Source organism: Oryctolagus cuniculus, chromosome 10 (genome assembly GCF_964237555.1).
Source record: "Oryctolagus cuniculus chromosome 10, mOryCun1.1, whole genome shotgun sequence".
NCBI classification, from domain to species: domain Eukaryota; kingdom Metazoa; phylum Chordata; class Mammalia; order Lagomorpha; family Leporidae; genus Oryctolagus; species Oryctolagus cuniculus.
In genome coordinates, this window is record NC_091441.1 from 94,772,313 (window position 1) to 95,903,714 (window position 1,131,402).

Below are 1,131,402 nucleotides of genomic sequence, written 5' to 3' on the forward strand. Positions count from 1 at the left end.
GATCACCTTTGACTCTTGTCCTTAGCATAGTCAGTTTTATTTCTCATATTCCCCAATTTTTGTGGTGTCCCCAGATCTAAGCCTGTGTTGCATCCTCTGTTTCAGTCTCCTCTGGACTGTTGCATGATGATTCCAAGGCAACTTCTCAGGGCATCGCTAAAGTCAGTTAACCGCTGTGGTCCCTGTATTATTTCTGACTCACTGAACCCAGCTGAGTCTCATTAATTCTGAGCCTTCTCCTTCGGAAGATAGCATTGCCCTCCATTGTCTGTTTGGCCATGGCTTTATAAACTTGTGAGAAAGCCAGTTTTCTCTTAACCTTTATTTGGAGGCTTTCTCTGTGGGTGACAGTAATCCTATGATGAATATCTTTCTTTAGCTGAAGGAAGCTGGCTTCTGGGCATGTAACATTTGTCTATGTTTCAAGGTTTCCCACCCCTTTGCAGTAGCCTTTTCTAACCAAATTGGCGGTATTCTCATCGTCAATGAAAACAGTAAAGATTAATCATTGGTCCCTTCGTGGTCTTTGGTGGATCATTAATCAACTGAGCTTCTGCATTGTGCAGTATCATTGGGAGCAACCCATCTATTTCCATGGGGCAGATCAATCATCAGTGAGAGCTCACTCAATGTTTCGCAACGATGCGATGCTCTCAGCCATCTGTTCATGGCCTGACTCGAATGGGAACAATTTCTTTCGTATGAACTTTCCCTGGCTATATGATACAGAAAGTGCATGCTTTAGGAATAAATTAATGAGAAACATTCAAGAGTTCCTGACATATATTGGTCTAATCTGGATGTGAACAGGAGTGTTATCTTTAGTTTGATTCTGTTATTTCTAATGAGAAGAATAAAACATGCATTAAAGGAGAGTTTGCAACGTGCCCTTTCTAGATGTACACACATTGGCTTCATGGTTTTGTTCGTGTTTCACAACAGGTGTGTGATACGTGGGTACCCTCGCTGTGCCTATTTTGCAGATGAGGAAGTTAAGGTGATTAAGAACTAAGGTGATTTGCTAAAGATCACAGAATTAGTAGTGTTGTACCTGGGTGTTATTGACAAAGCAGTTTTTCCCCAGGGTGTTTACACCGGAACTCAGGCCTGTGATAAACTAGGTTGTATGATGAAGGCTGTCATAGCATTTTCTTATGTAGCTGTCCTCTGTTCCTTTCTTCCTTCTTGATACTCATGGAAATGACGTTTTGTTCCTCCTTGTAGTGTTGACGGAAATCACCCTTCTCAGCTAAAGATGCTAAGCCAGCGAACTCCTGATCTCCTCCTCTTTAACTTGTGCATATTGCCCTATCGAGAGAACTTGGGTACAATTGCTTCTCAGGACTCAGGACTTAAACCATGTAATCAGTTTGGGGTCCATTTAGAGAGCTTTGACCCAATCAGTCATGTTCAATAAATATTTGAAATAGTAAGCTCAAAATAATAAAAATAATAATAAAAGGCCGGCGCCACGGCTCACTAGGCTAATCCTCTGCCTGTGGTGCCAGTAATCCAGGTTCTAGTCCCAGTTGGGGCACTGGATTCTGTCCCAGTTGCTCCTCTTCCAGTCCAGCTCTCTACTGTGGGCCGGGAAGAGCAGTGGAGGATGACCCAGGTCCTTGGGCCCTGCACCCGCGTGGGAGACAGGAGGAAGCACCTGGCTCCTGGATTTGGATCAGCACAGTGCACTGGCCATAGCGGCCATTTGGGGGGTGAACCAACAGAAGGAAGACCTTTCTCTGTGTCTAACTCTGCCTGTCAAAAACAAAACAAAACAACAACAACAACAACAAAAAAGAAATAGTAAGTTTGTGGTTGTGGAGAAGAAAGGAATATGTTTGAGTTTCTTTAACCCTGGGATTAATACTGGATTTTTTTTTCCTTCTTAAAAACTAAAACTGGTAATAGAACACTAAAATGTCATCTGAACAGTATGCTCTTGGGCCAGTCTTCAGAATCACCCAGTAAGTTAAAGTAACAGTTAATATATTAAACAGAGTGTAGGAGGTGGACATAAATTAACTAAACTTCTGCATTTTAACTTTAAACAATATGACTAAGACTGTAAGCACCCAGGAAAGAAAACAGCCATGTGGGGTCCATTTCCCTTCACCAGTTCCCAGAGAGGCCACATCTCTGGAGAACTTAATTAAAGTCTCTTGTGTTACTTTCCCATGTTTTGGTTCCACCTGGGCTCTGGTAGAACTTCTTCCCCAACCATGGGCCAAGACATGAGCAGGCATAAATTAAATGGTAACCAGCAGCTCCAGGTCTGGATGGGGGACCTTGGCCAGGGCAAGCCTTTTACCCTTGAATCTCTCCCACCTCTGGTGCAGGAACTGATGTGAAAGCAAGAATAGAAGAAGGGATGTGCAAAGTTGAGATCTGTAGCTCACCTGGCCATTCCCAGTAGGCACCCCAAGGGATGTGTGTGGCTGGAGAGAGATGTCATTTTCTGTGATACACTTTCAAAGTTGGGGGTGATATCTTGTTACCTTATTGGAAAGACAGAGTCAACCTCCCTTGCACCAAGGTCCTGGAAAAGCCAACACTACCTTAGAAAATTGACTGGGGCCAATTTCCTAGGCTTTTCCCCCCATTTAATATTTACTTGTTCATTGTTGAAAACTTAGAAAGCTCCAATGAGCAAAAATTAGGTATATGAATAACATGTTAAGTCCCCCACCCCTACCAGTCCACCAACTGCCCCAAGATAACTTCTGTTTGTGCTTTGTTGGACAACTTTCATATCTTGCTTTTAAATGTGGAATAAATGGGCAGATAACCCAACATACATGCATTCTCACAGCCCTCTCTGTACACAAACTGGACGAGTGTTTTAGACTCCCTTTTCCCTCCTTAATATATCTTAAAATAGCTTTTCTGTGGTAATGAGCATAGTTTCTTCTAATTGTTGGTAAAATACAATTTGGGACATGCTCAAGCTGACTTGCCCCAAATGGTAGAGTTAGAAATGTGCCAGGGGGATTCAATTCAATCCTATCAAGGTGGCATGTACCAATGCCATCTCACTAGTCCAAGTGATCAATTTCAGTTCACAGTTGATCATACTGATAGGTCTGACTCAAAGGGATCACATAAACAAGACTAGTGTCTGCTAATACTAACTGATAGAATAAAAAAGGGAGAGAATGATCCAACATGGGAAGCAGGATACACAGCAGACTCATAGAATGGCAGTTGTACTAAACAGCACTCTGGCCTCAGAATCAGCCCTTAAGGCATTCGGATCTGGCTGAAGAGCCCATGAGAGTATTACAGGTATGGAAAGCCAACACCCTCTGGCAAAAACAAAAAACAAACAAACAAACAAAAAAACCTAAACGAAAGATCTCTGTGAGTGAGATCCCAATGGAAAGAATGGGCCATCAAAGAAGGAGGTACCTTTCTCTGAAGGGAGGAGAGAACTTCCACTTTGACTATGACCTCGTCTAGATAAGATCGGAGTTGGCAAACTCAAAAGGCTTCCATAGCCTTGGCAACTCATGACTAGAGCCTAGGGAGATTACTGACGCCATAAACAAGAGTGTCAGTTTGTTAAGTCAACAACAGGAGTCACTGTGCACTTACTCCTCAGATAGGATCTCTGTCCTTAATGTGTTGTTCAATGTGAATTAATGCTATAACTAGTACTCAAACAGTATTTTACACTTTATGTTCTGTGTAGGTGCAGACTGTTGAAATCTTTACTTAATATATACTAAATTGATCTTCTGCATATAAAGATAATTGAAAATGAATCTTGATGTGAATGGAAGGGGAGAGGGAGCAGGAGAGGGGAAGGTTGCGGGTGAGAGAGAAGTTATGGGGGGGAAAAGCCATTGTGATCCATAAGCTGTATTTTGGAAATTTATATTTACTAAATAAAAGTTAAAAAAAAGTAATTGGGATGAGCAGGTCTGCTCTTAATATTTGTGCATTAGCAGCCTGGACTGAGAGTACAAATGAAGGCTAACATGGCGTGTGTCTGAATACTTGAAAGTGATAAAGCAAGCGTATATGCAATTAAGTGAAAAGTGTTGTATTATCCAACTGTGATAAACATGACTTGACAACAACCTGAAGGGCCAGGTTCAAAATCAGGCTCCTTGAACTATGGAGTTCCATGCCAGAACGTGGCAAAACCAGCCGAGCTGGCCCCTCAATCTACTATGAGCTTATCCTGCTCATTGAGGGGCCTTTCATGCATGTAGGTAAAATTTCTATTTTATGCGTCCGAATTCTGTCTACACTGCCTGCCAACAGCTACCTTTTAGGTATTGGGGTGGGCACCCTGGTGTTCCAGCCTGTTTTCAGGACAGAGCTCAGAGCCGTTCCTGGGGTGTGGTCCTTTGGGAAAGGTATAGGCTCAGGGTAAGCAAACCCCTTGGTTTGATGCTCCCTTCCTCTAAATAAAAGGCAAAGCCGACTGGAGGAGAACAGGGAGGGCCCTGAACGCTGAGATGATGTCAGGGTGGGCCTGATAAGAAGATCATTCGTGTGTGGATATTTGCATACCTGCTCTGCACAGCTTAGGAGTCCATTGGTTGCATTGAAAAGTTGGAAAGTTGGGTTATTTTAAGGCTTTGGATTCATTTCTGTAAATGACTTTCCTCGATGCTGGCTCCACTTTACATCCATCCTACCAACAGTTGAGGAAAGTATGCTAGTATGCCAAGGCTCTGAGCACATCTACACTGAATACAGAATTCCATTATCACCAGTCTGTTGGATAAAAATGACACGCTAGTTCACACCTCACTGTTTTGTCAGGGACACTTCATCCTAATGGTTGCTTATATTTAATGTTTTGCATATTAATCTTTTATCTTTGGACTGGATTGCTTAATTTGTTCTGTTTGGGCTCTTGGTACATTGAAGGTATTAGTCCTTTGATGTACTTGTGAACAAACTTTATTCTTGAACTAGAGAAATTAATTCTGTTTCTATTCTTTCATGGAACCATTACCTTTAAATGGTGAATCCCCAAAATGGACAATTTTGAGAAATCAGTAGTGTCATGCTCAATGACTTGGCTGTATAGGTCAGTTCCATTTAATGAAGTTTTGTTCATCATCTTTGTGTACTGGGCAGAAAGACAAATGGAACTCTACAATTGGAATAAAAATCATTGAGGCTTGCGGTATGCATTTGGAATAGCAGATAAGACAGTGCTTGGGATAGCTGCATCCCAGATTGAAGTGCTTAAGTTGAAATCCCTGCTCTGCTTCTGACCCAGCTTCCTGTGAATGCAAACCCTGAGAGGCAGCAGGTAATCCCTAAGTACTTGGATTCCTGCCACCTACGTGGGACCCCTAGATGAAGTTCCAGTTTCCTAGCATCAGCCTGGCACTATCCTGGCTATTGAGGGTATTTTTAAAGTGAAACCAGTGAATAGAAGATCTGTCACAGCTTTTTAAATAAAAATAAATATTTTGAAAAAAATTATTGAGGCCCCATATGGAAACATTATGGAGTTCATGTTAAAGGCAGATGAGAATACTTCTGAATTCGGCACCATTCCTTGGTTAACACTAAGGCAGAAAATAATCTGTGTATAAGTCTAGATAGTCATACATATGAATTACAAAATAGTTATCTTCCTATTGATTACCCAGAGTCATGCTGCCATCTTGTCAGGAGAATTTAAAAGATTTTTAGGGATATTTTCAGTTGTGTACAATTTTCACTTTATATGCTGAGGTTGTGACCTTATACAAATTATGTTGAAAAAAGCAGTGATAACATAGGCAGCCTCTTTTCACCGAAGGAAATGGAAAAGGAATTTATGAGAGAACTTCTAAAAGTTGATGGAAAGTCCAGATGATGAAAAACTGCATAAATTTCATTTTTTAAAAAAGATTGATCATTTGAAAGGCATAATACATAGGCCATATTCTGCTTTTCCAGGTGCATTAGCAGGGAGCTGAATTTGAATGGAATAGCCTGGACTCAAACTGGTGCCCATATGGGATGCTAGCATTGTAGAGAGCAGGTTAACACACTGTGCCACAATGCTGGCCCTGGATTTCAAAAATTCTTTTGCACCAAAATAAACTTATCATTATATTGCATGTTCCACAGATGTCTGATGTGCCCATATTTTGATCGTTACTGATAGGAATACATAAGCTCCTATAAGAAGCTCTGTCTTGAGGATACGAAGTCAAACATTTAGCAAATAGTGGATGTTATTCAGTGTGGGTGGGGTGCCACTCACTGTGCTAAATGAATTGCATTATCTCGTTTCATCTGGGCAACACTTCTTAGATGAATTGTACATCCTCATATAATTTTATCATTCCTGTTCTATAAATGAGGAAACAGTCAAGGAGAGATTAAATAACCTGCAAGAGATGTCATAGAGAGTGACGAAGGATTTGTTACAGTGGTCTCTGCAGCTTGCATTATCATCTCCTATTCTGGGGTCTGTACTGCTTCCCATGGAAGCCCATGACATTCCAGGTGGAGCTAGCACCTGGAAAGAAAGCATAGAAACAAGGAATGCCGAGTGTGTTTGGGAAATGAACCTATAAACCGAGAGGATGACAAGCACTTGGCATTGTGCTGCCATGTCCTCTCCTCTCCCCCAGAGTACATGGTGTGTTCCCCCTTAGCTAGAGGTATGAATCTCTGTGGCTTCAGACTGGGCTCTTTGCACCCTTGAGGTACACAGGTACTTGGCAAGGAGTATACACACAGAGAGAGGTTTCCAAGCATCTGACTCCACAGCCTCAGCAGTGCTCTTCTCAGTGATCAATAAAAGAATGCACTGTAGCTAAAGACCACTCAAGTCTTCCTGGTAGCAGATGCAGAAACAAAGGTTCTGATGCAAACGGTTAATCTGGGAGGTATGGCCGGCACCATGGCTCAATAGGTAATCCTCCATCTTGCGGCGCCAGCACACCAGGGTTCTAGTCCCGGTTGGGGCGCCGGACTCTGTCCCAGTTGCCCCTCTTCCAGGCCAGCTCTCTGCTGTGGCCCGGGAGTGCAGTGGAGGATGGCCCAAGTGCTTGGGCCCTGCACCCGCATGGGAGACCAGGAGAAGCACCTGGCTCCTGCCTTCAGATTGGTGCAATGCACCAGCCGCAGCGGCCATTGGAGGGTGAACCAACGGCAAAAGGAAGACCTTTCTCTTTGTCTCTCTCTCTCTCTCACTGTCCACTCTGCCTGTCAAAAAAAAAAAAAAAATCTGGGAGGTGATCCTAGGAAACAGCAGTGGGAGAGTGGGACCTTGAGGATGGCGGGAGGGCAAGGCAGCCCAAGAAGGGTGTGTTAGCAAGTCCTAATCCTGTTGGGAAGACTCCTGGAGCCAGCATAGGACATGTATCCAAAAGGAAATGGAGATCTGGGCTGAGCAGGTTCCATGTGCCAAAAAAAATCATCAGGCAAAGATACTGTAGGTACGGAAACCAGTAGAGCATCAACAATTCTCTGAAAAGCCACCATGTCATTGTATCTGTCCCATTACAAAGGAAGCGCCTCTCTCCCAGCTCTGTTCTTAACCGTGATGGTCCACCCACATTTTAAAATGTGCCAGGGTGTTAAACAAAGGGAGAATGCAAAGTGCTCAGATTTCATCCATGGAGGCCTCTTTAACGATGGCTCCATAAACCTACCCCATCAGTTTCTTTAAGAGATGCATTACTGATCTTAATACAAATATATTATGTATTTAATAAATGATTATCAAATATCAATAGTGCATTAGTGATACAAACTGATAGCTCAGACTTTTTGTAAGTTTAAGGTATCAAGAAATTCAAGGAATTCTTAATTGGAGTTTATTTGCATATATGTGTCATAAGGAATTATATATGATCAATAAGAGACTTTCAAGCTTAAGAAAATCTACACGAAGATGGGTGGAATACAGTTTCAAGTAAAAGTACAAAATTTCTCACTTTAAGGTCTTATTTGTGGGACCATTGTTGTGGCATGGTGGGTAACACCGCTGCTGTGACACCAGCATCCTTTGTGGGTGCCGGTTCGTGTCCTGGCTGCTCCACTTCTGATTCAGCTCCATGCTAATGGCCTGGGGAAAGCAGTGGAAGATGGCCCAAGTGTAGATCCAGATGGAGCTCCTGGCTTCAGACTGCCACAGTCCTGGCCATTGCAGCTATCTGGGGAATGAGCCAGTGGAAGAAGACCAGTCTCTTACTCCCTCTCTGTAAATCCTGGCTTTCCAAATAAGTAAATCTTTTTTTTTAAAGAATTATTTTATTTGAAAGAGTTACAGAGAGAGGTAGAGCCAGAGAGAGAAAGAGGTCTTCCATTCCACTGGTTCACTCCCCAAATGACCACAGAGCGAGAGCTAAGCTGATGTGAAGCCAGGAACCAGGAGCTTCTTCCGGATCTCCTGTGTGGGTGCAGGGGCCCAGAAACTTGTGGGCCATTTTCTACTGCTTTCCCAGGCCATAGCAGAAAGCTGGATCAGAAGAGGAGCAGCCAGGACTTGAACCGGTGTCCATACGGGATGCTGGTGCTGCAGGCTGGGGCTTCAACCCACTGTGCCACAGCACCGGCCCTAGTAAATCTTTTTTAAAAAAATCTTGTTGGTGCGTATTTTAAACGAGTTTCAAATCACCAAGGTGTACGTATTCCACTGAATATATTTTAGAATGCTGAACCATTTATATTCTAAAAATGTAATAATAATGTGCTACAACTGTTGAGAGATGTTTGTTACCAGAATGAAAAGCTGAAAGATGATGCAAAGCTTTTCAAAGTTATGGGGAGGGGCCTGGGAGCAAGTTGAGAAATCTCCTAGACTAGAACACTTCCCACTTCTTTATCTTCATTTAGACCAGCAGTTCTAATCCACCCTATTTTGGTGGCTTATTTCTCACCTTATTTCTGGTGAAATATGACGCATACAGAATAGTGTTTAATTTTGGGAAGCCAAATCAGTAATCTGTCAATAAGCAAAATCCCAGGTAGCCATCAGCATACCAAGAGGTGACATTTCCTGTCCCAGAGGGTCACCTCATGCTGGATTCTTTCCATCCCAGGAGAGATCCTTATATTAGGCTTCATGGAAACCCGATTCTTGCCTGGCTTCATGGTTTCATCAGGCTCAAATGCACCTGACATACTACAGCTTAGTTATGGTTGTTTCCCTCATTCAACTCCCATATAGTTCTCATGTATATTCTTTTGAGTCCAGGTTCTTTCACTCAGCATTATGCTTGGAGTATTTGTCTCTGTTGATTGATTGTTACTGCTATAGTTAATTGTCATTCTTCTAAGTTTGTATTTCATTTTATAAATATACTAACAAATTACTTATCCAACTAAATGCTGATAGAATCTCTGGGTTGTTTCCAGCTCATAGCTTATACATGTAATACTGCCATGAGCAGTCCAGTGTCTGCTCATATTCCTATTGGATTTGTATCCACACTGACTGGAATGTGTTGTTCTTTCTATAAGTCAGCATATATGGCTTACTAATACTTTGTATCCATGTTCATGAAAGAGATGGGCCTATGTTTTCCTTTCTGTAATGCTCTTGTTGGCTGTTGGTATTGTGGATATTCTGGCCTTACTGGAGGAGTTAGGGGGCATTCTCCCCCTCCATTATCTGGTATAGTTTGTTTCCCATCCTTTCATCTCGGGAGGTGCCCTGCTGGTTATCTTGTTGAGCCTACCTTCCACTGCTCTTTTCAGTTTTACATAGTTACAGTTATTGTATGGTTCAGTTTTAGATATTGTTTGATTCTTTTTTATAATTTTCTGTTGCCTGCTGAAATTTTTTATGTCTTTTTGGACAAAAGTTACTGTATGAGAATTCCATCAGAGCTCTCTGGATTTATTTATATTGTCTGTTGTTTGTCTTGATAATGGATTCCCTTGTTACATCACTTTGCCTAGGAAGGAGAGTCCGAACAAGTCATGAGATTAGCTCACATTCATGGCATGAAGATTCAGACACCACTACTTCATGAGAAAAGCGGTAGTGCCATTACAAAGAATAAGCATTCAGGAAAGGTACAGTCAGTCTACCTCTGTACCTCAGCCACATTATGACTAGGTCGCATTTTCCTATCTACTCTCATATTACCATTTATGTATTCTGTATGATATTGCCACTGTTAAAATTTCTAGATATATGTAGGTGCTTCATGGATTACTGAATCTTCTGCAGCATCTTTATGCATTAATAGCATCTGTAATAAGTTGCAAGATAAAAGAAGACAGAGATTGGATTATGTTGCCTACTTTGTAACTGTTGTTCAAGATCGTTGTTAGAAATATGCAAGACATATAATAAATATCAATGGAGAACTACTTAGGACAAAATTGAGGCCCAAGGAGACCTGTTGATAGCTCTGCAATCTGTATGATGGTGAAACCAGTGCCTCTTGCTGCCATGTAGGACCTTACTGTGTATTCAGTATCAATAAAGTCCCACCATCCAGAGGAAGCACTTTAATATTTGGTTCATTGTGAATTGGATCTTTATGTGAAACAGTGAGGTATTTGAACCACCATTGTTCTAAGAACTATTACTCACGCCATTTAACTGCTTCATTTTATGTTGAGCAGGCATTACTGGCTGAATTTACTACCTTGGTGGCATAGGAGTAGAGAATGGCCAGTTTCTCATCTTGTTGATCATTTTGACTCCCAGATGATTGCATGTATTAGATGGCAGTTTGCATTTCGGAATTTCTCTTTCACGTCTGTCAGGTTAGTTTGTCAGAATCATTAATCCCTGGACATCCCCAGCAGAGACCCTGCCGACCCCAGCTTGATGCTGAAGAGGCCTCTTAAAGCCATCAGCCTTGACTGAAGTTACTTTTTTCACTGAGATTTGGCTTTGGAATGAAACCAACAAGTATGACTATGGGCCATGCTTTCTGTCAACCAACCTTTCTTCCTTCCTTCCTTCCTTCCTTCCTTCCTTCCTTCCTTCCTTCCTTCCTTCCTTCCTTCCTTCCTTCCTTCCTTTCTTTCTTTCTTTCTTTCTTTCTTTTGACAGGCAGAGTTAGAGAAAGAGAGAAAGGTCTTCCTTTCCATTGGTTCACCCCCCAAGTGGCCACTATAGCCGGCGCACTGCACCAATCTGAAGCCAGGAGCCAGGTGCTTCCTCCTGGTCTCCCATATGGGTGCAGGGTCCAAGCACTTGGGCCATCCTCCACTGCACTCCCTGGCCACAGCAGAGAGCTGGCCTGGAAGAGGAGCAACCGGGACACAATCTGGTGCCCCAACCGGGACTAGAACCCAGGGTACTGGCACCGCAGGCGGAGGATTAGTCAAGTGAACCATGGCGCCAGCATTCTGTCAATCTTTCTAACCTTTTATTTTATCTTCTGTAAAGTGGGATGGATATGCTTAATACATCAACTGTTTGGCTTAATTCCCAGAATCTTAAACGTTAAGGTTCTTGGTATAAAGGAGTATGGTTTAGCCCAACCAGCGTCAGCTTCACAATCTCTGGGGAACAGCATCCAGCAGTTGCTCTGAAGAAGCACTGTTCCTGGACATGCAGGCTTTGGGTTTTAGGTTGGTCTCGTTTCTCATCTCTAGGGATAGAGCATATGACCCAATCAGGATGTTCTGTCACTCTGACCAGAGGCCACAGGAATTGGTTTGTGAACAGGCATTAGATCAGATATCATCAGACCAAATCCTAAAGTTGAACCCAAAAGAATGAAGGTGGAGCCAAGAAGTGCAGTCAGCAGAGATGCCGAGACAGCCTGAGCTTCAGGGACTCCTACAAATTATGCCTGGACAGTCCCATTTGTTGAGCCCATTAATGCACGTTTTCAATTAAGTACTTGCTAGTTTAAACTCTCTAAATGAAACTTTCCTATAATTCCCCTATTACAGATGAGAAAATCAAGGTTCAGAGGTGACCAGTGATGCCATCTAAGCACTTAGTGGAAGGTCAGTCAGTGGTTGGGAGAGTCATGGTTGCCAGGTCCTCTTCTCTGCCCTAAGCTGTGCTCACTCTGGCTTTCCTGCCTTTCTTCTCCGCTTGTCCCAACAGATGAAATCACACAACCTCGATGTGCAGTCTTTCAGGATGTCACACTGGCACTGCCTCATGGTGTTTCCCAGGTAGAGCAGCCCATTCCAGTTTGCTCTCTGACGTTTTTGTGTCTCAAGATTGCTCTGTTACACCAGAGGTCTCTAAACCATCTGAACAGTGTAATTCTTGGCTGAGCCTGTTCACATGGGCATCCTTTCTTGGTGATGGATTGAGTGGTATTAGTTGCCATTGTTAAAGTGATTTTTAGCAAGGGGGGTTGATTAAAAGCTGCTTAAGGTCGGGGCACCAGATTCTGTCCCGGTTGCCCCTCTTCCAGGCCAGCCCTCTGCTGTGGCCAGGGAGTGCAGTGGAGGATGGCCCAAGTGCTTGGGCTCTGCACCCCATGGGAGACCAGGAGAAGCACTTGGCTCCTGGCTTTGGATCAGCGCAGTGTGCCAGCCACAGCTGCCATTGTGGGGTGAACCAACGGAAAAGGAAGACCTTTCTCTCTGTCTCTCCCTCTCTCACTGTCCACTCTGCCTGTCAAAAAAAAAAAAAAAAAAAGAACATAAAATCTTAGCATTTTAAAATACATTGAAAGTATAGAGTGTGATCTCTTTCATTCTTGTCACATTAGTATCTGACTCCACTGTGGGGAGCAACTCGGACTAGACTAAGTTACTGGAATTAAGACTTATTCTATGCATCTGCTCTCCCACAATATGGCGCTGGGAGAGGAGGAAACAGCTTCTACACAGCTGCCTCCAGTTCAACCAATAAACTGTAGGACCTGCTCCTGATTGGAGGAGAGCAGCGTACTCGGCGTGTGGGTAGCAGAGTTGGGATTGGCGGAAGAGGACTATAAAGGAGGAGAGAGACAACATGCACCAGGAACATCTATCTGAAGGAACACCTGTGCAGCCCCCGAGAGAGCCGGCCGGTGGTGTGCCGCTCCCCCCGCGGAAGTGGAGAAAGTGGCAGGGGGAACCGCCCTTCCACGGAGGTGGAAGGGACAGTAGCCAACCCAGGAAGAACCAGCAGCAAACCCGGGAAGGGCCGAGCAGACGAAAGAACAGCGCAGGGTCCTGTGTCGTTCCTCCACGAAGATGGGGAGCGACATAATGGTGCCGTGACTCGATATGAAGCCTAGGCAGGGTTTAGTGTCGTTCCTCCATGAAGAGGGGGAGCGACACTCCACTGTCAGAGAAAGAGGTGGTTGGACTCTCTTGCTTTTTTGACCAGTGATTCTGTGGAATTATAAAATCTTGCATTTTTACATTGTCAAATATTAACGAAAAAAAAAAAGATCCAGGTGACTTGAAGTATAAAATGTAAAAAAAGTATAAAAAAGGAAAGAAATAAATTGGACTCTCTGTGTGGAGGAAGCCTTCCTCGATATAGAAGTAAATACAGAAACCATGAAGAAAATCAGAGATATGGAAAGATAGGTAGAGCCACTGCTTGGGACATCTGTATTGCATATCAGAGTGGCTAGGATTGAGTCACCTCTGCTTCTGATACAGCTTCCTGTTGATGGATACCCAGGGAGATAGAAGATAATGGCTCAAGTACCTGGATCCCTGCTACCTGTATGGGAGAGTCAGATGGAGTTCCTGGCCTGTCTTTGGCCTGGCCGAGTCAGGTGTTTCAGGAGTGAACCAGGAAAAGGAAGATCTTTCTCTTGGTGTTGCTCTGCCTTCAAAGCAAGTAAAAATAAACCTTAACCTCATTTAACATTTAATATATATGTTGAATTATCACATTGTACCCCATAAAATGGACAACTAAAATAAAAACATTTAAAAGGTATATTTTAAAAAAAATTATTTGAAAGAAGAGATGGATCTTCCATCTGTTGGTTTGCTTCTTGAATGCCTGCAACAGCCAGGGCTAGACCAGGATGAAGCCAGGAGCCTGGAACTCAGTCTGGATCTCCCACGTGTCAGGAGCCCAAATATCTGGGCCATTGTCTGCTGCTTTCCAAGGTGCATTAGCATGGAGCTGGATCAGAAGTGAAGCAGTTGGGCACTCAAACCAGAGAGCTGACAAGGAATGTCAGTGTTGTAAGCAGTGGCTTAACCACCTCATAACTACATTGGCAACCAAAATCAGTATTTTGTGTGTGTATTCCTTCTATCTGAATATGACTTCATACACATTATCCATTCCCCCTCCAATGCCCTCCCAGTGAAAGCCATTCCAGTGCTTTCCTGGTACTGACTGTTACTAATAATTTAACAGTAAATGTAAAGATCAGAAATGTGGATCTTCTTTGGTCCTACTATTTTACCTGCAGAAATTTATCCTAAGAACATATGCAGAATAGATCCTATATAGTGATAGTCTGATTTTTTCCAAAGAAACCTTTTAATTAGCACAAATTTCATAAGTACAACTTTAGCAATATAGAGATTTTCCCCACTGTTCTGCCTTCCTACCACCAATCCTACCCTGCCTCCTCCCTCTCCCATTCCCAGTCCCATTCTCCATTAAGATTAGCTTTCAATTAACATTGTATATAGACCAACTCTATACTAATTAACAATTTCAACAGTTTTCACACGTATACACAAAATATAAAAACTGAGAACAAGTTTTACAGTTAATTCTCAATGTACAACTCTCTGAGCACAGAGATCCTCCATGGGGAATAAATGCACAGTGAATCTTGTTGTTAATCTAACAATTAAACTCTTATGTATGAAGTCAGTGATCATCCAAGCTCTTGACATGAGCTTCCAAGGCTATGGAAGCCTTTTGAGTCCACAATCTCCATCAGTATTTAGACAAGGCCATAAGCAAGGAGGAAGTTCTCTCCTTCCTTCAGAAACAATTACATCCTTTTTTGATGGCTCCTTCTTTGCACTGGGGTCTCACTCATTGAGATCCTTCATATAAGACTATTTTTTTTAACCACAGTGTCTTGGCATTCCATGCCTAAAATGCTCTCATGGGCTTTTCAGCCAGAGCAGAATGTCTTAAGGTCTGATTCTGAGGTCAGAGTGCTATTTGTAGTGATTGTCATTCTATGACTGTGTTGTGTGGACTGCTTCCCATGTTGGAACATTCTCTCTTAATTCTATGTATGGTTATGACCAGACACTTGGACTTATTTATATAATCCCTTTAGCCACTAATCCTATCTATATGATCAATTGAACACTTAATCTGTTCACATGAAAACTACAGATGGCATGATTACCACCCATCTTAATGGGATTTGGAGTTCCTTGTCAAGTTTTTAGCTGTACCCATTCGTTGAAGAGACTGTCCTTGCTCCAGAAATTGGTTTAAGCTCCTTGGTAAAATATAAGTTGGTTGTAGATAATTGTGTTGAGTTTTGGTGTATCTATTATTGGTCTATTTAGTACCAGGCTGTTTGGATTATAACTGCCTTGTAGAATATCCCTGTGCTGGGTGAATGGTACTAAGTATGGAGACAGGATGGTGTGGCAGGATGTTGAAGAGACTGTCCTTGCTCCAGGGATTGGTTTTATTTATTTTTTTGACAGGCAGAGTTAGACAGTGAGAAAGAGACAGAGAGAAAGGTCTTCTGTCTGTTGGTTCACCCCCTAAATGGTTGCTATGGCCAGTGCACTGTGCCGATCTAAAGCCAGGAGCCAGTTGGTTCCTCCTGGTCTCCCATGTGGTTGCAGGGCCCAAGCACTTGGGCCATCCTCCTCTGCCTTCCCGGGCCACAGCAGAGAGCTGGACTGGAAGAGGAGCAACTGGGACAGAACCAGCACCCCAACCGGGACTAGAACCTGGATTACTGGTGCCACAGGTGGCGGATTAGCGTAGAGAGGCACAGCGCCAGCCAAGGGATTGGTTTTAGCTCCTTGATCAAATATAAGTTGGATGTTTGGATTGATTTCTGGTGTTTCTATTCTGTTCCATTGGTCTATCAGTGTTTTAGGACCAGTACCAGGCTGGTCTGATTATAATTGCCCTGTAGTGTGTCTTGAAATCTGGTATTGTGATGCCTCCAGCTTTGGTTTTGTTGTATAAGATTGCTTTAGCTATTTGAGGTCTCCTGTGCCTCCATATGAATTGCAGCATCATTTTTTTCTAGATCTGAGAAGAATGTCTTTGGTATTTTGATTGGTATTGCACTGACTCTGTAAATTGCCTTTGGAAGAATGGACATTTTGATGATACTGATTCTACCAATCCATGAACATGGCAGATTTTTTCCATTTTTTGGTATCTTCTATTTCTTTCTTTAATGTTTTGTAATTCTCATCATTGAGATGTTTGACGTCCTTGATTAAATTTAATCCAAGGTATTGGATTTTTTTTTTTTTTGTAGCTATTATGAATGGAATTGATCTCGGAAGATCTTTTTCAGCCATGGTGTTGTTTGCGTATACAAAGGCTATTGTTTTTTGTGTATTGATTTTACATCCTGCTACTTTACCAAACTCTTCTATGAGTTTCAGTAGTCTCTTAGTGGAGTTTTTTTTTTTTTTTTTTTTTTTTGGACCCCCTATATATGGAATCATGTCATCTGCAAATATGGATGGTTTGAGTTCGTCCTTCCCAATTTGTATCCCTTTGATTTCTTTTTCTTGCCTAATGGCTCTGGCTAAAACCTCCAGGACTACATTGAATAGTGATGGTGAGAGTAGCATCTCTGTCTGATTCCGGATCTCAGTGGGAATGCTTCCAACTTTTCCCTGATCAGTACAATGCTGGCAGTTGGTTTGTAATAATTTGCCTTGATTATGTTGAGGAATGTTCCTTTTATATTCAATTTGCTTAGAGTTTTCATCATGAAAGGGTGTTACATTTTATGAGTTGAGGTAATCATATGTTTTTTGTTTAGAAATTTGTTAATGTGATGTATTATATTGATTTGCAAATGTTGAAACATCCCTGAATACCAGGGATAAATCCTGTTTGGTCCATGTGAATGATCTTCCTGATGTGTTGCATTTGATTGGTCAGAATTTTGTTGAGGATTCTTGAATCTATTGTCATCAGGGAAATTGGTCTATAGATGTCTTTCTCTGTTGCATCTTTTATTATTTAGGAATTATGATGCTGGCTTCATAGAAAGAATTTGGAAATTTTGAAGGATTCCTTCCCTTTCAATTGTTTGGAATAACTTGGGAAGAATTGACGTTAGCTTTTCTTCAAAATCTGGTAGAATTCAGTGGTGAAGCCATCTGGTCTTGGGCCTTTATTTGTTGGGAGTGTCTTTTATTACTGATTCAATTTCTGTCTTGGTAATTGGTCTGTATAAGTTTTCTGTATCTTCATGGTTCAATGTAGGTAGGTTGTATGTGGTCCAGGAATCTATCCATTTCTTCTAGGTTTCCCAGTTTGTTAGCATACAGCTCTTTGTAGTAATTTCTGATAATTCTTTTTATTTCTGTGGTGTCTATTGTTACATTCCCTTTTTTATCTCTGATTCATTTGGGTCTTCTCTCTGCTTTTTTTGAGTTGGGCCAGTCAATTTTGTTTATTTTTTCAAAAAAAACCCAGCTCTTTGTTTTGCTGAACTTTTGTAATTTTTTTGGATTCAATTTTGTTGATTTCTTCTCTAATTTTAATGATTTCTTTTCTCCTACTAGTTTTGGGTTTGGGTTACTGTAGTTTTTCTAGATGCTTGAGATGCATTGATAGCACATTTATTTGGTGCCTTTCCAATTTCTTGATGTAGGCACCTATTGTTATAAACTTTGCTCTTAACACTGCTTTTGCTGTATCCCATAAGTTTTGCTATGTTGTATTGCCATCCTCATTTGTTTACAGAAAATTTTTTATTTCTCTTTTGATTTCCTCTATGATCCACTGTTCATTCAGTGTGTTCAGTCTCCATGTGTTTGCATATTTTCTAGAGTTTTCTGAGTTGTTGATTTCTAGCTTCATAGCATTGTGGTCTGAGAAAATGCATGGTATGAGTTTGATTTTTTTTTTTAATTGATGAGATTTGCTTTATGGCCTACAATGTGGTCAATCCTAGAGAAAATTCCATGCATTGGGGAGAAAAATCTGTATTCTGTGGCTGTAGGGTGGAAGGTACTATAAGTATCTGCTAGGACTGTTTTGGTCCATAGTGTCATTTAACTCTGGTTTCCTTGTTGTTTTTTCTGTTTGTTTATCTATTGCTGACAGTGGGGTATTGAAGTCTCCCATTACTATTGTATTGGAGTTTATATCTTCCTTTAAATCCTCTAACATTTCTTTGAGATAGACAGGTACCCTGTAATTAGGTATATATACATTTATAATAGTCACATCTTTCTGTTGAAGTGATCCTTTAATCATTGTATAGTGTCCTCTTTGTCTCTTTTATTAGTTTTTGTGTTAAGGTCAATTTAGTCTAATATTAGGATGGCCACACCAGCTCTTTTTGGTTTCTGTTAGTATGCATTTTCTTTTTGCATAGTTTCACTTTAAGTCTGTATGCATTATTGTTGGTAAGATGTGTTTCTTGTAGGCACCAAATAGATGGGTTTTCTTTCTTAATCGATTCAGCCAGTCTATGTCTTTTGACTGAGGAGTTGATACTTAACAGTAGTCACCCTGAATGTAAATAGTCTCAACTTTGCCCTGCCATTTTCTGTAAGTGTCCTAATTTTGTGTTTTGGGTTTCCTTTGTACTTCTATTAGGTCATTTTCTGTGTTCATCTTCTTTCTTAATGATGTTCCTGTTTCTGTGTTTCTTTGTAGCAGATCATTGAGCATTGAGTAGGGCTAGGTGAGTATTAACAAATTCTTTCAATTTCTGTTTGTTGTGGATGATCTTGATTTCTACTTCATTCATAAACGAGAGCATTGCAGGGTACAGGATTCTGGGTTGATAGTTTTTTTTCTTATAGGACTTGGAACGTATCTCGCCATTCTTTTCTCACCTAAAGAGTTTGTGATGAAAAGTCCGCAGTGAGTCTAATTGAATGTCCTGTAAATGTGATTTGGTGTTTGTCTCATGCATATTTTAAGATACTTATGTTTTACTGTGGTGAAGATCTTCTCTGGTCCTGTTAGGAGTTCTGTGTATTTCTTGTACTTCCTTGTGTCTTTGTCCAGATTAGGGAAGTTTGTTACTGTTTCATTAACAAGGCCTTCTAACACTTTCTCTCTTTCCATGCCTTCTGGAATTCCTAGTATCTTTATGTTAGATCATTTGATAGAATCTTGTGGATCTATAACCAATGTTTTATTGTTTTCTAATTTCTTCCTCTTTTATTTGGTTTGACTGTAGTATTTCCAGAAATGTGTCTTCTAGTTCTGATATTTTCTTCTGCTCCGCCCCCCCCCCCACCATTCTGTTAAGGCTTTCCATTTCATTTTGTATTTGATTTATTGAATTCTTCATTTCTAGTATTGCATTCTGACTTTTTTTAATATCTCAATGTCTTGGGGGTGCTTTTCATTTAGATTGTGAATTTACTTCTGATTGCATCTAAGTAATCTGACGATGAATTTTCTGAATTCCATTTCTGGCATATCCTCAATCTGTTAACCTTGACCTTCTATGATTGAAGAGTTGCAGTGTTCCTTGGGAGGCTCATAGTGTCTTTCCTTATTCTTATTTAGGATTTTTCCTTTTTTTGTGTGTATTGGTGTATTTTTTCTGTATTTGGTTGCTTTTCTCTTTAATTTTGTCTTGTGCTTGTGGTCAGGTTTCCCTCTCACATGAGCTGCTTTGTGTCTGTGCATTGCAAGTGGAAGCACGCAGCCCCACCTACTGGAGCCCAGCTCACTTCAGTCACGGTGGGGGGGTGGGTAGGAGCATTGATGCATGGAGCCCCGCCTACTGGGGCCTGGCTTGCTTCTCACTGGTGGATGGAATGATCTAGACTTTTCAATATTCAGGATTTTTCCTTGTTGTACAGCTTGCAATATGGGGAAGAAATTACTCTGAAATGTTGTGGTCCTTGGTCTTGGGACGGGCTTGTGGTGTGGTGAGGTGAGTTGGCCCTTGCAATTTATGGGCATGTGTGTGCATGGGAGGCAGAGGCGACAGTCCCCTGCTTACGTTCAAAAATGTAAACAAACAATATGGCTTCTCCCAGTCAGCTGCAGGTCCGGTGGGGGGAAACACGCAAACATAGATGGGCAAGGAGGTGCCCACCCTCTCTGTTTGTCTCTCTATACCTTCAAATGCAGTTCACCAATCTCCCCTTCCTGCTGCTATCTGCAGCTCTGTGGATCCACAATTTCCCATGTAATCTGGTGCACTGGAGCTGGTGCCACCCTCGCAGTTCCACTCCTCCACTGCTTCCCTTTCTTATTTGCTCCTTCAGCATGATCTGCCCAGTCTTTGGTCTCCTGGGCTTCCTATTGCAAATTTCCCATGGCCCTATCTCTGGCATGTATCCTCTGTCCTTTTTAACTTCTATTTTGCCCTGAGTGTCTCGGATCATCCTGTTTCTATGCTGCCATCTTGGGACCCCCCAATATTCTGTTTTAACTCAGCCCTTTATAATATAAAATTAAAGAAACTGAGATGTCCAGCATATTGGGTAACTGAATTAAAATGTTGTAGCCACATGATATAATTGTTAAAGATCATGGTGAAGGTGTATATTCCTTGCTTTAGAAAGATGTTAACAAGATACTCTAGAAGGTATAAAATAACAAAGCTACAAAATGCACACAGGATCTCAGATTTTAAAAAAAATGCTAGCTTTAAACACTTGGAGAATAATGGAAACATATAACAAGGTGATAATATATCATTTTTAAATTGCAAGATCATGGAGGATTTTTCTTGGTTTTGCCTTTCTGTGGCATCCAAATTTCTGTGATAAATGTTACTTTTAAAATTAGAAACAGTTTCAAAAATGCAAACAGCATACCTTTGTACCAATTTTCATAGAGGCTTCTGATACTCATGTCTGATAAACAGCATCCAGAGAGGCTTTATACAGCACTGGACTTGTATCTCAGAGAGGGCTCAGAACAGTTGGCCCAGTATGTGGACCAGTTAGGTCTCCTCATTTTCCACCAGGACTGCTAGGTCATGCACACAGAGATAGTTGCTTACTGTCCACACCATCCGTCTACCAACTGGACAAAGGCACCATAAACATTGTCACTTCCCACATGGAAAAAGGTATGGCTTTGAAGAGAAGAGCCTTTAATCAAACCAAGCATCTCGCTTTGCCCTAGTCATTAAATTGACTTCAGAGGCAAAGGCCCAAGGCCTTGCATCTGTTCCGTTTGTGTTAAGACAATCAGCTGACACGGAACACTGGGAATGCCAGGTGTTTATATTAGGAGTAATGAACTGAAAGCAGGGCATCTAATCCTTTCCCTAGCCAGGAGGTACTTCCAACATTTTAAAAGTCTTTTTTAAAGAGTAATAGAACTTTATAAGCATATTGGTCCTTTCATCTCCCAGAAGGAATACTCAAGGCATAATGCAGACCTGTACATTAGATCATATTAAGCCTAATTTGGCTCTTCAGCTCAGCAAAGAGCCCGGGGGTCTTTAGGAAGTTGTAAGAGTCATAGATGTTAAAGGACCTGGCTTTTTAAACAAACATACATCTTTCCTATATAATAATGAATGTGTTGAATGTCCTGCCTGGGGGCTCTTGCCAACATATTAGAGGATTTATCTCAAAGAAGGGTGGGTAATTCCAGCAACAGGAGGTGCGGGATAAGAATACAGTGCAGCTGGGGTCTCCCATTAGACTTCAATTTCACTTGAAAATCTTATGTTCCTCCTTTTAAGCTTCTAGCAGCAGTCATATTGAAGCTGGTTTTTGGAGGGAGGAGTGAGGAGGAAGGGAAAATAATATGTTCTTGGAGTTGTATCTGTGAACTATATTGAAGCTAAAAAACGAAAGTTATAGAACATGGTGGGAGGAGAAATAAAATGTTTCTTGCAAAGTGTGTTTCAAATAGATTCAGTTAAAAATTGTCCCTCTTAGAAGCATCACAACAGCAACAAAATGAAGTTAGAACAGAACAGGTCGAGAGTCCCAAGGTTACCACGTGGGTTTTCGACATTGAGTCATCCGGAGCTATCTGTATGCTGCTTGTTCCTGGACCTCCTACAGGTGCTCAGATCAATGGATGCTCAAGTTCCTTGTGTAAAATGACACAGCATTTCATACAACCTGTGCACATCTTTCTGTATATACACTTTCAGCCATCTCTAAGTTACCTGTACTTCTTAATACAATGTAAATGCTAAGTAAATCATAGCTATAGGGAATACTAACAAGATCAAAGCCTTGTACATATGCATTAGAAATGTGTACTTTTTTCCTAATTCGTTCAGTTCATGGCTGATCGAATCCACGGATGTGAAATCCATGGATAGGGAGGGGCAACTGTACTCCCTCAACTAGCACTGAATGTAAGGACACACTGGAGAAATTGCAAGGAAAAAAATTAAGACAAAGAGTTTTTCATTTTAAACTCTTTGTATTTATTACTTTTTCATTCTTTTTTTCTTTGTTTTGTTAAAGACTTACAGACAGAGACAGAGAGAGTTACAGACAGAAAGAGAGGTCTTCCATCCATTGGTTCACTCCCTAAATGTTCGCAATGGCTGGAGCTGGGCCGATGCGAAACCAGGAGCTTCCTGCAGATCTCCCATGTGGGTGCAGGGGTCCAAGTGCATGGGCCGTCTTTGGCTGCTTTGCCAGACCATTGGCAGTGAGCTGGATTGGAAGAGGGGCAATGGGGGCTCTAACCAGTGCCCATGTGGGATGCTGGCACTGCAGGTAAAGGCTTAACCTACTGTACCATAGCACCAACCCCATTTGTTATTTTTTCTAGAACAGAATCCTGGTTCATTTCTTTACTTGAACCTTGATTTGTGTTTCATCATATCACCTACCACTTTGATATATTAGACTGTTATCAAATTAATATACTAAATATCATGCTATTTGTTTTAGGTTTTCACCTGCCTTTCCTACTAGAATGTTGCTGCTATATTTCCAATGCTTGGGTAATATGCCCTCAAAAATATGGTTTGCATTGTTAGAGCACAACTGCTGTATAAGATACCTCTGTTTAGATCAAGCATGCAAAAGATCAGTAAACTGTGGTATGTCCAGACCAAAACAAAAAAAAGTCTGTAGCCACTGATAGCCTCCACATTTCTCACCCAGCTTGCTCCGGGGATCTGACACTTGACTCTTAAATCAGAATAAAGTTCATATTTTGTTTTGTATCCTCATCTGATAGTAGTGATTTGAATTTCTTGAAAGAAAAATAGCATGTCAATAAAGCTGACCAACATGTCCATCACTTGTGGCATAGTATATGGGCCTGGATTCAAGTTCTAGTTCTCCCATTACCTAGCTTTGTGTTCTGGTAAAGGTCATTTGCTTTCTTTGAGCCTCACTTTGCTAATCTCTCACCTGGCCTACCTCACAGAGTGAGGATAAATGAGATCATGGATGTGGAAATAGTGTGTAAATGTAAAAAGCTTATAGGATGCAATGCCAGGGTTTGCTGTTTTGCTAGCAACACTCAGGTATCCAAGTCTGGAAGAGCAGCCATGGTGAGACATGGAGGAGCTGAGATCTGAGGCTGGGAGCCTTTGCAAAGTGTCTCTGAGTATGTTGTGGACCTAAGCCCCTCCTGCTGTTTGGAATCGCCAGTCCCTTTCCCAAGCAGCCAGCCTCTAGAACTATGTGAGCCTTGTTTGATAACCTGAAGTTTAGTTACAACGACTGCTGCTCAAGTTCACAAAAACTGACTGCTTTCTGGGACAGGGAACTCTTTACATAGAGATCCTGTTGGCTAATGAGATCTCCTGAAAGGGACTTGGCCAGCAGCCACCCACATCCACCTCCCCTCCCCCGGCTGACTCTGTCTATTAGCTTGAGAAATGGGGAATTGATTGGGCTTATATCATCCGTGAGGTAGCTTAGTTGAATGGAGAGCATTTGTCTAGAGCATATATTCCTGAAGCCAAGGGAGGGCGGCCATTCTGTTTTCCGCTGAGGTCATCCTCTGTGGCTGCAAGCTTTGACGTCTAGCTAACCAGGGCTCTCAATGCAGGCTGCATGTTAGCAGATAAAACAGCTTTTGGTCCAGGAGTGACAGGCCAGCTGTGGGGTTACCTTCCATTTCCCCAGTGGGGTTCTCTTGTGCTACAGTCTCTAGTGAGGTTAAATATGTAAGGCTCAAGCCTTGAACAGAGGTGCCTCTTTGGGCCGGGCCTGAAATGCCCTTCCATGCACAGGCCCAGGAACACGTTTTCCATTATAACTCACTTAGAGGTGTTTTTGTGGTGGTTGTTGTTGGCATGGCCCATGGACAGAAAGCTTTTCTTTCTTGGATGTTGCTGTTCTTGGATCTCAAGTGAAAGCAGATAAAAGAGGATGGTCAGCCATCCTTGGTTCATGCTGTGTTCTGAAACCCAAATGTGTCTGAACTGAAACAGTAGAGCTAGTGATGGCTGAAACTCAGAAAAGCCTGGCGTGGTAGCAGTGTCTAGCTTCCACGTTGGCCAGGAGAATCATTGCCTTCCTATTAGGTGCCACGTTGTGCTGAGGCTTGGTTATGGTCTTTGCAGTAACCCTTCCCATGTGAGCACTTCGGAGATGAAGAACCAAAATCCTAGAGAAGTGAAATAGCTTGTCCAAGGACACACAGCCAGGAAACGCAAAGCTGGATGATCAGTAGCTCGCGGTTCGCACTGTTGGTAGTGCTCCCAAATATTGTTGGCTTGTTCATTTGTTCACTCAGTTATCATCTGCTGACACTACCTGATGTGCGTGATTCTGCACCCTGAGAGGATGGCACTGAACAAGAAATCAGGGTCCTGAAGAAGTCAACAAGCATAGAACACACGTGATTTCAGATTAGGGCGAGGACTTCCAAGTCCCGATAGTAAGGTGACTGGATAGAGAAGAACAGTGGGGGCAGGGCAGCTCCTTTGGCCAGGGTGACCAGAGGTACCAGAGAGAAGATAGGCCCGAGACAGAAGAGGGAGAAGTGAGCCGTGCCATCTTGTGGAGAAACAAACTAGGAAGTCAAGCGCTCTATGGATGGAATATGGACCAGAAAGGTCTATGGTATAGACTGCAGTAACCACAACAGAGCAAGAAGAAAGGTGTGTGGAAAACTGAGCAAGGTTGAGATCCTGAGCTTTGGTTTATGATCAGGTGTTCTCATGTGTTAGGAGGGAGATAGGGCACCATCTCCAGGTTTTTAGTAGAAGACTCTTCTCAGGTTCTAAAGAGATCACTCCATTCTATGTTGGGATAACAGCTCTAAGCAGAAAAGAGGTAAAACAGGAGGACCTGTAAGGTTTTTGGCAAACACCCATGATAGAAGTTTCTGCATCTAGTTGAATAAATTTCAAAACTGTGCAGTGCTTTCCCTCTAAACATACTTTATATTATGGCTGAGGTTTGGGATCTCTATGAGCTATATAATGAAACACATAAGTGCATTGGAAAATGCAGTCCTCACTGAAATATTATCCCTGGACAGTGAGCCAGCCACACAGGGGGAAGATGGTGTGCTCGTGTTGGGCTGTCTGAAGACAGGTGTGAGGACACCAGCCTGATGGGAGGGCGTCTACACAGATGGTCTGGTGTGAGATGACAGCCTGCTTGAGTGACCATGGCATCTTGCCAGGCAGGAGACAACCCAGCATGGCACCTCTGATTGTGGGCTGGTCAGGCGGGCATCCACCTGGAAGGGCACTTGGATTCCAATACTCAAGCCCAAGTTCAGTGAGCAGAGCATTCTGGGGGCTTTACCTCATGCAGAGTGTCTCAGTCTACAAGGGGTGAGGCTGGTAAGTGCATGAGGTAGGATGTAGTGGTGGTGTTGGGGGATTGGTTACACAGAGAAGAAGCCCAGTAAGTTAGGAAGGATAATCTCTGCCGAAGAGATTGTGTCAAAGGGAGTTACAAACACACAAGAGGAGGAACCTCTGGGTTGAAGAAATGGTAGCTCTGAGGTGGTGGGTTGGAGTTAGAAAAAATTGGCGATTTGAATTCATAGATTGCAGGACATGGACTTAAGAATACAGAAGTAAAAATAATGTATGTGTACATTTGTATGGACATGTGTGTTTATGCTGTGTATCTGTGTGTGTGTATATATATATAAATACATGCATCTCTGTGTATACCTGAGTCTTTGCATAAATGCATACTTACACATTTGTATTCCAACATTTATTCCCTAGTTTCATTCACTAAGGGGGTCTGTTAACAGCAACTGCCCAGTGTGTGTCTAGCTCTTAGAACTTCTATTTTCCATTCACCTCAAGAAAAGATAGGGTTCCTTGTAGAAGCACCCATTGCCAGGCTGTGGCCAAGAAAGTACAAGATGAAACTGAAATGCCTTAATGACCTAGAAAGTAAGAACATTTCCAAAGAATGATGAAGAGGGGCAGGTATTTGGTACAGCAGCTAAATTACCTTGTGGGATACTTGAATCCCATATTCAAGTGCCTGCGTGGCTCCTAAGTTCAATTCCAGCTTCCTGCTAATGCGCACCCTGGGAGACAGCACATGATTGCTCAAGTACTTGTGTCCCTGCCATCCGAGTGTGAGACCCAGATGGAGTTCAGGACTCCTGGCTTCGACCTGCCCAGCCCTCCCTATTGTGGGCCTCTGAAGAGTGAACTAGTGCTAAATCTCTGCCTTTATCTCTTTGTCTTTCAAATCAAATGAAAAGCAAAAATTGGGGCAATGGCCAAATGTACACTGTGAGTTTGAGGGCTATTTCAATATCAAAACAAGCCGTGGTAAATTATTATAACCCATTGTATTAGTAAAAGATGATAAATTCATACTGATAAGGAGAAATGGTTATTTTACAGTGGGTTAAGGCACATCATTTCAACCAGGTAATCAAAACAAACAATAATAAGACAAGTTGAATTTATGTGTCACCTGATAGGATGTACAAGAATGCAGCATCCTTTATGTGATTCTCCTGCTAAAGATGAGCTGAATCTGTTCCTGAAAAGTCCCAAATGAGGACATTTTAGAATGTAATTGCTTTGTAATCTTTAATAGTATTATGCTCCTGAAAATCAAAGAAAGACTGAGCCGCTTTTCCAGACTAAGGAAACGAGACAACCAAATGTAAGATGCGCGTCTGAAATGGATCAGTGTACTGACAAGTGGCATTACTGGAACTGTTAGTGAAATTTGAATGGGATCTGAGGATTAGGTTGTACTGATGTGTCCTTGTTAATTTCCTACTTTGATTATATTTTTTTTAGTTCTACCAAGTTTTTTTTGAATCTTCTTAAATTTAGTTTTTAATGTTTTTCATGTTAATATGATTTTAATATAAAGAGAACAGATTTGATGTAATCCACAGATGCAGTTCTAAGACTATGTGTTTGCTCCCTCTCCCTGCTCTTTTTGAAGATTTTTGATAGTTTCCGACTTTGAATGGCGCAGGTATGTAGATCGCCCATCATTCTAGGAAAGACACGATAGAACAATTAGACATGAGATTGGCAGCTCACTCTCACATGCTTCAGGAAGAAAAGCTCTTTAGACCCTACTGGCAAGTCTTCTGGAACTTCAAGAGCACCTGCTTACATCTTCCTGTGATTTGTACTTTATGCTGTAGAATGGAATTTGCTTTACCTCCAACGTTAGCTAAAACTCTAAAAGCAATTCCACATGAAGTTAGAATGAGGATTGCATGGCATGGATAAAGGCATATTATTAAATCTTAAAATCCAAACAATTATCTCATGCAGACAAGAAAGATGTATACTTTCTAAACCAGTAATAACTCAGTGCAGAACGTGGAATGAAGCCTCTGGAGAAATAGACGTGGTTTTGTAGACACGCAGAGAGTTTCTTCTGTGAAGGAACATAGTCAGTGATTGTCTTGGAACTGCTGTGTAAAAATGGGAATAGACTCTCAGCTTTTTCGTAATTGTGGATTTTAAAGAATCACAGGAGAAAAATTTTGGTGATGCTTCCAAGTTGGCCATATATAATTATATTTAAAATAAGCACAGTTGACTACTTCCACCCTTTAGTAAAACACAAGCAAAATTCACAGAAGGGGATATTTCTTCTACAGTGTCATCTTTAGTATCCTGATAACTGTTCTTGACCTTAAGAATTTTATAAGTACCTTAAAAATTGCATTGCATTGTTAAATTATTTACTTTTGCTGAATGTGAATCCCTGTAACCTTAGGAAACTTAATGTGTATATTTGGATGTTTTCTTAAAGCAGTATTTGGTCTAGAGAGCCCCATAATTGGGAATTTGTAGATGAGAAACAATTCAGCCATTTAAATGGGGGGAAACTATAGAAGGTTTATGATTGTTAATTTTTTCTACTTAAGGGTCTAAAATACAAACGAAATAAACATTCTCTCCAAACGTTTCTAATGTAATAATAAAGGGTAATCCTTTAAATAAAATGCATTTAACTTTTTAAGAAAACTTAGAACTATTTCCTTACTTTATGTAAAGCCTGATGACTGGTGGACATATTCTCATTGACCAGTAATGGTGTGCCTGACCAGTATAGAAAGTCCTGTACCACTCCACTTCCTTCCTTCTGGAGATGCTGGATTCAGAGTAGGGAAAGAATTGGCTTCAACAAATGCTGCTTTTCAAGGTGAGATCAGGATGTATCTTTTACTTTCCCAGAATCTGAGCCGGGTGCTTGTTACTATACCTGGCAGGCATACTTGTAGTTTGTTTCTAATTTTTCACTATTGAATATAATGCTGTGCAAAGAACATACACTTAAGATTCTGTGTCTCTTTAGGAAGTTGTAATAGTTAGATGTTTTTGTGAGCATTTCACAGTCCCACCCACCACCACCTTGCGTTCTAAGGGTTTTTGCTGCTTAATTTATTGTGTTGATGAAGAAAACGGGATAAACAGAAGAGCTGGAGGAAGAGAAACAAGCTAAGTTACCTTTTCAAAAAGACAAACAGCTCCTCAAGACAGATAACACAGGAAAGTTGAGAGGGGCTGGCTCAAGTATGGAAACAGTGGTTTTTGGAGAGAGCTTTGGGAGTGAGCCGATAGAGTGACGTGTGAGCCTTTGGAAGAGGGAAGCCCAAAGAAAATTCGTCCTTTTGCCGTCTCTCCAAGAAGATTGAAAAAAAAAAGCAGCACAATGTAATTCAGTGTTTTGGGAGTTGGACTTACTTTCCTTTGGAAGCCATCCTTTGACAGGAGATGAGAAAATGATGAGAAAAACAACCCCCCTCCTTTTCCAGTTAGATATCCTTAGGAAACGCGGCAGGAAGAATTATGGAGTCTGAAAGTATGCATTTTAAAAAAGCTATTGTAACATCCAGGAAGAGGACAGAAGTGCACACATCCACTAGCAGAGAATGAAAGTATGTGGTGTATGTTCCTTTATTGAAGCTCTTAGCATTTTAGGAAAGCCAAGGTCTACAGGAATTTGGGATTTTGGCGTGGAGAATGAAGTTTATTGACAGATGGCAAAATCCAAAGTGGGGCATCATATGTTTCTTGTAGGTCTCACTCACTCTGTTCTGGGCCAACATCAAGATGGAATGTCAAGGACATATTATGCCTTCCATAGTTGAACTGAGTCTGTGATGCATGGGCTCATACTGTTGAATTCAACTATTTTGATTTCCTTGGGACATTTTGGATGGCTTCTTGAGAAGAATCACATCAAAGAGGCATCAGGGGGAGGTTTTTCCAGGAACACAGTGTGGGGACGTTCTGCCATCTGTTCCCACAGTGAGGATGGAAGAGCTGGGCTGTAGGCCAAGTGCCCACCTTCTCTTCCAAGCACTCAGAAGCACCTTATCTTGAGCACCTGGAGCTGAGGAATGCGATACATCTTTGAAACATATGGAATCACAGAGACCTACCAAAATGTTTGTCTTGGCTTGTATTGCTGTCCCTGCCATAACCTGGTCTCCAGGAAATCTCAGCACATGCCAGCAGGCCAGTGAAGCCGACTGAGTCTTTGACTTTAGAAAAAGGCCAAGCAAGACAATGTGTTCCACTCGACTGCCTAGGACATCTGAGTCATTAAAACTGTGTCTAAAGCAAAACCCAATGAGGAATGTGTGTCCCCTTCTAATCTGAAACAGTTTTCCCTCAAGGCTTCCATCTTGAGACAAAATGCATTGGTGCTCTTGGAACTCTGGCCAGGACCCTTCTTCCTAGGACTACTTCTGAGACTCACTTGCTGCCAAGTGCTTCCTATAAAATATGGTAAATGTAAGGCTGCAGAAATGCTTTCCTGGGGGAGGGAAGAAGAAAGAGTTGTGCAAGATAGACAGCTGAGCACACGTAATGACTGCCATATGTCAAAGGATTTTGAGCCTTTAAAATGGACTTGGGCAGTGCTTTGCTAAGTGTTCCCATAAAACAACTGCTTTTATAGGTTTCTGAGATCTTAGCAATGGAAAACATGGATTCCTGGTTTTTCTGTATCGTGTTTAGTGTTATCATTCATTTGTTCCAATGACTTAGGGACCATCTCCCTTTGGCACCAACCAGAACTTGAGCTGGATCATCCAGCATGGTCTAGGAACTGCAAGGAAGCATTTTCTCGGGATATTCTGTTATGTTTAGCTTGTAGAAGAGAAGGGGAAATCGCCTGGAAGTAAACCTGTGAGCACTCGGAGCAGCATTTTGACAAAAGTCATGACCAAATGAACTCCTTTGCTACTTGCCCCATCTCTCTTCACTGCTAAGGTGATTAATTCGATAATGAGGCAAAAATCCTTAGATGGGAGAAATCTGTGCCCTTTTCTAGTACAGTTAATAACTTCCTTTCGATTTAATCCCCAATCCTGGAAAATTCTCTCTGAAGCTCTCCCCATAGCTTAAAATCTCTCCGTTGACTCTTGTATCTTAAGAAGCAAAACTTCTTCCAGTGGCCCCAAGGAAGAGATTTGATTAAATTATCCAAATCAAAAAAAAAAAAAAAGAAAAAAAAAAAAAAAGCTGGTGCTCAGCCCCATATACCCCTTTGCAAATTGTAAAGTGAAGCTTTCCACCTAACAAACACTAAGTGGGACTTTTGTGCTTACAGGAGAATTCAGAAAAGTCCTTTGCTCTTCTGAAACTTATGTTCTGACCTCAGATACCAATACAAGAAAGTAGGATGCATTTAGCCTAGTAGTTAAACACATCCTGTCGTCCTATATGTGGCACACTTACAAAGACTTAAGTTGAGTGATGAACGTCTAACTTGATAACTTTTAAATAAATGTTATAAAACAATATTATCAGAAATTAAAACTTTGGAGTTAATGGGTTTAAGATGCACATGTCCCATATTGGAGTGCCTGTCGGCTCCAGACTTCAGCTACCTGTTAATGGAGGTTCTGAGAGGCAGGAGGTGATGGCTCAAGTAACTGGGTTCCTGCCACCCACATAGGAGACCTGGATTATGCTCCTGGCCCCTGACTCTGGTCTTATCCTGGCCCCAACCGTTGTGGGCATTTGGATGGTGAGTTGGCAGATGGGATCTCTCACTCTCTCTTGCTCTGCTTGTCTCAAAGAGTTGTAAATTTTAAAAGTGAGAAAAGAAATGACATAAATGAGACTTGACTTTATTAAATGCTAAGGAAATAATAGAAGAGAGTGGCAGAGAGTGACTGAGGGGAAGACAACCTCTTGAGGTGGAGTGGTCAGCAGAGGTTTTTCCAAGCAGCCAGTGTTGAACTGATGCTTGAAGTACAGCCCTTGTCTCTTCTGTTGGGGGACAGTGGGTTTTTTTTCTTCATACTATTTGTTGAACTCTTTTAGTGTGGGGTTAACCTTAAGGTCACTAAGTAAAGTAAAAGCAGATCTTTGTAAAAATTAAGAGTGGGAATGGGGAAGGAGGAGGAAGAAAGGCGGGAGTGCCGGCGGGAGGGAGGGTAGAGTATGAAATATCACGGTGTTCCTAAATCTGTACATATGAAAGACATGAAACTTGTGTAACTTAAAAAAATATTAGCTTGTGATGGGCATTCCAGACAAAGGAGCAAATGGATAGAAGTCCAGAGGCCAGAAGGGCTTGGGATGGAATAAAGTAGACCAGGGTGTCTGGAGTAGCGTGCACAGGAGGGCAAGAACTAAGATGAGGACAGTGGGGGCTGCCAGTAAGGCCTTGCTGGGCCTTACCAAGTTAACCCGAGTTCACAGCCGTCTTTGTGTTTGGATTTTGAAAGCCATAGGCCAAGACTCACCTCATGGGTGAGTTTGCAGAGGGCAGCAAAGGCATGGCCCGATACCACTGTTAAGACTGTCCCTTGCACAACTCTTCCTGTTTGACGCCATTTCCTGTCCCTACCCATTCAGTCAGCATCTTTGTTAGTCTTTCTCAGGGTGGTTGTGCAATGTCAGTATTGGACAACACATCACAAATAGAAGGACAATTGCAAAGTGAAATGCAAACCTCACAAGGGATGCACGAATATTTGGAGTCCCTAAAAGTTGAAGAATAAACTTAGCTATACCCAAAGACCTGGACAAAGGAAGACTGGTCACAGATAAACCAAAAGGAAAAACCAACCAGACTGGGGATGTAATTGAAGCTTTAAAAGGAAGTAACGTGAAAATTATGCATTAAGAGAGGCCCTCAGGAAAATCTGTGAAAAGCTTGAATAATTGTGAGAGAGAGAGAGAGAGAGAACTTTATAAAAATGTTGCCAAAGTTCAAGGTGAGATAAAATTTGCTGTTTTATAATTTTGTCTGTATTAAGGAAAAAACACAGCAGTTCTTGTGTGTTTTCTAAGAGGGAAAAGTTTTAATGTAGTCCTGTATTTTGTTAAAGTTGTTTTCATGATTGACAGCTTTGTTTTTCAAGTTAAAACCACAAATAACTTTTTTAACAGTTTATTTTAAAAATGTAGTCTCCATTTTTGATGGGTTTATGTTAAGTAGCATTTTTCCTGCACCAATTATCTTTGGATAATGAAGACCTCCTGTGCTAACGGTTAAGAATGTGCTACCTTGGCATTTTAAAGATGGTGCCCCCCTCCCCCGAATTTCACAAGACCCACATACCTAGAGTTATTTCTCAGAGAGGACTCCCCTGACAGTCCACACTCTGCCCTGGCCTTTCAGTGTGTGTGATGGGCTATCTGGGGAATGAAGAAATCTGGTCTGAGACCCACTAGCTTCAGCTTAGTGAATTATATATTCATAGTCCCTCCAGCTAAGAAAGCTACCCTCAAGGAGAAACATTTCTGAGGAGCAAAAACTTTGAGAAACTGCATTAAAAATGTCCTAGTCCCAGGAATTTTTAGATGTCTGGATAACAATGCAAAGACTTCCCAGATGGAAGATGTATTCTGTTCAGGAATTGTAAACATGAAATAAGCACTTGAAATTCCTTCCCACAATGCCTTTGAGAATGTTTGTCTGTGGACACCTCTTCAGAAACTTTGTTGAGGCAGAGCCAAGGGCTTAGGACTTGGTATCCAAGAGATTTGGGACCATATCCAGGATTTTCCACTTCCTATTTGTGCACTCTCAGAAAACAGACATACCCTTTGATTTACCTCAACTGTGAGAGTGAGCACAGCACTATCAACCTCCTTGTAAGGTGGTCGTGAGAGGTAAGGTGGGGAGTGCCTCCAAAGTGCTGAGCCCTGCCTGGTGAGGAGGAAGCCCACGGTACATGTCCACTAGCGGTAGCAGATCAACAGTGCTGGAATAGACATTATGACTGACCCTTTCAAACTTTGTACTGCATTTTGGTTTGTAAAACCACTGCAAGGATTTTGCATCATGGCAGCTGCTTCTTAGCTCACATCCCAGAGCACCATAGAGTGCCTTGTGTACCAAGCAACATATTTTAGCCATGCTCAACAGGATATAAAAAAAAAAAAAAGCCTGGGGGGTGGGGGCAAGATATTTGGTCCAGCAGTTAAGATGCCGCTTAGGATGCCAACATCTCATATTGCAAAATGCCTGGGATCCAGTTCCTGTTCTTCTGATCCAGCTTCCTGCAATTGCTCCCTGGGAGGCAGCAGGCAGTGACTAAAATGGCTCAAATATGTGGGTCCCTGCACCCACATGGGAGAAGCAGATTGAGTTCTGGGATTCTGGTATTGTATTATCCCAGGCCCAGTTGTTGCAGGAATTAGGAGAGTGAACCAGTACTGTGTAGAAGATTCTTCTCTCCCTGTCTCTGACTCTGCATTTCAAATAAATTAAGATTCAAAAGCAGTAACATTTCAAAGAAGACTTGGAACAGTTTTAATTAAGTCTTAATTAGATTTAATTATTGCACTATTAGCTAACATTTACTGAATGCTTGTTTTATCCCCAGTACTGTTGATAGAACTTTTCATATAATAATTGATGTAAGCCTCTCAAAACACTATGAAGTGGAATGTCATTTGCCATTTTATAAGTAGGAAATTGAGGAAGAAAGAGGTTGGTTGGCAGAGCCAGTATCTGAATGACAGAAGTATGGCTTCAGAGCAAGGGCTGGGAGCCGTTAGTCTGTAGAGTCCCATAGAAGCGTCGTCATTGTTTGCCTTGAGAAGGGCCCACGTGGAGCAGAGGGTGTGGATTAGGTTGTTGAAAAGTTTCAGAGACAGATGATGAAGATGTAGGCTTTTCTAGTGACTGTAGCAGGATGACACAACTTTAAAACCTGGATGAACACAGAAATGAATCATTTGGTGCTTGACAGAATCTGGGATAGAGTTGAGAAGAAAGAATGAGAAGGAGCTTCTGTCTGGTGGACTGACCATTTGGCTGGATAGAGAGGATTTACAAAGACGCGGAAGGAGAAGAAGGTCTGTTAGAGGCACAAGAGATCTGAAATTCTTGAGCACAGCCACATAAAAATGTAAAAAAAAAAAAAAAAAAAAAAAAAGCGTTTTTATGGCCAGAGACATACTAGGAGTTCTAAGGAGGGAGCCACGTATTCTGCCATTCAAAAAGTCAGTCAGGAAAACCCACGGAATAGGAGGAAATATTTGTAAATTATAAATGGGGAAGGGGCTTGGATTCAGGATATATAAAGAAGTGGTAGAACTCAACAATAGAAAGACAGCCTGGTTTTTAAAATTAGTACATAATCTGACCTGCTGTTTCTCCACGGAAAGCGTAAGAGGTGGCCAATGAGCACATGAGAAGGTGCTCAGTATTGTTACCCATTAGAGAGATGCAAATCAGGAGCGCGACGAACCGCTCCTTCACACCTGCCTGGATGAATGTAATTAAAAGGACTGGTTTAATTCTGTAATTATCACACAGTTATTCTTAAGTGTTGAAAATTAACTGAAATGTGATCCCTGTTAAACATAAGAGTGGGAATAAGAGAGGGAAGAGATGTATAATTTGGGGCATGCTCGGGCTGACTTGCCCCAATTGGTAGAGTTGGAAACATACCAGGGGATTCCAATTCAATCCCATCAAGGTGGCATGTGCCAATGCCATCTCACTACTCCAAGTGATCAATTTCAGTTCACAATTGATCATAATGAAAGGACTAAGAGTCAAAGGGAGCACATAAACAAGTCTAGTATCTGCTAACACCAACCGATAGAATAAATAAAGGGGAGAGTGATCCAACATGGGAAGTGAGATACTCAGCAGACTCATAGAATGGCGGATGTCCTAAATAGCACTCTGGCCTCAGAATCAGCCCTAAAGGCACTCGGATCTGGCTGAAAAGCCCATGAGAGTATTTCAGGCATGGAAAGCCAAGACACTCTGGCAAAAAGATCTCTGTGAGTGAGATCCCAGTGGAAAGAACAGGTCTTCAAAGAGGGAGGTGCCTTTCTCTGAAGGGAGGAGAGAACCTCCACTTTGACTATGACCGTGTCTAAACAAGATAAGAGTCGGAGAACTCAAGGGGCTTCCATAGCCTTGGAAACTCATAACTGGTGCATAGGGAGATTACTGATGCCATAAACAGGAGTGTCAATTGGTAAAGTCAACAACAGGAGTCACTGTGCACTTACTCCTCATGTTGGATCTCTGTCCTTAACGTGCTGTACACTGAGGCTTAATGCTATAACGAGTACTCAAACAGTATATTTCACTTTGTGTTTCTATGGGGGTGCAAACGACTGAAATCTTTACTTAATGTACACTAAACTGATCTTCTGTAAAAAAAAAAAAAAAAAAAAAAAGAAAAGAAAGAAATTATCAATTCCCAACTTGACTCTCACTGGGATTAAACATGACAATAGGTCTGATCTGATTTCATCATCATTTAAAAAAAATCATCTATTATTTTTCACTTTATGTTTCTGTGTGGGAGCAAACTGTTGAAATACTTACTTAAGGTATACTAAGCTGATCTTCTGTATATTAAGATAATCGAAAATGAATCCTGATGTGAATGGAAGGGGAGAGGGAGTGGGAAAGGGGAGGGTTGTGGGTGGGAGGGACGGTATGGGGGGGGAAGCCATTGTAACACATGAGTCGTACTTTGGAAATTTATATTCATTAAATAAAAGATTAAAAAAAAAATAAATGAGTTTCACTTCATATCTAAAAAAAAAGGACAGCTCGCCAATGGTGGGAGGGAGCGCTCTGCCTAGCAGTGAAGATGTGCATCCCTTGCCGTAGGAAGTGGGTGCAATTCCAAGCTCCGTCTCCTGACTTCAGCTTCCTGGTACTGGACATCCTGGGAGGTAGTGGTGGTAGCTCAAGTAATTGGGTTTCTGACACCCATCAGGGACACAGGGATTGAGCTTCTGGCCCCTGGCTTTAGCTTCAGCTCAGTCCAGGCTGTTGGAGAATTTGGGGAGTGAATTAGCGGAAGGGAACTCTATCTCATCTTTCTACCTCTCAAATCAGTCACTTAATTCAAGAAGATGTTAATAACAAGGAAGTAGAGAAATTGGGATACTCCTATAAAGCTGGTGGGAATGTAAAATGGTGCAACCACTTTGGAAGACGGTTCTACACTTACTCGAAATGTTAAATATGGTATTGCCATGTGATCTGGCAACTTCCCTTGTTATTGATCCAAGAGAAATGTAAAGACATGTCCACACTAAAACTTGTATTAATAGTTCAAGTTTGTCCATAACTGCATTGGTTATAAAAGCACCCAAGTGGCAACAACCCAAATGTGCATGAACTGCTGAATGCATAAATGTGGCTGAGTCATAGGATGGGACAGCAACAACAAGGAAAGAAGTAGCAAGACACACCACAGCATAAATAAATCTTGGGTACGTCATTATGTGAATTCATTATGAAATGTTCAGAAGAGGCAAATATATGAGAAAGTAGATGAGTGGTGCCTCGCGCTGGGGGCTGGGAGGCAGAAGGTATGGGGAAATGGGGGTAGGCATTGGGTTTGGAGTTTGTTTTAGATGTGATAAAAATGCTCTAAAATTATATTGTGTTGAGGGTTACCTAACTCTGGAAATAAACAAGATACTGTTAACAGCTTAAATGAATGAATTGTGCGATATGTGAATTAAATCCCTATAAAGCTGTTTATAAAAATCAGGTAGAATAGAACTGTATACAGCAGACTACATCTGTACTTAAATTACTGTGTTTCAGCTTAGAAGGGAAACTGACATATCAAGGGCAAATTTTGTCTTTTTCCCCCTCCTTTTTCTGTTATCACTTACCACCAGTGTTTTCACAATGGATCATCAGATTTCACCCAATACTGTTTCCAAATCAGTTCTTTAAAAGACTGGAGTGATACAGATGATTGCAGAAAAAGCCCCAACTCTCCTAAGTTACTGGGACCCAGCAAGCAAATGAATCAAATTAATGTTAAACCAGCAATTTCAAATATTTACAAAATCTGCCCACCATGTTTGAAAACAGCATTCTAAAGAACCTCCTGAGTCATGATTGCATAATGGACCCAAGCGTTAGGTTACCGGCAACTGGAAAGCACTCAAATTAGTTCTGAATCCATAGTCTTACGAATTTACAAACAGAGGTTGCACTGTAATTCTGGTGGGTTTAGACATTTTCTTCCAAAGCTCTTGTCCTTTCCAGAGTAACAGAATCTAACTTTCTCCACCAGCCGATGTTCTATCGTGAGGTCTCAGAATATCTCACTCTTTAAGTCAAAAAGCAGTCCTAGTTCCCAACAGCAGTGCTTCAGGAGAGTTCCAGGGTGTGTGTGACAGTGTCTGGGAGGCTTGGTACTACGTGCGTTCACCAAAATGAGTTTCAGACATGGCCTGAGGCAATGGTCTGCACTTACTTCAGATGCCAACCACGTGGTTGGGAATTCTTACTTGGGATTTAGAGAGAAGCAATGTGTAGCTCCAACCAAGACCTCTTGCTCTTATTCGAATCTGTGGGCAGCAAAGATGGACAGCATGAGAGCCAGTTCTGTAGGTGAAATGGATCAGAGTGGGAGTACAAGCTGAGGCCTTGGGCTTTATTGGCTGGACACAACAAACGCTTGGAGGTTTTCAAACAGGAAAGTAGAATAATCTGAGATGTCTATCAGTGAAATTAATTTCTATTGTATAGGATCGATGTTATGACTTTGAATGATGGGTGATCCTAGCCCTTCTTGTGTACCAGCATCAAGTTTATATTTGACCTACATAATCTGTTTATTTTCTAAAAATGCCCTGTAAGACTTATATTAGCCCATGTGCTGGGAAGAAGATCGCGTTTCAGATAGGTTATGAAACGTACCTAAAAATATTCACTTTATAAATGGCACAAGTGGAGCTCAAAATCTTAGTTATTAAACTGTAAGATGTACTCACTGTATGCTTTCTCTACCGGGGAGGGTGGATTCACTAAGGGCAGGACAGCAGAGGTAGAGATGGGACTGGGTGATTGGCTGAGGGGCCTTAGAGTCTTTCTCTGCTCTGGCCAGTATGTAGTAAATACAGGATCGAGGATTAAACCTTCCCCTCAAGGGACTTCCTCTCTAAGAAGGCTGACAGACAACATCAATGTTGGATGTGCTGCACATCTGGGAGAGATGTTAACAGCTGGAAGGGCAGGACAGAGTTCCTCCTGAGGAGTCAGTTGGTGGGTTTTGAAGTGAGACCAGCTGCCTTACTTCCTGACCTTGCTATTCTGTTGGCCACTGTGAACAGCCCTAGTGTTTAGTGACACCTGCCTACATTATGAGCACATGCCACACGTTGATTCTTGCTCTTCTTCCTTTTGAGAACATTGTTTCTTCCAGGTTTAGACACATTTGTTTTTCCTTTATTTTAATTCAGAACTGTCAATCCAAACTTTAAGAATCTGTGGATTCTGAAACCTGCTAGGAAAGAGACTTGATTTCAAACAAAGTCTTGGCAATTTGGGGAAGGTGTTTCGAATGCTATATTTTTCTAAACCTTAGTAGTATGGGTTGGGCAGATGGGTTAAACAGGATGCGAGCTGTGATTCCAAGGAATAAACAGGCCAGGAAAAGGGCAGCAGTAGAGCCTGGGTTGGTGCAGATAAAACCACAAGAGGAAGCAACAGCATGCACACTGTATCCATTCCTGTGTACTTGACAGTGGAGTATTGTGGACAGTGAAGTGCCAAGGCTACCAGGCTCTAGACAGGGAGGAGTACCTATTTTGCTGACTGTGGGACCTGGGATTTGACTCTACCTCTGCATGTGCTAATGTTCTCTTCAGTAAAACGGGATGAAAACTCACCCCATGGGGGCCTTCTCAGGCTAAACTGGATGCTTGGAATTTAAGTGTATAATTACTAGAAATGATCAAAGTAAACTATTTGGAATGCAAGCTCTGGTATAGCTCAATGCTGGTGTACTTGCTATATGATCAGGGACTGGGACCACAGCAGTAAAGCTTCTTGTCTAAAATGAGGATGCTGGGGCCGGCGCTGTGGCATAGTGGGTAAAGCCACCGCATGCAGTACCAGCACCCCATATGAGTGCCAGTTCGAGCCTCAGCTGTTCCACTTCCTATCCAGCTCCCTGCTATGGCCTGGGAAAGCAGTAGAAGATGGCCCAAGTCCTTGGGCCCCTGCACCCACACATGAGACCAGGAAGAAGCTCCTGGCTTCAGATTGGCACAGCTCCAGCCATTGCAGCCATCTGGGGAGTGAACCAGTGGATAGAAGGCCGGCCTCCCTCCCTCCCTCCCTCCCTCCCTCTCTCTCTCTCTCTCTCTCTCTCTTTCTCTGTGTAACTCTGACTTTAAATAAGTAAATCTTAAAAAAAAAAATGAAGATGCTTACGCTTCATAGTCATGATTGTTATGGCATTATCCATTCAGATATTCAATGATTTATTCTTTTTTAAAAAAAAAATTTATGTATTTATTTGAAAGTCAGAGTTACACAGAGAAGGAAAAGCAGAGAGAAAGAGGTATTCCATCCGCTTGTTCACTCTCCAATTGGCCGCAATGGCTGGAGCTGCAACAATCTGAAGCCAGGAGCCAGGAGATTCCTCCGGGTCTCCCACATGGATGCAGGCCATCTTGGCCCATCTTCTGCTTTCCCAGGCCATAGCAGAGAGCTGGATAGGAAGTGGAACAGCCAGGACTCGAACTGGCACCCATAGGGGATGCCTGTGCTTCAGGCCAGGGCATTAACCTGCTGTGCCACAGTGCCGGTCCCTGATTATTTATTCTTAAAAGTTGTTCATTTTATTTGTTTGAAAGGCAGAGAGACAAAGATATAGAGATCTCCTTTCTGTTCGTTCACTCTTCCAAGTGCCTGCAATGGCCAGGCCAAAACCAGGAACCCAGAACTCTATCAGCGTCTCCCACACGGGTGGTAGGGAACCAAGTACTGGAGCCATCACTTATTGCCTTCCAGGGTCTGCTTTAGCAGGAAGCTAGAATGCAGAGCAGAACCAAGACCCAAAGCCAGGCATTTGGATATGGCATGTGGGTATCTCAAGAGGCATTTGTTTTATTTGAAAGGCAGAGCTGGGTTGAGGGGAAGACAGAGGATAGAGAGCTTCTGTCTGCTGGTTCACTGCCCAGATGGCTACAATGGCTGGAGCTGGGCCGAGCTGAAGCCAGGAGCTCCATCCCGGTCTCTCACATGGGTGGCAGGGGCCCCAGCCTTCGGGCCAAACTCTGCTGCATTCCTAGGTGCAGGGAGCTGGATGAGAAGTAGAATTGTTCAGGGCATGTTGAGATTGAGGTGCTTCTAGCACATTCTAGGGGATGCATTGAGTTACAGCTAGGCCTGAGAGTAGAGCTCAGTGGAGGAGTTTGGCTGGGGAGGAGAATGTGAGAGTCATCAACACTTAGGCAGCTTTTAAAGCTGGGTAACTGCATGTGGTGGTCCACTAAGGAAGGGTAAGTGGGGATGGAAAAGGCATCTCAAGACCAAGTACTGGGATGTGCCAGTATGGTGGGTGGGGAAATGAATGATCATCAGTGATAGAGAAGGGGTCCTGGAGGAGAAAGGAGGAAATACAGGAAGAAGGAGTGATGAGAGAGCTAAAAGGAGGAGGAGGAGTGGGCCTTTGGCCTTCCAGTTAAGATGCTTCTGGCCCACATCAGAGTGCCTGGGTTCAGTGTCCAGTTCCGGCTCTTGACTGCAGTTTCATGCCGATGTGTACCTTGAGAGACAGTGGTTTTGGCTCAACTGATTGTGTTCATTTAAAAAATTATTTTTTTGAGAGAAGGACAGAGACACAGAAAGGTAGACATAGGGATAGATAGAGTTCCCATCCACTGGTTTACTCCCCAAATGCCTGCACCATCCAGGACAGGGGCAGTGAAGCTGGGAGCTGGGATTTCAACCCAGGACTCGCACATGGGTGTAAGGAACCCAACCACTTGAGCCATTACATTCTGCCTCCCAGGGTCGGCACTGGAAGGAAGCTGGAGTTAGGAGCTGGATCCAGGTGTCAAATTCAGACACTCTGATGTGAGGTGTGGGTGTTTCAGCCACTAGGCTAAATGGCTGCTCCTCTGTGTGATTCTAATACTGTAGCAACGTGCAGCAGAAGATAGAGTACATCATGGTCCTAGTGGACAATGGAAAATAAGCACGGCTGGGACACCGCTCCCTGGCAGTGTTGGCACAAGTCGCCTGTGAGGTGATCACCACCATGGCATGCGATCTGACATTGGCAGCCACTTGTAAATCCATCCAAACCATGTTACTCAAGCAACTGTGGCCAGAAATCTCCTTTCCCCCTCTACAGATAAGACCCGTTAAAAAGGATCAGTCTATCCCCAAACCAAACTGTTCGACCTGCACAGTAGGAAAGGTGTTATTTGCTCTCTAGGAGAGGTAAGTGGCACTCTAGGTATGATCATGATACTTGACCAGGTCTCCCCACCTGACTCCAGCCAGCCCTGAGTCTGAGAATGCAGTGCCCCACACAGAGTCTAGTTGCTACACTTCATAAGGGAGTAGAGGGCTCCTCAGGCATTACACACCCTCTGAATAGGAAACCTGTGGAAGATGCTGGTGCACATGTCAGGAAAGCTGAAACATCATCTGACATGTAAATATTCCACACTATTTAAATTGACAGTTGTACGGGGAGTTAGTTGGATTCATAGATTATTTCTACACTTAGTATCAGAAATGGGAATTCATCTGGCTTGCCAAGGAGGAATGGGTGTAGTGTAAATACGGTAGGAGATGGTTGCTCAGAATCAAGGACCTGGAATCAAACTGGGTTCTGCCTCCTGACCTCACATGACTTGCTTATCTTCTGTGAATCTTCACTTCCTTTGTGAAAGGTTTGGTGGTCAGCAATAGCGATTAGTTATGGGTGGTTGCAAGAAAATACTCACCTATGTGGATAAATGTATTATCTACTCCAGAGATTTGTGATAATTATGTGTGTATAGCACTTGACACCATATTTAGCCCTCAGTGGTGTGGCTGCCTTCTCTGACTCTTTGCATTCCTCCTTCCCTTCCTCCTCACTGTTAACACTATTATTGCTTGTGCTTTGATGACCATTGGATTATTAGTCTGTTGATACCGCTGTCATTCTGATACAGGTGCAACTCATAGAGAGACACATTGTATTAGGGGACATAGTGACCAGAGCACTGAGCTCACTGAGTGGAGGGTGGGGATAGTGTTGAGTGTGTAGAGAGAAGGAAAGAGTAGCTTCATTCCAAGAATGGCCTTGCTCATAGAAAGTGCTATGAAAGGAGTGTTTGTGTCTTGCTCTGTGCCACATTCAAATGTTGAACCCATAACCCACCAAAGGCCTGTACTAGAAATAGGACAGTTAAGCAGAGTATGATCAAATTGGGCCATACGTGAGACCTTGACCTAATAGAACTGGTGCTTTTTTTTTTTTTTAAAGATTTAGAGTATGGAGACAGAGTAGAGAGAGGAAGAGAGACAGAAGAGAGAGATGTTTTCCATTCACTGCTTCTTCTCCCCAGTGGCCACAACAGCCAGGGCTGGGCCAGGCCAAAGCCAGGAGCTTCATCTGCATTTCTCATGTGTGGGTGCAGGGGCCCAAGGCTGGGCCAGCCTTTGCTGCCTTCCCAGGTGTGTTAGCAGGAAGCTGGATTGGAAAGTGGAGCAGCTGGGCCTGGAACCCGTGACCATACGGAATGCTGGTGCTGAAGGCAGTGGAGTTGGCTGTTAGGACACAACAACGGCCCCAGAACTGCCATCTTCATACAAGAGGAAGAGACTCAGGAGCTTCCATTCTCTTTCTGCCATATGAGGACACGACAAGAAGGTGGCTCTCGGGAAACCAGAAAGAGAACCCTCACCAGGAACTGAACCTTCATCTAGGGCTTTGAACATTCAGAACTGTGATGAAAATACATTTCTATTGTTTGATCCCACCCCACCCCCCTTCGTGCTATTGCGTTGTAGCTGCCCCGTAGAGGGCCTCCTCAGTGCCCATCCCAGATCTTCCTCTGCCTTCAGGAGACGGGTGACTGCATGAAGACACAATGGCCTGCGTGAGCTTACACATATATTGTGTAAATGATGTGTTAGCACTGGAAGGGAGTGCTTTCAGGGTGTAGCCTTCACTATTTGTTGTTTGGTCAGTGTTATCAGTCGAGTTAATCTCTGTCTACCCATATTGGAGGTTTGTCCACTTGTCCTGTCATATTTGGAAAGAAATGATTTAAGGTCTCCCCTTGCAGTAATCTTTCTAGCTGATTATACTCCCACAGTCTGCTTTTAACATACTGATGGGTTCATTTGCTAACAACTTGGCCTATTTTGTCTTCTTTTTGCCTTGAATTCAACCTTCTGCATTTCTAATGTGATACACTAGCCTTTCAATCCTTGCCTTCTTTCTTTCCCTCTTCCATTCTTCATGCTTTTGGATTACCGGAGCATGTGCTTTGTGTAATAGCTACTTGCAGTTGGGTATCCTCAGAATATCATTTGAAGCATGTTCTTCATGCCATGCAGAGCATAGGTAACCTGAGGGGGTCTCTTGGCTTTGCTTTCACCAGCTGTGCCACCTGCTCAAGGTACTTAGTCCCTTAAGCTTCAGTGTTTTTGTTTGGAATCTGTGAAATGGATCAATGCCAGTATCACCAGTCGACTATGAGAGGTCATGTGAGCACAGGTGAGGAACATGTGCTTGGTGGTCAATGGTAGTGAGTGATTTATGTGATGTTGAGACATATCTGGGAAGCACAAATTCCCTTTATTTTTATTTATATATTTTTAAGGATTAATTCATTTAATTGAAAGTCTGTTACAGGGAGGGAGGGGGAGGAGGAATGGAGGAAGGGGGAGAGAGAGAGAAAAAAAACAATCAAACTTGCATCTATTGATTCACACCCAGATGACCCCAGAGGCCAGGATTGGGCCCGGTTGAAGTTGGAAGCCAGGAGCTTCCTCCAGGTCTCCCACATGGGTGGCAGGGTCCCAAGTACTTGGGCCATCTTCCACTGCCTTCCCAGGCCATTATCAGCGAGCCAGGTCAGAAGTGGAGCAACCAGAACATGAACTGGTGCCCATATGGGATGTCAGCGATTTTACCTGCTATGCCACAACACCATCTCCTCCATTGATTTTTAGAAATATAGTTTTTTATATTCTGTTTGCACAAATACTTCAGTTTGACATATTTGCACATCTTTTCAGAAAGCCAGAAAATGTAGAAAAGTTGAAATTGTATTTGACATTAGATGTACTTTAATTATTTTTTCTTTTTGACAGGCAGAGTGGACAGTGAGAGAGAGAGACAGAGAGAAAGGTCTTCCTTTGCCGTTGGTTCATCCTCCAATGGCCGCCGCGGCCGGCGCACTGCGACCGGCGCACCGCGCTGATCTGATGGCAGGAGCCAAGTACTTATCCTGGTCTCCCATGGGGTGCAGGGCCCAAGCACTTGGGCCATCCTCCACTGTACTCCCTGGCCACAGCAGAGAGCTGGCCTGGAAGGGGGGCAACCGGGACAGAATCCGGCGCCCCGACCGGGACTAGAACCCGGTGTGCCAGTGCTGCAAGGCGGAGGATTAGCCTAGTGAGCCGCGGTGCCGGCTTTAATTATTTTTAACAATTAGTTTATAAAAGGGAAAGGGGAAGATGGTATCTCCAGCATCTGCTGGGTTCTGGAGTAACTTGCTCACTTCCTACTGTCTTGTGAGTCCTCTATAATCCCTCCTTACCTCCTACCCTTGAGACTCTTAATCTACTGAGATGGTGACTAAATCCAGGGGCTGGACTGACTGAAGCCAGGAGCTTCATTCTGGTCTACTACGTGGGTGCAGGGCCTCAAGCACTTGAGCTGTCCTCTGCTGTTTTTCCAGGCACATCAGCAGGGAGCTGGATTGGAAGTGAAGCAGCTGGGTCTCAAACCAGCACTCATAATGTAGGTTCTTATGAAGTTCTCCAGGTGTTCTTCAAACTTCCCAAATTGTGGTACAAACTATGAGATGTCAAGTTTCTGGGGAGCTATAGCTTTCATTTGATTTTCAAAGGTGTCCTTGACCCCCAAAATGGGAAGACCCCATGCTCTAAAGTGAATGCTCTGACTTGGCAACATTAGCAGCAGTAAAGCAGAGGCGGGCAGAGGAGTTGAGTATACCATAGGACAGCAGAGTCACTTTGCTTTCACAAAACTAGTAATTGCGTTAAGGAATTGGTGGCATATTACATGGTAATACTATTTCTAAGTAGTTTGGTACATATATTGTTCCAAGAATGAGTATGAGGTATTAACAAAAATAATTAAACTAACACCCACTAGCAACGATTGGGTTTACAGAACACCGTGTTCTGCACATCTGAACTCCACCTGATTTAGATGTAGTGTCTCATTTCAACCTCAGAGCAGCAGTGTGAGCAGCAGGTGTTGTGGACTGGAGGGTTAAGCTGCTGCTCGGGATGCCCACATGGCATACTGGAGTACCAGCTCATGTCTTGGCTATTCCATTTCCAGTTCAGGTTCCTGTTAATGAACCTGGCAAAGCATGTCCATTAGGGGAGTGAACCAGTTGACAAAAAAAAAAAAAAAAAAAAGGCAGTCTGTTTCTCTCTCTCTCTCTCTCTGTTTCTCTCTATTTCTCCCTCCCTTTCTCTCCCCACCCCTTCCCATTACTCTGCTTTTCGAATAAATATTGTTTAAAAATGGCACTGTGAGATGGACCTGCCACTAAATCTGTCATACAGATGAGAAATCCAAGGCATAAATCCATTGAGTGTTTTCACAAAATCACACAAGGAAGTCATGAAGCTGTGACTCCAACCTGTACAGTCTGACTTAAAACAGATTGCATTATATAATGTTCACGATCTTTTTTTTTAATGTGTCAATGTAGTATGGTAAGTATGATGTAATGTAGTCTAACAATGATACAACTAAAAAAATAATTCTAGTAATAATCAGCATAATACTAAAACTATGCCAGGTGCTTTTTTGTTAAGGATACAAGGCAAGCTACATAGCTACATCTAATATCATTGTTGCTTTTCACTTTTCAAGTTAGCAATATATTATAGTATTACTGTTATTATAGACACAAAAGGAAACATAGTATATATTACTCTTTACCCTGGTACTAGAGGAAGTACATTATAATGGAGCATTATAACATTCCTGAAAATTGTGTAAATAATGTAGATCTCTCTGTATAGCACATAGTTCATGTAGTATTGCATTTAATCTTTACAGTGTTTGTGCATATCTGATAGATCCACTATTATCTATCACAGTAAAAATAGTAACATGATTGAAGGTAAAAACGGGCAGTATAGTATGCAGTACTGCTCATCTGGAAATTAGAGCTATCAGGAACTCAAGTGCAGTCAATTAGAATATTTGATTACTGTATTAAATTAAAATACATTGATATAACAGATCAGTACATAGTTAACTAGTATAGCTTTTCAGTGAATACTTGCTACTTGAGTGTTTGCATGGTCGTGTTGGATGTTTGCTATAATTATAGATACAACACAGTGGTTATTCTACTGGCAGAATCCCTCCCAGTTGAAAAAAAAATAAGCTCACCACGGCTTAGTAGTAAAATCATCACAAGTGCTAAAGTTACAGGACCATAATGTGGAATGGTACAGCAAAGGGATTACCTCCACTAGAAGAGATGGCCTGGAATGTAAGGGAACCCCAGGCATCTGGCGGTTTGTCAGGTTTAGTGATGTAAAACCTAAGGATGCACAGTGCATAGTCCTGCTGTGGGTAGTCGTGGTGCCTTTTTACTTCATTGTAAAGCTGCAGTCATGAAGGTGTTTTCTGAGACACAGGATCCTTTATGGTGTAGAGCCCTGGGCCCCACAGTAGCGCTTTTGTTGTTGCTGCTAAAACTACAGGTGGCGTTCACATAGTAGCTGCATTGTTCTCATAACTAGAAGTAAGCTAAGGCTGTGGACAAGGGAGGGCAGCATGATTGTTAGAAAAAGTATATGAGTCTAATAACACTGCTGCTACTGAAATGGATGAGAGAGTGCCATTGGTGCACCATATGGTGGATTAGCAGTGTTGCCAATCTTTGTTAGAACCATATATGGAATAATAACAGCAGTGAAACTGGTATCGGCATTACAGGCAGTATAATGTAATGTGGCTGAGTGGGATTGCCCTTTGCTGAGTCCCTATGACACATAGGAGGTATAAAGAAAGTGACATGGTTACCAAGTGTCCTGATGGTGAAGTGAGCAGTACGCAGGCTCTGGGGCCGATCAAAGCTGGCTTCAAAATCTGGCTCTGTCACTGCCCATGGGACTTGGTGAAGGAGCAAAACCTCTCCCAACCTCAGACCTGGCATTTGCAGTGTGCCTTTTCATGGCTTGTGGCCACTTGCTCGTGGAGGAATTCTGTGAAATAATAATTGTAATGTGCTCTCCAGAGTCAGCACACAACAAATGGCACCCCCACACATACCCCATGATGACTGCTGCAGCTGGAAAATTATGTGGTAGCATAACTGAATAGCACATTGGAGGACAATATTAAATCACTTAGAAGGACAAGGGTAGTATGACTATAATTTTGTGCTCTTGATGCTACAGTTCGCAGGGGCATACCATGCCATGGTGACAATATCTTATTAAAATTTTGCCACTCAATATTTTTCTTTGCTAGTGTATTGTTAACTCTTCGGGGCTGGGGTAATACAATACAGTGCTGTTTAGTACAGGATCCTGTGTAGTTTTTTTTTTTTCTTGTTACTAAGATACCTGGCAGTCTACCATGGTGGTATATAGCAGCACTGTGACCCACAATATTATAGTTTAGGGCCACACATTACGGTATAGGCTGAGAGAAGTAACTGCTTAGAGGCAGCCAGTGCTGGCAGTAGTGATGTGATTTTATGTTTCACTTTATTATATATAATTATGGGAATAGAAGATAATATACTGCGCTGTGCTGCATTCTGTCAGCCTATGGCCTTTGCCTTCCATTTCAAGTAGCAGTAATGCTAGCAGACTATAGTGAGCTATGCTCTTTATGCTCGTAGGTACATGAATATGAAGACATGAGATTATGCTGTGGTACCGAGAGTGTTTCAAATAATGCTAGTTTGCATGAGGGTGAAGTAAAAATTGAACAGTTAGGTTTGTATTGTGGCCCCACTTGCCATAGAACTGCCACTGTGGCAGCCTACATGTCTATAATGTGGCAGGGATATTCCTGATGCGTCATATTGTAGGGGCTTTGGAAATGTCCGCAGGAGTTTTGTAAGTGAAAAGCTGACTGACCAGGGCTCTGGTGTCCAGTCTGGCCTACTGCCTGTTTGGTACAGTCACCAGGAGAAGAGTAGTGTTTGCTTTTAAATACTTGGGGAGAAGACTTAAGAATAATGTTTTGACATGTGAAACTATGTAAGAATTGAGTATATAAGATTTTAAAATAAATGATTCAAATTTCTTGACTATAGTTTTATTGAAACAAAGCCACTTTCACACTATGATAGCATTAAATAGTTGTAACAGAGACTACATCTAAGTTCCTTACCCTGGCCACTAACATAAAAGTGTACTGACCTCTAGCGTAAAGCACTGTGCATTTTCTATAATGTGTATGTAAGTAGGAAGTACTGGCTTTGTACACTGATAATGTAGTCCTTGTGCCATTTTCCAATGTGCGCTTTCTAACCATAGTTAACTGAAGTATCACTGTCAAGTACTCTTGAGTATTGCCTTTTTATGCCCCGATGCTGCCAAAGTACAGCAGCCTAAACTAGAGGATATTGCCAGCTTCCTAATACCTAGCAGAGGGGCTCGTGTCTGCTGCAGTGCGAAGTAGCTGCATAGTACAATGCCAAGGATACAAAATGTGGAGTTAGGTCCTGATTCTTAGTGCCCCTGCACTTTTGGGTAACTTTTTTTTGGAGCTTTACTTTGCTCATCTGTGACTTGGGAATAAGTCTTAGCAGGTGGTGGTCCCAAGATTTATTTGAAATGATAATGCCAAGTTACCTTGTAAATGGAAGACTTCGATACATGGTATCCTAGATGGTTTATCTGCTCATTCAGATAAATGGATGCCATTGATGGTGTTGACCTGTTCCAAGCACTGAGGGTATAGCTATGAGAATACATGAGGCTCTGTCCCACAGAGCATCAGGAGCGACCCTGATAGTGAGTGAGCAAATGTGAGTTCCTCATCAGTACCAAAGTGGGGGTGAAACGATGGGTGGTGAGAGAGTAATCGGAGTATCAGAAGACTGTGAGCATGAAGGATAAGAAGGAATCTTCTATCACAGGAGGATCTGAAGATACCGTGTAGCTGGGTTGCTAGTTTATTGGATCTGTAGTTTGGTATCTTACACTATAAGGATCCTTAGTATTGCTGAGGTCCACACACACAATTTGGATGCTGCGAGAGGCTCTGGCTCTAGAAGGTGTAGTGTGTCTATTACTTTGTAAACATAACATTTGTAAGAATTCGTAAAGGTGGGATCAGCATTGTGATGCAGCAGATTAAGCCACCTCTTGAGAGGCCAGCATGCCACGTCATAGTGCCAGTTCAAGCCCTGACTGCTCTGCCTCTGGCCCAGCTTTCTACAAATGCATCTGGGAAGGCAGCAAAAGATGGCATAAATATTTGGGCCCCTGCTACCCATGGGGAGACCAGGATGGAGTTTCTGGCTTTTCCTGTCACCTTGTTCCTGACCTGGCTGTTGCAGCCATCCGGGTAGTGAACCAGCAGATGGAAGATACTCATTCTCTCTCTCTTTGCCTTTCGATTAGATACATAATAAGTATATCTTCACAATAATTATTAAAAGATTAATGCAGCATTTCTTCTCCTTTGCACTACTGAAATAAACTCAAAATCATTGAAAATGCACATTATGTAAAAACTGCATAGATTTCGAACTTTTGCACCAAAATAAACTTACTTTCAGATGCCATTTTCTCAGAGCTCTTTGAGGTCCCCCAGTATATGGCTCAGCAGTGCTTCTGGGGAGGAGGAGACTGTCCTGGGCTTTGAAAGACAGCAGCAGCGTACTTGGCCTCTATTTGCTAGATGCTGGTTGCCTTTCCCACAAACTGTGACAACAGAAATGTCTGCAAACACTGCCAAACGTCTCCTGGAGGGTAAAGTAGTTCAGGGTATGTAGGCACTGGATTAGGGGCAGTGATGCCTGCAAAGGCCGCTGCAGGAATCTGGTTGCTACCGGCTGGGTATGCAACCAAGCTGTCTTGGTTGAACTCCTTCCCACTGACTCCCTGGCACATATGAGCAATCACAGGCATGTTTGCAAAGCTCCCAAATTGCAAATGCTGCAAATGGTCCTCGAGAGTCTATTAACTTATTATGACCTCCAATACTGATAGTAATAAACTCGTGCTCCTTTGCCTATTATTTGCTATTTTACTCAACTATACAATCCATTATAACAAGAACAGTACTGTTCTCTTCTGCAGTGCTATACTGTGCATAATTTAAGTGATAATACTGCATTTCCTCACCCTAAACTACATCATACGGTGAATAGTGTTTTCTGACGTCATTACTATCATATTTTATTGTGCTACATTATAATACTATATTTCTTTCAGTATTGCCAATGAAAGTACGGTTCTGCCCAATTTTTAATTTTAGGACAAATAAAGGAACCACAACACTATCTTGTCTATGCTGCATTTTACTCTTCTACTGTTAATAGTGCAGGATTTTACTAGATTTTTGAGGTTTAGCCAGTTTATAAAATGAATTTATATAATTACGTACTGTAGATGAAGTGTTTCTTCATTTTATTGTGTTGCAGTGTTACAGTATGAATAACTTGATTATCTTTAGAATGTATTATAAACTGTATTTCATGAGTCTTAATTTTAATAATTATGCTATATAATTTTATATTGAACTATATTCCATCACAGTGCATTTTATTTTTTTTTTGACAGGCAGAGTGGACAGTGAGAGAGAGAGACAGAGAAAGGTCTTCCTTTGCCATTGGTTCACCCTCCAATGGCCGCCGTGGACGGCGTGCTGCGGCCGGCGCACGGCGCTGATCCGATGGCAGGAGCCAGGTACTTATCCTGGTCTCCCATGAGGTGCAGGGCCCAAGCACTTGGGCCATCCTCCACTGCACTCCCGGGCCACAGCAGAGAGCTGGCCTGGAAGAGGGGCAACCGGGACAGAATCCGGCACCCCGACCGGGACTAGAACCCGGTGTGCCGGCGCCGCAAGGCGGAGAATTAGCCTAGTGAGCCGCAGCGCCGGCCACAGTGCATTTTCTTAATGAGTGGCAAACTGTACATTTTCTTGAAGTTCTGATAGAATACCTTTGGATCTGACTGCCTGAATCATGCTAGTATTGCGTAAGAAATGTACAATTACTCCCTGCCCTCGGCAGTACTTATCCTATCCCACCCAGCACTGCACTAGGGGCCATACACAGTCCCCCCAGGAGCGCAGCTTTCATTGCTGTTACCACGACTTGCTTAAATGTTTATTGAGGGTCCTCTCTGACTCATTCTGCGACCTTGGAAAACTACTCTCTGTATTTGTGCCTCTGTTTGTCCATCTGTGAAATGGTGACAGTAATCACATCTACTCCCCCGGTCTGTGCTGAGACTCCTATGAGCTAAATCAGTAGAGTATTTCAAGCAGTGCCACGTTGAGTCAGATCTCGGGAAACAAGCCTCCAGGTGGGGTTTTTGTTTTTAATACGCCAGGCGCTGTTCTAGGAGCTAGAGGTGAAGCAACAAAATAGGAGTCCTTGGTCCTCTGTAGCTGAAACAGTTGGAGAGATGGAAAGTGAAATTAGTTCAGAACCTGATGTCAAGGGAAAATAAAACCAGAGTCAGGGACTAGAGGTGGAGAGCTTTTTCAGGGTGCTCCAAGGAAGGGCTGTTTGAATGCAGCCTGTGCCATAAGCAGCAGCAGCCATGTAGAGACCGGGATCCAGAGCACTAGGCCAGGGACATGGAAGAGCCAGAACTGGAGCAGGGACTATGCCTGGCACAAAGGATAGAAGTAGGAGAAACAGTGGAGTGCAAGGAGCGCAGGGCAAAGCAGCAAGTGATGGGGTCAGGATGGGAAGTGGAGCCCAGGTCAGGACTCTATAGGACACACAGGGTGGTGGTTCTCAAACTTGACTTCACATTGGCATCATCTGGTGCATTTTTAACAATAAGACTGCCTGGGCTTTGTCCCTGGGAGAGCCAAGGATTTTGAAAGCTCCCTGGGTGACTCTAATGTGCAGAAGACTTGGAGAACTACTGTAAACCATGGAAAGGACCCTGCTTGTAGGTTCTGACTGCTCTGGGTAGGGAATGAATCCGCTGAAAAATTGCTCTTTATGTTTCTGTGTGGGAGCAAACCGTTGAAATCTTTACTTAATGTATGCTAAACTGATCCTCTGTATATAAAGAGAATCGAAAATGAATCTTGATATGAATGGAAGGGGAGAGGGAGTGGATAAGGGGAGGGTTGTGGGTGGGAGGGACGTTATGGGGGGGAAGCCATTGTAATCAATATTCTGTACTTTGGAAATTTATATTCATTAAATAAGTTAAAAAAATATATATAAAAAAAGAAAAATTGCTCTGGCTGCTGCATGGAGACTGGAGAATGAACCATGAAGAGACAGGAGAGCAATATGAGGAGGCAGTGTGGGCCAGACCCCGTGGGAAGGGTCAAAAGAAGATGGCAGACAGTGGCGAGGGGCTCATGGGAAGTCCTTGGGCTTGGAGTTTGGAGGGCTGAACTGAGGATGGGCACAAAGTAAGGTGGCACCAAGGTTTTTGATTTGGGAACTTACGCCAGTTGGAAGGAAAATGTTTGAAGCAGGACAAACAATGATTGAGCTTAAGACACATTAATTTGAGGAAAGTAGTTAATATTCAAGTAGATAAATGGAGTTTTCAGTTGCTAGGAGCTGCCATAGGCACAGAGAATCAGAAGTGTCGGGTGCAGTGGCCTGACTGTGATGCCCGATGGTGCTACAAGGCGCAGCTCTGCCAGCGCTGTAACAACTGCTGCCACACCATAGTCTAGAATGGGACAGATAATTTCCGTCATCAGTATTCGAGGAATGGAAACATATTGGACTTAATGTTGCCAGGTTTTTTTTAGAAGTATAATGGAGAAGAGTGTGTCCCGTGATGATCATTTTGTTAAGAATTCCATTATAATATGACTGCTGTCTTTTACATCACCTCTCAGTTCTGTGATAAGTTTACCTTTCTCAGTATTAAACTTCACTTTCTACTGGCCATTATCACAGATATCAGTGGGATGTCTTTATACTGAAGATTTCATGTGGGTAAAGTATTTAAAGTATCTCAGTCTGCCGTAAGTGTGTGACTCCTTACCTGATATTAATATACAAGCATAACTGCAACACATTTTTATATTTGTATAAGCAACATTGAACTTACATGTGTACTTACACGCACAGAAGTGAACAATAGCAATGGTCCCAATTCTAGTCATTGTTGAAATTTGTACAGATTAGTGTGTCATGGGATTGTTATATTGAGAACATTACTGGAGGCATAGTGATTTAAAGAAGTGTAACAATGTAGTGTTGTTATCCCTATGAATATCATAACATTTTAGTGCAAGGTAGAATGAGAACATCTGTTTTTCCAAAATACTGGCAGGATAATACAACCCTTTCAAAAGAGCTAAGTAGTGCTCTCCAGTTGCCTCTTACAGGTCTCTCCTAAGAGGTGAGGCATTCTCTGCTCTACCTAGGCATGGAAATTGCTCCACTCTATTTGGTAACCATGATCCAATGGAATCTGTTTTATTTGGATCAAGATCCAGTGTTTCAGGAAAGCTTGCAGGTCTGGGTAATTTCACATCTTACAGTATTTGAGATCTGATTTCGTCTCTTGTTTATTGGGCAAGTCAGAAGGCAAATGCTGAAGCAATCCGCTTGAGATTCATTCACAGTCCTCCTCCTTGTCCTCCTCACGTCTTCTCAGAATCAGTTCCTCAGATTTCTGACGTCTGTATTTCTATTCCCAACTTGAGTATGAGTGCAAATTATGATTTCTACTGGACTCTTGTTTAGCAAAATTCAGAGTTCCCACGTACATACTGGGTTAACTTCTGTAAACATTCGTAGAAGAGAGCAGCATAAATGATCATTAAATATTTGAAATCTGCTGTAAAAGAATGGCCCTGCCAACTACCGTGCTCTAATGGTTTCTGGAATGGGGGACTGTTTCGAGGTGCATTTTAAGTTTGTATTGCCAGCACTGAAGTGATAAAATCCAACAAGGAGATTATGATTTTGATATACTTTATTGAAAAAGTACACAGTTTTAAATTGGTTTCAATGGGGTTCAAGCAGAAGGGACGGTGCCTACCACCTGTAGTCCCGTTTCTGATGGAGGGCGATTATCACATTTGCATGACTGGCAAAGTAAAAAGGTAACTTTTTTTTTATCAACATATTGTGAAGAGTTTCTATCACGCACAGTTTAAAATCATGAGATGCTGATGGTTGGACTATATTTCATGTCCCCTATGTCGCACCATATTTTGGTTCACAGTTTATCCATGATTTAGCATGCCAAGAATACATCTCGTCAGGGTCACCTGGAGAACAGCAGCAGCAGCAGAGGGAGCAGAAGCAGGGCCACGCTGGCCTGGAGGCTCGGCACACCCCCACACTCCCTGGCATTCTCCTGCAGGGAGAGGCAGGGGTTGGTGAGAGCAGAAATGGGTTCCAGGGTCCCTTACACATGCCAAGCCACAGTGCAGCCCCCAGCTTCTCCCACCCCACAGTAAGAACGCTACCTTCTAGGACCTAGATGAGGCAGGGTTGTAGATGTCTCTAAGTTTCGGCACATTAGAGACTGGATTCCACTTGTCAGTGTGTAAGATCTTCTGGATATTCTTTGCATATCAATAATGCAAATCATAAAGACTACTGGTAATAAAGGTAAATATTGCACTTTGAAGTTTTCTCTGTCGTAATGGAAGCAAGAGTCCATCTAAGGTTCACAACGTGTCCCAGAGTTGGCTAGGGACACTGTTGGGGGGGTCTTAGTTGGGAGAAGGGGAGTCCCTGCTTTACGAAATAATCACACAATGTACTCCTTTCTGCAGCATGCCTTCTGTCTGCTAACTGACAAATTGCTCCAGCTCCATTAATCAGTCTGTTTAGTGCTTTCCTTATTCATGGGCATTTATTTTTCTTGTCCCTTCTTTATTGATACAGCCAGTATTAAATGTAGGTCCTTAGCAAATGTTGATTACAGGCCCTGACACTGCCTATTGTAAAGATGCCCAGAAGAGAGGCTGCAGAGCTGGACATTTCACTGTTAGCCCTGCAACTGTATCTTTCATCTACTTGCTTTATTTCTGGATGTTGTTACTTTACTTTTCAATTTGAAACAACTCTTTAGTATCTGACGCAGAATATTTTTTAAAATGTCTATGGGAAAAAAACCTTCAGTTCTATACAAGTTATTTTTATATAATTTTGGATCTCCTCCCATTTAGTAGCTTTCTGGTCTTGGAATGGAAAGTGTCTATATGTAATTTCTGATGAGAACGTTATTTTACCAGGTAAAATAATACATCTACCATGTAAGTCTGAAGATACTCTGCCCTGTGACTTCATCCCATTAGTTCTAAAAGCTCAAAAACCACTGATTTCTGCACGTTTACCTTAGGTCCGCCTTATTTGTATTCTTACATACAGCCTTTATAAGAGCCCATCATGGAACTTTCAGCATATATGTGTAGACTGCATCTTGTCCGACACTCTTTTGAATATAGGTGCATCCACTTTTAATAAATCCCAGGCTCCTGTTGCCAATATATTGACTGTACCGCTTATTCTAGGACTTTGATGTTGTATAAAATATCCAAGCTGTTTGCTAAAGGTGAAGTGAGCACTCAGAGGGCTCTGCTGGCATTGGTCTAGGCAAGCTTTCCATGGTGGGGAGTGAGGTTCATTTTCCAACTTGTGGTATTTGTGTAGATCAAAACCGTTTTTGCCTCCTGCACTGCAGGAGGCTTTCTCCCATTAATCACCTGACCCTAGGATTGGGTCACCTTTCTTCGTATGCTTAATTTTCCCCTCTCACTTTGAGTATAAATGGAATGCCTTTCTACTTCCTGATTTCATGTGCTTCAGGGCCTTAGAGGATTATTACTCTACCTGCATAAATCGTGATTCTTTATCTGATATTAATGTCGCCACTCTCGCTTCAAATGGATTTCTCATTTAACAAGGCTATCTAAAAATAAGGTGCGGAGAAATGACTTAACTTCCATTTAAAGTAAGTAACTCACCTTGGTCAAAATACATGGTGTGTGATCCATGATAAGGTAAGTTACTGAAAATGCACATGGCTGTAACACGAAAAGACTGAAACATGGACTACATAAGAAGACACTGAGGGGCTACAAGCAGAAGACGATTAGTCTGTATCATTTTGAGTTTCTTGAAGGGTTTTTTTCACAGTAACCTTTTCGGCTATGGTTCTGGTTCTGGAGCAGTTCTTAGTCTTACCTCAGGATGGAAGCCATGGCAAGATTCCGGACGCCTTCTGATCTTCTGGGCCTTTAAGCGTTCACACTTGAGGGATTCATTATGTTGACTGTAGTTAAGGCACATTTCCAAGGGTGGCTTCTCCTGCTCTGCCTCTCAGAACTCAAGGCTGGGCACCTTGCTCCCTTACCCAATTTTCTCTCCAACAGCAGAAAGAATAGAGATTTTTCCCTCTCCATTCTCTGCCTCCCTCCCCACCCCAAGTTCCCTTGCTGTTGATCCCTCTTCCTGGTGTCTGCAGTGGTGGCTGGACCTTTACACGAAAGGATATACCTGATTTCAATGGGTGCCATGGTGATGGGCGCCACGGACTCGCAGAGGCAGCTGCTGTCCACCACCACCATGAACAGATTGCTGCTTGGGATCTGCTGAATGACAAAGGACCTGTGGGAAAAGAGGCAGCAGGACCATGAGGTCATTTACCACCCCTCAGTTAACGAGCTACAAAGAGAACTTCGCCCTGCTTTCCTAAGAAAGTTGAGTTTTTACGTGACGTCCTTCACGATAAATACCAAGTGTTACTCAGCAAAACTTAGCTATGGCTCAGGCAGCTCATACAACTCACCTTGGAGGCACCAGGTTAATTAAAAAAAAGAAATCAGGTTGTTTAGAGGGTGTGTAGGGTCACCCCCTAAATGCCAGGGACAGCTATGACTGGACCTGGACAAAGCCAATCATTAGGAACTGCATCTGGATTTAACACAGTCACGTGCAGTAACCCAAGTGCTTCTGGCCATCACTGGTGCTTCTCCGGAAGCACCTTTGCAAAAAGCTGGGATTGGAAGTGCAGGTGGGACTTGAACTCAGGCACTTTGCTCTAGCATACAGATATCCTAACCACTGCGCCGAATGCTTGCCTCAAAGTGGAAAGTCACCTGTATGCAGCACAAGAATGAATTACAGCTTCCAAAAGTTAAGAGGTTAGGCCTTTCCAGACTTAAGTTTAGGCTCTGGGAGGAGGCAATGGACTGCTGGTTGCATTTGACACTCTGCTAGTTAGAGTTTTCTTTCGTCCTTCCCTCAAGCCATCAAAAACCGATGGCAAGAGAGACGGTGACCTTCCTAGACTCTTGGACGTACCATGTTAGAGGAATAATCTTTGGATGAAGTTAATTCAGGTCAACTAGAAGACTTTACCATTCTCCGAGGGCAGAGTCCATGCAGAAGCAAGTCTAAAATTAGCATGATGATGCCACTGTCAGGATATCCAAGCCAGTGACAGGACAGAATAATGTCCCTGTAAAAATGATCCTTTAGTAACAGTCTCTAATGACTGTCTGGAGGAACCACTGAGTAATCAAAATAGATTCCAACCTAACCATTTCTCCAGGAGTTTGATCCTTAATCATCTTCCTTTCCACAAACGTATTCTGTCCTCTATAGTGTATCCTCAAGGTGAACTGAAATCCTGCAATGAAGATAATCCTTTTGCTTGGCAGAGAATTGTAAAGAAAGGGACTCCCACTTTTTCTCACTTACTAAGTAGGCAGTGATACCTACTTCCTTGCAAAACCCCTGTCCACACTTGGGCCTACTCTCTGCCCCTTCCACCCCTGCCTTGAAACACAATGTTCAGCCTTGCTGTTTCGCAGTGAATAACAAATCTCCGCTTTACCTTCCCTCACCTATGCACGGACATAGCTCAGTACAAAGAGGATAACGGCTAGAACCACGTCTATCACCATATCATACCCTACCTGAGGTAACGTCCATCAGAGAGCACGTGATCCACCAGAGGCAGGTTAAGAGTCTCAGAAGTGCAAAATGAAGGTCACACAAGTCTAGGAAAAACTGGCTGACTAGAAAATTAGACCAAATGAACCCATTACATGAAGCACTTTCTTCTGTTGGGTCACCCTTTCCAAGTTTTTGGTCTCTTTTCTTTATTCTTCCTGTTCATTTCTTTGAAAGGTCTTATCCAAAGCTGAGTGAAACTCTGCACTATCAAAGATGGAAAGCTGAGAATGAAAACCAGTGTCTGAATTGGAATACTGAAAATGAAGAAACATCACTTAGAGGTTTTCAGAGAATGGATAAAAGGAGCTCTCAGATATGTCAGTATACAGAAGAAAACAGATTCTAAAAAAACTACACAATTACAGAAGATTAAAGGTAGGAAAAATGTGATATTCTATTGGGTTTTCAGACACACACACACCTGCCAGTATTAGCCTTAAACTATTGCCAATTAAAGTAAATGTGAGCGGCCGGCAAAGCTGCCACCTGCAGTGCCAGCATCCGCTGTAGGCACTGGTTCAAGTCCCGGCTGCTCCACTTCTGATCCAGCTCTCTGCTATGGCCTGGGAAAGCAGTGAAAGATAGCCCAAGTCCTTGGGCCCCTGCACCCAGGTGGGAGACCCGGAAGAAGCTCCTGGCTTCAGATCGGCACAATTCTGGCTGTTGCAGAGTGAACCAGTGGATAGAAGACCTCTCTGTGTATCTCAGACTTTGAGATAAATAAATAGTTTGGAAAAATAAAGTAAATGTGAGGGTGTCAATACACATATTAAAAGGCAGAGACCCTTAAACTGGATGTATGACAGCATTACGCTCTTTGCCATACACTCCTAAAACCGAATGAGATGGGAAGAAGAAAAATGTACCAGAAAATTGTTAACTGTAAACAAGAACAGATGCAATAATATTATGCAAATATTCAGATTAATTAGAAAATATTACTAACAAAATATGAATCAGGTATGTAATGATAACATAGAAAACATGTAGAAATAAAAAGGATTGGTGAACACCTAATTTTTTTTTTTTTTTTTGGACAGGCAGAGTGAACAGTGAGAGAGAGAGACAAAGGTCTTCCTTTACTGTTGGTTCACCTCTCAATGGCCGCTGCGGCCGACGCACCGTGCTGATCCGAAGCCAGGAGCTTCCTCCTGGTCTCCCATGGGGTGCAGGGCCCAAGCACTTGGGCCATCCTCCACTGCCTTCCTGGACCACAGCAGACAGCTTGACTGGAAGAGGAGCAACCGGGACAGAATCCGGTGCCCCGACCAGGACTAGAACCCAGGGTCCTGGTGCCACAGGCGGGGGATTAGCCTAGTGAGCTACGGCACCAGCCAAACACAGAGTCTTTTAAAAGTATTATGTGAGGCCGGTGCTGTGGCATGGCAGGTAAGACTGCTACCTGCAGTGTCTGTGTCCTATGTGGGTACCAGTTTGAGTCCCGGCTCCTCTATTTAGGACGCAGCTCCCTGCACCCACGTGGAAGACCCAGAAGAAGATGCTGCCTTTGAATTGGTGCAGCTCCAGCTGTTGCTTGTAGCCATCTGGGGAGTCAACCAGTGGATGGAGGACTTCTCTCTCCCTCTGCCTCTGAATCTTTAAAAAAAGAATATTGTGCAAGGGCTGTCATCACTGCAAAGTGGGGTCAGCCACCTTCTATGACATGAGCATCCGATCTGAGTGCCAGTTCTAGTCCCAGGTGCGTTATCAGGGAGCTGGTTTGAAGTGAAACCCAAGTGCTTGGACCTCTGCAACCCATCTGAGAGGCCTAAGTGGAGTTCTAGGCTCCTGGCTTCAGTCTGTCCAATCCCTGGCTCTTGCAACCATTTAGGGAATCAGTCAGTGCATGGAAGATCTCTTTCTCTCTATGTACTTTTGCCTTCCAAATAGAATAAATCTTTAAAAAAACAAGGTGTTGAGCAACATATATTCAGAGGGGCTGGCATTGTGACCCAGCAGGTTAAGCTGCTGCTTGGGATACCAGCATCCCATATGGTAGTGCTGGTTGGACTCTGTGCTGCTGTTTCTGATCTCACTTCCTGTTAATGCACCTGGGAAGGCAGTGGGAGATGGCCCAAATGGCACCTGCATGGAGTTCCTGGCACCGGGCTGAGCCCTGGCTGTTGTGGCCATTTGGAGAGTAAACCAGCAGGAAGGTCTCTCTCTTCTTCCCTCTGTTGCTCTTTCAAATAAATACACTCTTAAAGAATTTCTTCAGTGCTAAACAAAATAGAATATAAATTATTTTCAAGCCATAGAAACTACAATACATTGGAAAAGAAGAAAGCATCAATATGTATTCTTCTAAACTAGAATACATTTGGAAATAGGAAATTTTTAAAAAAAAAAGACATTTAATCATTACTTGAAATTTTGGAAACAGCCAGAATCAGATTTGTGTCATGTAACTTTTAATACTCTCATTGGGGAAACAAGTTTCCATGATTGAACTAAGTTTTCCAATCAAGAAACTGGAAAAACATGAACCTGCATCTGTGCCCCTACTATTGTCTGCCCTGCCGAGCCACGGATTGAGGACTGATGCTCTTCTCCAAAGCCTTCGTCTCAGGCTTCCACAAGGATGCGACTAACTGAAAGGAAGAGGCAGGTGACCACGGCCTAAGTAGTCTCCCTTATCTACTAGCCTTTCTGCTATAGTCCCGATAGCAGTTGATTGTTCCCCAAATATCTCTGTCCTGGAAACTTGGTCCCCAAAGTCTTACATCATCATATTATAGCTGGAGACTTGCTTCAGTCATGGTGTTCAGTAGTTTGACTTGGGGGCATATCCTTGGAATAGACTTGGGCCTGGCTGCTCTCTGCTTTGTGGTTCATGCATGATCCTCTCTCTGCACCTGTTCTACTTACAGTCCTCATCAGACCAGAGCCATGGGGCTGCCGGTCCTGGCCTGTGATCTTCCAAAGCCATGAGCTGAAATAAGCATCTTTCCTTCCCAAGTAGCTTCTCTCTGGTATTTCAGTTGTAGTAATGAAAAGCTGACTAACACACCCTTCCTTTCTGGTAACAAACATGCCCTGTTTCTCGATCCTCTTTGATAGTGCAACCCCTACTAAGAATTATCTTCTTCCCCATCGCTTTCCTGCTAACTGCTCTTTTCCAGAACTACTGCAGTCAGACTGTGGTCCTCGCCACTCCAGCTGGATCTGCACCTGCAAGGACACCAGTGCCCTCTGCACTTGTCATCTTCCTCTGCCTCTCTTCCCTCTGCACATGCTCCCCTGTGCCCCACTCATGCACTGCAGTTTCTGCAGGACTAAGGCTGCATCTGACTGCTCGTCGGTGAGTCTGCGACAGAGCACGTTCTCAGGAAGTACCTGCTCAGTGACGGAATTTATACTGATCAAAGTAAAATGCAGATAAAACTGTGATTACGGACAGAATCAAACTGGTGTCAAAGAATATTGTAAGGAGTTCGTGTTTGGCCTGGCAGTGAAAGCCCTGCCTGGGTTGCATCAGAGTCCCTAGACTGGCATCCCGGCTCTGCCTCGGAATCCAGGTTCCTGCTGACGTGTACCCTACGAGGCAGGAGTCAGCAGCTCTGGGAATGAGGTCCTTGCAACCCCTGTGGGAGACTTAGATTGACTTCCCTGCTCCTGTTTTCAGCCTGGCTCTATCCTGGCTTGGGGAATGAACTACCAGATGCAGAGATTCTCTCATCACCTCCCCCCGCAACCCCGCTTCTGTAAATAAACTTTTAAAGGACATTGACATAAACCTACTTTTGACACTCATGATCAAGAAAACAGCCAGAGAGTAACATTACAACCAATTAAACCATTTTTTGGCGGCTATTATATATTCAAAACTTAGAACACACTTTTGAGGAAAGAAGTATAAATTAGCTACATTTGACCAAGTCATAAAAAGCATGAGCAGACCAAATGCCATGAACAAAATTGAAATGGAGAGGCTGCCCCCTGGAGAACATGACCACGTAGTATCCCAGCACAGCTGCCACTGTGTCCTCAGCAAACCCACCAGAACTTAGGGGTCCACGGCTGGAACTCATCGAAGGACTCGGGAAGCCCACTAGGTGCAGGATCCACATATAAAACCACAGCCTGACTCTAACCAATGAAAAGGCATTATGAGAAAAAGAACCCTTGCTTGTTTATAGTTACACTGACCATAAAATGCCCATAAGCAAATCCAGAGGAACACATGCCTTTGTAAAGACAACAAGGAAACTTGACTGAAGAACATACAAAGTCAACCTAAAAGTGGAAGGGTGCAATAGTTACGGAGAGCACCGTGCATACTGTAAAGATGTCATTTCTGCTTTAACCTTTTACTTTAGAATGATCTCGAAAGTCCAATACCATTTTGGCAGATTTTGAGTTTATGACTCAAAAATTCTGTTAGAAGAGTAAATATAAAAAGTAGTCTGGACAATGGTAAAAACAACAAGAAAAATGGGTTTTACAAAAAGAAGGGAAGCTGCTGGCTATCCAACATCAAAATCCATAAGACAATTCACAGGTGACACAGCTGGACAACATATATGCCAAAAGGGTCTCAATCTCACTACAGTCGGATTTCAATACAGGGGAATGGTAATCATAAAACGCACTTTGTATTCGACTGGCCAAAATGAAAGTAACTGGTAATATCAGACTTTTGGCCAAAGTCTGAAGAAGTGAGTACTGCTCTGAGCTGCAGATGGGAGAGTATAATTACATTACTTTATTTTAAAAAAAATTTCTTCCATAATAAGATTTACAGTGGGGCTGGCGCTGCAGCATAGTGGGTAAAGCTGCTGCCTGCACTGCCAGCATCCGTCCCGGCTGCCCCACTTCTGATCCAGCTCCCTGCTATGGCACATTAGCAGGGACTCAAACCTGCGCTCCACGATGGGATGCCATCATTATAGGTGGTGACTTAACCAGCTCTACCAGAACAGCAGGCGTCAGAAACCATTTACAGCAGTTTTGATTTTCGGAAGAGAAATTCTTGTTTAGGAACCCAAGATGTCATGTATAAAGAGGTTGGTGGAGTTATTCATTAAAAGGAAAAATAAGGAACCCTCTTCCCATTTGCATATCAATAGGGATGTTAACTAAGTAAGCAAGCTACAGTGGTCTCCTTGGCACCAGGTGAAAGGACAGAGGTTTCCCTACTGACTACCATGAATTGGGATCTAAGATACAGTACGTAGGAAAATAGTGTTGCAAAAACTATATACAGATTTTGGATACTTAAGAATATGCATGTAAGAATATTTATAGCTTTCCATTTGTTTTGGATTATTATACATGGTGAAATACTGCACTGTATCTCCTGTAAGTACTACATATGCATTTAACCCTCCCAAACAAAGGCACACAAATGGGATGGGCAGAACTCATCAGATGTATTAAGTAGAGACAGCAAATAAGTAAGATGCCCATGACTCACAATAGACATGGAGAAACTGTACTGAATTAGCGGAGCTTATGTAAGCTCAACACAAATGAAAAGTGAGCATATGAATTCTCTTCCTATAGATAAAAAAGATTGGGAAGACTAGTTGAAATCACATATTCATAAGACAAAGGCCCCGTCCTCCCTAGGTTGACAGCTCTTACCTATGCTGTCTTTACATCAACCAACCGATAATACCCATTTTTCCAAGTGGGACACATTTGGTCTCCCTGTTGGCTCACTAAGTTACACGCAAGCTACAAACCTGCCCTTGGGCCTCTCCAGTAGACCAAGCATGTATGGGCTCCCTGTACCTTCTGCTTGCTGAGCACCCATCTGGTCCTTCTAGCCACGCCATCACCCAGAGAGGGAGAAGAGAAGGAGGTGAGGGTAGAGGAAGTACAAACAGGACAAGGAAGGAAAGACGGTGCGGGGGAGCCTCTGGAGGACAGGAGGACGGTCCTTTCACCCCTTCAGGTTCCCCTTCTTCTAGCTCTGCACCGTGAATGAGTTCAGTGACCCAAGCACTTTGGGCATCTTAATTTGCATAACCTGCCTGATAAGAACTACTTGGCATTACACATAAAGTGAGCACAAAATAAAAATTTCTGTAAATTCATTCCTTCTCTTTAATGTGTGGAATGATGGAGAATACAAGGAAGCACACACACCCAATCAACAACAGTGCTTATCTTCAGGGAAATACTAAGGGACAATAACTGTCACAAGGAACTTGGACTTCCTCTGTAATTCTCAAGTTCTTTGGAAGGACAAACTGTCCCTGTCTTCTTTCTTAAAACACTTATAAAATGGAGCAGTAGGGACAAGGAGGATTGCCTCGTATTTTACCGATGAGAAAACTGAATCTCAAAGACACCTACATAAATCCATTATGCCCATTTTACAGATGAGGAGACAGCAGGCTAACTATCTTCCTAGAGTAACAGTGGTTGAGCAGATTTTTTTCCTTAATTTTTTTCTTTACTTGAGTGTTTGATTTGGAAGTCGCAGGACAGTCAGCGAGAGAACCACCTTCCATCGGCTGGCTCAATCCCCAAGTGCCCAGGAGCCCAGAACGCAATGCACCCACATGGGAGGCAGGCAGCCACATGCGTGAGTCATCACCTGCTGCCTCCCACGGTGCTCACGAGTGGGAGGCTCTAGTCAGGAGCCGAGGCAGGACTAGAACCAGGGCACTCCAGTATGGAACGTGGCATCCCAAGCACTGTCTTCACAATGGTGCCAAATGCTTGCCCCCGATTCCCTGTACTGCATTGGCATTATCTGTGCTCAAGCTCCCTGAAGGCAGATCCAGGGTGGTCACTCCACGTAGATGCTTAATGACAACTCAGGCAAGAAATTGCTTTTAACACACTTAGCATGGAGCCCCGCAGCAAACTTCCTCCTTCCCAAATCCTGGGAGATGAAAAGCCCTGCACTGCAGCTACACAGAGGCAGAGGCAAACCACCCCCTACAAAGGACTTGCCGGCGGAAAGATTAACTGCTTTTCCATATTTTAAAGACTTACTGTCTGCTTATTAACATGGTGCTTCAGAGGGGCCTGGGCAATGTTAGCTGTACATTTATGTGTACAATGTGTATTTATGGCCCAGGGTGCAGGGTTGAACTCCATAAAACACACCTCCAGCCAGCTGGGCCCAGCAGCATGGCTGACATCACAGTGCAGAGGGGCTGTGACCGGCTGCGTTTGCCTGGGGGCCAAAAGAGGCGAGGCGGGAAATGCCTGCAGAGAGAATCACAGTGGTCTCATTGCTAAGCCAGGATGGGTCACAATGCGTGAAATAAATTAGGTCCTCCAGGGAAAGGGAGGCGGGAAGAGGGAAGCAATTTTGATGTGTCCAGTGCTGGAACTGAAATAACCCAGTCCCCTCTTTCCCATTTACTACGGACTGGAGGACCTGCAGGGAAAAAGACGATGTGGTTTTAAGCCAGCTTCCCCGACAAGGCAGACCGTTAGACGGGCGCTGTCTTTAGAGGGGGGCTCTGCAGAGCAGATGACGAAAGTGATGGTGACGCTTCCCTACTGCTCTCCCGGAACAAGCAGGCCAAATGCGGAGGAGCCCCGGGGTAACAGGCAACAGGCCCAGAGGGTCCCAGCACTGCACATTTGGAGAACTCAGTTGGCTCGCCTTTCATTAAAGGGGTACATAACTCTGTCTTGGAAAATGAATGGGTGGGATCACATCTTCAGACACTTTGAATGGCAACTGAAGTCTTTCCCGCTTTGTATGTGTCCATCCTGTAGGGGTTGTGCGGAGTTTATCCAGAGCAAAAATGAGACACTGAGGAAATCACAGCCAAGTATTTAGAGCCAGCACGGACCCTCTTCTGTGCTGGGCTGGTCTCCAGTTGATCTTTGACATGACTGTGGCTCTTCACCTCGATCCTGTTCTCCATGCCCCCCCACCCCCACCCCCACCCCACCCCCGCCGCCACCACCACCATGCACTCAAGTGCCTTACACAGGCCCAGGCTCATAAGGTGTGGAGAGCAAACTTTTCATGATTCTTTAATGCCCAGCTAAATTTAAATATCAGGACATGTTCTACAGTAACTCTGCAGCCATGCTACTCAGGGCAGGGAGGAGGTTAAGAGTGGTGAGACCAGCACCTCCTCATACCCGGCCTGAACAGGGGGAAAAATGGACCATTCTGCCTCACCTGCTCACCTCAACCCCCAAAAGCGGCAGGCGTGGTAATTTCACAGATGAATCATTTTAGCATGTCAAGGCATATGTAGTTCTAAAATACTTGAACTGCTTCAAAGCACAGGAAAGAAGGAAATATTTCAAATTCCTTTTATGAACAACACTGATGTACAAACCTACGATTGTACCAAGAGAAAAGTCTATCAGTAATCACTGATCTTAACTGAAATGCAGTCACTAGAATTCAGGGACCATGGAGGAGCAGCACTGCATGCCCCAGAGGATCAGCCTAGGAATCAAAGGAACAAGTTTACCACGTTGTCCCAACCTTCGAGAGCAAGGCAGAGACCTCTTTATTTTTGTTTGCAACACACCAGCTAAGCACTAATGCTTATTGAATAACAATGGCACAACAGTAAAAGATAAAAATATAATTCAAAGCAGCACAGTCTCCCTGGCAAATGGTCTTTACAGAATAGAGTACAAGGTTGAAACACCTCAGACTTGCTTAACCTCACAACTCCTCAAGGTCCAACATCTCTTTGCTTCTGGTTGTTATCAGGAAGGAAGAAAAAAAAGAGGGCCCTGCCCAACCACTCATGGAAGTTTTCTCTTTGATATCCAATCTCTCTGCTTGTGGGACCAATATCCTCTTTGTGCAGGAATCCGCCCTTCCTCCAGGCAGCCCAGGTGCTTCTGAGAGCCTGCCCTGTCCAGGCACGTCTCTGGGACCTGCACTGATTGGTGCAGTTCCTTCCCTGGGAGAAAGCAATGGGTTGAGAGATGGGCACTGAACCTATGTAATAAGAATAAAATCGAAATGCCTCTCTCTCCCTTCACCGAGGAAGCCTGCAACCTCAAGAACCATCGGCAGCCACTTCTGCTCCACAACAGAAATGCCTGCTGGGGTACACATAGAGAACACCTGTGCCTTGACCCTAACCTTTGGGAAACAAAAGCAAGCCTTGCCCGAAGAAGTCTGCCTCTCAACTTTTCCCTGCATGGTTCAGCCTTCTGCCATTTTAAAGTGAAAGGCTATTAGGTGATATGCACTTGAATGCCATCTGATGTTCATTACATTGTCTGATCACCCTGCAGTTGGAAAATTCCAGCTTTAGGGAACTGCGCCCTGGAAATCACAAGCATGCTTTCCGTCAGGTGTACCTCAGATGGCCAGCCAAGAACCAGACCGGCACAGGCCTCTCCTGCTCTATTACACTTCATATGGGAAGGGCTCCTTTGTCTTCACATTTAAGTGCTTATATTAAATGGACCAGCATATTGCCTTTGTTTTGCTTATTTATTCAGAAATGTAAGGAATGCACTTATTATGGCATTCTGTTGGTCACTTGCTGATGGGGACAGCACACAAAAAGCCTGGTAGATGCTTTGTCTGCAAGACAGTGTCCCGCGGTTCTGCTGCAGACCGAATGCATCAGTGAGCACCATCACAATGATGTGCACTCATCCTCAGGCCACTGCGGATTTGCTGAGGTTGTTGGTGCCAACTAAGAGCTTGAAAACAACTTGCGCAGGAAGTTCGCTGGCATTGTCAGCCCAAAGCAGGTGGCATGGAATGGTATTCTGTATTTGAAATGCGGAAGGGAAGGTCCTCTAGAATGAAAAGCAAGGACGACTCTGTTTTCTTTTCCTGCCCCACAGGAAGGGAGTCTCAAAAGAGTTGACAACAAAAAGATGCTTTCAAAACTTGGCTATTATTTTAGCTTTTCAAAGTATTTTTTTTTTTTTTGGTACTGAGTTCGTCAGTAAATCCTCTTAATTATGACATGAACCATCATCTTCTAATCCTTTAAGAGTAAGGAATTTGTTAAATATTTTCACTAGAACTATTAGTGTCTTTTCTTATAAATAATGACAATAATAGCTAACATTTATGGAGTGTTTATCTAGTACCAAGCACATTTCTATGCGATTCTGCTTTAATCTTCACACCAACCCAAAGAAACATCATCATCTCCATTTTATAGATGAAAACATTCAAGCTTGGAGAAATTCAGCAAACTTTGCCAAGTCATAAACATCATCAAGCATCACAATTCCACCGAGCCAGATCTGCTTGTCTCTTGCGTCTTTGTTTCAACCACTGTGTTCTAGAATTCATCACCATCATTATCCCCACCATCACAGTTGCCATCGTCTGTGACTCACTGAGCACTTACTGTATGCAAGGACAGTGCGAAGACATTTTACCTGAACCTGCCCCGTTTCAATCTGTCAGGCAGGCAGTGTTAATCCCAACTTGCAGAAGCCACACCTCAGGCTTAGAGAACTTAACAGAATAGTTACTTAAAGTAGCACAAGTCATAGGTGCCATGCTTCTGATTAGCAGTCAAAGCGGTCATATTTCAGAGCCTACCATGCTACCCATGAAAAAAAATCTCATGTGGAAACTTGTTTGTTTAGCAGCAACGCGGCGATTCTCTGATAAACGGAGACCAAAGAACCTTTCCGTAGGTCGAATAAGCAAGTTGACATTACTTTGTTGTCACAGTTTCCGTCTCTCGCTCCCTGGCTTTACGTTCTCATCCACGACCTCCCTGTACATACTAGGGTTCATTTAGTACAACAGAACAGCAGCAACATGAACTGTGAAGAAACCAGAAACCAGAAGAAACCAGAGAGTGAAATGCCTGCTTGTAAGTGGTATAGCAATGTCTACATCTGATCAATAATTGCTTTTTAAAAGGTTCAACATCTTGTGCTACAAGAAAAACTCATTTTTATCCAGGTAACTATGCTAAGGGCCAAGAAACAACTTGGCTAATAAGTGTGAAGTCCATTTTGCAAAGAGAAAAAAAAAGACTGGAAGGAAATGCAGCAGCATGTGAGTAACGCTTCTCAGCCCCATTTTGTAGATGAAGAAACTAGGTCACGTGCCTAAAGTTACACAGCCAACGAGATGGGGAGCTCAGATTCAAACCCAAGCTGTCTGGCTCCAGAACCCGAGCATGTAATTTGTCTGCCTTCCAGTTCCGAGTGGTAAGATGGCAGGCAGTTTTTACTTTACTCTCTATACATTTCTCTCTGTTTTAGTTTTCTACACTGAGTAGGAATTGTACTTTAATAAGAACCAAGAACCAAGACTTTTCTGTTTTACAGACCGTATGAGTGACCTGACTGTACCAGTGATCAGCGGTGTGCTCTAGAACCTCATTTGCTAACAACCAGCAAAGCTAAAACTTGAAGGAAATTTTTCCAAGATTATTATTTGAAAGGATGAGGAACTTCCTCCTTAGCGGTCTCACTGTCTTCCATGTGGTCAATTTGACTGTCTCACCTTGGTTGAGAGCCCCTCTGGAGGAACCTTCCCTGAGCCTTCCTCCAGTGTCAGCTTCCACACTGCCTGGTCTACAGTGGAAGCTCAGCAAGATTCTGCCGGTTGAAATAAAAGCTGAATGCATGCCTCCATCTAAGCTTTCTGAATAATACATCCTGTAGCTTTCAATTAACGTCCCAGGGAGAAGGCTAGACAAATCAGATAGTTTGCTACGCTTGGGGATCCGACCTCTGAAACCAAAGCTGCTAATGATTCCCACTCCTGTGCAACATGCCCTTATCCGAACACAGTGCGATTATTCACTTCCAGCAGGACAGCACTGCGATGGAGACCGACGTCCACGGGGACATTCCAGGGCAAGTCGTGTCCCAGCAACACTGTCTCAAAGTCAGTGTTTCAGACCTTTTTTCTTTTCCGTGTTCTCACAGATTTTTGTGAGGATTGGTAATACACTTAAACACAGGGGGAAGAAGTCTCCCGCATTTAAAAATGTGAACTCTTCTCCTATTCTGTATGTACTTGATCCACACAGAGAACATCAGTATGGGAAAAGTAGAAGAAAATTAAGGAGGCAGGAGGAAACAGGAAGCTTGCTGGGTCAGAAGTCAATGGGGTTGAACCAGGCTCCCAGTATGAAATTACTGCGCAGACACCCTGAAAAGTGTTCCCTTCCCTCTCGGAGCTTTATTTTTCCTATCTAAAAGGTGATTTTTAAGGTTCCTTCCTAACATAACATTATTAAATACTTGGCCTCCACATCATCGTTTGAGAAATCTAACTTCTCAAGGCTAGATAATAGCTGAACTATTACAGCTTTGTTAGGTTTCCTTTAGTTCCTGGCATTGCCAACCCTTTTTAATCTGTATTTTTCCTACATAAAAGAAGAGTTGCTTACACTCTAAAAATCAAAATGTCCAAGTGTTAAGTCAACCTGGGGAAACATCCTTCTATACTATTCCTAACTAGCACAGAGAAACTGGCTATATAATCCAGGATAAAAGTTTAAAGAAATAAATACTGCATCTCAAGATGAGGGGCAAAAATGAAACAGACGTACCTCCTAGAGGCTAAAATAAAGCTACCAAAGGGCTGGCTTACACAGCACAGCAGGTTACACAACCACCTGCGATGCCAGCATCCAGTATGGGTGCCAGGTAAGGTCCTGGCTGGTCCACTTCCAATCAATGTGCCTGGGAAAGCAGTAGAAGATGGCCTGTGCTTGGGCTCTTTCATGCATGTGGGAGCCCTGAATGGAGTTCCAGCCCCCTGGCTTTGACCTGGCACAGCCTCAGCCACCTGGGGAGAGAACCAGTGGATGGAAGATCTGTTTCTCCCTAACTCTTTCAAGTAACTAAATAAATAGATAATTAAGTAAATCCTTTAAAAATAAGCAATCCACTGATCATTTAAATACCTGCTACAAAAAAAGCTTCACATTCTCTAAAGTACACCAGATCCCAGAGTTGTGCAGCATACACCCACAGTATCCAACATCCAAAAATTACTACGTATGTGAACAAACAGTAAAATGTGACAAAATAGCCAAGAGGAAAACTAGTCACTAAGAACATGTCAACATAGGCCAAGATGTTAGAAATAGCGGACATGGTATTGTGCTTTATAATAGGTAAGATATTTATATGTCAGTAAAGAAAAAAAATCATGGATATGTTGGGTTTAAAAATGAGGATATTTTAGCAGACATATAGGTATTAAATTATCAAATGTAAATACTAAAACAATATAAAGTATCTCATATCTGGGGGCTGGCGTTGTGGTGTAGTGGGTGAAAGCCTGTGAAGCCAGCATCCCTTGTGGGTACCGCTTCATGTCCTGGCTGCTCCACTTCTGATCCAGCTACCTGCTAATGGCCTGGGAAAAGCAGCAGAAGATGGCCAAGTACCTGGCCCCTGCCCCCATGTGGGAGACCTGAATGAAGTTTCTGGCTCTTGCCTTCGGGCCTGGCCCAGAACTGGCCATTGTGGCCATCTGGGATGTGAACCAGCAGGTAGAAGATCTCTCTCTCTCTCCCTAACTCTGATGTTCAAAATAAGTTTAAAAATATTTTCTTTTTTTAAACTTTTATTTAATAAATATAAATTTCAAAAGTATAACTTTTGAATTATATCAGTTTTTCCCCCCATAACCTCCCTCCCACCTGCAACCATCCCATCTCCCACTCTCTCTCCCATCCCATCCCTCATCATGATTCATTTTCAATTATCTTTATATACAGATCAACTTAGTATACTACGCGAAGATTTCAACAGACTGCACCCACAAAGACACACAAAGTATAAAGTACTGTTTGGGTAGTGGTTCTACCATTAATTTGCATAGTACAACACATTAAGGACAGAGGTCCTACATGGGGAGCAGGTGCACAGTGATTCCCATTGTTGATTTAACAATTGACACTCTTATTTATGACGTCAGTGATCACCCGAGGCTCTTGTCATGAGCTGCCAAGGCTATGAAAGTCTCTTTACCAACTCTGATCTTGTTTAGACAAGGCCATACTCAAAGTGTTAGTTCTCCTCCCTTCAGAGAAAGGTACTCCCCTCTTCCCACTGGGATCTCACTCACAGAGATCTTTCATTTAGATTTTTTTTTTTTTTTTTTTTTTTTTTTTTGCCACACACACTATCTTGGCTTTCCAGGCCTGCTAAACTCTCATGGGCTTTTTAGCCAGATCTGAATGCTTTAAGGGCTGATTCTGAGACCAGAGTGCTGTTTAGGGTGTTTGCCATTCTGAGTCAGCTGTGTATACTGCTTTCCATGTAGGATCATTCTGTATCATTAGGGGTAAGTCTGAGTGAGCATGTGCCAAACTGTACATCTCTTCCCTTATTCCCACTCTTATATTTAACAGGGATCAGTTTTCAGTTAAATTTAAACAACTAAGAATAATTGTGTGTTAATTAAAGAGTTCAACAAATGGTATTAAGTGGACCAAAAAAAAAAATACTAAAGGAATAAAATAGTAAGTTATTCCTTGACAGTCAGGACAAGGGCTGATCAAGACATTGTTTCTCCTAGTGTCCATTTCACTAAACAGGTTTCCTTTTAGGTGCTCAGTGAGTTGTCACCGATCAGGGAGAACATATGATATTTGTCCCTTTGGGACTGGCTTATTTCACTCAGCATGATGTTTTCCAGATTGCTCCATTTTGTTGCCAATGACCGGAATTCATTTGTTGTTACTGCTGAATAGTATTCTATAGAGTGCATATCCCATAATTCTTTCATCCAGTCTTCTGTTGATGGGCATTTAGGTTGATTCTATGTCTTAGCTATTGTGATATATAAAACAGCATACACTTACCATGTGGAAGATGTATATTATGAAAAATCTACATGGCTAGCAAAGTATTCTTTTTTTCAGATTTTTTAAAATTTATTTGACAGGTAGAGTTACAGACAGTGAGAGAGAGAGACAGAGAGAAAGGTCTTCCCTCCATTGGTTCACTCCCCAAATGGCCGCTATGGCTGGTGCTGCACTGATCCGAAGCCAGGAACCAGGTGCTTCTTTCTGGTCTCCCATGCGGGTGCATGGCCCAAACACCTGGGCCATCCTCCACTGCCCTCCCAGGCCACAGCAGAGAGCTGGACTGGAAGAGGAGCAACCGGGACTAGAATCCAGCACCCATATGTGATGCCGGCACTGCAGGTGGAGATTAACCAAGTGAGCCACAGTGCCCGACCCTGCAAAGTATTCTTTGCACCAAAATAAACTTTTTTCAATTCTATTTTACAAACCTTGTCTGCATTACCCTCATGTAATCCAGCAGCCCATTTAAAGTGACAAATTTTGTCCATACAAAGACCACGCAAGGGTACTTTAAAAAGTTTTTGAGAAATTGGTATTAAAAGATAAATTTGGGCCTGGCACTGTGGAATATCAGGTAAAGCCACTGTCTGCAATACTGGCATCCCATATGGGCACCAGCTGGAGTCCCAGTTATTACAATTCCAACCCACCTCCCTGTTAATGGCCTGGGAAAACAGCAGAAGATGGCCCAACTCCTTAGTCCCCTGCCATCCATGTATGAGACCTGGAAGAAGCTGGCTTCAGCCTGGCCCAGACCTGGCCACTATGGGCATCTCAGGAATAAGCCAGTGGATTGAGGATTCTCTCCCTCTCTCCACCCCTCCTTTATCTCTCTCTCTCTCCCTAATTCTTTCAAATAAATAAATCCTAAAGAAATCTATTTTAGACACACTTTTTTGAACCTCATGTATAGCCTTTTTCCTATAATATGTACTTTCTGTGAAATTTTTGAAGTACTTTCATATAGGAAGGTTTACAGTGGTTTTCCCCATAATCACCCCAAATCTCAAATTGTTCAACTATCCATCAACTGGAAGAATGGATAAATTAGGATAAATCTGCCATGGAATACTATCCAGTAATAAAAAGAACTAACTACTGATGAACAATAAAATGAACAAATCTCAAATGTGTTAGATAGATCTGTGATACTGGCATCCCATATGGGTATTGGTTCATGTTCCAGCTTCTCCACTGCTGGTCCAGGTCTCTGCTAATGGCTTGAAAAAGCAGCAGATGGCCCAAGTGCTTGGGCCCCTGGTACCCATGTGGGTACCACGTGGGAAAAAGCTCCTGGCTTTGGTCTTCCCCAGCCCTGGCCATTGCAACCATCTGTGGAGTAAAAGAGCAAATGGAAGGTATCTCTCTGTCTCTCCCTATCCCTCTGTAACTCTTTCAAATAAATAAAAATCTTTAAAAAATCTGTCTCTCCCTTTCTCTAACTCTGCCTTTCAAATAAATAAATCTTTAAAAAAATTTCAGAGAAGTATAAAAAGAGCAAATGCTATAAGTAAATGCAAAATGTGACTCAAAATTAGTAGAATATGAGCCGGCGCCGTGGCTCAATAGGCTAATCCTCCACCTTGCGGCGCCGGCACACCGGGTTCTAGTCCCGGTTGGGGCGCCGGATTCTGTCCCGGTTGCCCCTCTTCCAGGCCAGCTCTCTGCTATGGCCAGGGAGTGCAGTGGAGGATGGCCCAGGTGCTTGGGCCCTGCACCCCATGGGAGACCAGGAAAAGCACCTGGCTCCTGGCTCCTGCCAGGATCAGCGCGGTGCGCCGGCTGCAGCGGCGGCCATTGGAGGGTGAACCAACGGCAAAGGAAGACCTTTCTCTCTGTCTCTCTCTCTCACTGTCCACTCTGCCTGTCAAAAAAAAAAAAAATTAGTAGAATATACCATAAATTACAACAGATAAAAAGCAGGACCAAACTGTATGCTGTTTCCAAGAGGGGCACTTAAATATAAAGATGTGGGCAAGGGAAGGTAAAGAGATCAAAAGACATGTAACATGCACAGATGAAGCTGCAGAGAGCTGGACTGGCTGTATCAGTAACAAAGGCAAGCAGGGCCACCAGAGATCAGATGGCCATTTTCTAATACTGAAAATACTGAAGGTATCAATTTGTAGTCAGAATAGCAGTGTTGCAATTACTGCTTTATCATGGATATCAGAGAGGAGGAGGGCACTAGCTTTTAGGCAAAAACATTATTTTAGAGATTCGTTAATTTCCAAGGTCATATAACCAGATGACAGGCAAGGGCAAGAGCCCTATTTATCTGATTTTTAATTCCTAATCATTACTACAGTGTGTGTCACCACATGTGTACCCAGGGAACAAACAATTGCAAAGATACATACATTTAGATTCAAAGATGGCAGAATAGGGATTTTGCTGATTTTGACCAGGGGAAGATAACAGAAGAAAAGTGGAGGAAGTGCATTCCCAGGGGAGAGTTGGAGAAAAAGTTTGCAGTGGAAATGGTACAGAAAGAAGAGAGATGTATGGAACAGCGTGGAAAATACAGACACACAGCAGTAATCAGGGACACCATCCACAACTCCCACAACTGAAGGCTGCAGGATATGCCAACTTCTAAGAGGGAGAAGACTCACATCAATAATATCACATATGAAGGAGGAGACGTAACGATAGATACCACAGAAATAAAAGGAATCATCAAGAATTACTACAAGCAGCAATATGCCAAAAAATGGAAAATATAGAAGACATGGCTAGATTTCTGGATACATACAGTCTACCAAAACAGAGGCACGAATACAATGGAAACTTAAACAGACCAATAACCAAGATAGAGATTGAATCAGTACTCAAGACTCTCCCAACAAAGAAAACCCCAGGACTAGAAGGCTTCAATGCTGAATTCTACAAGACTTTTAAAGAATTAACTCGAGTTCTTCTCAAGTTATTCAAAAACAATTGAAAAGGAGGGATTCCTCCCAAACTCCTTCTATGAGGACAGCATCATCTTAATTCCTAAACCAGAAAAAGATACAACAAAAAAATCACTACCGACCAATATCCCTGATGAACATAGATGCAAAAATCCTGAACAAAATATGAGCTAATCAAATCCAAAACCACATCAGAAAGATCACTCACTGAGACCAAGTGGGATTTATCCCTGGTATACAGGGATGTTTCAACATTCACAAATCAATAAATGTGACACATCACATTAACAAACTGAAGAATAAAAACCACGTGATTATCTAAATAGATACAGAGAAAGCATCTGATAAAATACAACATCCTTTCATGATAAAAACCTTAAGTAGATTGGGTATAGAAGGAGCATACATTTCTCAACACAATCAAGGCAAAATATGACAAACCCACAGCCAGCATCATATTGAATGGGGAAAAGTTGGAATCATTTCCACTAAGATCTTTAACCAGACAAGGATGCCTGCTTTCACCATTGCTATTCAATGTAGTTCTGGAAGTTTTAGCCAGAGCCATGAGGCAAGGAAAAAAAACATATAAAATTGCAAAGGAGGGACCCAATTTATCCTTGTTTGCAAATGACATGATTCTATATATAAGGGAACCAAAATCTCCACTTAGAAACTATTGGAAAAGCAATAGTTGGTTGTCATAAAGGGTTGTCATAAGTATCTCTACTATTAAAATTACAAAACACTAAAGAAAGAAATAGAAGATGACACAAAAAAATGGAAAAATCTTCCATGTTCATGGATTTGAAGAATTAATATCATTAAAATGTCCATACTACCCAAAGCAATTTATAGATTCAATGTGATTCCAATCAAAACAGCAAAGATATTCTTCTCAGATCTAGAACAAATGTTAAAAATCATCAACACAAGAGACCACAAGTAGCTAAAGTGATCTTAAACAACAGCAACAAAAAAAACTAGAGGCATCACAGGGTCATACTTCAAGACGTACTATACGAAAGTTATAATCAAAAGAGCCTGGTACCAGCAAAAAATAAACATATAGATCAATGGAACATAATAGAATCTGCAGAAATTAATCCATGCATCTACAACCAACTAATCTTTGACAAATGACCTGACACTAATTTCTGGAGATAGGACAGTCTCTTCAACAAATGAATCTGGGAGAATTGGATCAATGTGTGCCAAAGTATGAAACAAGGTCCCTACCTTACACCTTACAGAAAAATCAACTCAAAATGGATCAAGGATCTAAATGTATTACTAATACCTCAAAGTACTAGAGGAAAACATTGGGGAAACTCTATAAGACATCAGTATAGGCAAAGACTTCTTGGAAAAGACCCCAGAAGCACAGGCAATTACATAAAAAATAGATAAATGGGACTACGCCAAGAAAATAAGCTTCTACACTGCAAAGGAAACAACAAAGTGAACAGGCAACTGACAGAATGGGAAAAAATATTTACAAACTAGGCAACGGATAAAGGATTAATATCTAGAATTTATAAAGAGCTCAAGACATGCAACAACAACAAAACAAACAATCCAGGTAAGAAATGGGCAAAGGACTTAAAGAGGCATTTTTCAAAAGAAGACATTCAGATTGCAAACAAACACATGAAAATATGTTCAGGATCATTAGCCATCAAGGAAAAGCAAATCAAAACCACAATGAGGGGACAGTGCTGTGGCATAGCAGGGTAAACACTGGCCTGTGACGCTGGCATCCTATATGGGTGCTACTTCGAATTCCAGCTGCTCCACTTCTGATCCAGCTCCCTGCTAATGTGCCGGGAAAGCAGTGGAAGATGGCCAAAGTCCCTGCACCCACAGGGGTTCTTTTTCTCTCTCCTCTCTTTCCTCTCTCTCTCCTCTCCCTTTCAATAAAATAAATATATCTTAAACACTCACACATACACACACAATGAGTTTTCACCTCACCAGTTAGAAGGGTTATCCATCAGTGAATGAATGCATGAATGCTGGCAAGGATATGGTGGAAAAGGTACTTTAATCCACTGTTGGTAGGAATGTAAACTAGTACAACCATTATGGAAGACAGTATGGAGATGCCTTAGAGATCTGAAAATAGATCTACCATATGACCCAGCCATCCTACTCCTGGGAATTCACCCAAAGGAAATTAAATCAGCATAGGATAGAGTTCTTTGTACCCCCATGTTTATTGCAGTTCAGTTCACAATAGCTAATATATGGCATCAACCCAGATGTCCATCAGCTCATGACTAGATAAAGAAAAGGTGGTGTTTACACACTGCGGAATATTATTCAGCCATAAATAAAAATGAAATCCTGTCTTTTACAAGACAATGGATGCAAACGGAACCATTATGCTTCGTAATTTAAGCCAGTCTCAAAAAGATAAACAGCATATATTTTCTCTGACACGTGGCAAAATATAGAATTAAAAAAAATATAGGAATGAAGTGGTCACTTTGGGATATGATTGCTGTTTTTAGTTCATGTTTATACTCCTGTGAAACTTTGGTCTTCCTACTTTTTACTTGCTGAATATTAGAATACTGGTGAATTAAGCTTATGAATATAGAATGCATTGTAATTATGTCTCTGAAGTAGGGGGGAGGGAGGGAGACAGAGAGGGAGGAACATTAAAAGCAGGGGAGTAAGTCACATGTGGTTCTCTTCTTGGAACTGTACCCATAGCATGCATAGAATCTCTTTTCTATTAATAAACAATTTTAAAAATGTATACATTTAATAAAACACCTTTACTTTCATCTAATCACAGTGGAGTTGCACCATGTAGTATTTTGATAGAAAATACAAAGGATGCTTCAGAGGTTCAGGGAAAATGAAATTAAAAGATAAATTTATTTTTGTGTCCCAAATTTTGAAATGTATACAGGTCTTCATAAAGTTGACAGAACATGTGTATTCAGAAAAAATAAACAACACATGGCTTTCAAAAATATTCTTGTACCACAATAAATATCTTCCAATTCCATTTTCCATGATTTTTTCTAAAAATCCCCTCCCATGGCTAATGCTGGAAAAGCAAAGACAAGTTATCGCTTCCAAAGGGAGAAGTATGACATCACAGAAGACAAATTATAAAAAAAAAGACAGACACCAAAATAGGAGGGGAAAAATGTGATGTGCCATGGTACACTAAGCTAGTCACTTACCCTCCTCTAAACACCAGGACTGGCATTTACCTTCTTGCCTTCCCAAATTCATTTACTCCTACTCATGGCTCTGGTACGTCCTCGGGCTCCTGCTCCTACAGGAAGGATTTACTTGATTTCTCCAAGATGCTAAGAGACAAGCTCTGAAATCCCTCCCTGGGGCACCACTGAAGACCTGATTGATGGCTCAGTTAGGATTATTCATTCCTTTTTCATTTCACTCATTTTCCATAAACTCTACTTTAAACACCAGGTTAGCCTTCCTTCTCTGGCATCTCCCACCTGTGGCCCTGCAATATGACAGCTGTGCATCACTGCAGACAGGTTCTGAGCTTTTGGGAAGCAAGAGTGTAAGTGTAAATTTTGGTCTCCTAAGAATGATTGTGTGTTAATTAAAGAGTTCAACAAATGGTATTAAGTAGAACAAAAAAATGCTAAAAGGAATAAAATAGTAAGTTGTTCCTCGATAGTCAGGACAAGGGCTGATCAAGACATTGTAACAACGGGAGTCACTGTGTACCTGCTCCCCATGTAGGACCTCTGTCCTTAATGTGCTGTACTATGAAAATTAATGGTAAAACTACTACTCAAACAGTACTCTTTACTTTGTGTGTCTGTGTGGGTGCAGTCTGTTGAAATCTTTGCATAGTATATACTAAGTTGATCTGTATATAAAGATAATTGAAAATGAATCTTGGAATTTTATATTTATTAAATAAAAGTTGAAAAAAGACAAAAAAAAATAAAACAGAGGAGATGGGTTGGAAAAAAAATTTTTTTTGGTCTTTTCCTGGTCTATTTTTTTTCTTAGTTATGAAGAAGCCAAACAATCTAGCTTTAGTGTCATGCCCTACTGTGATATAACCAAGGCCATTGGCCTGAGGTTTCCCAGTGTGGCTGTGCATCAAATTCATCTGGAAGACCCACCAAAGGTGAGTCCTGGGACCACATCCCAGAAGACTGAGATCATTTGTTCCAAGGTCAGGCCCAGGAGCACATATTTCTGTAGGGTCCCCACATGATTCTGATGAGCCAAATCTCATGTTTGAAAACTACTGCAAAACATTCTGAAAGGAAAAAATATAAAGTAATATCATTTTTTGAAAGCACAAAATCAGATTCCTTTGCTTATAGTCACCACTGTAAAAATGAAACACAAGAGGTGTTCTCATAGTATGTGAGAGTCAAAGTCTGGCAGGCTGGCCACTTATATAATTAAGAGTCCATGTCAGGTGGCTGTACTGAAACCATCCCAAGGTATAGGTGTCTCCAGAAAAATGGTTATTACCATCATTCTGTGCACTTTTATTTTCAAAAACTTCAGACCACGATGTAGGATAAAGATGCTGGGATTGATGTTGTATGTGGACAGCCGAGTGAAATGAGAATTCAGTCTACTGTGTGCTGTCAACACCTTCTCCTGAGTCATCTCCATTGGTGGGGCTCACATTTTAACTTCCACCTTCATCCAGGAATCGCTAGACAGGTGTTTGAAGTCACTGCTTCACGTAATATGTAGAAACACAGCATTTTTAGAATTCAATACTCTGATCGTTCAACTCTTCCTTTTCTAGCCCACTGAGTTTCTAAATACAGAAAACAGGGTTGTCTCCTTTCTTTAAAAGACAAGGCCACCCTCAGACCTTGATAGGCTTACATTTGAAGCCTGCATCGTTTGCAATGGAGGGATGACCTAAGAATAGATGAATACGCAGGTTGGGCAATGGTTGCCATATTCCAATGGCCAGCATAATTTATTAGAGAGATTTAGTGTTAACTGAAATAAGCATTGGGGAACATGGATTCTTTCAGAGAACTGTGTTACTTTATAGTCCCGGAGTACTTCATCCTGTTTTAATCAGAGTTCATTAATCTCCGCAGTTTTTCATGTTGCTTTAATTTTCCTGATTAGTTGTACTTATCGCCATGCTCACACATTCAAAAAGTGTTTCTGAAGCTCATTTTTCTGCAACTACTCTCAACAAGCCTGTGTAATGTCATTTCAACGTTGCTTAGTATTAACTTGCAATAATTAACTCGGCACCCTGCTAGAATTCAATTCCTTCTGTTAACATTTTTAATAATGTAAGGAGGCTTATAAATAATTACTAACAAAAGCATCTAATGTATAAACCTGTCTACTGCAACTGTATTTTCTGTTTTTCTTATGTCTTAACCTAAACTAAAAATAGGCTGCTCCTAACAAGTTACTATGAGAAACAAAAGCCTACACTGGCTATGTTCCCCTCTCAGCTGGCACCATGTCTTCCTGCAGAAGGTGTCTGGGAAATAATGTCAATCTAATATCTGTTTCTTATAAAAGTTTTACCTTATCCCTCAAAATAGGCAACAGGGAAAGGAATCAAAAGGAAAAAATAAGATGTTTATGTCTGTACTATATAACTAACTCTTTATTTTAACAAAGAATGGTTCCAAACTACTTTATTTCTAGAAGTTGATAGAAGTTGCCTCATACACAGGGATTTAGGAGTAAAGACATTCGTCTATGTTTCCATTGCTTATATAAAATTATAAAAAACGGCCTAAATGGCGCTGGTAAAAGATGCTAGTGAATCTATATACTGTGTGTTTACTCTTCATTTTATCAGTAGTTTTACTTCCAAATGATGAAAATGTAGCTAATTCTCTACCTTCACCCTAAGAGTCACACAATACTTTTGTAATGAGAGAAAAGTCATAATGAGCTGTCTTTTTAAAGCAACACATATGATACATGGCTAATTTTTTTTACTGTATAAGCTCCATTGAAAAGTCTAGAACCTCAGGGACCAGTGCTGTGACACAGTAGGATAAGCTTCCATCTGCAGCGCCAGCATCCCATATGGGAATTGGTTTTTGTCCCTGCTGCTTGTCTTCCGATCCAGCTCTCTGCTATGGCCTGGGAAAGCAGTCGAAGACGACCCTAGTGCTTGGGCCCTGTATCCATATCAGAGACCCAGAGGAAGCTTCTGGCTCCTGGCTTCAGATTGGCAAAGCTCAGGCCATTTCAGCCATTTGAGGAGTGAACCAGTGGATGGAAGATATCTCTTTCTACCTCTATCTGCCTCTCAAATAAATAAATAAAATTTTTTAAAAAGTCTAGCACCTCAAAGAAAAGTGTAACAACAAAAGACTTTAGAAAAAGAGGTTAGAAGCACATCTTGAGGGTACACAGAAAGGGAAATACAGATACCTTGAAAATAAATCACCACGTGCACATGCGTACACATACATGGCTTTTCATAGAAAGAGAGACTTGTACAACAGCAATATCCTGGGGTTTGTTTATGCCATGGTTTGAATATGATGTATCTTTCCAAAACTTCTGTATATGAGTTTATCCCCAAAGTCTGTGCCCATGGTATGAGAGGGTAGAAATCTGACTGGGTGTGGTATTCAGAGGTGACCAGATGAGATTAGGTCATCAGGCTGCAGCCCCATGATTGAATGCTCATGGCTTTACTTGGTGAGGGAAAGAGACCACAAAGATAGAGAGAGACCTGCATGCTGCCACCATGATGTGAGGCAGTCAGAGGGGGCCCTTGGCAGAGTCTGTGTCCCGTTGTCTGAACTCTGAGCCTCCCTAACTGTGAGCCAAAGAGAACCTTTTTTCTTTAGAAAGTGGTCTAAATGGCATCAGGTATTTTGCTCTAACAAAAAATGCTGAATTATATTATTTCAGAATCTATCAGAATGTCAAATATGTATATGCGTTGCCCATCAGTTCTTCTGTTAATTTATTATAGATAAGTTACCATAGATAACTTAGATAATTTATTACATAGATAAGTTTCTTACATAGATAAGTTTCCACAAGGATATTCCTTTCTACTTTAAGTATCCAATGAGTTGGAACCATCCAGACATCCAATTTGGGCTAAATACAAACTTCTTCTCAGACAGAATCTCAGGCAATCATTAAAACACAAAAGACTGGTGTATCATCTGTGTAATGAAGTGATGGGAAGTTCAGATATCTCACGTGAAAGGTAAAGTTCACTGTATTAGTATGCTGTCATTCCTATAAAAATAAAAGGGAGTGGTCATACACTTAACACATGTACATGTATTTCTTTGCAAACAGCATTCTTGTAGGGCTACACTAGGACCTGAATGGTTGCTGCCCTAGAATAGAGAACCCAGGGAGACATGGGTGGGAGACTGAACTCTCATTACATATTCTTATTTTATTGTGTTAACTATGTGCCTTTACTGTGTATCCTACTATGTATAAGTAGAAATATATTTACTTCATAGTTATTTGTAAGTGATCAGGTGTAGAGAAGAAACAATTATGCAAAGATTCCCAAGTGGCAAGCTAACCGCTCATTTTTTGGTGTTTGTTTTTAACTTGGAGTGGGGGTGGAAGTGGAAGGGGCAGGCAGGCAAACAGAGAGCTCCCATCTGTTAGTTCACTCCCATGTCTATAATGGCCAGGGCTGGACTAGGCTGAAGCAATGAGCTGGCAACTCAGTCCAGGTATCCCATGTGAATGATAGAAACCCAGTTATTTGAGCCATTACCATTGCTACCTGATGTCTTGTGTTAGTAGGAAGCTGGAGTCAGGAGCCAGAGCTGGGAATTGAATCCCGGCACTCCCATGAGAGATGTGAGTGTCTTGAATGTTAGCTTAAGTGACAGCTCTCAAGACCGGACTTTGATTCCGGCATCATCAGGAGCTCCTTCCCTACAGGGCCTCAGCCTAGCCTCCTCCCTTCTCTAGATCCCTTCTCTTTTTCTAAGAAAATCACAAAGCATTAAGTGCTAGGAATAGAGGCATTAACATGACATGTTTCTATCTACAACAAATTCAGCATAAGACGTCCCAGTTATTGTGTGCCAACTAAGTGCCTGGCTAGGCAAACTGTTGTCTCATTATACTTTGTAACGTTCATGTCAACCCAACCACCTGAAGGCACAATTAGCATCTTCATTTTAGAGAGGAAAAGATGGCAACTAAGAGGAGGTAAGTCGCATGCTGCCAAAGGTTGCCCAATTAGGAATGATGGCTGTGAGCACTCAGACCCAGGACTCCATGCCACCAGAGCCAGTACCTCGTACCCCTAGGTGAGCCTGCCTCATCTGGTTCGGTGGGTAGGAAGGCAAACCAAGAGACAGTTCAACAGAAATACAGTGAGTGCTATGGGAGAACCTCCAGACGCATGGAAATGAGACTGGCATGAAACTGACACACAAGAAGTCTGTGTTTCTCCTCAAACTGGATACTTGCACATTTCTTCCCATTGACTAAGAGAAACACAGGACTGTCAGCTTACAAAGCAAACCATGATGCTGAGATGAAACCAGCATGCCCCTGGCTGCACAGATGGCTCTGTACACGACAGGGAGGCATTCAGCTGCCCACCAACAGGAATTCATGTCAGCCCTCAGAGGCCGGCAGACCTGAGCCGAATAGAGCTCCTGCACTTAGCAGCTCTACAGTGCTGCTCTCAAGACTTCCCTGGTTTGAGCCTGAGGCTCCTCCTCGGTCAAATGCAGACAAAATGTAAAAATAGAAAGGAAAGTAAGAGCGGAAAAGCACACAAAAACTTCCTGGCAAAAGGAGACATCCAATTAACAGGGATCCCCTATGAGTTCTCACGGGGTTCATATCCACTGGTGCAATCCAAGATTGCGGGGCAATCTCCTTGGACAGAAATGGAATCATCCGTGAGATATATAATTTGTTTTCTAAATATCAGGTTGGCAGTAGTTTGAGCAGCATCTGATGGAATCATTCTAGCCTGATATTTCACCCACATCCTTCTGACTTTGATCATCCACACCTCTAATTATTCCAGGCCATGTGCGATTCTGATCCTCATCGTGTACCATTTCCACCTATTTTACATCCCAAGTGTATTGAGAACCTCGGTCATCAACCAGTGTCTGAAAGGTTTGTTAATGTTCTTGGGCTACATCTTCCAAGGTGTGGAGAATATACTGAAATTAAAGTCTGCCTCTCCACCATAGGTGGCCAGAGGGGCTGCCAAGCCCATGAGAGGTCCTCCAGAAGATGGGAGCAAAGACCACCTGATTGAAAGGAAAAATTCCAAGTCCCAAAACAGCAGCAATGATTAGGAACTGAATTTCCTTCTCAAATATGTAGAATGCCCCTTGGAAAAGGAGTTTGAGTCTAGAAATGTTGTGTCTAATTTCAATATGCTGCAGTTCAAATAGCATTGCTGTTTGATGTTTTGAGCCCTTTTAATACATCAGATGGGATTTTTAATACCCAAAGGAATATATAAACTCTTTCCAAGCTAAACAAATGGAGGGCAAGCTGGAGAGTTAATAAACACACTTCTATAGGGTTTTGGCAACTTGCTAAGCCACTTCAGGTGCAGCGGTGAGCAGACCAATGGCAGGGGGAACACTGCTCCTCTTTGAGGGAAGCATGGCAGGATCACGGCTCACACCACCAACGGGCTGGAGACAATGCGCCGCAGAAATGCAGCTCGCAAACGTCAATGGTGTGGATAGCGCTCCCGCCCTGCCATGCCACATGCAAATAAACATTCTAAAAATACTCTGTGGCTCTGCCGGGCTCCTACCCTCCGGCATGGAAGAGGGAAGCCTCCCTGAGCTGTGCGCCCAGCCGAGCTCACACGTGCTCTCCCTTCTTTCCCACACATTGAGAAATGTACAAATGGGAAACTGTGAGAGACTAGCTCCTGTCAGGTAGAGACCTGTCTAGTCCTGACAGACATGCACCCCTCTCATTTTGCATCATGGACTCAGCAGGGAAAACAGTAATTTATAGCATTTCCTGTATGTAAACCTCGGCAAACACTGCTTATCAAAGAGCGAGTCAAGATAGCAACACCTACACAACCATTTCCATTCTATCTGGATCCTCCAAGTTATAATCATGGCCGCTTTTCCCCCTCCCAGCAGCTGAGAGAGAGAAGCAGTGAAGTCTGTCCCTCGCAAGGAGACTCAGAAGGACTGGAAGAAAAACCCACCAGGGGTTTCCATCCCAATTATTATAGTGACTTGAGACCACATTCCCACATTATGGTGCTATTTGAACAATTCAAAATAAAGTTCCCAAGGTAAGCATTTACCTCCTCTTCCCCTTTCAGAAACTTGAAAGCCAAGGCGTTTTTAGCAACCACAAACACACAGCACTAATTGGGCCGTTCACTGTGAGAGCTAGCATGGACTTATTCAAACCTGGCACAGTTCCCACAATACAAAAAGAAGGCAGTCTTTTATTAAGGGTTGAGTGCCATAGCTTCAATATTATATGACAAATCATTGAAAAGTGTTTGGATTTGATGGAGACATGTTTTAAATCTTTTATGCTGGAAAGAAGTCAATTTTAGGATGCAGAAGTTGTTCCCACCACGTTTGAGATGCAGAACAGGAAGAGAGAAAAGGCAGGGAGGTAGGGCAGGCTGGTGTTCCTCTACTGGGACTTGGGCATGACAGTGGAAAATTCAGAGAAGGGAACTATTTTGACTTCGGGAATTCACAGTCCTGCACGTTACTGCCCACCATGGCAAGGTATAAGGGAATAAGTGACACAGAAGGAAAGCCTAGGGGAAATAAAACACAGACCCTCCATCAGCACCGCAGAGGATTTGACCATTGGAGGGACTCTCAGCATGGCGTGGAAAGTTGATGTATTTAGAAATTAAATTAAGGCCATTTGAAAAGGCCACTGATTATTTCATGGGAAACTGAATCACACTGATTTACAAGTTTTAAACAAGTACAGTAGTTTGGCAAGAACTTCCTGAGCAGGAGATACAAAAATATTTCAACAAATTAGCAAATGTTTGCAAATTAGGTGGTTAAAAAACTGTTACATTTTAACGCCTACGAATTATATTATTCATGACAGTAATGTACTCCCACTGGCAAAGTCTGTATCTAATTTGCGTAATGAAGTATCTGATCATTATTGAATACGTGTAGTCTCCAATTCAGAATTCCAAATTTTTTATGAACCAAGAGCTCCAGGAGACCCAGAAGTGGCAAAAATCCAAGAGCTACTTTATGGAGGACTGTCGAATTGAAGCACAAACCTCACCATCCGCTATTCCTGATTGAAACTCTTAGTTTTACCTTCTGGGCTGAGAAATCTGGAAGAGAAAAGCAACCGGAGTTCTGTGGTTTTCCTACACCCCTGTCAACACAGATGGGTTTGTGGATTGTGCTCTATAAAAATATCTCCCATCTACGATGCAGTTACTCGATGCTTTCTGCACTGTGCAGAATGAAGGCCATGCAACATTTTGTAAAGCCACACACAGATCCTGTGAAGCAAGTCTTATTAGTTCGCCCCGTATGCAAAGGAGAAAATGAGGCCCTTTTTAAGTAACTAGTCAAGATCTTGGCACTAGTAAGTGTGGTGGCCAAGACTGCAATCCAGTCCCAGAGTCCATCCTGTTATGCTTCCTTCTTCAAGGAAAACACCATGTCCCCATTGTGCTGTGGATCCATTTTACAGGCTGCTTCCAGAAGGCCCTCTTGGTACGAACACCTGCAGGGCACTCACCAGGAACAGCCTGAAGACCTGTGGTAAAGCTGCCCACCCAGTAGGAGACCTCAACAGGAAATTGGAGTCGTTTGTAGGGAAATGGAATCCCTGAACCACGGTTCTCTGAGCTACAGCCCTCGAAACATGTCAACACAGCTTCGAGACCAATTACTTTCTTTCAGTTTAGCAGATAAATGAAAGGCGTGTGGGAGAAGTGGTGAGAGAAGACAAGTGTAACCACAGTTTTGGGGGCTTCCAGGAAGATGGGCAAAACCTGTGTGCAGATGCCAACATGAAACTGATGGCAATATAATTTTTATGAAGAGCGATGAGTGATACTACCAGAAAGAAAAAAAAAGAGCACAGACAGAAAAACAAAAACAAAAAGTAGATTTATTTCAGAAATCATTATCTTGCCAGTGTGGAGATGTGACAAGACGTTTAAAGCTATGACCTTCAAGATACACATGTTTAAAATTGTATTTCTGATGAATTCGATTTCTGAGCTGGCTTTAAGTCTTCAACAGTACAATCGACTCTTATTCCAAGAATGCCTTTATAGACCCCTTTCTCGACGAAGGGGGTAGGGAGTTATCAAGACGGAAAGAAATGTACCGGAAAGTAGTAAAAACATGACATTCTTTTTAGATACTCACTTTTGTGAAACTTGTTGACAGTCACAAATGCCCAGAAAATATGGGCTGAGTTGTTTTCGATTGCTGTTTGAATAACAGATTAATTTAATAATCAGTGGGATATTGAATGACAAAAATTATTGGTTAGAGTGGCCAAACCACGAACCCTAATGACATTCTTATGTAAATTCTTATTTTCCTTTAGGCTCCTGCGTTCTTAATAAACCCTATATTTTTGAAAATCCTTTTTTAAACATCTCAAACTGTCCCTCTGTGTTATAATATATACACATATGCTATAGGCAGACAAACGTTCACTTTTGAATGCCCCACTTTGAAGGTTTCTATTTAGAGTGACTGAGTCACCTCTTGATGTACTTTCCATAAAAAACCATCCAGTGAATTTGGAAACAGAGTCCAGAAAAAGAGTGGGGAGCAACCGGTCTTCAAAGACCTTCAAAGACCAAAGAGACATCTACTGCACAACCAGAGCCACCTGACACGGTGTCCTCAGTTCCAGAAAAACGCTGAGACCTCAAGGTCATCTGACCTCTTCTAAGAGATGGGCACATTGCTGATGAGCGTCCACGTGCAAGCTGCAGCTAAAGCAAGTTCCCGTGGGAAGTGCGCAGTTCCTGGGGATTGCTGTGCTATGGTTTGCCATTGCTTGTGGAGGAAAGTAATCGCTGCTTTGAGACCAGTTTGTAATGGACACAGTTTTGTACGTTCCATTGCGGAAGGCGAGATGTTTTTCTATGAAAAAGATCTTAGTGCATAATTTCTGAAATACTATAATTTTCACCAAACTCAGTTTCCAGCTCGCTCCTGGCCAAATGCTGTAGAATTGTGTTATTTTTGAATGTCATTACCCCTGACCTTAAGTTACCTAGAAATTTGGTCAAAAATTAGTAATTGTCAAGAGAGAACTATATCTGAAATCTCTCACTCCTTCCAGGCAAATGTTGACAAATTGCTGCATGATTTAGACACAAAACAATGTGTAATTCTGGTCCTTGGGTTGTGACCAATAGTGTTGAACCATCTGTTGTCCTGAAATGTCTATAAGACCTGGAGAAAAGAAGGATATAAAAAACTAATAAGGGGCCAGTGCCGTGGCTCACTTGGTTAATCCTCTGCCTGCGGCGCTGGCATCCCATACGGGTGCCGGTTCTAGTCCCAGTTGCTCCTCTTCCAGTCCAGCTCTCTGCTGTGGCCTGGGAGGGCAGTGAAGGATGGCCCAGGTGCTTGGGCCCCTGCACCCGCATGGGAGACCAGGAAGAAGCACATGGCTCCTGGTTTTAGATTGGCGCAGCACCGGCCATAGCAGCCATTTGGGGAGTGAACCAACGGAAGGAAGACCTTTCTGTCTCTACTTGTCAAATAAATAAATAAATAAATAAACTAATAAAAGTAACTTTGTTTTCCTCCTTAACATAGTCCATCCCAAGGCCCACAAATGCAAAAGCTCCTACAAAACACAAAGTGTTATCTTCATAAATACTATGATGGATCTTCTAATAAACTCTATCTCCTAAATGCAACAGGTAAGGACATAAAGTTATATGCAAAAAAAAAAAAAGTGAGAATAAAAGGGTTTAAATTTTTAAAAGCATCTAAAGAGATGGTGAGTTTATTTCTATGTTATGTGAGTATTATATCATAATGTCTCATAAAACTTTAAAAAGATGTTTAGATTAGCAAGAAAAATACTCATGAATTGATTTCTCTTTCAACTAGTTACCCCAGTGATCTGCAAAGAGGAGGAGGAGGTAAAAATAAATGGATTTTTGGCTCTGTTAGGCCCAAAGTGTACGTGTGCTGGAAGGGCGGCGCATGTCCTGTCTGGAACAGGGGTTTGTGGCTCTAGAGGCCCCTGTCACCACTGCTATCGCTAGGATTTTTCCCATCATCTGGAAGCTGAACATTTTTTTTTCTACCTTAAACCTTTCGGATGTTCCAAACTGGTGTCAGGGTAGCATTTGAAGTCCTTTTGAGGGCCAGTTCTCTTTGATGAGATCAAAGGAGCAACATGATCCCGCCCTTAACTCATTCCTGTCTCCTCTCTCCTCACCCCTCATTCTCTGTTCCAGTTTCCCTGAGCTTCCAATTTGTTGAACAAGTCACACGTCTGCTGACTCCACCACTCTTGCCTCTGCCTAAATATACTCACCTGCCTAGTCCCCCTCATCCTACTACTTCTTCCAGGCCAGGAATTGACAGTGTCTTATCATTGCTGTCTCTTCAAAATGTAGCTCACTCAGTCAGGGATGTAACAGACACTCTGGAAACATTTGCTGAAGTCCTTAGCTGTCTTCACATTTTTTCACCCTCAGGTCCTGTTTCATTTTCTGAGCTAGTTCCTTAGTGACTTCATTAGCTCACTCTTAGATCTCCCATCCTATCCACTAAATTTTCATTGCACAAGTTAGAGATTAGAAGCAGGCAAACCCAATCTGTGAAGTTAGAAATCAAGAGAACAGTTCCTTTATTTACGGTTGGTGGGGTCTGTGCTTAGAAGGGGCTGGCACTTTGGCGTAGGGGGTAAAGCCATTGCCCACAGTACCAGCATCCCACATATGCATCAGTTCAAGTCCTGATGCTCCACTTCTGATCCAGCTCCTTGCTAATGCACCTGGGAAAGCAGTGGAAGATGACTCAGATGAACCTCCTGACTCAGCTTTGTTTAGGCTCAGCTATGGCCGTTGAGGCCATTTGGCAAGTGAACCGGCAGATGGAAGATCTGTTTGTCCCTCTCTTCCCTGTAACTCTTTCAAATAAATAAATAATTCTTCACAAAAGGAGAAGAGAAGAAGAAGACAGATTAGCTTACAATGTCCTCTCATGTTTCTTTAAAAAAAAAAAAAAAACACTTATTTTTTTATTTACTTGAAAGGCAGAGAGGGACAGACAAAACAGAAAGCTCCCAGCTACTGGCTCACTCCCAGATGCCTACAACAGCCATGGCTGGGCCTGGCTGAAGCTGGGAGCCCAGAACTCAATCTGGGTCATATTCCTGGTTGACAAGAACGCAGGTATTGGCCTGCGCCACGGCTCACTAGGCTAATCCTCCACCTGCGGCACTGGCATCTGGGGTTCTAGTCCTGGTCGGGGCACCAAATTCTTTCCCGGTTGCTCCTCTTCCAGTCCAGCTCTCTGCTGTGGCCCGGGAGTGCAGTCGAGGATGGCCCAGGTCCTTGGGCCCTGCACCCGCATGGGAGACCAGGAGAAGCACCTGGCTCCTGGCTTTGGATCGCAGTGTGCGGGCCAGAGCAGCCATTGAGGTGTGAACCAACAGAAAATGAAGACCTTTCTGTCTCTCTCTCTCACTGTCCACTCTGCCTGTCAAAATAAGGTAAAATAAAATAATTAAAAAAAAAAAAAACACACACACACACAGGTATTGAGCTAACATGTGCCGCTCCTCAGGGTGCGAATTAGCGGAAGCTGGTATGCAAAGAGCAGCTGGGACTGGAACCCAGGCCCTGAGAGGTGGGATGTGGGTGTCCAAGGGGACATCCTCACCTTTACACCAAATACTGGCCCTAGTCTCTTCATTTCTTAACGGGGTGCTGTTTGCAAAGAAAGTGCTCACTTAACATTACTGTGAACATATAGTTTGGACACTCTCCTGAAACTGTTACATTCTAATCAGACATTTACTGAAAGGAGAAGCGCAAGCCCTCTTTTTTTCCCCACCCAGATCCCTCAGTCTTCACTGTTTTGCCTCTGCAGTGTCGGACTGAGCTGCTGGAGGGTGATCTTGAAATATAGATCTGATGGGAAGTCCTGCAAAGCTTGCATGCCTTTTCACAGCTGCCAGCAACCCGGCAAGGCCTTCCCCAACTTCCCAATCTCTTGTGTGTCTTCAGTTCCGGATCTGAAGCTTCTACTCTGCAGCTATACTTACCCATCTTTGCAGCCCCTCAAAACACTGGCACAGCTTTGTATTCTAGAGTAACAGAGTGACCTCCAGTGCCCATGGAATGAAAGGTAGTTGCTTCTTTACTTTGAAATCTGTAGTTCACTTATTTTAATCAAACTGCATCCTTAATTTCTTAATTATGAATCGATAAGGAAAAAATACTGCCTGCCCTAGTAACCTCCTGTCTCGGTTCCATTTTTTTCCTGTCGGAATGGAAGAACCCTAACTTCACTAGCATCTTATCTCCTGAATATGATGGCCTCCATTCTCTAAAAGACTCTGGCCTCCTCACGGAGTTGCAGTTTTGATAACTGGGGTACAGTATCCTCTCAGTTACAAAGGTACTCAATCACTATAAAACCAGTGTCATCCACTTCACAAAACCACAGAACCATGAAGTGTCACCAACCATTGACCTGTGATCAACTAAGACATATGTGTGCTGTATCTTTTTCTATAAGGGGTTCTATAGGTAGGTGTGAAGTGACATTAGATTATGAAAAGGAAAAGTCACATTTCAACAGGATGTTTTTCAGAAACTTTCTATCTGTATGGTATTGGGCATCCCAGTCAATTTATGCTGCTGTAACAAAATGCCTCATGTGAGCCGGCACTGTGGTATAGGGGTTAAAGCCACCACCTGCAGTGCCAGAATCCCACATGGGCACGGGTTCAAGTCCCAGCTGCTCTACTTCTGATCTAGCTTTCTGCTATGGCCTGGGAAAACAGTAGAAGATGGCCCAAGCCCTTGGGCCCCTGCACCTGTGTGGGAGACCTAGAAGAAGTTCCTGGCTCCTGGCTTTGGATCAGCACAGCTCTGGCCATTGCAGCCAACTGGGGAGTGAACCAGCGGATGGAAGACCTTCCTCTCTCTGCCTCTTCTTCTCTGTGTAACTCTTTCAAATAAATAAATCTTTAAACAAAAAAATGCTTCAGGTTGAGTAACCCATAAACTACAGAAATAGACTGCTTACAGTTAGGGATGCTGGAAAATCTAAGATCAGGGCACCAGCACACTCGGGGTCCAGTGAGGTTGTCTGTGTTTCAAAGATAGAACCTTCCAGCAACGTCCTCACACAGTGGCAGAGACAGACAGCCTCTCGGCAGCCTCCTTCGTCACCTCGTCACCTCCTAAGTGTGCCATCCCTTAACACCTTCACATCAGGGTTCGGCTCCGACAGAGGACTTGGGGTGGCCACCAACCTCCAGGCCATTACGGAGTGCTCTCTCTGTTCCAGGCACTGCACTGAGTTCCCAACATTTCCTTCTTCCAACAAGCCCGTGATGTGCTAGCTACCATTACTCTCCAATCACCCAGGGAATGGCTGAGCTTCACAGAGTTGATTTTCTTGCCCAAAGTCACACAGCAATGAATGGAGTTAGAATTCACTTTCTGAACTCTACTTGCAAGACCCCTGCACAAAACCACTGGACGTCCATGCTTTCCTGTAGCGCCTCTAGGACGTCCCCAGCCAGAAAAATAGAACTGTAATACGGCCGAGTGGGCAAAGAGGAAAGCCGCCCTGCTCCGAACCCATGAAACACTCAAACAAAACATACACACATACTCAACAGCTTCAAGAGAAGACACTCGAAGTCAACTTGCACTTTTATAACCAAATGTAAAAACCTGACTATCTGGCACCCTCTGAGGCTCTGAAAAGGAAAAACAATATTGCCCATGAGAAATCAAGCTTCAAGTTTAAAGTACATGCTGCTTAGGAAAAATATTTACTGAAATTACATGGTACAGAAACCCCTAAATACAAAAGAGTCCATAGCAGTGATTCCCAGGCAGTCAATACTAATAAGATGCAAAAAAGAAGCCTAAGATCAAATCCACTGTGAAGAGAAACTCGTACTCTGTTTGGTTCCCACAGAAATAATAAATAACAGTAAACATCAGTTAAGTCAAGAAGGACAAACTCAGGAGCCAATAGCCTACTATAAAAGACAGCAGCCAAGAAAAGAGAGGGTGGGTATTCCCCAAGCTCTTTTCTAGAACGATCTTAAAAAATCTCCATCTTATGTTACAGAGAACCTAAGAAGTAGGCTCTAAATAAAGGAAAACATTTGTTTTTAAAGGAAGTCAACAGAAGTTCTAAAAACAAAGTTATCCTTATTAAAAACTCAGTGGATTCTTTAAGCAGCAGGCCAGAGATAACCAAAAGGATATTAGTGAACAGTAATATGAGTTTAAAAAACCTATCTGGAATTAAAAAAAAAAAAGAAATTTCTGTGTAGAATCACTTTAGAAAAAGTTCAGAACATGAACAAGAGAGCAATGGTAGAAGTCATTAGGGAAGGAGAAGAAGCCATATTATTTCCAATAGTGCAATGCTGAAAGAAGACAATAGAACGGTTTCTTCAAAAACAGTTCAATTTAGATGCTATGGAGTTAAATCATCAATGTAGAATACCCATTAAATGAAGTAAGGCATCCTAGACGATGATAATTTACCACTCCCAGATTACTCCTGAAAAAATGTGTGAAGTTACGTAAAACAAAAAACAACATTCAAAAAAAAAGGCAATGGTGAGTAAACAATGGGGTGAAAATGAAGGTAAACAGGCAGTGTACTATAGGCAGTAACACACAGTAAGATATTTAGTAGGTTAAAAACAGAACTGAAATGCTAGGAGATATTACAGGAAAGCGATGGGAGGTAATCCAAGTTAGAGCATTCTGAGTTTTTCTTCATCTGCAAGAGGGTGGAGATGCTCAGTAATGCAACCATGTTAAAAAGCTACCAAAACACTATGGCTTTTACATGCTAGGAAGGGAAAAAGGAATAGAGAAAACTCAGTATTTCAAAGGGAAGTCAATAACCACCACCAAAGCAGCAAAGAAAGCACACTGGACAGAAAGCATCTAAAACCATGGTGTAAAAAATCCCAATTCTTCAATAAGCACAACACATTTTAAAAGATGAAGTCTACCAGATCAGAGAGATAATAAATTCCACACGCTGGTATATTCTATTTTTGAACCGAAATCCTAATGTGAAATGACAAAAGGGGTTGCAAACAGAGGGAAGGGGAAAAATCGTAGATTAATTAATATCTAAAATAGATTATGCACAAAAAAGATTTGAAATCCCTATACCCAGCTATTAAAGAATGTATGTCACTTTCAAAAACACATCAGCAACGGGCCAGCACTGTGGTACAACAGGTTAAGTTGCTGCTTGTGATGCCAGCATCCCATATCAGAGTGCTGGTTAGAGTCCCAGCTTCTCTACTTCTGACTCAGCTTCCCACTAATGTACCTAGGAAGGCTGTGGATGATGGCCCAAGTACTTGGGTCCCTGCCACATGGAAGACCCAGATGGAGTTCCTAGCTCCTGGTTTCAGCCTGGATCAGACCTGGCTGTTGCAGCCATCTGGGGAGTGAACCAGTGTATGAGATTCTCTCTCTGCCTTTCAAATAAATAAACAAACCTTTAAAAAAAACATGTTAGGAAAATGGCGTAGTCTTATCTATGGCACGATCTACACCATCCTAGGCTCTAGTCCCTGCCACCATTGCTGGAAGCCAGGTGGCACATGGCCCAACCACTGGTGTCAAGCTCCACTCCCATCCTAATGGGATTCGCTGCTCCTGCTTCACTGCCCGCCCTCCAGCAAAGTTTTAAAAGAACTTGTTCCTGAATACATGGCTCTCTCTTCACTCTCTTCTCTCTTGCCCTCTCCTTTGTCTCGGCTCCTCTCATCTTCTCTCTCTCTCCCCACTTTCTCCTCTCTCTCATCTTACTTTCTCTTGCTTACTCTTCCTTCTCCCTTGGCTCCTCCCTCTTCTCTGCTCACTCGCTCTCTTCTCTCTCCTCTCCTCTTCTCTGCTCTCTCTCTCTCTTACTCTCCTTTTCTTTCCTCACCTTTTCCCTTTGGGCTGCTGAGTTTTCCCCAATAAACCCATTCCCTTACTCCAGTGTTTGGTGTGTTTTGTGGTGATCTTACAACATACACACACATAGACAAGTTTCCACACACTGAAAAAAGTGCTAATGGGCCCACAATGCCATTTAATTATATATCAATAATGAAAAAAAGTCACTCTAAAGACCATATATGAAGATATTTTACAACACTAAATGTTCACAGATCAAGAAAATAGTGAAAATTAGAAAGAGGTGGTTCCAAGATGGTGGAGTGGGGAGGGAGCTTACTTTTCTAGCCTAGGAGGAGGAGAAGATAATTAACAAAAAGTGGAGAGAGTGTAATCTCAGGGAAGAATTAGGGAAAAAAAACAGCAGAGAAAACTCTACCAAAATTAGAGGGACACGATGGACCTACATGAAAGGTGTAGGTGCCCACTGGTCATGACTCCAGCAGCCAAGAGGCTACACACCAGCGCTAGAAAGTGAGAAGTGAGGTGAGACTAGACTGCAGCAGCCCAAGCTACTGGGAGAAAAGCTGCAAGAAGAGCCGAGAGGGAAGCGGCCTTGGAGCCCCATAGGTGAAAGTATATCAGCCAAACTAGAGGAAAACTAAAAAGGATGGGACAGACACATTTCTCTCTCCCCGATCACTTTACAATGGCATCTTGTAACAATCCAATAGAGTGGGTGCCACTTTGGACATACATAACAGCTGCACTGGCCCATGTCTGCACCCAGCAACCAGCCAAGCAGAGACTTCTGACTCTGGTGGGGAGAACTAACAGGTGGCTAGGCGCTTGTGACTGTGTGAGGCTTCTGTACTGGGACTGAGAAAAAAATTTAGGGTATATGGGAGGACTCAAGGTGTGGCTAGGACTTTGAGCAGTCTCAGTGGGAGACTCCACAAGCTCGGGGGTTCCTGATTATCTGGTGAGACATCCTGGGGAATCAGAACTTACACTGAGGACTGCATGGATCCTTTGTGTGGCCCTTGGGATAGAATGGATGACTATTAATACCCACTGGGGCCAATGCTCAGTGGCCTAAGGAGAGGAGCTCAGAATAAACCTCCCTTCTGATTAAAAAAAGAGAGAGAATTTACCACACCAATCCTGGGTAAGTCACCTTGGCATGCCCTTAACCCTGAACAGAGCTCATTGGCCACACCCACACAAGCATCTAGAGATTCAATGAAAGCAGACATTCCACTTATCTACAGTCATAATATAACGATAAAAGCCGCCATAGCAAAAACAAACAAAATAAGTATCTCCACAAATGTCAAACAAACTTATCAATCCAAGAAACAATAAGGAAGACAACATGACAACCCCAAAAGAACAGGACATTTCAATACTAGATTGTGATTACAAAGACAATGAGATAGAAGAAATGCAAGAAATGGAATTCAAAAAACTGACCATAAGATGACATAGAAGTTATCAAAAGCAAATGCATGAACTACTAAAATCTGTATAGGACATGAAAGAAAATTTCTCCCATGAAATTGAGATCTTAAGGAGAAATCAAAATGAAATGAAGAATTTGATAGAACAAATAAAAAATGCAGTGGAGAGCCTTAAAAACAGAATTGGTGAGGCAGAACAGAGAATATCGCACTTACAAGACAAAGCACAGAAAAGTATACAATCAAACCAGAGATAAGAAGAGGAAATTAGAAAACTAAAAAACACTGTTGGGAATTTACAGCATACTATAAAAATAACCCAACATACTGGTTCTAAGAGTTCCTGAAGGTATGGAGAGAGATAAATGATTAGAAGGCCTTTTTAGTGAAATAATAGCAGAAAACTTCCCTGGTTTGGAGAAATAAAGGGACATCCAAGTACTGTAAGTACACAGAACTCCCAATAAACATAACCAGAAAAGATCCTCACTATGACACTTTGTCATCAAACTCACCACAGTAAAACAAAGATTCTAAAATGTGCATGAGAGAAACGCCAGATTACTTTCAGAGGCTCTCCAGTTAGAATCACAGTGGCCTTCTCATAAAAAGCCCTATAGGCTAGGAGACGATAGCAAGATATAGTCCAAGTCTTAAGAGAAAAAAAACTTACCTGAGAATATTATACCCTGCAAAGCTCTCATTTGTGAATGAGGTGAAATAAAGATCTTCCATAACAAACAGAAAATTAATCTGTCACCACCTGTCCAGCCCTACAAAAGATGCTTCTTAAGGATGTACTGCATGCAGAAACATGGCCATCATTACAAAAGAAGGTAAAGGAAGAAAATCTCTCAAAAAAAGATCAAAGGAAATTCAAAGTAAAAATTAGAAATATTTTTGGAAAAATGGCAGGACAAAATCATTACTTATCAATAGTCACCTTGAATATAAATGGCCTCAACTCCCCAGACTGACTGAATGGATTAAAAAACAAAATGTATCTATTTACTGCCTACAAGAAACACATCTCACCAAGAAAGATACACAAAGACTGAAAATGAAAGGATGGAAAAAGATACTCCATGCCAACAGAAACCAAAAAATAGCAGGTATAGCTATCTTAATATCAGATAAAATAGACTTTAACACAAAAATGATTAAAAGAGATAAAGAAGGACACTATATAATAATTAAGGAATCAGTTCAACAGGAAGATATAACTATTATAAATATATATGCACCTAAAGCCGGCGACGCGGCTCAGTAGGCTAATCCTCCGCCTGCGGCGCCGGCACACTGGGTTCTAGTCCTGGTCGGGGCGCTGGATTCTGTCCCAGTTGCCCCTCTTCCAGGACAGCTCTCTGCTTTGGCCCGGGAGTGCAATGGAGGATGGCCCAAGTGCTTGAGCCCTGCACCCCATGGGAGACCAGGAGAAGCACCTGGCTCCTGGCTTTGGATCAGCGTGGTGCACCAGCCACAGCGCGCCAGCCATGGCGGCAATTGGAGAGTGAACCAACAGCAAAGGAAGGCCTTTCTCTCTGTCTCTCTCTCTCTCACTGTCCACTCTGTCAAAAAAAAAAAAAAAAAAGAAAAAGAAAAGAAAAGAAAAAAAATATATAAGAAATGTTAAGGGATTTAAAGGGAGACTCAGACTCCAATACAATAGTATTGGGGGACTTCAATACTCTACTTTCGGCAATGGACAGATCAACCAACAGAAAACCAACAAGTAAACAGGAGATATAATGGACACTACAGACCAAATGGATCTAACAGATATATACAGAACTTTTCATCCTATAGTTGCAGAATATACATTCTTCTCAGCAGAACCTACTCTAGCACTGACCACATACCATTGACCACATACCAGGCCATAAAGCAAGTCTCAGCAAATTCAAAAACATTGAAACCAAAGTGTGCATCTTCTCAGACAACAAATGCAATGAAGCTGGAAATCAGCAACTCAGGAATCTCTAGAGCATATACTCTAGAGATTTAAAGAAGATCTAACTCCAATTCTTCTCAAGTTATTCAAAAACAATTGAAAGAGGGAATCCTCCCAAATTCTATGAAGCCAGCATCACCTTAATTCCTAAACCTGAAAAATATGCAACAGAGAAAGAGAACTACAGTCCAATTTCCTTGATGACCACAGATAAAAAAAATCCTCAACAAAATTCCAGCCAATCAAATCCAACAACGCATCAGAAAGAGCATCCACCTACACCAACTGGGATTTACTCCTGGCATGAAGGGATGGTTCATCATTTGCAAATTGATCAGTGTGATATATCACAATAACAAACTGCTGAAAAAAAACATATGCTTATCTTGATAGATGCACAGAAATCATTTGATTAAATACAACACCTTTTCATGATGAAAACTCTAAGGAAATTGGGTATAGAAGGACCATTCCTCAATACAACCAAGGCAATTATGACAAAACCACAGCCAGCATCATAGTGAATGGGGAACAGTTGGAAGCATTCCCACTGAGACCTGGTCACACACACAGATGCCCACTCTCACCACTGCTATTCAGTATGGTCCTGGAGGTTTTCGCTAGAGCCATTAGGCAAGAAAAAAAAAATCAAAGGGATACCAATTGGGAAGGAGGAAGTCAAACCATCCCTATTTGCAGAGGACATGATTCTTTATTTAGTGGATACAAAGAACTCCACTCAGAGACTATTGGAACTCATAGAAGAGTTTGGTAAAGTAGCAGGATACAAAATCAATACACAAAAATCAACAGCCTTTGTATACACAGGGAATGCCATGGTTCATAAAGAACTTCTGAGATGAATCCCATTCACAATAGCTAAAAAAAAAAATCAGATACCTTGAAATAAACTTAACCAAGGATGTCAAAGTTCTCTACAATGAGAACTATAAAACATTAAAGAAATAGAAGAATCAAAAAAAGGAAAAACCTTCCATGTTCTTGGATTGCAAGAACCAATATCATCAAAATGTCCATTCTTCCAAAGCCATTAAAGATTCAATGCAATGCTAATCAAAATACCAAAGACATTCTTCTCAGATCCAGAAAAAATTATGCTGAAATTCACATGGAGGCACAGGAGAACCTGAATAGCTAAAGCAATCTTATACAACAAAACCAAAGCTGGAGGCATCACAATACCAGATTTCAAGACGCACTACAGGGCAATTATAATCAGACCAGCCTGGTACTGGTCCTAAAACACTGATAGACCAATGGAACAGAATAGAAACACCAGAAATCAATCCAAACATCTAACTTATATTTGATCAAGGAGGTAAAATAAATCCCTGGAGCAAGGACAGTCTATTCAACAAATGGTGCTGGGAAAACTGGATTTCCACATGCAGAAGTATGAAGCAAGACCCCTACCTTACACCTTACACAAAAATCCACTCAAGATGGATTAAAGATTGAAATCTACAACCCGACACCATCAAACTGTTAGAGAACATCAGAGAAACCTTGCAAGATATTGGCACAGAGAAAGTCGTCTTGGAAAAGACTCCAGAGGCCCAGGCAGCCAAAGCCAAAATTAACAACTGGGATTACATCAAATTTTGAAGTTTCTGTAAGGAAAAAAAAAAAAAAAACAGGAACGTGAAGAAGCAACTAACAGAATGGGAGAAATTATTTGCAAACTATGCAACAGATAAAGGATTAATAAGCAGAATCTACAAAGAAATCAAGAAACTCCATAACAAGAAAACAGACAACCCAGTTCAGAGATGGACTGAGGACTTAAACAGACATTTTTCAAAAAAGGAAATCAAAATGGCCAACAGACATATGAGAAAATGTTCAGGATCACTAGCCATCAGGGAAATGCAAATCAAAACCACAGTGAGGTTTCACCTCACCCCAGTTACAATGACTTTCATACAGAAATCAACAAATGCTGGCAAAGATGTGAGGAAAAAGTTACTCTAATCAACTGTTGGTGGGAATGCAAACTGGTAAAGCCACTATGGAAGACTGTTTGGAGATTCCTCAGAAACATGAATATAGTCCAAAAAACCATATGATCTAGCCATCCTACTCCTTGGAATTTACTCAAGGGAAATGAAGTCGGCAAATAAATGAGCTATCTGCATCTCCATGTTTATTGCAGCTCAATTCACTATAGCTAAGATATGGAATCAACCAAAATGCCCATCAACAGAAGACTGGATAAAGAAATTATGGAGTACATACTCTATGGAATACTACACAGTGGTAAAAAAAAATGAAATTCGATCACTTACAACAAAATGGGTGAATCTGGAAAATACCATACTTAAGTTAAACAGCCAGTCCCAAAGGGATAAATATCATATGTTCTCCCTGATCTGTGCACCTAAAAGCAAACCTGTAGAAGTGAAATTAACACTATGAGAAGCAATGACTTGATAGGCCCTTGTCTGGACAGTTGAGGAACAGCTTATTAGTTTTTTGTTTAATGATTTTCTTTTTCTACTTAATAATATTGGTTGAACTCTTAAGCTAACACAGAATTATTCATAGGTGTTTAAATCCAACTGAAAATTGATCCCTGTTAAAAATAACAGTGGGAATAAGAGAGGGAGAGGATGTACAGTTCTGCATACATTCCCTCAGACTTACCCCTAAGGGTAAAACTAAAAACTTGACATGGGACTCCAAATCCCATTAAGCTTGGTGGTACTAATGCCATCTTATTTGTTAAAGTGATGATTTTAAGTGTGTAGCTGATCATATAGAGAGGAATAAGTGTCAAAGGGATCACATAAATAAGATCAAGTGTCTGCTAATAACAACAGATAGAATTTGAAAGTAGATAATGATTCAACATGGGAAGCAGGCCACAAAACAGACTCATAGAATGACAAACGCCCTAAGCAGCGCTCTGTCCTCAGTATCAGCCCTTTAGGCATCCGGATCCAGCTCAAAAGCCAATGATAGCATTTCAGGCATGGAAAGCCAAGACACTGTGGCCAAAAACGTCCTACATGAAGGATCTCTGTGAGTGAGATCCCAGGAGAAAGAAGTGGCCATCAAAGAAGGAGGTACCTTTCTCTGAAGTGGAGGGGAGAGAAATTCCACTTTGCTTATGGCCCTGTCTAAATACTAACAGAGTTTGGGACTCAAAAGGCTTCCAGAGCCTTGACAGTTCGTGACAAGAGCCTCAGGTGATGACAAACATCATAAATAAAGTGTCAATTGTTAAATCAACAACAGGAGTCACTGTGCATTTGCTCCCCATGTAGGACCTCTGTCCTTAATGAGTTGTATTATGAGAATTAACAGTAAAACTTGTCTTTAAACCGTACTTTATACTTCGTGTGTCTGTGGGGGAGCAAACTATTGAAATCTTTACTTAGTATAGAGTTGGTTTTCTGTGCATAAAGATAAATAAAAATGAATCTTAATGAAGAATGGGGTGGGAGAAGGAGTAGGATGTGGGATGGGAGTGGGGGTGGGAGGGTGGGTATGGGGGGGAAGAACTGTTATATTCCTAAAGCTGTACCAAGAAATTTATATTTATTAAATAAAAACTTTCCAAAAAAAAACTGAAATAAAAGAAACAGAATAGAATAACAAAAAAGTCCCATGAGTGGTCTCCAAAAGGCTCATGCAAAATGTTTCTTATGAAAAAACTGTGTGGCATTAATTTCTTTCACAAAAATAAATTTACATTTTAATTTCATTTTTCCAAGAATGCTTTTTAAAGGTTTATTTATTCACTTGAAAGGCAGAGTCATAGAGAGAGGATTAGAGACAAAGCATTCACCTGCTGGTTTAACTTCCAAATGGTTGCATCAGCAAGGGCTGGGCCAGGCCAGGCCAGAGCCAGAGCCAGGAACTGCACCCAGGTCTCCCACGTGGGTGGCAGAAACCCAACTGGACTACCCTCTGCTGCTTTCCCAGGTGTATTAGCCGAAAGCTGGATGGGAAAGTAGCTGGGATTCAAACTGGCACTCCTCTATGGGATGCTGCCCTCAAAAGTGGTGGCTTATACCACCATACCACTAGGCACTTTTCATCAAAATAAAACACTATTAACACATGCATGCCACAAGCTTGAAATATGAAGCGAAATGGGTAATTTTCTAAGAAAACTAATCACCAAAATAATTTTTAAAAGAAATGAAAAATCCAGAGCTATCTTATCAAAAAAGAAACTTAGTCAGTAGTTGTAATTTTTTTTTTTTTTGAACAGGCAGAGTTAGACAGTGAGAGAGAGACAGAGAGAAAGGTCTCCCTTTTCCGTTGGTTCACCCCCCAATGGCCACTGCGGCCGGTGCACTATGGCTGGTGCACCACGCTGATCCGAAGCCAGGAGCCAGGTGCTTCCTCCTGGTCTCCCATGCAGGTACAGGGCCCAAGCACTTGGGCCATCCTCCACTGCACTCCCAGGCCACAGCAGAGAGCTGGACTGAAAGAGGAGCAACCAGGACAGAATCCAGCGCCCCGACCGGGACTAGAACCTGGTGTGCCGGCACCGCAGGCAGAGGATTAGCCTATTGAGCCACGGTGCCGGCCAGTAATGTGTGTAATTTTACACACATACTCACTCACAGAAAAATCCCATTAGTCACTAATACTATTATGGGATTTACCAAAGCTACAAAAAACCAGGTATTCCATCATTTAAGAAATGTTACAGATATTAGAGAATAAAGGGAATTCTCCAAGTAATTTTGTGACCTTAACAGCAAAATTAAATGATGGTAGAAAATGAAAGCCACTCACTTCTTTTGAACACAGGTACAACTGTTCACAGTGACATATGAATGAAATGAAGATGTTTTTGCTTCTTTTGTAGTCATAACAATGAGGATCCATTTATCCCCTTAGACAGCCTATCTACTATGAATGATACAAATGGCAATTCGGACATACACAGCCTCTAACAATGGGGCACATTCTGATAAATGAGGCATGGGGTGATTTTGTTGTTGTGCCAACATCATAAAGTATACTTATGTAAACTAAGACAGCTATAGTGGCTCTATGCCATATAATCTTATGTGATCACTATTGTATACACAGCTTGTCCTTGAAAGAAATGTTATTTGGCACATGACTGTGTATGTATATATTCAACAAAATTAAATTTAAAAAATTTTAACAGTAGGGGTTGGCACTATGGCACAGAGGGTAAAGCCGCCACTTGCAGTGCTGCCATCCCATATAGGCACCGGTTAGAATCCCGGCTGCTTCACTGCCAATCTAGCTCTCTGCTATGGTCTAGGAAAGTGGCAGCAGATAACCCAAGTCCTTGGGCCCCTGCACCCACATGGGAGACCCAGAAGAAGCTCCTGGTCGGCCCAGCTGTGGCCATTTGGGGAGTGAATCAGCAGATGGAAGACTCACTTTTTCCCTCTCTCTGTCTCCCCCCACCTCTGCCTCTGCCTCTCTAACTCAGCCTTTCAAATAAATCTTTAAAAATTTTTATAACAATGTAACTCAACATACTGATAAACTAAGTATGTTATTCCTTATTTTAGTAATTATTTGAAAATTTCAGTGAATTTTTTAAATAAAATTCAACATCTACTCAGGGTTCAACAATAACAACAGGGGCCGGCGCCATGGCTCACTAGGCTAATCCTCCGCCAGCACACCGGGTTCTAGTCCCAGCCGGGGCACCAGATTTTGTCCCAGCTGCTTGTCTTCCAGTCCAGCTTTCTGCTGTGGCCCGGGAGTGCACTGGAGGATGGCCCAAGTGCTTGGGTCCTGCACCCGCATGGGAGACCAGGAGAAGCACCTGGCTCCTGGCTTCGGATCAGCATGGTGCGCTGGCCACAGCGTGCCGGCCACAGCGTGCCGGCCGCAGCGGCCATTGAGGGGTGAACCAACGGCAAAGGAAGACCTTTCTCTCTGTCTCTCTCTCTCATTGTCCACTCTGCCTGTCAAAAAAATAAATAAATAAATAAACTGGCAAAATTTCCTTTAATCTAATAAATGGGTAACTAACCAAAGTCTGTAGCAACTGTGCATATGAATAATAGTGATGGCTGAACAACAATGTGAATGTACTTAACTCTGGATGCTACATGTAAAAATAGTGAAAATGACAAATTTTATATTAGTTATATTTACTACAATAAAATGCATTTAAAAAAACATCACACCTAAAGTGGAATTATTAGAAGCAATCCCTTTAAATCAGGAATGAGACATGACTACCTACTCCCATTGCTGCTGTTCAATAATATATCAGAAGTCCAGTGTGATAAAACCCAACAACTGGGGAGATCAGAAAGGACACAGGAAACTTTCCATTAGTGAGATTACTATCTTTGCAAAAAGGTCAAGAGAATCCATACAGAAACCATTGGGTCTCAAAGAACAATCAGCAAATTTTTGGCTATAACATATTCAATATGTAGAAATCAATGACATTCTCATTTACTAGCAACTATAAACTAGAAAAATAAATTTCAATAAATATCATGATAGCAAGAAAACCAACAAGCTGTCTTGGTGTATATCCTATCTATGTATATCCAATATATACAGATATATATATAGATATGTATGTATAACCTATATATATATATATCACATGTATACATATATACCCAACAAAATTATGACATAATATCATAAGGAATAGAAAAAGAAATGGAAAAAAAAAGATAGATTCATGAATGGGAAGATCCAATGCCATAGAAAGTAGTAGTCATTTTCACACTGACTCTTAACATTTAAGCAAAATTCCAGTAGCACTCATAAAAATTAAGAAGCCGATCCCAAATTTAAAATCAAAGAGTAAGGAAAGCAAAGAACAACCAGACAATTTAGAAGGAGGAGGAAATGGTACTTGTTTTCCTAAAGAGCAAGTCATATTGTAGAACTATAATAAAATGATTACATGGGCATAGGTATTGACCATCCATAAAATCTAGAAACATATTTGGAATCTAGATGGGAACTCAGTCCAGGACTGAGGTGTCACAATAGGTTGATGGATAAATAAAAACTATTTAATAAAGAGTACAGAATAACAGGCAAATTATACAGGAAAGGGCCAAACTCCTGCCACACACACAAGTAAATGCCAAGGAAAAAAAGTCCAAGAAATTCCAAGAAAAAATTCCAAGAAAAAAAAGCCTAAATGTGAGAGGCAACATACTAAACTGTTTCAAAATATGAAAAATAGAATATCATTGATATATTGCAACAGATTCTTAAAAATGGCACAAAATTTGCAAATAATTACAATAAAATAAGAAATCAGACTGTATTCAAATGAAAACAAAGGAATAATCTGTGTATCCAAAGACAGATAAATGAGTACAAGACATGTAACTGTAAAGAAATAATATCCAAACATAAAATGAATACCCAAGTCAATAAAAATATATCCAACCACCCAGTAGGGAACTGTCCAACAGGACTTAAGAGGCCACAATCCCCATTGACCAATAAAACCATTGAATGATGCTCAGTCTCACTAGTAATCAGGGAGATATATTTTAAACCACTGAGAAACCCTTTCCAATACAATACATCTGGGTGAACTCTGGAGGCACACTGCCTTCAATAAAAATACCAAAAGAACATTACTCAGACAGCTGAAATTGCCAACTTGCAATTGGGAAAACATCAATTAGGACTTTCTTCAAATATCAACAATCCGGACTCAAAATTTCCTGTGCTCCAGAATGGTTTGTCATGCAGTTTGAATGCTTCTCAACACCTAAGTGAACTCTAAAAAAAAACCAGAGATTGCTTCCAAACCGATGGAAACACTTCCTTACACAAGAGAGCAGCCATATTTTCCGTATCTGAGCATAGCTGTGTGCACACAAGTCTCACCCATTCATCTGGACAGTTCTAAGAGCAGAACAGTGTGTGTGGGTGTGGAGGGGGCCGTCTTGGGAGAGAGCTTACTTGGAGCAGTCTTCACAAGCAATGTTCCCTGTGGTCTCCTTGATGGTGCGCTCAGAGACAAACGCTGGATACTCGGTATCACAAGGTTCCATGGTCTGCTTCAATTTCTGGGCTGTCGGGATAAGGGGTGGGGATGGGGGTCGGGAGAGGGAAAAAAAAAAAAAAAACAACAAGGCACAAGCTCAATATTGTGACTGGCAGCCCAGAGCAACTCCAAATGCAGTTCTGCTTCTGCTGCTCTGTGATTTTTCTAGGCACAGCATAATGCATTATTTTCTAATTAGTCAAGTGATTTCATCTGCCAAGGGAACTCTATAAGCTATAATTCCTCAAGCAGTTGTGTTGGCTTGATCAGCTATCATTTATGTATCATAAGCATTCGGCTTGCTGGGACAACATCAATCACCAGGTCTCTGACCTCAGGCTTTCTCAAACTTAGCAGCAACACATATGTATCTCTGAATAAATGTATAAAATATAACTTATGCCATATTACTTCGGGTGAGACAAAGGTCATGATACAATTGCATGGTTTTATTATAGAAAGAAAATTGAAATATGAAAATAGTAAAATACGTAATGTCTTTGAAGCACAGCCATGAACCAAATCCTGCTATTACAAAGTTCCATGTCTAATAGCATACCCCATCAGTTTTAAAACACTAAATAACCTTGGTACGTGGATGAGCACATAGTAGGCACTTTGCAAGGCCTTGGTGGTTGGTTAAATTGTTCAAGTTATGTCCAGTGGGCAAGATAAAACAAATCCGAGTCTCAATTTTCTTACTTATAAAATGAGGAGAATAAAGTTGTTCTAACAGAGCTTGATGGCAGAAGTAAATGAAACAAACTGGCCAGTATGCCGCCAGGAACATGATGGGTGCTAATGTCAAATCATGATTACCTCTACCACCACCACCATCATCATCATAGCAACATTAATGACACTACCATTCTAACCAAGTCATTGTGACATTAAAATGATGACAATGTTGAGAGTCACCATAGCATAAGTGGTTAAAAGGTCAAGAATCTGAAGTGTAAAAGATTGGAGAACAAATTCCTGTCCCGCTCCTTCTAGCTAACCCTCAGTAGTCTGATATGTAAAATGGGGATGCTAGTGGCACAGCTACTTTTCATGGGAGGTCTCCTCATTAAAATGTTCCAGAACTACACTCAATACCCAAGCATTCTACAAAGTCTTTGGCTGGTGATACTATAGAGCAACTATACAGGATGTACACTGATAATTCTACAACTCAACAGAATGTCAACAAAATGAGGTGTGGGCAAAGCCTCAAGTTCTATTCCAAATACAACTGGCCGGATGCCAACACCATGGGCAGGTTGTCTGTGATGCTGGGGGAACCAGGGGAGCTGACAGTGCAAAACTGCTGTTTGCTCACAACCAGATAACTGCTGGGTGATCAGGAAACTGTTCTACGCCTTTGTATAGTAACATGACTGCTTCTTATTTTTACGTTTTCACTAAACTTTATTTACCCACTACACAGAAAGAAAGTAAATGGTTGGGGGTTTGGGGTTTAAAGCATGATGCACTGTCATTTTCTCTTTTGAAACAAAAGGAAATAGACTATTAGCTTTTTAAGCTAGGATGCCATCTTTTTAGGAAGTGGCCACTGACGTCAAGGGGAGATGCTTCTACCAACCTAACAGGATTGTTTGGGGGGAATAAATGCCTTAATACATGCCTTAATAGGTACCTTTCTCTGAAGGGAGGAGAGAACCTCCACTTTGACTATGACCTTGTCTAAACAAGATAAGAGTCAGAGAACTCAAAAGGCTTCCATAGCCTTGGAAACTCATGACTGTAGCATAGGGAGATTACTGATGCCATAAACAGGAGTGTCAATTTGTAAAGTCAACAACAGGAGTCACTGTGCACTTACTCCTCATGTAGGATCTCTGTCCTTAATGTGCTGTACATTGAGATTTAATGCTATAACGAGTACTCAAACAGTATATTTCACTTTGTGTTTCTATGGGGGTGCAAACTGTTGAAATCTTAATGTATACTAAACTGATCTTCTGTAAAAAACAAAACAAAACAAAACAAAAAAAAAAAAAACAAAAAAAAACACAAAACTATCAATTCCCAACTTGACTCTCACTGGGATTAAACATGACAATAGGTCTGATCTGATTTCATCATCATTTAAAAAATCATCTATTATTTTTCACTTTATGTTTCTGTATGGGAGCAAACTGTTGAAATCTTTACTTAATGTATGCTAAACTGATCTTCTGTATATAAAGAGAATCGAAAATGAATCTTAATGTGAATGGAAGGGGAGAGGGAGTGGGAAAGGGGAGGGTCGCGGGTGGGAGGGACGTTATGGGGGGGAAGCCATTGTAATCCATAAGCTGTACTTTGGAAATTTATATTCATTAAATAAAAGTTAAAAAAAAATACATGCCTTAATAATAAATGTACAGCTGTTAATACAATGAGATGCGCACACACACACATACACTTTCACACACAGCCTTCTTGACATACTAGGTGTTAAAAAGTGCCACCACCTCCATGCCCAAAGCTGGGTTAACTGTGTAGTTTCAAAGAGCAGAGATTCTGGGGGTTTTGAGTCCTGCTGCTGCTGTGTGACATCAGGTGAGTTTTTAAATGTCTACATCTTAAGGTACTCATCTGCAAAATGGAAATAACATGCTCACACGGTTGTCTAAGAATCAGAGGAATGAATGTATAGAAGGAAGCTGACACAGTGAGTGCTAAATATGTGTAGATTCTTACTACCCATCAGGACTCTCACTGCATACATACTCTCACTGAGTCCTCAGACTGTCGGGCTGAGCCACTAGCCTATGTTTAGAAAAGGCAAGCAGGTGGCTGTCTCCCTGGTTCCCGGCTCCACAGACTGGTGCTTGTGGCTATTATTCCTCCAGAGGGTCAGTTCCCAGACATGGACCCTCTGTTGCAGGGCAATGGTAGCTCATCAGAAGGGTCATTATGTGCTTGCTGAATAAATAATTCGCCCAAATGGTATTTTCAAGCAAATCAATGGACAGAGGGAAAATGAGACCCTTAGACCCTCTGACAAGTTGCCTACATTCCAAACGCAAGGGAGGAGCCTTTCCACGCCCACGCCCACGTCCACGCCCACGCCCACGCCCGACAGCAGCAGCACGGGAGGGCACCTGGCGGGAATGCAATGCTCACCGCAGTTCTCTTCCTGGCCCCTCTTCAATGAGGATGATGCTTGTGCTCCACCACCTGTCTTCCATTTTCATCTCTCCTTCCTTTGCTCTGCTCTTCTTTTATTGCAGAAGACCAAACATAACGCTTGTATTTACTAATATTTGGTAATACTTTCGATTTTCATTGTTCTTATTTTTACAATGCATTTCTCTGTCTGGCAAGTGATTCTGATGTTTGATTTAGGAAGCTTCCTTTTATAATTACAGTATTTGAATCTCAAAAAGTCAGTTAAAATGAAATAAACATTAAGTACACAAAAGCATAGACTGTAAGTGCCTATCGCACACACATGCAAATGGCATATAAAAACCCAACAAGCATAGCAGCTAAATTTATCAAGAAATTGATATATGCCAGATGATGCCATGTAGTAATTCACAGTAAAACATGACAAATATTAAATAATAGACTATGGGGTATGAATAATTGGTATCTGTTTTTGCTGAGAGTACATGGAGCAGAGAGGACTTGAGTAAATTGCCCAAGTGCATCCAGTGAGTATGTGGCAGAGCCAATATTTGAACTTGGGCCATCTGGCTGCAGCACGTATATGTTTATGTTCTGTGAAGTTTGGCAAATAGAAAAAAAAAAAGGACAAAGGGTCTTTGGGTCAGGCTGATAGGCAGCACACATGATTTAAATAAGCCTGATAATTGCAGCATCTCTAATTCTAATTGTCTGGACCCAGTTAAAATGGACTGAGTCCAAAACTCTCAATGGCGAGACTCATTTGGCTCTGTTCCTCTCTGAAGATGAAATTCTTTCTGCTTTGACAACTGTGGGGCACCATGCTGATGTAGGGATGCACTGTTGAGTCTGTCTGCAGCGGGACTATGGACTGGCTGGAACCTGCTTCATCTGTTTCTGGGAAACACACAGATTATCATAGAAAACCATGGCCACTCCTAACCTGAAGAACAGGATTTACTACAAAGACCTTTCAGTGCATACACGCTATGGAAGACACATCTATCTGCCAGTCACTGCTGTTTCATCCATGGAATTGCAAACCAATAACCCAGGTTGCCAGCAGTGTTTTAACTCTGAGACGTGTAAACTCACTATCCTACAAAGGCATAGGTATACAAGGATCATGGAGCTCAGCTAGGGTGATTCCCCCTTTTCCCAAAAGGGAAAATTGAGGTTCAGAAAGACTACAAAGCCTGCCTTGGATCCCAGAGAAAGTGACTTGTTTCAATCACTTAAAAAGCAAACCTCTACCTCCACCTTAATGGCCAGTACTCGTGAAGCACTTACTACATGGCCAGCATGGTGCAGGCCTTGCGTATGGAGGGATCCTCACCACCACAGAGTGAGCAAGGTCTTGCTCTTGTCCCATTTTGCAGATGAACAAAAGCACAGCGGAACTGAAATGCTTGCCCAGAGTCACACTGGCAGAGTCCAGATGTGATTCCAGCAGCCACATCTCAGCGCCTGCACGGTTCATCATCACAGCTCCATGCCTCCCGTCCCAGAGAAGCTGAAGGTGCTGTGACCAGTCACTTGCTCACAATGCGGCACCCGAAGGAGCATCCGCACAATCAAATTTAATTTTCCCTTAGCAACAAATGTCCTTGATGAGAATAGCTGACTTGAGTTCACAGTAATTATGTGCAGACAATTGGGACTGAATAGATCTGCCATTTGAAAAGCCTTTCTCTTCTTTTGTCTCCATGAATGCATCCCCATTCATGACTGGGTGCCAAGAAGCTCCATTCTCTTTGTGCAACTTCACCAAAATGATACCTTTGTGATCATCAAGCAGAAATGGGCTTCCACAGTCCCCTTCATTAAGGAAACAAAGCAGATAAACAGTGTAATTACAGATTCCATTTTTAGCTAAAACAGAGATGTATGTCTCAGTTCTGGGTCTTTATCTAGCAGGGAATGGTGAGTTTAGAATGCAGAGAACTTGCAAGTCACTATCAGCATGGTGCCTCAAACTTTTTCCTCCTTCCACTGGGTCTAGGATTTATGGTTATATAGAAGAATCCCAGTGGCAGCAGCCTGTGCATGAGTTCATTTATCTCTATCTGAGTTTCATCATCTATAAAATGGAAAAGGGTGCATTCATGCCCAGATGAGGGTTGCAGGGAGAATGGAACAATTCTTGTCAAGCAACCAACTCCACGTTCCAGAGGCTCCAGGAGTGGCAGGTATAGCTCTCACATTGTCTCGCGGAGGTGGGGGTATTGGCTTAGGTCTGAGTCCATCATCTATTAGCTGTCTGACTCAGGAACTTCTGAGAGGTCTGGCGACAAACTCTAGCAGCATCCGAGATTTGCAGATCATCTGTACGGTAGCTCCCTGGACAGGACAAGGCGCCACAGTCCACATCGCATGTCCCGTGGGTATGAAGACTTGACGAGGCTTCTCTGCTGCCTGCAGGAGGAAGCACTCACCACTCACGTTTCCCAAGTGAGATGACTTGGGGAAGTTAACTCCAAAAGGTCTTTTTAAAAAAGCTTCCCGAGGTAGCAGAAAACAAAATGTTGACATTCTTCCTCCTAGCTAACATGTTGGTCCACCTGGGGACCAGTGAAAGATGTGAAATTTTAGTAAGGGAAACCTCACCTTCATCCACGTCTCTAAATTTCAGGAGCACAGAGATCACATCCTCCTGCCTTACTCACCGTCTGCTGTCTTTTACCCTGTCTTCTAGGCCACGGCTTCTCAACAATGCCACTTCTGGCACTGAGTCAGGTAATTCTTTATTGCGTGGTTGGCCTGTGGTTGCATGATGTTTAGAAGCATCCAGGCCTCTATCCATCCCATTCTCTCTCCTCCTCTCTCCCAGGTTGTGAAAACCAAAAATGTTACCTGACATTGCAGTGACCCTTGGGGGGACAATTTTCCTGCTCTGACCCTAGTTGTATACCACCAGTCTAGGCAAAGATCATGGTGACTCTCAGAAATTCAAAACTAGCTGTTAATTATGCAGGACCCTAGCAAGAGGGTGGGTGGATGTCCATGGTGGCTGGTCATGGGGAAGAGAAAATGGGTTAAGGCAAGAATGGGGGAAGTGGGTACAGAGACTGGCACAGAGAAGAGAGGCGTCTCCATCAGGTGGAAGAGGAACGCCAAAAACAAGTCACAGATGACCAGGCTGCTATCCTGGGCTCTGAGTGTATGCCCCAGAAATAACCAGACATCCGGGTCAAAATCCACCTGCCCCTGAATGCCCACCACGTGTGAGTCCTTGCATGCAGGCTTTGCCTGTGTTGTTTAATTCATGTCTCATAGCCACATTATGTCTGTTGTTAGTGCTCTTGACACATGAGAAAACCAAAACCCTAGAGACCAAGTGACTTGTCCAGGACCTCCAGCTGGCCAGACTTAGAAGAAGGCTGCCTGACATCAGGGATACTTCATCACCAGGCTCAACAGCCACTCTGTTCTCTGCGAGCTCACAGCCTGATTAGCAGGCAGTGAGGATTTGTCCCCAGGCTGCTGGTGTTACAGAGAAAGCAGCCATTTAACCCACTTGCAACCCGTTCTCTTAGTCTCTATTGATCACCTTTCTTCTTTGCTTTTCATCTGATTTTCTCCCATCCCATTAGTAAAATTGCGGAAAAGCTAATCAAATAAGAGAAGTAAATATAAAAAGACCAACCAGCACCCTAATTTAGTGGATTCTTTTCATATTTCCTTTTTAAACAAAAAAGTTCACTTGTCAACAAAAGCAGCAGGCTCTATAGGTAAAATTCCTTTAGGAGACATGATGGCCTTCTTTTCCTTACTCATCTGTATTACGTTCTCCATCTATTCATCTCCATTTGCCTTCTGATTGCTTAACACTATTTAACTTCACGGTCTCCTTCCTCCCACACTGGACGTCTTTTTAGTGTGTATACATTTTCTATCTCAGATTTTGTTTTGCTGTATTTTTTTTTAATCTTGTAAGCATTTTTTATTTAAGAATTTTTCAGAACCAGAGTGTTACTCTTGAGACCTTCCATGAATGTGTTCTGGCTTAAAGTATTCTTATTGGTGCACATTTCAAGAGCTACCAGTGTTGGCAATCCTAAGTTATATGCTTCTCCTGGTGATGATCAACCTGTTACAGAAACTTTTGTTCCCATCTCACTTGATTTGCTTTAGGCTAAATTTCCAGAAGTGGAATCACAGACATGCACTGCCAATCAAAAAAGGTAAAAAAACCACTAGGGAGGGGTAAGGACTGGGCATAAGCCCTGGAGTCAGCAGGACAGTGTGTGTGTGTGTGTGTGTGTGTGTGGATGAAAGCCCAGCACAGGGGTCCTGCTCCACTGCGGTGGCAGGGTCCCAGGGCTAAGCCAAGCCTGGGCACAGGGCACTGTTGTCAGAGGCCACTCTACGCAGGCAAGAGCACGTCGTAAGTAGAAATCAGAGTGCTCCTGGATCTGGACAAACTGGGTCGGTCTGTAAGTTAGAAAGCCATGCCTGCTACAAGAACAATTTGTTAGGGTATGTAATATGCAAACATGAACCATTTTATCTCTACAGGAGAGCTACAAAATCGGTGGCATTGTTGCAGTCCCTGTGGGCTGGGTGGACAATGTTCTCAAAGCTGGCATGATGATAACCTTTGCTTGGGTCAAGGTTGTGACTGCAGTGAAGTCTGTTAAAACACACCATGAAGCTTTGAGTGAAGCTCTTCCAGGGACAACACTGGCTTCGATGTCAAGAACGAGCCTGTCAAAGCCGTTTGTCAGGGTACTGTCACTGATGATAGCGAAAGCAGCCCACCTAAGGAAGAAGCCGGCATCATGGCTCAGGTGTTTATGCTGAACCAGCCAATTGAAATCAATGCTGGCTCTGCCCTAGCACTGGCTCAGCACGAAGCGCACGGTGCAGGCAGGTCTGCTGACCTGGAGTGAAACACTGATCAACCTTCTGGCAAGAATCTCAAAGACGGTGCTCCATTCTTGGAATTTGGTGGATACTGCCATTGTTGACAAGGTTCCTGGAAAGTCCACGTGTGCTGAGCACTCCTCCTCTGGGTCATGGCTGTTCCAGTTAAGAGACAGACCATTGCGTGGATGGGATCAAAGCAGCTGACAAGAAGACTGCTGGAGCTGGCAAAGTCCCCAAGTCAGCCCAGAAAACTCAGAAGGCTGGATGAATATCATTCTGAACACCTGCCACCCAGTCTTAGCCGCTGGTGGAGGATTCGTCACAGAACCATTTATCGGAATTGGACATTTATGTTTAACAGTGGAAAACAGTTAATGATACCAATGTAGCATAAACAGTAGAAGGAAGGGAGAATTTTCTGGACAACCTGCTACTGTTGTTGTTTTTGTTGTTGTTGTGTGTATGACACTTCTGTTATTAGCTCTGCCAATCAATAATTCTCAACTGAAACAACTTGACCAAAAATCTGTCAAGTATTTTGAGTCCCATGAATAAAAAGTTTAATGAGAGAAAAAATTTAAGCTTATATGTTTTCTCCACTGTGGCCCATGGCTGTAAAGAATCATTTTTTTTTCAAAGACAGATAATGAAAAGTAAGAAGCATAATGGCAGTCTCAGACAACGCAGGTGAAAAAAAAAAAAAGATCATACATGAATGTATCGAGGAAAGAAAGAACACGGTGTAGCTGGGAAACAGCAGGTGGCTGAGCCGCTGTGACCACAGTGCTGGGCAAGAATACTCACTAAGGAGCGCCAGCTTGGTAGGCACTCGCTGTCACTGTCATGGTCAACGTCATCATCACCATTATCATGGACTAATCAAAGCTATCAGTGAGGGACTGTTATGTTCCTGTCACTGTGATCAGCAGAGAACAAAATTTACCTTAGCACTGAACGAACACACACACACACACACACACACACACACACACACACTTTCCCCCCTTATGATAACAAGGGGGCCTTCAGCCTTGGAAGTATCAGCTAATCTTCAAGAGGCCAACCTCTGAGCCAGGCCTCAAACTCCCTACTGATCTAACTCTACAATACAAGCCTCTAAACGTCTCCACCAACTGCTCTTCAACACCTCGAAGGCTTCTGAGCAGGGGAGAGTAACATCACATTTATGTTTCAGGAAACCAGCAGAGATGCTCTCCATCTGTTCAGCCTGAGACACAGGCCCTGGTCTGTCTCAGATGCTAGCATCGTCCACAAGCTGCCTGGAGAACACACCTGAGAAGTGTGTGACTTCAGAGCTCTGGCTCACGAAACAGCTCACAGTGCACAATCAACACGGGGCGGCCGAGGCCTGTGGAATTCTGCGTCAGACTGGACGGCCCATTGCTTATCACAAAGGATGGCTGTTTGCTGGCAGAACTGGAAAATCGTCACTTCATCCGTGGAAGTTTTACACCAGCCAGCACATCCCTGATGAAAAGCACCCAGTGAACCCAGGGATCATCGCTCTGACCAGGAGACAGAAGCCAGGGCTGCTTACCTGTAGCTGTCAGGTCAGAGTGCCACCAGCTGCAGAGGTTGAATTCCACCAAGAACCTAAACAGAAGGCGGGAGAGTCCAGCATTACTTGCCCTGAACACAAGAGTGACATTCCGTGCTACCTAACATTATTCTCCTTTGGAAGAACAACATTGCAACCTGGAGACATCCACATGCCTAGCTGGGTTACCACTGAATTTTCACCAGGTTTTATATGACTTGTGAGAAGCTTTTATCATCAACACTACCCAATCCCAGGAATCTGACTTCCAGAGACTCGATGACTCCTGGTTAGGAAATTCCTGGCAGGGAAGCTGGAGAAAGTTCTCCAGTTACTAGCCACTCACTATTCACTCAATACCATCTAGCTTGAGCCCACAGAAAAGAGCTAACTTCCAAAAGGGCTGCTTCTGCTTTGGGTCAGAAATACAAACAGAATATCCTCCTCCACTTAGACTGCAGTCTGCAGGGAAAAATTAGGCTTTGAAAATTTATTCTACAACTCAAGCTTATTTAAGCCATGTGTGTATGCTGGGAGAGAGAGGGACAAACTTCTCTTTATGAAATTAAGCCACAATACAAATTATTAAAAATCAGTATTTCTTAATTGTCTGTAAAGAATACAGAAATAATGTAAGTCATGCTCCAAATGAATGGAGATGGGCTGAAATCCAGTCATTTATTCCTTGGTGTCTGGCTACTATCCATACTAGGTTTCTTACAATAAAAAATCCTGCTGTTTGCTATTCATATATTTTCTCTTATGAGTGAGGAGAACTTACTCTCTACTTGAATACACAAATGTTGTTCAATTAACACAGCCCACATGAAAGCAATGAAGACGACAATGTCTATACACCAAATGGCAAGAAGTCTGCCCTGAGCCCACAGAGTTGTAACCTTGGCAGAGAAAATGAGAATGAGAGGGACTGGTGGATCTCAAATGATCTGGTTGACACGCCTGTCTAGGGAAGCCTTTCCTCTTGTGGGACACTATTTCTATAACATATCCAGTATCTGGTCTGCAAGTCAAGTCTTTCATCTTCATGTCACTTCAAGTCTGCCCTAAGTCACAGATGCATCCAGCATCCTCTGAACAGGACCACAATTTGACAGGGCAAACAATGACATCACACCTGAGGGAAGCCCCCATCCCAGCTGATGTCCCCACTCTTGCACACGCAGTGACATCCGAAGCAGCACAGTGGGCAGCCACGGTAGTTTGTTCTTCTGGCCACAGCCCACCCAGGCTGCATTTAAAAACAGCCAGACATCCATGTTAAATTTAACAGTAACCACAATAAATAAATTTGGTTTGTGTATTGCAAGCTGTGAGTCTGCTAAACAATGACAGAAGGGCATAAGGAGCGACCAAAAAGAACTTAATGAAAGATAATTTTTTTGCTTCAATGTTTAATATTTTGAGATGTTCAATGGGGTTATCTCCAAGTATTAGGAACGTAATGGTTATCAAACGCATATCACAAATCTCAGTTCACTCTACAACACAGAAAGGAAAGCAGTACTTTTCACAACATGCAGCAAGTTGTACTTACAGGACAAGTTCTGTCATTATCCATTTCACTGCAGAGAGGAAGGCGTTATAAGGCTGAAAAGAAGAAGTCAATTCATTAGAAACAAAGTATCACACACCAGTCAATTCATTAGAAACAAAGTATCACACACCAAGGTAGCAGTTTAACTTAAGGCTTTCCATAAAGACAATGTTATTCTTCTACAGAGACTGTTATCATGTTTAAAAAAACAGCCAGGCTCAGCTAAAGGAAGAAAATGGTTGGATACTGTATCCCAAAACTAACATGGGAAAACTTTGAACTCCCCTGTAGCGAGATGTGATTTACAAGTAAAATAAACATGATCTAATACAAGGGTTATCACTGGGAGGAAAAAGGAAGTTCAGCAAACGATGCTTAAAGCTTTACCCCCTGGGGGCTAATATTTTGAAGCCTAATGCTGAGGGGCTGGAATCATATAACTAATTTCACATGGTGATTCACCAGGCTGCCTCTTGGAAAGGTGATTCCCTGCTCTGCATCACCGCGTGTCGTTCATTGAAAGAAGCAAAAACTGCATACACTTGGTTTTAATGCCTTCCATGAATTATGTAGGATTTAAGCTGCCTTTTTTCACACTAATGTATTTGGCCTTGAAAAAAAATGATAACCATATAAACACGCAATCTTATCCTTGCAGAAAATCCCCTTCACTCATGAAAGAAGGCATTGACAGCCTAATCTTTATTTCAGAATATTTTAATTAAAAAAAGCAGTTGGGTTGTTTACTCTGTGATATTTCCTATGTGGATAATTCAATTTCCTGAATTCTGGAAAATACCAAACCTCCCCCTCAGCTGGCTCTTTGTACCCAGGTATGCCAGATATGTGAGTGGTGGGTGGATTTGGGAGACAGGCAGTAACACTGGCAAAGCCTGGCTCATGTGTTGGGTCCAGAAAAATCTCAGAACCTTTTGTGGTTGCCTTTAGGTATCAAAGAATTGAAAGGCATGCCAAATCCTGGCTTCTGAAGCCATGGCTGTTAATCCTACCTACTAAGCATTTTCATCCTAAGAACTAGAACTGGGAATAGGGGAATTATGCAGTTTTAAATAAAACAAGAACAAATTTATACACCTGCAACCATTCTTGAAACTTTTCTACTTCGGGCCAGAAATTCAATGCGCACAACAAACATTTACTGGGGTTATTCCTTGCCCACCCAGATTTCAGACTTGCTCTGATTTGACCCTTACTCCCTGAATCAGAGGGCTGTGGGACCCCAGGTATAGGGGGCAGATAAGGGTGTGAAACATTAACCATTTTCTAAAACCAAAGGAAACTTTGTAGTCCTATAGCTTTGCCATCACACATGGTGGTTTGAAAAAGACTGGGTGATCAGGCCATGGGACAGTTCTGCGATTTTGTGACTGCTGGGATGGATGGTGTTGGCCAGAGAGATGATGAATAAGGGATTAAGCAAATAGCAGCAGCTCACCCTGAGGCCAGGGGAAGAGGCACCCAAGCATTTCATGCCAGACAGTGGCTCAATATAGGAGCAAACAGAGGGATTATGTAAATATGGGATTAAAAATTTAAATACACATTATCTCTCAAAAGGATAAAGCCATTGAGCCTTTAAACCTGATGATAAAAACATATCTTGGGGACATTTTAAATCTGGAAATATCCATGCTGAGGTTAGGGGGTGAGTTCCAATGGGAAAAAGCAATATTTTTCAAAATTCTCAAGTCTTACTTGCCTTTTAGAAATTTTCCAGCTCTGAATTTTTTCTTGTCCCTTCAGTGTAGGAAAATTGTGTTAAATACTTAGTTTTTAAGTAATCCTCTTGTAAGATCTTACATCACCAAATGAGAAGGTATAAGTATTTTAAAACCGAAATAGCTTTCAAATGATGAGTTCCTAGCCAAACTTTGGGTTAATTTTTGCTATTTACAAAATGCTAACATTGTAAGGGTTATATGAGTGGGCTTCAAAACGTCCTTGGAAAATGGAATCCAAGGATGAGTTTATTTTGTTGCAAAACAATTTTGAAATCCATGCATAGATTTCCCTTGAGTTTTTGGAAGTCCTCTTGTATTTCTACACATATCTGAGACTATATAGAAGTATCATTTTTTTGGTCATTTTTTTCTGTGTTTTAGGTGATCGGTGCCCAAATTTACATTGTTCGCACATTTTAAGTTACATTTTTAACTGGGAGTTAATTGTAAGAGTTTCTGGCAATGTGAAGGCCAGTTTCTGATGATAAAAATAGTTGTGCTCATTGATCCTCAAGGGTGACATCATCAACACTATCAGCTCCAGGGAAAATGGTGCTAAAATTCAACAGTATGATCCAAGGAAAGCATCTATGATCAACATGGAGATTCATTAGTTCATGGGCCAGGAGCTCAACTACAAAGCAAAAGGAAGACTTCTGTTGAACAAAACCCAATTCTGTTTGCTATGAAGAAAAGAGTATTGACCAAACTCCCTTTTTGGTTTCATCCAAGTGGACCTGGTGCCTCAATGCATGCAATCCTTTAAGTCTATTTTTCATTTCTATAATCACAGAGGGAGCACTGCTCACAAGGAGATCAAGACAAAGATGGCTGACTGCCTTTCTGCACGGCAGTATTGTACTCACATCCAGGAGACCACGGGCACCATCACTGCTCTCCTTGTTGGCTCTGCACATGGCTTGGTAGTCATACAGGGTGATCCTGTAGGAATGAACAGACAGGAGCTGTACAAAAGGAGGAGACATGGGGAGGAGACAATGCTGGGGACCAGTGAGGTGAGTCACTGTTGTCAGGTGCAACAGTGACAAGTACAATGCAGACCCAACAAGGTGTGACAAACAAGGAACCTGGCAAAGCAAGTATCGGGGAGACCCGTCATGTCATCTCTGGGAACCTGAAGAACACAGATGAGAAACCCCCTAACTTAGCAGAACCATTGTTCAAATCTTAACAATGGACCTGGATACTCCAAAGGGAACATGGTTTTCTGAACCGGATTCCTTGCTGGAGTCTACTTGACTATGTCTCTGAACACTAAGGAGGGCTGAGAAGCGTCACTTTGGATTTAGAAAAGGCAGGATTCTCTTTCTCAAGCACTAGGAAACAGACCTAAACCGTAACAACCCCAGGAAGTGGACAGATAGCAATCCCTAGCCTCTACCACCAACTCCAAAATGATGAGTATATGCTTAGTTTTGAAAACAGCACAGGTTATCAAGCAAGAATAGTATCTTTTTTCTCCTCTGGTGATAAAAGTGTAGCTCTCCTCTCAGCCATGGCATTCAGTCAGTTGCAAAAATGTTTTCCTTTATTTGACTCAAGAAATTTTAGTACCCATTTATGAAAGAATGATGGAGAGCCATTTCTGGGAGTGTTCTCCCTATTCCATACCTGAAGCTTTAGCTGAACAAGACCTTCATTCCCACCCTGCCCTTCAGCATCCACTCCCACCATTCCTGGTGGCCCAAAGGACAAGACAACCAAGGTGCAGCCTGAGCCACCTAACAGCTGCCAGACGTGAATGCGAATGCTTTAATTTGAGCACTTCTAAGTGACTTGATAGAATTCTCCCCATAGAAACTCCTTTCTAGAACAGTACAATGTGTCATGTTGAGCATCCAAAATGCTGTGCACAGACAGAGCACTACAAGGAAAGCACCATACAGCAGGCCTGCTTCACACATACCCCTGGTACCTGCTATGGCATGCAGCATGGAGATGGCATTTAGATTTGAAAGGAACTAAGGGCACACTAAGACCAAAGGGCCCAATGGTAAATGGACTGTGGAGCTCCCCTTAGCTGGACAATGAGTTAGACACATTACAGATTCTTGGCTGACAAGCAGAAAACCGGTCACACTTGATCAGATCAAAAGAAACCAGGCTCCGACCACTAGCAAAGACCAAGAGACCCCTAGGGGACACCCGTAGCCATGTAGTATTCTAGCCTGTTCTTGAAGCTTCTCCCTCAGAATAGCTCTTCAGCACTGTCCCCTGGCTATTTCCCTTGCAAGATGCTAGTAAGTGTATGTTTATGGAAACAAACATGAAGGCCCCAACAGTCAGCCAAGACAGTGTAGGCTTCGCACAAAACCTCTCATAGGAACCTCCATCAATGACACAGCCCCAATACTGGCCCCGTTATTGGGATCTGCCCCATGAGTGACTGCAGATCACAGTGGACCAGTCTGACTGGTCGCTAACATGCCACTGTCTCTACCCTTGCCCAGGAGATTTCCACAGGTGCCCCTCCAAGTGCTGGCTGGGACTGGGTGTGTGTCCATTGTGATTTACCCTTTTCCTACTGCCCAGCTCTGGCTTCACAGCTCAGCTCTGCAGCCAGAGCCGGGTGGGAGGCAGCGGCGGGTTGAAAGGAAAGAGCACCTGTTTGGAGGCAGGGTGGTCTTGGTTTTAAAAGTTGGCTCAGGATGTAATCTGAGTACAGTGCTTATCTTCTTCAGAGGCTTCATTTCTCACTTGCAGCCTGATTCCCAGAGAAGTCTTGAGGCTTCAGTATCAGCTGCACAGGACATGGACTATGGATGGAGGGTGCCAGCCTCATCCAGAACCTTCCAACAGAAAGTCTGATTGCACTCTGGGTTAATGCTGGGGTTCTCAGAGCTACACTGTTGGCAAAGGCCCAGGGGACTGCAGTGGGACATATTGACACAAGCACCTGCTTTGAAATATGTAGCCTGAGCTAAATCCTCACTCACCCACTTAGAACAACGTTGAGACCTTATTTTTACCCTCTCGATGCCTCCGTTTCCTGTCTATAATGTGGTGAGAATAATGGCTCCTATAGGGTGGTGGTGAGGATTAAAGGAGGTTACTGATGTATTACAGTTAGCACAGTACCTGGCACAGAGGAAGCAGTCAACAGAAGGCAGAGCTGCAGCTGCTGTTATAATCATTAGTATGTTTTTCATTGCCATTGTTAATTAATGTAATGGTGTTTACTGCAATGGGAATCAACCCAGCTGGCTGGAGGACAGACAAGTCTCCTGGTTTTCTTAGCTCATTGGCACACACACACGCAATAAAATCCGCGCTTGTTACTACAGAACAGGGCACCCTAAGAGCCATGCTGGGGTTATCAAACGATGACGCAGGAATTGTTGTCCATGCACTTCTTCACAGAGGCCCAGCACAACAGCTGACATCTCCTGAACTCTAGCAGCCATTAGCAAGACTCCCCCAGCACATCTACACATGATAGATTCTAATCAGCCCCATTTTCACACAGGCACAAACTCAACCTCAGCCAGTCCAAACACTGCACCCAAGGACACACAGCTAACCAGTGGTGGAGACTAAATTAGCTGGGGGCCGATCTGGATCCTTCTCACCCTGCTTTGTGCTCAGAGGTAGGCTCCAACAGATTCTGGGATGTGCTGGCAATCCCGGCATCTGTGCCCCATCCAAGAAGGGTCTCACTGAAATGTCACAGGAAACACTGCCCAAAATAAGGTCTCATAACTAATGTCAAGAATCAACTTTCAAGCCAAACTGAGAAGCTGTTGAGGAGTGTCTGGGCCAGGCTGGACCAGCTGACTGGGCTTATGGACACCACTTGCTCTGTAACCACCCTGACAGAGAGATGACAAGGATCTCAGCATTCTTCCTTGGATCATTCCAAAGGCTCCGGCTTCCATGTTGAGGCCAAACTAAATTGCTCTGGCCCAGCCCCGGGGGCCAGGGTGCCGGTCTTTCATTTCAAAAGGAGGCCTTTCAGATACCACTGCCATGGAAGAGGTTACAGAATAAGCCTTCCCTGTCTTTTCCACACTTAGACAGCTTTAACTAGATGTTGCAGAAACAGAGGCTTCCAGATTAGTATCCTTTTTGAAGTCATTTTGTTACTGTTTTAAATAACTCCGTTTTGTGGCTACCTGTATCCTGTTCTGCTGATTATAGTTAAAGAACATGATAATTGCCTGCTTTCATTTGGCTCTAAAATAAGCCCTGAGAATCGTGCCCAACCCCAGACTGGTGCTACACACTGCTTCGCTCAGCGGTGGGAATTTATACTCATTACAGATAACACGCTTTAATCCCCATGGCATCACCACCAGGCCACTTCAATCTGAAGCTCCAGCCCTTATCCCGGAGACCTTATCATTAGCATCACTGTGCTTCCTAGAGGGATCTTTTGCAAACACCGACAGACGGCAGACATGGTCTCTGAAGCAGCAGCTCAAAGCCTGGTGACCCTTTACTCCTGAGCTGGGGAGAGCCTTGGGCGACAGGCTTGGGGCATTAGGACTCATTTAAAATCATTTTGTTGATACTGTTCTTTTCCAACCAAAAAATCATAACCAAGAAACCGATTTCTTCCAAGAATCTGCAGGCAGAATTTTAAAAGCATAAGCTCAGCTAATTCAGGCTGGCTAGCAACTGCAGGGATCAACATTTATTAGGTACCTACTTTGTGCAATGACTCGCTGTTTTAGCTAAGTTCGGCTAAGGGATTGGCCTCAAACAAATCTTCAAACAGCTTAAGGTTCGCAAAATACACACACAGCTCTAAAAGCAGGACAGGGAAAGCATTTGACACACTCACTGTGGGACATAATTAAACAATTCTCCAACTAAAAGTCTGAGGGGCACATCGCTCACTAGGGTAGCATGTAAATCTAAGTGTTCTTCATCAAGTCATACAATCTGTTCTCTAGGGGCAGCTTTCAACTTTGCAACTCAAAGTGCAGGGGCAGGAATACAAGAAAGACTTCACAAATGGGAAGTCCGTAATGATTCTTACATCTCAGAAAGCCACAGAGCCTGAAAAGCTCCGCTACTGGTCCGAGTTCTGAGAGAAGATTCCAAACACGCACCTGCTTCCCTTCGGCCCCACGGCTTCACTGCTCATCTCACAGCAGCCCGTAGTCTTGGAGCCCCATGGCTGGCAATCACTGAAATGGGCTTAGCTACCGAGCACCCCGTCATCGGCAGGGAACATGTTTCATGGGACTGCAGCCAGCCGGGAGCACAGCACAGAGGATGTTGGGGCCACCCAGGGTCCACTGCACACACAAAAAGGAAGGCTGTGAGGAGCCTCAGCCCTTTGTGCAGCTCGGCAGAATATCTGCCAGCATCCATCAACACTTTCCACGGACAGATGCTGTTAATGCCAAAATAAAGCTATAAGTGGCGGATCACGTCGGCATCTCACCCAGACACACGGAGCGGTAACACGAAGAATTGAAACCTTCCTGCCAGAAATGCTTAGTGGTCTCGAGTATTTAGTCTCCCCTTTGTAAGCGAACCCCTTGCTTTTCTTTTTTCTTTTATTTTTATTTATTTATTTTTTTTTTGACAGGCAGAGTGGACAGTGAGAGAGAGAGAGACAGAGAGAAAGGTCTTCCTTTGCCGTTGGTTCACCCTCCAATGGCTGCCGCGGCCAGCGCGATGTGGCCGGCGCACCGCGCTGATCCGATGGCAGGAGCCAGGAGCCAGGTGCTTTTCCTGGTCTCCCATGGGGTGCAGGGCCCAAGCACCTGGGCCATCCTCCACTGCACTCCCGGGCCACAGCAGAGGGCTGGCCTGGAAGAGGGGCAACCGGGACAGAATCCGGCGCCCCGACCAGGACTAGAACCCGGTGTGCCGGCGCCGCTAGGCGGAGGATTAGCCTAGTGAGCCGCGGCGCCGGCCAAACCCCTTGCTTTTCAATAAGCACACCTCCAGTTTCCTTTGTTAGTGAGGAGTGGCCATGTAATTATAAAGAAGTAGTGGATCGGAGGCTAATTAAAAACCTATTAACTTACTAAAATGAGTTTTAGTAAAGAAGTCTGACCTTACCCCTTTGGGTCTTTTAAATCTCTGAATCCTGCTTCTGCCAGCCTAAAGTATGATGGCCAGAACTCAGCAGCTATCTTAGACCACGAGGTGAACTTGAGTTTGATATGGAGGAAAGTAGGAAAAAAAAATTGTGTTTCTGGGTCTGAAATGACTACCACCAGGCCCTCAAATTGCTATATTCAGACTTCCTTCACAGGAGAGAGAAAAGACTTCCATGTTCTTTAAGCTCTCGTTGTTTTCAATTTTCCGTTTGTAGCAAAACCAACTCTCAACCAATAATGCTGGATTTCACATTTGATTAAAAGACTTTCACTATCTCTTGAGACACAACAAGCATGAATATGAAAAAGAAACCTGCATAAAATACTTTGGTCTGCTTCAATTATGGAAAAAGATGAGGGGTGATTAGGCAAACATTCTCTGGAATCCCAGAGACATGGGTTCAAATTCCATCTCCCTTACTCATTCTCAGTGAACTTGTCAAGTTACTCGAATGCTGGAAGCCTCCACTGCCAGTTCTTATTTTTTGTCAATGGAAATAATGACAGTAGTTACTTCATGGAGTTGCTACGGGGATTAATTAAGGTATTGCATGTTAATTGCTTGGAATAATGCCTTATCCAGTTGTTAGGATTCAAAAAATGAGACAGGCTGCCACTGTGGTGCAGATGAGGGCGGTCATCATTACCTCTATAGAAGAGAATCCTCAAGCAGCAGCTTCAGGATTTCATGGGGGGGGGGGGGGTCTGTTGGAATCTCCCTGTCTCTGCATTCCACAAAACTCTGGCCCAGAAAAACACTTGTCCAAGCCAATCTGTCTCCTTGTTCCCTTCAGATGCCACCTCTGACAAAAGCACATGTCTGTGGAAACAGGTCGCAGGAAGCCAAGAAGCCATTCCATTCGTTACATGAGTTGTTGAGTATTAGACCTTGGCCAGGCAGCCAGCATGAAAGGGGAACAGCCATCCAAAACCAACAGATTTCCCCTTCCACACCCACTACACTCCAAGGCTGGGACATTTGCTGAAATGTAATGTGACTGACAAAAGTGGGGAAAGCCCTCAGTCTCACCCTACAGAGACAGGAGTAGAAATGGTCCAAGTCTGCAATCCTACTGGGATATGTTACTTTTCAGAAAGGCAATTTAAACAGCAGAAGGAATTCCACACAAGCCCACCATGTTAACAAACACGTGAGGACATTTTCCAGGCCCTGGAGGGATGAACACCCAATTCATGTTGCAGCCAAGCAACAGCACAAGAGTAAACATTAAAAAAAAAAAAAAAAAAAAGAATCCAACACAGGCAGAGGAACAACAAAAGGACAATGGCCCAGAGAGTTCTGAGGGGGTCTCCAAACGCACATTATCTTTCAATACCATCGTCTGTGAACTCTGGGAAGTACCCTCTCACTTGTCAGAGAGCAGTCCACTTTCCTGCCAAAGGGGAGTTCAATCATCCTTCTACCCTCAAGCACAATCAGACACTCAAGAAAAGGGGAATATCCCTTGGCTTTCCCAAAATCACTTGGATTTTTGGTAAATGGTTTAAGAAAAAAAAAAGAAAAGGCAAATCCTCAAGGTTCGGGTATTTAATAAAACAACAACTGGTGTTTCATATGCCAGTGAGGATCGGTGACTTTTCCTGGTTTTTCAAGGCCATAGCTCTCTCCTTGGGCTTCCTATGGAACTCATTGAGTTTTCCCCTGAGTCTCTCTGGCTTAAATATCCTAGAGGTCATCTTGTTCCTCTTCTTTAACAACTGGCCCGTTATATGCAGACTGGAGCCCACTATACAACAACTCAGCTGGGCTTGCTCTCTTCCTTACAGGGAGAAGGGAGGAGGATGGAAGAGCTACTGGCTTTCATGTCTCTTCAGTCATCTGGTAAGAATTTTGCTGTAGCAGGATGCCCTACCTGGGGCTAAACCCAAGCTTTGTCCTTTCCACCTCTGTGTTTGGTGTTTCTCTCGGACACGGGTAGTACCAGTGAATCCCTCCAGAAGAGGCACTGAAAGTGAGTCTCCTCCTAGCACACCCAAAGGGAAAGATGCAGGTACAAGATCTTCCAAGAACAAGACCTCAGAAAGATGGGCTGGGGCTCTTCGGTCTTGGAAAAGATCAATTCAGATGTTGTCTGTGGACCTGAAAGTCTACGGAGATGAGGGAGGACAGAGGAAAATGAACGAGGCAGGCGTCCTGGGTCAGAGAGCTGGCGTGCACGAGCCCCTGTTGGGTGAGACGATCCATCTGTGTCAGTGGACTGCTCAGCAAGGTGTCTCCCCTGTGTCACACTGGAACGTGTCCAGCTGTCCCCTGCTCACGACAGTAGACTATCAGCATCTGTGTACCCTCAAACTGGGGACACCTCCATACCCACACACTACTTGTAGGTTTATTATTCCTTTAGTTCTCTTCTGCTGCAGAGAAAACTTTAAAGTATTGAGTTAAGATGGCCAAAGATCAGGCAATTCCTAAGCTGGAAGAAGCTGGCTGGTACCCGGTACTTTTAACTTTATATTTCCTGACTGTAAGTGAGAATCTCATGGAAGCTTTAATTTTTGAAATTTTAGCTGAGAGAGAGAATGAGAGCTTTCATCTGCTAGCTCTCCTCACATGCCTGCAATGGCTGTGGTCTGATTGGGCCAAAGTCAGGATCCAAGAATTCAATCTAGGCCTCCCTGTGGGTCTTAAGGACTAAACCACTTGAACCCTCACCTGCTATCTCCCAGGATGCACATTAACAGCAAGTTGGAACCAGAAGCAGAGCCAGGACTCGAACCCAGGCACTCGGATTTGGGATGCATCCATCCCACTGGCGACTTAACACCTATGCAAAATATTCATCCCACACGCAAGCTTTTCCAGAGCATGGATGCCTAAACTACAACCCGAGACCAACTGAATGTGCATCTCCTGGGGTGCAGCTTGAGTATAGGTGTTACGAAAGCTCCCCATAGACCGTCCCAGTGCTGTGCTGTGGAGACCACTGCTACATAGGAAACCACAATTACAGGTCATTATAGACAAAGCCAAACGCAACCCACAACGATGAGACAAAACAGGAGAAAGTGGGGAATAAAATATATCTCTGACATTTGGAACTCCGACTCAAGGGTTAATCTAATCTTTCTGCAGCAATTTGGCAATTGGAAGTGTTTTCTCATATCCTTTGTTAATCGTATTTGGGTGATAAAACCCTGAATCTCCAAGAGGCTGAGGACACAGTGCCCATTCTGGTACTGAACCTGAACTCTTCTCCCTTCTTCCCACAGTATCACAGGCCCACCAGGAAAACTCTCCTGCATTTTTTCTCACATCTCCTTGGATAGCCGACAACACGGAAGTGGCATCACTGGGGGGCCCTGGAGGGGGCAGTGGGGGAAATCAATGATTTCTAAGAATAAGACTTTGAAACCAGGCTTTCTCCTACCAGATGCAAAAGGGACAGTGTCATCACCAAAGCCAGCAAGGGAAATCAGCGTGGATTTCGGGAACTAGCAGCACAAGGTTTGTGCTAGACAGGGACGTGATTGAGAAAGGCAAAGAGTGAACACAGAAGACCCTAATGAGCCTCAACTCAGGAAGTCCACTTGCTTTCAGGGGTGAGAAGGAAGAGGGATGAGCAGTTCTGTTTGGAGGATGAAACGCGAGTGAGGCATACAGCACCTGCGGGAAAAACAGAGAAGCCTGGATGTGGCTTGGTCTAGCGATTGATCACCTCCAACTCAAACCTGCATCCCTCAGACGGCCTCCCAGCCTGAAGGTTCTGCTCATGCAGAACAGATGCTGCTGAACCCACATCCTTGTCAGGCATCTTTCACCATACAACTGCACCTAAAGAGAGCTCCGGGCACTGAGCTGTTGTTCAGAGAACCAGTAAAGGGCAGACACCAGAAGACTCCCTGGGTTTGGATGGAAGCAAACGTGAATCCTTTTCTGCCGCACACGGACTTAGGGCAAGTTCTTCCCCTCTCGAAGCCTCATTATCTCCATCTCTATAAACAGCCACCTGTGTTTCCAGGGCTGGCTGGGTTCAGAGGCACGTGACCTAAGATTGAGCACAGCCCTGCGCTTAAAGGGCCCTTGCTGGATGTTCCGCTGGTCGTGGCTTCACAGGCCTGGGACTTTCTGAACACAAGGACTCTCAGTTTACACTGGGCCCTGCAGACCACGCAGCTGGTTCCATGGAGACCTATCACGGAGCCGCTGGAAGGTCTCTAAGAGGTGAGCACCATCCTGTTCTCACTGCTGAGGCCACTGGCCTGTTACGTGGCCACTGGACACTAGGTCACAACCAAGCCAGGTGGACAGATGAGGCCAGCGACTCAGCAGGAGTGACCCGTTTTGCCTCCTGGATCATTTCACACACTGCTGGGGGACTTTCTAGCTATTCCTCTGCCTGCTGGAGTCCATGGCTTTCCTTTTCTGTGGCACCACAGACACAGAAGTGGTCGTTTCTGATGGCACCACCAGCAGAGTGATCAGAACAATCAGGGAGAAAGCCCATTGCCACCAAGTTCAGAGCAAGCCTCGCCTCGTTCCACTAGGGAGAAGAACGGACCAGTGGAAGGAGACCCAGGGGAAGACAAAGGGAGAGGTCTTGTTGCTGAGCTCTTTCTGGGGAAGCTGGTCTGTGGGACTCCTGGGCATTAAACGTGGGGCAAATTCAGAAACTGTGGCAGCCTGGCACTGCCCAGAACACAGAGCCAGGGGTCAGCTCAATGAACTGACCTGTGCTTCACCTGAGCCAAGCACATCACCAAACCCCTGTGGACAGGGCTGGGGTCCCCTAACGTGGCGCTTGACTTCTGTGCCACAGTGCTGTCAGGTGCCTCCCGCTTATCCTTTCAGGGTTGCTGGGACACAAATCTCTGAACAAAAGGACAGCCTTATGCCCTGAGCAAGCACTGTGTGCAGCGAAGGGAAAGGACCCTCCTGTCTCATTTCCAGGACTTACAGTCCGCACCACCAGGTGTCATGGATGTGTGATGCAAAAGCAGCACTATCTGGTGCCAAGCCGAGAGCAAAGCCAAGACTGAGCAAGGATCTAGAGCCACAGAAATCACAGCAGCAGCTAGCAATTATTGAGCCTTTAATGTACGCTAGGCACTATGCTAGGACTATGCTTGTTATTATCTCATTACCTCTGACAGCAACCCTTGGAAGCAGCTATTATTATCAGCTTCATTTTGCACCTAAGAAAAGCTTAGAAAGATAGCCTGACTTGTCTTAAAGTCAGCAGCTTTACAATGTCAATGTCACAGCCTACTTTTGACCCCTGTCTGTGTGACTCTAAAACCCAAACTCTGATTGCTCTGCTGGCCCCAGTGAGGGGGCCCTTCCAAGAGGCCCAGGAGGTTCATCAACAGGCTCCTAGATGACAGCAGGTGCTTAAAAATAGAGTTCCTAGCTCATTCTTTTCTCAAGTATGTTGGACTCTCCTACTTGAAGAAAGTTCTAGATTGTTGCCAACCATATTTCACCCATATTAAGAAAAAGACTGTAAGTTTAAAACTCCATTACAACCTTTCTCTTTCCCACCAGTTATCCAAGAGGGAAAAGGGGAAAAATGGGTTAAAGAAGTTGAAAAATAGGCTTTCAAATGAGAAACATGTGTGCGATGATTCTTCATCTTTTTTTCTCCTCCCATCACTGAGTTGAAAACAAGTTAACGTGATACAAATGTACACATCCACATACAGATAGGAAGACCCGTGGTGTCCGGGACGGCAGGCAGTCCAGGAGCTGCCGTGGGAAGCTCAAGGCATCGTGGAAAACTCCACAGCACCTCCAGCCCAGCTCCAGCATGTGCACAAGGTCTCGTGGCGCGGGAGAAAACCGTCCTTGAATTTTTAGAAGGGAATTGGGCAGCGTCGGCTCTGGGCAGGCCTGAGAGTGAGCGAGTGTGTCAGGGATTGCAGCAGTACTGGCGTGCGGCCAGTTTTTATATCATTTTCTCCCCCCCCCCAACCCTTCTGGCACAAACAAGTTATGGAATTTCAAAAACTGGGTCATCATTTTTGAATTCCCAGCTTTCAGCACGGCGCTCAGTTGGTCTTGTTGACTGGCTTAAGAGTCCGATTTCCTGAGCTAACACTTCCTAGCCATTCAGCTGCAGGGGAGTCGTAAACCGGGGGCCTGTCTTTGCTGCTGGCGGCCAACGCGCAAAGGCTCTCCAAACTGAGCTGCCGGGCCATCCTTGCGCTTCCTGCTCTTCTATATTTAACAGCTTCAACTACACTCATTAAACCACCACTTCAAAGGCCACCCTTCTTCCTGGGAGGCCAAAGGGAGGGAAGATGGCAGTACTGGCTCCCAGGAGACCTTCTGACATCCTGATCTCACAGGGTGCTGGTTTTTCCCAGGGACTGTGGTGTTCCCAAGGGCATCGTCAGTCTGCCCGTGTGGGGGCCATCCTACCGTGGCTTCATTTAGGGTCAATGAGTATACTACATGGAGTAGTAACTACCCACTCAGGGGATGTGGCACCACCTGCATGTTCTTCCAGCAGTGGATTTAAACTTGCCTCCATCAGGAGCAGGTGTGGAGAACACTTGCTCGATTTTCTAAATGACATCAACGGCCTCCAAACATCAACCCCCACAATCGAGTTCTAGATTCCTGGGCAGATGCCTTGGTTTGTCTACGAGAGACAAAACACATTTCTTTCCGATCAGGGGAAAACGCTTCCCATTTCTTCACAGTGCCTTGGTTCAGGCTGACTAAGCGCATCACAGTGCAGACTCCCACTTCAGAATCGGCCTCCAATAAACTCTGTGTCGGGAACAGCAAACTCATATTGGGCAGTTTCTAGCGCTCTTCACACTCATGCTAGAGGCACCAGATTTCAGCAGGATCTCCTGGAGCAAGAACGCCAGTGAGACCCAGCTCCAGGGTCAAGTCTGGTCTTGCTTTATCTGACCTCGGTTTGTTTTGTTTTATTTAGGTAAACTTTTTCAGGGGACACAGGGTGAGGGGCCTAAAATCCTTACCGTTTAAAGGAGCCCATGGATAACAGTTTGTTCATCACAGCTCCCTCAATTTCACCAAAAAAGTCTCCAGTCTGTGGGGAAGAAAAGAAGACAGGACAAAGTGTAGAAAAGCAATGCACCCACACGGCAGAGCAGAGCACCAAGTGGGCTGAGTCCACGGAGCGGATGGGAGGACCAGGCAGGTTTTCGGGACTACTGTTACATAAACGTGGGGAGGGCTCTAACAGGCATGAGAAGCTGCAGGATCACAGAGGAAAGCTGTGACCAGATGTGAATGCTTCCCCAGCACATGGGATGGGATTGCATAACACGTGCTGAACACTAGAATTAAAGCACGTATGCGTGTGCACATGCGCACACACACACACATTCCTGCCCTGGGATGGAGTAGGCATTAATCTGCACATAATTCCTTGTGATTAAAATGCTACTTTGTACTGACAGAAGCAGGCTGTGAAAGGGCTTCCGAAGCAGTGATGAAAAGAACTGCTGCTAATTCCTGGGTGACCTATTTAGGGAAACACAGCAGTCTTCTTCATTGGCCCTGCAAATGTCCTGTGGTGGAGAGGCTGGCCCTTCTTTTGGAAGAATACTCTCATTTTTGCTCGTAAGAAATTCATATACCGACTAACACCATGGAGAAGGAGCCTGGCCAGCCAGACTTGTACCGGCCCAGCCTTACATCCGGGGCTGTCTTCATTCAGGTCACCTGAAAGACCTTGCAGACTTTGCCCAAGGCCAGGCTGATGCATCAGAGGCCAGCTTCTTGATGCTAGTTGAGAGCGGCAGAATTGGCGGAAGGAAGGGTGAGCATCCCATGCGCATCCCCACTGTGGAGGTTTCCCCCAGGAGGGTGTACGCACAGCAGGGGAGTAGGGCTTGTGACAACAGCCTTTTCTGCCAGCACCCTCGGGTGAGCCTGCATAGACTGAAAGAGAATCCCCATCTCTGCTCTGGTGCCTTTTAGGATTTGCAGCTTCTGTGTATGTGGGTGGAGGGCATTACAAGAAGAATCCAAGTGACAGGAACTCCCTAAGGCCTTGTAGTCACTGGATCCCACACCCACTGTAACTGAGTGGCCTGAACCATACTCCTGGGAGTTTCCCGGCAGCACGGCCTATGCATGTGCACTGACTTGGGCAGGAAGTGCAGGAGAGGAGGATGAACAAGGCAACAGCGCTTCTTGGAAAGAACGTGAAGCACTTCCTTTTCACTAGAGGGAAATGGGACATTTCTGCAAACTCTGTGGGCGTGTGCTGCCACTGGCAGTAAGGACATCTGTGTTCCTGTGTGTAAATCCACCAGTGGTCGGATGAAGAATTCCTTGAATGGGGCTGCAGAGAGCCAGGCAACACTGAAGAGGCACTGGGTAAGCAGGCGGGCAGGCTCTCTGGCCAGCGCTGCAGGCCTATGCCAGGGAGGGAGGAAGCAGGAGTCTGCAGAGGCCACGGCTGTGTCAGAGGTTAGAAGTCAATGGTCTGCTGGCTGGCCCGGGGCTCACCACTCGAAGACAGTCCCTGCGTCCTCCCAGTACCCCAGGATCAGGCTCCTATCCCAGGCCTCCATGAGACTGTGGCAGACAGACCGACTCTGCCCCTCAGACAACTGATTTTGGTCATTATTCCGCAGATTCTTCAATGTCTCTGTTCCTCTTCCCAGCCAAAAGGGCCTATTAACCACGGGCCAACGGATTTGCCCATAGCCTCGGAGCTTGGACGTACTTCATTTATGCTATTTCCTGTCTGTCAACTGTCCCATGTCCAGTGATATTCAGCGCTGGAGGGGGCTGTGTGTATGCATTCTGAATCTCAGAAGTGCAGTTTCTCACCCAGCCCAGGTGCATTTCAACTATAACATTCTCATGGGGAACAGAGGGACTGGATGCACCATTCCTCAATGTACTCGGAGCACTGTTTTATAAATTAAGAAACTGTTAATCTCAGACCATAAGGAGTCACATTTAGGGACAATTAGCTAATTTATTCAGCATTAGTAACCCCTCACACTATTGTCTTATAAATAATTTGAAATTATTTAAAAGAGATTTCATAGTAAGATATTTGTATCCTCAAATATGAGAGTTAGAAGAAACCTCACACAACCATGCTCACTGTACAGAGTCTCTGGAAACCTCGATAGGGTAAGAGGTCTGCCCCGAATCCTAAAGCTGGTTATCCCAGAGAACTGGCACCACTGTCCGTCTGTCCCCATGCCCAGCTATACTGTAAAACTAACCTTAGTTCTACTTTCGCTTCTTTTAATATACTCATTTAATGTATAATTACAGAAAACGTTTTAATGTAGAAAATTCCAATGGAAAAACCTCTGTTTCTCTATTATGCTGCTGTTGACTTCAATTATCCTTCTGATTTCCAAATAGATATCCATGCTCATCTCTATAGCTTGGTTTCTTTCCATGTCTCTGCCCGCCATGTCCACACAACACATGGCTCAATCAAATGAGGGATTTGAAGGTACTTCACAAAACTCGCAGAAAAATGGAAAGAAAAACTAAGTTTATGGGACAGGTGTCTGCCCAGCAGCTAAGACACTGTTTGGGATACCTATATCCTATGCTGAAATGCCCAAGTTCAAATTCCAGCTCCTATTCTGATTCAACTTCCTACTAATGCACAATTTGAGAGGCAACAGGTGATGGCTCAAGTACTTGGGTCCCTGCTATCCACATGGGGAACCCAAGACTGAGTGCCAGGCTCCTGGTTTGGGCCCGAGTCCCCACCTCTGCTGGAATCTGGAGATTAAACCAGTCAATTGGAGGTCTCTCTGTGCTGTCTCTGCCTCTCTGCCCTTCAAGTAAAGAAAACAAAAAAATTAAACCTCATTTTGTTGCAAAAATGAAAATCCAATGCAGAGTTTTTTCATACTGGACATTTTCCCACAAGCTTTTCAAAGACTCTTATATGCTTGGCTTTCAAAACATTTTTGTACCAAAATGAATTTATCTTTTAATTTCATTTTCCATGAACTCTTTGAAAAGCACTTGTATCCCTCCTCATCTATCTCTGGACATTTATTTTGGGTGTTGAGAGCCCGAGTTAATTCTTGAACTTACAAAACTGAATTTTAAGCCGTAAAAGCCAAAAAGACAGCCTCAAACAAGATTATATAGGAGTGTGTGTGTATGTGCGCATGTGCACGCATGCATTTGTGCAAATATCACGAAGAGAAAAACCTCCATGGTTGCCCAAAAAAGCAGAAAGTCTTTATGTGGGCCAGATAACTTTGAGGCAAGACTTCTATAAACCAGGACATTTTATGAGAGCTAGGACTGTGCCACCCCTCACCACTGCCCCCCACTGGGTGGCAAAATCTCCCCGCGACCTGCTGGGCAGCAGGGGCTGCTACGTGGGTCTTCCAGGGATGGAAACGAGGCCATGTAGTCACATGCCATCACCTCTTCAATACAGGGCATTGTGTCAAATGTTCAGCCCTGTCATCTGTTCCCCCGACCCAGGTCTGCCTTCTCAGTGCCTTCCTTGGAGTCACTCACCTGCATGTAGTCTTCAGACACCAGGATAAATCCATTATTGTCTATGAGGTAACAATTCACAGTCTAGAAAATAAAAATGCCAGTGTCAACCTTGGTCCACCAACTGCGCTTACACAGAGTGCCGTACTTCCAGCCCGAGAGAAACCGCCTTCCGGAGGGCAGTTCTTTCCAGGGAAGGGGAAATGCCTGCTGACTCTCTTTGTGAAGGCCATGGTGATGCTAAGCCCACCATCTACTTCACAAAATTAGCAAACAAAATGAAAATGCTGAACAAACCCTGAAGGACCCAGACTGGATACAGAGAATATGTGTGAATAACCTGCAAAACTGCAGTCTGTCTCCCCCCCCCCCCGCCCTTCTGTGATCTGAATACTATTTCCCAGGAACCAAGCACACAGAGGCCCCCGAGCCTGTGTTCTTGGCGGCTGAAGTGCAGGCTGTTTTGAGAACGAAACGCCGGCACAATGTCATTACTCTAATGATGTATTAATGAAAACACCGTGTCAGCTCAGAGGACCATCAGGGGACCAGGTAATATTTTTTAATTTGTTCATAGACTGAGGCAGGGGGGAAGGGGCAGACTTCTGTTAAAGGGGCCCCTCAGGCCTCCTAAAGGTTTTCAAACTGTGGTTTTAATTGGGAGCTGGATTTGGGGGCAGGGCTGTTAGCTTTGGGTAGCTCAGACTTATAAATTGTAGCAAGGAAGGTAAACCCAAACCTCCGCTTGCCTCGCACTACTTTAATCTCAAGTGAATGATTTGCTACAGGCTAAGTTTTAATTACAGTGCTGTGGAGTTTAAATTTAAGGTTTAATTCCGACCTTGATGTAACTCAGTTTCTATTTATTGCAGCTTTACATACCTACTGCAACATTTAATTTGTAACATATCTTTACCCTGAGCTACATTCCGCCTAGCTCCAGGCCACCGCAGGGCTGGTGCTTTCTGGGACATTTGCCTGTGCATGGAGTTGGCTTTCAGTCACGCACAAAGGGACAGCAGTGAGTTGGTCCCCAAGGTTTGACCTTTATTTCTAGACAGTGACTGTGCAGAATCAACAATTAAAAGTCCTGCTGGCACCTCTCATATAGAAGTCGGCTGCTCTGTTGAACAAGGTGGCCTCTCTGTTATCCACGCTCTGCTATGACTTAGGCAACCTGCTCGCACTCTTACTATCTGCTTTCACGGATTCTACTTTATTCCCAATTGGAATTGATAAACTTTCTCCTCCCAGGGAGACTGCATTGCAGAAGCAATCTCATAGATGAAAATGGAATACAGCTGGAAATGCAGTTCCAGCAATCGCACAAGGGACATTTCAAGTGTCTCCCAGCTACTCACGGCTAGTGGCTCTGTTTGGGACATATCCAGCAGTATAGAAAGTTAGCTGGGACAGCAATGCCTCATATCACACTAGTTCTCCAAAGAGTTGTAACCCAGTCTACAGTGGGTCAAGTTAGACAAACCCATATCCTTGCTGATTTGAATTTCATCATGCTCATTTTTTGCAGAGACAGAGATGGTGAACACACACCAGCAGGTTCACCTCCATTCAGTCAGTAAATACATGTTGGGGACCGTTGTGGCCTCTGTACTCAGAAGCTGACTGTCCAAATCCTCACAGTAGCACAGAGTCCAAAATCACCACGACCCCAATCTCTAATTATAAAATTAGGTCCTACTCAGACATTCCTAACCAATTAGTAGTCTTGCTACTGAAGCTACATCTGTGGTCAAAGTCTCTCTACTTGCCTAATGTTACAAATATTGCACACTGTAATGCAGTTACAAGACAGTTCAAAGTCTTGAGACAAAGGCAAAGTCCATGAAAGTGACAGCGGGGAGAGACTCCCAGCTAGACTTGTTCCAGGTTCTCGCTGCCAAGTATCAAAGAGTCCAAGGAGATGCAGGTAATGGGGAGAAGGAAGGTAAGATCTACTTAAAAAAAAAGGGGGGGGGGGTGGGAAATACACACTCACAGAGGTGCTTAAGTTATCTTAAGAGAAAATGAGCATTGGTATCTATAGGATTTGAGGTTACCCTTTTATAGGATGGGAGGGTGCTTGGGATAGGGCTTAATTGAACACTCAAAAGAAGTGAGTTTGGGTCGAAGCTGTAGGGCACATGAGGATCTCTAGAAAGGTGTCATGGTGTCTGGTGCATGTGTGGCTGGAAAGCGCACTTTGGCATTTAGGAGCTTCCTTGGTGTCTGGTGCATGATGGGACGCAAGACTCCGCTGCATGATGGGCAGCGAGTGTGCTAAGCCTGCAGCCACAGTGGGTTGGGATTTGGGCAGTGCTCCCATGTGCCTTGCTCAGGGGCTGTCAGTCCTCAGCTCCTCCTCACTACCTCACTGACTGCATCACCAGCACACAGGAAGCCACTGGCCCACTGGCATCTGTTGAGCATAGACACTGGAAGGAGGTAAAGCCCACTGCAGATAAAACACAAGAGCTGCTTCCTAAGAGGATGATTTCAAAAGCAAGGGACTTAGAGAAGCCCCTGGAAAGATGGATCACACTCTTCCCTGTAACTGCCCCTCTTTGGGACCACTCTGAGAAAATCTGATGTGAAGGATGCCCCATTTTGCCACCTACAATTGTATCAGAAACAGTCAACTTCCAGGTCCTGAGCTCTGCTAAGCTAGTTTGTTTACAGCTTGCAGTTATAATCTGAACCTGCCAAGTGAGTAAACACATATTCACAATTTCCACTGTAGTTTGGAGATCAAACTTCAATGTAACTGCTCATTATTTACTGTAAGCATCTGGGTCTTTTCCTGCCCTCACTTGATGAGCCACTACAGTGGACACAGCTCAGTCTGGCCACTGGGAGACTCACTGCTCAAGTGACCACTCTGGAAGGAACAGAAGTGAGATGAGAGCTCTAGAGTGGGGATGAAGGCTGCTGTCTCAATGCAGAACTTGGAAAATGAAACAGAACGAATTTAGGGGTGGAAAGCTTGGGAGCCCCAGATGAAAAGGATCACAAAACCAAGTTTTTCATAGAACGTGATTGCCACTAACATGCAACAGCAACTGAAGAGGAAGCAAGAGAGGAAGAGGAGGAGGAGACAGCAGAAAGTAAGGAAAGGAGAAGGTGGGTAGTTATGGGAAGATATAAGCTCACGCCAACCTTGTTTTTCCACAGTGAGGTAGAAGATTCTCTGCTTCACCGAGGGTGTAACCTGACCCAGTGCTACACAGCTAATCAACTAGGATTTGTTTCCAGTGCTACAGGACAGCAAAGCCCTCACTCCTTCCACTGGCAAACTCTGCTATCTTTCAGAAGATGACAGGACACAGTGACAGTCTCAGGTCATAGTTAGGTTTTTCTTTTTGAAAACTGCAATCCCTTAACACGCATATAGCTAAGGTCGGTCTCATCCACCCCATGTGGCCAAAAGAAACCCTAAGAAATGGTAGAAAAATCAGCCAGCGCAGTCAGTGCATTAAGTACCTGCAGCAAAAAAATCAAGCAAATCAACAAAAGCAACTGGTGTTTAGAGTTGATCTTGATCAGTTTGATCATGTACTATTGATTTGCATTATAGGTTCCTGGATCGCCCGAGCATAGCTATTCTTAAGGTAATAACTAAAGCCTAGAGACTTAAGAGGATTTTTCTGTTCATGCCTTCATGCCTACTACTTGCTGATGGACAGAGTATGGAAAAAGAGGAACCTCCAATTTAGGCTCTGGAGTCTAAAAATGCACTTGACAACGACTCATTTTGATCAGATGAGTCCACATCCTCAGTGAAGAGGCTGGGGAGAGGAACAAGACAAGGGCTGCCAGGGCTCATGGAGGATGATGGGATCAAGATCCTGCCCTTCCACTTCCTTCAAAGGTGCCTTGTGCTGGGACCAGCAAAGTGGGCGTGCTTTCACAAACTGCCCTTGTGCCTTCCATACTGAGTAACCTTGGCATTTATTTCTCGGACAATGCTTCTGTTGGACATTGCTTTAAAAAGTCATCTTCTTGCTCTTATATTAGGATCCCAGGAAAGGAACTTGTAAGCAGAGATGATGCTTCACTGTACCTGTTTATGGCTGAGAGTTAATTTCAAGGTTACATTGGGTTTAAAAAAGACTTGGTCACCTTATTATGCAAGAAACAAGTACTGCCAGCACTGGGGTTTGCAAATCACTGAGAAAGGCACAGGCTAAAAGCCGAGTGCTGTGTCACTAACGGAGACCTGAGCCATTGAATCTGAGAAGTTTCATTACGTTTTCATTATAGGCAAGACTATGTTGGTTACCTATAAACCCTGGAAGGCACAGTTAGTGACCAGGTGACTCCTTAAACAGACCCCGGTCAACAACCACTGCATGGAGTTAGAGGAGCAGAACACTAGGATTTGGATCAACCAAGAGAGAATGAGCCAGAATCCAATCTGATCAATGGTTTTCTCTAAGTCCCTTTCAAATACGCATTCAACGGCTTTCCTCAGAGGAAACGGAAGAGACATTCCACAGCTTTCCTTCATCAACTACTTTCCCCCAAGATAAGCTCAGCATCTTAGAGGCGGTCCACCCAGCCCTCTGTCCCGAGGACACCCTAACAGGCTCAAGGGCTTGGGGATATCAGGAGTTCTACATCGGGCACACACTAAGCACCAACTTCACAGCTCAACATCTTTGGCGAAACATTTCAAGGTGCAGTTGTTTTAGACATGTAGAGATAAAGGTGGGAGGGGCGAGGCAGAGCAAAGTTGATATTTAAAAAAAAAAAAGCCCACATCTTTCTGCAACTCTATTTGATGACTCAAAACTGCTCAGAAAGGGGAGGACATTGTAACACAGCCAGTTAAGCTGCATCTTGTGACATCTGAGTGTCAGTTGGAGTCCTGGATGCTCTTCTTCTGATCTAGCTTCCTGCTAATGCACGTGGCAACAGAAGATGGTGCAAGGGCTTCGACCCTTGCTACCCATGACAGAGTCCCTGGCTCGGGCTTCAGCCTGCCTCAGACCTGGCTCATGCAGGCATTTGGGGAGTAAACCAGTGGATAGTAGATCTCTTTCTCTCCCTCTCTTTGACTCTGCCTTCAAGAAGAATGGCCAGAGAAGTCTGACTCTGTGTCCCAAAGACAGATGAGGTCCATGGGAACTGAGCAGTCATGGACTGGAAGGGGGTGGCAATTGGAAGCACTAACACTTCTATTGCCCAGGAAGGCAGTATTAGTCCTGAGATACTCGCTTTAGAATCTGAGACTCTTACATTGTCTATCAGTGTGACCTTGACTACAACCTCTTAACAGTCCCAATTTTCTTATATGAATGGAGAAAGCAACAATTATCCCAGAGGTTGCTGGGAAGGTTAAATGGGAGGGTGCGGGGAGGCAGCAAGCATAGCTCTGTGCACTCTAAGTCCTCCGGGAACACATGCTTACATCTGTGCAGCAAATGCTGGGTGGCCTCCTGCTCTGTGCCCTTAAGCAGCCCAATGCTCAATTGTTACAGAATCTTAGTTCACAGCAAGAGCTCCTGGAGACAGGCTGGCTGAGTCCTGTTGCTTCTTTGGGTCTTGTCTTTTGAGGGTGGGGGATTCTTCTTTGTTTTATACTTTTTTATGCTGGGAGAGAGAAACAAAGAGATAGAGATAGAGACAGAGAGAAAGAGAAGACAACCAGTGCCTATCCATTTACCCACTGGTTCACTCCCAAATGACTTTGATGGTAGGCTTGGGCTGAGGTGGAAGCTGGGTAATAAACTTAAGAGCCCTGAACTCCAGGGCCTATTGTCTTCATTTTAATGAGAAGGAGAGAGGCAGACAGGGATTGGGGTGGGGGGTGGGGAGGAATAGACTGTGCTCTTACATCTGAGGGTGTGGCCCAAATATCTGCATCTTATTTATTTATTTGACAGATAGAATTGGAGAGAGAGAGAGAGAGAGAGAGAGAGAGAGAGAGATGTCTTCCTTCCGTTGGTTTACTCCCCAAATGGCCGCTACGGCTGGCACTGCGCCGATCTGAAGCCAGGAGCCAGGTCCTTCTCCTGGTCTCCCATGTGGGTGCAGGTGCCCAAGCACTTGGACTGTCGCTCCCCATCTTCGCGGAGGAACGACACAGGACCCTGCGCTGTTCTTTTGTCTGCTTGGCCCTCCCCGGGTTTGCTGCTGGTTCTTCCCGGGTTGGCTACCATCCCTTCCACCTCTGTGGAAGGGCGGTTCCCCCTGCCACTTTCCCCACTTCCGTGGGGGAGCAGCACACCGCCGGCCGGCTCTCTCGGGGGCTGCACAGGTGTTCCTTCAGATAGATGTTCCTGGTGCATGTTGTCTCTCTCCTCCTTTATAGTCCTCTTCCACCAATCCCAACTCTGCTACCCACACGCCGAGTACACTGCTCTCCTCCAATCAGGAGCGGGATCAGCTCCTGCAGCTCAGTCAATCAAATTGGCGAGAGGCAGCTGCGTGGAAGTTGTTTACTCCTCTCCCAGCACCATATTGTGGGAGAGAAGATGCATAGAATAAGTCTTAATTCCAGTAACTTAGTGTAGTCCGAGTCGCTCCCCACATTGGGCCATCCTCCACTGCCTTCCTGGGCCACAACAGAGAGCTGGACTGGAAGAGGAGCAACTGGGACTAGAACCTGGTGCCCATATGGGATGCCGGTGCCGTAGGCAGAGGATTAACCAAGTGAGCCACGGTGCTGGCCCCATCTCTGCATCTTAGAAGCCCAAAGATTCAAGGTCTCCCAGTATGAATCTGTACATTTCAACTGTGGAACAGGCTGACCCTTTGTGTCCCTTGCTATATCTCTTTGTTACAGGATAACTATCAAATCAAAATTTGGTTTTTTGAAAAAAAAAATGCAGCAGAGGGGTCACTCAGGAAACGTGCTCGGCAGGGTTCAGCTGTCTCCCTCCCTTCAGTAGCTACTCACACCAGCGAACCCACCCATCCATGGAGCTGGAACGTTCCACACAAGCAAACACCTGGCTGTCTCCTTGCCCTGTCATAACACAAGCAGGCCTTTCATATGCCAGCAGACATGCCTGCAAGGACGGACAAAGTCTTAGGAATTCACAGAGAGCATTACTCTCTCTTGGTTGGAATGAGAAGGTGGGGTTGATTGTGATACTGGAATTTTCCATCTTCTCATATTTCCTTGAAATGCCTTTGTTGCAAACCACCTCCCGATCTTCCGTCATCTCTGCAAAAGACTGGTGTTCTCACCAGGACATAGTGCCCGCCAGGGAAGTGAGTGGGAGGCGAGAATGATGGCAGGGGGGAAATCATGGCATCCCCGGGGCAGACTAGAGTCAGAGGTGAGCATGGCCTCCCACCCTCCCTCCTGTGCTAATAGCCAGTCGTGTTTTCTTTGCCCATTAATAACCCTTTGCCACCTGGGCAAGGTTACAGTGGTGACTTCTGCCCATAAAGTTGTTTTAGCACTTGAGCATCATTTTATTATCTTCGGTTGACTTAAACATCCCCTCCTCAGGCAAGTCTTCCTTGACTGCCACATATCCACTTTCTCCACACCACTTACGCAAGTTGAGGCTCACAGGTGCCTGTCTACCTCCCCTACTCATCAGGAACCTCCAGGGGGAGAGAGGCCATTCCTGACTCTGCTGCCCCCTTGTTCCCCAGTGGTCAGTCAGCTACCGGGCACCCACAAAGGGCTTTAAAGGAACAAATGGGCGTATTTGCTGTTGGATCATGGGCTCTGAAGTCCACATGGGACCCAGATGAGATGGAACTCCTTCCAAGCCTCCAGGGAGCTCCATGGTGAGGTCCTGCCCATCACATGGCTCAGGCGTCGCCTGGGCAAACCAACAACACACTGCCAACATCAGCTCACTCCACCACCCCACAGCGACCCTGCCCTGGCCCAGGGAGTGCCGTGGTGGAAGAGACAAAAGGGGCTGCGCCGCAAAGTGTGTCTGCTACGGCTGAGGGAGTGGTGCTAGGTCTGCAGTGCTGTGGAGACGCCAGGAGCACATGGCGTTCCTGAGCCTCCACAGCTGTTTCTAATGGGGACCCGATCACTAGAGGGCAGCTGGGAGAGAGGAAGCACACGGTCTCTCAGGCCTAATTAACAGTTAGGAAGAGAGGATGACACATGCAAACAGTCTGCTTCCAGAACAGGAAGGGGTCTTGGTGGAAGGCAGGGCTGGCTTTTCCATGGAAAAAAATGGAATCGGTTGCCTGGAGACAGCATTTAAGAGTCAAAGAGGAAAACGGACGACAGTGTCAACGCAAGGACAGTTGCGCATCACAGCGAGTTCAGAAATCAGGGCAAATTTGAGGCTTGACTTTCACAGACACACACCTTCAACGGACACCTGCAGGGGGCACTTATCCCAATGGTTGCTTAGAGACTATCACTGACAGGGCCCAGGACACCACAGGCTACACTTACTGCACCCAGGGGAGACAGTCATTTGCCTGAAGGGTATATTCCACTGTTGTCTAAGGGCGGAAAAATGTCTTCAGACTTTTTTGGCTCACAGTTAACAAGGATTGAGTGTTTACCACTTTTCAGGAGCCATGCCAAGTCTTTTTGCCTGTCTTATTTGATTTATTCTCCGTGAAGTGGGCAGTTACATCCCCACTGTACAATTGAGGAAACTGAGGCAGATAGAGTTTAGAAACTTGCCCAGCATCCCAGGAGTCACAATTTGAAGCTAGTCCATCTTACCCCATAGCCCATGCCTTTAGCCACCATGTTATACCACCTGTGAAAATGTTATTAACCAAGGCCGGCGCCATGGCTCAATAGGCTAATCCTCCGCCTTGCGGCGCCGGCACACAGGGTTCTAGTCCCGGTTGCCCCTCTTCCAGGTCAGCTCTCTGCTATGGCCTGGAGTGCAGTGGAGGATGGCCCAAATCCTTGGGCCCTGCACCCCATGGGAGACCAGGAGAAGTACCTGGCTCCTGCCATCGGATCAGCGCGGTGCGCCGGTCGCGGCGGCCTTTGGAGGGTGAACCAACGGCTAAAGGAAGACCTTTCTCTCTGTCTCTCTCTCCCACTGTCCACTCTGCCTGCCAAAAAAAAAAATGTTATTAACCAACAAACACTAGACTTTTCCAACTTTAAGCAGGGAGCTGTTTCCACTTATTTTTATATGAGGATACACCAAGGTAGTGTGAGTTATTGCAAGATTACTGCTTCTGGCTTTATCATCAACTATTCCTCTATGTATCCATTCAAGCACCTAACCCAACAGTGAGCCAACCAACTAGTCAACCAACTATGGAAAAACTCCTCTACCTCATCAGCCACCACAACCAACTAATGAGCCATCCTCAGTCCTCTTATTATAAATTGGGTTAGTAATTGGATATACTGTGCAAGAGAATAGCTTAACACAGGGCTGTATGGTACTGATTAATAAATATTATTGAGTTGTATTGTTCTTGAGCAGAGAACTTCAATATGAGAATAAATGTCTCAAAACAGAGGAGTGGTCTGAGACCCACTTGACTATCCTATGCAAACTTTCTGGAACTTACTGAAAAGGTGTTTATCATAAAACTCAGAGTGTTCTTTCATGTGGCAAAATTATTTTTGATGTAATGATCAAAAAAACTGGCTTTCTGCTACAAAGCTGATTGATCAGCACCTATTGACTATTTTGGCTCACACAATAATAAGAATTTAAAAACCAAACCAAACCAAACACGCTGGTAGCCATACCCTCCAGGGCCAAGTGTTTTACGTTGTCACTCCATCCTGGACTGCATTTTATGTTTTTGTATTTGTTCTTTCCCTTTTCTATGTTTCTGACATCTACTTCTAATCTGTTTTCTAGGCTGGAACGATGTTTGGTTAGGATTTCTTAAGTCCTTGCAGCAACCTGAGGAATACAAATAAATGCTTATTTACAAGGTTTAGCTTATGTACTAACCAATGTTTAGCTGATGCAGACAGAGGATGGCCACCTGAGCCAAAACGAAAAGGTCACTACACTCTGCTTGCTCTAATCTAAAGCATGGTGCAGACGGGGTAGGGCATTGAAGGCTGTAGCAATGTTCAGTCTGGTTGGACAGGCTTAGGGCAGTGGCATGCTTTGTTCTCCTATTGCTCTTGTGTGGGATTCAAATTCCTCAGCAAGAGACAGAATGAATGAGAATGCATAGAGGAGAAGGAGGAAAGAGGGAGGAAGTGGGAAGAGGAAAAATGAAAGAGAACAAATAGAATTGTAGAAGGGACATACTACAAGGGCTAGCATCGTAGTGCAGTCTGCTGAGCCCAGCCTGCAAAGCTGACATCCCATACGGGTGTCAGTTTGGGTCCCAGCTGCTCCACTTATGATCCAGCTCCATGTTAATGCACCTGGGAAAGCAGCAGAGGATGGCCCAAGTGCTTGGTTCCCTGCATACATGTGGGATACCTGAAAGAAACTCCTGGCTCCTGGCTTCAGCCTGGCCCAGATCTGGCTATCGCAGCCATTTGGGAAGTGAACTAGTAGATGGAAGATATCTTTCCCTCTCTGTAAATCTGCCCTTCAAATAAATAAATAAATCTTCAAAAAGAAAGAAGACAAGTACTCTGCTAAAATAAAAAATTTTAATTTCTAGAGTTTTGACTCTCAGGTTTTTGAATCATGACATGAAATTTATCATGTCATGTAATTTTTTCTGATTCTCTATTTGCTCATCTGAAAATGAACAAAACTGCCACCTACTCCACTGGGTGGATTTTCAAATAGGAAGTGAGAACCCACAGAGAAGATGCTGTGAGAATTACACAGTGAACTTCAATGGTAGTCATCTCTATTATTTACAACAAAATGTCAAAACTCCAATAGTGCTGTCCGTGAGACACTGAAAGCACATGTTTCCAGTTTGCATAAACTATCTGATCAGGGGGGTTGTGGCAGAAAGAAAGCAAATGTCCCTTTTTTGGGTTGGTCTCTTTAGAGATTGTCCCAGAGCGATGTGTCAGACCTGGCTCCGCTTACGGCAGCATTCTGTCAGCAAGCACCGTCTGCCAGCTACTCATACCCAGAAACGAGGCCAGGAGGCCATCCTACCTCATCGTCACAGCTGATGGAGCACTTGCCATCCAGAGAGGCGCACTGCATGGGGGGAAGGCAGAGAGAAGTGTGTTAGTGTGTTCCATCCTACCATCCGCTGCATCCCTCAGTTTTTTCTATCTGAGGAGAAGCCATCAAAGTCACAGCCAAATACCAAATCTTATCCAAAGAGAACGCTTCAAAATGAGTCTACATCTTCCAAAATCAATACTCACTCCAAATAGTGAAAGACAGATGTAGGAGACAATGAGAGGGGGTGGAACTGGCTCTTTTTCATATATTTTATTAATTTACATTGTCATTCAATATTGATATCTTTTTAAGATCTCAAATAGATATACAATGATGCAATTATTTAGTTTTAAATTACTTCCTAATGATTTAAAAAGAAACTCTGTCTCTGTTCTCAGTTTATAGTTTTCTACAGGTTCAGGGACCTCAGCAAGGTGCCAAGGACACAATGATCCACACCAAATCCTTGCTTTTATTTTAACCTGTCAAGCGATATTATGAGTACAGTGAGAAATTACAGAGACAGATGGAGGAGTAGCACCCATATGAACTGTCATCACCAGGAAATGAAGGGGACTTCAGGGGTGGTTCTCAGTATGCCATCCCAAGGTTCCGAACTGGGCACATGGAAGCGGCTTATCTATTGCCATTTCTGAGGAACTGTTGAATTTACATAAACACCACTGCGCTAACTTAGAGTGCAAAGCAAAGGCAAAAAAAGCTCCTCAATGCTCCAAAGGCAAAATAGCCCAGAGAAGCCTTCTGGCCAGAATCCTAGCTATGCAAAGGCCTTCATGATCACAGTAGATTCCCCAAGAAAGAGGCAGGCAAGATTAGGAGGAAGTCACTCGGAAAACCTCACAAAAGACTCCCCTGTTTAAGAGAAAAACCCTTTGGGAAGGCCACAATCTTGATTTCATCATTAAAACTGTTCCTAAGAGCAAACTCCCTGCTTGGCCAGCATGGGGTGTCCAACATGATGACAGCCCTCTATTTTGCAGAGGAATGAAAGGTAATAGGGGCCGGCGCCGCGGCTCACTAGGCTAATCCTCCGCCTTGCGGCGCTGGCACACCAGGTTCTAGTCCCGGTAGGGGCACCGGATTCTGTCCCGGTTGCCCCCCTTCCAGGCCAGCTCTCTGCTGTGGCCAGGGAGTGCAGTGGAGGATGGCCCAAGTGCTTGGGTCCTGCACCCCATGGAAGACCAGGAGAAGCACCTGGCTCCTGCCATCGGATCAGCGCAGTGCGCCGGCCGCAGCGTGCCGGCCGCGGCAGCCACTGGAGGGTGAACCAACGGCAAAAGGAGGACCTTTCTCTCTGTATCTCTCTCTGTCCACTCTGCCTGTCAAAAAAAAAAATTATTAAAAAAAGAAAGGTAATAGGAGCAGCCGGCAGTTTATTTTACAAACACCCATCAGCAATCTGGCACTTTGAGGCTCCGGGTATCCCAATGTGAGCACCTGTATAATAACAGTGTCACCAATACTTCAAGATGCTGATTCTAACTTACCTGTCTGCTGGCGGTCCAGAATTTTCTTTGGAAAAATTCAAGTTTCATCTGAATGCCTACAGCTGTGACAAATGATAAACAAGGCATTATAGATCTCTTTATGCAATAACTTCAGATTATCATTGATATTTATTAAACATGGCAAGAAACCGATGTGAGTGTATCACCTAAAACTTACCATGAAGCATCTACAGGAATACATTTTTATCTTTCAGGTCAGGGATCCTTAAATGTATCTGCATGCACAGAACTCCTGGATCAGAACAAACTTAGCCCAGCACAAATGGTTCTTTTGAAACACGCTACTTTATTATCCATAAATATCCATGTACTTGTGGTCACCACCACCCCCAAGATGAGCTGAAAATAGAAATAATGCTTTAAAAATGGGTATTCAGATCTTTCTTTCTTCAGTTCCTGTCCCAGCTATTACTGTATGAACTCATAGTCTAAAATGTGTTCTTGAGATATAACTTTGTGAAGTGCTTATCATAGGCTGATATTTGGAAGGGTGTCTGCTATAATGAGACTCCACCTAACTGGCCCCTGGTCTCCGTAACTCTATGCTCTTCTTTCTCCAGGAGCTCTGTTGAGAGGATACAATTATCTGGTGTGCTTAATAAAATTAACAGTGAGTGCTAGTTCTAGCGTTAAAAACTCATGAAAAGGAGTAGATGCAGAAAGTGACCTTAAACTTTCAAAGACAGGATTTGCTAGAACCTCACAACTTTAACAATAACAAACTTGCCATGCTTCTCTCCAGGAGGACAAGGCAATTTAGCCATTGAAACTATCTCAGAAAGTCAGTCAGGGCTAGAGCTCATTAGATGATGAGGGAAAGAGAAATCTGAAAGAACGCAGTCTGCAGGAAACACAGGACTCCAAGGGGGACCCCCATTTACCCCAGTGAGGTTTTGCACACTTCAGCCTATTGCACACAACGTTCCCAATGACCTTCCGAATCTTTGCCGTATCTGATCTCTCCAGTCCTGTTATTCATCCTTCTATATACTTCCTTTATTTAAATACTTACAGTTATGTCAACCTAACAATAATATGCATGCAAAGACAGACATAGAAGGGAAAAAGCCCACTTACATACTCTTAAGAATTTCGCATGCCACCATGTAAGACCTCCCACTTAGGAAACCACTGCTGTGCACTTCAAGAGTCTTGGGCTGTTATCTTACTAATATCAAGTGTGTCTCTACTTCTAAAAGACCTGCTTGAAGCAATTCCTGGGAGTTCAGCTTAACTGGACATGGAAATTATGACCTGCCCTCTTTCTTTGGACTTGGAATTTCAGACTTAAGGATAAGACCCGAGCTAAGCATAGCTGCACTGTGAAAATAAGAACTCTCTAAAATGCCCCACTTCAGTGCTTTGGGACCGTGCTGCTCTGCAATCGTGTCTCCCACCCTCTGGATCACGTGTTCCCAGGAGCAGGGACCTCAATGTGCCAAAGAAGGACATGATCCAGTAATAAGGCATTACTTTTCAAACCTTTTAAGCGATGTTATGGGTACAATGATTACAGAGACAGATGAAGGAGTAGCACCCATGTGAACTGTAATCATCCTGAAATACAGGGGTCTTCAGGGGGTGGTTCTCAGTATACAAGAATCACCTGGGGATCTCTGAGAACAAACACTCATGTATAATTGTTTTCCCCTCCCTGCTAAGACCATTTCATTTTTTTTTTTAAGTATTTGAGGCAGAAAGAGAGAAAATATGAATGAATAAGAATGTGAATGCTAGCCAGTTCCAGTCAGCTAGTTTTTGTCCCAAATGCCTGAAAAGGCCAAGGTTAGGGCAGACTGAAGCCAGGAGCCAAGAACTCAATCCAAGTTTCTTGCATGTATGGCAGAAATGTAACTACTTAAGCCATCATCATTGTCTCCCAGAGTGTGCATTAGCCGGAAGCTGGAGTCAGGAGTCAGAGCCAGGAATCATATCCAGGCATCCCGATATGGGATGCAGACATCTTAAACACTACCCTAAACACCTGTACCCTCCCTCCTCCCACCAACGCTATTCAAATCAGAATTTCTACGGCTGAGTTTCCACATACGGGTACCAATTGAAAGCACCCTAGTGAGTCTAATGAGCAGCCAGGGATGAGGCTGACTGCTGTCTTCAATTTGCTCTTGTAGACCTACTGCAATGCGGGCCACCTGATCACCTGCCAATACCACGAGCCACTCTTCAGGCCTTGTAAGAAAGGTCAGCGAATTCCTGAAGGAAGCCAGTTTTGGTGAATGAGGCTGCTCACCATTTCAATTAGATCTCATCTTCAACATGCATGACCTGCCAGGGGGCACAGAGCAAATCAGGGTGCAGGCTGGATTTGCTCTGACGCACCAGCCGCAGAGCTGAGTGCCTGTCCTTTGCTTAGAAGAGGGCTGGGACCAAGCATGTCCCATTTGGCTCAGACTAGCAGAGGCTAGCAGGAAACTGGCTTCAGAGCAGAGGATCTCAAAACTGTTGGTATCGAAAAGAAGGTCGGCTCTGAGTCTACCTGTCCAACCTCAATACCTGCCTCTGTGCAACTCCCTTCCCACACTGCTCCCCAGCCAGCCCTCCCCAGGGAGGGATCCAGAGAGTACTTCTATGGCCATCCGTCAGGGCCAAGGCCATGGCAAGCTGTGAGGCTCTACAGGGCAACAGCACCAGGGTTCCCTGAAGAGTCACTCTGCAGTAGTATTCCATGGTGTTCCTCGTTCCACCAGTCCAGAGCTGCCCCTGCACCACCTACCAAGTCCAAGCTCCTCCATCAGCTGTCAGTGCCCTTGGGGAGCACCCCTCCCTTTCTCCAGTGGAGCCCCCATTTTCACCTCCCTAATGAAGTTAGCTGCTCCCTCCTGGGTGCTTATCCATCTCGCATACTTGGAGCCTGCTCTCATCTGCCCCTGTCGGTCCTGTACCCCAGCTCCTCAGAGCGCTTTAATCTTTGCTCATGAGTCAGTCCCTCTGTCCCATTAATCATGTGGGCTGCTTCTCTCTGATCTCCCTCCAGCAGGCTGCATCCGCTGCCTGGTCCTGATGCCCTAACCTCCCTCCTCACTCACTCCCCTGTCTGGGCCATGAGGTAGTTGCCCAAGGGCTCCCAGAGAGCCCTGACTGTAATTGGTTTGCTCAGCTTTGACCTGGCTGTGTTCCTGCTGGCTGGCCCCCCACACCCTTTCTAGCGCCACTGGCCCCTGGCTTCTCGTGGCACATGTGGGCTTGCAGTATTTGTACCTTCAGCTTAATACACTTCTGTATGATTAAGAGACTCACACAGTCCCATGGACAGGTCAACTCCATGACCATTTGTCGAGTGTCCTTGTCTGCACTCAACTCCAAACTGGTCAGGAAAGGGAAAGAGACCACGAGCTCCCTGCGTGTCCAGCTGAGAAATTACTACAAGGTCAAGGTCACCTAGAGGCATGATGGGGAGTTTGCAGGGGATCTGTGTCATGTGGGTAGGGAGATCCAAGAGCCAAGGGAAGATGGTGATCCAAATGCAGGCAACAGTTGAGGCAAGAGGAGGGGGTTTTTAAGAGACCTTAGTGTGCTCCAAGGACTGAGAAGACTGGAAGCCAAGGGGCCTGACTGTGCAGATCAAATGGCAAAATAGTCTTGAACGTGGGCCAGGGATTGGCCCAGAGGTCAGCTTCTCTTTGTAGCAAAGTTTCCTTGGAACAGAGCCGCACTCGTTTCTTTCCGTATTGTCTGCAGCTCCGGCAGCAGAGGCTGCACAGTCCACAAAGCCTCGCCCATTTCTTCTCAGGCCCTCTGCAGGCAAAGTTTCCTGAATACCTGCTGTAGGTGCCATGGAAGGTCTTTAGGGAAAGTGGCAGGATCAGATGCCTCGTTTAGAAAACTCCTTCTGGAAGCTTGCAGAGGAAGAGCTAGGCAAGGGGCCTGGAAGGTGGCAGGCAGGACAAAGAGTTAGGCCACAGATACCTCGGGCTCATCATTTCTTAAGCAGAAAAATGACTTAAAGAGGAAAACACAAAAACAACAACAACAAGGAATAGAAAGCTCTCCTCGCCCAACAAAGAAACTAACAAACAAGCAAACTAACAAAAATGCTTAAAGGCATCCTATGGCTAGATATATTCAGAAACAAAAAAATATGACCTACGACAATCCGAAATTTCGCTTCCTTGGGCTATTTCACTTTGCATTGGTCCACTCTTTTTCTCCTTTAAACCTTTATCAGAGAAAACATTTTGTCTCCAGCAAGCCCCACTCTCTTCCCTCATCCCCCACATAACCTAAATGAAACCTGAGATATTTGTCAGACCTGTCTGTTTTGTTCTTTCAACAACATTTCAAGCCATAACAGTATATTCCGATTGAAGTCAGTCTCGCTAATTTAATAAGGGAAACAAGGACAGAAAATGCTTTAGTGAAACCCAAGTCCCAAGGAGAGTGCAGAAAATAAAAACACCATTCCTGGTGTTTGCAATTTTTTAGACAGTCCAGAAAACCATCAGCATACTTCCCCCTGAGCCGGAGTTCCCGGCCCGCCCCCGCCCCGCATCTGATGCGACTGCTCCAGGGCTCCCTGGTGGGAATCTTCACCACATGGACAGAGTCTCCTGTTCATGACAGCTTTCAGTGGTGCCTCATTTACCTCCTAGGAGCAGAATGGATCCAGACAGAATTATCCTGGAGGATCCTTCCCAACAGGCTGATATAAGGTGAACCTCTGAGGTCCATAACCCCGAGATTCTGGGATGGTCTTGGAAAATCAGCAAAATCATCGTGATAAGAATTTCCATCCCAAGAGCCCAGAATCCTTTCCTGTGAAGTACTCAGGCGCCGCAAGCAGTGCTGTCTCTTCTGGTTTGAATTACCCAGGTGACTGTTCTTGCAGCTCGTCTCCACACTCTCAGAGGGCCAGTGCAGACACTCAGCATAGCAATGAACCATTTTCCTTCCAGACTTTATCTCTTCCCGACTTTCTACCTTTCCCCCTACATTCTCCTCCTTTCCTCTACTCCTCCCCACTATGTTTATCAGAAGTCATGTACATGCTAGGTGGCAGGAGTATCAAGATACAGACAGGAGAGACACAACAACCAGTGGTAGGGGTGGAGGGGAAGTGGGGGAAAGAAGTCAAACCACTGAAGAGATTCACAGTTCAGCAACCTCAGAGCTCTGAGAGAGGAGCGTGAGCACCAGGCAAGGACCAACAGACAACACAACACCTGGGCTGCTACATGTTGATCATCAGTGCAGCACTGCAATCCCGGCACAGGTAGTTGATCTCCAATGCGCTAATCTTATACTGTCCAAATAAATGGCCATTAGAAACATACGGTGTTTAAATTAGAATTAAAATGAAATAAAATTAGCAATTAAGCTCTTTAATGGCACTAGCTACATTTCACATGTTTCAGAGCCACACAGGGCTCAAGGGAGCATGCTACGGCCTTCAGGGAGTTGTGCTGAACAGTGATCAGGGACCAGGTGAGCATCATAGAGAACTGGATGTTGGCACGCTCGAAGAATCGAAGGTCAAGTTCTCCACAGACCTCTCTACACTACCTCTCCTCAGAAGTGGAAGAGGTGAGATGACTGAGCTTCGGAGGGTTTAGATCAGATAGGATTGCCGGCGTGAGACAACCTGGATTTGCAAGGGGAAGCTGGTAATCAGTTTGAGAGAACCCCAAAGAAATCAATGCAATATGCTCAATGTGGCTACCACCCCCAAGATTTATTTATTTTGCCTTATAAAATTTGAGAATACAAATTACATTTCCAGTGCTATTATATTCAAATGCATTCAAGATGAAATCATGCATGCATCTCGTATCACGTTAATAGACATGCATTCAAGTGTAATCCAAAACTCACGAAATAACAATGTAACATGTAAAATTAGAAATAAAATAACTTTTTCATATTGTATTCATTTAGAAATAATTTTCTGTGGGCTTGGCCTCAACTTGCAGCATACCCCTAGGAGCACAAATCCGGTTTGTAAAATAGTGCTCACCATGCCTGGCACGCAAGCTCACACAGACACCCTCCTTCCAACTGCTCAATCCCGCAGCCCTTCAACAGATACAGATACATACACACATACACACACACACACACACACAAACTCTTCCAGAAGACTGAAAGAATCCTGCTACCATCAATGAACTACAACCAGGAAACACTTTGCTGGGAGAACTGGTTATGAATTCTGAATCCAAGGCCATAGCTATGAGCTCTTGGACCTGTCACTTTACCTCTCTGTCTCCATCAACAGTGTCGCACTAGCTCCCGGCCTTCTGTGGGACAGGGATAAGCGAGATCAATGATTCCTGTGTACTGAAACAGTGTAGCAGGTTGATAGTGTTGGCAATATTCACGTCATGGTTTCCTCCCAACGCTCCTATACTTTCCTATTTCACAATCAACACTACTTTCCAGCCAATACATTGAGATGCAGGAAAAAAAAATTCTTCCATGATAAAGCTGGACTGTCCACGGCCAGAAATGCTCCTGGGGGTTTAACATCCATGAATAAATGTCTTACAAAGTCAATATCACGCTGTCAGCTGGGCAAGCCCTTACGAGACAGTGGACTCTGCCTTCAGGACTCATGTGCAGTATGCTCTGCCACTCAATTCCTGTCCCTCACCCCCTCTGCATGTTCTCAGTTATGCACACACAAGACAAACCTGGACGGGGCAGGGGACAGAGCTGAGGAGGGCCACTGTCCCTGACACCATCAGCTCCCTGTGCTCATCAGCCAGGTACCTTGCCCCAAAGCTGTCAAACGGCCTGGCTACCGCTGGCCGCATGAGGACAGGCATTCCATTCATGCGTGCAGGCAGAGAAGCAGATCCCACAGCTGTCCTGCCCGAGCCTGACCCATCAACAGGAGAGTTTTCTTACAGGAGATTCCAATCCACGGGTAGGAACAGGGTAGACAACTGTGTCATTATTAGAGAAAATAAAACTGTGGTAAAGTATTAACAAAGAAAATATCTGCTAATAATTTCCCATGCATTTCCTCTCTTAAAAACCAAATTCTAGCAATAAATGCCCAGCCAGATGTTCTTCAGAAAATCGGCCCTTATGTCGGTCACAGTGCTCAAGGCAGGGTGGTGACTATTTTTACACAGCTGGGTTCAGGCCCCCACCTTGTCTCAGCCCCCCCTCAATGTTCATTTCTTTGTGTACAACAGCAAAGCTTGCTAGAATTGACAGTTACAAGGCCTGGCTCATTTGGATTCCAACTTGCCTTAATTAACAGTCAACCGTAATAGCCGTTGGCCAAGCCACATTTGTTTAAATGTTTTCTTCTGTTTGTTTTCAAAATAGTTAATTGCAACTAGAACTAACAAAGAATCTGACTGTCACTTCTTTGGACTATCTCATGATGAACCCGGGGTATGGACCAAGGCCACTGTTCTGGAGCATGGAAGGAGTAACTCAAACCTTCCTTACATCCAATGTGAGCCCACTCCAGAGGTCTGCTCATGTCCAGGATAAATGACTTCCCACATGAATAACAACTTAAAACGGTAATGCGAATTATGACGTAACTCAGCTGTTAAATATTTCATGTGAAGATTTTAATGAATTGCATGATGGAATGTTGGACAAAAAAGACAACTGAAATCCTGGGACTAATTTGGGTGAAACTGAGAACAGAGTATCCTTGCGAAGACGAGGGGTGGCAGGGAAGGCAGCTGTACTGATGACCTCCTGGGTGTCAGGCTAGCAAATCCAAAAGCTTTCCTTATTGATCGTAGGCCGGGGAGAATGATCAACAACAACCTTTAGGAAAATATTTCGATCAAAGCAGTGTGCATCAGGTATAATCTTGGTACAGCCTGACCATTCATCTCCAAGGTATGGTATGGTATTATTTCAGAAATTGTGGGGGAAAGAAACCCCTCCTCACAGCAGCAGACACGATTCATCTTTTGGGCTATGCCAAGTGAAGAAAAGTTGTGATAAAAGAGGAGGAGCAATCTTAAGTAAAACCCCTCACTGACTGCATATTTTACTTCTGAAGTCTACCCCGTGGCATGAAGGGGGCTGCTCATCTCTCCTGTATGTATACACTTTCGTAAAGAGCTACATGATGCATGTCTATGGCGAGAGGGAGGGAGGAAGGACAGGGCTCACCTTATCTCTCGACTGACAAGGCCACAGCAGAAAATTATCTTTGAAGCCCCGGAGCAGCACAGTCCACTTTTAACGTGGAGCTCCCCTGCCTTCCACCCGAGACAGGGTTCTGGGAGCATGTGTGGGACAGCCTGAGCCACGTACCCACAGGGCTCTTCGGTAATCGCTTGGTTTCTGTCCTGTCAGGGCTCCTCGGGAGCAGTCACCTTAGGTGAAGCGTAATAAATGTCTTTATAAACGTTTCCCTCATTTGGATTCTCATTAGTTGGCTGGATCAACGGTAAAAAGAATTAGCATGGCTGGGGGACGGAATAATAATTTTCGCTTCACCCTTGAGATAATCTGGAAGCACTTTTCCAGGCTCCATCTGCAGAAACGTATATTCCCTTAGCTTTCATAGGCCTCTGGAGCTGGCATCGAATAGTTTTTCTCAGACCATTTTATGCTCACAAAACTCTTCAAATAATATCATTTCAATTAAGTTCTCAAGCCATTACAGTCTTAGAGTCAATTCCCACCCTTTCAGAATAAAACATTGTCTGCCTCAGACTTCACTGTATTTTAATCAGGACTGCACAGATCAATGTCCATTAAGACAATTTTAAGCTTCCAAATTACAGCTCCCTAGTTAGTAATTTCTTATTAGGTCACCACCTAATAACAGTTACCAAGGACATTAAACCATATGGGAGGTCAGGTTTCTCAACATTTCAAAACCCGTCAGAGAACGGCCACATTTTATTGCCAAACACCTTTGAGTTGGATGCTTGTCACTGTGTTTCACACAAAGCAGTACTCAAACAGCCACGTGGGCAGCCCATGCAGTTGGAGGGAGGCCTCCGGATTCTGTTCCACAGGCTCCTGTTAAGCAGCACAAGGAAGAAAAGGACCAATCCAAATGCACCCGGCTCACTCAAGAGCACCACAGTCCATTTCAGAGCTCCCAGCGCGAATTCCCTCTAGGGCTGGGTGGGAATGCTGGGGACTGGAGACCATCCATGCTGGGGCAAAGGGAGTCACAGGCTCCACTCAGCTCAGCTTGGAGCCTGGTGGGACAAGATCTAAGTGCTGCAAATTAGAATTGTCCAGAGACAATTCATTTCAAAATTTTACAACAATTATAAATGGAAAAGATTGTAATTCATTTGAAAAATATATAGGATTTTTTGATAAAAGCATTTTTGATTTTCTCAATCTGGCAATCCTAGACCAAGAGGAACATGGTACAGGGTTGTGACATGGGGAGACCTTTGTGGGGTACACTTAGCTCCAAGAGGGTTGAGACAGCTTGCATCTTGTAGCTTAACTATCAGGACTGGGAACCAAGCCACCCTTCACTTCAATGATTTCCATTACTTTTCTGTTTGTTCCAGAAAATTCGTGCCTGGAGAAGGTTGGCAACAAATGAAAATATTTGATAGCTTGAGAAACTTACCCAAAATCAATTTTTCTAAATAATAGCCCATTGATCAGTCTGATCATACAGCCTCCTCATCAAAACATAGCTCAACCAGAGAAAATTGCTTACTTATTAAATAACTACTGTTTTACCAAGACTCAAGGGAGGCCCTCCAATCGTTAAGTAATTCAACCTCAACCAGATCCTCATAGTGAAAGACCTGCCTAGTCCCCAAACCTTACAAAATATCTGCAAGTTTCCTCTTTCTGAGACACTGTCAAGATCAAATGGCATTGTCCCTTAGCACTTTTAGGAATAAGGTATAATAAACATAATAGATATAAGAATATCTAAAATAAAATATATAATAAACCTTTGCTCGATCCATAGAATGCTGATAGTCTCTGTCAACAGTTAAACCTACTTCACATTTTTCCATAGCTTTTTAACCAGTATTTGACATTAAGTTGTATTCTGCATTATTTACTCCCTAAGCCCATCCAACTAAAGGTACAGCACCTCGTGCAGGCAGATGTTGGGAATACACAGTGAAGAGATAACTACGGCTGGATCATGTGCTGATGGTGATGTCGATAATTCTTAGATGGTTCTCTCTCTCAGGAAAGCTCCTTTATCTGTCTAGGCAGTTTGGATTCACCTCAAGGCAGTGGAGACCTGCACAGAGGTTCTCAGTAGGCACGGCAAAGCCATGACCTATGAGATTTGTGCTGTGGCAACATCTGCAGGTGAAAGTCAACAGGGTGCAGGGCTTGCATAAGGGGCACTGGGTAGGAGCTGGGAGCATGCATCCAACTAGCTAAGAGATGCTTCATGGCTGTGAGTTCATTTCTGACTACTCTCATGGGGTGAAGCCTGGAATCTGTGAGTTCTGCCATTGTCACGTTAGTCTCATCCGCTCGGCCAGACACAGCTCAGCACCTTCCCAACCCCCACCGACTCCAGCACACAGCCAATTTCAATGCGCCATCATTTTAGCTTGGTAGATTTCAGCTTCCTTTTGCTTCCAAACAAATTGTTCATGAAACACATTACTGTACTTGTTAGACATGTCCCCAGACTATACAGGACATATTCTGTGGTGGAAACCATTGTATAAATTAGGTCATGGGAATTACATGTATCACATTAATAATATCATTACAAATAATAATGATACTGTTTACAGACCCCTGCTATGTTCCAGGTACCTGAGAGAACATCTAGGCACTTAGTTGTCACTCCTAACCAAACACTACAAAGCGGCTTACTACTCCCAGCACACCTGATACCTGTAAAGATGGATGGCCCTAAAAATAAGTTCCAAGCCTAAAGTGTCCTATGGAAAAGCCAAGAGTTTTCAGAAACTCCTACAGCAAAGGGAAGAGTATGCCACAGTTCTGAGTATTAGCACTCTCATTTTTATTACTGCCAGATAAAATGCAAACTAGAGGTATCGAGGTACCTGTCATCATCTATCTGAACATTCAAGAATATTTTCATCATTACCTGAAGACTCAGGTTAGTTCTACCTTTTCCAAACTATGACAACTGCTTTGCTAAGGTGATCAGGATGTGACCTGAAGATTACTCCGAGAGCTAATGAGCTGCTCTAGAGGCAGAGTTATGGATCTCTTCACTGGAGGGGCAGAACCAGTAGGATGAGGAAAAATTCATGAGGACATAGTAGTGTCCCAGTGAAGAGCAATGGTGGAGAGAGCATTTTAGGCCATGTGCAGAATTCCAAGTTGGCAATGGGTTTGGGGAGACTGAAGCTACAAGACCACCTGAGTGACTGGTTCAAGCAAGGAAGGCAAACTTCCCTAGCCCTTGGAAGACAAGGACTGGAACTTCCTAAGGAAGTTCAATTGGGGATCATTCTGGATGTAGCCCTCTTGAAAGTGGGCCAACAAGGCCACCAGTTCCAATCTTCCCTAGAATCTCCACTTCATTTAACACGGAAAGGATGATCATAGCAAGGGAAACTGCTGAGGGAAGCCCAAGTGCCTAGGAATAGAAGCAGGTTCCCTCTGGCCATCCAGATCCCCAGGCCAAAGTCATCCACCTGGGAGGCAGATGTGTCCAGCCAGAGCAGATCTGGCTCAGTGCAGATCCGCCCCGAACAGCTGCATGCAAGGCGACTTTGAGTGGGGAGAGTGAGCAGAACAGGAGAGCATTCATGAGGGAGATAGACAGCACTCTGGAGCAATCAAGCTCTTTTTTCTCCCTAAACTTTTGGAATTTCAGGAGCTTAGACTATTTGGGAGTCAGCCCTGGAGTGAAGGCTACCACTTCTGTCCTGCAGTTTCATCAGGCAGCTCGTGGGGATGGAAAAGCCATCCCATCATGAAATGCTCGGCAACACCCAAGTCCCTCACCTGGGCCCCTGAACAGGCTTTGGCAATGGGCTGTGCTGGTCAGCTCTCTGGAGGATGGCAAGCAAGCCAGGTGCAGCTGGCACTTCCTTTTTTGAGTCACCAGGCAAGTGCAAATCCTCCTGAGCCATGCCTCTGGACGGCGGCCCCGCTGGTCCACAGGCTCCCTGGTCTCCACGTCCCTTCTCCCACTCCACAAGGATTCCCCTAGGCACAGCTGGTCCGGTAGGTGCTCAATTAAAGCCGAATGAATGAATGAGGGGGCCGGTGCATGTATTCCAGACAGGAGGCAGTTAATCAGCCGCCTTGCATGCTCTCTCTGAGGGATAAGAGTCTGAAATACAGTTGTTAACATTCTTCTCCCAGAGTTTCCTGGCACCCCCTGGCTCTTCTCCATTCCCTCAGCTAAAGCATTCCATGTTTAAGGCCTCAGGGAAGGGAGGACAGAGAAGAACTGAGAACAAAGGCAGAAAAATCTGGATTTTTCAATCTCCAAAGCTGAGGCCCTCCTGAATGTCAGAGGGGCAAGAAAACAGGGGAACTGCCTGGGCCAGTCTGACTTCCTTCAGTCTCCCAAGCAGACCATTCAGGAAAGAAGATCTGCCTGCAAAGGGGAGAGAACCAAGGGGAGCCAAGGTGCTGGCAGAGGGGCCAGCTGTGCAGCACAGCGGGTTAACGCCCTGGCCTGAAGCACCAGCATCCCATATGGGCGCCAGTTCAAGTCCTGGATGCTCCACTTCCAATCCAGCTCTTTGCTATGTCCTGGGAAAGCAGGACAAGATGGCCCAAGCCCTTGGGCCCCTGTACCTGCGTGGGAGACCTGGAAGAAGCTCTTGGCTTCCGAACGGCACAGCTCCGGCCATTGAAGCCAATTGAGGAGTGAATCATCAGGTGGAAGACTTCTCTCTCTCTCCCTGCCTCTCCTCCTCTCTCTCTGTAACTCTTTCTCATAAAAAAGGCGCTGGGTGACCTGGAGGCGAAAACCCATGCACGTTTTCCCTGCAAGCATCCGTGTTTCCTGCCCTGAGCCTGGGTCCAAACCCAAGGTCAAGAGAGGGGCTCCCAGGACAGAGGAGAGTGTTCCCTTCCCCACTGCACTTTTTTGTTTCTCTCTCTCTCTCTCTCTCTCTCTCCCTCCCTCCCTCCCTCCCTCTCTCAACCCGGCAGGAGGGGGTTCCCTGGCCCTGCTGCCTTGTCAGCCTTGGAGGCCCCAGGTCAGTGCCAACTGACCCCAAGGTCACCCTCAGTTGGAACGAGGCGACCGTGGCACTGACCTGTGCATGGACTGATGACAGAGGACCAGATGGGCCTGGTGACTCAGGGAATGCCTGCAGGATGACGTGATTGAATGCCCCCCTCCCTTGAGCTGCAGGTAGGCCTCCTCACTGGAAGAAGGTGAAGAGATGCTGAATTCAAGGGAAGTTCCTGGCCCCCATCCCCAGGTTGTAAGAGGCTTTAGGTAGCAATCAAGGGTAGTTCAAAAAAGCGGCACTGAGAACACAGCTGAGTGTGGGGCTGCAAGCTCTCAGCCCATACGTGTTTACAACCCAAAAGCTCAGGCAATGGAGCACTTAACTAAAGTGGACTAAGCTGGGCGTTGCCTCAGATACCAGGACCCTGGCCTCGCCCCACGTCCACCCGGGGCCCAGGCGCTCAGAGTCCTCTGCCTGCAGCAGAGGTGTGGGCAGGGGAACCATGGACCACCAGCTGGGCCCTTGCCGCCTTCCCTCACCGGCGGGGGTGCCAGGCTTCAACCCTCGTGGAAAGTTTCCTCTTTTGTTGCTGGAAGGCCAGCAAGTTGGACCTGCTCGGGACATTCCCAGCTCTGCTGAGCTGGTAAAACCTGAAGAGTTGCTAGGATCTCTGGGGTAGATCTTGTCACTGTCCCCTGCGCACAGCTGAGGGCACGGAGGTGTCTCCGTGGCTGAGATGGAGGATGGATGACAGAAGTTTCTCATCTGGAAGCTGGGAGGGACTCGGTGGGCATCAGAACTTAAAGCCCAATCTTTCTAATGTCAAAGCAGAAGCAGAACACAGGTATCACAAATAAAGGAGCATCACCTTAAATTACTTAACACAGATCTCACAGACCTGCCCTGAGAGGCGGCACTCTGGCACTCCATCTGCTGACTAGGAGACTGGTGAAGTCCACACGTGTTTCTCCTCAAGCTTTTGCTGGCTGCTTTGTTTCTTTTCTTTCCTAAGTCTGTGAACTGATCTGTTTCCTGGACGCCAACAACAGCCTTTAGGCTCACTTTGGAAGCACCTGAGCTCACCTGCTCTTGATGAAGAAAGGGGCAAGCAGGCACCGCCCACAGCAGAGCCACGCCCTCCCAGCCCTAGTCTCCCTGAAGGAGGGACAGGGGTATAGGGGGCAGTTTGTAAACTGGGCTGGTACCCATAGGAAAGAGCATTAATTGAGGCCCTACTAGGGCCAGGCAGCTGGTCTACATTTTCCTGATTAACACTTCAGCAATGCTGTGAGGGAGAACCTGTTCTTTAAACAGCTGAAAGGAAAGGTATCTGGACAAGAGCTAAGGTACTGTCTGGGAGTCCTACATCGTTTATCCAAGCACCTGGGTTTGAGTCTCACTTCTGTTCTTGATTCCAGCTTCCTGCTAACGTGCACCTTGGGAGACAGCAGGTGCTGACTCAAGTCACTGGGTCCCTGCCACCCACGCAGGAGACACAGCACTGAGCTGTTTCCAGCCTGACCCAACCCTGGCTGCTGTAGGCATGTATGTGGTGAACTTGCAGAGGGGAGCACTCTCTGTGTATCTCTCTAACTTTCAAAAACATGAATACAGAAATTAAAAAAAATAAAATAAAAAGGTGCACATGATTCCGTGACTTAGCCAGGGCCCAGCAGTTGGTAGGAGTGGGTGGGCCTGGGCATTGAGCCACCAGCCTGACTCTGAGCCTGCTGCCCTGGATTCCCCATTCTCCGCGGTGGTTCTCAGTGGGGCTGCACCACCCCCTAGGGGCTGCTTTGCAAGTCTGTAGTGAGGCTCTGAGTGCCACAGTGAGAAGTCCTACAGTTCTTAGGATGCCTTCCAGCCTCCGAAGAACAACTCCAAGTCCTTCATGGCTCCAAGTGCTCCCCTTGGGACTGAAGTACCTCAAACCATGATCCCCATTAGGGCCTAGGAGCGAACGTCATTTATTGCTAAACAGAAAGTGTGTCTTGCAACTTGGAATTTTCTAGAAATTTAACTGCGGAAAGAAAGAGGTGAGTATACTTGGCTTCCTCGGCAATTTCCTGGTTTCAGAGAATCTCATCATTAGGGGAGCAGGATGTGCCAATGAGCTACACAGCCAGCAGCCCAGGCAGCAGCAGAGAAGTTCCACGGAAGGAAGCAGAAGTCTTGGCCACTGCGTTTTCTTCTCTTGGGGTTGTGCCCTCAAACATACATGTACTAAATATACATTGTCCTTTAAAAATGACTCTCCTTTTATTTCTTGATATTATAGATATAACAATTTCTATAATGTAATTATTATTTGGGGGGACAGCTTGTAGGGTAACAGGCTATGTTTTCTATTGATTTCATTCTGAGCTAATGAAGGGGCTATGATAGATTCTTACACAAAAGGGGTCTTGGGTGCGATAGGACTGAGCACTGTCTTGGCATCTGTTCCCCCTCTGCCGCAGGGTCCCGTGAGTGGCCTCCCTTTCTTTGCCCTCCCCCAACCTTGACTCTGTGGCTCCCATCCTCTCGCCTTGCCTTGAAAGCACAGAGCAGGCGCAGCCAAACCTCACATGTCGCCATGGCTTCCTCTGTGCTCCCCTTCCCGTTTATTTTGGCCCTGATCAAGTGCAAGATATTGGTATCTGAGGCTCAGCTCCACTGATGGATTTCCCATCTCAGAACCAAGCAACGAAGGAACAGATCCTTTTGTGCTTAGCAGACCCAGGTCCCAGATAAGGAGCTGCTTCTCCAAGGTTGCTTGGCAGGCCGGAGCTCTGTGGCTCGATACACTGTGCCTGCGTTTCTTCGAAGCAGCAGCACTGTCTTTGAATTGGGGACAGGCTGGGAAGGGGTACGGAGCCATGCAAACTGCTTTTCCTTGCCCAGAGTATCTTAATGATCAGGATTGTCAGCACTTGGGCCGCTGCTGTGGGAGATGTCGAGGGATGGAGGGAATACTTTGCAGTTCCACACCACACATCAATTCCCTACAATAAGGGAGCCGCAGCGAGCAAAGGGGCAAGCAACAGAGCCCCAAGTAGATTAAAAGGGGCCTTTGTAGTGGCTGCATCTGGACATTAAAATAAATCTCTCCTAGCACTAAAATAACATCTACGTTCATTTGGGCTGGTGCCACATTCAGCATTTAAGAAATTTGACAAAACCTTGCTTGAGCATGTTGGAGTTTGCCAGCTCACAACAAAACAAGAAAGCTACCTCGGCCGCATGGAAGTACTTCTCCCAGTCCCCTGCTTTCCCTTGTGGCCCCCATTTTCCGGCTACACTTGAAAGAAAACGAGTCTGCCCTTTTTTCAGGTGCCAACCACTTAGCCTGGCCCTGAAACGGGCAGCAAATTGCCTCTGGAGGTGGGAGACTTCAAGACGAATCTGTTTCTTTTCCCCTAAAGGAAACTACTGGAGTCTCTGCGTGCCGGATAAAGCCGTTAATAGCCAGAGAAACATTATTTGGGGTGGCCCTCAGGTAGACTAGACATGAATAATGCCTCATAAAAATAATTACCTCTACCCAGCACACAGCACACCCGATGGGCTTGGCAGGGACCCCGTTTCCAAGAGAATTGTAGGCAAAAGAAATCTCTATGCAAGACGGAACGGGATGCATCTATCTACGACTGAGACCATGGTTCCTTCCAAACCCATTCTGAATTTTTCTGAGACCTTGACAAATGTTGGGGGCCAAGGGATGGGGTGGGGGAGCTCAGCCTGGTGCTTCTACTTTATATCACAATCAGGCCTGAAATAAGGAACTAACAGACTTGTTGAGAATCTTGACAATGAACTCTGATTTGATTCCAATTGGCTGGGGCCCGGGTGCATAGGTGGGCAGAGTTTCAGAGCTGGAAGGGTGGGGTGAGCCACTGAACCCAACCTGGGGTATCACCAGTCAATAACTGGAGGTTCGATGAGGTTGCCCACTTGTCCGAGAAGACTCAAAGATGGCGCAGACCAATGCAGACTCTGGCTGGGCTGGAATCTCCAATACCCACTGCTTTTGTCAGCTGGACATGCACGGCCCTCCCCCTCCCCCTCCCCTGGGCCATTCCCCTTAGGGCACTGTCCTGCCTACAACTTCAGGCTGGGTGGGTTGTGCAGCGTTAACCTGCCACTCCTCAGACACAGAGATGTCTCCTCCTCTACCACACAAAAGCCAATGAAAAGAAGCCGTAGGACTTTGAATGGAAACTTTTAGGAAAGAGTGGACTTAGTTCCATTGGGTTTGCCACACTAGCCAGACAGGTGTTGGGGCAGCAGGTGAAGAAGGTCTGCTCCAGCACAGAGCCAACCCCAAGAAATGTAAACCAAGACATGGAACACCTTGGTGATTTCAGCTGAGCCCTGCGTCCAAATGTACCTGATACCAGCGGCAGCTTTGGACTTTGCAGTAATGGACAATGTAGTAGTAGACAATGGATTTCTACCCACCCCAACCTACCAAATAACTTCCTTTATTTACTAATTTTGCTTGAGTCAGTTGAGCTTGGCTTACAGTGCTTGCCATGGACAGAATCTTGAATGGTACAACTCTACTGCAGGGTGGAGGCTCCTCCCAACAGGAGGTGGGCAATTAATCTTGATTTATCAAAACCACAATGAGAAGCTCTCTGCTGAGAGCGACATGCAACAGTTAATATGACAACACGGGGCACAGAAGGCAAGTGTGTGGCACGCAAGCTGCCATTGGTTACTCCATGGCAACCATCCCTAGTGAATCCGGGTGCTCCTTCCTTAGCAGCCTCACCATCTTCCAACACAGCACACCAGAAAGCCATGACCATCACCCAGTACCAAGCAGTGACCCTCAAGGTGAGATCGTAATGAGGAACACAGCGTCTTTACCGGTGCTAGTCCTTTAACTGCTCCAAGACACCACGTTCTGGATAAGGCAAAAACATGCGTCTCCACGAGGGGCCTCCCGTTCATCTTTTGGGAGGGTTTTCATTTCTTCCCAACGACAATTACCTAGGCTCTTCCAGCTGTTGCAGAGGTAGGGTGTGAGCTGATACAGTAACAGAACCACTCAGCTTGATGAACTCTCAAGAAGTTTCCGGGACTAGACCTCAGGCTCACCCCCTCCTTAAAGATTCCCAAGCAAAAAAAAAAAAAAAAAAAAAAAAAAAAAAAAAAAAAAAAAGTCCTGTCTCGTTCTCCGGTCATTACAGTCAGGGGAAAGTGATCAGGAACAGAATGCCACGCAACCTGAGATCACAGGGAGGCATCAGGTGCTCACCAGGTGGCATTCGCCTGGGCACCACAGCCTCCTCCCCAACAGCCCAGCCCCGAGGTGAGGAAGAGAGGCCGGGACCAGATTGCCCAGCATCTCCCTCATGTGCGGCTTCCGTTTCCAGTCTGCCAACAAGAGAGCCGGCACTGGACTTAGAAGGCAGCACAGAGACAGAGGCCACCTGGCTCCCGAGGCAGTGAGAGGTTTCAGGCAGCATCTGAGTACTATAAAAAAAAAAAAAAGGTTATTTATTTATTTGAAAAGCAGAGTTTCAGAGAGGTAGAGGCAGAGGCAGAGGCAAAGAAAGAGAGGTCTTCCATCCACTGGTTCACTCCCCAGAGGGCAGCAACAGCCAGAGCTGCGCCGATCTGAAGCCAGGAGCCAGGAGCTTTTCCCAGATCTCCCATGCGGGTGCAGAGGCCCAAGGACTTGGGCCATCCTCCACTGCTTTTCCAGGCCATAGCAGAGAGCTGGATGGGAAGTGGAACAGCCAGGTCTCAAACTGGCAACCAGATGGGATGTGGGCACTGCCATCGGCCCCCTAAGTAAGTTTGAGAGTCACCTGCACGGCTGCTTCCTGACCTGCATCTCCCTAACTTTCAATGATCATAAAAGCTTCTGGTTTCTGTATTCAAGTCACGAACCTTTAGAATACACACAGCAGCTTCTGCTCCCAGGGCCTTCCTCCTCTCCTATCATCATGGTGTGTGTGCAGAGCTAAGATTTCCTTTGTATGCGACTATGTCTCCACTATCTCCACACTATTAGGAATGTGTCTAGGGCATGAGGGGACATCCTGAAGACACCTAGCCCTCAGCACGCTGGAGACTTTGGGCTATCCAATAGGCCCAACCGTAGCAGGTTGTCCTGTAGGTCTTTGGAGAATGCCCCACTGGCTCCTGCAAGGCTCTGCCCTGCACTGGTATCCCAGCTCAATCCTACAGCTCCTTTCTCTCTGCCTGGAAGTCCCAGCTACAGCCTCTTGTGCTTCCTGTCTTCTCTTAGGCTTGGAAAAATGACTCCATTGTTTCTTAGTTTGCTGACAAAGCCAGGAGGTGGCACAGGATTGGAATCCAGTGCTCCTGTTTACCTGCTGTGAAGGGTAAGGCACCCACCTTTCCTCCGCTCAGTCATAAGGCTATGATGATGCTAGATCAAGTAGAGTGTCTGGTACCCAGTAAAAGTTGGCTACAGTATTCTAAAATTTTCCTTAAGGGATTTCACAAAACACTGATGATGACCCTTCTGCCAGAGTTGATAACTTCCTTTCCTCAGCCCAGCAACATGTTCTCAGATCTACAAATTCCCCTTAGAACTATCTCGAAGGGGGCAGTTTTTGGCCTGGCAGTGAGGCTACCACACTGGAGTGCCTGAATTTGATTCCTGGCTCTGGCTCCTGACTCCAGCTTCCTGAAAATGCAGATCCTGGGAGGTAGTGGCCGTGTCTCAAATGGCTGGGTCCCTGCGACTCACATGGGAGACCTGTTTTAAGTCCCTGGCTCCTGGCATTGGCCAGGCCCAGCCCTGCTCATTGTGGGCATTTGGAGAGTGAACCAGCGGAGGGGAACTCTATGCCTGCCATCCTGCCTTTCTGTCTCTCTAAGAAAATAATTTGAAAGTTAAGAAAAAGAACTACTTCTTTGGCTTACTTCTCTTTCTCTGTTTCTATACAAGGTATTTAAATTCTCAAGAAACCGTTACAGCTGTCAACAGCAAAGAGTGGCCAACTCTTTGCCTAAGGCTCTTCAGGTAACTTGAATCACTTTAAATGCATTATGGCCACAGGAAGATTAATTTTTCACAATGCTTCATGATTTTTATCAACACAGTATTACAAGTGCAGATAAAGCCATTCATACTAAAGCTCCACGCCTTAGGATTAATCTGAGCTGGGGACTGAGTAGTCCCAGGGATTTGTCTTTACAAACTGCATCTACTCCCAAAGTTGCATTTCTTCCCTTTTATCTTTCCCCTTGTTTCAAGTGTTAAGGACCAGATTCCTTTCATCGAATGAAGAAGAGCGCAAAGCAATGTGCCTCTCCAATGCTGGGCCAAATGCTCACTCCCCACTGTCTGGAGCCAGTTTCCATGAAGACACATGGTCCCGGCTTTTATTTGCCACTCTGGAACCTTAAGGCATTGGTACAAGTGACCCTACCTTTTTTAATTTTTGTAAAATTCCATTTTTAATTGTTCATACCCACTGGAAGGATTATTTCTAGGAGGCTTCATGTTCTTCCCTGCTTTCAGTGGCTGCTCCCTTCGTCTCTGCCTTTTACTTTCTCCCTCTCACTGTCCCCTCTTCATCCAACACATATCAAGTGAAGATCTTCAGTCCTGGGGGGCCCTGAAGGATGTGGCAGTTCATGTGCTCCCAGGGCTTCAAGTCTCTGAAGGCACACGGAGACTCTGCAACCAGTGAGCACTGCCACTGGATGGAAGGGCAGCTACGGGATGACGGGGGTGTGACCTGCCCATCACTGGGGGTCAAGGGATAAACAGCTTTTTACCTGCAGCCTGGGCCCAGGGGCTTAGCACTGACAAAGTGAGGCAAAGGAGAAGAACATCAGAGGCTAAGACCCTACGGTGGAAGCTGGAAGAACTGAGACTTGCAGGACAGGTACAACAATGTGTACTGCTGTTCTGCTGTTTATCTCATTTAAAAAAAAAAAGGAATTATTTTAAAATCAGAGAGACAGAGAGAGATCTCCCATCTGCTGTTTCATTGCCTAGTTGACCCCAATGACCAGGGCTGGGCCAGGCCAAAGCTAGGAGCCAGGAGCTTCCTCTAGGTCTCCCATGTGGGTAGCAGGAGCTGAAACACTTGGGCCAACTTCCACTGTTTTTCCCAAGTGCATTAACAGGAAGCTGGATGGGAAGTAGAACAGCCAGAATGTGCCCTGGCACCCATATGGGAATGCTGGCACAGCAGGAGGTGGCTTTGCCCACTATGCCACAGGGTTGGCCCCTGCTGTTTATTTCTTTAGAAGTTCCCACTTCTGTTTATGGCATCCCAGCATCAAGCAAATGTTACAAAGAAGCAGGGCACAACTTTTCCTACTGTTTGGAGAGAGCTGGGTGAGTGGTTGTAGCAAAGTCCCTCTGTGTGGAGAAGTCGCTGAGACAGGGGTCAGGCCCCTCCTTCTTTCCAATAAGGTGGAGCACACACCACTCTCAGGCACCTGGCATCACCCACTGCTGCTGCATCGTCCATTGACTCCTGGGTGGAAGTAGCTTCTCTGCCTGCTGCAAGCCTGCCTCTGGCCCTAATTCCCCACGTCCTCACAAAGCCCCAGAACACCTTGCCAAAACAAGGATAGCTCAAGACACCAAACAGAGAAGTGATAAGGAAGCATATCTCCCTTGCACTTGGTAGAGATGAGGGAGTGACTGCACTGGACAAACCTGAGAGGCCACTGAGCTGCCTGAGGATCAGTGACATTAAGAGATGCAGATGTTGACCACTGCTCCAGCTTGTGGTGTTAATAAGTGAGAGAGCCCGGAGTGGACTCCAGGGCTTCTTCAAGATCCTCCTCTATCTTTACACATCCCAAAGGCACTGTTCATCCTCTGGAGACATTCACAAGCACCTGGGAGAAACAGGGACACACGCCTGAGCTGGGGACAGGATAGACAGGGCAAAAAGTGGAATCAGGGACAACTGGCCCCCAGAGTTCCTTTCAAGGCCAAGACTCAACACAATAATGCTTAGAGAGTCAAATTTACTCACTGCCATGGACAGAGAGTACAAAATACTAGCAGCTACCAGTATCACAGAATCGGCTACACATACCACAAGTATCATCTCAGATATTCCTGAAAAAGTTAATGTCCAGATGAGGCAGAGGTGAGGGGCTGAGCTAAGAACGTATAAAGTTGTACCTGACTCAGGAGAATGCACAGCTCTCGGTCTCCAATCCAGCACCCAGGTGATGGCCAACAGATCCCCAAACAAGCTCTAGAGTTACCAATCTTTACCCCCTTAAGTGCTGAGTTCCCCTTCATCTGTTAAAAATTTAAAACAAATCAAGTAAAATATGACTGGGGGAAAATAAAAGGAATGAGGTTGCACCCATGTAGGAGATCTGGAAGAAGCTCCTGGCTCCTGGCTCTGGATCGGCACAGCTCCAGCCATTGCAGCCATCTGGGGAGTGAACCAACAGATGGAAGACCTCCCTCCCTCTCTCTCCCCCCCTTCCCTCTCTCTCTCTCCCTCCCTCTCTCTCTCTTTCTTTCTCTCTCTCTCTCTCTCTCTCCCTCCCTTCCTCCCTCCGTCCCTCTGCCTCTGCCTCTCTGTAACTCCATCTTTCAAATAAATAAATAAATTTTTTTTAAAAATTACTGAGCAATGTCTTCAAACTTCTAGGGGAATATTAGTTCCAACCCAGAATTCTATACCCAGCCAACGGATCAAGTGAAACAGTAGAACCAATACATTTTTAGAGTTACAAGGATTGAAGGAATTTTATCCCCCTTCCTTAGAAAACTACTGGAACATAGTTATTGGCAAAGTAAGGAATGAAGTCAGGGAAAAGGCAGGCATGGCTTTAGGTCCCCAGGCGTGGGGAACGTCCAGCCCATGGGCTGTATGAGGCTCGTGAAATCACTGGGTCTGGGCCTGCCAATGCAACTGCAGGCAGGACTCAGAATCCAACAAATCAGTAGCAGGCTGTTTTAAGCTGATAATTTTGTGTGGCTCATGAAAGATGTTTTAAGTATCCAAATGACCCCTGGTAGAAAAAAGGTTCCCCAGCCCTGGCAGGAGAAAGAGGAATCTGACGAGGAAAATGGTCTTGGGAAGTCTTCGGAGCTCTGCTGCCTGAGCGCTCTCAGCCCACGTGACATGGGCTGGCAGAGGGCAGGGACAGAGCGCTCTCCAAAGCACAATGAAATGGGCAGAAAAATCAAACTGGGAGAAAACTGTGGTTTTAAGTGGCATTTGACATGTTTGGTCAAACACATAGGGGGAAATGAGGGCAAGCAAAAACAAGGGGATTTTTCAATCCAGAGGAAGACATCATGAGAAGAGGAAACACAGAGGTGCACTATTTAACACAGTAGGGAAGGTGCATAGATGCTGAGAGTATTCTAATAATATAATCCCTGTCTAGCTAATCCCAAAAGGCACACAGTTGTGTTGATGGAATAGGGAGAGGACAGAAAAGGCTGGTGCAAGAAGTGCAAGGCGCCTGGTATTAAAGGAAGTTGAGAAATAATGTTAACACTGGCTTAAATATTAAATACTCCTCTACAAGCTTCTTGAGTGTTACTTAATTTTCTAAAACCACATTCATGTATTACTATGCTGTAAAACCAAGTGAATTAGAAAGCGAGGCATTGGGAGGAGCGGACAGTCAGCAGATTTAAGCTCTCAGCACCACCGAGATCCAGGCCTGCACCTATTTCTGTCTGTCTGTGCCCACCTGAGAAGGTGTGCATTCCTGGAAGCTGCAGCCACTGTGGGAAGTAGGTCAGGGAACACAGAGAAGTGGGCCCCTCCTCCAGGTGTCGGGGTCTCCAGTCCAGAAGGTGCGTCTCAGCCATGCGGTGACATGAAAAGCTGTGACGCACCTGTGCAGGTGCAAAGTCATTCTACAGAGGCTGAGAGATGCCCCAGCTAAGTGGCACATGATTATTGCACTTGGTCAATCCTATCCAAAGTCCCGCACGTGGCTGAGGACACATCTTTGCAAGAAGGTAACTGATCCCAAGGACACCACCTGTGATCGTCCTTGCGTGGAACAGTTTCCAAATCAATCAAGCACGTTTGCTGAAAGACAGCTGTCTTTGCCATTCCGCCAGGCTGAAGTTTATCCCATGGTGAGCAGTTTCCATTTTTACTACAGCCCAGACACAGGTGCAAGCTGGGGCTGCAGAGCCGTGCTCGGGCGAGAGGGCCGATGCACATCTTCGCATCCTCTCACCCCAGCCTTTGTCCTCTCCTCCAGGGGCCAAAGGCATCCATTTGAAACCTCGTGTTAGAATCGTACCAAGACCCCATTAGCAGGAAGAAATTATTACCTTAATAAAACTTAATCTCGTAACGTCCCACAAACCGTTAAATATTATGGGTTATCTTCTCCGGTCACAAAAGACAATGAAAACAATATGGGGCGTTGTGCGGGGAGCAATGATAGATATTGGAAAACCGGAATGTCATCGAGACTTTATTTACTGCTTGCCCACATAATCCCAGCATTATAAACCCGACGAACAATGAACGGGAGGGGGGAGGAGAGAGCGACAGACAAAACTGGAGTCTTGAAGCTCTAACCTGCAGCCAGTAAGCAGTTTGAAAGCAGTGTCCGTTAGAACCCATATGTTTTCTGCATGTGTAAGAATACTCTGACACAGGGGGCTTACTTCATAACTGAGATTCTTTTTCATTTAATTCAGTCATATTAGATTATGGAGCTCATTATGATCATATCCACAAATCAGTATTTTAACAGAGTTTCCATGGAAACACTATATGCCCCTGTTTTTTAACTTTTTGGACAAGGCCTTGCCTGTTTAACAAGTTGAACAAGTTTGACGAGGACAACATGTTTTGTTTGAGTTACATTCACTGGGGCCAATATTTCCTAATTGCATTACCAGGAGAAACATTCGCGGCATTACTCGTACCGTGGAAAACCTCCCCTGGTCCGGAGTTCCATGTGCTTTAATCACTGGAGAACAGGAAACATACCAGGATTGCCTTGTCTTATCAAGCTTTAAATGTGTTAACTGGTTTTAAATCTATGAAATAATCTCCCTTATTAAATGACAAAGTTGGTCTTGTTAAGAGGATCGGCGTTTATGGTTATATCCATTTAGTTCTCAAAATGCAAACATGGGGATACCTTCGACTCTGTGCATCAACACAGGCCCTTTTTGCATATGGGTTTTGGAAAACTTCAACCAAATTGCTCCCCTGCTCCCTGCCCAAATAAAACCCCAGTCAATATCAAGCATGCAATAAATGCAAATGTGATATAAATAAAAGAATAAAGAGTTTTCATAAAGCCATCATTTTGTTTGTTTTCAGTCTCTTTCAGCATTCACACTCACACAACCAGAGACATTTCTAACAGTCAACAGTCTGGGAGGAGCCTGCAGCAAGGGTTTGGAGAATGCTATGCTGTATAAAGACAGGGGGAGGAAGGTGTAGGAACTGATGTCGGAGTTCACTTGGATGGTGTAGAAACCATACAGCCTGTCTGTATCTGAATGCTGGTGGTAGCATAATAGAGTATCGGCAACGAATAGTTTAATTTTGCAGCATTAGGCACTAAAGTAGTGATTTGAGTGGGGCGAGCAGTATTTTTTATTTTTTTATGTATTTTTTTGCAAAGAAATTCCCAAGTATTTAAGAGTCAAAGACCTCCAGCCAGAGTGGTACGGAGAAGGGCTGCCAAGAGAGAAACAAAGCTAAAGTGACTGGTGGCAGTGGGCTTTTTAAGTACAATTTCAAAGGAAAAAAAACTTGACAATCAGATTGGCATTCGGTTACCAGGTGGAGACAAAAACCATCAAAAGACCTCATTTACAATCCTCCATCCTGTCTGGCCTGCTAAGGGTGGGATAGGTAACTTGTTTTCACAATAAGCTGTGAGCTCAGGAAGAGCGGGTATTTTAATACGTCACAGTATGCTATACTACAGGGAAGCAGAATACTATTTTTTAAAAGACATACACGTGCTACTCAGACTCATTTGACTGCAAAACTTTCCTTTTTTGGTGGAGGAAAAGCCGAAGAGAGTCACCAACTCCCAGGAGCTTTAAATGATGCACACATCTCAAAAGTTACCTAATTTCTTTCCAGGCAGATGCCTTTTATCACGCGCACGGGCTGGTGGATGGATTATGGAAACCAACAAGGTAAGTGTGTGGTTCTGTGCCCATGGGGATGGCTGCGAGGTGGGCTCCTTCCTCTCCATCTTTGGTCCCTCTTTTGAGATGTGTATCTGTCCAGATCCTAGTCCTGGCATCTTTTCTTCTGCATTAGGACCTAGAATTCCTCTGTGGGGAGGGAGTAGCCATTCGACTTCCGTCCCGGGCATGCTCTGTTTAACGTCTGGATGCTGTAGAGCAAGCGTGGCCGAGGGGCTTTGTCTGCGTGGCTGTCCAAACAATCGCCTGGGCAGAGGGGCAGGAGGAGGTCCCTGAAATGGCACGCTTCTCCTGCTACTGGTCTGCAGATCAAAGGCAGTTCTCTCCTTCCTAGCCAGTGATGAAGGCAGGGTGGGCCTGAGGGGGCAGCTTCTGAACTGGGAGCAGCCATGACAAATGTGTCCGAGATCTGACTGATAGTGTGGTTCTGGGGGATGGACTGGATTAGAGCGAACTCTGCACAAAATGCCCGCTTTCCTCCCCCTCTGGACCCCAGATGCTCTCCCCAGCCTGTGGCCACAGGGACAGAGCACAGCTCCCCTCTGCTCCCTGCAGCTCTGGGCTGCGAAAGCCATGGACGGTGGAGATCTACAAGCGTGGGTGGAATATATCCACCATGTCCCCTTTGTCTGTGCTCAAGTTTCTTCGCAGGCACTTTTCCGCTTTTCCCCGAGAGGCCAGGGGAAGGGACCGAGGGGAAGATGATGAGATCAAAGCAAAGCAGCCCCACGGCTCTGAAGTCCGGCAGACGCAGATTCGAGTCCCAGCTGCACCACGGACACACGGTGACCCTAGGTGCCGGAGTCAGCCTCTCAGGTGCCGGGCTTCTCCCCAGTGAGCTGCAGAAGACAGCAGCTCCTCCCCTGGGATTGTGGAGGACTGACTGATTGCCTCCTGGCAGAGCAGCCGCGTCTGAGACCTTCTGAGTGTTTGGAGTCTTAGACACGCCGTTCAACCCTGAGAATTTAGGGACTCACTGCGTCACAACAGATTGGGTTTCCAGATGAGGAGGAATGCCACAAACGGGCAACTGATGATTTGATTATTGTGTTTAGCCCTTGTCTATACTCCTGTGGAACCGTGGTCTTCCTACTTTTACTTGTTGACTATTATAGTTAGTGGTACATTAAGCCCATGATTCTATAATAAATTAAAATTATGCTTTTGCAAAAATTAAAGAAAAAAAGGAAGGCAGGAGGGAGGGAGAATGGAAGGAAGGGAAGTGTAGTTATCTTAGAATTTTATCTATGAAATTTTATGTTTATATTAATAACTCAAAAAAGAGAGAGAATAAGCTGCTAATGAACAGTGCCTCATTATTCCAAACAGGCAGTTGACTTGGTGCCAGACCCCTGTATGACATCCGCTCCCCTACAGACCAGCTTCCTTTGCATCAGGCACTTCCCTTGTCTGAGCCAGTGGACAGAGCCCACTGGAGAGTTTCAGTGAGAAAGCCTACAGGAGGCTCCCCAACTGCCCACCCACAGCACAGGGAGCTCTCATGGGGATTATCCTCACACCGACGTCCAAAACCAAAATATAAATGTCCAGGCCATCTCCTAGCTTTTCTGGAATCACATTGTTAGTGCAAGTCATGGGTTCCCCACGCCAATGAACAGATGACAACTTCTTTTCCAATATACGCTAAAATCCTGTCTCTCACTTGAGCACCATTTTTTAAAATGAAGAATGAGCATTTTTTTCTATCACTGTGGAAAAATCACCATGCTTATGAAGAGGAGGAGAGGTCAAGTCTACCTCGAGATGTAAAAGCGGGGGGGTGGGCAGTTAGCCTAGCAAGTAAGGTGCCTACACTGGAGTGCCTGGGTTTGAGTCCCAGCTCTGCTAATGCAGACCCTGAGAAGCAGGCATGATAGCTCAAGTGCTTGGGTTCCTGCCAACCACGTGGGAGACTTGGGCCGAGTTTCTGGTACCTAATTTAAGTGCTGGACCACTGCAGATATTTGGGGGGAATGGGCCAGTGGACATAAGCTCTCTGTCTACTTCTCTCTGTTTCTCTCAGATAAATAAAAATACTAAAAAAATATGTAAAATTTGGAGTGCTAAGTGGGTTCAGGCAGAATCTTCCTAGGGCATGATTCAAATTCTTTCATCAAAAATACAAAGATATTTCAAAAGTTCATGGAAAATGTATACCATCTGTTAACTGCATTTTTCAACAGATTTTTTTTGAGGTCCTCTTGAATGGCAGTTAGGTTTGCATTATAAACTTTAGGGCATTTAGCTTAGTCAAATTTGCAGATGGTCGGGATCTAGTTCAGGAACAGTAACTAGGATTGTGTTAGCATGGGGACAGTAGCTCTGCAATGTTATCTGCCTCAAGCCCAAAACCGGAGAGGATTCTGAGGTCATGGCTGCCACCAAGGGGGTGCTGAGTCAGGTGATCATGGGCCCACCAAGCAGGTAGCTATGGGACACAAACCTTTATTTGCCAGACTTGGTCGGCTGGGTCTTACACCCACCCTAACATGTAGAGGAACTCACAGGAGGGCACGGCAGCCCTGGAGCCCAGCAGAGCCAGTTCTTCTTGACTACCTTGGACTAAGGCACTTGGTGGCATGGAGGGCACCATCTCTGTTCTTTTGCTCCTTAGCTGCATGCTCAATGGATTCCCATCACTGCAAACAACGTACAAACTTGGGATTCAACGTGTGAATACCCAGGTTTCCTAGTGTTTGCATCTTCTCTCTACGAAGAGAGATTTAACAAAAGACATGTAACAAAAACAGCCAGATGTATCCCTCTAGCCAGGCCAAGACAGTGGAGCTGTCAACAGACACCACCAGGGAAGCACAGCACCTCCCTAACTACACTACAAGGCTCCGCAGGGCTCTAAGCCCTGCCCAGCATCAGACAGCAGCACTCCCACAGAGGCTGTGTGGGGGTGAGACAAAGATTTCCATATTCATAATAGAGGACCAGAAGGTGGGAAGCTAAGCAAGCAGCTTCTTCACCTTCTGTCTGTACCTGCTTATCCACGCCCTCCTTCACGATCTGTGTTGTAACCCCACAGGCCTTTCAGCGGCCCCGAGGGCCCTGTGCCATTTCTCAGGCCTCTCTGCCTAACATGTTTTCAACTGGAATGGCCCGCTCCCTCCCCCTCCATTTTAGCAAATTCTAGTTTACCCTGCAGATTTTAGTTCGGCTGTAACATCCACAGGAATGTTTGCTCCAGCTTCCCAAAGTCAAATTCTCTTTTATTTTAAAGTTTATTGTATTTGACAGGCAGAATGGCAGAGAAACGGGGAGAGAGAAGCAGCTTCCAACCACTGGTTCACTATCCAAAGGCCTGGAAACTGCCACAGCTGAGCCAGGCTGAAGACAGGAGTCCCATACCCCATGCTGGTCTCTCACATGGGTGGCAGAAACCCAAGCCCTGCACCCATCACCTCCTGCTTCCCAGGCACATTAGCAGGAAGCTGGATTGTAAGTGGAGGCAGGATTCTATCCTAAGCACTCCAATACAAGATGTGGGTATCCCAGGCAGTATCCTAACCAGCTGTACCACGATGCCTACCATGTCAAGTTATCTTATAGCACCACACATAGCTTAGCAGGTAAAGCTGTATTGCCCAATAAATAATATACAACACAGGGAGTCCAGAAAGAGACTAGTGCACATGTTTATAAAGGATGGTGAAAGCACCTTCAAGTAGAGAAGCTGCAGGCTCTAAGAACACCTACATGGCTCGTCCTCGGGAGCACCTCAGCCTAACACCTTCACGGGTCATTCTTGGGAGCACCTCAGCCTAGCAAACCCTCCTAGGGCTCAGCACGCCCAACTGCATTATGTCTTTGTGGTAGGAGCAACTTGAGGCCACGGAAAGAGACTTCAAATCATCAGCTGTAGCAGCAAGTACATGAGTTTATTTTCTCCTTGGCCCTCATCAGAATAACAAATGAGACAGTGACAACAAATGAAGGAGCTTGCTTGTTGAACACAAACGCTTCCACTCCTATCAGCCTCCAAACTTTGATAGTCAGGCTTTACGATGGAAGCTACACAGCCCTGGGGAGATGACTCCACGCTTCCACGCTTTCTCCAAACACTCGAGGATGGGAAAAGGGCCTCCCACCCATCCACCCAGTGCTGAGTGGAGGAGACATCATCAAGGAGGCCTTAGGAAAACAGCAGGCCAAGCACATAGTAGGAGGCCTGATAAGGGATTCCTGAATTACAAGAAAGGATAAGAACATACCAGTGCTAGTGCGTCAGAATGGGAAGTCACCCATTACAAACTCGAACACAGGCTGCATCAAAGACAAGACAGGACATTCATTTGGCTAACAATCACCCCCCATGAAGGTTGGCGCCTCATGACTCATGATACAACAACCAAGTTTCCTGTAAATGTGGAGCGAGTTCGATAATAAGCAGAGATATGAGAGGAGTTCACTGAGCCTGCAACTGATTCTGGGCAAATATTCATGCGTGTTTTATGATCTGAAAAGATGGTGAGCTTTGCCACACAAGCAAACATTTACTTGCTTTTATTCCAATTACTGCAAGTCAACATGGTATCTGTGTGTACTTAATAACATATAGGTAAAATCATAGAGAAGGTACTGGCTAATGTGCTATGTGCTAAGATGTTTTTCTAAGATTCTTACATTTAAAAAAAAGTAGCTCTCTCCACAAATCTGCAAGTCATGTTCCTTTTACAACTGATGAGATTGAAGATCAGAGAGATCAGATAACTCGTTCAAGCCCACACATCCAGTCCAAATTGGAGGCAGCATGGAGCCTGGATGGTTTGATTCCAGATTTCATGTTTTTAACAGGGACACTGTTCTAAAATGAAATGACAGAACAGAAAAGCCAGAATGACAAAACAGACTCCTAAACTTCTGGACAAACAACTGGTGAGTTCCCATGCAAGTTTTGTTTGAGAAAATTGTGTTTCCTAGGACATTTGCAAGCTATGTCATCAAAAAGCTAATGTAGAGCAACACTTCCAGAGAAAAAAAAGGCTCATTATTGCATCATAATATACAAACACAAAGCTATAACTTAAAAACATGAAACACACATTGTAATCCATCATAGAAACGGGACTATCAGGTTATAATAAAAGTACAAAAGCCAATAAAAATTCACCAAGATGAACTGTACAAAACATTCATTTTATGTGTAACATGAGTAAACAATCAAACACGAGCATGAATTTGATTCCAATTTATATTCCTGGGGCAGGGACAAAAGTAGCCAATCAGAAGGTCTAAGTGAAACAACCTGTCACTGAGAGGCCTTGGCCAGGCTTCCTAGGCTGCCATGTGTCTTGATCCCTTTGTTTCTTCCACGAGCTTTATGTCAACCAGCATCTGTCTATGTTTACTCCACCAGCCACAATGAGCTCACTAATTACCTTTAATCAGACTTATCTGAAATGCATCTTTATCTTTCATATACATCTTGTGTACAGGAAAAGTGCTGGGAGGCCAAGGTTAGGAAGACATAGCAATGGAAAGTCTGCATTTTCTCTAGCTCTGACAGTGCAAAAACAATGCCCCCTTCCTCCACCTCCACCAAATGCAGCCAGGGCTGCCTCTGCTGCCACCTCAAGTTGCCCAGTGTGACAGCAGAGGACAGTGCTAGGGAAGTCCCACCTTGCCTAAGCCAAATCGCATGGTCTCCTTGTGGCTAACAGGTTCAGGTGCCGAGGAGATCCATATACATCCTGATGTAATAAACGATGGCTGCTCTGTAGCACACTATAAACTGGGAAGTTCCCTGCTCATGCACACCTTGAGAGGCAGTAGGGGATGGCTAAAGGAGTTGGGTCCCTGACATTCACACAGGAGGCCAAATTGGATTCTGAACTCCTGGCTTTGGCCTGACCTGGCCCCAGCTGTGGCAGGCATTTGAGGAGTCAATTCGTGGATGAAGATCTCTCTCTGTCTCCCTTTCAAATAAGTAAAAAAAAAAAAAAAAAAAAAAAAAAAAATTGAAATGACCTTAAGGCCTTAAGTGAATAAAGCTATAGATTTCCTCATTTTTAAAAATCTTCTTTTAAAGATTTCTTTATTTGTTTGAAAGGCAGAGTTACAGTGAGAGGAAGCAAGAGATAGAGTGATCTTCTATCTGCTGGTTCATTTCCCAGATGGCTGCAACAGCCGGGGCTGGGCCAGGCTGAAGCCAGGAGACAGGAACTCCATCATGGTCTCCCACGTGGGTGGCAGGGACCCAAGTACTTGGGCCATCTGCTGCTGACTTAGGCACATTAGACAGAGCTGGATCAAAAGCAGAGCAGACAGGCCTTGAACTGGTGCTGATAGGGGATGCTGAAGTTGCAGATGGCAGTGGAACCCGCTGTGCCACAGCGCTGGCTCCCAGGTTTCTGATTATCGTATCTCTCGTGGGCACCCACACGTGCTGGAGATGTGGGGCAAGTTACTTCTCAAGGCCTCTGTTTCCTCATCTATAACAAAAGTAACGATGGGGCTCTGGGGCCCTCTGTCCTTCATTCAGCATGGATTTAATGAGCCTACTACCTGGGTATTGTAGAGACTATGGGAAGAAGTAAGAGGACATCTGAAGCTTAGAGACTGGGGAGTTGTCTGTCACCTGTAGATAAGATGCAGACGTGGAGACCACTAGTGATCTGCAACAGCTTGGTGACCGACCTCTTCTTCCAAAGCACCCGACTGAACCACACTTCTCAGCCTCCTCTGCCCGTAGGTCTGTTCTGGTGATTTCATTCAGGCCGATGGAATGCAAACAGGTATGCCAAGTACCGCTTTAGGTCTAGTCCTTGCCTCCCCCGCATCGGCCAGCCAACAGAGAAGTTTCTGGAAGCCCAGAGGCCAGCACAGCCTGGGACTCTGAACGAGACTGCCTGGAGTCTGGCCCCCTGACAACCTGCACTAGACAGTGACAAGAGCTGCTGTGTTTTAGCCACTGACATTGCGGGTTTGTTACAGCAGCTAGCGTGATGTGAAAGAATTCAGATCCTTTGGGACACCCAGCACACTGAACAGACAACTGGCAGTATTGTCACCCATTCCTAGCTCCCTTGCTTTACATCTTACAGGATGCGAAGTTCAAAAGGAGAAGTCCAAGGTGGTGGTGGCGGGGGTGGGAGGGGGAAGGCAGAGAGAAGAGGGGGAAACAATACTGAAATCCTGAAAATAGCTCTGCATAAACCTTACACCTGGGCGCCATCTGGTCATCCGCTGTTCCTGGGGAAATATCCTCACAGTCATCCAGCGCCTCTGCCAACTTTTCTCCATAACCACATGAAGTTTCGGTGTGGATTTGCAGTGCCCAGGGCCTCTTCCTGCCCCACACCCCCAAATGTCCTGGGCTGCAGCTGTCCCTGGGCCTGGCTGCCTTCCCCTGGCATTGGGTCACCGTAGTGCATGCTTTTGATGGGGAGCCCACTGACAGGGATGTGGGAGAACTCTGACATGATTCTGCTGAAGCTGTCCTGAATCCTGGGGGAAATGCCCAATGCATTCTCAGGTTTTTTCACTTGCTGGGACCGCAGGGCAGAAAAGAACAGATGCTACCTATGTGGCCAATCCTCTTGCAGGGAGGAGAGGCGGGCTCAGACCTGCTATATTTACACATACAACTCAGCTAGTCACTGGAGGATAAGCTGTCTCAAATATTCTAGTAAATGAAAGGTACTTCGACTTGCCACGGAACAGAAGTCGGCTCTTCTCCCTCGTGGGTGTGTAATTACAGGCATAATACATGTTTGCTGCAGCAAGCGGAATATGCAGAAGTGTAAATAGTGAATGTTCACTGTCCCTCCTTCTTCCTACATTATCATCTGGCCCCTCCGCCACATAATCAGCCCTAATAGGTTAGTAACGTTTCTTCCCTGTCTCTGAACCTAAGCTAAACCAATGTACCTGTGTAGGGTTAATCCCTCTACCTATAGCTTTCTTCACATACAAGGAATGATTCAATACATAATAATCTTCAAACCACTTTGTCCCACCTAATAGTTAGGAATATCTTCCCAGCACTCACTCATTCTTTGCACATAGTTGTATTAACATTGCCCGAGAGAAAGAGCCATTAGATGCAAGATTTCAAGACATCATTGATCTAAGAGTTAATAATTACTGTCAATATTTTTTGAAGGGAGATTAAATGTTAAGTAGACCAGTTTACATGAGAAAACATTCTGTCTTAAAGTGGGTAAAAGTGTACGTCTTAAAAGCTTACGAACTTGGTGAAATCTCTGTGAGATGCCAACCACAGCACTGCTCCCAAGGCGTAACTGCTTCGCATGCAGGTCGGGGCGCCAGGAGCCCCTCCCAGGGTTGGCCTCCCCTGAAGGAAAGGCTTCGGCCTGGGCTGACACTCAGTGTCTCTCCTGGGCTGCTCCGTTGCACACACAGCTGAGTTACCACCTCTGGGTTCTGGCTCCCCCAGGGAGAGAGCACGGGAGAGGAGGCACTGCGCAGGTATTAGCATGCAGATCACACACCCTCCCTTTGTTCTGGCGCCTGAGGTCAGATGGAATAAATCAATCAGCCTCTGCAGCCAAAGCCCTTCAACGTGCCCGGGAGCCCTCCAGTGTTCGCATGTGCGGCCCCATCTTTAATCACTGGTTAGAGTCAGCAGGAGCAAAATGGAGCCAAAGAACCTGTGGGGCGGTGCCCAGCTGTTCCCAGGGTCCCATCCACTGTGGAGGTTCTCGGTGGCTCCCCCGTGTGCTGGAATTAGAGGCAGGAGCAGCCAGCGCAGACACTGTAGAGCCTGAGCACACACCCCTCGTAGCAGATTCCATTTTTGAACATAGGCTGTATCAGATCGGTGCCATGCATGTTAACAAACAATGCTTCATTCTCCTTATCCCTGGGAAGTACTATCGACAGACACATAGGAAGCCGGGGCTCAGAGAGCCTACGATTTGCTTTAGGGTTTAAACAGTGCACGTGGGATGCCTCATTTAGGCACACCGCCTGGCTATCACTGGAGGTGTCCCTGACCGCCTGCAGGTGGCTCCCTGCAGGTGTCCTGGCCTCCTGCATTCAACTATGGAGTCCATAGATTATCTTTTCTGAGTTCAAGAGACTTGGACCATCGCTGGGTCCCGCAGGACACAGTTAAAACAGCTCCATACTCAAATTCTCTATCCAAGTTCCCCTGAAGTTGGTAAGTACAGTCCCTTTCATGCCTACTCATACTTTCTGTTCAAAATGACACAATTTTGGCCATAAAAGAGGGCCCTGAAGGGCATCTTGCTCAACCCCTTCGTTTTTAGATAAGGAGCCAGATAGTGGGTGTGTCTGGCAGGGTGGTGGGAGCTGGGATCTGGAGATGGGTGGCAGATGGGGAGACCCAGAAGAAGCTCCTGGCTCCTGGCTTCAGATGGACACAGCTCCAGCCATTTCTGCCAGTTGGGGAGTGAACCAGCGGATGGAAGACCTCTCTCTCTTTCTCTCTGCCTCTCCTCTCTCTGTGTAACTCCGACTTTCAAATAAATAAATTTTTTTAAAAATGGTGGAGAGGAGGATAAAAGAGGGTAGGCTGAGGAAAGCACCCTTTGGGGAAAGGGCAGGATGAATACAGTGGGTTCAGTGTGGTGGAAATGGCCGTGGCCAAAGGACAGGCTGTTGAGAATTAACAAAATCCGAATTTTCAGCTTCTTCCATAAGGGCCCCCCCTCTCTCGTACTACTGATTTGCAGGGTCTCTCTCCTGATATAAAGCTGAGATTGCCCTTCAAATGCCAGCGGCACAGAAGTCCTGGACGCCATTCCCAGGGGGTGACTGTGAACATTTATCAAGATACTCTGGGCCATGATCTCTTGCTTTATTTAGTCTTTGGCACAATTTTGTGAAGTAGGGGCTACTGTTATCCCCTCATTAGAGTTGAGGTTCTGGGTCAGCAGATGGCTTGTTCAGATACACAGAGCTGGTGGTGGTGCTGCAGCCAAAATGCCAAGCCAGGCCCATGTCAACCCACCGCCCACACGCAACTGCTCCATGATTTGCACTTCACACTGCCTCCAAGCAAGGGAGCCACCTTCTGCTGCTGGCTGCAGCAGGTATGCGGAGCATCTTGGCTGGTTGTACGAGGGCAGCTTCGGCCAGTGGGCCCCCAGCTCTGCCAGTAGCAGGGGATTCGCACATTCAAAGAAGCAGTTCCAGTCCCTGGTGGGAAAGTTCCCAACAGCTTCAGCTGGAGAACAGTCACAGTTCATCGCCGCCCGAGGCTCACTGCGGGCAGCTCCATTGTTTTAGATGTGAAAAATGAGGGACAGGCCAGGGCCTCGGCATCAGGGAAACGATGAGAGATGGAGAAGCATTTCCAAAGTCACGCTCACCGAAAGGTCACTTCAACCGGGTGGGGGGAGGGGGCATGGGGAGCCAGCAGCTGAGAAGTATTTGTGGCACCGGGGAGGAGAGGTTGCAGTGTCCACTAAAGGAAACCATGGCTATGAATTGCAGGGCATCCAGACCCTGTCAACACAGCTAATCCCCACGGATGTTGGCTGAATAAGCCTTAGATGACCAAAGCAGTGCACTGTGCAAACCGTGTCAGCCTCCAGCAGTCCAATTTGTCCTCATATTACACACTCTGCTGGCTCTGTGGCCAGACCCCTGGACCAGGGATTCGAGCCGAGCGCCCCCCAGCCTGAGGAGGGTTGACACAGCATGGTTAATAAGTCAACAGAATTCAGGAGCCACGACCGGATTAAGAAGGCTGTTTTATTTTGGTGCCCCGGACTTCAAGCAGATTAAATAATCAAAAAGCCTGAGCCATCGGGGTCATGTTTGAATGCTACAGCTGTTCCCCGAGCTTTGACAAACACCCTTTATGTGGTTCGTCGTCTCAATGGGAAAGGCAGGGATGATTTTGGGGAGGCCAAGACTTGAAGAAAGAAGACGGGGCACTATTTAAAGATCCTCTTATGGAAAACCAGCCCGGCCAGATGGAGACAAGGGAAGGGCTGCTTAAATAAGCAGTCTCCTGAAAGAGACAACTGTTCGGTGCATTGAAGAAAAGCGCGAGGATTCAGAAAACGCGAATGAAAGACGGACTCTGACTTTGCCATGTCCTGTGTTTGCTGATCGGCAGATTAATCAGGGCGGGCTCCGTGATCAGTGGGGACATCTGTGGAGACTCAGCCATGAAAGGTGAGTCAGGATAGGAGTGCCTTGAGACAGGGATGGGCCCCTGCACACAGGCGCCCACGGGAAGTCTATTGTTGGGTGATTTTTCCCAAAAAGATTGGACAGATGTTTAAACAAAGAAGCTCTCTGGAGAGATTGGTGTCTGTGCCTCGCTGGGTGCACAGGAAGGGGCTGAGATGAGGTATGCAGTCGTGATGTGTGTACGTCATCTGGGTGTCATGGGCCATTTCATAGACAACATGTTGCGTGGCATTGAAATTCTTATTTCCTTTGGGGTAGGGGTGGAGCCAAAGAGAGAAGGAGCAAACGGACTCTGATCTCAGAAAGACAAGCCTTTCGTGAATATGACTGGGTTCTGGGCAAGGCGTGTTCTCTGGTCTAAGAACTGATGTCCTACAAGGCCCTCAGGTGTAGGGACGGGTATTGGTTCACTTCGGATAGGAGGACATTTTAGCTTTCACACAAGCCATTTAGATCATCTGCAAAATGACAAAGAGGAAAACAGGGGTATACTCTTTGATATTTTCAAAATGGGAGGACTGGCATTCCGCATCCCTTGAACTCAATTAAACTGAGCAGAATCTCCTTCAGAAGGCTCTCCCAAGATCTGCCCTAGTGAAGGCCATAAACAACCAACCTCTACAATTCTCTGTCTCTCAACAACCAACTTCTACAATTCTCTCTCTCTCTCTCAACAACCAACCTCTACAATTCTTTCTCTCTCTTTCTCTCCCCCCCCCCCTTGTAAGAGGTTTCAATACAGTAGGTAACTGTTGAGATCTGAATGTTATTCTGTGGCCTTATGAATTCCTCTACCAATTAACACAATGCCCTTGACAGATGTTTGCCACCTTTTGAAATCCAAGTCTTAGGAAAACAGGAGGGAATGACATTGTCACCTTGGAGAACACTCTAGCAGCATCTAGAACATATGAACTCACCACTCACCATCCCCTCGGAGCTCCACAAGGGCTGAGTGGAAAGCCCCTCTAGCAGGCCTCTGCATAGCCCACAGCACTGTACAGCAGGGCTTGAGAGGAAGAAAAACCTGCTCAGTCCAAATGTTCCTGGGGGAAGGGCTGGATAAACACCAGCTTGAACATGGCCTCACTGTGGAATACGCTGTAGCAGCTAAAAGACATGCATTCACTTTCTCTGTATCCATGCAGATAGATTAATGTTGAGTGGATAAAACAAGCTGCAGAATGAGAAGCAATGATGGTGATATTCACGTGCCTTTTTATTTTTTATTTATTTATTTTTTTTGACAGGCAGAGTTAGACAGTGAGAGAAAGAAACAAAGAGAAAGGTCTTCCTTCCGTTGGTTCACCCCCAAAATGGCCGCTACGGCCGGCGTGCTGCGCCGATCCAAAGCCACGAGCCAGGTACTTCCTCCTGGTCTCCCATGGGGCGCAGGGCCCAAGCACTTTGGCTATCCTCCACTGCCCTCCCAGGCCACAGCAGAGAGCTGGACTGGAAGAGGAGCAACCGGGACAGAATCTGGCACCCCGACCAGGACTAGAACCCGGAGTGCCAGTGCCACAGGTGGAGGAGCTGCGGTGCCGGCCACTGCTATTGTTCTTAACAGTTCTTTTCTTTTCTTTTCTTTTCTTTGTTTGACAGGTAGAGTTATAGACAGTGAGAGAGAGAGACAAAGAGAAAGGTCTTCCTTCCGTTGGTTCACTCCCCAAATGGCCACTACGGCCGGCGCTACACTGATCTGAAGCCAGGAGCCAGTTACCTCCTCCTGGTCTCCCATGGGGCGCAGGGCCCAAGCACTTTGGCTATCCTCCACTGCCCTCCCAGGCCACAGCAGAGAGCTGGACTGGAAGAGGAGCAACCGGGACAGAATCTGGCACCCCGACCAGGACTAGAACCCGGAGTGCCAGTGCCACAGGTGGAGGAGCTGCGGTGCCGGCCACTGCTATTGTTCTTAACAGTTCTTTTTTTTTCTTTTCTTTTCTTTTCTTTTCTTTTCTTTTCTTTTCTTTTCTTTTCTTTTCTTTTCTTTTCTTTGTTTGACAGGTAGAGTTATAGACAGTGAGAGAGAGAGACAAAGAGAAAGGTCTTCCTTCCGTTGGTTCACTCCCCAAATGGCCACTACGGCCGGCGCTACACTGATCTGAAGCCAGGAGCCAGTTACCTCCTCCTGGTCTCCCTTGTGGGTGCAGGACCCAAGTACCTGGGCCATCCTCCACTGCCTTCCCGGCCCACAGCAGAGAGCTGTACTGGAAGAGGCACAACCAGGACTAGAACCCAGCACCCATATGGGATGCCAGCGCCGCAGGCAGAGGATTAACCAAGTGAGCCACGGTGCTGGCCCATTAACAGTTATTTTCAACATATCTGGAGAGGGATTCATGGAGGGAAGCAGGACACGGGCACTAATCAGAGGGTACTCCATTGCCTTTCTCTTGTGTCACCTCTCTGAGTGAAAAGAAAAATGACGCAGGAAGTGTTATAATCCACAAGCAACTAACAGAACTGTTCTAGGAATGGGGGTGTTTCACATATGCTTCCTAATGGTTTTCTGTATTTTTAAAACCTCATGCATAGACAGGGATCAGAGATGATCATTTATGGAATTACACCTGCAGATGTAAACAAGCTGCAGACCTGCCCTATCCAATACGGTGACCGCCAGCCACATGTGGCCATTTAAACTTTCTAAAGTTAAGGACAAACGAAAATTCAGTACCATGTCAGGAGCTCAGCAGCCACATGTGGCCAGTGACTCCCTGGTGGACCATATATATAGAACTTTCCATCTTTCCAGAATGTTCTACTGGACAGCACTGCTCTGAAGCATTCTTCAGAATATCTAAAGCCCTCTATCATTTTGTCATATCTGGACCAAAATAAATCTGCACCCTACAAAGGGCATAAGCCCCTCCCCACCCAAGACTTTTTCTACCTGTCTATGTAATTTTCTGAGGCTTCCGTCTTCTGATTACTGAGGCACTGGGAAACAATCTCTTCCCATGCTTCCAACAAGAGTCCACACACAGTGTGTAAGAGTGACTGATCCTAGGAGTGGCCTCAGTCTGGCCCAACTCCAATGAAGAAGGTGAAAGCTACAATGTCTTCCAGAGTACAGAAGGTGTCGTCTATCTCAAGTGTCACATTACCTGTGGATTCAAAGGGGAGAAAAATACTGACCCACTCCTTGAGCACTAGTTCTAATGCCACTTGCTGTCTGTCTGTCCTAGGTGAGCTGTTCCTGCTTTTGAGCCTGGTTTGCCTGCTCCCAGGGGCATGTGGCTGCCCGGAGAAGTGCCACTGTCACTCATCACGTTTTGTAGACTGCAGCCAACAGCGTCTGGCAGAAGTCCCTTCTGATTTGCCTCCTCAGACTCTAACGCTGCATTTACAAGATAACCAGATACACCAACTTCCTGCTTTTGCATTTAGGTCAGTGCCCCAGCTCATGACCTTAAACTTGGCCAACAATTCTCTTTCAAATCTGGCCCCTGGAGCTTTCCATGGACTTCAGCACTTGGAGGTTTTAAACCTAACCCATAACTCCCTGCTTTCCCTGGACAGCACACTTAGCCATTCCCTTCCACAGCTGAGGGAGCTCGATTTGTCGTCAAACTACATAAGCCACCTTCCCACATCCTTGGCTGAAACTTGGGAGAACTTAACCACATTTGCAGTTCGACAAAACCGGCTTCAGCATCTTGATCGAGCACTCCTGGAGTCCATGCCCCGTGTGAAGCTTTTGTATCTCAAGGACAACCTCTGGAAATGCAATTGCAGCCTGCTTGGGCTTAAGCTATGGCTGGAGAAATTTATCTATAAAGGTCAGTCGTGTCTATTTGGAAACCTCCTTCTGTGTGTTAGCAGCCTAGGATGAACTTCATCTGTTCTCTGCATTAGGAGAATTGTGGAGGAGTGTGCAGGGGGCTGATTTCAGTGTTTTCGCATTGAATCTCATTTCATGGTACAGGAAAAGAGGCAAGTGAGCCATTACAGGTGTTTAAATTCATCTACTAATAGGAGGCATGGAGGTAACTGTCCACTTGGTGACTACCACAGCATGAAAGTTATTTAGGAAGGAGGAAGGCCAACTGTCACCCGAGAAAGTGCTCAACCTCTGACTATCACCAAACTCTGACTTCCAAGTCTGATCGAGCTGGGGACATGGCTATCATTCCTTGGGCTATTTTTCTGCTCCTAGACATTTGACAGCTATAAGTCTTCCCTACCATTACCCCTTCTGCTTTGGCAAATACCACTGTTGCTAAAATCAGGTGCAACGGAACCTCTCTCTAAAGCTACCATTTATTTAACCAAATGCTAAAAGCAAAGCAAGAGATCCTGGGTTATCAAAGAGGAGAGGCTCTGGAAATTATTCAGAAGTTAGGAAACTAGAGCACAATAGTCAAATCCAGCCTAATTTCTGCACCTGTAAATAAAGTTTTATTGGAACACAGCCATGCCTATTCATTACATGATGAATGGCTGCTCATACTGTACAGAGTTGAGTAGCTGTGACCGAGACTATGGCAATATTTACAAATATTTACTAGCTAGCCCCTTAGATAAAAGTTTGCCGACCCTTGTTATCAACAGGAAACAGAGGGACAGAGAGGTTCTTGCCCAAGATCACAGAGCAGTAGCAAAGAGGAGAACAAATGCATAGCTTTGGGGTCTTGGCCCTACACTCTTTCCCCTGCCTCATGGTGCTTCTCCCCTCCTCTCTCTCAGCATCATTCATTCACTGCCATGTAGAGAGCCTTTATGTGCCCCACACTGAAAAAAGGGCAGTGAACAAGAGAATCCTTACCCCCATGGTAAGTTCACATTCTGGTGCCAGAGACAGAATAAAGATTCATGCTCTAGTGGCAGTTTGTGCTAAAAGACAAGGTGGGGTGAGGGTGGAGGAGAGAATGATGGATTGTGACAGCCTCTCCAAGGGGTGACATGACTGAGCAGACCCAGACAAGGAGGAGGAAGAGCCAGGAGATAGCCAGAGGAAGGGTCAGCAAGGCCAAAAGCCACTGATGCAGGAGGCTTGGATTGGCTGAGAGAGCAAAGCAGGGAGCAGAGGGGGTAGGACAGGGGAAGGCAGTGAGAGAGTGCTGGTCGGCAGGAAGGTGCGGGGCAGGCGCAGGTGTCTGCACTTTCTCAAGAGACGCTCTTGTAGAGCTGTAGGCAGGGGAACACTAGGATCTGATTACAATTTCAGAGGTCACTCTGGTGACTGCTATGGGGGTAGAAAAAGGCTGCAGATGGACCACAGAGGCAAGGGAGGAGGTGATTTCTGTCAGCCAATGATGGCTAGAATCAGGGTGGTGACAAGCAACTACCTTTGGGAGATGGTTATAATATTCAACTGATAGAAATTGCTAATGAGGGGGCAGATGTTTAGTGCAGTGGTTAAGAAGGTACTTGGGGACCCAGCATCCCATCAGAGTGCTGGGATTCGAGTCCTGGCTCAGCTTCCAATTCCAGCTTCCTGCTAATGAGCACTCTGGGAGGCAGGGATGGTTCAAGCAGCTGGGTCCCTACCACCCAGGTGGGAGACGCGGATGAAGTTCCCCGCTTCCTGCTTTGGCCTGGCCCAGATCATTATGTTGGGCATCTGAGGACTGAACTAGTGGTTGGGAGATCTCTGTCTCCCTCTGACATTCAATATATTCTAAGAATTAAAAATTAAAGAAATTGTTAATGGTTTGGAGTGGGCGATAAAGAAAGGAAGGTGATTCTGGGAAATTTGATCTTATTTTGTCCTGCAGGGGTAACCAGATAAATGGGGATGCCACTAGCTGTAAAGGAGCAGACTGGGGAGTGGGAGACTGAGTGTGGGTGGTGGGGAGGAGTCAGCCTGAGTTCAGTTGGGGACATGGCCAATGTGAGGTGCCCATGATATCCCCAAGGGGAGCTCCTGACCAGACCCTCTATATTTCAGCCTGCTGCTCAGGAAGAGGTGAGTTATGGAGTCACAGAATCTGGATGGCTGTAGAGTTCGTGTACAGCATGGGCTAAATGATGTAATATTGAATTGAATTAAGAAATCTTCTCACCTTGGTATCCTTGAGGAATTGGATCTAGGACACCCCACCCTCACCTGTGATACCAAAATCTGTGGATATTCAAGTCCATTATATGAAACGTTGCTGAATTTCCATACAACCTACATACACCTTCCTGTAAACTTTAAATCACTATTGGATTACTTATACTACCTGACACAAGTGCTATATAAATAGTTGTCATGTTGTTTAGTGAATAACAAGAGTCTGCACATGTTCAATCTGCATTTGGTTGGCCCTTTGGATGCAGTTGGGTATGGGAGGGCTGATCACCAGTCAGCCAATGTCTTTGCTAACCTACAACAGGAGCCATATAACATGGTGATATCTTTCTTATAGAACACTGCCAATAAAACGGTTTGCATCTGGAGATGAAGTGGCTTGAGCTACTGTGCTCTGGGTTGAATCATAAGCATACAGAGAGAGTTTCCACAAAAGAAGATTAAAATAATAATAGCTTCCAGGCCTTGGATACCAGAAGCAACAGGGACTAGGAAGAAATCTTCCTTGCACTGCCACAAACTTGCTAGTGGTTCCTGGGCAAGTTTAATTCCCTTCATCTGTGCTCAATGTCACCAGATGAAAACAGACAACATTAAGTCTCGGGGTTCCTGGGGCCCTTCCAGTTCTGAGAGTCCAGGATGCAGCTCAACATGCCCTCATGGCAGAGCTGTGCCAGCACTGAGAAGGGCCTGACTTCAAAGGAAGGTGAAACTGATTTGGGTAGCAAGACCTGGATGTCCCAAAATAACTGACATCAACCCACATAGATGCTAATCACGAGATGATGGCAGGTAAAATAAGAGAACATGTTAATGAAGACCTCTTTAAAAGAAGACACACAGACAAAAGCAAACACTAAAGGTATTGGTGGACAGGCTCCAATAGAGATCTGCTCATCACTCAAGTCAGAGTCCTGGAGAATTGGGAGCAGGGCCTGTGTTCCCTGCCATCACTCAGGATCCTAAGCCCCTCCTAGTCCCTGACACTGCCGGCTGCATCACGTGGCTTCTAAGGTCACCACCAGAGGGGACTAAAGAGCATGTGGGTTTACACTGGAAGTTTTGTGGCATTCATTGGTTCCACGGGCAGGAACTCAATCATGCAGCCCCAAAGTGACCACAAAGAGTGGGAAAATTTAGTCTTGTTGTGGCCCTAAAGGCAAAAATGTGCTTTGGTGAATATATAATCACATCTCCAATTTAAACACGCTCGTAGATTTTATACTGATTACCCCTTCGTCTCTATTCATAGGCAAATGAATCATCTTCATGTTCATAGCTAACGTTATTAAATGTTTATTCTGGGCTAGGTATTGTACTCAATACTTGACATGCTTTATCTAAGTCCTCAGAGCAGTTTTGGGAAGTGAATTCCATTTTACCCTCCCCTCCCACTTTCCAGAAAAGCAAGCAGAGGCATGAGTATGGTTAAGGAACTTTCTCAGGGGTGCACAACTAAGTAATGTGCACACTCAAGATTCCAATCCAGTTTCTTCCAAGCAGAGATTAAGAGCTCCTAGTGGTCACGGGGGGGAGGGAGGGAGGACACTAAGCACTTGGCAAGCTGGGGTTTCCCATACTGCCAGCCCACATGAATCCCAAAGGCAGCAGAGCCCTGCAGCTGGGGTTATGGCTCAGGAGATGGTGTTAGCGGAGTAGGAGGTGAATCCTGGCTGGGGCCACAGGGCCTTGGGCAGTCAGAGTCCCTGCCTTCCAGACATGCTCAAAGCCCCAATCTGTGTATTTCCTTGGCTATGGGTCTGAGGCTATGGATCCCACTCTAACATTAACAGAAAGCTTTGTGCTGGAGAAAGGTACTTAATGCTGGAATGACTGGGTAAACCATCCGAGTCCAACTATAAATCAGCTTATAGTTGATGGAACTGCCCATCCCATGAAAAGTGGCTGTCTTCCCCTGCTGGAATCTTGGATTAAATAGCCTCACTACTTCTTAAAGCCCTGTGCCTCATTCTGTCTCTGGCTGTTGCCTTATAACAAATTCCCTGGCAGAGGCTCTGATGGCCAGGTGCAGGGGAATGAAATGGTTCATGAGGCAAGCATCCTTAATCCCAGCACAGTTCACTGGCACCTTGGGCTCATCTGGGAGCAGTTGCCCTGTAACTCTGCCTTCAATAAAAATCAGTGGCTTGGGAAAGAGGGTGGGAGAGTCCTCTTTGACCTTTTTGCTTTAGAGGTGGGAAGAATAGAAGAAGCCTGGAGGGGCCCAAGAGACTGCTGGTGGGTGATTCAGTTTTAAACAGCGGAAGCAAGCAGGGTGGGGTTGAATTTTCCCACTGCCACTACCCCCAGTGTGTCTGGGCCATGGAATTTCCCTTGTACTTGTCTTCTAAGGGTTAGATAGAATGGATGTAAAACCATTCTCCAATCTCTGAAGGACTGTGCCATAGCAGGTGCTTGTAATATTGAAGGAATGACCTCCATATGCGTCTTTCTTGCATAATTTGATAATTCACCTACATGGACACTCAGAATCTGTAATCTAACTTTGCTAAGAGGAGTGCTAGTCTTCAAAGCTATCCTGGGAGAATTAAGGCACAGGTCATGGAGGAGTCCTGCCCAGAGGGCCTTATGGGGTTGCTCTGCCTTCAGGAACCCCCAGAGAGGAGGCAGGAGCAGAGAGAATCAGTGGGTATAGTGGGAAAGAAGGGATTGAATTTGGGTATTGATTCATTCACTCATGACCTCTGTGAGTCTGGACAAGAATCATCCATTTGAGCAGAGTGTGAGGATTTAGTTAACAGTGCCTTGTACACTCTCAAGAGAGGTACAGATGGGATGTTTTCTTTGCAGAAAATTTTGTCCGACATTTTCCAAGGTCAAATAGCAAGTCTATTGGCCAAAGTGAGCTAGGTTAGACCAGTGCTCTTTTTCAGAAAAGAATTACCCACCCAAATAGCTGCTAAACAATAGCAGTCTGCACACCTGAGGAAGTCAGCTGCCTTCAGAGAATGGAAACTGGGTTTATTAACTCGCTGGAAATTCAGTACGCAAAGTAGTAAATGTTTTGAGGCCTGAGGAGACACGATAATTACACTTAATCCCGTGAGCTCAGTACACAGTATCGTCAAGTCCTCAGAAACACAAAATACTCCCAGCATCATTGCAGTCTCCCCATCACCGAACAGTGTCGGCAGACACACAAGGTCTTTGTAATTAACACATAACATCACAACAATGGACATTTGTTTTGTGTTTGCCTTAGGTTTCCAAGGGGAATCTGGTACAAAAGATTTCTTGTCTGGTGGGGCTCATTAGGGGAGGGAGCGGCAGGAACGCTGTGGGCAACAGAACCCTTGGTGTTGGCCCCCAGCTTCTGCATTGTTCCCCCTCCGCATTTCTACGACCTAAAGGTAACTTGGCTTCTAATGAATTCTTGGTCAGAAGTAATTGCCAATTTAGTGTGTGGCATTTTCAGCATTTAGCCAATTTAGAAATCCTAAAATCATAAAATATGGTTGTTAAATTCTTTGACTCAAGTCGGGGGAAAAGGTACTTTATAAATTCCATCTGCCTAAGTTTTTGCAGGCTGAGGATTCTGGAACTCAGTTGCATTGAGGCTCTGTTGTCATCCCTTGCTTTTGTCTTCTCAAGGAGGAACAACAGATGGCATCGTTTGTGGGTCACCCGACCCCTGGAAAGGAGAGAAACTCCTTACGATCCCTCATGAGCTGTACCGGCCATGCCCGCCGCCTTCTCCTGATCCTGTGTCCTCACAGGCCCAGCAGCCTGGCTCTGCCCACGGGGTGGCCCTGACGCCCACCGAGATCCACAGCTCTGAGTGTGAGCTCAAACCCAAGCCAAGGCCGGCCAACCTGCGTCACGCCATCGCCACCATCGTGATCACGGGGGTTGTGTGTGGCATCGTGTGTCTCATGATGCTGGCGGCTGCTGTCTACGGCTGCACCTACGCGGCTATTACTGCTCAGTATCACGGGAAGTCCGCGGCTCAATCCAATGAGCCTGGGAAGACGGCAGGGAAAGAGCTGTTTGACAGCTCACCTGCTTGACAGCATCCATCCCACATAGCACTGATGGTGACCACATAGGCCAGGAGAAAGTGTCTAAACAGGGCTCCTGGGTTCATTGTCACTGCCTCATTTTGCTTTTTCCAAAAAAAAAAATGTGTCCATAAAAATATATTTCTGGGAAGAAATTGATGGTGTGGTTTGTTAAACACCAGAGACAGAATAGAGATGACATTTGCACTCTGCCTGAGGAGTTATCACAATGATTCTATGTGGGGGAAGGCCATGTACAGGGAAAGGAAAAATCTCTCTCTCAGGTACTCTTCCCTGGATTAAGTTGCTTTTACAGAACAAGAAAAAAATTAAAATGCACATGCTGGTTGGCATTCCTGGGAGGTTTACAGTCCATTGGAAAACTGCCCGATTTTGAGCGCCTGGGAAGAGACTGGTGATCCTACCCAAGGGGCACCAAATGCCTGTATAATTCAAGTTCATGCTAGATCAGTGATACTTTCAGATGCTGTGTATGTTACATATTTAATGGGAGTGTCTGTCGGTTGGGAATTTCAGAGTTTGCCACAAGAGTCAGCTTATATTTAATTTTCTAAATCAGAAAACCATTTGGGGCTTTCTAGGCTGTAGAGGAAGAGGATGGTTCCACGTCTGCATAATGGGTCTCAGGCCCAGGATCTGGGGAAGTTTCCTGATGCAAAGGTGAATAGCATATAAACAAACACGCAGAGCGCGGGGAATTAAGGGCATATCCTCCCAGAGAGCTTTCATAGCAGGGACAAATTCAGGTTGCGAGTGAGCAAAGGCCTTTTGTGTAGCTCTGTCTACACACACACAGCACAGAGTGTATGGACCTGTGCAACCACACCCACACGTAAACAACAGTGCTTACCCACTAATGAAATGCAGCCGTGTTGGGGAGGAAGCCGACAGCTGCTGACCACCACCCAGATTGCCTACTCAACACTCTGGGGTAGGAAGTAAGAAGGAAGTCAGAAGAGAGAGGGAATTACCAAGAGACTCAAGATATGTGGCAGCAGCCATCCTGAACATTATTTAAGCCATGTTTTAAAAAAATCAGGTGTGGCTTGCCTTCCTCCACAGACATGGTCCTGAGGAGTTGCATGCAAAGTGAATTTTTGTAAATTGAATCATCATTTTAATGCAGTAGGGGAGCTCGCTATTTAAAGGAAACTTTCATGGAATCTTTCTGTAATGGAAATAATTGGCTCCAGATTTATACATTTTGTAAATTTGCATTTTCTGTGCTAGGTCTTCTTAAAGTGGAATCTACCTGTTCTCTCTCATGAAGCCTCAGCTCATACTGATTTCAGTCACTTGTTTGTACCGAAGTAATTTTACTCAAAAGGAAAGCACAGAGAAGTTAGGGACAGGGTAAAAGCAGAGAATGGCAAATACAGGGCCAGCTGCTTCCCTCCCCAGGCCATGACAGACATCACTAATCAATCCCAGCACTCCTCTTTGCTGAGTCCCCATGTACCACAGATGCCTTCTTAAGACAGCACTGTAGGCAACCAGAACTAATCAATTGGAATTGGTTCAAAGGATAAAAAACATTTGCCATTCAGAGAACTGGCTCTACACTCATTCCTTAAGGCCACATGAAAATGGGTCTGGATACTAACTAAGAGTCCAGTGCCTAACTGGGATGTGAATGGAAGGTTCACACATGCAGTCCAGGCCATACCCAAGTATAAGGAGGCCACTGGGAACCAGTGGAGCCTGCCACACCCTCTGGTGCACAACTCACATCGATGCCTCTGTAATCAACACAGAGGCAATGTACACCTGCCTACAGTACTGCCTAACAAACACAGGCCCCACATGCCCAAAGGCAAAAGCCGTGCCATCTTTTTGGAGTAACAATTGTGCTAGGGGATTTTTCAAGGGGAAAAAGTTCCAACTTGGATGGTGAGGCATGTTGCTAAATGTTCAAATAAACCTGGATACATTAAGAATAGCTCAAAAAAGGACCCCAGGGAAAACATCCTGCTTCACTGGCTTTGTCCCAGGCCCCGCCACACCCCCCCCCCCTTTTCTGACACGCCGGATGCTTCAGCGGGCAAGATGGAGTATCCTGCTCTTCAGACGTTAGTAAATTTGTTGCAAGTGAAAAAACAAACAACAGAACCCCTTTCTTTCCATTGCTTTGGACTGAATCCTTGTCCAAGAAAGCAATAGGAGAAAAGAAACTGAGAAGACCTTTTTATACATAGTCCCAACGTCACCAATGTTCCCAGAGCTTGCAATGCCCCCCCACCAGGTGTGGTGCGAGGTATTTTCACAAGCATTCTTCATGTAATCCTGGCACCCACCCTGTGAGATGCTTGAACAGGTGTTATGTGAGCTGGGAAGTCCCGAGGCCAAAAATGCATGCTTCCTACTGCAGTAATTGAAGACTGCAAAATGCACTGTGCCATGCCACAGGTTGGTGACCCTGCAGGTCAACCCTTCCCCTGCCCTCTGTGACACGAGACAGCTTCCAGCACATGGCAGGAAACCCTGAACCTGACCAACATCCTTGCACGTATACAGCCATACCCTGGAAGATTCCTAAGTATGGATAATAAGCCCGGTGACCACACTTCCAACTTGATAGGTAGGTTTTGAGGAAAATGATTAAAATGATGCATGCATGTATTCAGATTTCTAACTTTTGCCTACAGTCACCACAAACAGCAACTGGCAATGAAAATAATTACTTCTCCTCAAACGTCAACAGTTTCTCGGTGCAGAAAAAGTATAAATCAAATTGTTTAGATTAACAAACACAGAGTTATCATTTGTTAATATAAGAAATGAAATGTTGTAAGTGCAAAAAACATTGCAGATGAAAGACTCAATTTGCCGGCTATTCTGCAAGAACCACAAATTATCTTTCACAACCACGACAGCTCATGAGGGGTAATTTGCAAACGCCTCACAGATTATTTTCAGCTGTTTGTTTTCTGCCACGATATTCAGAGATTCCCCTGTAAAAATGTCCCTCTGTCACAGAGCCATGCTGAGGGCATGTAGTGGCCAAAAATCATCCTAGTGTTGCTTATTTCTGGAGAAAGCATCTAAAACAGAGACTTTTCATCGTGTTCAGTGTAACATAATGGGGGCAAAGACGGGCAATCTCTGAGAGATCACAAATTCCCATACAGTTGGTATCTGCAGTGAGGCAGAGAGAGAGGGTATGAAAGTGTACAAGACCGTGGCGATTTTGCATAAAGAAGGTCTAGCATCAAATTCGTATCTGGAAGCTTTTACAATTAAGGCAATACCCTGGACCCTTGCAGCAAGAGTCTTGTGTTTCAGATTATAGAATGCCAGTGGACAACAGAGTGTTCTAATTTTCCTTACAATAATGGAAGACTAAAAACTGATTCACACACAACTTTCTTCTGGAAGGTTCGTAAAAATTAAATCTCATTACTCAAGTTAACCAAATATCCCTGAAACAAGACACGATCATCTTAGATCCTCAATATCAAAGGACGTGGCTAAATCAATTTGTCAAATAAGCTACCCACAGCACATTCATCTAATTAAAGCAACTGCTAGAAACCTCCAAGGATCAGGAAATTATTGCTGCCAGTTACCGATCATTGTACCCACTGTTCAACGCTACTGATGGAAACCTACCAGAAAGTGATACCCTGAGCCCACACAGCATTGTGGAGCTGTCTGTGGTTTACACACACAACTGCAGGGCGTCATCCTGCTTGCCCTCGACATTAAAATGCTGTATTTTTTTACATTCAACTTGCAGTGAGGTCTCAAAGACACTCCTGTCTCATTAAGAGAACCGATTTCATTACCTACCACTCCCCTTTTAGATTCTCGGCTGAACCGTCCACACTGACCTCTCACTGCAGTGACACTGAGCATTCATTTGGAAGTCAGCCACACCGGCTCATCGACAAGACCCAAAGAATCAGGTATCTGGGAGCAGGGACGGGCCTTGAACAGCATCCACCCTAGGCCTGGCAAGTTTCAGAACAGCTGCCACCAGCTTCCTCATGTACTGCAGACGTTGCTAACAGATCGTGGCAACCCTGTCTGCTGAGCCCAGACAAAGCCTCAGTATCCTTTTAAATCTGTTTCACAGGTACTCACTATTGATCAAATGGAGCTGACACATGAGATTAAGCCCAGTTGCTACCCAGATATAGTTCAGTGCCCTTATTTTACAGATAGGAAATAGGGACATGGAAAAGGAAAGAAAATTTCCAAAAGTCACATAAAGAATTAATTATGGGACAGACAAATGCAGTTGCAGGAGCAAGGGATTACCATGAACAGTACACCCTGGCCTGTACCATTCTTCATTCATTCTGCAGTGAACCATGATAACTAGACTGGATTGCATTAATTATTTGGACAGAGACATAATAGCAGCACCAGCCACACGGAGCACCCAATTTCTTGCCAGATCTTTTCCAAGCATCATATTTAATTTTGTCTATGCCTTTTTCTATTAGCCAAAACACATGGATAGCATACTCCCACATTAGAGATGAAGAGATACCATCAGAGCCTGCGGGTCATCTGCTCAAGTCACTTCCAAGGTGACTTGAGCAGACAAATGTAGTAGAAAGATCAGATGATGAAGCAGGAATGTGGATGGGCATCTTCCCAAGGCCCGACCTTCAAAAGCACATTGGAAGAAGTCAGAGGTAGGAGCCTCACTTGGCACTGCCGACATCTCAAAGCAGTGCAGAGAAAAGGGCTCCAACCACCAGCCAGCATGTCACTGCCAGTGCTCTGGCCCCACTAGAACAGGACAACAGCACGAGGAGCTGAGGCAAAGTGGGAACTGAGGGTCCTTTCAGCAGCTCTGACTCCGCTGTGTTGGAAAAATCATTCTTAGAAAGGGAGTGGAAGAAATTCAATCATGTGCTGTTGCAATTATTGTAGAAAATGGTTCAATTAAATTCCAGATTAAAATGCTAGCTAGTGAGTAATATGTTTCAATGAAACCAAAATTAACACTCAAAAGAGAAAAAAAAATTATTAGGACCTTACAAATTAGGAATTTTCTCAATGAGATCAAAATCCACAAGGAATATTCACTGTCAAAGAGAGATGCAAGGACCAGCGCTGTGGTGCAGTGGGTAAAACTGCTCCTCCAATGCTAGCATCCCACATAGGCACTGACTTGAATCCCGGCTGCTCCACTTTTAATCCAGCTCCCTACTAATGTGCCTGGGATAGCAGTGGAAGACGGCCCAAGTCCTTGGGCCCCTGCACCCACGTGGGAGACCCAGAAGAAGCTCCTGGCTCCTGGCTTTAGAAAGGCCCAGCTCCAGCTGTTGTGGCCATTTGGGGAGTGAACCAGCGGATGAAAGACCTGTCTTTCTCTTCCTCTCTCTCTCTGCAACTCTGCCTCTCAAATAAATAAGTAAATTTTTAAAAAAGTAATTTTTAAAAAATAAAAATAAGGAAGGGAGTGAGCACATAGAAGAAGAAACATGAAAAATCAATTTTGGAACATATACAAATATAATTTTAGTTTCTGGTGGGATTTGGCATTTGGAGTACATTCCACTGGCTGAATCATGTCCCATGATCAGAGTTTATGAGACAGAGATGCACACAGCTCCAGAGGGGCGGTACTTCAAGTGACAAGCAATGGGTGGGGACATGCCTTCTAAGCATGGAAGGAGTAACTACAATCAAAAAATCATAATGAGCTCTCTCTCTTCCTCTCTGTTTCCTGACCTCTGTTTCTATCTCTGTCTCTCTTCTGCTCTCCTTCTCCCTCTTTTCTTCCTTGGGTTTCCCCCAGTAAACTCTTTCCCTTAAAAAAACTAAAAATATTAAAAAAATTTAAAATCATAATGAATAGTCATAGGAAAAATACATAAATAAAAATAATAAATGTATAAAACAGAATACAGTTATCATCAGAGTATAATAGAAACACTGGAACATATTTAATAAACAGTACAGACAACCTGCTGGGGAATACTCACTTTCAGAATACAAATGGGAAAGCAAAAAACACAAACAATGGAAGATAAAAGAGTGATAGTAAAGAACTAATATATGCATCACTGGTTTTACCAATAAATAGATTACAGCACACAAGACGGAAGGAAAGATTAAAAAAAAAAAAGTGAAGTGACCTTTCCAGAGCTAAGAAATACTCAAGATATACGGCTCAAAATTGGCTTATTGCAAATTAGATTAACTGAAAAAAAAAATACTGAAATGTAGTCTAGGTTTGTACCTGACACATAAGTGTCTCAGTCAATATAATTAGAAAAAACAGATAAATGAAAAAAAAGTGAGTCCTGGTGACATTTTCAAATTTTCAGAATAGAAACTGCACAATGTAGAGACCACGCAAATAACAACCAAAATGAAGTTGCAACCCTCATATATGCAAGGTCTCATACAATTTGATGCCCGTGCATTCCTTTTGGAAAAACAACTCAAGGCATACTTCAGCTGATCAAGGAATCACACACAAAAAGTGAAGGGAAAGGAAAGGGAGGGGGAAGATGTGAGAAGAACTTAAGAAAGTGAGAGTCATGGCACTGAAGTGACAAAGAAAACACTGGAATCAGAAGTCAGTCTGCGATTTTGCTGATACCGTAATTAAACAATGCAAAGTCCACAATCTAAGAGACTTCTAATTAATTTTCCAAGCGTCTAGGGTAAAGGAATAAACAAGAAATATAAATCTCATGTCCCATGGAACAGAGCATCTAACAGAGGGACAAAGCATATGTGAGGGGCATAGAATGCAGGGGAGGGGGAGGGAGAGTTTCTGTCTTGTAGAGGCAGATTGGCTTAGCCCTCTCTGAGCCACACCTGAAGGAAATAATGTAGCCAGCAGCGAGGATACCAGGAGGAAGAACCCTCCCAGGGAAAAATGCATAGCAGGTGCAAAGGGAGTAGCAAGCTTGGTGCATTGAAAAACCACAAGGACACAGCGTGGCTGGAGCTCTTGAGTAGTCAAATAGGGGAAAGAGAAGGATCTGTGGTTAGAGGGTAACTAGGGTCAAACAATTCATGATCTCACAGGTTGTGACAGGCAGCCTTGAAACTGACCATCAGAGATTCCCAACCCTTGGTACTCATGCCCTTGTTTAATTCCCTCTCTGTGACAGCAGGCTGGATTTAGTGACTTACTGCTGACAAACCAAACGTGGCACAAGTGATAGGATGTCACTTCCAAGATTAAGTTACAAAAATTCTGGCTTCTATATGGCTCACTCTTGTTGATTCTGCTGGAAGGCAGCAAGCACACTGAGCTGCTCCACAGAGAAATCTCCCTGTAAAGGGCGAAAGAAAGGTCTCCAACCAACCGCCAGCAATGAACTGAGACCTTCAGTCCAACCAACCTCAAAGAACGATCCCATGACTGAATGCAGATGTGTCTGCAGCCCTCAACAACACTTCCATTGCAACCTCGTGGGAGATCCTGAGCCAACACCTCGACTATAGCCTTTATGAAAAATCCTAATCCAGAAGACATAGCTCAACACCCAGATGTTTGACTCACAGAAGCTATAAGACAGTAAATGCTTACGACTCTAAGCCAATACATTTTGGCACAATTTGTTATGTAACAACAGATTACTAATGCATGGACCATTGGGAGAATATTGGCTTTTAACTTTGAATAAATTGGAAAGTCAACAGAGAGCTTTGAATGGAGGAGTAACACAGTGTGACTTACTTTTTAATATGATTGCTCAGTTCCAATAAAGAGACTGAAGGGGCAAGGTTGGAAGAAAGTAAGGGGACCAGTTAGAAGGCCACTGCAGCAATCCAGGGGAGAGATGAAGGTGGACTGGCCCCGTGGGTAGCAGTGGAAGTACTGAGAACAGCAAAAGGGAAGAGCCAAGAATGACTTCAAGATTCTGACTCAAATCATTAGACAATGAAAATGGCATATTTGAGATAAATGGGAATGTAAAGAATGAGTTATAGGAAATTAGAAACTGTAATGGTAGTACTATAAAATATAAAGAAGCCTTTATGCCTTAAAGATACACACGAAAGTACTTTTGGATGGAATGATGTCATGGCTAAAAATTGATTTCAACTATGAAGGAGGAGATGGTAGCAGAATGGGAGTTTGGAGGATACAATGGTCACAGGTTGATGCCTATTAAGACTGTGGAGAGCCAGCGCCGCGGCTCACTTGGCTAATCCTCCGCCTGTGGCACAGGTACCCTGGGTTCTAGTCCCAGTTGGGGTGCGGATTCTGTCCCGGTTGCTCCTCTTCCAGTCCAGCTCTCTGCTGTGGCTCAGGAAGGCAGTGGAGGATGGCCCAAGTGCTTGTGCCCTGCACCCGCATGGGAGACCAGGAGGAAGCACCTGGCTCCTGGCTTCGAATCGGCGCAGCACACCGGCCGTAGCGCCCATTTGTGGGGGTGAACCAACAGAGGGAAGACCTTTCTCTCTCTCTGTCTAACTTTGCCTGTCCAAAAAAAAAAAAAAAAAAAAAAAAGATTATGGAGAAGGATACATGGAATTTCAATATATATTTCAATATATTTTTCTGTCTACTTTTGAGTATTCTCACTATTATCCTTAATAAAATTTAAAGAACAACGACTCCAAGGTTTGCAGAACAAATAATGATAGGAATTACTGAGTTGCATTTGCCTAGGTAAGCCTGGCTACACAGGAAGCCTCTGAATGGAATCAGAACTACAGCTTAGGATTCGACCGGCCTATCTGAGAAAGTAGAGTGCTCAGTAGTCAGGACTGAGTCAAGGGAGAGGGGCTAGCCTGGGAGTTCGTAGCTAACGGACGGCATTCAAAGCCTGCAGAGGGGGTAGGAAACCACTGGAGACCTCTGGGGTCCTCTACCATTTTTTTTTTATTTTAATTTTTTTGACAGGCAGAGTGGACAGTGAGAGAGAGAGACAGAGAGAAAGGTCTTCCTTTGCCGTTGGTTCACCCTCCAATGGCCGCCGCGGCTGGCGCGCTGCAGCCAGCGCATCATGCTGATCCAAAGCCAGGAGCCAGGTGCTTCTCCTGGTCTCCCATGCGGGTGCAGGGCCCAAGCACTTGGGCCATCCTCCACTGCCTTCCTGGGCCACAGCAGAGAGCTGGACTGGAAGTGCAGCAGCCAGGACAGAATCCGGCGCCCCGACCGGGACTAGAACCCCGTGTGACGGCGCCGCAGGCGGAGGATTAGCCTAGTGAGCTATGGCGGCGCCGGCCGGTCCTCTACCATTTTTAAGCCAGAGGAATGAGTACATCAGCCAAGAAGACTCAGGATGGATGGGCAGTGAGGCAGGTGTGGAACCGTGAGAGGGACTGACATGGCCACAGACTACTGGTGCACAGGAAACAATGAACACTTCAAGTTCTGCTCCTGGTGACTTGATGAGAGAAATGTGTTACTGGGGAGGAAACCTGATTGCAGGGGGCTCCAGAGAGAAATGGAAAGAGGATCAGAGAAGAGGATACATCATAGAAAAGTGAACGATACAAAACAAATAAAATAATGCAATAACTAAATAATTCTCTCTTAAAAATCTGACTACATTAACTCAAATTGGAAGTTGCTGGAAGAAGACTTGTGAAAAAGAAAATAAGATGTAAAGCTGACCATGTACTGCACTTTATTCCTGAGATTACATTTTTAAAGATGACTGGCTACTCCTGTCTGCCTGAGATGAGTCACATATAGCTGCATAATTTTCCCTTGAAGTGGAAATGACATTCAGATGGCCCTGACCTCACGAGATCCTGTTCATCCAGAACAGAACCCAGGAACGCTTACTGAGCACAAACCTGGGGGAGGCAGTGGGAATAAAAAGCTCTGGACCACCATCATTCCCATCCAACTAGAGACTGGCAATGCATTTTCCATGGGCAACGAAGCCCCTGGACTGACTGTCCAAGTGTTTATGCTTCTCCTGCATGCTTGGCTCCCATCTGTCCCTCATTCCCTGATTCATGTCAGCTCATTTATCCTCTGTGGGTCCGTCACATAGCATGAGTCATATATATTCCTGTCTTAACTGAGATCAAAATCCCAACAAGGTCACTAGGAGATTTGCTTGGATAAAGGCAGTTAAATAAATCCCAAAATCTGTCGTGAGCCCTGTAGGGGGCAGGCGGGAATCCCATAAACTGTTTTCCACTGAAGCATGTGAGGGCATTTTCAATGCTCTACCAAGCATTAGGCTGATTACACTGTTCAGAGCTTTATAAATCCAAACACAGATTAAGTAAATCACTGTCTTGACTGATGATGAGAACATATATTTTTAGAAAGCTCAGGATCTTTGATCGGGATATCTTTGTAACCACATGTACCAAAACATTAGGTACAACTGATGGACAACGTCTGAGACATGAAGCTCTGTCTTCAACATCTACTTATGCCAACTCTGATTTAACTATCCACTTCATTTTTATAATAACAGGATGAAATAGGTGAGTGAACAAATCAGCATTTTTTGTTTTTGTTTCAAATAGACTGTGTCACATATTTTCATCTAAAGCAGGGTTTGGCAAGCTTTTGCTATAAAGTGCCAGGTGGTAAATATTTTTGGCTTTGCAGGCCAGACACTCTCTATTCAGCTACATATCTCCTCCCCGTTAACAGGTAACCATCCATGGACAATTTGGGCATGGCTGTCCCTTATATATTTCATTTACAAAATAAGCAGCAGATATCTGTCAAGGTACTTGTTTCCAGAATATATAAAGAACTCTTATAACCTAACAATAAAAAGACAACCCACTTTAAACAGGAAAAGGGCTCTAAATAGACATTTCTCCAAAGAAGATACACAAATGGCTGGCAGACACATAAAAAAATGCTCAGCCTAAGTCTTTAAGGGAATGCAAATCCCTTCATCACCATCAAATGGCTGCAACAAAAAAGATGGGTAATAACAAGTGTTGGCAAGGATGTAGAAAAGTTAGAACACTCATACATAAATTACTCATGAGACTGCAAAATGGTACACCACTTTGGAAAATAAAATATGTGTCCACACTAAAACTTATACATGAATGTTTATATCAACATAATTCATAACGGCTACAAAGTAGGCATGACCGTAATATCTGCCAGTTGATGAATAAAGAAAATTATCTCTACATGATGTCATACTATTTGGCAATAAGAAGTGAAACATCATAAATGCTGCAGTGTGAATGAACCCTGAAAAAAGTAGGTTAAGTGACATGAGCTAGACCACAGGTAACACCTTAGATGGTCCCTCTTCACGGGAAGTACCAAGAAAAAAAATGGGTAAGTCCATAGCAATAGTACATGACTGAATCCCTGGAGTTGGGTCAGGAGTGGGGTATGAAGAACAGTGGCAGGGGGCAGTGTATGATGAGACATTTTGAAGATACTGAAATAGCTCTAAAATTAGATTGTGGGTCAGCCTTGTAGCCCATCAAGCTGCTGTTCACATCATCAGCATTCCATATCAGAGTGCTGGTTCGAGTCTTGACTGCTCCACTTCTGATCCAGCTCCCTGCTAATATGCTGGGAAGGCAGTGGAGGATGGCCCAAGTACTTGGACCTCTACTACCCATGTAGAAGACCAAGGTAGACTTCCTGGCTCCTGGCTTCAGCCTGGTCCTGACATGACTGTTGGAGCCATTCGAGGAATGAACCAGCAGGTGGAAGATCTCTGTCTCTCCCTCTCTCTTTCAAATAAATAAATCTTCAAATATAAAGGAAAATAAAATCAGGCTGTGTTGATGGTTATACAACACTGTCAAATATACTAAAAGCCAATGAACTGTGTATTTTAAATGGGTGAGTTTTATAGAACATAAAACATATGTCAATAAAACTGTAAAAACAAAAACTAAACAAAAAAAGGTGTCACCCTAGATTCAGTCATTGAGATCTGTACTGTGTCAACCTCTGCTCTGAGATACATGAGAGTGTGAGCTCCAAAGTTTTATTGTGAAACATGTCAAGACACCCTAAAGACATCCCCACTTGCAAGTTTCCATAAGGAATAACGCATGAAAAAGCACAGGGGTTGGTGTGATTTCTGACAACGAAAGCACTGCAATAATAATTGAGCAGCTAAGGGTTACTGAGCACTCAACCATAAAGCACCGTGTGTGTGTGTGTGTGTGTGTGTGTGTAGTGTCATTTTCTCTCAGTAGGAACCAAAGAGCCCCACTACCCATAGATTGAATGAATCTCATTGCAAGAAATAATCTAGTGCTTGCTTATGGCAGTATATATACTAAAAAAAAAAATACTCTAATAGTGGTTACTTCCTCTTCTTTTCTGCATTGGTGAAACATATTTGCATATTTTAAAATCTAGGTTGCTAGAAATCCAATGTAAGCACCAAACACCCTTGATTTATCAATATGAAAAATTCAACCCAAGGAGTAACAGAAGGGCAGGGAATGGACCTGGGCTCTTGTCTTAACATTTAGCTCATGCTGACTTTAACATCCAAATCCCAACATGACCTCAAGAAGAGGTGGCTTAACCTGTGGACTCACAAACTATAAGGATCTGTTACCTCAGAATTCTGTTGCTGGTTTTTGAGTGGAGGATGTCTTGGGGCTTTTGATGGGGTTTGTAAAGGGACAATGTCTCTTGGGAGTGAGTGCCCTGGACAGGGAGCATAGAGGATACAGTTTCTCAAAACTCTGGGCTATTTCTGGAGCAATAATCCTCAACATGCCCTTATTCCTGGCTACAGTGGTATGCAGAGCAGCTGTGCCGGTAGCTGGTAACCACTCTCAGTTTCGGCAGCAGAGTTAAAAGACACTCGAAGTCTACATCTGTATCACTGATCCATTTCTGTAAAGTTTGCTATTCTCAGTCCTCTTGCTTTCAACCTCCTTTTATCTGTGCATCACACCCGCCTGTCAGTTTAATAAAGAAATGTCAAACACATACAAACCCCCACTTCATAGCTGATACTTAGGACACAGATTAGACGGGGTCCTTCACCTCCCCCAGGGTCATCTACCCAACTGCCCATCAGCTCCCACTTCAGATGCGGGTGAAGACCCCCAAACTCGAGAAACCTGGTCAGGTCTGAGTGCCCACCTGGAACCTGGACATAGGACTGAGGGATCTCATTCCAGATTCACGTCTCCCTCTGCCTGGAACACCTTTCCCTCAGATCTCTATGCAGTGGTTATGTTGCAACATTCAGGTCTACAGTCCTGTCTACCCATCAAGGAGGCCTTCTCAAACCATTCCATCATTCGAGGAGGCACCGGCCCACCACATACCAATCCGTGCCTATGCATAAACACAAATGTGACTCTCTCCCTTTTCCTGCTGCCAATCATGCTTCATCTCGTTATCCTGCTCTGTTTCCTAGATAACACCACCACACTTCTCCCTCCCTCTTTTCCTCCCTTTTATTTCATACCTATCTGTTGTCTGTACCTCCCACACAAATGGAAACTCTCCAGTGGCAGCAACTAGGCCATGCTCAGTGTTCTCAGAGGTTGCTGTGGCATTTGGTTGGGACAACTTTTCCTTGCACAGCCTGCAGACATCGAATGCCAACAGGGCATTGCCTCAGCAGTAGTCCCCAGAGTGTCCCTGTGTGGACTTGTTCAGAGCTGTAACCCCAGCACTAGGTACACAGTCAGTGAGAAGCCCATATTTATTGGATTATTTGCTTAAGAATGAAGATCATTTTAAAAATTAGCCAATAAGGGGGAAAAGCGAATTGGAAAACACCACAAGGTGCCCTTCAGTGTAGCCCAGCGATTCTCAATCTCATCACAACTGCTGTGTCGACCCAGGGAATCCTTCCCGTGGGGCAGTCCTGTGCTTTGCAGGATATTTAGCACCATTCTTGACCTCCACCCACTAGATGCCAGTAGCCTCCCTCCTAACCAATGGTGACCATCAGAAATGTTTCTAGGTGTTGCCAAATGTCCCCTAGGGGGCAAAATCGTCCCTGGTTGGAAACTCGATTTAATCAGAAGTAATCATTTTTGCAAGGGTAAAATATTTTCTTTGTTCAGATTTAACAAGCTAGAGGTTTATCCATGCAGACTTGATACATAATTCCTGAGCTACGAGTTCACTTGTGTTTGCCAGAAGTATGTGAGATTCCCATCAAAGCCATGTCACTAAGCCAAACATTCACCTACGTATTTTGTTAACATCAGTCACCCAGCTCTCATACGGCGTTCATTTCAAACACTACACTCAGCTTAGATAACACATACCTGATAGTAGCTAATGGTCAGTGTTATATGTTGATCATTTTATTAATTAGCTGGTTAAAATAAGATCATCCTGGTCATTATACTTCCTTGAATTACACAGATGAGACCACACTATCCACATTCTCAAATTTCTCCCAAAGAACTTAGCGTTTCTTACAAAGGAACAGGCTGGTGGATCAGAGCCCCCTAAAATTAGCCAAGTCATTGACTTTTACAGTTAAAATGGGTGAATCTTTTTGAATGCAGATGATACTTCAATAAAGCTGTTTGAAAAGGAGCTATAAAAAACTAGGGCCTGTAATACCTATAATCTTTTTTTCCTGCAGATGAGCTTATTAAGCTATTGTAAGCATCACATGAGATGCTTGGATCTCAGAAAAGACATCCAAGGATGCATAGATAACTACCTGTCTCACACAGTCTCTATTAGGCTGAGCATTCCTATCTTTTAAAATACTTCCATTGATGAATTTTAAAATAAATACTCCTACTGGTCTGTATTATATTACTGTGGTGTGGACTTGGGCTTTGGCTGTTGAGTATTTTAGTTTTGTGTTTCCGTGGTCTGTCTTGTCACTACATTTTATAATCTTACATGAATCTTCAGAGGGCAGGTGACAATGCAGTCCACCTTCCCTGAATTACTTATTCACACACTATTTCTCACATATCTACTGAGTATAAGTCTTTGTACCTGGAACTAGGGATAAAAAGGTCATGGGGACAGCCCTTGTCCTTGGAGAGTTTACAATTATTTCAGACATAAAATGGAACATTTTAAAGAGTGATTTAAAATTTGGTATGTTCATATATACATTTTAAAATGTAGATAATTCAGAATTTATTATTTTAAAAATTTGGAAATCTGGGTTTTTTCACAAACATTGAGATGAGGAAATTTATGAAGGTCAGAGGGAGACTCCAGAAAGTGAACATAGAGGTCCGGAAAACAACAGGATGAGAGGAAGAAGTCCCAGGGAGGGTCACACCTCTGCCTTTTCCATTTCTTCTCTTCTCCAAATCGTTTTTATCCTAGCAAGGTAGAAGCAGGCGTAGGGGTCTCTCCACTGAGAGTAGAATCTAGAACTACACAATGTTCTAAGTAGGTCATGGAGCTCCAGTCAACAATAAGTTAGTTGGAGCAAGGAAGGTTTCAATCCAATGATGAGGTTCTCATTGAGGGTCGATGCACTCTGTTCCACTAGGTTATGCTGTGAGGAGCAGACAGTGAGCAGGACCAAGCCTTGTAGATCATTGTTCAGGTTTCCAATTCACTTGTTCTGTGTAGACACTCATTTAAAAATAGCTGCTGCTTTACGGAGCCTGATTATGTTTCAGTTACAGCTAGAGTGCCTGGCAAAGGCAGGATTTCAGGAAATCCTGAGTGAATGAATATGCTGCTAACCTGAAGATAAGAATGGGTTACCCCCAAGTCATAGCACAGTATTTTCTTGTCTGTTTTCTCATATTACCTCCACGGTAACACAGTCAGATGAAGGAAATGATAATCTGAGTCCTGTTTCAGATGGACCTTTAGAGACCCAAGACCAACACTCGGCAAGTGACAAATCTATGTGGACCTTCCAGCCCCAGGTTTGTGTTTCCAATAACAACAGAAAGATGGATAAGAGGCCTGACACATACACAAGGTTCCAGGGCTCTGGAGAGACGCCACGGCCAAAGGGAAAGTTGTACCACTCAGCTATAAAAATGCAGCACAGTGGTGGCAGCTGGAGAGCTGGCAGGCCCGCGGGAGGAGGACCACAAGCCATGGCACAGGCCGAGAAGATGGATGGGGCCTGTTTGTGCAGCCAGGCTGACGCGCAAATGGAAGCCTGCCCAGCTAACGGCCTTTCTTCAAAGGTGGCATTGACAGATGAGTATTTAGATGTTGTTGTTTAAAAAAGCAAGAAAAAAAAAAAGAAGAGAATGAAACAAAACAATAAGATCTTTCTACACCAGGCAGATGCATAAAACCAATGGACATGACGATAGTAGACCAGAGCTGGGACTGGGACAGGGCTTTGAAAGGAGGCCTTGACAACTGTTGGCCAAATTGTACACCTTTTTCTCCAGGTAAGTTTCAAGTGAACACAAGGCTTTGGCTACCAGCGGGCTGTGTTCCATCTATGTGGGAGGCACCCTGATGGGGGACAAGCCACTTACACAGTCATCTGCATCTGGCGAAACAAGGCTTCTTCCCCAGGGAAAACTGCTTTCTGGATATTAGAGTGGTAAACAACCTCTTTCACTTAATTTGAGGAAAACACCCAGAGGAGCATTCTGGAACCTAATCATACAGTGACATGAGTCAATAAAATTGGGAGATGTACCAAAAAAGGCTACCATTTTTTTGGATACAGAAGGGTAGAGGGATCCTCTTAAGGTCACTCACTTCCCTCACTGGGCTGCATCAACAGCAGCCTTTGCTCATGTCTACCAAACTCCATTTGAAAATGGTTAATAATCACCAATCTTAAAGGTAAAAACTAAATACAGTTCTTCAGATGGTCTTGCTTTTGCTTCTTGGGCTTATCTGTAAGTATGTTTTGAAAATAGCTACCCATTGATATGTACAAATAAGCCTGTCGTACCCACTCCGAGTGTGGCAACCTGTGTCTGGCCTGTAGTCTCTGGCCAGCTACGCAACTCAATGACAGACCAGCAAGCCACTTGGAAAACGCATGTTCTTCTCCAGACTGGAAGAACACTGCCTCGTTATACCCCTAGTCCTGTTATACCCCTAGTCCTATTATACCCCTGGCATTTATGTCCACCCAGAGCATTCGGAATAAGAGATCCAAGGAAAGGATTTTAAAAAGGAATTTCATATATACATAAATACAGACAGACTGACATGGCCCGATCATGCCTGTGACAGCTGTTGGACATGGTCCCAACTCCTGGGAGACAGCATGCATCCAGCATTCTGCTGGCTGGAAGGGAACAAGTCCTCCCTCCTTTACACAAAAATAAATCCTGCTGAGTTAAATGATCCTTAAAGACAACTTTCATGAATCCTCAGAGCCCATATCTCCTGGCCAATGAATAATAGGTCCACCCAGTTCAAGACAAGCTACAGGTTGGATACATAGGACCGTCTTCTTGCCATGTCCAATAATCCAGGGACAACCAGGAAAAGTCTCTGCAGATCTTTCAGCCCCCACTAATACAATGATGATGCGTAGGCTATGTCAGAAACAAAGAGGGGGAAAGAGTTGTGCTTCCCAGCCAATGGACAACCACTTCAAACAGAGCTGCTCTGTTTGCCTTCCTTCCCACACATACTCAGTGAGCGAAGACACAGAAGTTGGGATTTAAGCACTACAACTGGTGTTACATTGCAGTATAACTCATTGAGGCACGCTGCCCCCCAAATGATGTGACTCCCTTTGGCAAGCCCAGCCAATCCTAAGCTGGTGCTTGGAGCACATCACACACCCATCAACCAGTGACCTATCAGAAGCAGAGTACTGCCAGCCGTACTCTTGCACCCTGTTTTTGTCAGCTGCTGTCCTCAAAAGAGGTTTTGTGGCAGTTTCCAGTCCTGTCGGTCAAATATTGCCTGCCAGTCACTTCCTGACTCCTGAGAGGCAAGAGAAAGTGGAAAAGCCAGGAACAATCTTCTTTTGCGATTCAAAACTTGATAGAAATCATTTTGGCTTACTCCTGGTCCCCAGATCTACCTGCAGATGGATCTACTCCTGATTCCCTAGGGGGATTAGGGTGATGAACCCCTCTGACTCCCCAGAGAACTGCATATTTCAGCTTGTGTTTGTCTAATGCCGAGCCACATTTTCCTTATATGCCCACTGGCACCCATCAATGACAAAGAAACTGGACATCTAGAGTTTATTTCAAATGAGCATGTTGTCAAGTGTCAAGGAATTCTCCTCTGCACAACCCAATAATTTCTTACTGGCTCTAGGTTTACAAATACAAACCACGGGAAAGATTTCTGCACTCAAATCGGACATCACCAGCTGTCAACACCTTGGCATGGAAGATAAGACAGCAAACTGAGGAAGTACTAACTTTCAATTTTTTGATGCTACTTTTGAAAGAATATGCTTGCTACGAAGAAGTAGTTCTCTGGCCAGATGAATGGACACCACGGTCTGTCTATATATCATTGACTGGCATCAGTGATTTACCTGCCACCACAGGAGACTTCCGTTCATCCAGGAGCTGGATGGAGGTACTCGCTGTCACCACATTGCTTTTGTTGACTGTTCCTGTGAGAAGAAAATCCACCATAAAAAATGGAGATAGCTATAGTATGCATATTAAGAGCAATCACACTGGAACACAGTCACCAATTATGGGATTCATCTGGGGGTTGGATTCCAAAACTCAGACTCTGCTGTACACTCTGTCTGCTCTGTGAGACCACCTGTGCTGGACTCAGTGCCCCGAGTTACACCACTGTACTGGCGAATGTCCAGCCTCTTCACATTGACATCAGTGACCACCATGGAGGGACCACATTTTTGGTAATCTGTGCCTATTAACTGCAGTGTTTACTGTGTCCCTGTCACATCTGGATAATCTCTCTAGATACAACGATGCAGAACTGCATGAAATAGCATTTTTAAATTGTTTTACAGTAAGTTGGAACTCCAGCTCTGATTCATTGATCAAATCTTTACTGAGTTAGACAATTCTAACTTCCAGCCTAGTTTTTCTGAGCAAAACCATTCTAAAAAGGGATACAGCTGTAATGCAATCTTTATTCCAAACTTTTATTAATATGGTAACAATATGGCATTAGTATTAAGAGATTTTCAACAACTAAGAACTGTGCTAATACCTGTGAAATAAAAGACGCTGAGCACAAATTCTGAACACCCACAGTTAATCATTATTAGTGCAGTGCCTGCCTTAGAAAACACACTCAGTGAGTGCAACTTGAATAGAATCCAGATGAACTGAGAGGCAGGGGAAGGCAAACTTGGATCTACACACACCTCTGACTGAAGCAATTAAGAATTTTCTCCTGGCCCAAGTCTAGGCAGCAATAAAAACCTGCTTCTTTTCCAGCATGTACAGGTATTCAATACACAGCAGAGAAAAGGAGAGCACTCTCAACCACGCTGACTTGTACTTGGTGATTTTTAAGCTGTTCCCCGGATCTAGAGGGGTCATGAAATCTCCAAACACATTAAGTCGTTCGTAACTTTACCACCAACAAGGCAAATTTCTTTTCATTACAGGACAGTATCGAAAGTTCAGTGAAAACCCCAGGTAACACAAAACCAATTCAACAACTGCTTTGATGAAGTGGAATTCTGCTTTTCACCAGACATAACTGTTTTAGGAAAGACAGTGAATAACAAAGCAAATTCCTGCAAGTGGTCATCACAGCAAAGGGGACACACACACACACACACACACATACACACAGCAGTTCTGGGGATGCTCTCATCTCCCATCATGCTTTCTGGCTGTACAGTGTTGGACCCAAGCTCTGGCACAGAATGGTAACTGGGTGAATCCAACAGTCAGAAGCACAGCAAACTAAGATGTTTTTCTGTAGCGGACTGTGAAACAGGAAGTCTTGTGAGACTGCTTGATGAGAAGAAGATGGCATCATTATTCAGAGGTTTACAACAACAAAGAAAATGCCTACAGTCTCTAAACTGATATTTTTAGCAATAAAGTATAATATAGGGCACCAGCATTGTGCAGTGGGTTAAGCTGCCACCTGAGGTACCAGCATCCCATAATAGACAGCTGGTTGGAGTGCCGACTGCTCGACTTCCAATCCAGCTTCCAGCTAATGCACCTGGGAAAGCAGCATACGATGGCTCAAGTGCTTGGGCCCTTGCCGCCCATGTGGGAATGGAGTTCCAGGCTCCTGGCTTCCACATGGCCCAGCACCAGCTGTTGCAGCCATTTGGAGAGTGAATAAGCAGGTGGAAGATCTGTGTGTGTGTGTGTGTGTGTGTGTGTGTCTGCATTCTCTCTCTGACAGTCTGCCTCTCAAGTAAATAAAATAAACCATTTTTTTAAGTGTGAGGTGAGTAAGCATAAAGAAAGAGCTTCAGACACATGGAGACGCGTATTTGAGAAAGCACACATGTGCATGGGCACGTGTGCACAGAGACCAATCAAGCCAATCATAGCCTTAAAGGAACCCAAGAGACGACCTAGTCTGAAACTCCACCCAGTGAGAGAATCTGACAGTAACACTCTGCCTCTCCTTGACTATCTCCGTTATTGAGGGACTGTCTTCCCAGTGAGCTCATTCGCTATTAGACAACTTGTCAACATGTTGAGATGAGAGAGGACCAAGGCTTTCGGGGGGTGAATTGATAATGAATGCTGGACAGCTTCCCTTAGGGTTCATTTAGGAATATTTGAAAGAGATACTTACAAAAGGCTCTAATATAAAATAGAATCATTGATGGAACTTTCCAGAGCAATTCAAGTTTCTAGAACCAGACCTTTCATCTATGAAGTTTCTATGCTGACCAATATTGACCCTTACACATGACATCACCAATGGCCACGTGAAAAGCATTTCCTGTTTATTGTGCCTTGAAAACTGCTTGATCTGAGACAGCACTCAGTTCCTTTAGGAGGGAGGTGGCCTTAACTTTTTCGTAATATCACAGAATTTTAGGACTAGAACAACCATTTCCTCCACCCCTCTCATCGGTCACTGCAGCCCCTCTGTCAGGAGAGGACAGGCCATATAGTCAGTCTTCACTCCTGCGTATCAATTTCAATCAGTTCATGGTATTGTGGGCCTCAGATCTGAAGCAGCTCACTGGCATTTCTGGCAAAGGATGGTTGAAGTTTCTCTAAGTGGGCCTCAACAAGCTTAAAAAAGAAATGGACGGGCAAGTTTGTATTCCCATTCCACAGGGTGCAAAAGGCCAATCCTGCTTTCTGAACTGCTCCTGGCATGATGGGGTTCAGGGAAACGTTCAGCGTATTTGGGGTCAATCCACTGAGGGCACAGGTCTCTGGCTCAGGGCTGGTCCAGCGCTCCACACTGGCTCCTCTCCGTGTTCAAGTAGCTCCCCCGACCCGCTGCCACTGCACTCAACGGCCGGGACCTGCCTCCGCCCTGGGCACCCACCTGTGCTGAATGGGATCGAGTAGACAAAGCTCCCTGGAATCTGCTCCGCAGCTCTTCTGTACCACAGAGGGAAATGGTCTGCGTTAAAAATGTTCTCCTTGTCCCCAGCTTTCAGGAAGTCCCTGGAGATGGAAAAGCACAGGTAGCACATTGCCGCACTCACCAGGTCAAACCCCGGGCCACGCAACAGCTGCTTCCAGCGCCGGCCTTTACAGCCCCATTCGCCTTTCTCAGCACAGAGGGGGCCCAGTCAACACCGCACCCCAGATCACTCAGAGACGGCCTACTGGGCTCTGGCAGCCAGATTACGGGTAGACGAAATGATTTTTCTTCCAGCGTATCTAGTGAACCGATTAGACCAAAATAGAGAGGAGGTGCATCGCTTTTCTTGGAAAAGTATAAAGGAGTTCAAAGTGGGCCCGGGTCGGCACCTTTGCACCTGTCTCCCCTCACCTCCCTGCTCTCCAGACAAGCAGGACTGCTCCTAGCCCCTGGGTGCTTCCTTCCCATCCCCCACCCTCTTGCCTTTTGCTGATAACTCATCTGCTAAGTGGAAGTCTACTCGCCTTATCTTCCTCGCAAAATCATACTCATTTTGTTACTAGTACTATTTTAAATGGAAAACCAATAATTGCATATGATTTAAAGGTACAGGGTGATGTTTTGATCTGCATACACCCTGTAGAAAGAGTCAATCTAGCTAGCCAACAGAGCCTTTACTTTCCCAACCTATCGCTCTTTGTGATATGCATGTTACAAATCTATTCTTTTGGACATTTTAGAATACAAAATACATTATAAACACATCTCAAGTATCATCTGCCTCCTGCTCCACAGGGACACGTGCATGCTCTGGCCATCAGCCTTGGTCACTCTCACACAGCCTTCTCCTTTCTGGGCTTTGTCTGTACCATGGCCACGCCCCCTGCCTACGCCTCCCAGGATCTCTGCGGACAGGAGCTGGGTTCACATCTGTGTCTCCCTCAGGGGAACCTCAAACACAGGGCGCTTTTCCTTTTTGGTAGCTTCACATTCTGTGGTTTCAGTTACCTGTGGCCCAAAACATTAAATGGGAAATCCCACAGACAGATACGGCATCAGTTTCAAAGTGCATTTCTGGGGGCCGGCATTGTGGCGCAGTGGGTTAAAGCCCTGGCCTGAAGCTCTGGCATCCCATTTGGGCACTGGTTTTAGTCCTGCTGCTCCTCTTCCAATCCAGCTCTCTGCTATAGCCTGGGAAAGCAGTAGAAGATGGCCCAAGTCCTTGGGCCCGTGCACCCACGTGGGAGGCCTGGAAGAAGCTCCTGGCTCCTGGCTTTGGGATCAACGCAGCTCCGGCCATTATGGCCATCTGGGGAGTGAACCAGTGGATAGAAGACCTCTTTCTCTGTCTCTATCTCTCTCTGTAACTCTGTCTTTCAAATACATAAAATAAATATTTTTTTTAAAGTGCATTTGCTGCTAGTGGCTTGATGACATCTCCTGCTGTTTTGCTGTATCTCACTCGAGGCGTGAATCATCCGTTCGTCCAGCGTGCGCACACTGTGTGTGCCACCAGCCCAGCAGTCCGGCACCAGTCACTTTGTTATCAGATCTACAATCGTGGCACAGCAGTGCCTGTGTTCAGGTAACTCGTATGGAGCAGCCCAATGCCACATCACAAGCTTACGTCATTCTCCTCACTTCCTCTCATCACGCCGGCATTGTGTCAGCTCACAAGAGGAAAGCCAAGTACAATAGATACAATAGGTATTGGAGGTAAAGGCCATATTCATAGAACTTCTATTATAGTATAAATTGTTATACTTGTGCCTCATTTATAAATTAAACTTAATCATAGGTACGTATATAGGAAAAAATAGTGTGTGTATGTATGTATATATATATATATATATATAGAGAGAGAGAGAGAGAGAGAGAGAGAGAGAGAGGTCTTCCATCCACTGGTTTACTCCCCAAAGGGCCACAGTGGCTGGGGACCAGGCCAGGCCAAAGCCAGGAGCCAGGAGCTTCTTTCCTGTCTCCCAGGTGGTTGCAGGGGCCCAAGCACTTGGGCCATATTCTGCTGCTTTCCCAGGTGAACTAGCAGGGAGCTGGACCAAAAAGCAGAGCAGCCAGGACTAGAACAGGTACCCACATGGAATGCCAGTGCTGCAGGTGGTGGGCTTACTTGCTAAGCCAGAATGCCAGTCCCACAGGGGGCATTTTTTCAAGAGTCATGGAAAACAGGACAAACTCTTGCATAGAGGTGTCAGAAGTTTAACACTTGGGCGGTTGGCGACGGTCAGGCTTTGGGGCATCAGCCAGGGCAGTAAGCAGGAGCCACAGCACTTGATCTCCACTGGCTCTCAAGTTAATGTGACAGGACAGGTCAGTAGAGAATGCTTGGAGGCCCCCACCAAGTACCAAGCAGCAACTCAGGAGGAAGCAGGGAGGAGAGACGATTCTACAGAATCCCCAGAATGTTCATCAAGAAAGAACCCTCTGCATACAGGAGGCACTGTGGTGTTGTGTATGGCAGATCCAGGCTCTGGGCAGGGTGGGTTGACCCTGGGTAAGTAACTGAGTCTCTGGGCCCCCGTCTGCTCATCGACAGACTGGAAACAACAACAGCATCATATGTGCAAGGTCCATGAGGACTACATGGGGCTCAAACAAACACAGAGGATTCTTTTATTAAAAAAAATATTCTCTGGGGCTGGCGCTGTGACATAGCGGGTAAAGCTGCCACTTACAGTGCCAGCATCCCATATGGGCACCAGTTTGAGTCCCAGCTGCTCCACTTTCAATCTAGCTCTATGCTGTGACCTGGGAAAGCAGTAGAGGTTGGCCCATGTCCTTGGGCCCCTGCACCCGAGTGAGAGACCTGGAGGAAGCTCCTGGCTCCTGGCTTCAGATCAGCGCAGCTCAGGCTGTTACAGCCAATTGGGGAGTGAACCAACGGATGGAAGACCTCTCTCTCTCTCTCTCTCTCTGCCTTTCCTTCTTTCTCTGTGTAACTCTGACCTTCAAATAAATAAATCTTAAAAAAATTCTACATATTTTCTTCTACTAGAAAGGCAGGGTGACAGAGTCAGCAAGAGAGAGAGAGAGAGAGAGAGAGTTCTCATCCATTGGTTTACTCTCCAAATGCCAGCAACATCTGGGGCTGGACCAGGCTGAAGAATTTAATAAAACTCAATAATCCAGGTCTCCCATGTAGGTGGCTGGGAGCAGCTCCTTGAGTGACAGCCTGGTCCTTCCCAAGGAGCACATTTTCTGGAAGCTGGAATGAAGGGCACTGCCAGGACTTGGACCAGGTACTCTGATAAGGGCTTAGGGCATCCAAAGCAGGGTCCTAACTACTACACCAAATGCCCACCCCGGCCACTGTTTTGCTGACGCTGGTAGTAACTGAAGGAGATCATAACCTCAGTTTTCAGAGGAGCAGAATGAAGGAGGCGGTGAGAGGAGCCAGGGACCCACGCCAGCATTCCTGAGTTTTGTCCTGTCTTCTTTCGACTGCATCACAGTAAAGCACACCTCAGACAGCACTGCTGTTACTGTTTCTCTTCTCTGCTCACTTTCTTTTTTTAAAAAGATTTATTTGAAAGTCAGAGTTACACAGAGAGAGAAGGAGAGGCAGAGAGAGAGGTCTTCCACCCGCTGGTTCACTCCCCAATTGGCTGCAATGGCTGGAGCTGTGACGATTTGAAGCCAGGAGCTTCTTCTGGGTATTCCACATGGGTGCAGGGGCCCAAGAACTTTGGCCATCTTCTACTGATTTTCCAGGCCATTGCAGAGAGCTGGATCAGAAGTGGAGCAGCTGGGACTTGAACCAGCACCTATACGGGATGCTGGCACTGCAGGCAGCGGCTTTACCCACTATGCCACAGCGCTGGCCCCTCTGCTCACTTTCATCTCACTTCTGGCAGCAGCCTTCCTCTCTGAGCATAGAAAATCTACCCGTGTCTCCATGTACCCCTCTGGATCCCAGAAGGAGAAGGCCTTGTGTATCTTAGTACTTCCGGTCCTTCCTAGCAAATTGTCCTTTGGAGAAATAACTATTTTGTGTAAAGTATCTGTAAAGACATCAAAAAAGTCTCAAGTCACAAGCATAGCTAATGCTATGCCTGATAAGTGAGAGGTACTGAAAAATCAGAAGTCATGGAATGGGACTTGAACATTATTCTCCTTGAGTATCTACAGCTTGGCCCATCTTCCATTTCCTGCACTTGGCTCTGTAAGTTGTTGGTCGGTGTTGGCCTCATCTAACAGCTGCAAGCAGCACTGACCAGCTAGGGCTCAGTGGGGGCAGAACATCTCCTCCTTGGACCCCTGATGGGTTGACCCCTCTCAAATTCATGACCAGACCATGGTTCAGTCATTGGCCTCCAGGCACCCAGAGGGTCAGCCCATGTGAGATCCCACAATGGCCTCAAAACCCACAGACAACTTGCAAATCACATTCGAACTTTCTGCATCTCCAGCCCCATTTGGCCTTGGCTGAATAATGCCCTTTGCCCCAGAGGAAAGAAACTGAGAACACATCCATGGGCTTAGGAAAGACTTCACAGCTCATCCATCGGCTCTGCTGAAATGCCAGTTTAATCAGCTACCCACCTGCGGCTCACTGAAGACACTGGGGCTGAGCGGCGTCTTAAAGGCACCTAAATACTGGACTCCGTAACTCTCTGTCCACCAGAGAGGCCTCCTCCAGGGGGGCTGCCGTCCCTCAGCTCACACGCACAGGCACGGGGGGTTATGAACACACATCTGCCAGTCTTTAAACACTGACCTCTACCCATAGGGACAGGAATTCCTCAGTGCACTGAGACGACACTGATGACATTTGTCAGGGGACCAGTGCTTCCTCCCGCTGGCTGCCTCCTCCCCCCGGCCCCAGTGGTCACACCACCTCCCAAGCTATGAGATGACTCACCCTGGGGCAAGAGAGGGCTCCAGCAAGGTGGACAGAGGGCAAGGGGCAGGTGAGTACTCACGCAGGGGCCCCCATGGCAGAACAGAGAAAAATCTCCAGAGGCCTGGGGAGATCCGAGCTTTGTTGCTACTCGCTGGGAACTGAGAAACCAAGCAAGCATCCCTGCGAATTTCGCTTTTCAGGAGCTCAGGGGGCCCCTGCAGAAAAGCTCTGCTACTTACTGATTGGTGAGCTGCTCAGCCCCAACAAACAGGTTGGTTCTTGAGAGGCCTGTGCGCGTGCCGAGGAAGGCGACCTCCACGCCCTTGTCAGAATTCCTGAAACAAAACGACGCACATCAGGGGATGCTTCTAGACAGTAAGCAGAGAGTGGCTTTTGCACTGCAGAACTCACCGTGATTTTATAGAGTCGCAGCTTTGAAACATGAACTTGAAAAGAAATGACAGAAACACACACATGCACACACAGCCACGCACCAAATACAGAATGCAGATTCTTATCCCTTGTAAAAGTTTTCTTGCAGGAAAATGAAGAACTCCCCACCAGTAAAAGCAGCTGAGAAAAATGCACTTCCAACCATGAACACATCTGTATTTTCAGGTTCTGGGTGCAAGTTCAGAGAGTATGGGCTAAGAACAAGATGGACTTGGAAGAAAGGAAGAAAACCCTTAGGGCTAGCTTTTTGTGTGCATGCTGCCAAATAGCTGTTCTTAGTCCTGTCTACTATCTAGGAGGCCATGCATAGGAACCATAAAAACAACCTTAGCCACAAACAACTTATGTGAAAATTCATTCATTGTTGTCCCACTTCAGTGGCAAATTTTAGATTTTCAAGTATGTTTTTCAGGAGATTTACAATATTTCTCCTTCAAAAAAGGATATATATATATGTGTGTGTGTGTGTGTGTGTGTGTGTGTGTGTGTGGAACAATTGGAACAATGCTAGGAACAATTTGGTCAGAAGCACTATCCATGTCATCCTCAACCAAAGATCGTTCGGTTATTTGATGTTTGGTGTAGTCAAAGAAGTCAGCACAAATCAGCATCAAGCATTTGTGTCTCCTTGGAGCCTACACCAAGTTGGAAAGCCAGGATGTCCAGTCAGTTCCTAATAGAGGCTACGAAGTGAGCTACCACCTCAAGAAACTTTGAGTATGTCTGAGGAATGAACCAGCAATCTTTGACAAAGATTTTGGATTTCCTGAGAGACTAACCAAAACATTTCCACATCAACTAGAGAAAGAATTTCAGAAAAGGCTTTGAATCTTTCTTGACCTCCCAAGGAGTAAGAACCATGTAGGTAAGGATTCCAAGGATACCTTCAAAATACAAGGAAAACAGCAGTCTCTCTTTGGAGTTCTTGACTCGCGTGTTAGTTTGTCCACATAGCAAGTCCAGTGGAGACACTTAGAGCTACTTTAAGCTTATAATCTCTAGAAGATGCTCTGGCCATCCCTTCAGCAAACATGCTCCTGTTTCAGCATTTTCTGCCCCCAGCAAACAGCACCATTCTCCCAGGTACTACTGATGTAAATTCGGGATGGCTCAGCTTCCCGGCCCCCACAAACCCATCAGCAAGTCCAGAGGTCCTTCCTGCTGAAGCAGGCCACCAGAGGACCTCTTCTCTCCATGCCCCTTGTCCAGGGGGCACTGCAGGAGCCTTCACTACTGTCCTACCCCATCACACTGCGTTCTCCACACAGCAACAGAGATCCTTTCCTACAAACGCCGACCTAACCATATCCCTCCCTTCCTAAAATGCTCTGATGATTTTGTAATACTCTGAGTATAAAATCCAAAACCCTTAACCTGACTCCTTGGGTCCTGAACTGCCTGGCCACTCTGCAGCCTTGTCTCCTGACACCTTCTAGGCTACCCTCTGTGTTTAAGCTATGGGGCGCTTCTCTAAATTTCCTGACTGGGTCAAATCACACTCTGTGCCATCTCCTTGGAATGGGTCTCAGCTCTTAGACTAGCTCCTGTCTTCCTCCTCCACTCCAGGCACTGTTACAGTTGACATGCTTTTCTTTCCGCTTTGGAGTAACTCACAATTCTTAACATGGTGTGCTATGTACCACAGGCACCACAGTCAAGGACTTCATTTGTTTGGGTCACCTCCATTTCACCAACACCTGGCTGAGTAGCTGGCACACAGCAGACACAGAATCAATACTTATGAATGAATGAATGCAAATGGAAAGTAAATGGGTGATAGATGGGAGAAAAGGCAAGATAAAACAAGAGGAGAAATTAATGAAGAAAAGAACAGCAGAGAGGACTAAATAAAGGATAAGGAAGAAGGAATGATTTCTTATTTTGGATCTTGAATGGCCTATTTAAAAATAGTAGTGAACAATATTATCAGTAAGCTGCTAAGGCAGTTCTCACTACCAACTCCCCCTCCCGTATCCCCATCCCCCACTTCGGAAATAAAACCACTGGGTTACATCTGACACCCACAGAAACAGAGCTCTCGCCCCGCCTCCCCCAGCCCCATCCTACTCGCAGCCTACCCTGGCCAGCATCCCAAGTTCCCTCAAGACCGTGAAGTGGATGGAGCTGTGGCGAGGCAGGAAACAGAATGCTCCTTCCGCCTCCCTCTCTCGGAAGTGTCACCCTACCTCGGCGTACCGAATTTCATGTAAAGTTAAAAACTCAAACAAATTAGATGTCAAACCCAGGAACTTGCCAGCCAAGCCGGAGCCGCTAATCTGCTCTAGCTCTTGTGGTTTAGAGCTTTGGGGAAAATTAAAGGACTTTAACACCAGGCTCCTAAAACACTTGAGTTCTTTAAACCATAACCATATTTTGGAGCGTTGGTGAGGAAATGGCCATGAACGGCAGACACGTGCAACCACTTACTCAGATTTGTTGAGTGCCAGGCTGGTCCAATATGCTTCAATGGGGGCGCTCACCACGGCATCAAAGAGGACTTCTTGGATCAGTTCTTTATCACCTGTTGGGAGACACAGGTAAGCAGACCGCTGTGACTGGACGCTGAACAGGGGCGTGAGCAGCGCCCCCTGGGCTCATTTTGCAGGATCTGCAGGCTACTTTCTCCCAGCAGCTGCACTTACCATTCTGACACCTGATATGCCAACAACACAGGGACCTCCAAAGCATTTGGATGGGAAAATAGTAAATCAGGAGGCTTCAATGTCTGCGACATCCGTTTTCTGCTTTCTTTCCCCGTCTTGCATAGTTCACGCCCTGGACCCACAGGCTGACTCCCTGAGCTGGACACCTCAAGAAAACCAACTCTGTGGGAAGCTAGTTCTTATCCTCCCTACCTTTGTCCTCTACCAAAGCCTGCAACTCTTCAGCACCCTGCTCACGGCTGGTAGTAAGATAGGAAAGGGAGGCCATAACGCAATGACTCTTATTCTGTGATTCCTTCCATTTAAGTATTTTTTTTAACGGGGGTGTCTGTCTCCAAAGAGACCTTGGTGGAGCCCTGTGGAAGAGGTCAAGCACTGAAGGGGAGATCCTGAGCCCAGGAGAGGCACCCTAGTTCTCCAGTCTCTCTGCAGAGGCAGGCCAGTCCTCACCAGGGCTGGGGTCCAAAAAGACAACTGAACTTTGTTAAAAAGCAAAACCTGGCTGCAACACAACTCATCATCCATGAGACGATGGATAAATTAAGATACAGTTATGTTGTGGGATTCAATACAAGCTGTAGTACAAAAGGGAGTACTTTAAAAAGTCTAAGAAAAAATAGAAAAGATAAATATTTTGGTGCAAAAAGTTTAAAAATCTATACTTAATTTTTCCATAATATCCTAATTTATAATGCATATTTGAGTCCAAACATTTTTTGAAATCGCATTTTTGCAATATGCATTTTCATACTATACATTTTATATGAGCTTTAGGAAGACTAAACGTATGTATTATATGCACATAGTATATGGATTACTATATGTAGTAGTTCACAGATCATACTATATATATAAAGTATAATATCCAAAATATGAAAATGATATTCTATATTAGTTACAAATACCTTTATATGTAGTAAGAGTATAAAGTGCAAGATGTTAATGAACTAATAAAGGATGGTCATTCTCTTTGGAAGGGAAATAGGACTGGGCAGGTGTTCACAGGGACTTCAACATAATCTGTAAAGTTCCATACCCTAAATGGGAGCTAAATCAAATATGGCAAATTATTAAGACTTGGTAAAGCTTGATGATGACTAAAATGTGTATTTTTTTGTATAATTTATATAAATAGGTCATTGAAAAAGCCAAAGAAAATGAACAATTGGATTCATACGCTGTCTATCAGGACCATGCCCTACCAGAGTAAACCCATCTCATGAAGATGCCGTTTAGTTGCCGTATGATTTCCTTTTATCTCTCACAGGATAGCTGTGGCTACTCCAACAGAAACACAGGTAAAGCACTTTTCACATCACTGAAGCAGACTTGCTTGCTAGAGCTGGGGACAGGTGCCATGCTCACATCTGCTGAATCTTCCCCTCCCCAAACCGTGGGCACTGGAACTATTCTGCACTGACACAGGGTCTGCTCCTGCCTCTGCTGTGGGTGGACATCCAGACTTGCCGCCCTGGCTCTTCGCACCACCCATCGGCCACTTCTCATGTAGCAGGCTCCCACAGAGGACCCTCACTAGGAGGAGAGGAAGTGGAACCTGCACTCCCCAAAGAGGCAACATGTCCTAGTGGTGACCCCACTCTTAGAAGACCAGAAGCCTGGGTTGTGCCTCCAGAGGAGACAAGTCCTACCTCCAGCCTTAGTTTCTCATTTGCAAAACAAGGGAGCTGCATAAGCAAGTGTTTAAAGTCCCTTCCCAGTGGTCCCTTTTCATCCCATTCAGTTGCTTGACTGCTTGATCTTGGTGGACAAATCCAGGGCAAAGGATTAAACCATGCAATTTGCAGTAACCCGGTCTACTGTTCTTAGAGAAAACAGACATTTGGCTGGATTTAATATGAGTGACAGTCTCCGTCAAAGCAAGGCTTCCCTTAAACAGAGGTGAGGCTGATCATGAGTTGCCCCACCACCACCACACATACACACACCATGCTTCAAATGTACTCACATTGCAGCAGAGGTTCTTTGCCTTTGAGGTACAGCTTAATAGCTTCTAACTGAGACAGATGCCGGTGCTCAGGGTGTAGGTCAGTGTTGCAGTAGGACCTAAGATCATGACAAAGACCAAAACAAGAGCATAGACATTTTATGGTATCTCCTTCCTTGGCCTTTAAACAGTGAAACTGATCAAGGAGCAAAAACAACCCGAAGCCAAGGAGGGTAGCAAATACCAATGCTGATACAGGGCTGTTTAAACTCTTACCATTCATCTGCCAAGGACACATCAGGGTGTTCTAGATCATGCAGGCCTGGGGATGAAGAAGAAAGTGCTAATGAGTAAACACCACTCCCCCAACCTCCTGTGTGCTTTAAGGATTCTAGAGTAGGGCTGAGGTGAGCTAAAGGTAGGCATCAACCCCAATGGGTCCTGCCTGGGAACAGGGACTCTTGACAAAGGAAACAAGTGCTCCTCCCAGGCAGAACTCTCCCCAGTTCTACCTTACTCAGCCAGCACTGCCACCTTTCCTGGTCATATACCCAAGGGAAGCCCTGAAACCCCCTGAAGATGAGCAGTGTGCTGGCAAGCCCTGGGGAGAAACTTAACAGCATGGTTAGAGGTACCCACTCTGGAGCCCCACGTAGTCCAGGCTGGGAGCTGGGCTAGGCTACCTCATTACTGTGTGATGTCAGCAGGGCACTTTCCTTTTCTGAAGGTCTGTTTCTTCATGGGCAAAACAGGAATAAGGCGAAGCCCTAACTGATGGATGGTTGTCAGAGGGAAATTATAGGTTAAACAATATGGAACTGTCAGCGCTCAACTCTTTGTGATGAGCAACAATTTCCAGTTATTACAGGACCCCAAGGAAAAACGGGGCAGGGGACTTGGAGTCTGCAGGGATCTAAAGGTATCTTTTTTTTTTTTTTTTTTTTTAACAGGATGCTCCAGGCCACTCTAACTGTATGCTAGGGTTTGGATCTTGTTTTTCTTCCAAAGATCTGTGTGCTAGAAGCTTGGTCCCCAGTGGAACTGCACTGAATAATGGTGAGTCTTCTTCCTTTTTTAATATCAGATTTTAGATTTAATTCTATTACTTTTAACATTTAATTTCAGAATAGTTTTAACTTCAAAACAAAATCGTGAGGTAATAATACAAAGAGCCCCCATATATCCTTTGTCCTGTTTTTCCTGTTAGAATCTCCTAACAGTATCTTTGTGAGAATTAATGAAGAGGCGGTGGGTCTTTAAAAGGCGGGGCCTAGTAGAAGGCGATCAGATCACCTGCGGAAGGGACTAACTTAGCCCTCCCAGGATGGGGTTAGCTCCCGGGAGAGTCGGGAGCTAACAGTGAGTCTGGCCGCTCCTCACTCTCACGCTTCCTCACTTGCACGCAAGCTCTACTGCAAGCGGCTGTCTCCTTTGTCACTCCTCCTTCGTGTGGTGAGGCAGCCAGAAGTCTGAGCAGCTGGGGCTGCCTGGGCTTGAACATTCAGCCTCTAAGACCTCCTCACTCATTAAGGTAGCCAGCCTTGAGTACTCTGCTGTCACCACACAGGCTGAGACACTCAGAAACCACTCTCTCCTCGCATCTCGGTGGGCTACAAGCAGACACACACACTTCCCCGTGGTGACTTCAGCACCAGCACATTTTAGGGAGTCAGTTTCCTGAATGCCCAATCATATCCTACTGAAACAAGGACTCCAGTTTCCTCTTCCAATACAAATGTATAAAGTAAACAGCAAAATACTAGACAAAATACTAGCAAATTAGAATGAATATCATTCCACATCCCAGTTCCTATGCCTACTGCTTGAATGATCTTGGGAATGTCAGGTCAACTCTTTGAGTTACATCAACCATGAGATGCAAGTAATATCACATAATTCACCAGCTCCCTCACATGACTAAAGGGGATACTGATTCGTCCCTAGGACAATCCATGCACCCTTTCCCCCTTTCTCCCTTCCTCTCTCCCGATATGCATTCCCTTGACCCCCTCGTCCCTTCCTTCTTTCCTTCCTCTTTTCAATATTTCCACTGAGAACCTGCCGTACCCGGCTCTATGCTGGGCCATGAGGCTGCGGCAGTGGACAAAACAGAAATCGCAGCCTTCAAGGTCTTTAATTTCTAGTGTCAGAAGAGAGGCAAGTAAACAGAGTTAAAAATAAAATATTTAGCATCTGAGTTGATAGCAAGGGCTATGATGGAAGATTCAGCACGGGACGAGATATGGAGGAGGGGGCAAGAGATGGGAGAAGAGAGAAAATTTCAATTTCAAGTGTGGTGGTCAAGAGAGCCTTCGCTGAGAAAGTAACTTGCAAGCGAAGAACTGAGGGAAGAGGGTGGAGTCAGCTAGACAACCGGGAGAGTGCTCGTGGCACAAGGAACATGAGTGCAAGGACGCACCTGCCCAGAACGTGGGGTTAAGGATGCCAAATCTGCCTATTTTTCTAGTTTCCGTTTCATTCAACTTTCACCCTTCAATACCACTTTGATTATATTTCAAAGGACCCCAAAAGGAAAATATTTTTGATTTCCTCTCTGAATTCTTAGGGCACCAATACAATTTCATTATTCTATAATTCTGTCACCTCTGCTCTTGGTCCTTCTAACAACATCACATCCATTGACAGGTACTGCTGACAAGAGTGACATAAGCCCAAATTTACCAGACAATTAATGTGTACAATGGATGTAAAAGAAACAACAAAAATGCCAAAGGGAACTCCAAAGAGAAACAATTTCAGCAGGTAGAACTTTCACCCTCAGTAGGGACATCTCAAATTCTTGAGCGAAATCTACCTGTTTGCCATCTTTGTAGTATCTGGCACTGGCAATGCTTATGGAAAATTGCTACACTCTGTAAGGAAGCATTCCTTATTGAAGATCCTGTGGCTGTGCAGTTGTCATCCCTGGAGAAGGCCTTCCCTCTCCAGGAACAACAGTCATGCCAGGGCTTTAGAGCTGACAAGACCCTCGACTTACCAGCCTGAGGGGAAGCAGCCTTCCCAGCTCCTATTACTCAGCGAAGTTGGCAGGAGCATAAGGCCTTTTATGTACAAAGGACCAACAGTGAGAGGAAGATCTGACCTCATTTGTGTGGATAACCAGACACTCTCCCCCTTGCTGAGGATTCAAACAAATTTCTTGCATGGTGGTTATAGTTAGCTCTGAAATTCTCTCTATATGACTGCTTGGTTTAACAGCTGTGAACCATACAGGAAGAAGACAGTGACCCAAGAAAATGATCCAAAAGACAATGCAAAACAACTGTGTGTGTGTGTGCGGGTGTGTATGTGTATCTGTGTGTGTAAAAGGGGGGGAGAGCACAAGAGGACAAAAGGAGAGGGAGAAGGACGGTGGGACAGTAGGGTGGACAGGGAGGGACAGGCCCCTGTCTTGAGGATTGACGAAGGCAACGGACACCTAAGGCAAGCAACCCATGACTCAACTCCCCTCCCACTGTTCTGACCACGAGTGGTTTCCTCAGCTTGATCTCAAATGCTTAGACATGGCTTCTCTGACCTCACAGGCAGCAATAGCCACAGAGCCACACTTGGCCCATAGGACTAGGAAAACAGTCCAGAAATTAACACAGGATCTCTGAGAACACATTTTGTAGAGTAACCAGCCCTGGTCATAAAGTTGCCTGTCTTCTCCTGTGTGTCTCCGGAAGAGAGAACACACGATTGACCCTGTGGCGGGCACACTTTGAGCTCCGCAGATTCCATAGTAAACCCCTCTCCTCTCATTTCTGTCCCATGAGATGTTACAGGCACTTGGAGAATAAAATCCAACATCTGTGAAACAATGTAGGGGACAATCACCAGTAAACCAGATGGCCCTCTGTGGAACTTGGTGTCTTAGGGACCATCAATCTCTGCTACGTCATCTGAGCAAGCCATGGGTGGTCCAGTTTCTGGAAGTCACCACATTCATTTGTAACCGGTTCTAAACAATTAAAACTTGGCTTGTAACTGACCTTCCTGCACTCGGCCGTCATTTCTGGGTTTACGCAGGAAGAGTAATGTTCTGGTCTAACTCCTTCTCCAGGGAGATGAAAAACCAAACGCCCAGGAGAGTAAGTGACCTGCTCAAGCCCACTGTGGGAGCGGAGCCCTCCAGAAACTATGCCCACCCCTCCTTGGGTGCTCGTGACACTAGGGAAAGGAATTTCTCTCTGCTTCTATTGGGAGAGGAAGACAGGATGTGTGTGACAGCAATTTTAAAGTTTAAATCGAAGCAGCAACAGCCACTGTGCACCTGTGCTTTATGAAGACAAGAGGGCCTGGGAGCCTCAAGGTGCTCCTTTCTCCTTCCAAACTCCGTAAATCACGTAAATGGTCGCAGCGCCCTGTGGGCTAGGGCTGCCAGGAAACACAAGTGAAATTTGTGGCTCAACTCTGTAGGAGACTGAGGCTTCTGTATCTGTGTTTTCATTTGTTTCCCCTGGGCTTGAGTTTTTACATTAAATTGTGTTTTTCCTGGCACTGATTTTTATGTACGAGAACAATACAGTTGGCAAATGATTCCACTGACTTGCCACAACAACTCTGTGGATGAAAGCAGAATACAAATAAATTGAGTCTCCACAGAGGGCCACCCCTGATTAAGGTCCCTGTCGTTCTGCAACCTGGGCAAACTGGCAAGAAGGGTCACATCCAGTGGGCAATTACTTGAGTCCAGTACCCAAGTGACCAGGTAGCCATCTGCATGTGTCAGTGAGCTCTTGAGTTAGCCCAGTAGCTGGCTCCAGAGCTTTCTCCCCACGCCACACGACACGCTGAGCCAAGGCACCGCCTTACCTTCCTCGATGGTCACATTCCCCCGGAAAAAGTACTTCCCGTGGCCTCTGGAAAGCGCCACACCTAAACTGTGTGGAGAAACAAAGCAGACCTTGAGACCCATGGCGTCCACTGGAATAGACTTGTGGGCGAATGATTTTCTGGTTTTTTTTTTTTTTCATTTTCCATTTTCGCATTTCCATTTCATGTTCTGTAAACAATTTTTCTAACAGTTTACTTTCAAAACCCCACTGATTATAGTGGGTGTTGGTTTTTCTTAGGTTCATGCAGCTGCTTCAAAGTAGTTTCTGATTGGAAATGCCAGCAGCAATTGGCCGATTGTGTGTGTTTTTGAGAGTTGTGGCAAATAGCACACACTTTCAGCAAAGCCCTTCTCTCGGACGCTCTCCCAAAGGGCCGTGCACCCTGCTCCTGCCTACTGCCTTCTGCACCGTAGCCCAGCATTCAGCCCAAGATAGGTCTTTCTAGACCCTCATGTTTGGGAGTGAGGAAAACATGATCCCTTCTCCAGGCAAACACAGAAACTTCCACTGCCACTTGAGTGCAGCCACATGACTGTGTTGTGCACTCCCTTGCCCAATCCTCTCGTTGGTCTAATAGGTTTTCCATACTCTCACTGGATTGATTTAAGCTCCTTTCTGCTTTTGCCTAATGTAGGAGATGATGTTTTAAAAACATCGTCTCTTCATTTGGCAAACCCTCCCAGCAGCTCATGTGTTTCTGGATTGTTCCTTGTTCCAATGGAATCCGCTTGGCAGCATTTGGCAGTGATGCTAGAATTTATGTTTCAGATTCATCTGTAGGCAGTCAACTCTTTCTCTCCTCACTTCTCTAGGAGCAAGACACCAGTTCAGGAATACGAAGAAGACTTACTGAAATAGGTTTGAACAAAGCGGTAACATAATGACACTAAGAGTGGCAGGAAACTTCACAATGCTGCATACGCATCCGACAGCAAGCAATGAGGATAATCATTTTTTCAGGACTGTGACAAAGAGAAACCAGCAATTCAACGGCAGACAGACACAGAAGCACAACAGGTAGGGATGGACCGGCTACCTCCAAGTTGGAAGAATCGCTTCTGGGCATGGAAATAAAATGCAAAATAGGAGGCAAGAGGCAGCAGGCTAGATGGTTAAGGACCCCAGTAACTCTCTGAATGCCTCTTTGCCCTTGCTGGGAACCCCCAAAGTTAATCTGCTCAAAACTGAGAGGCAAAGCCATGACAAAAGGAGTGAGTCCTACCAGGTGAGCCTGAACCATCTTCCCCATTGTGGAGTGGGGGAAAAAAAAGCAGCAGTGGAAAAAGCCCCTGACTTAGTCTGTCCAGCCTTTCAGCAGGGCGTTTGGTTATCTTCAGAGGGTGGGCTCTGAGCGTGTCAGCGGGTTTTGTGCAAACACCACAGATGGGCCTGATGGAATGGTCATGTATCATGATCAGCTGTACCTGAACGGAGTACCCTTGATGTCTGTATAATAGTAGTCATTTGTCATCACCAAAACCCGTTTCTAGATGGAAGGGGGAAAAAAAAGTTGTAGAGAAAAGAAAACACGGTTAGTCTGTGAGGTGAAGTTTTCAGAAATAAATAAAAATAAATGGACACACTCTGATCAGGTTAATAGTACTGCATGAATCTTGTTTGAGATAAGTAAAGACAAGAGAAAAATGATCTCAGCGAAAGATATTTATTCCAGATAGAGCTTTCAAAGCTAATTTTTCACCGTGGTTTGTTTTAAATTAGGCGGCAAGAATGTTTGAGAAAAATGTACCCCTTTGTCCACCGTCTTCTTCACCTCCATGGAAAACTTGCCCGTCTTTCGGTTCACCATGGCGTTCCGCAACTGAAATGATAAGAGACAACGGGTGGGTTGGTTCTTCCCTGGGTCGTTGTGCGTGTGGCTCCTCCAAAGCACAGAGAGAAGGCCGCTCTGGCCGCGGAGCCTCGGGTGTGCTTTGTAAGGAGTCTACGTCCCACACCCACACCCAGCGTCCTCGCTGCCCACGACAAACGCATGCTTCCGACTTCACTCAGGTGTGCCTGTGTCAGCTCCAGAGTAGCACCAACCAGGCAGGCCTGCACGAGGTGGAAGAATCCCCAAATCCCCGCCGTCCACTAAAACACTCGAGCAGCAAGATGGTCTCCAAGGACGAGTCAGGTTTTGGAAAGGAGGACTGATTTGTCATAAAGAAATCATTTTTCAAAACATAATCAAGTTAAAGACATTTTCCTACACGGTAGTTCAGAAAAAAAAAAAAAAAGCCTGCCATTTGGAAGACACGGGTTCATTTTTTTTTTTTTTTTTTAATAGCATGAGTCACCTTTGAATGCTCTCTGAGAAATCTGGGCCAATTAATGGCCTTGCTGACTGCGCTGGCCAGGGGCGACCCCGTATCTGATGCCTGGAGGTTCCTATGCACTCTTCAGTGGGAACCAGGAGCCTGGCTCTCCGCCCCCACCCCAGGCTGACCTCATCTAATGACTTGTGGCCCTTCCAGGAGTTCAGCGGAGGACAGCAGACGCGGCGATGACAGATGTGCAGCCACGGGCACTAACGGGACTCAACAGACAAGGCCATTTAGTGGCATAGAAGCAACTGTGGACACGCCACAGCCCATCAGGAGAGGCTCCTTCCCCTCCCTGTGCCTTGCTTTTTATCCCTTGCTCCTCATTTCCCCTTTTGAGAGGCCAGAGTAAGGCCTGGCCGAAAGAGACTGCAGTGCTCACAAGCAACCTAAATTGGACTCGGGGCTGCTTAGATTTGGGTCTGCATTCCCATCTTCTGTGAGGGAGAGCGTACAAGCATGATTTTTAGCTGGAGGCTTGTATAAAATAAAACGTATATTTTACCCTAGATATTTTTTAACAACACATAATGGGCATTTCTGGAAATATTTTCCCATTTTAACTTCTTGTGGTTTTGGATGGGGAGAGCTGGTCCTAATTAAGTCTCCTTTCTAACTTTTAAGAACGGCTCGATTTATCTTTAACATGGTTTTCATTTTTCTTCTTTCTGGTGCCTGCCTAAAGCCATTTGGGACATTCCCCTCTCACATTGCCCAGGCAAGCTACAGATTAGGTAAGCCTTGCCATGTCTGCGTGCCACCCTACCCCCAGCTCCCAGTAGCAGAGAACAGCACCCGGCCTGGGAGCACCAGGGCCAAGGTCAGCATTGTCTTCTGCACACAAAGGCCTTGATGGTTAGTCTGGTCTGGTCCTTTTCTTCAGTGATCATGAAAAGAGGTTATACTTCGAGGCCACACTCCTACTATCGCGGCAAGACAGCACTGCAGCTAAGAAACTGGCATCGTGGTGCGGTAGGTGAAGTTGCAACCTGCGACACCAGCATCCTATATGAGCACCGGTTCAGGTCCTGGATGTTCCACTATTGATGCAGCTCCCTGCTAATGTGCATGGGAAAGCAGCAGAAGATGGCCCAAGTGCTTGCATCCCTGCCATCCCTGTGGGACACCAGGATGGGGTTCTTGGCTCCTGGCTTCAGCATGGCCCAGCCTCGGCTGTTGTGGCTATTTGGGGGAATGAATCAGCAGTGATTAGAAGATGTCTCTCTGTCTCTCTCTCTCTCTCTCCTTACCCCCCATCTGTAACTCTGCCTTTTAAGTAAATAAAATAAATCTTTAAAAAAAGAAAAGAAGCCCCAGTGGACACTGGTTCTTATAAAACAAAAACAAAAAGAAGACCTTTGAGCCAGAGTATTATGATCCTAGGCAAATCACCCACTTTCTCTGTGCCTCAAGTTCCTGTTCTGCAAAATGGACCTATTAACAGCAATCATCTTTTTTTTTTTAATTATTTTTGACAGGCAGAGTGGACAGTGAGAGAGAGAGACAGAGCCAGGTACTTCTCCTGGTCTCCCATGGGGTGCAGGGCCCAAGCACCTGGGCCATCCTCCACTGCACTCCCGGGCCACAGCAGAGAACTGGCCTGGAAGAGGGGCAACCGGGACAGAATCCGGCGCCCCAACCGGGACTAGAACCTGGTGTGCCGCCGCCGCTAGGTGGAGGATTAGCCTATTGAGCCACAGCGCCGGCCAACAGCAATCATCTTGTAAGGCTCTCATGTGGTTTAGATGACTCAGAAATGAGATGAGCAGCTGGTAGGTGCTAAGCCCTTGGTGGACATTAGGTATCATATGTGTTACCTGACGCTCCTGGCGTCAGCATCACCATTGTCACCACTCTCAGCAGCATCAAGAGAATCTTCATTGTCATAATCATCTTTCTCACGTTCACTGAGAGTCAGATACCTTTCAATAGCTTAAGGAACTGGGAGTGAAACTCAAATGTGCTTACTACAAATGCCCACACTCCAAATCAATTTGTTTTAAACTAGGAGCCACATAAGAAATATATTTTACTCTGATGAAGCCCTCTGTAACCCATTTTAGTGGGTTCTACCACTTCTAGTTGCTGCTCATGAGTCCTAAATGGATTTTATGACCTTTCCCCCAACTACCTGGGTTGAAAACTGCCTCTCTCTCTCTTTTTTTTAAAGATCTATTTTATTTACTTGAAAGGAAGAGTTACTGGGCAGGTGGAGGGAGGAGGGGAAGAAAGACAGAGATCGTCCATCTGCTGGTGCACTCCCCAAATGGCTTCAACAGCCAGGGCTGGGCCAGGTCAAAGACAAGAGCCAGGAGCTTCTTCCAGGTCTCCCACGTGGGGTCCAAGCACTTGGGCCATCTTCTACTGCTTTCCCAGGCCATCAGCAGGGAGCTGGACTGGTAGTGAAGCAGCTGGAACTCCAACTGGTACCCACACACAGGCAGTGGCTTAACCCACTATGCCATGCAATGCCAGCCCCAAGGGAATTGCCTCACTTAACCACCTGTGTGTGGACACAGACAGAAAAGGATGCAGTCCAAGTCAAGGGAGGTGACCCAGGATATCAAGGTTCAAGTTTGGCTACTGACACAAACCAGCTGTCCCGTGACCTCTCTGTGTCTCAACGACTTCATTTTTCTTTTACTCTGTCAAGAGTGTCCCTGAGTGAGGACTCCCAGAACCCAGGGATCCTGTCTGGTGCTGTTAAAAAAAAAAAAGTGGCTAGAAGATTTTTATGTTGCTTAAATAATACTGAAAGATACTGTTTACTGCATTCCTACAATGTGTGAGGCACAAGTTTTAAAACCTACCATTATTATAGACCCCTTTCTACATGTGGGGAAACTGAGGCATGGGTTAAGGGAACTGTCTCAGGTTACATAGCCTCTCTGCCTCTTGAGCTCATATTCTTAACCTCTGCTTCCCAAGTCAGGAGAGAAAGCACTTGGATGAAATTAAAGTCTGTACAGTGTTGATATAAAATTATATACTGTCATTCCTAGATTTCTTTTTTTAATCAAGAAACAAGTCTTAAAAAGTGACCATGTTAGGGTGGGTGCTTTGGTGTAGCAGGCTAAGCCTCTGCCTGTGACGCTGGCATCTCATATGGGTGCCAGTTCTAGCCCAGGCTGTTCCTCTTCCAATCCAGCTCCCTGTTAATGACCTGGAAAAGCAGTAGAAGATGGCTGAAGCCCTTGGGCCCCTGCACAAGCATGGGAGACCCTCAAAGAAGCTCCTAGCTCCTGGCTTGGGATCAGCACATCTCTGGCCATTGTGGCCTTTTGAGGAGTGGACCAGTGGATGGAAGACCTTTCTGTCTCTCCATCTTTTTCTCTGTAACCATGCCTCTAAAATAAATTTTAAAATCTTAAAAAAAAAAATAAAGTGACCATGCCAGTCTGAAGTTTTTTTAAATAATTTTCTTTACTCAAACTTTTCTTTTTTAATTTTTTAAAATTTTTATTTATTTGACAGGTAGAGTTGTAGACAGAGATAAAGGTCTTTCCTCCGTTGGTTCACTCCCTAAATGGCCGCTACGGCCGGCACTGCGCCTATCCAAAGCCAGGAGCCAGGTGCTTCTTCCTGGTCTCCTATGCAGGTGCAAGCACTTGGGCCATCCTCCAGTGCCCTCCCGGGCCACAGCAGAGAGCTGGCCTGGAAGAGGAGCAACTGGGACTAAACCCGGTGCTCACATGGGATGCCGGTGCTGCAAGCAGAGGATTAACCAAGTGAGCCACGGCGCCAGCCCCAGTCTGAAGTTTTAATCTTGCATAGTCTCTTCCGTTAGTCTAAGCCCTGTGATCCTGGAGTGATGGGAAGGTGCTCGTGCCCTTCCTGCCAGGAGGGAAAGGGGTTTGCTGATTTTCTAACAGAATGCTCCAAGATGCAAGCACAGCATTGTGAGGCTGCAGCATTCCGGAAATGTCTGTTTCATTCTGAGGAGGCGGAGGCCCTAGAAGAGAAGCAATGCACCCAGAATCATTAAGTCAGGGGTGCCCTGAGGTTCCGAGATGGCAGAGGGACTGAGAACCAGTCCAAAGAGACGGGTATAACAGCGTTCTCAGTCCCCCTGGAGCACAGGAAGGCACCGTTCTGAGTGGTCCCAAGGGCTTTTGAACCAGCCACTACCTGCACTGACAACAGGGAGCAACTAGGAAATTGCAAAAAGCCTGGCATAGGAAAACCTCCAAACAAGCTTCGGTATGCCAGTATGTTAGAGTGTATGGTCATGAAAAATCACATGTGCAGAGTGTATCTTAACACACAAAGGAAGGCAAATTAAGAACCTCAATGAGACATACGCAGTACCTTTCTTTTGTCCCTATTGGATACTAAGTATCTGCAACTGTGCTAACACAGAGGGCATTAAAGCAGCTGTCAGCACCGTCCTCAATAAATCATGGGACCCTGTTGAACTGCGTATCAGAATATGGCTGCAGTAGTCAGCTTCCCTGGTCTCCGGGGCCTGAGCTGCCCATTCAGATGCATTTCCCCAGAGCCCCTGGCAATCCCTCTTTTATGGAATGCTGAAGCCACGCTGCCCTTCCATCACGAGCCTGCTGCTCTTATCTCCCACGCAAAGCCCTCTAGGGAAGCCTGCCTGAGAAACTTAGTGGCCACCATAGGTTGTGGTGGAATTATGGATTGACGGCTCAGCCTCCTAATGCAACCTGGGTGTCCACATCGGAACACGAATCTCACCTTTCCCAGTACACAGGTGCCATGTACTTCCAAACCCTTTAATGACACGTGAGCCTGATCAAATGGGATAAGATGCAGTGGACCAACACGCCAGTCATTCCCAAACAAGCTTCAATCAGCATTTGAAAACAGACTGGGGCACATAGCACCTAGCAACAAAATCTCACTCCCTCTCCTTCCCTCACCCCTACAGCAGCCTGGGCTCTCAGGGTGGGCTGTGCTTGCCTCAGGGGTCCAGAGCTCAAGCATGCGCTGGACAGATCCTGCAGAGGGTTTAAAGAAGAAAAGTTAAATGGTCAAAGATCTGGGAAATACAAGGTTCCTAGGGCTTTGGGAAGAAAGGACTCAAGGGACTTTTCCACGAGAGTCATTATGGGTTAACGAGAAACGTGAGGTGACGGGGGCAGTAGGAAAAAGGCTTACGCTGCACCAGGAGACCTCGCAGAGATTCAAGGAAGAGTCTGTGGTGCAGGATTTGCAACAAGAGCAGGTGAGCAATCACTCTGGTTTGCAAAGCACTCATTTTCTCTGCACCTCTCAGAGAAGAACTGTTTTACCATGGGCGATGATAGAGATCCTCGGCCGGCGCCGCGGCTCACTAGGCTAATCCTCTGCCTTGCGGCGCCGGCACACCGGGTTCTAGTCCCGGTCGGGGCGCCGGATTCAGTCCTGGTTGCCCCTCTTCCAGGCCAGCTCTCTGCTGTGGCCCGGGAGTGCAGTGGAGGATGGCCCAGGTGCTTGGGCCCTGCACCCCATGGGGGACCAGGAGAAGTACCTGGCTCCTGCCATCGGATCAGCGCGGTGCGCCGGCCGCACCGCGCCAGCCGCGGCAGCCATTGGAGGGTGAACCAACGGCAAAGGAAGACCTTTCTCTCTCTGTCTCTCTCTCTCACTGTCCACTCTGTCAAAAAAAAAAAAAAAGAGAGATCCTCAAGGACTCAAGGGATCCCTCTGGGGCATTACAAAGTGTCAAGGGCATAGCTCTAGGGAGTCAGACTGCCTGAGCTGGAATCCATACTACGTGCCCACAGAACATTACACTGTTTCGTGCCTCAGTTGCCACATCTATAAAATGGGGATACAATTACACATACCTCATAGGATTGCTGTGAGAAATAAATGCACTTAGAACAATACAACTTGTAGGAAGAGTTCAGTAAAAGGTAGTTATAATTCATGAGTTCTTTAATAGCAAAGTCCTCTATTTATAGGAATAATTGTGTTCACTGCAGAAAGTTTGGTAATAGCTCAGATGTAATAGGAATAAACCAGAAATCATCCTTAATTCCTTCTGTCATCCCTGGGAATTTAAACCAAAGGGTAAACATGGTGAAGATAATTTTTCCTTCCCAGAGGCGATCCACGCTGAGAATTCAGATGGAGCTGTGTGTGTCTCACGGTCCCCTGCTGGCTCCTGGCTCCCCCAAAGATGTTCCCTACCCATTGTGTTGTTGACACAGTGCCTAACTCATCCTGAAGACTGGGACAGAAGTCCCATCCTATTCCTCTTATATTAATTTTGGCCAGTCTATTTTGCACATGTTCTAACAGCCTATGGGATCTTACATCATTTTTGGAAGCGTGCAGTGCCTTTGCTATAAATACGGCCATCAGATGCAACAAGCGCCTAGTCACCCAAGAAAACAGGACACTGCATCCAAGTTCTCTACAGCTGGGCACACTCTGCTGCTGCTTCCTCCGGGAGCTCTGCTTCCATGGTCTTTCCCCATTCTCTGCTATTTTTAAGAAAACCCCACGGCCAGCATCTGGGCATGTGGGATTTTACGCAGACTTCACACAGATGCTTTGTATAGATTCAAGAAGACTCTAATCAGTGGGTGCAAACCCCCAGGGAAGAAATGGTGCCTTGGGTTATCCCACATCAAACATGTTGGTAGTGAAGTAAGTTGCATTTCAAAAGCACCATGTTCCCAAGGTGACAAGAGACCCAAACCACAGAGATAACCAGAGACCAAAGACCTGGGCGTGTAGAGGTGTTGGAATTCTGAAGGTGGACAGCCCGTGTCCCCATCCTGTGAGTCATGGGAAGATGGAGAACATGCACAGGATACTGTGCTCTGATGAGAACAGAAAACAGGCCCAGGAGGAGGAGAAAAAAAAAAAAAAAACATTCCCACACCATGAGTTGTAAAAGGGGATACTGGCTGGGGTGTGGGCGGTAAGCAGAGGGAAGTGAGTACTAAATGTCTTCTAGCAGCTGGTGAAGGACAGAGAGAGCGGGCTTGGTGCTACCCAGTGGAGGGTGTGCTTCCTGGACAGGGGCACTCCATAGGAGGACAAATGTGATCAAGCTGGCCGCCTCTCTTCATCAAAACAGAAATGAGGGCGGGATGGAGAAGCAGTCTGGTGACGTTTCCATCTCTCTGGGAATGGAAACCCAAGAATCCAGGGAGGTCCAAATGAATTAGAAAGCAACGGTTCGAGTGGACTTGGTAAAGAGGGAGAATCAAGCGGAGCCACCCTTCAAAGATTCACGAGCCCAGGGAGGCCCAGAAAGGGCACAGGAGCTGAGAGTTCGTGAGGATGGTGAAGCTAACACTAATAATGGCGACCCCTCGTGGAGGCTCATCAGCTGCATGCGGTGGGGCAGGCGCTTTCACGCCTTTCAATATTTTAGTTCCTTTAATCCTCACAACAGCTCTAGGAGGTAGGAACAACCATACTGATTGTGACAGAAAAAAAAAATCCACAGCACGAAAACAAAACCAAGGGGGCTGGTGTTGGGGCATAGCAGATTAAGCTGCCACCTGCAACACTGGCATCCCATATTAGTGTGCCCACTGGAGTCCAAGACTGTTCCACTTCCAGTCCAGCTCCCTGCTAATGCACCTGGAAAGACAGCAGAAGATGGTCAAGTAGTCGGCTCCCTGCCACTCTTGTGAGAGACAAAGATGGAGTTCCTGGCCCAGTCTTCACTATGACAGCCATTTGGGGAGAGAACTAGCAGATGGAAGATTGATCTCTCTCGTTCTGTCACTCTGCCTTTCAAGCAAATAAATCAAGCAATCTTTAAAACAAGCCAAAATTGAGGTGTGTAGAGAAAGCTGTTCTCTGGAGACAAACAGCCAGCAAGCCACTACAGTGGGATTTGAACCCTGAGAGTAACGCCTGAGCAATGCCAAGGAATCAGATGTACGTTAGGCGCAGCACAATCCCCATGGACAGGACGCTGGTGACAACGTTGTAGGAATAATAAGATAAGAAGGTATCAAACTCCGCGAGGTCACAGAGCTGACGCGATGTCTGGCTGGTGCACGTGGGGAAAGCAGAGCGGATGAGGAAGTAGCTTTTATCAAATAGCAGAGTTATTTTGTCTGAACTTGGGTTTAAAAAGACTTAGTGCAGATGAAGAAGGAAGTAGGGTAAATTTCTAAAACAGATACGCCTCTTGCACTTCACAGGCGAGGAAGGAACTCAGATTTATGCTCACTGAGACGGTGCAGGGAGCAGAGGATGTGAACAGAAGGTGGGCTGCGGCGAGAGGGCTGATGCCGGCCCCCTTTCTGGAAGGCAAGGGGACCCTGCCTGGGGCTGCAGGTGCTGCTCCTCACTACCTCTTTGGCCAGCAGTTCAGAGCAGGAGCTGGAAACTGTGCTACCCTGGTGATGAAATGGAAGAAAAGACCCTGGACAAGTCTGTGGGGGAGGGGCAGGGACTCAGAAAAAGTGAAGGAGAAGGCCCAGACAGGAACACCTGGGAAGTTACGATTTAATTAAGGACAGTCCACCTGGATTCACACAAAGGCAGCCGTGTCTAACAGATCCGATTTATTGAGGAAGTAACGAGAAGGCTTGATGGGGTTAAGTCCCGAGCAGGAGGAAAGCTTTGGATACAGTACCCGAGGCTGAATTTGGGGGAGGGGAGATGCACAGTTTGCCCTTGAGACCTGGCCGGAGCAGAGGGGAAAGGCTGGGGAGGTGCGGAAGATGGGCAGCCATTCATGCAGAAGGAATGGGAGTCTGCAAAGCCCTGGGCTGCTCCCCGACAGGAGGAGTCTGGCTGCCTGGGAGCCTACCTGCGTGGCCCGCAGGTGCCCTGACTACAGTGATGACGGCAGCTCCCGTGAATTGTACCGGGGAGGGTCCTGGATCAATCAGCTGCAGACAGGACCAGAATCCGCCCAGGGATGCCCAAACACCTGGAGTGGCTGGCTAGTCTGCAGCTCTCCAACAGGATTTACACAACCCCAAACCTGCTCAAAGTGCCCCTTGTCTCCACATGCCCCTGCTGGCCAGGTAGCTCTCTGGGGGGCCTCCTGGCCAGCTCCCGGCACAGGCTCCAGGCACAGCAGTGGGTGCAGGGGAGCCCTCCCGTGAGGCCTGCAGCAGGTCACTTACCACATCGTCTCGGTCCTCCCACTCCACCTCAGAGAGGTCAACGCTGCTGTAGTTAGGTTTCCTTCGCTTTTTTCCTTCTTCATACTAGCAGGGGGAAGAAGGGAAAGACAAAGGAAAGAAAATGTCCATGAGATGACCCAGCAGGGCAAACTTTTTCCTCCCAAATCCTGCCACGGAGTGGGGACTGGGAGTGGACAGACACTGGTGAGAAGCTCACTAGGATGACAGTCCCAGGGCTTCTAATGACTGGGCTGGAATCCTTTTTTCTGAGTTGGGTTGATATTCTCATAGAATTCAACTTCTTGCTTGATCATAATATACTTAGCAGACTCTTGGGTCCCATAAACACCCAACGCAAAGGAGAGTCTGCCCCTACCTGGATGGGACCAGTGTGGGACAGGGGACATTCCACTCCTCTCTTCCAGAACTTACAGAGCTTATGGCTTCCCGACACCAGACAGGTCTTCTTACACACGTTAGCCAGAATCCAGTCCTAGTCCCCTGTTACCCTCGAGTCTTCTCCACACTTTTAAAGGCGTCGATTGCAGCTGGAGTTGGGCTCAGCACCCTGGTGATATTTTTCAGACACAGCACCATCTATTTGCCATCTCGCTGGCTACCACAATACCGAACTAAGCACAGCTACTCCACCGGCAGTGGATGTGGGCATTGGGGATCACTGCCAGATTTAATGGCCATTAGGGCATTTCTCTGGAAAAGCTGGTGAGCGTGTTAAAAAGCCAGGAAGTGGTTTTCCTTTTTCTCCCTAAATCACCGGTGGCAGTCACCCTGCAAACCCACCATTTTACCCACCGGATGGTCTCGTGTCTGGACGCTCCTGAGTCTAGAGACCTTTACTGTTGGTTGTTGGGGCGTTTATTAGGTAGGAAAGTCTGCCCTCTGCTGCAGGCTAGGGATAAGCAGCCGCTTTACAAGCTCCTAAGATACGGTTCATAGCATTCTGGTAAAACACCCGTATGTACGTGCACTGTGTTCACTTTTGGTTTTGCTTCTAGACTGGTCAGCTTTTAACTTAACAGATAAGACTCTAAGTGAGACGCAGGGTTGGTCTGAGTGTTTTAAGACCTCTCCTAACCAAAGGTTGCCACTTTGGACTCTGGATATTCCAGACAGGCTCTGAAGACACCCCAGGCAGGAAGGGGGAAACTACTGCTGATGGCAAACCAAGTAAGTCCCAACTGGTCCTCAGCAGAATGTAGGGAAGAACGGAGAGGAGTAGAGAAAGGAGAGACAGAGCATCCATGCATTGTTTCACTCCCCACATGCCTACAACCAGGGCAATGCTGGGCAGGGTCAAAGCCAGGAACTGGGAACTCTTTCTAGGTTTCCTATGCGGGTGGCAGGGACCCAGCTGCTTGAGCCAGCACTACAGCTGCCTCCCAGGGTATGCAGTGCTATGGTACCAAATAGGACTGACTGCTTTTTCCTGCCTTCTTTTCTTCCTTGTTGATCCCATTTCAGGAGCTCTGCTACATTTCTGAAGGGTTGCCCCTGCCTTTCCCTTCCCATCACCACCCAGGAGGGCCATCTTGCCCATAGCAGGCTCCCATCACTCCACCAACCACACTCCTACTGTGTGCTCCCAGCTTTTCACTTAGCAGACTATCATGGTCAGTTTTATGACATCAGATCTGCTCCAGAAGAAGAGGAAGGGAAGCAGTTCCTTCAGCAGCCGCTGTAAATGATGGCAGATTAGCAGTTGGATCCTGTTACGGGAAGTTCGTGTGCGCATGACAGCCCCAGCCCTCGCAATGGCCAGGCCTGAGCTGAGCAGCAGGAACAGGAAGGAGGTCAGTGTGGGTTGTCAGCAGGGGGAGGGGTCATGGGGAGGCGGCATGTGATGCCAAGACTCAAGGCTGCCCCCTGAGGAGCTATAGTCAGACACCCAGTTATCCTGGACCCCTACCATCTGTGCAAATGGCACCCAAACCTGCTCTAAAAAAAAAAAAAAAAAAGAGGCACAACTGAAACCTATTGGGCACCAGCCTGATCCTGACCTTGACTTCTTTGTATGCATGTATTTCTCAGGAGAGAGAGGCAGGGACATCTCCCATTTGCTGGTTTATTCTCCCAAATGCCTGCAATGCCCAGGGCTTAGCCAGGCCAAAGCTGGGAGCTGGGAAACTCAATCCAGGACTCCCTCATGGGTAGCAGGACCCTTACTTCTGGATTCATCACCTGTTGTTTCCCAGGGTGCATACTAACAGGAAGTTGCAATCAGAAGTGGAGCTGGCAAGCAAGCCTAGGTACTCTGATATGGAATGTGGATGTCTTTTTACAGAGAGAAAGGTCTTTCTTCCATTGGTTCACCCCCCAAATGGCCACTGTGGCCAGCGCTGCACTGATCTGAAGCCAGGAGCCAGGTGCTTCCTCCTGCTCTCCCATGCGGGTGCAGGGCCTAAGCACTTGGGCCATCTTCCACTGCCTTCCTGGGCCACAGCAGAGAGCTGGACTGGAAGAGGAGCAAGTGGGACAGAATCCGGTGCCCCGACTGGGACTAGAACCCGGGGTGCCGGCACTGCAGGTGGAGGATTAGCCTAGTGAGCTGCGGTGCCAGCCATGTGGATGTCTTAGGAACCATCTGAACTGCCAGCACAAGCACCCGTCCCAGGTCCTGCACTTTAAGGGCAGAACTTTTGTGACTTCCTGAGTAGCCTCGTGGTGCTAATAAACTGTCTTTTGCAGGGAGGGGGTAGGGAGGGGCTTCTTCCTTTCATCACTTCAAAGTGCTCCTTTATTCATTTATTCAACAAACATGTATCAGACACCTATCATGTGCAAGGCAATAAAGATACTCATATAAAGTCAATTACACAGGGCTTTACTCTCTCCCAAGGACTTACTTGAGTTTATCAGCCATAATTCTACTTCTCTAAGGTTAATTTCTTGCCCACTATGCATATGTGAATACAGGCTATAACAAGTTCAATAACGAATTAAATAACAGGTCAAATAGTTTCATATACCCAGTATGGCAGAGAACACCTCACTCAGCACCAGCTCTTGCTCAAAGTTTCATGACTAAGCCTCGTGTTATTTTAATCACAGTTAAAGAAGTTTAAAAAGGCTGCGGGGTCCAAAGGACTGAATATCCCTCCGTTCTCAGGAAAAGCATCCACGTGTCTGCCAGAGGAGCAGGCCCAGTGGTGGTTCTGCCATCTCATACTGACCACAGCCCAGGGCTCATGGGACTTGGAGCCAGGTACGCAGCTGCTCCCAGCAATCTTAGTCACAAACAGACAAACCAAGAGTATCCCCATAATAATGGTAGGTGGAGGGATTAAATGACACATTGTATATAAAGTGATAAGCACATTTTCATTCAGCAAACTCTTACTACATAGCTACCTTAGGGCCATGTGCTTCTTGAGAAGACAAAGGCTCATTGCACTGAATTAGCTACTATCCCTACTATTGCCTTGGAATAAAGGAAAGCATTCAGTGATTTTTAAGTCATTGTTCTACAGACCACAGGTGGGCAAGGGACACCTGTCAAAGACAAGGTTGCCATGCAGTCACAGTTTTATGTCTCTTCCCAGTGTGAATCTTCCAATTTTGAGACTTAAGACTCTCTTGAAACTCCATACTTGTGCTACAGAATCCCACTAGCCAAAGTAATCAATTTCAGTTCACAATTGATCACACTGATAGGTCTAAGAGTCAAAGGGATCACACAAACAAGACTAGTGTCTGCTAATACTAACTGATAGAATCAAAAAGGGAGAGAATGATCCATCATGGGACGCGGGATACACAGCAGACTCATAGAATGGCAGATGTCCTAAATAGCACTCACTCTGGCCTCAGAATCAGCCCTTAAGGCATTCAGAACTGGCTGAAGAGCCCATGAGAGTATTTTAGGCAGGGAAAGCCAAGACACTCTGGCAAAAAAAAAAAAAAAAAAAAAAAAAAAAACAACAACAACAACAACAAAAAAAACACCTAAATGAAAGATCTCTGCGAGATCCCAGTGGAAAGAATGGGCCATCAAAGAAGGAGGTACCTTTCTCTGAAGGGAGGAGAAGACTTCCACTTTGACTATGACCTTGTCTAAATAAGATCAGAGTTGGCAAACTCAAAAGGCTTCCATAGCCTTGGCAACTCATGACAAGAGCCTAGGGTGATTACTGAAGCCCTAAACAAGAGTGTCAATTGTTAAGTAAACAACAGGAGTCACTGTGCTCTTACTCCCCATGTAGGATCTCTGTCCTTAATGTGTTGTCCAATGTGAATTAATGCTATAACTAGTACTCAAACAGTACTTTACACTTTGTGTTTCCATGTGGGTGCAAACTGTTGAAATCTTTACTTAATATATACTAAATTGATCTTCTGTATATAAAGATGATTGAAAATGAATCTTGATGTGAATTGAAGGGGAGAGGGAGTGGGAGAGGGGAGGGTTGCGGGTAGGGGGGAAGTTAGGGGGCAGAAAAAGACACTGTAATCAAAGCTGTACTTTGGAAATTTATATTTATTTTAAAAAGTTTTAAAAAATCCAGTCCTTTTAGATGCCTTTTAGCAAAAATAGATTCAGTAGAGAACCCCTGACTTCTGACATCTCCTGGATGCTGTTACTCATTTTTAAAAAATAACTACTAAAGAAATGCAGTAATTCTACCAAAAAGGTATTCTGGACACATGGAGACATTAGAGAGTGAGAGCATGGAAGATTTCCCGGAATTTGGGTCCATGAGCTGCAAGTCTCTATAATCCAAAAGAAAAAGACAGATAGGAGCTGGGGATACAGCTTCTGAGACTCTGTCTTAAGAATGCCCTTCCAGAAGGTTTGCTGAACCAGACTTGTGAAATGGGCCTGGGACACTTGCACTGGGGTCTCGTTTAGGGGTGAGCTCTTCGAGATGAAGAACAATGCAGCAGTGATGCGCTGGATGAGGATGGACAACTCAGTGAGTTGTTCTACAGGTAGAACAGGCCAAGGGCTATGAGCAAGGCCTGGCAGACTGAGCCTCCATCTCTCTCTCTCTTTCCCTCTGCCTCGAAGGCCAGAAGTAGGGCTCCATTGCAAAGATCCCTGTGCTGTGGATTGCCAACACCAATTCCCCACATTTTCCAGGTCAATCACCTGGTTTTTTTCTGTAGGAAACCCCTAGGGCCCTGCTCTCAGCAAATATGGTTCTAGAGAAGGTACAACCATTACTGGTTCTGAGGTAGGCGTGCGGCCTGAGCCCGTGAGGCACCATCTCATGGCAGGGATTAGGCCAGAGGTAGATACACAACCCAGGCCAACCCAAACATGACTGCAGAGACTCCATCTGGGATGATTTCTGGGAATTATCTTGGAAAAAGGACTCTCCATCCACTGGCTCATTGCTGGGCTTGCAGCACCTCAGGACCATCTCGGCCACCCCTTGCAGAAAGTCTTTCTCAGAATGAAACCAGAATAGCAAAAATAGAAAAAGCAATGAAGAGAGTCCTGAAAGCATGTGTGTACTCCTGGATCAAGCCGTTCCTGAAGTCTTTACATCCTTGGATGACTCAGCTTATCACTACATCCTGTCCACATTATCCTCCTTCCCTCCATTAAGAGTATTTTTTTAAGCTGGTTCGAGTTTCATGTGTGAAGTAGTCAACAGATTTCTAACCCTTAAAAGTATTCTTAAAAGTTCATGGGAAATAGAATTCAAAGGTAAGTTGATTTTGGTGCAAAAATAATCTGAAATCCATGCATTTTTTTTTCATAATATGTGTTTTCAGGAACTTTTTAAAAGCCTTTCATATGCATAGATTTCAAAACCAAATATATGTATATGTGTATATATATATATATATGTATGTATGTATCTAGAGGTAGAGAGAGAAAGCAAGAGAGCGAGAGTGCTCCCAACTGCTGGTTCACTTTGTAAACAACTGCAATGATTGGAGCTGCTGGAAGCTGAGAGCTAAGCCCAGGTCTCCCACGAGTGCAGCAGGAACCCGGCCACCTGAACCATCACTGCCGCCTCCCAGGGTCTGCATTAGCAGAAAGCCTGGAGTCAGGAGTGGCGCTGGCTAGGAACCCAGGTGCTCCCGCGGGGCATAGGACTGTCCTAACTGGTGTCTTAACCCTTTGGCCTAACCACTCCCCTCCAGATTTCAAACTATTTTTGCATCAAAATAAACTTACCTTTTAATTCCACTTTCCATAAACTTTTTGAACTCCCCCCATATGTATGTAATAGCTTTGTATTTTTTCTTTTTAGATGACCTACTGATAATACACATTTCAGAAGAAGCAGTCACAGACTTTGGTGCTTAAGTGACTATTTGGTAATGTGGTTTATGAAAAGCCTCACAGCTCACCAAACACTGCTGTGTCTGAACAGAGCTCACCTCTTCTACCTGTTCCCCCACTCCCCACCCCACCCCACCCCAAGGCACAGAAGAAGAACCCAAACGTGCAAATCTCCAACTCCCAGGCCCCATGTGCTCTGTCTGCTGCAGTTTTAGTGTGGGACAAATCCCAGGTCCCCCGGCTCCAAGCTCTCCCCTCCCCTCCGTGTGAGCGGCTCCTTCCTGGGGCTGAGGCGTTGTATATGGCATTTGTTAGCGTATCTGTAATCTGTAACTTCCTTTGAAAATGTGATTAACGTATTGCAAACGGTTTCCAAAGGTTTATAAACAGATACTATGAGAGCCGCAGGTAGGTTTGTAGGTTTTGGTGCCTGTTTTATGAAAAAAACATGTAAGGGAGAATTTAATAAGGAAAGATATTCTGTGCTATGAAATCCTCTGAGGTGGAGTTTCCAATAAAGGCCAGATGTGGCGAACACACAAACAAGCCGCTGGCCTAGGAAAGCGGCAAAGATACGGCGCCCACGCGAGGAGCCCGCCGGAAACAGCCGGGGCCTCACCGGAAGAGCGCGCAGGAAGAGCCTCGCCGGAAACAGCAGAGGCCTCGCCAGAAGGGGCTCGCCGGTGCATAACGGCCGGGGTGGGTACGCTTTGTGTGGAAGCAGATGGCCTTGGAAGTACAATGGGATAAGCCACGGTGCCGGCCATGTTGATTTAAAGAAACCAAACCAAACCAAAGCCTCCTTTGCTTTTACTGCGTCCATCTGGGAAAGGCCAGAGGCAATGAGCGCCACATAGCACCCTGTGGAACAACAGCGCGTGTGCTCATAGCATACGCAGTACGTGCTGCTCCCTGCTGCCAACAGGAAGGAAGGAGACGAGGGAGAGAGGAAACCATGCCCAAGGATGGTGCCATGTGGGGGTGGATGTGCAGAGGGCCCGGAGCCAGCTGCCATCTGGCCAGATGTTTCTCTCTCCAGGCAGCCACGTTCCTCAAACACTGAAGATCTTCACCACCTCATCTGAGGCTGAAGCAACCATTTGGAGAGGAGACCAAGCCATGCCTGCTCTCTTGCCCATGCAACACACAGGTGGCATGGCCCCAGGGCACTTCCTCCCTCCACTCACATGTCCATTCTTTCCTTTATTGGCTCATTTGTTCTATGCAACCCCAAATACTGCCGGACATCTCACGTCCGCAGGCCTGCACCAGACACAGGCACACCTCGGGAAAGCATGGAGAAGCTGCCCACGAGTCACTGATCACAATTTACTACCAGCCAACCAGGCTACATAAAGGGAGGCCACCGGGGAGCGGGGTTCAAAGCCAGGGCCCTAGGGGTGGACTTGATTCTAACCAAGTGTACACAGAGTGAGTAGTCTGGGATGGGCTGTGCACTTCTCTGAGCCTGGTTTTCTTTAAGAGGGCAGAAACAGCACTCTGGTGAGAATCTAATGGGAGTAAACATGGCTGAGCATGGAGCCCAGCACATGGTACACATACATCCTTACACACATAGCCTGGAAACACGCCAGTCACCAATACTGACAACTGCTGACATGACAATTACTTCCACAATGGAGCAGTCTCTGCCTCACAGTATGTGCATAGAACAAACTGGTTCTCAACATTGTTGTTGCTTACTAAGAGTCCTATTCTTTAAAAAAAAATTTTTTTAAGAGGCCAAGAAACACAAAGAGAGAAGGCTCCCATCTACTGGTTCACTCTCCAAATGCCCACAACAGCTGGTGCTGGGCCAGGTCAAAGCAGGTTAAATCAGAAAATTAATCTAGCTTAACCACATGGGTGTCAGGAACTCAATGACTTGAGCCATCGTCTGCTGTCTCCCAGGGTGCACATTAGCAGGAAGCTGGAACCAGGAGGTAGGGCTAGGACCCAGGCGCCCCAATTCAGGATACGGGCATCCCAACTATATTCTTGACTGCTAAGTCAAACACTTGTCCCAGTAGTCTCCTCCTGTTAAAGAGGTCCTTCAACCTGGCTTGGTAGCTGAATCTCCTCGAGGTCAAGGTGAAGTTCAGCCTGGCCCAAGGCCTGTGGCCCTCTTCCCCTGGAACTCAACAGTTTAACTCCATCTTGCCAGTTGAAAAGCAGGATCTGACTGCGACAGACCCAGAAGAAGTGGCTCCAGGGAAAAGGAGCCTCAAGGCCCTGCTAGCCACAGCTCTCCAGGGGTCCCTAGTGTCATAATCTAGATGTTCTTATATATATACGTATTTTTTCTGATTACCCATGTGATAATTGGTCACTGCAGAAAATTTAGAAAGCAGTGAAAAGTTCAAAGAAAGGAAAGAATATTGCCTTCACTGCCACAATACAGGCATCACCCCTGACATTCTGCAATCTTTCCCTAAGGGCAAAAGTCCTTTGAAGCAGTTACTGTTTTCAGTTTTCTAAGTACATTGTTTCTGCAACAAAGAATTTATAAAATGTAGCAACCAATCTGTTCTGCTTTCCAAATGACTGCCTTTACAGAGAGAAGAAAAAATGCCATTTCTTTGCTGCTGCCCATCTTCCCTGTGCCCTCCTATCACTCTGCAGGAAAGGTGATTGTTTCCTGTGCTAGACACTGTGCAAAGCACTGCACCCATCCTACTGAATGCCCCCAACTCCATCTGGGAAGAGTCACTTCGTAAATGGGAAGTTGCTGAGTCTGGCAGTGGCAGGTCACTTGGTCACTCAGCTGTTGGCAATGGAAACCAGATGCAGCGCCTCCCTCTGCCTGGTCTCTGAGCCTCTGGTTCTCCCTGTGCCTGTGTGCTGCCCCCTGCCCTCAGTTCAGAGAGCAGCTACTGGTGGGTCTGGACCTGGTAAGCCTACGAATGAACAGACAGTCCAGCTGGAAGTCAAATCCCAGCAGATCTATCAGCACCGACTCACTCTCGCAGCTCGAAGTTTGAGATTAAGAAGGATTACATAGATGGAGTGGCTTCAGGGAACCAGATAGTATGCCATATAGCCAACCTACAGTATCTTCTTTCATATCACCAGTAGCCCATCCAGGACCTCAGAGAAACCCTCAGAGAAATAGTACCTGGGAGTATAATTTTAAGCAGAATTTTCACCAAAATTGGGCAGGCCTCTTTGGTTCTGGCTCCACAGTCATCCAGGTTCCTCGATGCAGGATGAATGGCTACGTGGCACAGCCTTTGGGCCAAGAGAGAAATTCCAAAGAGCTTGTGTTGGAGATGAAATCCTACATGGCATGGGAGGAGGACAAGCTGGGAGGGTGTGTCCCAGATCAGCGGGGAGGTGGGAGAGAGGCAGCAGGGCATGTCGAGACAACCAGCCTTTTCCTCTTTCCACAAGGCACCATGCTCTTATTAATTAATGTTTCTAAGTGCCTCAAAGATGAAAAGTTTTACGTGCTCTCTTCGTATGATTACAAAATCCTTTTGATCGCTGTAAAACTAAAACAGCCTTGGTATTTAAAAAAACCCAACAACAATTAACAGGGCTGCTTTGAAAACCAAATGACCTTTATCTTCATTGGTGTCCTCTGAGTATCCCTGAGTCACACGCTATGTCAGGGAGGCGGCTTAGCCCCACCACTGTGGGTAGCGCTGTGGCTAGATTTAAACACCAGAGTGACTTCTAATAGCAAGACGGGCATAAAAATTAAGACGGTGCTGAGTGGTGAGAGTGGGAGGAAGCTTTCCTGCCAGCAAAGGGACAGGGAACAGGGAGTCTGGAGAAGGGAGGCCTGGAGGTAGAGGTAGAGGCAGAAGTAGAAGTAGAGGCCAAGAAGACGCTGCTCAGTGGGGAAAGAAGAGGAAAGCTCAGGGAGTCTGCATAAGCATTAAGATAGAGGGTGGGCATTTGGTGCTGTGGCTGATGCCACCTGGGATGTCCGTATCCCATACTGGAGTGACCAGGTTCAAGTCCCCACTCTGCTGCCAGTTCCTGCTTCCTGTGCATGCATACCCTAGGAGGCAACAGGTGATGGGTACTTGGGTCCCTGCTACCCATGTGGGAGACTTGGGTTGTGTTTCTGGCTTCAACCTGGCCCAGCCTCAGCCATTATAAGCATCAGAGCGAACCAGTAGATGAAGATCTCTATCTCTCTTTACCTTTCAAAAAAAAATGTTTTAGAAAAATCAACTAAAAAATTCAAATAAAAATGGACATGGGGCATATCTACTCTGGTATATTAGAATACCTAAAAACCAAACCCTCCCCAGAGTCTCCAGGACAAACGGTAGAAGCAAGACAGACTCCAGAATGCATTTCACAGTTCAAATCGAGTTAGCCAGAAGTCTTGAACATGTATATACAAGGGTACTTCAACATGTTCATGGAAGATGAAATTACAAGATAAGTTTATTTTGCTGCAAAAATACTGAAATCCATGCATAGTTTTTTCATAACATTTTCCATGAACTTCTTGAAGGCCCTGTGTATTCTTTATTCCAAAGCCAATTTCATAAAAGGTTTCAGATACCACTGTGTCATCAGGAGATAATATCTAGGGGGAAAGAGGACCTCTATAATTTGAAAGTATGTGATATTTGGCAAGTAACTTTTTTTCTTAATTTACAGAACTTTATCTGGCATTATTCCATGGCACAGTTAACTACATCAAAAGACCCTAGGGTATGTGGAACCGCCAGGACATTTTGAATACGGGGTATGGTCAGGCACAACAAATTGATTCTAGTTTTGAAACTGCAAAGACAATGAATTTCCTTATTCAGTCAAGTGAAATCAGAAAATAGTATCCATCAACACTGTAGCCAAATGGGCTAGCCTCCTGATGAAACCCCAGCTGGCCTTTCCCTGTGGAGGGAGTTTGCAGTGTTGTGGTTGGTAACACGGACCTACCTACTCAATTACGTCCTGTCACCCCCATTCTCCAAGCCCTTCTCCCACTCAGTCACTGTGGAGAGGACTTGAGTCTCACCAGGAGAGTTTGGGGGTGGGGTAGGGTTGGTGGATGGAAAAGAGAGAGAGAGAGAACACTCAGCATCCAGGGTTTCATGCTAAATGACATGAAGGGCAGGAAGCTGGTGACAGACTGAGATGTAGAAGAAGGGAAAGGGGCTCTCTTCTCCCAGGCCAGCCAGCATTACCTGATCTATGACTGTCACAGTACCAGCCTCTGTCAGAAAGCCACGCCTCGTCAGACATGTAGCTGGGAACCTGTGCAGGTATAATTTTCTTTAGGGAGATGCTTGACATGGCAGCTTTATCTTGTTTTGTTTTCCCTACTAAAATTTTTTTAAAGATTAATTTATTTGAAAGGCAGAGTGACAAAGACAGAGAGAGAGAGAAAGAGATCTTAACATCAGGAGGTTCATTCCCCAAATGGCCATGACGGTTGGCTGGGGCTAGGGCAATCCAGGTCTCCCACATGGGTGGCAGGGGACAAAATACTTTGGCCATCTTCTGCTGCCTTCCCAAGGACAGAGAGAGAGAGAGAGAGACACCAGTGATCCAGGCAAATCAAATAAGATGCATAAGACAACTCCATATGGTGCTTCAAAGTGTCTTGAAATTGAATTGTATCAATCTTGCCCCCAAAACTTAAAGCAAGCCTCCATGATACCTCACTCCTTGATGAAGGCCAAGTGTCTCCTACACAGTTTCCCTGGCTGAACTTCATCCCCTCCAATCCACTCTCCAGGGTCCAGCCAGAGGGGATCTTCCGCAACCCAAACCAGATCATAATACTGCCTGCCTTGGAGTTTCTGTGGCTCCTTGTTCCCCCTAGATGTTGCACAACCTTCCAGAATTCCACAGGTCATCCTCCTGTAGCCTCTGCTTGGTGCCCTGTCCTTTGTCATCACCCCCCACTAGCTGCCAGAAATGTCATCATCATTCCTGCCTGTGGCCTCTGCACCTGCCTCCCCATTTGCTCCTAATGCCCTTTGCCCCAACTCAGAGTCAAGTGGCCAGTTCCTGGCGACCTCTTGGGTCTCAGCCCAGACATCGCTCCTCTGGGGGGTCTGTGTTGGCCTCTCCAGGTTGAGTCAGGTCAGGGTCAATTCAGGTCCTTCCCATGGTCCTGTGAGCTCCCCTTGGTGGTGGCCCCATCTCCACACCCATCACATTGCACTGCAGATAAATAGCTTACTTGCCATCAGCCAGGTACCTAGAATTCCACACTGAGCAGAGCTTTTACATCGTGAGCTCCTAAAGGAATCTCTCCCTTCAACATTCAGGAACATAGTGTTTTCCTTTGTACTTGAGCGTGCATGAAGACGAGTTTCATTTAAGGGGAGTCCTACCCACGTGGCTGTCAAATGTGCTGCAGTAGTGCAGTCAGATGCGTGGCCTAATCCTCCCCACCCCTGCCCTGCTACTTCCAAAACCCCTTCCTGGAGTACAGCTGGGAACTCAGAGTCCACAAGAGGCCTTTGGTGAGGATGAGGCACTGGGAAGAACCAGAGTGTTTTCACTGGCTCCAGTGTTTAGGATCTGTTTCTGAAATCCCTACTTGTCTTCACTGGGGAGAGGCTTCACTCCTCTGTGAGGCCCGAGTGTTCCAGATAAATATCTTGGTCTGACCGCTCTCCTCTTTCATCTGTTTAGATTTCCCATCCTCGAGGAATGAAGCTTAGCTCATCAGACAATCCTTTCTGCTTGGGCACATTTCTGCCAAGCCAGATCCCCAGGCCCGTGGAAATCTGCCTGCGTGTTCCTTAGCAGGAGGGGTCCTTGGGCTTTTGATGTGAGAGAGAGAGAGAGAAAGAGAGAGGGAGAGAGGAGGTTTGTCTCCTGCTGAGTCTGGCTTCAGCTCTGCCCAGTGGGACTGTGCATGTTGATCAAGTGGACTACGGTTCTGCTGCAACTGGGTCCCCATCAGAGAAGCCACTGTGGCTCCGGTAAATGTCCACTATCTGGCTTCTCCAGAGACCCTCACCCTTCCAGAGGAAGACAGGCCCAGAAAGCATCCAGTTAAGACCTCAACCCAGAGCCTCTCGGGTTGGGGCTGGCAGGCCAGTCTGTCAGTGGGATCTCCCGCTGATGCACAGAGGCAGAAGACCCAAGGGGAACTTCAGCTCCAGGCCAGAGAAATGCCACCAGGTGCGATGCTCTCAGGCCACCTAATGGAGGAAGGCCATCCCTGGGTCAAGGACAGGGGCCTACTACATCTCAGCCCTGGATGGCAGTGCTCTCCCGCTCCACCCCTCCCCATACCCGGAGCAGAAAGGGGCAAGTGAGGCGAGGACAGCGTCCATGAAAAGCCCCGTCGCAGCTGAGTGCAGCCCACCTTGGAGTACCTGGTTTTGATTCCCGGCTCCAGCTCCTAACTGCAGCTTCCTGCTAATGTGCACCCTGGGAGGCAGCAGTGATGGCTTCCTGCCACCCACATGGGAGACTTGGATTGAGTTCCCAGCTCCAGCCTTGTGCCTTACTCAGTTCTGAATGGAAGCTAGTTTCTCTCTCTCCTCGCTCTCGCTCTCCCCCCACCCCCCAGCTCTGTCTCGCAAATAAATTGATTTTAAAAAAAGAGCTTGCCTGGCTTAGCCACACTACCCTCTTGCCTCAATATTCTAAATATTTCAGTCTTTGCTTTGCCCAGCAAACACAGACAATGCATCAGCGGCAGCTGGGCGTCGTGTTTGGAAACAGGTCCGCTTATCACCTGATTATGAAAGTTGAGCACCACAGAGCATAATGGCCAGAGTACATCCTCACATCCCCCCTGGGCGAGACACAATGGTCAGTTCAGTGGTGTGATGCGGATTACATTAGCATGCCAAAACGCCCATGGTCTCAACATTTTTATTTGCATTCTTTGGGTCTTATCATTGAGGATTATGTAAAAATGACAGCTGCTTATAATTACTTGGGGGTTTGAGCTGCAATAATTAAAAACATCTGCCTTTATCTTACCGCTACCAGACTTAACCCTGCAAGGTTGGGTCTACTGAACTTCAAAGAGGGAAGCAAGAAATAAAAGAAAACTCCACACATTACTAACAAATTTCTAGTGATTCATTTAAATGTATAACCAGTTATTCCAACAGCCTTCAAACCTTTAATTATCTTTTAAATATATATAATTTGGGACTACTAATTAGATAGCAATTTAATGCTCTCATGGGGGATTCAGATGCAAGGTCTTTCTAATATGTAAACTCCAGAGGAATAATCATTGGCATGCAAATGACTGAATTCTTCAGTTGTTCAAGGGAGCATGGGCACTGGGGCAGTGGAGATCCTTGGGTATGCCACTGGCAGTCCCAGCTGCAGGCTTGTTGTCAGGGCCTCTCCAAACAGTGAGGTAAGGCTAGGTTACCTGCCCGTGCACAGCCATGCAAACGGGTTCCTCAGGCAAGCCCAAGACCACTTGAACAGCTCCTCAAGGCTCCTCCTGGAGGCAGATGGCTCTCATTCCTGCTTTCAGGGGGAGCAAACCACCCTGGAATTTACAATTATGAAAGCCTTCATGCCTGCTGCTCAGACCCTCTCCTTGCTGCTTTGCCTGCTTGTGCTGGGAAAGTTAACATTCTAATTAATAACTCCCCCACCCCAACAAGCTGCGACAGACTCAGGAAGTGAGGGTTTCATTCTGCCGTGAACTTCCACTTCCTGTGTATCTCCCCCCACCCCGGCCCCTTTTTTGAGAGGGTCCTTTAAATGATATAAAGATGTGCACCGCATGCTGGGAAGCAATGGATCAATCAGATGACACCAGGCAAAGAGAGAACCCCATCCTCCATCTCGGCCTCCCAGGCTGGCTGGGCTGGGATTCCTGTGCTGGGGCTGGTAGCTAGCAGCTGAGGCTCATTTCCCTCACGAGGGGAAGGAGGTGCAGACAAATCTATAGGAATTTTTAAGAGATCATTATTCAACACATTGCCTGTAATTACATTTTGATGAGCTTTTTATTGCTAATTCATCATCCAAGATGGGGCATTCTAGATATGACATTAATCTGACCAAACAAAGGTCAGAGTGTGTCCAGCGGAAAGAAGGGCTTTTTCATCAAATCCTTCGGCCAAACAAAGCAGCAGAGAGCCCTATCTCTAAACCGAAATGTCCTTAAAGTGCCTACTCGCAATTACTAACAGCAGAAAGCCAAGGCCAGGCTCTCTGGCCCTCCTCAATAGAAATGTAGGCCCTCCAAGCAGACGAGCATGGCAGACACAGAGTGTGCCTGATGCCACTGTCACTTTCAAAGTTTATGTGGGTGCACTCAAAACTGTACTTGAAGCCCTAGTCTAAACACAACCAACTGCACAGAGAAATGTCATCCCCCTGCGTCGTGGCTTCTGTTGTCTGAGTAGCAGACCCCAAGACCTGGATCAAGTGCAAGGTTTTCACTGAGAGGGGTTCCCAGGAGACACTCAGAGGAACAAGGCAAAGTGACTCAGAGGTGGGAAGGCACCAGCTCAGGGGGCATCTGCAAGCATGTGAGCACGGTGGCCACACCTGGAGCTAAATTCCACTGGAGAACTCTGGGCACCAGTGTGGAATACACACCTGCGAGCAGTCCCCCAAGAGGTTGCAGTGGTCACCTTGCTAATTCCTGGGCATAGCTGGCCTGGCCGCAGGCCACGGAAGAGTGGACTCCATTAGGAGAGAAAGTCTTTACCCGGGTGCTGGCAGCTCTGGGCCAGGCTGCAGGTGCAGGGATGGCCAGGGCAGGAGGGAGGAGAGCAAGGCATCCACAGCTCTGCCTTAACGAAGTGCAACCCCAAATACAAGTTTGACAAGGAAACCTCAAGTCACCTACCCTTCTTTGAACATCTGTCCTAAATGGATGAGCAAATTCCAGATCTTACTTTGAACCTCTCTATGCCCCAGGGCCTTTGCACACACTGTTCCATTAGCCTGGACTTGTCTCCTCAGTCCCAGCCCAGAACTTTCATTCTCATCCCTCAGGGTTCAGTTTATTCATTATTTATTATGATTTTTTTAAAGAAACATACCTTCTTCAGAAGATGGCAAACACCAAACCAAGGAGGGAAACTATCTGTCCCGTTGTATCTCTAGACCCCGAGCATCTAATGGAGTGCCCGGCACGCGGCTCCGTGTCTTCAGGTTCCCAGCAATAAAGTGCGGGGTCGGGGATGGCGAGAGAATTCTGCCACACTGTGGGGAGCGCACACTCAAGGCCAGGGCCAGGATTCTGGCGGGATGGGCACAGCCGGCTCTGGGAGCCGAGGGTGGGGTTGAGACGATGGAAGCCTTGCCAAGGAGGGTCCAATGTATCGGGAAAGTATATGGAGGTTCTGCCTGGCCCCTACAGTGGCAGACAGGTACACGGACCGGGGGAAAAGGATAAAGGAAGTGACATGGGTCCCTCATGCTCCCCGTCTCTCTCTCCTCCCTTCCTCCCTCCCTCCCCATTCTCTTTTCGTTCCTTTCCTCCTGTCCTGGCTGAGCAGCAACTTAAGAAAAGCCAGCATCTCGCCTTGGCGCAGGGCGGCAGCAGGGCGCATGAAGCAAGGCCAGGTTAATTACTAATAGTGGTGAAGGGGCCCAGCGGCCGGCCCGGGAAAAGGAAGAAGCAGGCCCCGGCGAGAGGTACAGGGATGAGGCCCAGGGTCTGCTCTGCACACCTCGCCCTCACCTGTGCCATGACAACGGAGGACCTGGGAGGCTGGAGGCAGGGGTGAGGGGGGAGAGGCCATCAGGAGGGGCCAACCTGCGTTTTGGAAACGGACCTGAGAACACAGCTTCAGGTTGAAAGCAAGCTTCGTTCAATGCGCTGCAGTGGATCTGGTGGAAGCCCATACGGTTCAGGGGCCTCCCTGTGTGTGTGCGGAAGGTACCTCGGGACTGACCCATTCCCAGCCCCAAGCACTGGGGACCACTGATGGCCCTTTCCCTGTTTTTACTTTTGAACTGTTCCATTGTGCCTGGACCCTGAGCGCTCCTGTGCAGGGTGCAAGAGAGCGCCGCACACACAGCCTGGCTCCCTGGTGCCAGCTGCTTGGGTGTCCCCCTTCTGGCTCCGGACACGCGGCCGGGTCTGCCAGCCAGAGGGAGCTAGCAAAGAAGCACACTCCACAAATGCCAGTGAAATTTCCGTGCGCACCTCATCTCTTGTCCAGGTGCCCGGGGCCCTGAGACTACCGGGCTGCGAGCCCCAGGTTTGCACAGCAGAGACAGAAATGCAGGCGCCCCCAACAGCCTGAGCCCGCAAGGGTGCGCTGTGTCCTCCTGCCTGTTACGCAGTCCCTGCAGCGTGCCGACCCCGGGGTGGCCCAAACGGTGCCCTCCATAATTCCAGCAAGAAGCAGTAAGCATGCCAGCTTGGCCTTCACTTTGGGCCAGATGTTGCTGCACCAAAAGCAGGCGCGCTACGCGGGAAGCACACGGGCCTGCTGATTTTTTTCCTCGAAAGAGGCACTCCTCTGAGCAGACACGCTTACAAAGCGTCCGTTAATGCTTTCTTTTTCTGCACTGAAAGCCATGAATTCAGAGCAGGCCTGATTCAGGATGGCCCAGCCTCTGCAGGGCGAAGGCGCGCTGGCCGGCTGGCAGGCGCCATCTGCGCAGGGACCCGCGCATGGTGGTGCCCGTGCGCCACCTACTGGGCGGTTCGTTTCAGTTCTCGGCAGCCCGAGAGCTGAGGACCAGAAGACTGAGCGGGGCGCCCAGTATCTGCAAAGGACCCACAGTTTGTCCATGAGGCTAGGACCCCACCCTTTGCACCCCGATAGGCGGCAACCAACAGATTGTATTCTCCTGACACCAGAAAGAGAAGTCCTGCCTGGCCCAGCCTGGGGCAGTGCTGCTGGGGAGAAGGTGGCGTCTGGGCCGATTGGGAAGAGTGGCTGTGAATGCCGGCTCCCTCCTCCACCTCCTCTAGGAAGCCCTCCTGCATCTCAGGGCACCTTTCCTGAGGAGAGCGAAGGCTTCCCCTGGGCGCCCACAGCTCTTCTTGGCCCCTCTTGGTGTCACAGGCAGAAGCATCCTCCCGCCTGCTCGCTCGTATGGCTTCGGTAGCCAGCACTGGGTCTGACACAAGCAGCATCTACTGAATGCCTGGGGCAGCCAGGAGTGCAGAGGGAGGGCCAGAAAGAAATACGTTCTTGGCCAACCACACGTGCCTCAGTTTCTGTGGCCAACACAGCAAGACTCCATGAATGTTGGGTGGAAGAATGTGTGGCACCTGCACTCCTATCTAGCATAGGAAATTGGTACCCAGACTTCGAATCAGCAGCAGTCTGTAAACAACACCAACACCGCTCACCCAGCAGTTTCTGACTACCCCCCTTAGATCACAGCAAAGCCTCAAGTATTGGCAGGGATGAGAGGAGTCGAGTTAAACACACAGACATCTGCCAGGATGGATGAGTGATCCAAGGACAGTAAAGCAGGAGACGGGTGGTGAGCGAGGTGGGCAGGGGAGCATAGCTCCTGTGGGCAGGAGCTCAGATGCTTCTCTGTGGTGAGACATGGGGGATGACAAACAGCCAGTCCCAAGTGTATCTGAGACAAGATTTCAGCTGGAGGGGAGCCAGTGCCAGGACGTGGAGCAGGGATGAGCTTGGAGCTTGCGGGGAAATGACACAGGGCCACCACCGTGGACAAGCATAATTATATGAAGATCTCATTTAGACTTGATGTCTCCTTTTTTTTGAAATTATACAGAGTTTCTTCATGTGACCCATTGCTTGAAATGGCATTTGGACTTGGATGAGGCTTCTGACAGTGCCTGTACCACATAAACTCCTATTTAAACCGGTGTGTGATATGTGCTGTCTAGTTAGATGTTCACACAGTTCCCTAGGAGAACACTAAAGTGTAAGACATTTACATTGATTAGCATGTCCACATCTTAAGCTATGTAATCAATCACCTTCTCCAAGGGCCCATCTGTAACTGCTGAGCAAGAACAAACAGGGTACATTAAAGTGAATGGCCCAGGCAGCCGCAAGCACGGAGCAGCAGAGTCCATGTTTAGGGTGGGGCAGAGGCAGTGTGTTCCAGAGAGATGGGGAGACACGTGGCTAGGTTCACAAGATGATGCACTTAGCTGCAGCATCTGGCCTGGCAAAGGGTTAACCTGAGTGCCCCACATCAGTGGAGCCCATTCAGATCACCTAGCAGTTTGGGCTCACCGGAGATGGCAAATGCTTTCTACCCGCTGGCTTCTGCGACAGTTTGGTTTAGGAAGTTGATATGGTGTGGGAATGACCTCATATGGCTAAAATAGCCAGAACTTTCCGGCTAAGCTAGGGAGTCCACCTGCCCTGGCCATTTACCCCACACCTCTGAAACTGAGACAACCTCCTCCTCCTACTCACAGAGGCTGGAGAGGCCAGAGCCTGGGAAGGGGGCAGTGGCCACATGGAGGAGGCCAAGTGACCATGGACTCTTAGCACAGACTTCTGGGGTGGCACAAGTGACAGGATGGCAGCAGGGGCAGCGGATCCTGTTCTACCTATTTAAGGGAAAAAGAGATCTTGTCTTGCATTTAGTCAAAATATCTATGCCGAACTATGCCGTGCTGCGGTGGCCACAGACGCAGGTGGCTTCTAGGGACCTGGAATGTATCTAGTCTGAATGGAGAGCCACAGATTTGAAATATCCATGTGAGACTGATGTGAAATATCACTTTAGAATGTTCTATATTGACTGTGTTGAAGCACTGATATTTTAGACATCTTGGGTTAAATAAAATACATTCCTAAACTTACTTTCACCCGTTTCTCTTTTACTGTTTCAGATGCGGCCACCAGAACATTTGAAAGTGCACGGGCAGCTCAGGTGTGTGACTGGCACTGTTTTCTCACTGGACTGGGCTAAGCCTGGGCAGATTCTAACCAGAACAATCTCATGAGTGCCCTGGCAGTCCCATGGGACATCTAGGTCACTCCCGCCCTCTGAACTCTGTGCCTGCCACTTGCTGAAGAACCAGCTGAGAGAATTTGGTACATCTGAACTGATCTGGGTTGGGATGCCTGGCTCTGGCACTTTCTAGCTGTGTGGTTAGGGGGACATGATGTTAGTACTGCAACATGGGGCTATTTGCCTTCCTCATGGAAGACTCCAGCTCTGCAGACTAACACTCACGGCTGTCTAGAAGTCGTCTTCTAGATATGTCTCCTGCCCAGGTTGTCCCATCTGCCATCCTTCCCTGAGTCTCTGGGTCTTTCCAAGGCACCTATATTGTAGGCCTGTGTTTCAAGTAGTTAGGGATGAAAAGGCTTAACACAAGGGAACCACTTAGAGCAGCGACTCAATCAGCGTCTGAAAGATATGGTAAGACCAACAACATCAGTAACCAAGCAACAAACTCTGCATCTTCCCTGGTGTCTACAGTTTCTTATGTACCAACCTGATCCATCCTAGTAGAGTTCGACCCTAGGGGACAGGCCGCCTCACTGTAACCTCTCCAGGCACCCTGCTCAGGGCTACAACACAGTGGGCATTTCATGAATGTTGAAGGAATGATGTGTTTCTCTCCTTCATCCTCCTCTGTCATCTACCATCACACTTGGGGGCCCACATGACTTGGCAACTTTCCATCCAGGACAGGAACCATCCAGCATCCTTCCTCATCTCTTGGACTTCCAGTCACAGAACAGATAGCTCTTGGCAGATTTCACCATGGGATCTGTGGGAGTGAGTCCCAGATTGCATTTGCTCAAGGCTCCTCTGTGGAACCTGCCAATGTTGAGGCTACTGGAATGGAACCTTCTTGGCATTCTCTTGGAGATGTGAGCAGGTGCACGTCCTAAGCTTCAGAGGAAGGGAATGAACTTAGCTGTCCCTACAGATCGTGCTAAAGGTCCTATCTCTTTCCAACCCCTGTTGGGCAAAGGAGGCATATTTAAGGGCTCCATGTTTTAAGAAGAGTCCAAAATGTCTCAAAAAAAAAAAAAAAAAAAAGGAAAAAATAAGCAGCAAGGAAATGCAATGTAGACAGTAACTATAGCTTGAAATTGTTCTAGCCTGGATGTTAGAGTGGTAAAGACCAAGGAGCAGTTTCGAGGGCTGTAATGACTAGTCACGAAGCATTTCTCTGGGTCTTCCTTTAATCTCACTTGCTGTTCCTTGTCTAGAGAACAGGGTGCCAGCCCCATCTGTGAACCAGCCCCTTGACCCCCCCCAAAAGACAGCTGGCTAGCTCAGCCCTGAGTCTATTGCAGGAACTGGGGCACACTGGGCACTTTCAAGTGATCACTGAATTGGCATCAGTTAATCTCTCAGGAAGTCACAAGTGGGTGGCCAAGATAGGGTGGTTGAGTGTACAGAGGGCCCACATATCACAGCAAAACACTATGTTAGCAGCTGTGCCAGTGAAACCAGAGTGAGTCTGCTGAGTAAGGCTCCTACTTCTGAGCTGTTTTTGGAGACACTTCTTGATTCACGCCCAAATCATACAGGATTAAAGAAAATACTGGATAAAATTGGGCCAGGCATTAACTTTGGGGGAAAGCTTTTATTGGACAAATTAGAAAAATATTGGTATTGTGCTTCAGAGAAACCCACTCCTTTCCTCTGGCTGCAGGGGCAGAAATAACCTCCATAGCAGATGAGGAGGGGATAGGAGTTATTTTCAGTGAGCCTGCTCCATCCTCCTCACGCTGGCCACAACCTCACGATCACACCCACCATGCTAATCTGACTGCGTCAGCCAGCACTAAGAGACATGTCCAGTTATAATAAGGATTCGATTATATGGCTGAGATTGGGAGGAAGTGAGTGGGGTTTGAATGAGGATTCCCTTCTTGAGTTAGGGAAGCTGTTTGCAGCTGGCTGCTTCTAGCTAGGATTGGGAGCTCTGGCCAAGGTGGATGGACATCCAGTGTAGACACCAGGTTTCTTGAGGAAGCTCCCAAGTGCCTTACACACAGAAGAGCTCAAAGTAAGTGAAAATGAAAACTGTGGTTTTGGAGGATCCCTTCATTCATTCATCTCTGAAGTTCCTACTACATGTGGAGTGGCCTGAGTTGAGAGAGATGAGAAAAAGCCAAGAAACACAGGAACAAAACAGATATGAACATGGACATGCCAGAGCAAGAAGCACCCATGTAGGGTGACTTATGACTATCATTCTGCAGTTACTGTGGCTTCGAATTCTATTCTTACTGCTATCTATGAAACAAATAACAAAAGTGTGTGTGTGTGTGTGTGTGTGTACACTGTCCCTTGGGATGTTCACTGTAAGTCTCTAAACCAACTAATCCTGCAGTGGTCTTTAGGTGCCCCCTAAGTACCTGCACCACTATGGTTCTCCCAACCTTCACAGCAGCTGAGCACAAATCAGTGGAACCATTAGAGCACAGACTAGATGTCGCCCTGAGATGTCCTGGGGTCTGCTTTGCTACACTGGGTTCTTTGCTTGCATTACCCCATTGACTCTGATACCACCCTATGATGTATCCACTACAGTTGTGGCAGGATTACAAGGTAAAAACAAATCCCACAGAGGCTATGTGACTAGTCCAGTTTCACAGAGCTAGAATGCAGCCGGACTGGGAGACTGGGAGTTAAGAACAACTTTGTGTGAGGCTATAGTTGACTTCCACCCACTTTGTTGCTGTTTTTTGCTTAGGAGGAAAGTGCAAAGTCAAGCATACATTTGTGCAGAGTCAGCATACATTTGTGGATCGTATTCACATGGCTTAATTCATGTAAGCCTCAATGATTGGTATCACCTGAACTCTTCTCTCCAAAGGCCTCAGAGTCAGACAGATAAAGGGGACAGATGAGCCACTGGCCTAGCTTGTTCCTTAGGATTATGTCACAGATCAACTGTTAAATGGCTTATCTGCTTTGGGTAAAAACAAGTGAGCGATGGGAATTTGCTTCGGCTATTTCACGTATGGGAATTTACCTGGCTATCACTTTTAATGAAAACATTCAGTACAGTGTTTCAATAGTTAATAAAACAAAAATGAACTGCTTGCACTGGTAGTTGGCTGGGTTGGGTGGTTTCCTCAGAACCTTTCAGCAGTTGTCCCGTGGGCCTGAGCTCGGGAAAGTGCATCAGGTGGACTACGTATCTGCATGCAGACCTTTTGCTACATGGCCACAAGGACACTGTGAGTAGACCATGTGGATGCAGCTGATCATGCCACTGTTGCAGAGACAGGGAAGCTACTTCGGGGACTTCTGACATCTGGTTCCATTTCCATTCCTTCTTTAAAAGTTGATACATAGGAAGTTAATTCATTCACTGGCAGAAGATTCAGGTTTGATTGTTTCATTGACTCTGTTCCATTCCAATGTGGAATAAATAAGCACAAGGAGCCCATCCCGAGCCATCCCAAACATACAACCTCTACCGCTCTCCCACGAACAACTCCAACTGGGCAGCTCAGAGATAGGCACTATACCAAGTTCTTTTAGACTTAAACACAACTTTAGACTTAAATATCCTTGAAAAGGCCATGGCTTTTTTAGTCAGACTTTTCCATAATTCTGAATTACATTTGGAATTAGCTAAGCAGTGTGTTCAGTGCTTTCCTGATAAAAAGGAGTTGAAATCAACTATTACCATAAGCCCCATCTGAAAGCATGCATATGGGATCCACATGATGTGTTCATGACTCCATTAATACCAGGGCGATTAGAGCAAAGTTGGATGATGATGGAGCTTTCACATGAACTGTTTCTAAACAATGATGCAAGCGAGAAGGGAGCTGGTCCCCACAACGCTTGGCCAACAAACATTTACATAGCAGGCAGCACAGCTAAATAAAAGGGAAAAGATGTGTGCTGTAGATGAGACATATGCAATTGTGTACATACACACATGTGTACACGTGCGTGTGTGTATGCATTTGTGTGCATCCGTGTGTGTCTGGGGATTACTAAAGACAACAACCTGCCCTTTGCTAACTTTGCAAAGCAGTGTTCACTATACTGTTCTTTACATTTCTATGTTCTTTACACTTCTTTCAGATTAGCTACACACATCCAAACCCAAAGGGATTTCCTTTGTCCAACTCACTGTAACTAGTCCAGGGATGGCCATGTGTAACTCGTAACTTGCCAGGGGCAGCGGACAGACTGTTAGCGGATCAGGGCTCTACCCCATGAGCCTGGCTGCCACCTCAGAATCCTCTGCCACACAAGTGCTCCACAGCCTCCACCCACGGATCAGGGTTGATGAGACTCAGGCAGTCCTGGATTGATGCTAACCCTTCCCATCTTCCCATTCCAGACAGAGTAAAGATGGCACCATGCGACCAGAAAAAAAAAAAAAAAAGTTTACAGACCTGGTCACCAAGCAATGCTACTGCTGTGACTGGGGTGGGAAACGTAGAAAAATGTCAACTGTTTCAGTTCAGCAGGAAAAAAAAAGGTGTTGAATGGTCTCTCCATGCCACAGGCTGTACTGAGATTAACCAAAGGAATTTGGCGGGCAAATTCCATTATAACAAATGTCCAGGGATCTTTGGTCTCCTTGGTTGTATCATATGTGGCTTACAGTAAGTGGGTCTAGTGCTGCAGTGTGAGAGTCCATGCATTGCCTAGAAGTACCCATTACTACAGTTTTAAGCTGTCTGGAGTTAAACAAAAATCTCCTGTATATTGGCAAATAGGAAATAAGTAAATTCATGTGGCTACATACAGCTTTATGTATAGAAGCATGAGAGTAAATGTATTTATTCAACATTATTTACATATGATGTGTCAAAATACTAGTTATAAACCATTAACACACACTACGATGGATGGAGCTTTTAAAGGAAAAATGGCTGTGCCGTGTCACCATTGTAGTACCGCAGGAAAATCTCCTAAAATCATTAAAGGGGTAATGCAGACGAAAGTGTTTCTCTTACCAGTGGCCTGAGTTCTGGGTGCGTCAGGATATATCCATTATTTGTGATTGCAAAGGCATAACCGTGAATCCCTAACTGTAAGAGGAAGCGAGAAAGAAACCTTCATTAGCTTGCTCCCTGGTGGATTCACAAAGCATAAAGCAGCCCAACATTTAGTAATTTACAGCTTAAACTTGGCATTCATAACCCTTATCAGCACAATATTTCATTAAAATGAATGCAATGCACTGATCCTTGACATTTGGTGGAAATGAAGACCTGTCACAGGATAAGCTCAGCAAATAGCACAATTTAAAATGTCACATCCCCACACTGGCATCCAAGGGCTTGATTTTGATTTATTTAAAAGAAAAACAATTATTTTTTTTTAAACAAGAATGTGGCTAATGTTTCTGGAAAGGTCCTATGATCAAAAGAGCATAATTGTATCAATGGCTGCACTTTCTCTATCCGTGATAAGGAAAGAAGGGTCCTCACGCTGTTCACTTCTGGGTTTCTATAAATCCACACCCACTGGGGCCATCTCAGGCATGCAGTTTCCTAGGCTGTCGTTTCCCATCATTCTTCAAGGATAAAAGTGTCCCCCTCTGCCCCCATAGGAGCCTGCCAACCCCCTTCAGATCCTTCTATCTTTACATTGTGTGACTGCCAACCTTTTTCCTGCCTGCTCCCATCGACACAAAGCCTGAGTAATTTTCTATGCAGAGCCTCACTTAATTTATGTTTTCAGACTAAATGGGACTATGGGAAATAGTTTGCGAGCAATGAAATGTTTTATTAGCTTTAAAAAGTATGTAATCAAATTTAACACTGCACTTATTTAAATAATAATCCCGGCTTTTTGACAATATTTCTATTACACAGTTGACTGCACCCATTGGCTACAATAAATTTACCTACAAATCATTCATGTATTAAAATGGCCTGCAGCATAAAACCCACACTGATCTCTCTCTCTTTCTCTCCCTCTCTCTCTTAAGAAAGAAAATATAAACCACTTTTGCCATAGCAGTGCAAAGGGGAAGAAAACAAATTCGCCATTTTTGTTCCCAAGGAGTTATCTCACAGTTCTGAGCCTCACTGTTGCTTTTCTTTAAATTCTCTGCCACTCATATTCTTGAATATGATACCATTAAATGATCCAGACAACAGAGTTTTTACAAACCAGGAATGACCCCGTCTGCTTGTTAGCTTAACGTCAAGGTGATGTGAAATTAGCTTCAGAGAATTTAACACCAGCAATTAAAAGTTTCCCTTGCATTACATAAAGCAAATATGCATGCGGCAGTGAAGGGCAGCTGAGGCTTTCTTCTGGAGTTACCTTACACAGCAAGTCTTAATAAGATTCCACTTGACTCCAATGATAAAAGTATATTTCATTATGCTGTGAAAGATAAACCAGAGATTCCCTTCCCTTTGAGATGTATATCGCCTCTTTCATCTTGTCTCTTGGAAAAATGTCAGACACAGTCAACACTGCATTAATTACCATTATTAGGTCCCAGTTTAATGGGGACTGGAGGGGTCAACAAGGACTTGGAGAGTTTGACTTTTTCCAGGAAAGGCAAGAGTGGCACCTGACTGGCCATTCAAACTCAAAATTAGACCAAACAAGTGATGTTTTACAATCAGCGAGTGCCTTTGAATGTATGACTTCGGTTCTTCCCATTTTATGGGTAGTAAGTGAACACTCAAAAGAAGGTTGGTGTGTGGTGCAAACTGCTGAAATCTTTACTTAATATACACTAAACTGATCTTCTGTATATAAAGAGAACTGAAAATGAAAAAAAAAAAAAAAAAAAAGAAAGAAGGTTGGGACCTCTGTTAAGGAGCTGTCCCTTCCTAGTATGGCGCTTATCAAAAGGACAGCAAGCGATTATTTGTGCGATCGGTTATAAGTAATCAAAGCATCAGGCAAGGCCTTGATTATTTGAAGCCTGCCTCCCTCCCCATTTAACCCAGGTGCCCCCTGCGGTTAAATACATGGACCAGTGGTTGCTGTGGAGAAAAAGGATCAAAGAAAACATGGGCGTGGGTCCTCTGCATCCCTCCCTGGAATGTGGAGGAGGAGCTGGCCTCCCACCCCAACGGGCTCCACTCACTGAGCTGCCCCCTCCATGTCCAGCTGCCCAGCTGGACCCTGCGTCTGTCCTCCCTCCACCTCCCAGGATGCCACCAAACCCCTTTCTCTGTGGCTGCCAGTGGCCTCCTCTTGCTAAACCCTACAGGGTTTTCCTTCTTGAATCTTCCTGGTATGAGGAGCCAAATGCTTTCTCCTCTTTGCTCCTCTCTTTGCTCAGCATCCAGGCCCCGAGCTCCGGGGTTTCCTCCTGTCCACAGAATCCTCAACCTCCACAAATTCCTGTACATTCACTTTTCCCAAGTCTGTGTCCCCATGGTCCCCGACTGTCTTTCTCAGCTCAGCAACCACATTCAGACCTCTGCTTCTGCCTCGGTATCTCCCCTCAGCAACTTGCCATCCACGTGTCTATACAGGTGTTGTCTATCACTTCCTGGAACTCCCTGGGGTCCCTCAGGCTTGCCCAGAGCAGAAGCTCCTCCCTCTCGTCCTCACCCTTTCTCCTGGCACCCAGATGCCTGCATTAGAAACCGCAGCATTGTCATTAGGCTCTCTTCTCTCATTCATTCCCAACCCTTGGATCCAAGCAATCATCACATCCTGCTAACTTTTCCTCCAGACATTCCTCCCATTCAATCCTCCTTCACCACTCTACCACCAGCACATTAATTCAACAGGGTTCCTAACACTCTCCTTGCCTCAAAGCTTAGCCCCACAAAGTCATCCCCCAGGCTGGTTGAAGTCTTAGATAGTTGCACCCTCAGGGTTCCCCTGGATAAACCCTACTGTGAAAGAATCCATGGGCCTGTCTACCAGGTATCCCTGGGGTCTGGCTCCTCCCTGGCACCCAGCTCTGTCCCCTACCCTCATTACCTTTCTGCCACAATTCCCGTGGAGTTATTCTCACTACCCCCAGGCCTTTACCCACATGGTTCCAGCTACCTAGAGCATCTCTTCTTCCCTCTCCCCTAGCTAATGACCATCCATGCTATATGCTCAGTCTCAAAGGATCTCCTTTGAAACATCTCTCCCGACCCTCTCCTTTCCATGGCAGGTTTCCAGCAACGTGAGCGTATTTCCATCATCGCCTTCACCCCCAATGCCCCATACCGCTATACACACTGCCTCTCATCCATCCCTAGTTAGCCCCCTTTCCCTGCTCTGACTTCTAGGAAGCACTCAATGCAGTTACCTTGTCCATCAGAATGAGCTCTTTGGTAAGGAACGAACCATCTCACCTTTGACATCTATAGTCCCCAGCACACTGCCTGCATGGGGCAGGTGCTCATTTAAGATCTGTGTGCACATCAGGGTTATCATTTAACTCAACTATTACCTAGTTCATCTTGAAAATTCTACATAAATATTAAAGGTGGGCCAAAAAGGAGCAGCTGGTTTGCTCCAGCAGACACACAAGCCAGACCTTCTCAAGCCTGTAGCTGAGAAAGCCTTCTGACATTCAGAAATCTCTCGGCTCGAATCCTTCTCAGGAGAACATTCTGAGACAGTCACATCAGAAAGTTTTGTTGGTGGCATACAGATAGAACCTAATGGAGATGTAAGAACAGAAACTCGGAGCAAATCTCAGACACACGTTCTGTGGATGGATCTCATATGACAATGGCCAACATTTGTTTTTGGCCACAAATCCGTCTACTGATGAAATCCCTGACTCTTGTTTCATCCGTAACAGAGCCAGTCTTCCTGTCCATCCCAATGTGCAGTCTTGTGGAGTAATAGAGAACAGATTGGACACAGGCCTTCCAGCAGGCAAGCCTGCCAAAGGGCCCTGGGCCTGCAGCTAACTCCCCTGGAGGCCGGGAGCCCGCGTGGGCCAACAGCCTGGGCACATGAGGCACTTCCCTTCCAAGTGGAGAGCCTCCAGGCTAATGAAGCGAACCCAATTATAACATGGCTCGTTATGTTAGCAGAGGCCATGGTGTCTGGAAATTATTGCTGGGGTGTCTGGAATTCTTAATAAAAACTACAGGAAGTCTGAGTGCTTGTGGGAAAAATCTATGAAACTGAAGGAGAAAGAATTCTATCTTCTGGGCAAACCCCAAGAGCAAAGGGCTGACTCATCTTTCCAAGGTGCTAATGAGGAGGGCGAGGTGGGAGCTGAACTCTGCGCCCTGGAGCTCATCTCTCCCAGGTGACAGGCCCACTTGGCCATGGTTCTCCCTGGCCATGGCTCATGGTGGGAAGCTGAGAAAGGACATCCTGGGCTGATGTAAGTCCTCACTGTAACTCAGGTTCCCAGCCCAGCCCCTGGGAAGCATTGACCTCAAGCACCTGCATTTCAAGTCCTGCTGATTGATTTTTGTCTCCGATCTCCCTCTGTTTTCTTACAATGCTTTGTTTCATTAATCTTTTACGACTTGAGTGGTGTGGAGAAGGTTATTTCCAGTATCCTGAACTAAAAATGGGGCCAAACGGTACCCCTCTTCCTGGGAGGACGGTAAGGCTGTGATGGGAATGATGCCAGTGAAGTACTTTGGACCTCAGGCACCACACGGTAAGATGTTCTGTAAGTGTCTGAGCCTAGTTTAATTATGACTGTGATTCTATTTAAATATTACTAGTATCACCGTCATTGCTCTTGTTGTTCCTAGTGGTACTGGAGATACAGAGGTTAAAAGTCACGGGAATCCTGCTTGCAAGTGGCTTCTCGGGCCAAACATTCAAAAAGTCCATGGAAATGCATATCATGAAAACGCTGTGCATGGATTTCAAAAATGTACTGAAATAAACTTAACGTTTAATGCCATTTTCCATGAGTTTTTTGAAGCACCTTCCTAGTGGTATCTACCTGTTATTAAGGGAGATGAGGCAATAAAGAACGTATCTCACTGCCGAGTGGAAGAAGCTTTAAGAAACTGATCTACAGGGCAGTTGCTACTGATTCCATATTATATTCATTCTTTTTTAAAAAAATATTTTTATTGTTTACTTGAAAGTCAGAGACAGAGAGATGGAGATCTTCCACCTGCTGGTTCAGTTCCAAAATGGCTGCAACAGCCAGGGCTAGGCCAGGCGGAAGCCAGGAGCCAGGAACTCAAACCAGGTCTCAACACGGATGACAGGGGCGAAATACTTCAGCTTTCACCTGCTGCCTTCCCGGGGTCCATCTTTTTTCCAGAAAGCTGGAAGCAGAAGTGAAGTCCGAACTGACACCTACCACTCTGATGGCAGATGTGGGCATGGTGACTTAACCACTGCACCAAATTCCCACCCTCATTATGTCCATTCTTTCTTGACTTACTGGGAACATATCAAGCAGTGCCCTCTGTCTGGATTTTGACATCTACTCATATGGATTAAGAAGCTTAGCAATGGTTTAGAAGCATTTTATCCAGGTGGAATACCATGTCTTGAACAGTGAGTAACCAGTTCTAGGCACCTACATGTGGGAACATCAACACAAGTGAAGTCCACTGTCTTCAGAGTCGCAAAGCCTTTGCTCAGCCCACCCCACCCCTGATCTGCAGTTTCTAGGCAGCTACCACACTTGATGATACGGATCTGCATCAACTCAGCGTCCTACTGTGCCTCTGGAAACCCAACTCCAGTTGTTAGAGTCTTGGTGATGGAGGTGTGTGTCACCACTCAACAGAAGGGGAATCTCAGGACTTGTCCACACCCATCTTGTCAGCCACGGAGCTGAGAACCTTCAGAGGCCAGCTCTCCCCACTGCCTTCCACTACCTGAGCCCAGGGAGGGGCTCTACAACTACAGTGAATCAGGTGTCAGCCAATCAGGGGAGGTGGTGCCTAGAAAGGGGCTCCTGGTCACTCTCCCAAGAGAGGTGGAAGGAGCTGCTGTCCATCCAGAATGACACACACCTGTTGAGTGGTGACACACACCTCCATCACCCCTTTGCAGCCAGTGGAGCCCTCTACCCCGTGGGCCAACAGGACCTGGAGCAGGGCTGCACTCTGAGCCCTGCCTCCCACGTGCCCACATGGGTCACACATTCAAAGGACTCTTGGGCAGTTCAAGAGCCTGGGTTGGGTCTTGATTGGGTTTTGTAAGGAGCCCGTGCAAGGGAAGAAGAGCAAGTTTTCTGCATGGGATCCAAGGATTCTCTGTGTCATCTTTTAAAAGGTCAACAGATCACATTAGTCCCCTGTATCAGAAAAATACAACCTGGGTTTGACATGGATTCCTTAAACTGCAGTTAGAGAATCCAGGAATCAAGAAAAACGGCAAGTCAATGAAAGCACAAAATAAACAACGAACCTGTTCAGAAACCGCAGCTGGTACCAAGACAAGGTCATGGGAAGAAAAGGGAAGTGGACTCTGAAGCCTGACTTTCATGAAAGCGAGGCTTCTGATAGTGCCATCACTCTGATCTCATTCACGAGGCCATGCATTACCTTGTATTTGGGGATGGTCTTCAGAAGTTCTTTCACTGGGACATCTGTGCCAACCACACCCAGAAGGATGCCCTTGGATCTCTGTTGAAAGCAAACATTGAATGATAACAACGGTGCTTAGTCTCATGAGAAGCCACTTGCCACAACTGTGCATCACATGCCTTCCCCAAGGGGACAGAGGACCAACCCAGGTCTCCAAGGACTCTCTTCCATCCCCAGATATCACTAGACAGAGATGGTGGCTGTGCGGCTGCAACCCCAACCCTCTCTCATGCCATAATGCTCCACTCATTTCCCTTTTGTCTCTCCTGCAAATTAAAGCTTGTTGTAAGGAAGCAGGAGAGTTCCAATAGCTAAGGGCTCTCACCACGCGCCGATTTCTCTTATGAAGGCTTTTTATAGGAGAGGCAGCATGGTAACTGCTTTCTCAATTTACACTGCCATCTGGTGCCCAGGAGGAAGAGATGAAATGGCCAGAGGGAGACGTAATCATCCTGATGTTTTTAGCAGTGAGTTGGAACAAAAGACCAAGGTGACGGAATGAGCTCCCAGGGTCCCAGTTCCCAAGGCAGGTGAACAGTGGGATTTACTGGAACTTTACAATGTCTGAAAGGAACAAATTGACTGCCATCTCTCGCTTCCTTGTTGGATGAACAGTGTCTGCACAAAATTGTATCTATTCAGAACTTCCGACTGTAGAGCTATTTGGGAAGAGGGTTTTTGCAGATGTCACAGGTAAGAATCTGGAGATGAAATCCTCCTCAGCTGAGGGTGAGCCCTAAACCTGATGCCTGGCCTTGTCCTAGGAGGAAAGGAGGGCACGGAGAAATACCAGAGAGAAAGTCGCATGCAAACAGAGGCAGAGACGCGCGAGACGCCACTGTGAGCCAAGCAGTGCCGGGACACTCAGGAGCTGGAAGGACCAGGAAGGCCCCTCCCTAGAACCTTTGGAGGGAGTGTGGGCCTGTCAACATGCTGATTTCAGACTCCCAGCCTCCAGCGGAGAAAGGACATAAATGTCTCTTTTCTACGCCATCCAGTTTATAGGCCTTTGTTACCCCAACCCTGGGAAACTGCTACAAAGCTGAGAACTGTAGATGAAAGAGAGGCCATCTCACCCTCCTGGGCTTTTCCTTCCTATTGCCATGTGATGTCTTGGCAAGGTGCTACAGGAGCTGCAAACTCTAAAACGATGCCTCCTTGAATCCTTGCTTCTCATCTTTGATTTGGTGATGCTAGCAGCAGTACGAAGCAATAAGGAAAATGTACACACTCTCTAAACTTAGTAGGGAAAGGCCGTCGGAATGCGACCGAGAGGCCATTGGGAAAAGCAGCCCTCCTGGCCTGAAGCCGGAAGCGCAGCCTCAGTACTCACAGTCTCATTCTGCTTGCTGAACACGGGCATGGCCACCGTGGTCATGAGGACGAGGCCCTGGTCATCTGCAAGCTGCACAGATAGAGAAAAGCCAGTTACGGACAGTGGGCTAGATGCTGAAGTGCTGGCGGCCACCTCCCTTCCCCATCACATCCTTCCTCATCTGGGTTCATAAGGCCTTGTGTGGATCTTACTGATTTGCTGTACCACCACAGACTGTTGTTTATGTTCAATGTGTGCCATAATAGCGCCTCTCCTCACTCTAAACATTAAGGGTCAGAGAGCATGAGCACTGGCGGTGTTGTGAGTTGCCCTTGCTAGAATCAATGGGATCTGGAAGCATCTGTTCTCCCCAAGGTGGGTGAGTCAAGGCCCCTTCTTTCACCTCTACAGATTGCTGAATGATAGCTGCAGAAGGAAAACCAACAGAGCACACAAATAACTTGACTACAGGAGCTGGAAAATCATACTAAGAAGCACGTCATTTCGTCTAGAAGAGCAACCCTTGAACTACAGCACTGGACAGATTTCAGAAACCTTCCGAATCCTGTTTGGACACATTAAGACCTGCAAGTGTATTTGCTTTGCACAACCCACTGGGAACCAGGCAGGAACTCCTGCTATGCCACAGTGTGGAAGCAGAGTGCTGAAATACAGTGGGCTTTGGCTCAGGACAAATTGCAAGCAATGCTTTGCTTTGACTCCTTCTTAACAGCATTAGCGATGATTCCATGTCCTCATATGAACAGCAACTGCTCCTCAGCATTGTTGCCAGAAGACACAGCAGGGCACCTGGCTCATGGCGCCGCTCAAAGGATGCTCATGTCCTCTCCCTGCCTTCAGCATCACACGGTTACAGATAACAGAGTCCAAAGTGAGACTGAGGCTCGTGGCATGGCTGAGAGGTGTCTAAATTGACCCAGAAATTCCACAGGAGAGTGATTCACAGTTTGTTCAAGACCCAAATGAAGCAATGGTGAACTGAAATCCACCATCTTTAGTCTAAAGTTTTCTGAGGTGTAGATGCTTTGCCAGAGCTTTAGATCCATAGAATAATCAGGGGCTGCTCCCTCAATCTTACAAAAAGGCATAACAAAAAGCAGATTCCAAAACATGTTAGAGGCCACATAGTATACGTGGTCTCTTGAGTCAAAAGTCATTCAACTCAGTGCATCTTTCACTTTGTTCTTCCAATTGATTTTTGGAGCTAAGGTACAACATAGCTTGCAATGTGATACATGGGGCAGCAGCACCTACAAGCACAGAAGTGTTTACTAGAAGTGCATAATCCCAGGCCCAATTCCAGACTGTCTGTGTGTAAATCATTATTTTAATAAATAGTATGCATTTTAAAAATTAAGAAGCATTGTTATGGGGCAATCCTTTTCACTATATCTCCATCAGTAATCGCAACAGGTAGAGGATGGCAGGTGCTGGAACAAAGTTCCCAATACAGACTGGGGGAGGGAGGCTCTGCTGTGGTTAGTTTTCCATCTGTATCAAGAAGGGCCTATGTTCCTCCGCAGCCATCAGAATGAGGTAGAGTTCAGTTAGTCCCTCAAAAACCAGAACTCATAGTGTCATTGGTTAACTTTATGAGTCAAATTGCCCTACTTGTTGGCTCAATTGCCAGTCTAGATATTGCTGGGGAGATGCTTTTTGATATGATTAATACACAAACCAGTAGACTCCAAGTAAATCAGATTACCTTCCAAAATGTGAGTGAGTCTCATCCAATCAACTGAAGACCTAAAGAAAAAAGACAGGTCCCCCAAGGAACAGCAAATTCTGTCTCCAGATTGCCTTCAAACTCAAGACTGCAACACTAACTTTTTCTGGAATTTCCAGTCTCTCTCTCTCTCTCTCTCTCTCACACACACACACACACACCACACACTTGCAAAAAATTCATGAAAAAAGGAATTAAAAGACTAAGTGTATTTTCCACAAATTTTATGGAATTAAAAATAAGTTTAGTGCAAAAAATCTTTTGAAATCCAAGTCTAGTTTCTTTGTAACATACGTCTTCCAGGAGCTTTTGGGTGATCCCTGGTATTCTCTTTTTCACTACAGACCCTCTTACTGGTTCCACTTCTCTGGATAACCCTGACTAATATACATGATAATCACACAACTTATTACTTGGTACAGCCTAGTTTGGGTCTTGGAATAAATCAACAGGTTTACTTAATTAACATTAATAATCAAAGAACGTTAACTATGAGAATATGCTGCCAACCAGTTATTGTCACCAGGAGCCAAGCCAACCAGTGTACACAGTTTATAACAGTTTATAGAAATGTGATGGCAATGTCTTGCTAAAAATACCCAAGCGTACCATGGCCACCATCGGAGGCAGGCAAGGCCATTTTCAAAGTCAGAACCGACCCACAGCAAACAGCTCTCTTAGAAGTCTTCCCATATTTTGGCTTTTTGATGAATCCTTAATGCTGCAAAGAAAACTGATTGGAGCTGATCCCTAACCCCGACTGCTTCCACTTTGCAACTCAAATCAAAATTTCAAGCAATGCCAACCTGTATCACGGATGAAATCAAAACATACCATTGGCAATAATGAGGAATGAAGCTTTTTTCCTGCAACCAGTAAAAATCAGTTATAAATCACTAGTAATTATCCTGGCACAAATACAAAATCCTGGAAAACTAACTTCCAAATATTAAGCCAGAATATAGTATCAACTTCACTCAGGGGCTAATTCCAAATGTAATTACTGCATCATTACTTTAAAAAAAAAAATCCCCATAACATAGCATTTGTACCAAAGCCACTCATTTGTAACTGGCCCCAGGTAAACAAAGGAAATGCAGTGAGTTCAGTCCGGCTACAGCTCACGTGTGGGGCTATGATTTCATAGATTCCTCTCCTAAGGGTACTTCTGGCCCATGTTTGAACTGGCTCAGCCCTAACTCGAACCTGTAGGTCTCCCCGTGTATCCCAAGTCTTCTGTACGGCCACAAGGGCTGGCAGGAACCCAGAAACCTCACTTGCACAGCACTCAGACCCTGCCTGCACCCATCGGCTCCATCACTCCCAGTCTCCATACGTCTGGACTCTGGCTCTGAAACATTTCACGGTGAAAGAACACCAATTTGAAAGTTCATTTGCACTGTGAGCTCTTTATGATCGAAAGGCATTCTGTACTCCTGCCATAAGAAATAGCAGTCCCAGGGCAACAGTTTGTATCCCAGACCACCGAACAGAAGTTATGCAGCCAACCATGCCAGAATCCCCGTCCTCCCACACACGAGGGGGTCCGTGCTTTGGTGTGGCCCCCCAACCTGTAGCTGTTGTTGAAGTAAGAGCTCTGTTTGTGATTCATACACATGGCTTCCAAGAAAAATGCAGACATAGAGTCAACATTGATTCTCCGAATGGTATGAGCAGGAGGCGGGGGTCACCGCGCTCCACGTGGGCAAAAGCCCATGAACTCCAGTCCAAGCGGGAATCTTAAAATGAACTCGCCTGGACTTTGAACAGGCCTCCACCACACTTGCTTGTGGAGCTCTGTCGCGTACGAAGTGTATATTATTCCATATCCCTCATTTCCTATGCTACATAACGGGGACCGTTCTGGTATCAAAGGAAATGATGAATAATAATATTGAACATCTGGTTTGTAAAACACAAACTTGCTCAACAGACTGACTGCTTCCTGTCCGCTTCCCAAGTTAATCAGACATGTGGGCTCCTATGAATATGCATTCAGCCCAGGCAGGCCTGCCAGGCCTCCGACTCCTAGCTCAGGGTTGGCTTCCCAGCAGCGGCACCCGTCGGCAACGTGGCAAGCCCCAGGGTGTGGCTGCAGAGAGCGCAGCCGCAGATCCGTGCTCGGCCCACTTTGCTGCCATCCCAGTCGTTATTATTCACTGATAAACATGGCTTGTGCGTCAGCCAGGTGCCAAGTTCCATGTGCCAGGCAGACAACCAGGAATGGGAATAAGACAACCAGGCCTTGTCCCCAAGGAACGGGGACACAGGAAAGCTAATGAGGTGAGGGTGGAGGAGAAGGAGCTGGGAGGGTGTGGCACCCACTTCCTGGGCAGGCAGGCTGTCTTCAGGTCTAGCTTGAACTCAGCCGTACTGTTGCTATTTCACACTATCTGTCCAGGTTTCTATAAGAGATACAGAAGGCTCCCATAAAGTCAGTTTAATAGAACCAGAAGAAGTTCCGTTTTGTTTGCTTTACACTTCAGGATATTTATAAATGGGACAAGGTAGGGGTAATCTTTTTTTAAAAAATCCCTTTTGCCTTTATTTTCCTTCTTCTGAAACTATCACCTCCTTCCTTTAGGGAAATCCTCTTCAGTCCCTCCACCTCTAAGATGTGCACGGAAGTTTAATTTCTCCCTTCCCGAGTGTATGGCTGCGTATCCACAAACCCCTGGCTGAGCCCACCGGAGCACTTCATGTGCTCACGCACACACGCACGCACACCACCAAGACACAGGACTGGCTTAGGAGGAATTGGACCCACGCTTCTAGCTAGGCTACCTGGAAATTTTTCTTTTTTCTTTATGCAGCTAATGGCAAAGACTCTCTTTTGGGAATGTGGTTCTAAGAATGTTAGCCTGACATCCATGTCTCTTTACCAGAGAGGCAACTTGGACCAAAGACATAAAACCAATGCACAAAGAGAAAGAGGGGTGTGTCTGTGTGTGTATGTGTATATATGTATGTATACGTGTATGTGTGTCTCTGTATGTATTTGTGTGTTGTCTGTGTGTATATGTGTCTGTGCGTATGTGTGTCTATATGTGTGCATTTATGTGTATGTGTGTCTCTGCATCCTTGTGTCTGTGTATGTGTGTGTCTGTGTATGTCTGTATATGTGTGCATGTATATGTAGATGTGTGCCTGTGTATACGTGTATGTGTGTCTGTGTGTCTCTTTGTGTCTGTGTATGTATACCTGTATGTGTGTCTCTGTGTGTCTATATGTGTTTCTATGTATGTATATATTTGTGTGTTGTCTGTGTATGTGTCTGTGTATGTGTACGTGTCTTTGTTTCTGTGTGTGTATGTCTATGTATATATATGTGTGTGTATATGAGTGCATGTATATGTGGATGTGATGTGTGTCTCTGTGTGTATGTGTCTGTGTATGTCTGTGTATATGTGTCTTTGTATCTCTGTATGTGTGTGTATGTATGTATATGTGTATGTGTGTCTCTGTGTGTCTGTATATGTGTGTATATCTATATATTGTGTGTTGTCTGTATATGTGTGTGTGTCTGTGTCTGTATATGTGTGTGTCTGTGGGTATGTGTATACATGTGAATGTACATGTATGTGTATCTGTGTGTATGTGTATATATGTGTATCTCTGTGTGTATGTCTGTATGTGTATGGATGTGTCTATGTGTACATGTATATCTGGTATGTGTGTCTCTGTGTATGTGTCTTTGTGTCTCTGTGTGTGTGTATGTGTCTGTGTGTGTCTCTGTGTCCCTGTGTCTGTGTGTGTGTGATGGAGGAAGAGAGGGAGAAGCAGAGGAGGGAAGGTGTCCCCTGCCTCCATTCATAGGGACAACTATACTCATGCTTTATTGCCTGGCTGGGTTACATGGGCTAATTTATTTTCTCTTTTTGCTCCAATGAGTATGGGTTACCTCTGTGAGTCCTAGAACAGACAATTTCTGAGTTGGGGCCAGCATGGGTCCTCCATGACCTACACTGCTCCAGGTACTACTGAGGCGGTGGCACCAAGAACCACAGACAACCCGTACAGAGGGGAAGTTTCTGAGCCCCGTGGAGGCTGCGAGGAAAATAGTCCCAACACTTCCCAGAGTAGTAGTTGTGTGTTTTTCCCACAGGGGGAGAAATTTAGGTCCCCTCATCAAAGCACCCAAACAGAATGGCAACAGAAAGCATTTGGGGGAAATTATGGTTTTTTTTATGATGGTATCAGAAACCACTGTTGTTAGGGTTGTATGCAAACCTGTATACTGAATAGAATTTTGACTTCTTTCTAAAAAAGATCCTGGGTGAGAAGTTACAGAATCAGAACCTGTTTTTGCCTACACCTAGACAGAGAGGCAAAAACCTACAGGGAAAGAGGATGGGACTGGATAGGCTGCAGGCCTAGACCAGTGACCAAGTAGACCCCTTTGGGTTGGGAGCATCTGTGGCCTCAGAGCTGCCTGTGGAGCCCTCACTTGGGAAGGGCATCTGTTTTGCTTTCTGACTTTGGATCTCCACCCAGAGTGGTTCACCAGGGCTGGTGGCAGGATGCTCCATTTCTCCTGCAGCTGGAAGCCCTGGGGGCAAGTGCCAACCCCAGAGAAAAGAAGCAAGCTGGCCCTGGCCCCAGAAATGCATTCAAGCAAGTTAAGGGCAGCATGCTTGGCAGCCCACTCAAGAGATGCCAGGTGGTTTTCAGCAGAGCCTCCTGCCAAGTGTGCTCAGCCCTGGAGGCTCAGGCTCAAAGGGAAAGCTGTGCACAAATGGCATGCTCAGCTCGGGAGGAGGCCTGGCTCTAAGCCAGGGACAAAGAAAGACCAACTCCCTAGCGTTTCTCAAATACTGCTTCTATTTTGTTCCTCTTAGGTTTCCATATTTTTCTTTTCTTGTTAAAATGGATCAACATAATAACTATGTTAATAGAGTACATCATATGAGTTATAAATATTTTATATATGGGTGCAAAATTTGGGCGCACACAACTGGGTTTCTCCTTTGTCTTTGACACCGGCAAGGAACCACCTTTGCTTTATAAGAAGACACTGCTGCCATCTACTGGCAGTCACTGTGAATTGCAGGCACAAGGTCCTGGGAGATTAAAAAAACAAAGAATTTCAGGGTGTGGGCCTAATGAGTAAACATGTATTCAAATGGCAGCCAACATCACTTGGTTATGTACCCAGCTGAAGCAGAGACAGACTGTATCAGTTATTAATTCTTTCGATGACCTTTGCTTTAGCGGGAAAGTAACAGTACTAAGACGTGGAAAAGCACAGTGGTGTAAATCCTTGGGTCGAGGCGAGCTGTGCAAGGAGCAGTGCGGATTCTCTGAGAGTGAAGGCTCAGAGACGGTGACGGGGGTGGGTATAGGAGAGGCCGTTTTCTCTCACACCCGCTTTCTCAAGTGCAGCTCGATTTCTAAAGGCACCCTCTCCTCTCCAGTGCGCTGAAGCTTGCTAACAGCCTGGGAATTCCCAGGGCCAGGGTGGGAACAGATGCCAGTCACGTCCTCTCATCTGATGGTTCACAGCTGAAGGGGAGCAAGATGACAGAAACCCCCCGGGGTGATGCTTTGGACGGATGCGTCAGCTGGGAGGGCTGCAGGGCAGTGGCATCTGGACAGGGGGCCTGGGAGGCATGCAGGGCCGTGTGGGGACTGTCCTCAGCTCAGGTCCCTGGACCTTTCCCTCCTAGTCCCAGGCCAAAGAAGTCCTCGGCACCAACTCTTTCATCATCCTCCTTCCACCATCACAATACCCCTTATCCTCGGTAGGGACCAAGCACCCGGAGAAGAGTCTGATCAGAAAGTATGGGGTACGTGCAGAGGATGCCTCCTCTGGAGACACCTCCCAACACGCAGACCCAGGCCCCTTGGAGGGGCAACATGGTGAAACCCCCTGTAACGTTCAAGTGATCCCCACTGCACCTCCAGCCTGAACGGTGAGCACAGTTGCAGCATCGCGAACTTCCCTCAATGTATCTGGATGTCCGTGCCCATGCACGACGGTCATGGGGCTCACCGGCTGCTTTGACAGTGGCCAGTTTTACCTGAGACACTTTCTGCCATCTGCATATTTTAAAAATCGCTTACTCGATAATTTATCCAATAATCTGAGAAGGCATTTTGAAAGGAGAGAAGAAGGAACAGCTCGTGTGTGTCAGTGATAGAACCAGGAGTAGTAGAGCCAGCCATCCATACGGACGGACGTGGGGGCTGCACAAAATTTGTGCAAAGACAGAATTAAAAGCAAAGGCACGTTTTCCATGAACTTGCTGGAAACCCTTGTCTATGACATGCACATCTATCTTTAATGAATTTCAAGAGTAATTCTCTAGATTTTTCTTCTGAGAACTTTTTGGTCCTACCTACTCTACATGTAATCTCTCTTAAAGCTTAAATAGCTCTTTCCATAACAATGAGGATAAATCTCATGAAATTTATGAAAAGAGAAGCAAGGGGCAGAAGTATACACATGGTATGAAAGTACTACGTAGAAACTTAAAAAGACACAAGCCAATGTTGCACACTGTTTGCAGTTACTCCGACCTTTTGTACAATTAAAGCCAACACAGCCAGCTGGGATGCAAACTTTCAGCTATCACATCCCAGCAAAAATAAAAAGCATCCTCCATGTAGGTGATCTCAGGAGAGTTTTTGGAGGGGACTATCGTGAAGGTGCTGGTGGGAGGCAGGGTATCCCCCAACAGCAGGGAGAGGCAGTTCTGCACCAGGTTCAGGGAGGAGAGGGAGCAGGTGCTGGGACGTGAGACCAGAGGCCGGAGCAGAACCACATGCGGAGAACTGACTCCCAAGAATCAGCCTACTGCAACCCCTTGCCATGTGTAGTGTTTGCTCCATCCAAAAAAACATCCCCCTCCCCCTCCAACACACACTCAAGTATATATGATAAAATATTTTGATTTTTTTAATCTCGGTGGTAGGTACGTAGATAGTCCTTTGCGTTTTCTTTCTGTATGAATGAAATTTTTAATAATAAAAAGTCCTGATAAAATCTCATCTTCAGAGAATATTTAACAAATAAAATCACGTAATAGCCAAAGCTTGCAGTGAAGATGAATGCCTACAAATAAAAACAAGTTAATTAAAGTCATCCTCATCATAAAATTCTCATGTTAGAAATCCTTTTTGCAGGAAGATCAAAATAGTCCTTTAAACAAACAATGGTTACACTTTGAAACAGAAATGTCATCAAAATAAAGCTTAGGTATCCTGGGTAAAACATTATATTTGATTATCAGTAGTTTGAATGGTCTGTGTAGAAGAGAGTTAAAAAAAAAACAGGCATTATCTTTAATTGAAAAGCTGGTTCTTTCAAAGTAAGAAATATGAATCGTCTTTCATGCCACTGCTCACATGAACTGCTTCCTTTTAAAAATCTAGACAAATTAAGAACACTAACCATTGTTTAGATTTCCATACTGCACTGGCATTTTTCAGCATGTTTGCAGGATGCCTGAATCCTCAGTAATCTAAGACTCTAACCAAATAACAGTGGAATATAAGGAAAAGACATAAGAATAAGAAAACGTTTCAAGCAATATTGCCTCTTGCTTTACAACAGACTGTCTTGGTAAAGTGTGGTCACTCAAAATCTATGAGAATGATACACAAACGATGCTTTTCTTTTAGCCAAGACACTTCTTAGATGAAAGCACACTTAAATTTAGAGAACCTGGATTCTTAGCAAGTTTTGCTGTTTGAGTTCTTTAAAAATGAAAGGGAACATATTTCCCTCTCTGAACTTAAAGTGCATTTGAAGGAACTGGATCTTTGCATTTATTTGTTCTCTTTCTCTTTTTAACAACCTGAAGACAACAGTGTGACTGACAATGCCGGATAGTGTTGGGACATCTATATGAGAACCCAAAAACCTCTTTCTGCTAATGAAATTATAATTTAGGACAGTTTTGACGTAGTTTCCTTTAACTCTGGTGCTCTAGCATAAGTCATCGAGTGAGGAGTGTGGTGTATGAGTGAACATCTAGGGAGGGAGATTCTGTTTTTGACTAGGGACACATAGATAAACAAAGCCAGGGTCAAGCCAACATTACTGCTTAATGTATCTGAAACTTGTCTTGGACACTGCTTTGTATACTAGGGTACCACCTGCTTATTTAAGAACGCCCAGTAATAATGAGAATTATCATGAGGCATTGGAATTTAGCCAATATTCCGGCATACAACTGACCGCCCCCATCACTATCTGTGGCCAAAATTCATATTTATCATAAACATGGCTTAGACACCTCCCAAATAGATGCCTGAAAACACAGCCAATTGTCGGAGCTTCGGGGCCCTGGGACAAAACCTTCCCCTTGTTTAAAGACCCCCTGAAATGCTGCTTCCTCCATAAAACCTTCCCTGACTAAGTGGAAATGGGAACCAGATGTTCTGCAACTTCACTACAAAGATAATCATATTTACTCTACACCCAAAGATACCATCGAGGACCAAATGTGTGCAAACTGTTAATGCAGCAGAGTCCCTGCACACTGCGGCTGCACCCTGGGAGTTCTGTCGGCCCGAGGACTCGGAGGGCAGAAGCTAGGGATGCTTTCTCTTTGAATCCACAGCACTGAGCACGCAGCCTGGGACAGAAGACGTGCTCAGGACAATGGTCCTGCAGGGGAATTTTTTTCTAGCATCATCCTTTTATTTAGTTTATAAATGAGGCCCGGAAAGGAAGGGCGCGACAGAGAAGAGGTCCAAGGGCACAGAGGGGCTCCAGGCTCCTCACTTGGTACCCACGTAGGCCGTGCCTACATAGACTTGCGAAGCTGCGAGAAAGTGGGGCCCGTGTGCTGCTGCCACTGCCGCTACAGGCAGATGGTTCACGGCTTCCAACCAATGCAGGACTTCACGTAACAGTCTGGTTGAAGACAGAGAATTCCTTAAATTCAAAGGAAGCAGCACAGAGCAGAGAGAATGCACGAGAGAGAGCAGACAGATCTGAATGCACCTCCTAGAACAGGTTACCAAGCTTGACTTGTTGAAGCAGTTGTATTTACCCATCTGTCCATCCATACACACAACCATTCACATGTGCATATCCATTGTCAAATACAGCCCGCTACTGCCATCAGTGCTCTCAAATGTTTACACCCACGTAGCCCGAAATTTAAGCCTGACACAGACAATGGCAGGGTCTATGCCCATTTCTCAGATGAAGGAGTTCAAGACAGAGGGGCCAAGGACCTTGCTGCAGGTTGCAGAAGGCAGCAGGTTGGAGGTTGAGCCTTGGCCTATTTGATGCCAGAGCCCACAAATTAATCACTCTGCTCTCAGTCTCCTGTTTTGGGTTGCAAGGGAAAATGTCATGTTTTGCCTGCAGCAGCTTGGTGTGCAGTGAAAATGGCACCCAAGTAAGCCATCCTCAAAAAATAATTAGCTCTGAGAGTTCCTAACAGGGTTAAATGAAGTTATGAACATAACCACCTATCATTGTGCCTAGCAAACCCAAAGTGCAACCAATCTCAGAGGGAACATTGTAGGCTATGGGAGAGAGGTTCAAAAGCTTCTTTCGAGACACTTGGGCTTCATCTGTCTCTCCATCTAAACGAACAGTTCTCCCTTCATCATGGCCCTAACGGTTAAACAACGTGCTTCAGGAAGCAGTTGCAGGGAGAGGGGCAGTTAATTAGGATCAGAAATTCTAAGGAGGCTGGGAACCAGGCACATTGGGAAGGAAGCTGTTCTGGCAGAAGGGAACCAAGGAAGAAAGGGGAGATAATTCAGAAGTACCCGGCCTCCAAATTATCTAATGTGTTCCAGGCCTGGGCAAACAAGGATGGGTCCAATCCAAGTACTCAGGACTCATGATTCAGCAAGTGGTTCAATTCCATGAGTCATTTCTGGAAAAAGAAAATCCATACCATGGCATTAGTCCTTGCCTGACATTTCTCTACCTCATGAAACTAGGTTGGGTTTTCCAAAAGCCTTCCAGCTAATTTGAAGGGATAAACATCTAGCTTTCTGTTTTTGAACTTGGTAGTAGCACTGCTGCACACAATTGCACAACTGCTCCAGTTTGCCGCCGAGGGTCATTTCAGTTAAATCCTCTGGCATGAGATGTCAGCTCATCAAGACCACTGCTTCAGTTCTCATGAAACAGGGCTACATTTAGGTTTCAGGGGATGTCTGATCAGTGAAAAAGGCTGCAGCAGCCGATCTATGACCAGATCCACAATTGTGTGATTCAATGTTGTAGGAAATTAAAGGTGGTTATTTCATTAAAATCACTGATTCCTACCCCCCATTTTAATGTGCAGAAACAAAACAGGTGGACAGATTCTATCAAAAAAAAAAAAAAAAAAAAGAACAGATTTGTTTCACACCCAAAGAATTATGCCTTTAAAAAGTACACCAAAAAAATAAATAAGTAGCATTCTTTTTGTGTGTGGTCACTCTCTATGCAGTTAGGGGGAAATGTATTTCTGACTGAAGTTTTTCATGTTCTGGGTCACCTAACTCCTTATTTCATTAAGATACCCCATGAAGTTGTCCTTTAAATGACAGCTCAGCCAGGGCCCTGACCATGGAATTCAGATTTCATTGTTCACTGAGTGTTTTTTCAGGAAACACCTCGAGTGCATCAAGCAATCAAGCCAGCATTCCAAGTCTATCAAGAAATAAGAAAGAAGCCGCAACATGATGATCCAACCCTTTGAGTTCAAGATGCCTTTGAGCCAATAAAAATGAACCTGCAGCATCACATCCCGAAGCAAAGGGTGCAGAGCCTGCAGCCTGTGATGTGCCTCCGGGACGGTGCCAGGATTCACATGGCTTATGCTGACGCTAATCCCATGATATCCAGATTCTCTGGGCTTTTGAAATACGTTTTCTCAATCCTCTCCATCCTTTCTTTATAAAAGGAAGAAGAGTATTTGTATTTCTTTGGGGATGTAAGAACAAGTGAGGTGAAAATTTTTAAAATTCTAATATTTTTATTTAGATGTTTCTTTAACTTTCAGAAGAAAATGCAAAATTTCATTTTAGCAAATGTTATGCGTGGAGTTTCCATTGCTTAAACTCCTGAAAAGAGTCATATTTTACCATTGCGCTTGATTTAAATAAATAGAAAACAATCACATATATTAGGTCAGTGAGAATATTTGAAAGGCGGCTTTAAATTCCTAAGACGAGAAACATTAAGTCTGGGGCAAGAAAGCACTGAGATATTAGGGATTCTGAAACTAATTCTTGGTTTTCAGCTTTGTAAACATCCAGTTCTTTTTCATCTTTTAATTTTTTTGAAAGAACACCAGATGATATAAGTTTCCACACCATTTCTGCTTTCACTTCATCACATTTGTCTGCACTGAGCAAGGCACAATGCTACCTGCATTATCAGTGATCAGTACGACTACTGCTCCTGCTCACTGCTCCTAAGTGAGCACCCGGTGTGGATGGGCCCTGGGCAAGCACTGTAAGGGAGGTGTTTCCATCACAGTATGAACCAAAGCTCAAGGTGACACTGGTCCTGGGTCCCAGGTTACAGGGCAGATCTGGCAGGGCAGAGCCTCAACGCTACTTCCAGATGACTCTGAAATCTGTCTTCAGAACCCCTGGGCTTTCCTGCCTCCATGGCAAGGGTGGAATACCTGCCTCCTGCCCCGGTGAGCCCATCACAAGAGACCGCACCAGCTGGTTCAACACTCCCCAAGGAATTAACTTGGCAAATGCTGTCTTCACTTAGCTTCGATTTTCCCAACCTTTAAGCCAGCATAGCCCTTTATTCCAACTGGAGGGGTGAGTAGGACAAGCAACACCCACCAACTGAGGGGCTTGTGGAGTTGGGGATCCCCAGAATTGAACCCCATACCTGTCATTACCATGGATTTCCCCAGGCTTGGATCACTATTACAATAAGCATCTAAACTGATTGAGCCTTGGACTAAAAATGACCCTTCCTTCTGGTAGAAAATAGATTACTGATAAACAAGGGGATTTTTAGACTCGTCCCATGCCAGACCATCCACCATTCTGGTTATACCATCTCCATTCTGATTATACTTGTCTATTCCAAGAATCAATACAATTGGATATGCATTTTCACAACTGAGTTTGGATTTCCCATACTTCTGTTTGTTTTGAGGGAAAGTTAGGCTCAGCAAACAACTGTTAGGTTAATTCTAGGTTCATTGTTTATAAATGTAATTACATATAAAATAACACATGCTCATTGTACAGGATGTGAAAATTATCTAAGTGTATTAAGAAGAAAATAAATACCTGTTATAATACCAGAAAACACATGTGTGTGCATTTATTGTTAATACTGTTTCCTACATCTGTTTACACCTGCAAACACACACGCACACACATACACATACACACACATGCACACAGCAGGTACATAAAATGGTACCTTCTGATTTTAAACCTGATCAGTTTTCTCACATTAAGTATCCTTTGGCCCACAATTCCATCATCACCTCATAATACGCTATATTTTGGAAGTCTGGTGACTTTTGCAACCCCTTTCCTATTCCTGGATATTCCAACTCTTCTTTTCCTCATTATACATAAAACTACAAGGCACTGACCACTTTGGGCAAGATTCTGCAAAAGAGATTATTGGGTCAAAGCATACAAATGTGAATGTTATTGTGTACTGACATTGTTTTCTTGATTGCTTTTCATCAATTTTTCACACATAACAGTGTAAAAGATTTTTAGAAAGTAAATTTAGCTCATAATTGAATTCATTTTTATTTCTACCTTGCCTTTTCCTAATTATAATAATAGTACATAAATAGTTCCCATGTTCAAAAAAGTAGGAAAATGGAGAGAACCGAAAGTAGCCATGCACTCAGATTGTTTAATATCAATGAATTATTTCTTTTCATTGAGCAGTGCTAATAACGCCTGCTCCTAAACAGAGCTCTGTGGTCCTTCCTCAGTCCCCAGCATCGGCTACCCGGGACTCCAGCTCCAGTCCCCGGGTGTGCCACTGCTGGGCATCCATTCATCAGGCAGCCATGCTCTTTGAAACCGCGGGTCTTGCATTCATTTGTCTTGTGGACAGGGCCATGGGAGAGGGGTCAGGCCCGACTCACATGGGTGTGCGACTTGCAGAGTTTACCCCCTTTCAGTAGAGCAGCTCGTTTGGACTGCCACAGACACACTGTTACAGGACTATCAGACCTTTGGTTATGTGACCTTCTTGATGGCTGAGCGATATGCTTTCCCTCGGATTTCCGCAGAGTCCGTCACACCGGCCACGGGAAGCGCTACAGGGATTGGGCTTCCTCTGGTTTTTATTTCCCTTGCCATATTCACAAAACAGATCTAAGAATCTAAACTGTAACCCACTGTGCTGTGATCATCTTTCAGACGGCGACAACATTAACCTGAACAGACTCGGGTTAGGGACGCATATAAAGCTACCTGTGTATGTTCCTATAAAAGAGTAAATGATAAGGAGGGTTATCAAAACAAGAAATAACAGTTTACATACAAAGCAAGTAGAGGTAAAAGCAAATGATTCATAAACCAGAACCAAATATAAACAGTTACCACCTCTCAGTTTTGCACTTCATTTGCGTTGATTGAGCTGGTTACAGAACTGTAATGAAACACTAAAATCACTAGACCCGCAGTTCAACAAAACAGCAGCTTTGCAAACTTTCAATTTTCTATTTTCAATGACAGTTAATTCCACAGTCAAAGTATAGAAGCTAAATGAGGCAAAGAATGATAAATGACATCCCACAATTGCTGAAATCTGATTACAGTGAGATAAGAGCTAGGCCAAATTCCTCTTGCACAAATTTGCACCTAGAACAGGACAAAGAAAGAATAGATGACTACTCCCATTTATTACTCCAAAATATAAGATAAACAAGGAAACAAAGAGAATGCAAATAGATTTAGGGCCCATTTACATGGGGGTTGGTGGTGGGAGGAATTAATAAAAGTTCTGTACTGAAAGAGAGACCAAAAATCGACCTCCATTTAAGAAGTTAATTTATGCACTCCTGAGTCCTCATACAAGTTAAGCAGCACAGAATATCACAGCAGGCATAGAACAACAGATCTTGAACCCTGCTGTGTTTGCTCAAGAAGGCAAGTTAAGCTGTTCCTAACAGGAAACAAAACACCCGCTTGGGCGATTAAACAGGGATCATTTTGCCATACTGTGCAGCCCTGAATGCATCAATCGCTGTTCCAAACAGGATTAGAGATGTGGTTTGCTTTAACTATGGTTTTGAGAAAAATGCTTATGCCTACTCCAGATTCTCAGGCCGATATTAACTAATACAGTGCCATGTAAGACATAGAGTACCTAGAAAACCCACCAGAAATGGTTTTTAGTAAATCCCAAAGGTGTGTAGATGCCATGGAAAGTGAAGAGTAAAGGTACCAGTTAACTGTGTAAACAGCTAAATTTCTAATCCCCAAAGAGTATTTTTGAATCTGGTCCTTCAAGGCCCACTCCACATTATTAAATCTATACTGATTGGATTAACCCTACGGCAAACAACAGCTAGGGAGTTCCTATAGACAAAAGCTCCTTCAAAGAAAATGCAACTAGAAACATAGACTATTTGGTTCAATAATATGATTGTTGAACACACATTTTTAATTATCCTTAGGTAATTCTGCCATGTTTTTTTTATAAAGGGGACCTCGGTTCTTTTTGTAGATGTCAATAATTATTATGAATGAGAATAAAAAAGGCAAATCTTTCTCACACATCACAGAATCCAAGGACAATCAATCCACTGGAGAAATTGGTTCAATTTCCCCCAGAAGGAATGGATTTGTGAGGGCCTGAAGGCAGTGGATCTATATTGCTACATTGTTTTTAGCTAATAATTTAAGATCCTGTATTTAGTAAAAATATTAAACAATCATCATCTGGTATGTTGCCACTTAGTACCACCCCAGCATTGTACCAAGTGTTGAAATTCATAGACTCTAAGAATCAACTTGCAGGTGCTTAAGTATTACAGGAAAAAAATTAAAGAATTGCTTTGCAAGCAATTGCTCTAGACAATTGTCATAATGGGCTAGAAGTGGAGTTCTGGAAGACCCTAAAAATATTAGAGTCATGAAAACTATAATTTATAGGCCACAATCATTAATGTTTGCTACAAATAAGAGGGAGCCCCAAAAGGGACCTTTGTAGATGTAGATCAGCCAAAAGATAAAAACAAACATATTTACAGAGACATAACTATTTAAAATATTTATAGAGAAAACAGTTGCAGATGATACAAAGACAAATTCCAACAAAAACATAGCTTAAATGCAGACACCATATGGTCCAATGTATGTGCCCATGACCTCATGTAAAAGATGTAGCGGCTGGGGATGGCTCCCTTTTCACCCTAGAATAACAAACTCTTAGGTTTAGAAAGAGCTCATTATCATCATGTCCACAGATGGCTAAAATCTATGGGTAATGTCAAAGGCATTGGGAAGAAATATCCCAAAAGCAATTGTTCTCCCAAAGTTTTTGCTTTGTTGGGACTGCAAGCCCAAACTCCATTTTCTGACTGCGTGGAAAAGGTGCCGTGAGTTAATAGCCAGAGTTTTAATGAATTGGGTGCACTACAGGCCTGCAGGGCCTTTGGCACTTCCTGGGCATCCATGAGATTTGAGTCAGAACTGAAAGACATTGCAGAAGTCCTAGATCACCACCTCCTACATGACTGTTCTCTGGCAAGTCAAGTCAGATGGTAACGGGAACTTAACTTTTTGCAAGTGTCCATAATACATCCAGCTCTGTGCTATGCATCAATAAGATAAATGGCCCTCTTCATAAAACCAGAGAGTTAGTCTGTCATCCTCTTTAAATAAATAAGAACACTTAGGCTTTGAAAGGTCAGTTGAGTTGACCCTGGTTACAACTGGGTGAAGGCTAGATGGGAAGCCACCATATTTCTTTGTTGGACAAGTAGCAAGACAGGATTATTTGAGGAAATCAATGCTTGTAAAAACCTCATCTTTCTAGCAAAGGCTTGTGCCAGTGTGACTGAGGAAGTTCTGGGGAGGAGAGAGGAGAGCGAGGGGCCAGGTGCTGAGGTATCAACAGGAGGAGACTTGCAGGCCTGGGGAGGTGTCTCCCATCTGCAGTGTCTCTCCTGAACTGCCTTCACCCTCCAGGCTCAGGTTTTATTTCCATACTCTTTCTCCAAGTAGCTTAATGGGGTATAGAAGCTACTGAGTTCTGAAATCATTTCAAACCAAGGCTCAGTATATTTTAATGCAAGCACCTTTCTCTTTTTAATAGAACAACAAGAACAAAAAGACAACTTGTAGACTAGACAGGAAAAGGAGGCCGAGTTACTCTTGGTTACAAAGGGGCACAGGCCACATCCCACACACCATATGATGTCTTTGGGAGACAGGCAAAGAATCAGGAGACCCACTGGGCCTTTTCTTTGACTCTATGTTTCACAGGGGCACGATGATGTGCTCTGGTTTTCAGGGCCAGTGATGTCACTCAGCACACGGGGACAGAGAGAAGGAGAGCCATGAGGTCAGTACCGCTGGAGAACCATAGATCCTAGTGACATGTGCTCACCGTATTCTGCACTGGTTTGCTTTAGACTTTCTAAAAACTCCATGGCTGACAGTGCCTCCAATTCATGAGGGATTTTCTACAAAAGGAAAACCTTCCTTTATGGATGAGTGGGAATTTGATGAACAAATGCCAGTAAGTTAAGGCTGGTCCAGTTCTGAGCACCTGACTTGGTATTTCTCTTCACACAATCATGCTAAATGTGGCCAATTAAAAAAGCATGTCCTGTCTTTGACATGGAGCCTTCCGCACAATCTGGAATTCTGATCACGTATTTGCCCTGGAAGCTGTGCTATCCTTGAATATGTCAACTTTTCAGGAAGTGTTCAGCCTTTTGTGATGGCACTGAAGTGTAATCAAACATTACCACAAGCCAAGTCACATTGCAGCATGTCTCGCCTTATTTAAATATCTCAAATATATTTGAGTAATTGTGTAATGATTTCTAGGCCTCTGGTTGTCCATATGGTTGGAACAGACTGTCTTTTGTAAAGCAGTTGTTCTCTCTCTCTCTCTCTCTCTCTCTCTCTCTCTCTCTCTCTCTCTCTCTCTCAAAATGAGTAGGAACCAAATCTTCTTTACTGCAAAATGGAGAGCTTGGAAGATGTTGCTTACATTTCAGGGTAGTGCCCTACCTTAACTCTTGGCATGAAACTACATCACATCTGGCCTCCAGAAACTGCTGTGTCTTCCAGACATCTTGCTTATATTTGTGCAATGCAGAAGAACAACGCAGCAGGCATCGCGTGCTATGTTTTCTGCTAGAACTGGCCTTGAGATACAATGACATGGCATGGGGACTACACAGCAAAGCCATCACTGCAACCACATGAAGTCCTTCTGGACAGGAAACATTCTAGATGGTGGAACAAGATCATCTCAGACAATGAGGACCAGTGAAAGGGTCTGGTCATCGGCCGGAATTCTTTCCTAATGCTCTCCGGGTGACATGGGCGTTGAGACAAGCAAAGGAGCTGCTAATTTTGTAATTAATGAGACCCAAGGGGGCATTTCAGAGATTTGGCTTAGGAGCTCAGGATTTAAATGTGGTCACTGGGCCTTGGTGATTACTCACATCATCTGTCTCCCTGGGAGATTATCCCAGTGAAGGCCCGGAATGCTATGTTTGATGAAAAATGTCAAACTTATTCTTGGCCTATTATTTGAGAATGCTTAGGAAAATGGTTAGGCTTGGATTCAACACCCCACCCTGCCCCGCAACCACTGGCCATGACTGGCTAGGCAGGGGGCAGTGGCACTGAGTCTGATGGCCTCTCTGTTCCTGCCTAACTTTGGGTTTCTTAAGCTTCGAGAGGAAAACCATTTCACTGGTCACGAACAGGGCCAAACACGCAACGCTATGGAGGCATGCATGATCTGTGAGTTCTAGGGATGACTGGAATGTGATGGGGAGGAGTTTACCTTTTGTGCCTGAGGGAGCTGAAAAACAAAGAAAAAAAAAAAAAAACAGAACAAAAAAGGGAAAGAAAAAAGTCAATCGTTACATAAGAATTTAAGGTTCACTGTAAAACTTCATTTTGCTTCCACTGGCAAACAGAAAAACCAACACGGAGAGAGAATAAGATAAAACTAAACCCAAGATCATTTTAATTTCCAAAATAAAGCTACAGTATTAATTACTCAACCTACCATCTGAACTTGCGGTGTCAACGGATAATCTCAGTTTTCCGGCATGGGCTTTGGGAATCCCCAGGCCCAGAGCAGTCTGGTAACCCATTGAAAGCTGGACACGAATCACTCTGTCCAGTGGCCCAAAGAGCAGCATTCCTGCTTCCTATAGGCCAGCTGTTCTCAACCAGAGGATGGCTGTCTGGAGACACTCAGGGCTGTCACATTGGAGGGAAGGAGGACAGAAGGGAGCAAGAGCTCCCTTGGATAGAGGCCAGGGATGCCCCCAAACACCCTACAACATCCTACAGGCCAAGACAGCCCCCATAATAAGGAATCATCGAGCTCCAGGTCAGTGGTGACAAGGTTGAGAGGCCCTGCGGCACACCACGGTAAGACTGCTAGAACAATGTCCTTTTTTTAAAATCAAATTTTTCTTGCTTTGTAACACACTCACTATTCCCTTTATTGGTGGTTAAGGAAGCATTCATGAATATTTGTATATTTAACGTAAAGCTGATGTTCTAAGAACAATGAAAAGGCAGTTAGTCAATTCATAAAATAAGATTTAACAGCTTTCCCAATAGCACAGGCAAGAAACTGAAATTAATAGGTATGTGGGAAAAGATGAACATTTGCGAGACATATTTGCCTATTTCCCAGCACTGAGATTATTAGACTGTAGTTTAATGCCATAGTATTATGATTGCCATTATAGTGTATGGTATTTTGAGACGCACTTTTCTAATCTGGAATGGAATTAACATTATCCTTGCATTAAATACTCAATCTAAGAATTACATCACAGTCAAGACTTCTTGTCATAGAGATGAACTTTCATTGTGTGTTAAAATACCACCAGGCACTTTGTTAAGTCCTTGATTTATATTATCCTATTCATAGCAATCCAAAGCTAGATACCTCCATTTAGCAACAAAGGAAAACCAAAGGGAACTTAGAGGTTAGGTAATCACACAATGTCCCACACACAACGAACGGCACTACAGGGCTGCATGACTTTAGAATCTACCAATTCAAGTTGATTCACACAGGAATAAGGACCACAGAGACTTGGGAATGGTAGCTGAGGATTTTCTCCCTGTCTCTGTAGAACTCATAATATCAAGTGTCAGAAGGTGCAAGACAACTAAAGCAGACATGCCAGGGTCCCCACTTGAATCCCCTGTTTTCCTACTTGATTTTTTTTTTTGGGGGGTCAGGTAGAGTTAGACAGTGAGAGTGAGAGAGAGAGAGAAAGAGAGAGAGAAGTCTTCCTTCCCTTCCTTCCGTTGGTTCACTCCCCTAATTGCCGCTATGGCTGGCTCTGCGCTGATCCGAAGCCAGGAGCCAGGTGCTTCTCCTGGTCTCTACACGGGTGCAGGGCCCAAGCACCTGGGCCATCCTCCACTGTACTCCCGGGCCACAGCAGAGAGCTGGACTGGAAGAGGAGCAACTGGGACAGAATCCGGCACCCCGACCGGGACAAGAACCCGGGGTGCCAGTGCCACAGGCGGAGGATTAGCCACGTGAGCCATGGCACCGGCCGCTACTTGATTTTATCCTGAGAAGAATGCTCTTTCTTCTTGTGCTCCAAGACCAGTGCTCTCTTAATCCTGTGCTGAGCCCCTGCCCGGTGGATGGAGCTCAGTAAGGGGTAGACAGGATACATCTAAATAAACAAGAAGTCAGGGCCAGAGTTGTGGCATAGCAGATAAAGCTTCGCCTGCGATGCTGACATCCCATATGGGCGTCAGTTAGTGTCTCGGCTGCTGCACTTCCAATCCAGCTCCCCGCTACTGGCCTAGGAAAAGTAGCGGAAGATGGCCGAAGTGTTTGGACCCCTTCCACTCATGTGGGAGACCTGAATAAAGCTTCTGGCTCCTGGCTTTGGCCTGGCCACCCTGGCAACTGGGGAGTGAACCAGCAGATGGAAGATCTGTCTCTCCCTCTTTCTGTAACTCTGACTTTCAAAGTAAATAAATAAGTCTTTTAAAAACAAAACAAAACAAGATGTGCTGGACTTCTGAGACATCCCTGTAAGGGTACTGAGAATAGTCCTGAAAAGCAGGCCCCAACCTTTCCAGCACTCAGTGTCCAACATTCTTCCTAAACAGGGCTCCCACTTAAGCAGCCACGAGGGCCTGTTTTCTCCAGCCTCACCGCCTTGCTGTGGCTATGACTATTCCAGAAGGAAGTTTGCAAGTTCCTCCAGGGCTTCTCAGGAGTTCAGACAAATGAATCAGGAGGTTAAAACTGAACCCCTATGAAGAATCACTTAGGTTTCCGAAATATTAAACAACTTTTCACACCACAGGAAAGAAACCGTGGACGTACGAATATTGTGGAATGAAAAATCTATGTTTCCTTAGGCAAGCATTTGTGTTGAACCACAGCTTAGGTTGTATGAAATGCACAGGGGGCTGTGAGAATTACAAATGTTTGATGAACTGCAAAATAAATGCCAAAGTTAAGCCTTGCAAAAAAAAAAAGAAATTGGCCAGACTTTACCGTCCTCTTGGACAAGAAAGAACCCCCCCTCCTGCCACATTTCCTTCTTTTCTTTCTTGAAGATTTTTCTTCTGACTTACTCATTCAAGCACAGGAGAAGAGGAGCTGGGAAGGCAAATGAGAGACTAGGTTTCTGTGGTGATGTCCACAGTTTAAGACTTCTCCCAGACTCTCCGCAAAACATATATTTTCCTCAAGAAATAACTCATGAGAACAAAGAGTAACTTTCCCATGGCAGCTTTCAAATCATGCAAATTACAGCTTGCAATGCCCTCAACAGGTTGGACCTCTGAGAAGGAGCCTGAGAATAGAACATAACAAATTTAGATCGGATTGTCTGCAGCCACAGATGTGGATGCTTGGGAGCCGGCGACCCCTGATGCCTCACTCCCCCAGCATTCATGAATGGTGCACAGAGCGCAGAACTGGGAGTCAGACCAGCTGGACACCGGGTCCACCCTGGACTCTAGCTGGATCCCAGAGGCATGTGGCTTCTAGCCTTTGGCCAGTGTGCTTCTGGGTAAAAAGCAATGACAGAGGGAGAGCTCAGGAATGACCCAGATCTTCAATGGCCAATGGATTTTGCCTTAAGGATTAACTTTGATTAGTGATGGCCATCTTAGGGGGTCAGGTTGAGAAGGATTCTGAAGTTATCTCTAAGTTTCACTGGGAATAATATTATCACTGAGTTATCCACATTTAGGTGTGGGTTAAGAAACTAGGAACTGCAAAACACACCCTGGACACAATGATCTTTAAAGGTCTTACTGAGGGGCCAGCGCAGTGGCACAGCGGGTTAAGCTGCTGTCTGTAGCACCGGCATCCCATATGTGCACTGGCTCGAGTCCCAGCTGCTCCACTTCCAATCCAGCCCTCTGCTAACGTACCTGGAAATCAGCAGATGATGGCCCAAGTGCTTGGACCCCTGCACACAGATGGGAGACCCAGAACAACTTTCTGGCTCCTGGTTTCAGCCTGAATCAGCTCTGACCATTGCAGAGGAAGATCTCTCTCCCTCCCTCCCTCTCTCTCTCTCTCAAATAAATAAATATCTTTAAAGAGGTCTTATTGCAGATTTTATTTGTAGTTATGAGCTCATCTGTAGTATCACATGTCTCTCTCCCCTGCTAGAGAACACATTCTATGAGGCAAAACAAAACAAACAAAAAAACAAAAAAACCTGCCCTGTATGTATGTCCAGCTGAAGTGTTCTAACTTATTACTGGTATTCTCCTTGTTAATAAGTCACCTTATTCATGGGTTATAATCTGAGTTCATATCAGGGAGATATAATTTAGATAACTTTTAAAATATTCAATTATTTTTTGAAAGGCAAGGTGACATTTGCAAGCTCTGCCTCAAATGCCTGTAACAGCCAAGGGTGGGCCAGGCTAAAAAACAGGATCCAGGAACTCCATCTAGGTCTCCCACAGGGGTATCAGAGTTCCAAGCACTTGGTCCATCATCTGAAGTCTTCTCAGGTGCATTAGCAGGAAGCCAGATCAGAAGCAGAGGACTCACCACAGCCCTCCAACGTGGGATATGGACATCTCCACTGGCAGCTTAATCTGCTGTACCCCAACACTCACCCTGATTTAGATAATTCTCAAATCTACACTTCCCCCACCATGTTGATAACCCAACCTGATGGCTTTTAAGAGAAAACTGTCTCTGCTCAAAGAACAGATCTGATACTCCTAGGTCCTCACCTGCCTGGTGTCCTTGTCCTGATTATCTCACTGACCAATATATGTGCGCAAAGCCAGTTTGAGCATTTCTTATCATCAAGAGGGCTGAGGCAAGGTGACTTCACTTCCTGTCTTACAGTGGAGATCTTTTCTTCCCCCAAGCTACCTTGTCAGGCATAGCCAACCTGACTCCATCTCTCTGGGTCCATGAGGGTTATGGACAGGTGGTGTTAGGCTCCTGACGGTCTGTTTCTATGTGCAAGTGTACAAGGATACATCCTCACGTCATTTTACTAAAGGAGGAATAAACAAGAGAAGTAATGGCATGTTGCCGCTTTAGACTTGTCACAACCTACATTTCAAACGTGGAATAACAGTTTCTATAAGAACTTGTAAGAGAGTTCAGTAAAGTTGCAGGATATAACAGGATATAATTTCAACACACAAAAATCAATAGCATTCTCACACACCAACAACGCTCCGGCTGAGAAAGAACTTATAAGACCAGTCCCATTTTCAAGAGCTACAAATGTATTTTAAATATCTTGGGATACATTTAACCAGGGATGTGAGATATCTCTGCAATGACAATTATAAAACATTACACAAATCAGTAGAAGAGGACAAAAGGAATAGAAACTACTTCAACATTCATGAATTAGAAGAATTCATATCATCACAATGACCATACTACCTCAAGCAATTTACAGATTAAATGAAATCCCAATCAAACTACCAAAGACATCTTCACAGGTCTAGAAAAAATGATCTTAAAATTTTTATGGAAACACAAAAGACACCAAACAGCTAAAGCAATCTTAAACAATAAAAACAAAGCGAGGCCGGCGCCGCGGCTCACTAGGCTAATCCTCCGCCTAGCGGTGCCGGCACACCGGGTTCTAGTCCCGGTCGGGGCGCCGGATTCTGTCCCTGTTGCCCCTCTTCCAGGCCAGCCCTCTGCTGTGGCCAGGGAGTGCAGTGGAGGATGGCCCAGGTGCTTGGGCCCTGCACCCCATGGGAGACCAGGAAAAGCACCTGGCTCCTGGCTCCTGCCATCGGATCAGCGCGGTGCGCCGGCCGCAGCGCGCCGGCCGCGGCGGCCATTGGAGGGTGAACCAACGGCAAAGGAAGACCTTTCTCTCTATCTCTCTCTCTCACTGTCCACTCTGCCTGTCAAAAAAAAAAAAAAAAAAAAAACAAAAAAAAAAAAAAACAAAGCGAGAGGCATCACAATACCAGATTTCAAGACATACTACATGGCTGTTGGAATCAAAACAGGCCATACTGGCATAAAAATAGACATGTAGATCAATGGAACAGAATAAAAACCTGAGAAATTAATCCACACATCTACAACCAACTAATCTTTGAGAAATGAGCTACAATAATTCCCTGGAGTAGGATACTCTCTTTAGTAAATGGTCTCAGGGAAAATGAATATCCACATACAGAAGTTTGAAACAAGACCCCTACCTTATACCCTATACAAAAATCAACTCACAATGGATCAAGCATCTAAACTTAAGACATAAAGCCATTAAATTACCAGAGGAAAACATAGGGGAAATGCTGCAAGGGATTGGAAAAGGCAAAGACTTCTTGGATAAGACCCCAAAAACACAGGCAATAAAACCAAAAATAGACAGATGGGATTACATCAAGCTAAGAAACTTCTACACAGCAAAGGAAACAATTAACAAAGTGAATGGGCAACACACAGAATGGGAGAAAATATTTGCAAACTATGCATCTGATAAAAGATTAAAATCTATAATATAAAAAACTCAACAAAAACAAAACATACAATTTAATTAAGAAACAGGCAAGGGATATTTTTCAAATATAAAGAGCATTTTTCAAAGGGTGAAATACAAGTGGCCAACAGACACACAAAAAAATGTTCAGGATCACTAGCCATCAGGGAAATGCAAATAAAAATCACAATGTGGTTTCACTTCACCCCAGTAGAAAGCCTATTATCCAAAAATGAAAAACAACAAATGCTGGCAAGGATGTGGAGAAAAAGGTACACTAATACCCTGTTGGTGGGAACATATATTGGTACAACCATCATGGAAAATAGTATGGACATTCCTCAGAAAACTAAAAGTAGATCTACCATATGACCAGCTAGCCCACTCCTGGGACAATATCCAAGGGAAATGAAATCAGTATATGAAAGAGTTATCCTATGTTTATAGCTTCCCAAGTCACAATAGCTAAGATAGGGAATCAACCTAGATGTCCATCAACTGATGATTAGATACAGAAAATGTGGTAGATGTCCAGCGCCGCAGCTCAATAGGCTAATCCTCCGCCTTGTGGCGCTGGCACACCAGGTTCTAGTCCCGGTCGGGGCGCCGAATTCTGTCCCGGTTGCCCCTCTTCCAGGCCAGCTCTCTGCTGTGGCCAGGGAGTGCAGTGGAGGAAGGCCCAAGTGCTTGGGCCCTGCACCCACATGGGAGACCAGGAGAAGCACCTGGCTTCCGGCTTCAGATCAGCGCGGTGCCATAGTGGCCATTGGAGGGTGAACCAACGGTAAAGGAAGACCTTTCTCTCTGTCTCTCTCTCTCTCACTGTCCACTCTGCCTGTCAAAAAAATTTTTTAAAAATTAAAACAAAAAAAAAGAAAATGTGGTAGACATACATGATAGAATATGGCTCAGCCATAAAGAAGAATAAATCCTGACATCTGTATCAAAGCAGATATGACTGGAGATCATTATGCTAAGTGAAATTAGCCAGACTCAAAAAGACAAAATACCACACGTTTTCTCTCATCTGTGGTAGCTAGTATATAAAAAGTACAAACACTGTCTGTATGTTGTATCCTTTGGTATATAGTTATAAATATTGCATCACTGAATCATGCTATATAAACAACAATATGTTCTTTCCCATGCTAGAAGGAGAGTGACAGAGGTGGGGTGGGGGATGGAGGGAGTGAGGGAGGAAATGGAGAGGAGGGGGAGGAACAGAAGAGACTCTGGTCTTCACATAGACCAAGTGCTACCACACCAAGCCAAGTCTCAAAGGCTCTGGGGACCACATGGGCCATTCCACCTGGGCATCATGTTGGGAGACTGAGAGACCCTGGCACCACCCTGTACAGAAGGGTCTAGGCAGAAGAGAGGACCAAGCCCAGTGCCTGCTCAGCATGTCCTTACAAAGTCTGCTGCTGCAGGGACATGTGCCAGTTCCTGTGCGGTCCCAGCCCTTTGCACCTGCTCCTCTCTCATCCCAGACCTCTTCCTCATACCCTCCATCCTTGTCTGGCAAACGCCTACTTCTCTGGTCAGTGGTCACTGTCTCAGAGACTTCTTACCTAACTTCCTACATCATGTGCTCTTATCATATGTCCTCAGAGTACCCCAGCCCTCCTATTCATAGTACAGTTACTGCCAGTTGCAGTAACTACCATTTTTGCCTTTTGATACTAGAAACACAATATTTATCTAAGCTCAGCTAGCTAACCCTGTTAGAGATAGGTGTGGCTAAATGAATTAAGTTGTAGTTAATGTGATATATGTGTCTGTGGCTTTTCCAGATACAGTCCTTATAAAGACTTCCTCCATGATGCTGCCAGGAAGGTAGATGTGATTGCCAGAGCTCCAGCAGTCATTTTGGCCTGTGAGGTTTTCTTGAGAAGGGAAACCACATAGCAGGATGCTGAGAACAGCTGTAATGACTCATAATCGCTTGTGTAATAGCTAGGACATGCTATCCACCATTCTAAGTGCTTTACCCATATTCACTTAATGAAAATTCACAGCAACCTTATTAGGCAAGCTCAATTATTACTCCAGTTTGGCAAATGATGAGACTACAAGTCTACATCACGAGAGAGCAGAAAACAGGCCAGTGAGGAGGCTACTGAGTGACGCAGATAAGAGTGACGGAGGACTGACCAGGTCCACTTTTGTGCGAAATGAACAAAAGCTGAAAATGTGTTTTGGAACTGCAGGCAGGTGGTAGGCTGGACAGCTTGATGTACGAAGCTCCAGTGCCTGGAGGAGGCGTGAGCGTGGTCATGGCCAGCACGCACGCAGGTCACCTGCGGATGGACGGCTGACGGAGCAAAGCTAGAGTCTCAGGACGGCCGCAGGGGGAGGCTCTCAGGTGGGGGCTCACGTGATGAGCTGGGGACCCCGGGAGGAGGAGCAACAGATGAGGCAGGAGACCCGGGCCAGCCTGAGTCCCTGACTCTGCCCTAACCAAGCGGTTGCCAAGAGAGACAGAGTCCCTGCGCCGAAGAGGGGGGAGTGCCTTTGTTTCAGCTCTACTCCTGCACGCCGTTTCTGCCGCACAGAGGGGACCACGGAGGCGACATCCATCGCTGCAGCCAACCCAGCCCCGGAGTCAAGCGGTCTCTTTTTCAAAAGCAAAATTCCAATTAAGGACCTATTGATCAAAACAATACATTTCACTAAGAAATATGTAAAGACCAAATGGGAAACAAAGTATTTTCCTGCCAACCGCGTACAACAAAAAAAGGCCTGGCCTACATATGTTTATTCCATTTGCAAACCTGGCCCTTTGCCTCAGGCCTTATGAATGAGGGAGAAATCCTCTTTCATCCTCCTCATTAACAATGTAGACAAAGATCGCCACTCCTGTCAATCACAGGGGACGCTGGTAAACGGCTCCAACTCCAAAAGCCATGCCAAGAAGGGGAGGGTCTCCCAGGAGCTAAGGCTTGGTGCTTGGTACAGGGTCCACCTCACATCAGCCACTTCTGCCCCTGCAAGCCAAGCACCCCTGCTGCCCAGCTGGCCTCCCCAGTTTTACTCCTGCCACTGAGTGCTTTCTCTACATTGTATTGCATCCACAAGGATCCAAAAGCATGAACCTGGGGCAGTCATTTGGCCTACTGGTTCAGGTACCACTAAACTGCCTGTGGGACACGCAGAGTACCTGGGTTGGCGTCCCTGCTCCAACTCCTGACTCTCGTCCCTGCTAACGTACCGTCTGGGAGGCAGTGCTGACGGATCACATGATCGGATCCCTGCCGCCCACATGGGAGACATGGATTGAGTTCCTGGCTCCCAGCTTCAAGTCCTGGCTGCTGTGGGCATTTGGGGTGAGCTCTATGACTACCTGTCTTTCTCTCTGTCTCTCAAACAAAAAACAACTCAAAAAGCAAGCAAGCATTGACAGGCAGGAAAACCACCATCTACGCATGGTATCTGCCAGCCAGTCGTCCGAGCCTCGCTCACCTCGCAGCGTCTGTGGGACTCTTTCCTCCCACTGCCAGTTTCCTGACCCCTGCTACCCCACCGATCCCTGCCAGATCCGAGCCCTCATTTCAAAGAGTCTGACAGGAGTGCCCGTCTCCACGCGGTACCTTTCTGTGACATCATCTGGTTTCCTCTTGCCTTAGCACTCATTCCATTGGGTAATGAATCCTCCTATGGACTTTTCTACCTTCGCTTCACCTCTCCATGTTAGCGCCTGAGACCCACCCAGGGGACATATGTAGCTGACTGACTGTACCAGCAGGCACTTACACCTGTGCCTGGCACTTGGTAGCGATTCAGTACACGTTTGCTGGAGGAAGGAGAAGGGTGGCAGGTGGAGGGAAGAGAAAGGAGAAAGAAAGAGGGAGAGGGGAGAGAAAAGAAAAGAAAGAAGGAAAGAGGGAATGAAGATGAAAGAAAAGGAGGAAGGGAGTGAAAGTGAGAGAAAGAAGAGAAATGAAGCAGTGAATGAAAGAAGGGAAAGAGGGAAGAAGAGTAAGGAGGGAAGGGAGGGGAGGAGAGGGCAGCGAAGGGGAGGGGAGGGGAAGGAATAGGAAAAAAGAAAAGGAAGGAGGGAGGGAGGGAGGAATAGAGGGAGGGAGGGAAGCAGAAAGGAATGGAGGGAGGAAGGGAGGAAGGAAGGAATGGAGGGAGAGAGGGAGGAAAAGAGAGGACGAAAGTGGGGAAAAGAAAAAGAGTGGATGGTGGGTAACGGGAGAGAAGAAAGGAGGAAAGTGAAGGAGGAAACAAGCAGCAGGACAGGAAGGCGGGCGGGCCTCAGAGACTGGTAGGCCAGGCTGCACTTGCTGCCTCTACTGCTTACTAGTCATGAGGACCTGGGCAGCGCTACGCCACTCTGAGCTTTGGAGTCCTCCTCTGTACAGTATTCCATAGGACCGAGGCAAACACTGAATGAGATAATGCACCTGGCATCCCTACAAGTTGCTGAATTGACCCTTGACCTGGTAGCCCCAGAGTTTTCAGGGTGGGCTCCAGTGCGATGGAGTATGAGAGGTCACCATAAAAAGTAAGCAGCGCACAGTCCACAGGAGATCCCTCGCAGACTTAGGACCAGAGTTTTGGGTTATGAGAAGACATGAAAAGGCCTGAACAAGGTACATGAAGCAGTGTGCAACGCTTATGGCAGACATGTCCATCCTGCCCTCTGTGCTCCTCATCCAACTGCTTTCTTTCAGAGTATACTCATGAACTTGCTAAGAGACCAAGGACTTTGTTAGAAGTAACTCACAATCGTAATTCTGCCCTCTTCTCCTGTTCTCTTTTCTCTGTCAACTAGAATCTGAGAGGATGGCCGGCTGGGGACAGACATTCACCTGAGGGTGCTGAGAGTGAAGCCAATACCACGGGAGGTTTGTTGTAACATGGAGAGAACTCAGCACTGATCTGAGCCCACATCTACCCACGGGACTAAGCAGCTTTGCGCTCACTACAAGTCACTGGAGCATCCCGAGTGAGACAGTTTTCTCGTTACTCCCATAGACCCTCCAGCAGCCACAGTGGATCACAACTGGGTTCTACCACAAATCCAGGGATTCATCAAAATCCTCTGTGACTATTTTTCCAGCTTCAAAAATACTCGGGAGTCATTTCCTCAAAAGATTTCCAGAGCTATATCTGAAATTGCCTTACAAACAACTGGGGTGGGGCTGGTGCTGTGGCGTGACGGGTACAGCCGCTGCCTGCCGTGTCAGATCCCATGTGGGCGCCAGTTCTAGTCCTGGTTGCTCCACTTCCAATCCAGCTCTCTGCTACAGCCTGGAAAAGCAGTAGAAGATGGCCCAAGTCCTTGGGCCCCTGCACCCACATAGGAAATCCGGAAGAAGCTCCTGGCTCCTGGCTTCGGATCAGCGCAGCTCCGGCCATTGCGGCCATCTGGGGAGTGAACCAACAGATGGAAGACCTCTCTCTCTCTCTCTCTCTCTCTGTGTGTGTGTGTGTAACTCTGACTTTCAAATAAATAAATAAATATTTAAAAAAACACCTGGGGCATCATATTTCTCCGAAGTCTGGAAGCCACTGTGTTCTTGAAGGTAGCACTGGATAATTCAGGAGAAAAAACAAAGTCTCCTTGAACACCTTTCTCCTCCTCCTTGCCACCTCCTCCTTCCGACTTTCATGTGAGTGTCGGCCTGCTGTTTCTCGACCGCATCTTCCTTCTCCAGCTCCTGAAGTTGGGCACCCTGTTGCTCATTCCACAGTCCCTAATTGAGGAGTCATCTCCCTATCTCCTGTCTTCAAGTAATCGTTTGACAAGGTTGCGGTGATTAAGGTGGAAGAAGAAGAGGGGGTGGAGCAGAAAGGGGGGAGGAGAAACTGGTGGGGGTGGGTGGCAAGGAGCAGTGGTGGAAAGAAATAATCCCCCAAGGGGTAATGACAGACCAACACAGGGCCAAGCAAAGCAAACAGAGTTCTGCCTGAAAGTATACCAGTTGCTCTTCCAATTCCAATTTTTGCTGCCACTCTATATGTCCTTAAAGTTCTGTAGGACAAAGTCATGAGAAATAGTATCGAGGTATTCCAAGTTTTCTTAGACTCATGAGCTTGGGCATTATCTTGCCAGATCATATGTAATAGAATACTGATATCTCAATATCTAGTTTTGGGTGCAAATGGGCATTCCATTTGTTTTTCCAATAGCATATTTAAAAGCAAGAAAAAGTTAGGTAAAAAGCCCCTTTTATATAACATGTATACTTTTAAAATGTTTTTTAAATAAATAACACATGTTTTTTGAGAAAATTTGATGGGAAGAGAGGCACAATAAGACATTTGAAGTCATGTAGGAAGCTAAACTTTTATTGTGCAGCTCTGTTATCATGCTAACAACTGCATGGTGTGTCGAGTGTTTGAAAATATAATAAACTACTTATTATTAACTTCCTTATTATTAGCTGTGTAGGCTATTTTCACCTTGTCACTGACATGAATGACACTGTAATAAACATCCTGAAGTTAAAGTGTTACCTACACTCCCAACTCTTCAAGAAATTGATTTATTGGCTAAAGGGCACTGCCTATTTCTGCCCAAATGTTCTCAAGAAAAGTAGTCCCCATCCATAATCTAACCAACATTCTCTCTTCCCAAAGTGCATTTCACCACCCCCAAAGCCAGCACTGTGTATTATCATCTTCGAAGCGATGTTCCAGAAATTTTAAAATGCAGATTTGTTGGGGGCGAGCCTTTCCCAGTGGTCCAAATGAGTTAAAGACAGAATGTTAAACCTCAAAATTCCAGAATGGCCAACTGGCTGGCTCTACTGAGGGTTACAGAGAACACCACACTGGCCACCACTGACAAGCACCACTAGGTTATGTAGGAGCAAAGAAGTAAACTGATAACCAAAGGTCAGAGTTTTCCAACTGCACTGCAGATGAGAGCTCAAGGGTTTTAATTCCAGCACTAGAGTTCAGCCTCCATGAACAGCACGCCTGCATAAATTATTCACTGGACAGGAGACATGTTTTTGGGACGCTGGAAAATGTGGATTATTAATGGGCAGACCAGAAGAATTCTCACATTACATATGGCCAAGGGCTATCGGCGAGCGGGGGGGGGGGGGGAGCCCCAGACATTTCGCTCATTGTAATGTTCTGAAAATTCTCACAAGGAGGAGTCATTTCTCATCAGGCTTGTACTCTGCTTTGTATTGGAAAAATAAGGTTCCAATTAAAATTGTCATTCTTCAGCTGTGTTTTGGGTGGTCATCCCGCTGAAAAGTGATCTGAATTGGAGTCCGGGCAATGTGGGGGAGCTCGAGGTTTTGCCAGTTTGCTGGAAGAGCACGGGTTGGTCGAACCACACAGAGATGCGGCCAAGCCCACGTACAGCTACCGCCCTGATCTGTTTGTCTTTCCTGCCTGACAATCATGCTGTCCACGTGGCAGCCCCAGGACTAACAGGCTTGAAGGCAGCAGCTAAGGCGTTGGTGTAGACAAAGGAGGATGCAGTACGGAAGGGAGTTCTTTTCAGCAGTACACATTTTGGAAACATCCGAACAGGATGCAAACCCACCCAGACCTCCTCCTGAACTCCCACCCGACCAGTGTCACTTTTCAACATTGTGACTGCGTCCAGTTGGATGCTCTAAGCTGCTGCTTTTAATTAAAACTTCATTTGCAAAACTGTCTCATAATTAATGCATGTCATGCAATTCCTCCGGGATTATGAACTTGGCGCCAATGCAAGGCCAGATAAGCTGAGAAGGTCAGGGGAGGAGTGGGATGAAGGGAAGACCAACGGGGGTGCCACAGAGCAAGGCACTCATGCTTTCTTGCAGCCCAGTCACCGGGATCTGCAGCCACCTGGGAGAGATGTGAGTGAGCCTTGCTGGCTCAAAGCAGTGCCTGTACAGCAGGTCACAGACAAGGAGAACCGGGAGGGGGAGGGTCTGTCATGGCCAGAATGGGCCTGCAAGGCAGATCGCACCAGGGGAGATGAGCAGTCAAAGAACAGAAACCCCCAAAAGAGCTGAAGAGGCTCCCACCCTACACACAATAGGAGACATTAAAAAAAAATTCCAGAGGGAAATAAGTGAAAACCCACGAGGGCCTACAATGAAACCATTACTCCCCTCAACAGATGTCTTCAAGAGAGAATTTGCAGGCATCTGCCAGCTCGTTGAACCATGGAGAAGTCTGTGTAGCAACTCAACTAGAAATCCAAGGCCTGAAAAGACAGCCAGAAAGGCCTTCTTCCCAGCACGGGCTTTGTTAGCCATCAATGCAACGAGTCTCCAATCCCCCTCCCTGCCTACAGTGCAGACTGTACGGACAGCATTCCTCATGGACAAAACCAACTGGACAGAAATGACGTTAAATGTGTACTCCACACACTCACAAAGGATGGGACCAGTGTCACTGCCTCATTTTTACGTGGTCAAACTGTATGTTATACATTTCACAGTGTCCATAATATAAAAGCAAACTAGTAGCTCAAAACGAGTACAAACACCAGTATTCTTGCTATGATATGACATATGTTATGGAGAAACATTACCTTCCACAAAATTGTACGCAAAAAATAACAGAGCTTTTAGAAAAAATGGGGTTGAGGCAGTCAGCTCAAACCCCTTGCAAGTCCATAACCAGCACACTGACAAACAACAGCAATCTTGATAAAATATTAACAGCTAAGGAGACTTGATGAATTCCTGATGAAATTTTAAAGCATTCTATCATTTAAAAAATACTGGAATAGGCTAATCCTCCACCTTGCGGCGCCGGCACACCGGGTTCTAGTCCCGGTTGGGGCGCCGGATTCTGTCCCGGTTGCCCCTCTTCCAGGCCAGCTCTCTGCTATGGCCAGGGAGTGCAGTGGAGGATGGCCCAGGTGCTTGGGCCCTGCACCCCATGGGAGACCAGGAAAAGCACCTGGCTCCTGGCTCCTGCCAGGATCAGCGCGGTGCGCCGGCTGCAGCGGCGGCCATTGGAGGGTGAACCAACGGCAAAGGAAGACCTTTCTCTCTGTCTCTCTCTCTCACTGTCCACTCTGCCTGTCAAAAAAAAAAAAAAAAAAAAATACTGGAGGGGCTGGTGCTGTGGCACTGTGGCGCAGTAGGTTAAGCTGCCACTTATTGCACCAGCATCCTTTATGGGTGCCGGTTCAAATCCCAGTTGCTCCACTTCCAATCCAGCACCCTGATGATGGCCTGGGTAGGAAGCAGATGATGGCCTAAGTTCTTGGGTCCCTGTACCCATGTGGGAGGCCTGGAGGAAGCTTCTGGCTCCTGGCTTTATCCTGGCCCAGCTCTGGCTGTTGTAGCCATTTGGGGATTGAACCAGCAGATGCAAGATCTTTCTCTTTCCCTATCTCTCCCTCTCTCTCTGCAATTCTGACTAATAAATAAACAAATAAATCTTTAAAAAAAAAGATACTGGAGATGACAACTTGAAGGCAGCATATATGAGGAAGAGTTGAGGCAGCTGAGTAATGGAGACAAAGGCAAAACATGCCTACGCCTGGTGTGAACCAGGCAGCACGCACATCCAAGACAGAAGATGGGGCTAAACGCAGCCCAGAGGCAGCTCCACATGCTGTGTGGTGGTTCTCTGCAGGTGTCTGTCCTCCCTGTGGCAGGTGCACTGCACTCGCAGCTGTTGCTCCCTGAGTGATGCAAAACTTCAGCAGCTACCAGGGCATGTCATAAAAACTGAAGATATTTTGTCTTACAATAATTTTATCTCTGTATACTCTGTAGGAGTCAATTCACATTACATGAGCACATATTCTTATTAAATATTAACCCAATTATTTATAGAAAATGATAACCACCATGTAAGATATTGGATAATACAAGGGTACTTCAAAAAGTTCATGGAAGAATGGAGCTAAAAGATAAGTTTATCCTGGTGCAAAAAATTTTTTGACATTTATGCATATGGAATCTTCAAAAGTTTATGAAAAATTTGTATTATAGAAAAACCACACATATATTTCCACACAATTTTATACCAACAAAAACTTATCTTTTACTTCCATTTTTCCAAGAAGTGTTTGAAGTTCCCACATGGATTTAACATTTTTAGTAGTCATAATGAAGTGTTACAGAGATTTGTATCTTTTAAGGGTCAAAAGGCAGCAAAACTATGCATTTTTCTAGAGCAGATAATGCTTGGTAACTTCTGATTCCATAGCTAAAGTTAGTAATATTTTAGGTGTCATATTTCATGGGATTTTCACAGTTGAGGGATGCCTTTCAAATGTGTGGGACCGCACAGAATGAGACAGGATCTTACAAAGTAGATCTTCTAGACTTTCCAAGCAAGTCTTAGGAGTCTATTTGTTTCCTTATCTGGGATACTCACAGTAGTAGGGTTTTATATTGGCATAGCAATATTTTATCATGGAAGTAGCTTTTATAAATAATAGCTCTAAGGTGCCTATCAGATGGCTATCAGAAGGCTGAGAAGAGCCTTTGTTTTTAATGGAGTCATCAATAAAATGATTTTTTTTTAAAAAAAAGTATGTGAAAGTTCTGGAACTCATTGCTAGAGGACATTACAAACTCAAACTGCCACACAAAGTAAGGTGATTTTTATATTTTTAACATGTCTTGTGTTTTGCCATGGCACAAGTCAGAAAGAACTTGCTAAAGTAGAGTATCTCAAAAAGATTACAATATCATGCTATTTTCCAACAACTATAATTGCTGACTCACATTGTATGGCTGAATTTTAAGCCTCTCCACATAGTGCCTTTGAGTAGAGACAGTTCCCTGAAAACAGTTAATCTGAATGACATGGGGTTCTGCCAGTGGCTGAAACACCCAAACAGAGGAAAGTCAACAGGGCCAATGCCAGGTTCACCAATGTGTCCTTCCATTTTATCCTTTGGCTATGTAATTACAGTTAGAACGTCCTGGAACATGGGGAGATCCATTCCTGAGAAACACTGTCCCACTACATTTGAAGTTGGGGGAAAAAGACATCCCTGTATCTCCTGCTGATCTAGAACTTATGCTAGAAACGAAAGATGCAATACCACACTACCTTGTTTCATGAGAACTACACCAACGGCTGTCTTCAGGACAGGCAGCATCATCTGTCAAGTCTTGAGTGGCTGGATGACAACAGTCCATCTCCTAAGGCTATCTGAAAAATGACCTTGAAGTGTCACATGTTGGGGCCGGCGCTGTGGTATAGTGGGTAAAGCCGGTATAGTGGGTAAAGCCATTGCTTGCGATACTGGCATCCCATATGGGTGTGTGTCCCAGCTGCTCTGCTTTCAATCCAGCTCACTGTTAATGGCGTAGGAAAGGCAGTGGAAGACAGCCCAAGTGCTTGGGACCCTGTTACTATCCTGGGAGACCTGGAAGAAGCTCCTGTCTCCTGGCTTCAGCCTGGCCCCAGCGCTGGCTGTTGAGGCTATCTGGAGAGCAAACCAGCAGATGGAAGATCTCTCAGTCTCTTTGTCTCTCCCTCTTGCTCTGTGACTCTGACTTTCAAATAAATAAAAAAAAATCTTATTAAAAAAAGTCACGGGCCGGCGCCGCGGCTCACTAGGCTAATCCTCCGCCTAGCGGCACCGGCACACCGGGTTCTAGTCCCAGTTGGGGCGCCGGATTCTGTCCCGGTTGCCCCTCTTCCAGGCCAGCTCTCTGCTGTGGCCAGGGAGTGCAGTGGAGGATGGCCCAGGTGCTTGGGCCCTGCACCCCATGGGAGACCAGGAAAAGCACCTGGCTCCTGGCTCCTGCCATTGGATCAGTGCGGTGCGCCGGCCGCAGCGCGCTGGCTGCGGCGGCCATTGGAGAGTGAACCAACGGCAAAGGAAGACCTTTCTCTCTGTCTCTCTCTCTCACTGTCCACTCTGCCTGTCAAAAAATAAAAATAAATAAATTAATTAAAAAAAAGTCACATGTTAAAAGGTCGTTACTCCCAATGGGCTAGGGGTAAATTCCGAAGAGTGAGTGCTCTGAACTCCAGAAAGCAGCTGATGAAATGCTGCCTCCACTGAGCTCTGTGGGTAGCAATGAAGACTCTCTCCATCTCTATCCCTCTCTCTCTCCTCATCTATGTCATCTCTTTCTCAACCATCTCTGGCTCTAGCTCTACTTCTACCTGGTTCAACGTGGAGCTTCCATACATGCCTCCCATGAAAAACTTATGACGCTATTAAGTAAAACCAAGTGAAACATTCACTTTTGGGTCGGGAAGAGGGTTAATTTTATTTTTTTTTAAATTTCTAACATGTAATACCTGTGCATTTTTATGGAGTACAGTGCAGTATTTTTTTAACACAAATAAACCACATCAACGAATCAGATAAGGCAACCAGATTTTTCATTCTCTTATCTAGAAAAGTTCTTTCCCATGGGGAGACAAAAATAAGCATTTCTTTCTCTTTCATTTGCTTGTATCTTGGTCCATCAGCCAATGCATTTTTGTTCACCTGGCTGAGGAAAGAATGATCAATGCCATGTGTTGCACATTAGCTCTGTTTGTGCTGCAAAGCACTTCTCACATCGGAACTGGATCCAATTGAATGACAGCATGTACATACTGAGTGCTTACTCTAGGCAGGCAAAGAACTAAGGGCTCTGAATGTATCTCATGAAGAATTCCCAAGACAACTCCTGGGCTTACATATGACCATCTACATTCTGCAAAAGAGAAAACAAATACTCCAAAGCTTTTTTTTTTTTTTTTGGCCTGATAGTATAAACAAGTCAAATAATTCAGTTAGCCCTGTCCTAAAAACTAAATCTATTGATGAATAATGAAGGAATATGTAAAAATAAAAATGAAATGGTCTGCTTGTTTATAGCTAGAAGAGAGTTTGCCCTCCACCCAAGCCTGCTGACACATTGACCATTATACTGTGTCAGGCTTATTTTAGTTATGTCAAGATAGGAGACATAATGTTAACATTCTGGGATTGTGGATACTCCTCACCCTCCAAGGCTGGGGTTTGCTGATGCTTAAGCACACTTTGCTAAACACATGTTTCTAAAATTTTGAAAGCTACATGCATTTTCATTTGGAATGTTTAAAAAAAAAACAGATTTATTTATTTGATAGGTAGAGTTCCACAGAGAGAGAAATGGAGAGAGAGGTCCTCCATCTGCTGATTCCCTCCCCAAATGGCCCCAACAACCAGGGCTGGGTCAGGCTGAAGCCAGCAGCCTGGAACTCCATCTGGGTATCCCACATGCATGCAGGGTCCAAAAACTTGGGCCATCATCTGCTGCTTTCCCAAGCACATTAGCAGGGAGCTGGATTGGAAGTGGGGCATAAGGGCCTCAAATAAGTACCGATGGGGGATGCCAGCATAACGAGTGGCAGATGAACTTGCTGTGCCAAAATGCTGGCCCCTGGACTTTTCTTACAGTCTCAGTTAATTTACAATTAAATCATGAAACAGCACAATTCTTAACAAATATCTGTATTTCCTAGCACTTTATTTTTAAACCATTCTATAGAAATTTTTTCTGTTAATTTTGAAAGTCAGGTCTTCGCAGTGGCACCTATGCAGGTTTGCATCTAATGACTGGAGGACTCCAAAGGCCAGGACTTGCATGACAAAATGCTTGCATTGACATTGAGTACATAGCTAGGCAGTGTGGTTAAAGGATAAAGCAAGAGAAGCACTGTTCTTGATCAAATTAATCTAAATCTAATATATTTTTAGGTTTTAAATATAAATGAGCAAATGCACCATTTCAATGAAATCATCTTAAAGATTAAACAGACTGGGGAGCTGCTGTGGCATAGCAAGTTAAATTGCCACTTGGGATCCCCACATCCCATATCAGAATGCCTAGAATCAAGTCCAGTCTCTGCTTCCAATCCAGCTTCCTGCTAATGTGTACCCTGGAAGGCTGACGATCATGGCTCAAGTACTTGGGTCCCTGCTACCCATGAAGAAATCCAGGAGGAGCTCCTGCCTCCTGGCTTTGATCTGGAACAGCCCTGGCTGTTGCAAGCATTTGGGACATGAACCAGTAGACCAGTAGATAAAAGATTTTCCCTCTCCTTTCCTCTCCTCTCCTCTCCTCTCCTCTCCTCTCCTCTCCTCTCCTCTCCTCTCCTCTCCTCTCCTCTCCTCTCCTCTCCTCTCCTCTCCCCTCCCCTCCCCTCCCCTCCCCTCCCCTCCCCTCCCCTCCCCTCCTCTCCTCTCCTCTCTTCTCTTCTCTTCTTCCTCCTCCTTTGTCACTCTGCCTTCCCAATAAATAAAAATAAATTTTTAAAAAGCCATACAAATCTATAATAATAGTCATTCATTTCAAGGTTTCTGAATAGTCACAGTAGAGAACCTAGTACTGGATTAGCTCTGCTGACATAAACAACAGAGAAACAGACAGAATAAAAAATACAAATGTTAGCCGGCGCCGTGGCTCAATAGGCTAATCCTCCACCTTGCGGCACCGGCACACCGGGTTCTAGTCCCGGTCGGGGCGCCGGATTCTGTCCCGGTTGCCCCTCTTCCAGGCCAGCTCTCTGCTATGGCCAGGGAGTGCAGTGGAGGATGGCCCAGGTGCTTGGGCCCTGCACCCCATGGGAGACCAGGAAAAGCACCTGGCTCCTGGCTCCTGCCAGGATCAGCGCGGTGCGCCGGCTGCAGCGGCGGCCATTGGAGGGTGAACCAGCGGCAAAAGGAAGACCTTTCTCTCTCTGTCTCTCTCTCTCACTGTCCACTCTGCCTGTCAAAAAAAAAAAAAAAAAAAAAAAAAAACTTAAAAAAAAAAAAAAATACAAATGTTCTTAGATATGTATTGATCAACAATCAGTGCCTACTATGATTCCTGAAAGAAGACAAAAACGTGAGGAAATTCTCACTATCACTCTAATACTCTTCCTGGAGGCACTTACAAGACCCCAAAGAATGGAGGGTGACCCCAAGCAGAACCCAAGAGCTGTGCTGCACTGAGAAAGTATTAATCACAGTTCAAAGGAACTGCAGAGGCTGGAATGTGCAAGTACTGCAGAGAGAAAGCTCCCAGGGTCTGATTCAATACTCATGTATATGAAGAGACTTCAAAAAGCTGGGCAAAGTGCAATTCTGGAGGGTGAAGGGAAGAAAACTCAATGAAGTTGTCTGTTGTAAAGAAAAACAATACAAAACAACTACTGGACCATAACTATGGCTTCAATTTAAGAGTTCCAAGCAACCAGAGTGTAATACCTTGTTAAGCACCTGAGGTATTCACTAGGAGACCAAGAAAGCCTGTGCCTAAGCTTGAAATTAAACTAGTCCTACAGGGAAAGATCCACCACACTTTCCTAACCTAAGCTTAAAACACAAGTTTTGAAAGGGCCAAGATGATACTTAAGTAAATTAAGTTACTGCTAGAACAAAATTCAGCACTTGTTTAAAGGAAGACTATAGATCTAGACATTCAAACACAAAGCCTGCCAAGCACAATGCCATTTTACCCATTCATTACCTAATTAAGGATTGCTAAACAGAGAAATGAGGAAGTGTGACTGACGCACATGAGTGAAAACAATCCGTAGGCAGAAATAGCCAAGAAATACTGGAATTCACAAACAGGAGCTTTAAATTTTTATCAAACATATAATAAAAGATTTAAAGGAAAATTTGATCACAATGAAGAGATAAATAAAAACTCAAAACAAAGCACTAATAAAAATCAAAACCAAGTGAGACTCCTAGACTTGAAAACATAGTACATAAGATATTTAGAAACTCATTATGTGGGCTTCAACAGATTGACACTGCAGAAGAAATGAACAGTGCATCTGAGAACCTAACAACACAAAATGAAGCAAAGGGGGATAAAATGTTGAAAAACAGCTTCAGTAGCCAGTAAAATAATAACAAGAAGATGAGTACCTTTGTAATTGAAGTTGCAGAAAGACTTGGAGCCTGAGAGGGACAGAAAGTATTGAAAGAAATAATGGCTAAACATTTCAAATTTGATAAAAATTATAAACTCATTAGTCCAAAAAGCTTAAGAAATCTCAGTAAAATAAACAAGAAAGAAAATAACACCAAGGAATTTTATAATAAAATTCCTGCAAACTAAAAAAAAATCTTTAAAGTAGCCAGTGATTTAAAAGCACAAAGGTGTAGAAAATCAAGGGAAAGACCTATCACCGACTTCTCATCAGAAACAATGAAAACTAGATGCTAATACAATAACTGCATTAAAGCACTGTATGCAAAAATTGTGACTCTACCAATTACCATTGGAATCCAGTGAAAATTTCTCTCCAGAAGAGGGATACAACATTCTCTCTCTCTCTCTCTCTTTCTCTCGTGCGTGTGCACACACACACAAACGCTAAGCATTCACTTCCAACAGAGCTTCTCTATAGAAAAGATTAAAGGAAGTCCTTCAGGCTGAAGAAAAATGATTCCAGATGGAAGCCTGATCCTATACAAAAGAATAAATAGCACCAGAAATGGAAACTATGTGGACAAATAAAAGAATTTTCTCATTTTAAAATCACTGTTTTAAGAAAAAGAAAAATGTATTGTGGAGTGTATAAAATATGTGGAAGTAAAATATATGATAATAATGGCAGCTAGGATGGAAGGGGTTATGACAAATACACTGTTCTAAGCTTCTTTCATTGTAATGGAAGTAGGTAGACAGTGAGAAGTTAACGATGCAAACAGTTAACAGTGGAGCAACCACTTAAAAGACACAGCAAAAACTTAAAGCTTACAGGCCAACCATGGAGACAAAAAGGAATAAAAACTACTGAATTAATACAAAAGAAGGCAGAAAAAGAAAAAAGTAAAAGAACAGAATACATAGATGTATGTGTGTATGTGTCCATGATCACTATATGTAAGATCAGTTCTTTTAAATGTTTGTATGTTTACATGTATCATACACAGTTGTTAACAACAATATGCTAAACTTAAATAAGAACTGAATACATATATATATACCTCAAAAACTTATGTATTATCATTAGACATATGTAAATGACAATATGGTATACTCTAAACCAAATGATACGATTACATTAAATATCATATCAAACACATCAAACAACTTGTAAAGAGTATCAGGCAGGAACAATAAGAAAATGAAGATTGATCTATATTTTGTTCACAAAAAGAACATTTTAACTAAAAAGATTTGTAGGTTGAAGGTAAAAGAATAGACAACATATACACAAAATAGAAGAACAGGAAAATTGGAGTGTTTATATTAATGTAAAACAAAATTCAAACACAAAATATACTTCAGGACAGGAAAGATTACCAGATATAGAAATATTTTGTAATTACAAAGTGGCCAATTAATTAAAACATGGTAATCTGCAATCCTGGTGTATGCTCCTAAGAGGGCCTCAAAACACACACTACAGGAATTGGAAGAAAAAAAATATGGAGTAGATTTAGAATTTTAGTTGGCCACTTCAGCAGTCCTCTCTCAGCAACTGATAAGAGTTAGAAAATCAGTGAAAATGTGAAAGACTTAAGCAACATTATCAATCAATTTATCCAATTGATACTTACAGAATCACATAGACAGTAACTGCAGAATATGTATTCTTTTTAAAAATATGAAAAATTCACCAAGAAAGTACATATGCTGGACTATAAAACTAGCTCCAGTAAATTTATAATTTTAAATGACTGAAATTATTCAGAGTATATTCTTCAAACACCAGGGAATCAAATTAGAAGTCAGTAACAATAATATACCTGATAAAATCTAAAAGTATTTGGAAATACTTTACTAAATAACCCATGAATTAAAGTCTTCAAGTCATAAGGAATATTAGGAAATATTCTGAACTAAATGAAAATGAATACACAATAAATCTAAAGTTGTGAAATGTAGCAAAAGTAGTGCATGGAAAGAAATGTACAGCTTTTGGGTGACATTGTGGCACAGTGGGTTAAGCCATCACCTGTGATGCCAGCAGCCCATATGGGCACCGGTTTGAGTCCTGGCTACTCCACTTCTGATCCAGCTTCCTGCTAATGTGCCTGGGTGTTTGGGCTGCTGCTATCAACGTGGGAGACCCAGATGGAGTTCCGGGTTCCTGGCTTTGATATGACCCAGCCCCGGTCTGTTGCAGCCAATTGGGAAGTGAACTCTGATCTCTCTCTCTCTCTCTCGCTCACCCTCTGCCTTTCAAATAAATAAATAAAATATTTTAAAAGTAAATAATAAAACACATGAATAACTGTATAGGTTTCAATGCTTATAACAGAAAAAGAGAAAGGTTTAATATCAAAGATTCACCTTAGGAGATTAGAGAAAGAACCAAATGAAACACAATACAAGCAATACAGAACTGGGGAAAGCCACCCTCAACACTCCCTGTCTAAATTCCTGCCACTGCATTTGTGAAACTACTAAACTGGTTGTTTCATACCCCTATGCTTGGCTTTCATAGAAATCATGAAGCAGTGATAGTAATCAAAGGTAGAGATCATGATCTCTGCTTTATAGTGGGTGTCATCATACCATGAAAGTGACTTGTCTAGGTGATATGAGTGATGAGCAGCAGAACTGGCTTATCAACCCAGCTTCCTCTGCACAGCACTGCACAACACTGACCTACAAAGAGGGAGCCTTGAGCATGGCACCACCTCATCCACTACAGTCCTGGCTCAGGGCTGTGAAAGGCTTTAGTCCCTTCATTACCAAGAGCGGCCACTGCTCTGATTTTGTCCCCTATTACTCCATGTCTCTCTAGAAGATAGTTGAGGCCAAGATCCAGTATGTATGGGTCACATAGCCAAAACCATCTCACTACTAAACTCTTAGCACAAATACATATTCAATGGCTATGTTTACAAAACTCAAGTAGCTCAATCAGCCATGAATTCTGGGCATTTACACAAAAGTTGTCAAAACACAAGCTTAAAGAGCTCTTGCCAAACAGCTGCAAGGACCACCAGAAGAGGAATAAAACCTGTTACAGTCTTGGCTCCCTCCTGCTCAATACAGGAGACATCAGGTGAACCAGTAAGTATTCACAAAAACAGGACACATCACTTCCTCGTTTTCCTCCCACAAGGATGATTGAACTTGGAGTTGTTGAGATGAGGTGGCATTTTCTATCTTCTATCATCTTCTACTTTCCCTTGCTCCCTAATCCTTTCTTCCCTTTATACAACCATCAGTTTATTCTCCGCAGACGTACAAGAACTCCAGCACTGAGCTGGAACAAAACCTCTCCAGATGCAGAAGAAGGTAGCAGGATTTCCGTACATTCACAGGCTGTTCTATCTGGAAGGACATCATGGAGAACAGCTGTTTTCTGCCTGCGTACAATCCATCCCTTCTTTTCACAACAGCATTTTGATTTGCCTTAGAAGCAAAACCCATCCCCTGCATGCAAATCTTCTAGTTAGACTGGGGCTGACTCCACCCTCTCCTGACATGTGACTCCCACCTGGCCAATCAGCACACTCCATCCCGTTGACTACACGACAGTTCCAGGTAGAGATGTGCAGGTGGTGGAAGCCATGAGTGTCAGCCCAAGGGCTTTAGTTGGAACTGTGAAGACAGCGATTTTTGCTTGGGGTGGGGGCAGGTAGCTCCATTAGTAGGATATAAATCTGGAACTGTTGGTAGCAATCTTGACACTGGAAGAAGAGATCCTTACCTGAGAACAAAGCCACACAGAGCCAAATAGGGCGAAGAGACAGCACGGGGCAGCAACTCCTTAGGTAGATCTACTCTCTGACATCTCAGTTTTATGATTCAATAGATTCCAAGTAATCACACGGGTATGGCCAGGATGGATCTCTGCCACAGCCAAGAAATCTGATTCACTAAGGCAGCATTTTATAAAGTATCTACACCAGCGATTCACAAACTTTGCTTTGTGGAGCCAAACAACCAAACAGATGGAGAGAGCTCCATCAGAGCCACTGTAGGGAATGGCCCAACCCAGAACTTGGGCGTGAGTCGCCAGCTCACCTTTCAACACAGAGGCGCACACCTGCCATGCTCAGGGAAACTGCCCAGGTGTCACGCTCTCCGCACTCAGGAAGCTCATCAGTAAGCAAAGGACAAGAACGTCCTGAAAGGATGGTGGCCTTCATAGGAAGAGCTCTTTAATGCAATGTATGCTGACACCTAGAGCCACTCCAACGTTTTTGCGCTCTTTACAGATGACAGTACGGGAAAGCTTTGCTTAGAATCATCTTGGCTAGTGCTGCGCTGGAAGACTCACATATTTGCCAGGAAACTGACTTATTTCTACATTAACTGCCTGTCAGAGTCAAGGGTAAGAAGCTCCTGCCAGTTGCTCTAAAATAGTGGTTTCATTTTTGAAAATCCTTTTGGAATCTATCTTCTTTAAAATTTTTTTAAAAATGCAAAATCTGGTTACTTTTGAGACAAGTTAATTAAGTCCCATCTGTCTCAATGTGACTGCCCTCTATTTTTGAAGTAGGAAAAAAGAGAATCCAAACTGGCAATAATGTCCTTTTAATTGAATAAACCAACAGTTTCCTCATTCTAATGAGCATAAACTGTTTACAGAAAAGATTTTATTTAAATTACCCAGAGTGATTATTTTAAATGCACAGTTTGCTTAAAAGCTATAGTCATAAATAATTAATTTTTCTTTTTAAAAGAATTATGCAAATGCAAGCCATGAGGCTAAAAACGGAAAGTGTCTAATCACTGTGAACTCAGCTTGCCTCTCTTCCTTGTTACCGCATCTCCACACTGTCTTTGCACACACTCTGAATGCGAACAACATGTGCCCCTACTTGCCTCAGCCTGCTCTTGGGTGGTTGTCATGCCCTCTGCCAATCCTTTATATTCCTACTGAATGTTGAGTGAGAACAGGGAATGGGGAGGCTGGAGGGATTAACCAGCTCTGTGTCAGTCCCCAGGTAACGCCATGTATAAGTGAACATTAGCAAAGTCTTAGCGATGGGGTTAAGACAGAATCACTTCCTCAACACACAGTACCTAAGCATCAGCCAGGTGTGGGCTTTCTGCCGAGTAAGCAGAACTCAGAGACATAGACTCCACTTGGAGAAACTCCCACAGACTCCTCGTAACAGAAAGCCCAGGAAAAATATACGGCAGGGCCGGCGCCGCGGCTCACTAGGCTAATCCTCCGCCTTGCGGCGCTGGCACACCGGGTTCTAGTCCCGGTCGGGGCGCCGGATTCTGTCCCAGTTGCCCCTCTTCCAGGCCAGCTCTCTGCTGTGGCCCGGGAAGGCAGTGGAGGATGGCCCAAGTGCTTGGGCCCTGCACCCCATGGGAGACCAGGATAAGTACCTGGCTCCTGCCATCGGATCAGCGCGGTGCACTGGCCGCAACGCGTCAGCCGTGGTGGCCATTGGAGGGTGAACCAACGGCAAAGGAAGACCTTTCTCTCTGTCTCTCTCTCTCACTGTCCACTCCGACTGTCAAAAAAAAATTATATATATATATATATATATATATACGGCAGGTGCCAAGGATCAGGCAGGAAATCCCCAAGTACCTGTAGGCCTGTGGGCTGGCTAACAGTGCACAGCAGGAGACCCCCGAGACACCAGCATGAGACTGCGGGAGTGGGAGCTGTTCCCTGAGGCTCCACATCCCCTTGCACCTGCACTGGCACTGCCTAGCAACAGAGACAGCCGAGAGAGAGAGGCCACTTCCAGATGATGGGCTGCTGCCGCAGGACTGCTGGACACGCAGTGGCAGTGCCAGCTTGGTGTGGCCCTGGAGCACATGGCCAGGCATGGCCAGGCTCCAGGAGTGAAGGTGTCGGTGGACTTGAAGGGTGTGCTGTAAGAACACAGAGATGGAGACTGCTGCACTGTTCGTGTAGCTGTGGGAGTCGCTGAGTACAGGGAGAGAAGTGTCCAGGGTTTGAACAAGTTAAAGAAGACAGAAGTGGATTCTGGAAGGGGTTGGAGGAAAAGCTGAGAATGGCATCGTCAGGCCCAAGGAATTCCCAGCCCACAGCAGATGATGTCTGTGGAGTTTCAATTGGCCCTCAGTTGTCTTTAAAGTTCTTAAGGTCAGTATCTTTATCAGGGACGAGGAACATCCAGCCCGCAGGCCATATGGTCTTGTCCAGCCACTCTTAAGACTAGAAATGTAATAAATCCATGGCAGGCTAATTTTAAGTTGATGACTGTGTATAGCCTGTGAATGATGTTATAAATATCCTAAAGGCCCTTGGCAGAAAGATCCCCCCCACCCCCGGCTACAAGGGGGTCACCAAAACCCCAAACTTCTAATGTCTTATACCCAGTCTTCTGCACACGCTCACTTTGCCAGCCTGGCTCCTTTGAACATTTTCCTTCTGACATGGATGATAAATGACCCACAGGTGTCAGACTGTTGCCAGGCAGAAGCAGTAGGCAACTTCACCATGGCTGCCACACAACCAGGGGACAAGATTGGCAGAGTCAGGTCCCCGGGAGGGGATGCAACACAGCAGTTCTCTTTGATATAAGATGAAACACGTGCAGGGGAAAGAAGAACACAGTCTCAGGTCACCCAAAGCAATGCAAGCGTTTGAACCCAGGCCCTCTGGCTCCCAGTCCTGCTAGCTGAACTAGCACGGGTCATCCCTGTCACTTCCATAAACAACATCAATACCTAGCAGGAATGAAAGAGGAAACAGCCCTCATGATTCAGGAAATGTGTGACTGTCTCCAAGAACTCTATGTTGCATTCTTTGGGAGAAGAAGGTGATTCAGTCTCAAGACCTAAAAGTTGGGCTGGACTCCAGGCCCCTAAACAGCCTCACCTGGCAAGCCCTCGAGCCCCAGCTCACTGCAGATGTGAGTCAAACTGGCCTTGCTGGAAGCCACCAGACCAGGTTTTTCCTTTAGAGAGAGTCCTGACAGCTTGTATACCTAGGACTAACGAGCAGCTTAATGAGTAATGAGTAAATGAATCCGAAGCACAGATTAAATTTCCTTCCAAATAACCAAAGGTTTCACAATTAAGAGGGAAAAGAGCAAGCGTGGCAAAATAGTTGGATTTTGGCTGTAATCATGAGGATTTTCCTAGCCTTCTTACTGAATAGGGCGGTGCACACAGAGGAGAACGTGAGCTTTCATTCACAGCCAAGCTTGTGATGCTAACTCACAGTATCAGGAATCTCCACCGGTAATCAAGAAAGAATCCTAGCATCATACCACCCAATCTTCCAGCAAAGGACAAACCAGGCTCTCTGGGGCCGTAACTTGGGTGGGTTGGGTGGGATTTATGTGTCGGAAGCTTAATCCCCAAGGTCATCTGTTGATGGTATTTGGAGGTGGGATCTTTGGGAGATGGTTGGGATGGGATGGGGATGGGTCACGAGTCGGGGCCCTCTGACTGATTGCAGTGGTGGCTTTGTGGGATGGGGAGGAGAGAGAGGGCTTCGCTGGCCACCACATGATGCCCTCCCCCACGTCTTGGTGCAGCAGAAAGCCCTTTCACCGCCAAGCAGAGGCTGACACCGTGCGCTCGGGTTTCCCAGGCAAAACGCACTGAGGGAATGAGCCAAGCATACTCGCCTCAGTGGATGGCGGAGAAGTGGTGGACAAGGACCTCCTGGATTGAGGGGCAACTTCCTCGAGATCACCACCTGCTGACATTAAGTAGGATTTTCAACACCTTAGGGCCCATGGCTTTATCATGACTGACACAGAAGGTCAGATGGCTAAGGGAAAACAATGGGGTCACAGAATCTAGCAGGGTGCCTATTAATAAGGAAACTTATGGAGATACAGAAGCAGCACTGGGACAGGATAGTATAAAATAGCTACCATCAGAAACCTACAGTAGGAAGGAAGAAATTGCTATTAGAAATGTTAGAAATAATGAAGGAGATCCAAATGTGCTAACCTCAAATATGCCACTTTGTCATGAGGACTATTTTGAGTTTAAAGCATTTCCAAAAAAGTAGATGCAGGGGGAATTCTCTGCCCTCCTAACTTTCTGCCTAAAAGCAAGACAGAGTGGGCAGGCATTTGGTGCAGCAGTTAAAGACACCACTTGGGGGGCCTGCACTGTGGCATAGCAGGTAAAGCTGCCACCTGCAGTGCCAGCATCCCATATGGACACCGGTTCAAGTCCCAGTTGTTCCACTCCTGATCCAGCTCTCTGCAATGGCCTGGGAAAAGAGTAGAAGATGGCCCAAGTCTTTGGGCCCCTGAATCCACGTGGGAGACCCAGAAGAAGCTCCTGGATCCTGGATCCTGGCTCTGGCCATTGCAGCCAACTGGGGAGTGAATCAGTGGATGGAAGACCTCTCTCTCTGCCTCTATTTCTCCCTCTGTGTAACTCTGACTTTCAAATAAATAAATAAATCTTAAAAAAAAAAAGACACCACTTGGTGCACCTGCATCTCGTTATCAGAGGGCCTGTTTCAAGTTCTAGCTATGCTCTTGATTCCAACTTCCTGTTAATGCACTGCCTGGTTGGCAGAAGGTGATGGCTCAAGTTCTTGGGGTCTCTTTCTGCCATGGGGGAGACCCATATTGAATTTCAGGCACCTAGGTTTGGCCTGACTGCTCCCCTGGCCATCAGGAGTATTTGAGGAGAGAACCAGCAGATGGAAGATCTGTCTCTGACACTCTATTTCTGTCTCTCTGCCTCTCAGCCTTCCAAGTGGAAGGAAAATAAATAAAATTTTTAAAAAGAAACCTCAAGGTGTAAGTTCCACTTTGTGAAGGTGTCCTGCCTCACTTTTTTTTTATCTTTTATTTAATGAATATAAATTTCCAAAGTACGACTCATGGGTTACAATGGCTTTCCCCCCCATACCGTCCCTCCCACCCACAACCCTCCCCTTTCCCACTCCCTCTCCCCTTCCATTCACATCAAGATTCATTTTCGATTATCTTAATATACAGAAGATCCGCTTAGTATACCTTAAGTAAGGATTTCAACAGTTTGTTCCCACACAGAAACATAAGGTGAAAAATAATAGATGATTTTTTTTTAAATGATGATGAAATCAGATCAGACCTATTGTCATGTTTAATCCCAGTGAGAGTCAAGTTGGGAATTGATAATTTCTTTTTTTTTTTTTTACAGAAGATCAGTTTAGTGTACATTAAGTAAAGATTTCAATCGTTTGCACCCCCATAGAAACACAAAGTGAAATATACTGTTTGAGTACTCGTTATAGCATTAAGCCTCAGTGTACAGCACATTAAGGACAGAGATCCTACATGAGGAGTAAGTGCACAGTGACTCCTGTTGTTGACTTTACAAATTGACACTCCTGTTTATGGCATCAATAATCTCCCTATGCACCAGTCATGAGTTTCCAAGGCTATGGAAGCCCCTTGAGTTCTCTGACTCTTATCTTGTTTAGACAAGGTCATAGTCAAAGTGGAGGTTCTCTCCTCCCTTCAGAGAAAGGCACCTCCCTCTTTGAAGACCTGTTCTTTCCACTGGGATCTCACTCACAGAGATCTTTTTGCCAGAGTGTCTTGGCTTTCCATGCCTGAAATACTCTCATGGGCTTTTCAGCCAGATCCGAGTGCCTTTAGGGCTGATTCTGAGGCCAGAGTGCTATTTAGGACATCCGCCATTCTATGAGTCTGCTGAGTATCTCACTTCCCATGTTGGATCACTCTCCCCTTTATTTATTCTATCGGTTAGTGTTAGCAGATACTAGACTTGTTTATGTGCTCCCTTTGACTCTTAGTCCTTTCATTATGATCAATTGTGAACTGAAATTGATCACTTGGAATAGTGAGATGGCATTGGCACATGCCACCTTGATGGGATTGAATTGGAATCCCCTGGTATGTTTCCAACTCTACCAATTGGGGCAAGTCAGCCCGAGCATGCCCCAAATTATACATCTCTTCCCTCTCTTATTCCCACTTTTATGTTTAACAGGGATCACATTTCAGTTAATTTTCAACACTTAAGAATAACTGTGTGATAATTACAGAATTAAACCAGTCATATTAAGTAGAACAGACAAAAAAAAAATACTATGAGGGATAATGTATTAAGTTGTCCATTAGCAGTCAGGGCTATGCTGATCAAGTCACCATTTCTCATTCACTTTTATTTTTTTTAAGATTCATTTATTTGAAAGGCAGAGTTACAGAGAGAGAGAGGAGAGACACAGAGAGATCTTCAGTCTGCTGGTTCATTCCCCAAATGCCCACAATGACTGGGGCTGGGCCAGGCTGAAATCAGGGGCCAGGATTTCTTCTGAGTCTCCCACATGGGTACACAAGCCCAAGGGCTTGGGCGATCCTCTGCTGCTTTCCCAGGTACATTATCAGGGAGCTGGATTGGAAGTGGAGCAGCTGGGACTTGAACTGCTGCACCAGAGTGCCAGCCCCCTACTTCATTTCTTCTGCACTAAGAGGTAACTATTACCACTGCCTGCAACACTGACCTGAGTCTGCGTAGCAAAGTTAACTCTTATCACCCACTAGTTTCTCCCATATATTTAGCTTCCTGGAGAACTCTGGGAGCCTACATCCCTCTTTGTTGTCTTATCACTGCTCTACAATTAATTGGTCTTTGTTAAAATGATATATAAGCTCCCAGGACTGATCTGGGAAGGTTTCCCTTCTTTTCTTGAGGCGTTCTGTATGCATATTAAATAAACCTTTTTCCTATTAATCTACCTTTGTCAGCTTAATTCACATGCCCTGATTAGTGAACACAAGAGGGTAGATGAAAAGTCTTTTTGCACCACGACCTTACAGTTTGGGTGCAGATTTTTTATGAGAAAATGAAAGATTCTTGTTGATTTACCTTAAAAAAATCCTAATGGTGCCTGAAGTTAATATACAATGGGGGTCTGAAAGATTTTATGAAGTAATAGATTCAGGCTAATGACATGGTTTAATCCAACAAAATCAGACTGTATTGTCACTTGATAGCTTTTACCTATTACTAACTCAAATGAGCTATTTCAAAAATTCAATTGCTCTGAAATTAAGGGCAACTGTCATTAAATTGTGTTGTGAGTACTGTGTATTTACTCAAATATGTGTATGCAAGAAAAACTTACAAAAAAAGGAAAATTCTTAAACATGTGGGAATGGGAAACTTTGGTCATCTTCATCTTTGCTTTTGTTGCTAACTAGAATTAATGAGTAACAACCACAGAGTTCCCTCAAATAGCAATGGCTTTCCACATCTATCTCCATCTTGGAAAATTTGAAAGTCTAACATAATAAAAGATAGCAAATTTAAGTCAGACATTCATGAACTCACTCATCTAATCACACACGGAATATGAGTATTGGGTGTGCGGACCACATGCAAAGACAAATAACACACAGACTCTGTGAGGTGTCTCTGTATGTGTTCCCAGTTGCACTCTTCCATGTGTAAAATCAATAGTGTTATTTTTTTAACCGTGGATGGGTCAGATGGAATCAGAATTGTACACTATTTATCAATTGGATCTAACTGAATGATAAACTTGTGACATTCACACATTTTGAAACCTATCAGAACACTACTTTTTTCTTTTTCTTCTATTTATTAACCTACAATATAATCTATAAAACATTAGCCCCAAACCAGACTTGGGTATGACTACTCTGTCTGGGATGTTTATCAAAGAGTGAGACAGGAAGAAAGTAAAGATAGTCACACCCTATAGGCTGTGGAGTGAGAGTTAGGAGGCAGTGCTTAAAAGAAGACTTGAAGGATTACATCAGCATCAGGCAAATGCACACCCTGATAAGCCCATTTAAATCGAAAATATCTAAGTCAATGACGCATTTAACCCACCTAACCTACCGAACACCAAGCTTAGCAGCACAACACACGTGCGTTGTTTCCCCCTCGTGGTCACGGGGCTGACAGGGTGCTGCAGCTGCCATTGCCCAGCGTTGGGAGGGGAGACCCACAAACCACGAGCCTGGGAAAAGGTCAAAATCCAAACGCTGCAGTATGATTCCTACTGAACACGCACTACTTTTGCACCATAGTAAAGTCAAGAAATTATAAGCTGAGTCATTCTAAGTCAGAGACTGTAGATTGAGTTATAACAAGAATAATGTCACGCTCCCCCAAGTGAAGACTACTTTGCCATTCATTCATCCATTCTATCATCTGTGTGGCACTCTGTCGGGAGCTGGGAATACAGTGGGGGTTGGAGGGCAGTCGGGGTCACTACAATGCATAACTTAGAGTTAGCACAAGAGATGTAATTTCCAAAAGAGGCCAAAGCACTATGCAATAAAAAGCTGTGCTGAGTGCCACTGAGAACAAGAAGTGGTTCTACTAGAAAGTAAAAGGGGAGTGATTTTCTAATGGGGAGGGCAGGGCAGGGACTCAAATAGAAAATCCAAAGAAACTGAGTGAGCATTAGCCAGGAAACAAGTAAATTCCACACTGGCAAAAGGCTGAGTGTTCGCCGACCAGGAACTAAAAGAAAGGTAGGGAGACAAAAGAAAGCCTGGAGGAGCAAGCTGGACTCAAAGAACCAGTTAGGAATCAACAAGGAAGATCGGGCAGAAGGGAGGGCAGATGGCGTACTGCAACTGGCAAGAAGGGGAAAAGATAGGAATTGTATTCTGATAGCGTAAGCAACAGAACTTGTGTCTCAAAGTCAACAATATGGGGTTTGCCTCATTTGCCAAGAATAAGATACAGCAGGGTTCTTTGCTTTGGGACTAATCAAGGCTATCTTCAGTGGGCCTGTCTTGCTCCTCAGTCACTTGACATCTTTATATATGAAGATGCAATATAGGATTTGGATTTAGGTTTCTTGGCTTTTGCATGTCCAGATAGCAATTGGTATCCAGGTATTTTACTTACTTTGTGGTATTCATGTATTTTACTTGCTATGTGGGTATACAAAGAGAAGCAGTTTACAATAAAACAAAGGTTGGCTCAAATAGCTAGACATATATTTCAGTGGTCCTTAATATTCTGGAGCATGGCAGGTTCCTCTACCCAGAAAATCACACCCATGTGTATACTGCTTGGAATTCATACATGGCTTCATCAGATTTTGAGATCTGATCTAGACCAGTCTCCCCTGTTCTTCAGTTGAAGACACTGAGGGGCAGGTGTTACGTAGCACAGAAGGGGAGAGAAGACCAAAGGGGGCATCTGGATCCTTTTCTGACATTTTATACTCTCCTGACTTCCTGGCAGAAGCACACATTTCGGCCAGAATATCCTGACGGTGGGACTTGGCTGTCACTAATTCCACCCCTTCCCAGGAGGAAGAAGACCCATTGCTCTGCTGGTGGCTACAGAGTCCTGGGGGAGGCTGGTGCTTTCAGGTCTCCAGACACCCGGATTCTGAGCTGTTTGTGGACTACCTTGCCTTCCCAGATGCACATGCCCTTGGCCCCTTGCCCAGGAATAGAGAGATATAAAATAAGACACTTCTCAGAGCAGCCCCCCAAAATGACTCTACAGAGGCCTTTGCAGGAAAGATGCAAGCGTTGTGCAGAGGAAACAACATAAAAATTTAAAGCTGTTATCCTAGCTCTTTTAAAGATCCTAAGTCACTGTGCCCGTCTGGAGTTGGGCCCATTGTACACCTGCTAAATCTGCCGTGCCCTTTCCACTTGCCCCACTTTCCTTCACAGCGCAACTCTATTCTGCTCCTTCCTTCATCCCAGACACTGCCCTGGAGTCCGTCTTTCACACCCTCAGTGGCCCCTGAGGAATGCTGGTGCTAGGTTTGAGTATGGGAAGGGTTTGGAGGCGTGCATGTAGAAGTGCTTGGGTATGGAGGGAATAGGTTAAATCTGATCCTGTCGTCTTACAAAAGTCAAATAACTGAAAGCTGATTCTTTTGGGGGAGAAAAATTAGAATTCAGACAAGAAACGCCTGCCCGTGCCACTGTTTCTCTCCTCCTCACAGCCCCATCCCACGCAGTCTGTACGTAGTTCAGATCCGAAGCAAGATTGAGAGACACCAATTCTTAGTGCCAAGGTTAACTGGACAGCCTCCTGGAAGCACTGTGCGTGACGCAGGGGTCCCCAGATCACTGCATTCACTCCAGTCCCAAAGTTCTATCTTCCTGGCTTGGTCTGCCTTCAGGATACCTTAGTTTATTCAACTGGGTGTCAAAGTTTTGATTCACTTACTAACCTACTGCTTGGTTCAAACTGACTGCCCACCAGAGTGGCAGCCTTACTACACATCAGCAAAAACGCCACCAAGGAGTGTGGTTCAGGACCCTTAATTTCCTTCGGGAGAGAAGCTGTGCATATGAGGAGTAAGGTGATTTCTGACACTGCAACAGTAGTTGGAGTTACACAAATTATAGGACGTGATTATGGTGTTTGCTGCGATAACACCCTCATAATCCTTTTGTGATACAAAACGAAACACATTCAAGATGCAAATTCCAGGATATTTAAAAGCCCATCAAATAGAATTGTTATGACTAAAGATTGAAACCCAGGAATGCTGTGGTGTCTCTTGCAAGGGTGATGAGCTGAGCTTTCCCTCTGTCACTTAATACAGCAAGGAGAACTCTCCATGGAAGAGATACATGTTGCAAAATTTAAAGTTTCCAACCTCAGATTGCCAAGACCATGGAGAACACAATTGAGGATGAGTCAGGCTCCAGTGTCTTCAGTTAAAAAAAAAAAAAGCACCATGAGATTTATTTTTCAAGTTTCAACAGAGGCGATGCCACTCCAGCTTGAAGGGAGAACAATGGCATTTCTGATCAGGGCTCTTGAGCCTGGGACTTCCAGGAAGCAGCCTGCTGGACTGCCTCCTCGCCAGTGCCCTCACATAGACACAACACCTCCCTGATGTCCCCCATCCAGGTAGATGATCCTGGGATAAATTCCATTTGCTCCAGTAATTGTCCCATCTTCTTGGGCAAACTCCTCGACCACTTTAACCCCTGGTATCCTCATCTGGAAAACAGAGAAACCAGGACCTACCTGACAGAGATGTGCAAGCACTTAACCCAGGGGCCGCCCCATGGCGGGACCTCCTCGAGGTAGCCCCCTTATCCCCAGTTGTGCTGCACCGTCGGGAAGGATGCACAATGCGGGCTGTCCCTAGCTTCCTGGTTGGTATCTGCTGGCTACAGCACAGAGGGAGGAGCACAACAGATCTGACACTGCAATTACTTCTCATTCGGGTGTTTTGAAATACGACAGCCATAAAAATTTCTGAGACAGTGAGGGGACAATGGCACCCATAGAATATGGCTTTAATTTTTATCTCAAGCATCGCATGAACTCCCATGCAGAACAGGTTGGACACATCAATCCCAAGCAGTGGCCTTGCCTATAAAGAGTAACAGCAACTCTGGATCCATTCCTGCTGGGAAGAAAGAAAGAGGCACACATGGCCCACCTTTCCCCTTTTCTTTTGGAAAGTGCCAGAACGTGGCAAGCTTGGAGCTGGTGTGCAGGCACAGTGGGTTAAGCTGCCACCTGTGACACGTGCACCCCAGACCTCAGTGCCAGTTCCTGAGGGCAGGTTCGAGCCTGAAGTGTTCCACTTCAGATCCAGCCTCCTGCTAACGTACCTGGGGAGACAATGGTAATGGCCCAAGTGCTTGGGCCCCTGACCACCATGTGGAAGTCCTGGATGGATTCCTGGTTCCCGGCACTGCCCTGATCCAGACCTAGCAATTAGGACCACTTGGGAAGTGAACCAGTGGATGGAAGCACTCTCTCTCTCTCTCACCCCTTCCTTTTCTTTTTCTCCCTCCCTCCCTCTATTGCTCTTTTAAATAAATTAATTAATTTTTTAAAAAAGAATTTAATAAGTTCAAAATAAGAGGAAAACAAAATTCATTCCCCTAGACTCTGTGTATGGAAAAATAAGTTTTACTTTTATCCTGAATTGCTAGATAATAAGGATTAGCATTTACCAAGCACTTGCCATATGCCTGGCATGGAGCTAAGCAACATTTTTCTTTTCATAACTCTATGAGATCAGCACTATTCCTTTCCCCACTTCATGAAAAAGAAGCCTTGAGAGTATATACTAGGGCACCATTACATGGTGCGTAATCTGCAGTGGAAAGCCGCCCAGATTTGATGTGATGTACATGTGAATGCTAACTTTAATCCTATCTCCCATTTGGTCCATCGCCTTAATCAGGAATAAACAGTCCAGCCAGTGTTTAAGCAAAAGGCTACCTGTGTTCCAGCTGTTTGTTTCTGATGACCACCAGAGGTTTCGTCAGTCACCACAGTGGGCATCAGAAATGAACTTCTATTGGTCGAACTGAAATGTGCACTCTTTGCAATGGTCTTATCTACTCAGAGGCCTTGCCTTTCTCTGCTGGAACTCACATCAGGACTCTGGGTGCTCCGACTCCTTAGGAAGAGTGCACAGATCTGATGTGTGAACAGCCTTGCCTTCAGCTGCTGAGTGTGCCCTCTGAGCTCTCAGAACAGTTGGCTTTTGGGTGTGCTTGGTGACAAATGTCAGCAGGCAAGGCAGAACTGGCCTGAGGCTTGTTTTCACGACTACCTGCTAACAACATTGTGAAGGAAAATGTACCCCCTCTGCTGCCAAAAGCTTCAGGACACCAGTGACAACCACACATTGCCTGACTGGCTTGGGCTGTTCCGTGCAGGGACTGAAACTGTACTTCCTAAAAGTGAAAACAATGTCACCTGGTGCCCAGCCCAGGGCTATGGGGAGAATAACAGTTTGGGTGTCCCCCAAAGGCCACAGGTTAAAGGCTTGGTCCCCACAGTCTTGGGTTCATAATACTATGAGGATAGAAACTTAATCTCATTATGCTACTTAGAAGTGGGGCCTTTGGGAGGTGATTGGATTGGATCAGGTTATTAGGGTGGAGCCTTCATGATCAAATCATGGTGGCTTTGTAAGGACAGGGAAAGATACATCCTCCCTTTTGCCTATGCTCTGTGCTACCTCAGGACACTTCCAGTAAGAACATTCCCACCAGATGCTGAACCAAAAGAACAGTATGATCTTGGACTGTGAACCTCCAAAACTGGGAGCTTCTTCATAAGTACCTTGTCTTACATATTTAATTGTAGAAAGCTGCATCTGACCCTCAGCTTAGTAGGTATCTGGTCAATGACCTAGGCAACCCTACAACAGTTCCACAAGTGTTCTTAGAGCAATAGTGGCCAAAGACAGACCCTTCTGTTTACAGAGCAGCTGCAGACAGAGAAAGGGCAACCAGGTTCAATAAGAGGACTATACGGTCCATGTATGCTGAGTGCTGCTAACTCAGCCCTGTTTGGAGTATCATCCCAAGAGAAATAGGCAATTGACAAACTTGATCTAGATTCCATGAAGTCTGGGGAAATCACTAGACCTTACAAAAATGTATGTCTCTGCCAATAGAGCGAAGGCCGCTGTGAATGTGTGTATTGTGGCCAAGGCACAGCCCTCAATGTACTCCTGCCTTTCTAGCCACAAATTTTCTGTCCCAAGTTTGTTCTTGTTTGCATTCAATTGTATTTGGTCGAAAAACCTGTTCTTAATAATATTACTAGTTAAGATTATTTTAACCTTTAAATAACTTATGTTGAACAAAACCACAGTACTTTCTAAGTAAAAAGGCCCATACATTTTAATAGAAAGTAGTCAGTAATCTCACTTTAAGAGGAGAGTTCTGTTACACATGTATTGTCATGCAGTGATCAATGTTTCTTAACTTGAGAATTCCATGCTTTTATGTGACAGGAAACTAAATGAGAAGCAGATCGTCAAGTGCTAAGATGGCAACCAGCTGCCAAAAGTCTATCCGCCCCCACCACCCCATTCCTCTAGTATTTGGCTGCAGAAGTTGAAATGCTAATTCATTAAGGATTTCTGAGCATCTTCAGGAAACACATTGCCATTCCATCACGATATCAGACTTTCTGGGAACTTTCTTTTCTAGTCTGGCCCAGAGAAATTAGCTTGGCCTGAATAAGGATGATAATTAAAAGCAGATAGCGTTTATGTTTTGATAGAGAACCCAGTGCTAATGCTAAGGAAGCTTCATGGACCTGAGTATTTTTCCCTGGCCTCTCCCAATATCAAGTGTCTTTGGAGTCCATTTAGATTATGATGATGCCCCACCAAAAAAATCACATTCCACACTTCATCCATAAACCATATCTTTAGCAAGAAAACCACTGTTAGGAACTTTTCCATCAGACCCAAGTAATACAGTATAAACAATGTGCCTTAAGCAATCAACCCTTTTCCCAACATACTGCATTTAACGAGATGCATAGGAAGACCACTGCAGAAATGTGGTGTATCCTTGAAACATCCTGGGTTTTCTACCTGAAATCAGTGATCGCCACTCAGTAGAGGAAATCTGCATTCATAAAAAACATTTGCTTTAGGCCTGAACTTACCATTCAGCCAGGTTTTCAAAAAGAAAGACAGACAGGACATAGGCTTTGTGGGAACAATACTTTAAACTCTATCTCAGCCCCAGTGACCACATTGTAGCCACATTTTTTTTGTCATTTCTTCTCTAATGTCTAGGGCCCCATTTGACCATTTTAGGGAAAGCATACTATAAAAGTGAGAGACACACACTGCAGTGAGTAGTAAGAAGGAGACTGGTGATGTGATTTCTTAGCTTTTCAGGGTTAGTAATGAGCACCTACTATGCACAAGACACAGAACAAATCTACAGAGACACAATACAGACTTTGCTCCAGTCCTTACATTATTGTTGGTGAGACAGACTGTGAGAATTGTGAGGGGAGAGGGGAATCATAGTAATTAACCAGAATGAATATAAATGATCATCATTGTGGGGAGCAACTCGGACTAGACTAAGTTACTGGAATTAAGACTTATTCTATGCATCTGCTCTCCCACAATATGGCGCTGGGAGAGGAGTAAACAACTTTTACACAGCTGCCTCCAGTTTGACCAGTAACCTGCAGGAGCTGATCCTGCTCCTGATTGAAGGAGAGCAGTGTACTCGGCGTGTGGGTAGCAGAGTTGGGATTGGTGGAAGAGGACTATAAAGGAGGAGAGAGACAACATGCACCAGGAACATCTAAGAGGAACACCTGAGGAACATCTGAGCAGTCCCCGAGAGAGCCGGCCGGCGGTGTGCCGCTCCCCCGCGGAAGTGGGGAAAGTGGCAGGGGGGCCCGCCCCTCCACGGAGGTGGAGGGACGGCAGCCAACCCGGGAAGAACCAGCAGCAAACCTGGGGAGGGCCGAGCAGACAAAAGAACAGTGCAGGGTCCTGTGTCGTTCCTCCGCGAAGAGGGGGAGCGACACATCATGTCTATGAAAACAAAATAAAAAAGCTAAGGCAGCTGAGATGGAAAGCCCGGGGCACAGGAAGGGTGGCATTTTAGCTGGGACACGGAACATGGGAAAGAGCCTTTCCTGGACACCATTAGAGGAGCAGAGCAGGAGGGCAGAGCGTCCAGCTCAGAAGGAGAGGGAGAAAGTACAAGCAACTTCCAGCTGCCCAGTGCAGCTGATGTTCTGAGAGTGAGGAACAGTGGTTAGGAGTGATGGGGTTCTGTTGACCAGGGTATGATATTTGGAGGCAACACATGGAAAAGTGCATTGAAAGCCAGGAGATGTAAAACAAATGCAAAGGGCCGGCACTGTGGCGTAGTGGGTAAAGCTGCTATCTGTAGTGCCATCAACCCATATGGGCGATGGTTCGAGTCCTGGCTGCTCTACTTCCTATCCAGCTCTCTGCTATGCCCTGAGAAAGCAGTAGAAGATGGCCCAAGTCCTTGGGCCCCTGTACCCGCATGGAAGACCTGGAAAAAGCTCCTGGATTCTGGCTTCAGATCACCGCAGCTCTGGCCATTGCGGCCTTCTGGGGAGTGAACCAGCGGATGGACGACCTCTCTCTCTCCCTCTCTCTCTCTCTCCCCCTCTCTCTCCATGCCTCTGCCTCTCTCTGACTTCCAAATAAATAAATAAATCTTAAAAAAAGACAAAAACAAATGCTAGGGATTATTTTCAAGGATTCCCTGAATGCCCATTAAATACCCAACAGCAAGATATCATTCTAACAGTGCCAAAAACTCTTTATAAAAATCCCCTTGTATGCTAAGAGTGGGCAAGAGTACCATTAATTTTACTTTAACAATGTCATAGCTGATAATGAACCATCTAGCGTGCCATTATCCTAGCTCCCCAAAGCAGAGGCACGTGAATTCAGTCCCTTTTAGAATATGTGCCAAATGCGGTGTCAAGAACCCAAGAGAGAAGTCCAGATATGGGATGAAGATTAATCCACCAATCATGTGTATAACAACAAAGACCTTGAGCAACTATCCACCAGGCTCAATGAAATGTCAGTGATGATGCCAGTCCCGCCTAACAGCTAAAACATGTGGCGCTTTGCAGACACTCTCTTTAAATTTCTGATGATGCTAAAGGTTGGGGAAACATATCATGGAAGCCTCACTCTAGACTGGGAGTTCCATCCAAGGAGGTTAGGGGAGGCTTTGCAGAGGAGATAAGGATAAAACTGAGAGCACAGGACAGCCTGCAGGCCTCCAGGTGGGTGTCGGGAAGACCTAACTCCCTGCAGAGAGGATGTTGTGGCAATGAGAGAACATCCAGGGCGCTTCTAGAGTCTGCATGTGTTAGCAGGGTATGGCTGGATGGTAGCCCTGAGTGGGAAAAGGCCACGTTGGAAGAGGAGACTGGGAGGTAAACTGGAGTCAGGATATCCAATGCTTCAAACGCACAGGATTTAGGCTTCCCTGGAGAGTTCTGAGCCAATCAACGGTATTCCCACACACCTTAAGATTCTGCAATTTATTAACTCAACTGTCTGTGAAGACCTTTCAAATAACTCAACTATCTGTGAAGACCTTTCAAACTGGATCCTCAACTGTTCTTCAGGATCAGACAGAATAAAAATCACCTGATTGGGCCACATGATGACCCTGCCACTGTGAGACACAAGGACAGTGCTGCACACTGGTCCCTCCCCCTGAAGCTGCACGGGGCATCTAGTGACAAAAGATGTGTCCCGGCATGTGGGAGGCAAGGGAAGGACCCTCTGCATGGAAACAAGCACTTGCTGAGCTAAACAAAGTGAGAGCAAATCAGACTGTGGCATGGGCACTCCACCCTTGCTTCATCTCGGGCCACTTTCAGAAGATAAATCCACGACAAGCATGTTTAATAGCTGTTCCCACCAACCAGAAAATATGTAGACGTTCCAGATTCTTTGATTAAATATAATGTTCTTTTTGCCTGAATAAACTACTGCCTCTGCTTTGCTTTCCTTTGTTCAGAACAAGAGAGTTTCCCCCCAGGAACTGGCACTGAGCATGGTGCTTGGGTCTGCCTATTACCTGCAGAATAGGGTTAGAAGAACCCCCTGTTGCTCTATCATTCACAAGCAGGTGTGAAAGACCACGAAGGCAAGATGAGACAAAAGAATGGCCATCTGCCTCTTATAAGTAGAAGCAGGCTAAGAGCCCAAGTCAGGTGAAATATTCCCATCCATGCTGTCTTTGAGTCATGGCCACAGACAATACATTGATATTTGGCACATCAATTTTTATGGAATAAGAGTGAAAGAATTAAATCTTTCACATGGAGAAAATTCTGTGTACAGCAAGAGAGGAGAAACTGGCAGCTAATATCAAACCACAGGCTGATTCTCTGGGATTATTTTAATTGTTCTTCATGCTGGTAATAAGAGGAATGTGTTCATTTTAGTCTAAACCATGTCAAAGCATGAGAATCAGTTCTGAGAATCTAACTTGCCCAAATATCTGGGCCATGAAGGGGAAAAAACAGGACAGATTTGGTTGTAGTGGCCAAAATACCCCTTCAGCTCTCAGAAGTGGGTTTCTGCCACCAGCAGGGGTGGTCCAGAAGACAGGGCAGGGTGGATGTAAGAGAAAGGGTGGGTGTGGGAGGCATAGGGCAAGTCGTAGGGTACACTTGGGGCAGTAGGGGTTAAAGGAAGTCTTAAGCCTGAGGCTCACAGCACAGGAAAGAAGACAGCCTAGCTGAGCTGTGACTTGCAGAAAGATGTCTAGAAAGGCCAATTCCTTTAGCCTCTCACTGCACCTCTGTCTTACACAATCTGCTATCCATGGCCCTGGCTGATCTGTTTCTGGCCCATGACATCTTGCGAGCCATAGCTGATCTCAATGGAACCATGGGCTCGAGTGGTTCATGGGATTTTCTTGGAAATATAAACTTAAATATGCAAACACTGAGTTCATCTCTGTTGGGTTTGAGCTGGGATATCATATAAAGCTGGAACTTGGAAGAAACCACGTTTCACTCATGACTGTGGGTGGGACAAGAGAACTGGTCTGTAGTGAATATTAAGAAAAGATTTTATAAATTATTATTATTTAAGGAAAAGAAACACAGGAGGGAGTGTGGCTCCATAAAGAAAGAACAAAGAGAATGGTGGATTGCTCTTGAAGGTATCCTAGTCCCCAGTGGCTTTTATTGTGTGGATGCTGCCCTTAGATCCATCTAATAACCTTTCACAACTGGAATGGGTTCCCTCGCCTAGAGCCAATGTTTTCTAACAAGTGCTACAAGTACAGTGAGTCATTTTTGATTACCTGAAATAAGGAAGAAAAACAAAGCAGAGATATTATATTTATATTATCATTCCATTAGCTTTTCTAATTTGGCTGTATAATATGGCTGAAGAGACAACCTCCCAATCCCTGGAGCCATCTTTCCTAACAGGACCCAACCTGGAGGGTGGTTGTAAATGTAAGGGTACGACAGAGGATCCAGAGCACAGAATTCCTCCTGTCATTCTCAAAGGTTGATACAGGATGACTTAGGATTCTCCCTAGGCTCAGCAGTGCCGGGAAGGAGCAAGCAGGACTTCAAATCAGCGGTATTCAAGAGGTGTTCCATGGACTTTCTCCCCAGTATCTACAAAAGCAGATCTGCTGCCATATGTTCCATATATCAAAGATCTACAGAAACATTTGGCTGGATAAAGGGTCATGGTACCACCATAAATCCCACAGTGACGATACATGGTCTTGGGCATGGATTAGTTTTGGCTTCTACAGGAAAATTCTGTGTGGGACTCCAGTACCTCTCACTATTGATTTCCTTTGGGACTGCATTCTTCCCATTCTGTGAGATGTGGGCCATTAACTGATAGCTCCATCTCATCCCTCAGTATGAGGCTCTGACCCAAACATGCTTATCTAACATAGGGAGAAATTCTGAGTTTTGCCTCAAGACAAAACAGTTAAGCCTTTTCAAAAGTTCATGGAACATGTGGATTATGAAAAAAATTATGCACAGATTTCAAAAGTTTCTGTACCAAAAGATTTTTTAAAATTACTTATTTTCATTTGTAAGGCAGAGGAAGACACAAAGAGATGCATTCCTCTAATACCCTCAATAGCTGGAGCTAAGCCAGACCAATGCCAAGAGTCTAGAACTCAACCTAGTTTTCCCAGGTGGGTGGCAAGGACCCAACTACTTGAGCCAATACCTGCTGCCTCCCAGGGTGTACATTGGCAAGAAGCTAGAATTGGAAGCAGTGCTGGAACTTAAACCCAGGCACTCTGACATGAAATGCAGATATCCCAAGCAGAATCTTACCTGCTATGCCAAATGCCTGTCCCAATAAACTAATTTTTTAATTCCATTTTTCTACAAGTATTTTGAAGTATCCATTTAGATCTCCTGGTTCTACAAGTCAATACATTCCCTTTCTGACCTTTGCTACTCAAGTTGAGAACTAGCACTTATAAAAAGAGTGCAGAATAATCCATTTTGCTATATAATTACTCAGTCTTAATGGACTTATCCATTAATATGTGGCAGAGGAAACAGGTTTTTGTCATTATAGACCACTGCAAATCACTAAACCATAAAAGCAAAAATAACAATACCTATTGTTCTTTTTCAGCCCTAAGATTTTCTATTAGTTGACAGTCATCCACATAGAATGTTAGAACACCTTTTCTGAAGATAAATAATGTGATACCATGAATTCAGTTTTATACCATTAATTCAAAGGGAAAACAGTTATCCTCACAAACAAACCAACAATTTAATAAAGAAATCTAGAACCAAATGGAAGAGGAATACATTTGGATGGACCTAAGTGATACCAAAAATCAAGAATGTACTCATATTTTTAACATCAACATCTCTGGGCAAAAAAACAATTATAACAGTAATCTGTTTCAATGGAAATAAAGTACTGTAATATTTATAGTGTGTGTCAGAGTTATAATGACTGCAGGGCCAGAAGTGAAGTGTCACAGCATGCTCCACATGTTTTTAACACGGTTTCTAAAGGCTCTGGGGGCTATTAAATTTAATGAACCCATCTGCTATGAAATAGAGGTCTCAATGTCATCAGTTTCTTCCATGCCATGTAATGCAGATGGCATTCTCTGTTCCACAACCCAGCAGGATGGTTTATGTTTCTCTTTACATGTGTATCCTTTTGTTTTGACGATGTGAACTCCTTTGATATGCAGCGGTGTCCTGCGAAAACACTGTAAATTCCGTTTCCAAGCTCCAACAACTTCCTCACTGCAGATTTCAACCCCCCTGAGTAATTGCTTCTAGGCGGTAAGAGGTTGTAGCTTAAAGCAATCACCCAAACGACTCCTAAATGGCCTAGGTGCCATTCCTAGATGGGCAACTGAAACAAATGTGCAATTTATCAAATGTAAAGCATTTTCTCCAAGTTGGACTTGGTAGGGGGTGAGGAGGAGGGATCCACGTCCAGTTTGCAAATGCAACTAAATTGGATTGAAAGTTCCTACAAATTGCCTACTGAACTGCATTACCAGCAAATGGGAGGGGCATGAGGGCTTGGCAATGAATTCTCATTATTTTAAATGGTCACATTCCCACTGTTTCTAGAAGATTTCTTTGCTTCCCTTCTGTGTGCCACTGTGGTGTGTGCAGCCTCCTCTAGAGAGGCTGATCCTGCATGCAGATGCCTCCCGGGTTTGATGCTGGCTCTACCCTACACAGCAAGTTGGGTAGCATTCCCCAGCTGATTAAGACCCAACTGCAAAGCACAAGTCATTTGCTTACAAAATGGAACAAATTCCATTGTTAATGATGGTTTCTGCTCTGCACCTAAGAGATAATGACTATGCATGACTTGTACTCAGATGAGAAGCCTATGAAATTCACAATTCTGATGTTTGCTGTTTTGTCAAATTGTACATGAGATCTTATTAGATTAAGCATAATTAATGTTGTTAACATTAATTCATTTATTTGGTCTTCAACCAGGAAAGCAAATTGAATAGAACAGCCAAGCAGGAAACAGAATAGTTACCCAGACTGGTAGCAACAGGCAAGGAGGATGGGCCCTGAAAGGAAGTTTTGCCAATCTCTGATTTGGGATTAGATGCAACCCTGGGATCTCATGTGCATGAACCCAAACTCAGCTTCTTTTACAGATAAACTTGAACTTGTCCAGACCCAGAATTGTATGAATCAACGTGCAATTAAGAAAAAAGAAAGCCTCATATGCAGAGGTCATTTTAAGCTCTACATTTAAGTATTAAATTAATTATATATTTGTTGCTGCTGGGTTTTCAGACATAATAACCAATGAGTCAAGCAAGCAGAATTCCTTTTGCCTGAACTACCCAGATAATTAATAAGAAAGGAGACTTAAGACCATATAAAGCAGACTTGTGGGAGCAAGTGTTTGCATTTGATAGATGTCAACAAATGCTAATTCCTTAGCATTTGGTAGAAGTGGTGCAAGTCAGCAGGGTCACAGGTCTTTTGATTTCTAAGGGAGCCAAAGCCACTTTCAGACAGTGTAACAAAGAGAACAAGGTTCCTAGAAACTTTAAGGGTGAGCAGAGACATGCTAAGGAACAACGCACATGGCTGCCCCAAACATTCAGGAGGAGGCACAGTTGCCTTTCCTTCTGTCATTATCTTTCCCTCTCAAATCAGAAGTCATGGAAGCTGCTGCCATAGGCAGGATTCTATAAAGACTTTGGCCTCAACCCCTAAATTTCCCTACAATCCTCTCTCTTTTAGTCTGACCAAAATGGGGAATTCTTCTGATGATGAGATTACTAATCAACTGACTTGGAGAGATTAGCCTGGGTGGGCCAGACCTAGTCTGAGAAGGTGAAGCACCAGACAGATGCATGCTTGCTGGCTGGAAGGAGGCAGACAGCATTATGTGATTTCCTGCAGGGGCAATGGGGCAGGACACAGTGGGTGGCCTCGAAGAGCTGACAGCACTCCCTAGCCAGCCTGCAGACAGAGATCCCAGGCCTAAATCACAAGGAACTGAATTCTGCCAACAAGTTGAATGAACTTGGAAGAGGACCTCGAGTTCTTGAGCTGCAGATGAGACCTACAGTGCAGCCAACACTTAGTTGCACCTTGTGAGCTCCAGCTAACCTGTGCCAAGACAAATCCCCAAGGTCCTCACTGGTTTGCCTAACAGGTTTCTCAACACCACTGAGATGAGAAGGAGCCCTTGGAACACTGGACCAGAGAATGTATTCATCAGGCTTATTTGCAAAGATACAACAGAGGCTTAGAAGGCATGGTGTCCACGCTAATCCATCATTTCAGGGACAGCCAAATTCTGGTGCTTTAGTTTTGTGCACCTCAAAGAGTTCTTGAGGCAGTGGAGCAAATGAGCTCTGTCACCTTGGCGAACCAATTTTACTCAATAATAAGCCCCTGAACACAGTATTTTATTTAAAAGTAAAGTGGAAATGATTAGGACACAGGGCATACATTTCATGAGAATGTGTAAGATAAAGTACAAAACTTCAAGATATTTCTTCTGCCTCTACACCATGGACCTCGCCTCTGCTGTCGGAAGTTCCTGGGTAGAAGCACTTACGTAGTGACGGATAGTCCTTCTCCTTACACGTTCTTTCTATACATAGAAAGAATGGTGATTCTGACTCCATCGCCCTGTGCACATTTACCAGTCAGCCTTCTCCTATGTCAGAGTACTCTCTGAAAGGTTCATGGGAAGATCAAACCAAAAGATGTTTCTTTTGGTACATAAATTTTGAGACGCATGCATACTTTTGATATAACACACATTTTCACTGAACTTTCTGAAGATTCCTTATACACTGTATTCCTTCCCATCTGTTTGAGATTTAACTGTTAATTATCAATAAGGACATGTGGATTTCCATTTTATTCAACAGGCTATATAATACATTGTCCCAATTTGAGCAAGTTGTTTTGTTTGTTTGTTTGTTTTGTTTTTTTGGTAGGGCAGTACCTGAGCCCTGGAATTAGAAATTTCCCTCTAGATCTCAGGTTCTTTGTAACAGGGAGTGGTTCTGAGAAGGCAGCATCTGGGTCCTGGGTGGGTTCAGTGCTAACTGGGTACAATGGCTTCTCGCCACTTTGAATGAACAGAGTTAGGATTTCCTTGTGATACCTTCAGTCCCACAGGTATCTGCTTTGTTTGAATCCAGTTACACATCTTCAATCTTAACAATCCAGAATGCTCTATCCACAATATTACAGAAGGACACCAGAAAGAGTTTAAAACCACTTGCAGTTCTCTTTTTTTCTCCATAGTATAGGGGGAGGTAGTGGAAGTATTGTGTTGAATTTTTACTATTGTATATTCCTACTCTGCCAAACATAAGTTCAAAGGTTTTTAACTCTCCCTTGCTATTCATTTCAAGTACAGTTGATTCATTTGCTTCCGTTTGCACTCACTTTTAGTTTGTCCCTCATTCTTGTTGAGGTAATTTTAATTTTTTTCTGTACACAAAACACTAACATGCTTTCAACAGTCCAACCATGCAAAAAGGTAAACAGGTGAGCCACCCTCTATCCAATCCTTTCTCCTCTGCACTCACACCAATTCTGCTGGTGTCCGATTTATCCTGCGTTTCTTTTTGTAAGAGTAATCAGATATATGTATATTTTATTTTCTCTTATTACACAAAGGTTGCATGCTATATATACTCCTTCATAATGCTGATTTTATTCTGCAGTGTATCCTGGACATCATTTCCTATCTGCCAAAAGAGATCATCTTCTTCCCTTTTTTTTTTTTTAATTTTATTTAAGTCATACAAGTCTGATATATTTCATATATACAGATTTAGGAACATAGTGGGACCTCATTCCTGCATAACACTGCCTGCATCAGATGTTTATAGCATAGTTTGTCCTATCCATCTTTTGTGTTTGAGCATTTGGACAACTTCCAGTAATTTGAAATCGCAAGCGATTCTGCAGTGAAGTGTATTTTTGGATTGTTGGAGGTTCATCTTCAACCCAGAAATGGAGCTGAGGGGTCAAAGGGTATATGCAGATTTCTTTCCTTAGTGACTGCCTGTTCTGTACTCTTACAAGGAGTACGAGGGAGGGGCCTTTTCCCCACAGCCTCGCCAGCAGACTGGCAGTGAAGCTTTCAGTTTCTACCAGTTGTAGGGGTGAGAAATGGTGTCTTTCTACAATTTGATTTGCACTGTTCTTGTTATGAGTGCGGTAGCACATTTTACATATTTAAAATCCATTTTCATAATTTTTTGTGAATTATCTACTCAAGTCTTCTGATTTTTTTTTTTTTTTGCCCTGATAGGAATTTAGGGATTTCTACTTGATTTTTTTTAGAAGATTTATCTATCTCTATGAAAGTCTAAAAGACAGATTCTCAGAGAGAAAGAGAGAGAAGGGGAGAGAGCGAGATCATCCATCTGCTGGTTCACTCCCCCAGTGGCTGCAACCACTCAGGCTGAGCCAGGTCGAAGCCAGGAGCCAGGAGCCAGGAGCCAGGAGCCAGGAGCTTCCTCTGAGTGTCTCACATGGGTGCAGAGCCCAAGCACTTGGGCTTTCCTTTGCTGCTTTCCCAGGCACATTTCCAGGGGAAGTGGAGCAACTGGGACATGAACCAGCACCCTTATGGGCTCAGGCAACACAGGTAGCAGCTTTACCCGCTATGCCACAGTGTCATCCCTGGGACTTCCCCTCAATTTTTAAAAGCCTTTTATAATTTAGGATTATTAATTCTCCATATGTCCTATATGTTGAAAACATTTTCTCCCATTTTATCGTTTGCCTTTTGTCCTTTCTTTCAGTGTGTTTTGACTTGCAAAACTTGTTTTCTGTAAACTTCTTATTTTAAGAAGTCAAACTTACTCTTTCTCTGCCTTGTATCTGGATACTGGGGCCATTGTTAGAAAGTCTCTTCCTGAACTGAGGAAAATATAGCGCAGTTCACCCAGGTTTTCATCCAGCACTTGTATGATTTAATTTTTTTCTCTGATCCATTTGGATTTCTCTTTGCATAGAATGTGAAGATTGAACTGAATTCAATCTTTCTCTAAAAGGCTAAATAGCTTCAAAAAAGCATTTATTATTTCACAAAAGCTCACCTAGCCCCACTGATTTGAGAGGCCGTCCCTGCTGCATTCCCAATCCCCATGTGTAGTGGGGTTGGTTTTTGTACCTTCTATTCCATGACCTATGATCCATCTATCTGGAGGCCAGGACCACAACAGAGATGCTGTCTTCTATTGCTTTTGTTTCACCAATTTAAACAAACAAAAATGACTGATCAAACTGGCTGCTTAGAGTCTGCCCATAAAACCAGTGGGCAATTTGGTTACTTCAACACCAGGACCTTACTCTTCTCCGCTCCTCCTCTCCCTGCCTGGATGGCGAAGGGATGGGGAAGCCGTTGTTGTCACTATTGGTACTGTTGCAATATGGGGCTGGTGTACACGGGGCCGCTCAGCGATTTTGTTTTCAGGATACAAAGCCAAACCTGGGGCAGACTCTGACTCACAGGGATTCCCCAGCATCCGAAAGGGACTTCTCAGCTGGGCCTCCATCTGTGTTCAGGATGCCTTTTCTTTGGAAAGAAACACCCCTTCTGGACCAGGAGACATGTTCATATTTCCAGTCAGCCCCACCGTGCGTCTTCAGGCCGAAGCCTGCAAGCCGCTGTGACCTGGCCTGTGTCATGATGTCCCTCCAAAACGGGTTGCACCTTGCGCTTGCCCACAGCTGCCAGAAATGCAGCAGGAATGAGAGTGCCCACAGAGAGCAAAGCCAGCTCCTGACAGTCCTGGAGATCCCTCCCGAGGACAGCTGTGGCTGGGCTGCAGTGATTAATGGGAGGTTAATCCCAGCACAAATGACCGGAGAGGGGCCCTGTGAGAACAGCTACAATCAATCAATGGAAAACGCCACTCCCCTCAGACACATTAGCATGATGAAAAATCACCCTGAAATTACCCAAGAACCCCGGCCATTGAGCCATCACTTGATGATTGGCAAAGGCCCTCCTTTTAAGCTCATTCAGCATCAGAATCGTCTTGCCTGGAATTCAGCTAGAGAATGAGCCCATGGCCAGAGTTCAACCCCTGGCTTGTGAAGCTACCGCGACGCAAGCCAGTTCTCCTTGTCCATGGGAAGAACAGGCAACCGGAGCCTCTGGGGTGCCTCCGATTCACCAATTCACCGTCAGAGCTGAGCCTCGGTCACATTCTCCACTGAGACCTGAAGCTTCACCTGCAGCGCTGGGCCTCACACATGGTGAGGAGTGAATCTAGGAGCATTCTTCCCAGCATGCCGCATGGCAGGATTCCAATGCATGGGAGAGGAAGAGAAGACACAAGGCAAAGGTGAGTGATCCGTGCTGAGTAGGTTCCGCTCAGGTCACATTCTCTGCCATCAGGATTTTTCGACACCCTTCCAGCACAAACGGCTGGAAGCTGCCCTCGGACCCCATGAGGCAGGTGGAGTAACACCGACGTTCTTTTCTGGAATGAGTGCATGAAAAGGATGAGCCCTCAGCCTCCTTCCCAGGGGCCCCGTGGACTCACGGTGCTGTCGATGTACGCTTCCGTCCACACCACGTCGTGCTCCTGGTCGATGACTTTGGGCCGGCTGAGCACGTGGAGGTACTCCATGACGTTTTCCTGCACATCCGCCAGCGTGGAGATCTGCGTGAAGAATCCTGCAGAAACACGAGAGAGGACTGAGTTTAAGAACAGGAGGAAGGCCTGCAACCAAGGAGCGTGCCTGCGCCAGGCCTTCTTGCCTTTTCTTCCTCCCCCAAACATTAGCTGTCCTCTCCACCATCACCCACTTCAAGAGGAACAGGATCATGTTGGAAAGAGAGTCACGCACAGGGAATGAAATGATCATCGACCCTAAACCCACCTCCCATAGGAATTCCTTGTCAACCATTTCTAGAATAGCTTCCCACCGATGCACCATCTATGTCCCTATCGCTGCATCTTTGTCCTCCCGAGCAGAAGTGAGAGTTCTTTCTACAAGCTATTTTTTAACCTTCTTTTTCCTCTTTATGAGTCTATATCCTAGCCACCTTAAAGTCTACTCCATTTTTATCATAGTAACTGTTATGATTACTTTTGGGTGTTTACTAAATGCCACAAAATGTGCTGAATGCTTGCTAAGCCTTGCCTCATTGATTTCCAACTGCATGATGAAGCAGGGGTTTCTGTGCCCCCCCCCCCTTTTTTTTGACAGGCAGAGTTAGACAGAGAGAGAGACAGAGAAAGGTCTTCCTTTTTCTGTTGGTTCACCCCCAAAATGGCTGCTACAGCCAGCACGCTGCACCGATCTGAAGCCAGGAGCCAGGTGCTTCCTCCTGGTCTCCCATGTGGGTGCAGGGCCCAAGGACCTGGGCCATCCTCTGCTGCACTCCCGGGCCACAGCAGAGAGCTGGCCTGGAAGAGGGGCAACTGGGACAGAATCTGGCGCCCTAACAGGGACTAGAACCCGGGGTGCCGGCGCCACAGGCAGAGGATTAGCCTAGTGAGCCACAGCGCTGGCCATGCTGTGCCCATTTTAAAGACAACTTAGGCAGACTGAGGGTATATATTTTCCCGTGTTTTTATAGGCATCAAGGGCCAAGTAGAGAAGGTGAACCGAAGCTTATGAGTTTCCAACTGCGCCTTTTCTTCTTTAGAATTCTGCTCTGTGTATGTTTGAGGCTGGAATTCCAGCTCATCCTCTGATGTCCCTAGACCTGCCTTTCACATCTGCTGGGCAGACACGGTTTCTAAGTAGGAATGAAAGCTCTGACTATGCTATTGCCTCCTGGATGAAGATGTGCACATCACTTTGATCATGAGTTCCAAGGCACTGCTGAGGTCCTGTTCAGCTTAGGGTCCCACTGGCCTTGCTGTGGGCTAGGAGATGTTAGAGGGGAAAGGGCAACTTGATACAGGCAGATCTGGATCCCTGGGAGACAGCCCTTCATTCAAGCATTTATGGAAAGTTTCCTCAGTGCCTTACACTTGAGAAGCAGGAGTTGACAAGACAAGTAAGGCCCCTGCCCTCCTGGGGCCTGGCAGAGCTCACAAGTCCCAAACAGAGCAATCAACAGCAACTAAAGTGCACAGCAGGGCCAGCTGGGAAAACTTGACTCCTGGGCAAGGGATGAGGAGCACTCAGCTACAGGAAGGGGATTGAAAGTGTGTCTAGCAAAGCAGCAAGTGTAGTTGAAAACTCACAGTTAGAATCAGGTCCCTTTTATAACTCAAACAGCTCAGAATGGCTAGAGTTAAGGAACTGGGTGGGGGGATGGTACAAGATCAGAGAATGAGGAAGGGGAATGTCATACTGGAACTCAGGAGAGAGTTGAGACTTTATCCTAAATGCAAAGTTGATGCACCCCTTGTCACGAAAGGATTTTAAGCAGAGGGACACTAGATGGACATAGATGCACATTTCCTTCTCACGCCTTTAAATATGGAACTATGCAGCTATCAGTCCCCAGCTGTCAAACAAATCAGAGAGAATGTGTGTGCCTTGAAGCCACATCTGTCACAGCACTTGCTGTAGCATTTCTAGAATCTGTCAGTGTCTAAAACAGGGCTTGGGGTAAGGAAACACCGGCCCTTCTGTTGTCCGGAAAGGGCTGGGACCCTCCCAAAGCACTTCCAAACAAAAGCCAGCTGGTTTGAATTTGATGTGCCAACTGTAAGACAGGTTGGGACCATGTGGCTTCTGGATTCCTGATGACAGCTCCACACAGTGCTAATTAGCATGCATTATCACTCCTGCCCACCCCACCCTTCTGGACAGGGCCAGAGCCTCACCCATCCCAAGGGAAACAGGACCCCCAAGGAACAGACTGTGAGCACCTCTTCTAGTTTAAGACATGGAACAGGACCTGTGTATGCCTGTCCAGAAGGTAGGCACCATGTACAAGACCCATTTGGTACATTGCTCTGCAAGGCTCCTCCATGGCCACACTGGGAGGCATGGTAGGGAAGGTGGCAAAGTGCACTGCTGGAGGACAGGAACTATGCCATACCCATAGAAATCTCTCCAAGCATGGTGGCTGCAATCGGTGTTGGAGTAAGAACAAAACTATTCCATTTCTCCTCTAAGTAGGCAAACCTTGGGCTCTAAGGGTCCTGACACAGAAGATGAGCTAAGAGGGCTGTTGCTATGTAGGTCGGAGGAGACTACTCGGTGGTCTGGACTATGAGGGTTCATGAGTGGGCATTTCTCAGTTTAGACAGTTCCTCCACTTGGGATCTGGTGCCAAGTGTGTGAAGCATCTCAGAGTTTCTCTCAGTTTTCTGTTTTTTCACATCTAATCCTCAAAGCCACTGACACAACTCTGCTTCACAGAAGCCAACAGAGAAAAGGGGATGCATATAAGGAGGATGAGAAAGAGAGAGAGAGAGAGATCATTAGCATGGAAAGAGTATAGTGAGGAAAAACAATCAAATCACACACTTGGAAGGAGGTTGAGCTGAGAAATCACCATCATGTGGCCTTGCCTATCAAAGTTCTGCAGTTATCAAAAGCTGACTTCTCCCCAGAACTACGCACCCACGGCCAACTTTACACCTAACACTTCTACGTGGAATAACTAGCGAGATTCTTGAAAAGAATTCATCCAAAGTCAACTCTTGATTTCTCTCACCAAATCCATTCCTCTCCCAGTTGCTCTTCCCATTTCAGCAAATGGCACCACCACCCACTTAGGCCAAAAACATAAAAAGCTGGGGAGGTGGGATCCGCTGGTAACACAGGGACAGTCACTGAGGTCCTACCAGGATTTCTGCCTCCTTTCTGCACTCGGCCCTCACAACAGCCCAGTGTGTGCACACACTGTACAGAGGACAGAGAGAGGCTTACAGAATGAGTCCCTTGTCCCGGATCAATCAGAACCCAGGTTGCTTAGATTCCAAAGCCTTTCCTCTTAACTCCTGAAGACACTGCCTCTCTCCATGACAGAGAACAACAGGTTGCCTGCTTGGGGTGTCTCTCCAGGATGACGCCTCTGATTGGCTCTGTGTGTATTATAGCTGGAAAAGGTTGAGGATAGGGATGGGGAAAAATGAAAGATTGCCCTCACAGGCTCCTGGCAATGCACAATAATTATCCTTGAAGGTCTACTCAAAACCCAGGACACAGTTCGCAGTCCTACTTCAATATGGAGAACAAGGATGCATATGTATAAAAGGTAAGAAAAGCTAAAATTATGAAAACAGTATTAATAATGTATGCTGCATGGCTTAGGCAAACTCGATCCCAACCCATTAGCACTGAAAACCTTTCTGAAAGAGCCTTGTTCCTGTTGTTTAAAAATGTGTTAGTGTAAGTTTTGGTTCACAAATGTATGGATTTAGTTAACAAATGATGAATACTAGGAAGCCACTAAGGGCTGGACTCTGGCTGTAACCATAGATGCTTCCCGTGTTTTCCCTCTATTTTCTGAGTTGGCCACCTTCCCTCCCTTTCCTCTCTTTTTTTTTTTTTTTTCCTTCCTGGTTGCCCTGTTAAAATCTAGCTGTTGAATGTTTATTCTCTTCTATAATGTGCCTTTTTGGACTTCATATATCATGTGAGAAAACAGAATCAGCAATCATTTGGTAATTACTAAGGAGTAATTAATGCTGAAATTAGTCACCTATTACAAATGGTCTGCTCATTTTTCTACATCACATCAATTTATTTACCTTATTCCCTGGGAGAGCTCCTTCTGTGAACTTGGAGTTAGAACTGCGCCGTGTGATAAAGCCATATGCAGTCTGCTGCTTCGTGTGCCTGAGACTTTACCGCCCTTGCTTTGATAGTTCTTCAGAGGCCCTCGGCCAAAACTGACTCAACAGGAGATGCTCCCATGACACCTCCTTCCACACGCCAAGAGCTCTGGGAGCCTGTCCTCCATGGGTAGATCCTGTCTGTCCCCCTCACAGTGTGCAGTCCTTGCCCCATCCTCCTTAGACTCTTCCAGACAAAGAGCTCAGACTTCCATCTTCTCAGGGCACGGAGGTGGGAATGAGATCACGGGGGGGGGGGGGGGGGGCGCTGAAGCCCCCCCTGTGGTGCCACTTCATTGTTCAGCTTTCCCTGCAGAACAATTGCATTCTTGGAAGAATCTCCCAAGATATACAGCTACTCCACTTCCAATCCAGCTCTCTGCTTTGGCCTGAGAAAACAGTAGAAGATGGATCAAATTCTTGGGTCCCTACACCCACATGGGAGACCTGGAAGAAGCTCCTGGTTCCTGGCTTTGGATGGGCGCAAGTATGGCCGTTGTGGCTAATTGGGGAGTAAACCAGCAGATGGAAGACCTCTCTCTCTCTATCTGCCTCTACCCCTCCTCCTCTCTCTGTGTTACCCTGACTTTCAAGTAAATAAATAAATCTTTTTTTTTTTTTTTAAAAAGGAGTTCTACCCCTATAACTTCTCTGACTATCACAAAGAAAAGCAAGTGACCTGCTGGGCCCTGAGAGCCAAAGACCATGTGTCCATGGGGCTGGAAGGAAGTGACCAAGGTAGGAATGATGATGAGGGCAGGCAGCCTCGTGGCCTTGATGAGAGAATGGGACTCTCATGGAAAGCATTTAGGCACAAGCCTTTTCCTTTGTGAATATCCATATATTTTAATTTCTTTTTTTAAAGATTTATTTATTTATTTTGAAAGAGAGAAGATGAAAGAGAGAGAGACAGAGAGATAGAGAGACACACACACACACAGAGATCTTCTGTACTCTGACTCATTCCCTAGATAGCTGCAACTGCTAGGACTGGGTAAAGTCAAAGCCAGGAGCCAGGAACCAGAAGCTTTGTCTGGGTCTTCCACATGTGTGGCAGGGGCCCAGACGCTAGGGTCATCTACTGTTGCTTTTCCCAGACTATTAACAGGGAGCTGGATTGGAAGTGGAGCAGCAGGGACATGAATCAGCACCCATATGGGATGTGGGCATCACAGGAGGTGGTTTACCCTGCTATGCCACAACACCAGCCCCCATGCCTTTTAATTTCTAATTCCAGGATTTAGAAGAAACTAAGGGGACACAGTGGTAGTGGGGAAGGCTGGCCTGGTTCCACAGCTCTGCGGCTGCAGCCCCACGAGCACCGGGGCCTCCTCTTGGCCTCATCCCCGACTGTAGTGTAGGGAACTGCATGGCTGTACAAGCCATGGCAGTGCAGACTGGGGGTCGATCCAGAAGCTCGAGTCTCTCATAGCTATGCCATGTTGACGTCCTTCTCACACTCTAGTTCTCTTTTCCTAGATTATCACAAATTACAGGAGACACACAGGAGCTCTGTATGAATCACAACTTTCTTCTCTCCAAAGAGAGGCGATGTCACAGTCTGGTGAGGCGTTCAGACCGGGGTTTGGCTCATGGGACTCTGAATCCCAGATCCTGCCACCTGTTAGCTGATCACCCGGAGCAAGGTGCTGGTGTCCTGGGGCCTCAATTTCCGCCTCTGTAAATAACATGAACCTCACAGAGGTGCGATGAGGTTGAAAAGAGATAACACAGGAACACTACCTTCCAGGCCTCAGGAAGGTGTTTGTCACCCTTTGATGCTCTTAACAACAGCAGCGGCACCATCATCATCTTCACCACCACCCCAATCCTCCTGTTCTAAGAGACGCACACAAAGAATGACATGAAGACACATGAAAAGCTACCATTTGCACCTTTTTCCACGTGTCCTGAAACAGCAAAGAGTTTTAGCTGCTACTTTCTACCTATTCCTACCTACAACTATTCTGGCCTTGGGAATTTGAAACCGTTTTTCAGGGGACATGACATCTTGACATCTATCAAGAATTTTTTTTTCCTAATCATTAAAGGGTGGAAGCCAGGACATCCTAACAGGGGTCAGGTCACCAGTGCTGTTGCACAGAAGGAGGGGATGGTCTTCAACACATCAGAAGCAAACAAGCTAAGCAGACACTGAGAGGGACATGTGCAGCATTTCCACTGGACCTAACGATGACTGAGTGGTTGAGACCCCAAACACAGAGGCCCTTCTTTATTTGCACAGCTGGAAAACACTCCATTAACTGTGAGTTTCGAAGGAGAACAAGCCAGTGCTCATTTAAAATCCTGGCACACCGAACGTCCGAGAAGGTCATCACGCCTTTATGGACTATCTGGGCTGGCTAGCCCCTCTTTTCTGTTTTCCCAGTATACTTGTTCATGCAACACTGTGAATGTAGAACTTGAAATCCCATAAGCCATTCTACAGTAGCAACAAGTGTTTGGATGTATTTAAAATGGTTTACTGCGTGGCCTCACCAGGGCTGGTTCCACCCAAGCTAGGACCTATTTACACATAAAATGCAACAAGCCCATGAGGTCCAGGCCTCTCTGGATTTTACTAGAAGACTGAAATAGACAGAGAACTCCCGTGAGGGGTATGTATGTCTCCCAGACAAACATTTGCAGGGGAAAGTGGGTCCAGCAGGCTAAGAACTGTGTCCGTGGCTACCAGCTTTCCACGAAGGAATTTCTGCCCTGACCAAGTGACTACGTGACAGCCTTAACAATCCTCACTCCTGCTCAGGGTCACTCTGTGGTCAGGTGTGGTCAGTCAAGCAACAGGTTCCTCCATGGACTCCCCCTGAACCTGTTCTGGTCCCTCAATGCTAATGTTTCATTTCAGTGGAGAACTTGGCTGAGTCAGGGTGAAAATATGTAAGTGGGGGGAGGCCCTCTGGACCTCATGTCACTTGAGATGAAAAATGTTATGCTCCTTGCATACTCTAACAATCTGAGACTCTAAACAACGATTTAATTAATGACCATAGATGAATACTTGCTTGCCGACATTACGTGGTCTGAAACCCCATAACTGACGCAGAGTGAAGCCAATGTTTACACGGGCACAGATCACTGGAAACTAACATTTTGGTGGCAACTTTGACTTTGAAGGGTAGCAAACAATGACATTGTATTCCCAAGGCTCTTGGGAAGAGAAGCAGAATGAGGAAGGTGAAGTTATGGGAAGACTGGCTCTGGTAGGGAAGAAAATAATTGGATTTGGACAGGAAGAGGAGAATCACTGTGGAATCCAACAGCGCGTCCAGCTAAGCAGCTACTATTACTTCCCTGGATTTTCCAAATGGCTGTACACACAACCTGCAAATCTTAAAAGCTGTATTCTGGAGCCAGACCCTGAGTTGATTAAACTGTCTTTGAAAGGATGCTTCAAAGAGTCTTATAAACAATGAATAAAACTAAATTATGCTGTAATATTAGTTGATTAAGACAAGACTTTGACATGAGTAATCTTCATCAGCTGGACACAGACAGTGACAAGAACAATAACCCATGACAAAACACACACTAGCCGGTGGGAAGAGCTGCAATCTGATACAGCAGGAATCACAACAAAACATTTTTTAAAAAATTTTTAAAACTTTTTTTTCTCAAGCCCACAGAATAAAGGGAAAACCAGGAAAAGTGAGGCTCACTCAAGGTTTTCAGATTCCAAAATTTCTATCAAGAACAGCCTCTTCACTCAGGGTTCCTGAATCTGCACATGGTCTCCCTCTCCCCTGCCCTGTGCTACTCCTCTGTTTCCCCCAAACACAGCCCAAGGCGTTACTCTGAGAAGAGCAGAACGACCGATTCCTTCTGTGAGGCCGGCCAGCCAACTGGCTGCAGGGATTAAAGATGCTATTTTAGAGCTTGGAGGAAATGTGAATACCCTCCACACACCCAGCCCACCCAGCCTTTCCGTTGTTTTTTTTTTTTTTTTTTTTTTTTTGTTTTTTTTTTTTTTTTTTTGAAGAAACTGAGACCACTCCATTCCCAACAGACCCAGAAAATGAAAGACAGTGGCAAGCAGAGGGCAAGAGGGACACAGGTTTATGAGCTGGTTATGCACCTGTTCTCCGAGAACCTCCCCCACTCCCCACTCAGTGCTAAGCTCCTAAAGAACACATGTGTTACATTTTTTTCTCTTTGTGGGCTTACGCCTGCCCACATGCAATGGAATCAGCCCAGATTGGGTGACATAATCTTTTCTGAGGGGTAGGGTGGAGGTTCTGAAATCAGAATTCCAATTTGCTGGTCAGGCTCAAAGGGAAAATACATAAATTCTTCTCAGTATCACACCACACCCCCCGCAGGTGTTGTTGAGATGGATGGGCGTGTGCAGCGGGGTGTGCCCACTTCTGGCCATGTGCAGGCCAGACTGGGGAGGGAAGTTCTATCCATAAAGAAGGATGCCCTGAACCGTTACGTGGAAACCAAGAAGGAACAGGAAAACAAAAACGCATCTCCTCGGTCTCTCCTGAGAGTCAAGCTTCCTTCCCACACAGGGCTGTGACTCACTCTCTTCTCTTTCCAAAACACTCTTGTTTTTCTTTAATTGCAGGGAGCAACTTTGGATGCTTGCAGCTAAAATAATTTTAAGTCACCAACCCTGGAGCTGAGACCCGCAAACCCTTCATTGAGTCCTCTTTCCTCCACCAAAGTCCAAACACTCAAACTTTCCCAAAGAGTGACTCAGGAGACCAAGATAAAACCAGCCCACCTACATCCATCAAGAACAATTGCTGTGCAATAGGACACACCTTTCTTCATTAGTACTTCCACCGATTCTTCCGTTATTACTACTACTGTCAATGTGCTCGTTATTCAAACACCAAAGGAGCGTCTACCCTGACTGAACAATGAGAGGCCAGGCTGGGCTCTGTCAAAGCACCCGAAGTGAAACTGGAGTCAAACCATGTCTCAGTGCAACCTGCAGCCTCAGAGGGCAGAAGAGCAGGTTCAATGATTCACATAACACAAGGGAATACTTTAGGGTACTCATGTGCCAAGCTTTAGCTGCACGGCTTCATTTCAGACCCACAGCGCGAGTACTGGGCAGGTATTGCCACTACCCACATGCTGCAGGTGACATAACCCAGACCCACCCAGATAAGTTTGGGAACATGCACACAGTTGGTGGATGGTGGGGGCTGGACTTGAATTAGCCAAGTCTGGACTCCACTGCCTATTTGCCCATGAGGCCTTGACTTCTTGGCTGTGTGTAAAATGAAAAGAAGTCTTTAATAGTCGGGGAGGCTCTATTACTTCACTCCTTGCACTTTCCCCAGTGCATTGCCTCTGACATATAGCAGGGCATCAGCAATCAATTAACTGCATGAATACAAAAATATAAAAATCACGGAGCAATTATTATGATCCAGTATTGAGCCCATCACCTAATATGCACCGTTTCTTGATTCTCTCAAGAATCAAGGGGAATCAAAGGAAGAATTGGATACCAAAATTCAATTAGGAGGAATTAATTCAAGAGATCCACTGCATAACATAGTGATTATGGATAGTAACAATGTCTTCTACACTTGAAAATTGCTGAGAGAAATTTTTAAAGTTTATTTAATTATCTTTATTTACTAAAAAGCACAGCAACCAGACAGAGAGAGATCGTCCATCTGCTGGTTCACTCTCCAAATGGCCACGACAGCCTGGCCTAGGGTAGGCAGGAGGCAGGTACTCCATTTGGGCAGTAGAGACCCATGTGCTTGAGCCACTGTCTGCTACCTCCATGGGTGCACATTAGCAGGAAGCTAGAATGAATCTAGAGTAGCCAGGACTTAAATCAGGCACTCTGATAGGGGATGTGGGTGTCTCAAGTAGCGGGTTAACCCTCACACCACAATGCCAGACCCACGAGAGTAGATTTTAAGTGTTCTCACTTTCCAAAAAATGATAGGAAAGTGAGGCAATTTATATGTTAATGAGCTTGATTCAGCTGTCCCATGGTATACATATATTTCTATCACTTTGAATGCTATTAAATATATGGACACTTTATTTGTCAATCTAATAAAGAAAAGAATCAAAGAAAGAACTAATATTACCAAACCCATTTGATTTGGTTTGATTTACTTGAGAGGCAGAGAAATAGAGAAAGAGAATTTCCACCTGCTGATTCATTCCATTAATGCCCACAATGGCTGAGGGCGAAAGCCAGGAGCCAGGATCTCAAGCTAGGTGTCTCATGTGGGTGGCAGGGACCCAAACTACCTGAGTCATCACAGTTGTCTCCCAGGGTATGTTTTAACAAGAAGCTGGAGTCAGGAGCCAGAGCCAGGAGTCAAACCCAGGTACTCTGATGTGGGACACAAGCAACCCAACTAGCATCTTAACTGCTAGGCCAAATGCCTGCCCCAATTCATGCTTTAAATACTACAATATTTAGACAAGTTAAAAATTTAACTAACTTTATGAGCTGTGTAGGTGAAATTATACTATGGGAGCCTAGAAGGGGGCTTCAGAAAGTTACTTGGAAAATGGACTTAAAAGTTGAGTGTATGGGGTAGGAACATGGCGCAGCAGTTTAGCCCAGATTTAGGATGCCCACAACCCACACTGGAACACCTGGTTTAAGTCCTGGTTACTCACCTTCTAATGCAGCTTGCTGCTGATGCTGCTGATCCAATTGTCTTTTAAATGAAATGCAGATAAATAAATTTTAAAATTTAAATAAATAGGGGCAGGTGCTGTGATTCAGCAGGTTAAAGCCCTGGCCTCAAACACCAGCAAGCCATATGGGGACTGGTTCTAGTCCCAGCTGCTCCTCTAGTCCCATCCAGCTCTCTGCTGAACCTGGGAAAGCAGTGGAAGATAGCCCAAGTCCTTGGGTCCCTGCACTCCCTCCCCTCTTCATGGAGGAACGACACTAAACCCTGCGTTGTTCTTTTGTCTGCTCGGCCCTCCCCGGGTTTGCTGCTGGTTCTTCCTGGGTTGGCTACCGACCCTTCCACCTCCGTGGAAGGGCGGTTCCCCCTAGCCACTTTCCCCACTTCCGCGGGGGAGCGGCACACCGCCGGCCGGCTCTCTCAGGGGCTGCACAGGTGTTCCTCTTAGATGTTCCTGGTGTATGTTGTCTCTCTCCTCCTTTATAGTCCTCTTCCACCAATCCCAACTCTGCTACCCACACGCCAAGTACGCTGCTCTCCTCCAATCAGGAGCAGGTCCTGCTGTTTATTGGTTGAACTGGAGGCAGCTGTGTAGAAGCTGTTTCCTCCTCTCCCAGCGCCATATTGTGGGAGAGCAGATGCATAGAATAAGTCTTAATTTGAGTAACAGTCTAGTCTTGAGTTGCTCCCCACAGAAGACCTCTCTGTCTCTGTCTCTGTCTCTACCTCTCTCTGTAACTCTTGCAAATAAATAAAAATAAATCTTTAAAAAAATTTAAATAAATAAAATTTGTTTGTTTTGGTATAAAAGTTGTTGCAATCCATGCATAGTTTTTTATAATATGCATTGTCCATGAACTTTTGGAAGACCCGTCTTATCAAATGGGGGATCTCCATGACTTAACACAAAGGCTTATTTGTCACACATATGGTGGATGCAGCGCAGGTTGACAGATGGCAGGTGTGAGAGTGAAAGACATCTGCTCCATGTGATCACAGAGGGACTCAGGCTAAGGAAGAAGCCTGATGTGTCTCGTAACTTTCCATCTGGAACATGATGTAGCTTCAGAGTTCATAAGAGCACAGGAGAGTCTGAACACCACCACACCAGCTCCTGGACATGTTAGCCTGGGAATTACTCAGCGTGGTTTCACTCACAGTCTGTTGGCAAGGACCAGTCCTCAGAGCCCATGGTGGACAGCACGTGGAAACCTGGTGCTCAGGAGATGTCTCTGCCTCGGTAACTCCCCCAGGTTCATTCTGCTTCCAAGCACCAGGCAGAAGAGGCTGCCACTCCACTGTACCCTCAACAGGCATAACTCTATCTGGGGAGAAGCTGTTCTAAGTCTACCCACCACCACTTAGGAACACGTAGACTTCATCTCAGAATTCACAGCTTTCTCACAGACCTCTGCTTTCTCCTGATGCTGCACACCCAACGGCACCCTGCCTATGTGCAGAGGGGAGCCCACCTCGGAGACCCACCTTTGTTGGCGCAGGCCATCCACTTGAGATTGTCTGCGAAGGCAGCCTCGCGTCCAATGAGGTACGTGAAGATACGGACCTGGAAGGAAGACACGCACATGGGTGAGCCGTAGTCACGTTTCCTCATCCTGCGCAGACCACATGTGCAGCTCACACACATGGGCTTTACCTCTTTTATGCTCCCTGCTGCCCATGTGTGGGAACATATTTAAGAATTTGAAGTACAGTCATGTAGAAGCATATTCAGAACTGGGGCCTTTGATCCTTGAAACCACATGGCACTAGGGCTGCCTGTTGGTTGGTGTGCAACTCACAACAGAAGAGAACAACCTGGAAAGGGAGACTGGCAGCATCACAGGCCTCGGTTGGCTCCACACATGTGGGCAAGGATCACCCGGGTCTGGACCAAATCCCTAATCCTCTTCCTGATTTCCACAGGAAGTGCAGAGTGTGCTCTTCTTGGGAATAACAATGCCATCAAAAGACCCTCAGCATATCCCCCCTGATGGTGAGGACAGGCTGCAGGCAATCTCTTACCATCTGTGGAAGCTGGCAAGATTTTAGGAGGTAATTAACTGGGACGGGAGTCACAGTCCATAGCCAAGAGACCAATGGGGACTCTCTCTCTAACTCGCCTAAGCTTTCAGCTCCCAAAAAGCAGAGAACATGTGTGACACCCTGGCTCTCTCATCTTCTGGTCTTTCTCTACTCTCTTCTCTCTTGTGGCTAGAACTCAGAAATGGAGCATGGCCTACCTCCCAAAGCAGTACTTGAAGGTTAAAGGGAACAAAAATATGGAATGAAAAGTGTGTAAACTCTTTAACTCAAATTTCAAATAATATGGGGGTTGACACCACAGGGCCCAAACAAAACCCTATGACATGGGCAAGTGCACCCCTTTCTCTGCCTCTTGGTGACTAAGTTCCCTGAGGACGTGGTATCAGAAGCATGGTGAGGAGAGGAAGGGAGGGGTCTCCTGGAGCCGGCTGAGTCCCTGTGGAGCACAGCACTGAGCAGGTTACAACCCACTGCACCAACTGGTGAACACACATGAATGTGCAAGCCGTAAAGCTGCCTGTAGAGATGAAGATTTAATTTAACGATGAGTATCCTCCACTCTGAGAATTACAACGTGAAGGCTGACTTTTAAGTGATGGCTTGTTTCCAACTTAAAGAGATGTCTAGGTGCTCATTGCTATAACATAATCTCAGTCTGCCTTCTCTTGCGCTACGCACTCCTGAATGAGGGCTTCCTGGTGCAGAGCAGGCAGGCAGGGCTTTGCCTGCCTCCACGTCACCAGCTCTTGTCCCATACCATTCCCTTTAGAGTGACTTTTAGGGACAAGGGTATATTTTTTAAAACTGGGAGATTTTGCCTTCTCTTGAAAAAAAAAAAAAAAGGAAAGCAAAGTCTCAAAGGGTCAGTGGTGGCTACGCTGACACCTTTCATGTCCTCCCCTCCTACTCCCCTCCTCTACGCTCACGCGCACACACGTACATATATACACATACATACACCCCACACACACATACAGCTGCTTCATCTGTCCATTCTCCCTGCTGGTAACTGTTGGCATTGAGTCGAGTATGCCTGATTTAGGAGGAAATTGAGGGCTAAGTGCATCAAGTGACTTCATGCTGTCATCAAGGTCTGATCCCATGAGAGAGAGAGATCTTCCATGACCTCAGGCTAGACCAAGGCTCCTCTGATCCTGCTGGAGATACCAGGTCAGCCAATGGGGATGATCCTGACCAGCTCCAAGGTCCAAAGCCAGAGCTGGAACTGACTCTCTTTGGATCATACCATGCTTTTTCATAATACCTTGTCTTTGCTTTTAAACTGAAGCTCTTTAAGTATCAAAAGCTAAACTGATGAAAACTTGTATCCCCACCAGGTTCCTAGTGAAGCAAGACATCTTAAGAGGTTGCTCTTAGAAACTAAAGCTATGCGTCTATCTTCATAGGCAAAGACCCAACAGAAAGCAGCGCATTTGTTTTTGAGTAAAGGTGGTCGCATGTGCCAGCCTCCTCTGCTGTCCAGATGAAGAACTAGTATAAACTGAGTTCTCTCTTGGAAGCACAGTTAAAACCCCAGAACAATGCTTTGAATCACTGGCAAAACTTCTATAATTCCTGATTTAAAAGATGGCAACCTATTTGGAAAACCTGTAGGATTGCGCCAAACTTTACAGCAGACACGATTGCGCAAGAATAATTGTGCTAACAACAATCACAATAATGAAAACCAGAACACGACCTCCCACCCCGACAGCACTGCCCCTCTATCACCACCACAGTGGTTTCTGCCATCCGTACCATCCCCTGAATCAGGTACAAGGCTAAGGGATTTATAGGCATTGTATTTATTTTGTTGTTTTGTATTCTATTTTATTGCTCATGAAAGAAAATCAGAATCATACTCAATATTTCTATTTATGTGGAGTCCTTGGCTCCCAGTGGACTGACCTTATCTTTGTAGAAATGGTGTGGAAATGACTTGTTACATCTTTTGCCTTTAAAACCAATACAATCAGCCGGCGCCGCGGCTTACTAGGCTAATCCTCCGCCTTGCAGCGCCGGCACATCGGGTTCTAGTCCCGGTCGGGGCGCCAGATTCTGTTCCGGTTGCCCCTCTTCCAGGCCAGCTCTCTGTTGTGGCCAGGGAGTGCAGTGGAGGATGGCCCAAGTGCTTGGGCCCTGCACCCGCATGGGAGACCAGGATAAGTACCTGGCTCCTGCCATTGGATCAGCGCGGGTCGCCGGCCGCAGCGTGCCAGCCGCGCCGGCCATTGGAGGGTGAACCAACGGCAAAGGAAGACCTTTCTCTCTGTCTCTCTCTCTATCACTGTCCACTCTGCCTGTCCAAAAAAAAAAAAAAAAAAAAAAAACACCACAAAAACCAACACAATCAAACAATACTGGGTTCACGCCCTGCATTTTTCACAATAATTGACTGGCCACAAAAACAGGAACTTAAAGTATGAAATATTTTGGAGGGCAATTTACCAATATCCATGGGATTATATATAAGGATTCTTCAAACATTTCACGGAAAATGTGTATTACAAGAATATTCTTCATGGATTTAAGAAACTTTTGCTACAAGACAAACCTAACTTTTAATTCCATTTTCCATAAACATTTTGAAGTACCATTGTATTTGCAAATTTTCTTTGACTCAGCAATTTTAATTCTAGGCATTTACCTTATAGTCAGGATCACAAATACAAGATTAATAACAATGACAGGAAGTGCCGGGAGCACGGAAGAAGCACGTGTCTTCCGGAAGCCCTACAGTTCACATTCAGACAGTTTGCCAAGCACGCGATTAAAAACGTACCATGATGCTCATCTTCTTACTTAAAGTGGTCATAAGTCTCATGCCCTGAGTGTCTCTTGAGAGCTGACTGGCTAGACGTTTATGGTGCGTTTGGGAACCAGGGTTCCATGCAGCTGTGTGCTCACCCATTAGGAACTGGTAAGGAGGACCAGGCGACTCATGGGATATCGTGTAGCATAGAATCCTACTGAAAACGTGTACTGAGAGAGTGAGTGAGTGAGAGAGTGAGTGAGTTTTCCTACTCACTGCTTCGCTCTGAACACCCCCAATGTCTGTGCCTGGGCCAGGGCCACAACCATAGCCCACATGACGGGGAGGCTGGAGAGGGAGCCCGGCACATTCACTGGCGGCTTAAGCGCCAGGACAAACACTCACCCCCAGATGCTATTTTCTCAATTTCACTTCACAAACGTTCACATCACGTGAACGAGTTTACAAATGAACCAGCATTGCTTTAGTCATTTAAGGCCATTATAAATGAGAAGAGGGCAACGGCACCGCCACTTCCTGAATGATTCTGTAAGGATGCAGGGAGAGGAGGTGTGGCATGGAAACCAACCCTGAACGTGAGGAGAGTTGCAAAGGGGAAGCCCTGGCTCGGCATCTTCCCACGAGGTCAGCCGGACCCTCCTGCTTGTTTGAGTGCAAAACCTCCATGAGTGACACAGTCCTCATTACGTTCTGTAATCTGATGGGTTTCGTTGCCAACAATAGCAAGTGTCTTTCCTAAGAACAGCCTGCAAGCCAACTTCCACTGACGTGTTCTGAGCCCACGTCCTTTCCCACTGTGGCAAAGAGCACAGAGTTGACTGTGGCAGTTCTGAAAGCCGGGTGCACAGCCCAGACAATCATAAGAGGGAGCCCCAGCAAGGTACAGGTCAGGGAGGTCATCAGGCTGCACCCCAGAACCCCCAGCAAGGCCTCTGTGCTCATCATCAACAGGCACGAATGGCACTTTCATTAATGCAGCTCAGAGGCAGAGATAAAAATGCCAACATCAGCCCATTAGTTCAGGATGAGCTCCATTTAAAAGTTTGGGTGGTCTTTAAATGTTCTACAAACCCAATTAAGCTTAATAAAATGTTGGGAGGTACACATGTCAAATTTCAAAGCCACTTAATTTAATCAACTTAGTATAAAATTTTCCCCAATAAAACAAACCAAAATCTCAATCCAGTTTTTCCCCAAAACAAATTTTGCTTCTTACACATGTAGGTACAATTCCCAGCAGAGACCTAGAGGGATACACCCTGCCTCTCAGCCTTCAGTGAATAAAGAATGAGTTTGCAAAGAGAATGGGTAAAACCATCTCCTTCCTGCAGCCATTGAAATAGAAAAAGTGGCTACCAGTAGAGTTAAAATAGATAGTCACAAACCAGAAAACAGGCTGTCTTTGTCTGTGGGTCTCCTTCAATAAAGACAAGGACTTTACCAATGCTGAGACAGTCCTCATCTATCTGTCACAAATAACTTCCTTTTTTAAACTTTTATTTATCTATTCATAAGGCAGAGTGACAGAGACAGGGAGAGATGGGGAAGGGGTGGGGAGGGAGAAAGAAAGAGAGAGAGAGGGAGAGAACACTTCCTTCCTTCTGCTGGTTCATTCCCCAAATGCCTGCAACAACTGGGGCTATCTCAGGCTGGAGCCAGGAGTCGGGAACGCCCTCCCACCCAGGAGTCAGAAACCCAAGTACTTGGGTCATCACCTGCTGCCTCCCAGGCATGTTAGCAGGAATCTGGATTGGAAGTGGAGGTGGGACTCCATCCCGGCTCTCTGAAACATCACTACTATACACCAGGTACCATTCTGGGTACTGGGGGTATCAGGGGACAAACACAACACATTCGGCCCTAGAGGATTTTATGCTTTCCCTCGAGTGAAATGCTAACACTTAGCAAATTGCTGTGTAATACTCATTTGTCAGATTAAACAATGACAAAGACCATAAAGCAGAAACAAAGGGATGGAGAGTGTGTGTGTGTGGGGGGGGGGGCTGCTAGTTCAAAAAGGAAGAAACGAAGGATCCCAATAAAGTGATTTTTGAGCAGCGACCTCAACAAAATGGGAAGCAGGATGCCCATCCCTACAGCCACTGGGGAAGAATGCTGCAGGCAAGGGAACCAAAGTGCAGAGACAGGGATGCCTACGGAGATACGATGGAGTCACCTGCACCTGTGGGAGGCTGCAGGGAGTGAATGTGCAGAGACAAGGGGTCCCGGAGCATGTGGGTCCCTGTGGGCCATGGTTAGAGCCTGAGCCATTGTCACAGGGAAAACAAAAGCCACGGGAAGCCTGGTGTGAGCTCACACTTCACGCAGAAGGGCTATCCCCGCTGCAGCGGGGCGAGGACGCACAGCACCCGGGCTCAATCAGGCTGCCCAGGAGATTTCCCCACGGATGCGTCTGTGTCATCTAAGGACAGTTGTATCAGAGCCGCTGGAGGCAGGGCCCAACTCTCAGTCTCCCAGCTGAGAGCCCAGTGTGCATGCAGCCAAGTTTGAGCACCACCACCATGGAGAAGGGGAGACACAGAGGTAGTGAGGAGGGGGCCACTGCAGCGCGCCAGCTGAGAGACGACAGAGGCCGCGGCCAGTGCCATGAGCACTCTCAGAATTTACCGGTATCAGAGTCTCCAGGGGCCTAGACTGCCTTGTGGAAGACGGGAGGTCTGGCTTCCACCCCGGGGTGGCCTGGGACCTCCTTTTTTTTTTTTTTTTTTTTTTTCCCTAAATGCCTATGGTGGGTCTGGCACAAGTGGCCTAAAACTAGTACTCAAACAGTATTTCACACTTTGTGTTCTGTGTGGGTGCAAACTGATGAAATCTTTACTTAATATATACTAAATCGATCTTCTGTATATAAAAATAATTGAAAATGAATCAATGTGAATGGAATCGGAGAGGGAGCGGGAGATGGGAGGGGTGGGAGGGAAGTTATGGGGGGAAAAAGCCATTGTAATCCATAAACTGTACTTTGGAAAATTATATTTACTAAATAAAAGTTAAAAAAAATCAAGATCAGGTCTGAGCCAAGGGAAGTGGGCTGAGAAGTAAGAAATCATGAGGGCCATTTCCAAGAATGCTGTTCCTAGAGGTTGCTAAAGACAGAGCCTATTTACAAGCCAGTAGGTGGCTGAACAAAAAGTGGAGGAGCCGGATCAAGATGACACTTTAGAGCAGCCTCTGTCAGTCTGAGCAGGCAGGAACACCAGATGCCGTCAGACTCCGCTAGCCAACTACACTTTCTTCCTCCCTCGGCAGGGGCAGGTCTGCAGGCTGCGGAGCAAGCGGGCTCTTCAGGAGGCAGCACTGCTCCTTGGAATGACAATAACCCACTCCTGCTCCCAGAGGAAGAGGAAGAGGCTGGGGACAGGGCTCTCAAGGGCCTCCAAATCCACAGTTCACTCTTTTACAGAAAAAAAATAAAGCAACCTGTAATTAAAACATAGCATGCAGTTACAAATCTATGACTTCTAACTTTTAAAAACACACAATTTATATGGATTATAGGGATACAAGGGTACTTCACAAAGGTCATGGAAAATAAGTATTCTGAAAAAAAAAACTGTGCATGGTTTTCAAAATTTTTGTACCAAAATAAACTCTGTTTTTTAACTTTTTTAATTTGAAACAGAGGAAGAGAGGGAGGGAGAGGGAGAGGCGAAAAATGTGGGCGGAAGGAGACGGAGGGAGGGGGAGGGCAAGGGCAAGGGAGAGAGGGAATGTTAACTCCCACCCTCTGGTTCACCCTCCAAATGCTTGTAACAACTGGGGCTGGGTCAGGATGAAGCCAGGAGCCCAATCCAGCTCTCCCATGTGAGTGGCAGGGTCCCAACTACTTGAGTCATCACCACTGCCTCCCAGGGTGCGTATTAGCAGGAAGCCGGAATTGGGAGAAACACTGGGACTGGAACTTAGGCACTCTGCTATGGAGGGCAGGTATCCCGAGTAGCGTTTTAACCACTGTATCAAGCGGCTGAGGCTAAGCTTCTAGCTAATTCCATGTTGCACCAAGTTCTCAGAGTGTGCTCGCATACATGATACTTGCTATGAAACCTGCCCAGTGGCAGAGGATGCTCACAGCCACGGTTCTCAGCGGCAGCCTCCTGGGCACCGGCATGTGCAGTCCCCTTCAAGCCTTCACACTTGCTCACGTCCCCTTGGACTCACTGATCAATGATCCCCTAACACTTGCTGAACTTCGCAAAATGATGAATGACTTTAGCTGTAGAAAGAGGTTTCCTGAGGCCTTTATGTTTTATTGTCAATTTGATGCTACCAGATACGTTCTAAATCTGCATCTTCACAAAAAGATATTTCTTACCAGCTCTTCTTGTTATTATTTACTCATTTCCATGATTTTTAGAGCAGAGAAACGTTTGTGAATAAAATTAATTTCTCAATGAAGATGGAGTGCTGGAATCGGGTGATTCACAAAAATGCCTCATACAGCACTGCCAATATTTATCTTCATGAAAATGCTACAAGGGTAGAGATGGGCTCAGAGAAAGTTGACTCCAAGGGAAACGGTTCTATTGAGCAGGCTGCTTTAATCTAGAAGCTATCATGCTCATAATAAAAAGAAGAAACATCCTTATCCAGAAGAATGGGACAGGCAACTATGCCCTGAGCAGCAATAAAATGGGCTAAATTGAATTAAATTACAAAAGTAATAACATTCCAACAAATGAATATCATAGATCATTATGAAGAATGGACTGTCATTTGGGGGATAATCTAAGAGTCTGTATAATCTCCTTCCACCCAAGCAGAAATGGCTGATTCTTCATGTGTGGTATTGAAAAATATCCCAGTTTTTGTTTATAAATGTCATTTGTAACCTTCTGGCCAGCGAGAGGAAAGTCCAGTCTTACAGCCAGCTGTTCTGTCAAGGTAAAGGAGACAGGTGCCTCTCAGACACCCAAACGCTACAACCTGGGGTTGGCCCAATGGAACGAGGCCTGCACACAACTTAACAGTGAGAAGTAAAGCTCCAAGCATCCCTCAAGGTGGCTGACACAATTGCGCAGACTGCCTAGCTCCACGGACTTCATTCAGGGGCACTGTCAGGGTGTTAACTACGTCTTTTATTTCCTGCAAATTTTTTTAGATTTATTTATTTGAAAGGCAGAGTTACAGAGAGGCAGAGGGAGGGAGGCTGAGGGGGAGGAGGGATGAGGGAGAGGAAGAGGCACCCACATGGGATACTGGCACTGCATGTGGCAGCTTTACCTGCTACACCACAGCACCACCCCCTATTTTCTGTATTTTTAATGCATCTGGGGAATTGCTGGCCCAGTAGGGATCACCCCTTCCAGGGTTAACTACTTCCTGGAGATAGCAAACCATTTTCTTGCAAATGCATCTTTGATCTGCAAAGGAACTAATCCAGGGCCAACACCTTTCAGGTGCTCACCTGCCCTAATCACCCCAAGGCCAGGTATCTGTCTACCAGAGTTCCCCTATACCCAGTGCCTGCTGAAATCACCCAGACTATCCAACCCTCAACCTGCTTGCCTTTCCTGGTGCCTTGTTTCCATGAGAACCATCACAAGGGCTTCAGCCCTCCAGGTTCCTCTCCTCTGCCCACTCATGTTGCCTCAGCGCTTCCCTGCACAGCCCTTCCATGCATGGCAGCCTTCTGCTTCGAGGGAACTATGATTCCATGAAAAGTCCTCAACTTACTGATGGATCAACTGAAGACTTTTTTGATTATGTGGTAGAACTAAAGCAATGCATATTTGGTAGAAACCACATGTCAGATTTTGATCTTTGAGCTTCTCCTGGGCTAGTGACAGAAGGTACCACCCTCTCCTTGCTAGGCTCAGCACTGAGTTGTGGCTCCCACTGCCACTGCACAGTGCACTGTGTTGCTACGCTGGGCTGTTAGGCAGCACAGGTGTACATAATACATTTCTGACTCACAAGACATTTGCAGTCTACAATGAGTAAATCAGGATGTAACCTCATTATAAGTTAAGGAGCATGTATAACAAAATTCTTCCTTCATAATCATCATTTTATGCCTGTGAGCCTTATCGTACATGATTTACACAAACTCTAGATACCCTTTAACAACCAGCAATCAGCAGCCATGGGTTCCAGGCTAACATTTCCTGGCTTCATAATCCTGAGCAAGTTATCAAACCCCCTGACCTGTGCTTTCACCACCCCTGACAGGTGGCTCACCCAGCTCACCGTGGTCACTACAGATGACATGGTAGGGGTGAAATGATAGGGCAGAAGCAACGAGTCCAGGAAAGCTGGAGTTGCATTCCATTAGGGGTGAAATGATAGGGCAGAAGCAACGAGTCCAGGAAAGCTGGAGTTGCATTCCATTCTGTTTCAGAATACTTGTGGCAGTAAAAATAAAGTTGGGGCCGGCACTGTGGTGTAGCAGGTAAAGCCACTGCCTGCAGTGCTGGCATCCCATATGGGCACCAGTTCGAGTCCCAGCTGCTCCACTTCACATCCAGCTCTGTGCTATGGCCTGGGAAAGGAGTAGAAGCTGGCCCAAGTCCTTGGGGCCCTGCACCTGCGTGGGAGATCCAACAGGAGCCCCTGGCTTCAGATTAGCGCAGCTCCAGCCCTTGGCAGCCATCTGGGGAGTGAACCAGCAGATAGAAGACCTCTCTCTCTCTCTGCCTTTCCTTTTCTCTCTTTGTAACTCTTTCAAGTAAATAAACAAATTAAAAAAAAAGTCAGTCAAGAAAAGACAAATCTTCTATCCAAAGACATCTCCCTCACCCTACCCAGAGGTTTGGTGGAAGAGAAATCGGCTCTTAGGAGGACTGTTCCTCTAGGAGTGTCTGATCAAGTCTTCTGGTGTCCATGATTGCCAAGGAAAACGGTGTTGACAACCCCAACACAGAGAAACACTAGAGGTGTAAAAATTGCTACTTCTGTTAATCTTTAGAGATTCACAGATGCACGGAGAATTTGAAGGGGCTATAGAATTTCTCCTCCTTTCCCCAAATTTCCAAGTCTATACAATCACAATTTCACAGAAGAGTCATGAACTTGGGGCATCTCCTCCACAAAAGACCAGACCTGGATCCCCTAGGGACCTCTAGATCTCAGGTTAAACACCTTTGTCTTCTGTATCTCTTATATTCTGCATTATCAATTCCTCAAAAACAAACTGTGTTCTTTGGACAATTAAGGGGGGCTTCCTCATCTGAAGTACTTGTTAACAGGAGAACTATGTCCATTTGTTCAGTTACATGTCCATTTTCTGATGAGTCAGTGAGACTAGTTACTGACCATCCATGACCAAATCCCAAGGACACAAGGGGAGTGAATCCTCAACTTGGAGGAACAAGGTAGAAAAATGAGAAACTCTGACAAAGTACAGTCGTCAATGGAAACCATGGGTTTTTATGATGTACATCTTGTCAGAGTTACAAGATCACAATTAAAGAAGCAGGGATAGAATGGACAGGCAGATAAGACCTTCCTTTCATTCATTTGTGAACCCATAGACTCCAGCATTCAAATGCTTATGGAGTGGCCAATACCATCAAAACCCTTGTCTGCTCAGACAAAAACTCCTGGAACAAACCCATCTCCCAGAGTCAAGCTGCAGGAGTATGAGCTGGATGGCTGGGAAGCTCTCCCGGTTCCTTTACCCTGAGACCTCTTTACCATCTGAGACAATGAAGAAGATACTTCACAAAGTTAACGGACAAGGAATTGAAAAGATAAGCTTATTTTGGTGCAAAAAAACTTTTGAAATCCATGCATGGTTTTTTTCACAATGTGCATTTTCCATGAACTTTTTGGATACTTCTCATATTTGATCATAAGTATGCCCCTTCTTCTAAGAGGTATAGATTCAACACTATGAACAACCTGATGAACTCACATGAGAGAAGCCATCAGCTTAAGCAAAACAGATCACAAAATCCTCTGGTATAATAGGGGTACTAAGTGATCCACAAATAGGGATGGCAAATTTTGTGCATGAAACTATGGGACTACAATGGAAACTACCACAGAACAACATTCTGTGGCTCACAGCTTTCCACAGTCATCCCGTCGGAGTTGGAAAACACCTGCACTCCAAATTCCTAACACAGTTAAGATGCTTTGGAAAATCAAGAAACATACCAAACTCCTGGTTTGGGGTCTTTGCATCTGTCCAACATTCTTGGAATGTTCCTCACCTCAGCTAACTCCCATGCAACCCAGTTACCGACATACCTCTCTCTCCTTTTCTTTCTTTCATGAAATTCAGTACATTCTGAATTTATCCTAATGATTTGTTGATTTGAGTTGTATCTATTTCTCCTTCCAAGCAGAAATACAGGTCTTAGGAGACCAGGTGGAGGCAATGGTGCCCAACTCAGGGCCCAGTGTGCAACACAGTCTCAGTAAATACAAGTATTAGTCACCCAATTTTTCTCCATTTCTTTTCACACATCTTGGAAGTCAAACAAGTTGGTATCAGACACACTTGAATGCATTAGCACTGGGGCTCTTTCCTGCACTGTCAGCAGACTCCACTTTGATACTTCCTTATTTTTCCACGCTAACCTGCTAGCAGTTGGTTCAAGTTTTACTTTCCCTGTGCTTGGTTCCCTTGGTTTCTTTTTACATCGAAGCTCAGTGGTAAAATATGAAGAGATGGGGTCAGGAAATAGCTCTGATTTTTGTTATTTCAGGCTCATACTCACAAGCCAAAGAAACAGTGTCTCATCCAAGGCCCCCTGTGGGTAGATGAGCAGTTTTATATGTTTCTTCCCAGGAGTCAACCCCTTGATTTCAGGGTGAAGCCAGGTAAAGACTGAAGCCAATCGTATTTCAAATAACTGCCTGCTTTAGGGATTACTGAGTAGAGAAAAAAGCATATTTAGAGCAGCGATGTGACACTTGCTGCTCCGAGACACTCGGCGTGGAAGTTTCTCCTCCCCTACAATGAACACTGGACGGACAGCATCGTTAAGTGGAAGACAGAGAGAAGATGGAGTGCACAGGCGTGCAGAGCACAATGGTTGCAGAACAGGGTTGGGAATTAGACCTGAATTCGGAATCTGGATCTCCCCCAACCAAGCACCAAGACCTTGGGTGAACTGCTTGATCTTTCCAAGTCTCATTTTCCTTACTTGTAAATTTGTTAACATCACAGAACCCAAGTGGCAGGGTGGCTGTAAAACGGATCAAATAAACCAAAATATTAGAGGTTGGGGGATGAATGCAATAAAAGGGAAAGAGTGCTTTCTGAAAGGAGACCGTCAATGACCCTCAGTGCCTGGACCCTAAGGAGGAAAAAAATCGAACAAGGGATGGCCTGGGGTGTGGAGCTTGCAGACACGATTGGGTGTGTCTCTCTGGACCTCAGAAAGAAGCCGCCTTTCTTTAATGTGCTTCCTCCCCCGAGTTTGTTTCCCATTGCCTCCCCTCCCTCTGGACTGGAGAGGCATGGATGGGGCTGCAGGACCAAGACTCACTTGGCCGTGGGCATAGACGGTGCCCTCAAGATTTGCCCATCAGGCTGTGGGGCCACAGCTGCTCAGTAAGAAGCAGCACGCCCCTGGGTGCGGCATCCCCTGCATCGCACCCTGATGAGTCAGCACAGCAGCAGGTTATAGGTCAAGGGGTGGGGGGGGTCTGGAATTCTGTCCAAATCATTCTCAAACTCAATTGAACCAACAACTTCCGTGAATCCTGAGATAGCACAGTTGCTTTCTCCCAAGGTTCCTGTCACTTCTAGTTTCCTAACCAATCCCGCCTGTCACTAAGCATTAGCTCAAAATAGCAGTTCCTGCTGTCACTTCACCTAGCACCTTGTGGGGCTTACTGTCAGGAAGGGAAATCACGGGCTCATCAGTAATGAGGAGGAGATTGCTGAAGACAGGGTTCACTCTGTTTTACCTGTGATTCTGCAGAGGGCAGACAGCTAGGGACGTGGCTCCTTGCAGCGGGGAAGGGAGAGCCGGTGTCTAGACCCACCATGGGGCTTTGGCAATCCATTCAGGTTCATTATCTTTCCACCACCATCGGCCTTCTCTGGGGCTTCCAATGCTCCCAAGACCCCCTTGCTGCAGACCCTACTGTACAGTGCTAACATTACGAGGTCAGTGAGTAGTAGCCTCCAGTGGCTGGGGCAGGAGAGCAAGTCAAGGCTCTCAGGGGACCATTATCTTCTTTTCCAGAAACCCTAGAGGGAAATTAATGTCTTGTATTCAATTAATAAGAGTTACATTTTATTCTGAGCTCCTGTTAAATTTCAGCCTTACCGACTGTGAGACGCACAGCTGTCCAAGGTTCCTTCTTGCATGGACAAACCGGCTCAGGCGGAGGACTGCACAGCCCCAACAGAGATGAGGTGTTCTGAGGTGCCCCTGCCCCAGCGCCCCTTTTGCTTTCCTGCTGACTTCTTATTCCTGGTGTCTTTTCTGTTGTCCATCTACCTGCCCTCCCACTTACCCTTCCATCCATCAAACATTAACTGGACACCTGTCCAATATCAAACATCCTACTCAGAGCTGGAGATGCAAAGAGGAGGAGAAACATGGTCTCTGAGCAGGAGAGTGCGGTCTCTGCCCTCGTGGAGGTGTTAAGTTCCTGAAATAACTTTGTTGTAGAATGAGAAAGACAAAGACATAGGAGATATGGATAGATGGATGGGAGATAGGGAAGGGAAGAGCCTGTTGCTCTGTTATTGGCTATTTATGACTTTTCAAAATCTGTTGGCTGAAGATAATCTTCTATTTTTTAACAGTGTTTCTGTCTCCCCGCCGTGACCTACACGAGGGGCACATACTCATTGTTCCTCTTTGGTCAAAGCCCCATTGTAAAGCCCTGGAGAATGCCATCTGCTTCCAGAGCTGTGCTCCCACTGCAGTCTCTCCCCGAGCCCAGACAGCATGGCTTCCCTGAGTATGACACACACGCCAGGTCCTTGTCACTGCAGAGCTGTCCTGTGCCCTGCACATGCCTTACACACTGGCAAGAGGAACACATGCAGCCAAAAGAATACTTTCTGATCCCTCCCCCAGGTCTTTGCTCCTGGAAATGACTCTCCAGGACTCCCCAGGTTCTCCTGCTTTTCCTCCCCAAGTCTTACACATAGGAGACAAGCAGTACTGGGGGTAAAGCAAGCGGGCGAGAAGGGCACTGTGGGACCAGGAGGGCGGCAGGTGAGTGCACAGGGGACAACAAGCCCCCCAGGGCTCAAGCAGCTTTCCATCCACTGGAGAAGCTGCACCCCCGGTGCAGGAATGGACGTGAAAGCAAAGAGGAGCAGTGGGGAGGCAGCAAATAAACCAGAGAAATGTAGAACAAGAAGAGACATGAATTTTCACAGAAAAGTATACACTAACTAGAATAAAGTTGATAGTCTGGAGAGCTGGTCTCCATTTTTTCCTTATTATCATGGCTTTTTTAAATATGCATTTTATTTATTTGGAAGGTAGAGTGACAGAGAGACAAGGAGAGACAGACAGCAATTTTCTATCTGCTGGTTCACTGTCCAAACGGCTACAACAGCCAAGCCTTGGCCATGCTGAAGCCAGGAGCCCGGAACTCCCTCTGGAGCTCCCACGTGGGTGGAAGTGGGACAAGTACTTGGGTCATCTTCTGCTGTCTTCCCAGGTGCATGAGCAGGGAGCTGATTCAAAAGCAGAGCAGCCAGGACTTGAACCAGCGGTGATACAGGACACCCGCATCACAAGCAGTGACTTAATGCATTGCACCATAACACTGGCCCCACCATGCTTTTGTTTGTTGTTTTGTATGGTGAGGATTTTCTTTGAAATTATTTGAGAGTCAGAGACTGGGTCAGGCTGGAGCTGGGAACTGGAAACATAATCCAGGTCACCTGAGCGAGTGGAATGAACCCAATTACCTGTCATCACTACTGTGTCTCGGGATCTGCCTCAGTAGGAAGCTGGTGCCAGGAGCCACAATCAAAGACTGAACCCATGTACTCTGTCATGGGACATGGCATCTTCACCAGTGGCTTAACTGCTAGGCCAGACCCAGGGATCAAGAGAAGAGAAACATAGATTTTGTGTGCTGGAACTGATTTTTTAACTTTTCAAAATGTATTTCCCCCAGTCGGGAGCTTGGAGACTGGTCCAAGCCAAGAGCTCTAGTGGCTGCAGGAGGTTCTGCAAGCCTCCGTTTTACACATCACTCTGGAAAATGCAGCTGTTTCTCGGAGCAGCCAATTTGCAGACACAGCTTTGGTGCCCACTGCACCAGAGGGAGGGGTCAGGGTATCTGCCTGAGCTTGGAAATCCACTTTTTCAGAGCACTGGATGACTTCTGATGACAGCCAGTGTTAAAATGGTCCTAATTAATGGCACAAATGGAAAAATAACTTATTTGCAAACTTCCTGCTAATCCAATTCTGATGCCTTCTTATCACCTCCTCCAATACCTTAATCCATGTCACCAATGCCTATCACCTGGAAGACTAGCTGGACTCTTACCCGAGCTCTTCCTTTACTATTCAGCCCCAGAGAGAGTTTTTGATAACAGGAATCAATTCCCTTTCTTTGTTCAAAACTCTGTAGGGGACTTCCACTGACTTCGAACCAACCTGCCCCCAAACCCTCTGGTCCCTATCTTGTTCCATAATCCCACCTCAGGTTACCCCAAATGCTGAATTCCCACCCACCACCCTCCTCCCAGACTGGTCTTTTTATAATCCCTCTAACACCTGAGGTTCTTTCATGCCGCAGGGCCTTTGCACATGCTGCTTACGCTACACTGAAATATTTTAGCATAGCTATCTTCTTCTCTTCCTTTAGGTCTCATCATGAAATTTCCCATCTTGGAAAGGCCCTCCTCATTTTATATATAACAACTTCCCACTTTATCCTCTGTCTTGGCTCCTATTGGTCTTCTCCAAAGAAATAGGTGTAATTTAGTTGTTTTATCTGTTTGCAATTTTGCTATGTCCTGTGCTCACTCACTCTCACTCTTACTCTGTCTCTACAACCACATTCATGCACAGAGGAATGTAAGCCTTTCTGTGGGGATACGATATTAGTTTTCTCCACTATTATTCCCCCACACTTACTCCCTTACCTAACTCATAGAAGATGCTTCAGTATGTTTGTCAGATAAGCAAATTAGTGTGGATTCCCCAGACAGTTAAAAGGCACAGTGTAGCACCAGTGAGAACAATCCAACATGATACATGGAATGAGAACAGGCAAAGAAATAGAGGGATTAAATGAGTACTAACGTATTAAAACTGCTGGCGCTGCAGCTCACTAGGCTAATCCTCTGCCTGCGGTGCCGGCACCCCGGGTTCTAGTCCCAGTTGGGGCACCAGATTCTGTCCCGGTTGCTCCTCTTCCAGTCCAGCTCTCTGCTGTGGCCCGGGAAGGCAGTGGAGGATGGCCCAGGTCCTAGGGCCCTGCACCTGCATGGGAGACCAGGAGGAAGCACCTGGCTCCTGGCTTCGGATCTGTGCAGAGCGCTGCCCACAACGTGCCAGCCATAGCAGCCACTTGGGGGATGAACCAACGGAAAAAAGAAGATCTTTTTCTCTGTCTCTTTCTCTCTCACTGTCTAATTCTACCTGTCAAAAAAATAAAAAAATAATAATAAAGTATTAAAACTAAGGATGCTACGCACTGGCCCCAGGTCATGTATAAGATTGCATGAGGGAGGCATCACCATTCTTAACTAATAGTCGGACGGGGCCAGCGCGGTGCACAGCAGGTGAAGGTGCTGCCATGACACCAGCATCCCCTATGAGCACCAATTTGAGTCCTGGCTGCTCTACTTCCAACTGAGCTCTGTTAATGCACCTGGAGAAGCAGTAGAAGATCCCAAGCAGGAGATGTACCCAGAGTGCCAGGCTTCTGGCTTCAGCCTGGCCCAGCCATGGCTACTGTGGCTATTTGGGGAGTGAACTAGTGGATAAAAGACACACTCTCTTTCCTCTCTCTCTCTCTCTGTCTCTGTCTCTCTCTTTCCCCCACCCCTACCTCCCTCCTTCCCTCCTTATAACTCTGCCTTTCAAATAAACAAATCTTTTTTGAAAAAACTGAGGGTTAGAAAGTTTAGGAGCCTGTCCCAGGTACACAGCAGGTAAGTGACAGATGTTGGACACTTTAAACCATATGGGACTCCAAAGGAGTCCGAAGGCCTCATTTTCTTAGTCGCTACACTATGCCGTGAGAATGCAGGAACAGAATAAGATATGAGCCAGCAGAAGAGAGAGGAAGAAATATCCATAGCAACAAAACAAACAAAAACCAGAGAACAAAATGTTCAACCTCACTTTTGAGCACAAATACAAACACAAACAAGAGTTTTGGGGTAGTTTTTTTTTTTTTTTCTATCGATTGAAAATGACTTGTTAATGACAGGAGTATTGGGAAATGGTTTTTCTGATGGTGAGAATGGAAACCGGCATAAGCTTTCTGAAAATAACTTGGCCATATCTACCAAACATGTAAAATGCATATAACCTTTGACACAGCAATTCTACTTCGAGGAAACAAATGCAAGGAAACAACCATATGGCGAAACGAAGATTTAGCTTAAGGGGTATATGTGACAGCACTGTCACTGTGACACCTGAATGTATCACAAAAGGGGAATGAATTCTAGTACAATCAATCACGAAGGCTCTGAAGTCATTACAAATACTGATAACGTTGATCACTTAATGGCTTGGAAAAGCACCACTCAATGAAGAAAAGATGTTCTAAAATGCCGTGTGCATTCTGATCACATTTATAAGTATCTACGTGTGTGTGTGTAGAAAAAGTATGGAAGGGAGCGAGCACTCACGCACAGCACTTAAGAGACCCATGCCCTACGTCACAGTGCCTAGGTTTGATTCCCAGCTCTGGCTCCCAGCTTCAGCTTCCTGTCAGTGCAAGGGTCAGGAAGGCAAGGCAGCAGGGCAAGCAATGGTGCAAAACTTGGATCATGTTCCCAGCTCCTGGCTTCAGCCCTGGTCTAGCCTCAGCCATTATCCGCATTGGTGAGTTAACCAGTGAATAGGAGCTTGCTCTCTCCCTCCCCCTCTCTCCCTCCCTCACAAATAAATTTTTGTAATTTAAAATAAATAAATGTTTAAAAATTACTTTATCTAAAATAATGGAAATAAATATGCTCCTCTGGAGGTTGGGTAATGGTGGACACTTATTTCTTGTTCAATGCCTTCCTTTTTTAAAAACAAATTTCTCATAACACGCAATAGTTTTTAAAAAGAAAAATATTTTCAATTAAAAGACAAAAGTATCTATTCAAGTCCATTCAATGAATATTCACTAAAATCTACTATGTGTCCAGCTCTGTGTGAGGCAGCAGAGGGCACACAGGGGCCCAATCCTTGAGTCCATGTCTGTATGTCATCTGTGACACTGGTATGAAAATGTATGACTTACAGCTCAAGTACACACTGAAGAAGGGGAGATGACATGCTATTAACCTGGTTTCATTCGGATGTCACCCTTAAAATTAACCAGAAGCTGCGCCCTCTCACAGTGCACGAGGCCCATGGCTATATGAAGGCTCACGGGGGAGCTGCAGAGCAGCGTCAAACCCCGTTCATCTGTGTGTTAGCAGCTGGAAGCTTGTTTCCCGCGTTCCATCCTGCATTTCGTTTTACTCCTCTTTCCGTAGGACATGAAAGGTGCCTTGAGCCCAGCGGGATACGACCAGGTGAAGAGTGAGCGTTTGAGGCTTCTTGGAGGCCATGCCTTCCACAGCTTTGCAGTGCTGTCCCCCAGGAACTAGAGAACAGAATCCAGACCCTGGGTTGCTGTTGGCCATAGCAATTCTGCGACTGCCAAAGTCTCCCCAACAGACAGGTTCACCGTTAAGAAATCCAGAAGATGAAAGAATCCATTGTCAGTACAGCTCCGCAGCTGATGGCGGTTGCTACGGCCTATTCTGATCTTTGGAGGCAGAAGAACAGAGAAGACATGCCGGTCAGCTGCCTGCATGCAAGGTACCAGTTACGGCTTGAGCCATGGGTCCCCAGGCCTGAGGCCAGACTCCTGCCTCAGCAGATAATGGCAATCTCTGGTCATCTTCTCTGGGTGCCAATCCCCATTACAGAACTTCTAGAATGCATGGTCTAATTTACTACACTCGGCACACTCACCACCAGTTTGCTCTTTTGTTATGTGTAATAGCCCACAGTGAAGTTGAGGGTGGCCAATGCTCTGACAATCAGCTGGTTTCCCCCAAAGCGGGCATTCTGAAGGAGTATTGCAGTCAGAAATCATAGCGACTGGCAAACGGAAGCCCATGGGAGCAAGGGAGCATGGGCCTTTGAGAGTCACCACTGGCTCTGTACAAATCCGCACAGATGCTCCAAGCATTCCCAGGGGACACAATGTGGGAGGGGCGGGACTTCCTGCAACAGGATCAGGCAGCCTGCTAGGAACGTGAGAGGGATTCGTGCCTTAACATTTGGAGGCTTCGATTTTTCTAAGACTTGGCATCCTTTTCCCTACTCTTGGCCCTTTTTAGATTCTGACTTCCTAAACACCTGTTTTCAGGGAAGTATCAGTATTCCCGGAGCTTCCCCATGCACCCACGGTACCCTGAGGACCCCTGTCCTTGCGTGAGGTCCCTGAGAGAAGTGCAAGCCTGAGGTTGACCACCAGAGATTTCTTTCTGATATGCAGGTCCAGAATGGACTGAATCTCGCTTCAGGAAGACAATGTGAGTTGACGGTGACGAGGGAAGAACGAGTTCCTGTCCTCTAGGTGCAGGAGTTTCCGAGTCAGCTATGGCAAAGGCAGACTTTGCTGACCACGGTGCCATCCCATGACCAAACGCACCTCGCCTCCTACGAGAGTTCCTTCCGGGGAGTGGTTTTCTTAGACATAAACCCTCTCTTTAAAAACTGCCAATGAGCAAGAGCTCTCCTTAGGATAATTCCCCCAAATGGACTCATATCACCTAAACTCCAAGTCCACATTCTGAAACATCAAGAAGGTGGTGCTTTTTTTTTTTTCCTTTTGATGTCACCACTATGATAAAAATCGTCAAGTTCTCTGTAACTTCACACAGATTGCATAAATCCCAGCTGTCTGAGCTCAGGCCCTGTGTTCACTGATGAAATTAAATCGACATCATCTTCCTTTATCTTGACAGTTCAGCCAACTGGAGGCAGTTGCCGCTCTGGCTGTCAGGTTAGGATAGTCAGTGCTAAAATTATTATACTGCCTTTAAGTTTATCTTTGATTAAAAATTAAATTTAACTTCCCTTTATCATTTTCCATGCCCCAACAACGTGATTGTGTTCTCCAAGTTAAATCAAGATGGACTAAATATTTAATACTCCGTTCTAATTAGCTACAACTGTTACCTGATTTCTGTCTGTAAATGAATGTGAGAGGGCCCGGGAGGCCTGATGTTAACCTTCATCCACTCTCGTTATAGGAGAGAAATTACAGGCTCTAATTAGATGCTTCAAATTGCAAAGAAATAGAATTTTCATAACCGGCTTATTAAAATTCTAGGGCTCCCTTGGGATAGGGCAAATTGCTTCTCCCCTGGTGTGCTTATCCTGGTACAGCACCATACAGAAGACGCGTGTTGTCTGCCTTACACAGCTCAGATTTCTCCCAAATTAATGAGCACTCAAATTATTCCAGCTGCCCTCTTGGCACAAGGAAAAATTGAAAAATCTACGACTGCCAAGTGACGTGGGAAACTCAGCTGCTAAATAAAATCTGCTTAAGGGGCCACAGCTGTCGAGGTGCCTATTTACATTAAAATTACTCAATCCATGAACACAGAACAAATGTCTCAAGACAGTGGAGTCGTGTTTAACACTGGGGTTAACCCTTTTCTCATTTCGCGGCCCTCAAGGTGCAAACGTCCCAAACTGCGAGGCAGAAGCAGGAGGTTGTCACCAAATGACTCATTCCTCCCAGAACAGACCCCTAAACATGACAGTGAGAGAGCCCACGGCATGGTCCCCAGCGAATTCCCTCTTTGGGAAGCTCTCGTCGGTTTTATTCCCATTGATCTCTTAGCAGAAGCCAATCAAAGCTTTTTTTCCTACTGAAATGAAACACAGATCTCAGACTTGTGAAGTTTTGACATTGCACGGATCCTCAAGTGGGCACTCTCTTCTGTGTCCTTGGCCTCTTAACTTTCTTGCGGGTCCGCAGAAAACTGTGAGGACTAAGAAATGGAAGTCTTGGGAAATGATGCCCACAAGGTCAGCAGTCAGTGAATGGTCTCACAGAAGGAAGCAGCAGTCAGCCTTGCAGGGAGATTCGGCCACATGGAGGCCCCTGCTTAAGCACCAGAGAAGGACAAGAGGGGCCAGGACAGGAGAGCAAGAAAGGGCAAAACCAGGAAGTCCTGGGGGAAGCAGCCTGAGCACACATTAATTCATTTACCTCTCTTTAATACAACTTTCACTACCACCCCAGACTTCTAGATGCTAAAATATTTCACTCAAATGTCTCCAAAATCTCTGGATGTTACCAATGGCCACCTTCCTAAGCTGTCTATTTATCTAATTTATTTGAAAGGCAGAGAGACAGGCACAGACTGCTCCCATTGCTGGTGCACTCCCAACTGCTGCCGTGGCTGAGAGGAGGCCGGGCAGAAACCTGGAGCTGGGAACTCTATCAGGTCTCCTTGCGGGCAGCAAAGATCCAGTACTTGGGCAACGACCTGCTGCTTTTCAGGGTGCAGATTGGCAGGAAGTGGAAATCTGAAACAGAGCCAGAACTTGAAGCCAGGCACTCCAACAAGGCATCTTAACCCCTGTGACAAATGCTACACTCACATCAAAATTATTAACCCACAGGTCATAGACTAAACTCCCTTCCAGACTCGTGCCTCATCCACACATGAGCATATGAACAGCCCAACGTCTCTCAGAGGCAGCCCTGCGTCACCAACAATCAAGTGAGGAACCTCACTTCTTGTCGGATTTCTAAGTGAATTTTTTTAAAATGAAAATCACAAGTTGCATAGCCTAGGTTCTCTGGCTAATTACAAAAATGTGTTCTGTTTGCCATCCTTAACATTTTGCCCTGTGCACTTTGCATTGTCCAAATCATGTAAAAATCATTGAGTGATGTCATCAAATAGATCAAGCTCAGGAGAAACAGATGAAAATTCTATAAACAATTTTCACCCTTAAACACGTAGCCTAAACAGAATACTTCCTCTCCTTCTAAGAGAAAAATGGCAACAAATGAGATTTGAAAAACAGAAAGGGGTATGTGAACATCAACCCACAAACATTTGAAGGTGATTAAGGAAGCAGAGACCTAAATGAAGATAAGCAGGAAAATGTTGCTCTTAGAAAGAAAAAAAAGGGGAGGGGGTGTGTTCTGGATGCTGAAGGAGCCCAGCACAAAGTCAGCTTCAAGTTCACGGGATGCTTTTGACCCTGCCATTGCCCTACACGCTTTTTTCTTGTACTGCAGTGTTTGTCTAAATATTTCTGTATCTGCACACAAGGTGTTCCTTGCCTTCTAATAGGCCTGTGCAATTTAGGATCTGAGGATTCAGACCTTTTAAACACACGGTCACAGAGCCCTGGGCCCTCCTGACAACTTAGTACTGCGGAGGGGTGCGGTTTGTAGGTATTTCTCTAGGATGGGTGTCGTCCATCACAGGACAGAGTCACCATCAGTTCCATTGCTGGCGTTTCCGATTCTTCCAGGGGCCCTCTGAGCTCTGTGTACATTCTGGATCAAACACAAAATCAGCACACAGCCTGACCCTGCCTACGGGGCAGCAGACGTAAGCCCTGGAAACCTGGAAAAGCCGGGCTACGTTCTGTCTGGCTCTTGACACTGTAACCTATAACACAACTGGTCTTTAACAACTTTTGACAAACAGTTTTTTAAAAATTGTACTTATGTACGAAGAGATAGAATCAAGTGTCATTATCCATGCTAGCAATAAAAAGTCTTATGGGTTAGTATAAAATGTCCGAATTTCCAAGTGCCTGTTTCCAAAGACACGACCTTGCTTGAAGGTGAATCTTTCCTAATTATTTAGAAGCAAAATTAGTCTAGGAATGTGAAAAAAGGATATACACACACATGCATATATATATATATATATACTACATAAAATTGCAGGATAGATTTATATGCAATCCATGACTGCCTCTTCACAGTGTTTTCTGGTTTTTTGTCCAAGTTGATTTTTTCAGGACAATCACCAACCTAGTTGTATATGGTAGATGAAATGGGCTGACAGCCTTTAAAAAATAGTCCCCTACTTTCCATTCTAATCACACTGTTACTTGATCTCCTGACAGTTTCAATTTAGAAAATCAAACGCAAAGAGGTGTTTAAAGAGAATTTAAATGAGTTTTGTTTCGGTGCTGTAGCAACGCTTGCTGAAAGGTGTGACAACGCACAGCCGAGAGTCAGCCTCCTTGTGATGGGTTAAAGATTCTCTTTTAATCTAATTTATTCCCCAGGGAGGCAGAACACTGCAAGATGACCACTTCCATTAGGCATGTTTCTCATCACAGACAGTGGCTAGCCTCTGAACACAGACAGCTGAAGGAAGGCCCGCTGGTTGCACACGGCGGAATCTCACTCCATGTTTCACCAAGTCCGTGTTCAGCGCAGGGTCCTAGGTGCTGCTGATGTGGGCACCACGGGCAACGTAGGTAACCCCAGAAGATGCTTCTGTCCTGTTCAATATTATGCTCTCAGCCCCTGGGCCAGCCGAGTTGGATGCTTCAGCGAGGAGGATGCTGACCTACGCCTTTTATTCTAAGATTATTTAATGAACTTCAAGTGTGGTGGGATGTTTATAATTATTCTATTTGAGAAAGAGAGAGAGAGAGAGGACTACCATCTGCTGGTATTCCCTGAATAACATTCCCTGAATGTTCCTAGTGGTCAGGTCTGGACCAGGCAAAAGCTTGGAGCCAGAACCTAATCCAGGTCTCCCCCATGAGAAGCAGGAACCCAAACATTTGACTCATCACTGTTGCCCCCGGGTCTGCACTCACAGGAATCTGGACTAGGGGTGGAGATGGAAATCAAGCCCAGGTCTTCTGATACAGGACGTGATCGTGCCAACCAATGGCTTCACCATCATGCCAGACGCCCACTCTTGATTTATTCCTTTACTATACAAAATACATTTTTTTCCAAGTGGGAACTAGGACTATGTACGTTCCCCATATATATTTAGTGAGCAAAAGAAAGGAACAAAGGGCTTCTATGAATGTGACTTTTATGAACAGACCACTTTTTTTTTTTTTTTTTTTTGGACAGGCAGAGAGGGGGGAGAGAGAGAGAGAGAGAGAGAGAGAGAGAGGTCTTCCTTTGCCGCTGGTTCACCCTCCAATGGCCACCGCGGCCGGCGCGCTGAGGCCGGCACATTGCGCTGTTCCGAAGCCAGGAGCCAGGTGCTTCTCCTGGTCTCCCATGGGGTGCAGGGCCCAAGCGCTTGAGCCATCCTCCACTGCACTCCTGAGCCACAGCATAGAGCTTGCCTGGAAGAGGGGCAACTGGGACAGAATCCGGTGCCCTGACTGGGACTAGAACCCGGTGTGCCGGTGCCGCAGGCAGAGGATTAGCTTATTGAGCCGTGGTGCCGGCCAAACAGACCACTTTTAAAAATCATTACTGAGAGAACTTCACAGTCTTGGAAGCACTGCTTTGTGATACTACTGAGATGTCCGGAACACTCGAATGCACAAAGCTGGCATTTTCGTGCTCAGCATTGCACCAACAAACATGCATCTGGATGCCCACCACCACTTGGCGGCTCTGTGCACAGACAGTGACAACAGATTGAGTCCAGCTTCCAAAATGAAACAATTTTTACAACTAAATTAAAAAGTGTTAATTAGAGAAAGTCTGCTTCTAGACATGATGCATCAGCCACCATCAGATGGATCCCAGTACTGAGACGTCTATCTACTAAAGTTTGATTTAAAGGGAAAAATTAAAAAAAGCCATCGTGGAATTGTGGCTACCGGGACTGGAAAGCACCGCATTCTAGGGTGAAAAGAATTAGCAGATCAATGCCCTACCTTCCCCTCCACTCCCCCATCATAGTGGCTGCCAATTCATGGAGCAGAGAATAAAATCCAAACATCAAACAGCCATCTACAGTTGGTGGCAGTCTCAACCAGGGCAGGAGACAAAAACTGTACTCTAGACTAGAGAGGAAGTCATAAAAACAAGGGAAAAGAACCCAAAGAAAAGGCAAGTCTGAGAAAGCAAGTTCATATTCTGTAGGCAAGCTCTGACATTGTGTGTGTGTCAGCAGAGACTTGGTAAAACAAGGCAGAAAGCAGTTGCTAAGGGATGGAAATGTTAAGCAGATACTTTGGCATTCACAAAACTCTGAGGGATGGAAATCTGCAGTTAAAGGCTCCCAAGGAGCAAGGGTGTGGATAGAAACAACAAGCTTTCAACTGAAACCTCCCCAATGGCGGTGCCCTCACAGTAAGAACAAATTATACATAAACAATTTGTAGCTGGATGAAGACACTATGCCTGCATTCTGTCTGCCTGTCACAGAATGTATTCCTTTCAAGAGGAAGATAAGAACATCTAAAGCTTTAACGTTTTCCACATCCACTGTCAGGCAAGCAATCAAGAAGTGCTAGGCATGACAAGAAAGAGAGTCAAGTCACTGCAAATGAAGAGGGGAAAAAGAGGCATACTAGACAACAGGTCATCCAGATACGACAGTAATCAGGCATGAAATCCGAAATACTTAGGATTAAAATATTAAAGAAGACAGATGAAAAGATGAAGCATAAAAAAGAATCAAATCAAATTCCCCGAACTGAAAATAGCAATGAAAATTAAGAAATTAGCATATAGATTTAACAGATCAGATACTATAAAAGAAGAGATTAATGTATCAGAGAAGAGATTAATGTGTTAATACATTAATGTATTAATGTATCAGCCAGAAAAAAATCCAGGCTTAACACTCCGGGAATATTTTAATGGAAAAAAAAAAGAAAAAGCAAACTATAAATATGTCATTTGGGCAAAATATCTGATATGTAACTAGAATTCCAGAGGATTTGAGGGACAGAATGGGGCAAGGCAATGTTTGATGATGACAAACATCCAAAGTTTCAAGAAGATACACGCACTTCAAGAAGAATAACTATAGAAGAAAAACATACCTGGACAAACCATATTAAAAATTCTAAAAACTAAGGGAAAAGGAAATCTTAAATCAGCCAAAGGGAAAAAAGGCAGCAACAGGAAGCAGCCACTAACAAGGGAGAAGTCTGATGAGTGAAATCCTAGAGAAGGAACAAAAGGCAGACAACAGAACACCACTTTAAAGGACCGAACAAACGTTAGGTACCAAACCAGAATTTTATACCCAGTAAAATGTTCTCTAAACAGAGCAAAATTAAATATTTTCAGACAAATTTGTCAGTAGAACTCAAGGAATTAATTCAGGCAGAAGGAGAGCAATCTGAGTGAGAAGCAAGGTAACATGGGAAGAATTAATTCAGGAAGGGCCGGCACTGTGGAGCAGCAGGTTACGCCATCGTTTGCAGTGCCAGCATCACATATGGGCACCGGTTCTAGGCCTGGCTGCTCTGCTTCTGATCCAGTCCCTGCTAATGCTCCTGGAAAAGCAGTGGAGATGACACAGGTCACTGGGCCCCTGCACCCATATGGGAGACCCAGAAGAAGCTCCTGGCTCCTGGTTTCAGTTTGGCCCAGCCACAGTCATTGCAGCCTTTTGGAGAGTGAACCAGTGGATGGAAGACCTCTTTGTCTCTTCACCTCTCTCTGTAAGTCTGCCTTTCAAATAAATAAAATAACTATTTGAAAAAAGACTAAATAATAGGGAAAAGAATGCTATACATAAATCTAAGTGAATATTATCTATTTAAATAATAATAATCATGATTTGAGCATTAAAATAATACCAAGAGCAATTGGGGTTCAATACAGTTAAACTGTTTTAAGGGATGCATTATTTTGAAAATGATAAAAGTTATAATTTAAGGTAATCCTAATAAATTGTGAATAAATGTTAAAGAAAAAACAATGTATGACTTACAAGCCGAGAGGATAAAATTGAATAATAAAGCATTTTGCCTTCTTTCATATTAATCAACTAAAGAAAAAAAAAAGAAATACAGATGGGGAAATAGCAAGTTGTTAGCTCAAATATAAAATAATTATACTGCATAATCATTATTTTTAATCTTGTTGTCCCACCTTTTTACTTTTAAGTCATATAAGCACAATGCAATTACAAATACACTATCTTCCAATATATGAAAGAATAGAAGAGCTAATTCAACAAGGAAAACATGACAACTCTAAATTTGAATCACAGCACATATAAAACAAAAGGTGACTCATCAAAAAGGAGAAACAGAGAAATATAAAAAAAAAATAGTGAGGGATGGAAATGTATCTCTCCAACTGAAGAAATAAGCAAACACAGCAATCAGTAGAGACGTAGATCTCAATGTTATAATTAATCAGTTTGATCTCACTGACATACATGGAACACAGCATTCAGCAATGCAGAATGCATTTTGTTTATAAGGACTCCAGGATCACCAAGCAAAACATACCATGCTCACCTTTAAAGCAAGTGTAAATGTCTGTGAAAGGGTGGATATTATGCAGAAGGCATCTAATATCTTGGTAGAACAAACCAAAAAAGCATAAAATATTAACCAGAAAATTTGGGATCCAAATTGTTTCAAAATTAAATATTTTAAACAACTCAAGGGACACAGAACATTCACAAAAAATTAGAATATAGTTTTAATTCAATAATAATGAAAAAATATTATCTAAAATGGATTTTTTTTGCCAAAGAATCTTTCGACAAACACAAACTTCATGCCTTTCATAAATACAACTTTAGAAATATGGTGATTCTTCCCACCGTACCCACCATCCCACCCACAATCCCACTGCTCCTCCTACTCCCTCTCCCATTCCCAGTCCCATTCCCCACTAAGATCCATAAAATGGATATTTTTAAATAAAGTAGAAAGACATTGCTGTCTCTCAGAACATAAAAAATCAAAAAGGAAAAGTTGAAAATCAATGCAGTAACAGAGTACAAAAATGACTAGTGCATATTAGTGAAATTGACATTTTGAGAACTGATTATTGTTTACAGCCCTTGTCTTTACTGTTGTAGAACAGTGTTTTGTTTTTTCTTACTTTTTGTTGAATACTTATTGGAGGGTTAATATTATGATTATAGAATAAGCTGAAAGTGTGTCATTGTAAAAATTAAAAGAAAGAATAAAAAAAGGAGAAGAGAGGGTAGGGCAGGAAGCATCCCTACGCTCTTAAATTTGTATATGTGAAATTTATTCACCTTATATAAATAAAAATCATTAAAAATAAATAAAAATAAAGTTCTATCTTAATAAGCCAGTAAAATGGCAGATTTAAGGTGGAAAGAAGGAAATGAAAAATAAGAGCAGAAATCAAGAACAAACAAAACAGCTGTAAAAATGACAAAAGTTACTTCTTGAAAATCCATGAACAATGATGGATCCTTAGCAAGACGGACTTAGGAAAAATGAGTGAAAACATAGATTGACCATATTAGGAATGGAAAAGGAAAGAATCCTGTAGCTCTTTTATAGCTGAGAAAAGAAAATAAAGGGACTTTATAAAAACTTCAGGCCAATAAATATGAGAATTTATGGGAAATGGACACATTCCTTAAAAAACACAACTTATCAAAACTGGTTTAATATGAAACGTTAACATCAGAATAGCCTTACATCTCTTACAGCAATTCAATCTAGATGAAAAATCTTCTCTCAAAGAAGACTACAATTCCTTGTGGCCTCACCATTGAATTTTTCCATACAATTAAGAAAGAAATATCCATCTGACTCAAATCCTTGAAAGAGAATATAAAAAGAAGAAACACTGCCCAACTCAGTTTGAGGATGAAACCTGAAAAGGGCATTTTTTAAAGAAAAATTTCAGAACAATCTCTCTTGACATAGAATCACAGTGACTCAAATGCAATGAGAGGTAAAAACTAAATGTATGATGACCAAGTTGGGTTACGGCATCAAGGTAGGTTATTTTATCATTTGAAAATCAAACAGTATAATCCATGACATTAAAAATATATATGATAATCTTAATAGATGCAAAATTACTTAATTTATTTAACAGAATTTTTATTAAGCTAGGAATACAGTAACGCTTTCTTTTTTAAGATTTATTTCTTTATTTGAAATTCAGAGTTAAACAGAGAGAGAGGTCTTCCATTTGCTGGGTCACTCCCCAATTGGCCGCAATGGCCAGAGCTGCTCCTTATCCAAAGCCAGGAGCCAGGAGCTTCTTCAACTCTCCCATGCGGGTGCAGAGGCCCAAGGACTTGGGCCATCTTCTACTGCTTTCCCAGGCCATAGCAGAGAATTGGAGTGGAGCAGCTGGGCTCGAACCGGCGCCCATATGGGATGCTGGCACTGCCAGTGGCTTTACCCACTATGCCATAGCGCCAGCCCCACAGTAACACATTCATTTTTTTTTTTTTTTTTTTTTTTTTTTTGACAGGCAGAGTTAGACAGTGAGAGAGAGAGAGACAGAGAGAAAGGTCTTCCTTCTGTTGGTTGACCCCCCAAACGGTGCACTGCGCCGATCCAAAGCCAGGAGCCAGGCTCTTCCTCCTGGTCTCCCATGCGGGTGCAGGGCCCAAGCACTTGGGCCATCCTCCACTGCCTTCCCGGGACACAGCAGAGAGCTGGACTGGAAGAAGGGCAACCGGGAAAGAATCTGGTGCCCCAACTGGGACTAGAACCCAGGGTGCCGGCATCCCAGGCGGAGGATTAGCCTAGTGAGCTGCGGCGCCGGCCAGTAACACACTCTTAAAAAGAATTTGTATAAAACCTGCTGGTAACATTATATTCAGCAATAAAAGTATTTATAGTATTCACTAGGGCCGGTGCTGTGGCGCAGTGGGTTAAAGCGCTGGTCTGCAGCACTGGCATCTGATATGGGCACCAGTTGGAATCCCAGCTGCTCCACTTCCAATCCAGCTCTCTACTATGGCCTTGGAAAGCAGTAGAAGATGGCCCAAGTCTTTGGGCTCCTGCACCCATGTGGGAGACTCAGAAGAAGGCCCTGCTTCCTGACTTCAGATCAGCTCAGCTCTGGCAATTGCAGCCATCTGGGGAGTTAACCAGCAGATAAAAGACCTTTCTCTCTCTCTGGCTCTACCTCTCTCTGTAACTCTTTCAAATAAATAAAATAAATCTTAAAAAAAAAAAAGTATTCACTATGAGACCATGAATTAGGTAAGAGTATCTTCTAATCCTTCTCTTTTTAACAGTAATTATAATGCAAAAAGTTAAGACAAAGAAATAAAACGTATATGGATTGGAAAAGAAATCAAACAGCCATTATTCCAACACAATACAGTTATACATACAGAAAATAAAAAGGATGCATAAATTACTAACGATTATTATTAAGTAATTTAGACATTTAGATTAAAGTAAAAGTCTTACCAGTTTTATATATTAGGAAACACAAAATTAAAATTAAAAATAATAGTATTTATAATTGCAGCAAAACCTTTTAAATACAGTATAATAACCCTACATGAAATTGCAAAATGGTAGAGAAATAAAATCAGTGGAGGGATGGACCCAGTTCACAAATTTGGAAGGATCAGTATTATAAAGATGTCAATCTTCCTCCAGTTTATTTTTATACTCAATTCACTCCCAATAAAAATCCCAGTGGATTATTTCATAGAAATCAACAGATGGATTCTAAAATTTGTATGGAAATGCAAAGGACCAAGAAGAGCAGAGATGGTTTTGAAGAACCAAAATAACCTTAGAGGACTTGTACTATGAGATGTCAAGACTTATTATAAAGCTCAAATAATTAAAACAAAGTGGCATTGGGCAACTGTGGACATAGAGATTGACCACATAACATCAGAGTAACCAGGGGAAAAAAAATCCTGGTTTTTTTTTTTTTTTTTTTTAAAGATTTACCTATTTAGTCGAAAATCAAAGTTACAGATGGGGATTGTGGAAGAGAGAGAGAGAGGAGAGAGGAGAGAGGAGAGGGAGAGAATGTCCTTCCAACAGTTAGCTCACTCCCCAGAAGGCTGCAACTGAAGCCAGGAGCCAAATGCTTCAGCTGGGTCTCCTATTTGGGCGGCTGGGGCCCAAGTACTTGGGCCATATTTTGCTGCTTTTCTCAAGCCATTAGCAGGAAGATGGATCAGAAGTGGAGTATCTGGGACTTGAACCAGCACCTCTATGGGATGCTGGCACTGCAGGTGGCGGCTTTATCCACCACACCACAATGCTGGCCTCAAACTCTTATTTTTACAAAGTACTACTCCAGTGCGATGAGGAAAGGGTGGTTTATTTTATAAATGGTGCTGCATTAACTGTTCATCTGGATAAAAATAAGCCATAATTAATTCTAGATAAACCTTGATAATAAAGCTTCTGGATGATAACATTGGGGAATATCATCTAACCTTATGCAAGACAAGGCTCCTTAAACTGTATATAAAAGAACACTATCCATAATGGAAAAGACTGATACATTGAAGTTTATAGGAATTTTAAAATTTTATCAAAAGATTGTATTACAGAGAGACAAAGCAAGTCACAGAGTATGAGAAGAAATTTTCAGTATCTGTTCCAATAAAAGACTAGTGTCTAGAATAAAACGTACAAATCAGCTAGAAGATAATCAGACTACCAATTTTTTAAATGAGCAAAAAGCTTGAATACTTCACAAAGAGGATTTCTAGATACCCAAAAGCTTATCAACATTAGTCATTCTGTAAATGCAAATTAAAATGGTTACTCTCTCTCTTACACACACACACACACACACACACTACAAACCCCAGAATGTCTAAAATTAAGAACAGTAAAGATATCATGTATTAGAAAAGAGGAACCAGAACTCCCATTATTACAATCACTTTAGAAAGATCTCTGACAATATCTACTAACGTTGAACATGTACATACCTTATGAACTGGTAATTCTACTCCTAAATCTATCCTCAATAGATATGCATATGCAAGTATGCAAGTAGCAGCATAATATGAAATAGCCAAAACTGGAAAAGAACTATGTGTCCTTCTACAGTAAACACAATAAATGAGGACATATAATAAGTGATGGCAATGATAAAAATAACCCCCTGGCACACACAACAACCTGGATGAATTTCAAAGACATAATATTAAGCAAAAGAAGGCAGAGAGAGGAAAGTATGTACTATATGGTTCCATAAAATTCAATAGCAGGTAAAACTAATCCATGGAGACAGACTGAAGTCAGAGAAGTAGTTACGTTTTAGGAACTGAATGATAGGACAGAGGCACAATGATTATGTAGGTTCTGCAGGTACTGGTAGGTTCTGTCCTTATAACTGTGGCATATGCACGAGAGTAAGAACTTGGTGAAAATTCTCAGAGCCATCAAGTTGTCTGTACCTTATCATCTGCATTTTTGGAACTTTAAATATAAAAGGTCTTTAAAAATGTGTACATTATTTCAAAATGCAGGTTTTTAGAATTTTACAGTATCCAATTGACAAATAGATAAGACTGTAGATATTCAAGATGTACAACATGAAGATTTGATATAGTCACACTTACACTGTGCAGTATAACCATCAAATTAACACATCCATCAGTACCTGTGCTGTATTCCATAACTTGTTCATCTTACAGCTCAAAGTTTATACCCTTTGATCAGTATTTCCCTCATTCTCTGGCACTGTTTTACTCTCGGCGTCTATGATATTTTAAGATCCCATATGTGAGATCATACAGTACCTGTCTTTCCGTGTCTGGCTTAGCATAATGTCCCTACAGGTTCACCCATGTAGTCACAGGCAGCAAGATCTCTTTGCTTACTCATTCATCCATTCACTGATGGCTACTAAGGGAGTTTCCATATCTAGGCTATTTTAAATAATACTCAAAGGACATGTTGATATATATTTGGAGTAGAATTCCATAAAGGAATCCTGAGAGTGGTGTGAGGCAGCACAGGTGAATTCTAAGGCCTGTTCTCTCCAACCAACCCATATAGACAGTTACCCCTGAAGAATGCCCTGGCCACAAAGTACAGCACCCGCTTGCTCCCTCACAGAGTTTGGTAGAATGTGCTGGATAAATGAAAGGGTCTCGGCTTTGATGACTTTCCTTCTGAACTGTAATCTTGAATAAATTAATGCCATTGCTAATCTCACCCAGATGAGCAAAGGCTGTCTTTGAACAATAGCACCCTTGTTTCTGGGCCAAAGACATTAAAATATCATCGTGTCTTTCATCATTTCTGTTGTTATCTTTAGTTATTCCCGCTGTGGGATGAAAACAGACCCAGACAAGACATTACTCCTGCAGAGTCCAGGACCAGCAACATACTTCTTTCCAAACAAGAAATCATGGCTTTCTGTTGTCTGTTGCTTAGCCTACTTGTCACAATCTTCCTCTACCAACTAATCCAGCCTCCTCCGCACCAGGAAGATTCAGAAACCATCATCTCTTATGTAAAACTTGAACAATGGCTACATTCTCCAGACAACATTTCCATCTTATAATTACATATGATGCAATCTGGGGTGAAACTTTAATGCAATAAACATTCACTCTAAGGTTTAACTCCCTAGGAGTGGGATTGTGAAGATAATGCTCCAAGTCCACACACTCTTTGGCCTCAGACTGGCTCTCTCGACTGTAATCACTTCCAATAAGGTCCTTAAGGAGCATGAAACATCCCAGAGCTGTGGCGATCCAGCCCGTGCTGCAAGGCCCTCTGTGGGCCAAGCACTTCGGCTGTGTTAGCTCACTCTGTCCTCGCTTCACGCTGAGGTAGGTGCTATTTGTATCCACATCTGACAAGCGGGGATACTAAGGTTGGAGGTCACCTGGCTTAGAAGACGATGAAGAATGCCGACTCCAGAGTCCATTAATCTTAACTACACCCTGCACTCCTTCTCTTACGTGGGCTAATAAAATGTGATGTAGGAAGGTGGCCCTTCATCCCCTTCTATCAGCCTCTTTACTGTGTGGATGCTATTGTCTGCTTGGATCTTGCCCAGTGTGTTTCATTCTTATTACTCATAAAATTGGCTTTGCACAAACCATATGTTTTCTGGGTGAACCAGACAATTCCGAAAGCATCTCAGACTTCGGGCTTTGACTTCAGAAAGCAGAGAGGAATTGGCTCTGATTACTATCTAGATCCCTTTGTCATCACCTCTGGCAGTGAGCACAAAGCATTAGATTCTTCCTCAAGGCAGAACAGATAGGTTGCCTCCCTGCCTCCCGAAAAACAAATTCATGAAACGTAAAGACATAACGGGGTCATGGTAAATACTTACTGAGTATTTGCTTATATGACCAACATTATTCTGAGCCACTGTGGGAGTCATCTCATTTCATCATTACACTATGACTATGGGGTAGAATAATGCACCTCAATTCACCCTTAGGTGAGCTGGTATCTAGGAATTTGTGGCCATGCTACATGACAAAAGGAAACTAAAGTTGCTGATGGAATTGAGATTGCTAACCAGGGGATCTTAAAACAGGGCTGATTATGGCCTTTGAATATCCACTGCAATGACAGGGTCCTAAAGTGGGAGAGGGTGTTGACACTGGGGTGCTGCGATGTGAGAAATACTCAACCGACCACTGCTGGCTTTGCAGATAGAAGTCCTGAACCAAGAGACGTGGGGAGCCTTTAGCGACTGGAAAAGGCAAGAAAATGAAGTGCCCCAGGGTCTCCAGAAAGGAAGACAGCCCTGCTGACACCTTGACTTTAACCCAGTGAGACCTACAGATTTCCAACCTGCAGAACTGTAAGAAATTGTTGTTTTAAGCCACTATGTTTGTGGTAATGTGTTACCAAACAGAAATAGGGAACTCACAGAAGCAGGTTTTATGATGTGCTTAATTGCCAATTTGCAAGGAGGTGAATGAGGCATCAAGAGTTCAAGAACCCTACTTCCGGTCACCTAACTAGTCAGCAGTAGAGCCCAATCCAACCAGGTCCTTACTCTTACTACACTGAAATTTCCAACCAAGGCAACTGTTCATCCTGCTCAGAACTCTCCCTATTATTTCTTTCACTAAAAAAGAGGTTTTGTTTAATAAGTTTAATATTCATTGTGTAGCAATAAAAGGGAAGGGAGGGGCCGGCGCCGCGGCTCACTAGGCTAATCCTCCGCCTAGCGGCGCCGGCACACCGGGTTCTAGTCCCGGTCAGGGCGCCGGATTCTGTCCCGGTTGCCCCTCTTCCAGGCCAGCCCTCTGCTGTGGCCAGGGAGTGCAGTGGAGGATGGCCCAGGTGCTTGGGCCCTGCACCCCATGGGAGACCAGGAAAAGCACCTGGCTCCTGGCTCCTGCCATCGGATCAGCGCGGTGCGCCGGCCGCAACGCGCCGGCCGCGGCGGCCATTGGAGGGTGAACCAACGGCAAAAGGAAGACCTTTCTCTCTGTCTCTCTCTCTCACTGTCCACTCTGCCTGTCAAAAAAACAAAAAACAAAAAACAAACAAAAAAAAAAAAAAAAAGGGAAGGGAGGGAAACAATTTTTATCTCATGATAGGTGCTTTCCATGAGGGGTTTTAAAAGTTTATGAGGCCAGCGCCGCGGCTCAACAGGCTAATCCTCCGCCTAGCGGTGCCGGCACACCGGGTTCTAGTCCCGGTCGGGGCGCCGGATTCAGTCCTGGTTGCCCCTCTTCCAGTCTAGCTCTCTGCTGTGGCCCAGGAGTGCAGTGGAGGATGGCCCAGGTGCTTGGGCCCTGCACCCCATGGGAGACCAGGAGAAACACCTGGCTCCTGCCTTCGGATCAGCATGGTGCACCGGCTGCAGCGTGCCAGCGTGGCAGCCATTGGAGGGTGAACCAACAGCAAAGGAAGACCTTTCTCTCTGTCTCTCTCTCTCTCACTGTCCACTCTGTAAAAAAAAAAAAAAAGGTTTATGAAAAATCTACTCATGGATTTCAAAATTTTTTGTACCAAATAAACTGCTTTTAATCCTATTTTCCAAGAACATTTCTAACCACACTAATAGTCACCTGGGAATACTTGTGAGGAAGTTACTCCAAGTGGCAAGAATATCATCAGAGTTGAGGCGGGTTGGTAGTAGCAGGTGAAGAGAGATTTCGCCTTGTTGCTGGAGTCCCAGTCTTGTACAGAAGTTCACTGACCTGTGTTCAGAGATAAAGCTTTCTCCCAGTGAGGGATCATGATTGGACTACGTTAATTACCATCATTCCCTTTCTTTGGGCAATGACTGGTTCTGGCATAAGCATGTGACCCGCTGCTGGGCCAGTGGGCTCTACAGAAATGCTGTTTTGGGGATGAGGAAGGATTGTTTCTTTCTTTCTTTCTCTCTCTTTTTTTTTTTTTTTTTTTTTTTTTTTTTTTTTGACAGGCAGAGTGGACAGTGATAGAGAGAGAGACAGAGAGACAGGTCTTCCTTTTTGCCGTTGGTTCACCCTCCAATGGCCGCCGCGGTCGGCATGCTGCAGCCGGCACACTGTGCTGATCCAATGGCAGGAGCCACGTACTTATCCTGGTCTCTCATGGGGTGCAGGACCCAAGGACTTGGGCCATCCTCCACTGCACTCCCCGGCCACAGCAGAGGGCTGGCCTGGAAGAGGGGCAACCGGGACAGAATCCGGCACCCTGACGGGGACTAGAACCCAGTGTGCTGGCGCCACAAGGCGGAGGATTAGCCTAGTGAGCTGCGGCGCCAGCTGGATTGTTTCTTTAATAAGATAAAAAAGAGATGCATATGACAGTTATCTGTTGATGACTCCTCAAACAACTGTCCCCACCCAAGACTTGTGTGCTACCGGAGTTTACAGGCAGATAACAGCAGAGAGCATCAGCTGTCAACATTTCTCTGAGCTGCTGAATTATCTACCTCCAGGACAGCTCTGTCTCTGGATGACAAACTTTTAAAGCTGCCTCATCCTAGCTGGTGCAACAGGTCTTTTGTACGTGTGTGCTTTTTTGCTGTGTGTTATTTAATAAGACAATGTGAGATCTGTAAGCACAGTCTTATGTACGTGACACCCAGTGAACAGTGGCTATTCTTCTTGTTTAATGTGAGAGGTTCCTGGCTCATGGAAGAAAGCTAGTTTGAGAAAAATCACATTATGTTATGGAAGAGCCAGAATTAGAATTCAGTCCTATTTTAGTTTACAGCCTGGACTCTGCCCAGTAGTGAGATAGTCTATTCTCCATTTATCATTTCATGGTAAGAGTTCAATTACTTTCTATCAAAATATGTTACACAGCCATGGCAGAATGATAGACAGTTAAGCAGGTCATTCAGTTTGCCCAGATTGCAATTAAATTACCTCCTCAGATGTGCCTCTGACTTTTGAACATCTTCAATTGTAAGTAAGGAGATTTACTAAACATTCCAAATGGTAGCAAATCAGTAGCAGTGGCTCTAAGGTCTTTGAGCACACTTAAAACATAATGCATCCCCATTATACTCTTAATGTAGCTACAATTAATATTATAATCTCTGTTTAAAAGCCACTTATACAGAGAGAACTCCCTGGAGCACCTGGTCTAAATGAAGTCTTCCAGTAAAACCAAGAGGCTCACCAACCCCATTTCTTCTTCCTGCTCACTGAGGAGGAGCATGTTTTCCAGTCGCCCTTGCAGTTACATTGGGTCTGTAAGGACAAGTTCTGGCTAGTATATTCTGAGCAGAAGTGATAAATACGCCTAAATGGCCAAAAATCCACCTGTGCAGGATGCCGCACTCTTTTTCTCCACCCTGCCACATGATGAAGACTGCACATTGAAGTTGGTGGTGCCAATGACAGAATGAGAACTATCCAATCTGCTTTATATGGCAATGTGGGAAGAAATATACTTTTTAATTTTTAAACTCATTTAAATTTACTATTATTGTTACTGCAACACAGTTTAGTCTAGCCTCATTCATACAAAGCTCTCCTAAAGACATTACTTTGCTCTCATCACACTTACTACAATTTGCTAATAAATATTTCATTTGGATTTTGCTTCTCTACTTCCTGACTCCTTGATTAACACCCTTCTCCTGTGCTATTCATAGGCATTAGCAGGTGCATGATTATACAGTGCATGGTATACAGTAGATGTTCCACAAATATTTGCTTGATGCATGGATAAATGGATGTTTAGCAAATGACTGAATCCACTCTGTGATATCTGTGTTTGTCATCTCAGTCCAGTGTGTGTGTGTGTGTGTGTGTATGAGAGAGAGAGAGACAGGGCGGGGGGAGAGAGACAGACAGACAGACAGACAAAGGCTTTTTGGAAAATAGTACCTCTATAAGGTTGTAAGAATTAGACTTTTCTTAATAAAAGGTAAGATTTTAAACAATCTGCAAGTGTAATTTTAAAGTGACTCAGATTCTAAAGATGATGAATAGATATAAACAATAGCTATTTAACATTGGTCTCACCTCATCATACCAGAATTAGTGGAAAAATCAAAAGAAACCAAAAAGAGCATGTCTTTCCCACTGATGATGTTACAGAAAAAGAGGTAAACTTAAAACCCAAGATTTAAGCAAAAACCAAACTGGGCTGGTGGAAAACAAGTGAGTACCTGAAAACCTGTCTGAGCTCATTAGGGCCTTACTCTGGGTACTGGAAAAACTTCTAAGCCCTCCCAGCATTTGGGCATTTAAATTATAGCCTAACTTACAAATGTGCATTAAAAGCATTTTTGTCTAAAAGATTTAATTATCTATCACTTTTACAAAGAGCTCTAGCTCTTTACCTGCTGCATAGTTGGGCCAAAGCTGCGAGTACTCTGTATTGGCTCCAGCTTGCGTGCATCCCTGCTCCATCAACACATACCTCTTATAAACAACCAAAGTCCTGCTTGGCATAATCCCACACTCTCCAATCAAATGAGGGGCTTGTTCGACTCCATGCTTTTGAAGACGTGTTTATTTGGGTTATTTTTCTGCCACTTTGTCTTTGGTAACTCTACAGAGTGGGCCAGATAGTAATCTGAACCTTAAAACTTATTTCACTGAGTTCAAACTCCTGTGTTTTATGAGAACATGTAGGCAAAACAGTGGGGACTTGCCATCACATAAGATCACACCTTTGTGTATGAAATATGATACCACCCAGCTACTTTTCACTTTCAGAGCTTAAAGATCAGCAAATTAGGATAGATTATTCAGTCAGTTGCAAGACCACAAATGTTTCTACTGGGTAGTTTTACATGTTCTTTGAGTAACTGGAGGCCAGGAATACAAGCACCTCAAATTCTGTCTCCCATATCTCTGACTTTGGGCTTCAAATGAACAAGTACCTTGTTAGGTCCAAACCCCTGTCCACTGTTCAATACAGGCAGCACTTAAGAGCTTTAAGCAGTGCATATCTATAGCCTCTCTGTGGATATAGGTGGACCTGAGGTCATATATCCAAGTCTTGATTAGTATGGTTGTGATCCCATTCCAACAGGAAAAAGAGAATTCAAATAGGAGTTGGAAGGCCCTGTCCCTTAGACGCAGTTTCTCTAACAGAGTCTGCTACTCGTTTTTCTCACTTTCCTGCTGAAGTCAAAGTCAGGCAGCCACGTGCTTCAGGATCTCCTCCCTCTAACTAAACCACGCAGTAACATTCAGAGATTCAACAGTCTGCAAGATCCTATGGGGAACCCACTTTAGTGAGAGGCTTTATCATACTACAGCTTTGGACAAGTGTTAGTTGTTAACCACACTCTGACACTACTAAATCTGCAAATGAAACTTGGGGTCAGGGTCCTATTCTCGCTAACAAAACCAATGCCAATGTTAAACTATCACTCAGTCTCTTTCTCATTCAAATCCTAGCTTGTTCTGTGGACCCTTTTCATGTATTAGGATAAGGGAATGGGTATATTTTGCATTAAAGCACTGGATTGATGACAAAGATGAGCCAGATTTGACCAATTTATCTGACCTCTATTCAGACACTAAAAGCCAAAGGGGCACATTCAATGAAACAAACTTTATTGTAACATGCAGGAAACACACATGACGAACTTCAAATAAAACCTTTCCTCTGACCTTCAGACTGCCAAGAATGTCCCTTAGAACCGGACTGGACCATGGCCAATTAGGCTTGAATTCATTACACATGTTTTGGGGGTTGGGGCTTTTGCCTAGACTCACCCTAATGAATTGTTCAGCCTTCATGGAAATGCTCTAATTACAGTAATTTTCAGGAAGTTGCTGGCTCTTGCCTTCTTTCACTTGCTACCCTTTAACACACCTTCTATGCATTACTTAGATTAAGGACTTTGTAAAGGAGGCCTTTGTAAGAGAAATAACTTGGGCAACAGTGCGGCAGAGCATGAAATCCCAATCTGGATGGTTGGCTGCTCTGCAAAATGTGACCAGGAATGGAGAAGCCAAAAAGAGAGGTGGGGAACGGAGTGATGGAGTTCACAGTAGCTGATGGAAAGTTTCCCAACCATATCATGACAGTTGGCCTATGCAGGGCTCCAAATGAAATCCATTATGTTGCCCACGGAGCATGGGATTCTGGCACAGTCCATGCAAAAATGTTTGCCTCTGTGAGCTCTAACAGTTATCAAAGAGCCTCCTACTGCTCCTCAGACTCAGAGCAAGGGCTGGGGGCTGGACAGCAACAGTTCCCACAGTGGCCCTGACAATCAGTTGCAGGGTCACTTTTGGAGGGAACCACACACTTCGCACATCAGCGAGCGGTACAGTAGACAGACAACACCAGACAGGGATAGCAGTCTTAGTGGTAACATGCCACTACCCAAAGTCCAGTACCCATGTCCGAGCACAGATGCCATTTTTAATAAATACAGATTTTTTTAATCATTCCACTTATGATGTCACCCTTCCCACTTGTATTCTAAAGAACGTTCCTGAATGAAAGCGGAAAAGGTGACCGATGTGTAACTCCTGGCAGGCACTGGCGTGATGGCTGTGTGCATTGCCTTTCTTACAGTGATGACCACTGCTTTAGGAAGACAAGATTTTCATCAGGGATTAAGGACTCTGTAACAACCTTCTATCTGAAATCTTAATCCCAGGAACAGAACCAGCGGTAAGTGGCAGTACCCAAATTGCATCTTAGCTGAGGAAAATGCAGGAAGGTATCTTCTTTAATTAAACGACGTCGCTAGCTACAGTGAATCTTTGCCTTGCAGTTAAGATGTCTGCAGCCCATACCGTAGAGCCTGGGCTCAGTTCAGGGCTCCCCCCTCTGAATGCTGCTGACGCAGCCCCTGGGAGGCTGTGGGGATGACTCACGTAATTGGGCTCCTACCACCCACAAGCGAGACCAGGTTCTACCTTTGGTCTTGGAGCAGTTCTACCTGCTGCATGCGCTTGGAGGGGATATCTCTCTCCCTCTCTGTTTCTAGCTCTGCCTCTCAAATTCAAAAATAAATAGACAGATAGATAGATAGAGGCTCTACTTGGATACAACAAAGTAATGCATTGCTGGGCATTACTGGAAATGCTTCTAGTGAAAGGAACAGTGAATCCACAGAAAAACCGGGCCTAGATACAGGCATGAGAGGCTTTAAGATGGTTCGTAAAACATACGAACTAGTGATGCTGGCATGAAGGAGGTATAGAAAGCTGAACAGCTTGGCCCATGGTTTTACGAGAACTACATGGGGAGGACAGGGGCCACACACAGCCTTTCCAGCGCCAGTTTATGACAGATGAGCTTCGGCATCACTGAAGCCTTGTCCCGTGCAAAGCCCATTTTCAGGTACAAACAAGACAATAGGCTTCAGGCAGAATCCTCAAATCACGTTGAAAATCACCATTAGGATCAGCACTTCATTTGAAGCCACTTTCAGTTTTATAACCAGGGATGCTCCATTGTTTTATATCAGATGCGTCAAACAAGGTTAATCCGAAGGGTTCAGTTACAGAAACAGTGTTTGGGAGACTCAGATTCAGTAAGTGACTTCACAGAGCCCTGTGCTAAAGCATGCATAAAACTGAGAAGAGAGTATCAGTGTGCTGTCTCCAACCCTTGAGTTCTTTGATTTTTCAAAGAACTAACCCATGAGAACCAACTGGCACTAGCCAAGTCATCAGGGGTTGGAGACAACACCTGGAAAAAGGCCACGCTTGTGTTTTTTGAAAGAGTAGGGAATTTAGAATGGGTTATAGACAAGCTACCTTATCACTCCCGTGCAGTAATATAATCTCTAACACACACACACACACACACACACACTTCAATTTGGCAGCACTAGGAGGCAACTCTGCCTGGGAAAGGAAATAATGTGACCCCCTGGAGAAGGAGAAATGTTAGTGAGGACTTAAAATACGGCCAAAGAGTTGAAATAAATAGGGCAGCATGTGCATACATTGGCTAATTTTAGAGAGTGAGTGTTCTATATATTTGAAACATTCCACAAATTGAAAATAACACATAATCTTTTGGAGATTGAGCCATTTTGGAGATAATCAAGAAGGAAGTCCTGTGCAGAGCCAGTGCAGGGCTGTGCTGGCTGTACTTACAGAGTCCTGGCGGCCCCATGCCTCACACCGCTCCCTGAACACAGGAAGCTGCAAGAAACGTCTACCGCTTTGAGTTCTTTTCATTCTCTACTCCCAACAGGGATATGCTCCTTCAGCCAAAAAAAAATTATTTATTTTAAAAGCAGACTGACAAAAGTCAGAAGAAGACACGTACACTCCCAGAGGGCAAGGGTTGAGGGAGAGAGAGAGAAAGGGAGAGCAAGAGCAAGAGAGAGAATCTTCCTTTTGCTAGGTCATTCCCCGAAGGTCATTCCCACAACAGCCAGGGCTGGTCCAGTCTGACATCAGGAGCCAGGAGCTCCATCCTGGTCTTTCACATGGGTGGCAGGGACCCAAGCACTTGGGTCATCTGCTGCTGCCTTCCCAGGAGCATTGGAAGAAAACTGAATCTGAAGCAGAGTAGCTGGGACTGGAACCAGTGCAATATGGGATGCCGGGGTCACAAGCGGCAGCTTCATCTGCTGTGCCACAACGCCTGCACCCAGAATAATTCTTTTTGGAATCCCTGGATATCCTCCAGGATAATTTTCCTTTGGGAAAAAATCTCCCAGGTGGGTCAAAGAAGTGAAAATGTCCAAGGGTGGGGTGCAGGAGTGGGGAAGTGTCAGGAACATCAATAACTGGGATTGAATCCTATCTTTCAGAAGGTGATGAAATACAGGAGTTTAAACAACAGGAAAAGATCCCCTCCTCTGGGTCACTGCCTCGCTCTAGGTGAGTTAAGCCACGACTCTTGGCCTAAACGCCTCTTGTTAAAGGGACTGGCATGCAGTACAGCTGTGTGCTGTTTCTGACCACCAGTGTCTGAGTGGTGAAGACTGTTCTCCATCAAGTCCCAAAAGTAAATGACAAACTCAACACATTTTTATCAAGACAACAGACTTCATGGGGGGTCCCTGAGCCTGGAGCAGTCAACAGGGGAGAAAGACAATAGTTCATTTGCCAGGTATCAAAAAATAGGGAAAAAAATCCCACAAATAAATGGAAACTATGACCAGGGACCCAGCATCCCCCCTAATGGGAGATTTCAGCTGTCCTTACAAAAGTCAGTTAAAAATGTTTAAGGAACATACTTGGACTGTAGCGTTTCTAATGTGGCTGTCACACTGCATTTAATGCAGAAAAGATGTATTTTTAAATGATCCGGTTACTCTGAGGGCTTTGGCTTATAAAAGCCTTTTTTATTGAGATTCTAAATTCCAGTCTGAATAACCTTTCCATTTGTTCCAGTAATTTTTCCCCTCCTGCATTTGCATTGGCAATACAGCTGGAGTCATTTCAAAGCCTAGGCCCTGAGCGCTGAGCCTTTTGTACCATGTCTCCCCCTTCAGCACAGACTGTGGGTGCCAGATTTGACATTGCTATGAAGCTGTTTGCACAAGAAAAACCACTTGCTTTTCAAAGATCGAGATTAAAGAGAGCTTAGGAAAAGAGAGAGCGCATGTAATATTTTTCATCACTGCTGTGATGACCTGAGGGTGGAGGTAGGGGTTTGAGCAGAGAATTAAGTCACTTCAATATTTCTTGAGTAGTTAAAAGTGCTGCGAACAAATGCAGCGCTCCTAATGTCTCTGTCTACAGCCCCAATCCCATGCTTTAGGATCTGACATCATTTCCCTTTGTATTCTCCTGTGAGCTCTCCGACTCTGTGCTTTCCAGCAGGGTGCCTGGGTGATACTCCAGAGAAAACATCAGTGTGGAGAGAGAAATACCCCATCACTTTTCATGTGGCATCTTCTTCCTGAACGTTGACAGCTCAAAGGGACCTTGGAAAGATGGGGCAACTGTGAATGGATTCTAGGTCACTCCAATCCAGACTTTGTAGGAGAATAGCAATATTTACTGAACTATAACCTCCGCTATATGGTCAGCATTGATCCTAAGGCTTTCATTTTTCTTTCTTTTCTTTTCAAAGATTTATTTATTTATTTGAAAGTCAGAGTACACAGAGAAAGGAGAGGCAGAGAGAGAGAGGTCTTCCACCTGTTGGTTCACTCCCCAATTGGCTGCAATGGCTTGAACTGCGCCGATCTGAAGCCAGGAGCCAGGAGATTCTTCCAGGTCTCCCACGCGGGTGCAGGGGCCCAAAGACTTGGGCCATCTTCTACTGCTTTCCCAGGCCTTACCAGAGAGCTGCATGGGAGGTGGAGCAGCCGGGTCTCGAACCGGCACCCCATGAGATGCGGCGCTTCAGGCCAGGGCGTTAACCTGCTGCGCCACAGCGCCGGCCCCTCATTTTCATTGTGTCCAAAATGGAGCAGCTCAACAAGAGAAGTCAGCCACCATTCCAGTAGTGAAGACACTGGTTATTCTGAAGAAAATTTAATAACACCCAAGAATCTGGAAATCATTTTTATGTTCAGTTTACAGTTGGATTAGACTATAAAATTATTTACTTGAGAGGCAGAGACACACAGATAGAGAGTTCTTAAATGCAAATTTACTCCCTCCATGCCAGCAATGATCTGGGCTGGGTTGAGCTCTACAGTAGGGAACTCAATGCAGGTCTCTCACCGGGTGGTGGGAGCCAGATCACTTAAGCTACCACCATAGGCTTTGAGGGGCTGCATTACCAGGAAGCTACAATCAGGAGCCAGAGGTGGGTACTGAACCTAGGCACTCTGATAATAGGATATGGATGTCTTAACTGTTAGGCCAAACACTGGCCCCTACAAAATTCTTTAAAATAAAATTTGATTGACTGATCCAATGATCTGAAAAGTGGAGGGAGCGGGGCAGAGAATGATCATGCTCTTCATTATTCAAAGAGTCACAACAGCTAGATCTGAGTCTAGCCAGAGCCAGGAGCCAGGAACTCCAACCTGGTCTCTCGCATGGGTGGCAGGGGCCAAGTATTTGGGTCATCTTCCACTGCCTTCCCAAGGGCATTTAGCAGGAAGCTGGATTGGAAGTGGGAAAGCTTGGACTCAAAGCAACTCTGATATAGGATGCTGGTGCCACAGCCGAGGCTTAATTCTCTGCACCACAACTCCACTGTTCCCCTCACTCTCACCCCATAAAATCCTTAAAGATAAATTCTGGTTCCAAATGACTAATATAAATACTGTGTAGCTTAAATAGAACTTAATGGTACCTTATCCAATCTAAAACCTTTAAATGATCTTTTATAGGCAATGGCCACTCACAGCATGGATGTATATATTCTAAGGACATCACTGTAAGCAGAGGACAGATACTTCCAGTAGAGATAACGGAGGGAGAATCATTGCAAAACAGCTGTTAGGCTCCCTGCACAAAGTAGGGCTAATGTTATATTAAGGTCAGTAGCTTTCAAAGCCCTAATGACACAAACCAGCTGCTCTTATAATTTGTTTTTAATCCATTTTCAAATATCAGATGATTTTGGGGGGATGGGCTACACACATTTTAGTTGGTAAAAACAAAAACATTTGTAGGACCAGAGATGATTTTTAACACCTTGAATGCAAGTTCAATCAGTGGTCAAATGGGTTTCTTTTAGGAATCAGACACACTTGACAAGCACTATGAAAAGAATCCAAATTCTTTCATGTAATATGGTCCAATTCCATTCAAATTCGAAAAGGAAATGGGGCAAGTGATGGGCACAGTGATGAAGTCATTGCTTGGGGTGCTTACACGTTCTCACTACTCCACTTCTGACCCACATTCCTGCTAACGTACACCCTGGGAGCCAGCAGATGTCTCTGCCACCCAACTGAGAGATCTGGATATAGTTGCAGGCTCCTGGTTTCAGCATGACCCACCTCTGGAGGTTATAGGCATTTGGGGACTGAATCAGTAGACAAAAAGTTTCTGAGTGTGTGTGTGTGTGTCTGTCTGCCTGCCTGCCTGCCAAATAAAACAAAAATTTTTAAGAGGTAAATTTAGAACACAGATTTCCGCTGTCTCTGCTTTTAGAATAATTATTTTTTTTTTTTAATTTTTTTTTTTTTTGACAGGCAGAGTGGACAGTGAGAGAGAGAGACAGAGAGAAAGGTCTTCCTTTTGCCGTTGGTTCACCCTCCAATGGCCGCCGCGGCCGGCGCGCTGCGGCCAGCGCACCGCGCTGATCCGATGGCAGGAGCCAGGAGCCAGGTGCTTTTCCTGGTCTCCCATGGGGTGCAGGGCCCAAGCACCTGGGCCATCCTCCACTGCACTCCCTGGCCACAGCAGAGGGCTGGCCTGGAAGAGGGGCAACCGGGACAGAATCCGGCGCCCCGACCGGGACTAGAACCCGGTGTGCCGGCGCCGCAAGGCGGAGGATTAGCCTAGTGAGCCACGGCGCCGGCCTGCTTTTAGAATAATTATTAACAGCTCCTGCTTTTTGAGATGTTACTTTTGGTGGAGTCAGTGCCGTGGCTATCATCACTGCTCTAGAATCCAGCAAATTTGTGCTAGATCGTCATTTCTTTAGTGAACAACTGTGGGATTTATTCCAGTGTCTTCCCAACCCTACAAAAAGGGATAGCACCTACCTCACAGGGCTAAATGGGTTACATGAGGCCATCTCCCAATGGAAGGGAAGTTACGTAGAGCCCAAGACAAAAGGTAGAGTCAACCCAATTAAAAAAGTTAACCGCTTTATAGTATAACTACTTATCATTCTACCAACTGGCTAAGTATTCAAAGTGTCACACATTAAAAAAGAAGTATTAGGGATATAATCACATTTATGTCAGCAAAAATAGAACCTGCTACTTATTTGATGGTTTCTCTGGAGCTTTGCTGCCCAATAGAATGCTCTGCAATGGTGAAAATACTACATACTTGTGCTAACGGGCTGCCATGAGTTAAATGCCAACGTGGAACCTTTGGAATGTGGCCAGTGCAATAAGGAGACTGAATTGTTAACTTTATTTGATTTAAATTAAATCAAATGTGGATTTATATGGCTCATGACCACCACACTGGACAGCACTGACATCCTGAGAGTGAAAAGAAAACAAGTTGCAGAGTATGATAAACAAAGAAATAAATATCAATCATAAAAGTCACATTCGGATGAAAATGATTACTTAGCCCTCATCTGGTGAGTGTTTGAGAAATCACAGAGGATTGTGAAGGTGAGGCCGAAACGGCAGTCAGACCATAGCGAGTTCAAACGCTGCAGCCACCACTTACAAGTTGTGTGGACCTAAGCGACTCTGTGAGTTTCTCTGATCTCTGCCCCTGGCTGTGATTAGGTGGTACAGGTAGCTATTAAAGGCTAGGACTGAGTTCTTCCCGAGGGAACCCATCACGCACAAATTACAAGCACACAAGCACTCACACAAACACACAATCTAACTTCATCGTTCATACAGTGGCTTAGACTGTTATATTTATGGTCATTTATTTTAACAAGATAAACAACTGTTGAAGAAGCACTGTCACTGCGTGGTACAACCCAACTGATGAGGAGAAAAGCTAAACTACCAGTACTGAGAGTGTCCTGAGCACTCCCTAGACATCCCCTCCCACAGTCTCACAGTAGCACAGGCTAAAGTCAGTACTGCTTATCCGCAGTTTATGTAGATAATCCGAGGCACAGGGTGGTTAGATAGCACACCGAGGGGAAGACAGGGCGGCTGGAACTCATGTCCAGTTTGATCAAGTCCCAGTTAAGAAAATCACAGCTGAGAAACAGTGGTAAGTGCAGGAAGTCCTTCTAATAGAATGCCTCTAGACTAACAGCGAAGGTAAGACATAACCACAAGGCAATATGACACAAAATAAAATGTCACCGCAGAGAGCAAGTCCTGGTTTCTCGGCTTAGTGTTAGTGGTCAGCAGGGGCAGAGAGCACACCCTGCTGCCCCATTAGATAGACAGAAACCGATGAGGATGGCTCTGCTCTGATCACAGAGGATGTTAGTTCCTGAGCAGAGTATCAACAGCAGTTGCACCACGGGGGTGTCCTGACCCGACACTGAGGTCAGAAACCTTTTGCTGGTATCTAGCCAGTCTCCACCCTGACCAACACTGGAGAGATGGACTAAACATTCCAGGTTCTCAAGTCCCTTCCCCCTTGCTCATCTAGTCCCCTGTGCCACCTTCTCCCTCTTCCAGGTCCTCTCATGTCTGCTGCTTCTCCAAACTTTTAGCAGAGACTGCCTGGCATGGGGCCAAGGGGGGAACAACTTCTACAACTGGAAAGTAGATGCTCCCAGCTCCCTGGGGCTTCTGTGAGCTAGTTTTTTACACCCTTGCCTTGCCACCTTTGCCTTCTCTTTTTTCTTTATTTGAAAGGCAGAGACACGGAGACAAGACAAAAGCGTTATCTTCCATCCGTTGGTTCACTTCCCAAATGCCCACGACAGCTAGGACTGAGTCAGGTCAAATCCAGGAGCCCAGAACTCCACTTGGGACTCCCATTCGGATGGCAGGGGCCCAAGTACATGGGCCATCACCTGCTGTTCCCAGGGTACAACTGGAAGCCAGAAGCAGAAGTGGAAAGGGAGTGGCTTCTTAACTACTGTGCCAAATGCCCACTCCTTTGCTTTATTTTCATCTCAAGTCTTCCAGGCAGGTTCCACGTCCTCTTCTGTGTTTCCAGTGAAGCACGCTCAGTATTGCTAAATGACGGCAACCGCACCTCTCTTCCCTAAATGCCTCCTGTGGTTTTCAGTCATTGTCGATTCCGGTCTAAGACCCTTGCTGAGCTTTTACGAGATTGTGACTAATCTGTACAACCTTACGCTCGCTCTCCCAGAGATCCTCATTCATCTAACAATGGGTCATGCTGGGGAGAAAAACATACATACGCAGGCCACTGGCCATGCATCAGTTTACAGAAGACATCCTAAGAGATGAGAAGTGTTGGGCGAAGGTATTTATTATTTCTCTGTCGTTCCCATTTCCCGTGTCATGTTACATCCCTGTCTTCCAGTCAGGTTTTATTCTGACTGCGGATTCTGCTTCCTTGAACCATCTCAGCTCTTCAAAGATGACTGCAAGGCAGGAGGCATTCAGTTTTAATCCTTTGCTTGCCCTCCCAAATGTCAAGTATTTGTGTTCAGCATTTTCAGAATCAATAGGGACCCCAAACATATCACAATGAATACCAGATCGTTTGGAGCCGAATACTAAATGCCTCTTATGTTTTGCTAAGGCAAGTTTTAAAAACAGGACCAGCAACAAAGCGAGTTGAAAGTTTATGAAAACAGACAACTTGAGCTGTATTCTATTTCCCTTTGTCGGGAAGCCAGTTCTTTTGAAAGAGTTCAAAGAGAAAACGAATTGTGACTGCTCTTCTAAACAAACATCATCATCCCTGTGTGTCAGTAAGTTCACCACTGCCCCCCACTCCTGATGGCCTAACTTACGCCCCCAGTTTGCTACCTGCATTCCAGTGCCTGCTCCTGGGTTACAGGTCCCCTGCTGTTGCTATTGAATTCTACATCTACAGGCAGTTTCCTGGGAAGCACTAGTAAGTAATCAGTTGTCACTATGATCTGACAATGGCTTAAAAATATTGTTATTTGGATTGTTTGTTGTTGATTGTTTTAAACGAAAGCAGGGTAGAGAGAGTGCGCAGCAAAGAAGACAAAAGAGCTCAAAGAGGGGGCAATCAACACTATTTTCTGTTTGTGGAAAGTGTTGCTAAGATAACATATTGTGTATAATTTACAAGCTAGGAATGACTGGTAGGTCAACAATGCACATTTCCATGCCCATCGGCAAAAGGAGGCTCTGGAAACAAAAACCAAGTACGTCTAGCTGAGGGAAAACTGAATTAACCACTCCATCTTCAAGATGTTTAGCAAAGATCCTTCTTTCTCCCCTCCTCCACTCCCTTCCCAGCCTTGGCTTTGGCATCTACTAAAATGGGTGATTTGAATTCACGGAAGGTTGTGAGAAAAGGACGAGAAGTTTCTTGCCTACAGCACTCTCGCTCTAACTCCCTCTCTCTGGAATGCATGAAAAACAAGTTAAGCGTGCACACTGCCTCCCTGCCTTCCAGGCCACAGGAGTGGGGGCACCCTGCAGCCAGGAGAAAGGAAAGAACAGGAAGGAGGAGACGCTGAGAAGGGCAAAGATGATGGATCCCTGTGAGTGCAGCGACGGGAGGGACTCTTCCCACACCCTCCAAAATCTCGGCTCAGGCCTCCCAAGAGGCAAGATGAGAAAGAGCTGATGCTACTGCTCCCCAGGCACCTTGCGGCAGAAGAACAAATTCTCTGCCATGGGCAAGGAAATTCAAGGGATGTGCAGGGCCTCCCCAGCAGCATAGAGATCATCCTCTCCCTCTTTGAGTCTCTGGAAGAGTGAATGAAGAAGACTCAGAAGGACCCACGGAAGCACCTCCTCACGAAGCTACTCCCCTCCCATGTCCAGAGTCCTCAGGTCTAGGCCCAGTCATGAAGCTACTTCCCTCCCATGTCCAGAGTCCTCAGGTCTAGGCCTGGTCATGAAGGTACTTCCCTCCCATGTCCAGAGTCCTCGGGTCCAGGCCCGGTCTAGCCAACAAAGCTTAACCACTTCGTCACCTTGCCCAGGGACACTGTCAGGATTCAAGAAGGGTTCCCCTGACTTGGCTCTGCCTGCCTGCACACGCTGAAAGGGAGGAAGAGACACAGGATCTCAAAAATACTTCGCACCCGACAGTTCTCTCTCGGTGAGCTCTTGTTTTCCCAACACTCCCAGCAACCACGGCACCATGTGGCATTGATCCTTTGTAAAGGAGAAAACAGTAGGTCTGCATTCAAGCCTCAGAGACAGACCTGAGCGTACAAGGGCTGCTGGGGGATACTGCGGGTTTGGATGGAGGAAAGAACCTGTTTTCTTACATACCCACATATTCCTGCACCTTAAGGTCACAAGTGATGGAAGCCATCCTGTGGAGCTGGCTTAGCCAAGCAGGATTCTAAAAGGCAGTGGGCCTCACACTTATCCTGTGGATCAGACTCACGTTGGGGGCCTGCTACTCTGCACATAACAAGGTCTTGTCGCAGACCTGGAGTCAGAAACTCTGGAGACAGAACCAGAAATTTGATTTTTTTTTTTTTTTTTTGAGAGACAGAGATATACAAAGATAAACATACAGAGAGATAGCACCAGTCTGCTGTTTTGCTTCCCAAATGCTAACAATGGATCCGGGCCAGGAGCCAAGAATTCAATCCAGGTTTCCCAAGCAGGTAGCAGGGACCCAAATACTTAGGCCATCACCTGCTGCTTCCAAGGGTCTGCATTAGCAGGAAGCTGGCAGTGGGCCCTGGGCATCTAAACCAGCATCTTAACCACTAGGAACAACACCTGCCCCAGAACTTGACTTTCTGATAAAGGAGAGCTCTAGGAGACTCCAAAGCTGGGGCCCTTCGAGTCACATGGCCAGAAACACTGTTTCCCACTACTGGGTTTCCCAAACCAGAACCTCTGTGAACACTGCTGCACACCTAGGAAGCAAGCCAAGAGAAGGTGGACTTTTTTACTTGGTACCGCTGCCTAATTGAAGAGACTACTTCCATTGCAAGTTTCCATAAAGTGCAGTGAATAGGGTCTCCAATGAGGAAAAACCACGGGAAGAGAGGCTTTGCTCAGTGATGCGATTGGTGCCGGGAGGTGCGTATCCAAGAGGAAGGGAACGGGAGTAGCGGTGGAACTCAGTAAGCCCTGTTCCTCTTCCTGTGGACTTGCTCCCCACGAATTCTTTGATTATACAACTCTTTGATAATCACATCCTGCACAAGACCTCACAGAGAAACAAAATCTTCTCCAAAGGAAACATGACAAGGAAAAGCAAACAACATGAATGACAAAATCAGTTGATGAAGGAAGCCGGAGCCATTTCTATGCATGGCAGATAGCATCGGGCCTCATAGGCATTCTGAAATACTTCCCAATGTCACTGCAGTGGGGAGTGGATTCTTCTTCCCCTGCCACACAGAATGTCACTGCTGTTGTACTGGGGACCTGCTGGCCAGCCATCTCCCGATAAAATGTGAAGGCGACAGGGAGCCCTCCCCAGTCTGCTGACTTGGGTAGGCACTAGCCCAAAGCACAGATAACACCGGTAATTATCTGTGAAGTTACAGCTGTCAGCAGGTAGAATTGAAGATTTCTATGTGATAACAATGATGGAGTCACTAGAAGCCAGATGGGGACACATCCCACTCTTCGACTTCGGCTATGCCTTCTCTGGCTCTCCCTAGTCCCTTGGGCCACAGTGGGGAGAAAAGTAAAGAAAGAAAAGAAGAAGAGAGGCATAAAGAAGGAGAAATTAAAAAAAAAAAGACCATTACAAGAAAATTAGCTAGTGCTAATGAAGCAACAGATCACTGATTTTGGCAAACATCTTAATTTTGACGTGGCACAATCCACCATAAAGATCAGGAGGCATACAAAAAGACTGAGCAAAAGATTTGTGGGTTTTGACAAGAGTTAATATCCTTATATAAAAGGATGTCTTGCAAACCACTAAGGAAAAACCCGTACTCCTTGACTTAAAAGGAAAGGAGAAGGGCTTGATGAGTCGTTCACAGAGAAGGAAATGCAGGTTTCTATAAAATCTCACTGGCGGGGCCGGCGCCATGGCTCACTTGGTTAATCCTCCGCCTGCGGCGCCGGCATTCTAGTCCCGATTGCTCCTCTTCCAGGCCAGCTCTCTGCTGTGGCCTGGGAAGGCAGTAGAGGATGGCCCAGGTCCTTGGGCCCTGCACCCGCATGGGAGACCAGGAGGAAGCACCTGGCTCCTGGCTTTGGATCGGCGCAGCGCTCTGGCCATAGCAGCCATTTTGGGGGGTGAACCAACGGAAGGAAGACCTTTCTCTCTGTCTCTCTCTTTCTCACTGTCTAACTGTGTCAAATAGATTAATTAATTAATTAAAAAAAATCTCAGTGGCAACGAAAGAACTGAGGGTGTCCCCATTCTGCAGTCCAGCTAGCAGAGGTTTTCTAAGTTCATCCCTAGCACTGAGCAGCAGGAAATAAGAAGGCAGCACTGGCACACTGGCAGGGATGTGCACTGGCAGGACTCTCTCTGCAGGACTTTTGCAACCAGGTATCCTCCATTAAGATTAAAGACAGGGGGCTGGCATTGTGTTGCAGCAGATTAAGCCACCGCCTGCAACAACAGCATCGCATAGGGTGCCGGTTTGAGTCCCTGATGCTCTACTTGCAATCCGGCTCCCTGCTAACGTGCCTGGGAAGGCAGCAGACCAAGTGCTTTGGGCTCTACACCCACAAGGGAGACCCAGGTGAAGTTCTGGGCTCCTGGCTTCAACTGGGCCCAGTCCTGGCCATTACAGCCATTTGGGGAGTGAACCAGCAGAAGGAAGACTCTGTGTGTGTGTGTGTGTGTGTGTGCCCCTCTCTGTAACTCTGCCTTTCAAATCAATCAATAAATAAATCTTTAAAAAGATTTAAAGTACTCTGAACTTGGGATCCAGTAGCAAACTTCAAGGCATTATTTATGCCCAGACAACTTGTGATATGCACATAGAATCTGCTTTACAAAAGGGACAGAAAGAAACAATGGGGAAAAAATATAAATTTAGATGGTACTTGGTTATTGAAACTTAATGGTTTTTAAAAATATCTCATGATGTGACACAGTGGTAATGGCACAATACAAAGGGAAGAGTGAACCTTTTGTGAAAACCAGGCATACAAAGTAGGCTCAACATACACAGTTGGTTTTCAGCTGAGCGTTCCTTAAGAGATACACTTACAGGAAAGTGTAATTGTTCTCCTTATATTTTCCCACCGGTTCTTAAAAACTATAGAATAAACTAAAGGTATCAAAAGTCACCAGAAAAGAGAAGGGAGTAAAATAAGAGGAGAGTGTAAGCGGCAGGGACCCTCTCAAAGGCAGCCAAACACAGCGAGCAAGACCTCAGGCCCTTTCTCGAAGTGTAATACCCGCCATCGTCCCTGGCTTCCCCTTTCCCAGTTCTGGTTGCCCATGAGTGAATGAGACAGCCGTGAGTACAGCACAGTAAGGTTTCTGAGAGACAGAGACTACATTCCCATAACCTTTATTATGACCTATTTCTACATTCTATTTTGGTTATTGTTTTTCATCTCTTACTGGGTCATTCATAAATGAAGTATGATCACAGGTGCACAGGAAACCGCATAGTATAGAGAAGGTGGAGTAGCATCTATGGTTCCTGGTATCCTCTGGGGGTCTTGGGAGATCCTTTGCAGATAAATGGGGACTGAACTTGCACTTGGGTATTTTGAAGATATTAACTACAAAGCATCCCCCAATTATTTTGTCACAGGATCTGAGCAGTGGGTCGATTGAATCCTTGGGTTAAGTGCTCCTGAGGCCTCCTAATGCCATCAGACATAGCACCCTCTTGGGAGAGTCTTCACCCACCCCAAGGTGAACCAGGAAAATAACAGGCATGTTCGGGGTTTTGCAAAACTGAGCATGCTCAATGCAGAGAGCAGCTTTTATTCTGAGATGACAGTGTTCCCCCATTGTAGTGTGCAGGTGTCCACTCATGCAGGATGAAAGGAGTGGGGAACCAAGCTGCAGCCCCTCCCTGCTGCCAGGAAGCAGATAACAGAGCCCAGTGCACCTGGCTTGCTGAGGCTGCAAGCTGCAGACATTTTGGTAGGATCCAGGGAAGAAGTTGAAGCTCACTTAGTAGCTACTGCCGGGGGAGTCACCTGCCTCATCTGCTGCAGCAGGAAGAAAGCAGGAGCAGGTGAGCTGGGAGCTGGGAGCTGGGCACACCGGGCCTGGGTCTGGCATTAGTGTCCACCAGCTCCCAGCTGCCTCTGCGGCCAGGCAAGTCCAGAGAAGTGGCTGGTGCGAGGCAGCATCCTGCCGAGATGCCCCTCTTGCTAGGCGGGGTTTGGCTGAAAAGGGAGTCTCCGTAGGCGAGAGGGAACAGGAAGGCCAAGCACAGGATCAGTAGCCATGGATGTCACTGATGACCTGGCAGTCAGCCGCCTGGGCCAGACAGCATCGTGCTAATCTGGGGAGGAATCATGGGCTGAAGATGGTAAGATGAAGAATGAGGGAGACCTCGCCTATATTCTCGTCCATCCATCACCACGTGAGGACAAATGAAAGGCCAAACTCCAGAGACACAAACCTCTTACTAAGCACACGGTAAATAAATTAAAACTTGTGTCTTGCAAACATAGGCAGCAGCTCGTACCCACTCCCTGGCCCCTCACCATGCCATGGGGGTGTGAAGGGACTCACACAGCATTATTGTGTCCATGTTAATAAAGGAAGGACTGTGAGTTAGAGATTAACTGTAATTGCTTTTCTTTCTAAGCTGCTGACTGGGGATGTACCTGCTTCCCCTTCCCTGGGCGTTCTGATAACCTCCTCCTGCCAGGCAATCCAAATGCATCCAGCTCCCCTCACATGCCCCCCACCCCGCCCCACTTCCCCTCCCACCAAGCTGAATACTGCCAGGATTGTGGGGCTGGGGGTGAATCGTGAGTTCCCACAACAGGTGCCTTTGCTGGTGACACACACTGGACTGTACCGAGTCCCAGAGCTGCTGGGAAGACCCCTGGCAGCACGTGCACAGGTGCTGTGGGAATCCAGACAGACCGCCTGCCCGGGGCAAGGAGCAGAAGAACCGCCCTGTGCGGAGCCCAGGGAACTGCAGGAAAGACCTCTCTCTCCTTGACAGATGTGTGGGAGGTGTGAACACGAAGATGGAAGTGGAAGACATGAGCCTGGATCAGACCATGAGAAAGCAGCAGGCGGCCCTGCACCCAGAGCACATAAGGTCAAGGAGAGGAGAAAGAACCCAAAAAGGCAGCTCTGAAGGCAAAGCTGGTGAGACAAGCGCCTGCAGGAGCGGGAGGGCTCAGCCGTGTGCAATGCTGCTGCTCCGTCCAGCACGGGAACGGGTGTAGGCTGACTGCTGCGTTCAGCGACTGTCATTATTGGGATCAAGACCGGGATCTCTGGCCTCTGAGCTCTTTCTCTGCATCACACACTTCAGGTAGGGAACCTAATTCAAGTTTTACAACCATCCTTAGAGCCCATTTTATGGGCGCCATATTGCAGACCTGAAACGGACAGTGAAGAAGGAGAGTGTGTGTGGGCTGTGGAGAGAGCAGATCCAACTCTACACCTCACCGGATCTAGCGTGGGTCCTCATCCCTCCCAGGGGCATACACAGGAAAGAAGGAAGAAGGAAAGGAGAACACCAAAGAGGTAATGGAACAAAGCGAGTTGAGAGAAGACAAAGGCAGACAGTAAGGGCTCCTTATTGAAACCAATGGCTTCGACTTGGGCCAGCAACGGCAGGCCACGTGGAGGACGCACATCTGACCAAGTGGCACACAGAAGGCAGACAATCTCCAGGCTCCTGGGGACAAAGAGTCACAACTGTCACTCATGAAGGATTCACCTGCTAACTCCTTCCTTCTGTTTCCAAGGGCCCATATGATTGTTGTAAATGATAAAACATGAAACACACAGAATGGCTTACATAATATAAAAGAGAATAAAACAGTGAAAGCAATGTGTATCATGAAGAACAAACATCTAGTTAATGATGATGCAGATGAGCAGTTTTTAAAAAAATATTTATTTATTTGAAAGGCTGAGCTGCACAGAAAGGGAGAGACAGAGTGAGAGAGAGCAAAAAAGAGCTTCCATTTGCTGGTTCACTCCCCAGATGGCTTCAATGGCTGGGATTGGGCCAGACTGAAGCCAGGAGCCAGGAGCTTCTTTCAGGTCTCTCATGTAGGTGCAGGGGCCCAAGCACTTGGACCAGGTCCCACTGCTTTTCCAGGTGCATTAGCAGGGAGCTGGACCGAAAGTGGAGCCACCAGGACACACACTGGCGCTCACTTGGAATGCCGGTGTTGCAGGTCGCAGTTTTACCCACTATGCCACAGTGCTGGCCCCCACATAGTTATTTTTCATGGGTTATGAAGAGGACATGTGTTGGCCAAGGCATGCAAAGAGTGCCGGGGCAGGGAGTGGAGTGTACAGATGAGTCATTCTCAGTAATCAAGTTACTCCCGCGACAGTATGTATCTGACACCATCGTGATTTCTCAGGAAGAGCAGTTCTGCACTCAACACGCCCTGCAAAAAGCAAACTCATCGAGGCGTGGGGAGACTCCCACGGTTTAGGAAGCCGAGTCGCTCTGTCAGTGATGCCTGTGAAGCCACGCCCCTCGACTGAGCACTGTATCTGCAGCTCACAGAAAGTGTTCAGGGACTGCTCACTGAAGCAGATGAATACAAGCGCGTCCTTTGGCTCTCGATGCTCCGTTCCAAAAACCTTGGATGTATGAACCAGCGACGTTTAATATGATCAACTTCCTGGTTTCCCTTCTATCCACTGGAAAGATTTTATTTCTTTAAAAACATCAGAAGTTTATTCCCAAGAAAGAAGCAAAGTCCAATGCGAATCACAGAATATACGGAGTACTTCTTTCTTGGCACCTGGATATGGCAGCTACACAGATCATACACCAGAGCTCCAAACCTTCTCAGTTCACAAACTGTCTTTCAGAGAAATATCTAAAAGTCCCTGTCATTAAGTAGTTGGGTCCCAACAACTTCATCAGCATTTTAAAAAATAATATTTTATATCATTCTTAACCATATTTACACCCGATGGGTTGGACGTACAAGTTCGTCGTTGCACTAGCTAAATTCCCTAACAGTCACACTGATTTTCACAGGGTTCCTGCATTTTAATCATAGCAATTGGCCAAGACCCGTCTTCACAAGGACTCGATGTCACCGAAAGGAAAGAGCATAGCTCGTGGAACCTTCCGGTCCCTACAACGTCAGTCAGTGCAGAGCACTGCTGTGCTTCCCTTGGCAATTTCAAATACCCTGCAGGGCCCTGTGATTTCCCTGCTCACCCTCAGGGTACCTTGGCACACAGTTTGAGAACCACAGCCACGTACGAAGCTTAGGGTAGACTCTGTCTGGTACCCAGTGCAACATAAACAAGGAAGACATTTATACGTGAACTCTAGTAATCCAAAGCTCCCTCTGTTTCCTGTTGGTTTGTAAATTCAGTCTTTTTATTTGAACTTGGAACCATGAATCTTGAGACAGACTGATAACTCTGTCCTGCACACAAGCTGAAGCCTCTTAGGACTACGGAAGGGTTTCCACCTAGGGGGCAGCAATCCTGTACATATTTTTGCCTTGTGGGTCACATGATCCCTGTCACAACTACCCAGCCTAGCTACTGTGAATGAAACAGCAGTCACACAGAATATGTAAATAAGTGAGCACGGCTGTGTTTAGGCCAGACTTGGCCCATATATTTTGGCAAACCTTGCTCCAGGGAGACAAAGAGATTGTTCCATTTCACAACTTGAACTGACTCAGTCCTGCTGGTAAACGGTGCACCTTGAAATGCCACAATAGAGCATTTCTGTTTCAGCCAGGCCATTCAGGAGGCACCTGCTGATCACTGTGTAGGGCAGGTCCTGGAGTGGTTCAGAGAGTAACAGGCAGTCCTTTGCCCTCCAGCACTCCACAGTCCATAAAGAGGCACCTGTATGCATTAATAATTATAGAAGGGAAGCACAGAAGAGACACTGCTGATTTTTACCTGAAGAGGTAGAAGAAGGAATCAAGTGACAACAACAATTAAAAAATCCTCAAAGCACAAAACGACCCACAGATGGCCTTTATCAACAAGAGGCCTCTCTACCTTTGGCTGTTGTAATAGCTAACAAGCAACAGCTATCAGGTAGCGACTCTGACCACGCTCAGCACTCTCTATGAATTGCACTGTTTTTCCCAGATAAGAACACAGAGGTTGAGGTGATCCTGATGGTCGACAGCTGCAGCCAGGAGTTCCTTCCCCAGATCCTGATCTTCACTGCTGTACTACAGAGCCTGCAGAAGGCGGCAGTCTGAAGGGGAACAATGAGAGTGCATTTGCCCTGGCAGTCAGGATGCGGCTGGGATGCCTATGTGCCCTATCGGAGCATCTCGGTACAAACTCCGGATCTCCTGATTCCAGCTTCTGCTAACACATATCTTGGGAGACAGAAGGGGATTAGTCCAAGTACTTGGGTCCCTGCCACCCACATGGCAGACCTGGATTGAGCTCAACACTTCTGCCTGGCCCAATTCCAGCTGCTGTAGACATTTAGAGAGTGAACCAATGAATGGAAACCTCTCTCTCTCTCTCTCTCTAATAAATAAATGAATACATATTTTTTAAGTAAAATAATCAGACTGACTAATCAATTCCTTCAAGGGCTTGGCAGACTATACCTGTGAGCCAAATCTGACCTGTCCATCTGTTTTTGCAAATAAAGTTTTAATGGAACATTGCCATAGTCATATGTTTTCGTATCATCCATGGTTACTTTGACACTACAAGAGAAGCCTTGAGTAGCTCCAGCTGAGCCTGCCAGGCCTGGGAAGCCTAAAGCATTTACTACCTTGAACTTCACAGAAAAAATACTTTGAGGACTCCTGACTCATGCATCTAAATCAAGGTATTCTTCCTTTTTGTTGTCATCTTTGTTCTTTCTCTGCCTACAGAGCCAGTCCATCCATGTGTACTTTGAGTGGCCGAGGGATCCTCCAAGACGCGTCTCCAGGTCTTGGTTCAATGCTGTCATCATCCGCATTTGGCCCGGCTGCCAAGCTGCACATGCAGCGGTTGATGGATTGTAATGTGACATTTAATCAAAGTCAGGGTTTTCAAGGCTTGCTGGATTTGAAGGTAAACAGACGTCTCTGCAGATTCCTACACTGCAAGCTGCAGGATGCGTGCATCACGCAAACAGAAGGAGCGATGGGCCAGGCAGCTCGGCAGCTCCTCCTTTTACAGCGCTGAGACGCCCCAGCCCACCAACGCCCACCCTTGTCACAACGGACTGCAGGCTGCTCAGCTGCTATCACTGTGTTCCGTGATCAGCTGAGAGCTTCTCGCTCAGAGGAGATATTTTTCAACATGACAAACATGTAATAAGGCTTTTCAATTTTGTGTGCTGTCTCCTGGGCCTCCCAGGAAATGAGGAAGGTAAGAGTATCTCCTGCCGTTTGATCAGATATCTACAAAGTCTATTCAAACCACAACACGCATCGAGGGAACACAAGACAGAACAAGTCCAAGGGAGAGGTTGCTGAGCAAATGTTAGCACTGTGTGATGTCCACACGGGGACAGCCAGCGAGGACAAGAGACGGCAGCTGGCAGAGCAGTGACTGCAGATGATGTGCCTGGTGCAGAATGAAGGCAAGGCTCCCCCAGCCTACAACAAAGTGTCTGTCTATCATACATTGAACTGTGTACCCCCAAGAGACAGGCTGAGGTCCTAATCCCAGTGTCCGTGAATATAACCTTCATCAGAAGCAGGGTCCTGGTGGACACAGCCAAGGTAAGGAGAGGACAGCCTGCATGTGGCAACTCCCTGATCCAATGACAGGTATCCTTATAAGAAAACACAGCATGCTGGGCACAGAGAGAGAGAAAACAGCCCAGTGAACAAGAAGGCAGAGACTGGAGTCCCATGGACACAAGCCACGGCGTGCCAAGAACTGCTGCAACCACCAGAAACAAGGGGCAGGGAACAGAACACGTTCTTCGGTACTGCTCGCACAGACAGCATGGCCCAGTGGACAGCAGCCTCCGAAACTGCCTGGCACTTTTGGTCACCTAGTTCAGGATACTCTGTTAAGGCAGCTCTAAAAATCTTATAGTATTAAAGGAAGTGCCAGTCATTAAAGGGAAAGAATGATGTTGAACATAGGGGACAGCTTCCCCGTCCCAGGCACCACTGTCATATGTGTTGTGTGCATTGTTTAGTGCTCATTATCATTAGGATAAGCGTTGTCATTTCCATTTTATAGTTGAAGAAACTGCTCCTGGACTCGTGCACACGGGAGGCAAGGCCTGGAAATGAGTGCTAGTGCGCTGGACTCCAAATCCATGTGTGTAATCCTGACTTCACGCTGCTGTCCAAGCCCAAGGTGAAGGTCTCTGTCTGAATCTAGTTTGGGGTTTTTATTTCAGAACTGAGCAAGCTGGTCCACACAGAGAAGCTGGCTCTGTGTGGAAACAGAATGCTCAGGACTCTACGGGGGAGCCACTTCTCAAAGACTTCTCGCCTAGCAATGGCACCTGGAGAAGCCAGTGGTCTCGACAAAGCTCATTAGAACCATGGTGCTGAGGCCCCAGGTCAGAATGGGCTTCCAGTTCTCTCTCCCTCCTTTTCATTCCTGTCAGGGAGAATCTCTGCAGAGGGGTGTGAATAAAGGGGAGGAGAACCTTTATCTGCTTGCCTTTTGCAAGATGCTCAGAATTCAAGGTTTGTTTTTCATGCTTTCCCTGCACTGTCTTGTCACACAACTGAATCACTGTAGAAGCTAGAATTTAGAGCTTAGCCTCAAAGATGTCATCAGGGTTGACCCAGCTTTGAAGAAGGCAGTGGGTCTTGGGGCAGAAAACGTATTTAGTCTCAACTGTGTGTCCCCAGGTTCTGCTTAGCCCAAGCTTACTGCCATGCAATCACCTGGATGACCTTGTGGGAAGATCAAATCTGCATGTTCCGGTTTTCCAGACATATTTGTGAAAGAGAGAAAAGTCAAAGGCCATTGTGACAGCATTAACTACATTCGACCTTGGAATCCTTAAATTCTATTCCTTATTGACCTCCTTGTTACTTTTCTACCATTGTAAAACATTAGGAGGAATTTTTTGAATCCAAACACAATTCCGCATCTCCCTTCCCTTCTCATATTTATTTTTGAATACTCCTCTCTGTTATAAAAACAGTGGGTTTGGGGTGTGTGTGTGTTACAGACACACAACAGGAGACAGCAAGAGACAGCAGAAATGTAGCACATCTTGCAATCAAACATACATCCGACTTCTTGGATGTTCCTTGTTTTCTGTAAGCCAAGTTATTCACTAATTAACAGCATGAAGCATAAAGATATTTAAATAGTACACCACTTTCTCCCGTCTTTCACCCAATGTTCTACCTCCATGTGATGTCACGTTTGCCTCTGTGTGATATTTGAACCTGCCTTTCCATCTGCAAACATGGCGACATGGTGTCAGACACTTAAAAGATGTCACAAGTTGGGGCTTTCATCCATTTTGCTTTGCTTTGCTTTTCCCTCTCATTCTAAATAGGTTTTTTATACTAAAACACACGAGGAAAAAATGTTAAATAATAACTCCATATGGCTATAATATTTTAGGAAGAAAGTCACTGGATAATAATCACACAGAAACAATCTGTCTTCTCTCTTGGCAGCAGACTTTGCACCTTTGGATCCTGCATTCCATAGATAAAGGTTTGTCCACCTCGCATCGTCTCTCTCTCAGCAATGGCTGGGCACTCAGGAGCGAGTACTCACTACACACTTGGTGAACAGCTGCCACTCTACCTCTTACTGATTACAACTCTATCTTAAAAAATTAACAATGTAGCTAGAACACTGAAAAGAATCCTCCCCATGCAAAGGTTCTAAAAATTGCCATTTGGAAGCAAACACTGGGGCTATGCACGGGAGATCTTGACTGGGTCAGTTCTTGCCACTGAAGGGGAAAACCAGGCGCTCATGGCCCCACCGCTAAGTTCACAATTGCCATTTTCCAATACGTTACAGGAGCATTCAGAGGCGCAGGTCAGGGAAAACCTGAGAATACCGACAGTAGAGGAAGCTTCCTCAGAGAAGACGCAGGCTGGAGGTGGAGGCAAGTAGGAGAGGCTTATGCGGATTTTTAGTATCTGAAAGCTACATAGAAATTCAATAAAAACTCCATTCATCAGCGTAGGCTCAGAAACTTGCAAACATCTAAACACACCGGGAAAAATGAAAACCATCTGTGCAGCGACGAGAACAAAACCTTACAATCAGCAGGAAACACTGAGCTCGGCCAGCAAGATGACCAGCGTCTCCTGGTCTACAAAGTCGTGAGAGCTGATCTATGGTACTACCTGCATACCTGATCCTGGGACACACTGGTGACTTTTTTTTTTCCTAGTGAACAATTTTTTAGGCTCTGTATGAATTTGGAGGCTTTAAAGGTACTTGAAAAAATCATGAAAAATGACATTTAAAGATGAGTTTATTTCAACCCCCAATTTTAAAATCCATGTATATGTGGAGTCTTCAAAAAGTTCATGGAAAATACATATTAAACTATTCATGGATTTCAAAAATTTTTTGCATGAAAGTAAACTTATGTTTTAATTCCATTTTCCACGAACTTTTTTAAAAAAAGATTTATTTACTTGTAAGGTAGAGTTACAGAGAGAAGAAGGAGAGATGGAGACAGAGATCTTTCATTTGCTGATTCATTTCCCAAATCACCACAATGGCCAAGGCTGGGCCAGGCAAACCAGGATACAGAAGCTTTTTCCGGGTCTCTCATGTGGGTGCAGGGGCCCAGGGACTTTGGCCATCTTCGGCTGCCCTCCCAGGTGCATCTGCAGGGAGCTGGATTGGAAGTGGAGCAGGCGGGACTTGAACCAGTATCCATATGGGATTCCAGTACTGCAGGCTGCAGCTTTACCTGCCGCACCACACTGCCAGCGCCCTCCCTGGACTTTTTAAAGTATCCATATATCTTACAGTTCTAACCTCCCACAAACATACCCTACAAAGCACCTTAGAAAAGTTATTGGCATGAAAAAATTATCTTTGGTTCCTATGTGAAAGATAAAGAAGTAAAAGTATCCCTTTCAGCTGTTACTAGTTTTCATAAAGTGTAAGTTTTAGAATTTAAAATAATAGCAACAACAAAAAAATCCACTCTGATCTGTCATATTGGTTCAGGGTTAAACAGGCAATAAAATATTTGATTCTTTATATTAAAAGTTTTAACATTGGAATCAATATGCAAATTTGACAACTGCCAAAAAGGTAACTTTATTTGCTATAGGAAATACTTAGGGAAGTCCTGACATTTTACTTAAAAATAAGAAATAGTTTCTCCACTGAGTCCTATTCACCTGTTCAGTATCAATCAGGCCTCCTGTTTTGTTGACCTCGAACCACTTTGAAGCACATTTTCGAAAAACAGCCTGCATGGACTCCTCAATGTACTTCCTAAGTCAGCAACTGCAGAGACCAAAGGCATTTCTGAGCAGAGCTTTGAAGGATGAGTAGGAGTTTGATGGAGTGATAAGGACTCATCAAAGGCAGAGGGTATGGCGTTGAGTGAAGACACAAACCAAACTTTGGGAAGCCACAGGGACCTGATCATCCGTGGACTCCTTGTCACCCCAGTCCCCTCAGGGACTGGTGCACTTACAGAGAGGGTCCTTTGGTGAATTTGGAGTCTTCAGTCTCTACCTCAATAGTCCCCAACCTTCTTCCTGCTCCCTCAAGCTCTCCCTTGGCATCTATCTAACCCCAGATGAGAGAAGGGTACCTGGAGTGGCCTAGTCAAAGCTCCTCTGACTGCAATAGTATTCAAGGCCTGATTGTGCAGCTGTTGCCTCACCAAGTTCAAACTCCCCACACTCCCTCCCCTTCTGGTATGGAGCCCCAGGGATGATGGCGAGAAGGCCATTCAGATCCTAGAGGAAATAACCCCAGAAAGTCAGGAATCTGTTTCCCACGGAGTGTGAGAAGGGCTGCTTGCCCAGCAGTGGAGTCTTGGGATTTGGTATCCATCTTCCGGACTCTGAGTTCTTGGCTGGCCAAAATGTAAAGGTCTCTAACCATTGCCTGTGCCACTGTCCACTAGGAGACTTATTTCTGAATCTTGAACCCTTATGTTTTTTATTTTTTTATAAAAAGATTTGTTTATTTATTTGAAAGACTTACACAGAGAGAGAAGGAGAGGTCTTCCATCCACTGGTTCACTCCCCAGTTGGCCACAATGGCTGGAGCTGCACCTATATGAAGCCAGGCGCCAGGAGCTTCCTCCAGGTCTTCCTGCATGGGTGCAGGGGCCCAAAGACTTGGGCCATCTTCTACTGTTTTCCCAGGCCATAGCAGAGAGCTGGATCAGAAGTGGAGCAGCCGGGATTCAAACCTGTGCCCATATGGGATGCTGGCACTGCAGTCAGCGGCTTTACCTGCTACACCATAGCACCAGCCCCGAACTCTTGTTTTAAAGAACCAAATTCCTGGGGCTTCCAATAAAACCCCTTAAATGAACTATGACTCTCTATTTTTCCTCCCTGATCATAATGCCAGTGTTTTTGCCTTCGGTTCTCTAGACTGTGTGAAACATCATCATTTATAATTTAAACACAAGGACAAAACAAATTTTACTAAATTAGTTTGTTGAGCAAACTAATTTCTATGCAGTTAATGAACTTAATAATTTATTCTCTATTTTGTTCTTGTCCCTCATGTGTGATTGGAATGGGAGGACATACATATATCTTCTTCCCTCTTCAATTCTCACACTGTCTTGAATTCTTCAATCTGCAGTCCTCTTTGTCAATTTCTTCTATTTCGACAGCAAACTTGAATTCATCCAATTACTGAGTCTTAGATTAAAAGGCACTTAATCTTCTGCCATGGCCAGAATACTGTACTGTTGGGAAATCTTTAGCTAAAGTAGAAAGGCCTGTCTGGAACAGAAGGCAAATCTATGGTCCTAACATTCTCTCAAGCCCTTCCCTTCCCATGGGTCTATATCCTCAGATTTTTTTTTCTTCTGAGTCTGAGGATGCAGATTCAGACATGCAACATGACTTCAAAATCAAGGTCCATCTATTGCTGCCTCTACCACATATTGCTTCATGCCTCGCTCTTATCACAGATACATTTCTCACGATGCTAGAGATGGGGCTGGTGTTATGGTGTAGCAGATAAGGTTGCTGACTGCAATGCCAGCATCCCATGTGGGTGCAGGGTCTAGATCACAAAGTGCCTGGAAGCCTCAATTTTACCTTGAGCTTTCCAGAGAATCTTTGGCAGGATTTAGGTAGACATGGGAGACCCAGATGGAGCTCCAGGCTCCTAGCTTCAACCTGGCCCAGCCCCGGCCATTGTGGCCATTTGGGGAGTAAACCAGTGAATGGAGGATTCTCTCTCTCTCTCTTCCTCTCTCTGTGTAACTCTGACTTTTAAATGAAAATAAATAAATCTTTAAAAAAATAAAAAAGATGCTAGAGATAACTCAACTTACCCTTCTAAATATTGTTGTCCATTTCCTTTTCTCTTTGATCAATACTTATTTATTTTTTAAAAGATTTATTTTATTTATTTGAAAGGCAAAGTTAGAGAGAGAAGTACAGAGAGAGCAATCTTCCATCCCTGGTTCACTCCCCGAATCACTGCAATGGCTGGACCTGGGCCCATCTGAAGCCAGGAGCCAGGAGCTTCTTCTGGGTCTCCCATGTGGGTGCAGGGGACATGTGGGTGCACTTGGGACATCTTCCATTCCTTTCACAGGCCATAAGCAGGGAGCTGGATGGGAAGTGGAGCAGCTGGGTCTCAAATCAGCACAGATATAGGATGCCAGCACTGTAGGCCAGGACTTTAACCCATTGTACCACAGTGCCAGCTCCAAATTTGCATTTATTTTTAAGAAAAAAAAATCCTCTTCTTTTCCTCCTCTTCCCACAGTTTAATCATTGAAACTCTATTCCTATGGCTACTATAATGTGATTCCAATAATCTCTTAAGTTCAGAGATTTCTTTGACTTTATTTCTCACCAAAATAATGCAATGGCTGGGGGTAAAAACAAGAAAATATAAATATAAATATAAATATAAATATAAAGCGGGTAAAGCTGCTGCCTGCAGTGCTGGCATCCCATATGGGCACTGATTCGAGTCCCAGCTACTCTACTTCTGATCCAGCTCTCTGCTATGGCCTGGGAAAACAGTAGAAGATTGCCCAAATCCTTGGGCCCTTACACCCGCGTGGGAGACCTGGAGAAGGCTCCTGGCTCCTGGCTTCGGATTGGGGCAGCTCCAGCCACCACAGCCAATTGGGGAGTGAATCAGTGGATGGAGGACCTCTCTCTCTGTCTCTCCTTTTCCCTCTCTCTGTGTAAGTCTTTCAAATAAATAAATTTTTCTGTCTCGGTTGCTCCTCTTCCAGTCCAGCTCTCTGCTGTGGCCCAGGAAGGCAGTGGAGGATGGCCCAAGTGCTTGGGCCCTGCACCCACATGGGAGACCAGGAGGAAGCACCTGGTTCCTGGCTTCAGATTGGTGCAGCGCGCCAGCCTTAGTGGCCATTTGGGGGGTGAACCAATGGAAGGAAGACCTTTCTCTCTGTCTCTCTCACTGTCTATAACTCTCTTTCTTTCTCTCTCTCTCTCTCCCTCTTTTCTCTCTTTCTCTCTCTTTCTCTCACTGTCTAACTCTGCCTGGCAAAAAAATAAAAGATAAAAATAAATAAATAAAAAAATAAAGACAATAAAACATAAGTTACTCCCCTGGGAAAAAGGAGTAAAAGAGAGGCCACAAAAGACAACACTTCCCACACTAAGATTCTAATTGTTTCAAACCATTAATTCAACTTTCTTCTACTCACTCAACACTATCCATGACTAACACATTGCTTTTGAAAGGATGTTAAACTCCAAAGCTTTTCCGAAACAAATTAAAATCTGTTTGTGTTGAAATGAAGGCCAATTCTTTTTATTGAAGGGCATCATTTATAACTGCAGGTGATGAGAGCTAATATATTCCTTAATTCAGATATCAACTCAATCTTGCCATTTATAGATCTTAAGATACAGAAAAAAAAAGAAGGAAAATGTGGAAGAAATCTATGTTGAAACCTCACATATTTTATTTTTCCTATCTTACAGAACTAGGCTTCCTTATATAAATCAGTGATCTGAGTTTACCTTCTTCTAAGTAGCTATAAAGTTCATGGTACCAAATACTATTACTATTTCCATTCAAGAACCCCTAACACTATAGTGATTTTAAGTTCCTGCATGCAAAGTTATGTCTTTGTCTCTCTCTTTCACACACACACACACACAGGGAAAGAGAGAGAGAGAGAGAGAGAGAGAGAGAGAGAGAGAGAGAGAAATAAAAGTAAGTCTCAAGCTTATATGGTGAATTGACTAGTTTTGTTCCTGGGATGACGTCTCATTGCAGGACTGTGGTAAGTGCACATATATGCCAAGTCTTTCTCATCACCTAATACCACACTTCACTTGAGTTAAGAAAACAACAACAACAAAGTGCTGTAACTAATTACTGCCTCCCTAAATGTGCTGCACCAGAACTGAAGCAATATGGACATCTGACTCCCTACCTGGTACGCCCCCCACCCCAGATTCCTTTACCTCCATTCTTCTTGGGGTCAAAGTTAAATGAAAGAAAGGTGGCCTCAAAATTCTTAGCCCTGGCCAATCCATCTTCCTTCCACCCACAAGGGCAATGGCAATTGAGGCTTATTTTTAGGTCTAATTAATCCACTCTCTCCTCTCTTTGGCAGGCAGCTGGCAGTACTCCTCCGACCTTCTTTGGCTCCCAGAACATCAGGAATATTCCTTACAGAAAGTGAACTGGATCTCTGCTCTTTGGAATTCCTTCCAGCCCCTGGGAAAGGCAGTCCTAACTACCCGCCGAGTAACATACAGCAGAAGGCCATCTTTCCAGATTCCATCCATCTGGTTCATCTGTCTGAACCCCTGGGCCCTGCAGTGACCCCGGGATAGCCCACTCACACCTCCAAAATACACATCCTGTTGCAAGAGGAAATGAACATCCTAATGGCATCCAGGTACGTAGCCAGGGGTCTCTCAGGGTCTGATCAAGGCTCACACACTGAGGCTGGCGCTGTGGCATAGTGGATGAAGCTGCTGCTTACAGTGCTGGCATCCCATATGGGCTCCAGTTCAAGCCCTGGCTGGTCCACTTTCAATCCAGCTCTCTGCTATAGCCTGGGAAAGCAGTAAAGGATGGCCCAAGTTCTTGGGCCCCCATACCTGTGTGGGAGAGCCAGAAGAAGCTCCTGGCTCCTGGCTTTGGTCTGGCCCAGCTCCAGCCCTTGTGGCCATTTGGGGAGTGAACCAGCGGATGAAAGACCTTTATCTCTCTGCCTCTGCCTCTCTGTAACTCTGTATTTCAAATAATAAATAAACTTTCTTTTAAAAAAAGACTTAAACATGGTGCTGAGTGCTAGGAGGAGAATCACAGAAGACATCACATCAGTTTGTGCAAACACAAGCAGGCGATGAAAGCAATGCACCCCTTCCCAACCCCCAGTCACCATGCCTTTAATTAGCTTGATTCTAAGAAACAGCATGGTTCCTTTAATGGATAAAATCTGCAATATAAATTCCCATACCCAGATATCCAAGGAGCTGCGGGGGGAAGGGGAAGAAGGGGCCTAAACATGTATTGAGAAGCTTTCATAAGCCAAGCAGCTTGTCAGGTCTTTCACATGTGTTAAGTGCACAAGTCCCACAGCCAACCTGCATAGCTGATGTCACTAATGAGGAAGAAGTGGAGGTTTGGGGCAAGGAGGGATGGGCAGCCAGTGACTGTCCTGGGACTGAAACCCAGTACCTCCAGAAGCATGTTCCCGGGAAAGGCTGCCTCTGCAGAGTATCAGCAGAGGTTCTAAAGAAGAAAGAGAAAAATAATTCAAAGGCTATGCCATAACCATGGGAACTGGAGCTTGAAATGCAGAGGAGGACACCATCTCTGGGAGGGAAGGCTAAGGAATGCAGCGGTCAGGCATGGGAAATGCTGAGGGAAACAAAACTAAAGGGAAAAGCCTGCTTGTGGGACTCTGAGAGCCTTTATTTTGTCACTCTCTAGAGGGCACACTAGAAACAGCAGTTCCCAAACTTGAGTGTTGAGACGTTTTACTCTGTATTTCTCCAGCAGGATCTGGAACAGCTCAACCACAGGGGGCGCACTTGGACTGCCATGTGAGTGGTGCCCACAGGAATGCCTAACACGATGGCTATGATCCCTGTGGCTCTTCCCCAAGCATCACCACTGCGCCACATTGAATTTTTTCTTAAGATTGTTTTATTCATTTGAAAGGCAAAGCAATAGGGGGAGAGAGAGAGAGAGATACTCCATCCACTGGTCCATTCCTCAAATGGCCAAAATGGCCAGGGCTGCGCCAGGAGGAAGCAAGGAGCCAAGAACTCTATCTGGGTCTCCCACATGGGTTTCAGGGGTGCAGGTTCTTGGAACAACTTCCACTGCATTTCCCAAGAGCATTAGCAGGGAGCTGGATTGGAAGCAGAGCAGCCAGAACTCAAACTGGCACTCATATGGGACGCAAGAACTACAGACGGCAGCTTAACCTGCTGCACCACAACACCAAAGATCCACAGAGTCCCAGCTTCAGCCCAGCCCACTGCCTGAGCCAGGAACTAAAAGAAGAGACTCTCAAAGGGACTGACAGCCCCCCCTGCCCTGGGGGCCATGAGAGCCTGTCATCATGGTCCTCTTCACCCAGATCCTTATCCCCACATAGTTGCATCTGTCTATCCCTTCCTCAGGCCCACTTCACTCCTCAGTAGCTCCAAAGCCCTTGTCTGTGCCTTCTGCAACTCCTAATCCAGCATCAGCAAAATCCATCTCATCTTCAATCTCCTCTCTCAACGTGACCTACACCTTCACGCTCCATCCGGCTGTCCAGATCAGTCTGTCCCTGGAGAACTCTGCTCCCTCCACTTCCATTAAGTGATTGCTCTTTACTTCCCCCACCCCGCATACTACGAACTCACTAAGTTCAAGGGGGCATCTTCCTGCCTATTTATTGCCAAATCCAAGGATGCCTCCTCTCTCCCTCTGGGAAGGACACTCCCTGTCAGACCAGGTCACTCATGTGCCTTCTCCTTGCTCCCATCTCCTGACCTCCTGATCAGCAGTAAATACTTCAGCACTGGGCTCACCGACTTGGTCTCTATTGCCTTCCTACTTCACTCTTGATGACATTAACATCTTGGTCTATGATTACCTTAATAACATCTCTCTCAAGAATGATGTCCTCCACTCCATGGATATCAGCCATGTCAATACTGGGTCCTCTCCACCGTCTTTATCTTCTGAACTCAACCATCATACCACCAGCTTTTTTCCCTCCAATGAGACCTTAAAATAGCTGATCCATCACTGTCTATCATGTGACTCCTCCCCTCACTGCCTTCCTTTAACCCACCTCAGACTCCAAGGTCATTCCAAGGCTAAATGCACCCTTAACCCCATGAACTCTCCTTCCACCCAACTTCAACTTCAATCCTGACTGAATCCAACATTCTACTTCCTCAGTGCCTGCACCCAAGCAACAGAGCAGGGCTAGGGAAAAACACACAACTGGGTTGGCCAGTTCCACTTTAAATTCACAATTAAACATCTCAGTGCTTTCTCCCAACGGCTAGACATCTTTCCACATTTTCCTGGTCAGTTTTCTGCACAACTCCCTTGAGGCAAAAATTATACACTATTATTTCTTCAAAAATGTATCTTCCTTCCCTGAGCCTTCAATACTCTCTTGTCTCTTTTAACTCATTCATTCATGAGTAGTATGGTCATACTACATTCATTCATGTAGCCGATGGTCTGTGGGACACCTCTGGAGAAGCAATACCTTGCATTATCCAGCAGAAAGAAAGAACACTTAGCATTTAGGAACATTCCAATCTCAGCTTCAATGGAGAATCATTCTGAACGGGGTTAACTCCCTCTTTGGTCTTACTGTATACTCCAATCCCCCTGTCAAAGCTGCTTGAGAGACCAAGGAAGACTACAAAGTGGCACGCTGATTAAGAAATCCCAAACAACAAAACCACCACTTGCAGTTCTGACTGCAAGGTGCTCATTGCCTGTTAGGGCTCAGCACGTTTCACGCAGAAACCTTAGAAAGGCACCTGTGTGTGATCAACATCGTGGAGAACTGAAATCTCTCAATGCTCACATGCTCAGTCCCACAACGAAAGCCCCAAGCAAGAGCAGCTGCCTTAGGTGTCTCTGGGATCTTGATAGCGCAGAATGAAAGTTTCACGGTTTACCTGGCAAACTCTGTTAAAGGCAGCCTCTTCTTGCTCACGTCAAAGCATCATCATCCCAATTAACTACCCTTGGTGACCTCGTCAGGCCTCAGGGACTTTCTCACCGTGGCAGGACCAGGCCAGGGCAGACTTGTGATCAGCAGTCAGCTCGCTCTGAGCCTCTGAGACTGGGTTTTGACACCTGCGAGTCTATCTGCAGCCCCTGGTTTTGAGTCTACATTTCCAGGGCTGCCCCAGCTGGAGAGTGAGATTGCCCTCCCTCTACAGACTGTTGTGTAATTCTGCTGGGAAGGAGCCCAAAAGGTCCCAGTGCACGCCACCGTGGAGCAGCAGTACTTCCTCGCAGAGTCCTGAAGCTCACCTGACCACCTGCTGGGGAAAACCCTGGAAGGAAAGGTGTTATGTAAACAGAAGGGCTGCAGAGGGCTGATGGAGGAGCCTTGTTCTCCTTGTCGCTTTTGATAAATCATGCACTCTCTCACTCGCTCTCTTGTCTAACTTCTCAGCACCAAAGTGGTTATTGAAGAGGCAGCAGCCAAACCTTGATGGAACAGAAATGGGGTTGACTGGATAAATTCCACTCTCCAGGGGCCCCCAAAGCCTGTGAACACAAACAAGCCATCTGGGCACCTCTGAAGCTCCTCCGTAGGCCTGCCAAGGGCAGGGGGCACTCAACAGCTAGACTGGAAAAGGAGGAAAACAAAACCTAGCTTCCACGACCTAACTAGATGGGGTTCTTTCTCCAGTGAAATCAGACTCCAGCTGAGATACAAAGGAAAGGATTAATATTAATTAATTTCCAAAATGAGGGAGGGATCTTCTCGTGAAAACGTCCGAATGCCCCCAATGAAATTCCTCATGTATTCCTGGATACTGTTTTTAATATGATTTATGTTTGTCCTTCTCTCATTTATTAGACAACTGATAAACTTCCACTAGACACAAGCTGGTTTTCCCAAGCAAATTAATGCCTTTCTGTGCATCACTGCTTCATTAATGATGATCCCCACATTTCCTTGGCTCTTTTCACCAGGCATCCCTTTGCCTGGTAAGGGAGGGCAGGAGGGGAGTGCGATCTGCAGCTCAACGGGCGCCTTCCTCCTCTCTCACTCTGCTGGGCCATCATTCCCTGCTGCACACCTTAGACATGTAATGCAATAGAAGTCAAAGGAAATAGCTGCCCAGGTGGCGCTGACAGTGTGTGTCCACTTGCGCTGCTTGCAACACAGCGAGATGTTCTGAAAATTAAACCTGAAAGATCAGCAAGGACTCAGGCCTCTCACAGGAAGGGGGAATAGCACTCTGGCTGTCCTGCAAATGCCCCTAATCACAGCAATAAGGGCTCACAAATGGTCTCCTGCCACCTTGTCGCTCACAGCCGTGGCTGCCACCCCTCACTCCTGCTACCTGCAAAGACCTCTGGATGCTGGGGAAAAGAGCTTCCCGCTGTGAGTTCTGCCTCACAGAGTGGCCAGATGGGGCGGTTTTGCTCCAGTATTTGCATCTGCGAAGGGAAAATGCCAACAGAAAGATTCATCATGGCCCAGCCCCTCTCTACCAAGCCTCTCTGATTTATTAGGGTATACGCTGCTGTACGGGCAGTAATGAGACATAGATGTTCTGGAAGGCCTGTGGACTCCGGGAGGAAACGCCTTGCCATCACACCTCTGTGCACCTAATTTATGAACAGCCTGTGCTGGCAGCTTCACAATCTGCAGCAGCCACCTTTGGGGTGGGCACAGGAGCATGGGAAAATCTGTCCAGCTCAGACAAGTGAGTGAAAACTTAGGGGCATGCTGTAGAGGACTGAAGCCTCGTGACTTCCCCACGAACTTAGCCAAGCTGGCGGCAGGGCAAGGCTTCCCCAGCTGTGCGACGGGAGATCACATGGGACATTTTGTTCTTTCAGTGTTTTCTTGGCCCAGTCACTGATGTAATAACCCCTCTGTCATTTGCAAGGCACCTTCCTTGCCCCAGCTCATTACAGTACTCTCTGCAAGGCAACTGACATACTTCCTCTCTAAATATCCCTCCCACCCTTTCAGTTCTAAAAAGAGCACAAAAATGAATACCAGACCTGGCCATTTGTATAGGTCCTAAGGATGGCAACCGATTCATTTTCTTGGGTCATAATATGCATGTCTCTTTAATTCGATTTAGGTACCATTGGCCAACTCCATGAAAAGAATGAGATTAAGCAGCGAGCCGCCAGGAAAATACATAATATCTTGACTGGAGAGGAGGTATTAGCCACTTTATGCTTCATGCACTAATGAAGAGAAATCATCTTTTGTCACGGAAACATCCTTTGACGCACTGTTCCTGGAGCATACACCATGTGCTGCAGCCCCAGCAGCAATCTTCAAGGCCCCGACCCAGGATCAGCCAGCGCAAAATGGAATTGTGAAAAGTATTATGTATTTCAAGATGAAAACAGTGCAGCATGAAGCCACACATGGGGCACTTCTCGGCCTGAAGCCCTGTGCAACTCCATAGTAGCATGTCCATGAAGCTGGCCTTGACTCTGACGCTGTGGAGTTTAGAGTTCAATGAAGGGGTCAAACAATAAGGCATCCCCACTAATGAGAATGTGAGAAGCAGACATACAAGTGCGGAAGGAAAGGAATGCCGTCTCCTGTGAAAACACGCCAAAGGCACAGCACCCTTGGCTGGGACACAGGGTCAGGGGAGGCCAGGGAGTTGAAACCCGAAAGATCCAAGTGTAATGGGAGCCTTCCGAGCCATGCAGCGGCATCTGCAAATGCCCCCTGAGGGAGGAAGGCTGTGTCAGGGAGAAGGAAAAAAACCAGATTTGAGATGCAGCTGAGAGAGAGAGAGAGAAACTCGACAGATGCCAGACCTCTGCTGGACCCTGTGGTTTGCACACAGGTGATGGTCTTGCAGTCAGCACAGAACTGAGTGGTTCCCTATACACTGTAGAGGTCCTCTTCCAGGTCCTTGTCCCTAGCGTTAGGTGGCTGAAGAGACAAACCCATTTACCTCTGCGGCCACCATGCAGGTTGGGTGAAAATATTTATCTGAGGTACCCAAAGGAATAGCGTAAATTTTTTTTAACTTTTATTTAATAAATATAAATTTCCAAAATACGACTTATGGATTACAATGGCTTCCCCCCCATACCGTCCCTCCCACCCACAACCCTCCCCTTTCCCACACCCTCTCCCCTTCCATTCACATCAAGATTCATTTTCGATTATCTTAATATACAGAAGATCAGCTTAGTATACATTAAGTAAGGATTTCAACAGTTTGCTCCCACACAGAAACATAAAGTGAAAAATAATAGATGATTTTTTTAAATGATGATGAAATCAGATCAGACCTATGGGATAGCATAAATTTGTTTTGAGTTTGGAACACCGGGAACTCCCAATGCTGCAAAGCCAATGTCAAGAGTGAGCCCAGGGTACATTTCTCCACCTGAGCAATCAGCCTGTGTCCACAAGGACTGAGATTTTTGTTGCTGTAATCCCAAGGGCATCTTCCTTGAGCTAGGGGGAGCCTCACCCACACATCAGGTGCATTTTTCTTGGACCATCCTCCCTGATGTGCTCTGGTTGGCAGGTCCTGGCCTCAGGAACTTTGCCAGCAGGCTCCTCCTTGATTAAATGTTATTGCACAAACGCAAAATAAAGGCTAGGTTCACTGGTGCTGCCGAGCCACATGCTAATGACTCAGCATGGGGAAAAAATAAAAAAAAAAAAAAAAAGCAATGCAAGGCCTTGTGTGATTGACCCACTTTCTAAAAATTAGACCACATATATTGCTAATATTTAAGGCATTCTCTTCCATGCTCACAGGATCTCCTTTGTATAATCTTGCTTCTTGAGGTCTACAGATGATATTTACTCTTAAAATAGAAGTTTTCCCTAGACACAGCAAAGTTATAATAAATAGTCCTCTGAATAAGAAAATGTTTTCTTTAGGCCAAAATCTGGATTTTTTTTTGCCAACTCAAATAAATACAAAATTCAAATGTAAAAATGTTTATTTTGGAGCTGGTACTGTGGTATAGTGAGTAAAGCTACCGCCTGTGGTGCCGGCATCCCATATGGTGCCAGTTCAAGTCCTGGCTGCTCCATTTCCCATCCAGCTTCCTGCTAATGTGCCCGAGAAAGCAGCAGAGGATGACCCAACTGCTTGGGCCTCTATACCCACATGGGAGAACTGGAAGAAGCACCTGGCTCCTGGCTTCGGACCAGCTTAGCTCTGGCCATTGTGGCCATTTGGGTAATGAACAAGTGGATGGGAGATATCTCTCTGTCTCTCCTTCTCTCTCTATAGCTCTGCCTTTCAAATAAAATAAACAAATATTTACAAAAAAGGTCTATTTGATAGTGTTAATATATGATTACAAATATGTATCATAATTTTTCAGCAAACTAGACTGTAATTCTCTTTTAACTCTGTAGAAAGTGGTCTGTATGATGACAGGCAATGCATCAGTTTTCAGGGTTCAACACCCTGGCTTGAGTGACAGTAGGGGTGCTATCTCCAAAGGAACAGAAATAAAATGAAATGAGGTTTCTCTGACCATTCCGAGCAGATGTGCCCCTACAAATGACATGTGACCCTCCTCTCACTGCTTCCTCTGCTTTCAATGAGGGTTTTGTTTCCAGCTACCATAAACAGAACTGACCTGCAGACATCATTAGGTAGTCTTGAAAACCAACTCATATTGCTTGCTTTCTCAATATATCTCCAAATTCTGAGGTTCAAGCATTCCAATTTTATATTTGAAAAAAGAAATAGTTCAAAGGAGAGTTCTGATGTGAGCCTCTTATGAATGAGTCCAATTTTTTAAAAAAATAGTTTCCCTACAGCAATTATGCTCTGCCAGCCAGAATGCAGGTGAGTGATTCACATAAGAGGTCCTGACCCAGAACTTTAAGCTGGGATGAGCTGCTGCTCCTGTTAAAAATATGAGTGAATGGGGCCAGTATTGTGGCATGGCAAGTAAAGCTGCCACCTGTCGTGCCAGCATCCCATATAAACAAGTTTGTTGCTCCCTGCTAATGGCCTGTGAAAAGCAACAGAAGATGGTCCAAGTCTTTGGGCCACTGTCACCCATGTGAGAGACCCAGAATGAAACTCCTGGCTCCTGGTTTCAGCCTGGTCCAGCACTGGCTGCTGAGGCCACTCACTGAAGTGAACCAGTTGTTGGAAGATCTCTCTTCCTCTCTCTGTATCACTGACTTTCAAAGTAAGTAAATAAGTCTTTTTAAAAAAATTATATGAGTGAATAAACCCTTTGGCCAATAGAGTTCATGAACTGCTATTTTTAACTAACTAATTAATTAATTTTATTTAAAAGGCAGAGAGACAGAGGCATCTCCCATTCACTGGTTGACTCCTTAAAGGCCTGCAAGAGTCAGGTCTGGGAGTCAGTAATTCAATCTAGGTCTCCAATTACTTGAGCCAACCCGCAGTGTGTGCATTAGGAGGAACCTGGAATTGAGATGGAATCTGGGGACTAGAGCCAAGACATTACAAGAAAAAATGTGGGCATCCTGAGTAGCAGTTTAATAGTTGCACCAATATCTGCTCCAATCTCTCTTTTGATGAAAGGAAAATCTACCCCTGGAGCCAGAGAACTACCCACAGAAGTTCCCCTGGCATGTCACCACTAACCACGTGGACAGGTTCTCACAAGGACTCTGCTGCTTCCAGTTGCAGATAAAAAGCATTTGGTGAAACAACACATTTGTGACCATGCTGGGCATAATGCAAGTTCAAGTTCTTCTAACATCACTAGGTGATCACCCAGTCACTCAAAATCACAGGTTTCAAATAAGATTGACTGTTTGTCATAGGAAAACTAGATTTTACATTTTTCAAAGCCTTTCTTTATATCTCTGTATTTCAAGGGGTGGATTTTCAGAGAAAGTAACATCATGGCAAAAATGCCTTTGGCTGCTGGTGAGGATGTGGGAAAAAAAGTATCCTAATCATTGGTGGGAATGTAAACTGGTAAAACTACTATGGAAGACAGTATGGAAATACCTCAGAAATCTGGATATAGTCCTACCATACGACCTAGCCATCCTACTCCTCAGAATTTACAAAAGGGAAATGAAATTAGCAATAAAAGAGTTATCTGTACCTCCATGTTTATTATAGCTCAATTCACAATAGCTAAGATGTGGAATCAACCTAAATGCCCGTCAACAGAAGACTGGAAAAAAGAAATTATGGGATACATACTCTATGGAATACTATACAGTGGTAAAAAATGAAATCCAGTCATTTGCAAAAAAAAAAAAATGAGTGAATATGGAAAACATAATACTTAGTGAAATAAGCCAGTTCTGTGATAACTATTAGAGTACCTAAAAGGAAACCTGTAGAAGTGAAATTGACACTTTAAGGAGCAATGACTTGAATAGCCCTTGTCTTGACTGTTGAGGAACAGTAATTTTTTTCCTTCTTAATAGCATTGGTTGAACTTTTTACCAAACACAGAATTAATCATATGCGTATAGTCAATTGAAGAAGGAATCAAAGGATGGAAGACCTCTCTCTCTCTCTCTCTCTCTCTGCCTCTCCTTCTCTCTCTGTGTAACTCCTGACACTCAAATAAATAAATAATTAAAAAATAGAGTCAACTGAAAATAGATCCAGTAAAAAATAAGAGTGAGAACAAGAGAGGGAGGAGGAAATTTTTAACTGTAAAGGTGTACAGTTCTGCATGTATTTCTATGGACTTACTTCTAAGGTTACAGCTAAAAATTTGTCATAGGACTCCAAATCCCATTAAGGTGTGTGGTAATAATGTCAAAATATATCATCTGAAGTGTTTTAAAAGATTTATTTATTTATTTATTTATTTGAAAGTCAGAGTTACATAGAGAGGAGAGGCAGAGAGAGAGAGAGAGGTCTTCCATCCAGTGGTTCACTCCCCAGTTGGCTGCAATGGCCAGAGCTGCACCGATCCAAAGCAAGGAGCCAGGAGCTTCCTCTGGGTCTCCCACATGGGTGCAGGGGCCCAAGGACTTGGGCCATCTTCTACTGCTTTCCCAGCCCATAGCAGAGAGTTGGATGGGAAGTGGAGCAGCCAGGTCTTGAACCGGCACCCATATGGGATGCTGGTGCTTCAGGTCAAGGTGTTAACCTGCTGCACCACAGCACCGGCCCCATCTGAAGTGTTAAAGTGATCACATTAAGTGTTAAATTGATCATATAGATAGGAATAAGTGTTAAAGGGGTCATATAAATAATATCAAATGTTTGGTAATGATAATATGTAAAATTAAAAAGGAGAGAATGTTCCAAACTGGAATGCAGTTCACACAGCAGACTCATAGAATGACAATTGCTCCAAATAGCACTCTGACCTCAGAATCAGCCTTTAAGGCATTGTGGTCTGGGTGAAAAGCCCATGAGAGCATGTCAGGCATGGAAAACCAAGATACTGTGGCAAAAAACAAACAAACAAAAAAAAAAAAAACACAAAACCAAAACACAACAAACCCTACATGAAGGATCTTGGTGAATGAGACCCCAGTGCAAATAAGGGGCCATCAAAGAAGGATGCACTTTTTTTTGGAAGGAAGGAGAGAACTTCCACTTTGCTTATGGCCTTATCTAAATACTGATGGAGACTGTGGGTTCAAAAGTCTTCCATAGCCTTAGCAGCTCATGGCAAGAGCCTTGGGTGATCACTGACGTCATACATAAGAGTGTTAATTGTTAAATTAACAACAGGAATCACTGTGTACTTTGCCATGCAGGACCTCTCTCCTCAATGAGTTGTACTATGAGAATTAACTATAAAACTTGTCCTCAGTTTTTAATATTTTGTGTGTATGTGTATGCGTGTGTGTGTGTGTAAATTGTTGAAATATTTACTTAGAATAGAATTGGTCTTCTGTGTATAAAGTTAATTGAAAACAAATCTTAAATGGTGAATGGTACTGGGAATGGAAGAGTGATGAGGAAGTGGGATAGGAGTGGGGGTGGGAGGGCGGGTATGGTGGGAAGAATCACCATATTCCCAAAGTTGTATTTATGAAATTTGTACTCATTAAATAAAATGTTCCTAAAAATAAAATAAGATAAAGTAAAATATGGTTATATTTAAAAAAGAAAAGCCTTGGCATCTGCAGCTATCAGAAGAGAATCATGAGAACTTAAACTGGAGGAGGAAAATGAGTAGGCACCCCCAACCTTTTCTGAATCAACGTTGGATTATCTGCTCTTCACACAGGCCATCTTCATTACCAAATAGAGAACCTGAGGCAGCGACCCTCCACAAATTTCACTCTGATGGGCTCATTCTTGGCCTGAGTTCCTTCCACTCATACATTATAGAACAATCTACTTCCTGCTTTATTTACATCTTTATTTATTCTATTTGAAAGGCAGAGAGATGTAGACAGGGAGAGAAGAACATCTACTGGTTCATTCCCCAAATGCCTCCAGGGTCAGACCAAAGCTAGGGGTCTAAAACTCAATACCAGTCTCCCGCATGGATGGCAGGGACCCAAGTACCTGAACCATCACCCGCTGCCTCCCAAGGTGCACATTAACAGGAAGGTGGAATCAGAAGTAGAACTGGAACTCTAACCCAGGCTCTTTGACATCAGATGCTGGTGTCCCAAGTGGCATCCTAATCACCATACCAAACGCCTGTACAGGGAACAATCTACTTCTAGGGAAATCTTAGCACAGCTATGTTCTCATTTTGTTGGGTTACCAACAACTATTTTATAAACACTGCATTTTGATCTTACAGTTTATGCTCTTGGAAAGGGAGACTTTTATCTGGTTTTTGTCACAGACATTTCTTCTATTTTTCCCAAGTCAACTTTTCCCAAATCTCAGCTGTAAACTTTCAACATTGTCTATTGATAAATTAAGAGAAGCTTGAGTTTCCCTTTTATGAATAAAAACTAGGGACAAGCATCTTTTTTTTTCTTCATCATATTCACTGCCTAAAAAATACAGAATAAGGCAGATTTTTTTCTGAATTAATTCTTTTCTGTTACTATCCCTTCCTGACTAAATACTCATCCATTCATCCAAATACTCAGCCTCCCACCCAGCCATGTACTCACCTATTGAGTGAGCTCTGTTACTGAGTGCTAATGTTAAAGCTTGTAGACTTCAAGGTCAAGGAACTCATTCCTTTTGCCCTCTGTCATTGTTCTCCTCCCCTCTCTGGCAGTTTTTGTTGCACCCTGAGCCTCACTAATGCACACGGGGGTGGTAGAAACCTTTATGTGTTGGGACTAGTATAAGCACACGGTCATTTACACTGCCTATGAAGCTAAGGAAAACTGATTTTCTGAGAGAGAATAAAAAAGAAGTACACCATAAAATAACTTTGTGCTTCATTTCCAAGTTCTGCGGCTGTAAATAAAGCTTTGCTGGGTGAGCTTGAAGGCAAAGCCCAGAGGACTTCTCCAGCTCCGTGCTAAGCGACAGACGGCTTGCCAGAGAGATGAATGCATTTCATTATCTTGAGCTGATTCCATAGGCATAATTAGAACTCCTTTGAGAAGTCAACTAATTATGCAACATCCAGCAAAGTATGTGAAGATTTCATTTTGGCATTAAACAGAATCTATCGCACTCCTTTAATTTATGATTCCCTACTAGAAGGGGACCAAACAGGACAAATAGTTTCCACGGCGATGGTTTCTGATGAGTACCACTGGGTAGCATAAAGAGGAAGTATATTACCTTCCCCTTGGGGGATCACTGGAGAAAAGGCAGCTTAGATCAGCCCGATATATTATTAGATGTCCCCCTTGCCCTCCAGAAACACAGCTGCAGGTATATTGTTTCTGGCTGGAACAATGGTAATACGAGGGACCAGCAGAGACACCAAATGCACAACCCTTCCCGGCTGGCTGTTTGCCCTTCTATACACAGCCCTGTGGAACAGCGCTATCTGGCCCCAGGATCAGAGATTCCAGCTGAAGCCCCCAGTGTCCTACCCCACAGTCAGGGCCTCCACCTCTAGCCAGGGATGGCCCAGGCTTCTCTACCCCTTCCCTCCTTCGGCTTCAATTAGGAGCTTCCTCAACTTCACCTATCCCCTGGACAAAGAGCCAAGTCTGGACCTGCTCACTCCATCTCTTCCCATCAGGGAGTCTTGCCTCCCAATCTAGGTCTAGGGAATAGATTTGGCATTTTGCACAGTCTCAAGTTTGTGCAAAGACAAACAAACAACAACAACAAAAATGGAACAATGGAGGAACACCGACATTTTTCAACAAGAGAAAAATGGAAGGTGCAGCCAGGCAGTTTCATCTTCAGGTAACTTATAAAATGATATGGGACTTTCCTCCCATAAAGCTTACATTACTTTCAGATAAATTAGCTTTGGATCATGCCAAAAAAGAAGAGGAAGAAAAAAACAGCAGTGAGGGAGTAAGCATTCCAGGAGCTATGAGACTACCAAGCAGGCAAGACATGGCACAACAGTTTTGACAATTTTAAAAGACAGAATATGCTGGCACATGCAGGTAGGGCTTTTGTGGTTCAGAAAGGCACGGTCAGGGCTTCAGAATATGAAGAAACCTCAAGGGAAAGGATGGTGAGGCCATGTGCTAGGTGGACTCTGCCCCCAGTCACCTCTGGCCAGATGGGCTCTCAACATTGTCCCTGGGTCAGTGCTCCAGAAAGCCATTGCCACAGGCCTGACCTGGCCCCTGGGCCTGAACCGTCCTGCCATCTCAGATGGGGCACGGCGCAGCTGGAGTGAATGAAAGAGTTAATGCAATTTTCCACTCCCTTTCCTTGCTTGGAGGGACTCTGGTGAGAACCGGGCCTGCCCAAGTCACCTTTAGGGAATGGAAAAATCTAACTCAGCACACACGAAGGCCAGCACAGAAAGGAATGCTGGAGACGAACCAAGGACAGGCCTCAGGAAAGCCAACAAGGCCAGGAGGAGGACGAGGGGGCAGTGCAGCTGCCATCTTCCCGGCTGTGTACTGGCGCCCTCCTGGCTCCCATGTCCAAAACCTGATCCTTGGGGTGCTGCTGGGCTCCAGAACTGGCGTGCACATGGCAGGGAAGGGGCTCGGCCCCCACCCCCTCCTGCAGCTCACAGATGTGTCAGCTGCTCTGAGTTAGCGGGGCAGTGACTACATTTTGGGGAGAAATCATCCATTGATTTATCACAGGGGGCATAAATCATAAATGCATTTAGTTGTCTTCATTGCCTGTCTTGTCATTCTGCCCCTCTGAAGTAAAATTAAGAGGCAGATGCCTTATCTGGGATCAATTCCAGATCCCATTTGTGTTTCAAAAAAGGAAAACCAGGAAGGGTTTCACGCAAACCTTCCGCCACAGGTTGATCAAAGTCTCAGCCCCTTGAAGGCTGTGTCACCAAGGAGGTAACTGTGAGAGGCCCAAGCGGGCGAGGGGTGGACGCTTCTGCCCACACGGTCCCCTTGGGCCCCAGACAGGGCTGAGGACAGCAGAACACTCACACTGTCTCCAAAACAACCAAGCCGCTCTTTGGCTCAGATTCCAAAACTCACAATGGGGCAGGCCCTGGAGGCCAAGTGGGAACAGAGGCTGGTCTACTGTGATGGTCAATTTTAAAATGAACTCCACAAAAACATGAGCCACAGCAAGGACACGGAAGGATCTTTCCAGAAAAGCCTGGAGAACGCCTATGAAACACCTGCTCATTCTCAGGCTCGAGTTCCATCAGGGTCTTTTGGGGGATCTTGATTCATTCGTTCAATTCTCTGCCATCAAGAATTTTACTCCCTGCCCTCACTGGCTCCATGGAAGAAAGGGTACCACCGCAGGCCTTTGCTCATTTGGTTCTTCCACAATAACTGGGAAGGAGATACTGTCAGGAAGGCTGTTTTGCAGATTGGAAACTCAGAGACCAAGTGGCTTGTTGGAGATCACACAGCTCAAAACTAAGTCAGGCCTCAAACCCAGCTTCTCTGCCCTTCGACTGCAAGAAACTCTAACTCAGGGTTACTCTTAACAGGTTTCAGCTTCTCAATGAACACTGAGAAGCTGTGTTTCTTTTCTGTTTCTTCTAAGTGCTCTTAGGCATTCCACCTAGGGCACTAGTCATACCCTCCTGTTGGCTCATGCCGAAGGAGCAGGCAAGGGCTGCGATGTGGAGGAAGCAAGGCCTTTGGAAGACAGGTACAGAGAGGCCACAAACAGCACCCTATGGGAACTTTGGCTTCCCCCAGAGGACTTCTGAACCTTCACATTCCCCCAAAACAGTCACTTTGTGCCTAAACTCTGCAGCAAGCCACACTCAGTATGCAATCTGCTAGGACCAGGGATGCTCACTTGAGAGTCTTCTTTGTTCTGCTCAATAAAGCCTAAGCTCCCAGAGATCACAGGTGAGCCAGGGGAGGCCGAGTCCTTCCAGCCCTGCCAGCATATGCTTGGGCCCATTCCCCGGTGGCACAGAGGCTTAAAGTCACCATCTACCCACCACCCATCCATCTGTACACACACTCACCCATCTACACACACACGTGCAACTTCATAGGAAGAAGTTACTCTATGCCAACATACTGCATGCTGGTAATTCAGTGGTAACAGGCGTGGTATTTACTGGTATGGCCATTACAATGCACACTGAGTCAGCAATCATTAATGAAAATGGTAGGTAGCATGAAAGCTGATAATAGGAAGAGAAGTTGTGGTCAGGGGATGCTTTGCCAAATATAAGGATTTATATCATTTTAATGTACATATGAATATGCATATATATTTAAAAAAACAACTTGGGGCTGGCATTGTGGTATAGTGGGTTAAGCCGCCACCTACAGTGCTGGCATCCCACGAGGGAGCACCAGTTTGAGTCTCAGGTGCTCCACTTCTGATTCAGCTCCCTGCTAATGTGCCCGGGAAAGCAATGGAAGATGGCCCAAATACTTGGGCCCCTCCAACCACGTAGGAAACCCAGATGAAGCTCCAGGATCCTGGCTTTGGCTTTGGCACAGCCTTGCCATTGTGGCTATTTTACGAATAAACCAGCAGATGGAAAATCTCTTTCATTCTCTCTGTGTGTCTCTTTAGCTCTGTCACTCTTCCTTTTAAATAAATGAAATAAATCTTTACAAGAAAAACATAACTCAGGTCAGAACTCTGAACTCTAAGATGCCTGGATGAGCTGTTCAAATGGCTGTTTCTCAGGAAATTCCTTTAAGGCCTCAAAGACGGAAACATCAGGTTCTTGCCATTCCTGGTGAACCCACAGCAGTGCCATGGGGATCTTTAAGAATTCTTCCTACGAGAGCAGAAGCAGAGGCCCACACCCCGGAATCCGCACTCCACCCCTTTTCTCCTGACATTAAGGTGCCGATTCTTAGACTCTGGCTTGCTATGGCTCTCTCTGGACTTTTTTCTTGAAGGGGCCTGGGATTTCTGTTTAATGAGAAGAGCTCGTAAAAACTGTTTCCGAGGTTGAGAGGAAGGGAAGGGATCAGTCAGTCCTTTAGGAGGGCTAAAGTCATTATTCTGTGGGGGAGAAAACACCTGTGCCGGGAAGCAGCTCTGGCTTGTACCGACATCGTTCCATTTGGAGTTCTAAACTGCAGCAGTCTTTGAAATTCTACAGCCATCACGTTGTGCCTCTGTCCCACCGAGGCACAGAAGCAAACCATAATGAAAGCAAAATGACAGTCATCCAAACTGTAAAAGCCTTCACATTTGCATGGGTTCCCAGGGCCAGATTCACAGAAGCAAGCGCTGAGCATGCCAAAAACTTTAGCAACCCGACCCAAAAGGCTCTGGGTGCTGGCTCCATCAGGGTTACCTCTCCCTAAATCAGAGAGCACCTTGCAAATCTGTTGCAGGGCTCCCACTGGGCCCCAGGAGGCCTCAGGGCCCTGGAGCTAATCCCCCCTTGACATCTCCCTTGCAGTCTGCATTCCAGAGCAGATTACCACACGGGCCTCTCTGCCTTCCAACAAGGCACGCCAGGCAGCAGAACACTCAGCACACAGCTCACTCAGGGCCCTGCCAAGGAGGCCCACGAGTCACCACCCTCAGCTGTCTTCTAGATAAGGATCCCAGAGGGCCAAAAAGGAGAGAACAAAGTCTCCTTTTTCACTGGGGAGCAGCAAACCATGGACCAAACTCCAGCTGGATGTGGGGATTCTGGAGGATTTTAAAATCTCTTGTGGGAGAGTCCAGGCTTGAGTGAAGGGACCAAGAGCAGCCAGGCCAGAGGTGCTGGGCCACAGGAATGGAACACAGTCCCTTTGTACCATTGTCTCCTACCCTTGTGCTTCTCACAGAAGCGATTAGGGGAGGGGTGGTCAGACAGATAACAGGGTGATGGCCAAGGTCATTTGGCATCCCGAGTCTCAGGTTTTATCCCCAGATGTTTGAAGAGGGAACTCAAGGGTTGCCTGTGGAGAGTGTCAGAGTTCCCCAAACCTCCTGGAAGACGAGCTTCATTTATGAGGCAGAAGGGTGACTTCTCTACACAGAAAGCCAGCAAAGAAAGCAATGGGCTCTTCTGTGCTCGAACCACACAGTGGCAAAAATTGTGAAGTACCAGGAGGTGCAAGGATGATGGTGTCAGGGGGTTTGGGGCTGGGACATCTTCCCCTGGGCTGTTAGGATCACACTCAAAGGGGAAAGCACGCCTCTGTGTGCATATCGCATTAGATACACGAGGCAGTTGGAGGATGCAGGAGCCTTGCCTTGCCCTACATCTACCTGTTCTTACTTCCACAAGGTCTCCTGAACACGTACTCTGCAGCTGGCCCTGTGCTGGGTACTAAAGCTTTGCAAAAACACAAAACCAGAATCAAGCTTATTGTCTGCTAGACAAGACAAACACGGCAGAGATAATTACATTCCTGCAGCCGGTACCATGGAGAGGTTCAAGGGCTGGGAAGTCTCTCCCCGGGAAGCCTCTCCTGCCCCAGGTCCCTCCCTCTGATCCATGGCAGTCTTCCTGAAAGTCCAGCACTGTTTAGAACACAGGACATGCATCTCTGCAGCTCTCGCCACATCCCTGGACACCTGCCCTCCAGGGAAACAGGAGTTCTGTTCACACTCCTGGGGAACAGGAGTCCTGTCCACAGGGACAGGCTTCCCGCTCTCTGCAGCCAAGGTCCCAGACCAGCAGGCGGTGCTGGGGAGCAGATTCCACGGAAGGACTAGCAAGTCCCGCTGTCAGTCAGCGGCCTCTTCTGTAAAAGGGACAGACTGCAAATACCCCCATCTGGAAGGGACTGCGAGGATCTCAGATCTCAGAGGTCCCGCCGGCCCTGTGCTCAGCCAGCATCCATTCCCTCCTGCCAGGAAGGCTGTGTATCAGGCACGGATGGACAGAACAGATGCCGTGCCCCGGGCCCCCGGGTTCTCCTTCCAGTAGATGAGACAGCACATGCAAGTCACTTCCCTATGATGCTGACCTACTGTGTTTCAAGAGGAAAAACGTTATCAATGAAAGGAAGGCAGTAACGAAGCAAGGTGGAGGCCAGCATGTAGGGGTAACTTTAACTCAGAGACTCAGGGTAGAGCTTGCTGGGTAGGGGCTGTCAGAGCAATGTCCTGAAGGAAGTGAAGAGTGAGCCGCTGTGGACACCCAGGAGCAAAATGTCCCAGACAGACAGCAGGAAGTGCAGATCCCCAGACTGACCAGGAGCCCAGCATGCCTGAGAACTGGGCTGTGCAGAGCGTGAGGGGACAGCAATGGACAGGAGGTCAGAACGGACGGGCACCCAACAGGCCAGGCCTTGTTGACCACAGTAAGGATTGTGGCTTCAACTCAGCATGGAGTACAGAGCCAGTAGGGCACTAGGGGGCTGGGGTAGAGGTGGGGAGGGGGGGTTAGAATCACTGGCACCACTGCCCTCTGGGTTCCAAAGTGTGTCTCTCAGATTCCATAGGCTGCCTATAAAGGAAATAAACACCGGCTCTCCTGATGAGATAACGAGCGTACAAAATGGGACTAAACCTCGGCCAGCGCTCCAGGCAAGAGAAGAGCTGCATTCACCTGGGTCCAGCCAGTTCCCAGGCCATGGTCCTTCACAGACAGGCCATTGTGAGGTTTCCCATGCAGTCACCTACAGCCGGTTGTTTTGCTGGGGGAGTAAATGAGGTAAGGAAACACTGGGGCTGTTTAACAGAGGCACGGGCTTTGAAACCAACCCAGAGTCGATCACACACACACCCTAACCTACCCTACCAAGTCTCTGTCCTCTTCTGTCTTCACAGCAAGACAACAGGCCCAAGCGAGTGTCCTTTGATGCACCCGCTGATCTCTGTTCAGGATTCCACCAGCCATCTCCTCCCCTCCAAGGACTTGCTACTCCCCAATGACAACAAACCCCTCCCTATTTTCTAAATAAAGAAACTACAGTCCACAGAGCCTCCTCCCTGAATCTTGTCTGAAATGATGAGTATTATTATTCCTCATTAACTAATGGTACTGAATGGCCAGCTATTTCTTGGTATATTTTGATAGATACTCAAAGTTTAGGTAAAAAAAGGATACTACATATATTTTTACTCACGAATCAGGTAAAGGCAAGGCCTGGAAATGTTTTGGAAATTTAGCTGCATGCTTTAATCTCCTTAGAAGTCAACCAAGACAACACACAAGATTAATCCACATTCAGGGGTAAAAGAGCACTTTCTACAGCCCACATCTGAAAAAGTACCGCTGTGCTGTCTTGTGCCCACCTCGCACTGGCGACAGAGAGGTTTCAACAACACCACAGGCTGACAACAACGGCACTGCAGACATCATGTACTCTCCCTACTGTGTGCCCAGAACTGTGCTTGGCAGCAAATTATCTCATTGAATTCTTAACACAGCAAGATATGTATCGTTAGCTTCTCGTTACAGACATGTCAGCATGTAGACACCACTCTCTTTCCATTAGTAACCAACGCCCCCCACCCTCACCCACACCCCAGGAACCCCACTCAGCAGTCCAAGAGAAAGAAAAAACTCGGGAAATTAAAAGCTGACATACGTTTAGTACTTGTTTGCCCAACTCCCCGTTATTACTGGGGGTGCCAGCTAATAATTTATTGTATCCCAGCACCAAACTCACCAGGCTTTGTAAGGCTGGGGCTAGGCTGAGACTCTCTAAGCCACATTTCTGCTCTGCCAGCTGTCCCTGGGGTCTGGCCAACAGGGCCGACAGGGGAGGCCATGCTGAGGGAGGCACTTACTCCACCCTGTTTGCTTCCCGCTGGCTTCTTGTGCCCAGCGCCTCCTCTCCTTGCAGTGCCTTCACACCGCCAGAGGCCGTTTGTCCCAAGGGCACTCAGTGAATTTGATTTTCCCAACACTCACAGAGTCGCTCTCACCTCCCCCTCCAAAGTCCGGGTCCCGGCCCCACAGGCCCCTCCTCTGAGATCAGAGACCATAGCGCTAGCTGGCCAGCGTGACGTCCTGAGGGGCCTGGGTCCCAGCCCCATGGGTCCTCTCCTGCATACTTCTAAACCTCAGCAATAACCTCTTCTCTTCTCTTCCCTCCGCTCTCTCCCCTCCCTCACCAGCCACAGGGGACAACTGTTTCCCGCAGTCGCTGCTTCCACGGTCCCCTAGAGTTCTCTTTTGCCCCTTCATCTCATCAATACCCGGTTAGCAACTCATAACATTCAATTCTCTGTATTTCAATAGCTGGTGGGTGTCTGCCCCTGGCCAGCCGCTGCCTGATTCTCTGGGAACATGACTGGGCCGACTGGCATTTCTCCGTGTGCTCCAGGTTGACTAAACACCCTATGAGTCACAAAGTTCAATTTATGAGCTGCCTCTTAACCTTCCAGGCCAAGGCCCCACCTGCAGAGAACGGAACTCATGACACACGTTCAGAAAGGTCCCTGTGCACCAAGCCCTCCGTGGCTCTGCTGCCCCACAGTGTGACAAAGTCTGACATGGCCGATTCTCCATGACTCCCAGCTCTCTGGCTCAGTTCTTTGGTGCAAGTCCTCCCGCCTGTAAAATGAGAACTGGTGCTAGGGCAGGTCTGCAGTCCACATACCTGCTAAGTGGTGCCTGCATCCCACACCAGATTACTGGAGTCTGATACCTAGCTCTGTCTCCTGCCTCCAGCTTCCTACTAATGCAGACCCTGGGAGGCAGCAGTGATAGATAAAGTCCTTAGATCCCTACCACCCATAAGGGAGACCTAAACTGCAATCCCAGGTCCTGGTTTTGACCCTTGCCTAGCCCCAGCCATTCTGGGCATTTGGAAGTAAACCCAAGAATGAGAGCTCTCTTTCCCCATGTCTGCCTCTCTATCTCTCTCAGGCCATCACCAAAAAAAAAAAAAAAAAGTAATAATAATAACAGCAATGGGCAGAGCAAAGCATTAAATAATGAAGTAAGGCAAGGAGTGTGTTTGCCTCTTCCCATCCTATGGCTGGGTGCAGGCTTCTCCAAAGTGTGGCACCTTAGGTAGCCATTTGCTGGATGATGATAGAGGTTACTTGGTGGAACACACATGACTAACACCTGTTTTCTGAAGGCAGAGGTACCTGGGTGGGGCCCAAAGTTCCAACACCACGCCCAGAAAGAGGGACGGAAGCAACTGTGGCCAGGGACGATGTGAGAAGCCATCTCCAGCCCCTGACGTGAAGTGATTTTTCAATGCCTGGGCAGCTGCGCATCAGTGGGTCCTGTTCCTAACTTGTGTTGCCATGCTCATCTTGCTGCAGTCACAAGATGTCCAACAGCAGCAGAAGTAATTAAAAGCCAACCGGGAGACAACGAACCATGTCGACTGTCTCTTCAGCTGTGAGGAGGGTCCGCGCAAGCCCCCAGCACAGCAACTGAAGACGCCTTTTGCTGTCATACTGTTGAGCAACCACAAGAAATGAATGTCCCTGCTACTCTCCTGCGACAGCTTCAGGATTGATCAGCCTTGAGGAGATACAGCAATGACACCACTCACCCAAAGCTCTTAGCCCAAGACATGACCTCAGTCAGGGAGGGAGGAGGATGGGGGAGACAGAGAAACGGAGCCTGCAAGGGAAACAGCCGCGAGAAGGTGGGGCACCCTCAAGCCTTCGCCAGACGATGCTCCGGACCCCCTATCTGCTGAAATCAGCAAGGACGAAGAACTCAACCAAAGCTGCCTGCACAGCCCCAGCCCGTGTCTGCTGGCCTGATTCTTCATACAGTCACCAGAGCAAATTTCCAGAAATAATGAGCTGATGCCTCTCTCTCCCCTGTTCAACAGCTTCTCAGGACTCCCACTACCCGTGGGTCACAAACCCAGACCCTCACTATGCTCATGGGAGTCCAGAGGAGCTAGCTCCTCCCTGCCTGAGTTGCAGTCCCCGTGCCTACCTAGCTGTAGTCGCCAGTCTTCCTCCTGCTCCCCACCCCACCACACACCATCCTTTCCTCTGCTGGGAAAGCCCCGCCCCAACCCTTTCTCTGGCCACCTTGTCCACAAGGGTTGCCGCCAACCCAAGCACTGTTCCAGACCTGTGCCTGTCTTGCTCCTCCTGAGTAACCGGTCTGTCCACCTGCTGGTCCTGTGATCTGTTACTGCTCTCTGCACTTTGTCTGGAGGGGTCTTACCAGCCCCACACGCCTGGGCTCTGGAGTCACGGTCTGGACCATAGCAGGCCCTCAATTCACAGCTGCTGCAGGAAAAGTCACCTCCTCTGGCAACCCCTTCCCTCCATTTCCTCCGCCAACAGTGCCTGCCACCCTCCAGCCCCTGTGTGAGCCAGTCCTTTGGGGTGAAGAATGGACAGAGCCGGAGGGGAGATGGGGCATTCTGGTGGAGGAAGGGCACCCTGCGCCCTCCCACGCCAGCCCTAGGACCTGAACTCCTCCCCAAGTTGCCTGCTTGTTCACTTTGCTCAGCTGGCACAAAGGCAGGCAAAGAAATGCTTTGAAAAATCATGTGCAAGTCCGAAGAGAACAATGTCATTTTAGGGGGAAAAAAATAAAGAATCGGAAATTCCTTCCAAAGTGCCTGAAATTGCTGAAGAGTTGAGGTCCTAAAAGGATTAAGTCCCGACCTAGCTCAGAGCTTCCCCTTACCGGAATGGTGCACATGGCCCAGGAAGGGGAGCAGAAAGGCGGGTTTTGGATTTCACAAGCACACAGAGGGGCAGCGGCAGAGCTGAGCCTGTCAGCACCCCTGCCGCCACAGGATAAGGCTGCCTTGAGGCTTCATCTTCAAATGATGCCAAGGAGGGCGACCTGCCTGGAGCAACAACCCCAAGACAGCCCCTCCTGGAGATCTATGCGACACTAGCTCACCGACTTCTTTTGTTGATTTATTTTTTTCTTGAAAGGCAGAGTTACAGAGAGATAAAGAGATCTTCCATCCCCTGGTTCACTCTCCAAATGGTGGCAATGGCCAGGGCTGGAACAGGCTGAAGTCTGGACCTTCTTCCAGGTCTCCCATGTGGGTGCTGGGGCCCCACTACTTGCACCATCTCCAGCTGCTTTCTCAGAACGTTAGCAGAGAGCTGGATCAGAAGTGGAGCAGCCAGGACCAGACCCGGCGCCCATATGGGATGCAGGTGTCCCAAGTGGTGGCTTACCCCCTATGCCACAATGCTGTCCTAAGAGTACAGTGACATTCAGCAGGATTTCCAGAAGACCTTCAAAGCCTCACGCCCCAAACCAGTCTATGATCAAGGGATCCCCTCTATCCCCAAACCAAGAGTTCTTTTTTCCCCTTCCTTGCAATTTCCATCAAGTACTCTGTGGACTTGAGCCCTGGTGTGCTCTCCATGAATCTCACAGCTGTCACCCTTGCTTCCGTCTTTGAGATAAATGGTACTAAAGCACACAGCACACAACAAAGAAGCCCCCTGCCATTCTAGAAGAGGAGAATCTTCATGGCAGCCACAGACAGCCTTGTCCTGAGGCCATGCAATTTGCTGTCCCCTGCCTCTCCATGTGAGAGCACTGAATCTCCGACGTTCTGCACACAGTACCAACCCGCACTTGGGGACAGGGAGGCCAAGGGGATGGACTGACCGTCCTGGTCCCAATGTGCACAGGATAGACAGCGATTCCTCTGACCGGAGGTCATTTTATTTTGCTTCAGCCTTATGATGTCTCACCCTAGTGAAGGAGAAGGCTTAGCGTTGGACTGCAGGGGCCTCCCTTGTGCAGCCCTGAATCAGCTAGTCATTCAGCCTCATGGCACTTTGCTTTCCTCCCCTGGGAACTGGAGATAGTAATTGTATCCTGTTAATTCTCATGTGGTTTCTATGAGAATTAAACACATAGGAAGTATTTAGAGAAGCACCTGACACGTAGCAATCGATAAGAAGGAGCTATCACTGGCTGCCTGTATGGAGAGGAGGTCCACAGAGCATTGCAGCACTGCTTCCATTGCTCCCGCCAGAGCCTTGGCAAGGGGGAGCTATGAACACGGGTCACCATCCACACTGTACACACAGGCAGTGAGCGTGTCCCTGTTGAGCTACAGTAAAAACAAGTAACAATGTGCTCTACTATTTGCCAATTCTCATTCCCTAAATCAGATGTACTAAGATGGGGTGGTTTTATTTGATCCCCACAGTATGAGGATTATGGAGATTCCATTTTGCTGGAATTCAGGGAATGTTAACACTTGATTGTGTGTGTCCTTCCAAAATTCACATGTTGAAACCCGAAATGAGACAGTGTTAGGAGCTGGCGCCTTTGGGAGGGGATGAAGATTAGAAGAAGTCTTAAGGTTAGAGTCTTCACGAATGGGATTAGTGTCCTTTCAGGAGTCACAAAAGAGACTGTCCCTCCACTCTACTCTCCACCATAGGAGGATACAACGAGAAGCTGACAGCGTGCAGGTTGGTAGAGGGCCCTCGCCAGAACCTGACCATGCTGGCACCCTGATATCAAACTTCCAGTAGGGAGAATTGGGAGAAATAAATTTCTGTTCTTAATAGGCTACATGATTTATGGTTTGTTACAGCACCCTCAGCTAAGACAGAGTCTCTGGTTTCCTGAGCTTTTGCAAAGAGATCTGATTCCTGGAGGGTTGCCTCTGCTAGTCCAGTGAGCAGAAAGCTGTTATGGTCCACTGCGTGCCCAGGCCTCCCCACCAAAACCAGGTTCAAAGGGCCAGTCAGCTTAGTATTTATGAAGACCCTGCATTTAGGCCTTGGGTTCCAGTCCACAATTGGGCAGCCTGCAGCCACTCTACTTCTGGATAATCCCCATCAGTATGCACAGTATCCCAGTGCTGATGGCAGTACTGAAGGAGAAGTGAGTTGGAGGGAGAGAAGAAAGAGAGCTACCTATTGCAGAAGAGCAGAAAGGGTCAGTACACACTCTGGGGAGAGCTGTCGCAGCGTGAAGACAAGTGTCTACCATCCACCTCCACCCCTCCACTTACATGACTGACAGCTCACAGGCTGCAACAGCTATCAATGGGCCTGAATTGGTCTAGGAGTCATCACTTTCATCTCTTTCTTTAAGCCACTCAAATAATTTTGTTCACTAATCATTTAAACCACTAATCATTTTCTTCACTATCCAAGTATTCCTTCTCCATCTTATGCATATCAGGGGCATTCCTGATAAATAATCCCACAGCTATTTTTTTAAGCTATAAGAACAACCACAGAGATGGCAAGCAAGGCCATTTGTCTAATTTAAATGCATGCAGCTTATTTCTTGAGCAGATTCTGGAACGAGTCCCTTTACATTCAGGAGTTCATATTTTATCCCAAATGTGTAAGAGCAACCGTTAAGCCACTAACCAATAGATATTAAGCAAAAGTAAATGGCATCCAGTAAATGAATAAATAGCTCCTCATTTCTGCTCTCAGAAATGAAATGCTGGCAAGGGACACATTGCACAGGCCATGATGATGCTGCCTGCATAGACTCACTATAAATCACCCATAATGCACTCCTTCTTCTAGCTTGCTCTGAACCATCTCCTGGAGCCAGGCCCTGCCTAGGCGGTAGGTAGTTTTTTCAACAAGATACCCACCAGTGCAACCTTGGCCTCTTCCCCATTTCCTGCTGCTTTCCCAGCTGCCATACTGTAAGGAAGCCCAGGCTACCATCCTGGGGGAGTGGGCACGCAGTGTTTTCCTGGAGGATTAGACACTGCATAGAGAGAGAGGGAGAAGCCACAGGGAGGGGAGAGAAGCAAGGCAGCCCAGCTGAGCTCACAGCTGGATGCAGCTTCATCAGGGACTCCACCTGACACACCCGACATACCATGTAGAACAGAATGGCCACCAGGGGTAACCCACAGAAACAATAAATTGATGTTAGGTTAAGTCCTGCTGGAGTGGGGCTATTTTAAAAAGTTTTATCTATTTTTCAGTAGAGAAACAGTGAAAAGGAGAGAGATACAGAGAAAGAAAGTGACAGAGACTGATCTCCCAGTGCTGGGTCATTCCTCGAATACCTGAAACAGCCAGGGTTAGTCCAGGCTGAAGCCAAGAGCCAGAAATTCAATCTAAGTCTCCCATGCGGATAGCAGAGATCCAAGTATTAAACCAGCCCTGATGCCTGCCAGGGTGTGCATTAGCAGGAAGCTGGAATCAGGTACGGAGCTGGGACTTGAACTGTGCACTATGATACGGGGTGGAGGTGAACCAAGTCGCATCTTCACCATGGCACCAAAGTCCTCCTCTAACTGGGGCTTTTATAGCACTGCTCTGCTGAGTGATTTTCTGTTCTCCCATCTCCTCTTTTCTTGCACTACTTTTTTATTGCTGTGTAAGCAATGACCAAAACCAAAACCACTGCAGCTTAAAAAATACTGGCCACCTGGCATTTCCCATGGGCCAGGAGTCCATGCACCACCTAGCTGGATCCTCTGCTCTTGGTCTTACAAGGCTTCAGTGAAGGTGCTACCTGGGCTGTGTTTTCATCTGGAGGCTCGGGTGGGGAAGAACTGACCTCCAAGCTCAGTCAGCTGGCAGATTTCTCTGGCTATCAGACTGAGGGCCCCGTTATTTTTCTGGCTCTAGCTGAGGTCAGTGTCAGCTCCTGGAAATTATCTACAGTTCTTCGCCAGTACTTCATTCCATCAACAAGGAGTGTCTCTCTATACTCATGGAAGGCCCAGATTCTCTTGGAAGAGTTTTCAATAAAACTCCTTGGGTGATATCCCTTTGGCTTAAAAATCAACCCAGTGCAAACAAAATCCCTTCACCTTTATAAGATTTTGTTGGTTAGAATCAAATCACAGGTCCTGCCCACACTCCAGCAGAACATACTAGTGAAATTAAGAAGAAAAAAGATGGTATGGTCAGGACTTTTTATTGGAATTTGATTAAGCCTTTTCAATTTGAAAACTGTTGTTGAAGCTGCTATTCAGAGATGAGATACCGGACATAAACACTAGGGGGCAGAACTCTTGAAGCCACCCCAGGCTGGCTGCACCACACTTCTCTGTCGGACTGTGATGCATGCAGTGTAGGGTGGCTGGGTGTTTCAGAAGCAGAGAAGCTGTACTCATAGACTCACTGCACAACAATGAGAAAGGCCAAGACAACTCCTAGCAGTCAGAGTTGACAGATCAGAGAAATGGCTTTTGGCTGGAAGAGGAAGGCTCAGGCCAGTCCTAAGAGAATGGGACAAATCCACAGCCTGCCTGGGAAGCAGCACACGGCTGGTGATGTAGGAACTCCACACCTATGGGCAGGTAAGGCAAATGAGTAGACAAAGGATAAACAATGGAGAGCAGCAAGGGTCACGGCCCAGAGTTCAGCACTGGCTATCAGCAGGTGGCCACTTCTCAGTTCCCATCATTCACTGCCATCTGGGAATGTTGGCCCCACAGTGTCAGGCATGCCCTCGAAACTAAACCATTGCTCATGATCTCTCCAGACTTGTAAATGCTGCACAATGTTCCACAGTTTTTCAAAAGAGTGTGGGAGAACCTGGCATTTGCGGCATAGCAGGTTAAGACACCACATGTGAGGCTAGCATCCCAGGTGGGTGATGGTTCATGTCCCGGCTGCTCCACTTCTGATCGAGCTCCCTGCTAATGGCCTGGGAAAGGCAGCAGAAGATGGCCTGAGTGCTTGGGCCCCTGCCACCTACATGGGAGACCACATGGGGTCCTGCCTTCATCCTGGCCCACCTTGGCCTTTATAGCCAGTGCGGGAGTGAACCAGCGTATGTAAGATCTCTTTCTTTCTGCCTTTTCCTCTCTATCTTTCAAATAGATAAACAAATCATTAAAAAGGAAAAAAAAAAAAGAATATGCAGCAAGAACCACACACCTGCGCACGGATTTGATGGAGGGAAGACCAGGGTCCTTGTGAAGCTAAACAGAAGGAAGCAAGGTGCCAGTGTCCACAGAAGAGCAAACCTGATTCCTAGCAGGGAAGTGCTTGGGGCAGAACTCGTAAACTCTCAGGCCCCAGGCAGCCCTGCTGAATCTGAAGCACTGGGAGTGGGGGGCAGGCCCCGCAGGTGACGCTGAGGCTTTGAGAACCACTGTTGTGCGTGATCTATTCTTCTCTCTCCTGAGCTCACTTCTTGTTTGTACAGCCTTGAAGAAACACTCTTCACTGCTAAAGCTCTACCCTCAGCTGAGATGGTGATCACAAATCGCCAATCTGCTAGCCAGTGTCCATCTGAAAAACTTTCTAAAGACAGGAACTACTGGGCCACCTTGCCAGGGATATTTGGTTCTGTGGGTGCAGGGTAGAGTTCAGGTATCTTCAATTTAAAAACCTCTCCAGGCAACTCAGACTGGTTCACAGCTTAAGGAATCTCTGAACTGAGGCATTCCAGTAATAATAATTAATACTAAACATATGGGCTCATCAGATAAATGAAGCCCAACTTGGACAGCAAAGCACAGATGAGAACAGAGGAGAGATGAGCTTTGACAAGAGTTGGGAACAGAATAGGAGGATGGAGGGAAGGTTCTAGGTGGTAATGGGGGCCCAGGGAGGAAAGACAGAAACACAGTACAAAGGAGATGGCTGTAAGACCCCAAGGCTGACTTTTACAACCCCAAAGCTGTGGAGTCCACTGAATAGCTCTGGCTCCAAGGAGCAGAAAAACAAAGAGAAGCATTGTGTAGGAGGGAGGCAGGGTACTTCACAATGAATCATTTCACAAACATGTCTTCATGTGTTTCTCTTTCCTCCCCTGAAAGAGATTCCTTTCAAAAAATAAGGAAAGCTAGAGTTTTCTTCTCAGTCAACCAAAAAACACAAGGCATGAGAAGACATGGGTCATGATGAGATTAAGTCTACATGGGCACTTCTCGGTGGAGCATCTGGGGCTCACAGGGAAGACTCTTCATGGGCTCCTGTGCACGTCCACCACTGAGAGCAACTTACCTTGCGATCCGGCCAATTGTATTTCGCAAAGATGGTGTCATAGGTGTCCACTGCACCGTCAGTTATGAGCATGATGGCCTGGCTGCAGATACTTCCTTGTCCCGTATGGTTGAACTGTGCAAGGAAACAAGTTGGAAATGAAATGCATGTCAGAGAACTGCACGTATCTGTGAGGAGCTGGAGGTATGACAGTGTGGGCTTAGGGAGCCTCTCAGAAGAAGAGCTCATTGCGCAACATGGAAACAGAAGTCACTGAGACACAGATCGCCACATCTGCGCTGGCAACCTGAACCTAAGTGAGGACTGCAAGAAGGATTAAAAACCACACAGGCACGGGGTGGGAGTTTGGCACAGAGGTTACAACATCAGTGACGATGCCCGTGTCCCACATCAAAGTATCAGGCTCCTGATTCCAGCTTCCTGCTGATGTGCACCCTGGAGGGCAGTGGTGAGGACTCAAGTAATGGGGTCCTGCCACCAACCTGGGAGACCCGGCTTGAGTTCCTCACTCCCAGAGCTGACCTGACCCAGGCCCAGCTGAGTGAACCAGTACAGGAGCTCTGTATCTCTCTATCTGCCGCTCAAAAAAGCCACACAGAGGGTGAAAGTAAGATTCTAGGATGAAAAAACCTATCTTACTTTCAAGTATGGATCATATTTTAGACAACAAGGCCAAGAACCTTTCAGGGAGACATTATATAGTCGGGGGATATCTGAAAGGTAACATCTTTTTCAAAATCTCAGTGGGCATATTGGAAGACATCCTTCTCTCCCTGTCTTCCTCTCTCTGCCTCTGTAGTTTTGCCTTTCAAAGAAAGAAATAAATACCTACAAAAGTCAAAATGGGTCTGAAAGCTAAGGAATGTACTGCATAATAAAATCAAGGAGATTTTGGACAATTAGAGAATAAAGTCAGGAACATGACAATTAATATTAGAGGCCGAAGCACTATTTCCTAAAGGTTTGTCTTAAATATATATTGTTAGCATGAAACATTATGTATTAGCTTTATGTCGGTACACAGAGCATAATGAAGTTCCAGGACTGAGGCTGCTGGTGCACAAAACCTTGAATGTCAATGCTGAGCTTTATGCAGCATTGTCAAAGCTGCAGCATTTGTGAGGGGCAGCTACCCTGGCCATATATGGTTGCCAGAGCTCTGTATCCTTCCCTGACTCAGGGGTGAAAACTTCCTTTAATGAATACTATTGAGGATGCAATTCAAAGTAACACTATGCACTTTTACGATCTTATGATATGACATCACTGAGGCATGGAAAACACACAGAAAGTCTTTCACCTTAAGGAGTAAAAACTCCCTCCACTGTAGTGTGCTAAATGTATTCCTTTATTCTAAAATTATTTATCAAGTGCATACACAGTGCTGGGAGTGAAACAGACAAAAATCCCCTCTTTCTTGCAGCCATGGAACCTCTGTGGGAAGACACACACAAATGAGATATGTCTGACAATGATGGCCCAGTGGGCAGGGAAAAAGCAGGGAAGGAGGACAGCAAATGAGGAGGGGGGATTTCAGAAAAAGCAGTCAGGGAACACCTCACTGAGAAGGTGACATTCGAATAAGACCTGGAGGAGGTGAGCATCTGGGGGCGGGTATTCAGGAGAAAGCACACAGGAACAGCAGAGGCACGGAGTAGGAGCGTGTCTGACACCGCAACCTATTGGCCAGGACGACGGGGAAGGCTGAGGCTGATCCTGGCTTTGCTGGCTGGCCACTGGGGAAGCAGAGATCTAATAAAGCATTCAGGTTGAAGTCATCCATGCCCAGCCTCCGTACATGTAGAAGTCTGATGTGGAATTTGAAGCTGCAGTAGGCTGAGAGAAGACATAACTAACTGAATGCATGGATGGATGGATGGAAGCAACTGCCTTGGAACAGAGCAAATCTAACTCAGCATATGCCTGGGGTAGCACAGAACACTAGAAAGTACCCAGTCTCATCCCAGCACCATGGCTAAGTGCCTCACGTAAGTTCTCATTCCTGAGCCTTCACTTCTTCCATTGTGAGACATGAATAACATCCTCATGCGATTGTTACAACATAGGCTGAGCATACATTAAACGTTGGGTAAATCTCTAACTTACTTAATCCTTCTTACCTTCCGAGGGCGATGCTATCGCTATATCTACTTTATTGCTGGGGAAACTGAGAAACAGAGAGAATAGCTAACTCCAAGGTTACACAGCTACTGCGTGGCAGGTCTCACATTTCAATCCAGTATAGCTTTAGAATCTACTCTGCAATGGACATCCTTAAGCAGAGGGTGACACATGGTAGGGCTCCTAATCGAGCCCTCTCCCCATTGGAAGAGCCATGTTTAACCAGCTTTCAGTTTCAATAAATAGTCAAATAGTCCAACTTTGTCCTTTTTACTCTGAGATGCTACAAGACCTGTGCTGTGATCATGCGTCTTACTCCTTGTTGAGTAGGAAGAGGCAGCCTGGTAGCCTGGTCTTAGCTGTGAGTTATTCTAGAGCGCCTTTAAGGGGGCTGCATTCAGCTCACCCTTCCCACCACTGAACGGGCTCAGTGCAGGTGGCCAAGCACTGAGCAAAGATGGCCTCTCTGTGCATCTGGTAGCTGGAGCTCCAGAAGGGATGAGAGCCGTGATGCCCCCAGGTTGTTGTTCCTGCCACCCGCTCATTTGAAAACATCCTGAGCACAAAAAGAAAGGAAGAGAGGGAAGTGAAGATATCGGAATAATGTAGACGAGAGGAAAAGCCTGCCAGGAGCTGTTTATTTAAACACATGACTTTCCTCTCTGGAGAAGTCCCTGATAATCTCTGCTGCAATGTGTTGCTGGAGAATTTTGAAGAATGCAATTAAATTCAAACGCTTTGATGAGTAATATCTCTTCTCTTCATATTTGTCTCAAACTTTTTTTTTATTGAATAGCAAGAGTGATGAAAGTGTTTTCCATAATAATAACAATGACAAGGACCCGATGATGAACTACAATTAGCTCAGTGATTCATCAGTTAGCTGTGAAAATTTCAATGCATCCTGACATTTAGAGCGTTTGGTTGTGATTAACAGTCTTTGAAATGTCACCGAATTTTATTTAATTGGCTAAGAAAAAATTTTAAAAGGTAATCACTGCAAAGATCACATTCATCGCCAAAAAAGATAATTGCAGTTGTCACATGATAAGGTAGATGCTAACTGCTGTAGAGAACTGGCCCTGTGTTCTTACAGAATCTAATGAATGCAGTGGAGATCAATGGCTAGAAGGGGCTTAGAAGTTTATTTGAATGTTCCTTTCAAAGTCATTTGTATCAACAAATACAAGCCTTTAAGTCATCTGAGCAAATATTCAAACTGAAATGCAGGTAATGGCAGGACAGAATTAACTCCATTTAATTATAGTAACTTCTGAACCATTCTAAGCTCAGCTACAAGCACAATTTCAATTCTCTCTCTGCATGTGTATGTGTGTGTGAAAAATAGCTTTTTATTTCATAATGGTGTGCAGAGGCGGACATAATATGCAGGAAGAGAATTATATCTCTTAAAGGTCATACTGATGAAGTGGAAAACAGATAACACTTCATTTTCATGGGAGATTAACCAGCCCTGTGTTTGTCAAAAATTTGGCTATTTAAAAAATCCAGTGGCAAAAGATGGGATGGAAATGTTTCTCTCCAGGGGGTACAGGTGCACTCAAGAGAATACGGTGCCAACAGCCAACAGTCTCAAGCAGAGATGTGTGTGGCATTTACTGGTACTTCAGTTTCTTCCTTTCTGGGGCTTACACTCAGCACCCTGGCTTCCTGACTGGCTGGGTTCCAGGTGGGTGTCTGCAAGTGAAGACAAGGCAAGTGGGTGGATGGGGTGGGGGTGTTCCTGTTCAAAATTGCTTCCGTCACAAGTCTTCAAGGGGAAAGTCACCGCTGTTGCTGGTTTCTCTGTGTCTCAGCAGTCCCTGTAGGGGTGTGAATTGAGAGCCTCTTGGAGAATACAAGGAGAAGCCCAGATATGTAGGTGCTCGTTGAGCTGTGACTTCTTCAAGATGCTGCCACTGAGTCTAGGAGGTGCTGGGTAAGTGTGGGCACTAGCGCAAACCCAGGATCACAAGGTCTGCTCACTGAGAGGCTTCTCAGCACCTGTCACATGTGCAAGTGCACTGTGCGCCCCCAGGAGGACTCTCCGGGAGGACAAGGTCATCTCCCACACAGACCCCAGCCTTGTGCTGGAGTACCTTGGCAGAGTAGTGTGTAACAGGGCATGAAACAGAGAACAGCGGCTGAGCAGTGTCAAAGAGCAAACAGGTAAGAGGACAGGATGGACAGAGACAGGGTGGCAGGCGAGAACAAGTGGCTGGGGAGAAGCTGAAGGGAAGCAAAGCAGACAGGCCTGAGGACATGAGTAGGGGGCAGGCCCAAACATCAAGAGCAGCAGCAGTGGCCCAAGCCCACCAGAGCCGAGGCCACCCCACTGCTGAAAGGAGCCAGGCTCCATTTCATCAAGCCCTCAAGCAAGGGGGTACCAGGACCAGCTCCATGGGCGTGTGTGATGAGCACAGCTGCAGGGGCCGCACCCTGAGCTCCACGCTGCGTACCCTGTGCTTGCTCTCAAAACCTGGGAACAGGGGCCTCTGAGTTTTCATTTTGCACCAGGCCTTGTCATGTATGGGGCCACCCTATCTCCACATTACAGATGAGGAAAGTAAGGGTTAGACAGAGACTGATTTTTTCAGGTCACACACAGCAAGCTCTGGCCAAGTCGGGCTTCTCAGCCCTGCCAGGCTGACTCCAGAGCCCACAGACTTAACCCCAGGACAATGGTCTCCTTCCTCACGTAGGCCAGAGAGTGGGAAAACAAAAACTCACAGCAGGGCAGACTTCTAAACAAGGGACTCGTGGTATAGAGTGGACGCCTCCTGTTCTAGCCTCTAGGTTTCTGAGAGGGGAAAAAAAGGAGTGGATTTTCAACACGTGACAAGTCTTAGCAATATTGCCAGCCAAATGAACCTGCTAAGATGCACGTCTCTGAGCCCAGAGAAGGTGCCTACTCAGGGTTCACACCAGAATGGAAAGGAGCAGCCTGGCTCTCCGCCCTGGCCTGCTCCATTTCTAGATGACTAACACACTGTTAACAGAGAAGCACTGTCCAAAACATGGACTCTCACATAAACATTAATCACCTGTATCCAACAGCCCTGCAGGGAAGGGAAAGGGGATGGCTTTGGGTTTACGTCGAGGAGGTCATCTTGGCACCTCCCCTCCCTACTTTTCTCTTCTCCCCAGCAATTATAACACTGGCTCAAGACTGAGCCCTAAATGGCCTTCTTTGTCCCAAAAGACAATATTGCAAGCGAGAGTCTAGAAACGAGGGCTTGAGAGAACAGTGTAACAGAGAATGAAAACCCTGAGTTTTGGAGCCAGCTCCGAAGCAGCACATGCAAGCTGGGCAACATGGAGCTAATCACTCAGCTGCCGAAGCCTTGCTTGGCTCACCTGCAAAGTGACAACAGCCCCCCCACTGTGGAGCTGCCTGAAGACCTACCGTGGCCATAGGAGTGCTCCCAGCTCATGCTCCAAACCTCATCCTGCTCCATTTAATGCCTGTTTGCTCTCAGCACACCCCTAGGCCTTTTCCCTTCATCCACATTTCCTGGGCTCCACAACACTTCTAATAAGGTTTGCCCATGATTGCTCCTATGAGGGAACCCAGGAAAACCCAAGGTTTGTCTAAGATGCTTGTCAGCTCTGGGGGTCGGCACTCTCGGTGGCAGTGTCTCCCCTACAGCTCCAGCTTCCACAGGCCTACCCTTCCCCCTGTGACCGCAGTTATTGCTGGGCAGCCTCTCCCATGGTCTGATGACCATCGAGGGAGCCACGGGGACAGGGCTCTGCTGTCACCCCTCCCTCCTGCCTGTTAGACCCCAGCCCCAAAGAGGAGCTGTGCCCTGTTGGTGCTAATCTGTGGCTGGCTTCACTCCCTGTCTGGGTCTCAGCTTTTCCATTCCCTATGCAACCAGTTCCCTGAACCACAGTGCTACTGTTCGAAGTACCTACAGTGGTTTCTATTTCTGCTTGATTCACTCTCTGCTACCTCCTGGTCCAAGTCATCGTCATCTTTCCCCCAGATAATTTAACAGCCTCTGGCTTCCTAGAGCTGCCTCCAAACACAGCAGCTAGCAAAACGCTGCTCAAGCCCAAGATCATGTCATGCTCGGCTCACTCTCCAAGGGCTTTGCATTCCGCACAGACCGAGAGCCAATGTCCTCGGGAGAGCCTCTGAGAGTCTACAGGATTGATCCCGAGCTCCAGCGTCCTCTGCTTCCCCTCCTTGGCTCTCCTCACACCGGTCTCCTTGCCGTATTGCACATCTGCCAACCATACCTGCTTCAGGACCTTTGCACCCACTGTTTCATCCCATCTTCCTCAAGATGTCCACGTAGCTGCTCCCTCATTTCCTTCAGGTCTCTAGGCCAACCTCACCTCCTCATACAGAGCTTCCCTGACCTCCCCGTATGAACCAGCAATTCTCTCATCCCAGAACTCCTTATTGTAAGAGAGCCAACAGCGCTGTCATGTACTCACTCACGCTCACCTCACCGGTCTCCTCCCACGAGAACCGGGGTCAGCTCACATTTTCCAGAGAGGCCCACTAAGAAGATGTTTTATACTTTACAAGCCAATTAATCAAATCATCAGCTCAGCAGGTGTAGCACAAGAGCGCCCACAGACAATACATGAATGTGTGGGCACAGCTGTGTGACAATAAAACTTTATAGCACATCATTTCACAAAACAAGATGCAGCCTGGATGTGCCTTGTGATCCATAATTTTCTGACCTTTGCACAAAATGTAAGCTCCACTGAGGCAAAGACATTGCCTAGTCTGTTCACTGTGTATTCCCAGTGTCTGCCATTAAAAGCATACTACATATGCTGGTTACATAGATAATACAAGCTAGTCATTATTCTTCTGACTACCCCCACCAAGGGTAACCAGAAAACAGCAGAAACATGTTCTTCCAGACTAATGCAATTCGAGACCAGGGTCAGAATCACCAGCTCCGGATTTCCCAGCGTGTTTCACAGCAGGTTATGGGCACTGCTTGGAAAGTGGGTTCTTTGTTGAGAAAAGTGTGAGAACTATCTGCTTAAGTCAGTGTCCTTCCTGCAGTACTAACTGAAGCTTTGCTACCCGACTGCCTATTGCAAGTCTCCCAAGGGTGGAGGAGGGGAAGGATAGGTGTAGCGTGGAGCGCTCTCTAACACCAGGGCACTTCACAAAGGGCATGGGAAAATGGAATGAAAAGATGTATTATTGTGGTGCAAAAATATTTGGAATCTATGCATGGGAAGGGATCTTCAAAAAGTATAGTATAAAAGAAAAAACTAGAATATTTCTTTTTGCAGAAAAACAAACTTACCTTTTAGTTCCATTTTTCTGAGAACTTTCATAGCCACAGAGGGGGATTCAGTGGGACACACCATGAGATATAAGCCCACTCCACGAGGAAACCGAGACCTCACCAAGTGAAGTATGCAGTGATCAAGTGTTGGGGGACACGGATGGCCTGAGAGCAGAGGAGCAGGGCGGACACGTCCATGCCCAGAATCCACCAGCAGCTCACCCCAGCAGGGAGCTGGTTTGGTCTTACTGGGCAGCACCTGCTCCCCAGATGCTATAAATGGCCAACCGGCCTCACCCTCCTAACTCGCATTTGTTACATCTAGGCCTGACAGCAATGCTAGTCCACAACTTTTATTTAGAATCCCATCTATTTTCCTGGGGATGGAAAAAGCAAATCAAAGAGGAGCTTACATCACTGAGAATGTTGAAGGCTTCGTTCAGAGCTATGTCCAGCATTCCGATTCCTTTGGCAAAAAGTTTGTCCAGATGCTCCCGGAAGTGCTGAAACGGCAAAGCAGAAGCTCCGTTAGGATCCATCTTGTCACACAGAATGACAGCCTTGGATGGCCAGGTGCACCTATGATAAGACCAGTGTCTCAGACCCAAATTGTCATAATTTACTGACTTCTCTTCCACATTTTTCTGAGAACTTTCATAGCCACAGAGGGGGATTCAGTGGGACACACCATGAGATATAAGCCCACTCCATGAGGACCAGAGAGTCTCAGACCCAAATTGTCATAATTTACTGACTCCTCTTCCACATTCAAAGCATAGAAACAGACCAAATATGAAATCTACCTTCAATATTCATGTTTAGCTTTGATTATAGTTCAGAGAAAAAATGATTTGAACTCTAGTGACAAAAAGCAATTCATCTGAGGCTGGTGCTGTGGCATAGTGGGTAAAACCACTGTCTGCAGTGCTAGCAACCCAAATGGGCACCAGTTTGAGACCCAGCTGCTCAAACGGATCAGCTATGTGATCCAGATCTCTGCTACAGCCTGGGAAAGCAGTGGAAGATGGCCCAAGCCTCTGTACCCACACGGGAGACCCACAAGAAGCTTCTGGCTTTGGATTTGCCAAGCTCTTGCTTTTGAGGCTATTTGGGGAGTAAACCAGAAGATGGAAGATCTCTCTCTTTCTCTGCCTCTGCCTCTCTGTAACTCTGCCTTTCAAATAAATAAATCTTTAAAAAAAAAAAAAAAGAAAAGGAATTAGGTTTAAAAAAGCCACAGTAATTCGCCTGCAATTCCCACCTTCCCAGTTTCCTCTTTTCTGACACTTCCACCCTTCTACCCTCTGCTCTCCCAGCCCTGCTCACTCTGGGCATGCTGTACCTGCTCCCCTTCACTGGGGACCCACTCTCAATCCATCATGTGACTCCCCACCATGCTCCCACCCACATTCTGGGACCTCAGAAGGGATCTCACTGTCTGCCCTCCCTGGGAGGCCTCCCCAGACCACCCATCGCTGAGACTAGCTTAGGGTGCTCCCTCTGCCATCTCATGTTGCCACCTCATTCTCAGACACACCTGCTCTTAGCCCTTAGATGTACTGCTGTCTAATTAAATAAACTAAGTCCCCACTCAAGACTGTGAAATTCCTTAGGACAGGGCTTCATTCAGTCTCCCATGTCTACCACACATCTGATGTACCAGCAGGCGCTCTGTAGACATCTCTAAGGAGCACAGATAAAGATCGGATCATAGCAAGACAACTGTAATTACTGCAAAGCTACAATCCAAAAGCCCTTCAAGCATCCCACACAATGAGATGAGACTTCAAGTCCCTCCTGGCTATGTTGGTTTTACAGCGGCCCAGCATCAGCTGGGGACTGAAGAGGACAAAACAAAGTAACCGTGGAGCCCCACATGGAGGCTGGCTGCACTGTCTGCCAGAGGCTGCTATGCAGTGGCCCCAGGGTCACATCACTGTGTACGGCCTCCTCCTCTACACAGGCGTTCCATGCCTGGGACCTCATTTCTCTCAACAGCATCTGAGAGTGCTGAGTGCCCCAGAATGCTTTTGGAAAGATCACTGCAAGCCATTTAATTTCTCTTTTCATCCTTGCGAGCTGCCCGGCCCGGGCTGCTTCAGGCAATGGTTGCGTTTATTGTTGGACACTTGAGTTGAACGTTGCAACGTGTCCCTGAGTCCTTCTCAATGCACTTTCACAATGAGCTCAAATGCCACTCTGTTTCTCTCCGGCATGAATCGGGTCCAAATATCTCCTGGAGGGCTTCCAAGGGGAGGCCGATGATGGGCCCGAGGTGTGTGAGTGTGGTGAGGGGAACCCCCTGGTGGCCAGGTGGGTGGCCTCTGACCGACAGGGATGACAGGTTTCCCAAATCTGCTGCAGGTGAAGGATGTTTTATCCTCTCTTCTCTCCCTCAGATCCAACTCCTCTTCCCCCTACCCCATGACCTGAACCACATCAGCATCCTGATCTTTCATTGTTTTGATTGTAAGTTTATCTACTTGAAAGACAAAGAAACACAGAAAGAGAGCTCCCATCTTCCAGTTCACTCCCCAAATGCCTGGGAGCAGGGAACTCAATCTGGGTGTCCCACATGGGTGGCAGGGACCCAGCTAGCTGAACTATCACCTGCCGCTCCCTAGGGCCCTCCTTAGCAGGAAGCTGGCGCCAGCAGAGGTGGCACTCAAACCCAGCTACTCTGGTACAAGATGCAGGTGTCCCAGCCGGCAGCTTAGCTGCTGCTCCAGATGTCCACCTGCCCTCCTTCCCTCCTTAGTCACCATCATTGTCCTGTGTGGCTCACAGAGTGCCTGTGTAAGACAGCAAAGGGGGCCGGTGCTGTGGTGCAGAGGGTTAATCCTCCGCCTGTGGTGCTGGATTCCTACATGGGTGCCGGTTCTAGTCCCAGCTGTTCCTCTTCCGGTCCAGCTCTCTGCAATGGCCTGGGAAAGCAGCGGAAGATGGCTCAAGTGCTTGGCCCTCTGCACTTGCATGGGAGATCTGGAAGAAGCTCTAGGCTCCTCGCTTTGGATGGGCTGTTGCGGCCATTTGGGGAGCGAACCAGCAGATAGAAGACCTTTCTCTGTCTCTCCCTCTCTCTATCTGTAACTCTGCTTCTCAAATACATAAAATTTAAATAAATAAATAAATAAAGCAAGGCATTTATACCCAGCAGGCTCTTAGTGCTCATGCACATAGCAGCCATTGCCTTGACTACCCATGGCATAGACAGATACTTGATTTTGCTGAAAACAAATCCTAACTAACCCTAAGAGCTGTGTCCACAAGCAAACCAAGGGACCTGGCTGACTGCCATGCAGCCCTCTCTGCCCTACAGATTTATTTCTCTCTGTGCTCAGTTGTGGCCTCTGTAAGATTCAGACATTGTGATATTTAATGCCATCACATCATCATCATCCTCTGTGAGCAAGGGGCATACAGACCCCACAGACTCTGGGAAAACCAAAACTGAACCAGGCATTGGGATACCGAGTTCTGGTCCGGTTATCCTGTTTTCCAGTTGGGACTCCGAGGCGAGCAGCCCGCTGTGGGAAACGGATGTGGAAGCACTGGGCGACGAGAGGACAGGGGGTGCACTGGGCAGGGAGGACTGCACCCCAATTCCCGCCCCACCACCCACTCTCCCGGTGAGCCCAGGGCACCTCCCTTATCTGAGCCTTTGTTTCTCTCCGAATGTGTGGGGGCACCGGGCAGGAAGAAAGAAGGCATGTGACAGTATCACAGTGAGAGGAACAATGGGAAACTAAATTTCATTTCATAACCACTGAAAGAAAAATCCGTCTTCAACATATGAAAATGAAAAAAATCCCTAGCAAGATTTATACTCCACACCGCTTCTCTGCCATCTTCCTGGCTGGCAAATGCCCACGCTAACACACCTTGGACCATGACTCATTTCGCCCCAGAAGGGTCAAGCTTTCTTAGACGGACAGGAGCAGGCGGCGACTTCACTTCCTGCGAGACCTGAGTGTCCACAAAAGCCCAGCTCCGGGATGGGAGGTTCGCAGTGGCCCGAGCCAGGAAGCTGCTTGACAACCACGGGGCAGGAGGCGGCCAGACTCCATTAGCTTTCTAAATTAAAATAACCCATTTATTGGAAATGGTGACAGTTCCATTTTGTTATTAAACTTCAATTAAGGAGGAGGAGGGTGGCATTTTATCTTTGCTTCAGGCGACTCACGCAGCATATGCTGCTGCCCAGGAACGGGCCTCGCTTCCAAAGCAATTAGCACAGCTTAACGCCCAGGGAGATGAGCCCGCAGGAGCCACAGCGCCTGTGCCCGGATGCCAGCAGGCTCGGCTTATCTCTGTCCAACAGTCACAACTTCCAGGCCAGCCAGGGATCCTGGTGAAACTCCCTCTCCCTCCGCCAGAATTTGACTGTTGACTCACACCCATAACTCTCTCTCTGATAGCAGTACTAGTGTTTTTTTCCTGCCTATTTGATCAGAATAAATGTTTGGGTCCTCTCAGTTGAGAGCAGGGAAGTCAAATGAAAAGTGGGCATCAGAAGACAAAACAATCCTCTCACCTGCAGTGCCCCCGAGGGCCAGTAGTCCTGGTTGGGGGTACAGATTAGGGGAAAGATAGCCACCTCCCAGTGACACCTCAGGACCTCCCAAGTACTGTGGACCTGAATCTCAGACCCAGCAGTGTGGCCCAGGGTTGCTGCAACCACTCAGCCACGCAAACTTCAGAAACTGCGTGACTAAGTCCTCCAAGGGCAGCCAGCACTGGCAGAGTGATGACTATGCCAGGAACTGGGTACTTTTCATGGGTTACTTCACTCATCTCCACCAGGCCTGAAACAAAGGCACCACTATGCTCCTGTTTCACAGACTCTGCAGAATGAAATAACCCCCCCAAGATGGCACAGCGAGTATGAATGAGGCAGAGAGGGCTGTATCTGGGCTCTTGGCAATAGGTCCCTTCTCCAGGCACAGAGCACAGCACGCAGGTGGGCGTGGAGACGTCAGCCTCCTGGGTAAAGCAGTACCTAGTCCCTAGTCAAGCTGGTCTCATGGGTTAGGGACCTACATGCAGTGGCCCAGGGTCCCAGGGTCGGAAGCACCCCATGCTTGGTTTAATGTTTTCTTGCCGCTCTCTTGAAGTTTTTGGGGCTTTTACTTTTTAATCTGTGGTTTGTGAATGAAGCCCAAAGGAGTAATGTGTAGGTTCGGTTTCTATTGCTCCTTGTGCAGTGTTGGGACAAAGCAGTCCCAACACCTCTGACGCACAACACTCTGCTGCACTTGACCTAGCTGGGTGCTTTGCACCGTGGCCAGCAAGATGCTCAAGGTATGTCATTATTGAGAGCCCCAAAATTAAGATGTTGAAGGTGACCATGCAGGGGCACTCCGATTTTCAGATCCATCAGTGATAAGCCTGGTACCACCTCTTCCAAAGTGGTGATACGGCTGTCATCAGCCAATTCAGCCTGAACAGGTGTGTGGTGTCCAGGCAATGGTGTCTCTCATTCTGACACCAAACTCCTCAGTGAGACTCCCTAATAAAGCTTCAGGGAGCTCTATGACCCAATGCAGAGACCCAGAAGATGCCACACCTGATTCTGCAACACAGGATTATTCAACACACATATGGACTCTTTGTCCTGGTAATAATCCCTCCTGGAGACATGTGCCTTTGCAACCTTGGGATGACCCCCACCTGCTGCCTTTTAGCCTGAGAAATCGCCTGGCTCAAAACGACAGCCTCTTCGGGGCAAATGCCTCAAGGATGCAAGGCAGTGCACCATGGATGCATTTCCAGGGGAAGCCGCATGCCTTGTGACACACTGCCTCAAAGCCTGGGCTCCAAGAAATCACCCTTCCATTTGATTCCGGCAGGGCAAGCAAGGACATGGTGCTGCTCAAAGATGAAACAGAATGGCTGAAGAAAACTGGTAGGAGAGAGGCAGGCCCAGCTGTTTGCAATTTGGGGGAGAAAGTGCAGACACCCACGGAACCCTGTCTGAGCCATTCCTCATTTCTCCTCCACATTGTGTGTAACAAATTGAAGCGTCTAAAGGCAGCAGCTGTTTAATGCCAGTGCCAAATTAGAGACAAGATAGATCTCCTGGATGTGAACAATGAATGTTATTTTATAGCAGGTACATCAAATTAGCTACAACCTCATTCCGATGGCAAAAGCACTAATTATTCCATGTGAGATGGTGCTGATGAGCTCAGAGATGGCAGTTCTCTGCAGGTGGGGAATCTCTGTGTTGGAACAGCACCTCCACTGGCACAGTCCTCGTTTCCAAGTAACGGCTGAAAGGGACTGGGCGATTCCCACGCTGGACTGCAAGGCTGGGCCCAGGGAACTCACCCCCTTGTGTGAGCAGAGCACCTTCCTTGGAGGCCACAACCACTTGCCAGTGAATCTCTGGGAGCCAGGCTCTGTCAACCTGAGCAAAGCCACAGCCCCAATTCTCGGGGACAACAGCACCTGTTCTGTGTCTCAGCATGGCCTGGTGACGTGAGTGTAAACAGCAGGCCTCACCCTTCATGTCTCCCTGACATTTCCAAGGGTCCAAGTTCATCCTCTGGAAACCGTGGGGGAAACCTTGACTAGCTTCAAGTTTGTTTCTTAGAGGAAGAATGCTTTCATTAGCTGCAGAGTGAGTGAGATGACACAAGTCAGAGCTTCGGTTCATTGCCAACTCCGGGGAAGCTCCCGCTCTGAAGGGATGTGTGTTGATAGTCAGCATCCAGGGAGAAGGCCAAGCAGACACGGTGCTGTGGATGCGGTGGGCAGCTCACATTCAACCATCACCCCATGGTCATGCTCACATCCTCTGCACCCATGCATGCAGCTGGGGCCCCACCGTGCCCTACATGGCATGTGGGGAATGAGACACACCTTTGGATCAGTGTGTGTGACTTGCTGGAACAGTGGTGTGACGCCACTTCTGGGTCAGCTTGGCAAAGACCTGTGACCTCAAGAGACAACCAAGATGGAACTTTTCTGGTATGATCACTTGGAAGATTTATATAGCTTTATACATTTTGTATTCATCAAACATGTCTTTCAATGACCTGTGTGTTTTGCCCAGTTTTATTACATATGAGTGTTAAATGTAATTGTTTTGATTTATTCCATTCTCATTCAAGTCTGTGAATTAAAAAAAAAGTATCCTATGTGGCACAGCACTTGACTGGTTTCATTTTAGGCAAGTGCCAGCATTTATTTGACTAGTTGCCTACTGATGAAAACTTGAGTTTTCAGGATTTTATTTTTTCAAACACGACCACCATAAACATATGTGCAGAAATCTCCCTATAATAACTATATAGAAGGTAGATTATTGGGTCAATACTTTCTCCATATATATCATGCAGAGCCACAGTGAGGATTTAATGAGGTAATTCAGACAAGTGTTTAGCACAGCACCCAGCCAAAGTACTCAGTTAACATGGGGTCTTATTAGTAGGGTATCTGTGGCTCACAGCTCCTTCTGGTATTATATTTTGAGCCTGTTAACATATATAAACTCAAAATCTAACAAGAAACAAACAGCAAAAATAAACTCAACCTTAAGTTTAGGAAAAGGAAAGCCTTAGTTGGGAAGACAGAAGACTGGGAACACAGCTGCTTTGGAGAAAGGGGGAGAGGGTGGCAGGAACACAAGGATGCACTTAGGGCTAAGTCTCCTTTGTGTGTCCCATGGCTCGACTTCTGCCAGCAGGCTCCCGTGCACATAGCTGCCTATATCACATGTCTCACCTCCTCCTCCTAGCTTAGCCACCCCTTGGGCAGGAGCTAGCACTGTCTGACAAAATGATTGATGCGCATTAACTGAATCTCAGATGCACAATATACTAAAAACGATTGATTGCTTATCTGAAATTCAAAGTTAACTTGATGCTCTGTTTGTTTTTGCTAAAGTTGGTGGCTCTACCCAAGACTCGCTTGCACCATTAGTACTAGAAATGTCCCAGAAACATTCTGATTGGCCGAGCTTGGCTTGCGTGTCTAGTGGGTGTGAGCCAATCAGGTGGCTGGAGAATGGCCCAGCCTCATCCACATCTGCATGGTATGCCCATTTCTGAGGTCGCAGTAGCAAGAACTGGTGATAGCCTCACTCCAGCCGGTGTGATGGGTTTTATAAGGACAGCGGGATTTCCTGGGGAGGAATGAGGATTAGAGAGGATGCTGGACAGACAAGAACAGTCAGCCTGTAAACAGCCCCAGTGGCCCAGGGCACATGGAGGGCAACAGTGCAGGTGCAGGATAGCCCCCGGTCTGCCACCTCCAAGCAGAGCAGCAGTGTGCAGAGCGGGGATGCCCACAGTGAGGGGCTAAAATAAGAAACACCGGTAGCTTTTCCCAGGGAGAATCATGACATGCTACCAAAACAGCAGAGCAGAGGGTCTCTAGGAACAGCTGGTCTGGGATGGCTTGAGCCTTGCAAAAACAGGGGGCTGAGAGGGAGGGGGAATGGTGCTGCTGATGGCCAGTAGTTCCTGGGGGCTCTGAGCCCTCGTGTGCTCTGCCTCCCTCAGTCCTCACGATCATGTCAAGAGCCAGGCAGCTGCTCTCGCAACACCTTTCTTGTATAGATGAGAAGACGGGCTCACTTCACTCAACCAGGTCTCACAGCTGATAAACGGCAACATCGCAACTTCCACCCCAGCACTAGGCCTCCAACAAATATACTTTCTTTTCTTTGCCTCAGAAACTTTGTGGAAAAGAAGATTTCAACAATTTTCTCAATGGCAAGTCTTGTGGTATCAATACTCCGCCACCTCTACCCTCACTGGAGGCAGCCAGGGAAAAGCCCAGGACCTTCGCGTCCTGTTGGTCAGATCCTCCTGGGGCCATCTCTTAAGGCTCCAGGGCTGGTTCCTGTGAATGAGAGAAGACAGAAGGGATGGGCCACTTGCAAGATGAGGTTGTAAGTAACACGTGGCTTCCCTCGTGGTCGCTTTTCTGACCTTTACTGGATAATTCATTCTGGGGGAAACCAACTGCTGTGCTGGGAACAGCTTACTACATGTTCCCACGAGGTGAAAAGCCAAAGCTTGCCACCAACAGTGCTCTAGGCATGGAAATCTTTTGCCAACAGCTATAAGGAGGAGCTTAGAAGTGAATCTTCCATCCTGGGCAAACTTCAGAGAACTGTAGCCCCGTGCCTGCAACCTGAATGCAAGCTCATGAGAGACCCTGAGTTAGAACAACTCAGGCAGGCTAAGCCTGGATTCCTGGCCCCAGAAACTGCACAGCATAATTAATATGTCCCATTTCAAGTGATGACAAACTCGGGGGTAGACTATTTTGAAGTGTAACCTAGACACATTATTTCTCCTGTGAACATTTCAACATAATGCATCTGTGAAAGAAGCAGATGTGAAAGAACAGTCACAAGCCACATTTCACTTCACGTCAAGCAGAGTCCCACCACCAGAGTCAGGAACCAGGTAAGTCCACACACTGTGATCAGCCAAGAGATTCTCAAGTCTCCTATTCTAAGGCTCGCCCTCTATATTTTTTTTCACTATTTTTACTTGAAGAAACCAAGTTATTGGTCATGCAGGATATCCCAGAATTGGGATTTTTTTTGATTTTTATTTATTTTTTATTTTTTGACAGGCAGAGTGGACAGTCAGAGAGAGAGAGAGACAGAGAGAAAGGTCTTCCTTTGCCGTTGGTTCACTCCCCAATGGCCGCTGTGGCCAGCGCACCGTGCTGATCCAAAGGCAGGAGCCAGGTGCTTCTCCTGGTCTCCCTTGCAGGTGCAGGGTCCAAGCACTTGGGCCATCCTCCACTGCCTTCTCGGGCCACAGCAGAGAGCTGGACTGGAAGAGGAGCAACCAGGACAGAATCTGGAGCCCCAACCGAGACTAGAACCCGGGGTGCCGGCGCCGCAGGCGGAAGATTAGCCTATTGAGCCACGGCACCAGCCCTGAAGTGCCATTTCACGTGTGCCTCTGTCCCTTCTCTTTTAGGAAACTGAAGGCTCAATTTAGTGGCTTGATCAGTTCCGGTTCAGCTACACATTTGTGTACTTTAGTCCCAGGGTTATTACTTCCCTCTGACAAATGTCTTTAGTCTCCATGCAATGGTGGCAGCCATCAATGTTCAACACCTAGATTCATTAATTCATTAGGGGATAAAACATGGTGATGCTTTAATTCTATCATCCCTCTTCATTTATTACATGGAAAATTTCTAGAAAGAGGAGGTTCCTCTTTTGCATTATTCCACTATCTGATGAAGCACTTATAGAGGAAAACTGGGTCAATGCCAGCTGCTCATGTGTTTCCTGATCTTCAGAATAAAGACTGGTTCAAGGGTAGACAAAGGAGGGGCTTTCATCAGTGGTCTTCATATCCTTCATATCATTATGATGATATGCTTCTCCACTTCATCTTTTCATGATCAGCAAGAATTCTAACATAGGTTATGCACATTTCAACCTACTTCTTGTTTTCACTTTTGGGGGGAGGGGAGATGCTCAAGGTACCACATCCTTGGCCAGTGGAGGCCTCTTCTCTTGGAGTGCTGATAGCCTCCCTCTGTCAATGGGCAAGACATTCCCAGCTCATTTTCTTCATCTTCTTGTCCTGCCTTGGAATGGACCATTTCTCCAAGGAGCCATTCTTCCCTCTCTACACCCTACAGCCTCTGCACTGTCCTGGGAAAGTAGAGGGAAGGAGGAGTGGGAAAAAAGAGCAGCAAGGAGCCAACCAAAATGGCACAGGAGGAGAATGGTAGCCTCGTAGTCCCAGACATGCATGAAGGTTTCAAAACCTGGTGTAGGGACAGGCACTGTCGCGCAGTGGGTAAAGCCACTGCCTGCAGTGCCCACATCTCATATGGGTACCAGTTAGTGTCCCAGCTGCTCCACTTCTGATCCAGCTCTCTGCTATGGCCTGGGAAAGCAGTAGAAGATGGCCCAAGTGTTTGGGGCCTGAACCCACAGGGGAGACCCAGAAGAAGCTCCTGGTTTCAGATCGGCACAGTTCTGGCCATTGCAGCCATCTGGGGAGTGAACCAGTGGATGGAAGACTTCTCTCTCTTTCTGCCTCTGCCTCTCTGTAACTCTGCCTTTCAAATAAATAAATACGTCTTAAAAAAAAAAAAAACTGGTGTAAGCTGTATCCCAATTACACGCAGGCTGGGTGACAAGGAAATAAGATGAATAAGCATCTGTTGCACTGCAGACAGAAGTCTACTTCAGGACTAGGCAACAGGGTGAGGGAAAGAAGGACTGGACCTAGCAGAACAATTGGATGAAAAAGGCAGGAGATTTGAGGGTGACTGAGGCAGGCTCTGCCATAGGCGAGCACCATAGTGAGTCCACATTCCATCCTCAGGACAGGTCAGGGCCTCCAAGGGCACCCATCAGGCCAACCCCCTTCCATCTGCACAGTGAAGTCTGGCTATATTAACCCAACATCTTTCTTTATTGCATGCTCCTCTTTTTCCCCATTGTGCTCATACTGTCACACTTTTCTGAGCCTGCTGGCCTGTTGTGGGATTGTATTCGGTCATCGAGTCGCCACGTCTATAAGAATGTACCACATGAGATGTACTGTAGTTGGTCAATTGAACAAGAGCATATCTGATCTTGTCCCATAGAGTCCAGATGTCACTGGAGAATGACTGCAGTCAATAAGTACACAGATAGGTGCAAGAGTGACAGGAGAAACCAAAAGGAGGCATTGGTGTTACATAACAGGGGCACTCAATGAGGGTGCACAGGTTAACTAGGCAAAGACGGGGTGCTAGGACATGACACTGGTAGACAGTGAAATGGCATGTGCCAGGGCCCTGGGGCAGGGAGAAACAGCAGACATAAATGATGATACTAAGGTCATACAGGGAAAAGAATAAGTGTTCCGTGGGCCTGGAGATTCGGGAAGGAGTCAGAGCAAGCGGGAACTTCCAGGCATTCAAACTTCACAGCCAGTAAATTATAAGCCAGAATGGATGCTGAAGGGGCGAGAGACCTTACAGTTCAAAGCTAGGATGGAATGACAGGCAGGGACTCCAGATCAGTAGCAGATGGGCCACGAGAATGAACAGGAATAAAGACCTCAAAGACCCGGGCAGCCTGGGTAAAGCAGAAGAGCACTAATCCACAGGAAATGGGGCATGCATTTTCATCTACAGCACACGAAATCCACAGAGAGATTTCCAATGTCCCACTCTAGAAAATTAAGACTCAACCCCTGGTAAGGCAAACAAAACAGTATAAGGAATATCTCCAGAAAAGAATGTTTGACAACACAGCAATAAGGGGAACATCTTTCTTTTCTAATCCAGAAGGTTAAAGATATACCACTTTTGGGGCCTGCATTGCAGTGTAGCACGTAAAGCTGCTGCCTGCAATGCTGGCATCCCATATGGGCACCGGTTCGAGTCTCAGCTGCACCACTTCCAATCCTGCTCTCTGCTATGGCCTGGGAAAGCAGTGACAGATGGCCCAAGTCCTTGGGCCCCTGCACCCACATAGGAGACCCAGAGGAAGCTCCCAGCTTCTGGATTTGGATCGGCCCAGCTCCTGCTGTTATGGCCATTTGGGGGAGTAAACCAGCAGATGGAAGACACCTCTCTCTCTGCCTCTCTGTAACTCTACCTATCAAATAAAATAAATAAATCTTTTAAAAAAAAGATACACAACTTTCAAATATCTCATTTTTCTGAAGCAAAACACCTGTTTGTAATTGTGCAGTCTAGCTGACAAGTAGGCGAGCAAATGCATGCCCATAATGTGGACTGTAAGAGGTCTTTGGGCTCTAAGTCACGTGTCGGCTAAACATCCCCTGCTCAACTCCACTGCCGGCATCCATTCAGTGGGGATGGTCTCACGGCACTCACTGTTAGTAACTGCCTGCTGTCCAGGCTGTCCTTCCTCATATGCAGTGAGGGGCGTGGTCTGTTTCCAGGACAGTTCACAGAGACCCCTTCCTGTTTCTCCTAGCCCAGTGATGCAGGAGCCCCTCCTCTGCACAGGTCACCTGCCCCAGGATGCAGGATCATGCAGGATCGTGGGGTAGCAAAGGGTCCTGTCTTCTCTGCCACAGAGAACTGCTGGGCCTCTTAAGCTAGCTGACCAACCCAGTCCTCACAGGGCGACTAGCCAGTCATCAGAGCTCTGGACTTTTCAGCCAGGCAGGCAGTAAGTTCCATGCATTTAATTAGCACATCCTTACTCACCAATTAAAGTTAAAGGGGCTTTAGAAAGAAAATCATTATTCCTATTGCACAGAGAAAAAGGACAAAATTCGTTAATCATCTGATATCTAGGGAACACTCCTCACAAATCAAGTGTGCGCAGGGACTGGAGGGGCTCCTTTAAGGGGAGTGCAGCCTCTCCCAGGGCTGCCCCAGACTTCACCTTCACAAAGCCTACTCTCTCTCTTCCTCCCCCACCCAGGGGCCTTGGGCTGCTTGTGACTCCAGGTGGGCTCTGACTGTGAGTCACTCAAGTGACAGAAGGAGCAGGGAGTGTGGGCAGGTTCCCTACTGCACCCTGCAGGAGCTCAGGAGCCATCGGGCCACTGAAGGAAAAGGAACTCTCCTCTGAGAGGGGCACTGGATGGACTCCGGAAACCACCTGGCACTCTGCTGGTGTTCAGCAGGCAAATCCCCACTGCACGCCCTGGCAGAGCAGAGGGCGAGAAGGAAGTGGTGCCCACCACACAGTCAAATGCCACAATGAACACAGCAGGGGTGAGGCGCAACTCTGGGGAAAGACAGACCGTGAGGGCACTGCACACCCCCTTCCAATCATGCTGTCTCACTGCAGCCCTTTGGAGAACATAGAGTAGCACTAAGTGTAAGCGAATATGATTCATGATCTTTTTAAAAACGCAAACATCCCTTTAATACAGTATGTACTGAATTCATTTCTTTAAAAAAGAAAATGCTACACTACTCCAATATGGGATTCTACAATAGGCATCTTAAGTGTTTTGTTTTTCCTTTGCCATTATTCTTCCTCTACATCCTGCCAAAATCAGAATATAAGTTTCAAGGCAACACCGTGTCTTGAATTCCACTTTTCCCAGACTGTAATTCTTGTCCAGGCCTGAAAAGATCCTGCTTTGCACCCGATTCCATTTCTGGTACCAAGTCAGCCAAGTGCCCCAAGCTCCATTGTTCTGTTTCTAGTTTTATGGAAATTTCTCATTTGAGCATAAAAGCAGCCACACTAAATTAACAAAATGGCCTTCTGGTTAGCATTTTAGAAGAAAAATGACTCCACTGCTCAATGACTTCAAGTGGCACTCCTAGGACCTTGAAGACAAAGACAGAAGACCAGATGGCTAAGAACCACACTGGCATTATGGCAGGGAAGCCATGCACGGACCAGGTCCCTGGAAATGGGACAGGTGGAGAACTGAGCCACCTTGCAAAGGTCTTTTAAGCAACTTCCTAAAGCAGAAAGTCTAAGAAACGGTCGACAGTGAGAAAGATCACAAGACTCCAAAACAGAAGAGCTCAATGCTACGCACCGGCACTTGGATTCGTTCGCACAGAATGCGGTTTTCACGCCTGGTTCAGTCGGGCAGGCTGCTTCACACAGGTTGAGCTGTGATTTTGGGAACCCCTCCAAGGTTACTGCTGCCTGGAGCTTGGCTGAGTCTCTGGGTTAGGACAGATCCCAGACACAACCTCCCCTCCACATTCTTGCTGGATGCCCAGCTAAGACCAGGAGGGGCACCATAGCCATGAGTTCCCAATGAGGGCAACCCTACCTTGTGGCGAAGGAGAAACTGTGAAAGCCAGGAGTATGTGAAGAGGCATTTCTACAGACTCCGAACATGGAAAGCTCTGGAATACAGCAGCCAGATACAATCAAATTGCATCTCTCAGATGCTAGTTTTCAAACAAACACATTCAGGCCTGCATGCCCCACTGGGTAAGAATCTTGAGGGAAGCAGGGAACAGAAATGGACTTTCTAAAAAAATGTACTAACGGGACTCTGCTGTGCCCCACTGATTAAAACTCATTGCTTGCAGGAAGGTAAGATTAAATTAAGCAGTTTACCTGAGAGAAACAAAAATGAAAGGCTACAAAGTAAAAACTTAAGGCTCTTTAATCCAATAGTTGCCAAGTATTTCTTTCTTTCTTTCTTTCTTTTTTTTTTTTTTTTTTTTTTTTTTTTTTTTTTTTTTTTGTCAGGCAGAGTAGACAGTGAGAGAGAGAGAAAGGTCTTCCTTTTCCATTGGTTCACTATCCCCAGTGGCCGCTGCAGCCGGCACCGCACTGATCCGAAGCCAGGAGCCAGGTACTTCTCCTGGTCTCCCATGGGGTGCAGGGCCCAAGCACTTGGGCCATCCTCCACTGCACTCCCAGGCCACAGCACAGATCTGGACTGGAAGAGGAGCAACCGGGACAGAATTCAGCACCCCGACCAGGACTAGAACCCGGTGTGCCGGCGCCACAGGCAGAGGGTTAGCCTATTGTGTCATTCTACGTACGGATGGTTTCTCTTCTCCCAGAAGTTAGGGTGAGGTCCTAACCCCTGTTATCTGGTTTGGAAACAGGATCCTTGCAGATACAGTTAGTTAATAAGAACTCATTCGGCTAGGCCCTAATCCAGTATGTCTTATTATTTGATCACACACACACACACACACACACACACAAAATGTGAGTGATGCATCCTCCAAGCAAGGGACACCAAGGACTCTGTCTACCACCAGAAACTAGAATAGGTGAGGCAGGAACCTCGCATGCAGGATGGCCTGCCAACACCTTGACACAGCTTCCAGAACCACGAGACAATCCATTCTGCTGTTTCGAGGCCAAGGACACGAACAAAACAGCATTAACCAAGCTGTCACCTAGTACACTCACTCGATTAAATGCTGCAGAAAATCTTTGTACTCTCTCAGAGAGTGACAACAGACAGGAGTGTTGGAAAGACTCTGAGGATTCCTGTGGCAAAGTTTAAATCTGTTTCATCTGTCATTTCTCAGCTTTGCGTGACCACACAAATCTCGCCTCACTCCCCAGCAGCTCACCAACTCACATCTCATCACGCAATTGCTGTCCCCTCAGATGCTTCAATGAGAAACACCAACTTGGCCAATAAAAAAAGAGAAGCTGGATTCAGTTTACTCTTATTTAAATTTTTTAAAGATTTATTTACTTATTTTTGGGAAGGCAGAGAGAGAGAGAGTGAGAGAGAGAGAGAATGAGAATGAATCTTCTACCTGCTGGTTTGGCTCCAAATGGCCACAACAGCCAGGTCTGACCAAGGCTGACCCAGGAGCCCAGAACTCCACCATGGTCCCCCACATCAGTGGCAGGGGCCCAAGCATTTGGGCCATCTTGTGCTGTTTTTCCAGATGCAGTATCAGGGAGCTGGATTGCAAGCAGAACAGCTAGGAAACAACTGGTGCCCTGATAAGGGATCATAAGTGCTTGCTTGAACTTCGATGCCACAATGCTGCCCCACAAAGTGGCTCTTTCGAAGACACATGCTCGGATGTCAGATTCCCATAGTCATCCTTTTCACTTGATGTGCAGGCAGCACCTGAGACCTTTCTTACACTCCTAGATCTTCCTGACCTCCGCTCTGGATTAGCCAGCTCAGGCTGTCATGACAAAATACCGCAGACCAAGGGGCTTAAGCAGCAGAAATCAGTTTGCTCATAATCTTGGAGAACAGAAGCCCAAGATCAAGGACTTGGCAGGTTTGCTTGCTCCTGAGGCCTCTCTTCCAGGCTGACAGATGGCCTTCTCCCTGTGTACATTTATCCCTGATGTTGCTTCCTGTTTCATAAGGCCAGGGCATCCCTCCTAGCACTCTGTTTAATCTTAACCTCTCTGAAGGCTCTCTCTCCACAAAGAGTCACATTAGAGGTCAGGGCTTGAATGCATGAATTTGGTCAGGCAGCAACAGCAAAATTCAGCTATAATACTCTTCCACCTCCTCAGGCAGGGGGCGTAGGCCCTTGTTTTGCTGCTAGGAACACAGACAGGAGATTAAATTGCTCAAGGTCACTATAAGCCTCAGAGTCCAGACAACCATCCAATGGACTCAGTATCATGAGTCCCATTCACCTCCCCACACTGCTGGGACCTCACTCCCTGCGAGCTGCTTCTATGGCCAAGGAAGGTCTCTAAGGATACATTTCTTTGACAGATTACACATTAATTTTAATGTATCCTCATTACCTTCTTGTGAAAAGAATTCTAAGCCACAATACTTTCAAATCTGCAAAAGCCATGCTCAACACAGCAGGCAGCAAGCATGGAAGCCATGTTTTCTAGAAATTAAGAGCTCTAGCTATGTGGCCAGTACCCAATTGGGTCTACACCAGTCTTTGCACGTCAAAACCTGGTAAGAGAGGAAAAACCTCACGGTAGTTAAATGCACAAATTCTGGACTCCATAGTGTGTGTGTGTGTGTGTGTGTGTGTGTGTTTCAGAGAGGGAAAAGAAGAGGGGGAGGGGGAGGGGGAGGGGGAGGGGGAGAGGGAGGGAGAAAGAAGAAGGGAGGGGATCACTTTTGGCTAAGATCAGTATCATGAGCGTGCGTGTGTTTTGATACTGTCTGCTCAACAATAAAATGTGGAAGGTAGACTATAACAGATAAGACAATTGGGACGGTCAAATGAGATAGCAAATGTATAGTGAGCAAAGGGTCTAAAACTAATTAATATTCAGAATTTGTCATCTACCATTGGGGGATTTTTAAAACCAACTTCTTTTTAAATAACTATAGACTCACACGAGAATGGCAAAAATAGTAGGAGAGAGTTCCTGTGCCCTTCCCCTAGCTGTCCTCAATGGCAATACCTGGCAACACCTGGCAATGGCAGTACAACCATCAAAACCAGAGAATCAACAATGGTACAAAGCTGCTGTGACTTGTCTACTCTGAAACCCATGTTGAAGTTTAATCCCCCTGGTTAGGGGTTAAGAGGGTAGAAAGTTAATCTGACTAGGGTGTGCAGAGGTGTGGTCATCAAGGCACAGGCCCAGGAATAAATCCTGGTGGTTTCACCAGAAGAGGGAGAGGGACTAGAATTCAAACAGGCACATGTCTGCACACACGTGCATGTACACACACACACACACACACACATGAACTCCCTGCCTCTTGCCATGTGATTTTTGCTCTTGACTTGGGATTCTTCCAGCAAGAAGGCCATTACCATATGCTGCCCTTCAACCTTGGCCAACATCCTTGAGCCAAAATAAATCTCTCTTCTTCATAACTTACCCATCTGTGGAACTGTGTTGTTAGAACAGAAAATGGACCAAAACAAACACTATTAACTAAACTACAGACTTCATTTGGGTTTCACCAGGTTTCATATTCATGTTTAATTGTGTGTACAGTCTCCATCACAATGGATTCATGTAACTACAACCACAACAGAAGGCTGCACTCTTTCATCACCATACAGAGACACCCCCCCCCCACTTCTATTCACACCACCCCTTCACTCTCAGACCCCGCCAAGCACGGATCATCTTCCATCACTATAACTTCATGTGCTCTAAATGAAATCAGGCACATGGAACCTTCTGAGACTGACTTTTTTCCATCAACACAATGATGGTATCTCTCCAAGTTGCTGCCTGTAACAATAGCTCCTTCTTTTTGATTCCATTGTATGGATGTTGATTCACTCACCTGCTAAAGGACATTTGGGTTGCTTCCAGTTTGGGCAACCACAGTGAAAACTGTTATAAACACCGATGCACAGGTTTTTGTGTGGACATAGGTTTTCATTTTTCTAGAAGAAACATTGAGGGGGTAGGACCCCTGGATCATATATAAGATTTTATAATAACTATATGCTCAAATTGGTGAGAAACTATCAAGCTGTTCTCCAGAGTGGCTGCCCAATCTTACATCCCCAACAACTACCCAGGAGAGATCTAATTGCCAGCATTTGGTAGTACTTGGATATAGTTTTTTACTCTGACCATTCTGCGTAGAGGTGTTGTGAGGATGTTAAGCACTTAGAGAGTGGTGCTGGGTGATACAGGAGATCATGGCAATGATTCAAGAGTCCAGATAAAAGCAGCAGCATGCCAGGAGACAGGAGGAGCTGTTTCATTACAAAACTGTAGCCTTGGGCCTTCGGGATGACCCATTTGCACCTGGTTGACTTCCAGGGCACCCACAGCAGACAGGGAGAGGCAGAGTGGGAAGGATGTGAGCCTGACTCCTGAGGGCACATGGAGTGTAACTTCCCTGTGCACAGATCCAACTCCTGTCCTTGGGGTTTCTCCAATGTTCATCCAATGGCACTCAGTGGTAATAGTAAAACACTATTTTAGGGAAAACCTTAACATTAGGATTTTGTCTGATCACAACTCCTCTGGCTGCAAGGACTACACATGGGAAAGATTTTCAAGTTTACTTCCAAGGCAAACTAAAAATATTCTTTCAAGAAACTCAAATGAAGGACTGAAGAGCATCTGAATCAAAACAAGAAGCAGGCAGCCATGAAGCTGATGTCCATCTGCAGTGATGGACTTGGGAGAGCAGTGCAGTTTGCTTTAGAAGATGTGAACACTGGGAGTGATGTTCATTTAGCCTTTTGTACTTGGGGTTGATGCAAAGAGGAATTGGAGAGGAGCTGAGAAGCCCATGACTTCATCTGCTCCAGCACTAAGGCACCTGATCTCACAGTCCGTGCTCCCTGGAGCTGCAGTACAAGTGCAGGCTGGGATGAAGCCAGAAAGTCTGTGAGTTCAACTCTCTTTATGCGCCTGAGAGCCCTGGAGCTGAAAGGCACTTCCTCTGTGGACTACTCCACCTCTTTGGAATACAGAAACAACTCCTTCAGCCCTAGGAGTGCTGCTCTTTGGCTTCCCAAAGCATAAAACCAGAAGCTTGCAAGTGGGGCCAGCATTGTGGCACAGCGGGTTAGGCAGCCACTTGTGATGCAGGCATCCCATATAGGTGCCAGTTTGAGTCCTGGCTGCTCCACCTCTGAACCAGCTCCCTGTTAATGCACCTGGGAAAGCAGTGGAGGATGGCCCAAGTACATGTGGGAGACCTGGATGAAGTTCTGGGCCACTGCATCCATCTGGGCAGTGAACCAGGGAATGGAGATCTCTCCATCTCTCTCTGTCCCTATAATTCTGTCTTTCAAATAAATAAATAAATCTTTTTTAAAAAAAGCTCACATATAGGCACAGGCAAAGACTTCTTGGAAAAGACTCCAGAGGCACAGGCAGTCAAAGCCAAAATTAATAAGTGGGATTACATCAAATTGAGAAGTTTCTTTACTACAAAACAAATAGTCAGGAAAGTGAAGAGGCAACCAACAGAATGGGAAAAAATATTTGCAAACTATGCAACAGATAAAGGATTAATAACCAGAATCTACAAAGAGATCACGAAACTCCACCACAACAAAACAAACAACCCACTTAAGAGATGGGCCAAGCACTTAAACAGACAATTTTCAAAAGAGGAAATCCAAACGGCCAACAAACACATGAAAGAATTCTCAGGATCCCTAGCCATCAGGGAAATGCAAATCAAAACCACAATGAGGTTTCAACTCACCCTGGTTAGAATGGCCCTCATACAGAAATCAACAAACAACAGATGCTGGCGAGGATGTGGGGAAAAATGCACACTAATCCACTGCTGGTGGGAATGAAAACTGGTAAAGCCATTATGGAAGACAGTTTGGAGATACCTCAGAAATGTGAATATAGCCTTACCATACAACCCAGCCATCCCACTCCTCGGAATTTACTGAAGGGAAATTAAATTGACAGCTAAAAGAGCTATCTGCACCTCAATGTTTATTGCAGCTCAATTCACAATAGCTAAGACATGGAATCAAACTAAATGCCCATCAACAGAAGACTGGATAAAGAAATTATGGGACATGTACTCTATAGAATACTATACAGCAGTAAAAAAAAAAAATGAAATCCAGTCGTTTGCAACAAAATGGAGGAATCTGGAAAACATCACGCTGAGTGAAAAAAGCCAGTCCCAAAGGGACAAATATCATATGTTCTCCCTGATCAGTGACAACTTGAGCGCCTAAAAGGAAATCTGTAGAAGTGAAATGGACACTAGGAGAAGCAATGACTTGATCAGCCCTTGTCCTGACTGTCGAGGAACAGCTTACTATTTTATTCTTTTTGTTTGAACTCTTTACTTAACACACAATTATTCTTAGGTGTTTAAATCCAATTGAAAATTGATCCCTGTTAAAATAAGAGTGGGAATAAGAGAGGGAGGAGATGTACAGTTTGGCACACACTCCTTTACCCCTAAGGGTAAAGCTAAAAACTTGCCATGGGACTCCAAATTCCATTAAGTTGGCAAGTACCAATGCCATCTTACTAGCTAAAGTGATCAGTTTAAGTTCATAACTGATAATAAAGATAGGATTAAGTGTCAAAGGGATCACATAAAAAGACTAGTGTCTGCTAATAATAATTGACAGAATTAAAAAGGAGAGAATGGGCCAACATGGGAAGCAGGTTACACAGCAGATTCATAGAATGACAAATGCCTAAAACAGCACTCTGGCCTTAGAATCAGCCCTTAAGGCATTCTGATCTGGCTAAAAAGCCTATGAGAGTATTTCAGGCATGGAAAGCCAAGACACTCTGGCAAAAAAATGACCTAAATGAAAGATTTCTGTGAGTGAGATCTCAGTGGAAAGAAGGGGCCATCAAAGAAGGAGGTACCTTTCTCTGAAGGGATGAGAGAACTTCTACTTTTATTATGGCCTTGTCTAAGTAAGGTCAGAGTTTGTGAATTCAAGAGGCTTCCATAGCCTTGGCAGCTCATGACAAGAGCCTTGGGTGATTACTAACGTCATAAATAAGAGTGTCAATGGTTAAATCAACAACAGGAGTCACTGTGCATGTACTCCCCATGTAGGACCCCTGTCCTTAATGTGTTGTACTATGAGAATTAACAGTAAAACTTGTCTTCAAACAGTCCTTTATACTTTGTGTGTCTATGTGGGTGCAAACTGTTGAAATCTCTGCTTAGTATAGAGTTGATCTTCTGTATATAAAGAAAATTAAAGATGAATCTTAATAAAGAATGGGATGGGAGAGGGAGTAGGAGATGGGATGGTTTGCGGGTGGGAGGGTGGTTATGGGAGGAAGAACCACTATAATCCAAAATTAGTACTTTCAAAATTTACATTTATTAAATAAAAGTTTTCTATGTAAAAAGAAACAAAAAAGAAAAACGCCTTTGTGTATCAGTATTGCTGCAAATATTTTAGTTTTGTAAAACTTTGCTTTATACTTTTTGTCAAACCAATGGTTATACTACTATGGTTTTAATGATTCATGATTACATTAAAATTTACTGTATATGGGTTAAGAAAAAAAAGAAGCTCACAAGAGGGAAGCACTGGTTGTTTGTATGTGACCATTTAGTGGAAAAACAGTTAAATTGAAAAAGAAAAGAATGAAAGAAAGCTACATTCCATAGTGAACTGAAAATACCAGCTGATTCTTACATGACTTGACAAATCCTCTTCTCCTGATTTGTTGCTGTTTTCCGGCCTTAAAGACAAGGAGGAATAGTTAACCCAGGCTAGAGAAATGGGCCAGGAGGAATCTTCATTTCCCAATTAATATGCATTTTGTTCTGCTAATAAAGAATTCTGCATCTTAATCTGAAGGCATCATGGAAGACAAAGTCACTCAAAATTCCTATGCAAGGGATTCTCCTATAGTTATTGTTTATATATGCTATCCAGCTGTCAGTCAATTCCTGTTTGCATTTATTGGCAATCACTTATGTGATGCTAACACACGCTTGAAGGACTGGAACTCACTTTCCTGACAGCACCACATGTGTTTATTTAGCATTTGTTATAGGCACTAGGACAATCTGACAGGGTCCAGGGCCTCATGGAACTTATATATTAGTTGGTGACCGCAGGACAAGACAAAAAATAAATTTTAAAATGGTTAGGGTAGAATAGCTTGTCACAAGCATTCTGTACAGCAGGACTGGCATGAGCGAGTGGAGCAGGAAGCTTGGGCTACCTTGGGTCAGGTGATCAGGGATCCCTCACTAAACAGAAAGGAGAGTACTTGAGACTTAGCAGAGCAGATGTTTGGGCTGAAAGAACCATGGTGTGTCTGGAAAGGGCAGTCCATGTCCCCCAGGTATGAACAAGACAGGCTGGTTCCGAATGGTATGGTAAGTCCACAACAGAACAAAGGCCCTATCATGGACAAGTTATCACAAGCACATGGACTCCAAAGAGGGTTGAGTAGGTTGAATTGTGTCACCCCCAAAAGATACACGCAAGTAGTAACGCTCAGTGCCCCCAGAAAGTACCTTATTTGGAAGAGTCATGGAAAATTTAAGTTAATTTGAGTTGAAGTCATACCAGAGTGTGGTGGGCCCTAACCCAACATTAACGATATCCATAGACAAAGACGGCCAGGTAAAGACTGACACCCGGGGAGAACACCATGTGCTGCTGGAGGACTGGAAGGGGGCAGCTGCAATCGGGGAGCACCAGTGAGTGCCAGCAACCACCAGGAGCTCGCAAGAGGCTGGCCAGGAAGGATCCTGCTCCAGTTCTCAGAGCTAGCACCACCCTGGGCACACTTGGACACTCAGCCTCCCAGCTTCCATAACTGCGAGGCAAAACCAGTTAGCCCTTGCAAGCCACTGGCTGTGTGGCACTTCTTCACAGAAGCCCTAGGAAATGAACACAGCCATGTGGCTCAAGTCACACCACTGTCAAGGTCTCTGAGAAATTCCAGTTACCTCTGCCAACAAACTCGCTTGGCTGGAATTTCTCTGAGACCCTGAAAATCACACAACGTGCAGCATGTGTGTTGTCTACACTGCTAGGCAGGAGTCTTCTGGATTTTGGCCCACGAGAGGCCTATTCAGGAGCCACACAGTCACATACACACCAAGGCATTCACTTCAGGCAAGGACCCGGAGGCCTTCCCTCTCCCCATCAGAGAAGCTATGCAAACAATTGTGCACTCAGGTTAATAACCTTGCATACCCTCCAACAGAAGCAAAGTTCATCTGTCAATGCACTGGCATTCTTTGGATGCCAGCAACAGAAACTAACTCAGAGTAGCTAGTTATCAGATAGCTTTTGGAGCCAACAGGAAGATTCAGAGTCAGCTAGAGCTGAGTATCATAACTGGAATGAAAGTGACTAGAACACTGTGCTTCCCAGGGCCCTGGACAGATTAGGAGATCGCAGTGCATGAACCTAGAGTGCTGTGAAGATTTCAGATCAGGGAAGGATGGACACAGGACAGCGCAGCATCCACTGGCCACCAGGACACAAACACAGGAACCACAGACCATGGGACAGACTGTGTGCTGGTGGCTGGTGGCTCCGTTCTCAACAGAGCTTATTGAAACCTATACTTAAGAACTCAACCTGGGGCCAGTGTTGTGGCAGAACAGGCTAAAGCACTGCCTGCCTGTGATGCAGGCACTGCAGATGAGCACCAGTTGCTGTCCCGGTTGCTCTACTTTGGATCCAGTTCCCTGTCCATGGCCAGAGAAAACAGTGGAACACGACCCAAGCCTTGGGCCTCTGCCACCCAGGTGGGAGACCTAGAGGATGCCCCTTGTTTGGCCTGGCTCAGCCCTGACTGTTGTGGCCCTCGGGGGAGTGAACCAGTGGATGGAAGACCTGTCTTTCTCTCTCCCTCTCTCTAATTCTGCCTTTCAAATAAGTAAATAAATATGAATAAAAAAAAAAACAAACCTTCAAAGTAAAACCTCCTGGACTGAAGGCAATCAAAAAAAAAAAAAAACTAAAAACAACTCAGTAGAAAAACTAAAAATAACCGAGGAAAGCAGTCCTTCAGCTTTTCCCTCTCAAATAACCGTCAAGCTCCACAAGGCCCTCCTTTGGGGGTCTCCCTCTGTTCTCAGAAATAGATCTTTGTATCTCTATTCATGAACAGTAGCTTCCTGCTGCTCACTTCCCTATGAATGCAAGGCCTTTCCAGAAGCTAAACAATGCCTGGAGAGGCGGGGGTATTTGGGTTCCAATTCAGGTACAAAGGACAACCTTGAAGTGGAAACCTCAAGGGCAGAGGTGGGGTTGCCACAGTCTGTGCTGGGAGGGCTCTTGCTTCCTCCAGCACACAGATCTTCAGTAAATCACAGAAGTCACTTTTCAAAACCATAAGCTGCAACCTTGCCCCCACAGCACTGCTGGATGCTTTTCTATAAAATTGCCGGGAGTTATGGAAAGTCATCACCAGCTCCTTGCAAATGAATGCAGTCATCCTCAATGAAATGGATGAAGAAATTCTTCAAAACCATCTTATTAGATAGTGTGTACCTTATTCTGACTTATCAGGGCACAATTTGTTACGCATCTGATACTTTTTTAATGAAACTCTGTATCTAAACTTAAATATAATTGCCAACATAGTGATAGATACTTCAGTCTCTGGAGCTTTCCTGTTGATCCATGAATGTGAATGTCACGTGCTAATGAAATCACTGCCATCAGGCATTTATTTGTAACTAGATAAGCCCAGAAAAATAAAACTTATGAAAGTAGCTATTTGCACTAGTGTAGTTCTTCACGATTAGAATGTCCTTTCACATACTGGGTCGCTTCAAGCTCCATCTGTGGTCCTTGTCTGTCGCTCAGGGAATCATGCCTTCATCTTCGTTTATTTGTTACCATATTCTACTTCTTCCATTTCATTATTTATTCTGAGAAAGAGTCATAGTATTTGCCCAACACCAACTTTCATCTTGCCTCTTCCCAGGATAATCTAGTGCTGCTATGGTCTACCTCCATTGAGCCTCTTCTCCCTGGAACCACCCACACCTCCAAAGGTGGACACCACAGAACCCTACACCTCAGAACTCGGTATGTCTGACATTCCTGGGGAAGAAACAGGAGGATTCCATTCAGTCCAGCAAAGTTAACCTGACTCACCTAAGCTGGCTTTAGTCAGTACAGAGTCATCCAGAAGCCCACACATACATGTGCTACATGAATATAGCACAGTATATATCCATATAATATGGGACTACTAGGCAGTACATATACTCAGTGTAGACATATGAAAAGTCAACCTCACCAAGGCATGGCTGCCCCAAAATCTTACCCTTGAATTAGCACCATCCCTCTAAAGAGGGATGTCCCATGTCATCCTCATTGCCTACATTTCAACCTACCAGCAAGTCCTGCTAAAAGCCTATGCCTAAAACATTTTCCAGACACATTTTCTTTTCATCACTTCTGCTGTATCACCTGACCCAAGCCACCAGCCTCGTGCTCCTAGACTCCTTTTCTGGCCATCTTATATCCTGGCCTGACACAGTCCATTCTCCCCAAAGCACTGACAAAGGTTTTTAAAATATTTGTTGAATTTACCTGAAAGACAGAGTTACACAGAGAGAGAGGGAGAAAGAGAGAGATGTATCTTGAGAGATCTTCCATCTGCTGGTTCACTCCCCAAATGGCCACAACAGCCAGGGCCAAGCTAGACCAAAACCAGGAGTCAGGAGCTTCCTCCAGGTCTCCCACGTATGTACAGGGGCCCAAAGACAGGGCTACCCTCAGCTGCTTTCCCAGATGCACTAACAGAGAGCTGGAGTGGAAGTGGAGCAGTCAGGACTCAAGAGGGCCCCCATATGGGATGCAGGCATTGCACACAGCTGCTTATCCTACTATGCCACAGCACCAGCCTCATAGGGCTTTTTTTTTTTTCTTCATATAAATTGCCATAACAACATAAGGGACTCCATGAGGTAGTCTGGTGACTTTGAGAAGTTTTATAGAACATGAGCTCTTCAGAATGGCCTAAGACATGCCCTCGGGACCTGCGCTGTGCCCTGGCCTGAAGCGCCGGCATCCCATATGTGCTCCGGTTCTAGTCCCGGCTACTCCACTTCTGATCCAGCTCTCTGTTATGGCCTGGGATAGCAGTAGGAGATGGCCCAAGTCCTTGGGCCCCTGCACTCACGTGGGAGACCCGGAAGAAGCTCCTGGCTCCTGGCTTCGGATTGGTGCAGTTCCGGCCGTTGTGGCCAATTGGGGAGTAAACCATCAGATGGAAGACCTCTCTCTCTCTCTCTCTCTCTCTGCCTCTCCTCTCTCTGTGTAACTGACTCTCAAGTAAAAAATAAATATATCTTAAAAAAAAAAAGCATGCCCTCAGCCTACCTCTGCCCAGGCCCTGCACAGGCACTCCTGTCTCATGCAGGTCTCCTTCCAACTGGCTGCTCCTCGGAGAGCTCCTCCATGACAGCCAATCCATCTGCACCAAGCCACCATCTGCCAACTTACTCTGTGTGGGCTGTTACAACACATAGCTCTTTATGTCCTGGTGGGTGTGAGTCGCCCAACACACTGACTTAGAACCATAAGGAGCCAGGACCCATGGAGCTCATACTGCTGGGCGTGAGGGAGATCATAAACGACTTGAGCACAAGCTGCACATCATGGGGAGAAGCACACTGGAAGAACATCACATGGGGCAGGGCATGTGAGGCTGGTTTTAAATATTTATTTATGCATGTATCTAGAAGGCACAGAGAGAAGGAAAGAAAGAGAGAGACAGATCTCCTATCTGCTGGTTCACTCCCCAAATGCCCAGAACAGCCAGGGATGGCTCAGGATGAAGCCAGGATCCAGGAACTCTAACTGAGTCTCCCACATGGTTGGTAGGGACCCAAGTACTCGGGCTATGAACCAGTGGCTTCCCAGGTGCATTAGCAGGGAGGTAGACTGAAGGCAGAGTGCTGGGGCTTGAACAAGTACCACAATATGCAATATGGGATGCAAGTATTCCAAATAGCATCTTAACAAAGGTGTCCAATGCCTGCCTCCAAAGTGGACTTTGTCATCTTGCTCACTTTATGTTCCCAAATCTCAGCAGATCTAAACTGTTTACTTAATAAATGAAAAAGTTTATATATACATAAATATATATATGAAGACAATATACATAAATGTCATAAAAGTTCAATATGATTTGGCCCAATTTCAGTTTCATAAATGTATCCTAAGGAATTAATCAAGCAAGTATCCAAACATTTACATAATGATGTCCATCCCAGCATTGTTTATAATGGAAAAGCCAACCCCAAAGTTTGGAATGCTATGTGCTCACCCAACATATTGCAGAGCATTTCAAGATCTGTAAAGATTCTCACACGTACTGTTCATCTTTTAAAGACACTTAAGTAAGTTATAATTTAATGTTTCTTTTTTAAACCACACTCCTGATATATGATATGCAATCCAGATCAATGCAAAAGCATTATAGATGTTTCTTTTGGATAAAAGGATTGCACGTGACTTAAAATCCTCTTCCTTCTACTCATCCATATTCTGGATTAGTCTGTGTAATAAGAAATGAACAGATTTTTTTTAATGTGAAAGCATCATAGCACACACAAGTCCCCACTGCTCCGCACAAGCCCCCTCTTCCCGGCATGCTGGTATCTGAGGACATGCTCCATATTTTGGAAGTTTAGTGTCTAAGCCACCTTCCAACTTGTCCACAACACCGGCCTGGTCCAATGGACAGACTTGCTACTGAGTGGCCCCTGGTGTGCAGCCCTGGGCCAGGAGCAGTGCGGGGTCTGGGAGAAGACCTGGCCTTGTTTGCAAAGAGGCCAGGCTGCTGCCAAGGACAGAGCCATAGAAGCGGGGAGATTGAGTCACAATTTGTGTAAGCCAGGAAGATCTCCAAGGACATGACTCAGAAGGGCCCAATCTTTGACAGAAAGGAAGAGGTTGGCTAGAGAGTCTGGCAAGCAGGAGGGACTCTCGGGACATAGAGGACTGAGAACACAACACGTAGGGGAGCATTGTATGGGGACCTCAGCAGTCCTGGTGCCTTACTAAGGAGGAGACAGGGGCAGCTCCTCTTCCCTCCTGGGAGCCACCCACAGGAGCTATGCGCTGGGCAGGCAGCAGCGCCACGCTGTCTCCAGCCTCACTCTCTAATGGATTCTGCCTGTGCTGCAAAAGCAACCCACTCACCCACTACGGCCGAGCTGACTGAAGCTTGCCCACATCTCTGGTTATTTCTTCTTTCCACACATTTGGTGATAGTGACAAGGAACGGAGGGATACCACCCACAAAAACCTTCAGCCTCAGACAACAGTGATGTCTGAACAGCGGCAGACACTGCCCTGCTTGGGTGAAAGCCCAGGTGATGGGGCTGGTGTGTTTCAAAGGCTCTCAACCCAGGCCCTTTCTGGCTGTGAGTCAAAAAATTGCCTCCTCCAGTGGCCAGCAAAATTTCCACACCATTGCAAGTCAAAGGGAGACAAACTGGACACTGGCTTAATAATAATAATAAACTCAGTCTTACCTCAAAAATCCCTATCATAAATTGGCACTCTTCTCCTGTTATTACTGTTCAAATACACTTTGGCCTCTCCTCAATGGGTAGAAGAAGGAAATATTTTTTATTAGAGCTAATCAATTTGAGTGCACATGTGGGACCTCTGGAAAAATTAATCCCATGTATCCACTCTTAGAAGAGCTCCACTCTTTCTATAATGGTCTTTAATGCTCCACTGTTTCTGCCATCTTGAAGCTCCTGTGAATTTTGAAACAAGGGGCCCACCATTCTGATTTTGTGTCAAGTCCTGAAAAGTACGTAGTCCATCCTGAAGGCAGCTGTATCTTTGGGAAGACAGATGGACAGGAAGCAGTCACTGTCATTGAAGTCTCTCTCCATTTGTGGACTTGAAGTGTCCACATAAATGTCTATCAGTGGTCATCAGTGCCTGGTTCTACTGCCCACTGTCCTGAAAGGCTAAAGTGAGAAAAGAGTGTTTCACTGACGGCTAGACAGAGGGGCCTTCAGAACTCTGTTTGATGTGTTAGCTATTAAAATTAGCCAGTGTCAAACACCGAGGAAAAAATGAACTGATTCAGAAAGAAATAACTCATAACCATGAAAGGACTTAATATTTTATGCTCCCAAATGAGTCAAATATTTGCACCAGACAGCAGTGAGGAGAGATCATGAAACTCCTACATTCAAACAAATCCAAGCATTTACTAGAATTTTTTTGTAAGGTGACTGGAGTGTAAGACCAGAGTTGTACTGGATCCCAGGGGTAACTAAGGGAACATTGACAGATTTACTGTAACAGAGTCTCCCATTCAGCTTCTTAAAAATACCCAAGGCAGAGGGCATTTGGAGCAGTAGTTAAGATGCCACTTGTCATGCTGTATCCCATATCAGAGTGCATAGGTTTGAATTCCAGCTCCACTTCTAATTCGAGCTTCCTGCTAATACACATCCTGGGTGGCAGTAGGTGACGGCTCAAGTACTTGGGCTCCTGGCTTTGGTCAGGTTCAGGTCCAGAGCTGTTCCAGATATTTGGGAATGAACATTCTTTCTCTTTCTCAAATAAAAATAAATAAATAAATAAATGTTAATACATCTTTGGGAGCCAGGCTGAGAGGTTCTGACCCAGTAGGCTTCAGGTGGGCACGGCAATCTATACTACCAAAAATTCTGAACATGAGATTCTAAGGCCAAGTCAAGTCTTGGTCCTTTACCACCTTTGATGGGCAGAATGGGAAACATTTTAGTCAAAATGTACACATCCAAATATCTCATCTAGTGTGACGACTGCCACAATGCGGCAGCTATGTGGTCTTGGTTAGGAAGTGGGGCTCATGAAATTCCTTGTGTAAGAATTTGGGTACATGATCTGGACATCACAAACATCTGATTACCAACGAAAATGAGTCAGAACAGAAACAGCCCCTAGAGGAAGACATCAAGTGCAGATTCAGGGTGTGTGTGCAATGACAGGGATGGCTGTAGACATTAGGTCCCAGCTGTACTAGGTGAATTGCTCTAAGACCCATCGCTTCTAACTGTGGCTCATCTGATACAAACAATGAAGCCACAGTGTGCAAGGCTCATCAAAACCGGGGAGGAAGGAAAGCCAAAAACAAGTACAGCAGGAGGCTCGATTTATAAGTCAGCTCCCTGGGTGCCTCACAGCACACTACATTATCTTGGTTACTTGGCAGTCTGCAGATCCCAGAACTAGTCCTGGAGGAAAAGGCAAGCACCGGGCTTCTGGCCCTACCCCCTCAGTGGAATGATAATGAGAAGTCAGCGCCAACCAGGGCACACTGATATGTGTGGATGCTCCCCTTCAGGATGCAGCTGGCTGTTAAATGAGGTCAATCCAGCTCAGCCCAGCAAGAGTCTGCAGCAAATACCCAAGAAAGCTACTAGACTTAAGGCAAATCTTTTAAGAATTACCAGTAGAAGAAGATCTTCCCGCTCCAAAGATAAGAACAAGGCAGCTACACAAAAGCAAATGCCTCTGCTTTATACTGTGGCTGTGTTTAATGCAGGAGAGACTGCTCTGGAATTAACAACAAGATCCAAACAGAGTCAAGATGCTCCAAGGCCTCGGAGGGAGGGAGCAAAGCTGTAGGAGGTGGTGTCCATTACTTTTCAGGCCATCTACTTGCACAAGCCATGTGACCTTATTCCTCCCTGCTAGGAGGTAACAGGTTGCAGCTCAAGCTGCAGAACTTAGGTGGCCAGCCAAGACAACAGCTCTTTCCTGGGAAATGCCTTCAGCACCAACATCCAGACCTAAATTGTCCGGGCAACTTAACGGCTGCAAACTCTGGGGCTGGGCACAGCCTATGCCAGCTGGCTTATACTGCCAGGGCTCTTGGCCAACAGAGAATAGGGTTCGGGTCTGGCATCTGGATGATCCTCCCCCAGGCCCAGTGATCACAGCTGAGGCAGAGACCCTGGCAATCTCCCCTCCTCCCTGCACAAGGCTCTGCCATGTGACTTGCAAACTAGCTCATGCTCAGATGGCCTGAGACCCAGACCCAGCCCTCAGGAAAACAGAGAGAAGTCACGCAGTCTTGGAACCTTCAGTGATTTCTCATAGCTCATTATAGCCAGGACTTAGCAATGCAACAGGTTTAATCCTGCAGAAATAATTAACATTAGCAGGCAGTCCACAAAGCTGCTTTCTAGCACTGACGGGGTAATCCTCAAACCCACTGCTATGTTGCCAGATTTTTAAAAACATTTTTATTAACTGGGTTACTCTATTTATTTACTTGAGGTCCTAGGAAGAAAAAACGGAGACCCATGGACGTTCCTGTAGCCCTCTCTATTAATGGAATCCAAAATATACTGAAATTGGGAGCATGTAGGTTAATGTGCTATACCTGAATTCACCTGCTGTTAAAGGGCCAGGCCACAGCAACATCTAATAGAGATGTTGAAATATCAGACTGCAACTCATAAGAAATTGCTGACATTTGCCGTGTGTGTGTGCGTGCATGTGTAAGAAAACAGCAATTTAATAGGTTTCCTCCTAACAGCTTTTCATTCTGAGCAAGTAACCCTGGATTCATTTCATTAGATTTAAAATCTGCGATCCAGGGGCTTGATTTCCACTCCCACAGAGTCTCTGATGAACAAGTAAGATGAGAGGCTTCGGACAGTAAGGAGGCAGTGATTGCCTTCCTGTCATTCCGGTTATCCTGATACAGTGTTCTAGTCAATTACAAATGGCATCATCAAGGAGACTGCACCTGCATGCAAATCAATAGGGTGGGCTTTAAAATGCATGGTGAGACATCTTGCAAGTTGCACATTCTTTCACATCTTCCTATCAGGGACACTGTCATAAAAATAACATGCATTTTAGTGCAAGACCAGGGTTTCTTGGTCAGCAGATGCTGGCCAGTATAACCCACAGCCTCATGACAACGGTCAGAGAGAGGATTCCATGGAGGGAGTGAGACACTTTGCCTCACACAGTCACACTACACTCAGAGAATGTCCTGTTCACTGGTGGCCAAGGATGATCATCTGAGACAAATGGCTGACCTGCTCTTGTGCCACATTTTTTAAGAAAATCTATTTATCTGAAAGGTACAATGTGGGTGGGGGAGAAGGAAGAGAGAGAAGTGAAAGAGGGATCTCCCATCTGCTGGTTCACTCTCCAAATGGCCAGAATAGTCAGATCTGTGCCAGGCCAAAGCCAGGAGCCAAGAACTCCAGCTGGGTCTCCCATGTATGGGCCCAAGTACTTGGGCCATCATCCACTGCCCTCCCAGGTGCATTAGCAGGAAGAGGGATCAAAAGCAGAGAAGCCAAAACTCAAACTGGCACTCTGATACAGGATGCTGGTGTTGCAAGTGGTGGCTTAACCTGCTGCATCACAATGCTGGCCCCTGAGCCACATTATAAGATAAAGTTTCCAGTATTATCAGCTAAATATTTGTGATATCATAGCACATTTCTGCCTAGTGGTTTGGGTGTTTACATAGAACATGTTAAAAGGGAGGTGAATTTGGAAGTCACATTTATAACTAACTAATCTCCCTGAAAGACAAACTCTTGGAAATGGCTCATTCTGAAAATCGCAGTTTATCCTTTAAACACTGTGTCTTTCTGTGTGTTAACCACTTGGGGTGGAAGCACCTCTTAAGAAAGGACTAATAATTATACTTCTCAAGTAAACCATCAGTTCCTTACATTTGTTAAAATGCTGAGCAATGGGCAAAATACTCTAATGCTGTGATCACACTGAATTGTCCCAAAACCCCTGTGTAATAGGTGCATGAGGGCAGGGTAGTATGGATACCCCTTCTCTGAATGGGAAAGGGTGACACATCCACAGTCCCACAGTTGTCCACTTCGCTAGGGCTCAAAGCTACATTAACTAGATCTTAACAATTAGCCATTCCCACCTGTAACCTGACTTACCTCCAGGCTGAAACATAGAAATTACTGTAATGGTTGTTTGGTGAAGCATTCAAGGTACCACTTTGCAAATGGCTTTCCAATTTGGAGTGTCTGAGTACAACACCCAGCTTCACTTGCAATCGTTTCCTGATAATGCACAACCCCCAGAGGGTAGCAGGTGATGGCTCGAGTAGGTAGATATCTCTGTCACCTACGTGGGAGACCAGGAGTTTGTTACTGGTTCCAGGCTATGGCCTGGCCTGGCCCTGGCTGTTGCAGGAATTTGGCGGGGTAGGCGTGTGTGTGTGAACCAACAGATGGGAGATCTCTCTCTCACTTTCAAATAAATAAAAACAACATTTGAAAAATGGACTGCTGATCAGAATTTAAATTCACCCTCACAAGTAGACCGCAGGGGACACTGAGCTCCCTCTTGGGTTAGAAAGAAGATTTTCCAAAGAGAATATTATTTATCTGAGATCAGACAATGAAATGTGTTCCAGACATGGGAAGAGAACAGATGCAATGACCTGGTTTTAAGATGGTACATAGAGAAGTAAAAAAGACAGGGATTTCCATATGGCCACATTAGGGAGGAAAGAAGAGAGGAGAGAGCAGGGGTCAGGAAACGTCATGACATCAACAGCTGAGATGGTAAAATAGACTGGAAGGGTGTCATAGAGGGCTTGATAATTCAATCGTCCAAGTTGGGACACATTTGAGACCAGCACTCATGCTATTTCTTGATGACACACATCTATGGCAACTGTCTCGCAGGGCAGGGCAAGCAGCAGACATATCCTCCTAGGTACTGACAGGGGCTTGCCATTGTCCTGCAGGAAGGGAACTGGGAGGTCATGTGAGCAGCTCTGTGCTCCCACAGGCCTCCCTCCTCTGTGCAGAAGCAGGGGCACTGCAGGCAGGGAGCTCTGCACAGTGGCCATTGAAGAGATGCAGGGGAAGGTGACCATGATGGGAATGGGGGGAGGCAAGTTGGGGGGACAGGTGGATTCAAGATGTGGGGAGAGACTGGTGATGACCTAGTAGAAAAAGTCAGCTGGAATTGAAACAGAGCCAGGACTCAAACCCTGGCACTCCGATGTGAGACGTAGGCATTTCCAGCACCGGCTTAACCACTGTACACAGAGCCTGCCCGTATCCATATATTCTTAGCTTCCAGTTAAATATAGGTGAATGGGAAATCAGAAATCAATTCAATGGCAAGCTTATTCAAAGTAGAAATTCAGCCCAAGGTAAAGAAGCAAAGTAAACACTCATTTGCCAAAAGAATTTAAGAGAAGAGTGAAGGGTTATCATTCAGCCCACTTAACACTCTCAACCACCAATTTCCATGTATGTCTTTCAGAAACATTTTACGTGTGGATAAGGTAAGTTGTTACATTCTAGACCACATTTTAGACCAGGGATCAGCAAACTACAGCCCTTTAGCCATAATCTGCTTATGATATACTTTTGTAAATAAAGTTTATTAGAATACAGCCACACCCACTTATTTATATGTAATGCTAAAATCATAAAACTGAGTAGTTTTAGCAGAAGCCAAACGACCCACAAAGCAAGTTATGTGACACCTGATTTAGTCTTACACCAGGAATTCTCAGCTCACACATTATACTGAAGTGGAGATTGATGAAAATCTTTTGTACTCTCTTGATGGTTTTTAACTCAAACTATGCTTTGGCATAAATTGGCTAGTCTAAATAGTTACCTAATAGTAGCTTAGCTATTTTCAAATAAGGGAATTTTGTCAAGCAAATATAAGTATATAAAACAATATAAAGAAGGAAATAACAGCAGAGTTTCTGGAATACATCTTTCATTGAAATGGTCCCTAGACCATCATTTTGGTAACTTTAACTCTACAAAGCTACCTCGCAGGAATTACGAAATGTTTTATATTATGCATCATTCGACTCACTGTAAGATAGCAGCATTCTCATTCACTCAAGCTAAGAGAGTGATAGGGAATTAAAATCTGGCTGTCTCCCATGACCTCTACATGCAGAGGTCAGCCCATCTGCAAGGGAGCAATGCTGCAGACATCCTGACAGCCATAAAGAAACAGAACTACAAAAATGGCAGCTTTTAAACATCAGAATTAGTTTCAATGACTGGAAACTAATTATTAAAATATTCTGTTTCTGGTTAAGAAGGTGCCTTGGGCTCAGTGTAAAGATACTCTAACAAGGCAGAACTATATCAAGGGTACCTCCTGTAACACTCATCTCCCACCCCTTCTTCTATGTCCATCCTTCCCTTTCTTCTTTCACTGTAGTTATTTATTTAGTTCTGATTTATTTGAAAGGCAGGGAGACAGACAAAGCATGACCTCTCATTTGCTGGTTCACTCCCCAAATGACAGCAGCAGCCCGGATGGGACCAGGCCAAAGCCAGGAGCCTGGAACTCCATCCAGCGCTCCCAGGCAGGTGGGAGGCCCCCAAGCAGAGGTGTTACTTAATCCAGTATGGGATGTGGGCATCACAGGTGGTGGCTTAACCACCGTACCTCAATGCCTGCCCCGTTCCTTTCCTCTCCTCTGCCCCTCTTCTCCCTGCTCCTCTCCTATCTTTAAACGAATAACATAGAAACCATGCAGCATACTTCATGCAATTACCTTCTTTTTATCACCTAACTATACACCCTTGTTACTCTCCTGTGGTGATACGTACAAACCTACTTTCTTCTTGTTTAGAGCTGTATTATGTTAGCCTGTACCAAATCATGAATTTATTTATATTCATGACTGCTCTCTGTATACGTTGTTTTTGAAATGCTCATGGCATTTTAAAGGAATGCAGTTATTACTACCTTTTATTGTCTCTGAATTGAATAAAAGTGGATTTGTGTTTATTCCCTCTGCAGACTTGGTCTTTGGGCAGACAGCACTTACCACCATGCTGAAGGGCCACCTTCTGCTTACAGCTCATTATAAACCTCTCACCACTATATCACTAGCCAGCTGTATACAGCAAGCCCAGGAAGCTTTAGAATCCAGGGTGCCCCTTTGACAAAGCTCAGGCTGAAAAGAACACTACTAGGGAAACCCAGCGCTCCAATGTGTACTTCTCATTTGTTCATGGAGCCTTCATGTCCCCGATCTCACAGGGAAAGATCCAAACTGCCAAGGAAGATGGCAGTGACAGCGGGATTTTAGACATGGGGTTGATTCTCCAACAAATGTTTGCAAATGAATCTTACACAGAGCCACAAAATCCAGTGGATTTCAGGACAACTTCATCATATGACCAGAAACAAACTCATGTCATCTTCCTTTCTCCCTCCTCCCCCGGGCTTCCCCAAGAGGGACCACAGGAGGTTCACTGTAAGGTCTGAGGAATGGTTCACGATGTCTGAAGTCGATTACAGTGAGCATTTACTCATCTGAGTTCTATATTTGAACTTCAGGCTCACCCAATTTGTCATGGTTTCTTTTTCCTTAGGGGTAAAAAAAAAAAGTTCATTGTTTGGTACATAAACCAGCAAAGCAGAACGCTCTCCACACAGTAAACAATACCTTTAAAAGACAGAAACAAAACCTCACAGGACGTCAGAACACCTTGCATAAGGATAACGTGTGCTGAAGGCAATTGCCAGAAAAACCATTGCACAATCACGAAATCGGGGGTCTCACATAACACACTTTGACCAGGGCCAGCATTTTGACCCTAATCCTGTCTCCTGTTACAAGATTTCCTGTGAACCTCTCACTCCCCTTTCACATTTTTAAATGAATTTTATCAGGGATATTTTGATTAAAAGTATATAGTTATTGCCAGCACTGTGGCACAGCAGGTTAATGCCCTGGCCTGAAGCGCCGGCATCCTATATGGGCGCCGGTTCTAGTCCCAGCTGCTCCTCTTCTGATCCAGCTCTCTGCTATGGCCTGGGAAAACAGTAGAAGATGGCCCAAGTCCTTGGGCCCCTGCACCCACGTGGGAGACCTGGAAGAAGCTCCTGGCTCCTGGCTTTGGATCGGTGCAGCTCTGGCCATTACGGCCATATGGGGAATGAACCATAGGATGGAAGACCACTCTCTCTTTCTGCCTCTCCTCTCTCTGTGTAACTCTGACTTTTGAATAAATAAATAAATAAATCTAAAAAAAAGTATCTAGTTATGTGCCTTTTCAGGGATCACCAGGATATTGTGAATCCAGAGCCAGCTGTCCTCAGACTAAATGTATACAACATGATGATCCCAGAACTCACCTTCTAGAAGCCCTTCATTGGCCACCAGGGCACTGGTTTTAAGATGAAAGGTGTAGGTAGGAAACAATCTCACATATTTGGCCATCATAGAAACTTGTCAAGATACATGTCGACATTTCCATTAATGATTAGAATATCCCAAAAGAGCTGGTACATCCCAGCCAGACAGTCACACTGCCATTTCTATACGGATGTCTACCAAAGGTCATAATCTTCCATACCCACACACAAAGAATGTGAGACAATGACCTCAAAGCTACAGTATGTGGCCAGAACCTGGAACTGGTGCAGCCCGCCAAGCCTGGGGTCAGATCATCGCAACCACACTCTAATCCAGATCGTCCTGCTCATACTAAAAAGTAATGAGCTCCACGCTTTCACTTTCAATGTTCTGTGGATCTTCTGTTGAAATGCCAGAATCCTCTCCCAGTGCTCATCTGTTCATCCAGACATTGGTGCACGCATCGATAGGGCATCTCCCTCACGGGCACTGGTCTGGCTACCCACAGTCTTTTCCTTCTGGAAATACAGGCAGGTCTGTCCAGCACAGGCTGCCTCCTAGGCACAGCTGTAGCCATCTAGAACAGACTGCTGACTGGGCTGCCCCACGCTCGCAGTGCTGTCATGGATGCTGAATGGGCACGCGACCCAGCAGAACCAATCAGAGGACTCAGAAGGCAGGTAGGGGAGACCACTGTGGAAGCCTGGGGTACATCCTTTCCTACCCCAGGAATCTGCAGGTGGGTGAGTTGGTCTTGCTTTATATGCCTTTGCTCAGGTGTGTCACATGCCACTGGATGTGCATGGTCTAACGCTGAACTGATAGAAATGGAAAGTTGATCAAATTAACCAACACAGCTCACCCTTATTCTAAAATATCCCAAGACACCATGGAAACTGGCTCTGTCTTCTCAGATTCTCTCCAAATAAAAAGGCCCATCAGGTCAGAACACCAAAACTTCTTGCCATTAGAAAGTGAACTACAATCAACACTTTTTATATCATAACTAAAGCGACCAACACTTAATACCCAACTGTCCACACCAACTTCATAAAAACCCCTCCTAAGAGTTCTTCCCTTCATTCAGATTATTATACACCTTATAACTGAGGTATAGACCACAATCCAGTTATGAGAAATAACACAGAAAGATGCCACATATCCCTTACCCAGTGCTCCTTAAAGGCAGACTGCAAACTGCAGAACGATCCAGCACAGGTAGGGCAAAGGCCATCACAGCCTATATGAGATTGACGCAGTGAAGCGGCAGCACGGCGTGCCCACCACCAGGAACCCCGTGTCCCCTTCCATAACCACAATGGCCTCCCCCATCCTTACCTCTGACCCCTGGCAATCACTAATCTGTTCTCTATTTCTATAATTCTGTCATTCTAAGAAAGACATATGAATGGAATCATGCACTATAGGCTCTTTTGGGATCGGCTTTTTTTACTCATATAACCCCCCAGAGATGTAAGATTTGTTCAAATTATTGCATGTAGCAACAGTTTGGTATTTTTAACTGGTAAGTAGTGGTCTGTGGTACAGATGGACCACGGGTTATATAACCATTCACCCATCAAAGGATATCCGAATTGTTTTCATTTTTGTCCAGTATAAAGTTGCTATGATCATTCACGTACAGGTTTTTAGACAGACATAAGTTTTACCTTCTTTGGCATAAATGCCTAGGAATATAGATGCTGCATCATATGAGAGTTGTATGCTTAGTCTTTTTTTTAAGATTTACTTATTTATTTGAAATGCAGGGTTACAGAGAGAAGGAGACACAGAGAAAGAGAGAGATGTTCCACCTGCTGGCTCATTCCCCAATGATCAGGGCTGCACCAGGCTGAAGCCAGGAGCCATTAACTTCTTTCAGCTCTCCCATGTGGTGCAGGGGTCCAAGGACTTGGGCCATATTCTGTTGCTTTCACAGGAGCATTAGCAGGAACTGGATTGGAAGTCGAGCAGCTGGGACTTGACAGCACCAGCTCTGTATGTTTAGTCTTATAAGAAATTTCCAAGCTGTTTTTCCATCAGTAATATATATATATATATATAAAGTCATCTCACTTCACAACCTCACTAGAATCTGGTGCTTTTCATTCTTTTATTCTTTTTTTTCCCCCAGCCATTCTGAAGTGTGTATGTGACATCTCATTGCAGTTTTGATTTGCATTTGCCTAAGGACACTAAACACCATTTTGTGTGCTTACTTGTACCCTTAAAGCTTGTTTAGCAAAATCTCTCTTCATGACTTTGCCCATTTTCTAAGTAGATTGCTTGTTTTTATTCTTCATTGTTGAGAACTGTATATGTATTCTTCATAAATCAATCTTTATTTTTATCAGATATGTGCTTTGGAAATATCTTTTCCCAATTTGAAGTTTATCTTTTCATCTTTTTAGCATGGTCTTTCATATATTGGTGAAAGAGTTGGAGAGAGAGAGAGAGAGAGAGAGAGAGCGCACACATCTATCCATTAGGTCACTCCCCAGATGACCACAATGGCCAAGGCCAGAACAGGCTGGAGCCAGGAGCCAGGAACTTCTTCTGGGTCTCCAAAGGGAGCCAAACATATGAGCCATCTTCTCTGTTTATCCCAGGCCATTAGCAGGGAGCTGGATTGGAAGTGGAGCAGCCAGGACGCAAACTAGCACACATATAGGATATTGGTATTGCAGGCAGTAGCTTCACCCATTATGCCACAACACTAGCCCCGTCTATGTTTTCTTAAGAGTGATATAGTAGCACATTTTTTCATTAAAGTCTTCAATCCATTTGAGTTAAATTGTTTGAGTTGTGAAATTTAAGTCAAAGTTAATTATTATTATTATTATTTTTTTTGGATAGGCAGAGTTAGACAGTGAGTGAGAGAGAGAGAGAGAGAGAGAGAGAGAGACAGAGAGGGTTGCTTCTGTTAGTTGCTTCAGTGCCATTTGCTGAAAAGGATATCCAGACTGGTGCTGTGCTGTGGCAGGTGAAGCTGCTGCTTGGGAAACCTGCATCCCTTATCACAGTGCCTGTTTCAGGTCCTGGCTACTCTGCACGTCCAACCTGGCTTCCTGCTAATATATCCAAGCAGATAATGGTTCAAGTACTTGGGGTCCTGCCACCCAGGCAAAATGCAGGTTCCTAGCTTCAGCCTAGCCTATCCATGGATGTTGTAGGCATTTGGGGAATAAACCAGCAGGTAGAAGATCAACTGATCACTCGCTTTCTACTTCTGTTACTGTTTCAAATAAATAAGTAAGTAAAAAAAAAAAAAAAGAAAGAAAAGAAAAGAAAAGAAAAGAAAAGAAAAGAAAAGAAAAGAAAAGAAAAGAAAAGGATATCCCTTTCTCCATGGAACTGCACTTTGTAAAAAATCAGTTGACATACTTCTGTAGGTATACTTTGGGGTTCTCTATTCTATTCCATTCTATTCCACTCTTTTAAGATAGGTTTGCAGCAACACATTTGTATAGTTTTCCTCCATTTGAGAATGCCTTTATTTCCACTTCATTCCTAAAGGATACTTTCACTGGCTACAGAATCCTGGATTGCCAGTTCTTTTCTTCGGGAATTTGCTATGCTACTTCCATCTAATCTCTATGATTTTATACAAATCATCTAGTCCTCCAAAAAGGCCACACTCTCTTGATTACTGCTACTATACAATAAGCCCAAACATCGGGTAAATTGATTCCATCTACTTCATTCTTTCTCAAGATCATTTTACTGTTCTAGAATCTGGGGCCTTCCTGTATAAATACTCTATAGAACCTCCTTGTCTGTGTCCAGAGCAACTGTGCTGGGGATATTGATGGGGACTGTATTAAAACTGGGGATCAGTTTGAAGAGTGATGTCTTTACTACACTCAGTCTTCCCAATCATGAACATGGCAAGTCTCCTACTGACACAGGTCTTTTTTAATTTTTCATCACCATTTTATAATTTTTAGAACCTCTATGTGTTTGTTGGGTTTATTTCTTTGTAGCAGTTATTAATTGTATTATTTTTAATTTTGGTCTCCATATGTTGTTAATGTTAGTGTAAAGAAATCTGACTGCCTTTTTCATGATCATCTTGTATACACAGCCTTATTGAACACACCTACTGGTTCTTGGAGTTTTATTTGTAGATTCTTTGGGATTCTCTACATAAAATTATGTCATCTGAAAATAGGGATGGTTATATATTTTTCTTTATGATTAATATGCCCTTTATTGCTTATTAATTACACTGAATAAGACTATTAGTGCAGATATCCTTCAGAGAAAAAGCTCTTCAACTCCCAATGCCAACTTCAAGGTTAGATTTAAGGTTTTATAGATGGCTTTCATCTGTTTTAGTAAGTGCCTTTTAGCATATTGAGGAGTTTTAAGATTTATTTAGTTTTTTGAAAGGCAGAGTTACAGAGAGGGAGGGAGGGGGAGGAGAGAAAGAGAGAGAGAGACAGTGAGAGAGAGAGAGAGAAAGAGAGCGAGATCTTCCAGCCAGTAGTTCACTTTCCAAGTGGCCGCAACAACTGGAGTTGGGCCAATCCGAATCCAGGAGCTTCTTCCAGGTCTTCCCCGGGTATAAGGGACTTGGGCCATCTTCCACTGCTTTTCCAGCCACATCAGTAGCAAGCTGGTTTGGAAGTGGAGCGGCATGGACCAGAACCAGCACCCATAAGGGATGTTGGCACTGCAGGTGGTGGCTTTATCCACTATGCCACAATGCCGGCCATGAGGATTTTTTTTTTAAACCATGTAGTAGGTTTTGAATTCTTACCAAAATGTTTATTTGAGTCAAATGATATGTATGATCTTTTGTCCATTGATATGGTAGATTGCAATGATTGAACTGACACTGATACTGCCTTGGATATCTAGAATAAATCCTATTTGTTGGTGGTACATCATATGTTATGTATGCTGTTGGGTTTGATGTATTAAATTTTGTTGAAGATTCTTGTACCTAAGTACAAGAGGGATACCTGTTAGCTGTTGTCTTTCTTTGGTAGATCTTAGTTTACCAGAGAAATACCAACCTCATGAAATGAGCTGGGTATGGAGGGGATGAATTTATCACCTCTTCCATTTTTCTGAAAGAGAGTGTATAAAATTACTATTACTTCTCCCTTGAATTTTTGAAGGAATTCTATAGTGAACTCACGTGTGCTTAGAATTTTCTTTTGTTGGAGACATTATTATGAATTCAATATCTTTAAAAGTTATGGCACTATTCCAGCTACCTACTTGGTATTGGTTGAAGGTTAGTATTTGTGAGTTCTGAAGATCTATTCTAAGTTGATGAATTCATGAGTGTGACATTTTAATAATATTCCCTCAGTATCTATTTAACATCTGCAGGGTCTATACTGATGTCCTTTGCTTCATTTCTGATATTGGTGATTTGTCTTATCTCTTTTCATTTTAGTCAGTCTTGCTGGAGTTTTATTGATTTTTTTTTAAAAGAAACTACCTTTTGGTGTCATTGATTTTTCTTTACTGTTTTCCTGTTTCAATTTACTTGACTTCTGCGCATATATATATATGCTTCCTTCTGTTTGCTTAGGCTTCATCTTGCTCTCCATTTCCCAGCTTCTTGAGATAGAAACTTAGATTCTTAACTTGAGAATTCTCTTTTTAATGTAAGGATTTTGTGCTGTCAATGGTCTCTCTCAACAGGATATGCCCCCACGTATTCTAATATATTGTTCTTTGGCTTCATTCAGCTTTTTTTTTTTTAAGATTTATTTATTTATTTAAAAGGCAAATTTACAGAGAGGCAGAGGCAGAGTGAGATAGAGAGAGGTCTTCCATCTACTAGTTCACTCCCCAAATGGCTGCAATGGCTAGAGCTGAGCTGATCCGAAGCCAGGAGGCAGAAGCTTCTTCCGGGTCTCCCATGTGGGTGCAGGCACCCAAGGACTTGGGCCATCTTCCACTGCTTTCCTAGGCCATAGTAGAGAGCTGGATCAAAAGTGGAGCAGCCGAGACTTGAACCAGCGCCCATATGGGATGCCAGCACTACAGGCGTAGGCTTAGCCCATTGCGCCACAGCTCCGGCCCCTTCATTCAGTTTTAAATTTCCAAAATTCTCCTTAAAACTTCTGTTTGATCCATTGATTATTTTGTGGAAAATTATCTAATTTATAAATGTTTGGAGTGTTTTCTGCTTCTTTTACTAATTTCTAGTTTGATTCGATTGTCATCAGAAAACTGTAGGATTCCGAGTTGATTCCGAGTTGTTTAAATTTTGAGGTTTGCCTTATGACCTAAGATATGGTTTATCTTGGTTAATGTTCTATGGGTGCTTGAAAAGAATGTGCCTTGCGCTGCCGTTGGATACAGAGGTCTATAAAAGTCACTGAGATCTTATTGGTCGATGGGGTTGTTCAGTTCCTCCATAACCTTGATGACTTCATTCTAGTAGCCATTCAATTGCTGATGATGGAATGTGCAGGTCTCCAATGTAATACAAATTTGTTCATTTCTACCTCACCTCTATTAGTTCTTGCTTGTATTTTTAAGTTCTTCATTTTGCTCCAAACACATCTATAATTGTTATGTTTTCCTATGCAATTGATTATACCTACATAATGTTCCTCTTTGTCACTAGTAATCTTCTTTACTTAGAAGAAATTTTTATCTGATATTAACATAGCTACTCCTGCTTTTTAAAAATAATGTTTTTACGGTAGATTCCTCTCCATCCTTTTACTTTCAGCATATCTGTGTCATTTTCTTTCAAGTGAGTTTCTGAAAGTCAGCATTTGGTTGAATCATGTTTGTATTTTTTAATCCACTCAGCCAATTTTTTCCATTTCGTTGGTGTATTTAGATCATTCACAATCAAAGGTAATCAATAGTAGAGTAAAGCTTAAGTCTGCCATTTTTTCTTGTTCATCCTTTGAATTTCTTTTTAAGTATACCTCTGTATTGTTTTCTCAATGGTTGCCCTGTGTATTACAATATAAGCATGCAACTTGTCACAGTCTATTGGTATCAGTATTAACCACTTCCAGGGACGGGCAGAAACTTTTCTTCTATTTTTTCTCTTTCCCTTTAGCACATGTTAAATATAATTGTTTAAGTATTCCCTCAACGATCATTTTTTGGGTGCCACATCAGATGATGTTATAATTTTGGCTTCAACTATGAAATATGATTTAATAATCTTCTGAGAATTAGGATACTCTGTTATACTTAACTATATTTTACCCGTCTCAGTGTTCTCTTTCCTTTTGGAAGATCCATGCTTCCTTCTGTTATATCCTTTCCGTTTAGAGAACATCCATTAGGCATTCTTTTTTTTTTTTTTAAGGCATTCTCCATTTGATGATGATTCCCAATGGGAACATCCACTGGATACAGAATTTTTTTTAAAGATTTATTTATTTATTTGAAAGTTAGAGTTAACACAGAGAGAAAAGGAGAGGCAGAGAGATAGAGATAGAGAGGTCTTCCATCTGCTGGCTCACTTCCCAGATGGCCACAACAGCCAAAGCTGGGCCAATCCAAATCCAGGAGCCCAGAGCTTCTTCCAGGTCTCCCATGTGGAGACAGGAGCCCAAGGACTTTGGCCATCTTCTAGTGCTTTTCCAGGCCACAGCAGAGCGCTGGATCGGAAGTGGAGCAGCCAGGAATTGAACAGGTGCCCATATAGGATGCCGGCATTGCAGGCGGCAGCTTTACCCACTAGGCCACAGCACTGGTCCCTCATTAGGCATTCTTTAAAGCCAGGTTTGTAGGCAACACATCCACATAGTTTCCCTCCATTTGATAATGCCTTCATTTGCCCTTCACTCCTAGTGGGAACATCCACTGGATATAGAATTGTGGGTTGGCAGCTCCGTGAAAGTGTTTTGTTACTTCCTTCTGGTCTCCATGATTTCTCAGGAGCAATCTGTCATTCCAATTGGTGTTTCAGGTAATAATGCGTCTTTCTCTCTGGCAGTGATCAGGATATCTTCTTGCATAACTGTATTCATGATGAGTCTTGGAATGGATTTGTTTAGGTTTATCCTATTTGGGGCCTTCTCAACCTCTTTAATGTGTATGTTCATGTCTTCACCAATTTGGAGTTTTCAGGCAACAAATCTTTAAATATGCATTCAGTCCCACTCTCCCTCCTTACCTAGACTCTGAAAGTATGAATGCTAGCACGTTCCTGACACACGTTCCTGACACTATGTTCATTCTGTTTCAGTATATTTTTCCTCTGCTGTTCAGAATGGGCAATTTCTATTGATCTGACCTGAAGCTCATTGTTTTTATATGCTGTCATCTTCACCCTATTATTAAACTGACCCAGTGAGCTTTTCACTTTTTAATTATGCTTTTCATTTGTATAATTTCCATTTGGCTCTATTTTATAACTTACGTTTCTTTGCTTGAATACTCCTTTTCATTTGTTTCAAGATAATTCATAATTGCTTATTAAAGCAATTTCATATTTCCAACATCTGATTCATGTCAATATTGGCTTCTGTTGATTGTCTTGTCTCATTCATGCCATGACTTCCTGGTTCTTGAAATGATAAGGGATTTTTAAACTGTATTCTGGATATTACAGATTTTATATTATGAGACTCAGGGTATTATTCAACCTTTTGTCTTAGTAGCCAGTCTCTCTGTCAAGTGGACATGGATGAGGAGCAAGATCAGCTTCCAGTTTGATCTCACTGAAAGGGTGGAAGGTTGGCCAATGGCTCTTCCATTAGTGAGTGGCTAGAGTAGGAGTTTTGACATAAAGATTTTCTGTGGTCCTATGGCTAGAAGAACAGGATCTTCTAGCAGCTTCTTTGTGTCTGTGCCTGGGGGTGGTCTAGGTGCGAGGCTTCTAGTTGATACACTGCTGTCAGTAAGGAAACCCAGGGAACCACCCACATTTTATTAATTCCCAAGGCTTCCAGGCAACTCACCCTCTCCTTTTCCCCTTCCAGAGTTTTCCTACACTTCTTTATTGCATTATGTTCAGGGTTGTATTACTAAAAAGAGGAGCACCTTGGAAACTGGCTATTCGACAATGGTGAATCAGATTTCCAGATTGCTTTTTATGTGCAAAATTACTCTGATCTTCAAGATCCATAAATTCAATGGCAATTTAAAATAAATTCTTAGCCTTTCCCAACAACATTTTTATTCATAAGACTTCATACCTCTAATTAATCCTTTTCAGAAGCCACCTGAAAGAAGGCTATGATCTGTTACGTATCTTTTCTGATTAATGTTTCAAACACCATGGTTGGACACATCCCAGAGGCTCTGCTCATTGGACACCTATCTGAGGCCAGTGCTGCAAATATCAACAAGGGGTTAGGCTCCTCACTCAGGCAATTGCCATACAAAAGAAAAGTCCCTAGAGAAATCTAGCTGTAGGATTAAGTGATGTTTCTTGCCTTGGTCTGGAAAACCACCATGAATGAACATCACCAGGATATACTTTTTCTTTAAACTACGATACCTTTCTTTCTCCCTCCCTAAAACTGAAGATTCTGATCATGCTGATGTCCCCCAGATTGAAGGTCAGATATTAACCCTGCTATAAGTTTGGCTTCTCATTATGTCATCCAACTGGAACGAATTTCTCCCAAACCTCTGTTGCTCATTCCCTGAAAGATACCCAAACCAAGTGTTTCTACCACCTGCCTGTAAAATAGAACCACTCCTCATTTGGGCCAGGGAGCTTTCTCCAGCATACACTTTGTGCCTCTCAGAGCCAACCTTGGCTCTGCCGTCAGCCATTGCCCACCGGGGGAGGATCAGCCCTGTGTGGCAGATCTAGTAAAATGACATGGGCAATGGCAGCCACAGGTCTAGGAAGTATTACAGGGCTACAGTCACAGTTACACCTTCCACCTAAATTGACAACTGGCCATAAAGGGGGTAATAGAGGGGTAGCTGTACTAACAAACTGAAGGTGGCCAAAGGGAAATGGGATTTATTTTATGGAAGTCTCCAAAAGCAATTTTCCTAGAATGTTCTAATTGAAAGAGAAACCTCCATACCATTTCCTACGATTCTCCTTTAACTTATCTTCCTTTTTGTTCCACAGTATTTATGAAACTGGAAATCCTTACAACCTTGAGGACATTGCAATGGGTAGACACTTTCCCTATCTTTGGAAAGCTTACCTTCTCGTGTTGAGACAAGTTACCCCAACAGTTCCCAAGATCATTTAATCTCTTATGATAAGGGAAATCAAAATGGGTTCAGTTTTCTTTGAAATCTGGGCAAGAGCCAGACCCTTTCAAGGATGTCAACACAGCTGTCAAGCACAGCACAGGATACACATAGAGCAGGAGGAAACCACGTCACTACAGTTGTTGCAGAACAGCAAGCATCTGAATGCAGCGTAACTAGTCCAGTGCCAGGATTTCATATGTGAGGCTCCAAATCCTCAAAGAAAAGGCAGCATATCTGACGAGTGTTTAAAAACTAAGATTTCAGTGGACATTGGGTCTAGTGGTTGCCAGTTAAGAAACCCACATCTACATTGGAGTAACTAGGTTTGAGGCCCACCTGACTCCAGGGTCCTGCTAATTCAGACCATGGGAGGCAGCAGTGATGGCTCAACAAACTGGGTCCTTGTCACCCGGGTGGAACATCCGGATTGTGTTCCCAGGTCCTGGCTTCTGCCTAGCCCACATCGCCATTTTAGGTGTTTTGGAAGTGAATCAGTGGGAGGAAGCTCTCTCTCGCTGCCTCTCCAATAAACAAAGTGTTTTACAAATTTGGACCCATTTGTTGTAAGCAGTCACTATGAGGAGCAGTGTGCCATGAGCCCTCTCCCACCCAGCAGCAGCTCCTACCTCCTTGTTAGTCCGGTCCGCTTGCACCAGCGTTCCATTCAGACAAGGTTCCACGTAGTGAAGCTCCTCGTTATACTGCAAAGGGAAGAAATGGTCAGGAGGAAACACTTCATTAAGGACTTGAAGGGTACTACCTAATAATTTAAGTGTACTCACAAACCAAAAAGCAGCACCTAGCACAGGCTCAGTTCATTCACATCAGCTAACATTCCCATGGCTGTTCCTACAGACAGCTGTAAGTGAGCGCTACAGACAGACTTTATTCTTCTCTTGTTCAAAGGAGGAACCTCTGAAGCATATGTGGGCAAGTGGCAAGGCTCATGGTGCACACTGTTAAGTGACTGTCCTTTGGGATGGCTCCAAACACGGGGCGCTCCCTAGGCATGGTCAGCAGCCCATGCTCCAGGTGGGATCCAAACAGCATCCCAAAGTTTGGTGGAAAGAGCTCCGTCCAGCTCCTGCCTTTGATTTTGTGGAACCAAGGTACCTGTGTGTGGGCCACATAGGAGCAGGGTCAGAATGGAGGTCAGGCGAGGCCTTGACACCCATGGTTCGCTGGGGGAGGGAATGAGGTGTTGGTCAGAGCACTGCTCATGAACAGGGATGCCCTCTTCTGCGCACTGCCCAGTCAGCCTCCCAGCACTTTTGAGACCCGGATACCCAGAATACGACTATTTTTGTCCAAAGCTCATGACCAGGGAGCAGAAATTTGAGTTTTCTGATCTTCCTTTGTTCCAACTTGATACTCTGTACTCTAGCTAGGCTGCTCCTCCAAGACACAAAGCTCACCCTGTCAGCTCCTGCTGTCGACTCAATTCACAGCTCCCCGTTACTCTGCAGATGAACCTTGCCGGGGCTTTGTAGGGGGTTCTGCACGCCAGGCTCTCTGACCACACTAGCGTCTACGCCCGTTGGCCCCTCCCCCGGATCGTGTTCTGCCAGCCCTGGTTCCCTTTCTGCCCTCTGACACGGCCCATCTTTTCCATTAGGTCTCCCACTGCTGGGCCCTCTGCCTGGAGCTCTGGCTCTGGCCTCTTTCTGTCTAACTCCTGTTCCTCCTGCAGGTCAGCTCGTCCTTGCTTCCTCTGGGAGAAACCTCTGCTGCAGGTTCAGCACTGGGTTAGGCCTGTCTCCCATAAACTCCCTATGAATTCCAGTGACCTGTGTGGCCTGGATCCCGTTAGGGTCCATGTCTGGTCCCCACTGTATTCCCTGAGGCAAGCACAGAGGTAGATTCATAGTCAGTGATCAAGGACCATTTGTTCAATGAGAACATCACAGTATTTCCACTTCTTTGGCCAAAAGAGCTTCAAGCCCCCGAGGGAAGAGCCCAGGATCACGTCTCGCAGGCCCTGCTCATGAACAAAGTGTGCCTAGGGAATTTGGACTTGGTCCCTGAAGACAGGGGCAGGGCCACAGGCAGGGACTGAGTGAAGAGAGACAAGAACTTGTGACCATCACCCTGGGCACAACAAAAGGGCAAACTGAAGAGGGGCCAGACCTGCAGCTGCTGCCACAGTGATGCCCAAAGTTTACCTTCAGCTGCTTCCTGAGCAAGCTAACATGAACAGCAGCAGCTAAGCGTCACTGAGCAGTTACTTCATCCGGGCACAGCTAACCTTCCTTATGGGCTAGCTCAGCCTCGAGTGCTAAGTACTTCCAATCCCTCCCATTTACAGATGGGGAAACTGAGGCAGAGCATGGGTGATGGACTTGCCCAGACACACCAAGGAGTAAATAGGGAATACAGTTTAGATTCAAACTCAAGCAGGCTGAACCCAGCAGTCACACGACTCAGGCCCTCAAGGCCGCCTGTCTCCTCTCTAGGCTCCCTGGTCTCTGTATTTTGCTACCAGTCTAACTTTTGCCCCCACTTTAATCTTTGTTCTTAGTCACACATAAGCATTTGTACATTCATATCTCCATGATCTTAGAGTTTAAATATCCTCTGATGGTGCACAGTTCTGTAATTCGCCATTGAGAAAGAAGAGTGTGAGTTTCAAACACCAAACACCATCCCAGGATCCCGGAAACCGCTGCACAAGTCCACATGAAGAACTTTTCCCTGGCAGGTGCTGCGAAAGGGGCCTTTCCCCCTCCTTCACCTCCCTTCCTGCCTGGCTTGTTTAGCACAACCACATGGCCATTCCTCAAGACTGAAGCATAAGCAGCCTTAGCCAATCACAACTATCTAGGCTTTTACAGCCTGGCTTGCAGCTTGGGGTGGTCACATGACTCATCTTCACCAATGGAAAAAGGGGGAGTTTTCCAGGACATTTCCCTGCCATTAAAGAAAATCTGTACCCACCCCTTCCTTCCTCAGATGCCACTGCGCAGTTACAGCAGCCATTTTGCAACCAGGAGGTGACAAGATTGTTAGAAAGCAAAGCCCAAAGAAGACAGGGCAGGAAGATACAGTTAGCAAGGGTCCTTAGTCACACAGGTGAATATCTGCACCACAGTGTCCCTACCTCTAGCATTCATATGTGGGATTATTAGAAGCCCAGGTGCTGAAGCAACCCTTAGTGATCTGTCCTGTAGCTCAGAGCCCCAAGCCTTCCTAACTGAGATTCCCACCTTGGACCTGCTTCCTCTTACCCACTTTCCAGATACATGTAAAATCTTTGCTGACACTCTACCTAACACATGCTCTTACAGTTGATATAGGGGCTTTTACATGTGGGGGGCTGCACAGCGGGACTAATGGTAAAGAAGACCACGAAGTTCTTGCCCTCATCAGGGAGGTACATGTGTGGTAATCAAAACCATGCTGGCTGTCACTGTGTGTGCTGAGGCCACAGTGGAGGAATCTGCTCTTCTGAACCCCAGCCAGCTTGTTAGTGGCATCATCCAAGCTTGCAGTTGACTAATTTCCCTTGACTGCATCAGGATGAAGCTATGCCGAGCAATCTGGTCTGTATCACCAAGGGGAATGGGGCTTGGCCATATGTGTGTGGGAACGGTGCATGCCGGGCAGCTGTGCCAGGGAGGCCCCGACTGTGCCTGCTCATCACTCTGCCCAACGACCCCCTTCCACGGGGCACCAAGGATGCCCTGCACGTGGACTTGCTCCCAGCCTCCTCGCAGCTCTCCACTGGGAAACCTTCCAACTTCTGTATCCAATTTAGGGGGAGGCTTCCTAAATTTATGAAATAATCATGAAATAATACAAAATAACGATGTAGAACGGCCCTATCAATTTACAATGGAAGGTCTGGACCCTTCTAATCCTAAGACCCAACAGCCTTAGAGATAGTTATCCTTCACCCCTACTTAAACAATTAGATACCAAAAGTCTAGAAGAAACAGTATGCAACATGCAGCATCGCCAGCCTGATACAATTTCCTCTCCCTCTCCCACCGGAACTGAACCACTGAGAGCTACTCAACCTCCCTCTCCTACCCAAGCGCTTAGCCCTTCCTGCAAATTGCAGGGAACTGAGAAGAGACTCTCAGCAGGATAGCAGAAGGTTCGAGAAGCCCTGGAGAGGACACAACCCAGTACTCCAACCACAGGATGAGAAGATGGACAGAAAACTTTCATCCCTTAAAGAGCAGAGAAGCTGCCACATAACACACAAGGACGTGGTCGCTCTTAGTTCCCTCCTCCTCTTCCCCTTCCTGTCGACTTTCTTCTTTGGATTTGCCCAAGGGTGGAAGAGCGGAAGTAAAGCAACCGAGGCAGGCAGGGCTGGGTTGAAGTCTTGGCTCTGGCTGGGGGACCTTGGTCAAGCTGCCTCCACTTTTTGGGGCCGGTTTTCGTGTTGAGGAAACAGGGATCCTATTTGTGTGTCTCTCTCCTGGGAGAGCTGCTGCACCTCCTTCACTGTGAGGATCAGGCGCATGAAATAGTGGTCAATATAGAAGGTGGAACATCAGAAAGAGAAAGAAGGCATCTGGCCACATGCACACAACATAAAAAGAAAACAGAGATGTGAATGGGACATGTCATAACAGGGAAACACTGACAGAGGACACCCTCCACTTTAGCGGGTACTTGCTAAAAGGAAGGAGCAGAGAGTCCCAGTCTAGGGAACAGGGGTCATGTTCCCGTGGTCACCTCTAGAAAGCATAGGCCCTCAGCACTGTGGCGTAGCAGGTAAAGCCGCCGCCTACAGTGCTGGCATCCCATATGGGCGCCAGTTCAAGTCCTAGCTGCTCCACTTCCAATCCAGCTCTCTGCTATGGCCTGGGAAAGCAGTGGGAGATGGCCCAAGTCTTTGGGCCCCTGCACCCACATGGGAAAACCCCAAGGAAGCTCTTGGCTCCTGGCTTTGGATCGGCACAGCTCTGGCTGATGCAGCCAATTGGGGAGTGAACCAGCAGACGGAAGACCTCTCTCTCTCTCTCTCTCTGCCTCTCCTTCTCTCTCTGTGTAACTCTGACCTTCAAATAAATAAATAAATCTTTTAAAAAAGAAAGCAAGCATAGGCACTGCATTACTCCATGCCACTCCATGAACCCTCTATGGGCTCTGGGTCCTCTGCAGATTGGGAGCTAAGATGGTGAAGCCAGATTGCTGCCAAGTCTCTCTCCTGAAGGAACCTGCCATGGAACCCTTCTTTCCTGTATGTATTCACTGCTATGTGCCAGGGACATAAAACCCTGGCTAAATTGGCTCAGAATAACCACTGAGAAGTGCTAGAAAACCACTTTTCCTTTAGTTGTAAAATAATATGTTTATTGCATCTTAAAGATAATGTCTATTTTTCATCATAAAGCATGCTTATCTTGGGTGCTTCAACTGTTTATCTGATAAACAATTTATATCTGATATGATATAAACCTACAATCATCCATGGGCATTAGATTACATCATGCTACTTGCGTATTGAGGAAACTCTCCTTCCCTCTCCCACATGCCACCACCAAACTCTGTGTCCTGCTGGCAGGGGACACGTTGTCATCTGCATTTTCCCCCAACTCTGCAAGCATTCCCTACATCCTGCCTTTTAAAAGTGCAGCAAAAACCTCTGTGGAAATGCTGATAATGATCTAAAACAGGAAAGGCAAGTTAAGTTTCATTAAAAGAAGGGCCAGAATATCTTGGTGATGGATCTGAAAACAAAGCAAATGGGCTAAACTCCTTCACCAATATTTGCACAAGCTTTTGCATTCGGGTAGAATCTTATCATCTCATATAAATTACAGCCCAAAGACCAGAGAGCAGAGGACAACTGGGTCCAGGGCTCTGCTTAGTGCTGGAAGCTGGACTTCATGGGCGACAGCAATTCAATGTCCAGGCCTAAATGAAGATCATCCGCTGCCTGGGAGGATGATGAGGAAAGATCCGCCCACGATGACAGAACCATTAGGCAACAGCAGCTCAGCACATCTGAAGCTGGACTCTCTCCATGTTCTCCCATGGCCACCAGACAACGTCCCGACTCTTCCATGTGGGTGACAGGACTTGTCCGATCTGGCCTGACAATGGCAATCCAGTCCCATTCTCTTCACCATCACCTGCCCCACCCACTATGCAAGGCATGCTCATGCATCTCTGCTGTCCTCCAGGCACACTGAATTCCTGCTTACGGGGCTGGAGGTGATGTCCCTCCAACCTGCAAGTGGCAGCGCTCCCTAGTGTCCCTGCAGTTGTTACCCCCTTCTCCCTCCCTACACCCCACCGCCCATACCTGATGCCTGCTCAGGTTCAGGTTCTTCCCAGCAGTCATCCTTGAGCCCCTCGTTGGTCGAATGCTGCCAGCTCTGCACCCTCTCTGATCTAGCCTCCCTCCCTCTTCAAGACTGTACCGGCCAGGCGGCATTGTGAGCACTTGCCTTCCAGCTGCCCCACTCCCAGGGCTTACACACAAAACCTGCTTGAGGGCAGAGACAACCTGCCTTCCTCCTTATTTGCAGAGCAGCCCCAACACTACATACTGAGCATGCCGAGTATTTGTTCAATGAATTCATCATCAGAGCAATGCAACGCAATAGGAAGGGGAAAGACTTGAAACAAAGCCAATTTTAAAGGTTGGCACAGGGACACAAAATAAAAAGATGAGAATCTTCACCCCTTTCCAAAAAAAACAGATAAACCAACAAACAGGAAAGGAAGCAAGTAGGCATGTTTCAGAGACTCCCAAGTGCCACGGAGTCCCCTTGTTATCCAGATACTAGCATGTTTATGTCCTGTGGGACACTGATGCAATTCTATTATGGCTCCATTAAACACTTGTGATTTTATTGGTGCATTTTTGATTAAATAATCTCCAGAATGAAAATGTGTAGGGATTATGTAATGAAGCAGATGAACCCACAATATTTTCACCAACACAAGGCATCCCAGGGATCTTTTGCATTACAAAAGCTTCTTATGTAATTTGAAACATGACTGGACATAATTAGTAGTGCAGAACAAATGAGCACTGAAAGAAAATACCATCCTCATACTTTTAATACGGAATTGATTACCTTGAAAAGCAAATCCATGGCAGGCAAAGCCATGGAGAGACAGTTCTAAAGGAGATTCTGCAAATTAAAACCAGGGCGCCAGAAAGTTCTGGGCTGAACTCACAGATGCCACTCTTCTCTGTTCCACCCTGCACAGCTGTGGGTGCCAGGAGGCACTGAAACTGATTTAACAATATCAGCCCAGTTAAAACTGTGCTCAAGTCACATAGGGCTTAGGCTTCTGTGAAATCATTTTACAAATTTCAGAATTGGACAGAATTAGCACTCTCATTTTTATGATAATATTGTTAATTTAATGCATGGCTTGGAGTTAGACTTCAAAGTGAATCCAAAAAATATGCCTTTTCTTCATGTCAGAGACATCTCTTTTCAAGCACCAGTGGTTTGACCTTAAATTTTAACTTGGACTATACAAAATCACTCTCATATTTCAACTATTCTTTTATAATTCAATCAGTGTTAGATAGATTTTGCAATACTCTGCCCATGAATGCTAAAACATTCTTTTAACATTATCCTTTTATGTTTATTCTCTGAAAAGACCTGGAGTGGAAGAAGATTTTTGGTAAAAATGTATAGAATGCACTTCACAATGAACTTCATAAAACAAGCAAAACAGACAAGTTACCAAGGAAAATCTTTCCCACTGTTTAAATCCCCCTCTTCCCTCCTACACCGTGGCACTGGAAATCAAACGACAAATTAGATTTGTATGGACAAATACCTACAGTGCACCGTGGAAGATAAAGATTGTGTGTTTTCCCTCTGAGACACTGAAATGTCTACCCAGCACGCAAGGGAAAGCTGGCCGTGTAATGAAGGGTGAAATGATAATATCCTCTCCTATAAGCAGAATCCAGCCTCTAAAAACAAGACACAGAGATGCACAGGGCATTCTGGAGGGTGGTGCAAATACCCCATGCCACTGTGCTTGCAAGAACTTGTACTTGAGTCATTCTCTAGACAGAAGGCATTTCAAACAGATTGAGGGGAAACCCACACCATATAAGAGCAAATATACCAGAGTAGAAACAGGAGGACGTGATAGAAGGATAATAATTCAGAAAGGCAAAATTGGTGAGAGACACAAGGTTGAGAGAGAAAATTCAAGGACTACAACTGAAAATGTGCTGATTATGAATCTACCATTATTTAGGGCTCTCAAATTGTTGTTAAGAGTGGAAACATCAGGGCTAGTGCTGTGGCACAGTATGTTAAGCTGCCATCTGCAGTGCCAGCATCCCATATGGGCACTGGTTCAAATCCACTGCTCCACTTCTGATCCAGCTCCCTGCTAATGCACCTGGGAAATCAGTGGAAGATGGCTCAAGTCCCTGGGTACCTGAACCCACATGGGAGATCCAGAGGAGGCTCCTGGCTTCAGCCTGGCTCAGCCTTGGTGGTTATAGCCATTTGGGGAGTAAACCAGTGGATGGAAGAAACTCTGTCTCTCTGTCTCTCTCTCTAAATCTTTCAAATAAATAAATCTTTTAAAAAGAAGTGGAAAAATTATACACTACACTGCTTGGTAGACATTCTGGTGGTACTTAGTGCATACCCTTTGGTGCAGCAATTTCACCTCTAGATTTTCTTCAATAGAAGCATACCCGGCGCTGGCAAAAATATATGCATTCAGCACATTCCAAAGAGAAAAGTTTATTCACTGGAGCACTCTTAAGTAGAAAATAGATCAGTTAGCATAAAGTCCAGCAAAGGGGGTGAAAGAGATCATTAAATATGTTATGTCAGCTACATAGATGGAATGCCCTGCTGTCCGAACACATACAATCATAACGAAACATTAAAGGCACACTGCTAAATACTCTATAAAACATGACTCAATTTTGAGGGAAAAAATTGTGTATTCATATACATTGACAAATTTGGAAGATTATGTACCCAATGGAAGGGAAAAGAGAACATTCCTGAATTGTTTAAAATCTTTGTATATGCTAACAAGCAATCAATGTGCAAAAGTTCCTGTTAATTAATGGTTCCTTTATGACCTTGGTTTTCTGATATAAATCCACTAACCTATCTGATCCATTCCCTTACTCATTAGAGGAACAAAGTTCATGATTTACTATAAAGACTTCCAATAAAAAAGTTCAGAGTGTCTTTTAGTTGTCAATTATGTAAGCAGTCATGAAGCCAATCATTTTTTGGTGAAAACTAACTAACAGATGTAAGGTGTGGGTTAATGGAAAGTCTAATGGGTTTCTTTATGTAAGGGCACAATTTGGGGCAAGAGAATTTTTTCATTTAACTATTCTAAAATAGCTGGCATGTCTACTTTCAATTATCTTAATCACTCTGTCTTCATTATTGAGTTGACACTGTTTGTATATCTTAATGAACTTACATAGATTATTTCAATCGATTGGTTTTGCTGAAAGAACAATAAATCCTGACTGATAAAGGATTCACGATGTAATTAGTTGGCTCTTCTTATTATGTGAATTTCTGATACTTCTGTAATGAGTAATTAAAGATTAATAAGGAAGATAGTCTCAAATTAGCTGCTTCTTATCTGTAAATGCTTCGGGAAATGTGAGGATCAGGACACATTTGCATATTCACAAGGAGGCTGGCACCTCAAATAACTTTTCTTGATTAGGAAACCCAAAGTTAATTCTCTACAGCTCTCCTTCCATGTGGTCCCAGGCCACATCATTTCATCATCACAGGGTTGAGTGGACCCACGGCTTCCTCTTCAGTCCTGCTCTGGGGAGGCTGCCCAAGTCTCTGCTCTGAGACTTCATTGTGCCACTACTTCTGTCTGTGTGATCTCAAGACAGTCACCTCTGCTGCCTTGTGCCTCTGTCTCCATGCCACAGGGCCCAGAGCCACAGTGATGGTTCAATCAGGTCTTCACCAGAGGATGCTTAGCAAAAAGCTTGCCCATAGCAGAAGCTCTATGGCAGTATTTGCTGTGCTATGCATTCCACAAGCTCTAAGCTCCAATTTGCCAAGCACTGTTACAAGTGCTAGGATGCAACTGTGAATTAACAGGAAAAGTCCTTGCTCCCAAGGAATGAACAGATGACTCTCTTTCTTTTCCCTTTCTTCTTCACAGCTTTTTAAACTCTGAAGCTATAAATTGTGTTGCCCAGCGGGTATGCCCTTTTGCTCTAAGGGTCTCCCCAGAAGATGCAGGTAAGCAGGGTACAGATTCAAGAAATCCTCCACAAGCCCAACATCACTGCAATGCCCACACCCATTGCCTAGCAAAGACCAACTGGCATCATGCCTGCACCTGGAGCCCCCCCAGTCACAGGGTTCGAGAAAACAACTCTGCCCATGGGTCTGAGGAAACCATGCAGAGCGCAGCAAATGCATTCCTGGTGCATAACCTTCTGTGATATGCTAACTGGCCCACGAGTCCTGGGCAGCAGCACATCACAGCTGCATCAGCCCAGATGACCCCAGCAGCAACCTTGTGAGTGGTATGTGCACACCCACATCACAGCTCAGGAGGCTCATGCTCGGGGTGAAGCAGTCTGCCCTAAGACACACAGCTGTATGTGGCAGACTTAGGACTCCAAACAGTCTCCACTCCAAAGCCCAAGGCATAGCCCGCCCACCATGCTGCCTGTCACCACTTCATGTGCCAAATGAACATGATGTCCCCAGCACATGTGCACCTGGTTCAGTACTCAAGGAAGACACTGCTCACTGTGACTACAGCCCTGGAACGGAGTAGGACGGATGTGAGGGGCAGGATTAGAGTTGTACCAAAGAATCGGGGAAAAGAAAAAGAATCAGAGATGGCAACCCGAAGGAAGGCTCCTTTCCAAGCCCATGTTTCTGCCCAACTTTGGATGCGGGGATCTCCCACCTCCTGGATGCCCCTGCACCAGCCCTGTCCCTTCCAGCAGTCAGGACTCTCTCCCAGTCTTCCCAGCTCCGCTTGCGAATATGCCCAAACCCCTGCTTTCCTCCTAGCCTTGCACACGGAGCAAAGATAATATCAACACACAGAGGAGGGCACACAGTGGGCACGAGCAAATGCCCCTGAGGTAAAGTGCTCTGTGAGCTGTCACCTGCTCCCCACATTCAGTGGCTTCAGGACAAGGGCGATGATGGTTACTATGCCAGGCTAGTCTAGCTGAAAGTGAATCTCCCTGTGAGAAATTCCCCCTGCTCACGGGAAATCTGGCTAGGTCTGCTGCCCAAAGACTCTGAAAGGGTCAGCTCCCCGGGACTCCCAGGGCTGGTGTGATTCTTCCGGATGCCAGTGTTGCGTGCTAGGGCAGGAGAAGCAACGTGCTCCACCGCATTCCAGACCCCAGGCCTCACCGTGCAGCATGCGAGCCGTGTACCCAACAGCAGTACCCATGCTAACTGGTTGATGCTAAGAGATCGAACAAGCCCCAAGTGCAAGGAAAGCACAAAACAGCTGCACTCACAGCAATTATGTTGAAGAAATCATCATCCCCCAGTGTATCCAAAATAGACGAGACCGTCTGCTTCGCGATAGTCAGGCGGAGTCCTTTCATGCTGCCGCTGACGTCAACCAAAATGACGACATCTTTCGGAGAAGTCGCTGCCTGGATGTACCTAGGTCAGGGGAACAATTAGGTAAAACATGAAGCCTGGCCTCTCTTCAAGTTTTCTCTTAAAAAAAAAAATCGCTGAGAGATTTGACCACTGCCTACCATTTTCGGTTCCTGCAGTCAAAGGCAATGACTCCATTCTCATCTGGTTCCCATTTAATCCCTAGAAGAAAAATGGGGTTAGAAGAAACCCAGAAACTTCAAATATTTATTCATAGCATTTCAAGGCTGCTCTGCTTTGCTGACTGAATGGACAGGGTGAAAAATCACATATAAGACCCACCCTGGAGCTCATCAAGTGCTCCATCTCTAGCCCTAGGCGGGAGCTCAGCGGCCAAAACCCTATAGCAGGCCGGCGCCGCGGCTCAATAGGCTAATCCTCTGCTTAGCGCCGCCGGCACACCAGGTTCTAGTCCTGGTAGGGGCGCCAGATTCTATCCTGGTTGCTCCTCTTCCAGGCCAGCTCTCTGCTGTGGCCCAGGAGTGCAGTGGAGGATGGCCCAAGTGCTTGGGCCCTGCACCCCATGGGAGACCAGGATAAGCACCTGGCTCCTGCCTTCGGATCAGCGCAGTGCGCCGGCCGTGGCGGCCATTGGAGGGTGAACCAACGCAAAGGAAGACCTTTCTCTCTGTTTCTCTCACTGTCCACTCTGCCTGTAAAAAAAAAAACAAAAACAAAAACAAAAACAAACACCAACAACCCTATAGCAAGCACTGCCTTGGCTCACTGCTCCGAAGACCTGGAGGACTGTGCTGCTGGTCACAGGAGGATGTGACTTCAGTTTCCCTGAGTTAATGATAAACAGAGCCATGTTAATTTCTTGCTGTCCAGCAAGTTGTTGGAACTGGGCCGAGGTGGGCTGCATCCCTGGACCCAAGCTGGGTTAATGTCTATGGCACAGGGAGTAGAAACCATATGCGATGTTTCCATCTTAGAACAGTTCAAGTCTGCTCCCTCCTCGCTCCTGCTTTCAAAATCAGGAACTCTGGCCTGGCTAACTACACCAAAATGAAACAAAAAAAAGTCTCTAATTATGCTGCATAATAAAGTTTGAATTTCAGGTCCTGACGCCTCGGGGAGTTTTCCCTGTGTGTAAAATCAGACCCAACATCCTTCGTCTCGTGGTTTGCAAGTGTATATCCAAGGGTGGCCAAGGGTGGTGTTCTCTGTTTACAACTTAATTTTTCAGAACAAAATTTCATTTAAAAAGAAAGACATCTGCTACTTAAAAATAAGATAGCATTGCACAATTTTCACCCATCACTGCTGCTAATGGATGGAGGATCTGAAACAGATTTTGCAGATAAGAAAGTGAAAACAGAAATTATTTTCACTGGAGAAAACCCTGACTCAGAATGTGATGTTGAGATTCTTCTTCCCAACTACCCAGGGCCGGCTTTCTGGCCCACACTGGACTCAGGATGGGCACACGCATCAGAGAACACCCCCAGATTATACACAGATAACCTTGAGCAGGGAGTGGCAGCCCAAAGAGAGACTTGACTTTGTCCTTCTGTCCCTTCCGTTCACACTTGCACATGTGTCCAACTGACTTCAAGAGCTCCCTGTAAGAACTCAGGACACAGAAATAGAAACTGCCGCTCAGTGAAAGTCAGCAGGTAACAAAGATCCAACATAACTGACATGATATTGGACACCAAAGGGCAAGCAGACAATTTATTTTAAAAACACCTGACATATCTCTCTGTATAAAGCAAAGCACAATTAGGGTGCCACAGTCTTAACACCCAATAAATCCACAACCCCAGTGAGGCTAGGCACTGTAGCATTTGACAAAGCCACAAATATCTGCTCTGAGTCCAACATAGAGAGAAATTTTTAATTTTTTGTTTTGTAAGTGCATTGACCTATGGCCGGTGATCAACAGATGATTCTTAAAAACCAAATTTTTAAAAAATTTTTATTTTATTTGAAAGGCAGAGTGACAGGGAGAGAAAGAGAGATATCATCCACCTACTGGTTCACTCGCCAAATGGCCACAATGGCTGGGAGGGGACCAGGCTGAAGACAGGACCCAAGAATTCCATCTGGGGCTCCTACATGAGTGTCAGGGGCCCACATCCTCTGCCACCTTCCCAAGTGCCTTAGCAGGATGGTGCATCAGAGGCAGAGCAGCCAGGACCCCAAGTGGCACTCTGATATGGGATCCAAGTGCCAGCTTAACCTGCTGTATCACAATATCAGCCCCCAAGGCATGTTCCTTGAACTGAATAATGGTGAGTGTCCTTAGACCACAGCTGTACCCAGGGCCACTGCCACTGTCTAGCTCTGTTGTCAGTTCCCCAAAACGTATGCCCTACAGGCAGCAGAAAATGCATGTATTCTCTTTGACCACCCCAACATTCAGATCAGGGAACTGGGGGAAGGTATTAAGGACATTCGATGATCTCCTTCTGTTTGGAGATCATTGCCCTGTAACCCCTCCCAGTTACAGCTGCTTTTGGAAATGGTACGAGATTAGCCTACTGAGAAAATCAGCAAGGGACACAATTCCAGAGAGAAAGCGGATGAAACTGGAAGACCCCAGCCAGAGCTTTTTGCCTACTCATCACAATTTTCATCAAACAGGCAAGCACTCTGCCAGCTGGCAGACATACAGCAGAGATAGAGAGAAGTGGACCATGTCCGTGCCTATGCTCCGTAGTCCTGACATCCAGCAAAGAGATGGATGCTAGGTAAAAAAAAAAAAAAAAAAAAATCACAAATGCAAGAGGAGACATCACAAAGGGGTAGCATCTGGTGCTACATCAGTATATAAACAGGGGCCATTTTGCCCAAACCTGACAATTGAGCTAAAATCTTAAAATTTGCTTGAGGTATTCAGTCACGACTGAGCCCTACCCTCCCCACTCCCACACCAGCATCCTCTGCCTTATCCAGGCATTTCTGTAAATGTATTCCATGAGATGTTCACAGGATGTTAATATGAGCTTGGGCAATAAAAGGAAACCTAGTTTCTAGGTCTCAGGAGGAACACCTGAAAGTCTTCAATGTATCCAAGTACATCTTGAGCATCCATGAAAGGGACCCCCAAGGAAGATCCACCAAATGCACTTGACCATGAGTCCTGTCTCCCCCAAGCATCTCACAAGAAAATGTTTGAGAAAACAAACTTCCAAAAACACTGTCCCAAGCAACACTGTCTCCTCTAGGACATACCAACTTTTCAGTATCTAACTTTTTATAAACACAGAAATCTCGAAAATATTTAAGTAACTTTGAATCTCAGAAAAAGAACAGTTGATTCACTTCCAATCATTGAGGTCCAGGGAACTGTCATTAACCAAGAACCACCCCCACCCTGAGAGCCACATCATTCCTGGAAGTACCAAATATCTCCTGGAATCTCACTCGGGCTGGACGGGGTAACAAATTCAACATAAGAAGCACAACTGTGGGATGGGTATGTGGTACAGTGGTTAAGACGCTACTTGAGATCCATGCATCCTTCGTCACAGTGGCTGGGTTCTAGCACTCACTCTGCTTCTGCTTCCTGCTAATGTGCACCTTGGAAGGCAACAGGCAATAGCGCATGTACCCAGACCCTTGCCACTCATGTGGGAGACCCAGGTTGAAGTCCAGTTCCTGGCTTCAGCCTGGTTCCACCCCAGCTGTGGTGGGCATTTGGGGAATGAACCAGTGGATAGATCTCTCTCGCCCTGTCCAACTGCGTCTTTCTTATAAATATAAATCAATACAAATTTTTCCAAGATGGAAATTCAACAGCGAGGCAGCTGCCACTCAGCTTTACCTCTGAGGCACCTGCACTGCATTCTCCGCAGCAGACTGCTAACCTGCCTTCTTCAGCTTTCAGAAGACAAAGCCTCCAGGACATCTAAGAAGATCTTCAGGTGAAGCTCAAAATATTGTCAAAATCTCCACCGCAGATTCAAATGATCCCTCTGGGTACCTTTAGAATACTATGCAACACTGCTATACCCCATAGGAACAGTTTCTTTCCCATAGGTGTTACGAACAAAAATTGGAGGAAAAATGAATCTCATCTAAGGCACATGCAACTTCATGCTTTCTTTTAGCGCAGGAAAATGAAGAGCAGCGCCAACAGAGCAGAGCCTAATGCGAGCCCGTCTGAAGGACAAGCCACATACTATCAACATAATCCCACATGGCAACAAGGTTTGAGACTGTCTAATAATAATATGAAGGATTCCAAAAAATAGCACAATAAGAGCCCAAATATCTCTTAGCCATCTGGATTTATTTCAGCTTGGCTCTGAGCTCCCCTTTTATCTCTACCTCAACAAAGGGTGTCTTAGCCCACTGCTTCTCTTCTCTTTAGTGCAAAAATGTTTTCCATACAACATCCCTAGCATTGCCAGTGACATCCAATCCATCTCTACAATCTACTACTTGAACATACACTAACTATTCCATTGCCACATGGGATTTCTCTTCCAGAAAGATGTGGAAAGAAATAATGGAAAACCAAAAAATACAAGATGTTGCCTTATCCCTAACCAAATAGGTTCTGCCCAATTCCTTCCTCCAAAAATATTTGGTACTCGGCCCATAACCTGAATTTTAAATGCATACCTTCCAGTATAACTTTAGATCTAAAATATTTGATCTGCAACAAATACTGGCTTCTAATGTGAGTTGACCTGAGTCAAATTTGGCTTTAGGGTTTGGTTTAGTGGCTAAGATGCCAGTCAAGATGCCTGAGTCCCACACTGGAGTACCTGGGTTCAGTTTTAGCTCCATATCCTAACTCCAGCTTTCTGCTAATGCAGAACCTAGGAGACAGTGGTGACGGCTCAGTGATTAGGTTTCTACCGCCCATGTAGGAAACCTGGACTCAGTTCTCAACTCCTGGCTTGGGCCCCCACTGTCATGGGCATTTGGTAAGTCAGCCAGCTGATAGGGGGAGGATCAGTGTCTGTCTGCCTCTTTCTTTCTTTTTTTTTTTTTTCTCTCTCTCTCTGTCTCACTTCCTCCCCCCCCTCCTCCCCCCACTTCTTCAAATAAGTAAACTTTTAAAATCTGGCTATAAAATGTCTTCTGAGAAGATATGTATGCAATCCTCTAAAAAGAGCTCCTTAATTCCACCAAATGCCATTTCCATTAATAACTGCTGAAGAGATAGTGCACCACGAAAACTGAATATGTAACAACAGAGTTGCTATAAAAGTTATGAATTACGGTTTTCTATACTCGTTTGTATTGGGGTGGTCCTGTTAAGCTGGCCAAGGAAAAGAACCCTAATATCATTTATTTTTCTTTTTCTTTTTTTTTTTTTCTTTCTTTTTTTTTTTTTGACAGGCAGAGTGGACAGTGAGAGAGAGACAGAGAGAAAGGTCTTCCTTTTTCTGTTGGTTCAACCCCCCAATGGCCACTGCGGCCAGTGCACCACGCTGATCCGAAGCCAGGAGCCAGGTGCTTCTCCTGGTCTCTCATGGGGTGCAGGGCCCAAGCACTTGGGCCATCCTCCACTGCACTCCTGGGCCACAGCAGAGAGCTGGCCTGGAAGAGGAGCAACCTAGACAGAATCTGGCGCCCCGACCAGGACTAGAACCCAGTGTGCCAGTGCCACAGGTGGAGGATTAGCCTTTTCAGCCGTGGTGCCGGCCAGAACCCTAATATCAAGCCCATGTTACCCATCACTAAACCTGAGCCTCATGACAAGGACGAGAATGGAAGGAAATGGACACAAAGCTTGGCTGCACACAGATTCTAAACTTGATTCTAGAAACCAGCAGGTACAAATTCAATCTTGCAAAGAGCTCTTGACTTAGTTGCACGTCTCCCTCCTTATTGCTGTATCTACAAACCAGCCTTCACTTTTTATGGTACTCATTTACACAAGGATAAGAAAATTAATTCCATTTGCGATCAAGAAGACGTTTATGGGGCCCAGTGCTGGGCTGCTGCCTTAGATGCAGGCATCCCATATGATCACTGATTCATTTCCTGCCTGCTTCACTTTCAATCCAGCTCCCCAACAACGCACCTTGGAGAGCAGTGGAGGATGGCATAAGTGCTTGAGACCTCGCCATCTAAGTGGGACACTGGGATGAAACTCCTGGTTCCTGGCTTCAGCCTGGCACAGCCCTGGCTCTTGAGGCCATCTGGGGAGTGAATCAGCAGACAGAAGACCTCTCTGTCTCTGTCTTCGTTTTCCCCTCTCTAAGGAGTCTTCTATGGTAACAAGTTCCCCAAGACATGGCTCTAGAAGGATGAGAGTTTGATGCTGGTGAAAGGGTTAAAGCTTCTATTTTCATGCATGAACCTAATTGGTACCTTCTGTTTGATCAGGTACTGATCTGTCTATGATATACATGTATCATATGTGTACTCTCTATGTAGGTAAGGATGGGTAGATACAAGGAGGTGTCAACCTGGCCAAACTAGACTGTGCAAGTCAGCACTAGTGGCCTTACCTAGTAGCCAGGTAGATACTGGGTGCCACAAAGGGCTGTGAAATGATGAACTGGTTCAAGGCTCACAGGAAAAGAGCTGACTGTGCAGGTAGGGTCATCTGCCTCCAGAAAGGTGGTGACCTGGAGAACTCTACTAACAAGAATGAAACAGTCCTGAGGCAGTACAGAGTAATGGTCAACAGAAGGCAACTACCCAGTATCCAGGTCAGGGCGGGCAGTGGAGTCGAAAGGGCATTTGGGTAGAAAGGGTATGGCTCTATAGTGTTGCTTTTATGCCAGCTTCCCATTGGGTCACTGGGTCTCCACTGGACTAGAGGTGGAGACCAGCTCCCCAGCAAGGAAATAGTTCTATTGTACTGGAGCAGGGAGGGCTGCTGTACTCACATGATGTGAAAAAACAGAGCAGGTAAAATTTGATCCCCTGAGTGATTCACGAATTCAACAAATACATATTGAGCATTCACAATATACTCTTCTTGGTGTAGGTGACATAGCGGTGGACAAAACAAATATCTCCAGGCCAGATATCCACATACAGGAGACAGGACTGAGAGCCTGACAGCTCAGCATTGCAGGCTACAGGTCAGCACATTTCCTAAGGCAGGAACCACTCTACAAGTGCTCTACAGAGTGAGACCCCTGCTTGATACATGCACCAAAAGCTAAGGCCAGTGCCATGAAAACTGGAAGTCAAGCTACAAGCATCTTGTCCTACACCACTATACTATCCTACATAGCTACCAGCTGTATGTGGCTGCTCAATTTTAAATTTTAGGCCGGCGCCGTGGCTCACTAGGCTAATCCTCCGCCATGCGGCGCCAGCACACCGGGTTCTAGTCCCGGTTGGGGCACCGGATTCTGTCCCGGTTGCCCCTCTTCCAGGCCAGCTCTCTGCTGTGGCCAGGGAGTGCAGTGGAGGATGGACCAAGTACTTGGGCCCTGCACCTCATGGGAGACCAGGATAAGTACCTGGCTCCTGCCATCGGATCAGCGCGGTGCGCCGGCCGCAACGCGCCAGCCACAGCGCGCCGGCCGCGGCGGCCATTGGAGGGTGAACCAACGGCAAAAGGAAGACCTTTCTCTCTGTCTCTCTCCCTTACTGTCCACTCTGCCTGTCAAAAAAAAAAATTTAAATTTTAACTAATTAATCTTAAAATTCAAAGTTTCATTCCTTGGCCTCTGTGGGCACATTTCAAGTGCTCAGTGGCCACATGTGGCCAGCAGCCCACCATATTAGACAGACTAGATCTTGAACACTTCCACTGTCACAAAGAGTTTTCTTGGACAGCACAAGAGGACCTCCGGTGAACTTGTGGAGGCCTGTGCGTGAATCCACGCAGAAACTGACATCAGCACAGGCATGCTTCCAGGCTCATGCTTACTAAGATTTTCCTTCCAAGAATTCTTCTGGCCTCATCCTCAAAACCTGGGGGTTGGTGCTTTTTCTTGGTGACCCCTCAGCACCTTCTGTCTGTCGTATCTTAGCAGGACATGTGCTGTATCGTGATGACCTGGTCACCTGTCTCCCCACAGTGAGCGTAAACTCCCTAACACTGCTTCCTTTAGGATCCATTCATGGCACGGCCACAGTGCCCACGGTTTCTGACAGCCGACACAACCCATCGTCTAGGACCCTCTGGTTTCAGTGCTGGGTGTGTGATTCAGATCAGCCTCATCACTGGACTTTTGACCAAACTAGTGGGACAGGCACTTTGTCCTCCCTTCAAAGTCTCAGTGAGAAGTCCTGCAAACCCACAGCCATGTTCCCTGTCACAAAAAGTTCACTCACCAGGAAGTCAAGGTCAGAATAGAGGAAAGTGAAAATGAGAGGTAGGAGTAAAGATTCAAAATCCTCATGATAGCACGGAGTAAGAAATCCAGCAGTGTCCCCAAGCACCACACTTCCCAGATTTCACATCATGTCAGCTACTACACATGCTTCCTGCTGGAGTGAGCTAGAGCTGAGTTTCTGTCACCTGCAATCCAAATTGCTAATGAATCCTTGCTTCATAAGGGTAGTGGTCTCCCGTGTCTGGGTCACCATTTTTATCTTCATGATCTCACCATGTTCTTGGTACTAAGCCAGAATTCAGGATGCACTTATATAAGATTGCAGAGAGTCCCTCTACTTAAGGACAGGCACACTTACTAATTTATACTATTTTACCACTCTAGAAACACAAGGATGCTTCTAGAAATGAAGGCGATCCTAGCAAAAATAATCATTCTTCTAATCATTTGATCTCCAGGAGGCAAGCGATGGACTCTGTGTTTAGAACCAAGCAGAGTTGAGAGAACATGGGACACTTATCAGGGCCATGAAATGCCTTCGGAGGCCTGTGACTTGTTTCTAGTAACACAGTAAAGATACAGGCATTTTATAAACTCAAAATCCTGCCCCAAATGGCATGACAGAATCATCTGACATTCAGAATTATATTAGCCGATTGTTCTCTGAACCCCCACCCCCTTACATCCACCATTTCTGAGGATTCCCCTAATTTCTCCAATGTCCTTGTGACCACGGCTTAAGGGCTTCTTGCTGGTAGGTATGACAGGTGATTTCTGCTTTCTGCTAATCTGTCCCCCCCACATCCAAATCCTCATGATCCAGTGGCTTCTGGATAGCCTACAGCCCAGGAGCAGCTGGGTCAGGTTTGCTCTCTGTCGCGTCTATCAAGGCAGACTGCAATTTGGTGATGCTGAAACTTTAATCGTCCACTGCTTATGATAACATTATCTCTAATAGGATGTTTATTGTTTACAGTGCTGTGAGCCCCAGAAGGAAGCGTGTGTGCCTTGCTGAACACAGCTTTTGGGAAATGTGGAATAATCTGGCGGAGCAGACCTCCCGGTAGGCAAGTACCAGGGGACAGATGCTGCGCTTGGGGCAGACAGCTCCTCGAGGTGGAGGCTGGCAGTCCCCATGCCTCAGCGCGGGAAGACATCAGGTGCCTAGTCTTACTTAATGAAAACATAAAAGACTCCACTTAATTGCTCCAAGATTATGCAGGGTGTTTTTCCCTTCTTTTAGGTTGAGCTTGTTAATTTCTACAGCTGTGATGTTGGCACAATTGCAGCCCCGAGTCCTGTTTTCACAACTTGTAAGCAAAATTAAAACTTCCCTTTTTAATTAAAATTCAAACCAAATCAGAATTAAAATCCTATTGCAAAGCAGAAGCCTGGGAAGACCCCAGAAGCAACACCTGTTCCAAAGGCTTAAAGGACAAACTCTGACAAATGCACTCACTCCAGGATGCTGGCCTCGGTGGAGGCGTTCCTGTCAGTAGATGGACTTTGGCCATTTCAACCTCCTCCTCCAAGGGGATTCAGCTCTGGTTTGGGGACACCCACATTCAAATCTTCTATTTCTTACACCTTTTTAAAATTTTTATTATTTTTTGTCAAAGATTTATTTGAAAGGCAGAGTTTGAGAGAGAGAGAGAGAGAGAGAGAGAGATCTTCCATCCACTGATTCACTCCTCAAATGGTTGCAATAGCCAGAGCTGGGCTGGTCAGAAGCCAGGAGCCTGGAGCGTCTTCCAGGTCTCCCATGTAGGTGCAGGGGCAAAAGTACTTGTGCCATCTTCCACTGCTTTCCCAGGCATATTAGCAGGCGACTGGATCACAAGTAGAGCAGCTAAGACTAGAACGAGCACCCATATGGGTTGCTGGCACTTCAGGTCGCAGCTTTAGCTGCTATGCCACAACACCGGCCCCTCTTGCACATTTTAGAATGAATTTAATCTGCCTAAGTATGAGTTGTTCTTTTCCCAGATAATAATAGCATCAATAGTAGCAGTAAGAGATAGAAATCCAAACACTCGCCCAGAAGGACTGCACACGCACATTCTTTACTTTGGGCAGCAACTGTACCAGTGACTCTATCAGGAAAGATCCTGAAGCTACGGAATACCCAAGAGAGGTTCTGTGATCAATGCCATGTGTGTGTAAGTATGTGTACCATGTGCATGTGCACACGCCAACACCCTGCTATTTCTATCCCACGCCCTAACAACAGATTTTAACTTCACCTTTCATTTTTTTCTTCTATGGTAAGGGAGAGAAATATAACCCTGAACCCTAAAGGAAAATATTTCAGGATCATTCATCTAAGTCATAATTGTCAACACAGGAATACTCACCTGGATACTGCCTAAAAAAGCCTTTTGCGCTCCCAAAGTACTGCCATATGAGCGATGGGTCACGGTCAAAGTTATCTACAAAAACCTTGTTGAGGGATTCAGACCAATAAACCCCATTGACAATCGCAGGGTCTGAAAAGAAGAGAGAGAGGAGTGTTAGACATCAAAGTGAAACAGGATCTCCCAGGCACCCCCCCCCCCCCCCGCCATGGCATGGCAGATGGAAGAGGGGCCCGTCCTGCAGGAGACTGTGTAGAAAGTGACAGCTCAGGAAATGTTCGCCTTCTGGGAATTCCAGGTGCCGTGTCTCCCCTCCCGCCCGTGCCCTTCCAGTCATGCTGCAGTCTCCACAGCTGGCACCTTAGTTGAGAGGCACCTTCCCTTTCCTGGTAACTTTCAGCCTCACAAAATCTACAGTTTTTCTCCTATCTTGAGAAGTATGCTTTTTAAAAAATAACAGAATAATATAACTGATTATACAATGATACAAATAAATCTCTCCACTTTTGTTCCTTCATGAAGCCAGAGACCACCTCTTAATGATTTTTCACTGCACCTTTTTGACGAGCACACATCAGAAATCTCAGTAGATCCATGGACAGATGAAGGGATGGATGGAGGGGGCAGAGGAAAGAGGGATAAAACAAAGGTTGTTTGCCAGATACCAATCATTTGCTCTTCTGTCCTACAAACCCATTAGCATAATTCCTGTTCTCACCCTTAGTAGTCCAAAGATAATTCTCATCTCTAGTTCATAGATTAAAGCCCAAGGGCAGGGCAGTTAAGGTACCAAGTTAGGATACCCACAATGCAAATCAGAGTACCTGGGTTTGATACCCACTTCTGGTTTCTGATTTTAGCTCCCTTAGCATCAGACCATGGCGGGCAGTTAAGATGGGTCAAGAAATTAGATTCCTATCATTCACCTGGGAGATTTGGGTCGAGGTCCCAGCTCCTTGCTTACTTTTGGTCCAACCCCAGAATTTGAGGGCATTTGGGCAGTTACCCAGTGTATATGGGAGTGCTTTCTTAGTCTCTCTCCCTCCCTGCTTCCCTCCGTATCTCTCTACCTCTCAAGTAAAATTTCCTTTGTTTTACACCTTTGTCAAACCACTGATTAAGAATGTTATACTACTACAGTTTTAATGATCTGTGATTACTTTAAAATCTACTGCATATGGGTGAAATGATCATTTTTCTGTTTGATTATTCTATCGCCCTTGCCTATATTCCCACTGAACTAGGGTCCTTCTGCTTTTTACTTGCTAAACTTTTTATTGGGTGGAGCATTAACTCCCTAACTGTAATGTAAATTAAACATGTCTTATTATAAAAAGGGGGGGAAAAGGGAGAGGGAGGGCGGGAGGGAGGAAGAGACTATCATTATTGTCTTGGAATTGATCTAGGAACTACATTGAATCTGTAAAAACCAAAAATAAATAAGTTCTTAAAAATAAAATAAAAATGAGAACAAAAAAGGAAAAACAAGATTATTTTGCTGCAAAAATTTTTGAAATCCATGCATAGGGCTCATAACACACATCTCTATGAACAATTTGAAGGCTTTTCCTAGCCATGGATTTCAAAAAAATTTTGGCACCGAAATTAACTTATCTTTTAATTGCAGTCCCAAGACCTTTCTGAAGCCCCCTCGTATTTCTCCCACACTGGCGCAAAGAGAGGGATCGCAGGGACGCTCCGAGGCAGGGCACTTTTTGATTTATTTAAATCTCTTGTTCCAAAATGATGGCATGTTCCGCAACATTCTGCTCCCCGAGGAGAGCTCGCTATCCTGTCCTAGAAGGAGGAGGGCGAGGCACACCACCAGGAGAGAATCTGTTTCCGGAAGAGGAGGAGGCGAAGTGCTCACCGCCCCCAGTGCTGGAGCGCAGCACGGCGTGCGCCTCACCTCCAGCCTCGCACAGCAGCCCTCCAGGGAAGGTCCCGTGGTTGTCCTCCCTCCCCTGGGAGTGGAACTGCAGTCCCAGCAGGTTAGGGGTGTTCCTAAGAGTACTCATCTGTCAAGAGCCGGAGTTTCTGTAGTTGCCTTATTCGTAAAATGGGTACAGCGATACTTATCAGAGGAGGCTGCTGGGAAGGTGAAACGCACTGGGAGAGAACAGCTAAGAGCAAAGGGCATTCACAGAGCCATCAGGGGACGCACTCCCTCGGCCCAGCATCCAGCACGCTCTGATGAGCTCCCCACGGGAATCTGAATCCCAGCAATCCCACAGTGCCGCCCTCATTCCTCACTTCCACACAGGCAGGAGGGATGAGAACAGAGGGGTCACTCCAGGCCGCAAGCTGCACAGGAAACCCATGAGCTAGAAATGCTCACAGAAACCAGGTTCACTGACAACGCACTCACTTGTGGCCCCCAGAGCACACGGCTCATCCTCCACAACCACCGGCCCCTCCACAGCTGGGTTGCTCCCATGGTGTGACCTGGGTCACGCTGAGGCAGGGCCACAAAATGGCGCCTGACCAAAATGGCAGACAGCCGCCTGGTCTCCTGTCCTAACTCCAGCCTGCTTTACTCTTTGAGATATCTCAGGCAATCAGGATTCTAACTTCTATCTCGAGAGTAAACACACTAACTCTTGTAAACTACGATAAACCACATCATAGCCTGGGAAAACGAAGATGACCAACTCAACCTTTTACCACAGTGTAATTCTGAGAAAGATTTTATCGTCACAGCCCGGGAAAATGAAGCCCTTTCTTGTTCCTGTCCAAGCTTGCTAGTAATTATTGTGACTCACTCTGAGCTGCAAAAAGCCACTTAAATTATCCCACAAAGATGCAAATACAATAATGACACCAAAAAACCCATGGCTTCTGCCCCCACCAATGACCTCAATTATGTCGTATAAAAACCTTCCACAATTAGAAGCAAAACTTCCATTTCACTCACTCACTGCCTCAACCCATTGAGATATCAAATGGTTTTCAGCTAGCTAATCCTTTTTTCTTGAATGTGGCAATGTGGCGCTGGTCCAATTAGACAGTTCTAGTTTCTAAATGGGTCAAAAAGGCTGCTCATCCCTGCATGAAGTCCTATAAACCTAGGGGTGACTTCTGTGGAACCGTGAGAATCCTCAGACATCTGAGGATGGCTCCACCTGCTTCATTTGGACACCAAACCTTCTCTGAAATTATGCCTCTTTAAGAAAGGGCAGCCACAATTTTCTGAGGGCATGGTGAACAAGAAAAGTAGAATCACTAGTGTGTGTGTGTGTGTGTGTGTGTGTGATCTAGTTAAAAATGGGGGCTGTGTTACACCCCCCTACCTGATCCAATATTTGAAACAACACTTCCTGCTGATTTCAGCAAGCAGTTTTCCTGGAAGGGAAAACCTACAGTGACTGTCCATGGTTACAGTCATTCATGAGACTGAAGAATCACATGGAGCATTCATCGAACTATGTAGGCAAAAAGCAACAACAAAAATACTGAACATGAAACCAGCTTTCCCAACATCAGTGACAGAGGGTGAAAGTGAAGCAGCCCAAGGGTCAGTCCATGCTGCCCACCCTGTACTTCAGCCAGGCCCCATGCCCTCCCCCTGGCCCCTGAGGAGGGGCAGGGTTGCACTGGGGTGTGCACCAGCTCTCCGACCTGATGCTAACTCTGTGGTGGCTGAGGAAATCAGCTCTTTTTCTGGTTATTTATGAAAAGACAGCATCTTCCCAAGTAGCAGGCTTACCATTTGCTTCATTTTTTTATTTCCATATATGTTTAAAAACCCCCATTGCTTCATGTAGGATTTTCTAAGAGACGGATTCATCTGAGCTGTTGGCGTCTACCTACATCTCCGATCTCCTGAGGGACTTACGCTCCTATCTCAGCTTCCTGCACCTGCTGTAACAAAGCACCACCAACGGGGCAGCTTCCATACACAGAAACTTATTCTTTCTTAGTTTGTGAAGCCTGGACATCCAAAATCAGTTCCCTCTGGAGGTTCTGAAGGACCTCCACGCCTCTGGTGCTCTTGGGAAACCCTTGGTAGTCCTTGGCTTGTAGATTCATTATCTCAGTCTGCCTTATCTCCGCTCTGCATCTTCATGTCAAATCACCTTCTCCTTTCTCTCAAAAGAACACCAGGGGGCTGACGCCATGGCGCAGCAGGTAAAGTCGCCGCCTGCAGTGCCAACATTCCATATGGATGCTGGTTCAAGTCCCGGCTGCTCTACTTCTATGGCCTCAGAAAGCAGTGAAAGATGACCCAAGTCCTTGGGCCCCTGCACCCACATGAGAGACCAGAAGAAGCTCCTGGCTCCTGGCTTTGGATTGGTGAAGCTCTGGCTGTTGCGGCCATCTGGGGAGTGAACCAGCAGATGGAAGACCCTCCCCCCCAACTCTACCTTTCAAATAAATAAATAAATCTTAAAAAAAAAAAAAGAACACCAGTCATTAGGGTCCACTCAAAATTCAGAATGACCTCATCTCAAGATCCTTCGGTTAATTACATCTGCAAAATCTGTTTTCCAAATAAGGCACACTCCCAGGTCAGAACTTGGACATATTTTGAGAGAACCACTATTTGAATCAGGACATGTACTTCCTCAATGATCCACTACAATATACCCGTATTTCATGATCTATACATATCTTCTTAAAATATGAGCTTAGTAAGAACAAGACTTTTACCTAGTGAAGGATGCTTAAAGGCCTTCAAACATTTTTCCTTTACGGGAACAATTATGAGTTTCATGTCTGCATTATATTTTTATGACTCCTGTCAATGGGCCCTACCTATAATGTACCAAAGTGGATTAAAACAATTTACCTTAATATCTGGTACATGTGTCAATGCCTAGCATTCTCTGTTCAATAAAACAAACCCCAGGAAAATATGGGCATTTCTTGCAACATTCCTGTCCAATACACATTAACTTGTTATTCATGTTAGTTACACTGAAGTTCAGGAATAGCAGTTCTCCCTCCTGTACATCCTAAGACATTCAATTCTTCCCATGGTGGGCACTCAATCTAGCCAACAAAATGCTGGTAAAGACAACTGCATCCCATATCAGAGTACTTAGGTTCGATTCCTTGTTCTGGCTCCTGACTCAAGCTTCCAACCAATACAGACTCGGGGAGGCAGCAGTGATGGCTCAAGTAATTGGGTTCCTGCCACTCACATGGAAAATCTAAATGGAATTCCCAATTCCTGGCTTCAACCCCAGCTGCCATGGGCTTTTACGGAATGACCCAGTGGATGGGAGCTTGTTCTCTGTTTCTGAAATAAGTAAATAACTTTTTTGCAAACTACCTCTGATGCTAGTCAAGAATTTATCAAATGTTTAGCTTTTAATAGAGCAGACTGCTAGCAGATGTTTGGAGAATAAGAGTCCCACACCACCTTTATGATAAATCTGCAATTCATATCTCAAGAGTGTCTTATACATCCCTCATCTGTCCTTGCAGTGTATCAAATAACCCAACAACAAATCACTTCTGTGGTTCCCTCCTTTTATTTCTAGCCATTGACTGCTCTCCTGAGTTCACGCCCTGTTACATGGGTTCTCCTTGTGTTATATGTGGTCAATGTTTTCTCTGCTCACTTGCCTGACACATTCTCTCTCACTCTTCCATTTTCATTCCGCATCTTTGAAAAACGCAGGCCCTCATCGCATCATTCTAACCACCAGGCTCTTTCTCCTGAGTCCTACCAGAGACAATCATCTCTCGTGGGCCCAAGTGAATGAACAGGATGCCAAACACTTAGCATAGCAATCAGCACATGCAAAATGCTTCATAAATATTGGCTGTGGCTCCATTCATTGAAAGGAAATCAATAATAAATACATACGGCCCTCTGTTGTCTGCATCTGGTGTCGCTAGCAACACCTTCACAGCGCAGCCGAACAGCCTGGAATTCAGGCTTAGAGTCAGGATCCAAATCTGAAATCTCAGTGACATTTGGCAGTTGATGGCCTTTAGCTGGTGACTTTAGTTCCCTAAGACCCAGCGTTTCCTTCTTCAGAAGACACATGGCTGCTGGGACAAGGCTGAGAGTCCCCTGAGCTGTGAGGTGGCTCCAGCCCTTACCAGGGGATGTCATTGGCCCCAGGACTACATGAGGGCAGTTCGGCTGTCCTTAGCTGGTCCAGGTGGAACCTTACTGAGGTCTCTTCCTCCCTTCCCTCAGTGATCAGGGCAAGGTACGGTGCTATCTCACTCATTAGTTCCTTCAGTGAACATTGATGTGCATCTACTCTTTGACACAGTCCACGGGGAACCAGACCAGAAAGTTAACACTGCAGTTTGAGCAGGAGAGAAAAACTGGACAAACACAGGAGGATTTCTCATAGAGACAGGGGTGATGAAGAAAGTAAAACAGAACAGAACGCAGAGTTCCTGTGTGTGGGAAGAGGAGAGACACTTCCCAGAGGTGAGACTTTAAACATCCAGGCCAGAGAGAGCCTTGAAGGTAAAGAGGTAGCCAAGTTCAAAAAGTGGGGAGGAAACCGATGTTCTGGGGAACAGCAAGGAAGCGAGTGTGGCGCGGGCCCAGTGTGGCACACAGGGCTGGAGCAGTGGGCAGCCACAGTCAGGATTTCAGCAGATCAGTGAAGGTTCCTGCCAAGGACACATCATCTGAGCTCCATTCCTGCCAGCTCCCATCATGCTTTACTCATGGTTCCATCAGATTTCTTTCCTGAAATCTGCGGCAAGCCCAGCCTACTTCCTCTTCCTGGGATGAGCAATCAGCATCTGCGTGGAAGCCTTAGTGCCGGAGTCTCCTCGCCAGACCTCAGCGTCATATGATACACACTTGATTTTTTTTTCCACTGTCATTTATTCTTCAGTAAATTAGCATAACTGTGATCATTTAAATATAACATTTCCTACCACAAAATATGGGTCCACACTAGGGACTCGGAATGAACATGAACAATTAGAAGCTAATATAGAATTACAGACAAACTATCGTTACCCAGAAACTATTGTTGTAACGGAGAGGACTATGCTCTGACTCAGTGGGCTGGAAGGGTTGCCCCTTGGAAGGAAGGGATTTCCTGCCTGGAGCAGGGCTGGAGGCAGGATCCCAGCTTTCCTGAAGATGTGTGATGCTGTGCACACAATTACCCCAGGCATAGTCTAATCATGCCGGGAGCAGGGGACTGAGCCCATGCAGGAATATTCTTCAGTGCCACATGCTGGACCGGATTCAAATGAATGGTTGAATACGTTTCATGTCTCTCATTTCAGCAAGCAAATGATATTTCTTCCATTCATTCTAAATAGCTCATAGATTAAATAATGAATAGCTTTGATGCTAATTATCAAGCACTTATATCTATTGGAAAATACTACTTAATGTGTGCTGAATTATAAAAAAAATAGGTTTATTTGCCAAACATTCACCCTTCCTCTAAGCCTAGTAATACGCCAGTTATTAAATGAAGGTTGCTTTTCACAAAGCTGGAACTAACTCCTGGCAGGCAGCCCTGGGATCAGAGGGACAGGGAGGTTTCTTGATCCAATGCTGATCCACTCTGGGTGGAGTTGGGAAGCAACTGGTTTGGCAAACCTCAGAGAATGCTCCAGACTTCCTCAGTCCAAAGCCTCGGTGTGTTAGACTTCAGGGTTAATTCCCCATTGACATTTCACATCAATGATTAGACACTTCTTCCCCCTCGAATGTATCAACTTTAAATAATCCTCTCCCCTTAATAGTTCTTAAATTTTGTGCGGAAACTTGTATCTCTTCTTTCTTGTTTTCCTAGAATGAGTCACTCAGAAGCATCTGTCAGAAGTATTAAGAAGAAAATTACATGATAGAAATCAAATAACGACAATGATCAGGATGATAGCAACAGAGATTGCCATTTATGGACCATTTACAATGCCACACGTAGTGCATGGCTCTTTCCAGTTACGAACTACCCCTCCCAGCCCTGTTTCACAGATGAGGAGATGATCCTCAAAGCTGTAAAGTCCACTGCCCAAGGCAGAGGTCAGCCAAGTTAATTCCTTGCACAAACCGCCAGATGGTGGAGGACTTGAGCAGAGGCCGTCAACACTATTTTTTGTCTACCAGACAGTGAACAGGACGTAGGGGAACAGAGTGGCACAGGAGACACGGTGGGAGGCAGACCAGGTAGCACATGGCTCAGAGCACACTGTGTATCCCCGGCCGTCAACAACCGAATGAAGTGGGTGATCTCCAGAGGAGACTACAAGGTGGCTGTCATGTGACAACTTTGCACTTGGTACTCGGGACAAGTGTGTGAGCTGCAGAGGGCAGGATGGATGAGAAGACAGTGCCAGGAACTAAGGCAAAGTGCCTCTCTGAGTCCAGGAGACTGCTCCATCACCGTGAGCGTTCAGATTTGGGGTCTGCGTGCAGAAATGGCATCCTCAAGGCACAAAAGCTTGGTTAACATGCTCTCGAATGAAGACAACAAAGCTCAAGGGACTTCTGGTTCTAAAATGGCATTTGATAAATTGCAGTTCTGCCGGCATTCACAAATTTAAAACACCTCATTTGATATGTGGCATTTCCCCCTTAACTAAGTTGCTGTTGTAGTCACTAGCAAAAAGCTGAGGAGCCAGAGGCCACCTCCTGCCTGAGGTTTTGTTTCAAGCGTGGACAGCTTTGGAAATGGGAGTACAGGGTCACCCTTTTCCCACCGTCAAGTACAAGAACAGCTCCAGCTGTGCAGGACACACAGAGGCTCCCTGAAATTCAAGAGTCGGGCTTGCAAATCTGTACTGCAGCCCACAGCCTAAATGCCTACCCTGTCTCAGAAGCATCAGTAGTTCCTACTCACCCATCACAGCTCAGACAAACCCCTGTGTCTGAGACTAGAAGCCATGCCACGCTCAACTTGAACCCAAGTCCACACCCCTTCCCAATGTGCACCCACATCTGCACCCTGGCCTATCTGATCCAGGCTCTGCTTTGTTTGCTTTGCACTTGTTTTATTTCTTGTAGCTCCTCCTACTATTCAACAGCTCATTTAAAGGATATAAATGATGTTACATTTTCCAGCACCCCTCAAAGCATTTAGTAACTGTACTGGAGGTAATAGGAACTAATCTGTTCACTTGGAAAATATTTACTGAATGCCTACTGTGTGCCCAGCACATGCTAGGATTTATGTACACTCTAGGAGGGGATAACTAGAGTCTGCAGAATGAACAGGCATTTTGTAGGTGTGGGGGAAGGGTAGAGAGTGGTCCTAGCAGAGTCATAGTCAGTTTAAATGCCTGGAATGCAGGGAATAAAAAGGAGACGAGGGCGGGAAGTAGGGTGAGGGGCACCAAGCAGGGCCTTGCACAACCTCCTCAGCAGTCCGCTCTCATCTCAAGAGAAGCAGAGGCCCCTGCAGGGGGCTCAGTGAGAGTACGTACTCACCTTGGGCTTTAGGAGAGTAACCGGTAAGGAGCAGGAGGGCAGGGGCAGAGGGGGCTGGCTAGAGGCTACTGCAGTCATTCAGGAAGACAGGATGGGGCAGAGTGAGAGATGCTAGAGGCGTCCACAGAGTTTGTGCTTGCTAAATACATGCTGGTCCAGCTTTTGACTCGAATGCAGAGCTCCTGCACCTGGGCCTGCAGGTCTCTTCTGTCTTGTGCCAGCATCCAGATGGAAAATGGGGTGTGACTCAGAACACGTAGCCCTTGACCTCTGTCTCAACCCCTGTCATCAAAGCAAAGCCTAATTGTCCCCCAACAGGCACTGGCAACATCATTATGATATCGGAAGGGCTGACCTATCTCCGCGGGGGAGCAGGCGCCCACAAAGAAACGACTCAGGAGAGAAGTGATGCTGGGACAGATCACAGGCAGTAAAGCAGCCCAGCCAGCAAGGGGACCTGGGGCCGAGTAAGAACCATTTCTGAGGTTCACTCATTTTCACCTTCCCAAAGACGGAAGGAAATTTAAACATCCCTGCCTTCCATTCTCCAGACAGGCCTGGCTCCCAGTAAAATATGATTTTGTGAGCCTGCCATCCGGGCTGATGTTATCAGCTTTTTATTGATATTTAATATAAACACAGCCCCGAGGCTAGCAGGTACCCTGACAGGGGCTGAAATATAATTGCCAGGGAACTGTATAAATGCATGTAGCAATTAAGGCGCTGTCAGGGATAGTGTTGGGGAGAAGACAGAGAGCTACGCGCTGGAGAAGCAAGAGCTGGCCCGGGGACTGGGAAGGCACAGGGATCAGAGGAGCTGCAGAGGGAAGCAGCCATCTCTGAGCCGCTAGCCCAGACCTCACACGCAGGCAGAGAAGCGAATCACCGACATTACTAAAGGAGATGGGGCCAAGTTGAAGTTTACTCTTTTGTTTTCAACACCAGAGGCCACTGAACTGGCTTTCCCGCCTCCAAGAGGGAGTTTATTTTGGAGAGATAAGGTAGAGCTTTAAATCCAGCCTCAACTGTGGCCCTGGGTAGGGCACACAGGGACAAGGGAAAGGAATTCACTTTGTTTAATAGCTTCATTGAGGTATAATTGGAATTTATATTATGCACTGCTCATAACATCTGTCACAGGGGCACCAACCTAAAAATCTGTCTTGTGTGTGAGAGAGACTGCAGAGGTGGGGTGAAAGGCAGCTGGGGAGGAGGAAGGGATGAGGGGCCAGCTGGAGGGCAAGGTCCAACACAAGGGACATTTGAGGTGCACCTCGAGAGGACTACAGACTGCCGGCGTGCTGTGTTTAGCGTGAAGTCCTGCCCATAACTATGCCGTCACTGATTTCACTGCAGTAGTGACAATAGGCAAGAATGGGGATGGTCTCATTGAGGGTAGTGCAGATGCAACATCCTCGCTGGATCAGGAACTGCTGTCCCACTATCGCACAAGGAAAATGGACCTTCTTAACAACATGTAAATACTTGTATATCTTCTATGTCTACCAGCTCTGAAACTAACTGCTGAAGCCATTGAGTGCCCGTAACATGGAAACTGTCAATGTGTTCACCTAACAAAGAAAATTTTTAGCTCTATCCCTATAGGGCATTATAAGGAGGAATCAGAAGCAATCCTGAGAGTTTGGAAAGATGTCCTCTGCTGTGAATATCAGGGAAAGCCCACCCCTCACAGACTCCAGGAAGCAAAACAGTTGGGAGTGGAGGTGGTTTTGATGTGCACAGAGCCAGGGTAGCAGTTCACAGGGCTAGAACACTTGAAACATTTGCTCTTGGTGCCCGACTTCATGAAGATCTACAGGTTGTAAACCCCCTAAACTGTACCACTGGAAGTTTAAACTCCTTCCAAATAACATGATACACACTAGGAATGATGCCAATCCCCCACTAATGTTGGCCAAGGACTATTAACAAGGAGACTCCAGTTGTCTTTCCACTAGATCTCGTTCACCCTGCAAATTCTATCAACTATTTCTTTGGCTTATTGAACAACAGCAGTTGAGCCAAATTAAATGAAATGGGATGATTCAGTTTAGGGATGTTTTGTAGTTCATGTACACTAACTCCTCACACCTGAGTGTCAAGAACATAAGCTTAAAGGTCCCCTCCTCTTGTCACATAAATGGCTCATGAATTAAAACACCAGATATAGGCTTAATTACATTATATACAAGCAGGATGACTACATAATTTATCTTCCAAACTGGATTACTTTTGAGAGTGAAAGGGGCTCTTTTTTGTTAACTTCTCACTGAAACAACTAAACTGGTCTTATCTTAGGCAAACCAAGATGAATGATACTATAACCCATGCCATTTGACAGAGAATGGAAGTCACTGACATGTGTGTGGTTTGTGTGTGTGTGTGTGTGTGTTGATACATGATGTCATCAAAATGCACAGTTGATTGGTTAACTAAAAAGGATTCAAGCAAGGAATCATACTAAAAATAATATATTAGACACTGTTCTCTTAGCACTTGGCTAACTTTCACTTGCAGGGCCAGGGCCTTTTGTGTACTGGGGGTGGTTTATTACCTGTGTTCATTGAGAACACTCTGTACCCCACCCAAAGTGCTTTGTTGATGAGAGAAGAAATGGAGAGCAATAATTAACGCACAGAGTTGCTTAAGGAGAAGCTACTTATCAAAGTTTCTATCATGCTAATGGCAATACATTGTCTATTTCTTCAAGCTGAGAATATTTTAAATTTAAGAAACCAAATGCCCTACTCAAAATACCTTTAAAAATAATGTCCCATAGAGGTAAAAAGGGTGGATTGGTCTGGAGATTTCCCACAGCTTCATCACTGGGTTTCTTTGTTTCTATTCGGCATCCAAAGAGTTGGCTTCACCCTCAACGCCTTGGCCTCTCACACCCCAGCCTTTCCCTATAGCCCCTGCCCCAGTAGCTCCAGCCTTTCTCATCATGGGGCCACATATCTATTCCCTACTCTACCCATGAGCAGAATAAGGGGTCTTTTCATTGACTTTAACCACTGTACATCCATCCCTGAACGGATCAGCACAGGGAGATGATGGGACATGCTCATCAGCTTAAACCTATCAAACCTTGGATTTGGATTCCAGCCCAGCCATCATGAAAATCAGTTCTCCAAAGAACATCAGGATGCTACTGTTGGGAAGAGGAAGGTAAGAGCACCAAATCATAAACACATCCTTCAGATTTTAGTCATCATGAAACTCAGGGGACCTAAGAACCCCACAAAGTCAATAATTAAGTTAAAAAATTTAAATTTGGCAAGATCATTTCTCAGGTGAAACACTTCCATACCATACTTGTATACGAGGAATTATCCTGGCATTCATAGAGGGAAATCTATCAATCACTAGCAAAGAAAGTGTAATGCAAAACACAGATCTCTTGGGATGCAAAGAAAAAAAATCAAAGAAGAGAAAAATAAGTGCTGCATGGGAACTATTGCTGCAAGTCTAGCTGACTACATCCTACAAATAACAATGGAAAAGAAGAAACAATGTTACTGAGACTAAAATAAAACTAACCAGGCCATGCATATTCAACAGGAACTACACCAAAAAAGGAGGAAGCCAGCTGCTGCCAAAATGATGTTCTGCTCATGTGGGCCTTCAGGAATGGAAGTTCAGCTGCAAAAACCTTCAAGCACAAAGCTACTTACAGATTTTAACAGGCACTGTTTAAATAAGAACAAGCTTCTAAGGCACAGTTTCAAAATGCTTTATTAAAATTCTGAGTGGTCCAAGGGCAGGCTATGTGGTTAAGTTGCTGCTTGGAAAGCCCACATTCCATACAGGAGCGCTGGTTCAAGACATGGCTGCTCCACCAGGAATCCACCTCCCTGCTAATGTGCCTGAAAAGCAGCAGATGAGAGCCCAGATACTTGAGTCCCTGGCTCCCACATGAGAGACTTAAATGGAGTTCCTGGATCCTGGCTTCAGCCTGGTCCAGCTCGGGATCCTGCAGCCACAGAGTACAGAGTCAGCAGATAGAAGATCTCTTTGTCCCTGTCTCTCTCTTCCTTTTGGTCTGTCACTCTGCCTTTCAATTAAATAAATAAACAAATCTTTTCATTGTCTAAATGTTATTATTTTCATATTTGTACAGATAAATTGATTCCAATATAGATGTATAGCAAATATAGATGCCAAAATTTGGTATCATGAGGTTAACCTCTGTAACCCATTTGATTCATTTGTAATCTGTTTCAAACTGCCAGGAATACAGAGAAAATCAATGAAACCTCCTCAAACATTATGGAGTTCTACAATCTTTGATGAGTAATTTCATTATAGCAACTAATTGCACATAAGACAAGCCATCTATACAGCTAGTATCCAAGTCAGGATTTTTGTTTGTTTTAATTTTTTTTTTTTTTTTTGACAGGCAGAGTTAGATAGTGAGAAAGAGAGACAGAGAGAAATATTTTCCTTCCAATGGTTCACTCCCCAGATGGCTGCTACGGCTGGTGCTGTGCCGATTCGAAGCCAGGAGCCAGGTGCTTCCTCCTGGTCTCCCATGCAGGTGCAGGGCCCAAGCACTTGGGCCATCCTCCACTGCCTTCTCGGGCCACAGCAGAGAGCTGGATTGGAAGAGGAGCAACTGGGACAGAATCCGGCATCCCAACCGGGACTAGAACCCGGGGTGCTAGCGCCACAGGCGGAGGATTAGCCCAGTGAGCCGCAGTGCCAGCCGTGTTTGTTTTAACTTTATCCTCTATGAATTCACCCTTTGTTCTACTTGATGATTTCTCTACAGCCTGGTGTTATTGTGTGTATGAACTAGTAAACACAGAAGTTTATTATTGCTGCTTTTTTTTTTTCTTTTTCTTTTTTTTCTTTTTTTTTTTTTTTGACAGGCAGAGTGGACAGTGAGAGAGAGAGACAGAGAGAAAGGTCTTCCTTTGCCGTTGCTTCACCCTCCAATGGCCGCCGCGGCCGGCGTGCTGCGGCCAGCGCACCGCGCTGATCCGATGGCAGGAGCCAGGAGCCAGGTGCTTTTCCTGGTCTCCCATGGGGTGCAGGGCCCAAGCACCTGGGCCATCCTCCACTGCACTCCCTGGCCACAGCAGAGAGCTGGCCTGGAAGAGGGGCAACCGGGACAGAATCCGGTGCCCCGACCAGGACTAGAACCCAGTGTGCCGGCGCCGCTAGGCGGAGGATTAGCCTAGTGAGCCGCGGCGCCGGCCTTGTTGCTGCTTCTTGTATGGCATCCACACTATCAGAATATAATGAATTTTTATAAGTACTGAAAGATACATTAGTTGTAGGACGTCCCAAAGCAAGGACATTTCATGATACCAATCAGGTATTACAAGGTCAAAATGCAAAAGGCATAGTCATCATGAGACCAGAGGAGAAGAAGGAACAACAATAATGAAAGATATAAGGTCTATTTCAAAACGATAGCCCATCATAAAAGGTAAAACTATTGAAGAGCAAACATGCCACTAAAAATTGCTATTTAGTTTAGGTTGTTCTCTAAAACATATTATGCATTTACCACATATATATGGAGATCCTATCTCTCACATCTGAATTACAGATAAGGCATAGTTAATTAGCTTATGGGATCAGTAAAAATTCATACCAGAGGGTCTATCCCAGCCCCTTGACTAATGCAAAGTCTCTTTAAGCAGCAAAGGAAGAAGGACAAGAGAAAATGGGCCCTTCTGTCTTCAAAGCAGAGGGCTATGTCAGGAACAATGAGGGACACAAAAAACTGATTAACTCTTTGGGCCTTAACATTCTCCAGACATTGTCTTTAAAGCAAGAGAGAAAAAACAGTTCAAATGCTTAAAATCTCTCCAAAACTATTAGCAAAAACAACACAGAAATATATAACAGATGCACAAAGGCATCTCAGGATGAATATATTAAGAACGCACAACTGCAAATTCTAAAACGTATTTAATTGTTCCACAGAGAAGAACAAGAAAAGACTTTCTGATCAACAAAACGCAGGGAATTCTTGAAGGACCACTCCTCCGTTGGGGACTTCAGATTCACTAGACCACGAGAATAGAGGCCACAGGCCACCCTGGCTACCCTAGAGAACAAGTGAGGGAGGCTGAGTTCCATCCCGAAGTGGTGGGAGAGCAGAATAACAAATGAATTCTGCATTGGTTTTCACCTGGGGCTTTTGATCTTAAACCAAACATACAGCTCGCTGGGTAGAGGCTAAGGGGGTGGCAAGAAGTGGAAAAAACCTCTAAAATTAGTGTTATTCTTTCTCTGGAATAGCTTAATTAATAAAAAATACCCCCAATATTTTTTTAAAAATTTAAAAATTAGAAAAAAAAAAAAAGCCATGGTCATGTAATCGAGATCAGTCAAGCTCCTGATATAAAACTGCCCTCCTTCCTCCTCCGTCTATGAAAGACACTTGGTTTGTGCGGACATGTAGGAGTCTGTGTGCACACCTCACAGGCTAACACCCTCACAACTCTGGCTCCATGCATTAGCTTCCTGTGCCCCTTCCCTAGCTCCTTGATCTGTCACGGCAGCACAGCATCCTCTTTCCAGAGGGGAGGAAGGAGTACCAGGGTCTGTTTTCATGAGTGAGACTTCTAGTGCCCAGAGTATTGGAAGGGATCATCTTAATATAAAAAATATAACTTTATCACAAGTGTAGGGAGAAACTCATTGATGAACACATACAATACCCATATTTTCATCGCGAAGACAGACATGCAAACCAGCTCCTTATTGTTCACATTTATAAGATAACTGCCCCAAACTTCTTTCTCTCCCATCTTTCTCCTCTAAACCAATAATAGCACAGGTTTAAGTTATCATTATGAAATAACTTGACTTCAAGAAGGTAAAATAATTTCAAAAATCCCAAATACCTTTCACTCAACTTTCCTATACTTCCTTAAAGCAAAACTACAACTTCTCTAAATTCCCAATAGCAAAACTACAGCATTAACACTGAGACAATACCATCACCAAATCTATAGACTGACTTAAATTTCACCAGTGGCCACATCAGCGTCCTGGCCTGGGCCTGGATCCGCTCTGGATCACATACTACATTATCTCCATTATCCCTTCAGTCTCCTTCAATTCAGGACAGGTCCTCAGTCTTTCATCGCCCTCAGTGACCTTGATGTTCTGACTTCCTCAAGGGGTCCCATCTGATGGTAACTTGAGAAATAGTCTAATAGGACTCCGAAGAGCCTTGGCTATTTTACAGAATTCTGTATTAGTTCCCGCAGTTGTCATAACAAACCATCACCAGTTAAGTGGTTAAAAAAAAAAAAAAAAAAACATAGAAACGTATTCCCTCCAGTTCTGGAAGCCAGAAGTCTGAAACCAAGGTATTACCAGGGCCAGTTCCTAGCTTCTGGTGGTTGCTGAAAATCCTGGCCTGCCTTGGCCTTGAGATGCATACCTCCTATCTCTGCCTCCACCTCTGCATGGCCCCCTCCTCTGCATGTCTCCCTCTTCCAGTAAGGACCCCGGTCATTAGGCTGAGGATCCAACCTAGATCCCAGGTGACCTCACATCAAGAGCCTTAACTAATTACATCTGCAAAGACCTTATTTACAGTAAGATCACTGCTATGAAAGTCTAATCTCCCAAATTCCTGCGTTCAAATTCTACTTCTCAAAGTGACAGTGTTTGGAGATGGGGCCTACTGGGAGTGATGACATTATGAGGGTGGTCCTCATGATGGGATTAGTGCTTTTATAAAAAGACATCAGATCCCCTCTCTCTCTCTTCTCTCTTCTCTCTCTCCCCTCTGCCATCCGAAGACATGGTAAGATGACCACCCACAAACTAGGGAGAGAGAATTAGAACCAGAACCTCAACATTCTGGCACCCTGATGTCAGACTCCTTGGCCTCTAGAAGAGTGAGAAATCAACGTCTCTTGGTTAAACCCCTCAGTCTTTCATTACAGCAGTGTGGGTAGAGGGGAGCATTCACAGTGAGAGGCTCTGAGTAGACATGGGCTTTTGTGGGGAACATTATTTAACAACCTGCAATGTCCTTCAACTGACTTATTTTCAAGTGCACATTGCTGGGCAATGATGAGGTTATGAGTCCAGAGAGATCATCCCCCACATTGTGTTAATATGAGATACCATGAGCAGGTGAATTGATCCTGTTATCCCTGAAAAGGGCAGCAAATTCAAAACAGCCCTGGTGGCTCGGAGAAGGTAATGGCAAATGCTGTTTGGTTTTACATTTGGAACTTTGCTTATGAAAGCAACTCAGCAGCGGCATCACAGTTCACTCTTGTGGCCAGAAATTAGTCTGCTGACCCAGGGGGAAATGCTGGGATTCAGGAAGGCACGGAGGGCTGGGGGCTGCCACCGCCCGCAATGTTCCTGTAAGAGATCTATTTATTTATTTATTTATTTGACAGGCAGAGTGGACAGTGAGAGAGAGAGACAGAGAGAAAGGTCTTTCTTTGCCATTGGTTCACCCTCCAATGGCCGCTGTGGCTGGCGCGCTGTGGCCAGCGTACCGCGCTGATCCGATGGCAGGAGCCAGGTACTTTTCCTGGTCTCCCATGTGGGTGCAGGGCCCAAGGACTTGGGCCATCCTCCACTGCACTCCCTGGCCAAGAGATCTATTACTTCCTAGAACTGCCAAGCCTCTAGCTCTGCCTCAGAGGCCAAGTGACAAGGACGACTGGGACGATCATGACGTTCAATAGCCCGGCTGCCACTTGATCAGAAAAGGAAAAGAGCTGTGTTTCCTGGGCCCTGTGTTTCATGGAATTTCATCAGCTTGTCCTGTGGGAGACAACTGCAAACTGAGCCAGTGACCACTGCAGTCCCACCCAAAGGCTGGCCGTGCTTCTTCTTCCTCTATCTCTCGGTGAAATGGACGGCGGATCCTGTCCTTCAGCCCAGTGGCGGAACCTGCTCCCATTAGCAGGTACAAGGTCCTAAGAGGCCAGTCACAAGTCTGCTGAGCTGGACAACACCCTTGGACACATGTCACAAGTCTAGCATCTGATGCATCCCTCTCTTCACACTCTGCCTTCACCAAGCAGGAGATTCCCCACCACCACCCTTACCCCTCCACCCCCACAACATACACAATTTATGAGCTGCCTGCCCCAGCCTTGAGTTACCAACTTCAAAAAGACAGAGCTTTGAGAAGATAGATGAACAGTCAAAGCACACACCTACACATCTTTAACCCATTCAAGTAATGTGTGTGTGTGAGTGCGTGTGTGTTTTCTATAATTTGGATTGAGATGTCTGGTCAGGGATGGCAGAACAGATCAAAGCTAGGAGATGTCTATCTTCAGATGGGAAAACTGTACACACTGCACAAATGCATAAGCAGCCAAAGACATGGTTTTTCACACACATGTCCTCTTAAAATGCAACAAAATATAAGCCTTCTGGATGGTTTTGGATGAGGCACCATCACAGTTCATTAGGATCTATTTGAATAAGAATGAATACAGGAGGATAGACATTGGACTGCTTGGTTAAGATACCCATAAAGACTCCTATATCCCCTGTTAGAGTGCCTGGGTTGAACACCCAGTTCTGGCTCCTGGCCCCAGCTTCCTGTTAGACCCTGGAAGGCTGGAGCAATGGTTCCAGTACTTGGCTACCTTTCACCCATGTAGGAGACTTGGAATAATTTCCCAGTTCCTAGCTTGAGCCCACCCTAGCCTGGCAAATAGGGCATTTGGGATGTGAGCCAAAGGATGAGAGTCTCTCCCTGTCTCTCCGCCTCTCAAACAAACAACTATTTCAAAAACACATCCCCTAAAAATTACAACATTGAACTTGCATGTAGCAGTTTCCATTTGTCTGGATAAACAGTTTCCATGCTGTGGCTCACTTAATTCTCTATGATGTGAGTCCTACCATGCACATTTTCAAACCAGGAAACCAAGGCCATAAAAAGCTTAAGAAACTGGCCCAAGACAACACAATTTAAAGGCGCTGGACCACAATCACAGTCAACGTGTGGAAGTCTCAGGACACATCACAAGTTCTCCTAACACGTCTACAGGTAGGAATACCTTTACTCAAAACACCTCGGGGTGGGGAGTGGCATAAATATGATTTTATAGATGATAAAACTAAGCTTGAGCAGCTGAGTAACTTGGCCGAGATAACACAGTTAGGAGTAGGAGTAGAGCCAGTAGCTAAGTCCTCTGGACCACATTTTTCTCAACAATGCAAAGAAACAATAAGTAATTTATTGGGGTCACATCCCCAAAAGTTTAAAACTAAAGATATATATATATGTGTGTGTGTGTGTGTCTAAACACATATTATATATATTTGAAAGTACCTTAAAAACATGAAAGAAAAATAGAATAAAAAAGGAACTCATTATAGTGCAAAGTATTTTTGAAAACTATGCATAGATTGGTCATGACCTTTTTGAAGATCCTTCATAGAGAGTATGGACCCTTCTAGTGCTACATCTTTGAAAGAGGTAGGAGTGAGATCATATACACAGAGGGGTGCTTTGAACAGGGCCAGATGGAGCACCCCAAGAGTTCTGTGCAGCTCTGTAAGATGGCCAAGAAGAATGAGAGTGAAGAGATGCAGGATGACAGCAAACCCCACCAGCCCTGGGCTCAGTCTGTAAGGATAAAGAGAGCAGCCATCAATGCCCAAACCTGGCATCCTCTTTCCCTGTCGCTCTGAATCCTGCTGTGCTCTAAGAGGAGGGGCACAGCCAAGATGGCCAGAGAGGAGGCTATGGAGGGGCCAGCACCGTCTTCCCTGAATGACGAGAGCATGTCCCACTGCAGCTCCTGCCACAGGTGATAAAGACTCCTGTAAGCAGCGCTGAGAGCAGAGGGAGGGAAAAGGGGTTGAGAAACCAAACCAAACAAAGCTGCTGGTGTCCGGGGGTACATGTCTAGTGTGGTGGTACTCGATTTGTTAGCCAACGAATGGGCTCAGAGAGGTGTGCGCATCATCTACCCTGCCAGCCACTGCTCTCAGTATATGCGGTGGATGGGGCAGCTTCTGCAGGTCGTTAGGGAATCTGAAGGATCCAGGGAGGTGATCTGACTTGTCTAAACCCAGTTCTCAGCAAGTCTGAGACTCAGCTCTGATCACCTCTCAGGCTCCACTTACCTGGTCTTGTTCCCACTGTGAGCATCCACTCAGTGGGAAAAGTACTCACCCAGCACAGGGCCTTGCACACAGCAGGCACTCAGAACAGAAGGGCTGCATCCAAGCTGCAGGTGCACAGCTGAGTAAGTGCTCAACAGACTTTGTTGTGTCAGGGATCCCCACAAGGTGGTGCCATTAACACCCCCATTTTACAAAAGGTCGGGGAAGAGGAGAGCACTGCCCTCAAGACCCTACATACAGCTCGGGGAGGGAACAGAGCAAGGATTGAATCTCACCCTTTAGTACCAAGGCTCAGTCCTTCAGTACCACATAATGTGCCTCTGTGCCGGGGACCAGAGCTTGCGTGTTAACCCTGATCACTCATACTGCCAATACAGGAACTCCACGTTCCGCGGTGGTCAGCACACCAACCTCTCTGCTTTCTGTGTCGGCCTGTTGGTGTTCTCCCCCCCCCCCCTTTCCTCTCCTTCTCTGTCTCTCTGATTCAGTTTCCTGAGAAGGGAAGACAATAATACTTAGCTGACAGGACTGGGGGTAGACCACTGCTATTAACCTAAGTCACCAATATTTACTGAGTATTTATTCACATGCATTGGTCCGGGCCCACTCTCCCTCACTGAGGAGCAGTGATGACAACCACACAGGTGAGACAGGAAGAGGGCTTCTCCAGAGTCGACGCAGGCCTGGGCACCTGGGAACACTCAGTGTGTGGCAGCTGTTCTATAATAACAGAACCGACCTCAGCTATTCTATCCAGGAGTGAAAAGAGAAGGAGAGGAAAACTCTTTTTCCAGAATGCCCCCAGGTCCTCATTTCAGCCTGTTCTCAGCCAGGATCTCGCCCCCGGAACATGGTGTTTCATGCTTTCGGGGTCTGCAGGCCACAGCCCAGGACAAGCCTGTACACTGGCCACCTGCCCGAGGCTGGCCCCAGAGCAGTAGCAAATCAAGCCTTAGAAATAAGAGTGACATGGGGACATCCGGTCATGCTGAGGACACATTTGTTCATTATGGGTCTGCTGGCACAGCAGGTTTCTGGAGGGGTTTCCACCATGGCAGCATATGTAACCCCTCATGGGGTGGTCCCAACTGTCCTTGAGATTGTCCTTGAGATGTACCCACTCCCTCTCCATGCAGCTCAAAAACAAATGGGAAGCAGCCCATCCTAACCACTAGTATTCTAAACAATGCTGAACAATATTCTAAGCAGCAGTAACTCTACTAGGCAAATATTCACAACAGAAAAGTCTAAAGAAAGTGACAGAGAAAGGGAAAGAACAACCAAGAATCCAAAGATCCAGGGCCATCTTCCTCAGCACCAGTACCACCCAGCGATTCAGCCAACCTCTGACCCCACTAACGACATGACCCATCTGGTGCACACAATATGCCAACCTTGGCTCAGCAGTCCTCCACTGGCTCTGTACTACAGGATTGGAGGTCAAGGCTGAACACTGGATGCTTCCAGGAACCGTTGTTCCCCTGCTGTACAGCGATTCAAACGGAAAAGTCCACATTTTTAGACAGAATACATAAAGCCCAGCCACAAACCCTCAGGTCTAAATAGCTCTTACGTGCGATCTCCAGGAGATCTGTTCACAGCTGAACTTTCTAATTTTCCAACAAATAACCTTTTAGACTCTTTTATCTGGGGCCATTCTACCTGGTGGCCACTTTATCTGTTCTTCAGGCAAGAATGAGCTCAGGGCTGACACTGATAAATTGACCATCAGAGGCTCTGGTCACACCAGACATCACTCAGCATCCAGGCAGGTGACCTGTCCACCTCAAAGCTTCTACTTTTAGCCGGGCCATGGGGACCTGGTATGAACCCCAGCTGGAGCCAGTTCATCATCTCGGGACAGCTTGCCATCATAATCTTTCAACGGACACTCAGCAGCACAGAGTGCTACTTCTGTAATCACTCACATTTTGGAGAGACCATATTGTACCCCCAACAACTGCCAGGATCAGAAATGTGAATGCAGGGGAGGATACGGCATCTTAAGACTCACATGTAGCTAAGAAGGAGGCAGAAGCTGAGGCAATAAAAGCAGAAGTCATATTTTAACCTCGAATCATGAACCTTGTTATGGTGAAAAACGTATGAGATTATAGAATTTAAAGATATTGAATTAAGAAGGCAACAAAGGGCAGATGGTATAACAGAGAAGGGCATTCAGTATTTGTACAGTTGTTCAAGTATTTCTTAGAACATACCTTATGAACATCACTATTTAAAACAAGCGATTCTCAAATTTTAAAAAGTGTGTGAGGATCCAGCTGGAGGACTTGTAAAACACAGGTGCAGGCTGGGCTGCACCTCCAGAGCACCTGATTCAATCGATCTGGGGGAGGAACTAAGATTGTCGCTTCTAGCACTTTCCCAGATGATACCAATGCTGCTGTTCTGGAGCCAGCACACGTGAGGCTATGAAAACACAGCAGGGAACAGACCCCAGCCCTTCCCCACACCCCAGCTGACGTTCGATCGGCACAATAACAACTGGACATGAAACAACGTCAGAGTAGTACACTGGCAAGTTCTCCCATGAAAACTAAAGTCAGAAAAGAATAGATGATAATGGAGGCAGAGGTCATTTTTCTGAACGAGATGTTTGGAAAAGGCATCTCTGAATGCAATATTCACACAAAGGGGGTGGAGGAATGGAGAGACCAGAGGGGCAGGGCTTCCCCGGAACAGGAGCCCCTCCGGAATGGCCTGTAGGGGAATGAGCAGCTGAGGTTAGGGCAGAGCAAGATCAGTTTGAACAGAGCACAAGGGGGAGACAGAGAGCATGGAACAGAGAGCACAGGGGAGCCGGTTCTAGGAGGACAGGCAGGCAGCCGTTACCCTACTAGAAGGTCAAGGCTATGGGTGATGTGATGCCAGTGGATTCACGTACTAAAGACTACCCTGGCTATTCAGAGGTTGGGGCAAAGACCATTCCAAGACAAGGAAGAACACAAGAGAAGTCAGCTCAGAGGGGACTGGAGCCCACCAGGTGAAAAAACACGGCAGCTCAGAGCAGGGTGGTCGGCTGTCGAGTTGGCCAGGAGGGGAGGAGAGGGAAGATGTCCCCCAGAGGGAGCTGACAGACATTATAAGGACAGAGACAGTTTAAATCTAGGGAAAGTTTTCAAGAATAAAAATAGCACAAAGAACATGGAATACACTCTTGATAGAGTCTCCCCTCTTGAACACTACTCCACTCGCTTTAACATCTGCACACTCTTCCCGTTCTCTCTCTCTCTCTTACATACACACACACTTTACTACTGCAAACCATATGAGGACAAGCCACACCCACCAAGGCCTCCTTCCCTAACTACATCAGAGTCACTGTGTTTTGAGCCTGGTATGTCCAGTTAGATGCAGACAGCCCTTCTGAGTTGTCATAGTGCCAGGCTCCACAGAACACACAACGTCAGCTCATGGCATGGTCCACTTAGGAGCCAGCACACTCAGGACAATGTCCAGTCAGTAAGGCCTGAACTGCACAAGTCTGCCCCCAAGTTCTCCAAGAGCTCCTAGAAGAAGGCCAACAGTGTCTGAGATGCTTTAGGGAATGGGGCAGAGCCAAGGCTGATGCCCAGCGGCTTTGAAAAGAGGATGAGATTCAGACAGACAGGAAAAAGGATGGCTGGGGTCCTGACAAGTGAGAGGCCATGTCTGCAGTGTCCCTCCCCCTACTCCCACCCCAGGAGAAAAACAGGCAAGCAACTGCAAGTGGCAGGCCAAAGGCCACCCGGGGCTGGGGGAAACTCGACGGCTGCTGGTGGACATGAGGTCACACAAGAAAACTGACGGACCTAGCAAACAATGACAGCGTAAAAGAAGGGATCCAAATCATACTCCTGTGACTGCCAATGCTGCCAACATCCCAAATGACCTCTGCCCCAAAGAGCTACCGGTCAGTGCTCCACTCTGGCCACCCCAGTTTCTCAGGAACTAGCCAATTCCTCTGACTTGCAACAATGCCTTCTGATGTTCCAACCTGGATGCTGGTTGCTTCGCTCTGCTTTTCCTGAACTCTGGGCCACAGCAAGAGACACCACCCTCATCACAATGACACTTCCCTAAGCAGCCTTTCACTGGCAGCCTCAGAGGCAAGCTCACTTGCTGCAAGCTGACAAGTGCAGACGGTAATCAGAAGTTCTGCTTGCGCGGGGAAAAATCTTCGGAGGGTACAGAGGCAGCTCGAAATGAGATTGAAATGTGATGAACCACGGCCAGTTTTTTGATTAAGTAGGCTTTTTCAATTTGCTTCTTAAAGGGAGCTATGAATATCTTTCCATCATACGTCCCTATCAACTTCATCCAAGAGGCCGCTGGGCCAAGAGGATCTGTTCATCCCGAACCCTGAAATCCATGCCCTAGTTCATCTCCAGCAGCGTGCAGAGATGCTCATTGACAAGTGGCAGGTGCATCAAACTGCTTCCTAAGGTAGGATGCACAGGTATGATAAACAGCCAGAGCCCACCCATTCCCACAGCGTCTGCTGACCCAGTCCTGACCAGCACACCAGGCAGGGCGAGCCGCTCCATGCTGACAGCCATGGCGGATGCCGGCCTATGTTTCTGTAAGCTCTTCAAGGGCTTCAATTTCACTGCCGTGAATTCTGTTGTTTAACCCGAAAGGAGATTCATTTCCTCAGGGTTACAGCACAAGAGGAAAATATCCCTGGCCTGGGCAGTCCTCCTGGGCCCTGAGGAAAGGAGCTGGGCCAGTCCTGGTGCTGCTGGGGTGTGCGTCCAGGGGAGGAACCACAGCAAGCCATATCCATTCTCTCCTCAGCTCAGCAAACACAGTACAGCCTTCGAGACACTCACTTCCTACAAAGGATCTCACCGGCAGCCAGCATCACACCTGGTTGAGGATACTGATGGGCTGTGTGGCCCTCAGCAGACAACTCAAGGTCTCAGAGCTCTCTTCACTTACAAAATGGGAGCAAAACAGAGCTGATCTTCAGGGAGCTGCTGTGGGGACTGAAGGAGGTGACACATGTAAACACTGGTTCAGTGCCTGGCATAGAGGAAGTGTTTCCAGAATGTCAACACTGCATCAGCTAAGTCCAATTTTCCTATTTTACATTCAAGGTGCTGGAGGCCAAGGCTGGGCTAGTCCCATGAGGAGCTGAGAAAGGGAAGAATGTGCCTGGGGTTGCTTCTGGTTTGTTCTAAACAGAGGGAGGTTCTGCGCCCTTCAGGGCAGAGGCAAACATCCCATGTGGTTTCTTCCCAACTTATCAGCCTTTTCCAGCTCAAAAGCTCCTGGAGGCTCATCAAATCTCCCTGCATCCTTCAACCAGGAACTGTGGAGCACTGTCAGGCACCAAGCCAGAGGAGCTCCCTCTGCAGAGCAGGTAGCAGAGCAGCCCCAGAAGTGACAAGAGCAGGGCGTGGGAAGCAGCATGGGTGGGACACCTTGTCTCCCCTGTGTAATCAGGAAGGAGAGGCAACCAAGGAACAGAGCTGTGCTAAGAACTCCAGAGCAAAGCCTCCCAGGAGAGACCATCAGCCTAAGACCTTCTGATCCCCAGGCTTGCAGCTGGCCACCAGCAGCCCTCCCAGTCCAGGACCTCACCTGGCAGCCAGCTCCCTCCACTTTCAACGCAGACATTCCCACAGCCAAAGAAGCTGTCCACCTGCCTACCCCCTGCCCCACCCGCCAGAAGAGACTCTCCTGAAATGCCTCATGGTTGCTTGAGACTATTGAACTATCCATTGTAAGGCAACAACAAAAACATCACTGAAAATCAAAAACAAGGGTTACACATAAAGTAAGATAATCAGTTACCAGAATAGCACCCTTTTTTCCTTCTTCTTTACACTCAAATTTTACCAAGTCTAAAGACATCACTGCAGAGCAAGCTGCAGGGTCAGCCTCCAAGCAGCTCACCTGCACACCACTCAGGTGCAGGATCCTCTGCACAGTAGCCTGAATGCTCACATGCTGTGGAGGACACTAACCCCATTTCACAGGTAAGAAAAAGGAAGGCCAGACAGGGTGGGATGCGTTTCACAGGCCACACAGCTGACAGCGTGCTCAAGCATCATGGCCGGGGCCTGAGGGTCCGAGACACGGCTCTTAACAACTGTGGCACAGTGCCTCCTGACCCGGCCCCCTACAGCTCAGGAAGCCAAAATGCATTTGTCCAAGGCACACAGGTTGTGAGTGACAGGGACAGGATCCACCTCAAGCCTGTCCACCTGTACAACTGGCACCTTTGCTACCACTTAGCAAATGCAAAGAAAGAGTGGCAAGTTGAAGACCACTACTGTGAATGCCACTATTTATCAAATAGTACACACTTGCTTTTTAAAGTGATTATCTGTGAACTGGAAAACACCACAAGGAGACTGGACGTGACTGATGCCTGGGCGCTCCAACAGCACCTTAGGGCTTGCATTTCAGGGGACTGGGTTCCGTTACTGTCCTGGCTCAATGAATTTTCCCTGTAATACGTTTGTTCCTTTTGTGCAGTGAAACCATAAAAGGGGGGATTAAAGGTATTTCCTCTCTAAGCAGGTCGTTGAGTCTGAGTCTGCTCTTGCGACACAGGCTAGACACCCCCCGGATCATATAAAGGAAGAGAAGATCACAGACAGGAAGAGATCACACCTCGCCAGCCCCAACACTGACGTCCATTAGTGCAACTCGGAGCTGTCCTGGAGGAAAAGCCTTTTTCACGGTTCACATCCTTCATTAGGGCTCTGGGCCTTTGACTGCTCCTCCTGCATTTGCACATTAAAGCGGTAATCACAGAGGAACAGAAATGTCAGCCCATTAGCAGATATCTGCTTGGTAACCTCACACATCCCTGCACAGGAATAACTGGAGAAAATTCACATGTATGTGGGATGAAAAACTATGCTCTTCCCTCTCTTCTCCCAGAATTCAGGAACCACATTACTCTGGTACAAATGGAAAGGAATCGGTGAGATTCTGTGTTTTAAAATCTATGTTAGGATAAATATATGTAGAAGACTGGCATTTCTGTTAGGTTTTTACCTGAATGCCCAACTTGTAGCTCACAATGAAGAATAACCTGGATACAAAGATACCATCATCGTTATCATCATCCATTTATTAGTATTACATGATGCATTGTTATATATTATTTTTATTTTTCCTGCTTATGTGCCTTACGGTATTAACTCACTGAACCCTCACAATGATCTTCTGGACTAGGAGGCATTATTAGCCTCAATTTCTTGATTAATAAGTGGTCCTGTGCTCAAGATTGCAAACTGTTAAGTTTCAGGGCTGTGGATCAGATCAAAAGTCAGTACCCTCATCCATAATACAATGGTAACCCTAACCATGACCATACACCAAAATTGCTTGGGTTTTTCCAAACCCTATCCACGTCATGGATGTACTGATTTTCCAGAGGGAGCAGACATCTGGGTGTTTAAGAAGCTCCACGAGAAGACCCATGTCCATTGTGACAACATAGGGAGTTCCAAAGACCTGCTCCATAGTGAAACTAGCAAAAATTATTAAATATTATTAAAACCACAATGATTTAAAATTTCTGGAAATGGTCCAGAGGACATAAAGAAAAAAAAGAAACATGTATTGAAAAAAAAATCTACTAAAACTTGGTAAGAACAGCAAAAGACTGGTATTTGAACAAGGGATTGTTCCCTCACTTTCCAAGTTCAACAAGGCACAGCCAAGAACACAGGGCTCTTGCTCTCTCCCGCGTTCACAGAAGGGCATTCTTCCCAGGAGGAGTGGAGCATCAGCATTTGTCATCCCGCCACAGCTGAAGCTACCTGCTGGGCAAGTGAAGCTGAGAAGGGAGGCCCCCTGTTTCCACAAAGCCTGTGCTGTGAGGGCAGCGGCTCTGCCTAGGGTATGCAGGCTGAGAAGCCTGGGATATTCAGTGCTGCTGCCCAGACTTGAAAGATACAGGATCCACATAAGGAGAGGGTATGATCCCCCTTCCTCCAAGCTAAACACTCGACTCCTTGTATCACTCCATTGACAGATCAACCGCTCCAACACCATGGCTCAGAGATTCTGCCCAGGAGAGGGTGGGAGGAAGCAAAAGCACAAGACAGAGTTTGAAGTCTCTTCCCCCAAAAACTGATTTTAGTTGCAACTGAGTCAGGGGAAGCTGAAGCCTAAAGAAACCCAAAGAACAATGGAGACCATAGTGGAAGACAACTGGAAAGAGGCTTATTGGAGATGTCCATCTAAGTCAAAGTGCAGGCTGACAAGTTTGCTGGAAACCACTGGAGGAAGAGACAACTAGGAGAAAGACACATTTCAAGCAGTGACCTCGGGAAATATCCCTTTGAAAGTTTGCAAATTGGGCCAGTGCTGTGGTGTAGTAGGCTAAGCCTTCATCTGCGGTGCCAGCATCCCATATGGGCACCAGTATGTGTCCTGGCTGCTACTCTTCTGATGCAGCTCTCTGTTGATGGCCTGGGAAAGCAGTAGAATATAGCTCAAGTCTTTGGTCCCCTGCACCCATGTAAGAGACCCAGAAGAAGCTCCTGGCTCCTGACTTTGGATAGGCTCACCTCTGACCGTTCTGGCCATTTGGGCAGTGAACCAGCAGATGGAAGACCCCTCTTTCTGTCTCTCCCTCTCTCTGTCTGGAACTCTACCTTTTGAATAAAATAAAATCTTTTTTAAAAAAAGTTTGAAAAAATGATGAAATCAGCTTATACACTAATTTGTATCATGCAGCAATGCAGTAAGTCAGCAGTTACTGGAGCCGAATGGTTCATGTGGTCATGGTCAGGAAACAGACCAGAGATAGGCTTCATGTCATGGTGACTATGAACTCAACTAAGTCCCCAACCCTCTGAGGGGCCAAAGTAAGCACAGGGGCTTCACAGAGGCAGGGCAGGTGGCAGGAGTGTCTGGGGATTAGACTTCATTCAGAGAATTCAGCCAGTCACTAAAAACAAACAATAACAGGCAAAGCCTCAGAAGGCAGCACTGGTAGAGTTGCTATAATTCATTATCTAAAATGTCCAGTTTCCAACAAAAAAATTACAACACACACACACAAAGAAATAAGACACACAAACACAAGAAAAAAAAAGCAGACAACAGAAATTGCTCTTTGTTTACCAGACAAAAGACTTCAAGGTAGCTATTACAAATATGTTCAAAGGGAATCATAATTAAAGGAATAAGGATATTATGACAAAGTCACATCAAATCAGACTATAATAAAGAGAGGAATCATTTTAACAATAGAAATTCTGGGCTTTAAAATACAATAACAGAAGTGAAAAACTTTCCAGCAGGCTCAACAGCATACATGGATTGGAGGAAGAAGAATTAGAAAACTTGAATATAGATTGACAGAGATTATGCAACATTCTATTTTTAACAGAAAAAAAGAAATCCAATACTAACAAATGAAATCCAGCAACACATAAAAGGGATTTTACACCATAACCTAATGGGATTTTTCTCTGGAATGCAAGAAAAGAATGTTTAAAAAAACAATGTTGGGGCCAGCACCATGGCACAGTAGGTTAATCCTCTGCCTATGGCGCCTGCATCCCATATGGGCACCGGTTCGGGTCTCAGCTGCTCCTCCTCCAATCTAGCTCTCTGCTGTGGCCTGGGAAGGCAGTAGAAGATGGCCCAAGTCCTTGGGCCCCTGCACCCACATGGGAGACCAGGAAGAGGCACCTGGCTCCTGGCTTCAGACCAGCGCAGCTCCGGCTGTTGCGGCCATTTGGAGAGTGAACCAGCAGATGGAAGACCTTTCTCTCTGTCTCTCCTCTTACTGTCTGTAACTCTACCTCTCAAATAAATACATAAAAATCTTTTTAAAAAAAGAATGTTAAAAAAAGAATGAGGAAAAACAGAGAGAGCCTGAGATAAATGGGAGACACATTAAGTTCACTAAAATACATGTAATGGAACTGCCGGAAGGGGCAAAAGACAGAAGCAACAGAAAAAAAATATTTGAAGGCAAGAATCCAGTATCCAGCAGAGCTATCTTTCAAGCATGAAGATGAAATATAGCATTCACAGGTACATAAAACACATTCTATGAAACCAATAATACCCTGAAAGTAAAACCAAAGACATCACAAGAATACTACTGACCAGTATCTTTTACGAATATGCGTTCAGAAATCCAATACTAACAAATGAAATCCAGCAACACATAAAAGGGATTTTATACCATAACCTAACAGGATTTTTCCCTGGAATGCAAGGCTAGTTTAACATCAGAAAATCAATTAATGTAACATACCATCAGTGAAATATAAAACAAATTAAAAAAAGATGGAAAAAAAGCATTTAACAAAATTGAACACTCTTTCATGATAAAAACACTCATCAAACTAGGAACAGCAATCAGATAAAGGGAACCCACAACAAATGAAAGCAAAAAACACAGCAGACACCACACTTAATAGTACAACAAAGCATGCTTTCTCTTAAGATCAGAAACAAGAAAGGAGAATCTATCTTCATCATTTCTATTCAACATTGCACTAGAACTTCTAGCCAGGACAATTAGGTAGGCAGGCACACAAGTAAGTAGGTACATAGATAAATAGATACATAGCATTCAAATTCAAAAAAAAATAAAAAGAAATGAAACTGTGTACAGCTACAAATGGCATAAGCTTACACACAGAAAAAATCATAAGGAATATACTAAAAAAACTATTCAAACTACAAAAAACGTTAGCAAGATTGAAGGATACAAGATCAATATGTAAAAGTCAATTCAATTTAACACTTACATACAACAGTCTGAAAATATAATCAAGAAAAAAATTTAATTTATAATATAATGAAAATAATATTTTAGAATAAACAAATGGAAAACTTATAATCTGATAACGCAAAACAATGTTCAAGGAAATTAAATATCCAACTAAGCGGGGAAATATCTCACCTTCACAAATTTGACATTAGCTTAACCTTGTTAGGGTGGCAGTCATCTACAAAACAGTCTACAGATTGGATGCAGTCTCTATTAGAATCCCAGATGATTTCTATAGAAATTCATAAGCTGAATCTAAAACTCACATGGAATTGCAAAGAAGTCAGTATCTAAAACATACAACAAATAAGGGCAACCTTGGAAGATTCACACCTGCTGATTTCAAAACTGACCACACAGCAATGATAATCAGGATTGGCCTAACTAGAAACATATAGATCAAGACTAGGTTGCCATGTCCAGAAACATACCTGTGTGTCTCTGATAAACTGACCTCAACAAGGGTGTCATGGTCCCTTTAATGAGGGGAAAACAGCCTATTCAACAGTGCTGGGACAAGTAGACAGCTGCCTACAGGCAGAAGAATGAAACTGGACTCCAACCTTGTACTGCACAGAGTAACTCACATGTAAGGGTTAAAACTGTGAAAGTCTTTGAGGAGGGGAGAGTGCTTGCTGTGTTACAGCAGGTGAAGGCACTGCTTGTTATGCCATCATCCCATATCAGAGTGAAAATCTGAGTCTGATACAGCTTCCTGTGAAGGCATCAGAAGATGGCCCAAATACTTGGGGCCCTGCCCACCCATGTGGGAGACTAGAACAGAGTTCCTGGTCCAGGCTTCAGCCTGGCCCAGATCTGGCTGTTACAGCCATCTGGGGAGTGACCTAGCAGACAGAAGATCTCTCTCTCTGTCTCTCCCCCACTCTTGCTCTGACTTTCAAATCAATCAATCAATCAATCAATCTTTAAAAAGTCTTAGAACATAGGCCTAAATCTTCATGACCTTAGATTTGGCAATAGATTCCTAGATAGGACATCAGAAGTATGAGCAACAAAGTTAAAAAACAGATTAATTGGCCAGCGCCGCAGCTCCCTAGGCTAATCCTCCGCCTTGCGGCGCCGGCACACTGGGTTCTAGTCCCGGTCGGGGCGAGGATTCTGTCCCGGTTGCCCCTCTTCCAGGCCAGCTCTCTGCTGTGGCCAGGGAGTGCAGTGGAGAATGGCCCACGTGCTTGGGCCCTGCACCCCATGGGAGACCAGGAAAAGCACCTGGCTCCTGCCATCGGATCAGCGCGGTGCGCCGGCCGCAGCACACTGGCCACAGCGGCCATTGGAGGGTGAACCAACGGCAAAGGAAGACCTTTCTCTCTCTCTCTCTCTCTCACTGTCCACTCTGCCTGTCAAAAAAAAATAATAATAATAAAAGGACAAGTAACATACTTAAAGATGGACAAAAGAACAAATGGACATTTATTTATACAAAGAACATAAACAAATGGCCAATAACCACACCAAAATATTTTTGAAATCATTATTCATCAGGGAAATGTAAATCAAAACCACAGTGAGACAGCACTTCTCACGGTTCTGACAAAAAGTCGAGTAACAAGGGTCAGCAAGGACACGATGAACCCCTCACTACAAAGCCAGTGGGGCTGGAAGACGGTACAGCCGCTCGGGCAGTTCCATACATGGCTCAGCACAGACTTGTAGTATGATCCAGCAACTCCATCCCGAGATGCAGCCCCCAAGAGATGAAAGCCTATTTCCACACAAAAACCTAAATGTTCTTAGCAGCACTATTCATAATAGTCAAAAAGTGGAAGCAACCCAAGCGTCCATCAACAAATGAATGGATAAATAAAATGTGGGCTACGCACACAACGGAATATTAAAGGAATGAAGCCTGACATATGCTACAAACGGGATGGACCATGAAAACATTACTCTAATAAAATAAGTCACAAAAGACCACATATCAGATTACATGTACACAAAACATGCAGAGGTGGTCAATCTGTAGAGGCAGAAAATTCGGTGGTTGCCTAGGGGTGGATGAATGGAAAACACAGCGGGTGGCAGCTAAGGGACACGGGGCTTCTTTTAGAGGCGATGACAAATGTTCTAAAGTGGACTATGCTGATGGTTTCACAAGTCTGTCACGACACTAAAAACCACTGGATCATACATGCTAAATAGGCCAACTGTACAGTGTGTGAATGGTATCTCAATAGAGCTGGTGCTGCCCCTTCTTGGTAACCCAGCGTGTTACCAAGTGAAATGCCAGAACTGCACCAAGGAACTTGTGAAATGTCGGCTGTCACACGTGGGATGAACTTTGGCCCTCAGTATCTATGCAGAGGGACATTGGAGCCATCAGGAATTTTAACTTGCATTTTGGGAACCCATCTTAGCGCATTTAACCTGGACACACCAAAACCTAGTAACAGATGCACTCAAACTCAACTTCACTTCTTGGCTGGCACACTGCCCTGGCCCCAGCAGCCTTGCTAGCACTCGACTGTACTTGTGATCAATCAAGTTGATCATCAGGACCCATTTAAAATCTGACCTGGGTCTCCATCCTTTGTCAACAGGACATTTGACTTAGATATCTGCCACTTGGGTTAATAAAACCCATATCCCTCCAGAGACAGGGTATCTCTGAAACAATTCTTCCTCACTTGGCCATACATTATTCAGAAATATACACGCCACAGGCCTGGAAATGGAAGATAAGACTCTCTGGCAGAGCCTGAAAGTGCATCGCGTGCCTCCTATGACTAAGCTATTTATTAGGAAAGGGGGCGGCTGAGAATTGGAAGAGCATGTTATCTTTGCTGCTGCATTGTCTGCAGAGCGGGTAGGGCTCAGGGCAGACTCTCGTACATGTTCAGAGGTCTGACTTCATCTCCAGTCCACTCTGGGCTCTGCCAGTCTCCACGTTTTGATCCCGTGAAGAAAATTCCCCACTCCACCACCTCCCCAGGGCACTATGACATGTGACAAGGGGTGGGAGCTCTCCACAAGACTGCCCTGGGCTGGAGGGTGCTCCAAGTGCAATCACATTATCTGTGAACCTGGCTTTGTTCAGGCTCCTTTCTTGGCAAGAGTCATAACTGTTAACACCAGGAGACTGACCTCTGATCTTATAAACTGGTCCCAAGACAGCACCTTTCTCAGCAGTAAAATCAGCGAGTGAAACGGCCGCCCTTCACAAAATGCTGCGTATTTCACGTGTGGTGGCATTTCATTTCTCCCCAGAGGGCACCCGTCTGTCACCTGGTGAGAGCTGGCAGGTGGAGGCGCCTCCCTGCATGCAGTCAGTGTGCCTTCCAGGTGCAGGCAGCATTTTGAGCCCTCTGACCCTGGGAGATTCTTGGATTTCTGCTCTCACTGCCCAAGTGCTTTTTCGCTCAAGTGACAATGCACTTGTCAGCCTCCAACATTAGCTAATAAATGCCATTTTCAAATACTTTATGCAGGATTCACACTTAAAGGATGAAGATGGCTTTTCCTGCATAAGTAAAAAAATAAGCACCAATCTGCCAGTCTTCTCTCCTTCTTAACTCGACTGAGACTTGGGAGGTGGGAAAAAGGGTTGAAAAGTACCAAAAGATATTTCCTATCTTGGCAGGTGAAATGACTTTCTGGTTGTATCTTCTTCAGAAAACTCAAAGTGAGCTACAGGGAAAAAGCAATCTAAAATTCTAGAAGGAAACGTGTCAGGAAAAACAGAGAGCAACTCTGGAGTCAGATTATCAAGAATGCCAGCCACAAAAACAACCAGCCAGGTGGCTAAGGCAGAGAGGAACCTGGCATGGATGCAGATAAGGCAAGGCCCCCGCTGGTCCCGGACAGGTGCCCACAGGTGCTGGCCTCAGGAGGAAGGGTCCAGGCTCTGGTATGACCCCAGTCTGGCACTTCTCCATGTGGGCATTTACAATAGGGGGTTTGCAGACATGAAGTGAAATCCAGTGTGTTCTCTCTCTCGCTTCCTCTCCCTCTCAAAAAAGGGGTGGCACATGATGTCTCGTGACAGAGGGAGGGTCACCAAGTCATTTATACTACACAAGCTCCCAAAATATCTGGAGCATGAACTTCTGAATGTCACTGAGTAACTGGTGACCTGCAACAGACAAGGGTGGACATGATAGGCACAAGGTCCACCTGTGCTGTTGTCAGGTAGCAAAGATGGCCTACATGGGACTTCTGGCCCATATTCCCTAGGATGCGTGTCCCCAGTGCAATCCAGGCTCAAGATTCGGCCTGACACAGTGGGGTAAAAGTACAGGGGCTGGGCTGGTGCACATCCTTGGCCACATTAGCCCAGGGCCTCTGTCAGGTGCATCTCTCATCTACGAGGTCCACTAAGGCCCAGAACAGCTGCTGTGGTGTAGGAGGTAAAGCTGCCACCTGTGACGCTAGCAGTTCAAGTCCCAGCTGCTCCATTTCCAATCTAGCTCCCTGCTAATGTGCCTGGGAAAGTCCTTGAGCCCCTGCACCCATGTGGGAGATCACTAGGAAGCTCCTGGCTCTTGGCTTCTGTCTGACCCAGCCGTGGCCATTGCAGCCATTTGGGGAGTGAACCAGAGGATGGAAGATCTCTCTTTCCCTCTCTCTCTCTCTCTCTAATTGTACTTTCCAAATAAATAAAAAAACAAATCTTAAAAAAAAAGTCCTCCTGCAAGCTACTTGACACTGTCCATGAGAATCCCCAGTGAGGTGGCAGGCCCCTTCGTGGGTCTAGAAAACCTCTTCTAAGCCTGGTTTATGGTCTGACCCTCAGAGCCCCTGAGATTTTTTTTTTTTCCAAGTACAGAATGTCCTTTCTAGTTGAGGCAAGGCAAACCCACGCCCATCACACCCATGAGCAGATTATTGGAGTACCATAGAATCACTATAGGGGGAGTCATTTCTCTTTTCCTGGGTCAACATCATTCATCTTAAAATAACTACTTCCCCATAAAGACGCAGTGTGGCACGTGGTGCAACGTCCTGCCAAGGTAGCATCCATCCCGGTCCTGCCATCAACAACTTACTTGACAGTTCCTCTGCCCCCAACAAAACCACAATCAAGCACTTGGTCCACAAAGCAGAGAGAACTCCAACTGGGGAGCAACTTAGAATGAGCATGCAGTGTATCTCCTCCTGCCAGAGACAGGTGGCCCCTGAAAAATCACTTGTACGTGGGCACCTTTGTAGATCAAGTTCTTTTGTTCTTCCCTTTCTGATTACATGTTCATGGTAAAACGTTCAAACTGAAGAGAAGGATGCAAAGAGAACAGCAAGCAGCATCGATCCCCTCCAGAAATGTTCTGCAGAGACAACCACTTCTATCCCCTACGTGTGTACACACACGCACACATGCAGATTTCACAGTGCACTTTCTGCCACAGCTTTTCTTTTTGCACCTTTGAAGCTTACACGCGTGCCTCTGAGACCTTCTCCCTCCCGCTGCACAAGCTTAGCAGAGTTCCCCTGCCCCAGGAACAGCTGTGCCTTCTGAGCAGCTAATGGCTGTTTTGCCAACAGGGAATGCCTCAGTCAACAGGTTCCAGGAAAGGCTGAAACAATTAAATGGCTTTCTCTGTGGTGGGTACTGGAACTCCTAGAACACCTCGTGGACACAGTGGAATGGCCAGAGCCAGGCACTCAGCATGGCGTCTCCCTCCCTCATTTCATCCCCAAACACTTTCTCAGGGACTCCTTACCGACGTCTGGTGGGCTGTGTCGTGCTGCAGTCCGCCCCACCTCTCGCCCTGCCCCAGTTCTCCGGTGGACGACGCTTCCTTCAAACAGCAGCTGTGTTCTCTGCCTCAGGAAAGTGTGCTATGACCGGGGCCTGCCTAGCCCAGGCTGGCAGCTGGGGGTCAAAGCCCCGCTGCCCCTCAACCCCTTCTCTCCCTGCCCCACTGTGTGCTTCCTGTCTGCCTCCTCCCCGGGGCACGCACTCCAGGGGAGCTCAGGTGGCACTGCCCACTCCTCCCCACCTGCAGCACTCCACGAGCCAGCACCGTGCTCTGCAAACGCCACTCCAGTCCCCAGAACTGGAACTGGCTTCTCCCCAGCCACACTGAGCTGAGCTTTCTGGGGTTTGGCTTTGTGAATCGTTACCTCCTTGCCTGCTCGTCCTGTATGCCTTTGGGTATGGCAGGTTTGCAGGATTAAATGGGGAATCATCTCCTCTTCGCCAGAAATAGCCTCAATGTGCGAGCAGTTGGTACCCATTTGGTATGCTGATGCAGAATTTGCTTTACATTTTTAAAAGACTTTCCGCTGCTACAGTATTTTGATAAAGGATGAGATTGGAAGTCTTTATGTAAAATAAGACCAGTTTTCATTTATGATGGATTTTCACATACTGAGAAGTAGCACAATTTGGCAAAAAAAAAGGGGGGGGGACTTCCATCTGCCGCTCGTATGAGTGCATATAAACAGGCATGGCCCAGCTGACTGAACGCTCACACACGGGCGCTAGGTGGTAGGTAAGGTGACATAAAGGACACGGTACAGACAGGCAGCATCCCTGGGTGGTTCTGAAGTCCTCTCCTAGCTCACGTGGTGCTCACTGTGTGCCAGGTACCACAGACTCTAACACAATGCAGTCCTAAAGCCTCAGTTCTCTCATCTGTAAAATGGGAATAATAATGGTTTCTACTTTGCTAGGTTGTGGGTAGGACTGCATTGTGTTAGAGTCTGTGGTACCTGGCACACAGTGAGCACCACATGAATATTATCTAAAAGAAGGAAGCTGAGACAGGGAGGCATCAGTGGCCACACACACAGGTGAGTGTCTCCAGTGTGTTTGGGACAGAAGTTTCCATCAGCCTGGAGCTGGGAAGGATCAAAGTGAGTGAAATGTGAAAAGGCTGCAAAGACTGAGCACCACCAAACAGCTGAGGGTCCGGGGTCCCCAACAAAAGGCAAACCCAGAGTGTTACCTGCTGCCTGACAGGATGTAACCAAGGCGCATGACAGCCACATGGCCTAGGCGGGACCTGGACACAAAGAGCCGGCCCCTGTCCATGCATGGTGAGCGAGGGCATGGGGGGTGCAAGGGCTGGGGACTGGGCTGCAGACATGGCTCCACACAGCTTCCTGTCCATTCGGTTTTTTTTTTTTTTTTTTTTTTTTTTTTGACAGGCAGAGTGGACAGTGAGAGAGAGAGACAGAGAGAAAGGTCTTCCTTTTGCCGTTGGTTCACCCTCCAATGGCCGCCGCGGCCGGCGCGCTGCGGCCGGCGCACCGCGCTGATCTGATGGCAGGAGCCAGGAGCCAGGTGCTTTTCCTGGTCTCCCATGGGGTGCAGGGCCCAAACACCTGGGCCATCCTCCACTGCACTCCTGGGCCACAGCAGAGGGCTGGCCTGGAAGAGGGGCAACCGGGACAGAATCCGGCACCCCGACCGGGACTAGAACCCGGTGTGCCGGCGCCGCTAGGCGGAGGATTAGCCTAGTGAGCCGCGGCGCCGGCCCATTCGGTTTCTTGATGGCCGAGTGGAGTGATGAAAGGGTTTCCAAAGTGCAGGAAGGAAGAAGGCGGCCTCCTGGCTCAGGGTCGTAGGAATTCCCAGGCAGAAGCCATGCTGCTGTGGGCTCCATGTTCATCCTCCAGAACACAGCACTCACAACTGTGGCTTCTTTACCACGTGGCAGCCACAGTATGAAACGCTTGGCAGATATCGTTTTGTCTAATCCTCATACCCCTGACCAGAGACAGGTGCTAAAAGAACGGCCTTTACAGAGACACACAAGCACACACCTGAGCCCTTTAAGGGGCAGCATCAGCTTCAACAACAAAGCTATGGCCTCAGCCAGGCCGCATGGCAGGGCGCCCTGGACGGTGCTGCTGAGCCCAGCATTGAGACCAGCTGGTCCCCCCTGTGCCTCCTCAGTCCTGGAGGCCCAGCTCGAGTTCTCTCAGCCAAGCAGTCTCTTCCTCCCATGTGGGGACCTGCAGCACATGTAGCCAGTGGCGCCAACCCAACGACAGAGGCTCCTGATCTGTGTTCCCCATTGGGGCCCACTTGACTTCACCTCAGGCTGCAACAACTCTCCTGTAGTTTCCACGGTGTTGAAGATGGCTCCGCCCCTCTACTTCCCAGGTGAAACACAGACCAGCAAGCAAGTGCCTAAGAGGGATGTTGTCAAAGGGCTGACCTTGAATCCCCTGTAACTTCTTTTTTAAAAAGGTAAATCACCTGCACACTCCAGCTCTCTACGATTACTCTGGCATTTCACAAATGCCGGGACACCAGGGTGAAATCAAGCATGGTTAGCAACAGTCCCTGCCCTTCCATCACCCTTCCCTGCCCGGCCCTTCCTGGTAGGATTGCTCAAGCCCAGGCTCAGCTGCCACCCAACTGCAAGGCTCTATCTTGATGTCCATGCCTTTGGAAAAACAGAGAGAATAAAAATTTAAGTGAAAAGATCCTGGGCCTATTGCCTCAGTGAGAATACATCTAAAATTACTGTCTGCAGAAAGAAACAAAAAGAACTAAAGTTCAAACACAAACACAGGGATGGGCACGTGACACAGTAGTTAAGATGTGGCATGGATTGCCTAGATTCAAGTCCTGGCTCCACTCCTGATTCCAGCTTCCTGCTAATGCTCACCCTGGAAGGCAACAGGTGATGGCTCAAGTTGGGTCCCTGCCAACCACAGGGGAGACCCAGATTGAGTTTCGGACACCTGGCTTTGGCCTGGCCCAGCCCAGGCTGTCAGGCATCTAAGGAGTGAAACAGCCAATGGATGATTCTCTCTCTCTCTCTCTCTGCTTTTCAAATAAATAAAAACAAATACAAATAGAACTGACAGAACGAACAAGCAGGAAAAGCAACCCCCCATGTGTGATACCTGTGCTGCAGAATTCAGCTCAATTCAACGACATCTGTGGAAGACCTTGACTCTTCCAGGTCCTCTATCAGCTTCTCAAGAGGATAAGAAAGCACAGCAGCCCCTGCTTCCAAGTTCAAGGCAAGAGAGCAAAGGGGAAAAAGAAACTGCTACCCAATGTGATGAGCAGAGGATGGCTGTGGAGAGAAGTGCTGGGGCCAGAGGGGAGAACAAGCCAATGACAGAGCTGAGCCCTCAGGGAAGGCCAGGCCTGGCCAGGACGGCAGGAGAGGGGAGCGTATCCTCCAATGGTGGTCAGACCCAAGCAGAGGCTGTTCAGAGTCTGGATACCAGGACGAGGCAAATGGGGTAACCACAAAAAGAAAGTAGCAAACCAGAGTCCATCGTGATCCTGGGTACGCTTCATCCTACAGACAGTGCTGAAGGGCCCAGGAGCCTTGCAGATGGGGGAAGGTGGGAGAGGGAGCAGCCTCGGCAGGACCTTGGCAGGGCGGTCCAGGAGCCGCCTAGCTGGCAGGCAGCTGGGAACTGGTTTGCTGTGAGGAGTCGGGGTGCATCCAGTGCCTGTGTGCCTGGTGCAGGGTGCTGCTCTTTACTTCCTTTCATGCTCGAGGGGCCACTTCACACCTTGCACGTGAGGAGCCAGGCTCTGACAGTACTCCATGTCTCATGGCCCACCCGCTGGGGCTCTCAGGTCTGGGGTCCACATCCAGGCCCTCTTGATAGCTCTGGAAAGAGTCCCCCCAACAGGCCAGGATGGAGGCAGTAGGGACTGCACAGGGGAAAGGGACTGGGGGTACACTGATAGTGTTTCAGAGAGCCTTAGGCAGGAGGGATGGACTCTTCTCATATGTACTTTGGGAACCCACCAACTGCCGGCTAACTTGTAACATCCCTGTACTTGACGCCAGAACAGAGGCTGGGAAAGCTGTGCCTAGGACAATGCTGGTCCTCACTGTTACCTACAGCACACAGGGTTACTGTCAAACAGACAAAGCAGTTAAAGAGCCTGGCTCTTGGTAAGCAAACCAACCAACCAACCAACCATCCACCCATCTATCCACCCATCCATCCATCCATCCATCCATTCATCCATTGCGACCTCTATTCTAAACATAAGTCTAGGATAGGGTTGAAGGGGCCGCAAAGGACCAGACGACACTCTCTTTCCACTAACACTACTGAGAAAACACAGACACATGCCTACATGTACTTGCATACATATCCATGCAGATCTGTGTGCATCTGTGCACACACGCTCTGCAGGATAAAGGAACTGCCAACAGAATTTCAACTCAGCCACTTACCCTGTGAATTTTAAGTCAGAAATGGTTATTCTGTGATATAACAAGATAATTTCCAAGCTAACAGAGAGAAGCTATGATCACTTGGGGCAGACAACTGTGGAACCCCTTCAGTGGCACCAGCTTGTCTAAGTCTGGCCAAACACCTCAGTCCTGCTGTTCTAACAGTGGTGCAGGAGGGTTTCCTGAAACCACAGGCTGCAGCCTGGGAATGTTCACTGGGCCTGGTGAGGACTGTGGGTGCCAATGTGGAGCCGTGTGGAGCGCCAGTGTTAGGGCAAAGCAGTGAGTGCTGACCTAATTCCTATGACCTTGACTTCCAATTCCAATTTATGGCCATGTCACCATCGCATGCAGTTAAGACTGGGAGACAGGCATGGAAACGAGATTCAAGCCTATTTCAAATACTTCAGTTCTGAATCCCAGCTAGAAAACAAACCATTAAGAGGTGGATTTGTTTTTGACATGGGGTCAGTAACTCTTGCTCCCTGGTGCATTATATACGTGTGTGCATTCTCACCCTCTTGGTTTCTCTCTCTCTCTCTCTCTCTCTCTCTCACACACACACACACACACACACACACACCCTATGCAAAGGGAAAAGAAACAAAAAAAAGGAAGCAAAAAAGTTTAAATTGTTAGAAGGTCTGTGAGCCTTCTCGCACATCAAATAGCTCTTGGAAAACAATGTTTTAATGATTTCCGTGTAAACGAAACAGAAACATATGGATTGAATTTCCCTTAAAATATACACATGTAATTAAGGGGAAAAGTGCTTGACAATATGCATTTTGTGTTTTATCAAGCCCAACACTTGAAAAATAGGCTGAGACGTCTGAGGAAGCAAGGCCAGCGATCCTGCCCGTCCGTGGCAGCAGGCACACTGCACGTCCAAGCAGGGCTCCCAACCCGCCTCGCACACCTTGCCCTGTGCCTGGCCTTCTGGAAGGACCTCCTGCCTGGGGCGGGTGACTGATGGCCCCGGGCTCGGCAGTGCCAGTTACGGTCTTCACTTTCCTGGAGCTCTTCCCCTTCCAGGGCCTGGGCCCTGCAGTACAGCAGAGCCCTGCAGCCCAGCCCCAGCCCAACAGGGGCAGTGCAGAGGATGACGGATGAGTCTAGACTGTGTCCCACCATGCACACAGCCCCTTGCCCATGTCAAGGCAGCCACTTCATTCCCCTGGGCACTTCCCTACCCAGGGAGGAGGAGGAGGAAGACAGATGAGGTCACCCCCTCTGTTCTGTCTTCATCTGTGCAAGAATAAAGTGGGTAGTTTTATTAAATCTTTATTTATTTATTTGACAGTGAGAGAGAGAGAGAGAGAGACAGAGACAGAGACAGAGAGAAAGGTCTTCCTTCCGTTGGTTCACTCCCCAAATGGCCACAACAGATGGAGCTGCACCGATCCAAAGCCAGGAGCCAAGGGCCTCCTCCTGGTCTCCCATGTTGGTGCAGGGACCCAAGCACCTGGGCCATCCTCTTCTGCCCTCCCTGGCCATAGCAGAGAGCTGGACTGGAAGAGGAGCAGCTGGGACTAGAACCAGCGCCCATATGGGAAGCCAGCACTGCAGGTGGAGGATTAACCTAGTGTGCCACAGCACCTGTGGGTAGATCTTTTCAAAATTGGAATCTTCCTTCATTTCCTCACCTTATAACAAACACGTACAAACATGAACACTTACCACGTACTGGGTCCCAGGTTGGGGCTCCTACCCTCATGGGGTGGACATTCTCACCGGAGCCCACAGCCGACAGCTCTCAGCCCCCCAGGTCTGGGTCATGCTCCATTCCTCTCCCCGAGATTTCTCTCCACACTGGGCCCCAGACTCCACTCCCCCTCCCTCTTCTTCTGGTTGCGTGGGCACCAGGGTTCCACCGCAGACCTCTCCCAGACAAAGGCATCTACTGTTTGCCCTGTCCCACTGGCTCCCACAATCTCCCGAGGGTCCTCACAGCCCTTCTCTACCTGGCCAGCATCCCAGGCTGCAGTTTCCTTTCTGACTTCCACAAAGGAGCAACTGTGCCTGCTACCTCCAGGGCCCTGCCCACCCTGCCCCTCTCCCCAGGGCACTGGGACCAGTCCCCTCTGTTCCCTCCTTTGAGTTCCAGCACCTAGTCACCTCCTCAAGGCCCCTCGGGGTAAGACTCTTGGGCTAGGGGGTGGGGGTGGGGCTGCCAGAGGATTCCCTTCTGTTGAAGAGGTTTCAGGAAGAAGCGGCTGCCTCAGGCGGCCCAAGGACCCTAAGAGGCATTTCCAACAATCCCAGGAGACAGGCTTACGCACAGGCCGCCAGCTGTGAACCGTCAGGCTCTTTCCAGCCTGAGATAAAGATACCCAGCAACAGAGAGAGGCAAGGCCCAGCCAGGGAGGCAGGAAGCCGACTGCGGGGAGCAAGTGGAGTTTACAGGCCGGTTTCATCTAGGACAGGAAGCGATGCCCAAGGACACTGCACATGGCAGCTCCAAAGCAAGTATCAAACTGCGTGCCTCTGTTTGCATGGGGAGAACAACCCCAAATGGGTTTCCTTGACTGGAGGCAGGATGTCCAAATGGGAAAAAACAGAGCCAGGGACCAAGCTCTGAGCATGTGTTTTGAGTCCATGTCATCAATAGCTAGATCAGAGCTAGAGGGACTTCTAAACATGAAATATATTTCTACAGCTTGAAAAGAAAAAAAAAAAAAAAAAAAAGACTGTTTGGGCTGGTTTGAATTTGGTAGAGTGGAGACAGGGATTTTCCTAAGTTCCCGCCCTTCTCCCTTGGGCGGCTGCTCATTGGCTGGCTAAGACAGTGCCTAGCTGACCCCAGCCCATGTCCTGCAGCCTGGCTGGGTACGGGTGACGAGAGGAACCCTCAGGCCTCCTGAGCCTAACTCTAAACATCACAGGAGACCTACTTCCCACGGCTCCACCAGCCACCTGCCAGGATTCTGCCCAAGGTGCCTCCCAGCCTGATTCTACAGCCTGCGTGGTCAGCTGCAGCGTGGGTCCCTCACATGTGGCTACCATCAAAAGGCACAATGTTACAATTATACAATTAAAGGTCTGTAAGGGCACTAATGGCTCAAGCAAGCTTGAAGCTACTGCCACGTTTTAAAAGGTCACTCGGAATCGTCTTATGCCTGAAATTGCTCTGTAAAATCCTGCTCATTTTCCATCTTCTGTTGAGAATATACTTAATGTACAAGAGATGCCTTACTTCCAGCCACACTGCACCTAAAGGGGAGTGTCATTTCAGTCCTGGTCAGTGGACGGGACCCTCCTGGAGGAATAGCCTCCACCGGACGAAGCGGCTGGGTCCCACTTACACCTTAAGGAGGAGTCCAAAGCAAAGATTCAGCCAGGGCACCTGAGAGTGGTTTAGGTGGACAGCGCTTTCTTTAAGAGGGAGAGGGGAGAGAAAAGGCCGGCGTGTGCCCTGCCCATCTGGCTAAGAGGCCAGCCGCCCTCCTTGGCTTCCCACTGCACTCTCACTCTCCATACCTGTGGCCATCACGTGAAGCCCAGTAGCTTAATTATCTCATTATACATCTGTTGTGTTCGCCAATTAAACTCTGAGCCCCTTGAGGGAGAGTCTGTGTCTGGTTCACAATGAGATCCCCGATTACTGTCTGAGCAATGAATTCATGTCTCTGCCGAATCTTAACAGTGGATAACAGGTGAAGCAGGGCAGGGAGGCACGAGGCAGCCAGCCACAAGGTGGGAGCACAAAGTTCCCGAGACAGTGAGCTGGAAGTCCTCACTCACTGACCAGGGCCCTGAAGCAGTGACCTAGGAGAATGGGAAATACAACTCATACTCATGCTATTGCCAGACAATGACTGCTGAAATGCACTGAGCACTTTCTCGAAGCTGCTGCCATGCTAAGAGCCACATGCATCACTCCACACCCTCTCAACAACCCTTGAGGGAAGCAGTGCCCTCACCCCCATTCCACAAGGAGGGAAACCAAGCTCCGGGAGGCAAAGTTACTCGCTCAGGAAGGCACAGCCGCCAGGGGGAGGAACACTCCTGAGACTCACAGCCCTTGCTCTTTCTTGTCTCTAGCACCATGATCGACTCTGAGAACAGACACTGTGACAGAAACGGCCCCGATAGCTTTGAAACCTGATGATGGCAGACAACGGGGCAGCATTTTTCCTTTGAAAATGTCATAGTTTTCTGATCTACTTTTTTCCAGGAGGACGGCTCTTTGTTCAGGAGCCTTTCAGATATGACAACGTAGAGCAAATCCAGCTCAGTAACAACGAGGATGAAGATGTCGATGACTTCGCATGATGAATGGCATCTCACTCAGCCTTCACAGCCATCTCAGGGTGTAGACACAAATGTGCGACTCACATCACAGACACGAGCAGGCTGAGATCTAGAGAGAGGAACTGACGCGGCCAGGGTCACAGCCAGAAAGGGGCAGAACCTGCGGTCTGATCGGAGGCCACCGGCTAACGCAGCCCAGTCTTTGGCCATGATAGTCCCATCTTGAATGGGCACGAGGGAATTCTGAGAAAAGGTTTCCACTGTCTACGTGAAGAGCGGGTTTGCGCAGCACAAACAGAAGCTCTGCTAAGGCTCCTGCTGCTCTGCACTCTGAGGAAACACCACAGTGGATTCCGCAGCCAGCCCAGAAGCTGCCCAGCCCCCAAGTCCCATTCCAGGAACAGAGGAAGAGGAGACAGCGGCACATCCGGGATCAGGGCACTAAGGCTGTCAGTTCAACCCAGCCTTCTGTTTCTGTAGATAACGGTGGTGTGGCAACACAGCCCTGTCCACTGATTCACGTGTTGTCGGTGACTGCTCAGAACGGCACAGCCACGCTGTTTCCAGAGAGACTGCACGGCCCTTCATTGCAAAGGTTTGCACGTGAGAGAGCTTGACAAAAACACCAACTGGGGAAAGAGCCAGCCCAGACTGTCCAGGTGGGACGGGCACATACTTCACCTGCCCAGCTGATGCTTGCCATGCTCAGTGTGCGACTGTGTCCAAAACCAGCCAGCCCCTAACCCGGACATCCCCCTTCTCTGTCCTCGAAAAAGAGCACTAGCAGACAGTCTTACCTTTGTTGTACATGTTCGTGGGCACTTGGACGTCGCTCAGACTGATGTTCACAGGCAAGTTATTAAAATGGTCATTTGGGGCTAAGATGAACTCCTTCCCCAGCTCCAGAAAGTTCCCGTCCTTGTCCCTTTCATTTATCAGCACAGCATTGAAGTACTCGTACTGAAAGAGAAAGCCAGACGGTGTTACACGCGGCTCAGGGAGGAGGGCCGTGAACTGAGACTGACTTGGCCACACAGCCTGTGTCCTGACCTGCACTGCTGGACCCTGCTCTGCGTCCGGAATCTCTCTACCTCCACTACTGTCTGTGGACGCTTGGCACAGGAGTGACAGCACCGTACAAGCATTTCCCAATGTCATGAAATATCCTCAAAAAACATCAATTTAAAGGGCTATATAGTACTTCCTTACGTATAGATATATATATAGAGAGAGAAAACTACCCTAAACATTTTAATTCTTGAAATGTTTAAATTAGATCTGCCCGTATGCAGTCTATAAGTTGAAGGAAATCAAGATTCAACAAAAAATACAAAGAAAGTATGTGACAGAACTTCAAAAAACTTCCTGGGAAGCAGAATTAAAGGATAGGCTCATTTTGGTGAAACACAGGCATAGATTTTTTTATAACACGCACTTTCCATAAACTTTTTGAAAAATCCCTGTATGGGTAGATTTAAACAAGTCTTTGCACCAAAATGAACTTGTTTTTAAATTACATTGTCCACAAACCTTTTGTAGAGTCCTCACATAATATGCCGGGTCATCATACTCAGTATGGGAAAATCATCGGGCAGGGAAGGAGAACCACAGCAACAGGGGCCTCTGGTTTCATTATGTGGAGGGGGGAAGGGCTCACTGCCACTGTGAGCATTGCACTGAGAATGCATTCGGGGCATAAGCCCATGAGCATGTGCAGGAGGCTCCCAAACAGAGGACAGCAGGGCAAAGACTTCAGAGGGTGCACACTGGTCCCTTTTACAAACGGCTGTGTCATCATCATTGTCATTTTTTTTTTTTTAAGATTTATTTATTGATTTGAAAGTCAGAGTTACACAGAGAGAGAAGGAGAGGCAGAGAGAGAGAGAAAGGTCTTTCATCTGCTGGTTCACTCCCCAGATGGCCGCAACAGCCAGAGCTGCGCCAATCCAAAGCCAGGAGCCAGGAGCTTCTTCCGGGTCTCCCATGTGGATGCAGGGGTCCAAGGGCTTGGGCCATCTTCTACTGCTTTCCCAGGCCATAGCAGAGAGCTGGATCAGAAGTGGTGCAGCTGGGACTAGAACTGGTTGCTGGGATGCCGGTACTGGAGGCAGTGGCTTTGCTTGCTACGCCACAGTGCCAGCCTGATCATCATCATTTAAAATATGTACAACATTGACTATGTGCTGAAAATTATGCTAAGTGCTTTTCAACATCCCTAACAGTTTTCAACAGTAGATTTCATGAATATTCCCACTTTCCACTTAAGGAAGTAGAGGTATGGAGAGTTTAGGCACCCCACCTAAGATTACACAGCTGATAGGCAGAGACAGAATTCAAACACAGGCAGTGTATCTCTAGTCTGTGCTCATATCTACTGTGTAATATTGCTAGATGTAACAAGCATGGCTGGAATTAAGGGACAAAGATATTAAAATAGTTATGATTAAAATGTTAAAAACATTCATGGAAAACATGCAAGATCAGACAGGTTATACAAGCAGGGAGATGGATATTCTATTAGAGAACCAATACAAAATGTTAGAGACCAAAACACTGTAATAGAAGTAAAGAATGCCCTTGAAGGGTGACCAGAGGTTTCGCCACAGCTGGGGAAATAATCCATGAGCAGTGAAGACAGGACAACATAATCTTCCAAAACTGTAAAGCCAAGAGAAAAAAGAATTATAAAGAACATGATATCCAAGAACAGTGAGACAATTATGAAAGGGGTAACATATGTAAGGTGACTGTCAGAAGGAGAGAGAGAAACTGAAATAATAGTGGCTGAGAATTCTTAAAAGCTAATGACACACACAGACCCAGGAAGCTCAGAGAACACCAAGCATAATGATAACTACAAAAAAAATCGTTGTCTACGCATACTATATTCAAACTGCAGAAAACCAAAGAGAAAGTCTTGAAAGAAGTCAGAGGGAAGGCTTGACCAAAAGTGTTTGTCCCCTTTGTCCCCCATCCTACCCCATGTGAGAACACAGCATGGCTCCCCCCCTGGAGGGTGCAGAACCCAGGCCTCATCCTGGAAGCAGACGGCACATGAAGAGCCCATCCATACCTTGATCTGGGACCTCCCAGCCTTCAGAACTGGGAGAAAACAAATTTCTGTTCTTTACAAGTTACTCATTCTCGGGTATTCTGTTTAGTAGCATAAAAGGGCTAACATGTTCTGTTACAGAGTGCCTGTACTACCCACGAAGTGGTGTTGGGTTATTTAGGAGATGACAAGTTATTCATAAATGTCTGTTGCAAACTCCAGGGAAACTACTAAAAATATTTTAAAAGGAAGTATAACTGGGCCAGCGCCGTAGCTCACAAGGTTAATCCTCTGCCTGCGGCGCCGGCATCCCATATGGGCGCCGGGTTCTAGTCCCCGTTGCTCCTCTTCCAGTCCAGCTCTCTGCTATGGGCTGGGAAAGCAGTAGAGGATGGCCCAAGTGCTTGGGCCCATGCACCCACATGGGAGACCTGAAGAAGCTCCTGGCTCCTCGCTTTGGATCAGCGCAGCTCTGGCCGTTGCGGCTATTTGGAGAGAGAACCAATGGAAGGAAGACCTTTCTCTCTGTCTCTTCCTCTCACTGTCTGTAATTCTGCCTGTCAAATAAATAAATAGAATCTTTTTTAAAAAATAGTAAGTATAACTGATATGCTGAGAAATATGAAAAAATACGTCACATAAGATGTGTTAAAACTGGAGGAAGGCTGGCACTGTGCTGTAGCTGGTAAAACCACTGCTTGTGGTACTGGCACCTCGTATGGGCACCATTTTGAGTCCCAGCTACTCCACTTCTGATCCAGCTTCCTGCTAATGCACCTGGGAAAGCAGAGGAAGATAGCTTAAGTACTTGGGCCCCTGCACCCACGTGTGAAATCTGGAAGAAGCTTGGTCTAGCCATTACAGATCATCCCGGCTCTGGTCATTGTAGCTATTTAGGGAGAGAACCAACAGATGGAAAATTTCTCTCTCTCTCTCACTGCCTCTTTTTCTTTCTCTGCAGACTGTCATAATGGATTAAAAAAACAATATTTTGTCCACAAGAAATCTACTTTAAACATAAAAGCACAGACAGTCCACATAAAGACAGAGTAAAGGAATGGAAAAAGATATGCCATACTAACATTATTCAGAAGAAATGAGAAGTAGCTATATTTCAGACACAGTAGACTTCAGAACAAAGAAGATTTTGTAGAGAAAAGAGGAGCCTTATTTATTTATTTAAGAGATTAAGTCTCCAAGGAGATATAACAATCCTTATTGTGAATAAGCCAAAAAATAGAGGGTTAATGTATTCAGATTTTTAAGAAGCTATATTTTTAAAAAGAATAAATGGAATTCACTGTTAAAAGAGGGAATAAAATAACATAAGTATTGGCAGAAATCAATGAAACATAAAACAATAGGAAAAATACAAAGGATCCTTAACTTCATTCTTTTGGAAAATAATTAATAGAATCATAAAACCCTAGCTAGAATGATGAAGAAAAATATTAGGAAATATACAACATCCATATCAAATGAAAGAAGAAACATTTCTACAGATCCTACAAATAATGAATGGATAAGGAGACATTTCTTCATGCCAATTATTATTTTTTTTTTAATTTTTGACAGGCAGAGTGGACAGTGAGAGAGAGAGACAGAGAGAGAAAGGTCTTCCTTTGCCGTTGGTTCACCCTCCAATGGCCGCCGCTGCAGCCGGCGCACCGCGCTGATCCGATGGCAGGAGCCAGGATCCAGGTGCTTTTCCTGGTCTCCCATGGGGTGCAGGGCCCAAGCACCTGGGCCATCCTCCACTGCACTCCCTGGCCATAGCAGAGAGCTGGCCTGGAAGAGGGGCAACCGGGACAGAATCCGGCGCCCCAACCGGGACTAGAAACCGGTGTGCCGGAGCCGCAAGGTGGAGGATTAGCCTATTGAGCCACGGCGCCGGCTTCTTCATGCCAATTAATTCAGTAACTCAGGTTAAATGTCAAGTTCCTTGAAAAACAGAAACTAGCAAAACTGACAGAAGAAGAAATAGAAAATATAACCAGTCCTACAAATGCAAAAGAAACTGATTTCACAAATAGTAGTCCTGGTAAAACAAACAACTCTAGGTTCAGATGCTTTAACTGATAAATTCAAAATACAAATCATCTTATATAGACTCTTAGGAAATTAAAGGGCAGAATATCTCCCAACTTTATTAAAGAGAGCCATGTAACTCTAACACCAGAGTCAAACAAGAGCCCTTTTTAAAAAACTACATACAATATCCCTCATGAATCAAGGTACAAAAATGTTAATAAACCATCAAATCAAATCTCAAATCCTCCTGTAATTAAAAACATCATGGGGCCAGCGCTGTGATGCAGTGGGTTAACACCCTGGCCTGAAGCGCCGGCATCCCATATGTGTACCAGTTCTATTCCTGGCTGCTCCACTTCCCATGCAGCTCTCTGCTATGGCCTGGGAAAGCAGTAGAAGATGGCCCAAGCCCTTGGACCCCTGCATCCACATGGGAGACCCGGAAGAAGCTCCTGGCTCCTGGCTTGGGATTGGCCCAGCTCCGGCTCTTGCGGCCAATTGGGGAGTGAACCATCGGATGGAAGACCTCTCTCTCTCTCTGTTTCTCCTCTCTCTGTGTAACTCGGACTTTCAAATAATTCTTTAAAAAAATCATATATCATAACCAAGTATCCTTATCCTAGAAAGTCAAGGTTAGTTTACCATTTGAAAAATAAGCCAAAGTAATTCATTAACAGAACAAAGAAGAAATATGTGATCAAATGGATGCAGAAAAAGCATTTAAAAGAATTCAAGTTTGATTCATCATAAGCTAATATTATGTTCATGATGAAACACTGGCTTTTCCCCCTAAGAATAAGACAAGGATGTCTGACCACTTGTATTCAAAGCTGTCTAACCACTTGTACTGTGAGGCTCTAGAAATTACAGTAAGACAAGTAAATAAACAGCTGTATTTAGGGGCCAGTGGTAGTATAGTGGGTAAAGCCGCTGTGTGCATATGGGTACCATATATCCCGGGTGCTCCACTTCCTATCCAGCTCTCTGCTAAGGACCTGGGAAAAGCAACAGAAGATGACTCATGTATTGGGACCCTGCCACTCACATGGGAGACCCCACTGAAGCTCCTGGCTCCTGGCTTTGGCATGGCCCAGCCCTGGCTGTTATGGCCATGTAGGGACTATAACAGAGGATGGAAGATTTCTCTCTGTCTCTTTGTCTCTCTGTCTCTGTCTCTCTCTCTTGGTGTGTGTGTGTAACTCTTACTTTCAAAATAAATAAATAAATCTTTTTAAAAATACTGGAAAGAAAAAACCAGCTATTTGGAACAACATGATTATCCATATGGGACACCCTAAATAATCTGCATAATATACTGAAATAGGTAAGGGAGTTAGCAAAGTAAAAAAAAAATCTATTGTATTTCAATATACCAATGACGAGAAATTGGAAACTGAAATTGAAAATAGAAATACTTCAGTATAATTTTTTAAATAAGTGCAATGCTTCAATACTAAAAACTACAGAAAGCTACAAAGTAGTACAGTGAGAAATTAAAGAAGACTTACATAGATGGAGAGAGAGGTACCTTGCTCCAGAATCCTAAAACTCAGCATTAGCATGTGAACCCTTTCCAAACTGATAGATTCAATGAACTCCCAAGAAGAATGGCAGTGGCCATTTTACAAAAGCTGTCAAGCTGCTTTTAAATTTTATGTGACAATGAAATGGACTCAAATATTCCAAAGCAATATTTAAAAGGAAGACAAGGGTACAAGGACTCACAGTTCCTAATTTTAAATCCAATTCATCAAAACAATGTGGTACTGGTATTACAGTGCACAGAAACACTACGGAACAGAAGAGTCCAGAAATAAAGCCACACATATATTATCAACTGATTTTCAATAAAGGTGCCTAAAAAACTCAAAGATGGAAAGTATTCTCAACAAATTCTGCTGGAACACACTGCTACAGATTTGAAAACAACATCGTCCACCCTTAACTCACATCATACACATATTAATTCCAGATGGGGCCGGCGCCGCGGCTCACTAGGCTAATCCTCCACCTTGCGGCGCCAGCACACCGGGTTCTAGTCCCGGTCGGGGCGCCAGATGCTGTCCCGGTTGCCCCTCTTCCAGGCCAGCTCTCTGCTGTGGCCAGGGAGTGCAGTGGAGGATGGCCCAAGTGCTTGGGCCCTGTACCCCATGGGAGACCAGGAGAAGCACCTGGCTCCTGCCATCGGATCAGCGCAGTGCGCAGGCCATTGGAGGGTGAACCAACGGCAAAGGAAGACCTTTCTCTCTGTCTCTCTCTCTCACTGTCCACTCTGCCTGTCAAAATAAAATAAATTTTAAAATTCCAGATGGGTGACAGGGGCCGGTGCTGGTTCAGCTCCTGGCTGCTCCACTTCTGATCTGGCTCTCTGCTGTGGCCTCCTAGGTCAGTGGAGGATGGCCTGAGTCCTTGGGCCCTTGTACCCACATAGGAGTCCCGGGGGAGGCTCCTGGCATCGGATGGGCCCAGCTCCAGCCATTGCGGCCATTTGGGAAGTAAACCAGCGAACGGAGGACTTTCTCTCTCTGCCTCTGCCTCTCTGTAACTCTACCTTTCAAACAGATAAACAAATCTTTTAAAAAAAGGGGGGGGGACAGACTTAACTATGAAAGCTAAATCTGTTATATCTCTAGGAAAAAAGCAAAGAATACCTTGTGGCCTTCAGGTAGCTATTGATTTCTTAGGAAACAGAAACACCCAGAATTTCAAAAATTGTTAACTTTGACTTTATAAAAAGTCCAAATTTTGATCATGAAATTCACTAATAAATAAAAAATAGGAAAGCCATTGTTATGAGAAAAGTATGCATAGTATAGACATATGACAAATAAATTGTACCCAGAGTTTGTAATGTACTCCTATAAATCAACTCAACCACTAAAAACAAAATGAGCAAAAGATCTGAAGAGATACCTTGCAAAGAAAGGTACACGAATGACAAATCTGCAGACTACAATGTGCCAAACATCATTAGTCACCAGGAAATTCACAAGAAAATCACAACAGATGTCATTTTACACTTATTGGAATAGCTAAAATTTCAAATTCTGATGTTATCAAATATTGTGAAGGATATGGTGTAATTAAAAATCTCATATATTGCTAGTGAAAATACAGTATGGAATGGTAGATACTCTGGAATAATATTTTACAGCTTCTTATGAAGTTGAGAATACAAGTGGGTACCTCAATAAGTTCTTGGAAATATGGAATTAAGATAAATGTATTTTGCTCCAAAAAATTTTAAATCCACACAATTTTTTTCATAATGTACACGTTCTTGGAATTTTCTGAAAATCTGTTAAATGCATAGATTTCAAAACATTTTTTGCCTCAAAATAGACTTACCTTTTGATAATTCTATTTTTCCATGAACCTTCTGAAGTACCCTGGTGTCTATGCTATGATCTAGCAAATCTAGTGCTAGGTATTTATCCAAGGGAAATAAAAACCTATGCCCATAAGAAATTTGAGTGACTATTCATGAAAGCACCATTCACAGTAGCCAAAAACTAGATGTAAATGTCCATTAACAGGAAAAGGATAAAATAATCCATGCTATTCATATAAGGGATTACTACTCAGGAGCAAATTTCTGATACACTCAAAACATGAATGAAGTTCACAAACATTATGAGTGAAAGAAGCCAGAGACAAAAGTCTACATGCAGGACTGCACTGATATGAAGATCTAGAACAGGCGAAACAACTGTTCAATAGTGACGGCAACCAGGGCATGTTTCTGGGAGGAAGCATGGGAGTGGGCTGGGAAGGTTCACAAGAGAGCTGCCTAGGGGGCTGGACACGCTCCACACCTTGATGGGTGTGGGGTACTCAGGTATACCCACTTGTCAGCACTCACTGAATCTTGGGCTAAAGAACTGTATACCTTACTACATAGAAATTTATGTTTCAATAAAAAAAAATTCAAGTCACGAAAGACATTTCCATTCTTTTTGTGTTACTATTGCAAGAACTTCACAGAAACAGAAGTCAACATACTCCATCTTTATTTTTTATTTTAAATATTTATTTACTGCAAAGTCAGAGTTAGAGGGAAGGAGAGACAGAGGCAGATAGAGAGTAGGGAGAAGAAAGAGAGATCTATCTTCCATCTGCTCACTCCCCAAATGGTCGCAATGGCTGGGACTGGGCCAAGCTGAAGCCAGGAGCCAGGAGTTTCTTCTAGGTCTCTCGTGTGAGTGCAGGGGCCCAAGTACTTGGGCCTTCTTCTGTTGCATTCCCAGGCACATTAGCAGGGAGATGGATCAGAAGTGGAGCAGCCGGGACTCAAACTGGCATCCAGATGGGATGCCGGCACTGCAGGTTTAACCTTCTATGCCACAGTGCTGGCCCCATTCATCTCTATCTTTAAAAGTGTGATCTGTTGTGATCTGGCCCCCAGAAGCCAAAGAAGCCATACCTTTTCCAACCTAGGGAGCATCTGACCAGGCAGACATGGCTTGAGCAGCCTGTCGACCACACAGTGCCATGGGGATGGCCCTGACTTATTCAGTAATCTGTATTTTACGCAGCTCCTCCACAGTGCATCCGCCCCTTGCAGCTGATTCAGCAAAATCTTCCTCTTCCCTAGCCCAAGCACTTCAGAGATTATCAACACTTTCCAACACTCAAGCTTTCGCCTCCATTGCTTCCTATCACCAGAAGGAAAATGAACAAAACAAAGCCTTGGCCTGCCCAGGGAAAGACGATGCAAACAAGGGTTCTCGCACAGGCGCTCCAGAGGCAGCTTCTAAACTGCCATTTTGTTAAATAACCCCCACAGCCCACAATGCGAATGAAGTCAGGATGAAAACGCAAGCAAGATTGTGCTCGGCGGCACTCAGCGCTTACCACAGATGACTGTGCGTTCTGCTCCTCCTCCTCAAATCCATGTGTCTGTCTGTATTGATCGTGAAAAAGCTGATTCAGTACAAACAAGAAGAACCAGCTTGCAGGCCTGGCGCCGCTGCTGTGATGATGAGGCTCGGTGGCTTTGTGTGTACGATCGATCCAGGAACAGATGCGTATGGGACAAGGCCCCTCTGTTTCAGAATCCTTGGCTCGCAGAGGGTGAGAGTAAATGAATTCTGTTGTAGTGTGTCTGTTAACCCACTACGAGTAACAGTGATACGACGATCACTAATCCAGGGCAGAAAGCTTGGCATATGACATAAAAAGGGCCAAGCGGTGAGTGCACTGTTCACAGAACCTGGCCCAGCTGCAGGCTCAGATTGTGGTGGTCCAATGAATAAGTTCTAGAAGCTGTTCTGTAGACCCTGGGTTGGCAAACTGTCTATGCTGAGGGCCAGACAGTAAATATTTTAGGCTATAGCATGGGTTCTCAAGTCTTTGTTTTCATCACTCTGCTATCATAGCTTGAAAACAGCCAGAGGCAACTCACAAACCAATGAGTATGGCTAAATTGCAGCACAACTCTATTTACCAGAAATTCACAAAAAGAAAAAAAAATCTGGCCAACCCCCACAGGAGGTGCTATGGGATATTCAAGAGACAGAAATGTTTATAGGACCAGCATCGTGGCATAGTGGGTTAAGCCACAGCATGCAATGCTGGCTTCCCATACGGGCACTAGTTCGTGTCCTGGCTGCTCCACTTCCAATCCAGCTCCCTGCTAATGCACCTGGGAAAGCAACAGAGGATGGTCCAAGTGCTTGGGCCCCTTTACCCATGTGAGAGACTCAGAAAAAGCTCCTGTCTCATGCCTTTTCCCTTTCTGTTTCAGCCACTTGGGGAATGAACCAGTGGATGAAAGGTCCCTCTCTCTTATTCTTTCAAATAAATAAGTCTTTTTTTTTTTTAAGAGAAATAAACGTTTAAATAATCATCTGGCAGGAAGGGATCTTTAGCAGAGATGCCCCGGGACTGGGCCTTGGAAACTGAAGGATTAGGATTTTCCAGGAACAGGAAAGAGAATGATGCAAAGGCATGGGAGGGAAACAGGAAGCAGCTGTGATTGGCTGAAATGGGAGGGTGGTGAGGGGCACAGAGAGAGGAAAGCAGGTGGTGGCCAGAGTGAGGGGAAACGTGCTGAGACTGGAATAAGGCACTGGGATGTGACTTTCTGGATCAGTGGTGCCAAACATTTTGCATCAGCATTTTTTCTCATTAGGTTTTTTTTTTTAAAGATTTATTTATTTATTTTAAAGAGTCACACAGAGAGAAGAGAGACAGAGAGAGAGAGGTCTTCCATCCAATGGTTCACTCCCCAATTGGCCACAATGGCAGGAGCTGTGCCAATCTCAAACCAGGTCTCCCACATGGGTCAGGGTCCCAAGCACATAGGCCATCTTTTACTGCTTTCCCAGGCCATAGCAGAGAGCTGGATTGAAAGTGGGGCAGGAGCCGGCACCGCGGCTCACTAGGCTAATCCTCCGCCTTGTGGCGCTGGCACACCGGGTTCTAGTCCCGGTCGGGGTGCTGGATTCTGTCCCGGTTGCCCCTCTTCCAGGCCAGCTCTCTGCTGTGGCCCGGAAAGGCAGTGGAGGATGGCCCAAGTACTTGGGCCCTGCACCCCCATGGGAGACCAGGAGAAGTACCTGGCTCCTGCCATCGGATCAGCGCGGTGCGCCGGCCGCAGCGGCCATTGGAGAGTGAACCAACGGCAAAGAAAGACCTTCTCTCTGTCTCTCTCTCTCACTGTCCACTCTGCCTGTCAAAAAAAAAAAGAAAGAAAAGAAAGAAAAAAGAAAAAAAGAAAAAAGAAAGTGGGGCAGCTGCATCTCAAACGGGCACCCATATGGGATGCCGGCGCCCCAGGCCAGGGCGTTAACTTGCTTCGCCAAAGCGCCAGCTCCTCTCACTAAATTTTGAACAGGATCTTCTACATGCATAATTATCAATAACATGTGTGTGCCACTTACCAACAATTATAAAAACCTGCACATAATAAAAACCAACTACAAAATGCTATTAAAAGTAAATAGAAAATTTTAAAATAACATTTATTTATTTCAAAGGCAGAATTACAGAGAGGGAGACAGGGATAGAGAGGGAAATCTTCCATTGCTGGTTCACTCCCCAAATGGCCACAATGATCAGGGCTGGGTCAGGCCACAGCCAGGAGCAGCGAATTCCATCAGGGTCTCCATCATGGGTACAGAGACCCAAGGACTTAGGTCATCTTCTGCTGCTTTCCTAAGTGCATTAGCAGGGAGCTGGATTGGAAGTGGAGCAGCCAGGACTCAAACCTGCACCCAGTGGGCTTAGCCCAATGCACTACAATGCTGGCCCCAAAAGGAAGTAGAAATTCCAGTGAGGTATTCTCTTTGAGCACTCCACTGGCTCGCGATGCGCAGCCCTGGGTCCAAGCCTTCACAGCACTGATCTGCGGAAGAACATCATTCTACAGAATACTCAGCAGGGAACGTTTTCCAGATGAACAAGGATTAGGAAGTACAGGGAGAGCTAGGTTTACAGAAAGGCAAGGGACTCACTGCAGGATTCTTGAGCCCTGAACTCATTCTGAGAATGAATGCTGCACACTTTGATATTGGGGTATGGAGATATGGTGAATTGAGTTCCTTGGTGTTAGCTGACCATGACCATGCCTCTGTCCACCCGAGCTAAGATGGTGGTCATGTTACACGTTCTTACATGGCTGTTTCATCAACACACAACTTCCCCCTCGAGACCAGTTCCACAATGGCAGGAAGTATGCGAGTCGGCTCACTATCGTACCCCGGGGTCTGGTGCCACCTGCTAAGCACTTACCGGGAGACCCAGTCACTGAATGCTAAACTCAGAATCCACTGGATCAACAGGACTCCCACAGGACCTGCAGCCCACAGACCTGTCCTCGCAGCCCTCTCCACCAGAGAAAGGTGTTTGGCAGCGACTCTTACGGACTACAGAGAGGGGACATGTAGGAGGCCTGGGAAATGTTGTTGCAAGGCCTCTCACGAATTGGGACAGGGGGCTGGGTGTAGAGTAGTGGGGCAAAGGTAGCTCCTGAAGCATCCAGACAATGCCAGTCTGTGCTGCTCCCCTAAGCTGATGAGAATAAGAACCTTGTGATTCCTTAACAACCCTGTAGCTTCCCCAGGGCCTGCCTCGGCCTCCCGCTGGCTGCACAGTTCTCCCTCAGTGCCACTCTCACACCAGTTCTGACAGGGGTGCCAGCAGAGAAAATAATGCATTGCTCCAGCTCTCTGCCAACTGTAAGAATCCCACAACCCAGGTCTTCTCACTGGCCCAGCTAGGCTCCCGTCAGCATGAGGCAAACTGCAGGCTCAACAGGAAGTATCAACAGCTAGCAAAAATCCTCAGTGTGTGTGCCCTTCAGGATATGTTCATGGTGACTGTCCCCCCAGGGGGTGGACATGGTGGGGCCGGAGCTGTGGCATAAAAGGTTAAGCCTTGGCCTGCGGTGCCAGCATCTCATATGGGCACCTGTTCGAGTCCTGATTTCTCCTCTTCCATTCTGGCTCCCTGCTATGTCCTGGGAAGGCAGCAGAAGATGGCCCAAGTGCTTGGGCCCCTGCACCCATGTGGGAGACCCAGAAGAATCTCCTGGCTTTGGATCAGCCCAGCTCTGGCTGTTGTGGTCATTTGCAGAGTGAACCAGCAGATGGAAGATTGCTCTCTTCCCTCTCTCTCTCTCTAACTCTGCCTTTCCAAATAAATAAATACATCTTTTTTTATTTATTATTTTTTTTTTGCCAGGCAGAGTTAGACAGTGAGAGAGAGAGAGAGTTATAGACAGTGAGAGACAGACAGAGAGAAAGGTCTTCCTTCTGTTGGTTCACTCCCCTAATGGCCACTACGGCTGGCTCTGCGACAATCCAAAGCCAGAAGCCAGGTACTTCCTCCTGGTCTCCCATGCAGGTGCAGGGACCCAAGCACTTGGGCCATCCTCCACTGCCCTCCTGGGCCACAGCTGGACTGGAAGAGGAGCAACCAGCACTAGTACCCGGCGCCCCAACCAGGACTAGAACCCGGGGTGCTTGCACTGCAGGCGGAGGATTAGCCAAGTGAGCTGTGGTGCAGGCTAAATAAACAAATACATCTTTTAAAAAAAAGGTGGACATGGAAGTGTGTATCACGAAAAAAAATAATGCTTGGATTTCAAAAACTTTTACACGATAAGCTTATCATTTAAGTCCACTTTTCCACAAACTTTTTTGATGTCCCCTGTTTGTATGGAGAATGCTTTTGAGGCAATATTTCAACCAGAGGAAGGGTGCTGTCTCCTTAGTGGTGACCTGGTCTCTTCTGCACCACCCACATTTTCAAAAACTTATCATTCTCCAGTTCAGAGGTCTGCAAAATGTTTCTGTAAAGAACCAGATTTCCCAGATAGCAATGATTTTAGGTTTCGCAAGCCAGTCTCTGATACAGCATTCAGTTTTCATGCTTCCATGAAAGCAGCCAAAGGCAATACATAAACAAATGAGCATGGCTGTGTTCCAATAAAACTTTATCTACAAAAACAGGTGGCCAGCAGGAGAGGGCTTACAAGCCCTGATTTTTTCCTGAATCCTGCCCTCTTTTTTTGTTTGTTTATGTTTGTTTTCACTCTTTCTATGTGAGAGGCACCTAATCTCATAAATCAGGATACCCAAGGCAGTGCTTCTCAACTCTAGCCAAACCTCAAAACAATTAAATCCAAATCCCCGGGCAGACCCAAGCATTGGATTCTTTCAGTCTCCCCAAGGGATCCCAACATGCAACCATGCTGAGAGACACAGCACTTCCGAGCGTGGTTACGGCTTCCCTTTCCTGCCGGGCAAGCTGTGCAACAGAAACACCAGGCACCACTGCACAGGGCTTGCTTCATGGGTGGGAAGCATCTGCTCCTCATGTTTTAGCCTGGAAATGAAATGCTGCCTTGAAAAGCTCTCTCATTGTTTCCAATGTGTGCCTACTGTGGACCCAACGGACTGAACTGAACTGCCTATGAGGTGGGCTGGCACTTCTCTGCACACCTACTTGCCACTGAACCTGAGGACAAGGTCACTCGAGAAATCCTGTTAGGTGGTTGGATTCACAACACACAGTCAGCAGTGAATCCAGTGCCCACTCAGGAAAGTGGCCATGCTGGCCGAGAAACAGAAAGGATGGATAGACTAGGTATCTCTCTCTCTCTCTCTATCCATCATTTGGTCTACTGGCTGATCAATAGATCAATTGATAGATACAATAAAACAAAGACAGAAAGAAAATAGGAGATAATAGGATATATATATATGATAATATATTTATATATTCCTTATATGCACCTCAGTCTCCTTATCTATATAGTTGTAAGCTCGTTCACAGCTGTATGATGAACCCGTCACAGCTTCCAGCACAGGCAAGAACTCCATGTGGGGCACGTTTGGTGATGGACTATGGCTCATCTCCAAGGCTCCGGGCTCTCCCTCTCTCCCTCTCTCCCAAAGCCTTTCTCCATCTCATTAACTCCACCTCCTCTGAACTCCTCCCCCCACTTAGGAAATGGTCTGCTTTTTCTTCCCTCTCCTTCTGGTACTCACTATTGGAAATCCTTAGAAGGTATGTTTTAAATGGTGACTGCCCAGGGACTACTCCCTGGGCAATGGGCACCCTTGGATTCCTGGAACCTCTGTCCAGCCCAGACACACCAGGACCTTTCTCATCTCCACGTCTGTGGCACCCAGCATGGTACCTGGATTCCTCAGTAAAGGCAGTAGTGCAAATGAATGGGCACAGTTCTCCTGGTCAGTGCTACTTAGGGAGACACTTTGCTTAACTATCAGCTGCAAAGAGCCTTCCCACCTCCTCCTACAGTACACCAAGCTGGAATTTGGGTGGTCTCCTGGTTCCCAACCAGCACCTCCTTCCGCCTCGGCTTCACTCTGTGATCCCCTTATGAACCAAGAAACCAGCCTGGTCTGGCCATGACAGCAAGGGATGAAACCACACTGGCTTCCTAAGGGCACCTGAACATCTCTCTGTCCTGTGAATGGGAGTGGTGGCACCTGCCTCTTTGGATCTTTGTGAGGACCACATAGGACAAATAAAAGCCGTGGGCACAGTTACTGCAGCAGGTTCTTCATGTATTTTTATTTTCTCCTCTTCCCCTTAGTTTCCACCTTCCTTGCTCTGAGACAAAGGCCAGCTTTTTGCAAGTTAGATTAAAAAATAAAATTAATAAGAACATCAGTTTCCAATGAGCCAAGCAAATGGCCCACTCCCAGTGCTCATGCACCCTGTGGGGAGGTGATGGATCTTGGTCCTCAGCTCTGCCCCTTCCAAAGGTCCCACACCATCTGGTTAGAGCGCAATAATCGCATTTTCTCTTCTTATTGAAACTCGATTTTTAAATGATCTGTTCCAGAATATTTCTAGGTATGAACATTAGCTCATTTGTAACTCTCCAAGTGCCACAGTTCCTTTAAAAACAAACAAAAAAGAATGAACATCTTTCCCCAGCAGGTGGACTCGTGAGGCTCTGAGAAGAAGGGAGCTTGAGTATTAAAGGTCTACTTAGAAAGTCACTTAGGTGGCCGCCTTTGGCAGGCCTTGCTGGCCCATTGGCAGTTGATTGTAGCAGGCCTGGAGAGAAGTGTTTAACTCCAGCATGCTGGGTTCAAATCCCAGCTGTGCTACTTAGTCTCAACCTCTCTGCGACCTAATCAATAAAATGTCTTCACAGACACCCACATTATAGTGGAGTTGTCTTCAGGAATAGACAGAAAAGGGGCAAAAACAGTCAATTCCTGACACTTTGTCTAACTGCATAAAATTGCCTTTTTTCTGGGTCAAAAAGGGGTTGTACATCAGCGATTTCATATGGTCCTACCTACCAGGATATCAACAAAGGGTAGTGGACACCGTTGTGGTGGTGCTGATGGGCAGGCAGGAGGCAGAAGGAAATGTCTGGAAAGGCAGAGGGAGGACAGCATCATTGCCCACATGTGGTCTCTCAACACTCACCCACTGTGGGCCTCCCCAGTATGTATTCCTTACAGCAGAGTGAGTTCTCAGAAGCCTTGAGCTGCATGGACCATCCTCATGCATGCAACCATTCAGGGACTTCCTACTGCTCTTATGACCCAAGACTCTGACCATGGCAGATGAGGCCCTATGCCCTGGCCAGCAACACGTGGCACCACCTCTCCTCCATCCCCTCCGTGCAGCTTCCCTTTTCCCTATTGCTCTTTGATCCTCCATCCCCACAGACTTTACCATGCTGTCCCCCTACCTGGAACACTTGGTCCAGCCTCCACTTACAACACCCCTGTTTCTCCTCCATCCCACTCAATGATTACATCCTCAGCAAAGTCACCTCTGACCTCCCTGACTGGGGGTCCCTCACAAGCCTGCCATGGACAAGAGTCACCCACTTGTCCATGGGATAATATGTTTGATGGGAACAGCACTCTACAGCATGAGAGAAACATGTCTTCAGGTACTATGGCTGTTTCTGCTTGTGCCACTGTCATCTCTGTGCCCAACACAACACGTGGTGCAGAAGAGGCACTAAGTAAAAATTATTGAATGGACTGACAGGAGGAGAAGAATAAATGTCCCACTGTAGTCAGTCTCCTACAGTGATTCTCAGGCCATGCCAGCTCAGAGAGCTAAAGAGCAGGCAACAGAAAGCCAATGTCTGGCCTAGAGAGACAGAAAGGACTATTGCAGAGAGCTCAAAGGCCTGGACTGCATGAGGCTTGTCTGGTTGCTGTTCATTCTGTTGCCATCATAGGGGACTTCATAACACAGCCAGAAACCCTGGGGGGGGGGGACTCCATAAATGCCCAAAAAGTCCTCACAAGTAGATTATCAGACTAATGGACTCCCCAGCCTAGCTGGGTCTTCAATCTGTTCTCGCATTCATCCAATGGTTTCTGAATGCCTTCTATGTTCTGCTTGCCCCCTTGCCCTCAGCAGCCAGAAGGAGCCTTGAAAAATTGACAAAGCTCTCGCTACCTTGTTTAAGCAATGGTTTCCCCTTGGTTTGCAACCAAAGCCAAGGTCAAACTTGATCTAGGCCTTTCCTGCCCCTCCAACTCAATCAGCTCCACTGGCTATCTTTGAAAATGAGGTAAAGCTCATTTGCATCTTGGGAGTCTTGCATTTACTGTTTGTCCCATGAGGAATGGTACTCCCCTAAGTCCTTTGCATGGGGGGATTCAGGCCTTTGCATAAATGTCAGCCTCACAGCAAGGCCTTTGCACAATGCCTCCTAGTGTCTGAGTATCCTTCTAGCCATCGCCAAGCCCTGCAGCATCCAACGGAACTTGGTGCAATGATGAACATTTGCTGTATCTGCACTGTGCGACACAGGAGCCATTGGCGCATGTGGTTATGAAATATGCAAGATGACACTGGTGCAACTGAAGAACTGATTTTAATTTTATTTCACTTTAATTTAAGTTTAAACAGCCACACAACTTATGGTATAATATACCATAACAGACACTAGGTCTACCACTCTTATTTGATTTTCTTTATTGCTCTCACCTTTGTTTTATTAGTTCATAAGTTCCCTGCCCTTCTCTCCTATTAGAAAAATGGGTTCCAAATAAAGGGAGAGACTTTTTCTGCCTTGTTCATATGTGGGAACCCCGTGGGAGGCACTTAAATGGGGTCTCAATAAGTAGGCTTGTATTAAAAACTGTGTTGACATAGCTATCCTCATAACAGCCATCCAATGGCAGAGGTTTCCACATCAGGACTCGTGTCCCAAGTCCCTGTGGGCTGTGCCACAGCTGTTAGTTTGCAAAGAACTGCATTTTCTCATCAGAGTAGATTCATGGTTATCTGAATAAGTTCATCCCCAATCACCTGCATCCAGATTTGTTTTCTTGAGGAGAGAGAAAGGGCTGAGGAACACCTGAGGATAAAAACTGTACATGGGAAAGTGTGTCACCACAGAAGCATCATCTGCCATTTTTTTGAAATGTTTATTTACTTATTTGAGAGGTAAACAGACAGAGCTATGTGTGCCAAGTCCCTCCTGAAATGCCTGTGACAGCTGGGACGGAACCGAGGCCAAAATCAGGAGCCAAGAAAACCATTCAGGTCTCTTGTAAGTGGCAGGAGCCCAGATTCTTGAATCACCACTGCTGCCTCCCAGTGTCTGCAAAAGCAGGAAGCTGGAGCCAGGAATTACAGGGGGCACTGAATTCACACTCCGTATCAGATGTGGACATCTGATGCAAGGCCAGGCACTTGCCCCACCTAAAGACAGGGTGGTGGATAAGGCTGCTTGGGGCTGCTCAGCATCTCTTCTCCCTGTGACAGTAACAGAACCCCAATTCTCCATTACAGGAGGGACTTTGACCCAGAGCATGTGACTCAGTCTGGCCAATGAGAACCCTTTTTCAGGGAATAGAGGTTCCCACACTATTTTTCCAGAGTCACAAGAGGTAGTGTTACTGCTTCGGGCTGCAATGGCTGCCTTGTCCCGCACACAGACATCACTGTTCTGAGAACAAAGCCAAGAGGAAACAAGAGGAGCCGAGTGCTGGCAAGAAAGAGTGCAGTTTGATCAAATGATTCTGGCCAAGTGCTGAAAGGCAGAGCCACACCCTAAGATGCCCAGGAAGGGAGTCAACACGTTTCCCTTCTGTTTCTACTCGGATCAGAGGTTGCTGTAATCCTGAAACAGTGATCAGACACCCTGCAGCTGGCTCCTATGCCATCCAGCTGGCCTCCCTAAGCCTGTGGAAGAAGGATAGCATCTACTTGTGTTAGGTAAGAGGCTCTTCCAGAAATGCTGGGATAGATCCCAAGAGAGGGAGGTGCTGGATGGGGTTGGAAGAACTGCATGTAGTCAGGCCATGGGAAGGACACGGAACCACAGTTAAAGGGCCACAGGGCTCATGGGCCAACTTCTCTCACATCTCCTTTCTGCTTCTCTCTGGGTACCTGCGCCAGCCTCCCCCCACATCCTGGCTTTCTGGCCACATTGGTCCACAGAGCAAATGACAGCTTCTACATGTTTACACCTTTCTGTTCTGAGACCGGCCTAGGAGGAACTAAAATTTTTAATGGGATTCCCAAATCCCAGGAGAAGGTGGGGGTCAGGGTGGAAGAGGAAAGAAGCAGGCAGGGATGGAATGCAACTGTACCAGCATGGTTCTTTAAGAAATGAAGGGCCTCTTGGGAGAGACTCCAGGAGGTGTCAGCTACAGTCCTCTGTAAAAGTTTTGCACAGGGCTTTCTGAGCTAACATGCCATGTGTGAAATCAGCATGACTCACATTCAAGAACCATAAGTTCTGGGTCTAAATCAGAAAATCGGGTTACAAGGCTGACCATCCCATAATGAGCCCCCTTAGCATCCAATAGCTAGACCTCTCTGGTCCAAGTGAAACGTTAACCATGAATTTGAACCCATAGCTGAGTGGCCAAATGAAAAAGACCTGGACTTGACGGGACACCTGGGAGTAGAGGGTCATGCCCTATGCCCTGACGAGAAGGTAAACTGGTGCAGCGTATTAGTGGTAGTAATTGTTTTTAAAATTACCTACCTAAGTTGCTCTTCAAAGGAACTCTCACAATTCCCAGTAGACTAAAAAAGGTTTCCCTGCAAAACCCAATTTAAATAAGAAATAAATCAACCCCTAGTTTCCACATCGTAATAACTTTGCCGTTCCCACTTAGAAGAGTTAAGAAGCAATTAAAAGATAGACATGGAATATGTGGCCTCATTATCATGATTATTATTGCAATTTACAATGTTCTAGCACTTAATGTTTGCAGGGGTCCAGCTGCTCTGGTGATTTACCCCTGCATTTCTCACAGGATGTTAATTAGGGAAAGAGACAACCAAGGCCGCGGCATACACACCACAAAAGGCCATGACATCCATCTCTGGTTACCAAGGGAACAAATTATACTAATGTCTACCTAGTAGCTTAACCACATACTTGGCGCTCTGATTAAAAGCAAGTAATAACTAGTAGTGTTACCACTGGCATGCCTGGGGCACAGTGCTAGATTTCCAATAGGGTACACTGGACAGAGTTCGGGCAGGGGGAGGAAGAATGGAACAGGCAAAAATATAAGCTTTTCAAGACATATTTTGAATAATCTAGAAAAATACCATTTCATTTTCAACACACAGTAATTTCAGTGCCATTTCAAAAAAAAAAAAAAAAAGTCACTGATATTTAAAGTTACCTTGTAGGGAATACACCAAGGTACTATAATGCTTCATGCTTATGGCTTCCAAGGTCCCACTGAAACCTGCAACCTATCTCCTCCCTCGAGGAAACCACAGCTCAGCGGGATTAAGTGACTGTCGGGACCTCCTGCAGCCCAGACGTGACAGAATCCATGCTGGACACCTGTCGTGAACAACTCCAGCGCTGCTGCATCTGGGCTGCTCTGGACTGCTTTCCAGAGCTGCAACTCAACAACACGGTGAAGAGAAGCAGTCATCTATTACACTGTGCCTACATCATACCTCGGCTTATATTTCCGGGGTGCTCTGAGTATGTTTGAGTGCCTTGACCTGAATCATAAGGAATGAGATGCCATGAGTCAAGGAAACAAAAACAAGAAACTGCTGTATGTTGACAATCCTTATGGATGTTGCAACAACTGCTCAGAAATGGGGCAGAAGAGTGAGAGACTGATGTATTTCTCTCTCAGCCTTCCCTATTTATTTTTGAGGTTATTGTTTTAAATTCCATGGACAATAAATACATGGGATAAAAAATTAAACATCAAAATAAAAAATAATACAAGAAGGTGAATCCATTTAGGGCCTTGACACCTCATTTGAGATAACGCTCTGGAGAAAATGGATACACCGTGGTGTGCTGACAATACAGATCGAGGACCGGCTCTGTGGCAACAGAAAATGACTTCAATTTTGTCATGTCAACAGCGGTTAACCTCCTGTGTAACCTTAACGAGGGCTGTTCCCACCATGCACCCCGTGGAGGCTCAGAAACACTTCCACTGAATAAACTGCAAGACACTGTTTGCTTTAGAAGCCTTTCAGATCAGAAAATGGAATTTTTCAGGTTCCAGGTGTCAGAACCTTAAGGGGGAAAAAAAAACTTAAACACTGCGGGGCACTGAGACTGAAACCAGCCAACAAGCTCTGGTAGCTATGTCGATGGTGCAAATGTACACAAAGACTTTTTTTTTTTTTTTTTTTTTTTTTTTTTTTACAGGCAGAGTGGACAGTGAGAGAGAGAGAGAGAGAAAGGTCTTCCTTTACCATTGGTTCACCCTCCAATGGCCGCTGCGGCTGGCGCGCTGCAGCCGGCACGTCACGCTGATCTGAAGCCAGGAGCCAGGTGCTTCTCCTGGTCTCCCATGCAGATGCAGGACCCAAGGACTCGGGCCATCCTCCACTGCACTCCTGGGCCATAGCAGAGGGCTGGCCTGGAAGAGGGGCAACCGGGACAGAATCCGGCGCCCCGACCGGGACTAGAACCCAGTGTGCCGGTGCTGCAAGGCAGAGGATTAGCCTATGGAGCCGCGGCACCGGCCAGAAAGACGTCTTTACAGGTTAATATTCTGCCAGGTATTTACAATCTGTCCTCTATCAATTTAAAATAGCAATAGCTGGGGCCAACACTGTGGTGCAGCAGGGTAAGCCACTGTCTGCAGTGCCAGCGTCCCATACGGGCACCGGTTCGAGTCCAGCTGCTCAATTCCGATCCAGCTCCCTGCTAATGCTCCTGGGAAAGCAGCAGAGCTTGGCCCTGCTCCCTCATGAGAAACCTGGAAGAAGCTCCTGGCTCCCGGCTTCAGACTGGCCCAGCTCCAGCCATTGTGGCCATTTGGGGAGTGAACCAGCTATGGAAGATCTTTCTTTCTGTGTCTGTTCATCTCTCTCTCCCTCTCTCTTTTTCAAATAAATACATACATCTTTTTTTAAAAATAGCAATAGCATGCTCTGAGTGCCAAGCTATTTAAAAGGACCCAGCATGTGTTCATTCTTTCTCTCAGTAGCCTGTGCTAGGCACCTGTGCTGTATTGGGGTGGTGGGAACAGCAGCACTCACCAAGTACCCCACGCACTCTCCTACATTTCAGAGCATCCCTCGCAGTTGGCATGGGTCCCGTTCAGCCAATGGGTAGTGAGACGTGATCTGTGCCACTGGGGAGGTGGGCTATGAGTCCCTCACAGGTCTCTTCCCCCTTGTAGCAATTCAAGAAGCTCCATTTTCCAAATGACAAGGCTAGGATGGACGGTGCCTGGGTCCCAGAGTTACCCACTGGGAGGGAACTGCCCTGGAGAGCTCTTGGACTCTCAGGGGCACATACATGAACAAGAAGCAAGCTTCTGTGTGCTGATTCCTCTGAGGTTTGCTATCAGAACTCTACTGACTTACGCAGTCCAGCTCCAGGATGGCCAAGTGAAAAGGCAACAAGTAGTTTAAATCCCTACACTAATCCATCCAAAATAAGGAAAACTGAAAATACACATGAAGTATGGGTATTAGTCTTTTATAAAAATGCTAACTTAGATTGGCTTAAAGCACATTAATTTACATTCCAATCACCCTGTTCCCTAGGAATAAAGACATTCTACTTGGTTAAAAGCCCTTCATTAGTTTAAAAGCTCCAATTGTCAACCATCAACCTCTATAAGAGTATAATAAAGGACAGAACAACTAAGTGTTCCATAAGCAGAAGCCACAGCCATTAACATTCATGAGTTTACTCTCCACAGTTCCATTCATGATGATTTAGAAATCAAAATACAATAACGAAATTTTCAGCTTACAAAAAAGCCAAATACTTCCCAGCCCATCCCCCAACCCCTCCCAAATGACAACTAAGTCTGGAGGATCAGTTTCATGTATAACATCTCAATTCTGCTCTAATTATTATGGGAAGAAACATTATTAGAGAGTTATCAAGTACAAGAAATGCAATGTGTCAGGATTTGAGGCACTACACATATATACTTACTGATGCATATTTCTCCCAAGTGTTACCTTGAAAAGAGAGAATATATTTATCTGCTAATGCAACCCCAAGGAATACAAATATCTGACTGTTCAAAAGGAGAGACTCATTTTAGAAATCCCCAAATGTATATTTTAACATCACTTAATGAAAATTTTGTATAAACTAACAGAGGCAATATGGTAATGCAGCATGAAAACGTTTGTACTCATAAAGATTCATTTATATAAACTAACACAGACATCACTTAACCCTGCAAAGCTTAAGTCTCCCTACCTCAGAAAAAACTATGCATTAATTCAAATTCATTCACTTCATAAGGTTTAAGCAAATGCAATTCAGAAAAACTCATCTAGTGATAGAGTTGCCTGTAGTCAGTGTGGAATAAAATGAGAATATCTATTAGCTTTTCAGCTGCTCTAGAGAACCAATGCCACGGACGATTTTTAGAAAAAGATGTAAAGGCTGGGCTCGCGAGAACAAACAGCTACGGAAGAGCTGAGCACAGTCGTTTCACATGCATGGGCTGTTTTTGAGCCTTTGATCTCTCCTGGAGAAGCCACAAGAAGCCAGGTCACTGAAAAGTCTTCCCAGATTCCAGGGCCATTGAGAAATACTAGCCACAGGGTTTGCAGAGGGTGGTCACGGAGTTCACACAACTCATCCATCTGCTTGAGGTTTCCAAAAAAGCCTGCAGGCATCCTAGGAACACATCGAAAACACAAGTCCACTTTGGCTGTGCAAATGAGACATCAGAGGGGTGCAAAGGCTTGGGGAAAGCTGCCGGGTGTCCCAAAGCTTTGGAAGACAAAATACATGTGCGGCTTCTCGTCAAATGTCCTTCCTGCTTCCTTATCCAAAAGTGGCCTAGCTAGAGGCCACTCTTTCATGTCTCACCCCGCTGTCCCCCTTCCTGGAAACAACAGCAGAAGTGCTGTCCATCAGCATCAGGAAGAGAACACCTTCAGGCCTTCCTCATTCTCCCTGATGGAGTCAGCAGGTGTCCTGGGATGCAGGGACTCCTGTGGTCATCACACAGAGGCATCATCTCAGAGTCAGAAGGCTTGGATTTTCTTCAACTGATTGTTTGTTTGTTTGTTTGTTTGTTTTGCCTGAACAAGTCTTCAGCTCTCTGAGACGCTGGTTCCCCAGCTGTCACCAAGGCATTTCTGTCACATGTCCTTGGGGCTTCCTCTTGGCTCCCCTAGATTTCAGATTCTGGAGTCTGTTCCCAGGCTTTCAGGTGCTTTGCAGCCCACACTGGCACACAGCAGCGCAAGCCCATGCTTCCCACCAAACGGGCAAATAGTGAGACTCTCCCTAGAAATCAGAAGGCAGCTGATGCTGGCCAGCCAGTCACTAAATTACTCTCAAGTCCACATTTCAGATCTAAAATGCCATGCATATTTTACATTCTTTATCCTACTGTGACCCGCCCTGCTTCTTTTGTGATTTTTCTTATTATAAGACCTTCACTCAGTAACCAAAACATATTTATTACTAATCAGGAGCTGAAAATAGCACTGGTGGGGGCCCAGGCAGCCAAATAGAAGTAGAACGGGAAAGAACACAGTGATCTGTGTAGAGGAACTCTCCACTGGGCAGTGTGGGCTCAGAGGCTGCCAATGAACCAAGCAATGATGCTGGCAAAGGCAAGTTCTGCACACAACCCCTAACGAGGCATGAGGAGAAATCAAAGACCTCAAAGAAACCCATTCTTAGCATTAGTGTGACTGTCCCAGAAAGAGCACTTGTATTATAACTTTATGGTTTAGAAGGAAGTTTTAAGTCCTATTGTGGTCCTGAGTGAACCTGTACAGGCAGATGGAGTTGGGAGGGAAGCACTTGTCTGAGTCTCCTATTCTGGCTAACCATCAAGAGATGACATTCTTAGGGATTTAACACATAGAATTAACCACCAAAGGACAACATACTAATAAACAGACTTGGATTTCCTAGCTTCTGAAGATGCTTGATTGAATAAAAATACTAAAGAACTTAATGAACAGCTACCCACGAAGCATGCACTGTCTAAGATCTTAAGATCTGGCTGGCACTGCGGCTCAATAGGCTAATCCTCTGCCTGCGGCGCTGGTACACTGGGTTCTAGTCCCAGTCAGGGCACTGGATTCTGTCCTGGTTGCCCCTCTTCAAGTCCAGCTCTCTGCTGTGGCCCGGGAGTGCAGTGGAGGATGGCCCAAGTGCTTGGGCCCTGCACCTGCATGGGAGACCAGGAGAAGCACCTGGCTCCTGCCTTTGGATCAGTGCGGTGTGCTGGCCGCAGCGCACCATCCATAGCAGCCATTGGAGGGTGAACCAACAGTAAAGGAAGACCTTTCTCTCTGTCTCTCTCTCTCACTGTCCACTCTGCCTGTCCCCCCCACAAAAAAAAAAAAAATCTTAAGATCTTTAAATACACCATTCCACCCTTCCCATTTAACTATTTGGTCACACATTTAACAACACGACTCAGACAATTTCTTCTTTCAATGAAACTGTTTAGCACAATAGCACCTGTGGTAACAGTTCTGTGGTTGCAGGACATGTGGATTCATATTTAGCTTTCTCTCTTCCTGGGTTCTGATTCCTATGAGAAGGGAAACAGGCAATGGTGTGGGTCACTACATAGCTCAGGACTTGATCACTTTCTTTTTTATTTATTTATTTATTTTTTGACAGGCAGAGTGGACAGTGAGACTGTGAGAGAGAGAGACAGAGAGAAAGGTCTTCCTTTGCCATTGGTTCACCCTCCAATGGCTGCCGCGGCCAGCGCGCTGCGGCCAGCGCACCACACTGATCCGATGGCAGGAGCCAGGTGCTTCTCCTGGTCTCCCATGGGGTGCAGGGCCCAAGCACTTGGGCCATCCTCCACTGCACTCCCTGGCCATAGCAGAGAGTTGGCCTGGAAGAGGGGCAACCGGGACAGAATCTGGCACCCCGACCGGGACTAGAACCTGGTGTGCCGGTGCCACAAGGCGGAGGATTAGCCTGGTGAGCCGCGGCGCCGGCCAGGACTTGATCACTTTCAAGAAGCAATTTAAGGGGCTGGAGCTGTGGCGTAGTGGGTAGAGCCACCACCTGCAGTGCCGGCATTCCATATGGGCTCCGGTTCAAGTCCCAGCTTCTCCTCTTCTGATCCAGCTCTCTGCTACGGACTGGGAAAGCAGTAGAAGATGGCCCAAGTGCTTGGGCCCCTGCACCGCATGGGAGACCCAGAAGAAGCTCCTGGCTTCTGGCTTCAGATTGGCACAGCTCTGGCTGTTGTGGCCAATTGGGGAGGGTAAACCAGCAGATAGAAGACCTCTCTTTCTCTCTCTGCCTTTCCTCTCTCTGTGTAGCTATGATTTCCAAATAAACAAATCTTTTTTTTTTTTTAAAGAAGCAATTTAACATGAAAAATGTTAAGAGTTGAGGCGGAGAACAGCACTCAGGAGCAGCCTACAGGAAGGCCTGTGATTAGGGTTCTAGAACCATGATTGGTTGTTGCTATACTACATCACTTACTCTATTCACTACTTAATACTTATTATGATTTTATTTTAAAATTTATTCCTAGTAAAAGGTGAGTGTATGCCACAACAGAAAACGGGCATTGCGAGCCACAAAGTAGAAAGAGATCCTAACTGCAATAAAAACAAACAAGCAATGGTACACAATCCCATCTAACCACAGCTGCTTGCTGTGTCTTGGTAAGAACAGAAAGCAGACAGCAGAAACTTGACCTAGCAAATAAGGTGCCCACCCCCCACATCAGAGTTCTTGGCTCCAATTCCTGGCACCAGCTTCCTGCTAATGCAGACCCTGGGAGCAGCAGCGATGGCTCCTGCCATCAATGTGCAAAACCTGGGTTAGGTTCCCAGCTCCTGGTTCTGTCCAATTTGACTATTTGGAGAGCGGACCACTGGAAGGGAGCTTGTTTGCTCTCTCTCTGTCTCTTTTAAATAAAAAATTTTATAAATGGAGACAAACAAGATTAAAGACACTGAAGACATATCAATACTTCATTGAGACTTTCTCCCTGAGGTTGGCTGAAAGACTGATTCAAAGAGAGGAGGCCTGTCTCTGAGGGATTGATGTTTCTCCCTGTGAAGATCCCCCCCCAAAGCCTCTCTACCACCTGCTAAGTGGTCATGCACACAAGGGCACTCTGTGTGGAAAAACTGCTCCAACCACCCATGGAGGCTCTAACGAGGAGTTGCAACCTCAGCCAGTCCGATCTGAAGTGCAGAGATCTCTCCAGCAACTACGTGGAGTCCAGACTGGAGGAGAGACACCTGGGAGAAGGCGGACAAACTGGGGAGACCAAGGCAGAAATCCAGGCAAGAGAAGACGGTGTCCCAGGTGATGGAGAGAAATGGACAGACGAGAAGGAGAGACCGGGACTGTGAAATGGGACAGAAGTTTGTGACCCACTGCAGTGAGGAACAAGGGTGTCAGCAGATCACAGATGAGTCCCAGATTTCAGGCTGGGGAAATAAATGCAGGATCTGGCTGTTCACAGAGAGGAGAACACAGGAAAAGGAGCGGGCTGGGTGGAGGGAGGGAGGGAGCTCAGCAGGAGGATAAACACGTAAGCCTGGGGGTCAGGCTGCGTGGCCACTTACTAGGCTGATGATCATCTTAAAAAATGCAGGGTAATTATCTATGTCCTCTATGTCACGTACCTATTTCCAGTCACTTTACTTGTGAGCTAAGGCTCCCTGAGTATGAACTACTCGTATGATTCCTGGAAGCCCAGTGTATCCTGATGTGCTCTCTGACCAGGGTCTCTGCTGACCCTGTCCCAACATGACCCAGCTTCCCTTCTTTTTCCATTGACAAGGGCATCCATGCTATCTACTGCTTATTTGCAAGCAGGCTTGCAAGATGAAGCCATGTTCCTATCTTACAATCCACTCACATCTTTAAGAGAAAACAAAAAGTTAATGAAATTTTTAAACCTATGAAACTGTCTTCAAATATGGACAAAATCATTTGCAAGCCATACATCCAATAAAGGGTAAATATCCAAAATATACATGGAACCAACTCAATAGCAAGAAAAGAAATAACTTCATTTTAAAAAAGGCAAAGAAATTAAATACATACCTTTTCAAAAAGATATAAATGATTGACAGGCAGGTGAGAAGCTGTTCAACATCATTAATGATCATAAATTGCAAATCAAAACCTCCTGTTAGGATGTCTACTATCAAAAATCAAAAGACAAAAAATGTTGGTGAATATACAGAGAAAAAGGAACCCTTGCACACTGTTGAGGGCAGAGGGGAGGGAGAAGAATGAAAATTGTTGCAGCCATGATGGAGAACAGTAGGGTAGTTCCTTAGAAAATTAAAAGTAGAACTACCACATGATCCAGCAATTTCACTACTGGGTATATACCCAAAGGAAATGAATTCATTATTTTAAAGAGATGCATGCTTATTGCAGCACAATTCACACTAGTCAACATATGCCAACAAGCTGTGTCCATTGGCACATGGAAGATAAAGAAATGCAGCATATTCAGTGGACTACAACTTGGCCTTTAAAAGGAAGGAAATTTTACCATTCGAGACAATATGGATGCGCCTGGGAGACACCACACTAAAAGCAAAATAAGCCAGACACAGAAAGACACATTTTAAATCTTAAAAAAAAAAAAAAATGCGGGGGTTGGGGAGGAGTGGCACAGTGGCTTAATAGGCTAAGCCTCCACCTGCAGGAATGGCATCCCATATGGTGCTAGTTCCTGACCCCACTGCTCCTCTTCCAATCCATTTCTCTGCTTGTGGCCCGGGAAAGCAGTGGAGGATAGTCCAATGCCTTGAGTCCCTGCACCCACTTGAGACCCGGAAGAAGTTCATGGCTCCTGCATTTAGATCGGCCAGCTCTGGCCATTATGGCCATTTGGGGAATGAATTAATGGACCGAAGACCTTTCTCTTTGTCTCTCCTTCTGTCTGTCTGTAACTCTACCTTTCAAATAAATAAATAAAATGTTTTTTAGAAAGTCAAATTCACAGTAACAAATGGCAAAATGATGACTATCCGAAGATGAGGATAAGAAAAAATAGGAGATAGGTCTAAGGATATAAATTCCCAGTTATAAGAAATTCTAGAGAATTACTGTACAACAGAGAGGCTATAGGTAGTAATAGTACACTACATACTTGAAATTTGCTGAGACTAGACCTCAAGTGTTTACACCACACACACACACACACACACACACACACAGGAAAACTGTGGGTTGACAAAGATTGGGGTAATTAATTTCACCTTGTATATGAATAACAAAGTATCACATTGTATGCCTTAAATATAAGCAATTTGGGCTGGCACTATGGCTCAGCAGGTTAAAGCCACGGCCTGCAGTTCTGGCATCGCACATGGGCATCTATTTGAGTCCCATCTGCTCCACCTCTGATCTAGTTCCCTGCTAGTGTGCCTGGGAAGGCAGCAGAAGATGGCCCAAATGCTTGGGCACCTGCACCCACATGGGAATCTGGGAAGAAGCTCTTGGCTCCTGGCTTCAGCCTGGCCCAGTCCTGGCTGCTGCAACCATTTGGGGAGTGAACCAGCAGAAAGAAGAATGCACTCTCTCTCTCTGTTTCTCCTTCTCTCTGTGTGTAACTCTGACTTTCAAATAAGTATATAAATTGTTTATATATCTATATGTATATACATACACAATTTTTACTTGTCAGTCATAGTTCAATAAAGCTGATGGTGGAAAATAAACCTAGGTAAAGAGTCTAGTTACAGACTAACAACCCTCGCAGGGTTGAACTAGCGACAGTCTAGATTGCAGTAAGAGTTGATCTGGATGGGACAGGGTCCTCAGCAGCTCTCGCATGATCCCGAAAAGGAGCCAATGAGACTGATGGGACCTCCCAGTCATGCTGGCTAACTCTGTTAAGGCAAAATTTCTTAATTTGTTCTAAATGGATGGAATTCCGCAACAACATCTCAAAGCAAAACAAAGCAAAATAGCCCTTTCTTGTTTTTCCTCTCACTTTCCATGCCATTTGCAACTGTGTCCAGGGAGGTGATTCAATTATTTTATTCTCCACAGAGCAGATCACTGGCAAGCCTGGAGCGTTTCTGACCCAGATTAAATCAGGGCTCTCTACACACACAGACAGCAAGCTTTTCCGGCAACTCACAGAGGAGATGACAGTGGTGGTACAGAATGCACAGGCAAAGCTCAGGACCGGGAGAGAACAGCCCAGGCCTTTCGTCTACGACTTCACCAGACCGATGTCCATCCCCCAAATGGCTTCCTTCTCCCCCAAGTACCCCGCAGTGCAAGGTAATATTTAACTGCATTTCACCTCTACCAAGAGTCTGCTGCTCAGCCAGGATGAAAGGCTGGGCGCCAACATCTTTGGTACAGATCAAGTTTGCAAATAAAAACCCTGATGGCTATAAAATGATATCCTGGGCTCCACTAACATCATGACTGGAATTCAGAGGCATTCCAGAAGCCCCCTTGGCCAGCCTCATGATGCTTCAATCAAAGTGTGGAGAAACTCGGCATCTCAAAGGGGTGTATGCAATGGACAGTGTTTATGCTAGCAGTCAAGGTCACCCAAGCAATGAAGCAAAGCAGTGAGGTCTTCAATTGCTCTCCCAACTGCACTGAATCCCGGTGACTTAGATTACCCTCCTTTTGTCCCAGCAGTCTCATTTTTCCCTCCCTTTCCTTCTCTCTCTTTCTCTCTTTATTCCTTTAAAACTTTGTAAAGACAGAGAGACAGACAGGAAGATACACACATACACACACACTCTCAGAGACATAGAGAGGCAGACAGACAGAGAGGGATATATTTCATCTACTGGTTTACTCTCTAAAATGCCCACAATAGCCTGGGTTGGACCAAGCCTGGAACTCATTCCAAATCTCCCATGTGGGTTGCAGGGACCCAGGTATTTGAGCCACCCTCTACTGCTTCCCAGGGTGTGCATTAGCAGGAAGTTGGATTCAAAGCAGAACCAGGACTAGAACCCAGGGACTCACATATGAGATGCAGGCTTCTCGAGGAGCACCTTAACCACTGCACCAAATGCCCGTCACCATTCTTCATTTTTTATGAACCTCCTTATTCCATTATAGCCAACCTGTGCTAGGTACTTACATGCCTGGGGCTCTACAAAAGTGCTTTTTAGGCATCACTACACATAATCATCCAAAGACATAAGAGGTATTATCATTTTATTATCTCTATTTTTCTCAAATGAGGACATCAAGCTCAGAGAGATAGGAGAGTCTGCCCAAGTCTCATTCAAGCAAAGTCTTAAAACCTAATATGGCTGGCTCCATAACTATTACTGCCAACCACTGAGTTTCAATCTCTGCTTTACCTCTTCCTTCTCTCCTTCCACAATCTTGAGTTCTGGCAGCCACAATATATTTTCAAGACGCATATTCACAGTTCACATCACAGAAGGGGCCCCCTGTGGGCTGTCAGGGGCAGGCCACAGAGTAGGTACCCCTTGCCAGTCCCAGTTTGTAAAGCCCACCATTCAAACAGCATTTGGAGCTTTGCTTTGAATTTATTTTCCTGGAGACAGATCAACAACTGTCTACATCATTTTGCCAGCTAGGGCCCCTGTTGTTGTTTATTTGATAGAGAGAAAATCCTGCCTTGGTTCTCTCACTTGAGGATGACATATGAAAAATATTTGCTTTTAAATGTGAACGTTAATTAAAATCAACCTTTAGTAGTGAGAACTGCACAGTGCTTCCAGGGTCCCTGCACAGCAGAGCCCACCAGAACTCTGAACGCTTCGTTTTAGAAGATGCTTGTTTCGCAACCCAAAGATAACACCACAGGCTGATGAAGCGAACCTTTCAACACTGGATTGCCTACCAAATCCCAACCCACTATCCCAAGCTTTTGAATGATACCCACTTTTCTAGCTCTACTTATAATTATACACAGTGTTGGACTACTAACGAAACTCAGTACAGCCCAGAAATTACAACATTATAATAAGGTGGGTTGCTTTTTACAACTATTCTATATCAATCATACTAACCTTCTTTTAAACTTTTCCATATGCTGAAATCAGTTTTTCTTTAAAAAAAAAAATGCTGTTGCCCAGCCCCCCCCCCAAAAAAAAAACAACAAAATAAACACTACCTATGAATAACACTGGTAATGCTATACAACAGTGCCAGCCAGGAGGGGAAAAAGTTGGCTCAGACCAGCATATTTCCCTCCCTTCCCCAAATAAAAAAGTCAACAACATCAGCATAATTACTGTTTTGCTTTCCTTTTCTCTGTTAGTGTGTGGCTTTCTCTACAACAATGGGTGGTGAAGCCAGCCTCACAGTGATATCCTACAGAAGGAATGCTGAAATTAACAGAAGAAAGCACAGTGAATGTGAGACCTCTAAGAACTTTTTTCAGTTCTCTCCTTGATTCAACACAAAAACTTTAAAAAGTATATGCAGTACCCAGTGTGCCAGTCAGAATTCTAATGACTAAAGATGGCCACAACCAAGATTCCTATCCCCTGGTTATTCAATCCGACACTGCAGATGGAATTACAGTCTCAAGCCAGTTGAACTTAAAATATGGAGATTTGGGCCTGACTCAATTAGGTGACCTCTTTAGATATCTATCTATGTATGCATCTATCTATCTATCTGAAAGAGAGAGACAAGACAGACAGATACAGATCTTCCATCCACAGATTCACTCCCCACATGCCTGCCAGTATTAGGAGTTGGGTCAGATGAAGGTAACTTGCCAGGAACTCATGTGGGTCTCCCACTTGGGTGGCAGGACCCCAAGTACTTGAGCCAACATCTGTTGCCTCCCAGGGTGCACATTTGCAGGAAGCTAAAATGGAGAGCAGAGCCAGGACTCAAACCCAGGTACTCTGATAAGAGATATGTATATCCCAAGTGACAGCTAAAACTGTGCCAAGTGCCCACCCTTAGGTGATCTTAAAAGCAGAGTTTTCTCTAGCTGGTGACAGGGGAAGTCAGAGATCTAAGGCACAATAATTGAATGTGCCACAGATAGCACTGGGGGTAATGGGAGACACATACAAGAGCCAAAGACAGCTGGCCAGGCAGAAGGGACCTCATTCCAACCGCCACATGGAACTGAATTCTGCAAACAAGTGAGTGAATTGAGAGCAGATTCTTCCACAGACCTTTGCATAATGGCTCAGCTCAGCCCACACCTTGATTTTAGCCTTGTGAGACCAGGGCAGAAAATGCAGCCAAGTTTACCCAGATTTCTGTCCTACAGAACCCTGAGACAATCAGTTGATGCTGTTTAAGCTGATACACTTGTCAGGCAACAACAGAGTCCCTGTAAGTGTACCTGCCTGCATACGGTCATGAGCTGGCACAGCTTTCCTCCCGGAATATAAACCAAGAGTGAGCCATCCATCCTGCTCCTATATAAGAACACTGGGCTGGTTACCAACAGCATGTACTGCTGAAGCCCTTGGCCTCTTCATCCGCAAAACACAACTTCACAAGGTGCTTCTTTTTCAATTTATTTTTAGGGGACTCAGTTTTACTGAAGTATAGTTGACATAAATCCACTAGTTTTGAATGCAGTCTGAAGAGTTCTGACAGGTGTGTTTAGTTCTGTAACCACTGTTATACTCATTACAGTGAATGTTCCCTGCAGCCCTACAAGTTCTCTGTTACCCCTTTGCAGTCAGTCCCCTCACCCCAGTCCCTGCACACCTGGAATCCACGACCTGCTTTCTGCTAACCTAGCTCTGCATAGGGTATTTCTGAGATAATCCATTAAACTCCTTGGTACTCAACTTTTAGTATTAGAGGTAAGACTATGGTTTATGTTCTATGTAAATCCTAGCTTTCTGTTTGTATGTGTGAAAAATAGAATGAGAGAGAGAGAGAGAGAGAGAGAGAGAGAGAGAGAATCGCGTGCGCGCTGAGCCAGGCCAAGGTCAGGAGCCAGGAACTCCATCTGTAGGTGGCATCCATTAGGTGACAGGGGCCCAAGGACTTGGGCCATCATCTGCTGCTTTCTCAGGGTGCATGAGCAAGGAGCTGGATTGGAAGCAGAATAGCCAGGAACTTGAACTGACACTGATATGGGATGCCAGCATGACAAGCAGTGGTTTAACCCATTGCACCACAATGCCAGTCCCTTAAAGATAAACTTGGTAAATTAGGTAGAATCAGGTCATCATTTTAGTACAAGTCTATCAAATCACTGATATTTGGTAGTTTTTAACCTATGATAAGAGTAAAATAAAAAAAAAATCTCTCAAACTACTCCTAATGGCTGGTGCATTAGGAATATGGGCTGGGCCCTCCTTCTCCCTTTTCCTTTATTCCTTTAGTACATACATCTATATCTCTTGGTGATGGAGTTTGGGGTTTCCATCCAGGCTGGCAAGGATATGACAAAAGTGAGCTGTTGCAGTAAGAAGGAAGCTACTCTGTTGAGTGTGCCAGTGCCTGGTAGACGTGCAAGCAAGAGTCTACTCCTGAGTGTTTTAGTAACACCTCTTCATTTTCCTTGGGGATCCACTTATCCCAACTCAACCTCCAAGATTTACACATCCTAGGCTCGTGCCCAGACAGTCAAAGCATGATCTTTCCTGACCATGGTGATTGATTCAAGGATGGACACATGATCCTAGCAGAGCCATTATGAGCCCAACTACGGGAGCTGTGAAGGAAGACACACTCCTGTCTCTACTGAGTAGACTGGAGCTGTGGGAACTGTCTTGGCACTACGTGGAGAATAAAGTCTCCATAGAGGAAAGTGGATTTGAGAGACAAAGAATGAGACAATTCAGATGTCACTGTTTGAGGTGCCACCATGTCCAGCTGGACCTCAGGCCAGTGAGGCCTCTGGACACCTCTGCTGCCTACACCAGTGTATTCTTGTTCTGTACTTAACCTGGGATGACTTCCTATTTTTCTGTCATGAGCAGCTGTAGCACTCTTGTCTACTATAGCACATTACAACAGAGAGACGCACAGAGTACCTCCCCCAGAAATTATTTCTTTAAAATCTGTACTGAGCAAATATTATAACTAAGAATGCTGAAATGATGTATTAAACAAAAAAATCTTCTATGTTAAAACTAATAATGAAGAGAAAATCTGCAACTTCCTCTAGTGTGCATACTCGTGCTAAGAGACATAAATGTTAAAGAAAAAAGTCCTGTTGCTTGAATTCATCATTTAAGCTGCAGTAAACAATCAGTCGTGGGAGCAAAATGCTTGGTACCCTGAGGAATCCCCAGGGTTCTGCTTGGGAATGGCCTGCACCCATGAATTTTCTGTTCTCCCAGTCCTTTCTTCCTTCCTTGAGGCTGTGTGCATGGTATGGTTCTCATTGGTGTCATGCTCCACTTAACAGTCTTAGCACTAAAGCAGATTTATGTCACAGACCCATCCTGGCAGAAAGAGGCTAGAAAAATTCACACTGAAGAAGCTAGAAAAATTCACATTCCCCAAATGCCCACAACTGGCTGGAACAGGGCCAGGCAGAAGCCAGGAGCCTGGAATTCTGTCTGGGTCTCCCATGTAGGTGGCAAGACCTCAAGAATTCAGGCCTACTGCTTTCCCAGGCACATTAGCCAGGAGCTGAATCAGAAGCAGAGCAGGACTTGAGCCAGTGCTCCACTATGGGATGCCGGCATTACAAGTGGCAGCTTAACCTACTGTGCCACAGCACCCACCCCTCATGATTGCATTTGGAAGCAGACAACCCATTCTCAGGTCCACAGATGGTGCCAGAGGAAGCACCACACCCTGAATCACATCCATTCCTTTCTAAATGATTTTGAAGATGAAATCTGGCATCTTTTGACTATATTAGGTTGAGATTTGGGGACTCAGATTTGATAATTCAGGTTAAGCTTTGAGAAAATGTTGGGATGAGGTTGAATGTATTTTACACATTGAAAGGCCATGAATTTGGGGACTGAGAGGAACTGTCATGAGCTGAGCTGTGTCTCCCCAAAAGATACGTGGCTGTCCTAACCCTGGGTACTCATGAATGTGACTTGTATCTTTCAGAACCATGAGATAATAAATTCCTGCTGTTTAAAACTATCCAATTTGTGGTATTTTGTTGTGGAATTCCTGGGAAACCATAAAGGTCGAGATTCACACAGCTCCCCATAGTCAATCAGTGGCAAAGTATGAACCTGATTTGTAGACTGACTTAACTCATAAAGGGGGAAGGATGGGCATTTGGCACGTGGTTACATTGCTGCTTGGGACATCCAAGTCCCATTTTGGAGTGCCAGGTTTGAGTCCTGGCTACTCAGCTTCCTGCTAATGTGCTCTCCAGGAAGCATCAGGTGATGGCTCAAGTACTTGGGTCCCTGCCATCAACACAAGAGACCTGGACTGAGATCTAGGTTCCTGGTATTGGCCCAACCCAGCTTTGGCTATCGCACACAATTAGGCAGTGAATCAGCAGATGAAAAGTTGATCTCTCCTCTCTTCTCTGTCTCTCTACCTCTGTCTCTCTGTCCTCTCTCTCTCCCCCTTCCTGCCCCCCTTCAAGTGAGTAAGAATAAATAACTGGGGGAGGGAAAACACAGAAAAACAGAACTATTTCTTCCATTGAAAGGAGCGGTTGCGATTATTGCATTTGTAGATAAAATGCTCAAGAGAGAGGACAAAAAGTCAAGCTGGTAGGTGTGCATTCATTCACATGCAGCATGACATAGAACTGGCACAGAGGTTATTATATTTCTTTAATATAAAGAAGGGTGAATTAGAAACTTAAACACTAAATTAGCAAATCTTTTTCACTGAAAACATGAAGTGAACACTCTATGCTCCTTAAATGCAGTAAATTTTCTTTGTCCTAAACACTCGGCTACATATGGAGATAAACTCCTGTATTTAGACCATGCTTCAATATTAGCCAAGAAAAGCAATTCATTTTCTCCTATACTGTTTGTATCAAAAGAAGCCAGGGCTTTCTCTCACGGTCTCTTGTGTTTTGCATTTCCACTCCATCAGAAGTATTAACTTGAACGGGACATGTCACTGATTCCTAGAATCAGCCCCTCTGCTTCCTGTTATGTCAACCTAGCACGCAGAACTGCAGGATCCAAAACTACAGTTCAACTATGACATTAAAAAGTCATATGCTATTTCTTACTTTTCAACTGAGGAGTTGACTGAATGATATTAACCACTCTAAAATAAATAAAGTCTCACATGCTGCTACAGCACTCATGACCGAATTCACCTTCAGGCAAACTGAGAAGTGAAGAGACACAAAATAAATGAAAGTGAACCAACCTCTGCACAAACAATTCATGGTTCCTTTGACAAGAGTTCTGCAACTCAACTTGTCTTGGAAAAAGTGTGGAAGGATGAAATAAAGCAGAAGGGAGGCACCTGTCACCTGCCACCTCTTGCTTCATCCTCCAGTGTTTTTGGTGGAACAAGGCTTCCCTGTGAGAATTTGGGGATCTGGTGGGGACAGAGAAGGAAGACAACACAGAGGCAGGAGAAAATGAGACAGTGTGAAAGCATCTAGCTCCTGATGCCCGAGCTTGAATCCCTGGATCAAATAGAGTGTAGAATACAGGAATACAGAGCATAGGGTCTAGACCTACAGAACATGGCTTTGCCTCCTGCTCCAAAACAAAGGGTCCTGATCCAGGCCTCAGCAACCAGGACTCAGTGGTTAGTGCAGATCCAGGCATGCAACTTAAGCTAAATCTGTCAGGCCTCTCTGAAGCAACCAGCCTTGGTTCTGAGATCTCAGTGTTGAGCTGTCCACTGGATCTTGGACCAGGCAAGGTGATGGACTGATGCAATGGCATCTCAGGCTGCTTGAGAATAGACTAGCCCAGGAAGATGGGGATGTCCCCTGGAGACAGATGAGCAAGGTCCTGGCACTCTCCAGATATCATCTGAGGCCTTGTATTCATCCTCAACTAAAACCAGAAGTCCCCTCAAATTTCTTTTGTAAATTCCCTTGTGGTTATGCTACTTTGCATTGAGTTTTCTGTCTCTTAAAATCAAACCTGATATAATCATTAAGCAAGGCTTTTTTCTATTGTTAAATTCAACGTGACTTTTTTGGAACTTTCTCCCAGAAGTATTACTAAGGGCTTGAATCCATTAGCAAGACCCAAGGTCAGTATCAGAATGAACCATCCTAGGACAACCATAAATGTTATCTATAAAAGGCAAAGCTTGGCTAGCAATACTATACGTCCTTGTAAGAAAGACCGATGATCCTCCCAGCTTTCGTCCATCGTTGTCAAAGCATTCTATTTGAAAGAACAGGGAAAACTGGGCTCTCGGGCTTATATTAGCCCTGGCATTCCACTGTGGCTTAATAAGAACCACGCAGTGTCTCGCCTGCACGTCAGCAGGAGCAACAGATGGGCACCCTCCCTTCATCACGCAAAGCCAACAAGAATCCAAACAAGCAAATCTCTGTACAGCTCCCAGGCCACAGGGGCCCCTCCACGCCACATGAGACCACTTCTGCGGTCTGGCCCGCAGTCCCTGTATACAATACATTTGACTGACACAAAAACAAAACACTGGAAATAGAGCATTCTCTGGAAACTTCCTCCCTGCAGCCATTTGGGGTTCTTAGACTTGAACCAGCCCTGAAACAGCCTTGAGACTCCCAGCGTCCTCCTCTGACAGTTCGCCCTTCTTTGTTCTTCTTTTCATCGTTTCTCAATTCTAATCTTCAGGGCAAAGAACTCACTTTTAATACTTTCAGCCATCATAATACAATTTCTCAGATTTTCTTTCCTTGATATAATTTTTTAAGAAAAGCAAAAACCTGCAGCTGCCACTCACGTCATGGCTTTCACCTCTGGTGAATTAGAACAGATCAGCACTCTGAGAAGTTGTGTAACACGGATCAAAGGAGGCCTGGTCCATAACACTTGAAAAGCAACACTGGCCTGGCTGGCTGAGACAGGCGCCTCCTGTGTAATGCTCTGACATGTCAGCGCTCTGCTCCTGGCCTTGAAGAGTCTGGAAAGCAGAGGGGGCCTCATCCAAGAGCTACGGAGAGCAGACACACTAGCAGCCCCATCTGCCACCTGCCTAGTCCACGCTGGGAGAGCCGGAGGTGCAGCCAGTCTCCAGGGGGTAGGGGAATGGAGACGGCACGACAAAGCAGAGGTGTCAGATCTCTCACACTGCAAGCACGCTCAGCACTGTGGGCAGCATGGAAGAGTCCATCTCAGGCTGAGGTTGGACAGCGCTTGGGCAACAGTGTTCATGAGGCTTCTTTAAACATCAAGACATGGATTGAATTCTTGGCTCCCGGCATCAGCTTGGCCCAGTCGCTGGCCACTGCAGGCGTGTGAGGAAGAAACCAGTAGATGGGAGCTCTATCTATCTCTTTACCAAATAAAAGAAATATCATCATTTAGAAAGTCATTTAGGACTCTACCACAAATATGCTCAAAAGGAGGCAGCACTCCTTAAGAAAAGACAAGAGGTGAGCATGTATCAATTCAATAGGCCGGAAGCAACATCTTGGTGTTCCTGGGCCATCATTGGAGCCTCTGGGTTCAGCCTTGATGGAAGCCAGCCCTGGAATCTTTCCCTAACTCCCTTATGGTTATCCTACTTTGTGTTGAGCCTTCTGTCACTTAGAATCAAGACTGATATATTCACCAAACAGGACCTCTTCTGTTGTTAAATTCAGCGTAAGCTGGGTGGTGATCTTTTTGTTTTTGTATTCATCATCTTTTTTTAAGATTTATTTATTTATTTGAAAGTCAGAGTTACACAGAGAGAGGAGAGTCAGAGAGAGTTCTTCCATCCACTGGTTCACTCTCCAATTAGCCACAACGACTGGAGCTGTGCCAATCTGAAGCCAGGAGCCAGGAGCTTCTTCCAGGTCTCCCACGTGGATGCAGGGGCCTAAGCACTTGAGCCATCTTTTACTGGTTTCCCAGGCCATAGCAAAGAGCTGAATCAGAAGTGGTGCAGCCAGGTCTCGAACAGGCGCCCATATGGGATGGTGGCGCTTCAGGCCAGGGGTGTTAATCCAATGTGCCACAGCACCAGCCCTATTCATCATCTTTTAATGCAAGTTTTTTAAAGAAGAGGTAGCACAGGATGGGAGGGATGATAGTGGGCCAGACACCTGGGTGTCCACCTTCTTTCTTCCCCTTACCACCTGCAGGGCTCATGGAAGCAAGGATTCCCACCTGCTTCCGTACTCTATGGATTTGCCCCTGTGAAATTTCTTGATCAGATTGGCCAGTTTGGGAACTGAGAACCTGAACAGGTAAGGGCACTGATGGCGATCACGTGTGGATCATTACAGGAAGGTGGGCAGCAGAGCAGTCAGGAGGCACGGAGGGTGTCGAACATGAAGACTCTTGCAAAGCTTCAGATTAGCAAAAACATCTTCCAACAAGGCACAGAATCATCTCCTTTTCAGTGAACATAGGCGATGAAACCCAGAGTTGAGGCAAGGACACAATTCACACAGGCAGCCCACACCTGCTCCTGGACTCCTCATCACACCCAGCTACACTGCCCATCCCTTCAGTCCCCTGGGACCACTGGAAGTCATTTATACAGTGTGGTGTCTTCTATAATAAGCATGGAAGATGCAACAAAAATAAGGCGGTTCGTGCTCTCCAGGAGCTCTGAGTCAAGTACGTGAGAGGCCTTGTAGACACCCAGTCCCATGAGACAAGCAGGGGCTGCTGGTGACTACACACACACAGTATTACTGGTTGCTGCCCCCTCTCCTCCATCATAAATGAATGTGTTTTATTTCTTCTGACTGACAAAATAAAACACATTTGTAACTAAAAGCTTACCTACTGCATAATGAGGCATAACAGTTGGAAATCCCATCATTTCTACATCTGTCCCTCCTGCTAGATATAATCTCCCCACAAAGATCATATACAAATGTGTGTGTATGCATGTGTGAATGGACATACACACAAGGGTACTTCACAAAGTTTGTGGAAAATTAAATTAGAAAATTATTTTGGTATAAAACTTTAAAACCTATGCATGGTTTCTGCATAATACATATTTCCTATTTTTTGAAGACTCTGCATATGCATAGATTTAAAAAATTTTTTGCATCCAAATGAACCTTCATTCCATTTTCCATGAACTTTTTGAAGTACTCTCAAATACATAAACATAGGAATAAAGGACATGCATAGAATAAATATCTTACACACCTGCACATACATCTATATGTACACACATGTATTTATTCCCCACATCCTTTTCTGGAAGTCGCTTTTTTCTAGGAATTAGTATAACACAGATCTGGATTCTTCAGAGCCCAGCTGGAGCTCAGTCTGCAGGCATCTTTGCTTCAGCCTGAGCTGTGAGATCTGCTTGCCTAGTATTGTAAACTTCAATTTGTTGCCAATTTAGTTTTTTTTTTTTTTTTTTAATGGGATGATGCACACCAAACCCGGTAGCTGTGGCTAGAGAGCAGTGGCGCCCCCCATGGATGGGGAGGTACGTTATGTCCCCATGCCATTGTTTCTCTGACCTGCAGCAAAGAATCACTACTGTGTATCACCCAAGTCAAGCTTGACTCAATACACACCTGCTACCTGCTTGGCACAAGTAGCCTCTGGAATTTAGGTTCTCTGATAAACTTAGTTCAGACTCAGTCCCACTCATGGCAGACACAGACCCACTCTGCTTAAGAGCGTGTGGAGAAGGCAGGAACACAGAAAGACCAGCCTCATGGAAGACAGAGAACGTGAGGTTCACTTGGAGAGGTGGCCTCTTGCCCAAGAGCGTGAGTGCCTGCCTTTACCTCTGAAGCAATAATGAAAGGGATCTGGTAATTTCTAACAGCAAGTTCTGAGAGTCTTAATACAAGCCGAGCTGAGTTCTGAGTGAGGTCTTGTCAGTTCCCATGGGCGTGTTACAAACAGCTCTGAGGGTCTCCACACACCGGCCAGCCACTGAGGCAACACCAACAGTGGTGAGAGCTCCCTGCCGCTCGTGGCTCCGAGCACCTCCTGGAGAGCAGAGGTTCAGCACCACGGGACCTGACCCCTGCTACTGGGTCTTCTGGATTTACTTAGCAGATCAGGGAGTGGTTGTCCACGGCCAAAACATGGACAAGTGTGCAGGGAAAGGAATGAGTCAGTTGGTGGAAAGGCCCACTGAGTCAGCCTAGGCTTTGGAGACTTGAGCTAAGAGGAAATGATTTCACATCATACGAGGAGCCTCACAGAATCAACACAGAAACTGCAAGACAAGACTCGAGAAAGAAGAAACTTGGGCCACCATGGATTTCCAAGTGGCAAGAATTATTCAACATCACAGTCAAGAAAATGCCAAAGACAAAGTATCTGGGACCCTGGGCTCCAAATAAAGTCCAAGGAGTCTAATAGCTGAGGCTTGGATCAGGGCCCTCCTCTGGTTAGGAGAAACCTGGGCACTCTGGCTGATATCTTCGATGAAGGAATTCACTGGGAGGCACTCAAAAGAAGACGGGAAGAGACAAGAGAGAAAAAGAACGTCGCACTCACTGCCCTTCTCCATTAAAGTGGCCCAGCTCTCCTCTGTTCCTTGCCCTCCTGGAATGTGTTAGGCACCACTTGGTGGTTTCACATCTACTGCAAATGCTGAGCTACAAAGTGAGGAAGTCCAGGAGCAAAAAGAATCACAGGAAATAACCAAATCTTCATCCTGCTCTTCCCAACACTGCCAAAGAAGCAGCATCATTTGCAATAGAACTCTACAGAGCAAAGATGCCTTTGTGTTCACTTTGATCTGTGACCCATGACTCAGATCAAAGGAAGAAACCGTGAAAGTCATTTTCCTTCCCCATCTTTTCTCTTGGCCTGTATCAAAGACAAGGCACGGCAAGACACAACCGGGAAGGCTGAACATGGAGTAGCCGACCCAGCAAGGAAACAAGGCCAGCCGCCCACCGGCGTGGCTGCAGACAGTGAGCAGAGTGGATGCCAAGGATCTGTCTCTGCTCCTCCAGGAAAACACTGGCAGACATGTCAGGTGTGAGAAAGAAAGCATCCCCACCTTCCCCATTCTCCCTAGAAGCAGCCTTCAAGAATTAAGAGCCCTACAGAGGGATCACCTTATATGGGGATCCAAGAGACAGAAACTGCAGCCTGTCGGTCACGAGTCTGGCAACGAATGTTCCACAGCCTAAGATGCTGCCTAAAGTGAACTGCACCTCTCGTGACTGTGCCTGGCCCCTCGCCTCCCCCTACACACACAGACGCATACACTCTACAGGACAAAACCAAACAACCACAGGAAAAGGCAGGCAGACGGCTGGTGGGATGGAAGAAGTCAGGTCTGGTGTGAATTCCCCAAGGGCTACTTCTCTCTGGCATAAAACACCGCCCCCTTCTCCCCTGTCGGTATGTGGTTCTCTTGTACCCATGAGACTGGGTACAGCTTCTCAGTGGCTTTTCCTTTGCTGTCTTCCCCATTAATATTCATTCAGCACCTATTGTGCGCCAGGATGCCCATTCAGGCCTATCCCGGAGGTAGGCGTTAAAAGCCATAAGCAGGCTCAGAGAGACACGGATCATGTTCAAGTTCCCAAGGAGCCATCAAAGGGTGGAGGGTTTCACAATCCACCAAAGTCCCAAGTTCTTTCCCCATTTCATCCCTGAGCTTCATCTCAGTAGCAATGCATGAAGTGGTGACCACAGGGAAGAGACAGAACCCTGTTTCCCAAAGGACCAGGCCTGGTGCTGCATCAGCTGTAGGCTCTTGCCATGCTTGCAGATACTGAATGCACACATAGGTGGTTGGCTGGATTAACAAAGAATGGACTCATGGAAGAGTGAATGCTGACTAGTGAGCACCACACTGAGCTAAGTGAAGTGAGCAGCATGGATTCATATCAATGTTTAGCTAAAGATTTGATGCTGCTATATATAACTATCAGTCCACAAACGGGGCATTCGGCAGTGAGAAACTAAAATGCCAACATAACAATAGCTTAAACAAGTAAGAGCATTGCTGTTCTCATGGGCAATGATGTCTAGAAAGTCCTTTAGGATATCAGTTTCTCTCATCTTCCCAGTCCACTGACCTTAATCTTTGGTTTTCATCTTTACAGTAGCAGAATGGCTGCTGCATCTCCAGACATTGTACCTATGTTCCAAGCAGGAATAAAGCAGCAGAAGTAAACCCTTCCCTTTCTAAGTATGCCTGCTTGTAAGAGATGGGGAAAGTCCTTTTCTAGGAGCTTCTGCGATTGTCCCGCTGGCCAGAAGGAGACCACAGGGGTGTTCGGAGACGGGGGAGGGCGAGAGCTCCAGGGGCAGAAGGCAGGCGAGAAGGGGCTGAGACAGGCACTGGAAACCCCTTTCACAGTCGACAATCACAGGTTCCTTATTTATGTCCATAGCAATCATTTAAACATTCGAGCAAAGGGAACAGTTTTGCGATTGTCTTTGTTCAAGAGCCAGTATAAAACCACACATAATTAGAGACTTGAAAGTAAAAGTTTCTGTGTCATTACCATGTCAATCAAATACATCATCCTTCATAAGTTTTTGCCCCCGGGGTCCTTGTTGGGTCAAGGATAATCTTTTCAATGAATGATATCTGGCATATGAAAGGCACTTAGAAAAGCTTACCGAATTAAATTTGATCAAATTGTCTAATAATGAAGAAGAAATGCATTTCCTGAACTCTGAGTGCAACAGATTCCAAACGAAGACACCATGGCTACCCGTAAGGAGTTTGCCATCCAGCAAGGGAGCTCCAGAAAGCCAGTGCACACTATAGAACACTTTGTTGCTAATCTGTGGTTGTAGGAACAGAAACAGTTTGAAGACAGGAAACAGGAACTTGGCTAGGGTGGGCTTCCTGGGGGAGGCTAGGGCTTCATCAGACCTTAAAGGAGGAACCTGGTGCTGCTGCTCACATTGCCCTGACAACACTGTTAGCCCCTCACCCCACCCCCCAGGAGAGCTCCAAGCTGGCTGGTTTTCATGCTAATCCCTCAAGGGAGGCCTGACCCTTTGGATTCCAGAGGGCTAACTGGAGGTCTGCAGGAGCTAAGCAAGACTGCACCCCTGGAGAGAAGAGAGACCAGACGCCCTCCAACACGCACACCAGGCCAGCAGCAAACAGGAGCCCAGGCCACATGCATGGGTCAGAAAAGGCTGGGGGCACAAATCAGCCTTGCTGGGCACTGGGAAGGCCCACAGGGGAGTGAGGAGGAGGCTGGGGGCTGAGAGGGCCCACAGGGGGGTGAGGAGGAGGCTGGGGGCTGGGAGAGCCCACAGGGGGGTGAGGAGGAGGCTGGGGGCTGGGAGGGTCCACAGAGGGGTGAGGAAGAGGCTGGGGGCTGGGAGGGCCCACGGGGGGGGGGGGGGTGAGGAGGAGGCTGGGGGCTGGGAGGGTCCACAGGGGGGTGAGGAGGAGGCTGGGGGCTGGGAGGGCCCACAGGGGGGTGAGGAGGAGGCTGGGGGCTGGGAGGGCCCACAGAGGGGTGAGGAGGAGGCTGGGGGCTGGGAGGGCCCACAGGGGGGTGAGGAGGAGGCTGGGGGCTGGGAGGGTCCACAGGGGGGTGAGGAGGAGGCTGGGGGCTGGGAGGGCCCACAGGGGGGTGAGGAGGAGGCTGGGGGCTGGGAGGGCCCACAGGGGGGTGAGGAGGAGGCAGAAGAAATCAGGAGGAGCCAGGTCCACTTCTCCTGATCTCAGAGGAGCACTGGGTCTCTGGGCCAACACAGGTTCAAGCCCCAAAGGACAGGACACACTCAACCTGGCTGGCTGGATTGAGCCAGCCGCCAGCCTCTAAGGCACTTTTGTTTTTTAAGGCTTTTATTTAATGAATGCAAATTTCATAGGTACAACTTTAGGAACATAGTGGTTCTTCCGCCATACCCGGCCTCCCACCCCCACTCCCATCCCACCTCCTACTCCCTCTCCCATCCTACTCTTCATTAAGATTCATTTTTAATTAACTTTATATACAGTACACCAACTCTCTACTAAGATTTTAAACAGTTTGCACCCCCCACACACACATACAATGTATAAAGTATTGTTTGAGAAGAAGTTTTGCAATTAATTCTCATAGTACAACTCATTAAGGACAGAGGTCCTACATGGGGAGAAAGTGCACAGTGACTCCTGTTGTTGATTTAACAATTGACACTTTATTTATGACGTCAGTGATCACCCAAGGCTCTTGCCATGAGCTGCCAAGGCTAGAGGAGCCTTTTGTGACCACAAACTTCATCTGTATTTAAACAGGGCCCTAAGCAAAGTTGTGTCCTCCCTTTAAAGAAAAGTACCTCCTTCTTTGATGGCCCCTTCTTTCCACTGGGGTCTCACTCACAGAGATCCTTCATGTAGGTCATTTTTCACCACAGTGTCTTGGCTTTCCATGTAAGGCACGTTTCATGACACCAACCTGTCCCCCTGGCCACAAGTTACTTAACTGGCAGTGGGCGTGCGATGAAAGCACAGCCTCTGTTTTCCCTGGGTTTGGGACTCAAACCCTCCAGTCCATTAAATACCAGCACTGGCTTCAGAGAGGCAGGTGAATTTAGGGCTGGGGCCCACATCCCTGGAAAAGCAGAGACACAAGGTGTGAAAAGAGGCTGAGAAGAATGCAGCCGATGCTTGTGGGTAGGAGAGAGACTGCCAGGAACTCTCCACTTCTGCAATCCAGCCGTGACCCTGCTGCCCCTGAGTCCCATGCGCTCATTTCCTAGTCTGTTACAAACAGTAACAGTAATAATAGCTCCTCCATGCAGGCTACCTGAGGTGGGGTCCTTTAATTGCAAAAACAGTAACTTCAAAGGAGCCAAAGACACTTCAAAATAAGGCACTAGGTAGGCTGTACACGTCCAACTGAGTGGGCTCAATGTGATGGACGTCCCTGTTAATCTTAGCCTTCTCAGCACAGCAGGTGGACATATGGATCCATCCATCCCAGGCGACCCACTCACACCTGGCCAATTCACTGGGCACTGGCATTCCTACAGATGAAAGCACTTCAAAAAAGTGCATGGAAGGGTCGGCGCTTGGCCTAGAAGTTCAGATGCTGGGTAAGGTGCCTGCATCCCACATGAAAGTGCCGGAGTTTGAGCCCTAGCTCCTCTCTTCACTCCAGTTTCCTGCCAACGGAGACCCTGGGAGGAAGCGGCAATGGCTCAAATGACTGGGCTCCTGCCACCCATATAGGAGACCTGGTTTGAGTTCTGAGCTCCCACTTCAGGCTCACCCAGCCCTGGGGAATAAACTGACAGATTGGAGCTCATTCTGTGTCTCTGTGCCTCTTAAATGATTTATTTTAAAGTTCATGGACAATGGAATTAAAATTTTTTGGTGTAAAAAAATTTGAAAACCCTGCCTAGAGGAGTTTTCAAAAAGTTGATAGAAATGCAAACTGTAAAAACCCTTGCATAGATTTCAAACTTTTCTTTGCACCATAATAAGCTTCTCTTTCAATTCCATTTTTCTAAGAATTTTTAAAGTCCTCTCATGTCTTACACTGTTATAGAATAGTCATAAAGTGTATAATTGCTCATTCATTCCAATGGTCAATTCTTACCAGAAGCTACCAGAAAAGTAAAACAAAATATATATTCTATCAAAGTAAAAAAGAAGATTAATCTTTTTGGTGTTATGTAAAGCTCAGATCAAGTATATCATTTGTAAATATGATCACCAATCTATTAGTGCCTCCCATAATGATTGTTAAATTGCCCCTTTAATGGATAATTAATGCACTTAATGTCTCGCACTATTATGATTACTTTTATGCAAATTTGGAATGATAATAGCTGAAAAATACTATACTCCCTTTATCATAATTTAGCCATCTAAATGCCCTTGCTACAAAAGACAGGTCACCTTAAATGCTTTTAATAATAATTCAATTCAGCCTTTCCTTTAAACAAAGGAATGTGCATTAATTACACTTTGATTTCCAGGAGAGCTTTTCCATCTCCCAGGGAGCTGATCTGACAATCTGCAATGAGAGGTCATCTTGATTTCCCAGAGCAATGGCTTTTTTTCAGGAAGATTTTCATAACTGATAATTATTTGTAAAAGTCTTTGTGGCCCTTATCTGGGGACTGATAAAAGTAAAACATCCATCCTAAGGCATATTGTGAAATACAAATTAGTATCTAAAACCCCTTACACATCAGCTTCAAGTTATTTTTACTGTGAAAGCATATTACAAGTATTTTACATATTACTTTTAAATGAATTATTTCACATTTAGGAAGTAATCCACAAGGATGCCAGGAGCACTGGAGTGATAAAAGGGTGACTCCTCCCCCTGTTCTGTAACCCTTCCCCTAGAGTTAAGAAACCAACTCTATAATTCTATTGGTCTCTAATATGTTCCTTAAAAAGACCTTCTACAGAGTCTGCACACACAGGTGTCAACTCTGTGTTGACACCTGCACCTGTCTGTCATTCTCCTACCCTACCAGGGAACTGTCAAGCATCCTTCCTACTGTCCTCCTCAGCCCACTGTGCATGGCACCAGCCTGGAAACACTCTCAGCCACTAAGCTTCTGTCTCCCTTATTAGCTGACTACAGTGTGTGCATGTCTGGTGTCCTGATTAACCATCTAAGTTGAACCAGAAGGGTTGGTTGAACCAGTTCACATCCATCTATGCTACAAAGGCTCAAGACAGGCAAGAAAGAAAGGAGGATGGTGAAGAAGCAAGTTTTCTAGTAGCTCTAGGCATTCCCTGAGGAAACAGACCAGCAGGGAATCAGGTATCCTTGCGGACAGGGAAAAGACTTCCAGAACATCTTTGTGGTCTAGGTGGAGTGACTGGCAATTTGACAAAGAATGTTCAGGTGGCAAGAATATGGTTCCTGATTCTCACAGAGCTTGCACTTCTAGGAGAGCTGTCCCCTGCCACATGGGATGTACAGCAATCTGATTTAACAGATGGTCCAAAGGGAAACAATACGGGGGAGAAACACTCAGGAGGGAGTTATTCCAATTAAAAAAATTAAAAGCTACAAATACACATATGTATTTGGGATCCTCCAACAAACATGTCCATTGTGTATTCTTCTGTAGTGGCTAAAATCTGGGAATAGGTCTCGAAAAAACTGTTACTAAAAGAAACAAAAAACGAGGTAGTGCACTCATATCTATTGTAACAATGATGAGGAATCTTTGTAAAAACCATGAATAACAAACAAATGGCAGAGTATCACATAATATATGTAGCCACGTAGGTAAAATCCTCACAAGTCAACACTGCATTTTATAAGGTACGCATATAATATCACCAGGCTTTGCAAAATGCCAGGAAGGATAACTGCTACTTTGAAAGAGTGGTGGATGTCGGTATCACTGTATGATGCACAATTTACTGGAGTCCACTGGGATAGATGTTCTACCACTTCTAGAGAAGTGTTGAAGTCTGATTTACATTTAGGTCCCTTCACCTCTGCTTTTTTAAGTATAATTATCTGTTCCCTCTGTATACACTGATCCACCACACCAATTAGTTTTATAATTTTTGCCTCAACTGTCAAATAGGAACTACAAAACTCATGAGAAGAAGAATGTATTAAGTTCACCCCTATTTTTAACCATTCCCCTAGTCTCTGATATCATTTCCTTTTCTTCTCCGACATTTCCATCAGCCATTATTTAAAGGCAGATCAGACAGCAACAGCTTACGTAGTATTCCTTAGTCTGAGAGTCTCTTTATTTGCTCTCATTCGGAAGGATGCTCTTACCGTAACTGACAGCTCTTTCTGTACTACTTTCTCTGGCCTGTGTGGTTTCCGGTGACAAATCTGCAGTCAGGAATGAGTCATTTCTCTCTAGCTGCATTTAAGATTTCTTTCTTTGCTTTTGTTTTTCAGAAGTTTAATTTTGATGTGCCCCCATATGAAGTTTTTGGGCTTATCTGAATTGGGGTTTACCTAGATTCTAGAATCTGTAGGTGTATGTCTTTCATCAAATTCAGTAACTTTTAGCCAATATTTTTCTGGGTATCTTCCCAGTCTTTCTCTCCTCTCCTTCTGAATCCCTGATGATATGAATGCTATTTTCTTTATTATTGTCCAACAAATCCCTAAATTTGGTTTATGTTTGTGTTTATTTTTGGTTTTGTTTTGTTCTTCTTTTTCTGTTTCTCTCTGTTTTTCAGACTAGGTAAATTATAATATAATTCTACTGATCTGTTTTCAAGTCAAATAATCCTTTCCCCTGTCATCTCCACTCCACTCCTGATTCTCTCCAGTACGAGGAGTGTATGTGTGTGTATGATTATATTTTTGGCTCTATGACCTTCACTTGATTATTTGTTGGCTAAATTTTCTAAGTTTAATTTATAATCAGAAAATCTATGATTGCTTGTTAGAGTACTTCATTCAAACCTTTGTTAGAGGACCCCAACATCTGATTCACTCTTGATTCATGCTGATTACCATGTCTCATTGAAGTCATGATTACTCTGGGTTCTTGGTATGATGAGTGATATTTTTAATTGTATCCCAGACATTATGGATATTGTATTGAGACTCTGGAGCCTATTTCATCTTTTTATTTATTTCCTGCCAAGCAGCAGCAGGAAGGCCAAGTTGGCGTGTGTGTTAGCTTCTCGCTGGGCCCTGCCAACGGGAGCTCAGCTGAAGAGGGACAATGACTCACACTGTCCTGGGCATTCAGCAGCACAGAATTCCAGCTCTCTCTGGGCCTGCTGACCTCTTCCTAGTGAGGAGCGGAGTGCCAACCCACATCACCTTGTTGTCTCTGACTAGGGGTGCAAGCCCGGGCCCTTCAGACTTCACTGTCACTGGAGAAGCAGGGCCTGGAGAGTCGATACATGGTTTTGTTGCTTCAGAATGGACATGGAAGCTCCTCCCACTCCTGCAGTAGCAGGACCCAACTTACCCCAACCCAAGGGAGAGGAGAGAAGAGGGCTGACCAGCCCACTTTCTAATGCACTGGTCCGCTTCCCTGGTGTTGGGTTGAAGTCAAGGCTTGGCTCCCAGTGGGTCCCACTCACACTGGGCTAAAGGGGGTGGAGAGTGAGCCACCTGTCTAGTACATGAGACACACTGTAGCTATAAGATTATTGATGGCCACAGGTCCATTCCAACACTTCACAGGGCTGGTACCATGGTCACTGAGCAACAGGAGGTAACCTACCCTGGGGACTTCCAACTCTGGCCTGGAGCTCATCGGGTCTCCCTGACAATAGGACCTAAAAACACTGGTTACCCTAGAGACAGGGCCACCTCATCATAAACTTAAAAGAGAGCTTATCCATAAAAGAATAGCTTAAACTCCCTTTATAAAAGAAACATCTGAAAACTGATCTGAATTGAACTGGGTATAAGAAAGGGGAACAATCCCCAATTCTGGATGAAGACCCTCCTTTCAGGCTGTTCTCTGAGCCCAGACTGTATCTCATCCATGCCATGGGTCTGTTTTGCTATCCATCTTGTACAAATGCTGCTGGAATAAACTGAATTTATATCAGAAGGTGCCCAAGGGGGTCGGCGTTGTGGCACAGCAGGTGAAGTCACCACTTACGATGCTGGCATCCCGTATGGGCACTGGTTCGTGTTCCAGCTGCTCCACTTCGAACCCAGCTCCCTGCTAATGGTCTAGGAAAGCAGAAGATGGCCCAAGTATTTGGACCCCTGTCACCTACATGGGAGACCTGGATGAAGCTCTTGTCTCCTGGCTTTGGAGTGGCCCAGCACCAGCAGCTGCAGCCATTTGAGGAGTGAACCAGTGGATGGAAGATCTCCATCTCCATCTCTCCCTCTCTCTCTGTAACTCTGACTTTCAAGTAGATAAATACATAAGAAGGAGGAGGAGAGAAAAGGAGGAAGGAGGGAGGATGAAGGAGGAAGAAGAAGGAAGAAAAGAGGAGGAGGAAGAAGAAGAAGAACTTCTCTTAGACATGAATTTGACCAAAAAGGGAAAGTTGCCCCTGGGAAATCTGGGTAGCTAGGACCATCCCAAACCCTTGAATGTGATGCCAGATGGGACCCCACGGACACAGGAGGGGGATGAGAGTGGGCCAGAACCAGAGTGCCTAGAGCACGCTGCTGAGTCTCAGGGCTGCAGGGGGCATGTGGGGGTCCAATGTCCCACCGGGGTAGGAGAAGGGTTGGTGCTCACAGCCCCAACTTGTACTCTCTTGTTCCATCTGTTGATGCTGAGCAGGGATGGGGCTCACCTGGCCCCCACCAACAGCATCCTGGCATGGAAACTGGAGCAGACTCTGCTTCCACCAAGCAGGACATAGAACATGAGGTCTCCCTGGACCACCACATACACACCACCTGATGGGAGAACCAGACGCTGCCTGCCTCACTCAGGCAGGGAATGGAGGACGAGAACCCTGCTCGGCTCTGCTGACATCAGCAGGCAAAGGAATGGAGGTGCTGCTGCCTGTTTGTGCTGTCCAGAGCCTGGAGCTACAGGATCAGTGGTTGGCCCTGTGGAAACCACAGGTAGCCAGAGGACTGGTTTTCCCATTTGTGCCTGCTGGTCTAGGGTGAATACTGCAAAAACGGTCTGCTACTGCTGCTGCTGGGCCACCCCTCTCCTGGTCCTCTGTTGGGCGGAAAGGCTTTTCTTGCAGTCCAGGCCAGCTGGAGGGCCTGGTGGGAGGCTCCAGGAATGCTCCGCTGATGATGTATGGGAAGTAATGAGCAAGCCCAGGGTAACCCCAGCCACATTGTTCCTCGTGTCCAGCGGCCCTTAGGCCATCCATCTCTTTCTTTCCACTTTGCAAAGTCTTCCTATGCTCATCTGTCACTGAGGTCTGGAGAGTTTCAGGTCTGAGAGGGAGAGACCAGGTGTCAGGGGCAACTTTGCTTTTGCTGGAACTGGAACGATCCACAATGCTCTCATGTTTCCCATGGAGGGTGGATGCAGGTGCAACTCTGTCTGATTCCAACTATAATTTTATGAAAGCTAAAAGACTAAACGGTCCAAGAAAAACTAACTCCTGATGGAAATATCTGATGCTGATCTCTCCCCCGCCCCCTTCTAGCGTACACTCATCTACTCCATATTTGTTTACTGAGTGTCTACATAGTTGCAGGCACTGAAGGGTCCCAAGAGCTATAACAACAAAGACGATGGATGGCAGATGCTGTCCACACCCTCATAGGAAGAGAGATTGACATGGAACAAGTACCAAAGGCCCAGCCATTCACAGTTGCCATAAACCATACGCATGGGCCCAGTGCGCTGTAGCTGGGGCTCCTCCTCCCAACCGCCACTGTTGAATTAAGCTCGGCAGAGGGTCATTTTATTAGTTATTTCACAAGCGCATTCATGTTCACTTTTGCTTGGAATGAAAACATTAGCTCCATAATATTCTGATTAAAATGTGTTAACCTACTCAAATTTAAAACTGTTGATTTAAAAAATGATAATAATTCCACCACTTAACTATTCTGGCTCAAGCAAAAGGCGTGGTGAGAAGGTTATGACATCAAGCAAGAACCAGTAATCCTGGCTCTGCAATTCAATGCACGGAGGTTGGAGCTCAGAAGACACAATGCAGACAGTGTGTTAGGGAAACTTCCCGAAGCGTCAACCTGCACTCCCCTCTCATTTTATGTTTCAATTAAAATAAATTGAATCCAGACAGTCTTTGTTCAAAGCAATGCCTGAAGTGATTTAAATACACACACACACACACACACACACACAAAGCAGCAGCTGGAAGCCTCACATTCTTAATGCATTTGCAGCTTTTCGGTGAAACCTTAACAGACTCTTAACTGAGCCTCAATGGAGAGAAACACACCAGAGAGGCACTGGCACTGAACATGTCACAGAAAGGGATTTCAGTGCCTTTGTTGTTTGGAAAACTCAAAGACTGGAAAAAAGCACGCATCTTAGCTTCCTCCTTCAAAAGTAACAGGAGGGGCCAGCGCTGCTCCTAGTCCCAGCTGCTCCTCTTCCAAACCAGCTCTCTGCTGTGGCCTGAGAAAGCAGCAGAAGACAGCCCAAGTCATTGGGCCCCTGCACCCACATAGAGACTGGGAAGAAGCTCCTGGCTCCTGCCTTCAGATCGGCACAGCTTCAGCCATTGCGGCCCCCAGGGGAGTGAACCAACGGAAGGAAGACCTTTCTCTCTGTCTCTCCCTCTCACTGTCTGTAACACTACCTGTCAAATAAACAAAAATAAAATAAAATCTTTAAAAAGAAGGAACTGGAAATACTGGGAATGACATTATAAAATTCACTTCATTACCAAGATACATGGATACTTTTTGCAGTAGTTAGATTTTGAAACAGTATCCAAAGACATACAGTGAGTTAAGAAATCTTAAAAAGGAAAAAAAAAGACATCTTTGTTTATCCCAAACAGAAAAGAGAGCTTCCTGTGTTCTAATAATAAAAATATCGGCCGGCGCCGCGGCTCACTAGGCTAATCCGGCGCCGCGGCTCACTAGGCTAATCCTCCGCCTAGCGGCGCCGGCACACCGGGTTCTAGTCCCGGTCGGGGCGCCGGATTCTGTCCCGGTTGCCCTCTTCCAGGCCAGCCCTCTGCTGTGGCTAGGGAGTGCAGTGGAGGATGGCCCAGGTGCTTGGGCCCTGCACCCCATGGGAGACCAGGAAAAGCACCTGGCTCCTGGCTCCTGCCATCGGATCAGCGCGGTGCGCCGGCCGCAGCGCGCCGGCCGCGGCGGCCATTGGAGGGTGAACCAACGGCAAAGGAAGACCTTTCTCTCTGTCTCTCTCTCTCACTGTCCACTCTGCCTGTCAAAAAAAATAAAAAATAATAAAAAAAAAGAATAATAAAAATATCATTTCATCACAAACACTAGAAGGCACAGAAGGATCAAAAATGTTGAAACAGGGGCCAGCGCCGTGGCTCACTTGGTTAATCCTCCGCCTGCGGTGCCGGCATCCCATGTGGGCACCGGGTTCTAGTCCCGGTTGCTCCTCTTCCAGTCCAGCTCTCTGTTGTGGCCCGGGGGGGCAGAGGAGGATGGCCCAAGTGCTTGGGCCCCTGCACCCGCATGGGAGACCAGGAGGAAGCACCTGGATCCTGGCTTCGAATGAGTGCAGTGCACTGGCCGTAGTGGCCATTTGGGGGGTGAAGCAACAGAAGGAAGACCTTTCTCTCTGTCTCTCTCTCTGTCTCTCTCTCTCTCTCTCTCTCACTGTCTTACTCTATCTGTCAAATAAAACAAATGTTGAAACAGCAGGGCCAGCACAGTGCAGCACCTTCAGCTTCTGCCTGCAATGCCAGCATCCCATAAGGGAGCACCGCTTCTAGTCCTGGCTGCTCTGCTCCTATCCAGGCCTATGCGCTTATGAAAGGAGCAGAAGATGGCCCAGGTCCTTGGGCCCCTGTCACCCATGTGGGAGATCCAGATGGAGCTTTGGGGTTCTGACTTCTACTGTGACCAGCCCAAGCCATTATGGCCTTTTGGAGAATGAACCAGTGGATGGAAGATATTGATCTCTCTGTCTCTGTCTGCCCCCACCCTCTTTCTCTCTCTCTCTCTCTCTGCAACTCTGCCTTTCAAATAAATAAACTGTTTAAAAAAAGATTTTTAGATAGCTTTGATTCCACTATTCCAGTGATTGATAGGTTTTTAGATGCACAAGGAAATTCCAAAGAGTTCATGCAAAATAGAACTGAAAATATAAATTATTTTGGAGCAAATTTTTTTTGGAAATTCATGCAGCTTTTTTTTCATAATACACATTTTCTATGTAATATGAAGAGGCTTTTTTGCACCAAAATAGACTAGTAGTACTTACAATTTTTTTTACATTTATTTATTTATTTCAGAGCAGAGAGAGACAGACAGATACAGGCAGAGACTGCTCATCTGCTGAGTCACTCCCTATTACCTAAAATGCTAGGACTGGGCAAGGGTGAAATCAGAAGCCAAGAACTCAATCTGGGTCTCCCACGTGGGTGGCAGAGACCCAGGTACCTGAGCCATCACCTGTTGCCTCCCAGGGGGTGCATACAAATGGGATCACAGTGGTACAGAGAATTTTGTAGCTCTATCTTACTTTGTTGAGCATGTAGTGGCATGGTTATATTTCCACAATAATGAATACAGAGATCTTATAGTTGTCATCTTTCTAAGGAGTCCCTATGGATGGACTTAAATAACCAACTTGGTCAATTTGTTTTATAAACTCACATTTTGGTAAGCTACAACTTCAAGTTATAATATAGCTACACAAAAAAGCTGTATTTTTCAAAATTACAAATCTGTAAAAAAATTTTCAGATGTATTTATTGAGAGGCAGTTATAGAGAGAGGGAAGGAAAGAGAGAGAGAGAGAGAGAGAGAGAATCTTCCATCCACTGGTTCACTCCTGAGATGGCCACAATGGCCAGGGCTGCAGCAAGCCAAAGGCAGGAGCCAGGAGCTTCTTCCAGGTCTCCCACATGGGCACAGGGACCCAAGGACTTGGGCCATCTTCCACTGCTTTCCAGCACATTAGCAGGGAGCTGATAATGAAGTGGAGCAGCCAGGTCTCGAACCAGTACCCACATGGTATGCCAGCACTGCAGGCTGTGGCTTTAACCCACTGAGCCATAGCACTGACCAAAAACTATTTTCCATTATAGCACTAAAGAACTAGTTGTCAAGCAAATTTTTTTGCAATAATAGTAATAATCAAATAAGTATAGAGAACCCGTCCAATGATAAGACCTAAGATTGAAAGTGCTGGCCTCTCTGAAGTCCTTGCAGGTCTGGGGCAAACTCAGGGTGCATGTGGTTCTGGGGGTCACTGCACAGCCAGCCCTGGACACAGCTAAAGGACCTGAACCTCTCACGACTCATGGGGAAACCAACACGTCAAGGGCCAAGCCGCCTTCTGCACATGTGGAGCTGGAGGCTTCAACCAAAGTTAGAAAACGTGACTACTTGATGGTGTAAATTGCAAATGTCCGCCCTGGAGACAGAGGATCACAAATCACAAGAGCTGACGAATCCACTGGGAGCCTTAATAGCTGCACAAGGAATTCTGAAGGAATCCAACAACTCAACCAAGCCTCACCTGAACTCAAGCTTCCCAACACTTCCATTGAAGGAGAGGGGAAAATAGTAATTTTTCCGAGAGTAAACAGTACTAACGTTTTGGTAAACCTGTGGCGAACCATTTGTATCCATAGGACACCTAGCAAATAGTAACAGATTCACTAGCACAAGCTCCAGGTGAAACTTGCTTGGGCGCTGGGAATGTTTTCACATTGTCCCACGACCTACATAGGAAGTTGCTGTGTCCCAAGAACCCAGCATGCATCACGGGGAGTGTGTGTACTGATGCTGCATCACAGCTTCTTTGACCCCGGTCTCCGTCTGTAGAAGGGTCAGGTAGACATTCATAGGTCACTGATTCCCTGATATTCTAATTTATTATAATCAGGGAACTTGGAACATGTTTGCTAGTGACTGGGAAAGCTAACTCTCTTATGATTGCATTATTATTTCACAGATGTTAGGTTTACTGCAATATAATGAAATCCATGGAAGACTACTTAAACACTGTCTCCAGGAGATGCTATTCCGACATCCAGGAAAAGTCCGTAGAAAAACAAAACGACCCCCAAAGTGGGGAGCTTCCTGCTGTGGGGTACCCAGGGCACATGTGGGAGCAGAGGAGGGTGGGCAAAGAGCCATTCCCTATGCTGCACGGCTACGCAGAGAGAAATGCCTGCTTGGAAGCCCCAGGAAGTGCCCAGTCTCCTTCAACTCTGCAATCTCAGCTCAGCTGAGACGTACAGGAGAGCCCTTCCAGAGGGCACGGCCACCCTGGGCTGTCCTGTGAAGATGGGGTGAGACCAGCTTCCCCAATCTGACACAGAGACAGCCTCCCCCACAAAACACCCTCCCCCAGCCACCACCCCCAGAGTCCAGTGGTTTCCTGTGTGAAAACTAGGAGACTTCTTTATAAGGAAAAAGCAAGGGGAGGGGGCTGCTTGCCATTATAATATTTATAAGAGAACTTTCCATGGGTCTCATGCTTTTCTGAAAATTAAGTTTTATGATTCTTTCTTTAGTTGATTAAAGCTAACCTTGCTCCTTTTTAACATTCCTTTTTTTAAATTTGAGGATCCCATCCCATATTAGCCATGCTCTGGAGGAGAAAAATGCAGCTCATTAGGAGTGGAAATCTATAGCAGCTGCCAGTCATGCTGCTTCCACTGCTGCTGCCCAGCGGAGGGTGCATTCCGTGTCCCACGGAGGGGACTGGCTTCACAGCCCCACGCAGAACCAGATCCCGGGCCCCCTTCCCCAGCAAGCATCCCCTCAGTGTGGGTCTTTAAGCCAGAATGGCTGCCTGAGGATCCCACTGCTTGGATTCCCACAGCCAGCTGGTCTCTCCTATTGTCAAGGGCAGGTCTCCGAGATAAAGACATACTTTTTTCCTTTCTCAAAGTGATTCATGGCTAAATCTGTAAACGGAAACTCATCTCCACTGGATGCGGGAAATCCACAATAACTAGATAAGCTATGTTGATACAGACTAACCAAATTCATCAAGGAAATGACCTCTGAGGGTGAGGGTTTTTACCAACCCCTCCCCCCCCCAAAAAAAAAGGAGAGAAAAGCAACATACACAAAGAGTAAGATGGTTTAACTAAGACTTTGTCACCATCACTGTCAACTTTTTACAGAATTTACAAAGGCAGATGATCATGGAGAGGCCCATTTGGATGATCCCAAAGAAGGTACAAAAAAGACATACTGGGTGTTGCAGATTTCTAACTCTGGTTTTAACATCCACAAATGGGCTCACAGCTGCACTGGTGTGAGTCATCAGCGCCATCTAGTGGACGGCAGAGTTATGGTGGCAGGCAGCAGCTTCACCTCGGATTGGGTTTCAGACCCCAAGAACCTCACCCCATCTTAACAATTATTGTTTGCAGAAAAAAAAAGAAATAGGTGACCTTCATTTACTTTGATTCACTCGGTCTGTCTGAGTTCAGTTTGAAGATATGCATATGGGAGAAACTGTGAAGCTGCTTAGTCCACCCGGCAAGGGCCGCCCTCACAAAGGCTAGTGGGGTACATCAAGCCGCACTGTAGCTCAGAGGGCTTTGATTTGGGTGCAAGAAGAAAGAGCTGCCTGGGAAACAAACACTGAGGTCGTAATCATGCGACGATGGCCAATGCCATTCCACCCCTGTCACACACATTATGCTTCAGACATTTTTCAAAATGACTTGACGTTTTTTCTGCGTGACATGTTTTGGGTTGGATACAGGGGAAACAGCTGGTGGCCTCCTGCTGCCTGGAAAGTCCAGCAGTGGAGAAATGCAAAGGGCTCTTAACTTTCCTGCAGGATCTCTTGCAAAAGCAGCTCACCCACCACCAGGATGCTGCCTGGAGCAGAAGGGGTAATGAGGAAAAGCCAGGGGTGCCAGACAGCTCCTCCTCCCCGTTCTCTCTCTCATGCCCGGCCCTCCTACCTAGGGGATGTGACTACCCTGTTAGTCCTCCCCCATGAAGTGAAAAGGCATGGCTCACCTCCCAGGGCTTTGTGCTAGATGAAGTAACCATGGCAAGGAGTGAGGTCGGCAGCCAAGGGTTTGGGTTAGGAGCTCAGAAGCTCCAAGCTGGCAAGCAGCAGGTCTGTGATGACGATAAGGGTTGCCAGGGAAAGCACAGAAACACACAGCACGCATGGTTAAGTGTCACGTTTACCTGGGTGCCCTATACTCCACCTGGCAATGCTGCCATTGGCCTGGGTCTCTCTTAGCTTGCAGCTGTTGTCCAGAAGTAATTATCAACAGCTCCTTTCCCCCTGTGAAAAGCATCTCGATGTGAAGAAAAACAACTCTGGCTCCCTAACTTGGAGCCCACACCGAGCACAATGCCAACCACACAGGAAGTCCTCCAAGCACATCTGAACCCAGTCATTGTTTTTCTGGGTGGCAGACCCAAGGGGAAGCAAACACATCCATGGCGTTGCTAACGCACGAAGGGCTCTCTGGCAGCATGTTTTGAAAATGTCCTTTTGTGAGAAGTGTTATTAGTCAATAGATGTTCTTGGCTCTCTGTACCTGCAAGGGCTTTCTAGAACTTCAAAGCCAAAAGACAGGGCAGAAAGCACTTCCGGGTCATCCTGAGCTGAGGACAGCATGCACCCAGGTAAACTGGCTCAGGTGTGACTTGGGCTAACACATCCCAAAGAAAGGGAATGTAGAACAGAAAGAAAAGAAAGAAGGGGGACCGGCGCCGTGGCTCATTTGGTTAATCCTCTGCCTGTGGCGCTGGCATCCCATATGAGCACCGGGTTCTAGTCCCGGTTGCTCTTCTTCCAGTCCAGCTCTCTGCTGTGGCCCAGGAGGGCAATGGAGGATGGCCCAAGTGCTTGGGCCTTGCACCCGCATGGGAGACTGGGAAGGAGCACCTGGCTCTTGGCTTCAGATCGGCGCAGCATGCCAGCCGTTGCAGCCATTTGGGGGGTGAACCAATGGAAGGAAGACCTTTCTCTCTGTCTCTCTGTCTAACTCTGCCTGTCTACTTAAAAAAAAAGAAAGAAAGAAAAGAAAGAAGGGACAGGAAGAAGGAGAGAGGGAGGAGTGGAGGAAGGGGAGGGGGAAAAAGGGGAGGGGCAGGGCAGAAAGGAAGAGGTGAAGGTAAAGGGAGACACCAGGTGGACACAGCACAGGCAGGCACATTACAGGATGCCCCATGCTTCACTATCTTTACATCTAGAAAGGATTTTCTGATGGTGCCGAATGGAAAGAAATCAAAGGGTACGATTTTGCCAACAGACATCACCGCCAACGGTGGTTACGAATTATTTTGTAAAATGGAAAAAAAATCAAAGAATGCATTTTCACATGAAGAGAACTATTAAGCATTCAGGTTTGACAGTTGACAAATTCAGCTGTTGCTGGGGAAAAGACAACATCTATCCTCCGTGTGCCGCACACGCATTTCACTCCTCCACTGATTTCCCTTGTGCGTGCTAATTGGGGCTGGTATTTATGATGGCTTAATGACAGAGCCAGTCAAGAATGCTGAAACGCTGTCATTTATATCGCCGGGGAAGAGCTCAGCGGGGAGGTGCACCATAATTAATGTCACCTACGAAAGTATGTTCAATATTCAAAATATTTAAGGGGAGAATTGGTGGGACCTTCAGTGTGAGAAACGGAGGCATTGTGTAATTGAGTCCCAAATACTCCACAAGCTAAAAGGGTGGAAAGGCAAATATTGTGACAGACCCAGCAAGGGCAGCTCACAACCAAGATGGAAAAGATGATGGGCTCTGAGGGAACTAGGAAAGCTAGAAAAGTTACTGCTATTTGACAGCATTCTTGAAAAATAAATATATTTTAATTAAGAGCTGGGTGCACAAGCAAACTTGGCAAACAGCTTGTATTTTTAGGCTGCAAACAAAAATGTGTCTACCGGCCAGCGCTGCAGCTCAATAGGCTAATCCTCCACCTGCAGCGCTGGCACACCAGGTTATAGTCCCGCTCGGGGTACCAGATTCTGTCCCGGTTGCCCCTCTTCCAGTCCGGCTCTCTGCTGTGGCCAGGGAGTGCAGTGGAGGATGGCCCAAGTGCTTGGGCCCTGCACCCCATGGGAGACCAGGAGAAGCACCTGGCTCCTGCCATCAGATCAGCGCGATGCGCCGGCTCCAGCGCACTGGCCGCGGCGGCCATTTGAGGGTGAACCAATGGTAAAGGAAGACCTTTCTCTCTGTCTCTCTCTCTCTCTCTCTCTCACTGTCCACTCTGTCAAAAAAAAAAAAAAATGTGTCTACGATTCTTCTCCAGCCAGTGAGTCTGTGATACAGAGGTGCCCCTCACCTCCTCTCTTGCCCACAATAAGCCAGAGATCAACAAGTGATAAATTAGGCTGCACAACTGGGACACGGCCATCTAAACCCACCAACTCCCAATGCACCTGCAGGGGCAAACGCCTCAGAGGCTAGGAATAAGCTGCATTTAATGGCTCTGATGCCCACCTGCCTACATGCTGCAGAGGTCTAGGGGAGAGCAGCAAGATCACCCATTGAGCCGGGGCTCCCAGAGGCTCTGCTCTCTGCTGGTTAACAAGGAAGACGCTGAAGGGCAGGGAAGCGGCCTCTACTGGAGCCCTGGGGCCTGACCCACTGTCTAGTGCCTCAGAGGTGCAGAGCTCTGTGCTGTCACTGAAGCAAAAGTCAACACTGGGGCCCGCAGTGAGCGCGGGGTGAAGGGCAGGTCACTATGCTTGTTCCTCCGCATTCCAAAGGAAAAGCCCCAGACCCAGCGCCCTGGCCACTTCCAGTATCCTCAGAGCTGCTCAGGTCCGGTAGAACTGGGGATGGGAGAGGGAAAATTCCAGATGAAGAGACGGTGGAGAGGGAGGGTGCTTCATCAGCTCGCAGTCTGGGGCTTTAGACTCCATTCTGTAGATCCAAGAAGTTAACTGACCAGCCCAAGAACCTGCCCAGCTAGGAAGTGGCCACCTGGGCTTTGAAATTAGATCCTTCTGACTTCTAAATCCATGTGTCCTCACTAGCTGAGGCTATTTCAAGGGAGAGAAGAAACAGCTGTGGGCCCCTCCCCTCTCCTCTTCCTATGCCCCCAGGGCCAGCTCTGGGAGCCAGGCAGATGTGGGATGCAGGAATGGGGGAGCTGTGAGGGCTGCTGGGATGCAGGGCCAAGGGCTGCAGGTGCACAGGACACAGAGGTGGCAGGGATGTGAGCAGAGGACAGGTGGAGAACTCCAAGTGCTGGACCAGCAGCAAAAGCTGCCTCTCAGTCACTTTCTCCAGCTCCAGAGTGCAACGCCCACGCCAGGTCCTGGCTCCATCTGCAATTCAGTATCCAACTGAAGTGCAAAGCAGAATCACAGGCGGGGCAGATGGAAGCCTCACCAGCTGCAATCACACAGTAAAGCCTTCCTCCCAAGAGAGAGAGGTGCTCAGCACATGCAGCACGCCCAGAGAAAAAGGTGGTCGCCCTCGGGCAAAAGCACAAAGGGATTCTGAGGCCTCCTTTGAGACACGTCCAGGCTGCCATAAAGAGCCTCTTGTGTCACCCCAACGTCACAGCCCTCTGCCTGTCATGCAGCCACCAGCCAGCTGCTTCTCCAGCCAGGATCCAGGTGCTCCTGGGCTGTCCTCGCATCCCAGGACAGGGCGGCACCCCTTGGTCTCTCTAACTGAGACTGGCTACATCATGTATAGGGCCCACTATAACATGAAAACACAGGCCCTCTGTGCAGAAGTCACTAAAAACTGTCAGAAGGGCAACAGGAGAGCATTAAGCCCAGGGTGAGCTCTTCGGAGTGCAGCCTGTGCACCTGCAGGGGTCACAGACCCAGCAGCGACCGCAGATCTAATGTTCCAGGCAAGTGGAGAAAAGCCTCAGGCTGGGAGGGTCTGTGCACAGAGCCCAGAATCAGAACCACACACATGACCTCCAAGTTCAAGGCCAGCTCAGCACACATTTCATCAGGACCAGCTCTGGGCCAGGGATTGTGGCTGGGGGCTGAGGACTCAGGGGAGGGCAAGATAGAAACCAGAGCCCCTCAGGGAATCTGAAGCCCAAGGCTGAATGAGAGAAAGAAAAGGAGGGATTGAAAGCGCTCTGCAGTCCTGGCTCTGATCTCTAGCTTCTCTCTGTGGCTGCCCAGAGCAAGCTGCAGGCACTACAGACTACTGAGCCTCTAATTCATTTCCTCTTTCTACCTTACATTTTAAAAAATATTTATTTATTTTAAAGGCAGAGAGAGAGAGAGAGAGACAGAGAGAGAGAGAGAGAGAGAGTGTGTGTGTGTGTTTCCATCCTCTGGTTCACTTCCCAAATGGTGGCAATGTCCAGGACCAGGCCAGGCCAAAGCCAGGAACTCTGTCAAGGTCTCTCACATGAGGGGCAGGGACCCAAGTCCTTGGCGATCCTCCACTGCTTCCCCGGATTCATTGCTGGAGAGCTGAATCAAAGGCAGGGCAGCCGGGACTCACACTGGCGCTCTCATAAGGGCTGCCACTGTCATAAGTGCAGCTCAAGCTGCTGCACCACAACACTGGCCCCCATAGCACAGCTTTTAAATTCAATTTTGATAGCTTCAAGTAATTCCCTTCTAAAATCCTAAGTACCCAGATAAAGCTTGCACTCCCTTGGCCATGCTGCTAACCTCGGGCTGTTTCCCTCTATAGTTAACACACATAGAAACTCACACAATGCACCCAGAACTGAATTCTCTCCTGTCATACAAACGATGCTATGTCCTGCTTCCTGACATCAGCAACCGGCTGTGGGCATCATCCTTGCCATTACCTGAAGATCTGTTAGCCCTTCCACCTGCAGCCTGGGATCCCCTCCCGCAGACACCCATGCGTCCTTCCCTCACAGGAAGACGAGTGTGGACTGATGCTTAAGCAAACAGTGCTGCACCCTGGTGCACAAGTGCTGGTGTTTCTGGAGGGAGACTGCAAAATGTGGGCCTGGCGGCTTACAGGGTCTGTGTGCTCTCAGTCTGGCAAATGCCCGCAACACTGATCAGCAGTGTGGCTGTTCAATGGGTCCGCCATGTCCCCAGGCTGTTCCCTACCATCGTCATTATTTTGCCCATTGATTGGTAATGATGGTGTCTCCTGGCTTTAATTTGCCTTGCCCTGATCACGGGTGACAGGGAGCACCTTTTCTTTGTTCTGATAATTCTACTCCATCAACCGCTGTTGCCCACACTGTTGCCTGTTTTTCCGTTTCTACTTTGCCATGGACCAGTGACGAGGAGTCTCCTTTGGAGCTTTGGCTACTGATATGCAAGCTTTCTTTTTACATCCTAGATACCAGTCTTCCGTTGCTATCTTTGCTGCAAAAAATGTCTTAGACATTTCAAAATTGTAAACACTTTCTTTGGAAGCCCCTGGCACCAGAAACAGGTACCAATTCAGAAAGGGGCTATGAGCATCACTGCCAAGGGGGTCTGAAGAACGAAAATTGCTATTTGCTATTGCTGCTACATTCAGAAACTCAGCTGTGTCTGAGCACACAAGAGGCTGGGAACCCTCGTGGGAGACAAAGCACAGGGACCAGCACAACCCCAGGGGACTGCTGACAATAATAGTTACCAGGTTCAATTAACTGCTGAACAAAAGCAGGGCCCGCTCGCGCTCTCTAGCCAATGACCCCTGATGTGCACACATGACAATTAGAAGCAACGAATAAATGAAAAGCATGTTCTTCTCCCGACATGTGCGATCGCGGGCAGGCCTCCTTGTGTTGTTTTTTTTTTTTTAAACTATAAACGAATTATAAAAACAAAAGTAATGGACAAAACTGAGAGGGGAGTCACAAGGCTCTGAGCGAGGCCGACCGCTCACCTGCTGTTGGGAACACACATGAGCACACGGCTCACACTTCTTCCCAGACAGTCTCGCCACCCTGAAACAGGAAGGCCTCGGGCAGGAGGCTGTATGGCTTGAACCTCTGCTTCTCACATGTTTGTATTAAATCCTTATCACCCCACGCCCTGCTTCCCAACCGTCCACACCATAACCCTGCAGCAAGAAATGGTGATTCCTCCCAGAAAGGCAAATCCGTCCACGACAGCTCCCCACCACCACCCCAAGAGAGGCCAGGTAAACCTTTTAAATTCTGCCACACTGGGAGAATACGCACCTTGCTCAGGAGCAGGTATCATCTGCTCTGCTCTACCCTCCAATTTAGTCTATTACACTTAAAGATAAACAGAATCAAAGGCCAACAAAGGAAACGAAAGAGGGCACAGTGTATCTGTGTACTGCATTTGGCATGACCAAATGCTGCTGACACTCTGTCTGCTATTAAGGGCCTCAGGGGAAATATGCTAGAACCTTCTCTCTGCAGGAGTCAGGAAAAACCACAAAGACATCCGCGAAGGAGGGATTTTCTTCCATGGTAAGGAGTGCCCAGGGCCCTTGGTAGGGAGGGGCTGTGGATTACAAATGTGGTTCCACAGACCAGCAGCAAGTCCACTGCACCCTCACTCGATCAGAGGCGCCTCTTGCTCTGTCTGAGAGCACAGCACACAGGAAAGAGCACCCAGCCGATGGTAAAAGGTGACTCCAGGAAAGACAGCAACCATTGCATCAAATGCCACAACAATCCAACAGAGCAAACAAAGGGACCACTGCTTACCTGCTCAACCAGTTTCAACCAGTACCTTTGATAGCTTTTTCCCACCTTTGTTTTCCAAACTTATTTCCATTTCCAATCACTCATCAATATCAGATCAAAGGAAGACCTGGTGCAGATTCACAAACAAAGGCTGCTTTCTGGATATCCTACTGTTTAAGCACTGTTCATGAATAAAAATCAGTTAATTTCAGATCCCGAGTCTGCTACTTCCAACTGTGTGACTCTGGGTAATTTATCTAACTTCTCTGAGTGCGGTTTTATCACCCATGAAATGAAGGCAGTTAATAGTACTTAGTTCCTCAACCAAGACTGGCATTGGGATTAAATTCAGTGGTCATGGACCCCAAAATGCTACCTCACCTGATGGTCTAAAGTTGAAGGCACACCCTAAATTCTGAGTCAAGACACTCTAACTCCTTTCAAATAATAAGCTAAGACTACGGTGGACCTGGCTAGGGATGTGACCAAGATTCCAGGTCAAAACCTGCAGTCGCATTTGGGATGTATGAAGCCTGTAAGGTCCAACATGGATGACTCCACAGCAAAGAGAATTTCGTTGCTTTTTAACTGGACAGCTAACATCGGCTTTGAAAGCAGAATGAATAAAGCCCCTGGCTCCTGCCGTGGCTACCTGTTTCTAAGAACAAGGAAGCACTCCTGGAAATCTCAGTGGGGGAGCTTGCTCCCAGACCATCTGCCCTACACTGAAATGTCACTTAATACAGAAGGTCCTGGAAAAACCTGGCACACAGAGCCACAAGGAAAGGAGAATATCATAATGGCTGGTGCGGAGCAGGGAGCCACAATGCCTTAGGCAAGTACATAACATTTCTTCCAAAGCTATTAATGAAGTTGGAAAAGGAACCCAAAGACGCATCCTACAGACGGTCTCGTTTGATTTTCTCTTCTGATGCATAAAGGAACCTGCTGAAACCAAGAGTAAAACAAAAAGTCAGGGCTAGCTGGATTACTGCTCAAAACTGGCCAGTTCTAGGGGAGATGGCTCCTCCTCTGTCACTCTCGGTGCCTGTTTAGAGTGAGGCCTCCATCTGCCGCACTAACCCAGGAAGGTGCAGGGGCAGCCACAGATGGTTTCAACTCAGACCCAGCCTGTGCCCATCTGGGTTGCAGAGAGGCCTCCGCCGGGAGCCGTCCGGCTGCGGAAGCGCGTCTGCCAGCAGCAGCTTCGCTTTCTCTCTCTGGCGAGGCTGCCGTGAGCCCTCTTCCTGATGGGTGTCTGAATTCTCGTGAAGATCCTTCATTCTTCTCCTCCAGTCGCTCAGTCCCTCTTCAGGTATTTACTGAGTGCCGGCCGAGTGCCGAGGCTCCAAGGGCAGTGCTGAAGAAACAGAGGTGGCCCCTGCCTTAGAGCTCAGAGGCAGGCACAAAACAGGCCATTATGAATGCAATCACCTCCTCTGTATCTCAAGGGCATTTGTCAGAATAATGATGACAACGCACCAGGATCATCTGCAGCAGACAGTGACCTGCACACTTCATGTGGGTCGGCGAGCCCAGGGCAGCTGGACGCCCTGCAACAACAGTGTCGCCATCCTCATCACACAGTCAAAAAAAAAGTGCGACTGTACAAGCCTAGGATTCGACCGCCGGTCTCACCGCCAACAAGGAAAATTAGTCAGGATTCAAACCCACGTCCCTCTGTGTGAGGAAGGCATCCACTCAGCAGTACTACCCCACCCAGGGTGTGCGCCAGCAAACTTAAGCAGGCACAATGAGTCCTCCTTTGTTAACTTGTAATCAGAGATGCATTTTAGCCAGACTAAAAGCCACCTGCAGCGTATTGTTCTCTCTGACCTGAGTTTCAGAAAATATTTCCATGAAGCTGTAATTCCCCTGCCTCCACCTCCCCCTGGCCCTCTCTGTCTCCTCCGCCTCCTCTCCCCCACCCCCCTTCCTCCTCTTAATCAGAATGACCTCTGCAGTCTCAGCCGATCTCAAGCACAATGAGATGACAGAAGACTTTAAAGTCTGGAAAGACGTGCTTTCTTGGTGGTTGTATGTTTTCAGCCACCTGAAACCTTTGAGGCAGGACAGATGATGAATATTCATATGAACAGATGTAATCACTTCCAAATAAGACAAAGCAGAAGTTTAAATTGGTTTGGAATGTCTTTATAACAAAGTAAGGTTTGGGGCAAAGCAAGTCATTCCAGTTCCAAAGTTCTTAAAATTACCAAAAAATCAAAAGGCCTTTTTTTCATATTATTCAAAAGAACCCTTTTATTTCTTAAAAGATTTTGCTTATTTATTGCTTTATTTGAAAGGCAGAGTGACTCAGAGACAGAGGGATCTTCTACTTCCCAAATGGTCACAACAGCTGGGGGTGGGCCAGGCTGATGCCAGGAGCCAGGAACTCCAACCTGGTCTCCTGTTCCAGGGTGACAGGCATCCAAGCTTTTGGGCCACCATCTGCTGCCTTCCCAGGCGTATCAGCAGGGGGCTGGACTGGAAGCAGAGTAGCTGGGACATGAACCAGCGCTCTGATATGGGACGCCAGTGTTGCAAGCTGGGGCTTCAACCTCTGTGGCTCAACCTGCTGCACTACAACCCTAGCCCCTAGAAGAACCCTTTACAATATAAACAGGAATGGGAAGTGGTTCCGACACCCGTGTCGCGCACTGGAGCTCCTGGGCTCGGCTGCCAGCTCTACCCCTAACTCCAGCTTCCCACCAGTGCAGGCTCTGGGAGGCAGTGGTAATGGTTCAAGTAAATGCCTTCCTGCCCCCTGCCCAACACACACACACATGGGAAACTGAGATTGCGTCCCCAGTGCCTAGCTTTGGCCCAAGCCCCGAGCCAACCACTGCTGGCATTTGAGAAATAAACCAGTAGATGGGAGTGCACACACTCTCTCTCCTCCATTACTTTTTTTAAATGTAAAACAATAACATTATTTACAAGGGTTGGGGAAAGGTCTGTGTGTGATACAAACAAGATATCCCTAGTGACATTTCTCTGCTTCACTTTTTTTTTTTTTTTTTGACAGAGTTAGACAGTGAGAGAGAGAGACAGAGTTATAGACAGTGAGAGAAAGACAGAGAGAAAGGTCTTCCTTCCATTGGTTCACTCCCCTAATGGCCGCCATGGCCGGCGCCAGGCCAATCTGAAGCCAGGAACTGGGTGCTTCCTCCTGGTCTCCCATGTGGGTTCAGGGACCCAAGCATTTGGGCCATCCTCCACTGCCCTCCCGGGCCACAGCAGACAGCTGGACTGGAAGAGGAGCAACCAGGACAGAATCTGGCGCCCCAACTGGGACTAGAACCCGGGGCGCTGGTGCCACAGGCAGAGGATTAGCCTAGTGAGCCATAGCGCCGGCCTCCCTGCTTCACTTTGAAAACAGGAAGTTTGTGGCCAGTGCTGTGGCATAGGTTAAGACATCACCTGTGACGCCGACATCCATACTGGAGTGACAATTTGAGTCCTGACTGTTCCAATTCCACTTCATCTCCCTGCTAATGGCCTGAGAAAAAAGTGCTTGGGCCCCTACACCCACATGGGAGACTCAGATGGACCTCCAGGCTTCCAGCTTGGGCATGGCCCAGCCCTGGCCATTGTGGCCATCTAGGGAGTGAATCAGCAAGCAGAAGATCACTTGCTCTCTCTTTTTGTCTCTCTCTGCATCTCTCCAAAACCCTGCCTTTCAAATACATACAAAAGTCTTTTGCAAAATGAAGCAGGAAGTTTGGATCTGTGAGGGAGAGGGAGGGCGGGAAAAGTGGGCAGAAATTCTTTCCCACAGCACAACATCACATCGGCAGAAGATGCTGTGCTCCCTAAAAGAAAGCGTGTACTGCCTAGGGAAAAATGGCTGCCGTCCTTTTCATGCATGGGACCACAGCTTCACAGTCTTCACTCCACATAAGGAAGGAAAACCAAACCAGTGCCACCCCATCCACCCCAGTTACCTGAGGCACTGTGAAGTCAGAAAGGACACAACTTGCCCAAGATCACACAAAGCGTCAGGGTCCCAGCTACCAATGCAGATCTTCCAAGGAAGAAAATCAGTTTTTTTTTCCTGTGTCAATCACTACCAGCTGGGGCCAGGGTTGTGGCACAGCAAGGAAAGCTGAGGCACTGGCATCCAATATGGGTGCTGGTTTGTGTCCCAGCTGTTCCATTTCCAATCCAGCTCCCTGCTAATGGCCGGGAAAAGCAGCAGCCATGTGGGAGACCCTGAAGAAGTTCCTGGCTCCTAACTTTGGCCTGGCCCAGCCCAGGCCATTGAGGCCATCTGGGGAGTGAACCAGCAGATGGAAGACACCTCTCTCTCTCTCTCTCTCTCTCTCTCTCTCTCTCAAATCAACAAATAAATCTTTAAAATAGCACTACCAGCATGAGAAACTCTATGTTATTTTGTTTCTTTCCCCAATTGCTGTTGTTGTTACTGTTTTATTTTGTTCCAGGATATTCCACAACAAGCTAACTCTTAGGGCCTTTAAATGTTTTATAAAGAGAAGACAGTGTTAGAAGCAATGATAGCGTTAGAAGTACACTTTCTAGTAGACACAACAAGCCAGACGTGACCTCCAAATGCACACATTTCCACCGTAAAACACTCATGCTAAGAGGCTACATCTCTAAGTTGCTGCCTGCATTTTTAAGAGGTCACCCCTTGCACAGACCTGCAGTGTCCACAGCTCTGGGGACGGCGGCTGGGAAGGGGAGCAGGAACCTGCCCAGCAGTGGAGACCTGCACTGTAACAGCATGTTTCCCGGCTAATGTTTCCCCCTTGCCAACTGCAAAATTGTCTTCTCTTTAAGCATATATACACTGAATAAAATAACTTGATAAATATGCATTTAATATAATAATCATGAAATAATCAATTACCTTGCTTACAATTAATCACTGCAGTAATATATTTATGATCCCATATTAAGTGACAAGTATCATTTGTAGGAGGAAAATTAACAACTTCATGAATTGATTACAAGTAACAACAATGGTTCCTCTAAAAGGCTGCCCTTAGTATATAAAAAGGTTTCAATGTTTCAGCAATAATTGAATCACTTCTGTATAAGACAAACATTTTGTTTAAGAAAGAATAGGCTTTTTAAATTCAAATAAACAGATGATAATTTCATGAATTACTTAATAAATCACAACAATGATGATGACCAATCAGCTGTGGTTTTAGGACTTCTATGACCATGGTGGATGGTAACTAATGCTAACAAATCCTGGAGGCCATCCGCTTAGATGTCAGGTGCCTACTTTCATGGAGCTCAAGTTTTGCTGGAGGAGACAGAAAATGAACTGTAAAACCCTACTGACAGGTCCAAGAAGAGAAGAGAATGAGACAAGGCCATAGCGGACATCATAGAAATAGGAGGAGGAGCTGCTAATCCACTGTGTTACCTTGGGCAAGTGGTGTAGAATCCTGTAAGGTACATGGGGAGGTTGGATTTTATTTCAAGTGTGAGAAAAACTAAGTGTAAGCAAATAAGAAACTTAACCATATCTGTGTCATAAAAGATCACAGTGGCTGCTCTGCAGAGAACAGATCCAGCTGCCAAATAAGAAGCTGCCCTTCTGTGTGTACATTTCTAACAACATCAAGATAGAAAGTTAGTCATTTTACTAAATCATTATGTCCTATCAAGAGATATTTTAAACTTTATACGTTTCTGGGTTAGAATTTACCATTCTAGAAAATTTATTTTTGAATTACTTATTTGATAGAACTTTCAACTAATCCATGATATTTTAATCTGAAATTTATTTCTTCCTAGGATTTTTTCCAGTGGAAAGTAAGGTCAAAGTGACAAATTGTGGCTCTGTGAAGCCACATCGTTTCACTTGTCTTTGGAGCCAGACAGACATTGTCGCTCCCCCTCTTCATGGAGGAACGACACAGGACCCTGCACTGTTCTTTTGTCTGCTCGGCCCTCCCCGGGTTTGCTGCTGGTTCTTCCCGGGTTGGCTACTATCCCTTCCACCTCCGTGGAAGGGCAATTCCCCCTGGCCACATTCCCCACTTCCGCAGGGGAGCGGCACACCGCCGGCCGGCTCTCTCGGGGGCTGCACAGGTGTTCCCTCAGATGTTCCCCTTAGATGTTCCTAGTGCATGCCGTCTCTCTCCTCCTTTATAGTCCTCCTCCGCCAATCCCAACTCGGCTGCCCACACGCCGAGCACGCTGCTCTCCTCCAATCAGGAGCAAGTCCTACAGTTTATTGGCTGAACTGGAGGCAGCTGTGTAGAAGCTGTTTTCCTCTCTCCCAGCGCCATATTGTGGGAGAGCAGATGCATAGAATAAGTCTTAATTCCAGTAACTTAGTCTAGTCCGAATTGCTCCCCACAGACATGGCTGTGAATTCTGACCTCTCCATCCACTGCTGTGTAACCTTAGGCCACTCACCTGGCCTCCCAACCTTCAGTTTCCCCCTGTGTCAATCAATGATAATAATCATATCTATCGCCTAAGGCTTCTGAAATGTACTGTGATTAACAGAACCACAGAGTGTTTCTCTGACATGATTACAGACGTACCAAGGAGGTCCAGAGGGTCCCCAAATGTCCCCTTTACAAACCGGCTGATGTTTGAAACACCAATAATGTTTAAATTGGTCATGTATTATTATGTTTTGAATATATAATTTAAAACAAATTTATTTGAGGGGCCAGTGCTGTGGCATAGCAGGTAAAGCCTCCACCTGTAGTGCCTGCATCCCATATGGGCGCTAGTTCTAGTCCCAGCTGCTCTACTTCTGATCCAGCTCTCTGCTGTGGCCTGGGAAAGTAGTGGAAGATGGCACAGTCCTTGGGACCCTGCATCAGCTTGGGAGACCTAGAAGAAACTCCTGGCTCCTAGCTTCAGACCAGCCCAGTTCCAGCAGTTGCAGCCATTTGAAAGATGTAATATCTCTCTCTCTCCCTCCCTCTCTCTCTCTGTAACTCTGCCTTTCAAATAAATAAATAAATCTTTTTAAAAATATATTTGACACAAGTATTTATTTAAAATTAATATCCCCAAACTTTGAAAAGGCAGAACGGAGAAAATCCAAGAGTTAAAGGAATCATGAAAAGAACCAAATTAACTGTGTTCTAAAGCAAGAAGTTAGTCCTTTTTTTTTTTTTTTTTTTTTGGACAGGCAGAGTGGACAGTGAGAGAGAGAGAGACAGAGAGAAAGGTCTTCCTTTTGCCGTTGGTTCACCCTCCAATGGCCAACACGGCCAGCGCGCTACGGCCGGCGTACTGTGCTGATCCGATGGCAGGAGCCAGGTACTTATCCTGGTCTCCCATGCGGGTGCAGGGCCCAAGCACTTGGGCCATCCTCCACTGCACTCTCTGGCCACAGCAGAGAGCTGGCCTGGAAGAGGGGCAACCGGGACAGAATCCGGCGCCCCGACCGGGACTAGAACCTGGTGTGCCGGCGCCGCAAGGCGGAAGATTAGCCTAGTGAGCCGCGGCGCCGGCCAACAATTTAGTCTTCTGTACATATTATTCCCCACAAATTAAGGCAAACTTGATCCTGACAGGAAGGAAAGAATGCTGCAGCAGGAAAGAGTAGGACAGCCGGGAACACACACAGGAGTTTTACCTGGTTGTTCATTACTGATTATATTAGAGAGGAAAAGACTCAGCATTTCTAAGACACAGGTAGTGAAGAAAAAGAGTCACTAATGTGGAAACATGGCACAACCAAATAAGGGACACTGTGGAAGGAGCAAACAATGCCCCCTTTTTTCTCTGAATTATAAAATAAAATATGCAAATAAAAGTAACTCCATTATCACTGTGGTGAAGTTGCGCTTTATGTCTTTAAGCTTGTTAAAGACAGCTTGTGGATGGTAATCACAGAATGAAGATGTAGAAATTATATGAGTTTTTGAGAAACAATGATTGCATTTCAAGATTCTATAACAGGGGCCGACACTGTGGCTCACTTGGTTAATCCTCCGCCTGCAGCGCCTGCATCCCATATGGGCACCAGATTCTAGTCCTGGTTGCTCCTCTTCCAGTCTAGCTCTCTTCTGTGGCCCGGCAGGGAAGTGGAGGATGAAAGGCAGTGGAGGATGGCCCAATTGCTTGGGCCCCTGCACTGGCATGGGAGACCAGGAGGAAGCACCTGGCTCCTGGCTTCAGATAGGTACAGCGCGCCTGCCGTAGCAGCCATCTGGGGGGTGAACCAACAGAAGGAAGACCTTTCTCTCTGTCTCTCTCTCTCACTGTCTAACTCTGCCTGTCTAATAAAAAAAAAAGATTCTATAACAAAAAAATTCGGTCTTTCTTTTAGCAGGAAGATGACCTCGTGTAGCTCCTGTTAAACAAAAAGTCCAGTGCTACTCTTACTGCTTTTACAATCTCAGAATGCAGATCAAACTACCAGATGCTACCCTGAAAAGTGTGGTAAATCATCCTATTCATCGCCTCACTGTTTCCTAATACAAATTTAATTGATTTGGTATTTTCAGAATATCTACTACATGGATGGAACTATACTAAGTCACAATAAGGGAATTTACAACATCTAGACATGTGATGAAGTGTCCAGCACATAGAAAGAAAATTACTAGATCTATGAAGCCAGAAGAAGGGAAGGGGAGGGGGAGGGGAGGGGAAAAGAGCACAAAAAAAAAAAAATCAATGTATATTGACATCCTAGGATTTGATTATTGTTTCTAGCCCTTGTCTATTCTCCTGTGAAACAGTGGTCTTTCTATTTAAAAAAAAGTATAATATACCAAATGAGATATTCATTGGATAAGTTTAAAGGCAGATTGGATACTACAGAAAGAAGAGTTTATGAACTTACAAACAATTATAGATTGGAAACAAACAACAAAAAAAGACCCATACTGACAATATTAAGCAATCTAAAAGATACAAACATTCTAGATACAAACATAAAGAGAATGGGAGAAGCAAACTTTTGAAGAAATAATTGTTAAAATTTTTCCAAATAAAATCAGGCTATTCAAGAACTTTAACAAAGTCCATGAAGAAAAAATATAAAGAAAAAGATACATCAGAAAACATTCTTATCACATGGGATAGGACACTGAAAATGAAAGATAATGAGAAAAATCTTGAAAGCAGCCAAGAAAAGTGGCTCACTCTATCCAGAGTTAGAAAGACACAAATGTTTCCTGATAGTTCATCAGGAACACTAAAGATCAGAAGAGAATGGAATTCAGTCTTTTTTGTTGAAGTTGTTGAGGCATTATGACAAGGCTTTTTAACGTTTATTTAATTTTTTTATTTGAAAAGCAGATCAAGAGTGAGAGAGAGAGAATCTTCCATCTCCTGGTTTACCCTTCCAATGTCTACAACAGCTGGAACTGGACCAGTCCAAAGCCAAGAGCCCAGAGCTCCACCCAGGTCTCCCAGGTGGGTGGCAGGGCCCCAAACACTTGAACCATCATACACTGCCTCCCAGGGAGGCAGAGAGAGGACCCATTCTCAGGCACTCTGACATGGGATGGGGATAACCCAAGCAGTGACTTAATCTGTTGCAATATAATACCCATCCCAGAATTATATTTTTAATATCCTAAAATACAAAAATAAGTTATTAACTCAATAATCCAGCAAGATTATCCTTCAAAAGAAATAAAATAGAAAATTTCTGGATAAATAAAATCTCAAAGAAATTGCTGCTACCAGAAAAATAAAAAGTAGCTACGAGAGTTGCTTCAAGCAGATGATAAATAGTAACAGATGGAAACTCACATGTATAGGAAGGAACGAAGAAAATGCCAGAAACAGTAAATATCTAAAGAGTATCACTTTCTTCTTAGATTATTTTTTGGAGAAGATACTGATGTAAATCCAAAGAAAGTGTAAATTATATTTTACCACAGAATTTATAACACATATATTAGTAAAATATACTGAATAGGTTGATAATAGCTCAGAGGATGTCAATAGGTAGAATTATACTGTTGTAAATTTCTTTTTCCTTAGTCGAGGTGGTGTTTTACACACTAAATGAACTCTAGATATACCATACACTAGAGTTAGTGATACTTATTATACTCCCTATGGAAACAATTAAAAGAAAAAGTTAACGTAGATGAAAAGCCAAAAGATAAAAGAAATGATACACGGAAATATATTTGATTAACCCCAAATAAAGTAGGAAGTAAAAGGAACAAATAACAAAAAGCAAATAGCAAGGCAAAGCCAATTATAACCACAGTTACATAAAGTATAAATGAATTAAACCATCCAACTAAAAGGCATATATTGTCAGATGGAAAAAAAGAAGCAAGACCCAATTATATCCTACCAGAGTTGCTATTTAAATATAAAGACACAGAAAGGTTAAAAGTGAAAGCACAGGTAATTAAAAAAAAAAATTTACCTTGTAAAAAGCTGGTGTGCTACATAATCAAAAATGTGCACAGTAATGAGAAAAATGGCTTAATTATGAAAAGTTCAATCCACTTGGAAGACAGAACACTCTTAAAGTGTAACCCCTAAGAAGAGTGCTTCAAAATACATGAAGAAAACTCCACCTGAATGAGAGGGAGAAATAAACTAACCCACAATCACATTTGGAGACTTTAATACCACAGGTTAAAGGGGCTTTCACAGCGGAAATTACAAAGTGTTTGGAACTTAAAGATAATGAATACAGAATATATTAAAATCGGAGAGGGCCAAATGCAATGGAAATTTACAGTATCCAAGATTTTATATTGGAAAATAGAAGAAATTACTGCAACGTTACAGTCGGATCTCACACGTTATGTTCAGTGAAAGAAGCCAGACCCCAAAGATGATGTACAGGTTCTATGTTATTCCATTTTTTCTAAAGCTCATGGCAGAGACAACTCATGTCTGAGGTTGGAAATCCAGTTTCCTACGTGAGTGGCAGGGAGTTGAATGCAGAGAAGACAGAAGGAACTCTCGTTATCAACTCAACCACCACGTTTCAAGATCGAAGCACTTGTATGTGCAAATTTTACAGCATAAAAAAGCAGCACTCACTGCACCTGTAATTAAGCAATAGCTTGTGTAATTTTATGTCAATAAAGGCTAAAATCTTGGCTTTTGTTTGTTTTCTGTTTCATTTGGATCAAAGTCTGGAATACAACAGGTGTTCAAAGAATACTGTGGAAAGAATAAGCACATGAATAAATGTTGGAGAACACTCAGTTGTACTCTCACTGAGCACACAGTGTACCTCCACTGGCTGGCTCCTCACCACACCCTGCAGTCGTTCGTTTGCAGGCCTGGAAGAGGATTAGGGTCACCTCTCAGCTGGCAGGAGTCCCTTAACCTGGAACATGGTATAACATACTGAGTTCTGAAGCAAGAATTGGATACTCAAGTGAACAAAATTAAGGGAGGCAGTGATAAGCATCACCAAGGGGACAAAAACAAAGTGCCAGCCGAGTTGCCAAAGGAAATTAAAACAAATGCAGTTGTAGACCTAATTGGTTTTTATTTGAGAGACATCAACTGAGGCAGCCTCCACTCCATAAAACAGAATGAGACTACCTGCTGGGAAGTGGCTGAACAGTGGGTTTCATAAGGTGGGAACAGGAAACAGAACAGTAGGGGAGAAAGAAGCTGACTGGTTAACAGCCAGGGGTTTGTTTTCTGGGGGAGGGGGTTGGAGGAGGAAAGAGGCAGAGTGCCTTCCTTATTAAACTGGCTCTCACTGCAATCTCCTGTTTGCAGGGAAAACTGATGTGTTTGGGAGTCTATTTGCTTCCTTAAAGTTTCAATTTGATGATGTGTGAGCGTGAGTGACTTCATTTTGCTTCGGTCTGGTTTGCTGGGGTGCAGTGCAGAAGCTCAGTCCACATCAACAGCCTCCTATAACTTTTAAAAAAACAGTTCAGAAGTGAGAAATATTAATGTACAGAAAACAGAAAAACTAGTTTATTTTTACTCTTATGCAGAATCAAGTTATGCTAGGTCTTCTGTGTTTGGGGAGGCTTCTTCTAGCCATGTTGGCAGTGAACCTAGAATCTCCACTCCACTCAGACTCCCCCTTCGGGTGTTTGCTCCCAGGTCCTCTGAACTTGCAGAGTTGGTGAGGTCTTCTCATTCCACACCCTGATAACAGAAGTTTCATTATTTATACTGCCTTGTCTTTACTCTCATTAGACAGTGAGTCCCACGAGAACCAAGCCAGCTTCTGTATGTCTGCTTCATGGCCACATCCTAATACAGGGCCTGTTACACAGGAGGCCATGAGCTGAATGAATCACTGCCACTGAGAAATAGATGAGATCTTAAAACGCCATCAGGAGATGACAAGCACCTCCTTCAAGCATGAGCAAAGACACCACAGCAAGTGTGTAAATGGTTTGGGTTAGAACTACTACAACCCCAATGTTCAGATCTCTAAGCCAAAGCTAACTGCTGGATCCAACTGGGGATCCACCCACTGCTTCTTCCTCCCCTCTCAGATGACCACCATTCAAGGTCATGAGCATAATGTGTGGTCTCCAAATAACTGACCAACACAAAGCTCAAACATCGGCCTTATTACACACCCCATTTGGTCAAGTGAATAAAAATGATGTAGCATGTGTTTACATATGGTATGCATGCACCAACAGAGAAATGGCTTTAATTTTAAAATGTTCACACTCGAAGATCCCTTGGAAACTATTTACACATCAGTTTTTCTTTCTTTCTTTCTTTTTTTTTTTTTTTTTTTGACAGGCAGAGTTGGACAGTGAGAGAGAGAGACAAAGAGAAAGGTCTTTTTCCATTGGTTCACCCCCCAAGTAGCCACTACGGCTGGCGCACCGTGCTGATCCGAAGCCAGGAACCAGGTGCTTCCTCCTGGTCTCCCATGTGGGTGCAGGGCCCAAGGACCTGGGCCATCCTCCACTGCACTCCGGGCCCCAGCAGAGAGCTGGCCTGGAAGAGGAGCAACCAGGACAGAATCGGCACCCCGACCTGGACTGGAACCTCGGGTGCCAGCGCTGCAGGTGGAGGATTAGCCTGGTGAGCTGCCGCGCCAGCCTACACATCAGTGTTATGAATAAAGGACATGCAGCAAGTCATAACGAAGAAACAGCTAATGCTGAAGACTAACCCTTAGCAAGCTGATTAAATAAAAAAGGGGTGTGCTTTCATTAGATTGAAAAAGAGGAGAGGGCTTATTTTAGTACAAAGCAAGTGAAATTTCCTTCTCTTTTCACTATTTCTCCTACACATGTGCCCTCTACCTGTTTTGTTTACTGAGCAAAAGTCAATTAGTTATCACCATTTCTAATTCTGAAGCTTGGGTTTTCTGGCTCCACTACCTCCAGAGCTCAATGCCTTCCTCGGTCAGAGCAGGAAGGGATGGACCAGGGCCGGGCAGAAGCACAGGAAAGGAATCCCACAGCAGGAGAGGGGAGAAACCATCATTGCCACTGAGGCCTGTGCGTGCCCTGGTTAATGACAGCTTTTCTCCAGGACAGAAGCCTGGCTTTGCAACAGGAAAATGCTCTCTGGGGAAGAGCCTGTCCGTGGGCCGGTGGACAGGGTCAGTGGTTACAAGGTTAGCGCGGGGGCTTCTGAGCTGCCCGCCCTCCCCTCGGTCTCCTTCAACACAACCGGCAGCCAGGAGGAGGCCGAGGAAGCTGCTCCAGGAGCAGCAGAGACTCCTCGCCCGCACTTTGCAGTCGGCAGCTGCGTTGTGAGACAGGCTCTTGTTGCAGCGGTTGTGCCTTGGGAAGGGACACTGACCCCAGTTCCTTTCCACTTTCCCACTTGTTGGCCCTCTGAATGTCACCACCAGGCCTTTTCTTCCCCCTTTACTTACAAAACAGCAAAGAAGAAGTATTAGAGAAAACTTCGTAATGGAAAAAAGCTTCCACAGGACACCCAATTCTAAACCATGATGTTTTTCTTTTTCATGATGCACCAGCTCTGTGCAATTGGCACCTATTTGAGACAGCTTTCAAAGAAAATATGTTTGCGGTTCAAAGATAAGCAGGTTTTTAGTAAACTGTCAAAAGTATTTTTTTTTCATCTCCTTGGCTGCCAGTGGAAAAACCCAAATAGAGAATAAGAGGGGGAAGGCATTCTCTGAGTAACAGCAGAAGATGTGTAGACCTGGCTTTCTGCAAATTAAACAGCCAGAGTATTCTAAGCTGCAGTCTCCCACTCCTCCTACTGCTAAATTGGATTTCACTATCAAAACACTGAGGGTGAAATACTAAAATAACCAAATGCCTTCATTAAAACACAGGTTGCTTTTTACTGTATCTACAGTAAAGTATTTTTTATTGTATCTACCAATCTTTTAGGAAAAGCCTACGATAATTCACGGCATAAAAAACATAGAGGACGGATGCTATTTTAATCAATAACGGCAATTACGACTGAACGTTTCCCTAAGAGGAATATCAGGGCAAAAAGAACCAAACCCAGACAACGGCAGCACAGACCACCAGGCCCCCACAAAGGAGAAGAAGACCGAGGTCTTCTCCCTCCACGCCCATCCACTTCATCAGAGGCCTCCCAGCTACAGTTTCCCACCAAAGCGCACACAGCTCATTCTGCCCCTGAGTTGATTCCACGGACGCCGGCGCAGGCAGTGCATGTCTGCTTTCTGCAGAGGACGCCGCGTTTTGGTTTGTTCACAAGGTGCTGCGTATCGCCTCCTGCCCCATATGTCCTTGTTAAGAACAACCTAATGCCACCTGTAAGGACCTCATAGGAGGGCCTGCAGCCCACAGGGAAAGAGCTAAACCCCTGGAGAAACTAGGAAAGGAATTTCAGTGGACAATAAAACCCCCACAGTAAAGGAGGCATACCTTTCTCTTTTTTGGAACTTTTGACACATCTACCAATGAAAAGGAATCCTTCACTCTCACTGCATGTAAAGGTTGCAACACCGCAGAGTCTCGTCCAAAGCGGGAGAAAGAGCCCATGCATCACTTCTCTTCTGTTAGGGGAACAGGGGAGCTAACACCGATGTAACTGGAAGCTATACACTTTAGGAAACCTCATAACGCTTTCCTTCTTTCTGTGGGAAAACAGACATCTGGCTCCATCCGTGCTTCCTGAACCAACAGCAAATGGTCTTCTTCGCCATTATTTCATGGGGAACAGACTCCCAGTTTTGTTGTTTGTTTGTTTTTGATAAACACAATCCCCCTGCAGGGTTACCAAGAGGTCAGTGGAACCCGGATTAACAATTGATCAGCTCAGGTCCTGCACGCAGCCCTGCTGCCTAGGTAACTGCAACGGGGCTGGCACCCAAGCTGCTACCAGACCTGCACTTAATAGCGCCGGCGCCTCAGCAACTTCAAAGCCTTCCTCTAAGTGGAGACGGATCCCTCCACCCACATCCATTTCATCAAAGGCCTCCCTTCTGCAGTTTTGAGAGCACGCGGCTCATGCTGACCCTGAGACAATTCCACCGACACCTGTGCCTGCATAGAGAATGACCCTGTGCAGTTCTGATTATTTCAACATCTACTCTCGTGTTCAGACCACAGTGGGACCCTCTGATTTACTTTTTGTTCACATACAGAACAGAGGCCTAGGGAAGAAAAACCGATCTTCTTTTCCTTCTCAGGAGAACAAAACCGAGAGATTCGTTTCCTCTGTCCCCTTTTTTAAAAGATGCCAATATTGCCTTAGTTTTTACAGCACTACATTTGACAAGGGGAGTTGGCTGATACATCAAAATTTTATTGTAAAGCTTCAGTAACAGGAAGTCAAAACATTCTTGGACCCTAGCAATAGCTTCCTAAGGACAAAAGAAGCATGTTTACATTTACTGAACTAGATCACAGGACATTCTTCCTCTGCTGAGGGATAAATAATCTCCTAAGGTTCCTCTCCATGCTTGGCAGAGAACTGATCTCAAAGTAAAATGGACTAGAGGAGCCACAAATACCAGATTTTCCAAAATAATCCTGATGCCCAATAACCCCTCGCAGTCACCTGAAAACTGATTCCTCACTACAGAACCAATGAATCCAAGTGCTCGGTCCAGACAAAAACAGGATAAGGATATTCTCTAACACTATTACAATACAGAAGTCAAAGTGAGCAATCCAACACTGATGCAGTATTATCATCCGATGTACACTTTCCAGCCAAATCTTTTTTTATTTTTCTTGTTCAAGACCCAATTCAGGATCACACAGACATTTGCTTGCCAAGAGTCCTTAGCCTCTTTTAACTTGGAACAAGTTCTCCACATTTCTGTCTTTCTTGACCTTGACAGTTTTGAAGAACAGAATAGACAGTTACTTTGTACATTGTTTTTCAATCTACATGTCTCATTTTATACCAATTAGACTCAAGATATATTTCTTAGTCAAGAATTCTATGTAAGTGATGCTGTACTCTCCCAGGTGACACTGCCTCTTCCGGAGGCATTTGACATCACTTTGTCCCGTGGCTCATGGCTAATTTTGATTACCTGTTTAAGGTGGTATCTGCCAGGTTTCTCTATAGCAAAGTTACTATTTCTTCCTTTGTTATCGGTAAGTCATTTGTAAGCAGATACTTTTGGAATGTACATCTCTATTCTTCACCAAATTTTTACTTACTAGTTTTAGCATCCATTGAAGATCCTTGCCTGAAGCAATTATGACTATACTTTTCAAATTCCATCATTATATGTGTATATATACATATTCATCATTATGACAAATATAATTCAAATTCAATCATTATGACATATATATCAGGTGACATTTTTCTATAAGAGCTTTCCCTCCTCATTCATTTACGTCTTTACACATCTATTTATTATCAAGAGTGGTTCATGACTTCTTATGTTATTCATTGTTATAATCTGAGTTGATCTGAGTTTCTTACTTCAGAATATTCCTAAGATTTCAGGAAATTTCCCTTGGGAATGCAACTAAGCGGTCCTTACAATTTTTATCCTTACAAAAGCACTTCTTGGTGCTTCCACTGAATCTCTCCCAGCCCACTGTAGAAGTCCAAAACCTCTGAAGACAGATGTAGCCAGCAAATGGCCCCCAGCTCTTCCTGGGTCTACCACATGCATACAGCTGTAGGAAGGCAAGGTCTTCCTTGCTATCCTCAAGGTCATTCTTACCATCCCATTCTTACTCTTACACCCTTGCTTAAAGAGCTAGGCCAGCTTTCTGATCCTCTCCCAAAGCTGCCAATAATCCCTGGCATTCCTCCCTCCCACCCTGGAACTTCTTAGGCTTGTTTATACTTCTGGCTCTGTTTGTTTTATATGTTGAATGTAACATCTGTAAATGACCCCAGTATGGTAGGCTTGACATTTTTCAGTTTACTTCTTCAGACCTAGTCTTCAACATTCTCCACCCAGATAAGTGACTCAGGAGACTGAACTACCTCAACTGCAAAAGCAGTTGGATTCAGCCAATGGTAGATACCAGAAAGAGGTAAGAGTGCAACAGACTGTTACTGGGGTACCCTCTCCCCACATTCCAGCACTGTCAGTTCACCATGAGTGTCTGCCTTTCTCCATCTAACACACTTGCCATGTAGCTACTTCTACACTCCCTGGGTTCTGGAAACCACTCCTGGACTTTGCTTCTTCAGGTCAGAAGTATGGCTAGTCTGAATATACCACCACAACTCTTAACCCTGGCCACACATTTGTAAATACTTCTTTTATTAAGCTTTCCTCAACCACCCCATTTAAATGTGCATTCTTTTACCCACAAAGCAAAAAATATAGAAAGGAATGATGACAAGAGGTGTACTCACAGGAGAGAGACACAACCAAAAGCTGTCATTGCTATTGCCAGTTTGCATGTGTGTGCTTCAAGATTTATGTCTGCCTTTATGTTTTCCATATAAATGAAAACATATCCCAAAAAAGCAATATTGCCTAATCGTGACCACATGCCACTAAAAGAGGTATGTTTTATCAAAGTGCAAACTTAGAGATTAAGATTTGCTCTTTTGGTTTTCCTAGCAGTAAGGAAAAGCCACAGAGCTCAAAGTGACAATTTAAATGAAAGTTCACTCAGGAGAAATCCAAAGACACTCCCAAGTGTTATTCAATTCACTTACTGCCATTTACTATACTTTCAAAATGGGTCAACACCAGAATCCCCAACCAGACACAAGTGTGCCATGACCAGATACGAGATCTTCTACAAGAAACTTATTAAACAGATGTTCACATTCCAAGTCAGTGAGTGATTTAACTTCTAAGTATAATTAACAAGCAAGTCAAAGTTAGATGCATTATAATATTGTTCTCAGTCACTTGTATTTCAAAATACTGTCCCAGAAGTGAGATTTGAATATATTCTATCTTATCAATTTACCATTGAGAGTTCTGATGATTACTGTCAGTTGACTGACACAATACCCCCCAAATCTGGGGAAAGTTCACTGAAATCTGGTCACACACATGAGTATGTGGCATCGCCACTACAAATGTCATTGGCGGGCAAGGGTAGAGGATCGCTTCTGTGTCCTTCCAAGAAGTGGGCACACTTAATTCACCTTTGCACCATCCTCTCAAAAGTCTTTCTCTCTCAACCACTGAAACTTGATATTCCTAATATTTCTTCTTTGGCAGCAAACAACACAAAATGATTTAACTCAAACGATCATCAGTTACCTGCAAGTCTGCATCAAACTCGTGTTTCAGGTGGGCCTCTTCTGCAGCCTCCACCAGACGCTGAAAAGACAGAAAGCAACACAAAGTGTGAGAACCGTGGCCTGGACCCCGTTTCTGTAACATGAAGAGACTGGAGCTCACTCATTGTCCAAGAGTGGCTGAGCACATCATAGTGCATACACTGTGGCTTGGTGCCTTTGCTCCCAGGAAACTGGAAATAAGTCCATTATTGTCAAAATCTCATTTCTGCCCTCCTCATTTAATCATAATGCTTCCTATAAATGTTATTGTTATGTACATCTATAAACCAACAACTCTGTGTTATTTTTCATAATTCTAAGGTCCTTGAAGTCCAAACAGGATCAAAACCAATCAATAGCAGTGTAGTCCTCAGGTATAGCAGGGACTGGGGCTGAACTGAGTCCAACTCTAACTGGACTAACTTTCTACCCCATGGATTTGGAAAAGAGTGCCTATTTTTTAAAGATTTATTTATTTATTTGAAAGTCAGAGTTACACAGAGAGAGAAGGAGAGACAGAGAGAGAAAGAAAGAGTGGTCCTCCATCCACCAGCTCACTCTCCAAATGGCTGCACGGATGGAGCTGCACCGATCCGAAGTCAGGAGCCAGGAGCCTCTTCCGGGTCTCCCAGATGAATGCAGAGGCCCAAAGACCTGAGCCATTCTCCACCACCCTCCCAGGCCACAGCAGAGAGCCGGACTGGAACTGGAGCAGCCAGGACCCAAACCGGCGCACACATGGAACGCTGGCACTGCAGGCGGCAGCCCCACCTGCTATGCCACAGTGCTGGCCCCGAGTGCCTATTTTAAAACCTACAATTATCTAAGGTCAACTTTTTTTCTATACCCATTCTAATATCATGTGATAATTACTTGCATTTTACTGTACACCAAAGCCATTATGACTTTGGGATCTATATCCCAAAAGAAGTGATCACTGAAATTAAATCAATACCTAGGATTCACAAGAATACTACTGTTTGTAACCCTTAACCAACTAAATTCAATCAATTCATATTCTTATGAAAACAACTTTACAACATGTCTTCATTAGCAGTAGTCAGGGATCAGAATCATTTTTACTTTAACTTGATTTTATCAAAAATGAGGTATTTCCCACCATGAAAATAGGCTGGAGGACATGACAGAAAATTCTCATTCAATGAAATATTTCACTGAAATGTCATTGAACTAACAAAACAAAAAGCTCTTTACAGACAAGTAAAAATTCAATAATTTCTATTTTTCCCATGGTTACTCACACAGCCTATGCTGGCTTTAACTTGCCTTTCCTGGAAATAATACAGACAGGAGTTTAACAGGTCAATTTTTAAAAATATTGACATTAGTATCAATCTCTGAATGGTCACTAATGGACAAATTCCTATGAATAATAATTAAATTGAATATGGAGATAAAGAGGCTGAAATAAGATTGGGTAACTTCAGGCAGCAGGAGAGAGCACCAAAGGAACAGAGAGAGAGGGAGAGGGAGAGGGAGAGGGAGAGGGAGAGGGAGAGGGAGAGGGAGAGGGAGAGGGAGAGGGAGAGGGAGAGAAACTGGAGGGCAGGGAGGGGAAACAGTACTGCTCACAGACCTGAATCTGAAGGGACGGAAATGTGGTTTTTCATTCTCCTTTCAGTCAGTTGGGAGGTCAGGAAGGCCTTGTTCTCTGGTCAAACAGCTGACCGCAGAGAACATTCCAGAGCCAGAACCAGCAGATCTGATCCTAATTTCAGTCCTGCCGCCAGCCCACTACACTTGAGAAAGCTTGGGCCAGCCCTTTTCCCTCTCTGGGCCTGGTTTGCTCATCCGAGACGCATGCAGAGGTAAACCCAGATGGGTGGTTCTCAAAGCGTGGTGCTCCATCCACAGCATGAGTTTCACCTGAGAACTTGCTGGGACTGCAGACCTCTCAGGGCTCATCCCAGTCCTGGCCAATCAGCAGCTCTGGGGCTGGGGCCAGCCAGCTTGACATCCATGTGATTCCAATGCTGCTCAAGCTGGAAGCAGCCCTTGCACACACGCCCTCCCTCACCCTCAGCGCCTGGATGACGGAGCTCCACCAACCCAACAGGAGCTTTCCACTCTCATTCACCATGAGAAAATGTGGGTGCAAATCGATTTTCATTTTAACGCATCAAATTCTTTACAGATGAGAGATATAACACGGAGGCGGTATAAACTTGGGGGAAAAAAACTAAGAAGACACACAGAGACTGGTTATGTGGCCTCAAACTTTCAGTGGGTCATGGTTTACTCAGAACCCTCATTGTCAAAGAAAAGCTCATCAGTCTCCTAGAACCATAATGGCTAATTGGCAAATGTCTCAGTGTGGATCCAAACTCATGAGTGGCAGACAGTGACATAAGAAATCTGCATGTTCCTGATATATTATTCTCTTAATTTTGGTAAAAGACTGAGGATTTCTATGCATCTATCATGAAATCACTTACATACTGAGTTTTATGGAGTGTGCATATACATTATGCAGGTCTGAACACTTCTATTATCCAAACAAATCATGCATTGTGAGCATTTACTTAAACACAAACAAGTTCTTTTTTAATAGCATCTAAGCACTCTGAGAATCCAGAGAAAAAGTAGTGATGAAATATCTAAATGATCAACAAAGAAGAACAAAATAAAACTTAATATGGGGAAATGAAAAGAATTGGGAGGGGGGGACGACCAATAAAGTGTGGGAGAGCCAATTAATAAGAGAAAAACATGGAAATAACAAAGCTGAAATTGCCATGCAACAAAACAGCGAAAGTATTGTAAATAACACGTATCACAGTTGTATATATTATACATACAACCATACACATCATATTCTTATACAACATGAAACGTGTTTCAACCACAAACACCACAATAAAAGGTATAGGGCACAAGAATGTCACACCGGACACAATTCAGTAGTATCACATTAACTCCTAAGAGAAGCTAGACCACTGCCTTCTATGCTGAGCACAATGAGTATATGAAAATTTGACTTCTTAGCCAGATTTTATGTTCACTTGCAACTTAAATCTGCTACATGGCTGTTTTTGTGGTTTTTTTTTTTTTTTTTTTTTTTTTTTTTTTTTTTGTATCTTGATTTACCTGACATATTTCTTGTTTAAATCACTTTCACTACAAAGACTGAAGAACTACAACTCAAGAGAAGACAGTCAATGGCAGCAACACAGAATAGTTATCCTCTGCAAAGTAACTAAGTATTTTGGAACAGGGCTCTCTCTGAAAGGTAAGGCTGTTTATGAAGTCAGCCACAGAGTTCCCCAACCTGTGCTCTGAGGCCAATGACAGACAGGTGAACATTTCCTGGGACAACCCTACAGAAGAGGCTCAGCGCTGGGCGCACTGGCCCTGAAGAACAGCACATCAAGAACTGAGCGCTTTGTGGGAAGAACAAAGACTGGCTAACCTTTCTTCCGAAGTACTCATGAAAGTAAATGACTTAAAAGAAATATTATTTAAGAAGGAAACCATGTGCCATAAATTTACCTAAAGCCAAACCCTGGGGACAGAAGTTCCTCCTGTTAATAAAATAAAAATGAAGGAATCATCCTCTAACAAAGTCAAGACTATTCAAGTTCAAATGCTGATGCTTGCCATATAAAATAACAGTCTGTAATATCTCTTTTCTGGGCAAATATCCTTAAAATCTAAGTCAAATAAAGTGTATTTTTAAAATAAGCTTGATTATCACTTGCAGGTATGAAAAATCTGTTACATTTACTAATATTTTAGTTATTATATAAGATACCACCAGTGAGCCCTGGGAAAACGTTACTCTATTATATCTATTAGAAAGGGAGTGTATTTTTAACAATAATAAGTTAATTTTCTCTTATGTGAATTCCCTTTTTGGATCTGCAGATGGGATTATAGAATAGTGAATGCGGTTTTTAATTAAAATTGAACACTGGAAATGAAATGGCTTTGAAGACGCTAGTCCTCAGAGCTGAGTGTTGAGGTAAGGGAAAGGAGCAGTTCTGTGCATGGATTTTCTCCCCTCCCCCTTCTTCAAGTCCAAAGTGTTTTCCTACTCAGTAAAAATGATACCAATATATTGGAATAGGCACCCTGGGCTGTGAACAAAACACCTACAAGCAGAGAGGCTGTAATTCATGAGCTGATGCACATCTCATTGGTGTTTCATATTTTTATGTAACTCTTCTGTTTCAGTGAAACAACAACAAGAGATTTCTTTACAAACAAGAACTTGGAAGGCATGGCTCCTGGGTAGTATTTATAGCCACAGCAAAGGTAAAACCACTACTGAGTACAGCAGGGAAATTAAAGCACTTGGTTTAAAATCACATCTTATTTCTCGTTACGATGACCCCGTGTACACCCACACAGCACTACAGAACTCAGTCTCCCATGGCCTCCTCCTCAATGCTTAAATCAAGACAAGGGTCAAAGACATTGTAGAGGGCAAGCTTTCCGTCACGGTTCACAGAGGGGAGAATCAGACACCAAGTCAAAGTAAAAATTGAATCAGGAGAAGAAAATGATTTTTTTTGTTCTATTCCTATTTTATTTTATTTTTGTTCCTGGCCACTTTACTTTAATAAGAGTGGAAAAGAAAGAAATGTGCAGTGAGCAGTGGGAAAGGCAATGGAAAACAAGATCACACAACCGAAGTAGCTGACTGCTGGGCTCCTACTGACTTGATCAGAAAGAACACTTTGTGTACAAACGAAAAAAACTTTTTTTAAATCCCTAAAATGGGAGGGAAGGAGACAATTATGGATAAAAATCCTTAAAGCAAAGCAGTAATATAAAAACCATATGGGATACCAAAGTAAAAAGTTATTTTATTTCTCATGTTAAAGCTAAAAAGCTTTGGCTTGTAAAAGCTGTTATAATGGGATGTTTGAATCTAACAAAGATTTCAAAGCACTTACTATGTTTGGTGGTTTTCACTGAATGTTTCGCAACACATTTGATACTCATACCAGGGTCTTTACTGCCTTTTTTTTTTTTTTCTGGAATGAAAACATTACTTTTTCTCAAATACAGTTTAAGCTCAACTGGGGTGATTCTAAAGAAAATCTATAATCATGAACATGGATTTGGGCTGTACTGATGACTAACTTGGAACTCGTCATTGAACTGTCATTAATCCTAAGAGTTGGAGGTCACATGGTTCTTCCTTCTAACCAACAAGAGCTATTAACACACACAAACAAACAACCCAAATGCAGTGGAAATGTGTGGCTCATCTTTTCCTTATCCTGCATTCCATGGCTTCTGTTGTAAGGGTTGGCATTCGATGCCCATCAATGAGGACCTGAGGCTAATGCTATCCTAGCAAGGCCAGAGCTGCATCCCCAGCTTCAGATACAGACAGAGGAGACCTGCATCTTCTCCAAGTCACAGATTTCAAACTCAACCAGCCCCGGAAATAAAATCAATGATCCCTTAAACTCATTAAGGGCTGCCATTGCATCAAAAGATGTACCCAAGAACACAAACAAAATGAGATTGGTTTGTTGCTAGGATTAACATCAGATACTTCTCTCTTGTATCAAGGATCAGAAATCACCCATTTATAAGAACCATAATATTAAAGAAATCAAATTGTTAAAGTTTGCATTTTCATTCCTTCTGGTGTTGAAATTTCTTCCCTTCTGCTCTCCAGAAATTTTATCACTCTGTGTAAGTGTAGACCAATCTATGCCGCCTTTGTAGCTAGAGCAGTTAGATGACTATTGCCCGCAGTGTGCAGCTGCTACCAATAGTGATCCAAGAAACAACAGGAAGTGGTTCACAGAAGGGTGAGGGACAGACACAAGGCAAACAGAACAAGTGACAACCAATGCTGCCAGGAAGCCTCCCAGGAGAAATGAGAGGTAAGTTAAACTCTACAGGTAGCCAGAAGTATCCAGAGGAAGAAAGGTGCTGAAAGAATGATCCAGACAATAGGATGCTTCACACAAAGTTTTATGTTCTGGAAACAGTGATTAGAGAAAGATTCGAGAAATAGCTACGGGCACTCAGAGAGCTAGAAAGAGGCCACAAGGGTGCCTGATCAATCATCAGGAGAGAAGCAGAGCATGAACGAAGAACCAGGAGCCAGGGACTTGGTTAGATGAGAAGAAAGCCACCCTGCAAAACTGCCTCTAGAGGTAGAGTCACATCCAAGTGTGTAATAATATTCTGCAATCCTTACTGATACAAATGTTTTTACTTTTCAATTCCAATAGTGGTGGCACATATAAATCACCATCCAGATGATCGTTTCTGTAGAGAAAAATACCTTTTAAAGAGCCTTCATTATTTCTTTGTTCCTGCCACAGAAATAAGCTTTGTTGCACACAAATGAGTATTTTGTATAAAATGACCTCCTGCCGGAAAGCTGCAAAGATTGCTTCTGCTTTTATAAGTGGCAAACATGTCAAAGTGGATCATAAAAGCTAATATATAAGGTTTCTAGAGAAAGCAGGCAACAGAACAAGGGGGCAAACACATCGTGGGCACACACGGGGAGCTTCCTTTCCTTCCACTCCTCTTCCCTGTCTTCCCCCAGCCAGAGAAGGTTCAAGACAAAGTAAACGTGGAGTTTGCATCAGAACATTCACAGTGGGTAATAAATTATCTTTATTCCACAGGAGATACCTGTTATCAGTTAAAGGCAGATGCAATTAATACCTGTTATCAACGTGGATGACCGATTTCCAAACCAAAGCCATCACCCTCTACATAGAAGGCTGTGTTTGTTCAAGTGCAGCCAAACCTTGCTCAAAGGTTTCCCAAGGTCCAAAGCAGCTCAGGGCGAAGGTAAGAGGAGAAGACAATCCTATTTCAGCTCAAGTAATTGTTCCAAACGATCCTACCTTTTAAAAGATGCTGTTCTGCTTATGTGCCTCCTGGGAATGTTCTGCAGTTGATTATCAAAATCAAGGCTATTTAACCACAAAACAGGAAACGTCCCATCAGGATGCTTCAGGCCTGGAGTCACTGAGCTGTTTCCTTTGTGGGCAATGGAACTGCCATTGACTTTCTGATGGGACAGTCTAGGATGAAGGGAGACCATGACATTGTATCATTGGAAGGATGCCCGTTTGTTTTCTGCAATGAAAGAAACTCTCCTGTGCTTGAGGGCTCTGCCAATGTGAACAAATTGTCCCAGCCTTTAATCACAACCTCTCCAAGGCATACTCAGGAGGTGTCAACTGGAACCCACAGGGGCAGAGCATTGAAGACAGCACCCACCTGGCCAAGGGAGACATGAACATCTGCCTCAGCGAAGTCACAGCCAAGACAGGGTCCTGCAGACGCACGCCTGCTCATCGCAGCCTCACACTCCCATCACTTCCCTTCAGTTCATCTTCACAACCGCTTGTTGAGAAACCATTAGGGAACTGGAAAGCCGTCAAGAACGAAGTGAGATACCAAGAAACAGATGATTTGCTCGGACCTCCAGAAGCTGTTGCTGCATTTTGTTGTCACAGAGTCAGAACCAGAGAGAAGGCTTTGCATCCAGGCCTTCCTACTCACGAGCTGCTTGGCACTAGGAAAAATCTTAATTTATCTGAGTCTTGGTTTTGTTATTGAGCAAGCTGAAGGAATACCATCTTCCATCTGCACCTCAGCATGTAAATGTGATAAAAACGTACACACAAAACATACCCCTCACCGAAGGATTCCACACAAGTGTAAGATATTATTAAGATGGGGCGGGGAGGGGAAAAGACAAGATTTTTCAGCATAGAACAGCTTGATTGGAACAAGGAAACTTCACAGAGTCTGTGCTTCCCACGGTTGGCTCTCATATGAGGAGAACTTGGAATAACTCCCCAAGTTCACAGTTACAAGGAGGTTATGTGAAAGTTAATTTTGCTGCCAGAGAAGGAACTCAAATCGCTTGCGTTCAAAAACACAGGGCTGTGCACCTGCTCCTTGAGGACTGGTTTTCAGAATCTACCACTCTCTTTTCCAGCTTCCGTGGTAAAAATCTGTGATCAGTGAGGCTGAAAATGGAATGAGGCAGACGTCTTTATTGAAAGGTTTGACTGATGTCCTCAGAATGGTGCAAACACAGAAATTAAGCTGTTTGCCAAAGCAAGCTTCTTTGACGGATGGCACCTGTGAGACACTGAACAGGCCGGTGAACATGGCAGGCAGCTCCTAGCCCCCAGGCCCCGGGCATGGCCAGGGAGGGAAAAGTCCCTTTCTCCTTGAAAATGGAATAATGCGGAACCATTTTCATGTCCATTCAGACCTTACCTTCTCAAGATGGATTTTTACAGAATTTTGGACCAGGGAAAAAGTCGGGCCAGCGCCGCGGCTCACTAGGCTAATCCTCCGCCTTGCGGCGACAGCACACCGGGTTCTAGTCCTGGTCGGGGTGCCGGATTCTGTCCCGGTTGCCCCTCTTCCAGGCCAGCTCTCTGCTGTGGCCTGGGAGTGCAGTGGAGGATGGCCCAAGTGCTTGGGCCCTGCACCCCATGGGAGACCAGGATAAGTACCTGGCTCCTGCCTTCGGATCAGCACAGTGCGCTGGCTGCAGCGCGCCAGCCGTGGTGGCCATTGGAGGGTGAACCAACAGCAAAGGAAGACCTTTCTCTCTGTCTCTCTCTCTCACTGTCCACTCTGCCTGTCAAAAATAAAAAATAAAAAAGAAAGAAAGAAAGAGAATCAGTCCAATTCCTTTCTTGCTCTTTCCTCCCAGGCAGCCATCCAAATTTTGCCAGGCAACTTTAGTTTGGGAGGGAACATGGTAGAGTGTCAGTGCAGGCAGCAGGCTCTGAGCTCAGACATCATGAATGGGAATTCTGGCTCTGACCACTTCATGAAAGTACCATAAGCCAAAGTTCTTGGTGCATGGCAACCACCCATTTATATTACCTCCTATTACTGCTGAAGACAATGACAAGGATGATTAATTGCATGAGAAGAATTATGCTAGGGGCTTAGCTATGAAGATGAGCACATGGAGAAACAAATAACTGGGCAGTGCGATGCGCCCTTAAAAAGGAGCGCGACAAAGACCAAGTTTCACCCTTCCTATCAGAGCTGTTCCAAGTGTTGAGTTGATGGATGCAGTTAATCCTCATAGCCACTAGATAGAGGGCAGCACAGATGCCATCCCAGTTTACACACCGGGAAACCAGAGGGCACAGAGGGAGGAGGGCTGTGAGAACTCAGAGCAGGAGCAGACACGAACGACCACCAGACCACCAGGGCACGGTGTTCTGAGCAATGTGACAGTGAGCCTAAATGAAAGGCAGTGTGGAAAGCAGCCCAGGGACCAAAGGAAGTGATGGGGAATGAGCAGACAATCTCTGAGGTGGGACCTAGCTGGCTGCAGAGCTGCAGGTTAGGAGCATGGAGGGAGAAGGGTACAAACAGGCAGGTAAGTGTGTTTCAGTGAGCAAAGGTGATGAGTTAGTCTAAGGTGCACATAGCCTGTGCACCCTGGGAGGTCACACTGGGCTTAAGAGCAACATGGTCCAAACTGAACTTTAATTCACCTATAAAATTAATCTGGTGATAGAAGTAGCTGAAAAGAAAAATTAGAGAGGGGTCAACCCGAAACAAAGAGAGACTAAAACAGGGACTCGTGCTGCAGTGCAGCAGATCAAGCCATTGCTTGCGTCAGCAGCATCCCACATGGAAATGCTGGTTTGAATCTTGGCTGCTCTGCTTCTGATCCAGCTTCCTACAAATGTGCCTGGGAAGGCAGTGGAAGATAGACCAAGTACTTGGGCTCCTGACATCCTCATGGGAGATTTGGATGGAGTTCTGGGCTCCTGGCCTCAGCCTGGCCCAGCTCCTGCTGTTGCAGCCATTTGGGGAATGAACCAGCAGATGAAAGATCTTTCTCTGACCTTCACTCTGCCTTTCTCTCTCCCAAAGTCAACTCCCCTAAGCCTGAGAGCTACACTCTCCATTGGGTGGGAAGTGGGGGAGGAGTATTTGGCCTTAGCAGTGAGGATACTGATTACGATGGCTGCATTCCACAATGGAGTGCCTGGGTTTAATAGCAGCTCCTGACTCCATCTTCTTGTCAACACAGACCTTAGGAGGTAGTGATAATAACAAACAAGTGGGTTCCTGCACACCACACGGGAGACACAGACTGTGTTCCCAGTTCCTTGCTTCAGTCCCAGCTCAGCCCAGTACCAGCCATTGTGAGCACTTGGAGGGCAAATCAGCACAAAGAAATTCAGTCTCAGTCTTAGTCTCCCCACCCCTACCTCTCTCTCTCTCTCCCCCTTCCTCACTTCCTCCACACTCCACCACCACTTCCACCTCCCCGGACTCCACCCTCATCTCTTAGTTCTCAAATAAATACATTTTTAATAAGGAGACCATTGGGCCCAGGCCACCAATTCAACTAAAAATCTAGACTTTGCATGCTATCTCCTTAAGAAATTATAGATATCGTGACAGAAATACTATAGCACTGGAGGGAGAAGTTGTTTAAAGTTACATCCATTTCCTAGACCACACAGTCCATGGTGCATTATCATTTCTTTTTATTGGATCCTTTCTTTTCTTGGGAAGATTCCAGCTATATTACACAGACATTCTTTGTAAAAAAAAAAAAAAAAAAAGCATCAGGTTGTTAAATGTAAATATTTAAATCCCACCAAAATGTTCAACCAAGCTTTTTCATTTCTCCATTTCATAACATACCTGGTGCTTTGCAACCAACCAACCAAATGGTCTGGGTCACTCCTGATCCGTGAAGGACCCTGAGTCAGAGGACTAAGCTGGCTTTTACTCCTCCAGGGTAAAGTCAACCATATCCACTGACATGTGAAGCTTGATTGCAAAGGCAGTCAAGAAAGCATAATGACGAGTAAGCCTATTCACATGACCTTGGTCCTTGAACATTTCACACAAGTCTCTCTTGCTTCAATTAGTATCACACTGGCAACTTCGGTATCCTCTGAAAAAGCCCTCCTCCCCCACTGTAGAACCAAAATCCTGAGGCCAAGATTTTAGAAATTGACTGATCCCTGCTCAAAAAGGGGACAGCAAGAGAACCAGGGCTCAGGGTAAAGACGAGCCACACCTAAGCATTTGTGTCTGCACACAGCCAGGTTCAGAAAGAAATGCGTGTGTCTTCTACCCACTCTTTGTTATTTTTCCCTTGTAATTCTGTGTTCTGCTTACACTGAAGAAATGACATTTTACCCTTCGAAATCAAGACTTCACATTTTCAAATATCCAGGGATGAGAAACTAGCTTAAAGGATAAGCTGGCTCTCTGTCTTTTAATGCCCAGGTAATGAACTGAAATTAAATATAAGTTTTGAATTTTTATGGAAAGTTATTTCCATACTTCACTCTGTCCTCTTCAACACTTTCTCTTTTGTCAACCCTTAATTATAATTTGGCTTCAAAATGACAAAGAAATAAGCAGATATTTGAATAAAAGCTAGTGGTAAAAGATTTGAGGATTTTTTCAATAAAGAAAAGACAGGGGCCAGTGCCGTGGCTCATTTGGTTAATCCTCTGCCTGGGGTGCCGGCATCCCATATGGGCGCCGGGTTCTAGTCCCGGTTGCTCTTCTTCCAGTCCAGCTCTCTGCTGTGGCCCGGCAGGGCAGTGGAGGATGGCCCAAGTTCTTGGGCCCCTGCACCCGCATGGGAGACCAGGAAGAAGCACCTAGCTCCTGGCTTCGGATCGGTGAAACACCGGCCATAGCAGCCATTTGGGGGGTGAACCAATGGAAGGAAGATCTTTCTCTCTGTCCTTTTCTCTCACTGTCTATAACTCTACCTGTCAAATAAATAAATTTTAAAAAATAAAGAAAAGACAGAGTTACGAAGGAGGACTAAACCCATTTTATACAAAAGTAAACTGAGGCCCAAGACATAAATTCTCCCGGATGTTGACACGGCACCTCCTTTACACCATTGCTTGCTCTTGAGATTCATCACCCACTGCTTACACTTAGCCCCATCTTCACGCCCAATGCCCTATAGCTTGGGCTCTTGCAACTTTCATATCAAAGCAATGTACTTTCCTATCAAACCAGGTACATGATATTCCATGCTCACCTGGCTGCTCCCATCCCTCCTTCGACTGTGAAACAGACACACAGAGATACTTATGCCCCATCCTACAGAAGTGCCGCTTGGTGAGTTAAAGGCAGTTGAATATTAGCAGTTCCACAAAGTCGAATACAGAAGATATATTTGGACTGTGTTGGCTTTTAAATTTCCCTTTGTCATTTCAAAGTAGTTGAAAGGCTCTGAGCAAATCCAAAGAGTCCTAGGAAGATGCAGAGGATAGGAAAAACCATGACCCAGGCCCTCCTTGGTACCAGGCATGTTACATAACTTTGTGCTTTCTGGCAAGGCCTTGGGGGCCACGGCATGCCCACTGTATGGATGAGAAATACACATGGACCAGTGCGAGGTCTACCCCTCGAGTGGACAAAACTGACATCGCGAGTGGGTGATGAGGTCAGGGAGGGGACTCATGATGCCAACATGGGTGCCCTCTGGAGAAATACAGCAGCTGCTTGAGCTGCCTCCACAAGCAGACACTTAAATCTCACAAGCAAATCAGCCAAAGCCAGGATGCCTTGATTGGAGCCCTACTGTCCTGAGTATTATGCTTTTGAAGTCGGATGTAAACAAAGGGGCAAAACCAGCGGGATTCCAAGAAATCGGACCTTCTCTTACCTTCTGCACTAGGTAAGACAGTGTACCCGCCGTGGATTCAACTAACCAAAGCAGATGGATGTTTGGATTACGACGTTATGAAAACCAGGCTCTGAGAAGAAAGAGAACCATCAAAGTTTGAATGTCTAATATCTCTCACAACCAAGGGATCCTCCCTCATGGGTCTGGAGAGCTTCCTGTCTCCACCTTCATGGTGCTAGGAGGTGGACACAATAATCAAAACCAAACACTTAGGGGCTAATGCATCTTCAAAGGGGGAGCCAGGCAGAATCAGCGATCAGCACAGGTGCCCCAGGAAGCATGGGCAGGGCAGGCTGCAGCGTCAGGACGCACGATCCTCAAGCTGCACCGCTCAGTGCCTGGCAAGCAGCAGCTCTGCCAACAACCGAGACCCCTGCCCTTGTGTAGCTGACGCTGGACACCATACAGACAGCAGTCAAAGGAACAAATCTACGGGTTCACATCATGCAGGCTTAGGTAGCGTAAGGATTAGACCACAAGATGACACGGCAGAGAGTAACAGGGGCGCTGCGTTTCTGGTGGTCAGGAGAGGAGTCCCTGAAAAGATAACAGCTGAGTAAGCAAGGAAGCGCCCTGAGGACGTGAGCAGGAGCAGCTTCCACAAGGAGGAACAGCAGGCACAAAGGCTTTGTAGCGCACACTGGTGAAACTCAACTCAGGTTTGCGACCCTAGTCCAGGATTATTTGCATTTACAGAAGTAAAATGATATATGTATCATGCGTTTATTACAACTCATCTCCAGTAAGGTCTGGGAGAGCACCCCTAATCAAATATTAATATTTCTATAGTAAATAACAATTCACATCAAAAACAATAAATAAATGTTACACATAACCACATGTCAATTCAGGCTATGAAATGAATTATGAAAAAAATGTTCAATTTTTAGAATGTTCTGGATTTCAACATTGAGGAGCAGATATTTGCCGTTTCAGTTGAGACACGGGGATCCCATAGGACAGTGCCTGAGTTCAGTTTCAGAATCTGGCTCCTGATCCAGCTTCCTGCCAGTGAAGACCCTGCAGAGGCAGCAGTGATGGCTGAAACAGTTGGATCCCTGCTACCCTTGTGGGAACCTGGATTGCATTCTCATCTCCTGGCCATGGTGGGTATTTGGAGAATGAACCAGCACACAGATGCTTGCTCTCTCTCTTTCTCTCCAATAAATTAATAAATTTTTAAATAGTGAAGATATAACATTGTGAATTTCCTAAAATTAAAAAAAATAAGGTGATAAAAATGTCTCAATTTTGCTTTTGTTGATCACAAAGTTTTCGCAGCCCGATGGCTCAGCAACTGCTGGGGCTAATAAACCACAAAATTAATTATGAATACATCAAATAAATGGTGATGGGAGGAGAGAGTCTATTGCAGAATGAGAACACACACACAACCCTACATGCACATATCACTCATGACACTGACACAGCACACTGAAATCACTGAACTGTACACTTAGGATGGGTAAATTGTATTGTATGTAGATTATACTTCAATCAAGTGCTTACAAAAATATCAATGGAAGAAACTCAGAAAGTGAGTTAATGCACTAGTCTTCAAATATAGAAACCTGCGTATACAGTATGTGATGCTATCTTCCCAATAGTTGAAATATTCCTAGGACTGTAGAAACAGTTACAGTCACTTTTGGAAAGTTCCTCAAAAAGTTAAATAGAGTTATAACATAACCCAAGAATACCACTCGTGGGTATAAACCCAATAAAAATGAAAACCCATGTCCACACCAAAACTTATATACAAATATTTAGAGCAGCACAAAATGGAAACAACCCAAATATCCTTCAGCTGATGAATAGATAAGCAAAATGTGGTGTAGCCATTAACGGAGTACCATTTAGCAGCAAAAGGCAGTGAAGAGCCGATAGAAGCCACACATTCATGAGCCCTGAAAACTCTGTAATCAGTTGCAAAAGAGCTATTATGGTATGACTTCATCTACATGAAATGCCCAAAAAAGGTAAACACACAGGGACAGGAAGTAGGTCGGTGGATGAGTAGGACAGGGGTGATGGTGAAAATGAAGCATAATGGCACCAGGGTATTGGGTTTCTTTGTGGGATGAAGAAAATGTTCCAAAATGGATTATGGTGATGGTTGTACAACTGTCAATACACCAAGACCCATTTTAAATGGGTAAAGTGTAGGGTACACAAATTACATCTCAGTAAAACTGTTGTTACCAAAAAGCAGTGGTTTTGGTCTACCAGAGTGGCATGAAATACACATTTCTGTTTGGTGACCCTCAGTGGTTAAACGACTCGTTGGCTTTGCCAATTAATGTCCCGTCATGTAACTGCTGAGCAGCACCAACAGAGGGACAGTTCTCATCCACCACTGTTAAGACTGGGCAAGTCTACAGAGAGGTTTAAATCTCCTTTCAAGTCTCACTTATGTGGGCCGGCGCTGTAGCACAGGCGGAGGTTAATCCTCCCCTATGGTGCCAGCATCCCATGTGGGTGCCGGTTCTAGTCCCGGCTGCTCCTCTTCCAATCCAGCTCTCTGCTGTGGCCTGGGAAGCAATGGAGGATGGCCCAAGTGCTTGGACCCTGCACCTGCAAGGGAGACCAGGAGAAGCACCTGGCTCCTGGCTTCGGATCAGCATGGTGCGCTGGCCACAGCGGCCATTGGGGAGTGAACCAATGAAAAAGGAAGACCTTTCTCTCTGTCTCTCCCTCTCACTGTCTGTAACTCTCTCTCAAATAAATAAAATCTGAAAAAAAAGGACTCACTACTTCTTAGCTAAGATCATTTGTGCACCTTTAGCATAATAACTCATTTCCAAGTAACTAGCTAAATTAATGTCATTTGCAGTAACTCTAACAAGAAACATGAACTAAATATTACCCAGATTAAAAAAACTAAACTATATTAAAACAATCCTTCAAAGTGTGTTAGATCATGAATACTCAACTGGAATCTAAGAATTAGAAACTCAGCTGGCATCTAGCATAATTCTAGGTCAATCTGTAGCTAAAACACAAATAGAGCTAATTAAAAATTTTAACCACTTCTTGAGTAAATAGACACCAAATGGAGGAACAGATCATAGATTTGCAACATTTTAGAATGCTGTGACCATTTACTACTGTTTATTTATAGCCTACCTCATTCCAGAAAGTTTTCCCATTGCTCACATATCAAGAAAAAAAAACTATAAATTTCATTAAGAACATCTGATCATAAGAGGCATGAAACTAATTAGTCAACAAGTATTTACTAAGAGTCTACTGTGTGGAAGGAACATAACCAGGCACTGAAAGGAGCTGCAAAATATTCATAACCATCTCTGCACCCTATGAATGTGCAGTCACATCTAGCAGTATTAAACAACTATGCCTAACACTATTTGCCAGATTTCAAACAAAGGATCCAGTTAACAAGTGCTCAAGAGGGAGTGATGATTTCCCACTACTGGAGCCCAGGAGACAGAATTTGAACCAACTTTCACAAGCGCCTAAGTTTTAGGCGGATTCAGAAGAACGAAGACGGACACCCCAGTGAGAAAGGCCAACATGCTCTTTGGGAAAGGAGGGCTCCCCGGTTCAGGCAGAGAGGTGAGGAGGGCTGGGGTCAGCCTTTAGGACAGACTGCCCTATCCATCCCCGGGCTGAACTTCATCCCACCTAAGCTGAAAGAGGCACTAAAGGAAAAGTGATTCAGGGTTGTGACAGGAGGCTGCTGGACGATGGGAAAGATTATGAGGAAGCACAACTAAGGGGAACATCTAAGGGGAACATCTAAGGGGAACACCTGTGCAGCCCCCAGAGAGCCGGCCGGCGGTGTGCCGCTCCCCTGCGGAAGTGGGGAATGTGGCCAGGGGGAACCGCCCTTCCACGGAGGTGGAAGGGATAGTAGCCAACCCGGGAAGAACCAGCAGCAAACCCGGGGAGGGCCGAGCAGACGAAAGAACAGCGCAGGGTCCTGTGTCGTTCCTCCACGAAGAGGGGGAGCGACATAAGCCTGGACTTTTCCATGTCCTCAGTCCCACCTCCAGCCATGTGGAGCAGTGTGCATGCCACTACATCGCGTACATGGTTCCCCAGTACAACCATCGCTCCCTTCACTGTAAAGGCAACCACACCACTGAGAGCAATCTCAGTCCTATCTTAATCCACTATCCAGTAGGAAAAAAAATTGTGTGTGATTAAATTATTTTATACATTTTTTTGAAGAACAATTCTTTGTGAAATTTCAGGCCTGAACCCACATCCCTTCCAAGTGACTAACCCTAGCCCTGAGACACTGAGTGTTATATATACACATATTTGTAATTACTTTTCTCATGCTAATTAAGTGCTATTTGGGGGGAGTGTAAGTGGGGGTGATTACCATAGCAAGAAAGATAGGCTTTAAGGGAAACGCTCCCAAATATTATCTTGCTGCAAGACAAACATGCTGATTACTAAACATATGCTTGTTATATGCTTAAAATTAAAGTTTATACGAATGTGAAGATCAGGACTTCTGCTCGCTTGCGCTCTCTCTCTCTCTTTCTCTGTTCAACCATTATTTATTAAGCAAAGCCGAAGAAGACATAGTCCCTCCCCTTGAAGACCACACAGAACAGTAAAGGAGATAAATATATAATCAATTAACTATAATTTGCTATGACACATGTGATGCGCAACTCGAAGTTAGCATTAAAATAAGAACTGTAAATAAAACAGGTCAACACAAGAATGCCTACATCTATTTACTTTGCCTAATGAAATCCTGGTCCTTATACAATCCTCCTCATTCACTTAACACTTTATTGGGACAAAATACCTAATTGATGCTCTTTAATGAGTCACAGTTTTTAACATACAGGTACTTGATGAAAAGCATCAATCATGGATCCCAGGCTGCTGATAAAGTATATCCATAAGTGATAAGCACATAGTAAATAGTGAATCAGAGGGCAGACTGATACAGAGGTGAGGATGGGCAAGTGTCAGGCAGAGTGCAGGTCACATCTGGCAAAGTCAGGAATGAGAAAAGAGCAAAGGACTTTTTGAAGTCTCTTCATACTAGGATCCAGGTTCATGAGCGCAGTCTGTGGTCAGGGCCCTTTCTAGTCCCTGTAAGACTGTGCTTCTCTCTTGCTTCAACCCTCCGATGGTGTTTTCACCACTCTGTGATGGGTTTCTCCCCACAGGACCCCTGTGTTCTCTTTGAACTGTGGTTCAAATATGGATGTTAAGGACTCGCCCTTCAGCTGCCCTCTGTCTAAATGCTGGCTCACAAGGCAGCCACCTGGAGCCGGAATAACACAAACAAGGCAGGGGCACTGGAGTGCCAGCAGCCCGAGGGGGTCCCTGGTATCCTCAAGAGTGGTGGGATCAGAGCTGCCCTCCACGGGAGTGCACAGCCTCTCGTGATCTGATCCACCTTACAGAAAGGTGTGCCCAGGTGGAGAACCAAGTAAGTGAGTTGACGAAACAAAATTTTGGGCACAGAAATACTGGTTAATCCTATAGCTAAAAACAGAAGACAAAAACAACCTGAAGCAACATAACTGGACAGCTGCTGGACTTGGAAATTATTAGAAGAGGTAAGTTGGTACTAAGAGAATTAGATTTGGCAGTTTATCAAATGTGAGTAGGCGAGGATGGATGAATTCTAAGTCAATAACCGTTTTATCACTGCTAACGACTTCCACCTGGCAGGTGCCTGGATTCCCGCCACAACATTTGCTGGCGAAATGCATTTGCTTTGTCTCCTCTGTTTTCTTTGTGCTCTGTTCTGGATGGGCAGCGCCCCTCCCTTTGGAAATTGCTATTCTCTCTATGAGCGTTGCAACCTCTTCTAAAAGGCTTAACCACACTTGTCAGATCATTTGGGACAATGCAGATATGCATGGAGGTAAACACAGGGTTGCCTTGTTCTCATCGAGAGGCATCCAGGAAAAGAAAGAAAAAGGAGGAAAGAGGAGAAAAACTGATTCCAGAATCCAGGAACCATGTCTACGGAGTATTTAAGCTAATGGTTTCCAGGGTGAAATGCACAGGCCCTTCTAAAAGATCTCTCCCCTGTTTTTTCAGTTGCATAAAGAAACCCTACTCTACTTTTTGGGCTAAGTGCCTACATCATTTCAAAAAATAATCTAGTACATATGTGGAGCTGGCACGTGTCCTGTGAATCTAATTGAAGCCCCTAATCTTTGCATCCTAATGGGTTTAAACATTTTCTGAACAGGGAGAAAATGTATTTTACATTTGCTTTCCAAGTTTTCAGAGCAAAATGTTTTTTAGCCCCAGGGTTATTAATTCTCAAAAGGAAAAGTCTAACTCCTTTTTCATTTCAAGCAGGTTTTCTAGATAAAATGTGGAATAGCGAGAAAAGGAAGTCCCATGCCATCACGCGCTATCCCAACCAACAGCAAGCAGGTGTGCTTTTCCACATGTGGGGCGTCCGGCTACACTCATTTAATCCCTGCCCAGCAAGCTCCTGCTCCTCCCTCAACACCCTAATCAAATATCCCCTACTCTCTGAACACTCCAAAGCAGATGAATGCCTCTTTGTGGGGGAATCCTAGACCCCCTGCATTGCGACCTTCGACAAACCTGTACTGAGTTGAGAAATGAGCTTCATCTGCATTATAAGGTACACATCAGCTGCACAGCTGACACAGCTGAGTGCCCAGAACTCAGGGGGGAGCCCCTTGCCTACGATGCTCCATCAGCACCTGAGCAACATGGCATGCGCTCTCCACTTTCTCCTGGCCTGCCTCTCTGCTCAAGGGCTGAGCTTGCAGACGACAGATTGTCTCCCGCACCTGGGTCTGTACAGACAGTGCCCCGTCTCCGGCAGGCATCCAGCACATGTGTTGAACTGAGAGCTCTCCCCTCAGGATTTCTACCTGCTTATCCCTCTTGCCCTTCCATGCTTTCTAGCTTGTACATTAGAGGTCTATGAACACAGCTTCATGAGTGGACTAGAAGCCCCCTCAAGTCCAGATCTTGCTTGATTGTCCAGGGCACCGAGTGGAGCACCTGGAGCCCGGGAGTCACTCAAATGTCCACTGATGAAATGCTCAACAAAGACTACACAAGATACAGGAAGTCCGAGTCCACCTCACCGCACCCAAAGAGGGAGGTCCAGTGGGCGAGTAAACTGAGTCAGATTCCAGAAACACAAGATTTCTCACAGAACCCAGGGATTGCCACCAGCCCTTTCAAGTGGCCACTTCTCTCCCACCCGAAAGAAATAACAAAATTTTTCTTCAACCTACTATAGGAACTAAAGGGAGAATCCATGAGATGGTAACATTAAGCAATCTGAGCTTCTCTGACAAAAGGCGCTCAATATGTTATTAGTCAAACAAATGCCTAGGAAAGCTAAATATGATTATTTACTTGACAGTTACTCATTCAAGTAAAAAATGTTACTTTTCATTCATGTCTTTCCTTGTTCCACTTCCTTGCCTTATTTTTGGTTCAGAACACAGGAAATCTGTGAATTACAATCTATATTGTAATAAACAGCTACAAAGGGTCACTACAATCAAGTGAAAAGTAATCAATATTGGGAAATTCAATGGTCTCACTTCAAAAGTCTAAAATTGTTGCATAATTGGCTTTCTTGCATTTGTCATCCTTTTTTATTCATGGTTTCTTGGGACTGAAGGAGTAACTTGACCTACATGTGTTAAGAGGAAAAGAAATCACTTAAGTAGTAGCAAATGGGATACTATTATCACAGTTCAATATGAAATCACCGTCCATCATTTAAACAATTTGATCTGTGGCAGGAACAGGAAATTTCCACAGACATTCTTAAGGACTACAAAACATTTTTCAAGCTATCAAATTAAGAGGCACAGGGATAATTAGATGTTGCTCAAGGTCTCTGTATTCTGAAGGGGGAGATTTTTCAGGAAGATATAACTGCACGTCCTGGTTGTTTTGATATTCGCTGCAAATGAACACAGGGCCAATATTTCATTCAACAACTGATGAAAAAGTGTCCAAAAGGTCTTGACTAATTGTTTTTTATGATGACAATCAATATACCCCACTCGTAGAGAATGTGAATGTGCCTTGAGCCCTATACATGGGTTGCCTTAACAGACATTCTGCAGAGGCTGCCCAGTCCATGTGGCTCCTTTTTTTTTTTTTTTTTTTTGGACAGGCAGAGTAGACAGTGAGAGAGAGAGAGACAGAGAGAAAGGTCTTCCTTTTGTCGTTGGTTCACCCCCTAACGGCTGCTCCAGTGCGCGCTGCAGCTGGCGCACCGCGCCGATCCAAAGCCAGGAGCCAGGTGCCTCTCCTGGTCTCCCATGCGGGTGCAGGGCCCAAGCACTTGGGCCATCCTCCACTGCTCTCCCGGGCCATAGCAGAGAGCTGGCCTGGAAGAGGGGCAACCGGGACAGAATCCGGCGCCCCGACCGGGACTAGAACCCGGGGTGCCGGCACTGCGGCTTACTAAGCTAATCCTCTGCCTAGTGAGCTGCAGTGCTGGCCAACTATGTGGCTCCCTTTTTGAGAGCTGGCAGAAAACCCATCTGGTGGCCCAGACTCCGTATCACCCTAATTAGTCATGTTCTCAAGAATGGATGTGGAGGAGGCCAGCACTGTGGCAAAGCTGGTAAAGCCACCACCTGCAATGCCGGCATCCCATATGGGTGCCAGTTCTAGTCCCAGCTGCTCCACTTTCAATGCAGCACCCTGCTGATGCACCTGAGAAAAACAGTGGAGGATGGCTCATGTGCTTGGGCTCCTGGCTTTAGCCTGGCACAGCCCAACCATTGGGCCATATGGGGAGTGAACTAGCAGATGGAAGATACCTCCGTGTATGCATGTGTGTGTGTGTGTGTGTGTGTGTATCTATATATATAATAAATAAATAAAAATAAATCATTAAAAAAAGTGGACGCCCGATTAGGAAGGGATGCCCAGGCATTCATCCCTTGTAACTGGAGATCGGAGATGGTTATCAGCCCCTGGTGGGGTATCTGAGGCAAGGGCATGAGAATCTGGCAGAGGGGCAGCAGTCAGCACTGACAACGAGGCAGAGAGACCCAGAGGTGCCGAGAGAAGGAAGCCAGCAGGTAGAGTGGCAGGGCCAAGAGCCTGAGGGCGGGTTCCTCAGCCTGATCACTTCCCAGGCCTACCCACCATCAGCACCTCTGCTACATCACCATCAAACCCTCATTTTCACCAGTGCTGACTCCTGTGATCCTGGTGGCTTGCCACTAAAAGAACCAAAAGAGAATTTTGCAAACCAACTTTGACGACTTGGCAAACCAGAAAGACAGCTATTCTCTAAATTTCTAAAAACAATGACACAGTAATGTCCAATGGCAATTCCAGAATATTCTGATTCAGAAAGTGCCCAATATCCCTGGAATTTGGGGTTGGGGTGTTTCCAGACATGGCCTAGTAAGGAAAATATACATGATCAACTGGCCATACAAAATTGTCAGAGACTTACTATTTTAACCCAAGAGGCCAATGTGATCAGTCTCCAGGTAGAACACGGGCACCTGGGCCCACAGGATCATAACAGTACCAACCACACGTGCCTAGATCAAGATCACTCCATGAGCAATGAAAGGAGAGCTTTTGGTTGTTTTTGTATTTTTTCTGTTGTATAGGTGTCTTCCAATCCACTGGAGTCTCATACTTTCATAAAACACAAAAGGATACTGCTTGATGTCACAATAATGTCATATTACTAGAAATGATGGTAAATACTTTAAATTTGATAAACCCTTCTTTAGCTGCTTCATACATTTCAAAACTGTGTATTTTTTGCAAATTTTGTGCATGCTATTGGTTGTCAGTGCAGATCTCTGCCCATCTGAAATCACAGGGTAAACAGTATTATCTGATTCCTCCATGAAACATCCAACATGGGTATTCACAAAGCAAAATCTTGTTAAGTTGAATTGCACCTAAAATTCATCATTCTTTTTGCCTTTTGCAATGAAAACTGAAATTTAGCTGGTGCCGCGGCTCACTAGGCTAATCCTCTGCCTGTGGCACCCGCACCCCAGGTTCTAGTTGGTTGGGGCGCTGGATTCTGTCCCGGTTGCTCCTCTTCCTGTCCAGCTCTCTGCTGTGGCCCAGGAGTGCAGTGGAGGATGGCCCAAGTGCTTGGGCCCTGCACCCGCATGGGAGACCAGGAGAAGCGCCTGGCTCCTGGCTTCGGATCAGCACAGTGTGCCGGCCGCAGTGTGCCAGCCGCGGCAGCCATTAGGGGGTGAACCAATGGAAAAGATAGACCCTTCTCTCTCTCTCTCTCTCTCTCTCTCTCTCTCTCACACTGTCCACTCTGCCTGTCAAAACAACAACAACAAAAAAAACTGAAATTTAGACAAACCACGTTGGGGAGGGGGATGAGGAACCACGGCGCTCTGCTTGATCTGGACATGATGATAATCACAACCTCCAGGCAGGTACACCATGTTTTCAAGTCACTCTACAGCTTCCACATCAACTTCTGCACTTCATTCACAATTATCTATTTTATAAGCTGTGAAATTCTTCACTGTTACTTAACTTTGCATAAAAGCAACAATTCAAAATCATGATTGGATGGTGAGCCTTTTCACTGGCATGTTTCACAGGTAAGAAAAATTATTTCTTTATCTTCCATTCATAGCCATCTGAAAATGCAGAATTCTAACACCTACTGCCACAAATAAAGTAACCACTATTAGCAATTTTTATAGGCTTTCTTTTAAAAAATATTTACTTTCTTAGACTCTCAAACATATTGACATCATTGAAACTATATTTTCATATTTTTGAAAAGCCATATGGATGAGTTGTAAAAAATAAATAAAACACATGCTGGGTGTGAGGCAGCCCAGGTCATGAACAGACCACATAAATCCATCCTGTGGCTCCACTCTTCCTTGCGAGGGAACCGCATACTTTATCACCACAAGATTTTACATTATAAATGGTGTATAAATATATGTGCCCCAAGAAATATGTGCAGAAAGGTACTCTCCGAGGGAGAGAGCAAATACTGTCAGCCAGTATCAACAACGTGTGGAGGGAACTGGGCTCAGAGGAACCAGAAATCGCAGCGGGGCTCCTATGGGGTTGACATTGCCCAAGGTAGCGCCAAAGGTAATGATTGATGGCTTATAGGGCTCAACATCTCAGGACACAAGTCGCTCCCAGTGCTCCCCTCCTCCCCCATCCTGAGTCTTGCCACAGGATAGGAAATAGCCCACCAGGGGTGATAACCCAGTCTCTGCCACTTATATTAAAAACTCAAGTTGGGGCTGATTCCCAGAATTTGACACTTGGGATTTTGTTTGTGCATACATTTTTTTTTTTCATTCATCTGTTTGAAGAAACTGGAACTAAAAAACACTGATAATTTAATTTCCTTACCCTAGCCTGATCGAATTCAATCCCATTAGCTACCTAGATTAGGGTTGAGCAAAGTTCCTATAAAAGACGAGTTGATAAGGAGTTTTGGCTTTGCAGGCCATCTGGTGTCTATTGAAACTACCCAACTCTGCTGTTTCAGTGCAAAGACAACCCATAAAGGGATGAGTATGGCTGAGGTCCAATACACTTGATTTATAAAAATACGTACAGTATCAACCAGCTCTGGTCCATGGGCTGTAGTTTGCTGACTCCTGACCTAGATTTCTAAACATATGTTCAGGATCTTGATCATTTATTGCCACAGCTTTGATCTCCAGTTAAAAAGATACTCTTTTTCTTCATTCTTTTTAAAACTTTGTATTTACTTACTTTCGCTTATTTGAAAGAGAGACAGACAGAGAGATCTTACATTCACTGGTTGAGTTCTCCAATGTCTGCAACAGCCAAGGCTGCTGGGTCAGCCCCCAGCCAGGAGACTGAAACTCAACCCAGTTCTCCTACACTGGTGGAAGGGACCCAAGCACTGGAGCCATCGCCTAGTGCCTTTCAGGGTACACATTATCAGGAAGCTGGGTCAGAACTGGAGACGCCGAGACTCCAGCTAGGCACTGGAATACAGGATACAGGTGTCCCAAGCAACAGCTTAACAAATGCCCACCTCCGCCTTTGACACCTCTAATAGCACCCCCAGACATGCCCCTCACCATCACCACTCCATCCTCCACCTGCCCCTAGTCTCTGTAACACAGGTCACAGTATGGTCCTCTCCTGTCAGCCCTTAAACAGTGCCCGTGGCCTGTAGCCATGCCTCACAATCTACTTCAGAGATATTCCTTAACCTAGGTAATCATGGATGATTTATATTAAAAAAAAAAAAGTATACTAACTCCAAATATCATGTTGTTTGGGAAATGCCAGCTTCAGGCTCAAAAGTGAAAGAAATTTCTTTAGTGCCGGATATGCAGGGAATGCTCCCTAACGAGCATTTTGCAGCTATAGAAAGGAGCAAGAATCACTTCTCAAATGCACTTGACCACGGGCCCTTGATTGGCAGGGTACCAGTCAGGACTCACGTTCCAGGAGAAACATCTCAGGGAATGCTCACACACACACACACACTCCTTAGCATGACGTGAATTACTCTGCATAATCTGGCCCTGAGCTATACAGAGATCCCAGCTTCACCCCAGCACACCTGCTGCCTCACTCGCTCCAACCGTGCACCGCCTTGCCTCTGGGCTGGTGACTTTCCTCTCTCAGCCTCAGCATGTGTCTTGCTCTCCACCTGTGCCTGACAAGCTTGCGCTGCTGGGGCCAGATCACATTTCTGTGGACACTCCCATAAATTTCCCCTCCAAGGTCTTTGTGCTCAGAGAATATTTGGAATAATAGCTCAATTATGCCATCCGGTTTAATTTATTGTTAACCTGATAAAGTGAGCAACAGAATCCCAGGGGAGGTGATGCTTCCCTGCATGAAATCATGACCGTGGATGGACCTCCTGTGAGCACCGACCCTGAATCTACTCCTCATTAGTTTCTCTAAGATGATGCAATACATTCAGTGTGATGCGAGGTGATTTCTCCCATAATGCACACGTTAAGAATACTGTAAATTTACTACTTCATTTCCCTCACATCCCCTCTTATTTACTGGGGGCCTTGGAGATAACTGGAAGGGTTGATAGAGTGGAAGGGTATGAGAAGTGTTTATGGGAGGGAATAAAGGGAAGTGCCAGAGAAGGAAATGAACCCGGTGTGTCCAACGAATACCAAGCATAAACTGCGGCAAGAAAACACCCGATGTGCTTTCCTGTCTTCTCCCCCTACCTGTAGGCTTGCATGAACTGAACACCAGCCTTCTAGCTTGGCTCTGGTTGAGACTCGGTTTTCTGTGTTCCCAGGTTCACAGGCAATTCCGCATGCTAAGTGCCAGAGTAGAAGTTAACACGATGCCAGGGCTAGCGAGGTCACTGCCATCGCTCTTCTGGACAGGCACAAGGGGCCAGCAGGGAGGCGCCTGTCCTGGCAGTGGCTGTGGGTGCCGCTCGGTTCAGAGGATCATTCAAGGGCCATGAGGCGCCCTCTTGTCCTTCCACGGAGCTCTGATTGTGCTGCCACCACAGGCATGATCATCCTCATTTTGCAGATGATTTAACCCAGTGAATGGAGACCCGAAATGGCCCGCGCCAGCGACACTTGAACACTAAGTGTAATGCCAGAGTCGTGCTGGCAATCAGAGGGAGCAAATTCCCCTTCCTTCAAGAAAACCAACTTTCTTCCTCACAAAGGAATATAAACTAGTCAGTTCCAGACTAAGAGACAGATAATATTTTTAGGATAAATCTGATGCCAAAAAGCTGAGAACAATCCCCTCTTCACAACCCCCTTGCAGCTCTGGGGCACATTACTTTTTTTAAAATTGATTTCTAGAGCGATTTAAGTTTGCAGGAATATGGAGAGGAAAGCACAGAGAACTCCTACACACCAACTCATACCCACCCCCCTCAATTTCCCCTATTGGTGACACCTTGCAGGAATGAGGTACTCACTGGTATACTGCAGCTGATGAGTCCCTCATTATTACTAGCTAAAGCCCACAGTCTACATGAGGGCTATGGTGTTGTGCCTTCTCTGGGTTTTGACAACTACATAATGGCATGCATCCACCACTGCTGTATCCTACATAATAGCTTCACGGTCCTGAAAATTCCCTCTAGTGATTCATCCATCCCTCATCCCCAAACCCCTCCCTCTAACCTGACCTGTTTATGGTCTCCATGGCTTTGCTGTCTGCAGGATGGTGTGTGGTTGGAATCGGCCTGCAGCCCTTCCAGAGGAGCTTCTTCCACCTAGTGACAGGCGCTGCAGTTCCCTCCGTAGTTGACAGTCCATTTGCTTTTGTCACTGAATAAACCATCGAATGCACATTTACCCATTCAGCCACTGAAAGACATCTTGGCTGCTTCCCAGTTCTGGAAATCAGGAGTAAGGCTGCCATGAGCATTCCCGTGCGGAGTGTGGACAACAGTTTTCAACTTATTTGATTAAATATGCAGCAGCACAACTGCCAGATCCCATGGTGAGATTATGATAGCTTTCTTTTAAAGATTTATTCACTTGAGCGGCAGAGTTACAGAGAGAGGGAGAGACAGAGACAAAGGTCTTCCATCCACTGATTCACTCTCCAAATGGCCCCAACAGCTGGAGCTGGGCTGATCCAAAACTAGGAGCCTGGAGTTTCTTCCAGGTCTCCGACACAGGTGCAAGGGCCCAAGCTCCCTGGCCATTAGCAGGGAGCTACATTGGAAGTGGAGCAGCTGGGACACAAAGGAGTGCCCATATGGGATGCCTGTATGGATACTTAGCCTACTATGCCACAGTGCCAGCCCAATGGATAGTTTTTTCTTTTTTTGAGATTTATTTATTTTTTTGAGAGGGAAAGTTAAAGAAAGAGAGAGGGAGAGACAGAAAGCAAGGTCTTCCATCCATTGGTTCACTCTTCAAATGGTCACAATGGCTGTAGCTGGGCCAGTCCAAAGACAGGAGTCAGGAGCCAGGAGCTTCTCCTGGGTATCCCACACAGGTGCAGGAGCCCAAGCACTTGGGCCATCTTCTACTGCTTTCCCAAGCCATGACAGAGAGCTGTATTAGAAGAGAACATCTGGGACTAGAACCTGCATCCATATGGGATGCCAGAGCCACAGACAGAGGATTAGCCCACTAAGCCACAGTGCTGGCCCCTCCCTGCCATGGAGTTTTATAAGAAACTGCCAAGTCATCTTTCAAAGTGAGTGTGCCATTTTGCATCCTCAACAATAAAAACAAGAGATCCTGTTGCTCCACATTCTCACCAAAATTTGGTGTTGAACACTGCAATTTTTTTTTAAAATCGTGAAAGTGATCATCTCAATTTGTTACAGCTTTTGAGGAATGTACCTGCTGTGTTCCCAGGGGCATGATTTGACATTCAATATACTTAAATTCATATAATAATGACCTGCACATTCCAAGCTTCTCCAGGGTTAACTGATGAGGCTCTATTCACTTAATAAATATTCATTAAGCCCACCTATGCCCTGAACAACATGTTGGCACTGAAAACAGAGTGGTGAATGAGCCACCTGGTCCCAGCTCTCACAGAGCTCCCAGGGTAGCACAGGCCAGGGTGTCGACTCCCATGGTCACATAACACGGAAGAGGAATGCAGGCTGAGGGAAGAGTAGAGTGTGGTCACTCATGGTGCGCTCCCCCATCACGGCAGGCCACAAGGAGGAGGTCCCACATACATCTTTAGGAAGGCAAAACGAAAGCTCTACACTTCCTGCAACTGTGTTTCTGTCTAGTCTTTTTTTTTTTTTTTTTTTTTTTTTTTTTTTTTTTTTTTTTGCCAGGCAGAGTGGACAGTGAGAGAGAGAGACAGAGAGAAGGGTCTTCCTTTGCCGTTGGTTCACCCTCCAATGGCTGCCATGGCCAGCGCGCTGCCGCTGGCGCACCGCACTGATCCGAAGGCAGGAGCCAGGTACTTCTCCTGGTCTCCCATGGGGTGCAGGGCCCAAGCACTTGGGCCATCCTCCACTGCACTCCCTGGCCACAGCAGAGAGCTGGCCTGGAAGAGGGGCAACCGGGACAGAATCCGGCGCCCCGACCGGGACTAGAACCCGGTGTGCCGGCGCTGCAAGGCGGAGGATTAGCCTAGTGAGCCGCGGCGCCGGTGGCACTGCCTAGTCTTTTAGAAGAATTTGTCCCACCAGAAAACCCAGGGGTAAAAAGAGACCCCGAAGCAAAGACAAGAAAGTGCCAGTGGAGGTTTCTGAATCATGAATGTTTATCATCCCTGCAGGTGTTCTGACAGATGCAAATAATATGGGAATGCCCATTTTTTAAATGACTACACTGTTGCAGACTTTAAAGATTCTTACAGCCCAGTTTCAATAAACTGCAGTGACAGAAGTCACACAATATTTTGGAGGGATATTCATCACCACTCAGCACTGAACACTGTTTATTCTATTCTAAAGCCACTACCCATTCTACCCCTCATTCTTGAAGGTGACAGGTTGGCTCTTCCATGCTGGTGACATCTCTGAGCCAGCCCATATTATTTACAAAGGGTTTCACAGGGACAGGAACGCAGTGCTTGCGAGTGCTGCCAAGACATAGCTCACCACGCTGTGTCAAGGTTAGACCTCGATGCCAATAAAGATTCATTAGGCACAAAAAAACTGACTCAGCAGTGTCTTTGCAGTGACCTGAGCCTTTCTGTTGGCACAGAGCTCTGGAAGCTCTCAGCAAAGAGGAAAGGTGAGGCTAACAGACACTTTTAAATTCACACACAACACCAAAATGACAGAGAACAGCAGCCCACACAACAGGGATGACCAAAAAGGAAAAACCAAAATGGTTTTGAGAAATGCCACTCGATGAGCTTGGCTCACTTTCCTTCCATGAGTTCTGTCTCTGGGGAAGAAAACAAAGCCACATTAGGGTCTGGTGTTGTGGCATAACAGGTATCAGAGTGCCAACTTGAGTCCCAGCTACTCTGCTTCCAATCCAGATTCTTGCTAATGAGACTGGAAAGGCAGGAGATGATGGGCCAAGGGCTTGGGTCCCTGCCACCCATGTGGGAAACCAGCATGGAATTCCTGGCTTCTGGCTTTGGCCTGGTCCAGATATGGCCGTTGTGGCCATTTGACGAGTGAGCAGGTAGATGGAAAATCCCTGCCCACCCCTGCTTCATCTCCCTCTGTTGCTGGGCCTTTCAAATAAATAAATAAATCTTTTTTTTTTTTAAACTTATACTGTTGACCTTGGCCTTATAAAGACTACCGAGATTTCAGCATGAGAGCTGCTCTCCACATCTGGACAGGGGCTTCTGCAACTTGTAAGGAATCAAACCAGAATGCAGCTTATCTAACCAGGCCTGTGTGCCTGCACATGCTCTCTTAACCCAGAACTTAGCAACTCCATGTTCACTGGCCCTAGCTTTCAGAGCCATCAACAAGATTAGAGCAACGCATATCTTGGTTATATGAGGATACTTCCAAAAGTTCATGGCACAAATGGAATGAACAGTTTGAGTCTATTTGGGTGCCAAAAAATTGGGAGTATAACTTTTATTTTCATAATACATAGAAAGCATGTATCAAGAAAAAACTGCATGGATTTTAGTGTTGCATTAAAATAAGCTCATAATTTTAAATGCATTTTCCCAAAAACTTTTGGTAGTACTATTCTATGTACACCTGCACAACAGAGCTTCCACCCTGAGGGAAATGAAATAGAAAATATATGTAGTCCACGAGGCTCTCTTCCCCACATAAATTCTACCTGATAACATGATGTAATAACCACTGTGTTCCAAGTCTCCATCTTCTCCCTGGTTCCTGCCCTGGGCTGAAGCCTCACAGAACCAATTGTATTTTGCACATCTCCACCTACATGGGTACTAAATACTCAAACTTAATGTACCCAGGGCACAGCTGAGGTCTGCAAAGCAACGTCTAGTAGATGTCATTTGGTTCTCTCTTTTCCTCAACTCTCCATTAACACTCCCTCATGGCCAACCTACCAGCAACTCTCAATGATTCTAACCCCACACATACCCTCCCTACCTATGGGAACTGATAGAACCCCATTTCCAGATCTCTTCACTGATGAATGCAAGAACACTCCCTATTGGCCCCTAGCTGCACTCTCACACCAGACTTGTCTCCACACAACAGCCAGAGTAATCAGAGCAGGAATCCCATCTCTTGCTGGTTCAAACACTTCAATGGCTTCTGGCTGTACTTCATATAAAATCCATATTCCCATCCCAGCCCCTGTCCACCTGCTCAACCATATCTTTCTAGCCATTCAAATCCCACAATCAAATAGTCACATCTTTAGAGAAATTGTACCTTATCCCCACATCAAAGAAGCAATCCAATCATTCTCTCATATTGCACTATTTCCATTCTCTGAAGCCTACTTATTGTCATCTTCTTACACACACGCACACACACACACACACACACACACAACTAAAACTGTTGATAATGGCATCTCCAGGGGCTGAACGCCCAGCACAGAGAAGGTCCTCCACAGAGGTTTTGTTGAAAGAATGAAAACTGCTATGCCATCACTTGATGAGTCCAACACGGCCATTTTCCTCTCTGATGCTGCAGCTGACTTTTGCTTTTGTTGTTGTCCAGCAGAAGATGCAGCAGTTGGCTTACATGTAGGGACCATGTTATATAAGAGCTATGTACCCCTAAACACTGGAATCCCACCCAAGCTCTGGGAGGGGCACAGCAGAACCAAGTGAGCCCAAGCACACAAGGTCTTAGATCTCACACTCCAGCCACTGAGCAGAATGAGAAGTGGAATTAAATTTAGTATTTAAACAGTTTTGCCCTTTACTTTTGGCTGATTTTGCATTAGTTAAATTGGCTTTGCTAAGAAGTCAAAGCATTGACAGAAAACCCGAATACACAATAAAGAGATCCAAAGACACTGGGGAGGTGCCCATGGGTGGAAACCATCAGAACTCCACTGAACTTGCAGCTCACTACGGCACTGAGTGTCACTTTTTATTATACTTTTCTTTTTTTGTTTTAGGCCTTTAAAAGAAATCCTTCAGACTTTATAAGCTTTAAAGTAATGGAAACACTAGTCATTGTTGACTTTTGCCCATGCTTCAAATTCAATTTAAAGAGATATCATCAGGGGGGCTAAAAGGCCCTGGGCTGTACTTAAAACAATAGTAAACCGGATCATGTCTCTTTAATTCCCTCTGTGAGTATGTTTGTGGCAGACTTATAAAGTGCACACTGATGCCAATAATTCCAAGGAGAAAAATTCCTCTGCTTCCCAGATCCGATCCAAAGCAAACACTGCACAGCACGTAGGGGTAGGTGTTGAGGGGCTGGAGGACTGAGATTTATGTGCAAAGATGAAAAGACCTTGACTGTGTATAGCTTGGCTAAAAAGACAATGATAACTGCCCTTAAATACTTGACAGAGTAAACACCAAAGGGGAAAGGACTAAGGGCCACAGCTACACCAAGAAGGCAATTAGGGGTAATGGGAATCCTGGGCAAACATGGTAAAAAGCAGTTCTGGCAGGAAGTTCTTCTCGATGGAACAACAGTTGTCCTTAATCCAGGACCAAGCACTACCCTGGGGGCCTTTCCTGAAGCTCCCCCACCTCCCCAGGAGCTACTCTCAGACCAAGACAGGATGGCAAGGAGCCCAGGTCTGCAGGGAGGTGGCTGGACCAAGTGCTCTGGCCTCACCTCACCCGGCTCCACTGCACTCCCTGCAGCCTGCAGGCAGAGATGGGGAAGGTACCCACAAGGTCATTTCAGGATCCAGAGCCAGAGTTGAGACTGGTTTTTTGTGTTTTACTCCAGGCTACGCCACAGCTGGAGAGGAGGGGTGAGGTGGGTGGGGAGGGGGTGTGCGTGTGCTGGATTGCTCAGCAGCCCTCCTGTACTTCCTTCTACCTTTGTTTAGAGCTGTGGTTCCCCAACTCCAGTGACAGAACCACCTGGAAAATGGGAGGAGGCCAGTGGCTTTACACAAATACTACTCCTGGGCCTCTGCACAACCATGCTGGCTGGACCAGGGCCACACGGCTGGTGGGGGCCAAGGTGAGAGTTATGTCTACATCAGTTGGCCTCAGAGACCCCGTTCCCAGTGGGCAGTCAGGGACCAGGAGGAGACATCAATCTTTCCCGTGGATCCCAAAGTCCCACCCCTGTGTTTCTCTTCCAGGGCTGTACAGACATTCTGTTTCCCTGATTAATTTACTATTTCTGACTCTTAGGGAGGAGCTATACAGCAAGTTGACTCATGCCTTAAATTAGGTGACTATAAAGTCACCAAACATAGTGGCCAGAACACGCCAGGATTCACCACCACAGCTGGATCGGGAAACTCCTGGAAGTGCCTGGGTCTAACATTCGCATCTCCCAAGGACAGACTATCACTGCCTTCCTGCTCACTGCCAGGTGAAGGTGCGTATCCCGGGGACACACTGCGACTTCTGGAGGAACTCCAAGCTGCAGGAGTTACATGCCTTCCAGCATTGTCCCCACTGTTGCTTCAGGAACCAGGAGTTGCCTGATCCAGACAGGAGGAGCCTTTCACAGCCTTACTGGGTGTTGCTCTTTCATGTGTGATTTTTACACACCCTGTGGCTGATTTGTTGATGACCGTGTGAGTTACAGCTGACTTTCTCCAAATTTATGTCTACGGTTGGCACACGCCGATCTTTCCAGGTTAAATCAGACGAACTAGTATTTACTGAACATCTTGTAAATGTAACAGTGAGACGACTACTACTAGCAGAGCAATAAAAACACCATCACCCATACCACACCACTGCTTTCAGTTGTACTGCACTCCAGGACTCTACCCTCACCACCAATCCTATGACGTGTGTGCTACCACCAAGCCCATTTTCTAAATGACTCAGTAGAGGCTCACAGAAATAAGGTTGCATACATGGTAAAGAGATAGAGAGGGGCAGAGCCAGAAACAGGTGCAGCATGCTCTGACCCCCTTGCTGTCTGAAGTCCCACTGAGCCAAGTGCAAGGGGCTACAAGAAGAAATCGTGCAGGGCAGGTCATTAAGAGCAAAGCACCCAGAGCCATGAGGACGAGGAGGGAGGCTTAGGTGCAGGCTCTGAGAGAAGTGTGGCAAAGGGGAACTGGGCTCTGAAGAGGACGTATCCAGTATGGGTTAGGATGAATCAGAAGAGCAGCTCTGAGTGCCAACCTCAGGCATCTGCATTTAATCACAAGGCACTGGGAAGCCAAGAGAAATCTGAGCAAATGATGATGCGACTGGCATGTGGCCGAGGAAAGCTACCTGGCACCAGGGCACAGTCTTGAACATGGGCTGGCTGGAAGAGGAGCCATGACAGAGGCGGTGAGAACTCTCTCGGCAAAGAGTAACGTGCTTGGTGGCGGCAGCCAGTCTGGCTTGCTCAGAGAGAGTTTCTCACCTCATAGCACGAGGTGGAATCACACACGCTGTTGAGAGTAATCACTCTTCAAAGTTACCACACCACAGCCAACCTCGGCTAGCCAGGCTTCAAACAAGGCGAGAAAGCTGAGAAGGCCAAGTAGTGTACAAAAGCTCTTGAACAGGGAACACAAACACGAAAGAATTTTCTGATTCTTCACTTGGCCATCAGTCCAACAGCCTTGTTCAAGTGCTTTCCTGAGTCATGACACATTGAGAACGGTGTGATAAAAAATGGCAACAGGCAGCAAACAATGGCCATCTGGTAAGAAAAGAGCCGGCAACACATGTTTAAAAGTCAGATTCAGAACAACCGAAGCAGTGTGGAAACAGGTGACCAAGAAACAAATACCCCGTGTGTACTCTTACTAAATAAGTGACTGCCTTCCATCACAAATGGAGGTTAAAAGTGGCGTGACAAGGCCAGAGAAGACATGTTCAACCATAAAGCCATTTGGGAAGACAGATACATACAGAATACACTGAAGACATAAGTCCCACAGAATTCACCTTTTACAAGTTTGAGTCTTCAAGTATCGCTCATAGGACCTTTACCTAGCATGTGAGCAAGAGGATACAATATGAACAGTGTTAGGCTAATGATCTGGAAACTTCTAGATGTTTCTGACCATGCTCCAATAAAGCACACACCCAATGTGAAAGTGTGAACTATTCTGCAGTCAGTTTAGAAGAACCTACAACGCCTCCCCTTGTGCAACGGAGCCTCTGAACACTAAACATGAAGGAGCCAGTGGCACCCTCACCGTTCCCTGATACCCAGACTTTGAGCTCACAGAGGAAAGGGCCAGCTCTGTCTTCATCTCTCTCTCCTGGGGCCTGGCGCAGAACCTCAAGGATGCTTAAAAAAGGTTTGATTAGTTAAAAATAAATGAAAATGTGATCTGTCCCAATCAGGAGAACACTACACTTATCTGAAATCTCTATTTGAACAAATAACAATAACAAAAGTTACACTGCACAACTGGAACCCCATTGAGTTTCTAACAAGATGGCCTAGTTGTAAGGAATGGCATTGTGACATAGCAGGTAAAGCTACCACCTGTGATGCCTGCATCTCATATGGAAGCTGGTTTGTTTCCTGGCTCTTCCACCTCTAGCTCCCTGCTGATGACCTAGGAAAGCAGCCAAAGAAGGTCCAAGTGTTCGGGCTCTTGCCACCCATGTGAGAGACCCAGATGAAGTTCCCGGCTTCTGGCTTTGGCTTGGCCCAGCCCCCGGCCACTGTGGAGTAAACCAGCTGATGGAAGATCTCTGTCTCTGTCCCTCCCTCTCTCTGTATGTCTGACTTTCAAATAAATAAATAAATAAATAAATCTTAAATAAAAAAAAAGGAATCACGATTGGACAGAGGGAGACACCTCCTAAAACCTCTAAGACCCAGATACATGCTATCATCAGGGGAGAGCAGATATCTGGGCAGCAAGACTTTTCAGGCAGCTTTGTGGACAAAGTGGCTTAAACCTCATTACAAAGAGAAAAAGAAGCTCACTGGTGATTTTAGAGATAAGGAAGTGAATAATGAAAAGTAAGACGACAAAAATCACAGCAGCATGGAGAAATAAACATAAATGCAGCAATGCTCCAGGAAAAGAAGAAACCAACAGCTTGGCCTGCAGTCAGGGGAGCCATTAGGGGCTGTGCCGAGGAGGAGGGACAGATGGGCTGGAGCCGCTGATGGTTCCGTGAAGTCTTTGCTTCGGAATTCCTGAAAGGAGCCATCTCTTCGGAACATCTCCTAATGAGAGATTCCTAATGAGAAAGTGCAACGTTCAGAACGAATGGCTGCAGGAGGCCAGGCCGGGGCAGATTCAACCCACAATCTCAGAGGGCTTGGAGGGTGCAGGCGCCTCTCACGTGGCTTCCTGCGTCTTCTGGCACCCTGCTGTGTGACTGCAGAATTGAGAGCTGCAGTCAGCAAGGACAGCTCAGAAACTCCATACTCCAGGCCTGGGAATGCTTTTCTTTGATGGGTCTTCCTCCACCGCCACCTCCCCCCCAACCCATTTCCTCTCTCCTTCCCTGGGACAGAGTCACCAGCTACTCACTTCCTCCTGCAGCACGCCCACCAAAAAAGCAACACACAATCAGGTGTGTTTCTAACACCAGTCTCCATTCTTGACAGAAAAGAAAGACGAGCAAGTAATTTTAGTGCCATTTGCATTAATCCCTAGATTGAGAAAAACTTGAGTTACTGACAAAAAAATAAATAAATAAAAAAGCTGTATTTCTTCTGAGAACAAGAGGCTCTTGATAATGTGCCCTGAATTTCCAACTGAAAAAGAAATAGATGTCTCTGAATTCACAGTATTGAGCATTTTCGAAGTGAAACATAATATTGAGGATATCAGCGTGTAGGCAATAAAATTACCAGAAAATGACCCATTCTGACTTGAGTACAGAGATTCTGGCCATTAAAAAATATTTTATCTTACAGTTAAACTGTTTCAATGAATCAATCACACTCCACAGCTCTGTTGGCCACAATGCCAGCCAATGAAATCAAACAGAACACCACCAAAACACAGCAATACAGCTGGCTCTCGGAAATCATGAATTCAAACAACCACAGATGAAAAAATTATATTCAGATTTTACAAAAATCTGCATCTAAACTGCACATGTACAGACGTGTTTTCTAGTCAGCACCACATAAAACTGTTCACATAGCATTTACATCATATTAGGCGTTAGAAGTAACTTAGAGATGATTTAAAGTCTACAGGACAATGTGCATAGGTTATATTCAAACTCCACACTATTTTAAACATGAAATGTGTCCATCCACAGATTATAGTCCAAGCAGGGGGTCCTGGAACCAATCTCCCAAGGACACTAAGGGGTGACTTAGGCTTAGAACAATGAGGGCCATTTTCTCAAAAGAACAGTAATTGACTTGAATCCATTCACAGGACAGTGAAGGGGCTTGTGGTTAGGGAACTGGCTTACAGTGAAGACACTGAAGTTTAATTGCTGGCTGACACTCTAAGTGTCTTGATCAAACAAACCTTGGGCTGCAATCAACTCGTCAGCCCCATCCAGCTAAGGGCAGAATAGTCTAGGACTTTTCTTTTAAGGAACATGAACTTCTTTGCATTCACATACATGAAATCCAAATAAATGTAAGGTGTGGCTCCTGTATATGGAACTGATTGTAGAAGGATGTAGTCCTATACAACTAAATTTATTTTAAAATGTTTATTAAGTACCTACATTGTACTTGGTCATCTTGGCAGGTCCTGTGTTCTGGGCCCCCCAACCTGGCAGCAAATGCAAGGACACTGAGGCCATTTGGGCACACCCTGTAAGTCTTAGTTAAAGAGGTACCAATGCTACCTGGGATAGGGCAGGGAGGAGCCGTGAGTCATCTTTCCATAACCATGGAGTCACCAGGCAAACAGCCCTTCAAAGTGCCTGCTCGGGAAAAGAAGCCCATAACAGGAGAGGTCACTGCTGATGCTGACACAGTCCAATCTCACCCTTTTCTGGGTCTTCCCAGATTCTGGGGTTTCATGCATGAGATGTAAGAAGGTTCTGTGTTCAGGGTGTTTATCACAAGGTACCTATCCATTCTCATAGAAAACAAGCAGCAGAGACTCCGAGGTATCGTCTGTCTCGGGAACTTGTTAGTCAAGCAGAACAAAGATGGCTGGTCTGTGAAATGAAAGGGAGTGCTTGTCACAGCCTCCCAAAGAGCATTTACATTGCTTCTTCAGGTTCCACACCAGCAAGAGGAGGTGGAGCTTTGGGGTTGACCAGATGGAGGTTTAATCCCAGCTCTGCCAATGATAGACTTGGCTCCTGGCCTCCTTGCCTTTGCCTCCTTATGTGTAACAGCAACGTCAGTCTTTGTCATGGGCACGAGGAGCCCAGGCAGCCCTATGTGTAAGACGTGCAGCAGGCACCTGCCCAGGGTCAAGGCTCCATCACCACCACGCTGGCCAGGAGCCCTGCGTCTGGCTTTGTGAGTTCGCTCATCACTTCTGCAAGCTCTGAATTCAGCATTGGTCCAAATCTGACTCTCATTACACATATGCAAATTATGCATTTGAAATTGCATGCTTAACATGATCAAAGTGAAAAATTTCATGTTTTCCTGTATTCATCAAGCGTATTTTAACCTCAACTTTTAAAAATTATAGGAAAACGCAGAACTGCAGAGTCAGTCCAAAGGTGAGTGGCTGTCAAAGCACAGATGTTTAAGGCACTGCAACTCTTGGGTGTGACCCTGTAACACAGTGCTGGACATGACACTTCTGTGAAAACTTACAGAACCACACAACCCTAATGTGTCCGGACCTCAGCATCAACATCCAGCCATCATTTCTAGCAAATGCACTACACTAAACAAGACGTAGATAACAGGAGAAACTAGATGGTGGCGGGAAGACAGACATGTGAAATCACTACTGTTTGTTCAATTTTTCTCTAAATCTAAAATTGTCCCCCACTGGAAGTTTAAAACTTAGATAAGAAGAATAACAGGTAACAATTACAACTGTCAAACCAAAGCACAGAGATGCCATGCATCACCAACTAGGAACAGGAAACAGAAACAGGCTCTTGGGTATTCTAAGGGAAAACTCAATGCTGTGTCACTCTCCTGCGTACAAGCTATTCCCACGGCTCTAAACCATCTCTTCAGCACCCCCACCCCCAGTGCGAAGTGGACCAGTCACCCAATGACTGGCAGAGCCTTCTGTATCCTGTCATCCTGTCTCCACCGTGGTCTCGGGTTTCTGGTCAACCCTGGAAGTAACACTTACAAAGACATCACCATGCAGCAGACCTAAACTAAAAAACACCCCAACTTCAAGGCAGAGCCATCAGACCACCTGAGCAAGAATATGGCTTCCCCTTTCTCAGGATAAGAACCTTGTTTTTTTTTTTTTTTTTTTTTTTTAACCCTTCTCCCGTACTCCCAATTCCCAACAAGGGTTCCTGGCAGGAAGTACACTCAGATATGGGGGCATCATTCCTACAAATGCTCGTGTGGGAAGACAGATGGCATGATAGCAAAAGGATCTTTCCCTATATTTACTGAAACTGAAGACAGCTGTCAGACACAACTGCTTTTTCTACAAAGCTGTGATTTGAACATTACACATGCAATTTTGCAAAAGTGAAAAAAACAAAGGCAATGGTAGAGGCACAGTAGCAAAGCTAGTCCTGTCCAGTCTAAGGAGACCCCCATGGCAGAGGCAGAGGCCAGTGGTTGTCAGGTATTTAGGGGAGTGACAGCACATAATCCTTGGCCACCCCAGTCAATAAAACTAACCATCGCAGAGAGAAACGCATTTGGTTTGCAGTCCTCCTTCAAGCTTCTTGACTAAGACGAGGAGAGAGAAAGTCTCAGGCTGGTGCTCTGGGCTTCTAGGGCCCCTGCACCCTGACTTCTTTCCTGGCTCAGCACAGCTGCCAACTTAAAGTCTTGCATCAAAGAGTGAGATCTGAGTGAGGTTCTTTGGGGTGCACACCCCTGCTATAGGAATCTTCATTGATGGCCAGCGAGTTTTCCTTCAACGGTGATGCTATAAAGCCTGCTTTAAAAAAATAATAATAAGGACAAAGGAAGATAAGGTGAAGAGGAACAGCCTGCTAAACATTTCTATCCATAGCACCCAGATAAGGCAAGAGTCAGGAGAAGCAGGACTGGGTGGAATCTGGGTCACCGTCACTGGTTTTACTGATGGGGAAGCTGGGCCCTCCTGAGGGGTGCAATTTATACACACAGGTGACCGACCTAGTCAGTAGCATGCTGGACCCCAAACCAGGTCCTGTGAGTCTGTCTCAGTGCAAAGAGTGGTTCTCCAAGGAAGAGACACCTCCAGTACACAAGGCAGAAAGGAACTGTGTAGGGCTAAATGATTTATCTCTGCACAATCATGATTTGCTTCTTGCTACAGTTCCCAGTATGCTGAGAACCATGATAAAGGACAAGAGAGAAGCTCTTTCCTTCCTTCCTCCCTCTCCCTCATTCAGTCACCAAGCATTTGGGGTGCCAGGCACTGCGGTAGGGCAGAGACATGAAGCCACATAAAGACAACTGCTCTTGCCTTTGGGTGCGCTATCAAATCAGAGGCCCAGATACCAGGTCATGAAGCACTGTCTGCTGTTACTCCAGGGTGCCTAGGAAACACACGGGGCAGCCGTGGGGGAGGGGAGAGAGAGAGGCAGCCCACCCCCCTTAATAGCAACACATGTGAGCCGCTAATAGTATGTGAAATGCAATGCAAGGAGACTGCAAAATCTTGTGGGAGGCCGGCGCCATGGCTCACTAGGCTAATCCTCTGCCTTGCAGCGCCGGCACACCGGGTTCTAGTCCCGGTCAGGGCGCCAGACTAGCAGGTACATTTACACATACATCACATACGTATCACTGTTACGGACATTATCATAATGCATGATTGCACCTTTTTTTATTTTTATTTTTTTGACAGGCAGAGTGGACAGTGAGAGAGAGAGACAGAGAGAAAGGTCTTCCTTTTCTGTTGGTTCACCCCCCAATGGCTGCTGCAGCCAGCGCGGTGCGACCGGCGCACCTTGCTGATCTGAAGCCAGGAGCCAGGTGCTTCCCCTGGTCTCCCATGCGGGTGCAGGGCCCAAGCACTTGGGCCATCCACCACTGCACTCCCGGGCCACAGCAGAGAGCTGGACTGGAAGAGGGGCAACCGGGACAGAATCCGGCGCCCCGACCGGGACTAGAACCCAGTGTGCCGGCGTCACAGGTGGAGGATTAGCCTAGTGAGCTGCAGCGCAGCCACCTGATTGCACCTTTATATACATTGCAAGCATGCATGAAAACAGCTACTCTACCAGAAACGGTGCTGTATTTTCTCCCTGCACTATACTCTCCTCCACAAATGATGACTTGTGGTCAAGGCTTCTCAAAATGGGACCCAAGACCTCTGGGGCTTTCATCTGCCTGGGGTGGGGACAGGAGGTTAAAACCTCTGCCCTCCCGCCCTACTCCAAGGTTACAGAATCAACTCTCTAAGGCAGGGCCCAGGAATCTGCATTTAACAATATCCCAGAGGAGCCCTAAATCTGCTGACAGTCTAGAAGGACTTCTCTGGATTAAACAAAATTTCCAAAGCAGGGGTGAAAAAATTCAAGAGCATCTTTAACACAATCCACCTCTCCAGGAGGCACCACCCTGGGCAGCAAGCAGGACAAGCTGTTTCACTCGAGGAGGGTCTGAGATGGGAAGCATGGGGCTTGACACAGACAGACAAGCTCTGCCACCATGCAGTGGGCCTCACCCAACCCCTGTCTCCCTGCCCCAAGGAGCCTGCCTGTCAAGGCCCTGATGGCAGAGAGCATGGTTGAGCAGCCCCACTTTCCAGGCGGCTTCTGTAAGCACCTTGCTGCCTCTGCCCACAGTTTATCACCAGCCTCAAATTTCAGCTGCAAACCAGTACCTGTTGGCCACCTTCGCCAATGTCTTCACTGATGCCAGTGAACCTCCTGGGACACAGGGCATGTCTTTAGAATTTACACTGGGCACTAATTTGCTTGGTGCTGTTCTTATCAATGATTTGTCATCTAATTTATGGGTTTGAAATGAACGCAAAGTTCTGATTTCTGATGAATCAGCTTCACACAGGAAGACATTCCTGTTCCCAAGTTACCAGTCATACTGTTCCCGGAATCACCTGTCCCCTCTCCCCCACACCCCATCCCTCCCTGGACCTCTCCAGCCAGCCCACAAACCACCTCTTCTCAGAGCCTCTCCTGACCTGCAGATCAGCACCAGACCCAACATCCTTGTACCTGTCAGGAGGACTTTACATCACTGGAACAGAACTCAATCCCACCGCCTCAAAGGACAGCTTCGTGTGTTGATTTCTGCCACTAACGCGAGCCTGGAGGTGTCCCTGACCCCAGAGCTACCTCAGCCATCTTCAAACCCTTCTAAATGCCTGTCATTTACACATAGCATGGCTCGGTAGACGGCCAGTGGGAAAGTAGCCTGTGGTATTCCATTATCAACATTCTCACGTTTAGGTGATACAGTAATGCTATACTCCTTCTATATTATTCTTATGTATTATTAAAATAAATATTACATAGATATTGATGGGCTCAAGTCCAAGTTCACCCATTTGCCAGCTGTGTGATCTTTGGCAAGTAACTGAACAGCCCTGTTGAGTCGGTTTCCTCCTCTACAGCACAAAGATACAGTGAGAGCTCCCTGTTATTATTACTGTAGAGATTAAACAAATGTATACATGTAATAGGTTTAGAACTAGCTTGGTCACTGGAAACACTTAGCAATGTTATCAATTCTGCTATTAAGTCAATAATTATTGACTGTCACTATTGACTATGCTAGGTATTTAGGATTTTAAAAAAACAACAACAAAACAAGAAACACGTCACTCTAGCTACAGGGTCACAGGGAACACAGCTGATGACGCACACCATGGAAGCACATGCCGATTCTGAATCTACAAAAAGGAGCAGCAGATGGATGAGGAGAGCTCTCCATTTCCTGTAGCCATCGATCGCTGGCAACGCCCTCCATGCTTGCCAGCCTCCCAGGGCTCTGGGCTCCCAGACAAGGGGATCGAGTTAGTGGTGGCACTGCCAAGCTCCCATCCCCAGGTAATGCCATCCAGTCAGTGTGTTCTGACCTTCCTGGAAGCCCTTCCCACCCACCCTGGGTCACAGAGGAAGTTGGGATGCCGTTGAATTTGTCTCTGTCTCTGAGCCGTGGTCTCGCTATCTGCTCTCATCATCTCTGTGCACAGCCTCGTGATGAATCTCCCGGCTGCCCGGCTGGGAGGAGACAAGCACCGCAGCCCGGAACTCAGGAGCCAGGTCAGGAGCTTCCCTGAGAGGCTTTCCCATTAACGGCCTGCAGTGAAGTCTCAGCACTGGGCAACGGGGGACAAAGAGGAAAAGCTCCCAAGGCAGCTAGAGCAAGAGCAGTGTTCTCATTCGGACTTCATGAGGAGTGCGGAGTGAAAACAGAATTCAACAATGCTCACCCAACACAGAGAGTGCGTTAGCTCACAAGATGGAAAACCCAGAGGTGTCATCTCCATGAGGGTGACCACAGAAAGTCTGCCTGAGAACTGGCATTTGAACAGAAACCAGAATGAGTGCAGTGCAGGTCCCAGGGCTACCTGGGGGAAGAGCATGCAGGAGACAGCAGGCACAAAGGGGTAGTGTGGAGGACGTTGAGTAAAAGAGAAGATGGCAAGAAGTGAGGGCAGGTTGGGGCAAGCCCAGAACAGCACAGTGCTCTGCACGGTCAGGGGTCCAACCCTCAGCCTCACGCCCACCTGAGATCTGCCCCCTCTATACCTTGTGGACACGCAGGAAGGGGAGGTCAGGAAGGTACAGTTTTCCATAGAAAATCAGAAAGTGAATAATGGAGAGTGTATGAAGCTAGGTATGGGGCGGAGGCACCAGCACCTGTTGTCTGAAAACCACAGAAATCTAAAAGCTCACTTCAGCTGGAATACGCCTACTTACGGAGACACTCTACATACTGAAGAGTCCTCTGCCTGGAGAATGGATCAATAAGCTACGGCCCAGCAAGACGATAGCTATTACTCAGCAGTAAAACACTCAAGGGCGACTGCTTTATTTATTCTGGAAATCCTGGAGAAAGAAATACGATGGTTTTATGTTGTACTTATTTCTTTTCAAATATATTAGACTTCTAAGTCAACACAACTTTCACAAGCATCTCTTTTCAAGGACAAAGGGATTTTTTTTAAAAGATTTACTTTTATTTATTTGAAAGACAGAGTTACAGAAAGAGGCAAAGAGAGAGAGAGAGCGAGAGAGAGAGAGCTCTTTTATCTGCTGGTTCACTCCCCAGATGGCCGCAACGACTGGAGCTGCGCCGACCCGAAGGCAGGAGCCAGGAGCTTCTCCCAGGTCTCCACGTGGGTGCAGGGGCCCAAGAACTTGGGCCATCTTCCACTACTTTCCCAGGCCATAGCAGAGAGCTGGATCAGAAGAGGAGCAGCCAGGACTAGGGCAGGCGCCCATATGGGATGCCGGCACTTTAACCCCCTGTGCCACAGTGCTGGCCCTGACAAAGGGATTATTAAAAAAATACTATTGGGAGAGCCAGTGCTGTTCCACAGCAGGTTAAAGTCCTGGCCTGAAGCACCGGCATCCCATATTGGTGCCGGCTGTGATCCCGGCTGCTCCTCTTCTGATCCAGCTCTCTGCTGTGGCCTGGGAAGGCAGTGGAGAATGGCCCAAGTCCTTGGGCCCCTACACCCACATGGGAGATCTAGAAGAAGCTCCTAGCTCCTGGCTTCGGATCTGCACAGATTCGGCCATTGTGGCCATCTGGGGAGTAGACCAGGGGATGGAAGACCTCTCTCTCTGGCTCTACTTCCTTCTGTAACTCTGTCTCTCAAATAAATAAAATAAAATCTTTAAAAAAATACTCTTGGGACCTGCCTGCACTGTAGCATAGTAAGTTAAGCCTCCACCTGCGGCACCAGCATTCCATATGGGCACTGGATCGTGTCCCGGCTGCTCCACTTTTGATTCAGCTCCCTGCTATGGCCTGAGAAAACAGTAGAAGACAGTCCAAGTGCTGGGGCCCCTGTACCCATGTGGGAGACCTGGAAGAAGCTCCTGGTTTGGACTACCCCAGCTCCACCACTGAGGCCATTTTCACAGTGAATCAGCGGGTAGAAGACCTCTCCCTCTGTCTCTCCCTCTCTCTGTTTGTAATTGCCTCCCAAATAAATCTTTAAAAAAATACTCTTAACAGATATGTTATTTACTCTGAAATGCAATGAAAACAGGATATAGGAACTGATGGCTAGAGGGACAGACAGTTGGACAGATAGGTGATGAACTGAATGCATTTATTATCAATGGCAGAAGTGAGTTGTGGGTACACAGGTGTTTGTGGTAAGAGTTTCCATGTTTGTGGACATTTGGACATTTTCATAATGAAGTGCCCAAGGGAGGGAGCACAATCAACTAAACCTAAAACCACCATGTTGCTGGAAGTAATGTTTTCTAAGTGCTATTAAATATCATTAGGATTACCTTTGCTGTTTCCTAAAATCTCTCTCTCTCTCTTTCTCTTTGTCTCTCTCTCTCTCTCTCTCAATATTGTTACTACTTTTTTTGCTACCCTGAAAGAGATAAACATTGTGACTCATCCCCTTTGGAGAAATCTTCCCACCAAAAACAACTCTTCAGTATCATTTTTAAATGACGTGAAATTCATAATTAATTATTCAATAAATATTTACAGGTCATTACAAATTACACTCTTTAAAGCCACGAGAAAATTAGGGTTTGACAATTAAAACTCCTATTGCTTTCCAACCTGTAAGTAACAGGTGCTGGCAGCGTCATTAGTAGTTTTAATTCTACCCACTAGAGTGCATCTTACAACTCACTCCAGAGAATCGTGTTGGTTGCCTTAATATTTTAAAAGGCTCATTAATTACTGAGAACGTATTTAAATAATTTGTTTTCAATAGTTCTGCAGATAGAATATTCTGATTAGAACTACAGCATGAACATCGCTCATTCTGTGACTTTTCTTGAGGTGCTGACCTGGGTGAGTAAGGCATAACAGTCTCTCTTGTGGGGCTCAAATTCTAGTGGGAGAGGACATGAGAGTCACATACATGGCTTTAGATACTGAAGAGTTCCACGAGGAAAAGGTGGAAACGGGAGAGAAACAGGGGCTACAGGAGAGAAAATGATATGGCAGTGGTTGGGTGGGGATGGTTAGGGGCACAAAGGTGGTGTTTGGGGTTAGGGTGGGAGAGGTTCTATCCCAGGCAAGGTGACCGAGGAAGGCTGCTTCAAGAAGGAAAAACCAAGGTGACCCCTGAGTACCAAGGAGGGACCAGGTTTTGGCCAAGAAGTTTCCACTCAGCGAGAATACCACGTGCCAGGGCACTGAAGAGAGGGCAGGTTGGCTCGTTCAAGGCACTGGAGACAGGGCCAGGTGTGAACCCAACAGGCAAGGGCCTGGCAGAGGCAGGAGGGGCTGGCATCACACAGTGGGCTTGTAAATGAGTTGGAGTTTACTGTAAATGCAGTGAGAGATAATTGGAGGGCAACACACTCTTGCAGAACAAACTGAACTTGTAGAGTTAAACTGAGTTGCTGCTAGGTATAAACTCTGCAAGGTTCATGAGAACAACATGGCTACAGGGATGCTGGACTATCTGCGAAGAGGCTGCTGCCAGCTGCTGGGGTTACACAACAACACCTGGAAGCGACAATGGCTGAGCACTTAGAGCACAGCCAGAATTGGGAAACATCTCTCACGGATGCTCCTCAAGCCCCCGAGAGCAGGGGAAGTCATCACTCTCATCTTACAGTGGACATTCCTGGGGCCCAGAGACAGAGAAATGACATTCCATCAGTCACACGGCTCTCAAGAGGCAGAGCCCAGACTTGAACCCGGATCCAGGGGGTCCCAACTTCTTCAACAAGGAACCCAGTGGCTACACGTATGCCCAAGCCTGGTGAGTGGCTTCCTGGGGAACTTGAGAAAGCACCTGGAAGCTGAGAACTGCTGGATATGTCCTAGCCCATCCTAGTCCAAGGAGACATACCCCTGTCCATCCTCCCCCCAACATGTGTGCACGCACACACACACACACACACACACAAACACCACAAACACATACACACAAGGCTGGTAGATCCTCTTCAAGTCAAGTGTATCATCTTCGCTGTGGCAAGAGCAACATGTTCAAAACCTGCTTGGTTCGTAAAAGAAAAAGAGAGTGTCTGCTTCTCAGGGTCTCTAGTTCATATTTTCCTTCTGGCCCACAGTAAACAAGTGGCAGTGTTTTATTCCCGCATCGCCATCACCCAAGCCGTAGCAGAAAAACACTCTTCCCAAATGTTTTCTTACTGCAGCGTCTTTGTGCACCAGTGATTGCTGTAATTTAACCTCCATAATAAAACAGAATCATCACTGGATGACAATTCATAGCACAGTTTCAGAACTGTTTACTTCTTCCATCTTGTTCCATTGTGATTGTGATTTACTGGTGCCGTCCGCCCTCGGCAGCACAGGCACAGCCCTGTCAACAGCCAGGCGAGGCATGCGATGGAGGCACCCAAACCTTTCGCATGCAAGCACAGACTCTGGATGACCAGGAAGGTGGCCTCGGCTTGATCTTCCTGTGTGGACAGTAAAAGAAAAACTACTTAAAAAAATAAATAAAAAGCACTCCGAGGGGCTCAGTTCTCCACCATGGAGGGCTCATCTTCCTGGTAAATCATTTTGAAGACACACATGTGGAAGCCCAGTGTTATACAACCACTCATTATAAGAGACAAGCATAAAGATGCTGCTTCAAATGAAGCAATGTGGCTGGCTCATTAAGGAGGGAGTGGGGCAGCATTGCCATAATCCTGCAGGAGACACAAAGGAAAGAAGACACATTACATGAGACTCTAGAGGCACAAAATCAAGCGTCAGGAGAGGCAAAAGGGCCACGGCATTAAATCCTACTCTACCCAAAAAGGTCCCACTGAGTCTTCCCAATACGGTCTTCAACTATGGTGGGATCGCTGAGTTTCGAGCTAACGTAGCGACAACAGAAGCCAAGCAGTGCAGGTGCTGACCAGGGCATTAAAGAAACCCTTATGATAAAGGGTGCTGTGCAGCAGTGGAAATGCTGGGCGGGGGCTTTGTAACCAGGCAGCCTGGGGCCAGCGTCTGTTCTGCCACGCTTTCCTCTGGGACCCTGCACCTTCTGCCTACGAGGGTGAAGATGCTACTGCTATGGCTTCCACGTGTCCCCTCCAAAGGTGTTGCCAATGGGCTGGTATTAAGAGGAGGGGGCCCTTTAAGAAGGATTAGGTGATGAGGGCTCCCAACCCAGGCACAGGATTAGGTGCTCTTACACAGAAGGTGGGAGCCAGGGAAGGGGAGGGCTACAATTTGCCTTGGGGTTAAGATGCCCACGTCTCACATCAGACAGCCTGGGTTTAATGCCCAGCTCCACTCTGGATTCTGGCTTCCTGCTGATGCGGACCCTGGAGGCCAGCAATGATGGCTCAAGTGACCCATGTGGCAGACCCAAATTGCATTCCTGGTTCCCAGCACTGGCCCCAGCCAGGAGCCATTGTAAGCATTTAGAAGGTGATCCCAAAAAACAGAAGGGAGCTCTCATTCTCTCTCTCTCTCTACACTTCTTTGTGTGTGTCTCTGCCTCTCAATAAATTAAAAAATAAGAAAGAGCTTCACAGAGAGGGAGCTAGTTCTCTCTTGCCCTTCCGCCTTCTGCCACATGAGGATGCATCAAGCTGGCCCACATTAGAGGCTGGCACCTTGACCATGACCTTCAACCTCAAGAACTGCGACAGAATAAATTTCTGTACTTGATAAATTGCCCAGCCTCAGGTATTCTGTTACAGCAGCACGACACAGGCTAAGACAATCTCACACTGCTCAGACAACAGTACCACATAAAGTACAAGGTGGATGAGTCAGGTACAGAGAAAATAACTGGGAAGAGTTCGCTTCAGACACTCCCTTTCTGCCTTTGCATCAATGCTTCAGATACAGGCACCTGCAGGCCACCAGCACAACACCCTAGCAGCTGACCACCACGTGTGTCTATCTGCCGACCTTGTTACTGCATCAAAACCAGGCGCTCTGGGCTCTCACCTGGCTCTTGTCAAGGTGGCTGTTTAAATTCGGGCCTCCCTGGGGACACGATTGCTGCAGCTACTCATTCAGCTGCCTCCCTGCTGCCTTCCTGATCTCTCTCTCTCCAGGTGCCTGGGTGTATACTCCTAGCACCCTGGCATCCCAGATCTACCAAGGCCTCCTTCTTGATTTCTATCTTCCCCTTCGGCTTCCACCCATGCTCTTCCTCCCCTCCCCCAGGAACAAGCATTCTAACAGATCTGCTGGACACCATTAACTGTGTGTGCTTCTATAAAATGCACAGTTGTTTTATATGCTTTTAATTTACAGAGGTGCTATTGTGCTATATTATTCTACTTCTTAGTGATTATTTCACTTGGGATCCACACAGGTTGTTACAGGCACCAGTTCGTGGCTCCCCATGTGTACCTGCAGCATGTGTGCCCCATGCCTTTCCCTGATGATGGGGTTCTGAGGAGTCTCCAGCTGTCCTGCTAAGCCAGGCTGAAGCTGGCTTTTTCCCCTCCCCTTTACCTACTACATATCTTTAAGTCAACTCGTGTAACATGAATGGCAGTCAGGTCTGTTTTTTTTTGTTTGTTTGTTTTTTTGTTTTTTTGACAGGCAGAGTGGATAGTGAGAGAGAGAGACAGAGAGAAAGGTCTTCCATTTGCCGTTGGTTCACCCTCCAATGGCCGCCACGGTTGGCGCGCTGCGGCCGGTGCACCGCGCTGATCCGAAGGCAGGAGCCAGGTGCTTCTCCTGGTCTCCCATGGGGTGCAGGGCCCAAGCACTTGGGCCATCCTCCACTGCACTCCCTGGCCACAGCAGAGAGCTGGCCTGGAAGAGGGGCAACCGGGACAGAATCCGGTGCCCCGACCGGGACTAGAACCCGGTGTGCCGGCGCCACTAGGTGGAGGATTAGCCTAGTGAACCGCAGCACTGGCCCAGGTCTGTTCTAACACATGTTAAAATACACGTGTAGCCAGGCAGCTATGACCATGAGGTCCCTGGGCTCCTCCACAGACTTCACGCCATTCAGGGCTGGCCTAATGTTTGCCCACACTGGACACTGCTGTGCGCTCATCCCAGGGCCTGGACTGCTGACCTCAGGTGTCTGGTCTCATTTTCTCATCCACACGCTCTCACTGATGGCCTTTCCTGTCCCCTACATGAGCAGGGGCAGCAAGAGGACCAAGGGAGCCCTGGAGCAGCTCCTTCCGGCCTCCAGGGGGAAATCACCGCCAAGCAGGGCCTTTCTGCCCAGACTCCATGCCCATGGTCATGTTCCGGGGGCAGCCACAACCCTCTGGTGACCCCCATGCCCTGCAGACACAAGTCTTCCGGGACTCTCAGGGGCAAAGCCAAGAGTCTGCACTACCTCCCTGACATCGCAACATTTGGCAGAGAACTCAAGTTTTTACACTTCCTCGAAAGCTACGAGGAAGTGCTGTGTCACATGCAAACCGTGGGACTGCTGGTCCCAGCCACAGGGCACCACATCCCAACCACCTGCACACACTGGGGAGTCTGCCACGTGCCGAGCACTGCGCTCAAACACTACTCATGGATCTTTTCACTTGACCTTCAAAAATCACTCCACTGGGAGGTCCTGCAGTCCCTATTGTGTGGATGATGGTACTCAAGCTTGCAGAAGGAACAAAGTCACTCAGCTGTTAAATGACCAGGACAGGGTTTGAACCCATGGCATTTGGTGCCAGAACCAGCAGCTGACTCCTGACAAGCTGGTTGTATAAGATGCAAATATATGCGTGGAAACACGAATGAAAATAAACCCCCTCTTACAAAGCACTGGCTAGTTCCCAGATGGGCCAATGCTGCACCCACTTTTTACCCTTTGACCTCCACATCTGCTCTGAGGGCAGCTGTGTGACCACTCCCCCCTCAAGAAGGGAGACAGCATTCCTGAGGAGCAGGGCCTTATGGAGCCAGCCCCAAACACAGTCCTACACATACCCTGACAGTCACGTGTTAGCATGCCCATTTTGGCTGTGGTGCCAGCTTCCCACATTGGAGGGCCAGTCTTGTCCTGGCTGCTCCCTGCTGATGTGCCTGGGAAACTAACAGAAGGTGGCTCAAGTACTTGGGTACTTGCTAGCAATGTGGCAGACCCAGATGGAGTTCTAGGCTTGTGGCTTTGGCGTGGCCCAGACCTGGCTGCGGCAGCCATTTGGGGACTGAACCAGCAATCTGCTCGCTCTCTTTCTCTCTGTTACTCTGCCTTTCAAATAAAACAAACACATTTTTATGGGGGGAAAAAGCAGTAGCCATGACTGAAAATACAGAAATCACCCACTGTCTCTCTCTAATTGTCTTCAGAGAGGTGAGACTCAATGGGCCACAAGTAGGATGACTCATGGATGGCTGTCCGTCTTGGGCTGACTCCTAGAAGGTGTCCCTGACCACTAATTGCCCGAATTGGGGGCAGACACCCCCAAATGTGACAACCGTCCTACACTGGCTCATCTGCCAAATGCTGCTGAAAGTCTAAAAAGGCAGGACACTGTGGGTGGTGCTGTGGCATAGTGCGTAAAGCCGCCTCCTGTAGTGCCAGCATCCCATATGGGTGCCGGTTCCAGTCCCGACTGCTCCACTTCCATTCCAGCTCTCTGCAATGCCCTGGAAAAGCAGTAGAAGATGACCCAAGTCCTTGGGCCCCTGCACCCACATCGGAGACTGGAAGAAGCTCCTGGCTCCTGGTTTGAATCGGCCCAGCTTCGGCCATTGCAGCCATTTGGGGAGTGAACCAGTGGATGAAAGACCTCTCTCTCTGTCTGCAACTATAACTCCCAAGTAAACTAATAGAATCTTAAAAAGAAAAAGGTGGGAAAAAAAAAAAAAAGCAAGACTCTGCCTACATTGGAAATGGGCTGCTCAGACTGCCTCCCAGCACAATGGCAGCTGCTGCAACTTCCCAGAGCCCTGCCTGCCAGTGTGGCTCAGGGGCTGTACACTCCACAGCTGGACAAAGGACCTGATCACTCCCACCCCATGGCTGGACAAAGGACCTGATCTCTGCTGTCACCAGAGTGTGTGCAGCTTGAGGAGGGGCGCAGGCCACAGAGGCGATGCCTGGGGGGAGGGGGTCCTGCTGCCTCTGATGACACAGGGCAACACATGTCTGAGGGAGGGGCCGGTGTATAGAAATCCCAGGGGAAAGTGAAGAAAAAAGCAGTGTTGCCCTGGGCACAGAGGGAAGAGGAGGCAGTCGGAGCACAGGGTGGCATCAGAAATAAAAAAAAACCCCTCTCAGCTGCCTGCCTCCTCGGGACATCACCCTGACCCTTCTAGGGAACACCTGCTACCTGCAAGCCAGGTATGTGAGGGGCTAACGTCACTCTAGAAACATGGGGGACCCACAGCTTTCCCCACAGCAGGTGACGAAACAGCTTAGCACACATATCTCAGTCACCACCTCTGTCCTACCGCCCCAGACCCCCGCAGGCCCAAACCTCATAGACCTCACAAGAGACCCCCTGTTTTGCTCTCTGCACTACAGCTCCCCACACTGCATCCTCCTTTCAACTCCTCCCGCCTGCCCCATTCTCTACTCCTCACTATCATCAAACATGTGTTCCCTGGATGCAGCCCCGTCCTCTGCCACCTGCCAGGCCCTGGGGTGTGTTCACCCTGGGAAGCCAGCACTTCCCACTGCTCAACCTTCCCAGCCCTGGAACTCCTCACTCACCAGCTGTCTCCCCCAGTGGCCTTTAAATTCCACCTAGGGAGGAGCTGGCAGTTCTTGCCGGGGCAGGTAAATCTGGTTACCAGCGGCCAGCCCTGAGACCGAGGCTGGCCCTGCAGTCACAGCCCACAGAGTGGAGGAGCCCGTCCAGCCAAGGCAGACAGGTGAGCTGCCCACCTGCTCCACCCACGAGCTGACCTTAGATGCATGAGGAAGCTCAGGAGGACAGGAGGACAAGACACACAAATTACACCCTTCCTCTCAAGCCTGTCTTTTCTCCTCCTCAAAATGACAGGGATTCTCAAAGAAACGTGCACTCTATCATGACAGGCAGTGGTTCAAAGCGTCACTCGCTCGTCCAAGTCCCAGTGGTGGTGGCCGGATAAATCAGAGAGCCTGAACGGGCTTGACGCCGCCGGGGGGGGGGGGGGGGGTTCAAAGCCGCTAAGTAAACGCAGGCCCGCGTGTGCCGCGTGGATGTGGATCACATCTCAAAAGTGCGCTCTGCCGAAAGTCTCGCAAAGGGTAACAGGGGCTGTGTTTTCAGGGCTGGGGTGATGATTCGATAACTGTTTCTGAAATGCTAACAGCTCGGTTATTAAGACAAGTTACACACATGACAAACATCAGAGAGGAGCTGTGAGAATCTAATTTAAAATCATTGACTATGCAAATGTGAAATTTCAAAATATGTAAATGCACCACGCTGTGATAAAAAGGAAGGATGCACGGGGCTAATTCCTTCCTGTTAATTCTGCTAAAATAACTCCTTTATTGTCCCGCTGCTGCCACGGTGAGCTCTTTATGTTGTTGTTGATGAAGGCTTAATGTTCTTTTTTCCAGAACGAAGTTTGATGAATTGTTTTTTTCTACCCAGTGCCTGCACGGAGAGATAAGTGCCACATATTCAAATGCAGCCACTTTCAGCATTTGTCATCTCGTTCTCAACGTGAGAGATACGGCCCTGGCCATCATTCTAGGAAAATGTGCGGTGTATGCTGGGGGCCGGCCAAGGGTTGGGGGACAGAGAGCCTTTCTTTGATTTTTGTCATTGAGGCCGGACTCGGGATTATTTATATGAATTTGGTCTTCTTGAAGATTAAGAGAAAAAATTCAACTAAACAAATAGGGCTGCTTAGGGGTAAGAGCCTAAAACTAAAGCCCAAACCCTAGAGGTAAAGCTCTCAGACGTGACCCCATCACGTGGTTCACAAACCTTAAAAAAGACAAAAAAAAAAAAAAAAAAAAAAATCCATGTCCCTTTGTAAAGCTTTCTTATCCTATGTCCTATGAACAATCTTTCCTCCACCCCTGGCCATGAATTTATTTTAAAAACTCCAACGTCTGTGTCGTTGAAGCGAGGTAATATACAGAACGCACGGCACAGTGGTGTGGCCACTGGGCTACGTGATGAAAAGGAGGATGGCATTGCTTAGGACGACGTTGACATTGATGATGATGATGGCAGCAACAATGACGCCTTCAGCTAACTCTATTTGGGGGGGATGATGCACACCGCAAGCATCTGAGCTTTCAAACTTCGCCCATTCAAAGGCCCTGCTATGTGCCCTGAGAGAGGCTGTGGCCCTGTGATCTGACCAATGCAGGAGTTGTAAGCTCAGTGCTCTCCGGGTCGCTGTGTAGAAATCAGCAGACAGGGAAGCTCCCAGTGACTGTTGCTCTGGGGCAGTGGGGGGCCCGGGATGACTACACCTGTCCATTTTGCAAGCTCTAAGTCTACATATCCTTATATCATTTCCTATTGCTATACATGCCTTCATTTTCTCCCACTTAAAACCCAAACAGACCAAGTGAAAACATCTAGGACCAGGAATTCTAACTCTGGTACACTTAGCTGTCTTCTCATTTCTGTTGAAATTCCCGTGTGTGAACTTCTGCCACCACCATGACCTGCAGGTGCAGACATGCACACACGTGTGCACACACACACACAGGGCTGCAGGAAAATGGCCACAACCCTCCCACCCCCGCCGTGTTTTTTTGGCCAGGTGAAGGCTGCACATTCTTCACTAGAATACACCAGAGAATAAATCAAGAGAGGCCAACTCTGATTTCCCCATGTGGACTATAAGTGCTGTGCCCAGACTGTGGCCACAGTGGCAGCAAAGACAGCCTCCCAGCACAGCAGGGTGCAGGGCCTGAGAGCCATCTGGAGGACACTCTCTGGGAAACAGGCTGCATGGCCCAGCAAGCTTCCTAGCAGAGGCCACTGAGCAGCTGGCCAAAGAGCTGCCCACAGCCTGCGCTCCCCGAGTCTGCCCACGCTCCGGCCTCAGGCCACCTCCGCGGTTCCTCTGCAGCTGGCACCCATGCATTCCCCTCTGGGTAAAAGCATTGAGCCCCAGGATCTCTGCCCAGCCCACAGTTTTCACAGGGACACCTGCTGGAGGTAAGATGACGTCGCCTCGATGGCTGGTGTGGGGATGTCCACAAGCAACTCCCGACCACGGCCTAACCGAAGATTCTGCTTTGTGACACCCACCCCGGCTTCACTGTCCCTGAAGCCCATCGCAGGCCTCAGAAATCGCTACGGAGTCCCTGGGGCAGTGTGGGAAGGTTTTCCAAGTCTATTCCTGAGGCTGAGTTCCCTCCCCGAGTGTCACACAGAAATCAATTACGATGCACACAGGAGGGGAAGAAGCCCCCCTTGAGTCCCTGGTAGTCCAATGGATGACGCGTTGTCTGTGGCAGCAGCCAGGAAGCCTGGGACGTGCAATCAACGACATCCCAGCTGATTTCTAACAAAGACTCTGATTACCCACAAGGGCTGTCATTTTTCCGCTGAATGCAGTGTAAATGAAACGCCAATGAATTCCTAACTACCTTTTCATTTTCCCCTCCTAACCTAATTGAGAAAACATAAATAATCTTACTGGGTCTGCAGCACCAGCTGCTCCTCATCCCCTCTATGGGAAACTGAGTAAAGACAAAAAAAAAAAAAAACTAAACACACACACACACACACAACTGATGCCACGAACACATCCCCAGTTAAACATATTAAATATGCATTATATGCATTCAAAATATTTCTGAAAACCTTTAATTTGTTGCCAGTAATTTATACAATTATAGCCAGTGGTCTATTATTGCTATTATTATTATTATTATTATGGTTTTATTCCGTCATTTGGATCTATTGATGGTGACACATCATTTGCTCCCACCACAAACCTTTCAAGGTTTCTTTCCCCTCAGCCCAGTGTAAATGAAGTGGCAATCTCTTCTGCCTGGCCTCGTGGGTTGCACAACAGCACAGTGCTTGGGCAACTTGGAACGGGAAGCTGCAGCTGGGTGCAGGCTGCTGTGCCGGGGCTCGCCCACGGCCCTCGCACTGGATCCCGATGCAGTGTCCTGCAGAGCGCCCCCCTGGCTCTTCCGTCATGGCAGGCAAGGCGGGCAGAGGACACGGAGGCTAGGCCGGTGTCTGACCAGGCTTCCTGATGGGGTGTAATTACTACTTGAGCTAATGGCAGCAATGGCACTGTCATCTCACAGGGGTCTCTGGGGTCACAAATGTGTCTTCTCCAGGCTTCCTGGTCTCCCCTCGGTCTTGACCAAAGCCCCAGGAAATCTTTCAAAACTGGATGTTACAAATGGAGAATAGAAATAGGCCATAAAGATGGGTAATGGGATTTTAAGTGACATTTCACTTAGGAAGCATAAGGAATGCATATACATAGTTTTTTTTTTTTTTTCATTCTCATTGCACAACAGGATCCAAATCCAGACTCGGCTTGTGTAACAAAGGAGAAATGCATCATGGGTGGGGGTGAGGGGGTAGGGTGGGTGCAAACTCACAGAAAATGCTTTGGACCTACCAGGCCCTGTGTCCCGGGATCTGCGGGTGTTACCCAGCTGGGGGTGCTCATCCCCGTTACACTGGCATCCCCTTGTGTGCTAAGTCCCTTCATCCAGACCCTCACTGAGTGCTCTTCCCGGGCCCTGGGAGGCCTAAGGGGACGCAGTGGTCACGGTCCCCATTCTTGTGGCACTGGGGCTCTAGTGGGAAGTCCAGCAAAAAGCACTGAGGTAGAGAGAGGAAGTACAACTCTCAACAACTTTTTTTTTAAGATTTATTTATTTGAAAGGCAGAGTTACAGACAGAGAGAGGGAGAGACAAACAGAGATACAGATCTTGCATCTGCTGGTTCACTCCCCAAATGGCTGCAATGGCCAGAGCTGGGCAAGACCAAAGTCAGGAGCCAGGAGCTTCTTCCAGGTCTCCCACATGAGGGCAGGGATGCAAGCACTTGGACTATCTCTGGTTCCTTTCCCAGGCCTATAGCGAAGAGCTAGATCAGAAGTGGAGCAGCCAGAACTCAAACTGGCACCCATATGAGACACGGGCTTAACCTGATACGCCACAACACAGGCCCCAAGGCTCCACACCTGTCTCTTCCATTCCCTTTCTCAGAAGTTCTCTATCCTAAGGGAGAAGCATAGGTCAGATCACACTGACTTCAAAGCATCCTGACTCTAAAATGGAGGTGAGTCGATCAGCAAACATCCACTAAGCACTGGTAGGTTCAGACACTGTGACAGCTGGCGTGGGGACAAGCTGAGGCCAGGAACAAAATGTAGTACAAGGAGAGAACATTAGCAGGCAGTTTATAAAAATAAAGAAGAAACAGCCAATACACGCACACAAAGATGGTCCCTATGAGGAGCCTGAGGTGTCTCCCTTTTGGAGAAGGGAACCAGAGGGAGCTTGGCGCTCATTCTAGGACTCATTCCAGGACTGAGCCACTGGGGTTCCCTGACAGCGTCTCTAAACAGCTGCACCCCGGATCCAGCAGCTTGGTTCAGTTCCTGAGGTCCAGCAGAGAGCTGGGAGGCCTGCTCTGCGTTTGCCTCCAATTCCTGTGGTGTGAAGGGCTGTGATCTGCCTCAACCTTGCTCAGGGCAGGTGGGGAGCCAGGAGGCACTCAGGGAAATGAAAGGCAAGTGAGATGCAACTTATAGCCTAGAGGGTTGACAAGACCAAGAGACTGCTAACAGTGAAACAGAAGGGAGGAGGCCTTGCCCTTGACAGGCGGGAGCACAGGCAGGCAGGCGCTTCCCTCCTCCCCTCGCAGGAAGCTTGGCTCCCACACAAGGCAGGTGAGCGGCTCCTCTCAGTACAGGTGGGTCCTTCTGGTCCTTTCTCTGAGGCTCAGGTTGATATGCCCTGCAGAATCTCAGAGGAAACCCAGGACTATTCCAGGTGAAACAAAGACCAGGCAGTAATTCTGTCCTCCACCCTTGACCAGGGAAGGTTCGCTGACCTCATAGAAACAGTAAATGCTGTGGTGTAGTTGGTAACGCTGCCAAAGGCAACACTGGCATCCTGGCTGCTCCACTTCCACCCCAGCTCCCTGCTAGTGTGCCTGGGAAAGCAGCAGAAGATGGCTCAAGTTCTGGGGCCCTGGGCCCCTGCACCCCGTGGGAGACCCAAAAAGAGCTCCTGGCTTCAGATGGGCCCAGCTCTGGCTATTTCAGCCATCTGGAGGATGAACCAGCAGATCAAAGACCTCTCTCTCCGTCACTCTCTGTAAACTCTGCCTTTCAAATAAATAAATAAATCTTTAAAAAAAAAAAAAAAAACCCAGTCAATGAAGATTAGTACTATTTTTATTTCTTCTGGTGCAAGGTCTCGGATCTAACCAATCTCACGCATGCACAACACAGTCATCCTTCAATACTTCACAAGGGGACTGGTTCCAGGACCGCTGAGGATACTGAAATCTGCAGACGCTCACGTCCCTTACGGAAAATGGCAGAATATTTGCACATAATCATCTCTAGATCAATTAGAACAACTAATACAATGCAAACAGTTGTTACGCTGGCTGTTCACAAAACAATGACAAGGGGGAAAGTCTGCAGTATGTTTGGGACAGGTGCTATATACCCATTTTTTAAATCTGTTGCAGTCCATGTTTCTTTAGAGCAGAAGCGTAGGATATGAAGGGCCAACTATATCTGGAATGTTGCAACTGAGTTTTCAAAAAAAAAATAATAACCTAATAGGTCACAAGAATCACCTATATAAAACTAAAGGGAGGTGCCCTTTACCTGCAACTCAAAACAGAAAACCCTATTTTTCAACTTTATATTTATTTTTTGAGAGACACACAGATATCTTCCATCTGTGGTTTCACTTATCAAATGCCTGCCATAGTCTGGACTGGGCCAGACTGGAGCCAGGAGTCAGGAAACCAATCCAGGTTCCCCACATGGTTAGCAGAGACCCAACTACTTGAGCCATTCTCTGCTGTCTCCCAGTGGGCTGCCTTCCAGGGTGCATATTAGCAGGAATCTGGAGCCACATTCAAGCCCAGGCAGTCCTATATGGGACACAGACCTCTTAGCAGCAGCTTAACTGCTAAGCCAAGCATTCACCCCAAAAAACAGGTTTTTTTTTTTTTTTCCCTGAAACAAGTTTATTCTTCTTTCAAGAAAGAGGTATTGAAATTTTTAGAAGGGCTCATAGATGAAAACAAGGCAGAAAATACTCCTATTTCCTGCAAAGAGAGCTGCCCGGAATGCCTGAATCCCAAAGGGCATCTGGCAGTGGGAGGCGATTGTCAGCTTCTCCCCCAGCCATGGGACTCACTACCTGGAGAGGCAAATCGCCCGTGCCTTAATAACTTTTCCTGAATTTACAGATTCACAAACAAAACCATCGATTCCATTTGCGACCTAATGGATAATCGGCTGAAACCACACCTCCTCCGCGCCATCCGCCATGCCTGCACACAGGGACGAGCGTTTATGCCAGAAGTGCTCGTCTCGTCCCTCCAGGCACTAATCCCTCCTGCAGCATATGGCTGGGGTCGAGAGCTGGCTTTTCTTGGGTGCACGCTGCTTTTCAAGCCTCAGGGCAAACATTTACATAAAACCATAGATGTGCTTTATGGTCACACATACGTGGACACGCACCAGTCACAAAACAGCGAGAGAACGCCGCTTTCATAGTACCCTCTAGCTTCTGGGACGACTGGCGTAAATCTCTTCTGCAAGGGGGAAAAAAATCCATTTTTCTGAGAAGGTAAATGTTTATTAAATGCAAATACCAATATTCGTTACCTAGGAAAAACGTCTTGCTGCATGTGGAATTTCTCGATAAAAAGCTTTCAAGTCCCAGGTTTCTCCAGATAAACCCCTATCGGTGAACTGATGCGTGAATGCACTGAAATTGAATTACTGTACAACAGCAATTACTTTCCACAGCACAGCTATAATGGGAATCAGTTCCACAATGAACAGCAGGTAGCTACAGGAAGGGGAAGAAACTTAATATCAAATCTCGTCTCTTTTAGCTTTCCCCAAGAAGTCAGAGTATTTATTTTTAAGCAAAACACTCCTTTTCCAAGTGCTTGATTTATCATTTTATCAATGTAAATCAGAAACTAAGTGAAACAGGACTAAGCTTATTTACAGGGAAGAGCTCTGGAGCGTTTCTGAAATTTATTAAATATCTTATCCACGGTTAGAAAACACAGAACGTTCACACCGTGAGCCCAACTGCCACTTCCTCTTTATGTGTCTTCCCAGTCCCCGCTGAAGTTCATTCTTTTAGACACTTGTGATTGTTTCTGGGGGGGGGGGGGATAAATCCGGAGAACAAATAAAATACTTACTGTTTTGCTTGATATGCTACCAGAAGAGTATTATTCTGTAACCCTCCCCTACTCCTCCCTCTCTCTATCTATCCACCTCTCCCTTCTCTCTCTCCCTACCTCTTTCTCTCTCTCCCCTCATCTCTTTCTCTCTCTCCTCCCTCCCCATCTTTCTCTGTCTCTCTCCATCTCTCTCTCTCTCTCCCCTCCCCATCTTTCTTCCTCTCTTTCTCCATACCTCTGTCTCTCCTCTCATCTCTTTGTCTCTCCCCCATCTTTCTGTCTCCATCTCTTTCTCTCTCTCTCCGCCCCATCTCCATCCCTCTCTCTCTCTCTCCCTACCTCTGTCTCTCCCCTCATCTCTCTCTGTCTCTCCTCCCCATCTTTCTCTGTCTCTCTCTCTACCCCATCTCTTTCTCTCTCTCCCCCTCCCTCCCCATCTCTCTCCCCCTCTGTCTCCCTACCTCCCCCGCCCCTCTTTTTCTCCTCTACCTGCCCCCTTCTGGCTGAGATGTGTGTGGAGCTCTGAACTCTGTAGAGCATTTAAAGTCCCGTGGGTCAATGCCTGCAGTTGAAGCTGGGAGGACAGACAGCAATGCCGAGCTGCCCACATCTGTGTGATCAAGGCCATGTCCACTCTAGAACTGCTCCAGACAACCAAAGGCAGAAACCACTCTGATAAATCACATTTAGGCAACCATTCTGGGGAAGACTCATGTAAAATGACAAATTCTCCACTCCTCCTTTTTGTCATTTCCTGCTTCATCTACTTTTTTTCAGGTTATGTGGTCCTGCTTATGCCAATGCAGGACCACACCAAAGTCACAAGATCATGCCTTCCGCCTGCCTGTGTCAGAATCTGTCCCACAAGGGTATTCCCATCAGTAGAGCCGCCCATGGTCAGTGGTCAGTTGGAGCTACAACCAATCAATGTTCCTCCAGCTGCACCACGGGCTATGCCTGCTCCAGGTTCCCCGGAGCCTCAGGCGATGCTTCCCGCTGGTTGACAGGCTGTCCTACCCCTAGTCGGGAAAGACAAAGCAGGAGCTGCAGCTGTGGCTTAGCAGGTAAAGCCACTGCCAGCATCTCATCTGGGTGCTGGATGTTCCACTTCTGATCCAGCTTCCGGATGATGCACCTAGGAAAGCAGCAGAAGATGACCCAAGTGCTGGGCCCACGCTACACACGTGGGAGGCCTGGAAGAAGCTCCTGGCTCCTGGTCTCAGACTGGCCCAGCTCTGGCCATTGCAGCCATTCAGAGAGTTAACCAGCAGATGGAACATCTCCTTTCTCTCTCTCTCTCTCTCTCTCTCTCTCTCTGTAACTCTGCCTTTCAAATAAATAAATAAATATTTAAAAAAGAAAAGAAAGAAAGACAGAGGAAAGGCTGGGGACAGCCTGTCCACAGAACCAAGGCCACAGAATGCAGTCTTTACAGTCTGCTCTCACACTCCCTCTGGTTAGGGTGCATTTCTGAAGGTGAGCAACTCAGGAGAAACAGGAGCTTATCCATATCCCAGATGAGCTCTGGCTTGTGACACTGAAAAGCACCTCCAGGTGTCATTTAGGGATGACCCAGTGGGAGTGCACCATGGGAAGAGGACAGGTGAGTTTCATTCCATGAGCAGCATGAAAAGTACCTCCTGTGAAATGTCAACACACTTTAAGCAGATTGATTCCATTTCTTGTCCATTTATGGACACTTAAAACTTGACAGATGGCTGCACAGCAGGGCTGGAGGGCTTGGGAGCGTGAGTATTTCTCAACAAAGCAGTTGGGAGATCGTGCCATGGGCACCATCGCCATGCAAAGAAGCTTGCAATAGCACTGCACATCAGGCAACTTAGAGCTGGCCTCTGAGTGGAGATGAAAAAATTATTGAAGCCTCCAATGGCATGAAAAGGTGCCAGAAAATGTTAGTGAAGAAATGCCACCATAATGATGGCACCATTATGTTAGCAGCAATTATTGCAGCAAAGGTTATTTATAATTTGCTAAACCCTCCCCTCCAAAAAAGTTACATATAGTCCATTACCAGCCGGCTGACAGAGGTTATGTAATGGGTAGGCCACTTAGGTTTCACATTTACTTCAGACATCTGACGGGGAGAAAATAGGACTCTCTGTGATAGGATAATTGCATGGTGGAGAGTAATTCAAATAGGAGACGAGTATGATAAAATCACTCTGATTCAAGTAATCCCTGGGAAAAGTGATGGGAGAAAATGATGAAATCAAGCCAGAAGAGACACAAAAAAAGATTGACATTGTTTAACAGCCAGGAAATGGCAGGATATCCTAAAGGGCTGGCTACCAGGCTGCTCCGTGTTTTTTCTTTTCTTTTCTTTTTTCTTCTGGGCACTAAGCGAACCCATCCTCACCGGTGAATGCTATTGTTACTGCAGTCTCCTAAATTGCTACTGCCAGTCTCATAAATATTTTATGTACATGGATAGAGATTTGAATAACCAGTGTTATCTGTAAACCGGGCTTTTCGTACACATGTTCTTGAGTCTCCACTGATGGAGCACTCCCAGAGGAAGCGCCCTGGGCACTAGGAAGGCACGGGGCAGGTGCCATGGCCTCGGAGTTCATGCAAACCGCTCGGGTGGGAATTGCAGCTTTGAGAGGGGAGACTCCTAGGCCCCACGGAGCCAAACCTCAAATGTGTTCCCTGCTCGGCAGGTGGCATGGGAACCCAATGCACCCCATCTCCAGTGGCACGTTCTAGTGGGATGCTGCGAACAAGGGCTCTACTTCCAAGCCCAGGAAGCCGTGGGAGCCGGGTCTTCGCTCTTCAGATGTTCACACACTCCATGGTGATGTATCATCACAACGTGGAGACCAGCAGGCACTTCACTGTCCACGCCACATGGCTTGAGACTGTCATGGCTCACTCACAAGAGCCTCAAGGCACACCACAACGGTCCCCGGCTGGAACTGTGACATGATGTACAAAGCCTCTCAAAAGACTGCAGTGGGAAGTAGGACTTTGGCCTAATGGCTAAGACACCTGCATCTCAGGAGTACCTGAGGCCACCTTCCTGCCAAGGCAGACCAAAGAATGGCTCAAGTATTTGGATTCCTGCCACCCACATGGGAGACCTGGATTGAGGCTCTCAGCTTCAGGCTCGTCCAGTCTGAGCTGATGCAGTTATTCAGGGTGCGAATCTGTGGATGAGAGCTCTCTGTCTCTCAATAAATAAAATAAAATTCAAAAATAAATTCACACACACACACACACACACACACACACACACACGTTGGAAGGCCCCTGAACCAGCAGTAACAGCAAATGTTTACTGAATGCTTTCTGCTTGCCAAGGACTGTGTAAACTCTTCACACAGATATTCAGAGGACTTCCAGTCTGGCCACCTGGCCATCTGGCTGTGAAAATAAGCTCCACTGAGCCCTCCCTGTGGGATCTGGGAAAATGACCATCCTGCCGAGCCTGTCTGCCATCTCCCAAACGACGACAGGGACAGGCGTTGGCGCAGCAGCTAAGGCGCCACTTGATACACTTCCATGCTTGCATCCCACATCAGAGTGCCTGCTTTGAGTCCTAGCTACTTTGCTTCCTGTAATGGTACCCTCGGAGACAGTAGATGATGGTCAAATACTTGTGTCCTTGGCATCCACATGGGCGACCAGGATGGAAGTCCAAGTTCCTGGGATTCAGCCTGACCCAGGCATTTAAGGGAGTGAACCAAAGGATGGAAGATGTCTCTCTGTGAGTCTCCTTCTCTGTCTCTCTGGCCTTTCAAATAAAATAAAAATAAATGAACTTTCTGAAACAATAAAAACGCTATGTCACTCCAACGATTGATGCACAGGTTAAGTGAGATAATCCACTAAAGTGCTTAGCATGAGACCTGCTACATCGTGAACTCAGTAAACACAAGCAGGTATGAAGTCACTGACTCTCCCGGACATCCAGGGAGGTAAACAGAGAACTAGGAAGTCACGGACTTACTGGCTTCGCTCACTGGCCTCCCACCTGGGGCAGAACCGTGATGTGGAAGAGCTCTCTGTACTCTCGCCCCCACGGGGCCCGCCGCCGCGCAGGAACAAGGCCCAGGTTCCGGTGCTGGCTGGGCGTGTGGGTCACAAGGGCCGCTTGCATCCCACTCTCCACTCTCCTACATTTCCCGAGTTCTGCACACCAAGGCTTCTTGGTCAGTCAGTTGCAGAGGCAGGATCTAAGGCTATTTCTATTTGTCTCTCCTCTAAAACACTGTTTCCCCTTCTCAAATCCACAGTGTTGTTACTAATGCTTACAACAAAGGGAAAGTCCTTTTTCAGGAAAAGGAGCACTCAGTGCTGCAGGGGCTGTGAATCCGCAGGACCTTATCTGCCCAGGACATCTGGATTTCCCTAAAGAGCCCAAGAGACTGGCTCCAAGCCTCTGAACTGCCTTCCGGGTTTGGGATTCACGTTAGGAAATCAATTCCCACTCTGGCTGCTGAGGGCCTACAGATGGTAAAAACACACACACACAGCACCCACCTGCCTGCAGCCCACCTCCCACTCCCCGCAGGACCTGGGAGAAACTGCTGCACTTCTTCCTCTCAGTCTTCTCTTCTGTAAAATGGGCATGGTAAAAGCAACCTCCATCATGAGGCTCTTTCTAGAATAAGTGAATATCAAGTTACTTGAAAAAGTTTGTGGAAAACGGAATTAAAAAATAATATTACTTGGGGCCAAAAATATCCTGAAATCGAGGCCAGTGCTGTGGCATAGCGGGTAAAGCTGTCACCTGCAGTGCCGGTATCCCAGATGGGTGCTGGTTCGAGTCCCGGCTGCTCCACTTCAGATCCAGCTCTTTGCATGGCCTGGGAGAGTGGTGGAAGATGACCCAACTCCTAGGGCTCCTGCACCCGTGTAGGAGATCTGGAAGAAGCTCTTGGCTCCTGGCTTTGGATCAGTGCAGCTCCAGCCATTGCAGCCAACTGGGGAGTGAACCAGTGGATAGAAGACCCCTCTCTCTGTGTCTCTCCTCTCTCTAACTCTGACTTTTAAATAAATAAATAATTTTTTTTTAAAAATCCTGAAATCTATGTTTTTTTTCTCCTAATACGCATTTTCATGTACTTTGTGAAGATCTCTCAGATAGGAAATCCTCAAAGGAGCCACTGTGACAGGGGCTCTGTAGGTTGATCTGTCATTAACATACAAGAAGACGCATTGCCATACTGTACTTATCAAAGCTTGCAAACAACTTAAACACCCAAATATACAGGAACAACTGAACCAATTATGCCACACTGCTAGACTGCAAGGGTATGCAGCCACTTAAGAAAATCACAAAATATGCTGACACAAGAAAATGTTCATACTAGAGAAGCAGAAAGAAGCCGAGATAGGCTACAGGGAAAAAGTGACGCGGCAAGGTGATGACAAACCTGAAAAAAACAACAGTGCCCGTGAGCACTTGAATAGGCAAGCAAGGAAAACAGAGCAGAAGGAAAGACGCCACCAGTACAAGCCACGGTTTCCTGGGAGAACTTTCAGGCGATTTTTTTTTTGTTTTTTCTTATTTTAATCTTTAATTGGGCTCTTTTCCTTTGTTTGGCATTTTTCAACATATTCTAAAGGTTCCCCCAAAGAAGTGTTTGTTTTATAAACAGAAAATAGTCCTTGTGCGAGGACTTTTTTTTTTTCATTTTTGTTTCAGGGGGCCGCTTGTCACACCTGAATGGTGACCCAGCACCCCACGAGGACGCCACGGAGCTTCACAGCAGTGACACCCGGACGCACCAAGACTGCCACGCGGCTTCCGTGGCTGGCTGCCAGGCGCCGTTTCTGTGGCAAGTAAAAGTGCTTTTTATCTTCCAAGGCACTTTACAACTTCCACCAAATATCTCATCTTACAGAATTCGAGAACCATAGCCCCTGCGACAGCCAAGGTCTCCTCAGGTGGTGAGGATTTCCCCATAAACCTGTGCCATATGCACTAACGTGGGGTACCGGACAAGCCCTAAGTAAGACGCCCTGCTAGGCTGACAACAAGGAATAAGCCACCTTAGGAATCCAGAATGTCGCATGTGTGCGCTGCAGTGCCGGCCGACTGGCTGATCTTATGAAATTTTCGGGATCTATTATTGGTCAAAATAAACATGACTGTCACAGTCGTGTTCCAGGAAAGATAAGAACTTGGAACTTCCTCAAGACGCTGTCGACCCACTGAGATTTTTCAGCTCTACATCTGACAAGCACTGCCCATGTTGTGCATACTTCTGAGTCGACCTGCGGAGTGCCTTTGTGTGATTTTCGGCAACTCGTGAACGCATCATGCAGTCAAAGCCCAACGACTACAGCCGAACAGTTAGAGGCACCTCTGCTGAAGGCATCCGATTCTAAGAAAGGATCTGGCAGAGGACCCTAACTGAAAAGGGCAACCAGGCCCCTAGGAGGTGCTTTTCCTGGTTAACCAAACTGCAGAAAGAAGTGTCTGCGTAAGGGTCAGCCTCGCCCATGCGGGCCCGCAGGCGACCTCAGGCCAGGCTCACCCAAGCCAGCCCTGCCTCCGGCCAGCCTTGCCCACGCCAGCCCCGAAGGCTGCCCCTGCACTCACCCGCACGGCCTCGGACTTCTTGTGAAACATCTCCTCCATGTTCTTCGCCAGCTTCTTCACCAGCTGGAGACCGTCGATTTCTTCTATGGTGACGTCTTTTTCATACTCCTTGTATTTCTGTAAGGAGAGAGGACAGCGTTACAGGCACACGAGACCATGCAACGCCGATTCCAAAGCGTGTCTACCAGCAAGGGAGGAGAAAAAATAAAACTGTGAAATGTTTCTGTAGGATTCGGGGATACTGGATTATATTTCAAAATTTTAAACCAAGCGTGGGTGAAAAAATGTGAACACTGCTCTGGGTCTCCCCGGAAACTCAACCAGCACCGGGGAAAGAGATAAACCTTAAGCCAATCAAATTCTTTATCATCTGTGAATCTCCATGGGGCTGATTTGACCCATGGTTCACTCAAATTCTCAAATACAGTTTTTTATTTAAAACCCATAGTAGGCCCTGGTAATTTATCTGTTTAAGCCAATCATTCTCAACGTGTTCCAAAAACTCCTGGGCAGGTCCCCTTGGACCATTTGGAGGCTCTCAAATTCCTCCTTTTCCCAAGAGGGTAACTCTGTGAAGCCAGACTTTCTTAACAGATTTCAATAGCTCACAACATGGTGAACATACAAGCAGATGAGACTCCACCTGTCCTCCATAAGGCCGAATAAGGAGAGATTTGTGGTGGGGCGAATATCTAATTTTGAGGGTGAGAGGAATATAATATTTTTATAATTTTTTTAAATTTTAAAATGTAATGAATTTTTTTTAGTCTTTGAATTAGTTAACATCTTCATTTCTTGGTTTAATCGCTAACAGGACAAATATCAACATATACAACCCACATAGTAAAGGGACACTTTTAGGGGGTCTTTGATATTTGTTATAGTATAAAGGGGTCCTAAAACCAAAAAGTTCATTCATCTGAAGACTTAATGTCATTCCTGCTGGAAACAAATGCTGTTCACAGGAACTTCCAAGTAGAGCCCAAAGCATGTGTGATGTCACCATGAATCCCTGGGACAAAAGCTCCAACACATTTAATTGTTGGGAAACTGGGCCAGTTACTGACTGCTCACTCCAGCTCCTACTTAGGACAAAGAAGGGGATCCACACCTCATCCTGGCTCTAGAGACCTGGGGAAACATTTCTGAAGTGGAAAAATGCAATGACTTTTGAATGGCAGGAGAATGTGTGAGATACAGTTTTACATTTTCTCTCTCTCTCCCTGTTTACTTTCAAAATTGTAAACCAGGAGGAGGTTCCTTGTGTATGAGGTGTATGGGAGGGTGGGGGTGTCTTGCACACAAAATTCTTTCCCTCCCAGCGCACATGTCCTTTGAGGCAATCATCCTGGGCATCCTGGAAGGATAATAGGGTTTGAGGACAGAGGGAAGGACCGCAAGGAAAGGCACAAACAGAAAGTGAGACTTCCCAGCTCCCTAAGACCACAAGGGAAGCCCTACAGCTGGGGCTAAGGCTCAGCTCTGGCCTCGGGTTCCAGGCACAGCAAGGTCCCTTTCTCACAGGTACAAGGAGGCAGAACGTCCCCAGACATGGAGTCCCCAAAGCCTACCAGCAGAGCAAGAGGGCTAGAGGGACCTTGGACTGGCATTGAGGCCTCTGACGTGAACATGAAGCCAAGGACTTGAAGGCTCTCTGAATTAAGTCAATGTGAAGACATTTTCCAAGTGTGATTTCAGGACCACCTGAATTTGCATCAAGATGGATATATGCCATGTTACTTATCACATATTCTGAGCTCCTCTGTGTGGCCCTGTAACAGACCATAAATTACAGGTTCATGTCTCTCCCTGTTCCCCAAAAACCAAGTATAAAGAACTGGGTTTGTCTTGAGGGCCACCCTCTTGGCATCACGTGTAAAAACATCATCCTTTCTTTCAACTGCCTATCCTCCCCAGCAAGGCTGCCCTGGCTTCCCAAGACCCATCCCAACTCCCGGAGCACACTGTCTCATCTCTCTGGGCACAGTAGCTTAGGTACCCAGGATGCAAGGGCAGGGTCTCATGGTCTCCGTTGCAGCCCACAGCAGACACTCAACAGGATTTCTCTGGCCAAAACTTGCTACCGAACAACTGCAGTTACACAATGCAAGGAAGACGCAAGGAAGGAGGCAGCTGCATTGTCCAGTGGAGCCATAAGCATAACCTTCCCCGTTGATGTGAGGTTCACTGGATTGGCCAGGTTGTGGGACCCTGGCCAGCCCAACCCTGGGGCTCAAGCCAACAGCGTCCTCTGGTGCCTGAATAAAGCTTCAGTGACAATCACTGGAAACTTTCCTTAAGTTGAAACGCAAGCCATTCTCTTTGGAGCCAAAACTCACAGGGGTAACCTGCTACCTGCCAGATGTGCTCCAGATGCAATGGCAGAGGCCAACTTATACCCAAGGCTGATTCACCTTCAAAAATGTAAAGTTCAAGGAGTAAAACAAAACAATGGCCACCTGATGTTGACAGTCAGTGAAATGAAGCTCTGTCTTAAGCAACCTTATATTTCAAGGTGATCTAGAGGCTTCAGATGAAGAAACATGAAATGGATTTCACCACAACCCCTCCCCCCAATCTTCCAGTTTTTATATTGGGCCCCAGCACTCTGGCCACATGCACTATTTGCTTGTGTTTCTCTCCCTTCAGAGCTCTAGAATGTAATCGATTCTTTTAACTCTGATCTTTCACCAAGTTTTCCGTGAGGTCCTCCTATACCTACTTTTTGGAATCTGCTCTGCGAAAAGGAGTCACAGGCATTTTGGAGGGATGTCAGTCTCCCTGGACCACTGTGTGTGACACAGGGAACTTACCTCAACACAATGCTCTCTGCCAAGCCAGGGAGCCCAGCCCTGGGGACCATCCCAGCTGTTCACTGGCCCCATTCCTCTGACAGCCTCACTCCTCTTTCCTCGGGACACATGCCTGCAGGGCCCCTTGGCAAATGGGCCAAGAACGTGCTGCTTTCTCACCACCCTGGGGAAGTTATCCCATAAGCAAAATCCCTCTGGCTTTTCAAGTTGCATTAAAATCTGCTGGAATCAGGCCAGCACTATGTAACACCTTACTCTTAGCAGGAAACATTCCACTTTGCTGTAATCAACAAATTTTGAAGAACAGGGAATGTAATTCAATGAAGATCATTAATCAGTTGCAAGTCCTTAGCAGCTTAGAAGGGTGATAGATATCAAAGCCATTAGGAAAACATCTACAGCAGGAACTAAGCAACACAACCACCAGCAACTGGACAGACTGAGCTACAACAGGAAAATAGAATTTCACATAGCCACATGGCCATTCCAAAGCCGGTCAAAGAATGTAGGAAACATGCATATACTATGTCACAATAAATTTAAAACAGTAATTGAGCAGTTTTTGCTTTAAATCATTAATCTGGGAAAAGGTATCTAGCACATGCTGATATCTACTTTGGATATCAACATCTAATATGGGAGTGACTGGGTTCAAGACCCAGCTCACTGGTGCTGTGGCGTAGCAAGTAAAGCTGCTGCCTGAAGTGCAGGCATCCCATGTGGGCACTGGTTCAAGACTCGGCTGCTCCACTTCTGATCCAGCTCTCTGCTATGGCCTGGGAAAGCAGTAGAAGATGACCCAGGTCCTTGGGCCCATGTACCTGCATGGGAAGACCCAGAAGAAGCTCCTGGCTCCTGGCTCCTGGCTCCTGGCTCCTAGCTTCAGATTGGCCCAGCTCCAGCCATTGTGGCCATTTGGGGAGTGAACCAGAGGACGGAAGGCCCTTCTATCTGCTTCTCCCTCTCTCTGTGACTCTGCCTCTCAAATAAATAAATAAAAATTTTTTTAAAAATGTTCACAGCTGGTTGTGCAATTACAATTGATATTTTGTATGTTCTTCATGCTATGTGTATTTTCTAATTTTTAAAGATAATCTCACTGCTTCTGAAATCTGAAAATGTGAAAGTTGTGATTATATCTGAAATAGAATCTGTGCATTGATAAAGAGATTCTTTTAAGGGAACCTGGACCCAGTGAGAATCTCCGTAGTTAAACCACATGTCCTCATTAGCAGAGTCTTTGGAAGTCAATAAAATTAGTCCTCTGTGTATCACAGCCCCGGAACCGTGCTGGGAGCTTTTAGCATATTAATTCATCTAATCCTCCAACTACCCTGGGGGGTCCACACTACCCTCACTTTGTAGGTGGGGAGCTGTGGCAGAGAATCAGTGGAGGGCTGCAGTCAGTGGTGATTGAGAGGGCTTTAAAGCTAACCAGATGATCGGAAGGTAGTGGGTCAGGAGTAGAAGAGTGGCAGTCTCATCATTTGCAAATTAGCTTCACAGAGCCCACATACCTGCCTTCAAAACACCTGCTTCACTGATTTTGTAGCCCACAGAGAGCCAAGCAACGAAAACCAAAGACGGGCTCCACTATCATGGGTGGTGGCTGTCTGTGGGGCTCTTCTGAGTGAGTGGAAGCCACCCAGGGACACACTCTGTCCCTTAAAGGGACCCCTGATCCAGAGAGCTTGGAGCCTGGTCCCCAAAGAGCACACACAGCTCATGAGAAGGAGAGGGACAAACCCACATGGAAGGTGCCCTGGAGCCTCCATCAGAAATCACTCAAAGACTATGTGCAGGCTACAGTGCAGCTTCTGTTCTCCAAGGCACCAAGAAAGACCAGGAGAAGGAAGGTATGGAACCCCTCCCCCTCCCGGGAGGAGAGCACCCCACACAGCTGGGCAGACAATGGAGCTTTTTCTGTTTTCTACAGCTTCAAGGACCGTATCATAAATTTCTTTGGTTTCATGTAAAAGCAGTCATCCTTCAGCCGGGAAAAGGAGTTAGGGAAGTATTAGCAGGTCCCTGTAAACACATGAAAAGCAGACACGCGGTGAGGACGAGAACAGGAGAGCCGGCTGTGCCACCAGATGACACGCTCCAGTCAGTCTGCCTCCAAATGCCGGCTCGAGCACTCCATTTTTCTCTTGCTCTAAACACTATATTTTGTGTCTCCAGTATGCCAGGCAGAGTGCTGAACACACGGAACAGCAAGTTAAGGAAGCTTGAACAGGCAAAAGAAAAACACACAGCATGACAGTAAGTGGCCTGGTGGGGGCGCTCAAGGCAGGGACTCCCATCCAGCAAAGCCTTGTGAGGTGGGAGGTGCAATACGGGATGAGCACTCCAGGCAGAGGGGGCAGCAAATAGGAAGGTCCACAGACAAGCAGCTGTGGTAACTCTAGGAACTGCCTGCTGTTCCACTTTGCAGGAGCAGGAATGGCCATGTGGGGGACTTGGGTGACAGCCGAGGCAGGCCAGTGACATGAACAGAGGTCAGGTCCCCTAGGCGGGTGTGCTATGATTAGGAGTCTGGACCTCATCCTGATTTGGGTATTGGGGTAACAACGGGAAACACTGGAGAGTTTAAGGGGGGAGCGGGGAGGACCAAGAACAGATGCATCTTCTGAAAAACACCAGTGTGCAGAATGAAGAGGAGCTGGGCAAACCCAGATGGAGACAAGGAGGCTGCAGTCCAGTGGCCAGGACTCAGCAGACAGCACCTCCCATTTGACCTCAGGAGGAGGTCCAATGGTCAGAGACAGCCAGGGCTCAGGCAGGCTGGCTGGGTCACTCTAAGGAAGGCATTTAACCCCTTGATGTCCTCACTCAGACCAGGGATGATGACATCCATCCTGCAAGGTGTCGACACACTCTGAGTGGGAGGACTGAAAGCCCCCAGCACAGCACCCGCCCCTCATAGGTCCCTCCACATCCTAACGCTCCCTCGATTTGTTCTCTTGTCACTTCTGTTGCAACAATTCTAGCAAGCATTATTTCCATTTTCTTGTCTGCCTGAACTGAGGCTCTTAATGTAACAGATTCCAACAGGGTGCCTAGGGATGCTGAGGCTCTCCCCTCTGCTGGCCCCTGGCTCAGTGTAGTCCCTGGAGTCGGCTGAGCGAGGCAGCCTGTGGCCTCAGCAGCCCCTCGCGGGGTCCCCTCTCAGCATTCCCGACACAGAAGACAGGCAAGCCCGAGAAAGTTAGTATTCTTCCCGGTCACAAGGGAATGTCCGAAGCTTCCGTTGCTTCTGTTAGCAGAATCAGCATTTGGCAAGAAATCCTGTGATGCGCCATGGACATTTATCATTTGAGAAGGGAGACACAGAAATGCATTATTTCTGCAGCATCTATTTTGCCAGATCATTTCACACAAACACCAGGGAGAGAAAAGCACTATTTCACTGTCAGAACACTTAATGCTGTTCATACATTTGGGTCATTTTTTTCCCTACATGATAACTGCATATCTACAAGTGAGTCACCTGGAACATCCACCAGAGAGGGGGCTCAGGTCAGGTGACTCCTGTCTAATCACAATTAATTGGAACTAAAACCAAGAACGGAAGAGAGGCCCTGGGTACACTTGGCACCAGGGAGAAAGGCCCCCTGAAGAGAATGGATGCAGAAGTGTCATTAGCCAAAGAGCAGGTGCAGGGGCCAGCATTGCGGCATAGCAGATACAACCTCCACCTGCAATGTCACCATGCCATATGGGTGCTGGTTCGAGTCCTGGCTGCTCCACTTCCCACCCAGCTCTCTGTTATGGCCTGGGAAAGTTGCAGAAGATGGCCTAAGTCCTTGGGCCCCTGCACCTGCATGGGAGACCCAGAAAATGCTCCTGGTTCCTTGCTTTGGATAGGCACTGCTCCAGCTGTTGCAGCCAACTGAGGAGTGAACCAGCAGATGTAAGACGTCCCCCACCCCACCCCGCCTCTCCTTCTCTCTCTGTGTAACTCTTACTTTCAAATAAATAAACCTTAAAAAAAAAAAAAAAGAGCAGGTTCATTTGAACACAGGTTTCCTGGCTAAATTTTCTTATCAAAACAATTCTCCATAGGCATTATTAAATTACTATATAGGGTTGACAGAAGGTCCAAGGGAGGAAATGGTAAAGGATGGACCCACCATCCCCAAAAGAAAATCTGGGAAATTCGCCTACAAGCCCATGACCTGAGAGCAAGAGCCTGCTTCTCCAGCCCTCTCCCCAGTCTCTGGCATTTTGTTTGCAGTCCCCTAACACAGATCCCCTGAGAAACCCTATCATTGGCAAGGCAACCTAGAGCCAAAGCAGGTGCAGCACCCTTCACAGTGTTTTTCCAGTACGAGTAGAAGATGCTTTGTGTTCCCATCTTAATGTTCAACTTTCTTAGTCCCATTCCATCATGTCTTCAGATAGTCACAGTACAAGAGATAAATTCATTAAACCAACTGTTTAAGTAAGGATTACAACACCAACAGTAACAAAAAGCGTACACTGAAACTGCTTCTATTTTTATCCATTCAATAACTATTCACAGATCATCTACCACGTGCCAGGCTGTGGCAGGGCGGGGGAGGGTGCTGGCAAATGCATGTGGCTCCCAGGGTACAGAGAGAGGCTTACTTCTAGTTTGTTTTGTTTTAAAACAGATAATAAGGTAAGGAAGTTGGTACAGAGCTGCCTGGATCATCACCATCTAAACCCTTGGATCCCACCCAGCTGTCCAACGGGCACACTTGTCTACAGAGCAGCTGTGTGACTCTGGCCAGATGTGGGAGGTGTTCCAGCCAGAAATGGCACTCTCATCATAGTCACCAGGTAGGGTTGTAAAACAGTGGGTTAACCGAAGCTCCAAGACAGGGCAAAGACCATGCACCTGCCTCCCGGGTACGTAGTCTATGAAGAACCTTTGTAGTATAATGAGATGGTCATGAGAAACACGGAGCAGCTGGTAAACAGAGGCAGGACATCTGTGACCAGGGCTTGATGGACAGGGGAACAGTGAGAGGTACTGGAAGGCTGTCTGAGAGCTGTGAGCTCCTGTCCCTGGTTGAAGAGTGAGGGAATGAGGGAATGATGTCATCTCCTGTGTCTTATTCCTAGTGAAGCCAGCTGACCATGGTGGGCTGGATGGGAAAGAAGCTGCCCAGCTTTGCTTCACTGCTACTGATTCAGAGCCTGATACCAGTATCCAGCCTCGCTTGGAATTACTGGCCAAGGTTCAAGTCCAGGAATTATCAATGTGCACTTGCTAGGCCATTGACATGATGCTAAGACCTAGAACTCCTCAACTAGATGTACCAAGTAAAAAGACTACTGGCACAAGTTACTCACTATGTGACAAGGTACCAGCCTGCACCACAATGGTGAATGACACCAGCCTCTCCTCTGTCCTTGGGATGATCAAAGTGTGTCAAGTACCCAGCAGAATGCCAGGCACAGAATAAAGGACTCAAGCAATGGTGATGGTGACAGGCAGTGGGGGAGGTAATCAATCTAAAACTTCTGACAAAGGTTATTCTCTTTCCTCAACAACAAGAAAAAATTCTCAACTAAGATTCAAAACCTCACAGACCAGGATGGGCATTTAGCCTAGTGATTAGGATGTTACTTGAGACACCGTATCCCATACCAGACTCTGAGTTCAATCCCCAGCTCTGGCTGAGACTTTGGGAGGCACCGGTGATGGCTCAGAGTCACTAGGTTCATTCCACTCACATGGGAGAACTGCACTTGGGTCTTGACTTCTGGCTTTTGCCCATAGCACAGGAATTACTATAGACATTTGAGGAGTGAACCAGTGAGTGGTTCTGTCTCTGTCTCTCTCTCCCCTTACCTGCCTACTATAAAATAAACAAAAAAATTTTTTTTAAAAACCTCACAGGACATTTAGCTCCAAATATTACTCTGTGTAGTGGTGTTTTTCAGATATATTCGAAAGGCTCCAAGGGGTCTCCAATAGTAACTTTTTGGGAAGGGCTCTTTTCTAGCAGAAATTGGGTGCCAGATTCTATACTCACATGGGGGGATGACAGTTTTCTGATGTGTTTCTCAAGATGCTGCAGTAGAAACCAATCATCTACAATTCGGGGGCATCTCTTCATAGGCAGTGTCATTTTCTTATTATGACATAAATGTACTTAGCATTCCTCTCAACTCAATTATTGCGTGCAGAAGTGTCACTTCAACACACAACACTCCAGAGCAATTATGTTTCCAAGTAAATATACTTCCAAATCCTTTAAGCTGATGTGATGCACAGTTCTAACCATAACTGTAACAAAACCACCTGACTCAATGGAACTCTCAAAGAAGAACACCTTCCTACTTGAAAATGGAATGTACTGAATGGAACAAATAATTATGTTTCACATGAGTATGCCAATGAAGCATCTCCAAGGTCAAAAAACACTCAACTGTTAACGCTGTGCTCTTTCAGATCAAGTTCAAGTTTGAGGAAAACCCTTAATGAATGCAATTTTTCTCTGTCAAAGCCACCAGAACAAGAGACACTTTGCATCAAGAAATGTTTAGGAGTGAATGGGGGAGAGGGAGATGGGGCACTGAAATACAACCCCAATAGCAAGCAGAGGGGAGGCAGGAGCCACCCAGCTCCAGGTTCTGCAAGGCTGAGGCGAAGCGAACTCAGGACATCAAATACAGGCGGAACTTGCTCTGCAGGGGGAGAAGCAAGGCAAGGTAAAGAACCAGTGTGGAAAGCAGCAGAGTTTCCTGGCAGGTTTTTAAGAACTGCGGGGGAAGGAGGGGTGGGTCCCCAGTGACTTCTTATCTTCTGGCACCACCTCAGGAAAGCATTGTTACCAGAATTTCTAGGGATCTTGGGGTCCCCCAACTGGCTGTCCACAGCAGCCTGCTAAGTAAGTCACTGAGATCCAAGGAGGCCGCCCCTCCTGCCCCTCCTGCGGCCAGCTCTGTCAGGGGTGGTCTCGGACAGATTTCCACCACTATCATCCGCTGTCATAGTGCCAAGTCCTGCATTAAAAGATGACTATCTGTCCTCCCTCTGTTTCACTATTAGATTTTTTTTAATTTGATAAGCCATATGCTTTTATTGTTCAACACAGTCAACTCAACAAACACCACTGATAAATTTTAGGTCTGGGGTGATAAAACTGCATGATATTCCTGTTTTATATAGGAGAAATTAAGTCAGCAAGCTACGAAACCAGCTGTGGATACAACTATCCTTGCCCTGGCATGGTAGTATAAACATACTGATTAAAATCTGCAGAATCCATCTGTCCACTGAACAAAATCAAGTGTTCTCAGCCCTGTTCAAGCACTCCATTCCCAGGGTATTTTCTGGATTCTTGTATGGGGCCTGAAAAGAGACTTTTCCTGCTGCTGTATGTACATCCTCACAGCCCCACGAGCCCAAGCAAGGTCCATGCGTGGTTGAGAAGGAAAATCTCACGACATGCATTTACGAGTATTTCTATGTACACCAACAAATTTAACTACAGTCAAAATACAAATAATAAAAAGTTACTTTTGAAGCCTGCACTACTTGATATGGCCTGACTTTCGTAGCCTACTTTTCTCAAACACATTTTCCTGATGTTCCAGACGAAAATAATTCATCTGTCCAGCTCCTGCAGACCGGAGGGAGCCACAATAATCTACAGATAATGACTGCAGCCTGCACTTACTGAGTACTTCCTTGGGATCAGGGGGCTAGCACTTCCCCTATTTTACCAGTTAGAGATCTGAGATACAGAGAGATCAGGCCACTTACCCAAGGCTACAACACCACTAACAAGTTAGCAGTTAAGGGACAATGGCTATTGTAATAAAAATATTCCCAAATGTCAGTGGCTTAACACAATAGAGGTTGATTTCTTGTTCATGTAACCAACCCACAAGAGGGTTCCTCAGCAGGAGAGAGCCTCCCACACAGTGTCTCAAGGGCCCAGGATCTGCCCTGGGGCTCTGCTCTCCTCTCAGGCCTTGGAGTCTTCTGCATTCAACCAGCAGGCAGAGGAAAACATGGGGAAGACAAGCCTGCCTCTGCACCCCATAACAGGAAGTGGCATTTGGCTCTGCATCCATCCTACTGGCACTAACTAGCCACATGGCCCAGGTGGGCAGAGAGGCCCTGAATCATGGCCCCTGGGCTGGTGAGCCATCTGCAGGCTAAGACAACACTATGGAAAAGGGAGCATAGATCATGGCGTTTGAACCCAGGCATCATAGCCCTGGAGTCCCAGGCTCTTCACATCGACACTTCTTCCGTCAAGAGACGGATGAACCACAGCTAGATGACGCCTCGGGTTAAAACTTGGCTGGGAGCAGTCTGCAAGATGGATGCTTGAGAGCTGGCACAATCAAGTTACAATCTACCAAAAGGAAAATGTGACCCAAACACTTGTACGCGTAATTACGGTCAGACTCGGATACTAAAGGCCAAGATACTGCGATACAGAAAGGGATGCGTTATAAACAATTCTTAGACCTTTTGTCTGATTTCCTTAATCCCAGCTCAAATAAAACTGCTATTTGAATAACATCAATGACCTTCTCTACCGCATGATATTAGTTGCCCAGGAGCCGCACAAGTTAATTGGCTTAACTAAAGTCTTTTTAATTCTATATCCAAGATGTCCTGGAAATCGAAGGCAATCAATGAATGAGTCTGCAAGATCCGTAACAAGCTTAGAGTTAATACTATTTGCAGCTGCTCAAGTGGTTTCTGTAGTTACAGAGCCGAAAGCTGGAATGAGGGTTAGGACCCTGTATCTGAATGGAACTTTAACTCCATCAACTCCAAACTGAATACAGAGACAAGGGTGGATGGCAGAGCTGGATCCTCGCTTTGCACTGAGGCACACAGAGAGCCATGCAGGGTGAGATGACGCTTCATGAACTATCAGCTCACCTTCGCTCCTGTGGAACGGAAGAGAAGATGACCAAGTCTCCCATCTCGTGTTATCCTAAGGCGGGATTGTAACATAGGATCTCCTCCTGCTGGTATCAGAGGCAAGACAAATGCTGCAGGCCCTCAGTCTCCTTCTCCTTCATCAAAACATCTCCCTGCCTTGCATTTTCCCAGAGGTCCGCTGGAGTTAGCAGCAGGTGACTCTAATTTTATACACCACCAACAGTACCCAAAGCAGGGCAACTCCAGCCGAGCCTCCCCTGTGCTGAGATGCGAAAATACCACCATTTGAATCCCCCTAGAAATGCAGGCGTCACCAAAGTGACTCTAAGCCCAGCACACAGGACTTCTTCCCCAGTATCTTTAAAATCATGGAAATGAGGGCAACGTAGAAATCATCCATTTCAGAATCCACTAACTCACAGGCCTCCTGCTCACATCGGTTGAGAGCACTGAGCCAGTCTGGGGTCTGTGGCAAACAGCAAGAGCTTCTGTCCCATCCTAGGGTGTCAGTCACTTCTTGTGTTCTTCTGACCTCCGTGTCAGGCAACACCATGGTTACTCAGGCTCGCATTTGTTCGGAGAAGTCAGAAATCCGTGTTTTGTGTGAACTCTCCCACTGGGTCCATTTCTCTGAACATCTGCCTCCTTATCCAGCTCCATGTGAGCAAATCAAGATACAGACTCCTCAGGGCTCACGGCTACCAGCAGCCACTGATGTAAGACATCTTACACGGGAGCCCTCCAACCACCACTGCTGTGCTCTCCAGTGTAAAGCATCCCAGGGACGCGGCCAGCCTGGGCCAGCAAAGACAGATGCCCATGTGGAGTCCCAGCCAGGCCCTCCTCACCATCATCTTGCAGAGGCTTAGAACTCGAGGCTGTCTCTCCCCACTGGACCCCAAGTAGGACTAAAACAAAGCCTCTGATTCCTCGCACTACTGGGGTTAGCAGTCATGGAAATGAGATCCTGAAGCTGAGAGCAGAGGGTGGGTAAAAAAAGTCCACACGTTGCTCTCAAGATAGGGATATCGCTACAGTGGTTTGAACAGTCCTAGATCTGTGAATCCTAGGAAATGTTAAGGTTTCTTTCTCTCTCTCTCTCTCTTTCACACACACACACACACACACACACACTGATATGCTACTGATATTTTTTTCTCCCAAAATATAGTTAAGAAAATTAGTCAATACACTCACACTGTTATTACTGACATGCTCTCAGGTACAGCTAAGATGAGGATCTGGAGGGCCCACCTTGCGCTACAGCAGACTAAACTGCTCTGCTTTTAACACAGCTCCCTGCCAATGCAGCTAGGGAAGTAGAAGACAGACCACGTACTTGGGTCCCTGAAACCTATGCGGGAGATCCGAATGGAGTTCCTGGCTCCGGGCTTCAGACTGGCCCTGCCCTAGCTGCTGCTGGCATCTGGGGAGTGATCCAGTGGACAGAAGAGAAACTTTCTGTTTCTGTTTCTTCCTCTCTCTCTCTCTCTCTGCTTCACCCTCCCTCCCTCATCCCCTCCCTCCACTTTTCAAATAAATAAATAAATAATTTTTTTTAATGTGGCCAGTGCTGTGGTTCAGCAGGTTAAAGCCCTGGCCTACAGTGCCAGCATCCCACGTGGGTGCCAGTTCAAGTCCCAGCTGCTCCAATTCTGATCCAGCTCCCTGTTAATGCGCCTGGGAGAGCAGCAGAAGAGGGCCCAAGTGCTCGGGGCCCTGCACTCATGTGGGAGACTCAGAAGAAGCTCCTGGTTCCTGGCTTCAGTTAAGCCCAGCTTTGGTCATTGCGACCATTTGGGGAGTGAACCAGTGGATGGAAGATTTCACTCTCTGTCTTTCTCTGTATCTCTCCTCTCTCTCCCTAATACTGCCTTTAAAATTAATAAATAAATCCTAAAAAAAAATAAAGATGAGGACTTTGGGGGTTTTGAGTGGTAACACGCCACAGGCTGCTCTGATATCTAGTGACATCCACAGATTCCTTCCCAGAATGATATTTTTTAATGCCAAAAAAAAAAAAACACGCAAGAAGGCAACTGATCATATCAAAATTCAGTTTTCAAGATATTTCAAATATAAATCTGTGATATAGAAATAAGTTTCTTTTTATCAGTGCAGTAAGTAACAAGATCAGGGAAGAGTGTACAACCATTATAGCATCAGCATTGCGGGTCAGGGACAGCAACAGGGAGACACCTGCCATCACCAAGGCATGACTCGAAACACAAGATTTCCACCAGTGGCAAAGTCATGGGCACCGGCACCTATACTTGTATGTTAAGAAATCAATTTTGGTTACAGATTAGTAAAAATAAAGATGCCAATCTTTCCCCACCTAAATCCATAGTCCACTGAAATCTTTCTGGGGCTGTGGACACAAGTTACATACCTGTGCAACACCCACAAATTCCAAGAAGTCCCAGCAAAAGGTCGCCTGATGTGATGAGTGAAAGGAAGTCTGCCACCAATTCCCAGGCAGCACAAGGAAGCACAATGTCCACTGTGATGGTGGTCCATGCCACTGTGTCATAGGTTCTATGTAATCACAAGTATACATATACGATTTCATTTAAAGGTTCTGGTAGTAAACATACAAATCAGGAGGCCAGCAGTTAGCCTAGTAGGACACCAGCAAAGATGTCTGTGCCCCGTGTCAGAGTGCCTGGGTGTGATGCCTAACTCTGGCCCCGACTCCTGCATCTTGCTATGGTAGGCCCTGGGAGGCAGTGCTGATGGCTCAAGTGGTTGAGTTACTCCCTTCAATGTGAGAAGCCTCGATTGAATTCATAGCTCTGGGTAGATTTGCTTCTGCATGAGTTTAGATTACAGCATTTGAGTTTCCCTAGGTGCTCTGCCATAACATGACAAATTCTCAAGTGACTCAGGAAAGGATAAACCAAACCGGAAACAATTTCATCTCAGGCCAGGATCACAGAGTGGAGTTAATGGAACTATAATTATGTTTCCTGTATACCACTGAGTTGTTAGACTTCTTCACAAACAGCACACATTCAAGCATTCTTTGTGTGATTAAGACAGTATAAAGTATCAAGTTCAAAGGAAGTTACTAATCACTAACATAAAAATATGATAAATGTCTCATACTGTGCAAAGAAAGGAGGAATGTGGCCAACTCAGGTTTATGGCTGAGACCTGAGTTAAACAAACACATCAAATAATCCTGGCCTTGGTCCACAGCCACTACATTACTGTGTCCAAAAGCATCTCAGCCAGCATTGTACTAGCACACAAATCTGCTCAGGAAACCATGCTAAGCAAAGGTGCATGTTCCATGAGGGCATGACGCTTATAATTAAAGTCATGTAAATCAGAAAGCAAAAGGCGCTGGGAAACACAAAATCCCAAGGGGTCTGGGGGCAGAATTTTGGGTGACTTTTTCCAGTTTGCTAAATTTGTTATGTGATATAGCTTTTAAAATAGGAGAGGTAAAGTCTAATGTGGAAAAAACAGAAAGGAATCCGATCCAGGAAGGCTGGATCTGGAGCCCACAGGCTGAGCTCTCCTGATAGCACTCCTAAAATGTTTCATGGGAAAATGAGACTTTTTCCTTATCAGAAAAGCAAAACGCGTTCCGTGTTAAGAGAATAATCAGATGGCAGATACTAGAAAATGGAAGAAAACAGAGAAACAAAACCTTTATTCTACTTTCTCAAAATACCAGTTTACTCCTTTGTTTATATCCTCAGAGATCTTTTCTCTTTAATACAAGATTATAAATGGAATTGTTTCCTCACAATCAAAGTGAGTCATCTTAGGAATGCCAACGTGATGGTCTTTCAAGGGGTTCCCCAGGAAGCTCATGCACAACACAGCCCCCTCCTGCAGACTGCCTAAGAACATGTGGGGAATCCTCAAGGTCAGGCCCCCGGGGGACTCCCACACAGCACAGGAGACCCTGGGGTGGGTGTGGTCAAGGCAGGGAGGAGGTACTCAGCCAGGGGCCATCTGGCCCCAAGGAGTCTGGAGGCAGTTACAGATTCACAGCAGAGGGGAAGAAAGGGGGACGCCCACTGAGTGCAGCCGCTGGAGGTGAGGGCTGTGCCGCACATCCTACAAAGTAGAGTGTGGCTCACCTACAAAGACTCCTCCAGCCAAACAGGTCAACAGCACAGACCCTTAGAAAACCCAGGCGGGAGAATTACCTGGGGTACAAAATGCTTGTTCTCCAACCCAGCGGCCCTCCCAAACCTGAAACTCTGCCCGTGGCTATGGCTCTTGAACAAGTGAGCCTTGGGCTCTTCCTGGGACAGGCTCTTGCCAAAGTACAACTTTTGAATTATAGAGGCTTTTCCCTCCATAACCTCCCTCCCACCCGCAACCATCCCATCCCCCACTCCCTCTCCCATCCCATTCTTCACCACGATTCATTTTCAATTATCTTTATATACAGAAGATCAACTTAGTATATACTACGTAAAAATTTCAACAGACTACACCCACAAAGACACACAAAGTACAGAGTACTATTTGAGTAGTAGTTTTACCATTAATTCGCCTACTACAACACATAAAAGACAGAGGTCCTACATGGGGAGCAGGTGCACAGTGACTCCCGTTGTTGATTTAACAATTGACACCCTTATTTATGACATCAGTAATCACCCAAGGCTCTTGTCATGAGCTACCAAGGCTATGGGAGCCTCTTGAGTTCACCAACTCTGATCTTATTTAGACAAGGCCATATTCAAAGTGGAAGTTCTCTTCTCCCTTCAGAGAAAGGTACTGCCTTCTTTGATGGTCCATTCTTTCTGCTGGGATCTCACTTACAGAGATCCTTCATTTAGGTCATTTTATTTATTTCTCTTTTTTTGGCCAGTGTCTTGGCTTTCCATGCCTGCGAAACTCTCATGGGCTTTTTAGCCAGATCCGAATGCCTTAAGGGCTGATTCTGAGGCCAGAGTGCTGTTTAAGGCATTTGCCATTCTATGAGTCTGCTGTGTATCCTGCTTCCCATGTAGGATCTTTCTCTCCTTTTTAATTCTATCAATTATTATTTGTAGATATTGGTCTTATTTATGTAATCCCTTTGAAATTTAATCCTATCTTTTTGATCAGTTATGAACTGAAACTGATCACTTTAACAAGTAAGATGGTATTGGTACATGCCACCTTGATGGGATTTGTCGCTCCCCGTCTGCGTGGAGGAACGACACAGGACCCTGCGCTGTTCTTTCGTCTGCTCGGCCCTCCCCGGGTTTGCTGCTGGTTCTTCCCGGGTTGGCTACCGACCCTTCCACCTCCGTGGAAGGGCGGTTCCCCCTGCCACCTTCCCCACTTCCGCGGGGGAGCGGCACACCGCCGGCCGGCTCTCTCGGGGGCTGCACAGGTGTTCCTTCAGATAGATGTTCCCCTTAGATGTTCCTGGTGCATGTTGTCTCTCTCCTCCTTTATAGTCCTCCTCCGCCAATCCTAACTCGACTGCCCACACGCCGAGTACGCTGCTCTCCTCCAATCAGGAGCAGGATCAGCTCCTGGAGGTCATCACTCAAGTTGGCAAGAGGCAGCTGCGTAGAAGCTGTTTTCTCCTCTCCCAGCGCCATATTGTGGGAGAGCAGATGCATAGAATAAGTCTTAATTCCAGTAACTCAGTCCAGTCCGGGTTGCTCCCCACAGGATTGAATGGGAATCCCCTGGCATGTTTCTAGCTCTACCATTAGGGGTAAGTCTGAGTGAGCATGTGCTGAACTGTACATCTCTTCCCTCTCTTATTCCCACTCTTATATTTAACAGGGATCACTTTTCAGTTAAATTTAAACAACTAAGAATAATTGTGTGTTAATTAAAGAGTTCAACCAATGGTATTAAGTAGAACAAAAAAATACTAAAAGGAATAAAATAGTAAGTTGTTCCTCCACAGTCAGGACAAGGGCTGATCAAGTCACTGTTTCTCATAGTGTCCATTTCACTTCAACAGGTTTCCTTTTAAGTGCTCAGTTAGTTGTCACAGATCAGGGAGAACATATGGTATTTGTCCCTTTGGGACTGGCTCATTTCACTCTGCATGATGTTTTCCAGATTCCTCCATTTTTTTGCAAAAGGCAGCACTGATAGGAAGCATGTCCCCCTGACCACTCCCTTTCTCCTTGGATTATCTGTTCCCCAAACTCAGAGGGAAGCAGACTAGTTATACAGACTAAGTCTGTAGTGCCCTGAAATATCTTCAAAGTAAGCAGGTGGCAGGGGTGGGGAATGCATCTGGCACAGGGGATTAAGAACCCAGACAGTGGGTTGAGGGCCGTGGCAAAACGGGTAAAGCTGCAGCCTGTGATACTGGCATCCCATCTGAGTGCTGGTTTGAGTCCTGGCTGCTCTGCTTCCAATCCAGCTCCCTGATTATGTGCCTAGGAAAGCAGCAGAGGAGGGCCCAAATGGTTGGGCCCCTGCACCCCCGTGGGAGACCCAGAAAAAGCTCCTGGATCCTGGCTTTGGATCAGCCCAACTCTGGCCATTGTGGTCATTTTGGGAGTGAACCAGGGATGGAAGACCTCTCTGTCTCTTCATCTCTCTTCTTCTCTATAACTCTGACTTTCAAATAAACAAATAAATTAAAAAAAATTTTTAAATAAGAAAGAACCCAGACAGCCTGGATAGCATTCCCAACTTTACTGCTAACTCACCCGTGGGTCCTGGGAAAAGATATCATAAATAGCCTCTGTCTCTGTTCCCCCGAGGCCCTCATGTGACATGGGCTGCACCACCCTCTCTTTACCTGCCCCCTCTAACATCCCTATTTGTGCCTGTTTCTCTTCAAACATGGAGCCTAAATCTTCTAACCACAGCTCTCCAGGTCAGTCCTGTCTCCATACCTTAACCAATGCCCAGCATCGTACCCTGTGGGGCCGCATTAGCTCTGGGGTAGCTGCTAGTCACCCGCTGGGCTGGCCAGGCTTGCTTCAAGGCCTCTTGTCAGCTCACAGCAGGCACATGAGAGAACGGCATACTCCAGGAACCTCCAGACAGGTGCTTTGCCAGGTCAGGTCTTCATGGAGGAAACTGCCCAATGAAAGGAGCTGGTGGGGGATGGGAGGTGGGATTTCCTGGAGCAGAGAGTATGAAGGCATAACAGATAAGCACCAAGTCAGTCACCCAATCAATCCTGATCATCGCTCATGATAACTGAGCACAGCCTGAGAGCCAGGTCTCCTGCTGTTGGCACACAAAACATCACCTTCTCAAGACAGCTCTGGAAACAGACACTGTTCCAGACAGGGGAGAGGACCCTGGGCATGAGTGTCAGGCTTTGAAATAGAAGGGCCAGCAGTCTGCAGAGACTGCGGCAACACCCTTATCAGCACAGCGCATAGGCAAATACATCTGCCCTCAAAAGCAGGCTTTCCGGGACTCGATGAGAGACTCCAGGCAGCGACTTGTTCAGGAGAACAGCACCTCTTTTGAGCTAATTCCTTCCAAAGAAATAAACCAATAACCCAACATCCAGTAGGAAATCAAATATGCTTAGAAGAAACATCACAGTCCACGAGGTTCTGACGTTATGGGGAACGACTACAGATTGGGTCAACTCCTGATTGTCTTACTAAATATATTACTAAACACCTGCCACGTGCCAGATACTGCACTGAGTGAGGGGAGTACTCCAGAGAGCTTAAACAAAATACTCTTTACCCGCAATGGCTTGGAATCTTCTGGGAAGACATTAACCGAACGAAAGGCACAGAACATGTATGTCATTGTAACATGTATGTCATTAACGCACAGCAAGTTACACCGAGTGCTGTGATTTCAACAAGGGAGACCCAAGTGCAGTGGGCAGAAGGAGCCTCCCTGAGGAACTGCTGTGCCAGCAGGGCCTTAAAATCTGCACAGGGAGCAGAGGGAAAGATGGAGGAGAAGACACCGCCAGGCAACAGGAAAGGCACACCTTACACTAGGACTGTGGAGAAAAGGCAGCACCCAAAAGACGGGGGAAAGAGGCAAAGGGAAGGGATGAGAGGAGGGGGCTAGAGAAAAAGGGCCCAGGACCACAGCACAAGCAGACACCTCTGTGTTCAGTGGAGGGAGAGGGAAGAGGGGGGATGACCGAGGAGCAGATGGACAGGAGAGGGTGAGGTCTTGGAGACCAGCCACAGAGTCAGCCCACACTACATGCACTAGGATGTGGGCACAGTTGGAGAAAGGCAATCTCATCATGAGTATTCAAAATTACTCACAGGCAATTAGAACACGGGCATCTGTGGAATGGCGCACACTCTGTGGCAGGGATGCTCTCCATGAACAGCCCACATGAACTGGACTCAGGATTGAGGATTAGAAGACCAGGGCAGGTGTCTGGCATAGGTACACCTGTGTGGAGGCAAGGTCGGGGCACCTGCATCCCCTATCAGAATGTCTGGGTTGGAGCGCTGGCTCTGCTGCTGATGCACATCCTGGGAGGCAGCAGGTGATGATTCAAGTACTTAGGTCCCTGCCACTCACAGGACAGACCATGGTTAAGTCCTCAACTCCAACCTTCAGCCTGGTCCAGCCCCAGCTGCCCAGCTGTTATGAGCATCTGGGTAGTGAACCAGTGGACGGAGGTTTGGTTCGGCCTCTCTCTCTCTCTTCTTGTCTTCCTGCCTTTCAAATAAATAAAATAAAAACAGAGCCAGCACAGTGGCACAGTAGATTAATCCTCTACCTGCAGCGCCGGTATCCCATATGGGCACCAGTTTGAGTCCCGGCTGCTCTACTTCTGATCCGGCTCTCTGCTATAGCCTGGGAAAGCAGTGCAAGATGGCTGAAGTCCTTGGGCCCCTGCACCTGCATGGGAGACTGGGAAGAAGCTCTTGGCTTCAGATTGGCTCAGCTCCAGCCATTGCAGCCATTTGAGGAGTGTCTCTGTCTCTCCTTCTCACTATCTGTAACTCTACCTCTCAAATAAATAAAATCTTTAAAAAAAAAAAAAAAAAAAAAAACAGAAACAAATTTAGCAGAAGATCCATGAAGTGCCCTTTCTGCTTTTGACTTAGGACTCTTCAGAATTTTTCCATGGAAGTTCAGGGACACTCTGAGAAACACACTCAGCTGAAAAAGACCACCTTTCACATATGACAAGGTAGAAAGTCCTTCCCACAAACAAAAGATGCTTCTAGCAGATTCCAACCACATCCCAGTCCCCCATCCTTAGCTCTCATGCAGAGACTTAACACCCCCGGAGGCCACACATCAATTTTACTGCACCTGAGAGATGCCAGAATTATCCTCGGCAGAAAAACTCCAAGGCTAGAAGCCTTAACAGAAAGATTTTAACCAGTGAGAGAATACCAAGAGTTTTCAGTAAATCTGAGCTTGGTGCTGCTAGACAGCAACACTAACCTGGATATGCAAGACTGGGAACCAAAAAAGTGACAAGCTCAGATGAGAATTGTTCAGAGTTGCCTGCATGATTGCCGTACAGGCTTCTGCAGTTCAATTTCAGAGCAGTCTTTTCTTTTGTTCCCTTGAAGTACATACTCTGCAGCATCCATCAAATCTACATAAGCAATCTGAAACAATGGTCAGGTGGGAGACATATGTCTGCTGAACTCATATGACTCATCCTTTCCAAACAGGAGTTGATCCAAAAGCAACACAGCTCCAAGGGAATCATTGACTCTCCTTCTCCTCCACCCCCTCAGACACCAAAGAAATCTGGAACAAGTGTGTGCGCGTTTCCACATGTGCACGTGTGCATGCTGTGTCTCACAGGGTGGAGTGGGATAAATTCCGGAAACAAGGAAAATAAGCACTGGAAATTAAGGGCTATAAGTATTTCAATGGGTAAAATGACCGTATTTCATCTGGAAAACCCTAATAATTGTAACACCTTTGCAATTTTAACACGATTAAATAATTTCCTGTTAAAATTATTAGATATTGTTCTTAAATATGCTTTCTTTTCCCTTTGCCCTATCTCTGAACATAAATAATTATAACCTATTTCAAAGACTCCAATTCACTCAATGGACCGTCAAAAATAAGAATCGGGGACAATGACATCATTGGTCATACTTGTACCCAGAAAGCAGCATAGGCAAAAGCCAATATCCATTTTTCAAACTAATGGAAGGAACGAAAGGGGAAGAGGCATGAATAGGAAACAACAGTGGGAGAGATTAACACTAAGCCAGGGCTAACAGCCTCCCTCCCTCTCAGTTCAGCGGCACAGACTCTGTCCTGAAGGCAAAGACGCTATACATCATTAGAAAATCAATAATCTTTCATCAATTAATGAGTCCAATAATCCAACCCAGCATTCTCTGGAAGGGTCAGATATGGGGATCCAGATAAGGGTCATTTCAGAGGACAGTCATGTGGCAGAGACTGCCCACGGCACTTGCTGCATCAGGCGCATCACCTAGTGACAGGGCATCACATCCCATCAACCCTGCATGAGGTGTACTGCCACGTTCTGCTGTCAACAGACAGGAGGAGTCCCAGGACACTCCTCTGCAACCAACAGAAATGCCGACAGGGAGCTCCAGGCAACGCAGGAAGGCGAAAGCTGACAGACACCACATCCACGGTCTTCACTGAAGAACTGCCCTCTGCTGAGAGGTCTGGGTGCATCTCCTGGTTCCCAATCGCTCCCGCAAAGTTTTGAACTCGCCTCTCTGAGGAGAGAGAAAACTCCTTGAATTACAAAACTGATGATACTGGAAGAGAGGGGCATGTGGCAATGTTTTTATAGGATCTGTCCTGTGCCCTGCTCGATAGCCTTAAGGTTTTGTCACCGCACAGGTATAGCTCCCCTGGATAAAAACCAGCAAGAAAACACTTACAGGTTTCAATTACCAAATATTTATCTTCCAAATAAATCTAGTGTCTTCTAACCCTTACAGAAAATCGATTTGTTAATTCACTTCTATTTTATTCTATAATGTCTCCTTCTGTTAATCCTTTCTCCTTGGGGGATGCTTTTCAAATCTTGTCACTAATCCTTCACTGAAAAAAAAAATCCTCTTTTCTGAATTCAAGGTGAATTGTGCTTAATAAACGCAGCCTGCATTTATCTGCCTTTTCTTGCATTCATTGTCTGCTCCAGGGTCTCGCTCATTAAATGAATGCTATTTTAGCTGCTCCATTTCCTGGTTATCTCCATGCTGCCTTTAATCCATTCATCTTTCATTAAACACAGGGGTGGGAGACAAAAGGTTAACCAGAGAAAAAGGAGAGCAAAAGGAAAAACATTGGAAAACCAACAAAACATTGAAAGTGGAAATTAACTTTAAAAATGTGATGTGCCCACCAGGTGAAGCAGCACCTTGGGCAACCACCCTCCTGGCAAACCTGAGAGAGCAGCTTTCCCAGGGGGATGGGACTGAGCTGTAGCACCCCTGTCCACAGTCCTGGACCAGGAGTGTGGGGTTCAGCCCCGAACCCTTCTCGCCACCTCTGTTAGGCTTCAGGTAGACAACAGACACTCTCTGGGACCACAGAGCTGAAGGTCAAGAAGCATGAACCCAGTGATTCGGATTATGCCAAGTGTTCCCAATGAGCCAACGAAGTATTGAAAGTCTTAGGTCACAGTTGAAGACCCAGAGACCCACAGAGGCTACAAACTGGCCCAAGTTTTTTTCTTACAAACAGAATTTTTATTTAAGATTTATTTGTTTAGTTATTTTAAAGGCAGAGTGACAACAAGAGAGAGAGAGACAGAGGGAGAGAGAGAGATTTTATGCACTGGTTCACTCCACAAGTGGTCACAATACCCAGGACTGGACAGACTGAAGCCAGGAACCAGGAACTCCATCTGGGTCTCCTACATGGGTGGCAGGGGCCCAAGTAGTTGGACCATCAACTGCTGCCTTCTCAGGTGCATTAGCAGGAAACTGGATTAGAATTCAAGTAGCCAGGACTCAAACCAGTGCTCCAATATGAGATGCTGATATCACGAGTGGCAGTTTAACCAGCCGTAAAAGGCAGAACTGAATCCAGATCCAGATGGAGGATTTCAAATCCCACCCATACTCTTTCCTTCTCATTCTCAAGGAATTAATCAGAAAGTTAAACAGACTAAGTTGTTACAAAGCACCAATATCTCTCATCCATGCGTTCTATGAATCTGCATTTCACAGATCAGAGTTATGAAAACAAATCACTTCTGCACTGTTCAAAAATCATTTTGGCCGGTGCTGTGGCTCAATAGGCTAATCCTCTGCCTAGTGGCACCGGCACACCGGGTTCTAGTCCCGGTCGGGGCACTGGATTCTGTCCCGGTTGCCCCTCTTCCAGGCCAGCTCTCTGCTATGGCCCAGGAGTGCAGTGGAGGATGGCCCAAGTGCTTGGGCCCTGCACCCCATGGGAGACCAGGAGAAGTACCTGGCTCCTGCCTTTGGATCAGCGTGGTGCGCCGGCCGCAGCGCGCCGGCCGTGGCTGCCATTGGAGGGTGAACCAACGGCAAAGGAAGACCTTCCTCTCTCTCTCTCTCTCTCTCTCTCTCTCTCTCTCTCACTGTCCACTCTGCCTGTAAAAAAAAAAAAAAAAAAAAAAAAAAATCATTTCACAAGACCCAGCCCATGGCCTGTGTGAGTGCTAACAGTTAACCAGGAAGCCATGAATGCCAAGATGAGAAAAGTAAAGGAAGATCCTATTCTGTTGCCATCGCTGGCTTTGAGCACCCTGTTTTCTCCTTCAGAAATCCTCTCCCTGCCGCTAGCTCCTGCTCCTACCTCAATCCCCAGGCCAAGGGCTACTGGTTATAGGAAGGGCCCCATCTCCTGGGGTGAGACTGTGCTCTGTTTCGCTCGTACTTACTCTTTGGTTTACAGATTCGTCTTCACAATGAGAGTAAGAAATAACAACACATCTTAATACGCACATGAACGCCTTCAGGGGTTCAGGTGTGATTCTGATGCTGGTAGGGCATCCAGCTGGAGAAGCAGCATCTCTAATGACTGCCCAGGACAGGCTGAGGGTGTGGGTCCACCGGCCACAGCTTGAGCTTGAAAAGGAAAGGGACCTGTGGTTCACCTCCACATCCCCCATGTAGGGGAGGCTGGCAATAGAGGTACGGGGGAGGCTCACTGAAGGACAGAATAATTCCCGCCTAGGCAGGACTGGAACACTGGTTAATGGCACCACTGGGGGCCAGCCTTTTTTGCTGTTGCTGCTGTTGAGCAGCCAATACTAAACACAAAGCACCTGATGTGCAAAAGTGGAACTGGTTAGGAACCAAAGCCTGGGTCTAAATTCAAAGCTCTTTCTCAACATATTCAGCAGACTCAAAATAGGAAACCATCTTCAGCAACTCAAAGAGCTCAGAAGTTACAAACAGGTGAGAAAACATGACACTCTGGGGGAAAATAAATGAGGCTGTCAGTGCTCCCTGTAATTTATGGCTCCTACACGCCAACTCGCTCTCCCTACCTGCAGACTGGGTTATGAAATAGCAGTGCCTAAGCGTCCCCCCTTCAGGGGCTGATGACAAGGACAACAAGAACTACTGCAGATGCAGCACCCTGAGCTCAACTCCTCCTGTCCCATGCCCTGTTCCACAGCCACCCTGTGAAGCAGCTGTTGTCATCACCTCCATTTCACCAAAGAACAGCCTAGGCTGTGACGAATGTCATAGCCCTGGCACCTAGCAGGGCAAAATTCAAACCCAGCCTATTGGATTCCTAAACATGCATGTTTAATACATAGCTGCCAAGGTCATTTCAAGGTAAAGTGAAGGCAAAGGTGACCCTAGAGATGAATTCTGAGGCCTGGTCCCACAACTCTAGGCAAGAAGCAGAGCAGGTACTCCCTGAGGTGTGTAGACAGGACCCCCTGACCTCCAAAGATGCTGAACTCAACCCAGACAGAGTCCAGCTCTGCCGCAGGGTGCCTCAACCACAGAGCATCTCCACTCTCACTCACTGGCTGCTTGCTTGGCATGGAACACATTTCTCTCCTTTTTCCCCCACAATACAATTTGTCTTTCTCTCTCAGTTGGCTTTTTAGTTAAAAACAAGAGAGATGAAGCTTGAACCCTAATTAAGGAAATGGCCCGTGTACAAAGAAAACAGCCAGGGATCATTATTCAAACGGCAGCCTCTCTTTTCATTTCTGGGGGAAAGCTGATGACTGCTCTGCAGCCCCGTGGCCTCTATATCACACCATGTACACAGCCCATTGTTAGAGGGTAAAGCAAGCGACTGTAAAACACAGGGAATAAAAGCATGTGTGGGTCTCCATTCTCACTTAAACGCTGTTTTGATGATTTAAAATAAAGACAAATGCTATCCTGGGAAACGCAGACCTCCCTGTGGCCAAACCCATTCATCTTGTTAGTAACAGTCTCTCCCCCACAGACCAGGCCAAGGGCGAGAACTGAGAAAGCAACACGTGCAACTGTACCTTCCTACGAAACTGCTGCATTAGGGTGTCTGGGGAGGCAGAAATGGAAGAAGAGGGCGAGGAAGAAAGCCAAAGAAATCTTCTGGAAATGGTCTGTTTCTTCTCCTTAGACTGTGCTGAAATCTGTTGGCTTCTAACCAGTCCGACAGCCAAGTCCGATTCACACTGATCTCTTTACCCTGATGACCCAGGCACCTTCCAACGACCTCCCAGCTTTTCTATATCTGGGCCTTGGTCTAGTATTTCATTTTCTGAGTTCACTTTTTTTTTTTTTAAGATTTGTTTATTTATTTGAGAGGCAAAGTGAGAGAGAGAGAGAGAGAGAAAGAAAGAGAAAGGTCTTCTATCTGCTGGTTCACTCCCCCAGTGTATGGAGCTGGGCTGATCTGAAGCCAGGAGGCAGGAGGCTCCTCTGGGTCTCCCATGTGAGTGCAGGAATCCAAGGACTTGGGCCATCTCCTGCTGCTTTCCAGATCATTGGCAGAGAGCTGGACCAGAAGGAGAGCAGTCAGAACTCGAACCAGCACCCCAATGGGATGCCAGCACTGCAGACAGAGGCTTAAGCCACTATGCCACAGGGCTGGCCTGAGTTCACTTTTATGTGTGGTGTGAGGTAAGGGTCAACTTCACTCTTTTGCCTAAGGCCACCGAGTTGTCCATACCAGGTGTCAAAAACACAATTCTTTCCCTTACCGAACGGCCTTGGCACACTTGTTGGAAATCAATTGACCATGTATGTAAGAGTTTATTTCTAAGATCCCCACTAAACTCTTATTATTTGAAAAAAAATTTTTGGTCAGTAATTACTGTCTTTTAGGAGTGACCTACACGCTATCTCCCTTCCAGAATGTGTTATGCTCCACAGTTTCTAGCACAGCATCCTGCACAGAACAGGAATCTGATAGTTGAGTGAGCAAATTAATGCATATCAATGCTCCTCCTTCCCTAGGCATTATGATGAATCTATCCAGCATTCTCATTCCCAGGAGTAATGAACTCCACCAGACAGCCCTTGCTGCAGGGACAGAGCACAGCTGAACCACCAGATGGGAGACCTCTGTCTCTCAAATTTAAAAATAATATTTTTTATAAATATGTAAGTACATAAATATACAAATAAATAGAAAAAGCAACCTTAAGACTTATTTTTTAAGGGACAAAACTTAGCAATTTTTATATGTGGAGGTTGATGCTGTTTGAATTGCCTGTCTGATAAAAAAATATTAATCATTCCCATGACTGCCTTTTATTTTATTTGTAATTATATAAGAGACAGAGTTTCCACCCTCCGTTCACTCTTCAAATGCCTACAACAGCCAGGGCTGGGTGAGGTCCAAAGCTGGGAGCCAGGAACTCAATCTGTGTCTCCCATATGAGTGGCAGGAACCCAATGACTGGAGCTATCACCACCGCCTCCCCAGGTCTGTTTCTGTGAGAAAGCTGGAGTTACAGGCAGGAGCTGAGAATTAAACCCAGCCATTCCAGGGCCAGTGCCATGGTGTAGCAGGTTAAGCCACTGCCTGCAACATCAGCATCCCATACAGGCAATGATTCAAGTCCTGGCTGCTCCACTTCCAATCCAGCTCCTTGTTAATGTGTCTGGGAAAATCAGCAGAGGATGGCCCAAGTGCTTGGGCCCCTGCTTCTTCCAAGACCTAGAAGAAGCTCCTTGCTCCTGGCTTCAGACTGGCCCAGCATTGGCCATTGCGGCCATTTGGGGAGTGAACCAGTAGATGGAAGATCTTTCTCTCTCACTCTCTCTCTGTAACTCTGCCTTTCAAATAAATAAATAAATCTTTTAAAAATAATAATAATAAACCCAGGCAATCTGATGTGGGACACAGGTGTCTTAACCACTAGGCTAAGTATCCACTGCTATAACTGCATTTTAAATTTATGTAGTGACAGGGGTAGGTGGTGGAGGGAGGCACTGATCTTTCTTTGTCTTTATTATACAAGTAATATGTGTTCATGGCAGGTAAAGTAGGGAATTGACACGAGCGAACTATAAATGGCTCGCTCATTACCCACAGACCAGCTAGAAATAACCAACTGCATTTTGGTACATAGGCTGCCACAGTGTTTGCTGTCCTCCTGTGCATATGCACACATATTTTTTCCACATATACTTTTAAGAGGTTCTTGTCCCATTGGAGGTACAAATTTTATTCACATATGCCTTTATGTGGTACTTCTCCCAATGTATCAAGGGCATACTGAGAGTCAAATGTTCTGGTTACCATCATTATCACTGTTGGGCAGCATCCCAGGTACCGAAGGGCCATGATCCCTACATTTTTCTCCTATGTACGCTGCAATGGCCATCCTCCTCTGATTCCGATTTTAGGAGACTCACTGCGGTGGGTGCTCTAAAGACTGTTTTCATACAGAAGCAATGGGACTGAAGGAACTCTCAACATCAAATCCACTGTTCACACTATCTTCTCATGCTGAAGCTGTTCACCAACACAGATGCTTACTGCTCAGGATGCATTAGATATCAGCATCAAAATTAAGAGATTGTCACAAAATCGTCCTTTAGTAGATTTATTTTTAAACAATTCTAGATTTAAAGAAAAGGAGGTGGGGGTTCCAAATTCCTCAAACATTAACATCATATATTATTGTAGTGTATTTGTCAGCACTCAGTTAACATCACTATAAAATTCAGTAACAGTCTTAACAATTTAAAAATGAAAAAAGTGAAGAGGTTTTCATATAGCAGATATCTATGGAATATGAGGGTACTTCAAAATTAATGGAAAATGGAATTAAAATGAATTTATTTTGATGCAAAAAAATTCTGAAATCCATGCATCAGAGAGGGATCTTCAAAGAGTTCATGAAAAATGTCTAATTTATGAAAAAACATGTATGTACCTCAGAGTAGAAGTACCAAAAAAAAAAAAAAAAAAGTCAGCAGGGGTGGGTATTTGGCACAACAGCTAAAACGTCACTTCAGATGCTCATATCCCATATCAGAGTGCAGAGTGTCTGGGTTCAAAGCCTGGTTCCACTCCTGATTCCAGCTTCTTCATACTGCACACTCTGGGGGCAGCAGGTGATGACTCAAGTACTTGGGTCCCTGCCACCCACGTAGGAGATTTGGATGGAGTGTTGGGCTCCTGGTTTCAGCCTGGCCCAGCCCTGGTTGTTGTGGCTGTTTGGGAAGTAAACCAGCACATGGGAAAGATATTCTCTCTCTCTCTCTCTCTCTCTCTGCCTCTAAAATATATATATATATATATATATATATATATAATGTTAATTTAAATAGCAGTTTCATCTGAGGATGTATCTACATATAGAAACCCCTCTGGTGTCACAAGACCACAAACACACTCTCACTATCAGCTTTCACAGAAAACGAAGGAGTGTCACTCCCCAGGGAGATACCCCAACTTGTGGAATTACTCACACAGGAGACACTTGCTTCCTGAGAACATGGATTGAATCAGATGCCCAGAACCTCACTCTGTATAATGCAAACCAGCTACACAGAGTAAGCCACTACAGAGAGCAATTTCCTTCCCATGGTGTTAACACTCTGAAGAACAGGATCTGCATTTATTGCTACAAAGCTACACTCAAAACCTTACCACACAAGTATCTCATTCTCAAGCTTCATTTTTCAGATAAAAGAGTTCAGAAACCCAATACGCATGTTATATTCTGTAGCCAAACACATGGTCCACCATCAGGGCAGAGTGAGTGGCAGACCCTCAAAGCCCACATCTTCCTATGGAGCAGGGATTCTGAATCTGGAGACCAGAGGGATTTTACACCAGAGCAGTCAACAGCTGGGCTCAGGACCCAAACTCAGCACTAACCCACTCCACCCTCCCTAGTCACTCTCCTCAGACACAATCTCTTCTCACTGAAACTCTACAATTCATGGACTGTAATGATAATCACGTTTCAAAAGCCTGGAAGCTCAAAGCCCCAAATCAATCAATCAATCAATCAATCCCTCTAAATATATATATATATATTACATAAATTTCTATTTATTTATCATGTGTATATAAACCCATATACATATTAATCTTGATGATATATGTATCTGCAAAATAAAAATGTGTCACATACAGCCACATTCTTCAAGTCAAAACTGTTGCATCAAAAGGTAAATTTAATGGAGCTGGCATTGTGGCACAGTGGGTTAAGCCATAACCTGAGACATCAACATCCCATATGGTTGCCGGTTCGAGTCCCAGCTGCTCCACTTCTGATTAAGCTCCCTGCTAATGCACCTGGGAAAACAGTAGAAGATGGCCAAAGTACTTGGACTCTTGCCATCCACATGATAGAACTGGATAAAGCTCCTGGCTCCTGGCTCATAGCTTCGACCTGGCTCAACCATGGCCATTGCAGCCATTTGGGGAGTGAACCAACAAATGCAAGATCTCTTTCTCTCTCTGTTTCTTCCTCTCTCTTTGTAGCTCTGCCTTTCAAATAAATAAATCTTTTAAAAGGGGGGGGGCAAATTAACCCTCCAAAATACACTTATTTTTTGTATATACTGCTTCCTAATTAATGACAGATTTTAGGGGCTAACGCTGTGGAACAGTGGGTTAAAGCCCCAGCCTGCAGCACTGGCACCCCATAGAGGTGCCGGTTCAAGTCCCAGCTGCTCCGCTTAAGATCTAGCTCTCTGCTATGGCATGGGAAAGCAGAAGATGGCCTAAGTTCTTGGGCCCCTGCACCCATGTAGGGGACTCAGAAGAAGCTCCTGGCTCCTGGCTTCAGATCAGCTCAGTATTGGCTGTGGTGGTCATTTGGGAAGTGAACCAACAGAATGGAAGACCTCTCTCCCTTTCTCTCTCTCTCTCTACCTCTGCCTCTGCCTCTCTATAACTCTGCCTTTCAAATACATAAATAAATCTTTCCAAAAAAATATATGGTCCAACTAATAATAACTGTATTTGATGAACAAAAAAGGTAAAAGAAAGTTTATACTCACTGTAGAGGGTTAATTCCTACAGAAAGTGATGTCTTTTATTCTCATACTGTAACCTATTTTCTTTCTCATAGTGCATAGCCAAACTTGCAATATATGTTTACCTGTTTCACATCTTTTCTCTCACTGCACTACAAGCGCATGAAGATATAAATGACCACAGCCTTCCAGGAGCCCAGCACAAGGAGTGCTGACTTCAGAATCACGAGGACAGGACTGCCCCTCCTCACAGTCACTTCTTTCCCCGAGATCACTCAAGACAGCGACAGATGTAGGGGACGTTCACACGGAGACTCGCAAGCTTCCACTCCTCAACTATGCAAGCACTGGCCACCTCCTGGGCGCCGTCAGAGTCCCAGAATGGAGCCCTGAGCTACTCCCGTGTGTTCACGTTGACACACCTGCTCCTCACACCTGCTGGTTTGTTACTGAACTAACGGCTACTCCCAGAGGGAGTATGAGCATGTCAACCTAGTCTTGCAAAGGGGCACAAAGTATATAAATGAGGGTACTTCAGTTTATGGTTTTGTGCCCCCAAATCCAAAATCCACAAAGGTTTTTCATTATAAGCATGTTCCATGAACTTTTGAATTTCTCTCATATATCTGGATTCCATAAATTTTTATACCAAAATAAATTAATCTCTCATTCCATTTTCCAGGAATTTTTAAAGTGGTATCATATTCACTGAATTCCAAAATCTATATATATATTAGTTTATTATGAAACTAATGTGTTCATTTTTAAAACTACATATATTCAAAATAGACAAATCAGTGATCATTTGGATAACTGTCCTTTGTTTTTCTTCTGTACGTTGCACACATGATTTTATCACATTGGAGTTGTACCATATATGCCGCTTTTTAAAGAATAAACGTCATTTTATGAAGTGCTTTCTACATGTTATATGATCAAAAGCTTTCTTTGTCAATCAACTACCTGGTGTCACCTTTGCCTCGGTCACCATTGCTTCTCTCAGTCCTACTTAGATTTCCTGAGGTCTCCTAAGCAATCGAACCCTTCCATTTGACTGTTAAGCATGTTGAGAGAAAGAGTATGATGATTAGCTTAACACACATGAGGAAGCCCGTTTGCTGAGCCAGGTTAACTCACGGCAGGATCACACAGTAGAGCCTCCTGGGAAAGAGCCACATAAACCCTCTGGGACGCGCATTCCTCGCTGCCAGGGAAGAGTGCTGATTCGACCGGGCTCACCACCTAACACACGGCGCTCACACAGAGCCTAAGCTCCTCACCTGCAGCTTCACTTCTAAACCACAAAGTCGAACTCTTGATTCCCAGCAAGAAGCTGCAGAGGAGCCATTCCACGATCACGTGAGGCGCCCACAGGAGCGCCACGGCTCAGCACTGGGAGAACGAGGAGCCAGCTCGTTACAGGAGCACACTCGGGATGTGCCACTCCTCCTGCGAGCCTGGCATCACCCTCCCCTCAGGGCCCAGGAGAACATGGGGAGGTTCAGGGATCCACGGACTGGGCATCCCCTACACATGAACACCTGCTCCTACACATGTACCTCGGCTCCCTGGATGCACAATGAAAAATACTATGGGTCACGAAACGTATGCAAGTGCACACATAAAAGTACACTGATATCTTCTTGTTTCGTAAAACATGGCGTAAACCCAAGCCAGGGAGGAGGCAGTGTTTGTGACAATGATTTACTCCACAATGCTTTCCACCCAACTGGACTAGTGAGCTGCCTGGGTATACCGCCAGCCCCCCTGCAATCCCACAGGGCTACCTGCCCCTTCTCAGCTCCAGGCTGTTCGGGAGCCAGTCTCACCCAGTGCTCATCACACCTGTATCCATTCATTAAATATCGACAGTGTCTGTGGCCTCTAGGGCGATGTGCAGAGTGAAGAATGGGCAAGGCACCCACAGCCCTTGGCCAAGAAAGCAGCAGGCTCAGCACCGTGGTAAGGGGGTACGAGATGCGCACGCAACTGACAGGACCGGCAGCCACTCCAGGCTTGAGGAGCACATGTGCTTCCCGCAGCAAGGGACGTCTATGCCGACACCCAAAGGACAAGTAGCAGTTGGCTAAGGAAGACGAAGGTGAGAAGGAGTGAGAAAATCATGTGGCTGGACCAGCAGTGCAAAGGCCAAAGGCCAGAGATGGGAGAGTTCAAGCAGAGTCTGCAAAGGCCGTGAGTTCTGCACAACAGAAGACTCTGTGGCACTCTGAGGCCAGCATGGTTCAGACTGTGGCTGGTCAGCAAGTCTAGGCATTCATTTCACCTCCTCTCTGAGGCCTGCCCTGACTACCCCGCAGCATAGAACCACGTCCTTAAGTGTCACAGTATCTCACGCTTGGCAATTTCCCACTTATTTCTGTCCCCCTGTACTGGATCAGAACCCGAGTGAGGGGCTGGCATTACGATGCAGGGGGTAAAGCTGCCGCATGTGACATCGGCATCCCATATGGATGCCAGTTCAGGAATCAGTGGCTCCATTTCCAATCCAGCTCCCTGCTAATGCACCCGGAAAAGCAGCAGAAGATGGTACAAGCACTTGGGCCCCTGCACCCACAACCCAGATAGAACTCCTGGCTCCTGGTTTTGGCCTGGCTCAGCCCTGGCTGTTGCAGCCATGTGTGGAGTGACCCAGCAGATGGAAGATCTCTCTGTCTCTGCCTCTCTTTGTGTAACCCTTGACTTTCAAATAAATCAATTAATTAAAAAAAAAAACCTGAATGAACACAAGAATTCTTCATGTGTTTCTCTCCAGTGCATGTCAAGCAATGAGCCTGTAGGTTTTCCTCGTCAGTCAAAGGTACTTCAAAAGTCTGTGGAAAAGTGCAATTGAAAGATAAGCTTATTTGGGTGCAAAGAACTTCTGAAATGTGTGCATTGTTCTTTCATAATACACCTTTTCCATAACTTTCTGACGACCCCCACCTTATTAGAGAAGTTACTGTTGAAATGATCTATAGGCGGAGCCCGCCTTGGCCGGCCTCTACTGCAAAACAGGCAGGAAGCTCTGTTTTATGTAAAAACGATGCTTCAGGCTGCACCACAAAACCAGCACTCAGGCCATACCTGAGCTCAGCCTGCTGATGCTGAATGCCCGTGCCAGGGTCCTCGGCCCTCATTTTGAGAAAAGCCCAAACAAGAGATGCCAAGACTCAAAGGCGTTTCAATTGCTGGGATTAAACCAGGGCTGTGCTGAGGCACTCACATCTGTGCAGCAAGGGTGGCTCATACCACAAAGTGCTCTCCAGTGGCAAAGACAGAGAGACATAGGAACAAAGTTCTGGAACATCCATCCCCACGCCACATATAGACAGGGCCTCTATGCCAAAGTGTCACTTGCAAAGTGCAAGCAAGTGCAGAGTCAGCATAGCCAAGGTCACCTCTGGACAGGGCACAATGCCAGAGAAAGACAGAGCTTGTCAGGATTCCAGTATTTAATAAATCCTCTATTCCCTGGGGAAACGCCTCAGCTCTGCTTGGGCATGTGTAACAGTGGGGCCATCCCACTGAGGCCATCCTCACGCACACACAGGGAAGGTCATTACCACCCAGCCGCCTGCAGCCCTGGCTGGCCAAGAGGTATCACTGAAATCACTCGCAATGCTTCCATTTGTTAGTCAGAATCCCCACCTCCCCCTGGCTTGGGCTTGTGCATTCCCCTCAGGTAACTGGGAATTAAATGAGTCATCAAAGTGACACAGTCAATCTCTTCAGCGCTGCCACCTTGCAAAGGAGGGGCAGAGCTCTGGGGAACCGGGAAACAAGTCCACGGACAGCAGGGAAGTAGCTACGGCCACAGCAGCCGTGCGTGCTGAGGAATGCTCATCTGAACCTTGTCAGCTCTCCAGCGGGAATCTGGATACTAGTGGGTATTTAACAGGTAAGAAAGGCACAAGCATTTAAAATGGCAGTGGTGCCGTCATGCAGGGCACTACATGGCAGATGCCTCCATGGGATATGGGCTTTCAGAGGCCCGGCTTGAGGGCTGCTAGAGGGGGCAACTGGGCATTGTCTCAATGCACCACCTCTATGTCATAGATCCAAGCCCAGGGAACATAGCGTCTGAGAGGTCCCAGGTCTGAAAACCAGAGCTTTACAGGCACAGCAATGGGACAGGCTGGGCCTATGGGCCACAGTTGGTCAACTCCTAAGCCATGTAAATGTCCCCAGTTCATGGCCACTGCTGAGTCATGTGGTTGATTGACACCCAGACAGGCTTAAAGCCACACTAGTTGGGCAGACAAAAATTAAACTAATCTGAATCTTTACCTTGCTCTGACAGCAATAAAAGGAGAAAACATCAGTACCCGCTCTCCCCATCTGTCTCTCCTGCCCGAGCCTGCAGTTTTGCTTCTACCTCTCACCCGGTCCCAGTCTCTCCTCTCCCTGCCTCACTACAGCAGGCCCCTGCCACATGGTTCACAAGGACTCTCTGACGGCTTTGCCCTTTGTCTTCATTGTTCCAGTGTGGGTCCCGCTGCCCCCTCCACCCTGTAAGCCAGAGGTAAGCTAAGGACTCCCTGACAAGGAGCGATGGGAAGGGGCATCTTTGGGAAGAACGGGGGGCTGAGGAGCACAGGTGGCCGGTGGACCACCCCTGTGGGTCAGGATATCCAGCAAAATGTCAAATCTGGCCAGGTGCAAAACTGAACGGTGCCAGGGAGAATGGTAAAGATGAACCAGGTTCTGCCCAAGATGCTCACAGTCTGATGCAGGAGAGGGAACAGCCTCATAGAAAAGTTTATCTGGTGGAGGACATTCGGTGTAGCGGTTAAGAGGCTACTTGGGATGCCCACAGTCCATACTGGAGTACCCGGACTCAAGTCCAGGCTCTGCTCCCAGTCAAGCTCCCAGGCAACATGCACCCTGGAAGGCAGCAGATGATGGCTGAAGTAGTCTGTTCCCCACCACCAACACAGGAGACCCAGCTGAGTTCCAGACTCCCGGTTTCAGCCTGGCCCAATCCCAGCTCTCTGCCTTTCAAGTAAATAAATATTTTAAAGCAAGGCTTGTCCGTGGTAGGCAGCTCCTAGGGAAGTGGTGGTCCCTGCCTCCTGGGGTCCAAGCCTTTGTGTAATGCCCTTCCCCCTTCCTTATGATGAAGATAATTTTATAGAAGTGAAGCAATGTCATATCCATGATTAGAAAACAGTAAAACGTATGCTTCCTTCTTTCTCACTCGCTCACTCAGATGGAAGCCAGCTGCCAGGTTGTGAGCTGTACCACAGAGAGGCCCACTCTGCAGAATCTGAGAGTCAGCAAGCCACTGAGCCCGCAGTCCAGCACCACATGGGCACATCTGCAGCCAGGTCCTCCCGCAATGGTGCTGCCAGGGGACACTGCAGGCTGCTGACCCCGTGGCCACAGCCTGGAAGACCTACTGGACAAGGGACCTAGCTGGCTCCCATTCCTGACCCACAGGAGCTGTGAGATAATACAGGATTGCAGCTTTCAACCATTGTGTTTTGGGGTAATTTGCTATCCAGCAATGGATGAGTAACACAATGATCCAAGGCATATGATGGTGAGCAGGTCAGCAACGTGGAAGGAATGCCGAGACCATCACCATCATGGTTGGCTGGGCTGAGTGGCCAGGAGGGTGTCTGGGAGGCTTATGCTGGAAGCAGGCCTCAAGGAAGGGGCACCACACAAACAAATCCATCAGAGCTGCAGAAGAAGGGGGGAACCAGAAATAGCAGCAACATGGTGATGGCCAGGTGGATAAAGTTATGGGCTTTTGCTTTCTACATTTCTACAGTTCCTATATGCTTCTGATCAGACAGAAATCATCCTATTGACAAAGAAAAATATATCTGCATGTTGCTGGTTCTCTACCATTTATACATACTGCTTCGTGTAAGATGCATTTTCAAAGAAAAAGTAGGGTGGATTTTACTCTTAGAGTCATTAAGAGAAGGTCATTTCCAGTAGACAAAGTGACACAAATGAAGACAGAATGTAGCAGATTCTACGAGACACACTATGGCTCTGAGATTGATGATGGCCATAAGGCCCACTCAAACTTCTCCCAGGGCTGGCTCTGCGTGTCACTTAGCAACGTAACACAACCCAGCCTGGGGATCTCCAGCCGTGGCCTGGAACTTACAGGGTCTCTATGACAACAGGACCTAAAAACCCTGGTTACCCTAGAGACAAGGCCACCTCAGCACAATGCAACTTTCATGAGGCTGGAAAAACAGAACTTACACACACAGGAAGAGCTTCAACTCCCTGGATGTGAGAAACACCTGGTAAATGACCCAGCCTGAAGACAGCTGTAAGAAAGGAAGAAAAATCCCCAAACTCTGAAATCAGTCTGCAGCCATGCCTGCCCGTGCTCCCAGCTTGCTCACACCATCCACCCTGTAAGAGTGCAGCATGGGCTGGCGTCATGGCTCACTAGGCTAATCCTCCACCTGCGGCGCCAGCACGCCAGGTTCTAGTCCTGGTTGGGGCGCCAGTCCTGTCCCGGTTGCTCCTCTTCCAATCCAGCTCTCTGCTGAGGCCTGGGAAGGCAGTGGAGGATGGCCCAAGTCCTTGGGCCCTGCGCCCGCATGGGAGATCAGGAGGAAGCACCTGGCTCCTGGCTTCGGATCAGCACAGCGCCGGCCATAGAGGCCATTTCGGGGGTGAACCAACGGAAGGAAGACCTTTCTCTCTGTCTCTCTCTCTCTCTTTCTCACTGTCTAACTCTGCCTGTCAAAAAAAAAAAAAAAAAAAAAAAAAGAGAGAGTGCAGCATGGACAGACTGCCCGGACATCAGATGGTATCCGAGACTCACCTTTGGGGTGACTTGCACCACGGGAAATCTGGGTAGCTAGGACCACTGGAGAGCTCCCAGACTCGAGGCACAGAGGAACAGAGAAGAAGCAGAAAATGGCTTCTCTGCATGGCTCTCGGGAAATAAAGCAGGGAAAGCAGACAGAAACCAGAGGGGAGAAAGGTGAGCGTGCCTGTGTCCGTGTGCGTGCATGTGAGAGAGACAGATGGACACAGAGAGTGATAGGGAGGAACACCCTTTCTAACTTCTGAACAGTTGAGATGAAAGAAGGTCCCAGTAGCCCGGAGATGAGCACAAACCCCTTTCTCCAGCCAGTAAGCACAGCTGGATGAGAGGAAAGAACTAACCTGAGGCCTCACCAATCCCATGGCAAGTTTCCTTACCAAACTACATCCTGATGCTGGGCATGTGAAACCACAAAAATCTGCTTTCTTGTCTCAAATGACCTGCTTACCACGATCAGGATGGCATAAGAGCTGAAAATGCAGAGGAAGTCAAGGAATATTTTACCCTATTCACCAGGAGGAGTGGCTGGCAGCAGAGGGACCCAAAGCCAGGGAGTCCAAGGCTTGGTTTTAAACGGTCCCCAGTGGAGGGCTCAGAGAACAAAGAAAGCCTGGGAAGAAGAGGGTTGGCATGGATAGAGCAACTCCTTCCCACTCACCTTGCTCACATGTGCTCACCAGGCCCCCGATGGCGAGAGCCAGTCCACCTGGACTGGAGATGCTGGGAGTTCTCAGGGAAAGCCAAGGAGCCAGACCCAGGCTCGTCCTAAGAAAGCTCTGTCAGAAGGAACCCTAAGTCCTCCCCTGTCTGGCAAAGTCCAGAGGTAGAAGAAGCAAACAAAACATCTCTAGATAGGTTCAGGGGAACTAAAAACAGGAAGCACCTGTACCTTGTAGTCCCAAAGCAGTATAAGAAGCTGGGAGCATCCCATACTGCCCCCGGATACCCCTGCGATGGTTTGATGTGCCCCTCTGAAACTCATGTTGAAACTAAATCCACAGTGCAATGGTATGAAGACATGTGGCCTATGGGGAGTAACTACGTCATGGGGGCCTCCCCTTCGTGAGTGAGATTAACAGTTTATTAAAAATTAGCATTAGGTGGAAAGAAATGCTCCCTTGCCCTTCTGTCTTCCACCACAGGAGACCATCTCAACAAGGCACCATCTGGAAGCAGAGGGCCACCCTCACCAAACACCAACGTCAGTGCCTTGACTTGGGGCTTCTAAGCCTCCAGAGATAAGAAGAAGAAATAAATACAATATAAAGCTCTGCACTTTATAAATTACCAGATATCCTGTTAATAGCAGCACAAAGAGAGAAGTTAAAGACACATGTGGCACACAAGTGGTTTGAAGAGCCACAGGCAGCCCCACAGCTTCCCCCAAGCCCAGGGAGTTACAGGAAGAACTTCTTGATGCACCCCTCAATGACTGGGAGCAACCCGAGCACAGCAGACAGCTGGCCACCCTGCCCAACCCTTGCGAATGGGACACAGAAATGACTCAAAATGAGTCAGCAAGTGTGGCAGTGATGGGGAATGCTGACCTAACCTGTGTCACTCCCCTCAGCTTCTTGTGGATGAGTGTGGCCATGCGTCCAACGCTAGCCCATGGATGTGGAAAGGCACATGTCCCCTCCAGACCCGTTCACTTAAGAGCCACCAAATCATGTCCCGGGCCTCCCAACCCTGCCTGGAGGACTAGAAGCTTCATGGCAAAACAAGAAAGAAACAGCTAACTACCTGATCTTTGCACAGATGAAAGACGCCCTAGAGAATCATCCAGCCATTGGAGGACATGGCTTAAGCAAGGAAGTAACTTTAAGTGCTACTGCAGAGCTTGCAAGGGTGAATTGTCACCAAGGACAATCTAGCTCCTCCCGAACAAAATCAAAGACAACAGAGAGCAACAGTGTCTCACAGATGCAGTCACACACAGGAAACAGCACAGCACCAAGGGCCCCTCCCCAACCATGCCTCAGGCCTAATGCGCTTCCTTGGAACGTGGACACAGCAGTCAGGAGAGCCAGCAGGAGCGCCATGAACTGCCTAGGATTTCATTTCAACAGTTTGGCAGAAGAGGAGCTCAAACTAGACATTAAGTTCAATTAGAGGGAAAGAAAGTGACTTTTCCTGCACACCTCAATTTGTGGCTTGAAAACCGAACCCGTTCCCCAGATGTCTGTGCGACAGGCAAAGCAAAGGCCAACTGGCTCCTCTCTGGCTGTCTGCAATTTGACCAGGGTGGGGGTGGGGGTGATAATTTCTGATTTGAGAGAATGATAGCATATTAGGATGAAATGGGACCTCCTAGTGCCAGGATGACACACGAGTTTCATCTCCAGTGCCAACTCCAGGGGAACGGTGCTGACTTCCTGGAGATCTTTGTCAAAAGGATTCCAGGACTGCATCCAGGCTCAGTGGGGAAGAGTGGGTGGTTGATTAGCCAAGTCTTCCATGGCAAGGCCGAATGGGAGCACATAGGGGAGCTGGGGGAGAGAGAAGGAAGACAAGCTGACCCAGCTGCCTCATTTCACAGGTGGTGAAATCAAGGCCCAGGAAGTGTGCCCAGGGCTCTCCAGACGCCTGATCCCCTCATCAGGACTTGAACCTTCATGTCTCAATTCCAGTTCACTGTCATTCTGTTATCATCAGCTGTCACTTAGAAATAATCACTTCTACAAATGCTAATGAGCACAGCCCTCCAGGCTCTCTTCAGTGTCTCTTGGTAGCTTACTGTTCCCAATTTCACATAAAAACAATACACAAAACTAAAGAATCTCTTAAAAGCACAGGACTTTCTCTGACTAAACTCAGAGAGAGTTGAAGCTTGAGACTCACTCGATGGGCTACTGCTGACGTTGACAGTGAGAAGGCTATTTAGGGCAAGAGGGTACTTGAAAAAGTTCAGGGAAAATGGAATCAAATATATGTTTACTTGGTGCAAAAAAAAATTAAAGTCATGACCCATCTTTCTATAGCATACACTTTCATGAACATCTTGAAGATCCCTGTATGTATGGATTTCAAAATGCTCTGCACCAAGATAAAGTTATCTATTCATTCCGTCTCCCCACAAATGTTTGGAAATAGCCTTGGATACAAGAAGGGAAGAGGGCAGCCGTGAGGAGCTGAGAGACCCCCACGGAGACCTCAGTCTCACAGCAGTTAGGAAGTGAGTCCAGCCAACCGCCCTAGTAAGAGTCTTCTTGGAGCCGCCAGATAAGAGCTATCCCAGATGCCCCCTGGATTTGAGGCTTCTGACGAAACAAGCACGGAACCCCGGAGACTTCTGCTCTGCTGAGCTCAAGAACCTGTAAGGTAACTGATGGGTGTTGTTTTAATCCACTGGATTTCTGGGAACAATTATGCAGGTGTGCAAAGCTGTGTTGTTGGCAGATGCACTGTGCCTCCCATGGGCGGCTCCCAAGACCGTGGCTGAGGGATGAGGATTGGCCACTTCCTGCTGTGGTAGCAACGGTGGAAAGCAACTTGCATGGTGAACTCAAAAGTGCCATGTGAGTGGATGCAGCAGGTTGAAAAAACCCCTGGAACTCTCACTATACAGTATTTCTCTTTTATATTTAAATGAAGGGTTATAGGGTTAAAACAAAAGCTAAATGATCTCCAAAATGGATATTACTTGCCAGTTTTGTCTTCTAAACAAAACAGAGAAAAGAAACTCTTTCTCATCCATACGTGCATATTCAGCACATAGGTAAGTTCCATACAGGCTTAATGGTGTAACAACTCAGAATGCCAAAAGCAGAGAGAATCAAGCGATTTCAGAAATCTCTCAAGTATCAAGAGTCACATGATCAGATGGTGTCCAGGGGGCCGTGCTCATCCTCAGAGTAGCTGCTTCAGGTTCTGGGGTACCAAAGCCATGGGAGCTTTTACCTTTCTGTTCCCCAGGGCTAAACTCTGACAGCTGTCATTATCATTACTACTGCTACTATTAGTACTACTACCACCACTACTACCGCCACCACCACCACTAGGTTGAACCTCCCTATCCCAAAAATCCAAAATGCAAAATGCTCCCAAATCTGCAATTTTATGAGCACTGACAAGACACTTGGATTAGGGATGCTCAATCAGTAAAACCTTTCCAAATATTCCCAAATCTGACAGACTCTGCAATCTGAAACACTTCTGGCCCCAAGCACTTTGGATGAGAGATCTTCACTCCATCTTATTGAACCATGACAACACAATAGAGACCATGTACTCATGTCTTTCCTAGCCCAAGTATTTTAGGGGGTCTTAAATGTCTGTCATCAAATTCATGAGACTAAATGCTACCTCCATCCCTAAAATTGTTCCATGAAGCTGCCTAAAGTAACAATTCCGCCTCCTATCCTATCAGTTCAACTCCCACTCACCTTTGAGCGCCTCTGAGGGGTCCAGACAGGACCCCTGCCCTGTGTCCTCCCTAGCCAGCAGGGTTCATCCCCTGTTGGGGCTCTCTTCCTTACACAGTAATGGTACCTGGTGCTCTTGCCAGCTGGTGTGGATACACTGACTTCTGTCTCCAGGACACCAAGGGTGGATACGGCAGTGGTGAGCCTTTGGATATTCATGGGAGGCACATGGCAGGTGCTCTTTTACTCTTCATTATAACCCAGAAGAAGGGAAAGCAATAAAGGATGGGAGGGGAAAAGAATTCACAAACAAGAGAAATCATGGAAAAGGATGAAGAGACAACAAATCCTAGCATCAGATAGAGAGATTCAGCACTATTTCTTTTTGTCTGATGTCCAGAGAATTGCAAGATGGAAGAGCAGCCCTTGAAGGCTCCACTTGTGGTACACAGGTCCTGGCAGGGTCTCTTTCAGGCTGCACCTGCACTGATTGCTCAGACTCAGGCCCCAGAATGTGGTTTGGCTGCCAAACTCACCACTTTGTTTTTCTGTTGAGTTGAGCATGGAATCAATCTATCACAAAGGTGAAGAACCAAACCAAGCTTCAGGAACTCTGCTGCCACAACAGATCCTCCTGGCCCAAAAATAATGAGAGAGGCCTACCCCCCACTGGTGAGCCTTCTGCTACCACATACCGCGGAAAGTTTCTTATGTGGGTAAGATTTCAGAACCACTGCTTTCAAGGTTACAGTCCCCAAGTGCTTTGCTTCCTAAGTCTCATTTACATAATGGTTAGAATACAAAATCCAGGCTTGCCAGTCACTAACTGAGTGGCCTCAGGCAAGTACTTCTCCCTCCCGAAACCTGTTTTCTCATCTCTAACATAGTGATAATGATTATTCCTGATTCATGAGGCTGTAGTCAAGGTGATGTGAGATGGGGCACACATGATATCAGTGGAGGTAGACTGACCACCAGATGGGTCATTTCCAGGGAAGCTGTGCTGCCCGGAACACACCAGCAGTCATTCTTGCCCATGAACGACAGCTTCAACCTCATTAAAGCTTTGCCATGTGACCCTTTTTTGTTAAGCCTCTTTTCCAAATGCCCATGCCAGAGCTCAGAATAATAATATCCCCAATTGCCAAAGCCAGCACACTGCTCTGGTTCTGAATATAAACATACAACAACCCCCAGTTTCAGACCATAAACTTCTTTCCTTTCCCTTCTTTTTGTTTTGTCACTTTTAACTTTGATTTATATTTTCATTTTATGAAAACATCTCCCAAACATCACTGGCCCCCAGGCTGAAATCTTTCTGTGCCATTCACCTAAGCCTCCAAACCACACATGGATGGATTGCGATCCCCCTGGAAATCACGTATTGAGGGCAGAAAACGTAACAGAGCAGGGAGCTCTGGAAAAACCACTTAGAACATCCTGTCCCATTGCCACCAAAAGAGTGCAGGTACCTCCATCTCCTAGATTCCCTGCAGGATATGTCCTCTATATGTGCAACTGCACATAGCACAAGGGAAGGCTAAAATGGTCGAGGCAGCAAATCTGTTCTGGTACCGTGACATCAGTCTTCAGGATAAATAGCTGCCAGTGATTTCAGATGCGCAACCCCTTTGTAGTCCTGAAACACAGTGATTCGATTTTGTCTGACTGGGAAAAGATAATTGTGATTTTCTTTAAAAAAAAAAAAAAATGGGGGGGGGGGTGCTGTGGCACAGTGGGTTAATGCCCTGGCCTGAAGCACTGGCAAGCCACAGGGGTGCCGGTTCGAGTCCTGGCTGCTCCTCTTCCGATCCAGCTCTCTGCTATGGTCTGAGAAAGCAGTGGAAGATGGCCCAAGTCCTTGGGCCCCTGCACCCATGTGGGAGACCTGGAGGAGGCTCCTGGTTCCTGGCTTCGGAGTGGCACAGCTCCAGCCGTTGCAGCCAATTAGGGAGTGAAACATCAGATGGAAGACTTCTCTCTCTCCCTCTCTCTGCCTCTCCTCTCTCTGTGTAACTCTTTCAAATAAATAAACTTTAAAAAAAATGGGGCCAGCACTATGACATAGCAGGTAAAGACACTGCCTGCAGTGCTGGCAATCTCATATGGGTACAAATTCAAGTCCCAGCTGCCCCACATCTGATGTAGCTCTCTGCTATGGCCTGGCAAAACAGTAGAAGACAGCCCAAGTCCTTGGGCCCCTGCATCAGCATGGGAGACCCCGAGGAGGCTCTGGCTCCTGGCTTTGGATGGGTCTAACTCAAGCATTGCAGCCATCTGGGGAGTGAACCAGTGGATAGAAGACCTCTCTCTGCCTCTGCCTCTGTCACTCTGCCTTTCAAATAAATAAATACATATTTAAAAAAAAAAAAAAAAAACAAGTATTGGGTATCTATTCCACACTAACCATGTTTCTGAGACTTGACAAATTCTTTTCCCAGAAATTGGAAGAAAGAAAGCACCATGGGGGAATGATGTAGGCAGGCAGTTAGAATAAAATTGATTAGGTTTGTGAGCTGGAAGAACATGTCTTCACCACGCCCCTAGGTGATCCCACCTATATGCCCACCTGCCAATCAGGCTCCATAACCACTCCCCTTTGGGAATGAATAAAAGGCCTGGAACATGGTGGGATCCTCCCTTTTGTTGCCCTTGTTGCCCCCTGCCTTCCACATGGCTTGTTCCTAGTCTGCTGCTCTCTGCTTGATATGGACCCAACTTAGCTTCTAGACTTCTCTTTCTCCCCTAAATAAAGCCCTCACTCTCCTGCGCATTTCTCTCACTGAATAAAATTCTTAAAATGTAAAAAAAAAAAAAAAGAAAGAAAAGAAAAGAGAAAAAGAAAGCACTGTGCACCTCTAAAGGAGACCACAGGAACTCTCTGCAGCCAGGGATTTACATCCAAATGAGCGGCCCAGAACAGGAGGTCTGAGACTGGCACGGCCTCCACTGCAATTTCAGCCAAGTCGGAGGGACAGAAGTCGCATTTCTGAAAGGTTCTTCAAGGAGGCTGAGTACACTTTCCAGACCTAAACTATCACTCTGCAAGACGCAGGCTGCCAGTGGTAAATCACACTCCGTAGTGTGCAAAGGCAGTGTTTCCATTGCTCTCGGAGTAGCACCATCACACTGGGAAATGTCTGAATAACACCTGCAATATTATTTCTTCATCCATTCAATTTTTCTCCTCACTGCCTAAATTCCAACTACCACAGCACCATGATTTCCCATTAGCATAGAGTGTCTCTAGTCCCTACATAAGACAAACCTAAGGTAAAGCATCAGGCAGTGTTGTTAAACAAGCTGCCAGGCTCTCAGTGCTCTCTCTCTCTCTCTTTTAAAACATTTATTTATTTATTTATTTATTTATTTATTTATTTGACAGAAAGAATGACATGAGAGATAGAGAGAAGGAGATCTCTCATCCACCTGTTGTTCACTTCCCACATGGCTGCAATGACCGGGGCTGGCCCAGGTCGAATCCTAGAGTCCAGAACTCTATGTGGCTCTCCCACAGGGGTAGGGACCCACATAATTGGGCCATCTTCCACTGCACGATGCATCATCGGGACGTTGGATTGTAAACACAGCGGCTGGGACTAGAACTGTAACTCTGATATGGGATGCTGGTGTCACAAGCCACTGGTAGCTTAACCCACTGCACAAGAACGCTGACTGCCTCTCCATGCTCTTCAGAAGGGCCTGCTACCATCTACAAACAACCAAGTGTCTGCTAATTGTGTCAATGGGTGCCAAACACCACCAAAGTGCCCATGGAGTAAGCCAGTCACAGACTAGGTGGGAGCTGAGAGCAGGCAGAAGCCTGGGTGTCACCTCACGACGTCTCCTGCCCATGTGCCGGTGGTGACCTTCCCAAATTTGAAACAAGGGCAAGAAAGGACATGCACTGACTGCCAGTGTCACCCCCTCTGGTCTTAAATTCTGTCCCTTAAGCATGCAGTAGGCAGATACTACAATCATTCATTCATCCCATCATCCACTCACTCATCAGTAAACATCTAGAATACATGGAAGGTCTCTGTGGAACGGGAGACCCTACTATGATGCCTGGGGTATCCTGCCCTATGATCCGCATCAGACACTCTTCCCAGGGCCTGGAGCTTTGTGATCCTGAAGGCAACGTAACAACAGTGGGGATAAAACACTGGGACACAACAACAGGTCTCTCTGCTCTCCATAACCAGAACCCAAGCTCCAAAATCCAAAACAGGAGAACTGAGGAAATCGACACCCCTGAGATCTGGGACTCCTTGATGTCCCATCTCATTGCTCTTAACCTTACTTTCCATCTCAGTTATCTTGAATGATAGCCAGAAAAATATCAGTAAATTTATTGTCAATGCCAGTAAGCACTCTATCCAAGTCCAGTTATAAGAAACATCACCAAGATCTCATGTTCCAACATCTCTTGTGTGAGTTCTGTGCATCACAAAGAAGGCCAAAGGATTGCCCACTTCTACAAGGTTTGGGCCAAACCAGGCCATTTTTTGGTTTGGCAACAACCAAAAATTTCCAAGCCACTGATTTAAGTCCCAGTTCCCTAGACATAAGAACTGTTTCCACTTCTTTTAAAGATGATTATATGTAAAGAAAAATTGGCCCATATTTTTCTAATTCCTGTGTCCTTCATTCATCAAATGCTTTCTCTGAGAGCTTTTTGATATCCAAGAAGGATTTTCAGTGTTTTATAAGTCTTTAAATTTTCCTCCCTCTTTGAACCAGGAAACTGGCTTTTTTGTTAAGAACACACTAAACTTGAACCTCAAAAGACTTTAGGTCAGTAGGAAATTTAAAACCCCTCAAAGTACAAGTGGGTTTTAACCCAAGAAGGGGGAAAATATGCTTTCCTTTCTTAAATATGTTTTTCCATTTTTCTGTTTCATATGCATACTAAAATGAGAAAGCTGTTATTTAAAAATATGATGTATCTCTTAAAATGTGGTCTTTATGCCATGAAAGAAAGCTTGGTAGTTTTTGGCTCAACTGACTGAAAATAAAGGCCATCATTTAATTGAGCCACACGTTCCCAAAATAAATAAATCCATTAGAGCCATGTACCTCTCACATCAACTGATGTAAAGTCTACAAGTCCCAGTGAGCCAAACACAAACTCAATCCAGGGAAAAAATTGTAGTCAACATCATCTGCAGACTCCTCCTTCCACTCCATGGTTGAAAGCCAGAAAAACAGAAAGAAAAACATAAAGGTTAAGACATTATTCCTTTTCCAGTCCTAAACTGGAAGGCCCAAATGGGCAGAGAAGATAAAACACAACCCCTTCATCTGAGCCTTCAGGACAACTGAAAAGTCTTGGAGTTCAAAGCCAAGTGACTTGCACTTCCTGTTGTCCTTAAACGCTCCTCCTGATTTTCAGACACTGTGATTATCTTTCATCACTACACAAGACACATTAAATGGAAGAGAACCTTTCCATCACTTCATTTCTCAACAAGAGCAGTAAAATCAGCCCACAGAGTGATACAAGGATAGGAAGTCAGAGCAGTCCCCAAAAGGCTGGGCTGCAATCTTTGTAATCAGCCAAGGACACCACCCACCACATCTGGGTGGGCACCCGAGTAGATTACGCTAATTACAATTGTGCTGGATGAATAGCAAATCTTCCATATTGTGGCTGGGCAGCAAGTGGGGATAAAACACTGGGACTCAGGACACGCGCTGGGTGGCTTCTTTCTGCTTTCAGACATAACATAGAAGGCATATCCTCCTCTGAGTACACCAATGGACCCAAGTTTTAAAAACTCCCTTGAAAAAACACCATCTCATATGTAAGAACACACAAACAAAACACAGGCCTATGTCTTGTAAGTCCAGAGGGCACAGGATTCTTGCTCTGCTGGGTACAGAGACCCTGCAGGCTTTCCATGGTGTGCTGGGATCCCAGCACTCTCCTCCCTGACTGCGAGCTTCATGACGTGAGGCTGTGTGTGCACCACAAGGCCACACTGCTGGGGACTATCAGGGACCAGCAGAGCGTGAGGCATGTGGAAAGCACTCGACAGGTATTTGCTGAATGAGCAACTCGACAAATGCACAAACCAATCCCACTCAGCCCCTCCGTGAATCAGGTAGCATCCTGTGAACACTGGTTTGGAGGCTGATGCTAGCATTTCAAGTCCCATTGAAATCACAGCACCGAAGAGAAACAGCAAATCCTGGACTCTGGCACCGCACGACCTGCCTGTAAATCTTGCATCTCTTCCTGACTGTGCAATCTTCGGCAAACTCCCACACCTTCCCACGCCTTGGATACCCTCAACTGGCAAATGATGATAGAAATAGCATTCACCCGATGCAGACGCTCTCATGACTAAATGAGACAACCTATGTGAGACTCGGAGCAGCATCTGGCCAACATTAACCACTCAATATGTGTGTGCACTATTTCCATTATTTTTACTATTCTAGATCAGTAGACAATCATGAACTTACAAGCCTCTGGGGAGAATCATGGATAGGCACAGCACTCAGCAATTAAAATCAGCCCACAGGGTTTATCAACATGAACTAATGTAAAAATATGCTATGGAATAAAGCAAGAAGGTTGCACAGTGATATATGTGTGGCATGTGTTGCTTTAGTGTGAGAACTGTAATAGGAGCTCTCTACAGGTGTGCACACACACAACACATGCGGGAACTTTCTGCACAGTCACACAGCAGAGGGGTCCTTTGGGATGAAGGAGTCCAAAGGAGCTCAGGTTTTATCCGTCACAGTGGAAAGTAAGTGTAATCCTGAATTGTGGACTCAAATTACAATTGAACATCTAAAGCAGATTTTTAAAAATGTATGCCAAAAATAAAAACAGAAAGAAAACCTAAAAGAAAGAAAAGAAAAACTAATGTTGCTTCCAGTGCTGGGAGGGAGCTCACAGATTGCTATTGCAAGAGCAAACTGTAATTATACAGGGTCCCGAAAGGGTAATGGTTGGAATAAGTGACTTTTCAACTCCACAGTGGTGCAAGGTGCTATGCTTAAGCAGAAGCCCCACTTCACGTTTGAATGTTGATCTTTTCCCAGACTGGGGATGAGTGGTGTGGTCCTATCCTGAGATGCCGGGCAGCCGCACTGAGCCACACAGCCGTCATCCGCATAATTAGGAGAGGACATGACCCAACTCCGCACAGTGCCCCATCGCTAAGCCTGGATGTGTGCTAGCTTAGGTGGGTTAAATTCATTTTCAACTTCCAAGGGATTTATGGGCATGCAGCCCCAACAGCAGCCAAAAAAGTCTCTGTTCTTGGAGAACGGTTTCTGATTGGCTGGTCCACAGGTTCTACAGGCAAGGAACCAGCCTGCCTTTCCACTAGTCTGTGCCCCCACCTCCGATCACGGTGCTGGCCACACGGTGAGAGCTCAGCAAATATCTACAGAGTAGAGGATTATTTAAGAGGGGAGGGGGGGGAACAAGTCCTTTAAGCAATTTGGTAAGTCTCTCATTTTTCAGTATCTCTTTTGAAAGCCTAAATAATTTAATGATTTACTCTGCAAACCATGAGGAAAGACTCTCGATCAGTCAGGGTTTTAACCAGCGGGTCTAATTTACAGCCCGTGGTGACACAGAGGAATAAACGCCCACCTTCCACTGGAAGCCTCCCCATCAGGGGTCGGCCGTGGAAGGAAACGGATTCTTTCATCTTTCCTCTTTCCCCACTTTGGGAAGCTCTCTGGCCCATCTCACAACGTGACCTTGGAGACGCAATAAATAGCTCTGCTTCCTTAGTCCCATCCCAGCCTGAGTCTGTGATACGATATACAGACATGGTCTACTGGGTCCTGCAGCCGTAGCAAGCGCGTCAGCAAAACCTACCCATTGCTGCTGAAGATTTATGTCGGTCCAGCAATTATGCAGCCTGTCACGGCTTCTCGGAATATGTGAAAGTGAAATATAGAAGAATTCCTTAGAGAGCAGCAACACAAAAAAAAAAAAAAAAAAAAAAAAAAGAAAGAAAGAAAAAGAAAAGAAATAGAAATTTCTGCTCCTTCCCCCACCCCTCCTATTCTCAACTGTATTCACAGCCCAGGTTCTCCCAGGAGTCAGGTGGACTGCAAAGAGCTGTTACTGGCTCAGCGGGATGGGTCAAAGAGATGTACAACAGAAGTATGGGGACTAAGCAGCCTACACTTCTAGGAGTATTCTACCTTCAAACATTCGAGCATGTCACATCCCTGGCTCTTATCCCCCTCCATAAACTTAGGGTAGTCTGGGGTCAAGTGTAAGACTCGATATCACTGAACACTTAAGATCTTAGATCTTCCTCACCTTCAGCTGTCTCTGCTAAACATGAAAAAGATTTTACGTCTCTTCCAACCACTGCAAAGAGCATGTGAAAGAAGCATTCTGATGTTTGTCCAGCCTTGCAAAAGCACATATTTATGCAGACAGGGAGATCATGTGGTTGCAAAATCCTGTGTCCAGACCACGCAGAGCAAGGTGTTCAGCCAGGAAGCTCCCCTATCCTCACCATTAGCCCAAGGCCTGGAGCACCCACTACATGCGAAACACTCAGCCAGCCTGGGAGCATTCAGTGATGAATAAAGTAGTCCTAGGATAAAGCTTAAGGGTCTGGCAAAGGAAAATTACCATAAATTTATAGTCACAAATTCAGCTAATCCCCACAGTGGCAAGTGCCAAGAAGGAATCTGAGTGTCCAAAATGCAACTGAACTCCAGATGCAGGGAGAAAATGGGCTTGAGTACTATTGGTTCCCAAGGTTTACTGCACAAATTAAATGAAAACCAGGGGCTGGCATCATGGTACAGCGATGCAGCCACCACTCATGATGCTGGCATCCCATATCACAGAACCTGTTCAAGTCCCAGCTACTCCACTCCAATCCAGCTCCCTAATGAGCTTGGAAAGATAGCAGAAGATGGCTTAAGTACTTGGGTCTCTACCAGTTATGTGGGAGACCCATATGTGGTTCCAGGCTCCTGGCTTTACCCTTGCCCAGATCTGGCTATTGTGGCCATTTATGAAGTGAACCAGTACACAGAAAATCAATCAATCAATCTCTCTCTCTCTCTCTCTCTCTCTCTCTCTTCCTCTTTCACACTGCCTTTCAAATACATTTAAAAAAAAGAAAAATGAAAACTCGAGCACTAAATTAATATAAATATTCCATTCTACTTCCCCCTTTATGATGTAAACAACTAAAAGGAGAAGAAACAATCAGCTTAGGAAACTTGACTAAAGTCACTGCTCAGATCAGGCAGGCAACTTAGCCATCTATTCTGCCTAGAATAACTGAGCACCTACTACGTGCTGACATAAGTGCCAATGATACAGTGAGGAATAAGACTTGGCCCTCACTCCCATGGCACTTCTATTTTAGTGGGGAGAAAGAGAACAAGCGGGCGATGAGTTTGAGTCTCAGGCAAAGTTATGGAGGAAACAGGGCAGGATCATGTGCAGAGGAGTTGTCGGCGAAGCACTTTTGACTGCCTGGCTGGTGTGAACCCCCCTGCGGAGACGATATACGAGCTGACGTCTGGGTGATGAGCCAGGCATGTGAAGAAGGGGAGCTCTAAGGGCATATTTAAGGCAGAGGAAATGCAGGTGTCGACATCCTGAGCAGAAAGGAGGTGGCGTAGACGACCAGCATGGCTGCAGCTCTACGGTGCCCTGGGGAGAACACTGAGAACCACCAAGGAGAAGGAGGCACACCCTGGGGAGCTTTGTAATCCAAGGGAGGAACTCTTCACGCTCCATCTAAGGTCCAGTCCCCAGCAGGGAAAAGGAGATCAATATGAGAGGTCCCCAAGAGTGTCACCTCTGGGATGACTTGTAGAAGGAGAAGTTATTGTCACATCCTGTTCCATAGAAAACGTGGTCCAACTAGCCAAGAAAACAGCTGACTGCACATGTATAAACATTTCCGGGTTCAATTCTTAGAAGACGTGAAAGGCTGCAGATCTTGGATTCCCAAGAAGAAGAAGAAAACATATTTATTCAAGACTCTGCTTGTATATTACTGAATCCTGGCAGAGCAGCTGCCCCATAAACATGACTAAAAATTCCTGAGCATTGCAAAAGCTGAGTGCCTGGAATGCAGGGTTTTGCTTCGGCAGCTGCGACTGAGTCTCTCTTCTCAGAAGACCCTATTCTGCAGCCACACAGAATGCACTGGCAGGCTTCTGTTCTCACTAAATGGACTTAATTTTGCATCTTTCCTCACAGAAAGCCTTTATGTTATACAGTTGGGATGCTATCATCAGAAAAGGGGGACTTTCTCAGCAGCACCAAATGGTTCCAGAGACGATGCCCAGACCCCACGACTCCTGGGAAGGAGCGGCTGGGTCCTGGCTCAGTAGGTCCCTCCCAGGAGTTCTCATCAACCCCACTGTGCAGTGAAAGCCCTCCACCCAGCACCTCATACAGAAGAAATGAAACCTCACCAGTGGGACTGCATTAAGCTAAAGTATATTTCGAATTTTATTAATACAGGGTGCTTGTTTTTGCCTCTATTAAATGTATATGTTTGTTTAAACAACTGTTATGGTTTTGTTTCAATATGGTTCATTGCTCCCAAACTCATACAGGAGATTAAACTCCAAAGTCTTATGTCAATGCCACTAAAAGGGCAGAAACTTATCCAATCAAGGTGCTTGGAGGGAAGGCTTTGGGAAACGAGTATGTTGGCTCAGATCACTGGATTGGAGCTCCAAGAGCGGATTCTGTTAAGTTTATAAGGACACTCATAAGCATGAGTACTTCTGGTTTCTTGACATATGATTCTCTGTGCCTCATTGAGAACTCTGTGGAGGCCAAACCAATGCAGTCATGTGACTGCAGATTGTAAATTTCCAAAACCACAAGCCAAAATAAACCTCTTTTTATGTCAGGTTTCCTCAGGTATTTCATCATAGTAACACAAAGCTGACCAATACATGAAGCAACCTAACAGAAAAAAAACTCACAATTGTGAGTCATATCTGCATCTACTGTGTTCGTTTCTCTCTCCCTCACTATTCTGAATTTTGTATAATTTCCTTCCAAAACCAAGACACTTGGGGCCGGCACTGTGGCATATCAAGTTAAGCTGCCACCTGCGGTGCCAGCATCCCATATGGGTGCTGGTTCAAGTCCTGGCTGCTCTACTTCCAATCCAGCTCTCTGCTAAGGCCTGGGAAAGCAATAGAGGATGGCCTAAGTCCTTGGGCCCCTGCACCTATATGGGAGACCAAGAAGAAGTTCCTGGCTCCTGGCTCCAGTTCAGCACAACTCCAGCCATTGAGGTCAATTGGGGAGTGAACCCAGCAGATGGAAGACCTCTCTCTCTCTCTCTCTCTCTCTCTCTCTCTCTCTCTCTGCCTCTCCTTCTCTCTGTGTGTAACTCTGACTTTTAAATAAAATAAATAAATCTTTAAAAAAAAAAGACATTCTAGTGGCCAGTTAGATTTGTGCCACCATGCTAGACTCTCATTCTATTACATAGCCACCTGGTGGGAAGATCGTCTGTCTCACCAGCTCCCAGAGGACATCCAGGAAAGGCTCTGATTGGCCGAGCCTGAGTCACTCTCCATGTTCTATGTTGAAGGGGACTGGGGATGCTGGTGACTAATCCTGGGCTCCTGGCCACACTGCAGATGGAGCTTATGGAATTGAAGTGACAAACATGAGAAGAAGATAGGAAGTGGGAGGTAGAAAAGCATGATGATAAGGTTAATTCTTTAGCTGCCTTGGTCCTCTGGGGCAGAGGCGTGAGTCAACAAGGGTTCTTGCTGAATCGGATCGTGTGCAGCTGAGCAGTGTGGAATCCTGCACATCGTCTGAGGCTCTACAATTCTGAGTTTTGCTATCACTGGTTATTTATTATTAATCACTCTTGATCCTTTCAGGTGTTTTGAAATTGTTCAATCAATACTTCCACACACTCACATGACTGAGCAGAAATGGATTCGCTTGTCTCTAAACCATCCCCGCCATTCTCAGCTGGGTGTTTTATGTTGGCTCCTTGCCCTGCACTGACTGATGATGGCATCAGCGCCCCTCCTCGCAATGTGCAGAAGGAAAGCTGTGCTACCAGGACATCTCAGAGACCAACCAGGTGGCGTGCAGAGGGTGGCCACAGGCCCAAGAGCTGGGCCGAGTCACACCCACCTCACTTCCTCTTTCTTGGCACTGCTTCTCCCATGTCCCTCTGCCACCTGCCACATCCCTAGCACTACCTGACATCACCTCATCCACTTGGGTATACAGTTACTGTCCAACCCTGCAAGCATCCTAAGAGAAGCTAAGCTCATGGGTGCTGGGCCTTGCTTACTTGGGTAGCTCCAGGGCCTAAACAATACTTATATATAACAGAGGTGGTTCAATAAACTAAATTTTGAGGTTATAGGATTAGTTGTACAGAGAATCCCTTTTTCTATGATCAGTTCTCATAGGATCCAACTGGGAAATGTTAGAACAAACAACTGTTAAATTTGAGAGTATGAGCTAGTGTACTTATCCCTATGATCCACGACATTCCTACCTCCAATCAGATATCTATCCAAGCGGGGTTTGGAATGGCTGGAGGCCATGAATGTTACTGTGCTTTGATGTCCTTCTGTTTCTACAACCCTTTTAACTTCCTATACAAGCTATGAACTGGTGCACTTATTTTTTAAGATTTTATTTGTTTTTCGAGAGGCAGAGTTATAGACAGAGGGAGAGAAAGAGACAGAGGTCTTCCATCTGCTGGTTCACTCCCCATATGGCCACAACGGCTATAGCTGGGCCTATCTGAAACCTGGAGCCAGGAGCTTCCTCTGGGTCTCCCACATGAGTACAGGGGACCAGGCACCTGGGTCATTTTCTGCTTTCCCAGGCCATATCAGAGAGCTAGATGGGAAGAGGAGCAGCTGGGATACAAACCTGCGGCCATATGGGATGCCAGCGACACAGAGTCTTAGCCTACTATGCCATAACACTGGCCTTCCTTGATTTTCTAATAAAAATGTTTTATTATGCTTCTCTCAAGTTCTACTGAGATCTCAATTTGATCCAGCATAAAGGTCTGTTTGTTGATGAGCATTGAATTATCAGCAACGGTTGTCTAATTTCCTCAGTTTTCCTTTCAACTTCCTGCCTGGACTGCATCAGCTGTTTCCCCATCAACAAACTTCTAAAGACAACTGTGTTCAGAAGGCTCTCAGCAAGATGATCATACTTTTTAGTTAATTTTATTTGAAAAGCAGCGTGGCGGAGAGTGGGGGAAAGAAAGAGAGAGAGAGAGAGAAGCACACATGAGAGAGAGATCTCCTTTGCATTGGCTCCCTCCCCAAATGTCCACAACAGCCTGGGCTGGGTCAGGCCAAAGCAAGGAGCCAAGAACTCCATCCACGTCTCCCAGGTGGGTGGCAGCGACCACAGTACTTGAGCCATCAAGTACTTACCTCCAGGGATAAGTATCAGCAGGAAGCTGTATGGGATGCAGCGGTGGGACTCAATTCCAGGAGTTCCATTATGCATCCCAACAATGGTTTAACCCACTGCACCACATGCCTGCTCCCCAGTCACACTTTTCTAGTTAGCCTACTGCAACCAGCCCGCTACCATTTGCTCAATTACCTCTTCTATATAAATCAAAACACTTTTGAGGTCTCCTTGCTTTAATGTTGGCCAATAAATGCCTTCCTTTGATGAATAAGCTTTTCAGATAAGAAATTTACCTGAGCTGCGATCAACCTTTTTGGAAGAGAACTATTCTGTGTCATGACAAGACCTACTGAAAAACAGCAACAGCAGGAACAGCAGCGTACAACAGTGCTGACACCTCAAAGAATGGGGTGGGGGGGAATAGCTGGTGGGGGGAAAATGAGTCCATAAACATTGCAGAGAAGCAAAGCCCCCCCCCCCCCCAGCACTCATGCTACACGCGGCAACCAATTACTCTCTCAAAAGAAGAATGCAGGTCTTACATGAAGTGGAACAATTAATTTCACGCTTGTCATCCTGGCCTCAATAGTAAGTTGATTTGAATCAGATATTTGCGGTACATTCCGGCTTGCAGGGGACAGTTCGGGTGCCTTCTGAGCTGACGGACTGCCTTGATGGCTACCATTGTAAAACAATCCATCAATAAGAGTAATTATGGTATTGATCAAAGTGGTTGGCTGCTTCAGATTGGAATCAATTCTCAGGAGTTGCTGGAAACAGAAACGTCTAATGGACTATTCCATCACCAGTCGCTGCAGCAACTGAAACAGCTAATATTCTGGAAAGTTCTTAATAATTACTCATTGAATCTGCATTTCTGCTTCGGCGGTCGTAAGTAACCCTGCTCACTGTAGCCTGAAAGTCAGGCCAAGTGGATAAAGGAAGGGCCAAACACAGATTTATAAAGTGCCAGCACTGGCCAAAAAATATAGAACAAAAAATGTGGGAAAACTACCATAAATAATCTCATTTTCCTTGTTGGTCAGAGAAGCTCATTATTTTTTTTTTCTGCAGAGTTGCTGGATAAGAAATCACCCCAGGAAGAACATAGTTTATTAGGGAGAGGCTGATCTTACAGTGGTCCCTGACAAGAGAAGAAACGTCCAATGTTGACGGCATCAATGACAGACAGCACAACGCTGTTACTGCAAAGGTCTCTTGCAGGTAGTGCTCACCACATTCCAGCTCATCCAGAAAAAAGGGGAACATCTTAGAAATAGTACAAAATGGGGAAAGGAGGCTGGTGCCGCGGCTCACTAGGCTAATCCTCCGCCTTGCGGTGCCGGCACACTGGGTTCTAGTCCCAGTCGAGGCGCCGGATTCTGTCCCGGTTGCTCCTCTTCCAGGCCAGCTCTCTGCTGTGGCCAGGGAGTGCAGTGGAGGATGGCCCAAGTGCTTGGGCCCTGCACCCCATGGGAGACCAGGAGAAGTACCTGGCTCCTGCCATCGGATCAGCGCAGTGTGCCGGCCGCGGCGGCCATTGGAGGGTGAACCAACGGCAAAGGAAGACCTTTCTCTCTGTCTCTCTCTCTCACTGTCCACTCTGCCTGTCAAAAAAAAAATAAAAAATAAAAATAAAATAAAAATAAAAAATAAATAAAATGGGGAAAGGCCACGATGACACACAAAGCTAACAGACACACTTTCTTCTTCCCTCACTCCAATGCCTGCTGGCTCACCATCAGGCTCTGCCATTCCCAAAGCACCTGCTATATGGCAGAAGACCCCAGAGGCTGCCATAATCCCCATCAGATGGCCCCCTGACCAGCACAAAGAAAGGGCAGTTTTCCATCCTGAGGACATCCTCATCCAGTCCTGGCAAGATTTGACACAGCACTTCTGACCACACCATGCACCTGCCCAGTGGTCACTAGAGCAGGTGCTGCCAACCTGACATTAGAGGACCGTGCCTTTCCAAAACCCCACACACACAGCCTTCCTCAAGGTGCAGTCCAATAGCCAAACCTCACCAACCTTATCGCCCTATTTCCAGCTCTGCTTTTGCATTTGCAATTCCTTTTGTTATTTTATTGCCCACCCCAGCTCCATTTAAAGGATGAGCATGTGACCTTAGGTGAGTTACTTAACCTCCATGTGCCCCTACACAGCCACTTCAGTTCAAAGGGGGACAAAGTGATTAATTCTGAGGGTAACAGGTAACACGTTCCAAAAAGACCTGACAGGAAGACATCTGAGATGACTTGAGAGACCCCCGGAGTACAGGCAGTGGAGGGAGAGAAGGAGCCTGGGGGCATAGAATGGGGAACACAGGGTCAACCAGGACAACGAGGGCTGCAACAGACACTCAAGGTGAGCAACAGACAGGGAGAGACTTGAAACACCCAGCTCTGAAGACCGCATTTTTGTTTCAGACAATGGGAGAGTCACATTGGCCTTCTTAGCATGGAAGTGGGCTAATGGGAATACTGTCTTGGAAAAGGCGGCCCAGGAATTGGGCCAGACAGGATGGTTATGAGGTTACTGTTCATTCAGAGGAGATGATGATGATAAAACACTGAATTCTTTCTAAATAAACCTTCCATAATTGGGACATTAGCTCACATAGTAAGTTGCTGAATACTCATATGGACATCCGCCAGTGCAAATCCTGGTGCTGCATTTTGTTCTCCTATTTTCAAGCAGGAAGAGTGGCCACAGCATTATCAGGGATTTATAGGCTCCTTCCTTGTCCTCTTCTGAGATATCAAAGCTCTGCAAGATGCCTGAGTGAATTCCGAGTTGAGTTTGGAGAGTTCTAAGATAACAGCAATATATTTATTGAAAGGCTTAGAAGGTTTTAACGCCAGAATGAGTCTTAACTCTCCTTAGCTCTATAAACATTACCATTAAATCAAACAGGATTTCATTTTTAAGAGGAGGAAATCGAGTTGAGACCATTTTTAACCTGACAGGAAAATGTGAAACCAAAGAGCCATTTCACATGGGCAAAGGTACAGATGTTTGTCTTCCTGCAGCAACCAAATACGAATTCCACTGATGGGAGGGGAAGAAGGCAGAAGGAAGTCAAGCGAGACGACTCCTCGCAAGTGTCTGCATTGGGCAACACCTCGGAGCTGGGCTGCAGAACAGGAAGATGTTCCACGGATGCTCCTCACAGATTCCATGGAGAAAGCCTCCACAGTGCAGATAAGGGCTGCATTCATGCCAAAAATTGCACCAGCCCCCTTAAAGCATACACATCGCTGTGCAGAGAATATCTCGCCTCTTTCTTGCTTATCCCTATGAATTTCCAACAGGAAAGATGTTTTACTTTCATGCAAATAAGTTAGTAATAATAGTAACAACAACAATAATACTGACAGCGAAAAACTTCTTGCATAGCTCTTAGCACAAATTCAGCATTATTCTTAGCACTCGGTAGCTAATCTGCAACACATCTCACACATGAGGTACCAGTATCATCTCTATTTTCATACAGGGAAGCTGAAACTCAGGGAGGTTAGGCAATTTGCCCATGTCCCCTTCTCTGCCCATCAACATACACAGGCATGCACAGGTAAGGGCGAAGAAACTACCAGAAGAGTACATTTAGTGGATCCATCATTGCGCTCCTACACAGAAAATGTGCTATCCCAAACGGCCACGACAGCTTATCAGATGCTAACTGGCTGAGCTCTCACCGATCACTAGGCCAGCCCCACCCTCAAGGGGAGATGGAAAGGCAGAGAGGAAGCCTGGGGTTGTGAGACAGTGAACCACTCTATCCCCAGTGCCTTATGTGGAAGAGGAGAATGACTCTGCAGGTATCAAGACACAGCTCTGGGGGCCAGTGCTGTGGCTCAGCAGGTTAACACCCTGCCCTGAAGCACCGGCATCCCATATGGGTGCCAGTTCAAGACCTGGCTGCTCCACTTCCAATCCAGCTCTCTGCTATGGCCTGGGAAAGCAGTAGAGGACGGCCCAAGTCCTCAGGCCCCTGCACTCACTTGGGAGACCTGGAACAAGCTCCTGGCTCCTGGCTTCACATTGGCACAGCTCTGGCTGTTGTATCCAATTGGGGAGTGAACCAGAGTATGGAAGACCTCTCTCTCTCTCTCTCTCTCTCTCTTTCTCTTTCTCTCTTTCTTCTCTCTGTGTAACTCTGACTTTCAAATAAATAAATAAATGTTAAAAAAAAAAAAGACACATCTCTGGCAATCCCAAGCCTGCTGTAAGGAGAGAGAGGAGAGAGTTCAGCCCTTCTTAGTGCAGTGGATCCCACGTGTCTCCACAGGTATCCTCAAGGGAAAAAGGAAAAAAGCATTTCTGAGCCCATCCCATAGACAACCCAGGGACTCACTGTGAGAAAAACAGGGGATCTGCTTGAAATAAGATCTTTGGTGACTTCATGGAAACTCCTTAGATTAGAAATTAAAGTTATCAAGCTTGTTATCCATGAAGTCCTCAAAAAAGCACACGCTGACAAATTCTTCCCCCAAATCAAAATGCATAACAGGAATAAAGAGATCCACTGCTAACCCCTCACTCTCAAAAAACTAATATGCCAAGGCTCACTGAGCTGAGCAAAGAAACACCTTAGAAACACAGAGCTGCTCTTCCATCTCTCAGTGCCACCACCCCCAAGATGCTCTGAGCACCAGGGCCTGTAAGAGCTGGCCAAACCCAGGGCAGCTTTGAATCTTTAATATTAAAGGTACGATTCCAGAGCCGCATGTAAACAAGACGTGCACAGAACAATTCAGTGAGAATATTAAATCACATCCTGACCTCAGGAAATCAGCAACGTCTCTGACTGTGTGGCCAGGTTGCTGAGCCAGGAAATGACCGAAGGTGAGAACCAAGAACCAGGGAAGGGAAGACGCACTGTTTCCCAGGGGCTCCATCCACCTGCAGGCTCCTCTCCTCGCAGACTCCTCGGCCTCAACACTGGGCCCCTGCTTCCAGGAGCCCAGGAGGCATGCTGCGCTGCCCCTCAACACAACCGTCTCAAAAACGTTTCCATCAAGTCAACAAAGAATCGAAATGACGAGGGGGCCGCAGAGAGACAGCGCGGAGTGCTGATGAACCACTGATGCTGGGCGAGAAGACAGCAGACAAAGGCAGCTCTGTGTGCCAGAAAGGGCAGCCCAAAGGGAGGTACCAGAGATACAGAGACAGGAGGGAGACAGCAAGAGTCCTCCCAAAGAGCACACACAACCCTAGTTTCAAGGGACTGCAGACAAACCCTAGCGATACAGTCATTGGGCAGCCAAGGTCTTTATAGAACCCCTGAAACAGAGAAATAAAAGCTAAAATCGGGTGGACACAAGAGAGAGCAGAGGCACCAACCCACTGTACAGCAGACACACCCCTGATCGCAGGGTCCAGTCACGTTTCTGCAGGAAGGAGGACTGATATCACCTACTAATAAGTGGACGCACGTCCACAGGAGGATTAAGTTCATTCTCAAGTTTTACATGAAACTCAGCACATGATCTCATCACCAGGCCATCCTGGCAAGAAAAAGCAGGCTTTTTCGTTCAAGCACCTACCTGTCCTTCGGCAAACCTGTATAAAGGGAATTTTAAAAAGAAACACAGAGGGGCCAGCACTGTGGTGCAGCAAGTTAACGCCTTGGCCTTAAGTGCCGGCATCCCATATGGCTGCCGGTTCGAGACCCGGCTGCTCCAATTCTGCTCCAGCTCTCTGCTATGGCCTGGGAAAGCAGTAAAAGATGGCCCAAGTCCTTGGGCACTGCACCTGCGTGGGAGACCTGGAGGAAGCTCCTGGCTCCTGGCTTCGGATCGGCACAGCTCCGGTAGTTGCGGCCAATTGGGGAGTGAACCATCGGATGGAAGACCTCCCTCTCTCTCTCTCTCTCTCTCTCTCTCTCTGCCTCTCCTCTCTCTGTGTAACTCTGACTTTCAAATAAATAAACATAAATCTTTAAAAAAAAAAAAAGAAGCACAGAGAGAGAAAGAGATGTCTGTACCAAAAAGGTGGCTCTGCAAAAGGAGAAATCGGGGACTCCTGGGAGCCAGGTAGTTTACAGAGTGGTATCTTGGGAGCCCAGGTAAAGAGGGCTCGTAAGCAGACTGCCGTATGAATTCAAAAAACACATAAATACTAGGGCCAAGCAGATTTCAGTGGGACAGTAAAACACCAGGGCCTCACTATAACCCAGCAGGTTTTCAAGTTTCATATAACTTCTTTCTCGTAAGTGAAATCATTTGATAAAATATCATTTTTATATTTATCTAAATAGTCTCTTCAAACCAGGTCACTTACTATGAATGCTGCTTCATATTGGCCTTACACTCACGTTCCATGTAATAAGATTCATTTAGATTCAAGAAGACAGATATAGACTCCAAGGGCCAGAGCAAACACAAGGCAAACATCATTCAGGAAGGCAATAGAATTACTCCATTTCTGAAATTACCATAAGAGTTAGACCAGATGGGATTGGTATACAGAAGAAGGTTCCTAGAACCCTTTCAATTTTTTAAGATTTTATTTATTTATTTGAAAGGCAGTTAAAAAAAGAGAAACAGAGACAGAGAGAGGGCTTCCATCTGCTGGTTCACTCCCCAAGAATGGCCTCAAAGGCCAGGGCTGGGCCAGGCCAAAGCCAGGTACTTGGAACTCCATCCTGGTCTCCCACATGGGTACAGGACTGGGGCTGTCTTCTGCTGATTTCCCAGGCACATCAGCAGGGGTTGTATTGGAAGTGGAGCAGCCAGGACTTGAACTGGAGCCCATATGAGTTGCTGGCGTTGTGGGCAGCTGCTTAACACACTACGCCACAGCGCTGGCTTCCCTAGAACCCTTTTAGACAGAAATAGGTTGACACTTGAAATTTCCACTCATTCTTTCTCACAACAATGCCAGAGTCTGCAGAATTCAACAAATAGCAGCAATTGCAGTAATAATGCATCTACAAGGAATCCTGGATATGACATCTGATTCCATTCTAAATATTCTATGGTGTCAAGTTAAAATGGTTCATGCAGTATCACAGTCTATTTTGTGTTGCTACTAAAAATATGCCTTAGGCAGGGTACAAAGAAAAGAAGCTATTTTACTCACAATTCTGGTATCTCATGGTCCAAACTGTGTGGTGCTGCCATCTGATAAGGCCTCCCCCGGCTTCATCACAATGTGGTAGAGAAGCAGAAAGTGAAGCAGCCACGTGCAGAAGACCCAAGCACATGGGGTGGCCTTGCTGTTTCCAGCAACCTGCTCAAACTAACCTGGTCCTGTGAGAACCACATAACTCCTTTCCAAAGAGGGCACCCCCAAATCTGATCTTCCAGCAAGGCCCACCTCTTAAAGATCCACACCTCTCAATACCCTTGCACGGGGGACTAAGCTTCCAGCACAGGGCGACACACTCTAGCCATACTCAAACCACAGCATTCAGACACACTTCTCATCCCTTCACTTCAAAATGCAAATACACTGAAATTTTAAAGAGCTGGAGGCACCTTCACCTGTGTTAGGGGCTGACCCTGCTTCTGTCCCCAGTCATGTGGCCTTAATCTAACTCCCTCTGATCTCTGGCAGAAGCCTCTTCGCTGCTGTTCTGCTTCCCTCCTGCCCCCCAAACCCACACAATCCCCCTTCCCACAAAACTGGAGTAGGAGCTTGAGAGTTCCTCCTGTGCACCTGCCTCCCCACCACCCTGCTTGATCCGACCCCTGTCTAAATCACCTACAAAGCCCTGCCCACATTTCCCCTAGAGTCCACGGCCAAGGCCATGTGTACCCACCATCTGCAGCTGAGACTGCCTCTGGGCCTTTGCACCTGCTGTTTCTCCCACCTGGAGTGCTCCTTGCTCAGATCTTCACTCCATCCTGCCACTGGACCCTTCCTGGAACACTCAAAGCCAGTCGTGACTCCTCTGCTGTCTGGCATGTCACTTACTTCTCTGCCTGGCTCTTCTCACTGTCTGACATTTCCTCCTTCCTGTCTTCTCCCTCCCCTACTAGACTACCAGGGCCCCCAGGAGCGGCATGAATACTGCCTTTGTAAATAAAATGCATTTATAGCTATCTTTTAAATATTTATTTTAATTGACAAGTAAAATTCTATATATTTATGGTACACAAAATGATGTTTTGATAGATGTATATGTTGTGAAATGGCCAAGTCAAGTCATTTAATACCTGCAATGCCTCACGTAGCATCTTTTATGGAGAGAGAAAATATTAAAGTACTATATATTTCTCTACTTAAAAAATTAGAAGATAGGACTTTCAAAATAAAGAAATGTTGACAAGATAAATATATTTTCCCAGACTGCGCATTACAAAATGTATACATGTACCAAAACATATTGAACCCTGTAATTATACACAATTTTTATATGTCTGATAAAAGCTTTTTAAAAAACAAAAAAAATTAAATCTACCCTCAGCAATTTTCAAATATACAATACACTGTTGGATTCATAGTTCCATACTTATCACCTATCAACCACCGACCACTAAAGTCAGATTCTGCCCAGTGACTCCCGCATTTAGCAGAATGAAGTCAACCAGTCATGACATCAAGGAAGAAAAAGTGGCAATGACACCAGATGGGGTGGCTCATCACAGCTGCTTCCTATATACCTCAGACTTCACAAATACCACACCTAGGAGCACAAGGAGTCGGAGAAGAACAGCGTTCTCCCAGGAACCCCTCCAGATGCACGCGCCCACGTTCATGGACAGATCCAGGGTGTCTCACCACCGAGAGCTCAGGGAACTCCACAGCATCACAGCTTCATAATATTGTGAGTATTTTCAAACAACAAAAAGGTAATTGAAGAGTTGTCTGTGGTTATTTGGGGTCATGGTGGACAAGTTTTATTGTATCATTAAGAGGAAAAATAAGATTAGTCCCACTCACCCTAAAAAAAATCCCGTGAGGTTTTGGCATAGGACTGGACATTCATGTATTAATCAGGGTTCCCCATAGAAATGAAACAGTAAGGGGGGTGTGTGTGTGTAGGAAGAAATTTCAAAGTATAGAAAATGGAATTAAAGATAAGTTTATTTTGTTGCCAAAAAATTTAAATCTTTGCATACATAGGTCTTTGAAAAGCACATGAAATTTGTGTATTATGGCTCAATAGGACTGCGGCACCAGCACCCCGGGTTCTAGTCCCGGTTGGGGTGCCGGTTCTGTCCCAGTTGCTCCTCTTCCAGGCCAGCTCTCTGCTGGGGCCCAGGAGGGCAGTGGAGGATGGCCCAAGTGCTTGGGCCCTGCACCTGCATGGGAGACCAGGAGGAAGCACCTGGCTCCTGGCTTTGGATCAGTGCAGCGCGCTGGCCACAGCGGCCATTGGGGGATGAACCAATGGAAAAGGAAGACCTTTCTCTGTCTCTCTCACTGTCCACTCTGCCTGTCAAAAAATAAATAAATAAATAAATAAATAAAAATGTGTGTATTATGAAAAAACTAGCCATGGATTTCCAAGTTTTTTAACTAAGCTTCCTTTTAATTCTATTTATTGACTGATTGATTGATTTTATTTATTTTTTGAGAGGCAGAGTTACAGAGGGAGGGAGGCACAGAGAGAGGTCTTCCATCCTCTGGTTCACTCCCCAAATGGCTGCAAAGGCTGGAGCTGGGCCAATTGGAAGCCAGGAACCAGGAACCTCTTTTGGGCCACCCTCGTGGGTGCAGGGGCCCACGCACTTGAGCTATCCTCTGCTGCTTTCCCAGGTGATCAGCAGAGAACTCAACCAGAAGAGGAGCAGCTGGGACTCAACCCAGTGCCCATATGGGATTCTGGTGCCACAGATAAAGGCTTAACCTACTATGCCACAGCACCAGCCCCTTAATTCTATTTTCTACGAGTTCTTGATCTACCCTGGTGTGTGTGTGCATAGTGCGTTTATGCACATATAGTGTCTTTACATAAAGAGAGAGAAAAACTGATTTGCTGTAAGGAAGTGGCTCTCACAACTGTGGACTCTGGTTAGTACAAATGTAGACTGACATCCTGCAGGGCCCGGCAAGCTGATGGTGCAGATGCAAGAGGAAGGTGTCTGCTAGAGAGCTTCCTCTGACATGGGGAGTCTGGTCTTTCCATTCCACTCAAGCCTGAAATGGAATGGATGAGGCCCATGCACATTAAGGAAAGCAACCTGTTTCTTCAAAGTTCAATTTAAATGTTAATTTCATCCAGACACTCTCCAAACTGACCCATGAAATTAAATCATGTCTACTTGACACCCATATGCATCTCTTTAAACCATTGTTTTTATTAAAAAAATTATTTATTTATTTGAAAGGCAGAGTTACAGAGAGGCAGAGAGAGAGAGAGAGAGAGAGAGAGAAAGAGTCTTCCATCCACTGGTTCACTCCCCAGATGGCTCCAACGGCTGGAGCTGGGCCGATCCAAAGCCAGGAGCTAGGAACTTCTTCTGGGTCTCCCATATGGGTGCAGGGTCCCAAGAACTTGGGCCATCTTCTACTGCTTTCCCAAGCTACAGCAGAGATCTAGATCAGAAGTGGAGCAGCCAGGACTTGAACCGGAGCCCATATGGGACGCCAACACTGTAGGCAGAGGCTTAGCCTATTGCATCCCAGCGCTGGCCTCTCTTTAAATCATCCTTAAGTTCCAAAGAAAGCAGTGTAAGGGGTGGGCAGTTGGCCTTGCAGTTAAGGTGCCCACATCCCATTTTTAAGAGTTCAATAACCTCTTTTGTTCCCGACTCCAGCTTCCTGCTGATGTGGACCCTAGGAGGAGTGAAAGCTCAAGTGACTAGGTCCCTGTCAATCATATGGGTGGTCTGGATTGAGTTTATGGTGCCCAGCTTTGGTCCCAGCTGAGAGCTGTTGTAGGCATTTGGGGAATGGACCAGCTCTCTATCACACATAAATAAAGAAACTAAAGAAAGCAAACAGGGCAGGTGCTGTGGCGCAACAGGTTAACGCACTGCCCTGAAGCACCGGCATACCATATGGGCTCCAGTTCGAGACCTGGCTGCTCCATTTCTGATCCAGCTCTCTGCTATGGCCTGGAAAAGCAGTAGAAGGTGGCCCAAGTCCTTAGGCCCCTGCACCCGCGTGGGAGACCCAGAAGAGGCTCCTGGTTCCTGGCTTTGGATCGGCTCAGCTCTGACCACTGCAGCCAACTGGGGAGTGAACCAGCAGATGGAGGACCTCTCTCTCTCCTCTCCTCTCTCTAGTGGATGAGGACCTCTCTCTTTCTTGTCTGCTTCTCCTCTCTCTGTGTAACTCTGCCTTTCAAGTAAATAAATAAATCTTAAAAAAAAAGAAAAGAAAGCAAGCAAGAACAAAGTCAGATTTCCACCTAATATGAAACAATGACCTTGTGTACAACTGAAAACACACTAACCCTTTCCTCAGAAGAGGCAGTAACGTCTTTATGTGACGTTTTCTCCTCTCCTTGACATCTCATGACTTAAATACCATGACGATAAGTGAATAATACTTAAATACAGTGACAGGAAGTCCATACATCTGATGTTCCATGACAGCGTAATGGAGGAAAGAAAACAAAGATATTCACCACACACATGCACATCATTCCTAACAAAATAAGGAGAAATTCTCCTGACCAGAGTGACACTCACCTCCGTGACTGCTCACATGGTCACGGCTGGTATCCACAACCACCCTTCTTCCACCACTCCTTCACCTTCAACATGCACCTCAGCTGCCCATGATTCTTTACCTGATAGGATTGTATTAGAAGCTACCACAGCCTGGTAGCTTCAACAGTTCTAGGGGCTGGACATCCAAGACCAAGCACAGGCAGGTTTGAGTCCTCCCTTCCAGATGCACAGATGCTGACTTCTCACTGTGTCCTCTCACAGCCTTTTCCCTGTGTGACCATCCCTGGTGCACAGAGAGACATCAGTCCCATTAGATCAGGGCCCCAGCCCTGTGACCTCATTCCACCTGAATTACCTCCTGAAAGGCCGTATCTCCAAACAGAGTCAAGTTGGAGACTGGAGCTTCAACCTACACATTTCAGAAAGGGGATGCAATTTGGCCCAATAGTTTGTAACAATCTCCCCAGTCTGATCTAGAGAAATACACAGCAAATCATAGTTAAGGGAAATATTACATTTTCTGTGCACTTCCAAGAATCCCTTATTTATTCAGCAAACATTAATACATTTGGCCAACAGCTTGAGCACCTACAATGGACCAGGCGCTGTTCTAGCCATGTCTGATACAAACCGTGATCAAATGAAACAATGCTACAGTATGTCTTAAGTACTGGTCATTGTGGGCCACTATTCTCAGAGATGAGGTCCCAACATGAATTTCAAATCCCATGCATTTGAGGTGGTTTTTCCTGGGTTATAGATTTTGTGTTAGTTCTGTTCTTTGCTCTAGTCTCAGGGGCTCCTGTTAGTCTTATGTTAGATCCCCTTTGTCCATCTTCAATACTCTGCCGCTTTGTCTTTTCTATTTTTATATTTAAAGTGCTCCTAATTTTCACCTTCTATTTCCTTTAAGGCATTATCTGTTGAGTTCACTTGTTCTTATAGTCCTTCTGGTTTAATCTTTATTTCTAAAATATTTTTCTTTTCTTTCCAGTGCCTTCTTCACTTCTGCTACCTCATTTCTAAGATTTTTCAATTTTGGCTTATGTTGTCCTATCTTGCATCACTTTCTTAACACATTCCAAGTTCATTTTCACAATGGTAGCTACAATTTTATTCTGTTTTGAAGGAGCTCTTTCTGGTGTGCTTTATTGTAGCAATCTGACCACACTTATTACTATTTTTGATGTATTTTATCTTTGTACGAGATTTCACCTCCAACCTTTTTGTGGCTTGTTTTTACATGAAACTAAGTTTCCTAAACTTTTAGAAGGAAGCACAGTTCACAGCAGCTTTTTCAACTTCAGAGCTCCCTCTTCTGTTGTTTTCATGTAGTGGAAAAGCACAGGACAGTCAACTTTCTGAAATGTGCTGGCTCTTGTTCTACCCGTGTCTGCTTTTATTACCAAGCCTTAAGGAGAAAGAAAAACTTCTCTGGACATCTGGTCAAAAATAACAAGTCATTTATAAAGAAAAAACATGATTATCAGACTTATTTTCCTTATAATCTGACTTTAAAGGCAACAATCTATGCCAAAAGAAAACAGAGTAATCTAAGATACTCAAGTGAAGAAACCATGAGCCCAGCATTCTGAATCAGTTTCAAGTGTACAGGGCACAGGCAACATGCAGGAAGTCAACGATCTTGCTCCCTTGAGCCACTGACGAAGGACACACTAGAGAGTAAGCTAGAGACAGAATGGCTCAACGGAAATGGTGTCGAGCTGCCAGTAAAATTAAGACTAGAGGAGGATTTATAAGGGTGAAAGTAGTACATGATGACTGCGTGCTCCCAAAACATAGAAACACTTCAACTATTTTTCAATGATGAGAATGAGAAAAATGCAAAAAATGTTTTTAGTATTTTGAGCCACCATATTTACAATGACAGTATTTTTCTGAGATGTTTTATCTGAGTCCAAGAAAACAAATTATATGAATGTTTAATGTTATCATCCTTGTGTCCTTAGAACCGAATTTCTTGGTATTAAAGAAAGGAGATATGAATGCAAACATACATAAAAGCTTCTGTGAAAACCCTGCAGTCCTATATAAAGAAATCATAGTCTTTTATTTATGTACAGGTATGCATACATGTGTACATATTCACACACACAAACACACACAGATACATGCTTATGTCTACGTACCAGTCAGCTTCCAACTGTGTCTCCAAGAAGGCCTAGGAACTACAGATAATCAAGTAAAATGGAACCCCCAACAGCAAGACTGTGGCCTTGGCATACCAGGTCTCTCTAAATTAAGTAGGATATCTTGGAGACATGAATGATTCCAGGTCTGAATCAGGAAATGTATAAGACAAGCCTGAAAACCTGTTGCCCCATAAAGCAAGGCTCCCCCAGGGCAAAAATGTGAGCTACAGTAAAGACAATAATTCCAATTGACTGAGACCCATAGGACATTTAAATCTATTTGGTCATCACAGGGTAGGAAAAAAAATCCTCATTGGGTGCTTCAAAGGATGATAGAGTGACAGGGCCTGTGCTGTGGTAGAGTGAGCTGTCTCTGCCTGTGCTGCCAGGCTCCATACGGGTGCCAGTTTGTAGCCCAGCTGCTCCTCATCCAATCCAGCTCTCTGCTTATGGACTGGGAAAGCAATGGAAAATGGTCCAACTGCTTGGGCCCCTCCCTGCACACACATAGGAGACCTGGAGGAGTCTCCTAGCTCCTGGCTTTAGATTGGCCCAGCTCTGGCCGTTGCAGCCATGGGGGAGTGAACCAGTGGATGGAAGACCTTTCTCTCTGTCTCTACCTCTCTCTCTCTGTAACTCCAACTCTCAAATAAATAAAAATTTAAAAAAGAATGATAGACAAAAGTTCACCACCTTGAACCTACTGAACAAGGCCACGGGGGGGAAAAAATCAAAGATTCATGTGGCTTACATTTTTCATTTACTTAGTTATTTCTTTGAAAGGCAGAGCAACAGAAAGAAAAGAAGACAGAAAGATCTTCCGTATGCTGGTTCATTCCCTCAAATGGGTGGCAGGAACCCAAATCCTTGGGCCATTCATCCACTGCCTTCCCAGGAGCGTGAGCAGGAAGCTGGATGAGAAGTGGAGGAGTTAGGACCTGAACCCTCACTCCCATACGGGATGTGGGTGTCCCAGAAGGAGACTTCATCTGTTGTACCACAACGCCAGCCCCTGCTGCCTGCCTTTTATGAACCCTACTGATTGGGAAATCAAAAAGGAAAAGAGAACAATATGTATTTATAGAAGTATTCCAGCTAACACATGAAAAATGACTGCTACAATGACAGCATCACTGCATTGCAGCCCCAGTGACTTAATGAAGCAAGGCACCAAGCACCCACAGCTGCCAAAGACACAGAGAGGGAGAGAGTGCCTCCCAGTGGAAGAACACATCGTCACTGCTCAGGGGCCCACCAAGGAATCAAGCTTCTGAACGGCAGCCGCCATGGTGCAGCATATCCCAAAGGCAGAGAAAGAGGGCGAACTCCACCATGAATAAGTCCAAAGCATCTGTGGGAAATGGCAAGTTAAATAGCTTGAATATTTAAGAAAAACACTGTAAGGGAACAAAAGGGGAAGAGGGAGGAAGCTGCAAATTTTAAAAAGGCTTAAGACATACCAAATACAAAGAAAACAGGCAGTGTCTGGGAAAGCATGAGTTGCCAAACTGGAAAAAATCAAAGGAAACCATTAAAAGAGGAGGTGGAGAGAGCTATCTCTGCCTGCATCGAACTTAATGGTCTCATTGGCAGGGGAAGAAGGACAAATAAAAGACAATCTCCCAATGCAATCAGCTTTATTGATAGATTCCCTGTCAGGAGTTATCAGGTTAAAAGGATAACGGAGAGGTGAACTCCAAACTAATCACGGCCATACAGACACGCTTTAAAAAGTGCCTGTTCTTGGTTGCATTTCCATTTCTGGACTAGACAAGGGATGGAGGTACTGGTGACAACTGTTAATGTTTCGATGGGCCTATTTTCGCAACCAGCATTCATTCCTCATGACACCAGGGAGGAACTGAGGAAGATCATGCCATCTGCCCAACAGCAGGCCTCGTGAATAGATGCTGTTTCTTTAACTCTGCATGACACCAAGTGACAACTGAATTCTACGCAGGCTCAGAAGTTACCTGGTGAGACCCATGCCCTAGCCCAAGCTGCTGTTGCAGCCACTGCTTCATCTGTGGAGTGGGAGGCCACCCAGAACACCGGGCCCTAGACGGAGGGTATAAGGGCAGGTCTGGCCAAAGACCATAGGCCCTAGCCCTCTACTGTGAACCAGCCTCAGGCCCAGGACTGTTTGCTCAGCACTGTTGACACTTGCACGCAGATGGTGTCTCAGGGAAGGACCATTCCCACACATACATACATACAAGGCTTACAAAAAACATAAGCAAGGGGCCAGCTTTGTGGCATAGCGGGTGTAACGGGTAAAGCTGCCACATGCAACACCGGCATCCCAAATGGAAGCTTCAGATTTAAAAGGCTTACAACATATCAGTACACAGAAAATGGGCAGGCTATACTATACTGTCTGGAGAAGCACACTTTAGTGTGCACACATCCCATATGAGAGGATAGGTTTGGATCCTAACACCTCCACTTCTCATCCATGCCCTGGTTCATGTTCCGGCAGATCCACTTCCAACCCAGCTCTCTGTTATGGCCTGGGAAAACAGTGGAAGATAGCCCAAGTGCTTGGGCCCCTAAACCTATGTGGGAGACCCAGAAGAAACTCCTGGTTCCTGGCTTTAGATTGGCTCAGCTCTGGCTGATGTGGCCATTTGGGGAGTAAACCAGCAGATGGAAGACCTTCCTCTCCCCTCCCCACCTCTCCCCTCTCCCTCTGTAACTCTGCATTTCAAATGAAAAAGAAGCAGAAAACCTGTATTCATTTCCAATCCAGCTACTTATTGGCTACAGCACGTAATGCTATCCAAAGAAAGATTCACTCCCCAGACGGCCACAGCGACTGGAACTGTGCCGATCCGAAGCCAGGAGCCAGGAGCTTCTTCTGGGTTTCCCAAGTGAGTGCAGGGGCCCAAGGACTTGGGCCATCTTCTACTGCTATCCCAGGCCATAGCAGAGAGCTGGATCGGAAGAGGGGCAGCCAGGACTAGAACCGGTGCCTATATGGGTTGCTGGTGCTTCAGGTCAGGGCTTTAACCCACTGCGCCACAGCGCCGGCCGCAAGGGTGTGACACTAATACCGATGTTGGCCAGTGCCGCGGCTCCCTAGGCTAATCCTCCGCCTAGTGGCGCCAGCACACCGGGTTCTAGTCCCGGTCGGGGCGCCGGATTCTGTCCCGATTGCCCCTCTTCCAGGCCAGCTCTCTGCTGTGGCCAGGGAGTGCAGTGGAGGATGGCCCAAGTACTTGGGCCCTGCACCCCATAGGAGACCAGGAGAAGCACCTGGCTCCTGCCATCGGATCAGCATGGTACACCAGCCGCGGCGGCCATTGGAAGACCTTTCTCTCTGTCTTTCTCTCACTGTCCACTCTGCCTGTCAAAAAAAAAAAAAAAATACCAATGTCAAATAAGTGCTCTGAGTTGGCACTATCCTGAGTGAATCAGGATGAAAGCTTACTCTTGCTATGATCCACAAAACATATTTTAGACTGCTTCGGTGTCACCTAAATCTTGTTTCAGCCTCTACAAACAGGCAAAAGTATGTCATTATCAGCCTCTTTATCTCATCAGTCAAATACTTAGATGTGCATTAACCTAGGTATAGATAGCACTTGAAACACATGATTTAAAATATATTATTGCTGGCTGGGGCCAGCGCTGTAGCACAGCAGGTTAAGGCTCCAGTCTGCAGCCCCTGCATCCCATATAGGCACTGGTTCGAGTCCCAGCTGCTCCACTTCCAATCCAGCTCTCTGCTATAGTCTGGGATCACAATAGAAGAAGACCCAAGTCCTTTGGCCCCTACAACTATGTGGGAGATCTGGAAGAAGCTCCTGGCTCCTGGCTTTGGATTGGCCCAGCTCCAGCTGTTGTGTCCATCTGGGGAGTGAAACAGCAGATGGAAGACTTTCTCTCTGCCTATGCCTCTCTGTAACTCTGCCTTTCAAATAATAATTAAATAAATCTTTTAAAATATATATATTATTGCATATAATGGAACTAAAGTCTTTCAATTTGTTAGCTGATTTAAATATGTGTGTGTGTCTGAGAGAGAGAGGGAGAGAAAGAAAGAATGGGCTCACATCACTTAGCATAACACCTTAAAGGTTCATCTATGTTGCCAGTAATTCAGAATTTCATTCTATTTCAAAGAATTAATAATATTCTACTATGTGTATATAGCACATTTTGCTTATAAATTCATCCACAAATGGACATCTGGTTGGTTCCTATTTTTTTTAATATATTCAATGTAGTTCATAGGCAGAATTCAATGAATAAAATGACATTCCCTTTCTCTTTCCTTCTTTCCTTTTTTTTAAGATTTATTTTCTTTATTTGAAAGACAGAGTTACATAGAGTAATAGAGACAGAGGCAAGGCGAGAGGTTTTCCATCCGCTGGTTCACTCCCTAAATGACCACAATGGCCAGAGCTGAGCTGATCCAAAGCCAGGAGACAGGATATTCTTCTGGGTCTCTCATGTGAGTGCAGGGGCCCAGTGGATTTTGACCATCCTCTGCTGCTTTCCCAGGCACATTAGTAGGGAGCTGGATTGGAAATAGAGCAGCTGAAACTCAAACTGGCACCCATATGGGATGCTGCCAGCACCACAGGCCAGGGCTTTAACCTGCTGCACCACAGCGCTGGGTCCCTCTTTCTTAGATTTCAAGTCTGGTAAATACCTTTACAGGTAAACTTAGTTATGGCACACACCCAAGATGACAGATGTTGGATGTGCACGTTTGTTTAGGAAAATTACTGGCATATTCAATACATGCTGATTTTTTTTTTCTTTCAGTCAATCAGTCAACACATTTACTGAGCCCTTAGTATGCGCAGGATATTACAACCCTGGAGCCACTGCAGACCCTGGCCCCTGCCTAAGGAACTCACAGCCAGCAAGTCTTCAGCATGAACGACATGCTTTTTAAATCCAATAAGGCATTTGACAGTTTGATTTAATAACAACAAATACACATTGTGCTTCACAGTTGACAGTTTGCACATGCCCAAGTCTCATTCAACTAACGGCTTCAGTCTAAAGTCTAGGGCAAACGTTCTCTTTCAAGATCACCTCTGATGTCAGCTGCCTGTGGCTCCTCAACCACTGGGCCCCGGCCACAGATTTGGGGCATTTCCCCAACCCATGCCCAGATCAGTTTTGCTCATCTGTAGCCGGGGGCCACTTCTATCAGAACCCAATGGGAGGGGTTCTCAACAACTATGCATTTGCTCCACTGCCCCCGAACACTTTGGTGCTTATACCCAGTTCTCTCTCCACCTCCATCCAACAGTGCCCTTGATGCAGAACAACTCAAGGGCATCAGAGGCTGGGGAGAAAGTGCTATCATCAGCCAGTCAGTTGTCTCCCCAACAGTCAGGAGGAGCATGACACCTGCGTTTGCCAATGATGATACTTGAGTCTGTCTCTACTGCAGAGGGGAAGCAGAAGCTCAAAACCAACATTGCACCATTTAGAAAGGGCCTCCAAGTGCATTCTAATCCCTGTTATCCAGTCAAGAAGGAAGGTCAGGTAGGATGATCCACTTAGAATCAAGGAAAATGAGGCTCAGAAGGACTGGCACCCTATCCATCGTCACACTGCTAACCAGTGGTGAAGATGGGGCACAGCACAAGCTCTCTGGGGCCAGGAGACTGCGATAACCAGGTGGCCAAATTCCAGGACCCAGCCTCAAGGGCTTTATACAGGGAGAAGGGGGAACGAGGGAAGGTTGTGTTTTGGTTTGGGTTTGATTGATTTCCCCTCTTTCTTATTAACTCACCTTTTTAACTAAAAAGCATTAAGAATGAATGTCACAAAGAGAATACCAACATTTGTGCTCCACTGTAAAAGACTATTAACAGTATCTGGGCCTTCATTCCTGTCCTAGTTCTGCACATGGTTTCCAAGCTGTGGAGAGTCCAAAAATTAGCTTTAAGATCTGGAAACGAATGACCAGCTAAGAAGAGAGAGAGGGAGAGGGGGAAGGAGAGAGAGAGAGGAAAATAATCTGGAAACACATGAACCTTAGAAGACTAAACAGTGACGATACTCAACAGTACACACTCCAATCTTCCAACATCAGCTGGCACTTGCCAAACATTTGATGGTACCGTCAATCTCAGTTCTCCCACACCACCCCTTGTCTTTCTGAGTAGTGAACCCAAGCTCTCAGCAGCCTTGGGTTTTCCAGGACCCTGCAAGGACACAGGATGAAGGAGAATTTGCTAAGGAGTCAAGATGTGGAGGAAATGGAACGGTAAATACCATCTTGGAAGCACCTGGTTCATGATCTGAAACTGGGCTTCCAGCCGACAAGTGGTGCAGCTGGGAAACTCACCTGGCCCTCAAGCCCTCCAGCACCTCTGCCCATGAGAGGAGTGCTTTCTACAGAACGCTTTAGTATTTTGCCATGTGGTTAAGGTGCCCTCATCAACAAAGTGAAATCCATCACCTCTACCATTGGACCTGCCACCCTGTGCTTGTATATACTTTTTAAAGATTCATTTATTTATTTGAAAGGCAGAGTTACAGAGAGGCAGAGAGAGAGAGAGAGAGAGAGAGAGAGAGAGAGAGAGAGGTGTCTTCCATCTTCTGGTTCACTCCCCAGATGGCCACAACAGCCAGAGCTGAGCTGAGCTGAGCTGAGCAAGCCAGGAGCCAGGAGCTCCTTCCAGGTCTCCCACATGGGTACAGGGGTCCAAGGACTTGGGTCATCTTCCACTGCTTTCCCAGGCCATAGCAGACAGCTGGATCGGAAGCAGAGCAGCTGGGACTCGAACCAGCACCCATATGGGGTGGCGGCACTGCAGGAGGTGGCCTTACCTGCTGTGCCACAGTGCTGGCCCCTACATACTTTATTTTAACCCTCACAGCAACACTTTCATAGGTATTCTTGTCATCATCACATTACAGGTGGAAACACGGAAGCTGAGGAAGCTGAAGTCGCGAGCCCAAGGTTACTCAGGAATCAAGCACTGGCACTACTTGCCAGCAATCACCACAAAGACACTCAGCATTTGAAGCGGGGGACGTGCGGCCCCAGAGCCCAAGCTCTCAATCGTTGCCTCACACGAGTGGCTTTGGCGCCCAGAGCTTCTTAGCTGTGGCTAGCCTGGCACCCGCTCCCTCCACCCCTCATCTCCATGTGACAACAACATGAGCCCACATGCCTGGTGTCCTGGGCATCATTTGAGTTAAGAATGCCCAATTTGGTCTCCGTTAAGCCCCATCTGCTCAGACCCTGCTGTGCAGACCATGTCTTCATCTCAAAGTTGCCCAAAAGCCCCTTCGCTGAATAATTGATTTTTTTTTTCTTTACACTGTGGATTCTGGAGCCAGAGGCCTGGGTTGAATCCTGACTCCCCTACTTGCAAGCTCTCTGGCCTTGGGCAACAACCTTGAACCTTGCTGTGCTAGTTTTTCTCATCTCTTACACAGGTGCTCAAGGTAATAGCCAAACCTCTCTCTCCACATGCTCCCAGTACCATGTGCTGTTCTGTACGGAAGGGCTCACTAGGTACCCAGTAGGCAGGGAGCCCTCATCACGGTTACTAGTCAGCAGCCACATGGGGGGTCACACTGAGATTTTCTGGATAAGTGTTTCAATGTTTCTTAGAAACAGTATATTTGACAGTAAATAAAACCAAAGGCACAGAGTGATCTTAAGGGTGCAACTCTCAGCTGCTGGGCCTATTTGCCACTGGACTCAAGATCCAAGCGAGAGCAAAAGCAGGCAGAAGAACGGATGCGACGCTTTATTTTCATGTAGTTCCTCTCCCCCAGGAACAACAACATATTCTGATCCACTGGCACTGAGTCTGGAAGTATTCTTCCTGTGAACCATGATACTGCCAAGGATGACAACACTGCCAGCGTTTCTAAGGAAAAGGCAGTCTTTACTCTGCTGGGCTCCCTCCAAGCATCTCTTTACAAAACCGGCAGACAAGAAGAACGAAGGTCCTGAAATCACCTTAGGGAAGCTCATCGTGACCCATACAGCAGGTGAGGCAAACCCTTCTGCCTCTGCACGCGCCAGAAGAAAATGCTCCCCGGGCCGCCATCCCCACTCCCTTGGCTTCACCTGATCAGCATTCTGAGCGGGTGCTTCTCACAAGGAAAATCATCCGCGACTTCTGTCATCCTGATTATGCTGAAGCAGCTGAGGTTTTCAGTAAGCGCCTCTGACAAGCGTTATTACATCTGGTAATTACCGTTCTCGTGGGTTGGTTGGAACAAAACAGACTTGCTTATCATGGCTGATCTCTCAACCCAAACTGCTGAGTGTCTGACCTCCGACAACCAACCAACAGGAGCTGCTGTCCCTGTTTGTGGCCCCTGTCTGGGTTTGTTTTCATGTCAAAGAAGAAAAAAAACATCCACCTAATGTGAACATCACCAGGCAATTATTTTCTCCTATCCTAATGGGTTGAATATTCTAAATTCTCTCATCCATATAAGGAATTTGGGGTCACCCCAGATAGTGCTGACATAAATGCCAAAAGAATATTTTTTGGCTGGCACCACGGCTTACTAGGCTAATCCTCCGCCTGCAGCGCCAGCACCCGGGGTTCTAGTCCCAGTTGGAGCACAGGTTCTGTCCCGGTTGCTCCTCTTCCAGTTCAGCTCTCCGCTGTGGCCCAGGAGTGCAGTGGAAGATGGCCCAAGTGTTTGGGCCCTGCACCCACATGGGAGACCAGGAGGAAGCACCTGGCTCCTGGCTTCAGATCAGTGCAGCACACCGGCCGTAGCAGCCATTTGGGGAGTGAACCAATGGAGGAAAGACCTTTGTCTCTGTCTCTGTCTCTCACTGTCTAACTCTGCCTGTCAAAAAAATATATTTTATATTTTAAAATTAGAAATTAAGTTATTTAACTATGAACCCATTCTCCACCTTGAAAACTTTATTTCTGGCTCCACAGACGATTCCACAGATGTTGGAATAATACAATGAGCATGGTAGCAACTGACAGTGAGACTTGACCAAGTATCTAGTGTGAAGTGGCTTTGTTTTATTTTAAAAGATTCACTTATTTTAAAAGCAGAACAATGGGGAAAGAGGGAGAGAGAGAAACAGAGATCTTCCATTTGATGATTTGTTCCTCAAAGGGCTGCTACAGCCAGGTTTGGGCCAGGTTGAAGCCAGGAGCCAGGAATTCCATTTAGGTCCACATGGGTGTCAGGGACCCAAGGACTTGGGCCATTTTCCACTGCCTTCCAAAGCAATATTAGCAGCACATTGGATCTGAAGCTGAGCAGCTGGGAATGCAATGAGCACTTTGATTCCTCATGCTGACAACACAAGCTGCAGCTTAACCTGCTGTACCACAATGCAGGCACCTGGTTTTATTTTAAACATAACACCTGACTTTACTATGATAGAAACGAAGTTGGTAGTTATCAAAGTCATATTATATGTTACCTGTACCTAATTCGGTGGTGAGTATAAAGAGAATTAGAAACTTAAATAACTTACCCAAAATTCCATGCAAGATTGAGTTCAGGCTGTGGTGTCTACCCACAGAATTCTATTAGTTCTTATGCCAATATTTTGAACAAGACTCACGTTGCCTGCTTTTCTGGAAGTACAGTTATGATTCTGACCTGTGGCCACCTGTAGGACCACATCTGTCCTTCCCAAACCTCTTCAGCATACACCGGTTTCTCCTCTTCTGACCTTGCACTTTGGGCCTGGATCAACCCCTTATTCAACAACAGGGATCAAAAGAGACAAGGGCACACATTTTCTAGTGCAGTTTCTAAAACCATGGGCTGCATCAGTACTCTTTGATTCTTGCATTGTCATTGAACTTTGTCGTGAGCCTATATCTCCTCACTCTGCCTCTAAAAGGTACAAGAGTTAGCTTCACTGCTCTATACCTTTCTTTTAAGATGGTGATTACCCTATAAATACTGATTAACTGATTTATGTCCACATTCAACCAAAATGGTGATGGAATTCTTGCTTGTAAGCTTAAAAGCCAAGAATCTCAAAACTCCAATTCCTGATTGTTCTGGCTCTCCCACAGGCTTGATCGATGTTGACCATACTCCAGCCCAAGTGCCACAATAGGGCTTGGATTCTGCTGACTCAGTACTTACCGCCCAACACTGCCTTGTGTCATTTATGTTAGCCACAGTGCCAGATACCAACTCCTTTGTACATATCAAATAATAATATTTTGATAAGCATTAGGAATGAAATGACTAAGAATGAGTTTACGAGTACCACATCCACAGTACATTCACATTTCACAACAATAAACACATGGTTTATATGTTGATGATAAATACAATATTCAACACTATCTAAGGACCTCAAATGAGTTTATTAGTGTTATGGTTTATGTTTTCTGCTAAACCACACTTCTAGAGGCAGAAGCAAATTCATTTCCTTGAACCACAAGAGGAAAGAGAGTTGACTGAATCATGGTACCATGGTCTCAGTTGGCCCCTCCGGCGCAGCTTAGGCTTCATCAGAAAGACAACTGCCTTCCATGCAGAGGTGTACCCAGTGGCTCTTGTAAAGCTCTTTTCCTATGATTTTTTTTTTTTTTTTTTTGGACAGGCAGAGTTAGTGAGAGAGAGAGAGAGACAGAGAGACAGAGAGAAAGGTCTTCCTTTTTCCATTGGTTCACCCCCTAAATGGCCACCATGGTCAGCGCACTGCGCTGCACTGATCTGAAGCCAGAAGCCAGGTTCTTCCTCCTGGTCTCCCATGCGGGTGCAGGGCCAAGGCCCTGGGCCATCCGCCACTGCACTCCTGGGCCACAGCAGAGAGCTGGACTGGAAGAAGAGCAACCGGGACAGAATCCAGCGCCCCAACCGGACTAGAACCCATGGTGCCGCGCCGCAGGCAGAGGATTAGCCTAGTGAGCCGTGGCACCAGCCTCTATTCCCATGATTTAAACTGGCAATGATCTTTCGTGTTCTTTTTCCTTTTTTGGGAAAAACAGGATGTATTTGCTTAACTGTATCCACTTCTCTACCTGATGCTACCACATGGAAGAATTCATACCATGAAGACTAGATGACTTGAAGTTGACGGTTTTCTCACCACTAGTCAGAAGCTCAGTGATGACAGAGGGAAACCACTGTAGAAAGTGCATTAATCTTTAGGGTTCCTTCCATTAAAAGAAGTCCACATAGTGGGACTGCCATAAGAAAGCAATTACAGGACCCAAATTGGATTCTTTTGCATAATCATTTGAGGTGATTTGTTCTACCTCTGGGTTCAGCAGCAATTTGCTTTTGCCTCCTTAATATGCCCAGGTGATTGACAACTCACTAATAACTCAACACCAATACAGGAGATTATGTGACTAAAATAAAACCCAAGTTCTACAGAGGCTCAACTATGCTATTTTTGAAATTACAAATATATATTGAAGGGTGAGGAGGAATGATATGGAGAAAAATTTAATAACATGTAAATTATGTTCTACACAACTTATGGAAAAAGAAAAGCAGATCTGATGAGTCCAGAGACATTGGAAAACAGTATGGAACAGTATTTTTCAAGTCTGTGTCCCAGAACACTAATTCTTCAGCATCTGGCTGGAGAGCTGCTCTGAGAAGACAGGTGTCATGGGAGTTGGGGGATGAGCTGCTTACTTCTCACACTCTCAGAGACTGGCAATGCACATCAGCAAGATCGAGGCTCTGAAAAGCCCTCTAGCAAAGCAAGCATTTTTGTCCCTGATAACTTGTAGAAGTGAAAGAAGAGCGTTTTTACAGATATATATGATAACGGTTAATCTTTACCCAAGCGCTGGCTCTCAAAACTTGACTTTTATGAAGAGACTGCTGGCTGACCCACCAAGGCTTCATTTAATGTGCCCTGCCTTTTAATTGCCCTTCTTCTACCTCTGGGAAGTTGCAATGTTAATTTTGTTGACCCTGTTTGGATATCCGAGCATTTCTGAGGTCAGTGTGTGCTATAGCTAAGGTAACCTGGCTCAATTCCCCCTGGGCTGCATTTTCCCAGTCATTTCCCCTTTGAATTTCATGAGTTTATCAATTTTAATAGATGTTAAATAGGAAGAAAAGTGGAATGGTCCCGTACGGAACAGCACATGGTACTGGTAGCATGTGGAGAGAGAGGTTTGGCTATTACCTTGAACACCTGTGTTAGAGATGAGAAAAACTAGTACAGCAAGGTTCAGTATTCAGAGGCGAGGCCTTTGGAAGAGATTCCAATGGACTGAACTGTTAGCATGGTGCCACCATGAGAGAATCATGGTATCTTCATAAGGAGAAACGTAGACAGATACCTGTGTGCTTCCTTTTGCTGTGTGATGCTCTGCCACTGAGGGTCTCTGTCAGCAAGAATGCCGTCACCAGATTCCCAGCCAGTGGGTGGTGAACCTCTAGAATTATGAGCCAAAATGAAGCTTTTCTCTTGATAAAGTTAGCTTCTTTCAGGTACACCATTGTAGTAGTTAAGCAGCTTTGTATTTTTTTAAAAGATTTATTTATTTATTTGAAATGCAAAGTTACACATACACACACACACACACACCCAGAGAGAAAGAGAGAGAGATTGATCGATTGATTGATTGATTGATATTCCATCCTCTGGTTTACTTCCCAAACAGTTGCAATGGCCAGGGTAGGGCCAGGCTGAAGCCAGGAGCCAGGAGCTTCTTCCTGGTCTCCCACGTGGGTGCAGGGGCCCGAGCCCTTGGGCCGTCATCCGCTAAGCAGGTTGCTTTACTAGCTTTTACCAAATCAACAGCAGCAAGACCAACCCTAAATCCAAGTAAATTCTGGCTACAGTTCTGTCTCCTCTTAGCCCTTTTTTCCGTTTCCAAGCCTGTGCCTCAAAACTTTCCTACGCTTCTCCTACACGGCAAATCTTATAAGACCCTTTACACCAGATGTGATATTCCTCCTGGGGACACAAGCAGCTTGCAATACAGAAATGCTTCAGCATTAATAATTCTGGAGGAATTATTAATTCCTCCAGAGGGAACTACAAGTATTGATAATACATACTTTGTAGGGGAATAATGTCCCACTACACTTGAAATCAGACCAAAGTAGCCATTGGCATCATTTAACATTACCAAGCAAAATCAACAGACTTGTGCTAATGGAATGTCTTTTATATCGAGAAAGAGAGAGAGAGAGAGAGAGGAAGAAGGAAAGGAAAGAGCCGCAGGTAAGCTTGCCAGCTGTAGCAGCCACATTCCATGGCAGTTCTGGCTCCACTCCTGATTCCAGCTTCCCACCAATGCACACCCTGGAAAGCAGCAGGTGATTACTCAAGTAGTTGAGTCCCTGTCACCCACACAGCAGACCCAGATTGAGTTCCAGGGTCCTGGTTTGGCCCTGGCCCAGCCCCAGCCATTGCAGGCAACTGGGAATAAACCAGCAAAAGGGAGTTCTCTTTCACCCCTTCCTTCCCACTCCCTCCCTCCATTTCAAATAAATAAATAAATACTTTGAAAACCACACTTTATTCATATTCCCTTCATTTTTACCTAGTGCCATTTTTCTATTCCAGAATCTCCCCTAGGACATCACAGGACATTTACTTGTCATGTCTCTTCAGGCTCCTGTGGCTGTGACAGTGTCTACTGGACTTTATAAGTAATGTTCCAAGGAGGGTTGGTCAGGTATTTTGTAGATTGTTCCTCAAACAAGACAGGTCTGATGTTTGTCTCATGATTAGACTGCAGGTGTGGGGTTGAGGGAGGAACACCACAGGGGTGAAGTCCCATTCTCATCACATCTCATCAAGAGACCATATGGTTCTCATGACTTAGCACTGTTAATGGTCACTTTGATCACCTGGCTGGGCTGCTGGTTGTCAGGTTTTTCATTCCCTTATCATACTGCATTCTGTGCTGGAATGTCCCTGTGTGTGGCCCACGTACTTGAGGAGTAGGAGTTATGCTCCTCTCCTTAGGGGTGGGATAGCTATAACAATCACTTAGGAATTCTTCTACATGGGAGACCTGTCTACTCTCTGCTCATTTACACCCATCACAGATGTCTTATAATTCGGGTTATCATCTCACGCCCCTTTATTTTGTGGCTCAACTTGTTCCAGCTTTGGCCACTGGGAGCCTATTCTGTTGACTCCCATGTCTCTCCAGCATACACTCACCATTCTGTTTTTATTGTTGGTTTATTGAGCACTCCTTTATTTTATGACACTACAAAGGCTGCAGGATCATCCTATAAATTCTTTGCCACAGCCCTAGAATCAGCCATTTCTCCAAGTGGACCTTGCTCCTTTTATTGGAAAATAGTATTTGAAGCCAAGATCGGTTGACAGTACATATTTTTTAAAGTGTTCATGAAAATCTGCTTGGTTTACTTTTTACCAACAGTTCACTTAACTTGTGTTCTAGAGAGAATCAAGTTGTGTCTAATCAGCCCTACAAGAAAACTGAAAACAAACTGTGGTAATCAGAGAACTTACAGCCTGCAATCTAAGGATGGGATAGGATTCACATCTCTTGCTTACAGATTACTTCTCCTTGAATGAGACTGTCGAATAGTCTGCTATATCCAGATTGCTCATTTTCCCAGTGCTCTAAGAATTCTGCCTGAAAGAATGAATGTTCCTATACTCCTTCAGAAAATGGAGCTGTGCCTATGGCACGCCTCTGTAAAGTGCCCACCCCTGTCCAAATGGTAATCTCTTGGATACAGTTCAGTCTATAAACAACTGTTCTGTGGCTCCCAGTTAATGTCTCCAACTATCATTCATTTGTGACATGCTATGCTCTGAGCCCTAGGGATACCGGAATGAACACTACCAGGCTAAGCCCCTGTTCAGAACTGATGCTCCAGGGTTGAGGTGGAGGGTGGCATAAGAATGGGAAAATTCCAGATGGTGGTAAGTGCTAGGCGATAAAGTGGAGTGAATGAGGAAGAGGTGATGAAGAGGAGACCCCATCTATCCAGTGCCTCCTTACCAGAGGGGCCTTCATGAACACACCCACGGTGACTCCCTCTCCTTAGCATGATGCATTGGTCTTTATGGCACTATCAGACACTCACCAGATTAACTACATATACCTGTCTCTGCCAGCAGACTGGCAACTCCTTGGGAGTTAGGTTAGATTTATCTTGCAGGCACAGCATTCTGCAGAGAGCCAAGACTTAGTGAAGATCAAACTTCAGGCAACTGACTGGTGTGACATTATGCAAACAGTAGGGGCAGCGTTTGCAACATGGCTTTGTACTCCAGTGATGTAATCTGAAGGTTATAACATGGTTGGTTAGAGCCTCTTGCGCTATCATTAATCAAAATGCCCATGAGTCCTACATCTGCAGTCAAGGAATAATCTACCTAACACTAGTAAAAGACTTACAAAGAACCTCACAGGGAAAAATCTCAACAGAGGAAAAGGGAACAGACTCTGGAAGCTCGGTGGTGTTGGACAGCACATTCAGAGGTGAGGTTCAGGAGGCTCATTCAGCCAAAACCAAGACACAAAACCACATGCAAGTCACAACTGGTAATGTTTCCTTTTGGGCTTCGACACTTACCTCATAATATTGTTAGGAAAATTAACTAGGATTATATGCTCGAGGTTCTAAGCTCAGGACTGAGTTCCTTGTCATCATATAATAAGCAGCACTGATATGAAAGCAGAGACAACTGACAGTCATACTCTTAGAAACACTACCACTCAATCCATGCTAAACCCTCATACTCAGGACAGCCCTGTGAACCATGTGCTATCATCATCTCCCCAAAAAAACCCAAAGCTCCCAGCATGAAGCCAGCAGTGGCTGACTCGGGATCAGAACCGCCTTCTGGCTGGCTCTATAGCTGAGCTTCCCATGCCAGACAGAAACACCGCACACCATGTGTCACAGGTCCGTGCACACACACACACACACACTCACACAAAAGTACTTCAAAAAGTTTGTGGGAAATGGAATTAAAAGATGATGTGGATCCTCCATGAACTTTTTGAAGTATCCGTGTGTGTGTGTGTGTGCACACAAAACAGAGAGAGAGAGTGAATAAGAGGGAGATTATAGGTGCCCACATTGTGGCACAACATGTTAAGCCTCCTCCTGTGATGCCAGCGTCTGAGTGTTGATTTGTATTCCAGCTGCTCCACGTACGGTCAGCCCCCTGCAATGCCCAAGTGCTTGGAAGAGGGAGGCCTAGGTGCTTGGGACCCTGCAACCCATAATGGGAGACCAGTTGGTGTTCCAGTCTTCTGGCTTGGGTCTGGCCCAGATCCATCTGCTGCAGCCATTTGGGGAATCAACCAGTGGATGGAATCTCTCTCTCCCTCTGTCTGTGTGTGTATGTGTGTGTGTGTCTGTGTCCCCTTCAAATAAATAAATCTTTAAAAAACAAAAGAAAAAAGAGTACATACATACATACGTGTATAAACCTAGCAGAAACCACCTCCAAGGCCACAGAGGAGGTCATTCCAGTGAACTATGCCTGTGCTTAGAAAATGAGGCAGTGGACCTGAGAGGTGGGAACCTAGCCAAGCCCATTCTGTGTGGGAACAGGCAAGTCTAGGTAAGCCAGGGAGTCACACCCAGGGCATTTGCCTTGGCACTGCTGCCAGAGTTCTAATGAAAGCCCCTCCCAGCCCTTCATTTCACCACACAGCTGCTCAACATTAAACATCTGCAGGTTTCCATGGAATGGCCTGTGATGCACACATCCCCATAACCACAAGCCTATGACCTTGGCCTTGACGAGACCATGTGTGCCTATAGCACCTGTGAGAACAATCCAATTATTCATTCATTTATTCAACAAATTCTCTTGAGTACAGAAGCACCTAATGCATGCAAGGTACTTTATTATATGCTAGATATATACAGGTGAAAATCTGAGGGGGATGGGGAGAGGGGGGCGGAACCCTTTCAGCTCCAAGGCAGCATTTTAGCAGCACCTAAAAGCCATCCCACCACCTGATTAAACATAAATTACCTGCGTGTGTGAGCCTTCTGCTCACAAGGCTGGCCCAGGACAGGGCCTGCTTCTCTAAGGGATGCTCACAGGGTGTTTGATGAATGAGCCAACATGTTAACTAATGGCCTCCTCTAGATCTTTCCAGGAGCTCTGACAACTATCACATCAAAGGGTTCCTCACATTGACCCTGTCAGGTGGAATGAAGTCACATAACCACATCCTGCTACCCATGGTTCCGTGTGGTTAGTCAGCAGAGTAAAAACTGGAAGTTAGGCTTTCCACCTGCTGTTTCACAACTTCTTCCCTCACCAAGGGTTGGCACTGGATTCCACCAAACAGAAACCCTTAAAAACACTCAGATACTTGGCAACCATTGACATCTGAGACACCCACTTGGAAGAGATCGGAGCCTCAGTCACCAAGCACTGCCCCACGGCCTTTCAATGTGGAAATATCCTAAGGACACTGTTGAAAACCACTGGCCACCGAGCCCTGACTTAGATGTTGGCAGATGGGCTACCTTTTGTAAAGCACAGCCTGTGGCCAACACACTCAGGCAGAACCCAGAAGTGGAGTCCATCCAAGTCACCATGTGTCCCCATCAACATCTATCATGTTTACCAGAGCTAGATATCTTTTGGCAACAGATTCCATTGACGTGATAGGGGAAAAAAAAAAAAAAGGTTGGAAATTTTAGATCATTTAATTAATCCTGATGTATTTTTGTCCTATTAAGCAGTAGAGGAAATGTGTACAGCTCAATTGAATGAATTAGCATTTATAATTCTTCCTGTCGCATAGACATATGTGCATCTACCTATATAAAATCTTAAAGAAAAATGTCAAATCTAGATTCTTTGGCAAGATAGAAGGCATTTTATGAAACTGAGGAGGTGATGTGTGGCCTGAATAATCTCGCACACAAATGCATCACGTTTCCTGAGCCCTAAGTAAAATGTGCTTAATGAAGCTCAGCACTGGCAACCAGTCTCCTACAGAGTCCGACAGAGTTTGCCTTGAGAATCTCCTGTGCCTAACTCTGGCTCAGAAACTATTTACATGCTAAGATGAGCCTTTTATTCATAGATCATAGCATGTGCTCTTCAAAATTATCTATAAAACTACGATGTCTTTTCAGAAATTAATGATCCTCACAATCTACCAATTTAAACATGTATTGCCTTAAATAATTCTTCCGAGATTGAAGAAGCATTTTGGTGAATATGAATCAGGTGAATCAGGAGAGAGAATTTCTCAGACTCTCAGATTTGTGCCTTTTGAGAACAGCAAAGCAGCAGCCAGGCATACTCCACTGGCAAGATGAAGACAAAAGTGAAATCTGGCCCAATTTCCCTCAAATAACCTCTACTGATTTTTACATTTGTGTATGACTTGGACCAGAAACTAGGACTAGAATATTTAAACCACAAGTTAAAAAAAATTAAGTCAATGTATAATCAGCACTATAATTTGGTCTGCTCTTTCCTTCCACTAAAAATTAAACTTTTGTCAAAGTTTCTTATTTGCACATTGTGTGATGCCTGGTCCTTCTTCTACCTTGGTTTATTTAGAAGCATCAGATGTTGAAGTGGACAAAGCAGAGGACAACAAGTTACAAGAGGAAAAGGGGAGGGAGCCCCCAGTCATCTGCAGGCCTCCACACGACTACAACTTCTCTTTCCATTGAGACGACATATAATTAAATGGGCTCCAGAACAGCACGCTTGGTGCCTTATACAAAAGGCAACTGATACACAAGGGGAAACATCATTTTTATAACTGGCAACTTCCATGGGGGCAAAACAGAAGATTTTAAACTCTGCACAGAGGGGCCGGCACTGTGGCATAGTGGGTAAAGCCACTACCTGTAGGGCTGGCATCCCATATGGGCACTGGTTCGAGTCCCGGGAGCTCCACTTCTGAACCAGCTCCCTGCCAGTGGCCTGGGAAAGCAGCAGAGGATGGCCCAAGTGTTTGAGCCCCTGCACCCATGTGGTAGACCCAGAAGTTCCTGGCTCCTGGCTTGTGCCTGGCTGCTGTGGCCATTTGGGGAGTGAAGCAGTGAATGGAAGACCTCTCTCTCTCTCTCTCTCTCTCTCTCTGCCTTTCAAATAAATAACTAAAAATATTTTTAAAAAAATAAACTCTGCATAGAAATCACCAGCCCTTTAGACTTCACAAAGACCAGATAAAGCGGAACCACCTATCACAGCACAAAACGACCAAACAAGAAAGAGAATCTCGCCTCCCTAGACCGTGCACCAGTCATGTTGCATTAAGAAATGCCTCTGGAGCAGGCATTTAGCCTAGCATTTAACATGCCCAGATTTCTGCAGGAGTACCTGGGTTCTGCTCCCAGCTCCAGATTCTGACTCCTGCTTCCTGCCAATGCAGACCCTGGGAGACAGCAGTGATGGCTCAGGTAACTGAATTCCTGCCACCCATGTAGGAATCCTGGATTGAGTTCCTGGCTCCCGCTTCAGCCTGGTCCACACCCAGCATTTGCAGGCATCTGGGGGGTGAATCGAGGAGTGAGCCCAGTAGTGAACCAGGGGATGGGAATGAGCTCGCACATGCACTCTTCCTCTGTGTGTGTGTCTGTGTGTGCATGCACATGGGTCTCTCAAATTAAAAAGTAGAAATTTTCTTTAAAAAAAAGGTCTGATTCATTCCTGATGCTCAACACTGGACAATGGTAGCTGTGACACTGTGGAAGTCACCCCAGGTCCTGGAGGTGTCCGAGACACACAAATCCTCAGGGACAAACGGCCTCCAGGAAGATGTCAGGGTCTTCCATAAATGCCAGTGTGAGCTCCCACTGAAGGGAAGAGAGGAGCCACGCAGCACGCATTCCGACAACCAGTGGGAGAAACCAACTGCACACGTGGCAACACAGGCGGTACTGCTGTGCCGGCGCTGCTCAGCTGCCAGCTCCCGATTCAGTCATCACAAGGAAGACTCTGGTCGAGATCACAGGGCCCTGCTGGGAGCAGCACCGGGAGACAGAATAAAGTGGCAGGTAAAATAGGTCACGAGTCCTTGTTCTCGGGGCTCTGAATTTCATGTGTGAAATAAAAGGAATTGAGATAAAAGACCAGAATCCCTACGGACTTGCTAAAGAGAGCGCTGCTAGACAGTGGTCACCACCTCTTAAGGCAGGGCCCACGTCCCCACCGGAAAGTCTGGCCAGAGTCGATAAAAATGTGCTCAATCTTTGTAGCACAATTTAGTGGTGTCCTGGGCTATGTGATTTATACACACAGTCTAATTTTCACTGCAAGGCAGGTGTAATTCCCATTATATATGATGAAATTAAAATGTGAGGTTAGGGGCTGGCATTGTGGTGTAGCAAGTTATGCTCCCACCTACAATGCTGGCATCCCATATGGGCGCCAATTCATGTCCTGGCTGCTCCATCTCCAATCTCTGCAGAAGAAGATGGTGCAAGTGCTTGGGCCACTGCCACCCACGTGGGAGACCCGGAAGAAGCTCCCTCAGCCTGGCCCAGCCCTGGCCATCGTGGCCATCTGGGGAGTGAACCAGCTGATGGGAGATCTCCCTCTGTCTCTTTGTCTCTCCCTCTCTCTGCAACTCTGACTTTCAAATAAATAAATAAATCTTTATGAAAAAACGGGGGGCTTTCAATATTTGCTGAGATATCAACTTAAAAAAAAACTGAGGTTAGATCCCTCATTAAATCACACCCAGTTAAAGGAAGTCAAGACTTGAACACAAATATCTGTCACACCATCTTGCTAAGAAAACCAAATTGGAGACTATCAGAAAAACCTATCCAGTGAAATTATCCTTCAAAAGTGAAGATGTAATAAGTACATGTAGACAGAATAAAAACCCAAAAGAATTCATGCTCATTGGAACATCATGGAAAGAAATACTGAAGTTGTTCAGGCAAAGGACAAATAATCCCACATGTAGGGCAGGCGTTGTTGGCACAGCAGGTCAAGCTGCTTCCTGGGAGGCCCACATCTCCTATCAGAGTGCCTTCAAGTCCTAGCTCCTCCACCTCCAATCCAGCTTCCTACCAATGCCTTCTGGGAAGCAGCACTTAGTGGCTCAAGACCTTGGGGCTCTGACGGAGTGCCTGCTCCTGGTTTTGGCCTGGCCTGACCTGGCTGTGGCAGCCATTTGAGAGTGGACCAGTGGAAGAAAGATCTCTGTCTCTCTCTCATTCTCACTCTCTGTCACTCTGGCTTTCAAATAACTACATTTTTTAAATCCCATTTAGAAAAAAAAAGGAATAAAAAAGCAGCCAAAAAGGTAAATGTGTAGGTGAATCTATGCAAAACAAGAACAACACCACCTGACAATACGGTATCTCACAGGAATTTGAAACTAGGTGAACAAACATATATGACAATCCAAAAGACAAGATAGGTAAAGAAAATTAAAGTGTTCCAGGATTCTTATAATATCCATATAGTAGTAAAAGTACAAAATTGTACTAGTCAAATGTGAATTTTGTAATACCTAGAGTAACCACTGAAAGAATGAAATATATTTGATTGACAAGATATTAAAGGTAAATAATATAAAATAATTGATTGATACAAAAGAAGACAAGAATGGAGAGGGGAAAAGGAACATAAAAGAGATTGGACAAGTGAAAAACAATAATAGGGTATTTAAATCCCAGTATATCAAGGATTCTATTCAACAGAAGTGAACTAAATTCTCCAATTAAAAAGTAAAAATCAGGGCAAGCATTTGGCCCAGCACAAAAGATACTGGTTAAGATGCCCTGAGCCCAGCTTCCTACCAAGGCAGTTCCTAGGAGGAAGTGAGAGTGGCTCAAGTAATTGGGTTCCTGCTACTCACATGGGAGGCCTGGAATGAGTTCCCAACTCCCAGCTTTGGCCTTGGCACCCCCAGCCATTTAGGAAATGAACCAGTGAGTGGGAACACATTCTCACTCTCCCTCTGTCTCTCTCTCTTGCCCCCAATTCATTTTTTTAAGTAAAAAGTATCAAAGTAGATTAAAATAATCAAAACCTGGGGCCAGCATTGTAGTACAGCCAGTTAAGTGTCTGCCTGTGACACTGGCATCCCATGAGTGCCAATTTGAGTCCCTTTTCTGATACAGCTCCCTGCTAAAGCACCTGGGAAAGCAGCAGAAGATGGCCAAGCACTTGGCCCCTGCCAACCACATGGGAGACCTGGATGAAGCTCCTGGATCCTGGCTTCAGCCTGGCCCAGTCCCAGTCATTGTTGCCATTTGGAGAGTGAACCAGCAGATGGAAGGTACCTCTCTCTCTCCGTAACTCTAGCTTTCAATTAAACACATCTTCAACAACAAAAAATAAAAACCTAACTGTATACTGCTTAAAATAATACATACAAATATACAGACTCAGAAAAGTTTAAATTATTGATTTTACCTTAATTTTACATGTCCCAGGGACTGAAATCAGAGTAAATTTTGATCACAATGAAATTAAGAAACAAGTTAGTAACTTATCAACAAAAATTTAAATTTTACAAAGTGACATAACTAAAGAAATCACAGTGGCATTAAAAACACTTTTGTATGTGTTTGGTCAAACATAATCCTGGATGTGTCCATGACAGTCTCTGGATGAAACTGCCATCGGAATCAACAGACTGAGTGATAGACTGTCCCTATAATGGGCAGGTCTCATCCAGAGCGCTGCAGGCCTGAGTAGAACAAAAGGCTGAGTTAGGGTTAGGGATAGGGTTGGGGTTGGGGTTGGGGTTAGGGTTCGGATTAGGGTTGGGGTTGGGGTTGGGGCTGGGGCTGGGGCTGGGGCTGGAGTTGGGGTTGGAGTTGGGGTTGGGGTTAGGGTTGAGGTTAGGGGTGGGGGTGGGGGTGGGAGTTGGGGTTGGGGTTGGGGTTGGGGTTAGGGTTGGGGTTAGCCAGCTCCTCCTTTCAGCTGCCTTAAGCCAGGCCATTAGTTTATCCCTGCCGTGAACTGAAATGCAGGCTCTTCACAGTCTGAAGACCAGCAGTGTGGAAGGCAGTTAAAGACTGCAGAAACAATTCACATGACAATGAGTCTGCTGAGGTTGGGGTTTTATTTGGCTTTGGTTTGGATGTCTGGTGTATTTTGTTTTGGGGAGGACTTGCTTTGGTTTGGGTTGGTGGCTGGCTGGCTGGTTAATTTTTTTCTGTCTCCTAGCCTTGTCCTGAAGGCAGGTCGCACCACTGGTGGAGATGCTGCTGTTTAAAATGCCAAAAATGCAAGGGGCCGGCGCTGTGGCTCACTTGGTTAATCCTTCACCTGCGGTGCCAGCATCCCATATGGGTGCTGGTTCTATTCCTGGTTGTTCCTCTTCCAGTCCAGCTCTCTGCTGTGGCCCGGGAGGGCAGTGGAGGATGGCCCAAGTGCCTGGGCCCCTACACCCGCATGGGAGACCAGGAGAAGGCACCTGGCTCCTGGCTTCGGACTGGCGCAGCGCCAGCCGTAGCAGCCATTTGGAGGGTGAACCAATGGAAGGAAGACCTTTCTGTCTCTCACTGTCTAACTCTGCCTGTCTAATAAAATTTTTTAAAATGTCAAAAATGCAGTATGGTCACGCCGATGCAGCAGGTTGAGTCACCCCTGCAATGTCTACTTCCAAGAACAGAGTTCAAATCCTGGCTGCTCTACTGTTGGTAAAGAAGAATGCAAGTTGGTAAAGCCACTAGGTAGAACGGTATGGAGGTTCCTAAAATTATAAAACAGGTCTACCAGAGGACCTAGCTACCCTACTTCTGGGACTGTATCTAAAGGAAATCAGCATAACAAAGAGAATTACACACTCCCATGGTTATTAACAGAACTATTCACAGTTGCCATGATATGGAATCAAACTAGGTGTCCATCAATGGATGGATGGATAAAGAAAATGTGGCATATATGCACACTGGAATATCATCTAGTCATAAAAAGAATAAAATCCTGACATCTGCAGCAAAATGGATGGAACTAGAGAGGATTATGTTATGTAAAATCAGCCTACACAGAAAGACAAATAAAACATGGTTTCTCTTACACATGGAAGTTAAAATACACATATTAGATCTAAATTTAGAATAGTGATTGTCAGAGGCCAGGGGTGGGGGGCACGGGGAGTTTGGAAAATGGATACCAAAATGCAGTCAGGCAACGGTCACAGGTTCTGGAGTCCCACAGCTCAGCACCTCGACTCGTGATCCATGGTTCACAACCCCGACGTAGTACACACAGAGAAGGAACTGAAGGACAGGGTGGAGGGCTCCAGGCGCGGGGAGGGGGTGGGGAGACGCTGGCTGCCCTGGGCTACCAGATTACAATGCACACATGTGCTGCAATGTGGCACTGTGCCCCCATAAAGATGTAAAAGTGCATCATATTAAAAAAAAAAAAAACTTTAAAATAAAAACAGCTCATCAGAAACAGGAGGAACTCAAAGAAAACCTCTCCTAGACACATCACACTTCAGTGACTGAAATCAAACATCAACGGAAGGACCTCCAACACAACTTAGAAAAAAACAACAGACTATATATCTGGAAGCATGACTTGAATGATTGTAAATTTCTCTTCAGAATTTGGCCGGCGCCGCGGCTCACTAGGCTAATCCTCCGCCTTGCGGCGCCGGCACACCGGGTTCTAGTCCCGGTCGGGGCGCTGGATTCTGTCCCGGTTGCCCCTCTTCCAGGCCAGCTCTCTGCTGTGGCCCGGGAGTGTAGTGGAGGATGGCCCAAGTGCTTGGGCCCTGCACCCCATGGGAGACCAGGAAAAGCACCTGGCTCCTGGCTCCTGCCATCGGATCAGCGCGGTGCGCCGGCTGCAGCGCGCCGGCCGCGGCGGCCATTGGAGGGTGAACCAACGGCAAAGGAAGACCTTTCTCTCTGTCTCTCTCTCTCACTGTCCACTCTGCCTGTAAAAAAAAAAAAAAAAAAAAAAAAAAAAAAAAAAAAAATTTCTCTTCAGAATTTATGGAGACCAAGAGTCAGAGGACTAACTTTGCAATATTAAAAAAGACATGCCACCCAGAATTCTATGTCTGCTGAAATATCCTTTGGAGACAAAAGCAAAATTAAGGCATTCGCAGATGAAAGAAAACCAGGAATTTGTCACCAGTAGACTTGCTCTATAAGAAATGCTACAGAATGTTCTTCAAGCTGAAAGTCAGCACTAAGACAGGGGAAGCTGGCTACTCTGGAGGCTGGAGGAACAACAGAAATGGTCAACAGTAGTCAAAGCAATGGAGTTATCATACTGTTAAGTGTTCTAAAAATAAGTGTGACCGTTTACAAAAAGAATGTGAACACTCTTGGAGTTTCCAATGCAGGTAAATATAATGAGTGACAACTGTAACAAGGAGGTCAGAGATCACCAGAGTTCACATGGGTGCTGCAAAGTTTCTACATTTCACATCAAGTGGAACAAGATTCACTCTAAGCAGACTGTGAAAGATTAAGTGGTTGTTCTAGGAATTTAAAGTGCATGAATGAGGGAATAAATAAATCAATGAGCAAAAAAAGAAAACATTTTCACCTAGAGTTATAACTTGTTTAATATGTCAATAGCAAAGCTTTATAAAAATCTTGCTTGGAAAAATGCACAAATACAAAAACCAATATATGTTAATTTAATAATTAATATGCCTCCGTGTATTTCATCTGGGGTTAGCTTTCATAAAGATGTAAATGTTCACATTTCAAATAACTCCAAACAGATATCAAGAGAGGTAGACTACCCAGTGCAACATTCAAAATCATGGGGGCTGGCATTGTGGCGAAGCGGGTTGAGTTGCCTCTTGCAATGCCAGCATCCCATTTGAGCACCAGTTCTAGTTTTAGCTGCTTCACTTCTGATCCAGCTCCCTGCTAATGCTGCTTAGGAAAACAGCAACAGATGGCCCAAGTGCTTGGGTCCCTGCCACCCAGCTGGGAGGCCCTGATGGAGTTCCAGGCTCCTGGCTTCCACTGCACCCATTTGTGGAATGAACCAGCAGATGGAATCTCTCTCTCCCATTCTCTCTCTCTCTCTCTGCCTCTGCCTCTACCTCTCTGTAACTCTACCTTTCAAATAAATAAATCTTTAAAAAGAAATCATGGCAGTACCTAATGAAATAATTATTGTAAAAGAGGTTGAATTAACCAAAAATTTCTAGAGAAACTATAATCATAAAATATGCTGATAATCTGAAATGGAAACCAAACAATCCATGGGATTCTTAGCCATGGCTGTACCATCTCAAGATCCTACCCTCTCGTCTCTACCACTTGGACATTATGGATCATGTGCTGTGTGTGGTCAGGAATTCACTGACTTCATCTCCATATCTCCTGTGCTCAGCAAAGAGCTTCGACAGCATAAACTGAAGAATGCCTCCCAGGGTGCATGTGAAAACAAAATGAGGACATGCACTGTTCCAAGGCGCTGGGCACACAGCAGATGGGCTCAGCGCAGGCTGGCTGCATGGCCAGCACCTCCTCGCCTCCAGCCACCCACTCTCCCTCCATTCCCACCATGGCCTCCAGGATGCAAACTCAGCCTGTTGCTTCCCCCTCTGAGCTGAGCCCAGGGTCAGCGGCAAGAAAGACAGAAAGTCACTCGCTCACTCTACACAGGTTCTCAGCATCACTGAGCAGGACACCCTCAGTACTGCCACAAGGGGAGAGGACACAGAGGAAGTGGCAGCCCTGCATGTTATGGCTGCAACCACGGGTCTGGGGCAAGACTGGCTTGCCGGTCGGGGAGGCTTCCCTGGAACAGGGACACCAGGAAGCTGAGAGCCGCAGCCTGAGCAGACGCCTCCTGCAGAGGACACACCACCTGTGGGTCTCCGAGTGCTCCAAGAGTACCTGAGCTTCTGCAAATGTTGAGTGATCCTCATTCTTAAGAAACTTACTTTAAAAAGGGTTTCTACACAGAGAAATTAGATAATAAACACACAACCAATGAAGACAGCTATACCAAAAACCTGATAAGAGCCATTATGTCTCAAATGTGTTTGCAGTCTACTGTGATGAAAATACAGAGCAGAGTGGCTGCACCCAAGTGGGAAGACACACAGCACTCACCAAGAAACCATGCACCAACTATTTATGGAAAAGGGGAAACTTTAATATTCTAGGAAGCCTGTGGTACAGACGCTCTTCATCAAAACGATGCGTGAAATTCCATGAAAAAGGAGAACACAGCACAATTTTACAGATTCTGAAGGCACCATTACCACAACACCCTGCCAACTGCAAACACAGGCTTCAGGCGTTGATACGAGTATTTTTCAAGAAGGATCTTCCAGCTGGTAAGACAGTTCCTTATTAAGAAGAATCTTTAATTAATGGACACTGCCTTGTTCACAGGCTTCAGGATGTGGCCTCTTCTACCAGGCTCAGGGGATCACAATGAGCCTAACCTCCAGCCTTACAACAGGGCTGCAGCCACTAGAGCAGTCTACTGACAGGTGTCTGTCGGTGGAAGCCACTGTGAGGGATGCCGAAGTCTCCTTACATTGAAATACATGGCACAGCAGCTCTCTGCTGTGGCCAGGGAGTGCAGTGGAGGATGGCTCAAGTACTTGGGCCCTGAACCCCATGGGAGACCAGGAGAAGTACCTGGCTCCTGCCATCAGATCAGTGCGGTACGCCGGCCACAGTGCACCAGCCACGGCGGCCATTGGAGGGTGAACCAACGGCAAAAGGAAGACCTTTCTCTCTGTCTCTCTCTCTCTCACTATCCACTCTGCCTGTCAAAAAATAAAATAAAATAAAATACATGGCACAGATGCCCAAAGCTCATATGAAAGAGTCATTTGTTTAAAGCCAGCAAATATTTAGCATTCCCCTTGTATGAGAAAGGGAAAACTGATGCCAGCTAGGAATGAGCAGAAATCCCCACTTTCCTTGGAAGGAAGAGACATCCAAAGTGCACACAGTTCCTTATCCAAACCAGTAAGTGCACAGCCAGATGTCACTTATGGTATAAATGATGCTCCTGAGACATCCCCCAAACATGAGATGGCAGACCCTAGAGAAAAAGAAAGAGTGTCTCCAGAGACAGGCATCTAAGCCCAAATGAGTAAGTGGAAGTCAGCGCCCCTGGCCAGAGTGGGGATAAGGGTGCGAAGCTCTGAGCTGCAGCATCTGCTGATTCCCATAGCTAAATACCCTTGCCTTGGCCAACCCCAAGTTACAAACACGGAATCGGGAAAAGATAAATCCGCTCCCGAGCTCCCGAGCACTCGCGTGAGCCAGCTCCAGCACACATGGAAATGGCTAAGATGGAGGCGTGGCAGCCGCGGGGTTTCTCACACGCAGGCAGGGGGAGCTTCAAGCCAAGATGAGTCACTGTGGCGCGTGGCCACGGAACACCCCCCTACCAGAATGTCCACATCTGGATCCCCAGAAGCTCCGAACAGGTTACCTAACATGGAAAAGGAGCCTTTGCCAATGTGGTGGAGGGTCTTGGGAAGGGGAGAGCACTCAGGATTATCTGGGGGGGGGGGGGGCTCCACATTGTCACGAGGGTCCTCAGAAGGCAGAGAGGGGGATGGCAGAGAGATGGAATCAGGCAGGCAAAGCAACGGCTGCAGGCATCAGTTGGAAGGGGCCCTGGAGACAGGGACAGCTTCCAGAAGCTGCCAGAAGCCAGGAACGGACTCAAGTCCCCAGAAGGACACAGCCCGGCCAACACCTGGACGTTAGCCCTCCTATAAAATACGCTTTGGACTTCCCACTTCCTGAACCATCAAATGAATTTTTATTGTTGAAGCCACCAGGTTTCTATTTGCTCCGGCTGAAATACAAAAGTAATACACTCACTAAAACCCCAATTAGAGTGATAAAGAATCAGATGTGGAGATAAATATACTAACATGAGACAAATAAAAACTGAGATGGGGTGGGCATGGCCTTGTTAAGATGCACATCCCGCATCAGTGCCTGAGTTCTAGTTCTGGCTCTGGTTCCTGGCTGCAGCTTCCTGCTAATGCAGACCCCGGGAGACAGAAGGTGAGGGCTCCAGGAGTTGGGTCCCTGCATCCACCTGGGAGACCTGAATTGAATTCCCAGTTCCTGACTTCAGCTGGGCCCAGCCCTGACTATTGAGGGCATCTGGGGCATGAAACAAAGGAGAGGAGCTCTGCTCTCTCCCAATCTCTCTGCGTCTCAAATAAACAAAATAAAATACTAAAAAACAAACAAACAAAACAAAACAAACAAAAAAAACCTGGAGGATATTTCACAAAATAGAACATCTCACTTCTTGCTAGGGTCAAAGCAGACAGATTTAAAATCTTGACCCAATTGCTAGGAAATTTCTGGTTTATTTTAAAAATAAATTAGAGGAGCTATTGTTGCGGCCTAGCAGGTAAAGCCACCACCTGTGACAGCAGTATCCCATAGGAGCACTGGTCACGCCCTGGCTGTTCCACTTCTGATCCAACCCCTTGCTCATGGCCTGGGGAAAGCAGCAGAAGATGGCCCAGGTGTTTGGGCACCTGCCACCTACATGGGAGACTCAGATGAAGTTCCTGGTTCCTGGTTTCAGCTGGCCCAGTACTGGCTGTTGTGACCATCTGGGGAGTGAACCAGCAGATGAAAGATCTCTTTCTCTCTCCCTCTCTCTCTGTACGTCTGACTTTCAAAATAAGTAAATAAATTTTTAAAAACAAGAATAATTTAAATAAATAAATAACTCAGATCTCTTCAGGCTTATCTGGACATCTGACCCCACTGGCCCCATATCCCACAGAGCAAACCAGCTTAGGGGAGGTGCAGTGGTCCAAGACTAGGTCAATCTGGGTGGCCAAGCTCCCCCTGCCCAGGTCCCTCATCCACAAGGGAGGGCCAACCTAGCCCCACCAGGCCTGGGACTAGGAGAGCCCTGCCTTAAGCTGAGCTTGGCTGTGGCACTAACCGAGAGAATGAGAGGCAGTCCCACAACACGCAGGGTGGTCTCCCATCACCCTCAACGTCTCTCTTCCATCACCACCCAGCCATGAGCAAACACACTTCTCCCTCCTGAGACCCACCTCCTGTGGGCCTCCTGTGGTTGCTGCCACACACACTCACCATTCCGGAGGCCAGAAGTAGGAAACCACGACGCTAGCTGGGCTGCCCATCCTCCAGAACAGCACCTACCCTTAGCCTCTTCCAGCTGCCAGGGCTGCTGGCATTCCCTGGGCTTCCTTGGCGATGTCGCACCTCTCTGATCTCCACCTCTGTCTGCATGTCCCTGCCTTTGCTCTCTTTATAAGGATACTTGGGAAGGTATTTAGGGCCCAGCTGAGTCATCCAGGCCAATATTCTCATCTCAAAAACCACTGATTGACTCAACTACACCTGCAAAGACACTATTCCAAGTAAGGGAAGACTTACAGATTCCAGGGATTGGGATTTGGTATCTTCAAGTAGTCAACAGTCAGTCTACTGCGGTATCCATCTGTTCGTTCATCCATCCATCTGTTGTCTCCCCAGCCCCAGGCATGCTGTGTGGCAGTCCAGACAGAGCTGAGAATGGACATCCTCACTGTCTCAGGCTCCAGGGACAGGGAGGCAGCAGAGGCTCAAAAGCCATTCCTGGGGCCGGCACTATGACATAACGAGTAAAGCCGCTGCTGCAGTGCTGGCATCCCATATGGGCGCCGGTTCAAGTCCCAGCTCTCTGCTATGGCCTGGGAAAGCAGTAGAAGATGGCCCAAGCCCTTGGACCCCTGGACCTGCATTGGAGATGCAGAAGAAGCTCCTGGCTCCTGGCTTCGCTTCAGCACAGCTCCGGCCGTTGCGGCCATTTGGAGTGTGAACCAGCAGATGGAAGACCTCTCTGTGGGGAGCAACTGGGAGCAACTCGAACTAGACTAAGTTACTGGAATTAAGACTTATTCTATGCATCTGCTCTCCCACAATATGGCGCTGGGAGAAGAGGAAACAGCTTCTACACAGCTGCCTCCAGTTCAACCAATAAACTGTAGGACCTGCTCCTGATTGGAGGAGAGCAGCGTACTCGGCGTGTGGGTAGCAGAGTTGGGATTGGTGGAAGAGGACTATAAAGGAGGAGACAACATGCACCAGGAACATCTATCTGAAGGAACACCTGTGCAGCCCCCGAGAGAGCCGGCCGGCGGTGTGCCGCTCCCCCGCGGAAGTGGGGAAAGTGGCTAGGGGGAGCCGCCCTTCCACGGAGGTGGAAGGGATGGTAGCCAACCCGGGAAGAACCAGCAGCAAACCCGGGGAGGACCGAGCAGACAAAAGAACAGCGCAGGGTCTTGTGTCGTTCCTCCACGAAGACGGGGAGCGACACCTCTCTGTTACTCTCTCTCTCTGTCCTCTCTCTGTGACTCTGCCTGCCTTTTTTTTTTTTATTTGACAGGTAGAGTTATAGACAGTGAGAGAGAGAGAGAGTCAGAGAGAAAGGTCTTCCTTCCATTGGTTCACTCCCCAAATGGCTGCTACGGCCAGCTCTGTGCCGATCCGAAGCCAGGAGCCAGGTGCTTCTTCCTGGTCTCCTACGAGGGTGCAGGGGCCCAAGCACTTGGGCCATCCTCCACTGCCCTCCCAGGCCACAGCAGAGAGCTGGACTGGAAGAGGAGCAACCAGGATGAGAACCCGGCGCCCATATGAGATGCTGACGCTGCAGGCGGAAGATTAACCGAGTGAGCCATGGCGCTGGCATGACTGCCTTTCAACTAAAATAAATCTTTAAAAAAAAAAAAATCCCTTCTGTCCCGTTGGTCACTGTCCTGCTCAAGAATCTTCTGGTTGCATCCCCATCACACAGTAACAGCTCTGCCTTCCACAGCCCCTGCTGCCTGGCTCACTCCAGAGGGGGTTGGGGAGGGGCGGGTACAAGGGGCTCCTCCTCTCAGCTCTGATGTGTCTCGCTCTGAGGAACATCTTCCCTCACTCTCCCAATAGAACTCACCGCCTTATTGGTTTTATTCCTTTCCATTATATTGAAAGGCAGAGAGAGTATTTGCATTCCCTGATTTGCTCTATAAATACCCACAATGGCCAGAGCTGGCCCAGGATGAAGCCAGGACCCCAGAAATCAATCCAGGTCTCCCACATGGATGGCAGAGACTCAGAAAGTTCAGCCATCACTACTGCCTCCCAGGGTGTGCATCAGCAGGGAGCTGGATCGGAAGTGGGGAGCCAGGATTCAATCAGCAACTTCGATGTGAGATGCAGGTGTCCCAGGTAGGGACTTAACGGCTGCACCAAACACCTGGGCAGCACTGCCCTATTTTCTCTCCTCCACGGCACCGGTCACTGGCTAGAATTACTTGCTGTGTCCTACTTACGTCTCGTTTGTCTCCCTCCACCAAACAGAAGCTCCAGAAAACCAAGGGCCTTGCTGGACTCGTCCCTACAGCATCCTCAAATCACAGGAGCAAACGGTCCAAAAAATAAATAAATAAAAAATAATAACAACACACAATAGCTCAATGGATGGTTTTCTGAGTCCTCTCTGCCACAGTGATTTTTAAGTCCTGGCCGGGTACTGCTGTCTTCCACCTGGACCTATTTCTGAAAAAAACAAAATGGTTAAAAGGCACTACGCCTGAGTTTCCTTCAAAGGCTCTCAGTTAAATCACCGATGTTAAAAAGCTTTTCTAAACAGACAATTATGTGGTGCTGCCTTCCAGCTGGAGTGCAAGAAGCCATTATTCTTTCTTTGAAATGCTCTTTCCTCACCTAATTAGTTTAGAATGTTGATATTCATCCAGAAGTTTGATTGTAGGCCTGGCACCTCAGTGCGCCTGGCCAACCCCAACACACCTGGGCGAGAAACTGGGTGAGCGGAAAGCAGGATATCTCAGCAATTATGTGAGTATTGGTTTTTGTCTATAAAGTATACAAATATTTGGAATATTCAAACACCATCAACGCATGAACTTTTAATGATCATTGAAATGTAAAGATGTATATTATTGCAAGAAGAATTAGAAATCTATGGGGTGGGTGTTGTGGTGTCGTGGGTTAAGCCGCCCCTTGGGATGTCCACATCCCAAGTTTGAGTGCCTGGGGTTAAGTCCTATCTCAGCTTCCAGTAATGTGCCCCACCCTGGGAGGCAGCAGATGATGGGCAAGTGCTAGGGTCCCTGCCCCCATGTGGGAGGCACTGCAGCCTGACCCAGCCCTTGCTGCCTCAACCATAAGGGGAGCAAATCAGTGAATGCAATCTCTCCCTCTCTCTCTCTCTCTCTCTCTCTCTCTCTCTCTCTCTCTCCATCACTCTTTATTTCTATGGCTATCTATCTCCGCCTCTCTGTCACTCTGCCTCTCAAATAAATACACTTTTCTAAAAATTAGAAACACTGGGCTGGCGCCGTGGCTCACTTGGCTAATCCTCTGCCTGCAGTGCCAGCATCCCACATGGGCACCAGTTCTAGTCTCTGCTGCTCCTCTCCCAGTCCAGCTCTCTGCTGTGGCCCGGGAAGGCAGTGGAGGATGGCCCAGGTGCTCCTGCACCCACATGGGAGACTGGGAGGAAGCACCTGGCTCCTGGCTTCATATCGGCCCTGTTCCAGCCATTGCGGCCATTTGGGTAGGTAAACCAATGGAAGGAAGATCTTTCTCTCTGTTTCTCTCTCTCACTGTCTATAACTCTACCTGTCAAATAAATTTAAAAAAAATAAAACATAGTACTTTGGAATACAAGAATCCCATCTCTATGCTTCCCCAGCAGCAAAGTATCCTCTGCCAACAGGCGTATCAAGCCTCTCAACTGTGCTTTTGCTTTTCTCCCTCACCCACACACATGGAAAATCCTAAGTGCATACAGGTGGGCACACAGGAATGGAACATACTGCTCCCAAAAGGGCTAGCAGCCCCCAAAGAAAAAGGCCTCCACCTGCTGGGCTTTTATTTAACAAAGTAAGGACAGTAACGTGGGAAAATACTTATACAGAAACATGAGCAGGTGCATACACACAGAGACACATACTATCTATGATCATGACCATTTTATAAAAGAAAGGATATTTTAAATCAAAAAAAGGAAGAGCAAGCTCAGAATAAAAAGCTTAGCCCCTAAATGGGATATGTTTAGCCAGATGGATGCCTCCTGCTTTGTTCTTTCTCTTTGGTCGACTGAGATCCAAGGAAATAAACTTCACACACACAGGCACTGGGGTGAGTTTGTGAGCTGGAGCATTTGGAAATCACCCATGAAAGTCCCTCACTAAGGACCTGTCTGAGTGACAGATGACAAAAGAAAGGATGTGTCATCCTCTTCCGGCCCCCAACTGCCCCATCCACTGAGAAGAGGGAAGTCACTGGGGCAAGGCAGAGCAAAGACAGGATGCATATTGGCTTCCAAAATCCAAAGGCCAAGTCCACATAAAATCCAAAGGGCACCCATCACAATGGGGTAGATGATGTTGGTCAAAAGATACAAAGTTTCAATTAGGATAAACTCTGAAGACCTATTGCACAGTAAATAGCACTATCTTGTATATTTGAAAATTGCAAAGAGAGTGCATCTTAAAGTTTTTTACTGCAAAAATGAATAAGTCAGGTAACAGATATGTTAAGGAATGTGACTTAATCATTCCACAATGTATCCATATATGCATCAGAACATCAGGTTGTACAGCATAAATATATACAGTCAATTGTATCTTTATAAGGCCAGCAGGAAAAAGAATATTTGGGCAAAAATCAGGTAGAGGCAGAACCTTTCTCTCCCATCAACTCAAGGGCCTCTGGTCTCAAGGGCTGCTCTCTGGAGGAGGTGGCATTGGCTAGGAGGGGCCAGCGGGGTCAGGCCAGAACAGGCAGGATGAGGTCACAGCCACATCTCAGCTGACTGATGCTTGGAGGTTACACCTGATGGTCCCTCCTCCAGGGTTCAAAGAGAGTCTCCCTTATCCAAACCACAGCTGGGGCCAGACCATGTTGCATCTGAAATTTTTCTTGGATTCTGGACTATTTGCACATACACAAAGAGACATTGTGCAGATGGGACCCGAGTCAAAACACAAGACAGATTTATGTTTCATATACACCTTACACACACAGCCTGAAGGTAATTTTATAACATCTCTTTAATCATCTGTACACGAAATGAGGTTTCAGGAATGCGGAATTTTCTATTTGTGGTGCGATATTGTTGCTTACAAAGTGTCAGATTTCAGGTGGTTGGTTCTTTGGTTTTTTTGTTTGTTTGTTTGTTTGTTTTGTGTGTGTGTTTTGTTTTGTTTTTTTGAGGTTGGAAAGATTAGGGATGTTCTACCTTTATGGGCTTTGACTCAGGACTACGTTTCCCAGGAGGCTTGTTGTAAGGATTCCAGCCCAAGCCAGCCCAAGGACATAGAGCATGGGTGCTGCACCTTCTGCAGGGGTCAGCCTCTGACCACCAAATGAGAGCCGTGGTGACCACTCTTACCCTGCCAGTAATGACAGCATTTCAGTACTATGTCAGAGCTGCTTCTTCCCAACGATGCTAGGACAACCTTTTCACACCTTGGCATGTTGCATCAACACCTAACTTTCATCTGTTATACACACACAAACAGGTGCACCAGCCACGTCCCTTTCTGGTTCTAACGCCATAGGTAACTCCACATACAGCCTGCAGGTGACAGCACTGACTCATCCCTGATGAGGGTCACAGCAGGTAAGACTTTTGCTTCTCCAACTTCCCTTTACTACAGCCCACTGTGCATTAACCAGCTCTGCCCTTTGGCTCCAGAGTTGTCCCTTGAAGAGCAGGGAAGAGGGGCCTCTACTTGTCTCTCTCTGTAGCTGTGACATTTTAGAGCTCCTCTGCCCGTTTACTGATCAAGAAAAAGGTCTGGACAATGTTAATGAAGCGGCACTTGGAAACACTTGCCATTGACAAGACATGAATGTTGGAAACCCGAGGTCTGGTAAGTAATGGGTCTAGAAAACCAAATAACAGCCAAAGTCATCGGGACATGAGGATTTTCTTGCAAGAAGGACTGCATTCCAGCTTCATTCCTGCCAGAGGTGTCTCAAGTCTAAGATGCTCCAAAGTCCCCATTCCATCAAGCGCTGACCTCAAGCCTCAAGAGATGTCAGCAGATGCTTTCCTCTAATGTCTGCATTTAAAATGCAAAGGCTGGGGTGGGTGTTGTGGCACAGCGGGTTAAGCCACTGCTTGGCACATCAGCATCCCATATTGGAGTGCCTGATTCAAGTCTGTCTACTCCATGCCTCCAATCCAGCTTCCTGCTAATGCACCTGGGAAAGTAACAGACAATGGCTCAAGTGCTTGGATCCCTGCACCCACGTGGAAAACCTGGAAGGAGCTCCTGGCTCCTGGCTTTGGCCTGGCTCAACTCAGGATGTTGCAGGCATATGGGGAGTGAGCCAGTTGAAGGAAGCTTGCTCGCTCGCTCTCTCTCTCTCTCTCTCTCTCCTCTCCATCACTCTTCTTTATAAATAAATGAATAAAACTTAAAAAAAAAAGTGCCAAGCTGGTGTAGCCACTCAGTGCAGCAGATAGGATGCTGCATGGAACATCCACACCCCAAATCAGAGTGCCTGGGTTCGAATCCTAGTTCTGCTTCTGATTCCAACTTCCTGCTAATTCACATTCTGGGAGGGCACATGTGATAGCTCAAGTACTTGGTTCCCTGCCACCACAGGGGAGACCAAAATTCAGCTCCAGGCTCTTGGCTTTGACCTGACCCAGCTCCCATCTGGGGGAGTGAACCAGTAGGTGAAAGATCTCTCTCTTTGAAAAAAATTAGAGAAATAAATTTTAAATAAATAAATAACAAAAAAACACCAAGACCTAGAGCATCCCAGCACAGCCGGTGGACTGAGGTGTTGGGTCAGCCACTCCACTGCCTCCTGGGCCCCTCTTCTCCAGACATTGTCCTACTGGATGGGATCTATCAACAGCAGGTGCTGGACAGGAACTTAATGCCAGAAGTATCAAAGCCTTAAGCTTTATTTCTCTCCCTGTGAAGATCCAAGTGGACACTGTGGCAAATAAATCTCCCTCATTTGGTGCCATTTTTACTTCTATCCTGCTGTCATTCTGCCATAATTATGAGGCCCTACATTGAATTGTTTCCCATTACTAGAGGGAAACCTGACAATTCTATGCTATTTCATTCTATTGCTTGTAGTGTAAAACGAGACTTGCTAGGGCCACATCCAACCCCTGGAACCGGCAACTCAAAAGCACCAGGTTATGAGGAATTCCTTACTCAGCCAACACCCTTGAGTGGTTAAAAGAAATGCTCCCTCCTCTGGTGAGAGCCCTGAGTGGACGCAACATTGCTCTCCTCCCAGACAGACTCTGATGGAGACGACCCAGGAAAAACACCACAGCAGCTAACTGTCCTCACATCATCCACGTTCCCAGGGGGTGGGGCAGGAGGGGGGCCTTTAATAGCTCAAACCCACACCAGTGAATAGCTCGTTAATAACACAGAAGCACGTTAATTAGCCTAAGTACTGACTACCTGAAGAAAAGAGTTTTTATTATTGATATTTAAACTGTCCCATTAACAACCTTTCAATTGGGTCAAAGATAATAGTATTAATAAGGTGTCCAAGAAGAAAATGACCTGAGCATTTTCCTAAAGGAAGGTGATCTGACCCGGTTACAGCGGCCGAAAGCTACTTGCAGAAGCACATGTCAGCTCTGGGCACAATTCCCAGCCACTGACACAGTTCATCCGGAGGTTTCACGGTGAACAACGGATGAGCAGGTGATAATTCTGACCTTGGAGCATGGACTCCAGGGCTCACATCTCAGGCACAGGGTAAAGGCTGCAAACAGACCCCAGGACACCAGGAGCCCTGCAATGCCTCCCACGCCCACAGGCTGCACTGACCACAGCCCAGCACCACCTCACTCCTGCTTGTGGACCAGTCCATGAGGCAGGCATGCTTAACAGCCCCATCTCACAGCTAGAGACTGAAGCCAAGAGGCAGAGATGCAGCCATCCCTTCCTGCCACACCCTCTGAGCACAGACCCCCTTATCCCTAAGCCTGTGGATCTCCTGCAGATTACTGAGGATTTTTTTTCCATTCTCTAAGCTGAAAAATAAGGTTCTAGGGACAGGTGTTTGGCACAGTGGTTGAGAGGTTAAGCTGCCAGGCGAGATGCCCACATCTCATATCGGAATGTTCCATGGGCAGAAGCTGCAAGGATGCAGGGCCCAAAGAAGCTGGCAGCCCAGAGGATCCACACCGACTCAGGAACTTCTCCTCCCTTTGATGGGCAAAAGTCCACAAGTGGACTAGCACAGCCCGCCAGCAGGACCAAGGTCAGACATAAGACACATTAGCCCTCCATGGCTGGAAGGGTTGGGGTAAACCGGCTCTATCAGCTAAGCCAGATCTATCAGAGGCACCAACAGACAGCCTTTATCCCTATGCACCTGCTTCTAGAAGTTTATCTGGGAATAAAAGTGCCCACCTGCAGAGAGATGCATGTGCAAGGTAGCCACGGTGGCACTGTGGGGGACAAAGGGAGTCCACCAAAATTATAACGACCATTTATACAATGCTCTACCATGTGGCTGTGAAAAGAACCAAGGACATGTGGGCTCTAAAATGGGAAGATTCCAAAATTAAAAAAGCAGAGTTTAGAGCAATACACATAGGGTACTGTCTTGTAAAAAGTAGGGAGAAGATGAATATGTATGACTTGTGGCTTCTGCACACATAAGCATTTCCAGAAATATTACCTGTTTTGGTGAGAGGTGGGAACTAAACAAGCAGAAAACAGAGGTTAGGGATAAACGCTGTGTCTTTTTTCATGCTTCGATGCTTGAGCCAAACGTGTATTGCCTGTTTTCAAAATTAACCAATGTTCAGCTGTGGTCATTTGGCAGTTAAGCCACCGGCGGGGGAGGCCCACATCACACACTAGGGTGCCTAGGCTCAAGTCTTGGCTCCATTTTCGATTCCAGCTTCCCGCTAACACTTCCCCTGGGAGAGGCAGTGGTAATGGCTCCAGTCGCTGGGTTTCTGCTGGCCACGTGGGAGACCTGGACTGCGCTGCTGGTTCCCAGCTCCCGCAGTGAGCAGACAGCTCCCGCTGTGGTGGGCGCAATGTACGGCTTTGCAATCCCTATTTGTTAATTTTCCCACAGAGACCTACGCCGGACAGTCTTATTTCTTAAGAGACAACTGAGATCGACACCTTCCAAGTCATTTCTCAACATCCTGGTTCTACGTCACAGGAAGTCGAAGGCTGGAGAGCTGGCACCACCTCTGTGCTTGTGCGCTCCCACCCCAGCAGCCCACAGCCTCCTCGGCTCTCATTTTCCCCCATATCACTTATCATCTTCTTTTTTAAAATATTATTTTCATGATTATTACTTTACTAATGATATTAATTATTGCATTATTATTTTATGTACTATTAACATTTTATTATTTATTTGAAAGGAAGAGAGACACAGGGAGAGACAGAGACAGAGAGATCTTCCATCTGCTGGTTCACTCCCCAAATGACCACAATGGCTAGGGCTGGGCTAGGCCAAAGCCAGGAGCCAGGAACTCTATCTAGGTCTCCCACATGCATGGCAGAGACCCAAGCACTTCCACTGTCTTCCCATTATAAGGAAGCTGGGAAGGAAGTGGAGCCACAGGGACCAGAACACAGCAGTCCAATCTGTGGTGCTGGTGTCCCAAGCGGTGCCTTAACCCACTGTGCTGCATCGCCAGCCCCGTCACTTGTGACCTTGAACAAACTTTCCATTGCCCTTCTTTATGCTCGCTGTTCTTGTCTGCCTCTCCCTAGGAGAACACAAGCTCCACCAAGACATGAATGTTGTCCATTCACTGAGGGACCCTGAGAGCCCAGGACGCACATGGTACTTAGTAGATGCTCAGGAAATCCGACTGGATCCATTGAAAATCCTGTTCTCAAAAATCCCCATCGAGGCAAGGATACACATGTGCAGCATTCTTTTTTTTTTTTTTTTAAACAAACTGCTTAGATATTTGAGGACTTGACAGAGGCCAAAAGAGCACAGAAAATTTACATAGCAAAATAATGAAAAATTTAAGATCAAAGATATTTAGAGGGAGGGAACACACTTTACAATATCCTCTAGAGAAGTCTATTAAGGTTATGTTCCATTAATATAATCCAAGGGAACTGCTTCAGTCCAGGTTTTTTTCTTTTTTTAAAGAAAACTCTTTGTTCTCGGAGCACACAGTGAGATGAGAGATTCTACCATCACCGACGAAGGCTCCTGTCTTTCTTCCATCAGAACTAAAAGCCTTTCGCATTATGCTTTCTTTTAATGAAGTTGTAGAGGAGCATTCGTCGGAACCGGCCACTGAAAATGTAATTTAATGGGTGAACTCCTTTCAACCCTGCTCAGTACAGAACAGATACAGAATAATTACTTTTGACCTCTATTTCCATTACTTAAAAGTTCTGTGGAAAGTTCTCCCGAACCCCATGAGACGCAGCTCCAGCCAGGGCTCCTGTCTTAGCAAGATCTCCACATGCCGACAAAGGGACAGGAGGGCGAGCGGGACGAACAGCTCGCTGTATTAAAGCACTTCGACCTTTTCTCAGGGCCCAGAGCAGCCACATCGCGTCTTGTAATAACCTCATGGGTCTCCAGTTCTTTCAAGGCACATCTTTACATCCTCTCAAAACTGGATAATCCTCTAAAAATAGTCTTTGGTTCAAGACTCCCCATCTGATTTTCTCCAGCAAATACACGGGGATAATATTTTTAAGGTTTTTTTTTAATTACCACCTACACAGTGATGCCCTGAAATACTGCTCATAGTCCAGTGCTGGGTATTTCTGTCCAAAATAAAAGCAGCAGAGAGCAGCCCACGAGCCACACTCCATCGAGAGCAAAGACACCTGTCAGTGATGGTGGCCTGACCCCAACTGCCTGCTAAGCGGGCGTGAAGGAGGGAGGGTACCTTCCAAGTCTCCGATCATAACTGCAGGTTTCCGAGGCTATGGCAGAGGCCACTACGGGACCCACATCCCCACACCACCAAGCCTTCCCGGGGAACGGGCTCCTTCGGGGAGGCCTCTGAGCAAGGCCAGCACTCTGACAGGTGACTGGTGAGCAAGACTAACCACTTAAAGAAGCCCCAGGACATCTCACGACTCAGGCTACTTAGAAAAAAGCAGAGGAGATCTCTGACAAAAATCAAGTCATCAGCTCTGCAGAACTCCAACTGCCAAAGGAGCTGTGATTCTCTGGACTCAGGGGACAGGGTGGTGAAAAGTGGGGTTCACAAGGCAGCAGTCACTCAGCCACCTGGGCTGCAAACCACTTTCCTAGACAGCAGAGAAGTATTCCGAGCACAGAAGCATGCAGGAAGCTAATCCTAAGGCATATCTCATGCAAGTTCCAGCAGCCAGCAGTGAGTTGCCAGGCTTAAAGACAGGCAATTGGCTGAGAACCTATTCACAGAGCAGCTGAACCCCAGGCCCTTTCTCTGCCGTGTGCAGCCAAGTGACTACACAACCCCTGATGCTTCCTTCTCCTTCTCCACACTGGGGGTTGGGATTCACAGATCAGAGCTGCAAGATACAACATAGGAGGCTCAACCAAATTTGAGTTTCAGACAAGGGTTCATTTATTAAGCAAAAGTATGTTACAAATACTGCATGGCACATGGTTACATAAAAATTAGTTACTGCTTCTCTGAAATTCAAAACGAACTGGGTACTGCAGAGTTTACTTTTCTAAGTCCTGCAACTCTAGTAATGAACAGAAGACTGGCAGGAATTCCTAGGGTTCTGGCATGTGATCCTGTCATTTTTTGAACTTTCCCTCTTCAAGGGGCTGAGAACTGCTGAAGTAAGTTCCCTGTGTTTGTGTCTGATGTCCAACTTGTAATTTTATCACATTTCTTTCAATGAGGGGCACGTGATTTCTTTGTTGTCAATTCAATGTTTTCTTTTATACCTTATCCTACTGCTTCTATTCTGAGATCGAATATTCTGGCTCTTTCTAATAGTTTTGTTTCTTCCATTTATTTTCTTAATCTGGATTTATTTTGCAAAATAAATAAATAAAGATCAAACTCAAATGCAAACCTTTTACCAAATAACAAGTGAGAAACTATTTACATAATAATCTTGCATTTCCCTAAAAGTGACTTGAGGCCACCTTTACCTTTACTGAACACACTCAGAGTTGGGGCCTGAGCCAAATGTTTCCTTCCCTGGATCTCTGGTTCTCACGCCCAGGCTCTGTTGCTGTTGTTCCTGTGGCTTCAAACAGCACAACAATATTCTTCCTTATCTAGTAAATCAAGCTTCCCCACCACTATTCTATTTGTAAAAACGTCTTTAATTAATCTTATCACAGTAGTCAATGCTTTCCAAAACAAATATCATGCTAATTACGTGTATGAATTTGCATTTTCTGAAAGCTATCTTATAAAGGTAGTTATAGCTAGTTCCTACAATATATTTAGTTTAATCCAGTATATCTACAACATTGCCATTTATGCTTGCAGTCAATATTTTTAAATTTTGAGATAGTCTGCATTGTTTTTGTTGCACTGTGTCTTAAAACCCAGTGTTTATTTCACATTTAAAGAGCATCCCAATGCAAGCCAGACACACTTCAAGTCTTCCACACCCACATGTGGCCCAACGGCTTTCAAACTGGACACTGGAGATTCAAATAGGCCACAGGATCACTTAGCAAGCTGCCTCTTCACAAAACACAATAGTGGTTTTTAACTGTAAGTAAAAATATTTTTACCTCAAAAATATTAAAGTTTCAACAATGGAATACATCCTATTTTGTTTAAAATATAGGAAATGGTAGAACTCAAGAGAAGTCTATGGGTCAATATAATCTCAGAGCTGTTCAGTCCTAAATAATCCAATGCTATGAAACAGAACCCCCTAGAACAGGCAGCCCTGCAAGCACTGGCCCTGCTCTGACAATGACAGCAGGATGGAGACTAAAATGAGAAAATCACAAGTCTATGCCAGTGATCATTTGCATTTTATTTTACCTTGATGCTTTCTCCCAGCTGGAAGTCAACCAGTAAAGCTGGAGATGGAATTGAAATCACAAAGGAGAAGCAGCTCAGCAATCTACCCTAGGAGGCTCTCAGTTGATTTTATTCAGTAGTAAATTACTCAACTTCACAAACATGTCTTAATATTTTTAATTACTTTTTTCATCATCCGTGTCATAATTTAAGGGGTTAGGGCAACAGAAACTTAATATAAAACATGTTGTGTGAAATTATAGAATGCTACAAATTATTTCTGCTCTGGATCAATTATCCAATGTGAGGCCTAAACCCAATCTGAAAGACTTGGAGATGTTGGTGTGAAGTTGGGCATGGCTATGGGGCTGGAAAGGGATGGCAGCTGGGAGAACTGCACTGTGGGATGACTTCCCACACCCTATCCGTGGGTTGTGTGACCTGGAGCAACCTCTCCCCCTCCATACCTCCGAATCTCAGATACATCAGGTACAAAGCAAGAGTTTGGGTTTGAATGGAATCTCCCAACTCCAGCCATTCATGTGCCAAGGTTCTGATATTTGCTCCAGCCACACACACCCCATATCATGCACAGCAAACATTTTCCCGTATAGGGTCAGATACTAAATGGTTTCAGTTTGGGGGCCAGGATTGTGGTAGAGCAGGTAAAGCCACCACCTACGATGTTAGCACCAGACATGGGCGCCAGTGTGCGTCCCAGCTGCTCCACTTCCAGTCCACCTCCCTGCTAATGCTCCTGAGAAGGCAGCAGATGGTGGCCCAGGTGTTTGGGCCCCAGCACCCATGTAAGACACCCAGATGAAGCTCCTGGCTTAGGCCTAGCCCAGCCCTGGCCATTGCAGCTATCTGAGGAGTGAACCAGCAGATGGAGGCTCAATCTCTCCCTCCCTCCCCTTACCCCCACTGTAACTCTTTCAAATGAATCTTTTAAAAAGTTAATCTTAAAAACCTGTTTCAGCTTTGTAGACTGGACAATCTATCCTAGCTGAGTTACTCAGCTCCTCCACTGTAGCTTGAAAGCAGCCATGGATGATACGTGGTTGGCAGTCAGAAAATGAGACATCAGAATGTGACTCCCTGGCATGCTCCAGAAGAGCCCAGGTCTGCACTTTCTTCTATGCACACCTCTGTCTCCTACCCTCTTTTCCAGCCAAAGCATAGGAAGAGCTTTCTCTAAAGTCTCCCCGCCTCCAATCCCCCACCCACCCACTTAAAGACCAAATCCTCTGAAAGATTAACTCACAAGGAGACAGACTAAACCTGACACCATGCCACCATGCCAGAGCCCCGGAAAACTTTGTCCCAGGCTGTTGTCTATTCTTTGGCCCAATCACCTTCCTAAAAATCACTTACTCCACCTCTAGAATTTCTTCTAGTTCCCACCTTCTCCTTCCCCTGTGAGGAGGGTATTTAAGTTTTTTTAACCATTTGTCTTTTCTTTTGGTTTTTTACTTTTCATGAATCCCATGTGCTTGCATATTAATACATCTACACGCCTTTTCTCCTATCAATCTATCCATTGTTGGTTTGTCTCATAGATTTAAGTTATTAAACCTTTAGGGGTTGCACAGAAAGCTCATTTCACCCCTACAGTGTAAACAAGATTACAAAGGAAATGCAATAAGGGATACAACAAGGGCCAATGAGTCCGATTTACTACCAGTTCAGTTTTTTGGCCCCTTTCCTATACTATCTTTATATGCTATTTTTATTTTAACATAGATTCACTGTCTTTACCTAAAATTAATATCATCAATGGAGTACCAATATCACTTGCCATAAAATTAAGTGTATTCAGGGAAATAAATACAAAATGGTTGTCTTAACTATTACATGTCACCTCAATCACCTTGTGTACTGTACTTTAAGAAATGCTGCTTTTATTTTTATTTGAGAGGGAAAGGGTGGGGGGGATCTCCCATCACCTAGTCAACTTCTTAAACACGCACAACAGCTGAGGCTGGGGCTGGGCCAGGCCAAAGCCAGCAGCCAGGAACTCAACCCAGGCCTCCCAAGCAGGTGGCAAATATCCAAGCACTTGACTCATCACCACTGCCCCTGAAGGTGCACATTAGGAGGAAGCTGGAGTCAGGGACTGGAGCCAGGAATCTAACCCAGGCAGCCTGAAGTGGAACAGGTAGGGCCAAACACCCACTCCAGAAAAGCAGCTTTTCATGACCACTAGGGGCCTCTGAGGAGCCCAGGCTCTGTGATGTTCTCTCTGAAGATTCTTTCATCTCAGGGAAAAAAAAAAAAAAAAGAGCAGAAAGGAGCCCTTCCCTTTTAAACATGTCCACTGGAACACTGAGAGAGATGATGACGAGATAACAGACTGCTTCAAAGCGCCCAGCAGACAGCGGACAGGGGTGGTGGGGGCACCGATGAATCCCGATCTGGCTGAGTTGGTAAATATTGGATTTGGGTGTTTAACTGCTCTTCCTTCTACACTACAGATATCCACACTTTAAGAAAAAAAAAAAAAAACACGTTTTTAAAGATGATGCCAAAATGGGATATACAATGGTTAGCCTTGGGAGGATGGCAGCCAAGAAGAAGAGGACAAAGGAAGACAGGGAGAAGGGAAGACCAGAGCAGGGGGCTTAAAGGGAAGGGGAGAAGAAAACAAAGTGGGCGGGGGGCAGAGTAAGAGAACTGGAATGCACTTCCCACAGCCAGCTGCCCTCTGCTGCATGGCAGACACCAATACCGAGACACACAGGAGCCCTGGGCTGCAGCCCTCACTCAGGACAGGAAAATGCTTCCAGAACAAAGGTTTTAGGGGACGGCCTGCACTGAGCAGACCTAGACCTCAAGGGCTCACTGCAGGGGGTGAGGGCTGCAGACCATGCCAGAGGCACACCCTGAGAGCCAGGCACCACCCACAGCCTGATGGGCAGGCAGCAGGCAGCACAGTCCTGAACTGACAGCCAGGAAGCCTTGAATTCCACTGCGCTCCCAAGCTGAGCATCTTCCTTTTAAACAATTCCATATGCGGCTCAGTGCCAAAGCGGGAGAACAAAGCTGTCTCATGTGCTAGAAATGGGCCAGTTTAATTTCATTGTTCAAATGTACTGGAACTGAAGCATAAAAAGTCAGCAAATGGCATAAATTAACCAACAGAGCCCCGCTGAGTGGCTGGCCTGCCAGGGCTCTGTGGAGCTGCCTGGCCAGGAGCCTCCAGCTGGTCCACAGAAATACACTGGGCCACAGGAACGCAGCGTCTCCGGCCTCCCACCAGGCTGTTGCCCCTACTTGGCTCCAAGAAGAGAGTTCGAGGAACATGAAGATGCCCTTGGAAAGGCTGGCAAACAAGCATCAGCTCTCTCATCCTCAGATTGGCAGAGACACAAGAGCCTGTGGGGATGGTGGCTCTTCTAGGAATGAAAAAGACAAGGAATGCAAAGGCAGGGATGGCACAGGTGACAGAACCAGCCTTTTGGATCCTTTAGGTTAAAAAGAAGACTGTAAGAGAGAGGCAGCCATATAGCCTCTGACTCTCCTTCCTTGGATCTCCTCACCTGTTTATCCCGACACTGTCACAGGTGTCTCAGTCACCAAAGGCCACGTCAAAGATTGTCCACCTCCTAGGGCACACAGTTCCCAAGTGGGCCGCTAACACACAAAGGCTAAAAACATTGAACTTCAGGTTGCAGATGCCTAAGAAAAACCAGGAAACAGGGATTTCAGACATAACCCATCAGAGAATGTGTAGACAGCCAAGCACTGGAGGAGGAAATACGGGACGGGCCCGTGTAAGGATCATCTGTGGCCACTGTTCCACAGCTGTAACCGGCACAGCACGGCGGCGACCACAGCAGCCGTTCTGTCACAGAGGAGGATGCCATCCTGATGTCTCGCCCCAGGGCACAGACACACACAGCTCAGGGAACAAACCGTATCACTGAGTGCACTCTCACTCTCCTCAAGAGATCAGTACAGAACCAGAAAAGCTAACAACAAAAACACCCTTCTAGGCAGGCCTGTGGCACACCGGCTGAAGCTCTGCTTGGGATGCTCACATCCCACAGCAGAGTGCTGGTTCGAGTCCCAGCTACTCCACTTCTGATCCAGCTTCTTGCTAATTCACCTGGGAGGCAGTGGATGATGGTCCAAGTACTTGGGCCCCTGCCAGCCATGTGGTAGACCCAGATGGAGTTCCCGGCTCATGGCTTTGTCCTGGCCTAGCCCTGGCTATTGCAGGCATTTGGGAAGTGAATCAGCAGATGGAAGATTTTCTCTCTCTCTTTCTGCTTTTCAAATAAGTAAATAAATCTATCTTTAAACACACACACTCCTGTTAACTTTTTATTTTTTTGAGACAGAGACAGAGCTCCCACCTACCAGTTCACTCTCCAAATGCCTACAACTCGCAGGGCAAGGCCTGGTCGAAGCCGGGAGCCACGCTCTCAGTCTGGGTCTCCCACATGGGTGAAAGGGGCCCAACCTCTTGCGCCATCACCTGCTGCCTTCCAAACTGCATTAATAGGAAGCTGCAGCTGGGAGTCAAACCTAGACCTAATATAGGACAAGGGTCTCTTAATCAGTGTTTTAACCACTAATCTGAATGCCTGCCCCTCTGAGAAGTTTTGATATGAAAAAAAAATGCCACAGGTGTATCCACCACCCATAGCCTTACCTATATTCCTGGAAACTGAGAGAAAAGGACGTATTGTAGGTGGCAATGTCTTCCCGCAGGTGTCTAAGGGGCCAGCAGACTCCAACAGCAAATTCTCCAGGGCTGCACTCAGGCCCACCCGGCCCATGTGCCGTAACACTGCTAACAGACCCACTTTTCTGCCTGAGGAGAAACCTAGACCAGAACTGCCTTCTAAGACTTGGTCCTTTGTGTGATAAATTTTAACACTGTTTACTAATAAGTCCTATTACAGCCTTTATGTCAACACTAGTGGGGGAAGGTGAAGCAGGGTTTCCATCAGATCTCATAAATAATGCAAAAGGTCTAATTTACCATAATCACACGTGGCATTTATCTTCCGTCGATAATGTATCAGCACATGCATTATTTTATACAGAAGCAACTACAAGGCAGTAGGAGTGCATCTGTGGTTGGAATTCAGTAAATTCCAATGCCCCTTGAGCCTGCATGTGGAAATTGACATCCCCAAAGACGTGCACCTAGGCAAAGGCTGGAAATGTCATTTTTTTCTATGGAAAATTAAGTGGGAAATTACAGAAAATGCAATTGAAATGAGGAATTTTTCCTGAGACATAAATATTCATAACTTGCAAACTGACAAAGCCCTGCAGATACCATAGGAACCACTTTATAAGAAGAGCTGATTCCTTCAGATTCCGTTTGTCAGTGACAAGATAATTTTCTTAGCAACAAATTAACATCTCAAAGCAAATGGGAGGGCTGTGACGTGTGGGCAGGAGGCAAGCTAGGGTCTGGCAAAGGCACGCCAGGCTCATGCTTCAACTTCACAGCTTCCTCGGGAAGATCCACCCATCTGTCCCTCCCAAGAACTCACTACCGCCCAACCCCTTGGGAGGCCTGACGTGCTACGGTGTGATTCTTAATCTGGTGAGATCACTTTTTGAAATTTTTACTTATTTATTTGGTTGGCACAGAGACAGAGAGACACCAAGCTCTCATCAGCTGGTTCGCTCCACAAATGCCTGCAAATGTCTGAGGCCAGGGATGGGCTGGAAGGAAACCTCCTGAGCTATCAACTTCCGTCTTCCAGGGTGTGCAGTAGCCGGAGTCTGGAATTGGAAGCAGAGCTAGGATTCAGACCTAGCTCTAGGTACACCATGGAGGAAACAGGCATCCTGACTGGTGGCTTAACTGCTAAGCCAAAGCACTCCAACGGGACCTTTCTAAGCTGTCATTTTGTGACACCTTCTTCACTACCCAGAAACAAAACTCAGCTAATACCAATATGCAAAATTAACAGAAATCAACAATATAAAGCAGAATCAAATAAAAATGGTTAATCAGGAAGCAACATGCATTTCAGTAGACAAATGGTTAGGTACAGCTGCATCAAAAGGCAGAGAGAAACAGGTGCTTGTGCCTCCATGGAGAACCAGAAAACTCAGCAGCTACACATGTCTCTCAAGGGCTAGGGAGGTTGCCCCCAGTGATGTGACTCTTCCACAACATCGAAGGACCCCGTGACTTATGGCAGTGCTGCTCCTGAAAAATTTAGTGTTTGTTAAAGCCATGAAACTAAAAAACATATGTTCAGGTTAGACACTAGGCTCAAATAATTATGAACAGGTTATTTTACCTGCACAACCGTCCAGCAGGAGAGCCACTATTCATGAGGGGTTTGTGACAATTCCTCCATGGGCAGGGCTGAGCTATACACGGAAAGATGCCTGGCATCTCTGAGCTCTGCACGGTGAATGTCAACAGTGTCTGCCAATCTTACAACAGCCCACGCTGGCACCACCACAGCTCAAGGGAAAACATCCCCACCACCCCACCATTCCCCATGCTCTACTCCTCCTCCAAAGATCTGAACCACCGGAGTGGGTCTTTCTGCTCACTAGCCTTGGGAAATTTCCCAATCTCCTTGCCCCCACCCTCTGCACCTACAAAAGTGGACCCATCACCTTAACAACCTCACAGCTCAGAGGAGTCAATGCCTTAGTATTATTGTAAGTGTTTCAATGAGTACACATCTGCCTCTAATGAACACCACAGTATGATGCTGCCATAGCATCTCCTGGCCACTCTCTCTGGGAGCTAAACCTCAACACGAGATAGGAGGTGATGAGCGTGGGACAGACAGTGGTTTAGCAAAGACATGGGCAAAAGGAAGGCAGACTGGAGAGGCATGTTAAGAAATTTAAACTTGATCTCCTGGGTCAGTATTTTACCCCCAACCCATGTGCACCACAGCGCCCTGGGCTAATGGCCAGGCAGCTGATTCTGGCCTTGCGGGGGATGGGGCCCCAGAATGCGCATTTTAGGCAACTTCCTCCAAAAGGATTCTGATGCCCTCTGAGGTTCAAGAGCAGCTGGTTGTAGCTGAGAGGGTATCATTTAGGACTTCTAGCATAGGAGCAACCAGGTCAGCAACCTGGTGGCCACATGAGAAGTGAACCAGGGGAAATACAGCCGGTGACTGCAAGGCCAGGCAGAAGGACAACATACCCACCCTGTGCCAGACTGAGGTGCGGAGGGCCCATCTATGCGGTGAGCAAGAGGAGAGGAAGCGACAGCAGGAGGAATATCCCAGAGAAAGTGCTAGAAAGATGTGGAGGTGGGAGAGAAATGGGATGGTGACCCAGTGGCCATTTCTGGACAGGGAAATGGCCCCACGACCATGTCCTTGCCTCTCAACTATGAATTCATGACAGCTCCTATGTCCTTGGAGCCAACTGCAGTCCAGACTGTGAGCTCTCAGCCTCTCCAGGAGGTCGATATCTAGTCTCCTGGCTTTACAGGAGAGCAAACCAAGGTACTGAGAAGCAATGGCCTGTGACAGTCACATGGCCCGTAAGTGGGGGGATCAAAGTACAATTCAGGTTTCTCAGGCCATGAAGCTGACTTTCTTAATAACACACTCTAAGTTGGCCTTGAATGAGAACCTTCCTCCCGCAAAAAGCTTGTCCAGGTTGCGGGGGGGGGGGGGGGGGTTCTTCCTGAGAGCGGGACAGCCTCCTAATCATCAGTGGGCATTTTAGATACGACTGGTTCCAAGTCTTCAAGCAAGAGACCTGGTTTCCTCAACTGGAAAATGGGAATAATTCGTCCCAGCTTCACAGGGGTGTTCTAAGGACTAGATGAGGTCACAGTATTTTAAACAAGTCAAATGTCTACTGTGTCATCTAAATGCCACTGTCTGGGACAGATGGGAAGCCCTAGTTAATTCCAGAAAACTGGACCTCAGGAAAGGTGCTGGCTATTCCAGAGAGGTCAGCAAAAGCCTGTCTGCTGCTTCCTCACTGAGGAATGGGGCCCAGAGCGACTCGGCCTCTGGCCCCCTGGAGCAGCCTCAATTGTCCCACAGCCACAACCACAGCGATGAGAGCTAAGGAGAAGGGATGCGGGGCTCTTCCCACTAGACGAAAACCTGGGTCTGACCCCCAGGTGGCTGCCAGCAGAATGGCCTCACCCCTCAAAGCTTATGCCTTAACACGCACAAACCCCTCCTCGGGATGGGACCAAGAGGCTTTCGTGTGAATCATGGAGCAGAGTTGCCTGGCCAAGCTTGCGTGCTGAATCAGTGTGAACTGTAATCACGAACAGCCTCCTCGTCTCAGCTGGGGGGTGGGGGAGTGCTTTTAAAGGAGAGTCTGCACAGTCCCTCAGGACTCCAACTGGTACTTCACTGCCTGTCATTCTTAGCCACCTGCCCCCTTCGCGAGTCTCCTGTGAGGAGCTGGCTCTCGCTGAGAGAAGAGCACCACAGCCAGTGGTACAACCGCTGCTCAGTCAAACGTTGCTTTCCCCTCACACCTGCTGCACCACCAGCAGGGTGCACCCGGCTAGTCCTGCCGTCAGACCGAGCGACCTGGAAGATGGCACCAGCTAGCCCCAGAGAACAATCTGTAGCTAGCACAGTGTTCACACACAACACACACAGACCTCAGGTGTGGGGGGAGAGGGAAGCAGGAGGGACACTGAGGCTACAACTCTGCAGCTCATTCCCCACTGTACAGGGGAAGGCTCATTTGCTCAAGGCCCTGGGCAGTGCTGGGGTCTGAGGCTCCAGCACTCAAAAGCAGGTGCTCTCAGTGTATCCCTGCCTCTTCCTTTAGGTCTCTGCTTGTTAAACCCTCCAGAAGTCTCTTTGGCACTGCTGAGGTTCCCACGTTTTTACCAAAGGATAATGAAGCACTACCCCTGTTTCAGTCGCGAGCTGTCACCCACATGTTGTGCAGGGAAACTCAAGTGTCAATGGCCTGTTTGCAGAAGGAAAAATACGCACCAACTGTAGCAGCAAGCATTCCTCCTCCAGCATAAACTCACCACAGTGACATACTATTGTCAAAACACATCAGTTGTGTTGAAAAGAAAAGTCTTACCCTCCACCCCCAGGTGTTTTTTTAAAAGAACTTTCTGGAAGTGGGAGGATGAAGGGCCACCTACTCTTGAATCACTTGGCACTGCTGATTGACAAGGAATAATAATTTAAAGAAAGAAAAAAAGAACCTCTGCCTCTCAGGTTTTACCATCATCCATGACACAAAACATTGTAAAGAAAATTCAGAGAGGGCACAAACGGGCTAGAAGCAGAGGGCAGATCCCAAAAGGATCCAAACCTCCTCCAAACAAACCCCTCACTGTCAGTGCCTGATGGGAGCCTCCACTTCCAAGTTTGGGGCAGGCACAGTAGGTTAGGCATTTGTGGGTAATACTGTCAGCAGCTTCTAACATTTCTGGGGCACTTCATTGCCTGCTGGTTCTCTCTTCATCTTCGCACCTGCCCTGTACAGGTAGGTACCGTTATCTCTCATTCCCTAAATATCAGGAAACAGAGACCTGGAGGAATACTATAATGGGACCCAGGGGCCCAGCCCTGACACCCAAACCCAGCTCTCCCTGACCCCAAGGTGTCCAACTGCCCACAGGGGCTACTGGATACACCACCACCACCCCCAACACCAGACACAAGAGGGACAGAGAGTTTGTCACCAAGGTCCACGTACTCGGTCAGTTCAATGTGAGAACACAGACAAAGGACAGCCCACCTCCTCCCAAGGCACTCCCTGGATGTCAGACAACAAAATCCATTTCCACAGTCTGGACTGCTCAGCGTGGTTATAAAACTGAAACCATTAAATGAAGTATTATGATGATGATGATGATAATGCTGTTGATGGTATGCTTTTTAAAAATGGCACTAGGATATTAAATATGGCCAGGAGGCAGACAAATGCTCATTTTAAAATCATTAATCTGCTGTAATCTCTCATTGCAAAAGACTCTGAACATCACAGTTTGTCCCAGAAATTGCCCCTACTTATTGAGGCTGCTCAAGTTCAGCTTCTCTTTGAGTGCACAGAAAAGGCTGCTGTGCCAAAGCGTCGTGGTTATTATCCACTTTCCCAGAGCAAGAATGTGTCTGGCCTCATGGGAATTCCTAAGAACTTTCCCTTGGTGAGTTCACTGTGACCAACAAATCCAACTCAAGGGTAGGCGTTTGGCCTATCAGTTAACACACTGCTAGGGATGCTGGAATTTTACATCAGAGTGTCCTGTTTCTAGTGCCAGCTCCCTTTTCAATTCCAGCCTCCTGCTAACAAGCACCCTGGGAGGCAGTGATGATGGCTCAAGCTTTCTGCACATTAGAGAACTGGACTGAGTTCCCAGCTCCTGGCTTACCCTTGGCTGTTGCAAGCATTTGGAGAGTGAACCAGTGGATGAGAGATATGTGTGTGTGTGTGTGTGCGTGCGCTTTTCAACTTCGCTAAAAAAAAAAAAAAAAAAAAAAAAAAGTTTAATAAAGAAAAAACTACCCAGTTCAGTAAAAGCAAGGTCTTTTGCAGTTTCCACCAAAACCTACTGAGGATACACCATGTATGACCCCAGGTTCTGATATTATCTCACCAGGGCACTGGAACCATCCTTGGAAGGTTTGCTCTTCAGTGTCTAGAAGAGAAAATCGACACCCAAAGAGGTTCAGTCTTTCATCCAGGATCACATGGCTGCCGCACTGCAGAGTCAGGATTGGAGCCCAGCCCTACAGACCCCTACCCTGAAGACCTCAACACTGCTGCAGGCACAGCCCCTGCTAGAATTCATCCAATCTCTTTTACTTATAATCTCATAGGGGGAGTTAGAAGAAAGAGATTTGCTTTCCCTGGAAGCAAAATGGCTCATTGCCAGTGGTATCAGTATGAAGGAGAAGACAGAAAGCACACAGGGAGGGGTATTTGAGGTACTCATTCAAAGGAGTCCACAGACACACACTTTGATAGTGACACATTCAGAGATGTAAGCTGGAGTTAAAAATCAAAGGCGACAATGGGGTGAAGATTTAAATGTCTAGAATCTGGGAAGGAGGAAAGAGGTGTGTGTGCCGGGAGCAGAACAGGCATCTGTCACCTCACACCCAACCTTTCAACATCATCAGTAGGTCCTAACGCACAGTGCCATCGGCTCTCTGCCTTCTGTACAGAAAAGAAGTATGAGAAAAGCATCCACCCTCCCTAGGGACCTCACTGGACCTGCTGCTATCACTTTGTAATAACCTTGCCTCCAGGGAAGAATCCTGGGGCTATAGTCTGAATGTCCCCACACTCCAGATTCTTATGTTGAAAGCCTCACCCTGCTCCCTGGGGATGTTATTAGGAGGTAGAGACTTTAAGAGGTTACTGGACCATGAACAAGATTAGTACCTTTATAAAAGGCACCCGCAGAGTTACTGGTCCAGTCCACAGCACACAGCAGGCAGGCCCTCTGCAGACACTAAACCTGCCAGTGCCTTGGTCCCAGGCTTCCCAAGCCTCAGAACCAGTGTTTGGAAGCTACCCAGTCTCTGGCACTTTGTGGTAGCAGTCCAGATGAACTAACACAACTAGAGAAACAACAGTTAACAGGATTTCTGATTATTGAAACGTAGAAAAATATGTGTATTCATCAACTTTAATGACATAAGAACAAAAAAAAAATCCTTTTCTAAATAATCTAAGGTGAAAGCACATAGGGCCTGAACTACAGAGATGGGGAAGACAGGCCTGCCTGCGGGTTCCGGCTGCTGGGACCAGGCCTCTGGCTAACCACCCTTACCCCAGTGCCCCGTAGGACGGGAAGGGGCTCCCATCAAGGGGTCTCCAAATTATCAGCCCTAGACAACTTCCTCCTGATGCTAGACAATATGCACCCCTCACCCCAGTAAGGTGTCAACCCTATGCCAGAGAGGCCCAGCCTATCCCATCTCCCCCAGGGTATTCATTCAGCAGCCCCTGGCAAGGCCACAACCCCTCTTTTTAACCTCTTGAGCTCTTGATTCAAAGGACTGGTTGAGGACTGGCAAAAAAAAAAAAAAAAAAAAAGGAATGAGAACTTTGGGGAACACTGGTGAATCACAAGCCCACTTATTGCCTCTGTGTTTAGCCTTAGTTCTGTCCCTAACTGGCCTATGGTCAGACTTTCTACCACAGAGGATGGCTGTGCGACCTTAATGAGTGGGCAGAATGTCTATTAAAATTCACTGTGCCTCCATGGGCCAAACAGGTGCCCGTACTCCAGCTGCTCTTCTGTTTGCACACTGGATTATGCCTAGGAATGGTTACATAATTTATGGAACCAAGTTCACAATGAAAATATGTGGCCAATTATCAAGAGTCTCAAGCTGATGACAGCAGTGCGTGAATCCAAATGCAAGTTCTTCCAAGCCTGTGTGAGTGCACAGGTCACATACCCATAAAGTTGGCTCTGACTGTGCCACACCCAGCAGTGACCCACCAAGGTTCAGGAGCATCATTTGCCCTAGTGGCTTGGCTCTGAAGTACTGTACAAAAATCAAACCAAAAAAGTTTTCAAACACCCAAGACCTCTTATAACCAGAGGCATCACAAGCCGTATTAGTGTTCTGGTGTGATGGAAAGCTATTTCTTTAAAAATAAAGATTCATTTTATTTATTTGAAAGGCAGAGTTACAGAGAAAAAAGTAAAGAAACAAAGAGGGATCTTTCATCTGCTGGATCACTCCCCAAATGACCACAATGGCTGGGCCTGGGCCAGACAGAAGCCAGGAACCAGGAACTTCATCCTCGTCTCTCATGTGGATGCAGGGGCCCAAGCATTGGGCCATCCTCCATTGCTTTCCCAGGTTCATTCACAGGGAGCTAGACGGAAAGTGGAGCAGCTAAGACTCAAACGGGCTCATATAGGATGTCAGCATCATAGGCAGTAGCTTTCCCCATTATGCCACAATGCCGGGCCTTAGAAAGCTATTTCTTATCCTTCTAGACATGACCATATACACAAATATGACTCCCGATAGGATTACCATAGGCAACCAAGTCCACACACAATGGCTTCCCAATCAACATCTTGACCAAGCAGCATTGGAAAGGGCATGATTGGAAAGCATTGGAAAGGGCATGATTGGAAAGACCCATGATCATAAAATTCAAGAATTCCCTCAACAAGTGTGAGTCCTCATTTCTATAAGAATAAGGATTTCTTTAGCTAATGCTTCTAATAAAATATGCACAGTTCTCCCCAAGGCTCAGACACCACATGCAGCCTCTGATTGAGCTGGACGTGTTGGGGGAGGGATGGAGAAGATTCCATTGACTTATCAGAGTCAGTCATTCAAAGGCTGCGTTGGTGAGGGGCAAGCACTGCAAATGATATCAGGGTGGCCTGCCAAGTAGAAAATGAGTGATGCTCTTTATTCTACAGAATTTGGCAGCTAGTTTCCCCACTAATGCCACTCTAAGAGAAACAAAAAAATCCATTTTGAATATTTGGGGTCTATAGGTCTGTTAGAGAAGGGGTCTAGGTGCTCATTACCTGTGACCTGGAGAAGGAACAGAAAATCCCTACATATAAGGAAATTCAGAGAAAAACCATCACCTTGGACCAACACTCTGGCAAGAAAAGCAGCAGGCAAGGCCTTGTATTTGCTTCAGAAGCAGAGAAAAGCTTGTGGTTGGATCCCAACTCTAAATGGTCTCAGGGAAGTGTGGACGCTGAGGCTCTTGGCTGCCAGTCAAGAGGTACCATATCAAAACTCATGATGGCCCGTCAAGCATGGCCTGGGAATAATTCCAGGGACACAGTGAACACAGGCTATTTGCTGAGAATTCCAATCTTTACCACATTCAACACCCAGGTATCATCAAGGGGTCACTGGGTCCTGGACCTGGGCTGGCTATGTGTCGCTGTCCGTGGTGCTGAATCACCCCTGCTCCTCTTAGTGGCATCGTACTTTTGGCATAAACTCTGCAGTCTCTCCTACTCCTCAGGTTTTCTTAGTTCATATTTCCCTGCTTGATAAAAATGAGTGAGTGTAATGACAGAAAAGAGGTAAAAAGCATGACTAATATCTATGTTTACCAATCTATACAATCAGTTCTGTGTACACATGTTGCACAAACTGCTGTGAGTGAATGGCTGGGGGGCACATTCTCCTGTTATTGACCCTCTGAAGCTTCATCTGCAGACCTGACAGCTACTTTGGAGTTCAACTCTCTGCTTGAAATAACTGGCACCTGTCACTCCACGTGGTGAACACTGGATCATTCTGAAACACCCCCATCAATTACAACCTCACCTGGGGAGCCCCCGCAAGTGCCTGGGGTTCATTCCAGACAACTAGTGAAGCCTTCCTCCATGTCCCATGAAGTTCTGTGTTTGTGCCCACTTTCTTGATTCAGATATGAGTTTCTTAAAGACAGGGCCTATGTCCTAACAAAGCTGAGAACACAAATTCAGTGTTCAACTATTTTGATTCTCAAGTTTTAAAAATCTCTACGGTTTCTATTTACCTAGTTCCTATAAGATCAAAGAGGCTGGCATGGCAGTACTTAAAATTCAACTGAGTGCATGGAGCTTTATGTATTAATATCTAAGGCAACCCAGGAGGCTGATCAATCACCCCAGACACAGATGGAGTCATTGGGAGGCTGAAGGCCAAAATGTCAAGTGACTCTCCAAGGTTACTCCATTCATCAGCAATGGCATCAAGATAGTACCTGCTCTCTCTTCCAGAACTCTGAAAGTCACTACACCCTGTGGTGCTCCTAGGGACAGCAGCAGAAGGGGCCAGACTGCTGAGAGATTATCTAATTCTCAGAATTAGATGCAGAAAAGGTCACATGCCATCTCTGCTAGATGAACACAGTTCAGCCTTAACAACATCAGGCCCAGCTTGTCTTCCCTCTCACGAGGCCAGGGCAGCAGCATCATGGCCACACTCAGGGGTCAGCAGGGCTTCACACCAGGTAGGAAGCAGCAGGCCTGTGTTGGCCTCAGAGGTGGAGAGGCCAGCCGTTAGTGAGCATTTGGGTTGGATCTGCGATTTTAAAGGCTCATTCCCTTTTAATTCACCTACTTTATTTTAATATTAACTCAGTTAAATTTTTTTCAGGAGGCATACGGAAGGAGAGATATCATAAATCCAGATACAGCAAAGGGCACATTAAAAATGCAGTTCTATTATCTTAAAACTAGAGATGTAATTATGGCAGTCATGTAATATGAAGAGAAATTACCAGGAAAATATTTTAAAGGCCAGGGTGAAAAGAGAAAAAGGACTAAACCATTTAATCTCTAATATGTAGAGAAAGAAGGACAAAAATACACTTTCAGATCTTTCAAATACCTCCCCATTGCCCCCTAAATTATCATTTTCACCTGGCTTTTCTGTTCCACATGCATAATTTACCACAGCGCACCACAGCCTCATTTCTCCCTTTCTTTATCTGAGAAGCATAAATCCTGAGAGGATGTGGAATTCATCCTCAGATGCATCCAAATGATCCATGTCTTTTGGGATACTTGGAATTATTATCTGAAAAGAGCATTTCCTCATGCTGCACTTACTATTCACTCTAGAAGTTCACCCAAGAAGCAGACACTCAGCCTAGCAGTTACGATGCCTGGGTCCCATCCTCATCAGACTGCCTAGGTTCAAATCCCAGCAACAGCTCCTGACTCCAGCTTCCCGCCAATGCAGATGTTGGAAGGCAGTGGTGATGGTCCAAGTAATTGGTTCTTTTTTTTTTTTTTTTTTTTTTTGACAGGCAGAGTGGACAGTGAGAGAGAGACAGAGAGAAAGGTCTTCCTTTGCCGTTGGTTCACCCTCCAATGGCCGCCGCAGCAGGCGCGCTGCAGCTGGCGCACCGCGCTGATCCGATGGCAGGAGCCAGGAGCCAGGTGCTTCTCCTGGTCTCCCATGGGGTGCAGGGCCCAAGCACCTGGGCCATCCTCCACTGCACTCCCTGGCCACAGCAGAGAGCTGGCCTGGAAGAGGGGCAACCGGGACAGAATCCGGCGCCCCTACCGGGACTAGAACCTGGTGTGCCGGCGCCGCTAGGCGGAGGATTAGCCTAGTGAGCCGTGGTGCCGGCTCAAGTAATTGGTTCTTTTTTTTTTTTTTTTTTTTTTTTTTTTTTTTTTTGACAGGCAGAGTGGACAGTGAGAGAGAGAGACAGAGAGAAAGGTCTTCCTTTGCCGTTGGTTCACCCTCCAATGGCCGCCGCTGCAGCCGGCGCACCGTGCTGATCCGATGGCAGGAGCCAGGATCCAGGTGCTTTTCCTGGTCTCCCATGGGGTGCAGGGCCCAAGCACCTGGGCCATCCTCCACTGCACTCCCTGGCCATAGCAGAGAGCTGGCCTGGAAGAGGGGCAACCGGGACAGAATTCGGCGCCCCGACCGGGACTAGAACCCGGTGTGCCGGCGCCGCAAGGTGGAGGATTAGCCTATTGAGCCACGGCGCCGACTCAAGTAATTGGTTCTTGTCACTCACATGGGAGACCTATTGTGTCCCTGGCTCCTGAATTTGGCTTCAGTCCAGCCCTGGCTATCACAGATATTTGGGGAGTGAACCAGCAGGTAGAAGCTCTCTCTTTATCTGTCCCTCCACCTTTCAAAATATTTTTTAATTAAAAAGCTTTTTTCAAGGACTTAAACCCAAACAAAACTACAACATTGTATCAAGTGATCACAGCATCATATTCATTCACCATCACAGTGAGTGCCTACACATGCATGTTCTCAGCCCTAGGAATAGGGTCTGGTCCCAAGGGCTCAAGCTGGGATGGGAAGGAAATGAGTGATGGCAGTGCAGTTTCTTTGAAGATATTACAGAGAGCTATGGGAGGACAGGGGAGCAGGATCCCAGGATCCCAGGATACTGGGAGCCCAAGGAGGCCACCAGAGGAGGGGAAGCTTGAGTCCCACTGGGCAGGTTGAGCAGCAGTCAGTGCATCAGGTGTGGAAAGTCTCTTTCTCTCTGTCTCTCCTTCTCTCTGTGACTCTGCCTTTCCAATAAATTAAAATAAATAAATAATTTTTAAAGGGCTGGCATTGTGGCATCGTGCGTTACGCTGATACCTGTTATGCCGACAGCCTGTATCAGAGTACCAGTTCAAGCCCTGGCTGCTCTGCTTCCAATCCAGATCCCTGCTAACATGCCTGGGAAAGCAGTGGAAAATGGCTCAAGTGATTGGGCATCTTGCAATTTATGTGGGAGACCGGGATGGAGTTGCAGGCTTCTGGCCTCGGCCTGGCCATTGTGGCCATTTGGGTCTCTCTCTCTCTGTCACTCTGCCTTCTAAGGAAATGCCAAAAAAAATATGATTCTTAAAAAGAAAAAAAAAGTGGCAAGGTGCACTGGAGCCAGAAGGAAAAGCACGGGACACGCAAAGTGTGCTTAGGGGCCCAGGGAGCTAAGGCAGGCTTACAAACCACAACTCACAGGCTCAATCTAACCTGCCACTTTATAATAAAGTTTTATTAGACTGCAACCATGTCTCTGGTTTATGTATTGCCTGAGGCCACTTTCACACAGAGCCCAGTAACTGCAAATGAAATGAATGAAAGGGTTGTTGATCTCCAGTCTGAAGGACTTGGTTTGGAACCCTCAGAATAACAAGCTCTTGAATAAAAAGAATTTAACCTTCAGATGTCAGGTTACCTCTAAAGAGCCAAAGCCCCCTCGCTGATGGTTTGCTGCAGGCAAGTTAAACTTTTGGATGCCTAATAAGTTTGTGAAATGTCAGGCTGAAATTAAACAGGACTTCTCAGAGCCTTTAATATGCAAATACAAAACTGCCAAGGACCTTGGGGTAGCAGCACAAAGCCAGAAGAACCCTCTCTGTGTGTCTTAGGCTTCTCAGCCTCACTGAGTCACGAGTGACTCAGAAGCCCTTCTCCTTGCTGGTCTCAGAATGCTGCTGACAGGCACACACAAAGGCTGCCGCGTCCTGCGCTGAGCTCTGAAAACCTCCCTCTGTGCTCACCCATATTTGCTACTCTGAATCCGAGGGACAAAGAGCAATGTGAGGCATCTCCCAAAACTGATTCAATCTCACTTGTGTCAACCCTAAACTGCGGCCCCTCGGGAAATGGCTCATGTCACGCGGGAGTCAGCCCTGAGGGAGAGGGGAGGTTGAGGTGTGGGGGCTGCACGAAAGCCTATGCCCACTCCTGAGGGTCAGGGGAGATGTCCTGTACCTGTGGCCAGCACTAGGCGCGCAGCCTGGACTCAGAGTCAGACTCAGGACCTCCAGGCTCTCCAGACCTCATTCTATCTGAAATTGGGGGTGTGTGGCAGTGTTAAAGGGACCCGGCACAGAGCCTGGCACCCAGGGAACAACCGTAGGGTGTGGACCGGATTCACTCAATCATGCAGTGAACACTTGGCCCAAATGCCCTGGAAAAAGCAGGTGATTCCCCAGATTGGGCAATTCTACACTCCCTAAACTGAAAGGAAGCCAGTCCAAGGCCAGGGGCTGCTCCCATCAGTGTCAAAGTCCCAGCTGAACATTCTAAATTCAGGCTAATATGAACCTAGAAACTGACAAAATACAATACACTCCAAGAGTTAAGAGAAAAAAAATCCATGTCCTTCCTGACCGTAAGTCTAAGAGAGGAAAAATATACTCTGGTAACCAGCCCCTGTGAACACTGGGCTGGACACAGATAACATGCCCTGCCACCAGGTACCACGTGACGAGATGCAGGTGACCACTACTCCACAGGCTCTGGTCTCCTCTCCACCACCCAGGGACCAGGCCACCGCAGATTCCACACTGGGTGGCCCATGATGTTCAACACCAACACTCTGCACCAGGATCCAGAAATGAGTGCCAATTACTGTGGGATGAGAGGTCTCCCTGCCTCTCTTTCACTGTATTTTCTGAATATCAAGAAAATGAATTGTTTAAGCCTTGATTCTCCCAAAGTCAATTCTACTTTCTTATCTCCTGGGAGCTGTTATGGTTTTTATTTTCATTTTGTTGGCACAGGGAGAGTTTCAAGTACATTCTATTTCACAGCCTGAGAAATATTCTTTTTGTGGGGGGGACAAGGTCAGCTTCATAGAAAAAAAAAAAAAGAGCCTTGCTTTGTCTCTGATTATTTTCCTTGAGAATATGTAGATTATATCTTTTAAATGGAGATGAATTGTGAGTTAAAGAAATGTTGTCATAATGCACTGTGAAATAAACTCAGAAATGGGCTTACCACCCAGTGCCTGACAGATTAGTTCCTCTGCTTGTTAACTGAATTTGTGCCTCCACTTCTATTCATTGCTCTGTTATTTTCAAATTGTCACTCGGGCTATAAGGAGCTTCCAGGATTTATTTTCTGTCCTGTGCAGTTTCTGAGATCCCAAAAGGAAACCTGCAGTGAGGAAGGGATCGCCAAGGGCCCACTTCCCAAAAACCATCGCAGCAGGCAGCAGGCACTCACCCACAGCAAAGGAAAACCCCAGCAGGACTCCCCATAAAGGTATAAAGCAGAGCCACGCTAAATCAAACCAAACGGTAAGACGATGCAGATTTCAGTTCCCACCCACAGAAGAAATATTAGACATGAAAATAAAGCCATTCCCTAGATGTTCAAAAGAAACATCAAATTCCTCCAAAGTTACCATAAACATCCTCTTCCACTCTGCACAAGAAGGAACACATTTATTTAAGCCAAAGACGAGTGGACTGCCAGCATTTGATTTTATTTATTACACTATCTCATCGCAGAAAGCCATTTGTTACACTTATAATAAAGGGTGACAATATTTATCAAAAAACTCATTATTATGTGAGACAAAAAGCTAAAATTGGATTTTCAAAGTAAAAATAGCAATCAAGCAAAATCGCATTTAAAGCAAATAGACTTTTCCATTCTGATGGGGTTACTGAATGCTGATGAGTTCTCCCCAGTGAGTGCTGGACAAGGTTGCACTGCTAAGTGGCTTACCCCAAACATCCTCATTTTTCATCAGTCCTGGCAAATAAAACATAAGCATTTGCATTAAAATTACTTTATAATTTCAGCTGTGGGGCAAGCTAAAGCCTAACTTCGATAAATACTGTTGTCTCTAAATATATTTCTGGACAGGTATATTTATCAATATTTCAAGCCCACTAGATTGTTAAAGGGATCAAAATCAGCTTCCAGATTTAGGTATCTGCTTTAACTCATTAGAAATACACATTTAGGGGCTGGCGTTGTGGCACAGTAGGTTAAGTAGCAATCTGTAATGCCAGCATCCAATATGGGCAGCAGTTCCCATCCTGGCTGCTCCACTTCCGATCCAGCTCCCTGCTAATGGCCTGGGAAAAGCAGCAGATGATGGCCCAAGTGTTCGGGCCCCTGCAGCCACGTGGGAGACCCAGATGAAGCTCCTGGCCGCTGTAGCCATCTGGGGAGTGAACCAGGGGATAGAGGATCTCTATCACTAACTCTCCCTCTCTCTCTAACTCTGCCTTTCAAATAAATACACAAGTCTTTTAAAAACATATGATTTTTAAAATAGCTCACATAGTCCAACAGCTTAATACATGCCAGACACTGCCTAGCACATTCATGGTTTCATTTCTCCTTTACACTTGCACCATCAGGGATCTCTATCCCAAGAAAACCAGGGAAAATGGGGATGAGCTCCAAAGCTGGTGTCAACAGAGGACAGATGACCCTTAGCAGTGAGCTAACAGCCTTCGGTCAGCTCGCAGAACTCTTTCAGAAGTAAATGAAGCAGCTCAGAGAAAAGTGCTTCAAAAAGCTTCTAAAGTCTAGGTGATGAGTTCCAGTCCCTATCAGCTGTGACAATGGAGCAAGTTCATGTGACTCTTTGAGATCACAAAATAAAGAATTCTTGGCCAGCGCTGCAGCTCACTAGGCTAATCCTCCACCTTGCGGTGCTGGCACACCGGGTTCTAGTCCCGGTCGGGGCGCCGGAGTCTGTCCCAGTTGCCCCTCTTCCAGGCTAGCCCTCTGCTGTGGCCCGGGAGTGCAGTGGAGGATGGCCCAAGTGCTTGGGCCCTGCACCCCATGGGAGACCAGGATAGGTACCTGGCTCCTGCCATCGGATCAGCGCCGTGTGCTGGCCGCAGCGCGCCAGCCGCGGCAGCCATTGGAGGGTGAACCAATGGCAAAAGGAAGACCTTTCTCTCTGTCTCTCTCTCACTGTCCACTCTGCCTGTCAAAATAAAATAAAATAAATAAATAAATAAAAATAAAATAAAATAAAAGAATTCTTTAAATTGCTCAACAGAGGTCCATAGTAGGGCAGATTTTAATAGGTATACACATGGTAAATCCAAGAATCTGGAATTGACTTAAAATAACTAGCAGTGTCACCTTCTGTTTTGTCAAAGTATAACTATTGTTTAAATATAGGATTATTACAAGAATTTTTTAAAAGTTTAGTTGGTAAACAGCCAATGTTCTTAATGGGAAGTTAATCACTGATTGGTATAATTCATCTTTGGGGAAATTTATTTACTTTTACAATCCCTCATGGTCACTCTTACTGCTAAATATGGATATCTTGATTAATAGCAGCAACATAATTGGTGTCCAATATCTATTCGTCACCACAGCTCAATTTCTTTATAAACTACCTCCTTATATAATAAATAAGACCTTCATGTTCTACCTGACAGCTTGATTAACGACCTTACAACCAAACTCTTTTCCACAGTAAGTGAAGGGTGAATATTATAAGTGTCAGCTGTTCTGCTGGATCCACTCAGGCTAGAACCATCTACCAGTCCAGAGGGAAGGCTCCTGCTATTTGTGATGGACAGGGACCTCGGAAGCCTTGATTATTCATCACTTCAGGGCCCACCAGGTGGTCTGCCAGCTCACAGATACGTGCTCAACTCCCACAGCTGCTGGGTACCTTCCTTCCACAACTGTTTACCAAGCACTCACTGGATGTAAAGACACAGCTCTTGCCCACTGGGGCCTCCCAGGATGGGCAGGTGGACTTAGTACATGCAATGCACTCAGCTCTAGGGTCCCTGGCCAAACACACCCCAGGACTTTAGCAGGGGAGCAGCCAGGCCTGCTAGGGCAAGAAGAAGGCATGGTTCTTGAGAGACTCCAAAGGAGAAGCAACACTGACCTGGGTCTCTTAGGAAGACAAGACAGTAACTACACATATGAGCACAGCTACCACCAATGGTGGGGCTCAGAGCAGCCGGTGGCAGTTGGGATGCCTGAGTCATAACTCCAGTTCCATGGCCAAGGCCTCTCTGGGAAGTCTGAGTGGGACTCCTGCTTCACCAAGGAGTTCATGTGCTTTAGTGAGTGTGGGTGTAGGCTTTCGTAGCTGAGCTGACATCAGTCATGAGGCTCCGTTTCCTGTGTAAAACGCAGGTCGTAACATTCACTCACCCTTTGTGTACTGCAGCCTTGACCTCCTCTGAGAACTAAGCCAGGCCAAGCACTTGGTGCCACATCTGCCACAGAACAAGTGCACAGCACATGGGATCCTGCCTGGGCCCTGGTGGTGAACTGAGAGCCTCACACAGTCCATGCACTTCCTGGCTCTCAGAAATCTGCAAGCACCATGTCATGTCAAAGTCACTCACTGCAATACATCCACATCTCTGGAAGTGTTTCCTTTCCCTCTACCAAGTAAGGTCTAACCAAATTGGGGAAAGGGGAAAAAAATGCTAGTTAAGACATTAAACAGAAATGAGCAAATTATAAGAAATTAAAACAAAGGGAATCCAAGGCACAGATAGCCCTGGTCAAAAAGGCGTCCAAAGCACAGACTCAGCTGAAGAGTCTGTCTTAGTTCCTGTTGCTATAACAATATAACCATAGAGCGGGTGGCTGCAACAGCTGACATTGACTTCTCACAGTTCTGGGGGTCCCACGTCCAAGAGCAAGGTGCCAGCCAGTTCTGCTCCTAGTGAGGACTCACATACTGCCTCACAGACAGTCATCTTCTGGCTGTGTCCTCATAGATTTTCTCCCTTCTTTTACATGCACTATTCTCTCCTTGAAGGCTCTATCTCCATGACCTAATTACCTCTCAAAGGCCCCATTTCCAGATACCACCAGCACAGGAATTTGTAGGGGACACGAACAACAGCAGGAGCTCCCAGCAGATTCCCGCCAGTGCGTGCTTCGTCCCCCCCAGGCAGGGTGAAGGGATCACTTCTGCCTCAGCATACGTCAGGCAAACATTCTGGTCATCAAGTCACCCGAGGTTGGGGGAGAGAAGGACAGGAGCATCAGGAGCAGCAGCAGCAGGGTTCCTGCCCAAGGGGGCTGCTTCTGCTGAGATCTAGGCTGCCTGAAGGCCCAGCCCTCCAGATCCACCTGTGTGACAGTCACTCAGGTGGGTGCTCCCCCACTCTGGGTCGGGTTAATTCTTAGTGGAGTCCTGGCTGTTTCTCACTCCATTTCTCCCTCTTTCAAGATGAAAGCGGTGCTAGGATTCTGCAGAGGGGCAAAGGAGCTTCCCAGGGGGCGCTGTGGGCAGCCTCTCAAGGTAGCGGCTACCGCCAGCTCTGCCCCACTCAGGAAAGGGCAGAAGCAACCACCAACTCGTATCAGTATTTGGGCTAAATTCTAAGAAATGTGCTTGCCACACAAATGAGCCATCAAGACCTTCCCCGGAGCAGCCCTCCAGACAGCGGCTGTGCAGAGGTGCCAGAAACCAAGCACACACACAAGGCAGCCTTGACCATGAAAGCCCCAGACCCTGCCTGCCCTTCTGTAGCCCAGAACCCAGAGATCTGAATGCAAAAGAGGAAAAATCCCAAATTCCCCATCTCATCTTTATTGTAAAACCACTTTCTTCAAAATACATCATTTTTTTCATTTTGACAGATAATTTCTGCTAATGGTATCAATTAGTCGGTTTCTGCCCAACTGCTCTGTTAAAGATGCAGACGGATGGGACTAGAGCAGAAGCCTAAAGCCAGTTTCATAATTCCCAGACAAACAACAAAGACAGCTCTCAGAAATAGCAAAGTACAGTTCAGGGGGTGACAATGCCACTCAACCTGGCCTTTGTGTCTGTGTGTTTGCTTTCTGAAGCAGGCAGCACATCACAACGCTTCTGCCAGTGTGTGGACGGAGCACCTGGCACACTGCAGCCAGCAGCTCTCTTCCTGCCTGCCCTGGGAGACAGGACATCAGTACCTGACTGTGCCCAATGCTTGGAGGACAACACTAAAAACTGAGTCAGGGGTCGGGATCCAGGAGGGCAGAAGCTGCACCTGAGGCTGGTTCTAGAAGACAAAAAGGCGTGTGCAAACCATCATAGCTTCTCCCACCTTAGGGTGAAGGCCATTTTCTGAGTTCTCAGCTCCTCAGCTTTCAGCCACCACTGACATCACTGTGGGTTCCTGACCAAACAGGCCACCAAGTGACCCCCACACAAGGGTCTGGACCCCAGTCCGTGGGGGCAGTGCCCAGCTCACTACTGCAAGGACTGCTTTGTCCCTGGTTTTCCACTCGTTTCTCTTCTATCTCTATGGAAACTGGAGTGGGAATCAAGAGCCAGCCTTGAAAAGGATCGTCAGAAAGCATCCCCTAATTCTATTTCCATGGAAACAGATGACAGATCAGTGGAAGTAAGGTAATATTTTTAAATGAGGTAATCCTTTTTTCAAAAAAAAAAAAAAAATTCTCCTTCCCTAATTTTTCTACCGATTTCACAGAGCTGGAACGTGAGGGTATACATTGCTCATGAAGCACAAAAGCGGTAACATCCTCTCGAGGTTGCAGATAAACATAAGGGACAAGGGGGTGGAATCCAGCCATGGCCACACAGGAAACAAGTCAAACTAAGAAAACGCTGTGTCGGCAGCAGCCACAAGGGCCTCGCGAGGAACGCTCCACAGCTGTCGCACGGCCTTTGTCTCGGGCCCTCCGTCAACTTCTGTAATAGCATCACCCCCACAGAGGACAATTCTCACTGAAGAAAATAAAGATGCATCCGAAACACCAAACCCCACAAAAGCTTTACAATGGAAAGCCCAAGTGTGGGCAGAGAACTGGGCTCCAGAACCAGTGATGCTGTAAGGCCAACCGGGTCTCAGAGAAAGCCCCAGGAAGCGCCACCACACAGCAGAATGGCTGAGACCCCTGCAGACGGGACTGACAGGCTCATGCAACGTGACTGTCACTCCCACCGTTTCTGCTGCTTGGAGTGAAACTGAGGAAACTACAGGTGTCCCGTCAAATCCTTCTTGTAGAACAATGCTGGCCCAAGACCCAAAATAGTGAGCCACTGTGAAAGAACCTAAATTTGCAGGCTGAAATTGTAACAAATCGCAGCATTTCAGGTCAAAAATAGCTGGAGCTCGTGCGAACTGGCACGTTCACACAGACAGTGTTTAAGTGTCTGTGCAAGGCAGAGAGGCGTTTCAGGGAAGGACTCATGCCGTGGAGCAGCTGGAAAGGCTCTGGCCACTCTTCTGGTATGGCAGTAACAGCTAACGCTTGTGGGGACTCACACCTCGGCAGGCAGGTGCTCCCATCTCACAGGCATCACACACTCCTGCTAAGGCACCATCAGCCCTGAGTTGCATGGAAGGGGCCTTGGGCTCCAGACCACCCAGCCAGGGAACCTGACTGCAAGTTTCCTAAGCCCTCCCTGGACCACCTGAAATACCACCCCCTACACCTCTCCCCCAACCCCAGGAGCAGGCAAAACCTTCCAGGAGCAGGCCATGCAAATATGCATGGAAATGAATGAAAGGAGCTATGCTGACCATAGAAAGTACTGGATAAGTGTTTCCTGGATAAAGAGTGAAAATATATCAGAAAAAAAGGGACAAGAGAGAGAATGACACAGAATATACAACACATTAAGAGAAGCAAAGCAGGGGTAGGTGTTGTGGCATCGGGAGTGGGGGGTGGTTAAACAACTATTTATCCCCATATTGCAGTACCTGAGAGGTAGCAGGTGATGGCTTAAGTTCTTTGGTCCCTTAAACCCACATGGAAGACCCGGGTTGAGTTCCAGGCTCCAGACTTCAGCCTGGCTCAGCCCTGACTCTTTATAGACATCTAGGAAGTGAACCAGCAAATGGAAGATCTATCTCTCCCTCCCTCCCTCCCTCCCTCCCTCCCTCCTCCCTCTCTCTCTCTCTCTCTCTCTGTCTCTCTCTCTCTCTCTCCCCTTCTCCCTCCCCTTCTCACCAAAGCATAAATATTCATATTTTAAAAACCATATACAAGCCAAGGATTTTTGTTTGTTTGTTTTTTTGACAGGCAGAGTGGACAGTGAGAGAGAGAGACAGAGAGAAAGGTCTTCCTTTGCCGTTGGTTCACCCTCCAATGGCCACCGCGGCCGGCGCGCCGCGCTGATCCGATGGCAGGAGCCAGGTGCTTCTCCTGGTCTCCCATGGGGTGCAGGGCCCAAGTAATTGGGCCATCCTCCACTGCACTCCCGGGCCACAGCAGAGAGCTGGCCTGGAAAAGGGGCAACCGGGACAGAATTCGGCACCCCGACCGGGACTAGAACCCGGTGTGCCGGTGCCGCAAGGCGGAGGATTAGCCTAGTGAGCCGCGACGCCGGCCTAAGCCAAGGTTTTGAAAAGGAACGACTTCAAATCATCTTGGAATGAATGAATATAAAGTAGACTTGGAAATGGAGATAAAACTGCCAAAATAGACCAGTATTGTGGCATACCAGGTAAAGCTACCACCAGCAACACGGGCATCCCATACGAGCACTGATTCAAGTCCCGGCTGCTCCACTTCCTATCAGCTCTCTGTTAATAACCTGGAGAAAGTGGCAGAAGAAGGCTCAAATATTTGGGCCCCTGCCACCCACGTGGAAAACCTAGATGAAGCTCCTGACTCCCAGCCTCAGTTTGGTCCATCCCTGGACATTGCAGCCATTTTGGGAGGGAACCAGGGATGGAGGATCTCTCTCTGCGTCTCTCCCTCTCTCTCTGTTACCCTGACTTTCAAATAAACAGATAAATGTTTCCTAAAAAAAAATAAAATGCCAAAAGAAGATATTCTTGTATTTGATAATACTGAGATGACAATGACACACAAAGCCCATGAGCTAATGTTACCACAATATAGAGACACAAGCCATGTGCAAAACAGATTTTAAGGCTGAATCAGAGAGAATAACTCAGGTGTGGGTGCCATTATATTTCCAGCATGAGCTACAGCAGAAGCACAACTGAATTAAAACTTTATAAAATATATAAATTGTCCACCATCATTATTGCTTTGAAAGAAATCAGAAAATATGATAATAGCAAGGAATTGCTATGACACAAAAAGAAAAGCTTCAGGAATGTGAACAGGAACACATTCTGAAGGCAGCATTCATCAGTGCATGCATGGCTGCGGGCCAGGGGAACTACACCTCCCTTACACACATAAAAAGAAAATCTAAAACCAAGCAAACCATTTTGAGAAACAGAATATTGGAACAAGGGAAGCAGAAAAGCTCATGATCTGGTTGGATGTACACAGTTAGGAGAAATGAAACCAGCACCCACTAGAAGCCAATAAAACATGCAAGAGTCTGCTCTTTAATGCTCACTGTGAACACCTAAATGACAGGGGGCCCCTTTACTTCAAACGCATATTAAAATCAATGACAAGGAGCCAGCACTGTGGCAGAGGGGGTAAAGCTGCCACCTGCAACACCAGCATCCATATGAGCGCTGTCCCAGTTGCTTCACTTCCAATCCAGCTTCCTACTAATGGTCTGGGAAAAGCAATGGAAGATGTGTCCAAGTGTTTGGGCCCATGCACACACACCCAGATGAAACTCCTGACTCTTGGCTTTGGCCTGGCTCAGCCCTAGTCATCGTGGCCATCTGGGGAGTGAACCTGCAAATGGAATATCTCTTTTTTTGTCTCTATGGTCTCTCTGTGTAACTTTGACTTCCAAAATAAATAAATAAATCTAAAAAAAATCTAAAAAATCAGTCTAAAAAAAAAAAGCAATGGCAAGGTGCTGGTGCTATAGCACAGTGGGTTAAGCCACTGCCTGCAGCAGCAGCATCCTACCTCTCTCTTTTTAAGACTGATTTATTTATTTTGAAAGGCAGAGTTAGAGAGAGAGAGATCTTCCATCCACTGGTTCACTCAAAGATGGCCACAAGGGCCAGGGCTGGACCAGCCTAAAGCTAGGAGCCAGGAGCTTCATCTAGGTCTCCCACGTGTGTAACAGGGGCCCAAACACTTGGACCATCTTCTGTTGCTTTTGCCAGGCCATTAGCAGGGAGCTGAATGAGAAGTGGAGCAACTGGGACTCGAACTGGTGCCCATATGGGATGCCAGTGTTTCAGGCAGCAGCTTTATCCACTACAATGGCCCCATCACTCTGTCTCTCCTCTCTTCCTGTAATTCTGCCTTTCAAATGAATAGATAAATCTTTTATGGAAGAAAAAAAGCAATGACAAACTAGCTACAAGGAATGCAACACAAACTATATTACAGTGACATTTGAAAATAGCAAGAGAAACTCATTCACTGAACTGATTTGGACTTACAAAGAATTTTGTTTATTTTTCAACTATTTACTGTTTTATTTGCGACACAGAAAGAGCTCCCAACTACAGATTCACTCCTCAAATGCCCTCAACAGTGGAGACTAAGCAGAGGCCAAAGCTGGAGCCTGGAACTCAACCCCATTCTCTCATGTGGGTGGCAGGAACCCAATTACTTGAGCCACCACTGCTGCCTCCCAGGGTCTGCACTGACAGGAAGCTGGAGTCAGAGTCAGGAGCAGAGCTGGGAATCAAACCCAGGCGCTACAATGTGGTACGCAAGCAGCTGACCCTTCGGCTAAACGCCCACTCCTCTATGAAGTTTCAATATCCTCGGAGGTCAGGGCACAGGCACAAATCAGACTGTGAGGATGAGGGTGGGTCTGCCTGCCTGACTTCAAAGGCCACAGCCAAGAAACAGGGTGAGAACTTGGCAGAAAGGCAGCAGCGAGGACACCACCTGGAAAATCCGTGCCCCCACCACCAGCAAACACCCATCTCAAAAGAGATTCAAGGGGCTGGCACTGTGGCGCAGTGGGTTAAAGCCATGGCCTGAAGCGCTAACATCCCATATGGGCGCCAGTTCTAGTCCTGGCTGCTCCTCTTCCGATCCAGCTCTCTGCTATGGCCTGGGATAGCAGTAGAAAATGGCCCAAGTCCTTGGGCCCCTGCACCCACGCGGGAGACGCGGAGGAAGCTCCTGGCTCCTGGATTCAGGTCGATGCAGCTCTGGCTGTTGTAGCCATCTGGGGAGTGAACCATTGGATGTAAGACCTCTCTCTCCATCTCTACCTCTCTCTGTAATTCTTTCAAATAAATAAAATAAATCCTTAAAAAAGAAGAGAGAGATTCAAGTTTATCATTTTATTTTTGTTGTAGCCCCAAAATCAGGAATCACCTTATCCACCAGGAAAATGAGTAGTAAGCAGACCCTATATCACTTAAACTTATCTCAGCAACTGTGGCTCCCAGGAGGGTGGTTTTCCACAGACTCATCTCCCCTTCCCTAACAAGGGCGCCATCTCTTTTAGCCTGTTTTCAGGTGGGACTGATGGTGGTACAGGGTGGGTGGTTGATTTTGAACACACAAAAAACCACGAAAGTAGAAGGCCCATTAACTGGGCAGTGCTCAGCGTAACCTGAGGGCCAAATCCCTGCACTGCCTGTGTTTGTACATAAAGCTGCAGGGAACACACAGGCCAACTCCCTTCCACATCATCTCCACTGCTTTCACCCTTACAAAGTGGCAAAGTCTGAACTATTTACTACCTGGTCCTGCACAGAACAAGTAATCTAGAACAAGGGCCAGCCCCTGGGAGTAGCATCAGATCCATCCAGCCTGTTTAAGGCTCAAATTTTCAAAACCTTTCCCCAGGTGTTCTGACCCCACAGGTCTGGAGAGAGGCCTGGGAATCTGCATTTTATGAAGTCTACAGAGTCTACAAACCACATACTCTGAGATTCTGTAAATGTTTTTAAATTTCTAAGTAAGCCAATTGGCATCATATGAAAGGATGACTTTCTTTTTCAAAGTAAGGAAAGACTTAAAGCCGGAGCTTCCTCGGTTCTTTCCAAATTAAAATTTTCTGGGGCTGGAAAGGGCAAAGGCCAAAATACACCTGTTCACTCTTGGAGGCTTACCTGTGCTTTGCAAAGATTAATCATTTCCACCAAAGTTTGCTCAGCCATGCTCTCTAATTATTAGCACGGCACTGCTCCCAGACTAGGAGACTGTTTCCGTTTCCATAACAACTTGGTTCAGCCTTTGGTGGGGGAAAAAAAAAGGAAAAAACGCACCAGCAGAAAGAGGTGAGCAGCCTGCCTGGCTGTGAGTGTGTCAGCCAGAGAAAACAGCCTCATAGTAACTCACGACCCTCTACGACACATTAGCAACCCTTCTGAAAAACCTTTTAATCCCAAAATTGCATTATTATTACATTTTCTTGTGATGAGCTATTTTAATACTAATTGTTGCCCCAATCATGGAGAAGTCTAATAATATAAGGTAATAATGTGCACTTTAGGATAGAGAATGATGCAATTTTTTTTCCCCGCAAAGGACAAAGAGGGGAGAATACAAAGATGTTCGCAGGGTATTAAGCACAAAAAGAGTTTCAAGGTCAAATAAGTTACAGAAATTCTGGTAAAAACAAATTAAACTGCTTGGAGACTTCGCAGAGCGGGTGTCTCGCTCGTGTGCTTCTCGCTTCTCCCAGGGTGCAAGAGAAGCCTTCATTCCCAGACCTAAACCACTGTAGCCAGGGAGCAGTCCCCCAACTGCTCTAGGATGAACCCATATGTCCACTGGTCCCAGCATGTCCGGGACCTTCGGGGTTCAAACCGGGACAGGTTTGGGCAAGCGAGGACCATGAGTTGGTCCCACCCCACCCCCTTCCCTCAGCACTCTCTGAGAGGCCCTCTGGGGAGCACCTGAATTGCAACTGGGTGAGTGCTGGTTTTCCCTGCTGGAGAGCAGGGATCAGACTTGATTACTCTCTGTAACCACTTGGCACAGGGAACAAGCTCAGTGGGTGTACAGTGAATAAGCGCATTAACGAAATAGAAAGCAGAAAGATACCTTAAACAAGCCTCCCACGATTCATTCAATAATACTGGGGTGAACCCCTGAAATCACCATTTCTGTCCATCAAACATGGCCAGATATCAGAAATTGTATGTTTCAATCTAATTCACATACTTCTCGTCCAGAACTGGGGTTCTACTGTGCAAAGTACACCGAATGTTAAACCAGACTGAAAGCCACTTTCTTCCATGTATTCGGCATCAGGTACTCAGCCCACGATGGTGCCAAAAACCCTGCCCAACTATGTCCATGTCACCCCCACCCAGGTAACGGGCACCCTACACTGTGCAAGTATGGAGAGGCAGTCTTCACTGTTAGGGGACCTTTTCCCCTCCAGGAGGAGAAAAATCCACCATTCTGCCACATCTCAGCAGTTGGGAACGGTGCTGTGTGCAGTGACCAGTGCCTGCCAAAGACTACATTTCAAAGGTGCAATAGAAAACAAGCACCCAGGCCCAAGAGCAATTACATGGTTTCTGCCAAGCCAAATGAACACCTTTCCATGTGGCAGTCCAGGGAGGGCAGGCAGCGTGGCAGGCTTGGAAGGGAAGAGTGGAGGCAGCAGATGCTGCAAGAGAGACCCGGCAAGAGCAGAAATGCAGGGCACGCAGGGCTGAGGATGGCACAGCTGTGCAAACGAATGCTGGCAGTGAGAATACAGTCTGGAAACGGAGGCCACTCATGGAGGCCAGAGACAGCCTCCTCAAGGGTAATTTCAGGAGCCAGCCAGAGGTCAGGAGAGGGGGAAATAGAGGGTATGATCATGTGAGGACTCTGGCCAAGGGAAAAATGGCACCCAAAGACGGAAATGGATATAAGAAGAACAGGAGAGGGGAATTCACAGAAAGACTAGTAGGAGCAGACAGAGACACATAGGGAGAGGCAGAGATCAAGGATGTCAGCCTCCAATAATTCAAAGATCAAGAGAAAGATAAGCTGGGAAGCAGAATGCCCCTGGGGCCATCCTTACACTGGCTGCACACGCTGAACCCAAGAGAGAGCACTGCTCCCCAGCTCCAGCTGGCAGCCTGCATGCTCACAGCCTGGAAGTTGTCTCTGTGTCTCACCAGGTCCCATCACTCAAGCCTCTATGAGACACCTGAGTTTCTTGAATTAACCTTCATTTTAGAGAACCACTTCTTCCGTGGTTTTGGACAGAAAACGCTTCACATCTGGAATGTGGGGTGGGGGTGGGGAGCCCTGTAGGCAGCCTGCCCTTCTTTTAGGACAATGAGGTGATTATATTTCTGAACGACCTCCAGCAGCTCTGATGCACCCCTGAGCAGGCCGGGCCTAACCACCAAGGGTTAGCCCTGCTGCCCGGTAAATTGCAACCATATAGTGCACAGCCTGCCAGGACACGCCCTGGAGTAATCAGCTTCAGAGTCCCTGAGCTCCCTGGGCTCCTCTCTCAAGACCACTGTGGCCCAGCCAACCAGGGGAAGCCTCCTGCCAAACATCAAAGCACATGCTACGGTACAGCTACAGATCACAGACAAGCCCTCCTTAGGAACCTCACCCATGAGCTAGCTGACCCAAAGAAATGATTATCATTTTAAAACGCTAGCAAGAGACAGTTGCATAAAAGTGCCTGAAACAGAAGATTCTCTGCATTCCAGATCTGTAAGCTCCCCTCCCCCATGACCAGGCTGTCAGAACTCCTCCCCGGGGTTTCTCCATCAGTATTGAAGGGATCTCATTATTCAGTCTCAAGTTTTTGCAAAAATTACCCCTTCTGTAATTTATTTTTAGTTTAAAACACCTGAGAAAGCCTAGGAAGAGACTGGAATCTATTGACATGGCAAATAATAAAATCTACTCATCTTTCCAGTTGAGTTCAAGTTTGATGAAAATTTAGTTTCCTGAAGAGAAGCTCTAAAATGTACACTTGCCAAATTTCATATAAAAAGCTTTCACTGAGCAAAATTGATTCCAGTAGAATAAAGCTTTGCTCACTAATCTGTCCTGACTGATATTGCTGAACTGAAAACAGAGACAAGGGAAGGGGGTGCTGGCTCTGGCCTTCCTAGGACAACGTGATCAACACAGAAGTTCACAGCGGCAATGTTCTAAATTCCAAACCATGCCTCCAAGTGGCCCAAAAGCTGGCCATCAAGACTTGTCTACAAAAGGAATATGTTAATCATACGTGTTGTCTGATGTTTAAATGTGCTTTGAAATCTACTTGTTTACCTGCATCATACTAGAAATTGGCACTTTTGTTCCTATTGGATCTGATATGGAAACCTCTACAGGAAGGTCGACTGGACCCTGGTGGCCGGTCCAGTGGCCACAGAGACACCTGCCACTGGACTGGCTTAGGCCCAGTCCACCTTCTTTGCTCATCACTTGGAAAATCCATTCTCAGCATTCAGATCTGGGCTCTATGCCTCCTCCCCAGGGAGAGGAATTCCTTCCCCCTCCACCCTGAATAAGAAAATGTCCCCCTACTCCCCATCACTACCCCTACCAAACCAACACAGCTCTTCTCTCTCACGGCTCCCCAGTTTCTTTATGGAACTTATTACGCAGCCCTGAGGCAACCCCTGGTTGCTGCTGCCCCAACTCATTATTTTCTTTACAGGTTTGGGACCAGGCGATGACTCTGTCCCAGCCATGACATTTTGCACGAGACTTGCACAAATGCATTTTTGTTTCCTTTGCTTTTTAGTTTTGCAATGTTAAGACCAATGACACTCGGGGGCTCTCTTGCTACAACAGCTAACAGTAACGTATCCCTTGCTGGTCGTGATCACCCTAGTCCCACCATCGTTGGCTTCACGCTATACAGTCTGAAATTGGGAAGGATAACACACAGCAGCCAAGGGAACTTTCCAGGCTAGCACACAGACGGCAAGAGTTCAGAATCGAACCCTTGGGATGTGGTGCTTGCAGAATGAGCTTTTCTGGCATGGAAGAGCAGAGTGGAGAAGACCCTGCAAGCCTGCTCAACTGAGCTCCACACTCTATGGAGTGCTGGCCCAGACCACCTAAAGAAACCTGCCTGTCCTCTCTCATTTGCATTGATCTGTGGATTCATTTGCATAAGCAAACTCCAGAGCCAACAATCTTGCTCTGAAAGGAGAGCTGGGCCCTGGCTCCTGGGTCAGTTGGGGAGCAAGGCAGGCAAGAGTGCTGGAAGGCTGTGGACCTTGGCAAAGTCTCTTGCAATCTCACTTGGATTGTAAACAGAACGGAGCTAAGCCTCCTCTGTGCCCTGCGTCGTGGGAGGTGAGCATCCTAGCACTCCGGCACTCTCCATTTACAACCGTAAGCAACTTCACCCGAAACCACCCTAACTTATCCGACATCACCACTGCGGCACCCCAATCAGGGAAAATTCAAAGGATATTTTTGTGTGGATGAATAAAACACAACCCACTTGGCACGATGCAAGCATGAGATAATGCTACCACAAGCGAATTTTAGTTACAGACTCATTCATTCCATGAGCATTTACGGGGAAGCTACAGTGCCCCAGATTCTGCCGGAGGCTCCAGCGGCCTCTCTTTCACCAGTGACTTTACTCCCAGGCGGTTCTCAGGATCCCTTCAGTCCTAAGGAGTCTAACAGTCCTGTGCTTGCCTTCCTGCAGGGCTTGCTAACCAGCCATATATAGGAAAGGAGAAAAACCGAGGAGAAACAGCAGAAAGGAGTAAAGGAATGTGCTTGGGATTACCATGAGAAGAGAGTGAACTCACTAACAGGGGCCTAAGGGAAAGGGAAGACAAAGAAGCATTTGAACCTGAGCCCCACACAGTGCCTTGGCTGAGTGCCTTCATTGTAGGTGCTAGATGCCATCAGGTCCTGGCCTAGATACCAGCAGGTCCTAGTTGCCCACCATCTCCCAGCCTCCCCACCTTCACTTAAAGTTCCCTTGCCCTGTTTCACTAGAAGTCACTCGCTGAAGTGAGGGAGCAACTGGGCCCCTGCAGGACCCATAATCATCAAACTCTCGAGGCCATTTATTTCCCTCATCCATAATATCTTCATGTTCATCACTCTTGTCCTGAGGGATTTTTTCCAGGAACTCTAGGTGCTGAGCAAAAAGTAACTATCACCTGCAGTAGCCCCCAGACTGATAGCAGCCTACCTTACCACCACCAAAATTGTCTAAAGAACACAGCTGAAGACAGGCCGTGTGTACTGCTGAGCAGTCAGGGACCTGGATGCACACTCAGGCTCAAATTCAGTCTGTAAGAACCTAGGGGCAAGGGGGGGGCGGCGGGTGTGGCTTTTGGATCATGAGCCTAATTCTTTAAAAAAAAAAAGATTTATTTATTTGAAAGGCAGAGTTATAGAGAGGCAGAAGAAGAGACAGAGAGAGGTCTTCCATCCACTGGTTCACTCCCTAGATGGCTGCAATGGCTGGAGCTGGGCCAATCCGAAGCCAGGAGCCAAGAGCTTCTTCTCAGTCTCCCATGCAGGTGCAGGGGCCCGAGGACTTCAGCCATCTTGCACTGCTTTCCCAGGCCATAGCGGAGAGCCGGATCAGAAGTAGAGCAGCCGGGACTCAAACTGGCGCCCATATGGGATACCAGCACTGCAGGTGGCAGCTTTATCTGCTACTGCACAGCATCGCTCCCAAGCCTAATTCTAATATCATATCACCTTCACCCCCAAGCCCTCAAGAAAGCCCAGGAATGAAGTGATGGCTGCTCAGCTCTTTGCTCTCTGCTCTGTAGCAAACACTTGCTTTCTGCCACCAGCCCAGTGTCAGAGATTGACTTTAGCACTTGGGGTGAGTGGACCCCATGTTGGGGGTTCTGTAGTGATGCCTCTAATCAGTTTTGGGGGTGGTCTATTACAGGACCCCTATTTATGGAGAACAAAAAGGAAAGAAAAGAAAAATCTGTCAGCCCCTATTAGGCAAGACATGAGCGAGTCGCTTAGAATCGAGAGGAAGCCCTTAGGGTCCTTTGCTTCAGTCCCCTAGGTGGTCTTGACCTGAGGTTTCCTTCAATAGCCATAGCCAGTAGGCTTCTGATGCATTTGGGCCAGAGTCTCTGCAGGGACAAACACCTCCCTCTCCCACCCGGCAGCTCTGTATGTCTGTCTTAACTACACTCAGTATCCATTCCTCCCTACCCCAAGGAAATGAAGGTAGTAAACAAGATGAGAACTCCCTGTGATTCTAAAAGGTGACTCCTCACTAAATTAAAGATCCACAGACCTGAGCATGGTCCTCCCTGATCTCACCACGACTCCACTGGAGCTGGCAACTTAAACTCACTGTCTCCCAAGCTTGAGCTCAGCCACGGCACAACCCACAGACTCTGCTATGCATGACGATGACAAATGGTACAGGGCTGTATGGAAACCTCCGGAAGACGCAGTGTTGTGATGAGGAAGGCAAAAGGCTAGGATGCATTAATCAGAAACTGGAAGATATCAGATCTAATCAGTGCTTTTGCAGGCCTAGGGGAATCATTGTTTTTTCCATCTAACAAGGCTTTACTGAGAGCACTGTACTGTGGGTCAACTAGGTGTCTGGTTTTGGGACACGTACACCGCCGGTAGGGTCTGCAATCAAGTAGGAAACACAGCTCTCTCCATCGCTCAGTGGAAATAATAAGAATGTAGAGCAGAGAGAACTAAGTGCAAGGCAGAGAAAAAGCACACAGTGTGTGAGTAGAAACTCTTTCTCTATAAGGAGCCAGAGAAATTTCAGGACTTGAAGACAGAATTGGAATCCTTTTCTCCAAAGCAGTCTCACCAGATTTTTTTTTTCCTATTTAAGAAAACCTTCATAAAGATTACACAACTCATTAAAAGAAAACTTTCCTTAAATTTTTTCATTAGGTTATGTTTGGTAGGAGAAATGACCTAAAATCTAGCATCAGTCAAATGTAAAGATGGCATAATTTTTCAGACCATTAAGTCAGCAACCTTCATCTCTTCACACCAAAAAGACACAGAATATCATCACAGGAAGTCACAAAAAGACTCAAGTAAAATGTTCCAAAAGGCCCCTAAAAGCATCTGACCAAGGGCAACAAACTCTCTGAAATGCACCTTCTGCAGACTGAGCAGCGGTACCACTGCGACAGGGGCTCAGGGAAAGGAAGGGAAACCTTCCCCCAACGACCAAATTCATCCAGGGACAGACTAAAAAAAAGGGGGGCCACAACCCCCACATCTGGAAACAAACGGCATCCTGTATTCTTCCACCATGGCTTCCACTAAGAAGGGACTCGGGACGGCAGGGTAATTTTCTCCCCCACTCACAGCATTTCAAGGTGAGCAGCTAGTAACTTGCAGGACGTTGCTTGCTTCAGATGAGTTGTATTCAGCAAGGGGCATTGTAATTTAGAGCCGCCAACCTCCAGAGAATAACTGAGCAGAGGGACCTGGAGGACTCAGGCTGGCAGTGGTCTCTGGGGGTCCCAGAGACCCCCCACAAGGAACTACCCGTGCACCAAGGGTCAGATGTGCAACCTCAGACTCCCTCTTTGAAATGTGGAGGCAGGAAACACAACCAGCTCACAAGGATGTGCACAGCCCCCTTCAAGGCTTCAGACAAAGCCCCTGCCCGTCTCATGCATGCTCATTGAACAAAGCAATGAGGGCCTCGGGAGCTGGGCTGCAGTTGTTCTGTGCCTGGGCTCCTCTCTCAGCCTCACGCTCCAGGCACCTGTCCCCATCCCTGGAGGGCCTACAACATGCCCGGGGATAAAGAGCAGTCCTGAGCACCACACAATTCAGCTTTGTTTCTTCACGGATTGGAAACCCCTGCTTTTCTCCATATCTGACTCGGTGGGAATGCGGCTATCTCAGCATCACAGGGCAGAGAGCCCGAATGTCCTACCCTGGTCTGACTGCCCTGCTGCACCTTCACTCTCCCAGCAACACAGGGTAAGCAGCAGGCAGGGCTTGTCCAGCAGCAGTGCCACCGACGACCCAAAGGACGTCTGGAAGTATTTGATGAGGGGCGCAGTTTGGGGTCATCGCAAGAGGGAGCAGGAGGAAGGTTCAGCATGGACGTCCCACATACGGAAGTCCCATTCATCACGTTTGAGGAAAATGAGGTTCTGGCAAGTCGCGTCTCTTGCCCAAGTCTAGTCAGGAGGCAGAGCTGGGACTACTTCCTGGGTTTCTGCCCAGGGGACAGGTGGGAGCAGCAGTAACAGGGATGGTGGATTTTGTCCCTTGAGCCCTGACGATGCCGTAGGCCCTGGGTTAAGAAGTGTCTTGCACACTTTATGTCGTACAGTGGAGGAATCTAAGTCACAGAGAGGGAAATCAATGTTTTGGAGGCCTGGAAGTGTTGTTTCTCTCACTAAAGTGTGTGCTACTCAGGAGAGGGCACTCCTGGGTGTGCCACACAGAGGAATGGCAGGTGGTGGTGAGAGAACAGCAGAGAACACAGCAGGGCACTGCTCTCTCTCTCTTTGTCAAAATACACCCCATGGGGCCGGTGCTGTGGCATAATGGATAAAGCCACCGCATGCAGTGCCAGCATCCCATGTGGGCAATTATGACTTTCAAATAAATAAATAAATGTTTTTTAAAGACTTATTTATTTTTACTTGAAATTTAGAGTTACACAGAGAAAGAAAGAGAGGCAGAAAAAGAGAGAGAGAGGGAGAGAGAGAGAGAACTGAGGGAGTGGTCTTCCATCCAATGGTTCACTCTCTAGATGGCCACAATGGCCGGAGCTGTGCCAATCTGAAGCCAGGAGCCAGGAGCTTCTTCTGGGTCTCCCACGTGGGTGCAGGGGCCCAAGGACATGGGCCATCTTCTACTGCTTCCCCAGGCCATAGCAGAGAGCTGGATGGGAAGTAGAGCAGCCGGGACTTGAACCGGCGGCCAAATGGGATGCTGGCACTGCATCTGCAGCAGCTTTACCTGCTATGTCACAGTGCCAGCCCCATAAATAAATCTTAAAAAAAATGCCCCAGGGCCAGCCAGCATTGTGGCATAGTGGGCCAAGCCTCCACCTGCAGCGTGGCACCCCATGCAGGCACTGGATCATGTCCCAACTGCTCCATTTCCAATCCATTTCCAATCTCTGCTATGGCCTGGGAAGGCAGTGAAGATGGCCCAAGTGCTTGGACCCCTGCACCCACATGGGAGACCCAGAGGAGGATCCTGACTCCTGGCTTCAGATGGGCCTAGCTCCAGCCAGCTGTAGCAGCCATTTGGGGAATGAACTAGAGGATGGAAGACAACCCTCTCTACCTCTCCCTCTCTCTGTCTGTGACTCTGCCTCAAAAAATTTATTATATTTATTTGAAAGACAGAGCTACAGAGTGATGCAGAAGTATTCCATCCGCTGGTTCACTCCCCAAATGAATGTAATGGCCAGAGCTAAGGTGATCCGAAGCCAGGAGCCAGGAGCTTCTTCTCAGTCTCCCCTGCAGGTGCAGGGGCTCAAAGACCTGGGCCATCTTCTACTGCTTTCCCAGGTCACAGCATAGAGCTGGATCAGAAGTGGAGCAAATAGGACTCAAACTGGTGCCCATATGGGATGCCAGCACTGCAGACAAGGGCTTTAACCTGCTGCAACACAGTGCCAGCCCCAAATAAATCTTAAAAAAAAAAAAAATGCCCCTCCTCCTACGGCCTTTAGGAAATGCTGCAAGGCTTAGAAAAACATGGTAACCCACCTCTCCCTTCCTGATTTTTTTTTTCATTTATTTGTGATGCATGTCAGAGACTGACAGAATGACAGACAGAGTTCCCATCTACTGGCTCAATCCCTAAAGGCCCACAATGGCTGGGAATGAGCCAGGCCAAAGCAAGGCACTGAGAACTCAATCCAGGTCTCCCACATGGGTAGAAAGACCCAAACATGAGCCATCACTCTGCTTCCCAAGTTGTATATCAGCAAGAAGCTAAAATAGAGAGCAGAGCCAGAACTCAGACCCAAGCCCTCTAATGCAAGATGTGGGTGTCCCAATCCAGCACCTTAATGGCGAGGCCAAATGCCCATCCCACTTACGGAACTCCTCTACTTCCGATTCCAGCTTCCTGTCAATGTGTGCCCTGAAAGGTGGTGGAGACAGTCCAAGTGCTTAGGTCTCTGCCACCCACACGGGAGACTTGGATGGAGTTGCTGGCTCCTGGCTTCAGCCTGCTCCACTCCCAGCTACTGTGGGCATTTGAGGAAGCAATCAGCAGATGGGGTAGCACTCTTTCTATTTCTTTATCTCCCTCTCTGCCTTTAAAACAACATGAAAATAAAAATAAAACTAAATAAAGGGACTAAAAACAAGGAGAAAACCCTTCCCATAGCTAGGCAGCTGTCTGGATACAGGCCAGATAAAGATGTAAAAGCAAACAGAGAGATTGAGAAAGCAAAGCATCAAAGGAAATTCCAACTGAATCCGCACGAGGAGGAGCCTGTGGCTAGAAAGCAGGGTCTCGGGGTGGACCCTTTGTCACCTTTCAGCTGTACGGGGAAGAGTCCTAAGGCTGAGTGAGACATGCAGGTGTAATGCCTGATGCAGGTAGAGGCCTGGAGCTCCTGGAGCGATGGCAGAGATCACCAAGACAGGGGACATCTGGTCTTCAACTCCGGCTTCCCCAGCACCCAGAAGCTGACATGAAGCCTTGCCTCTCACTTGAGAGATTTCGCAGATGCTGGGCCCTCGGCCAGAAGCATCCCATCCCAGTCTCCCCAGCATCTCCTCTTGCCCTGGCTTATTCCTACTAGATGTTGACTCACACCAAGGGGGCATCTCCTTCCCTGACCTCCCTGACTGGGTTAGGAGCCCTGCCGTATGCTGTATAGCTCCCTGGGCTGACTCCTACCCAGGAGCCCATCCATAAAACACTGGTCTTGTCTCCACCAAAACCATGCAGCCTGTGTGGGGAGGGGCCAAGCACTCCTGCAGCAGCTGGCACTGTGCCCAATGCACTGGGGGCAAAAACACGCCAACCTCTCCTCATCTTGCTCAGCCAGCACGCTGAGGACCACGGCCCCTCGGCCCCTCCTGGCTAGCCCTTGCTTCTGTTGCAGTCTAACATTTACTTCTCGGAGGATCTTCCGAAATAGCAAACTAAATCATGCCATTGCCGTGTCGGAAACCTCCAACAGGCCACAGGCTCGGTGTGTTGCTTGTTCACAACGGCTTTCCACCCCTCTCCATTATCATGCTCACCCCCATTAACATCAAGCTCGGCCATACGGCTCTCTTTGGCCAATGAAATGTTAACAGAAGTGACTTGTGCACTTCCAAGCAGCAGCGTGATGAGCCATCACGGATGCCACCAGGTAATGAGTATGCCAAAACTCAGATTACTCACCATGAAGTTTTGGGGATGCTGTTACTGAGCAGAAGTGACTGAAACATTCCTACTCCCTCCTCCTGACTCAAACCTAGCACACAACAGGCACACGTTCAGAACCCCTGAATGGAAGACTGCTTTGGCTCATCTTCAGATGGAGGCTAAATTCAACCTATTGCCTGTCTCCCTCAAATCCGAGGGGAGAACACGCCCCAGGGCCTGAACCCTTGCAGGATTCCTGGGGCTCCATTCATCTCAGAAATGGTCTCAACCATGAATGTGAACCAGACTGCAAGCTGATGAACCTCTCTACCCCTGGCTGGGAAGGTGCAGAAATACAGGGTGGTCATTCCCCTACCAGTGTTCGCCGCTGTCCCAAAGTCAGGAAAGGAGGAGACTCAGAACCCTACACTGGCTGGCTTTTGTTCAGCCCTTGCTATCACCCCAAAAGGAGTCTCTGGTTGAAAACACAATGGAAATAGGATGGCAACCTATGATTGATGCTTTTCATATCACGATATTGAACAGGTTCTGAGATTGCTCCTAAAAAAAGCAACAATCATTTCAAATGCAATGAAAACGGAAGGAAAGGCATAAACGTTTGACCTGTTTTCTAAGGTCTTTGGGATGAAATTCTGTCATCATTAACTCTTTCATCCCAGCTGGATCCTTGATTTTGCTAGTACTCATGACATTCGATTACTAATTCATGTGCAAACACAAAGCTGGGTTAACCGTGAAGCCAAAGAAAGTGAGGGATCCTCACTTACATGAGACGCTTCTGAGGGACCTAGTGTGTGTCACCTGGCACACGCTTTTGTAAAATTAACAAAAGGAGGACATTTTAGTTTCAACTGATGTCTTCTTTATCTCAGCTTGCCCTCTGCCACAGGCGGCAATGGTGTGGATTTGGGGAAGGAGAGGTGACTCGGCTTGGGGCAGAGGGCTACCTGAGTGCCTCATTTCCATGTGCACAGTCACTGATGGTTACTGGCATTGGTGAGCTGAGATTCACAAAGCTTTCACATGCATCTGCAGGACATCATGCTGCATGGTACTGTCTTCCATGTGCCTACTGAGAACTTCATGAAAAGGTGTCACTCCTCCAGCACTTTTCTTGTGGGATCATCTGCAGGAGCCCCACCTGCAACTGTATTGTCTTCTCCACGTTGGCATCACTCACCGGACGTCACCTCTGCTCATCCTCCTCCTTTGGGGAAGTGGCCTCATCCATCACATGTAGTCAGGCCATTTAATTTCCTACTCCTTTGACACAAAATACTGACCTCAATGAAGAACAGCATAAAACTCATAAAAAGGATGAAAAAATGAGGACACCAATTACAAGTGGGTTAATGAATGTCTTCAATTCAACGAATGCTGGAGATTAGAATGATGAAGCTAGCCATCTGCCCAATAGTCTCACAACCAATGGCAGAAAGAAATGTGATGGGAGTTTCCATGACTTGACCACAAGCCTAAAGGTGTATGTGACAACACCAGTACCAAGGAGAGGAGATGAAAGGAATGTCTCTAAGTCATCCTCAACAGAATCAAATTTCCATCATCCCATTCCAGAGCTGTGATTCTCAACAGCTGCTCTGCAAAGCACTGATGGCACAGTCCCAGCGATTCTGAGTTCATGGGTCCAGGAGCATCCCGCACACTAGAATTCTTAAGTTCCTAAAATATCCTACTGTGCAAGGCCTGTGGAAAACCCCATCTAGAAGAGAATGAGTCATCTTTCTATTCTGTCTGCAAAAAGGATATTATGGAATGATTGTCTGAACAGCAGATACACAGCATTTATCCAAACACTGTAAGAATGAAACAAGATCATACAGCATGTCAGGCAGTTCATTAAAACAGTTTTTAAAATAATAATTCTAGGCTATGTTCTGGATGGCTTAATGTTTGCGGTATGCTTGTTACATAAATGTTATATAAATAACGTGTTGTGATTTCTTTGCTACTCATAATTTCGTATTCCTTTTCATAAAGTGCTTCTCCCACTAACTACATAAGCTTGAGTCCTCTCCAGGGAAAACAGTGATTTTTGTGTGTGTATGTATTTTCAAAACAGGTAGCTTCCATTAGTCAGATGCAATTTAAAAAAAAAAAAAAACACTGTATGTGTAACCACTCCAAACTAGTCCCCTGAAGATTAGATAAAGAATCTACATGTATGGCATCAAGCCCACAGGAATGCGATGACTGCCCCATCTGCCTCCATACCAAGCACCCAGCACATGGGAAACACAAGAGACAGATTCACTACATTTGTTCTTCTTGACTTACCCCCTCCTACTATTTGATGTATTTCAACTATACAGAATATGACTTTTATGGTATTAAAATTTAAATTACATCTCATACGATACAGTCATTAAAAGGAACCTTCATAAAGAATGCATGACAGTGACTATGATAACGTTCATGGGATTACACAAACAACATACTGCAAACAAATTAAGACAAAAATCTTTGCTGAGCAAGAATAAAGTCTAGAAAGGAAAAAAATCAACACTATGTGAATAGTAATGACATTTGGATAAAAATTGATGAACTTTCTTTTCTTTCTACATCTCCCCATTTTTAAGTGATTTTGAATGCTCATATACAGCTTTCAAAAAGACTGAATCAATAAAGATCTCAACAGGAAATAAATAGCAGTGGCAAATAAGGGTAATTTGAAGATGGTTTTGTGTACAGGGATGGTTTGAACCACAGCCAGGGGAGAGCTTCTACCCTCTGAAACACTGCACTTGTCATGCAGCCTGACAAGACATGGGACTCTATGGAGGGTGCCTCTCGAACGTGACACACATCACCTCCACTGGTATTCCACTGGCAACTCCAACAGGTCAGGAAGTGTGATTTAACATGCCCAGAGGTAGGACAAATGGAATACGTGTGAACATCAGTGACAGCCATCACTGGGCAAGGATTCAGATAGCCTACTTGATTTGCATGTATGCAAGTGGGAGGGTCTGACAGCAAGTTCCAAGCAGCCTATGTTCAAGAAGTGCCTGCAGGCTCAACAAGGGAAGGACATCCCCCAGGATAAGGTGCCCTGTCTTCCCCATCACAAACAACACAGAAACATGCACAGTGGGTAGTGTCACATGGAAACCTGGCCACGGAGAGAAGAGTATTAACCCTGGAAGACCAAGGGGAGCCATCTGCTCCCAGGAAGGCAGGTTCACCTCCGTGTTACTCTTGCTATTCTCAATATTAGGTTTTATGTAAAACAGGAAAGTTGGTTTATCATGGAGAGAAGACACACAGCTGGATTCTGCTGGGGTGAGCTAGACACAGGAAGCCCCCCCACATGCTATTCGGCAAGCTCCCCGGGGTGGAGGGGAGCGCCTTTATTCCTGACAAGTGGGGAGCTCTAGCGTATTGTTCAAAGAGAGAATCAATACTGAAATCATTTTCAAGTCAGTCTGGTACAAAATTTCCAGAGGAGGCATCTGAAATATAATAGCTCACACAAGGAGTTAGATTAACAGGTCGGCAGATCCTGCTGCATCCAGGGTAACCCACAGCTGTTGCCAGAAAACACATTCCCTAGAGAAGCCAAATAAAAGATGGCAGAAACACCATGCCAGAGGGCTCCTAACACCTCTCTAAGGCACTGTTAAAGAATCAGAGTTCAGAGTAGCCAGAATGTGGGAGTCAAGACCAGAGATGACGGACAGAACGGAAGATACTCCCCTGTCCTTCCAACACCATGAAGCAGCTGTGTTTTCCATCTCGGGGTGCAATTTCCTTCTGAAACAGGGCAGTTCCTATTAAAATCATACGCTGCTCCTCCCCACTCCCTGAAAAACACCTGAGTGCAGCAATTGCAAGGCAGATGCTTGCTAAAGATTTCTTAGAGTCTGCACAGAGAATTCCATCCTTTCTTCTTTCTCTTCCCACCATCTTTGTTGCACACACTGTCCCTCACTTCAAGAGATCACTCAAGCACAGGGGCTCACAAAGGACTGAAATAGCTGGCAAGTGAGTGCTATGGGCTCAGTTTGGTCCCCTGTGACACAGAGACCGTAGTCACCCCAACATCTAGTGGCCTAAACAAGGATGATGGTTTCTCGTCTCACATGGTTTTGATGCATCTGGAAGTAGCTGAGCTGCTCGTGTGGCATCTCTCACGTGGCTGCCATCAGATCTCAGCTGAAGATGCCATCACCTAAAGGCTAAGCAAGGCTGGAGGAGCAACTCCCACAATGGTTCACTCACATCGCTAGCAAGTACAGTGCTGCTACCACCAGAGGCCTCAGCTCCCCTTCACATGGGCCTCTCATGTGAGGGCCTCTCATGGGCCCCCAGAGAGGGGGATCCAGGAGACCAAGCCTTGGAAATCACACAGTCCCTTCCCTTCTGCTTCAGAGTTTTCCTGCACTCTGGGCATGAGAGAGGATGGCAAAGAGCTTACAGACCCACATTATGTTACACACACTGACTCCATCAGAGAGTTTTCTGTTATATGGCTTGTTTTCAGTTCTTCAGCTCCAAGTAAAGCAGGGAGCAGAAATCTCCAACTGTTGTATTTAAGATCACCTTTGACAAAATACCCACACCCTGTGTTCCTCTTTATTTCCCAAGGGCCTTTGTCATTAGACTGCAGTCACATAACTGGTTCAGACCAATGGATACAAGCAGAAGTTACGTTTTTCCTTGAGAGCCAAAGTAGATGGAGCCATGGTACACTGGCCTCCCTAGCCCCTACACACACACACACACACACACACACACACACACTCACACATACACCCTTCCCTTTCTGCAGCATCTAGAAAGGCCAGGTGATGTGATGGTATAACCAAGTTGGAGTACACACTGCCCTGGAGAGATGTTCTGCCTCTGCAGGTTTTGTGGGAGCTACAGGTAAATTTACTGGATTAAGCCATGAGATTCCAAAGTTGCATCTACTACACCAGAATGGCTTGGCATAGCCCTAATGGATAAAACCACCTCTCCCAAGTCCTAGGACACCTATGTCCTATTGTAGTGCCGGAGTTCAAAGCTCAGCTCTGCTGGCTCACTCCAGCTTCCTGTTCATGTGTACCCTGGGTGGGGGCAGCAGGTGATGGTGCAACTAGACGAGTCCCTGCCACCTACATGGGAGACCCAGGCTCCTGGGTTCAGCCTGGCCCAGTCCTAGACGTTGTGCACAATTAGGGAGTAAACCAGCAGATGGAAGATCTCTCTACATCTGCCTCTGCCTTTCAAATAAATAAAAACCACATAATTTTTTTTTAGAAAATAAAAGAAAGGCTGGCACCGCAGCTCAATAGGCTAATCCTCCGCCTGCGGCACCGGCACCCCGGGTTCTAGTCCCAGTCGGGGCGCTGGATTCTTTCCCGGTTGCTCCTCTTCCAGGGCAGCTCTCTGCTGTGGCCCGGGAGTGCAGCGGAGGATGGCCCAAGTGCTTGGGCCCTGCACCCCATGGGAGACCAGGAGAAGCACCTGGCTCCTGGCTTCGGATCAGCACAGTGCACTGGTCACAGTGCGCCAGCCTCAGTGGCCATTGCGGGGTGAACCAACAGAAAAGGAAGACCTTTCTCTCTGTCTCTCGCTCTCACTGTCCATTCTGCCTATCAAAGAAAAACAGAAAAAGAAAAGAAAAGAAAAGAGAGACCAAGTCCCCAGCAAAGCCTTCATTGGTCAAAAACAACCACATAGAAATGAATGCTGCGGTTCTGCTTTCATAGCAGTTATTTCCATCGTGGAAGGGGACAGTGGTTCCTTATTTATTTGTACTACTGATACAAGGTTTCCTTTTAAATAATTTTATTGGAGTTAAAGATCACAAAGTCAGTCAGTCTTCAGAGAAGCAGTAAACATCAGGGAAAGCCAAGAAGGTTAAACCAAGTGGCTGGAACGCAGAAGCAAGCACAGCATCCACCTCACAGAGGGCCTGAGAGTCAGGCCGGCAGGAGCTTTTATTCACAGGGCCAAACTGTGCACCTGCGTCATGGTCACAGGTGTCTACAACGTGCTGTACAACATCACATGCTCAGGCTCCCAGGGACAGATGGGTAAATATGCCCAGAAGAATGAACAAAGGACAGCAGTGGCCACCTTTAGGACAGGTTTCCTGGAAGGCAGAAGCTGAACGGGTCTACTGTGGCTGCAGCCTGGGAAATGGACCATGCTGCTTTAACATATATGCTGCCAAATCGCGCCATTTAAAAATCCAAGTTCCTTGGGGCCAGCGCCGTGGGGAAGCCAGTAAAGCCACTGCATGAGGTACCAGCATCCCATGAGTGCTGGCTCGAGTCCTGGCTGCTCCACTTCCAATCCAGCTCTCTGCTATGGCCTGCAAGAGCAGTAGAGGATGGCCCAGGTGCTTGGGCCCCTGCACCTGCATGGGAGACCTGGAAGAAGCTCCTGGCCCCTGGCTTCAAATCTGCACATCTCTGGCTGTTGCAGCCAGTTGAGGAGTGAACCAACGGATAGAAGACTTCTCTCTCTCTCTCTCTCTCTCTCTCTCTCTCTCTCTCTCTGTCTCTGCCTCTCTGTAACTCTGCCTTTCAAATAAATAAATAAATCTTAAAAAAAAAAAATCCAAGTTCCAGGGGCAAGCATTTGGTACAATGATCATGATACCACTTGGGAGGCCCACATCCTATGTTGGGGTGCCTGGGTTTGCTTCCCAGTTCTGCTCCCCATTCTACTTCCTGCTAATGCAGATCCCGGGAGGCGGTGGTAATGACTCAAGTGACTGCGTCCCTGACACCCACATGAGAAACCTGGATGAGCTCCTGGCTTCAAACTGACCCAGCTCCAGCTGTTGCAAGGCATTTGGGGAATGAACTGAAAGGCAAGATAGATATCTTTCTGTGTCTTTTAAAAATTTTTTTTAAATTTTAAAAATTAATAATATTTTTTACAATGCAAGCTCCTAAGCCCAAAAGCTCTGGATTCAACTGTGACTCCATTGCTTGTTCTTTGGCATGTTACCTCACCTCCACGAACCTGGGCTCTTACTTGTAAATTGAGGGGTAATAAGAGTCCCCATAAATTGATCACTGTGAGTTTTCAATGAGTTGTTACATTTAAGTGCTTGGATTGGTACCCACCACATAACAAATGCTAGATCCTTCTTACTCTTTTTTAAAAATGGTGGTACAGCAGGTTAAGCTGCCATCTGCAACACTGGCATCCCATATTACAGTGCTGGTTCAAGTCCCAGCTACTCCACTTTCAATCCAGGTCCCCGCTAATGGGGCTGGGAAGGCAGAAGATGATCCCAGTACTTGGCTCCCTGCCACCCAAGTGCGAGACCTGGATGGAGTTCCTGGCTCCTGGCTTCAGCCTGGCCCAGTGCCAGCTATTGCAGGTGCTTTTGTAGAGTGAACCAGCAAATGGAAGACACCTCTCCACCACCACTCTGACCAAGTTATATATATATATATATATGTATATGTGTTAGTGCAGTGCACATATAAGAACATAACTGCTACACACACCATTTCAATGGGTAAATCCAACTCTCACTGCGGGTCACGTTTAAAAAGTTCTGAAGCAGGACTGACATCTCTTTAAGGTCCTCTTTATTAGTGCAGTCATGTATTTATTTGCTTCCTGAGAATCTCTCCATCCAGCCCCCTCCCAAACTGAACTCTTCAAAGCCACATTTGTCTCATTCTTGACGCCTCAACAACAGCGCGAGTTCAGTGCCTGACAAACAGCAGGCACTTGACAAGCGCTGATTAAATAAAGGAGATCCACAAGTCCCACAGACCTAGCGGCCACTCTGGGCTCAATGAGCATATTTATTCTGACTGCAAAACAAGAACGTGAGCATTGCTCCTTTCCTGATTCCTTCCCGTGCCATAGAGGCCACTGGCAATGCTTTTTGCTGTTCTGTGAGTGCTGCGGTCAGGTCTCTCACCCTCGCCAGGGAACAGTCTTCTTTTCACAGGTGTGGAACTCAGGCCCAGAGCAGTGACTGCACCTGCCCAAGCTCACGGAGCTACTGAGTGCCTGCGTCTGACACTCCCTCAATGATATGGAATCTCTCTTCACTCTTCAACCAAAAGGAGACTGGGGTCTCAGAGTTCCTGTCACTCATCCACACGATACCATGGGCTCAGGAGGAAAGGGAGCGAGATCCAATCCCCCCTAGCCAAGGCCCAGGACTTCCACCTGTATCACAAGTGTCACACAGACTCAGCTCCTTCCCAGGGCACCCGCCTTGTTCTCCAGTGGTTCGTGAATCAGAGGGGCTGCATTGGCCACCTGCTCACAAAAAATAAGCACTGAATCACACAGCCACACACTTTCTGTTCGCACTTGGATAAAACTTCTGTTATTAAGAAGCTCAATCACAGATTATGCTTTAAATTATCCATTAGTGTCTCTTTAAAATAGACCCCACAGGTTTCTGTCCTATTTATAAACACCACTAGAAATTAGGGAAGGAGGCAGGATGAACACATTCCGCCTGTGCCACTTGAGCTCTGGGGCTTCCTGCTCAGCCAGTGTATCCCCTACCCCGCTGCTCCCTGGGCCACAGTGCGTACAAATGGACAACTCCTCTGAAAAACTCATTTACTCCTTTAAAAAGACTGCAGAAACCTACTTACTATGTGCTAGACTGTGCAAGATGGGGCCACATGCATTTAATCAGAGGAGGGTTTCTTTCCTCAATTTTTATTTATTTATTTTCATTTATATGAAAGGCAGAGAAAAAGAGAGGTCTTCCACCCACCAGTTCACCACCTAAATGTCTGCAACAACCAGGCCTGGGTCAAGCCAAAGCCAGGGGCTGGAACAGAATCCAGGTCTTCCAAGTGGTTGACAGGAACCTAACCACTTTAGGGATCACCTGCTACCTCCAAGGTTGCACATTAGCTGGAAGCCAGATCAGAACGGAGACGAGACTAGAACTCAAGCACTCCGATATGGAATGCCAGCGTCCCAATGGTGCACTAAACACCCTCCCCTCAGAGGTTATGAAAAGAAGCCAAACTCTCAAATAAATTATTTTTTAAGATTTATTTTATTTATTTGAAAGGTAGATGGGGGGGGGAGCAACTCGGACTAGACTAAGTTACTGGAATTAAGACTTATTCTATGCATCTGCTCTCCCACAATATGGCGCTGAGAAGGGAGAAGCAGCTTCTACACAGCTGCCTCCAGTTCAACCAATAAACAGCAGGACCTGCTCCTGATTGGAGGAGAGCAGCGTACTCAGCGTGTGGGTAGCAGAGTTGGGATTGGTGGAAGAGGACTATAAAGGAGGAGAGAGACAACATGCACGAGGAACATCTATCTGAAGGAGCACCTGTGCAGCCCCCGAGAGAGCCGGCCGGCGGTGTGCCACTCCCCTGCGGAAGTGGGGAAAGTGGCTAGGGGGAGCCGCCCTTCCACGGAGGTGGAAGGGACGGTAGCCAACCTGGGAAGAACCAGCAGCAAACCCGGGAAGGGCCGAGCAGACAAAAGAACAGCGCAGGGTTCAGTGTCGGTCCTCCACGAAGAGGGGGAGCGACATAATGGTGCCGTGACTCGGATATGAAGCCTAGGCAGGGTTTAGTGTCGTTCCTCCGCGAAGACGGGGAGCAATGGGGGGGGGGAGAAGTCATCCATCTATTGGTTCATTCCCCAAATGGTCACAAAGCCAGAGCTGGGCCAATACAAAGCCAGGATCAGGAGTTTTTTCCAGGTCTCCCACATGGGTACAAGGGCTGCAGGTCGCAGCTTAATCAGCTACACCACAATGCTCACCCTATGAATTATTTTTTAAGTGAGAACCATTTTAAAGTCCTACCAAATAAGAGGACCTTTCTGTAGAAATGCAGCTTTTAAAGAAATAGGCACAGGGGCCAGTGCTGTGGCATATGGGGTAAAGTCGTGACCTGCAGTGCCGGCATCCCATATGGGTGCTGGTTCGAGACTGATCCAGCTCTATGCTATGGCCTGGGAAAGCAGTGGAAAATGGCCCAAGTCCTTGAGCCCCTGCACCTGCATGGGAGACCTGGAAGAAGCTCCTGGCTCCTGGCTTTGGATCGGTGCAGCTCCAGCCATTACAGCCATCTGGAGAGTGAACCAGCAGATGAAAGACCTCCCCCCCTCTCTTTTTTTCACCCTCCCCCCTCTCTCTCTCTCTCTCTCTCTCTTTCTCTCCTCTGCCTCTCTGTAACTCTGCCTTTCAAATAAATTAAATAAAATCTTGGCCAGCACCGCGGCTCAATAAGCTAATCCTCCACCTGCAGCACGGGCACACTGGGTTCTAGTCCCGGTCGGGGCGCCAGATTCTGTCCCGATCGCTCATCTTCCTGTCCAGCTCTCTGCTGTGGCCCTGGAGGGAAGTGGAGGATGACCCAAGTCCTTGGGCCCTGCACCCGCATGGGAGACCAGAAGAAGCACCTGGCTCCTGGCTTTGGATCAGCACAGTGCGCCGGCCACAGCAGCCATTGGGAAGTGAACCAACAGAAAAAGGAAGACCTTTCTCTCTATCTCTCTCTCTCACTGTCCACTCTGCCTGTCAAAAAAATAAATTAATAATTAAAAAATAAATTAAATAAAATATTTATTAAAAAATAAAAATAGGCACAAGCCTAACGGCGTGGCAATTAGTGCAAACTTGGCCACAGAACAACATTCTCTCTCCTGGGATGAGAGTGTACCATCTAGCATCCATCATTCACCGCAGGTCTGGAACTCTGTCCCTTTGTTGTCAGCACCAGGCCACACGGGCACAGAGGTGAAGCAGCAGGTCCTTGACCTCCAAGAGCTCAGCATCTAGTCGGAGACCCAAAGACATAAATTACCAGACTTGAGTCAGCATGCTGAGGAGCCAGGGGGAGTGGTGTAGGCCCATCCTACGGGATGGCAGCCGCACAAGCAGGTCTCCGGTGCTGAGCACCCTTGGAGTTCAGCAAACGCAGCACAAAAGAGGTGGCATTTGAGCGGGACCTGCAGTGCAGACACCAGCAACAGCAATGGCACAGAGAGGGCTTGCCGCAGAGCAGCACAGCCAACAACAAGGAGAGTACAAAGCACTGGATCTTTTGGAACAGGCTTGCTGCCTGGAGGTAGGAGTACAGGGGGAAAGCAAAGGCAGAGGGATGGGGCTTGAGTCTAGAGGCAAAGGCTGAGGGTAGCTTTGCACACGACTGGCTGAGGCAGCAAGTAAGCACATCACAGAACACAGAAGGTAAGTCTACCGAGGGAGAGGTGCAACACGCTCCTGGTGCCTGGACAGACTGTTCCCTCAACATTGCCCCCAACAAAGCATCCCTCTCCACAGAGATCACACTACTCACAGTGACCCCGTACCAGCAATGGCAGAGCAAGTGGTGACATGGACCTGGGTGAGAAGACAGAAACAGCCAAGAAGAAATGGCAGGGGCTGGCGCTGTGGTGCAGCAGGTTAAAGCCCTGGCCTGAAGCGCCGGCATCCCATGTAGGTGCTGGTTCTAGTCTGGCTACTCCTCTTCCACTCCAACTCTCTGCTATGGCCTGGGAAAGCAGTAGAAGATGGCCCAAGTCCTTAGGCCCCTGCACCCAAGTGGGAGACCCAGAGGAAGCTCCTGGCTTCGGATCAGCGCAGCTCCATCTGGGGAGTGGACCATCGGATGGAAGACCTCTCTCTCTCTGTCTCTACCTCTCTCTGTAACTCTTTCAAATAAATAAAGTAAATCTTAAAAAAAAAAAAAAAAAAAGAAATGGCCAAGAATTCCAATACCCTGAGAACAGGAGAAAGGAAACTTGTCTGAAGAACCTGGTATTTTTTTTTGAAGCATCTATTTATGTTCAGAAATTCATCTACCTATCCTTTTCTCCTTCCTTCCCTCCATCCCTTCATCAGTCTATCCATTCAACCACACACTCATCCAACTATCCATCCATTCATCCACCATTCATCCACCAACCCACCCACCCATCCACCTACCTACCTACTGATCCATCCACTCATCCACCTACCTACGCACTCCCCCACCCATCCATTCATCCAGTCCCTCATTCACCCATCTCTCTCTCTACCTCCCTCCATTCACTCACAAATGCATTCATCCGCCATGTAATTCTGTAGCTACTCCAAGAGTCATCACTTCTTAGAAAGCATCCCCACCCTCCTGGCTGGATTATAATTATCCCTCTGAAGTACTTATGCTTTAATATGACTTAGGCCTCTCCCAGGGTAATTTGACCATGGCTCTTCCATATGAAGATACTTCAAAAAGTCTGTGGAAAATAGAAATGAAATCTTGATTTTAGTGTAAAAATAATGTTTGAAATCCATGCAGACTTTTCATAACACACATTTTCCATGAATTTTTTGAAGACCATTACAGTGATAATGATGGCAGAAGTAATGACGTTACCATTTACCGAGGGTTCACCGTGTCCCGGGTGATTTGGGGGAAGCCTCAGAATAGCTCCCGGGGACGCCAGCGTCTTGCCAAGCATGGAAGAGGCAAGGCCAGAGAGGGTGCCCAGGCCCGGACAGCCCCTGTTTGTGTTCCCAGGAGACGGAGGGAGGCAAAGGAAGAGCACCTGGGTTTCATTCATTTCCATTCCCCTCCCTGCCTGGAGCGAGACGACCCCATCTGCCTTTCATTTTCATTCTATTTTTTCCTTCGAAATCCTCAAAGCATTTTCCCAAAAGCTAAGACCTTTAACATCTAAAGTAGAAACTGAAAGGGAGAAAGTAAAAAATGACAAATTCCGTTCCCAGCAGGCAAACTGCATCTTAACTCACTGGAGTTCCAGGGGCTTTTTATCTTTCGGGTTTTGTTTGTTCTCCCCAGAGACCACTACACATTTATTTTTTTTTTCCTAGAGAGGGAAACAGACTCCTCAAACTGAACTTGCTTCTGAGAAGGTCAAATCTGCTTCTAGTACTTGAGTGTGACGTGATATGATACACACGTGTGCGCACACACATGCATGAGACAGAGAGAGGCAGTTCCCTCAGGACAGCCCTCTCGGGACGACGGCATACACTGGGAGGGGCTGCCAACTGTCCTGAAGTCGGCTCTGTGTCTACCTGCCCCTTGCAAAGGAGAGGCTGCCACTCTGTCTGTGTCCAGCACCCTGCATGGCACAGGGAAGGGCAGCAAGAATGGAGCTGAGAGCCCTGGGCGCCCCAAGCCGCAACTCTGGGCCACTGCAGAAGCCGGCAATGCAAGAACCACCCGGTGGAGAGCACTCCTGAAGCCACCGGAGACGCTCCCCTCGGCTCTCAAGCAGCACAAGAACAGCAGACACAGGCCTCACCTGCACCCGGCTCTACTGGCATAAAAAGTCCAAGATCCAAACTCCCCCAGCGTAATGCTCAGTAAGTTTCAGATTCTAGAGCCTTCCAGATTCCAGATTAGGTAAAGCCCACACAAATATTCCAAAATCCCAACCCCCCCCAAACCTGAAACACATCTAAGCATTTCAGATAAGAGATACTCAACCTGTATTAACACTGCAACCCTTCCTGAAAAATCTTACAAACATCCCCATTTCCCAGATGAGGAAAGAAGTTACCCAACTTGTCCAAGGTCACACAGAGTACAGAACAGTCATGATCTGACCCAGGCAGCTGGACTCCAGGGTCTGTTCCCTGCTCCAGTTGGGAATACCAGTGACAAGAACAGAGAGGGTCCCTCTTTCACCAGAGACTAGTAGGACATTCTCCATCTGCTAATTCCATGGACACTCAACACTGGTTTTTAAACACTCAGAAGAGCTAGTTTCTTCCACACCAACTGATGGCTTCAAAGGCTTGGTTTCCTGACTCCTCAGAACAGCCTTTGTGACATAGATGCCACCAATGTTCCCATTTTACAGATGTGGACACTAAGGCCACATGCCCAAGTGACAGAGCAGCCAACAGAGCTGGAGATTCCACAGCCCTACCCTCTTTCCCAGTTCTCCTTTCACTTTTCACCTTTTTTGGTAGCTGTGCATTGTTTCTCTGGGAAAGATATGAGCCTGGGTGCAGAACAGGCTAACCGGAAAGCAAAATATCTTATTAGCAGCATTCACCAATAGGGGAAGATGTTCTCTTTTCCGGAACCTGCCATGCAGACAAGCCCATCAGTGACACCGAGCTCCAGCCAAGACCTGGGCGGGGACATCCAACCCCAGCTCCAGATGGGGCCCAAGCGCCCAGCCTAGCTCCGTCCACAGCAACGATAAACCGAGCCGCAGCCTCGGCATCTGACTCTTGCTGCCACCCTGTGACGAACAGCAGCAATCGCAGGAGGGAAGCGGGGTAGAGAAGCCAGCCAGGTGCAGGCAGGGCACCCTGACACTGACGCTGCTGATTCCCATCTGAGCTCATGCAGCTCAGAGACCACGTGGCCCCAGCCCCAGGGAAGCACATCCCGGCCTCGGTGGCAGAGCCATGTGGTCAGCTGTCCTGACGGAGGGTGCAAGGCAGGAACTGGATACCCTACAGGCCTCCTTTGCTGGGGCAGCTGGGCACCCTCTGAGGGCCAATATCCTATGGCTCCCAGGCAAGGTCTCAGGTGCACAGCCAGATGCCATCACAAACACCTGGGTGACCCCAGTGGCTCTACTGCCACCCATCCCTGCCATGTCCCTGTGGGAGAGCAAGGAGTGTGCATCCCTGCCATGTCCCTGTGGGAGAGAAGGAGTGTGTCCATCGTCCGAGCAGGAGAGGTAGGGCACCGGGAGTGGCCTCCACAGGGACCCACAGCTCTTTGGAGGGGGAGTGCTCTTGGCACACTCTTCCCTAAACAGTCTGGACGCAAGATCACGCCGACTTCCTTCACTCTGGGGCTGGGATGAGGAGCCCAGGGTCTTGGGTGCTGACCCAGCACAGGACAGGGAGGGGGTTGCATTGGGCCCTTGGAGCTGGACAAATCCAAGTACAAATCCCACGTGCTGAATAGGTCTCTGTGTAACGAGGCACAGATCCTGGTCTCCACGATGGGAAGAACCATGCCTCCTCCCCACAGTCCCCGGGAGGATGAACTGAAAAGCATCTGTGTCCCTCTACACAGCAGTGAGCAATTATGGGACCTCATGCTTACCTGGACTTACATGTAAGTTCCAAGGACTGCCTCTCTCTCGTCTGCTCAAGTTTCAGGTCAATGCTAACTTAGCTGCTCTCTCACCTCCTCTTCCCTCCAGGAGTCACTCAGTGACTGTGGGACCTAAAGTGAGTTACTTGGCTGCTTGTGCCTTGGTTTCCCCACACGTAGGACAGGCATCCTAGGAGCACACCTACTGCAGAGGGATGAGGTAAGGCTACAGTGAAAGAGTTTAGGTACTCAGCAGAGCCATGGCCCTGCCCAGAGAAAACTCTGCCAATAGGTGTGAACCTGATGGAAGGGATGGTGCTGGAGAGGGGCAGGGAGGGGACAGGATGTGTAGAGGTATGGTCAGAGGACAGCGTCTGGCCAGGCCTCCTCAACACTCTTCAGAATTTCTGTGCAGAGAAAATGGGGTTGCAGCTTCCCATGGACTCCAAGAGGGCTCCCACCGAGCTAACAACAGGATCCTCAATTTGTCCTCAGCGGGAGAAAGGAGAACTGCCTCCCAGAGAGGCTGTACTCTGTCTGCACCGGATGTTTCCTCTGAGAAGGGATTTACATAACAGAACAACAGCGGGGAGGAAAACTAATCAGCCCAGCCAGCCAGGGCATCAGCTACATGCAGGTGTGGACCAGGGGCAGGACTCTAAAGGCAAAGGTTCTGTTCAGCTTTTGCACACAGGGCTCCTGCTCACTGTGTGATTTCCACTGCGTGATCCTAGTGGGGTGTGAACACCAGCCAGGAGCTCTGAACCACCTTTCCAGCCTGCAGGAATGGCAAGGGTGCTGAGCGTGTCCTGGGATGTCTGTGGACTGCCTCCCCACAACCAAGTGGCTGCACCAGTCCCCTAAGAGGCAGCAGGGCTGCAGAGCCTGGAAGCACCACTCCCCCAGGGCGGCATCCAAGGCACCACCCTGCCACCTCTTCTTCATAGCATCCTCCTTCCAGGCAGGTGCAACCAACACCTCCCTGCTTGAAATAAAGGAAGCAAGACTCAGAGAGTCAACAACTTGTCCAAAGACGGGCAGTGCATTCCATGTCACTTCCATGGGCCCTGCTGGATGCATAGAAGGCATCGTGATTCCTGGAGCTCACTTATGGAAAGGGACACGCTAAGCCACTCTCCCTCTGCCTGTGCTCCCATGTGGGCCCTTGGGATGGAGACATACACCAACTGCCACAGTCTCCAGCCTCTCTCCTCCCCACATAGAAGGAGAGACTGGAACACAGGTGCTGCTCCCTACCACTGGTCCACACGGGCAGGCGGGCAGGCGGGCAGGCAGGACTGGGCGGACTCAGCTGCTCACCTGCAGCTGAGCCTCCTGTGCTCCTGAGATCAGCAGAGAGAAGCATCCTCTCAAGAGGGCCTGCCTTCATCCCCTCCATCTCTCAGGGGCCCTGGGCTCGGGAACAAGAGGACAAGGCCAGCCACCATGAGATGCAGAACACAGACCAGAAAGCAGCAAACCAACAAACCCACGAAGCAGTTACAGCTGGGACCAGTGCCACCAAGGAAGTCCCAGGGCTCAGGGCCGAGCCAGGGGTGGGAGTCAAGGCTGCAGGGTCACAGACGTCAGGAAATGCCTGTCCGGCCCTGAGCCAAGGACCAGGAGAAGCCAGGACAGTTCAAGTAGTAATAACAGAGGGTCTAGAATTGAACAATATAACAGAGGCTTTCAAAAACCAGAAGCAGATAGACCAAGCTGAAGAGAGAAACATAAAGAGGAGGAACAAAACGAGGGCGTTGCCACTGAGAAGCAACCCACATCTCTCACTCAGTGGTCTCGGGCAGTCATGTCATGCTGCGCCATGCTCTGGGTGATGAGGATGCCCAGGGCCAAAACAGGCCCAGGCAGACCCCACCTGCAGAAGTCTCCTCTTGAACCAGAGCCCAGAGCCTCCTGGGACACAGTGACATGAGTGCAGGACTAGGTTCTGCTGCCTAAGACCCCCACGCCCACCCCGCAGGCATCCAGAAGGCACCTGGAATCATCTCACTTCTTTTCTACACATTTCAGTGACGATGGACGGCTGAAGAAGATACTGCCCTAAATGCAACACAACAGTGTCTGGGCCCCTCTTTTTGCACCCTCACTGTCAACGGCATCTAGTGTGGCATCCAGAGTGCAGAATGCACACGCAAGCAGCCAGGTACTTTCCTATTATGAAGCAATGCCCTGGCCCCAGTGCATGACGCCAGCCCACACCTGCAAGTATCCCCATTTACTCTGCAGTTAGGCGTCGTGACATCACCGGCCACGTAGCCCACAGTTAGCTTCTATTGCTACCGTTTCCCTTCATTGTTGGACAGCACAATGACTGCATTTGGGAACTTAAGGAGGCAGCTTGCTCTCCCCCAGTAGTGTGTAGATCATGGTGTAGCTTTTAAAAGCCAGTCTTTTCTGGCCTCTTCTGGGGATCTGAAAAGCAGATATTTGGGTGAAGCCTGATACCCTAAGGCCTCTCTCTAAACCACACAGAGAGTGGCTAAAACACACATGACCTCTAGGAACTTCTGAAGTGCTGTTGGTATGAACGATTGTGGTTGTTAAAATGAACCAAATTCCTATAGTACTAAAAGCCTGAAAGTTGGACTAAATAGTGAAAGTAGTTAAAACAGAATTTGCCATTCCTAAGCCCTTACTGTGTGCTCGATTCTATGCTAAGTACTTGGCACCTGTGATTTAATCCTAACAGCTCCAGTCAGTGGGTATTATTTTTCTCTTGGCAACCCAAAGCTCAGAGAAGTTGAATCTGTTGCTCAAGTTCACACAGCTAGCAACCAACAAAGCCAGCATCTGACCCAGGTCTGCTCCTGCGGTGGCTCCAGAGTCTGGCTTTGAGTCCCTCGCTGATTGCCTCACACACAGAAAGAAAGCAAGGCTGCTCAGTCCAACCAAGCCTGAGTGATCCCCAAGCAAGCCTGAGACAAGACTGGAGAAACAAAGAGAAGCCCACAGGCGTGCATGCAGGTGCTTACACAGGCAGCGAGAAGGCAGAGCCCAGATGAAGCTCCGCCTTCACATCCTTGGCAGACTGGCACTGCTTCTAAGGACCACTGAGAGGCATAATCGGGAGTGGGACCGACAGAGACAAAGGTGTCCCCTGGGGGCCGGTGCTGTGGCTCAGCGAGTAAAGCTGCCACTGAGGTGCCAGCATCCCTTATGGGTCCTGGCTGCTCCACCTCCAATCCAGCTGCCTACTAGTGCATCTGGGAAAACAGTGGAAGATGTCTCAGGTCCTTGGGCTCCAGCACCCAGATGCAGCTCCTGGCTCCTGGCTCCTGCCTGGCTCAGCTCTGGACACTGCAGTCACTTGGAGAGTTATCCAGCAGATAGAAGATCAATCTCTCTCTCTCTCTCTCTCTCTCTCTCTAACTCTTTCAAAATAAATAAATCAGGAAGGAAGGGAGGGAGGGAAGAGGAAAGGAGGGAGGGAGGGAAGAAGGAAGGAAAAGAGAGAGAGAGAGAGAGAGAGAGAGAGAGAGAAAGGAAGGGTTTCACTAAAACACTAGGGGGGACAACCAGGGCAACAACCCCTGTGTTCTACAGTCTGGGGAAGGGGACACAGCTGCCATAACACCCACAGGGTGAAACACTGCATTGCAGCCAGAAAGTAATCACTTTGAAGGATATTTAGAGATAAAGGAATATGTTCAGGAAATAAAGTTGGGGAGGGAGGGGCAAAATAACTTTACGTTGACCGTGTGATTCTAAATTTAAGCAGCCTAACAGAAATGCTGCAAAATTTTAATGTGGTTATTCTTGCATCATAAGATTAGGAATAATTTTTCTTTCTGTATCATATGGTACTTTCCAATTTTTCAAAGAAGAGGTGAATTTCAGTTTTCACAGGGAAAAGAATTTTTTTTAAATTTATTTATTTGAAAGAGTTACAGAGGAGGGAGACACAGAGGGACAGATCTTCCATAGCTGGTTCACACCCCAGACAGCTGCAATGACAGGAGATGGGGCCAGGACAAAGCCAGGAGCCAGGAGCTTCTAGGTTTCCCACATGGGTGCAGGGCCCAAGCACTTGGGCCATCCTCTGCTGATTTTCCAGGCCATCAGCAGGGAGCTGGATGGGAAGTGGAGCAGCTGGACAAACCAGCACCCTTATGAGATGCCGGTATCGCAGGCAATGGCTTTACCTGCTACACAACACCAGCCTCAAAAACAATTATTTTAAGTGACCTTCATGAGCCTGAATCTAATCTTTCAATTATAAAACAGTGGTACGACATTATTTCTGTCAAGTAAACAGACATATATACACATACGCCTACACATATGCAAAGGAAAAAAGAGTGAGATAAATACACTAAAATGTTAACAACAGTCAGCCTTTCATTTTTACTTTTATTTATTTGTCCTTCCGGAATTCCCCATAATTAATAGACAACACTGTGTAATTTAAAAAGCTGCAAGTTTAGCATAGTCATTCTTTCTCCCAAGTGAGCACCCAGCACCTATGTGTGAACCCAGGGGAATTCTCATCTCTGTGACTTTTGAAGCCAGGGTGGCCTCATAGAGACACTGCAGGTGTAATAAAAGAAAAGTCTCAGCATTTATGTTGAGGGGAAGTCACCGCTGTAACATCTTGGCCTCGCCTGGGCAGAAAAGCAACTGGGGAAAACGAATTCAGGCAGAGCCAAGCCAGGCTGCTGGAATGCACAATGCATATGCGACCCCCAGCATCTCCTGCCTGTGATGAATCATGGAGGTCAGGACCCTGCTTCTCGGGGCACCTGGAGGACCAGCATCCATCAGTAACTACTTAGGTGCACACCCTGGGGAAAAGCACCCTTCCTCCTGTCACTGTGGAATACAGTCACTTATACATGGTCACCTCTGCAAATGCAGGCAGATGCATAGTGTAGTGGTCACCGACACAGACTGGAGCCAAGCAGCCTGACCTGAGGCCCTGGCTCTGTCACTTCTTGACCAAATGACTTCAGGAAAGTGACTTAGCATACTGGGTGCTTCAGTTCCTTCATGGGTTAGAGATGGGCCACAAAAGAGTAGCTTGCTCACCACGTCGCTTTGATGATTAAATGCATTAATAAACACTAGGCGTTTTGAACGTTGTCTGTCTCATGGTGAATGTTCAACAAGTAGTGTGTTACCATCATCATCACCACCATCACCATCAGGCCTTGCCCCAGGGACCCATCAGAAAACAAAGAGGAGAAAGTCAGAGGCTCTACAAAAGCTTGTGGAACTGAGGGCAAGGCCCAAGGACAATAATGACTATAATAATAACAGGAATCAGAGCCAGTAAAGCTCTTCAATGGCCAAAGCGGATAAGATTGGAAAAGGCTTCCCCAAAGGACAGTAGTAACCAAGGGCCCAGCACTGAGCCCCTGGCACAGTAAGGGCCAAAGTGGTTTGTTGTACCAACACATCCAGCCAGGAAGACTGAGAATCCAACAGGCTGCAACAGGGGTGATGGCAGGAGAAACAAGAGAAGCGAAAGAAGAAAGTTTCTAGGACCCAGAGCTTACGCAAGATAAAGCACGACTGCAGGTGGGGCAGGGAAGGTGAGCTGGGCCAGGACAGGAAGGGCCCAGGGCTCCCCAGGCTCCTCTGTCACATTCAGTGCTGCCATCCCCCAGCCCTCAGCTGAAGCCCATGCCCTCGGCAACGCCTCCTCCAACCCCAGACCAGAGCAGGGCCTCAGGCTGCATCCTGGCAGTGCAGGGCAATGTGCATGCGTGACTCCGAGACACACCTGATTCCCAAGCTAGACTGTAACCTCCAAGAGGCTGCAGGCTGCATCTTGTGTTGTTTGTCCTTAAAATCCCTGAGTCAGCACGATGCCTAGGGCATGGTAGCAGGATGCAAAAACATTTGTTGAATGACAAATAAATGAACAAATGCAATCAAGTTCAGACTGTTTTCTCATGCTCCTGCCAGGGACTAGCTGTGGTCTGGGACACCCAAGCTCCCTCTGGAGATCCCCCGCCACCTCTTCCCTACATGCACAATGGAGAAAGAATGTATTACTGATGTATTCTGACACCCTAGATAAAAGCTTCTACACAAGAAGCAAAGTATTAGTAGCCATCACTCTCAAATTTATAGCGCCCTAGTCAAGGGCTGAATTCAAGGACCTGCTTGAAAAAAGAACTGAAACCATCCAACACTTCAGCCCCCTGCCTCTCCTTGCCTCCCTCTCTTAACCCAGCAGTCTTGCCCACAAAACAGGAAAACCAGTGAAGCCTCATAGCCCATTGCAAGCGGCGTGTGAGGGCTTGGCAGGGACTGGTGGGAAGTCTAAATCACCATGGCAACACACATACACGGATGGGTCAGCAGGAGAGAGTCCCTCACTAGGTCCCAGGGAAGGTGCCCTGGATAGGAGCCAGGACAACTTCCCAGGGGGACTCCATCGTTATGAGAGCCTGCATGGAGCTGCTCCCCAGAGAGAAGGGTGACCACTTCACCCACCAATGAAAACTGACCCATTAGTGAGGTTCTAAAGCATCATGAGGTGTCTTCTCGGGAGGCACACGCATACACACATGCACACATACACACACACACATTCCCCTTCCACCTGCAGCTCACGGGGAAAAGATGGTATTGCTCTTGGAAGCTTAGGGGACACTAAGCAGAGGCATCAGTGAGCCCCCACTCACTGCCCGCCATGGCTGAGTTCAGTGCACACCCACACGACCCTCTGATCTGTGCCCTATGACCTCACCCACCTCTCTCAGCCTGCTTTCCTCGGCCTGGAAAGTTCACTCATTCTCCACACTCACACGCTCACAGATTTTGCAAAGATCTGCCAACAGGGACCGTCACGGGAGAAAGAACCAGAGCAACGACCCAGTGAGACAGTGTGGCAGGGGGAGAGGATGCTCTCCGGGGATGCGACTCAAGGACCATAACAGTTAGAATTCTGGCTGCTGCTGCTCAGTGAATTCCCACAACGGCCAGACAATGAGGAAGAAATTATGTTCGTGGTCTAATTTCACATTCACAACAGTCCAAAGAGATAGAAGTGAGTTAAGATGAGGAAACTGGGAAACAGAGAAGCTAAGAGACCACTGAGGGCCACACACCCCAACACGAGGAGCTGGAGTTAAAACCACAGCTGGCTCTGGTCCCAGGAGCCTCCGCCCCCAGCTCAGTGCCGGAGGTGCAGCCCCAGGAGCCAGTGTCCCTGGGAGGTACCAGCCCCTCTCCTGAGCCACTTGACCGACGGTTCAGCCTCCCTCCCCTCCCCTCCCAGGCCTCAGTGCCCCCTCCCAGCCCCCATCCCAGGCAGTAAGCACAGCACACTTGTTGAATGAATGCTGGCTTTTTTTTTTTTTTTTAATTTGGCAGTTTAAAGCAATTAACGTCATTTAGCCAGGTGTGTTATTAAGTCAACATCGAAGGGAAGGGGATCAGAGGAAATGAATATACTAGGTTACATAAATACCAATTTACTCACTAAAGTATCACAGGGCTTCCCCATATGTCAAATAGCTTAGTCCCTTTTATTCTCGCCTTTCACATTCAGAGACGACTCTGTTCCTATCCTACAACTCTGAGGTTTCGTGGTGACTCTGGGGAGATTCCAAAAGGAGATATCGCCCTGGCCTCCCAACAGTGACGCTGCTTCCTTCTTCTCCTGGCCACCGGGCTTGGCGGTCCTTGTGCTCTACAGAGTCTGCACTGGGGCGTGTGCTGCCCCTGCCTCAATTCAATAGGAGAATCTCCACAACTCCCTCCACTCCAGCAGAGGCCCGGCACAGTCAGGGGCAAGGTGATGGGTATGGGTGGATGCATGGCTGCTGGGACAAAGTGAAAAGAAGAAAGAGCCAGGGGCTGGCATTGTGGCACAGGGGGTTAAGCCATCCTGTGTAACACCGAATCCTGTGCCACAGAGCAGGTTCAATTCCTCTGCTTCCAATTCAGCTTCCTGCTAAAGTGCCTGGAGAGCAGCAAATGATGGCTCAAGTTCTTGAGTTGCTTCCACCCATGTGGGGGACCCATATGGCATCCCTGGCTCCTGCCTTCAGCCTGGCCCAGCCCTGGTTGTTGTGGCCATCTGAAAACCAGCAGATGGAAACCCTCTCTCTCTCTGTCTCTCCCTCTCTCTGTCACTCTGCCCTTAAATAAGTAAGTAAATCTTTTAAAAGAAGGAGAAAGAGGAGGAGGAAATGGAGGAAGTAGAGGAAGACAGAAGAAAGAAGAAGAAGAAAGAGCCAGAACCAAGTGGAACCCACCTCATGGTGGGCAGACTGGGGAACGAGGGTGGGTCTGTGGTCCTCTGGAGCTGTGCCCACTCTCAGCACCCAGGGGCCTCTGAGCTGCACTGTGTGCAGGCCCAGAGAGAAGCAGGAGCTGCCCCAGGTCCCTGAGCTCAGATTTCCTAGCCAAGGCCCTGTCCTCCCCAGCTCCGTGACTCTCTGGCCACATTATACTCAAAACAATCAAGAGAAAGGGTAATCAAAGTAAGAAAACCCAGATCCAGGTGGCAAGAAGATAAACTCTCAGGAGGATGTGGAGGGATAACAAAGGTAATCTTCAGGAAGCAAAAAGCAACTGAATATGAACAAAATCCTGAGATTTGCACCTGGGGGTGGTGATCCTCCACCAGGCCTGCCCATCACTAGCCAGGAGATCTGAAATGCAGAATGAAGACGGACCACCTCCCGGGCTAGTCATGACGACAACCAGCTTAACAGCCAGCAGAAGCCCTGCCCACACTTGCTCACTCAGCGCTCAGGAGGCTTGTCCTCAGGTGTGGACCTGGAGTGCCAAGGATCCTGGCCCTGGAAGGCTGGCCCCTGAGCACAGGAGATGTGACAGCAAGTAACTGCCCACAGCAGCAATAACAAGTCCACCTGCAATGGGTGATCTAAAGAGGTGACAGCCAGAATAACACAGAGGCAACAGCACTTCGCAAATTCTGTCGGTGCAAGAAAAGATACCAGATATTGTTCAGACTGCACACCCTGGACTCCCCAGGCTTCCTTGCCTTTCTCTCCCATTCTCTCCCCCACAGCTGCCTATCACATCATTCTAGACTGCCCCTAACTGGCTTTCCACATTGCACTTGGGACCAAATGACAACAGGGAGAGAGGCAAATGCAAGCACGGGTAAGAGAACAGGCTTCACATTCACACAGAACCAGAGCCGCCTCCCATCGGCCATGGGGTTGCTGGAAAGCTGCAGTGAAGTTTCCCCAGGAAGTTTGCCACTGTGGCTGGCTAAGCGCGAGCTATCACCACCTATCGTCGTCGCCAGGGGAGACCCAGCTTTGGTCTCGAAGATCAATGCTGCACTTCCCAGAATAAAATTGAACTAGTCTATAATTTACCCTGGAAACATTTAAAGCACTGTTTTTCTAACACATTTATTAGGTTGTGAAATCAATTTATTAGTCACAGCCAGCCTTCTGAAATAAACAGAATAGAATGGAATACCAGAGTAGAGGAGACTAGTGTAGAATAAAGTAGAAGAGTGCAATGGGATAGAATACTAGAGACTAAAACACAGCGCAAGATACCAGACGGCACTGCAGAGAAGAAAGCTGAGCAAACTCTCACGGAATCCGTACTTCACCTGTAAGGGTGCGTGTGACGAGCTGCCATGAAACACGCTTCCCTCACGGAGGTCACAGAAGTTTGGAAGGCACTGACTTAGGCAAAAAAAAAATGCAGTCTTGTGCCCAACAGGCCCCTGAGGGAGCAATTCTTGTCCCAAGGAGCTTAGGAGCAGCCTTTTATGAGCAGCAGATGGCACCTTTCCTGTTGCTGTTCACCAAACAATCTTTTGCTAACGGACTGGTAACCACAGGCCAGGTAACCCATTCAGCAAGAAGAAAAGCCAGGGGTGACAGGTCAACAAATTTCTCTCCATCTCACAAACTGGAGAGTGGCCACTTCAGCTGCGTGCAGTGCTTTCTAAATAAGTGACTTCAACAATCAGAGGCGCACCTGGGCACCTTCTGACTTCCGAGAGGAAACACCTGACTTGTCCTGGGGCCCTTGCTTCTGCGGCAGAGAAATCCGCCATTCATGCCACCCACACCGAGGAAGGCTGCACCCGGCGCCAGCCCCGGCTTCAGCGTGGTTCTGGGGTGGAGTGGCCATGGTCTCCAGCTCAGGACGACACAGGCTCCATGCACAGAGCTATGAAAGCAAACCATGGCAGGCGGATGTGCGCAGGCCGGAAGGCAAGGGAGGGAGGGAGGAGGTCTGTGCAGGGGAAACCTGAAGCCTTCCCAGAGGAGGGGTGCAAACAGCACTTCTCAAAGTGTGGTCCATGGACCATCAATGGGTCTCACCTGAGACATGTGCTAACATGCAGATTCCTGGGCCCTGGGCCAAGCTTACTGAGTCAGACTCTCTTGGGGCAGGGCCTTGAAGGAATGCATTGTAGCAAGCTTCCCAGGTGACACTGCTGCATGCTGCAGTCTGACATCCTGTGGAATCAACCCTCGGCACTTAGACAAGGGCAGCAGGGTCAGTAGGAGGCAGGAGGAGTGTGGCACGGGCAGAGGCACAGAGGCGTGACACAGCCGGCTGTGACAGGGGAATGAGAGCGGCGTGCTGTCACTGGAGCCTGCAGGGACAGGATGTGAGAGGTAGCCACGGCAGCAAAGGGGCTGTGGCGCCCAACACGACACTGCACACCTCATTGGGTATTCAATGGGCGTTTGTAGAAGCAGGAAGGCAAGATGTGAGGGAAGGAAGGAAGAAAACATTTCTAACATGTGGCCAAGAGCAAATGCATGCTCACGAGTCTGTTCAGACAGCTGAAGACTTTCCCAAGCCAGGACATTCTGCCCACAAGGAAGCGTCTCATCACGTGCACCCCATGGTGCAAGAGGAGTGGGCTGTGGACCTGTTTACAGTGGGGTGATCAGCATTGAATAAACACATGACTCTGCTCCGTCCCCTACTTGCTTCACTTCTACAGACAGCGTTAATAAGGAGAGTGACCCCTGACAAAACGTTCTGGCAGGAAGAAGGGTGTTGGGGGAATATTTTCTCTAGGTGCTCAGTGGGCTGACATGCAACATAACTGAGCAGGGATTGCAAATACAGCCTTTGGCGAAGGCCAGCAAAGCAGGGCGCCAGCAGAGGTGATCCAAGGAGGCACAGGACAGGGAGCACATGGGACAAGCAGCACACAGGTCACACATCTCAGGCTGCCTCTCTCTGTCACTAGAGAAGCCCACCATGGGACACAGAAGCCTTCTTTCCCCTGATGCCCCAGCAAGGACCTGGTTCACTCCTGTGGCACCTGGGGCTTGTCACTGAGGACCTGCACCCCTCTCTGCTCCCAAGCCCTCTCCTTCCATCCTAAATGAGTGGGTCGGGTGCAGCAGGAAGGAGGCAGGTGGGTATCAGATCCTACTTCCTGCAGGGCCACACAGAGGCCCGAGCAGAAAGCTCAGCCTCTATGGAAGAAGCATGGCCCAGAAAGGAGCCGGACTGCAGACTCCTCTGACTGCCTCAAAACACAAAACTCTGTTGAGCCTCGATTCTGCGGGAAGCAGAGGCTGGAGCAAAATATCTTTTGGCACAACCACCCCATTAAACCCGTATAATTTAATTCGCACTCCCCAGCCAGCTGTTGCCCTCACCTCAGAGGGGCTGTGCCTGGTGCAGGCTCTCGGCACATCCACAGGCTGGGCCCAGGGAAGGGGACACACAATTGCACCTGCAGGATGCAAATGCAAAGAAAAATGCCTCCCAAATTGCTTTGTGGCCCCTCACAAGGCTTTCCTCCTGCGTGAGAGAAACAGCCTGCGCCGGCCAGAGCTGGAACAACAGGAACATTCTGTGGACACTGCAGGTATGTGCAGCGGGCGGAGCAGATGCAGCTCTAGTAGCCCGCAATGCACAGCAATCTGGTCCCAGAAAGATAAACAACCAAGCAGAAACACTCAAAAGGAAGGCCCGCATCACCCCTCACACACACGCACACGCACACGCACACACACACATACATTGATGCTGGCAGGGCCTCAGAGGCAGCCAGGTGAAGTTCACCCCCATGTGAAGGTGAAGGGGATGGAAATGACAATTCACATTTCTCCCTAATGTCACCAGGAATGTGGCATGCGGGCGCTTTATGGAATTAGCTGCAGTGGCTTCCTAATTGCCTTTGCCGAGTCGCCTCCCCCAGGTTGATGGTGGCGGCTGCGGCGGCCCCATCAGTCTCGCCTGGCGCTCCTCGTGCACCCGCCCGGCACTGCGGGCTCCCGCGGCAGCTGCTCGGCGTAGCTGGTGCTGCAGAGGCACCGGATGCTTCCTCAGCTGTGTTTTCAGGGTGTTGACCCAGACGGGCAGGGGTGCTCTCCGGGGCACCTGGCTGGGGGAAGTGAGGACCTGCTTGCTGTGCAACTGGCCTGCAGGGCTTCGCAGCCGGCTTGCTGGAGCTGCCAGGCAGCCCCCACCTTTTGCGGCAGCCACGCCTGATGCTGGGGCTCATAAAACCCTGGATCTGGAAAGCACGTGGGGAAAGGGACAGAGGACCTGGTGCTCTGCCTGTGTCCAAGGGCATTGTGCTTTGCACCACCAGCTTGGGGGCACAAGGAAAAGGCTGAGCTGGCATCCCTGCCTTTTTGACTTGTACATTCATGCCTCCCTCAAACAACCCCTGAAGCCCACCCCTCAGACAGCTCCTCTCCCTATCAGAAAGACCAAGCTTGCCCTGGGGGAATTTAAGGTCTTCCTTTCCACCCCTCCTCCCAGTCACCAGGCAGGAGATAAGGAGTCCTCAGGATATCACACAACCCCAGACTAGCCAGGGGCACCAAGGGACCTGGTGACTCACTACACACAAAATAAAACCTATCCCAGTGGGTGGAAGGGCTGTAGCCTTCAAGCCAGATGTCAATTGTGCAGCAAAACACAACTGCCGTTTCCCAGAGAAAAACAAGAAAGCACCAATCAACACCCAGGCAAGACAGACAAGGGCCCAAACCAAGCAGCTGAAATTGGCTGGGTCTTCCTGGCGTCCAGGTCTGTGCTGAGACTGCTGCACGCCTCCACACGCAACTCTCCACCAAAACCCTATTCTGCAGGTTAGGGAGAAGAGGCCTCAACATGAAGATAAAAAGAGGCAGGCTGCACCTCAAAGCCAGTTTCCCCTGAGCCCAGGGCCCAAGCTGGCCCTTCCATACTTTCACCCATTACCTTAATACAAGAGAGATACAACAGGGAAAGTTAACCAACTCCAGTCAGAGTCTCAGAAAGACTCATTTAGGAGTCCCCAAGCTAAGATTCACTAGGTCAGGGACTCCTAAATGGGTGGTGGGCTGACCCTCAGAGGAAACCAAAAGACAGACAGCATCAGTTCACTGTAATAAAAAGGAGAACTAGGAAGCTGAAGCTCTCCTCATTCCAGCTCTTACTCCTTTAAATTCCCTACAGAGAAAGCAAATGACAACACATGCAAGCAACAAGAGGAAGGAGTCCCTTAGGGAAAGGTTAAGGACAGGAAAGGAGCTTCCACCATAGGCCCTGAGGAGCCAATATCACCAGAAGCAGCAAACAACCAGTCATGGGAGATACCCAGTTCTTTGTGACCCCCACCCCCACCCCCACCCCAGGGACCTGACCTGCAATTCACACCAGCAGGGCTCACACTCTGCCTTTGCCACTAGAAGCCTTGTAGCCTTGGGCAAAGGTATACTCTCTGTCTGTGTCTCTGAAACAGAGATGATAATAACACTGGCCTCAGGGCAGTGGTGAGGAATTAAAATACAGATTATAAATAGGGCATGAGGCATAAGGAACATACAGGGCCTCATGATGCAGTAATAATACTGCTATTACGAAGCCATTGTAGGGCTCAGTCACCAGCAGCTGTGGTAGAGGTCTTCAAACAAGGCCTCTAGACACCTGATGTTAACTGCCCCTTAGGCAGGCCTCCTGCTACCTAGGGAATAACAACATCAACAGGCCGCCTTTTCTTTTTCAAAACACTTCCTGTGACCCCTGTAACTGTTGCTAAGTATTCACTGTGCATCTTGTTAGTCGGGCCTCTCAAATCTATCCTGCACTGTGCCCATTTGACAGACAGGAACACTGGTGCTCAAAGACTCTTCAGGGTCCTAGGACCAGTAAGCAGTAGCATCTGAATTCATACTCCACTCAGCCTGATTCATATTCTGAATCTCAACTCTACATAGGTCTGCCTCCCAAGACCATCTCCTTGAAAGTAAATTTTTAAAAGTCAATATTTGAGGCCAGCGCTGTGGCACAGTAGGTTAAGCCGCCACCTGCAGTGCTGGCATCCCATATGGGTGCCATTTGGAGTCCTGGCTGCTCCACTTCCAATCAGCTCCCTGCTAATGCACTTGGGAAAGCAGCAGAAGATGGCTCAAGGACTTGGACAACCCCTGCACCTGTGTGGGAGACCTGGAAGAAGCTCCTAGCTCCTGGCTTAGGCCTGGTCTACCCCTGGCTGTTGGCAGCCACCTGGGGAGTGAACCAGCAGATGGAAGTTCTAACCTCCACACCTCGCGTCTTCTCTCTGTCACTCTGCCTTTCAAATAAATAAATAAAATCTTAAACAAACAAAAAAAAGTGAACCTTTTGATGTCTTTCATCATGTGATGATGCTATGTCATTCATAGCACATCATGCTATGTCATTCATAGCACATTTGTTTCCAGCAAAAACTGAAAACCTTGTTATTCAAGTAGAAAATCCAACTATGGCTCCATAACTCTGAAATTCCTCTTCTGGGACATGCATATTGTTGGATTCCTTCATTAGATTCTTGAGCTGTGAGCTCTCTCCAGAGACACTTACATCTTATTTCAGGGCAAACAGGTGACTCCAGATGTTCGGAAATACTTGAACTTGGCCACAGACCTTGGGATTTTTAAATTAGTTCTCAGTATTTCTTAACAAAGAGAAACAGTTCATGTCTACAAAATACACACACACACACACACACACACACGAATGCCTTTGAGGGGCTGCCTGATAGTGATCTGCTTGAAATTTGCCATCTGAGTCCGTTTGCATATTCTGTCTTGTGAAAGCAGGTAACAGTAGCCTTCCAACAGGGGCTCCCACCAAAGCTGAACAGAAAGAATATTCAGACTTCGACACTGACTGCCATTTATGTTGGGAGGCCAGGAGTCTGTGCCCATGGAGCTATTTGTACGTGATGCGATCATATTGTGCTAATAGACATTTCACTAATAATGGAAACCAGCAGGAGGCTGAGAGTAAAGCCTTATGTTACGACGTGTGGACAAAAACTACCTATATCCAGTGGATTTACTGCCTCCCACATCTACTGTTCTTTTTACAATATTTTCCACCTCTGCCTCAACAGAGTACGCTGGAAATGGCAATGTCGATGGGAAAGGTACAAAGAGCTACGTGCCTGCCCTGTGTTTCCAACTTTCCCCTTGCTTGGCAAATCACTGTACCATGTGACAGCAAGAGCAAGCTTGAATCCATCACTGCCCACCTGTACAGTGCAAGAGACAAGATGAGGACAAAAATTTGGGAAAGAAAGCAAAAACAACAACCAAAAAAAAAAAAAATCCACCTCCCCAGAGACATAATAAACGCTTTTGGTGTCACTGTGCCCCTGGTCACATTAAATGTGCACAACATACGTTGCCTTGATTTCACACACTCATCATAAGATCAAAGCGACAAAAACGCACAGGGCCTCTCTTGTTCTTCATTATTAATGAAGCAGGAGAGTTTGAATGACACAGAGAGTGGCCAGAGAACTAAGGCTTCCCACATACCACTCATCGCTCTGCACAACTTCACTGGTGTTCTTGCACCAATCTGCCCCCAAATCTAGGTGCTTTTGTTACCTGTTCCATTTTATCAATGAGCAAACCAGCACCTAGAGAGGTCAAGCTGGTGACTGGCCAGGCAAGATTCAACCCCAAAGCCCATGTTCTTGGGGGGGGGGGGGATCTCTTCTCAGCTGAGCCTGGCTCACAGCAACCGAGATCTAGATCCTTCTAAACCCAGACACTAAGTTCCCTTCTGTGAGGTGAGACTTAGCACCTGTCAGAAAATTAAGGAAGAGATGTAGGACCAAGGGTCAAGATTACAGAGGGGAGGGTCAAGACTAGGGAAGTCCACAGACCACTGATTCCTTTTATTCTATTTTTTCTAAAGACTTATTTATTTATTTGAAAGGCAGAGTTACATAGAGGCAGAGACAGAGAGAGGTCAGTCTTCCACCTGCTGGATCACTCCCCAAATGGCAGAAACAGCCAGGGCTGAGCTGATCCGAAGCCAGGAGCCAGGAGCTTCTTCTGGGTCTCTTATGCGGGTGCAGGGGCCCAAGCACTTGGGCCATCTTCCACTGCTTTCCCAGGCCACAGCAGAGAGCTGGGTCACAAGCGGAGCAGCCAGGTCTCAAATCAGCACCCATATGGGATGCCGGCACTACAGGCAGCAGCTTTATGTGCTACGTCACAGCGCCAGCCCCCTTGCATTTTAACACCAAATTCTCAGGAAAGTAAATCACCAACTGTGCAACACATGCCCTCACCACACCTAAGAAACCTGAGCAAACAGAATAACGGCGGGTTTGACTTTTGGGAGAAAACAGGAAAGGCTACCCCTCTCTTGTTCTTGCAGAAGAGCCTGGTCCTCCTGCTGCAGCCAAGACTGATCTCCATCAGGGATTTCACAAGGTCGCCTCTCCAGAGCCACTCTACTCCCAAGCTGAGGGCTGTCCTCACGGCTGCCAGGCACCACCTTTCTCCTGCCTACCAAGGCCCAGCAGGAACCTCTCACATCAGGCACATGGCCCACATGGGCAGGTGGGGGCCCAATGGTCCCCAGAGTTGGTCCTTGCAGTAAGAACACAGGCCTTGAAACTGCACCAGAGTCCAGCACATCTGGGAAAAGACAACGACGGGGTGGGGAGTTGGGGAGCAACATCCCACCCACCTCGCCTTTCCCTCCCTGCTGGGGGCCCTGCAGACAGGCTACTGCTGGCTTCTTATTTGTGGCTATAGCAAAATCCCACCCCCACGATCTCCAAGGGTTGGTGCTTCCTCTGACACAGAGCAGTGTAGCAGGCTGGGATCATTTGGCATCTTTAAGGGGATCAGCATAGGAGCCAGTGCTGTGGCGTCCGGGTTAAGCTACCACCTGCAACACTGGCATCCCATATGAGCACCCATTTGAGTCCCAGTTGCTCCACTTCCATTCCAGCTCCCTGGTAAAGCACCTGGGAAAGCAGCAGAAGATGGCCCACGTGTTTGGGCTCCTGCACCCATGTGGGGGCTCGGGATAGAGCTCTGGGCTCCTGGCTGTGGCCTGCACCATCCCAGGCCATTGCAACCATTCTGGGAGTGAACCAGCAGATGGAAGATCTTTCTCTCTCTCTCTCTCTCTCTCTCACTCTCTCTCTCTGCTTCAAATAAACAAACAAATCTTTTTTTTTTTTTTTTTTTTTTTTTTTTGACAGGCAGAGTGGACAGTGAGAGAGAGAGACAGAGAGAAAGGTCTTCCTTTGCCGTTGGTTCACCCTCCAATGGCCGCCGCTGCAGCCGGCGCACCGCGCTGATCCTGGCAGGAGCCAGGAGCCAGGTGCTTTTCCTGGTCTCCCATGGGGTGCAGGGCCCAAGCACCTGGGCCATCCTCCACTGCACTCCCTGGCCATAGCAGAGAGCTGGCCTGGAAGAGGGGCAACCGGGACAGAATCCGGCGCCCCAACCGGGACTAGAACCCGGTGTGCCGGCGCCGCAAGGTGGAGGATTAGCCTATTGAGCCACGGCGCCGGCTCAAACAAATCTTTAAAAACAAAAAAAAAAAAAGATCAGTAGAGGACTGCAAGGGTTTAGAGCCAAACACAACACAGCCTGCCAAGGAAGTTCTGGAGAGAAGGGCAGGGCAGGGCAGGGCCAGCAGGAAGTGCCAAGGGACACACGATGCCCTTCGGCACCTCCTGTGGTTTCACGGCACAGGCGATCCCCACACATCACTTCACCTTGCTGCAAGAGGCCCAGTAAGAGGCCTCTGCTCCCCTCCCCCAACCAGAGAGGTCTGGAATTATCCAAGGCCCTGGAGAATTCCAGTGAGAGGAAATGCCTAACGTGCCACCCGAGAGGGCATCGGGACTCAGGAGGGTCCTCCGTGACTTCTGAGTGTGCTCCCCTGGCAAGGAAAACGCCCAGCAGCACTGGGCTCTCCTGGGACCTGCAGCTTCACTGGGGCTGTAGCTGTAGGGCAGATGTGGCCACTGCCTCCGCCTGACCCACTGCTCATACAGCAGGCTGAGAGGGAGAAGGCAGGCGAACCAATTTCTTGGCTGACAGGTTTCTCTGGGCCTCTCCCCTGAAGCCCTCAGGGATAAGGAAACTGACTCCACGGGAAGGGTGCACATCCAACAGCTGCTGTGGCCGCTGCAGCCTCCTCTTGCTCTAAGGTACGTGGTTCCCCATGGGGATCACCTTCCTAACAGGCCAACACCTGGCCCCCACCCACCCATCCACAAGCCTGCTCCTCCACTACACCCACAGCCAGACACGAAGCCAGGCCCCCGGTGCCGCTCAGTGAAAGGCATCTGAAAGCTTGTATGTGTATAATGCAGCCAGTAATGGCCACAGCAGCTCACTGGCAGAGGCCTTTGATACGCCAGGCACTGTGCTAAGTGCTCTGCATATTTTATTTCATTTCATCTTTGACACAGCCTGAAAAATGGACAGGACTGGCCTCTATTTCCGCTGGAAGGTACGGGTTCAGAAATGTTAAGCTCCAAGGTGACCTAGCTAAGAAACAGCAGAGCTGGGACTCCAATCTAAGTCCATCTGACTTCAAGACAGCATCTCCTCAGCTGTTATCCCAGGCTTTAATTGTTTCTGAAGTAATTTCCCAGATGTTATCTCATTTAATTCACCCAAACACTCCTGCAGTGGTAAAATGCAGGTATTACTTAATTTTTTTTTTCAAACAAGAACTGAGGTCAAACAAGATCACACAAAGACAAGGGAATGTAGCCCAGTGGCAGGTGTGCAAACACTAGAAGCCCAGCTCACTCACACGGGGAATGCCACTTAACTTTGACAAGCCTCAGTTTCTCAATCTGTGAAATGGGGGATAGGGCCATTGCTGTGGTGTAGCTGGTAAAGCTGCCACCTGCAGTACTGGCATCCCATGTGGGTGCTGGTTCGAGTCCCAGCTGCTCCACTTCCAATCCAGCTCACTGTTATGGCCTGGGAAAGCAGTGGAAGATGGCCCAAGTCCTTGGGCCCTTGTACCCATGTGAGAGACCCAGAAGAGGCTTCTGATTCCTGGCTTCAGATCAGTGCAACTTCAGCTGTTGTGGTCAATTGGAGAGTGAACCAGCGGATAGAAGACTTCTCTCTCTCTCTCTCTCTCTCTCTCTCTCTCTGCCTCTCCTTCTCTCTCTGTGTAACTCTGATTTTCAAATAAATAAATAAATCTTTAAAAAAAAAAAAAAAGAAAATAGGATGAATGGTAGTCCCGGCCTCACTGGATTGCTGGGAGAATTTTTGGGAGGACATATGTAAAGTACTTATCACAGTACCTGGACCACAGGGGCTGCACAGTGAATGCTACATGTTTTTACTCACAGATTAAGCAATTTGCCCACGGTCACTCAGCAAATACATACAGAAAAGTTAGGCAGAGTTCCTGGGCCTTTAACAACATAACATCTCCAAAGACGTCCCTCCGGAAGTGCTCTAAGCTGTCCACCTGTGACTATTTAGCATTTCCCTGGAGTCAGAGCACGGGTGAGCAAGGAAGACTCCTGGACCCAGTGGGGCTGAGGGACCCAGTAAGCAAAACAAACAGCTGAAAGGAGGACAGCCTGTCTCACAGGCAGCTTCCCCAGGGCCCAGTGGCCCCAGTATGTGACTGCATGCTCTGTCGTCATCATCCTGAAAGTTGGAACATTTTAACAAGGGGTTCCACGTTCTGCAGTAGTCCCTGCAAATGACGTAGCTTGTCCCAATCTCACAGGTCCTCCCATCCTAACTACTGACAAAAATCCCAGACACTAAGCCAATCTGGGCCTGGGGGATCGGGTCACTCTGTCCTGTCCTCATCTCCGGATACACTCTCAGGCCAACCTCCCCAGCAGCCCGAGAGGAGGACCAGTCTTCCCTACCTGCAGGCAGCATCTAGCTCCTTCTGTGAAGAGCAGCATCCTTCGGTAGTTGTAGGAACACACGTGCATGCACACACACAAACTTAATACATATATTGGCCATGACACGTGCAAGTCCCCCCTCCCCCAGATATCCACCGTCAGTTGCTTCACCTAAAACAGAGAACTGGAGGTCTGTGTCACAAACCAACAGCATCCATGGCCTTGTCCAGCTCATCTACATGGACAACAGCTCTTTTAACCCTGGGAGCGCACTGCGTTCCAATAACAGTACCGAGACAGATACCTGGCAGGACACAAAGTGAAGAAACGGCTGTCCATTCCATGTAAAGAGGTAATAGCCTCCCTTCCGACACAGCCCTGGAAGGCACACTCATAGGCTGGCTTCTGCGTTATTTTCATTGTCTTGATTTGGGGTCACCAAGAAACCATGCAATATCTAAATTTAATGTACCTGATAAATTTAATGCCTTATTTAAACAACCCTGGAACAAGAGCGTTGTTCAAAGTGAATGGAAACGTACGTGTTTGTCATTTATTAAAAACACACTAGACCCTTCCGAGAGCTGTATTTGGAAAATAACTTTCTTCTGAGAAGCAGACGGGTCACTGTGGGCCTAGAAACCCCCTGAAACACAGCCACTGTGCAAACAACACCTTACATCCAACACCCAGGAGAGACGCCGCACAGGCCGGCAGCCTGCGTCTCCCTGGGCCTCTGTGTCTGGCTTTACGTCTCGGCAATGACCACCTCAGATGGCTCTGATGCCCACTAGAACCTCAAGAAAAATCCCCAGACATCGAGCACCCTCCTCTATCCCACCACAACAGGTTCTTCCCAGGAAGAAGCAGCTCAGCTCTGTTGAACGGACTCGGAAGGCTCATGAAGATTCTAGCAGTTTTGCCGGAAGCCTGACACTAGGAGCTTGTCCTCTCATTCCACGAAACACAAAACCTTCATGGCAGTCACTCGAAGCAAAACACAGGCTGTAATGTGTGTTGTAAAAAAATTCCATTAAATGGGAAAATCTCATATGCTAATTCATAGAACTGGCGCTTTATAACATCTATGTCAATGTTTTTCTCGGAACCAGCCACAGTAGACCTGTAAGTCCAATCACAGTGTCCCAAGGCACACACGAGCAGCTGAATGGCTCTGTGGAGCAGCTGCACTGGGTTCCAACTCAGGAAGCTGCACCGTGGCTGCAGAAGATGGGGGTGGGGGGCCCTGGAAGCAGTGCCGCTCCCATCGGCTGGCAGAGGATATTTGCCTGGACAAAGGAAAGTCCCGTCGGTTGGCATGCAGGGGGGGCAAATCAGGACTGACGACACGCCATGGACAAAGGACCCTGCTCAACGCCTCAGGTTGCTCCCGGATCAACGGGCAGTGGGAGTGGGAAAGACGGATCAACGGGCAGTGGGAGTGGGAAAGACCAAATGAGGATCCAGCAAAACCTGAAAAAAAGGCTAAAATCCCAAGCCTGCATTTCCATGAGGATGTGCTTCAAATAGTGGGGAAGCAAAACACCTGGAAGGGCCGCAGGTCCTGGGAGTCGTGATTCCCATTGCTTCCACTTTTGTTCTTCCTAATACACGGCGAAATATTCATCCAAAACCGGAAACCCTAACTGTGCTCGCCCGTGCCTGACAGACCTCATAATTCATTATTAGGTGCCTTGGTATTCGGGTGTGTGCCTAAAATCCAACTGCTATTAGAATTAATCAGTTAAAACCAGAATGAAATACCCTTACTAATGGATCAAAAATAATAACCACAAGGGAGAAGGTTGATTAACAGGCACTAAGTTATAGTCAGATGGGGGTAAGACAGTCTGGTCTTCTATTGCACAGTACGAAGATTTTAAATAACAATAATGTACTGCATATTTCTCACCTTAAAAAAAAAAAAAACTAGAAGAAAGGAGTTTGAATAACTTTGACCCTAAAGAAGTGTTAAATGATTAGGAGGTCAGTACATTTATCCAGATTAGACATTACACAGCAAAGAGGCATACAGAAACATTGCCTGGTACCCCACAGAAATGCATGATTTTTACCTGTCAACTAAAAATAAATTAAAAAGTCATAGTGGAATAAAAAAGCTAACGCTTCCCCCCCCCCCCAACAAGAAAATCGTGCCAACATTTCCATTTCCCTTCATTGTGACTGGCACCCGGACATCTCATGCGCAACACAGGCTGCCGCAGTGACAGGTGAGAGAGAAAGCAAAGTAGAATACAGCAGGAAGAAATTTTAAGAAAGACCTTAAGAAAAAAAAAAAAAAAGAAACAAATGGAAAAAAGGTGGAAGGTCCAGACAAAAATGTAGGGAATGACAGTGTGTGGATTTATACGTGTGACCAGGTTTGTGTGCCAAATGCATGGACCTAACGCGTGCTGGTTTGCTCTGCTCTGCTCGCCTCCCCATGATTGAGCTAATGAGGCCAATAAACTACACTTTGAGGTTGACAACTGTCATTTCAGAAAATTCCAGACTTTTATAAAGAATCTTCCAGGAAGATGTCCAGTCATTTGAAACAATGCTGTAAATTAAAGCATGGTGTGGTGGCATCTATCTTTTGGGATGGCGAGTGACCAAGTTTATTCAACAAAAATGTGCAGCAAGATAGAGGCCTCCCCACACACTATCTGTAGTGTCAGGCTTCCTACAGGCAACACAGCACTGCTACCCACTTCTAATAGGTGAACACTCCTTTTCAATTATTTAGAAGTCCATTGATTTCCACATTGATGAAAAGTCATAATTATAAAAATGGCTTAAGGAACCAACCTTTTACTTTGCTGACTCTGTCCTACGGAAAGAGACATCAAGTGTCTGCATGAAAGCTGCCCTCTCAATAAAGAGGTGATATCACAAAAACCTGGCTGTGCATTCCAAGAAGCGTGTGCTCCCTAAGTGCTACAAAGCCGTCCGAGGTCAGTGACGAGTCTTCTGTGCCATTATCGGCAGAGACACACATTACCTGTGTTGCTGCTGTGTGTTTACTGTCACAATTCAGGAAAATATAATTGGAACCCTTCATTCCCTGAATGCAAGTCTAAACGGAACGAAAAACTCAGTGCCTATCAACTCCTCCCCAAGGAGGATGAAGAGACCATCACGCCAGGTCAATGCCTTTTATTGTGAGTGTCAGAGGTGTGGAGCCGGGAGTTTAGCAGCCCATCTTCCCAGACCTACCAGAATGCTTCTCACTAACTCAAACTATGCTTCCCCCAAAAAGAACTCAACCAAAGCACATTCCTTAGGGAAAATGAAGGAACATGGGGACAGCTAGCAAGCAACTGTCAAACAGGAAAGTTAATTAAAAGTCAAAGAGAATGGAAACCCTGCAGAATCTGCCAGCTAAGGAAGGCAGCAGACAGGCACACAGCAGCATGGGAAGCCCCTTCCTTCCAGGCTGCAGCTCTCTAACAAGGGCAAACCCTCCCCCAGATTCACTCCAACAAGGATGCACAAGTCCCTGCTCTTCATTTACACCAAAAACACTCAAGTTTGCAAAAGCATGCCTTCCTGTGTTTTCAGAAAATCAAAAAGATACTGTTGATAAGGAACTAATAGTTTGTTATTCCTGTCCTCAGCAAAGAAAAACAGAAGAAATAGGGAAAGTCTGGTATCAAATACCTAAATATATTACCTATTACCATGAGCTAAAGCGGGTTACCTACCAGCAACGGTAGAAACCACAGAAATGTGTTCCACTCCAAGGTGGCAATGGGACACACTATTAAATGGCTGTGTTCATACTGATGTATGAACAGCAACAATGGGGCTATCTCCAATTCTATCACCCAGTAAAAGGATGCTCCACAAACAGCAGTTTGCTCGGTCTCCAAACACCTTAAAATAGATGGACAGTTACAATTTAACTTATTTTCACAATAATCACTTTGTAAAGTTTATGCCTTAGTGCAAAAAATTACTAACCTCCCACTCCAAAAATGAACATGCTACACTGATTCACAATATGAAGCTGTCAACCATAGAAACTACATGAAATTATAAGGTGGTATACAATATGGTTAACTGAAAATCAAGTTTAAATGCCTGTGTCTTAAAAGTGCAATTGCAGTCCATTATACAACATCGTACCCTTTGAGTTCCTTTAATATGGAGTTAACATGTTTTCCAGTCAAGTGTTCTAACTCGTTTTTAAGCTTCTTCATTGTTAAGGATATAGCAAAGCGATGGACAAGTGCATAGAGTCTTGGCTTCCAGAAGTAGTTCCTCATGCAAATAGCCAGAAACTTGAAAATAAGCAAGAGAGAGGCAACACGGCTCCTTGCTTGTCCAAATGAGATTATGCCTCCCACACTCTAAGCACCTCAGATCTTCTCCCATTCATACGCTGAACTCTCTAAACCAATGTTCTTTGCTAATTTTAAAAATGCAGTCACATTTGGGAGGCAACGGACCAAGACAACCAGAAGATTCCTGCAATAATGCTACCCGAGTGGCCTGATGCCCCTTCCTATCACTCATGAAAAGTCCCTGGCCAAGCAACCCAAAACCATGGGTATTCCAGCACCCCCAGGGCAGACAGCTGCCACACAAGGGCCAAAGCAGATACCCATTCAGGAGCCTAATGCCAAGCAACAGCTCACCTTGTCCTTGCATCAGATTACAAAATGCCAGGCTGCAGCAAGAAATGACAGCAAAGCCATAAACAGCTGGAAATAATTACACAATTGTCAAGCTGCAAACATGACAAAAGCAAAGCAAGCCTCGTGAATCTGCTATCAGAAAGGATGCTAACGAGAAGGTAAGAGAGGCATTTTAGCTCTTTCCAATTTGCTCTTATAGAGTAGCCAATAATAAGGTTGATGAGGTTTTATGCAGCATGTGTCGTGTGTGTTTGTGTGTGTGTGTATGTTAACTTCCAAGAGAAGAAAAGAACCTATTTTGTGGGATCCTACCAAATGTGAGATACAAGATACGCAAGCACAACCCAAAGAGCATTCACAGGCTCTGAATGGATCCTTGCAGAGTTGCTACAACCACAACATGCAGATGAGAAACAGTTCCTTAAAGTTATACAAAATGATCTCTTCTTTAAAAGCATAAGGGAAATCCACAGGCAATTGCACAGTCCAGAACTGTACATATAAAACATCTGACAAGCAGGCACAATGCCAAAGCAGAGTACAGACTGGTCCAGGGCAGAGGAGCACGGTGGGGGAAAAGGGTAATTTCTAGAACCTAGAGATGGGTCTTCCATGGAGGCATCTAGTTTTTACGAACTGCCCATAAACTCAACGAACTCCTTCTCAAATAATGGGGCCGAGCAACCCGTCTTTCAGCTGGCTTCCTGAAACGTGGCTGCTGATGATTTTTAAGCCAGGATAACTTTGCCATTCCACGGTGGGCTGATGCTCTATCATGATGCTTAGATTTCATGCGACAAACTGTTTCCTATAATGTCCCCCAAAATGCTACTCTCTGAAATGGAATGCCATAAATAAAATACGGACTTGGTTACCAGGCAGCATGCATAACACATATGGTACATTGGCCCAAAAAGCACATTTAAAAATGCTGAAAAGTTAACTTTGCAATTTAAGCCGTTTGTACTCATTTTCAGAGAATAAGCCCCTAAAGACCAGTTCTACTTGCTATCATCAAGAGAGTATCTGGAGGAATCCCACGATGTGCTGACTGGAAATCCTCCCCAGCCCCTCTCAGCCCTCCTCCCCAGCCCATTTCCTTGCTTTATTTCTTGGAGGGAAGAACGGGGACCGTATATTTCACAATGTAATTTTTAAGCATAATGCTGCCTGTTTGAATTAAAATTGATGCAGCTTCTGATAAAAGCCTAATAATCAATTCTCCATTCTCATTACTCTCCAGAATTATATAGACGGAGACCAATTTCTTAAGTTTGTGGACTACTCCTAGGTTATTACCCGGCAGTGCAGCTGAGTGGAAAGATAACCACATTCATTCTCCTTATCTGTAATGATGTAATGCATCCCAGCCCCGGGTCTAGATGATTGGGGAATAATGGGATTGTACAACTGCAGGGATGACAAACAATAGTGCAGCATCTCTCTCCCATACACCAAGCCCCACGCCCCCGATGCAAGGTGAAAGCCACCAGGAAGCAGGCTCTCATTCTGCCGCCTAGGACGAAGTTCGCATTTTCTGGCCCGGGGAGCATCCGCCCTCTCACTGCAACAGCAATACCGACAGTGAGAGGAGAGCCGAGCCAGGCGCTCAGTTCCCAAGCCCCAGCCAGGACGGTGCGAGTGAGTAGCTTGCTCTTCTTTGTGTTTAGAATCAAGTGTCATCTAAAAATAACCCATTGGTAGGGAGCAGTCACTGCCCAGTACAATGCCAAGAAACCAGGGGATCTGAGACTCGTCTGATAACTGATGCTGCTCCCGGCTCACGTTTGTTTGCAAAACTCAATCTGCCTCCTCCATTTTCTGAGCTGGGGAAAAATCAGGGCTGCCTCCGCCGCCGCCGCGGAAACCTTACCTTTTGCAGGAGCTGGGAGCCGGAGTACTTGGCGGCAATGGATTTTATCTCCCCACCGAAAGCGGAGGCCCAGAGCTTCACCCTACAGGAGAGAAAGGCCACAGGGAGAAATGTCACCGCCGTGTCACAGCCCGCGCGCACGCACTCGCACACTCGGGGCTGTGGCTGCAGGGGCAGGGCGAGATAACACGAAAGAAAAGCAAAAGAAAAAAGAAAAAAAAAAAAAAAAACAAGCGCCTCGGTGCAAACTGCCAGATCCAAACCGCACAGTGCGGCGCAGGAGGGGGCCCGTGTGGGGTCTCAGAGTTCCCACGCGAAGTGCCCCCGGCGCTCTCCAGGACCGCCTAGGTGCGTTTCTACAATCGCCGGCGGATTCGGCAGCACCCGGCGAATCCTGGAGGTAAGAAATCCACCCATCCACTCCCACCCACCCCCCAGTCCCCTCAAAAAAGAAAAGAGATGGCGAGAGAGCGAAGGCAGGGGGACAGGAACGGCCCGTGCAAGTTGGATCCGGTACACTGGCTCCGAAGTTGGAGCTGTCACTTGAGGTGAGCCTCTGCAGGGCGCTCTCGCCAACCCGAGGCCAGGGGCGAGAGGGTGCGGGACCCGGCAGGCAGGTGCGCGGGGCGAGGCCAGCGTCCGCCGCAGGTCCTGCCCAGGCGCCCAAAGTTGGGCACAGCGGGTCACGGGCGGCCAGGTCCCCTCCCCGGGCGGCACGGGACCCCGCACTTACACGGAGAGCGGAATCTGCTGCTCCGAGCGCACCGTATCCCCCAGCGCGGCATAGAGGAGCGCAGCGGTGAGGAGCGCCGAGGCCCCCCGGGACGTGCGGCGCGCCGAGCCCGGCCCGGCCATGCTGGGCTCCCTCCGACGCGCCTGGCGGCGGCGACCAAAGCGGCGGCCGGGAGCTGCGCGGAGCGGGCGGTGGGCGAGCGCGCCGGGCTGCCGGCTCCGCGCCGCGCCGCCCCGCCTGCCTCTCGCGCGCCGGGCTCACTTGGGGAGCAAAAAAAAAAAAAAAAAAAAAAAAGGAGCGGGGCGGGGGGAGGAGGCGGGCGGAGGAGCGCGGGGAGGGGGGGGAGGAGGCGGGCGCGGGAGGAGGGCGGAGGACGCGCCTCTTGCTGCCGCGGCCGCCGGCCCCGCCTCGGCGGCCCCGGGGAGTCCGGCGGGCCGCGGCGGCGAGGCGGGAGGCGCCGTGCGGGCGGGGACTCGAAAACTCCAGTGTCCTTGGCCGCGGCGGAGCGCGTCCGGCCCCGCCCGGCCCACTGCGGCCGTGAGTTCTCGACAACTCCGCAGTCCGCCGCCGCGGGCGCGACTCTCCGGCCGGGCCCCTGGAGCCCCGAGCGCTGGCGACCCCCAAACCGGGGTCGGAGGGAGGGGGCCGAGGGCCCGGCGTGCGCGCCGGGGGCCATGCAGGGACCAGGGCGGCGGCGGGGTTGCGGGCTGCGGAGCCCCCGGGGTGGCGCGACCCCCACCCCCGCCGCAGTTTTCTCGTGGGAAGGGAAGCGGGGAAGAGGCACAAGTGTGAGGAAGGAGCTGAGGAGGGCGGTGGAGCGGGGTGGGGAAGGGGCGGGGGCGCGGGGCTCTGGCGAAGGCACCGCTACCAAGCCGCCCACAGCGGCTCCAGGGCCCACGGCGCCCGACGGGGGAAGGCGGGGAGGGCTGCACAGCCGCCGCCGCGCGAGCGCTGAAGCGCGGGGGCCCTGGCGTCGGCCCACAGCGCAGCCGCCCCTGGTACACTGGACCCCGGGTCGGGGGCTGCGGAGCAGCGCTTGCCCGGGCCGACTTCGGCTCCCGCGCCTCACGGCTGCGGCCAGCATCAGGGCTGGGCGAGGGAGCGAATGTGGCGCCGAGTCCCCCCGACCCGGCGGACACCCCCTGATTTCGAGATTCCTCCGAGCCCCCGCATCACCTCGCCTCCTGGGCCACCAGCTCAGCGCCGACTGAGGCGCATCCCGGCTGCCTGCAGAGGACGCGGAGAGGGGAAGGGAAGTCGGGGGAACCCTTAGGCGCTGGGAAAACCAGGCTTCCCCACGGCCTCCCTGCCGCCGCCGCCGCCCCCATACCGGCACCCAGCTTGCACGGAGCCCCTCGCCCCCGCGCGAGGTCTGGGGTGGGACTGGGAACTTTGTGGAGCCCTCGCGCCGGCTGGCGGTGGAGACCGACCCAAGCGAGGCTGAGTCATCGTTGCGCGAGCGAACCGCGCGCTCCTGACGCTGCCGCCGGAGTTCTCCAGGTCTGCGCGCAGCCGGGGTCACTACCCTGAGCCCCAGCGCCCTGGCTGCAGCCTTCTCCAGGCGGGTGTCGGGCTAGGAGCCAGGTGGGCCCTGCAGTCCGTGGAAAAGTTTCCCCCGCAGATGCTGGATTCGATCTCAGAATTGGCTGCAGGGGATTGGGGCGCCCAGGGACCCTAGGTGCTTTTTTTCGGAGTACCTGCAGACCCCGGGCCGGGGCTGCCATAGGCTCTGGACGCTCGCGCTCCCACTTAGGGGAGCAGCGCCGGGAACAGCCCCCCTGCCCCGGGGTGGGGTGCCAGGTGCGCCCCGCCCACGGGCAGTGTCTACATCTCCACGGATGACTAACCGGTTATAATGAATTCTCCGCTTCTGTGCACACCTCCCGCCTAGAGACGCGTGCCAGTCCTTCCCAAGCCGAGCCAGGCTTGGCCTGACCCCGGGGCAAGTGGTCCGGATGGCTTTGACGCTCAAACGGGGGTGGAGGGGGAGGGGCTGGAAGAAAATTAATTTTCCTGCTAGAGCACAAGAGCTTTCTTTCCAAATGCATGCATGAGCGAATAGGAGCCCACCGGTCCTTATTAGTGAGGCTTCCCTCGTTGCCAGTATGTGGTGACAGCCCCTCGCTCATTCCCCAGATCCAGGTCCATCGCTGTGACTCCTGGGTGGTGGGCGCAGAAGGATGTGCTGGGAATGGAGGAGAGGACAAATCAGGCCCGCTGCCCTCACAGAGTTTATACCCTAGGAGGGAGACAGGCCGGACTGCGAAAGAAAACCACCGTAAATGCGTAATTATACACTTTGACAAGGGATCAACAATAGTGTGTGTGATGAGCAAGTACCCATGACATCCATACTATTGTTAGGCCTAGTAACCAAGGGGAAAACGTGGATGGCAAAATAATACGAGCACAGCTCGGACACATCTGAGCAAGCTGCTGGAGCACGGGCTGTCTTGAGGGCCACTTGGACACAAAGGCCGGGAGACACTCTGTACTGAAGTTGTGGCGCTGTGCTCCTCTGACACAGGTGAACTCTGGGCACCTAGAGAGTAGCAGAGGGAAGAGCCCACCACAGGGAGGCACAGCTGGGAGGGGTGTGCGGAATGGGTTTCCGTCCAAAGCAGAACGCTATAGGTTTGAAATGGGTCCCACTAAGCGTTCCCACTACCTCAAAAGACAAAAAGACTTAAACTGACACCAATAAATTCAGAACTCAAAGTTCTAGCAAAATGTGAGGTGCTACCACTTACAGACTCTATCACTCTTCTCAAATTCACAGAAATAAGTGCAGAAAGGGATCTCTAAGCTATGCCACTGCATAGTCTTATGTAACAGAGGACAAGGAGGCCCAGAAGGGTTCAACCACTTCTCCAAAGACACACAGCCTCTGAAGGAGGGTATCCTTACTTTGAGCCAGCGGGTTCCTGCAGGCACCTCAACACCCAACTCTGAGCTGAAACACTGAATTCAGCCAGATGCACCTGTCATGCGCAGAGCTGCCCACTGTTTTTCTGGCTAGGGATGCTGCACTTTGTCCTGCCGCAGTGGGGAGGTGCTAGTGGCGTTTGAACAAGAGTGAAAGACAGGTGAATGTTTTAGAATAATGTTCACCTACTCCTGGTGTATGGAACGGATTCCAGAGGAGACCCAGATCCCGAGGACACCCAGAGCAGTGGCTGTCAGAGGTGGTGAGGGCAGAGCCCCTGGGGCACTCTGAACAGCTGCGACTATGTTTTTTCATAATGACTCAGGGCCCTACGGGCAGTCACTGGATGAAGGCGGGAGAGGCCCACACAAGGAAGAATTGTCCTGCATCCCACAGGACTTTCAAATGTCTCACTGGTCATTCAGGTAGAAGGGGGGCAAAAAAAAAAAAAATCCATTAACTGCCTACATCTAAAATGTAAGTGCACCTCTAAATTATCAACACAAAGGAGTTTTTGCTAGCTTTTAATAAGCGCTGAATTTTCCAGGAATGAAACTACTGTGAAAATAAAGAGAAGGCTGTTTTCTGTTTTGTTCAGAACCTTACCAAGAGGTTTTTGTTTGGTTGGGTATGTGGGCTTTTTGTTTTCAGTTTGTTTTTCCATTCTGGACAATTACTTCTCCAGTGGTAGTCATGCTCATGGGTCCTGAGTCAACAACACAACACACCTGTCTGTGTGTGTGGTGTGCTAGTCACAGTCTGCACACAGGGACAAGCATCAAACAACTTCATAAAACTTTGCAGTTGGGGCTGCCACTGTGGCTTATCGGCTAAAGCCCCAGCCTACAGTGCAAGCATCCCGTTTGGTCACTGGTTCTAGTCCAGGCTGCTCCTCTTCCGCTCCAGCTCTATGCTATGGCCTGGGAAAGCAGTAAAAGATGGCCCAAGCACTTGGGCCCTGGAATCCATGTGGGAGACCCAGAAAAAGCTCCTGGCTTCAGATTGGCCCAGCTGCAGCCAGCCATTGTGCCCATTTGGGGAGTGAACCAGCAGATGGAATACCTTTCCCTCTCTCTCTCTCTTTCCCTCTGCCTCCCTATAGCTGCGCCTTTCAAATATAAATAAATCTTTTTTTAAAAAGGAAATAGCAGAATATACACATAAAAAAAATCTAGGGGACCATTGTGGTGGCACAGAGGGTTAAGCTGTGACCTGCACTGCAGGCATCCCCTGTGAGCGCTGGTTCAGGTTCTGGCACCACGTTTGCCAAGAAGGGAGGAACCAGAGAAAGCACTGCTCAGAAGAGATTCCTCACTTAACCCTGGGAGGCAGGATGCTGGCTGAAGGAACAAGGGGAGAGACGAGGATGACTTCCTGAAAATTTTAAAACCCTTTAAAAATGTCACATTGAAGGAAGTTTCTAGGCTACAGAGGAAGGAGGTTTATTGTCACCTTCAAAATTCAATGACATTATTTCTAGCCCCACAGTGATGGCCAGGTGGATGCGCGCTAAGGTGACCACTGTGACAGCAAAAAGGTGTTCTGCTCTCTGCAACAATTTGACTGTTTGAAACCCGTGCTGAGTGCAGTCCTGAAGTCAGCCAAACCTGCTTGCAGGGAATAGGTATGTATGTATGTATATATGTATGTATGTATGTATTTACTTACTTGAGAGGCAGAGTTACAGACAGAGACAGGGAGAGACCAAGAGAGAGGGGTCTTTAAAAAAAAAATTTCTTTATTTACTTGAAAGAGTTACACAGAGAGAAGGAGAGGCAGAGAGACAGAAACAGAGAGAGAGAGAGGTCTTCCATCCACTGGTTCACCCCCCAATTGGCCACAATGGCCAGAACTGGGCCATTCCAAAGCCAGAAGCTTCTTCCAGGTCTCCCACATGGATGCAGAGGCCCAAGGACTTGGAACATCTTCTACTGCTTTCCCAGGCCATAGCAGAGAGCTGGAACAGAAGTGGAACAGCCGGAACTCAAACCAGCACCCATATGGGATGCTGCTACCACAGGTGGATACTTAACAACAGCGCTGGTCCCAGGGAGTAGGTATTAAGGCACTTCAGCTGAACCCAACCAATGAAATGATCCTCTCCAACATTTCTAAGTCTTCCACTGAACTCAAAGAGGCCCCGCGAGGCTCCAACAAAGGAAAAAGCAAGGGAGAGACATCAGGGGAACTTTGTACGAAATGTGACCTCTCTCTTTAAGAGCTATCAGACCCTGGGAAAGCTCTCCTGGGTAGGTGCCCAGGTCCACCCCAACAAAGGACCTGGAAGGATCATCTGGCCATAGAGCAGGCCAAGCCATCACATGCTCACAGGTGTCAGAGCAGCCGGCCCACTCCTCCTGCTCTAGAGCAGGTCTAAGCTTAGGGGGCTGCGTGCCCCTGCCCATCCCACCCCCATGCCTGAGCACAAGATCTTACACACTGGCAGCCCTCTGATGTTCACTGAAGAAGCTATTCTGTGTGTGTGTGTGCACACCATGTGTACACACAGTCTATAGGCATCAGCCTTTCACATCCACAGATCCAAGTAACTGCTGACTAAAAATATTCTCTGCCCCCCCCAAATTCCAGAAGGTTCTAAACTACAGAACTTAAATGTGCCACACAGTGACAGAGCACCACACTGAGTCCATGTGAACGAAGCAATGTGTAAGTGAACCCTGTGTAGCCTCTGCTGTCTCCCCACATCTCTACTGTTTACCTTGCATCTTGCTTGAATACCATAAAGTTAGGTCTACAGTGGTTGCAACTACATTCACCAAGTACACACTTTGCCCTGGGCATTATTTCCTAAAAAACATAACAACTATTTACGTAGCATTTACATTGTATTAAGTACTGTAAATAATCTATAACTATGTATATGAGAGGATGTACAGAGGGAATATGCAAATACAACACCATTTTATATAAGGGATTTGTGCATCTGCGTATTTTGATATTTGCAGAGGTTCCTGGAACCAAGGCCCCTGTGAATATTGAGAGATGACTGTATATGTACTCGCCAAATATGTCTGGGTGTGAGTGTGGGTCTGAGCGTGTGTGGGTGTGAGTCTATGTTCATGACTCCAAGTGAGTGCCTTTATGTATCTATGATTGTATGTGAGTATATATGAGTGTAAAAATTACTGTTTTACACATGTGTGTGAGTGTGTGAGGGAGAGAGAAACCCTAACATTGCAGTTTGCTTGTATAAAAAAGCGATCTTTCCTAGGGTATGGTAGGCCTAGCATTCGATTGAAGGGATCCCTTTAAAGCAACCTCTGCTGGTCCCCTTTGTCTCGGAGAGCAGTGGCCACACACTCGCACAGCCACACTCATCCACACAGTGGCACAGCTTCTCAAGTACCGTACTTTCTGGACCAGAGAAGAATGCTCCTGTGAAATGAAGAGCTTTTAAATGAGCAGTCACGACATATGCTGATGCTGCTATTCTGGTGTAGTTCTACATTTAAAGCATCAAGCCAAATGGGGAAAAAAAGAAGAAAATGTTCACGCATAACACACCTTCTAATTATCTGAATCTAAAGTTGCCTGTTTTCATAGACAGCAGATTGCCTTCTGAAGATGAAGGTCATAAGAAAATGTCTTTCCAGGATCAAATCCATTTCTTTGGGAATATCTTACAAAATCACAACTTTTCAGGCATAGCGGGTAAAGCTGATGCCTGCAGTGCTGGCATCCCATATGGGCGCCAGTTCAAGTCCGGGCTTCCCCACTTCCAATCCAGCTCTCTGCTATGGCCTGAGAAAGCAGTAGAATACGTCCCAAGTCCGTGGGTCCCTGCACCCATGTGGGAGACCTGGAAGAAGCGCCTGGCTCCTGGCTTCAGATCAGCCCAGCTCCAGCTGTTGTGGCCATTTGGGGAGTGAACCAGTGGATGGAAGACCTCTTGCTCTTGCTCCCTCTCTGCCTCTGCCTCTCTGTATCTCTGCCTTTCAAATAAATAAAACAAATCTTTAAAAAAACATTATAACTTTCCAACTTCCCCATCAAATGGGAACTGCTTAAATCAATCACAGCTGATCATATAATGGAATTTCTCATAGCTATGGAAGAGGATGAAGCAACTTCCCTGTGCTGACAAGTCCATAAGGAAATCTGTTCACAAATACAAGTGTCTGTGGGAAAACCAACATGATTTCAAACAGTTTACTGTCCGGTGGGTTTTTTAAAGTTTATTTATTTGAATTTGGAAGGCAGAGCAACAGAGAAAGAGAAAGAGAGAGAAAGAGATCGAATCCATCCTCTGGTTCACACCCCAAATGCCTGCAACAACCAAACTGGACCAAGCCAAGGCCAGGATCCAGGAGCTCCATCTGGGTGGTGGCAGGAAGTGAAGAACTTGAGCCAGTACATCCTAGGTGTATTAATGGGAAGCTGGATTGGAAGTGGAGGCAGGACTCCATCCCAGGCACTGTGATTTTTATGTGGGCATCCCAAGTAGTGGCTTAACCCACAACACCTGCCCCTGTCCAGTGGGTTTTTAAACTTCATTTTTCCTTGCTGTGGTAGGCAGTATCCTTGTACACACCACAGCAAAAGAGGACTTACAGATTCCTATATGTATCCTCCCCTTAGACTAACTATATCTCAAATATGCATAAAAGCTCAAGGAGGGGCAGGCACTGTGGTTTAGTGGGTTAAGCCACTGCCTGCAATGCCAACATCCCATATGGGCAATGGTTCAAATCCTAGCTGCTCCACTTCCAATCCAGTTCCTTGCTAATGTGTCTAGGAAAGCAGCAGAAGATGCCCCAAGTGCTTTGGCCCCTATACCCACATGAGAGAACTGGGTGAAGCTCTTGGCTCCTGGCTTTGGCCCAGTCCATTCCCAGCCATTGTGGCTACTTGGGGAGTGAACCAGAGGATGGAAGAACTCTCTCACACTCTGTCTCTCTCTCTGTCTCTTTCTCTGTCTCTCTCTCTCTAATTCTGCCTTTCATATAAATGAATAAACTCTTTAAAAAAAGATTCCTGGGGCCGGCGCCATGGCTCACTTGGTTAATCCTCCACCTACCGTGCCAGCATCCCATATGGGTGCCGGGTTCTAGTCCCGGTTGCTCCTCTTCTGGTCTAGCTCTCTGCTGTGGCCCGGAAGTGCAGTGGAGGATGGCCCAAGTGCTTGGGCCCCTGCATCCGTGTGGGAGACCAGGAAGAAGCACCTGGATCCTGGCTTCGGATCAGCACAGCGCTGGCCGTAGCGGCCATTTGGGGAGTGAATCAGTGGATGGAAGACCTTTCTCTCTGTCTCTACCTCTCACTATCTATAACTCTACCTGTCAAATAAATAAAAAAAAGAAAAGAAAAAAAATCTTAGAAAATGGAATTGAAAGATAAGTGTTTTTTTTTTTTTTTTTTTGGTAGGGAAAAAAAGTTAAATTCATCCATACAAAGGGTCTTCAAAAAGTTCATAAAAATGTATATTATGACAAAACTAGGCACACATTTCAAAAAAAATCTTGCACCAAAATAAATTTAACTTTTAATTCTGTTTTTCTAAATACTTTATGAAAGAATCTTATATTTAGCAAATCTATAATAGTTTTTACATTGTCATAGTTTACAGGGCTTATATTTTATAAGTCAACCTTTCATACATTTAATTATAAAAATTGAGGCCCGAAAGACACATTTATAGAAATTATGTAATTATGATGAGTCTCTGAAGCCATGAAGGGTGACTGGACCCACAACCAACACACAGGGCATCTGGCATGAACACGGATGGCTTTACCAACTCAGCCATTTTTCTTTTCTCACAGCAATCGTGAAAAAGTAACAAAGATGTTGAAAGAATCTACAGTCTCCATTTTCCTCAAATTCAACAGCAGATACATTCTGCAGACTGCAAAATACAAGTAAAGGCTGCCCCAGCGGGCAGAGGGTACAGAAGAAGCTGCATTGAGGATGCTGGACAGAAGGCAGAAGTCTTTGGACAAACAAAGAGTGGTTTATTCATGTAATTAAATACTATTCAGCACTAAAAATGAACCATGACAACCTGCAAGAAATAGCATGAACGAGTCTCAGAAGCATTACCGTTGAGCAAAAGAAGCTGGGCACAGAAGAGTTTCTACTGGAATGATTTCTAAAGGAGTAAATTCTCCAAAAACTAGGAAACCTAATCTATGGAGGAGAATCTGGAACTGCCCAAGTGGGAGACACTGGGTAAGTTATGACAAGGGCACAAGAACACTTTCTAGGGTGACACAAATGCTCCAAACGATGCTGCAGGTGCAGTTTGCCCAGATGAACAATATCGCCAGGACGCAAAAATTTGAACATGGTAAGATCTGTGCATTTTACTGCATGTAGATTGTGTCTCCATTTTTAATAAATGATGATTATCATTATTCTCTTTACAATATTTATGCCAGCAATAATAATGTTGTTTTCAAGACATGCTGACAGACTACCTTGCTTTGTGATAATTGCCTTATTGTTTTATAACTGTTTGTAACTTTATAAAGTCTTCATGAATGTGATTCACTGCAATAATAAAGTTGTGAAACACTTCAAATGACAAGTGGCAGGCTGGGGAAAATATTTGCGACTCATCTCTCAGACAAAGGGCTAATCACCTTTGCACAGATGATTTCTTAAAAACTCATTCTAAGCCGGCGCCGCGGCTCACTAGGCTAATCCTCCGCCTAGCGGCGCCGGCACACCGGGTTCTAGTCCCGGTCGGGGCGCCGGATTCTGTCCCGGTTGCCCCTCTTCCAGGCCAGCCCTCTGCTGTGGCCAGGGAGTGCAGTGGAGGATGGCCCAGGTGCTTGGGCCCTGCACCCCATGGGAGACCAGGAAAAGCACCTGGCTCCTGGCTCCTGCCATTGGATCAGCGCGGGGCGCTGGCCGCAGCGCGCCGGCCGCGGCGGCCATTGGAGGGTGAACCAATGGCAAAGGAAGACCTTTCTCTCTGTCTCTCTCTCTCACTGTCCACTCTGCCTGTCAAAAAAAAAAAAAAAAAAAAAAAAAAACTCATTCTAAAAACTTCATAAATTTCCAAAGTAAAGACAACTTTACTCTGGGAGTGGAGTGGTTTCATCACAAATGGGAGTAGATAATTTTCCTGCTTCTGCTTTCAAGTTTGTGCCTTACAAAAGAATGGGAAAGGGGAGAGAGGGAGCAAAGGAGGGAAGAGGAATACAAGTGTAACCACACCTCTGCTAAAAGAAAACACTGTACAGAAACATGCCAACATAGCAGTAACATGAGGGGAAATTAGGGGACTTTTTTTCTGATGGATTATCTCTGTTCTCTAGTATGAACATACATTACTTTCTGCTCACTTATAGGAAATGCTATGATGCAAATTAGGACTATTTCTGGTGAACCTATTATACTTACAAATACTTTAAATAATTTTCATGGAGTTCAATTTATGAGTCAAATTTTATTCCTTAACAGGCAATGCTTTTTATTATTCATTTATCCCCACCCACAGAACATGGATGAATTAAGAGAGCTTCATGAACTTTTTACTTGAAAATGCTGCATAATTTTATATTTCAATACCACAGGATATTTTTAAAGCTCATTTAAATTTATCTAATTTATATTTTGAGGGTTTTTTTTTTTTTCTAGTTTCCATCAGAGATGGTGCCCATATTGGTTCCTTAAAATAGATGGAAAAAAGACCGGCGCCGCGGCTCACTAGGCTAATCCTCCGCCTTGCGGCGCCAGCACCCCGGGTTCTAGTCCCGCTTGGGGCACCAGATTCTGTCCCGGTTGCCCCTCTTCCAGGCCAGCTCTCTGCTGTGGCCCGGGAGTGCAGTGGAGGATGGCCCAGGTGCTTGGGCCCTGCACCCCATGGGAGACCAAGAGAAGTACCTTGCTCCTGCCATCGGATCAGCGCGGTGCGCCGGCCGCAGTGGCCATTGGAGGGTGAACCAACAGCAAAAGGAAGACCTTTCTCTCTGTCTCTCTCTCTCTCACTGTCCACTCTGCCTGTCCCAAAAAAAAAAAAAAAAAAAAAAATAGATGGAAAAAGAATCCACCAGTGATTTATTTGTCTTTTTAAAAAAGGCTTTGTATTATAAAATGAATAGACATGTGTTTACATAACTCTGTATAGCCATCACCTAGACTTAACAAATACTTTGCACTGTTCTCTTCATATTTTAAGAAAATTAATTAGATATTATGACATTTCATTACTAAATACTTCAGCATGTATTTCTAAAAAATAAAGACATCTTGTTACATAACCACAAAATCATCTTTACACCTGACAAAAGTAACAACAATTACTTAATATTATCTAATACTTAGAGTATATCCATATTTATCCCCATACTTATTACTTATATAATTATCATTTTAATTTACATATTCAAGAGAGAGATCTCCCATTTGCTAGTTTTTTCCACAAATCCTGCAATAAGCTGGATGCCTGAACCTCAATCCAGGTGTCCCATGTGGGTGGCAGGAACCCAGTCACTTGAGTCATCACCACTGGTTGATGCATTGGCAGGAAGCTGGAGTCAGGAGCCAGGGTGAGGCTGGCACTGTGGCTTACAAGGTTAAGATGCCACTTGCAGTGCCAGCATCAAGCATATGGGCACTGGCTCAAGTCCTGGCTGCTCCACTTATGATCCAGCTCCCTGCTAATGTGCCTGGGAGGACAGAAGAAGATGGCCCAAGTACATAGGCCCCTGTACCTCCATGAGAGACCCAGATGGAGTTCCAAGCTTCTGGCTTTGGCCTGGCCCAGGCCCAGCTGTTGTGGCTATTTGGGGAATGAACCAGTAGGTGGAAGATATTCTCTCTTTCTCCTCCCCTACCTCTGTCTTTCAAATAAATAAATTCATTAAAAAAAAAAAAAAAAAGGAGCAAGAGCTTGGCACTCTGATATGAGTCATTGGTGTCCCAACTGTTATCCTAACCACTGGGAAAAAGAACTTCTCCCCAAAATGTATTTTTATAGTTACTTCTTCAAACTAAGACCACATGGGGTCCAAACAACCAATTCATTTCTAAAATCTAGAACACCACCTTCTTCTTTTTAAAAATACGTTAGTCACATAAAGAAACTTAGTTTAGTTGTTTCCTAGAATTATTTTCTGACAACTTAAAGAATGATTTGAGATCACCACCAAATAACTCATAGCAAAAACACATCACTCTCTAAACACAATAGCACATCCATATTTTAATATCAAAATCTTAGAAATCTTGACCACATCATCAAGACTATAATGTGGAGGCAAGAGGGACACATAGGAATATCATAAAAATGCCATAAAACTGGCATATACATAGACTGATCTACAGCTCCTTATTTTTGATTATCTAGGTTTTGGTTTTAGGGATGAAGCTGTCTTGCTTTTGGACTCTCTCAACATGGAGGAGACATCGCAATTTCCCTTCTGGCCTGGAGAAACACAAGTTTAATGTAGCTTGCAGGAAGCCTGACTCCAGCTAGCTTTAACACCCCCAGAAAGAGATCAAATGTGAAAGAGCAGCACTTTCCCTTTCAGGAGGCCCATCTTGATCGCAAACAGGGCTAAGAGAAAACATTTTAAGCTAATGATGTTTACAGCTGACCAGATCTGATTGAAGCAATGCGTTGAACTCAAGTTTGCAAGTCTCACTTCTTGTATGACTTCTTTATCTGAGAATGGTCTACCATTAAAGTACCCTGCCTTCTCATTTCCCCAAGTACTAAGCTAGACAATAAATTATTTTCCTAGCTTGTGAACCTTTCTGGCTGCAATATTTCGTGTGTGTGTTAATTCTACTGCACTTGGGCCGACATTGTGGTGCAGCAGGTTAAGCCACTGCTTACAACTCTGGCATCCCAAATGAGCACCAGCCAGTTCAAGTCCCAGCTGCTCCACTTCTGATCCAGGTCACTGCCATTATACCTGAGAAAGCAGCAGATGATGGCCCAAGCACTGCCATCCACGTGGGAGACCCAGATGGAGTTCCAGACTCCTGGCTTCTGTCTGGCCCAGCTGCAGTCGTTGTAGTCATTTGGGGAGTGAACCAGAGGATAGAAGATTCTCTCTCTCTCTCTGACTTTCAAATAAATATATCCTTTAAAAAAATTCGGTGGCAGATTGTCAAACATGGAACAACAGCAACAAACTAGACAAATATTAAGCATAATGGAAGGGGGTATTACTAGGGAGATTTTATTTACGATTTATTTATTTTATTTGAAAGGCAGAGTTACAGAGAGGCAGAGGCAGGGGCGGCGTGGGGTGGGGAGTCCTTCTATCCACCGTTCATTCCCCCAGATAGCCACAATTGCCAGAGATTCACTGATCTGAAGCCAAGAGCCATGAACCAGGAGCTTTTGCCCACTGCTTTCCCAGGCCATAGCAGAGAGCTGGATCAGAAATGGAGCAGCTGAGACTCAAACTGGCACCCATATGGGATGCTGAAACTGCAGGCACCAGTTCTACCTGCTATGCCACAGTGCCAGCCCCTAGAGAAATTTTCATAAGATGCAACCAAGAACGTCTTCCAAGAGCATCTTCCATGTATAAAGGGAAGAAATTTTAAATCACCCAACATGCAGTAATTGAGCATCTGTGGACTGGGTCAGCTATTGGCCCATTTCTATACTGGTTACTGGCATCTAGAAAGGTTGAGGTGTTTCTTACCAGAACTGGATCACATAAGCAGCCCTGTGGTCAGAAGTCAAGTTAACTGCATCCAAACCTAAATCTAAGAATGGTGAACAAGCATTCCCCAAGGAAAATCAGTAAGTAGCTACCAGCAGAAAGGGGGATAGATTCTGAGCAGCAAAACCAATGGATAAGCACCCTTAGAATCAGGGCTGGGTGAAACCAGGGCTCTACAAACACAGAGAAGGAGTAACCAGGGGTGTGTGCTCCCTCTTTCTATTCAAATGCCTGGGTCCCTAATACTTCCTAACTTCTCTTGACCTTTCAACCAACAGTAGCTAATTCTATCAGGACCCCTGAGTCCATCAGGTTTGTTGGCCTATGGGGCAAGTTTCCTATTACATCTCCTTCCTCATACAGAAAACCCTTGTTTCCAACTACACATTTTTCTAAAGTCATTAATAGACTGACCTTAATGGAAAGAGTGTTGTGTCCTCAGTGCCTAGAAACACATCAGAGTTCAACCAGCTAGGAGTCCAGCCTTAGGAGGAGAATCACACATTTCTTGATATGGTTCTTGAAGATGTCAGAAGGCAACTTTCACAGTCCAGTGAAAGAAGCAATGAAAGAAGGTACTTTTCAAATCATGAAACAGACTTGCCTTTCTAGTAAAAGGAGATCCCTCTCAGAGCTTCCACACCCCAGTGAAGGTGCCTGCTTCTGTCTCATGGTTCTTGTCTTCTCTTCCTCTCCTGCAAGTAGGTCAGAGCAGAGGGGCAACCTGTCAACATGGGCATAAGACTATGCCAAAGTTCCTCTGGCCTTCCCAGAATCACTTACGAGAGCTCTCCAGAGAGGGCCACATGTGTGCTAAGAGATGCATGGCAAATATTAAAAGGTCATAAATTTAAAAAACAAAAGTAAAATGAGTAATGTTTGCAAGTGAATTTATGCTTATACAAAATACTTGTGGAAACATGCCTTTCCACTTTGGAGATTCTGCCAATCCATCACCGTGACACTAATGTTGCAAGAAGCAAATCCGTCAGGCGGTGGCCATTACTTTTTAATAGACCACTCTGTTTTCAGCAATTACACTAACAAATGCAGGACAGAGCCCAGTCTGCTTGCAGGAGATGCAGACTTGCCAATGCTTCACAAATTCTGCCCTGCACATGCAGAGGGCTTGCACACAGGTAGTCTAGATGCAGAGCAAGAGGGCTATGTCCAGGAAGCATTCAACATGCAGATTCTCCCAGAGCCTGGCCAACATCTGTGTGGTGCCTGCATGCCCAGTGCCCAGTTTGCTTTTGTTTCTCAGAAAGCTGTTCTCATTTTGCTCAGAAAGGCTTCTCTCAAGGCTGGATATATGGCCTTTGCTTTCAGATTATATAAGATGCTCAAACACATGATCTGGATCACGTAGGTCTGAGTAGGAATTTAACAGTGCTTACCAAGGAACATTAAGAGACAGCTTTCTTAAAAACATTATTTTTTAAGTCTTAGATGTATTTGTGACTACATCAGAATATTATTCACTCACTCTCTCATTTGATGAGTATCTCCTTAATGGTGAGAACTGTGCATGGTATTACAGAATAGGACATTCGTAAGTCAGGGTCTCTTGCTCTCAAATGAAACAGACACTATTGGCCCTGCTAAAAATCTGAGCTAACTAAGACCAAAACCAGAAGTACAAGCAAGGAGCAATGGGGATGTATATAAGTGATTTATGAAACTCCACGAAGTCAAGAAAAACTTTAGAGAAGAAATGTTTCAGGTGTTGACCTTGAAGGATAGGTGGGAGTTATTCTTTGGTCATTATTCTTATTCTTAGCTTAATTTTCTTTTGTTGCCTCATTTCAAAAATAACGCATTTGTATTATAGAAAATATACAAAAGTACACACTGAAATACAATGACCGTTGGTGTTCCCATTTTTTTTCTAGGAATTTATTTTTCACAAAGTGCATTCATACTTCATGATTTGATTTGTAACATACTTAATCTATTGTGTGTGTGTGCATGCATGCATATACCTAATATTATAACAGAAGCCCAGCCTTTAAAGAAGTATAAGCAAACACAGGAAATCATCCAATATGACATAAAGCAATGCACTTCACAGACAGGGCCACAGCCTTTTCTTTGGGAGTAACACTCTAAGGCAGGTGCCTTGTCTGCATTCAGGTTACTATCTGAGCTGGCCTCCTAAGGCATTGTGAACAAGTTCTAGTTTCATGTTCTTTAACATGGAGGAAGAATTCAGGGAAATTTGCAGATAAATCTGAGTGCAAAAACCTTCCAGAGCTTTAAATTCTTTTCTGATCTTTTTGTTGCCTCACCCACCTAATTCCATAGCACTTTTTTTTAGTGAGTACTGTGTATGCAATCTTTCTTATGTGTTCAACTCCATCTATGTAGAAAATTCAACCCTCTGTATGTTCACTCTTATGTCCCTTGGTGACACAACATTTAAACCCACCTAACCACATGATTATGATCAGTTCAGCTGGCCATCAGCAGGCTCAGGAGCACATGGCTGATTCAGCTGAAGAGGAGTCACCAGCAGCCACAGAACTGGCTGCCATGGGCTTTAGTTACCAGTCTTTACCAATAAAACCCCTTGAGTTTAGCAAGGTGGTTAGAAGCAATGTCTATCTACAAATGTCCTATGTCGTTGTATTGGCTTTCTGTTACTACATCGAATTACCACAAATTCGGAGCCTGAAACAACACCCACATTCATATCCCTGTTCTGAAGGTCAGAAAGCTGGGTGTGGCTCAACGGAGCTCCTTGGATAAGGTCTCCCCAGGCCCAAATCCAGGTACTGGCCAGCTGGGCTCTTCTGTGGAAGCTCCAGAGAACCCGTGCTCTGGGTCATCTGGGGCGTTGGCTGAGTGTAGCACCTGGGATTGTAGGTCTGAAGTCACTGTTTACTTGCTGCTGGTAGCTGGATCTGTTCCCGCTCCTAATGGTCACCCGCATTTCTTGGCAGGCAACCCCCTCCATCATCAAGCCCACAGTGGCTTGTCAAATCCATCCTTGTGCCTCAAAGCTATGACTTCCCTTTCTCTTACCAGAAAAGAAAATGCTCCTCTTTTCAAAGGGATTGTGTGAGTCAGTCAGGACCACCCTGATAAAGCTACCTTCAAGTCGACTGTGGCAACAGCGCATAGTCGGTGGGAATGAGAGCTCATCACATATCAGTGGGTTCCGAGGTTCAGAGCATGGAGTCCTGGAAGCCATTTCAGAATTCTACCTACCACAATCATTCAAATGGGGACACAGGGAAAGAACTTTCCAGGCTAAATGAAGAACAGAAGCAAAGATACAAGGGAATGACAGCATTATGTGACCAACATGGGGAACAATATTCTAACCTTCCTTGGTCCCAGCTGTAACCCTCAACTCTGCGTTTAACATCTCAGCTGAAAACAAACACATCTTTCTGAAGTGCCTGGGCTTCCCGCCGCTCCACACTCTGAGCAGCTCCCAGCTTCAGCCTGGCCCAGCCGCAGCTGCTGCAGGCATTTGAGAAGTGAACCAACAGATGGTTTCTTTCTCTCTCTCTCCTCTACCTCCCTCCTTAAAATTAAATAAATAGATAATTTTTTAAAAAAATGAAATAACAAATCTAAAGAATCAGAATCTAAAGAAGTATCATCACATTCTTTCCCGAGAAGTATCATCACATTCTTTCCCAAGAGCACACAGAAGACTTGGAAATAACACCCATTTGTCTACCAACAAAGACTAATGTAATGATTTCAAAATATATCCACTTCCCAGCATCAAGCAGAAAAAAATTTAAATGAGAATTCCCAATGCTAACAAATAAAACTGATAGTCGAAAATTACAGCGTAGGGGCGGTGCTGTGGCATAGATGGTTAAGCTGTGGCCTGAAGCACCGAAATCCCATATGGGCTCCAGTTTAAGTCCCGACTGCTCCACTTTCAATCCAGCTCCCTGCTAATGTGCCTGGGAAAGCAGTGTAAGATGGCCCAAGTCCTTGAGCCCCTAATCCATGTGGAGACTAGAAGAAGCTCCTGGCTCCTGGCTTCGGATCAGTCCAACTCCATCCATTGTGGCCATTTGGGGAGTGAGCCAGCAGATGGAAAACCTCCACATAACTTTCCCTGTCTCTGTAACTCTGCCTCTCAAATAAGTAAATAAATCTTTTTTAAAAAAATTGCATTGTAAAAGAGCAAAACTAATGAAAGGACAAGTTTCTGATATGCTGGAAATGATCAAAAATACTCATAGCCTGGGACCCTATTTTGAGGACTTTACACCAATGAGACAACCCCACAGCATTTTTTAAATTATGCAATAAAAATACACTTTGCTGAAATCAATTATTTATAGTACTATAATATTTTTCATCTAAATATTCATAAATGAAAAATGGCTGGGTAAATTGTAATCTTTATTCAATGCACCATTATGTAGATATTTGTTTTTAATTACGAAGAGCATAATGGGACACTGGAAAATCTATATGATGACTTAAGTTTACAAGTAAATTACAAGGACAGATGGTTAGCCCAGTGGTTAAGACACTTGGGATCCCACCACATCTGAGCACCTGGGTTTGATGCCCAGTTCTGGCACCTGACTCTAGCTTTCTGCTAGTGTAGACCTTGGAGGCAATGGTGACAGCTCAAGTAGTTGGATCCTCACCACCCACACGGGAGGACAGAACTAAGTTTCCAACTCCCAGCTTCAGCCCAACCCAGCCAACCCCAGATACAGCAGGCATTCGGCAGATGAACCAGCAGATGGAATCTCTCTCTCTCCCTCTCCCTCTGTTCTCAAATAAGAAAATTAAAATAAAAAATCTTATATATAATACTATTATATCTATGTTAAAAATACATTTGTGTATAAACAAGATTTGGGAGCGAATTTGAAAAATGCAAACACTTTGATGAAGATTGTGGATGAACCTTTTATTTCATTTTGATTTATATTAATCTATAAGGTTGTTTGTGCAATAAATAATAATGATAGTAAGCTTTTAAAAAGTCATGTGTGGACTCCTAAAGACTGCCTACTGTGAATATCACTGCACTATTACTGATTTTAAAAAGACCAGGGACAGTTCATCAAACCAAATAGAGATTACAAGTCAGGGCCATCATAAAATCAGCTTCACCTCTGAGCTCAGTACTCAAAGCAGCCCAACAGAGTGGAATCCAACACATTTCCCTTCTACACCTCTTTCATTTTAAGGAAATACAAAGACATTCAAGAAGTCTGTGGGGAAATGGAATTAAAAGATAAGATTATTTTGGTGTGAAATTTTTTTTAAATCCATGCATACAAAGTTCATGGAAAGTATGTTTATGATAAAAGTATACACACATTTCAATATTTTTGTAACAAAATAAATTTATCTTTTAACTCTATTTTCCATGAACATTTTGAATCCCCCCTTTAAGGACATGTGGTATTGAAAATTATGCACTGAGGCTGTCACTGTGGCTCAGTGGGTAAAGCTACCACCTGCAGTGCTGGCATCCCATATGAGCTTGGGCCCCTGCACCCATATGGGAGACCTGAAAGAAGCTCTGGGCTCTTGGCTTCAGCCTGTCCCAGACCCAGCTGTTGCAGCCATTTGGGGAGCAAACCAACAGATAGATCTCTCTCTCTCTCTCTCTGTCTCTCTCTGACTCTCTCTGCCTCTCTCTACCTCTCTCTATGTAACTCTTTTAAATAAATAAATCTTAAAAAAAAAAAAAAGAAAATTATGCACTGTGCCAGGAGAAGCAATGAAGTATGTGAGGAGGTAAAGAGAATTTGGGGCTGGCATTGTGGCACACGAGATTAAGTCACTGCCTGCAACACTGGAGAGAGAGAGAGAGAGAGATCTTCTATCTGTTGGTTTGCTCCCCAAATGGCTGCAACAGCTGGGTATGGGACAGGCTGAAGCCAAGAGCCCAGAGCTTCTTTCAGATCTCCCATATGGGTGCAGGGGCCCAAGCACTTGGGTCTTCCTCCACTGCTTTCCAAAGTACATTAACAGGGAGTTGGACTGGAAGTGGAGCAGCCAGGACTTGAACCAGCACCCATTTGGGATGTCAGCATCTCAGGTGGCAGCTTTACCTGCTATGCCACAGTTCTCAACTGTGTTTTTTAAAACATTTATTTATTTATTCTGAAAGAGTTATGAGGTGTGAGGGAGAGACCATGCAAGCTCAGTTTTACATCCACTGGTTCACTTCCTAGATTATTACAACAACCAAGGCTGGGGCAGGCAGAAACTGACAGCCAGAATACTCATACAGGTCTCCAATGTGGGTGCAAGGACCCAGGCATTTGGGCCATCTTCTGCTGCTTTTCCTAGCAGGAAAGCTGGGAGCTGGATTGAAAGAGCAGGGAGCAGGGAGCAGGACTGGAAGAGGAACAGCTGGGATGTGAACTGGGGACTGTATGGGATGCCAGCATCACAGGTGGCTTAATTTTTGACACCACTGTGCCAGGCCCTGAGGAACCATTTTTATGCAAGGGCCATTTGTATATTTATAATATCATTCATGGCCCATGCAAATTTATCAAATTAAAAATTAGCCTGGGGCCCGGTGCTGTGGCATAGTAGGTAAAGCCACTGCCTGCAGTGCTAACATCTTGTACGGGCACTGGTTTGAGTCTTAGCTATTCCATTTCTGATCCAGCTCTCTACAATGGCCTGGGAAAGCAGTGGAAGATGACCCGAGTCCTTGGGCCCCTGCACCTGTGTGGGAGACCTGGAAGAAGCTCCAGGCTCCTGCCTTCAGATTGGCCCAGCTCCAAATGTTTCGGCCATTTGGGGAGTGAACCAGCAGATAGAAGAACCCTCCCTCCCACCCTCCCTCCCTCTCTCTCTCTCTCCCCCTCTGCCTTTCAAATGAATAAATAAAACTTTAAAAAAAATAGCCTGCTAGAGATTTACTGAATTTCAGGTCCCACCTGTAGTTGCCTTGGCAGGGCCAGGGCAAAAGCTACCACCAGCCTCATATGGCCTGCAGGCCAGACATTCCCCACTCCTGAACTAGATAGTTATTAATTAAAGGTGGTGGGTTTTTTTTAAACTCATCATTTGATAATTTTGATGAAAACTGTCTCTCTGACAAGTTTACATTCCTTATGGAACTGGGCAGGTATAATGTTCAACTGCTGGAGAGTGATCAAAAAAGCAAACACACCAAACATCACAGCACTTAGCCGAAAGCTGAAACAAATCAGCCTGTCCCTCCTATGGTACAGGTTTCATTATTGGCAAACACACACTAGCTTCTACCTCTTCTAATATGAAAAATGTTTTTATTCTGTTTGGGAATTTGACTCGCGCTGCAGGGCCTGGAGTCTTGAGTCCAGAAACCCACTGGAGGACCTGGTATGCTGGAGAGCAGATCTCAGTCCCCAGGAAGGTCAGTCATTGGTCAGGTGGCGTTGACCTGCTTCACCTCTGCGGGCTCCTCATTCCCTCCAGTTTACCTCCACTGAAGAAGTAGACATGGGGAGCAAGCAGTTCTAGCATCATGCTTTCAATCCCTCCACTAGTCAGCAGCACTCAGAAAATCCATGCATCTTCCAGCTCTGGGGGATCCATTGCAAATCCTCTAAATTGTCATATTATCCTCTCATTTGCTTCTATTTTAGCAAAGCAAATGATTAAAAATTAAACTTTGATTTGGAGGCATAATTATTTTAAAGGATGTCAGGGCTTCATGTTAAACAAATTTACCTCAGCAAATAGAATGAGGATTTGGAATTTCGATTGGACAGCTAATCCAATAACCATAATTTGGTTAGGTGAATCAACCTACATCACCTTATTGATTTAAACAGATTTCTCTCCTTATTTATTCAGTTGTCACGTATGTAGTTGTGTTATTTATTCCTTCATTAAATGTCTAAGCTATGATTCAGAGTGAATCAGAGAAAGATTTTTGCCTTAAATCAGGAAGCGGATTTTCTATACACATGAAAATAAAAATTAATAAATAACTATTTCCCTTAAAGAGGTGGGAATTTATAAATTACAAAAGTAGCAATTTGAATTTTTTTAAAGCATAACGCTCAGCCCTTTTGAGTCGGCCTTTTAAATTTTTTCCTAAAGGTTTATTTCTTTATTTGGAATAGAGTTACAGAGTAAGAGAGAAAAGGAGAGAGAGAGAGAGAACTCTTCCAGCTGCTGGTTTACTCTTCAAATGGCCACAACAGCTAAGGTTGAGCCAGGCCAAACTCAGGAGCCAGGAGCTTCTCCCACGTGGCTGGCAGGGGCCCAGGGACTTGGACCATCTTCCACTGCTTTCCCAGGCACATTAACAGGGAACTTGAACCAGCAACAATATGGGATGCCAGTGCTGTGGGCTTGTCACCACAGAAAAAGCCATGGGTTCTTGCCTTCATGCAAGAAAGAATTCAGACGTGAGACAGAGGGCAAAGAAATAAGATTTTATTGGGGACAGGGCATCCATCAGAATGGAAGAGATAGAGAGAGAGTGCCCAGTCACTTGGACTGGGGGAAAGCAAGTTTACATGGTTGAATGGAGAAAATACACCTGGGCAGGCTAGGTGAGCGGCTCAGCAGAGAGCAGAGAGCTGAGCACAGTCTTAGTTTAGACTCCCATTTTCTTTCTTTTTAATTTACTTATTTGACGGGTAGAGTTATAGACAGTGAGAGAGAGAGAGAGAAAGGTCTTCCTTCCGTTGGTTCACTCCCCAAATGGCCACAATGGCCAGAGCTACGCCAATCCTAAGCCAGGAGCCAGATGCCTCTTCCTGGTCCCCATGTGGGTGCAGGGAGCCCAAGCACTTGGGCCATCCTCCACTGCCCTCCTGGGCCACAGCAGAGAGCTGGACTGGAAGAGGAGCAACTGGGACTAGAACCCAGTGCCCAAGTAAAATGCTGGCACTGCAGGCGGAGGATTAACCTAGTGTGCCATGGCACCGCCTCCTGGACTCCCGGGTTTTAAGGGAGTCTGTTTACCCACCTCCCCCTTCACCTCCAGGACAAAGGATGGGGACCCTGAGAAAGGGTTTATTGGGTGAAAATCAGTAAATTCCTCCCCAGATTTGCTAGTACCAGCCCAGCTGGGCAGAGGAGTGTCTGTGAAGGTTTTATTGCCCCATGTTATCAGGTCAGGTAAACCATTTGGTCCTGAGAGAGAATTCTCCTGGGAGCTTTCCTTGGGGGGAAGGGCTGGGAGCACCTGGGAGGTTATCAGGGTCTGAGCAGGACTTTGAAGTGCAAGACGCTGGGCTTCTGGAGCTTCCAAAGCAGATGCTGGTTTCTTCAGGCCCTTTCTCTCTCTCTCTCTCTCTCTCTCTCTCTCTCTCTCTCTCACACACACACACACACACACACACACGGGCTAATTTTTAATTTCCTACCTAACATTGCACAGCTTAACCCACTGAGCCATAGTGCTGGCCCCAGCAATTGGAATTTCTAACTTCAAGTCGGCATGTAACATGAAATATTGCTCTGTATGAGTAAGAGAAACCAGTTTGGTGTTAGGCATTGAAAAAGGCCATGTCCAGCCCACTGCCTACAAAGTCCTAGGTAGAATATCAGAAGGATCACCTGAACTAAATGCAGTAGGCAGCCTTCTTCCACCTCCTCCGGGTTACATCCACCCCTTGGATGATGGTTGGACCTGGTGACCTCTTCCATGTGAGACAAAGAACCAAGGTAATCTTTTCTCCACAGGCCACCGTTTCAACCATAACACTTCCAAGTTGTGTGTCTGAACTTCCTCAGATGCTTTGTTTTCCTTATTCTCTTCTCACACTCATAGGCTAATTTGTAACTTCCAACCTAACAAAACTGTGAAATGATAAAGTCTGATTTTTAACAAGCCACTAAGCTGGGGGTAATTCATTATCTAACAATAGATAACCAATGCAAACAAATTCTTTGTTTTATTTAACATTTATTTATTTATTTGAAAGAATTAAAGACAGGGAAAGGCAGAGGCAGAGGCAGAGGCAAGAGGGGGGGGGAGAGAGAGAGAGAGAAAGAGACATCTTCCATCCTCTGGCGCACTCCCCAAAGGGCCACAATGGCTGGAGCTGGGCTGATCCAAAGTCAGGAGCCAATGTGGGTGCAGGTGGATCCTTTCCCAGACGCATTAGCAGTCTGGGCTGGACGGGAAGTAGAGCAGCCAGGATACAAACCAGCACCCATATTGGGATGCTGGCACCGCAGATGACAGCTTTACCCGCTAGCCACAGCGCCAGACCCTGACCAACAAATTCACGCATCAGGGAGTATGCCCTCCATGGACACATTAATATTGAAATGCCAGGCTCTGTCAGTAGCTTCTCAGAATTGTTTCAGATGACAGTGAAGTGGCAGTGGGTAGTTCTTCCTATCTATGCAGGTTCTTTGTCTTATGTACCACGAAGTAAGAAGGCATAGACACACAAGGGCACATGAACATTGAAGCAAAACTTAGTGAAAACACATAAGAGTGTACACCTGACAGAGTGTAAACCTCCACCCACCAGCCCAAAAGATTTTATTGGGCGGGGGCAAGCCTTCCCCCATTTATTAGTATAGACCAAGAGTAGAAATGGAAGCCCACATACAATACATTTAGAGATTTAAAAGTTCTTACCAAGCTAATCCACAGCAAGCACAGGCTCTCACCGAGAGCTCTCCCTGTCCTCACCTACCCCGCCCCCTTCCCAGGAGACCAGAGGAGTCCACTCTGCTCCAGAACTAGCGCTTTATACTGTGAGCCCAAGTGGAACACAGATGTGCTAGGGCAGGGCAAGTGGAAACCAGGTCAAATTTCAGAGCTATGACCCACACTGGCCTAACTAGGATTGGGGAAAACTCAGTCAAGCACCCCCAGGAGCTCAGTCTGGCAGGGCAGCCAGCATTAACTCTTATGCTGAAAGACCAAGCAACTGAGGCTGTCCTGTCTGCCAGCTCCAGGAGATAATTATGCAAAAACCTTCAGCAGTCCTTAGCTAGAGCAAAGCAGGTTAGATAGCTCAGTTCCGCTCACACAGTCATGAAGCAATCATCACCCACAATTAGAAGGTCAAAACTAAAAGGAAAGCCGGAGGGAGGATTGCACTAAGCTGCAACCAGTTGCTTAACTACACAGTACAGCAGTTTACAGTAGGCTGTGCCCTTCATCGCCTCTCAGGCAGATGTTCCTCTCGGGCATTGATTTGTGAACGCAGTATGCACAACCATCTACTCTTACTCTAGAGAAATGAGTTCTTAAAAATTCACAACAGTAATAGCTAATGTGCTAACGGGCCACTTTCCATGTGCGGAGCACTGTGCTGCCTGCTTGCCCTGCATGACCTAAGTCTTGAGGACAGTGGCTCAGGAGGGACAAGCACTGTAAAAGGAGGAAGCAGAGGTGTGAGGGTGGCAGAACAAAGAAGTCAGCATGATCCAGGAGTGTTTGCTCTCACATGGGTCCCCTGGGCTTATCTCATTTCAGAATGGACTGTCCATCAAGGCCCAGTCCTCCAATGAAAACACCTAAACCCTAACAGAGAGGTGACAAACCAATCCTGAGCCACACCTCTCCCCATCTGCCACTCTCATTCCTTCCACCTTCCCCAGCCCCAGTCAGGGAGAAAGACAGGGAGAACACTGTCTGTATGGCCAATTGGTTGAGAGATCCTAGAAAAGTTATTCATCCCCCTCCCCCTTGCTGGCTTTCCATACCCATTAAACAGGAATAGTGGGTTCATTCAGGTAAAATGTAAGCATCATTGGTCTTTATGCAAATATATGCTCACTTCTTACAGAATTACTTATTTCACATGAGAGCACCAAAACCACATAAATCCTATATAAGATACAGGTGCATATAAAGTATCTTCATACAGCCCAATGTTTAGCACAGGCTGCTAGTCCATTGTTCCTAATATACACAAGAGGACTCCATGACAACAGGGTTAAATTACTTTCTTAGAGAAAAAAGTTAACAATTGGGCTATAGTTCTGCCTGGCACCAAGCAGGCACTCAACAAGCAATTAATGAAAACAATTATTATTAGATTATATATGAAGGTCTATCTAACTAGATTACCTACTTTATTGTCAAAGATGTATTTATTAATTTTAATACCATTCTCTCACACTAAACTCTAAATTCCATCAAAGACTACATCTGATTTGTGCACTAGGCCTTAGACCAGTGCCACAGGCATAAAATATCAATAAATATGTACTCAAATATTTATTGAATGCACCTAAATATCAGGCACAGTGCCCTGTGCTCAAGTCTTCTGTTATCCTGAGTCCCTCATTTTTCCCAGGGGAACAGAGTTTAAAGAAAAGAGCACTCTGCTAAAAGTTAAGAGATTCTGAACTCCGAACTGCCTTCACTAAACTTCTCTTGGGTTTCAGTTTTCTCAACAATGGCAATTAATAATACCACTCTGCCTATTTCATAAGGGTGCTGTGAGAGCAAAAGCGATATAATATAGCAATTTACTTTTTATTATGTTAATGATTTACTATCAGGACCTGAGTCCCTGATAGTCTGCTGGTCTCTGAAGTCAGAGACTCGTCTGGTTTATCGGCTGAGGAATCCCAAACACCTAGAAATGCTAGCACCCAAAGGCAACTAAATGAACTAAGCATACATCCATGGTGATGGCAAGGCTACTGGTTGGCTTGGGGTAGCTACTCCAAAATGGCCAGAAGGAGGAATATTTTTTATCTCCATTAGATCCTTTATTAAATGATCTTTTTTAGAACCTGCATATGGTTAATATATTTCTACCACCTCTACCAAGTACTATCGCCTCAAGGGCACCTGTAAAATGATTTTAGTGGAAGGTAGACATGGTATTGAATTAATTGTATCTCAATTTTTCATGTTACTAAAGGAGAAAGCCTCATTTGGGGATTGTCTGACATTTCTCTAATAATTGCTGCAATCTGATTTTAAGAAAGATAAAGCAAATACAAGGGTCAATTATAGCCATCTGCAGGATAAAATCAGAATTTTTAACAGCATTTAATTACCAGGGCTGGTGCTGTGGCACAGCGGGTTAACACCCTGGCCTGAAGTGCCAGCATCCCATATGGGCGCTGGTTCAAGACCCGGCTGCTCCACTTCCAATCCAGCTCTCTGCTATGGCCTGGGAAAGCAGTAGAAGATGGCCCAAGTCCTTGGGCCCCTGAACCCGCCTGGGAGAAAGCTCCTGGCTCCTGGCTTCGGATCGGCGCAGCTCTGGCGGTTGCGGCCAACTGGGGAGCGGACCAGCAGATGGAAGACCTTTCTCTCTCTGCCTCTCCTCTCTCTGTGTAACTCTTTCAAATAAATAAACCTTTAAAAAAATTTAATTACCTTTAATATAAAATACATACATTTTCTGAACTTAATCCTCTTTCTAAATCAAACCTTTGTAAATCTTGCTGATTACAATATTACATATGTTATTGAGTAGGCACAACAAAATTATATACAACATCTATCACCTCCTATTTATAAGTCACATTTAATCAAGCATTAGTATGTAGTATTCATAACCCCTTTTGAATTTCCTATATATGTGATTATTTTATCCTTTTTCAAACCAGAATTTAATGATATGGTTTTATTTTCAATAGATTCACTGATGGCAAACAACACTGTTTTGCCATTTAGACCACGGATAGAAAATTTCCTTTCATTGAAAAATGTGGTAGAGGCATGCATTTGCTAAGATGCCTGCAACCCACATTGCCGTGTCTGGGTTCCAAACCCCGCTCCAACTCCTGACTCCAGCTTCCTGCTGATGGGAGCCGGCGCTGATGGCTCCAGCAGCTGGGTCCCGGCCGCGCCACTGGGGAGACCTGGGTTCGGTTCCCAGCTCCGGCTTTCGCAGGCATTTGGGGGAGCAAAACTGGATAGGAGACTTAAAACCGGGTCGCTTTCAGTCATTAAGCTCTGGGGGCTGTCCCGCCCTCAGCCTCAATCTCTCTTCATCACCACACCCACCTGCGGCTCCTGGAGGGCGCTTCCTCCCCGAGCAGCGGGCAGTTGTTGGGCCGCAGCCATGCCTGACCGGGTCCTCGGATCCTCGGCGCGTTGGTGGTGCTGAGGGCAGGGGACCCCGCACTCTAGCACATCCCGACGCCCCCCATCAGAAGGAGGCAACACCCATCCAAAACCCACACCGGCCTGCAGTGAGGGGAATGAAGCGCAAGAACCCGCCCGGGCTCCTCACTCCGACCCCGGGGGGCGCCGTGCGACTCGCGAGGCCACACGCGCAAGGGAGCGCGGCCGCCCGAGGGTGGCGCACGCAGTGGGCGCTCGGGAAGAAGGCGCGAGAGCTGCAGGCCAGGGTCGGGCCGGGGCGCTCCCCGGAGGGCTCCGCGCCGCAGCAGCGAACGCTGTGGCTCCGCGGGACTCAGGGCCCCGGGTAGCGCGGGGAGAAAAGGAAAAATAGCAACTTGATTAATGGCGGGAGGGCGTCCGGGGCCGGGCAAGGCCTCCCCTCAGTGCGGGGAAAGGCCTGCCTTGTTTTTGGTGCCTTTCTTTGCCATGTTTTCATCACCGAAGTCTCCTTCGCCCCCCGCCCCCGACCCTGAAGCTCTCCCGAGTGCTTTTACTTGAAGAGAATCGACCCGCGGAAGTCGCGGCATTATACCCAAGGCGCTATTTGAACTTCCTAATGGCCCTAGGAATCCCCTCAAGGCCCTGTTTCTAATAAACCAAGCCGCCAAAGTGGCAGGAAACAGCTTTCCCGACCCTCCCCGTCAAGCGGGCAGTTTGCGGCAGGGCCCCGCCGGGACTGTCGCTCACAGCTGAGCCCACGAGCTGGGGCACACCGGCAGACTCCGGCTGAGACTTGCCGGGGCAGGCCCGGGCCGCTCCCCCAGCCAATCCTGGGGCAGGTAAGGGAGGCAGCGCCCCGCCCACACCGCCCGAGCCCCACCCCTTGCGCGCTAGGGGAAACCCGCGTGTTTCGCACTTGGACGTTTAGAACTGACCAAGGAAGATAGCCATCGCCAGCGCGGCAGCCAGATGTGTCTTGGCCTTGACCTGCCCCCGACGGCACGCCCTTTGCCTCCAGTTCTCCTAAAGGGATAAACCCGAGCTTTGGGGAGTGCAGCTCACTAGAGCAAACCCTTATTTTGTGCTAAGCGCGTACCTCCAGTCTGCAAATACGGCTTGTTTCTTATGTTGGCCAGAACGTGGACCCGGCGACCTTGGGGCGTCTAGGGAGCCAGCCCTGAGGAAGTAGAAGTTGGAGGCCCAGACACAGGCCTTGTGCTGCAGGGTCTTGTGTTCACTCTGTGTTTCTCTCCCTCACTTCCTTCCGACCTTGTGCGAACTAACTCCTCTTAGCCCCACCGTGGCTGCTCCCTTCGCGGGACTGGTGCTTGGGACAGGCCGAGAGTCCAGAGCTGGTAGATGGGACACCTTCGAGTCCTTCATGAAGAAAGCCTTTGAGAGTGGCTCAGACAAGCTCCCAGGCTGAGCAGTGCCGGGAGGGCCTCCTTGTTTGCCACACTGCCTGACCTCCCTAACGTCCGCCTTCCAAACCACCAGCCTTCTTGTGTATTTTGTCACCTTTACCAATGAGGCGTTTGGTTCTCACGCAGTAGGCACCTGGTTGCTTGCCACAGATAAACTGCATCTTCTGACTGCCCCCCCCCACACACACACACATACACCAGGCAAGCATCCTTGCTGTCCCTATGGCAAACCCTTCAGCACAGGCCCACCTTCTGACTCCAGTACCTCCAGGATCCTGACACTCCCTCACCCCCATTTACTTTGGGGTTGTTTCCTCTCCTTTTGTTAGTGATGTCATTGTCCATGGTGACACTCATAAGGAGAGGTCTGGATGTGGTTCTGGAACACGACTGTTGGGTGCTCTAAGGAATACTGCCTTTGAAAACCCCTCCACTTCTTCAAAGCAAGGGCCCTCTTTCCTACTTTAATGGTCATATCAAACCACTACTGCTGGAACATGAAAACTGAGACATAAATTCTCCTTTGACCAACCCCATATGCCACCTCTTCACAGAAAGCTACAGGGTTCGTGGACACCTGGGCAAAAGAAAAGAGACCAAGGACACTCAGGCACTACTGATCACATTCAAGACCTGGGACACCAGGTCTGGCCTAAACTTAATCTACTGACAGGGTTCTCGTAGAGCCAGGTACACTCCTTCCCTCCCTATCTTTTTCTTCCTAGGTTACAAAGAGGCTTTTTCAAGCATGGACAACTTTCCATCCATCCCCAAGGCCTCACCCCTGGGTTCCTTCAAAACTGGGAAACCTTTGGACTAGGTGATCCAAACCGGGAACACCTTATTTTCCTTTGCAACACTGTCTGGCCACAATATAAGCCAGAGAATGGAGAATCCTGGCCACCAAATGGGACCCTCAACTATAATACTATTCTCCAACTTGATCTCTTCTGTAAGAGACAACAAAGGTGATCAGAAATTTCTTACATCCAGGCCTTCATGACACTCCTCTGTAGGTTCTCTTATGCCCGTACCCTCCCAGAGACACAAGATACGGAGAAGCAACGGATAGATAAGGCAGGTGACTCACTACCTAGTGGTTCTCTATCACCCTAGGCTCAGCCACCTGGATCTCAGCTAATCCCAACACCAGAACCATCCCCAGGAAACACTGGGTCCTCCCTCCCCTTCTCTCTCAGGCCCTAATCTTTCACTTCCTACTAGTGTGCAGCCTCCACCCTACAATCCAACCTGTCCCCTTGTCCTGGAGGACAGCCCAGGTGGAATCATTCACAATGGAGCCCACTACTATCTGGGTACAAAGTAAAACTATTTTTCCAAGAAGCGTGGAAAAAGGATATCTCAGGACAGTTATAGCATGTGTCCCTTTCTCCATGACTGACTCAAATCAATATATACAAAAGCTAGGAAGTTTTCAGATGATCCTAAAAGATTTACTGAAGAATTTTGGGGCCTAACTCTGGCCTTTGACTTGACCTAGAGTGACCTACATATTGTCCTATCCACTTGTTGTATCCTGGAGGAAAAACAGCAAATCTGAGCCAAAGCCAAAGCCCATGCTGGCTCCATGGCCATTCAGTATCCCAACCAATTTCCTGTGGGAGCCATAGCAGACCCTAAGTGGAACTATCAAAGAGGTCATGAGGATTTAAAGCAACAAGACCATATGGTTAATTGTCTTGTGGCTGGGATGAAAAAATGTTCTGTCAAGCCTCCAAATTATAACAAAATTATGGAGATAACACAGCATAAGGAAGAAAATCCATACATATTCAAGGGACAGCTGGTAGAGGCCTTAAAGAAATATGGTTACCTAGACCATAGCACCCATGAAGGACAGAGCATGCTTAGTATCCTTTTCTTCTATCAGCCAGAAAGTGGACATAGGACCTGTAAGTCCCATGAAGCAGATGCTAAATGTAGCATTTGAGGTGTTTATTAATAATAGAGACAAGGCTGAAAGAGAAAGGGGCTCCAACAAGAGGCTCATACAAAAGCAGTTGTAACCAGCACCCTGCAAGCTCAGGGCCAACCCAGGTGGCATCCACCAGAGGTGAAAAGCCCAAGAGAGAATTTTTTTTTTTGTTTTTACAGGCAGAGTGGACAGTGAGAGAGAGAGACAGAGAGAAAGGTCTTCCTTTGCCATTGGTTCACCCTCCAATGGCCGCCGTGGCCAGCGCGCTGCAGCCAGCGCACTGCGCTGATCCAATGGCAGGAGCCAGGTACTTCTCCTGGTCTCCCATGGGGTGCAGGGCCCAAGCACTTGGGCCATCCTCCACTGCACTCCTGGGCCATAGCAGAGGGCTGGCCTGGAACAGGGGCAACCGGGACAGAATCCGGCGCCCCGACAGGGACTAGAACCCGGTGTGCCGGCACCGCTAGGCAGAGGATTAGCCTATTGAGCCACAGCGCCGGCCCCCAAGAGAGAATGTTTTAAGTGTGGGAAGCTGGGACATTGGCAGAAAGAATGTGTCTACCTGAAAAGCTCACCTGGTCCCTGCCCCCACTGTAAACAAGAGGGGATTGGAAAAAGGATTACCCTCTGCTATGGTGGGAGAGGAGGGCTCCCAGCCCCCTCATGTCCTTGTCCGAGGACAGATGATATCCCGGGGAGCTGGGGTGTCTCCCACATCTGTATGATCATCACACTACTGGAACCTGGGTGACCATGGATATCACAGGTAAGAATACTGATTTTCTAAGTGCTGTTTATTATGCTCTGAAATCACATATGGGATTCCTGTCCTCAAGGAGCTGTGCCATCACAACACTGGGTGGCCAGCCTCCCTCCCAACAATCTACTTTGCCTCTGGCTTTCCGGATAGACACGATCTAAATTGAAAATGCTTTATTTTATCTGGAATAGGGTAGTGTAGGAACTTCATACAGTAGGTTGACAGCCTCATTTATGACTCCAAGGTCCTGAACCATTTGATATTCCCCAGTTTTTGGTGAAGCTGGAATGTCCAACTCCTTTATTCAGCAGGGTTTTGTTATCTTCCCTGGGGGTTTCTTTTGGGGGAGTTGCCTTTAAATCTTTATTTATTATGGTGCTAACAGGTACTGAGACAGGACCCAACTTGGACAATCTCCAAAATATAGTATATCTCTGGGCCTGGGATTAGGGCATACACAAACAGGCCACGTGCGTTACCCCATCACATTGCTCCCAAATGACAAAACAAAGCTTACTCATAGGCACCAATATCTTTTTAAAAAATTTTTTTTCTATTTATTTATTTGACAGGTAGAGTTACAGACAGTGAGAAAGACAGAGAGAAAGGTCTTCCTTCCATTGGTTCACCCCCCAAATGGCTGCCACAGCTGGTGCACTGCGCCTATCTGAAGCCAGGAGCCAGGTACTCCCTACTGGCTCCCATGCGGGTACAGGGACCCAAGCACTTGGGCCATTATCCACTGCCCTCTCAGGCCACAGCAGAGAGACTGGAAGAGGAGCAACCGGGACTAGAACCCTGCGCCCATATGGGATGCCGGCACTGCAGGCAGAGGATTAACCAAGTGAGCCACGGTGCTGGCCCCAGCACCAATATCTTTTAAAATCCAAAGCCAAGAAGGGGCTCCAACCCTTGACTAATAAATTTTTCAGCCAAGGAGTCCCGGTACCATGTCAGTCCCCTTGTAATAACCTTATTCTGCCAGTTTTAAAGCCAAATGGGGAATATCTAATGGTTCAGGACCTTGGAGTCATAAATGAGGCTGTCAACCTACTGTATGAAGTTCCTACATTATCCTATTCCAGATAAAATAAAGCATTTTCAATTTAGATCATGTCTACAAAGCTCTGACATTATGGTAATAAAATTCTCCCATTGCCACATTCCAAAAGTCATAAATAACTGGTCTCCCCAGGAGACTGAGTTTTTCTTAAAACTTGGAGAGAGGGGACCTCCCCACCCCCTCACCCACCTTCAACTCCCTGCCAACTGCAGCCTAAATGGAAGGGTCCCTATCAGGTGCCACTTGGAACTCCTACAGCAGTTAAATAACAGGGGTTTTCTAATTGGGTACATTCCATCAAGAATGAAGAGAGTTCACAGGCACACCAAGAGAATAACTGCCTACTCTTATGAGTCAATTGAAGACCTCAAATTTATCTTCAAGAGGGTAAAAGATAAGTAAATGTTTGCTTCTGCTAAAAACTTAAGATGAAGACTGTTCCTCTTCCCAGCTAACATGCTTTTCCTTCTTCTTTCTTGGGACACTGCCATTGACAGGACTTGCTGGTATGCTTTTCCACCATAATGAAAGAAGGAAATCTCTACAGACCATGAATTCGCTATCTGTTGCATGAACAATGTAGCTCAGACCACTGGCCAAGCCTTAGAGCAACTGCAAAACTCTTTAGGTTCCTTAGCTAAAGTGGTCCTGTAACAGCCAGGCCAGCCTTAGGTTACCTGCTGGCAGAATGGGGTGTACTATATGTGCAGTGATTAGTAAAACCTGCACTTAATTAACAATAGGCTCATGGGAAAAGATAATAGAAGGATTTCTGAGCAAGCCAGCTGTGTCCATGATTGTAGAAGGAAAGTCCCCTGGCTTTCAACACCTGGGAAACAGTAAAAAGTATTATCCCTTCTCTGATATAGTTCTGATTCTTGCTCCTTTTTGACCCATGAATACTCATCCTACTTGTCACATTTGTCTCTTCCAGAACTCAGCAGTTTCATGTAAAGTTGATGGTCATGCAGGAAGTCCAGCCATTACCAGCGACTGGTAGGAAACCTCTAGCTCCTTCAACAGAACCTGAAGATCAGTTAGTAAGAGATTTGTACTCCCTGGCCAAGCAGGGGACTACACCCTGACACAGCATGTTAGAAGTTACAGAAGACAGACCTTCTTCCCTCCACCTCCCATTAAAGTTTAAGGGACAAAAGTCTTGGGGGGTAGGCAGGCAGGTAGCAAAGCAAGGAGAAGTTGAGGTCACCAACCCTTCCCTGCAGCCCCATCTGCACAGCCCAAACTCCCCACCTGGCTTCCATGCAGGGACAAACCTCTGCTAGCTGAAAGTAAACCAACATGGCTACCAGTTGCATGCTTGCCATGCTCTTTAGCTAATTATAAGGTCATTGTAGTAAAATTATCATGGCTGACACACCACCATCAGGCACCTGTCACCAGGAGATTTTTGAGAAAGGACAAGGAAATGAGCAACTCAAGCTCCACCCTCTTTGAATATTAATATTAAGCCCCACCCCAGACACCACCCTTTTTGCCTCAAGTTCTGATTAAGATGTAAACTGGAACATGGTGGAGTGCAGCTATCTTTTAAGCACGCCTGCACTCTGTCCTAAGTGTGTACTTTGACTTTGCTTATAAATAAATCTCGTTGCTTTGCTAGTCTTTATCTATGTCTCATCCTCAAATTCTTCTCTTGGGTCAGAAACAAGAACCTGGACTCAGCCACCCCTTGACAGTAGGGACTATTATAAAACCCATTTTTCAGAGTGGAAAGTGAGGCTGGTGGGGATGAATGACTTGTCTAAGGCCCCCTCCTTTGTGAGCTGTAGAATTAGGTCCAGGGTTCTGGTCTGTGGGTCTCCAAAGGTTCTTCTCATATCATACAGGTTTCACTGGGTTATCAGCAATTTTAGTCGGGACTCAATTTGGTGAAATCAACTAAGAGTTAATGACTCTGTGAGTTGTACACCTAAGGCCAGCATTGGCACAGCAGGTTAAGCTGCCATCTGCAGCACCAGCATTCCATACGGGTGCCGGTGCAAGTCCTGACTGCTCCACTTCCTATCCAGCTCCCTGTTAATACACCTTGGAAAATAGCAGAAGATGGCCCAAGTACTTGGGCCCTTGCACCCACTTGGTGTCCCAGAAGAAGTTCCTAGCTTCTGGCTTCAGATCTGCTCAGCTCTGGCCATTGTGGCCATTTGGGAAGTGAACCAAAGGATGGAAGACCTCTCTTTGTAACTCAAATTATAGGCAGTTGAAGTTTCTGGAAGGCTACATTCAAGATAATATTTTACTCAGGTGACTGGTAGAGACTAAGGCACTGTTAGGTTTCCTTTAGGCTAGTGAATCTGGTTGTTAGCTTGGCCTCAGGGGAGTGTGCTTTTTGTAGAAACACATCTGTCCATGCTGATGTCAATAGCACAGAAAGTTTAGTATCAGAAAACTCTTCCTTGCTTACACTTTCCACTGCTGATTTTCTTTTCCATGTCCTTGGATTTAAAGCCTTTGTAGAGCACTGTCACCTAAAGTCATGATGATAGTGTATATTTTCTTTACCAATGTAGAAAATGAGGAAAGCCATAGTCATAGATTAACAGTATGCAGTTTACAGTGGATTGGCTGTCCAAGGCTGAGATTTAGAGCAGCATCTTTACCAACTCAACACTTTCCCCTTGAAAAAATTTTCCATTTTTGTCAGACCTGCTTATTAGCAAAAAAAATTCGCCTATCTCTCTAGCAGCATTTCTCTTGCCTTGCCTAACTGTACTAGTATAAATAGCAAGATGTCATAAAAGGAAGAAAAAAGGGCTGACAATCTAAGGTTGAAAAGTACATTAAGACCCATAACTTCTAGTCTGTAAGGAATAAAGATTTTACTTCCCTGGAAGTAAAATTGGAAAATAAAAGTGGAAATAAAAGTGGAAAATAAAAATTATTCCCCACTGGGAACTATGGGGACTACAGGGAGATCTAGCCCAGTCTGGGGTCAGGAAGCTTTCCCCAAGGAAAGCAGCACCTCAGCTCATTTGCTAAGGAGAGGCCAGGAGGAGAGCCTGGCAAACTGAGAGGCTGAGAAGGTTCCAGAATGACTAGGGGGACAAAGGGAAGACTAGGTGTGGGGGTGGATACCAGCCCAAACTTTCCCACAGGAATACCCCAGTCATACAAAGAGTGAGCTCCATGACAACACGCACCCAGTCTGTTTATCCTGCTTGACACACTAGCCTAGCACTAGCACATAATAGTTTCTCACTGAACAGGATGTTTGTATATGATCATCACAAATCACGCACAGTAATCCCCTTTCACTTTCTTTCTTCTTTTTCTTTTCTTTTCTTTTCTTTTCTTTTCTTTTCTTTTCTTTTCTTTTCTTTTCTTTTCTTTTCTTTTCTTTTCTTTTCTTTTCTTTTCTTTTCTTTTCTTTCTTTCTTTCTTTCTTTCTTTCTTTCTTTCTTTCTTTCTTTCTTTCTTTCTTTCTTTCTTTCTTTCTTTCTTTCTTTCTTTCTTTCTTTCTTTCTTTCTTTCTTTCTTTCTTTCTTTCTTTCTTTCTTTCTTTCTTTAGATTTATTTGTTTGAAAGGGAGAAAGAGAGAAAGGTCTTCCATTCCACTGGTTCACGTCCCCACATGGCCACAATGGCCAGAGCTTCACCATGGATCCGAAGCCAGGAGCCAGGAGCTTCTTCCGGGTCTCCCACGTGAGTGCAGGGCCCAAGGACTTGGGCCATCTTCTACTGCTTTCCCAGGCCATAGCAGAGAGCTGGATCAGCCAGGACTCAAACTGGCACTCATATGGGATGCCAGTGCTACAGGTGCTGGCCCCATCTTCCTTCTAACTGAACAGATGATCCTGTTTTCCTGATTTGAAGGTCATTGATTCATGATGTTTCTCTACCTCTCGTAGTCTTTCCTGTTCTTTTTCCTCATTTTTCATATAACATACTTTTACTAATTCTTTGTGGTACCAAACAGAAGGAGGAAATCAGCCAGCCAGATCACTAATTGGAAAAACAAAAAAAACAGGACACTCTTGATTCTTGAATCTTAAATGTACACTAGGGTAGCTAAAACCTAGGCAGGGCTGGTGGGCATTTACAGAACCAACTTGAAAAATTAGAATTTTCTAGTTCTTTAAGTTTCAGATAATATATACCCAAAGGGGGTATTCTAATTTATTATTAAACTCTTTCATTGATTACAATGCTGAAGTTTTAGATGGCACATGGGAAATGTTCTTTGCCCAAAATGCCAAATTGGTCCCTGTGGGACTAGAAAAGCATTTTGGAAACCATATTCAGGGACAACATACACACAATTTTTTTTGAGTCATCCAAGCTCATCTCTGGACTGTGGCAGAAATCGTCATTAGTCTTGGCGTGTACTCACAAACACACAGAGTGGGCACCTGTCACTCTCCAGACACTCATGCATGTGTTGAATTTTGTTTTGTTTTTAAGTAGTTTGGATTCCAGAAGACCTTCCTAGAAACCTACTTAATAAGCAGCTCATCCTAAGGGTTTGATTTTTTTTTTTTTTTTTTTTTTTTTTTTACCTTCTCTTCCTCCTGGGACAGTCACTCTTTGCTTTAATACCCAACTAAAATGACTCATCTCATCACGCCACAGTTCAGAAACTTCCCCTCAAGAGGCTCTTGGTGTGGGTATTGTGCATTAGATTAAGCTACTGCTTGGGATGCCCACATTCCTAATCAGAGCGCTGTCCTGGCCGCTCTGCTTCCCATCCAGCTTCCTGCTAATGTGCCTGGGAAAACAACAGATAAAGGCCCAAGTTCTTGGGTCCCTGCCATCTGTGTGGGAGACCTGGATGGGATTCTGGGCTCCTGGTGTAGGCCAGCCCTAGCTGTTGTGGGCATTTAAGCAGTGAGCCAGCAGATGGAAGATTTCTCTCCCTTTGTCTCCAGTTACTCTGCCTTTAAAATCATTCAATATTCGAGGGAAAGAACCCACAAGCTCCTCTCTTGTCTTGTTGAGTTCCTGCTCAGAAAGAAAGTCTCTAGTCGCTTCTGGAGCATTCCAAGGTTCTTTATATATCAGACCTCTACCAATCTAGAGTGAGCAGAGGGTAATTATGGCACAGGACTGAGCGAACACTTAAAACCGAATGCTTGTTCCTGACCCAGAGTGCCTGTGACTGGTTGTCTCCTTGGCCCTAGGGTCTCTGGTCCTGTTTCTTTTAACTCCCAGGAGCTTCTGTCCTTCTCTCTTATTTTCCAGATGAAGTATCCTGTAAGTCACAAAGCAACTGTCAGTATTTTGTGTTCTCAAATAGCAATTTCTTTTTTTTTTAAAGATTTATTTTATTTATTTGAAAGACAGAGTTACAGAGAGAGGTAGAGACAGAAAGAGGTCTTCCATCCACTAGTTCACTCCCCAGATGGCCGCAACGGCCAGAGCTGCGCTGATCCAAAGCCAGGAGGCAGGAACTTCTTCTGGGTCTCCCACGCGGGTGCAGGGGCACAAGGACTTGGGCCATCTTCTACTGCTTTCCCAGGCCATAACTGGGAGTTGGATCGGAAGAGGAGCAGCCGGGACTAGAACCGGCACCCATATGGGATGCCGGCGCTTCAGGGCGTTAACACACTGTGCCACGGTGCCGGCCCCTCAAATAGCAATTTCTTTCATGTTGCATGTTTCCTAGAGATTCTTCAGGAAGAACAGCCTGCTTTTAAAAGTCAAAATCTAAAACTCTTGAACAACTCCCTTAGACCTCACATTCTTCCTGCTCCTCCACGTTGCTCCCCCATTGAGAATGATACTTCTGACAAGGAACTGGCTCTGAAATTAATATTTTATGATATCTGTCTTGGTTCCAGGTAGTTAATACACTTTGTATAATCTTTTAACAGCCCTATATGAGTAGCATTTTCGCCATTTTACAGACAATAACGATTATAGATTTAAGATGTGTTGAGCATCTACTGTGCATTAAGCTCTTATTGAGGACTTTGCAAGGATTGCCTTGTTGAATACTCAGAACTCTGCGAAACTGAGACCCTTGCCATCTTCATTTCACAGATGAGGATACTGGGGTTCAGAGAGGAGAAATGATAGGTTAACAACATCTAAACAAGAATGGAACCCATGACCCATGACTGCAAGCCCTACGATTTCTGTTTCCACCATAGAGCTGCAGAGTGAGCTCCTTAGAGGGTCATCAACAATGGTCTTCGTGACTTAGACCTGACCCTGCCCAGAGTGGATCCCACAGCAGGCCTTCAGTAATTAGTTGTCCAGTGAATGAGGAATACTGGTTCTGGATTCTTCTGCCAACTCTCAGGAGTACCACTCATGGTTAAGGGGGCTTGTCCTCACACGGAGTCTTTTCTTGGTTACCATTCAGCATCATCAATAAGGTTCAGTTGAGGGAGCACCCATCAACTAAGAAAAAGCATCATTTTTGAGAGTAGAGTATTAAATTTTAATGGGGGAGGGAGATAAATGGTGATTGTGGCAAGAATAAACTAAGGCTTTTTTCTACTAAAACTGCCAATATCATCCAGATTCCCTGGGATCTCTTTGAAAATGTGTGGGAATGTGATGCGTTAGAATGACCCTGCTGCCATTGAGAAAGTTGGGAGCTCCTGATTCTCTCTCAAGTCAGCTAACAGGACCTGCAGTTTGATTCTCCACCCTTTTCCGTGCTGTGCCAAGAAGCTGGCATCACAAGCACTCAGAGGACCCCTGGTATGGGATGAAAAAGGAGGAATTCTGGAACATGATACTGGAAAAGAGAATCCTGGCCTCTCCAAACTTAGAGGCTGGGTACCCAGAGGAGACACCTGCTGTCTGGTCAAACCCATGTCCAGGAGAAAGGTTTCCTTGTCAAGGAGTCTATCAGGGTAGGGGTCAGGAGAGACCCACATGACCCATCAAGCAACACTTAAGCAAGTCTACATCTTTCCACTCTTCAGATGGCAAAAAACAAAGAACAGTTATAACACCCAGCATTGAGGAGAGTACATTACCAGAAGTCAGATGCAACACGGGGCATGGAGCTTTAAAACAATGCATTCCATTTGACTCAGAAACTCCATTTCTTTTTTTTTTAAGATTTATTTATTTTATTTGAAAGTCAGAGTTACACAGAGAGAGGAGAGGCAGAGAGAGAGAGAGATCTTCCATCTGATGGTTCACTCTCCAATTGGCCTCAATGGCCGGAGCTGTGCCCATCCGAAGCCAGTAGCCAGTAGCTTCTGGCTTCGGATGGTCTCCCACGTGGGTCTCCCACATGGGTGCAGGGGCCCAAGGACTTGGGCCATATTCTACTGCTTTCCCAGGCCATAGCAGAGAGCTGGATCGCAAGTGAAGCAGCCGGGTCTCGAACCAATGCCCATATGGGATGCCGGAGCTTCAGGCCAGGGCATTAACCCATGGCGCCACAGTGCCAGCTCCTGGAAACTCCATTTCTAACAATTTATTCAAGAGATTGGTGCTGTGGCACAGAGGGTTAAAGCCATGGCCTGAAGCACTGGCATCCCATATGGGTGCCAGTTTGATTCCAGGCAGCTCCACTTCGAATCCAGTTCCTGCTAATGTGCCTGAGAAAGAAGAAGAGAACGGAGGCTGGCACTATGGTGTAGTGGGCGAGGCTGCCGCCTGCAGTGCCAGCATCCCATGTGAGCGCCATTTCGAGTCCTGGGTGCTCCACTTCCGATCCAGCTCTCTGCCGTGGTATGGGAAAGCAGTGGAAGATGGCTCAGGTCTTTGGGCCCCTGCAACCACGTGGGAGACCTGGAAGAGTCTCCTGGCTCTTGGCTTCGGATCGGCGCAGCTCCAGCCATTACGGCTAATTGGGGAATGAACCAGCAGATGGAAGACCTCTCTCTCTCTCTCTCTCTCTGCTTCTCTTTCGCTCTGTGTGTAACTCTTTAAAATTAATAAATGAATCTTAAAAAAAAAAAAAAGGAGAATGGCTCAAGTGCAGCCAGGTTGGAAACCTGGAAGAAGCTCCTGGCTCCTGGCTTCAGCCTGGTCCAGCCAGTCAAGTGGCCATTTGAGGAGTGAACCTGTGGATGGAAGATCTCTCTCTATTCCTCTCTCTCTTTCCTTCTCTAACTCTGCCTTTCAAATAAATAAATTTTTCAATAAAATTATTTAGGATGTTTGATGTTTTAGCTATAAGGATGTTTATTCCCAGCATGAAATTGGAACCATTCTATACAATAACAAGCCAGTTCCATTAATTTTGGTTCCTCTCTAATGGATTGTTCAGCCATTAAAAAAAATATATATATATATAGTTTTATTTGTTGACATGGAAAGATATGACATATGTGGTTTTTTTTTTTTTGTTTTTTTGTTTTTGTTTTTTTTTTTTTTTTTTTTTTTTGACAGGCAGAGTGGACAGTGAGAGAGAGAGAGACAGAGAGAAAGGTCTTCCTTTTGCCATTGGTTCACCCTCCAATGGCCGCCTCGGCCGGCATGCTGCGGCAGGCGCACCGCGCTGATCCGAAGCCAGGAACCAGGTGCTTATCCTGGTCTCCCATGGGGTGCAGGGCCCAAGCACTTGGGCCATCCTCCATTGCACTCCCGGACCACAGCAGAGAGCTGGCCTGGAAGAGGGGCAACCGGGACAGAATCAGGCGCCCCGATCGGGACTAGAACCCGGTGTGCCGGCGCCACAAGGCGGAAGATTAGCCTATTGAGCCATGGCGCCGGCCAGATATGACATAATGTTAAAGTGGATTAAATCAGAAGGTTTGTGCATGTGTGTTTGTGTGTGTGTGTGTGTGTGTGTGTGGTTATCTGTTGGCAATAGATTATGACAGTTTGTTTCTTCTTTAGATTGAAAATGAGAATTTCCTAAGCATGAAAAAATTATAATCAGAAAAAAACACAACAGTGACATTTCTGTTTGTTCAAAAAGGACTCTCAAGAAACTCAGGGACAAAGAAAGATTCTAGGAAATTCTTGCACAACCAACTAAAAATCCGATGAACATTCACTTGGAAGAGAGTTTCCTCCCTACTCATTTTAAGATTTCTTTATTTATTTGAAAGGCAGAGCAACATAAAGATCTTACATCTGCAAGTTCACCCCACAAATGGCCACAAAAGCCAAGTCTGGGTCAGGCTGAATCCAGGAATTCCATCCTGGTCTCCTATGTGAGTCACAGGGGCCAAAGTACTTGGGTCATTCTCCACTGCCTTCCCAGGCACATAAGCAGGAAGCTGGATCAGAAGCAGAGCAGCTGGACTCAAAGCAGCACTCAGATATGAGATGCTGGCATTGCAAGCAGTGGCTTAACCCATTGTGCCCCACACTGCATCCTGCCCCTCTGCCTTCAAGCAGTAAAGCATTCCCTCTTCCACCTGACCCAGCAGTTGGCATGAACTGCAGACAGGGTTCTGTGACTTCCCATTTCTCTGTGTGGAGTCTCAGGGATTCAGCTGTCCCGTTTCCCAGCATTCTGCCCTTCACAAGTCCATTCATCTTTGAAGTTTACCGAGCACTTCTTTTGTGCAAGGTGCTGAGCTGAACACCTGAGACTAGAAGGGGAGGACGACAACACTGTTCCAAGATTAGAAGAAGAGCTTTCCCTGGAAGCGAGCCTCCTCCCGTGTCCCTTTAGCACGTGAGCCACATCTCTTGGGGCACCATCCGTTGCCACATGGTCTTACCCTTGTTCTCTGCTCCAAAGCCTCTTCCCGTGAGGCCATCTGTTCCTTGAGAGCTGCTTCTGAATCCCCCACGGCACATGGCAGAATGAATGGCACCTGGCAGGAGCTCAACAAACATTTATGGAGTGGCCGGCTCAATGCAATTACAACAAGAAAAGCACATTTCCTTTCATTAGATTTAAGTGAGTGTGGTGTCTCATATTCTGTGTCAGTTAAAACTCTTCAGTATAAGTGGAAGAAAACACAACTCAAACCATCTTATGCAAAAAGGAAGATTTGCTGTCTCCAACTACTATGAAATTGACAATGTAGTTTTATCCAGAGCCAGGGGCTCAAACAGTGCAGAACTTGGTCTCTCTCTGTCTCTCAGCTCAAACTTACCTTTGCTGGTTCATTCTCATGCTCATCTTTCATGAAACCAAGATTACTAAATAGATCCCAGCTGTTATGGACACTTGTCTAAAATGGAGCAGGAAATAGAGGAGACAAAGAAAGGGTTCTTCTCCTCTGAAATCCTAGAAAAAAATCTCCATATTTAAATGATTGGCCCTGACTACTTGGTTTGGGTCATGGACACATCCTGACCCAGTCACTGAACCAAGGGATACTGGGGCCAGTCTGCTGTTAAGCAAAAGAGAGGATACCTTTGGAGGATAAACCCAATCATGTGTGTGAAGCTTCCATTAATAGACATTTTCCTGAGAGGAAGCACATCTTGCCTAAGTTTCTTGGGCAAATACTTAAAGCATTTCCTTTAAGCATAAACACCTTTGGGGATTCCTCTGGTCTGAGCAAAACTACACCCAAGTCCACATGAGGAAGATAACACTGTCTACAATGAAACCTCCTTGCTTTAGTGATGTGTGCCCATGGGCTTGTGTTTGTGTCTCCCAGGGCATTCGTGCCCCACTGACCTAAGCCGTACATGACAATCGAATGGAAGTGTGTGTGTGGGGGGGTGCATTTTGAAAAGCAGGTGATTGGGTGTGCACAGCTTTTCTGATTGGCCTGGTTTAGGTACTACCCACATTACCAATCACCTGTGATGTGAATGGTAGCGCAGCAAAAGAAAGGCAGCCTTGGTTTTTATTCAGCATCAGGCCCTCCCGCTTACTCTATTTTTTTTTTTTTCAATTTTACAGGTAGAGCTATAGACAGTGAGAGAGAGAGACAGAGAAAAAGGTCTTCCTTCCATTGGTTCACCCCCAAAATGGCTGCCACGGCCGGCGTTGCACCAATCCAAATCCAGGAGCCAGGTGCTCCCTCCTCGTCTCCCATGCGGCTGCAGGAGCCCAAGCACTTGGGCCATCCTCCACTGCCTTCCTGGGCCATAGCAGAGAGCTGGACTGGAAGAGGAGCAACCAGGACTAGAACCCGGCACCGCAGGCAGAGGATTAACCAAGAGCCATGGTGCCAGCCTCTCCCCCCCAATTATTCTAAAAGAGTGGACAATTTAACTGCCTCTGCAAGCTTCACTTTCCTCATCTACAAAATGGGAGTGGTTATCCTCAGTTGACAGGGATGCTATGAGGATTCCATGAGATAAGGCAGTTGAAATTCTAGTACTAACAGTTTAGGAGTTCTTAGATGGGGGCAGGTGTTTAGCCAGGTGGTTAAGATGCCTGAGAAGACACCTGTGTGCCACACTGGAGTAAGACAGGGTGGAAACAAGTCACCTGAAACCAAGCCCCTCCAGACCTGACTATATGTCCAGCTACAACCCAAGGCCGCTCCATTCAGCTCCAAACCAATCAGGAGCAAAGAGCATCCAACTTACTGCCCTGTAGCCCAGTGGGCCCCCATAAGACTTTCTTGGGTAGTAAACAGCACTGCCACTTTGAGTGTATCATATACAAAAGCGCCAACTATGCCTGCACAGAACACCGAGCTGGGTGCAAACCAGAGTGTTGCAAGCCAAGGAGGATGAGCCAGAGACTAACAAGGCACAGCCACGCCTCTTATCCCAATAAAAAAAAAAAAAAAAATATCCCTGGTCAGCTCCTTTGGGAGAGCCAGTCAGTGGAATCTCTTCCTGCCAATTTGTCTCCCTTGTGCTTGAGCATAAGCCCTGAATTAGCCTTGTCTGGGTTATATGCCGACCTCCTATCAATTTCCGTTAGGAGTCAAGAACCTCAGGGTTTCAGGAGTACCTGGGCTCTATCTCCTGACTCCACCTTCCTTCTAAAGCAGATCCTGCAAGGCAGCAGCAATGGTTCCAGTAATTGAGTTCCCACCACCGCCGTGGGAGACTTGGATTGAGCTTCCGGCTTCCTGTTTCAGCCCTTGGTCAGGCCTGGACACTGCAGGCATTTGGAAGGTGAAAGAGCAGATGGGAGCTCTCACTTTCTGTTTCTCTGCATCACAAATAAATAAATAATCTTGGATTCAGTTTTCAAAGAAGATTGCCAAGGGGCATATATTACTCATCTGTGTAGATGCAAAACTGGCTTTGTTCTCCACCAACTCGTTTTCCAAATGCTAGCCACTATACTTCACTGAGGAAGAGCAGGGTGTCGGGACGCATAACTTAAGAAATCCCTCTTAATATCATCATAACGTGAAAGGATTATTTCTTAAAAGTTAGTGTATGCTATGCTCAGATAGCATGAAGCACAAAAGAGACGTGCATATGCAAATGAACCTTATAGAAAAGGGACTCCAAAGACATTTTCTGAATAATGAATGTGATTCACAGCGAGGATGTTGGTCACCCAAGCACCAACTGTGTCTCAGAAACTTCAAACATTTGTTTTCTACGTTGTTGACTTTATAGGAAGGAAAAGGTCGCAGGTGAAATGTAAAGGGATTTCACTGTTTGAAACTGTGTTGCAAGAACAGCCTCCCCCTAGCATGGGAATTTCTAGAAGGGTTTAAATGTCACTAACAGTCTAAAAACCATTGCAATGGATTTGCAGAAAAAAGCGATCTACAGGGCTTTTTTTCATGAAAAAAAAATGTTCTTTGATTTCTGATTGTAGCTTTGGCAGTGATATTGGCAAGGGAGCTATTGTAAGGGAATGTGGCTCAGATCATGGAGGGGGACAAAGTGGAGAAGGCACTGGGGGCAGTGTACACATGAAAGGCACCCCCCACACACACAGAGACCGTGCAGACCAGCCCACCTGTCATCATCCCATTCATTTCTAGAAAGAAGAGATGGAGCATTATTCCCTGTGAAGAGAGCAGTGTAAAGCACCGTGGGCTGTCCGAGCAGGGCTGCAGGCTCCCACTCTGCTGGTTCTCCCCACAAACACTGACTGGAGCTTGTGTGGGTCAGGCCTGGGCTGAGCTCTGAGCCTGCAACACCAGATGAGGCAGCGCCTGCCAGGAGCGGAAAAGACCAAGGAAATCCATCTTGTGTGCACCGATGCTACTCAGCCAGTGACCCAGTGCAGTATGCAGGCCCATTCCAAGAGAGGGCTGAGATCCCCACTGGCCTGCTGGGGTTTGGGGACTCTCCCATGGAAGCCTTCATCTACCCCACCTTCCCTCCATCTCCCTCGAAAGAGGTCACACTGGCACTGAGGTCTGATGCTTCCCCCATGTCCTTGCTCGTTTCTCCTGTGACCGCTTCCCCTAACAAAAAAGTCTGCACACTGAATCCCATCTCATCTCCTGTTTCCTGGAGAACCCAGACAAGCACAGGGTCTCCAAATCAAGGCACCAGGAGAGAGAAGCTGGAGAAGAAAACACAAATGTAAGGAAAGCTTGCCATGTCCCAGACACGGTGACGCACTTTGCATCAACCCCCCCCCCCCCAAAGCTAAGGGTTCTTGGATGGTCTATGGGAGTTACTGCTACTGTTTCTGGGAGGTGGGGGTGACACAGGTGCAAGTGAGGGCCCTGCCCATCAGTGACAGTGTGTCTTCCCAAAGTGAGTTCACATCTTGGTGAGAAGGAATCAAAGCCATCAGAAGTGGTTGTCGTTCAAAGGCATTTTTATATGCAGTAAGTAAAGAGACCACGTTTCCAAAGCCAAGCGCCTCTGACAAGGGGAAGCAGGTGCCTCCCATTAGGGGTGGGAATGACCATCCAAAAGGGGGAAGTTTTGTCACTGCATGTGGAGGCTAGTCCAAGCTCATGCAAGTGTGCTTTGAAAACATGCTCCCACAAACATCGCATGTTACAATGAAGAGGCTGAAGAGCCTCCTGGGTGGGGGAGGGGAAGACCTTGGCATTAAAATCAAGCCGAGGGTGACTTTTGGAGACTTCTGGGTCCGTCTGCACTGCATGGCTCTTGCAACATGGTTTGCACCAGTTCAGGGCAGCAGGTGATTGCATCTGTCACATGGCACACAACTGACAAACAACTTTGAAAGATGGTAGATGCTTTGGAAGTTTTAGGGCTTTGATATAGAAATGATTCACAATGAAGACTTCTGAGCTGCTTCAGGGCATTAGCTGGTGAGAGCGACACCGCAGTTTGCACCTAGACCAGCTGGTCCTGGGGCCAGCGTGATCTGCCAGCTCACCACGGCCTTCTTCCATGCAGCCATTCCCCTCTGTCTTCTGCACGGTGTCCCCAAGGAAACAGTCACAAGCCCCCTCTGATACATCAGGAAGAAAAACGAGAACACCATTCTTGGAGTGATGGCGGTAGCTGAGAGGAAGGCAAGGTTCTCAGCTGCCTGGCCGGGGTGGACAAAGGTGGTGCTTATGCCTGGGGCCAACCCTGAGCAGAAGCCAGATCAAAGCATCCCAACCAATGAGCTGACAGGTGGGGTGCCCAGGAGGCTCTGGGACAGCATGCAGGACCCCCCTCCCCAAGATTAACTCTAACTCCCTGGCTGGCTCATGTAGGAGATTCTGCTGTGTTTCCACTTCTCCACCCTTCTCCTGCCTGTGTGCTTCAGCTACCCTCTGGGAACTCCCCTCTCCCACTGCGGCCTGTGTGATTCTGGTGGGGTGCAGTCAGCCTCTGAATGGGGCAGGTCGGCCGGCCATCAGGTTCCCTGGGAGAGAGGATGGGTGCTAGAGAGGGTGTGGGACTCGAGCAAGGCAGAGGGATGTGGTGGGACTCGTGCAGTGACTGAGAATTAGGCCCTCCTTTCCCACTGGCTGTGGCCCTCCAGGGTGCAGGCTTACGACCAGGTCCCAGAGCTCCCTTCATGCCCCTTGCATCCTGCATGCTTGCTGCAGACAACCAGAGTCAGGACCAGCTGGCACCTCAGGAACCTGCCTGCAGACCCCTTCCAGGACAGGTGATACTGGAGGCTTCAGCCATGCCGCAGAGGAGCCCAGGCAAAGCAGCAAGACAGGAAGTTCCTGCTCTGACCAGTTACAGGGGTTTGCCTGCTGAGGACCGGCCGCTGCGGGCTGGATGTGAGGAAGGCAGACACTTGGCTCAGACGGCAGCCTGCACGGAGGGTCACAAGGCCACGAGCTTTTCAATAATGATGTTCAGATGTGTTTACAGAGCGAGGGCCACAGGCCAGTCCCTGGGCTGGGCCCTCAGTCTCACAGATACGCCCTGGCATGCGTACCATTATCATCCCATTTTACAGATGAGGACACAGTTCTCAGCAACAAAATTTGTGGACCTTTCTCATTCTTCACCCAATGCATTAAAACTAATTTTTAAAAAAATATTTATCTATTTATTTGAAAGGTAGAGTTGAAGAGAGAGAAAGAGAGAGAGAGAGAGAGAGAGATCTTCCATCTGCTTATTAACTCCCCAAATGACTGCAATAGCCAGAGCTGGGCTAGGCCAAAGCCAGGAGCCAGGAGCTTCTTCCAGGTCTCCCATGTGATGCAGGGGCCCAAGCACTTGGGCATTCCTCTATTGCTTTCCCAGGCCATGAGCAGGGAGCTGGACTGGAAGAGGGGAAGCCAGGCCACAAACTGGTACACACATGGGATGCCAGCGCCACAGGCAGAGGCTTAGCCTACTATACCACAGCACCAGCCCCCTAAAACTCATTTTTAAAGATCGTTTCTTCTTCACCTTAAATATAGGTAAAATAAATTTAAAAACTAAAATTTTCAAACAGCCCTCATACAAAAGAGTTTAGAGAAAAATGTCTCTGTCCCACCCCTGCTCCCCAACCCCAGAATTTACTGAGTGCTTGCTAAGTACCAGTCCCTCTGCTATGGTTCTGACAACATCCAATTAATCCTCAAAATGGCTCTTTGTGACAAGTGTTACTATTTTCCCCTGTTTAAGATAAAGAAATCGAGATGGCTCCAGGAAGCTTGCTCCACCTGCCAGCCTCCAAGCCTCACACCCATGACCTCATCCACACACTACAGCCCCACCCACTCAGACCAGAACATTTTCACTGCTGATTCTGTTTGCAGAAAGTTCTCTCTTGGCCAGCACTGTGGCTCACTAGGCTAATCCTCCGCCTGTGGCGCCGGTACCGGGTTCTAGTCCTGGTTGGGGTGCCGGGTTCTGTCCCGGTTGCTTCTCTTCCAGTCCAGTTCTCTGCTGTGGCCCGGGAGGGCAGTGGAGGAATGCCCAAGTCCTTGGGCTCTGCACCCTCATGGGAGACCAGGAAGAAGCACCTGGCTCCTGGCTTCGGATCGGCACAGCGCCAGCCATAGCAGCCATTTGGGGGGTGAACCAACTGTCTAAATCTGCCTGTCAAAAAAAAAATAAAATAAAAATAAAAAAAACCAGAAAGTTCTCTCACGCCTCAAGGTTACTTGGTGTATTAGTCAGTTTTCCATTACTATCACAGTTGTATTACTGTAACTATTACTGTAGCATCCACAATGCTGACATCCCATGTGGGCACTGGTTCGTGTGTCTGTTGCTCCTCTTATGATCCAGCTCCCGAGTGATGGCCTGAGAAGAACAGTGGAGGATGGGCCAGGTGTTTGAGCCCATGCTGCCCACATTGGGGACCCAGAAGGGGCTCCTGGCTCCTGGCTCCTGGCTTCAGTCTGGCTCAGCCCTGGCTGTTGCAGCTATCTGGGGAGCGAAACAACAGAGAGAGGATCTCTCTCTCTCTCTCTGTATCTGTCCCTGTCTGTGGCTCTGACTTTCCAACAGACAAATAAATCTTTAAAAAAAAATAAAGAAAAGTTCTGGAGGTATAAGGTCCAGGAGTGACACCTGGTTGTGGTCTTCTTGCTGGCAGAGTGCTCAAAGCAGCACAGAGCATCCCATGATGGGAGATATGGTGCTTGCACATCTATTGGGTCTCCTTCCCTCTTATAAAGCCACCAGGATTCAGTCATGGGCCTCCACTCCATGACCTTACCTAACCCTATCCCCTTCCAAAGACCATACCTCTAAACACCATAATCAAATTGTTTCTACCTTTTTTAAAAAAATTTATTTGAAAGGTATAGTTATAGGGAGAGAGGGAGAGACACACAGAGAGAGGTCTTCTATTTACTGGTTCACTCCCCAAGTGGCTGCAATAGCCAGTGCTGAGCCAGGCCAAAGCCAGGAGGAGCCAGGAGCTTCATCTGGGTCTCTCACATGGATGGCAGGGGCCCAAGGACTTGGGTCATCTTCTGTTGCTCTTCCCAGTTCCTTAGCAGGAAGCTGGATTGGAAGTAGAGGAGCTGGGACTAACCTGCACCCATATGGGCTGCTGGCATCGCAGATGGTGGGTCTGCCCACTTTGCTACAAGATGGTCACATGTTTCTGCCTTCTTAAGACTTCCCGACAGTGATTAAATTCCAAGGCATGGAGCCTGGACACTCTCAAACTATTCCCAAACCACAGCACTTGACTCCTGTGAGTTCCTTTCAGAAATGAGACCAAATTGCTTTCCACATGCAGAAAGATCTCTGTGTGTCTCCTGCTACTCCCAGCTCATTCCTGTAGCCACGACTTTGCCCTTCCTCTGCCCAGCTCAGGGGGGACTGGACACCCAGAGGCATCCTGAGGGTGCCATTTCTTGTTGCTCAGGAGAAGGTTGTGGTCTGCAAGAGAACTGGGAGGGCCAGGTGTAGCTATGGGAGATGGGAATGGGCTAGTTAATTAATATTCCCCATGACATCACACATAGTTCCATCCAATCCCTGCGGACGGAGAAGGCCAGCGGGTAGAATGCTTTGCCATCCCTCTCCTTCACGGTTGGCAGGACTGAGAGGGGACTCACTGTTGTCTGCTCAGTAGGGGCTGCTGGACGTGTGGAATTGTTTCCCCACAATGCCCAGTTTGGTCCAGGTGCCACCTGCACCCAGCAGCAAGTGGCCCAGCCTCTGACAGCTTCTCTGCCTAGATGGTGCCTCAGGCACGTGAGGAGAGAGGGCAAGATAAGATATGCTCAGTATTAACTACATTGTAAAGAGTCCCACAGGAATGTAGGCCTATGCCTGGTGAATCACAGTGTCTTGTTCTTTGGAAGAGGCTGGGACTCCCTAAGTCACAGAAGTCATGTTAACAAATGGGTGACAAACACAGAAGGGCTACCAACCAAGCACAGGCTTGCTGAGGGCAAAAGCAGCAAGATGTGCCCATTCCAGAGGCACAAATACTCCCACCATGCCTGATTTTGCACTAACTACACGGGACTCGGAAGAGATCGTCCAGGGCACCATTAGACAATAAAATGGATATAAATAAATAATCTCAGAACACAGACAAGATGAATGAAATAGAAAGAGATGGTTTTAACATAACTTAGTAATGGCAAATGAAGTTTTAAATGTTTATTCTCGGCTGTGCTTAGTAACTACAGAATTTCCAAAAATCTCCCAGGCAGCTCTTAGGAGCCAGGCTGAGTTCGTCCAGGATATCACTAGCTGGTCAGGAAAGGAAACGGTATTTGAGTCATCTCGGTTTGAAGGATGACCCTCGCCATGGGGTTAGTGCAGTTATGGTTGGGGAGTGAGGCAGCCCAGACACTGCCCCATCAGCTAAAGGCTTCTCGGGATTTCTAGGGGCAGAACAAGTGCCAGGTCTGGTGGAGGACAAGGACCCTCAGATGGCACAGTCATGGAGACCACCTGGCCTGCAAGACTCAACTCAGAGCATCCCACATGAGGGTCCATCCCTGTTGGAAAGCTGTCCACTGAGAAGGCTCAACTGGCCTCCCTTGGGACCAGTCCACATCTGGACACCCACAGCCCAGGCCACTAGGCCCAAGTCCAATAGGCCACCCCTGGAGCGGCATCGGGGTTAGAGGGGCTGGGGGTGGTCTCTGGGACACACACAGTCTGAGAGGTAACAACTGGATGCAGAGAGAGCCTCTTGGAACCCTTTCTCAGAACGGGTGGTGGGTACAGCCGCCTTGGGGCCTCACAAATCCCCTCCCCACGACGACTCCTTCATCCCATCTCCCTGGGAAAGATCTACGGGGCCCACGTGAAGGAGTTTGCCTCTGTGATCTCAGAACTAGGTTCTTGCCCAGAGAGTGGAGAGCTGACTGCTCCCCGTCTCTGCCCGGCTGTCTCAGGGGGAAACGCACCACCGCCCTATCAAAAACTGCTGCCTCTGTTGGCGCCGCGGCTCACTAGGCTAATCCTCCGCCTTGCAGCGCCGGCACACTGGGTTCTAGTCCCGGTTGGGGCACCAGATTCTGTCCCGGTTGCCCCTCTTCCAGGCCAGCTCTCTGCTGTGGCCAGGGAGTGCAGTGGAGGATGGCCCAAGTCCTTGGGCCCTGCACCCCATGGGAGACCAGGAGAAGCACCTGGCTACTGCCATCAGATCAGCGCAGTGTGCTGGCCGCGGCGGCCATTGGAGGGTGAACCAACAGCAAAGGAAGACCTTTCTCTCTGTCTCTCTCTCTCTCACTGTCCACTCTGCCTGTCATAAAAACAAAACAAAACAAAAAAATCTGCTGCCTCCTGTGCCGCCCCACCCCTGCCCCACCCCCAACCCTGGTTCTGCCCTGCCCCCTACCCCCATCCCCCACCCCACCCCTCTCCCACTTGTCTCCAAACTCCAATTCACTTCTTTGACTTTTGCTAAAGTTGGAAAGTAACAAAATAGGCTAAGCGTGACCTCGTTTGGGATGTAAACTCACACCTCCCGTACATAGGACAGGAGAAACACGCATAGGCCAGCGCTGGGCCTTCCTCCAAGAGCTTTTCTACCCGTGACATAGCTCCTGCACCCAATGAACATGGAAGGGGCTCTCGCCACTCCCACTCCACAGGAAGCCCCCTCCCACCCCCACAGCAAACGAATCAGCCCACGAGTCCGTTGCAGGCACTGCGTTTGGCATTGCTTCCCGTCTTATATTCTGCATGTGAGACCCTCAGAGCTGGGGCATGGCTTGCCGTCTCCTGTACACACCCTCCCTCTGCTTCTGACCTCAGGCCTGGCACAAAGAGGCCCTTCAAGAATGATTTGGGGAGCTGAATGGAACCCGTGCCAAGCCTGACTCAGGGACTGCATCAACCTACACGTGAAGGAGGAGATGGCTCGCTCCGGCCTCCCAGGGGTATCACTGCAGGACAATCACAAGGTCATCGAAACCTCATTGGTTTCAACCTTTTCGTCTATGCTGTCATTACAGAGATGAGAAAACCGAGATCCGGACAGGTCTACGGAGTTTCCCAAATCGCACAGCAAGTAGGTGGTAGGACCGCATAGAAGGCAGGGTCTCAGGGCTGAATATTTTCTCTCACAAGCCGAGAGTATAGAGAGAAAGCACAGGGTGCCAAACCACGACAGTAAGCGTCATCGTTTATGTAGAACTTTCCATGTACTGGGCCTTTCCAGGGCCTTTCTCCTATAAGCTTGCAACAGGACAATCCTCATTCTCATTTCCCTGGCGGGAGCGCTGAGATTCAGCGAGTTTGGGTACCTCTCCCAAGCAGGTGTGGCCAGCCCAGCCTCACCCAGCCTGGGTTCTGGCCCCTCTGCTGTTAGTGGCTAATGAAACTGAAAAGCAGAGCTGAGTCGCCTTCAAGGACCATGCAGAGCTTCAAGGACTGTGCAGCACCCCTGCCCCCCCGCCCCTGCCCCCAGCTGTGTTAAGGTTAGCTTAATGACAGCCAGAACTGGAGATAACTGGGCAGCAAAAGAAAGGCAGTCACAGCAAACAAGATGGCTCAGAATCGCGTTTGCTCCTGACACGAAAAAAAAGCCGAGAGGACCCAATTAAATCTCAGCCACATGCCAGCTGCCCATCTTCCTAGAGGCTCCCCTCTCGGCTTCATTATGTTGCTTTTCCTTCCTATCAGCTTGACTTCGCTGGGTTCTCTCCTCCCCTCGCCCAAATGCTGCAGCAGGTGCCACCATCAGCACGACTCTCCTCTTTGCTGGGCTGGGACAGTGCCTCCTGCACAGTGCCCCGTGCTGGGGATGAGGCCCTTCTGCTCCTCCATCCCTACCTTCTCTGCTTAACCCCTGATCCCTTTGTTCTTTACCCACCTTGGATTTCAATCCTGGCCTGAGAATCCCTCACATGACCCCTCTGCCTAACCAAGCTCAGCATCTTTGATGGCAGCTCCAGACCATTCTGTTTGCTGAAATGTCCCCCTCTTCATTTCTATCATTGGGAGCTCAGGAGTCCAACAGCCCTCCTCATCTCATCTTCAAATCTTTACCATTTGGGCATCTTTGTGATGAGTTCCATGTCTAATGTTTTATAAAGTTAGTCCTATTTTACTAAAGTTTTTAAGAGGGAAAAATGCCCCTGGAGACATTTCTTAGCATAAAAACCACTTTTCTATACTCAGAAAGTTTTTCAGAGCCTTGTGTCCTAGATAGAGCGGTCCCCACCAAATGAGGCAGCATGGTGTTCTGGCAATTTAACAGAGCCAGTTCAAAACTTGGTTCTGCAGCTTCCCAGCTGTGTGACCTTGACCTCGAAAAAGAAACAGCTTCCCTGCCTTGCAACTTCCTCCTGGGCACAATGAGGACACCGTGGCTGCTCTGTGTGGCTGCCTGAGGATTCAAGAGAAATGCCTGGCACGCAGTGGGTTAAAGGGCTGTTCTTGATACAGTTTCTTTCCACAGCGAGCCATGGCTTATGTGAAGGGCACTCTGACATGCATGGTTTTGTCTTGTTGAATATTTATTTATTTTCACTTTTTGAGTTGAAAGGAAGAGAGACAAAGACAGAGAACAGAGGAATTTTCTTCCTGCTGGTTCACTCCCCAGATGTCCAGAACTGACAAGGCTAGACCAGGCTGAATTCATTCCAGGTCTCCCACATGAGTGGCTGGATTTCACTATTTGAGCCAACACTGCTGCCTCCCAGGACACATTAGTAGGAAGCTGGACTGGAAGCAGAGGAACCAGGACTAGAACCAGGCACTCTGATACGTGCACCCCAAACAGCAACTTAAATGCTGCAACACACACACACACAACCATTTATGTTTATAGAGCCGTCACTTGCGCTAGCTAACATAGGCTCATCAGAGTTCAGTTGTGGAAAACAGAACATGCTCCAGCAAGTTTAAGCAGAAGGGATTTATTCAAAGGTAACAGAGAGTTTACAGAATGAAGCTACCTATTCTGTAATAGAGTAGATGAGCCAGAGAATTCAGGAAAATGACTCTAGTCTAAGTTTTTTTCTACAATGGCAGAATTGGACCACCCAAAAGACTGCTGCCTTTTCTAGTAACTTCTCTTCTAGAAACTTCTATTACAATTGTTGACCCCTATACCCATGCAGCCACTACTGCCATGGTCAGGAAGTCTCTAGGATAGCTGTCAACCCTACAGCCTCACGGCAGCACCCAGACAAATGCCCTGTAGCCACAGTGCCCTTATGACATAAAACCAGTGCTGACCATGCCTCCCCCGGTGCACACACAGAGCTCCAGGCCACTGTCCTCAGCACAGCCTGTGAAAACAAGGCCTCCACCTCAGGACCTCCTGAGCATATGTGCTCGGCTGGGGTTGGGGCACATGTGGATGCTGGGCTGTAGGGAAGTCTGGGAAGTTGCAGTTAAATTGCCTGGCGATTTCCCATCCCTTGGGACTATTTTGAGAACTTCTCCTTTCCCTTTGAAACATCACCATTCTCTGCCTTGCTCTGCCTCAGCGTGTGACTGCATTCAGGACAGGACGCTATCACTCCCACAGCTAGCACTCCAGCCTGGCATCTGGACTCCACGTGCTTCTTTCCTCCTGTTCTGTGAATGACCTGCCAGTCCTCCTCTCTGAAATAGGTCCACTTTCCCATCTCCTATCATTCTCTATTTAACTCACGCCCGTCAGAGTGAATTGCATTAAATCTACTCCTGTCCAAGTCACCACTGACCTCCATCTACATCAATTCAAAGATCCATTCACAGTGTTCATCTGACCCTTGCTAGGCATGGAATTTCAGACCCCTAACCTGCACCCGACAGTAACTTTCCTGCCCTGGAAGAAGCTGCCCCTGTTGCCTGCTCTTGGTGTATTAGCTTTTCATTACTACAACAGAATTCCTAAGACCAGCTGTTTACGAAGGAAGGAGTTTATGCTAACTCACAGTGTCGGAGGCTCATGGTTCAAGGTCCTGCAGCCCCACTGGTTTGGCCTCAGTTGAGAGGATGGTGGACAGCAGCGGCAGAGCGTGTATGAAGGAGGGGCCATATAGCAAGCCAGGAAGCTGGGAGAGGCTGGGCCAACCTGGGCTTTTATAACCATGCCTCTTATGAGAACTACAATTTAAGGGCATGCCTCCAATGACCTAAGGATCTCCTTCTAGGCCTACCTCCCACAAACCATAATTAGTGCCATTGCTCCATGATGTTGAAACGTGACCATCTGTCTGAGTTGGGGCGCTGTAACCTGTTCCAATCATAGCACTTGGGCAAACCATTTCCACCTAAAGACATTTCAGATTTAACTCACAGGGTCACACACACAGAAGCCCAGAGCGGACTCCAGTGTCCTCAGGAATTCTCTGGAGTGGGGATAGGGACAGAGAGAGAAATATGTTCGTTCTCTCTGGGAAACTTCCTACAGGGGCAAACTGCCAAGGCAAACGTCTCTCTTTTGGCACAGTCACGCAACTGTCCCGGAGGCTTCCAAGGACTAAAAGAGGCCCTGGGGACCAGGCAATCTCGCTTTCCTATCTTGTAGAAAAAGGATGTGGGACCTTGAGGGTAAGGAACCTGCCCAGGGTCATACAGACAAGGCAAGATGGGACTGCTGCAGGAAAGGACTCCCTCTTGGATCTGCAAACACACGGGAGCCAGCTTAGCACAGTGGTTGCCTTTGTTGGAGTTCCCTAGAAGCACAAGTCACTTATCATGGGTGTGACCTCAGGGGAAACTCACAAGGGCAGGAGGAAAGAAGAAATTAAGCAAGGATGTAGTTTAGGTGAAGTCTGGCCCTAGCCTGATCCTGCAAGGAGCTGGAGAACACAAACTTGAGCCACCCTCCACCTTGGGGACTTCTGCACCTGCTAATTATGAGTTGAGTATTGCTCCAGCACAGGGCTCAGGAGTTAATGCCAGGTGCCCCCAGGAAAAGTGGCTCTGGACTCTGAAGGGAAACACTGCCCGAAGAAGTCAAGGGTGAGCTATTAGCAGCATCTCCAGCAGCGGTGCATTAAATTGCAAGAGGGGTTCCTAGGAGACCTCGGAGCAGTGTCCACAGCATCTCTACAGTGATTAAGAGAAAATTCTCAGACCCCAGCATAACAGCTGGGATTCCACATCAGCTGTGTGACTTGTATCTGAAAATTAGGAAAATAATTCTCCCACCTACAGGGTTGTGGGTGGGCATCTGATGAGCCAATGCATGGAGAGAGCTTAGCCAACGACTGCATGCAGTAAGCATTATTGTAATTATTAGTCATGATTACTAATAATCATATTATTATGATTATTGTACGTAATTAGAAGGTGACAAAAATGGATACCCCAAAAAGTGGCACTAAGTCGTCACCCATCTCTTACTGTCCAAGGGGATGGGTGAGACATTGCTTACTGTCTCAGTATTGAAATCAGGATCATCGAAGGAGTGGCATTATTTTCATCCACAGTGTGGATGAAATGTGTGCCTCTGGTGCTCCCAGCTCACCACTGAGATAATTAACCAGAAGCAATTACCGTGCACTTGGCAAATTGCAGCTTTGCCCTCTTTGCAAGGGACATGTTTTATTTATACTTCCTCTCTTGTGGCTTGTTGATTGATCACATCCCAAGTCCAATATTTAAAGGTGAGCTGCTGACACGGACTTCACCTGGGTTTCCCTCGGGGTTCTCGCACACTGCATCTGGGCCGGACACCCTCCCATGCCTGTGCACACACAGCCATCTCTGATGATCTGCATTTCCGCACCCACATATTGGGCACATCGGCAACGTGCCCCTCCTTGGGTCTCACCAGGGAATCAGTGCAATGCCCTGAGCTGGACACGTCACCTCCTCTTCCCAGTCTTCTCCAATTTTAGAACTGCAGTGAGCCAGCACACTTTTAGAATATTGAATTCGCAGAAGGCTTTTGAAGCTGGACATTCAAAGTGAAGATCCGAGTAATTCTATTTCTGGGAATTTGTCTGGAGGCATTACCTGGCGCCTGAATTGGTGCCAAGTTTCGTGTATGTGAGATGGTCATCCAGGCATTACTTCTAAGAGCAAGGAGGGGGAACACAAAATTCCCAACTTAAGGTTAGAAATGCCCTGACAATGAGATGGTAGGCAGACATTAACATAATATAAACAGTGTTCACATTATTGGTTTAAGGATACAGGAAAATACCAACCAATGGTTTTTCTGTACAAAATAGATTTCCCTAAATATGTCCCTGACCAGGATTGATACCATTGGTATTTTTATTGATAGAAGTTGGATATCAATTCTCTGAAACCTAGTGAACTATTATCACTTTAATAAATGTTTTTCACAATATGATGTTCTTCAATAACTCTTCAATGTATTGAAGGTTTAAAATACTTAAGGCTGGTGCTGTTGCATAGTAGGTTAAACATCCACCTGTGGTGCCAGCATCTCATATGGGCACTGGTTCGAGTCTTGGCTGCTCTACTTCGGATTCAGCTCTCTGCTGATGGCCTGGGAAAACAGTGGAAAATGGCCCAAGTGCTTGGGCCCCTGCATCAGCATGGGAGACCTGGAAGAAGCTCCTGGCTTCTGGCTTTGGATCAGCCCAGCTCTGGCCATTGTGGCCATTTGGGGAGTGAACCAGCAGACAGAAGATCTCCTCTATCTCTCTGACTCTCCCTTTCTCTGTTTGTAACTCTGCCTCTTAAGTAAATAAATAAATCTTTTTAAAAAAAAGATATAAATATTTGGGGCAGGCATTTGGTCTAGTGATTAAGACACAGGTTGCGGGGCCTTCGCCTGAAGTGCCGGCATCCCATATGGGTGCCAGTTCAAGACCCAGCTGCTCCACTTCTGATCCAGCTCCCTGATAATCTGCCTGGGGAAGCAGCAGGGTCCTTGCACCCACATGGGAGACCTGGAAGAAGCTCCTGGATCCTGGTTTCAGATCAGCTCAACTCTGGCTATTGCAGCCATCTGGGGAGTGAACCAGTGGATGAAAGACCATTCTCTCCCTCTGTGTGTCTGTGTGTCTGTCTGTCTGTCTCTCTCTCTCTATATATATATACATACATATATACATACATACATATCTGTGTTTCAAATAAATAAATCTTAAAAAAAAAAGGCATGGGTTCTAACAGCAGCACCCAATTTTTTTTTTAAAGACTCACTTATTTATTCGAAAGTCAGAGTTACACAGCGAGAGAAGGAGAGGCTGAGAGAGAGAGAGAGAGAGAAAGGTCTTCCATCCACTGGTTCACTCCCGAACTGGCCACAATGACCTGAGCTGTGTTGATCTGAAGCCAGGAGCCAGAAGCTTCTTCCAGGTCTCCCACACGGGAGCAGCCCCCCATATTAAAGCCCCTGAGTTTGGATCTGGTTCCTGATTCCAGCTTCCTGCCATTGCAGACCCTGGGAGGCTCAAGTAGTTGGGCTTCTGCCACCCATGTGGGAGATCTGATTGAGTTTCTGGCTCCTGGCTTCAGCTTGGCTCAACCCCCACCATTGTGGGCATTTGAGGGGTGACCCAGCTGATACGTGCTTTCTCTCTCTCTCCCTTTCTTTCCCCACCTCTCAGATAAATAAATATATTAGGTTTTACAAACAAAATATAAGTACTCAGGAGCAGGAATCCAACCTAGCCATTAAGAGCCACATTCTACACTTTAGCACCTGGGTTCAGTTTCCAGCTCTGGCTCCTGACTGCAGCTTCCTACCAGTTCATCCCTGGGACACAGTGGTGATGACTCAAGTAAGTGGCTTCCTGCCACCCATGTGGGGAGACCCAGACTGAGTTTCTACCTCCCGGCTTCATCCTTGCCCAGACCCAGCTATTACAGGCATTTGGGGAGTAGACCAGTTAACGGGAGTTTGCTCGCTCGCTTTCTGCTTCTCAAATTAATTGAATAATTAAAAATTTTAAATGAAATATAAATGCTCAGGAGAGGGGAGTTAGCTCAGCGGTGAAGATGCCCACATCCTTCATTGGTTCCGTTCCCAGCTCTGACTCCTGACTCTAGCTTCCTGCTAATGCAGAGCCCGGGAGGCAGCAATCACGGCACAGGTCATTTGGATCCCTGTCACCATGTGGGAGACCTGGATTCAGTTCCCAGCTCTTGGCTCTGGCTCCAGCCTAGTCCCAGCCATTACAGGTATATGAAGAGTAAATCTGCAGATAGGGGCATGCTCGCCCTCTCTCTCTCTCTGCCCCTCAAATAAATAACTAAGTAAATATTTTAAATAAATATATATATTTCTATATATGCTCTTGCTTCTTAATGAAACATTTATATTTTGTTAGCAAATGAAAGAGAATAGTATTACCCCTGAGAAACTACATACTTTGACTGAATTTTCCTTATGCATCTTTAATTTTTTTTATATAGAAAAAATAAGAGATTTACCTTCATCAGATGGCAAAGTAACAAAAGGAAAAGGGACACCAGGCTACTTTTTGTTCCCATAAATGATCCTATGAAGTCTGCTACAAGAGCATGTTATTATCAATCCCGATCCCGCAGAATTGCAAACCAACCATCACCACGTCCTGTCTTCCTCTTCTTCCACACCCTACTGCCTCCCCTGTGGTATCAGCTGTGAAACTCCATCTCTGTTACCCCATAAGGTCATTCTTGAAATAAACATGAATAAATGCTTATTTTTGAGGTTTTGGGCACTCAATTTCATCTTTACATACTGGCAACTACTGTTTACGATGAGCTTCAGCCTGGCCCACACTAGCCATTGTGGCCATCTTAGGGAAGTGAACCAATGGATCAAAGATCCCTTTCTCTGTCTCCTCTCCTCTCTTTGTAACGCTTTCAAAATAAATAAATAAATAAACAGGAATCAAGAGAGAAATGGACAACAATGATGCAAGGCAAGACTGGAGACACAGATAGGTGGGCAGGGGGACATTTTAAGAGGTCCAGTTGCTGGATGATGTTGGATACCCATTCAGCATCCTTCCTGACTTTTCCTAATAGAATACCAATTTTGTGCAGATATTTAACCCCTTGCCCAAATAGAGCCCTGTGGTGCAGCAGAAGACGGCAACACTCTCAGTTCCAAGGATGGGTTCCAGTAGATCAAAGTCAGTCCTCCCAGATCACAAGTTTAAGCACTGGGTGAGGTAACTGCTAATGATGCCGAGGTCAGAAGCACAAGTCCCCTAAACTGAACCAACCAGACTCCCAGGTGATGGGAGAACTTTCATCCTACATGTGGGGGAGAGGTCCATCTTCCCCTCCCTAGGGGTACATAAGGAAACTCAATGATCTAAGTGCTGGTGTCAGCCATGGGATGAAGCCATTTGGGTGGATAGCAAAGAGGAGATGGGAAGGAATGTGGTCCTGAAAGACATTATTGTTCTACTGGATCAGGCAACCCTGAAGCTAGAATTAACCCTTCTTACAACATGGGACAAAAACTTCCTTCCTGCTCAAGCCAATCTGAGTCAGGACTTTAGACACTTGCTTCCACAAGCATCCCCCTTGAGACATCCTTGTGAGCAAGGATTTCTGCTACTTTCATCCCAAGCAGAACAATGTTCCGGAGTTTGGGAGGAGGTTACAGAATTCCCAGAAAAAGTTTATAGAACAGAACCTGGTACATTTCTCACCACAACCACCCCTCCAAATAGCCTAATGTTAAATGCAAAATGTAGAAAATAAATTTCTTTCTACATGGTTTAACAGATGTGTCACACACACGCATGCATATATACACACACACTTAAAGAAAGACTGCTAAGAAGAATACTGTGTTCCACAACTGTTCTTAGGTAATAAGATTATTGTAGGGCAGCGCTGTGGCACAGTGGGTTAATGCCCTGGCCTCAAGTGCCGGCATCCCATATGGCCGCCAGTTCAAGACCCAGCTGCTTCACTTCCTGTCCTGCTCTCTGCTATGGCCCAGGAAAGCAGTAGAAGATGGCCCAAGTCCTTGGGCCCCTGCACTCATGTGGGAGACCCAGAAGAAGCTTCTGGCTCCTGGCTTCAGATCAGCACAGCTCTGACTGATGCGGTCATCTGGGGAGTGAACTATTGGATGAAAGGATGAAAGACCTCTCTCTCTCTCTCTCTCTCTCTCTGCCTCTCCTCTCTCTGTGTAACTCTGACTTTCAAATAAATAAATCTAAAAAAAAAGATTACTGCTAGGAGTTTTTTTTTTTTTACTCTGTTTTGCTGAGTGTGGTTTGTTTCTTTAGGTACTTCCTGATTTTCCTGCAGTGAGTATGCTTGCTTCAATAATGAGGCATCAAAAGCAATAACAATGGTTTCTATCCACAGCTATGTTAAGCTATCACAAAAGAAGTAACTTTTACTTTTTTAAAAATTTTAAATTTTTTATTTGAATAGAATTTATTTTATTTTATTTTTATTTGAGCAGAATTACAGAGAAAGGAGAAGAGTCAAAGAGAGAGAGCGAGAGCTTCTAACTGCTGGGTCACTCCCCAGATGGCCTCAACAGCTGGAGCTCAGCCAATTCAAAACCAGGATCCAGGAGTGTGGGGAGCAACTGGGAGCAACTCGGACTTGACTAAGTTACTGGAATTAAGACTTATTCTATGCATCTGCTCTCCCACAATATGGCGCTGAGAAGGGAGGAAACAGCTTCTACACAGCTGCCTCCAGTTCAAACAATAAACTGTAGGACCTGCTCCTGATTGGAGGAGAGCAGCGTACTCGGCATGTGGGTAGCAGAGTTGGGATTGGTGGAAGAGGACTATAAAGGAGGAGAGAGACAACATGCACCAGGAACATCTAAGGGGAACATCTATCTGAAGGAACACCTGTGCAGCCCCCGAGAGAGCCGGCCGGCGGTGTGCCGCTCCCCCGCAGAAGTGGGGAAAGTGGCTAGGGGGAACCGCCCTTCCACGGAGGTGGAAGGGTCGGTAGCCAACCCGGGAAGAACCAGCAGCAAACCCGGGGAGGGCCGAGCAGACGAAAGAACAACGCAGGGTCCTGTCGTTCCTCCACGAAGACGGGGAGCGACACAGGAGCTTCTCTCAGATCTCCCACATGGGTACAGGGGCCTGAGAACTTGAGCCATCCTCTGCTGCTTTTCTCAGGGCAACAGCAGGTAGCTGGATTGGAAGTGGAGCAGCTGGGACCTGAACAGTACCCACATGGGATGCTGGCACTGCAGGCGGAAGCTTAGCCTGCTACATTGTTCCCAACTTTTACTTTTAAAAAATAAAATAGCCCAAAGAAAACAAAAGCAGAGCATATATAACACAGTCTGCTGGTGAAAGAGAAACATTTCTAGGCTTTATGTAATGTGGTCAGGCAGTTAAGGATTTACCATTAGTCAAATAATAGAATAAAATATTTTGAGAGTATGAATATGTCCAATGTTCACTTTAAATACTCAATTTATAAAATAGTTACTCTTGCTCATTTTAAGTTTCCATTATATAAAATAGAGACACTTGCTAATCTTGAAACCCTCAAGAGATATCATTTAGCATCTTTGGAAAACATAATATTTAATTATCATAGCATGAGGTAGTTTTAATGGCACATTCCAACATTGCAACTGAGGGCTGATTTCTGAGAGGCAAATTAAGTGATATTTCCACTCACATGCCTTATTTAAATACTAACTGCATGCATAATTATCCTTGATCCCACAGCCACTTAAAAATAAAATACAAAAGTAAAATTACATCATATTCAAGGAGTTTTCTCCTCTAGTAACTACAGTTATCAGAGAACTGATAATTACTAAGTACCCCTAAAAGGCTCATGTACCTACCACTGAAAGATTTGGGAGCCCCATTTGCCAACTAATATTGACCACAAGATCAAAATCCCAAAGCTACCCTTGCAGGTTTCAGAGCCATTTCTGATAAGCTTTTTTTTTTCCCAGCAAGGAAGATGGTTATCAGTGTTATTAATTACCTTTAAACATAAAATTGGCTTTTTTTGGTTCAATATTTGTCAAACTAACCACTCGTCTTTTTTTTTCTCCTCTAAAAGTAATTGATTGACCTTATTTTTTACTACCCACTTGCTCTCCAAGATGGTGGGGACATTTTGAGAGAGATAAACAGGCAGACAACCCAAGAAAGACATCACAGGCAGTAGCTCCCACTAGGGGTCCTGCTCTGCCGAGTGAGGATAGGAAAGGAAGGGGCTGGGGGTGGTTGTGCACGGCCACTCCTGTTCTCCCCTTGTGAACACACAGTAGGGCTGCACTTCCCCTTTCCTTTGGAGTAAGGATGGCTCTGCAGCTGTCCATGGCCGATGGTTTGTTTATAGATGGTCGAAGCGTAAGACAGCTAAGGCGTGCGTCATGACACCCCTTCCCTTGCTAGGCGGATGCGGGAGGATGTGTGAAGGCCACGTCTCCATCAGCTTCAAGTCACAAGCAGGAGAGGCCCCTCTCGCCAGCTCTGGAGAAATGCATTGGTCCTCGGGTAAGCCAGTGCCATAGTGGGGGTGGGGAGAGGGTGTTAGTTACCGCACCACAACCCAGCCTATACCAATTGTCCAGAAGGAAAAAATAGGAAAAGAGTCTTTGAACTCTTTCAAAGGTTTTTTTATGCTGCTGTTCAAATGCTCCATTTGGTAAACTCTAAATAAGCTCAATGAACTCCTTGGAGAAAGAACAAAATCATTCTAAAAATGGGTATGAGTCACCATATTATAATCAAAACCTTTTCATTATAAACTCGAGTTCAATGATTTAGCTCTAAATCCATATTTATCGTGTTAACTTGGATGATTTTGTGGATACTGTGAGCTCTCTAAGGAGAGTTTTTAATTTGCGATTTTCATGTTGGTGATCAAAAAAGTATAACCATGTTCTACATCACCTGGATGGCAACCTATACAAAGCAACGCCAAACTCAAGTGTGCTTTTGTGTTTATATATTTTTTCTTTATTTCTCCCTCCTTGTGTTTATATTTATGTTGGCATCAAACGGTACTGTATTATCATGGGCTAATGAGTCAAGGCTAAGTTGGACACAATGCCGAAGTACACACTACGTTTATGCCGAAGAACCGCACAAAAAACCGAGACAGTGATTTAGTTCCAGAAAAGTCCTATCAGCTTTCACTTTGATATTGCTCATTTGAATTTCACTGGTTTGGCTTTAATTTAATTTAATTTGATTTAATTTCATTGTTTGGCTTTAATTTAACCTGTAAATTCTTTTTTTGATGGAATGGGTTTATAAGAACTACCAAAGTAAGAAGTTCATGTCTCTTGTTCTGCAACACTGTGTATGTTTAAGGAATGAGATTACACAAATGCTAAATGTCCACACTTTCTGGGTGGCAAGGGCGTGGTTCTTGGAACATTTTTCCTTTAAAAGGCTCCAAATATTGTTCATCTCAGATCAGGCTTAAGGTAGTTCTGTTTCTTTAAATGAGTTTTCAAATTATATGAATTATTCACCCAAAGTTTATCTAAACGAGTTATCTGTAAATAAAAGAGTTAGCTCTTCAGCTCCAGGAATCTCTACTGTGTGCTCTGAAGCCAGAGAGACAAAGGAGAGACAGGAAAACCAAAGAATCAGAAATGATGAAACAAACGCATTGTGGCCCTTTCAAAGACAAGAACTGTTGCAGCAAAATCTATCTTCCTACAGCCGCACGTCAGTGGCATGGAAAGCTGCCGTCACCATCCTCATACACACAGTTCACTGTTAGCTTGAGGCTGGTGTTGTGTTCTAGCAGACACAGCCTTCCCTGTGACACCAGAATCCCATGTGGGCACTGGTTTGTGTCCTGGCTGCTCCACTTCTGATCCCACTCCCTGCTAAGAGCCTGAGAAAAGCAGTGAAAGGCAGCCGACATTTTTAGGCCTTTGGACCCACGAAAGAGACCCTGGCTAAAGCTCCCAGCTCCTGGCTTCAGCCTGGCCCAGCCCTGGTCATTGTGGCCATCTGGAGAGTGAACCAGTAGATGGAAGATCGATCTCTCTCTCTCTCCCCTTCTCTCCTTGTGACTCTGCCTTTCAAATAAATAAATCTTTAAAAAATAGTAATAATAAGCAGTGGATGTGTTATTTAAGAATGGAAGCATTCTTTCTCAAAAACATTGGCCCAAATAGAGTCAGTACAGAGTACAGTATTTTTTTTCCAAAGAAACCTTTTATTTAAGGAATACAAACTTTATGCATTTCGTAAGTACAACTTTCAGAATATAGTGATTCTTCCCATCGTACGCGCCCTCCCACCCACACTCCCACCCTACCTCCTCCTCCCTCTCCTATTCCCAGTCTTATTTTTCACTAAGATCAATTTTCAATTAACTTTATACACAGAAGACCAACTTTATACTAACTAAAGAGCTCAACAATTGTATGAAAAGAAAAAAACTTTTCCTCAACAGTTCAGACAAGTGCTGCTCAAAGTTATTGCATCTCGAAGTTAATTTCACTTTTTTTTTGGGAAACTTAATTAACTTTAAAGAAGCACCCAAGAATGATACATCTTTTGGGAACATTTAGACATAATTATAACTTATGAGACATAGGAATATCCTTCACTTACTACACTAAAATGAAATAAATCTTTGAGAACAAGTTTTACTGTTAACTCTCATAATACAACTCATTGAGGACAGAGGTTCTGCGTGGGAAGTTAGTGCACAGTGACTCCGATTGTTAATTTAGCAATTAACACTCTTATGCATGACATCAGTGATCACCTGAAGCTCTTTTTTTAAACAAAGATTTACTTATTTATTTATTTGAAAGGCATTGTTACAGAGGCACAGAGGCAGAAAGAGACAGAGAAAGGTCTCCATCCGCTTATGTGCCCGGAAAAACAGTAGAGCCACTGTCAGGTACCCAAGAAGGGAGACAGAGGCAGGGTGCACGGTGAATCCTAACCGGGACAGATGGATGGCTCAAGAGACAGCTCCGAAAGGATCATGCCGGTGGCAGGACTTGCCAGCAGCACCACCCCATCGCACCGAAAATGAAATCGACGATGGCCTCTTGGTGAGGTGACGAAGGACAGGGTGGTGACAAAGGTGCTGAAGATAATGATGGGCTGGATTCTCTCATGAGTTCAGAATCATTTAGGGTCACATGTCATGCACCAGGCTCTGTAGCGGGGTGGGGGTGAGGGGGAGACCCAAATGAGGGACGTATGCACTCTGACCTCAGTGAACTGTAGGCCCGAAAGGGCATCCAAGCAAGAAAATGAATGCATCTGAGAAAAGACAGTAGGAAAGACGGGGGCTGTTCCTGATCAAAACAAAGGTCCTTATCTTCTGGGTTTCCAGTCTAGTTTGCAAATAGATTTCATCCACAGAGCCCAGTCCCTTGGTCACCCTTTTTTTTTTTTTTTTTTTTTTTTTTTTGACAGGCAGAGTGGACAGTGAGAGAGAGAGACAGAGAGAAAGGTCTTCCTTTGCCGTTGGTTCACCCTCCAATGGCCGCCATGGCTGGCGCGCTGTGGCCGGCGCACCACGCTGATCCGATGGCAGGAGCCAGGAGCCAGGTGCTTTTCCTGGTCTCCCATGGGGTGCAGGGCCCAAGCACCTGGGCCATCCTCCACTGCACTCCCTGGCCACAGCAGAGAGCTGGCCTGGAAGAGGGGCAACCGGGATAGAATCCGGCGCCCCAACCGGGACTAGAACCCAGTGTGCCGGCGCCACTAGGTGGAGGATTAGCCTAGTGAGCCGCGGCGCCGGCCCGGTCACCCTTTTCTACCAGGTGACTTATTCATCCATTCACTATGTTCATGGAACAGTCAATGACTTGCTGTGCTAGCCCTGTGCTGGACAGTGGACACTATGTGAATTACATAGCATACAATGAAATACAGGAGTCAGCTAACTTAGAACAGACTCATCTGGCTCACAGGTTCGAAGGTGCAAAGTCCAAAACTGGTCCCGCTGGTTTGGGTTCTGGTGAGTGCAGCAGGTGGCAGGACATCATGATGTAAGTATGTGTGTGGAAGAGCTCATAGAACCAGAGAAGCAAAAGAGAAAGAGACTGGGATCCCACAATTCCCTCCAAGGCCATGTCCCCAGTAACCTAAAGACCTCCCATGATCCCCTCCAAAGACATATCCCCAGTGACCTAAGGGCCTCCACAATCCCCTCCAAGGGCATGTCCCCAGTGACCTAAGGACCTCCCACAGTCCCATCCAAGGGCATGTCCCCAGTGATCTAAGGACCTCCCCCTCAGCCCTACCTCCCTAATGATTCCACCACTCCCCAACAGCAGCACGCTGGGGACCATGCCTTTTGGTCATGGACATTCCAGGGACACCTAAACCACAGCAGGCGACCGATGCTACAGGGAATCGTGACTTAGACTTTCCTGGAGTTCACGGCAGAGCTGTAGGTAGACTGCCTCCTAGCGGGGCCATGCCCCTTCCTGTGCCCATGTAGCAGAGCTCTCACACATTCCCCAAATCACAGCCTCTTTCCTTGGCATCAGTGCGCTACCTTTTGCTGCCTAGCAGCAGGCAGTCACTGTGCCACCCAGTTTCACATTTTATTGACTCCTTGTCCCTGAGCTGGAAATTTCCATGCTGTAGAACAGACGAACATTACGTGTTCATCAAACTTTGACGGATGAAAAGCAAAGCACGTCCATGCTCTGAGCATCTTGACTGCCCTCCAGTCATCTGGATTTGAAGAGCGTTTTTGTAAAAGACTTTCCCCACCTTAAATCTCTTCAACTCTGTATTTTAAAGTGAAAATGTAATTCATCTGATCCTGATTTGTTTGCACTTAACTCATCACAATGTTGTTTTGAAGAAGCTCATGTGCAAAAAGCCTTTTCATCAGCTTCTTCAAGAGCTTTTCTCTTGGAGGAGAAAAAAAGAATCTGCACTGTTTACCAAGGGTAAACAAACCAAAGCCTTTTTTAAAAAAAAAAAAAATTCAAGTGCATTTCTAAAACTTGAACTCACTAGGGGTCAAGGAGGTTGGAAACTTACAGTCCCTGCTCTCTGTCTTGGAAACGGAGAGTCAACTGCCTGGCCTTCCAGGAGGTGGAAGCTGATGGAGCTTTCACTGTCCTCCAGCCTCTAGGAGCAGGCTCCACGGGGAGCTCCAGAGCTGGGATGTGGGTTTGCAGCAGCCAATAAGCACTACTAATGATGCTCTCAACAAAAGCCCACATTTTGAGCCTTGTTTTTGCTTTTCTTTTCATGTTGTTTTCTCAGTGAAAGGATCAAAGCAATGAGGCTACTTTTTCTCCACTCAATCAGTCAGGAGTTCTTTGAAGTAAATGTGCTTTTTTGTTTGGCTTTGGCTTCTTTTTTTTTTTCTTTTCTTTTCTCCTTAAGGAAGAACCTTTATAATCAGAGGCTGACTTTGTAGATTTCCCTAATACTAGTCCCTTAGCAGGTGCACACATGTCTCAGGAAGCCAAGTCTGCAGTATCTTTTTCTTCGGATTTCCCCTATCTTGCGTTCCACTTGATGAAAGCCATCGGATGGATTCTAACGTGCCCAGCATGGCTGGGAACATCTAACGACAACATCATCCGTTCATCAAAAACAACTGAAAACAAAGACGCAAGAGTTCAGCTGCACAAAAAAATAAATCAGGAGATTTTGAAAAGGCATTTGTAGTTACAGCTTAAGGCTGTCTTGTAAAAAAAAAAGTATCAAAATAACTCCATTAATGATCATCTCAGAAGCAAAATGAAGCTGAAAGCTTGTTACTATGGTTCTTGCTTCCACAGGGAATTCAAAAAAAATCTTATAAAAATAATGGGATGTTGAATAAAAAAAGATGCAGAAGTGAAGCTGAGCATGATTTCTTCAGGAGTCTCTCAGTGGCATATATTGTACAAAACCAGAGATTCTCAGAGAATGAGAACTTTTCTAACGGGTGATAATTATAGCTGCTAATGCATATTTAGCACTTGCTATGCACTCGTCTCTGTGATAAGTGTATGCATGCATTATCTCTTTCCATCTTCATGCTAATCCTGCTAAGTGTTTGTATGCTAGGATGAGTCCCATGTTGCAGAAGAGAAAGTTGAGGCTCAGAATGATAAACACAGGTTGAACAGGACACAATTAAACCCAGATCTGTTTTATACCAAGCCCAAGCTCTTACTTACCGAATATCTGATTTATGAGAAATTTGTTACTTATCTTCATTCTGGAACCTAGACCTACTCCTGCTACTCAAAGACTGAAGTCACTTCTGTACTGGTTGAGCAAACTGAAGCAATAAACTGATTTGAACAGTCTCTTCTGCACTGTTAGTTAACCCAAAGCAAGAGAAATTGGTTTTTATAGAAGTTTCCAGACATTTCCTCAACATTCCCTTTCTTTTTTTTTTTTTTTTTTTTTTTTTTTTTTTTTTTTTTTTTGACAGGCAGAGTGGACAGTGAGAGAGAGACAGAGAGAAAGGTCTTCCTTTGCCATTGGTTCACCCTCCAATGGCCGCCGTGGCCAGCACACTGCGGCCGGCGCACTGCGCTGATCCGATGGCAGGAGCCAGGTGCTTCTCCTGGTCTCACATGGGGTGTAGGGCCCAACCACTTGGGCCATCCTTCACTGCACTCCCTGGCCACAACAGAGAGCTGGCCTGGAAGAGGGGCAACCGGGACAGAATCCGGTGCCCCGACCGGGACTAGAACCCGGTGTGCCAGCGCCGCAAGGTGGAGGATTAGCCTAGTGAGCCGCAGCGCCGGCAACACTCCCTTTCCTATGGTGGTACTGTAAACCTGTTTCCCTACACATTTTCTCCATCAAAAGTTGAATGCAGTCACTAAAACCTATCAAACTATACACTTAAAATGGCAGCATTTTATCATCTATAAATTAGATCTCAAGAAAGTTGTTTCAAAAGTAAAGTTCTGAGCCGGCGCCATGGCTCACTAGGCTAATCCTCCACCTTGCGGTGCCGGCACACCGGGTTCTAGTCCCGGTCGGGGTGCTGGATTCTGTCCCAGTTGCCCCTCTTCCAGGCCAGCTCTCTGCTGTGGCCAGGGAAGGCAGTGGAGGATGGCCCAAGTGCTTGGGCCCTGCACCCCATGGGAGACCAGGAGAAGCACCTGGCTCCTGCCATCGGATCAGCGCGGTGCGCCGGCTGCAGCGCACCAGCTGTGGCGGCCATTGGAGGGTGAACCAACGGCAAAGGAAGACCTTTCTCTCTATCTCTCTCTCACTGTCCACTCCGCCTGTCCAAAAAAAAAAAAAAAAAAAAAAAAAAGTAAAGTTCCAGGTTAAGATAGTGCCTGGGATGCCCACACCCTTTATCTGAGTGCTTGGGTTCAGACTCCAGCTCCACTCCCAGTTCCAGCTTCCTGCTCTTGTACAACACACTGGGGAACAGCAGGTGATGGTGCAAGCAGTTATGTCCCTGCCACTGAAGACCTAGGCTGAGTTAACCAGCTTCTGGCTTCAGCTCTCTCCGCCCCAGCTGTTACAGGCATTTGAGAAGTGAACTGCAGGTGGGAGACTCATTCATTCTCATTCTCTCTCTCTCTCTCTCTCTCACTCACTCACTCATTCTTCCTTTCAAATAAAATCAAATAAGTAAACATAGGATATGTTTCTAATATATTTGCAGCTCCATTTCCTAGATTTCAGGTCAGATTATTATTAAGTTGAGCTACATGAAATTGCCATTTGTGCAGGTCAGTTCCACACGGATCAATTGTTAAAAGTTTTCTGTAAGGAACAGTAATGGATTCACTTGTGCAATGGAACCTACAAACTCCTCTCTTCTATTGCCTTAGCCACACATGTCGATTTCGATACAAACTTTCTTTGCCAACAATTGTAGCAGGCAAATGGGATTTCTTTTCTTGTCTTCCTTCTTGCTTTTGGTATTGTGCTTTTTCCAGGTACCCAGCTACACTTCTTTTCCCAGTCCCCTTGCAGTGCTTGAGACTGAGTTCTGCTCCTTATGATGTGGGCAGAAGGGAAGTGCAGCACTTGTAGGCCTGAAAAGTAGAAACCTCTTTCCAGCTATGCCCCATTCCTGTCTCCATCCCTATTTGGAAGTGAAGTATTTTGATGCCTTTGGCTGAGGCAGAAGATGGAAGAAGCCTGTGTCTCTGAGTCAGAGCATGAGAAATCGCCTGCTAGACTGCTAGAGCAGGAAGAACTCCATTTCTGTTGGTTAAGCCCCTGAAACGTGAGGACTTATTGATGAAATTAGTGTTGCTTTTAGCAAAAGTCTGGTTTTTTTGTTTGTTTTCTTTTTTTTGTTTTTTGTTTTTTTTTTTTTTTGACAGGCAGAGTGGACAGTGAGAGAGAGAGACAGAGAGAAAGGTCTTCCTTTGCCATTGGTTCACCCTCCAATGGATGCCACATCTGGCGCGCTGCGGCCGGTGCACCACGCTGATCCAATGGCAGGAGCCAGGTGCCTCTCCTAGTCTCCCATGTGGTGCAGGGCCCAAGTACTTGGGCCATCCTCCACTGCACTCCCTGGCCACAGCAGAGAGCTGGCCTGGAAGAGGGGCTACCGGGACAGAATCCTGTGCCCCGACCAGGACTAGAACCCGGTGTGCTGGCGCCGCAAGGTGGAGGATTAGCCTATTGAGCCATGGCGCCGGCCAAAAGTCTGTTTCTTTACCTTTCTTTCATTCAAGGATATTTATTGCAGGTCGTCTATGTCCCTTAGAGACCAATTCAATGTGCCCAGATTAAGCAAATGACTCCTCAGAGAAATACTAGGGTACTATCCCAGTGTCACTGCAGCAAGTATACCTCCCTTTCATAGAAGACATGTTTCATACACTCTCTTCCTGGGAACAATCTCCCCATATTTCCTTTGGGAAACCACTCCTGCTCCATGCCCAGCTCTGGGATTTAAGTGAGGTTGACCCTTCCATTAATGTGGACCTTGATTGACTTAGGGTAACCAGTACCTCCCCAACCCTTGGCTATCCCGTGATCACTGAAGAGCAGCTGGTCAACCAGGTCCCCTGAGTGAAACCTGCAGGTGCAGATGCCATCAGAGCAATTGAGGGAAATGGTCTTGGAGAACCTCATCTCACCATCTGTAACAATACTGACATGATTCCTGTTCTTCCAAACTTCTCAATTTTATGGGGTTGTCCTCTCCTATTGCTCAACCAATTTGAGTTTTGAGTCCTAAATTATGCAACTTTATGATTCATACATTCATTCTGAACTTGGCTGGGTAAAGGATGCTATGTTGTTGTTTGAAGTTTTAGAATTTTGTTTATTTTAATCATACAAAGTCATGGGGCACAGGGTGATAATTCAATGCATTTATTCAATGGGTGATGATGAGATCAAGTTGGTTATCATTTCCAACAATGATACCAATTTATATGGACCAAGGAAAACTCAGTATCTCAATGCATGTATTATCTGCTGTCTTATGAAGACCTTTTCCCTTCTCTCATAGTTACTAAAGCTTCCAAACCAAGCCTAACTGCAGTGATACAGTCACTCCTGCAATGATAATTGAACCTCAGCATTCAGGAAGAATTCAAACTAGACCACTGCTGATTGCAAAAGAAATCTGTCAAATAATTTACAGGCATTGATTTGTACATCCCGTATTGTGATACATACTTATTATGTAAATTAGAGCTATAATCACTTGTTCTCACACATCATGCTTTCAAATGTTATACGGAAAACAGCACGTAGCTGCAGCTCAGGTGATGCTGGAACCCTAAGCTGTTTCACCACCTGCTCATGTATAGTGGCTGCATCTTTGCTCATGCTCCCCACGACTCTGGCCTTCGTGGCTGTTCATTCATTCACTCATTCTGAAATCGGATGGATAAAGACGGATGACTTAGAAAAAGTAGAAAATTGACTGCAAAAGGAATCTGCGATGCTGAACGTGCCATTGAACCTGCAGCTGTTCTCATTTTTATTTAATCCTTCCTCATCTTCATTGCCTATATGGGACAAGAATCTTTCAGTGGCAAGAAAGAAAAAAAAAATCCAAAAATGACTTAATCAAAAGAGGCTCTGGTGGCTCCAAGTGGGACTGAACCTCAGGGCCTCACACAGAGCCAGCCGGTCATCCCAGCCTCACTTTCTCAGGCCCTACCCTCCTCTCTGGCCACCATCAGGCAGGCTCTCCCCATGCAATGGCTCTCAGCACCTGCCTTCTTCATCACAGCTCCAAGTCCGGTAGAGAAAAACCTCCCCCAAAGGCTCTGCTTGGCTAAAATGCCCACATCTAAGCCAAGAGCTACCTTCAGGAGTGAGCAAGTAGGATACAATGCCCTGAACTGCCACGTACACCTGCTCTGGAACATCTGGCTGAGGGTCACGTCATTTTTCCCAGGAAGGGGAAGTAACCTTTGCTGCTATAACAAGCAAGCCCAAATATCCATGGCTTCACAATAAGTTGTATTTTTCACTCATGCAAAGTCAAATGCAGATATGTTCTGGTTGGCCAGGTCCCTTGGCAGCTCTCCACCAGCACTGACTCAGGAATCCAGACCTCTCCCACCTTGGGAATGCTGCTATCCCTATCACACAGCCTCCGAAGCTGTTGTGGAAGGGGCAATGCAGGCTGGATGAAGCATAACTGCTCTCAGCTGCCTTGGCCTCGGAATGACACATCAATCTGTCCTTTCATTCACGGGTGAGGACTTAGCCACATGGCCTCACACAGATGCAAGCGGGCTGGGAAATACAATTTAGCTGTGTGATAGGAAGAGGAAACAGATTTATGGCCACCTGGCCGATCTCTGATACAAAGGCAGATACAGCCCACAGCTAATATCCAGCCAGAACTGCTCACCGCCTCCACTCTGGTTAGATAAACACTGAATCAGGGCCATCAGGGTCCTGAGAGGGGTCTGGCTCCAAGCTGTAGGAGGAGGTGGGAAAGGGAGGAAGGGCGGGCCTTTCCCAGATCACCCACCATTGACAGAGTGCACCCTGGGTTCTCCTAAAAATCTCAAAAGAGAAATGAAGAGGGATTCCTCCTTCCTCCCCAGATGCCAGAAACCCCCTCCTGCTCTGCCCCCACCAGTCACCAACTTAGCAAAGTATGATTCCATCAAAATGGGCTTGTAGCTACGTTTGGGGTTTTTAGCCAGATGGACCCAAGCTCAAACCCCAGTTCCTTCTCTTTCTAACTTAACTGGCAAGCAGTGAACTTCTCGGAGCCTCCGCTGACGCATCTCCCCAGCCTCAGCACCCACCAAGCACCAGACTCCCTCTCTCTTCTCCTTATTTCCTACCTCAATGCCAGGGATACCCAGTGTTTTCCAGGAGTGACCTAGTGAGCGTCTCCAAAGTACAACGCATTTCCCTTTGTGTGTGTGTAGTTAGGACATGGAACCAAACGTCCTTCTTTCTTCAGAATCTGCACAAGCTCTCAGGGTGAGAGTGTCTCTTTGAGGGAGTGATTTCGTCTTCAGATGGTCAGCGTTTTACTCCAGGGACGCACTCTGCTGATTCAGTCACTGAGGTTCCTGCTAAAGCTGAGCTAGCTGAGCCAGACACTGGAGGAAGGGAGACGGACTAGTTCTCCTCCAGGTCTTGAATGAGGATGGTCATCTCTTCCCCAGAGGAAGTGGCTCGATTTGGGGAGGTGACTGAAGTCTACAGGTCCTTTGCGAGCCCATGGCTGGTACACTAGTGAGAGACCTCAACATGCCATTTAAACAAGTAAGGCCCTAACCCTCACTCCTTGGGTCAGACATACTGTGCCTAAACCTTTAAGTAAACCGTAAACCATCTGACCCTTGAGCTTCCATGCCCCTAAAAATGAAGCTGTTCACTGACCGGCCTCAGTTAGGCTGGACCAGGAGACCAGCTTGGCTCCCAACACTCCCAAGAGCCCTCCCAGAGTTGCACTGTGCAGATACTCTTTCTCTCTAGGCATTCTTCTCATTTTTTTCAGGATGGTCCCTCCCCCTTCCTTAATGCATCAAAACTTATCTACTGCACACTTCATTCTCTTTGCTCTGTGCCAAGAAGTCAATCAACAAGCCAACCTGGTAATAGGATGTGTGGTTACCCGTGAGAATGTTTCTCAGTAACCTACGTTCCTTCAGATAGAGGCCTCTTGGAGATTTCAACCTCAACACACTAGAGTACCTCTGAAAATCCTGTCGGGACTAAAGTTGGTTGAAGAGATCTTCTGTCCAAGAAATGCTACCAGTTTAGCTTTGGCAAATCACGCCATATCATAAAAGTTGGCCTTAGGTCTCGAGGCGGTAAGTGATTCCTGAAGGAACAAGGCTGCAGACCAAGTTCACTTCACCTTGCATTCAGCTTCTGGTGTGGAGCATTCCGATGGCAAAATCTGTGTGCATCTGCTCACCAGGCCACATAAAGGCCCTTATAAAGTGTTGAAAATTTCTAGGAACAGGTCTCCATTTTATCAAGCCACAATTTTCGTGACAGTATGGTTTTATCTTCCTAATAGTGGCTTTTTCATAGAAATTTCCTTTTTCTTTCTGTTTCCTTTAGCTGACCCGTAAAAGTGTACCTGAAATGTGCAAAGGCAAAACTGACAAGAAACATATTCATTCCACCTTGACTTAGTCTAACCCTCTGACGTCTGCTTTTAGAAGAGACATTGTGATATTTCTACAAGGACAGAGATTTCTGCTCCAGATTCTGTCTGATGAGCTAAAATTCAAGGTTTACTGGGGGAAAAAATGAGGGAACACTTCCTGGAGAAGTTTACCACCTTCCCACAGGCCCAAAACTTGGCAATTTGCACCCTAAAATAGATCAACACACATACCTCACTGCTGTCTCATTTCAGTTCCAGTCACACCTGGATCTAAGTCACATTTCATAAATACCCAAATATGGGGGATTTTTCTCAGAAACGGGCTTCCCTACATTGCTATGACACTGGTTAGAAAAAAGGCATTGGAAATGGAGGCCAGCAATCCAGCTAACTGCCCGCTAGATAGAACTTTGTCTGAGTTCGGAGAAATGGAGTCCATTTCTGTTCAATCCTCTGTCTCCTTAAGTCATGAGACCTTTGCCTCTAGCAGAGAGAGCCCTGCCAGGCAGTCAGGGCACCCCGAGCTCTGCCAAGAGCTCGGACGAGCTGGAGTGGGGAGAGTCAGTCTGGATCAGACTCAACCACTCTGCCGCTACGAGGTGGGCAAGGGGAGACTTTTCCTTCCAAGAACAGAGGAGGGATTGGATCCTCTCCCTGGAAAAATATACAGAGACCCAAAATGTCACCTAGAACTGATGGCCTGGGGTATTAGGCTAAGAACTCTTAAGCAAGGCAACGTTAAAATTTCCCTCTCCCCCCACCCCCCGCAAATGATGACAAAGTAAATCATTGATTGTTTTTCAAAAATCTGATGGCTGGGACAGGCATTGACAAAGTGATGAAGATGGCGTTTGGGACACCAGCATCTTGTATCAGGGAGCCTGGGTTTGAGTCCTGGTTCCACTCCTGATTTCAGCTTCCTGCTAACGCACACCCTGGGTAACAGCAGGTAATGGCTCAAACAATTGGGCCCCTGCTGTCAACTTGGGAGACCCAGACTGAGTCCCCAGCTCCTGACACTGGCCTGGCATTTGCAGAGTGAACCTGCAGATGGGAGCAGATGGGAGCTCTCTTTCTCTATCTCTGTCTCTGCGTCTCCACCTTTCAAAATCAAAACATCCCAATGGTCACTTTGAGTCTTCTTTCTCTCTGCCTTCCCACCACATCTAATCCAAACATGATTTCCTGAAAAGCTAGCAACATGAGACAGAGAGAAGGCATCCCGTTCTTTCTACCTCCCTGTACGTCCACCACCATGGTCCAAGCTGTCCCAGCATCTCCCACACAGGCACCCCCTTCCTCTGACCTCCTGCAGTCCATTCTGCACCGGCAGCCAGAACTGCTCCGCCCATCGGCATCCCACAGCCCTGCACGGTGAGGCTCTGTCTCAGCTGTCTGCAGGCTTGTCACCTGGCCTCACCCTCCTGCTTGCTGTTCCCTGTTTTTGTCAAACTCGATCCCACTTCAAGGTCTCCTCTGCCTGGGCCACTGTGTCCCAAAGATTCCTGTGACTTTAGGTCTCAGCTCAGGTGTCCCATTCCTGGAGAAGAGCACCTACATTTGCTGACTTGTCCCTCTTGTGTTTTTGTTTTTTTTTTTTTTTTAAGATCTACTGACTTACTTGAGAGGTACAGTTACAGACAGAGAGAGGGAGAGACAAAGAGAGAGAGAGAGAGAGAGGTCTTCCATCTGCTGGTTCACCCCCCCAAATGGCTGCAATGGCCAAAGCTGAGCAGATCTGAAACCAGGAGCCAGGAGGCAGTAGCTTCTTCCAGGTCTCCCACATGGGTGCAGGGGCCCAAGCACTTGGACCATATTCTATTGCTTTCCCAGGCCATCAGCAGAGAGCTGGATTGGATGTGGAGCAGCTGGGACTCGAACCAGGGTCCATATGGGATGCCAATGCTGCAGGCAGAGGCTTAGCCCACTATAGCACAGCATCAGTCCCCCCTCCTCTGTCTTGGTGTCCTCATTGCATTCACTGTGACTGGAATGACCTTGGTCATGAATCCTTTCCCTGTTTACTTTGTATTTATTCATTTTTTAATTCAAGAGGCAGAGGAGACAGAGGGAGGGAGAGAGAGAGAGAGAGAGAAAGAGATATTCCCCAAATGCCTTCAACAGTCAACACTGGGCTGGGCCAAAGCCAGGAGGCCATTGCTCAATCCTGGTCTCCCACTTGGGTGGCAGGGATCCAACTTCTTGGGCCATCGTCTACTACCTCCCACGATCTCTACTGGCAGAAAGCAGGGACTGAGAACCTTTGGGAGCCAGAGCTGGGAGGCAAAGCCAGGCACTCTGAGATGGCACACAGACATCGTCATCAGCATCTCACCACCAGGCTAAATGCCTGCCCTGTGTTCTTCATTCCATATCCTGACCACAGAGACTGCTTACTATGCAAAGGCACTTCAAAGAGTTTGTGAGCAAACAGAAGAGAAAAAAAAGTTTATTTTGGTGTAAACATTTTTTCATAATATGTATTTCCCATGAATTTTTGGAAAATCCTTTAGGTATATGGATTTCAAAAAAAATCTGGCCAGCGCTGTGGTGCAGTAGGTTAATGCCCTGGCCTGAAGCGCCGGCATCCCATATGGGCACCTGTTTGAGACCTGGCTGCTCGACTTCTGATCCAGCTCTCTGCTATGGTCTGGGAAAGCAGAAGATATCCCAAGTCCTTGGGCCCCTGCACCCGTGTGAGAGACCCGGAAGAAGCTCCTGACTCCTGGCTTCAGATTGGCACAGCTCCGGCCGTTATGGCCAAGTGGGGAGTAAACCAGCAGATGGAAGACCTCTCTCTCTCTACCTCTCCTTCTCTCTCTGTATAACTCTGATTTTCAAATAAATAAATAAATCTTTTAAAAAATTATTTCTGAATCTTTTTCTAAATTCTATTTTCTATGAACTGTTTTTGTTGAATGAACTAAGAGTTCAAGCATTCCTTTGATATTGCATAATCAAACTGATAGACTGGTTCTTGTTTGTAAAATCACTTTAACTGATTCTCAGGAAGACGTCTGTAGAATACCATTACTTTTACCTCTAGAATCTATTGCTCCAGATTACATCACTCTCACTCCTCTGAGCTTTCCACAGTCTTATTCTTGTTGTCTTAATCATTTCCCAGGACTTTCCTCTGAGGTCCTCCAGTTTCTCTTTGCCCTCCAAAGAAGCCCAATAACCTTGTTCTTATCAGGGCCCGTGGTGAACGTGCAAAGGTGAGGAACTAACTGTGTGCAGAGGGCTTTGGCGTGTGAGTGCTCTGAGCAGCCCCAGACTCAGATGCAGCCACGTTCTAGTTCAGTGACCTTGGGTGAGCACTTCCCCAGCCCTGGTTCCCTCTAATGCAAAAGGCAGGTAACAACACTATCTCACAGATGGGTGTTTAGCCTAACAGTTAAGACGTCCGTTGATGGCTCCAGTGACTGGGTTCCTATAATCCATGAGAGAGCTGGATTGAGAGCCTGGCTTCCAGCTCCAGCCTCAGCCAGGAGCTGTCGGAAGCAGCTGGGGAGCAAAGCAGCAAACAGGAACTCTGTCTGCCTCTCTCTGCCTCTCAATTAAACAAATGAAATATATCTTCTTGAAAAATACCCCATAGAGCTGTCTGTGAAGAAGCTTTGAGGAACTTTTATTTTGACGAAGCACTTAGTACAGGTTCTGGTATACATTAAAACCTCAGGAAATTGCAACCATTCACTAAAAAAGAAGCTAAGCCCATTTACATAAACAGAGGAGCTGCGGGGGGGATCTGAGTTGTGTGCTAAAGTCTCATTATATGATATCAGATATCATAAGGAAAAAGGGCAAGTAAGGCCAGCATGGTGGTACAGCAGTTAAGCTGCCACTTGGGACACACATACCCCACGTCATGTTGGAGTGCCTCCCCTTCCAATCCAGCTTCCTGACAGTGTGCACCCTGGGAGGCAGCAAATGGTGGGCCCTGCCACCCACGTGGGAGATCAGGATTGAGTTCCTGGCTCCCGGCTGTGGCCTGGCCCAGCCCCGGATGCTGTTAGAGCCAGCTGGGGGAGTGAACGAACTGATAGAAGACCTCTCTCTCTCACCAACCCCCCCTTTCTGTCACTCTGCCTTACAAATCAATAAATCAATTAATATTTAAAAATAAATAAAAGTTTGGGCAGGTGTTTGGCCTAGTGGTTTCATGCCAAGCTTCAGCCCTAACTCCAACATCACATTAAGGCAGACTCAGTGAGGCAGCAGGTGATGGCTCAAGTGCCTGGGTTCCTGTCACCCACACGAGAGATGGACAGTAAGTTCTGTTCACGGATCCTGGCTTCTGTATGGCCCAAACTCTGCCCTTTTTGTAATCCTCACCCTTGGAGCATGGGTTGGCCCAGTGACTTGTTTTTCATCCATAGAATGTAGCAAACGGGGGGAGACAGCATTTCCTGATAGGGTTGCTTCAGAGAGAACCTTCTGTCTTGAAGGAAGACTCTTCCTGAGCTGGCTTGGATGAAGCCAGTCACTGTGTTGAGAAGCTGCCCACACACCAAGGGCCGGAGGGGCATCTAGCCAGCAGCTGTCAGGAACAGAAGTCTTCAGTCTAAGAGCTCCCAAGAAACCGATCCCAACAACCACTGCTGGAGCTTGGAGGTGAAGCCTTCCTGAATCAACTGTCAGGTGAGCCCTGTAGACCTGACCAACGCCTTGATGGAGACTTGTGAGACTCTTGAAGCAAAGGACCCAGCTGAGCCGTACCCAGACTCCTGCCCCACAGAAACTGTGAGATAACAGATGTGTGTGCTGCTCTAAATCCCTAAGTTTGTGGAAATGTGTTGTATGGCAATAGAGAACACACGCAAGTAGCAGCAATGATAAAATGAAAGGCTATTTAGCACGGTGGTTGAGAGCCCAGAGACTAGGCACAGGGCCCAGATACCTGAATTCAAATCATGCCTCTCCCCTTAACCTGTGTCTCTGCCTCCTCACATTCAGGACAAGGGTACTACAAGCCCTACCTCCTAGACTCGGATCAGGATTCAAGAATTGGTGCAGACAGAGTGTGTAGAACAACAGGTGGCCCACAGCAGAAGCCCAGTAATGGCTGGCTCCTGCCGGCTCAGGTCTGCTCTGTGCTCTCCCCTCCCAACCACTGGGAGCAATTGTCCCTAAGGAGGGTTGCTGTGAGAATTTTCACAAAGACAGGCATCTCTGTATTTTTATTTTTTTAGTTTGTTATGTGGAAAAAAACAGTGAAGTTCTTTATAAAACTCCTGTTAGCTTCCTGTTAGCTTCTTCTAAGGATGGGGTCACTCTTGGGTTCCTACAAATAATCAATATCCAGGTAAATCAGTTCAAGCCAACTAGGGAAGGAGTGATGGTATGGACTCCGAGGGGCAGCACAGGGTAGGAGGTTGGCGATGCCCTGAGACAAACAGCATGACCGGGTACAGACACACAATGCCTCTACCATTTGCTTTGGCCACATGGTCTCGTTGTACCCATACTTCAGGCTTCTCTGCACCTGCCCTAGAAGGTGGCAACCCGCACAGCTTTGTATGACCAGATCACCAACAGAAACTGCTTAGCTCCTCCATGTCCCAATTCTAAATTCCCTGCAGAGACTCCAATTGGTCAGATGACCACTCAGGGCTCCCTGGCTGTGATGAGAAGTCGGGGTTCCGCTTACATGCACTGCTCTGTGGGGACCATACCAGCTTGTGGCAGCACATAACGATGAGAGGAAAGGAGACGGCCAAATGGTGTCTATTCCAAATCCTTTGCTTCTTTTCATCAAGCGCCAGCAGGAAATTAAGAGTGTTAACCAAGAAGCTTTTTGAGACTTCAGATGGGAGACCATGTTTGCCAAGAACACTAGAACCTATGAAAACTCTCTCATTTGAACAGAAACTGAGCAAGTTTTTTCCATCAGTCAGACTCATCCTTTTCTCCTTGATACTCTGATCCATACACGTTATTGCTATCCTATTGGGCATAAAATATTAGAGATGTAAGAGGGTGGATCTGCCCACTTGATACTCTGCCTCAGTGCAGCAAGTTCAGCATAGGCCCATGGGAATCAGCACACAAGACCCCAGTGAGTGGGCCAGGTGCATGTTACCCAGAACCTAACTTCAGGGAAGAATATGCCCCTCATTGCTTTGTCCTTCAAAATTTAGTCATAAGTGAAGTGAAGGCCCAGGTCCAAGGCAAATTCTGCATCTCATCCTATGACAGTAAAGGCAAAAACTACTGTTTAGCTGGAAATCATACCTCATTCAGCAGGAACGTTAGTGCCAACCAGCATAAGGATCTTCTCGACACTCGGAAGGAAAAAATTAATTACTAGAAACATGGGCTCTCTGGGTTGGGAAGAACCTCACAGGTCAGCTTAAAGGCTTGCCTTCTCCACCTTTCCCAGTACAGAACAATCAGTACAGCCATCTCCTTTACTAAGTCCCTCCAGGGGGGTCTAATCCTGTTTGACAATCCCTCTGAAGCATCACCTTTCATTTCTGGATAACTTTAGTTATCAGGAAATCACAACTCGAGTAGAACCAAAAATTGGCTTCCTTATAATGACTACCAACTGGCACAAAGCTTGCTCAGATTCTGCCTCTGGAAAACTCAGAAACCCTTATCTGCAAACCATGCTTTCTCATGTTCAAAAACTGAGCTTCTGCCCGGCAGCAGGTACACTTGGCTGCCCATCCAACAGCTGCTGCTCGCAGCCCCTTCTGGGCTAGGAAATAACACCAGTTCTGTTGCATTATGAGGCGGAAGATTCCTTACCCCACTTCCAGGGATGAGGTCTTGTTGGTCTTCAAAACTAAAGAGCCGAAGGGACGGCTGTGGGATCCAGTCTGGCCATGGAGATATAAGGGGGAAATTGCTCAGAAATGTCTGAAAAGTTTGTTTTCTTTGAGAAGAGCTCCCTGGCCGTCTCTTCCACTTCTCCTTGCCCTGAATGTGGCTGTGTGAGTGTGACGCTTGGCACTTGTTATGGTTTAAACATTACTTGGCAGGAGTTTCAACTCCAAAGTCTGACGTTACTAGTACTAAGAGTAGAAATCTAATCCAATTACGGTGTTTAGAGGTGAAGAGGCCTCTGGGAAGTGATTAGATTGGATTGTCTCATTAGGGTGGAACCCATCATCGAGTCCTAGTGGGTTTCTAACGGAGACAGACAGGCCTGTCTGACTTGTCCTGTGACACCCTGTGCGACCACAGGACTCTGCCAAGAAGAAGACCACTACCGGATGAGGATCATTGAGCCTGTACCTCCAGAACTCTTTTGAGCCAAAGTAAACCTCGAAACATAAAGTTAGCCTGATTTAGGTATTTCATTATGGGAACAAAATGCTGACTAATACAGAGCTGGGGTCATCATATTGGTACCACGAGGTGACAAATTTGTGGATCAGAAGCCCAGATGCCAAAGATGCACAAGCAGTCTAGAAGGAACTAGATAGAGCTTTGGGCGATATCGAGGCCACTGCTGCTCACCTGGGTTAGCCTGCCTCCAGACATCTTGTCTATGAAATAATCACCTTTTATTAGGTGGCTACTGCTAATCGGGTGTTCTGTAAGTTGTAATGAGGTTTGTTTTGACCCATGAAAGCTCAGCAGAGCTGCAGGCATCTAATCTAAGCTGCCATGCTAAGATTCACATGATATTCCAAGGCCCCACGTCAGCCCTGTGACCCTGACCTCTTCCAGTACAGTCTCTATTTGTAAAGTGTGGTGAAGAGGAGCCGGCAAAAGCCCCACCCCACCCCCCTGCAGCCAACGCTCCCAGAACAGAAATGTTTCCTTGCCAATCTCACATCCCCAATTTCTCTTTCTGGACAGCCATCTCCCACCGGATGTTGCCATTTACTATCATCCAAGGGTCTCTCTCGGCTCTGAGGTTGAGCACCCAACCTGCCGTCCCTGCTCAACTTGTTTGCAGTCCAGGGCTGGACTCTGCATTTGTCCCTGCTATGCTGCAGGTGCTTGACTTGACCTGGCTCCCCAGACTGTCAACATCTCTCTGGCTCATTATTCTTCCATCCAGTCTATTAGCTCTCCTCCTGGCCCCACGGCAGCCTGGAAATGTGATCCGCATGCCATCAATGTTCTCACCCACACAGCTCAAAAAAAAAAAAAACAAGTAAGACAGCAACCAGAGATTAAATGCAAACACAATACTAGCAGTTGGTCTGACAATGATAACAGTGTCTCCAAAAATACACCAACATGGTATCCGTTTGGACTGAAACTTTTCGGGAATGACTGACAGCAGGAGATGAGCAGATTCATCCGGCAGGAGCTGAATGTGCTGAGGCTAGAATAGTGAAGGGGTCCACATGTCCCCTGGGTCATTATCAGGGCAGTTATCTGTCTCCCCATCCTGGGGGTCCTGTAACTGCAGCTTGTTAGGTCGTGTGCAACACAGCACAAGCTGAAAAGAATGCCTGGAGATTGAAGAGCCTTGCTATGAAAAAACTGCATTTTGGGATGCAGGTGTTTGTTCTACAACAACAGAACATACTCTTGATTTATAAAGCAAAGATTCATGGCCTGTCATCCCAATAATATATATTTTTATTCTAGATATAGTAAGCAGACCCAAAGAGGAGAAAACTCCTAGGTGAAAGCAGGTGTCAGTGATGCCAAGAACACAGGGGATAAAGAAACAGAAAATAAAGACCAGGAAAATAAAGGTGGGGAAATAACCAGAATAACAGCTTTTGCACTTTCTAAAATCTGATTTTTTTTTTACCTTAACTACGGTGTTAAGCTGAAGCTCTGACATCTATTGACATTCCTATCACCACCAAGAACAACCCCACTACTGCCACAATTACTGCCACCACTAACTGTAGCTAAGCAACTACTACTGCCATGAACATCCCACCACTGCCACATCTACCACCAGCAATATTATGACAACAACAACATGATTCGGCCATCAGCATCATCACCACCAACCACACAACCACATCAACCCATCAACAACAACCCTGTCACTTCTCTAGCCACCATCATTGATTCCATGACTACAACACTGTTGTCGTCACTAACACCATCATCACTATCAACCATACCAACACAGCATCAGCTCACTACAATCCCATAACTGCTCTAATGTCATCATCAACACTATGACTAGAACAACACTGTTGTAGTCACTCATACCATCAGCATAATCATCACTGACACCATCATTGCAACTATCTCCACACCACCACCAACACTACACTATTACCAACAATCATTAGCACTTCACTTACCACCATCCCATCAAAAAAATCCATTATCTTCCCTGAACACTTCCCTGTCTAGGATGGCGGGTGGTTATAATTCTGGCTCTGCTAAGTAACTGGTGACCTTGGGCAAGTCATCTCAGATAAACACATGTTGAATGACTACAAGAAAATTTAAGATTATATTATCTTGTCTGTTCTTAAGGTTAGCAGAACTACCAAAAGTGCTACAGAGCCAAATCAGTCTAAGCATTTGCCTCTACCTCCAGGGAACCAGAGGCTGGGATAAAGCCAGGCTCCATTTCCCCATGTCTCTATACTTCTATTGGGTCGGAGTTCTGAGCCTGAAACCAGGAAGCCCAAAAATATCATAGGCAAAAAATGTTGTGTCCCAACAAAGAGCATTTACAGCTTTTAGTATGTTCTTCACTTGGTCTCTTTTTCTAAAAACACTAGGAACTATGATTAAGTACTACCATAATTAATAAAAGACCTGGAAGTCGTGGAGGAGAGTGAGACTGAAGCAAAGAAACGAGTCTGATTTTGGACTGGCTGAGGTGCAGTCAGAGAGGGCCACGCAGGATGCTTGTCTCAGAGATGCTGCAAGTACTCAATGCCTTCACTGCCCTTGATATTTGGAATACTCTTTGTGCTCACTGGCGTCACGTCCACCTTTCCTCCTTAGGAAGAAGCCGCTTGAATGCCAAGACCACTGACAAGTGTTCTCCCCACTTTTGCATCATCAGGACCTTGCCTAGGGGATATGTGAATGTGCATCAATCTCAATGTTACATAGCATAGCACTGAATCTTGTTGTTAACTTGCGGCACCACTTGAAAGCAAAACCAAGATGGAGGCTCACTATCCTCAGATACAAGTAAAAGCTTAAAACATTTAAGCAATGATAAAACTGAATGCAGGCATACATTTTGTTAAACCGACAGCCATCACTAAGAGCATCAGGGATACAAGTGGGTGTGGCCAGGAGTTAAAGGACTTGTCTAGGGAATGCCTCCCAAATCCAGCTTGCTCTGTTCTCTCGACTGCAAACCAGAGCCTCAGTGAGACTAAATCAGTTGCCAAGTGTGCCTCCTCTCTCCCTCTCCTTCTCCCGTAGGGCATCAATGTCACGGCCTAACTCTGTGGGCTTCGTCAGAAGACACTTTCCTCCTTATATCACAGAAGTCGAGTGAAAAAGTCAGATTCTGCCTCAAGCAGAAACCTTGCTTATTCAGACCCAAAAATCAGTTTTATTTTTGAGGGAGGAGGAAGATTTCTTTGAAGCAGTGTTTGTGAAGGTTTCAGTGCCACTCACAGAGGACGCTGATGACTTCACAACGTCTTTTCTACAGCACTAATTCTACTTGAACATGAACGTCCATGGGCCCAGGTTCCCGGAAGACCTGTGGACTCTCAGAGAGAAGAAACCACTGCACCTCTCTGATTGCACCAGAGTGGCATCTGGCCAGTGGTGGGAGCCAGGTCCATTGCTGAGAGAGGGTTAGCCAGCCTTACTTCCCCAGACAGCAGGAACTCTTTCGTGGGAACCCGTGGACAAATGAATCACCTCCTTCCAGTTTCACATGGCATCCAGGATTCAAAGTTGAGAGACATGACCATTTCCCAGAGAGGCTCCCATCCCTCAGTCTTTCCTCTCTGTTAACCTGGCTGCCGACTACGTTATCCTCCGTAGTCCGGGAGACTGCAGAATTCAATCCGTACTCTCTGGTCATTGAGCATTCACGTGATGAACACTGTTCTCAGTGGGTAAGACTCACTTCACACGGGGTAGGCTGGTAGGGCTGTTGTTCCTCTCAGAGGAAACAGGCCCAGCAAGGGCTGGGAGACAACAGTCAGGACCCTCCAACAGCGTGGTCAGCAGTCCCCACCGAGCTGCAGGGGCTCAGCATGTGCCCGTTACCTCCAGGGAGCTGGAAGACCCTGAGGATCTGACATTTGTAGAGAGGAGAGACAAGAAGTGAACAAGCGAGCTCGTGAGATTATCTCAGCAATAAATAAGGGTGGTAAAGAAAACAGAGGGGGGAGGCTAGCCCAACCTTGTCCAAGGTCACCGAACAGCTAACAAGCTTTGGTGGAACCAAAGCCTGGAACCCAGGCTGTCTGGTCCAGGGGCCACCCTCTGGGCACCCACACCATTCTCTAAGGAGCTGCTCTGGCATAATCATGAATGATTATATACAAGACAATGTGGAAAAGAAGAATGTGTTAAAAAGTTTCTTCTAGGGGCTGGCGAGTTCTGGTTTGGAAGAGGAGGAGGAAGAAGGGGGGGAGGGGGAGGAGGGGGAGGAGGAGAAGGAGGAGGAGGAGGAGGAGGAAAAAGTTAAACAAAATATGTATTCTGGTTACTGACTTTATTTCCCACACAGATTGTCCCAATGCAAACCTCTGCCTGTACCACTGACAGCCCAGAGCATTAATCATTGATACAAATCTTTGACCACTTAGTAGGAGAAAAACTGTATCTTGTTGCTGCCTTCATTTGCATTTCTTTGCTTATTAATAGAGTTTAAAAAATCTTTTTAAAGTAATATTTCCCCCTGATGTTAACAGGGAATTTGTAAACTCAGTAAGTAGAGTATTCGTAGAGGGGTAAGCACCACAGATGTCTAACCTAATTACTGCGCCATTAAAGTGGGCTCAGCACAAGGTATCAGGAAATGGGCTTTTGTCTGAGAGACAAGGAATGGTGTATCCAAATTCTTCTCAGAGAGCTGAAAGTCCATATAGAACTGTGTTCTAGAAGCAGGTGCGACCCACAGTCACCCTCTAGTCCTACCGGGTGGCCCTTCCCCCACTCATCCAAGTTGCCAGGCTAATTTTTTTTAAAGATTTATTTATTTATTTGAGAGACAGAGTTTTAGAGAGAGGGAGAAACAGAGAGAGAGAGGTCTTCCATCTGCAGGTTCATTCCCCAAATGGCCACAATGGCTGGAGCTGGGATGATCTGAAGCCAGGAATTTCTTCTAGGTCTCCCACGTGGGTGCAGAAGCTCAAGCACTTGGGCCATCTTCTACTGCTTTCCCAGGCCATAGCAGAGAGCCAGATGGGAAGTGGGGCAGCCGGGGCTCAAACCAGCACCCATATGGGATGCCGGCACTGCAGCCAGAGGCTTAGCCTACTATGCCACAGTGCTGGTTCCCTGTGTTAATTCTTTAAAGCATCGAACAGTTTTTAAGAAGAAAGAAACAAGAAAACATTTCTCCAGTTTCTTCTATGGATAATTTAAGTTGCTCTAACACAATAATACTTTTCACTTGAACAGACTTCAAGATTCATTTTGAAAACAGCAGTAGCCACCTTGAGACATATTTATGGTGAGTTTTCAGCATGACATCAGTAGGGGTACAAAGAAAAACTTTAAAATAACTATTTATAAGACTTCAATGAATTTAATTACACTGTTTAAAATGAAAAAAATGCTAAATTATAAACCATCATAGACATGATTAATTACATTTATGTTATGCAAAAAGCCCAGGAATGAAAGCACCCTGTGGCTTTTCCCCACCAGATTCAGAGGTATACAGTGTTGCCAGCATGGAGGCAAACTGCACCCCATGTCAACCATCAGAGCAGTGAGAGCTTGAACAGAAAGAGTCCCTGTCTTCCTCTGCGATCTCAAGACCGCTGAGCTACCCCCCCCCCTTTTTGGAGCCATTCCCTGAAATCCGACTTTTCCCCAGTTGGATTCCAAGTCTTCCTCATGTCAGGTCCAGCCATTCCTCCCTGCATCATCAGCTGCCCCAGCCCCTCTGGGTCCTGAGCACAGCACTGTTTGAACCCGTCGTGTCTGACTGTAATTAGAGTAGGTGCTCAATAAATAAGCGCAGAATCAGTGAAAAAGCACTGACAGACTGCACTGTCCCCCAGGAAGACTGAGGACGACAGTCAAGGTGCCCACGACACATTTGGTGGCAAGAAACAGGTCAAATCCTGCCAAGATATCCTCACACATCAACACTGCAAGGTGGGAAACAGAGTGGATGCAGACAAGACACTGACAGCTTCTCTCTCCTGCTAGGCAGGGTTTCTTTCATCTAGAAAGAAGACACCCGAGACTCCTGGGCAGCCTCCTGTTGAACCCGTCCTGTGGGCACCCAGTGCCGCCAAGGGGATACAGGGAGAGTGAGGCTCTGGGTTGTGCAGCCTCTAGCAGAGCAGATGGGTGAGGAGGAAGGGAGCTGGGATAGGCGAGAGTGTTCTTCCCACACCTATTCATGGGGTACCCTACAAGAACAGTAGTGAAGGCAGAAAATCCTGGCTCTCATAGGCTCACATTCTTTTCTTCTAAGATTTAATTATTTGAAAGACAGAGTGATAGAGAGAAAGGAGAGAGAATGTGTGTGTGTTATGTTCCATTTGCTGGTTCACTTTCCAGATGGTCACAAGCCAGGCACAGCCATACCAAAGCCAGGAGCTCTGTTTGGGTCTCCAGTGCAGGTGGCAGGAACCCAAGGACTTGGACTATCATCTGCTGACCCCCAGGTGCATTCACAGAAAACTGGATTGGATGCAGAGGCAGGACTCGTTCCCAGGCACTCTGATGTGGGATGTGGGCTGTGGGTGTCCCACTCTGTGGCTTAACCCACTGCACTTACTCCTGATGGGCTGAAACTCTAATAGAGGGAGCCAGACAATCCCTATAATAAGTCCGTGGGATGTTACGAAACAAAGGGTGTTGTAGGTAAAACAACAAAGGGGAACCGTAGTGGGGAGTGGCAGGTGAGGCCGGGACTGCAGTTTCAAATGCAGGGGTCATGGGTAGCAAGGTGACAAGGCAGATATAAAGCAACTTCCCCAGCAGAGCAAAAAACCAGGGTCAACTTCACAGGCAGAAATGAGGCCACAGTGACCAGGACCTTATAGGATATCATGAAGCTAGAGAAGTCAGAGGATTTAACTTTTAGTTTTAAATGTGTTTATGTATTTATTTGATAAGGAGAGAGAGAGACAGAGAGAGCAAGCGCCAACGTGTGCTCCTGTCCACTCTCTCATTTGATTTCATGCCCCAAATGCCCACAACTACCAGAGCTGGGCCCGGCTGAAGCCAGGAGCTGCGAACTCAGTCCAGGTCTCCCAAGATGGTGACAGGAACCCAAGAACTTGAGCCATCACTTGTCGCCTCCCCGGGTCTGCATGAGCAGGAAGCAGGTGTCAGGAGGCTGAGCAGACACTCCTGTGTGGGATTTGGGCATCTTGACTACTAGGCTAAATGCCCACCCTACGCTGTTTTTAGACAACTTTATGGAGATACAATTCACTTACAGTACAATTCAGCCATCTAAAGAGTGCAATTCAATATTTTTTAGTTTACAAGCATTAACAGGTTCACAACCATCTAAAAAACCTAATTTTAGAACATTTTCATCCTTTCTCCCTCCTCCCCCATTCACAAACACTCCTGATTCCCCCACCCTCAGCCCCAGCAAGCACCCACCTGCTCCCTGGCTGCGTGGATTTGTCTGTTCAGGACATTTCCCACCATCGGAATCCTGCACTATACCATATTCGATTTCATTGAGCCTAATGTTTTCGAGGCTCACCATGTACCAGTACCCATTCCTTTTGATTGTCAAATAGCATTCCCTTGTATGGATATACCGCATTTTCACTAATGGATGGACATTTGGATTGTTTGTGCTTTTTGCCTATTATGAATAGTCTTGCTACAAACATTTGCTTAAACAATTTGGTGATTTGGTGTGGATATGTTTTCAATTCATTTGGAGGCACTGCCAAATTGTTTTCCAAGGCAGCTGCACCATCCTACACTTCCCCCAGCACCGGTCCCCATCAGCACCTGCCTTGCCTGCCTGTGGTATAACAGCCACCCTAGTGGGTGTGAAGTGGTATTTCACTGTGGCTTTGATTTGCATAGCTCTAATGATTCACGGTGTTAAGCATCTTTTCATGTGCTTATTAGCCATTTGGACATCTTCTGCAGAGAAATGTCTATTCAAACCCTTGCCCATTTATAAAAAGTTGGTTTCTGTCTTTCTCTGACAGGTTTTAAAAGGCTCATTCTGACTGCCTTGTCAAGATAGCATATGCAATAAACCTAAGAAAAATACAAAAACTGAGATGGACACTTGGTAGAGCATTTAAGACACTGCATTGGATTCCTACATTCTAGAGTGCCTGGGTTCAAACCCCAGCTCAACACCCAGTCCCAGCTTCCTGCTAAGGCATACCCTGAGAGGCAGCAGATGACAGCTCACGAAGTTGAGCCCCTAACACCCACATGGAAGATCCAGGTTGAGTTCTGGCTCCTGGCTGCCGCAGGCTCTCACCTGGCTGTTGTGTGCATATGGGGAGTTGAACCAGCAGTGGGGGCACACATGCATGCTCGTGCTCACTTGCACATGCGCGCTCTCCCCCCCCCTTTTATCTGTCTCTGCTTCTCTGCCTTTCAAATACAAATAAAATTGACAATTCAATAAAATTCAATAAAAGAAGAAATATTCTTAAAAATGTAAAAATCATCTTTAAAAATGTATTGGTCTTAGAATCAAAGGAGTTGATTCACTCTGCCTCATGGTCCATTCTTGACCAGAAACCCAGATGCTGAGCCACAGCATCCTAATCGGTGAGAAACCCAGGCTTCAGGATGTAGCATGGATGAGGAAACCTGAATGACTGGGACTTGTACACCACAACCCAAGACACAAGGCAAAGCATCAGGCTTGCATGTGGGAGAAAGGTGGGGCAAGAGGGAGGGAGGGGGAGTGGGAGAGGAAGAGAGGGAGAGAGGGAGAGAGGGAGAGAGGGGGAGAGAGGGAGAGAGGGAGAGAGGGAGAGAGAGGGAGAGAGAGGGAGAGAGAGAGAGAGACAGCTGCAATGCCCACAGCCTTCCCTCCAACATAGGGGATGGTACCATGGGAACTGGACTTGGCCTACTGAGTGCAGCTCTTCCCCTACCAAAGAAGAAGAACTGAATGGTAGTTTATCATTTAATCATGAATTTTTTTTTAAAAAAAAGGGAGATTTATTTATTTTAAAGCAGAGTAACTGAGAGAGAGATGGAGAGATCTTCCAAGTGCTAGTTCACTCCCCAAAAGACTGCAAGAGCCAGGGCTGGGCCAAGTCAAAGTCAGGAGCCAGGAACTCCACTCCACATGGGTGGCAGGGGTCCAAAGACTTGGGCCGTCTTCTATGCCTTTCCCTGGTGCATTAGCAGGGAGCTGGATCAGAAGTGGAGCAGCTGGGACTTAAAGCAGCACTCCACGGGATGCCAGAGTTGCAAGCGGTGACTTAACCACTGCACCACAACATCGGATGGTGATCATGACTTTTAATTAATATTGTTCTGGAGTCTGGACTCCCTGATCCTGAAAGGGGATCACAGAAAAGGGAGAAAAGCACAAATGGCTCCGGGGTTGCTGAGTGCAAAGTGATACAGGGAAGGAAGCATGAAGGATTGCACAGTCACCATGAGGGGAAGCTGCTGTGACAAAGTGACCTGACCACAGCACACGCCTGTTCACACCTCACTGCCAAGAAGCCGAGAGGCCATCCAGGTGGGCAGCCACGGCCATGCCGTGACTCTGCATCTATGGAAAAAGAATGGCTTCTGGTGAACAGCCCACGGTCCCCATCACACACACCAAAGTGCTCATGTGGCCACGACTCTGACATAGCTTCTTTACATAGATAATTGGGTTCTTCTGCATCGCCCTCGGGCAGTCTACAAATATTTGTTGTAGGGCTGGCCTTGTGGTGCAGCAGGGCAAGCTACCATTTACGTTTCTAGCACTGTATACTGAAGTGCTTGTTTCAGTCCTGGATGCTCCACTTCTGATCCAGCTCCCTGCCAATGCACCTGGGAAAGCATCAGATGATGGTCCAAGTATCTGAGTCCCTGCCACCCACATGGGAGACCAGGATGGAGCTCCTGACTCCTGGCTTTGGCCTGCCTCATCCCTGACTCTTGTGGCCTTTTGGGGTGTGAACCAGCAGATGGAAGATCTCTCTGTCTGTATCTCCCTCTGTGTTGCTCTGCCTTGAAATAAATATTTTTTAAAAAACCAAAACCCCCAAATATTTGTGGTTATAATTACGCGTTCTGGAGTCACACTATCTAAATGCATATCAGCGTTACCACACAGGTAACCCCGGACCAGTGGCTTCTCCTCACTTCTCTGATCAACATGGGTACAGTCCTAGAAGTTACTTCGTCAGGCGCTGTGAGAATCCAAGTGAGGACCCATAACACGCTCAGCACAGAGCCTGGAACACAGTGACTGTGTGAAGGGTGCCGGGTGTGGTTCCCACAACCACAGGTGTGAGGTTGTTCTGTTGTGTGCAGAGCACCACCCCCAGGGCCACTGCCGCCTTTTTCTTCTCTCTCCTTCCTCCTCTGCTCATTTGTGAATTCTGGAAGCTCCTCTTTCTCATTACTCCCGCTATATTCATCATGCTTGGTTATCATGCTTCGTCCTTAACCTCCCTGCCAAGTCCAAGGTTGGGGATGGGGGAAGTGCATGGGTCCTGCTTGAAGGTCAAACTGGAGATGGCCTCTCAGTCTCTGTGATGCATTAGCTCTGATCTCTCAGATGGAACTTGATCCCATTAACATCCCTGGAGAGGACCTAGCCCCTGAGCTGGTCCCCTTCCTGTGCCCAGCTCTCCCAGCTTCTCTTCATCCGACCGTCTTCATCCTTTCCTCTCCTCCATCCACCCAAACATGTGCAAGCTTGGATGAGCACAAGTTGAGGAGCCTTTTAAACAGCTCATTAAAACTATTAAAAGCTGAAAATTGACCTTGGGAAATGACTGTGCAATCGCTTTATTAGATTGCTTGGGGGAAAAAAAAAGTTAGAAAGCCTGGCTGTCTTACTACTGATTTCTCAGGGCTCTCCATACAAGCTTCTAAATTTGGATTTCAAGAATTATTGAGCTTCTACTGAGGAAAAAAAAAAAAGAAAAAGAATCTGAAGTTCTGCCAAAGCCCAGAGTAATCCTCCAGCTCCCTCTCCCAGAGCCCTTGGAAAAGGAAGAGCCTGGGTTTTGAAATCTTGGGGGTGGGAGGGTAGTGATGGTGGTGGTGGTGGTTGAGTTTTTGTCAGGGAGGGGGGCGTGGTGGGACTGAAGTCTCGCTACTACACAGATCTCTCTCCACCACCAGGAGAAGGCATTCATGATTCACAAGGATGGACAAGACACTAAAAGTCTACCTAGTAAAGAAAAGCAAAGGATTCAAAACATATTTCAAAACAAAGGTCCAGTTGCCCCTCTTCCAGGCCAGCTCTCTGCTGTGGCCAGGGAGTGCAGTGGAGGATGGCCCAAGTGCTTGGGCCCTGCACCCCATGGGAGACCAGAAGAAGCACCTGACTCCTGCCATCGGATCAGCACGGTGCGCTGGCCGCAGCGCGCCAGCCGCGGCGGCCATTAGAGGGTGAACCACCAACAAAGGAAGACCTTTCTCTCTGTCTCTCTCTCTCACTGTCCACTCTGCCTGTCCAAACAAACAAACAAACAAAGGCACAAAAGTGGTGCTTTGTTCTGTTTCCCAAAAGGTCTGTGCACTGAAGGCTGTGCTGGGCACCTGTGGGAAGGAAATGAGATCCAGTGCACAAAGGTCCATCTGTGTTTGTAGGGCCCAGGGCTGGACGGATCCAGGGGTCCAAAGGCTGCGTTCCAGGGCCTGCCCTGCCCCTGATCAGAGCAAGGACCTTCTCCACCCGAGGACCACAAAATAATTAAAACTGCAACTTCTAAAATCTCTCCACTTCCGCTACTTCCGGAGGCTTAACTGGACCAGATTCTGCGAGCATTTCCTGAGCGCCTACTGTGTGCCAGCCACCACAGCAGCCTTGTCACCTGGCCCTTCCATTTTCATTTGGTTTAAAGCTCATAGCACCCCATAACGGAAGCATCACCGCCCCCATTTTCCCGAGGGCGACACTGAGACTTGAGGAGAGGAAGTGCCTATGCAGTCACAGTGCCAGTGCTCCACTCTACCTCTTGGGAAGCTCAGCCCAGCGTTTCGGCACCGTGAGGGGCAGGGATGGGTGTGCACACGCTTGTGTTGCCAGCAAAGAGCTCAGTGTGTGACCAAGTACTTGAGCCATCACCCACTCCCTCCCAGGTACAACAGCAAAAAGCTGGAAGTGCAGAGGAGCTGACTGTCAGACCAGGCTCTCTGATACGGAGTGTGGTCATCCCAAGAGGCAGTTTAACCTGCCGCACCGCAACGCTGGCCCCACAGAAGGGCCTTTGGTTCTTCTCATATTCAACCTTGGCCAAAATCCATTCTGCGGAAGGTGCTGGCTGCCCGTCCCTACAGGGACCAAACCAGCCGCCGTCTTGGCCCGGGCGGCTCGCTTGAGCAGCCTGGGCCCTCACAGCACCCCTGGTGATTCAGTGTCTCCCCTGAGGAATGACTCGAATGAGAGCTGTCACACTCGTCAGAGTCATGCTGCAAGGTTACAACCAGATGGTCTGTGTGTCTAGTGAAAGACGCACAGCAGTATTTCAGGGATCAAAAGGCACATGAGGAAGACACACATTTAGAAGCCTGGATTTGACGGATTCATGATTCTGAGTTGGTTCCTCTTGACGAAGGGCCATTATCATATTTTCTTTTCTTCTTAAGAAATGTAAAGAGGTGCCCACTGCTGCGGGGCTCACTAGGCTAATCCTCCGCCTTGCGGTGCCGGCACACCGGATTCTAGTCCCAGTCAGGGCGCCCGATTCTGTCCCAGTTGCCCCCTTCCAGGCCAGCTCTCTGCTGTGGCCAGGGAGTGCAGTGGAGGATGGCCCAAGTGCTTGGGCCCTGCACCCGCGTGGGAGACCAGGAGAAGCACCTGGCTCCTGACTTTGGATCGGAGTGGCGCACTGGCCGCAGAGAGCACTGGCCATGGCGGCCACTGGGGTGTGAACCAACGGAAAAGGAAGACCTTTTTCTCTGTCTCTCTCACTGTGCACTCTGCCTGTCAAAAAAAAAAAATGCAAAAAAGAAAAACGTGTTTTCCCCATATTGTAAAAACAGAGACTCTGGCTTACACACTGGAGCTGTGTGTAGATTCTGGTTTACGCACTGGAGCCGTGTGTAAGCATGGTCCCCGAGAACCTGGTTTCCTGAGGACGCTCAGGCTGCAAACTCCTCACCTGAGCCCCGCAGGCCACCAGCTCGCCCGGGCTGCCATCAAGATGTTGATGGCCTGTGACAGCCTGTGAGCTCCCTCATTTGCCCTTCAAGCCACTGGGACCAGCGGTTGCTGTTGCTGTTGCCTCCAAGTGGGAAAGAATCTAAGAGACGCTCACATCCTGGCTTTGTGCGGTCTGGGCTGGGTGGTCCAGGTAGGCAGAGCACCCAGAAGCACTGCTTCTGAAGGCAGACTTACATCACGGCTTACACGTGGTCTCACTTCCTTGCGGTGGGAACTTAGACCGGCTTACCCTCTTCCACATGTTTTTTTGTTTCAAAGATGATACAATACCACCTTTCTTGGAGGAAAATCCAAGGACCGAACATAATAAAATAACATGCTGACTGGTAGTTGGTGATACTATTTTAGTGGAAATTGTATCTTGCCTCTACAGTTTCAGAATTCCCCCTAAGCCCACTTTCTTTGGAAACTTTTTGAAGAAAGCTACAGTGAGATACCCATTCTCATCTAACAAATTGGCAAAAGCCCTAAAGGCTGACAACACAGTCTGCTGGCAGGGCTCGGGCAAATGGGCACCCTCACAGACTGCCCGTGGGCTGCTATGCCACAATCCTGAGAACGGAGTTTTATGGCATCCAGTAAAACTGCATAGGTCTCAATCCTCAGACCCAACAAAGTCACTCCAGCAACCTGCCCCAGAGACACACTAGCCAAAGTGCACTCAAAGACACAACCAAAGTACCAACCACTTGCCAGGAATGGCCCTCACTTGGGTTCCGGTTTGAACAAACTGTAGCTAGAAGACAGAACTGTGGACGCTGATTGGACAGCCGATGGTCCTAAGGAACTGCTATTAATATTCTTCAGTGTGATCCAGGGATTGTGGTTATGTTTTTCTTTAAGGGTCCTTATCTGTTAGAGAAACTTACTGAAATATTTATGAATGGAATACAGTGTGTGGGATGTGCTTAAAAATAATGCAGGAGGAGGGAAGTGTGTGGGTGATAGTACTTCGGGGGTTTATTATAGTGTCCTATTTTTGTGTGTGTTTGAGCGGTTCCGTAATAAAATTAACATATTACAGACAGAGCTGAAATCCCCAGATAACCGCGGCTTTCGGTTTGTTCTACAGACAGCCACGCATTTTTCCAGGCGTTTGAGTACCGTGTGAACAATACGCATTTTGCACAAACTTTGGGAAGACCCCTCATGTCTGTACGTGCTCATGAGGGGTGGGAGGCTGTGACTTTGGAGGACCACTCTTTCTGCGATGGCGTCAGCAGCAACGGCATCACCTGGACCGATTCCGCCGCCCCCGTGTGCTCCCAGCCACTGCTCTTGGAGACCTTCCCTGTCTGCACGCACAGCTTCTGCTCACCCAGTGCTGCACAGCCGGCGTGTGGAGGGTGCATCAGGCATTCTTCCCTCACCCCGTGGTGGCAGGCATTTATGTTATGCCCATTTTTTTTTTCATACCAATCACTGCTGCCTCACACCTCCTTGGACACAGCTCTTCACGCCTGGAAGTTTCTACAGGGCAGGTCGACAGAACCAAGCCCTCGGTTATTTCCAGCTCTGGAACAGATCCTCACCCTGCTTTCCCTCTCCTCTGTCTCGGGTCAGGAACGACTCGTCTAGCAGGACAGCCGCCACGTGGCAGCTGCTACTCTTGTTACTGCCTGCTTTCCCTGCCTGCCATAGCCTTGTGCCCAGCTCACCTGCCACCTCCGCCTTCACCTCCCAGCGTTGTGTCAGCCTAACCTTCCACTTTACCCCTGCTTTGTAACCCAGTCAGCTTCCTCCCTCTCCCCCACCCTCACGTCTCTCCTGCCCCCACATCTGCAAGAACCACAGCCCTGGACCTGCCCTGAGTGGCCCTGCCCACCTCTCCGCTCTCGAGCCCAAGGGCCTGCCCCTCGTCTGCCGCAGTCAGTGCCGGCAAGGCTCCTGTCCTGTCGCATCTAGCGACCCCCACTCATCTTTCTGTTCTCAGCTTCATCGTCACTTCCTCCAGGCAGCCCCTCCCCGAACCCCCAGCTCCCAAAGGGACTTTCCTGATGGTGCTTACAGAGGTGTTAGCAATGCAGGCTGAGTATCCCTTATCCACAAACCTTCAGATCGTGTTTCAAATCTTGGATATTTTTGGATGTTGCAATTTTTTCATATAAATAATAAGCTATCTTGGGAATGGTACCCAAATCTAAATATGAAACCCTTGGTTTCATGTCTATACTATATATAGCCTAGAAGCAATTTAATTCAACATTTTCACGCACTTGGCTTTTGACTGTCATCTGTCACACGAGGTGAGGCGTGGAACTTTCCTCCTGTGGCCTCGTGTTCTCGCTCAAGCAGGCTTGGAGTATTTCAGGTTTCAGATTTTCAGATCAGGGATGCTCAGCCTTTCAGTGTCATTTTTGATTCCTCTGATTCCTGTCCGTCTCTTTCATCAGCTCTCACGCCCTAGGAAGACAGAAATTGAGAGCACTTTTGCTCCCCCAGGATCTAGGGCAATGAGTACTGAGAGTGCAACAGCACCACAGTAAGTGCCTGCTGAATACGCAAACAAGTGAAGGAACCGTGGCGGCCCATTCGCACACTGGACCGGACCCCTGCTTGTGTGAGACCCACTTCACGGAAGCCCAGTGGTGCAAACGTCATGCCTGGAAGGGGGCTGCTCACTGGCATGGCCTGCAGTGCCCTCCGCAGGTGTGCGGGTCCAGCTTTTGATAAAGAACGCAGCTCCTTCGTGACCACTCCTCTGGGAGAAGAGGCATCTTGCTGCTGTCTCAGTTCCTACAGCATCTCGGTGTTTAACCTGCTTTGCTGCCACTCACAGTGGTGCCTCCGTAGCTACAGGACGCAGGATGAGGGTCTGGCTCCCTGTGGTCTCTGCCTCCCCGGGCCTGACAGCTGTCTTGTCCTGGGAAGTGTTCAATACAGCATCCCCGGGGGCAGGCGCTCAGCTTAGCAGTTAAGATGCCACCTCAGAGTTCTGCCCCAGATTCCAGCTGCCCACTACTGCAGACGCAGCGGTGACCGCTCAAGTACTCCTGTCCTTGTCACCTGGATTGAGTTCCTGGCTCCTGGCTTCGGCCAGCCCAGCCATGGCGGCTGTGAGCATCTGCAGAGTGAATGGGTGGATGAGAGCGCTTGCCCTCTCAAATAAACCATAAATAAACTAAATGTTTAAAAAGAGTCACTGAGCAAATGAGTGACAGAACAACCGAGCAATGTTGAAACAGCACTTCCATTCCAACGGTGCAGTCTCAGCTGAGCGCTGCTCCAAAAGCCAGGACGTATCCCAAAGCACTTCCAGGAAGCAAAATTCCTTCCGGGGGCTCAGCCCACTTCCACCAAGCCACAGTGCACTCTCAAAGGCTTTTCATCATCGCCATGCCTGTGAGCCGGCCCCTGTTGCAGTGTCTTCCTCTGCCAGCGGGTCAGAGGACCCCAGGGTGAGCTGTCAGTGCCGGGCATCTCCCCACTCCGGGCAGTTCCGTCTGTAACTTGGTGCCAGAATGCTGATTGCCAAGTTCGTCTAGACAAGTCCAGCAACTTTTGGGGTTGCCATGTCTGTTTTTTCTTCCTCTTAGCCATCATGTTTTTCCTGTTGGAAATTCTTGTCTCTTACATTTTATTGTATGATTTTTTAAAAATGTACTTATTTGAAAGGCAGAGTGACAGAGAGGCAGAGGTAGAGAGAGAGAGAGATCTTCCATCCACTGGTTCACTCCCCAGATGGCTGCAACAGCCAGAGCTGGACTGATTGGAAGCCAGGAGCTTCTTCTGGGTCTCCTACGTGGGTGCAGGGGCCCAAGAACTTGGGCCATCTTCTATTGCTTTCCCAGGCAAGAGCAGGGAGCTGGATCAGAAGTGGAGCAACCAGGACTCAAACCGGCACCCATATGGGATGCCAGCACTGCAAGAGGCGGCTTTTACCCACTATGCCATAGTGCCAACCCCTTATTGTAAGATTTTTAAAAAAATTTTTTTGGTAAGTAGCTTCAAATGCAACTATGGGAGAAAACAGCCAGATATTCATCCTGAACAAAATTTTACATCTGCAGTCTCCACTGACTGAAGTGACTTCAGGCAACATGTGTCCCCAGGAAGCTGCACTTTTTTTTTTTTTTTTAAGAAATGTTGACTCTAGGGCTGGAGCACAGAAAGTACAAGATGAACTGAGAACATCTTGTCATGCCAGGAAGTAAGGAAGGGCTCAGAGAATGACAAAGACATGTCCAGAGCTGGCCCAGTTTAAAGGGACAAATCTGAGACCCTCTGAACACCAACATAAGTAAAGACAGTAAAAGAGCATAACCCACTGAATTACATAAGAATGAATGTGCTGATAATTCATTGGCAAAGAGGTTTTCTTTTTTAAAAAAAATTAATTTATTTGAAAGGCAGAGTGACAGAGAAAGAGGAAAAGAGAAAGAAAGAAAGAAAGAGAGAGAGAGAGAGAGAGAGAGAGAAAGGGGGGGAGAGACAGAGAGAGAGAGAGAAAGTGAGATATCTTCCATCCGCTGGTTCACTGCCCAAATGCTCACAGAGCTGGGGCTGGGTCAAGCCAAACCTAGGAGCCTAGAACTCCATCCTGGTCTCCCACATGGGTACAGGTACTCAAGCATTTGGGTCATCTTCTGCTGCTTTCCCAGGCACATCTGCAGGGAGTTATATCAGAAGTAGAGAAGCCATTACTTGAACTGGTGCTCATACAGGATGCTGGTGCTGCAGGCAGTGGCTTTACCCACTGTGCCACAGTGCCAGCCCCCCCAAGTCTTTTATGAGGGTACTAACTGCACTCACGAGGGCTCTGCTCTCATGACCTAATCACCTCTTAAAACACTCCTGATGTTTCCACCTTGGGGATTAGGATTTCAACACATAAATTGGAGGAGGGGGACAGATACTGAGTTCATTGAACCATCTAGGAGACATTATATTTTGTCTGTAACTGAGGATGGTTTGTTAGCTGGATGCAGGGGTGGCTGGATGGGAGAATAGACAGGCATGGACGGATGGATGGATGGATGGAAAAACAGGTGGATATAATGGGGGGAAAAGACAGGATACAATGGTACAGTGCAACATCTGAGGAACCTGGGTGAGAGGAATTGGGAATCTTTCATATAATTTTTCCACTTTTCTGTAAGTCTGACATTATGTCCAAGTAAAAAGTTTAAGGAAAAACTCAGAGGGGAAGAGAGAGAAGAGGAGAGGAGAGGAGAGGAGAGGAGAGGAGAGGAGAGGAGAGGAGAGGAGAGGAGAGAGGAGAGAGGAGAGAGGAGAGAGGAGAGAGGAGAGAGGAGAGAGGAGAGAGGAGAGAGGAGAGAGGAGAGAGGAGAGAGGAGAGAGGAGAGAGGAGAGAGGAGAGAGGAGAGAGGAGGAGAGAGGAGAGAGGAGAGAGGAGAGGAGAGGAGAGGAGAGGAGAGGAGAAGAGAAGAGGGGAGGAGAAGAGAAGAGAAGAGAAGAGAAGAGAAGAGAAGAGAAGAGAAGAGAAGAGAAGAGAAGAGAAGAGAAGAGAAGAGAAGAGAAGAGAAGAGAAGAGGGGAGAAGAAAGGAGAAGAAGGGAGAAGAGGGGAGAAGAGGGGAGAAGAGGGGAGAAGAGGGGAGTGAGAGAGAGTTTTGTCCCCAAAGCACCAGCCCTGACAGGCAGATAGTCTCCTAGTCCATAACCTTGAGGGCTGAGACAAGCCGTGCTCTCTCAGAAGCCCGCATCGATCTCCCACACTGCTCACTCTCGGTCACATGGGCTGCAGCCCTTTCTGTCACCATTCCAACCTCCCTCTGCTGTTCTGAACATAGACAGTGCAAGCCCCAGGGAGGTAACGTGACAGCCCCTCCTCTCTCCTCGGATTACAGGCCCCGTGGCACAGGGATGACAGTTGTAGTTCTACATGGATTTCGGTCATAGTTGGCTTCATCCGTTTTGCCTGCTGTATCATCAGCTTCAGAAAGGCAGGGATTAGCCTGACTTTGCTAGACACTGTCACTTCAGCGTGGAACCACGGGGCATCTGGTCCCCAAATCACTAAGGACTTCAAGACGGCAATGGCAGAACATCAACTCAAGGGCCATGTCTTTCTGAGCACAGGACCCTGTGCAAGCCTACAGGTCACACCCCAGTGAAACCAGCTACGGCCAGCACAGTACCTGGTGCAAAGAAAGAGCTCAGCTTTCGTGTGCTACACAATGGGTGAATACGTCAAACCCCTTAAGCACAATTCCAGGCCACATACAAAGCTGAGGTCTCCTATAGCCAAAACTTACACTGACAATTGATATAGGCCTTCGGGAACCAACTCTGAACAGATTCTGGAGGGCAGGGGTGTGACCGCTCCTGGCCATCAGGGACAACCTCGAGTCCCAGGGCACCACATCCACGTCCCCACAGCCCCTATCTGGGGCAGGCCATCCCGAGCTCTGGACAGTCGGATTTATCTCACATATTTATGTACTGTTTAGTGCTGTAGCATTCCAAACTCAAACCTACCTAAAATGTAACTTCCTTTCCATGAGCTACATTGCCTATCTGTTTATAGATATGGATATAAATGCAATTGAAAGTGACAGCAACATAGAAACTGGATGAATCACAATGATCAGGACAGGGGTATTGGGGGGAAGTTGATAGTAATATTATCTGCCTCTCTCTTATTCATAACAAATTTATGAAATAATTTAATACAAAATAAAATATGGCCAGACGCCACAAGTGCATGACTAAATATTTTTATACCTTAGGTCTGAGCTCCTGCCAGACTCTCACATTCTCCAATACCTTCTGCTTCCCCTCCCCTTTTTCTGCACTTAGGTTGGGACTCAGTTCTAGTACAGAATGTTCTATCTTAGGAACATGAGCCCCTCTGGAGCCGCAGCATTAACATCCCCAGCTATGCCAAGCTGGGCTCTGAGCAGAGCCACCAAACCCCTTTTCACTTGTGACCTACATTGCCACTGGTTCCATGGACTGTTCATTCTGCAACTCGAGGGGGAAAATGTTACTATGACAACAGCTCCTGGAGCTGCTAGGAGGCAAACCACCTACTTAAAAAAGTTCACATACCCATATGGCAGATGGACTTCATTCGCTGCTTTTAAATCAAATATCCAAGCAAGGTAGGTTGAAAAGAGAGTATCTTTTAAAGGCTAATTCAGATTGTAACACCACAGCTACCCACTGAGACATCAGAGAGTAGAGATAGGCCACCGTCGTTTTTTCTTTTTGCTATTATAGGTGAATATTACAAATGAGCAGTGCACTCACTGTCTAACGCCAACTTGCCTGAGATGAAGCTGACATCTACAAGCAAGGGTTGATTCCCTCTCGTGAAAACCCCAACACTGATGCTGCACTGTTGCCTTCTTGGTGACTATGGAATCAGATACCCTCTGGCCGTATTTTGTACTGGGTTCCATCCAGAGGTTGCAATGTTCAGCAAAGCCAGGCTAATTCCCTGTCTTCCTGGAGCTTGTGGTACAGTGGGAAATCTATTGTTGGCTATCACATTCTTCACAGCTCTCTGGGATTTCTAGCACTTTTTTTTTTTTAAGATTTATTGAAAAGCAAAGAGAAAGAGAGAGACAGAGACAGAGACAGAGAGACAGAGAGAGAGAGAGAAAGTCTTATACCTGCTGGTTCACTCCCCAAATAGCTGCAACAGCTGGCACTCGGCTAGGCCAAAGCGAAGAACTTCTTCTGGGTCTTGCACGTGGGTGCAGGGGCCCAAGCACTTGGACCACTTTCATTGCTTTCCCAGGAGCATTAGCAAGGAGCTGGATCGTAAGGGGAGCAGCCAGGACTCAAACCAGGGCCCATATGGGATGCTGGTGCTGTGGTAGAGGCTTAACCCTCTGAGCCACAGCGCCGGCCCTCAAGCACTTTCTATTGCACCATCCGGTGAAGGCTGGGTGTGGTGAAATGAGAACAGGATTCTTAGGCCTGGATTCCAGCATTGCCAAATGACCTCAGGCAATGATTCCTTCTCTACATTCCCATCTCTTCACGGGAGACATCTGTTTACCCATTGATCCAAACATTCACAAACGTTTCTTGAGCTGCTACTAGGTGCTGAAAGGAATCAGGGGATTGAGTAGCCCAAAAACAACATTCGGCTGGAATCAACATAGAAATCCCGGACATGGGCCGGTGCCGTGGCTCACTAGGCTAATCCTCCGCCTAGCAGCGCCGGCACACCAGGTTCTAGTCCCGGTTGGGGAGCCGGATTCTGTCCCGGTTGCCCCTCTTCCAGGCCAGCTCTCTGCTGTGGCCAGGGAGTGCAGTGGAGGATGGCCCAGGTGCTTGGGCCCTGCACCCCATGGGAGACCAGGAGAAGCACCTGGCTCCTGGCTCCTGGCTCCTGCCATCGGATCAGTGCGGTGTGCCGGCCGCAGCGCGCCAGCCGCGGCGGCCATTGGAGGGTGAACCAACGGCAAAGGAAGACCTTTCTCTCTGTCTCTCTCTCTCACTGTCCACTCTGCCTGTCAAAAAAAATAAATAAATAAAAATAAAAAGAAATCCCGGACATGAGCTATCCTTGCTTCCTTTCTCCAACCCACCTCCCGATGGAAACCACTACCACCCTGCTCTGACTCCCACAGCCCCAGCTCCCATCACAGCTGGATTGGATCAGGTTGCACTGTTGACTGCATGTCTACGTCTCCCACTTAGATGAGTGGGTTCCTCAAGGGCCAGAATCAGTTTCCAACTCAGCCCACATCCCCGGGCATCCTGTAGGTGAGCATCTGCAGCATTAAACTGGCTGTTAGAGCAGCGTCCGAGAGTGTTTCTGTGCTTCTTCCAAAACACACTCATCGTCCAGTGGTGGCTCCAGAAGTTCTACCCGAGGGCGCTCAGAGGATCTAAGAAGCACGTTGGGGCACAGAGCACGTGCGCTTGCTTCAGGCAGAGGGCACCAATGGCATCTGGGTGGTTTAGCCTGGACTGGTTGTGCGTGGGGTGACTTGGGCAGGGGGTGCATGCAGATCATAAGCCAGTTCAGCCCCAACTCCCTTTGGAGTTCCCAGTCCTCCTCCTCTATCATCAGACTCCTTCACGCCAGCAGTGGCCTGTGATGCCCATCACGATTTGTCAAATTGGGGCTTTTTTGGGGGGAAAGGTGACAAAAAGGACATCTCTCCTTCATTTCCTTTCTTAGCCGAAAGTCTAGTCCCAGGAGACCCCTACAGGGAAGGAGAAACCTGGGCACCGAACAAGGCATCCAAGATCTGGGGACACGAACCTGAAACCACATCGCCTTCCTTTATTTCAGTGTCTCCTCGCACGGCAGGGCGGGGGCTTAGAGCTCTGGTGATCCCTGCTGGATAGGATTATACTCCCCTTACCATCTGGGGGTGGAGGCTGCTGGGGGGGCGCTTCTGCGTGCTTCTCATCTGACTCTGCTTGCATTCAAAACTTGACTGAGTCTACCGGGTCCTAGACAAAGGATGCCGCCCTCTCCCCTGTGGTCTCCCGCTTGCTTGACGATAAATCCCACCCGTGCCTCCCGGCCCTCTCTGCCCTGCTCCACTTCCAGTTCTTTCTCTCTCCCTTCCCAGAGCTGCCATCCCTCTTCCGTCTTGTGCACAGCCTTTAGTTTTTATTGCCGTTACTTGCCGGTCTCTGTTAGGGCTGTCTGCTTTCCCAGCCACCAGTGGGGAAAGGAGAGATATGTCTCCAATTCTCAGATAGTATCAGTGCCCAGACTGGTTTTCAATGAATTCGCTTCTATTTATTGGTTCCAAGCTTCCTTTCTCCCCTTGTGATGGAAGAAAGGCTGACTGTGCTCTGTAGTGGGCATCAGCGTCCTGGAGGGGAGACCCCACTCCATGTATATTATGCAGCAAATGCTCACCCACCTTTCAAGACCTCACTAGATGCCCGTATCAGAAATGAAGTGCTCCTTGCTTCTCCGAGCAGTGAGAACTGATCAGAAAAAAAAAAAAAAAAAAAAAGAGGGGGGGGCAGGTTTGTGGTGCAGCAGGTTAAGCCATTGCTGTGACACTGGTATCCCGTATCAGAACATTGCTTCAAGTCCCAGCTCTTCTACTTTTAATTCAGCTCCTGGGAAGGCAGTGGGAGATGATCCCAGTCCTTGGGCCCTTGTCACTCAGGTAGGACAAATAAATCGTTTAGGAAAACAACAACAACAACAACAACAACAAAGAAAACCAGGCTCAGGATCCAAAACAGAGTCACTGATGAGGACGATACAAGGATACAGCTATAGAAAGCTCACACCAGCCAGTGACCAGTGAGACCTGGGTTTACCCACTTTTCCCCAGATTTCAATTATTTGTATATTATGTCTTGATTGTATAGCATTTCTTATCTACTTACAATTACTCTTAATATCTATTTTTTCTACTTTTGTACTTAGCATTTATTTTTAAAGAAATACTATCGGGATTTCTTACCATAACCAGAAGGTACTTTAAACCATTTAAAAAATAAATGTAATGAACAAAACAGCCAGGAAGTAGGTCAGAATTCTGGCTACAGATGCACAAATTTTAAAAACACAGATCACTGGAGCAGGCACTGGAGCACAGTTAAGCCACCACTTACAGCCCCAGCATCCAACATTGGAGGGCGAGTTCAAGTCCTGGCTGCTCTGCTTCTGACCCAGCTCCCTGCTGTTGAGCCTGGAAGGCAGCAGAGGATGCTTCAAGTCCTTGGGTCCCTGCTACTCATGTGGGAGACCCAGATGGAATTCCTGGCTCCTGGGCTTGTCCTGGCCCAGCCCTGGCTGCTTCGGGCATTTGGGGAGTGAACAAGAAGATGGAAGATCTGTTTCTGGTGTTATCTCTGTCACGCTGCCTTTCAAATAAATAAATAAATCTATCTTTAAAAACCACAGCAATGCATTGACAGAACAACCCCTGCTTTCTATTCTTCTGCTCCTACTGTTTGTCCTTCCTCTCTTTCCAGAAGGTTTAAATCACAGGAAGACAAGGTCTTAGTGAGCTATAAGAATGTCCATCATCAAAAACAGGGAGAATCCAAATTCTCAGCAATAGGGTATTAGTTCCATACACCATAGGACACCTTTACAATAGGATTCTAGGGAACCATTAGAAATTATGTTTGAGGAAGATGTAACTATATGGAGAGATATCTATACCATAGAAGTAATTCAAGGCAATCTAGTACTATAGAAACTAAGTGAGACCTAGAGCTTAAGATCCAATATTTCTCAGCTTCGGCAACCTTCATGGAACACTGCAACAGTTTCTTGTGTTAAAGAAAATAAAGACTCCATGCTCAGGGCCAGCATTGTTGCATAGCGAGTAAAGGCATCACCTGCGCCACCAGACTCCCATATGGGCAGTGGTTTGAGTCCTAGCTGCTCTACTTCCAATCCAGCTCCCTGCTGATGTGCCTGGGAAAACAACAGAGGATGGCCCAAGGATTAGTGCTCCTGTTCCCAAGTGGGAGACCTGGAAGAAGCTCCTGCCTGCAGACAGCCCAGCTCTGGCCATTGTGGCCATCTGGGGAGGGAACCAGTGGATGGAAGATATCTCTCTCTCTCTCTCTCTCTCTCCCCCCTCCCTCTCCCTCTCCCTTTCTCCCTCCCTCCTCTCTCTTACTCTGCCTTTCAAGTAAATAAATAAATAAATCTTTTTTTTTAAAGTCTTCGTGCTCAAGAACACTGGGAAAACTCCAGATTAATCACTGTGAAATGAGATTCTTTGTTATTAAATTTCTCAAATCTTTTAACATGCTAATGCACACCATGAAACTCCAAGAGGAGGTGATCGGTAACCCATTTTCTAAACTTGCTTAACCATGAGACCGATGTCCTGGGGACCCCACTTTGGAAAAGACAGATGGATGATGGAATACACGCATGACTGCATCAATACTAACATCCAGAAGCCTGGCACAAAACGGTAACTGCCATTCTAGCTGGCTATTAGAATAGAGGATTGTTTGACAGGCAGAGTTAGACAGTGAGAGAGAGAGACAGAGAGAAAGGTCTTCTTTCCATTGGTTCACCCCCCAAATGGCTGCTACAGCCGGTGTGCTGTGCCAATCCGAAGCCAGGAGCCAGGTGCTTCTCCTGGTCTCCCATGCGGGTGCAGGGCACAGCACTTGGGCCATCCTCCACTGCACTCCCGGGCCACAGCAGAGAGCTGGACTGGAAAAGGAGCAACCAGGACAGAATCCGGCACCCCGACCAGGACTAGAACCTGGGGTGCCGGCGCCACAGGCAGAGGATTAGCCTAGTGAGCTGCGGCGCCAGCCCTAGAATATGTACTGTTATCTTTCTGATTTTCCCACAATGAATATTTCTCTTCATGCAACTAAAAACAAGAAAGCTCTTCCTCACTGTTTTAAGGTGACTGGAGTAAGGATGGAGAAGACAGGTTTGAGGCTGGCTGCGTGGTTGCCACGTACACTTTGCCATGGTGACTCTTGCTCTTCCAGGGCAATGAGGCAGATTGCCGGAGGACCTCTCAAGTTTCCTAACGGCCATTCATGGGAGACACTCTGTCTCCAGCTAGAGCCCTGTCATCACCATCATCACCAAAACCTAGGGCGCATGGATACGCTTTATTTTTCCAACTTTTTAAAACTGCGATGAAAGTCACCTAACATAAAATTAATCATTTAAGAGATACAATGCAGTGGCATTCAGTTCATTTAGTGTTGGGACACTTCCACTGCTATCTAGTTCTAAGTGATAAACATTTGATGCGGGTGGCTCTTACTCATTGGGCCTTGAAATTTTGTCCCCAACCTCATGGGCTTTTCCTAAAGAGATCTGTGATGGGCTGTCAAAAGAACAGGTACATTCTAAGGTTATCATGCAGAAAACCAGAGCCATAAAAGGAAAAAGAAACACATGTATCAATATGAAGTTAATACATCAGGACTGTCTCTGAACTTCCAGGGAGCCAGGGCAAAATAGGAAACACAGTGATAAGTGACATTTACCAGAAATGTGGGAAAGAAGCCCATCTGAGACCACCTACCCACCAAAGGGTGGACTCAGAAGCATGAAGGAAGCAGAAAGCAAGGTGTTGACTGACACCTGGTCAGGAGTGGGGTGACCAGCAGGTGGATGCAGGCTCCACGCACAGATGGTCAGCTCCTGTTATCCTTCCCCAGGTCCTCGTTGATTGGGCAAATTGGGAGTCACAACCTGAACCTGAACCTGAACCTGAACCTGAACGTGAGGTGATGCCTAAAGCAAGGGAAGGGAGAGGGCTTTGGGGATTGAGTGTTGCTGGGCAGGTAGCATAGGAAGAGGAGGAGTTACACTGTGGTTGCAGCAATTCCAAGAACTGACATGAGAGGGAACTTGTAGTGAGCATCCTCTGGCTACATAGTTGAAGCTGTTAGGTGGGAAGTTAGATTTTAGCTGCCTGTCTCCGGCAAGGCCTGAGGAAAACACATTTCCTCGAAAAGGAATGGCAGGTCCAGCCTGTAGCACCAGCATACCATATGGACATGGGTTCAAGTCCCGGCTACCCCACTTCTGATCCAGCTCCGTGCTAATGCATCTGGAAAAGCAGTAGAGGATTGCCTTGGGTCCTTGGGACCCTGCACCCATGTGGAAGGCCTGGAAGAAGCTCCTGGCTTCAGATTGCCTCAGCTCTAACCGTGCAGTCATTTGTGGAGTAAACCAGTAGATGGAAGATCTTTCTCTCTCTGCCACTATACCTTTCTCTGTGGCTCTTTCAAATAAATAAATAAAAGCAGCCCAGTTTTTTACACTACAAAGTCCTACCTACATTCCAATAGCCTTGCAAGTGGTCCCAGCCTTCCCTTTTGAAAGGCTGAGTTACAGAAAGGCAGAGACAGAGGCAGAGAGAGAGAGGTCTTCCATCCGCTGGTTCACTCCCCAGATGGCCACAATGGCTGGAGCTGTGACAATCCAAAGCCAGGAGCCAGAAGCTCCTCCAGGTCTCCCATGTGGGTGCAGGGGCCCACGGACTTGGGCCATCTTCCACTGCTTTCCCAGGACATAGCAGAGAGCTGGATCAGAAGTGGAGCAGCTGGGACTCAAACCGGAGCCCATATGAGATGGCACTACTGCAGGCAGTGGCTTTACCTGCTAAGCCACAGCGCCAGCCCCCTGCATTCTTTCTTGCACAAAGACAAGAATCCATTCCACTCATCTCCACTAAGTGAGCTCATTAGTTGATCTACTTTGGGTTTTTTCCACTTGGCCCCCTTTGCAGCTGGGGACTAGGGCTTGGCAACATGGATGGCTGTACTAAGGCTAAGCTAAGTTCTTATGAAAATCTACCACTGAGTCACTTCTAAGAGAAAGGAAAATGCTTGCTGTAATTCAAGCAAGATAGGGTTTTTCTGGAACTTAATTCTACAAGAATTTATTCACATGGAGTTGGTCCCTACAAGATTGATATACGTAATAGGCAATGTCCTTGACTATGATTTTCTAACAAATGCACAAGGCAGGGTTTTCCCGTGGTCATTTTTCAATAAATATTTACCAGACGCATTAGTAAGTAAATGAATAAGTGAGTGAACACAAGATGAATCTCCGCCAGCTCAGTTTCATTCTCACTGTGCAGGTCCTTCACGAAGTCAATGCGAGACAACTAAAGGCCCAAAGAAGATTGTGAGCACTCTTATTAAACCGATAACAGCACTTCTTTTTAAATAAACTTACACTGTATGGCAGCACTAAGTATTTTAATTAAGTGAAAATATGAAGAGTGCCTGGCTTTTCTCCAGGTAACACTAACAATGTCAGAGGCTGTAAGTCTGATTATTACCTAATTGCCTTAGAGCTTTGCAGGGTTTTTAAGGTGAAGTGATGTACATTCTTTGCTTCAGGTGTGCACTAATTGTTTTGCAGCTCTACTCTTTAGTTAGAAAAGTAATCCTGGAACCCACCTACTTCCCAAACCTCTGAAGTGAGACAGGACAGAAACACGGCTCACTAAATTAAGCCGGTCCCAACCTGGCATGTACTCATCTCCAGCTCTAAATCAGGAGCAAACAACTTTCAGATCCTAGCTGCAAAAGACCCCTTCCTGCTGTAGTGGGGACCCCCCAACCTGCACACCTGCCCAGAATGGTCCAATGTGACCAGTATGTGACCTTCCTGGGGTGGCAGTAATGAGGAACACTGCCATTCTGAGTGTGTTGCGTGCAAAAAACAAAAACAAAAACAAGAGCCCCTGTGCAGAATGCTGGGCCAGGTGCAAACCCAAGCGCCACGCCCATCAGAGAGCCAGCTGGTGGAACCCCTTCTACTGTGCTAAGGGTGGCAGAAGTATGAGAATGGGAAGAACCACAGTGTCATCGCCCGGCAGTTGACCTAATTCTGCCCAGCTGAGTCATCATTTCCTTGGCCATTCTTACCTCAGATTTCAAGAATGGAGATTATGGCACTCAACAGCCTCAAGGCTAAGCTTAAGAACAGGTGGAAGACATGTAACACCCAAAAGATGCGTCCAAAACTACACAATGGACCTCCCTGGGGGTGTTGACATTATGGGCCACTTTCTTATTAAAAAAAATCTTCCCATCTCAGTTTGCTCCAATTTTGCTTACACTTGCAACAGAGTACTTCAAAAAGTTCATGGAACAATAGAATGAAAATATAACTCCATCTGCATGTAAACAATGATAAAATCCATGCGCAGCATATTTTTATAATACAAAGCTTCTATCAACTTTTTGAAGACCCCTCATGGTAACAACTGACGAAAAGTGATTTGGTTCTATTTTAGTGAGAAGTCTCAGAGGTTGAAAGAATGGGCTTCCGGGGGCAGGAGCCCTGGTGTGGAAGTCGGTCTATCTGTGCCCTCATGGTTGGGACACTTTTGGATACTATTTTACTCTCTCACCCAAATCCAGGGCTCAACACCAGCACCTCACAGACATGCTAAACAGGACTAAACAAGACAAAGCAGAGAGCAGCAGCTCAGAATAAGCAAGCATGCTCGTAATATTATTAATTGATGTTTTCATTTTATGTAATAGCAGCAACATTAACCCAACAACAGTAAAAGGAAGAGGAGAGTGGCTGATAATTCCATTTCCCCCACATAGCAAGCCATTTTCGTTAGCCGACAGCCTGTTCATGCGCTGACCTGTGTGATCTGTACATCGTTATAATCATATTGCAAATGCAGTGTTGCGTTCTGATTTCTCCCGTGCCGTTCTGTGAGAAGCATTTTCTGTTACATATGAATCATTAAATAATGATTTAAAAAGTCACACATTTTCAGGGACAATAAGATGCAGTGACCCCCTCCAGAGCACATGCAGTCTCCTCCACGTCTTCTAAATTAAAATCCCTCAAGATGACCGACGTTGGCCCTTGAAGCAACCACATGTGGTGTAATGAAACCCATGTCGCAAGGAGGCGAACAAATCAGGACACTTGGGATGATGGTGGGGCATTAACCTTTTATAAGCTTTAAAGCAGATGGGTTTCAGTTCGCCACGATGCACAAATGTGCCTTGGAACGTGATCCGAGGAGTGCATCGCCTTTCTGAGTGTGAGCACAGGATGTGACCTCCAAAACCAAGCCAAGAGTGTTGCAAGCCTGCAGAGTGAGGAAGGCCCTCCCTGGCATGCAGGCTGCTCCCTTGCCCTGTGCAGAAACCAAGGCAGGGGAAGGATAGGACCCCAGCCCATGCTAGGAGGCGAGAGAACGCAGGGTTGTTTAGGAATCAACACGGAGTGTGTGTAGGCAGGAACATCAGGTGTGGAGCAAGAAGTTGTGGGGAAAATGTGGGGGGAACCTCAGACAGTTTGTGGGAGAGTGGAGCTAAAAGGTAACTTTGTTTTGGTGCAAAAAGTTTTGAAATCAGTGCAGTTTTCTTCCGAATCCTCATTTTCCATGAACTTCTTGAAGACTCCTTGTACATTGTCAGAATTGGTTGGCTTGGAAAACAGAAAACCTTGAATCCTGCAAAGAGGCCGCTGGAATCTAACCGGGTGGGTCCTGGGGAGCCCCTGAGAGCTGAGTAAGGGAGTGTGGGCCATGCAAGGTGCTCTGTGGGAAAGAGACAAGAGCAAGTTGGTGTGGGCAGAGAAAGGAGAAAGTAACGGCATGGGGGTGAAGAGAGGGGAAGCCCAGCACAGACAGCAAGACCGGCCCTGTTTTACGTCTTCTGTGTGTGCTCACTGATAGAGCCCTTTGACAGTCCTCCGATTTGAGTCCTATTGTCAGAATCCCTATTTTCTGGGTGAAACATCAAGGTCTGGAGTCGCTAAGTGACTCGAGCAACTCACCAAGGACCCACACGTCAAGTGGCAGCCCCAGGAAGGAAATCCAAGCAGGTTCCCGGGCCCGGGGCCCAGCTGCATGCCAGACGGCTCACACAGAAACAGGAGATGTGTGGCTGGAAGCCAAGCGAGGGTGTACCAGGAAGCCAGCAGGCACAGCAGGCAGAGGGGACAACACACACACGAGTGTGGCAGTACAAAAGAAAGACAATGTGCTACTGATAGGGGAAGACAAAGGCTCCCAGGGAGAAACAGACCGAGGAGGAGGGCCAGAGAATGTCCTTACATCTTCAGATTTCCATGCCTTGCAGTGTGGAAGGACCAGTGATGAAGGCTGAATCCATCCTGTGTCCCTGCTGGTTCCCTGACCTACTTGTCCCCAGCAGCCTGCACAAGAACCATGTCTCATCTACCGTACTGTCACAGTCTGCAAGGGTTACGCTGGGGAGGCTGCCTCACTCCGGCTGGGGTCCACAGAACAAACATGCACCTTCCAAAGGCTGCTGTGTGCTCTCAATGAAGAGCCCCAGCCGTACAAAGCTGAACACAGTTGGCACAATGCTCACAAGCCCAGACTGGAGGTTTCTTTCTGCCCAGCTCAGAGCTAGCTTGCACCCAGGGTCTCCCATGTGGCCTAGCAAACCGCTTTGTGCCTTCCTGAGCAAGTCTCATCCCACAGGGCAGTGAGCCCATATAAAATAGCTTCCTGCTGGAGAAGATCGGGTGTGTTACTACTTGTGACTGAAAAAGAAACAGCAGGGGCCAGCGCTGTGGTGTAGTAGGTTAAGCCTCCTCCCACTGTGCTAGCATCCTATATGGGCATCCATTCATGTCCTGGCTGCTCCACTTCCAATTCAGCTCTCTGCTATACCTGGGAAAGCAGTAGAAGATGGCCCAAGTTCTTGGGCCCCTGTACCTATGTGGGAGATCTGGAAAAAGCTCCTGGCTCCTGGTTTCAGATTGGCCCAGATCCAGCCATCGTGGCTATTTGGGGAGTGAACCATGGATGGAAGATCTTTCTGTCTCTCCCTCTCTTTGTCCATAACTCTCCTATAAATAAATAAATCTTAAAGAAAAAAAAAAGAGGGGTGTAGCGGGTAAAGCCACCGCCTGCAGTGCTGACATCCCATATGGGCACTGGTTCAAGTCCTGGCTGTTACACTTCTGATCCAGCTCTCTGCTATGGCCTGGGAAAGCACCCATGTGGGAGACCCAGAAGAAGCTCTTGGCTCCTGGTTTCAGATCAGCCCAGCTCCGGCCATTGTGGCCATCTGGGGAATTAACCAACAGATGGAAGACACCTCTCTCTCTCTCTCTCTCTCTGCCTCTGACTCTCCTTCTCTCTCGGTGTAACTGTGACTTTCAAGTAAAAAAAAAAAAAAAAAAACAAAAAAAAAAAACACCTTTTTTTTTAAAAAAAAAAAAGAAAGAAAACAGCAGAGATAAATAATTTCACCTTGGTTATAGCTGCATAAGAACCAGATGAACCAAGCTCAGGTTATTCTTGTAACACACAGGATCTTCAGCCCAAGCCGACCCTGGAAGCCAGCCTCTCCTCCATGCAGGTCCCTGAGCCATCAGCCACTAGCAGTGGTTCTAGCAGGAACCCTGAAGATGGTGATGCTGGAACCCAGACTCCTGTACCTTCTGAGGGTGCTCACTCTGGAAGAACACAGCGAAAACTGGTTCTCCCCGTGGTGGACTCTACCACAGCAAAGATTCAGAAGTCAGACTCTCCATTGAGACACAATAGAAAACCGCTGCTCTAAACTCGTTTTGTTCAATCTCCGGGGAGTCAACATCCTCTGTATGCTTCTCAAAACCATTGTCTCAGCTACAGCTGGGCTCAGCACTCTTGAGATGGAATCACCAGGGCTAGGGCAGAGTGGCCTCGAGTAGGGCGCAGACGGAGAATGCAAATGGACCGGCTGGAAGTCCACACACCAATGGACGATTATGGAAACGCAGCAAAGATTTGTCTAACACAGGTTTGCACAGGACCTACATCTCCACTCAAGAGAGATTGCCTTTTATGCAATTAAAATGAATCCTCCTTCTGTCTAAAAACCACTTACATAAAGCGCCCCTTCTCCCCCGCATCCACAGGCTTTTAGCTCTGCGCCAGGTCAGGCTTTTTTGGCCTGTGTACACCAGGTCATTGGCTAACGTGTGCATCGCCACGTTCAGCCTCGAGCTGACTGCTGCACAGAGCAGCCCCTCTGCACAACAACTCGCTTTAAACACACATAGGAGCAATCCCTGTGTGGGGAGACGCTTCCCCCACACCCATTAGCATATAGCTCCATCTGTGAGCAGTTTGGAAGCATGAGAAAGTCTGAAAATATTACATATGTATGTCTGTACACACACTCACCCAGAGCCTGCCTCTGAACAGAATGGATGAAGAGGTGGCTTCACTGGAAAGGGCTCAAATCCTCCCTCTCCCAGCCTACACACAGACGCATACTCATTTGTCCCTTTAAAGACAAGGACACTGAGAGGGCTGCTTCCCAAGATGGACTTTCAGACTCCACGATCATGTAGGTGGCTCGCTTGCCACCCACGTTCCAGAGGCCCAGGAAGCGACAAAGCAAACGTGGGGAAGGGCACAAGTATCTCACAAACAGCAGCAGAGATGCCCCTCCCAACTTCTGAAAGCCAGCTGTCCAAGGCCATTGAGTGGACACAGTGAGGCTATCAGGAGACTGGGCATTGAGTGGACCCATGTGAGCTCACTCCTGGCACTGCTGTCTGGAGCTCATGTCAAGTCTCCCAACCTCACTTTACACATCTGAAAAACAGAGATAACAATGCCTACCCAACAGGTTTGTTGTAGAGATGAAATGAGATCACATGCACAAAAAAATTTGGTTTAGGAAGTATGCTCCTCGGGGATGGGCCAGTATCCTGGCAATAGAGGTTAAGCCACTGCTTGCGACACAAGCCTCTCTTATTGGAGCACCAGTTTGAGTCCCAGCTGCTCCACTTCCAATCCAGCTTCCTGCTAATGTGCTTGGGAAGGCAGCAGGTGATGGTCCAAGCACATGGGGGATCCAGAGGATGTTCTAGGCTCCTGGCTGTGGCCTGGATCTGCCCCAGCCATTGCAGTCATTTGGGGAATGAATCAGCAGTCAGAAGGGACCATTTCTTCCTCTCCCTCTCCCTCTCCATCCCTCTCTCCCTCTCCATCCCCCTCCCCCTCTTTCTCCCTGTTCTCCCCCTCCCACCTTCCCAGTCTGTCAACTCTGCCTTTCAAATAAATAAATAAATGAATGAATCTCTGAAAGCTGGAAAAGGAGGTACACACCACAAATAGCAGCTCACACAGTGTTTGGCATGCTTGGTCACAACCTGCTCAATTACCTCTTACTAGCATGCAAAGTCTCGAAGTCCAGGTTAACAGCTTGTGACTGCTATACTCAAATAAACAAACCTAGTGCCATGTACACAGTAGGCCCTCCACAAATATTTGTTGAATTAGTAATTAATTATAGGCCTGCAATGGTTTGTTCTCTGCAACAACTTGGCTGGGCCATGGTAACCAGACCCTTGCATGCGGCTGCTTGTGTGAGGGTGTTTTGGGATGGGATGGATGCTGCAATGGGTGCACTCTGAGTAAAGCATGCTGTCCCCTCTAACGTGAGTGGTTGTCCTCCAATCATGTAAGAGGCCTGAACAGAGCCAAGCCTGACCTACCTTGAGCAAGAAGGCGCTCTGCGGTGGACGACACCTGTACCTGAACTGCAAGTCTTGCCTGGGGCTCCTGAAGGCCAAACTCCATCTGAGCCTGGACCCACTACGTCTCACACCACACAAGCCAACTCCTCCCAGCGCATCTCTCTGTATAGAGACACATCCTGTCTCTCTGAAGAACTCTGTCTAGTCTGCTCATGGATATACCTGCTAAGGAGGTATGCATGTATCCTCCTGAGGTGCGACATCTTGGGAATGCCAGTTTCACAGATCTTTTGTAAGCCTGAACAGCCAGCAATCACACGCACTCAACCAAAGTCTCTCCTTGGATCCCTATCCATGGTTGATGGGTAGGGATCAAACCCCCACACACCTTTTTTTTTTTTTTTTCCACAAAAGCAGCTCAGAGAGGTGAGTGACTTCCAAGGTCACACCTTAGAGTAGGTTGCAAAAATGACCCCACTGCTTTATCCCTCCCCACATTCAAGCTCTTTGCCATGTCACATGTCCTTCCACTCCGACCCTGGGTTTGGTCTTTTGGCTTGTTTTGGCCAATGGGGTGTTAGCAAATATGCTGCAGGCAGAACCTTAGAACTGTGGATGGGCCTATTCTCACTCGTGGTTCTGCCACTGCAAGAGAGCCTGCTCTGGGGAGCCTGCTGGAAGATGGGAGACGGGGTCAGTGCTGTGGCGTAGCAGGTAAAGCTGCCGCCTGCAGTACCAGCATCCCACACGGGCACTGGTTCAAGTCCCGGCTGCTCCACTTCTGATCCAGCTCTCTGTATGGCCTGGGAAAGCAGTGAAACATGGACCAAGTCCTTGGGCCCCTGCACCCGCATGGGAGACCTAGAAGAAGCTTCTGGCTCCTGGCTTCAGATCAGTGCAGCTCCACCATTACAGCTGTTTGGGGAATGAACGAGGGGATGGAAGATCTGTCTGTCCCTCCCTCTCTGAATCTCTGCCTTTCAAACAAATAAATAAATCTTAAAAAAAAAAAAAGACAGGCAGCCAAGAGTCCAGACACCCCACCACCCCAGCCCAGGCCATCCTAGGCCAGCTGTCAGCTAGCCCCAGATATCTGAGTAAGCTCAGTCAAGATCAAAAGAGCTTTTAAATACTGGAAGAGAGGAGCTGGTAGGTTCCAAATGCAGAAGATAAGCAAACAGACATGATAACTGCTTGATTTGATATGTTTACACTGTGTGCATGTGTTGAAATACTGCATGGTACCCTTGGGAAGGGTACAAGTATTACATGTTAATCAGAACACTCTTTAAAGATTGCGGTGGGTGTTTGGCTCTGAGGCCAAGCCACTAACTAACTGGGATGCCTGCATTGCATGAAGGCAATGTCTGGATCTGAGTGCTGTGTTCCTCCCTGCTGCTAGTGCAGACCCTAGGAGGCAGCAGGTGATGGCTAAGTAGCTGGGTCTCTGTCATCCATGGGGGAGACCTGGGTTAAGTTCCCAGCCTGGAGTGAACCAGCAGATGGGAGGTTTTTTTCTCTCTCTATCTCTTTTCCTCTCTCTCTCTCTCTCTCCCCTTCCCCCCTCCCAAATAAAACAAACAAACACTGTAGAAAATATTTTAAGTTAAAAATAAAGTGAGGCTGGCATTGTGGCACAGCAGGTTAAACTGCTGCCTGTGATATCAACAGCACCAATTCAAATCCCAGCTGCTCCACTTCCAATCCAGCTACTTGCAAACGTGCCTGAGAAAGCAGCAGTAGATGACACAAGTACTTGGGTTCCTGCCACCCATGTGGGAGATCTAGATGGAGTTCCAGGTTCCTGGTTTCTGTCTGGTCCAGCCCTGACTGTCATGGACCATTTGGAGAGAGAACCAGCAGATGAAAGATCTCTCTCTCTCTGTCTCTCCCCCAATTCTGCCTTTCAAATAAATTTATAAAAGTACATCTTTCAAAAAAAGAAAGGAATAAAGAAATGAAGATTAGCAGAGCCGCGTGGCTGCCAGCCCGGAGAGGTGTGTACATCATGCTTTGCTGGGTTTTACTGCCTTGTGCTCTTTTCACGCTCGGTAACCAATACCCAGAACTAGTGAGTCTCCCAACCACACCTGCCTGACGCCACAGCCAGTGCTCTTCCCAGGGTGTCGAGAATGTCAGACAGTGCCAAAGCTCTCACAAAGCTCAGGGAAGGTGCAGGAAGGGAGCCACAGGCCATGGGGCACTTAGCGGGGCCGCCCCAGCCACAGGCCGGCGGAACACAGAAAAGCAGGGCAGCAACACAAACCCCAGGAACTTCTTTTAAAAACACTTGATATTTCAGAAAATAAACCTTGAAGTAGTCATCATAACTTTTTTAGAATTCCTTATGCTATTCTGTTTTTTTTTTTTTTTTTCTATGAGAACTTCGTCATAGGAGGGGGTGTGTCCACATCATCTTTGCAGCCATGGGGCCTCTCAAGGGCCAGAGCGCCCTCCTGCCGCACGGGGCTGCCCATGGAGGCCCAGGGCTGTGTGGGGCCTGGCAGGGAGTGGCAGGGAGTGGCACGGGGAGCAGCTTGGGGTGGGGGTGGGGAGCACCCAAGTAAGAGGCGCTGGGCTTCTGCAATCTGCTTTCAGCTGCTCCTGCCTATGAATCATCTCCATCCACACGCCCTCACAACCCGCACATTACATAAATAATGTACAAAATGAGCAAAATCGAGCCACCACCACCACGGGTGAACTTGACCTTGGATCTGATGGAGGAGCTGGGAAATGAGGCTGCTGGAGGCCGTGTGGGATCTCTCCAGAAGGGTGACGTTGGTTGGCTTCTTCACATCACTAATAGCTTTCAAAACGCCAGTCACCTTCAAGGCGCTAGGCCTCAGGAAAGTGTCTTCAGTGTCAGTTCCCCACCCGGCAAAGTCTCCCAACAGGAAGACAAAGGTGGGTTTGCAGGCCGAGAAGGACCATGAGCACAGAGCGATCCCAGATGAAACCCAGCTTAGGGTGAGAGTGGGGGTGGGAGGGAGATGGCCTCTAATCCAACGAGCAAAGTGCAAGGGCTGGGGTCTCTTGTAAAAGCTGGGGGTGAGAATCTGTGTTTCCTCCCTGGACATCCAAAGGCCTAGCAAAAACGTTCCGGCCAGGTGGAGCTGACCAGTGGTCCACAGCGTCCCCTCCGTCCGCAGGCCCTGTGTCGCACCCTGGAGATCAGCTGCAGAAACAAGCAGGAGAAATCACAAAGTCTGGGCTGCTTACAAGACAGAAAGGAGGCAAAAGAGGAGGAGAGGAAAGGGAGGAGAAACTTCTAATGAGCACTTACTTTGTACCAAGCATTATCTCATTGAGTCTTCCCAAAACCCTATGAAGTCATCATCGTTATCACTATTCCCGCTACACAGATGCCAAACCTCAGAGGTGAGGTAACTTGGCCAAGACTACTCAGCTGGTGCACATCTGCTAAGGTTTGTCCCCTCTGACTCTCACACTGAAATTTAATCCCCGTTAGGAGTTACTAATAAATGGGACCAACTGGGGCCTTTAAGAGGTGGCTGGGGCGCTGTACTTATGAATGAGTTAATCAACCATGCGGGGGCCGGTGCCGTGGCTCACTTGGTTAATCCTCCACCTGCAGTGCCAACATCCCATATGGGTACTGGGTTCTAGTCCCGGTTGCTCCTCTTCCAGTCTAGCTCTCTGCTGTGGCCCAAGAGGGCAGTGGAGGATGGCCCAAGTCCTTGGGCCCCTGCACCCACATGGGAGACCAGGATGAAGCACCTGGCTCCTGGCTTCAGATCGGCTAGCTCTGGTTATGGCGGCCATTTAGGGGCTGAACCAACGGAAGGAAGACCTTTCTCTCTGTCTCTCTCACTGCTAACTCTACCTGTCAAATAAAAAAAAAAAAAAAAAACAACCACACAAATAATGGATTGGGTTATCTCCAGAGTGGGTCTGTTGTAAAATCCACTTCAGCTGGGTTTCCCATGCACTCCCTGTCTCTTGCCATGTGACACCCTATGCCATCTTTAGACTCTGTCAGCAAGAAGGCTAGCACCAAATGTGACCCCTCAACCTTGAACCAGGGCCATGAACCAAAATAAAGCTCTTTTCTTGATAACATACCCATTCTGTAGTATAGCCTCCCTAGCGACAAAAACGGACCAACATGCAGTCAAGGCTAGATTTGGAGCCCAGACTCTGACTTCAACCCCAGGGGCTAAGCCACGAGCCTACACTAACTCTAGGCTGGCAGCTCAGCTACCCCGAGGCGTAGTTTAGTGTTCCCCATTTGGGTAAATGCATTTGGACGCGCACAGCCATCACTCTGCCCCAGCACAGGAAATGGCTCATTCTCAAAGCACACCATGTATTTTTGACGTACACTCTATTTAAGAGTCTGTCTTCGCCTACCTTAAATGAATACCATGAAGAACTCATCTTGGTGGAAGCGGACTTCTTCACCTTGGAAATGTTGATAACTTGCACGGTCCTTCACTCATTCACTCAGCATTCCTTCATTTGAGAGATGTTTACTGGGCACCTCCTAAGTGCCAGGCCCCACATTGATCCCTGGGACACAGCAGGTGCAGTGCTGCCCTGAAGGGGATCAGAGTCCACACACAGAGAGCTCAGGGAAAGCTGTGGAGAGCTCGGTCTCTGAGTGGGCTGTAGATGTCAGAAAGATTGACAGCACAAGAAGAAAAGATGCGGATTCCCTACATCCGGGATTTCGAAAACAGAATGTGAATGTCTCCAAATGACCAAGTGGTTATCAAACCTCCAACCCACCCACACTCAAAAAACGATGATAAAAATTTAAAAATTGTCTTGTACTTACAATTAAAGGCTTCCACATTTGATTCCACCAGAACAGCACGCTCCTAAAATAAAACAAAAAGAGTCAAACATCTCCGTTTCTAGAGCTGGACCCAAGCCAGAGCACTGGGCTTCTGCCGTAGAATAACCAAGACCCTTTCTGTAAACCTATAAATAAATTTCAACAGATGCTTGGACTCAAAGGGTCCAAGTGGAAAAAGCAACCCACTGAGCCTCAGAATCACATGTGCGGCCTCCTTTGCCGACTCCCTCCGGGTTTAGAAAGCTCTGCTTTGGGAAGCTATTAGTGCAGAAAGGACTATTTCCAAAATGGTGGGTTACCCCAGAAAGCCCTACAAGGACAGGTGGCCCCGTGGAGAAATGAGTCAGCGCTGCGCCCTCTCTGGTTCCCGGGGCTGAGGGAAATGGGAGCCCTGGCGCTGGCCTCTTTCAAGACACTCTGATGAGCTCCCTGCTGAGCTGCGCTGCCTCTGTCATTGACCTCTCAGGATGCCAAATTACACACGGTGAGTGCCAACCTCTGCCTACTGCGCGTCAGGTCAAACACGGGGTTGTCGGTTTCCAGCTCTGGTTTTGCAACATGACTGAGATGACCATACACCTACAAGATGTCACATAACTCTTTTCTTTCTTTCTTTCTTTTTTTTTTTTTAAAGATTTGTTTGGGGCTGGTGCTGTAGCTCACTTGGTTAATCCTCTACCTGCGGCGCCGGCATCCCATATGGGTGCCGGTTCTAGTCCCAGTTGCTCCTCTTCCAGTCCAGCTCTCTGCTGTGGCCCGGGAGGGCAGTGGAGGATAGCCCAAGTGCTTGGGCCCCTGCACCCGCATGGGAGACCAGGAGGAAGCACCTGGCTCCTGTCTTCGGATTGGCGTAGCTCCAGCCATAGTGGCCATTTGGGGGGTAAACCATCTGAAGGAAGACCTTTCTCTCTGTCGCTCTCTTTCTCTCACTATCTAACTCTAGCTGTCAAAAAAAAAAAAAATTGTTTCTTTGAAAAGCAGAGCAACAGGGTGACAGAAGGGATATGTTCCAACTATTGGCTCACTCCCCAAATGGCCCCAACAGCCAGGGCTGGGCCAAGCTGAGGTCAGAAGCCTAAAACTCCACCCAGATCTCCCACATGGGTGGAAGGAACTGAAGCACTTGGGTCATCTTCCGCTGCTTTCCCAGGGATATTAGCAGGGAGCTGGACTGGAAGCAGAGCAGCCAGGGCTCGAACGTGTGCTCATATGGGAGGGATGACATCATTGTATGTGGTGGTTTAACCCACTGTACCACAGCATACTGGTCCCAGGCACATAATTCTCAAAACAAATGAACTACATTGGTCTAAATTGAAAATGGTAAGAAACCACCATGTCTTCTAGGAGTGGGAGTACAAAGAGACCCTGTAATGAGGAAAGAAAGCAACAGTTAAGAACCAGAATAACTCTGACATGCACGTACTTTTTGAAGATTTTTCAGAGATTTATTTTATTTATTTGAAGGGCATAATTAGAGAGAGAGAAGGGATATGGGGGGGGAGGAAGGAGAGAGGGAGGGAGGGAGGGAGGGAGGGAAAGAGGGGGGAGGGAAAGAGAGGTCTTCCATCATCTGGTTCACTCCCCAAATGGCCACAATGACAGATCTGGGCCAGGCTGAAGCCAGGGGCCAGGAGCTTCATATGGTTTCCCACCTGTGTGCAGGGGCCCAAGGACTTGGGCCATCTTCTACTGCTTTCCTAGGTGCAGTACCAGAGAGCTAGATTGGAAGTAGAACAGCCCGGAATTGAACTGGTGCCCATATGGGATGCTGACACTGTAGGCAGTGACAACCTGTTATGCCACAACGCTGGCCCCTGAACATACACTTCTTAAAGGCAGTTTCTATTCTGTCCTCTGCCAAAGCTGCAGTGGTTAATCCATGCCCACTGAATGAGCTGACCCTAGGAAAGAGTGCTTGCCATGCCCACTGGTGCCGAGGACAATGCGAATTCATAACACACACACCATTTCTCCAGGATCACGTTGTGACGGGCAGGTCCAAGTGCTGTGTTCTGATGGTCCTATGATTTGAGGATGCCTACTACAAGAATAGACAAACTTGGGCATATAAGTGATTTTTTTATCAATATAACTTTTATTTTATCTGAAAGTCAGAGAGACAGAGAAAGATCTTCTGTCCACTAGCTTACTCGCTCAGCAACATCTGGGACTGGGCCAGGCCAAAGGCTTGAAACTCCATGTGGGTCTCTCGTAAGGTGGGAGGACCCAACTATCTGAGCTGCCACCTGCTGCCTCCCAGGAGAACACCAGCAAGAAGCCGGCCTGGAAGCAGGGTAGCTGGGACTGAGACGGGGAACACCCAGGGCATTCGGAGTAGCACCCTAACTTGTGCCAAATACCAGCTCAGGTGAATATTTATTTAGATGAGGATAGAAATGGCAACAGGTTACAAAAGTATTATAAAATCATGAAAAGCATGATTTTTATCATCTGCCTGATATGCATTCTATTTTTTTCTTATACTTCTTGCCTATTTTCTCTAAAGAGAACAGAAAAATAACTTCTTGCCTGTAGTGTGGTTGATCAAAATTTGTTTTTATTATTTTTAGCTTCATGACTCATTACAGATGATAGTGGGTGAATCCTTGGGGTTGTGGTAGTGTTTGGGGAAAGCTCTGTCAAGTTTCTTCACATCTGAGCCCGAACAGTTCAGGGCATTGCAAGCTTCCCTCCGGCGACTAACCTCCAATCGACACCACTGAGTTGACAACGCTCATGAACCTGTTTGCTGCCAAAAGACACCCTCACTGCAGGGACCTGTTATAATTTCATGTTACAGTGGTTCTGCAGCAAATGGGCAAGGAGGGCTGGCACTTGGTGCAGCCGTGGTTAAGCCACCAGATGCCCACATCCCATATCAGAATGCCCGGTTAGAGACCCAGTGCCTCTGCCTCTGATTCAGTTTTCTACTAAGGCGCACCCTGGTAGGCAGCAGGTGATGGCTCAAAGTACTTGGGTCCCTACCACCAACGTGGGAGACCTGGATTGAGTCTGCGCTTCTGGCTCCAGCCTGGCCCAACCCTGACTACTAAAGGCATCTTGGGGAGTAAACCAGGGGTTGGAAGTTCTCTCTGCCTCTCTCTCCCTATTTCCTCTGTGTGTCTTCCATTCAAATAAAATGAAAATAAAGTTTTTTAAAAATGACTTTCTAGGGCCGGCGCTGCGGCTCACTAGGCTAATCCTCCGCCTTGCAGCGCCGGCACACTGGGTTCTAGTCCCGGTCGGGGCGCTGGATTCTGTCCCGGTTGCCCCTCTTCCAGGCCAGCTCTCTGCTGTGGCCAGGGAGTGCAGTGGAGGATGGCCCAAGTCCTTGGGCCCTGCACCCCATGGGAGACCAGGAGAAGTGCCTGGCTCCTGCCATCGGATCAGAGCGGTGCACCAGCCACAGCGGCCATTGGGGGGGAGTGAACCAAAGGAAAAAGGAAGACCTTTCTCTCTGTCTCTCTCTCTCACTGTCCACTCTGCCTGTCAAAAAAAAAAAAATGACTTTCTAAAGTACAGTGCAAACAGCATATTTCCCCCCCTCAGCTGTCTCTTAGCCAGAATTCCAAAATGTCCTTGGCCATGTCAGTGCCTTCACCCAGGAAAAGAGAGAATGAGACAAAGCCACAGAACAAAGGACAGCGTGATTTAATGACAATGTTGGCCAAGTGGCTTGGGCCCCTCCCAGGGCCTGGAGACTGAGCAGTCCTGGAATGTAAATGACAGTAGCTTCACAGTAGACCAGCCTGGGCACACAGAAGCACCTGACCTCTGCTCTACTTCCTGTTCCTCCACGAAATTGACAAAACAGCTCCAAGCTCTCAGCTCCAAGAAAAGGAAGTATCTCTCCCATAACAGAGGTCTCCCACCAAGTGCCAAAGAAATCACCAAGATCCTGTGTGTTCACACACAGCAAAATCTCCAGAGAATTCTTGGTTTCAAACGGACTATGCTACAAACTGAGACTCCTCGGACAAGCAGAAACATCTATTTCTGTTTATACAAAGGAGTGGAGACCCCGTCTACATCCCCTCGAGCTGATTTGGGGAAGCACAGCAGGAAGTGACTGCAGGACAGCGAGGGCCACAGCCAGACCTCGATCTCTGGGGAGATCCTTGCCACCAAGCACCTGTCAGCAGCCCCCTGTCATCAAACTGTCCCCTAGGGTCCTGATTCCCAGCCCTCTGTGAATTGCAAGCCTTCAACAAATTGCTGGAATTGCGGACACATCTGCTGCCCTCCCACAAGGACCCAGTGGGAGGAATCTCACTCTGTGCAAGGGTGTGTGTGTCTCTTTAAATTTTACAAATGCCTTAGTAGCCATAAACAAACATAATTAACCACTAAAATTGTTTCACAGCTCACACATCCATCTTTGCCTCCTACAAATTATTAAAGATATAAATGGAGAATGCATTCTCCATCTCGCGGACTCCAAAACACACATTCTGCGTAGAAATTCTCATCATACAATTATTTTAAAACTCCGCTTTTAAAATCATATTCTTAAAATAAGAACTCCACCTACTCAGGCCACTGGGAAATTCACTGTTGGTAAAGCATGTACAAGTAGGTGCTTATTGTCAATCAATTCACCAGCTAGCGAGGGAGTGAAGACACAAATTCCTGTCACACCATAGGGGCAGGTGAGGACCGGCCAAACAGCAGACCCAACACGGAGCAATGAGCAACGGGGCCTCCGAAGACACAGATTTTCAAAGAGGAAATACCAGAGGCATTTTGCATGCAACATCAACTAAATCAGAATATATTTCTGTTTGCTTGCTTGTTTTGCAAACTAATAGCGTTCAGAGAACTTGAAAATATCTTGAAAAATAGAAACAAAAAGGAAAGATAACAAAACACTCTATTTCCCCCTCCCTCGGCGGCTGATTTTTTTACACAAAAATCGATATTGTATTTATTCCGTGTAATTGTGCTTCACTAATCAGAGCCCCTGTTCTATCATCTTCTCGACGATCTTGTGTTCCTGCCTCATTTGCTTTCTGCTTCCAAACTCCCGCCATATTATCCTACAACATTACCGCAAAGTAAATTCTAAATGAGTTTGCGATGTGAAATCATTGATTTTTTTTTTTCAAGTTTAAACAAACAGAAGTCACTGCCAGATATTTCATAAGGCACAATCTTCTCAAAGGGCATGTCAGACTGCTCCCTGGAGCTCCGGTCTGCAAAGAGGCATGCTCCAGGCTTAGGAAGAGAAGTTTGTAAACGGATGCGGGAAAACAAGCCAAGCGGGCTCTGGAGCAGTGCGCCCTCCGGCGGCTGGAGGACTGGAGGCGACTGCAAACCGTCAGCGGAAAGAGAGCTTTCTTAGGAGACACTGTGCAAAGCCGTTCTGTGACTTTCTACCCCGAGGGGCGGCGACTTGTTCTTAAGCTCTTGGAATGCGAAAATTGTAAGGTTAGGGGTCAAGACACAGATTGCAGAGAAACCAAATCAAAAGTTTATCTCTGAGGGACAGAGGGCACCTTGCCCGGCGCGTTAGGTTGAGCACCCACCTCGAAGGTACAAACTGCAGTTAGCAGGATGGGAAAGCAGACAGTGAAACCTCAGGAGCAACATCAATCAGCCAGCGGGGGCGGTGGTGCGGGGAACTTGGCGAGAAAGGCACAGCAGCCACAGAAGGCGCAAGGCAGCTCTCTGAGGCTCAGAGAGAATTCAGGAGGCCTGGGCAGGGCAGGGCAGGGCAGGGCAGGGCAGGGCAGGGCAGGGCAGGGCAGGGCTTGCGGGTATTGGATTCCAAAGACGATGTGTGTGTTGTTCTTCCCCAAGTTGACCAAGGAAGAGAATTCCCACAAGCCTTTGCTTCGCCAGGCACTGTTCAAGCCGTATTGCTAGGACCCCTAATGCCCTGGCTCCCGTTCCACTCTAACCTCCCATAGCTACTGTTCCGAGTCCCTAGGGTGCTTTGTTTGTATCACACAGAGCCCTTTGGTGTTCCTCTACTCAAGCCCTCAGCTGATGTCAAGTGAAGCTTGGACTCCCCCCTAGCCCAGGCATCTTCCACATCGCCCACCTGCTGGCTGCACACCCTGCCAATCAACATCCCTTTGGACACCAAGGCAGAGACAGGCTCCCTGGAGTCTTTGGGGCATCAGAGCAGCCGTCTCCTGCTCTGTCCCACTCCAGGCTGCCCTGTGTCCCCCAGGTTCCCGGTAGCACATACACCTGATGAAGAGCACTATGGGGCTGTGCCTGCAGCCTCTCCCAGGCACCTGTCTGGAGGACTGACCCCCCGTGGACACATACAACAAGCTTTTCTCCTGTCCTCATTGCTTCCCAAGCATGTGAGTTCCTCTTGCAGCAAATCTCTCTTTCAATAACTCCCACACAAAAACACAGGGCAGCCTCTGCCCCACTGACTCATGGGGCACACACTGAACTGCTGGACTCCTGACCCCAGGCCCGCCCTAGGACAATGGGTCCTCTGTTAGCAGCCACCACTGTGACACCGGGCACTTGGGCAGGATGCAGGCGAGAGTGTTTCAGGATGCCCTTCCCTGAAATGCAGAGCAAACGTGGACTGGGGGCCGTCTCCAAGAGCATTTCACCTGCAGATCCTGAAGCCAGGAAGGCTAGGGATGGGGGGGGGTGTCTTAGCCCATGCAGGCTGCTACAACAAAGTTCCACAGACTGGGTGGTGCATCATGACAGAAACGCATTTCTCATGCTTTTAGCGGCCAGGAAGTCCAAGGTCATGGGGCCAGGAGATTGGGTTCTGGTGAGGACTCCCTGTCAGGTTCACCAATGCTGTCTTCTCACTATGCACTCACAGCGGAGAAGGGGCAAGGTAGCTCTCTGGGGCCTCTCTATGAAGGCACTAATCCCACCCCAAGGACCCCATCCTTGGGACCTAAACAACTCCCAAAGGCTTCACCTGCGGGTTAGGCTGCCACCTGCAGCACCATCAAGTCCCAGCTGCACCACTTCCTATCTAGCTCTCTGCTAATGCACCTGTGAAACCAGCAGAAGATGGCTTAAGAACCTGAGACCCTGCCACCCACGTGGGAGACTTGGATGGAGTTCCAAGCACCTGGCTTCAGCCTGGTTCAACCCCAGCTGTTGTAGTCATTTGGGAAGGGAACCAGTAGGTGGAAGATCTCTGTCTCTCAGTCTCTCCATCTTTCCCTCTTTCTCTATTACTTGGCACTTTCAAATAAATAAAATCAATCTTAAGAAAATACTATCACACTGGTGATTATGTGTCAACCTGTGAATTTGGGGGGACATAAACAATCTGACTATAGCTGGGGGCTTGGAGTCAGGATGAACTGAACCAACCAAACTGGCCATGCAATGGAATGAAGGACACACAGGACATTTTGGCAGTGCCAGAGTAATTTTTGTTCTTTCTAAATTTACTAATAAATTTCTAGGTCAAATCGCTGTTTCCCAAACCCACCCACTCATCACACAGATGTGCATTTCCTGAACTTCCTAGAGAGTGAACAAAACTGGAGATCAGTGAACTCCGGAGATGAGGTTTTATCAAAGCTATTTTGCTTGTAAACTCACGGAACCTGGCAGGCCCACATGGAGATGGGTAATCGGTGTCGGCCAGCAATCCCCTCCACAGCTGGGGCAACCTGGCCGCACGGTGAGTCCCGGGCTCCCTCGACAGCCAGGGCGGCAGTCAGAGCCCCAGGAAGGGTTGTCCCGAGCCCACGGCTTGCCTGCTTGGAAGCAGATGTGGACTTCGGTGTCTGAGCTGCTCACCATGCTTCCTGTTCCGCTCCATGTCACCCAGACTCTGTGGCTGCTTTTCAAAATCTGCCTTCGCAGGAACACCCTGCACCAGATTCTTTGGAGTTCTCAGAGATCTGGGATGGAGAGCTGGCTCTGCTGCCAAGACCTCAGAAATAGCACAGAATGAAATCTGCCAGCTTGCAGCTTGAAAAAGTCGGCTCACCTTTCACAAGAGAAGGAAGCCGAGAGCAAATGAAAATCTCTAATGCTCCTCTTCGGCTGCCAGGCTACTCCCTTTGGACGTGACGCGGCTCTTCTCCAGGCTGTGCCCCACCAGCAGCTGGACCTCTGATGCTCAGATCTCTGAGCAGTGGAGCAACTGACAGTGTCGGCTCAGCAGCTCTAAAGGACTTGGAGCTTGGAAGCCAGGAGCATCAGTGTGGTGTCAGCTCCGCCACCAACTGTGCTACGTACAGAGCCCCTCCCCTCCTCTTCTCCTGGGCCTCAGTTTCCCCAGATCCAGAGAAAGCATAAAGGCAACCTCCTCATTTTGCCCTCCCCAAGGATACTAAGATGCTATGTGGTCCGAGATCAGGACAAATCTTTAATTCTTCACAGTCTAGAGAAAAGCTCAGATCTACATAGGGCTACTGACTGGCCCCACAATTTCTTTTAAGATTTATTTGTTTATTTTAAAGGCAGAGTTACAGAAAGAGGCAAAGAGAGAGAGAGAGAGAGGTCTTCCATCCACTGATTCACTCCCCAGATTGGCTGCAATGGCCGGAGCTGTGCTGATCCTGAGCCAGGAGCCAGGAGGCTTCTCCAGGTCCCCCAAGCAGGTACAGGGGCCCAAAGACTCCAGCCATCTTCTACTGCTTTCCCAGACCACAGCAGAGAGCTGGATTGGAAGTGGAGCAGCCGGGACTTGAACTGGCGGCCATATGGGATGCCGGCGCTGCAGGATGGGCTTTAACCCACTGTGCCACAGCGATGGCCCCTGGCCCCATGATTGCTAAAGAGCACCTGTTAACCTATCTGCTTATCCACTGCCAACTCCCTTGATGGAAAGTTTTGAGTTTTCTTTTTAAAGACTTATTTATCTTATTTGAAACAGTAAGAGAGAGAAGGAAAAAGAGACAGAGAGAAAGACAGACAGAGATATTTTCCATTTACTGGTTCACTCTCCAAATAGTCACAAAAGCCAGATCTTTGCCAAGACAAAGCCAGGAGCCATGAATTCTGCAGTAGCATAAGGTGGATTGGAAGCAGAGCAGCTGAGACCCACACTGGCCCTCCAATTCAGGATGCTGGCAAAGCAAGCAGTGGCTTAACCCACAGCACCATAATGCTAGCCCCTGAAGTCTTCAATCAAAAAGTCTGTCCTACTCTGTCTGCCTCTCAAATAAAATAAAAATAAAAATAAAAAGACTAGCCTCAAGGCTAAAGTGTAGGAGCAGAGATAGCTAGGAAGGCCCTATGATATGAGAGATCTTAAAAAGTTCATGAAAATTGTGTATTTTCAAAAATTATGCATGGACCTCCCATTTTTTATACCAGAATAAATCTACTTATCAATGCTATTTCTCCACAAACTTTTTGAGATCCCATTGCATTTGGGCTACCCTAGAACTTAATGTATGGCCGGCGCCACGGCTCACTAGGCTAATCCTCCGCCTGTGGCGCCAGCACCCTGGGTTCTAGTCCCGGTTGGGGCGCCAGATTCTGTCCCAGTTGCCCCTCTTCCAGGCCAGCTCTCTGCTGTGGCCCAGGAGTTCAGTGGAGGATGGCCCAAGTGCTTGGGCCCTGCACCCCATGGGAGACCAGGATAAGCACCTAGCTCCTACCTTAGGATCAGCACAGCGGCCACTGGAGGGTGAACCAACGGCAAAAGGAAGACCTTTCTCTCTCTCTCTCTCTCTCTCTCTCTCTCTCTCACTGTCCACTTTGTCAAAAAAAAAAACTTAATGTAAACTATTAAAAAGTAAAGAGTGATTATCTTTGCATTGTCATTGTCACGGAAGTCTTGGTACAGAAGAGACCACCAGGCAGCACACACCTCAACGCCTATTTCTGGGCAGATGGGGGAGCAGGTGCTCATTGCCCCTCTGTGAGCTAATTATGGGGCTGCAGCTTCCCCACTTATCATCTCCTCTAACCCTCTTACCACCACCCCCAAGGAGCAGAGGCCGTCCAGGTCCCAGGACCTGCCTGAACTCCCAGGAGTAATGAATGCCTGGAGGATTTCAGCTCAGGGCCTCTGACCTCAAGCCTAACATCTTCCCAGAATCCCTCACTGCACTTCTTGGACAGGAAGGTGTCATTTGAAGTAATAAATATTTAGAAATTTAGCTTGTGGGAAAAAACACTAATATTAGGGAAAATGCACATTGAAGGAAAACAGAGTAAAACAAGTGTTTCATTTACAAAACCTATTGTAGCAAGAAAGGCTGACGCATACTTTATTGCTCAAATGTACCGATACTGTTCCCTGAGATCATCCAAGTCCTTAGGCCCCTGCACCATCGTGGGAGACCTGGAGGAAGTTTCTGACTCTTGGCTTCAGATCAGCCCAGCTCTAGCCATTGCGGCCAACTGGGGAGTGAACCAGCAGATGGAAGACCCCTCTCTCTCTGTATCTCCCTCTCTCTTAACTCTACTTCTCAAATAAATAAAAATCTTTAAAAAAAAAAAAGAATAGCCCTTTTACATTATTTTTATTTTTTTCTTAAAGAATTTTTTAATTTAATTCAAAGGCAGAGTTACAGAGAGAGGTAGAGCCAGAGAGAGAGAGGTCTTCCATTCCACTGGTTCATTCCCCAAATGTCCGCAATGGCCAGAGCTGAGCTGATCCAAATCCAGGAGCCAGGAGATTCTTCAGGGTCTCCCACACAGGTAGAGGGGCCCAGGAGATGAGCCATCTTCCACTGCTTTCCTGGACCATAGCAGAGAGCTGGATCAGAAGTGGAGCAGTTGGGACTCAAACCGGTGCCCATATGGGATGCCGATGCTACAGGCTGGGGCTTTAACCTGCTGTGCCACAGCGCCAGTGCCTACATTATTTTTAAAATGCATATGCCAGTAGAAAAGTGGGCAAGAACCTCAACAGGCATTGGAGAATGATCAAAGAAAATTAATATTTTTTTACTTAGACTGATTGATCACAAGGATAATAAGAAAGCAAAAGAACAGAATAATTGATATCTTTGTATACTGCTAAATAATATTTACTGACACATTTCAGAGTGACAAAATGGATTAAAACAATTGTCTACTGTATTTAAATTGTTTTCAACAAGCATACATTGCTTTGCAATAAAAATTGATAAGGTTTTTAGGTGTGCTCTTCTAAATCATTAGGAAATAATCACTGAGGGTGAACGACTTTAGCTAGGGCAGATACACGAGAACATCGATTGCAGGCACAAAGGCTGGTGTGGCAGCAACTTCTCGGGGCTACGTAACTTTGCCACCTTCACAGCCTCCTTGAGTGGCTTAGTACTGCACAGCCACCCACAGGAACGCAGGACTGTTGTATGGGACCTCCAGGGAGACTATGTAAAGGCAGCTGACTTGGCTATGGAGGAGCCCTTTTCTCTTCTGCCATACCTAGAAGTTGGATGCAATTTCCTGAACTCCTGCAGCTATTTTGGGGCCTGGAAGTGACCCTGAAGATACAAGCTATCCAGAAAAATAATGTCTTAAAAAGGTAGAAATTTGAGTCCCTGATGACACCATGCAACCCTGGACTATCCACCTCTGGACTACCTTACACTAAAGAGAAATAAACATCCACGTTGTTTAAGCCACTCTTCTTTGGAGTCTTCTAGGAAGAAAGCTGAACCTACTTCTAGCTAATCCATCGTTAGATTAACAAGCTGAAACTCCAGCCATAGGAAGCTAGTTAAATAAATTACAAGGCATTCACTTATTAGATCTAGGCAGCCATTTAAAATATTACTTTTTTTTTTGACAGGCAGAGTGGACAGTGAGAGAGAGAGACAGAGAGAAAGGTCTTCCTTTGCCGTTGGTTCACCCTCCAATGGCCACTGCGGCCAGCGTGCTGCAGCCAGCGCACAGCACTGATCCGATGGCAGGAACCAGGTACTTATCCTGGTCTCCCATGGGGTGCAGGGCCCAAGCACTTGGGCCATCCTCCACTGCACTCCCTGGCCACAGCAGAGAGCTGGCCTGGAAGAGGGGCAACCGGGACAGAATCCGGCGCCCCGACCGGGACTAGAACCCCGTGTGCCAGCGCCGCAAGGCGGAGGATTAGCCTAGTGAGCCGCGGCGCTGGCCTAAAATATTATTCTAAAAGATGTTCACAATACCTTTATATTTTATCAAGGCAAGCTTAAAAACTAAGCACTGTTTAATCTCATGTTTCTACAAATGAAAAATGACATTCATACATTGAAAACGAAGTCTGCAGAGTTATACCCATGATGTAACACCAGTCACCACGAGTGGCTGGACTGCAGTGAGGAGTCTGCTTTTCTATACAGAGCATCTGACTCATTGCAACAGGTGTTGTGCCTACGACCTGTGATCACAGGTAGTACTCCTGGAAAACCGGTTTACTTCCAGTTGAACAGAGCATTTTAAAAGGAGTATTGAGTACTCAGGCAGTGAGTGCAAGAGGCCTGAAGGGGCAAACGTGGACTCCTGGGAGGTGTTCTCAGTCCTGGAGGTCATCCTCCCCAAAATTGTTCCTTTACAGTTCCAAAGAGTTGACTACAAACGCACCTGATTTTCAGTGGCTGAACTGTCAGACGCCTGCGAGAGACGCTTCCGGATGTTCACAGGTCAAGACTCCAGGTCTGCAGCTCTGCTTGACCGGATGCCTGCAGTCGGTACCCCTGAGAATTCGGCAGAACTTGATCCATAACAAAGTTTCGACGCCCTGGAAGCAGATTCCAAGCACATGGGGTGGGGGTGTTGACCGTGTACTTGCTGTGTGGAGCACAGAAACACAACAGCCTCGCCGATGTGTTTAAATGCTTTCTGTAGGCCTCTGTAGACTTGGTAGGTATCTTCCAGCTCTCTCACCACAGAATTCGATTTCCTGATCCGGGAGGCTACAGAGGACTGTACTCGGCGGAAGGGAACTGGCCGAGAGGCCCGTAATTAGCCGTCACCTAGCAATGCCGTAATTAAGGCCCTCTTCAGAGGCTCTATCACAAGCCTTCTATTTTCAAGGGGTCTGAGCTTTTGCTCTGACGTCTCTTCTCTTCCCGAATAGCAGCAGTGAGCTGGCAACAAGAACCCCTCAGCAGCCACTCTGTGCTGTGGTCAAATCATTTTTCAGTCATGTGAAAATCAACAAGAAAAGACCATTGGGGTTTCAAACAGCTTTGTGCTCCCATCTGGAGTCCAAAAAAAGGCTCATTTAACTTCACACAGCCACATTTTTCAAACACCTGGTTCTTCACTGGCATTCTGTTCAAAAAAGTTCCTCCAAAACAAGAACAAAAGCTCTGTTACCATTTACCGACTCACCCGTGTGTGAGATGGAGAACACCCAGCCTCTCAGTGTTGAAGTTTTCTGTATGGCCTTTCAGAGCTACCACTAATTTGGGGAAGCCATTTGGTCCAATGGTAAAGACACCCATGACCCACACTGGAGTACCTGGGTTCGATACCCAGTTCTGCCTCTGGGCTCCAACTTCCTGCAGTACACACCCTGGGAAGCAGGGGTGATGACCCAAGAAATTGGGTTCCTGCTACCCACAAGGGAGACCTGGATTGACTTCCAAGCTCCAGATCCCAACCTGGTCCAGCCGTGGCTGTTGCAAGTTTTAGGAGAATGAACTAGCAGATAGGTGCTTGCTCTAACTTACAAATAAATAAACATTTAAATAAACAAGTATTTAATAATCCAGAATGATTACTGCTACCTCCACTAGCAGCATGGCGCAGTGAGTGCTTGGACTTGCACTGGCAGGTGACATAAGCCTACAGCAACCTGGAGAGGGAAGCATTACCACCTCCTCTTTACAAAGAGAAAACAGATTCAGAGGTGCTAGTGACTCGCCCAATCCATGCAGGCTGCAGGGGGCAGGGTGCAGATTCACAGTGAGGCCCCTCGACTCTTTTCAACCCTACCTAAGATTGTTTTCCATTCTAATCATTTAAGGGTACAGTACAGCGCCACTGAATGTAGGCAACATGATTGTACATACTCATAACCACCACCACTATCTGTTTCCAAAACTTCATCATTCAAAACAGAGGCTCTGTAGGAAGTAATGAGTCCCCATTCCTCTTCCCCAACCCTTGGTCACCTCCACTCTGCAGTCTCTCACTATAAATCTGTCTATTCTAGGGACCTCATGGAAGCAGAATCACGTGTCTTGTCTCAAGGTTCATCCGTGTGTAGCATGCATCCAAATTTCATTCTGTTTTATGGCTGGGTAATATTTCATTGCTTGTGTATTCCACACTTTGCTTATCCACTCATCAGATGATGTATACTTGTGTTGTCTCCTCCTTTGGCCACTGTGAATCACACTGCAATGAACGGTGATGTTCACATATCTGCTTGAGTCCCTGTGTTGCGTTCTCTTGGATATATACACAAGAATGGACTTGCTCATCATATGGCAATTCTAAGTTTAACTTTTGAAGAACCCAGATTTTCTCCATATATAAGTCTGATATATATAATATGTGTATGTATACACACAGAGTCTCCTATTGAGTCAGAGTAGAAACAGAATAAATCAGACAGACCTGGTTTCAACTCAGCCATACCGTACAAACCAGGTTGGGCAAGTCGCCTCACCTCTCAGTTTCAATTTCCTCATCTGTAAATAGGAAATAATAAAATCCACCTTGAGCATGTAAAGATGTGAGTTCAAATGGGTAAAATGAGGCACACACACTTGGCCAGAACTGGTGGCAGAAATAGTAACTATGAAGCAGCCTGTATAACTAATATGTAAAAACTAAAGTCTCTGCAGGTTCAGTTTGCAGACAATGAGCAAAAGCAAAGTCGCATGAGGATGTGTCTAGGACTTTAGTGACCTCAGAGAGGGCAGGATCCATGGTCCACCAGTTTCTTCCTGGGGTGTCAGTGCCAATGTCACCCCCACCCTCACCCCAGGCCTCCTGTATGGCCAAGGGGCCATGAATCAGTCAACTCACTTATTCTTGACTGCATGTGGCTGAAGCACAGAACAGCTAAATCCAATTTACCTGGGATACGAAGGCATCCACATCTCCACCAAGGAGAATGAACGCCTTTCATAAGGAGATTATTGTTTAATCTATCTGTGGGTCCAAATTGGTTGGAGTCGGCGGAACCACTGATGTGTTGAGCAGCATAAAAGGAAACCACATGGCTAAGGATCATCTTCTGTTTCCTCCTGCCTCTCCTCCCCAACCAAACACCAGGGCTGTTTCCTTTCTAAGTCTGCTGCCCTCTGAGAGATGAACAGCTTGTGTCTAAGAGTGGTGACAACTTGCAGCCAGAGGGCACTTGGAGATGTGTGACTTGATGAGGGTGATTAACTCTTCTGATCAATTTTGCTTTGGGCTCATATGCATATAATAGCTTTTTATTCCATTTAATAAGGATGAGGCCATTTAACACCATCACTTGGTTCTCAATGTCAATTCTGCAGTTTTGGTCTAGCGCTGTCAGATTCCTGTGACCTTCCTCAATGACTGCTATGGATGGGTCTTTGTCTTCTTTCAGTAAGACACGACTGCATACTGAGAAATGAAGAATACATGTAGGATAACAAAATCAACTTCTTGGCCCAGTGCCGTGGCTCACTTGGTTAATCCTCCGCCTGCGGCGCCGGCATCCCATATGGGCGCTGGGTTCTAGTCCCGGTAGCTCCTCTTCCAGTCCAACTCTCTGCTGTGGCCCGGGAGGGCAGTGGAGGATGGCCCAAGTGCTTGGGCTCCTGCACCTGCACGGGAGACCAAGAGGAAGTGCCTGGCTCCTGGCTTCAGATCAGCACAGCGCCAGCCGTAGTGGCCATTTGGGGGGTGAACCAATGGAAAGGAGACCTTTCTCTCCATTTCTCTATCTATAACTCTACCTGTCAAATAAATAAATCTCTTTTAAAAAAATCAACTTCTATCCAACAGTATCCAATCCATTAACTACAACCATGACTAAAAAACATCTCTGAAGATTCCAATTCTAACCAAAAATCGAGGGGAGTTTTTGGTGTTGCTTACATTTGAAACTATAGCCCTCAGCAGACGCCGTGATTCTGAACTGCCTCTGTCACTTCCGCTGTGTGCAGAATTCCTGTCTTGGCCACCCCTACATCACGAGGCCAAGAAAGAAATGACGGATGTTACCAGCAGCCAGATCTCCCAGGTTTTGCAACCCTTAACGAGGCTCAGTGCGTCATGTTTTGTCTTTTCTTCTTTCCACTAAGTCTAAAGAGGCAGGCTGACATTTAGAGCATGTGACTACAACTTCAACCTCCATCTGTAAGCAGAAAATAGTTCATTAAATAAGTGTCTGCCGGTAGTACAGCTTGAACATCGAGTCTGGTGTTTTATTTGGCCCTAAAGTTTTCTAAAATGATTATGAGTTGGTTCAGGAACATCCTCATTACGTTAATCCAGATTCCATCAGGAGCTACCAGCATCAGAGCTGGAACCGGCAGAGCCTTCTGCAGGCTCAACACGAGTGCCCACCCTCACATGGAGTGGCTGAAATGCTTGGTTCCTGCTCTCTTCGACCTGTTCTGTCTAAGACTTGGACAGCACACCCTGTATTAATTGTTCTGGAAACATCAGTCAGACAGATTGTGTCTCAGGATGGCAACGAGCACCCAGGAATGTGACTGAAAAATGACTGCTGCGTTCATTAGAGAAGTTGCCAGGCCGCCTTGGCCTGCTCTGGATGCTGTTAGACAGTGAGTGCTCTTGTGCCGGATGCCCTGGGAGTTCCCAAGCAGCAGAAAGAGGAGCAGGTCACCCACAGCACCCTCCTTCACACGCCCCTCCCCAAACAGGCGCACAAGGACAGTGCCAGGCACATACTGTCTTCCGGCGGGGGGTGGGGTGCTTGGAACTCTGAAGCTTTGTCAAGAAAGTTACTTTTATCAGTTCCTCAGTTCAAGAATCTTACTCTTTAAGTACGTGCCAATCAAACTGTTATTTGAGATCTTTGCACTCACTCTACAAATTCTATTTTACTTCACAAATTATGCACATCTGAGATGTAGCAGGCACCATATTGGGTTCTAAGAGTAAGACAGTGAGAAGCTCACCCATCCTCGTGCACAGAGCGGTTACAACTTGGGGATGGGAAGGATAAGGAACGAGCCACAAGGGTCCTAAGTGCTATGACAGAGGGGTCTGCACACAGGAAGTAGTGAGTCAGAGAAGACATACTGATCCCAGCGCAGGGACTGAGAGACAGGAGTTGGAGTAGGGACAGCTCGGAAAACGTTTCCAGAAACGGTGGAAGCCGGCACGGCTCCAAGGTCTGCAGGGCTGGCAGCAGAGAACTGAGAGCGCAGGAGCTGCAAGAGCTCACCTGAGAGACCACAGCCAGGGGGCACGGGGCAAAGACACAGGGAGGCACTGGATGCCTCGCTAGGGCCTGGCCCTTCACCCTGCGGACTCCGGAGACGCAGCGACGAGACCAGTGTTTTGGAGACAGCACCCTGACTGGTGTGGGGGCAACAGCCAAGAGCAACTCCCGAGTCTCAGGCTGCCAAAGACTGTGCCAGGAAGCCCACAAAACAGTGCTTGTCCATTATACCTCAGGAGAGCACCAGCTCGGTGTGGGCTGTGTGGTCATGCACTCTGCTAGTGCACAGACCATCCAGGGAGGAGAGCAGGAGGGGGAGGGGGGCAGCTCAAGCCTCTCATGGGGGAGCACTGACGGCTGCCACAGAGGGCGCTGTGATGCTGTGCCGAGCGCACGACTCCCCAGTGCTCACCATAGCCCTGGGGGACAGGTGGTACTTTTCTTCCCATTTTAGAGAAGGGAGGATATTTGTCCAGGGTCACTCAGTTGGTAAGGGGTGTCCCTGGGGTCGGAGTCAAGGCCTGTGGGATAGAATGGCTATTAGATCCCCTGGTAGAAGGGAGGGGATAGCTGGCAACTGGGGAGCCCACAGTTAGCAGACACTAAGTACTCTCAAGCTGGAAGACTGAAGCACCTGTTTAATTTTGCTCCCTCCCACACCCCGTTAAAATTACTGTTAAAAGGTATAACCCCACTGTGATGGAGAGACTGAGACAGGAGACGATAACACCTGATGTTGGTGGACAGAAATGCAGGGGATTTAGCAATTCAGAGAACATGGAATCCTGAGTTACCAGCAACGACAGCAGAGAACCAAACATGTTACACGGAGAATCCTCATGGGAACAGCCAAGCCAGCAGAACAGCCGCCTAATCATAGCACTTCCAAAGAGAAAACAAAGAAAGGGAAGGGGATTGAGAGAAATCAATCAAGAACATTTCTGAGAACTGAAAGTTCTCACCAAGTACCCGACATAACCCGTGGAAATAAATTCACACCGTGTGAAATACAGAATCCTTGGAACAAAAGGAAAACCTGCTGAGCTCCTAGTAATAACAAGTCCTATAAGGAGTTTCTGCAGCCAGGATGGTCTCAGCAGCAACACCAGAAGACAATCAAACCATGCGAAGAAAAAGAATTCCAACCAAGAATTCTATACTCAACCAAATCCTATACTCCACACTCAACCAAAGAACAATCAAGGGAATAAAACACAGATCAGTACAGTAGCACCTTCTAACACTGGCATCCCTTATAGGCACTGGTTGGAGTCCTGGCTGCTCCACTTCTAATCCAGCTCCCTGCTAACGCACCTGGGAAAGCAGCAGAAGATGGCTCAAGTGTTTAGGACCTTGCACTCACACGGGAGACCTGGATGAAGCTCCAGGCTTTAGCAGGGCCCAGCCCTAGCTGCTGTGGGCATTTGGGGAGTGAACCAGCTGATAGAAGATCTTTCACTGTCTGTAACTCTACCTCTCAAATAAATAAATAAAATCTTTAAAAAGAAATCAGTCAACAAATTTTTTAAAAGGAGATCTGAAACGTGCTACACTAAGTGTGGTCAGCTGACTGACGCCATCCATGAACTGGCTGTTCTAGAAAAGTATTTTTTATTGTATTTGATAAAAGCACCCACCTGCAACAGATTAAAATTTTTTTAAAAACTGGTCACTCATCACAGATCATTTAAGAAATGCTGATTTAGACAATGGGTTGAATCAGAAATAAGTACACAGAAAACTAAAGCAAATTTAAAAACAAACAATTATTAACTTGAGAAAAAGACAAAAATGTGCAGGAAAAAGCAAAGTAATTATCGTTTTCTACGTGGTTGAGCTCTGAATAGCATATGGAGTTATAACAATGTCTACACTGAATAATCATCTAACTAAAATTACGATAAATTCTCCTGAAGAATGGAAGTGGGTGTGTGGGTTGAGGTGGCAAACAGCAAGGGTTAAATTTGCATCCGCTGTAGCATGAGTTCAATCGATAGAGCCAGAAAGAGAAAAATAAACAGCAGTACAACCACGCCATTGGTAGGTAAAGATGAACAATCTTCAATCGGCTACAAAACATAAAAGGAGTTCTCTGGGCAGGAGGAGAAATAGGAGCAATGCACACTGGGGGTTACTGGATTTCTTAAAGGATCTTGAAGAACTGGATGTCTTTGACACTAATAAAAATTCAAATCTGGGGGCCAGCACTGGGGCACAGGGGGTTAAGCTGCCGCCTGCGGTGCTGGCATTCCATATGAGCACCAATGTGAGGCCCCAGGCCACAATTTGGAGACTAAACCAGCAGGTGGAAGATCTCTGTGTGATTCTGCCTTACAAATAATAACTAAGCCTTTTTTAGAAAGTTCAGATCTACCCTCTGGGGCCAGTCAGCATTGGGGTAAACAATTCTGCACCAGTGGGCAGTGAGACTCCCTGAGCGGGTAGGCACTGTGACACATTCCCCTTCTGAGGATCTGGTTCAACTCCTGGCCACTCTGCGCTTCTGGTCCCACTGTTAATTCACCTAGAAGGCAGCAGATGATGAACCAAGCCCTTTCACTCATCTGGGAGATTCAGATGGAGTTCCTGACTCCTGGCTTAGCCTGCCCTTACCCTGGCTACTGTGGGCACTGGAGGAGTGAACCAGCAGATGAAGCTATCTCTTCCTTTTCCTCTGTCACTCTGCCTTCCAAATAAATAAAACTTAAAAAAAAAAAAATTACCTAGACTGCAAAGTTACTAAAGACCATCACATAACACAGTACAATAATCAGTGTTCACAATAGGAGTCATTCCAGACGATCTGTTTAAGCAGTTAAGGGACAGGTGTTCAGCCCCGTAGTTAAGATACACGTAGGGGTCAGCGTTCTGGTGCAGCAAGTTAAGCCCCACCTACAACGCTAGCGTCCATATGAGCACCAGTTAGAGTTCTAGCTGCTCTGCTTTCAATCCAATTCCCTGCTAACATACCTGGGAAAGCAGTGGAAAATAGTCTAAGTACTTGGGCTCTTGCCACTCAGGGGAGACTCAGATGGAGTTCTAGGCTCCTAGATTCAGTCTGGCCCAGACCTGGCTCCTGTGGCCATCCGGAGAGTGAACCAGCAGATGCAAGACTTCTCTCTCTCTCACTCTGCCTTTCAAAAACAAATAAATCTCAAAGAAAAGAAAAAAGGGGGTGGGGGGAGGCTGGCAGAGGCATAGCAGGTCAAGTCAGCACATGCAACACTGGCATCCAATACAGGTACTGGTCCGTGTACCAGCTGCTCCACTTCTGCTCCAGCTAATGGCCTTGGAAAAGCAGAAGATAGCTCTAGTGTTTGGGCTCCTACACCCATATAGGAGACGTGGACGATGCTCCTGGCTTTGGCCTGGCCCAGCACTAGCTGTTGCAGCCATCTGGGGAGTGCAGTAGTGGACTGAGATCTTTATCTTCCCCCTCTGTAACTTTGATTTTCAAAATCTATCAATCACTTTAAAAAAAAAAAAAAAAAAAAAAAAAGAAGATGCCACTTGGGATACCCACACCCCATATCTAAGTGCCTTGGTTCCAGTCCTGGCTCCACTTCTGATTCCAGCCTCCTGCTACTGCACACCCTAGGAGACAAGGGTGATGGCTCAAGTGGTTGGGCCCCTTACACCATGAGGGAAACCTAGATTGAGTTCCCAGCTCCTGGCTTTTCCCTGGCACAGCCTTGGCTGCTATGGACATTTGGGGAGTGAATCAATAGATGAGAGCTCTCTGTCTCTCTGCCTTTCATGTAAATAAATTAAAAAGAAAGGAAGTTAGTCTATAGCACATTTCAGAAACATATGTATCTCTGCAAAATGCTTTAAAAAAAAAAAAAAAAAAAGACTGAGGGGCCAGTGCTGTGGCATAGCAGGCTAAGCCTCCACCTGCAGTGCTGGCATCCCATATTGGTAGTTGTTCATGTCCTGGCTGCTCCTTTTCCAATCCAGCTCTCTCTTATGGCCTGGGAAAGCAGAGGAAGACGGTTCAAGTGTTTGCGCCCCTGCACCCATGTGGGAGACCCACAAGAAGCTCCTGGCTCCTGGCTTTGGATCAGCCCAGCTCTGGCCATTACGGCCATCTGGGGAGTGCATCAGCAGATGGAAGACTTTTCTCTCTGTCTCTCCTTCTGTCTATAACTCTACCACTCAAAGAAATACATAAATATTTTAAAAAAATAGACTGAATGGGCCGGCGCCGCGGCTCACTAGGCTAATCCTCCGCCTAGCGGCGCCGGCACACCGGGTTCTAGTCCCGGTCGGGGCGCCGGATTCTGTCCCGGTTGCCCCTCTTCCAGGCCAGCCCTCTGCTGTGGCCAGGGAGTGCAGTGGAGGATGGCCCAGGTGCTTGGGCCCTGCACCCCATGGGAGACCAGGAAAAGCACCTGGCTCCTGGCTCCTGCCATCGGATCAGCGCGGTGCGCCGGCCGCAGTGCGCTGGCCGCGGCGGCCATTGGAGGGTGAACCAACGGCAAAAGGAAGACCTTTCTCTCTGTCTCTCTCTCTCTCTATCCACTCTGCCTGTCAAAAAAAAAAAAAAAATAGACTGAATGTTTCAAAAGGTAAATCTTCAGTGAATTGGAAACATCACCACTCAAACCAAATCTTTTCGTCAGGGTTCTAGGTCCTGTACAGAAAGAGAAAGCTGACCCTGCATATCAGGCTACTATTTTAAAGGGTTTTAAGAACAGTAGGCCTGGTGATTCATTTTGACAGCTTCTAATAATGATTGACTATGTACTGTGAGATGTAGATTCTTAGAGATAACTGCTGGGGATATCTAATCACCCATATTGTAATTCCCAGGCCCAAGTCCCCTTGCTTTTTCCCTTAAATGTTCTCCATCTATTTTTATATACAGGTTTTTTTGAGTATTACGGATCTCTCCTAAGCTTATCAAGGCTTAGAGATGGCATTATATCATAATCCACATTAGAATTAGGTGTTGTTTAGCATCCAATTGCATTCTAGCCACTAGAACAAATATGTGCCGACAATCTTTACCATGAGGGACTCCAAATTGATGGAGGGGGAAATTCAAAGTGGGGGTGGGGGTGGAGGGTGGGGTGGGAGAGGACATGCACATGGAGAGGCAGTACCATGTTTACCCTGGTTTCTTTGGAAGAGATAAGGTGATTTAAAAATGCTAAAGAGGGTCTATCTTGGTTCACAGAATCATGAAAGAGCTTTGGAGACTGTCTGATCCATGAGCGCTGGGCATGGAAGAAGTGAAGAACCCCATGGAAGCGCATGGGGAATTTTCCCAGGCAGGGAATCCTTGGCACACATCCAGGAAGCCTGTGCACCTGTGCTCTAACCTCCGCATGTGAGGGGGTGTGCATTGTAGAGCTAACAGGATGCAGACTTCCGGTGTGTATGTATGCTCACGAGAAGGGAAGGGAGGCCCTGGGAGCAGCAGAAGGTTAAGCCGCCACTTGACATGTCCCTGATCCTCTGACCCTGATCTGGCTGCCTATTAATGTGCTCCCTGGGAGGCAGCAGGTGATGACTCAAGTCTTGGGTCCCTGCCACCTGTGCAGGGCCGACCCTGGCTGCTGCAGGCATCTGGGGCATGAACCAGCAGATGGAAGATCACTGTCTTGTTGGCTAGCTTTCTGCCTTTCGAACAAAATAAAACTAAATTTTAAAAATTTAAATGTGCTGGTTAATATGGAATCCATGCAACTGATTTCAGATTTGGGATTCTTTAATGTTTGCAAAGGTATACTAACACTTGATCAGCTTGACAAAGGTTTTTGGAATGTATGAAAGATTAGAGTCTGTGACATTTGAAATTTTGACTTATTATATTTACAAGAAACCATTCAATGTTAGAAAGCTGTTGCATGTTAGAATTTTGAGTCTTCGGGGCCGGCACTGAGGCACAGTGGGTTAAAGCCCTGGCCTAAGGCGCCAGCATCCCATATGGATGCCGGTTCTACTCCAGCTGCTCCTCTTCTGATCCAACTCTCTGCTATGTCCTGGGAAAGCAAAAAATGGCCCAAGTCCTTGGACCCCTGCACCCATGTGGGAGACCCGGAAGAAGCTCCTGGCTTCTGGCTTTGGATTGGCGCAGCTCCAGCCATTGCAGCCATCTGGGGAGTGAACCAGCGGATGCAGGACCTCTCTGTCTCTACCTCCTCTGTCTTTCAAATAAATAAAATCTTTAATAAGAAAAACTGTTTCTGAAAAAAAGAATTTTGAGTCTTCCTTATCAGGCATTTGAGTGCTTAGAAACAGTCAGATATGCTCAATATATTTACAAAGGTGGTTTAACGTGTTTAAGATAACTTAATTGGCTAATTGTGTAATTATGGATAATTTGGGGGGAATTTAACACACATTAATGAAAGTGTTCACTCTTATTTACAACTCCGACTTAAATGTCTACAACTGTAAATAGTTTTCCTTGATGATAATGAGACTGAACATACGAACAGACAATGGCTAGACCACATGAAAATAAAACTCTTACCCACATTAGCAGCAGCAACCTGTCCAGGAAACCAGCCCCTTACTTAGACTAACCAGCCCAGGAAGCCAGCCTGATCATCTCTGCCTATCTCTAGTAACAATTAAGAAAGCCAAGCAATCACTTGTAATAACTGGTCCCAAGTAGCCAAGACTTGATAAGTAACAGTCAACTTTCCTAATTTTTTGAAGGCTTTATTTTATCTAAAGAGTGACAGAGAGAGAGGGAGAGAATCACCATCTGCTGGTTTGCTCCCCAGATGGCTGCAATGGTCAGGGCTGGGCTCAGCAGAAGCCAGGACTCTGGAGCTCCATCCGGGTCTACAACACGGCAGAACTTGGGCCATTATCTGCCGCTTTCCCAAGTGTGTTAGTAGGGAGCTGGATTAGAAGTGGAGCTGCTGTGACTTGAACCTGCACTCTGATATGGCATGCTAGTTTCACAGGAGGTGGTTTAACCCTCTGTGCCACAACACTGGCCCCAGCTTTCCTAAGTTTTGTCCCTTCTTCCAACTTTAGACCAGCTGGCGTAAGCTACCTATGGTCTGAGTCCCATCACAGAGGATGCCCCCACTCCACAGCCCCAGGCATTCCAGGGCACGCTGGCACCTCCCTGTATCCAATATGCAGTTTCTCCATCACCTCCCTGCCCTTGAGTCTCTGCCAGAATTCATGGGATGGTGGCTGACTTCCTCACTATAGCAAGAAGTGTTAGGTCAGTACTTTGACTGCCTTTTGTAATGACATTGTTTGTAAAATAGCATGGTCTTACCTATGGCGCCATCTTAGCCTCTGGCCCTGCCGCCATTTTGTACAATAAGCTTCATTCTAAGCCCAGCCTGGCTCACTAGAAGTCAGGTGATCAAATGGCCCAATCATCAGTGACAGCTCCACCCCAACCCTAATGGGATTTGCCACTCCCACTTCCTTACCTCTGCAAAGCTTTGTGAGACCTGCTTTCCCAGTATGGGTTGCTGGTCTCTCTGTGCATGGGGAGGCAGCCTGTGGGGTTTCCCTCACTCGACAATAAACCTTTTCCCTTACTCCAGTGTTTGCTGTGTTTTGTGGTGGCTTTTCCTTTCACACATAAAGAAAAATAAAATTATCTAGTTCTGAGTTAAACAACCTTTGCTTGTTCTGACTTGTTTGGTCTTCATTTATTTCCATAATAAGATGCTCCCTTGGACACCCCCCCCCCCCCCGGCACATACCACACTATTGGCGGTTGCCTATGTCTCTGCCCTGCAAGCTTCACAAGGCAGGGACCCCATCTGCCTTCCTCCTGGTATCCATGGCGGCTAGCTTGGTGCCTGTGCATGGCACATATGCAGAGAATGAACTCCTCAGTGCCACAGTTCATAGTTCATCCCATAGTTCATCCCTATAGATGGCCTACGACCAGGAATCTTAGCTAACCATTTGGGGGCAGGCATTTGGTTCAGCAGTCAGGACACCACTTGGGTGCCTGTATTCCACATCAGAGCATCTGATTGAGTCCTAGCTCCATTTCTTATTCAGTTTCTTGATGATGTACATCCAGCAAGGGTTGGGGGGTGCGGGGAGGAGGAGCAGGTGATGACGACTCAAATACTTGAGTCCCTGTCACCCACAGGGGAGACTCAAATGGAGTTCCCAACTCCTGGCTTCAACCTGGCCCAATCCAGGCTGTTGTAGGTATTTGGGGAATGGACCAGCAGAAGGAAGCTCTCTCCGTCTCTCTGCCTTTCAAATAAATAAGAAAAAAATTAAGGTTCTATAAAATTACTGTTTTAGTGGGTTGTACCAAAGAAGTTTTTACAGGTATAGAAATCCATACTACCTGGGGTAGGTGTTTGACCTAACAATTAAGACATCCCAAAAAAAAAAAAAAAAGACATCCACTTCCCACATCAGCGTGCCCAGGTTTGATTCCCAGCCCTGACTCCCACTTCAAACTTCCACTACTGCAAACCCTGCGAACAGCTGCAATGACTCAAGGAGCCGGGTCCCTGCCACACATGGGGGAGACCTGGACTGAATTCCTGACTCCTTGCTTCAGCCTGAGTCCTGTCTGAGCTGTTGTGAACATTTGGGGAACTAACCAGCAGATGCGAGCTATCTGTCTCTACCTCTTAAATAAAAAAAGAAATTGTAAAAACCCACAATGCTTCCAACAAGGCAATAAACATTGTCTGAGTGCACCCAGTGCCAGTCCTTCAAGTAGATACTAAGGATAAGAAGAAACATGACATGAATCTAGTTGTCAACGCCCCTGTTGGGTTTTGTAGACACAAAGATGATTGAGATGTACTCCTGCTAGTAAGTGACTCACATGACAATGAAAATAACAGTCTAGAAAACAAAGGATCACCACACGTCCAGGAGAGACACAATCAAGACATGCACGCAGGTGCTGGCGTTGTGGTGTATTTGGCTAAGTCTCTGACTGCATCCCATATGGGCACCAGTTTGAGTCCCAGCTGATCCTCCTCCCACTCAGCTCTCTGCTTATGGCCTGGAAGATGGCCCAAGTGCTTGGGCCCCTGCACCTGCATAGGAGACCTGAAGGAAGCTCCTGACTTTGGTTTGGCCCAGCTCTCGACATTGTGGCCATTTGAGTAGTGAACCAGTGGACAGAAGAACTTTCTCTCTGAATCTCCCTCTTTCAGTCTGTATCTCTGCCTGTCAAACAAAGAAATAAAATCTCTTTTAAAAATTGAAAAAGAAATGCATGCACAGATCACACCCATCTACCTTCCTGTCTACACGCTGTGCCCACACACATCACACCCTTGGTCCTGTCTACACAGTGCATCTTCCTGGAAGTTTGAGAAAATCTAGTGTTTGTAAATCAAATCATTTGGAAAGACCTCCAAGGTGTCTGTGTTTAAAGAAATGTTGTTAAATTGTTTTTTTAAGTCAATTCCTAACTTAATTCTTCTGTAAACTTGACTCTCAAAATTTTTTTTTTTTTCACAAAGCAGACCACCACCTCCTGTTGAGGAGCCAGAAGGGGCCCCTGGGAGGACCTGGAAGAGCCCTAAAGGGAACCCCCCCCCCCCATCTCTAGGAGTAGACTTCAAACAGTGGATAGACAGTGGAACTAAAAGTTCATGTGATTGCACAGACATTTTGAAACCATGCAGGGTTTTATGGTAATGTGAGGAGTCAAATGAGTAATAGGCAGCCAGGGTGGTTCCCTGAATAGCGAGGTGCCTGCTCCCCCCTGAAGACTATCTTTTAGCAGATCCAAGTGTCCTGCTTCCTTAAGCAGCTCCAAATTTAGAAATTTATCATGAGAATTAGCAGGGAGTGGTGATTCCCCCCCTTTTTGAATTTTTTTTTTAATCATAAGTGACCCAGACAGGATGGAAAATTGTGAATGAGGTCTTTTGCTGAGTTTATCTCCACCTTGTCGATTGACAGTTTGGTCCCCAAGATTGTACTTAAAAGCCCTGAATGGTATGGGGCCTTTTGGGTTTTTTCCTCTCTTGGACTTCCCCCTCCATACCACTCCAGCAGGAGGTTTCCAACTTGAATAAATCCTACTTTACTTTCACTGCTGTGTCCCTGTGATAATTCTTCTTTTGCCTGAGACTAAGAACTGAGGTAACAATTTCTCTGCCACCATTTTCCCTTAACAGTAATGCACATTTTCTCTGAACTTTTTGGGACTCATTCAGAACACAGTCCCATGTCGCTTAAGCATGGGGACCCTTTCTGAGAAATGCACCATCAGAGGGGTCATCATCATGCCAACATCATAGCTACCCAAACCTGAACAGTCGAAGCTCATCACTCAATGCGGCCCCTGATGCAATTAAGAGACAAGGCCACGGCCGGCGCCACGGCTCACTAGGCTAATCCTCTGCCTTGCGGCGCTGGCACTCTGGGTTCTAGTCCCGGTCGGGGCGCCGGATTCTGTCCCGGTTGTCCCTCTTCCAGGCCAGCTCTCTGCTGTGGCCAGGGAGTGCAGTGGAGGATGGCCCAAGTCCTTGGGCCCCGCACCCCATGGGAGACCAGGATAAGCACCTGGCTCCTGCCATCGGATCAGCACGGTGTGCCAGCCGCAGCGCGCCGGCCGCGGCGGCCATTGGAGGGTGAACCAATGGCAAAGGAAGACCTTTCTCTCTGTCTCTCTCTCTCACTGTCCCCTCTGCCTGTCAAAAAAAAAAAAAAAAAAAAGACGAGGCCACCCCAAGGTGGGTGAGGCAGCTGCCAGTGTGGCGTGGCAGGTGCTCTCATAGTCATCTTTTTTAAAGTCAACATTTTTTAATAAGAAATGCAGTCCAAAATAATAATTGCAAGCATAACATAGCAAAGACACAAACCACTAACAAAACGGTTTACAGCCTTCACAAGTACTACGCACCATAATTGTGTATGCCACAGTTTTATAGGCTAGCAGTACAGGCTGGCCTGTGCGGCATCAAAACCATGAGCAATGGGTTCTGTGGTGATGTTGCTGCAGCTATGGCATCACCAGGCAGTAGGAATTCCTCAGCTCCGTGATCATCCTCTGGGACCACTTGTGGATAAGCGGGTTGTGGTTGATCGACACTTCGTTCAGCCAAGCCCACACCTGTTAGTAGAGGCTGCTGGGTGTGTGTGGAGAGAGGCAGGTGCCTGGTCTGGAGGCTCAGGGCCTGCCTCGCAGGGCCCATGAAGCCACCCTAGGCAAAGCACTTGCCATGCCTCACCTTGAGCCTCCCTCCCATCCCAGGCCACCTAAAGCAGCACCACGCCTACAACTGAGCCCCACAAGTACCCAAGAGTGCCCTCATTACACCTGCCTGGGAGACATGAAACCCAAATGCTGCTTCCTAAGGCACAGGGGACCTTCCTGAGGTCTTCTGGTCCAGTGACCAGGAGGCTTAGTCTTAGTCTCCAGCCTCTGGGCCATCTGAAATCTCCTGAGAACGTCTCACAGGGCAAAGAACACAACTGGGGACTTGAGTTCCATGGGCCAAACACCAGCCACGGAGCATTGCTCCCAGAGCAGCCACACCTTGGATGAGTGGGAAGCCAAGAACAGGGCAGAACGCAGAAGGTTTACTCCTCAGAGCTCGGTCCTCAGGGGGCCTGGGGAAGCTCAGAGGGGCCAGGCACCACACGCAAGGAACGCTGCCCACGAGCACTGTGGCTCTGTGTTTGAAGCTCCCAGTGTGTGAAGATGGGCATTGCTCCCCCAACCTTTGCTACTGGAGCCCTAGCCACATGCTGCTCCTGGAGGCGGTTTCTTTAAGGAACTCTACCTTCCCACTGTCTCCTTTCCTGGACACCAGGAAGCATTCCTTCCCCCAGCACCCACTGGAGGCTGATTATTCAGTGACACCCCAAGTGAACCCACTTCCTGCTTCCACTGTTGCTAGTTCAGACTGGGGCTGTGGTTTCTTTGTTGTTTGGTCTCATGGTATCTGAGAAAAGCCAAGAGAGCCCCTAAAAGCACCCTGAGGAGGGCCCGGGGCTGGGTTTGGGTGCATGAGAGTCAGCGGAGACACCGTGACCAAGTGAAACAGAGAAGAAATCCATCACTCATGGGTCCCAGAGAGGTTGGCGGTGCCAACAGGAAGTCTGGAAAAGTCGGGAAGCCCACCAGCAGGTGGAGTAAGAGAGGGGAGGGGAGGAAAGGAGGGGAAGGGGTTAGGGAGGAGAGGGGGAGAGGACATGGGCATGTTCCCTTAGGCTCCCCTGCAAAAGCTGTGGATTGGCTGCTTTAAAGAAAACACAAGTGAAGGGGGAAATTGACTAACAGGGCAACCCATTACTCACCATGGGCAGCTGTGGGACGAGGAACAAACGGGCTGAATTAAAAGCAATCACATAGGGAGTAGACCTTTCAGCCAGGCTAAAGGTAACAGGATACAACTGAGCTTCCAAAGGCCTATGTCAGGCCTCACGGCGGAGACTAAGACAGCAACTCCGCCCGGCAAATACGTGACCACCGGGCGCTGAGAACAGCAGCTCTGCTCCCGGCCTGATGAGGCGCCTCGCGGAGCCCGTGCTCGGGTTTCCGCTACTGCATACCCAGGGTTTCGTCCCCTGGCACGCTGAGAAACGATGCCAAAGCCAAGCGCTTCTCCACTGGGCAACCAGCTCAGGGTGCTGGGAATCTGAACGGCTTCTCGCCCGCACTCTCCCTGCCCTCACTGGGGCCGCCGCGCTGGCTGCTGCGTGCGGTTTACCGTCCCAGCGTCTGCGGAGGGGCATCGCGCTCGCTCCCTTTGCTCGCTCATTCCGTGGAGCTCCCGTCCCGGCTGCGCGCCTGGCAAGCCAGCTGCGAGCTGCTGACAGAGTGGAGCAGACTGCCCTGCCGCCGGGGCCTTGCCACCCGGAAGTCTGCTTGGGAGAGACAGGTTTGTTCTACCCACGAGAGCGACCACGGGTGGCCGGCTGGTCCGTGTGCAGGGCACTAACAGCAAGCGGTGAAGAATGGAGCCTACGTGGTAGCCAAGGTCGAGACAGCCAGGCGCGTTCCTGACGTTCTACAGTAACGAGGCCTCGCGTTACCGACGCAAGCCGCAGCTGCAGCCGGCCTGCATTCCCCTGCCCACCAGATTCTGCTCAAGTTCACCCTAGAGGGGCGGGACCTACCCCAGGGGCTCCCGTGAGGCAAAGAATGCTCTTCCTCCTGGGGGAAGGGCAGCGTTGTGAGCCGTTCCCCATAGTCTCGTCCTCCCGGATCTCACACTGTAGAGGGGAAGGTAGACAGAAACAGAAAGCAAAAATGCTTACCTGTTTTAGTCCTGTGATCTAGAACACCAGGGAGCAGCCGGCGCTGTGGCACAGTGGGTAAAGCCGCCACCTGCAACCCCGGCATTCCATATGTCTGCTGGTTCAAGTCCCACCTGCTGCATTTCTGATCCAGCTCCCTGCTGGTGGCCTGGGAAAGCAGTAGATGGCCCAAGTGCTTGTGCCCGTGCACCCGCATAAGAAACCCAGATGAAGCTCCTGTCTCTTTGTTCCTGGTTTTGGCCTGGCTCAGTCCTGGCTGTACAGCCATCCGGGGAGTAAACCAGCAGATGGAAGACACCCACCCACTCTGCCTCTGCCTCTCTGTAACTCTCAAATAAATAAATCTTCAAAAAACCCACCAGGGACAGCCCTGTGTGAGAGAATGTTCCAGAACTCTGGCAGTGACACTAAAGGGGGTTCCTGGAGGGTGAGAATGAGCCAGGTTTGGGCTGGGACAACAGCATCCTGCTAGGACAAAGCTGCTGGCCGTAAGAACTGACCGGAAACCAGGATGGCCGGTGGGGAAGCAGCCAGGCCTTGAGTGGGGTTGAGAGGGGCTAGAGACACCATGGGAGCCTCATCATGCAGGGCCTTAAGGGTCATGGGGGAGGGTCTCACGCAGGCAATGACAGGAACCTTTGGGGTGTTAAGAGGACACAGGAAGAATCAGACGGTGGTGTAGCAGGGATGGCTAAGGTTCCCCAGAATCCTGGCTCTCGTCTCGCAGCTGGGCCCACAGGCAGACGACACCCCCTGGGTCCTTCAAGGTTAGGTGCGGTCTTTCACCTGCCTTCCCCAGGCAAAGTGAGCAGCAGGGATCCTGGGACATCTGTGGTCCGTTTGTTAAAGCAACAAAGGTCACCCAGACGGATTCAGAGCCTGTAACAGTTCAGACTGTTTTGGATACAAGTGGCCAAAACTCAAACTGGCTTAAGCAAAAAGAATAGGTTGGCCTACCTGTGAACCGTCTTACGGTAGATCTTATTTCAGGCAGAGCTTGATCCAGAGTTCAGATAAGATCACTGAGACAGCCTGCCCTCTCCAAGTGGCCTCCACAACCTCCCAAGGTCAAGTCCAGGATTCATCCTGCTTGTTGGCTGCGCCCTCCGGGAAGGATGCTTACAGCCAGGGAAGTGCGTTGTCCTGATTAGGGTATCCTGGGCCCTGGGTTGCAGGCCAGCAGACCCAGATCTTCTGGACTAAAAGTGCAGGCAAGGGACAGCCACGGGATAGGGTCAGCTGTATATGTAAAAAATAAATAAATAAACTAAAAAGGAACAAACAAAATTTAATTTCCATGTCACTTAAGACAAGTCCCAAGGTAGAAAGTCCAAGGAAGTTCTGTCATCAGGGAACCAAAGATCCTTTCAGTTTCCTGCTTTGCCACCCTAATCCATGGTTTTTATCCAAAATAGCTACTAAAGCTCCAGCCTCGAAGGCCTTAATTCACCCTCAAGGTGCAGGTTCTCAGGGGCACAGGTGTGGGGGCGGGGGAGTAGCAGGTGTGTCCTAGTGATCCCTGGAGCTACTGCACCTACAGCAGAGGGCTGTGGGGGAAACCTGCCAGCTTCCCCCGCCGCCCTGGAGCTCACGTGGGCGTTTGCAAGGACCGCCTTGGTCTCCACGTGGAAGATCCTCCGTGTCCCCCGAATAATAAAACGAGAAAAGCGAGGGCTTTGGTGTTAAGTCGGATCTGGGTTTCAAACACAGCCCTGCCCCCTCCCAGTTGAGTTGTGTGACCTTGGACAAACAACTTGACTTTGTTAAACCTGTTTCCTCAGCTTGAGTAAGAGGGTATGTACCAGAGTACTTCAAAAAGCCATGGGAAATGGAATTAAAAGATAAGTTTATTTGGGTGCAAAACAATTTGAAGTCCATGCATAGCTTCTTCATAATACATATCTTATGCACTTTTTGCAGATCCCTCATATGCAAGGTTTTCTAATGTTTTTTAGACCCAGATAAGCTTATCTTTTAATGTCGTTTTCCACAAACTTTGTAACTCCCATTATATATAGGGACAGAGGACTGTATGTGTACCTATATGAGTAGCTGTATATATCTACATGAATATGCAGGAATTTACAAGTGTGTGAATAAAATCCATTCGCAATCCCGTGTAACAGTTCAGTGCCTTACCTTCGGCAGGGCTCAGCACACAGCGGCTATGCTTATCCACTCGGTGTCGCTCTGCTCACCACACAGTCTTGGCTCCCCACCTCCTGTGCACGTGGGCACTGCCACAGCCCGCTAGGTCGAAACCCTGCTGCCCAAGCGACAGTACAGCACCAGGTGAGGCCTCTGGGAAGTGATCATGAGAGCGGAGCTCCCATAAGTGAAATTAGTGCCTTATCAAGGAGGCCTGAGAGAGAGAAAGAGAAACAGAGACAGAGAGAGACCTCTTGAGCCCTCGCCATGTGGGGGCCCCGTGAGAAGTCACCATCTGTGGACCAGAAAATGGGCCCTGATTGGACGCCACCTGTCGCTCCCCGTCTTCGTGGAGGAACGACACAGGACCCTGCGCTGTTCTTTTGTCTGCTCAGCCCTCCCCGGGTTTGCTGCTGGTTCTTCCCGGGTTGGCTACCGACCCTTCCACCTCCGTGGAAGGGCGGTTCCCCCTGCCACTTTCCCCACTTCCATGGGGGAGCGGCACACTGCCGGCCGGCTCTCTCGGGGGCTGCTCAGGTGTTCCTTCAGATAGATGTTCCTGGTGGATGTTGTCTCTCTCCTCCTTTATAGTCCTCTTCCACCAATCCCAACTCTGCTACCCACACGCCGAGTACGCTGCTCTCCTCCAATCAGGAGCAGGTCCTGCTGCTTATTGGTTGAACTGGAGGCAGCTGTGTAGAAGCTGTTTCCTCCCTTCTCAGCGCCATATTGTGGGAGAGCAGATGCATAGAATAAGTCTTAATTCCAGTAACTTAGTCTAGTTTGAGTTGCTCCCCACACCACCTCTGCTGGCACTTTGCTCATGGACCTCCCAGCCTCATATTGTGTGTAAGCCACCTGGCTTACAGTCACCTGTTACAACTGTCTGAACAGGCCGAGACAGATGGGACTTCCTGGTCCCTGTGAGGAGGCCTGGGTGCGTCATTACCGGGCAGACATGAGAGCTGGCAGGTGACTGTGCCACAGCCTGGGTCTCATGTGAGCGTGGGGATTGCGTGGGACAGAGGACCCATCCACCAGCCACAGACACACAGGATAAGAGAGGAAAACATCTTGGGGGAAGCCACTGAGAAGTGGCAGTTATTTAGCTATTCTACATTTACAGTGCTGATGTCAGACAAGGGAGCAAGGGGGCAGCTACTGAAAAAATCCCAAATGAAATTCCACTCAATACTTTTTTTTTTCTTTTTTTCTTTTTGACAGGCAGAGTGGACAGTGAGTGAGAGAGAGAGAGAGAGAGAGAGAGGTCTTCCTTTTCCATTGGTTCAACCCCAATGGTCGCTGCGGCCAGCGCACCGCACTGATCCAAACCAGGTGCTTCCTCCTGGTCTCCCATGTGGGTGCAGGGTCCAAGCACTTGGGCCATCCTCCACTGCCCTCCCGGGCCACAGCAGAGAGCTGGACTGGAAGATGAGCAACCGGGACAGAATCCGGTGCCCTGACCGGGACTAGAACCCGGTGTGCCGGCACTGCAGGCAGAGGATTAGCCTATTGAGCCGCAGCGCCGGCTTCAATACTTTTTATTATTATTTATTTGAGAGCTAGAGTTACAGTGAGAGGGAGAAACAGAGAGGCCTTCCGTCCGTTAGTTCACTTCCCAAATGGCTGTGACGGCCGGAGCTGCGCCGATCCGAAGCCAGGAGCCAGGTGCTTTTTCCCAGTCTCCCATAGGGATGCAGGGGCCCAAGGACTTGGGCCATCCTCCACTGCCCTCCCAGGCCACAGCAGAAAGCTGGATTGGAAGAGGAGCAACCGGGACTAGAACCGGCACCCATATGGGATGCTGGCGCCACAGGCAGAGGATTAACCTACTGAGCCACATCGCTGGCCCCTCCACTCAATACTTTTGACACCAAAGATGACATTAGCTACTCCGCATTCAGGCTGCCTGCTATGTGCCAGGAGCCACACTGGCATCCTACTTATGCCACCTAAGGCAGGCCCTGGGTCTCCTGTTTGAGATCCCTGCATCCCGCATCCGAGTAGCTGGGTCCAGTTCCCGAGTTAGTCCCTGACTCCAGTTTCCTGCTAATATAGACCCTGGGAAGCAGGGCTGATGCCTCTAGTACTTGGGTTCCTGCCACCCACCTGGAAGCCCTGGACTGAGTTCCTGGCTTCTGGCTTTCGCGTGGCCCAGCTGTGGCTCCTGGGGGCATCTGAGGAGTGCTTTCGCAGATGGAAGTGCTCTAGCTCTGTTTCTAAGCCTCTCAAATAAATATATATAAGTTACATCTTATATATTAGAATCATGTTATATATGTGTAAGATTATATAAGTTTAAAGTCATCTTATTTAACCTCTCTGCAAAGACAGTGTCAGTGTCCATGCTGCACCGGGAGGAGTGGGAGTCCACTGAAGCAGACCACTTTCCTGGCACGAGGTTGTGAAGGGCCAGGCCAGAACAGACTCCAGTCCACCTGACACCAAACCCCCTTTTCTCCCCTCTGCTCCCATCACTGCACACAGACGCAGCCTTTTCCCATCTCTGACTAATTCAAGTCTGGAAAAGAGAGGAAGGCAGTACTGTGTATATTGAGGCAAAGGTGGTTTTTTCTCTGCCAGAAATGATCAAAAGTTAGTGCAACTGAAAGATAGGATGAGACGTGAACCTCTGGGCGTTTTCTGACAGACACAGGTCAGCTGGTCCTTAGGATTCACTCAGGAACCTGCTTCCCTTCCTCTCCGCCCATGACTCCTGGCCATCTGACCCACTGGTTTACCCCAGAAGGTGCTTGATGCTGTGCTGAGACTAGGCGGACAATGGGGAGAGTCCATGCCATTGCCTTCAGGACAATGCAAAAAGCTCAGCAACTGCATGTGTAAGCAAAGAGATTATACTATACATGGTTCTCCATGCCCGTGGGCACCAGATCTGTGGTGTCTGCATCTGTGGCTCCGCCAACGCAGCATAAAAAAGGGTTGAAAACAATACTGCATCCATACTGAGCTTGTACAGACTCTTTAATCTTGTTGTTATTATTCCCTAAATAATATAAAATAGCAACTACTTACATAGCAATTGCATTGCATTAGCTGGAATTGAGAGTGGAGCTAGAACTTGAACACAAGCAGTCTGATAACGCATGTGGGTGTCCCAAGTGGCATCTTAACCACGGCACCAAATTCTCATCCCAGATTTATTCAGACTTTTAATGCAGTGACAGACACTGAGCCCAATGTGTGAGCCCTTCTCTCTCTGTGTGCTCAAATCCTAACTCTACTTTTGATTCCTGCTTCCTGCTAATGCCCACATGGGACGCCAGCAGTGATGCAGGAAAAATGGGGTCCCTGCCACCCACGTAGGAGGACTTCTAGCTCCCAGCTTCAGTCCGGCCCAGCCCTGGCTATTACAGTCATTTGGACAATGAACCAGTGAATCAAAGATCTTTCTCTTTTCTCGCTCTCCCCCCAACCCAGCCTTTCAAAATAGTTTTTTTAAAAAAAATTCTTAGTAATTTTATGTTTGATATTTAATTTTGCAGGTGAAATCTAAAGAGACAATGGAACACATGTGAGGACTGCAAACCCCTGTCTGGCCTCTTGCTGCCTGCCAGGTCGGTTCTCAGCTTTCTGTCTTCTCACCCCCTGGCATCCTGGACCCCATGTGGCATCCCCCATCACCCTGTCCCACTTCATTTCCACTGCCACCCTTTGCTCCAACTTGGGACCAAGGTATGAGTGTGGGAACCATCGAAGTTGGCCCAGGAATCCTGTAGTGTTTCTGGGTAGGACATGGTGGTGACTGCGAGGACCCCAAGTCCCAGCTGGTGACTCGATAGAGGCAAATCACTCACCTGACCCTATCAGGGACCTAGCTCGTCCTGTGCAGAGGTGGCAGTACTCTCGGGGCTGGGAGGTGGGCTGGCAGGCAGAAGAGGTGCTGTGTCCACTGTCCGGCCGGCGCTGGCAGGGAGGGAACCTGGCAGGCTGTGGGCCCCGTGAGCAAGTGGAGTCACAAGACAGGACGGCTCTCTGCCCCCAAGAAGCCTGGGAGTCCGCAGTCTCCCATCCTCTCAACTTGTAGTAGAGGGAGTGTGGCAGTGAATAGCAAATAATGGAACACTGTACACCATGGCAGGTCCAGAGGGCAACATTGGAAGAAAAGCAAAGGCATTGTGCCTACTGTCTTGAAGGGTGCTGTGTCCTGCTTTTGAGCAAGAGCCCCTGTATTTTCATTTAGCACTGAATCCAGTAGAGTACATGGCCCGCCTGCATACCCTAAAGCACCGCTAATTCTGCCAGCCGAAAATTACTTCTAATCTTCCTATGCTTATTAAGCAGACTGAAGGGGTTGACTCAGATTAGGACTCTGAATATGCTAATTAGCCACCCCCAGGGTGTTGCATGGAATTAATTTATTGGTTCTGCCATCGTTGCCACGCTGAGCACCACCAATCCAATGTAACAGAGGCACAAACAGGGTCCTGCTGCAGCTGAGGGAGCTGGGGCAGGAGCCTGCATCAGACACTGAACTTCCTTGCAAAAATGTTTCTCTGCGAAAGGCTATGCCAACTACTCTACTCTTTGTTGCCTGGAAGGGAGTCCAGTGCTACAGAAGACATGGGTGTGTTGGGCAAGGTTGCAGAGGGACTGGGAAGGCGGCACCCGAGCCGTGACCAGCTCTGGTGAGGGACGACTGAGTGAGGCCGGGGGTGGAGGGCTTTCCTCCACTTTATAAATATCCTCACTGTTTAGAAAGATTTAGTTATTTTTTTTTAAGATTTTTATTTATTTATTTGACAGGTAGAGTTACAGACAGTGAGAGAGAGAGGGAAAGGTCTTCCATCCATTGGTTTATTCCCCAGATGGCCACAATGGCCAGAGCTGCACCGATCCAAAGCCAGGAGCCAGGAGCTTCTTCCCAATCCCCCCCCCCCCCAATGCAGGTGCAGGGGCCCAAACACTTGGGCCATCCTCCACTGCCCTCCTGGGCCACAGCAGAGAGCTGGCCTGGAAGAGGAGCAACTGGGACAGAATCCGGCGCCGCAAGTGGAGGATTAACCTAGTACGCTGGCCTTCTTGGGCGCAGGCCCCCAAAATTTAGTTATTTATTTGAAACTCAGAATTACAGAAAGAGACCTAGAAAGATAGGTCTTCCATTCCCCCAGATGGCCGAACACCAAGGCTGGGCCAGGCCAAAGCCAGGAGCCAGAAGCTTCTTCTGGGTCTCCCATGTGGGTTCAGGGACCCAAGGACTTGAGCCACCTTCTACTGCTTTCCAAGGCCATTAGCAAGAAGATGGATCAGAAGTGGAGCAAGGCCGGCGCCGTGGCTCAATAGGCTAATCCTCTGCCTTGCAGCACCGGCACACGGGGTTCTAGTCCCGGTTGCCCCTCTTCCAGGCCAGCTCTCTGCTGTGGCCAGGGAGTGCAGTGGAGGGTGGCCCAAGTGCTTGGGCCCTGCACCCCATGGGAGACCAGGAGAAGCACCTGGCTCCTGCCTTCGGATCAGTGCGGTACGCCAGCCGTGGCGGCCATTGGAGGGTGAACCAACAGCAAAAGGAAGACCTTTTTCTCTGTCTCTCTCTCTCACTGTCCACTCTGCCTGTCCAAAAAAAAAAAAAAATCATAAAAAAAAAAAAAAGAAGTGGAGCAGCCGGGACTTGAACCAATGCCCATATGGGATGACAGCATTGCAGATGGAGGCTTTACCCACTATGCCACAAGGTCGGCCCCAACTGTTTAGATTTTTAAAACTTACTCATTTATTTATTTGGGAGGCAGAGAGACAGAGAGCTACCATCTGCTGGTTCACTCCCCAAATGTCTGCAACAGCTAGAGCTGGGCCAGGCGGAAGCCTGGAGAGAGGAGCTCCGTCGGGGTCTCCCACATTGGTGCTAGGAACTCCACCACTTGGGCCACCACCTACTGCCTTCCAGGGTCTGCATTAGCAGGAAGCTGGAATCAGAAGCCAGAGGCAGGAGTTGAGTGCAGCTACTCTTTGTGGGATGCAGGCGTCTTAACCGCTAGGCTAAAAGCCCATTGCCATTGCTTACATTTAAACAGTGGTGGCAGTGAAGTCAGAGGCATTAAAGCAGACTCATGTTTTTAGAAGAACCCACTTTTGTCATGTAAGAGGATGCAAGGAGCAGGCCGAGAGCTCAGGTTCAAGTCCAGGTGCTAGCTTCTCCATGCCTGCATGTCCTCCTGTGTCAGGTGAGGACAACACAAAGGCCTATGATATGGAACACATGTGAGCATTAAGTAGTGAATCTGTATCCAAGACTCAGTGCTTAGCACAGAGCACTCAGGGTCGTCAGGCATGTGACGACAGGAATGCCTGCAGGAACCCACTGTGCAGAGGCGGGAAGGAATCGGATAGCCTGAGCCCTTCTGGAGGAAAAGAACCAAGAGCAAGTCTGAGGTTCAGAGTCACAGGTGCCGGGGCTGGCGTACAGAGTAAAGTCACCACCTGCAGTACCAGCATCCCCTACGGGTGCCAGTTCAAGTCCCAGCTGCGCCTTTTCTGATCCAGCTCTCTGCTATGCCCTGGGAAAGCAATAGAAGATCGCCCATGTCCTTGGGCTCCTGCACCTGCGTGGAAGACCTGGAAGAAGCTCCTGGCTCCTGGCTTCAGATCAGCCCAGCCCTGGCCATTGTGGCCATTTGGGGAGTGAACCAGTGGATGGAAGACCTCTTGCTCTCTCTCTCTGCCTCTCTGTAACTCTGCCTTTCAGAGTTTAAAAAACAAAGTCACAGGTGCCTATGAAGGCCTGCAGAGACCATAACCAAAGCGGAGGGCTGGGGAAGACAGAGAGATTAGGATCAAGCAAACCCTGAGAGGCCATGGAACCAGCTCCAGGGGCCTGGCTCTTGGACCAGGAGCACAGGAGGCGTAAAGAACATGTTGCCTTGTCCTGGCTCTCCCAAAGGTGGGAACTTCACTGCCTGGGACATGACCACCTCCAGAGGACTGTGGCAAAGCTGCCATCTGCTTGGCCTGCAGGGCCCAAGGCCCAAGGCACCGCTGGGCAGTAGGGACAAAGCATGCCTTTCTCCCAAACCCAGAGAAAGCAGGCAAGGCCACAAAGAGCCACTGGTACCCTGACCTCCACAGGGTCCCCTGTGCTGGCTGGGGGCTGCCCAGGCCGGCCAGACTCCTTTTTTCTGCGGTGACACCAAAGACAAAGGAAGGTGATGAACACTGGCTGGCTCAGCCCCTGGGGCTCTAGGGCTTATAAAAGAGGGGTTCCTTGAGGAGCAGATACCAGACTTGGTCCAGATATAGGGCAGTGAGGTACTGGAGTGTCATTTGTGTGATTACCTTGGGTTACTCTGGGGGCCTCACATGGTAAAGCAAAAGGCCCCAATTTCACAAGTCAAAGCATTCACATCCTACTTAAGGAGTTTCCAAATAGAACCACTCTGCCTGCTGCCTGAGCTAGTGAATTATACTCCTCCAATTCCGTAAGTCAATTACGCATCCTATCTATTCACCGCTCCTTTTCTATCCAGACAATCCGGTAGGTGATTGCTTTCTTCTATTACACACTCACATCAACAAGTGCACACAAAAATCCCACTTGGGCAGAGACACTTCAAAGACAGAGCTGGCAGAGAATGAGGGGGAAATGCATTCCCCTTCTTGGGCTCAGCAGCAGGTGCAGATGTGCTGCAGGTCTGCAAGGCCGGTGCTCAGAGCTGCACGCTTTCCCTCTGTCCCAACAACAAGCACTTCATCAGAAGGGCTCATCACCAAGAGGAGGCTTGGGCCTCGACAGACACCCGACGTTACAGGAGCTCTCTTCTCACAATGAGTGCCTCTGGCTGTGGAGAGAGCCATGGTTTAGAGGGGCTTGGCCAGTGGCAGAAGCGAGGGAAGCTGACCTGCCTGTTCCCTCTCTCCCCCAGCTCCTACTGCACTGGGTGGTAGAGGTGCTTCACAAGGACAGATTGTCCAGGGGACCCACTCCCTCCCCCAGCCAAGCACTGGCTGCTCTTATTCATCAGGCAATGCAAGGATGCCAGGCCTGGTGTTGGCGAAAGGGATTTGACAGTGGGTGATGCCTGCCTGTTCCTACCCCCTCGCAGAGCTCAGAGTCTAGTTGAGTCACAGGTAATCACCCTAGGGTGCTTGAGGAGTTTGTGTCCACCAAAATTCACACCCCTCCTTCATGCCCAGCACGCTGCAAACCTGCAGCTCTATCCTGAGGGGCCGGGGAGCTGGGGCTGGGTTTCCCTCAGGGAGTGACAGGGTGGGGGATCACTGCTTTAGAGAGATCACAGGGACTGCGGTGTGGGGAATGCACTGGAGCACTCTTGAAAGGACGTGTGCTCATTATTTCCCCTTCCTGCCAAATATGGACGAGGACAATGCCACTGGCACAATGTGAGCGGCTTCGTGTGACCTCAGGGTTTGGCTGGAGGCAGGTGCAAGGTTGTAGGTGGGAGGGAGGGAGCCAACTGGAACCAGAGACACTGCCGGGGCCCCTGGGGAGCCTGGGCTGGGGTTGTCCTCTCCTCCCTGAGGGTCACAGGGCCCCAGCCATGGAGCATACGGAGCCTCCATCAAGACTCCTGCATGCAGAGGGGAAGCTCCTCCGTCCTCAATTCACCTGCCCCAGGCACCCTTGGATGCCACCAGTGTTAAGGAGCCGAACTGCTCATGCTGCTGGGAGCAGACTCTTCCACGCCAGCACCACCACCTTGCTGGCCGCACGTCCCCTTGCCTCATCCAGGCTCCTCTGCTGGCCCCAGCATCCTCTCCTGTCAGAGCTCCCAAACTAAAAGGGAGCTGAAGCTTTTTCCCAGACCCTAAAGCTCCTTGTAAATGCCCTTGACCTTCTAGCACCAGCACCCCTTCACTTCAGCACAGGGGAACACACACACACAGACACACACACAAAGCCTTGACCTTGTGCAGGAGCTCAGTGGTGAGGGAACAGTGGAGACGGAAGGATGCTTGTCCAGCTACTCCTTCAGCGCCTCGCAACCTGGCCCTTGCTTAAGCCAGCAGCACCCAGAGAACCTGGTCCTGGATCCTGCTGGGTGGAGGAGACGACGAACCACTGCTCTCAGGAATTCGTCACATCTTCAGAGAGGATGCTGTTGAATTAGACAGCAGTCTGCTTTATGGAGACCAATGGGAGAAATTTCTCTTTGCTGTAAATTCTAGGAAGCATGGTGTTGTGTCTGACCAACGATTGGAAACTCACTCACCGTCATTTCCCCCTTTTTGAGCTGGTGGCAAGAAAAGGCAGGGCCAGATTTGCAGTCGCCCCCCCCACACCCCCCCGCCAGGGTGCAGAGCCTGGTGGAGCACATTTTCACTGCCAGTTTCCTTCATCCCACCCCTCCTGCCTTTGACCTCCATTGCCTCGTGTGTCAGTCTTGATTTCTTCTCGTCGCATCGCATGGTTCCCCACAGCCACAGCAGAGTTAGAGAGAGACAGAGAGAAAGGTCTTCCTTTTTTTCTGTTGGTTCACCCCCCAAATGGCCGCCATGGCCAGCGCTGTGCCCATCCAAAGCCAGGAGCCAAGTGCTTCCTCCTGGTCTCCCATGTGGGTGTAGGGCCCAAGCACTTGGGCCATCCTCCACTGCCTTCTTGGGCCACAGCAGAGAGCTGGACTGGAAGAAGAACAACCGGGACAGAACCGGCACCCCAACCAGGACTAGAACCCCGGGGTGCCGGTGCCTCAGGCAGAGGATTAGCCTAGTGAGCCACAGCGCTGGCCAGGAGCGCTCCTTGAGAAGAGCTTTCAACAGTCTTTTACTCAGAGCCAGCGTCTTCCCTCTCTGCATGTGATACAGCTATTGGTCATTATAAATAAGACCCTTCATGTAAAAAGAAATGTCTTCTCAAAAACTTTACAGAAAATAGAATTAAATTATAAGCTTATTTTGGTGTAAGAATTTTCAAATCCATGCTATATGAGAGAGTATCAAATAGTTCATGGAGGCTGGCGCCGCGGCTCACTAGGCTAATCCTCTGCCTTGCGGCACCAGCACACCGGGTTCTAGTCCTGGTCGGGGTGCTGGATTCTGTCCTGGTTGCCCCTCTTCCAGGCCAGCTCTCTGCTATGCCCGGTGGAGGATGGCCCAAGTGGTTGGGCCCTGCACCCCATGGGAGACCAGGAGAAGCACCTGGCTCCTGCCATTGGATCAGCGCAGTGCGCCGGCCACGGCGGCCATTAGAGGGTGAACCAACGGCAAAGGAAGACCTTTCTGTCTCTCTCTCACTGTCCCCTCTGCCTGTAAAAAAAAAAAAAAAAAAAGTTCATGGAAAGTGCAGCTCATGAAAAAAACTATGCATGGACCTCAAAACTTTTGCACCAAAATGAATAGATCCCTTTTTTTTTTTCATTTTCTCATTTTCTTGAAGTGTGGAGAGATAGAAATAGATATAGAGAAAGAGAGAGAAGAGAGAGAGAGAGAGAGAGAGAGAGAGAGAGAGAGAGAGAGAGAGAGAGAATCTCCCATCTGCTGTTTCATTCTCCAAATGGCCATGACAGACGGGTCTGGGCCAGGCTGAAGCCAGGAGCCCAGAACTCCATCCGGGTCTTCCTCATGGGTAGAAGGAATCCAAGTACTTGAGTCATCACCTGCTGCCTCTCAAAGAGCACATTAACAAGAATTCTGCATTGTAAGTAGAGAAATAGCGACTCAAACCAGGCGCTGTGCAATGGGATACGGACATCCCAAGTGGCAACTGAAGAGCTGTGCCAAAAATCTGCTCCTGAACTTACCACTTTGTCACAAACTTTTTAAAACCCTCCCATGTGTGTGTATGGGGGGCTTCAAAAGTGGAAATGAAAGATCATGCAAATTTTCTATTTACATATTGAAACCCTCTGCATGTGTGCACGCACACACACACACAGTCTTCACTTGAGCTAGAATCTTGCTCTTTGCTCTGCCTATACACTAAACTTAAGAGGGTGTGCGCATTATTCGCAATTCTAATCTTTATTCCCAAACCAAATAAAGGATCGCGCACAAAGCCGTCTTCTAACATGTCAGCCCTTACTTGCTCCAAACCCACCCATCTGTCACTTCTCTGAATACTTGCTAAACTTCAGCCAAAAAAATACATAGTTTTTCTAGTGCCATGTGAAATTCTCATAAAATTGGAGCACTCCACGTTCCTACCCTTCCTTTATTCTACGTGAGCTCCTCACCACCATACTTAGGAGTAGAACAGGAAAGATGCATCTTTATCGTTTTCCCAGCAGATGTGCCTCTCCAGCTCCCTTTCCTTCCCACAGAGACATTTCAGGACTTTTGGAAGCATCTTGACAAGAAGAGACTCTAAGTCCATATTTTCTAGGAAATGCCCACCTTCTGCTCTAATCCTTCTTTGAATGAAGTCCTAGGACATGTTCTAGTCTCCTATTGCTGTTGTAACAAAAGACTATAAACCTACCGGCTTAAGACCACACGAGCTTATGATTCCACAGCTCTGGAGGCAGGAGATCCTAAATGAGTGCCACTGGGCGGCATCAAGGTGTCAGTGGGGCTCACGGAGTTCCTTCTGGAGGCTCCAGGGGAGAAACCCCCTCTGGGATCTGGTTTCTAGACCCCAGTGGCTCCTTCCCCATCTCCAAAGCCAGCAAGTGGCAGCTAAGTCTTCCTCATGCAGCTCTCCCTGTTTCTAGTCTCTCTTCCACCTCCCTCTTCCACTTTCAAGGACCACTGTGAAACTGTTACCTTAGAAGCCCCCAGGTAAGCCGCGACAATCTTGCCCTTATCTTAGTGACTTTTGATTTTTGTGGCACAATCATTTCAATCACCTCGAAGCATTGCCCATGTCGATCTCATCACTGTCATACTAAAGAAAGTATCATGTATTTGTTTCTTTTTTTCCAGTGCACTAATCAAAGGAGAGCCAAAAATGCCCCTGGATTGTGATGGAGGCTGACAGAGAGGCACTCTTCTCTTCAGTGTCCAGGTATCTTCCACTTCCAGACTCATGCGAGGAGAGCATCTCATGCCCTTGACTTTGAACATGGCCCAGTGACTAGCATTCCTCCTGTGAGCCCGGAAGTGCTCTGTTCCATTCCATCTGTGGAGGCAACTAATTGGCACTGCTCCACTCTCCCATGTTCTCTCCCCCTGCCCTGGAGATCATAGAAAAGTGAGTCAGTATGGACCTGGTGTGAACACACGGGCCGCTGCTTGGGAGGCTTGCTGTGGCGTACAGGAGACTACACATGGGAGAGAAGTAAGTATTGGCTGTGCTGAGCCAGTGATACTATTTGTTGCCACAATGCAGTATTGTCTACCTTGACTGATACACGGCCTACCTATGAACCAAAAGTATCCTCTTCAATTTCACCTGCAAAAGAAGGGCAAGGACAACTACATCAATGAAGAACTTGACTGGTGTGGAATACAGGTGCCCCAAGCAGCCACTAGACTGATGCACCCCCGCTATACCTTCTAAGCTGTCAGATTTAACTCTTGAAATATTTGTAGGAACAAGTACTTGGCTCAGTCGTCAAGATGGTACTTGGGATGCCTGGGTTTGAATCTCAGCTCTGCTTCTGATTCCAGCTTCCTAGTAATGTAAACCAGCAGATGGGAGTACTCTGTCAGTCTCTCTTTCTCTCTCTCTCTCCCTCCCTCCCTACGTCATTCAAATAAATAAATTCTTAAAAAGAAAAAAAAAGACAATGGGGCTGGTGCTGTGGCACAGCAGGTTAAACCCTGGCCTGAAGTGCTGGCATCCCATATGGGTGCCAGTTCTAGTCCCGGCTGCTCCTCTTCCAATCCAGCTCTCTGCTATGGCCTGGGAAAGCAGTAGAAGATGGTCCAACTCCTTGGGCCCCTGCCTGTACCCATGTGGGAGACCCAGAAGAAACTCCTTGCTCAAACAAAAGTTTAACTCCACTTTAATGTGGAACTGGTCTCCCTCGTGAGTGGGAGGGATCACCCAGATCACCCATGTGAGTGGCAGGGGCCCAAGAACTCAGGCCACATTCTGCTGCTTTCTCAGGTACATCAGCAGGGAGCTAAACTGGAAGTGGAATGGACAGGATTCCAACTAGTGCTCCAGTTGGGATGCCATGTTGCTAGCAGCCAGCTTAACCCAGTGTGCCACAGGACCAGCCCCATAAACTTTTGTCTTCTTTGCCATGTTCCTAACAACCATTAGAAGCACCTAATGGGTGGGCGCTGTGGTGTTGGGGATAAAGCCGCTGCCTGCAGTACCAGCATCCCATATGGGCACCATTTGAGACCCGGAAGCTCCACTTCCAATCCAGCTTCCTGCTATGGCCTCAGAAAGTAGTGGAAGATGGCCCAAGTGCTTGGACCCCTGCACCCGCGTGGGAGACCTGGAAGAAGCTCCAGGCTCCTAGCTTCAGATTGGCCCAGCTCTGACCATTGTGGCCATTTGAGGAGTGAACCAGTGGATGGAATATCTCTCTCTGCCTCTGTCTCTACCTCTCTGTTAACTCTGCCTTTCAAATAAAAATAAATACATCTTTAAAAAAAAAAAAAGTGCACCTAACACAGGTGCCCTGGGCACTACTAGTATCCCCATGGCAGGAATCAAATCAATATTCACTGAGTGCTAGAATGATCTTCATGGCCTGATATTCAGAATAAGTCTGCTATAGCAGAGGTGTCATCAAAGGAATGGAAATTTTGCCCTGATTTCATACCCCCAGGACTGGCCACGAGAGCATGAAAATGCTGCTACTGCTTCAAGAGGATATTCCATGCATCCTAGGCCTCTGCTCAAATCCACGCACCTAAACGCTCAAACCCCTGTACACCGTGTTCATTTCATATGCAAGAGAGGCATTAGTAACCCTGGACATTGGCGGATGCAACCCTGGGTGAGCACGGAGCCACGCATTATCAAACTGAAGAGATACTTTAGACCAAAAGCCCCATCATCATCAGGAATTTAACAAAAACATCTCAAGTTTTCCACATAAAAGAGAATGGAGTAGTCGGTCATTGCACAGCCTTCGATGGCCAAAGAATGGGAGCTGCCCTGGAGACGGCAAACCTGGGTGCCTGCTCAGAGCCTGACACTGTCCTCCCGTTAGGAGCTGGCCGCTCTTGCGGAAAGACACAGAAGGTACACAGCCTGGGCGCCGGCCTCATCTACACTGACCGCTTGTGTCAAGGTCATGGACCCACAGGACATGCACATCGACCCTGGGGTCAGCCAGAGGCCTCCCCTGAGCTAAGGCTGGGGTGACTGAGCCTGGGGGACCAGGACAGGCACAGGCTCGGCTGGTTGGTAAGGAAGGCAGTTGCTAAAAATAGAACCCCTTTTTGACAATCTTGTCTGTTTTCTTTTCATGTCTTTTCCTCATCTCTAAATAACAGCGTGTCAACATTGTTACAGTAGAATCTGTCACCAAGAAAAAAGTCTTAGACAATGTGCTGGGGGGCACAGGGGTGTCACGCTGTCTCCTCCCTGCTCTGCGGCTGCACTCAGCCAGGGAAACTGAGACGAGGAAGTCGGGGAGGGTCCTGTATCCTGCAGCGTCTCGTCCAGAGGATTGACAGAGCTGGGACGTGAGCCAAGTGTAAGGAGAAGACAGTCCTTTGCTGCCCAGTGCCCCTGCCCTGACCAGGCTGTGGGATTTTTGTGCCTGTGGCTGGTATATGGCATAAGCATCGGATTCTGTAGCTCCTCCGTACAAGCTGAAAACTGTTCAGTGGAAGGGAGCAGGCAGGGAAGATCTCCAGAATGATGCTGGGCCAGAGATCTCTCCATCTGCCACAAGGCTGGGGTATGGTGATGAATTTTCATGGGGTAGAAAACAACTATATTATAAGCTGCGAGAACAGCAAAGAATGAAGGGCACTGAGAAGTTTGTTCCAAAGCAAGAGAAGGTTTGGACATTTTCACATTTAGCTGGTCTGATCCTGCCCAAGTGTCAGCTATTGTACAAATTGTCTCCCTGTAATACCACTTATACACTGTTTTTAATTAGAGGGTTCTTCAAGCTTTACCAATGTTACACTGAACCAATAGTTTAGAAAGCAACCATCTTGGCTAAAAATGAACAATTTTTATTTATATTATGTCCAAAAATACTTTGGCTGATTTTTTTGGAAAGATTTATTTCTTTGAACGGCAGAGTGACGAGAGACAGATAAAGAGCAAAGGCAGAGTGAGTGAGAGAGAGGGATCGTCCATCCACTAGTTCACTCCCAAAATGGTAACAATAGCCAGACCTGGGCCAGACTGAAGTCAGGAGCCAGTAACTCCAGCTTAGTTTCTCATGTGTGCAGCAGGGGCCCAAGCACTTGGGCCACCTCTGCTGCTTCCCCAGGCACATTAGCAGGGAACTGGATCAGAAGTAGAGCAGCCAGGACTAGAACTGGCACTCTGATACAGAAAGCTGGCATTGCCAGCAGTGGCTTAACTTACTGAGCCACAACGCTTGCTCCTGATTTTTTTGAAATTCAAAGCAATTGATTTAGGAGCTGCATTGCCTAAACTGGCTAGCTACATGATCGATATGTTGACGAATCACAGATTAATAGTTCTTCTCCTCTCTAAACAGCTACCTAAAAGCAGCTATGCAGAACTCAGTATTTGAAGAGATTCTGAGGTCTTATCCAGGCTCAGTGAAAAATCATTTGGTGGATGATTGGCAATGCCCATCACGGATATGGGAGGGGAGAGGAAAACAAGGAGGGGGAGGGAGTATGGGAATGAGGGTGTAAGGGGCAGCACTTGGGCCATGTATGGTGCCATGTTTCCCTGTTATGGGCACAGAACAAATGATAATGTACTGGAAGTTCACAATACTGTAGAGAGGATACTGAATTATTACCCTGAAAGGAATTCCTGGTCCTCTGTTAAAAAAAATTGTTTCAGAAAGGTAAATATGCTATTTACATTTCTTCACTGAAGGGCGATTTTTTTCCAAGTACCTAGTTCTCTCAATTATTAAATTATTAAATAAATCTGACAAGGAATACAGCAACCTCATGGCTGCCACGCAGTGCTGACCATGTGTAAACACTGTCTGGCTTTGACCACTCCTGCAGCCGAACTGGCTGCCTGTGTGGCTCAACCTTTCCCTCCTAGGAGCCAGTGATGCTGAAACATTAAGGAACGAGCCAAATTCACCAAACTTGCACTCCAGAGCCACTCGCCTTCGGAGAAGGCAACGCATTTCAAAAGCATCATTTGTAATTATGAAGCTATTATAAAAGCATTTTAGGAATGTGGAAGTACATTACATCTACCCAAGGGAGCCCATGCAGGAACATGGTCTAATGCCATCTCTGGGAATAAATTTAACATGCCAAAACTTGCTTCATTTAAAAACAATAACAATGTTCAAAACATTGTATAAGAATTTTTAAAAGCGAAAGTCCAAAATCATTAAGTGAACAGATACTTTTGGTGGGGGGTTCTTAATGACCAATACAAACTTTCAGAGAATTGAGCCATGGTGAGAGAAAGTCAAAACGAACAGAAGATTCTTCTTCCTGTGGACTTAGGACAGAAGCCCTGATGATCTAGGAGGAAACCTTGCAGTAATTTTGTCGGCTTCCAATTCCATTTATCAAATTGCTCTCTGTGCTACGAGGGTAGGAAGCACAAATAAAGAAAACGAAGGCCTAGAAAAATAGGAATTTGATCCTGAACTTCTCCTCTAAAATATTAATCAGAATAGTGGCCGCCACTGAAGAATCCCAGCCATGGGTCAGGCACTGAGGGAGGCATTTTAGATATTTTACTTAACTCTCAAAATACTCCTTTAAGGCAGGATTATCATTCTCTCTGCATTAAGATGACGAAGTCCGTCCTCTGACACAGGCTGGAAACAGGACTCCCCAGAACAAGCCCCTCTGAGCTGACATGTATCCAGCTCCAGCTCCAAACCCACCAAGAGCAGAGTGAAGACCCTAACCACAAACACCCATGCTCTGTTAGGGACTTTGCCAACCTGCACCCACATATGAATTTTCCGAGGCGGAGGTACTGAGCCACATCGCTATTTTGAGCATGTTATGTACAAAACAAACAAAAACTCCACCTGAACAGAACAGAGCCGGGTGCAAACCGAAACACCCTGTTGAGCCAGAGAGAAGTCAAGGCCACCTCCCCAAACCAAATGAGACACCCCCATTCAGCTCCCACCAGAAGCCCTTGTGCTCAAGCCCCCTAAACCTTATCTGGGCTGCACATAGGCCTCTTGGGAGTGGTGCCACTTTCAAGGCTGACCTGCGAATCTCACAACTGTAATGGAAATTGTTACCGACAGAAATCCGTAGGCCTGGGCTCTGTTGGTGTCCACTAGAAACAGGAAACCATTAGTGGAGATTTGACTCAGCTGCAAACTGAATTTTGTCTGAGTATCGCTGGAACACAGGGAATAACTTGATCTCAGTTGTGAAATCTCAGTGCAATCAAGCACATTGGTTACTTCTCATTCTCATTCTCATCTTCTCAAAGACGAGTTAATGTCATGAAAACCATTCAAGCTTTCCCATCCAAAGCTATTAGCAGTTTAGTGCCTGTCCACACAGACTGGCTTCTGATGTATACACACATTTTTTTTGTTTTTACAAAATTTAAAAAATCATACACAATGTTTTGCAATATGCATTTGTAATTAATCACATATGTGTGTATTTTTCCACATCTGTATATATAACTACCTTACTCTTTTTACTGTCTGCCTAGAATTCTACTGCATGAATGTAGTTTTAACATTTTTGTACTTTGGGATAGTTAAGCTATGATTATTTGCTGTTATAAATATGCTATAATAGGGGCTGGTGGTGTGGCATAGCAGGTAAAGCCACTGTCTGTGGTGCTGGCATCCCTTACGGGTACTGGTTCAAGTCCCAGCTGCTGCACTTCCTATCTAGCTCCCTGCTAATGACCTGGGAAAAGCAGAAGATGGCCCAAGTGCTTGGGCAGCTACATCCATGTAGGGGACCCAGATGGAGTTCCTGGCTCTTGGCTTTGCAGCTATTTGGGGAGTGAACCAGTGGATGGAAGAGATAGAGAGATGGAAGAGACAGAGAGATAGAGAGATCTTCCATCTGCTGGTTCACTCCCCAAATGGCTGCAATGGCTGCAATGGCCAGGGCTGGTCTGATCCGAAGCCAGGAGCCAGGAGATTTGTCCTGGCCTCCCACATAGGTGCAGGGTCCCAAGGATTTGGGTCGTCCTCCACTGCTTCCTCAGGCCACAGCAGAGAGCTGGATTGGAAGTGGAGCAGCCAGGACTGGAATCAGCACCCGAATGGGATGCTGACTTCAGAGGCAGTGGCTTAACCTGCTATGCCGTGACAGGGGCCCCTACACAAATTTTTACAAGAGCCACATATGCACGAACTTCAAAATGTTTTGCCCCAAAATAAACTTATCTTCTGATTTCTTTCATCCATGAACTTTTTGAAGAACTCTTGTCCTACTTAAATATTTTAAATAATAAAAAAACCATTTACTGTATCTTGATTGAAGTTCATTTTGATTAACATCTCTTTCACTTCTATTAAGCCAGAATTTAGTAAACAGAAATGATAAATCCTTCTAGTTTTATCATTGCTTAAACCAAATTCTTTGCTTATTTGACCCATTAAGCCATATGTTATGTTTCCCACAAGATTTTTTTTCCCTTTTCTTCCAGTGTTCCATGCTGCTGATAGGGACTTCAGGGAAGATAAGAGGTAAGGCATTTACAATATATTAGCATCGTCCATAAAAGAAACAAACTTCTCTTATTTTTTCGGAACTTTGTTCCACTGTTTCAGTAACTATCTGAACCACCATTCAGCTGTCTACAAGTCATCCAGCAGAGAAGCAAGTGAGTTTTATGTCATGCTTGTATTACTTCATTTAATCTACCTGATGTCCATATAAGGTAAACAGTCTCATTATCCTCATTTGACAGGTGAAAAAGCTAAAGCACACAGGAGTTAAGTCACCTGCCTGGGGTCATATGCTTTTTTTTTTTTTAATTTGATAGGTAGAGTTATAGACAGTGAGAGAGAGAGACAGAGAGAAAGGTCTTCCTTCCGTTGGTTCACCCCACTAATGCCTGCTACAGCTGGCGCTGTGCCCATCCGAAGCCAGGAGCTGGGTGCTCCCTCCCGGTCTCCCATGTGGGTGCAGGGACCCAAGCCCTTGGGCCATCCTCCACTGCCTTCCCAGGCCACAGCAGAGAGCTGGACTGGAAGAGGGGCAACTGGCACCCCAACTGGGACTTGAACCCAGGGTGCTGGCACAGCAGACGATTAGCCAAGTGAGCCATGGTGCCAGCTTTTTTTTTTTTTAAACAAGTGTTCAATTCATGATTTTCAGAAACTTGACAAATGGTGCAAGCATCACCATCAATCAATCCCAGCCATTTTCCTCCCTGCCGTGAAAACCCTCATGCTGGTTTGGAATTAAGCCTTGCACACACCCAGGGCCACAGGCAACTATGGTCCACTCTCTGCCTCTCTGACTTCACCTTCTCTAGACATTTCATGTAAATAAAATCATCAATCAGTACTTTCTGGCAGCCAGCTTCTTTGATTCAGCACCATGTTTTCAAGGTTCATCCATGCCGTGGTATGCGTCGGTGGTTCACACCTTACTATGAATGGCTCGTAGTCCAGAGCACGGATGCTGTGCCACACTTATCTATCCGCACACCAACCAGTGGACTCGCAGGTGGTCCTAGTTTGGGGTTATTAGAAATAGCAGTGTTTTGCATGCTTCTGCGATAGTCTTATGTGCACAGTAAGTTTTCATGTCTTTCCACCTAGGAGTAGAATTGGGGTGTTGCACACAAGTTTTGTGTAACTTTTTGAGAACTTGTCAACATATTTCCAAGGTGACAGCCCCATCTTGGATTTCCATGTGCTGTGTATGAGAGAGCTCCTGTTGTTCTGCATCCTCCCCAACATTTGTGGTTGTCAGTCTTGTTTATGAAATGTTAGCTCATCTACATTTCTCTCATGGGTTGAACACCTTTTCATGTGCTTATTAGCTATTTATAAACACATACACGCATACTTTTTTATGAAAACTCTGTTTATACCTATTTTTGCCCATTTCTTGGTTTGGTTTTGTCTTCTTATAATTGAGTTGTGGGTGTTGTTTGTGAATTCTAAATGCAAGTCCTTTATGGGTATCTGTCCAGTGAGTATTTCCCCCTAGTGTGTTTCTTGTATTCTCGTTTTCTTCACGGTATCTTTTGAAGGTCAAAAGTTTTGAATTTTGCTGAGGTCTAATTTGCCAATTTTTTCTTTTATAGACTGTGGTGTTTTTAAATATTGTACCTGAGAAGTCTTGACCTAACTCATGATCTGGAAGATTCGCTTTCTGTTTTCTTCTAGTAAGGTGTTTTGCTTTACCTCTTACATTTAAGTCTATAATGCTTTTTAGTTGATTTTTGTGTCCTGCATGAAGTGAGGCTGGAAGTGCACCTTTTTGTGTATTGGAATCTGATTCTCCCAGCACCACTTGTTGCACAGATCATCCACTCCTTGGTAAGTGGCCTTGGCATTTGGTCAATAATCAGCTGACTACAGATGTAATGATTTATTCCTAGATTCTCAATTCTAATCCTCGATTCTATCCTTAGGCCAGTACCAGGATGTTTTGATAACTGCAGCTTAACTGTTTCAAAACTAGGAGATGAAAAATCCTCCAATTTTATCTTTTTTATAAATTGCTTAGCTATTCTAGATATTTCCATTTCCATATAAATTTTAAGATATACCTGTCAATTTCTGTCCCCCCCAAAAAATCTCCTAGAATTTTGATAGTTATTACATTTATCTATACATTAATTTTTGGAGACCTGACATATTAATAATATCAGATCTTCCAATCCCTGGATATGGAATGTCTTTCATGTGCTCAAATTTTATTTTATTAAATTTCCCTCAGCAAAGCTTGATAATTTTCAGTGTACAATCTTCAACTTCTTATAAGTATCATTTTTATTGTATTGTAAATGGAATTCTAAATTTCATTTTTGGTTTTTTTAATTTTTAATTTTTTTTGACAGATAGAGTTAGACAGTGAGAGAGAGAGACAAAGAGAAAGGTCTTCCTTCCATTGGTTCACTCCCCAAATGGCCGCTATGGCCGGCGCGCTGTGCCAATCTGAAGCCAGAAGCCAGGCGCTTCTCCTGGTCTCCCATGTAGGTGCAGGGCCCAAGGACCTGGACCATCCGCTACTGCACTCCCGGGCCACAGCAGAGAGCTAGACAGGAAGAAGAGCAACCGGGACAGAATCCGGTGCCCATATGGAATGCCGGCGCTTCAGGCGGAGGATTAGCCAAGTGAGCCATAGCGCCGGCCCCTAAATTTCATTTTTGGATTGTTCCTTGCTCACATATACCAATACATTTGATTTCTGTATATTAGTCTTACATTCTGTGACCCTGCCATACTTGTTGATAGTTCTAACAGTTTGTGTGTGTGCTTGCAGATGTCTTAGAATTTTCTATGTGCAGGATCATGTCCTCTGTGAATAAAACAATTTCACTCTTTGTAATCTAGATGCTTTTTATTTCTTTCACTTGCCTAATTTCATTGGCTAGAACCTCAGCTTGATGTTAAATGAAAAAAAAAAAAAGTGACAGTGGATATCCTTGCTTTTGTTGTAATGTTGGAGGAAAACATTCATTCTTTCACTATTTAAGTGGGATGGTTCCTATAAGTTGTCATAGATGCCCTCTGCCAACGTGAGGAGGTTCCTTTCTGTTTCAGGTTTGGTAAGGGCTTTGTTTGTGTAGTGGGGGATTGGCTTCAAGGTTAAGATGCTGCTTGGGATGCCCTCATTCCATGTCCAGAGTCCCAACCCCACTCCCAGTTCTGCCTGCTTGCAAATGCACACCCTGGGAGGCAGGAGATGATGGCTCAACTATTTAGGTCCCTGCCACCCATGTAGGAGACCTGGACTGGGCTCCTGGTGTTAGCCTGGCCCAGTCATGACTCTTGAAGATATTTGAAGAATGAACCAGTGTATGAAAAATCAGTAGCTTTCTCTCTCTCTCTCCCCCTCACTGTCTTTCAAATAAAATGAAAATAAGAATATATTTTAAAAATTTTAAGGGTTTTGATCATGAATTGTATTAGATATTGATATAAGCTTTTTCTGTTTCTGCTAAGATGATGCTATGGATTTTTTTTTTTTTTTTTTTTGCACGCTCCATCTACTTTATTTTTCTAGTGTAAAAACCTATGTTGTGGGCCGGCGCCGCGGCTCACTAGGCTAATCCTCCACCTAGCGGCGCCGGCACACCGGGTTCTAGTCCCGGTCGGGGCGCCGGATTCTGTCCCGGTTGCCCCTCTTCCAGGCCAGCCCTCTGCTGTGGCCAGGGAGTGCAGTGGAGGATGGCCCAGGTGCTTGGGCCCTGCACCCCATGGGAGACCAGGAAAAGCACCTGACTCCTGGCTCCTGCCATCGGATCAGCGCGGTGCGCTGGCCGCAGCGCGCCGGCCGCAGCGGCCATTGGAGGGTGAACCAACGGCAAAGGAAGACCTTTCTCTCTGTCTCTCTCTCTCACTGTCTACTCTGCCTGTCAAAAAAAAAAAAAAAAAAAAAAACCTATGTTGTGGCCACAGCTGGAGCCTGGGTCCTCTGCACGGACACCCTGGTGTGAGTCTTCACGAGATGGTCCGTGAACTCCTGCTAGGGAGACTTGGTGAGCATGGTCTCTTTCCAGAGGTTGGGGGTCAGGTAGCTGCAGGTCTTGGAGATGCATCGAAGGTGGCCTTGGCGAAGTTGCTGAGGGTGGCGGTGCAGCCCCGGGCTGAAGTGTAGCAGTCGTCAATGCCAGCCAGCAGCAGCAGCTTCTTGGGGACAGGGGTGGAGACAATCCTGGTGCCCCTAGGAGCAGGAATGAGGCACACCAGCACAGAGCCACAGCGGCTGGTCACCTTGCACGTCATGGTGTGTGGCTTACCGATCTTGTTCCCCCAGTTGCCTCTCCACACGGGCATGATGAACAGCTTGGCCAGGATGATGGCCCCTCGGATGGCGGTGGCCACCTCCTTGGAGCACTTCACGCCCAGGCTGACGTGGCCGTTGTAGTCCCCGATGGCAACAAATGCCTTGAACTGGGTCCGCTGGCCTGCCCGCGTCTGCTTCTGCTGATCTTCAGCACCTCATCCTTGAGGGCCATGCCCAGGAAGAAGTCGATGATCTCAGACTCCTGGATGGGCAGGGAGAACAGGTCGATCTCCTACAGGGACTTGATCTTCATGTCCTTAACCAGGCGGCCCAGCTTGGTGACAGGCAGCCACTCCTTGTCCCCGGCCTTGCCTACGCGAGCGCCGTGGCCTCGGCCCCAGCCCTGGGATGCTGCTGCCAAAGCCTCCGCGGCCTCCCATTCCAGGGCCCCCGGGGCCTCCAGGCCCTCCTGCTGCACCGGCATCATCCGCCATTTGGTGTTATCTCAAAGAGGAAGAAGCGATGCTATGGATTTTCGCATTAGTTACTTTTGGGATGTCAAGCCAACCTTGCATTCTTAGGATAAATCTTACATGGTTGTAATGGGTAATCTTTTGCTGTATTTTTTTTATTCATTTTGCTAATATTCTTTGAGAATTTGGATATCAGTATTCATGTGGGATTTTGGCTTGACTTCTTTTTCTGGCTTTGACATCTCAGGGTGATACCAGCCTGCTAGAATAAGCTCAGAAGGACTCCACCCTTCTCTATTTTCCCAAGAATTTGTGCAGTGTTGCTATTTTCATTTCTTTTTTAAATACTTCCTAAAACACCAGTGAAATCCAGCCCAGGAATTTTTTTTTTATGTAAAGATTTTTGATTACTGATTGTATTTTACTTCTTAAAGGTCTATTTAGATTTTTTTTTTATTTCTTCTTGAGTCAGTTTCAGGAGCTTGTTCCTTTCTAGGAATTCATCTGTTTCATTTGAGTTACCCATTTGCCTATTTGGCCACATTTGTTCTTCATCAAAGTCACAAGCATTCAAGGAGCAGACTTTGTATTTACACAACAGGGGATTTAATTTAAGTCCTCAACCTTTGCTACTATGTATTCATTTGTCAATCAATGTGCTATTCCAGACACCAGGCATAGCTGCTGGACATGAAGAGGCCAGGTCAGTCCATTCCCAGAGGGCATAACAAGGACATAATCCACCCACAGGGAGCATGACTTTCATGTACTTTGAAAATGGATCCTCCCACTTTTAGAACTCTTCACGGCCACTTGTACTCTGAGGTCAGAGAGCCCAGATACCCTTAGAGTGACTTTGGGCAACAAATGGTTCACAGGAGTGCACTGCAAAGCTAACGCAGGCAACAGTGAGCATGCTCCATGCTGGTGGCTTTCCCTGAGCCCCAGGCGTTCTCTTTTTTAGTAATTTTGTTTATTCCCATTAATTTAAATAGAAAACTGTACTTGCAAATCAATGTAAAAATATGGATAAAGAATTTTATGGCTAAGACTTTAGCAAACACCTGGTTTTCCTCATTCATTTTTTAGAAAGAAATCTAAAGAGGGCAGTACCTTTAGCTGCAGTCACTGAAGTCGTTGGTGTCTGGCTGGTCGGGAAGCAGGCACGCAGAAGAGAAGCAGGATCGTCCAGGGTCCACGGGGGCTTGCTGGTTTGGCCATTGTTGTTGCTTTTGTACATTAGTGTATTTTACCTCTGCAATGACTTAAAAATAAGTATGTAAATAAGAATCTAAAATATAGTAGTATAGGGGCCAGTATAGGGGCGTACTATAGGGGCCAGCCGGCTCTGTGGTGTAGTGGGTAAAGCCACCGCCAGCAGTGCCGGCATCCCATATGGGCACTGGTTTGAGTCTCAGCTGCCCCACTTCTGATCCAGCTCTCTGCTGTGGCCTGGGAAAGCAGTAGAAGATGGCCCAAGTCCTTAGGCCCTGCACCTGCATGGGAGACCCAGAAGAAGCTCCTGGCTCCTGGCCTTGGATAAGCATAGCCCAGCCGTTACAGCCATTTGAGGAGTAAACCAGTGGATAGAAGACCTCTCTCTTTCTCTCTGCCTCTCCTTCTCTCTCTGTGTAATATATCAAATAAATAAATAAATATTTTAAAAACATAAAATGTGTAGTCTTAATATTTGCAGGCTGAGGACTCTGAATTTTTGGCATTTTACATACTTAAAATGCTTAAGGGAATTTAGTCTAATGGAGTAAGAGGTCATCCTTGTGATTCTAATTTTAAATGGGTAATTGACTTAGACTTGTGATTTTAAGTTCAGATCTTAATAGGCTTATTACGGAACTGAATAATTCAAAAGAACTAAAGGTTTACCCTATTTGTAAGTTTAATGTATTGGATTTATAAAGCGTTATTTAAGTATTCAGAAAGGTTTTGTTAAGTTGGACAATTATAGTACTTAGAAGGAAATTGAACATATTAAATTTGTAAAAGCAGTTTAAAAGGAATTTAACCAAGTTTGCAGATAGAACCAAACATTAATCAAAGGCTCCTTAAAAGTGACTGTTACAACTTGCTGGGCTTATAAACAAAATAATAAGATTTGTAATCTAAATTTAAAAGCCCAGGAAACAAAAGGGTTTCTAACATTCTAACTTTAATAAATCAAAGACAAATTTAAAAATCAAAGTGAATTCTGAATAATCATCCTTTGTGTACAAAACTCCCAACCACACGGAACAAGAGAGACCACAGTGTCCCCTTGGTGAGACAGACTGCCAGGCAACAGGCGTGTGTGGAGCACCGATTGGTGCCAGACAGAACTGCACGGGGTGCCAAAGCCCGGGGAGCTCACAGCCTTCTTCCGTGGAGGCGAAGAGAGTCTAACCTGCGTAGATGACTAATCAGACAAACAAAGACACCAGGTTACTTCGTGTTCTCCATAAAATCAAGCCAAGCTACCATGGCAGAGGACAGCTGCAAAACAGAATACAGCGAATACAGAATACAGAATACAGGATCAGTGCTGGCCCTGAGTTTCAAAGTCTCTCCTTACTTACTTACTTTATTTACTTACTTACTTATTTATTTTTAAAGATTTATTTATTTATCTGAAAGCCAAGAGTTACAGAGAGAGAGAGAGAGAGAGAGAGAGAGAGGTCTTCCATCCACTGCTTCACTTCCCAACTGGCCACAATGGCCAGAGCTGCGCTTATCCAAGGCCAGAAGCCAGGAGCTTCTTCTGGGTCTCCCACACAGGTGCAGGGGTCCAAGGACTTGGGCCATCCTCTACTGCTTTCCCAGGCCATAACAGAGACCTAGATCAGAAGTGGAGCAGGGGCTGGTGCTGTGGCACAGTAGGTTAATCCTCCGCCTGCAGTGCCAGCATCCCATATGGGCTCCGGTTTTAGTCCCAGCTTCTCTGCTTCCAATGCAGCTCTCAGCTATGTCCCTTTCTGCATGGGAAAGCAGTAGAAGATGGCCCATGTCCTTGAGCCCCTGCACCCACATGGGTGACCCAGAAGAAGCTCCGGGCTCCTGGCTTTGGATCAGCCAAGCTCCAACCATTGCGGCAAATTGGGGAGTGAACCAACAGAAGGAAGAGCTCTCTCTGTCTCTCCCTCTCACTGTCTGTAACTCTACCTCTCAAATAAAATAAATAAAATCTTTAAAAAAAAAAAAAAAGAGTGGAGAATCTAGGACTCAAACTGACGCCCATATGGGATGCAGTCACTGCAGCGGCGTCTTTACTGGCTATACCACGGCACCAACCCCTTCCTTACTTCATTTAAAACACTTCCAGGGCTAGTGTCATTGCACAGTGGGTTAAGCCACTGCTCACGATGCTGACATTCCATATAGGCGCTGGTTCGAGTCCCGACTGCTCCACTTCTGATCTGACTCCCTACTAATGCACCTGGAAAAGCAGTGGAAGATGGCCCAAGAGCTTGGATCCCTACACCCATGTGGGTGACCCAAAAGAAGCTCCTGGCTCCTGGTTTTGGCCTAGCCCAGCCCTGGTCATTGCAGCCACTTAGGAAAAAGTGAACCAGCAGACTGATGATCTCCCTCCTTTTTCCTCTACCCTGAGAAGAACTACAGGGACTTGGTGGGAAAGAAGAGAAAGGAAAGGGGGGAATTTTTTTTAAAAATCACAGATGCTGAGGCCGGCGCTGTGGCACAGTGGGTTAATGCCCTGGCCTGAAGCACTGGCATCCCATATGGGCGCCAGTTCAAGACCCGGCTGCTCAACTTCCTATCCAGCTCTCTGCTGTGGCCTGGGAAAGCAGTAGAAGATGGCCCAAGTCCTTGGGCCCCTGCACCTGTGTGGGAGACCCACAGGAAGCTCCTGGCTTCGGATCGGCACAGCTCCAGCTGTTGCGGCCAATTGGGGAGTGAACCAGCGGATGGAAGACCTCTCTCTCTCTCTCTGCCTCTCTTTCTCTCTGTGTAACTCTGACTTTCAAATTAAATAAATAAATCTTAAAAAAAAAAACCTCACAGATGCTGATGCATCCCTGAGAAGCAGCCCTGCAGCCTGCTTCTGGACCAATTCCTGGCCAGAGGGAGGACAGACCTCCCACAAACAACGGTGGGCAATTGAGACAGGGAAATCCGTCCCCCTGTTCTCAGAGAACCCAGTGAGCAGCAAGACCCAGAGTTCTCAGGCCCTGGGGAGTGATGGACATCTCGGCAGAGAGCTCCAAGGCACCTTGTGGCTTTGCAGCTACAATAGAATCCCTTGAGGTCCCAAAGAGCACAGAAGTGGAATTCACTGGGCTGCGGTTTGGCCTCGTGCTAAGCAACCTCCCCCTGATAACAGCCCTATGAGCAAGGGGAAGAAACCAAGACTCGAAATTCAGTAAGATGCCCAAGGACACACACAGCTCTGCAGCGTTGGGGCTAGGACTTGAATGCATTCTCCTCATCCAGATGCTATCTTGCTCCCCATCACAAAATATTATATCCCCATCACCTGTCTTGAAGATAGATGAGACGGAGACCTGTCTTCATGCCTTGTAGCTTGCAGAGAATGGCAGTAAGCCAGAGGCAAGAACCCAAGCAGAGAAAAAGATAATTCAGGTCCTGACTCAGCATTGTTCTTGATGACAGTTAAGCTAATGGAAGCTACAAAACACAGCCAAGAAAATTCTTTGTTTTTCTCGCTCTGCTGAATAGGATCTGGCTGTTTGGGGGTCATTTAGAGGCCCTGTCACGTCCGTATCTTGAACAGAGAGCCCATCCTGCCCTTGTGCCTTTCCTAGCACTCCCACCCCGCCCCCCTCCCTAGCTTGCCTGCCTTACGGGGACAAGGCTGCAAGAGGGGTGAGAGGGGTTTATCTTGAAAACAAAGGGCATTTTTAGAGTCTAATATCAAAAGAAATAATATTACAGAATAGTACAAGTAGTAGGATTCAGTTTTTCTTTTCGACATGTACATGAAGACAGGTGCATAGAGAGTAGCCTCCCCCTCAGGGTGCTGTGTGGATGGGTAATTCTATTAGCATCAGAGCTGCTGAGTTACGTGGGGAAGGTGCACGTTCTTAAGCTCAGGTGGCCTGGGTTTGAGTCCTTGCTCTGTCTCTTACTGGCTGTGGGACCTTGGAGGAAATTATCCTTTTAGAGGCTCCAGTTCCTCAGCTGGGAAGCAAAGGTACTGACAGTACCCCGGGCCGCAGTGAGGCCAGGCTCCATCTCTCAATCGGTGTGCTCTGCACTGTGCTTGGTGTGTGGCAGGCACCCGGTCACCACATGTGGTGCCAAAGGCCACATGCAGGCTCCTGGTTCCAGGCCTACAACCCAGCTTCCTTCCTTCTATCGATATGAATCCTAGAGCCAGCTAATGACCAACCTCAGCCTAGAAGGCAAGTTCCAACCTCCAACACAAACAGCCCAGACTACACAGACAACTGCATGAGTACAGGATTCCTGCCACAAGTACACATTCCTTTTCTTAAAAAGATGTATTTATTTATTGTGAGAGATAGAAAGACAAAAACAGAAAGATGACGCAAAGAGCTCCCATTCACTGATTCACTCTTCTGCCTGCAATGACAAAGGCGAAATCTGGCTGGAGCTACAAGCCAGGAACTCAACCCAGGTCTCCCACACGGTTGGCAGGGGCCCAGGACTTGAACCATCACTGCTGGTTTTGCATCAGCAGGAATGTGGACTCAGGAGTCAGAGGCAGGTACTGAGCTCAGGCACTCGGATATGGGATGCAGGCATCTTATCCACCAGGACAAATGCCCACTCCCACAAGTGGGTATTCTAATAAAGACTATTTCATCAGAGCAGAAGAGAGGTAGAAAGCTAGAGACTTGCTGTCTCTCAGTGTCAAAGTCTGTTGTTATGCTGGGATGCATGACCAGAAGGAACAGATCCCACAACACCCATTTCAGGGGCTTTGCATGGAACTCCCCTTGAACTGTGCCCAAGCAGGGGGATTGAGAAAAAACAAGACTAAGGTAAGTGCTTAGAAAACCACAAGCCTGAACTCTATGGAAGCAGACAGGCGTCACTTTAAATGCCTTCAATCTTCTCCACTTGCTGTGGGACCTTGGCAAGTTACCTGACTTTCTTATCTGAAGGGTGAGGACAGACCCTGACTCACAAGGTCGATGTAGGAATTTTGAAAAAGCAATGCCTATAAGGACTCTAGCACACGTTGAAATCGAACACCTTCCTCACTTAGAAAAATTATATCCTAAAATCAATTAGCAAATTTCTTTTAAGGGTTATAAATTTTGTTTTATGATAGTTTACCTTAAAGAAGATGATATGGATTCAAAGCCTTGGGGCTGAGATTATCCAGCTTTGGATACCAATCCTGTCTGCTGTCTTCTGCCTTGTAACCTGGGGGCCAGTGGGCACTGGAGCTGTTCAGGGTGGCCTGCTTAAAGGGGCTAAAGATAAAGATCATAAGGTACTTGGCACAACCCCTGACAGCCTAAACATGTTGGCTGTGTGGTTTTGGTTGTTTCTCTTTTTCTGAGAATTATTCACACAATCGCCTTATTTTAATTTGTGCCTGAAGTCATAGCCACAAATTTTGCATTTCACAGCTTGGTGCACTTCCACTGCAACAATTTAATCCGTATAAAACGTGGACAAAAAGAATATGGAAATGTTTATTTAGATAAACCTAAGAAACTGACATGAACATAATAGAGCCAAACAGATTCTTCATTTTCAAGGCGTCCTGAGCTGATCTAAGACAGCTCAAAGGGTCCACCTGCAGACTAAATGTAGCGATCGCAATTGTGTCCAGGGGGAAAATTTCTTCGCAGTCTGCTCAGAAAGCAAGCACCTACAAGCCCTGGAAGCCCAGGGAAGCATGGGTGGGGAGGGCATTAATATTTATGAGGCACCCACACGAATCAAAGGCTCTGCTTACATTTTCTCACCAGTCGTTACACTACTGCCCACGCCCTACACAATCAGCACCAGGAACAGTGGGGTGTTTTGTTCTGTTTTGTTGTTGTTGCTGTTTTACGTGAAAGGCAGACAGATTTCTCTCTGCTTATTCACTCCCTAAATGCCTTCCACGGCTGGGGCTGGGGCTGGGGCTAGGCCAAGTAGCCAGAACCAGAGCCAGAGCCAGAAACTCAATCCAGGGCTCCCATGTGGGTGACAGGAACCCAACTACTTGAGTCATCACTGCTGATTCCCAAGGGCTGCACTGGGGGGAAGCTGGAGTCAGGAGCCAGAGCCAGGATTCGAACCCAGGCATTCTGATGTGGGAGGCAGGCATCTTAACCACAAAACGCCCACTCATGTTCTGTTCTTATTTTTATTCATTTTCAATTTTTTAAACTTTTTATTTATATGATGGGAACAAATTTCATATATACAGTTTTAAGAGCATGGTACTTCCCACTCTACTCTCCTTCCTTCCCTCACCGCCACCCTCCATCCCCCTTATTTTTCTTTTATTTTTTACAATGACACTTTTAATTTTTTTAAGATTTATTTATTTGTAAGGCAGAGTCAGAGGGAGAGAGAGAAAGAGGGAGAGAGAGCAATCTTCCATCCACTGGTTTACTCCCTAAATGGCCACAATGGCCAGTGCTGGGCAAGCTGAAGCCTGGAGCCAGAAGTTTCTTCTGTGTCTCCCACGTGGGTGGCAGGGGCTCAAGGATCTGGATCCTCTGCTGCTTTCCCAGGTGAGTTAGCAAGGAGCTGGATCAGAAGTGGAGAAAGCCTGGGCTTGAGCCAGTGCCCATATGGGATGCCGGCGCTTCAGGTCCTGGCTTTAATCCACTATACCACAATGACAGCCCCTCAATTTATTTTAAAATCACAAGCTTAACCCTCCATTAAAAAAGAATTCAACAAGTAGTAAGTAGAGAAACCACTGTTCCTCAAGAATATAGACAAGGGCTATAAGTAATAATCAAATCTTAAAATGTCAATTTTGCTCATATACATTATATTTTTTGTGTGCTCTGTGTGTTAGTTACCATAAATCAGGGAAAACATATGATACTTGTCTTTTGGGGAGTGGCTTATTTCACTAAGCATAATTGTCTCCAGCTGTATATTTTCATTTTATTTGAAAGGCATAGAAACACAGACATTTTCCACCCACTGGTTCACTCTCAAGTGCCTACAACAGCCAGGGCTGGGCCAGGCCAAAGTCCATCCAAGTCTCCCATATGGTGGCAGGAACCCAAGTACTTGATCCAGCACCTGCTGCCTCCCAGGGTACACATTAGCAGGAAGCTGGACCAGAAACAGAGCAACCGGGACTTGAACCAAAAAGTGATGTGGGCTTCCCGCGTGGCAACTTAAGCTGCTGCAGCAAACTCCCACCCCTGTTCTATTTTAAACATTTCAAGGGACACTTAACAGGCACTGCTCTGTTTTCCATGTGGGTTGTTCCCCAGGGATTCACATCACAGTTGAGGTGATGAAAGCTTCAAGAGGTAGGACCTAGTGGGAGGTGATCAGGTCATCGAAGGCTCCACGCCACGAGTGGACTAATGCTGCTCTCACGGGAGTGAACTTGCTCTCTTGAGAATGGGTTGGTATAAAAAGAATAGGCCTTGGGGCTGGCGCTGTGGCATAGTGGGCAAGTCTCCACCTGTGGCACCAGAATCCCATATGGGCGCCGGTTCAAGTCCCGGCTACTCCTCTTCCAATCCAGTTCTCTGTTATGGCCTGAGAAACCAGTGGAAGATGGCCCAAGTGCTTGGGCCCCTGCACCTGCGTGGGAGACCCAGAGGAAGCTCCTGGCCCTGGCCATTGCAGCCATCTGGGAAGTGAATCAAATGTCTGTCTGTTTCTCCCTTTCTCTGTAACTCTACCTCTCAAATCAATAAATAAATAACTTAAAAAAATTAAAAGAACAGGCTTAGTCTCTCCCTGGTCTATTGGTTTCTGTCTTGCAAGGTGATCTCTCCGTCCGACACGTGCTCCCAACATGACGCCATTTGCTGTGTTGTGATGTAGCCAGCAGGCCCTAGCCAGAGCCACACAAATGCTGCTACCACGCTTCTGAGCCAGCAGAACTGTGGTCAAAATAAACCTCTTTTCTTTGTACCCTCTGAAGCAGGATTCACCATCACTTATTAAAAAGAGAATCCAGGAGGCAGGTGTTTGGCCTCTCAGCTAAGACCCTCTTTAAGATGTCCATGGCCCACATGAGAGTACCTAGGTTCAATACCCAGCTCCAGCTCCTGACTCCAGCTTCCTGCTAATGAAGACTGGGAGGCAGCAGCGATGGCTCAAGATCCTGGGTTCCTATCACTTACATGGGAGACCCAACTCCTGGCTTCTCCCCATCACAGCCCAGGCTACTGGGGGCAAGTGAGGAGTGAATCAGTGGACAGGAGCAATCTCTTCTCTCTTTTTCTTTTTTTTTTTTTAAAAAAAAGATTTTATTTATTTATTTGACAGGTAGAGTTACAGACAGTGAGAGAGAGAGAGAGAGAGAGACAGACAGACAGACAGGTCTTCCTTCCCTTGGTTCACTCCCCAGATGGCCGTGACGGCCAGAGTTGTGCCAATGCGAAGCCAGGAGCCAGGTGCTTCCTCTGGTCTCCCATGTGGGTGCAGGCGCCCAAGCACTTGGGCCATCCTCCACTACCTTCCTGGGCCACAATAGAGTCTTCTTCCAGGACTAGAAGAGGAGCAGCCGGGATTAGAACTGGCGCTCATATGGGATGCCCGCACTGTAGGCAGAGGATTAACCTAGTGCACTGGCCCCTCTCTCTCTCTTTTTCTTTCTCTCTCTCTCTCTGACTTTCAAGAACTTAGACATGAAGGGGTTAAGTAAATTTTCCACAGGTCACGCAGTTAATAAGTGGTGGAAGCAAAACCTAAGCTCTGGCATTAAGCTGTGCTGTCTTGAGGACAGTGAGCTCTCCTGCTCCAAGGCTGTAACACCACCAGGAATTAGCCACAGTGGGGCTACACGGACAGAAGATCTCATTTAGACTGCTACAGTGATTGTCTGAAGAGTTTGAAGTGGCCTTTTTTTCTTTCTTTCTTTCTTTCTTTCTTTTTTTTTTTTTTTTTTTTGCAAGCAGATCTGGCTATTATTATTGGAATGAATACTAATTCATGCAGTTCAAAATTCAAAAGAGATAAAAAGTATCCTATAGGTACCTGCTATTGCTACCCATTCCAGTCAATATCTTGCCCTGCAAACAGGCAGTGCTATTAGTGTCCTGGGTACATTTGCAGAGGTTCTCATGCACATGAAAGCATAGAAACACACACACACACACACACACACGCTCAAGTAACCTATTGTTCACCCATTTTTGTACTCACTCTTGTCATGGGACTCAATGTCTGGAGGCCATTCCCTATTAACACATGGAGAGCTTCCTCGCCCCCTGTGAGTTTCAAGTATCCCCTTGTATAATCTGTCTCCTCTTGGACATTTAGGTTGCTGCCAGTCTTTCGCTGTTTTGAACAACATAGCAACAAATCACTCAGTCCCCAGACATTTTTCATATTTGGGGATAGAGCTGATAGCATCCTGGAAGTGTAATCGCTGGGTTAAACAGTAATATGCATTGAATAGATACAGCCTCCTTAGTGTCCGTGGATTACCCAGATTCTAAAATGTATAATTCCCATCACTCTGACTGATGAGTGTCTGGTCTGCTGGGTTGAAGCATTCCTAAGATCCCAGCTGGTAGCCACATGACCAGAGATGCTGACGCTGATGAGAAGGCAACGTTCAACCGTAACTCACGCTTTCAAGTTGTAATTTTCACCAAGAGGGTATTTCCCAGTGATTGAATATTACAGAAAGGTTCAAAATTGGAACATACAATGTGCATATTAATGAGATGCTGCTGTTATCTGCTTAATACATTGGGGTACTGCCTAGGCACTGGCTGTAGGTACACAGACAACCACATGAGCGGCACTCTCTAAGGTGTGCACTACTGAATTTGACAACTCTGGATCTCCCCAGATTTAATTTGGAAATTAAATCTGAATCTAATTTAATTTAAAAGAAAAGAGTGCAGCCAAGGTTGTGGTACTGCAGGTCAAACCACACCTGTGACACCAACCTCCTCTAAGAGTGTCTGTTCAAGTCCTGGCTGCTCTGCTTTCCTATCCAGCTCCCTGCTAATGCTCCTAGGAAAGCAGTGGAAGATGGCCCAACTGCTTGGGCCCCTGCCACTCACATGGGAGACCCGGATGGAAATCCTGACTCCTGGTTTGGCCTGGCCCAGCCCTTGCCATTGTAACCATTTGGGAAGTGAGCCAGCAGATGGAAGATCTCTGTCTTTCTATCTCTCCCTCTGTCTCTGTCACTCTGCAACACATTTGAGATCTACCCTGAGTTAGACACAGAGGGGGAACTGATAGATGCTGCTTGATGCCAACCATGAATAAAACCCAGTTCCCTTTTTGACAGTTGACAAATTCCCAGGACATTTTTAAAAAAGGATTATGTATTTAACAGAGTGACAGTGAGAGGAGGAGAGACAGAGAGATCATTCATTTGCTAGTTCATTCCCCAGATGTTCACAATGGCGGGGCCTGGACCAGGCCAAAGCTTGCAACCTGAACTCCATCTGGGTCTCCTACATGGGTGGCAGGAGCCCAACCACTTGGGTCATCTGCTGCCTTTCTGGGAACACTAGCAGGGAGCTGGATTGCAATTGTAGCAGCCAGGACTGAAACCAGTGCTCTGATACAGGATTTTGGCACTGCAAAGCAGCAGACTAACCTGCTGCCCCAAAACACGGCCCCTCCCAGTACATCTAGCTAAAAAGAAACATTAAACCCTGCACCGGAAGGGAGACCAGACACCAGGGGCAGCTTGTCTTTGCCGAAGAACAGAATACAAGGGAACATCACTGACCCCTGGATGTCACAGCGTTTTCCTGAAGGAGGTTAGAGGAGGGCACACAGGAGAAGGAAGCGGGCAGCCCAGGTTTAGACTCCATTCCCAAGGGTGGATCCCTCACCTGGTGTGACACACCGGATTCACTGTGCTTTGCTTTCCATCAAGCATCCTTAGATCCTAAATGAGGTTGGCAACAAAGCCCACACGCGCACACACACGCGCACACGCAGGCCGGATGCTCAGGGAACAGGGAGGATCCTTATGTGCACTGGGGCACTGGAAATGAGGCAGCCGCATTCTCTCATCCCTTATCTTATCTTCGCCTTCACAGAAGAACGACCACCACAGAGGCGCTGGGAGCAGGAGGGAGGTTCCAGGCCCCTCAGATGGAGGAGGCTCATATCTAATCCCCAGCAGCCAGCACTCAGCACTGGTGATAAAGGGATCTAGCAGTCATCGACCTCTCCACAAAGCTGCAATATCCCCAGAGGCCGAGATCCACTGAGCCCTGCAGGGTCATCAGCTGATTTAATCCAGCCAGGTTTTCACAGATAGAGTAACTATGAGCTCCTCTGGGCTTGGTTTGCCAGGACTGATAGCATTTTAAGCGAGCAAATGAATGAGGTAATATACTATCTGGCCTGATTATAGGAGATTTCCCTATCTTGAAGACACAGTTTATTAAATAAACTGATTAGGCCCAATTTGCAGCTAACCTAAAGACAACCATGTCTCCAAAGCCTGAGGCTTTCCACACTTGACAGATAAATCATTTCCCATTATTACTGTGTAGTGTGGTGACCCCTACAGGGAGAAAGGAAGATGGCACCCAGGCCGGCGCATGGGGAAATGAATCTGGGGTGATTCTACCTCCAGGAAGGCTGGAGAAACTGTCACTGGGTAAGGGGGCACCAGTGCCGATTCAAAAATTCCTTCCGCTTCCTCCAGTGCTGACGGCAAGTGCGTCCTTGTCTCCCTTTAAAAGCTCTGTGAGCTGAATATGGCAGAGAGGTGAGCCGCTAACCGACCCTGTTCTGTCCAGAACAACTCCCCTACAGAAAGGATGCTGGTTTTAGGCCTGAGAGGAGCCCAAAGATGATCATTCAAAGCCTAAAATTCTTCAAGTCAGTAGTACCATGATTGGCCCATTCTGCGGGTGTCAGGGAGAAGGTTTCAAGGGCATTTCTAAAAGCTCATGGAAAAAAATGGAATTACAAGGTAAGTTTATTTGGGGGAAAAATAGTTTTTGGAATCCAAGCACAGTTTTTTCCATATATAAATATATTATTTTTATTATATAAATATATATTATTATTTTAAAGAGAAAGGGGTGAGGGGGAAAGAGAGAACGATCTTCCATCTGCTGGTTGACTCCCCAGTTGTCCACAATGGCCAGGGCTGGGTCAAGCAAAAGCCAGGAACTCCATCCATGTCTCCCAAATGGTTGGCAGGGGCCCAAGGATTCAGGCCATCCTACGCTGCTTCTCCAGATGCATTAACAGGGAGCTGGATCAGAAATGGAGCAGCTGGGACTCGAACTGGCATCCGTGTGGGATGCCAGCATCACAAGCAGGGGCTTAACTGGCAAAGCCACAGCGCCAGCCCCCATCATGCACATTGTCCAGGAACTTCTCTGTGACAGGCATGGGTAGACGAGGAAACAGCCTGGTCAGGTACCAGGGATGCTGACAAGATCTCTCTTCCTCCTCAAATGTGTCCTTCCTCACCTGTGCCAATGCCCAGACACCTGCCGCTTGATAGCTCATGCCTCTGGAACCTGCGAACCGTCTACAACCCTCAAAACGCACACTGAATGCAAACGGCCCTGACGTGGGTGGCACTTTCAGCCTTGCTAACATTCTGAGGAAGGAAAGTAACTGAAGCTGAGGCCAACCGTCTGTGCACCTGGAAGGGGATTTCTAGACTGGACCCACCTAGGAGACCTCTAGAGCTCCTTGTGCGGTTACAACCATCGAGATCTTGACGCAGACAAAAATGGAGCTATCATGGCTGATGGGGCAAGGATAGCGCCAGGAGAGGAGAGGTAGGGACTGAAGTAGGAGGAAAGGGAGCAGGATGCCCAGCCACCTTTGTCGCCCCCAAACTGTCTGGACTCACAGGACTTCCCACACAAGAGGCAGTGTCATCCCCAGCTTTCCAGCGCCAGCTGGCTGTCCCGCGCCTTGGTTCAACTGTGACACTGTACACTGAAGTTAGTGTCACATCCTGTAAGTTAAAGTCCCATCCAGCCTGACTGCTTCCACGTTAGGAGCCCGTGGCAAGGCCCAGGGTGCTGCTTGTACTTCTGACCAACTGGCTCTAAATTCAAGGACTTTCTACAACCTCCTGCCGAGGTTTGATAATTTGCTAGGGCGCTTTCCGGGACTCAGAACAGGGCTTCGCTCACTCTCACTGGTTTATTGTGATGGAAACAGAGGAATAGCCAGATGAAGAGGTACCCAAGGTAAGGTTCCCAAGGGGCCCCAGCCTAGGAGCTTCCAGGCACAGCTGGAGGTATTCGCCAGTCTGTAAGCTCTCCAAGCCCTGTCACTTAGGGATTTTTATGGAGGCTCCATTTCATAGGCATGATTGATTAAGCAATTGGTCATTGGTGATTAAACTCCAGCTCCAGCTCCTCTGTCCTCCCTGGAGGCCTAGAGACGAGACCGGAAGTTCCATGGTCTTTCTAGTGGCCATTTACCATCCTGACACTGGGCATCTCACAAGCTATAAATACCCACTCTTATCACACCACAGATTCCGAGGACCTAAGGAGCTGCGTACCAGGCATCCAGACACAAAGAGCAAGGATTTATTTGTTAGGAGCTGGCATTGTGGCATAGCAGGTAAAGTCTTGCTCTTACTGGCAGAGCAAGAGTTACAGAGAGGCTTGCGGGGGGAGGGGGGTCTTCCACCCACTGGCTCATTCCCCAGATGGTCCTAACAGCCGGAGCTGTGCCAATCCAAAGCCAAGAGCTTCTTCTGGGTCTCCCATGCAGGTGCAGGGGTCCAAGCACTTGAGCCATCTTCCACTGCTTTCCCAGGCCATAGCAGAGAACTGGGTCGGAAGTGGAGCAGCTAGGACTCGAACCAGCACCCATATGGGATGTTGGCACCGCAGTCAGCAGCTTTACTCACTGTGCTACAGTGCCGGCTCTGCAATGTAACCTTCTTATGTCTTTTGCCACACATCTTGGTAATCTGAACCGAGAAAGTCATTGTTTTCTAGAGCTATCTGGCTAACAGGTAGGTCCTGTTCTTTCAAGAATAAAAACAAGGACTTTCTCGGATAAATGGCCTATATTATAAGAAATGCTAAAGAAAATTCTTCAGTCTGAGAGGAGCTGATACTATAATAAAAGTGATCTTCAAAAAGGAGTAAATGACATAAAATGGTAAATACATAGATAAGTCTAAAAGACCACTTCTTCCTTCTTGTTAAGGTAAGAGTAACTGTTCAAAACACAGTTTTTACAATTTTCCCATGGAGTCTCTAACAGATATAGACCTGCACAGTTGCAGGCTTCTACATTTTAAGTAAAGTGGTGTGGGACCAGTGCTGTGGTGCAGCGGGTTAAAGCCCTGGCCTGAAGCACCAGCATCCCAGATGGGTACTGGTTCAAGTCTTGGCTGCTCCTCTTCTGATCCAGCTCTCTGCTATGGCCTGGGAAAGCAGTAGAAGATGGCCCAAGTCCTTGGGCCCCTGCACCCACGTGGGAGACCCAGAAGAGGCTCCTGATTTCTGGCTTCGGATTGGCCCAACTGCAGCCATTTGCAGCCATCTGGGAAGTGAACCAGCAGATGGAAGACCTTTCTCTCTATCTCTGCCTCTCTGTAACTCTGCCTTTCAAATAAATAAAGTAAATCTTTTAAAAAAAAGGTGAAGTGGTGCAATATTACTCTCAGTGGACTGGAAAGTTAGAGATGTATATTGTAATCCCTAGAATGCACATGAAAATTTTAATGCGAAGAAATACAGTTACAAATCTAATCAAAGTTAAGCTGACATTCTACAAAGCATTCAAATAATTTTTTAAGAGGCAAAAAAAAAAAAAAAAAAAAAAACTGCAGTGGGCAGACATTTGGCCTAGTGAGTAAGATGCCACTCTGGATGCCCACATCCTGTAATGGCGTGCATGGGTCCAAGTCCCAGCTCCACTATCAATTCCAGCTTCCTGCTGATGCACTCTGGGAGGAAGCAGGTGATGGTTCAGTTAATTGGTCTCTGCTGCCCACATGGGAGACCTGGTCTGAATTTCCAGCTCCTGGCTTCAGCCTGACCCATCCCCGGCTGTTGCAGGCATTAGGGAATGCACGAGTGGATGAGAAATCTCTCTGATGGTATGTCTCTCTGCTTTTCATATAAAAAACAATGAGAGAGTGATCAAAGGACAAAAAAGAAGGAATGAACAAAGGAAGGAGGGCCAAAAGAAATAAAAAAAAAAAAAAACAAAGGGACACAAAGAAAACAAATAGCAAAAATGTTAGACAAATTCAACAATAACAAAAATTACCAGTAAATGTTGTTGGTCTAAACTTGCACTCATCAAAACAATAGCTACTGGCCACATGTGGAGATTTAAACTTACAGTAACTACAATTAAATAAGATTCAAACTTCAGTTCTTCAGTCACACCGGCCACATCCTAATTACAGGGGCCTGACAGCTGCCACGCTGAGTGGCACAGACACGGGATGTTCTATCACCATAGGAAGTTCTGATGGACAGTGCTAGAAACACTCCAATAAAAAGGCAGAGAAGGTCAGAACAGATAGCATGCACTTCCCAACTCTACACTGTCTACCTGAAAAGCACTTTAAATATACAGACTGAGAGTGGAAAAATATACAGCGTTTGGGGCCAACGCTGTGGCGTAGCAGGTAAAGCTACCGCCTGCAGTGCCAGCATCCCATGTGGGTGCCAGTTCAAGTCCGGCTGCTCCACTTCTCATCCAACTCTCTGCTATGGCCTGGGAAAGCAGTGGAAGATGGCCCAACCCACTGGGCCCCTGCACCCGTGTGGGAGACCCGGAGGAAGCTCCTGGCTCCTGGCTTTGGATCGGTGCAGCTCCGGCTGTGGTGGCCAATTGAGGAGTGAACCAGTGGATGGAAGACCTGTCTCTCTCTCTGCCTCTTCTTCTCTCTCTGTATAACTCTTTCAAATAAAAAATAAATCTTAAAAAAAAAAACAGACATAGCATGCAACATTAAGTACAAGGGCTACACTAGCTGCATTAATATCAGATAAAGTTACTGTGAGAAAAAAATTACCATAGAAAAAGGTAGCATTTCCTAATGTTAAAATCAAGATGACAATCATAAACATGTATGCACCTAAAAGTGGAATTTCAAAATATATAAAGCTCAAATGGACAGAATTAAAGGGAGAAATGTACAAAAATGCAATCGTAGTTGAAGAATTTAACAACCCAATCTTGGCAATTTATAGAATAATTGGACAAAAAAAATCAGTAAATGCCTAAAGGATCTTACTGACACTATCTCTCATTTTGACTCATTGGTATTTCTAGAACACTAAACCCAACAACTACACGATACATGTTCTTTGTAAGTGCACGTAATAACAAGATAGCAAATACATAAGGCAAGAAAAGAAGCCTCAATTGATTTCCAAGAATTAAAATCACATGGATTTTTTCTTTAATTCCAATGGAATTAGAAATCAGTAACAATGCAAAATCTTTTAAATTACCTAAAAATTGAAATTAAATAATGTTGGTGAGACATAAGTGAAACAATGCCTAGACATAAACCTATAACTTTAAATGCTTATATTAGAAAGGAATATAGATGTAAACACCAAAGATTTCAGCCTAAGAAACCAGGAAAGGGGCCTAAAGTAAATAGAACAAGTAAGATAGTAAGAGCAGAACCCACCAAAACAGAAAACAGATAAACACAGAGAGAAATCTGGTTATTTGAAAAGGTAACTAAAATGGCTAAACAAGTAGGCAGACTAATCAAAAGACAAAAATGAAAATTACCATGATCTGGGACAAGAAGCTGTTAAAAATATATTAAGCAAATATTACGCACAAATGTATGCTAATTCAACCAATCCTAAGTACATACTTTTTCTGTACACACGTATCTATGATAAAGTTTAACTTATAAGCTAAGCACAATAAAGGATTAACTACAATATCTCATAATAAGATAAAAGTTACACCAACACACTGCGGGCAGGCGTTTGGCCTAGTGGTTATGATGCCAGTTAAGAGCTTGCCTCTCTTGGTGGAGTTCCTGGGTTTGATAGCTGCTCCACTCCTGACTCTCGCTCCCAGCTAAGGCAGACCCCTGGGAGGGACTGGTTATGGCTCCAAGTGATTGAGTTCCTGCCACCAGCTTTGGTCTCAGCGGCTGTTGCAGGCACTTGGGGAGTGAACAAGCAAACGGGAGCTGGGAACTCTCTCTATATACATCTATCCAACTCTGTTTCTCTCTTTCTGCCTCTCAAAAAGGAAGGAAGGTAGGAGGGACACAGGGAGGAAGACAGCATTTAAAAATATATGTGCCGGTTCAAGTCCTGGCTGCTCCACTTCCCATCCAGCTCCCTGTTAATGTGCCTTCGAAGGCAGCAGCGGATGGCCCAAGTGGTTGAGCCTCTGCCACCCACAAGGGAGATCCGATGGAGTTCCTGGCTCCTGGTTTCAGCCTGACCCCAGCCCTGGCCATTGCAGTCATTTCAGGAGTGGACCAGTGGATAGAAGACCTCTTTCTCTATCTCCACCCCACCCCCACCATGTTTGTGGGTGCCTCCCTCTCTGATGCTCTGCCTTTCAAATAACGAAATGTTTTGAAACATGCATTTAAGATAGTATCCGTATTGATTCCTATGGGACCAACTTTCTGTTATTCACTTTTTTTGCTCCTTAGCGTTCTAGTGAGACTTAAAGATGAAGGCATCGTAACACACTGAACACAGTGCCCCACATTCAGTAAATGATCGATAAATGTGGTCTACTGCTTTTTCATGGGTGGTAGGCACATCTTTACAAGTACCACATAAGAGTCTAGGAAAGCCAAGAAACTCACCGTTCATCAGTGTAGTTCTTGTTAACATTTTCCACAAATCTTCCCAAACATGTGGGGTTGCTTTCACTTTACTTCAAGATTTATGTTTTTATCCTCTTTGATTTTAAATTGCATAGGGTGAATGTTCTTCCTTACAACAAGCAAGCAAACCAAGTTGAAGTCTACAGGATGAACCAGGAGGGCTCCCCACTCACCTCCTAGGTCAACTCCACATCTCCCCGAACGCCGTCAGGCAGCACCTGTGTCCTCCAGGCACTCATCCGCACGTGAAACCGAGCGCACCTTCCCCACCCCTCAGCTCACGAGCACTCAGCCCAGGTGAGATCCCTTCCTCTTCATTGTTGCCTGGGAGCTTCAAGTTCTCCCCAGAGCAAGGGTCCCTCTGCCACTTCGGGGATCATCTCGATGCTTGGGAAAGAATGTGATAAACCCACCGCTCCCATCCCCACAAACACACAGACTCCAGTGTAGGCAGATTTCAGAAGCTCAATTCCGGCGAGAACCTGGAAGCGGGAACCTGCAAATCCCCCAGCCACAGCGAGCCAACTGAGCCTTGCACTCAGCAGGATGAAGCTGAGTGCCTCGGGCCCGCTGTCTGTTCTGCTCTCAGGCACACGGTGAAAGGTCACAACTTAGGAAAAACACCAGAGAGAGACCCCACGAGGCTGGGAGGCTTCGCTTTCTCAGGCTATGCAAGTCGTCATGTGGGCCACGAAACGTCAAAGGAGGTTTTCCGACTCACATGATTCCGCGGTGTAGACAGCAAGAAGAGGGTTAGCATTCAGCAGGCTGCGCGGTTGCCGCTCTGCAGGTGATTTGCTCATCAGTCATTGTGTTTGTGAGCTGCGTGTCCTGCGGCTTTTGATATTCTGGGAGGATGGATGACACCTGCTTCCTTTCAAAGGGAGAAGCGTTCGCTGTAGCCACATTCAGCAGCCGAGAAGCCTGCCAGGCCCCGTGAAGAGGATGAAATTCAGACCTGCACGTGGTTCGCCTGAGACTCCAGAAACCCAGGAGCCCTGGAACCGCTCGTGAGGCCCAAGTAGTCTAACAGCCAACGCGAGCTTCCTCTATAGCAAGATACAGCGAAGTGCAAACCTGCTCCGAGTCACGGTAAACAACGGGAAGGAATGAGGGGAGGGCCGTGTGTGCGTCCGCATTCTGTAGAATTAGAGCTCCATGGAGAAAATGTGCATGACGTAGGTATCCTCTGTAAATTCTTGTGACCCTCAAAAATGGTAAAATAGACATATTCACGTCTCTGCAGCTTTCTTTGGTTTAATTAAGTGTTGATTGGCTTTGGAGCGGGTGCTGGCTGCAGTGGTTAAGATGTAGCTTGGGGGGGGGGGTGACACCTTGGCTCACTTGGTTAATCCTCTGCCTGCGGCGCTGGCATCCCATATGGACACCAGGTTCTAGTCCCGGTTGCCCCTCTTCCAGTCCAGCTCTCTGCTGTGGCCCAGGAAGGCAGTGGAGGATGGCCCAAGTGCTTGGGCCCCTGTACCCGCATGGGAGACCAGGAGGAAGCACCTGGCTCCTGGCTTTGGATGGGCCCAGCGCCGGCCATGGTGGCCATTTGGGGGGTGAACCAACGGTAAAGGAAGACCTTTCTCTGTCTCTCTCTCATTGTCTAATTCTGCCTGTCAAAAAAAAAAAAAAAAAGATGTAGCTTGGGATACCCATGTCCCTCCTCTGCTTCCGACTTAGTGTCCTACCAATGCACACTCTGAGAGGCAGCAGGTGTGGGTCCAAGTACTTGCCTCCCTGCCAGTCATGTTGCTATGGGCCTAGGGATCTTTACTTCAGGTTTTTGCTCCCAAGGAGATGAGAAGTCAAAGCAGAGGCATACTACAGTGCACAGGAGAGCAGGAGAGCAGGATTTATATAAAAGAGAACAAGCCATGCATTCACACCTGACTGTGGACCTCCCCACAGGGAGATAACCGTCTCCAGTGGGCTAGAGAGCTGCTTATGAGAGAGAGGGAAACGAGGCCCAGGAAGGATCTATCCCCCCCCCCCCCCGCCGCCGCCACCCTCGCATTATCGACCTCTTCTGTGAAATATGGGGAAGCCGTGGTCTGAGTGGAGTTTAGTGTGCATGCGGCTTTCTGGGATTTTCATGGCACCTCCAGGTAGAGTTTAGCTTCCACTAGGCCTAATGGCGTCTTCTCCTTCCTGGACCTGGATGAAACATGGGTGCATCCTAGGAAGGTGGGTCTATTAAATGAACAAGCAGGCAGATC

At 46.4% G+C, this 1,131,402-nt stretch overlaps 2 protein-coding genes and 1 pseudogene across 5 annotated transcripts; 1 reads left to right on the forward strand and 2 right to left on the reverse strand.

Moving 5' to 3' along the window:
• Nucleotides 1-54,906: 54,906 nt before the first annotated feature.
• CACNA2D3 (calcium voltage-gated channel auxiliary subunit alpha2delta 3) lies at nt 54,907-934,395 on the reverse strand. Of its 4 annotated transcripts, none has more exons than XM_051851530.2 (38): nt 934,284-934,395; nt 931,481-931,562; nt 736,612-736,728; nt 669,995-670,054; nt 585,275-585,437; nt 538,871-539,002; nt 528,408-528,468; nt 528,159-528,309; nt 517,333-517,407; nt 469,056-469,145; nt 461,255-461,368; nt 362,384-362,462; nt 350,046-350,179; nt 297,301-297,318; nt 277,625-277,696; nt 276,250-276,330; nt 269,794-269,868; nt 244,753-244,836; nt 235,120-235,191; nt 234,797-234,858; nt 233,350-233,417; nt 228,808-228,853; nt 228,553-228,650; nt 226,351-226,444; nt 223,710-223,805; nt 218,568-218,689; nt 215,635-215,715; nt 149,939-150,000; nt 148,416-148,460; nt 137,437-137,499; nt 133,926-133,996; nt 121,761-121,836; nt 119,153-119,205; nt 117,598-117,653; nt 107,966-108,077; nt 57,457-57,572; nt 57,150-57,229; nt 54,907-55,311 (listed from the first exon to the last, which is right to left on the reverse strand). In XM_051851530.2, the coding sequence occupies exons 1-38, from the start codon at nt 934,340-934,342 to the stop codon at nt 55,219-55,221; spliced, it is 3,213 nt and encodes a 1,070-aa protein (XP_051707490.1). In that variant the 5' UTR covers nt 934,343-934,395; the 3' UTR covers nt 54,907-55,218. The 4 variants fall into 4 exon arrangements, with proteins under 4 accessions (XP_051707490.1, XP_051707488.1, XP_051707489.1 ...); XM_051851528.2 differs by lacking the exon at nt 934,284-934,395 and adding an exon at nt 932,214-932,459; XM_051851529.2 differs by lacking the exons at nt 297,301-297,318; nt 934,284-934,395 and adding an exon at nt 932,214-932,459.
• On the forward strand, nt 186,637-197,475 carry LRTM1 (leucine rich repeats and transmembrane domains 1). The gene is made up of 3 exons (XM_008260811.4): nt 186,637-187,264; nt 190,471-191,064; nt 196,914-197,475. The coding sequence occupies exons 1-3, from the start codon at nt 187,258-187,260 to the stop codon at nt 197,327-197,329; spliced, it is 1,017 nt and encodes a 338-aa protein (XP_008259033.3). The 5' UTR covers nt 186,637-187,257; the 3' UTR covers nt 197,330-197,475.
• A 175,060-nt stretch (nt 934,396-1,109,455) lies between the features above and the next one.
• LOC100351831 (small ribosomal subunit protein uS5 pseudogene) lies at nt 1,109,456-1,110,294 on the reverse strand (annotated as a pseudogene).
• Nucleotides 1,110,295-1,131,402: the final 21,108 nt, after the last annotated feature.

What these genes read in the sequence shown, in the direction of transcription:
- LRTM1 (XM_008260811.4), top strand. An exon ending in GGAGAAATTTATCTATAAAG is followed by an intron (nt 191,065 to 196,913) that starts GTCAGTCGTGTC and finishes TGTCTTCTCAAG; the next exon opens with GAGGAACAACAGATGGCATC.
- CACNA2D3 (XM_051851528.2), bottom strand. Translation starts at nt 932,335, where the DNA reads ATGGCCGGGCCGGGCTCGGCGCGCCGCACGTCCCGGGGGGCCTCGGCG. An exon ending in CGGACCGGACTAACAAGGAG is followed by an intron (nt 469,146 to 517,332) that starts GTAGGAGCTGCT and finishes TTGCCGTTTCAG; the next exon opens with CACTTCCGGGAGCATCTGGA. An exon ending in CTGGCACTCAACAAATCTGA is followed by an intron (nt 223,806 to 226,350) that starts GTAAGTGGTTGC and finishes GTTTTGTTTCAG; the next exon opens with GAATTCTGACAAGGGCGTGG.